The sequence below is a fragment of the Mobula birostris genome, chromosome 6 (genome assembly GCF_030028105.1).
Source record: "Mobula birostris isolate sMobBir1 chromosome 6, sMobBir1.hap1, whole genome shotgun sequence".
NCBI classification, from domain to species: Eukaryota; Metazoa; Chordata; class Chondrichthyes; order Myliobatiformes; family Myliobatidae; genus Mobula; species Mobula birostris.
In genome coordinates, this window is record NC_092375.1 from 154,656,810 (window position 1) to 155,783,155 (window position 1,126,346).

The 1,126,346-nt window shown below is 43.0% G+C and overlaps 8 protein-coding genes and 2 long non-coding RNA genes across 35 annotated transcripts; 6 read left to right on the forward strand and 4 right to left on the reverse strand.

Annotated features, from left to right (window-relative positions):
• Positions 1 to 96,067: 96,067 nt before the first annotated feature.
• myo1b (myosin IB) lies at positions 96,068 to 370,389 on the reverse strand. 4 transcript variants are annotated; one of them, XM_072261652.1, is made up of 32 exons: positions 370,304 to 370,389; positions 369,509 to 369,833; positions 352,971 to 353,111; positions 324,278 to 324,393; positions 269,808 to 269,902; positions 237,687 to 237,791; positions 235,040 to 235,086; positions 233,999 to 234,062; positions 198,140 to 198,238; positions 196,381 to 196,484; positions 182,354 to 182,501; positions 179,530 to 179,648; positions 173,550 to 173,636; positions 172,032 to 172,097; positions 160,722 to 160,826; positions 150,486 to 150,548; positions 148,090 to 148,290; positions 145,295 to 145,521; positions 140,940 to 141,140; positions 138,998 to 139,091; positions 138,199 to 138,348; positions 127,895 to 127,963; positions 125,771 to 125,857; positions 125,441 to 125,527; positions 121,419 to 121,505; positions 117,577 to 117,651; positions 115,678 to 115,812; positions 114,685 to 114,791; positions 113,216 to 113,348; positions 109,948 to 110,100; positions 99,902 to 100,029; positions 96,068 to 97,806 (listed from the first exon to the last, which is right to left on the reverse strand). In XM_072261652.1, exons 3-32 carry the CDS (start codon positions 353,103 to 353,105, stop codon positions 97,683 to 97,685), a joined length of 3,411 nt encoding a protein of 1,136 aa, XP_072117753.1. In that variant the 5' UTR covers positions 353,106 to 353,111; positions 369,509 to 369,833; positions 370,304 to 370,389; the 3' UTR covers positions 96,068 to 97,682. The 4 variants fall into 4 exon arrangements, with proteins under 4 accessions (XP_072117753.1, XP_072117754.1, XP_072117755.1 ...); XM_072261653.1 differs by having other exon boundaries at positions 369,923 to 370,384; XM_072261654.1 differs by lacking the exon at positions 125,441 to 125,527 and having other exon boundaries at positions 369,509 to 370,383.
• Positions 200,843 to 217,474, forward strand: LOC140198621 (uncharacterized). The gene is made up of 3 exons (XR_011886224.1): positions 200,843 to 200,925; positions 211,496 to 211,607; positions 217,283 to 217,474. It is a non-coding gene; the product is annotated as an uncharacterized lncRNA (long non-coding RNA).
• On the forward strand, positions 368,142 to 394,460 carry LOC140199485 (uncharacterized). Its single transcript, XR_011886423.1, has 3 exons — positions 368,142 to 368,211; positions 390,610 to 390,770; positions 393,584 to 394,460. It is a non-coding gene; the product is annotated as an uncharacterized lncRNA (long non-coding RNA).
• A 530-nt stretch (positions 394,461 to 394,990) lies between these two features.
• Positions 394,991 to 634,941, forward strand: LOC140199486 (signal transducer and activator of transcription 4-like). 3 transcript variants are annotated; one of them, XM_072261657.1, is made up of 24 exons: positions 394,991 to 395,121; positions 395,255 to 395,285; positions 415,524 to 415,652; positions 424,000 to 424,144; positions 447,716 to 447,814; positions 449,256 to 449,348; positions 449,901 to 449,979; positions 453,914 to 453,999; positions 456,090 to 456,241; positions 456,328 to 456,486; positions 459,671 to 459,763; positions 461,685 to 461,744; positions 461,826 to 461,846; positions 461,936 to 462,029; positions 587,100 to 587,144; positions 589,261 to 589,344; positions 596,943 to 597,041; positions 602,010 to 602,145; positions 618,283 to 618,335; positions 620,341 to 620,432; positions 623,023 to 623,162; positions 630,456 to 630,647; positions 632,157 to 632,223; positions 632,306 to 634,941. In XM_072261657.1, exons 3-24 carry the CDS (start codon positions 415,525 to 415,527, stop codon positions 632,436 to 632,438), a joined length of 2,250 nt encoding a protein of 749 aa, XP_072117758.1. In that variant the 5' UTR covers positions 394,991 to 395,121; positions 395,255 to 395,285; position 415,524; the 3' UTR covers positions 632,439 to 634,941. The 3 variants fall into 3 exon arrangements, with proteins under 3 accessions (XP_072117758.1, XP_072117757.1, XP_072117759.1); XM_072261656.1 differs by lacking the exon at positions 395,255 to 395,285 and having other exon boundaries at positions 394,992 to 395,121; XM_072261658.1 differs by lacking the exons at positions 394,991 to 395,121; positions 395,255 to 395,285; positions 424,000 to 424,144 and having other exon boundaries at positions 415,576 to 415,652.
• Positions 634,942 to 648,574: 13,633 nt separating this feature from the next.
• On the forward strand, positions 648,575 to 702,931 carry LOC140199487 (signal transducer and activator of transcription 1-alpha/beta-like). 3 transcript variants are annotated; one of them, XM_072261660.1, is made up of 24 exons: positions 648,575 to 648,696; positions 663,204 to 663,332; positions 663,586 to 663,730; positions 665,098 to 665,196; positions 668,718 to 668,807; positions 669,878 to 669,956; positions 670,089 to 670,180; positions 670,779 to 670,930; positions 671,830 to 671,988; positions 672,476 to 672,568; positions 674,014 to 674,073; positions 675,311 to 675,340; positions 675,440 to 675,533; positions 675,662 to 675,703; positions 675,957 to 676,040; positions 678,320 to 678,418; positions 678,971 to 679,106; positions 681,550 to 681,602; positions 681,687 to 681,781; positions 681,911 to 682,050; positions 684,327 to 684,515; positions 685,729 to 685,804; positions 688,644 to 688,746; positions 700,814 to 702,931. In XM_072261660.1, the coding sequence occupies exons 2-24, from the start codon at positions 663,205 to 663,207 to the stop codon at positions 700,835 to 700,837; spliced, it is 2,262 nt and encodes a 753-aa protein (XP_072117761.1). In that variant the 5' UTR covers positions 648,575 to 648,696; position 663,204; the 3' UTR covers positions 700,838 to 702,931. The 3 variants fall into 3 exon arrangements, with proteins under 3 accessions (XP_072117761.1, XP_072117763.1, XP_072117762.1); XM_072261662.1 differs by having other exon boundaries at positions 702,643 to 702,931; XM_072261661.1 differs by lacking the exon at positions 700,814 to 702,931 and having other exon boundaries at positions 688,644 to 689,009.
• Positions 702,932 to 708,938: 6,007 nt separating this feature from the next.
• LOC140199488 (glutaminase kidney isoform, mitochondrial-like) lies at positions 708,939 to 799,214 on the reverse strand. 13 transcript variants are annotated; one of them, XR_011886426.1, is made up of 20 exons: positions 798,826 to 799,214; positions 779,925 to 780,024; positions 779,334 to 779,455; positions 777,632 to 777,761; positions 777,276 to 777,355; positions 765,671 to 765,834; positions 761,516 to 761,589; positions 756,026 to 756,058; positions 755,845 to 755,903; positions 753,206 to 753,272; positions 752,891 to 752,941; positions 750,519 to 750,695; positions 747,116 to 747,247; positions 743,577 to 743,669; positions 719,658 to 719,719; positions 712,686 to 712,762; positions 712,527 to 712,590; positions 711,862 to 712,009; positions 711,000 to 711,207; positions 708,939 to 709,808 (listed from the first exon to the last, which is right to left on the reverse strand). XR_011886426.1 is itself a non-coding variant. In XM_072261667.1 (20 exons), exons 1-19 carry the CDS (start codon positions 799,080 to 799,082, stop codon positions 711,036 to 711,038), a joined length of 1,899 nt encoding a protein of 632 aa, XP_072117768.1. In that variant the 5' UTR covers positions 799,083 to 799,214; the 3' UTR covers positions 708,939 to 709,808; positions 711,000 to 711,035. The 13 variants fall into 13 exon arrangements, 8 of the variants coding, with proteins under 8 accessions (XP_072117768.1, XP_072117767.1, XP_072117765.1 ...); XR_011886425.1 differs by having other exon boundaries at positions 708,939 to 710,398; XR_011886424.1 differs by having other exon boundaries at positions 710,269 to 711,207.
• Positions 799,215 to 879,858: 80,644 nt separating this feature from the next.
• On the reverse strand, positions 879,859 to 921,033 carry LOC140199490 (NGFI-A-binding protein 1-like). Of its 6 annotated transcripts, none has more exons than XM_072261672.1 (8): positions 920,954 to 921,033; positions 913,147 to 913,980; positions 909,237 to 909,370; positions 909,102 to 909,153; positions 903,311 to 903,430; positions 887,711 to 887,876; positions 883,149 to 883,271; positions 879,859 to 881,953 (listed from the first exon to the last, which is right to left on the reverse strand). In XM_072261672.1, exons 1-8 carry the CDS (start codon positions 920,969 to 920,971, stop codon positions 881,847 to 881,849), a joined length of 1,554 nt encoding a protein of 517 aa, XP_072117773.1. In that variant the 5' UTR covers positions 920,972 to 921,033; the 3' UTR covers positions 879,859 to 881,846. The 6 variants fall into 6 exon arrangements, with proteins under 6 accessions (XP_072117773.1, XP_072117775.1, XP_072117774.1 ...); XM_072261674.1 differs by lacking the exon at positions 920,954 to 921,033 and adding an exon at positions 920,537 to 920,718; XM_072261673.1 differs by lacking the exon at positions 920,954 to 921,033 and adding an exon at positions 920,345 to 920,717.
• A 76,813-nt stretch (positions 921,034 to 997,846) lies between these two features.
• Positions 997,847 to 1,035,561, forward strand: LOC140199491 (nuclear envelope integral membrane protein 1-like). The gene is made up of 9 exons (XM_072261679.1): positions 997,847 to 997,987; positions 1,004,042 to 1,004,145; positions 1,007,869 to 1,008,103; positions 1,014,660 to 1,014,732; positions 1,015,193 to 1,015,283; positions 1,027,949 to 1,028,051; positions 1,028,208 to 1,028,433; positions 1,031,985 to 1,032,155; positions 1,034,199 to 1,035,561. The coding sequence occupies exons 1-9, from the start codon at positions 997,891 to 997,893 to the stop codon at positions 1,034,392 to 1,034,394; spliced, it is 1,296 nt and encodes a 431-aa protein (XP_072117780.1). The 5' UTR covers positions 997,847 to 997,890; the 3' UTR covers positions 1,034,395 to 1,035,561.
• On the forward strand, positions 1,020,792 to 1,023,728 carry LOC140199691 (uncharacterized). The gene is made up of 2 exons (XM_072262170.1): positions 1,020,792 to 1,020,805; positions 1,022,090 to 1,023,728. Exons 1-2 carry the CDS (start codon positions 1,020,792 to 1,020,794, stop codon positions 1,023,033 to 1,023,035), a joined length of 960 nt encoding a protein of 319 aa, XP_072118271.1. The 3' UTR covers positions 1,023,036 to 1,023,728.
• Positions 1,035,562 to 1,039,510: 3,949 nt separating the features above from the next.
• Positions 1,039,511 to 1,105,177, reverse strand: mfsd6b (major facilitator superfamily domain containing 6b). 2 transcript variants are annotated; one of them, XM_072261680.1, is made up of 7 exons: positions 1,104,646 to 1,105,177; positions 1,072,739 to 1,074,288; positions 1,062,837 to 1,062,934; positions 1,059,921 to 1,060,082; positions 1,053,567 to 1,053,665; positions 1,050,510 to 1,050,790; positions 1,039,511 to 1,042,608 (listed from the first exon to the last, which is right to left on the reverse strand). In XM_072261680.1, exons 2-7 carry the CDS (start codon positions 1,074,250 to 1,074,252, stop codon positions 1,042,330 to 1,042,332), a joined length of 2,433 nt encoding a protein of 810 aa, XP_072117781.1. In that variant the 5' UTR covers positions 1,074,253 to 1,074,288; positions 1,104,646 to 1,105,177; the 3' UTR covers positions 1,039,511 to 1,042,329. The 2 variants fall into 2 exon arrangements, with proteins under 2 accessions (XP_072117781.1, XP_072117782.1); XM_072261681.1 differs by lacking the exon at positions 1,104,646 to 1,105,177 and adding an exon at positions 1,093,468 to 1,093,659.
• Between the last annotated feature and the right edge of the window lie 21,169 nt (positions 1,105,178 to 1,126,346).

Here is a 1,126,346-nt window from a genome sequence, read left to right on the forward strand (position 1 = left end):
ATGTCAATCATCCCTTTCCCTGCTCAGGTGTTGCCCGACTTGCTGATTTTCTCCAGGGTTAATTTTTTTTTTGCTCCAGGATTCAGCACCTGAAATGTACTGAGACTCCATGATCAAGGTCAATATAACGTGCCAAGCTCCACAATACAGGGTCCACAAGAATTTTAATGGCTTTGCATTCACATTTAAGGTAAATGCACATACCTCATCACTTCCAGCCTCCCACCAACCATATCAGAGACGAGGTACAGTCCTGTACTTTCCCTCATAATATTCCTCCATCAGACTTCCACGTCAAAATTTTTTACTGGGACCAAGACCCAAGGTTAAAATTCTGAAGCATCTCAATGTTTTGAAAGCCTCTTGCCTGCACCTGACAGTTATTCAAGCACGAGAGCTACACTTGCCCATTTCTTGCAGGAGGTCTGCGTTTAATTAACAGCAGCAAACAGCTGAGCTGCAAGCACCACTTCAGCTGCTCAGGAGCTCAAAGGTCAGAGTCCACCAGAGAAGCCACCACAGAGTCTCCAGACCAGCAGTGAGGCTGGTCCTTCACATGTCACTTCCCCATATCCTCAGTCCTTAACCTCCTCCAAATCACTGGCTGGTAGCGTTGCTACGTATTGCTCTTTTTAATTAATTCTTTAAAAAAACTTGACTGCATAGCTGTGGAATGTTGCAAAGATTCATTAGCAATAGTTTTAACAAGGCCAAAGGTGACAAAATATGCTTTTCAACCAACCTTTCACACAACCATCCAAGTTCCTGGATGTACAAGTGGGTGCTTTCTTCCAAATGTAGATTGCTCATTTTTCTTTTAAATTGTCAGCATAAATATTTGAAGTCAGTGGTAAAAACGAACGTTATATTATTCATGCAAACAATTCACTGTGCAGGCTCATGCTGCTGATGTAAACTGAATTTAATTAATTGTTACTGGAGCCTATCATTTCTTTTGGTCTGAGCTCAATAAATGCCTAAATTGTGTTTGGAACTCACAGTGATGTTCTGAGAATTTAATCTGAGCAATCACTCAGTATGAATTATGCATCATGCCCAGCGTATGGCTTGTTCTATTACCTGTTGTTTTCATAGGTTTATTTGTGTGGAGAATACAGGAAAAACTAAATGTTCCATGGATTAGATTCCCCTCCTATCCTTAAAATGAACTAACAGTGAAAGCTGCTTCAAGTATTGTACTTAATTAATTATTGAGTGTATGTATAGCAATGTAAACCCTGGATTTAAGTTTAACACTCTACTGCATTACCAAGAGGTGTTTCCTTTTGGATAAGATGTTAATTACTGTTTGGTTTCTTGGGTTGCTGCGGTTACATTTTGTAAAAACCGATTTGGATTCTCCTGATGCCCTGGCCAATATTTATTCCTCAAAAAAATTGAATCAAAATAGATTAATTGACCTTCATTAATTTTCCGTTTGTGGGAATTTACTATGTGTGGTTTGGCACTTTGTATGTTAAAACAGTGACTATACTTACAAAAAAAATGTCTTTGTATTGCTCTCCCTGTGTGTGAAGTAGTAAGTACACAATTCAGCAGCAAGCCAGACTCCACTCAACTGAACACAGGGGTCAGGGTATAGCGTCCAGGCGCCGGTGCTTTATTTGACACACACACACACGCACACACACACACATGCACACACACGCACACGCACGCACGCACACGCACGCACACGCACGCACAAAATTGAGTAAGAGTAAAACTGAGAATGAACCAGAAAAATACCAGCAGAAAACATATGAAAACACATTCATAAAAAATTAGGAAAATGTAAAGCTAGACTTTATCCAAACATTATACACAAAATCAGTAAAAATGTTTTAACATAGAACATAGCACAGGAACAGGCCATTCGGCCCACAATGTTGTGTTTACCAGCTAAAAAGTAAATCAAAGCCCCCCCAAAACTAATCCCTTCTACCTACACAATGTCCGTATCCTTCCATATTCCTCACATTCATGTGCCTGTCAAAATGCCACTTAGAAATCTCTAATGTATTTGCCTCTCACACCATACCAGACAGCAAATTCCTGGCATCCACTACCTTGAGTAAAAAACTTACCCTCTCACATCCCCTTTGAATGCACCCCCTCTTATCTTCGATGTATGCCCTGTGATAGTTGACATTTCTACCCTGGGCAAAAGGAACTCCCTGTCTACTTGATCTATGCCTCTCAATCCTAAAAACCTCTATTAGATTTCCCCCCGCCACTCCAAAGAAAACAACCCAAGTTTGTTCAGCCTCTTATGATAACACATGCCCTCTACACTGGGCAGCATCCTGGTAAACCTCATCTGCACCCTCTCCAAAGGCTCAATGACCTTCTGATAGTAGGGCGGCCAGAACTGAATGCAATACTCCAGATGTGGCCTAACCAAGTTTTATAAAGTTGCAACCTAACCTCTTAACCTTTGATTTTAATGCCTCAACTAATAAAAGCAAGTATTCCATAAGCTTTCTTAATCATCTTATCGACCTGTGTAGCCATTTTCAAGGAGCTATGAACTTGGACCCCAAGATCTCTCTGCTCAGCAACACTTACGAGTTTTGCCCTCAACAGTGTACAGTCTCTTTGCAGTTACCCTACCAAGGTGCAACACCTCATATTTATCTGCATTAAATGCCATTGCCATTTCTCTGTCCATATCTGCAACTGATCGATATTGCACTATATTCTTTGCCAGTCTTCTACACTGTCCACAATTCCACAAATCTTGGTATCATCTTCATATTTACTAACACACCCATCTACATTTTCATCCAGGTCATTTATATACATCAAACAGCAGAGATCCCAGCAGAACACCACTAATTACAGACCTCCAGCTCGAATAAGTCTCTTCAACCTCTACCCTCCATCTTCTATGTGCAAGCCAGTTCTGAATCCAGCCAATTTCCTGCAGACTCTATGCATCTTAATGTTCTGGATTAGCCTCCCACGAGGGTCTTTGTCATACTCCTTACTAAAATCCATGTAGACAACATCCACTGCCCAACTTTCATCAATCTAACTCATCACATTGTCAAAAAACTCAATCAAATTAGTAAAACATGCCCGCACTGATGAAGAGTCTCAGGCTGAAACATTGACTGTTTACTCTTTTCCATAGATACTGCCTGGCCTGCTGAATTCCTCCAGCATTTTGTATGTGTTACCTTGATTTCCAGCATTTGCAGATTTTCGCTTGCTTGTGATTCTCCCTAATTAGGCTATGGATTTTCAAATACTCATACGTCCTATCCATCAGAATTTTCTCCTGCAGTTTCCATACTATTGATATGAAATACGCCAGTCCATAGTTCCCAGTAGTTCTCCTTCTTCCCTTCTTAAATAGAGGTACAAAATTAGCCTCTTGCCATTCCTCCGGGACTTCACTGGTGCCTAGAAAGGACACAAAAGTTGATGGTCAGGGGCCCAACAATCTCAACTTTTGCCTCCTTCAATAACCTGGGGTGAACCCCATCAGGCCCTGGGAACTTATCCACTCTAATACCCATTAGGAGGCTCAATGCTTCCCTCCTCTTTGACCTCTAAACACACTAACATATTTATACACTCAGCACTGATCTCGATGTCCTTTTCCATGCTAAATACTGAAGCAAAATACTCATTAAGTACCTCACTCACTTTCTGTGCATCCAAAAGTTCCCCTCTTTATCCTTGAGTAGTCCCACTCTCTCCCTAGTTATCCTCTTGCTGCTGCTGCTGCTGCCTTGGAATTCACCTTAATACTATTTGGCAAAGACTGTTCATGCCCCTCCTGACTTTCCTAATTCCCTTCTTAAGTTCTTTTCTGGCACCTTTATACTCTTCATGTACTTTATTTGATCCTAACTTCCGAAGCTTTATGTACTTTTCCTTCACCTTCTTGACTAAATCCATCACCTCTCTAGATATCCAAGATTCTCTAATCTTTCCATCCTTGTCTTTCCTTCTAACAGGAACACATCTTTCCTGTACTCTGTGCAATTGATCTTTAAACATGCTCCACTTGGCTGATGTGGACTTGCCAGAGAAAAGGTGTTCCCAATTAACTCTTCTTAGTTTTTGCCTAATACCCTCGAAAATTGCTCTACTCCATTCTAAAACTCTCCCACAAGGAGCGTACCTGCCCTTATCTATAGCAATCATGGGAGTTAAGGAGTTGTGGTCACTGTTCCCTAACTGTTCACCCACTGAGGATCAATCACCTGACCAGGTTCATTACCCAACACCAGGTCCAGTACAGACCCTGGCCACATATTGATCTAATAAACTGTCCTGGATACACTAAACAAATTCTGCCCCATCTAAACCCCTTGCACTAATAAGGTCCCAGTTTATATTAGGGAAGTTGAAATCACCTATGTCAACAACCCTATTATTTTTCGCACATTTCCTTAATCTGTACGCATATATATTCCTCAATGATTTGTAAGTATGTGGGAAGATTATGTATGTATGTAAGCATTGCTTAGATAACCAAGGCTGGTTGAACACTATACTGATAATCAGGAATAAATTTTCACATAATATTAATTGAAAATATTGCTCAAATAGAGTTCTCCTTTATGAACTAAGACACTTACAGATGATGATTTCAATGGCACAAACGAAAGGAAAATACAGGGTGGTGCAAGTCTGACTGAAAAACTCTGCCAAAGCACAATGGCTTCCCTCCTTACGTGGTCCAAGTGAATTTGAAATTTAAAGGCCGCAGTGCTATTATATTTAAAGACAGCAGTGCTATTAAAAAAAAAGTCACCAGGGCTATATTTCAAAATAAAATCCTGAACAATCATGGTCTTTAAAATGCTTTGAAAAATATTCTGAAAGGCCCAAGACCTCCTCACTTAAACAAGAGAGTGGAACAATGAACTGTGGGTCCTGCTGTTTATTGTTAATGGGACAGGATCTTCAGCCACCTCCAGCATTCACCAGTGAACCATACACATACGTGATGCAGGACTGCTATCGGCCAGATGTGTTATCTTAGAAAATTGGGGCTGTGATCAAAAATAAGACAGTTTGGGTGTTCATGTTGACTTTGGATCCTTATAATTAATTTAATATTAATTACTAACATATTTGAAACAGTGAGGCTGGTACGCCGGAAGATAATTCTGGCACGTTAGAATTTAGAGATCACAGGTGAATGGTGAAATATTTAAGGGGAGCATGAGCGGGGTTTTCTTTTCTCAGAGGGTGATGAGAGTGTGGAACAAGCTACCAGCAGAAGTGGTAGATCTGGGTTCAATGCCAACATTTAAGAGAAGTTTTGGATGGGGCTGATTTGGAGGTTTACAGTCCAGGTGTGTGTCGCTAGGACTAGTCAGAATAACTGTTCAGCATGGGCTAGGTGGGCCAAAGGGCCTGTTTCTGTGCTGGAGTGCTTTATGATTCTATGACTCCACATGCATAAAAATAACCCTGGAGATACAGTGGACATAGCTTGGATTAGTCTGGTTTGATACACTGGTTGGCACAGAGATTGTAGGCTCAACGGCTTGTTCCTGAGCTGTGCTATACTCCGACTATGACATATTAGTCGTCTGCATATTGGAGTAGAACTATTTTTAATTCATTCATTAAAAATGTACACAGGAACTTCAAAAAACATTTCATGGCTTTCTTTACCTTCATAATGTTGCCTAGTCTGTATATCCACAGTGTTGTCAGGTCTATACATTAATGTCATTAAGTTAATACATTCCACGTACATAGCATCAATGCCATTCATGTGGTTAGATTAGTGGTCACCAACCTTTTTAAGCCCAAGATCCCCTACCTCGACCTTAGTGAAAGGCAAGGTCTACCTACTAAATTGTTTAGAGAAATAACAGCTCAGATTTTACTGCCAATTTGAGGCCTTTTATATGGGCTAATTGTATTTGAATTTCACAAAATACTTTTGTCAAACTTTCAAATTAATTCAAACAAGAAAACACTGTAACTAGCATATCTTTAAGAATATTACAATACTTCACACCTTTAATTCTAAGTTTCATTATTTAATTTTATTTCAACACAAAAAATAAATGAATAAAAATTGACTGTTGCACTCAGTGTGATGGCTGGGGCTGAATACTTATTGCTAGTTCCCTGAAATTTGGCTCATAACTACAGACAGCCAGTCTAAGACAGTCTGTGAGGTGTCTGTCAGCAAGACAGCTCCTGTACTTAGATTTAATAATTTTCTCTGTGAAAATGCAATTTCACATAGATAAGTTGACCCAAAGTAGGCACTGACTTTTAGTGGTATAAAACCAACGCGCACACCGCGCATTGCTGGGGCCCCATCAGTAGTAATTGCCACCAGTTTATGAATGGGGATGTCATTTTCACGGCCATATTTTTTAAACTCATAGTAAATATCCTCACCTCTCATTCTCTCCTTTAATTGCAAAAGAGTGAGGAAGTCCTCCTTTGTTGTAAAATCCTGGAAAGCCATTCTGACAAATAAGACAAGCTGAGCTGTTTGCATTACATCCAGGGATTCATCAAATTGTAGTGAAAAATATCCACGTCCTGTGACAGTGACTCTACCCTCCTTGTCACTGTTGCAGGGCCAAGCGGTATATTATGTATTGCGGTTGTGATGTCGTTTTTGTTTTTAAAGTCATTAAAAACAGTCTCTGCGGCAATGGCGATTGCTTCCTTGAATAAATCGCCATCTGTAAAAGGCTTCTTGTGTTTAGCCAAAGGTGACTTACACAAAATGATGCTTCAATAGCAGCCTTATTTTGAGCAGCATGTTTTGTAAAAAATGATTGCTGGGCCTTCAACTCTGATTTCAGCTCAACTTTCCTGGCATTAATTGTGCTCTTTGGGGGGGTAGGTGTCTTTAAATTCCTGGTGGTTGGCGTTGCGGTGCCGCTCCAGATTCCCTCTTTTAGTCAGTGCTTGTGTTTGGTGGCACAACATACATACACACTGGTCTTTCACCAAGGTAAATAGAAATTCCTCTTCCCATTCTGAATGGAATTTGCATGCTTTCGCCTTCTTTCGTGGAGCCTCCGCCATGCTATCAGGATATCACGAGCGAGTGACGTATATTGATGTTTGCGACAGTCTGTACTCTTATCCAGTGGTCCCCAATCTCTGGGCTGTGAAGAATGCAGCGGTACAGCGGTGGCCGGAACGCACTCAGCACATCTTTAAGAAAAAAAGCCGAAACAAAAAAGCTAATTAATTAGGTGCCACCCGGCACGTAAATGTGGGCCCAGATGAGAGGCGACGCAATTGGCAATTGCCTCTGATCTGGGCCGACATTTACGTGCTGGGCAGCACCTAATTAATTAGCTTGTTTATTTCGGCTCTTTTCTTAAAGATGTGCTGGGTGCGTTCCGACTACCGCTGTACCGCAGCATTCTTCGCGGCCCGGTGATTGGGGACCACTGCGTATCTAATTTAAATGGTCACTTTGATGCAGCACAAGCTACGCTGAAAACGCGGTTCATGGCGGGGGTGCTACACACATGCGCGCTGGGCAGAAAGAACGGAACTAAAAGCCCGCAACCCACAAACAATCTCTCTTTACAAACAGCTTTGTAGCAAATGTATTGCTATATTACTATTATCCTAATTAGTATTACTTATTTTTATAATGCTCACATTACAACAGTATTTGTGCATTTATTTTTGATTTTTTTCGAGATCTACTGGGAAAGTCTCAAAGATCGACCGGTCGATCACGATCGATGGGTTGGCGACCCCTAGGTTAGATAATGTACACTACAGGTGTTTGTTACACAGGACCCAGACACTCCATGTCAAGGGCTGGCAGGACGTTGGTCTGCATTTCTTCTCCACAAAACCTTTGCGTTGGCTATGCCGAGCCTCAATGCATCCCTTAGCATGTACTCCTGCAGCCCTGAAATGTGCATTGCACTAAAACCTGAAATTACCTCTCCATGTTTCCCACAGTTTACTCTGCAACTGTGTTATATAGTTTATGTAACTCTACATTAACTGGGAAGCCTGCAAATTACAGTGTCAATGAGGTGCCATGGTAGCGTAGGAGTTAGCACAACCCTATTACAGCTTGGAGCATCAGAGTTCAGAGTTCAATTCCTCTGCCGTCTGTAAGGAATCTCTGAACATCCTCCCTGTGGAATACGTGGTCTTCCCTGAGGTGCTCTAATTTCCCCCCACAGACCAAAGATGTACTGGGTCGGTTCTTTGGTCATTGTAAATTGTCTTGTGATTAGGTTAGGGTAATTGGGGTCGTCGGGGGTTGCTGGGGTGGTGTGGGTTGGAGGGCCAGAAGGGCTGACTCACCGCTGTATCGTTAAATCAATAAATACACGATAAAGAGTGAAAAAAAATGCAAAGTTGCCCAAAGTAAGCTCATTGAGTGACTCACTAAGCTGGCAGGGTGAATCTGAAAGCCTTGCTTTGTCATGATAGCTCCAACACAAGTTGATTCATAATGATGGGACATAAATTCAAATTCCAGCACAGGAGAAATAAAGGAACACACATATAATTAAATTGCATATTGGGAAGATAAGCCCAATTAATATCTGTTAAAATAATAACATTGACAGATGGTAGCTCTGACCCAGTGAAGCTTTTTCTGGAACTGATAAAGGGTGTGAGCCTTTAACTTCTTGTGTATAATGGATTGCTGAAGTTGAGAAACAGGGGTGCCTGCCCACGATGAAGGCAAACAAGAGTATTAAAAAGGCAATCACACTAACAGATATACTAATGGATTATTAACCACTTCATTATGACCAACTGTACACCTGCTCCTTAATGCAAATATCTAATCAGTAACTCAATGCATAATAGCATGCAGACATGGTCAAGAGGTTCAGTTGGTCAGAACGAACATCAGAACAAACATCAGAACAGGGCAGAAAAATGATCCAAGTGACTTTGAGCATGAAATGATTGTTGATGCCTGACAAGGAGGTTTGAGTATCTCAGAAACTACGATCTCCTGGTATTTTTGTGCACAACGGTCTCTAGAGTTCACAGAGAATGGTGCAAATTACCTTGCTGCAAGGAAATCATCAGCTAGATTGGGGGAATGTATTTGGGTGTAACATCACAACGATATAAAGATAAGATTCTAAATTTGGTTAGTGATTTATATACTGACAGTAAGGAGCATAAAGCCCATCAATTCCAAAGCCAGGCCAGTCTATTGTTGGCTTAGACTGAAAATGTGTCTACTAAAATTTCAAGTAGAGGAGTTGAATAAACTCATTGATCAAACCTGCACAAAATGACTGGACGAAACCCAAACCCCAAAAGAGCTGTTTGTCTCTTTGGGTAACCCTCAAATGAGCCATAGACAATGAACATGACCCTTTTCCTGGTCACAGAACCTGCATGTTCAATTGACAGGAACCGTGTTAGACCTGTCCCATGAATATGTATAATTATGTGTGGATACAAAAGTACACACGACCTGACAGTACATTATTAATAGGGTCTTTATTCATAGACAATGTTGCCTTTTAACAAAGTTTTCACGCAAACTACTTCAGGTCACCATGCAACTTTGTGCCAAAAGAAAGGGCTTATTTGGACCTTAGGGTGGACATGAAGTGTCCATAACCAGGCAAGGAGTACTCTTTTGTCAAGGCTAAGAATATTCAAATGCATCCAAGTTTGATTTTTCTTTCTCGGACATTATAAGAATGTAAGAAACAGGGAAGGTAGTAGCGCAGTAGGCCCCTCAAACAGCTTCTGCCATTCGTTAAAACCATGGCTAACCCAGTCTCTTTCTCAAAACCACTTTCCCACTCCTGCCTTATAGTTCAAACGTCTGTTAATCTCTGCCTCAAATAAACTCAATGGTTTGCAACACCCTGGGACAGAGAATTCCTCCACATCTCCACCTTAAATGAGAGTCTCCCTACTCAGTAAGAATCTCATCTTGTTCTATCTCGATCAGGGACTCGCCAACCTGTGGACCCACAGTTAATGGTAGGGGTCCAATGGCATAAAAAAAAAGTTGGGAACCCACTAAGGAAAGCATCCTCTCAGCACATACCCTGTCAGTCCTTCTTGGAATCCTACATATTTCAATATACTTTCCTATTATTCTTCTAAACTTCAGTGCCTGTAGGCCTAACCTGTCTCCATATATCAATCTCCCCATCCCAGGAATCTATCCTTACACAAAGTGACTAAAACCTCTTCAGGTAGGCTCTCACCAGCTCCTGCAGATCGAAATCAAAGCTCCTCTGCTTTTATGCTCCATACTCCTCACAATAAACACCAATGTTCTATTAGCTTTCCCAGTTGTTTTGCTGTAGCTATATGCTACATTTTGTGTTTCATGTACTAGGATTCCCTTGTATCACTTCATCTTGCTCCATTATAATAATAATCTATTTTTACTTCTTCCTTCTAAAGTGGATAACCTGACAATCTCTCACATTATGCTCCACATGTCAACATTTCTCCTAGTTACAACCTATGTATATCACTTTGCAAGAACTTTAAGTCCTATCCAAGCAAGTCGTGAAGAGGACACAAATTACACTCGAGTACATTTAGCCACTAATACAGATTGTAAATATTTAAGGCTCCACTACCGATGGCTGTTACCAAGTACCAATCTAAAAATGACCCTGACTCTGTTTACTGTTAGTTAGTCAGTCCCCCATCCATGCCAATATCCTACATCCAAACCCATGTTTTTGGGCAGTAATTTTCTATATGACACCTTAATGAATGCCTCTAGAAATCCCGGTACACCACACCTACCAATTTCAGTATGTCAAACATTATTTCTCTTTCTATATTGATTCTGCTTGTTTGTCTTATGAGTTTCTTGTTGTGTCCTTAATAATGGATCCCACCATTTTTGGAAAGAGAAATGTTAGACTAGCTAGTCAATAGCTTTCCAATTTCTGTCTCCTTCTTTTCTTGAATGGTTACAATATATAATTTTCCATTCCTCTGGAATCTTTTTAGAACTCAGGAATCTCTTATAAACTTTTAACCAACACATTCATTACAGACAATTCAAGGCCCCATGATGCAAGTCAACAGGTCCAATGAGCATGTTAATGCTTAGCCCCATTAATTAGCTTAATACTTTTGCTTTAGTGATAAAGATTGTTCCTTTTACCTTCCTCCCTTTCTATAACCCCATGATTATCTCTCATTCCTGTGATACTTTGGTATCTAAAGCTTTGTCTATTCTGTCTTTATAATTTTAGACATGCTCTGCTGGTTTCCAGTCCTCTGGCTATCTCTAACCTTTTTAACATTGCCTGCCTTTTCTTTCAATTTAACACCATAATTAACTGACTTAATTAGCTACAGATGGTGCATCTTTCTTGAAGACTTTACTTCTCAGTGGAATATACCCTTTGTTAAAATAAATGTCTATCACTGTTAATCTAACATTTTATCCTTTAACCTATTTGCCCTGTACACTTTAGTCAACTTTATGCTCAGTCCATTGTAATTATCTTTACTCGTCTCAGGCACTAATCTGAGGCCCAAGTTTCTCACTATCAAACTCAATTTAAAATTTGACTATATTACAATCCCTCCCCCCCCCCCCCGAGGATCATTTCTCTGAGTTCGTTAATTAACCCTATCTCATTACACAACACCAGATTCAAACCAACATGATCACCAACTAGTTCCTCAGTGTATTGCTCTAAAAAAAAACTAAATGCACTCTTTGAACTCAGCCTCATGACTACCTTTGCCAGTTTGATTTGTCCAGTCCAAATGATGATCAAAATGTCCATGATTAAGGTAGTAAATTTCTCATCAACCCTCAATTTTTTGATTTATACTGTCCTACAGTATAGCTGCAGTTAGGTGGCCTATATTTTATGCCCAATGGTGACATTTTACCCATACAATTTCTTATCTCTATCCAAATTGATTTGTCAACCTAAGCCTCTACTAAATAAATATCATTCGTCATGTTGCCATCACTAGAAGCTACTCTGCCTTTTTTCCTTTTTTTAAAAAAATCCTTCTGTGATATCAAATGCTCTTGAAGATTCAGCTCCTTGGTTACATTGCTGCCATACCTCTGCAATATCTACCACATCTGTTATAGTCATACAGTCATAGACCATATTACATCCACTTATTTCTTTGTACACTGAACACATCTAACATAATACAACAGCTACTTACATTCAGTTAAAGAGACTAATTTTATCTCGGCATTTTTCCTTACTCTGACTCCGATTCTCATGCCTATAGGTCCTGCCTCTTCCTGATGCATACAGGTTACCATTACTCCTCTCACTGAAAGAAAAAAAATACCTTTGTTTTTCACATGTACATTGAAACATATAAATGTATCATTTGCATCAAATCAAATCAGTGAGTGTTGTGCTGGGTAGCCCACAAGTGAAGCCACTCTTCTGGCTCCAGCAAGCATGCCCACAAATTACTAACACTAACCTATATGCCTTTCAAATGTCAGAGGAAACCGAAGCACCTGGAGTAAACCCACATGGTTCTGGGGAGAATGTACAAACTCCTTACAGGCATTGCTCTGCAGAATTGCCTTCTCCCTTCTTTGCTTAATGTAAAGACAAATTTACACTTGTATTTCGGACCCCAAGTTTTCCTTGAATTAGCTTAATATTTTGAAGTTACAAAACAACAGTTGTGTATTTAATATTTCAGTACAATTTGAGTAATATTGTAAATCTATTGTTTGATTACATATGCTTTGTTTACATAATTTGTTACCGGTTATATGTACAAAGTACATGAATGGCGTACATCATTATGCCACCTTGTTATATGTACGCCTCACTAAAATAAAACTAGACATACATGAGTTATCCCCAGCTTCCATGTTTTTCTTCTGATTAATTTCTGGAATTACAAAACACATAACAGTGGTGATGAGTAAGTTTTAAACCCAAGACGGATACCTACCTGTTGAAGCACAAAACATTGTTATCTTCAGAAAGAGAGAGGAGGAGAAAAAGCACAGCACATTCATTTGTTAGGAAAGACAGCTGAGTTTTTTTAAAAAAAGGCAGAGTACAGATGAAATTCATGTATTCATAAACAGTGAGTACCAGATGATGATAATAAAAAAATTTAAAGCAGGAATGGCTGTCTACATTAGAAAGATAGATGCCTTTGATTGCACAACAAGTGACGGGATATTGTATCCCAAATGAATTGAGCAGTAGTTTGAAACTGCTTAAAATCCTAATGAAAAGTGAGTACCAGTTTTGCTGGGTGTAATAGGTAAAAAAGAATAGTTTCTTTAAACATTTGACTGCTCCCAATAAACTATCCCGAATGATGCAGGAACACCTGGAACCAAAACCACTGTTGATTCCACAACACTTTAGGTTTCATAAGCAGAATCAAAAGGAAGGGGAAACCATTTCAGCATACATGGAAAAATTGAAGAAATCGAGCATGGTCAGTTCAGTAATGGGCTAATGATGCACTGATGGAGCACTTAGTTTGTGGAGTCTTACAAGAAAGCATTCAAAAATAGGTAACTGAAGCACAATTTGCATTTAAAAGAGCAGTTGAAATTGCTGTATCAATGGAAGCAGCAGACAAATGAAATTGAGTTGTAGTCAAGAATGAAAGGGAGCATGAACAAAATTTCAATGTCTAAATAGAAACTCATCAGGCTGAACAAATTGTGTTACCGTTGTGGCAGGGACTCATATACACCAAAGGAAATGTCACAGCCAAGTTTTAACAGACCCATCTGGTTCCTTATACCATCCATGATAAAGCAGCCCGTGAGCTACATTAGATCACGGAGGCTAAACGAATTCTTTCCAAGGTTGAGTAGAGCCCATGGGCGACAACCAAGGTCCCAGTGCCCAAGAAGGATGGGTCTGTGGGGATCCTTGGTGATGTTAAGGTCACCATCAACCCTGTACCGAAAATAGATCAATATTCTCTTATCTATAGAGAATATCTTTACAAACCTTTCTAGAGGAAAACACTTCAGAAAAGTGGACTTAGCTGAGGCCTACCTACAGATGGAGATGGAAGAAGAATCCAAATTGTATCTCACCATAACTATTCTCAGAGGGCTTTATTGCTATAATGTACTTATTTTTGGAGTAGCATCTGCACCTGCAATCTGGCAGAAAGCTATGGATCAAGTGCTGCAAGGCTGCTCAGGCACTCGATGTTACCTGGATAACATCAGTGTTTTTGGTGAGGGTAACAAGGAACGTCTCCAAAATCTTAAGACAGTGTTTAAAAGATTAGAAGATCATAGGCTCAGAGCATGACACAACTGTGAATTCTTTAAGCCAAGCATCATTCACTATGGTCACACCATTGACACACAAGCATTACAGAAGTGTGCTGAGAAAATTCAAGCAATGGTGGATGTCCCAAGGCCAAAGGACATGTCATAATTGCAGTCCCTTTTAGGATTTCTCAATTACTATTACAAGTTCCTGCCAAAATGGCTACCGTGCTCCACACCTTAAAATCATTACTACAGATTGGGAAGAAATGGCAATGGACAAAGCAGTGTGAGGTGGCTTTTCAAAAGATAAAGGAAATGGTGATGTCAGATACTGTGCTCACAAATTATGATCCACACCATCTAGTGAAGTTTGCCTGTGACACCTCACCATATGGTATCAGTGCAGTCATGTCACATGATATGAGTGAAAGAAGTGAACACCCCACAGCCTTACTGCTGCATAAAAATTCCACACAGATTGACAGAGAGGACTTGCGACTGGTTTGGGTATGAAACATTTCAACCAGTACCTGTATGGGAGAGAGTTTACCCTCATTACCACTAGATCATCAACCACAAGTGTCCATTTTCAATCCACAGAAGGGTATTCCACTAACAGCAGCAGCACAAATGCAGAGATGGTCCTTGTTTCTTGGAGGGCACAGTTACAAGATCGAATTCAAGAGGATGACTAACCATGGAAATGCTGATGGATTGTCCTGTTTACTCTTCAAGGAAATACTGAAATACTTACACAAGACGACACTCCTCTTGACATATTCTCCCTAATGCAAATCGAATGTCTCCCTATTACGGCTGAGATGATCCAAGTGGAAACCAGAAAAGACCTTACACAATCTCAGGACTACCTGGCAACCCCAAATGGCTAGAATGTGCAGCAGTAATGTCAATTCCCCCATTTTTTAACCAGCACTGGGATGAACTTGTCCTTGGAGGTTGCCTTATGTGGGCATTGAGAGTTGTTGTACCATTCAATCTGAAAGCTGAAGTGCTGGATGAGCTACATGCTGATCAAAATGAAAGCATTGGCTTGATGCTTTATCTGGTGGCCCGGGGTAGATCAGCAGATCTAGCAGCTTGCCGCACTCTCACTATTCAGGATGCCAACACGTCTAGAAGATGCCAGGAGCTGCGCCTCTTCATCCCTGGGCATGCCCTGGCAGAGGATTTATGTGGATTTTGTCAGACCATTCATGAGCACAAATTTCTTGGTAATAGTGTATGCAACTACAAAAGTGGCCAGAAGTGTTCCCAGCTGCCTCCACTACAGCCTCACACACTGTTGACGCGCTCAAGGATTGGAGTTGCAGAACACTGAGTCGGTGACAAAGGACCAGTTTGTTGTGGAGCAGTTTCAGTCATTCTGGAAAATGAGTGCAATAAGACATACCTGCTCTGCACCGCTCAGCTACAAATGGCTTGGTGGAAAGGTTTGTCCAGAATCTAAAGAATGCACTGCAAGCAATGTCAGCAGAGCACACTACACCAACACTGTATCAGAAGCTCACCAATTTTCCCCTTGCATATTGCAAAGCAGCACACTTCACAACCAACAGCTCACCTGCAATGCTGCTCCTAGGTTGTCCCTTGCACTCGCGCTTGGATCTGCTTCAACCCAATCTCAGAAGGAGCTTGCAGGACAAACGGCTGAGACAAATTGAGGGCTTCCCAAGCAATGACGTTTGATGTTTCTCTCCTGGGCAAACAGTCCTAACATGGGACTACAGAGGAATATTTGGAGAGATTAGGACGGAACTGGACCATTCTCCTACATAGTGGAGATCGCGTCTGAAATCATCTGGAGACAACACGTTGATTAGTTGAGGAGAGCAGAGAAGAAAGGTGTCCAGAGCTGTTGGAATCTCTTCCTGCAGTCCCAGAGTCAACTTTTATAACCACAACGGAGGAGGCATAACACCTGATCCGTTTTGCCTCACTTGCTTCTTCAGTTCCTCTTTCTTTGTAATAGACGTATTACTTTTTTGATTAAGCATCCTTTGTTTACAAAATTCATTACAGGTACAAATAAATACAAAGAACATGAATGGTATACATCATTATGACACCATGCCATAATTGCCCTCCTTAGTGAAGTAAAGCCACACGTCCACGAGTTACCCATGCTCCAGTGTTTTTTTCTTTCGATTAATTTCTGGAGTTACAAAAAAAAAAGTTTTGTCTGTTGGCTCGGTATATGCAAAGACCAGTAGGCGTGCAGTCTCTCAAGACTGTGAACCACTACTGCCAGAGTACCAAATAAATAATTGAAAAAGGTACGGAAAACCTTCTATTGACTTCAAAATGAGCTGTAGCATCAGGGCTCATCCATCACCATTAAACGCAGTCTGGAAGAATTCAGATCCATTATTATAATACCTGGTCTTCTCAACAAGCTTGTATCAGATAATTGTCTGCACATCCAATCATTTCACTTTGAATAGACAGTAAAATAAAATGGGATGAAATATTGCTTCATATCTCTTTATCATCCAGCCTCAAATGGAGAAGCTGTAAGATTGGTATATAGTGAAAGAGAAACTAAAGAAGCAAAAGAAGCAAAACAGATCAAGTCTTATGCTGAAACAATAGATTTTCTTCTGAACTACAGATCAGTGCAACACCCGATGACCCGTGCACTCCTGTGGAACAAGAAGCTGGATACCTGGGCTCAGACAGAGGTGCATTTTGAATGGTTTGATTGCTGTCAAAATTCACAAACAGGGGTACTCATGGTCCGGGCTTGGCTAGGGCAGGCTGCCTTGAAGAAGCTTGCTGTTCACGTGTGCTTGGGCCAAGATCTAGTTTATAGCAGGACCATGCATGTCTTTGTGTGAGCCACTACTTTACCCTTTTGCTTAGCTTGAATCAATGGTATTTTTAGGGCTAGTCTCAAATTTCCACATATAACCTCAGGTAACACACTTTATTGCATTGGTGTATTTTATTCCACATCGTGATGCACAGTTTTGAGACTTTAGCATTGTATCAGCCAAAAGTTTAAGATAGTAACATCACTTCATTTGATCTGATGGTAACTTGGGAGCTGTATTTTATTTGAAAACTGACTTGCCCTTCTCCCTGTACAATGCTTTGTAAAAAAACTTCTGTTTGTTAATAAAATTTGTTATAATTTTATACTGCATTGCCTGACTACCAGCTTTAAAGAGGCCCAGGATCTACTAGCTTAGTCGTTACACATATCTTAAAGCTCCCCATGTTTACCGCTCTGCATTTCACTTGACCATAGATTAACGCAACATATTGAGGCAGCTGTAAGGAAGGCAAGACAGCAACTGTACTTCACTAGGAGTTACAGGAGATTTGGTTTGTCAACTAAAACACTCAAAAACTCAAATGTACCATGGAAAGCATTCTGACTGGGGGCATCTCCGTTTGGTACGGGGGGGGGGCTACTTCACAAGATTGAAGTAAGTTGCAGACACTTGTAAACTGAGTCACCTCCATCATGGGTACCAGCCTCCAAAGTATTGAAGACAGCCTGAAGGAGCAGTGCCTTCGGAAGGTGGCGTCCACCATTAAGGATCCCCACCATCCTGGTCATTTGCTCTTAACTCCGTTACTGGCAGGCAGGAGGTACAGGAGCCTGAAGGCATACACGCAGGAACAGTTTCTTCCCCTCTGCCATCCATTTTCTAAGTGGACATTGAACCCATGAACACTACATCGCTACCATTTAAATTCTGTTATTTTGCACTGTTTATTTTAACTTAACTATTTAATAGACATGTACTTAATTTAACTGCTTTTTCTCTTTATTTATTTATCATACATCTTATTGTCCTGCTGCCTGGTGATACTAGATCTGATACTGATTCTGAATAAGGACCTGCAAGGGCAGATACACTACTGTGTCCATGCTATTTGAGGTTACAACCACAGAAGTAGCAAAATTACTTTTTCCCCCAGAGGCATCGGCTGTTGTGGATTACACACACCGTATATGGTCCACCAGTCCTCTTTGTGACATGGGATATCCTGCATATTAGATCACAGGGTGCAATAACGTACATTTCCAACCATGGCTCTCAACCACACCGGTCTGGGATTGACAATATGCACCTTACTTCATCACCACGGTTAAAACAAAACTGTTGAGTGGGTCAACTCAGTCTACTGAATCAGTTTAGCATGATATGAGCTAAACATGGGCAAATGGGACTAGCCTAAATGGGCATATTGGTCAGCATGGACAAGTTGGGCCCTAGATCCTATTTCCACACAGCATTACCCTGTCCCTCTATAGCCCCCACTGACAGAGAGATGCACCTGCCATGTCAGCCCAAATTTTGCTGATAAAATTATGATCAGTGCTCATGTGCTTGGTATAAAGTAGGTTTCCTTGTCATGGTGGTTTCAGGTGAGGAACAGATGCAAAGTTAAACATTAATACTCAGACTGTTGCTGTGGCTTCTCTCCTCCAGTGTTAGTAATGATGTAACAGCATTTCATTGTCTGACTCACCATAGCAAAAGATTGTGTCATGAGACATTAGTGTCGAAACAAACTAAGCTTAAGTTTACCACTGAACGTTAACTCTTGTCAGAGTCTGGAATTGTTCCAGTGGATTCTAGGTTGGGTAATCCCAATCCTTTAATATGGAAAGAGAGCAAAAACAGGAATGCTAGATCATTTATTCTATCATCGGTGGTGGGGAACATGATACCATTATACAAAAGGAATAACAACGCGAAGTGTGATAGGATCAGACAGTCAACATGGACATTGAGACATGAAATCATGCTTGACAAATCTTCTGGAATCTTTTTTTTAAGCATCAAACTAGCAGAACAGAGCAGGGGAACCAGTGAATACGGTGTATGTGGAGATTCAGAAGGCGTTTGGTAAGGTCTAATATGAGAGATTTGTGTGCAAAATTAAAGCTGATGGAATTAATGATATAGATATTGATGGAGAACTGGTTGGTTGAACAGGAAACAAGGAGTAGGAATAACCAGGTCCTTTTTCTCAGGGCAGGCAGTGATTAGTGGCGTAACACATGCATCCCTAATATAAACGCAAATGATTTGGATAAGGGAATTAAGTGTAATATCTCAAAGTTTGCAAATGACACACAACAGGATGAGAGGGTAGGCCCTGAGGGGGTGCAGAGAAGCTCTAGGCTGAGAAGTAGAATGATGCCCTGTAGACGAAGTACAATGTACAGTAGATAAATTTGAGGTTTGGTGGCAACAACATGAGGGAAGACGTATTATTTTCAGACAGCTCATTAGAGGTGGACACCTCTAGAAGGAGCGGAAACAGTCTTTTGCCCAATTTCTGAAAGAATCATCTGACATGACAAAAGCAAGTGTACAGTTTGCTTGCTATAATCCATAAATAATCACAACTCCTTGAAGTAATATTTTCTTATGTATATACTATTTGTTTCTGTGGCTTGCACTTAATACTTCCTGTCAGATGCCCAACTAAGTGCTCAGTGTACAGTTCTGTTTATATTTAGGAATCGATTTACCTTTGATTTTACAAACATCCCCTTCGGGGGTCTTTTAAAAGTTGGACAAACTGCTTGTCTTTTTACTGAAAAAAAACCCATGTTTGCAACAACCATGCAGACTTTACCTTTTGCCTGCAGGATTCTGCAATTAGTTACCGGTACACACTTGAAGATCACTAACTGATCCCTTTTGTGTATGGCTACTAGTCAGTGGTCTGAAGGCAGTGAAAAGAGTTGGATAAGTAAGAAGCCTGTGTAAATAGGGCAAGATATAAATGGTGAGGACTATTTCATGAAAGAAAATGAAAACATTGGCAAAGAATTAACAATGAGAAAGCCTGAGTGAGTTGCTGAAGAGTGCAGAGTTGTCACTTGTGTGGTTAACCACCTGCCGGTTCTCAGAGCACCAAGAATTGCATCACGTATGAAATTAAAAGATGTAATCTTGACTGCTGGAAAAGTACAGGTGACACTCAGAATATGTAACTGAAGTGAAAAGAAGCTAAGAGTTTTTTTTTTGTGAATGGCAGAAGGGATGATGCTGAATGAAGTACAGGTAATCTTGGTGACCTGTTGTCTGACACCCCCCCCCCCAAAGAATTTGGCAGTGGACTTTATGAATGACTGACAATGCAAACAATATAATTATTGCCTTTGATAATATTTCCTGAGACACATGGCAATCCAGCTGAAAAGATTGAGTTTATGTTCTCTGGTCAGTGACAATGGGGTGGATATTGTAATTACAGAAATGGAAAATGAGCTAAACAGAGGCCTCCTTACCTTTAGTAAGATTCACTGGGGTGCTCTGACAGGCAGAAAAAAAACTCTATGAAACATCTCGTCAAAGATGCACACATCAGGATGCTCCTTATCAACCTTAGCTCAGCATTCAAAACCACCATCCCCTCAATACTAATCAATAAGGTCCTAGACCTTAACCTCAATATGTCTTTGTGCAATTGGATCCTCCATTTCCTCACTTGCAGACCAAGTCGGTTTGGATTTGCAATAACATCTCCTCCACAATCTCCATTAGCACATGTGCACCACAGGGCTGTGCTTAGTCCCCTGCTCTACTCAGTTTACACTTATGACTGTGTAGCTAAACACAGCCCCAATGTCATATTCAAGTTTGCTGACAACACCACTGTCAAAGGCGGAATCAAAGCTGATGAGTCAGCATATAGGACGGAGATTGAAAATCTGGCTGATGGTGCCATAACAACAACCTCTCACTGAATGTCAGCAAGGCCAAGGAGCTGATTACAGACTTCAGGAGTAAGAAACTGGTGGTTCATGAGCCAGTCCTCATCAGAGGATCAGGGGTGAAGAGGATTAGCAACTTTAAAATCTTCAGTGTTATTGTTTTGAAGAACCTGTACTGGGCTCAGCACATGTGCAAATACAAAGATAGCATGGCAGTGCCTCTAGTTTCTTAGGAGTTGCCAAGATTCAGCATGACATCTAAAACTTTGATAGATGTGTAGTGGAGTATATTGACTGCCTGCATCACAGCCTGTTACGGAAACACCTAAGCCTATAAATATACCTTTATATTTTGTATATAAAAGATTACAAACTGTAGTGGATATGGCATAGTCCATCACAAGTAAAGCCCTTCCCACCATTGAACACATCTACAGAAAACACTGTTGCAGGGAAGTGGCATCCATCCCCCCAAAAACATGCTCTCTTCTCATTGCTGCCATCAGGAAGGTATAGGAACCGCAGGACTCACAACGCCAGGTTCAGGAACAGTTACGGCTGCTCATCATCGGGCTCTTGAACCAAAGGTGATAACTTCACTTGCCCCTTCACTGAAATGTTCCCACAAGCAACGAACTCACTTTCTCATGTTCTCAATATTTATTGCTTCTTTAGTTATATTATTTCTTTCTTTTTGTGTTTGCAGCTTGTTGACTCTTGCACATTGGCTGAAAACTTAAGCTGCTGCAGTCTTTCACTGATTCTGTTATGGTCATTATTCCATGGATTTACTGAATACGCCAGCAAGAAAATGAATCTCAAGATTATATATGGTGACATACTGTATATGTACAGGTACTTTGATAACAGATTTACTTTGAAAAGACCAAAACCTGAAGCATTTAATGGCATTTTATGTGAACAGAAATAACTGATTTTGCTGAAACCAAAAAAAAACTGCCAGAAACTGAACTGAAAGTACAAATTGAAAAATTGAAGCTCTAGTTATGCTTTATCCTTCCTGTGGTAGACACGTGGCATCATCTGTAGTGTAACATGTGCCAATAGTATTTCACATAGTCTTGCAATACAAACTATATAACTCAATTGCTATGGATTTGCCTTAATATTTATGCCAATATTGTACAGGCATAACTGATGCAGAAGGATCACTCCACCCCACCCCCATGAGCTCCAAATGGTGACTGACATTTTTTCCCCAGCTTGGATACTGTGGGAAAATTGGCCCTCACACTACCAAGCTTCTAGCTAACTTCCCCTGAGCCGAGAACTATTAGATATTTGCCACTGGCCTAATTTAGACAGCCACCATGCCAATTTGTGTATGAACATCACCCATTTTCAATGTTTCAGGTTTTCATAGAAGCACTTTAGTTGTCTGACCCGATTATTAAATGAAGAGTTTGAAGAATCTAGAAACTTTGAGGTTGGAAACAACTCGTAATTTTTTGTTCAATTAAACCACAGACATGAACTTATATCTGAGGATATCTGAACTTGCATCTTAGACGTTATGAAATGCACATGCTTCTCCCCCACCCCTCCCCCCACTATCTTGCACACCAGTGTTAGAAGTTATTTTCATACCTTTGTGGATTATTCTTCCTTCTAAACAGACAGTCCATTATGGGAGTAGAGTGCTTGACATTCATAATTTGCCCTTGTGTGCTACAACTCCAACAAAAGTAAAAGCCAATTTTAATTTAACCATCTAAACAGAAGTTTGTTCAAGTGAGATTGAAGGATTATTTTAAAATGAAGGCCAAGCATTTCCAGTAAAGGGAGAATCTAGGACAAGAGGACAAAGCCTCTGAATAGAAGGACATCCCATTAGAACAGATACGAGGAGGAATATCTGTAGCCAGAGAGTGATGAACCTATGGAATTCATTGCCACATATGTGGCTGCAGAGGACAAGTCACTGAGTATATTTAAAGCAGAGGTTGATCAATTATGGGACAAGGACGCACCCAGCACACGTTTAAGAAAAAAAGCCGAAATAAACAAGCTAATTAATTAGGTGCCGCCTGGCACGTAAATGTCAGCTCAGATCAGAGGCGACGCAATCAGCAATCGCTCGTGATATCCTGATAGCATAGCAGAGGCTCCACAAAGGAAGATGAAATCATACAAATTCCATCCAGAATGGGAAGAGGAATTTCTATTTACCTTGGTGAAAGACAAGTGTGCATGTATGTTGTGCCACCAAACACAAGCACTGACTAAAAGAGGGAATCTGGAGCGGAACCGCAACACCAACCACCAGGAATTTAAAGACACCTACCCCCCCCAAAGAGTGCAATTCGTGCCTGGAAAGTTGAGCTGAAATCGGGGTTGAGGGCCCAGCAATAGTTTTCCACAAAACATGCTGCTCAAAATAAGGCTGCTATTGAAGCATCATTTCGTGTAAGTCACCTTTTGGCTAAACACAAGAAGCCTTTTACAGATGGTGATTTATTCAAGGAAACAATGGTCATTACCGCAGAGACTGTTTTTAATGAGTTTAAAAACAAAAACGACATCACAACCGCAATACATAATATACCGCTTGGTCCTGCAAGAGTGACAAGGAGGGTAGAGTCACCGTCAGAGGACGTGAATATTTTTCACTGCTGTTCGATGAATCGCTGGATGTAATGCAAACAGCTCAGCTTGTTGTATTTGTCAGAATGGCTTTCCAGGATTTTACAACAAACGAGGACTTCCTCACTCTTTTGCAATTAAAGGAGAGAACGAGAGGTGAGGATATTTACAATGAGTTTAAAAAAATGTCCATGAAAATGACATCCCCATTCATAAACTGGTGGCAATTACTACTGATGAGGCCAAGCAATGCATGGTGTGTGCGTTGGTTTTACACCACTAAAAGTCAGTGCCTACTTCAGGTCAATTTATCTATGTGAAATTGCATTTTCACAGAGAAAATTATTAAATCTAAGTACAGGAGCTGACTTACCGACAGACACCTCACTAGGGTTGCCAACTTTCTCACTCCCAAATAAGGGACAAAAGTAGCAGACAAATCCCAGGACATTTGTGTTTACCCCAAGAAAGACTACCATGACCATGAAGCCTTGCGCGGGCACCTGTGTGCGCATGCGTGTACGTGCTGATTTCTTTTCTTTACCCCACCAGTCGGTTTTGGCTTAATTTTCATTATTTCTACTTTATATAGGCTGTGTATTTAACATATCATTCCTGCTTTTACTATATGTTAGAGTTATTTTAGGTTTTGTGTGTTATTTGGTATGATTTGGTAGGGTTTTTTTTGGGTCTGGGAATGTTCAAATTTTTTCCCATATAAATTAATGGTAATTGCTTCTTCAGCGTAAAACATTTTGGCATGAAAGGTTTCATAGGAATGTTCTACCTTAGCGGGGGTATACGGGACAGTTGGCAACCCTACACCTCACAGACTCTCTCAGACTTGCTGTCTGTAGTTATGAACCAAATTTCAGGGAACTAGCAGAAAGTATTCAGCCCCAGTCATCACACTGAGTGCAACAGTCAATTTTTATTCATTTATTTTTTGTGTTGAAATAAAATTAAATAACGAAACTTAGAATTAAAGGTGTGAAGTATTGTAATATTCTTAAAGAAAGACAGCTATGGCCTGTTTGATATGCTACAGTGTTTTCTTGTTTGAGTTAATTTGAAAGTTTGACAAAAGTATTTTGTGTAATTCAAATACAATTAGCCCAAATAAAAGGCCTCAAACTGGAAGTACAATCTGAGCTGTTTTTTCTCTAAATGATTTAGTAGGTAGATCTTGCCTTTCACTGAGGTCGACGTAGGGGATCTTGGGCTTAAGATGGTTGGTGACCACTACTCTAAATCTTTCCCTTCTCATCTTAAACCTATGCCTTCTAGCTACCCACTCTGCCTACCTTTCCATCCCTCCAATGCAACGTGCAACCTTAGACATTCAGCTCCCAACTTTGCTGAGTACAGGACTACAGTAGGAAACTTTGTCACATGGTGTGAGCAGAATTATCTGCAGCTTAATGTGAAAAAGACTAAGGAGCTGATGGTAGACCTCAGGAGAGCTAAGGTACCAGTGACCCCTGTTTCCATCCAGGGGGTCAGTGTGGACATGGTGGAGGATTACAAATACTTGCGGATACGAATTGACAATAAACTGGACTGGTCAAAGAACACTGAGGCTGTCTACAAGAAGGGTCAGAGCCATCTCTATTTCCTGAGGAGACTGAGGTCCTTTAACATCTGCCGGACGATGCTGAGAATGTTCTACGAGTCTGTGGTGGCCAGTGCCATCATGTTTGCTGTTGTGTGCTGGGGCAGCAGGCTGAGGGTAGCAGACACCAACAGAATCAACAAACTCATTCGTAAGGCCAGTGACGTTGTGGGGATGGAACTGGACTCTCATGGTGGTGTCTGAAAAGAGGATGCTGTCCAAGTTACATGCCATCTTGCACAATGTCTCCCATCAACTACATAATGTACTGGGTGGGCACAGGAGTACATTCAGCCAGAGACTCATTCCTCCGAGATGCAACACTGAGCGTCATAGGAAGTCATTCCTGCCTGTGGTCATCAAACTTTACAACTCCTCCCTTGGAGGGTCAGACACCCTGAGCAAATAGGCTGGTCCTGGACTTATTTCACAATTTACTGGCATAATTTACATATTACTATTTAACTATTTATGGTTTTATTACCATTATTTCTGGTGCAACTGTAATGAAAACCAATTTCCCCCGGGATCAATAAAGTATGACTATGACTATAAACATCCTTCAGCCACAATCCAGTGATGAACACATCACACCCAACAATCTGTAAAAGTGCAACAAGATCATCCACCTTTTTTAAAAAATATATAGTCAGTGCAATAAGATATAACACTGAGTGCTGCATTTGCTACCCTTTTTGATTCTGTATCCTTAAAGCACTGATACTTACCTTGCTGTCTGCAATTTTGTCCTATCATCTGCCTGCCCTTCCCAACAGTCTGACTGCACACTACCTTTGCTTTTTAACCATCTGTCTTATCCGGAGTCCCTTCACTCTGGTGCCCACCCCTCTGCCAAATTATTTTAAATCTTCCCCAACAGCTCTAACAAACCTGCCCATGAGAATATTAGTCCCCCTCAGGTTCAGGTGCAACCCATCCCTTAATCATGATTATCAACCCTATCTGTACCTCTCAATTTTATGAGCAACTGCAAGGTCACCTTTATACCTCCTTTGCTCCATGCTAAAAAAAAATGACAGCCTTTCCAATTTCGCTTTGTAACTCAATTCCTCCAGTCAATTACATCTTTCCTATGGTGCGATGACCAAAACTACACACAACACTCTGTTCAACAACCCTCCCAGACCCTGAACAACACACACAAGATGCTGAGGAACTCAACAGTTTCAATGTAAATGAATAAACAGTTGATGATTTGGGCCAAGACCCTTCAACAGAGCCATGTCATTTACTGTGCATGTCCTGGCCTGATCAAACTTCCCAAAACACATCACTTTGCATTTATCTGAGGTAACTTCAATGTTTCATTCTTTTGCCCACCCTCTCAGTTGAGGAAAATTTTGTTGTAACTTTAGGAAACCTTCTTTACTGTCCATTATGTCACCATTATTGGTGTTAGATTCTTGAATAGACCTCTCTACTGAACGTGTGCTACAGCTTTCTGTTTGTCAAAAAGCTAAGAAATCTGACTAAAAATATCACAAAAAATTGCCTTTTCCTGAGGTAAGTTGTGTTAGATTATCGCTGCAAACAGTGAAGGGGCGAGAGATGGTGAGGTGAGTCTGGGGGATGAATGGAGATGGTGTGTGGCAGAATCACTGCAGTCGATGTTCCAATACCAGTACAGCTGGCCTGGGAGCAAGGTTGGATCAACTCTGGGTGCTGCGAGAAGACGGGGCCTGGGCAGAGGAAATTCAGTGCTTGCTCAAGTGGCCCTGGTGTGAGGTTGGATCACTCTGGGCACGAATGATTTGAAGAGCTTGAGAGCAGCTTCGGGCTGGGCGACAACATCCAAGTCTGGAGAGAGTCACCGAATGGTGTGGTCTAGGCCTGGAGCCTTTCGCATCAATAATGCCTGGGTCCTAATGCGAGGTACGATACACTGTTTAGACAAATTTAAACCAGCCCAAATCAGAGGCGAGAGGCAATTTCACTCACTCTCCACAATCTTCACTCCTCTCTCCAGGATGCTGGAACTTCTTGCTGTTCAGTTGTTTGGTCAATTTAAATGCTGGTCCAGATAGCAAACATCCCACCCTGCAAAAACTCTTTTTAGGGAGGTAGCACCATCAATTGGCGGGAGACTGCCGGGAGAGGTGGGATGTCTGCTAGAGAGTAGTTCCTTAGCAGCTAGTCAGCTAGTTTAAATAACGTTAGTTATGCTAATGAACGAATGACACCTGTTAAACTCACCTCAACATGTCTTTTACAGTCCTAACCCACCATGGGCAATAGAAAAGTCACTGTTGCAAACTGTGCAGCGAGCAACACTGTCATTATTTTGACTCCTATTAGGCAGGGGTACACTTTAGTGTAGTCTGGGGTGACGTACGTTTTATATATTTTTTGGGAACACTCTGCCATGGCGCGCTCTCTCTATCTCCCGTGGTTGCTCGCGCGCTCTCGCTTGTTTTCTCTCTCACTTGCGCGCTCTCGCTCTCTCGTGGTCGCTCTCATGCTCTCTCTTGCTTTCTCTCACTCGCTCTCAAAAAAATTGATTTCCGTGATATTGTATATAACTTGCAGGCATCAGGGAGCCACTATTAATATGTGGGAGACTCCCAGAACTTCTGGGAAAGGTGGGATGTCTGAGATAGACTGGAAAAAAACAGGGTCTCAGTTGCAACAAGAGCAAATTTTGCTTGTTCACTGTGATAGTCATCGCCGCGGTGCTGAAGCTAAGACGACAGGCCCAGCTGCTGTGCTCCAAGCCCGCAAATATGATAAACTGATAAGCAAGGCCTTGGGCCTACTCCGGGCTTTGGATCAGAGGACTCAATTTTGCTTTGGAATGCTGCTGTTTTCTTCTATTGCTTGCACAATTTCTTTTTTTTCTTTCTTTCTCTTGCACGTCAACTGCTGGTCTTTTATTTCTATTCTTTTTTTTTCTCCCCTTTAATTGGGTTCTTTCAGATTTCTTGCTTTGTTCCTACCTGTGAGCAAGCAAATCAAGGTTGTACAACTTGTACACAAGTGTTGAACTTTTACTCAGTTATCTGCATTGCACTCTCTTAACTGTAACACTGTAGTCTGCGTTCTGCTTTCCTTTTACTACCTCAATGCAATTATGTATAGCATGATCTATTTGGATAACATGCAAACAAAACCTTCTCAATGTCTCTCAGTACATGTGCCCAATACATCATAGCTGCTGTCAGATGTTACAACTTGTGACTCTACAACAATCCAGAACTTGTATGACTGTGATTCTGGAATATATTATAGCTGTTGAAATTCATTATTATTTATTTATTGAGTTACAACGTGGAATAGGCTCTTCAAGCCCTTTGAGTCGCACCACCTAGCAACCCCCCACTTTAACCCTAGCCTAACCACAGGACAATATACAATTCACCAATTAAACTGCTCACCAGTACATTTGGACTGTGGCAGGAAACCAGAGCACCCAGAGGAAACACATACAGTCACAGGGAGAACAGACAAACTCCTTACAGGCAGTGGCAGGAATTGAACTTGCGTCACTTGCACTGTAAAACATTGTGCAATCCACTTGGCTACTGTGCAGCCTCATTTTTTTTGTCTGATTTCTTGGTAAATCACAGCATACGCAATTACCTGTAGTTCTGAAGTAGATCCTAGGTGTTGGCACACATTAGTGATTGAGATTTAGGTTTGACAGTTGAACACCCACTCTTATTTGGGATCAGTTCAATAGGATCTTTGCTACAAAGCCACTGTAATTAGCTATTCAGCCAACTTGAGCCAATCATAGCAAGAAATTTCACATTGAACATGAAACAATTTTTAAGGTAACGGTTTAATCATTGCTGTGTACTAAAGATCAGAAGATACATGTAGTGATAAAAGTAGAAACTGGAAAGCCATAATTTTTAAACCAATTAAATATTAAGGTCAAATTCTGAAATGCTCACTTAGCGAAAATTCAGTACATGTTTAAGGAAATATCACAGGCTCCAATACTTACTACAGAAAACTTACCCAATGCTGGTGGAATTATCTTTTCAATAAAATTCTTCAAATACTTCACCATTCCACTCTCAAACTTAAAAACTTATCCACCTCCTTAGGAAACTACAAAATTGAGCCAAGGATATCTGAATATATAAAAGCCTTTTAATTCACAGTGATTTAACCTGCCCGCCATCTTATAGGTTCCTCAGTGAGCCAATCACCCCAGACTCCTGTACCACCACTCTCCTTTTCCTTTTTTTTAAAACTGGCTGTCTCATCTTTCCACCCTCAGTCCAGATGCAGTTACAGCCCACAAGGTAACTTCTCAAGTTTAACTTCCCTTACACTGAGCTGCAGTGAACTCAATTGCAGAGACAAATCACATAGAATTAGAGAAAATATACAACATGGCTTTACCGGAGTCCTTAGCAGGCAAGCTACAGGCAGTGGGTCCAAAAAATACTCAAAGGCAAAGTCAGAATACAAAACAAAAAATTAACTAGAGTTTCAGAAACAAGCAATCCCAACAAACGAAGACAATTCTAAGACTGAGCAAAGAAATAAGGTATAAGAAACTTGAAAAAGGCTACAAACGAGGCACAGGTGATAGCAATGAACTAATAATTAGCCTAATCGCCAGGTGAGCAGGAAGATGGCCTTGCCATCTCTGCCTCCCTCTGGTGGCCAGTTCAACGTATGATAGATGCAGGTTTTTGACCCGAGATGTCAAGTCAAGTCAAGTTTATTGTAATTTAATTATATATGTTATATAACATATATAACCATATAATGTGTATAGAATGAAACTTATCCTTCAATCTCTTTGAGGAGTCGATCCCTCCAGAAGACACGGTACATCATTAAAGACCCCTCACACCCTCTCCATGAACTGTTTGTTCTTCTGCCATCAGACAAACGTTACAGGAGCATCAAAACTAAAACCACAAGGCTACTAAACAGCTTCCTCCCACAGGCAGTCAGACTGCTAAATAGCTGCTCTATCTGACTCTGCTGTGGACACTTTTAACTTGCACCGGACACTTATAACTGGTTTTAACTGACATGTGGCTGTTGTGTTTTACTATTTATTGTTATGTTTATTATTTAATGTTGCGTTTGTTATGTTATGATTGCACTGCTCCTGAGAAACGCTGTCTCATTCTGCCCTGCAGGGCTAATGTATGGTTAGAATGACAATAAAGTTTTTTGAATCTTTGAATCTTGAATCTTGAATTATGGAGGACAGCATGTGTATAAATGTCTCTCTCCAGCAGACTTCATCCTGATCATCATGACTCCAGTATTTCTACTATTTTTTAATGTTTCTTAATTGTACATATGATTTTTTTATGTTCTATCACTGAGCAGCAGTGAACCATCTGATTGGCCTATCAGAGTTCTCCTTGGGAACTAGTTGACTTGATCAGCATTTCTGATCTGGCTATTGTTCAAGATTGCACAAAAAAAAGGCAATGTTTCTCCGAACCTAGGTGTAAAACATAGTAGTACATGACAATTTATGAAGGTAAGGATAAAATCTACAGATGTTTCAATCATAAGTAACAAACTAAAGTGCATTAATATTTATGTGTTGCATTAATATTAAATATTGTAAGAGATGGAACAGATTAACCAGTGACACTTCAAATACAATGCAGCAGGAATTTCCGAAGCCTAGAGGCCTGGGTGAAGAAACTGTTTCTCATCCTGACCATTCTTGTTTTTATGCATTGTAGTCTCCTGCCTGATGGTAGAAAGTCAAAGAGGTTGCTGGATGGGTGGGTGGGACCCTTAATAATACTAAGGGTCCTGCATACACAGCGCTCCTGATAAATGTCCCCGATGGATGGTAGGGAGATCCCTATGATCCTCTCAGCTGTTCTCACTGTTCTTTGTCAGGATATCTGGTCTGATGCTTGAATGCTCCCATAGCAAATGGAGATGCAGTCTGTCAGGACACTCTCAATGGTGTTCTTGTAAAACCCAGTTAAGATTGGGGGTTCGGGGAGCTTTGCTTGCCTCAGTTTTCTTATGAAATGGGGGCGCTGCTGTTCTTTTTTGTTCAGAGAGGTGATATTAAGGGATTAGGTGAGCTAATCCATGATGGGAGCTCCCAGGAACTCGGTGCACTGAACTCTCTCTATGGAGGAGTCATGTATTCTCAGAGGGGGGTGGTTAGTCTGCACCTTCATGAAGTCCACAATGATTTCTTTTGTCTTCTCCACCTTCAGGCTTCAGTTGTTCTTCTCACACCAATCCACCAGCCGCTGCACTTCCTCTCTATACTCCGTCTCGTCATCGTTCTTCATAAGGCCAACCACTGTAGTGTCATCCGCAAACTTGACGACACAGTTTGAGCTGGACCATGTGACACAGTCATGTGTCAGCAGTGTGAACAGCAGTGGCCTGAGCACACAGGCTTGGGGAGTGCCTGTGGTCAGCTTAATGGGACGGGAGACTGACTGTGGCCTTACTGTCAAGTCTAGTATCCAATTGCAGAGGGAGGTGTAGAGACTCAGTGAGGACAGTTTCCTCACCAGTTTCTGGGGTATGATGGTGTTGAACACTGAACTGAAGTTTATAAGCTGCACTCTGGCATATGAGACCCTTTTCCAGGTGCGGCAGGGCAAAGTGGAGGCCAGAGGCTATTGCATTGTCAGTGGATCGATTTGAGCAATAAGTGAACTGGAAAGGGGCCAGTGTATCCAGGAGAAAAGCTTTAATATGCTCCATGACCAGCCGCTCACAGCATTTTATAATGGTTGATGTTAGTGCCATTGACTATAGACATTTTGTCAGGTTACTGTTGCCTTCTTTAGCTCTAGAATGATGTTTGCCGCCTTGAAAACCAAGGGGGCAATGGACTGTTCCAGAGAGATGTTGAATATACCCATCAGCACCTCTGAAGCTGGGCTGTGCAGTCCTTCAGAACCCAACCTGTTATATTATCAGGCCTCACAGCTTTGTTTGGGTTGACTCTGGCCAGGGTCTTCCTCACCTAATCCAGACGGAGCATCTGCTCTCCTGAGGGGAGGGGGGGAGGGGTGCCTGCCCTGCCAGCACTTTGCTCGGCCCATCCAATCTGTGCTGAACCATTTAAACTGCTTACTCCATCAGCCTGCACTGGGACCACAGCCCTCCCACTGAATTCCTCCAGAAGACTGTTTGCTGCTTATTATTCTCAATATGCTGACAAAGGACTTCAGTAATGATAAAATGTTACTTAATAATCCAGCAACTTTTCTCCACAGTTTATAATTGTTAAATTGCAAGTAAAATTAGGCTATATTTTTCAAGAGCGATTGGCAATCTAATAATCGCATTGCACTGCATAATGACTTATTTAACAACAATGACATATTAATTTAACTTTAATACTCACATACTAAGTGATTTCATTTTCAAAATGATTAGAATCTATTGACTTTGTGTATTTTTCCCCAGTCAAATATTAATTGATGGCTTGTCCTCATTTGATTCAGGTGGTTAATGAGACACAGAAAATAAGCATGCAGGCAAAGAAGCAATTAGGAAGAAAGATGATATGTAGATCTTTATTAAAGGATTTTGGAGTACGAAAGTAAGCAAGCCTTGCTGAGGCTGTGAAGAACATTAGTGAGATTTCACATGGATGATTGCATGGGGTTTAGTTCTCCAAACCCAAACAAAGATGTACATAAAAGGTCAAAGTAAATTCAATATCAAAGTACATATATGTCACGATATAAACCCTGAGATTCATTTTCTTGAGGGCATACTCAATAAATCCATAATAGAATAATAGGTATAATGGAATCAATGAAAGACTGCACCAACTTGGGAGTTCAGCTAGTATGTAAAATAGAGCAAACTGTGCAAATACAAAAAAGAAAGAAATAATAAAAAATCAATTCATTAGCGATAAATATCGAGAACATAAGATGAAGAGTCCTTGAAAGTGAAGCTGAGTGAAGTTATCCACTTTGGTTCAAGAGCCTGATGGGGAAGACTGTTCCTGAACCTGGTGGTGTGAGTTCTGAGGCTTGTGTACTTCTTGCTGATGGTAGCAATGAGAAGAGAGCATGTCCTTGGTGCTGGGGATCCCTGACGATGGACGCTGCTTTCCTGCGACAATGCTTCATCGAGATGATCTCAGTGCTGGGAAGGGTTTTACCCATGATGGTCTGGGCCATATCCACTGCTTTTTGTAGGATTTTCCATTCAAGGGTTTTGGTGTTTCCATACCAGCCCTGATGCAACCAGTCAATCTTACCCCCCCACCACACATCTATAGAAGTTTGTCAAAGTTTTAGATGGCATGCTAAATCTTTGCAAACTCCTAAGGAAGTTGGTGCCTCTACTTCCTTAGGAGTTTGCAAAGATTTAGCATCCCGTCTAAAAATTTGACATAATTACACTAATGCGCTGGACCAGGACAGGTCCTCTGAAACAAGGAACTGAGGAATTTAAAGTTTCTGACCCTCTCCACCTCTGATCCTCCTGTGTGGACTGGCTCAGGAACCTCTAGTTTCCTCATCCTGAAGTCAATAATCAGCTCCTTGGTAGTGGTCTTGAATAATAATTCATTATTATTATCCTGTAAATTATAGACAAAACTGAAGAAATTGGACTAAAGAAACCTTTTATTTGAAAAAAATTAACATTTCTACTAGTCTCCACCATTTTAAAAATATTTGCATCCACTTGCACTCTCAAGATCCTAAAAGACATCACTGCTGAATTAATAAGCAGATTGGTGAAATCCAGTGATGCTTGGATAATATTACTATTCAGCCACTAGCTCAGTGCCATTTCTCTTATCTAGCCACTCCACTGCTTCTAACTCTTGCGTGGTTTAAAAGGAAAATTAAAAAGTCTGCACGAATACTGATATAGGATGTCTTTATACAAGCTGGGCATATTTGCAAGTATAAATAATTTGTTCAGTTTACTTAAGGCCTATCTTTATTTAGATTTAGCTCCTTAATTTGTTTTAGTATACTTGAACTGCAAAGTAAATACGCAGAAGAGAGCATGGTGTGGAAGGTGAACTGGAAAGGGTTGTTTGAACAAATTATCTGCCTAGCCAGTTCTAATTTAGAACATAGAACAGCACAGCACAGGAACAGGCCATGTTGCACCAAAACATGCCCCCTAGCCAGTGATGTCGGTACCAAATATGATGCTAATTCACACTACTCCCGCCTGCCTGCTCATGGTCTACATCCCTCCATTCACTGCTTGTTCATGTGTGCATCTAATTGTCCCTTAAACATTGTTGTCATATCTGCTTCCTCTGGCAGTGTGCTTCCGATACCCACCACTCTAACTTACCAAGTAGATCTTCTTTAAACTTTTCCCCTCTCACCTTAGAACATGACATTTCCACCTTGGGAAAAAGTCTCTGACTATCTATCCTATCTATTCCTCTATAATTTTATATACTTCTTTCAGGACTCTCTTTAGCTTCTGATGCTCCCAAGAAAACTATCCAAGTCTGTCCAACTTCTCCTTTTAGCTAATACTCTCTAAACTAGGAAACATCCTGGTAAACCTCTTCTGTGCCGTCTCCAAAGCATTCACATCCTTCCTATAGTACAGGGACCAGAACTGCACAATGTGGCTTGACCAAAAATTTTATACATCTGCAACATGACTTCTCAACCTTTAGAATCAACACCCTGTCAATGAAGCCAAGTATGTTGTGCACTGTCTTTACCATCTTACCTGTTCAGGGAGCTATGGACTTGTACTTCAAGCTCCCTCTGCATATCAATGCTGCTAAGGGTCCTGCCATTTACTGTATACTTTACTTTTAATTTTGACCCTGGAAAAGTGCGAAACAGTTGTCTGGTTTAAACTCCATCTGCCACTTCTCTGCCCACTTCCAAATGGTCCATATTCCAGTTTCTCACATACTCATCTTGCACTTACCTAGATAAGCCAGAAAACTGGGGGATCTTTCTTTCTGATGCCTGAGTACAATAACTTAATCATTTCCTGGTACGGTGGTTTGCTGGTGATGAATGTGTTATCTGGGTCAGTAGAAGCTCTACAAATAGCCACAGCATCCCTAGGCAAAAGCAGCAGCTGAAAAATAATCAACCAGGGTGTGATCCCATATCTGGCATTCCCCTCAGATCAGCCAATGTATCAGTGTCAGAAGGACGGCAATGCTAAATTTGGATGGATCAGCATATAATGCTGAAGTCCATTAATGAACCACTGCAGCCAGCTTTCTTCAACCTGTGGCAGCTTCTTGGCACTGTTCAGGGCATTTACATTAACTGTTCTAGGACAGCCATGTGTTAAGCAGCTGTGCACGCCCAAGATGCGTTTATGCCCACCTCTAACACACCAACACCCTTCCTGACTCTTCTGCTGCCACTGTGTGAAAAACAATTAAAGATTAGCTTCATTTGCCACATGTACATTGAAACATCAAGACCTGCAGTGAAATGCATAGTTTGCATCAATTGCCAGCACAGCCCGAAGACGTGCTGGTGGGTAGAGGTGCAACCTGCAAGTGTTGCTATGCATCCAGTGCTAACAAGGCATGGCCCCAACTTCCTAATCCTAAACCAGGACTTTGGAATGTGGGAGGAAACCGGAACAGCCAGAGGAATCCTATGCAGTCATAGGGAGTACATACAATCTCCGAAAAGAGAAGTGAACTTGGATTGCTGGTGCTGTATAACCATATGCTGACTGCTACACTACCATACCACTCCAGTGTGATCAGACTGTGTGACTCATCTCATGTATCTCCTCCAATTACAACTGGGGAAGCTTAAAGGCATCTCTATTAGCCAAAGGGAAAATTTACTCACATTCATCGCCAATTCGTTCCATTGTCTCACAAGCTGATCCAGACTGTTTGCATCCTCCATGCCCTGTACAACCCTGGGCCGAGGTTCTGACCCGAAACATTCTCCATCACAAGGCCTGCTTTCTTGTCTTTCTCCTCTCCTGCTTCAACCACTCCACTGCTGAAATGCTAGAGCAGTGACACTGTGGTTAAGTTATTAGACTAATATGTATTTTCTTGGACATTGATTCAGAAACTTGTTTTAAATCACACCCAGCATTTGGGGATTTTAAAATCAAGCCTGTAAATACATCTGGAATAAAATCTAGTTTTGTTAACATTAACCATTCAACTGTAACAAAACAGTAATTTGGTTCACTGAAGTCTTTTGGGAAAATAAATCCCCTACCTTTGTCCAGACTGAACCAATCACACTGCACCAATGTGGTCGACTCCGAACTGTCGCCTCATTAATAGATGGACAATAACTGCTGACCTATCCTGTGACACTCACATTCTGTAAGCAAGTAAAAATGAACATATCTTTGTGTAATGCCTTTGGGTTCCTTAGTACAGCTACTCACTAATGCAAGTAACAAAGATAGAATTAATAGCAAGTATCCTTCATTGAATACAGTAATCTCCCAATTAATGTCTGTGTCTGATACAAGAATGCTTCTGTTTGTCCAGAAATGTGCCCCAAGGAAAAATGGCTTCTCATATTTAAATGTCATTTCCATACCAGTGACAACTCTATATGTTCCCTTGAACATAAATGCAAATAGTTTGCCTGTCTGAATTTTCTTACTTGTCAGCCAATGTACACTAATCAATCTGATGATCCCTAATCTAAAAAGATCCAGAAATTGTCAGTGTCTTCAGCCTGACTGTTCAAGTCAATCATATCTTCTGGTAGCTGGTTGTATGTGCCAGGCGTATGGCTCTCACCAACCTCTCACACTCTTGCATTGAAACACTCCCTCCAGCGTGCCCCCATGTAGGACCTCATCGAATTCTGTGGTACAAGTAAACTCATCGATGTCTCATATGTCTCCAGCCCTTTCATCAACAATAATGCTGCCTTCCTCTTCTAAAGTATAACCACATTTCTCTGTTATAAGTAATCCTTTCATACCATGACAAAATTGTTCAGCCTCAGAAACATTTCCATTTATATTATAAACAGGAAAAATGGCCGCATCTGCTGATATTTCTTGAGCTCACTGACATTTTTACCCATTTTCCCTCAATTTACATTGCATTACTTGGAGAACCCTGGTTTCCGCCCCCCCCCATGGATTTCTGTGCTATTTCTCCCCTAATTAATAAAATTCTATCCTTGTCACAAATGACTTCACTCAACTTTACTTGCTTCATCACTGAAATGATTCCACAAACTACGGACTCACTTTCAATGACGCGTCATCTCGTGTTCTCAATATTTTTTGCTTATTTATTTATTATTATGATTTCTTTCTTTACATATTTGCACACTTTATTGTCTTTTGCACACCAGTTGAATGCTCAAGCTGGTGTGATCTTTCATTGATTCTATTATGGTTATTATTCTATTTTGGATTTACTGTGAATGCCCACAAGGAAATGGATCTCAGGGTTGTATATGGTGACATGCACGTACTTTGATAATAAATTTACTTTGAACTGGCATTTGTTGGTCTTTAACTTTACTGTTAGGGCAACTAACAAAGGTCAAAATATCAACAGAACATCCTTCATTGAAGGAAGTAAAAAACCCAATTTAAAGCAATAATTGCCTTCCCCTCCATTAGGAGTATTGGAAAATCATATAAAAAACTGCAGTCAGGTACACCTCTATATCAAAGGTTATATAACATAGTTCATTCAGTTCCTAAAGGTACCATTACACATAAATGTTTTGTAAGCTTGATAATATCCGTCAATCTTACATCACCACCCCAACCTGTAAACCCTATGTTCTTCTAACTCTGACCTTTTGTACCTCTCCATCACCCTTTGTCATATTGTTGGCATTGTGTGCCTTCGGCCATCAAGAATTTCCTTCCTGAACTTCTCCACCTTCTTCTCTTGTAGAACTCCTTGTCACAGGACAATACTGTTTTTTTTTTGATATGTTGTGTTTAAAAGATTGGCTCTGGCAAGTGTAGTACTGCTGTGAATCAAACAGACGTTTTACAAGCAGATTCTGGGATTCTGAATCAAATGACAAATGTTTAGCTTTTACCTCTTGGGCTGGTTGCTATGTTAATTTGGATCTAGCTCCCAGTCTCTAGATCATTAAATCTGCTTCCATTACTTTGACAGCAAAATTTTAAATCTATTTTTTTTTTACAGGTTTAAAATGTTGCTGCAAGTACAGAGGGTAATAATTGATGTCTCTCAAGTGGTCCGAAGTAAGTAATGGCCTTCATTGTCTCACTTCACCTTAATTCCTTACAGTCCCTTCTGATTTATATCATGATCACTTGACCAGTATCATGAAGTTACATTTACTGATTTTAAAAATATCTTTAAAACATGTATGTAAAATTAAGGGAATGAGTTTGCTTAGTGATTGCCAGAGAGAATCCTGGCAAATTAAATTTTTGTGCTGCAGGAGACCGCATCAGATCGCTCTAGTACCCATATGGGTCCAACACAATATCAAAGCAACCTGAAGAGCACTACAAATATTTGGCTGTTATGGTCTGTACAAAAATCCCTACTAGTGATTGGGCCAGAGAACTGGATTGTGCACAGTGAATATATTCATTCTGCTTTCAAAGAAGCCAATCTAAATATTGGAGAAGCTCAACCAAAGATTTGCAAGACTGCATCTTTACTGAATCTTGTTTAATCCCCTATTTTATGTCATGTTATGAGTCTGCACTCTGTCTGACTTGTCAGATACATACATCTGAAGATTATAAGCTGCAATTTTGCTGACAAGCTTTTCCTTCAAGGGCATAAAATAACCTTCAACTCTTACCCAGAGCATACAACATAATATACAACATCATTTATGCTATCAAATCCTCGATCCGAATGCAATATTTTTTAATGTCTCTTCAAAATTCACAAGGAACATTGCAGGAATTGGCACAACAGTGCTGCAACAGGACTGTAGCTGATCTAGGGGTCAAGACATTCTGCAAATCCTAATGGCAGACTGTATGGAATGCACTTGGCTCCAGACATAACACAAAAGTGGTACAATAGTTAGTCATGCTTCCAATGGCATGCTGTATGTTTAAGTATTTTTTAATATTTTAGCGTTACAGCTCAGTAACAGATCCTCCTGGCTCACAAACCCGTGTCGCCCAATTGCACCCATGTGGCCAATTAACTTGCTGCCTGTCCGTCTTTGGAATGTGGGATGGAACTGGAGCACCCAGAGGAAACCCATACGGTCATGGGGGGAAGTTCATTACAGATGGCTGTGGGACTTGAACCCAGGTTGTTGGCACTGTAATAGCATTTTGCTAACTGCTTTCCTGCTGTGCCGGCCCAAATGATAAACCCTATAGACTAGGAAGTCTTTGATTTTTATTTATGGAGCAATCCTACCCGTCATCCAAATGCGAGGTATGATCTGGTGTTTGGACAATTTAAGTGCCAGCCCAAATAGACTGGAAAGGCAGAGTGTCGGGACTGGAGGTGAGGGTCGGGCCAATTTTGTTTGCTCTCTCCTTCAATGTTCACTCCTCTGTCTGCGGCGCTGAGGCTGTGAGACTGCTCCATCTATAACGTGCTTCATGTCTGACAGCTTCACAGGGATTTGTCCTGCTATATGATGAACTGAGACCAAAGTTTTGGCCCTACTCTGGCTGCTCCGTGGATCCGGGGTCTATGGACTCAATTTGGTTCGGAATGCTGTTGCTTGCTTCTGTTGTTTCCATGATTTGTGTTTTTTTCCTCTTTCTTTGCACATTGGGTATTGGTCTTTCTTTTTTAATTGGGTTCTCTTGGGTTTCTTACCTTTTGGCTGCCTATAAGCAGAGAAATCTCAAGGTTGTATAATTTAAACATACTTTGATAATGAATGTACTTTGAATCGGGAAATTCGAGCCTCCAGGTGTAACACTGGATTTCCAACCTGCTCGTGTTATTTTTCTTGTACTTTATTGCCAAGTGCAATCAAAAGGGATATGTAGACGAGGCTGCATCCAGTGGTTTCGTGGATTAAATTTAGTTTGTTTCTTTCATTTCACCTGGGACAGCTAGCTGGGATATTACAATTGGTAGCAGTTCCTGACTGACATCTTAAGATTGCTACCCGTGAAGTGCAAGCAAGTGAAAAAGTGGAAGTGTCATCAATCTGAGTACGATAAATTACGAAGTCTATTAATCCGCTGCAGACAAGACCTTGGCTGTCAGATGAAGCATAGCCATTTTTATTAGATAGAACCAGAACCTGCAACATCTGGATGGGTTGGCAAGAGCTTTAAAAACTCTGGGAAAGAAAATGCTGGTTATAACCAGTTCATGCACAGTATACCTAGACAGCTCCCTTATTAGTGATTTGCAGCAATTGCTGTTCCTCAGACAAGCTTCAAGAAGTGCTAAGATTAGTACATGCTTGCAGCACAGATCTGCCTTCCATGTGTATGACATGCAATAAGATGAGTTAATCCTCAAGAACTGTGAAAATGAGCTTGGATGGTTGTAAACCTGTTCATAATTGAAACCGGATGCATACTGTATACTGCTTAACACTGCCTCCCTGTAGAGGACTGCACGGGATTCTGGTATGCTGGACAACGAGTTGAAGTAGGCCTTGAGTATGGCTAAGGCCTGCATATACATGAATGACTGACAGGTAGTGTGGGCTACATACAAGGGGATGAAGATCCCTAAAGTGAACGTCACTGCGGATGGATCCCTCTGCTTGTTAACACCTCAGATGGATGCATGAAGTAGCCGGATGGGAAAACACAGATTCCCAGAAAGTCCATGATTGTCCAAGGCCATATGACAGAGGAGCAGAATTCGGCCTCTCGGACCATTGAGTTTGCTGATTTGTTATCTCTCTCAATCCCAAATCCCATTCTCCTGCCCTCTCCCCACAACCGTTGATACCCTGACTAGCAAAGATCCTACAGACTCTGTTTTAAAACATACTCAATGAAATGGCCTCCACAGCTGTCCATGGCAATGAATTCCACAGAATCACCACGTCTGGCTAAAGAATTCCTCCTCATCTCTGTTCTAAATGGATGTCCTTCTGTTCCGAGGCACTTGCCTCTGGTGCTGACACCCACTAAAGGAAATAGCCTCTCCATATCCTCATGAAAGACCACTATCCAGGCTTTGAATATTCAATAGCTTTCAATGAGATCAGTTATTCTGTTAAATTCCAGTGAGTACAGACCCAGAGCCATCAAACACTCTTCGTACATTAACCTTTCCATTCCCAAAATCCTTCTCATGAACCTCCTCTTGGACCCTCTCCAATTCCAAGATACCTTTTATTACATAAATGGCCCAAAACTGCTCGGAATATGACCAATGATTATAAAGCCACAATATCTCATTCTTGGTCTTATATTTTAGTCCTCCGGAAATGAATGCTAACATTGCATTTGCCTTCCTTTCCACTGACTCAACCTGCAAGTTAACCTTTAGGGAACCCTGCACAAAAATTCCTCATGTCCCTTTACACCTCTGATTTTTGAATTTTTTTCCCCATTTAGAAGATAGTTTCAGCCTTTCTACCAAAGTGCTTGACCATACATTTCCTGACATTGTATTTCATCTGGCATTTCTTTGCCCATTCTCCTAATCTGTACAAGACCTTCTACAAACTCCCTGCTTCCTCAACACTACCTGTTCTGCCACCTATTTTTGTGTCATTCACAAACTTTCTCCTTAGTAATAGCAATTACACTCACTTCTGCTCCTTTACACTCTTGAATTTCTGGCATACTGCTAGTGTCTGCCATAGTAAAGACTGATGCAAAGTACTTATTAAGTCCTTCTGCCATTTCTTCGTTCCCCATTACTACCTCCCTTTAGAATACTTCTTCATCTTTAGGATGTACAGTAACTATACTGCACCTTACAAGTTGTCCCGGAAACTTGAGCCATTGCTGTTTTGTTCTCATCCCTGCTAACGTCTCCTTCCAATCAACTCTGGCCAGCTCCTCTCTCATGCCCCTAAACCTTCCATTACTCCACTGTGGTTTCGATACATCTGACTTTATCTTCTCCCTCTCAAATTGCAGGGTGAATCCTATCATATTATGACACTGAACCTCCTAAACATTACTTTACCTCAAGCTCCCTAATTAAATCCATTTAATTACACATCACTCATTCCAGAATTGCCTTTCTCCTAATGGGCTCAACCACAATCTGCTCTAAAAAGCCATCCTGTAGGCACTAAATTCCCTCTCTTGGGATCCAGCACCAACTTGATTTTGCCAATCTACCTGCATATTGAGTTGGCATTTTACCTTTCATTGTAATTGAATTGTACAGTGCAATATTAGTGTGGGTACATAATCTGATTCAATTTCCAGGCAATTCCATTGAGTGATCTAGGCCAGATGAGGGGAAATAAAGGTTGCCTAGGTTAATTCAAAATTAGTCTTCATTTTATATCTGCTCTGAAGATGTAGACGCCAAGTGCAGCCATATCACCGTAGGGTTGTTGATGATTTCCTGAAGTCAGTCACACGCCTACTGACATCTTAAGTCATGCACCTCACATATCCTCCTTTACCAGTAGAATTGGAGCTTATGGGTACAATTTATGAACTTGTTGATCATTGACAGCATGAGCACATCTCCCCATACACCGCCCCTTCCTCGTAGCGGATATTTCTTGGAGAGCCACTCATGGCAGGGATACAGGCAGGTCCATCCCTCACAGGGGGTCAGGAGGGGTACCTCGTATTTGCTCTTGCTTCTTCGACAGCCTTTTGCATGGTTAATTTAATATACTTCTAGCCATATTCAATAGTCATAGTGAAATACATCATGCAAATAGGTCCTTCGGCCCACCAAATCTGCACTGACCATTAACCAAGCATTTGCATTAATCCTGTGTTAAATCGATTTATAATATTCTCCCCACATTCTCATCATCTCCCCCATGTTCTACCATTCACCCACATACTAGGGGTAATTTACAGTTGTCATTTGAAGTACCAACCCACAACTCTTTGGGAGGTAGGAAGAAACCCATACATTCACAAGGAGATTGTGCAAACTTCACACAAGCAACACCCAGGGCCAGGACTGAACTGGTGCTGTGGGGCAGTGACTCTACTCGCTGTGCCACTGTGCTGTATTCTCTTTTCTTTACTCTTTAATGGTCTTTGAAGAGAGTCCAGTTGAGACATTAGTCCAATATGCAGCATATGTTTATCGCAATAAGGAAGAATGAATTACACTAGTGAAGTTTAAGAGACTACTAAACAGGTATATGGAGGAATTTAAGGTGGGGGCTTATATGGGAGGCAGGGTTTGAGGGTCGGCACAACATTGTGGGCCGAAGGGCCTGTACTGTGCTGTACTATTCTATGTTCTATGTTCTATTACAATTTCTCAGCTGTGTCTTTTCTCTTCCGACCTTTGAGAAGATAGAAATTCAGGAACAATATCACAGTGTAATGTCAGAAACCAATGGAGGTCCAGCCACACTTAAAGATAAGGTTTACCCTGTGACTTGTACCAATATATCAGCCTCAGAAATGGTTAAATATTCCAATACAATTGACTGCACTGGTCTGATACATAACTTTTTAGAAAAGTGATGTTATTATGTTTGTGGTCCTCTCCTATTAAAGTAACAGGAATTTAGAAAACTAAGTCACATTTTGATCATGAGCAGGATCAGAGACTCTCAATTACATGAAGTGTGTACCCTGCCATAAAAGGAACATTGATTCATCGCTCATTTTGAATAAACAAATGTACGTCTAGCATTCAGATGATTCAGGGCATGAATGCAATGCTTGGTCCGCTGCCGAAATAGACAAGAAGGCCTGCTCAGTTCTCAGTTAGTTGATCTCAGTCGGCGTGGCAGTAGCAATGCTACAGAAAACCTCAATCGTCCCAGTTAGGCAGATCACAAACTAATGTCTTCTGCTGGAAATAAATGTCAAGCAAGTGTCCTCGTTTCTACTGCACAGCTCTGCTGAATAGCCCACTGTCAGCACTGCTTCCTCAACTCGGGCTGTTACAACAAAAACTCAATTTCTACTTCCTTTATTTGCAATATACATTTACATATGTTAGGAATTTGCTGTGGTCTGTTGATGAGACTTGCAAAAGAAAATCTACATTCATCAACTATAAAGAATAAAGAATTACAGTGTATAAAATATAAAGTGAAAGGTTTAAGTACAGATATGGAATAAAATGTGTATAAATACATAAATACCAGCATATATTTGCAATGTAGACGGCAAAGGAACATTATAAAATAACAAACAACATTAGGTTAATATGAAGTAAAAAACAGAAAATGCTGGAAAAAAGCAACTGATCAGGCTGCATCTGTGGAAAGAAACGCAGCTGACACTTCAGGTAAAAAAACCTTCTGATAAAGTCTAAGTTCTGATGAATGGTAACTGTTTCTCTTTCTGTTGGTGTTGCCTGATCCACTGAGTTTCTCCAGCTTTTTCTCTTTTAACTAAGGTGACATTAGGGCAGTGGAGCAGAAGTCTTCTCAAAGAGGACGGTTTTAAAGTACACTAGAAAAGAAGGTCGGGGTGTAGAGTTTCAGAGGAGTGTCAAATCAGACACTCAAGAGATTCTGCAAATGCCTGAAAGCATGGGCAACACACACACACACACACACACACACACACACACACACACACAATGCTGGAGGATTTTGCAGGATTCAACCTCTGCAAGGTAGATGGCAAAATAATATTTTGATTAATAATATATTTTAAATAGAGTGATAGAAAAGTACAGCACAGAAATAGGCCCTTCAGCCCATTAAGTCTGTGCTGAGCCATTTAAACTGCCTACTCCCATCGACCATGCTGACTATCCTTAATCATGTCTATCCAAATACTCATATTAGAATACCTTAGAGTCCCTTAGAATACCTTCCAATAACTTTTCCAATAACTGATGTCAAGCACATCAGCCTATAATTTTCTGATTTATTTTTAGAGCCTTTCTTAAACAGCTATCTTCCAGTCCTCCGGCACCTCACTCATTTGTAAGGATGATTTAAATTTCTCTGCTAGGACCCCAGCAATTACTACATAGCCTGAGGGAGCACCTTGTCAGGCCCCGGGGATTTATCCACTCTAATTTGCCTCAAGATGGTAAGCATCTTCCCCTCTGTAGTCTCTATAGAGACTATGAAATTGATGCCATTTTGCCTCATTCCTAGAGACTGTGTCCATCCCCTGAGTAAGTATAGATGAAAAATATGTATTTAAGATCTCCCCCATCTCTTTTAGCTCCATGCATGAATTGCCATTCTGATCATTCAGAGGACCAGTTTTGTCCCTTGCAATCCTTTTGCTCTTAACATATCTGTACAATCTCTCAGGATTCTCCCTCACCTTGTCTGCTAGGGCAACCTCATGCCTTCTTTTATTTCTTTCTTAAATGTTCTCTTGCATTTCTTATACTCTATAAGCACCTCAATATCTCTTGAAAACCAAGTTTCCCTAAATCTCTTATCTTTACCTCTAATTCTGACAAGCACATACAAGCTTTGTACTTCAAAATTTCTCATTTGAAGGCCTCCCACTTACAAAATACACCTTTGCTAGAGAACAGCCTGTCCCAACCCACACTTGCCAGATCCTTTCTGATATCATCAATAGTGGTCTTTCTCCAATTTAGAATCTCTAATCGCAGACCAGACCTACCTTTTTGCATATCTACTTTGAAGCTAATGGTGTTGCGATCACTAGATGCAAAGTGCTACCCTATACAAACTTCTGTCACCTGCCGGCTCTCATTTCTTAATTGCAGATTAAGTTCTACGTACTGATTAAGAAAACCTTCCTGGACACATTTAACAATTCTACCCATCTAATCCTTTTACAGTATGGGAAACCCAGCCAATACATGGAAAATTAAAATCACCTACTATAACAACTTTATGTTTCTTGCAACAGTCTGCAATCTCTCTACATATTAGTTCCTCTAAATCCCTTGCACCATTAGGTGGTCTGTAATATAGCTCTGCTGACATGATTGCACCTCTCTTATTACTCAGTTCCACCCACTAGATGTGTTCCCTAGTCTGTCCTGGCTGAACATTGCTGGGATAACTTCTTTGACTAGTAATGCCATCCCTCCTCCTTTAATCCTTCTCGCTCTATTGTGTCTAAATCAACAGAACCCCAGAATATCGAGCTGCCATTCCTGCCCCTCCTGCAACCAAGTCTCACTAATGGCTAATATATCATAATTCCAGATGTTGATCCATACCTTGAACTCACCATGACTTTTCTACAATACTTCTTGCATTGAAGTATACATAGCTCAGGACATTAGTCGCATCATGCTCAAAGTTTTGATTCCTGACCTTCCACGACCTCTCCATTATCTGTTCCGGCCCTCTGGTTCCCATCCCGACCCCCCCACCCACCCACCCCCACCCTCCAGCCCCATGCAGCACTAGCAAACCTTCCTGCTAGGAGATTAGTCCCCTTCCAGTTCAGGTGCAAGTTGTCTCTTCTGTACAGGTCCCACCTTCCCTGGAAGAAAGTCCAATGATCCAAAGGTGTTATGCCCTCAAAGGTCAAAGGTTCATTTTATTGTCAAATGCACAATACAACTCTGATATTTGTCTTCTCCAGATAGCCATGAAGTACAGAAGGACCATGGGGTTTATTGAAATAGAAGACATCAAATCCCACCCCCAACACACAAAAAGGAAAAATAAACAGAATTTGCAAACCCCAAATCCCCCACATCCTCCCTGCAGAAAAATAAACAACAACACTAGCAACAAATGCCCAACCCTCAGTGTTAAACTGTATCATCTTCATATTTCTGGCCTCACTAGCACATGTAAATGATCTCTTTACACTGAAAAGCATGATGTCATTTTGAAATGGAAATGGGAAGTGTTTGAAACATCTGCTGCGAGAAGGACCACATTGATATTTGAAATGCAAATTCCCTCCTTAAGAATTGGACAGGTGTAATCATGTGATTACAAAAAGGAAGAGCTTATATTAAAGACCAGTAGAATAGGAAAGGAGGTCTGGCTGGAGAGAAGGAAGCAGTCAACTCTACCAGGCAATGAATAGATGTATACTGTACTGTTTGGGACTTGCCTCACAGTTGTTCTCATTGTGCTGACATAACCTTGCCAGGAATGCAGGAGCAAATACTTAGATTAAAAAAAACAGAAAGCTGAAATAAGCAAAACAAAAACTGCAGATGCTGGAAATCCAAAGCAACACACACAAAATGCTGGAGGAACTCAGCAGGCAAGGCAACATCTATGGAAAAGAGTAAACAGTCAACGTTTCAGGCCAAGATCCTTCAGCAGGATTGGAGAAAAAAAGATGAGGAGTAGATTTAAAAGGTGGGGGGAGGGGAGGGAGAAACACAAGGTGATAGGTGAAACTGGGAGGGGGGGGTGTGAAGTAAAGAGCTGGGAAATTGCTTGGTTAAAGAGATACAGGGCTGGAGAAGGAAGAATCTAATAGGAGACCGGAGGCCATGGAAGAAAGAAATATGGGGGGGGGGGGATGCGGGAAAACACCAGAAGAAGTCAATGGGCAGGCAAAGAGATAAGGAGAGAAGGGGAAAAGGGAATGGAGAATGGTGAAGGAGAGGGGAGTGAGAAGCTTGAGAAATCAACGTTCAGCTGGAAGCTGGAATAGATGCTAGCCCATAAAACAATGGTCATTTATTACATACTTGACCTACAAAAAGGGAGGATGATAGAACTTCCAAGGATGGCAAAATCAACACAGTTATTTTCAAGAAATAAAAAGATCTCAAAAATATATAAAAACTGATAATGATATTGCAAGTGAAAGTAAAAAGATGATGGATATGTTGAATAGTTACTTTGCATTAGTGTTTATAACAGGAGTGGGATGGCACGTTAGCAGTCCTGATGGAACTGGCAAGAATCAGTGATGAGGAACAGGGAGGTAGAAAACAACAACACTACCAGAACCAGGAATTGTTTTCAGGACATGGTTGATCCCTTAACTAAAAAGTCAAAGGTCCCTCCAATTCTCGAGTTACTCCTTTAGATGGAAAAATGCATACAGCACGAAAACAGACCATTTAGTCCATCTTGTTCACGCTATTTTTATTCATATGTTATTTCAATAGCAACTGGCAATATATTTTGGCTGAGTATAAAGTTTGGTTACAAAACTTACTCTGATGCACAGTAATCAGTGTAACCATATAGAAGACCTTACAATGGTGAAAACACCTCAATCCTTTCCATTGTACTAAGGAGATAGCTACTGTATCATACATTGTGATTATGTTAAGATTAAAATACGTAACATCAAAACGTACTATGAAATGTTTCTGCATCAATGATCAACACTGTCCAAGGGTTTGCTGGGGGCAGCCCGTAAATGTTGCTATGCTTCCAGAGTGAACATAGCATTCCCACAATTCGCTAATCCTAACACTCACTATGTCTTTGAAATGTGGGAGGAAATTGGTTAAACAGAGGAAATCCATGCAGACACAGGAAAAGTGTACAAACTCCTTACAGACAGCGGCGGAAATCGAACTCCGATCGGTGATCGTTGGCACTAAAGCATTATTGTGCCATCCACCTACACTGCAGTGCTGCCTATGTGAGATGTTGTGGGATTTGGCACCATCTAACCTTTTCCGTGCAGGAGGTGCCGCTTGACTCCAGCAAGGTTCAAAGTTCAAAGTTCAAAGCAAATTTTATTATCAAAGTACATATACGTCACCATGTATTACCCAGAGATTCATTTTCTTGGGTGCATTCAAAGTAAATACAAAGAATCACAACAGAATCAGTGAAAAACTGTACACAAAGGCAGACAGACAACCAATATGTAAAAGAAAATATTGTGCAAATACAAAAAAGAAAACAACATAATAATAATAATAAAGTAAATTATTAATAAAGGGCGAGAAGACGAGTTGTAGTGTCCTTGAAAGTGAGTCCATAGGTTGTGAAATCAGTTCAGTGTTGGGGTAAGTGAAGTTATCTACTCCGGTTCAGAAGCCTGATGGCTGAGGGGTAATAACTGTTCCTGAACCTGGTGGTGTGGGACTTAAGGCTTCTGTTCTTCCTTCCTGATGGCAGCAGCGAGAGGAAAGCATGGTCTGGATGACGGGGTCTTTGATGATGGATGCTGCTTTCTGAAACAGCATTCCTTGTAGATGGTAGGGAGTGCCTTACCCGTGGTGGACTTGGCTGTATCCACTACTTTGTATAGGCTTTTCCATTCAAGAACATATGTGTTTCCATACCAAGCCATGATGCAACCAGTCAGTATATTCTTAACTGTGCATCCACAGAAGTTTGTCAGAATTTAAGATGACATGCCGAATCTTCGCAAATATCTAAGGAATTAGAAGCGCTGCTGTGTCTTCTTTCTAATGGCACACATGGATGTGTTGGACCTAGGACAGTTCCTCTGACATGGTAAAGCAAAGAAACTTAATATACTGATGTTCTCCACATCTGATTGCCTGTTGAGGACTGGCTGATGGATCTCTAGTTTCCCTCCTGTATTCAATAATCAGCTCTTTGGTCTTGCTGATGTTGAGTGAGTGGTTGCTATTGTGGCTCGATTCAACCAGATTTGCAATCTCCCTCCTACATGCTGATTTGCAACCACCTTTGATTGGGCTAACAGCAATGTTGTCATCATCAAGGTTAAATATGGCATTGGTGCTGTGTTTAGCCTCACAGTCATAAGTAAAAATTGAGTTCAGTAGGTGGCTAAACACACAGCCTTGTATTGCATGTGGAGGAGATGTTGTTGCCAATCCGATTTGACTGGGGTCTGCAAGTGTGGAAATCGAGGATGCAATTGAGCAAGGAGGTACTGAGACCCATGTCTTGGAGCCTATTGATTAGTTTTAAGGGGATGATAGTGTTGAATGCGCTCAGGACATTCTTGACTATCTTACAATTATATCACCAATCGTTTTTGGGACTTTAGGACCAACCACAGTGAGGCTACATATTTCCAGTATGGTCAGTAGGACTTCCACCAAACAGTTAACATGTATTCAATGTGCTGGTGCATTGGTATTTGCATTCAATCTGTCTTTAAGAATACTCATACAGCCTGATGTTTCACATAGGACATTGGGGAGAACTGGTAGTCATGATAATGAAGAGGTTACCAGGAAAGTTGATGAGGATAATCCGGTGGATGTTGTCTATATGGACTTCAGTAAGGCCTTTGACAAGGTCCCACATGTAAGGTTGGTTAGGAAGGTTCAATCGTTAAGTATTAATATTGAAGTAGTAAAACGGATTCAGCAGTGGCTGGATGGGAGACGCCAGAGAGTGGTGGTGGTTAACTGTTTGTCAGATTGGAGGCCGGTGACTAGTCGTGTGCCTCAGGGATCCGTACTGGGTCCAGTGTTGTTTGTCATATACATTAATGATCTGGATGATGGGGTGGTAAATTGGATGAGTAAGTATGCAGATGATACTAAGATAGGTGGAGTTGTGGATAATGAAGTAGGTTTTTAAAGCTTGCAGAGAGAGTTAGGCCAGTTAGAAGAGTGGGCTGAAAGATGGCAGATGGAGTTTAATGCTGATAAATGTGAGGTGCTTACATTTTGGTAGGACTAATCAAAATGGTAAATGGTAGGGCATTGAAGAATGCAGTAGAACAGAGGGATCTAGGAATAATGGTGCATAGTTCCCTGAAGGTGGAATCTCATGTGGATATGGTGGTGAAGAAAGCTTTTGGTATGCTGGCCTTTATAAATCAAAGCATTGAGTATAGGAGTCGGGCTGTAATGCTGAAATTGTACAAGGCATTGATGAGGGCAAATTTGGAGTATTGTGTACAGTTTTGGTCATCAAATTATAGGAAAGATGTCAACAAAATAGAGAGAGTACAGAGAAGATTTATTCGAATGTTACCTGGGTTTCATCACCTAAGTTACAGAGAAAGGTTGAACAAGTTGGGTCTTTATTCTTTGGGACGTAGAAGGTTGAGGGGGGACTTGATAGAGGTATTTAAAATTATGAGGGGGATAAATAGAGTTAACGTGGATAGGCTTTTTCCATTGCGAGTGGGGGAGATTCAAACAGGAGGACATGAGTTGAGAGTTAAAGGGCAAAAGTTTAGGGGTAATATGAGGGGGAACTTCTTTACTCAGAGAGTGGTAGCTGTGTGGAATGAGCTTCCAGTAGAAGTGGTTGAGGCAGGTTCGATGTTGTTGTTTAAAGTTAAATTGGATAGCTATATGGACAGAAAAGGAATGGAGGGTTATGGGCTGAGTGCAGATCGGTGGGATTAGGTGAGAGTAAGAGTTTGGCACGGAGTAGAAGGGCCGAGATGGCCTGTTTCCATGCTGTAATTATTATATGGTTATATAATGGTGGTGAGATAAACATGGCATTGTTGATTCTCTCTCCAGTGACATTTCTTCTGCTGTTAAGGCTTGTAAATGAACCATGACACCAGAACGATAAGCAGTATTCCACTGTTGATGGGACCAACACTTGCGTTCAGATCCAGAGGATTCAGGCACTGCCTCCTCATGTTGTACTTGTGTTCCTTTGTGCTGCGTTCACCTGGTCCTTAGTCTCCTTGTTGCCACTTTCAAGACATTCTTATGATTATGGGAAACCCAGAAAGTAGCCAAACATCTAATAGGGAATTACTAGAAACTATAATTAAGAGCTGAGTGACTGGAAATATTTGGTCGAACAGTGAGAGCATGAATGGATTTGTAAGTCACCATCAAGAGAAAGTCTGCAGATGCTGGAAATCCAAGCAACACACACAAATGCTGGAGGAACTCAGCAAGCCGGGCAGCATCTATGGAAAAGAGTACGGTTGACATTCCGTACCGAAACCCCTCATCAGGATTTGTAAGTAATAGTTTTTGTTTGGTAACTTTGGACATTTTGAAGAGTTAACTGAAATAGTGAACAATTTCACTCACCTCAACTCAGAACTGATTTCACAACCTACGAATTCACTTTCAAAGACTCTACAGCTCACCTTCTCAGTATTATTTATTTACAAAAAATTTTTGCACAGTTTGTTTTCTTTTTGCATATTGGCTGTCTGTCAGTCTTTGTGCCGATTTTCATTGATTGTGTTGTATTTCTCTGTTCTGCTGTGAACGTCTGCAGAAAGTGAATCTCAGGGCAGTATATAGTGACATATATATACTTGATAATGAATTTACTTTGAAGTTTGAACTTTGAAGGGGATACCTATGGGCATTATTTATATTCACTTCAGAAGGCATTTGATGATGCTCTTTTTAAGACATCATAAACTACGGTTGAGCCAGTAAGCTGAAGGCAAACATTCACATTGACGGGATGTGATCAGTGGCATTCTACAGATAATTGTGTTAGACCTGCAAAATTTCTACAATATACCTATAAGCAACCAGGTGACGAGATAGAAAGCCAGACAAAGTATGATGATGACACAAAGGTAGCTTTGTAGATGGAAGCTTTAACTTACAAAGAGATTAGATTGAATATATAGATTGTAATGACCTGGTTAAGATTTCTACTGCTGTGTCGTGAGGTATTTTATTTTAGCAGTTTTCTCTAATGCAGTGTGTCCTGTTAGTAAGCTTCATAGACTTGGGTTTTGGCTTTGGCCAAAGATAAGGAGCCATTTTGTCCAATTTAGAAACATTGAGTCAGTCAATCAGGTTTGTTTTGGTAACTGTGGAATTCTCTGCCCAGTGAAGCAGTGGAGGCTAGCTACCTCAGTAAATATATTTAAGACAAAGTTGGATAGATTTTTGCATAGTAGGGGAATTAAGGGTTATGGGGAAAAGGCAGATAGGTGAAGTTGAGTCCATGGCCAGATCAGCCGGGATCTTATTGAATGGTGGAGCAGGCTCAATGGGCCAGATGGCCTACTCCTGCTCCTATTTCTTATGCTTTTATGTTCTCAGTTAGGCTGTATCTGGAGTATTGCATACAGATCTGGTCACCCCTTTATTGGAAGGATGTCAAGGCTTTGGACTGGGTGCAGAAGAGGTTTACCAGGATGTTGCCTGGATTAGAGTCAATGTGCTATAACGAGAGGTTGGACAAATTGGGTTGTTGTCTCTTGTGTGGGGGAAGCTGAGGAGAGATCTGTTGGAGGTTTATATGATTATGAGAGGCATAGACAGAGTAGACAAATAGTATCATTTTTCCAAGTTTGAAGTGTCTAATACTAGAGGGCATGCAGTTAAGGTGAGAGGGGGTAATTTCAAAGGAGATGTGATGGGCAAGTTTTTCACATAGAGAGTGGTAGGCGCCTGGAATGAGCTGCCTGGGAATGGTGGTAGGAATGGATAAATTAGAGACTTGTAAAAGATGTTTAAGTAGGCACATCAATGTAAAGAAAATGGAGGCATATAGACATTGTGTAGGTAGAAGAGACTAGTTCAGTTAGCCATTTGATTACTAAGGTAATTGGCTTGGCACAACATTTTGGGCTGAAGGACCTGTTGCTGTGCTGTACAGTTCTATGTTCTATCTTCAGTGACTGTGTTTGTCTTCATGATCTACAGAGTTCTTCCAGTATTCACTGTTTATATAGTTATGTAATGTGGCCAAAATGAGTAAGTCAAAGTGCACTTACATGGATATATGAAATCTCTGGCCGGATATCTAGCACATAAAAGCAGCTTCCCTGAAGCTGCTGCTGTTGGCTGCACGATGCAAACTTCAGAATCTCGCAAGTTCTTCTCGTGAGAACATTGAATGGTTCTTTAAACAGAGAGGTGGTGACTCAAACTTCTATACACAGACCCAGACCCAGACACAGACACACACAGACACTCTCTCTCTCTCTCTCACGCACGCAAACACACACACACACACACACACACACACACACACTCCACTTGAAATCACTGGACAAGAATCGAGACTAAGAATCCTGGCTGATCTGTTTACCCTTAAATCTGGCACAAAACATTTGGATTGGCCTGGAATCTTTCAGAATTCAATAGCAGCCTCCCTACATTGAGACATCAAGGTAAAGGTCTAAACACTGATTGATCTCCAACTCTTTTAGGATTAGACTGCAGACAGCTCAGGCAATTTTTATTGCTCTGTGTACGTTAGCGTTTCTGTACTTTATATAAGATGTTAAGTTCAATTACCAGTAATTTATATCATGGTTATTTATAGGCTAATTCTCTTTTATGTCACTTCAGATAACATTGCAATGTGATATGCTTACTGAGGGAGCGGGATGTTCCGTCTGAGGAATGAACATTTAGTTGTATCTTATTTTTCCAAACAATTGCTTGAGGCTGGACAGGTTCTCTTTCTTTTTTTTAGATGGAATGTTTCTGTGTATACATTTGGGCCTTCTACAAATTGGATCATAGTTCAAGTCTATCTGACTGTATTCATGACTGTCATGTGAATGGATAAATTAACTTTTGATTTATTATTTTGTTTGCATCCATTACTAGGAATGAATGAACCAGTTACACTATCTGTAAACTCAGCCATTCGATACTGAGTATCTGATACTGGCCTCATCTAAAATTAGAAATAAAATTTGGTTGCCAGCTGGTGTAGAGGCAGATCGTAACATCCCCTGATCCATCACTGCGAAGGCAGAATTTGATCAAAAGGGCACCGGAATGCTTTCAGTAACCTGATTGTCATTCTAGAACATTGCTGAATGAAACTATAGGCACTTCAACTTTGTCAGACTGGTCCTCATTAAAAGAAAACTCCTAGCCCACACGTTCTTGTCCTCCCAACACAATCTCTCCAAATAGTTTTCCAGTGTTTCCTATAAAATGCAAATAACCTTTGTTTAGTGAGGGCATGAACCATCTTTATAGAAAAACATTAACTCAAACAGCACTTTGCATAAAAAAAATCTCATAAACCCTCTCACGAGGAAATCTACAAATACTGGAATTTCAAGCAACACACATCAAAGTTGCTGGTGAACGCAGCAGGCCAGGCAGCATCTCTAGGAAGAGGTACAGTCAACATTTCAGGCCGAGACCCTTCGTCAGGACAAAGGGTCTCGGCCCGAAACATCGACTGTACCTCTTCCTCGTAAACCTTCTCCTCCTTCTCTACGTCAATATTGTACCTAACTGATTTCATAACTTATTTCTACATACCTTATCAAGAACCTTCACAATGTCAAAAGCAGTAAAATGCAGCTCTTCTTAGTTTTCTCTCTGGCACCTAATGTGGCCCCAGCTTCCTCTTTTGAGTGACATTCTTCTGATTCAATTGCTTCTGGTCATTTTCCAACTTCCCCTATTTGAGGTGATGCCTACACAGACACCTTAAATGCAGTTTGGTTATGTTAAAACTTGCATGTAAGTCAGAGTTGTCGTTGGATTAATACTTCTCCAAGCGGTGCCTGGATTGCCTTTAAACAATATTTATCATTCAGCCAAACAGTACTAGGCATAGCCATCTCTCCGCTCTTTGTGGAGTGCTGCACACGTAACGAGTTCCAGTAGCTTTTGTCCACGACCACTTGTATCAGTTCCATTAGTATTTCTTGGTCCTGAATAGTCCCTTCTGTGAGTCTTCAGTTCAGAATTATGCTCCATTTGTTCTTCAAAACCTACCATAAATGCAATTGTATTTTTGTGTAATATGATGTGTACTGAAAACCTACAAGCCCAGTCACTTTCCCAACTGCAGTATTACTAAAAATAACTATGAAGCAGAACAAGTTTCTGTTAAGTCTGCCCCATTCTCACTCTTAGATCTGCTTTCTGACAAATTATTAATAGTAAACTTCCATCTGATTTATATACTTTTACAAAAGTGATGTCTACTTTTCCTGTCTTTGGTCCTCATATGCCCTTGTGTGGTCCTGATAAATGGACCACGCCCCTGCCTAAAATAATTCCACCTCATCAAATGGGTGCTGAATATTTCAGTTAAGTTAAGCACTAAATTTATGACCAGTAAATTGTGATTTAGTACTAATTCCAGTCAGGTCTGGCAAACTTGAGTCCAAGCATTTCTTTCAAACTTCTCCTCTTAACTTTATGGATCATTTTGCCACAAATACCAGTTCTTGATTAGTATTGAGCCAAATATTGCATCGGCTTCTGCCCAGTGCAAGAATGCAAGCAGAGACAAGCAACTCTGCCATCTACAGTCAGGTCCATTACTGCACTCTAATTTTTAGCTTCCACTCGTTCTTAAGCACCATTAACAAACATTAGTTTGCATCTGAATCAGGTGTTATGGTTACTAAAGTTCTCTATAGTAGCATGGAAGAACATAAATAAAAATATACCAAATCATGTCTACTGGTAACTGAAGGTCATTGGCCATCTGCCTCCAATAATCTCAAACCTCTCAGTTCAGAGACAATACAGTCCCTTGCTGGAGATAGAGTTAGATGCACACACACCTGGCTTTCAGCTTTACAGCAGGGAGGGCTTGCACAGGCCGGGCCACCACATTAACGTTCAATTTTATTGTCAGTATTTACTGGAGTTCGCTAGTGCCAGTGAACATCTCACATCTGACTTATCATTTCCATTGTCCCCTTGTTTATCCACAACGTTATATAACAATACTTCTTTTTATTATTCTTTGACAGTCCCTTGAGACAGAGGGTAACCTGGTTCTGCTCCAGTTCTTTAAGTCTTGACATGGCTAATTAGACCATAAGACTATAAGATATAGGAACAGAATTAGGCCATTTGGCCCATCGAGCCTGCTCCACCATTTCATAATAGCTTATCTAGTTTTCCCTCCCAGCTCCAATCTCCTGACCTTTCCCCATATCCCTTCAAACCCTGACCAATTAAGAATCTATCAACCTCTGCCTTAAATATGCCTAATGACTTGGCTTCCACAACTGCCTGTGGAAAAGAATACCATAGATTCACCACCTTCTGGCTAAAGAAATTCCTCCTCGTTTCCGTTCCAAAAGGTCACCCTCTATTCTGAGGCTGTGTCCTCTGGTCTAAGACTCTCCCACCATAGAAACATCCTCCCTACATCCACTCTATCAAGGCCTTTCACTATTTGACAGGTTTCAATGAGGTCACCCCTTATTCTTCTGAATCTAGTGAATAAGGGCCCAGAGTCATCAAACAGTCTTCATATGACAAGGCATTCAATCCTGGAACCATTTTCGTGAAACTCCTTTGAACCCTCTCCAGTTTCAGCACACCCTTTCTAAGATAAGGGCCCAAACCTGCTCACAATACCCTAAGTGAGGCCTTACCAGTGCATTATAAAGTTTCAACATTACATTCTTGCTTTTATATTCTTGTCCTCTTTAAATGAATGCTAACATTGCAATTTGCCTTCCTCACCACAGTCTCAACTTCTAGAGAATCCTGCATAAGGACTCTCAAGTCCCTTTGCATCTCAGTTTTTTGTATTTTCTCCCCATTTAGAAAATAGTTAACCCTTGAATTTCTTCTACGAAAGTGCATGACCATACACTTCCAAACACTGTATTCCATCTGCCATTTCTTTGCCCATTCTCCTAATCTGTTTACATCCAAGTCTTTCTGTAGCCTCTCTACTTCCTCAAAACTCCCTGCCCCTCCAGCAATCTTCATATTGTCTGAGAACTTTGCAACAAAGCCATCGATTCCATCATCCAAATCATTGAAATATAACATAAAAAGAAGTGGTCCCAACACAAACCTCTGTGGAACACCACTAATCATCGGCAGCCAACCAGGAGAGGTTCCCTTTATTCCCACTCTTTGCATGCTGTCAATCAGTCACTGCTTTATCTATGCTAGAATCTTTCCTGTTAAACCATGGACTCATAGTTTGTTAAGCAGCCTCAATTGTGGCACCTTGTCAAAAGCCTTCTAAAAATACAAGTACACAACATTCATCAATTCTCCTTTGTTTATCCTGCTTGTTACTTCTTCAAAGAATTCCAAACGATATGTCAGGCAAGATTTTCCCTTGAGGAAACCAGGCTGACTACAGCCTATTTTGTCATGTGCCTCCAAGTACCCTGAGACCTCATCCTTAATAATTGACTTCAACATCTTCCCACTGAGGTCAGACTCATTGGCCTATAGTTTCCTTTCTTCTGCCTCTCTCCCTTCTTGAAGATTGCAATTTGCAATTTTCCAGTCTTGCGAAATCAGTCTAAAATCTAATGATTCTTGAAAGATCATTACTAATGTCTCCACAACTCTTCAGCTACCTCTTTCAGAACTCTGTGGTGTACACCATCTGGTCCAGATGACTTATCTACCTTCAGACCTTTCAGTTTCCCAAGAACCTTCTCTCTAGTTATGGTAACTTCACACACTTTATCCTCCTGTCACCTGGAACTTCCACCAGACTGCTAGTGGAATCGATTGTTAGGGATGAGATTACAGAGTACCTGGAGGCACATGACAAGATAGGCCAAAGCCAGCATGGTTTCCTGAAAGGAAAATCCTACCTGACAAACCTACTGCAATTCTTTGAGGAAATTACAAGCAGGGTAGACAAGGGAGATGCAGTAGATGTGGTGTATCTGGATTTTCAGAAGGCCTTTGACAAGGTGCCGCACATGAGGCTGCTTAGCAAGAACCCATGGAATTACAGGGAAGTTACTAGCGTGGGTGGAACATTGGCTGGTTGGCAGAAAACAGAGAGTGGGAATAGAGGGATCCTATTCTGGCTAGCTGCCGGTTACCAGTGGAATTCCACAGGGGTCGGTGTTGGGACCGCTGCTTATTACGATGTACGTCAATGATTTGGACTACGGTATTAATGGATTTGTGGCTAAATTTGCCGATGATACAAAGATAGGTGGAGGAGTGGGTAGTGTTGAGGAAACAGGGAGCCTGCAGATAGACTTAGATAGTTTAGGGGAACGGGCAAAGAAGTGACAAATGAAATACAATGTTGGAAAGTGTATGGTCATGCAGTTTGGTGGAAGAAATAAACGGGCAGACTATTATTTAGATGGGGGAGAGAATTCAAAATGCAGAAATGCAAAGGGACTTGGAGTCATTGTGCAAGATACCCCAAAAGGTTAACCACCAGGTTGAGTCGGTTGTGAATGTGGCGAATGCAATGTTGGCATTCATTTCTAGAGGTATAGAATATAGGAGCAGGGATGTGATGTTGAGGTTCTTTAAGGCACTCATGAGCCACTCTTGGAGTATTGTGTGCAGTTTTGGGCTTCTTATTTTAGAAAGGATATACTGATATTGGAGAGGGTTCAGAGATGATTTACCAGAATGATTCCAGGAAAAAGAGGGTTACCGTATGAGGAACGTCTGGCAGCTCTTGGGCTATATTCCCTAGAGCTCAGGAGAGTGAGGGGGGATCTCATAGAAACATTCTGAATGTTAAAAGGCCTGAACAGATTAGATATGGCAAAGTTATTTCCCATGGCAGGGGATTCTAGGACAAGAGGGAACAACTTCAGGATTGAAGGATGTCCTTTTAGAACTGAGATGTGAAGAAATCACTTTCGTCAGAGGGTGGTAAATCTGTGTAATTTGTCACCATGAGCGGCTATGGAAGCCAAGTCATTGGGTGTATTTAAGGCAGAGATAGATCGGTTCTTGACTAGCCAGAACATCAAAGAGTATGAGTGAAAGCAGGGAAGTGGGGATGACTGGAAGAATTGGATCAGCCCATGATTGAATGGCAGAGCAGACTCGATGGGCCAAATGGCCTACTTGTGCTCCTGTATCTTATGGTCTTATGGTATTATAGTGTCTTCCACAGTGAAGACTGATGCAAAATACTTACACGCTATTTCATTGTCCCCCATTATTACCTCTTCAGCATAATTTTCCAGTGATCCAAAATCCACTCTTGCTTCTCTTCTACACTTTAACCGAAGAAACATTTGGTATCATCTTTAATATTATTGGCTAGCTTACTTTTGTATTCCATCTTTACCTTCTTAATGACTTTTTTAGTTGCCTTCTGTTGGTCTTAAAAGCTTCACAATCTTCTAACTTCCCACTGATCTTTGTGCTCTATTATAAGCACTCTCTTTGGCTTTTATATTAGCTTTGACTTCTCTTGTTAGCCATGGTTGTGACATCTTTCCTTTAGAATACTTCTTCCTCTTTGGGATGTATATATCTCATGGCTTCCAAATTGCTTCCAGATATTCCAGCCATTGTTGTTCTGCCATCATCCCTGCCAGTGTTCTTTTCCGATTGATTCTGGCCAACTCCTCTCTCATGTTTCTGTAACTCCCTTTACTCCACTGTAATACTGATGCATCTGACTTTAACTGAGGAACCCTTTAGTAAAGAAACACCTCAATAGGTTCTTGAGAGCATTCCAGAATCAAGTGATTCTTGAAACACCAGTACTTAACGCCTCCACCATCTCTTCAGCTACCTCTTTCAGAGCTCTGGTGCTATCTCTTTTAGAACTCTGGGATGTAATCTATATGATCCTGGTGACTTATCTATCTTCAGACCTTTCAGTTTCCCAAGCACCTTCTCCTTAGTAATAGCAACTACACTCATGTCTACCCCTGACACTCTTGAACTTCTGGCATACTGCTTGTGTCTTCCACGGTGAAGACTGACACAAAAATACTTATTAAGTTTGTCCCCCATTACTACCTCTCCTGCATCATTTTTCAATGGTCTGATATTCACTCTTGCCTCTCTTTTGCTTTTTATGTATCTGAAAAAACTTTTGGTGCCCTCTTTTATATTATTGGCTAGCTTACCATCATATTTCATCTTTTCTCTCCTTATGACTTTTTAGTTGCCATTTGTTGGTTACAATATGTTAATGCTAAAAATAGAAAAACAATTTGAGGTAAAAACAATCAGTGCGATCAGTATAACTGTTGCCAAAGGTTCAGGAACAATTATTACCCTTTAATCAACAGGCTCTTGAACTAGTGTGGATAAATTCACTCATCTCAACACTGAAATAATTCTGCAACTGATAGGCTCACTTTCAAGGACTCAATATTAACTATTTATTACTATTATTGTTTTTTTCTCAGCTCAAACAGGTAAAACTGCTGCAGGATACATTAATGTGTTGGATTGTTTCTGGTTTTCCTTGGCATTTTCTGCATTTATTGTCTTGAATTTGTTGGTCTTTTGTGATGTATTTCGATTTTTTTGTGTGCTAGCCACCTGGTCCTGTATTACTACAAGTAACCTTTCTGTTTCTGGGAAACAGCTTTCCAGGCGTTCGGAAAATAGATCAAAGATCTCAAAGTAAGTAAAAAAATTTACTTTGAAAAGGAAGAGAACGTGTTTGTTGCTCAGGAATCTCTACCAAAGTTGAGTCATTGCTCTGCATTCGGATGCAAACCATCTTTTCAGTGGCTGGTTTGACGTCTACGAACCTTTCTCTTTCATCCACAGCCATCAAAAGCGGTGGCCAACACCAAGGTGCTAGATGGCTTCCTGAAAGAGTGGGCATGACTTACAACTGCCCTTTGTAAGGCTCTGACAGAGACAACTTCCCATCTCACACTGTAATTATCATTTTATGACTGCGAGTTGCTTACAACCTGTCTGGTCTGGAGGACAACGTTTAACAGGAACACATTGGAAATAAATTATGAAACAAAACCTGGCCTCATTTCTCCAAGCAAAGGAGTAGATTTGGACGTTGTCGATTGAAGTTTTTATTTATGTCATAAATAGCGAGGTTTCTGTTCACAAAGTCAGAGCTCCCAACACTTCAGCACAGGTTAACCCTCCTGTGTCATATTTCTAAGCACAGTGATTGATCTGATTGTCCTGAATACCAATGCAATCAAATGAGTGCGAGAACGTGAGGTGACCTTTATATGAAAAAGATAGTTTGTTTCCAGGTCCTTTTATAATTATTACATTATGCCAGACTAATTAGAGGTTTTGTGATTTTTCCACCAGGTTCAAAGACTCAGACAGCCTCAATCATAGTTCCTGCTGGAAAATACACAGGTGTTTGCGAGGTTATAACTGCAGTTATACACATTCATGGAAAACACAGGATACTGTCAGCATTAGATGAAAGACACCATGAGGAGGAAAAGAATGCATTACTACCAAATGAAAAAGAATACCAATTTGCAGCACCATTCACAGTTTCAACCAGTAACTGTTGTAGCAAGCTTGGCTTGGAAATCCCCCTGCATATATATCAGCGAACTAGATGAGTGCTTATGGCAGACACACATTTGTTTGCACTATTGCAGTAGTCAATCCTCATTTAAAGTAAATGCGTGCATCGAGGGTGCAGCATTTCACTTGGCTGGCTACAGCGTAGTTAGCACTTGACATGGTCCAACACTGTGTACCTGCCAAGCGTCCATTTGGTAATTGATATCTGGTCTCCGGCACCAGAGGGCATCTGATTGTTAACACCTCAACACTGCAGGAACTCACAGTGAGGTGCTGTGGACCAGTTGTTTAGTGAGGGTTTAGTTCACTTTGGGAAGGGAGCAGACCTCCTGATTCACTGATAAACATTGATAAATCCTTGTAGAACAGTTTGAAGTGGCAAAGGGATGTGCTCTGCATCAGGGAACATCCTCAAGCAGGAAGTAACACATCAGCGACAAAAGGATTAAGCCATTAAGTGAAGGTTTCAGATGTAGGGAACTGCCCAGAAAACTGTCTATGAACCTTACAGGTCTTATCAAGGAGACCATTCTATGTCTTTTAACTCTAGCTCACAAAGACTACTCACAGCACACACAGTCTCCAACTGTAGCAGCAGCACCAAGGTCGGAACAACAGTGTGGGCCAAAGGGCCTGTACTGTGCCATAATGTTCTATGTTCCAGATTCACACACAGCTCAAAGCTCACAATGCACACCCTGATTGAACAATGATCAGTATGTAGTGATAGTGTTCTGATATTAGCTTTCCCATTGTTTGGCAGCATATCAGTAAGTAGAAATGGTGTCAAGCAGGGGATTCCAACCTGGGTCCACAGATCCTTTGCTTACTGGTATTGGTCCATGGCATAAAAAAGGTTAGGAACCCCTGGTCTAAAGAATTCAGTCCCTAAACTCAACAGACCAGAGGAGCAGGTCCTCATTCCATTTGAGACAGAGGCTCTCTGTCCACTCACCTCTGCTGGAGTCGAGGATGTTACAAATGAAAAAGCACGCAGGTCTCTAACGCACTGTTTCTAACTCATTAAGACAACACCACTGGAACTGATTCAACTAGGACCAAAACTACCCTTGGTCATTCACCAGGACCATCTGCTGTCCCAGCCATGGAAAGAAAATTCTCCACCAGCTTGGCTTCAACTTGGTACTGGCTTATTATTGTCACACATACCAAGGTATATAGAAAAACACGCCTTGCATAACGTTCCTACTGATCAAATCGTTACACAGTGCACCAAGGTTGAACAAGGTAAAACAGTAACAACGCAGACTGTAGTGCAAAAGCTGCAGAGAAAGTGCAGTGAAGATAAGTAATAAAATGCAAGATCAGCTTCAGGGTATGTTACCACATGGATGGCCTGCAAACCAACTTGGAAAGCTGGCACTGAAGGGAAAGCATAGAAACCATTAGTACATATGTAATTCCGATATCTCAACCTAAAATATCCACAGTTTCTGTCTCTAATGAAATGAATCGATGAGGTGACGAGGACAGATATAATACCAATGAGAAACAATGGACATTACATGCATCGCCATAATCCTTCAGTCAAAGTATATCATCCCTGAGGTGACTATTTTGTATAATGCATACTTTTACAGGAAGCTCAGAGAATTCCCCTGTCATAATTGGAGGAATGCTAAAGTGACATTTCTGGTAGATACATTTAAATTAAACGAAGTCTAGGGTATCATATTGAGCCCTCAGCCAAGTCACAGGTAACACTTTCCTCTGCTTTCCTCTTTATGGAGTGGAAAGATTACTCTCCCTGTGAGGTGACTTTCGTTGCTGGGCCTTCCACGTGTTCAATCAGCAGAGCATCATCGATAAGTCACATGTGGACTGTCATGTGTGGAGGATTAGAGCTGATGAATGTCTTCAGCTCTGTTTCTCTCTCCATAGGTGCGGACTGACCTGCTGAACTCCAGCCCCATTTCCTGTTTTATTTCTAACTACAGATTTCCAGCATTTGCTTTTAGTACTTAAATGTGGGTGTCACAGAAGTGACTATGCCTGCCAGTACTAACGTCAGGTTGCATTGTCCATCAGCATGGGGAGAAACATTGTGGTTGGAACTGTCCACCATGGATATTTTGACAGAGGCATATAACAGATGGATTCAGAGTGACCTCCCACAGTGAGTCTGGGTTCAGACTTGGCAGGGTAGTTGGAATATATGGAATTGCCATTGCCATATACTCTTGAACATTGCTACTCACTCAGAAAGACTCACTGACGTTGCAGATGCAACCATGGTGGAATTGAAATGATCACAGGCCAGATCTTCCCGGCTTGCTCAGTATTGATACCCTTTGTATAGAAGGCAGGGCATTTTCAGGCATTGCAACTTTGCTAAACCCGTTTATAATGTGGATCCGCAGTGAGACAAGTGGACTGCATTTCTTGTCATTCATGATTAATGTCATGGATTGGGATTCCTTTTCCCCAGCGGGAATATTCTGCTTCACCAGAGCATTTCCGCTGTTCCACAGCCACACGAGGAATTGTTGGTCCATTACTGAAACACTTCATGCAGGCTGCTATGATCCACTTCCTACAGAGTGCTTATCGCTTCCTCTGTAGATATTGATGCACCAGTGGTTAAATTACTAGACAAGCAACTTGAGATCATTGAATCAGGGGCATGGGCTGTATCTCACCATGGAAGTTCAGGGCTTGTAAATTCAGTAATTTAAAGAGGAAAACTCAGTAATGGTGTCTGTGGTACTACTATATTGTTGGTCACTACTGTCCTACAGTGAAAGAAACCTATCATCCTCACTCTGGTGCAACCTGTATGAGTGTCAAATCCAGCAATGTGTTTGACTTTTAACTGCTTCCTCTGTTCTGGAGAAATTAGGGATTCACAAAGCGTGTCTTGATTTCCAGTGATGTCCATGCCCCGTGAATGAACAGATCAAGTGGTTGTAGGCATGTGAAGTATATTGTCCAAGTCATGCAGTTCATCTTGCAGTAGAGATAGCATCATTGAATACCAAAGTGTCAAGAAATAATTTTATTATCTGGGTTATTGCCTCTCATAATTGTGAATAACTAACCATCCAACCTCTCAGGAAATGACTGAAGACGCTGCTGTGATGAATCTCATTTTAAGGACACTGATGATATTCTCACTGGTTCCTGCTAGCCACAAGGCTATCATTATAACAGTGCTCATCTGTATGAGCCTGATCAGAGGCAGGCAGCGAGCATCAACGCTAAAACAAATTTTTGAAAAATAACTGATTATAATAGATTAATTTGAAAGGAAAAAATCCACTTAAAATACTTTAATATTTTACAAACATTAGTGAATACTGAAATTTAAAAATACTTCTCTTATTATACAAAATTATGAGCAGTATAGGTAGGGTAAGTACAAGCCAGCCTTCTCCACTGAGGTTGGGTGAGACTTGAACTAGAGGTCAAGGGTTTAGGATGAAAGGTGAAATGTTTAAGGGGAACATGAGGGGGAACTTCTTCACTCAGTTTTAAGAACAAATTGGATAGATACATGGATGGGAGAGGTCTGGAGGGTTATGGACTGGGCGCGGGTCAATGGGACTAACGGAACAAAGTTTCGGCACAGACTAGAAGGGCCGAATGGCCTGTTTTCTGTGCTGTAGTGTTCTATGGTTCTAAGCTGGTCGGAATGTGAAACGAGCTGCCAGCGGAAGTGATGGGTGCACGTTCGATTCCAGCATTGAAGAGAAATTTTGATAAGTACATAGATGGGAGAGGTATGGAGGGCTATGATCGAGGTGCTGGTGGTCAATGGGTCTAGGCAGAGCAATGGTTTGGCATGGACTAGATGGGCCAAAGGGCCTATTTCTGTGCTGTTGTGCTTTATGATTCTATTCTTACCCTTGCTCCTCATAGATGATTTTTTTTTAATTCAAGTGAATGGCCTCACTGACCCACAAGCAGTGCTGGGAATCAAAAGGTTTCTGTTCTGTCTCTGGATTCCAATAGTCATGCATTGACACACTCACTGTCAAACACGTTTGGGACCTCTGCATTTGAATTCACCTGTGCCTAATTCCGAATGTGTTTGCATCTACCCGGTAAATTGCTTCAGAAGGTGACTTTAAATTCCTTGGCGTTAACATATCAGAGGACATGTACTGGGACCAGCAGGTACAGTAAATGCCATTACAAAAAAGGCAGGGCAGTGCCCCTACTTCCTTAGAAACCTGCGCAGATTCTGCATGTGTCAGTACCTCCAGTTGAACTTCGTCTTTTTGTGTGTTTTCCTCCAGCTGTCAGTCTGTGGTTTTGTATTGCTATGTGCCCCATGAGCTCCCATCCCTGCTCCTGCTCTTCTCCAGCCCCTGTCTTACTGAGTACTCTGCCTCTCACCTGTTTCTCATTTTTGCCTGTTCTGCTGCCACTTCTGTCTCATTGTGCTCCACCTATCATCTGCCTCTCTGATTATTGCTCAGTGTATTTCAGTCCTGTGTTTTCACCTGTTTGTTGCCAGATTGTCCCAGTGAGTTTTCCCGAGCTTTTCCAGCATTTGTATCTGTACTCTGTCTGTCTGAATATTGACTCTGCCTGTTTCCCGATTCTGGTTTTTGGATTCCTCTGAATGTTTTGATCTCTGCCTGAACTTTGACGCCGACTTTGCTTGCACCTCGGGATTTGTTACTCAATTAATATCACTGTGGCACAGTACTGGGTCTGCGACTGGATCCCTGTTCCAGCATCCTGACAATATGTCATCTAAAACTTTGACAAATTTCTATAGATGCACAGTGGAGAGTATCCTGACTGGTTGCTTCATGGAAACACCAATGTCCATGAATAGAGAAGTCCACAAGGAGTAGTGGATATGGGCCAGTCGATCGCAGGAAAAACCCTTCCTAACTCTGAGCACATCTACAAGCAGCACTGCCACAAGAAAATAGCATCCATCAGAGTTTAAAAAAAAGGTTCAAAGGTTCATTTATTATCAAAGTTTGCAACTCTGAAATCCTTGTTCTCTGGGTAGCCATGAAACCAAGAAAGACAGCTTGATCATCAACTCTCAAATCCACTCTCCCTGCACAAAAAAAACAAAATCAGAGCTTGCACATAACCCTTGAATTCCTCTTCCTGCACACAAAAAAATTAACAAAAAATGAAGTAGGCATATCATCTTCCAAATCACCCTCCTTGCGTAAAAAAAACAAACAAAACAGAATAGGCACATCAACCCCCGCCCCCCAATCACTCCTCCGCACAAAAAACGAACAAAATTGAATAGGTATATTGACCCCCCCCCTCAATCCCCTTGCCTGCACAAAAAATGAACAAGAATGGAGTCAGCACATCAACCACCAAATCCCCATTCCCGCACAAAAAAAACGAGAAAGATCCGGTGAAAAACGCAAATTATAAAAAAACTACAGGACTGATAAAAGGTCTATAGTCCAAGCCCATATTCAAAATGCAGAAAACCTGGGTAACACTCTCCAGGCACAGCAGCAGGCTCTCCTCTCTCCAGTAGCAGAGAGATCAAAAGACAGGCAGCTGGTGCTCACTTTCATATTCACTTTGATGTTTCAATCTCCCTTGTCGCTTTACTCGCTGAAATGGAGTCAACATCGGCTTGCGCCCTGTCCCACAGCCTGCCCGTCACGAGGTTCGCGCACGCAATCGCCTCGATGTTTCAATCTCCCTCGTCGCTTTAATCAGCGGTGGAAGCTTTAATTGAACCATTATCAAAGACCCACTATTGAGGTGATGCTTCTTCTCATTATTGCCATCAGGAAGGAGATTCCGGAGCCTTAGGTCTCACACCCCCAGGTTCAGGAACAGTTATTATCTTAAACCACTAGGCTCCCAAACTAGTTTGGATAACTTCACTCACTTCAACACTGATCCGATTCCGAATCTATAGACTAATTTTCAAGGACTCTACAACTCATGTTCTCAATATTATTTATTTATTTGTTTGTTGTTGTTAATTTTTTTGTCCTTGCACAGTTTGTCTTCTTTTGCACATTGGTTGTCAATCTTTGTGTGTAGTTTTTCATTGAGTCTATTGTAATTCTTAGTTCTACTGTGAATGCCTGCAAGAAAATTAACCTCAGGGCAGCATATGGTGACATATATGTACTTTGGTAATTAATTGACATTGAAATTTGAACCTCAAAGTCTGAAATTCAGAGATTACTTAATGTTTATTGTCCCCATGAATGTATACAAAAAAAATGTAGAAGGAATATCTTCTCATTCCCAATTGTGCCCTTTTGGGGGGGAGAAAAAAGCAGTCTTTTGGCATTTCTCTCTGCAGAAACTGGAATATCTTTCAGTCCTCAATTTTACACCAATGGACAATTGTGGATCCAGGGAAAACTGTTTTCATGTTTGGAATTAGACATCCGTTAGTTTGCCCTGGTTTAAAGGTATCCAACTAAGCAGAATTCACAGGGAATTGGATTTTTTCTCTATTCAAGAAGGCCTGAATTGTTTGAATGTGTTTCTGCTGCCTTAGATCTGGTGAGATTTCCTTTTCCCTCCATCTGAGAATCATGATATACATATATTCATTGGCAACAGATTGCTATTTCTGAAAAAGACCTGCATCTATAGAATCATTGGTTAGTGATAGGGGCAATTTGGCTCATCATACCTATGTTAGTCAAAAAATACCACCTGGTCTAATCCCATTTTCTAGCAATAAATCCATGGATCACATCCAAGGTCTCTTTCTTTAAAGTAAGAGGGTTTATACCTCTGCCACCATTTCAGACGAGTATTACATTTACAGCATCTTCTAGGATAAAAACTCCTAATCTGCCCACTGATTTCTACTGGTTACATTAAATCTTTCATAAAAATAGCAGAAATTCAGGACATGAAGGGATATGGGGAGAAGACAGGAGATGGGGGCTGAGAGAAAAATTGGATCAGCCATGATGAAATGGCAGACCATATCCAATGGCCTATTCCTGCTCCTATATCTTATGGTCTAAACTGCTGAAGACACCCAGCAGGTCAGGCAATGTCTGTGGAAACAGAATTAGGTAACATTTCAGGTCTAGGGCTCTTTATCTGAACTGTGGGGATATAGGAGCAATCAAAAGAAGAAATCCCTTTTAAATACAGAGAGTTGAGGAGAATATGCATCTGGTGGTGGAAGCTTCTGGAAATGTTGGAAATTTCAAAAAATGATCTGTTGAATGCGGAGCCTGGTGGGATGGAAATGGAGGCATGATACGGTGTGTAGAATGTGGCAGTCAAGTAGACACTTTTCCTATGTCTGCTCTAAGAAGGATCACCAGATCAGGAACCAAGGCAAGAACTGAATAATGATATGATTGAAGCAGATAACTTTGAATATGCCTTTTGAAAGAATAATATAACAACCGAGAACTACTTAGCAGCATGCTGGCTTGTTTTGATGTGGAAGGAAAAGAGGGTTTATTAGTCCAATGCAGAAAAAATATGAATTGTAGTATTAGGATTGAAACAGATCCTAATAATGCCAAACACGAAAATGTTCTACAAAAAATGTGAACAAGGTTTTTAAGATGTGTGATAATGGAAGTCCAGGAGCCCATGGGAGTCAGTGAGGACTGGGGTGACAGGCAATTCGCCATTTTCAATAAAACTGCAGTATTAAAATGACCAGAACATTTGTACTTTTGCTGTTAATTAAGGATAATTCCCGAAGCATTGAGGAATCTTTCACACACAATTGAAAGTAGAGCTGTTTCTGAATCATCTGAATAGCAGCACTCCCTCGTTTACTGTGTTGAAGCGTCAGCCTCAGTCTTTGCATAATATTCTCTGGAATAAGATTTGAGCCTATATTCTTCAGAATCAGAGATAAAAAAATACACCAACTGAGCCACTGTCAATGACTAAATCAATCATTTGCAAAAGGTTGACTGCATACAATGAACATTGTTCTAAGTTTACCTTTGTTTTAGCAACCACTAAAGTTCTGAAAAAGAAAAGATGCACGGAAGGACAGAGAAATCTGTCAATTACATTTGTCTGACTCTGCTGTGAATTTTCAAAATCCATTCCCGAGTTATTAATGCGAATATTTTAACGGAACACGTGGTTTATTTAGGCAGATCTGCCCTCTGCAACCTTCAAATCAGTCATCAATCACTGCTATCAATGTGATTATAAAGTCAAATTAATCATGGAGTTTTCCTGTTAGCACCATGTGAAAAATACACTCCACAGACATAGCAACAGTAATCTGCAATAAAGAAATGCAGCCAGAAAGCACTATCTTCTTCCTGATTATATCAAGTTCTGTTTTTTATGACTAGTGTTCATTTTTCAAATTGAAAATCTCCAAGCAATTTCTTTGAAAGCAATATTTTTAGGCTGAGTCAGTGATCCAAATTCACTGCAGCCACAAATGGCAAATGAAATATATGAAATCACCTTACTTCCAGTGACTTTCCAAGACTATCTCCCCCCTTAAAACAAAAGTTTCATTTTGCATACATGGAGGACTATTTCATCCATGCTACAAGCAACAAAATACTTTTATTTTACTGGTAGTTTCTTGGTACTCCAAATATGTAAAATATTGCAGAGAGGGTACCTGTATCACTTTGGTTCATTCTGCCTCCAGCTGGAGTTTGCACAGGACAGACACAGATTATTTATTGTTCAAGATCAAGGTTGAGAAATTATTACGTAATATTGAGCTAAGTATTCCATGCTATTATAATAAACTGACAGGAAATATTTTGTTCCACTTGCATTGCAGTTAAACCATTTATAAGGACGATGCCAACTATTTTGACAGTGATACGTTCATTCAATTTTGTAAGGCATCACTTTGGTAAGGGGCTGGTGGAAGAACTGCCAGTACACAAGTCTGGAACAAAATTTGCTCAGTGTGAAATTCTAGGCGTATCAAATATAATGCTGACATAAAGCACAAATTAGAGATGTTGAAACACTTCAAGACCCATACCCAAAATGTTTCACCACTGCTGCAAATGGAATGCCTGGGATGCCTTACTTTTTTCTTCAGAAGGCCCTTCTCCAATGCACACAAATAATTATATCAAAAAACAAATTAAAAATAAAGTTAATATACAATGCAACACCTCTGGAACTGTACCATCAAATCTAGATTAAGAATATCATTTCTAAGTTTAGTAAAAGTATCCGACTTACCTTACATGAAGTACATGGCACAAGGGCCTGACTGGAGGAGGTGTAATGACTGGAGGTTTATACTAGATATAATGGGTGGATCAAAAGGTCTGAATAAAAGAGGCAGAATTCACCATTAACAAATGACCATAACAGGCCAGAAACTATTAAGTAGAAATGTCTACTGATAAAGAGGCAGTGCCTGGAAAATCGACTGCTTTTTCCCCTTCCACAGATGCTATCTGACCTGTAGAGTTCCTCCAGCGTTTTGTGTGCTGCTCTGGATTTTGAGCATCTGCAGAATATCTTGGATTTATACCTTCAATTCAGTCTCTTTGGCATGTATAAAGAGCAGGAGACTACTGCTCCTTAAAACTAAATAAACACATGCCCTCTCTTCCATTTTCCCTTCCTAAATATTCCATTGATACTTTCCATTAATTTATTGTATGATTTCCCTAAAATTCTGCTCAATGTTCCAGGTTACAGATATGAACAAAACCCCCAAATGGAAGTTCTTCCACTTTGCATACATCCTATTGAGTGTGTCTCCTCCTTCATTTGCTGAGAATAGGCCACTGGTGCTGCATACTGTCACCACACCACCACACCGATTCTCCATCTAATCAACCCACTGGGAATTGCACTGTGTGAAGTTCAATATTGACTGCAGTTGGCACTCAAACTGAAAGTCTCACATTTGGGAGACTGATTGACGTCTCTTTGCCCAGCATTCCTCTCCATTTCTCCCTTTATTCAACCTCTTTTAAATCAGACATTGAGCTTATTATCTAAGAGATTGGTTAATGAAGGGAATTTTTTTTAACAGACAAGCATCTGTTTAAGGCCTTCCCCCAAATTGAAATGTGCATCTTGCATGATATTAATGGATATTTTAGATCAAAGCATCAGAGAAAAGTGAGCATGCTATAAAAGTACTGTTATGCATCACATTAGTTTGGTAGAGGTTCAAGTCTCGGAACTGGAAGTTTACGTATGGCTTACCAATGATGAAACTGAACTGTACTCCTTTATCCTGTATGGTTTGTCGAACACTTCTGCTCCATCCACTGTAGCGTTCAATATTGAGGGAGAGTGCAGAGCACACTAGGATTGCCAGCATGCAGGACACTCAACTGAACTTTATTAACAACCCTGCTTGTACAGTATGTGCACTCCTCCCATGTGGGTGTGTCTAACTGAGTGGCATAGGAATAACTACCACCACATCTCCCCTAATTGAAAGAAAGGTTAGGTATGTACTTCTTGTCTATAGAACGACATTGAAGTTATAGTTACTAAAATTGAGCGATTCAGTTCTCTTTACCCATAGCACATATCTTATGCTCCTTACATAAACATAAAGAAATTGCCGACATTATAACTTCCTTTCTCTTTGTTTGTAATGCTCTCTCTTTCTCTCTTTGTATAAAGAAGAATTATCAACATATCTGTCTTCCTCTGTTTTCCTTCTTTTTTTTTCACCAATTCCTTTTTCTGCAGAATAGTCTAATTTTGTAAAATGTTTTCAACATTAAATTTAAACACTAAATTTAATGGAGGTCAGGGTAGACTACCGGCAAAGTGAGAGGATTATTCTGCCTCTTCAGTAATTCTCCCTAAGCTATTAGGCTACGGAGTATATGTCTGTGGCGGGACAGATAAATGACCTGATCTGGTATAGGCACCTGGAAGTTTTGGAGCAGATGGAAATTCTTGAACATGTACATCCACCTCATCAGGATCTGGCCACTCTCTTTCTTTCTCTACCTTTTGTGGACTTTGAAGGCACACGAGCACATGCCTGTTCTGCCTGATTTCACTTTGTGATGCTCTGATCACAAATAATCAGACTATTGTCCCTTTGCTGAATTGGTCTGAAATCTGAACAGCTTCGACAAAGCGGTGACAAAGATTTTGCTTTGTGTCTGAGACCACGCGTGCTCTTTGTTTCCTCACGTTGTGTTGTCTCAAAATCTCTCACTTTGTTCTAGCCCAGTAAGTGAGGTTGGAGAAGGGAAGGAAGAATGGGCAGGCTTGTTCTCAGTCTCTGGCCCACTGACAGCTCTGCTGGACTGTATCCATTCAAAAGAGGTGTGGAGCAATAAGCTAGCTGTGCTTTGCAGGGGTCTTTTCCCTTCAGTAGGAGACTCTTAACAGTTTGCACTGCTCTTTCCACTTCTCCATTTGTCTGTGGCTACCATGGACTGCTTGTATGGTGTTTGAACTCCTGGTCCTTAGCAAAGGCTTAGAATTCTAGGCAGCTGAATTATGGACCATTGTCAGACTCAAGTATCTCTGATATTCCACAGCAAGTGAATACAGCTTTCAGGTGCTTTATAACTGCTGCTGAAGATATAGAGGACAGCTTGGACACCTCAATATTCCATGAGTGGTAACCCACAATGAACACATATTGTCTCTTTTCAGCTCAGAAATGTCTGTGCCTGCAATTTGCCATGGAAATTCTGGGAATTCTGTGGGACAAAGAGGTTCAGCATGATTTTTGTGCTGTTTTCTAAATGTTTCACATTGCTTTATCCAATCTCCTAGCTGTACGCTCAGATCAGGCCCCTACATTGGATTACCTTGCTCTTAGGTGACATTTTTTGATGCCTTGATGTCCTTGATGGATTTCACTGATGATTTTGGCATGCATAGAAGCAGGAATAATAATTATGCAGCAAACCATCAGGGATGATGAGTGTGTCTCTTTCAAGCCAGTAAGGTCTGAGTTCATGAGCTCCTTTTGGAACAGCTGGCTGTCCATATTCACAGTTGTACGATTTGATGCAGATTTGATCCTTTTTCAACTCAGTTTGAATTTTGTCCAGTTTATGCTGTGATGCAGGGGAGCTTTCACATACCTGATCTAAGTAGCTGTTGGAACATTCCATGAGGACGGAGTCAGCTTCCATCCATTCACTTTTGAATGGCATCGTCAACAGAATGTCTGGTGTTGTAAAAGATTTGCTCTTGATGCATATGCAACCGGTTTCCATACACCACTGTAGTGTTGCATAAGCACTCTCCCACTAGGCCAAAGGTAGAGGCATCTGCTGAGATCTTGGTTGCTTTGTTTGGATCAAGGAATGACAATAAGCTCTGCTTTAAGTGATGAGAATGGCTTCTCCTGTGGTGTGTCCCAGATCCAATCATTCCTCTGAGGGAGGAAGTCACGTAGTGGCTTTGTTTTCTCTGCAAAATCTGGAATGAACTTTCCCAGATGGTTTACCATGTCAAGGAAACTATGAATCTCTGATACTTTCGTAGGTTGTTCCATGTTCCGAACTCCTGCCGGTCTGTCTGAATCTGGTTGCACTCCTAAGAACTGGACTCCACCTCCAACTTTGCAAATTTTTATTTCTTTTTTCAGGGTGATTCCAGCCTGTTTCAGTTTCCCCAAGGCAGCTTCCACCCTTTCGTCATGTTCCTCACTTGAGCCCCTGAAGGTGAGTATGTCATCCATATGGCAGACTACTCTTTCCAGTCCCTCCAAAATTTGGTTCATCCGTATCTGAAAGAGTTCAGATGCTGATGAGATGCTAAAAGGGAGTCATTTGAAGGCACGGCATCCATATGGTGTGATAAAGTTTGTGAGCTTCTGTGACTTGGGAGCTAAACGGATCTGCCAGAGCCCTGAGTCTGCAGCTAGTTTGGTGAAGAACTTTGCTCCACCCTGCATACCCAATGTGTGCTCAACAGAGGGGAGAATAAACTTCTCCCACCTCACTGCATTATAGATCAACACAGATCCTCACTGTGCCATCTGGCTTGGGAACAGGGATAATGCCCAGACCCCATCAGTAGGTCCATTCACTCTACTTATGACGTCAAGCACCTCACTGTGGTCAGAGAGTAGGGTGTCACTTCTGGCCTCAGTTGGATAAGGTACTCTTCTTTCAGTACTCCCAGGCCTCCTGCACGCATGCAGAACTCGTTGACTTTATTAACTTTGCCTCCAACTTTCACTCTGCCCTCAAGTTTACCTGGTCCATTTCCGACACCTCCCTCCCCTTTCTAGATCTTTCTGTCTCTGGAGACAGCTTATCCACTGATGTCTACTATAAGCCTACTGACTCCCACAGCTATCTGGACCATTCCTCCTCTCGCCCTGTCTCTTGCAAAAACGCCATCTCCTTCTCGCAATTCCTCCGTCTCCGCCGCATCTGCTCTCAGGATGAGGCTTTTCACTCTAGGACGAGGGAGATGTCTTCCTTTTTTAAAGAAAGGGGCTTCCCTTCCTCCACTATCAACTCTGCTCATAAACATATCTCCCCCATTTCACGTACATCTGCTCTCACTCCATCCTCCTGCCACCCCAATAGGAATAGGGTTCCCCTGGTCCTCACCTACCACCCCACCAGCCTCCGGGTCCAACATATTATTCTCCGTAACTTACGCCACCTCCAACGGGATCCCACCACTAAGCACATCTTTCCCTCCCCCCCCCCTGCATTCTGCAGGGATCGCTCCCTACGCAACTCCCTTGTCCATTCGTCCCCCCCCATCCCTCCCTACTGATCTCCCTCCTGGCACTTATCCGTGTAAGCGGAACAAGTGCTACACATGCCCTTACACTTCCTCCCTTACCACCATTCAGGGCCCCAAACAGTCCTCCCAGATGAGGCAACACTTCACCTGTGAGTTGACTGGGGTGATATACTGCGTCCAGTGCTCCCGATGTGGCCTTTTATATATTGGCGAGACCCGACGCAGACTGGGAGACCGCTTTGCTGAACACCTACGCTCTGTCCGCCAGAGAAAGCAGCATCTCCCAGTGGCCACACATTTTAATTCCACATCCCATTCCCATTCTGACATGTCTATCCTCAGCCTCCTCTACTGTAAAGATGAAGCCACACTCAGGTTGGAGGAACAACACCTTATATTCCATCTGGGTAGCCTCCAACCTGATGGCATGAACATCGACTTCTCTAACTTCCGCTAAGGCCCCACCTCCCCCTCGTACCCCATCTGTTACTTATTTTTATGCACACATTCTTTCTCTCTCTCTCCTTTTTCTCCCTCTGTCCCTCTGAATATACCTCTTGCCCATCCTCTGGTTCCCCCCCCCTTGTCTTTCTTCCTGGACCTCCTGTCCCAATATCCTCTCGTATCCCCTTTTGCCTATCACCTGTCCAGCTCTTGGCTCCATCCCTCCCCCTCCTGTCTTCTCCTATCATTTTGGATCTCCCCCTCCCCCTCCAACTTTCAAATCCCTTACTCACTCTTCCTTCAGTTAGTCCTGACGAAGGGTCTCGGCCTGAAACGTCGACTGCACCTCTTCCTACAGATGCTGCCTGGCCTGCTGCGTTCACCAGCAACTTTGATGTGTGTTGCTTGAATTTCCAGCATCTGCAGAATTCCTTTTGTCTGTGAACAACTCTAGCTACTTCTCCTGCCACTGAACGTTGTTCAACGAATCCAACCTTGCAATAAGGCTCTGCTTATCAATGGCATATCACCCCAGCAGCAGTGAGAAGAGATTCTGAACATAGAATTCTCTTTTAACTGTTTCTAATCTTTATGCTTGGATGTAGCAAACTTTCCTTTCACATTGAGCTTATGTTTCCCTGGTCCCAAGAGCACTTCCTTTGATGAGTTTAGTGCAATGCCTGTTTTCTTCACCAGTTTTGTGAACAGACATTCGGGGATAGCTGTGACATCTGCCCCAGTATCCATTTTGAATTTCACTGCCTTGCTTTGTAACTGAATTGTAGTACTTCAGCCTTGTCTATCTGAGTCTAGAGCCCCAAGGAAAGCTCTCTCATTGACTGAATCATTATCTTCTTTGACAGCCTGAAGAACTGCTTTTGAGTGACACTGGCTTTTATAACGGCCAACTCTATTGCACTGGTGGCATTTCACTTCTTTTGTTGGATGAGCTTTTTAACATGGATTGGAGACTTACCACATCTCCTATAGTTGGACATTCTATCTGCTATTTGTTTTGCCTGTGTGCTTTGTTTGAGCTGAACCCTCTCATATATCACATTTTGTTTTCCTGGAAAATATTCTTTAAATTTGTCATGCACTGTTTTATACTCCTTTTTCTGAACATCTGTCAGTCAAATCCACTCATGATGTCATCTGCTTTGTCATCCATGCAGTATATCAGTGTGCTTACCTGATGCTCTTCATAAGCCTGAGTGAGACTGCTTGCAACCCTAAGTCTCTCAAAGCACCTGAGCCATCTCTCAAAGTCCCCTGGTTTAGAGAAATCAAATGTGTCGGATGGATTTATTAGGTAAGTAAATGTAGGTATTGCAAGTAAATGCCCCATTTTCTTGTTTGTTTGTTTATTTGTTATTTTATTTATTTGGACTACAAAAGTCTTCTTTTCTCTCCTGAGAGTTTGACTGACTTCTCTGCTGTGTCTGTGTCTCTGTGCACTTCCCCAGATTAGTGGCCTACAGATTATTACAATGTATCCACTTTTAGGTGTAGCTTAAAGATGTTGCCTAGCAACCCTGGCTCTTTCTCAGCTCATGCCTCATGCTGCATACAATTAGCAAAACAGCACTGGCAGTTTAAGTTGACAAGTTGCTGATATTTTTCACAGATATATGTAAACAAGAACAGTCTTATTGGAAATTCTTTCATTTTGGGGATCTCTTTTGGACGGTAGCACCAATTCATCAATTGTCAACCACTTCTGACTCCATGTTGTGTTTGTTATTGTGGGATAGTGCAGAGCACACCAGGACACCAGCAGGCAAGATAATCAACTGAACTTTGTTGACAACCCTGCTTGTACAGTATGTGAACTCCTCCCACGTGGGAGTGGCTAAGTGGCATAGAAGTGACACTGTTAACTACCACTACATCCATCAAAAGCAGAATTTCCCGGTGGCTAACCACTTAATTCCTCTCCCCATTCCCATTCTAACATGTCAGTCCATGGCCTCTTGTTTTGCAATGATGAAGCCACCCTCAGGGTGGAGGGGCAACACCTCATATTCTGTCGAGGAAGCCTAATGGCATGAACATCAATTTTCCCTTCTGGTAATTCTTTTCCTCCTCCTTCCCTCTTCTTCTATTCCGCATTCTGACCTCTTCCCTCTTCTCCTCACCTGCCTATCACCTCCTCCTGGTCCCCCTCCTTCTTCCCTTTCTCCTGAGGTCCACTCTTCTCTCCTATCAGATTCCATTTCCTCCAGCCCCTTACCTTTCTCACCCATGTGGCTTCACCTATCGCCTTTTAGCTTGTCCTCCTTCCTCTCCCCCACCTTTTTGTTCTGGTGTCTTCCCCATTCCTTTCTAGTCCAGAAGAAGGGTCTCGGCCTGAAACGTTGACAGTTTATTCATTTCCATAGATGTCCTGTGCTCCTTTGTAGTCTATTTATGTGATCACATGCCGCCAGGCTGGAAAAATCAATGTAATGTCGGAAGTTATCAGCACACTTTCAAGCATCTTGTTAACCTAATGCTTGCCTATGCCCAGACCTTCCTAATGGTTTTAATCAAAGGAGGTGAAAAATAACCCATTGAAAAACATCAGAGAAATAATTAGGCTTTCTTGATCACAAAGCATGATGATAATCAACAGAACTATTCGCTGTGTGACAAACAAAGTTATTAACTGCAATAGCAACCCTTAGCTTCAGGACCGCTAACAACTGATTTAAATGGCCTTCATTTGTTTGTGAAATACACTTAGCAAAAGCTGGCTCAAAATCTTGAATAATATTTTTCAACGTCACATTTCAGCATATGTTCTGTCTCAGTTAGAAACAGGGGCATTGCAAATATTATTCTGAATGAGCGCAATGTCAGGATTACGTATAATATGAGGAATGCATATGCGTTATAGTCAAAATAAAATGATAGACAACGCTTCATGCTTCCTTTTAGTTACCATTGCAATAGCTATCAGGAGGGGACACCATGAACTGGTTTTGCGCCTACTGACGCAATTATATTTTATTGTTTGGATACAATTTATGAAGCAATGTTTCTTTAAAAAGTAGGAAGCTTTCTTTAAAATGTTATGCTAATGTTGCTGGTAATTATGGCTGAATTCCAACAGTCAACTAGTACTAAGCAAGGGGCTTTGAAATGGGAATGATTTTCTCAGCAAAGTGGATTGTGGGAACAGGGCAACTGGGTCTAACAAAGGCTGCAGTTTTAACCCAGCAATATATCATAAGCTGTCTCTGGGGACCTTTAACAATCAGATCCACAGTAAAGCAGATTGTTACCACTAGCATTTGGCCAAGTGTGATTTAGAACATCTGGAGTAATGGGAAACTTTAGTCGTTTGCCAGTAATATTTAAGGCATCTGACCTTTGTTCACAAACATTATATTTGTGCTGGTACATGGCACATTTCCATCATTTTGAAGCCACTAATATGCTTACAGAGTCTTTTCTCTAATGGTCTCAAGTAGAGAATCAATCAGTATTCCCTGTGCACTCTGGTCTATCTTCGCAGAGTTGGTATGAATGTTCTGAGAGCAGAGTGCTAGTAGTATCTTATAGTTCCTATTGGCTTCCCAAGTTTAGCTCTGACTGCTGGGGGAGCATTTTATCTGAAATAGAAAGGATAATCATATTAACCTATTCTCATGCATCCCATTATGATGCATTAGATTATTGTAATGGCTGGAGACCACACGAGTCTATTCATTCAGGATTATTGGGGCAGGTATAAGTGGAGAAGAAATATAATAGACAGAAAGTCCCTTGATGGTAACAGGAGTTCATGCACGGTGGCTTGTTAGTTTAGGAGAATTCCGTTGTGTAATGTAGGCCATCAGCATTCACTGTTCTCACCCTGGACAGCTTTTGGAGTCCTCTCAGAAAAAGACATTGCTTTCTTGACAGGAAGGTAGAAAAATTAATCATAATTGCACCACACAGGATTGCTGTATGATTTATTTGATGGACTAGATTCTGCAATCAGCCCCAGTCCCAAGAGAAACTGTCCACCAATCTAAGCTGAGTCCTTATTTCTCATTTCCTGATTATCAGTTGTAATCAAACGCCAGATAATAGGATCTGTTTCACTCAGCAACAATGATGTCATCCTGCTCACTGAGCAGCCCGTAATTGAAAAGCAGAAAGACAAACTATGCAAACTTTAATATTGAAGACACCTTATTGACACTAAACACAAATTATAAGTGTACTGAGGCTGAATATTTTTAAATGTTTTTGAATGAGTTATTTTAAGATCCATCAACAACAACTACCACAACAACATGACCTCTCACTCAACATCAGCAAAACCAAGGAGTGGGTTATCAACTACAGGAGGAAGAAGCTGGAGGTGCATGAGGCAAACCTCATTAAGAGATTGGAGGTAAGGAGCTTTAAATTCCTTGGCATTAGCATATCAGGTGATCTGACCTGGGACCAGTATATAAGTGCCATCACAAATAAAGCATGTCAGTGCCTCTTCTTTCTTAGAAGACAGTGTAGATTTTGCACAGTCAAGCTTTCACAAGCTTCTAAGCTGCACAGTGGAGAGTATACTGACTGTTTGCATCTAGGCTTGGTATTAAAACACCAATGCCCTAGAATGACAAAGTCTGCAGAAAGTGGTGGATACAGCCCAGTTCAAACCATGCAAAGTCCTCCCAACTTTTATGTTTGTTCTTAGTAAAGACATGGGTTTAATGCTAGAAAATTTTATGTACAGAATAGCTTCAGCTCAGCACTGAACACATGCGACCAGCTCACCAGCCTCAATTCCAGTTCTCAGTGAACTGCCCGGATTGCCCACAGGCTAATGAAATTCCTTATTATGTACACACATAATACATATCTTCCTCTTTTAAAGATAAACAAACACAATACTATGCCCTCATAAACCTGCAAGGACCAATAATCCTTTCCAACAAAGATATCTAAATTAACTTCAATTGTACTGAGTAAGTGCAATCTCTTCTTACTCAGCAACTTCCAATCAGTCTCTGAAGTGGATTGATGATGCTTTTTGGACTGCTATTTCTTTCCACAGATGTATGGCTTTCATTTGCTGCATTAAGATTAGTATCTTTCTGAGAACTCTGATCACTATGTTCATTCCTTTCACATGCTTCTGCCAAGATCCTATCTGTTTGCTTCTGTTCTTGTTCTTGCTGTGTGACCATAATTCACTCCACATGCCTCATGACTGAGCCCTGGACTACATCTATGTGATAAGTGAGTCTTTGCACAAGTTCGAACTGGTTTGTCTCCATTCACAGAACTCCTTCTGTTGGCTGCGTATTATAGATAGCAACTCCTCCTGATGGTTTGTGTTAAACTGGTGCTGTTGTTCTGTTCTTGGGAAATATGTGGTCTTTTTGTTTTACTTTTCAATGTTGGAGAAGATCATGGAGATATTTTTCGTTTCCAGTCTTAAACTGGAAGTTGATGAGAGACAGATTTTGAAGCAAAACTGCATGATGTGGAAACAAGGCTAGTGACTTCTTCATTATGATCATTGTGTTTAGCACTGGCATCCTGACCGTCATGTTGGTGTAGCTGGTGGTATTGCCAGTGGAAGATGGAGTTCTTGTGCTTCTCTTACATAATTTCTGTGGAGCTCTCATGGATGCTATTAGGAGTTACATCAGGGAAACATCCGAGCCCCTTCAAAGACATCTGCATATTCTTCCATGAGTGTTGCATGGCCATTTTTGGTCTGTGAAGCCATGATGAAAACTCTTTCCAACAGGTTGAGCTTTTCACATGCAGTCAGACCTAATAATGGCTGTACTCACTTTTCTACAATCAGTAGCTGTGCCTTTAGGTCTTGTCCCTTGTGCTTGAAGGTAACTATACAGGCCCCTTTTACTGAAACTTTCTCTCCTGTCACTTTTAACTTCACTGGCTAAATACTGCTTTTTACTTTGAGAATCTTGTAGTCATCCACAGACACAGATTTACCTGAGCTCCAGTGTCAAGCTGAAATGGAATTACTGTCTCATTCACAGTCACTGGAATCATTCTATTTACCAGCGCCACCAGTCTGTAGAGAATCCACAAAGACTTCCTCTATTTCCTCAGCAACTCTGTGCATCTTTCTCTTGGAAGCCCAGCTTTGCAGGACTTCGCAAAATTCTGCTTCTTCTTCCCATAATTATTGCAGGATTTTCCATAAGCAGGACACATCTTTGGAATGTGCCTACCTCTAATTTGCTGTTTGATCCTACCTCTTTGCTTGGGGAAATGCCTTGTGCACGGCTCCTCTGGTGTCACAGCATGCACTGTTGTATCTGCCACGTGTTGCTCCTTAGCTTGTGCTTGTGTGGTCTCTGCTGTCTGCACATATAGAACATAGAACATAGAAATCTACAACACATTACAGGCCCTTCGGCCCACAATGTTGAGCCAACCTACTCTATTCTGAATTACCCTACCACATAGCCCTCTATTTTTCTAAGCTCCATGTACCTATCTAAAAGGCTCTTAAAAGACCCTATTATATCCGCTTCCACCACAGCTACCAGCAGTGCATTCCAAGCATCCTCTGCTCTCTGTGTGAAAAACTTACCCCTGACACCCCCTTGGTACCTATTTCCAAGAACCTTAAAACTATGCCCGCTCATGTTAGTCATTTCAGCCCTGGGAAAAAGCCTCTGGCTATCCACACAATCAATGCCTCTCATCATCTTATACACCTCAATTAGGTCACTTATCATCCTCCATTGCTTCAAGGAGAAAAGGCCATATTCACTCAACCTATTCTCATAAGGTATGCCTTCCAATCCAGGCAACATCCTTGTAAATCTCCTCTGCACCCTCTCTATAGTATCCACATATTCAGCGTCAAATCTTTTTCACAGAGCAATTTTTCTCTGAGCCCATTATCTGGGATTCCACAAACTATTTTGTCTCAAACTAATGAGTCTCTCAAATCTCCAACCTCCCAGGACTTACTCAGGGCGTGAAGCTCAGCGAAGCATTGGTCAAAGCTACACTCACAACACGCTGGAGGAACTCAGCAGGTCAGGCAGCATCCGTGGAAATGATTAGTCAACGTTTTGGGCCAGAACCCTTCGTCAGGACTGAAGAGGGAAGGGGCAGAGGCCCTATAAAGAAGGTGGGGGGAGGATGGGTCGGAGAAGGCCGGTAGGTACCAGGTGAAAAACCAGTAAGGGGAAAGATAAAAGGGTGGGGGAGAGGAAGCAGGGAGGTGATAGGCAGGAAAGATGAAGAAGGAATAGGGGAAAACACAAATCTAACACTTTGTTTCTGATCACAGTATATCTCTGAAACAGAATGTATTTACTTGGGACAAAATGCTCCTCAAATTTTGTCATCAGAGTATCCAAATTAAAGGATATCTCATCAATTTGAAAGTTTTTACAGGTGTCCAAAGTATCTTCATCAATTACATATAAACATAGACTTTTTCAATTTTTCATCACCCCTCCCACTCTGCTAGTTGCTAAATATATATTGAATCGCTGCTTGAAGCATTTCCAGTTAGATTGCTGGTAAACTGCATAGGTGCAGGGAGATTAGCTTATCCATGACAGGAATTTTCGGCCTCTCACCTGAATTTCTTGTGGTTAATTCAGGAACAATGTGCTCTCTTGCCTCACTGGCCAACCTCACTTGCTCCTAGCACCCTCCGTACTCACGCGGTCTTTTCCTCAATAGCGCACGGTATTCATGTACCCTCTATGTTCAGACCTCACACTGACCTCTGACACCAAGTTACGTTCACTCTTAACAAAGCCAAACTTAACATGACTTCAATGCGAGAACATTTTATTGGTTCCGGATGAACTGCCCGCATTGCCCACTGGGAACTGAAGTTCTCTCTTAAGTGCACACATAATAACATACCCACCACTGAAAAAGGATCCCACCATCCAGGCCATGCTCTCTCCTTTCTACTACCATAGGGCAGTAGATACAGAGGCCTTAGGTCCCACAACACCAGCTTTAGGAACATTTATCACCTTACAACCATCAGGCTCTGACAGGCATGGAGAACTTCACTCACCTCAACTCTGAGCTGATTCTACAACCTACAAACTCATTTTCTTGGACTCGTTACAATTCATGTTCTTGGTTTTATTTTTTATTTGAACAATTTGTCTTTTTTGCACACTGGTTCTTTGTCAGTCTTTGTTTATATATGGTTTTTCGTAAATGCTATTGTGTTTCTTTATTTTCCTGTAAATGTTTGCAAGAAAATGAATCTCAAGGTAATATATGGTAACATATGTGTAATAAGTTTACTTAGAACTTTGAACTTTTGATCAAAATTTGAAATCATTCTGCAAAAATTGCTCTGCTTACGTATTTGCTTTTCAGAATTATAGAGGTTGTTCAGTAGCAGCATGCCATAAAGAATTGCAGCAAGGCATAACATTTTCAATGGTTCTTCAAATAAGAATAGTTCATTAAAAGTGAGAACTTCCTCATCAATTTTACTGAATCTATTTTGATTGCCTGAAAACACCATAGGAAAGCAGTGAATCATGGGTAGTCCTGTGATATCTAAATTTATCTGCATGAATGCATGCTCAAGACATTGCTGTCCATGCATCTCCATGTAATCTACATAATTATTACATTTCAGGACTTTGTGAAGTAGTTTCCTCAAAATTAAAAATTACATTAAAATATTTTAATGAGTTTATGCTAAATTTATTCTGATAGGGTGCATGCATAGGAACTGAGACAAGGGGTAATTTGTATATCTGCTGAAGCTTCTCAAGAGACTAAAGGGTAAGCAACTCATTAGCTTGCCCAGGTGGTTGAAACTACCATCATTACAATTTCCCTTGTGCTGTCTATCCTAATTCACTGATTAGATGAAATGATCTGTATATATGGCAGGCAAAGCAACGCTTTTCGCTGTTCCTCAGTACATGTTACAATGATAAAATCAATTTACCACTTTTTGAAATTCCACTTTTTCTGAGAGCAGATGAGATATGTAAGAGAAAGTAAAAGGTTAGGGGGAAATAAAAAGGCTATTAGTGCAGTCAGGCATTTAAGGAAAAGATTAAAGGAATTCACATGATTACAGATGCTGAGAGAGCAGTTAAAATCCATCTTCTTTAAATCAAACTAGATAAGCAGTGAAGTTTGTTGTGCTCTTCATTTTGCATCATTAAGCAAAGGTCAGTTGCAGCCATGGAACTAAGTGAATTATAGACAAATGGCAATATATACTCCTGGGTCAAGACCTCATACAAACACATTTGAGGCAATGGTGAAACCTTATTAAAACTCACAGATGCCAATGAACATGTTAATTTATCCATGGAATGGGCTAATTAAATACAAATGCCACTTAAAAAAATATTGAATTTCTGGCCACTACAATTTTTGTAACTATCAAGGTATCTCAATCTATTGCTGCTACAGGAAACAGGGCAATGACAAAACACATTTTCATCAGACTGGTTAGAGAGGCAACTTGCCACACTGAAAAAATTAGGACCTTGAAAGATTGGTGGAAGAGTAATTGTTTCATAAAACTATCATCTGGGGTAAAATAAATAGGACCAGCCATCTTTAGAAGTCCATTGGAGGCAGTGTTACAGAGTGCAGTCTTGTAGCTTTCGATCAACTGCTCTCCAAATCCCACGCCCATAACCACTCAGGCGATCTGCAGCGGGAGATACGACTGCAAGAAATGGGAGGGGGGGGGGTAAACAGATGGAAGTCATCTTCTGCCCAATAATAATTAAAAAAAATTAATTGGCCAACCATTCATCCCAGAATTAACAACATATTCCCAATAATTCTAGTAAAAGTTACTACATATACAGTAAATATTTTAAATAAGCAAGCCACATCTAGATGCTATTGCAGAGAAAGAACAAATTAGCTTTTTCAAATATAGGCAAAATCAGAGGTAGGATTTAACCCAGGGCAACTCTTTCAACTATCTTATGATATATATTAATGAAAACAGTTCGTATCACACTCATAAACACAAGAGACTCTGGTGATGCTGGAAATGCAGAGCAACATACACAAAGTGCTGGAGGAACTCAGCAGGACAGGCACAGCGTCTAAGCAGGAGAATGAACAGTCAACATTTTGGGCCAAGACCAAATCTGATGAAGGGTCTCAGCCCAAGATGTTGACTGTTCATTCCCCTCAATATATGATGCCTGACCTGCTGAATTCCTTGAGCATTGTGTATGCGTGTTGCTCTGTATCACACTCAAGCTCCTTACTTCACTAATAATTATCATTTTGTGAAAGCATTTTAAAATTTAATAACTTTCAGATTCCCAGTCAATGTGTTACAGATTTCTTCATGCAGTTTTCTATACTTTAGCTCATTCCATAAAAATAGAGCACACTGCCATTACATTTGTATTTTCAACAATATACCAAGAAATAAGGGAAGGCGTGCGTAAATCAGGAAAAGCTGCCAAAAGAAATTAGGAAGCTAGCATGGCCTTTGAGACTCCTTCGGAAATAAAAAATGTATCATTCTGTTTTAGTAGGAGGATGATAGATTAAATCATCTTGATATTTTGCTTGTCAGATTTGCTTCTTAATGACTAAAAAGCCTTTTATTCAAAAATAGCTTTGTATGCCAATGAAAATTATTATTAAATTTAAATAAATTTCATGCAGGCGTTCTCCAATGTGACAGAATTCTATCACAACAAATGTTTTAAGCAGGTAGTTTTCAGCAGTCACTATGGCACTCCTAATAATTAACACTGAGAGGGTGGCACACATACCCTTCATCAGCAAAGAAGGAATGTTAAGGTTCTATGGTGTTAATATCGTTGGACAGCTACATATGGCTGCCATCACCAGGTTAAAAAGCCTCCAAAGAAATCTACCCAAAGGAATATTTGCATTCTTTAAATGAACTGCACATTCCATTCCCACTAGGATTCACTCCAAAGTGAAGGATGGTGAGCCAAGTCTCAGGTATTTCCAAAATCATGTAGGAATAAATATTGGCACCAAGACCACTCAGATTACCTGAGAAATTAATGAAACATTTAATGTGTTTGAATGGCTAGGGTGCCTCAGTCGTTTATGATCTTGCTCTAGACAAAAGACAAGCGCTTAAAAGTTTAGATTGACCTATAATTTCAGATGTTAGTTCCAGGTTTTATCAGTGAACTCCGTGACTATTTGATGACAGCAGACTGCAATTTTTTCAGTAGTGTTGATTCCTTAGAATTTTTTTGGTTATGATAGACCGCTTGAAGCTGAACACAAATATAATTTCAGACTACTTGCATCATGTAGGAATTTGGAGAAACAAGAAAGTAACTTTTGTTGAATATAAAGCATTTAATTGCATAATGGTGCTGATGCTTTGCAATAGTTCAACTAAGAGAAAAATGTGTTGTTGAATATTTTCATTTGTACTCAGTGTCTGAGGCTTCTCGCTTAAGAGTCCAAAAATAATTAGGCAGAATTGATAGATTCCAGTTACCCTGATATCATTTCTCCAATGCTGCAATGTCCTGCTGAAACCTCTCATCATGCTTGTACTGACAGCACAAAGATTTGCAGAGAAGAAATCTAAATGGGAATGCAGAAAATGAATCTTTAGTGACATATTGCACTTTATGGGTTTGTATGCTTGACGCATGTTGTCAATCAGCCGCACATAGTTTGGTGCTCTGTAGTTGCCAAGAAAATTTTCAACAACATCCTTGAATGCTGTCCCTGCATTTTTCTCCTGTCCCACTAGAAGTTCTTCAAATTGCCTGACAGTGATGATCAGTTTGTTTTGTGGACCAACAAAAGTGCCTTCCTTAATCTTGGCATTAGTTATTCTGGGAATCATCTGACTCAAACATCGAAATCCCTCACAGAAATTTTTGTGCCTGGTGTCACAAAGATTCCATCCTTGCAGTCTTGAACCCAGTGATTCTAGTTCTGCCTTCGACAAACTCAAGTCTCTGACCAGGTCATTTAACTCAGATTGTGTTATCAGACGAGGGTCCCTCGACATAAAGGGTTCAAAATCTGTATCTGTATCAGTGTCGTGTTCCATTCCTGGTTCATGCATCCTGGCATCTTTGTCTGCCTCCTCTGGACTCCATGTCTTTGGTGGCTTTGGCACTGGAAGACTATCATCATGTGGCACAGGTCTCATGGCTGGAGGGAAATTGGGGTATTCAATGGATTTTTTTGTTTTTAGCAGAGAAACCAGACACACTTGAAGTAGCAGTCTGCCATATGATCCTTCTGTTCTCGCCATATCATTGGGACAGCGAACGGCATTGACTTCCCAATAACCTTTGAACCAAGCTCTAAGATCAACAGCGCAAATTGCATAGCAAATGTGAAGTGTCCAGGCTTTGTCCTGGTCGTCAGTTTTACACCCAAACTAGAGCTGATATGTTTTCTGAGTGAGAGGAGTCATTTTCCATCTTTGAGATTTAAGCGTATACTTGCCTCCAAAGTAACAGAAAGTATTGCAGCTGTTGCAACATTAGCAAGGCAGCTTGCGATCACAAGTAGTCCCGAAAATACAATTTATTTATTATAATGAGTACACACAATATGCTATGTGTATCAATGTGATCACAAACCAATATACATGTAAGCTCAATGCATAGAACAGAGTGTGCGTGATGCCTTTATAGCCTTTCTAAAACCTGCAGAACCCACCCTGCCTAAGTATGCACAGGCATACCGCGACAAGATAGAAAGCTTTTCAGCTTACATTGTGGGCAACGTTTTAATTGACTTGAATTATGAATTGAAATAGCAAACATAGGTGATTTCAAAACAATAGCTTTGAAACTTTGGGGAGGAGCTGAGGAGAGTCAATGGCGCCTAATGGCAACTCCTCTGCTTGCATCTTCGGAAACAGCTCTATTTCTATCTTGAATATCTCTATTTTTCCCTTTCAGGGTTCTTTTGAAGACCCTGACCTAGAGTTACACACTGACTTCGGTTCTTTGCGGGAATGGGACCTGCTCTCGGGGTTTCATGACTGGCTGTTATTCAACGTGCCCAGGGCTTGGCCTAAGAGCTTCGCTCACCTAGGGAGGTCTGAGATTTCGTGGCTCTGGAGGTGGGCAGATCGAAGGTCGATGTCATGGCAGGAGATCGGTATGTCGTCGTGCCAGAAGATCTTTGGCTGTGTGCCCAGAGACCTGAGATCTTTGGGCACAGAGCTCGGAAAAAGCAACGCAACGGACTTTTGACATTGTAAACCAGCGAGCTGTTTGTTATGTCTCCCCTCTCGCTGTGAAACGGAGACATCTCTTTCTCCCTTATTAGGGAGAGAAAGAGCACGTGGTATTTCTTGAGTGCTTGGTGGGAGGCTCTGATGCTTTTTTTTTGCTAGTAGGGGGAGGGGGATCATTGCTTGCTGTCGCTTACATGTGGGAGGGGAGCTGGGGGTACTTTGGGGTTCTAACATTTAACTGTCATTCATTCTTTGGGGGCACTCCTCTGTTTTCGTGGACGTTTATTGTATACATTTCTCTGACATTAAATGTACATTTGAAACCTCTGTGATAGGGAAAGTTCATGGTGATTTTCATGATCAGCAGCCCAGAATCTATAAGATAAACCTAAAGTATTCAAGACATAAAATCTTTGTTGTCCATTGTAACTTGTGTACTAGAATGGTAATAGCCTTTCTGGCTCTGATATTAGACTCCAAATCTGTCAGACAGAGTTCCCTTAAATTCAAAATATAATATTAGAACTAATTCCACAGTTCCTAGACAGTCCTCACATAGCAAGTATCCAAAATTCTTCAGGAACAGTGTGCTAAGTATAACATGCCTTGTAAAGTCTATGGTAATTCTACATGGCTATCTTCCTGACCACAGCACATACTGTACAAAATATAGTGCACATGATTTCACACCTACTGTTCCAATTATACTTTTCAACAAATGTGATCTCATTTGTACTTGTTAGTTCTTGGATGCAATAAACAGAAAATTGTACTACTTGATCATTCTTTCATCCCCCACCCCCACCCAAAAGAAGGTAACCAGTCACAAGCTGACTTGTTCAATGCATTGTTTGTTTGACCAGATTCCTTAACAAGTGACCTCAGAGCACATCAAGTGTCAAACAAGCAGTGTAAACTTAAACCATGTATGGACAAGACTGGTTTATGGTGGCCAGCTCAGTTTTCAAAAGAACATTAACAGTGTAGCAGTTTCCATGGAAATATTTTCCAGAGCTTGATCACCAATGATATCAAAAGTCCAATTTATGTAGTGATAGGACCCAACCTGGTATCATTTACAAACACAAGAGGTTCTGCAGATGCAGGAAATCCAGAGCAATATGCACAAAATGCTGGAGGAACTCAGCAGGTCTGACAGCATCAATGGAGATGAATAAATATTTAATGTTTCGGGCAGAGTCCTTTCATCAGGGCTGGAAAGGAAGGGGGAAAGAAGCCAGAATAAGAAGATGGAGGGAAGGAGCCAGGTGGTGGTAAGAGGGGGCCAGAGTGGGAAATTGAAGAGGGGCAGGGGAAAATTTACTGGAAGCTGAAGAAATGGCTGTTCATGCCATCAGGGTGGAGGCTACTCAGATGGAATACGAGGTGTAGCTCCTTCAACTAGAGTGGGCTCATCATGGCAGCAGAGGAGGCCATGGACAGACATGTCAGAATGGAAATGGGGATTGAAAGCTGTTCCTGAATCATTGAGTGGGTGCCTTCAGGCTTCTATACCTCATTCCTAATGGTAGCTATGAGAAGAAGGCATGACCTGGGTGATGGGGGTCCTTAATGAAGGATGCCTCCTTTTTGAGGCACTGCCCCTTGAAGATGTCCTGGATACTTCGGAGGCCAGTGCCCAGGATGGAGCTGACTAATTAACAAGTCTCTGTAGCTTACTTCGATCCTGTGTAGTAGGCCCCCTCATACCATTTGATGATGCAATCTGTTAGAATGCTGTCCATGGTACATCTGTATAAATTTTCAAGTGTTGCTCCTATGTTATCTTAGGTGTTTGAAGAGAGCAAATCTGCCCCAAAAGCTGCTGACAAACTTTTACAATTGCGCCATTGAGAGCTTACTGACCAAATGCATGACAGTATGGTACACAAGCTGCAATAAGGTCCACCAGAAAGCACTTCAATGAATGACCGGGACTGCACAGAACATTACTGGGACACAACTACCAGATTTGGAAACCATCTACAACTCATGCTGTCTACAGCAGGGTTGTAACATCATCCTAACCCAGTAACCACCTGTTCAATCTCCTACCATCCAGCGGTAAATACAGAAATACCTCTGCTCGGATATCAGATTGATAAACAACTTTCTCCCTAGGGTTGTCTACAACTGAACAATGCCTCCCCGTCCACCCATAGTCCATAGGCACTGTGAACAATCTCTAAGTGCAATATACGGGCATGCACAATATTATCACTTAAGTAGGGCAGCTACCTTCCTTTGATTTCAGAGCTCTTTGTTTTTTTAAAGTTTAGCTTTAATTCTTGATGGAATTTTAAATGTAATCGTTGTATTTTATAACACAGACACGTGCAACACTTAAATGGGGTAGCCATGGTTTCTTTTAATTTTAGAGTGGTTTGTTTTCAATTTAGTTGTAGCTTAAATGACATTCCAAATATCTCAGATACTATTTTAAATTTAGGCATTGTGTCTTTAGTAATTGCATTGCCAGTACACTGCAACCTCATTGCCCTGAGCAATGACAATAAGTCTCTAAAATCAACATCAAAAATCAAATGGAATTGATGGCTTTGGGGCCAAGTTTGTGGATGATATGAAGATAGACGGAGTGGCAGATAGTGTTGAGGAAGCAGGAAGTCTGGAGATTTGGACAGATTAGGGGAATGGGTAAAGAAACAGCGTATGGAATATAATTTAGGGAAGTGTATGGCCATGTACTTTGGTGAAAGGAATAAAGTCTTTGACTATTTTCTAAATGGGGAGAAAATTCAGATATTAGAGATGCAAAGGGACTTGGAAGTCCTTGTGCACGATTCTCTAAAGGTTAACTTGCGGGTTGAGTCAGTGGTAAGGAAGGCAAATACAATGTTAGCATTCATTTTGAGAGGATTAGAATATAATGGAAATATAATATTCACTATGGAAAAGGATCTTGGTGATTGTAGTGATGACTTGCAGCAGACTGAAAAGCTTGAGCATGTAAATACTAAGAAAGAGGATGTGCTGGAGGTTTTGGAAAGCATCAAGTTGGATAAGTCACCGGGACCAGATAAGATGTACCCCAGGCTACTGTGGGAGGCAAGGGAGGAGATTGCTGAGCCTCTGGCGATGATCTTTGAATCATCAATGGGGATGGGAGAGGTTCCGAAGGATTGGAGGGTTGCAGATGTTGTTCCTTTATTCAAGAAAGGGAATAGAAATAGCCCAGGAAATTATAGACCAGTGAGTCTTACGTCAATGGTTGGTAAGTTGATGGAAAAGATCCTGAGAGGCAGGATGTATGAACATTTGAAGAGATAATATAATTAGGAATAGCCAGCATGGCGTTGTCAAGGGGAAGTCGTGCCTTACGAGCCTGATTGAGTTTTTTGAGGATGTGACTAAACACATTGATGAAGGAAGAGCAGTAGATGTAGAGTATATGGATTTCAGCAAGGTATTTGATAAGGTACCCCATGCAAGGCTTATTGAGAAAGTAAGGAGGCATGCGATGCAAGGGAACATTGCTTTGTGGATCCAGAACCAGTTTGCCCACAGAAGGCAAAGTGTGGTTGTAGACGGGTCATATTCTGCATGGAGGTCGGTGACCAGTGGTGTGCCTCAGGGATCTGTTCTGGGACCCCCCTACTCTTTGTGATTTTTATAAATGACTTGGATGAGGAAGTGGACGGACGGGTTAGTAAGTTTGCTGATGACACAAAGGTTGGAGGTGTTGTGGATAGTATGGAGGGCTGTCAGAGGTTACAGCGGGACATTGGTAGGATGCAAAACTGGGCTGAGAAGCAGCAGATGGAGTTCAACCCAGGTAGGTGTGAGGTAGTTCATTTTGGTAGGTCAAATATGATGGCAGAATATAGGATTAATGGTAAGACTCTTAGCAGTGTGGAGGATCAGAGGGATCTTGGGGTCCGAGTCTATATGACACTCAAAGCAGCTAAGCAGGTTGACTCTGTGGTTAAGAAGGCATATGGTGTATTGGCCTTCATTAATTGAGGAATTGAATTTAGGAGCCGAGAGGTAATGTTGTAGCTGTATAGGACCCTGGTCAGACCCCTCTTGGAGTACTGTGCTCAGTTCTGGTCACCTCACTACAGGAAGGATGTGGAAGCCATAGACAGGGTGCAGAGGAGATTTACAAGGATGTTGCCTGGATTGGGGAGCATGCCTTATCAGAATAGGTTGAGTGAACTCGGCCTTTTCTCCTGGAGCGACGGAGGATGAGAGGTGACCTGATAGAGGTGTATAAGATGATGAGAGGCATTGATCGTGTGGATAGTCAGAGGCTTTTTCCCAGGGCTGAAATGGTTGCCACAAGAGGACACAGGTTTAAGGTGCTGGGGAGTAGGTACAGAGGAGATGTCAGGGGTAAGTTTTTTTAAACGCAGAGAGTGGTGAGTGCATGGAATGTGCTGTTGGCAACGGTGGTGGAGGTGGATACAATAGGGTCTTTTAAGAGGCTTTTGGATAGGTACATGGAGCTTAGAAAAATAGAGGGTATGGGTAAGCCTAGTAATTTCTAGGGTAGGGACATGTTCGGCACAACTTTGTGGGCTGGAGGTCCTGTATTGTGCTGTAGGTTTTCTATGTTTCTATAATGCAAGGATGTAATACTAAGGCTTTACAAGGCATTGGTAAGACCACACTTTAAGTATAATGAGCAGTTTTGGACCTCTGATCTAAGAAAGAATGTGCTGGCACTGGAGAGGATCTAGTTGAGTTTCATGAGAATGATCCTGGAAATGAAAAGGTTAATGTAAGAGAAGTGTTTGATGGCTCTGGATTTGTTCTCATTGGAGTTTAGAACGAGGGGGGATCTCATTGAAGCCTATTGAATACTTAAAGGCTGAGATAGAGTGGATGTGAGAAGGATGTTGGTGCATCTAGGACAAGAGGGCACAGCCTCTGAACATAAGAATGTTCTTTTAGAATGGCGATGAGGAGGAATTTCTTTAGCCAGAGGGTGGTGAATCTGTGGAATTTAGTTCTACAGACGGATGTGGAAGCCAATTCATTAGTTGATTTTTAATAAGTAAGGTGTCAAAGTTTACAGGGAAAAGGCAGAATAATGGGGATGCGAGAGATAATTAATCAGCGATGATGAAAAGGCGGAGCAGACTCGATGGGCTGAATGTCCTAATTCCACTCCTATGTTTTATGGTCTCAACATGCTTTGGGTAAGATGGCAGCATGCTCAGATGCAGCAGCTTATACAGGGCCAACCAAAGCTGTTGATGTCTTTTTAAAAATTTTTTAAAAAACAATCTCAAGGACCTGCTGGACATTAATAACTTGAAGTATTGCAAGTCTACATCATCAGCGAGTTTCTCGTTGGTGGAGAAACTGAAGGAGCTGGACTTGGTGCAGGTTGTGCTGCTACCTGCATCAGTGAGGTGTTGTAGAGGGTGTGTGAAGGAGATGTGCAGTCTAACAGCAAGTGATCATCTTAGTAGTTACCTTTCTTGTGATCGCATGACCATGTTGGATATTATTAATCTGGAATGCCCAAGACTACTTCACTTAGTTATTGGATTGGTGAATGGCAGGGATGGTTGGCAGCAGAGCTCCATGGCCTTGGTTATAGCCAGGACTATGCCTCAAACAGCGGTGTTATCTGTATGCAGCCACACAGTAGAGAGGTATCGGAGTTGATGTGCCTGAGACAGTGTGGCACGGCATACGTGATTGAGTTGGTGCTGTTCTCCAGTGGCCATTCGGCCATACACAAGATGTATTGTGCTCGATTGCAGACTGCTGCAACATTCATGGACTCTGGGACTTGGACCATATTTCTTTTTGTGTGACTGTATTTTCCTGCTGTCTTATACGTACTATGTGTGCCTTGTGCTCTGTGTGACTGTTGGTACTGTATTTTGCACCTTGGCCCCAGAGTAATGCTGTTTCGTTTGGCTGTATTCATGTATGGCTGAATGACAATTAAACTTGAGCTTGAAAGTTAATGCAAGGATTTTTCCAAATCTTCTGTAAGCCATATCCAAACATAAGCAAAATTCCAGGGGCGAGAAAGGACATCAACATATTAGCTCTGTTACATAACAGTCCATGTACGGAATGTCACGAGATTTCTACAATAAATTTCAAAAATTTGTTTCAAGTGTTTTATATTGGTTCATGCAAAAAACTATATTTGTATAGCTTAACTTTGGAAAACACAATGGAAACTAATATAAATAGTTATTATCTCTGAGGATTTTACAGGGATGAACAGTTCATGCTGGGTAATCTCATCCAAGGAACTAATACAGTAAGTTCAGCAATGACTCAACATTATTTGTAGCAAGTGTATATTCATGCAAAACTGCTAGTGAATATTTTTCACATAAAAGGTACTAAACTCCCATGCTAAATAGCATGTCCTATAAAATGTATGTGTTCTAGATTTCTAAAATATACATGAATTTTTACAACAGCTATATCATGTGTGGGCACTGAAGTATTAACCTTCTGACTAACATTCTGCCATCTAGTAATTGTTGTGCGGATTTGTAGTCAAGGAAAGTTGAAGTTTGCTTCATTCAGATGATAGGGTTGATGTCAAACCATTGTTGCTTCTATCTTATTTGGCACAGATCAGAGGCACTCCAATTCACTTTACAGTAATGCAAACCATGGATTAATACACACAAAATATGTTCGTCCTAATATATTGAAAGTTTCCTTGACTGCAATTTCAGTGGATCAATTATTAGGCTGTAACGTATACACAAAATTAATCGGCCCCGATGTATTGAAATACAGTCATTCATGAGTTGCACACATTGTCATGAAATGACAATCCTCTTTCAGGAAGGAGTGGCAGAAGACTCAAATTTTCTAAATGTTTTTGGAAGACTCTTATTTTATTATTCAAATGTGTTCTGCATCTGCATCTCATTAATTTTGGTTTGCTTGTGTGAAAATATATTTAATCCCAAAACCATCTCTGTAATTCCTAATTGATGATGCTCACCATTTCTCTGAATGCCTGAGTTGAACATCACACATTCAGTATGAATACTCACACTTACAGTAGAAGATCCCACAGACACATGAATTTATAAAAGATTAATAAATCAGCTGCATTAACTTTGATTTTGACCATAGTCTGAAACACAAATTTTGCAGGCAGGATGATCTTAAGAGGTATTAAATACAAAAATATGATTATAACATTACAGCAACCAGCATTACATCACAATTAAACTAGATCACAATCATGATATCAGCCTTAATCTATTTACATCTTTTTACCTCAAAAATTACTCTGTAAAGATTTCTTGAACCATATTTCATTTCATTTCTGGTTAGTGTTTTAAGTCTGTATAGTGTGAATTCTATAAGTCACAGTGACTTGGCAAAAATGTTGCTGGACTGCAGGATGCTTTGCAACATTCTGCATATATGCTGGTACTGAGCAACTCTCAAAGAAATTTAACATAAATAGCCTTTACAAAATGCTTTAAAACCTGTTTTTTTGTTGTTGCATAATACATACAATGTATTTCATTTTAAAACAAGCAATTTTCCTGTACATACTGCAGTTCAGCAAATATATCTGTTCACTGAAAGTTTGATCCCATAACCAACTGACTCTTGTATATGCAAAGTTACAATAGAATCACACGTGGCTTCTTACTGCACTATCTTTTTAAAAATCAGATTACTTTCTCCATTTTATGCTGGTTTCTGCCTCGCAGAAAGCTAAAACTATAATGTTCTGCACACCTAGGCATCTAGCTTAGGTCCAAGTTCACGAACCTGATTAAAACTCCCAAATCTTTTTTACATTTAAGAGTTTTCTTGTGTTGGCCATCTACAGATTTCTCCCAAGAATCCCCAATGTTCCCACACCTCCCCCTTTCTCCTGAAGGTGCTGGCTAAGTTAATTACAAAGGGTTGAAATATCAGCCCTCTGAAATATCAAGCTCAAGTGGCTTTTTGGTTCATGTGATCTTTGGCAGCGAGAGATCAGCAGACACCCTATATACCTAATTGTAGTGTTCAACTTCAAGCCAAAACTGACATAAACTAGCCATGTGACAAAATGATAGAATCACAGGCACGTGGCATTTAAATGAAGCCATTTGACCACTATGTATATGGCAAGCCTCCCACAAAATAATCCCTCTTTCCAGATCTCAATCCATAAATCAGCATCACTTTTCTGATCAAGTGATGAAGATCACTTTTTTGGCCTCTACTGCCCAATATCACATCAAGCAGGTAATTCTTATCCAAAGTGACGGAGGAACAACTACCCTGAGATTTGTGAAAGGAACTCTTATTTTCAGAATTTTGAGAACCAATCTTGAAAATAAATTGATTTCATTGTTACACTACTTAACCATTATCAGCCAGTCACAGCCTCAGGAGAAGAAACTTAATGAAGAAATATATAACCATATGTGCAGCAATAAATTGTCTGAGGAAGGTCAGGATTTGCAGTTAAGAAACTGTGACCTCCAGGAGACGATTATTTTTCCTCTTGCACGCGGGGAGGTTGCCATTTTTCTGCGTTCCCTGAATAAACTTCACGCAGACTTTATCCTGATTGAACTGAACCAGAAATCTAAAAAAAGACAAAATAAAGCAATGTACTTAATATATCTAGTTTCAGAAATGAGAAATTAGTTCCTGCTATATTACATTCATTGTTAATTATAAAACAATAGTGTTGGTTCAATACAAAGAGGCAGGGCCAAAATATGATTTTTTAAAACTGGACTATACACCCTGCACATAAAGTATAGAACCTGACCCTGTCATTGTTCACTACAAAATAAAATTGCATTACTGTCTTGCTGGGTGTAATAATTACTCTTTCTCATGAAATGATAAATTAAAGCACCTCATTCTTTTCTGGGAAATTGTTAATGTAACGCCCCTAATGTCTCAGATTCCACTAACAATGTCAGCATTACAGCAAATTCACTTCCCCACATTAACAACGAAAGTGCAAGTCAAACTGTTTTCTTGTGACTAGGTGACTTGATATTGCTACATACCATTTGAATTCTTCAAGGTTTAACCTGGAGTTCAGCAATTAGCAGTGTGAGCTAAAGCTTAAAAGTTATGTGATGGAAATGACATTGTAGTGGTGCCTAACAATGCAGACATCCCACCCTGCAAAAACTCATTTCAGGGAGGTAGCACCATCAATTTGCGGGAGACTTCCGGGAGAGGTAGGATGTCTGCAACAGGGTAGCTCCTTAGCAGCTGGCCAGCTAGTTTAAATAACGTTAGCTATGCTAATGAACGAATGACACCTGTTAATCTCACCTCAACATGTCTTTTACAGTCTTAACTCACCATGAGCAATAGAAAAGTCATTGTTGCAAACAGTGCAGTGAGCAACACTGTCATTATTTTGACCCCTATTAGGCAGGGGTACACTTTAGTGTAGTCTGGGGTGACGTATGTTTTATTTTTTTTTGGAACACTCTGCAATGGCGCGCTCTCTCTCTCTCTCGTGGTCACTCGCATGCTCTCAAACGCTCTCTCTTGCTTTCGCGCTTGCTCGCTCTCTCTTGCTTTCTCGCTCGCTCGCTCTCTCTCGTGCATGCTCTCTCTCGCATGGTCGCTCTCGAGCTCTCCCTTGTTTTTCTCTCGCTTGCTCTCAAAAAAATTGATTTCCGTGATATTGTATATAATTTGCGGGTATCAGCAAGCCACTATTAATATGCGGGAGACTCCCGGAAGTTCCGGGAGAGGTGGGATGTCTGACAATGCTGCAAAGGGAAATATCCAGTGCCCTATGAAATCTGTAGCTTCAGAAAAATGTGCAATTTAAGATATCAGAGAAGTAACTATGATAGCAATTAAATTATTGATGAATATACCAACAGCATATTTTGACTGATAAGATATAGTAGCATGGTAGCTGGTGCTCGAGGTGCAGAAGCCTGGACTATCTCTATAGATAGCTTTTCAGAAAATTGAAAGCCAGAGTCGAGCAGTAATAAAGACTGAATGGTGCCTCCCCCATGGAATCTACCTCATCAATGGTACCTACCTCATCAACACTACCTACAGGAGGTGTTGCCTCAAGGCAGCAACATTTATCATCAAAGATCCCCACCATCCAGGCCATGCCATCTTCTTGCAGTTAGGCAGGAAGTACAGAAGCCTGAAGTCCTGTGCCACTTAGTTCAAGAAAATTTTCTCTTCAACCATTCAGTCCTTGAATGAAATTGTAGGACCCTGATCACCAGAATTTTGCAACACTATGACCATGTTGATGACATTGCACTAAAATAGACCTTCCTTTTTTTAAAGTTCTTTTTGTGTTCCTTCTTGTAAAAGTTGTGTATAATTTATGTTTTTCTTGTGAGTGCTGCTGCAGGTAAAATTTTCATTGCACTTGTACATATATGTACTTGAGCTTATGGCATTATGACTTTGAGTTCTGGTTGGACGTGTTTTGTTATAGAACTGGAGGGGAAAGGGTTAAAATAGTGGCAGGGGGTGGGGGTGGAGGGAAGAGTTTTGTGTTCCACCTCTGAAATACTGAGAGAGCTCAGAATCAGGCATTTATTCCAATAAAAGTCATATTCCATCCTTTCTCAAGTCTTGAGGTACTTCATATTCATTTGCAGCTTATTTAACAAATTTATAACTTCATGTGTCTTCCTCATTCTTTTCCTAAAATAAAAATCAGAACTTACTCATTGTTTATCTCAACAGCTATCTTCTGGTTGGTTTTAAAGAATATTGTACGATAAAGCTTGGTGATTATCTCAATCAAACGGTCACTGGTGAATAGAAAATCGCCCTTAGCAGCTGCAGTGGAACCCTGTGTAAAAAAAAGAGCTGGAGTTAGTGTTCTGCAGGTAGTGCATGAAGCATTAGTTCTCCAGCATTAAGTCCTAATTCCAGATACTGACCAGAACCCTATCACATTCAAACCATAGATTCCCAGTCAAACCTAAAAACTTCCTGTTCAGAATTCTCCCAGCAAGTAGTAGTAGTTCCAGATTCATTAGGCAAAGTGTCCATAATTTGGCTGTCCAGAAGCAGTGTAGTACTACTTCTCAGGGAAGAATTAAACTATTCTGTTGAATTAAAATCAAGTTACCCCTGTATATTAAATGACACAAAAAGAAAAGTCTTCCAATCTTCACCATACAGTTATAAATTAAAAAAGACTTTTATGTCAGATATTACTTCAAAAGTATTCTTATGAAATTTCCTGTTAAGATGGTGCTACTGAATACGTATGACAGCTTCTGGTAATCAAAAAGATAAGAAATCCACTTTCAAACATCACTAAAAATACCTTTCCTGTGGTAAACTTTGTTAAATTATCACTGCAAACTGTGAAGGGGTGAGCAATTTGTGGGATGAGCTTAAATTCGTGGGGTGTTACAGAATGGTTGCAGATGGAGTTCCGATGCTCATTCAGCTGTGTGAAGTGTGAAGCTGGATTGCTCTGGGCGCCGAGCTGATGAGCTTGAGAGCGGCTTCGGGCTGGGCGACGGAATCTGGGCTTGGAGCAAGTCGCTGGACGACAAAATCTGGGCCTGGAGCGAGTTGCTGGGCGGCAAAATCTGGCCCCAGAGCGAGTCACTGAGTGGGAAAATCTGGGCCCAGAGTGAGTTGCCGGGCAGGAAAATCTTGGCCCAGCGTGATGTGGGCCCAGAGCCTTTCGTCGCAGCTGGAACCGAGTACAAGGTAAAATTCGCTGCTTAGACAATTTAAACAGCAGCCCAGATTGGAGGTGAGTGCTGATTTTGCTCGCTCTCCTGGAAGCCAGAGCCTTTAGTTGTTCCGTTGTTTGGCCAATTCAAACGCTGGCCCAGATAAACTAAAAAGACAGGATGTCAGTCAAGACAAGAGCTGATTTCACTCGTTCCTGCCATCGTCACTCCTCTCTCCATGGCGCTGAGGCTATGAAGACTGCCCCGGCCGCTGTGCTCCATGCCAATCTATTAGGTTGACCTGATAAGTGAAGCCTTAGGCCTACTCCGGGCTGTGCCAGGGTTCGGATCTGAGCACACAATTTTGGTTGGGAATGTTGCTGTTGTTGTCAATTGTTTGCATGATTTTTTTTTCTTTGTCAAGCGCATTGAGTGTTTGTCTTTTATTTTTGATGTTTATTCTTTTTTTTCTATAATTGTGTTCTTTCATGTTTGTTGCTTTGCAAGTACTTGTGAGCAAGCAAGGTTGGATAATTTATATATTCTTTGATAATAAATGAATCCTGAAATGAACAGGGATGCAATACATTTTCCTGTCACTAGAAGGGGCTCACATATAACTATATCTCAATGAAAATCTTAAAAATAAACCAAAACTACACTAGAACTCAATTTTAAACTCACAATATGAGTATCACAAAAGTAGGTCTTGGGCAAGCACACTGAGAAACCCCCAAGTTTAAGCCTTAGATTATTTTAACAATAGATTTAAAAAAAACAATTTCTAAAGCAAACATCAACGAAAAAGCTGTTTTACCCCTTCCCTTATCACTCACTTTGACTGAAGTGACTAAGAAGAAATAGAGAACTTGTCTGCCCCAAAACAACATTGCTAGATGTGTTCAAATAACCTGCTCATAACAGGACTCACTAATGGTTTGATGCCTGATACTTTAAGGTGGAGATAGATACAGTGAAGATGGACATAAATATTTGAAAGCTCATGGAATTGTGGGTTATGGGGAACTGGGCACAGAAGAGAAGTTGAAGCCAGCATTGATCAGCCATACTCATATTTAATTGACACTGTAGGCTTAAGGGGCCAGATTGTCTACTCCTGCAGCTATTTTCTTGTGTTCTTATGCTAATTCCAGACATTGCAGAGTCCAGACATTGACACTTCGTTGCTATGGCAAGTGCAGAGGGCTATTAAGTGCAATACTTATCCCAGTATAGCCTATTCAGTCGGGCTATTTTAAAATAGGAAATTTTTAAAAATGTGCAGCATTCTGCAGCAGCAGCTTTTGTCCAGTCTGATAGAAAAGCTCCTAAAGGAAGCCAGCCAAAATTGACCAATAAGTTATCAATGCTAACTTGCCATCATGCTCAAAATACTGGCAAATCTGAGGATATGTATAATTTGGTCACATCCCATCCAAATGCAAAGTGAATAGTAATTTAAGTTTATGTAATTGACAAATTTAGAAGACTGCTGAAGTCATGACCGTAATGGGATGCAGACAACAGGAAACATGCATTTTATTTGGAACAATGCACTCAGTATGCTAAAATCAGATTTAGCAAATCTGCTGTATGTATAATCTGCACAAATCAACAAGCTTATACTACCTATATAATTTGCCTGCTGGCACAACAGGTGTCATTTCATTGGCTCTTCACTCACCCTAGAATATGTGGACAGCAAAGATGCACGCATCAGGATGCTCTTTATCAATTACAACTCATCAGTCAATTCTATCATCTCCTCAAAACTAATCAATAAATTTCAAGACCTTGGCCTCAATAAATCCTAGTGGAATTGGATCTTCAATTTCCTCACTTGTAGATCCCAGTCAGTTCGGATTGGCAAACAACATCTCCTCCATAAGCACAGGTGCACCACAAGGCTGTGTGCTTCGCCCCCTGCTCTACTTGCTAAGCACAGCTCCAATGCCATATTTAAGTTCGCTGATGACACCACTGTCGTAGGCTGAATCAAAGGTGGTGATAAATCGGCATTTAGGAGAGAGATCGAAAATCTGGCTGACTGGCTCTTTTTCTTCTTGCTCAATGTCAGCAAGACTAAGGAGCTGATTATTGACTTCAGGAGGAGGAAACCAGAGGTCCACGACCTTGTCTTCATCAAGGGATCAGAGATGGAGAGGGTCAGCAACACTAAGGTCCTCAGTGTTATCATTTCAGAGGTCCTGTCCTATGCCCAGCACATAAATGCAATTACGAAGAAAGCACGGCAGTGCCTCTACTTCCTTAGGACCTTACTTAGAAGATTCAGCATGACATCCATAACTTTGACAAACTCCTATTGATGTGTGGTGGAGAGTATATTGACTGATTGCATCACAGCCTGGTATGGGAACACCAAAACACTTGAACAGAAAATCCCACAAAAAAAGTAGTGGATACACCCCAGTCCATCATGGCTAAAGTCCTCCCCGCCATTGAGCACATCTACACAGAGCGTTATCACAGGAAAACAGCATCCACCATCAGGGACCCCCACCACCCAGATCATGCTCTCTTCTCACTGCTGCATCTGGAAGGTGGTACAGGACCCTCAGGACTCACACCACCAAGTTCAGCAACAATTATCACCCCTCAACCATCAGGCTCTTGAACCAAAAGGGATAACTTCACTAAACTTCAATTACTCTTCATCCAATATTCCTGATACTCATTGCTTATTTATCTTGTTTCTCTTTCTTTTGTATTTGTACAATTTGTTGTCTTTTGTACACTGGTTGTCCACCTTCTAGTCTTTCATTGATTCTCTTTTGGTTAATGGATTTATTGAGTATGCTCGCAAGAAAATGAATCTCAGGGTTGGGTATGGTGACATATATGTACTTTGATAACAAATTTACTTCTAACTTTGAACACTTTCCATTGTGTTTCAGTGAAGCTGCATTTTATTTGCTGGATTTTTAAACAAGTGCTTCATGTTTGTTGACCTCTGGGGCATGTATCTGATTTTAAATTTTCTTTTGGGGGGCAAACATGCTCATGCATGCATTCAACCTATTGCTATGCATATTTGTTTAGATGTAATTACGAGTGGAGCCCACGTCCCTGCATTAGCCCACCTTTCATGTGCCCCTTTCATCGTTCAAAAACTTGGATTGACCAGATTGGGTGGCATTGACCTGAGTTTCTGTTCTCACTACCTCTTTAAAAATACATTACACAATTATGTAGCAGTTTGTAAACAGTAACTGAATGCATCCCAGGGAACTTTAAAACTGGGTTAAAGAATCAGGCAAAAGCTGCATTTAGCAAAAGCTTCACAGTCACAAGATCTTGACTGTGATCTTGTCAGCAGCATTTTATACCAGAGGAGTTTTAGATAGTTGTCTCCAGAACTATTTCATTATCCAGAGGTCTTGAACCATTCTCTGTAGCCAAGTTCCCTGAGATGTATTTATGAAGTTCCCAGAATAGATGAGAGCCAAAACATTCTTATTAAAGACAACTGGAAACCAAGTTTATATTCTGTTACTGTTTAACCTAACAATAAGGAACTTGTACAATCTTTTCTTTTGCGTATGCAAGAGAAATAGAATATTATACTTGCTCTCGTCTTGTAGCTTTTTTCCCTTTCTAATCTAAATGCACTACACTGCAGCCAGATGTAGCCCATCTCCATTGTGGCCAATCCTCACAGCAGAATCTGCAATGGAGAGCCCTTTAGCTATGCCTGAATCTGGTCTTATCTGATGCCCACATGCATCGGCCTTGACTCCCACTTTTATGTCATCCTAAGCTTATGGGTTCAAATCTCACTGCAAAGACTTGATCACAAAAAAATCATATAATGCTGAAGAGGCACTGCATTGTTAGAGGTGTCGTCCTTTGGATGAAAGGTAAATCAAGACACATCTTCCTTCTCAGGTGGATGTAAAAGATTCCTCGAGAATATCCAAAGAAGTGCAAGGAAAAAGGAATCTTTGTAGTTCCCTGACTAATATTCATTCTTCAGTCAGCATTCCTAGAACAGATTACCCAGCTTGTGGTCATTTGCTTAAGCAAGTTCTCTGCCATATCATGGTAAACATGAAAATGCATTAGAAATACTTCATTGACCATGAACACTTTGGATCCTTCTAAAATCATGAAGATACCATGAATTTATAGATCTATTCTACCTGTAGTATTCTAGGGTTTCATTCCACACAAGTATATACAGTAATTCACAAATGCAACAGAAGAACCTGGTATTGTTCAGAAATTAATTTGACAGCAATATTGTCAGCCAGTTGGATTTTCCCAACAGCTGAAGCATTTGAGCCACTTGTTGAATACTATAGATTTAAAGAACATAGAACATAGAATAGTACAGCACAGTACAGGCCCTTCGGCCCACAATGTTGTGCCGACCCTCAAACCCTCCCTCCCATATAAGCCCCCACCTTAGATTCTTCCATATACCTGTCTAGTAGTCTCTTAAACTTCACGAGTGTATCTGCCTCCACCACTGACTCAGGCAGCGCATTCCACGCACCAACCACTCTCTGAGTAAAAAACCTTCCTCTAATATCCCCCTTGAACTTCCCACCCTTTACCTTAAAGCTATGTCCTCTTGTATTGAGCAGTGGTGCCCTTGGGAAGAGGCGCTGGCTATCCACTCTATCTAATCCTCTTATTATCTTGTACACCTCTATCATGTCTCCTCTCATCCTCCTTCTCTCCAAAGAGTAAAGCCCTAGCTCCCTTAATCTCTGATCATAATGCATACTTTCTAAACCAGGCAGCATCCTGGTAAATCTCCTCTGTACCCTTTCCAATGCCTCCACATCCTTCCTATAGTGAGGTGACCAGAACTGGACACAATACTCCAAGTGTGGCCTAACCAGAGTTTTATAGAGCTGCATCATTATATTGCGACTCTTAAACTCTATCCCTCGACTTATGAAAGCTAACACCCCATAAGCTTTCTTAACTACCCGATCCACCTGTGAGGCAACTTGTAGGGATCTGTGGACATGTACCCCAAAATCCCTCTGCTCCTCCACACTACCAAGTATCCTGCCATCTACTTTGTACTCTGCCTTGGAATTTGTCCTTCCAAAGTGTACCACCTCACACTTCTCCGGGTTGAACTCCATCTGCCACTTCTCAGCCCACTTCTGCATCCTATCAATGTCTCTCTGCAATCTTTGACAATCCCCTACACTATCTACAACACCACCAACCTTTGTGTCGTCTGCAAACTTGCCAACTCACCCTTCTACCCCCACATCCAGGTCGTTAATAAAAATCATGAAAAGTAGAGGTCCCAGAACAGATCCTTGTGGGACACCACTAGTCACAATCCTCCAATCTGAATGTACTCCCTCCACCACCACCCTCTGCCTTCTGCAGGCAAGCCAATTCTGAATCCACCTGGCCAAACTTCCCTGGATCTCATGCCTTCTAACTTTCTGAATAAGCCTACTGTGTGGAACCTTGTCAAATGCCTTACTAAAATCCATATAGATCACATCCACTGCAGTACCCTCATCTATATGCCTGGTCACCTCCTCAAAGAACTCTATCAGGTTTGTTAGACACGATCTGCCCTTCACAAAGCCATGCTGACAGTCCCTGATCAGACCATGATTCTCTAAATGCCTATAGATCCTATCTCTAAGAATCTTTCCCAACAGCTTTCCCACCACAGGCGTAAGGCTCACTGGTCTATAATTACCCGGACTATCCCTACTACCTTTTTTGAACAAGGGAACAACATTCGCCTCCCTCCAATCCTCCGGTACCATTCCCGTGGACAAGGGGGACATAAAGATCCTAGCCAGAGGCTCAGCAATCTCTTCTCTCGCCTCGTGGAGCAGCCTGGGGAATATTCCATCAGGTCCCGGGGACTTATCTGTCCTAATGTATTTTAACAACTCCAACACCTCCTCTCCCTTAATATCAGCATGCTCCAGAACATCAACCTCACTCATATTGTCCTCACCATCATCAAGTTCCCTCTCATTGGTGAATACCTAAGAGAAGTATTCATTGAGGACCTCGCTCACTTCCACAGCCTCCAGGCACATCTTCCCACCTTTATTTCTAATCGGTCCTCCCTTCACTCTTGTCATCCTTTATTCCTTCACATAATTTCCACACAGCAAAGTGCATAGATGTATAAAATATGCAATAACTAGCACCATGGAAGATCTTAATGAAGCTGAGGAAATTTCCACTGAAAGTCTCAAACCAATCAATTGTGCATTAGAGGGTATAGATTTAATGATTTTAACAGCAATTTCTTGGTGCACAGTATTTGAAGTATATTATTGTATTGGATTTGAGTAGCCTATCAGACAGAATAATTTAAAGGGACTTTGTCTACATTAACATTATTATCAGGTACAATTAATGCTCATCGTCTCCAAATAAATCAACAACTTTAACTCAGATCCTTCCTACGAAGTTTCAGTGTTCAGTTGGATTCCCATTATAGCTAGAAGTTCTTGCATTGCTTTCAATTGTAACCCAAGCAATTCAGTTTTATGGATATTATTTCCCAATGGAAGTTGAATACATTCTTTACTATGAGACAGTGATGTTGGCAATATTTCAATTAATTAGAATTTGTTCTTTCTTTAAGATGAAATATGATTCATTCCTGAACTGCAAACTAAAAAGTGGCTTAGAACTGTGGAGGTGCAACACACTGCAGGTCCTGAAATGTGGATAAAAAAAAAATTGCTGGAGGAACTCAGTATGCTCCTGTGAGGGAAAGAAAGTGCTCACTTTGGGTCAAGACCCTGCATCCAAACTAACAAGTTGTCAATTAGGACCCTGGAAACTGCATAAGGCTTCCTGAATCTGGTTCACCATTCAATTACAACATAATTTAATTATTTATACTCTGACTTTTAGTCAATCTAGATCTTAATTTTGCCTTTTTTTTGTGTTTTGTAACTTCAGTATTTTGATGCTGTGTACAAGTATTTATATCCAAATGAAGCCATTTCAGTGTTACTAGCAAACAACTGTTCTAAGTCGTTTACTGTTGAATTTAAAAGTGTACCACATATGCATGCGATAAACAGGGCATCTTCTTCTCCAGTTCTCTCCCAGGCAGTAGCAGCAGCTGGGCATTTATAGGCCACACGTTTGTTGATCTTTTGACCCTTCCCTGGTGAACTTAAATTTCTCATGAAAACATGTTATCTTCTTACTGAGTATTCCAACATCTGCTCTTCAAGCAGGCATCAGTTGATACAAGGCAGTTTATACACCCTAAGGGAGAGCAGCCAATTTAGTACAAATCAAAACCCAGACTCCTGGGGTCCATACAGAATTTCATAAGCTCCATGCAGGCATATAAAAAGATGTTGAATGAAATTTTAAAAAATGAGTCCACTTGCAACTCTTTCATACCAGTGGAAGTTTCACTGTATTAAAAATATCATAACTCTGCACAAACTGAGAACTTATTCTAAATTAATTTCACATACAATTCACAGATGTCTTTCTATATCTGTCACCAGAAACAAATATACAGTAAGCATTTAAGATGGCAAAATATATGTTGATTTCATTGCAAGGTTTTGAATGCAGCAGGAGCAAGGATGTCTTTATACTACTACACAAGGCCTGCAGAGACCATACATGCACTATAGTGTGCAGTTTATTTTCCCTACCCTTGCCATACAGAGTGCAGTGAAGGTTCCTGAGATAGCAGGACTGTTGAATGAGGAGATATATGGTTGACTAGTGCTGTTTCAGCTAGAGTTTAGAGAAATGAGAAGAGGTCTCACTGAAATTGACAAAAACTTTTGACAGAGATTAACAAGCCTAATGCAAGAAGGATGTTGAGGAGTTTCAAACCATGTCAGGATATAGAAACATAGAAAACCTACTGCACAATACAGGCCCTTCAGCCCACAATACTGTGCCGAACATGAACTTATTTAGAAACTAACTAAGGTTAGTTTCCCTTGTAGCCCTCTATTATTCTAAGCTCCATGTACCTATCAAGGAGTCTTTTAAAAGCTCCTATTGTATCCGCCTCCACTACCATCGCTGGCAGCCCATTCCACGCACTCACCACTCTGTGTGTAAAAAACTTACCCCTGACATCTCCTCTGTGACTACTTCCAAGCACCTTAAAACTGTGCCCTCTCGTGTCAGCCTTGGGAAAAAGCCTCTGACTATCCACATGATCAATGCCTCTCATCATCTTATACACCTCTTTCAGGTCACCTCTCATCCTCTGCCGCTCCAAGGAGAAAAGGCTGAATTCATTCAACCTATTCTCATTAGGCATGCTCCCCAATCCAGGCAACATCCTTGTAGATCTCCTCTGCACCTTTTCTATAGTTTCCACATCCTTCCTGTAGTGAGGTGACCAGAACTGAGCACAGTACTCCAAGTGGGGCCTGACCAGGGTCCTACATAGCTGTAACATTACCTCTCGGCTCTTAAACTCAATCCCATGGTTGATGAAGGCCAATGCATCATATGCCTTCTTAACCACAGAGTCAACCTGCGCAGCAGCTTTGACTGTCCTATGGACTTGGACCCAGAGATCCCTCTGATCTTCCACACTGCCAAGAGTCTTACCATATATATATCTATAAAATCCTCTACCACATAAGCCAGTGGAAGCCAAGTCAATGACTATATTTCATAAATAGATTTCTAGACAAAAAATGGCAAGAGGAGATCTGGGAAAATAGCAAAAATATTGACCATGATTGGATTGAACAGTGAAGCATCTCAAAAAGCCAGAGAGCCTGCTCAACTTTTATTTGTAATGAAATGTGTCTTTCTAAAGTTTTAAAAGGATATTAAGTCCTGGTCCAGACAATTTGGTAGCATTTATAAAATTAACAAATCAGAGTTTTGCAGTAATTGTTCAAATAACCATTGGTGAGACACATAAATCAACACAGATGAAAAGAAAATAAAGATTGTTAGGCATCATTCCAGTTTCTCTAAATTCTTTTTCAATTTTTCAAAGCAATAAAGAACAAAATGATTATTTAGGTTAGAGGCACTAAAATTTTACTCATTCTGTATTATACAATTGAACACCTAATGTCCTATTGCAGAGCCCTTACCTCTTTGAGGTGTACAGCAAAGAGTCCATCTGTTTGCTTGCTCACAGACACACTAGTGATGTCCATTACAGGAATTGTGGATTTGATCTGGCCTGTCTTTTGATCAGCAATGATGAAGTTGCTCTTGGTTAATAAGAAGATCCTCGGGGTTCCCTATATCAAACAAGGACAAATGTCATTAAATGTGGAGTCACAAAGATCAAGACTTTAAAAACCATTAAGTTCAATGTGATTTTTATATTAATTTTAATGCAGACTTGACACATGCTTATGATCAAGTATTTGCTTTGGGGTACCAATTAACTGTGAAGACAAGTAATTGTGACCAAGTAATGGTGTGAATCAAGTCCTGCCTTAGAGATGACCTAGATCTATTCCAGTTTGTCTACAGTTTTAACAGGATATTAGTAGAAGTGATTTCTCCAGCTCTTCATTCTGCTTGACAACAGAAATGTGTATGTATGCTGTTGTTCAATGACTACAGCTCAGTGTTCAACCCAATTAACCCATCCAAACCCATCATCAGGCTTCAAAACTTGGGCTTCTGTATCTCCCTCTGCAACTGGATAGTCAACTTCCTCCATCAGCAGACTTCAAGCCAGTCACCAACACAGGTACACATTGAGGCTGTGCAATTTACCCTTGCCCTATTTTCTACACACAGATGACCTTGTGGCTAAGCACACCTTCAATGCCATCTTCAAATTCGCCAATGACACCACTGTTGTTGGTGGAATAACAGGTGCCAATGAGTCTGCTTACCAGAATGAGACAGGTCTTTCTTTTCAAATCTTTTTATTGTTATATTATACGGAAAAAATAACATAAGTACATTGAAGTAACAACACTTACAATGTCTCAAAAAAGACATTATCTTAAAGATTGAAAAAAAATTTGTGATAACAAAAAAAACCTACTAAGCAGAAAAGTGAGAGAAAAAAAAGAACCCATTAGGTGTACAACCCCGGAGTCATGCGTCATACAAAAAGCTTCTAAAAATAAACATCAAACTGCCAGCAAGAAAAGAAAATATACTAAAAAATTTACAATTAGATCATGGAAAAATTATATCAATTAGCTCAAATGATAATAACGAGCAAATGAGCCCCATCTTTTCTCAAAATCAAATAAAGGTTCAAAGGTTCGACTTCTAATTTTCTCCAAACTAAGACATAGCATCACTTTGCATTAAAATAGACATTGCTTTTTTAATTCTAGTTATGTTTTCCTGTTTTAAAGAAGTGCACAATTCATGTTTAATTTATGTTTTTTTTTCTTTTGAGGGCTATTTATATGATCCTATGTGTGTGTAATGCTGCTGCTGCACTCTTGCATATGAAAACACAACTTCGAACTATGTTTTGAGACTAGAATTTCTTTTAGGTATATTTGGCCCAGAATTTTAACAAGGAACTGGATGGTTTCCAGGTGTCCTGATTTGTATGGCACTGACAATCGCAGCCACTCATCAAATGAAAGGATTTCTTTTGCCAGAGCACCCAAAGGCCACTCACAAATTTTAACTGGAGGTAGAAATACAATCCATATTTGCAGAATTGAAGTGTACATTTAAAGCCACCAGTGACATGCTTACTCTCTGCAACTGAGAGTGCCAAATGACATTTCTTCCCAACTTTTCAATGCTTATAAGTGCAAAAAAATTCTCCTCCTACGTCTTATGGTCTTAAAAGAGTTAATTGTGTTATTTCCCCTCCACTTCTCCCATCCTTTCTGGAATGTGGTGATAATTCCTCTAATACATCACCATAGTGACTAGTCATAATATCCTAAGAAGGGCATGGAGTTAATATCCATGTACTTTTAGCTGATGTTCACTTAACAGTAATAGGAAACTTAATTTCTTTTATTCCAGGTCAGAGTCAAAGTCAAACTTATTGTCATAAGTATAAGTGTGCATAGGTGCAATGAAACACTTACTTGCAATAGCATCACAGGCACCCAGCATCAAATTCAAAGTTCAAGGTAAATTTATTATGAAACCGTAGATATGTCACCATATACAACCCTGAGATTCATGTTCAAATAAGCAACATAGCACAAATGATACAGCAGAGGCACCAAGACTCATTATGTCACCATCGTCCATGATCCATGAAGATGAACTGAATCATCATGGGTCAGGGTCAAGAATCAGATCTCACTATTCTACACCAACCAAAAATGAATCTCATATTCTATTTATCCACTCTATCACTTGACATCCTGCCTTTCCAATTAAAGTTGTGATCAGAATACAGATACTGTTGCTCAGAATTTTCTTGGAGCTCCAGAATTTAAATTCACACAAGGTTTCTGCAGTTTGGTGTTATGGATCGGAAAGAGGCCCTTTCACCCATTTTGTCCATGTCAACCATCAAATACTCATCAATATCCTTCCCTTTTACCAGCACAGTCTACAGTTTTCTGTGCCTTGGTGGTTCACATATTTGCATAATACGACTTAAATGTTGTAAGGCTCTCTGCCTCATCCACTTTTTTAGAGAGTGCTTTCCAAATTGCAACTTCACTCTGGACGAGAAAAGGTTTTTCCTTATATCTCCTCTAAGCCTCCTACTCCTCACTTTAATCCTCAGCTTTGGAGAAAAAAATTACTATTGTCTATTCAATGATGCCCTTCACAATTTTACATACCACTACCAGCTTTCCCCTCAGCCTTTTCCCACTTTAAAGAAACCAAACACACAACTGAGGCACTTCATCCCAGGCAACATCCAAGTGAATCTCATCAGGACCCTCTCCAGAGCACCACCCCGGAGAATTTTTTCAGCACCCTCAACCAGAGCAATCACACCTTCTCTGTACTTAGAAAATATATTGAGGCAGTACCTATTCATGAGGTCATTTCAGGCTCACAGAATAGGATATGGCACATAGTGATTGTGTTAATTAATGAGTAATCTTGACACAAATTAAATCTATCACACTATCTAGTTAATTTATTTGTTACCTGAATAACCTGAAATGAAGAATCTAGTATCAGTAATGGTAACCAGCAAACTACTGCATTGTTATAAATAAACCACCTGTTTCACTGCTGACCACAGCAATAGAAATTCTCCTTCTATATCTGGTTAGACTTGTAAGTAGTTGACTTTAAACAGTTTTCCTCAATTAATATTGTACTGCTACTGTAGTCTACAATGGTTTAAATAGGTCGCTTACCACAAACTTCTCAATGATAAATACTGGCCTTGACATTCAGTAAAGTGTAAACACAAAATTACATATAAAAAAAACCCTCTCTTACCTTGCCATTAGCTCTGTTAATCTTGTTTACAACATCTGCCAGAAGTATCTTCTCTTCGACTGCACCATTTAGCTTCTGGTATTTGGGGTTCTTACTGATTTCCAGATAATCTCCTTGAAAAGGTTGTGGAACGCTGCAGTAGAAAATTCCAAAAATGAAATTTACTCTTTTACATATTGGTGTCATCACTTTCTTTTCAATTAACCAGAACATCAAATACTGGAGGAAAGTTTCACTGTCTAGTCAAAGAGTTCAAGAACGATAGACACAATTCCCTATGAATGCTCATCAAATTAATCAACAAGCAACAATATTCTTACCATTAATTCCTTTAATAATTTTAGTTATATCTTCCTCTAGTTTGTTTCAGAAAATAAATATAAATAAATTCTTCTGATTAGACAAATGCTTCTATGGCAAACTTGATGTGGTTTAAACTCTATTAAAGCCATTTGACCATTATCACTAAAGTGTAAGATTGGCACCTTCTCTCTGAGAGGCACCAACTTGCTGGATTCAGTTCCAGGTACAGGCAGGGTATGGCACATTAACTGAGCAATTATTTTTAATGTACAAGTAGAAGTATTGATTAACTGCTTCATCATATTCCATCATCTCCTAATGCCTATACACATATGCACTTTCCACTGGAATTAAAATAAAAGGTTCTCTTCTCAAAATTGTAAGATTTTAAGATAGTAGGTAATGAAAGATTATTTCCAAGTATCATGAATTGAGACATAAGGATTCACTTAATAAGTTTGTCTTCATATTGAAACCTGTTGGATTGATGAATGAATTATTACATAAGGTAAACAACAGGAATTCTGCAGATGCTGGAAATTCAAGCAACACACATCAAAGTTGCTGGTGAACGCAGCAGGCCAGGCAGCATCTGTAGGAAGAGGTGCAGTCGACATTTCAGTCCTGACGAAGGGTCTCGGCCTGAAACGTCGACTGCACCTCTTCCTACAGATGCTGCCTGGCCTGCTGTGTTCACCAGCAACTCTGATGTGTGTTGCTTGTTATTATATAAGGTCATACTTTTTAAGATCAAGTTGGGTAAGTATTTGAAAAATAAAGAATGTGAAGAAGTGTGAGGAAAGAGCAACAAAACAGATCCAGAGCAGAGCTTTAGTTACTTCCAGATGATTATTGTAACTCTTGAATGAATTGCACAATATACTTATGTTAGATAATAGTCACGATGCTCATAGAAGTTTGCATGCATGACAATTTCAGTGTTCTAATTACTACCTTTCTTCAAATTAAAATGTATCTCTCTTTTTTGGGAGTTAAGAATTTAATCAATCACACAGCCAAAATCAGGTCATCTAAAAGAGATGGATTAAACTACATATTGTTCATTGCATCATAATAGCAATGACTACTTATTCACATTTTAAACATCGTGCTTATCAAGGGCACTTTGCAAACTATTGCACATGATGGCTGACATCAGCTATTACCTGTTGGTGTACAAAGCCTTTTTGTCCTTGAAAAGCTCACTTGCCTCAAGCTTCTCTTCAAAAGTGGCTTTCTTTTGGTCTGTGAACTGATCTCTGTATTTCTTGCACTGTAAACAATAACTGATTGTAAATATTGTTTAATTTTTTTCTACGTTATACTACAAACAGAGAGTAAACAATGTACTTCAACATGTACGCTGTCCAACAAATCATGTGAGCTTGTGTTATTTTGCTCTTAATGACACCAGAATACCAAAATACAAATCAAACAGGCAAAGAGATTTTTAAAACATTATTCACAAAACATGTGGTATATTCAGTCTATATTGTACAATTAAGGTAAAATCTTTAATGTGGAATGCCTTGCCCTGTGATTTGTACTTTCCTATCTGTAACATCTGATGACGTTTGGCACAATGTTTTACAACAAAGGCTTATCTTGAATCTTTCTAAATCATTAACTAATTCCTCCCAGCTTCAGAATGGGACATTCAGTTTGCAAGCCACTAGAAAACTGGTACCAGTGTATCAGGCATTCTTCATCATGCTGTCAATAAACAGTCACGCATTTGCACATACTGCAGAATCCATTGACAAGCAGTACAGAAGAAGAAAATTTTTTCCTCAATCTCCTGGTTCAGGGATTCTGAAATCAAAGCAACTGTAGATCGGAATTCACTGTCAGGGGAATGGAATTTGGAAATTAGGATGGGTTTCATAATAAGGCTAGAAAAGGAGGAATTGGGGAAACAAGAGAATGTGGGAGACATTGCGAGAATGGTGATCGAGGAAATGAGGTAGTCAGGCAAGTGGGGAGGGGAGGAATGAATGGGCAGAGAATGGAGGCAATGGGGGTGGGATTTGACCAAATAAATCAAGCAAGTGGAGTAAATGATAGGTTCAAGTGGGTGAGGTGGAGAAGGCAGGGGGAGAGGAAAAATGCACCAAAGTATTTAACTATGAATATCCAACAAATGTAATTTTGTTTTCTACCCTCCACAGATGGAAGATCCTCTTCAATTCTGTGTGTGTACTCTCCAGGAAAAGGTAAGGCCTCGCTGGCCAAGTCTTCTCAGTTGGGGACAGTGAAGGCAAGTTCTTCTTCAGATCCACAAAGTACTTCTGCATCTGGATTAATGCAATAGCAGTACATTCCAGTTAGTGACTGGTGACAAGTCAGGATTAGTAACTATTTTCTCTGAGGACATGGCCCTTTCACATACTGTTTTTCAAAACAGAATACATGTCAATGGAAAACAAATTTCTTTGCCAGCACTACAGCACTTTACCTCCCAGATCAAGGAACAATGGTGACACGTGATGGTCTGCAGAGATAAAGCACTCTCGTTTCAGGATTTATGTGATATATGAGTCTGCGGTATGGTTGATCCAGTGATGTCAGTTATGTCTGGACTTCTACAACATGGTGACAACAATTTACTCTTTGCTCTTATTCCTACCCCCAATTACCCAATGTCTGAACACTTGGAAACTTCAGCATCTTGCCTTTTGGCATGGGACTGAATCCAGATTCCCGATTAGCCAAAATCCACATATCTGTGAATAACCTTTCCCTGACCTTCATGACATGGCACTTTAAATAGCTAATGCTTGAAATGGATTGTTGCAAATGAAAAAGACCAACAGACACAGAGGCTTTTAGGGCCCTTTCAGACCTATTAATGCACACTTAGATAACCATACACAGTATAAAAAACTGCATTTAAACACCATTTTATATGGGAAAGCCATATCATTGATTCTAAACATCTATAGTTGTGCCATTAATTCCTGTCTTTACTGACATTTTCCTCTTATTAAGAATGGGGTCATACTTTCAGTGTAATTTATTTGAGAGTTGTGGACACAGCTCAACATATCACAGAAACCAGTCTCTCCCCTCTAGGGATCCTGTTTATGATTCTTGCTAGGACAGTAAAGCAGCCAGCATAATCAAACCCTGCCCCCCCCCCCCAGACATTCTCTCTTCTGTTCTCTAACCATCAGTCAAAGGATACAAAAGCCAGAAAGCATGCATCACCAGGGTCAAGTACAGATTCTATCCCACTGTCATCAGACTCTTGAACAGACCTCTTGTGCAATACCATGGACCCTTGCCCTCACAATCTACCTCATTATGATCTTGCATTTTATTGTTTACCTGCACTGCATGTTTTTCAGTAGCTGCCACACTTTATTCTCCATTGTTTTACCTTATTCTAGCTGAGTGCACTGTGTAATGATTTAAACTGTGTAAACTGTATGCAAGACAAGCTTTTCACTGATTCTTGGTACGTGTGGCTATAGTATAACATTGCCGATTTTTACATTTAGTTTAGTTTTCAGAGTAGCCTGGAATGCTTAATATCTACCTGAAAAAGTAGGCAGGACCACAGTTTAACACCTTCTGGAGTCAAGACAAAGTGCTGGTTTGCCTTGATATAAGTGCTTAATAACTACTTTAGAGTTTTACTAAGTAGCGCTGACCTTGAGGGGAAAGTGCTATCAGTCTAGGTTGACTCACACAAAATGGTGGAATCAAAGAACCCACTTGCTCTCTAGCATCAAGAATAGAACATCTGAAATTGGATATTAACTGTGTCAAGTACAAATTCGGATAGGTTTCTATTTATAGATATGTATTGTTTTTCTCCTAATGGTACAACTAATATTAGCTTAATACATTTATTAGATTAATCTTAGCTTGTAGATGATAAAATTACAATTCTGTTTCACTCAACGGCTATTTGCTGTTCGTAAATGATCATTACTTCTAAATATTGCATTTTCTTGCCATATGCCAGAGGTCATGAATAAGCCTTTAAACTTGATAAGCCAATAAGCTTTTAAATCACACAGCAATTAGATAAACAATTTTTTTTATCAACTTACAATTCTTTGAATGGTAAAATTATAGATTTTCCTGCCTGCGTTTGCACGAAAGAACTTTCTATATTCTCTGCGTACCTATGGAAAGAGAGGAAATAGGCAGATAGGCAATTAATACCAGTGGTTTTTTTAAAGTTTGTTTGTGAACTACCATCATATCTGTGACAATTAAGAGCAATTTCCTCAAGGGATCTACCATTGACAGGAACAGTTGAATTCAGGAATCACTTGGATAATATTTAGGAATCTTAAAATCAATTTAATTTCACTAAAAAAATATCAAAATCAGTATTACTCAAAGAATAAAACTTGCGTTGCAACAGGCACATGTAAACATACAATCTGCCAATGGAAATGTTAGCAAAGGATTAGGTACCAACAGCAGGTTAGTGTACTGGTTTTCAGAATATTGCAAAACTATGGCTCACAGGTAAATATGTATACTCACAGCTGTTGAAAGTATAATTATTACTCTTTATAACATAAATTTAATGGCTTTAACATCATCCTAAAGATTAGAAATAGCAAGACTCAAGAAACTTGCTAGTTCAAAAGCAGAATTTACAAAGTGTGTATCCCAGCTTCTAGTGATGCATTTGAATATTAGCCTCTTTTCTGAGTTCAAGCAAGTTGCAGTTGAATCATGTGAACGTCTAGGAATGCAACTGATGAATCTTTCTTGATTTCTGTGAATTTGATTGCGATAATGTTCATAGATGTTCCATCCAAGTCTATCGAGTGTGGTTTTGCTTCAGATCACAAGATGCATTTACCTTGCAATTGGCAAAAATGATGTGCATAGGCTTGAATCCACAAGAAAACCCCGATTTCTTTAGCACGAGTATACAGTGAATAGAAGGATAAAAGTGCAATTGTCTATCCTTCTAGTCACATCCCATCTGGCATTCATTATTAAGAGCATTCCAAGTTCTACTTTATGTTGTGAAAAATCCCACCTAATCTTTTCCCCATTTTTTTCTTTATCCTGTTAGGACTATGTCTCACAACACTTAACCTGGAAATCAGACTTGGTATGGAGTTATGAGCTTGTTAGGTGTATTAGAAAGTACAGATACAGCTTTTTGGGGAGTAGGGAAAGGATAGTAAAGTTAAGTCCTAATGCAGTTTTCCAAGTAAACCTATGTCCTGAAGTATATATGTTACTGGAGCAAGAGTGTGTCATTTGCGCTCCAGGCCTTCGTTATTCAATAAGATCACCATCCAATAAGACGTCCATTATTAAGGACCCCCATCGCCCAGGGCATGCCTTTTTATCACTGTTACCATCAGGTAGGAGATACAGAAACCTGAAGGCACACACTCAGCAATTCAGGAACAGCTTCTTCCCCTCTGCCATATGATTCCTAATTGGACATTAAACCTGTGAACGCTACCTCACTTTTTAAAAATATATATTATTTCTGTTTTTGCACTACTTTAAAACTATTCAATATATTATTGTAATTGATTTACTTATTTATTTATTGTACTTTCTATTTTATCATCTATTGCATTGAACAGCAGCTGCTAAGTTAACAAATTTCACGACAAATGCCAGTGATAATAAACCTGATAGTGATTCAGATTCTGATTCTGAAGACCCTGGCTGATCTTCTCCAGAGACTCCATATTTCCTTAATATTTAGAAATCTATCCATCATACTCAATGACTAAGCCTGCATGGTTCTCATGAGGAGAGAATTCCAGAGATTCTATACTCTGAGTGAAGAATCATCCAGAATGTCTTTAATGATTATCTCCTTAATTTGCAGATACTTCATTCAAGGGATATATCATTCTTGTTCCACCATGAGAGGTTCTATAATAATTTGGTTTGTTTCAATGAGACAACCCCTGTTTCCAAATTCAAGACTCTGTCTGCTTAATCATTTGTCATAGCTCAAACTCTTCATCCCTGTAATTAATTAGGTAAAGATTTGTTGTACTCCCTCTGTCCCAAATATATCCTTCCTTAATTAGGGAAACCAGATTTTTGCTCAAAAAATCAGTAACATTAATATCACTCCCTACGTAATTCCATAAAACATCTTCAGTCTTGTACTCCAGTACTCTTGCAATAATAGACAACATTTGCTTTTCAAGTTATTTGCAGTATCTGTATAACTTAGTGATTTGTATTAAGAATACCCAAGTCCCATTGAACAGCAACACCTTTCATTCTCTGAACATTTAAAAATACTTTGCACTGGGCACTTTAAACCTTGAGCTTAAATTTAGAAAGGAGGAATAAAAATGTGTTGAGTTATCTTGCTTTCCTGTGAACATACATCCTTTTTCCATTGACGTGCCCTATCACACAGCAGGAATCACTAAGTGCTCAGTCAGGAATGCTGTAGCAATTACAGCATTAAGTGATGTGCCATGGGTTTGAATCTGTGATACCCCCATTGTGAGTTTATCATTTTAATGATGTCACTGCGGTTCATTGCTTCACAAGCCCTTGCATACTTTCCCATTGGAAGGACAAAGAAACAATCATCTCCTGACAATGTTAACTAGAGTTCGGGTCTAATGTTTCTTTCATGTAGCATGTTGCCCATCCAATGATCTGGCTTTGTCATCATAGCAAAGGACGAAGAGATGTAAGAGCACTAAAGGAGCACATATGACATATTGATGAAGGGAGAACAGGCTGTAGGTTGCCACAGAGTTGTCGATGACCATAGAGTCATACCTCTGATCTAACTGATGCTAACAATTAACCTTACGACCAAAGCCTGAGGATGTAAATGTTGCATTAGCTCTCACTTGACATTTAAAACTCACTATAGTCTTTCAAATCAGCAGCAATAGCTATTATGTTGTGAATAATTGCAAAAGATACTACTATTTCCCTAAAAAGTTACATTAACAATCAAGTTAAAGGTGACACTGTTTTCTTTGTACCCCACAAAATCTTAAGCCAATAGTGTAACATAACCGTGCACCAATGTTCTTCATGGTTTGCGGTGCTGCGTACTGAAAAGCCCTTGAGATGGGCCTGGTTACAAGATTTTAGGGCAAATTACCCATCAGCTAAGTCTACAAATATCCTTTTAAAGCTAACTGCAGAAATAGATGGTTGTGGACTCTTGTGCTGAAGCTTAAAAGAAAATATCACCACAGAATATTTGTAATCTCATACAGCAAGCCTCAGATAAATTTTTGATTGGAATATCTCCAATTAGCTAAGCATGAAGCTGAGTGAAATTAGCAAATTTGAAGGAGTTAAGTTTATCCAAAAGTGTACACGTGTATGTTGGGCAGAGAAATATTTATGAGGTACTTGAAAATCATAAAAACTAGAGACACTGTAAATCTAAAATAAAAATAGAGAATGTTTTAATATTCAGCAAATCAGGCTGCATCTGTGGAAGAGAAACAAAGGTGCATGTTTCAGGTTGAAGAATCTTGATCAGAATGATTCTGTTCCATAGATGTGGCCTGACCTGCTGAGTATTTTCTATTCTTTCCATTTTTCCATTCTGGATTATCCCTAGCTATGTACTTTTGACACAGTAAAAATACAAGAGTGAGAGTTATGTGAGACAACTGGTGTGGATGATATTTGTTTACTAACTAGTTAAATAGTGACAGTTCACTTGGGTTTGAGTGCCAACTTCAATAAACTCCAACTGTGACAAGACACAGGTGTGTCACTGGTAAAGAGAAAAGCTTTAAACTAACTTCAATAAAACTTTGCTGGCTTCAGTTAAAGAAATTGACAAAACAAATTTTACTGGAGTGACTGACTTACGTTAGTAGAAGTCTGGAATGATCAGGATTAGTGATTAATACAGTTTTCATCAGGATCAAATTTATAGGGAGATTGAATGGGGAAATACCTTCAGTCCAAGCCAATAAGCCCAAATGACAGCAACCGCATGTTTACGCCTGGCCTCCTCCTTCAGGCGTTTCAATTCTCTCCGTGCCTAGAAGGTCGCACATAATGGATGAAGAGATGGATTGGTAGAAATAAAAGCGAAGCAGATAAATAGAAAAGGATTGCTCCCAAAAGTCAGTGAAAGAAAATGAATTAAATCTGAGAAAGCATGCCACATGAGCAGGTTTAAATGTCCACACACAAACAAGGTTGTAGAATAATCAACAGAAAATACTGTATATTAAACACCACAATGTAAAGTTCAATTACAGAATATTCTTCTCTGGAATTCCATAACAACAGCTAGACTAAACTCGACATCTATATATCTAGCAACACATAAAAATTGCTGGTGAACGCAGCAGACCAGGCAGCATCTCTAGGAAGAGGTACAGTCGACGTTTCGGGCCGAGACCCTTCGTCAGGACTAACTGAAAGAAGAGATAGTAAGAGATTTGAAAGTGGGAGGGGGAGGAAGATAGGAGAATTCAGCCTGGCCTGCTGTGTTCACCAGCAATTTTTATATGTGTTGCTTGAAATTCAATAACACATATAAATCTGCAGATTTCCCCGTGTTTGCATCTGTATATCTATGTGCTTTGTTATTGGTCAGTTAGAAGTCTAAGTGTGAAACATATTACAATTTGAAAATCAAAGTTCAGGGATCCATTTATGCAGAAATCCTGTGGGAATTTAACTTGCTAAAACGATTTTACCTGTTCAATAGTATACTTCTCAATTGGACCAGGTTTTTATTGAATGCTCCTTGTAAGGTTATCAGGAGCCAAATGGGAACCACACCTGCCAGAAGTGCCTCTCCTCAGATTTCATTGAACCAGATCAACTGGCTTTGACAATCAGATCTCCAACAAAGTGTTGGATTGGTTTTGGACAACTATCTCCAAATGAGCATTGTCTTCACTCCTGAAGATCTCATTCTTTCAATTATTCATTTACTCTCACCTCTTCATCTGCTAAATAACATTTTTCTTTGAGACTGACAACTTGGATCTTGTGCCATGTCTTTCTGTAAATGGCAATGGCAAATGCTACTTAAAGTGTATTAGTACACAGGAACTTGAGCTGACCATTCAGTTCCAGGATCTGTTCTGTGCACAGTGGACTTTTCCTCCTTCCTTCTAAATTCACCATCCACCTGGACATATCTTCATATCCCTTAAGATTACACTGCAAAGTGCCAGGGTGACACTGGCCATCTCAATTTCTCCATAGTTTACTTACACTCCTTTCCTCCTCCAAACCTGCACCAGTCTGCACATTAAGACCAAAATTATCATACATGTTGACTCTAGCATATTTAATATTCAGTAATATTGTAAATAGATTGTTTGATTAAGCATTGTTTGTGGTTTACATAATTTATTACGGGTTATATGTAAAAGTATGTGAATGGCATATGTCATTATGCAACCATGTCAGAAGTGCACTAAAGTAAAACTAAATATACACCCATTATCCCTGGCTTCCTTGATTTTCTTTCAATTGGTTTTATGTTTTGGAGTTACAATCCAAGAGATTTTTGCTTCTTCCCAACAGAGACTAAACCAGTCCCCCTCCACCACCACTCTTTATTTGACTGAACTTGTTCATATTGAACAATTTCTCCTTTAACTCCATTTAGCTCACCTATCTAAGGTGTATACCAATGAGAACATGCACAAGTTCAATCTATCTCTTTCTCTTTGTTTCAGGCCCCTTCCTTGACCTCTGTCTGGTTCATCAATCATCACGATGGTGATGGTTCCTGCTGTCATACAGAATGCGAAGGTTTTCTCATCTTCACTATCAGAAGCTTCCCAGAAGCAAAGTTTATTGACAATGCATAAGGGAAGTGCAAAAGGTGATGTTTCTGGTGCTGGTATCATACTGGAAAGGTTTTGTTGAAAGAGGGTGGAAGCTGAGGACAAGGAGAAAGATATGGTAATTCTGGGTTGGGAGAAGAGGCAATGAGAGCAAAACCACTGGAGATACAACAGATGTATTTCAGAACCTATCACAATCCAGGGACTTAAACATTCCACTGAGGCGTAACAGTGACTCACTTGTAGCACTTAGTGTAGCATAATGTGTTTGCTGCTCTTCATATAGTCTACTTTGGGCAATCTAAATCAAATTAGAGAACGGCTTTGCAGAATACATCTGTTCAATATACTAGGGTGATGCTGAAACTTCTGTTGCCTGTTAGTAATTCTCCATCTTACTCCACTCTGGTCTTGCTAACTCAGTTTCCGACATTTCTTGGACAAAGTTGACACACGTTCAAACAGCACCACATTTTCTAACAAGGTATATTGCAGCCTTCTAGGCTCAAAACTGTATTTAACTATTTCAATTAGTCAGCCTTCCCAGTCTCATGATTGTTACTTTATTAAATATTCATCAGTCATTGGCTAGTTTTGCCACTAGCTATTTGTCATTTAAAAGAGCTAAGCAGGAAGAAAACTTCAAAACTTCCTTCCCAACCTTGCTGTTACAATGCAGGTAGAAAGAAAAATTGCTTCATTTTAATTCATTCAAAATACTGCACAAACAATAATTCCTTAGGTTCCTTAAATGTTTCAAAGGAAATGTGGGCATGAGAATTCTAACTATAGTTACAGATAAATCACCCTTTCCGCACGACTTTTTACACTGATGAAACACTTATCTCTAACTCTTTTCTACCAGTTAGGATATAGGTTTTGATGGAGAAGGTGTGTAAAATTAAACAGTATACTGATTGATAGATTGTTATCTAGCTCAAGTGGAAAATGTCACAAGTTCTACTCATTCCATTACTTGCAAAAATGTACTTAATTATCTCCCAGGGCATGGAATACAGAAAAACTAAGTCTCTGAGGTATTCCAGATTGTGAAAGGTTTCTTGACATCATTCCTCAGCCATAGTTAAGTATCATGCCCAGGCCTTGAATGTCATGGAACATTAAAACATGGGACATTCTAATAATAGATTTTTTACTTGGAGGAAAGGAATTTCTCTTCAGCTGTGTTAATCTGCACTATAATTATGTATATTTGTACATAAATAAACCAACTCACACAACTGAGTCTGCTTGGGTATAAAATTAAAGTTCTGACCCTACCCAAGTATGTGCATTCTTCTCCATATCTATCCCAGACATTGACGTAAACTTAGCAGTCTCAAATATATTATACTCACCCTTACTACATTAGGTTCTCTATAGCGTTAGTACAGAGCAACCTAAACTCAAATGTATCATCAGAGAGCAAACAAAGACAACTGGAACCCGAGGTCCCATGAGGCTTTGATTGGGTAACCAGGCAAAGATTTGGAGAGAAGTAGTGCAATGTTGAAATCTTCTATTGCCACCCCTTCCCTGCTGCAACCTCAAACTCTTCTCTCAGTCCTCTGCAAACTTAGCACCTCCCCTCCCTCTCTGCCCCATACATATAACCATACAGATTATTACTATGCACATGTGCCATGATTTGTACAAGAGAGGACATGGTGAACTCTTCTTCCAACCCTTTTTAACTTCCCTTTTCCTTTTGAAGACTTGGCTAAGTCTTGTTGACCATTGCAAATAATTAACTTCACTGAGGAAGTATGCAAAATTACTTTCTTTCACATGCAGGATAGCAACTACTGTTGACCAAAGTACTACCCAGCTGGGTAACACAATTATCTATGTGAATTATGAATGCTAAGTAACATTTCACAGTTAAAATAACATCTAACCTTGAAACAATAATGGTAGTTAGTAAGTCGCAGTGATCTTTCATCCCACAAAATACAGTTTTCAAGTTAACACATCACATGCTGCATTATACAATGGCATGCAGCAGATTATTGCATTAGCAATCTAACATTTCTGAAAGGGGATATTGCTGGTTTCATCATGCTTTTCTCATGAGCACAGAATATATTAATAGTTAAGAGTGAAAGACAGAGGGGTGTGAAGGATAAATGTTGCAGAGATGAGGGCTGATGTTGTGAAATACCTCGTATCCAAGCCAGTAAGCCCAAATAACAGCAATAGCGTTTTTATGCTTAGCCGCCTCCTTCAGTTGCCTCAGATCCTTTCGGGCCTGAATAGTTATTACAAAGAAAGGTAGCAGAGGGGAGAAAATGGAAGCAGTACAAGAGAAATTAGCTGAAGCCAAGAGTAAACAATTTCTTTCAAATAAACATTGAACAATTACGTGAAAAGAATGAGCTTCTTCCATGGAGAGACGGACACATTAAAGTTGCTTCAGTTTGAAGTGGTCAGGGAATGAAATGAGTTTTAATAGTCCGTAGGTAACCCAGCAGGAAATAGCAACTCTTCATACCTGAGTTCCTCGCCAATAGGCTGCAATTGTTGTAGCCGACTCCTCACAACGCTTCTGGTGTTTTAATTCCCGCAAAAGTTTGCGTGCCTATAGTGGGGAAGTGGAGGGTGTGCGTAGAGGAAAAGGAAACAAATATAAAGTAGAATCCATCCTTTTTGTAGAGAAGATATCTTCCCCTTAACGTGGCTGCACATCGTCTGTAGTATCTCATTGAGCCCTGATAGCGGCACCATTCGCTTTTCCACCACCTTGATTATGTTGCTACGTGCTTGGCTGGAAATCATTGAGTTGCTGAGCACAGAAACAAGTCCTTTGCTGCAACCTGCCCATGCTGACTGTGATGTCTATCTATGATAATCTCTTTCAACCACATTAGGTCCCTATGTCTGTCCTCCTTTCTTATCCAAGTACCTGTCCAAATGCCTTTTAAACATTCCAATCGTATCTGCCTTTTCCATTTTCCCTAGTATGGCATTCTACATAATCACTACCCTCTGTGTGGAAAAACTTCTCCCTTAAAATGCCTTTAGGTTTCTCCCCTCTCATCTTAAACCTATGTCCTCTAGTTTTAATCATACAAACTTCAACAAGGCCATCCCTCTCCCTCCCACAGTCTTATAAGAACAAACATATCCTATCAAATCTTTCCTTGTAACCAAAGTCCTGCAATTCAAGAAACACCATGGTGATTCTCATCTACGCTCTTTGGCTGCCACTTCTTTCCTGTAGTTGAGGGCAATCAGAACTGTGCATCATCATGTGTAGCCTCATCACAGAACACAGAACAGTACAGTACAGGAACCAATCCTACCACCGACAACATCTGCTCCAACCATGACATCAGTCTAATCCCATGTGCCTGCTCACAATCTGTATCCTTCTATTCACTGCTTATTAGTGAGGCTGTCTAAATGCCTCTTAATCATTGCAACCATATCTGCTTCTACCACCTCCCCTGGCAGCAAATACCATGCACCCACCCTGTGTAAATAAAACCTTGCCTTTCAAATCTCCTTAAAACTTTCTCTCTCACACCTTAAAATTATACCATCTGGTATTTGACATTCGACCCTAGGAAAAAAAGATAATCTATACTCAACAGCCACTTTATTAGGTAGACCTCAAAGTTGTTGGTGAACACAGCAGGCCAGGCAGCATCTGTAGGAAGAGGTACAGTCGACGTTTCGGGCCGAGACCCTTTGTCTCGGCCCAAAACGTCGACTGTACCTCTTCTTAGAGATGCTGCCTAGCCTGCTGCATTCACCAGCAACTTTGATGTGTGTTGCTTGAATTTCCAGCATCTCCAGAATTCCTCGTGATTAGGTAGACCTCGTTTTACTATGACAAAGATTATCATCAATGCAATGGACCCAAATTTTACAGTTTATAATTAGCAAAACCGTCTTTTCTAACTTTAGTATGTCAGCTTTCGCTATGAACCCAGAGATGAATGAACCCTTTAGTGTCCCTTTCAGCTGTATGTAAAGTGTGCCATTAATACAACACGTGAAGCTCGCCACGCAACCAATCGGTGATGAGATTTGCTCCATTCATTACAATTGAGTTTCCGTAATGACGACCAATCAGCTGACTGATAATATAAAAAGGCCAAATTTTCTGAGAGCACACCATAATTAACAGCACACTGATGATGTCTCTGTGTATAGTGATGAAAAGTTTGCAAGTAAATTGCCAAGATCAGAGAACCCTTTTTGAATAAGGGAACATTTGCTATCTTGCAGTCTCATCATGTCACCCACACTAGATGCAAAAATCTCTGTCACTGCCCCAGCAATCTCTTCCTTTGCTTCCCACAGCATCTTGGAATAGAAATTAAACATCAGATCTTCTATCCATCTCAAAAGCCCATTTTAATACAAATAACTCTCATGTAGATAACCTCAATGTGGTGCAGAACTAATAGTAATTTACAATGAGTGGGTCTTTCATGATTGGAATACATTTTATGCTTTCGGGGGCTGGATTAAGAATTCAGGTAGCTATTGTTCCACTCTAGTTAAGCTTTGCTTAAATTCAAAATGAAAAAGTCTTACATATTATATGACTTACTGGAACATACAGCAAAAACTTCGAAGGAAAATTACTTTTTCTTTTGAAACTTACCTTCCATCCTCTGATGTATGACTGAATAATTATGGTCACCATCTTCAGCCTTAGATATTTCTTCTGTTGCTATATTGAAAAAATATTAAAGATGAAAAACTTTGTTAGTTTCTCAAAGTTAACTAGCGCCAGGGGAAATCCTTAACCCAGGCTGATAATAACCTATTACATGATACCACTCCAATAAGAATTGGTGACCAACTGGCCAAATGAGAAAACGTGCCATTCTGGTTAACATTATCCTTACTTTCATTCCCAGTTAATTGATGCAGAGATATTAAAAGTGGACTCGATTGTCAGAATGAGAAACTTACAAAATTTGGTTCCATTGAAGTAAAGAGATCGGGGATTAGGACAGAGGAAACAAGGCTAACCAACATCCAATGCTAATGAAGTAGCCACTGACATAAATATGGGCCTCTGATGAGGACAATACTAAGTGAACTATACTTGCATTGCTCAAAGGATTCTCTCATCTCATGAAGAGTTGGGTGAGGTGTGAGGGTGAATAGCTCACATAAAAGCAAAGCATAGCATAAGTCAACATCCAAAAAAAGAAAAAGGGAGGTTGTAAATAAAAACAACACACAAAACATCCTGGAGGAACTCTGCAGGCCAGGCAGCATCTATGGAAAAGAGTAAACAGTCGACTTTTCAACTGTGACTCTTCATCAGGCCAGGTGAAGGTCACGGCCCGAAATGTCGATGCTTTACTCTTTTCCACAGATGCTGCCTGGCCTGCTGAGTTCCTCCAGCATTTTGTGTGCGTTGTTTTGGATTTCCAGCATCTGCATATTTTCTCATGTTTGGGTGTAAGTAAAATCATTCCTGAAGACATAAACCACATTTTCTCAAGAATTGATGTTTGTTCTATTTCATTACAAGTGATTGATATGGACAATGATTGATGAGGATGCTGGCACTTTCATTCTAAACTAACAGCAGAACTCTGAAATCTTCAACTTGCTGGAAGTTGTTGACTGGGAATTTCCTGGCATTAGAATTCATAAGGAACCTGATAGAAGAGCATTAAACTTCAGCAGTTATGCCAGAGGATCTGTCTATTGAATAGTGACTCCACTTACTTCGATGGAGAAAAATATCTCCAAAGGACCCAGGTAACTATCGGATAATTTACAATTTTTCAAATTATAGACATAAATATGCTAAGTAGATTATTAGGTGTTTTTATAATTTTATAATGTGAGAAGCTGAGACATGGCCTTGCCGCCTGCCAAGGGGTTTCTAAACTGTTTTTAAGGCAGATCAACTTACACAAAATGCTGGAGGAATATTTGTGTTTTGAGGGCAGAGCTTATTTTTAACCCGTCAACATACTGACATTATCCCCTGAAGTGTGATATTTCAGGGTACCTCATGGTCTCCCTGATGATTACATCTGCATGAACTACACCCACCTTCAGCTCCTGACTTGACAAAAGTCGAGGAACTGGAGCTGGGGCTGGAAGCACTCAGGACCATTTTGGAGGATGAAAACTTTATAGTTGAGTCTTTTATTGAGGTGGTCACACCCAAAGTGCAGGCTTCAGATAGTAGATGGGTGACTACCGGTAAAAGTAAGGGGAGTCATCAGTCAGTGCAGTGTCTCCCTGTGGCTATTCCCATCAGCAACAAGCCTCTTTGTATACTGCTGGAAAGGGATGACCTATCAGGGCAAAGCAATAGCTGCCAGGCCAGTGGCACTGAGGTTCAGCAAGGAAGGGTAAAATCAGGCAGAGTTTTAGTGATAGGACTCTTGATAGTTAGGGCGATGGACAGGAGATGCTGTGCTCTTGAAAGAGAAGCTAGAATGTTGCTTATCAGGTGCTACAGTCTAGGATGTCTCAGAATGGGTGCAAAAGATTCTCAAGGTGGAAGGGGATCAGCCAGAGGTCAAGGTGCAAAGGGGTAAGAGATCTTGTGTAGTAAGTACAGGAAGTTAGGGAAAAGTCTGAAAGACAGGGCCTCCAAGGTAGTAATCTCCGGATTACTCCAGCACGACATGCTAGTCAGGGCAGAAATAGGATGATGGTACAGATGAATGAGTGGCCGAGGAAGTGGTGCATGGTGCAGGGTATCAGATTTCTGGATCATTCAGGTCTCTTCTGGAGATGGTATAACTTGTATAAAAAGGATGGGTTACACCTGAACCAATACCCTTGTGGACTGTTTTGCTAGAGCTGTTGGGGAGGATTTAAATTAAGTTGGCAGGGAATGAGAAACAGAATGACAGGGCAGAAGATGGAGCAGTTAGTACACAAGACGATGCAGTGTGTAGTGATACGGTCAGGAAGGAAATGTAGATGACAGGGCAAAATTGCAGTCAGTGGGATGAGGTGAAGTGTAACATGGGACAAAATCAAAAAGGTTAATGGATACAGGACTGAAGATGTTATATTTGAATGCACAGGGGAAGGGAATAAGGTAGATGATCATGGAGCGCAGTTAGAGTTTGGCAGTTATGATGTTGTGGGCATTACTGAGCTTTGGCTGAAAGAAGATCATATTTGGGAGCTTAACATCCAAAGATATACCCTGTACGGTAAGGACAGGCAGGTAGGCAGAGGTGGTGTTGTCCCTCTGTTGGTAAAAAATGATATCAAATCCTTAGAAAAATGTGACCTAGGATTGAAAGGTGTAGAATTGCTGCGGATAGAGTAAAGTGCAAGGGTAAAAAGACCCTGATGAGAGCTATATACAGGATTCTGAACAGTAGCCAGGATATGAGATGTCAATTGCAATGGGAAAGAGAAAAGTCATGTAAAAAGGCCAAAGTTACATTAGTCATGGGCGATTTCAATATTCAGGTAGATTGGGAAAATCAGGTTGGTGCTGGATCCTAAGAGAGGGAATTTGTAGAACACCTACGAGATGGCCTTTTAGAGGAATTTGTGGTTGAGCCTACTTGAAGAAAGGCAACTCTGGATTGGGTGTTGTGTAATGAAGCAGATTTGATTAGGGAGCTTAAGGTAAAGGAACACTTGGGAGACAGTGATCGTAATATGATAGAATTCAATTGCAATTTGAGAGGGAGAAGATAAAAGTCAGATGCAATGGAATAAAACAGATTACAGTGGCATGAGAGAAGAGCTGGCCAAAGTTGGTTGGAAGGAGACACGAGCAGGGATGAAGGCAGAAAAGCAATGGATAGAATTTCTGGGGGAAAACATCCCAAAGTTGAAAAAGTATTCTAAAGGGAGGATGAAGCACACATGGGTGACAAGGGAAGCAAGGCAGCATAAAGCAAAAGAGAGGGCACATAATAAGAGCAAAAAATAGTAGGAAGTTAGAGGATTGGGAAGCTTTTAAAAACCAATAGAACACATCTAAAAACAACAATAAGGAAAGGAAAGATGAAATATAAAGGTAGGCTGGCCAAAAATAGCAAAGACAATACCAAAAGCTTTTTTCAGAAATATAAAAGAGTAAAAGAGAGGCAAGAGTAGATATTGGACAACTAGAAAATGACAATGGAGAGGTAGTAATGCGGAACAAGGAAATGGGGGATGAATTTAAAAGGTAGCTTATGTCAATCTTCATGGTTGAAGACACTAGTGGTATGCCAGTATTTCAAATCTCACAGGACAGAAGTCAGTGTAGTTGCTCTTATTAAGGAGAAGGTGCTCGGGAAGCTGAAAGGTCTGAAAGTAGTTAAGTTACCTGGACCAGATGGACTATACTCCAGGGTTCTAAAAGAAGTCGCTGAAGAGATGGTGGAGGCATTATTGATGATCTTTCAACAATCACTAGATTCTGGAATGGTTTCGGAGGACTGGAAAATTAAAATATCACTCAACTTATAAGAAGGGAGGGAGGCAGAAGAAAGGAAGTTATAGGCCAGTTAGCCCGACCCATGTAGTTGGGAAGATGTTGGAATCCAGTATTTAGGATGAGCTTTCAGAGTATTTGGAGGTGCATTATCAAGTAAGCCAGAGTCAGCATGGTTTCCTTAAGGGGAAATCTTGCCTGACAAATTTGTTGGAATTCTTTGAGGAAATAACAGGCAGGATAGACAAAGGAAAGTCAGTGGATTTTCAGAAGGCCTTTGGCAAGGTTCATACAAGGAAAGATATTACAAGAAAGATACTAGCATGGATAGAGGATTGGCAGATTAGAAGGAGGCAAAGAGTTGGAATAAAGAGGTCCTATTCTGGGTTGGCTTCTGGTGACGTGGAGTTCTGTAGGAGTCAGTATTGATATGTTTTCATGATATTTCATATTGGCAGATGAAATATACTGCAGGGAATTATACAGTCATACACTTTGGTAGAAGGAATAAATGCATAGACTGTTTTCTTAATGGGGAGAAAATTCAGATATCAGAGATGCAAAGGGACCTAGGAGTCCTTGTGCAGTGTTCCCTAAAGGTTAACTTGCAGGTTGAGTCAATGACAAGGAAGGCAAATGAAATGTTAGCTTTTACTTCAAGAGGACTGGAATATAACAGCAAGGATGGAATGCTGAGGCTTTGAAAGGCATTGGCCAGACCACACTTGGTGAGTGGAATATGGTGAGTACTTGGAATATGGTGAGTACTTATCTAAGAAAAGATGTGCTGGTGTTGGAGACGGTCCAGAGGAGGTTCATGAAAATGATTCTTGGAATGAAAGCATTAACATACGAGAAACGTTTGAAGGCTATACTTGCTGGAGTTTAGAAGAACGAGGAAGGATCTCGTTGAAGCCTATTCAATATTGAAAAGCCTAGACAGAGTGGGCGTGGAGAGGAAGTTTCCTGTAGTGGGTGAGCATAGGTCAAGAGGGCAAAGCCTCACAATGGAAGGATTTCCATTTAGAGCAAAGATGAGAGTGTATTTCTTTAGCCAGAGTGTGGTGAATCTATGGAATTCATTGCCGCAGATGGCTGTGGAGGCCAAGTCATTAGGTATATTTAATGCAGAAGTTGATAGGTTCTTGGTTAGTCAGGGCGCCAAAAGTTACATGGAGAAGGCAGGTGAATGGGGTTGAGAGAGATATTAAATCAGCCATGACGGAATAGGACAAACTCGATGGACCAAGTAGTCTAATTCTGTTCCCATGTCTTATGGTCTTACGACATTTTGAGAAGCTATGCTATTGAGCTGGGCCTCATCATTAGGTCTGAGCCAGTACTTAGCAACAACAGCTGACAATAGTGGATCCATAAATACACACACAAAATGTTGAAGGACATCAATAGGTTAGGCAGCATCTATGGAGCGATATAAGCAGTCGTCGATTCAAGCTGAGACCTACGTATTCATGCTGAAATGTTGACTGTTTATTCCCTCCCCCCATAGTTGCTGAGTTGCTCCATTATTTTGTGTGCTTGGCTCAAGATTTGCTGCACCTGCAGAATCTCTCCTGTAAATCTATAAAAGATGTGTGTGCCTTAATCAAATGAATTATGCTAAATGTGGGCAATACTGCTTGTAACAAACTTGGATGTGTTTATTATGTGGCAGTTTACAAAAGCTTGACATGTCCCAGAGTCCTTGAAAACAAAGAAGGTAGAACAATGAAACACCAGCAGCTTTTTATGTATTTTCATGTTTTTCTCCGACTGGCTCCTCAGTCTGACAAGAGAACAATCACCAAATTGACAAGTTTCATAATACTCGAATTCAACCACTTCTCACTCCCATCACGGCTTGACGCAGGCAGTGTTAATTGCCTTCAGCAGTGTGGGAACAATGTACCTTTAAAATCCATTCACCAGTGCAGGTGCAACGTGTTTGCAAGGTACGGCTAGAACAGTAGGAAGTAAAATCTGTGCATCTAGTATAAACAGTAAATTTAAGACCAATTTGCACCTGTTACAGAAAATATAAACAGTTATAAATATATTGCAGAATTGGAACATGGTGTATCAGTGACCAAAAACAGTTCTGCAGATATTTTGTTCAGCAAGCAATGTCCCTGGGAAGGGAATGTTGGTCTGGATGTGGGTGGAGTGGGAGGATAGGCTGAAGGAAAGTCTTCTAAAATAACTGAAACCTCAGGGGAATTTCTAAAGAACAGTGTTAACATTTTGAAGGTCTAATCTTGCAGTCCTAATCTGATTTCGGACAAAGGATGATACCTTCATTATACCTATTCAAGTTACTGAAATTTGCTCTTCAAACTCAACGCTACTCAAAAATCTTAAGATACAGAATAAATTCACCCTCACAAAACATGTGTGAGAAAGAATTGAATACGCTCAGTGGTTGCTTTATTCCGTAAATCTGTTTGTTAATACAAATATCTAATCAATCAGGTGGCAGCAACTTAATGCATAATGGTCGAGAGGGTCAGCTGTTGCTCAGACCAAACATCAGAATAAGGAAGAAATATGATCTAAGTGAATTCAACCATGGAATTATTGTTGGTGCCAGACAAGGTGGTTTGAGTATCTCAGAAACTGCTGATCTCCTGGGATTTTCACGCACAACCGTTTCTGGAGTTTACAGAGAATTGTGCAAAAAACAAAAAAATCCAGTGAGCAGCAGTTCTGTGGGAAAAAATGCCTTGTTAATGAGCAAGGTCAGGGAAGAATAGCCGGACTGGTTCAAGCTGATGGGAAGGTGACAGTAACTCAAATAACCACATGTTACAACAGTGGTGTGTATCTCTGAAAGCACAATACATCCACATTATTCCCACACTGCTCAATGCAGCAGAAGACCACAATCACTTTATTAGGTACCTAATAAAGTGGCCATTCAGAGAATATATATATAAAAAAATTACTTTCAATGAATACGTCCTGACGCATGTGCAGGTGACATAGTTCTGTATTATGGATAATTGCAATATAGCCTGTTTTCTTTGAATGTAACCCTTTCAACTGTAGTCACGTTCCTGCCAGAATTTGTTCCTTTCTTCTTTTCCATCTCTCCTTTAATCCAATCTTTCTTTTCCTTTTCATTCATCTTTCTATGCTTAATTTGATTCCAACTTATCCCTCTCCTGATCCATTATTCCTCCGATTATTTCTCAGTTCCTGTTGACTTTATCGTAGGAATAGCAGTTTGTATTTCCGGTAACTTTGAATGCAAAATTTTTCTCCACCCAAAATGAAGCAAAATAAAATCAAACAAATGGATAATGATCCAATGACTGTAAAGATGGTACTTTTTCATTCACACCATATAAGACAGGACTGAGAGAAAATCTCACTCGTATTTCTCCTTCCAAGTCTTTTATATTCACAACACAAAGCAATAAGGCAATGTGTTATAAAAGGTGATGAAAGAAAATTTCAAACACTGCTCTATAGAGAAGGACATAATAATAAGGGCTAGCCTTGGATTTTCATATCACGTTAATGTGTAGACCGACAGTCAGGGGACTGTTGAAGGTATTGTTCTTCTGGGAATATTTAATTGCAGGTGTTTAATGACTTCCAAGGTCATATCCAAATGTGATCTCTTATACTTCCATCATTCTACAGGGAAACATCAGTAACTCTTAACCTTTGCACACTAGTTCTGCAGTAAGGTGCAGTATTTATTGGGTTTTAAACCTCAATGCATTGACCATCACCAGATCAAAAACACACAATCATAACCCTTCATATTACTTAGTTTATATTATTTTAATAACCTCATGTGTTTATTTTTGCCATTGCATTTACATGACAGTAGAAACATGTTCAGACTTGCTGTAATTCTTTGTGCTGAGAATAATGTCTCAACTTAAAAAATGGTTTATTATTTCATTACAGATAGATCTCACAGGGGAACTCTCCAATGCTTTCCTACTATTTGGTCGTAGTAATGTCAGAATTACTGTGCATAGCTGATTTGAAAAATTTGTAGTCAAAGTGGGGAAAAGCATCCACAAATTGCAATGGATGATAAAATAATTTGCTTCACAATCATTTTTCCCACATTATCCATTTTAGTGCCATAGGATTTGCTTGGAAAATGCTGCCAGGTTTGAGCAGAGATGATTAAGCGTATGTTAATTGGACTCATGGAGCCATAGAGCACAGAAACAGCTTGTCCATGTCGACCAGGATGCTCACTTAAGCTTATTCTGTTTTCTTGTGTTTGGCCAATAAAACTCTAAAATTTTCCTATCCTTGAATGTTCAGCAATTTGAGGCAATAAATGAAATATTAAAACTAGCAATGAATGATAACCTAACGCTAAAAATTCTGTCATAAGCCTTTGGAAGTGAGAATTCATCATTAGACTCTCAGAAATTGCATGTTTGTGCAGTCGGCCCTCCTTATCCACGAGGGATTGGTTCCGGGACCCCTCACGGATACCAAAAACGCAGATGCTCAAGTCCCTTATTCAACCGGTCCAAATGCAGTGGACCTTAGGGCCCAGCAGAACCCTGGACCTTATTTAACCTGTCTCAGTGCGGTGGACATTAGGACCCGGCGATGGAGCTCTGAATCCGCAGTGTTTCTGTTCACGAAAATAATCACGATCGCAATTTAAAATAAAGTGGAAATAATAAAGCAATCGGAAAGAGGTGAAACGCCATCGGTCATTGGAAAAGCGTTAGGCTACAGTCGGTCAACAATCGGAACAATTTTAAAGGATAAGGTGAGAAAGGCCCTGCCCCGATGAAAGCTACAGTTATTACTAAGCAACGCAGTGGTTTAATTATTGGGTTTTGGGGTTTTGGGGTTTTGATCCTCCACATCAACCTGGCACAGATGGAGAGCGCACTCAGGAGCGCTCTGTCACTGGATCGAACTCGGGAATTTCTGTTCCCGAGCCTGGCGCTGAAACATATGTTTCTTAAGTGTTTTATATGCATAGAAAGGTAAAATATATACTATATACTAAGACAAACGTTTGACTAACTAACGCTAAATAATACCGGATGTACCTGTTCCGACTTACTTAGTAAGAGAACTTACATTTTTTTTTCGATCCTGATCCACGATAACCTATGCACATCCTCCCATATACTTTAAATCATCTCTAGATTACTTATAATACCTAATACAATGTAAATGCTATGTAAAATAGTTGTTATACTGCATTGTTTAGGGAATAATGACAAGGAAAAAAAGTATGTACATGTTTGAACAACAAGTGCTGGAAGAGCACTTCCAGGTTTTCTCGATTCGCGGCTGGTTGAATTCGTGCATGCAGAACTCGCGGATAAGGAGGGCCGACTGTATGCTTAGAAAAGAAATTAAAATAACTGCTGAAAATTTCAACAGATATTTACAGAGAAAGAACTTCTGCTTTCTCTGTAGATTTTCAATATTCCCAACCTATAAGGAGATGACCAATAGTAAACATACTTTGATAACAAATGTACTCTGAACCCCATGTAAAGGGCAATACGTACATTATAGCCCCTTGAGTTACTGAAATTTGTCATTACATTATTCACAAGTTACCGCTCAAAAATCGGAGATACGGAATAACTAAATATATTTGAGCAAAAAGTAAACATATCACAAAAGAGATTTTTCAACTAATACATCCTGACACTTGTGCAGGTGACTTTGCAACATGGATATTCACAATATGGTCTGTTTTCTGGGAACGCAAACCCTTCACCTGTAGTCATTTTTCTGCAGGAGTTTGTGTTTTTTTTCTTTTCTGGCTATATCTTAATCTAATATTTCTTTCCACTTTCTGTTCCTATTTTGATTCCAACTCACTCCTTTCCTTTCCATTATTTATTCCATTTCTTTCTCAGTTCTTGCTGACTGCCGGTTATTTAAAATACAATATTTTTCTCCACTCAAAGTGAGGAAAAATAAAATCAAGGAAATGGATAATGATGCAAAATGCACCAACACTATGAAAGTGGTGCTTTTTCATTGATCCATGAGATCACCATGAGCTGGGCTGCTGCTTCTCCCAGATGATCAAAAAAAAAAAGAAATTCCTTGTAGTACTCACTGTTTGGATTTTTCCTGAGACCTGTAATCCTCTAAGTCCTTTGACCTTCTCCAACTCTTGTCTCTTGTGAACTCCAGATTGTATTTGTTCTACCAATGACAATGATCCAATGAAATACCATCCCTAACCCCTCTCTACCTTGTTCCTCTTTGAAGAGATTCATTAGAATTTACTTGTGATCTTGTCCTAATGTGGTTCAGCTTCAAACTTTATTTAGCAATGCTCCTATGAAATGCCCTGGGTTGTTTTATCTCTTTAAGAGTGCTGTAGAAATATTGGTAATTGTTGTTGCTCCTACTGCTCTGCTGTAGCAGGAAACCTGTAAGAGTGGCACCTGACATTGGTATTCCAGAGTTAGGAAGACAAGAGCAAGGAAACACAGAGAAAGGCAGAGCCTCCAGCATTGACTCTTCTTAAAAGCGATGCGCACAGGAGATTCTTATTAAATAAAAACACTTACAAAATATCTCTTGGACCAAGCTGAAATAATGATCTGGCTCTTTTTCATCAACAAGAAGTGAGTACGGCACTTCCAACCACGGTAGATCTTTTGAATAAGTGTGGCCAAATCTTCCAGACGACTCTTCCTCTGATCTTCCAGCTTAAACAGCTGCCGAAGCAAATGAAGCAATGGCATCATTAAGATCGTAGAAAAGGTCAGGGGCTATGTAACTTTCTAATCTTATGAGATTACAGCTCTGAAAATTCAGTTCAAATTAGGTTGCCCCGATAGAGAAGTTAGAAGAATAATCTTTCATTAAAAAAGGCTGTTAAGATACAAAATGCCCTACTATGAATGCTGACAGACATAGAATACAGAAGAATATTCAAAGGAGGCAAGGAGAGTTATATTTTTAAAGAGAACATGTTTTTAGAAAGGGTGCTTTCAGAGAACCAGTGATGTAATATGCCAGGGGACCACTGTTTGCATAGTTTAATCATTCCTATTTAGGGACCTTAGCTGGCTCCATGCTCCCCTCTGCCAAATCAGTTTATCCACTGTGTTATTAACCTGATACACAAATCAGTTATCAGCATGAGAGTACCTCTGATCGAAGAAGCCATACAGCTAAATATTGCTGTTTGAACAAATGCTTTTTAAAACAAAAACAAACAGAAGCAATAAGCATGCTCTCAAATTCATTAATGCAAAAAGTTGCACTAGCACAGTTTAAAGTGGTAGATTAATATTAATAACTGCTACTGATATCTACTGAAACCTGAGATAACTTTTAAAACTGCTACGGAGAATGACCTACCGTTCTTGGGTTTCGAATGAAGATCTTTGATCTACCATATGAAAACTCTTCAGGAGGGATTTGAAGTTCAGTCAGCAGCACTTCAACACCATCCCTTTAATTAAACAAATATAATTAGAAGTTCCAGTTAGTACTTACGTTACAATGAAGCCTATGCTTTTTAGCTTATTCAGCAGAAATCAAACTAGATTATTTCTCACAACTGTTACAGAAAATTATTGCAAAATAAAAATAAAGGAGTTAACATTTTCAGAAAGCTGGGACTACCATATACATTGTTATTCCTTTTCACACCTTGTGGTACTTATTTTTTGTAATTTCCTTTGCATTTGTTGTTTTTTTTTGTAAGGCCAAGTCACTAGCTCACCACAAAACCCAGCACAGAAAGCATGCAAGGGGCCAGCCGGATTTGAACCCGTGATCATTCGCCTCGAAGTCTAGTGTTGATGCCGCTACACCACTGGCCAACTAATATAGAGAGTGTTATTAATGTTAGTCATGCAGCTAATCAACACATTTAAGTCTTCACTTCAGAGTCCTCCATTTTGCCAATGGGGGTAGTATTTAATTCATGTTAAAAATCAAGGAAACTTTCATTTAATTATGGCTCATCAGCTTTACCTATCAAATCACAGAGTTTTATGAAGCACAAAGTTTGCTTATTGATTTGACCTGCATCAGTTGATCTTAACTGGTATGGCAGTAGAATGGATTTGAACTCATTGGTTCCCATTCCAGAAGCGTTTCTTGCATGCAGAGAAAGCATACATAGGCAGGTTGGCCCCACTGTCGTCTACTTGAAGGGCTGATCATACAACAAGCTTTCTGCATGCATAATTGCAATTTAGGATGAAGTGATGGAAAGTGAGATCTTTACACTCAGTGGCCATTTTGGCAGGTACACTGCTACATCTGACAAACATGAGGCAGCAACTCAATGCATAAAAGCATGCAGATATGGTCAAGAGGTCCACTAGTAGTTCAGGCCCAAGATCAGAATGGAGAAAAATTATGATCTAAGTGATTTTGACCATGGAATGATTGTAGGTGCCAGACGGGATGGTTTGAGTATCTCAGAAACGGCTGATCTCCTGGGATTTTCACGCACTACACTCTCTAGAGTTTATAGAAAATGATGTGAAAGACAAAAAAAAATCCTGTGAGTGGCAGATCTGTAGGTGAAAATGCCTTGTTAATGAGAGAGGTCAAAAGAGAATGGCCAGACTGGTTCAAGCTGACAGGAAGACAACAGTACCTCAAATGTCCACACATTACAGCAGTGATGTGCAGAAGAGAATCTCTGAATACATAACATATTGAAACGTTAGTGTTAGGGCTACAGCAGTAGAAGGCTATGGTCATACACTCACTTAGGTACAGGAGGTGCCAAATAACTGGCCACTGAGAGTATAAAATAACAGTAGGAAAATTCAACAATATTCCGATTTACCATGCAACCTAGGTTGCTGAAACACATTATCGTATCATTATCATTATAATCATTATCTGCCCTGCCACCTCAACTCTAGTCTCCGCCCTCCCACCTCAGCTGTAGTTTCCATTCTCCCACCTTGAATTTAGTATCCATTCTCCCACCTTGGCTGTCAAGCCCACACACCAACTTAAAGATAATCCAATGTTCTGTTTCATTTATTCATTTTCTGAAATGTGGGCAGCACTGGCCATGTATAATTGCTGTTATTGGCAATTAGTTGTCATGGAAACCAACCCATCCATAATTGCCTTTGATGAAGTATGACAACTGAACCAGTAATTTTCTAACTTTCCTGAATGGCTCAGCTGTTCACTGCTTCTGAGTGAGTTTGATGCATCTAAATATTTTAAATCAATAACCATTCTAAAGCAATTGTAAAACTAAATCATAAGAATATTTTCTCCAGAGCTCTCACTGGTGCAGTAAAGACAAGAAGGATTTGAATACCTTGCGCCTTGCCTCCAGTGGGGCCAGGTCTGTGAGCACAGCATCTTATACCTCTCCAGGCAGTGTTCATAAGGCTGTTTGAAAGCATAGCCAGCTCTTCGCACATGTACATTCTCCATCAAGCCCAGATATCTGATCTGGTGGCACACCAGAGCGTCCGTGAATATAAGTGGAGCCTTCCGATCATTTGGTTTGATGCATCTAAAAGGCAATGTGCATTCAATTGAATCACATTTTTGTACATCTCACTTTAGCCTTCACCCAGTCATAATACACTCTGTCTTTAAGGACACAGAATCTGATTTTTTGAATCTCCCTTAACATAACACAGCAAATTTCTCATTAAGGACAGCTCACCTGATCCATAACCAGTATCCTCGGACAGTGGTGGGAAAATGGAAACTGTACATTAGAAATTAATAGAGTTGTGACTCACAAATGTACTTCAATTTTTTTACCTGCTTTATCCAGGCAACATGTTGTAAAAAATATATACAGTCACTGTACAATCCTGAATAATCAGAGTACACCAGATACAGCAATCAGACCCGACGGCTTCTCGATACATAGGATGGACCAACTGTTAATTTGGAAAAGGCAAAAGGTGAAGGTGTATGTTTCATGATAAACTCTCTGTGGTGTTCCGATGTGGTGGTTTTATCATACTCATGTTCCACCGAACTTGAACATCTAATGATCAAATGCCAACCATTCTATTTACCAAGAGAGTTCTCCTCCGTGATCCTGTCCACAGCTTACATACCACCAGTGGCTGACTGTAATCAGGCACTTGAGACACTGCATGATGTCGTCACCAAACAAGAAATTGTCCACCCTGGGGATTTCATAGTCGCGGATTTCAATCAGGCTTGTTTGAGGAAATCCCAGCCCAATTACCATCAGCATATAACCTGTAGCACCGGAGGTCCCAATAGACCGGACCACTGTTTTACAAAGATAAGGAAGGCCTACTGTTCCATGCCCAGACTGTATTTCGGCAAATCGGATCACTTGGCTATCCTTCTCCAATCTGCATACAGACAGAGGCTACAGAGCAAGGCTCCAGAGATAAGGACAACAAAGGTGTGGTCGCAGAAGACAAAGGAGTGACTACCGGATTACTTTGAGTTGGTGAACTCGGCTGTGTTTAAGTTCTCATCTGTGGATCTGTAAGGATACACCATAATGTATAAAAAAACATTTGTAGATGAATGTGCCCCACAAAATCATTCAGTCTTCCCCAGCCAGAAGCCCTGAGTGAACCATGAGAGCCACAACCTGCTGAGGGCCAACTCAGAGGCATTCAACTCTGGTCATCGAAAAAGTTACAAGAATTCCATGTACAATCTCCAGAAAGCCATCTCATGGTTAAAGTGGCAATTCTGGACAATACTTGAATAAGTGAAGGATGCTCAATCGCTGTGGCAGGGCCTGAACATTATGAACTCTTCCAAAGTGAAATCAAGTGACATATATAGACAACAACAGGGCTTCACTTCCTGATGAGCTCAATTCCTTCAATGCTTGCTTTGACCACCAAAACATGGAGGAACCATCACGATCTCCCACAGCCCCCGATGATCCTGTGATTTCAGTCTCTGAAGCTGAAGTGAGAGCATTCTTCAGGAGGGTGAACCCATGGAAAGCAGAGAGCCCAGATGAGGTACCTGTCCAAGTACGAAAGACTTGAGCTGCTCCACTAGCTGGAGTGTTCATTGAGATCATTAACCTCTTGCTTCTGCAATCTGAGGTACCTACCTGTTTCAAGCAGACTTCAATTATATCAGTCCCTAAGAAGAACATGGTAACCTGCTTCAACGTCCATCATCCAGTAGCACTTACATCCACAGTAACGAAGGGCTTTGAGGGGTTGATGATGAAACATATCAAATCCTGCCTGAGAAGTGATTTGGAACCACTCCAATTTAACTTCCAACACATCAGGTCTACAGCAGATGCCATTTCATTGGCTCTTCACTCAACCCTGGAACATCTGGACAGCAGACTTGTGTATATCAAAATGCTCATTATTGACTACAGCTCAGCATTCTATACCATCATCCCCTCAAAACTATTCAATAAACTTCCAGACCTTGGTCTCAATACCTCTTTGTGCAAATTGATCCTCAATTTCCTCACCTGCAGACCCCAGTCATTTCAGATTGGCAACAACATCTCCTCCACAATCTCCATCAGCCCAGATGCACCACAAGGCTGTGTGCTAAGCTCCCTGCTCTATTCGCTTTACACTTATGACTGCATGACAGCTCCAATGCCACATATAAATTTGCTGATGACACCACTGTCACAGGCTGAATCACAGGTGATGACAAATCAGTATTTTCAAGGGAGATTGAAGATCAGGCTGAGTGGTGCCACAATAACAACCACTCACTCAATGTCAGCAAAGACCAAGGAACTGATTATTGACTTCAGGAGGATGAAACCAGAGGTCCATGAGCCAGTCTTCATCGAGGATCAGAGGTGGAGAGGGTCAGCAACTTTAGATTTCTCAATGTTATCATTTCAGAGGACTTGTCCTGGCCTCAGCACATAAGTGCAATTACGGGGAAAGCACGGCATTGCCTCTACTTCCTTAGAAGTTTGCGAAGATTTGGCATGACATTTAAAGCTCTGACAAATGTCAATAGAGTATATTGACTGGCTGCATCTCAGCTTGGTATGGAAACACCAATGCCCTTGAACAGAAAATCCTACAAAAAGTAGTGGATATGGCTCAGTCCATCACAGGTAAAGCCCTCCCCACCATTGAGGACATTGACACAGAGTGTTGCCACAAGAAAGCAGCACGCATCATCAAGGGCTCCCACCACCCAGGTCACGCTCTCTTCTCACTGCTGCCATCAGGATGAAGGTACAGGATCCTCAAGACTCACAACACTAGGTCCAGGAATAGTTATTACCCCCTCAACCATCAGGCTCTTGAACCAGAGGGAATAACTTCATTCAACATCACTTACCCCATCACTGAACTGTTCCAACAGCCTATAGACTCACTTTCAATGACTTATAACCTCAGGTTTTTGATACTTATTGCTTATTTATTATTATATATATTTTTTTCTTTTTTCATTAGTACAATTTATTGTCTTTTACACACTGGTTATCCATCCTGTAGGTGTGGTCTTTCATTGATTATATTGTGGTTATTAGATTTATTGAGCAAGAAAACAAATCTTCATACTCAGGTTGGAGAGCAACACCTTATATTCTGCCTGGGTAGCCTCCAACCTGATGGCATGAGCATTGATTTATCGAACTTCCACTATTTGTCCCCCATTCTCCTTCACCATTCCCATTTCCCTCTCTCACCTTATCTCCTTACCTGCCCATCACCTCCCTCTGGTGCTCCTTCCCCTTTCCTTTCTTCCATGGCCTTCTGTCTTCTCCTATTAGATTCCCTTTTATCTCTTTCACCAATCAACTTCCCAGCTACTTACTTCACCCCTCCTCCTCTTCTGGTTCCACCTATCACCTACTACCTTGTACTTCTTCCTCTCCCACCCCACCTTCTTACTCTGACTTCTAATCTCTTTTTTCCCAGTCCTGATGAGGGTCTTGGACTGAAACATTAACTGTTTACCCTTTTCCATAGACGCTGCCTGGCCTGCTGAGTTCCTCCAGCATTTTGTGTGTACTACTTTGATTTCCAGCATCTGCAGATGTTCTCTTGTTTGTGAAATGAATCTCAGGGTTGTACATGGTGACATATACAGTATGTACTTCAGTAATAAATTTACTTTGAACTTTGAATAATTTGTTAAGGATTCTCCACAATCAACCAACTCAAACCTTCTGAAATAGAAGCAGAGCAGTTTAATAATCATTGTGGAAAAAAAAAGGAACATTCAATTACTCAGGTCATATTCTTAATGGAAAGCAGAAAGGCAGTAATCAGAAAAATAGAAAACAAATGGTTCCGTTAACAAATGAAGTGAAAAGCTGGACTAACAGTTCAAGTCTAATGCATTGTTACAAACCCCCAGTCAAAAGGGAAACTGGTCGCCATGCCGCAATGCTCTGGTGAAAATGCCATCTGAATGTTTCTATTCATAACAGTAGTTTTTTTTAAGAATTGCTGAATCATAAATGTTATTTTTTCCAGTGAGGATATAGTTACGAGACAGACAGTTTTTGACAAGTTTCTGTTGTGTTTTATGCTGTGTTCTAATGCATTTGATCTGTTACTCAGTTTGAAATAAAGCAGGGAGATCCTGGATCCTGAGTTTCATATAACAGTGTTTTGCAACATTTCATTTGATTCCCAGTGGTTAAATTCATTGTCAGCATATCCGGGTTGATAGAAAATAATTAAAAATTCAAACAAAACCTACCTGATATAATTGGGATTTTTGGTCAATAGATTTTTCATTAATGTTGCTACAGAAGCCCTGAACTGTGACCCAGCTGTAGGTGGTCTCTTCAAAGACATCTTAGCTGGGTCTCCCTCTGGGAAAAGGGATTTGACAAGCGCATGATTAGTCTTCCACATGGCTTGGGACAGGTCACGGTACAACAGGTCATTGTTTTTGTCAACAAATCCTTCCACATGGTACATCACCTTGAAGATGAAACAAAGATAGGAATGGTGTGATTCATTTTGCAGAAATATTCTCAAAACAATTCAACAGCAGCCTCTCAAGGATAAGCTGAGCACTCACAATTCAGCTGGGGAGAGGAAGTATAAAGATAGACCTCAAACCTTTTTGTACAAGAGATCTGGATGCTGGATAGTGAGTTGCACAGAATCTGTTGTGTCCAAAAAGCATTACATCTTGGCAAATCTGCAGCTACTTTTATAAGGTATCCCACAAGTTGTCGCAACAGCAGGCTCCAAACTATACGAAGCTGGCCTGGAGGCTATAATGTGCAGCACAAGGTTTATGTACGTCACACATTGTGGTTTCTTCAAAAAGTCCTTGATGAGACATGACCCAGGACTTAAGCGCCACCTAAAAACATGGCAAGCGCCCTATGAGGTCCCTTGTACCTCAGATTCACTAATGCACCAAACTGGTCAGATATGCATGGTGGCATTCAATGGCCCGCAACACCTGGAGCAGCTTTGTGAACTTCATGCCTGCATGTGCACCTGCTGGATCACAGAGGCCACTTATGCAGACACAGGACTTCACATGTGAGGGTTGTTTCAGCAAAAAGATAAAGTGAACCAACCTGAACATCCCTCAGGCATTAGAGTGCAGTAAACAGGAAGCTACTTCAGCTCCAGTTAACTCCTTTACCTCCCCTTCCCCTTTCTCATGCAACCATGACCAAAAGCAGAATCACAGTCAACTGGTTCTCCATCGCACACTCTGGGGAGAAAATGCCTTTGCATTCTTTATTAGCTTAAGGCTGACATTCTATGATACCTTGAGCCTCACACAGTGTTGCACGACACTGTAGGCAAAACTCAAGATAAAAACATGTATTGGCCTGCCATAAACTGTCAATGAAACATGTCTTGCCAGGCACTGAATAATGTTGAGGCCACCAGGCTTCATTTTCATCCTAGCATGCAATGTCTGTAAAAAAGTGAGGGCAAAGTAGAAACATAGTCAGGAAACTGGTTGGAGAGTTTTCTCAGGAACCAGTAAAGTGAAAAATATGCAATGAGGGTAAAATATATGTGCCCAACTAGCGAAGGATAACTGCTGTACAGAAACAGGAAGTTGCACATGACAGAATATAATTAAAGGGGCGAAACGTTTCTGAAGGGGAAGCATTGAATAAAGAGAGTAATTAGTAAAAAAAAATGTTAGTTAGAAGTCAGTCAAGTATAAACCATCCAGGATACGTAAATTCTTCCGAACAACACCCAAGAAGGTGGCACACAGACACAAGAGACTGCAAATGCTGCATTCTGGAGCAACAAACAGTGGTTTGAGCAGCATCTGTGGGAGGAAAGAAATTGTCAACCACTCTTTTCCTCTTACAGATTCTGCTTAGCTCACCGAGTTCCTCAGCAGATTGTTTGTTGACCCAAAATCTTGCCAGTGGCAAGCTATAAATACCAACTCTTAAAAATGTGTGACTACAATTGAGATCTGCTTGTGTAATTTCTCTTCAATATTAATTTAATAAAAACAAGAAAAGGAAATTCTGCCATTCAAGACATGCTTAATTCAATTTCAGAATTAACCAATGATTTAAGGTAATATCTATTTATGTAATAGATGAATTGGATGGACTGAATGAAACATAAAAATAGTTAGGAACTACACAGTATTCTATAATCCAGAGAGAATAATTAACTAAAAATATCTAATGAAACTAAGGACAGAAATACAGTGGATTCTGGTTAATTGGGACACATTGGGACCAGTACATTAAGTGGCTGCTCCAATTAGCTGAAGTTTCATGGGAATAGTTAAAAGGCAAACTACCACTTAACTGAGTAACAGTTTAGGTATTTAAATGAAATACTGAAAAAATTAGAACTTTACCAAAACCTCTACAGTACTATATAACTGTATATTAGTTCCTAATAGTTATCAATGGAGGAACTCATCTGCCGCCATGTCCTTTCGATTGAGTGTAAATTAACAAAACCAATGCAACACCGAGTGCAGATAATGGACTGTGATCATATAATGCTTTAGATGATTGCATCCTCCAAATCTTCATTTTCATTGTAACATTCAAGGTATTTGTTGATACCTTTGTAATTTCTAACTTGCTGAAGTAGTGAAATAGTTTCATTTTCACACCTGACAATTTCTGGAAACTTCAAGCCTGAATGCTTGAAACTGCGATGAGCAAAATAGTTCTGAATTTTCCTACTGCTTATTTCTTTGCTTTTTGAACCTGAACACATGCCATTTAAAACTGATCGCTCTACGCATGGTGTAGTGTCTAATGGCCACACAAGTGCACATGACTGATGCTAGTTAGACACTGTTCGACAACAGTCGCCTGCTCCAATTATGTGGCATATTGTCCCAACTAAACAAAGGGAATCTGGCTATTTTCTTGATTTAGTTTTTGTTTTATAGGAGTTGTTCCAAATAAATGGCTGCCCCGATTAACCAATGGCTCAATTAACCACTGTCTTTTTTAGCTTCTTTTCTAATTAGGTTATGAACCTTCAATAAAAGGAAACTAAACTTATGAGCTTGGATTTCAGTACCTTGCCAGCATAGTGCTGGATCCTGAAACAGTTGTGAGGCAAAGAGGTGTCATTGAGGAAGCGGGAGCTTTTGCTCATCCTGCTTTCAAAACGCTCATGTACAGCACAGACTTGATTAAGCTTCTCCAGGAAGGTTTCATCTGTCACAATCCCAGGGCGCAAGCATTCTTCATCAAGCATGGCTAGGATTCCATTTGTATTCTGAAAAATTGAGCACACAGGATTGAGACTTCACCATAGAGTCATACAGCACAGAAAAGGCCCTTCAGCCCAACTCTTCAATGCTAACTGTGTTGTCCATTTGGCCCATAATGCTCTAAACCTCTCCTATCCATGAACATATCCAGATAGCTTATAAATGTTGCTCATATCAACAACTATATATGGCTGCTCATTTCAAATATGCACCAGTCTTTGGCTGGAGAAACTGCAGCTAATGTCCCTTTTAAAACTCCTTCCTTTGATCTTAAACCTACGTTGCTCTTACTTTTAGCAACCCCTCCCTGGGAAAAAAGACAATGTGCTTTCACCCAGACTATCTCCCTCATAATCTTATATATTTCAATTGTGTCACCTCTCAATCTCCTTGTAAGTCACATGCAGTATATGTATTTACATACATAGACTACTGCATATTTATAGACAGGCACATGCATTTGTACTTGTTTGTAAATGTATGTGCCTTTATCTGGGTCTGTGTGTAACATTCAATGTGCTTACATATATATGTTCATGTTTGTGTTATGATTATTTACTTTATATCCATGTAGGTGGGGAAAGCAAAAAGTGATCGAGAATTTACCAAAGGGTAACTATTTTCCTGCGATATTCCAGAATATTTACTAAAAATTCATATTTCCCTATTTGCAAAACAGATAAGCAGTTTTCATAACCTTTCTAAATGTGTCCTTCACCAAATAATATTATTTGAGCATTCTCTCAAAAGCAACATATCTTTTTTTTGTCCTAACTATTGGGATCATTTGTGCTCCAGACTGAGTTGCAATATTACTGCCATGAAGCCATTAAACCATTTTCTTCATTAAATGGAAATGCTGTAATTATCCGAAAAATGTTGGCATAATAACTCAATGCCGTAAGTCCGAGTTCAGTTTTGACCTCAGGTGTTTTCTGTGTGGAGATTGCATTCTCCCCGTGGCAGGGTTTTCCTCTAGATTGGGGTTCCCAATCTTTTTTATGCCATGGACCGATACCATTAAGCAAGGGGTGCATGGGACCCCAGGTTGCGAACCCTAGCTCCAGATGTTCTGATATCCTCCCACACCACAAAGGCATGCCAGTTGGTATGTTCCTTTTAATTGCTCCTTGTATGCAGATGAGTGGTAAAATCTGAAGGGAGTTGACGAGTATGTGGTGAGAATAAAAATTGTAACTAAAGTAGGATTAGTGTAAGTGGGTGCTTTATGATCAGCTTCAGTAATCTAAGTGCATGTTTTGTGCTGTATCTCTCCATAATTCTTTTCAATGGAGACCTTTCTATGTAATTTTGTTTAATTTTTGAAACTAAGGCTAGAACGTGGTCAGATGTTAATTGTACACTCCAGAAGGGTTCCTGATTATTATCACAAATGTAGCAGAAGAGAAGTAGAGACTGATTGCTGAGTGATGTCATTGTCACCTGGTGCAGTGACAAATTGGATCCTGATCATCCAATCAGTTGCTGGGAATTTGGACTGGGGCATCCGAAACGTAGAGGGATTTTCAAAAGCATCCCATGTTTCTACGCTATATACATTTCAATATGAAACAGTGATGAATGCAGAATTTCAGATTATAATTGATTTTGGGATTGTGGCTTCAGTGAAATCAGTATCCATCTGGTTCTTCTTTGCAGTTTAAGGATGCACCCATAACATGTCCCTGCAAAGACTGAGTATAATTTATGTCTGCTTTGTTTTTCTTCTTGTGGATGTTGCATATCTGATGCTTTGTGCCTGCGATGCTGCTGCAAGTAAGCTTGTCATTGCACAGGTGCAAGCATGTACTTGTGCATACAACAATAAACACGACTTTGACATTTTACTGCCTATCTAACGAATATGAGCTCATGTTTGTGGATACTTCTGCTGTTGCTTTAGGGAGTCCTCCATCCTTTGGATTAGAATGATATTAAACATGGAACAGAGAAACAAGCCACTTACTCTAAATACTCTACATTTGTTTACTCTGTTCTTGATTACTTCTTCCTTACATTACATCAATCCTCTGTTCCATTCCCTTTTGAATCAAGCCTTCTCTATTATGCATCAAGACTTTCCTCCGTGTGATAATAATTTCCACATTCTTATTACTGCTGTGAAAAATTTACTGAGCTGAAGCTACTGAATTAAAAGTTACCAGCTAATTCTCAAGTCAAACTGGAAAACTCCACTTACGTTTTCAATCAGCTCACAAATGATGGCATTGTTGAAGTACTCTATATGAGTCCATTCAATTCCCTGTGAAAAATATGAACAGTTAAAATTTATCACCTCAGTTAAATAGTCTAGTTCCAATAATCTTTAAAAGTTGTCCAATGACTGTGTCTGTTTACATCTTCCTTCCAGTTGAGAATATTTTTTTCCTAATATATAAGGGCTTTCTAAATGGGAAACATAGCAAAGCTCCTAGAACTAGAAATCTCCACACATAAAGAACATTTTATTTGAAAAGGTTCCAATTCCGTTCCCATTCCATTCCACAATCCAAGTCAATTTCCCATGCGGTTCATGGGAAACCATCCAGGAGCAAACTCCATAGCACAAGGTCACTTCGGTCACTTTGATGCATGCTGCCTTTTTTTTCCAAGACAAGCCATTTCTTGAACAATGCTTTCCTAAATAAATATGAAAATTTTCTAAACACCAACTGACATAGATAGATGTTTTTTCAGGTGAAAGATTTATAATCTGTTATCTTTGTAAATAATTTCTATGCAAACATTAACACTTAAATTCAGAGTGGCATGAATTGAGAGTGTAAATGTCACTGTAAATGTAGCATCTTCTGTGTACTACTTACAGATTTTATTAAAAAAAAGAAACAGAAAAAGGACTAAAGAAAACAATGGTTTGAACAGAGTGGGGAAAAAGACACTGTAAAAATTACAGGAAGCACAGCAGACATGACAAGGTCCTACTTAGAACAAAAACAGAGTACAAGTACCTGAAAGGAGTCTTTGCACAGCCATTAGTAAGGCATCAATAGCAGCAAGCAAGAAAAGGGTTCAAAGGGGCTACAGCACAGAAAAAGAACACAGATTTAAAAGACATAGTAGCATGCAGTCAACAGCTTTGTGGGAAGTATTAGTTATTTATTACACTCTGGGTCAACATACTATTTATGTAGTCAAATCTATCTTCAAAAACATAAAACCTAAGATCTACATCAGAAAAGGCTGCATAATCTTGACAGCTGGAAAGCTTCACAGAAATGTAACAAGGTGCATTTATGAACAGATGCTTATACTGGCTTATTTCATTAAAACAATACATAAAATGAAATGCTTTCCGTTAGTAACATATATTGAAATCTATATCACAGCTCCAGGTGCACAGATCACTTTTAATAGTTTTTATATATGCAATGGATGCTGGTGACACATGGTTTCATATTCCATCTCTGCCAGTTTGCTTAGATCGCAAACGTGATTACTATCCTGGTGTAAATAGACTCCTTTTTATCCCACCATTCTAGTTCAATCAACAACTTCTGATGTGCACAACGGTGACATTTTTACTGCCACAAATGAAAGAAGAGAGGATTTTTCTCTTTGAGCAGCCATTTACTTCCAGCTCCTCATCTTTTTCTTAATTTTTGACCAGGCCCCTGTGTGTAGTTGCTTAGTATACTGTAGCCAGGTATAGACTGTGAAACAGAATGAACCAGGCATACGGAATGATCATCAAGGGATTTTTTTAAATCTACTTTTTATTTGAAGTTTCATTGCATTCTACCACTCAGAAAGCACTTACTCTCAAAAGTAATTTAATTTCTTCACATCATCTCATGCAACAGTTTTAGAACAGAAGTCATTGCCACAGTGAGTGTAATCAAAATTGATACATGAGGTCAGAAGGAAAATCCACTCTCCTGTAATCATCACTAAATTTCTTTAAGTGCCTTATCTTTAAACATCACCTGCAATGGCAAAGGATATCTCATGTCCCAGCATTAAACCTTTGACAATGACAATGCACAAGCATCCACTATAGCCTATACAGTAGCTTCTTCCCAATAAGGTCAACAAAAATAGGATGGAATTATTTAACTTTCACATTTAGAAACACATCTGCATTTTGTCCATCTTCATTTCCTCAGGTTTTGTAAAGATTTAACCTTACACTCTTTTCTGTCTCACTACAATTTGCCTCACATTCATGAATAATTCCCCATCAGTGTCTCCATACTCTTTGAGTTAGCATGCCTTCTGACCCCCTTCTCCATATACTCCACACTACCTTCCACCTATCCATTATCCCTGCCCTTGATTTACACCAACTCCCTGGCATGAAGCACTCAGTACAAACTCACCTTGTCCTTGCACTCAATGCACTTTACCCCAGATGCTCCTCCAACACTTCATTACACTGCTGGACCTCTCTTAATACCTTTCATCTTTTTAGCATTTATTATCAATAATTTCTTCATGAAAACCTCTCTAGTTTTACATCTTTTCCTGATTTAAAAGCCTCTTCATAGCACATTTATTTAATCATGCTTTGAAGTCAGTTTCTCTTTTCTTGGTTCACTGCCTGTTTGCTTTCTTTCAGCCGGCACAGTAAATCTTTACATTGAAGACACCATGTAAGTGGAAGTTGCAGTTTTCTGCTCATGTTCTTTAGGAAGTGGAAATTCTGTTCAACCCTTTCCCTCCAGCATTTCATCCCTTCTTTGACCATCTCATTCTATTGCTGACCATTAAGCTTCTTTTGACTGTGAGAGGGGAAAGAGACAGAGCAAAGCACAGACGGGCTGTTCAACAGTGTTCAGTTCCACTCTGTGGGGCTTATGCTCCTGACTTTCTTATTAAGCAGTGACTTGCACATTTTCATGGTGACTAAACTCTCAGTACTTTCACCAGAACAATCACCGCTCCTGAAGAGATCATGGTGATTATTTGGCATTATTTCCCACCTTGACCATCACCACTCTGAGAGATATTCTTCAACCTGTCAATCATTTCCTTCAAGTACTTTCACAGGCTGAACATGTAAAATTATTATACTTGCTTCAGATTTTCATCACAAAAAATTTAAAGCCCATCCCATCTCTACCGATATGTTAAATAATGCAAGAATTTATAGAATTTGATTTATGAAATAAGCTCCTCTCTAACATTTATTTCCCCTAAATGTACCCCAGTTTTTTGTTGGAAAATTTGCTAGTGCCCAATAATTTCACGAATTATTAAACAAAGCTTACACTTTAAAAGAAAGATCAAGGCAGCTTCATGAGTAAAGAGTTGTCTGAGATGTCACTGTTCAGTAGAATAATGACAGTATCTTTTCCACTGCTGTAATTAAATCTGAGGGATGTGAGGTGCTCTGTAACAATTAGGGAAACAGAATGAAAGAAAATGATCAGCGGAACTAATATTTTAAGGCAAGTTATAAGAAATCTACAAGGGAAGATAAAATTAGTGTCTAGTTTACATTTTGTTACTGTTATTAAAAGTATTTTAGAATTGGACAACTGACAAAAGCACTAGATTCCTTTTTGTCAACTGAATTTGATTCTTTGGGGTACTCGCCACTATAGAATATTCCTAACCCTAGGTAATTTCTAAGTTAAGGACATGTTCGGCACAGCTTTGTGGGCCAAAAGGCCTGTATTGTGTTGCAGGTTTTCTACATTTCTATGTTTCTGTTCCATGGGGTATCTGACATTACAAAGTGAGTCATTGGTCCACTGTGCTCTCTAATTATTCCCATTTATCTGCATTGGCTGGTGGTAGACCTCAGGAGAGCTAAGGTACCGGTGACCCCTGTTTCCATCCAAGGGGTCAGTGTGGACATGGTGGACGATTACAAATACCTGGGGATACAAGTTGACAATAAACTGGACTGGTCAAAGAACACTGAGGATGTCTACAAGAAGGATCAGAGCCGTCTCTATTTCCTGAGGAGACTGAGGTCCTTTAACATCTGCCGGACGATGCTGAGGATGTTCTACGAGTCTGTAGTGGCCAGTGCTATCATGTTTGCTGTTGTGTGCTGGGGCAGCAGGCTGAGGGTAGCAGACACCAACAGAATCAACAAACTCATTCGTAAGGCCAGTGATGTTGTGGGGATGGAACTGGACTCTCTGACGGTGGTGTCTGAAAAGAGGATGCTGTCCAAGTTGCATGCCATCTTGGACAATGTCTCCCATCCACTACATAATGTACTGGTTGGGCACAGGAGTACATTCAGCCAGAGACTCATTCCTCCGAGATGCAAGATGCAACACAGAGCGTCATAGGAAGTCATTCCTGCCTGTGGCCATCAAACTTTACAACTCCTCCCTTGGAGGGTCAGACACCCTGAGCCAATAGGCTGGTCCTAGACTTATTTCATAATTTACTGGCATAGTTTACATATTACTATTTAACTATTTATGGTTTTATTACTATTTATTATTTATGGAGCAACTGTAATGAAAACCAATTTCCCCCGGGATCAATAAAGTATGACTATGACTATTTTCTCTACCCAATCCTCTATACTATCCTTCTTCCACAGTTTTATTTTATATGTCAGTATGAATGTGTTTCTACTACACTTTTGGGAACTGTATTCAAGGTCACAGCAAGAAGCTGTGAAACAAAATACTTCCACCCATTGCCTCTTTTCAACTCTCTTTAACCTCTGTCCTCTGGTTAGCAACCCTTCTGCATTGGCAATAGTTTCTCTCTTTATTTATTCTATCCTCCATTCAGGATCACAAACACCTCTACAAAATTTGCTTTAACCTTTTCTGTTCTAGGAATGACAACCCCAGTTTCTTTATACCTTCTCTATGTGAAGTGCATTTTCCCTTGTTCCATTCTGGTAAGTATCTTCTGTACCCTCTGCAAGACCTTAACATACTAGCTAAAGGAACGTGCCAAAGACCAAACAGATATTCCAACTGAGGTATAACAGGTATATTTGGATTTTCAAAACGCTTTTGACAAGGTCCCACACAGGAGATTAGTGTGCAAACTTAAAGCACATGGTATTGGGGGTAAGGTATTGATGTGCATGGAGAATTGGTTAGCAGACAGGAAGCAAAGAGTGGGAATAAACGGGACCTTTTTAGAATGGCAGGCGGTGACTAGTGGGGTACCGCAAGGCTCAGTGCTGGGACCCCAGTTGTTTACAATATATATTAATGACTTGGATGAGGGAATTAAATGCAGCATCTCCAAGTTTGTAGATGACACGAAGCTGGGTGGCAGTGTTAGCTGTGAGGAGGATGCTAAGAGGATGCAGAGTGACTTGGATAGGTTGGGTGAGTGGGCAAATTCATGGCAGATGCAATTTAATGTGGATAAATGTGAAGTTATCCACTTTGGTAGCAAAAATAGGAAAACAGATTATTATCTAAGTGGTGGCCGATTAGGAAAAGGGGAGGTGTAACGAGACCTGGGTGTCATTATACACCAATCATTGAAAGTGGGCATGCAGGTACAGCAGGCGGTGAAAAAGGCGAATGGTATGCTGGCATTTATAGCGAGAGGATTTGAGTACAGGAGCAGGGAGGTACTACTGCAGTTGTACAAGGCCTTGGTGAGACCACACCTGGAATATTGTGTGCAGTTTTGGTCCCCTAATCTGAGGAAAGACATCCTTGCCATAGAGGGAGTACAAAGAAGGTTCACCAGATTGATTCCTGGGATGGCAGGACTTTCATATGAAGAAAGACTGGATGAACTGGGCTTGTACTCGTTGGAATTTAGAAGATTGAGGGGGGATCTGATTGAAACGTATAAAATCCTAAAGGGATTGGACAGGCTAGATGCAGGAAGATTGTTCCCGATGTTGGGGAAGTCCAGAACGAGGGGTCACAGTTTGAGGATAAAGGGGAAGCCTTTTAGGACCGAGATTAGGAAAAACTTCTTCACTCAGAGAGTGGTGAATCTGTGGAATTCTCTGCCACAGGAAGCAGTTGAGGCCAGTACATTGGCTATATTTAAGAGGGAGTTAGGTATGGCCCTTGTGGCTACGGGGATCAGGGGGTATGGAGGGAAGGCTGGGGCAGGGTTCTGAGTTGGATGATCAGCCATGATCATAATAAATGGTGGTGCAGGCTCGAAGGGCCGAATGGCCTACTCCTGCACCTATTTTCTATGTTTCTATGTTTCTAAGTATTACATTTGTATTTTAGTTAATATCAATCAGCTCTACTTAAAATTTTTTAACCCTAACTGCTAACTCAGCCTTCCCAAAGTTGCAGCCTGGATTGTTAAGTAGTTTTTGCATTTTCAATTTAATTTCTTATTATAAAGCATTTGTATCTTCCTTCTACCACCTTCAAAGGCAACTGGGACTATACATTATTCATAAACATCTTTGCTCCTGCACTGCTTATTAACTATTCCATTTTTTGTTGATATAGACTCTGACCAAAATAAGCCCTTCATATTTCTCTGTACAAAATTTGTCTTACTATATGTCAACTCAATTCAGAAGTCAACATGTCACTGAAATTAGTTGCCTCGACATTATTTATTTTACATTATGGGGAAACCTGGTAATTATTCCCTGTGCACTCACACCAGGCTATTAAAGTGTCATGGTTCTAAAGGTGGCTCCTAGATGTGCTGTCTACTGACACATTTTGCCCTTCAAAATAATAGTGCTTCAATGTTTCTCTATTTATTTATTTTCCCTTACTCACTTTCTCTTTTTGTTGTGGAACAGTTCAACTTCTTCAGTCTTTTCTTCATGGTGTTTTGCATCCATATTTGGCTGTATATACAACATTTTCTTCTCAATATATTTCTTCTGTTTTACTCTTTTTAGCATTAAACATGAACTAGGCCATGAGACTTGGCCATAGATTGCTCAATGCCAAATAAGACATACTTCGGAAATGAAGATAGACTGATAGATGGCCAGGGTATGCAGTCTGGTACTATTCTTCTCAATCATCACAAACCCTATTCAAATGTGGCATTGGTGAGGTCTATGAGTAAATCAGAAACTCAAACAGTAAATCTAATTGACCTTAATGTCCTGGCACTAATAGATGAAAGAGGGCATAAGCTTCAAAATACAAAAATAAATGCTTATTTTACAAAGTAAACCCCAATGCAATCTTCAGTATGAGTCCATTCTGACTGGAAAATGTTGCCTAAACACATCTATTGATGCAGGTCATAGAAAGGTTATAATTCAGTGTTCTATTTTTTGAACTGATATGATCTCAAAGACTGGAAACTTAGAAATCGGTAAGTTTCCAAAAGTAATTTAGTAATGGATCAAACTTATTTTAGAACTCTTAATTGCATGTATATGCAATTCCCACCACATTTAGCAGCAAGCAATTATTGTAACTAAATTCCGCAGTGTGTAACATCTCATGCCAAAGTCAGCTGAAGTCACTTGGCTATAATTAAAATAAAAGCTGCCAGCACTGAGCCAAAGACTGGAGGACACCAAATCAAACCCTAGCCTATGCCAAGTTGGCTATTCTCCACAGCAGCACTGTTTCACATTTTATGGTACGACACTCTGAAATGTTAAATCTGATTTTCTCTTCAGAGATGCTGCCTGACCTACTGAATATTCCCAGTATTTTCTGCTTTTCAGTTTGGATCTCCAGCATCTAAAATGTTGTTACTTTTGGAAAGAAATTCTAAGAGCAGTCTGACTCAAAGTTAGGAAGAGGATAACAAATAAAAAAAAGTAGAAAAGAAACACCTTGCAAATGTATTGGCTGTTTACCCTGCATTACTTGTCCATATTTGTAATACAATAGAAAAAATCAAGCATTCAAGAGAGTAAGGGATGTTACAACACCAAACAGGTTTTTAATACTTACAGCTCACACAGATAAAAAGAAAATGAGAACAATTTGAAAGTAGGCATCAAAAGTGTGCTGTATAATACAGTACTCTCCATTGTCTAAGTAACAGAGAGACATTGGATCTAAATGTATACTGTATATAAATATTGAAAAGGAAAAATTAGATTCAGGATTTTGAATTTCTCCTGAAACCAAATGCAAGGAAGAAATCTGAACTACGTAGATCTGGATTAAGTGGTAAATGGAGTACAGTTTGTACTTTTAGAAAGAATAAAGAGCTAAATGGAAAGGCATAAAATGTACATACAAAGATGTTAATAGTACAATTTTGAAGGGAGTCTTGCAAATGTATTGACTGTTTACTAAGTACTCCAAAAGTGGTAAAGTGAAGAGGAATTCAAAATATGCTTAAAATGATTGAAATATTTTTGATGACAAATTGCGAGAAATATTTTTAGTGGCCACTGAGCTAGTAACAAGGATCATCAGCTGAAATCAATAAGGGAAGCATGAAAGGGAGTTTATAAAACTGTTTTTTTAAACAGAAGATTGCTAGTACATGGAATATACAACCATCAATATTTGAGCCAAGTTAACATTTATGATGGAATCAAATATTCCAAAAGCATAAAAAAGATAAAAGCAAGCAAGTGACAAAAGGAGAGGTTGGTTCATTATGTTTCTATTTTTGCTGTACTGAGAGCCATATCCCCCAACTCTAATTCTTTTCCCCTGTCAAGTTTGGTTCTCTCTAACATTAGAATCTCTCCATCTTCAGCTTCTATTTGTTTACTGAATTCCTTACAAACTGTCCATTCCATTTCTTCCTTTCTTCTTTCCATTTCTCCCTCATCATAATTTCAGTTCCTTTTCTTTCAGTTTCTCTTTTCCATTCCCTTCTTTCTTCACAAAATAAAGAAAATTGCCAATATACTGTTCCTTTACATATTCATGCTCCTCAACAATATTGAATTATTGCATATTTGCCTTTAATGGAGACCTTGCTCTTCATTGTTGGTTAATCACTAAAACCCTAATAGGGAATATAGTTATGAAAGGAAAATGAACATTTATTGAACACCACTTGCATAGTGAACAAATCAAGTACTTGTACATAAGGTGAAGAAAGAGAATGTGTATGCACTATATGTGTGTATGAGAGAGAGCAAGACAGATTAAGTCGCAAACACGAGGAAATCTGCAGATGCTGGAATTGACGAAGGGTCTCGGCCCGAAACGTTGACTGTACCTCGTCCTAGAGATGCTGCCTGGCCTGCTGCCTTCAACAGCAACTTTTATGTGTGTTGCAAGACAGATTAAGTGCATCTTTTACTGAAAAATCATTAAAAATACAGAGTGTGAGGCAGCACAAAGAGGGAAACATCTTACTGTGAGACTATTTAGGCAGATCAGAGCTGCTGCCTAGAAGGGGCAGTGGCAGTGATATTGACAAAATGGGAATGCAGGACAGAATATACATGCAGGACAGAAATATATGTTCAAAACAAAAGGTGTAATTTAATATTGTATTATTAATATACTCCCTACAAACAATACACAGCAATAGCCAGTCACAATCGGAGATGCCTTTGTCAGGTATGAATTTCATTTCCCTCCAACCACAGAAATTCACAGCAAGTCACAGCATTAGCTTACATAAACACTGGTATTTAATTATCAAACAAGGATGTGGGAAATAATTCAGAGATTCTAATATTCCTTACAGAGCCACCACCCTTTGTCTTCCAATTAACTTAGTTTCAAAACTGGAACACACTCAGCAATTCAGGAACAGCTTCTTCCCCTCTGCCATCCGATTCCTAAATGGACATAGCCTTGGACACTACCTCACTCTTTTAATATACAGTATTTCTGTTTTTTGCATGTTTTTTAATCTCTTCAATATAGGTATATTGTAATTGATTTACTTATTTGTTATTATTTTCTTTTCTCTTCTATATTATGTATTGCATTGAACTGCTGCTGCTAAGTTAACAAACTTCACGTCACATGCCAGTGATAATAAACCTGAATCTGATTCTGAATTCATTGAGACTGCAAGTGGTGGATATTACAAATAAGTTGAAATAGAACACGACTGAGCCAACACAGTTCATTGTATAATTATTGTAATATGTATTATTATACAGCATTTAATAAATCAAATCAGGCAGTAAGCATCAATTGGAATATAGTTGTCAGTGAGGCTACTGGCAGATCTGCCTTTGATAGATATACTGGAGAGAAGTTCAGCTCTGGTGATTAGAAATACACAGGTACAAAAGTACCGGCAACCACCTGCACTCACCTTCTCACATTATCTTCAAAAGAGCATGCATTTGGCACTGGCAACCAGAGACGCATTTCTCTAGTTATTGACTGGCAATCAAGAACTGAAAGTCTGATCAATGTTCATCCCATCTTAGTCCAGAGATTGCAAGATCCCTAACTAAAAATAGACTTGCAGTTATGTCGCACCTTTGTTATATCGATTTTTTTTTTACCAGTCCTTTACAGCAAACCAGCTACTTTCAATCTTAACTCCCTGTTACCGCTTCAAATGAGACCAGCTAACTCAGCACAGAATGCGCCTTCCAATATTAATACAATCAATTTCAATGACAAAAACTAGTTATTACCTCTTTGATGTACTCCTCCTGTTCTTCCTTCAAAGTTAGTTCAATGAAGATTTGCTGCAATTTCTCATTGCAGTAGTTGATAATGAACTGCTCAAAGCTATTGTTCTGGAAGAAATGGGAAATAAAAAATAGCCCATGAGTTTCCAGTGTTATATTTACCAACATAATATATTATGTAAATTATATCACATAATATAATATTATATTATGTTATATAATATACTGTATACACAATGTCATATTACCACTCAACAATTAGCTTTTAGCATAGACTGATCACGTACACGAGCAACATAATTCCTGGAGGATTCTTGCATAACAATTCATTAAGGCAATAGTCTAACATAGAAAGCAAACTGCAAATGCCATGAAGCAGATTTATACACATAGAGTAGCTCAGATGAGCTTTTTCTTTTACCTTTGAGCTTCATTACAGCCATATTTAAGAATTAAATAATGAATTAAGAAAATTAATTGCCACATGCAGCAAAACTGCCACTGCAAACAGTTCATACTTACAGAGTTCTGTTGCGAAAAAAAGGAAGAAAATTAAGAAGCATCAGAATATTTGTAAAATGTCCAAATGTCCAGAATCAACTGGTTAATTGGGCCATCGGTTAACCAGGGCAGCCATTCATTTGGAACAACTCTTAAAGAACAAAAACTAAATCATGAAAATAGCTGGGATTCCCTTCATTTATTTGGGACACTACGCTGTTTAGTTGGGGCAGAAGACTGTTGCCGAGCAGTTTCTAACCAGCGTCAGTTGCACACACTTGCATGGCCATTAGACACTGCACCATGCTTAGAGTGATAGTTCTTAAAAAGCATCACTTGCATGTTTTTGTGTTCAAAAAGCAGTGACTTTTGTCACTGATAGTTGGCTAGAAATAAGCAGCAAGACTATTTCAGAAAACAACAGGAATTCTGCAGATGCTGGAAATTCAAGCAACACACATCAAAGTTGCTGGTGAACGCAGCAGGCCAGGCAGCATCTGTAGGAAGAGGTGCAGTCGACGTTTCAGGCCGAGACCCTTCGTCAGGACTAATTGAAGGAAGAGTGAGTAAGGGATTTGAAAGTTGGAGGGGGAGGGGGAGATCCAAAATGATAGGAGAAGACAGGAGGGGGAGGGATAGAGCCAAGAGCTGGACAGATGATAGGCAAAAGGGGATACGAGAGGATCATGGGACAGGAGGTCCGGGAAGAAAGACAAGGGAGGGGGGGACCCAGAGGATGGGCAAGAGGTATATTCAGAGGGACAGAGGGAGAAAAAGGAGAGTGAGAGAAAGAATGTGTGCATAAGAATAAGTAACAGATGGGGTACGAGGGGGAGGTGGGGCCTTAGCGGAAGTTAGAGAAGTCGATGTTCATGCCATCAGGTTGGAGGCTACCCAGACGGAATATAAGGTGTTGTTCCTCCAACCTGAGTGTGGCTTCATCTTTACAGTAGAGGAGGCCGTGGATGGACATGTCAGAATGGAAATGGGATGTGGAATTAAAATGTGTGGCCACTGGGAGATCCTGCTTTCTCTGGCGGACAGAGCGTAGATGTTCAGCAAAGCGGTCTCCCAGTCTGTGTCGGGTCTCGCCAATATATAAAAGGCCACATCGGGAGCACCGGACGCAGTATATCACCCCAGTCGACTCACAGGTGAAGTGTTGCCTCACCTGGAAGGACTGTTTGGGGCCCTGAATGGTGGTAAGGGAGGAAGTGTAAAGGCATGTGTAGCACTTGTTCCGCTTACACGGATAAGTGCCAGGAGGGAGATCAGTGGGGAGGGATGGGGGGGATGAATGGACAAGGGAGTTGTGTAGGGAGCGATCCCTGCGGAATGCGGGGGGGGGGGAGGGAAAGATGTGCTTAGTGGTGGGATCCCGTTGGAGGTGGCGGAAGTTACGGAGAATAATATGTTGGACCCGGAGGCTGGTGGGGTGGTAGGTGAGGACCAGGGGAACCCTATTCCTAGTGGGGTGGCGAGAGGATGGAGTGAGAGCAGATGTACGTGAAATGGGGGAGATGCGTTTAAGAGCAGAGTTGATAGTGGAGGAAGAGAAGCCCCTTTCTTTAAAAAAGGAAGACATCTCCCTCGTCCTAGAATGAAAAGCCTCATCCTGAGTTTTGCTCACTGGGGTTTCAAGCGTTCAGGCCTGGACATGCCAGAGACGGCCAGGAGTGAAAATGGAAAGATTTCAGTAGCCCAAATAGTTAGGAACTACAAGGAATTTAAAGGTGTTGACAATCATTTTGAATGTTACAATGAAAATGAAGATATGGAGGATTCAATCAACTAAAGGCATTTTCAGGAGGCAGCTTATTATTTGCACTAGGTGTCTGCACTGATTTTGTTCTTTTACAGTCAATCTAAAGAAAACGGCAGATGAATTCCTCTGCCAATAACTATTAGGAAGTAGTACATAGTTTGGTAGTACTGTAGAGGTATTTGTAGTGTTCTAATTTGCTCTGTATTTCATTTAAATAAAAAATTTCTTACCCAGTTAAATGGTAGTTTGATTTTTTTTATACCTTTTAATGATTTCCAAGAAATTTCAGCTAACTGGAGCTGCCACTTAATACAGGCCAAAATGTTCCCGATGTGTCCCAATTAACCAGAATCCACTCTGAATACTTAAAATAATAATGTGCCTTTGAAAAACAATTCATAAAGCATATTTCTCAACATGGCATGAAAATGGCACATCATACTATCTTCCTAGCTTTTGCATCAATAACTAGAGCATGAGGGGTTTGTGAAGTAGCTGATAACTAATTCTTGAATACACCCTTGATTACTGACATAATAGAGGACTTATATATCATTCATAGTTATGACACAAGAGTTGTCTTGTAAAATGTTGATCAATAACATTAGCAATGGCTATTTGTCGGTAATGAAGGAATTCTCTATTTCCCAAAAACATCTCATTAGACTTAGCTTACGGAACAGAATTTAGGTTTATGTTTCAGTTTTGTAAGCTAATAATACATTTTAGTCAGTTAATAATTGTCATATATAATAATTATACTATATGTATTAAATACATTAAATAATATACAGTATATATTAAATATATTTCTTACAGAAATTTATAGTGTATTTGACGTATTGCTCTGTACTGCTGCCACAAAACAACCTATGTCAGTGATAATAAATCTGATTCTAATGTTTAACACGGATGGGTAGTGTTTTGGGGAAACTGTGCTTAAATGGCCTCTTGTTATTGCAGCTCTTGCTGACCAAGTAGCATTGCAACCCTTTGGACAAAAATTCTCACAATAACTGCAGCATGTGTCCTCATTGTGCAGCAGCATACATTATCTACATCAATACCAGCAGGAAACAAACATGACGGACAGGTAGGAAGAAAGGGCACATTCAGCATGATTGGAATGAAAATGCCAGGAATTTGGAAACAGAGTGCCCCAGCAATGAAAGCTCTATCCAAGCTATAGTGGCTTTATTTAGAATTAATTCCCAGCTGTGCCATTTCTTAATTAACACCATTCTGACCCTCAGATTAGTCATCCATCTCTGAGCATATGTGGGCCTCCTATTTCCAGTTCCGCCCCAGTGCTCTCTTCCAATGCAAAGCATACAATGGACCCTGCTTGAATTGTGACTATAATTATCAACATGAACCAAGGTATGAGGTCAAAGTAGAGGGTTAGATTGAAGTGATAATGTGGCAGAACTGATTTTCTACTGTAATTCACAACCTGATATATGTCCTGGTACAGGTTTCATTTAAAAATGGAGGATACCAGACATTAAAATCAGCCATTGTGCGAGAATTTTCAAAATGCTCACTATCTTTGCAAAGAAAAACAATTCCTCGAAAATGAAAATGCTCATTGAAAATATGTTTTATGTGCTGTCTTTTGAAATGAAAGTCTCTCAATTGTTATGCATAAAATGCAAAATTTTTAAAGCAGAAAATCAACTTGACAATGCACAAACTTAGAAAATACTTTACTCCATTACTGTTCAGCTTAGCACATATTCATAGGGCAAGATCTTTCAGTTCTCCTGTAGCAAAGTTATTATTTTTGGAACACATTTGGTTCATGCGGCCGTGAATTGTATCATTGACCAAAATTAGGCTCGTGGCCTAAGTACATCTGTTTGATATACAATGCCTTATGAAAGTATTCAGCCCCCAACTATTTGTTCACATAAATGATTATTACAACCAGTAATTTTGATTAATTTAACTAAAAATTTTTATTTGTGAATCACATGTTCTTTTTTCCACATAGTAGAGCACAAAAAACAGGGAAAATTGTAAAACATGAAAAACAAAAAAATTCAAAACCTGAAATGGTCAGCAGTTCAAAAGTATTTATCCTCCTTTGCTCTCTCATAGCTACTGCACCCAGTAGTCTTTTGAATAAATCTCTATTAGCTTTGCACAATGTGATGGAGCACCATTCCTCCATGCAAAATTGCTCAAGCTCTGACAGGTTAGTTGGGGAGCGGCAGTGGACAGCAATATTAAGGTCTTGCCAGAGATGTTAGATCAGCTTAAGGTCAGAACTCTGACTTGGTCACTTAAAGACATAACTTTTCCTAATATTCAGTCACCTCCATGGATGCTCTGGCAGTGTGCTTTTGGTCATTGTCCTGCTGAAAGACGAACTTCAAATCAGATCAAAGTATGTTTATTATGAAAGGGTGTATATATCATACACTTTGAGATTTGTTTGCTTACAGGCAACCCAAACAACCCAATTAAACCATATTTAGTCATTAGGTCCACTCCCTGGAGTAGCTAGAGTAATAGGCCCAAGCCTCAATCTCAAGTTCATCATATTAGCAGGACAAACGGCATGAAACTCACAGACATGACAACCACTAGAGATCAAGTGAAATCAGCCTGACCTTCGCCTCTGCACTCGGACTTCCCTGTCTATCTGGGCCGGCATTTAAAGTTAAATTGTCCAATCACTGAGCAGTGCTTCTCTCCACAACCTGGATCCCGATGCAGTGACACACCCGAGTTGCACAGCCCGAAGGTTCTCGATCTCACCAAATCAGCTCGGTGGTTGGAGCAATCCAAACCGGCACCCGGGGTAGGTGGACGGGCATTGAAACTCTTTCGCATTGACTCCTCTCCAAATCGTTCACTCCAACAGTGACAGCGATAACAACTCGTATGCAAGTGTGTCATGAACATATCGTGCTCCAGCTTTGTGATACACCAATGTGGCTCATCCTTCGAATCAGCTTCGCCTCCGTTTGTTTCTTCATCGTTTGTGGTGAAGCTGGCTGATGCGCAATTTTAAATTTATGCCACATGTACCACTTCGCATTCAGGTCATAATTTCCAATTTAGTCTCATCCGATCTCAAGACCTTCTTCCATACGTTTACAGTATCTTCTAAGTGAAACTTTGCCAAGTCTTTACAGGCAAGGGTTGCTATTTTTTTTAGCCAGAGCTTCTTTCTTGCCACTCTTGAACAAATATCCTTTTTTGTGCAAGGCCTTATAGATTGTGGAGCCATGAACTTCATCTCTAGTTGCAACCACTGACTTCTGCAGCTCACGCAGAGAGACTTAGCGTCACAGTAGCCACTCTTACAGGTGCCATTCTTCTACATCAATAAATTGGGTAGTGAGTTGGTAAGGTAATATATAATATTACACCTGAGGAAAGTTAATGTGGTAATTACAAAGGGGATGAATACCTTTTCAGCCTCACAATTCTGGTTTTTAATTTTTAGTAAATTGTTGACAGGTTTTGGAATTCTTGACATGATACACAATTAGCTAAAAAAAAAAAATCCTACTACTATATACTTTAAATTTAGAAAATGAGAGAGCAAAATGTGAAAATAGTTGTGGGGGCTGAATACTTTCTTAAGGTACTGTATGTGCACCTGAATTAGAATTCAAAGCTCAGCTCCTTTTCAGTGATTCTCTTTCTTTCATACCCTGTACTTACTTTCAAGGTCTTTGCTATATTGTCATCTTTCTGATACTGCTGAGCAGCTGTAGCCAGGTTAGCTGAACAACATCTGAATGAATCTGTCTGTCTCACTAAATTGCATAAACTTTCTTTGTCTTAATTGAATAAAACCTGCTTAATCCTCGGGCATTTTTACAAAACTGTCCGTGACTGTGAAACAATTGCACGCTATTGATATGACTATTCATTCACACATTAACCTTTATGCCCATTTGGTTACTACTTCTTCCTTCATCTTCTTCCCTATTCTTTTCAGTTTGATGGATGTGCTGCACTGTAGCCCTTGGCCCCTTATGGGGCACCTTCTGAAAGAAATTGCCATATTTTAACCAGGCTGCACTATGCATTACTTTTTCTTTTATTTACAAACTTGATATTGAAAAATTAAGACAGTTCAACTGGTCTGTTACTACCAGTTTTCTTTGATTTGCCAATTGAAATCTTTAACTAGCGGCTCCAGTGATCTTCCACTAATCTCTTAGCTGCTTTTCACTATTTCACAGACCCACCAGCCATTCTTCCTCTCATCTGCTCACCATCACTGTGTCTAAATGTCTGCTGAGGTGACAATGAAAGCTTTCACTCTCTCACCATTGATTCACAGTTTAGCAGATCAATCTGAATAAAGAACATACCTTTGACTGACAAGGCAGTCAACAATTAACAACAATCCATCAGCAACATTTGCCCAATCAGCACAATTATTCATTCTATCCTATTTAGGGAATGCAATCCAGCCAGATATGTTGAGTCTGCACCCAAAGATCCTCTGACATGTTATTAATAACCATCTCCTTTAATCCTCACATCAGCACCTTTCACCCTTTACACCTAGATCCCTCTTTTACAATAACTAAAGGAGACCTTTCAATCCCCCAGATCTGTTCATTAATCAATGATTCATCTTAAATTACCTATCTTGGCTCTGAAATTTTATTATTCAATTTCTATTACTGCCAAAGTGAAAATTTCCCTACCATAGCACCAATGGTGCTTAGAGGCAAATACATTCTAGATTTCCAGTCTCATGGAATTAAGACATGTTAAAATTGCTTTGTAATGTTTTAACTCTAACTTTCTTCTTTATTATTTTTTGATGATGTATATCATCTATCCATCTTTCCATTAAATCACCCAGTGGTATCTGATGTAGCTGGTGCTCAACATAAAAGTTTGAAACTCCTATCCATACTTGAAACTACATCAGTGAAAGATTTTACTGAAAAGCTTTGACACCACCATGTAACTTGAGTAACTTTGCTCTGCTTCCCAAACTGGAACTGTCCTCTTTAGATTTGAATGTGTCATGTACAGTGTGTTTTGAAGTACAACAAAATTAGAAAAGTGCTGGAAATTGATACAGCAGTACTTATAAATTTGCAAACCAATGTGTCCACTAATAATAATATATGCAAATACTGAAGTACTAATTTCTGCACCAATAGTAAAACTGTTAACATTCAGTCTGAAACAAAACTAAAGAACAACTGTGTCTTCAGAATTCTCAATGCTGTAAACCTTCATTGCAACCTGAAGTACCAGCTATTCACTTTCTTTCAGACCTTCTTTGATATGCCAGGGATTTCAACAGATTTTGTACTTCCATTCCAGAATTATGGTATATCTTAAAGGCTCACTGAAAGTAATACTAATTATTAACCACAAATGGCACCAGAGGGATCAAAAACTGGTTGCAAAATATCAGCTCAGACATTGTTAATAAACCTGGAAGGTGCAATTTGATGAATATGATATTCCATCAAAGGCAGCAAGTTGATCCACTGCTGAAGTCTTGGTGTCTTGCATGGACATCAAAGACATGTCATTTTCTAAAATGCTGTGGGGCAAAATGTCCTCAGGGTAGACAGCCTTTTCTTAAAAGAAGTTTTTTTTAACAACTACAGTTATTCAGGGCTTAAAGAGAAAATCAAGGCCAATATTTTTAAAGCATGGGAAATGATTGAAGGGGCAGCTGTTTCCAGAAACATAAATTTACTGCAATAGTCAAAAACATGATAATTAGTCTTTCAGACAAATGAAATAACTGTCACACATTCCATTTCTTTGCACGAGTGTATTAGAAGCTAAACCCAATGATTAAACACTCTGTATTAAAATGAAAATTGAAAATGTGGATATACAGTCTTTCAAGTAATTACAACAACTTTTTCTTCAATTATGATATTTATGTTAAACACCTGTCAATCTATTGTGAAAAACACCAATAAGATTCTGAACAAATACTGTTCAGCCCACAGAGGGAACTTAGAGTTAAGAACCTAAGGAGATCAGAATTTTTTAAGTCATCTTCTTTTAGAAAGTAATTTTAAATCTCACAATGGTTAACTGGACCCCATGACTCAAACTAATTTTAAATTTAGCGACAGCTGCATTGTTGCCTCAAGCCACTGAATTACAGCTGTGCTGCATCTGGTTACAACTGAGAATGAACGCGACTAAAATCCATTAAGGTCAATGGGAAAAGCAGCGCTTTCTGCCCACCAGCCACAATGTATCAAGGCAACAATTTCTTTTAATCGCAATAAACGATGTCAGGATTTACACATCAGAAGCTAATGCTCTTTACTCAGCCGGTGGATTTTTGATGAATATATATAATAATTTATTTTTAAATTGTAAGGTATAGGTATCCATTGATTTTCTTATAAACTTTCAAAATGTACTGCTGCTCCAACATTTAAATTGAACTCCAATGGAATTCTGCAGAGATACATAATTCTTTCGACATAACTCCATCCTTACCTGAACCATGGAAGTTCGTTTTATCAGAGAGACGAATCGAGAGGAGTAATGCATAAATGTGTTTATCAAAAGGCATCTTAGTGCTTGACTGATTTACCTGTTGACATGGTTTAGTCTTTTAGAAGCATTTCAATTCTTGTATTAAGTACAAAATCTGGAATGATAATTGAGCATAGCTCTCTATTACAGAGGGTGAAATTCATCTATTGTGCTACGGTTTATAGTATATTTCTGTTGTTAATATTTTTCATGTTTTTTTCTTGTATGAATTCAGAAATATTGAATGAAACAAAGTTATATTAACTAGAAGCATTAAGTGAATTGTTGGCTGATTACATTCTCCATCTTACATTTCATTTACCCTAATCCTGTTCACCCAACACGTTCCATTTATTTAGTACACAACTGAGGCCACACAATGAGCAGAACAGGTTAAAAATGTCTCCATCATTTTGAAAATTAACTATAACATTTAATGGTTAGTTCTTTTCAATAGAACTGAATATTTGTTGTTATTCTTAAAGAACAAGCTACAACTCTGAGTCTAATCCTATAATGTTATTAACTTCCAGTTTCTTCATCAAATGAGAAGTTGAATTTACTCTTAAAACTGGTAATATTTTAAGTGGAACTTGTATAGTTTTAAAAATATTAGCTCTACATATTGGTACTCATTCTAAAACTTTGATACTACAAAACCCTGATAATCCACTCTTCTATAATTTAGATATCTTGATGGTCTGGTAACTGGCTCACCAGCTGATGTTTCCAGTAATCTGTTTAAAGTCACCAGGGTTCCACTTTCCATGCTCCCTTGAAATTCACCGATATCCTGTTTCCCACATTCTCTTTAAAAGAATTCTCTTTAAGTGCATTACTGTATTGTATCCAAAAAGAAGGTAAATTAAGAGTGTTTTAGGGTATTAATGGAAAAACATCCAATAGTCAGGAAATTGTCTGCCTGTTCAATACCACCAAAGTCCCAAGTTGTGCTGAATTATCAGAGTTTTGCTGCAACTGAAACATACCATGATGAATTGATGAATGACTTGGCTGTATAACACAATTTCTGAAACTTGGCAATTGTAATTTTCCTCAAAACACATTTCCATGTTTCCACATATTTCTCTCCCTTAATTTGAAGAGGAAGAACATTTGCCCAATGGTTTCCCTGTCATCCAATAGGAACCACCAACTAAAGTCTAATTTTAAAGAAAAAAAAATCTACCTCCATTCGAGAACAAATAATGCCTGTATGACAATTAAGGAGAATTATACAGTAACCTTACTCAATCTGCCACACTCAAAACTTCGGTGGTGCCAGATCAACAGATTTTCTGGACTATCAGATGTTATTATACTCCAATACACTTTTTAAAGATGTTACACTGTAGAATTGTATGCCATTTTTCCAATGAATCCACTAACTTTAAGCAAAAATGAAGGAACAAAACTGACTGAGATAAACTGTCCCAGATGGAAAATGTTAAGGCTATTTTTCGTGTAAAGTCTATTGGTCATTACAATATTTTTAATCAAATTTATCACAATAGCTGTATCAAATTGCCACATCTAGGTTATTCATCCTTACCTAAAAAAAAGTACTTATCTCAGTTCTGAATATTAGACAAGTGAATATTAAGTAATGGGGCTCCAGATTTGCATTACCCGTATAAAAAAGATCCTTCAAAACATCACCTTTGAGAAAAGCTAACTCTAAAATTGTTATGTAGTACTGTTATCTGCATCTCTATTGTTATCTTTAGCTATAGCTTTTCTGTAAATGTTCCACAAAATCCTTTAATCATCTGAAATACCTCAAAGAGATCACTCCTACAGTTACACAACAAAAGGCACAGAAGTCTAGTTAATCAATCCCATCTCACAATTTACCCCGGTATTGACCCCAGTATTGTTTTGTGACGAGATTCTTCAGGGCCAAAACAAGCTTTACATTCTAATGGAATTTCAATTAAAGACTTTCATTAATTAATAACATGTTCTATCATTCACTATGGAGTGTGGTCATTGCAGGGTCACAGACGTATTGCTGCGAATAGGGAAACAGATGAGATCCCTGAGCTTTGCTCAGTTAGTCAATGCCAGTATACTCATGATATACCGGCCTACTGTGACTAGGTACAAGTGGCAATCTAATTGCTGAGTGTTGTCCTTCTTTGGAAATATAATATGAAATGTATTTCTAAATATTAAAGCAATCAAAAAATATGGGGAGAAGGCAAGAAGAAGGTACCAAATTTGGAGCCAAATAGTTGAGCAGACTCTTATATGCCTGATTAGCCAATTCCTGCTCCTATTTTCTATCACTCTATGCTTCAACATTTCAAAAAGACCCAAAGTTTTTGTTATGTTCTGAGTATATACCCAATCTTTTATATCACATGGAGGATTGAAGAAGGATGATTTTCTGAATGCAAACATTCAGCCACTGCTGAGTGTAACACTCATAAAGGACATTGAACTGGAATTTCTCGTTTTGCTTAATCTATGTCAAGTGAAACATAACCTGTAAATCCAAAGCAAGGCTTCAAAGTTAAGGGATTATTGATCTTAAAACTTACTTCAAAAATTTCAAATCCATATATGTCTAGCACTCCCATCACCTTCTTTCTCACTTTGGTCTGTGCCTATTGTAAAAAATATTTGACAAATTAGGAAAATAAATTATTTACTTTATATTATGCATTCAAATGATTCAGATCAGAAAGTTGCTGATGTTGTGTATTTAATACTTCAATAATATTGAGTAATCTTGTACAGATACTGTTTGATTAAGCATTCTTGTACATTTAAATAATTAATTACAGGTTATATGAAAAAGTACAGAAGTCAGCATGCTACCACATGATATGTGAGCACCTTGCTTACAGTAACTTCGAACTAGATCTGTGTCACCAGACTCTCATGTCTCCTTTGAATTAATTTGATGTTTTAAAGTTACAAAACATAATAGTTGATTAGCTATTTTTGTTAAGCTCAGGTCAAACAATGGCTGGAAAGAATCTCCTTTCCACCTCTCACTTTAATCTTGTAGTGGGTGTCACTGAAACTGTTCAGCTTAGATGCAATGATTGCCAGGTGCAAGCTAATTTATTGTGAAACTCTAACAAGCTTTGTTTGCACTGTGTGCGGTATTATGTGTCTAGTTTTATAAAATTTAGTTCCAAATTCAATCAATGGAATGAATGTTGGAAACTGTGTGCTGTGCACAGTTACCATTGCACACTTAGCTGAACTTTGCTTTTCCCACTTCTATTGGTGGTGCTTATTTTAAAATGTTATGACTCTCTTTTAAGCCTAATGAAAATGGCATACCTCCAGAGTACAGCAAGCAATCTGAAGTCACTTTTAAGGGACGGTATTATTCAAATCACTAGTCTATTTTCCACAGTTATATGGAAGGATTAATTTTTTTTTACAAAAGATACTCTCAGTTATCAGATTATTCCAGTTAAATAAAAAAAAATTATGGGATCAACACTTTTGAGTGTCCAAGTTACATCCGAGGGAATAGGCAATCGATCAATGAAGCATATACCTAATACGATACATGATTTAAGTAAAAAAAGTAATCCCACTCTTGCATATCCCAGACCTCAGCACGTTATTAAGAATAGATTTTACAGGTGTGAGAATGCCAAGGTTTCTAAACAAGACACAGTTCTTTGAAGCATTTTGGTTGATTACTGAGCAGAATGGACATTGAACCTGCGAACGCTACCTCACTACTCTTTTTATTTTTAATTTTGCATTATTTATTTAGTTTAACTATTTAATATACATCTTAAATAGTTCATGTTTTTCAAATTCATGTTTTTATGTGAACTGTAATTCATGTATTTTTTCTATTATTGTGTATTGCATTGTACTGCTGCAAAGACAGCAAATTTCACTACCTATGCCGACGATATTAAACCCAATTCTGAAGTCACATTGAGACTTTTAAAATGAATAGCTGATATTGATTAAATATAAGAATATTTAATCAATATCAGCTATTCATTCAATAAAATCATCATTTTGGCTACTTGCATTTATGGGTATCAATTCTACATCATCAACAAAAACACTTTTAGTACCTTAATGCTCCCATTGATTCTGTTCACAAGCCAAGTGAACAACCGGTTGTATAGATTTTTGGCCAATGCATCACGTGCATAGTAAGCCTGAAAGGGTGGAGGAAAACATAGTTAGAAAAGTAGTATAATATAAAATAAGAACATAAGAAAAGCAGCGTTCCACGCAGCTATTCAAAATGACAAAGGTTCTTTTGTTCCAGACCCCATCTCCTCTTCTGTGCCAGTTCCCTAATCCTTCAAAAAAGTACATAGTTACAAGTTAGATACCCCTTAATGAATCATACCGTCCCAGGGGAGAGAATGCCAGACATTCACCACCCTCTGTGAGAAGTTGTTCCAACGTGCCTTAGATTTACATTACCACCCACTGATCTTACAATTGTGCCCCTTGGTTTAAGATTCTCCCACTAGTGGAAAAGTCTCAACGTTTAACCTGTCACATTCTCCCAGGATCTTATATTGTTCAGACTCATCCTCATAAAGACTGTAGATGTAATTACATAATAAATGTATTACATAGATGCACATAATAGGGCAACCATTTTACCCCAGGATGTTTCACAAGTGACTGGAAAGAAAATCAAGATACAACATCTTTAAACCATATCCAAGCGTGAATATTTTAGAAATAAATTTGATTGAAAAATAACATTTAAAATTCAAAAAGCTTTATAGTGAAAAAGTGAACACTTCTTCCATTAAATGCATTGTTTAAATCATATCTCACAATGCAAACATGACCGTGGTATATTATCTAATCTATGTATGCAATCTGTGTATACAGTACAAGTTATTATATGTACTTATATTTATTATGCAATCTGTTTTATCTTATTGTGTTTTTGTATTGCATCAGATCCAGAGTAACAACTTTTTTTCCTCCTTTAAGCTTTGTGTACTGGAAATGACATTACACAATCTTGAATCTTGTACCATTATTTTTCAGAAAAGGGGTCAAGATACAATGAAAATGTTGGCCCATTGCAGTCATTAGTAAAGGACATAGACTAAGATATATATGAAGATAAGAGCAGCCTCATTTGCTAATTTTGCCAACATCAAACAAAGAAGCAGCTGGGGCAGAGATGAGGGAAAGATACAATATGGTGTGGTGTATGGGAGGAGAGAAAATCAGTCAAATTCCTATTGTGATCTACAATGAGAAGACACCCAAAGAAGTACCTGCATGAGTAATGATTGGAGACATAAGGGCTTGGCTGTGAAGTCATGCATGCCTGAGTAACCTACTGATGTTATCTCAGAACATACACAAATAAGCTCTCTAATTTTCATTGGATCAGAAAAGGGGATATGGAGGTGGGATAGAGAAAGGTGTCAGTCAAAATGGACCATGATCAGGTGAACAACTTTGTAAACAAAAATTTGAAGTTTTGCAGGAAATGATACGATGTCTATAATAATATTTACAATAGTAAAATTGTACAATACTAATTGCATCTATGATGATTTGTATTTGCATGGCAGTCTTAATACACTACTAACTTCCATTTTGTTTCATTAGAACAATAACAAACCATATTCAATAACAAATTAAAAAAACAAATCTGCAGATGCCAGAATTTGAAATAAACACGTAAAATGCTGTAACAAGTCAGCAGGTTAGGCAGTATCTTTGGAAAGGTAAACAGTTAACAATTCAGGTGAAAACTTTAACTGTTTCTCTCTCCATACACGTTGCCTCACCTGCTGGTTCAAATCAGTTGAATTGTTTTTCGAAGTACTTTCTCTTCCTCTGTATTTTTCCCCTGGGTGGTACCCAGCCCACCTCCACTCTACTCAAAATGTAACCAATAAATTATAAATGCTTCTGTCAATTTGACCTATTTACTGTCACTGAATTTAATCTCATCACCTCAGGCAGCATCTATGGAAATCAATAAACAGTTGAAGTTTTGGGCCAAGATCCTTCTTGAGGGCCTGAGAGGAAGGGGGAAGATGCCGAAATAAAAAGATGGGGGGAGGGGAAGGAATCTAGCTCGAAGGTGATAGGTGAAGCCAGGTGGGTAGGAAAGGTAAAGGGCTGGAGAGAAAGGAATCTTATAGGAGAAGAGAGTGGACCATGGGAGAAAGGGAAACAGCAGTGGACCAAGGGGGAAGTGATAGGCAGGTGAGAAGAGTTAAGAGGCCAGAATAGGGAATTGGAGGGGAGGGAACAATTAATAATTTTTTTACCAGAAGGAGAAATCGAAGCTCATGCTTTCAGATTGGAGGATACCCATAAGGAATATAATGTGTTGCTCCTCTACCCTGAGGGTGACCTCATCATGGCACAGGAGGAGGCCATGGACTGACATGTTGAAACAGGAATAGGAATCAGAATTCAGCAGGCCGGGCAGCATCTATGCAAAAAAGTACAGCCAACGTTTTGAGCTGAGACCTTTTGGCAGGACTCTTGGCCTACTGAGTTCCTCCAGCATTTTGTGTGTGTTGCTTGGATTTCCAGCATCTGCAGACTTTCTCCTGTTTGTGAGAGGAATTGGAATTAAAATATTTGACTACTGGGAAGTTCCGCTTGTGGCGGATAGAGCGGAGGTGTTTGATGAAATCCCCAAAGCAAATCTCGTCACTACTTTAATTTCCTTTCTCCTTTAAAAAGCTTTTTCACGAGCCTCCAATGAAATCATTAAACTCTCCATGTAATTCAGCATCCATTTTTTGCTTAACAGCATTCTCGCAAAGTCATTCAGTACATCTCTCTACATTAGAAGCATTTACAAATGGAAGTGCATATTGTTGATTACATATTTTTGGACTGCCAGGGCCTCACTAACCACTTCAAAAATCCCCACTACCCTATCAAAACAGCACAGAACAAAAATAACACCAGCTTCCTTTCTCCACTACATCATCTTAAATCCCTTTCCTTTGCCCCTTCCGTCCTCAGCAACATGTGCGGGATCCCTTAATGACTAAAACTAAGACCATTCTTTGTAGTCCTTGTTTGAGTCAGGCTCTAATTCCCAAGTCTCAAATGTGAACATAATAGGAGAAAATATCACTTCCTGACATCTCCGTTTGGAAACCTGCCAACCTTATTTTGTCCACACAATTGCCGACTGCATCCTTCCCTCTATTCACAAGAAATTCCTGATCAGTCAGCTTTGTTTCCTTAACCTTTTGTCAGTTGATATTACTATTGGTTCCTTCTCGAATGCAGTCTTTCTTGTTTTCATAACCATCACCACTCTCCTCAAAAATAAGTTCGTGACCTGATGTTGTTAGCCTTGCAGCCAATGCACTATCCTCTGTGTCTGTCTTTTTAACTTTATAGAAGCTTATTAAATGGTTTTGATGAAATGCCAAATCTACACAAACTTTTAAGGAAGTGAGGTGCTGTCATGCCTTCTTTGTGATGATCCCAGAACAGATTATCTGATATGTTAACACCAAGGAGTTTAAAATAACTGAACCTTTCCATCTCTGCTCCCTTAATAATGATCTGCTTATGGGCTTCTGGTTTTATCCCCCTGTAGCTGACAGTCAGTTCTTTGGTAAACATGTCATAATCGACTTCAGTGTGTTTGTATCTTTCCGGTCAGAGTTTTGTTACTGGACAACTCCCAATGGTTACAAAATGAAATCATCCATATGGGCTAACATGGTACAATAATCATGCAGTATTTGACAATAGCAGTCCAATTCACCTCCATGCTTCTCCTCCATCATCCAGTTCACTGTAAAGAATACAACTTCAACAAACTACATGCATGAAAATGGTTTTCAAGCATTTATCCTTGTACCCTTTCTCTTAGCTATATACTGGGCCTTGGCAAAATCATCTAAAAGACTTGGGATCAGCTTCCTTGTTAGGCAGCCTTGTGTGCTGTACCTTATCAATGGCCTTCTGAAAATCCAATTACAGTACACCCACCAATACTCTTTTGTCTATCCTGCTTGTTATTTCCTCAAAGGATTCTAACAGATTTGTAAAGCTAGATTTTCCCTTAAGGAAAACATGCTGCCTTTGACCTATTTTATCATGACTTCCAAGTACTTTTCCTTGATAATCAACTCCAACATCTTCCCAAACACTGAGCTCAGGCTAACTGGCCTATAATTTCCTTTCTTCTGCCCCCCCTCCTTCTTGAAGAGTGGATTGACATTTGCAATTTTCTAGTCTCCCATAACCATGTCTGAATCTAATGATTCTTGAAAGATCATTACTAAAGCCTTCATAATTTCTTCAGCTACCTCTTTCAGAACTCCGGGGTATGTACCAAAGACTTGTAAATTTCTACAGATGTACCTTGGAGAGCATTTTAAATGATTGCATCATCAAATGGTATGGTGGGGCTTCTGCACAGGATCAGATAAAGCAGCAGAAGGTTGTAAGCTCAGCCAGCTTCATCATGAACACAGTTAGGAGGTATTTTGGAGATGCAATATAGAAAATATTAAGCTTCTGCAACCAACCATCAGATGTGAATCTGGATTGTAGATTAAATTTAAAATGGAATTCAGAACAGGAAACATCCAATTAACATGAGATGTCTGCATATGCATGAATGCAATCAACACTCCATCAACTCAAGAGAATACCGTAACTAACACTCATTTTGGGTGCGTTGGTGGGAAGATCCAGGCATTTGAAATATTACACGTAACTCAAAACAAGCATTATGAAGGCATTGCAACTCTAGAAATTGTCCTGTTACCTTTGATCTTTAACATCTAAAAATGTGCAGTAATGTTGGGTCAGGAAGTCTCTGTCTCTCTATCGTGACTCCAAAGGCTACCAGCTTCTGTGTGTCCCAAATGAAGACTTTTATGACTTTTATATCTACCAGCTGCATCTCCCTAGTGACTGTATTCTCATTTACAACGGACAATAGCCTCCCCAACATTGAAGGCACCTTCAAAAGCTGATGTCTCAAATAAGGAGGCATCCACCATTAAGGACCACCAGCACTCAGGACATGTCCTCTTCTCATTGTTACCATCAAGGAGAAGGAACAGGAGCCTCAAGACACATACACAATGTTTCAGGAACAGCTTTTTCACCTCTGCCATCAGATTTCCGAATGGACAATGAATCCTTGAACACTACCTCACTATTATTTTTTCTCTCTTTTTGCACAACTTATTTAATTTATTTTTTTATACATACCTCTCATTGCAATTTGTAGTATTATGTATAGCAATGTACTGTTGCCACATAACAAGAAATTTCACAACATGTGCCAGTGATATCAGACCTGATTCTGATTCTGAATCTGGTTCTGATCGTTCTTTAGAAAGCATGTCCAACTTGTGGCCTGGGGTAAGCTGTAATTTCCATCATTGGAATCAATGGTTCAATGAAATCCATTTTTTTCAAATCTTCCCTGTTTCTGTATCCATTCCTGACCACAATCTCAGAATGAACTAGATGGTTTCTAGTCTCAAAGTTAGCTGCTGACCCCTAACCAACTTGTCACTAAAGGGGATCTATTCCCATCAAAGTGTATACTTCCACTTTGCCTCAGTTCATTTGCTACAGAGGCCTTCAGTGAAGCCCTCGTTACTTCCAGTTTTGTGTATTGCATTCCCTTCTGACACAAATGATCCAAAACTTTGACCAGACCCATAATTGGGACCATCTTCAAGCATCCCCAACAAATCTAATCTCTTGATAGCCATCTCTTCATTCTTCTGTAACTTCCTCTTCCCCCACAATTCCTACCTATGCCTGCACCACTGCAGAATTCACCAAAGTCAATCTAGTCCAGTTTTCATCTTACTCCTTTGGTACAGTCTTCAAATATCTGGAATGAATGCTTGAAATACCTCCAGCTGTATTCCTCGAATTATCATCTCCTTTCTTACCCTGGTTACAGTCTTGTCTCTTGTTCCTTATTTACTTGTGCCTGATATTTGCCCTGTTAAAGCTTCTACATAAATTGTTTTATTATTTAGATGCAGTATTAAGTGTAGCTTGGTTGACGTTGGAGTACACAATGTAAGCTGTTGTCACACTTACCTGGGCCACATTAAGTGTTGTTGAAACTTTTTCTAGTTTTGCCTCCACAGTTCGGAAACTAAAGGCTCTCTCCAGCACAGTCTGATCCTGCCCAAGCAGCTCACAGATCTCCTTCAACTCTGCACATAAAACAAGTGAGTATCTACAACAATAGAATTACTGGGACAAGTCATGCTGAAAATTCACTCACTGATTTTACGAAGATGCTACCATGTCTCATGGGTCCAAATATTCAGTCTAACAGCCTTATGGAACTTCATATCAAGCATTCTAGACTTGACATGGGATCAGAAGATGCAGAATCCTTGTGGGTAGAGTTAAGAAACTGAAAGGGTTAAAATACTTTGATGGGAGTTATATCCAGACCCCCAAACAGTTGCCAGGATCTTTCAAGAACCACTAGATTCTAGAATGCTTCTGGAGGACTGGAAAATTGCAAATGTCACTCCACTCTTTAAGAAGGGAGGGAGGCAGAAGAAAGGAAATAATAGGCCAATTAATCTGACTTCAGTGGTTGGGAAGATGATGGAGTTTATTATTAAGGATGAAGTTTCAGGGTACTTAGAAACGCATGTTAGAAGTAGACCAAAGTCAGCATGGTTTCCTTAAAACAAAATCTTGCCTGACAAATCTGTTGGAACTCTTGTAGCAAATAAGAGGCAGGATGGATAAAAGAAAGTCAGTGGATAATTTTTACTTGGATTTTGAGAAGGCCTTCAATAAAGTACTGCAAATGCTAAATAAAATAAGAGCCCATGGTATTACAGGAAAGATACTAGCATGGATAGGAGATTGGCTGACTGGCAGGAGGCAAAGAGTGAGAATAAAGAAGACCTATTCTAGTTGGCTGCTGGTGAGTAGTGGTGTTCTGCAGGGGTCAGGTTTAGGACCATTTCTTTTCATGTTATACACACTGTGCAAAAGTCTTAGGCATCCTAAATTTTTTTATATGGTTTCAGATAATATTGCCTCCACAGAGACCTGATCTCCGCATCATCGAGGCTGTCTGGGATTACCTGGACAGACAGAAGCAAGGGAGATGGCTGAAGTCTGCAGAGGTACTCTGGCAAGTTCTCCAAGATGCTTGGAACAACCTACCAGCTAATTTTTTAATAAAACTGCATGACAGTGTACCTAACAGAATTGATGCAGTTTTATAGGCAAAGGGTGGTCATACCAAATATTGATTTGATTTAGTTTTTTTTTACTGTTTTCTGTTCTTTATAGTATTATTTAGATATTTAGAAAATTTTCATTTCATTATTTTGTAGCATCATTGTATTACATATATTTTTACATGTGCCTAAGACTTTTGTACAATACTATATGTCAATTACTTGGATGATGAGTGAAATTGATGTCTTTGTGGCCAAGTTTGCAGATGATACAAAGATAGGTGGAGTGGTAGGTAGTGTTGAGGAAGTAAGGAATCTGCAGAAGAACTTGGACAGATGGAGAATGGAATATATTGCAGGTAAGTATGTGGTACAAGGAATAAATGTGTAGGCTATTTTCTAATTTGGGAGAAAATTCAGAAATCATGGAAAGGGACTTGGGACTTTTGCAGGATTTCCTAAAATTCACCTTGCAGGTTGAGTTGGTGGTAAGGAAGGGAAATACAGGTTAGCATTCATTTTGTGTGGACTACAATATAAGAGCAAAGATATGATGCTGAGGCTTTGTAAGGCTTTGGTTAAACCTCACTGGAGTACTGTGAGCAGTTTTGGGCCCGATATCTGAGAGAAGATGTGCTGACATTGGAGAGGGTCCGGAGGAGGTTCACGAGAATGATTGCGAGAATGAAAGGCTTAACGTATGAGGAGTGTTTGATAGCTCTGGCCCTGCACTTGCTGGAGTTTTGAAGAATGAGGGGCAGATCGAATTGAAACCTATTGAATCTTGAAAGGCCTAGGTAAAGTGGATGTGGAGAGAATGTTTTCTGTAGTAAGTGATTCTAGGATCAGAGAGCGCAGCCTCAGTACATACAAACATCCATTTAGAACAGAGAAGAGAGGACATTTCTTTAGCCAGAAGACGGTGAATTTGTGGAATTCATTGTCAGAGATGGCTGTGGAGGCCAAGTTACTGAGTATAATTAAAGTGAGGTTGATAGGTTCTTGATTAGTCAGGGCATCAAGAGTTACAGAGAGAAGACCTGCTGAGTTCATCTAACACTTTGTGTGCATTGTTCTGAATTCCAGTGTCTACAGAATCTGTTGTGTTTATGGGATCACATCAGAGTTTTAGAAAATTGCATCAGGTTTCATAATAAAACAGGATTCATGAATGTGGAATATTTTGCCTCTGTTCTAATGCTTTTAGTATTCCCTATTTCATTTTGTGCAGTGTCCAAGTGGATTGCACTTATCTGGCCCATATCTAGGTTTTGGATCATGTTCAAAAGTCTTTTTCATCAATTGTCCCACCAGTCCAGGTTATTTCTTCCCACTATGTTTTCAGTCACAGCTGGGCTAGGGATGTTCTGGCAGATGGATTTCTATGTAGCTATATCATCATTCTATATCATCAACATTACTTTGTGATGAACCAGCAAGTCACTCTGATGGCTCCCCAAAATGTCCATTACCAGATGCCATGTTCTGCTGACTAAGATGTGGCCCTCTGCCTCATAATCCAGTCTCAAACTGATAAAATATGGTCAACGAGGGCTTAAAAATTTAGATAATCAAGCTAACTAAATTCTGCTTAATGGCCTCTTACACGTTTCTGTATTGAAAGAGGGCTTTTACATTGACAATGGCATGACATGGAGAGAAGGTTCTGTATGTGTTTGCCAATAATACTGCAACAACAATCCTCATACCATTTTTGTCTTGGATTCTGCTCTCGTCCACACCATTTACACGAGACTCTGGCTTGAATTCTATGTTTCCCAGCTTTAGCACTGCAGCCACCACCTCCAGAACCGACTCTGCTTCATCGTCCATGAAACCGACAATCTGCATGGCATTCTGCAGGGGGTGGGAAATGTACAGAGAAAGGGGGAGGGCTGTCAGAAAGCGCAAGGCAATGGCTCTGAAGTGAGAGCTGTTATAGACTTTCCTTGGGATTACATTAAAAGTTCTAAAGCTGTTTTTCACGTCTGTAACGACCACAAAAAAATGATACATTCTGGAAGACATACTACAGCATGTCTTAATGTTTCTGAGATTGTAATTCTTAAAAATTAACCTTGCCAAACAGATGTATATTTTAGACGCTCTCTTGGTATTACGGCAGCCCCTGTATATAGTTTCCAGATGTTTACTTCCCAGGCTGCTTAAAACTGTCCTAAAAGCCCTGGTGGGAACAAATTTGCTGTGCACCAGGCAACACTACCTCCTGCAGCCTCTAGCTCCGACTCCAGCCCTGACCTCCGCCACCACCATCTCCGGGCCGAGACCTTCCTCACTGCAGCTGGGCCCCTGGGCTCCCCTTCCCCCACCACCACGCTCCAATCCCAGGTCTCTCAGGCTCTCCCATCACCTCTTGGGTTCTCAGAGCCTCCATCTTCCTCCCACCCTACCTTCCCTGTACACCCCAACACTCCCCACCTCCTCTGATGCCACTAACTCTCCTATCCCTCTGATTCCAGCTCTAATCCTGTTGTGGCCTCACCACTCCCTCCAACATTCCCAACTTTGAGGTGGAATGTTCTGTCCTCAGCAAGGGCCATACCTTTGCTCCCCCTTCGCCAGCACTTCAGTAAGTTTTATGCCCACCACAACACCAAGTTCTTCTTCTGTCACATCTAGCTCTCAGCCCACTTCTTTGGCAAGGATTTCCCACCCTGCACCAATGACTGCTTCCAACAAGACATCAACCGGCTTGACTTCAGCACTCCTCTATCCTCTTCAAATCTTACCCAGTCTGAATGCACTGCCCTTCACTCTGTCCACACCAATCCAAACCTTATCATCAAGCACACAGACAAATGGGATGCTGTTGTATTGTGGCAGACTGACCTCTACCTTGCACTGGCAAGGTGACAACACTCATGACACTTCCTCTTCCTTACCTCTTGAAAGGAACTCTACAGGACCATCAGAAAATTGTCTGACATCAATACTAATCTCATCCACTCTGGAGAACTCCCATCCACTGCCACCAAACTCATAGTCCCCTTACCCTGCACTGCTCATTTCTACCTCCTCTCCAGGATCCACAAGCCTGACTGTTTCAGTAGGCCCATTGTCTCTGCCTGCTCCAGCCCCAGTGAACTCGTGTCTGCATACCTTGACTCTATTCTATCCCTTTAGTTCAGTCTCTTTGCACCTACATCTGTGACTCTTCACATGCTGTTAATCTCCACAACAATTTCTAATTTCACCATTGATGTCCAGTCCCTATACTCTTCTAACCCTCACTAATGGCCTTAAATCTCTCAGCTTCTTTCTCAACATAAGTCCCAACCAGTTGCCCTTCACCAGCACCCTCCTCCGACTGGGCGAACTGGTCCTCACCCTCAACAATTTCTCCTTCAGCTCTTCAAATCTTCTCCAAACTCAAGGGGTAGCCATGTGCGCTTGCATGGGTCCTAGCTATGCCTGCCTTTTTTGTTGGCAACATAGAAGAAACCACAAGACAATAAGATCTAGGAGAAGAATTAGGCTATTTGGTCTATCAAGACTGCGCTGCCATTCCATCATGTCTGATATATTATCCCACTCAACCCCATTCTCCTGCCATCTCCCTTTAATCTCTGACACCCTGACTAATCAAGTACCTGTCAATCTCCCCCTTAAATATACCCAATGACTTGGCCTGTACAGATGTCTGAGGCAAAGAATTCCACTGATTCACCACTCTCTGCCTAAAGAAAATTTTCCTCATCTCTGTTCTAAATGAGATGTTCCTCAATTCTGAGGCTGTGCCTCTGGTCCTAAACTCCCCCAGTAAAGGAAACATATTCTCCACATTCACTCTACCCAGACCATTCAATATTCAATAGGTTTCCATGAGATCCCCCCTCGATCCTCTAAACTCTACTGAGTACAGGCCCAGAGCCATCAAATTGAGGGTGAATTCTATAATATTTTGCATCATGTTTATATTTTTTCCATACTTAGAATAGTCCACGTTCCAAGCCTTCCCTGGTAATGCTCCCCAATTCTTCCTATGCTGCTTTGATGATTGCATTGGTACTGCTTCATACTGACTTCGTCATACTGACCTCATCAATTTCATCAACTTTGCCTCCAGCTTCCACCCTGTCTTTAAATTCAATTGGTTCATCTCTGGCACCTCCCTCCCCTTCCTTAATCTCTCTGAATCTATCTCTGGAGACAAATTGTTCTCCAACATCTTTTATAAACCTACCGATTCCCACAGCTATCTAGACTATTCCTTTTCCTATCCTGTCTCCTGTGAAAATGCTATTCCCTTTTCTCAGTTTCTTCGACTCTGCCGCATCTGTTTCTAGGATGAGGTTTTCCTTTCCAGGGCATCAGAGTTGTCCTCTTTCTTCAAAGAACCAGGTTTCCTTTCCTCCATCTATGATGCTGCCCACACCCACATCTCCTCCATTTCTCAGACATCCACCGTCACCCCATCTTCCCATCAACTTAACAGGAATAGAGTTCCTCATGTCCTCACCTACAGCCCCATAAGCCTCCACATCATTCTTTACAATTTCAGCCAGTGACAACGGAATCCTACCAACAGACGCAATCTTTACTCCCACCCACACACACACTTTTCTACAGGGATCACTCCCTCTGTGATTCCCTTCTATCTGGTGTTCCCACTGTGACCCCCTCGACATTGATGAGACCCTACGTAAATTGTGGGACCACTTTGTCGAGGACCTCCACTCCATCCACAAAAGGTGGAATTTCCCGGTGGCCAACTATTTTAATTCCTATCCCCATTCCCATTTTGATGTATCAGTCCATGAGGCCACTCTCAGGGTGGAGGAGCAACACCTCATATTCCATCAAGATAGCCTCCAACCTGATAGCCTGAACATTGATTTCTCCTTCCAGTATTTTTTTGTTTCCTCCTTTCCTCTTCTTTTATTCCCAGCCTGGCATCTTACCTCTTCTCACCTCCTATCACCTCCCCCTGGTGACCCTCCTTCGTTTTCTCCAATGGCCAACTCTCCTCTCTTATGAGATTCCTTCTTCTCCAGCCCTTTATCTTTCCCACCCATGTGGTTTCACCTAACACCTTCCAGCTTGCCCTCTTCCCTTTTTATTCTGGCATCTACCCCCTTCCTTTCCAGACCTGAAGAAGGGTCTTGGCCCAAAACGTTGACTGTTCATTCATTTCCACAGATGCTGCCCGAACTGCTGAGTTCATCCAGCATTTTGTCTGTGTGTTTCCCTGGGTTTCCAATATCTGCAGAATCTTTTGTGTTCATATTACCTCCGGCTACTGGTCAATACATTAATTCAATACATTTCCAAAGATCAAACAGGTCATGTACGATCAACAGACAAAGAATGAAATGATACAGATTTTAAGCATTGCTCGTTATCCCAAATGTTATTTCCATATGCCCAAAACATCATTTGGACTGTTTCTGGCATTTTGAGTTGCAAGATAGTATCACTATATTGGTTTATTATAAATTATAGTATCAATATTTTATCTTTTCACAGGCAAATGTAACTTTTGCATTCCAGCCCCTTTTATTAATCACAACAAATATTCACTATACTTAGCATTTTCAGAAGTACTGAGAGCTCAAATTTGGAAGAGGAAATTCTCCCTTTAGTGAAAACAAAACATTCTGTGCTTTAGCTTTTCTATTAGCTGGTTTTGAGAAAGGAAAGATTATCACTTGGGTAGAAATGAGAATTTAAAAAACTTACAGGAAACAGTACAGTTATCAGGGGCTTAATTTTGTATAGTCACATAGTTTTATATAGAATTTTTTTGTAAGTAGCAGACATACGATGGGACATTCCAGTTTGATGGACAAGTGAAGTACGTTTCATTCTTCAGTTCATAAAATTTGTCAAAAAGTTTCAATTTATTTCATTAGACAACACTGTCTTCGCCTAATCGCATGAGCATTTAAGTGCACTGTAACTAAGTTTTATAAAGGTATAATTGACTTTGTAGTACCCTGTCTGCCACCTTTCTCTCACTTACTTGCTCTCCTGCACAGCTCTAGCACAAATCACTTTCATCTTTTCAGTTCATTCAGCTGTTCAATCCTACAGAAATACGGCCCCACCTATTATTGACAGAATGATTTTAACAATAGAATTGTTCATGCAAACCAAGGAGTACGGAAGGGTTGGTGGACGTATATGGAATTGAAAGATAATATATCCAATCTGAGAAAAATTTATCGATCAAGACATGGACGAAGTATTCTTCATGGATTATCCTTGCATGGGATCACACAGATTTTATGGCACAGAACATCCTTCCAGATTACCACATTCTGTTTCATAAAAAAAGATAATGGCAGAGTAAAGTGAAAAAGTTAACAACATTTGACCTTGGCCTCCAGTGCCTTTTCTGTGCAATATGCACATTCTCACTGGAGTCCATGGGGTTTCTCTGGCTGTTCCAAGTTACTTCTACTTGTGTTGGTAGATAGCCTAAATTACCTCAGTGTAGATGGGCACTAGGAGAATCGGGAACAATTAACCAGCATCTGAGCAAGAATAAGTTACAGAGGAAAACATGCAGCAATGGGGGCCACCATACTTGATGGGTTGAACAGTATCATTCTGTCATAAGGAAATATGAGAGTACCCTTCCATTCCATTCTCCTCACATATTTTTCTTGGCTACCCTCTCAATGGCAATGTGCCTCAACTAATTTATGTTACTTTCATATCTGCTTGCACAATATTTCCCACATTTCATCAGATCAACAGATAGACACCAAGATGATTCCCTTAGCTGGATTTCCCCTTTGCTGTTTGAAAGCAGTCCCTTAAACATCAACTGAGCTTTTCTTCCTTCACTAGATCACATGCTGTCCATGTGGAGAGCCCTTGCATAAATTTCATATGGACCTCTGCACACTTCTGATCTCCTTTTTCTTTACATACTTCATATCTTGACTCTTTGTGGCCATTTCACCACAGAATTCACTCTCAGAAACAGCATGCAAGATATTCTATTGCACTGGATCATCAACATGGCGAACCTGAAGTAAATCATGCACAGGTGCTGCTTTCTCCCCTTAACACAGAACCTAATTAAGCTATAACTGGTGGAGAAATTGCTAGTCACCCGCAAAAAGAAACCTGTGTGTTTTCACCATTGGTCGAGATCACCTTCAGACACATGACTCCATTTAAGTCAGTAGAATCATATGTGTAAAAGTGATCAATAGCTGGCAGCCAGTGTTCACATGTGTGCTGAACTCTACGAACAAGAGGTGGATTCCAGTCCCATTGTTTTCCCCACCACTCAGCATATGAGGTCAATGGAAATCAAAAAATTAACAACATAAGAATATAATGACAGCAGAGCGGAGTGAGCCCTCAAGCCTGTTCATCCATTCAAAACAATCGAGGCTGATCTGATGTTTGGCTTTGGCTTTGATTCCGCCTGACCCCACCACTCCCACCAATAGTGTAAAATTCAAGCTATCTCACACTGGAATATCCTGAATGGCCCCACCTCCGCATCTCTGTCAGATAGAAGATCCAAAATATTCACAGCTGAGTTTATGGGTGGCCTTACTCTTGGTGTAATATGAGACCAGGTATTATCGTGAGAGGGCACAGCATGCCCCAACGTATCAGAAGGTCCCAGAAGCCACGCAGGTTCAGGGAGACAAACTGTGTCTTGTAATCATAGATATTTTAGGAAATTATAATGTGAAAGAGGATAAAGAAAATATAATGTTGTACCTGATAGTTATCACCTCCTGAAATCTTACCATTATTCTCTAAAGAAAACTCCTTAGGGCATTGAAAAATATACATAAAAGACAAGTTAAGAAGTCAGCTGTGCATACCTTAGGCTCAGATAGAAAACAATCCCAGTTCCCTAAGTCAAGACACTGTACAAATTTTCTCCCTAGTCGCCCTCAAAAATTACAGACTTTTATAGTATCAGCTCTTGAGAATCTCATTTTTACCACGCCTGTCTGTATTTAACAAAATTAATACCTGCATGGGAAGATATAGTATAATGATAACTCAAAGACCCTTATAACCCATTGCGCCTAAAACGGAATTTAAGATCAGCTCTTTGAAAAACCCACAAGGAACCTGACTACTTTCTATTGTTAATAGCCGCTCTAGGCATCATGTGGGACTAAAGCCGAACTCTAGGCATCACATGGGACGAAAGCCCAACTATAGGCATCACATGGGACATAGGATCCGAGAGCCTAACGTGCTTGAGTAAAGTCGCGTTCCATTTTTCTAAGCTCCAAAGTTTATATGACCAACTTGCTCATCATTTCTCATTCCAGGATTCAGGTTCCTCTGTACTGCCACCAGGACAAGTGCATTATTACCTAATTAAGAAAATCTAACCTACACCCAGTACTCCATTCGTAGTCTCGTCAATACGCCAAATAGTTGTATAGAGACTTCAGTATATTTATACTTAAAGGCCAATAAAGGTCTTCCCTTTACTTGTTATGTCTGCATTGTAACTGCTTTCTCGTGCAAGTTTTCTGAATACAGTTTCTGAAATTTAGTTAACACTCTGATATCCTTTCCGCATACTTGTTGTTTCTCCAAACCTTCAATACTAACATAGATCTTGGACACAGAGTCCTGCAGTTTCCATAATCTTTCGCTTAATCATGCAGCATAAACTCAGAAACCAATGCATTGCTAGTAAACACAGTGGTATACAAGTGAATATAAACCAAATGTCCAAAAAAAAATCTTCCATATAATAAAAAAATGAAATGATTTTAAACTGAAATGTAGTAAGCATGGAGAACAGGGAAGAATCTGGAAGTTCCATTGATGAAATCCAGTGAAGAACAAGCCAGATGAGTTTACTTTCAAAACTTATGGTTCAATGAACAAAAGCAAAAAAAAAAAAATCAGCAAATACCGTAAGCAAACCAACATTAAATAAGCCAACAAATTTCCAGGGAACAGCATATTACATAATGTGGCTAAAGTTTGCATAGAGTTTATTTCTGACGAGGCAACACTTAATTATTGACTTTTTAAGTCACCAGTTATTCACCTGCATGTAGCAGAGGACCCTTATAAATTGTACCACTTATATTCAGTAAAGTTTTTTCAACAAATGCATTTAGAGAGTGATAATAAAATTTCCGATAATATTCTGTTTTTCTACTCACAAATTGAGTACAGTATTACTGTACATTCCAATAGCAACAATGAACCTGGACACAGATTCCCGAGGTTTCCATAACCTTTCTCCTAATCAGTGAAGCATTAACCAATAGCATACCTCATAATGGCAAAATAAATAGTGGTGTCCAAATAAGTACAGGTTACATCAAACTGAAATCAATGTGTATTGCAAAACATGCAGGGCTATGGAAAATTAAGACCAGAAGACCAGGTTTGTGTGTCAAATAGCCACAAGGGGTATGATAAGCATTATGGTCTTTTGTGTTGTATCATTTATGAAACCCTAGATTTTTTTAAAAAGGAATTTAGTTGCTAGAAATAAATTCTAAACCATTTTACTTAAATCTATTATTAATTTGGATTATGGAAAAAAAAGAGCTGATGGAAGAGGGTTAATACCTTCTTTACAGTTTATAGTGGGCACTAAGCTTTAGAAGCAATGGCAACACAGACAATTGTGCTCAATTCTCTGTATTTTTTTATTGAACTTTGCGCTTCAGATTTGGGTGTCATTTGCAAAGTCTGACATTTATTACCCATCCCTTAAGGGAAAGGAGGTCTTGTCAGAAGGCCTTTGACAAGGTGCCACACATGAGGCTGCTTAACAAGAGCCCATGGAATTACAGAAAAGTTACATACGTGGATAGAGCGTTGGCTGATTGGCAGGAAACAGAGAGTGGGAATAAAGGGATCCTATTCTGGTTGGCTGCCGGTTACCAGTGGTGTTCCACAGGGATCAGTGTTGGGGCCGCTTCTTTTTACATTGTACATCAACGATTTGGATTATGGAATAGATGGCTTTGTGGCTAAGTTTGCTGACGATACGAAGATAGGTGGAGGGGCCGGTAGTGCTGAGGAAACGGAGGGTCTGCAGAGAGACTTGGATAGATTGGAAGAATGGGTAGAGAAGTGGCAAATGAAGTACAACGTTGGAAAGTGTATGGTTATGCACTTTGGCAGAAAAAATAAACGAGCAGACTATTATTTAAATGGGGAAAGAATTCAAAGTTCTGAGATGCAACGGGACTTGGCAGTCCTCGTACAGGATTCCCTTAAAGTTAACCTCCCAGGTTGAGTCGGTAGTGAAGAAGGAGAATGCAATGTTGGCATTCATTTCTAGAGGAATAGAGTATAGGAGCAGGGATGTAATGTTGAGGCTCTATAAGGCGCTGGTGAGACCTCACTTGGAGTACTGCGGGCAGTTTTGGTCTCCTTATTTAGGAAAGGAGGTGCTGACGTTGGAGAGGGTACAGAGAAGATTCACTAGAATGATTCCGGGAATGAGAGGGTTAACATATGAGGAACGTTTGTCTGCTCTTGGACTGTATTCCTTGGAGTTTAGAAGAATGAGGGGAGACCTCATAGAAACATTTCGAATGTTAAAAGGCATGGACAGAGTGGATGTGGCAAAGTTGTTTCCCATGATGGGGGAATCTAGTACGAGAGGGCATGACTTCAGGATTGAAGGGCGCCCTTTCAGAACAGAAATGCGAAAAAATTTTTTTAGTCAGAGGGTGGTGAATCTATGGAATTTGTTGCCACTAGCAGCAGTGGAGGCCAAGTCATTGGGTGTATTTAAGGCAGAGATTGATATGTATCTGAGTAGCCAGGGCATCAAAGGTTATGGTGAGAAGGCGGGGCAGTGGGACTAAATAGGATAAAATGGATCAGCTCATGATAAAATAGCGGAGCAGACTCGATGGGCAGAATGGCCTACTTCTGCTCCTTTGTCTTATGGTCTATGGTCTTATATTGAGTGGAAAACAAACTGAGATTGCTGTCAAATTGCAGATCTTGTGGATCTGGGAGAAGATGCACAAGAATCTATAACTTTTAGAAAAGGAAACATAGAGAAGACTTGATATCAATGTTATTATGCTTTACTTATGACCTAAATTTGAACCTGAATGATGAAGGGTCATGGCAGTTAATTCTTCCTGCAAATGAGTCACTTATTGTGAGGAATGGAGTTATCAACAGCATTTTCCTGTACTGTATTCAACACAAATATTTATATTATAAGCAATTTTTTTATATGATCACAAGTAATATGATTACAAACCATTCTGTGATAGGAAGGAAAAGAACAAAATTAAAGAAAGATTGGAAAGCAAAATAGTAGAGACGGTTTAAGAAAAATTTATTACTCTTCCTATCCAATTTTCAAAATTCAATGCAAAAGCTGTAGCTGTGCTTGTGCTGAGAGCACACTATCAGCATGCTTCCTGAACAATGAAGAAAGCAGTGCAGCTGGTAATAGTGATCGTTGTACCTGCAGTTCAGATTAGACATGAAGCAACAAAAGGGATCAATTAAATAAAATCTCATTAATAGATGTGGGGTAATTGCAGCAAATTAAAGAATAATCTGGCCAAAGTAGGTAAGTGTCAAAGACTGCTGTGTATAAAATGTAATCGACGTCCTTTAAAGAGGAGATAGCACGTGTACATCCACACCTCAGATAAACAATTGGCAACCAAAAGCCAGGTTCACTTGGATGACAAAAGATCACTGTGTGGGATGAAGCAGTAAAAGCAACTGAGTATAAAATGTCCAGGGCAAAACTAAATAGGAATGGTAAAACAATACATCCCACAATAAGGAAGATAAATGCCTTCTAAAGGCTTACAAATGATAAATGGATTTTCACAGAAGTGTTAGGCTGAACATGGACCCAAGTGGACTTCCATTTTTTTTTTTATTTATTCACTTATGGGGCATAGATATCACTGGAAATGCCGACATTTGTTAGCCATTATTCATTGACTCAGAAATGAGGCACTTAAGATTCAACCATACTGGTGGATCTGGAGTCACACACAGGCTAGATTGGGTAGGTACACAGATGGACATAACTGAACCAGATGGCTTTTTGCTACAAACCATTATCACTACTGAGACTAGCTTTTCTTTTAGATAATTATTTGAATTTATGGTGGGATAAACCTTTCATGGTGGGATTCAAGTTCTTGCCTTGGGATCAGCAGTCCTGAACTATGGCTGCAATAACTTAATTACTACTAGGAGTACATTAGATATTGGATGAGATACAAATAGAAACAGAAAGAAGATTAAAATCAATAATCATACAATCCAAATGTGAAACATCGCATGTCACTGAAGGAATATTAGAATCAGAGAGAAGTTGCCCCAATCTTTCAAGATTCCCCTGCTTTAGGGATCAAAGCAGTGGATGATTGGCAATATCATATCTTGTTTCAAAATGTTAAGGCTAAATTTGCCAGATACTGAATAATCATACAAATATTTGAAGTGAGGGTTCTATTGGACAGAATAATTCACGAAAATCTTAAAACACTATTAAGCAGTAATGGCCAAATATATGAGAACCAACCAGAATGTGATGAGCACAAATTACATGTCTAACAAATTAAGTTTTATTGAAAGGGTGATTGAGGGGAGTGTAGTTTATCTTTAAAAACAGCTTAGAATGCAAGCAAGTTTAAGGTCATTGAATAAAAGAGAAAAGAGTAATGAATGCAAAACCAGACAAGGGATATAAAATTTGTGCTAAACCAAAACACAAAGATTCAAGAAAATACCAGCATGTGCTAGTGCCTATTCAAAGAAATAACCTAATAAAGTATTTGGGATCCTGGACTTTTATAAGTGGAGGCTTGGGATCTCACATGCTTTATTAAGTTCTTCAGAGATGGAAGAGATGAGCTGAAACAGATACTTCATTGTAGAATCCTTGTCAATTTTGTGCAAGCACCTGTATTAGCAGAGAAGTTATGGGGTGGGTCTGGAGTTGAAGGAGGGTTACATCAGGAAGATTAAATGAAGAGAAGCAATTTGAAAGGAATCTCAAAGCTTTGGACATCAGGGAATAGAGCATCAGTGGTGAAACACATGATCAACGTTGGATGCCCAAGCACAGATTGTGTAGACATCAAGAGCAAGTGATAAGTTGGGAGTTAAAACCAGGTAAGATAAGATCAGCTTTATTTGTCACATATACATTAAAACACTGACTGAAACATACAGTGATATGTGTCATTTGCATCAAAGGAAATCAGCAAGTTTTGTAATGGGGTCACAAATCATTAAACCTAACCCTAACCATACGTCTTTGGAATGTAGGAGGAAACCCAGTCATGGGAAGAACATACAAACCCCTTTCAGGCAGTGGCAAGAATTGAACCCCAACTGGTAATTATTGGTGCTGTAAAGCAGTTGTGCTAACTGCTACTCTGCCATACCATTTCTCCCCCTCCACTACCATGTGAGCTTTGAGAATTACTCAAAGGAGAATCTACAGTATGATGATAGACAACTTGGACTCCAAGGGAACAGATCAAATAAAATCCCAACATCCCTTCATTAGTGCTGAAGTAGATCTCAACTCTATGATGTTACTGAGCAGGCCCAATAGCCACTACATAGAGCTGAGTGAGACACTCCCACTCTTGAAGGAAGGATCCACAACCCATCAGAACGTCTCCATTTACTGACATCAGGCCGTACCAGTTACGCAGCTGAAAATTTTCCTGTCGTTTTCTGGGATGTTTGTAGGAGGTCTGTGCTGGTGGGCAGTGCAGTGGCTGGATGCAGGGCAGAAGGCAATGAGCAACGTGGGAGCAAGCTTGGAAAGTTGGGAGTAGGCGCTACCTCACCTTGGCATTGAGCAGGTGGCAATTGAATGGAAGGGGAAGGGGAAACATTGGGATAGGCAGGTGTAGGGAGTGAAAAGGGAAAGGAAGCACCAAGAAGCAGGGGGAGACACAGCTGAGCATAAGGGGAGGGGTCTGAAAAGTGGGGGTGGGCAGGTTGGGGTTGAAGTTACATGAAGGGGGTAAAGAATTAAGGAAGCAATTAAGTGAGGGAGGGAGAAAGACTGAGGGAGGGGTAGTGATGCAGAGATGAAATCAGGGTACAGAAAGGTCATGGGCATGGCCATCTGTGTGTGTGTGTATCTGTGCCTGTTTGTGCAATAAGTCTGTGAGGCAGAGCCGGATCTACAGCTCTCTTGAACTTCATTGCCACAAACCTAAGGCCTCATTGCATTAATTACATGAGGTAGCTAGAGTGCAACAGCTACTCCAATGTTAAAGGCTGTCAGGTAACAGCATCATGCACCCCTGAGTTCTGGAGTTGGAAAAGGTCATCCTCATCCCCGAAGGACTGCCTAAGAAAACTGAAAGAAGAAGAAGGGCGGCCTCCAATAAAGATGAACTTGGAGAAAATTGGAAGCAGCACAACAGGCTGCATAGACTTGCTAGACCAGATGATCTGTAGTGGTACTCTATGGTCATTACTTGTACTTCAACAGTTAAGCCACAAGTAACTTTACTCCAACTTGTTTTCCTTTACACTCAGGACTAATTGCAAGTGTTGACAGATGGATTGAACTGACTATTGCCATTAAGATTTCAGCTGTGTATACTGGGAAAATGATGCGGTCTTGTGTAAAACAATATTGACGGTAGCTTCTGTGCTCCAGAGATTTAGAAGCTAACTTTACAAAACTGAAAACTAACATGACTGGAATAAATAAGTCTCCTTCATATGATGACCTAAAACTTGTTTTCAGCATCACAGTGTATTTTCTCTCACAGTCTTAAAATATGTCTTCCTCTGCAAAAACAGAGCAAGTCTAAACCAGTTCTATTTGTTTACATTTTCCAATGGTGCGTAATCACACACTTGTACATTAATTCAAATGGAATAGACACATGTTCACCACAAACACTCAACCTAAGAATTTAATTGGTTCATTATTTACGTTGGTACTATAGTATACGGGGACAATTATAATGCAGAGTTAGAAAGCACCTGCGTAAATTGACAGGGATTATTTAAATTTGAGGCACCTGACTACAGGTGAAGACCATTCATATATTCTAGGTTTGAGTTAATTGTGCAACCCTAATTGCACAGAATTCTTCCCACCAGTCCAAATGTTTCTGCCCACTCAGGATTACCTCATCCTGTTTAATTAGAAACCTTACGTCCGGGTATAGAAAGTAACTGGAATTCACTTTACTGTAAATGCATTTAATTTGCTGTGCTTGTGTAGGAAGTCTAGAGTTGTTCAGTGCCATCAACAGATGGAAAAAGTGTTTTGCCCACTACCTTTGCCATGATCTTGTTCAGATTTTACATCAGTTGTAGATTTTCTTTCATATTCTGTGAACTCAAAAAAACTGTATTGTTGAAGGGGGGGGGAGGAAGAGAGAGATTGGGTGACTGAATGGGAGAGAATGCAGTATCATCTCAGTAGGATTTTATAAAATCAAGTTAAATTTTAAAACTGTTTGGCTTTGTGGGTTGTAAACGGAAAGAAGATATCTGAGGAAGCAAAAGAAGAAAAGTTAAGAAAACAGAAAGAAGTTGGTAGAAACTGGCCATATTCATTGACTACTGTTTATAATCACATAGGAGATTATATCATGCACTCTGGTGAATATCATCAAAATATATTTAAAAATAAATGGTCATCTGAACCCTTCAGTGAGAATGCAGGATTGTACTAAACATTATCCAATTAAATCATTATATAAAAAAGTCATAATACTTCAACCAAAGAAAATCATGGGATTTAAAGTTAATATTAGCATCTTACTTTTACTGTTCTGAAGTTGGCAGCATCATCTAACCCATTCACTTCTGCCGAGTCCAGGCCCAGATAATTGTAATGGTTGAAATCCCTCTCCAGCTTCAATTGCCCTGCAAGTGAAAAGTTAACATTATTAAAGTTTCTGTGTTTCACAACATGCCTTTTATTGAACAGCCTTTAAGAGTTGTGTGGTCATTGCACAGACAATACCAGCAGATGACAGTATCATAATCTTTGGAACTCTGCAATTGCTTATTTGGGGTAATGGTCAATAATCTCTCATGTAATGTCTGGTAACCCAGTGAATTCACTCAGTAAAATAGTACAGTAAGCTGGAACTTTAATGCTGTGCAATCTTTGATGAATAAATGTGTACCTTCTGACATCATATCCGCTTCACATTGGACAAGATTCATATTCATACCTGAAACTGCATTGTTCCATAAATGACCCTGTTCTCAGCTGGACAGGACTTTTTCCTGAAACCTTCCAATTCTAACCTTAGCCCAAGGGAACAAACAACACATTGGTGCCCATTCAGTGTTCAATCTCTCCGACACAGTGGTGTCAAGAAAGCAACCTCTCCCTCACTGTCGCAAAAACAAAGGAGCTGGTTGTGGATTACAGGAGGAATGGAGATGGACTAACCCCTACTGACATCAATGGATCTGGGGTTGAGAGGGTAAACAGCTTCCAGTTCCTCGGCATCCACATCGCCGAGGACCTCATGTGGTCTGTACACACCAGCTAAGTGGTGAAAAAGGCACAAAAGCACCTCTTTCACCTCAGACGATTGAGGAAGTTTGGTATGGGCCCTCAAATCCTAAGAACTTTCTACAGGGGCACAATTGAGAGCATTCTGACTGGCTGCATCACTGCCTGCTATGGGAACTGTACCTCCCTTAATTGCAGGATTCTGCAGAGAGTGGTGCATAGAGCCAAGCGTATCTGTAGTTGTGAACTTCCCGTGATTCAGTACATTTACAAGGACAGGTGTGTAAAAAGGGCCCGTAGGATCATTGGGGATCCAAGCCATCCCAACCACAATCTATTCCAACTGCTACCATCTGGGAAATGGTACCGCAGCATAAAAGCCAGATCCGACAGGCTCCGGGACAGCTTCTTCCACCAGGCCATCAGACTGATGAACTCACGCTGACTTGTGTGTACTCTATATTTCACTGACTGTTCTATTTATAAATTATTATAAATTACTATGATTGCACATTGCACAGTTAGATGGAGACGTAACGTAAATATTTTTACTCCTCGTGTATGTGAAGGATGTAAGAAATAAAGTCAATTCAATTCAATTCAATCAATTCAATCCAGACTTTTTACTTATTCGCAACCTCTCCAGTGGCAGGCTGTTAGACACAATATAGTTTTTCAGAAATCATGACAACATCAGTGAAAACACTGGTTTGTAAATTGGCCAGTTTTTCAAAGACTTCATATTGTTCTTCTCATGGATTTAAACACAGTATATTCATACTGACTGTGCCTGCAAGAAAAGGTATTGTTTGCAAATTAATTGAATTTGCATCAAATTTATTGATGCAAATTAGAAACAGTAAATGATTTTATCATTGACCACTTGGAAATCACCAACTTCTGCCACCTCAAAAATCTATAACCATAGATATCTTTGCTAAGAATGCTACATAAATTCAAACAATTGTTATCAATAGAATAATCTAGTTCTTGGTTATTCACGTGATTGGGTATACATGCTGATTATAATGCACAGATGCATTGTACTTACTCAGCAAATCCTCAGAGCTCCCTGACAACAGCTGGTAAAAGATGTGGAAATTCCGTTCACCACCAGGTTGCTTGACAACACGTGACTTCTCCAGGAGATCTTTTAAAGGGAAAGAGTTTTTTTTTTAAAGTTAATAAAATAGCAGAAAACATTGAAAGTACTTTTGGATCATTTATCTCGCATCTTTACGAAATGCAGTGGTAACAATTTTCCAGTGATACATATCATGGGATTTTTTCATGTTTTCCACTGTACATGTTGCTATGAGATATGAAGAATTAAAAGAAATATTATTTTGGATTTAGGCATTCCTGACTTACTATGGGTTCAGATTATGCATTTGTGCTCCTGTTGACTGTCAGGAAGAGATGAATGAAGGGAAATATTTGCTAAAATAAACTTTCTAAAATGGATATGTATTGAAGTATCTTTTGTATAACGAGTAAGGGTCAAAAATCCTGATTATTATGACTCCATTCTACCACTGCCAATTGTACCCATTCCAGAAAGCAAGTTCTATGTTAAGTAACATAATGTTTCAGTGCTTCTAATCCTGAATTGTGTCTGTTTTCTTTTCCACTGGACATCTCTGTTATACCCTTTCTCTCTATCCCTCCCATACACCCATCCCTATTTGTGGAGGAAGCCTAAATAAGCCTGTCCCCTGCAACTGCAAAGACATCTAGTCAGGTACCCAGTGCTGATATCCACTTACCCTACTATCGAGCTGAGAAATCTATTTGTACATCACATTACGTAAAGCTCAAAGAACATAGATGGAATACCCTTGCTATCTTGCGAGATTCAAGTGCTGTTGTTATCAGGATTTGGAATATTGTGAGTAGTTATGGGCATCTTATCTAAGAAAGGATGTGCTGGCATTGGAGAGGGTCTATGGGATGTTTACAAGAATAATCCAGAGAATAAAAGAATTAACATATGCAGAGTATTTGATAGCTGTACTTGTGTATGATTGCTGGAGTTTAGAAGAATGATGGGGAATCTCATTGAAGCCTACCAAATATTGAAAGGCCTAGATAGAGTGAATGTTAAGCAGTCCAATAATAAGAGAAAATAGGTCCAGAGGGCATGGCCTCAGAAAAGAAAGAAAACTTTTTAGAACAGAAAAGATGAGGATTTGTCTTTAGCCAGAGGATGACATGTCTCAGAATTAATTGCCACAGATGGCTTTGGGGGCCATATTTAAAGTGAAGATTAAAAAGTTCTTGTTTAGTAAGTGCAACAATCATTACGAGGAGAAGGCAAGAAAATGAGGTTGAGAGAGAAAATAAATCAGCCATCATTGAATGCTGGAACAGACTTGAAGGGCCAGAGGGCCCAATTCTGCTCCTATGTCTTATGATCTTATATAGTAAGAGCTGATCTCAGACCAAAGCTCATTTGAGATGAAGCAAAACAAGACTGGGATGGAGAATTTATAAACCAGAACAGTAGGGGGACCAAAGATAGGGATTTAATTTGATTGTGGGTAACAGGTTCTATGAGATGGGTGGGACAAAGTGAGAAATCTCCTTTCCTATTCTGGAACAGAATTCACAAAGATGTACGTTTGCTTTCTGGTACTAGATTTTTCTGTTTTCTTTTCTTGTTTTTCTTATCTCCTCAACATATTATCTCAATGTTCTGATCTTACTGTTGATTCTTCTTACTCATACCATCTTTCTCCCTTCTTCCACTGGTTTTATGTCATATTATTTGTAACTTATTTTATTAAAGAAAAGCCTACATCTACTTTGTTTCAACACAACTCTCTGTCCTGTCCATGATCTCAAATGAGTTCTCAAAAATCTGATATGAAAGATTTTAAACAGACAAGCACTTAAGTGTTCAAAGAGGCTATTCTAATACTATGTTGCAAATTCTGATATGATATATGCTAAAAATGAGTTCCTGAAATGTAAATAAGCTAACTCCATCAGAATTGGCTCATAAAATCACAATCAGCCAAAAGTGAAATACTTAATGTAAATAATTATGAACATTGTTAATGTGCACTCTTAATTTTCAAAAGTTTACTTTTTTAAAATGTGCTATTCTGGTCAGCATGTTAAAAGATTTTGCAACAGCTGTCTCTAAGATCTAAATTTATCTTCTCCCTTTAGTGTTCCATCGGCCCAGTAGGAATATAGTATATAAGTCAATTCTATAGCTTGTTAAGGAGTTAAATAATCCAGACTACCAAAGAGCCCCATTTCACCTACACTGGTTAAGGGAGGGGCATGGGGTTGGGATTAAGCAAACAAATCTAGCCATACAAAGAAGTATCATAGAGAGAGCTCTCACATACCCCACACTTCCCCCTTCCCTTCTCTTATCAGACTCTCTTTCTCCTTCCTTTCCTTTGTCTGTCACTCCTCTCTCTCTCTCTCTCAAGCCTCATTGAAGCTAAAGAATCATCACAGCATAGTTTGTGCACTATCTGCAGAAATGAAGCCTCAAAAATTAAAGAGCATCTTGTTTAAAATAGGGTTTTTTTTTAAAGAGAAATAAAGACGAGATCTAGGAGGACCTTGGGAAAGACAATGGCATCTAATGGTGACTCATTTGCCGGCATCTTCAGAAACAGCTGTTTCTATCTTTAATATCTCTATTTTTCCCTTTCAGGGTTCTTTTGAAGACCCTGACCTGGAGTTACACACTGACTTCGGTTCTTTGTGGGAATGGGACCCGCTCTCGGGGTTTCACGACTGGGCATTATTTGATGTGCCAAGGATGAGGCCTAGGAGATCTGGGATTTCATGGCTCTGGAGGCGGGCGGACTGAAGGTCAGTGCCTCTGCAGGAATTTGGTGTGTCGTGGGAGGTGGAAGATCAAAAGCAGCAAGCTGGCTGCTGGCTGTGTGCCCAGAGACCTGCGTCTTTGGAAACAGAGCTCGGAAAGAGCAACACAACGGACTTTCAACTGTAAATCAGTGAGTTATTTGTTATGCCTCCCCTCTCGCTGTGAAATGGAGACACCTTTTTTCCCCTTATTAGGGAGAGAGAGAGAGCCTGTGGTATGTCGAATACCAGGTGAACAAATAGTCTTTGGGGTACTGCAAATCTATGGGGGGCACCGATGCTTTTTTTTTTGCTGGTGGGGGACAGGGGGGATTGTTGCTTTGCTGCTGCTTACTGATGGGGGGGGAGCTGGGGGCATGCTTTGGGGTTCTAACATTTAACTGTCAGTCATTCTTTGGGGCATTCCTCTGTTTTCAGGGATGGTTGTAAAGAAAAAGTATTTCAGGATGTATATTGTATACATTTCTCTGACATTAAATGTACCTTTGAAACCTTTGATTTGTCACATGTACATCGAAACATACAGTGAAACACATCATTTCCGTCAACAACCAACACATTTCAAGCTGCGGGCAGCCCTCCTACACCAACATAGCTTACCCACAACTTACTAACCCCAACCCATAGTATGCCTTTGGAATGCTAGAGAAGACCAGGGCTTCTGGAAGAAACCCATGCAGTCACAGGGAGAATGTACAAACTACTTACAGACTGCAGTGGGAACTGAACCTGCATTGCTGGCATCGTAAAGCATTACACTAACTGCTTTGCTACAATGTGGTGTAGTTGTTCACTTATGTGGGGTAGTTACAATGGCAAGTTCAAGAGATCACTCTCTCAGATCTGTTCCAACTTCTTTTACACAATGCACGCCATCACCAGAAGATAGGGAAGTCATTAAAGGAGCAGAATCCTACAAATAGTAGAAAGGAAGAATGAAGTAGTAACACTTCTCTTCTTTTTCTTCCTAAATGGCACAGTCGTTCTATTTTTTTGAAGTTCCACAATGTTAATAATTATTTCCAGCATGCATAAGATTTGCCTGAAGTAAACTGTTACTTTAATTGAAAACAGTTTTCAGTACAAGGTACTGAGCCCCATAAGAGGAAACATACCTTTGTGATTGCAACTCATTAGTACATTCAGGTGAAATTCCTTTACTGGAATACAGCATGTTGCTCACAATGCAAACTTTTCCTCTCATTCAACCCATCCTATTGATCACACAGTGCAAATGAACTAGAAATTCCTCAACTGTACCAAATCTTCCTCACTAAATTAAAACATAACTATTAACCTGCATGTTAAAAGCTGCAGAAGGTTGCAGATGAAGCCAGCTCCATATAGGCACTAGACTCCCCATCATCGAGGACACGGTGGTGCCTCAAGGAGGTGCTTTTCATCATTAAGGATCATCACCAGCTAGAACATGTGCTTTTCTCATTACTACTGTCCCTCTGCAATCAACTTCCTGAAAGGTCCATGAACCCTTGGACACTACCTCACTATTTTGCTCTCTTGTTGCACTATTTAATTACTTTTATATTTCTTGTTGTAACTTGTAATAAATTTGATGTATTGCACTGTACAGCTGCCACAAAACAACAAATTTCATGACATATGTCAGTGATAATAAACCTGATTTTCATTCTGGACACTTACTCACTATTTGGCGCTATAAACAACAGGCATACATTAGCAAGAGCCTGTCTGTTTGTACATATGAAAAACTTGCTTATAAGCAGTAGAAATCATTTCTTGAATCAAAGTCAATATATGACAGATCAAAATGTTCAATATAAGGTTTTCAAGAAAAGCATACTATTATTAAACCCAATAGTATTTTAGGAACATCAGATAGTACTACAATAGTCTATTTAAGGTTTCATACCTTCAGAAATAACTTGTAATGTATGGTTTTAAACCCTAAATTACATGATTCATAATCCAGAAAAGGAATATATCAAGCCTACAGTAAAGCTAAAATGGTACTACAGACAGAATTTTATTCTAACTCGGACCAAACCTCCAGGCAGGACAGAAAGAAACATTAATTTATCTCGTTATTTAATGCTCCATTATTTGAGACCACTTGAACACTGCTGGTGAAACAACATCAGACAATAGACTTTTTGAAACGTTAACTAAGCATGACAGGTGCTGTCAGTACATTTTCATGTTATTCTTTCATTCTCACTAATTACACAAATAAATTGTCTAGTACAACTCTACACACTGCATGGCTTGGCCATTCTGTTTGATAATGAAACAAATCAAAATGCAAATTGTACTTTGCTATTAAACCAACAGGGAAGCAGGATTGTTGATTGAAAAGAGCTTTGGAAATCTATTTTATGTCAGTGTTTTATTTATTTGAGAACGTAACATTTTGAAATTGAAAATTGTATGTATTTTTTTACTGTAATCTGCAATGAAATGATTGAGGAAAAACTTAAACCCCATGAAGAGCTGGGGTAAGAAAATGGAATTTGAAATAATATCAGATTTCCTGTTTCAGGATGAAAGCAAGCCAACAATCCTCTCTCACCTTTGTGTCCAGTTAATAGCAGCTTTTGAAAGCCTTTTGATGGGAGACTTTACCTTTGAATGGAGAATCCTATAAAAGATCGCAGATTCAGCCCTGTAGATCATATGTTAAGCCCTTCCAACCATTAAGTACATCTAGGTAAAACACTGCCATAGGAAAGCTGCATCCATCATCAGACATCCTCCTCACCCAGACCATGATCTTTTTTGCTGCTGTCATCAGGTAGAAGATACAACAGCCTCAGGACTCATACCACCAGCTCAAGGACAGTTATTACCCTTCAACCATCAGGCTCTTGAACAAAAAGAGATAGCTGCACTCACTTGACCCATCATTGAGGTGTTCCCACACTCAATGATCTTACTTTAAGGACTCTTCATTTTGTTATTTCATGTTCTAGTTATTTATTGCTATTTATTTACTGTATGTTTCCACTTGCACAGTTTGTTGTCTTCTGCACTCTACATGATCTTTCATTAATCTTGTTATAGTGCTACTCTGTAGATTTGTTGAGTATGCCCAGAGGAAAGTGAATCTCAGGACAGTATGTGGTGACATAAATGTACTCTGAAAATAAGATTTACTTTGTACTTTCAACTTTACTTTTACTACTTCAAACCATTTTGCAGCACTTTACTGACCTCAGGAAACTCTACTGGTGACAGCAAAAAGATGGATGTAATGTAGAAGGTAAGTTCATTAACAGCACCTGCCTGTGTACCAGGAAGGGTTAGACTGTTTACTCTCGGCCTAACAAGCAAGTATCATCCTGGTTCTGAGATTCCAACCTCTTCCAAACTCCAAGTGACCTGGTCACATTATTCTTCTCCCTCTCAAAATGTTTTGCTCACACCATGATTTCTCCCTTCAATTCTACTGACATCTGGACCTCACCCAGCCCTAAACATGTTCTACCTGCACAGCCATGATAATACGAGGGGTGATTGATAAGTTTGTGGCCTAGGGTAGAAGGAGTCAATTTTAGAAAACCTAGCACATTTATTTTTCAACATAGGCCCCTCCTACATTTACACACTTAGTCCAGCAGTCGTGCAGCATACGGATCATGGACCTCCAGAAGGTGTCCACAGCGGGGGTGATTGATAAGTTTGTGGCCTAAGGTAGGAGGAGATGATTTATACAGCTCTCCTCCTAGTTAATGAGTTAATAACTCATCACCTTAGGCGACAAACCTATCAATCACCCCTGTTGTGGGCACTTTCTGGAGGTCCAAGATCCGAATGCTCCATGACCGCTGGACTAAGTGTGTAAATGTAGGAGGGGAATATGTTGAAAAATAAATGTGCTAGGTTTTCTAAAACTGACTCCTTCTACTGTAGGTCACAAACTTATCAATCACCCCTCGTAAGACCCTCACCCTACAATCTCACTCTATTCTTTGGCTATAGTTTCACACCACAGCCTTTCTCAACTGACAGCAGAACAAACTAACTGTCATATAAAGTACCCACATGAATTTTGAAAAATGTCCTACAAGCAATATTGAGAGAATGTCCAGGAAACCTGTTTCTGATTAAGCACTCTACCCGATCCCTTGTGAACATCAAGGTGATGGCGTATATTTTTAAATGACTATAGCAAAGCCACATTTTATTAATTCATTTACACAAAAGTTCTAGTTTACAACTATACACTCTCAAATCAAACAAGATCAGAATCAGAATCGTTTATTATCACTGCCTTATATGACAAGAAATTTGTTTTTCAGCAATACAGTGCAAAGACATAAAATTATTATAAAATAACAAAAAAGTGAATAGTGCAAAAAGAAGAGGCAAAATGAGGTAGCATTCATGGGTTCATGAACCGTTGAGTGAAGGTAAGGACCCTTAATGCTGGATACCACCTTCCTGGGGCCTCCTGAAGATGTCCTCAACGTTGAGAAGGGTTGTGCCTGTGATGAAGCTGCCCAATTCTACAACTCCCTGCAGCCTCTTGCAATCCTGTGCCTCCATACCAGGCTGTGCTGCAACCAGAATGCTCTCTAGATCGTTATAGAAATTTGCAAGTCTTTTGTGACATACAGAATCTCCTCAAATGCCTAAGGAAGTATTCTACCACTGTTGTACCTTCTTCATGAATGCACTCATGTGCATAAAAAAAAAGTACAGTCAGGAGGGAAACAGTTTCTCTCCTCAGGCCACTAAGCTTCTGAACTCCATGCCACATCGCATTCAAAGTGTCACTGGTTAATCTGTTCTGGTACCTTACAGTATTTAATTTATGCACTTTACTGTGTTCATTTGTGTGTAGATTTCATCCTTACTTTCACAAGTTATTATGTGTAATGTGTGTTATGTATGTTATGCAACGCATGTGTGTATGAAACCAGCGCTTTACACCCTGGTTTGGAGAAATGTCTCGTTTGACAGTATACACGAATATACTGAAATGACAATAAACTTGACTTGATTTGACTTGAGCCCAGATAGATCCTCTGAGATATTGACTCCCAGGAACTTATATCTGCTCTCTTTCCACTGCTGACCCCTCAATGAGGATCAGTGCACATTCCTCCAACTTCCTTTCCTGAAGTCTACAATCAATTCATTGGTCTTGTTGATGTTGAGCGTGAGGTGATTGTTGCAACACCACTCAACCAATTGATATATATGCGCGGCCTATCAGCAGTGCCAACTGAGCTCGACGGAGGACTGCTTCTTGCAGGTCAGAGGCAGTTATTTAAAACGAGTGCTTTACAGACGTTAGTCCATTGTGTGGGGCCTATCAGCAGTGCCAACTGAGCTCGACGGAGGAATGCTTCTCACAGGTCAGAGTTGGTGATTTATAACAAGAACTTCATGGGCGTTAGTCCATTGTGTGGGGCCTATCAGTGACAAATGAGCTCAACGGAGGAGTGCTTCTCGCAGGTCAGAGTTAGTGTTTTAAAACGAGAGCTTCATGGGCATTAGTCCATGGTGTGGGACCTATCGACAGTGGTAACTGAGCTCGAGGAACTAAATAAGAGTACAGAGAGATAAGCGGAATGGCCATTGTCAGGAGTAGACCAGTAGCAAGAGTAGAAGCAACAGACTTTGGCTCATTCAGGCTTAGGTGAAAGCAGGCTTCAGTGAGGTAAGTGGGTAAGTGGACTTCGTTTTTGGTTTTTCTTTGCACTTTCTTTTGAGGCATAGCGAGTATGTCGGTAGGGTTAGTATTTTGCTCCGGGTGTCAGATGTGGGAATCCTGGGAATCTTCCAGTCTCCTAGATGGTCACATCTGTGCCAGGTGCACCTAGATGCAGCTCCTGGGAGACCGTGTCAGGGATCTGGAGCTGTAGTTTGATGACCTTGCTAGGGAAAGTGAGCAGGAGATAGATAGGAGCTACAAGGAGTTAGTCACCCCGAGGCTGCAGGAGTTAGATAAGTGGGTGACTATCAGTGAAGGGATGGGAAGAGCTCAGATAGTAGCGAGCACCCCTGTGACCATCCCCCTCAGTAATTATCTCCTTTTGGATGCTGTTGAGGGGGGTGACCTGACAGAGGATGACCACAGTGACAGGGTCTCTGGCACCGAGTCTGGTTCCGTGGTGCAGAAGGGTAAGAGGAAGGTGAGGAATGCAGTAGTCATAGAGGATTCCATAGTGAGGGAAACAGAAAGGAGGTTCTGTCAGCCTGATAGAGATACCCACATGGTGTGTTTCCTCCGGGTACCAGGGTACGGGATGTCTCAGATTGGGTGCAGAGTATTCTGAAGGGAGAGGGTGAACAGCCAAAAGTCTTGGTACACATTGGTACTAATGACATAGATAGAAAAAGGGAAGAGGTCCTGAAGAGAGAATTCAGAGAGTTGGGTAGGAAGTTGAAAAGCAGGACCTCTAGGGTAGTAATCTCAGGATTGCTGCCTGTGCCACATGCTAGCGAGTGCAAGAATAGCATGATCATGCGTATTAATGCGTGGCTGAGAGACTGATGTATGGGGCAGGGCTTCAGATTCCTGGATCATTGGGGCCTCTTCTGGGGAGGTACAACCTGTACAAAAAGGACGGGTTACACCTGAACCCAAAGGGGTCCAATATCCTAGTGGGAACATTTAATAGAGCTGTTAGGGAGGGTCTAAACTAATTTGGCAGGGGCATGGGAAATGGAGTGATAGAGCTGAGGAAGGGGAAAACAGAAATAAATCAAAGATAGTGTGCAACAGAGATTATAGAAAGAACAGGCAAGAGATGAGGCTTAATCAAAGCCAGTGGCATGATTTACAGGGCAATAGAGGCACGGTGCAGTTAAATCAGAAAGCAACAAATACTGGACTGAGAGTGTTGTATTTGAATGCATGCAGCGTAAGGATTAAAATGGACGATCTTGAAACGTAGCTACAGATTGGCAAATATGATGTTGTGGCCACCTCTGAAACTTGGCTAAAGGATGGCTGACATTGGGAGGTGAACATCAAAGGATATACGGTATATTGGAAAGATAGGTTAGTAGGCAGAAGGGGTGGTGTGTATAAGAAATAATATTAAATCATTAGAAAGAGATGACATAGGATTGGAAGGTATAGAGTCTCTTTGGGTTGAGTTAAGAAATGGTAAGGGTAAAAGGACCCTTATAGTAGTTGTATAGAGGCCTCCAAACAGCAGCCGGGATATGGATTACAAATTACAGCAGGAGATAGAAAAGGCGTGTCAGAAAGGCAAAGTCATGATAATCGTTGAGGATTTTAACATGAATGTTGATTGGGAAAACCAGGTCAATATTGGACCTCGAGAAAGAGAATTTGTAGAATGTCTAAGGGTTGTTTTTTCAGAACAGCTTCTTCTTGAGCCCACTAGGGAATCGGTTGTGCTGGACTGGGCGCTGTGCAATGCTCCAGAGGTAATAAGAGAACTTAAGGTTAAGGAACCCTTAGGGAACAGTGATCACAATATGATCGAGTTTACATTGAAATTTAAGAGGGAAAAAGTAAAATCCAATGTGTCGGTATGTCAGTGGAATAAAAGAAATTACAATGGCATGAGAGGGAAACTGGCCAAAGTTGACTGGAAAGGGACATATGCAGAAAGGAAAGCAGAGTAGCAATGGCTAGAGTTTCTGCGAAAAATAAGGGAAGTGCAAGACAGATATATTCCAAATAAGAAAAAATTTTCAAAGGGAAGAAGGGCACTACTGTGGCTGGCAAGTGAAGTCAGAGCCAAAGTAAAAGCAAACGAGAGGGCATACAAGGAAGCCAGAGCTAATGGGAAGATAGAGGATTGGGGAGCTTTTAAAAACTTGCAGAAGGAAACTAAGAAGGTCATTCTGAAAGGAAAATATGAATTATGAGAGGAAGCTGGTGACTAATATGAAAGAAGATACTGAAAGCTTTTTTAAGTACATAAAGGGTAAAAGAGAGTCAAGGGTAGATTTAGGACCAATACAAAATGACGCTGGAGATATTGTAATGAGAGATGCAGAGATCGCAGAGGAACTGAATGCATATTTTGCAACAGTCTTCACAGTAGATGTCTGCAGTATACCGGCCATTCAAGAGTGTCAGGGAAGTGAAGTTTGAGCAGTGAAAATTACGACTGAAAAGATCCTGGACCTGATGGAATGCACCCTCAGGTTCTGAAGGAACTAGCTGGAGAGATTGCGGAGGCATTAACAATGATCTTTCAAGAATTGATAGATTTTGGCATTGTACCGAATGACTGGAAAATTGCAAAAGTTACTCCGCTATTTAAGAAGGGTGGGAGGCAGCAGAAAGGAAACTCTGAACCTATTAGCCTGACATCAGTGTTTGGGAAGTTGTTGGAATCGATTGTTAGGGATGAGATTACGGAGTACCTGTTGGTACATGACAAGATAGGCCAACACCAGCATGGTTTTCTGAAAGAAAAATCCTACCTGACAAACCTACTGCAATTCTTTGAGGAAATTACAAGCAGGTAGACAAAGGAAATGCAGTAGACGTGGTGTACTTGGATTTTAAGAAGGCCCTTGGGAAGGTGCCGCACACGAGGCTGCTTAGCAAGAACTCACGGAATTACAGGGAAGTTACCAGCGTGGGTGGAACATTGGCTGGTTGACAGAAAACAGCAAGTGGGAATAAAAGGATCCTATTCTGGCTGGCAAATAGGCAAAGAAGTGGCAAATGAAATACAATGTTGGAAAGTATATTGTCGTGCACTTTGGTGGAAGAAATAAATGGGCAGACTATTATTTAGATAGGGAGAGAATTCAAAATGCAGAGGAATTTGGGAGTCCTTGTACAAGACACCCTAAAGGTTAACAACCAGGCTGAATTGATTGTGAAGGAGGTGAATACAATGTTGGTATTCCTTTCTAGAGGTATAGAATATAAGAGTAGGGATGTGATGTTGAGGCTCTACAAGGCACTCGTGAGACCACACTTGGAGTATCACGTGACGTTTTGGGCTCCTTATTTTAGAAAGGGTATACTGACATTGGAGAGGGTTCAGAGAAGATTCATGAGGATGATTCCAGGAATGAAAGGGTTACCGTATCAGGAACACCTGGCAGCTCTTGGGCTGTATTCCCTGGAGTTCAGAAGAATGAGGGGGGTTCTCATGGAAACATTCCAAATGTTAAAAGGCCTGAACAGATTAGATATGGCAAAGTTATTTCCCATGGGAGGGGATTCGAAGACAAGAGAGCACGACTTCAGGATTGAAGGACGTCCTTTTAGAATTGAGATGCGGAGAAATTACTTTAGTCAGAGGGTGGTAAATCTGTGGAATTTGTTGCCATGAGCAGCTGTAGAGGCCAAGTCATTGGGTGCATTTAAGTCAGAGGTAGATAGGTTCTTGATTAGCCAGGGCATCAAAGGGTATGGGGAGAAGGCAGGGGTGTGGGGATAACTGGAAGAATTGGATCAGCCCATGATTGAACCGTGATTGCAGACTCGATGGGCTGAATGGCCTACTTCTGCTCCTATATCTTATGGTCTTATATCACTCCTGCATGCTTCCTCATTGCCAAATGAGATTCTGCCAACCTGTGGTATCATCTGCAAACATACAAATAGCATTGGAGCTGTGCTTAGCCACATAGACATGAGTGTAGAGAGTAGAGTGGTGGGCTAAGCATGCATCCTTCAAGTCAACCTATGTTGACTTCAGTGAAGAGAAAACTATTATCACCAATCCATACTGATAGTGGGCTCCCGATAAGGATGGAGGGGCCAGGATCATGAAAAACTGCATTAAGTTGTAAATTCAGCCAGCTCCATCACAGGCACTAATGTTTCCAACATTCAGGAAACCTTCAAAAGGCAATGACTCAAAAACACGGCATTCATAATCAAGGACGCCCATCACCCAGGACATGCTCTCTTCTCGCTGCTACCATCAAGGTGATACAGGAGCCTGAAGACACAAACTTGACTGCAGACACAAACTTATCATTTCAGGAACAGCTTTCTTCCCTCCATCATCAGATTTCTGAATGCACAATGAGCCCATGAACACTACCTCACTATTTTCCCCTCTCTCTTGCACTATTATTTAATTTATACTTGTTAGTATAACTGACAGTTTCTATTATTAAGTATTGCAATGTACTGCTGCCATAAGACAACAAATTTCACGACATATGTAGGTGATATTAAACCTGTCTCCAACTCTGATCCATTTGCAGAGGAAGGTACAGAGGTCCAGGTTTAGAAGCTTGGTGATTAATAATGAAGGGATGATGATATATCATCAATAAACAGCAGCCTGACAATGCTTTCCTGTTCACTAAGTGCTCCAAAGCAGAGTGGCAAACCAGTGAGAACACATCCACTGTAGACTTGTTGCAGTAGTAAGCGAATTGCAGGAGTTAATTCTAGCCTTGCATTATTTGATTTGTATGGAGAAATATTACAGGGATTTGTGCTGAGAACTTTATTTTGATTATGTTATCACAGGTGTAGATCAATGACCTCTCTGATTTGGTAGAAGGAGATGAATTATACAGCTCTTGTTACATGCACGTGCATTTCAACTCTTTGAGTGAAAATGCAGAAAGTTTGAAGTTAATAACTCATCCCCTTCTACCTTAGGCTGCGAACTTATCAATCACTCCTGCTGTGGACCACTTCTGGAGGTCGAAGACGCCAGCTTCTACAAAGAAGGGATCCATATGCTCCACAACCACTAGACTAAGTGTTAAAGGTAGGAAAAATAATTGTGCTAGGTTTTCTAAAATTGACTCCTTCTACTTTAGGCCAAGAACTTATCAATCACCCCTCGTATTCTGCTGGACTGTGGGTAGTTGCATAGCCTGATTGCCAAAGAACAACCCAGTTTGATTTTATCAGAATAGATTTGTAAGGATAAAACCAAAATGACTTCAGACATAGAAACACAGAAAATCTACAGCACAATACAGGCCCTTCGGCCCACAGAGTTGTGCCGAACATGTCCCTATCTTAGAAATTACTAGGCTTACCTATAGCCCTCTATTTTACTAAGCTCCATGTACCTATCTAAAAGTCTCTTAAAAGATCCTATCATATCTGCCTCCACCACCGTTGCCGGCAGCCCATTCCACGCACTCACCACAATCTGAGTAAAAAACTTACCCCTGACATCTCCTCTGTACCTACTCCCCAGCACCTTAAATCTGTGTCCTCTTGTGGCAACCATTTCAGCCCTGGGAAAAAGCCTCCGACTATCCATATGATCAATGCCTCTCATCGTCTTATACACCTCTATCAGGTCACCTCTCATACTCTGTCACTCCAAGGAGAAAAGGCCGAGTTCACTCAACCTATTCTCATAAGGCATGCTCCCCAATCCAGGCAATATCCTTGTAAATCTCCTCTGCACCCTTTCTATAGATTCCACATGCTTCCTGTAGAGAGGCGACCAGAACTAAGCACAGTACTCCAAGGTCCTATGTAGCTGAAGTGCAATTAGTTATAAGTGTTTAATTTTTATTAAATTCTGTGGTGATATCTTTCATATACCTACATGCACATGTTCTAAGTTCTGGTTTACCTGGCACTCAGTTGCAGAAATCAAGGTTTTGGTGCAAGTAGCTTCAATTTGAGGGCTCAGATTTATTTTACCACTGTAAGATCCCTAGCAACCCATCAAAGTGATGTCAATAAACCAGTTAAGCAAGTAATGATGAAGAATAATTCTCACATAGAATATCTCAAAAAAAGCAATTTTAATTAGTATTATAAGTATTTTGCAAATTATAAGATAAAGAAGAAAATTCATAAAATTAATCCTGAAACTGAAATATGATAAATATTTTTAAAGCAATAGTTTTAATTATTTTAACAGATTCTGACATTTCTTTCCATCAGAGCAAATATTCATTCATAAACAAATGTCATCAGAGAAATAGATATTGCTGTTTGTTTCACACCATGATTATATCAATGATTTTCAGTTTCATAACCACTAAACTCCAAAACTTGAGCCGTTGTTTTGCTAACTTAGTGAAAGTGACTACTGACATGATGCCGAATAAGAGCTGCTAGCAGCCTACACCTGTCAATTCACTGTCTCTCTACAAATGATCCTTGATCTTGTGAAAATAACGGAGTGTTGCAACATTACTGGGAAGCAATTTAAAATTGCCTGGTGTTATACATATATAAAATAGGTGCAAAATTCTGCATGAGCTTGTGGGTGCCACAGATGCTGAAACAGGAACATACTTGTGGTCTTTTGTGAAAAAGTCACTCAAGAAATCACAACAGTACAAGTATGCTGTGATTGGACCAACTGACAAGCAACATGCTGATACCACTCTGCTTGCAAAACAATATGCATGACATAATCACACATCATGATTTTGCCACAATTTCAGGGCTACCCTTTTTTAACTCCTAAAGTACAGCTGTAATGATTTGCATTACAAGGCTAACAGCCTACAAAGAGTTTTACAGCATTGAAATAGTTTAACCACAGTATTTATGTAGCACAAATGGCTAAACCAGCTTGGTGCCAAGAGCATTGAAAATCAGCTTAATTCAAGACTGGGGATGGACAATAAACTGAGTTCTTCACCATCCCAAGACAAATTTTTATACCTACCATCAATACAGTTCCACAAAAGTAAGAAAATTTCCAGATACATTCTGGAGCTTATACAACGCCTGCATAATATCTGTATCTTTCCATTCCCTGCAGATTCATGTGCCTATCTAAAGAATCTTCTTCTGCCACCTGAGGAATAGTATTCCAGGCATCCACCAACCTTTGTACAAAAATCTTGCCTCACACATCTCCTTTTAACTTATCCCCTCTCACTTGAAATGCTGCTGGTATTAGACATTTTATACCTGGGGGATAAAAATGATACTGGCTCTTCTACTCTATCTATGTAAACTTCTATCAATTCTCCCCTCAGCATCTACTGCTCCAGAGAAAACAGCCCAAATTTGCCCAAAATCTCAAGGCACACACTCTCTAATCCAGTACACCTCTTCTGCATCTTCTCCAAAGCCTTAAATCCTTCCCAAAGTGGAGAGACCGGAACTGAATGCAAAACTTCAGATGCAGCCAAACTAAAAGTTTTATAAAGTTGCAACATGACTTCCTGACTCCTGAACAGTTCATCAACTAATAAAGGAGCTATGGTCTCAGACCAATATCCCTCTGAACTACAATGCTGTTAACGGTCTTGCATTAACAGTGTACTGTTTCCACATTTGAATTCCTAAAATGCAGCACTTCAAATTTAGCCAGTTTAAACTCTATCTGCCATTTCTCCACCCACATCTGCAGTTGATCTATGTCCCACTGAATTCTTTGCTAGTCTTCTATGCTATCCACAACATCACCAATCTTTGTATCGTCTGCAAACTTAACTAACCCACACACCTACGTTTTTGTCCAAGCACTTACATTGCCCACAAACAGCAGAGGACCCAGTACAGATCCCTGTGAAACTCCACCAGTCACAGACCTCCAGCCAGAATAAGTTCCATCAATCGTTATCTTCTCTCTTCTATGGACAAGCTAATACTGAATCCAAACAGTCAATTCACACTAGATCCTTTGCATCTTAATCTTCTATATTAGCCTTCCATGAGGATCCTTGTCAAACACCTTACTAAAATTCATGTAGACAACATCCACAGCTCTACCTTCATCAATCACCTTTGTTAGCTCCTTGAAAAATTCAATTAAGTTAGTGAGACATATTTTGTCCCACAAAAAGCCATGCTGAATGTTCCTAATCTGGTAATGATTTTCCAATTGCTCATCAATACTATCCCTAAGAATTCTCGCCGGTAATTTTCATAACACTGACATGAGACTCATCGGTTTAATTTTTAGGATTATCCCTTTTTCCATTCTTAAATAAAGGAACAACATACATAGAACATAGAAATTTACAACACATTACAGCCTTTCAGCCCACAATGTTGTGCCGACTATGTAACCTACTCTAGAAACTGCCTGGAATTTCCCTACCGCAATGCTATTTTTTTTAAACTCCAAGTACCTATCTAAGAGTATCTTAAAAGACTCTATTGTATCTGCCTCTGCCACCGCCACTGGCAGTGCACTCCACGCATCCACCACTCTCTGTGAAAAACCTACCCTTGACATCCTCCTTGTACCTACTTCCAAGTACCTTTAAACTATATCCCCTTGTGTTAGCCATTTCAGCCCTGGGGAAAGGCCTCTGGCTATCGACACTATCAATGCCTCTCATCATCTTATGAACATCTATCTGGTCACCTCTCATCCTCTGTCGCTTCAAGGAGAAAAGGCCAAGTTCACTCAACCTATTCTCATAAGGTATGCTCTCCAATCCAGGCGACATCCTTATAAACCTCCTCTGCACTCTCTCTATAGTATCCATATCCTTCCTGTAGTGGGGTGAACAGAAATGAACACAGTACTCCAAGTGGGGTCTAACTAAGGTGTTATATAGCTTTAACATTACCTCACTTCCCTTGAACTCAATCCCACGGTTGACGACGGCCAACATTCCATATGCCTCCTTGACAATACTGTCAACCTACGCAACAGCTTTGTGTCCTATAGACACAAACCCCAAGATCTCGCTGATCCTCCACACTGCCAAGAGTCTTACCATTAATACTATATTCTGTCTTCAAATTTAACCTATCTAATTAACCACTTCGCACTTATCTGGGTTGAACTCCATCTGCCACTTCTCAGCCCAGTTCTGCATCCTATCAATGTCCCACTGTAACCTTTAACAACCCTCCACACTATCCACCCCTAACTTTTGTGTCATCAGCAAACTTACTAATCTGCCCTTCCACTTCCTCATCCAGGTCATTTATAAAAATCACAAAGAGGAAGAGATAGATTCCTGTGGGACACATGCAGAATATGAACTCTCTACAACCACCCTTCGCCTTCTATGGGCAAGCCAATTCTGGATCCACAAAGCAAGGTCTCCTTGGATCCCATACCTCCTTACTTTCTGAATGAGCCTTGCATGGAGAACCTTATCAACTGTCTCACTGAAATCCATATACACTACATCCACTGCTTTACCTTCATCAATGTGTTTTGTTACATTGGCAAAGAATTCAATCAGGCTTGTATGGCACGACCTGCCCTTGACAAAGCCATGCTGATTATTCCTAATCAGGTTACATCTCTCCAAATGCTCATAAATCCTGCCTCAAAGGGTCTTCTCCAACAACTTGTCCACCTCAGAAGTAAGACTCACTGGTCTATAATTTCCTGGGTTATCTCTACTCCCTTTGTTGAGAAATTGAACAACATTTGCAACGCTCCAATCCTCTGGTACTTCTCCCATCCCTATTAATGAAGCAAAGATCATCGCCAGAGGCTCAGCAATCTCTTCCCTCGCTTCCCACAGTAGCCTGGGATATACCTAGTCTGGCCCTAATCTTGTCCAGTGACTTATCTAACTTAATACCTTTCAAAAGCTCCAGCACATCCTCTTTCTTACTGTCTATAAACTCAATTGTTTCAATCCACTGTAAGTCATCCCCATAACTGCCAAGGTCCTTTTCCTCGGTGATGCAAAGTATTCATTAAGTACCTCCAATACCTCCTCCAACTCCATGCACACATTTCCACTATTACACCTGATTGGTCCTATTCTCACATGGCTCATTTTCTTGCTCCTCACATACTTGTAAAAAGCCTTGGGGTTTTCCTTAATCCTGCTCAGCAAAGCCTTCTCGTAGCCCCTGCTAGCTCTCATAATTTCATTCCTGAGCTCCTTCCTGGCACCCTTGTAATTTTCTAGAACTCCAACAGAAACTAGTTTCTTGAAACTTTCATCAGGTTTTCTTTGCTTCCTAATTAGATTTTCTATATCCTTTGTACACCATGGTTCTTTTACACTACCATCCTTTCCCTGCCTCAATGGAACATATCTTTGCAGAAATGTGGTACATGTTCCCCAAACATTTGCCACATTTCTGCTGTACATTTACTTGAGAACATCTGCTCCCAATTTATGTTCCCAAGTTCCTGCCTAATATCATCATATTTTGCCCTACCTCAATTAAATATTTTCCCAAATTGTCAACCTATCAACTTGCCAGTAGGCCGGGTCCTTGCCTGTCGCTAGAGAGCACATTTATATACTTGTCAATGCCACAGCAATCTCATCTCTTGCCTCTCTCAATAACTGGGTTATATTCCGTCAGGCCCTGGGTTCTTCAAAAGACACAACACTACCTTCCTCATTCCAAAATGCCCGAGCAAATTAGTATAATCCACACTTATCTCCCTAACCTCTATATCCTTTTTAATAAATACTGATGCAAAGTACTCATTTAGGACCTCACCCACATCCTCCACCCCCAAGCACATGCTCCTTCTTTATCCTAGTTATCCTCTTGCTTTTGATGTATGCATAGAATACCTTGGAACTGAGAGAAGATGGTGGCGCGACGGCAGCGTGTGCGGCCTCTCCGGTGATGAATATCTGTTACCTGTCAAGTAGGGGACCGTGCACAATTCTGATTTGATGGAGACAGACGTGAGTGTATAGCGGAACATCTGGAAAACTTCTGAAATGTCTGCTTTGCTACCGCTGCTACTGTGTGGTAACCGGAATCTCTGGAGCTGAAAGCCTCGAAATCCTTGGCTTTGCGTGTTTCAGCGGCCGGGGAGAGGTCGAAGGCGCTCGGGAGGCTGCATCGGAGAGGCTGCTCGGAAGCTCGGAGTTTTCAGACGGATGGACTCAGGGTCGGCTGGGGTCAGCTGCTTCCAAGGTATCGGCAAGTTGATGGTGCCTGGAGGTTTATGGCAGGGAGTTTCTCCCTTTTGCCGCCTGCTATCGGGGACTCGGGAGTCGATCGACTCCGGACTTTGAGACTTTTTTTTTTACTGTGCCTATGGACTGTTCTTCATCAAATTATGGTATTGCTTTGCACTGCTGTAACTATATGTTATAATTATGTGGTTTTGTCAGTGTTAGTCTTTGGTCTGTCTTGTTTTCTGTGATATCACGCCGGAGAAACATTGTATCATTTCTTAATGCATGTATGCATTTCTAAATGACAATAAAAGAGGACTGAGTGTTCTTATGATCTAAATTCTTCTTGCAAGAAGACTACCTTGGAATCCTACTTGCAAGGCCCCTCCTGGTTTTCCTGGCTACGGTAAAGTTCTGAAAATCTGCCACAGCTGGGACCTTGGTGGTGCTGAATCAGCAAATTTTACAGATTAACTTTGGCTATGCCTATTAATATCCCAACCAATTTTGACTCATATATTTGTAAAGATTTTACATAGTAATAGAATACATTTTCCAGTGAACCTGTTACATTTAAAGAGACCACAGGAAACTGGGTCCTGGCGAGTTTCATTGTGTTTAAATGGATTCCAGGAAGCCAGGTCCTGCTGTGTTTAAATGGAGTGCAGGAAGCCAGGTCCCAATGTGTTTAAAGGGATTCCAGGAAGCCAGGTCCTAGTGTGCTTAAATGGAGTGCAGGAAGCCAGGTCCTAGTGTGTTTAAATGGAGTGCAGGAAGCCAGGTCCTAGTGTGTCTAAATGGAGGACCAGAAACAAAACTGGGTAAGCTTAAAGGGAGTGCTTGACACAGAGTTTAATGCCAGCATGGGAAATTAGGTTCCTGTGCATTTCAATCAAAAGGTGGAAACAGAACTGTTGAGTTTAAAGGGAGCACAGAAAATATCACCAGTGAGTCAAATGCCAAAATATCTGGATTTCTGAATAATAAAAAGTAGGTTATCAAAGTTTTACCGTACTTTCAAATCAGCCACAGCAATCTCCATTGTTTGCCATACCACAAATCAATGATGTACTTTAATGCTGTCCTTAAAAAGGCATCAACAGAACTACATTCCTATCCAATTATAATTTCCCAAAAAGATCAGGCTGTTGGCGATGTGGGATGGAGGGCAAAGGTGGTTGGCAGCGTGCAGATGTAGAAATATTGTGCCCTTTAGAACTGAATTGGATAAATCTGCCAGCACTTTTATTAATGAGAGCTAACAGGCCAATAAAGACTGTTAGTGATACAAAAGTGTTGCTGAAATAAAATCTCCTACATGTCAACTGTTAAAATGCTTGTTGCATGGAGTTTATCAGGTGTGGGGTCGTATTTATTTCTTTGAAAATCAACAGCAACACCGTATAAACTGAACTACATATAAAACACTGTAAATGTACACTGCAGGAAAACAGAATGTGAGGAGAGGCTTACATGTTGGCAACATGTACCTTTAGATGTCTTACCATGCTGTTTTAAAAGTCCTTAATCAATTCATTTTGGAAAGCTATTAGCATTTACAACAAACATTTGTGTGGGCTAAATACTGGAACTATTGTAGAGGTGGCCGAAATTGTATCACCCACTTCAATATTTAAGAGAGCACTTTGTTTCCCCAGTGTCCCTTTCACTGTTATAAGATGCCAAACTCCAAATTAGCAATGAACAAACTCTTTCTGAATGTAAACTTCAAACATTTTGTCTGAGACATTCCTTCTATTAATGCAGTAAAAATGAACTTCGGGATCAATTAGCTTCCACAGCAAACTCTCAACAGATTTCTCAACATCTGCCTACACTAAGGAACCGGGTGCAGAGCTTACTATAATTCTTGTTTATATACAATTGTGCATTAAAATGTTACCACAACTATTTTTGGCAAAAAGTAGAAATTTGTTTTTGAGATGATAGGGCCAGAGGACAATTCATAATTCCCACATTCTCAGAGAGGGATCCAAGTGAAGGCTATGCAGGCTGGACATGAGGTTATGACACTGTAGCTTTGATTCACAATAACACACTTCCTGTGGGATGAACTGTACAGATCCCTTCATGATCCCTAAAACGATACACTATACAAGAAGCTTGAACATTTCTGAAGAGCTCAATGCAGGCTTATATAACATTTTTCTGACAAGTAATATTGAATTTTAAAACACAATAATGAATCTTAAGTTAAAAATGCTTAGCATTTCATTTAACAAAGGCAGTCGATAACTCTAGCTGATGATGGTTTAAAAATGAATTATCCCAGTAATTACAATTAAGAGACTTTATCAAGAATGGATTGCATCTAAATACATTTTTATAAACTCAACCAGTCTATCCATGTCATACTAAAAGGGGTATGGTTTTGAACTACTTCAGTTAACGATAAAAGGCAGCATATTCCCACACAGGATTTGTGTAAAGTTCGCATATGGTCTCATTAACAGTTTTGTTAGTAAATGCAATGTCCATTGTAGTAATGAGCCACCATTATCAAGTTACTCGTTTGATCATGCCTATGTCAATCCTTTGAATGAGGTATCCATATAGTCACACATGTTTTTTCCCATTCCCAGACTTCTGGAAATCACTCTGAGTGGAATTCCTATTTTGTGCTGATTTAACTAATTTAATTGAGGTAATGACTGTGGGACGGTTATATTTTTTCTCATCCTGTCTCGGTTAAGGCAAGAAGAAAAAACAACCAAATTTTTCAGATCACTGGAACACAGGATTAGGCTTTGTCATGGTATCTCCATCTTTACTAGGTGGTTAGCATGCTAACACTATCTAGCCACCCTCAGCATGCCTCCCTTGGCATTGCCTCCACTGGCATACTGTTGGAAGGTATATGGTGCATATGAAACAGTGATATGTCCAGAGCTTTAGAAAAGAGGAAATGTTTAATCTAAACATGAATATTTGCTTCAAGCATGCCATCACAGTTTTCTATGCACCATAAGGGAAACAAGGAAATAAGAGTAGAAAAGGAAAATAGAGGTGAGGTAGAAGCTCAGCTGTGAACTCAAGATGCTGCTCAGCCTATTCCTGCTCCTGCCTATGTTGTTCATGCGCATTATACAGATGAATAGGCTTAGTGCTCAAAAGAACAATGTGCATTTCAAGCAGGCATCGGCCGACAACTCAAATAGAAACGCTTCAACCTTTCCATAAAAGGAATCACATTGCCAATATATTTAAACAATACAACCATGCTTTTTCATTCAGTCAGCCAAACTAATATAAAAATAGTATCAGGAAATCTCCCTGATATATATCCTCATTAATTTTATTCTTGCAAACTTTAGCAAAAGGATCAAAATGTGTCACAAAAAGTCACTTTGGTAAATGTATGCTGCACTTCTGGGACAGACATTCAAATATATTTGTGCCTCCCTTTACTTTTCAGTCACTATCGCTCAAAATCCATTTGATTTATACTACCACTAATGAATGCCTGTAGTTCAGCCATCCACAAATTTCCTCTTTGTGAAACACACTGAATCAGCAAATTAACTCAAGCTTCTGATGCAAACCGACTTTATTAAATAATTCCTTGGTACATTGTTCACTCTCCCTGCAATTAGCCCTGCATTACTAACATGTGCAGCGTTCCAAAGAAATACAGCATAGTCTAAAATAAATTTTGTGCCTATTCTGTCTTAAGATAAAGCAACAATTCTTGCTATTCAAAAACAGTGATATGTTGAAACTAAAACTAATTTACTGATATTAACTTTATTGCAATAATTGCCACAAATTATTTTCATGCTGGCGGTTGATCAGTAGGAGGGTAATTTGGTGATAAATCATTCCTTTTATGATTTCATTGCTTCAAGTTTATTTCCTCATTGACCCAGTAGAAGAAAACATTTCCTGAGACATTTTAAGAATGGATATTTGTCTCAGATTTTTGATTGTTTGTATTATCTAAGTTGGCCAACATTAACCTCAGTCTGAATTGTTTATGAAGTAATGTTGCAGAAGCCCGAGAACCATGATAAGCTACTTAGCTCCTAGGACACGTTCCTTCAGTGAGAACATACTGTAGCTGATCCGTGGCCTACCTCCATAGAGAGTCACTGTTTGTATAACCGACTTGCAGGCAAGAATGACTGCAAAGAAGCATCAATTACGACAATTACTTTAAATTAGTAATTGACCAAAACTATTGGCAGGATTTTGTCTGCAATTATCTAGTTGAATCTTTACAAAAATAAAATGCTCAAATTAAAAAGAAATCCAGTCCTTTTGGGCTTGCAGTGTAATTGTTATGAGGCTCAAAACCTACAGTACAGATTGGCAGTAGTCCAATGTTCAGGCTCATTGTCAAGGCACTCAAGCTTACCATAATAGCACTACAAATGATGTGCTTAAAAATTGCAGCTAAATCATAATATACATCATTTACATTTCAAATGAGGTGAGCTATTCAACAGGTACTCACAATAGATTGTTATAGGAAAGCCCAGTATGATCAAGGCTTTGGTGGTGATGGACTAGTGAAATTCCTTTTAATATGCCTATCCGCTTTTATGCCCTCTTTTAGATATTATACAGCAGCATTTTCCAGAGAACTCAGTAAATTTAAAGGGAATGTTGGAATGGGGCTCAGGTGCATTTAAATAGTCAAAATCATCATCCTATGAAAAAGGTGTCAAAACTTTAGAATAGTTAGTTGGTCACCAGATTATCCAAAGGTTCACATCTCTCTGAATAAAGAATCCTACATTATTTAGCCCCATATGGCTAATCCTTAATTGCCTGAAACAGCTATTTTGAGATTTCACAACCAAGTAAATACCTTTGCATCATCTCCCCTATTATGGCTTTTATAGATTTCGTTGTAAACTGAGAAGTCAGACATAAAATGAAATTAAAATGTAATCTAGTTTGCAAAAATACTACTGATTTCTAAAGGTATTTTTAAAAGCAAAATTTGAGGCAGAAGAGAAAGTCACTTTCAAATATAATGCCATTTCCATCACTAAAACTTCAGAACAAATCACCAAATGTTCATAGAGGCCAGTGTATGTTATGAACACCGTCTTCCAATCTCTCCCAGCAGATCAGGTTGAATGCTCTGTAGATCCAGTCTGGTGAAGATCTCGGTCCAACAGAATGCTTTGAATGTGCTATCTATCAAGGGAAGAGAGTTGCGGTGCTTAATGGTGATTTTCTTGAGTTTATGCAGGGGTGGAGATGACCACCCTTACTTCTATCAAAGAAGAATCCTGCACCGGCTGAGGACGGGGATTGTCGAATGAAGCCATGCTGTACCACTTTGGCGATGTCCTGTTTTGGGTTGCAGGAGGGGAGAGGGAGAACAAACAACCTCCGGAAGGGGCGGTGCCTGGGAAGAGGTCAATCATGCAGTTGTGTGCTCTGTGAGGCAGCAAAGTGCTGGCTTCTCTTTTATTGAAGGCGATGTCCAAGTTGTGGTACTGTATTCCTGTGGAAGTTTGGTAAGGTCAAAGGATTCCTCTGTCTCCAAGGATTTACGGGGTAAAGTCAACCGTGGTTGCAGGCAGGTGGATCCTCAACTCAGAAGCAAACGAGATGACCAATCGAATTGCGAGTCATGATTGGACAGCCAGGGGTAACCCAAGACGAGAGGAGTGTCGGATGTGTCGATAAGGAGGAATTAGATGGACTCATGGTGCTCTCCGATACTCATGTGCACAAGCCGTGTGCATTCTCTGACCATCCCAGACACAAAGGACATCTATCAATGGCCCTGAAGCAGAAGGGGTGAGAGGTAGGCTTGGAAAGGAGTCCAAACTGCACCCACAGATTCCAGTCTAGAAAGTTACCTGTAACACCAGAATCCACCAAAGCCTCCTGTGTGTGTAGAGCTGTCGGGTGTGGAGGAGGACAAAGAGACTGAGTGAGACTATGGTACTGGAACAACAGGCTGTGGGGGAGCTTACCAAACAGAAGGAACCTCACCTCCATCTGGTGGCACCATTTCCCAGGAGCCCTGGGCACTGGATGCATGAGTGATCAGCTGCTCTACAGCAAACACACAAGTTGAGCTTCCACTGATGCTCACGCTCTTAAGGGATTAAGGAAGCTCTCCCTAACTGCACAGGTTCTGCAGGCATTGCTGAGGAGGGTCCTGAAGCCTGAAACGGTTCCGAAAATGGAGCTGGGGTTCTGGCTGATGATCTAGAGGGCCAATTCCATAAGACACTTTTCAATATAGAGGGCCAGGGTGTTGAGGATTTCAAGGTTGGCGGGCATCTCCTGGTTAGTTAGCTCACCTTTCAAGTGCTCCGAGAGGCTATGATGGTAATCGGCCAGCAGCACTCCGTTGCAAGGGTCCTGAATTCCACAGTGTAATCCAGCGCCAAGCGTGAGCCTTGACATGGGCAAAGTATCTGATCTGCTGCCTCTTTTACACTTCCCGGACCACTGAAAACCTGCCACACCTCTGCAGTGAATTCCTCATATTTATTGCAGGTGGTGGCTTTATCATCACAGTTGGCGCCAGCTCAGGTCAGAGCTCACCCAGTCAAGACAGAGAGGATGGAGGCAACCTAGGCTCTGTCTGTACATTACAGAGATGGCTGGAACTCAAAGTGCAAGACACACCAAGGCAGGGGGTTGTGGCATCAAATTGGGGATCCTTCGAGGTGTTCGGGCACTGGAATCCAGGGCTCCAAGGGAGGAGGTTGACTGGTGTGGGGTTGCTGTAATGAGACGGAGAGGTGCTTGAGAGTGGTGAGTAGAAGGTCAACAAATTCGTACTACTCTACTGGGTCAATCGCTGGTTCAGCCATCATGTCAAGAAAAGCAGAGCAGCAGAGACGATTCAGCAATGAATGGTAACTTTAATAATAGACTGCAAAATTACAAGCCTTGAAGAGCCACAAAGCAAAAGGGAACAAATACTGAACACCACAGGCCACAAGTAACTGAAGGCAAGGAGCAAGCAACTGGATGAAGCTGGCTGGTTCATATGAGTGAAACAGGGACTGTGGATGAGAGTTGGGTTTAAATAAGCTGCAGGTGATGAGTTCGAAATGAGAGGCAGGTGACTCCTGTTGGATGGGTGGAGATCGAAAGGTACCTGTTTCTGCAGGCCTGAAAATTGTGGCACTACAATGTCAGTTTTGTGCCAGTTTTATGACTATAACCTTTGTAAATCTGGTACCACATCAGTGATATAATGACAGCAAAATATACCAACCACTCAAGAACTGGCAAAACATCCAAAGATACAGAAACCATAACACTATTAATAAGTGGGGCTAACTTCAGTAGCACCAAGAAAGAGATTCAGGGACCACGTTGTGAGATTGATCTGAGCTGCTATTGGCAAGGAGTTTGTATGTTCTCGCCGTGACCCACATGGGTTTCCTCTGGGTGCTCTGGTTTCTTCCCACAGTCCAAAGTGGTTGATAGGTTAATTGGTCATTGTAACATGTCCCATGATTAGGCTAGAGTTAAATCAGGGATTGCTGGGCAGTGCAGCTCAAAGGACCAGACAGGCCTATTCGGCATGGCATCTCAATAAGTAAATGAATACTGTAACTATATGTTATAATTATGTGGTTCTGTCAGTGTTAGTCTTTGATTTGTCTTATTTTCTGTGACATCACTTCAGAGAAATATTGTATCATTTATTAATGCATGTATGCATTTCTAAGTGACAATAAAAGAGGACTGAGTGTTCCCATAATCTAATCTAAACAAAATACTTTCTTTACAAAACATAATAATTATAATTACTAAGGTTACAATGTCCAGCCAATGCTAACAGTACTACTAAAAATATGCATATTTTGGCAGAGGACCCAAATTTGAGCAGCTACTGAATCTAGAATAAGTTTGATAGTGAAGCATATTGCAGGTGTATGGATGGCCGTTCTCCATGAGGATATTCTTGCTGAAGTATAGATGCTTATTAACTATACTTGCTGAGACTGAGGTAGGACAATTGCACCGTTCACATACTGGACAAACAAGCCATTGAGTTTCAGCTCATTTCTCTCTCCGCCCTCATCAAGCAACTTGCCCCAATCTATGCTGCCTCTGCTTTCCCTTTCAGTCACACTACTGCACTCCCAGGTCATTGCGATTATGCATCAGTTCTGGGACCATCTGTTTCATGCTGATGCCTGAGGTCAGAACAAAATCATTCAGAGACTGACAGTCCACTCTCAATAGGTTTCAGCGTTAAAAGAAAACACCAAGCATTTAGACAATTGTAGCAGCAGCTGGTGTGAATCAATCAGCAGCCGGTGTGAATCAATCAGCAGCCAACCAGTTAGTAGCTGATAATCCTTTTAAAAGCACTAATGGAATCAAAGTGGCAGGGCCCAAGCCTGAGAGTGTGGAAAGAGCTGACATTAGGCCATAATAAGCGAACTTGGGGCAGAATCAAAGTAGCAGGGCCCAGACCCAAGAGAGAGGAATGAGTTGGTGTTTGGCTGAATTAACCACAGAGCCAAATTGAAAAGGCCGGGGTGTCAGGGTCAGTGGTGAGGGACTGGCCGGTGTTCAGCTCAGTCCTCTGCAAGGTTTACTCATCTCTACACTAAACTGAGGCTGTGGCCTGCAACCAGCCTGATCCTGACAGGTTGGAGAGATGAACAGACTTCATGGCTATGGACTCACTTTTGTGATCTTTGGCTCTGAGTGTTATTTGTTTACCTTTTATTGTATGCACAATTTGTTTTTTTTTCCCACACATTGAGTGTTTGATGATCTTTTTTAAAGGGTTTATTGGGTTTCCTTGTTTTTGTGGCTACCTGCAAGATGAATTTCAAGGTTATATATAGTATACATATATTGATAATAAATGTACTTTAATCTTTAATGGAGGGTTCATCCTGAAGTTAAATGTTAATTCTATCATGAGTAATTAAAAATGGGTATCTGCAAAAGTATGATCTCAAAGCTGTAGCGCTGGTGTTCAATTGTCATTGCATATTGTTTGGTATTATGCCTTCTCAGTTTACTTCTGAAGGACGAAGCTGAAGGCACGGTCTTGCCCTCAATGACCATACTCTGTGATGTGCCCATCAGATATCTGTACACACTACCTTGAAACTGAAATGACATCTGTAGTATCAGATCAAAACTACACACTATAGATCTAAATTTTGCAGCCAAAAACTTTAGCTGAACAAGGAGTACTGACAACAGTTTATAATTTGTAAAAGAGAACAGCATGTTACCAGTAGAAAATAGAGGAACATGTTTTACTTCATGCAATCCCAGAAGGATTGCCCGAGTCATTTCATTAATGCTGCCTTGTCACTGGATTTAATTAGTTTAATTTTAAAATAAACATATCATTGATTTCTTGCTAGGATTTCTTTCCCATCAAGTCTTCGATTACAGTGGTTTTTAATTACTGCTAACCCTCAGGGTTTTTAACATGAATCACATATGTGCCTATGTACAGGCCTACATTTTCTGCACACACTCACTCAATCTGCCTATATGATGCTCTGAAGCACTTAAGAATGCCTTAAATGGTAAGGCAGTTTCTTTGTTGGAAAACTGGTGCTTCAGGCCCTGTTCATTTCCTGTATTGCAATCCTATTCCAGACTCACAGCTGTGTGAGCAAGTTGAGCATAATTCGGAAGGCAAGAATGTGCTTGCAAATAATCACGTAGAGTCTAAAAAGGGATTAAGTAATTTCATTAAAATTTCTAAATCAATACCTACTCTATCACTTACAATGCACAACTTATTATGGTGCTATGGAAGGTACAGTATAATAAATTCAGTACCACTATTTTCTATCTTTGACTCCCAACTTTGAACTGCTCAAGGGGTTCGCTTGTGCAGCCACAGCTTCCTACAGCCTCCCAAGCAGTACAATATTAAATTAGAATGCTGAATTGGACCCAGGTTTGACTTGATACACTCCAGCAACTTTGTTCATGTGAATAGATAGGAATGGCCCTCACACAGACATGTGTCAGGTAATTTAAAGAGTTCATTAATTCAGTTATATTAAATAAGGATTTTCTACTGTTTTAATCTGATTTAATGCTTTAAAAAATTTCTTAAACACTATCATTTAACAATTTGATATAAATATTTTAATAAACAAAAGGTTTTGAATATTTTTCTATGTGTGAGAATGTTTGCAATGTTTAGAAACACTGAAGTTTTTAAATAATTTGGATAACTGGTAAATCCAGTAAAGTAACTGAGGATTTCTGGGTGTGGTCTTGGACACTTACCCTGCTCAGGCCCTGTGCTGTATAAGATGAGACTGGTCAGCAGCTGGCTTTGGACAGTATATTGAGCTAGAAGTGTGGGAGTGGGAACAGGAAGGGTAATGGGCTCACCACCATCTGAGATGAGGCAGGATGATATTGTACATGCTTCATGGGCTGTATGTAGTTAGTTGCCTTTCCCTGCTCCTCCTCCATTGCCCTGTAAGCTTTTTTTTTCTCCAAGTCTTGATTGCTATTGTTGAAACTGTTCCCTGATTATCAGTTGTTTTCTAACCTGAACATCTTATTGTATAAAATAACCTACACATCACCATTGATATTTTTACCGATCACCTCTCATACATAAAGCCATAGAAACAGTTTGTTCTTACTTTATCTAAATTCCTTACAATATTAAAACATCTATTTTGAATACAGAGGACTATAGTTAACTGGGACACATCAGGACCAGTACATTTTGGCTCAATTAAGAGGTCTGCCCCAATTTGCCAAAGTTTCATGGAAAAAGGTAAAAAGGTATTAAAAAAAAGACAAACCACTGTTTAATTGAGTTACAAATTATGTGTTTAAATGAAAAGTAGAACAAACTGAAACCTTATTAATACTACTACAGTACTATAAAACTATTAGTTTTTTTTAAAAAAAGAACTGTGCGGGAGAGTTTTTAAAAAGTGGAAAAGTTTTTGCACTGGGGCAGTTCCACTCTCTCAACCTTGGAAGTCCAGGTCCAGTGCTACAAAGTTGCCATAACTGGGGTTTCTTGGTCTCAGTGTTCGACCATGACTTCTTCTGTGCCTCGACGTATCCCTTCGCTCTCCACAGAGAGTTGCAGAACTGCCTGTTGAATCTCACTGTACAAACAAGAGAAAATCTGCAGATGTTGAAAATCCGAGCAACACACAGGAAATGCTGGAGGAACACAGCAGGCCAGGCAGCATCTATGGAAAAAAGTACAGTCAACGTTTCAGGTCGAGACCCTCCATCAGGACTGGAGAAGATGAGGAGTCAGAGTAAGAAGGTGGGGGAGGTGATAGGTCAGACTGGGAGAGGCACAGTAAAAAACTGGGACGTTGATCAGTGAAAGAGATTTAGGGCTGGAGAAGAGGGAATCCGATAGGAGAGGACAAAAGGCCATAGAAGAAAGGGGGATGAGCACCAGAGGAAAGCGATGGGTAGGTAAGAAGATAGGTGACAGAGGGAAATGGGAATGGGGAATAGAGAAGAAGTGAGGTGGGAGAGGGGAAGGGAGACATTACCAGAAGTCTGAGAAATTGATGTTCATGCCATCAGGTTGGAGGCTACCCAGACAGAATACCATGTATTGCTCCTCCAACCTGAGTGTGGCCTCATCGCGTCAATAGAAGAGGCCATAGACTGACATGTTGGAATGGGAATGGGCAATGGAATTGAAATGGGTGGCCATTGGGAGATCCCACTTTTCCTGGTGGACGGAGCGTAAGTGCTCAGTGATGCAGGCATGAACATTGATTTCTCAAACTTCTGGTAATAACCCCCCCCCCCCCCAACCTTCACCATACCCCATTCCCATTTCTCTCTCTCACCTTATCTGCTTACCTGCCTATCACCCCCCTCTGGTGCTCCTCCCCTTTTCTTTCTTCTATGGTCTTCTGTCCTCTCCAATCAGAATCCCCCTTCTCCAGGCCTGTATTTTTCACCAATCAACTTCCCAGCTCTTTACTTCACCCATCCCCCTCTCTCGGTTTCACCTATCACCTTGTGGTTCTTCTTCCCCTCCCCCCACCTTCTTACTCTGACTCCTCATCTTTTCTTCTCCAGTCCCGATGAAGAGTCACTGACTGAAACGCTGACTATATTCTTTTCCATAGATGCTGTTTGGCCTGCTGAGTTCCTCCAGCATTTTGTGTGTGTTGCTTAGATTTCCAGTATCTGCAGATTTTCTCTTGTTAGTGTAGATAATAGACTGCTTTCATACAATTTTCGACGATTGAATCTATCCAAATCATTCAAGATGATTGTCGATATCTTCAAATTCTTCATAATTTCTAACTTACTGAAGTAGTGAAATCATTTCATTTTCACTCCCAGCTGTCTCTGGCATCTCCAAGTTCAAAGTTTAAAGTACATTTATTGTCAAAGTATGTATACATTATAGAACCTTGAGATTCATCTCCTTCCAGACAGCCACAAAACAAGAAACACAACAAAAACCATTTAAAAAATTACCCACAAAGGCCCAATGTGCAGAGGTGGGGGGGGGGGGGTTCTGAATTGTCTTACTGCTTATTTCTCGCCAACTATTAAACAGAAGCACATGTAACAGACGCTATTTAAAAACTGTTTGTTCTAAGCATGGTGTAGTATCTATCGGCCACGCAAGTGCACGTGTTTGATCCCAGTTAGAAATTGTTTGGCAACAGTTTCCTGTCCCAAGTTAAGTGGCACAGAGTCACAAATAAATAAAGGGGATCCTGGCTATTTTCTCCATTAGTTTATGTTCTTTAAGAGTTGTCCCAAATAAGCTGTTGCCACAATTAACCGATGGCCCAATTAACCATAATCCACTGTATACCTTTACCCTTCTTTACTCAAAGGAGAACCATACAATGGTAATCCTTTAGACCTGGGACTACTCTGGTAAATCTCTATAGCGCCCTTTTCTCATCCTTCCTTAAGTATAGTGCCCAGAAATGGACAAAATAATCTCGGTTGTGTTTAGCATAACTTCCTGAGTTTTTGTATACAGGTCCTATTTATAAAGTATAAGTCCTAATTTGTTAATAATTCCTTTGTCAACATTTAAAAATTTGTGTACCAATAACCTTGGTACCTTCCTTTTGCATCCAATTTAAAAGTGAACACTTCAGTGCTGTGTTGTCTAGTTCTTCTGATCAAAGTATGCCTTACCTTCCTCTGCACTGAATTCTGTTTGCCTTTCCACTTTTCCACTCCTGTTTCTCACACCTTGATGTCAACTACTATCTTCTTCAATATTTATTCTATTTCCAAGTTTCACGTTGTTTGCAAACTTGGACACAGTAACCTGTAACACCACAGTCCAATGCACCAAAAGCAGTTTTGACCTTGTACTGGACCTTAAGGCAAGCAGATTTACCTCACCAGTCTATAAAAAAAAACACCTTTTCATCACAACGCTTTGCTTATTATCCCATTGCCACAGGAAATTGAATCCCATACAGGAATTTAAATTTGACAAGTTTTGGAGAACATGTCACTCACATTAATTCTTGATGTGCTTGATAACAGAAAGAGGGAATGGTGGTGGTGGATAGAGGGGAGTGCCCATGTCCTTGTTTACTTATATATCCTCCCCATCCCAGTGCTGTGCAACTTCCTGCTCAATCAATTATGTACATTTGCTACAATCACATTCTTTTCTAAGAGCAACACACACAAAATGCTGGAGGAACTCAGCATACGAAGCAGCATCTATGGAAAAGAATAAACAGTCGTTGTTTTGGGCCAAGACCCTTCAGCAGGACTTATCCACTAGCTTCAGTTTTGTAGTATATACTTGTAATTGTCATTACCATTAGAACACTAATGACCTTCATTAATGCAGCAGTAAGCAGCAGCTTGTCAACTCAGACTACCCCTTTAGCGAATATCAATCTACTATTAGCAACTTTGAAAACTGAGAAAAAATTAATTAGGCCTGAATTCTGGAAAATTACATCAAAATTTATACTTATTATCAAGTCAACCTTGATCACAGCACCGCATATCAACATTTTCTGAAAATCCTATTAGCACACTTTGGTATGAAAAGTTGGAATTTAACAAGCAAAAAAAAATCAGCTGCAAATAATGCAACCCTCATGAATAGATGGTGTGTGAATTCCTTCTTTATTTTATTGGGCTATTAAAACCAAAGTCTGAGGTGATTCAAATAGTTATCATTGATACCAATTTTGCATTCCAAACTTGAGTAAATGTAACTGGAGATGTTTTTTTTTTATCTTGAAAATGTAATGGATTGTATATATGAAAATATACAAGGATATTTTAACCTAGCTTTCAAGTTACCATTGGATACGGTTAAGTTTTACATTCTATGAGATCTCACATACATGTCTAATTGATGTCACGATGGAGAGTCAAAGAAGATTTCTGATACTTTTGTGACAGCTCATTGCAACCAAAGAAGTATTTCCAAAGAGTACTCACTCTTGTAATGTGGGAAATATTGCTGTCAATTTGCACATAGCAAGACTATCAAATATCAACATGAGAACGATCAGATTTACTATTTTTTCTGCTACTAATTAAGGGTTATGGATTGGTCACCTTACAAAGGAAGGAAGAAAAGATAAAAAGATCCACTTGACCTTTTATGGTGACGTTAGAATGAAGCATAGAGTGAAGTGGGAGCATTTTGAAAGACTATAGAACAAGTATGATGGACTAAGTAAGCACTTGGTATGCAGTATCATTCCATGATTGCTATTGTTACCAGCTATAGTACTAGCCTTCTTCAAAAGGAAAATTGCACAATTCACCAGAAGAATTTCAAGATTTCAAAATGCAGTCACACACCTCAGTTCTTGGCATGACTGGAATGATACCTGTCTATGCAGGTCTGGACGATTCTCATCAGGTCACATCTGATGTGTTCTTATATGCAGCAATTATAATATTTCAGAGAGCTGCTGCCTGAATAGCTTCATATCCTTCTATATAGAAACAATTCAATGCTATACAGTACATTGTGTTGTACTTTAATATTATACATTAACAATGACATGTTAATGTACGTGTAAAGAAAAAGCACTTTAAATGGGTAGCATAGAACTTCTTGCGGCATAGTATTTACACTGTGCACGGTGAAAACTTTCAGGTGGTCTAGTTTATTTGCTTCCAATTATTCTGACTACATCTGCTGAGAACATCTAACTGAACTAAGCACATCTAGTCAGCACAGTGTGTTCTGGGAGTGGATATTCTGCTCATTAGATCTGTGCACCAGGAACCACGGTCCTCAGCAATATAGAAATGTTTGGATCCAGTCCACAGGAAACTAAATGTCCTATTCATCACAATGAAAAGGTACTATTTAGCTGACTGTTCATAAGTGAAAGCTTTGCATGTGATTGTTTAAAAAAGAGATTAATGTCTTTTCATTTTCTAGCAGGACAAGAACTCAGATAACTCAATGTGCCCTGACAATAAATGCACAGGACAGGAAGAACAGAGGCAGATATGCACACAGACAATAAAGAGGAATAATGCATTTTTCAGAAATGAGTACAATCCATTGACTTCCCAGATACAAAGTTCTTCAGATGTAAAATAAACTGGATCCTTTTTTTTATTGTTATACATTTTCCTTTATAGGATATTTTTCACAGAATAATAACATAAATTATAGTTCAGAATCACATATATTTTGAGGAAGAATTAAAGGCTACCATTAACTCAGTCCTTTACTGGTTTCAGTATCAAGTTTGAATAAATGTCCAGTAAGTGTTTTATCTTCTTTCACTGCTTAGTTACATCTCCCCAATTGCTTAGTGGCCCAGAGAAAAGTACAACTTTAGCTTTGTTAAAGATGCCATATAAATGCAGGAAATTACCATCACATTTCAATATAACTACCACCTTGAGATCCTTACCTGCTACCACACAACATGGAGCCTATTCTTAATTCAAAATGTTTAGGTAATTTTTGAGGGCAAACATTTCCTTTAAATTACCAGATTATTCACAATCATTATTCCTTTGGTCACTAAAGTGTCAAAACAACTAACAACATTACTAATAAAATTAACATGTTCAATCAAAGTAGTATCCCATCTACCCAAAATGCTTCAAACTTCCGGGTCCGTGTTGTACAGAACTTTGAGGAATAAAAGATCCTGAAATCCTTCCCTCATTGGAAGTGATACATTGTCTGTGATGTATATTCCTGGTAAATATCTTTGACCCCACAATTCTTCAGTCTGTTGATAAAAGTTTTGCTCAAAATTATACATTTTGTTATAGGCATCTAAAAGTCACCTGTGCTTTCTATTATCTCTTTATCATACATTACAACTCTGTACTCCACAGCACATGAACCTCACCAATTTAAAATCATCTCAAGTTCAAACAAAACATCAGATGATTGTGGTTTAACACGTTGTTTTTACTTAGGAGAATTACTTACAGTTGCTGATAACACCACCAAGTGGGTCGCCTTTGAAGTCAAATTCAATATCCATATATTTTCCCTGTGAAATAGAAATGCTTGGTTGAAACCTATGGTGAAAGTGATGCAACAGAAAGGTTAAATGAAGTCCAAACATGTCTCAGAGTGATAGTGGTGAATACAGAGTCATATAGTCTGGAAAAGGCCCACTGGCCCAGCTCGTCCATGCAACTGTGGTGCCCAATGAGGTCTAAACCCCTCCTACACACGCACTTATCTTGGTGACTTTCTAAACATCGCTAATGTGTCCACCTCGACCACAAGCATAAAGCTGTGCTGACTGTCCCTAATCAGACACCGTCTCTCCAAATGTCAGCCCCTCAGAAACCATTCCAGCAATTTACTGGTGTCAGAGTCATGTGGTGGTTAGGAGAGGGACAGGATAGAACAAAAATATTCTATTCATAGATATGATTAATAATAATCTCAATTGTGTTCTTTTATTCTATATTGTAGGTAGCCTCACAATGAATTGAAAGATTTCTTACAAAAGAAGACAATAAATTATATTTATTGTTTTCATTTATAATTGACTGCATAACATAAAAGAAGTCCTGAGCTCACTGCAGAATCTACGAGACATTATCTGGTCGCAGGGGTCCTTATCACAGCTTAGACAGTATAAAGAAAACATGTAGGTTAGTAACACAGAGTCTGAAAAATCATACCTGCTAGTTGAACCCATAACTTCTGAAAGATGTGTGTCATATCAAACAATGTGATCAGACATTGTGTGAAATGTTCATATAGCACAATCAAACCATAAAAAAGATGAAATATAAGATCCGGCATCTGGCATAGAGTAATTTTCTAATCTCAAGTGCCACAGAATTAACCTAACCATGTCTACAATTGACTTCAGAGATTAAAATCATGCACCGTTTATTGGTTTCAGAAATGAAAACAAAAATATTTCTTGATTTAAAAAAATAATGAAATACTCTGATGTAAAAGCCAAGAGAAAATTCATAAGTTACACTGAAAATAAAAGTTACTTACAAATCTGGAAGAATTGTCATTCCTCACTGTTTTGGCATTTCCAAAGGCTGGTGGAAAATGGAAAAAAAAGGAAATAAACCTTAGGCCTTTGCTTCATACCACAAAATTAAAATAGGAGCCAACCACTGGTCTTGTGCAATTCATTGTTATAATCTCATCCCAAGCTTTTATAAAGCATCACTCATTTCTTTTTTATTATTTGATCAGCTAGAAACATAATTCACATTCTTCTACAATTCAATATTAAGGAAGGAATAAAACATGAACTAGATGAGCTTCAGAAATAAATAGCAGATGCATTAGCAAATAGGCTGAATGTACCTTTGTATGATTGGGTGCCAGATTTAATGTTGGCATTCCATCTTATTTTTCTGTCATTAACGGTTTTTGTCACACTATTATCAAATTAAGTGGCTTTCCAGGCTATTTCAGAGGAATTATGCTGCAAACACATTATTTAGATTTTCAAGTTTCCTTCTCTAAGCAGATGTAGAGAATGAGATCAGCTTCTCCTGATCAGTAATTCCATTCTCAGTAATTCCATTACTGATACCAGATATGCATTTTTTAACCATTTAACTAGATTACAATGGGTCATGAGTCTATTCTTCAGATCACTACTGTAACATAACCAATACGCTACCTCTGCCATAGCTTTCACAACTTAAATTCAGTTGTAAGAACACTACAGCACAGAAACAGGCCGTTTGTCCCATCTCTCTCTCTCTCTGGCTATCAATCCCATAGGATGATGATGGTTCCTTTCAGTCAGTTAGTGGGGTTGACCCCACTCCTCAGAAAGGAACAGCATGTGCGTGAGTGGATTTTAGGTGAGTAGGGTGTTGCACAGGTCCAGACCCACCCTCTCAACATCCCCTCCTGGCTCCAGTGGCACGGTGGGGTCCAAGACATCTGGAAGAATTTCTGTTGCAGTGAATGGCCAGACCAAGCTTCGATGCAAGGGATGCCCTTTCTATGCTTCACAGCATGTGTTTGCTAGGTGGCGGTTGACCCTACGAGAGGGTTCATCCGCCCTTTGTTTTTCGTCCTGCAGGGTGTCTAGCCACCCTCCTCACCAGGCAAGCCTGGTGCGGGAGCCGGTTTAGTTGCCGACCACCCGACAAGTAGTACTGGGTTACATGGTACCAGTAGCACTCCAGACGAGTGAGCTGACCTGACCCATCTAGTCCATGCTGAACTATTAATCTGCCTAGTCCCATTGATCTGCAACCAGACCATAGCCCACTATACCCTTCCCCTCCATGTACTTAACCAGAATTCTCTTAAATGTTGAAAATGAACCCAAATCCACCACTTCTGCTGGCAGTTCACTCCACATTCCCACCACTCTCTGACAAAGGAAGTTTCACCCCCCCCGCCACAGTTTCCTTAAACATTTCACCTTTCATCATTAACCCATGACCCCTAGTTCTAGTCTCTTAAAACCTCAGTGGAAAAAAGCCTGCTTGCATTTACCCTACCTATACCCCTCATAGTTTTGTACACCTCCATCAAATCTCTGCCCATTTGTCCATGGAAACTCTAGAATTTTCCTGTTGTTACGTACCCCGTAACTGGGTTGCCAAACCAGCAGAAATGGATCACTCAGTTGCAGTCTGGATTACTAGAACTAAGAAAGTTTTATTAAAGAAACAAGCAACACAGTACTCTAATCAAAAGGATAATGAATGCAAACAGTTCAGCAATGATAAACATACATGTACACAGAATTAAGATAACAGGATCAATCAAGCTCTATCGTTGTCTAGGGGTAAATGACCAGTTTCAAAGTGACGCAAAGTTCAGTTCAATTTAGTTCAGTTCAGTTCGCAGTAATCGCTGCCGTGGCGATGGACAGTTGGGGGGAAAGGAGAGAGAGAGCAAAACGAATGAATATTCAAGGCTTCCACACAGACCTTCGCAGTCAGCTTTCGGGCGAGTCCTTTGTGATGTCATCTGAGGTCACCGACCGTGACCCCTCCGTTTCCAGATACGATCGTTTCTCTGCGGTGAACCCAACACCCAGGCAAGGGTGGACACACACCAGGTTCCCGCCAATCGTGCCTTTCCACCCTGAGCGTCTATGGCTTGATCCCGCGATCAGCCGTCCAAGAACTTCCCACTGGCTTGTGGGAGACGCACCGCTTCCAGGGTCTCGTTACCTCGGGGTGTCGTGTGTGTCTTGCCTTAGCGAACCTGTCCCTTTTTATTCCTCTGCTGGGGTATCGCCTGTCCATCACTTCAAACAGTTCGGGGTTCAAAGGGGGAGACGATCTTGACAGCTCTCCTTCCCCTTCATTAACATCTCCAAATGCTGCTCCATTGTTTTCCTTAGCTCTCTCTCTCCTGAAGAGAGGTGGCAGACCAACTGCTGATCCCACTGGTGCCAGCACAGGACAGCTACATCTTAATCTATGTGTATTCTTGTCACACTGTGGACTGAAGCCATGATTCAATGGCACCACAAGGTAAGTAGCACATGACAGAACATTGAAACCAAATAATAAAATGGACTTCATTGTGGTTATTATCAGTATAGGTGTAAGATGAATTAGCGTTATCTGATAAGGATTTTTTTATACTTAGTCTTATAACAATAATCTTCCCTATTAAAGCAAAATATTATGTTAAATATTCTTGATCTTACCTTCAAGCACAGGGTTTGATTGTAGCAGTTGCTCCTTAACTTGATTGACCTCTGCTCCCTTGCCACAAACAGCAGCAACATAGGACATAACCAACTTGCTTGCCTCTGCAGAAATGAAGCACTCTTTTAGTAATCTGACCCACCGTCAAAATAGTAGGTAGCTCTTAATGTAACATATTTGAAAACTCAAAGAATACCAGTGTCTATGTGCAAAATCATCTGTCCAATCCAGAAAATGATTCAGCTATATTTGTGCAAAGCATCAAGATAAGACATCTAATCTTTGTTCGATCCACTGTTATTTATCATTTATGGGAAAGGCTTCATGAGTAAACTCCAAGGAAAAATCTGGAACTGGAGTCTCTAAGGCAGTCCTATACTGAGTTCAAAGCTAACTGGCAACTCCTGTGACACCACAAGTGCTGGATTGTATCAGTCTCTGCCGTTCCTTTGGATTTGTCAACTGCATGAAGAGGGGAGCCTGCTACATGGGCAACAGCTTGCCCTTCATATTGCACCTCCCTGGCTTGCACATTAGAGAGGCAGCTGGGGTGCAACATCCGTGGTCGACCCCAATCATCAAAGGGCTTCACAGCAGGAGGGAGTTGGCAGAAGAAGGGATATGGTGAAAGACTGAGAGACTGACATACTATGGCATGGGGAATTTCTGTGTCCCGGTTTCTAAAATGGCCTAATTTGCCTTTCATTAGAAAGGATCAAAGTATTGTCCACATTATCTGATTTATGGAAGGACATTAAAGAAATGGATTGATTGCATGCTTGGCTATGCAAGAGGCCCAAACCTGTCTTCTGAAAACTGGCTTAATCTAGTTTCTGTTTGGATGTTTTGCAGACTTGTTAGCAGTAAAGGTATTGGTCCCTGAAATTGGGATGTCCATAGAACAAGTGCAATTTGGTTCAATTTCTGTGTACCCAGTTAGCTCTACTCCCTAGTTTGAACAGGAGGAACAGCCAATTAAAAACCAAACTTGCAAACTGCCTAAGGCTGTGTATCTAATTTGTGAGCATCTTCCCGAGTAACAGGAAGCAAAGAGGGAGGAGGGGTCAGCTGGGACACAATCATTAGAATTTTTCAGTTACTCTACATAGCAGTTCGGGATATTTTTGTATGTCATAATCTGTATTTTGGCTCCTTCACAATGCTACTTGACATTGTTTCTGCCAGGTGCACATGCCACCATGCAGAAAACCCTGAAGGACATTCACTGCCCAGACCCTGTGATGATGAATATCCACCATCCACTCCGGGAGAACTGCAGGAGTTCTGACAACAGTTTTACAGCACAATCACCTTGCAGGACAAGTGTCAGTGCTGATGTGGGGAGATATTGCCCTGAGCTTGTTTCAATTTATTTTGTTAATATTTTGTATGTGAAAGAGAACAACTACCACCGACTACACTAGACAGCCTCAGTGCAGTATTTTGCAACATTCTTCATTCCAGTACACGTTTTCCCTTTGCCAATTATATTTGATAAAAAAAACAGATCCAGCATTTCATTATTCAAGAAGACGGAAGTATAATAAAATGTTACTTTAGAAACCAGAAAATTATTTGCTCTGAAATGTGTGGGGAAAAGGAACAAAGGCTAACAGTTTCTTCAATGTTAGCCCGGTTTTGATGTTCATTGTCATTCTAATGAATCACATACACAGTTAGGATTTGGGCCACTGCCAACAACATGAAGAGTCTGATGGACAACAACTGAAGAAGCATTTTAGGATTTATTTCAACAAGAATTTATTAATTTTTATTTACTTATTTAGAGATAAAGAACAGAACAGTCCCTTCCGGGCCAATGAGCCGCACCACCCAGCAACCCTCCTATTAAATACTAACCTAATCAAAAGACAATTTACAATGACCAACTAACCTCCTAGCCAGTATGTCATTGGACTGGGGGGCCAAAACCAGAGCACTTGGAGAAACCCACGTGGCTCACACTGTTTACAGACAGCGCAGGAACTAAACTCCGAACTCCGGAAGCCCCTGAGCTGTAACCACATTGTCTAATCCCTATGCTACCATGGTGCCACATTTTTAGGAAAGTGGTGATGAGGTCAATTATTTGAGCTCTGCCATATCGCCTTACTTTCAGAAATAACCAAAAAAATATGAGTGCTGAAAAACTAAAGTAGGCACAATGTGCTTCAAAGATTTACAGCGACATTTGAGAAGTTAAGAATGGGACATTTTTGGGTTTGGTACTGTGGACCAGGACAAAACTTATCCCTCTATCAACATCTTAATATAGATTATGTGATTATTATCCCAGTACTTTCAATAAGAAATTATTGTGTGCTACTTCTCTGCCATGTTTCCTACAGTACATTGACAACGTTTCAAAGCGTACCACAGTCCTTTGGGACGCTGATGAAGCTCACATTTTTCTTCCAAATTATTTTACGTATGATGATTTTTCTTTCCCTTCGTTCCAAGCCAAGCAAATTAGTCAATTAACTTTTATGTTCAAGTAAAAAAAAACAAGAAATTGAATATAGACTACTTTGTAACAGTAACAGAATTCAGATCAGTAAACTGTAAATGGGTTAGTTCATGTATTACATATTACTTTAATTTGACTTTAGTTAATCAAAAATAAATGTATTTGAAAGCTGATTCATTTGGTTGTAGCCAAGGAAAAGATCCTGTAGAAGCAGATAGGTGATTTCAAACAACAGCGTGTGGGTATGATAGCAGTGTGTGTCAGAGAGAAGTTGCAACTGGCATTACCTACATTCAGCCTGCAATTTGACAACTGTACTCCAACAGTGGACACATGTTGAAGTGCGGTCCTGGCACAGGAACTTGAAGCAGCTCCCTAGTCCAGCAGTCCCCAAACACCAGGCCACGGACCAATACTGGGCCGCGAGGAAATTATATGATTTGGCGATATGAAACGATATGAGTCAGCTGCATCTTTCCTCATTCCCTGTCACGCACTGTTGAGCTTGAACGCACGCGAGGTCATTACCCACGCGTCATGAAGATCAACTCCTCGAGCTTGCAAATGACAGGGGGCTGAAAAGTATGTTTGACATAACATCTCTGCCGGCATTCTGGATCAAATTCAAGGCTAAATATCCTGAGGTAGCCACGAAAGCACTGAAAATGTTGCTTCCATTTCCATCATATCTCTGCGAAGCAGGGTTTTCTGCAATGAATGCAACGAAAACTAAATTGCGGAATAGACTGGACATAAGGAACCCCCTTCCAGTATCACTGTCTCCCATCACCCCTCGATGGGACCGTCTTGTTGCAGGGAAACAAGCCCAGGGCTTCCACTGATTCAGCGATATTGGTGTGTTGCAATGATCTTATATGCTCATATGGGGAAAATATGTGCTGTGTGTTTAATATCCAAACGTTACTTAAAATGTTATGATGCTATTGACTTAAAAGTGACTTATCACAATATTCATGCCAGGAAAATATGCGCTGTGTGTTTAATATTAAATTCGTTAGATAAACCCTTTTAGAAACGAAATTGAGTGTATTAGCCACTTATAAATGACATAGTTGACTTATCACCTATATTCCGGTCGTGATTAACACCACCCCCCCCGAACAGAATTGCCAAAAATGAGTTGTAGAAAAAAAATTGGCACGTACACGCATGCGCATACAGGTGCCTGCGCAAGGCTTCATGCTCATGGTAGTCTTTATCGGGGTAAATGCAACGCATGTGACTGCTACTCTTGTCCGTTGGCAACCCTACACCTCCCCCCCCCGGATCGGCCAGTCCGCAAGGATATTGTCAATAATAAACTGGTCCGAGGTGCAAAAAAGGTTGGGGACCCCTGCCCTAGTCGATACAATGTGGGGTCTTCCTCAGAGCTTACACCAGATCAAACAAAGGCAAGTGCATCAGGTCCACTCTATTCTATGCAGAGGAATGGCTGTAAGTCATTTCAGTGGGGTGTCATCACTCGCTGCCATCCGTCATCACACCATGACATCTGGTCTAAGTTGTGTGGTGTTTGTCTGAGATATCTAAACCATGACAGGTTTCAGAGTTGCTTTATCTTACTAACAAAGGTTTCTCCACCATTTGATGGACAGCACGTGGTCTGCCTTTCTCGTCTGACATATTTCATGCCAGCGTAGCAATTAGCACGACACAATTACAGCTCGGGGCATCGGAGTTCAGAGTTCAATTCTGATGTCCTCTGTAAGGAGTTTGCACGTCCTCCCTGTGAACATGTTAGTTTCCTCCAGCTGTTCTGGTTTCCTCCCACAGGCCAAAGACGCCAAGCCAGTTTAATAGATTAATTGGTCACTGTAAATTGTCCTGTTATTAGACTAAGGTTCAATAAGTTTGTTGCTGGCTGGTACAGCCTGTTTGACTGGAAGGGCCGGCTCTGCCCTGTATCTCTAAAACTAAAACTAATGATTCATTGCAGTAGGCATGAAGTTGTGGTTAATGGAGGCACAATGTTAGGTCCACAAAGGCAAGCCGGGATTTTATTTACTACCTGGATCTGCACCACACTGACGTGTTCTCATTGGCAGCCTAGTCACATTTAACAATAATAATAATAACTTTATTATTGTTTTTACACACTGGCTGAACGTCTCAGTTTCACTATTATGGTTATTATTCTAAAATAACACAAACAAAATGCTGGAGGAACTCAACAGGTCAGGCATCCACGGAAAAGAGAACTGTTGATGTTTCAGGTAGAAACCCTTCAGCAGGACCTGAGAAAAAAATGCTGAGGAGTAGATTTGAAAGGTAGGGGAGGGAAGAGAGAAACACAAGGTGATAGGTGAAATCTGAAGGGGGAAGAGATGAAGTAAACAGCTGGAAAGTTGATTGGTGAAAGAAGCAGAAGGCTTTGGAAGAAAGAAAAGGAGGAAGCAACACCAGAGGGAGGCGATGGGTGGACAAGGAGATGAGGTGAGAGAGGGAAAGGAGATGGGGAATGGTGGGGGGGGGGGGGGGGGTTGTTGGTGTGGAGCATTACCGGAAGTTCGAGAAATCGATGTTCATGCTATCAGGTTGGAGGCTACCCAGACGGAATATAAAGTGTTGTTCCTCTAACTTGAGTGTGGCCTCATCACGACAGTGGAGGAGGCCATGGATAGACATATCAGAATGGGAATGGGAAGTGGAATTAAAATGGGTAGCCACTGGGAGACCGTGGCTGCTTGGTGAATTGGTCTCCCAATTTATGTTGGGTCTCACCGATATATAGGAGGCCACACTGAGAGCACCGGACGTAGTATATGACCCCAAAAGACTCACAAGTGAAGTGTCGCCTCACCTGGAAGGACCTATTTGGGGCCCTGAATGGTAGCACTTGTTCCACTTATAAAGGTTAAGTGCCAGGAGGGAGATCAGTGGGGAGGGACAAATGGACAAGGGAGTCGTGTGGGGAGCGATCCCTGTGGAAAGCCGAAAGTGGGGGAGGGGAGGGAAAGATGTGCTTGGTGGCAGGATTCCTTTGGAGGTGATGGAAGTTGCGAAGAATTATGTGCTGGATGTGGAAGCTGTTGGGCTGGTTGGTGAGGACAAGAGGAACCCTATCCCTGGTAGGGTGGCCAGAGGATGGGGTGAGAGCAGACGTGCGTGAAATGGAAGAGATACAGTTGAGGGCAGTATTGATGGTGGAGGGAGGGAAGCTCCTTTCTTTGAAAAAGGAGGACATCTCCTTCGTTCCAGAATGAAAAGCCTTATCCTGAGAGCATCTACGGCAGAAAGACAGGAATTGAGAAAAGGGAATGACACTTTTACAAGTAACAAGGTGGGAAGAGGTATGGTCCAGGTAGCTGTAAGAGTCACTGGATTTATAACGGACATCAGTAGATAAGCTGTCTCCAGAGATAGAGACAGAGAGATCGAAAAAGGAGACAGAGGTATCAGAAATGGACCTGGTAAATTTGAGGGCAGAGTGGAAGTTGGAGGCAAAGTGGATGAAGTCGACAAGTTCAGCATGGATGCAGGAAGCAGCACCAATGCAGTCGTCAGTGTAGCATAAGAAAAGTGCAGGATAGTCACCAGTGTAGGCTTGGAATATAGACTGTTCAACGTAGCTGAAAAACAGACAGGCATAGCTGGGACCCATGCGAGTGCCCATGGCTACACCTTTTGCTTGAAGGAAGTAGGAGGAGCCAAAGGAGAAATTATTTAGAGTGAGGGCAAGTTCCGCTAGGCAGAGGAGAGTGGTGGTGGAGGGAAATGGTTGGGTCTGGTGTCCAGAAAGAAACAGAGAGCTTTGAGGCCTTCCTGGTGGGGGATGGAGGGCATAGGGACTGGACATCAATAGTAAAAATATGATGGGGGCCAGGGAACCTGAAATCATTGAAAAGATCAGAGCATGTGAAACGTCATGGATGTAGGTAGGAAGGGGCAAATTAGGGAGAGTAAAACAGAGTCAACTTACTCTATAGTAGATTTATTGAGTATATCCACAAGAAAATGAACCTCAGGGTTGCATATGGTGACAGATACGTACTTTGATAATAAATTTACTTTGAACTTTGTATAGTTGGAATCATTGCAGGCAATTTGTGAGGAAAATGGTATAAGCATAGATAGGTATCTCAATGGCTTGAGCAAGGCAGGGCCTAAGGACCTGGTCCTATGCTGTACATTGCTTTGATTCTGTTTGGCAACATGATCTCAAAAACAGCAGAGGATTATAAAAGATACACTGATTGCATCTGTTAGTTAAGGGATAATTATCAGCTAGAATGGCAAGTATAGCTTCCCAGCTCCTTTAAATTATGCCAAAAGTATTAATATCCACCTGAGAAAGCGCACTGCACCTCAGTTCAGCATTTGACAGCCAAACTAAATTTCATTCAATGTCTCTGGAGTGGGATTTGAACCCACAACCTTCTCAGCATCACTATCATTGGATCTCTGGGTCTCACAACCGGGAACTGCTTCTCTTGCCTAATTGTTCAGAAGGCGTCCGTGCTTCAAAGAATTTAATACCAAATCAAACAAAAGAAGAAAAGATTGACAGCATTTCTAAGATTTACATTCATTCATTTTGACTGAATATTTTTGCATGAGATAAAACAAAAAGGCAGAAAGTTTATAGTGTTGAGATTCACTAGAGACTCTGTTGAAAGACTACTAACAGGAAATTCTTGTTCATATGTAGTTGATATATCAAATTCAGTATCTTACTATTTCTACCTGTCTGCTTCCCTGTCTATAAGTCTGACTTTCCTTCTTCTTTTCTTTTTAAAGAAATATTTAAATTAAATTGATCAACAACAATATTGTAGCAAAGAAGTTGAGAGTGATATCATGCCCTTAACATCCATGGGCAAAATAGTTCAAGCACATGCTGCTTGGCCAGTTTGCAGTTTGCTGAAGGGTCTCGGCTGGAAACATCGACTGTACTCTTCTCCGTAGATGCTGTCCGGCCTTCTGAGTTTCTCCAGCATTTTGTGTGCATTGATTGCAGTTTGTCTGCTGGCTTTTTCCAAACAGCATAGATTCAAGGGAAATTTGGATCATAAATGTATTCTCTACGCAACCAGGTGATTAAGGCATTGGACTAGCGATCTGAAGGTCGTTGAGTTCAAGCCCTAGCCGAGGCAGCGTGTTGTGTCCTTAAGCAAGGAACTTAACCACACACTGCTCCAGTCCACCCAGCTGAAAATGGGTACCGGCAAAATGCTGGGGGTTAACCTCACGATAGACTGGCGTCCTATCCGGAGGGGAGTCTCGTACTCTCAGTTGCTTCACGCCACAGGAACCAGCATAAGCACCGGCCTGATGAGCCTATAAGGCTCGGGACAGACTTTTTAAACTTTTAACTTAAGCAAATAAGACCTGTCATTTTCAAATCAGTGATGTTGCAAATCATAATGGAAATAAATTCTGGATGCTGGGCTATTGCTAAAGTCACACAAAACAAAATGCAGGCAGCCTCTATGGAGAAGAATAAACTGATGGTGTTTCAGGTGATGATGAAGGGTCTCATCCTGAAACATCAACTGTTTATCATGTTGAGTTCCTCCAGCATTTGTGTGTGTTGTTCTGGATTCTGGCAACTGCAGAATCTCTTGTGTTTATACTATTGTTACAGACTTAGGGAGGATTTCACACAGAAAAAAATTATGGTAAACTACAAATAAAAAAGACCTTCAGGAAGTCAGGGCTGGATAACACACAGGATTATCACTATGCACTGAATTATGCTAATATTTAATAGTACAAGAACACGTCTCATGGAGTTGTAGAAATTAATTTCTAAGCCTATTTGTTTTCAGTTTGACACCCGAATGACAACATTATTTGCAGAGAACTTCACCTGTTAATAATTTTATCATAAAGGGTAGCAAATACTCAGGAGTTTGCATGTTCTCCCTGTGACCATGTGGGTTTCCTCCAGGTGCTTTGATTTCTCCCCAAGTTGTAAAGACATACAGGTCAGTAGGTTAATTGGTCACATGAGTGTAATTGGACAGCACAAGCTCATTGGACCGGAAGGGCCGGTTACCGTGCTGTATCTCTAAATGTTTCAACATCTAGATGTGTTACGGAATAAATTTTCTTGAGCTTTCTGACCATTGCAAAACAAACAGTATCAAAGCAAACTAAAAGGATTTATTTTTTTGAGGACTATAAGCACTAAAGGTAAAATGATTTATTATAAATTTATAGTTTGTGGGTGTAAGTTTAAATGCTGTCTGTGACCAATTGATGGGAAAGTATTTCTGAGAACACTTCAGAAAGGCCAGCTGTAGTTCTCAAAAGGAAATGACTCATCGCTGTTGATGATGAGTCTTTGTAGGCAGTCCTTCATGAAGAGAACAAAATTAATTTGATTACTTAAACAGACTTGTTTGTCATTATAGTCAAGTTGGTCTTACTGCTGAGAAATGGTAGTGGATGCCAAGTTCCCTACGCTGACAGTAATATCCGAGATTGTTTGCCTGTCTCGAAACTGCTGGAAAGGTCATGGTATTTGGAATACCTCAAGTTCCTACTGATAGATCAGTTTTGTCCTGGAGATGGATAAATCATCCCAGTCAGGAATCAGAACCACTACCTTGTAATTAGTGAGGAATTTTTCTCTGCAAAAAGTGCTGTGCAACTTTGATGAACTGCGTGATTTCTGACTTACATATTTCAGGACAGGGAAAATTAGTTTCACCTAGATCAGTAGGCATAGTCTCAAAAACCACATGACTGTTTGTCTACACTGTTGGTGAGAGCTACCAGATTTTCAGGGAGCAGCATATACATACTGTAATTTATTTTGCTTTTGTGTTACTGGATTCATTCATTAGTTCCCTACTCTCCATGTTGCCATAAATGTTAGAGGCAAAACTTGCCTGAGAAAACAAGTCAGCCTTCTCGTGCAAGTTTTTCTACGGTAAATCTCAATCTCTTCATAGAGTTGTCCTTAATGAAAATGAGAATTGCACTGGAACAGGACTTTTAAACATTTAAAACATTGTTCTCATTCTGAAAAGGAATTCATTTTCAGAGTCAGAATCAGGTGTAATTATCACTGGCATATGTTGTGAAATTTGTTGTTTTGTGGCAGCAGTACATTCCAAAACATAATATTTTAACTATAAATTACAAGTACTTTGCACTACTTATTTAGTTTAATTTTATATATATATATATAAAAACATTATGAATTAAGTAGTACAAAAAGAAAGGGGAAGATGTGAGGTAGTGTTCATGAGTTCACTATCCATTCAGAAATCTGAAGAAACTTTGACTGTATGTCATCAGGCTCTTGTTCCTCCTCCTTGATGGTAGCAATCAGAAGACCACATCGGTCTCTTATGAGAACAAGTTTGCAAATTAAGACCAAATTCCATGGTTGATTTAGAAAAATTTAGATGAGAGGTGAGAGGCTACTCAGCTAATCCACACTATTTGTAGTAGGAATACCAATGGAAATAAAAGATCCTCTGTTTGGCGAGCAAATGCAGAATCTCATTACTTTGTATGCAACAGCAGATTTTGGCTCATGAGGAAAAAGAGTTCAGAAGCAATTTTGACAAAAAAAAAGAACTTGCTAAGAGTTCAAATCATAACAACTTGTAGTTTTCTTATTATAAATATACAATATATTTCTGTGCATACATTTGAATGAAATTATAAATAGTGAATCAGACCCAGGAAATGTTCCACTAACAAATAAACCACAAACTTTCCAGCACTTCCTTTTAGTTAGTCCTTAAAAAGTAAATCTTCACTTTTGCTCAAAATATTCTTTATTATCTGTCACAATAGCAGTGCAATGTCCTTTCCCTTCTAAATAAAAGAAATAGTAAATTTTTGAAAAACAAGGCAATAATTAAATGCTTCCATCCAGAAATGGGCAATAGAATGTGAGCCATTCAGCTCATGGTGTCCATATCACGTGAAAGAGGTATTCACACGAACCCACTTTACAACTCCTGGACTGTAACCTTAAAGGTACATCACATGATCTTTTCTCTTTAAGTGAACTGAGTTGTTTTTCTTCCATTGGACCCCTCTACTAGTGAAAAAGTTTTCCTCAATTTTCTTCTAATGCCTAATGTTTTAAATCTATGATCTATCGTTATTACTTCACTGCTGAGGGCATCAGCTCCTTCCTATCTGCCCTAATTTGGCCTCTCTCATTTTTAGATAACTCGTTCAAATTTCTCCTGGGCCTCCTCAGTTCTCTCCTGACAGCTAAGGTTCTCTGAACACCAGCCTTGTAAATCTCCTACTCTAGTCTAGTTATCAAGCACTCTTTGTGATGCAGTACTTTAGCTGATGGCTCCTTCCTGTTATATATCTAATTGTTCCACCATGAACTTCAGACTCTTTTGTCTTCTGCCTTGGACAATGAAGAATCATATATGCCTTTCCAATCACTGTATCTGCATGACTTGATACCCTTAATGTTCTGCAGATGTGTGCTCTAAAGTGTAATTTCACATCTGTTGGAAGTGAGTGTAAAATTGTTACTTTCTTGCATTTTTCTCATAAATTAACTTTTCTTGTGCTTTCATTTATTTTCATATAATCAACCTAAATATATGAAATTGTTCAGCGAATTTGCAGTAATGGTAGTATAACTGATTCTGTATTTTTCTAAACATTTCTCTGCAGCCTGTCTCATGCCACTGAACCTGATTATTTCATAGGTTATTCCTTATCCCTGGAATGTCTTGTTTTCTCTCTAGTCTAAGGTAGTTTTTAGTAGATAAACACAATTTCTTTGTTCTTTTATTTTTTTCTTTGTTGTCCTCTTTCACCTCCTCTCTCCCTTAGAGCAGTGCAAGTTGATTACTATTATTTTTTATTGTTATGAACACCTAATAGAAGAGTCAGAAAATTTATGCCTCAGTCTTGACCTGAAGCACTTTCTAGATCAAAACATCACCAAATCCAACACATCTAAAGAGCCTAACAGTGATTCCTGGAAGCTATTAATTAAAGATAGCAAAATAGTTTCAAAGCCTTGTACAGTTGACCATTTCCATTTAGGATACAGTTACATTTGTAAATACTCTACAGATTAAAATGTAACTTGAGCTTCAAAAAAGTTGAATGACTATGTGCAAGATAAGAAACAAGCCAAAATTTAAATACTTACTTCAAACCACCTTTTGTGGACTAGCTGTCCAGATTTAGAAGACACTTCTCTATAAATTAAAAGGGAATGCTTTTAAATTGAGAGAGATTTCAGGAAAAAGAACTACATTGAAAAGAAGATATTACTCCCTGACATGAAGACAGGTCACACTATAATCAGCGGATGACTTGAACAAAGTTGACGCTATTCTGAGTATTCGGCCTGGAGGTGTAATTGAAAAAAGGCTCTTGTAAAAGTCCCATTGTGCCAATGAAAAGTACCACTGTCTATCTGCGTTTTGTAACATTTTTGGGATAAACTATAAATAATGGAACAGTATCAAAATCCATTGAAAATGCAGATACTCCCACACTCCAGTCTTGTGACAACTGAAATAAATCATATGGATTTTTGGTTTAAACCTGCAAAAAATATTTTCTGGCAAAGTCTAATACAAACGTAAGTTAAGTAGTGATGACTTCCTTTTTGGAGGGGCCAAATTTAGATACGGGCAGATTAGGAATTAAAAGCAACAGGAAATATCAATCACTTTATGTTGAGCAGCTATTGGATTAATATTTCTGGCTGGCACTGGAAGTCATTATAGATTTCCAAATGCACCTGTCAGACAATACTCATCCTCCCACTCACATATTAACCTCCAAAGATTGAACTGAATACAGCATAAAATGTTGGAACCACTTTCTATACTCCTCCTGCTCTTACTTCAAACTGAAAAACCCTGGAGAGTTCTGCAGTAATGAATTTGTATACCAGTACTTCCAAATTCCACTTTTTTTACCACTGCATGAAAGCACCTCTGCATGAAGCACCCACAGAAGAACATTAATTCACTTAGAATAGTCTTCTTTTTCTACACTGACAGTACTGATCAAACCACACCCCGGGCAATGGCTTCGACAAGCCGGCTAAACCAGGTAAGGGTAGCCGACAGGTCTCAAACCCTCGGTGAGATAGGGAGTTGTCTATCCCAGCATGTGAAGACAGTCTCCGGTGGACTGAGCAGATGAGACCAATGGAAGGTCAAGAAGGCGATCTCTGCAAGCGTCGTGGAACGTCTAGAGCAGGACAAGACGCAGAAGACGTCCTGGTCATCCCCTGCGCCTAGTCCCATCTCCAGCCGTCTCAACTTTTGTCTTGCCACTGGATCCAGATAGGAATTGGGAAGAGAGAGTGAGGCTGACGCTGCACAACTCTCCCTCACTAATCACGCGCTAGGTCCTCATCAACGTTGACGATGGACAAACACTGATCAAATGTACAATGGAATATGCCTGATTTTCAATTGCCGGTACTTCATTAACTCATAATTAACTTCAGCTCATAAATACAAACCTCAATAGGAATGCTTCCCACTTATGTAAGATATTAACACAGCCTACGGTTGTGTGATTGATTTTTCTGTGATTTTATTCTCACTGTCACACCCACCCACCTGCTCACCCCCCTTACATTTAATATCAACTGGTCCATTTGGAGGTTCATAAATTGTTTTTCACTTGGGTTATATTTTAATTGGTGTCTATCACAAAATGCATCACTCTTCAGTTTCAATGACTTTTAATGCCAATGTACTTCCCAAAATAGGTTGCTCATTAACACAATTCCTCCTCTTTGCATCATTGACCATTCTACTTTCCCCTAGTGACTCAGACAGTAGCAAGAAGATGACTCAATGATATGTGGTTGGTAATGGGAGTTCCAAGAGTAGTTAAAGACTGACACCAGTAACTAGATACAATACTATGAAGCTAAAATGATTGAAGCAAACGGAATTTGTGGTAGGAATGTGTTGACTTTATAAGTGCTTCATGTAAACTATTGATATATTTGCCTGTAAATTGGATGGTGTTATCTTTGTGTGAAGTAACACATTCAAAATTAGGTCTCCCTAGAAAATACAAAAATATAAGAAGGGCTAAAATGTGACATGCAGTTCCTGGCCGGACTAGATTAAATTCAGATTAGCCCAGATGAAGGGCCATGACCGGAGATGTCAACTATCCAGTCCCCTCCACAGATGTTGCCTGACTCACTGAATTCCTCCAACATTTTGTTTGTTGTTCTAAATTCAGAGCAGCTGCCGACATGTTGTTGTGCGGCTGCAAGAACAGGGTACCAGCATTTAAAGACACAATCCCCATTGGAGCTAAATATGGTGGCTCAATCACATAGCAGTTAGCACAATGCTTTACAGCACAAGCTGTGTGATCAGGGGTCAATTCCCACAGCTGTCCTGTAAGTAGGTTGTACTTTCACCCTGTGACCATGTGGGTTTCCCTCAGGTGCTATGGTTCTCTCACATGTTCCAAAGATGCAAAATTAGACTTAGTGAGTTGTGGGCATGCTGTGCTGGTGCAGGAGGCTCAGCACAAACTTCAGTGGTTTGATCTGATGCAAACAGTTGCACTTTACCGTACTTTCTGATGCACCGGTGACAAATAAAGGTAATCTAGTCTAATATACACTCTATGGCTCTCTTGGAAGAGAGGGGTGAGAGAGCTCCATGGTATATGGAGGGTGGCAAAGGAGAGTTCATCAATGAGACAGATGCCCAAGGAATGGTCTTGTGGTCTCAAGGGGCTAAGAGACCTGCCAGGGCTACTGGAAGAACAGCCTGCAGGAAGTGGCATGAGTAGCTTTGGTCAGGAATGAAAATCCATGCTCAGTCAAGTAGTGTCTCAAAGAGATTTCATGATCTTACAAGCTATGACAACGTGAGCTGGTTGCCAGTAACAGCAGCCTTCACATATAAACACACTTATTCGGACACATTTTAATATTGACATGAACTGTTAATAAATCCACACTCCTCCACACACCCATTCCACCAGTGATATTATTGCTCTATTCACCACCAGGCACCAGCACAGACATCAAGACACAAAGACTGAAAAAGGACAGGTTACTCACTGTCTTTGAATTGTCACTGCCCCCATTTAGAATAAGCCAGCAAGGAATAGAAACAAGACCACTTCAAAGGCAAGAGATCCATTTGTGTGCAGTTCCTCACCATGTTGGAGAAGACCTTTCAACCAAGCAGGTTCACTAATAATATTTTGTGGTGATAAATAGATTCTCAGATAGCAAGAGCAATGGAGGATGTGCCTCTAAAGATAATGCAACATACAATGGATGATATCAAATTTGTTGCACAGTATACACTCTGATGAATATTACAGTCATGATTGTTTCTATGTGAATTGTTTTACAATGGTGTCTTTCTCAGATTTGCTAGTTTCAGTGATCAGTCACAAATGATTCTATTTACGGAAATATGCTTGGTTTTTATAATGTTGCACTGAAGTATGAAAGTGCCACAATAGCAAAAAGTATTTAATCTCTTTTTATTGCATATATCACTGTGCTGTATCTGTGATAACATAACTGTACTCTTCCTATAGTTAATGCACTCCTATCGTGCACTTGCTATTAATTGCAAGTCCTCCAGAAAGAACATTTTATAAGCCTGAAGGTGGAGCTTATAAACCATGCATGGGTAACTTACAAACTGTTAAATTAACCGCTATTTAATTAAATGTCCAGTGTACACCCCTTTCAACTTGTCAACAATATGCTGTGTTGCCCAGTATCAGAATGATGCTGTAATGATGATGCTGGCAGGATGGGGCAGAAGGACATGGCATACAGGGAAATTTACTGGGCAAGGATTCAGGGTGCTTTCAGTGACTCCTCTTGTAGGTGGTGCACAGTTCTCTACAAGGGCTTAGTGACAACCTAAAGCACTATGCCTACTGGTTCAAGTGACAGCTGCTATAGAGATACAGGTACAGATTTGATCCTTTCCTCATGAGGCCAATACTTCAAGTCCCTCCAGGGACAACAGCTTCTTGGATTATCGAGGACAGACTCAAAACGAAAGGGAGGAGCCTTCTGGTAGCTGCAAGCACAGAGAAATATCACAACATGGTACTGGAATGCCAAACCTGGTACATGGTAGTCAAACAATAATGTGCTTGGGCGTTTAACTCAAAAGATAATTAGTGTGATGTTCCACTTGTGTATTGCTCAATTTTGCTTTATTACAAATTGTGATGTGCATTTCTCACAGCTGCATAAACTTCAACAGCAAATATACACTCAGTGGCCTTCAGCTGCCATAGCCCATCCACTTCAAGGTTCCACATGTTCTGCATTCAGAGATGCTCCCCTGAACACCACTGTTGTAACTTGTGGTTATTTGAGTTATTGTCACCATCTTGTCAGCTTGAACCAGAATGGCCAATCTCCTCTGACCTCTCTCATTAACAAGGCATTTTCTCACACAGAACTGCCGCTCACTGAATATTTTTTGTTCTTCGCATCCTTCTCTCTAAACCCTAGAGACTGTTGCACGTGAAAATCCCAGTGGATCAGCAGTATCTGAGATACTCAAACCGCCCCGTCTGGTGCCAAAAATCATTCCACAGTCAAAGTCACTTATATCACATTTCGTTCCCATTCTGATGTTTGGTCTGAACAACAAATGATCCTCTTTACCATGCCCGCACGCTTTTATGCATTGAGTTGTTGCCACATGATTGGCTTATTAGACATCTGCATTAATGAGCAGGTGTACAGGTTTGCCTAATAAAGTAGTCACAGACTTTATGCCATCTATGTTAAAAGTGAGTTAAAGCATCCAAGCTCTTGGCCAGTATTTACAACTACAGAGTAAACATTTCTGAGAAAAGTGTATTTTGCAAGGAATCCATAGTGTTTTAAGTTTAGAACCATTCATCAAAAAAAGAGAAAAATGTTACAGTAAGCTACTTAAGTAATGAAATCAGGGATGTATTCATTGATATATATTGTAAGCAATGCAGGCAGGCATGAATCAGCATGAGCAATATTATGCATCATCTTGAATCTCTCAGCTGCCATGTTAGAGGTAATGAATAAAGTGGGAAGGTGGTCCCTTGATTAAATCACTTAATGCTTCTCTTATTGGGGAATAGCCTCTGTTTTCTGCTTAGCTTGACATTAAAGCTACAAATGTTGGAAAGAGACAACCATCTGTGAGCAGTCACCAATAAGGCAAGAGTAGAGGGTGTCATGCTCCTAATTATCAGTTGGTATAAGACCATAAGACGATAAGACATAGGAGCAGAATTAGGCCATTCAGCCCATCATGTCTGCCCCACCATTCCATCATGGTTGATCCCAGATCCCACTCAACCCCATACACCTGCCTTCTTGCCAAATCCTTTGATGCCCTGACTGATCAGGAAACCAGCAACTTCTGCCTTAAATATACCCATGGACTTACTTGGCCTCCACCAGAGTCTGTAGCACAGATTCACTACTCTCTGCCTCAAAAAATTCCTCCTTGCTTCTGTTCTAAAAGGTCACGTCTCAATTTTGAGGCTGTGCCCCCTAGTTCTGAATGCCCCCACCAGAGGAAGCATCCTCTCCACATCTACCCAACCTAGTCCTTTCAACATTTGGTAGGTTTCAATGAGATCCCCACGCCTTCTTCTAAATTCCAGTGACTGCAGGTCCAAAGCTGCCAAACACTCCTCATATGTTAACCCCTTCATCCCTGGAATCATCCTCATGAACTCCCTCTGGACTCTCTCCAATGACAACACATCCTTTCTTAGATATGGGGCCCAACACTGTTGTCCTCTATGTACCTCTATGACGCTGATGGACCTCTAGCACACTGCTAGTATCTTCCACAGTGAAAACGGATGCAAAGTTCCCATTAAGTTCATCTGCCTTTTCTTTGTCCCCCATTACTACCTCACCAGCATCATTTCCAGTGGTCCAATATCAGCTCTCATCTCCCTTTTACTCTTTATATAACTGAAAAACATTTGGTATCCTGCTTTATACTATTAGCTAATTTACCCTCATTTTTCATTTTTTCCCTACTTATAGCTTTCTTAGTTTCCTTTTGTTGGATTTTAAAAGCTTCCTAATCATCCAACTTGCCACTCACTTTTGCTACCTTATATGCTCCTTCCTTGGTCTTTATGCAGTCCTTAACTTCCCTCATCAGCCATGGTTGCCTACCTCTCCCATTTGAGAACTTCCTCATACATATCCATCCTGTGCCTCGTGAACTATTCCCAGAAACTTCAGCCCTCTGCTCTGCCGGTATCCTCCTTCAATCCACCTGGGAAAGCTCCTCTCTCATACCTCTGTAATTCCCCTAATTCCATTGCAATACTGATACATGTGACTTATGCTTCTCCCTCTCATATTGCAGTATGAATTGAATCATATTATGATCACTGCCTCCTAAGGGTTCCTTTAAGCTCCCTAATAAGATCTGGGTTATTACACAACACCCAATCTAAGTTTTCCTTTTCCCAGGTAGGCACAAGCAAAGCTGCTCTAAAAAGCCATCTCATAGGCATTCAACAAATTTCCTCTCTTGTGATCTGTCACCAACCTGATTTTCCCAATCCCCTTGCATATTGAAGTGCCCCATTACAATTGTGTCATTACCGTTATTACATGACTTTTCCAGCTCCCGTTGCAATCTCAACCCAACATCTCAGCTACTATTTGGAGGTTTACATATGATTCCCATAATGGTTTTTCCACTCTTGCAGTTTCTTAACTCCACCCACAAAGATTCAACATTCTCTAACCCTTTCGAAAGATGAAATTCCATCTCTTACCAACAGAGCCACACCACCGTCTATGCCTTCTTGCCTGTCCTTTCAATACAAAGTATATCCTTTAATGTTAAGCTCCCAACAATAGCCTCCTTTCAGCCAAGAGTCAGTGATGCCCACAATGTCATATTGACCAGTCCCTAATTGTGCCACATGTATCTGGAGCTTTGCAGTACAAGTTACCGCCTGAAACTTTCGTTGCGTGACAGTTAATGTCATTAGGTGTTCAGATGATCTTGGGAAAACAGGCTTGCTAACTTGAATTATGCCTGGTGTATTTTTTCCAGAAGTGCTTGGCAGAGCAACTTTACTAGGTTAATTCCAGTTTGGATCTTTCAGAGCTAAGTAGATACATAATATGTGATCATCCAGTTGAAAGACCTTTAGATGGAATAGATTTCCTTCAATGCTGAAATGAACTTCTGCAAACAGCATGTTCCATAGCAACAACCAATACCAGATAGATAAAACTACACAACTATGACACTGGGCAATGTAAACACATATTAATATTTGCATCCCATCCTGATAACACAACAGAAGTTTGATATGCAAACGAGTTCTGAGCTTCAGATAAAAATAACTTCACCATCAACTCATAAACAGCAGAATCCCTACATACACACTGTGAAAATAACATCTCCAAGGAAGTAAAAGATAAAATATTACAATCCCTGGCTTTTGTTTTAAAAATTTCTTGAATAATTAATTAACAAACATCAGTCACTTATCTGCAGTTCACAATTCTTGGTGGAAATGCACCTCCAGTACGAACCTTAGTGAGTGAGGAAACTCAATTGTTTTAATAAATCATTAACTTTTAGAAGCTGCTTCCAACTGCAGCAAAGTTACTACAATGAAATATTCCAATACAGAACATAAAGTTAAATATCAAGCAACACACATCAAAATTGCTGGTGAACGCAGCAGGCCAGGCAGCATCTCTAGGAAGAGGTACAGTCGACGTTTCAGGCCGAGACCCTTCATCAGGACTAACTGAAGGAAGAGTTAGTAAGAGATTTGAAAGTGGGAGGGGGAGGGGGAGATCCAAAATGATAGGAGAAGACAGGAGGGGGAGGAATGGAGCCAAGAGCTGGACAGGTGATTGGCAAGGGGGATATGAGAGGATCATGGGACAGGAGGTCTGGGGAGAAAGACAAGGGGGTGGGGGGAAACCCAAAGGATGGGCAAGCGGTATAGCCAGAGGGAGCAAAAGGAGGGGGGGGGGGGGGGGGAAAGAGAGAGAGAGAGAGAGAGAGAGAGAGAGAGAGAGAGAGAGAGAGAGAGAGAGAGAGAGAGAGAGAGAGAGAGAGAGAGAGAGAGAGAGAGAGAGAGAGAGATATATATATAAGTAACAGATGGGGTACGAGGGGGAGGTGGGGCATTAGCGGAAGTTGGAGAAGTCAATGTTCATGCCATCAGGATGGAGGCTACCCAAACGGAATATTTCCCCACCTCCCCCTCGTACCCCATCCGTTATTTATTTATATACACACATTCTTTCTCTCTCTCTCTCTCTCTCTCTCTCCTTTTTCTCCCTCTGACTATACCCCTTGCCCATCCTCTGGGTTCCCCCTCCCCCCCTTGTCTTTCTCCCCGGACCTCCTGTCCCATGATCCTCTCATATCCCCCTTGCCAATCACCTGTCCAGCTCTTGGCTCCATCCCTCCCCCTCCTGTCTTCTCCTATCATTTTGGATCTCCCCTCCCACTTTCAAATCTCTTACTAACTCTTCCTTCAGTTAGTCCTGACGAAGGGTCTCGGCCTGAAACGTCGACTGTACCTCTTTCTAGAGATGCTGCCTGGCCTGCTGCGTTCACCAGCAACTTTGATGTGTGTTGCATAAAGTTAAACATAGTGCATTTCTCGCATTGGGTTTCACCTGGAATTATAGTTCATCCATCTATGTGGAGATAGACCCCCTACTTTTTCAAAATTCTCTGGGAGGTATTCTAACACAAACTGAAGGACAATTAACTTTATTTCACAGAGTGCAAAAATAAATGGTTCCATTTATGGTAATATGAAAGTGGTAATACGTGAAGCATTGAAAACATTGAAAGTAAAGTGAGAATAATAGGAAATTAACTGAGATCTGAGCCTGATACATCCACTGTTCATTTCCCTCCACAGATGCTACTTGACTTGCTGAATTCCTCCAGCATTATGTGTCTATTACTCTTTGTTAATGTTGGCTGCTTTACCAAATGGCAAGAAGTTCAGAGGGACTTAATAGAGGGGAGACTGGATCTGGTGATCACAACTTTTTGCAGTTTTGTGCAGTTTCAGGCAGAGCAAGTAGTATACCTACCCCTCATGCATGTGGATTAGATGCTTTCTATGCTGCATTTATAAAAACTGACGAGGGCCAGATTTCATTAGCCTCTTGAATAAGTGGAGGTGTTGATGTGCCTTCTTGACCCAAGGAGTCTACACTGTACTGAGTCTTCCTAAACCTGTATTTAGCTTTCGTTAAATATAATAACTGGTTCCATGACTGATCCCTTGAAGATTCCTGACCTTGATGGTGTAACCTCTTCCATTGTGTCTTCAGCTGTAATGTAATAAGTTCTTCAGGCCTGTGGGGGGCGCCAGAGAGCATTGGCTCAGAGGTTTTTAGAGCATCTGTAGTGGTTAATTGTTATTTAACAACAGTCATTAATCATTTAGAGTTCCTTGTGCCTTTCTTGAATGACTCGCCCTTTATAATGCAGTCTTCTATTTCGTTCTGCTTAAGCTTGTTAAATTTATTTTGATAGGCTCAGGGATTCTGTGTTACTTGTATTATTTAAGCGGAAGCCCAATTAGTACTATCGCAGGGTCCTAGTTTTGAGAATGTTACTTCTCTTGGTGTCACTTGGCTGAGCCGTCAATATTCTTTTGGAATTATTATGAATAAACTCTTGTTGCCATGTCTACATCAGAGTTCTGTCTTTCCTCTGGCCTTGGGTTCCGATATTGCATGCACACAGCATGACAGAAGGACCCTATGAGGTAATGGACCCAGTGGAGGTTGAACAGTGTCATTTTGACACCACAGGCTGGAGGCAAGGGTGCCTTCTGCTCTCAGTGCATGCCCCAAGTCTGCATTCCAAGTACCCCGTCTTGACATTCAGGGTCTACACTCCAAGTGCCCCAAGTCTACGTTCCAAGTATCCTGAGTCAACAATCTGAGTGTATGCTCCGGGTGTCCCAAGTCGACATTCAGAGTGTACGCTCCGAGTGTCCCAAGTCAACATTCAGAGTGTACGATCCGAGTGTCCCGAGTCGACATTTAGAGTGTACACTCAGAGTGTCCCGAGTCGACATTCAGAGTGTACGCTCCGAGTGTCCCGAGTCGACATTCAGAGTGTACACTTCGAGTGTCCCGAGTCGACATTCAGAGTGTACGCTCAGTGTCCCGAGTCGACATTCAGAGTGTACGCTCCAAGTGTCCCGAGTCTACTTTCCAAGTATCCCGTGCTGACATTCAGAGAGTACACTCCAAGTGTCCAGAGTCTACGTTCCAGGTGTACATTCTGAGGTTCTGCAGTCTCCGTTCCGAGCTTTTCAAGCCACAAGCATCTGGACTCCTAGCTTCACGGTCCCACGGTTCTAGTATGCATAACAATTTAGTGTTTCAAGCAAGCTTATCGATGAAGTTCATTTGATTCAACAAATCAGCAAACAAGTCAATAGTATACATCTTGGAACAGCTCTACTCCAAAAGTTGATCCCTGGCTGGAGTGTGTAATCACATAAGTAAAGTAACCCTATCAAGAGTAAGCTACTTATATCTAACCTCTTGATGAAAGTCATGGTACAGCCTATGAAAATTTAACTTTCGTGTAACAAATGAAACAGATCTACAGAGAGACAGCTATTTCAGTGATAAAGAAGAGCCTGTCTATGCTGTCTCAATCCATAAAATTGAGAGTACAGCCTTCTGTATACTAATTACCTCTGGAAATACAGTGAAGGGTAAAACAACACTGTGAGCAAGATCCTTCTACCATTTCCCACTCTCCCCCCCCCCCCCCGCCCCAGGTTTAAAGTTTCATGTTTTCAAGGACTCAAGTTTCCAGGCTCAAGGTTTTTTCCATGACAATGGGTTTTCCAGTTCTAAGTATCCCAGTCTAAGCATCCAAGATTCTCAAGGTTTCCCATGGCACTCCAGGTTTTCCAAGGACTTTTCTCAATGTCTCGAGGACTCCCAGTCTCCCTCTCAGGGTTACCTGGTCTCTCAGTCTCTCGAGGTCCCTCTCAAGTTCTCCATGCTCCCTCTCGAGTTCCGCAGGTCTCTCAAGTCATCTCTGGATCTCGAATTTTCAGGTCTCCCTAGGCTGTCACGTACCAAACATATGGAGGGAGCCTCTGTAATAAGCTTTTCAAACCTGTGCAAGGTGCCAGACAGCATTGGGCTCCAGAGCTTTTAAAGCACCATAATTGGTTAATTGTTGTTTAATCACAGTCATTAATCATTTAGTCCATTGCAACTCACTCTTTGTAATGTAGTCTCCTATTTTAATAGGCTCAGGGATTTTGTGTTAGCTGTATTATATAAGCAGATGCCTGATTAGGGCTAATAGCAGGGTCCCAGTTTTGAGAATGTTACTTCTTGCAGTGTCGCACAGCCGAGCCACCAATGTTCTTTTGGAATTATTACGAATAAACTCTTGTCACTGTCTCTACATCAAAGCTCTGTCTTTCCTCTGCACTTGGGTTCTGATATAGTCAGCGCACATTACATCAAAACATTGTAACATATAAGGCTCTGCTACCCTCCTAAAACCTTAAGCTGCCCTTTCCTCCTAAGATTCATTTCTTTCTTTCTCCAGAGCTTTTCACATTTATACTAACATCAATGTAAACTAATTTTGCTGACCTTCTTATGAAGTTACATGGGATTTTTACAATGTTAGCTATGCTACTATAAATAAATGCATGTTACTCTAATTGCCATTAAGTTCATATCTACTGTTCACCTTAGCTATATATAGTGATAGCAGGTTCCACATTCTTATCAAACTGTGATTAAACATTATTTGTCAACTCCTTGCAGAAATCATAGATTATACTTATGACTCATGCTCCCAAAAATCAAAGCATTTCTATTATGTCTACAAAACTAAATTCCTTCCTCATTAATTAGGCTTCATTCACATCTGTCATCTAATTACAGAGAAATCAGCCTTTCTTGACAGTTGTAACCTCACAATTTTGCTATCATCCTTTCCTCACCAAAGTTTCTATGTCCTTCTGTAACAAAGAGATTGAAACATGAACTGAGCTTACAAAGGCTATTAAAATGAAAGCTCACTTAAAATTCCATACAACCCTGGTACAAGTGTGCAGTGTCATGATTCCCACTTGTCTGCGCATCACTAGTCAACGATAAAAGTCAAAATATTCCCTTCCTCCACTAAAGGTAGCTATTACTAATTAAGAAAATAATACCTTCACCCGACAATATTACCGATCACTTGAAGATAGAAAAGCCTTTTATCTTTTACATGGATTGTCATAATGTTCCTAAACTACTTTGACAAGGAATCTTCAGTACAAAGATAATGAAATAACAACAAGGTGATCTAAACAATCTAGAATGTGTTTCCAATGAGATACTTTTGAAGAGATGAAATTTTGCAACATTATACATGGGACTAGAAAAGAATAAAATAATCAGTAGATTGCTTTTAACTCCACAAAATGTCGCTAATTCTATGTAGTACCTTGCTTTACTCGTAATTTATCTGATGATGGGCTCAGTTTAGTTTAAGTGAATGAAGTTAATTATCAACTCTTGTATAAATGGGCTATTTGCATCATACAGGAAGAGTGACTTCATTTTGAAACAGTTCACTTCAGAATTTGGACCATAAAATAAGAGTTTCTGATCATATGCTCAGAATGAAAGCAACAGAATTGTCTGAAAGTATTAACAAGCTATTTTCTTAGTGATAAGTGAAGAAACTACAAAATTATTTTGATATAGTGTAAATTATGTTTAATTTCACCCCAAACCCATATTATAAATGTGGTTGTGTCATAGCACTGGTTACTATAATGCTCCACTATTGTTGAGTGGAATAGTATTACAGGACGGGAACCTACGTGCAATCCATCTGGGGATTGACACCTAGGTCATTATGGTATTCAGATGACAGCCAACGTAGCCAAGGACAAAGATGTTCTTCTTTCCACAATTTCCTGTGTTTCACAGGAAGTTCTTTCATAACTTTTTTTTCTAAATCTGTGAGTAATATGCTTAATTTATGCACTCAACGTACAAAAATTTATTAGTCCCATGATAATAGCTTTATGTCATATTTCCTGTTTGCAAGAGTACATGTTAATTGCTGCATCCTTAAATTCATGCAAACCTGAAATAGGGGAAGGAATATCTCTAAGAAATCTGCTATTTGTTCCAGTTTGAAGTTCTTCCTTTAAGTAGCCTTCCGGGATTTGAATCCTGAGGGCGCCACGGTAGAGTAACAGTTAGTACAATATTATTATTATTTCAGAGGAGCTGTCCTGTGTCCAGCACGTAAGTGCCATTACCAGGAAGGCACAACAACACCTCTACTTTCTTAGAAGTTTGCACAAATTCGGCATGTTTAAAATTTTGACAAACTTTTATAGATGCACAGGAGACTATATTGACTCATTGCATCATGGCCAGGTATGAAAATACCATTGCCCTTGAATGGCAAAACATACAAAACATAATGGATTCAGCCTAGTCCATCACAGGCAAAGCCCTTCCCACCACTGAGCACATTTATAAGGCGTGCTGTCGCAGGAAAGTAGCATCAAGGACCCCCGCCATCCAGGACATGCTGTCTTTTTGCTGCTGCCATCAGGAAGGAGATACAATAGGGTCTTTTAAGAGACTCTTGGGTAGGTACGTGGAGCTTAGAAAAATAGAGGGCTATGGGTAACCCTAGGTAATTTCTAAAGTAAATATATGTTTGGCACAGCATTGTGGGCTGAAGGGCCTGTACTGTGCCGTAGGTTTTCTATGTTCTATGTACTCTATGAGATACAAGAGCCTCAAGTCCCACACCACGAGATTCAGGAACTGTTATTATCCCTCAGTCATCTGACTCTTGAACCAAAGGGAATAACTTCACTCACCTCAACACTGAACTGATTCCAAAACCTACGGACTCATTTTTAAGGACTCTACAACTTGTGTTCTTGATATTTATTGTTTGTTTATTTACTTACTAATTTACTTACCTATTTATCTATTTACTGTCTTTCTCTTTTTTTATACTTGTACAGTTCATTGTCTTCTGCACATTGGTTACTTGTCTGTCTCTGCCATGGGTGATTTTTTTCATTGATTCTATTATGCTTCATTGTACTTACTGTGAATGCCCGCAAGAAAATTAATCTTAGGGTAGTATATGGTGACATATATGTACTTTGATAATAATTTTACTTTTGAAGCTACACATTTCCTCAGAAGATGACTATTTTTCCTTACACAAATCTTAACGGGATGAAAGTCAAATTAAAATAGCTTAAACTCATATCTCTGTGGATCAGTTTTAGTCATTTTTTGTTAAGGACTACAATCCAAGAATATCTCAGACTGAGCTACCTACTGTGGGATTATTGCACTCTTAACTCTTACCTATGTTTTATTCTGATGATTTTCTATGCATACTTCATTTAAATCGGTATCCTGTCATCTGGAGACAATAACCAGCTGCTTTCTTAATAACAGAAATATTTCCTACATGTTTGTGAATTTTAAAAAAAGCACAACTCCCTCTGGCAATGTGGATTCCTTTTATATCCATTAGACGGGGGTGGACTGAGAACATCGAAACATTACATTAGCACATGATAATAAAATTCTCACACATTCTTTGTGAGTACATGTCAATCTGGCCTTACGTTTGAGCAAGTTTATTAAACAGTGTGGCAACAGTTGGAAACCCATGAAAAAAAATCACCTTTCAACCTTGCCTGTTCTGTGTCAGCAGTAACAATCATGGACCAAATAAAAATGTACCCTTCAAATGGAAAATCAATTAATCTGAAAATGCAGTTAATTTAGACAAGCAGTTCGCACCCAAAAAGGCCAGGACAATACCAGATTTAAATAAATGATCTAGACATTACACTGTGCATAGAAGGTGCTACAAGGACCACCCATGCCAGTTACATCTAAGATCAGAGAGGGAAGGACAGGGGGAATGATTTCTATGTGCACACCTTATTTCTGGACTTTTAGCACAATTTCATTTGTTGATCAAGCATAATTTTGAGTTCAGCATGTAAAACACATATTTCTTTGAACACCATCATTTAGGGAAGCAACCAACGAGCAGATGAAGACACTGCTACCAATTGAAATGCAGTCAACAGTTAAAGTATTGTTTTAAATAAAGCTCGATCAATTGCTTATATCTCAGAGCATGCCCAACTGTTAGCATTTCTCCTGCATTATTGTTCGCACGTTTAACTTGTAAATTAAGTTACTGGAACAATGACATAATTTTTTTTAGATAAGGTGTGGAACAGGGCCTTGCGGCCCAGCAAACTGCATTGCCTAGCAACCCACCTATTTAACCCTTTCCTAATCACAGGACAATTTACAATGACCAACTAGCCCACTAACCAGTACATCTTTGTAACGTGGGAGGAAACCAGAGCACCCGGGGGAAATTCATGCACTTCACAGGAAGGATGTACAACTTTGTACGGGTGCATCGGAATTGGACTCCAAACTCCAATGCTCCGAGCTGTAATACAATCATGCTAACTGCTACACTACAGTGGTGCCCTTTATGTGATAAAGTCACCATGAAGACAATGGAGAATCTGTGGCCTCAGTGATGATCCAAGCTCTCTATTTAACCAATGAATTCTAAGAACTGATTAAGGATGTTGACAAAAGAAAAGCATGAAGAGCGGATGGAACAGTTGAAGAGGATCAGAAAAGTAAAAGCAGAGAAAGAGAGAAAGAAAATGTATGATGAAAGGAAAATTCAAAAAAACCTTTCACTAAATATACATCTGCTCATGGTAGAACTTCAACATTCGTATCAATATTTATTATTTCCATGACTACTTTTTGTGGTTTCATGGGAAAGTAGATGAAATTCAGTATATGATTATAATAAAACCTGAATAAAAACACACAAAAGATGGAAGAATGGAGATTGTACTCAGTTCTATTGTTTTATATTGAGGTGATTAGCTTGGAAATCAACATAACTAACCCAAAATATCAAGAAATTTTAAATACAATTTATTATTACCAACACCCCATTTTCTGTGTTGGTTTAAAAAACCTCTTCCTTGAAGCAAGCTAGGGTAGAAAAAATACCCACACTGGAAGGAAAACTACCATCACTGTAAGTTTCCACAAATTGTGCTCATTTAAAAGACAATCAAATGGGTTTCAATAACTAAGCTTGTGCTTTTAAGGCACAAAGACCCATTGGTGAATATTTAAAGCTTATGAATATGACTTATGTTTTAATTAGCTTTGAAAGCCAATAAAATTTTAATGATTTTTTCAATGTTCATTTTGGTAACTTGAGCTATTCTGTGCTGATATATTGACAATATGATTACAAAAATCCTTTTTTTGGCAGAACCTTTTTTAATGATTTATTCTTACTTAATTAGATTACTACATATAACTATTTGGTTAAAAACTATTAAAATTCCATTTTGAAACATCTGCTGTTTATGTTGCTTTTTGGAAAATTTTGAGAGCAGTGGGGTGCAAATAAGAATGAGTGGGAACTCAGGACAAAAGGGAGGATAAAACACTTTATAACCTTTGAGCGCAAATTACACTATGAATCAAAGAACGGTTCAGAAACTGGGAAGAACTTTCTAGAATGAATCTTAACATATATTTTTCACAAACCATATTTTTGTGCCCAGTGCAAAGAACAAGCAAAATACACAGTGCTGGTATTTCAAATAAACACTTGTATAGCTGTGTTTCAATCTCAAAATTATTCTCATATTTATAGTGTGTGTATTTTTTAATGTAAACCTCTTGTATTCGCCAGTATACAGTGTATTTATCCCAGCTTTACTACCTCCAATTAGCCATAGTACAGGCATGTGCCAGTTGGGTAATGGAATTTACCAAAAGAAAATTATGCGCATAGAACTGCTCTGTAATATATGGAATCAACCTCTGCAAATTTGTCCCAATCCAAGCTTGGCTCTCAACAGGGTGTGGATTAAGTAAAGGAAAATTGTGCACCAAGAAAATGTTTACGACGTAACTCTCAATTATAGAGAGCATATTTTCAAATCTTATTTGGTGCACCATCCGTAACATCTGACTAAATCTTTATAATCACAAGACATAAATATCAACTGCAATTATGTGATGGATTGACTTTGATGTTAGGCTCTAAACAGAGCAAACAAAGATTCATTTTCCCAGAAGGAATGGAGTTTCAAGTAAAAATTAATGCAAATTCCACAAAAGGAATAATAAATCCTTGGATAAAGGCAGAGGTAAAATATCTGTCTGTCCAAGGTTAGTCATTACAACTGATAGAATGAATTTTATAGTTCAGAAACAAGCCATTCATCCAGAAGTTCCATGGCAATGCAGCCTAACCAAAGTCTTATACAGCTGCAACATGACCTCACAACTCACTGTCCCAAAGGCAAGCACTTTACCACCCTATCCACTGATGTTTCCACTGTCAGTGAGCTATGCCCAGCTACCCAAGATTCCTCTGCCCATCAATGCTCCCAAGGGACCTGCCATTTACTGCATACTCTACTCTTGCCTTTAGCCTCTGAAAATACAACACCTCCCTCTTATCCAGATTAAGCTCCATCTACTGTTTCTCCACCCAAATCCCCAACTTATCTGTGCCCCGAGGTAGCATAAGACCATAAGAAATAAAGAGCAAAATTAGGTCATTCAACCCATCAAGACTGCTCCACCATTCAATTGTGGCTGATTCATTTTCCATCTCAACCCCATTCTCCTGACTTCTCCCTGTAATCTGCAGCACCCTTACTAATCAAGAATCTATCAGCCTCCACATTAAATGAATTCCACAGATTCACTATGTTTGGAGTAATCCTCCCTCTTTCCTGTTCTAAAGGGATATTCTTCTACTCTGAGTCTGTACCCTCTGGTTCGAGTCCCTCACACTATAGGAAACATGGCCCACTGTATCTAGACTTTTCAATATTCAGTAGGTTTTAATAAGATGCCCCTCATTCTTCTAAAACTCATGAGTACAAGTGCAGAATTATCAAACACCCCTTATACATTAACTCTTTAATTCCTAGGATCATTCTTGTAAACTTCTTCTGGACCATCTCCAATGCCAGCACATCCATTCTGAGATATATAATCCAAAACTGCTCATAATACTCTAAATGCAGTTCAACCAATAGCTTATAAACCCTCAGCATTACATCCTTGCTTTTACATTCTAGTCCTCTGGAAATGAATGCTAGTATTGCATCTGCCTTCCACACTACCAACTCAACCAATAAGTTAACCTTTAGGGAATTCTGTACCAGGGCTTCCAAGTTCCAATTTCTGGATTTGTTTCCCTTTTAGAAACCTTCTGCCACTTATTTGTCCATTCTCCTAATCTGTCCAAATCCTGCTACAGACTTGCTGCTTCCTCAACATGACCTGCCACTCCACCTTTCTCTGTATCATCCACAATCTGGCCACAGAGCCATCAATTCTGTCATCCAGATCATTAACACTTGTGTCTGATAAAAACCATAGGTCACCTAGAGCCAACCAGAAAAGGCTCTCTTTATTCTCATTCTTTCCCTTCTGTCAGTCAGCCAACCTTCTGTCCATGCTGGTATCTTTCCTGTAATACCATAGACTGTTATCTTTTTGGCAGCCTCGTGTGCATCACGTTGTTAAGGGCCTTCTAAAAATCCAAGTAAACAGCATCCACTGACTCTCCTTTTTCAATCCTGCCTGTTATTTTCTCCTAGAATTCCAACAGATTTGTCAGGCAAGATTTCTCGTTAAGGAAACTATGGTGACTTCAGCCTATTATATCACGTGCCTCCAATTCCCCTGAACCCTTGTCTTTAATAATGGACTCTAACATCTTGCCAACCACTGTAGTCAGAATAGCAAATCTATAATTTACTCTCTTTTGCCTCACTCTCTTCTTAAAAGAGTGGAGTGACATTTGCAATTTTCTAGTCCTTCAGAACCATTCCAGATCCCAGTGATTCTTTAAAGATCACTGCTAATGCCTCTACAATCTCCTCAGATACCTTGTTCAGAACCCTAGTATGTAGTCCATCCTGTCCAGTTGACTTATCTACCTTCAGACCTTTCAGCTTTCCATGCACTTTCTCCTTAGTAATAGCAAATATCTCCACTCCTGCCTCCATCACTCTTGAATTTCTGGCATGCTGCTGATGTCTTCAGCAGTGAAGACCATGCAAAATACTTAATCAGTTTAGATGCCATTTCTTTTCTCTCCATTACTACCCCTCCAGCATCATTTTCCAGTGGTCAAATATCCACTCTTGCCTCTTTTACTGTTTAAAAAAACTTTTTGTATTCTCTTCTGGAAAAAAAACTTTTGGTATCCTCTTTTATATTATTGGCTAGCTTACCTTCATATTTCATCTCTCTCTCTCTCATTTTTTTTTAGTTGCCTTCAATTGGTTTTTTAAAGTTTCTCAATCCTCTAACTTCCCATTAATATTCACCTTACTCTCCTTTTAGAGTGCTTCTTCTTTAGGATGGACTGATCCTGGTTCCCCAGAAACTCCAGCCATTGCTGCTTTACTGCCACCTCTTCGAATATTCCTTTCCTATCAGCATCGGCCAGCTCCTCTCTCATGTCTCTGTAGTTTCCTTTATTCACTGTCATCCAATTCATAGTTTTTAGCATTTCCCTCTCTAATTACAGAATGAATTCTATCATATTATGATTATTGTCTCCAAAGGGTTCCTTTACCTTAAGCTCCCTAATCAAATCTGGCTTATTACACAATTCTCAATCCACAATTGCCTTTTCCCTAGTAGGCTCAACCACAAGTTACTCTAGAAAGCGATCTCATAGACATTCTACAAATTAATTCTCTTGGGATCCAGCACCAACCTAATTTTCCCAATCTACCTGTATATTGAAATCCCCCATAACCATCATAACATTGCTCTTTTTATATGCCCTTCCTATCTCTCATTGTAATTTGTACCCCACATCCTGGCTACTTTTCCAAGGCATGTTTATAACCCCTATTTACCTTTTTACCTTTGCAGTTTCTTAACTCTACCTACAAGGATTTTATATCTATGTCACTTTTTTCAAAGTATTTGATTTCATTATTTTTACCAACAAAGTCACCCCACCCCCTCTGCTCACCTGCCTGTCCTTTTGAAATTATGTGTAGCCTTGGATGCTAAGCTCCCAGCTGTGATTTTCATACAACTATGATTAAGTGATGCTCACAACTTCACACTAATCAACCTTTTCTGATAACCATCCTCATTCTCTACAACTCCACCAATTTTCATGTTTTCTACAAACTTATTACTCATCTTCAAACTTACTGTTGTAGACAAACATCTTGATTTAAAATGCTGTACCATGTACCAGGGAAATGCACTGCCCTTTTCTCACTGTTACGATCAGGTAGGAGGTACAGAAGCCCAAAGGCACACACTCAATAATTCAGGAACAGCTTCTTCCCCTCTGCCATCCGATTCCTAAATAGACATTGAATCTTTGGACACTACCTTACTTTTTTTTAATATACAGTATTTCTGTGTTTTTTTTTAATCTATTCAATATACATATACTGTAATTGATTTGTTTATTTATTATTATTTTCTTTCTTCTAGATTATGTATTGCGTTGAACTACTGCTGCTAGTTAACAAATTTCATATCACATGCCAGTGATAATAAACCTGTTTCCAATACCTGTTTTGCCAGCTCCACTTTCTCCAGTGATAAGTATACATTGGTCCTTGTCCTGGTCTCGTAAAGATCTGTAGGCTTCATCTGCCAATGCATAACTGTGGAGAAAATACAAATATTATAACCTGTAAAGTTTAAAAATAACACCTCTTAACTTTCTTTGAAAGATAGAATCAGCACTTTCTCTTTCTCTTTACCAACCATTATCAACAACTACAGCAAAAATTTACATTTGCATTGTTCTTTAAACATACAGTAATAAAATATCTCAAGATGGTGCTATGTATCATTTTGAAACAAAACCTGACACTAAGCCATCTAAGAAGATTTTAGGATATGTACAAAACGTTTGATGAAAGAACCAGATTTTAAGGAAGTTCTTAAGGGAGGAATGAGATTTGGAATACTGAGTGGTTTAAGGAGGGATTATCAGAAATTAGGGCACAGGGTCCCATTCTGAAAGAATGAACAGAAGTACATAATCAGGAAATTCATACAGTCCGTTTGCCTAATAACTTCTAAAGCAAAGGCTTAAAATAGTTAATCATTAAATAAGACAAACATGGGTAAAATCAACTAAACTGGCATCACAGCAGAGCGACAGAATTTCACAAAATCCAGAGGACAATCACTCACTACTAAGCTTCCTTCTGTTTTGTTTCCTAATGCCATAACTCTTGAAGGATACTGTCAATGTTATTTTGAAAGAAATCATGATTCTTACTGCCATAAATATACCAGAAGGAGATGCGGATACTTCCTCTTATATTCCAAGACAGTTATGACATTAGATGGGTTTGGGTTCCCTTTAGTAACCCTGATTAAATGTCCGTTCTTTGCACGAGTGTAGATGGATAACTTGTCGTTGAGGTATTGAAACTGTCCTCATACCCTGGACAGTATTTAGTGGTAATCAAAAGATAATTGCCAGCAGTGAGAGCCTTACCTAATTTTTCCCATCCTGTGGCAAAATTACAAATTTAGCACAGAGGAAAAATCCACCTTACACTCTACTGAACAGTATGTTATCTCATTGAGGCTCTTATGGAAGCAACACAATTCTTGATCACACGTAAGCTATAATTTCTGTTATTCAAGAATGCCCACAGTCTTTGCCAGTTAATTGCTGGGAAATCAGAACTCAGCATTGAATAACAGTTTGACCGCTGCCTCATTGGACAGACTTACTGGAATAAACCAAATGATACTGCTGTATAAAACTGCAAGTCATTATACTTGGTGGACAAAAGGTAACATTACAGCATATCTTCTACCTGTTGTGGTTTCCATGGTACCTCACATACTAACAATTTCATAATAAAAGCAATCTAGCATTGACCTTCCCATTGTATCTTGAAATACAAGAGCAGAAACATCACATTAGTTCTATGTCAATTATATGTCTGCATAATCTGAGAGTATAAACTCAATTGAGTCAGCAAATTTTATTTTATGTTACTTCAGTATCGGTGAGAAATAAGATTATTCAATATTCATCATATGCTGTCAGCATCAATCTGTGTAAGGGTGCCTTGGTGGCATGATACTATCGCAGCTCAGTGCACCGGGGTGTCGGAGTTCGGGGTTGAATTCCGGCATCCTCTTCTCAGCCCAAACCGTCAACTGTTTATTCATTTCTACTGACGCTGCATGACTTGTTGAGTTCCTCCAGCATTTTGTTTGTGTCCTCTGTAAGAAAGTGTGTACATCCTTCCCATAAAGAGTGTAGGCTTCCTTGACAGGAATTGAATTGATTTTTACGTTATGTCTCCATCTAAATCTGCAATGTGCAATTTATAGTAATTTATAATAAGTAGTATGTACAACAGGACAGTCAATATAGCATAGAAATACATTTGTGTCAGCATGAGTTAAGCAGTCTGATGGCCTGGTGGAAGAAGCTGTCCCATAGCCAGTTGGTCCTGGCTTTTATGCTGCAGTACCGTTTCCCAGATGGTAGCAGCTGGAACAGTTTGTGGTTGCTCCTGTTTTCTCCACAATTCGAAGACCTACCCGTTAGTAGGTGGATTGCCCGCTGTAAATTGTCCTGTGATTAGGCTAGTGTTAAATCAGTGGGTTGCTGGACAGAGCGGCTCAGTTGAGCCAGAAGGCCTGTTCTGTGCTCTATCTCGAAATAAGAAACAAATAAAAAGATGAACCTAAATAGGAGGCTAGTACCTTCACAATATTAAAAATCACATTATCTATGTCAAGGGTAAACGATGTCTTCTTACATTGTGGGAGTTAATCAATGTGTAATCCCCATTCCACCTATTGTCCACACTATGGACCAATACTTTTGGGGAAACAGAAAACAAGATTTAGTTCAAAACCAAGAGGTGAGAAGAAGTGAAGTAATGGAAGGAAATATGACCAGGAATGTGATGTAAACAGTTTTGAAAGACCACAATAGAGAAGTACGTTGCATTCGGAGCAAGTGAACTCACTTCACAAGTTTTTGATTGAAGAAACCAGGAGCAATGATGAAGAGATTAGTTTTCTTCAAGATTCAAAATAATGTGCTGTTAAGGTTATTGGAAATGAAGTGGTAAAATCTAGTAATATCTTGATTTTTGCAGTTCACGGAAGCTGTTGTTCATAAACTAAACATTTTAACTTATCGTGGCTAAACCATGAAATGCCAACAAGATATGCAAGAGAATGGCAAAGGCTTTGAGCCAGATACTTCCATTAGCAGAATAGTGTCTGCATTTATAATATAGATTAAAAATTGCATTTGAAAAATTAAAAGTTTTTGCATTGAGTTAATTGACAAAACTATGCTAAGTCTTCTCGTTGATAATCCATCAGAAAGAAGACAAGGAAATGATTGCAAATAGTCTGTTGGTGAACCCCAAAACTACAGAGAAGACACCTACACAGGAAACTGAGCAGATTCCTTCAACAAACTGCAAAAAACACTTGACTTTATGTCAATGATCTTTCTTAATTTGGCATTTTGGCTACTTTAGCTTTTAAATGGAGTTTTTTTTTTCTTTCCCTGGGCAAAGCAGACAAGCTCAGTATCTCAGTAACTGGAAATGTTATAGTTTATTGATACATACTTCCCGATGGGAAGGTCCTCAGACACAACAATGAGAAGACTGGTGCTGACCTGTCTCAGAGTAGGATGAAAAGGAAACAGAAAGAAAATGATGAAAGTACAGGAGAAAGGTAGAACAGCCAACACAACTGCAGCATTTTACTCTGAGTCATTAGCAGTCTTCTATATTCCAGAACATATGAAAAGTATTTGAGTTCCGTACATTCCCAACCATCACAACTGTGTGTCAAAACCAGTGATTGCAAGATATAAAAAGGCACTGCCTCTGAATCAGATGTGCAATTTAATTTCTCAGGTTTTTTTAATAATCTCATCTATTATTGCACCTTTGGAATTTTAAGAAAATCCACACTAAAAGAAAATGCATAGAAATTTGACTCTATACATTTTAGTTTGTAAAAAGGATGCCATGTTTAACATAGAAAAACCTACAGCACAATACAGGCCCTTTGGCCCACAATGCTGTGCCAAACTTTAGAAATTACCCATAGCCCTCTATTTTTCTAAGCTCCATGTACCTATCCAGGAATCTCTTAAAAGACCAATTGAAAGTCCCATACACAATGCTGGAGTTAGGAGGAAAGGAGTAAACTGAAAGAACTCAGTGGATCAAAGAGCATCTGATCCTACTCATTAAGCTGTTTGGCTAACAGCCTGACATTAGCATATATTCAGGATCTATTAGGGCACTAAACCCAATAATATCGATATATAACCAAGAATAAGATGGAACATTGACTATTAAAACCTTAAATATGTTGGAAGTTTACTTTCAATTTGTTTACTACAAATTAGAAAAAGGATCTAGTGCTTTCCCAGTATGTATGACAAACAAACTCTTCTCAGGCTTCCAACCGGGTACTTATATCAACCGATGTTTCGATGACAAACTGTCACCTTCACCAGGGATGCTGGCAGGGTATGTGTAGTCCGGTGGTATTTATACCTACTCACACAGACTCATACCTCAACAATAACAGGCACCATCATGCGTCCCAACGTAGAGCAGTTCCTTCTATTTTGACTAACTGTGTGAAAACTATTTCAGACCCAGAAAGTCTCCACAAGGAAATAAGATGATTACACACAACGTTCCTACAGAATGACGACAAGGTATAGGAAATCAATCGGGCCCTCAAAAGGGCCAATGGAAAAACCAGAAAACCTAACAATGAGGAGGAACCCATTGCTACCACCAGTCTTCCCGATATTGCCACTGTTTCTGGAAGGATTGCCAGGATCCTGAAGAAATACCAGATTAATGCCATCCACAAACTTGTAAGGAAGCTCAAATCATAGCTTATGCCGTCAAAGATGACCTGGGACACAGGTCGGCTGTCGTTTACAGGAATCCCTGTGAATGTAGAGCAGTGTATATCTGCCAGATGGGGCGCATGGTGGAAACCCACATCAAAGACCACAGAACTGTATCAACTGTATCCATTTGGGTTATCCAGAGAAATTGGCGGTAGCAGGACACTACATTTGCAATGGCCATAGGATTGACTTCAATGGCACTAAACTATTGTGCCACGCCAATGGATTTTGGGACCGCCTGATAAAGAAAGCCATTGAAATAAAACCAGAGAAAAAGAATTTTAACAAAGACCAAGGTCTCACTCTAGGTATGAACTGGGATTCAATTGTAAAGAAGGTTGGACAGCTGAAACCTGATTGGCTGAGGACTAACTAATCAGGAGGGATGGGTGACGGGGGTATAAATACCACCGGACTAGACATGCCCAGGCATCAATCCCTGATGAAGATGGTAGAGTTCATCATCAAAACATCGGTTATAATCGATACCCATACCCAACTGGAAACCTAAGAAGAGTTTATTCGTACTAATCAGAAGTCTGAAAAAAATTCAGCTACTTCATTTCAAACCTTCTTTAAGGAATGTTTACTGTATTTAAGGAATGTTAAAACCCAACCCACACAATGCTGCTGCTGGGTTCATGACAAATAAGCACTCACCAACTGTTCCATGGAAAATGTGTCAGCATTGTTAGACTGTCTCTGAAGTCTGCCATGGAAAGTTTGGGAAGGGAAGAAAAATATGGAGTGTGGTCAGAGAAAAGTGTGAAGTATGTTGAGTGACTTAACTATGCATGGGTTCCCTAAACTATGGTACAACGTAATTGGTCCAAAGAGGGGGCAAGTGTTACAAAAGTAGTGAGTGAGATCAAGTGGCAACATTGATCTAAGAATGAGGTAGAGACCACAATCTTACCTATGAAGACCTTTTTATATTTTTAATATAAAGAAATTCACAGATGATGCAGGGGTTGATATACCGTATGTTCCATCATGTGTTCAGATCTCCCCACCATTGGGGATGATACCATTGAGGTATAAGACATGATACCTCAGGAAGGTCCCCCCCCGCCCACCAATCTGGGCCATGCTCTTGTCCAATTACAGGAGGTACAGGAGCCTGAATTCATGAGCCACTGCTATCAAAGTTCAACAATAGCTTCTTCCTCATTGCTATCAGGTTCTTGAGCCAATCTGAGAAACCTTAAGTCTATTCAGAATTAATTTCCCTTGGCGCACTCCTATCATTATGTTTAGTTTTGTCTATGTTGTTGTGTAAGTTATGTATGATTAATGTTAAATTAGTTTATATAATTTACGTTTGTCATATTTGAAATGCACCGTGCTGCACTGCTACAGAAAAGGTAATTTTCATGGCATTCATATCCTCCGTATCTATGGCCATCACAACAAAGTAGATGCTGAAACTGAACTATTATCCTGAGATCTCTTTACAGAACAGTCTCTTACCTACTGCTCCATTTAACAACCTATTTTTGTGTCATTCCTCGCTTCTACAGTAAATTAGTGATTTCTTATTGAATACACTGAATGCATCAACCATCAATTTGCTACTGTAAATGTTTGCAATACCTAAAACACTGGAATCCAATTATGATCACCTGCTATATCATCTTGATCTGGATTCCATCCAATAAATTCTCCTACTGGGAGTGTAGTATCAGTAAGCTTACACCCTAATAATGGAATGTACATAAACTCATGTATATCAAATTCAATTATTCATCTGGAATTTCAGTGGCAGCTTCTTAATCTCCCACTGTCACTCAACTTCAGTGGAGTCAAACCAATCATTTGTGATTCCTCCAGAGCGCTTGCCAAAAATGACCATTAGGATTTTTAGTCTTAATTTTAGTTTTAAAAAAAATCCAACATAAAGATTTTAATGTTGAGGAACATAAACACGAGGAATTCTTCAGATGCTGGAAATTAAAGCAACACACATCAAAGTTGCTGGTGAACGCAGCAGGCCAGGCAGCATCTCTAGGAAGAGGTACAGTCCACGTCTCGGGCCGAGACCCTTCGTCAGGACTAATTGAAGGAAGAGCTGCTCCTGTTTCTTATGCTCTTATGATCTAACCAACTGGATGGAGCAATTGGTGCTCCCTGCCCAACAACACAAAATGAGCACAATCAACATAACTACAGTGATTCACAGTGGTAGCAAACCACACTGTAGTGCAGGGCAATAAAGTAAGGCTAAAAAAATGCTGGCCTTGTCACTGATTGCCCCAGCTAATGAATGAATAAGGAAAATCAGTGTATTCACCATTGTGCTTTTCATTTGCCAAGGTAATGTGGATCAACTATTCTTCTAATGAATAACAGGAACTGCATAAGCCAAATATTCCAACAATCGCACTGATCAATTGAATGACCTTCAAAACACCAAGTACACACATTTGTACAATAGAAAGCAGCCAGCATAGAGTTTCTAGCAATGACATCACAAAGCATCAGACTCAGTGTGATGCAGAACCTTTTTGTGTAACTTCATCACAAAGATTTATGAAGGTTTAAAGCTAATGTGAAATATTCATTTAACCCCTGCAAGCCTGTGAAAGAGCATGCTCATCTAATCACAAGATTTTGGGCCATGTCCCTGCACCATAAAAAGAATGAATAAATGCTTAATACTAAGAAAATGAAATGTATCAGAATCTACTAAAACAAAATAACATTTCACAAGTGTACTTAAAGCTGTTTTCCTTTCACTGTCTCTTATCTTTAATAAAATTATATTGTACCTACTGTCAGTTCAAGCACATTTGTCAAATATTATTACGCGTTTAAACCCCATGCAGTTTTACGTAAACCTATTCTGCACAGCAAATGTTCATTGCTGAGGCCAGTTATGATTGTGTGTTCAGGACTAAGCATATTGCAGGGTACTGTCAAGCAAGTGGAATTTTTTTTTAAAAGACAAATAAGATTCTTCGCATCCACACAGTCTCATTCCACAACTGAAGAATAACTTAGAATCAGTCCAGTTATTTAGTACTCAATTCATAGAATTCCCTTATGTGTGTGAAATGGTTTAGATTCTGCCTCTAAGCTGACATGTCACCTTTGTCCAACTTCGTATGGTAAATGCACTTCACAATTTCTAAACCAGCATGAAACAAGTAGAAAAGCAGACTTCTATGATAAAGAATAGCAAACTATTGCTATTGTGTTTCCATTTAGAAAATAACTGCTAATGGCTTATAAAACATGTTTTCTGGCATATTACCAGGTAGGTATTAACATATCATAATTTTTCCAAAATGAATCATTTAGCAAGTTTGTGTTTTAAAAAAATCACTTGTCAAATTATCTGGGAGCAATAGCTGTTTCCCATTCAGAGAGGGAGGTTGCTGCCAGTTTTATACCAATCACCAAGGATATTTCCAAAATGGACAAAGGAAATAAGAGTTTCCAGTTTTTATGAGGCAACGTCTATGTAATCCTATTAATCGCACAGAACAAGATAACTAACCAGCACTTTGCCATACAAGTTCTTACTGCTTTCCTTCCATGCATGTCTCCACCCACCCGTATAACCTTCAAAATCAACAACAAATTACTTCAGCTTTAGTTCCGGAGGTAAACCGAAGACTCATGCTCAAAGATCTGTCATTAACTTTTGCACTGTGAAATCTGCACTGAAGTTTAAATAAGCACACACCCAAAGCTGTAACAGTTTAATCATTCTGAATCACTCTCTCACCTGAAAACAGAGACACATTCATGTACGCAACAGAGTTGTTAGATAGATTAACCAGTCAAATTATAGAACGGGGTGTAAATTTCATTTCAAAATTGGGCAACTAGTATTTCAATAAGTTTCTCGTGTTATTATTGCCCCATGTATTCTACAGCTGTCTGGGACTTATCTACAGTAAGCACATTTGTTCCCTTTAACTCAGTAGCTCCAAGAGTGGGAGATATTGCCCCCGGGGGTGGTGATAGATAAAGGGGAAGGTGTTGGCAGGTGCTCAGTAGCAAGGGGGGCAGCTGAGGGATTACAGGCTTAATTTAAGAAATGAATTACTAATTATAAACATTTGATCCATGATGCCTCATATTTGATTACAAAATTATCACATAATCAATTCATCTCTTGCTAACCCACTGTTAGACTTTGCTTGAAACACGTTATACTTGTTGAAAAGAAATGTAAAACTTATGTATTTGGCATATTATGAGAAATCTGGACTGAAAAAATTGTGCAACACACATAAAAGTTGCTGGTGAACGCAGCAGGCCAGGCAGCATCTCTAGGAAGAGGTGCAGTCGACGTTTCAGGCCGAGACCCTTCGTCAGGACTAAGTGAAGGAAGAGTGAGTAAGGGATTTGAAAGTTGGAGGGGGAGGGGGAGATCCAAAATGATAGGAGAAGACAGGAGGGGGAGGGATGCAGCCAAGAGTTGGATAGGAGAAGACAGGAAGGGGAGGGATGGAGCCAAGAGCTGGATAGGAGAAGACAGGAGGGGGAAGGATGGAGCCAAGAGCTGGGTAGGAGAAGACAGGAGGGGGAGGGATGGAGCCAAGAGCTGGATAGGAGAAGACAGGAGGGGGAGGGATGGAGCCAAGAAATTGTGGTACTTCTGGGCCTGTCCCACGCATTATTGCTATTCACTACTATTAGTTAGTAGAATTCCCATATTCTAATTATATAGTGCGACAATTCCCGTGAATTAGGATATGGCATTCAATGGGATAAAGTTCAGAATGTACCCTTTTGACTGGCCTTGACTGCACTTCTCTAGCAAATGGCCCAAACCAAGATATCACTGTACCTCTTCATTCTTGGCAGACAGACAGGTTTTGCCTGAGTTATGATGACATCATAATATTTCCTCTTTATTGATCGCAGTATTTGAGGTTGGATTTAAACAACAGGTGATTGACTGTAGTTGCTAATCCATGACAAACATGGGCAGAAGAAGACCAAATGAAGAAGTGTGGACAGCAGAGTGTAGTGTGTCTAAAATATGGATTTATACCAGCACCAAGTAACCCACAGCAGCCAATACGTCTGTAGTGTGAAAAAGTCTTTTCAAATAAGGGAATGATGCAATGTCCAGGCTCCTTGAACACCTAAAGAGAATACACTCTGATAAAGCAAACAAGAACTTGGCTTACTTTCAATCACTTTGTAAAAACTTTCAGAAATAGAAAACACTTCAAAGCATGTTTGCTAGCACTTCAGAACAAAACACGAATAGTCTGCATGCTTCATACATTTCATCGTTCATTGCTAAATCTGGAAAGCCCCATACAATTGGAAAAGAACTGATAATGCCAGCAGTAAGGGAGGTTCTGAGTGTGGTTTTAAATAAGACACCAGCTCAAGTAATTAAAGCGATTCTGCTCAGCAGCATCTCTGTTCAAAGGCGAATAGATGAAATGTCAGAGAATGTGAAAGACACATTGGGACAACAGAATTTGCTCTACATTTGGATGCGACAACTTTGCCAGGCAACAACTCTGTTTCTTGGTTATGTTCACTTCATAAAAGATGAAAGAATGGTTCAGATGTTGCTATTTGTAGGGAGACTAGAAAAAAATATGAAGGGGGAAGTCAATATTTCGGTTGTTGATCAATTTTTCAAAGTGAGGAACTTCCACTCACCAAGCTCCTGCTTGTTCAACATAGGAGGCACTCTCAATGACAGGACGCCACCATGGGATTACTACTTTCTTGAAAAAAAAAGCTGTGTCTAACATATTTATCAATCACTGTGTAATTTACAGACAACATACTGTCACAAAAAAATCTGTGATTGGCTGCAGAAAAATCATTAAATACTGTTATCACAGCTGTAAATTAAAATCAAGTCCCTTACTCTCAATTCTTGACTATTTCATGAGCTTTATATTGAAAATGATGAACAGTTTGAATGCTTACAGTTGCACACACGTCATATGGCTCTCAAAAGAAAACTGGCTGAGACATTTTTACGTACATTTTGAAAGTGTAAAAACTGAGGACTCGAATGCTTGAGTCAGTAATCAACTCAAGAATATTGGGCATGGTATTGCTTATTAGTCAGAATTACAGTATTTGCAATGTTAATGAATCAGTCTTCAATTGCAAGGAAATCATGTGAATCTTACCACTGTGGAAGACACTAGCAATATGATGGAAGTTCCAGGTGTCAGGGGTCATGAGGTGTGTGAAGTTACCATTACTAGAGAGAAGTGTATTGGGAAACTGAAAGGTTTGAAGGTAAATAAACCACCTAGACCAGATGGTGTACACTGAGGAATTTGAAATAAGTGGCTGAAGAGATTGTGGAGGCATGAGCAATGATCTTTCAAGAATTACTTGATTCTGGAATGGTTCCAGAAGCCACGTCACTCTTCAAGAAGGGAGAGAAGCAGAAGAAAGGAAACTAGGCCAGCTAGTCTGACCTCAGTGGTTGGGAAGATGTTGGAAGTTATTATTAAGGATGAGGTTTCAGGGTACTTGGAGGCACATGATAAAATAGTCTGTAGTCAGCATGGTTTCCTCAAGGGAAAATCTTGCCTGGCCAATCAGTTGGAATTCTTTGAAGAAATAACAAGCAGGATAGACAAAGGAGAATCAGTTGATGTTCTGTACTTGGATTTTCAGAATTCCTTTGACAAGGTGCCACACATGAGGCTGCCAAACAAGCTATGAGCCAATGGTATTGCAGAAAAGATTCTAGCATGGATAAAGCTGTGGTTGATTAGCAGGAGGCAAAGAGTAGGAATAAAGGAAGACTTTTCTGGCTGGCTGCAGGTGACTAGTGCTGTTCTACAGGGGTCTGAGTTAGGACCAATTCTTTTTACGTTATATGTCAATGACTTGAATGATGGAATTGACGACTTAGCCTTTGCCCTTAATAAAAGGAAAGCCAGCACCGTGCCGCCTCACGGATCACCATGCGTGATCGACCTTCTCCCAGGCACTGCTCCTGCCTGAGGTTGTCTGTTCTCCCTTTCCCTTCCTGAAACCAAAGCCATGCATGACTACATCATTCAATCATTCTAGGCTCCATCTGGTGCAGGATTTTTCCCATTTCAAAAAGAAAGATGGAGTTCTCCATCCCTGCATCAACTCCTGTGGACTCAACAAAATCACCATTAGGAATCACTACCCTCTTGCCTTGATGGCTAACACATTCAAAACACCCCGCAGGGCATACATCTTCACCAAATTGGACCTACAGAGCACATACAATCTGATCTACATCTGCCAGGGGAATGAGTGGAAGACAGCTTTCCTAACACCCTTTGGTCGCAATGAATACTCACTTGGTGATGCCTTTGGGAACTTGCAACAGTCCAGCTTTTCTCCAATCATTCATTCATGAGATCCTCTGAGACATGCTACACAGGTATGTATTCGCCTACCTCAATGACATCATCATCTTCTCCAAGGGCTTCCAAGACCACATCTGTCACATCCTTCAGCTTTTCAGCATCTCCTCAAAAACCAACTGTACTGCAAGTTAGAGAAATGCCTGTTCCACACCCCAGTCACTTCCTTCCTGAGTAACATCCTTTCACCCAAAGGCAAAACCATGGATTCAGAGAAAGCACCTGCTGTAGTTGAATGGTCCCAAATGCACTCCCTCAAAAGCTACAGTGCTATTTCAAGCCAAGTCAAGTCAAGTCAAGTCACCTTTTATTGTCATTTCGACCATAACTGCTGGTACAGTACACAGTAAAAACCAGACGTTTTTCAGGACCATGGTGCTACATGAAACAATACAAAAACTACACTGAACTACGTAAAAACAACACAAAGACGTTTTTCAGAACCATGGTGCTACATGAAACAACACAAAAACTACACTAGATTACAGACCTACCCAGAACTGCATAAAGTGCTTGCCCTTCTCCAACTTCTACCATCATTTCATCAGGAAATACAGCTAAATTGCCACTTCTCTCACCTCGCTCACCAAATTACCTACCACACGGATAATCTCCAGCCAAGAACTACGCTTTTGAGGATCTCAAGAGACACTTCACCACTGCTCACAATCTCCGCCATCCAAACCCCTCTGTTGTACAGATGGATGCCTCTCCAAGCTAGGACCGTATGGACCCTTGTGCCTTCTTCTTGTGCAAATTCAACTCTAGATGGCGCCATTATGAAGTAGGGGACGGAGCTACTCACCATTAAATGAGTCTTGGAGGAATGGAGACATTGGCTGATGGGAAACACTGAACCCTTCCTGATCTGGACTGACCACTAGAACCTCATATCTATTCAGCACACCCACCATGTCTAGCTGTCCACCCAAGATCTCCCACTGTGCATCGACTCCCGCAAGCTCTCATCCCAGATCATTGGTCCCTTCAAGATCACTCATTATATCAGTCCAGTCATTTACAGTCTCCAGCTGCCACCACCCCTCAGGACCACAACTACTTTCCATGTGTCCTATCTCAAGCCTGTTGTCCATGGACCACTGAACCCACCTGGACCTTCACCTCCGGATGGTGGAAGGTACTTCAGTGCACGCAGTCCCCTGGTTAATGGATTCATATCTCTGACAGGGAAGCGGACGGCATGGAGGAGAGATCTTGGATCCATTGCTCATCAAAAAGTTCAACCAGACACTTATAGATCGTCCTGGGCCCTCGGGTGCTGACCATAGGAGAGGAGTTCCTGTTAGGCCTACACAGGCAGACATCTCCCAGTCTCTACCCAGCTAACAGGAGTCACTTGCTACTCATCTGCAACTCGTCACTCGCAGCCTATTTATACCCAGATCTCATCCACAGTCCTTGTTCACCCATCGACTGAGCCAATCTCAACCAGTTGCTCCTCACCTTCAGTTACCTTGTTGGCATGTCATGTTAAGTTTCCATTCTCTCCTGTTTTGTGGCCCCTCAAGGCTTGTTATTTTACAGTTTATTATTAAAGTGAGTGCTCGCTGCTGGGTCATCACCGCTGTGCTGCATTTGGGTCAAGCCTTTATACATTTCCTGATGATGGAGATTGCGAGCAAAACAAGACAGACCAAATGGTTATGGTCATTAATTTCATGGAGACAAAGTGGTATAAACAATTGAGACTGGAGATCTACAGGGCAAAAGGAATAAAAATGAGTTTGATGATTCTTGTGAAAAGGGAATTGTTAAACCAAGGTGCTGACTTGGATGGAGCTAAAACATCAATCTTGAGTAACTGTGGCATTTTTGTAAACTAAACCCAGTGAAACAAACAGTCAGCTGGAGTAAATCAGCAGGTTGAACAGCATCTGTGAGAGGAGAAGAATTGTTGGCATTTCAAGTCCAAAAAAAGAATGTATTCTGTTAAAGACTGCAGGAATGTGTGCTGAGAGATGCATTGAATTTCGGTGTAAAGTGGAGAATGACCTGCCACACAGAAGGCTGAGAGGGTGGGTCCTGAGTAACAGCTCCACGAACATGGGTGTGTTGTTTAAAGATGAAACATCAATACACTGATGCATTGTAAATACCATGTATAGATTTGATGGCACAATAAATGTAAACAAGAATACGGATTGATTATATTGCTTTCCCTGCTTATGAATAAAGACCTGAATGAGCATTTGATGGTTTCGTGAAATGCCTTGATAAGATGGATGAAGAGAGGATGTTTACTATGGTGGGAGCGTCTAAGATCAGAGGACACAACCTCAGAATAGAGGGAACTCATTTCAGGACAGAGATGAGGGGGAATTTCTTTAGCCAAAGAGTGGTGAATCTGTGGAATTTATTGCCACAGGCAGCTGTGGAGGCCAAGTCTATATAGAGCATGAAGGGATACGGGTGAAAGGCAGGCAGGAGATTGGGGCTCAAAGGATAATTGGATCAGCCATAGTGAAATGGCAGAGCAGACTCAATGGGCCAAATGGCCCATTTCTGCTCCTGTACCTTATGGTCTTATAAGTCTGAAATCAGCTAGTTCAAAATGTTTATTTATCCAGTCCTGTCATAGCTTAATTAAAAATGTTAAATATATCTTTTACACATCATGTATTGTCTCACTTATTTTTAAGAGCTGCCACATTGATCATCCACATACAAAATCGACAACAGTTAATTCTCTAGCACCTTTGAAAAGTGATGGGCCAAATGGCCTAATTCTGCTATTATATCTTATGGTCTTAGTCCATTAAGTCTGCTCCTCCATTCAATCATGGCTGATTTATTTCCCCTCTCAATCCCATTTGCCTGCCTTCTCCCTGTAACCTTTGACACCCTTACAAATCAAGAACATTTCAACCTCCACTTTAAATATACCCAACATCTTGGCCTCCTTATCTGTCTGTGGCAATGAATTCCACAGATTCACCACCTTCTGGTTAAAGAACTCTGTTCTAAATGAATGTCTTTCTATGTGGTGGTTGTGCCATTTCGTCATAGACTCTCCCACTGTTGGAAACATCCTCTTCACATCCACTCTATCTAGACCTTTCAATATTCCCCTCTCAATCTTCTAAACTCCAGTGAGTACAGGCCCAGGGCCAGCATACAGTCCTCATATGTTAAATCTTTCATTCCCACGATCATTCCTGTAAACCTCCTCAGAACCCTCTCCAATAACACTACATCTTTTCTTAGAAATTGAGGCCAAATAACTGAAATGAAATAGAAAATAAGAAATTGGTTGAATGGACATTGTCTGTGGATTGGAGGATAAAGACGTGTATATAGTCAAAATATTTACTCAGGCTTAAAAACCACAACAAGGAGATAAGCAGATTGAAGACAATATCTCCAAGAGAAGAGCTCCAGATACCAGGCTGTGCACTATCTGTCAACTCTCTCTGTTGTCAACCATATAATTTCATACATAACTAGCTCTCAATGTTTTCTACAAAATACAGATGGGTGATCAGTTTCAGACCTATGGCTGGCACTCCAGATGGTAAAACACTAAATGGTCAGTAATGAGATCAGACGTTGGGGTAGCAGCTGATTAATATTCACTCAGAGAGGGAACGCAACCCAGGATTCTGTGCACCAGCAGCTCTGATATTCAAGGTCTATTGAGACTAAGGCTGCCAGACTGGGTAACAGCTTCTTCCCTCAGGCTCTGAGACTAATGAACACCCTTCCATCACCAAGATCTCGAAACTAGGACAGTGAGCTTTTTACTGTTCATTGTTAACCTCTGTTGTGCACTACGTGCATTTTGAATTATATTTTATTAATTTATTTTGTTTTATGTGGTCTGGACCAAGTTGTTTCATCATGCATGTACAGTCAAATGACCATAAACTTGAACTTGTTCATGTTCATCAAGGCTTGCACAGAAGAGGTACAAATATGAATTGCAGAGTGTCTCACAAAAGGTGATGACCAAATTCTTGTCAGGTGGTAGCAAATGTTATTCAGGAAAATCTCAGTCAAACTGTTAAAGCCAATAAGGCTTTGAAATTGTGAGCATATGACTTAATTTGTATGTTCTTAGTGATAATAAGAATTGTAAAAAAACACAACTGAAATTGATCATAGGACCAAGACTGTTCCTTCAGATTAGCAGCAGGCTGTTCTACATCTGTTACTGAATGATTGAAGAGAGCTAACACTTGCAATCTTAACTAAACAAATTATAAAACTCTCTTGGGTAGCAGCTGTCCCCAGCGATTATGCTACAATGTAAATAAACGCCAAATAAAGACCCATGTTCTTGATTTAATCAGGTTAAGTCAGGTTTTATCAGGTAAAAATTGGATTGCAGTTGAGCAACAGTTCGCATTCATTAGTTACTGAAGCATGCAGGAATCAACACAGGTATGTAACAGAGACTCAAAAATGTATTTCATCTGCAGGTACTTACTTGTCACTTAGTTGAAATGAGATGGCAAATTAAAAGCAAAACACAATGGACAACAGCATACTGGATTTTTGTTTATTTATTTAAATTAATACCAGATCTAATCCATTTCAAACAAATGGGATAGGGCAATATTTAAATACAACCAACTGTCAAAATTTTAATCTATTCAAATGTGCTTTTGTAAAGCTCAAGCCACTACAGGTCTACAGCAGACACAATCTCACTGGCTCTGAACTCTGCTTTGGAATAGCTAGACAACATCAAAACTTACATCGGGCTGTTGTAACTTGTCAATAAACACCATCATCTCCTCAGTATTAACCAACGAGCTTTAAGAACTGGGCCTCTACACGTCCCTCTTCAAATGAATCCTCAACTTCCTTATCAAGAGACCAGCATCAATCCATATCTGTATTAACATCGCCTCACAGACAAGCAACATGGGCACATCTCATGGATGTGTGTCTAGCCCACTGCTCTAATCTTTCTAAACTCATAACCATGTGGCTAAGCTCGTTTCGGACGCCATTTATAAATTCACCAATGACACCAGTGTTGTTGGCAGGATCCCAGTTGGTGATAAAGAAGCACATGGGTGAGATAAGTCACCTAGTTGGGTCGTGTTATAACAACAACCTTGCACTCAGTGTTATCCAGATTAGGGAATTAATTGTGGAATTCAGAAAGGGGAAGTCAGGAAGTTAAACTCCAGTCCTCATTGAGGGGTCAGCAAAGGAAAGCATGAAAACCTTCAAGTTTCTGAGTATCAACATCTCGGAGGATCTATCTTGGGCACATTGAAGCAAATCACAAAGAAGGCATGCCAACAGCTCCATTTTGTTAGCAGTTTGAGGACATATGGTATATCACCAAAGACTGTCAAAGTTCTATAGATGTACAGTAGAAGGCACTCTAACTGGTTGAATCAGAGCCTGGTCTAGCGCCTCCCATGCACAAGATCGCAAGAGGATACATGCAGATATAGACTTAGCCAGCTTCATCATGGGCACAGTCCTCTCAACCAACTTCAAGAGAAAGTGCCTCAAGAAGGTGGCACCAATCGGTAAAGACCTTCACCATCTGTGGCATGCCTCCTTCTCATCACTACCTACGAGGAGGAAGTACAGGTGTCTGAAGACCCAAACCCTACAATTCAGAAACAGCTTCTTCCCCTTCATCATCAGATTTCTGCGCAATCCATGAACACTACCTTTATAATCTTTTTTACATTATGTATTTATTTTTGTAATTTATAGTAATTTAATGTCTTTGAATTGTACTGATGTCACAAAACAACAAACTTAATGTCATATAAGAGGCGTCACCTTTGGAAAGTGTCCTGAATGTTGGGGGGGCTTGTGCTTATGATGGGGCTGGTCGTTTATAACTTTTTACAGCTTTTTCCAATCCTGTGCAGTGGCCCCTCCATACTAGATGGGCATTCAACCAATTAGAGTGTTCTCCAAGGTACATCTTTAAAAATTACAAGTGCCTTTGGTGACATACTAGATCTCCTGAAACTCCTAATGAAATATAGCTGCTGCCGTGCCTTCTTTGTAATTGCATCAATATGTTGGATAGATCCTAAGAGATGTTGACACCCAGAAACTTGAAACCATTCTCCCTTTCCACTTCTGATGCCTCAATGAGGACCGGTGCATGTTTCCTTGAGTAACCCATCCTGAAGTCCACAATCAATTCGTTGGTCTTACTGACGTTAACTGCAAGATTGTTGCAGCGACACCACTCAACCAGCTGAGCTATCTCATTCCTGTGCGCCTCCTCATCTCTGCCTGAAATTCTGCAACAATAGCTGTATCATCAGATGGCATTTGAGCTGTGCCAAACCTCACCATTGTGGATGTGGAGAGAGTACAGCAGTAGGCTAAACATGCATCCTTGAGATGCAACAGTGTTGACTATCAGCAAGGAGCAGATTTCCAATCTGCACAGACTGTGGTCACTGGTAAATCAAGGATCCAGTTGCAGAGGGAGGCGCAGAGGCTCAGGTATTGGAGCTTGTTGATTAGAATTGAGGGCATGATTGCATTGAATACTGAGCTGGAGATAATAAACAGCAGCCTGACATAAGTATTATTGTTATCCAGGTAATCCAAGGCTGAAAGGAGAGCCAGTAAGGTTGCTTCTGCTGTAGGCCTATTGTGGCAATAGGCAAGTTGCAGCAGGTCCAGTTCCATGCTTAGGCAGGAGTTGATTCTAGCCATGACCAACCTCTCAAAGCACTTCATCATGGTAGATGTGAGTGCAACTGGACAATAGTCTTTGAGGCAGCTCACCCTGCTCTTCTTGGGCACTGATATGATTGGTGCCTTTTTGAAGCAGGTGGGAACCTCTGACTGGCGCAGTGAAAGATTAAAGTTGTCCCTGAACACTCCCGCCAGTTGGTTGGCATAGGATTTCAGAGCCCTACCAGGTATACTATCGGGGCCTGACTCCTTGCAAGAGTTCATGCTCTTGAAAGATGCTCTGACATCGCCTCCAAGACTGAGATCAGAGGGTCACCAGATGCTGCAGGGATTTGCATAGATGTAGTTCTACTTTCCCTTTCAAAGTGAGAATAAAAGGCATTGAGCTCATCTGGGAGTGAATCATCCCTGTCATTCATGAAATTAGGTTTTGCTTTACAGGAAGTAATGGCCTGCAAACCCTGCCAACCCTGCCAGAGCTGATAAAGATTAGCAAATTAGTTGGCTTGAGTTCCTAATATTCGATGGTTGTGAAGTAGCCAGTATCAATTTACTTCATTTAGAGTTGCCTGCACAATGCTCTATTAATAGCGCTAATGGTCTATTGATGGGAAGTCTCTAATTAAAAAGAAATTCCCAGCTCAGTTTACAGAACGACCCGTCCTGTTAATTATATTTCAGGCAGTAACACTATTAGAAGCCAAACTTTGAAGATGCTTAACCACAACTTTTGCCACGTAATTCTAACAAGTTTATGAGGGCAGTATTTTCAGCACTAATTTATTTAATTACACTGGCTAGAAAACATGCTTTACCTGAATGCACAGCTGTTTTCCCCAAGCGTTTTCCCTTCAGCTAAAGATGACAACAGTTATTAGAAGATTTTTTTTAAGGTCACTGCCAATGCTTGGAACTCACCTTATGCAGCTATTCTTTGGGCGTGACCTATTTCAAAGAGGGTGTGAGAGGGGAGGGAACAGCTGTTCAATAAAAGGGCCAAACAGTAGTGGATTTACTATGCATGAGTTGCACTTATTTTACTTGGCCCATCACTCATCTGATTTAGACGATAGACAATAGGTGCAGGAGTATGCCATTCGGCCCTTCGAGCCAGCACCACCATTCACTGTGATCATGGCTGATCACCCACAATCAGTACCTTTTCCTGGGGAGCCCATATCCCTTGACTCCACTATCTTTAAGAGCTCTATCTGCCAGAGAGATGATAGGAGATGGAGTGGGGATGAGGAGGGTGGAAGGTGGGGTGTGAAAAGTAGATATGCATGTGTCAGTAGACTAATTGAATCTTGGGCACTTGACTCAGCTTTTACTCAAAATGTGTATGTGCACTCACATCTGCAGTTGAAATGCAGATTAATATAGGAAAGCAGAGCTATTTCCCGCTCCTTTGCCCAGAGTTTCTGGACTAATTTTAACACCTCAAAAGCCTTTAGCCAAGATCAGAAACTATGTAGAAACTTTGTCACTTGCCTTAGTGCATAATCACCCATTTTTTGCTTTCTTTCCCAGTAAGTAAACCATAACTTTGAATTCTGTGTTGGTGACACAGAAAGTTTTTTTTTTGAAGTGAGGAGCTAAAGATGGCGCCAGAGGATTCTGCGGACCTGGGCAACTTCTCCCAGTTTGTCCATGAAACAGTTTTGTTCTTTTCTTACATCTCTTTTTTTTTCTTTTTCGAGATGGCTGGGGCCCTGATGGCACAGCCCAAACTACAGTTCTTCACAGGCAGTGGGTTCTCACTCTAGGAACTCACAGAGCAGCCTGGAAGACATGCGCCTTTAGGCTGTGGCCTGGAAGGTGTGCACTTTTAGGGTGCGGCCCTGCGGACGGCATTATTCCTCGCTAGTGTTGCCAACTGAAGAGCCACGGGAGATTGAAACATCGATTCAGCAGGCAAGCAGTGTGCATTGCTGTTGAAAGAAGGCCCCTGCCTTGAGTGACGTGATCTATCTATCTATCTATCTATGGTGAGTGAGAGTCTGCTGGTCCTCGAGTTGGGAGAACTCAAACAAGCGAGGTGGCAGATTGTAACATTGAAACTCCGAGCTGTTGGTCTCCCCTCTTGTTGTGGCAGGAGTGATATCTCTCTCTCCCTCGGTAGTGAGAGGAAGAGAGAGCCTGTCTGAGATGTTTAAGTGTTGGGATGGACAGCAGTTTTCAATGGACTCTAGATCATGGTCCCGGGGAGCTTTGCTATAGCTTGCATGGAGTGTGGTTGAGGTTGATGCTTTTGCTGGACCAAGTGGGGGAGGAGGAAGGGTGAGTGGTGATGCTCTTGCTGCATGGGCAGGGGTGTGGGGGAGGGGGCGGGTTGGGGCTCTTATGCTTTCTGTCATTTTTTTTCTGCTTTGTGGATGTCTGCAAAGAGTAAGGATTTCAGATTATGTTCTGCATACATTCTTGGATATTAAATTAAACCATTGAACCATAATTAGGAATACATCCCAATACAAAGGGCACCCACAAAAGTTCCACCTTCAGATCTGCCACGTTAGGACCTGCATAATAGATCGATTTAAATTGTGCCGGCAATGAGGCACTAAGATCTGCTCTGCATTAATGGAAGAACTATATGATTATGAGCAGATGCTTCATTTACAGCAACCAGCAAAAACTAACCTTTAAGAAGTAATGCCTAGTCAAGTTATGCTCTCCTAGAAAAAGTGCCTTAGAGGCCAAGGTTTAATATTTTAGCCCCGTTAAATAAAGATAACTAAATGACATACCCAGAACTCTCCTTTTTGTCCAGTAATCTCCATTGGTGATCAACAAAAGTTACCAGGATTATGACAGTTTCAGACAAAATATGATTCTCTCACTTTCTTTCCCTGGGTGGTTATGTAGACTCCTTCAGCAAGAGGCTAGTGCACTGACAACAGGAAGTACACAAACCAACACTTTGTGAGAATCAGAACGTAATACAGTATACCACATTTTGCAGCAATACTGTACCATATTCAGTTAACTCAGAAAAAGCTTGTGGTTTAAGTGATTTACTTTAAAAGTTTACAGATCTCACTTATATCTTAATTGTACTTTAACTATAATTACTCGAAATATATTGTCATATTTAAAATAGAAAATCTTTGATTTTATGATTGAAGTCAAGTATAACTAGTAGCTGATCTTCTCGTATTTGTTTTTAGCTAGTGACTGAAGAGAATTTCTCCTCTTTCTTTCTTTGCTGCGAACATTCTGAAGACAGAAGGAATGTAAAGAGTACATTTCTGTGGTGGGATTAAATGAGGTGATTAAATGAAAGTCATTACTGTTTCTGAGCAGTGTCAGGCCCTGCTGCAAAGTGCTGTTCCACACAGAGAACCAACAGGGTTTGTCCCCTACCCCTCTCACCAGGTGTTAAATTTACAACAGAAGTGAAAGTTTTTATTGTTGTACTGGAGGCCATAGCCTGTAAGGTCTCAGTGTCAATTAATACAGAAGTCTAAATATTTCAGGATCAACTAAACGGAGACGTATGACAGATGAACAGCACTTACAAATCAAAAAAAAAACTATTTAGTTTAACATAGCCATCATTCCAGTATCTGAAAAGGTAAAAACAAAAGCAACTTTAAAAGTACAAAGTTTCAATGGCCTCTGTGGCTTTGTTAATGTATTAATATTTGCATGTCACTCTCATGTAGCTTTGACAGAATTTCTGTCCTTGTTTTAACTTTGTCTGCTTCGACATCTTCAAGCTTATTTGAAGATAACTGATGCAATTTGCTGCTCTATCGCTGCCCTCAATTGTGATTTTGAAGACCCACACAGCTATGATCATATCACTGAGATATGCATGCCAGGACTGGGTTACTTTTAAAGCCAATGCAAAATATAGACGATATATTCCAAGTTACTCTATAATATTCACAGTGACTCAGGCTCAGCAAGAGAAAGGACTGCTGGAGGTGAATTCATTTAGTAATGTTCAGTGTTTAATAGGGTCTTCTATAATTGTTTTTGATGGGATAGTTTGTTTCACCTTATTGTTGGTCCACATTTTATTCAAACTTAAGGTGGTTGTGAGAAAGCATAAATTTGAAGTAATTAATCAATAAAGGAATTAGAAGAGACTTGAGGTTAATTATCTGTGCAGAAGATGGGGGGTATTTCGAACTCCCACCTGAAAAGCTAAAGGAGGTAACTTTCATCAAATGTTAGAGGTACTTGAAAGAGCAACTGATTTTACAATATAGCCAAGGCAATGTCTCAATGAGCAGAATCATCCTGTTCTGTGCTATAAAATTTAATGATTTCAATACTAGACTTGACACTTTTTTAATACATCTCTTCCAAATTCCTACGTTACCTTGGTCACAGCCAAGCTAAGAGCCACAAGGTTAGCACAAGCAAAACAAAAATCATTCAAGGCAACTGCTCAGATCATTGTTTTTCCTGTCAAAGCTTCATGTTTTCATACAAAACTACAAGTGTTTGTAGTACAGTGTAGACTTTATTCTACTTTACTACAACCCAACAATTCAAAGCACTCCTCTACAAACTTATGAACATTCAAGAATTGTTCAAATTCTTCCATAATGTAGCACAACCTGAAATGTTGTACTATCATGGTTTCACAGTTATTTGAAACAGTTCACATTGCATTAAAATTGCTCACAAACACGAGAAAATCTGCAGATGCTGGAAACCCAAAGCAGCACACACAAAATGATGAAGGAACTCAGCAGGTGAAGCGTCATCTATGGAAAAAAGTACCGAGATCCTTCTTCAGGACCCTTCTTTAGACTGAAGATCTAAAGATCCCTGGTTCAATCCTGGGTGTCGGCATTAGTGCTCATTAAAATGGTTACATTTTTACTAGACCTGAACCTAACTACTGTGATAAAAGTGCTGTTAGCTAATGTACTTAAAACACAGGTTGCAGATGCTGAAAATATGATTAGAAAATAGAAAATGCTGGGGATACTTGGTAGGTCTGATGGCTTCTATGGAGAGAGAATAAAGTTAACAATTGAGATCAGAAAATAAACCCAGTCTAAGTTGCGGAAAAGGGATGGTTGGAGAGAACAAAGGGTTTATCTGCGATGGGTGAAAATCAAGTTTGTCTTAGCGATATGATTACTTTTGGTGTTCTGTAAGAAAACAAGTGATTGGCATCTACATAAGAGGAGAAGTGGATTGAAATAATATTGCATCATTGTACAGACTTTCCTGATACAAATGAAAACAATATGAATGGCAATATGAATCTATGCCTTTGTCAACTTAACTCTTAAAACAGATCAAGAAGATCAAAAGGCAACAGGTCAAAATACTGTGATTCTGCTGCAAAGGAGGTCACATAGCCGATAATTTTAGAGTAGGGTTGTTTAGTCATTGCTGATGTTGTTTTAGAGAATCTTTTTAAAATCAGAAATAGAAATACTCTTATTGAAAGAAAGCAGACTCTTTAGTTTAATATTAAACTGGAACTTCCCGTATAGGGACACCCCCTAATGTCCTAAGTTATTTGCTAACTGTAAATTATGATTAAACCATAAATTAATCATGTAACAGTTTTAACCTGAATGAATCTTGTTTGTTATATTTTCTTCAAAGCAATACAATTATTATCTGTGTAAAACACAGAACCAGATCTCTTTAACTTAAAATACTATAGCAGCACAGCTGAAACAAATCTTTGATTTAAAACCATTGTCGCGAGCAAGCAACATAAAGATATACATTAAAAGAGAATATGCACATTCTGCCCATAACTCCGTAATCTAAAATCTGAATGTATAAATCTGAAATTTTGTAAGTTAGTTTTAGCATAAGGATATGTACTACGCTCTTAGTTTTATTTAAACCGCCAGAAGAGACCTAATTTTAACAATGTTCATTTAAAAATGATCAGATTTATTTTCTAAATTTAGGACAAGAGTTTTAATCCAAAGGTATATCTACCATAGCACACTCTAAAATATTTTACAGTTGTGGGATCCCAAAACTTATCGGGAAGTATTTCTTCAGAGCTGGTTTTTCATCAAATTCCACCAGCAATTGCACAAGGTATTGAAGCAAATGAACTGAAAGCCATTAGTAAAGCATCACATACAGTGGATTCTGTTTAATTGAGCCATCAGTTAATTGGGACAGCCACTTACTTGGGACAATTCTTAAAGAACAAAGACCCATTAGAGAAAATAGCCAGGATTCCCTTAGTTTATTTGAGACAATATGGCACCTAATTTGGGGGAGGAGACTGTTGCTGAACAATATCCAACCAGCATCAGTGGTGTCCACACCACACCATGCTTAGAGCGACCAGTTTTTAGGTAACATCAGTTGAATGTGTTTGTGTTAAAAAAAAAGCAGTGATTTTTGTCACTGATAGTTGGCAAGAAGTAAGCAGAAAGACAATTCGGAACTGTTTTGATCACCACAGTTTCAAGAATTCAGGTTTGGAGATCCCAGAAACTGTCGGGAGCAAAAATGAAAAAATTTCATGACTTCAGCAAGTAAGGAATTATGAAGGTATTGACAATCATCTTGAATGTTACAATGAAACTGAAGATTTGGAGGATGCAACCATCTAAAGCATTGAATGAAGGTGTTTATTTTGGCTTTTTTCTTAAAGATGTGCTGGGTGCGTTCTGACTACCGCTGCATCACTGCATTCTTCACGGCAATGTATCGATCCGCAGCCCAGAAGTTGGGGACCACTGCCAAAGAACACAGCAGATGAATTCTTCCATTGATAACAATTAGGAACCAAAACATGGTTTTATAGTACTGTAGAAGTACTGATAGTGCTCTAATTTGTTCTGTATTTCACTTAAGTACATAAATTGATACTCAGCTAAATGATACCTTGTCCTTTTGATACCTTATAACTATTTCCAGGAAACTTTGGCTAATTGGGACAGCTGCTTTTTTGGGTCAAAATGTACTAGTCCCAATGTGTCCCAAATAACCAGAATTCACTGTATTTGGAAAATAATTGTAAAACAATTATCTTGAAAACCAAATGTGAGTGCAGTTGACAGGTGATCTATCAGTGAAATAGTTAGCTTTGAGTTAACTCAAATGAGGAAGTGGGGAAATAAACACAAAGACTTCAGAGTAATGATTTCCCCGCCCCACCATAACCCTATTAAGCTAGTCCTATTTCTTTTAACACAGTGTCTTATCAATGTTATAGAATACAATCATTTATCTTTTGCCATGAATTGCAAAGGAAATTGGTTCAGTTTTTAAGAAGAAAATGCACATCTGCAGTTTTCGCATTATTTCTGCGATCTTACCAGCAATGCTAACTTGTTTGAACTTATTTTCTCAACATAAAATTGGCAGACTTGCTACAGACCATGTCATCCAACACATGTGGCTTCTATCAACTGTATCTTGCCGCTTCCTGCTAAGAGTCAAGTGTGTGATAAGCCTTTGGAGCCATCAATCCAAGAATGTCTCACTGCAGATGCCAAAAGTAGTAGAGGAATAAGCCACTGTTCTGCTTATGAGCCAACTGGAGCGTGACCGGAGGGGCTGAAACTGGTGATACTCCTGTTTACCCTCTAACAATAAGCCCAAAAATCACAAAAGGTAAACTGCAGGCTTGAACAACACCATTGATTAATGCCACATGTTTTAGAAAAGGGCTTCTGCCAAAACTGTTAATATTAAACTTGGGACAAGACAAAGTCCTATTTAGTCCAAATATACCACAAATCACCACGGTAATAATAACCACTGTGTTATAAATTAAGCAGGAAATCATCTGTTAACATTCATAAATTCTTGGATTTAAAGTTATCCTGTCATCCTTAATAAAAGTGTGGCATTTCACAGAAAGGGTTTAATAAATAGATTTGTTTGAACTGGTATAAAAATAAAAGTAGTTTTCTTGCAGATTTCAAATTGAAACGGCATGGTTCACACTGAAGGCAAAAAGAAAATGTTTGGTTAATGAACTGGGTGTTTTAAAGCAGTGGCTTTTTTTTGAGGATGAAAAGTTTCCCATTGGTTAAAGGCAAGTACTTGTGTGAACAGAGACAGTTGAGTCTATCTATACATGTAAACAGGAGATTGAGAGTTAGCTTTGGGGAACATTGGCAATTTTCCGTACATACAGAAAACTATGCAGATATATACAGCCAATCAACACAGTTTGCTTTTTGATATTTTCCAAAAAGGAATTCAAAAGCTTTCTGAAAAGGACATATTTGAGGGCTGAGGAGATAGAGCAGCAAGTAATACATTTAGCAAAAGAATTTGCACAATGGCATCATAGAAACATACAGCACAGAAGCATGCTCCTCAACATACTATGTCCATGCCAGCCATTTACATAGATTCTTCATGTTTCTCACCACGTTGTCATCAATTTCCCCCAAGATTTTACTACTCACATACACACCAGGGTAAGTTCCCAGTGGCCAGGCTGCACATCTTTGGAATGTCAGAAGCATCAGAGAACATTCATTTCATCACAGGGAAAACATGCAAACTCCACACAGGCAGCACCTGAGGTCAGGACTGAACCTAAATTTCTAGTGCTGTGAGACTGGACCTCTACCCACTGCACAACAATAAACAGGCTGAAAAAGACTGAAAACATACATGAAGAGGGGGGAAAAATCTGCATGTACGAAACTAATTACGCGGCTCATTCAAGGATCTACAGAGTGGCATTGGGCTGCATCGCCACTATTTTCAGAGCAAGAATCTAGGGGTAAAAATTCATGCTCAGCCCTGAATGCTAAAAGTAAACAGTTTACAGTTACTATTCTATAGATTTGCTGAGTATGCCCACAAGAAATTGAATCTCAGGGTTGTATGTGGTGACATGTATGTAATCTGATAATAAATTTTACTTTGAACTTTAATAATACAACATAGTACTAACTACATATAAGACATTAGTGAGGCCTAATTTGGAGTATTGGGTACAGTTCTGGTCATCTACCTACAGGAAATATTTCAAAAAGATTGAAAGAGAAAACAGAAAATTTACAAGGATGCTGCCAGAGCTTGAGGACTTGAATTATAGGGAAGGGTTGAAAAGGTTAAGGCATTATTCCCTCAAGTGTAGGGGAATGAGGAGAGATATTATAGAAGTATACAAAATTATGAGGGGTATAGATTGGGTAAGTGCAAACAGGCTTTTTCCACTTAAGTTGGGAGAGACCAGAATGAGAGGTCATGGGTTAAGGGTAAAAGCTGAAAAGCTTAAGAGGAATATGAGGGGGAAATTATTCACTCAGATGGTGGTGTGAGTGTAGAATGAACAGCCAGCAGATGTGGTGGATGCAGGTTCGATTTTGACATTTAAGAAAGGTTTGAATAAGTACATAGATGGGAGGGGTATGGGGTGCTATGCTCCAGGTGCAGGTCAGAATAATAGTTCAGCACAGACTAGATAGGCTGAAGGACCTGTTTGTGTTGTAGTGCTCCATATTGTAGTTCAGAAGCAGAATAAACTTCACTGTGCACAATTTTATAACTAAAACGTTTTGATAAGCAGAGTTAATTAACATATGAGTACGTGGAGACAGAGCACCTGGGAATGATCCAGTGCAGGCTTAACCACAGAAAACAAATAAAAGTGCAGTTGCTGAACCCTGAAACAAAAACCTGCAGGACTCAACAGGTTAAACAGCATCTGTAGAAATAGAAAGCAGTTCGTACTTGGGGTTAGAGACCCTTCCAGACTAACCATTGCTGATTAACTAATGCATTAATCTCTATGGCTGGCAGGCAGTGACAAAAGCTTGCTTATTAGGTAGGATATAATTTCACAAATGTAACACTACATGTGGTCCCAGTGACGAATCACAGTTCATTAAAGGAGCAGTAAGGGTGAAAGATTCCAAGGTGGATAAAAATGTTGGGGGAAAAAACTTTAAAATATAATCTTATTGTCTATTTTTATTTCAATTTATTGAAAGGAGGAACATTTTTAAAGCAGCTTTACAAAGAGGACTAATAGCGGGCAAGGACAGCTTTTGTAAAACAACTCAGAATTAAGCTGCAATAACTGGAACATGATACATTCCAGCAAGTCAAAAAGTTAAATGCTATGTTTGGGGAGGTGATGGAAGGGAAGTCATTAATGCTCAACTAATCAGCAACGTGATGGTATTTCATATTTAAATACTGAAGATATTTGAAACCATTTATATCTCCATATTAGGGCTTTTGGAATTTGCACTCCAGAGTGCTACATTGAGAAGTGGTAGGATACAGACTTTCAACATATGCCAAGTTCATGATTTGAGTGACATGATTTTGGGGGACTCCTAAAAGCATGACATTTTGATGCCACAAGGGAGGAGTTACTTCAAGTACAAAGTTATGTACTAATCTTCCAGAGTCGCACATCCTTTGGTGATTCACGCAGCAACAGAGCTATCTAAGGCCCAGTGGTAAGTTGTCATTCCTCCCTGTGCGTGAAATATAACCAGGAAGTCCATGAAAAGGAGACAAGAAATATACAGGTGAAGTCACCTACAATCACTCCAACAAATGAAGTTATGACAAGCCTGCCAGGTATCTTACATAAAAATCTCAGCACTTCTGCTGATACAAAGAAAATCTAAAGCATAGTAGATGAATGTCAATGGATCCATTAAGACTTGTATAAGAAACCAGATGTTTTAGTTCAAGGAAACATCACCAAACTCTGAACACTGAACGCGGCCCATTTCTAAATGGGAGTTCAGCACTGTTTCTTCCTCTAGATAACAGGATTAACAAAATCTGAATACATAGAAGAGAAATTAAGAGCACATTTACACGTGCAGAATATCACAATTTTCCTGGAAACATCCTTTACACCACTAAATATGAATGATTGCTAAACTATAATTAAAATCTATTTACATTTTAAATGTGTGAGGTACTGATTAGGAAATAGCATCTAAAAGAAATTACCAAAACTTGGGACTACACCTATTTAAACATATTTGCATGAGTCCAGCATTAATTTTTAGTAATAGCAGGGACAACTTTAGATGTTTCTAATCACCCAATGTCAAGCTGGAAAGAGAGGGTTCAACTATTCTGAGGCCCCATTCCATCGACTTTTCAAGTACTTACATTGAAAATGAAAGTGTTGCAGAGCCTTAACCTTTAGGTTGATGAAAGCTTCATATGTGTCTTTCTCGTACTGCTTTCAGCAATTTGTGATGTATTAAACATTTTGTAGGCATAGGATTGTCTTTTAAATCCCAGTCTGTCATACAGCGTCACTGCTGTCGGTAAATTCAAATGAAACATAAACTAAGCTCCAAAAGATTTGTGCCTTTTCACCCTTACATTGAACTTTATCTTCAGCCTTTCCCATGACTGAAATAGTAACTAATTACACGTAATTGTGGAAAGCTAAAAGCTGTTTTTCAGCTTACCTAGGAGCAATTTTAAAATGAACAAAGTTATGACAAACATTCATCCATTCTATCCCATAATTTAATTTTGGATAGCGAGTTTGCTATTGCTAGTGATATCATTCTACACACTCTCTTGAGGTGAGAAATTAATGTAACAATGTAAATGAAATCAAAATTTAAAAACACACAGATGCCAGAAATTAGAAACAACACTGTAAGGTCAGAAAGGGTACTGAACTTGAAATTTCAACACACAGAAGATGCTGGAGGAACACAGCATATCAGGCAGCATCCATGGAAATGAACAAACAGTAAACGTTTCAGTCAAAGAGGGTCTTGGCATGAAATGTCGACTGTTTCCATGGAAATTGCCTGACTGTTGGGATCCTCCAGCATTCTGAGTGTTGCTTTGGATTTCCAGCGTCTGTAGAAATTCTTATGTTTGAAATTTCGATTCTGTTTCTTTTCACAGACAATTTCTTGAGTATTTCCAGCATGGGAACAATTGATTCAACAATATTTGGGGAAGCAGTCATTAAAGAAAAGCTGTAATTTTTATGATACCTTTTCCAAAATCCAAAAGTAGTTTATAGCCCCCAAAGTGCTTTTGAATTGTAACTACTGTTATGAAGTATGATGCTATTACCAATTTGTGTACTAATTAGCTCATCCAAACAGTGAAGTGATAATGATCAGAAAATCTGTTTATTGGTAATGTTGAGTGAGAGAAAGATAAAAATCACGTGGGGTACAGGTAACAACGCCTACTCTTCCTTAAAATAACAGTACAGGATCAGTTAGGTCTTGCTGAGATGAGTGACAGGTTGTCATTTTAACATCCCATCCAAAAGTTGCTCAGAAAGACTGCCTGCAATTGAACTGGAAATTGAATCTGAAACCTATCAACTCAAAAGGTGCGACCAACATAGCAGCAAGTTTTATTGCAGTATCTAAAAACTCTTTTAATATGGTGTAGTTAATCCCATACTTTCACTGAGAAGCTTTTGCAAACTGTTTTAAACCAGAGATTTAGATTTAGATTCCCCAAATCATAGAATTGATTAAAGATATTTCTAACTGCTTTTCTTTAAAATGCAGCAAATTTTAATTAAAATCAAAGGTCAGAACATTGTATTGGACTTTGGTGGCAACACATTTCAAATTTTATTTGAAGAAGGGCAATCATCATTCTTTCTATACAAACACAAGATTAGCAACAGCATAAAACAGCTTTATGTTTGCACATGATTAAGCTTCTGAGAGCCGAACTGTTTGTTCCTATGCTGAATGGAGCATTTCGGGCTCATGCCACCGGAAGTGTGCAGCAACACAGGATGCATCGCTGGCATTTCCCATCAGCCCACATTACCACAGTGAAGACAGATGTTGTCTGTTGCTCAAATTGCTCTGCTGAGCAGAGATACAGGAAGATCAGATGAAGTCTTAAAATCAGCAGTACTGTAAAAGACCCAACTACATTAAAGCTCCAAGGCACAGCCTTAAAAGTTAATTTTATCCCGCAGGAAATAGTGTCTGGATTAAAATTTCTGCCATGTCAGTGACCGTAGCTGTGAAGGTGTGTGCCTACAATCTGGGGCAAAAGGAAAAAATATGAAAAATATTTGCACTTTTATAACAAGTTACTCATTTTTTGGTAAACAATAGCACCCTTTTACTACTGAAGCAGTTAAAAAGTGTAATTGTTGTTATAATGCAGAAATACAGGCATCTAATTTGTCCAAAAAGCCAAGCAACAATAATGAGATAATCTGCTATTATAATATTGAGTGAGAGGTGAATATTGAAGATGACAAATGTAATTACTACCCAGCTATTTAAAGTTGTGTCATGGCACCTTCAAAGTCAACTTACAAGAAATGCTGGGTCCTTGGATTATTGGAAATAGTAAAGACAGAGCAAGCATGGCACAGCAGTGTCAGCCTAGACTTCTGTGTTCAAGTGTCTGGAATGGACCGTGCCCACTGCCTTCTAATTCAGAACCACGAATACTGCTCAGCGAAACCATAAGTAATAAATGAAGGCAAATACTTGACACTATGCAAAATCATGATGTTGGTTTGACTGTTTGGGTGTGAGCTTCTTTTTAGATTCTTGCTGGAGTAGGTGTCAGACAGAAGAGAGTGAATAATTTCTGTACCACTGTTGAGATAGTCACTAGCAGCCCAGAGAAATTCCTGCAAATGATGTCAGCAACCTGAGGTGTATTTTGTAATGCTACCCACGACCCCCCACACACAAATTCTGACTCCAAATTAACCAAGTCATAAGGGATTAATAACTCTGAATTTGCCTGGTGGGCACCATGGTAGCATGGCGGTACAGCTTGCGACATCAGAGTTCAGTCCCAGCATCCTTTGTAAGCTGTTTGTGTACATTCTCCCCCATGGAATGCATAGGTTTTCTCTGAGTGCTCTGGTTTCCTCCCACAGTCCAAAGCCATACCATCTGGCAGGTTAAACATTCATAAATTGTCCCAGGATTACTTCAGGGTTTAATCTGGACTTGTCAGGGGTTGCTGGGCAGTACAGCTTGAAGGGCCAGAAGGACCCACTCCACGCTGTATGTCTAAATAAATTAATACATATTGGCAACATTTCCCAGCATGAGCTGAAGCAGGAAAACTAATTTTTCACTAAAGTTCAAAAGGCCAAACGTATATTGATAATAGAAATCCCTTAGCACGGACATCTAAGCACATAGCTGGAATGCTCAACCGTGCTAAAATTTTAAAGAGAACAATTTGGTTCTGAAATGTTTCCTGCTTCAGGAAATATGATTGTGATTTGCATGAAATTTACATTTGTTTTCCGGGGGCCTGTAACTATAAAGCAGCAACAAGGAAGCTTAGGACCAAAATAGAAGTGGAATTCCATCCAATTGGACTTTAGTGTAGATTTAATTTTCACGGCAAGTGACTTGTCCAAAAAAGCTAATACACAACTTCCTCCTAACTGTGTTAATCTACTTTGGAGTTTATTGAACACCAACTGCAGACCCAGGCCACGCTTCCACTGTAATCAATGCAATGGATGTTTTGTGTGCATCACATTTGGGTCAGTGAACACATAAACTCTGGATGAGTGTTACATTATTACTAACTCTTGAATGCCAATCACTGAACCCAAAATGGAGAAAACGCAATTTTAAATTTCAACAGAAACAAAGGGATATCACATTCAAACCACTCTAAATTGCCACATAGCCTATACAACATTCAAACTTCCCATTTTTAGACAATCTTGTCAACATATTTATTATCTATTCTACTTCTTGTACTTCCAGTAGGAGACATTTATGCTCTTCATCACTGCTAATAGTGTAGTAAGAGAGCTACGGATGGTGCAGTGTAAGGTTTAGAGCACACTTTAGCTCAGACTCAAAACAAACAAGCTGACACAAATGAAATCCAAAGGCAAAATCCCAAGAAGTAGTACTAGAAATGGAACTCCTACGATTGAACACTGAGAGCTCAGCAAAAAGCCTTTAAGTACAGACCTTCCATGAAGGAATGTGGCAGGCAATAATTGGCATCCGAGTCTTAAAGGGACAACGGCAGCTAAACATTCTCCGGAGAATTGGAAAGTCACAACTTGGATGCTTGCTGCTGTTCAGCTGTGACCATGACAGAACACACACCGCCTCCAACAGCCCTCTGAACAGCCCTCCGGACAGCCCAGAACAATCAGAATGGTGTTGGTGAAAGTCCTCTCTCAAGGAAGGGGCTCAGGATATTCTGTGAAGGAATCTAACTTCTTTCTTCTGGGCCATATCCCTCCCAATCCACAAGGTACTACCTTTTATCTTGAACAAAGCGGGTGTCCAAAAGTCGCCAGACTGTGTAGGTAGATTGTCCCAACAACTCTGAAAGATGGAGGAGGTTTGGAAACCAGAATCAAGGGGCTGGCACTCAAGAGCTCACAGCAGGATATATGTCCGCATGGTGAATCTGCATGGAGCTCGGGAGTTGGAGACAATGGACAACTAGGTTGACTCCAGCAGCCTATTTTCTGGATTCAATCACATGGGGAGATCTCTGCTTGAGAGCCAGATCCACTGACCAGGCAAAAATGCTGGTCCTTGTCTGCTCCAGTGGTTGACCAGGTCTTGTTCTCGCCCTGAATTGGCCAACAACATCTCTGTTGCCTTAACCTATTTCTGGCAACATCTCCAGACCAGTTGGTCCGCAGATGGAACCTCCACCTCCGCTTCTTGTTTCATTACCGAAGTACCCAGATTGGCATTCAAAAGAGGACACCCTGATAGACAAATGCAGAACTGATTTGCGCGCAAGCTCTACCCAGACCAGTTGTCACCCCTGGTGGTAGGGTTCCCTGAGGTTAGACAACTAAGTGTTTTGAGGGCTTTGGTTGGCCCTTTCTATTTGCCCATTGGTCTGCAGATGGAACCTGAAGGACAGACCAGAAGAGGCCCCATTGAGCTCACAAAAGGTTTTCCAAATCCTAGAGCCAAACTGGAGGCCGTGATTGGAGATGATATCCTGGGGGAAAACCACAAAACCTGTAGACATGCTGAAGGCAAGTCTGGGTCTGGTGGAACTAGGATAGGCGCAGATGTGAATCTTTGTTTTAACTCCACAAAAGCCGCCTCGGTCTCCGGGGTCTTGCAGATTTCTTGGTGAGGTTGGTGAATGGCAGTACCACTGAACTAAAACTGTGGATGAGCCACTGGTAAAAGCTGGCAAAACCTAGAAGCCGCCAGAACTGTTTCACAGAGGTGGGTTGCAGACAATTCCACACGGCCTGATCTCATCAGAGTCCATTTGTAGGTTGCCATCTGATATAATAAACCCAAGGAAGGAGACTGGATACTTGGAATTTTCTCTTCTTGAGCTTGATGAATAGTTGATTCTCAAGAAGCCATTCTAGAACTTGCCAGACGTGCTGGAAGTGTTCTTGAGTGGACCGGGAGAAACTGAGTATATCGCCTAGGTAGACAAAGACGGAGTGGTACAGAGCACATCATTGATGAAGGCTTGAAATACTGCTGGACGTTTGCCAACCCAAAAGGGGTGACCCAGTATTCCTAGTGGCCAAAGGCGTGTTGAATGCCATTTTCCATTTGTCTGCCTCATGAATGCAGATTAGGTTGTAGGTGCTATGGAGGTCCAATTTGGTTAATATTGTAGCTCCCTGCAGAATCTCAAAGATGGTGTTCATGAGAGGGAGAGGGTATCTGTTTTTAACAGTGATGTTAATTTAGTTTATGCAGTCCACCAACCTCTTGGTGACAAAGAAAAATTCGACCCCAGCAGGAGATGTGGACTCATTGAAACCTACCCAGTGTTGAAAGGACTAGATAGGGTGGATGGGGAGAGGATGTTTCCTGTGATGGGGGTATCCAGAACTAGAGGGCATAGCCTCAAAATGGAGGGGTAACCTTTTAGAACAGAGGTAAGCAGGAATTTTTTTAACCAGAGAGTAGTAAATCTGTGGAATGCTCTGTCACAGACTGCGGTGGAGGCCAAGTCCGTGGGTATATTTAAGGTGGAAGTTGATCATTTCCTGATCGGTCAGGCCATCAAAGGGTATGGCAAAAAAGCAGGTGTATAGGGTTGAGTGAGATCCAGGATCAGCCATGATGGAATGGCTGAGCAGACTCAATGGGCTGAATGAACGAATTCTGCTCCTATTTCTTATGGAATAAACCTACACTCCAGAGCTTCTCGGAGTGCTGAAAGCCTCTATGGACTTTCTCTCTGAGGCCAATAGGAATAAAGCTGTCCTTGAGGAGGACAAGTACCCAGCAGCAGATTGTTGGCACAACAGTAGTCTTGGTGAGGTGGTGATGGTGGTCTCTTTCTTGCTGAAAACCTCCAGCAGCCTCTGAATATTCTGAGGGTACTCTAGACAAATCAGATGCACTGGGGTTAGAGGTAGAAGGTTCAAGAGGTAATTCAGGAGGCATGTTGGAAACTGTCTCAGAAGTAAACTCAGGAGGTATTTTGGGAGGTAATTCAGAAGGTGTTTTCGCCCCTCTTGGAAGCCTTTCTTTTTGCACTGATTTGACCAAGCCAGTACGGCACCAGTAGTCCGATTGACTCTTAGATTGTGGGATGACCCAGAACAAGTGGTATTTCTGGGGAGCAAATGAGACAGAGCTAGATTGATTCCACATGCTGGCCAATCTTGAACTTGAGTGGGGATGTTTGATTTGCCCTAGTATCCTCAGCCAAAGCAACGAGTTGATGGTTGAGATGTGAAAAGGGGATTTTCAATTTTCTGGCCAGTCGAGATTCAAAAAAATTCCCCACTGCACCAAGTCAATAAAGATGCCTAGGGTATGTTTTTGGACTCCCATGAAAGCGACACAGGGCACACCACTCCAGAGGGAGCTGAAACAGGAGCAAAGTTAGCAACTATCACAGCTCTCCTTACACTGGACAGGCTCAGCAGCTTGGGACAAGAGGTCTGCTGATGCCTGGCATCTCCATAGTAAACACAACATCTCTCCCTCCTCCTGCTCTCTGTTTTTAGCTTGAGGGAGTCTGGTCCAGCCTATTTGCATAGGCTCCTCAGAGGCTGGGAGTGGCCTAGCCCAGGGAATAGGAGAGGACAGAGGATAATCAGGGGAAGAGTATCTTTGGAATAACCCCCTTCATCTATCCCTTCTCCTTTCCATTAATCGGTTATCACCAGGTCCACAAGTCTCTCTTGATCATCCACCAGGTCTCAGGCCACAAGGGCATCCTTTAGCTCATCACTCAATCCTTTATGGAATCAAGTTGTTCATGCTTTTATGTTGTAGCTGTACTCTGTGGCCAAGGTATGAAATTTTATGGAATAATTAGCCATAGACCAATTCCCCAGCACAAGACATGGAGCTTTATCACAGACCCATGTCCTCTCTGCACTAAGAGAGACAGATGAATCCTTCTCATAAGAGTTCACTGGCCCTGGCAAAGGCTCTTCCAGTAAGGAACAAGATGATAGAGACTAGTCTACCTTACTGCATTCTGACAGGAATTTGGATTGGCTGTAGCTCAAAGGCCAAGAAGCATTGTACCAGGAATCCTTGGTATACCAGAAAAACACTCAGGAGCCAGTAGGTGCTGCAATCCCTCTTGGGTATCAACAGAGCCTCCAGCTTGACATACCCAGAACCAGCAGCCACTCCAGTCAAACTCAGATCCTACCTACCAGTGTCAGAGTGTTTCTGGAGCATAGTGAGGATCTCTTGAAACATGTATCACATCTGTCTGCAGTTAATCCCTGGTGGGCCAGTTCAATTTACAGACATTCATACTCTGCTGGGTTCATGATGGCTCAACCATACTGCAACAAGAGACCAATGGAACTCCTACAATTCAGTACTGGGAGCTCAGCACAAAGCCTTTAAGTACAGACTTTCCATGAAGGAATGTGCCAAGCAATAATTGGCAGTCTGGGTCTTAAAGGGACAGCTAACTATGCTCAGGGGAATTGGAGTGCCGAAAATTGGATGCCTGCCACTGTCCAGTCGGGACCATAACAATTAGTTGATGTGATAAGTTGCAGGTTTCAGCATAATCTGGATAAAGCATTTCTTTTTTTTACTTTTTTTCTCTCTATTTAGTTATGACTATACATGCTTAATGTCTTTAGTTTTGGGTTCCTTGACAGGTGGACCCGAAAACTGAAGATTAAGTAAGTTTTGGCACTATTAAATCTATTCCAGTAAACCATTCTATCATGTTAAAAATACCAGGCCATATTCAGCCTTCACTTTGAGAGAAAAGTACCCAGTCTACTCTGCCTTTCTTGAAAAGTACAGTGTATCTTCTCAGTCTCTTCTTATCTATGTGAGTCTTTTCAATACTTTCTTCAATCTCTCTGTGCCATTTTTATAACATTACAACCAAAATTATGAAAATCCTCACCATTTTTTTTGTGTCAGGCGTTGGTGCTTGAGAAATCCCACTCTGGTGCCTGGATGTGTTCAGGCTGCATCAACACTTCAAATTCCAGCTTATGTTTGGGCTCAGAGCAGAATCCCCAGACCAAACTATATGAAGGAGGTGCTGGCCTTTATCGGAGAGTTAATGGCTATGATCATCTGTTCTGCGTACTCTGACACAGCAGCTAAATACTGACAGATAGTTGTACCCATGAGTCTCTCAACAACAATACTAAGATCTATGAACTCAATTCCTACTTAATTATTTGGAAACTTGAAAATCTGTTTGCTTTTAAAAGTCAGCAATGGAGCAGCACACATTCCTATAAAAGTATTATTTTTTATTACTTAAAGGTTTAAAACATTAATCAATGTGAAGAAGTGGTTTTAACTGGATATCTTCAGAATAGGAAGGGTAGGACAATTAAAGGGAAGAACAAATGGAAATTTGGTGTTATGCTTATCATTGAACCTTGAGCAGTTTATATCTATTGTCAATTAGACTTTTAAAGATTCTGTAATTGCTTGGAGTAACAGATTAGCACTAAGAATCTATAATTTTGATTTTTCAATATATAACTTAAATAGCATTTTTCTAGTGCTTACAAACCTAACTTCCTGTTAGCTAAAGTCACAGAATGCTTTCTCTGAACATCTAGACAAGTTGCCAATTGATAAAAGTTGACAAAATTCACAATCAAGTTCAGCAGCAATAACTGTGAGTGGAGTATAATATTTGATTAATTAAACAATTTTTTTTCTAAAGGTTTCAGCTTTACTTCATGCTTTAAATTAACATCAGTCATGGGTTAAAGCAGCTTACATGTGCATACATTATTCTAGAATAGCATAAGACACAGCACAAAATGTAAAAGTCCATCTGGTTTTATTCACTGAAAACACAAGCATTCAGCTATATATTTTTGATTAAAATTCTTTTATTTCTGTGGCCAAATCAGTCAGTGCTAGTCAACCAACAAGGCTGACAGCAATATCTAAATAAAACATTCTTCACCATGGTGATATTGATTAAATCCACTTGTTGTTAAGTATTCAAATGAGTCATCTGCAAATCAAGGTCACCAAGCTCCTGCCTACCCTGCCTATTCTAAATGAACATCTGAACCATATGTATTAACCTTGCTTCACGCCCATACCTTGTGCCCAAACAATCACTTTGTGCTCCTTGAAAGGAATTTAGTGTGTGGATGTTGGCAATACAAGTACTCAAAGGGAAATGTTGTGAATCAAGAATTCGAACATCCCAACACATTAAAGTGTTCGGCTGCACAAATGAAGAAAATGTAGCTTTATATTTCAATTGTTGTCAGTGGTTTTTAACTAACGTTCCATAGTGGAACCACCATAGGGTTTGGGCAGCGAAGTTCAGTGCTACAGCGTACTGAATTCAGGGCAATCCTAAATTTTCCTTGTGCCTTTTTGGAAGAAACTAACCAAAATAGTGATACAACTGCTGCCACCAAGCACAGCTCACATTCTGACCAATCCACTGGGATTACCTCTATCTCTCCAATTATGTCTCCCAAAAACAGCAGTGAGTAAAACAGACAGAATATAATGGAGCATAACATAACATTGACCTTGAAATTCAGGAGCAGACATAGTGTTGTACTGATGGCCCACCAATTGAAATCTCAATAGTGCCCAAGCCTCAGAAATATGGGTCAGGCAGGGAGCAAGGCACAGAAGTATACAGGGGACCTTCTCAAAAGCTCAGGACCTGATAGGAGGTTATCAGAAAGGATAGCAAACGGTGCCAAATAATGACCAGTAAGTGGGCACTAACTGAGGCTGGGAGTCAGGGACAAGACTAAATAAGACTTTGGAAAAGAATGATAATCAGATAAAGAGCTAACGATCTTGAGCTGGGGTGGAGGTGGTGATCAGATGAGTGTGTGCACGCACACACAGTGGGATGGGGGAGGGTGTTAGGGTGGAAAGATTGTTGAAGCAAAATTGGGTGGAAAGCATGTCTGAGCTTGGGTCCTGGCGGGGGGAGGGTGCGTAATTGATGTCTGTGCCATATGTTAATTCTTTGAGAACAAAAGGACTGACGTCACAGAGGACCCAATCCAGCAAAAATTATTAAAATCAATTTGATGGTCATTCTCCTGGTCTACAATGCTTCAAAAAATGCATTTGCATGGAGAAAAATATCATTTGTGCCATACCTGTGCCATGTGCGCAAGTACAGGTACAAACTTTTCTGTTGAATTCAGAGTCACACTAAAACGACACAGAATGCTTATCATCTTATTCCTCTCCAGACAAATTTTTAATTACACAATGTTGGAAAAAGTAGCATAACACAAAGGAATTTCTAGGTCAGCGTGTGCTCTTGGCATCTTTTTTCAAGACTTTTGTTTATTAGTTACAGCTTGTTGTTGGTATTAAAGAAAAGCTGTCTGACTGGATGAGTGAATTGTGCTATGTGATGATATCTTCTGAAATAAATACAAGAGTTGGTAGCTTTGCTGCCTGGGGTGAAGATAAAATGTAAAGGTCAATTACTCCAAAATTCAAATACTAACTTAATGAGTTAATTCTTTCTTGCGTCCTTCCTGAATTTACAGTTTATCCTTGTGCTCTCTCTGGCCAAGGTCAAGTCTCCAAGTTCCTCAACCCAATTTCTTTTGAATACTTCTGTCCTTCTATCCCATCAGCTTTGAATCACCTGTTCTTCAATGAGATCTCTTCATATTTCTTTAAAGTCAATCTTCACGTACACTTGTATCTGCCTGGCTCTGTCTTGCAGAAAGATAATCCACGCTCTTGATCCTGAATTGAACCACTTGGGGTATGTAACATCCTGTACATTAAAAAAAAATACCTACCAAGGTTGTGCATAGCTTTATCAGGAACATGGTGCTCCTGCAACAGTGATCTTATCATCGGTTAATTTTGTGTGCCGTGAACTACTGATGCCACATGCAGGGGCTGCCTGAGGTGGGCAGGCTGGGAAAAGCACAGTGGCCACTCAGCATTAAGATGAAGAGTTGGGCTGGCACAATGAGTGCAGATGTTGTTGGGAGTGGCTGCTCTCTGGTTGTGATAGAAGCTGCTGTTTGGCTGCATGGATCTCCCTAGCCCAGAGGTTGGTATGTGGTATCAAGCTCATTGCTGGTAGAGAGTCATTGAGTTTGTTGCCACATGGAAGCCTCCATGCTCTGAGAGTTCTCCTGACACATAAAGAGTTGATGAGACAAAAGTCCTCAATGGGAGAGTCCAGAGAATCATAGAGTGATACAGCATAGAAATAGGTTCATTTGTCAACATGTCCTTGGCAACCGTCAAGTACCCATCTATACTAATCCCCTTCATCAACACTAGCTCTGTACCCTTCAGCGCTTCAGTGCTCAAGTTCAAGTTCTTGAGTAGTATGTCAACTTATAGCGGAAGTGCTTCCAGCCCCTGCTAATGCCCACACAGATTGTGCGAGCCAGGGCGCTAATCCTGATCTCACACCTCAGCTCTGAGCAGCTGCGCCCTTACCCCAGACAGCCCAATACCAACCTGCTGGATGTCACTGGGCCTGTACTCAACAGAGTTCAGAAGGATGGAGGGGGCCGAACCTCATTGAAAACTACCAGATGCTGAAAGGATTGGATGGAATAGAGTACACGTAGAGAGGTTGCTCCCGTAAGCAGATAAACCTAGCATCCAAGAACACATTCTCAGAAAAAAAATGAGCTTTTAAAATTGAAATGAGCAGGAATTTCTTCAGTGGTGAATTCGCTGCCACAGAAGGAGTACGGGCCTAGTAATTGGGTGTATTTTAGGCAGGGATTGTTAGGTTTATGATTGGCAAGTGGGTTAAGAGAAAGTAGGTGAAAGGGATTCATTAAAAAAAAATCAGCCATGATTGAATGGTAGAGCAGACTCAATGGCCTAATTCTGCTCCTATAACTTTTGGCCTTATAACCCTCACTGGCATCTTCTGAACATTGTCTTCGTAGCTCAGTCTGCATTGGACCATGCAGCAATGAAATCACCTTTTCCTCTTCATGTTTGTGGGAGTACTGCTGAAAGACAAAGCCATCAATCACTCTGATTCCAAGGAAATCAGAGTGCAGCCGTGGGAGGACAGGGTTTGCACCAGCTTTCCAGCCTAGCAGTACCATCAATATACATTTCTATACATTTATTAGCTTAATGACCCTTTGGAACACCGATTCCATTGACACTCTCATTTTGAGAATTCATCCAGATCATTAAGGGGGGTACTTTGTTCTCTTGTTTGAAGTCAGTGCAAAATTCCTTTTCATCCTTTCTTCAAACATTGTTAATTCTAAACAATACTTCAGAGGACCGATGCACAAACGAGTGATCATAGGCCAAAAAATCTGCATTCTATTCTATTATATACTTCAGCTTTCCTAACCCCTGGGACTGTGGTCAGATAATTCCTCGAGACCTTAAGGGAACCCATGATGTGTGGACACATTCCTTGATTCATCATCTTGGGATTTCCCATTAATGCTATGCTAGTTCTGGTTACGGAAATCAGTAATTTGCACTTTCCAGCTTCAACATATTGCATACTGACTTAGAGACACAGAAATATCTTAGGAATGTAGTCACACTTCTGTTGCATGATATACCACATCCCGCTAAAGTACAGCAATGTCTTACAAAATACGTGACAGTAACTAGATAGCATTCCTTTCTTTGGTGAAATAAATGCAGAAAATGCCGGAAATACCCAACAGGTCAGACAGCATCTGTGGAAAGTGAAACAAGGTTAATGTTTCATGTTTGAAACATTAACTCCCTTTCTTTTCCCCCAAAGGTGTTACTTGATCTATTGACTGTTTCCAGTATTTCTATTTTTATTTCAGATTTACATCATCAGTAGTATTTTTTAAATTTTTGATCCCTGTTAGTGGCGGCCTTCATTGAGGGATCTGTACTGCCCAAGTCACTCTATGCACCTGAGGGTCAGATAACACATCTGGGTTCTCAGATTTCCACCAACATTCCAAAGGTGCATGGTTTGGTTACTAGGTTAATTGGTCAGATGGATATAATTGGGTGGTGTGAGCCTGCAGTTGAAAAGGCTGTTACTGGCCTGTATTTTCAAGTAAATAAATAAATAAACATTTAATTCCAACTACAAGTGGATTTTCCACATTTATAAATCTTTTTGCAAATTACCCCAATCTTCCCCTGATATTTCGATATAGCTCTGAAATTTTATAATGAATTTGGCACATTATTCAAGATGACAGCAAAGCTGAGTAATAAAAACCATGGTACAGACTCTCAAGGCTGCTGTGTCCTTCAGTCAGGTTATGGATAATCTTTGTTTAATTTCTTGTCAGTTCCTAATATTCTCTTGTTAGCTTCATGTTAAAAATTACCATTTTCAGTCTTAAATACAAGGAACCATGAGCATCAGATTGCCCTCTGGAGCAGCAATTCTCAACACATACAAACTTTTGTTTCTCAAGTATAACAGTTCATCATACTAACAACCTTTGTTGAAAGGATCCATTACTATGGGATTATCAGTCATTTTACAACACAAGATCTAAAATGCCCTGTTCTTTAACAAGCTCCAAGGAATCCCCCAAGATATTTCTATCAAGTCACTGGTAAAGTAAGTAAATTCCCTATTAACCCATTGTTAAGAATCTACTTCATAAAAACAATTCATTCATTTGAGATTTTAATCATGTTCAGGGCTGATCCACAAATACTGGTCATATTTATGCACCTATACACTCAGTGGGCACTCTATTAGGTACACCTGTACACCTGCTCTAATCAACAGATCATCTGGCACAACTCAATGGATAAAAGCAGGCAGATATGATTAAGTGGTTCAGTTGTTCAGACTAAATATCATAATGGGGAAAGAAATGTGCTCTAAATGACTTTGACCATGGAATGATTGTTGGTGCTTGATGGATGACTTGTGTATCTCATAAACCACTGATCTGTGGGGATTTTCACATACAACAGCCTCTACAGTTTACAGAGAATGGTGCAAAAAACGATGAAATAACTAGTGAGTGGCAGTTCTGTGAGTGAAAATGCCTTGTTAATGAGAAGGGTCAGAGGAGGATGGCCAGACTGGTTCAAGCTGACAGGAAGGCTACAGTAACTCAAACAGCCATGCGTTACATCAGTAGTGGTCTGCAAAAGAGCATCCCTGAATGCACAACACATCGAACCTTGAAGTGGTTGGGCTACAGCAGCAAAAAATCAAAACATACATTCAGTGGCCACTTTATTACACATCTCCTAATAAATATATCATCATTTTACCCTGTTATTCTGTGAACACAGTGCTAAATGACTTATTTATCATTTCAGTGCAGTTCTGTTTATAAGACAAATATAATAGAAAAAATCTTTTTGTGTGGTAAGCAAATATGACAGTAAAAGAAAACATATAACACAAATTCAAGATTCAAGATTGTTTATTATTATTCCTTAGTACATGACTGTAAAGGAGAATGAAATGATTGTTACTACAGATCCGATATAGAATTAAAAAACCAATACTCATAAGGAACACAATTAAAAAATGATATAGGTGGAAAAGCAAACTGATCAAGTTATAAACTGAAGTACATATCTAATTTCTTTTAAGTAAAATACTTGAAAAACTTAGTAAGTCAAACAACTTTTGTCGAAAGAGAAACATTCAATATTTCAGATTTGTGATATTTCAGAAGTATCATAGAGAAAGAAGTTAAGAATAATGTTTAATCTACAGATAAAATTATGGATGGATTGTGTGAACTCTGGACACTTATCCATATCCTGGAGAAAATAAAGCAAAGATTTATTAAGATGATGACAAGGAAAATGGTTTTTAGGTACAAGGAAACCAACTAGAAGACTTTATAAGGTATTTCAAGATTAATTAAATACATTAGATAGAAACTATTGAACAGTAACTAAAAGATATAAATATTGAATAAGTAAAGTTTGGAAAAAGTGAATTTATATTTGAAAAAGAAACATTGAAAAGTATTTGTGGAATTAAAATTGTGAAAAATTTAAAGTGACTTCAAGGCTGTAATCTTATTTTGTCATCAGTACAGCTTGCTCTAATAAGATGATTACTGTTTTATTTTGTGGCATCAATAATATATCAGAATGACAAATAGATCGGATTGTGTTATAAAACAGCATTGTCTAAAGGAAAGCCAAAACAAAAACTGCAGATATCGAGAATCTGAAATGAAGATATTTGTTGTTGATAAAATTGTTACATGTGAAGTATTATAGTGAAGTTGAGATATTTTTGTGAAAATAGATACTTAACAAATATGAATGGTCACGGTTTAACACCAGAGGTTCTGGAAAAGCTGGAAATCCAGAGCCACACACACAAGATGAAGGAGACGCTCAGTAAGTCAGGCAGGATCAATGGAAAAGAATAAACATACTGTAGATAGAGTATAAACATGACATCATTTCCATAGATGCTGCCTGGCCGACTGAGTTTCTGCAGCATTTTGTGTGTGTTGGTCATAAATAAGAAACTGAGGCAATACCAAATAATTTTACTATTCCGTGTGTCTGCATTTGTCCCTATGACAGTTGTTAGAGATCATTGTGTAGATATGAAATTATGGATAACTAAAATAAGAACCTGACTTCAGTAAATAAAACCTGTACATTGTTTGGAAATTAAATTGTTTAACTTCCAATTGATACTTTGTGGCTAGTGAAACCGATTACTGGGTGTGGGACAGTCTCTGCCCCACTGATGCTACATAGTGGAAGACAATAGATGGATAGATGCTGCCTGGCCTGCTGCGTTCACCAGCAACTTTGATGTGTGTTGCTTGAATTTCCAGCACCTGTAGAATTCCGGTTGTTTGGTGAGGATTGTGCTGGGTAGTCGGCAAGTGTCACCAGACTTTTGAGCCAACATAGGATGCCCACAAGTCACTAACCTTAACCTATATGTATTTGGAACAAGGGAGGAAACCCATACAGTAATGGGAAGAACATATAATCTCCTTACAAACAGTGGTGAGAATTGGACCCTGACCTTCCATCTGGTAGGGTAATCCTTATTGCCCAAATATAGACACTAGTATTCAATATTCAAGAATCAGCATATGTAGCATTGTAAATATATAATTCTGTAAATCTGCCTGACTTTTCAAAATGTTGGAGTTAAATAGGTGATTATAGTAATTAAAACTGTAGTAATCATTGATTGTGACCTTGTATTGAAGGATAAAACATAGTGTCAGGAGATCGAGATTCTCTAAGACACAAGAGGTACTGCAGACACTGGAAATCTAGAGCAATACACATAATGTACTGGAGGAGCTCAGCAGGCCAGGCAGCATCTATTGATGGAAATAAACAGTAGACTTTTCGGGCTGAGACCCTTCGGCAGGATAGTTTTATATTTCCCAGTTCTGCGTTGCTCAGTTTTAGTCAGTCACAATGTTATTTATACTTAAATAGCCAAGTACCATTATGAGACATTTCTCATTTAGAATTCACTCTTCTCTGTGTACTGATTCAATTACTGGACTACTTTCCTCAGATTTGCAGCCTGACCTGCCAAATGATTAATGCTACTGGACACATAAATTAATTTATCTTCAAAATCTGACAGCTTTGTATTAACAGATCATGAATGAAGAATAATTCAGTAGACTTGAAATTCACCAAGCTATCAATATGTGTATGGGAATGGGATTTGTATGGATAGAAATGATTGAGTCATTCATAATTTTTTCCCACTATAGTGCAGTAATTTCTGGCATCTGTGGTTAGAAATGCATTTTACAGCGAAAGGGCTGTGTCCTTTGGGAAATGGTCAACTGTCAAATGGCTCTGTTTATGAAATCCTTTGGAGAATACTAAAAATTCTAAAGTTTATTCTTGGCAGTTCTCAAGTTTGTTCTTGGACGAAATCCCACAATGTTCTAAGACAGGAATGGAGCAATATCAAGGCACTAATCGCAAAGTAAATCTTTAATGATCGTGCCCATTTTGTAATTTCTATAAAGTTATTGTTCAACGAAAGATATTTGTCCTGTAAGAATGCAACCAAACCAGAAAAATATCATTCCTCACTCCCAGTACACATTACTCACTATAGAATTAATACGTTTCTCTTCTATATAATTCAGGAATTCCTTTCAAATCATGGTGAAACATGGTTAGTGACATTAGATTTCCTGGATTTTATTGAGCAACACAGGGTAATGTTACGCCAGAGGTATAGCAAAAAAAAGTAAAATACAATAATTGCCACAACTAAGCACTTAGAAACCACTTTTCAAGAAGCAGTGGAATGAATCCAGTTTTGAACCAAAGTCCGTGCAATGCAACATCATTTGAAAATTCAGAATGTCAAATGTCAATGCATTTTCTTGTAAAAATGGGCGACAGAATGGCACAGCAGTCAGACCTGTTTGCTGCACAGCTCCAGTGACCTGGATTTGATTCTAACCTTGAACTCGATCTGTGTACAGATTGCACATTCTTCCTGTGACCACGTGGGCCTCTCTTGCAGCTTTTGAGTTTCCCACATGCAAAAGACATGCGGGATTAATTATCTGCTGTAAACTTCCCTGGTACAGGAGAGTTGGGGGGTGGGGTAGGCAGATGTTGAGCATGTGAAATGGAATATATTGGCTACATAGAAAGATTTGAGGAAATGGGACCTATGAGAGCAGTCTGACTGGTGGCATAGACTGGATGGGCCAAGGGCCTTCTATGTTGCAAGAAAATATATAAGAAGCATTCTTTTGGCAGCTCCTCAACTTCACAATAGCTTAAATATTTGTGTTTCCTTATGAAATGGTTGGAAAAGGGTTAGATATTTCAGTACAATAAAAGTAACAATTGTAGAATAAGAATTGAATTGTAAGGTCATGGTGGATAGGTGAGTAGCAAGTCAGCAATTCCTGAATGCCAACAGATTATATGCCTGTGGAAAATTAAATATACAGTACTGTGCAAAAGTCTGAGGCATATATATAGATAACTAGGGTGCCTAAGATTTTTGCACTGTACTGTAGTAATTTTATGTATTGCTCTGATCTGCTGCCACAAAAAAAATGAGAGCTGGAAGGCAGCATGGGGAGGGGAACCATGGTTGGGTAAAGGGGAAGGGAGAGGGGAAGGAGCGGGAAGCACTAGAGAGATATTCTGTAGTGATCAATAAAACAATTACTTGGACTCATATAACCTTGCCTATTGTCTCAAGGCAGGGTGTCTCTGCACCTGTGCCACCCCTGCCCAGCAGCTTTCTCTGCTACCTGTTTCACATCCCTCCTGTAGCGCTCCACATTCAGCATTCCCAACATCCTTTAATCCCCTGCCAGATTTACAAGCTCAATCACCGTTCTACATTGACAAATACAGTACTGTGCAAAAGCTACATATAAGGGCCTGAGACTTCTGCCACAATACTATACCTGTTAACCAACATTCTGAGATTGTTGGCCATAAACAGAACATCGATTAGCTGAGATATTAGGGCACTTTTTTTCGGCAATACATTCCTTTGCCTAACCCACTCCAGTCTTATCTGAAGATTCTGACCTCAGTTTTGTACTGACAATCTTGTACCAACTATTATAGTAAATGAGGGAATGGACAGAGCTTTACAGAGTATTCTAGAACTTTAGATAAACTCTAATTGTTAATGAGAGAAAATTAAAGAAGCTAACTTAAACTCAAATAAAAACTTTCTTAATTATAGGATATCCAAAAATGTTTTACAGACAATAAGGCATGTTTGAAGTATTGTCACAAATGCAAGTTAAAAAATGCCACAGCCAAATTATGCAGAGCAAGGCCCTATAAAAAAAAAGCAATGTAATTAAACACTGTGTGATTATTTCAAAGATGTTATTTGTAGTATAAATACTAGGCAGGACATTAAACTGCTCCCCCTGTACCTTTTCTCTCTCCTCATGATCTAACCAGTTATTCCTACATCCACACATGTTTCCCCCCACCCCCCATTCTGTGTCTTTCCCCTTGTCCAGCCAGTCCATCTGCTCATAAGGGCACACTCCTTCCACTGGTTCTCCTCCTCCCTCTGTTCCTATCTGTCTTCTCCACCTTCCTCTCCTATCAGGTTCCTCAGCTGCAGCCCTCTGTTGCCTCAGCTTCCATCGCTAATTCCACTTTTCCTTCCTACATCTGCCAATCAACCTTCCTCGCCTGATTCACCTGTCACCTGCTGGCTCTTGCTCCACTGCTTCCCTTCACCTTTTCATACTTGATAACTTGCTCTATCGATGGAGGGCCGCCACCCAAAGCATCGACTGTCCATTTCCCTCCACGGATGCTGCCGGACCCACTAAGTTCTTCCAGCATATTGCTTGTTGAATTACAATAATATTCATGCTTTTTTTTTATATCTGTGACCCTATCTGAAAGACATCGTCTGTGACATTGCTGTACCTTATTGATAACTGAATTAAGTGATCATCTCTGAAGTGGCTTTGACCTCTTCCAGTTTGTATCTGAGAGTGCTGCCCAGTAAGTAACCAGTGAGTCATAAACAGCTCTGTACTTTATAGTTTCATGGGAATCGACTAACAATAGCACGTTCACAACCAGAAAGAAGAACACAGAAATTGTGGCACCTGCAGAGTTATTGTAGAACTTCAAATAAACTGTGTTAATCTAATTATTTATAACACATTTGGGAACAACATCAATATTAACATTACAGTACCTTAATTAGCTGTGGGTTTAGTGCCACTTTTAATGAACATATGCAAATGCCGAAACATTTTGCTGCATTGTGCAAATATTAAAGTTCTATGTCCACCTCATTGACACAATTTACCCTTTGCCCAGATCTCCCTGTTGACTGGCCCACCAATCATTCCCAGCTTCTTAACTGCATCTGCTTACCCAGAGAACCTATCTACCTACCACTTCTCCTTGGCATGCTTCTCAGTGGCAAGCCTTAGTTACGATAGTATAGTTGAAGGTATCATGCACAATATAATTCTGCAGAAGCAGTCATCAAGAAATAGTTATTCGTTCTACCCATTTCATAAACCTTCCTAGGCACCAAATGTCTCAAGCTTTGTGTCCTTTTAATTTTGGTTCAGCTCTATTCACCAGCGTCAATATTCATTTTCCTATTACTTCAAAGCTTTATATAATATACGATCCCTCCCCTTTATATAATAAAGCAATTAACAGCCTCACATGGATATAAAAATGATACCACATCAGTATCTGAGGAAAAATTAACAGATTTTTAAAATGATGAACGCAATTATATTACGTGCTTATTCCATTATATTTCATTATATTTTATAATGAGACTTTAATCAGTTTATAAGAACAATGGAGTAAATCAGGGGAAACTATGTTAAAAATATTAGTACAGGTCTGGAACAAAAGTGGATGAAATAATAAAATCACCAGCCCAAATTTCCGCAAGTTTCTCCTGGTCTCACACCATAATTGAAGAGCTGGCCCTTTGTAGACCTTATGCTATTTATCTGGGGTTTCTGCCAATCTAATTCCAGACAATTTAAATTTAAATCAGTTTTCGCCACGCTAATGTGTCTGATAATTAAATGGCTCTTTGATTTTGTTGACTGGTCTGATTGTTTACGTGCAGAAACATATCGCATTACAAGATGAAAGACAATCACCATGATTGAAATGCAACATGAATTAGCACCGTTTAATTTTTGACAGTTGTTTTATATAATAAAAATGCACATTAAAGATCACCGAGAAGAGATGAAGTCCAATTGGCATAAATTTTAAGGGCAAACAGATATTGGAATGCTCAGGAATAAGGCATATTCAGAGTCTCTCCTCAAATATTTGGGTGAGAGCAAAATTATTGACTGAGAATTAGTTTTAACTCTGTTAAAAGACAAATTAATTTTAAGCAATAAGTAAATTGCTTCAAAGGGCTAAGGCAGTGAGTAGGAGCAGAAGTGCAACCAGCACAGGCAACACTGGGCAATAACATTAACAAGTCTCCCTGGTGCAAATTGATTCAGTCAATACATAGATTCAAGCACACCACTTCAAATCATTACACTGCTAAAATGGAAATACTATAATTTCCTGATTGTTAACTGTACAGACCAAAAGTGCAAGCACCTACACACTACTGCTGGACTTGGCACCATAAATTCTTTCTTTCTTTCTTTTTAAATCTTTTTATTGAATAAGTATACAAAAGGTAAGCCATACAGGCACTAATACACTGTTAGAATATAATAAAATTACAGGAGATATTAATACAGAAAAAAAAAGATACAAACAATGTAATTTAAACATAAAATAATAGGGTAACATAATAGTATACTAATTTTTATATATATATATATATCAATAGAGAAAAGGAAAAAAAAACCCCCCAAAAAAACCCACCGTGCAACTAAACTAAAAGCAAAGCAAAGCAATGGGCTAACTTGGAACCAAGTAGAGTTGAAGAACTTAAAATCACGTCCTCAAACCCGACCTCCATTAAAAACAGTAAAAAAATAACAAGAAGGGAATATAAATATGGAGCAAAAAAGAGAAGAAAAAAAATACATTAAATGAAAATATTGAATAAAAGATCTCCAGGTCTGTTCAAATTTAAGTGAGGAATCATAAAGATTGCTTCTAATTTTCTCCAAATTCAAGCATAATATCGTCTGAGAAAACCAAAAAAAGGTAGTTGGAGCATTAAGCTCTTTCCAATGTTGTAAGATACATCTTTTCGCCATTAAAGTAAGAAATGCAATCATTCTACGGGCTGAAGGAGAAAGATTACTGGAAATTTTAGGTAATCCAAAGATAGCAGTAATAGGGTGAGGAGAGATATCTATATTCAATACCTTTGAGATAACATTAAAAATGTCTCTCCAAAAAGTTTCCAGAGTAGGACAAGACCAAAACATATGAGTTAAAGAGGCTATCTGCCCCGGATATCTATCACAAAAAGGATTAATATGAGAATAAAAACGAGCTAATTTATCTTTGGACATATGTGCGTTATGAACAACTTTTAATTGAATTAGGGAATGTTTAGCACAGATAGAGGAAGTATTGACTAATTCTAAAATCTGCCCCCAGTCATCCACGGAAATGATAGAACCCAATTCCTGTTCCCAATCTACCCTAATCTTATCAAATGGAGCTTTCCTAAGTTTCATAATAATATTATAAATCATAGCCGATGCACCTTTCTGACATGGACTAAGGTTAATTATAGTATCTAAAATATATGTAGGAGGAAGCATTGGAAAGGAAGAAAGTATAGTACTTAGGAAATTTCTAACTTGTAGATATCTAAAAAAATGTATTCTTGATAAATTATATTTATTAGATAATTGTTCAAAAGACATAAGGGAACCATCTAAAAATAAATCCAAAAACCGTGAAATACCCTTAGTCTTCCAAATTTGAAAAGCATGATCCGTGAAAGAGGGAGGAAAAAATATGTTACCTAAAATAGGAATCGCTAGCCCGAATTGGTTAAGATCAAAAAATTTTCTGAATTGAAACCAAATACGTAAGGTATATTTAACTATCGGGTTAGAGACCTGTTTGAGGCGTTTCAAATCAAAAGGAAGAGAGGAACCTAAAATAGAGCCAAGTGTATAGCCCTGAGCAGATTGTAATTCCAATGCTACGCATTTAGGAATGGATAGTATATCCTGGTCAAGTAACCAAAATTTCATATGTCGAATATTAATTGCCCAATATTAGAATCTAAAGTTAGGTAATGCTAAACCTCCATCTCTCTTAGCTTTCTGTAAATGTATTTTACCCAGTCTCGGGTTTTTATTTTGCCAAATAAATGAAGAAATTTTTGAGTCAACTTTACCAAAAAAAGATTTTGGAACAAAAATCGGTAATGCCTGAAATATATATAAAAATTTTGGCAGAAAAAACATCTTAACTGCATTAATACGACCAATCAAAGTTAAATATAATGGAAACCATTTAGATGAAAGTTGAATAATATGGTCAATTAAGGGTAAAAAATTAATCTTAAAAAAATCTTTGTGTTTACAAGTAATTTTAATCCCAAGATATGAAAAATAATTATTAATCAATTTAAACAGAAAGTTATGATATAAGGGAAGTTGTTTATTAATCGGGAAAAGTTCACTCTTACTAAGATTTAATTTATAACCTGAAAAAAGACTAAATTGTGCTAATAAATCTAAAACAGCAGGGATGGATTTTTGAGGATTAGAAATATATAAAAGTAAGTCATCAGCATAGAGTGATATTTTATGGGACTTTAAGCCCCGAGTTATCCCAGTAATATTTGGAGATTCTCGAATGGCAATTGCAAGAGGTTCTAATGCAATATCAAATAATAAAGGACTAAGAGGACAGCCTTGTCGAGTACCTCGAAAAAGAGGGGAAAAAGGTGAGCTTAAAGAGTTAGTACGGACCGAGGCCATAGGAGAATGATATAACAGTTTGATCCAGGATATAAATTTCGAGCTAAAATTAAACATTTCAAGCACCTTAAGTAAGTAAGGCCATTCTACTCTATCGAAAGCTTTCTCAGCATCTAAAGAGATAACACACTCAGGAACATTTTGTGAGGGGGTATAAACAATATTTAACAGTGTGCGAATGTTATAGAAAGAGTAACGACCTTTAATAAAACCCGTTTGGTCTTCCGAAATAATAAAAGGAAGTACTTTTTCTAATCTGTTTGCTAATAATTTAGAAAAAATTTTAGAATCAACATTTAATAAAGATATTGGTCTATAAGATGCACATTGAGCAGGATCTTTATCCTTCTTTAATATTAGAGAGATTGACGCTCTATTGAAGACCATAAATTCTGAAAAGCAAATTTCTATCCACTACATAGCATATAAAAGAAGCAAACCTTAATGGTTGAACAATTTCCCAGTGCCTACTTAAGTTGGCAAATAAGGAGTAGCTGCTTAAATGTAGTATACTGGGGAAGAAAAATATTCTGATAAGAAGGACTAAAACCACAAGTCACCAAAAGCTTTAGAGTAATCATGACCATCAACTTCTTATATGTAACATTAACACTGATTCTCTCTCCAGAAATGTAACCTGACCTACTATGTATATCTAGCAATTTCTGTTCCTATTTGATATTTTTTGAAAATGCAAATATATGCAAATAACAAAGTAGCCAATAATCTGCTGTAATTTCTAGCTATGAAAATAACTTGAAGGGATTCCGTTGGCCTGAACTATCATTAATGTTTACATGTAATGTTTTACTTTGTACACATAACTTCCTTCAAAAGCCAAAAAATATATTCATCAAATTTTTTGACGTATTAAAATTATAAGAATGTTTTCTAAAAATCTCCCTTATTAGCTTCATGGAAGAAAAATAATTTCATGTTCAGACATTATATTATGAATTTTTTTTACAAAGCAAAGGGAATACCAACCTTCCCTTAATTTTTATCTGTTCTGGATTGTAATTTACCATGATAACCATGCAGCTCCTCTTTTTCCAAGCTCTATATGTCAACTCAAATACTCAAAAGACAATCCCAGTTTATTTTACAAAATGCAATGGCAGATGTTACAGGGGCAGCTGGGATCAAATTCAATGAGAACAAAAGATGCTATATTAAGACCAAAATCTTTCAGAAGTCAAAGAGGGAATTTTTCGATTATGGGATAGTTTGTCTGATGGTTGCAGTATTCTAAACAAATCATAGCTAAACTGGGTAGATCAGACTTAATAAAAGCTCAAAAAAAATATTCACTTCCTCTTTCTTCCTTTTGTCCAAGGTAAACAGCTTGGAACTTATGCTGCATCTTGATTTGAGTCAGCTGCAGTTTGTTTAGATTTGCTGTACTTACATGTGAGGACTAAGCTCATAGAAGTTTCTGTTGCGATATTCTTCTACTTTTGCTGGAGTGTAGATGGGCAAGGGTCTGTAAGGGTTTACAGATATAACTACACTTCCAATGTATGTCTGAAACAAGAAATTTTAAAAATACATATCAATATTAAATTGAATAATCAGTTGTTTCAAACTAATACTGTAAAATTCATGCTACTCATACATAAAATTTCATGTTCTAAAATAGGAAGCCATCACAACTACAAAGCATGCTGATTAGTTGGTACTGTAATTCATTTTCATTCTTACAATGGTTGCACAAGGTAGTCCAATGTAAAGTTGCCTCCAAGAATAGCCAGCTGAGTAATAATTTAACTTAACGTAATGGATGTTACGGATATTATGGATCATGTTATGGATATGTATCAGAGGATTGTAAATTTAACAACATTTGAAATAAAAAAAAAAGAACTTAATTGTTGGCTATTAAGATTCCAACAAATAAGAATTATCTTTACTGCTACCTCCCACTTTTTTAATGGAACCCAATATTGCATAATGTTGAAGAAAGTCTTAGGTATCAAAAGTAACGTTGCTGATCCTAATGGTTCAGATTTCAATTTTCTTTTCAGGTTTACCCTCTATTTTCCTACATGAAAACCCCACCCCAGATCCCATAGCTTGTAGTCTCATAGCAGAAGGTACTTCTCAGTGCTTCACTCTTACAGATTTGTCCATGTTTACTCGGTGATCAGTGTCAAGCAGCTTTGTAATCAAAAGAGTTTTTGAATGTTTTAGGCCGCATATTACATCCAGGCAACCATTGTGTTACGTATAGCCATTCAAGTAATGGAAATTCAACCCTACAAAATTCACAAACCATGACCCAAAATTTTGAGACAAGGGATAAAATTCACTCTTACAGAATTTATGTGAAAAAGAAGTAAATAAAGAAACACAGATTTTTTTTCTCTAGTAGCGCATCCTCCCATAATTCAGTGGTCACCTATGATCTGGTATTTTTATCTATTCAACAGTGCCGTAGTAAACAGGGTTGGAAAAACACTTCCTTACAGTGAATGGAAAACTTTGTTCAGTTACTTATTTATTTTTTTATTTGTTTCTTTGTTAATTTGATGAGATACAGAGCAGAACAGGCCCTTCCGGCCCTTTGAGCTACACCACCCAGCAATCCCCAACAACCCCAAATTAACTCAAACCTAACCACAGGACAATTTACAATGACCTATTAACCTACTTGGTACGGCTTTGGGCTGTGGGAGGAAACGGGAGCACTAGGGGAAAACCAATATTAAAACTGCAAGATTAATACCAAAACTGCAAGATTATCGACATGATGAACTTTCACAAGAAAGATCAAAGAAAAACAGCAAATGGTGAATTAGTATTTATGAATTATGTCTTCTCAATACACCCCATATCAAACATTTGTGGTTTGTAATTAAAATATGCACTTCATTTTCCGCTGGATATCACTGTCCATTGTGATGGACATCTTTTCCCACAAAATCCAATTGATGGAATTGCACTTCCATCTAATCCCACATTGCTCACATGCACAAGTATTCTTCTCAATCATAGATTCAAACAAGAAACATGAGTTCGCAGAACAATCGTTGGGTTCTAATGTTTTTAATCCAAGGTTCTTTTGGAAGTCAGGAAAGAGATACAAAACTTGTTGCTTCACAACCATCTTATTAAGTGAGAATAGAACAAAGAAAATCAAAAACGGACATTAACAGTTCAGCCCACAATGTTGTGCCAAACCAATTGAATTAGTCATCAATAGCTAACTACTCTTTTCTGCCCTCACAATGTCCATATCCCTCCATTTTCCTCAATTTCATGTGCATATCTAAACATCTCTTAAAAGTCCCTAATGTATCTGCATCTCCAACACACCAGGCAGTGCATTCCAGACACCCACCCCTCACATCTCCTTTAAAATTACCCCTTCTCACCTAAATGCATGCCCTCTGATATTAAACATTTCAACCCTGTTAAAAGATACTGTTTATCTACTCTATCCATGCCTCTCAAAATCTTATAAACCTTTATCAGATCTCCCCTCAGCCTCCGCTGCTCCAAAGAAAACAACCTAAATTGGTCCAATCTTTCATTATAGTACACAGCCTCTAATTCAGGCAGCTTCCTGGTAAACCTCTCTGCACCCTCTCCAAAGCCTCAACATCCTTCTTATAATGGGGCAACCAAAACTGTATGCAATGCTCCAGGAGTGGCCTAACTAGAATTTTATAAAGCTACAACATAACTTCCTGACTTCAACTCAATGCCTTGATTAATAAAGGCAAGCATACCATATGCTTTCTTAACCACCCTATTAATCTGCATAGCCACTTCCAAGGAGCTATGAACTTGGAATCCAAGATCCTCTGCTCATCAACACTGTTAAGGGTCTTGCCCTTAACAGTGTACTGCTTCTTCACATTTGATTTAACAAGATGCAACACGTTGCATTTGGCCAGGTTGAACTCCATCTGTCATTTCTCCGTTCATATCTGTAACTGATCTATATTCCATTGTATTCTTTGCCAGTCACCTACGCTATCCACATAAATGATCTTCGTATCATCTGAAGATTTACTAATCCACCCATCTACTGTACATTTTCATCCAGGTCATTTATATATATCATAAACAGCAGCGGTCCCAGTACAGATCCCTGTGGAATACCACTAATCACAGTCCTCCAGCTCGAACAAGTCCCTTCAACTACCACCCTCTGTCTTCTATGAGCAAGCCAGTTCTAAATCCAAATGGCCAATCCCATGCATCTTAATCTTCTGGATGAGCCTCCCAAGAGGAACCCTGTCAAACACCTTACTAAAATCCATGTAGACAACATCCACAGCTCTACCTTCATCAATCACCCTTGTCACCTCGTCGAAAAACTCAATCTTCTTAGTAAGACATGACCTATTCTGTACAAACTATGCTGGCTCTTCCTAGTCAGGCCATAGTTTTCCAAATGCTGATAAATCCTATCCCTAGGAATTCTCTCCAATAACTGCCCTATAATGTGGGACTCACCAATCTATAGTTTCCAGGATTATCCCTGATTCTCTCCTTGAAAAATATAACAACTTCATCTTCCTGCCAGTCCTCTGGGACCTTGTCTATGGCTAGAGAGGACACAAAGATATTTGTCAAGGCCCCGGCAATCTCTTCACTTGCCTCTCTCAATAACCTAAGGACTTATCCACATTAATGCTCTTTAAGAGACCCAATACTGCCTCCTTCTTTACTTCAAAATGCCTTAGTATATTAATACTCTTGGCACTGATCTCTTTATCCCCCAGATCCTTCTCCTTACCAAATACTGATGAAGAGTACTCATTAAGGATCGCACCCACATCTTTTGCATCCAAGCAAATGACCCACCCCCACCTTATCCTTGAGTGGTCCCACCCTCTCCCTAATTATCCCCTTGCTCCTGATGTATGGATAGAATGCCTTGGTTTCTCTTTAGTCCTATTTGCCAAGGACTTTTCATGGTCTCTCCTGGATTTCCTTATTACTTTCTAGAGTTCCTTTCTGACATGTTTATAATCTTTAAGGGCTCTGTTTGATGATAGCTTCTAAAGCTTTACATACATTTTCTTTTTCTTCTTGAAGAAATTCATCTCCACTCTTGACATCCAAGATTCTCTTGCCTTACCATCCTTGTCCTTTCTCCTGACTGGAATATACTTGTCCCGCACTATGTGCAGTTGGGTCTTTTAACACCCTCCACATATCAGATGGAGCGGTGCCTCAGAAAGGTGGTGTCCATCATTCGGAACCCCACCACCCAGGTCGTGCATTCTTCTCATTGCTACCATCAGGAAGGAGGTACAAGAGCCTCAAGGCACACACTCAATGACTCAGGAACAGCTTCTTCCCCTCTGCCATCCGATTTTTAAATGGACATTGAGCCCATGAACACTAGCTCGCTACTTTTTTATTTCTTTTTTTTGCACAACTTACTTAATTTAACTATTTAATATACCTTTGTATATACATTCATACTTCAATTCATAATTTTTTCTCTATTATTACCTATTACATTGTACTGTTGCAGCAAAGTTAACAAATTTCATGACCTATGCTGTTGATATTAAACCCGACTCTGATGATTCTGATTCTGATGTGGATTTGCCCAAAAAAGCTGTTCCAATTAACTCTCCCTCGTTCCTGCCTAGTTCTCTTATAATTTGCCCTGCTTCAGTTTACTATCATCCCACATGGTCCGTACTTAGTCCTATCTATAGCTATTTTAAAACTGAAGGAGTTATGGTCACTGCTCACCCATTGAGAGGTCTGTCACCTGGCTAGGCTCATTACCTAACAACAGATCCAGAACAGGCTCTCCTTTTGCTGGACAATCAACATATTGATTTAAGAAATCCTCCTAGATGCACCTGACTAATTCTACCCAATCTAATCTACTTACACTAAGAAGGTCCCAGTTAACATGAAGTAAGTTTAAGTCGCCCATGTCAACAACCCTATTGTTTTTACACCTTTTCTTCATCTGCCTGTCTTTCTGTTCCTCAATCTCCAAGTGTCTATGGGGAGGGGGGTCGGAGGGATCTGTAATACAATCCCATTTGTGTGATTGCACCTCTTTGAGTTCTCCCCATATAGACTAAATGGACGAGCCCTCCATTATGTCCACTTTGAGTGCAGCTGTGATATTCGAAACCCTGGAACATTAAACACGAATTCCTGTACTTCACTCAACCAAGTTCTGTAATGGCCACAACATCAAAGCTCCATATACTTGATGGATTCATGGAACAGAATTATCCAGGCAAAATACATCAAAAACTATGAAGATAAGTTCCTTACGTACAGATCTTTATGCAAGTTCAAAGGTTGCATAGCTAAATACTTGCTTCACTGTTTTTCTGAATGTATTAAAATAGATACCAGAATGCATGTACTTTAAAAAGGCTGCATCTGTTCTCTTTAATATCCATCTCCATTGGTATCCTGCTCCATTCAGATGATCCTTTCAGAAGATCTGGCCTTAACAACATTTCCCACCAGCTGCCTTAGGAAAGATCTGTGAACAACATTGCTTCATATTTTGCACCAATTATCCTGTTAGCTCACTGGTAAACCGACTAAATACTTTGGATTGTTATTGTAGACAATTTTGTGCTGTTGGTCTACTCGACTGAGAACATAATGATCAAATGCTGTATATTTCACATGGGATAACTACAATAGCTGAGAACTTCTCGTCTCAACACACTGTAGTTCAGTAAATTCCAGGCCCTACACCAACCGTTACCTTATCCTTACCTCCCACTGTGAAGAAACCAAAAATGCACAATAGTTGCTGAAACACTCACTAAAACACCTTTCCCAAATTTCATTCTTAGAAGATTCACCATCTTAATCAGGACAAGATGCATCTTTTCAAAATCTCATTTTAAAAGCCTTCTGTAACAAAGGCAACACACACAAAATGCTGAAGGAACTCAGCAGGCCAGGCAACATCTGTGGAAAAGAGTAAACAATCGATGTTGGTCTCAGCCTGAAACGTCGGCTGTTTATTCTCTTCATAGATGCTGCCTGGCCTGCTAAGTTGCTCCAGTATTTTGTGTGTGCTGCTTGAATTTCCAGCATCTGCAAATTTTCTCTTGTCTGCAATTAAAGCAAATTGTTTAAATTTCCCAGGCACTTTTTTTTATATAGGAGTTATAGTAGAAAATTTTGTCTCTAGTCCCAGTTATAGTTTTTTTTTAATAGAATGCAGAAGCAGAGAGAAGAATCTACATGGTTCACACTTATAAAGGAGGTCCTTCTGTATTATAAGAGATTAATTCTTTGGGAAGGTTCAGGCATACATGCTCCTTCAAAATTCAGATATTTCAGTTTTGTTTCTAGTAATCTTTAAGTATATATTTTATAATTTTGTCCTCATTAGAGAGAATATGCCCACTAAGTCTGACCAAAAAGTAGAAAGTTATGTTGGAGATGGTAAGACCTGCGGTCTGGAGATGGACAATCTTCCGATCCTTACTGAACATGAGGAAGGCGAAGAACTCACAGTTGAAGATGTGGATCCAGCAGAGAGGTCCATAACAGGTGAAGGAGAGAGAGGCCTGGAGCTGTGGCAGAGACTGAGACAGTGCCACCAGGGTCACAGAGTGAGGCAAGTAAAATTCAGAGGGAGAAGCAGCCAATCGAACATGAGTACCTGGAAACCTCAGTGGGTCCAAACCAAGTGTTCTCAGAACAGATCTGGAAGCAGGTGGCAGTGAAGACAAGGATACATGGTTGTGGTAGTGAGTCTGGGTGAGTACATGGTCGAAGAGTTGAAGGGCAACAGAGAAGCGAATCACAAACAAGAGAAAATCTACGGATGCTGGAAATCCAGAGTAACACACACAAAATGCTGGAAGAACTCAGCAAGGCAAGCAGCATTTATGGAAATGAATAAACAGTCAAGGTTTCAAGCAAAGACCCTTCTCCAGTAATGAGAAGAAAGGTGGAAGATGCCAGAATAGAAAGGCGGAGGGAGGGAGGGAAAGGTGGATAGTGATAGGCAAAGCCAGGTGGGTTGAAAAGATAAAGGGCTAGAGATGAAGGAATCTGATAGGAGAAGACAATGGACCATAGGAGAAAAGGAAGGAGGAAGGGATCCAGGGTAACTTTATGCAGGTGAGAAGAAGTAAGAGGCCAGAGAGGGGAATAGAAGAGGAGGGGAGGAGGAGAGAAAATATTGTCTCAAATAATCTGCTATCTGATTGTTCAGAAACCATGATGGTTTGGCATTGGGTTTGTGCCGATTCCCAAAGCTCTGGTTCCCAACTCCTTCTCTGTTCCCCTTCTCCCTAAAACATGCCAGGGCTCTGGTTCCTGCTCTCCCTTAAGCTCATCGAGTCTCTATTTCCATGCTTTCTTGAAACTCAGCTGGTTCTGTTTCCAGAAAAATTATCATCTTACTGTACATGCTTTTCAAATAGGAGAATTAAGAGTGTCTTGAATATGAGTTGGAATAACATTTAATGGTCCAGAAAATCTGACAGCCTGGCACCACTGAAGCTCCAAGTGTACCAGATTAACAAAGTTTTACTCTATACGCAAGGAGCTGTTGTAAATATCTCTAATGAAGCACTGATTGCATGATCACATGTGAGGAAAACCATTAACCACTAGAAGGCAACATTGAAGATCAGGATCAAACCGGGCATTTAGCAGAAGGGTTCAGTCCTCATAGCTCTGCATGATTGGCTATCTTATACTTGCTTTAAGGCCAAGTCATCATTGGCATGTTTACTATAGCTTCAAAGAAGATGAGCCTAACATGAACGTCCACAAAGCAGAAATCCTTAACTAGCATACCCTTGTCGCACCACTCTACTCTATGACCTAAAGGCTCACAGCAGAATTTGGGAAGCATGAATCACTTCCCATATCTCAGCAGCCACTTCTCAGTGTGGTCAGAATTGATGATCAATTCACCACCATTTTCAGTGTCATTAATCAATTGAGGAGCAAGCTGTTTGAAACAGCCATGTGGTTGAAGGAACAGTAGTGTTTCCTGCTCTCCTACATGCTTGTGAGACCTGGACTACCTATAGCAAGCAGCTCAGGCTATTGGCAGGATATCACCAATGCTAAGTGCAAAATCCCCCAGATTCACTGAAGTAAGGAAACCAACAGCATCTTTTCCTCAGGCTAACATCCCTGGCACATAGGCCCTACTTACACTGTGTCAACTTCAATGGGTAAACAATATTGTTCATTTCCCGAAGTCCCAAAGCAAACATTCTGTTCCAAGTTTAGTCACAATAAAAAGTTAACAGGTGAAGAAAGGAAAAGATTCAAATGTGTGCTCACAGCCTTTTTGAAAAATGCAATATTCCCAATAACTTCTGGGAATCTTTGGCCTCTAATTGCTTTACATGGAGGGGCAGCATTGAGAATGATGTTGGAAACCTGGAGTCTTTGCATCAGGAGCATGTAGGAACCCCATGTAAATGGCAGAAAAAGCACACCACCTTACTCATTAGGCATCACCTGTCCCATGGATACTAAAACGCAGGAATAGGCCCCTAGACCCACCATGACCAGGCCCACCAGGATGCTAATCCAAGGTAATCCCACATGTCTGGCCATCCATACGCTGTTCAAGAGTCTGTGGTCCCTACGTTGGACTCATCAGCCACATCAGAATCCATAAGGCTGTCTACAAGAAGGGACAGAGCCGTCTCTATTTCCTGAGGAGACTGAGGTCCTTTAACATCTGCTGGACGATGCTGAGGATGTTCTACGAGTCTATGGTGGCCAGTGCTATCAAGTTTGCTGTTGTGTGCTGGGGCAGCAGGCTGAGGGTAGCAGACACCAACAGGATCAACAAATTCATTCGTAAGGCCAGTGATGTTGTGGGGATGGAACTGGACTCTCTCACGGTGGTGTCTGAAAAGAGGATGCTGTCCAAGTTGCAAGCCATCTTGGTCAATGTCTCCCATCCACTACATAATGTACTGGGTGGGCACAGGAGTACATTCAGCCAGAGACTCATTCCACCGAGACGCAACACAGAGCGTCATAGGAAGTCATTCCTGCCTGTGGCCATCAAACTTTACAACTCCTCCCTTGGAGAGTCAGACACCCTGAGCCAATAGGCTGGTCCTGGACTTATTTCATAATTTACTGGCATAATTTACATATTACTATTTAACTATTTATGGTTCTATTACTATTTATTATTTATGGTGCAACTGTAACAAAAACCAATTTCCCCCAGGATCAATAAAGTATGGCTATGACTATGACTATGACTATAAAGCACAAGAAGTAAATCTTTCTCAATCCAAGGACTGCTTTGGAAGAAGGTTAGAATAGTTGTAGTCTGCAACCATTTTGATATTGTTAATTAACTAAAATTTGAAATTAAATTAAAAAAGTATTTGATTACTCAATACAGCTATACAATCCCATTTCTCCATGATTTCCATATTGCAGAGCAATTTGTTATAACCAGATTGAAAGATGTTACACTAATAAATGAAATATATAAAATAAATATGGACTCTAAGGAGATATATGCTCTTTGTCTCTGAACGAAGCATCATATTCACTTTCAAACTTGACCTTTGGCCCACCAATTCTTAAAAAACACAATGTACTCACTGTAAATTTTTTTGACGCAAAATAAAGCAAACTTACAGCACAGGGTAGGCTTCCGCAATCGCAATTTTAAAAAGTGAACTTAAAAACTTCTAAGAGGAGTCTGTGGTAGTTGACCATTTTAAATTCAGAAAGTGAAATAAATATGGAATAAAAAGTTGGTGTCAGAAACTGTGGATATGCAACCACTTGATTCTCGTAAAATCTGAATCACTAATACTACTTGGGGTCATTTGGGGTTACACAGCTCCAGAAACATCATTATGATTGACTCTCTGATTTGATCAGGCAAGTTTTGGCGCATGGACAATTAGTAAGGGACAATAAAGCTTTAAGCCTGGAGATTAACTTCATGGAAATTCTGGAAATTTGACATTCCTAAATGACAATGAGCCAAAGAAGAAGTTATATAGTGCCATTTTTATGCAAATCACTTTATAAAAGATCAAATTGGTCACAAGGGCTGCTTAGTGGTACCAATGTAAAGCATACCTCACAGCATCAATTTCCTCACGGAGATGCGAAACCTGCTTTTCACGGTAAAACTACGTTATGTCCAAACTATAAAGTAGCTAATTGAATTCAAATCTGTCAGTTTCCATGCGGCTTTTGGAGGTAATGGGCCAATGTGGTGAATTTGGGAGGGTTTAATGCTGAAGGGCAAATGTGAAAATGGATTTTTTTAAATCAATACTGATGGAAATCACAGAAAATTTACAACACAGAAGAATGACATTCAGTAACAAACAAGAGCCTCCAGCATTTTGTGTGCGTTGCTTGAATGACATTCAGTTCTTTCTTACTTAGCTGGTCAAAACCTGTTAATGAAGTTACTATCAACCAAGTTCACAGGGCCCTTCAGTTCACTGCTCTTCATGTTCACGTCCACCTCCTTTTTAAATTTTGCACAGGTTTCTGCCACTACCACCTTTTCAAGCAGCAAGTTCAAAACTCTTACCACCCTTTGGATGAAAGATTTTCATCCCTCCCCTCTAATCCTTCCACCAATTACTTTACATCAATTCCTCCTGATTTTTGATGCCTCTTCTAAGGTAAAAAGTACTCATTCTGGGCCCCACAAAAGTTGCCCTTGAACGGTCTCTGTCTCAAAGAAAGCCTCGACTTCTCCTATCTTTGCTCATGACTAAAATTGTTAATAACTATTTCTGATAATTAGAATAGAAAATACAAAGAAAACAAACCATTTGAAGTTCAGGTCTGATCCATGAAGTTTGGGAACACCAGCATTGGAGCCTCATCCCCACCTTATGTTACTTTAACTGCCATTCTGTACTTGATTTCAATCCTTCAGTGAATCTACTCCTCCTTGTCAGCCCCACACCCTTTTAAATCCGCTTAAACCCTGCTGTCTGAAATTCCCTCTCCAAAAGCTACCAGGGTGTATTTCATCCCTTCACCTTCAAAACTGTAAAACAAAGCCTCTCACTTTGACCATGTTTTACACGCTCTCAATATTTCTATCTTCTGTATATTATCACTACACTTAATTATGATATATAGGTGTGAGTTTTTGCTGTTTCAGTGAAAAAATTAAGCTTGCAGCAAAAATTCAGAATGAATAAAGGCCATTATAAGTTTAATCAAGATTGTCAAGGACAATCCTTTCTTTTTTAAAAAAATGGCTACTCAAGACCCTAGATAAGGAACATCAAATTGTTATTAGTCAAAGAAAAGATGCCTTTATAAGTCACAAATATGATATGAAATATTATGATGCCCACTGATGGATTGTTCTGAAGCCCAGCTTAGAGAGAACTGACTAATTTCTCCATGATACAGCATCCCTTACCATTTCCTGAACACTCATCATTAGTTAAATGAATGATGCATTTACTGAAGTAATAACGCTGAAGGAAATTTCCATAACAAAAGCCTTGCAAATGAATTTGCCAGGTGCATTATCAAATGAACAAACACAAAATCTATGTAATCTTACAACTATGAAATATAATAGAACAAATTATATCTCTTGGATCTCCCATGCATTTTATGTATCTCCTTTCTTTATTCCAAATATTCATAATTGGCCAAATGTACTTCAAATAATAGATTAGGGAATCCATCTACACAGCAGCCTCCAAAGATTGCATTAATACAATAATGTTCCCAAGGGAAATTCCATTTCAAACTGCAATTGTGACTGAATTTCGAACTGTAGTCCACTTCTGTCAGCTTATCTTGTATATAATCACATAACTGGGTTAAATATTATCATTAAAATGTCCCAATTTACTTAAGCATAACAACAAGGCCACCATTTTCTAATAAAATTAATACAAGTCAATTTTTAAGATACTTGTGGTATTTTTCCACTTTTTAACCAATAACTCTTAAGGACCAGACTACTTGCATAAAATGCTTCATCAATGTCTGACAAGAATATCATTTTGTTTCTCATCTCCTATCATTACGGTATTGGCTTTGTTATTCACCAGTGAGAAACCAAGGTAAAGAGATAATATCTCTACAGTATACACATGGGGCACCACATTTGAAAAGAACATATGAGAATTGGTGTCACCCTCTCTCCACATTTCTCCCTTCTGGAATATCTAATGATTAAGTGCTGACAATTCGACTTACTAAGAGGATTCTCTGTCGTGATCCTTACTGTAGTTTACATACCACCAAAGGCTGATGTTGAGCAAACACTCAATGTATTGAGTGCCATGATTAAAATACAAGAAACAGCCTAGCCTGACACCTTTCACATCCTTGCCAGGGAGTTCACAGACTGTGTTGAAGAAATCAGCACATCACTGCAGCACTGGAGGACCCAACACATTCAATCACTACTACACTACCATCAATAGTTCCATCCCTAGACCACATTTCAGAAAATCTGATGATCTGGCTATTCTCCTCCTACTTAGAGGCAGCAGAGGTACCAAAGGTAAAGACAACAAAGAGGTAGTCATAGGAAGACAGAGCTTATAAAGACACACATGGACAAGTATGTACCCACAAAAGCATCCAGAGAATTCACACTCTAGAAATACTGGATGAACTAAGAGATCTGCAATCTGCTGAGGGCAAGATCAGAGGCATTCAGTAAGGGCAACAGGTCCAGCCATGACCTCACAGGTGAAGTGCCAATTCCAGACCCAACTGCAAAAACACAGAAGCATGCTCGACAGCTGTGGCAGGGCTTGAACGCTATCAAATCTAACAAAGCAAAACCATGCAATGTACGTACAGAATGTGACAACAAGGATTCATTCCCAGATGACTCCATGCCTTTTATGCTCACTTTAACTGATAGAACATGGAGGCAACTTCACAAACTCCAACAGTCCCCAGTGACCCTGTGATTTCAGTCTCTGAGGCCGACATGACAGCATCCTTCAGGAGGGTGAACCCACGGGAAGCATCCAGCCCAGATGGTTTACCTGACTGAGCATTGAAGACCTGTTCTAATTAATCACCTGGAGTGTTAACTGACATCTTTAATCTCTTGCTGAGGTACCCACCTGCTTCTAGCAGGTTTCAATCATAAGAATGCGGCAACCTGCCTCAGTGACTAATTTCCCATAGCATTTTAATTATATCCACTGTGATGATACACTTTGAATGGTATGCCATGAAGCATATCAGCTCCTGCCTGAGGAGTGAGTTGGCTCCACTCCAATTTTCTTACCGTCAAAACAGGTCACCAGGAGATGTCATTTCACTGCCTCTTCATTCATCTGGACAGTGAAGATGCATACATCAGGATACTCTTCATTGACTACAGCTCAGCATACAACATGATTGTCCCCTGGAAACTAATCGCTAAAACCCAACTCCTCTTTGTGCAACTAACCATTAATTTCCTCACGTGCAGATCTCAGTCATTTTGGATTGGCAACAACATCTCTGTACAATCACCATCAGCACAGGTGAATCACAAGGCTGTGTGCTTAGGCCCCTGTTCTACTTGCTTTATACTTATGTCTGTGAGGTTAAACACAACTCCAATGTCATATTTAATTTGCTGACAACACCACTCTTGTTGGCCAAATCAAAAGTGGTGGTAAAATAGCACATCAGAGGGAGATCGAAAATCTGGTTAAATGTGCGATAACAACAAACTCTCACTCAACATCAGAAAAACCGCAGAGCTGATTATTGATTACAGGAGGAAGAAACTAGGATTCCACCAGCCAGTGCTCACTGGGGAATTGGAGGTGGAGAAGGTCAGTAACTTTAAATTCCATGGTGTTATCATGTCAGAGGATCTGAAATGGGACGAGCACATAAGTGTCATTTCAAAGAAATCATGGCAGCGACCCTACTTTCTTAGAAGTTTGAGCCAATTCGGCATGGCATCTAAAACATTGACAAACTTCAATAGATGCACAGTGAACAGTACCTCAACTGGTTGCATCATGGTCCTGGTATGGAAACACCATGCACAAAAATGGAAAAGCCTACAAAAAGTAGTGCCTTCATTAAAGTCCATTACAGGAAAAGCCCTCTTCACCTTTGACCACATTGACAAGGAGCGGTGCCACAAGAAAGCAGCAACCATCATCAAGACCCCCACTATCCAGGCCATGCTCCCTTCTTGTTTCTACCATTAGGAAGGAGGTATCAGGAGCTTTGTGTCCCACACCCCCAGGTTCAGGAACAGTTATTGCCATTCAACAATCAGGCTCCCGAACCAGCGTGGAAGTCACCTCAACACTGAATTGATTCCACAATCTATGGACTCACTTTCAAAGACTCTACAACTCATGTTTCCAGTATTATTTACTTATTTATGGGGTTTATGGGGTATATGGGGTGTCAGGGAGGGGTAGCACCTCTGGTGGGGGAACATGTCGCGTTCTTTTCAGGGCGGTTAGTCCACCTTTGGTCCCCACCTGGCACTCAGCTCTCACCTGTGGCTCCCCGTAACTGTTTGCATGCGACAGTGGCCACACCCCGGGCAACGGCTTCGACAAACCGGCTAAACCAGGTGAGGGTAGCCGACGGGTCTCAAACCCTCGGTGAGATAGGGAGTTGTCTATCCCAGCATGTGAAGACAGACTCCGGCTGATTGAGTGGACGAGAGCACTGGAAGGTCCAACGGTCAAGGAGGCGGTCTCTGCAAGCGTCGTGGAACGTGTAGAGCAGGACAAGACACAGAAGACGTCCTGGTCATCCAATGTGCCTAGTCCCATCTCCAGCCGTCTAGACTCTGTCTTGCCACTGGACCCAGATGGGAATTGGGAAGAGAGAGTGAGGCTGATGCTGCGCAACTCTCCCTCACTTAAATCCAAATCACGCGCTAGTCTCGATACCATCATTATGGTGTCGAGGTCCTCTTCGACGTCAACGGTGGACGAACAACAACAACAACGTATTTATTAATTGTTATTGTTTTTATTTTTGCTCAGCTTGGGCTGATAAAACCTGAGGAACTGCTGGACTGTTCTAGTGGTGTTTAGTATTCTGGCTTTCTGTAGATTTACAAAGATATTGCTGTGTAGGCCTAATTGTTTAATGCTATTATTGAGTGACTTTGGGATGACACCAGTTATAGATACTGAATTACTATCGGAACAATGTATACCCTGTTCAAGTTCAATACTCTTCCAGTTTCCTCCTTTATTTCAGCATATTTCTGATGATTTTCACTTATTGACTTCAGTATGTTATGTATGCTTGGAATGACTATATCTATGAAGTAAATCATGCTTGCTTGTTTGTCCTGTAATATTGTATCTGGATTGTCCTATCTGTAATAATGGATTGGTCGTAATATAATTTGTGGGACTCTGACTCTAAAACTGGATCAGGCCTGTATTTATAGTAAGGTATGGTTTCCTTTATGAGTTTGTATTTTCAAGCAATATTTTGGTGAATGATGTGATGATTGAATTATACTGCTGCAGGATACTGTAATGTGTTGGATTGTTTCTGGTTTCTCGGCATGATCTGCATTAGCAACTTGAATTTTTTTTAAGTGTAAGTGCCCTTACACTTCCTCCCTTACCACCATTCAGGGCCCCAGACAGTCCTTCCAGGTGAGGCGACACTTCACCTGTGAGTCGGCTGGGGTGACATACTGCATCCGGTGCTCCCGGTGTGGCCTTCTATATATTGGCGAGACCCGACGCAGGCTGGGAGACCGTTTCGCTGAACACCTACGCTCTGTCCACCAGAGAAATCAAGATCTCCCAGTGGCCCACATTTTAATTCCATGTCCCATTCCCATTCTGATATGTCTATCCATGGCCGCCTCTACTGTCACAATGAAGCCACACTCAGGTTGGAGGAACAACACCTTACATTCTATCTGGGTAGCCTCCAACCTGATGGCATGAATATTGACTTCTCTAACTTCCATTAATGCCCCTCCTCCCCTTCACACCCCATCCCTTATTTATTTATTTAATTTTTTTTTTATTTTTCCCCCTTTTTTCCCCTCTCTTTTTTCTCCCTCTGTCCTTCTCACTATAACTCCTTGCCTGCTCTCCACCTCCGGGCTTCCCCCCCCAACTTCTCTCTCTCTCTCTCTCTCCCCAGGCTTCCTGTCCCATGATCCTCTCCCTTCTCCAGTCTGGTATTCCTTTTGCCAATCAACTTTCCAGCTCTTAGATCCACCCCTCCTCTCCTGTCTTCTCCTATCACTTCGGATCTTCCCCTCCTCCTCCCACTTTCAAATCTCTTACTACCTTTTCTTTCAGTTAGCCCTGATGAAGGGTCTCAGCCCGAAACATCGACTGTACCTCTTCCTATAGATGCTGCCTGGCCTGCTGCGTTCACCAGCATTTTTTGTGTGTGTTGCTTGAATTTTTAAAATCTTTTATTATGCATCTTTTATAGTTTTTTATGTTAACCTCCTGGTTCTGTATTGCCACAAGGAACCCTTCTGTTTCTGGGAAGAGGTCTCCAACTCTGAGCCAGGCGTTCGATGCTTATCATTACTATGCTTTTTTGTATTTGCACATTTGTCTTCTTTTGCACATTGGTTGCTTCTCAGTTTGCTTACGCATAGTTTTTCATTGATTCTATTGTATTTCTCTGTTCTACTGTGAACGCCTGCAAGAAAATAATTCTCAAGATAGTATATGGTGACATATACATCGATAATAAATTTACTTTGAACTGTAAACATTTCACTATGGGGCAAAATGAAGCATCATATCTAATGCTAATTCCTCATTCATCCAATTTTCAACACGTTATACATTCAGACTTCTCTGGCTGGTGATCAGAACCACGAATCTCTAGTTTTTCTCTTTCCTACCTCAGAACCCTGAAGCAATTGGAGCTCTCCTACTACTGCATATAGCTAATTTAGCACAGACATATCTAATCTATTTGTCATTAACATATCATCTTTCCATTCAAAATCACTAATAGAGCCTGACATTTCAGCATAGCTAGTGGAAACAATTAGTGGGAATCATGACTTATTCTATAAGGAATGCTATTCATACTGCAACTGGTGGCTAAGATTCAAATATCAAATTAAATCAGTGAACAAGTTCTTTGAGCATTGAATCTAGATTCAACTTGACAACATTTTCCAATCAACAGCATACTTTGTCCAAGCTTTTGACCACTCTTCTAATATTACTATATGTAGTTTGATGCCATTTTAATTCTTTGTGACACTCCTATGAAACATCTTTGGGATATCCCACTAGAGTAGAAGTGCAAGTTGTGGCTGTTGATCTGTTCGGTGGGTTGTCTAACTCTGGCTGTTACCTTATTCCCTCTCTAGATTTGACATCAAGCCAATATTTACATTGAAGATAATCAATGGACTTCTGAAAGATCATGTGCTTCCTTATTAAACAGATCCAATCCATCAAAACAATGGAAGTTAATGTCAAGAGTTGACCAGGATATATCTGTAGAGATCACATTAAACAGGCCAATACTGTAGAGCACACTTCAGCCCTTAATACACCTATTTTAACACAAATTGCTTACTACCACATTGTTACTTCTCTATGTAACCTTTGTACACTAAAAATTGGGCCTCTACGGTACCAACCAGTTTTCACTCTGAAGATTGCTTAACAAACATAGTGAGGGTCACATCAGCATCGGAAAACCTGGCGCAATTCCCATATGACTGAAATGCATGTTTTCCTTTCCTCATTCCTTGTTTTTGCAACTCAAAGTTCTCACTACACAAATAAGCCAAATCCATAGTTAATAGCCTGGAATGATCACAAATGTGCTTTAACACTGCACAGGATTTCTTCTGGATAAGTGTCAGGTGCCCATTTGGCTCATCACTTTTATTGATCTGTGTCAAACTGAGAGAAGAAAACTAACATTTAAATAGCAAACATTAAAAATTTCACTTAGCCCTGATGAAGGATCTCGGCCCAAAATGCCAACAGTTTACTCGTGTTTGCATGTCAACAGTTTACTCTTTTCCATAGGTGCTGCATGACCTGCGGAGTTCTTCTAGCATTTTGAGTGTGTTGACTTGGATTTCCAGCATTCGCAGATTTTCTCAAAATTGTGCTTATTATTACTTTATTATAGATCACTTTCACCCGTGTTCATAAGGCATATTCATAGCAAACATATTGTTTTTGCCTGAAGTCTAATATTTTGCCCTGCCTTATCAAAGACTGCAACCTAGCAAGTAAGAATATTTGTGAATGTGTATGCATGCACCTAAGTGAGTCTGTTTGTGTTTGTCTACTTGGTCTCAAGCAGCAAAACCTAGCTTTCTTTGCATTGGACCAAGTGTTTCTTCATCAAGTCTATGTCGTAGTTTTTTAAATGTAAAACTAGAGTGGAAACCAACCATTCACCATTCATGGGAATGTCAAACCAGGAAAGAATAAGATTGCTTACAAAAAACTATGTTCTGTTTATACTTCTACCTCTATCTATTATTAAATCCTAGCTGCAACACAAAGAGACCAGCATTAATGATGTCAATTGGGGCTGCTATAAACAACAGTTGTTACTATCACGTTTCTCCAGTGTGAAGGCTCAGTAAAATAACTTACTTAAGCAAACATCACCAACTTCAAAGATCTTTTTGCTACATCTCCTCAAAAAATGGAATGCCAAATCTTGTTCTGTATTTCTTTAAAATATGCTGCTCAATGGGTTAATGTGTGCAAATGTGCTATCTTTCATCTCTGGGATGAAACAAGTTGATGCAATCTCAATACAAATAGCAGCAGAACTGCAGCAAAACACAAAAAAATCAACATTCAGGTAAAACATGATGACTGGTGCATAGTATGCTTATGAAACATTGTTTTTCTCGCTTTATAAATAAGACACCTTGATCTAAAAGTATGTGACTGATGCCGTAATTGGTGTACAGTGTGAAAACAAAGCACTGACATCACTTAACTTGATAAGTACAGAAGCAAACATAAATAAAAAAAGAGGTATATATGCGAAACATCACGAACCTCAACGCACAAACCTTATAGGTCCTAAAATCAGAACAGCGACTAAGTGACATGTTTATAGAGAGATGAATTCAGTTTTACTGGCACAATCTTGAGATAGTTTTAAAGTTTGAAGCACATGGAATTGATCACATTCTGATCACAAATGAAAATTTGCAGAGGTGAGAGGAAGAATATCAAAAAAGATTAATTAGTGATGGACAAGCAATGTTAAGGAAATCGATTCTATTCTCAATGAAGAGCATGAAAATTTGATCAAAGTTTTTTTTTTCAAAAACCAATTGGAACATGAAGTTGGATGGAGTGAAGATGCATTCCAGCTTCCAACCACATGCTGTGTAAGTAAGTTTCTCCATCTGAAATGAGAATTTAGAATCAAGATATATAAAGCCACCAAGCTGAACAATACATGAATAGTGCCTTGAAAAAGTGCACAGTCCCCACAACTATTTTCACATTTTACTGTTTCATTTTCTAAGTTTAAAATATATTGAAGCAGAATTTTTTGAGCTAATCTACAAATCATTGTGCATCATGTCAAATCAAAAGAAAAATTCCAAAACCTGTCAACAATATACTAAAATTTATAAACCAAAATTGTGAGGCTGAAAAAGTATTCAACCCCATTGTTATGCTAACTTTCCTTCGATATAATCAATTACCTTACCACCTCACCCAATTTGTTGATGTAGAAAATTGGAGGACCACCTGTTTTCATGAACTCATAAGAATAAGCACCTCCTCTCTCCGTAAGGTCCAACAGTATGATAAATTTTCAACAGATCGAACCAAAATGAAGACAAAAGAGCATCAAAGACAAGTCACGGAAATGGTATTAGAGAGGCACAAATCAGGGGAAGGATATAAGACCATTTCAAAGGCACTGAACATAGCTCAGAGCTCAGTGTAGTCAATCATGAAAAAGAGGAAAAAATATGAGACCACAGCCACACTGCCTAAGTCAGTCCACCCCTCTAAACCTAGTCGCCAGAGAAGAATGGCATTTGTACGGGAGGCTATTGTGACACCAACAGTCACTCTGAATGAGCTGCACAAGTCAGTGGCTCAAACTGGAGATGAACTTCAGGGCTTCACAATCTCTAAGGCCTTGCATAAAAAAGGTATTGTTGGAAGACTGGCAAGAAAGAGCCCTGGCTAAAGAAAAAGCATATCCTTGCCCATAAAGACTTTGCAAAGTGGCACTTAAAATATACTGCAAAGATGTGGAAGAAGGTTTTGTGGTCGGATGAGACCAAAGTGGAAATTTTTGGCCTCAACACTAAGTGGTACATGTGTGTAAATCTAATACTGTGCATCAGCCAGGTAACACCGTCCCTACTGTAAAGTAGGGTGGAGGTAGCATCATGCTATGTGGATGATTTTCAGCAGCAGGGACTGGATATCTGGTCAGGATTGATGGGAAGATGAATGCTGCTAAATGCAGAGAGATCTTGGATAAAGACCTGCTAATCTCTGCCAGAAAGCTTAGACTAAGGAGGAAGTTTGTCTTTTAGCAGGGCAACGACCCAAAGCACACTGCCAGAGCAACCACAGCGTGGCTCAAATGAAGAAAGTTGATGTCCTTGAGTGGCCTAGTCAGAGTCCTAACCTTAACACAACGGAAAATCTCTGGCAAGACCTCAAGATTGCTGTCCACCACCTCTGCCCAACTAACCTGGCACAGCTTGAGCAATGTTGCAAGGAGGAATGGTCAAATCGTGCTCCATCACATCGTGCAAAGCTAATTGAGACTTATCCAAAGATACAACTGGCTGTAATACCTGTGAGAGGTGGTTCACCTGAGAAAAAAGGGACGAGTACATTTGAACTGCTGCCATTTCAGTTTTTGAATTTTTAGTTTTTAATGCCTTACAATTTTCCCTGTTTTTGTGCTCTACGATGTAAAAAAAAGGAGCATGTGATTCACAAATAAAAGTTCACAGTTAAATTGGTCAAAATCCCTGGCTGTGATACTTACTTACGTGAACACAGGGAGAGGGGCTAAACTGTCTAACATTGGTCAATTTTCTAATGTGAACTTGATAAAGTATGGAGATATTTTCAGAGCCTAACTAAAATACTATGGATCATATAATTGTGAAGTAAGTATGATGCCAGCACAGTTCTGAATCAATCCAGACAACCAAGATCACTGATTAAATTAGATAATTCATGGTCTGGAAAAGTACAATTGTCAGCAACATAACTTGCCACATTACTGGAAAGATATTCAGCTGACATCAGCTGTAGCAGAGCAAAAACAAGCATCACTGGGTAGCATTCTTCCGTGCCTGAGAACATTGCGTGTATGCCTGCTGAAAACTATCTCATGGTTTTAAAAAAAAACTAGTATACATTCCAACAAGATAATAATTCAACTTAATAAAGGAACTTCAAAAAAATGCTTAAAAGACTTGTCTGGGCATCATCCAAACCACATCTATTTAAAAACTCACTAAAGATGCTCTGAGACTTTTGCTATTCCTGTACAGAGGTATAGAAATGCATCTTTCAAAAATTGATGCAACTTTTACTCTTCTTTTTGACTTCTTCAGTAAAAGACGTCTGGGTATTGAATTAATCAAATCAGTCAAAGCATACCCTTTATTCCAGGATTCCTAGAAAAATTAGCACTGTGTTATAATTTTCCTGAGGAATAAGAACATAAAAATTTTCAACACACACAATATACTGGAGGAACTCCGTGGGTCAGGCAGCATTTATGGAAAAAAGTAAACAGTTGACGTTTCAGGCCAAGACCCTTCTTCAGGACTGAAGAAGGGTTCAAATGCGTGATAATTAACGTGTTAAAAAAGAAAGGTCACCGTATAATCTTTGCATTTTGAATTTGCTGAATATCCTTCCCCTATCTGCCAAAATGTTCTTGTATTTGATATATTTGGCATTTTGTAATTTTAGTATTATGTTAAACTAGATGTTTTCATTATAGCCACGGAAAACTTGAATATATATCAGACTAATAGATTTAACAGTTTTATAAACAAGAAAATTTAATAATTTATTGATATTACAGTATTCCAGTTAAGATGGCACTACTGAACATGTGCAACAGCTCTCTAGTAGTCAAAAAGGTAAGAAATCTGACAAAAAACATAACTAAAATACCTTTTTTGAGGTAAATTGTATTAAATTATCACCGCAAACAGTGACGGGCGAGTGATAATGAGGTGAGTTCAGGGGACGAGCCAAGATGGTGTGTTGCAGTATCATTGCAGGTGGAGTACCCATGCCCATACATACAGCTGGCCCGGGAGCAATGTTGGCTCACTCTGGGCATCAAAAGAAGAAGTTGGGGCCCAGGCAGAGGAGATCTGCGGTGTCCGTACATCTGGCCTGGATGCAAGGTTGGATCGCTCTGAGGCCAAGCTGATTTGAAATGCTCGAGAGTAGCTTTGGGCTGGGCGTCAAAATTTGGGCACGGAGTGAGTTGCTGGGCGACATGGTCTAGATGCAGAGCCGTTCACAGCAGCTAGGTCATAGTGTGAGGTACAATTTGCTGTTTAGGCAATTTAAACGCTAGTTCAGGTCAGAGGCGAGAGCCGATTCTGCTCGCTCTCCGCGATCTTCACTCCTCTCTCTACAGCACCGGAGCCCTTCGCAGTTCCATTGTCTGTTCAATTTAAATGCTGGCACAGGGCGTCAGGATCCGGGGTGAGAGCCAATTTCGCTCATTCTCTACGATGATCAGCTCCATGGCACTGAGGCTATGAAGACCGCCCTGGCTACTGCACTCCGTGCCCACTAATATGATGTACTGATAAGTGAGGCTTTGGGCCTACTCTGGGCTGCTCCAGGCTTCAGACCTTAGGACTCAATTTTGGTTTGGAATGCTGTTGTTCGCTTTAATTGTCTGCATGATTTGTATTTTTTTTCTTTCTCTTGCACATGGAGGGTTTGTCTTTTATTTTTTTTCCCTTTATTTACCACATTTAATGACCAAGCTTTCTATGACAGCATCTACAAACAGTTTTGATAAATCACTGGGAACATTCCAAACGCTCCTGGAGAATTTGTACAAAAAACATTACTTCAATTTGAATATCCACATATGGTAAACTAACACAAGGGAAACAATTCAACTGCTGACACTGCTTTGGATATGTAACATGGTTTGAGAGTTATGGAGGGCTATGGACCAGGTGCAAGAGATGGGATGAGGTGCAACAACAGGATAACACAGACTGTGTGTGGTAGTGCTCTATGGCTCAATGGTGAGTAGAGCAAAGATCTCACTGTCTATGACATGATCAAAGCATCCTATTTGGCCAACAATAACTCTCTAGTTAAACAGTGCAATAGCTACAATTGACTGTCAAGTGCACTTTAATCACACAGATTGCTGGCCAATGTGAAAGATTTGCACTGGTGCATTGATGGACATTCTCAAGTTTCAAGAACATTACCTTGGCCAACCTTTCTCCATTTCTCCATCACACTGCAGATCACCTCATCAGTGGGTGGTATCTCAGATTTTGTTGAGAACAGCTGCTGAGGTGGCTTATGTCTTGGATCTCTGCCCCACCTGGTGCAGGTTCCATGACCCCACTGACTTCAATGGACATTGTAAACTCATTGAATCAGAATCTGATTCAGAATCCTTTATTATCGCCAAGTATGTGGACACATACAGGGAATTTGATGCCGGTTTCCCTGAGCTCTCGCTGTACAGAATCAAAAAGCAAATAAAACAATAGTGCAAATAATCGTGAACTATATACAATGAGGTATACCTGTGTATGTAAAGGTGGACTTGGTTTATAATAGACTAAAATTCAAGTGTTCATAAGACTGATGGCATACGGAAAGAAACTGTTCTTGTACCTATTTGTCCTGGCATCCAGTGATCTAAAGCGCCTATCAGAAGGAAGGAGTTGGAACAGGTGATGTCCAGGGTGTGATGGGTCCACAATGATGCTGCTTGCTTGCTTCCTGACTCTAGATGCATATAAGTCCTGGATCGAGGGCAGCTTATAATCCTTTCCCGCAGCCCTGATGGTTCTTTGGAGTTTATTCTATTCTTGTTTGGTAGCTGATCCAAACCTGATAGTGATGGACGAACAGAGAACAGACAGGATTATTCCTGAATAGAATTGAATCAGCAGCTCCTGAGGCAGGTTGTACTTCCAGAGTTGAAGCAGGAAATACAACCTCTGCTGAGCCTTTTTGATAAGCGTGTCTGCGTTGGGTGTCCATTTCAGGTCCTGGGAGATTGTGACACCCAGAAACCTGAAAGTCTCCACAGCAGACACAATACTGTTGAGTATAGTGAGTGCGGGGAGTATTGGGGGGCTCCTCCTGAAGTCCACTGTCATCTCCACAGTCTTTAGCTCCAGATTGTTCTGACCACACCAAAGGGCCAGCCGTTCCACCACCTGTCTGTATGCACCATTGCTACCAATTAGTAAAATGCTTTAAAGTTACAAATATAACAGAATAGATCATTTGCATTAACTGCATGTTTTTGGTTTAACTTCAGAAATGAATAATACTGTTGAAACTATAGTAATAGTAATCATTATCAGCATAGTGAAAAATAATTACAAAAAATGACGACTATTTATTCATTTCCATGGATGCTGCCTGACCTGCTGAGTTCCTTTAGCATTTTGTGTGTGTTACCCTGGATTTTCAGTATCTGCACAATCTCTTGAGTTATTAATGTACAGAACTAGATCCAAAATTCTTTAGGCTCTAGGCACTCCAGGGCAAAAGGATCCATTAAAACATGAAGTACAATAAAATGCTTGAAGAGTAAGGAAACAGAACATTTACATTCTGCTTCAATAACAAAGTAATTTATATCACAATATACTACACAATAAATTGAACAAATATACAAAGGGGCTCTTGGCAATATGCAATATTTGGATCATTCTCCCAAAGGCCCAGGCCTTCATCTACTCAAGTTATTACTAGCTCATTTCAAATTGTTACATTGTCAGTAATACAGTCATGATCATCCTAAAAAAATAAAAGAGGTCTAGAGCTAAATCGGCATATTATACAAAATAAGAATTACATTCTTAAATTCCCCATATTGATGATATACTACATAAAGACAAACACAAATGCATACTGTTTAGTAGGTTAACTGGTTATTGTAACTTGTCCCATGATTAGGCTGGGGTTAAATCAGGGGTTGCTAGGTGGTGTTGCTCAAAGGGCCAGAAAGGCCTACTCTACACAGTATCTCTAAATAAATAAATGATAATCTTGACAAGAGTATCAATATTATGATAAAGCCATATGAAATACTTCAAGCTTTCAGATTGTTTTTTACTCAGATTCTCAGTCTGAATGGGACAGAACTGGGTTAGAAGAACATTAATTTACAGGTCACCTCATCAATTTACAGGTTACCCCAGAAGGGGAGGTAGGAATATTTTTAATTGTTTCAACTCAAGATTTCCCCACTATCTCCTGCTCCCACAAACAATAGGATACAGAATTAATGCCTGTAATTGATAATATAATTAGTATCTGTTTTATGCTATGAACTTTATTATTTATTTTGTAATATTTTTATCAAGCAAACAGGGGTTATGATAAATGTGGGAGAATGCCAGCAAGAAAGCATTTAAAAGTAATAACACAAGCCACAATGACCAGTACAGTACTTTTCGGCTCATTGCAGCCCAGTGCAACTTAACTTCTGTAGACATCACTTCAATAAAACTTTCCTGTATCACATTTCTATTGCAATTACTCCTCCAATCCCCAAAATCTGCCCTTGAAAGTTGATTTACTTCACAAGGACTAGATTGTATAAGTATCCACCACGTATACTTCTGTTTCTCAGTATTGCATAGTGAGGCAACAGAATACTTCCAATGCTCCCAAATTAAACCTAACACAAGTGTCGTTACATGCAGTATTAAAGGAGCTCTGCATTGTGGTAAAGCTATCATTTGGAAAAAATATTCAACCCAGCACCGACCCCGGCACAGAAAGATGTATAATAAAGCAACTGAATTACAGTAAAAGTTATCCCAGTGTTCTTGCCGGTATTAATCCACAAAATTCACCAGTTGGTCATTATCCTTTGTATATTCTATGTGCAAATTATTTGCCTACAAAGAAAAAAAAGTCACTGCACTTCAAAAGTAATTCCTGGCGTGTAGACTCTGCCATCGTAAGGTGGATCAGAAGATAAAATATGTTAATTTGATGCATCTTTTTCCTTTCCTTCTATGTTCCACAGTCTGTTTCCCAAAACAACTGCCCAAACAATCCATCCATTCTAAGCTCTTGCCATGGGAATCCTGGTGGATGAGGAAATGATTCAAGGGTGCCAAAACCTCCTTGGAAAAAAAATGCAACTTCCTCACAGATTCATGCAAACCTTTGACCCTTAACCACTTGAAGCCAAGAAAGAGCATTTGGGATTGCACTGAGAACCTCTATCACATGCATCAGGAGCACAAAGAAGCCCAGCATAAATGATATAAGGAGTGTCTCCCCTCCCCCTTCAAAATTTCCCACAAAAGTATTCCCCACCAAGCACTTTCTCTCCGATCTGTGGTGGTCGATGGGTCCATTTTTGACTTATCAGTCACCCCAGAACCCACAGAATTGAAATGGAAGCAGGTCATCCTCAATCCCCAGAGACAGCCTCCCACCATATTCCCAGCGGAAGAACTGCAAGCTGTTATTCGGAGAATACGAAGGTGATGATACCTTTGCTATTTATGGCTTGATGTAATTGAAAACAACCAAGCCAACCTCCCTACCTATCTCTACCAGTTGTGATACACATGTGAGGCTTTTGAACTTACATACAGTTGAAGTCAGAAGTTTACATACACCTTAGCCAAATACATTTAAACTCAGTTTTTCACAATTCCTGATATTTAATCCTAGAGAACATTCTTTGTCTTAGGTCAATTAGGATCACTACTTTATTTTAAGAATGTGAAATGTCAGAATAATAGTAGAGAGAATGATTTATTTCAGCTTTCATTTCTTTCATCACTTTCCCAGTATGTCAGAAATTTACATACACTTTGTTAGTATTTGGTAGCATTACCTTTAAATTGTTTAACATGGGTCAAAAATTTTGGGTAGCCTTCCACAAGCTTCTCACTGTAAGTTACTGGAATTTTGTTCCATTCCTCCAGACAGAACTGGTGTAACTGAGTCAGGTTTGTAGGCCTCCTTGCTCGCACACGCTTTTTCAGTTCTGCCCACAAATTTTCGATCGAATTGAGGTCAGGGCTTTGTGATGGCCACTCCAATACCTTGACTTTGTTGTCTTTAAGCAATTTTCCGACAACTTTGGAGGTATGCTTGGGGTCATTGTCCATTTGGAAGACCCATTTGCAACCGAGCTTTAACTTCCTGGCTGATGTCTTGAGATGTTGCTTCAATATATCCACATAATTTTCCTTCCTCATGATACCATCTATTTTGTGAAGTGCACCAGTCCCTCCTGCAGCAAAGCTCCTCCACAACATGATGCTGCCACCCCCATGCTTCACGGTTGGGATGGTGTTCTTCGGCTTGCAAGCCTCACTCTTTTTCCTCCAAACATAACGATGGTCATTATGGCCAAACAGTTCAATTTTTGTTTCGTCAGACCAGAGGACATTTCTCCAAGAAGTAACACTTTTGTCCCCATGTGCACTTGCAAACTGTAGTCAGGCTTTTTTATGGCGGTTTTGGAGCAGTGGCTTCTTCCTTGCTGAGCAGCCTTTCAGGTTATGTCGCTATAGGGCTCGTTTTACTGTGGGTATAGATACTTGTCTACCTGTTTCCTCCAGCATCTTCCCAAGGTCCTTTGCTGTTGTTCTGGGATCGATTTGCACTTTTCGCGCCAAAGTATGTTCATCTCTAGGAGACAGAATGCATCTCCTTCCTGAGCGGTATGATGGCTGCGTGGTCCCATGGTGTTTATACTTGTGTACCATTGTTTGTACAGATGAACGTGGTACCTTCAGGCGTTTGGAAATTGCTCCCAAGGATGAACCAGACTTGACATCATTTTCTGACCTCAATCCAATAGAAAATTTGTGGGCGGAACTGAAAAAGCGTGTGCGAGCAAGGAAGCCAACAAACCTGACTCAGTTACACCAGTTCTGTCTGGAGGAATGGAACAAAATTCCAGCAACTTACTGTGAGAAGGTTGTGGAAGGCTATCCAAGACGTTTGACCCAAGTTAAACAATTTAAAGGCAATGCTACCAAATACTAACAAAGTGTACGTAAATTTCTGACCCACTGGGAAAGTGATGAAAGAAATGAAAGCTGAAATAAATCATTCTCTCTACTATTACTCTGACACTTCACATTCTTAAAATAAAGTAGTGTTCCTAACTGACCTAAGACAGAGAATGTTTTCTAGGATTAAATGTCAGGAATTGTGAAAAACTGAGTTTAAATGTATTTGGCTAAGGTGTATGTAAACTTCTGACTTCAACTGTATTTAGTGATGGAGATGATTAGAAACATAGAAAACCTATAGCCTATACAACCTATATAGGCCCTTTGGCCCACAATTCTGTGCCGAATACATACTTACTTTAGAAATTACCTAGGGTTACACATAGCCCTCTATTTTTCTAAGCTCCATGTACCTATCCAGGAGTCTCTTAAAAGACCCTATTGTATCTGCCTCCACCACTGCCGCCGGCAGCCCATTCCACGCACTCACCACTCTCTGCATAAAAAACTTACCCCTGACATCTCCTCTGTACCTACTTCCACACACCTTAACACTGTGCCCTCTCATGTTAGCCATTTCAGCCCTGGGAAAAAGCCTCTGACTGTCCACATGATCAATGCCTCTCATCATCTTATACACCTGATGCAATTCTGGTAATTCTCCCACTTGTTGGAAAGTTCGAGACATGAAAACATCTCTCAGATCAAGAAACACTAATAAATCATCAAGGATTACAAAGGTTTGGTTGCCTGTTGCCATCTGCTTTATAGTTGTGAACATGATATGATTTAATGCTTGTAAATCTGAGTGATCATAATATCAGGTGTAACTGTACATGAAATAGATAAAAAAGGAAGTTTGCCAATAAAGAGCAAGAACTCTTCTTTCATCTTGAGAGGGTTATAAAGCAATTAAAATATAGAAATCTACCCAAATAAGTTATACCAAATATATTTTAAGAACACTTACATATATTTCACTGTGGTCAAAGCGCTTTTTGAGATTTTCTAAGAACGTGTCTTCAGTGAGAGGTTCCAAAAGTACACAGTCTCCCACCCCGATCATGTTGTCCAGAAGGGACGTTTTCACTTCTGACTTGGCCATTTTGCCCTAAAATAAAATAGAAAGCAATTAAAACATGGCAGTCTATTTCTACATTCAAATTTGCTAGCAATCTTTGTTTGCCTAACTCAGGAAGGTTGATGCCTGCAAAGACATTCTTTTTTCAAATTAACAACAATGAGAGGATACAAGGCCTGAGGGAGTGGAGTTTGAGAAGAAAAGCCAATTGTAACCTTTTCTGAATGATGGAAGAGGCTACAGGTGTCACATGATCTTCAGCTTGAACCTCTTATGACCAGGGTACGTACCTGCAGTGCCTGTACTACATGAACACACCTTCCAGCACTTGATCTGCCATGCAACAGGACCACAGCTCTTCAGAAACACACCCAGGAAACTTTTTTTAAATGATGGGTATATATACCTCCACTTGTAGCAGTAAATCCCAGAAGTAAATCTTCATTTTTTCCTCCAATTCTTCAACCAATTTATTTAAATCCATGCCCTCTGACCTCTCAACTAAGTGAAATAAGTACTACCTACTTACTCCAACTAGGTAACCTGTAATCTTATATCCCTCTGTTTAATCTCTTCTCATGTAAGAAAACAATCAATCCCAATTTTCCAGTATTGTCTGATTTTGCACCTGCTCCCATGCAATCCGTATCTTCCCTGTGTGGATTATATGTTGAAGAAATGCAGTACTAATGCTTTGGCCTAAAAGATATTGACAACTCTAGCACAGAGTTATATTCTATACCTCAGAAAGTATTCTGTTTGCATCTTTAACTACCTTGACTATCAGAACTGCTGTCTTTGAGGATCTGTCAAATGCATACACTCTGTTAGTCCAAATTTATCATACAACAGTCCACTGTCCGGAGAGCCCTGAAAATTTTTTTTTTGTTCTAGGCAGAACTACAGATTGTTGTGCATTAATCATACTTCTATGCTTATGAGATTATATATCACAATTTGAATATCCAGTTCTGTCTTCTGAATTCATAGCTCAGCTATAAAAATTATACAATTCTCCATTAGTACAGATTGAGTGAATGAAAGGTTACTGTATCAATATATCTGGATACTGATAGTTAATTTCTGTTACATGTTTAAACAGTTCACTGCAACGATTAGACCAAGATTAATATCTAAATTAGTTCTCAGAATGTTAATAATTAATATACTACTTAGGCTGTTAACATATGATTAAGCCACATTTGAATTACTATTTTCACAAGTTTTAATAGTCATATTGCCAAGCTATATCCCTGCTCCACCCATTATAATAATTAAAAGCAATAGAGGTGGAATATGGTTGAATACTCTTGAACTATAAACCATGCATCATAGTGAGGTACTGACTACTATAATAATTACTGTTCATGATAAGCATACCATTTCAAATTCTGCTTCTCCTGTAGTCTTATTGAATGTTATTTTGATTTTTCCAATACAAACAAATGAATGGGAGAACATAGCAGCCATTTCTATCCTCAGTTAACAGCTACAACAAATTAAATTCTTTGTGATTTAACAATAATTCTATCAACTCCAACGAGCTATATTTTGTTGTTTTTCATGAATATTATTTTTAAAAGTCTCATGTTTGACATAAAAGTGCAAATTATCTAAATTTCCCTGAAACGACCTGTACTGGAAATCTGATGGAACCCCAATTTTCTGCAAAAGGTACATCCACTCACATGTCCATTGAGATTAATGGCAGTGGAGCAAGATCACCTGTGAGGAAATGTATGTCCATTTAAAAATACACATGTAATTTCCAAAAACAATACCACCAACGTGTCCACAAAGTAAACGATGCAATTGGAAATGGCTGCAAAAAGCCCCTCATAATTAGGACACTCTAATTTTGACTTCACTTTTCTCTATGGTATTGTAATTTCCCAGCTCCTGCTGGCAAATTTAAGAAATGGACCTTTTTCTTTTTCTTTTGTGTGTGTGTTGCGGGGGGTGGGGTGCGGGGGCATTGATATCTTTTCTTTCAACAACTCTATGGTTTTTCTGTATTTCATGGCTATCTGGGGAAGATGAATATCAGAGTTGTATTGTACAGGCGTAATGAACCCTTGAACCCAGACTCAAAATACACCTCCGCAGTTCATCGCTCAAGGAAGCAAAAATAAATGTTTAAAAATAATATTTAACTCCTCAAGACCTATTTGGCAGAGCCATATGATGGTACTATGGTTTTTAATCCATGCTTCTGTACCTTACATGAGGCAGAAGATACACAATTCATAAATTACAAGGTATTACAAAAGGCAAAGGATATTAAAACTGTTAAAGCTCTGTTATATTTAAGAAAATAAAAAAAAATCTGACCACTGATATCTGTCTTTTGTGGGGTGTTTATGTTTTGGCAATTTGATAAGTATCAATCACATATTAAGCTGACTTCAGTCCTTGAGTCCTGTCTTGATGAAGGGTCTCAGCCCGAAACATCGACTGTACCTCTTCCTATAGATGCTGCCTGGCCTGCTGCATTCATCAACAATTTTTATGTGTGTTGCTTCAGTCCTTGAGGCCTGATTCCCAGTAGATCTTTCTTCTTCTAAGATAGCCACATGGGGTCATGGATGACCTGCTTTCATTCCAGTTCTGTAGGCTCTGAGATAACTAATGAGGCCAATATGGGGCCTGTAGATTCTGCCAGAGCCTTGTTCTTGACAGGGCAAAAATAAAGGAGATGGTAGAACTACTTGTCCTATTACTGGCCAATGAAATGACAGACACTATCAATAGCAAATTATTGTAGAAGATATCTCCTGTACCGTGAGCATTTGGGTAAAGTAAATGCTTCTAATTTGTTCACATTACTATTGTAAATCAACATATTGCAAATGAGTTATCAAGTCCACATAAGCATTTCTCTCACTACCTTATCAGTACCTGATCAATCAAGTGAACATGCTGTCATCATTGTAATTATGCAATATACAGTTCAAAGCCAAGACTTATTGCCATTATTCATTTAATTTGTAATCATACGTAAAAGCAAAACCTCATGCAATTCAATGTTTTAAATAAAATATTTTGAAATACATTTGTCTTATCCCAAGTAATGCTGACATACCTACGGACTGTTACAGAGACATTCTTATCAACTATGGGGAAAGATTTAAACTCTGACATTTAAGTGAAAAATTCACTGCATTCCACGTCAATGATGTATCGGTCTGCATGAAAATACTGGGATAGGAATCGGCAGAATATCAATTAAACTCTAATCCAAAAAGTTCTACTCAATATTGGAGTGATCTTGACATTAATATCCAGCAAGGAGTAATTGCAATCCATTTGCAGAGTACCTCCATTTTGCCCATACATATAAATACAAACTTCCCATGGCTCTTCTTCGATTTCTAAATTTTACTCTCTACTTTGGACGGTATTGTACCATATTAAGACAACAAAAAGAAAATTTTGAAAATTATTCAGCAGAATACTGAAACATTCACTCCATCTCCCTTGCAAGAGATACTGCGTGATCTGCCGTCCTTCCAGTATTTTCTGACTTCATTTTAAATTTCTGGCATTTTTTACTGCTACTGTATTTGAGCAAACAGATAAGCAGAGAGCTTTTGGAAAGTCAAGAGAGAGAGCTATTCCCACCCAAGTGCCAAGACAAGAAAAAACTGCAAATTTTAGTTCAATACCAAAGTTCCTGTACATCTGAGACCATTTGGTTTGTATATTGAGATTATAATCATTGGGATTTCATCAATAACAAACAGGATGGACAAAGGAGAACCGCTTGCTGGTTGTTGCATAGCTTGGATTTTCAGAAGGCCTTTGAAAAGGTGCTGCACATTAGGGTGCTTAACAAGATACAGTAAGAGCCCATGGTACTACAGGAAAAATACTAGCTTGGATAGAGGATGGGCTGATTGGCAAAGGGACGAAGGATACTGAGGAAGCAAGGAGTCTGCAGAAAGACTTAGACAGATTAGGAGAATGGGCAAAGAAGCAGCAGATGAAATACAATATTGGCAAGTGTATACTCATGTACTTTGGTAGAAGCAACAAAATCATAGACTATTTTCTAAACAGGCAGAAAATTCAAAAATCCGAGGTACAAAGTGATTTGAGAGAAGTCCCAAAGGTTAACTTGCAGGTTCAGTCAGTGGTAAAGAAGGCAAATGCAATGTTAGCATTCATTTTGAAAGGACTAGAATACAAAAAGCAAGGATTTAATGCTGAGGCGTTGTAAGGCACTGGTGAGGCCTCATTGGAGTATGGAGAACAGACTTGGGACCCTTTTTAAGAACGGATGTGCTGACATTGAAGAGGGTCACGAGAATAATTTCAGAAATGAAAGGGTTATAATATGAGAAGCATTTAATGGCTCTGAGCCCGTACTCGCTGGACTTTAGAAAAATTAGGGAGGATCTCTTTGAAACAATCAAATATTGAAAAGCATAGATAGTGGATGTGAAGAGGGTATTTTCTACAGTGCACAAGTCCAGGACCAGAGTGCACAGCCTCAGAATAGAGGCATGTCCATTTAGAAGAGATGAGAAATTTCTTTAGCCAGAGGTTGATGAATCTGTGGAATTCGTTGTCACAGGCAACTGTGGAGGCCATGACATTGAGAATATTTAAGGTGGTGGTTGACAGGTTCTTTATTAGTCAGGGGATGAAAAGGTACAGGAAGAAGGCAGAAGAATGGGTTGGAGAGGGAACTTGGATCAGCCTTGATGTAATAGTTGAGAAGACTCAATTGACTGAATAGCTTGATTCTGCTCCTATCTCTTATGGTCTTATGCTCTAATGCTTAGAGTTTTGTAGAATCTGGTAGAGGTTGTGGATTTCTGATGAGAATCACTTTTATCCTAAAAGTAGGCTATCACTCAAACCACTGGCTATTTTTTTCTTTCCAACTGCCAAGTAGGCTTTGCATGCTTCTGCCATTTTTATTTTGTTTTACTATGATTTCTGATATTTCATTCATTTTTCTTTCCTTTTCTCATTTTCCTATTTCAGACCAATAGTTCTTTGTCATCGTTAGTCCAGGTAGCAAAGTGTAGAGATGTGTTAGTACTGAGGGGCTCAGATGACAAGCTAATAAATCAAGCAAGAGTCACAACAAGATAAGACTGAAAGTGGACTGCCAACTCAGCAACAGATGAGCTCCCTGCAACTGAGGCATCGTTGGCAACCCATGCCTGGGATGGCAAGGCCTCGGCTCTGCACACTTCCAGTGATGGGTGAGTGCAAATGTAAGGGATAGGCATGACATGGTCCAGGCAGAGGTATAGAACTGCGAGGACAAAAGGCGGTTATCGAAGGCAGTGGAGCTGGTGTCACAAGGCGCCCAGATGAAATGGGATCTTCCCAAGCGCAAGGTCACTTGGGCAGAGCTTAGGAGACTGGAGCCCTTCCGCATTTCTTTCCTCCCTCAGTCCGTGTATGACACTCTCCCTACATCAGCACAGCAGCACACATGGGGACTGAGAAAGGTCACTAACTGCAAGCTTTATGGTCAGTGGGATTCACTGGCCTGGCACATATATTGTCAGGATGCAAAACAGCTTTAACACAAAGACAGTATAGCCGGTGCCACGACAAGGTCCTGCTATCCCTTGCTGACACACTGGAGTGGGAGAGGTGTAAAAAGAGACCAGCTGGCAGGGGGGCAAACAGGGCAGTCATTTTCATCAAGGAGAGGGCCATGCCTGTCACATAAAACAGGCCTAACTGCCAAATCATGGGAGAGGAGGGTCAATGCGAGGAAAAAGCTGCAGTTCCCAGAGGTGGTGCAAACCATACTTCGACCAGACATCGCACTGCGCTCTACTAAAGACAAGAAAATCATCCTGGTGGAGCTCACAGTACCAAGGCGGGAAGAATGCAAGGAGGCTCAGAAGAGGAAGGCCCTGAAGTACCAGTCCTTAGTCCAGGAGTGCAGGGACAAAGGATGGCAGATGTGGCTACTCCCCATGGAGATTGGCCACAGAGGGTTCCCGGCAAGGTCAGTATGGAGGTTGCTGTCTGCACTGGGCCGTGATGCAAAAGCAAGAACCAAGCAGCGTGCAGGATGGGGGAGGAAGCAGAAAGAGCCTCTTGCTAGATATGGAGCAGGTGAGAGGAGTTGGGTTTGAAGTCAGGAGCAGATGGATAGTGACTTGGCCACCACTGCTGACCCGCCAACTGGAGAGTGTAGTGGTTAAGGGTCAAAACACTATGAAGGTTGGGCTCCACCTGATGACATTTGTTCCTGGCCAAAGGTTACAGTTGCTTCATCAGGTAACTAAAGACAGAACTTAGGTATATGATGCAAGAAAGATCCTTGATGGTTTGACCTTTAATACTTATGCGTCATTCCATAGTTTTCTCACCTTCATTTTCTCCATCTTACTGTGTTCAAGCAAAATTTCTACAATCTCTCCCATCTTTATTGGTATGCATAAGACACACTTAATGTTTAAGTGAAAGTCCTATATAATCATTCTCCCATTCTCCAACGTAGTCAAGGAAAACTGCAGAATATTTATGTAGTTGTAATATTCAACCATAATCGGCTGTCTTACAAAGGCAGCATGGTGCACGTTTTGAACCAAGTATCTCAAAATAACATTTTTGTCCAATTTGATATCTGACTATTTCCACAATCTCAAACTCCATCCTCAACCAGAGACCTAATTAGCATTTAACAGCAAGTGAACAAACTTGGATCAAAAGACAGTTTTCTCCAGAGGCTCTGCATTGCACATTCTCTCCCATACGGACAAATGGGATTGTTTGTTATTAATTGTTATATATTGTCATACTGGCAACACTAATTACCATAAACCTTTTATGTTGTCTTCACATACATGGTACAGGAACAAAAGAATAATAAATGTAAATGGACTCATGCAAAAAGGTGCACAATAAACTGTTCAAAATGCATTACTACCTTAGTAAAATTTTATTGCATCATAGGAACATACAGAATTTGACAATAAAATAACAAAATAATATGCTTAGCAATTGATCAATGACAGCACATCAGGCAATATAGAGGAGGATTGACTCAAAAGCAGAGCAGCAGAGACAATTTAGCAGTGAACAATACTTCTGATGATAGATCACAAATAACGTGCCACAAGGGGCTACAAAACGAGAGAACAGAAACTAAACACAACAGGCAACAAGGTAAACAATAGACAGGGAAGACAGAGCTAGTAGGAACTGGTTGAGTCGGGCTGGTTCAATGATGAGCAAGAACTGTGGCTGAGAACTTGGGTTAAATAAGCTGCAGGTGATGAGTCTGGAATGAGAGGCAGGTAAATTCTATTAGCTAGGTGGAGACTGGGAGGTGTCAGTAATAGGAGCAAACCTGACACAGTGAAATTTTTGCTTATCAAATTGAACAGCAAGTAAGTTTAATTTACTACTCTATGATTCAAAACATTAAAAACAAATAGCAACATGTACTTTGAACAACAACTTATTTTTAACTACAAGGTGCAATAAAGGAAATTGATGTATTTGGTAGCGCAGGAGTTCAATTCCTGTCACTGTCTGTGAGCTGCAGAACACAAAATGCTGAAGGAACTCAGGTCAGGCAGCATCTACGGAAATGAATAGTCAACATTTCAGGCTGAAATCTTCTTCAGAACTGAAAAGGAAGGCAGAGGACGCCAGAATAAAAAGGAAGGGGGAAGGGAAGGAGGACTAGCTAGAAAATGATATGCGAAGCCAGGTGGATGGAAAAGGTAAAGGGCTGAAGAAGGAATCTGATAAGAGAGGAGAGTGGACCATGGGAGAAAGGAAAGAAGGAGGGGCATCAGAGGGAAGTGATAGACAGGTGAGAAGAGGTAAGAGGCCAGAGTGGGGAATAGAAGATGAGGGAAGGGAGAGGGAAAAAGAAATTACCGGAAGAGAAATTGATGTTCATCCCATCAGGTTGAAAGCTACCAAGACGGAATAAAAGTTGCTGCTCCTCCACCCTCAGCATGGCAAAAGAGCTGGACATGGACTGATATGTCAGAACGGGAATGGGAAGAGGAACTAAAATGGTTGGCCACCAAGAAATTCTGCTTTTCGCAGATGGACGTGCTCAACAAAGTGCTGCCTCAATTTACATTGGATCTCACCAATGTACAGGAGGGTGCATCAGGAGCGCCAGATACTGAAGTCGTGGAGAATGATGTGTTGGATGCCGAGGCTTAATAGGTGGCAGGTGAGTACAAGATGAACTCTATCCCTGTTAAAGCGGTGAGAAGATGGGGTGAGCATTAATGTCCAGAAAATAGAGGAGATGCCAGTGAGGGCAGCTTCAATGGTGGTGGAAAGGAACCCCTGTTCTTTGAAGACGGATGATATCGCTGATGGTCTGAAAGGGAAAGCCTCATCCTGGGAAAGATGCAGTGGAAACAAAGGAATCGAGAAAGGGGAATAGCATTTTTACAGGGGTCAGTGTGTCAAAATTGACCAAGTGAACTTAAGGGCAAGGTGGAAGTTAGAGGCAAAGTTGATGAAATTGATGAGCTCAGCATGGGTGCATGATGTAGCACCAATGCAGTCGTCAATGTAGCGCAAGAAAAGTTGGGGAGCATTACCAGGGAAGGCTTGGAATATAGACTGTTCACATCGTCAACGAAAAGGTGAGCATAGCTGGGGCCCATGTGGGTGCAGATGGCTACCCCTTGAGTCTGGAGGAAGTGGGAGAAACTGTTGAGGGCAAGGACCAGTTCTGCGAGACAGAAGAGGATGAGAGTGGAAGGAAACTGGTTGGGTCTTTCATGAGTAAGAAGGCCTTCTTGATGGGGATAGAAGTGTGTATGGGCTGGGCATCCATGGTGAAAATGAAGCAGTTAGGGCCAGGGAATTGAAAGTTGTTGAGGAGGTCGAAAGCATATGAAGTATCACAGATGTAGGTGGGAAGAGACTGAGCCAAGCATGATAGAATAAAGTAGACATGAGTTCAGTGGGGCAGGAGTGGACAGAGACAGTGGGCCTACCTGTATAGCCAGGTTTGTGGATCTTGATTAGGAGGTAGAAACAAGCAGTTCAGAATAAGGGAACTTTGTGCTTGGTAGCAGCAGATGGGAGTTCTCCAAAGTTAATGAGGTTAGTGATATAATGCAAGAGGACATTTTCTGATGGACCAGAGTGGGGTCCTTTTCAAAGGTATGGAAGAGGAGGTGTGAGAGAGTTTCCACCTGGCCTCAGCAAGGTAGAGGTCAGTCCGCCACACTATAACAGCACCCACTTTGTCTGTGGTTAGATGGTAAGGTTGGGATTGGTCCAGAGACAGTGGAGGACACTCTGTAAGGAGTTCGCACCTACACTCACTGACCATGTGGGTTTGCTCCAGGTGCCCCAGTTTCCTCCCATTTTCCAAAGGTGTATGGGTTAGGGTTATAAGGTGTATAGGTTAGGGTTAGTAAGTTGTGGGCATGCTATGTTAGCACAATAAACATAGCAACACTTGCAAACTGTCCCCAGCACTTCCTCAGACAGTTGCTGCTTGATCCAAATGATGCTTTTCACTCAATGTTTTGAGGGTTTGATGTACATGTGATAAATAAAGCCAATCTTTATTTTATTTTTTTTGTTTCATTCTACTGATTAGATAGATACGTTATTGAACCCAAACAGGGTCACAGTTAAGCATTACAAGTGCACAGTTATACAAACGTATGGGGTGTCAGGGAGGGGTAGCACCTCTGGTAGGGGAGCATGTCGCGTCCTTTTCAGGGTGGCTTGTCCACCTTTGGTCCCCACCTGGCACTCAGCTCTCACCTGTGGCTCCCCGTAGCTGTTTGCATAAGACAGCGGCCACACCCCGGGCAACGGCTTCGACAAGCCGGCTAAACCAGGTGAGGGTAGCTGACGGGTCTCAAACCCTCGGTGAGATAGGGAGTTGTCTATCCCAGCATGTGAAGACAGACTCCGGCGGACTGAGTGGACGAGACCAACAGAAGGTCCAACGGTCAAGAAGGTGGTCTCTGCAAGCGTCGTGGAACGTGTAGAGCAGAACAAGACACAGAAGACGTCCTGGTCATCCACTGCGCCTAGTCCCATCTCCAGCCGTCTCGACTCTTGTCTTGCCGCTGGATCCAGATGGGAATCGGGAAGAGAGAGTGAGGCTGATGCTGCGCAACTCTCCCTCACTTAAATCCAAATCAAGCGCTGGTCTTGACACCATCATAATGGTGTCGAGGTCTTCATCGACGACAACGATGGACGAACAACATATACAAATGTAACCAACATTCAAAGTAGATTTATAGCAAAGTACATATATGTCACCGTATACTAACTTGGGATTCACTTTCTCAGGCATTCACAGGGAAAACAATGAAAACTATACGCAAAGATTGACCACCAATGTGCAAAAGGCAAACTGTGCAACAAACTAACAAAGAAACAAAACAAACGAGTGGTACTCAGACCATGAATCATAGAGTCCTTGAAAGTGAGTCCATAGGTTGTGAAATCATTTTTGAGTTGAGATGAATGAAGTTATCCAGCTGGTTCAAGAGCCTGATGGTTGAAGGGGAATAACTGTTCCTGAACCTGGCAGTGTGGGACCTAAGGCTCCTGTACCATCTTCCCAGTGGCAGCAGTGAGAAGAGAGCATGGCCTGGATGGTGGGGGTACATGTTTTTTTTTTGCTTCTTTGCCACTACCTATGTGTAGCCCCCCGGCCAGCCTCAGGGTCGCTCGGCTCGCTGTCGTCTAGGGAAACAGCCTTCAGCCCCGCCAAACTGGGTAATAAGTTTGTGTGGATGCTGTGTGATGTACCCCACCCCGCCCAAATAACAGACAATACAGCAGATACGATTAAATGATTTACAGTTTATAGATATTACTGGAACTATGTAATTAATATAGAATAAAATATAAAAGGAAAATAAAAGGCGCCACACTTATCAAAGTTCAATCTCTTCGTGCACAAACAGTTGGAGCTCAGGACCCTTCTTCTTCACCCTGTGACCCCTCGGACCACCTCGACTGGCCGCCTGGGACCAACAATGGTGGTCGACCAGAGGCTCCACACGAGTCCATCTCCGTCTCCTCTCCTCACCGAACGCCCTCCTCGGGGTCTGACCCCGTTAGTAGACTCACAGCACCTGGTCCATCCTCTGTCTCTCTCTCTCCCGCCTTCTGCCCCAAAACCCCATGCATACAATATCTTACAGACACACCAAAAGCATAACAATTATCACAATTGGTTCATTCGTCCTATTACCAATAGATAATCCAAAACAAACTGCTAGCGGGAAGGACTTTCTCAGCAGTTAACATAACAAAGAAGCCCTTTCAATTATGACATAACAAAGAAGCCATTTTAATTAGACTACGCAGTGACATAAAAATAAGAAACCCCTCACATATGTAAGAATTACATATTAATACTCCACCTAGGAAGACCTGTTCAGAAGGGCAGGCAGATACAATCTGTCATTTATAATTGACTTTGAGCAGTCTGATGTCATACTAATCTCCATACAAAATGAGTGATCATATTCCACATCATTAGAATTTCCATTTTCTTTCTCTGTCACATGTCCTCAGTGCCCCTATATAGTGAAATAGGGAAGGTCTGAACAAAGACGGGTATGCCCTCATGGTAAAATCATGGAGCCAATCTGAATGAAATTATCTCAATAGTGCATATTGTATAGCTAGAGACTTAGATTTTGATCACATTCCAGCTACAATATTACAGCCAACCTGCCAAAACACACTCTGTTTATCACTGAAAGCTAGATGCTAGTTTTCTAAAGTTTTACATCAAAAGTTACCTCTTGAGTTTTCTTCTGTGTCAAATGGTCATATATATGCAATAGTAAATGCCATATACAAAAATTACAGAGAAAGTATTAAAAAGAATAAAATCTGCCAAAGGTACATAGGGCCATTTGTTGGAACATGAAATGCATTAGATATTGATCATTGCTGATAAAATGCTAGCAATGCATGTCGATAAAAAATAAGCACAGCATAACATATGAAAGATAAGGGCTCGGAATTTCCTTAACAATGACTTTTCAGAGACGTTATATCAATGAGCTTCAAGATCTTAACTTGAATAAAAGTAAGTCACAAGAATGATTAAACATATTCCAAGGCTCATATTTATTACTTGTTTATTTATTATTATGTTTTATTTTTTTCTCTCTCTCTGCTAGATTATGTATTGCATTGAACCACTGCTGCTAGGTTAACAAATTTCACATCACATGCCGGTGATAATGAACCTGATTCTGATTCTGATCTCATTAATTCTTCTTTTAGCTGTGTCACAAAGTGGTAGTTAGTAGGTTTGTGTTCTAATACCTCATATAATGAGCACTGAATCTCTAAAATGGCTTCAAGCAGCTGATAAGTTGATGCCAGGTGTTTCTCCAGAGGTAAGAAACACACACTGGCAAATCTCCAAAGCTCTTGTTGCATACTATCAACATCCAACAGCAAATTCATGGTGTATGTTTGGGAATAAGTTCCTTGAATAATTGATTGTTGTGTGGAAATCTTTAAGAGAAAAGGAAGGACATTTTCATTAAACATAATTGGAAGGGATAATGACAAGAATAAATAACTTTTTAAAAAACTTTCATTTTATCCTGATTGAAAAAGATCTCCAAGTTCTGAGACTGAATACCAGTCTTATCAGCCAGCACTCCCTCTATCAAGGAGTGAGCACGGTGCCATGGAGAGCTTGTTCTGACCTCTACCAATATTGCTGTGAGAATTAAAGGGTTGCTCTCTTACACTCTTCCACTGAAGGAAACTGAGTCATTCACACAACACAGAAACCAGATTTGCTGTGGTATTTTGGTAGGCAACCTGGCACATGCCACTATTTTCTAATGGGGAAGGGGAAGGAGGGCAAACAAATGTCAGTTTACGTTGGTGGATTGGCAGAGGAGAGGGTCAGCAGCTATAAACTCCTGGGCAGTAACACATCAAATGACACATCCTGGGCCTAGCACATAGATGCAATCATGAGGAAGGTGCACTATAGTCTTTATTTTTGTCGAAGGCTAAGGAGGTTCAGCTTATCACCAAAGAGTCCAGCAAACTTCTACACACTTACAGTTGACAGTATCCTGACTGGTTGTGCCTTGGTCAGATATTGCAATTCAAAAGCTCCAGAGTAGTGGACTCTGGCCCCAATACATCTCCAGGCACATCTCTTCCTATCATCAGTAGTATTAACACGAGGGGCTGTCTCAAAAAGGCAACATCATCAGAGATCCCCCCATCATAGTCATGCCATGTTCACAGATCTTAAGATACAAAAGCGTTAAGCCCACAGAACAGCTCCTTCCCTTCAGCCTTTTGGGTTTTGAACCAGCCTGCACAACCCTAATCATTTTGTACTACTGTGGACTTCCATTTCTAATTAGGTTCTTTCTTGTAAAAATTATTTATAATTCATGTTTTAATTTATGTTTTCTCTCTAAGCAGAACAGAAGTTCAAAGTCCCTAAATAAGGAGTCACATTTACAAACAAGGCAAGTACAGTAATTAGAAATCCAGAAGTAGTAACCACCTTAGCTCAAATTGAAAGACAGTGATTTCTTAAGACCATGGGAGGAAGTGAATGAGAAAAAAATACATAATTATTTTCCTTATTTTATGAAAGGATTGAGGTTCTTAAACAGGTTTTGACACCATGAAATATTTTTCTTTCATGGGAAGAGTAAAGAAAGGACCTTGAATGTATTTAAGATCAATGGTGGACAGGGAATAAGATCCTCGAGTCTGTGCAGCTGACTCACAACTTGTATTTTAGAAATATATACACTCCATCCCTCTATAACCATACAATTGTCTGAACAAAGGCAACATCTAGGGGGAAAAAAGTCAATCTCAAGATGTTAAGAAGTGATTTGGGACTTATAATGAACAGCAAACAATTTGCACACAACAGACTATCTGCAAATCAATGTGATAACGAACAGATAATCTGTTTGAGTAATGTTGAACAACACTCACAACATGCTAGAGAAACTCAGCAAGTTAGCAGCATCTACGGAGAGAAATGAACAGTCGACATTTAGTCGTTCTTTGGTGTTTGTTTCTTCTTGTCCTCGCCTCCCTCGGATAAGTCAGGCCATTTTGCCATTGCCCTGCGGGGGGGTCATGTCTTGTCTTGTCCTCGCCTCCATGGGGTAAGTCAGGCAGTTTTGCCGTTGCCCTGCAGAGGGACACGTCTTGTCTTTGCCTCTGTTGGGTAAGTCTGGCCAATCTGCCGTTACCCAACAGGTGGACCTGTCCCACCTTGGTGTGGAGGGGTTGAGTCCCGGCTTGTCTAAGTATAAGTCCCAGCTCTATGTCTATGTACTGTCCTGTGTCATTTTGGTGTCGTGTTAACGATGATTCCCGGCTTTTCGAAGGACAAGTTCCGGCTCTATGTTGATGTTCAGTTCCCAGTCCGTCTCTCAGCTCCAGCCTCCAAGTTATCAGCCTCCACATTTCAAGACAAAAATCCCGCAGCCAAGCTCAAGATCCAAGACCCCAGCCTGCAGCCAAGCTCAAGATCCAAGACTCCAGCCTGCAGCCAAGCTCAAGATCCAAGACCCCAGCCTGCAGCCAAGCTCAAGATCCAAGACCCCAGCCTGCAGCCAAGCTCAAGCTCTAAGGTCCCAGCCTGCAGCCAAGCTCAAGATCCAAGACCCCAGCCTCAAGAGCAAAGACCCCAGCGTGTCTCCAAGCTCAGGTCTCTAGACCACAGCAACGTCCTGTCCTGAAGCCATGTCATGTCCTTGCCTGGTTCTGGGGTCCGAGCCCGAGGTAAGACCCAGGTCTTGGTCCCGCTTTCCCTAGCCCAAGTCTGCATTCTTGTCCCTTTTCCTGGTCTGAATCCTGTCACGTCCCTACTCTAGTCAAGTCCTGTTCCTTGTACTTCAGTGTCTGTGTCTCGCATTTGGGTCCGTTCCCAGCGCCCCACTGTGACACTGTGAGCATCTCACACAGATGGTCACTGACCTGCTGGGTACTTCCAATATTCTTATTCAATCTACACTGTTAATATGTGGGAACTGGTTTTAATTTTGAAACCAAAGGAAAGTTTACACACAAACATTTTAATCCACTCCTGCTATATATTTTCAGCATTTTCTGGCAAAAGACCGAATCAGCATGTCGTAAGTAGAAGGAAGCTCACACTGCGCATGTAAGTACCTAACTTTTTAGAAACTTAATTCGCCACCAGCAATCTGCCCTACCCTCTGGATAACTGCACGAGGTCGGCAGGAATTGCCTAGTTCATGTCCCTCCGGTTTTTACCTGTTGCCCCAGACCCTGCATTTCCGCATCACCCGCGCAGACACATAGTTTCTAAGGAAAAGGGGTAGGGAAGTGTTGTTAAATCTTTGATCTTTAAACTTAACCTTGTAGTTGATCAGAGATGAATTTTAAGCTTCGCCTTGCGTGTGGCAGGCCATGGAAGAGATACAATTCAAGCTTGTTAGTCAGCATGTCAATGTAGCCGCCTGTCGTCTTTGCATATGACTACACAGCTCGCTATGTTTGAGCAAGTCCGCCAGGCAAATGGATCAGAGCGCTATGCACATGACGCTAACCCGTCAAGGAATCCGGCAAAATTTTTGACAAGAGTTAGCAAAAATCATGCGGTCCGTTGCTAATCTGGGAACATTTTGAATCAACAAAACAAGATCGAGTGGGAAATGAGCGAAAGCTAGGAAGAATGAACGGCGAAAGCATGGCAGTTTCCGTTCATCAGATTACCCAACAGTATAAACACTGGGGAGATGAAAGGAGCGGGGGTTGGGGGGGGGGGGTCAAAGAAACTAGAAATCATCTGGTTTCAATCACATCTGACTCACATTATTGCGGCGGTCTGGCCACAGTTTTACCCTTTCACTGAGAAATTGCTGTGGATTCCACACACTCATCGGGGTTTTAAGACTCGGACAGGGTTAAAACTCAGCCATGCTCTCAGCTGAGAGAGTGGTTTTACAGTGGTTGGCTGGGGATTTGACACGCGGGGTCAACTGATCGATATTGCACACTGTACGAAAGATCAATGGGCGAAATGTTTTCTTACACTGTTGCTTCGTATGGACAAAGGGGCAGAGAGGAGTGAAAGAAAGAAAACCCGCTATCAAAATAAATTAAGATAAATCAGATCACCGCGCTTATCCTCACTGCAGAGTCAAACAGACCGTTTGTCCAATGACCACGCTGAACATCCGAACAACTCTGCAGTAACTAACTAATCAGTCAGGTCTTTTGTCGCTTTAAACCAGCGACCTCTTTCTGGATAAAATTTTAAATTTCAACAAGTTTCAAAACCGTATCTAACTCCCTCCTTTTAAATTTATACCCATCAATAAGAGTTTTTAAAGACGATTTAAAATTTGAAAAGGTTTGTTTCAACTCAAATACGTTATATGCAGTGCCTAGTTTCAGAGAGTGTACAACAATAAAAGAAAGACAAAAAATTTTACCTTCTCTGCGAGACGTGTGAAATCGGGGCACTTTCCTTTGTGAACGCGGCGCTGCCACCGTGAGATGAGGACAATGGCTTGGGAGCAGGATCTGGTGTCGCAGCCGCCTGCCTTCTCCTGCTGCTACTCTCCTCCCACCTCCCAGCCTGCCTGTCTAGCCCTAAACCCAGTCAAAGTCAGCCTGTGTCAGTCCTGGTCCGGGGCGGGGTGTGTCGCTCTCGACTCTCGTAGCCGATCACCTTCTGTTGCAGCTCGCCCCGCCTTCCTGCACGCAGCACCACCAGCCCCGCTCCAGGTGAGGGCGGCTACACAGCCCTTTGGTTTCCTAAAGGAGAAACACCGGGACGTTAAGTAAACCTAAGAAAAGCGAACTAAATGATGAAGAGAACTGCATTCACACAGGGTTTTTACCACCTCTTTAGAATGTCCCAAAGACTTTTACAGCATATAGCACAGACTTTTGAAGGGGAACCCATCGTCAGATAGACAAGCGGGGTTGGGAAGCGTTTTTGAGATCCTGAAGCCCAGCAAGTTGATTGTCGAAACTCACAATGTTATTAAATAGGATTTACACTCTGCAATGGGCAGGGAAATTTAAAACCTCTCTACTAGGTCACTCCCCACCCCCTACTCTTTCGGAGTGAACATTTCGCCTTAATTGTTGGAGATCAAGTCGGTTTCTAGCATCTCGTAATACACATAAAATGCTGCAGGAACTCAGCAGGCCAGGCAGCATCTATGGAAAAGAGTAGAACAGTCGACGTTTCAGGCTGACGATTGTGTGTACTGTATTACTTTGATTTCCAACATCTGCAGATTTTCTCTGGACTGTGTTCCGGTATCTCGTGTGTTGTTCCAGACTCCAGCATCTGCAGTAACTCGTGGTTCCTGAATTTTAATTCCTTTATATTCGATGGTGCCTGGGCTTTCAACCACGCAGACTTCCCACACCCCCGGCCAATGTTCTGTCCTTGCATCCTGTGACGGTGGCTCCCTGGGATAGGGTTCCATGAACCCCCACCCCAACGCAGCGAATGTGCCTGCGTGGGACATTTGGATGTAACAGTAAAATGTTATCCTGTTTATTAATGGAAATTCGGCTAAGAATAGAAAGCAACGACGCTTTTCCTCTCCCACTCTAACCCCCTAAAAGTAGTCAGGCTAATTAAAACGTCTGTGTCCAAATTGCTGGTCTGCGGCATAGCGAACAGAGTAGACACTGAGCTGAGGTCTCAGGGAGCAGCAAAACCACACGAAGAAGTTATCAAGACTTTGAAAAACTCCACCGGTTTTTAAGTAGGTTGCCCAAATTCACTGTGGTTGGAACCTAGGACACCCTTGGGTTTGTATCATGGAAATTTTTGCTCTGCAAACTAGTGTGTCATTGTAGTTCAGATAAATATATCAAAATATTCCATTATACATTTGTTGTTTTGAGGTGTACAGATTAAACTCATACCTGTAACTACAGAAATTACAACTTTGCTTACTGCGAAACTGCGGTTTTACATATTTTGAATCCTCGTATTGTTTTTGTAGTTCTGGTATATCATCTTGCAAATGCTTAAATTAGTATATTTCAAAAATATTAAATATCAAGGTGCATGTCTTAATTCCTTGTTTCGAAGCAATACGGTAGTGATGATTTTTCTCAGGAATACCGTGGTGTCGAGTTTTGTGTAAATTGGAATTACTCCGTTTGCAAACCATACATCGTGAGGATCAAGAGAGGATCTTTTTCATCAACAGCGGAGGGCTCACGTTTTGAATCCCAGTAAAAGTTCCTGTGTGATTAACTTTTAATTTGAAATTGACCCGATGCAGCGACCTGGCACTGCCTATCATACGCAGCAGTCTATCAAACTTTTTGTTTTACAGCAAGGTGGTATCTTTCACTCAACACCAACACGTGAGAAAGACAATAATCAAGCTAACGCCTTCCTTGCGAGGTTTCAAACACCACCACCCTCTGAATTCACTAGATTGTATGTTGTACCAGTTAGCTGCATTTGCAAAAATCCATCGACATCCTCACTTCCCCATGTTTAATTTAAACCATGCAGCCTTAAATGTACCAGATGTAGTTGCTGTATCCATGAATGAAGGAACTAAACTTGCAGTGTTACATAAATCTTCCACCACATACTAACATTACGTGGTTCAAGACTGCGACTGGGATCGGTGTACCTATTTCGTTTTATGTGATTTCTGACGTAATTGAAAGCATTACAGAAATTGGAGGGTTTCCCCAGTAGACGGAGGAAATGATTTAATCAAATAAACAGTTATATTGAGAAGTATGAAAGTTTGATTTTCTCAGCAATTTACTCCTTACTAACAAATTGTGTCAAAACTGTGGGGCTCTGTTAGGTCTCTCCTCTGACACGTGTATGTCCTTTTTTAAGACAAAATTAAAATAGTTTTAAAACGTCCTCATTCTAAAATATACCATTGTGCCAGGATACAATTCTAAGCAGTGCATCTTCAATATCCTAAAATTTATTTAAAATAATGTGGCTTTTTTCTTAATCGTAGTATTTCTAACTGATTTCCTAATTAATTTCCTAACTGGGTATTAAATTATTAGAGTATATTTTTTCAGTGATTTGAGATTTAGGAAGCTTGTCCCCAAGACACAGAAGCGAGCATACGAGGCAAATCATGGTGACAGGGGATGTTTAAGGGGGCGGGGCCTTCACAAGAAATTCAGCCATTGTCTTGTGGGAGTAGGATTGAGACAATTTCTATCACCGAATTGCTAATCAGTATTTAAACGTGCACACGAATTGGTAGGCCGTTCGACCACTAGCCTCTTCCGCCACTTCAATAAAATCATGGAGCTGATCCTCAACTCCGTATTGCTGTCTACCCGTGGTAGCCTTTCACTCCTTTGCTTATCACCCCGCCTTGATGAAACATTCAAAGGTTCTGTTTCCAAGGAACTTTGAAGGACGAGTCATACATGACCGATACATGAATACAGGCCTTAAGAGGCAAGGTGTCGGATCCCTGTGTAAATAAACTTCAGGAACGAGGAAAGAACTACAGGAGAGGGTCGTAAGCTGTCAGTCATTGAACATTAAACAGTTGGAAATCATATGCGTTCTGTTCATCAAAATAAATAAAATGGCCTATTTAGATCATCAGATAGAATTAATTAACACTATTTAAACTGAATATCGTTAACCAACGAATTGTTGATTCGTGGTGAAGTAAAACTACATCTAGAGTGAATCACCTATTTTTAAAAAAATATCTCAGGAACAAATGATCCCACCATTTCTCTCACCCTTTTCAAAATGAACAATGGCGGGAGAAAAATCAGATTCTGGAGTAAAGGCGCCACCCACTGGATATCACCGGAATAGTTTCTGAGGTGCTGGGACAAAATTCAAAGTACATTTATTATCACAGTACGTATGTCACCCATATACTGTACAACCCTGAGATTCGTTTTCTTGCAGGCATACGCAGTAATTCCAAGGAACATAATAAAATCAATGAAAGAGCATACCCAACAGGACAGACAAACAGCCAATGTGCAAAGGACAACAAACTGAGCAAATAAGAAGGAAAAAAAAATGAGATAAATAAATAGAGAACATGAGATGAAAAGTCCTTGAAAGTGAGTCTATAGACTGTGCGAACTGTTCAATGATGGGATGAGTAAAGTGGGTCAAATTATCCCCACTAGTTGAAGAGCCTGATGGTTAAGGGGTAAAAACTGTTTTTCAATTTGGTGGTGTGGGTCCTGAGGCTCCTGTACCTTCTTCCTGAAGGCAGCAGCGAGAAAAGAGCATGGCCTTGATGATAAGGCTTCTTGATGATAGATGCTGCTTTCCTGCAACAGCACTCCATGTAGATGTGCTCAATGGTAGGGAGGGATTTACCTGTGATGGACTGGAACGTATCCACTATTTTTTTTTTGCAGGATTTTCTGTTCAAGGGCGTTGGTGTTTTCATACCAGGCTACCACTCATCTATAGAAATCTGTCAATATTTTAGATATCATGTTGAATCTTCTAGGGAAGTAGAGGCACTGCAGTGCTTTCTTTGTAATTGCACTTACATGCTGGGCCCAGGACAGAATCTCTGAAATTATAACACCGAGGAATTTAAAGTTGCTGACTCTCTCCACTTCCGATCCCCTGATGAGGACTGACTGATGCACCTCCTGTTTCCTCCTTCTGAAGTCAATAATCAGCTCTTTGGTCTTGCTGACATTGAGTGAGAGGTTGTAATTGTGGCACCACTCAGCCATGTTGTTGCCAAACCAAATTGTCTGGGATCAGCAAGTGAGGAAATCAAGGATCGAATTACACAAGGAGGTATTAGGCCAAGAAATTGAAGCTTATTGGTTACTTTTGATGGGATAATAGTATTGAATGCTGAACTATAATGTATAAAAGGCATCCTGATATATGCATTGTTGCCGTCCAGATGTTCCAGGATTGAGTGAAGAGCCAATAAAATACCATCTGCTGTGGACCTGTTGTGCCAGAAACAAATTGGAGTGGATCCCAGTCATTTCTCAAGCAGAATTTGATTTGTTTCATCACTAACCTCTCAAAGAACATCATCACAGTGGGTGTAAGTGCTACTGGACAATAGTTTGAGGCAGGTTACCATGTTCTTCTTAGGCACTAGTATAATTGAGGCCTGCTTGAAGCAGTTCGGTACCTCAAACTACCAAAGTGAGAGGTTAAAGATATCAGTAAACACTCCAACCAATTGATCAGGACAGGTCTTTAGTACTCAGCCTGGTACCCCATCTGGACCGGATACTTTCCGTGGGTTCACCCTCCTAAAGGATGCTCTCACATCAGACTCAGAGACTGAAATCACAGGGTCATTGGGTGCTGTAGGAGTTCGTGAAGGTGCCTCCATGTACTGATAGTCAAGGCAAGAATAAAATGCATTGAGCACATCTGGAAGCGAACTCTTGTTGTCACCTACATCATTTGGTTTTACCTTGTAAGTGTTAATAGCATTAAAGCTCTGCCACAGAGGACAAGTTTCCTTCACTGATTCTAGTTTAGTCTGGAATTGCCACTTTCTGGAGATCATATCTAGACCTTTTGTATCTAACTTGGTCACCAGACCTGAGTGCTACAGATCTGGCCCCTAGCAGACTGCCGATCTCATGGTTCATCCAGAGTTTCTGGTTGGGGAAGACACTTTTTAAAAAGTATATGACAACCGTGCTGTATTCACTCAGATTCTCTGCTGAGTCCTTGAACATGGTCCAGTCTACCTACTCAAAGCAATCCTATAGACGCTCCTCGTCCTCCATGATCACCTGTTTGATGTGTCCTTATCTCTGGAGCTTTGCTGTTTAGCTTCTGCCTGTATACAAGTAAGAGGAAGACAGTCAAGTGATCGGATTTCCTGAAATGTGGTACAAGATCCAGATTTTAAGTTTTTTTAAAAAAAATGCATTTGGAAGACCTTTTTAAGCCTTTTATTTGTGAATAGATAGACATGTATAAGAGACAGTGAGTCTAATGGGATGAGTAGAAATAAGTAATTTTGAAAGATGTATATATAAAATAGAACTTGCAGCATTGATTTACCACTTGAAAGAATATGATCAGAATACTCAGCATTTTATCACTCTTGAAAATATTAGACCGGAGAAAATTAATGCCATACTAATATATGTGGGAAGTTGTATCTAAAGCTGCTGTCAGGTACTAAAAGGGGAACAGATAAGTATAAGGAAATGAGCAATGGAGGAGCTCAGCAATTCAGGCAGCATCTAAGGAAATTAATAAACAGTCGATATTTCATGCTGTAACCCTCTATCTGGACTGTAAAGGAAGACAGAAGAAGCCAGAATTAAAAAGTGGGGGCAGGGGGAGGAGTACAAGCTAGAAGGTGATAGATGAAGCCAGGTTGGTGGGGTGGGTGGATGAAGTAAGAAGCTAGGAGGTGATAGGTGGAAAAGGTAAAGGGCTGGAGAAGAAATAATCTGATAGGAGAAATGACTTGTCCATGGGAGAAAGGGGAAGAAGGAGGGGCACAGGGGAGATAATAGAGAGATATAAAGAAGAAATGAGGTAAGAGGGGGTCAGAGTGGGGAATGGAAGAGAGAAAGGGGAGGGAGAAAAATTACTGAAAGTGAGAAAAATTAATGTTTATGCCCTCAGATTGGAAGGTACCCAGACGGAATATGAGGTGTTGCTCCTCCAACCTGAGAGATCATCATTGCAGTAGAGAAGGCCATCAACCAACATGTCAGATTGGGAATGGAGACTGGAATTAAAATGGCTGGCCACTGGAAAACCTGCTTTTTGCAGATAGAGTAAAGGTGCTTGACAAAGAGGTCCTCCAATCTACATTGGAGATGCATCAGGAGCACCAGATACAATAGACAATCCCAACAGATCCACAGGTGAAGTGTAGCTTCACCTGGAAGAGCTGAAGAACTGTTTGGGGCCCTGAATGGAGGTGAGGGAGGAAGTGAATGGGCAGGTGTAGCACCTCTTTTGCTTGCAGGGATAAGTGCCAGGAGGAAGATTAGTGCGGAGGGCCAAACGCACAAGGAAATCCAGGAAAGAGCAATCCTTGCGTGCAGAGTGAGGGGAAGGTAAAGATGTGCTTGGTGGTAGGGTCCCACTGAATTTGAGGTGAATAGGAGAATTATGTGCTGCATGTGGAGAATCATGGGGTGGTAAGTAAGGGCATGAGGAACTCTATCCCTTTTAAGACCATGGGAAGATAGGCTGAGGGTGGATGTTTGGGAAATGAAAGAGGTACGTGTGATGGCAGGTGTTCGGGAAATGAAAGAGATACGTGTGACTATATCTCTTCCCACCCTGTAAAAACGCAATTGCCTTTTCTCAGTTCCATTGTCTCTGCTACATCTGTTCCTAGGACAACAAAAATGTCCTCCTTCTTCAAAAAATTGGGTTTCTTTTCCTCTACCACTGATGCTATCTTCACCCACATCTACATTGATGAAACCCGATTTTGATGAGCACCTTTGCTCCATCCGCAAAAAAAACAGGATTTCCTGGTGGCCAGCTATTTTAATTCCAATCCCCATTCCCATTCCGACATTTTGGTCCATGACCTCCTCTATGATGAGGCCAATCTCAGGTTGGAGGAACAACACTTCGTGTTCCATCTGGGTAGCCTCCAACCTGATGACATGAAAATCAATTTTTCCAACTTTCGGTAGCTTCCCCTTCTTCAATTCCCTACCCTGTCCCCCCCTTGCCTCTTTTTTTCTCCTCATCTGCCTATCATCTCTATCTGTTGCTGCTCTTTCTTCCCTTTCTCCTATGATCCACTCTCCTCTCCTATCAGATTCCTTCTTCTCCAGCCCTCTACGTGTTCCACCTATCACTTCCCAGATTCTTCCTTCATCCGTCCCTCTCCACCCTCCTGGTTTTTCCTGTCACCCTCCAGCTTGTACTCCTTCCCCTTCTTCCACTTTCATATTCTGGCTTCTTCCCCCTTCCTTTCCAGTCCTGATGAAGGGTCTCCATCTGAAACATCAATTGTTTATTCATTTCCATGGATACTGCCTGACTGCTGAGTTCATCCAGCATTTTGTGTGTTGCTTTGGATTTCTGGCATCTGCAGATTCTCTTGTGTTTATTATTAGATGTTCCATTTTTCACAGTCACTCTTTATCATTAGTACGAAATAGTTTTAGTAAGTTTTAATTTTCTTAGCTGCTTTCAGAAAACATAATTTCTGATAAGATCAAAAATAGTTATATCATGTGTGAAACAAGATTTTGGATTTTCGCAACAAAACATGAATCAGATGGCAATTTCAAGTGACCATATATTGAAAAATCAGCACTTTGCCTCTCCTGGAGCTTCTCTTCATTAGAACATTACCAAAGTACTTGGTAATGTAATTAACCATATGAATTTGTATGTTTCATTAAGTAACTACCTCACATTGTAACCTGGCAATGAACAGTAACATTCTTCTATTCACTTAATTGCCATTTAAGATCTTTAAACTTTTTTTTTCATTCACTCTCTTACCTCAGTTTTAGGTAATCTGTTTGCTTTGTTGCTATCTCGATAATAGTCAATCAGTGTGTTCTTATTAAAATAGCTGACAAGAATATCAGGAACACTTAAAAAGGCTTTCCTGCTTCAGGGCATACATTTTCCTATTCTGGTTTAGTTTAAAATGTTAACATACCATAATTCTACTTCAAATTTTCTAGCTTGTCTCTAATTTGTCTACAATTTTCATCCTTGGTTATATTTCTATTAAACAGCATTACAGCATTCTAAAAAATAATTTGATCATTCCACTAATTTGATCAAAATGCAAAAAAGCAGCTGACGGAAGAAATCTGAATCAGAAACAGGAAGTGCTGGAATTACTCAGCAGCTCAGGCATCATCTGTGCAAAGAGAAGAAAAAGAATTAAAATCTTGTGGAATATTGGTTGATCCTAAGAGTTAAATTGGTGGCTTCCTAGGAGTTAAAATCTCACGTCAATGATCTTTTGTCAGAACAGAAGAAAATGTGAAAACAAGCATATTTTAAGTTGCACAGAAGAGGGCATGAATAATACAAGGGGAATGCCTGTGATAGATTGGAGACTAATGGAACCCAGATGAGACAAATGCCATTGATGCATCTTGGAGAGAGTGATGAAGGTTTATTTATTCATAGCTGCTGTCTTGCAGAAATGTAAATAGATACAGATGAGTGAGAGTGGAGAAGAGAAAAAAAATCTGTAACTGTGTAATGCATTTAACAATCACTGGAAATCTGAAATGAACAAAATGACTGGAAATGATCGATAGGCCATACAGCAACGCTGTGGAGAGAAAGTTGAGGTGATGTCTTCACATCAGAACTGGCCAGTTCTGACACAAACTGCAAAATTATCAAATATAGAGTTACAGGGCTTCAAGATGTCTAGACTGCAATAGTATAGGACGCCAGAGACAGAGTTCAGCAAGGGAATGGACCTGAGAATTAAAATGACAGAATTAAAATAAGTTCAGGGTTCTCCAGCTTATTTTCCTCCCCTACTTAGAACTGCCTCCAGACAGATCAACAACAAATATCAAACCTTCCCCACCCTATTTCAGACTGCACCTGCATTACCTAGATTCTCTTGGTCTCTATCCTATTACAGTCATAGAAACATAGAAACATAGAAAATAGGTGCAGGAGTAGGCTATTCGGCCCTTCGAGCCTGCACCGCCATTTATTATGATCATGGCTGATCATCCAACTCAGAACCCTGCACCAGCCTTCCCTCCATACCCTCTGATCCCCCTAGCCACAAGGGCCATATCTAACTCCCTCTTAAATATAGCCAATGAACTGGCCTCAACTGTTTCCTGTGGCAGAGAATTCCACAGATTCACCACTTTCTGTGTGAAGAAGTTTTTCCTAATCTCAGTCCTAAAAGGCTTCGCCTTTATCCTCAAACTGTGACCCCTCGTTCTGGACTTCCCCAACATCGGGAACAATCTTCCTGCATCTAGCCTGTCCAATTCCTTTAGGATTTTATACGTTTCAATCAGATCCCCCCTCAATCTTCTAAATTCCAATGAGTACAAGCCTAGTTCATCCAGTCTTTCTTCATATGAAAGTCCTGCCATCCCAGGAATCAATCTGGTGAACCTTCTTTGTACTCCCTCTATGGCAAGGATGTCTGTCCTCAGATTAGGGGACCAAAACTGCACACAATACTCCAGGTCTGGTCTCAACAAGGCCTTGTACAACTGCAGTAGTACCTCCCTGCTCCTGTACTCGAATCCTCTTGCTATAAATGCCAGCATATCATTCGCCTTTTTCACCGCCTGCTGTACCTGCATGCCCACTTTCAATGACTGGTGTATAATGACACCCAGGTCTCGTTGCACCTCCCCTTTTCCTAATCGGCCACCATTCAGATAATAATCTGTTTTCCTGTTTTTCCCACCAAAGTGGATAACTTCACATTTATCCACATTAAATTGCATCTGCCATGAATTTGCCCACTCACCCAACCTATCCAAGTCACCCTGCGTCCTCTTAGCATCCTCCTCACAGCTAACACTGCCGCCCAGCTTCGTGTCATCCGCAAACTTGGAGATGCTGCATTTAATTCCCTCATCCAAGTCATTAATATATATTGTAAACAACTGGGGTCCCAGCACTGAGCCTTGCAGTACCCCACTAGTCACTGCCTGCCATTCTGAAAAGGTCCCGTTTATTCCCACTCTTTGCTTCCTGTCTGCTAACCAATTCTCTATCCACATCAATACCTTACCCCCAATACCGTGTGCTTTAAGTTTGCACACTAATCCCCTGTGTGGGACCTTGTCAAAAGCCTTTTGAAAATCCAAATTCTCTGACCCGACTTTGTTAGAAAAGATCTAAAGGCTAATAACAATAAATGTGTTTTAAAAACTTATTTCATAGCTTTTGAAAATTACTTTCCATCAGATATGTTCCACATTTCTGGAATTGAATTATTCCCATTTTGTTTGGATATTTTTAATTATGTTTTTTGGGTATTGTGTCTTTTTCTTCCATTTTGAACTTAAATTGAGTTTGTTATTATGCTTTTTTTTAAAATCTCCTACCACTGAAATTAGTTTCTCTCTCAATTTAAGGGCCATCTCTGAAAATTTACATTTTCTCCATGAAGCCAAGTAAAGGAAGGAATATGGACACGATTGTTAGAATATGCATAGACCGGTGTGTTGATATTATAATGAGTCTGTCCAAATGCTACCATGAGAAGGGTCAAAAGACTTTGCCAGTATTTCAAGGACACTAGTTTACAGAGACACTTTAAGAAACAAAAATGAGTATCCGGGGAATACTCTGCAGATCAAGCTCTATCCAGCAACAGCAAAATAAGAGATAATGGTTCAAGTTGATGTAGAGAAAACTGGAGTGGGAAGAAGGAAAAAAAGGAGAGATTTGGGATAGCATGGAATGTTGGAGGCTGACAAAATAGTTGGAAATCAAAACTGATGATAATGAGCAGTCTCACCTTCTGCAGTGTCACCCACCAATTTTGTTAGGACCAATCTGTCATGGTGATGAAAAGTCATCATGACAATGAATTTCTTTGTAAGTGATGTAAAATTTAAATAAATTAATTCTAAATAATTTCTAAATTCTAAATTCAGAATGATTAGATTAACAATTCTACAAGTAAACATGTAATGACTACATCAGCTTTCCAAAGAAATGACTAGCAGAGAGGTTTATTCACATATACAATGCATCTGCAATTCTTTGCACACAAGGGTACATTACTTCAACTTGGTCAAATGGTTCTTTTTTGCATTGCTATAGCATTCATGAGTAAGACTTTGTGGTATTAAATTAACATACAAGATATATGCAATCATTAAAGTTCTTTCTTGGAGATAAATGCAAGATACCAAGAAAACTGCCACATTTATCTTACATTATTCAGAAGTTTATCCTACATAAAATCTTGAACTCACTTCTTTAGCATGTCACATAATACCAGTCCAATTCATAAATCCCAGCTGAAGGAAAACACGAGATACTCACTGGACATGTTGAAAGCAAATATTCTGTTGCTTCAATGAGCCTGGTCATTTGCTGTGATCTAGCCTTGAAAATGTGTACAAGCTGTGCACACAGTTCTTGATGCTGAAGTGTAAGCACTAGAAAGCCTGATAAGACCACAAGATCATAAATCGTAGCAACAGAATTGAGTCATTTGGCCCATCGAGTCTGCTCCACCATTCAATCATGGCTGATCCTTTTTTTGTTCCTTTTCAGCCCCACTTCCCGGCCTTTCCCCTGTAACCTTTGATGCCATGGCCAATCAAGAGCCTATCAATCTCTGCCTTAAATACACCCAACAACATGGCCTCCACAGTGCCTGTGGTAACAAATTCCACAAATTCACCACCCTCTGGCTGAAGAAATTTCTCCACATCTTTGTTTTAAATGGACACCCCTCTATCCTGAGGCTGTGCCATCTTGTCCTAGTTTCCCCCACCACGAGAAACATCTTTTCCATATCTACTCTGTCAGGCCTTTCAACATTCAAGAGGTTTCAGGGAGATCGCCACTCACCCTTCTAAATTCCAGTGAGTACAGACCTGGAGCTATCAAACATTCCTCATATCTTAACCCTTTCATTCCTTGAATCATCCATGTGAACCTCCTCTGAACCCTCTCCAGATCTTTTCTCAGATAAGGAGCCCAAAACTTTCACAATACAAACAACAAACAAGAGAAAATCTCAACGCTATCTGCCCCTCCACCAATCTTTGTATCATCTGCAAACTTGACAACAAGGCCATCTATTCCATCATCTAAATCATCTACAGCATAAAAAGCTGTCCCAACACTGACCCCTGCGAAACACCACTAGTCACTGGCAGCCAACCAGAAGAAGATCCTTTTATTCCCACTCGCTGCCTCCTACCAATCAGCCAATGCTCTAACCATGCTGGTAACTTTCCTGTAATACCATGGGCTCTTAACTAGATAAACAGCTTCATGTGTGGCTCCTTGTCAAAGGCCTTCTGAAAGTCCAAATATACAACACCCACAGCATCCCCTTTACCTATCCTACTTGTAATCTCCTCAAAATATTCCAACAGGTTTGTAAGGCAAGATTTTCCCTTAACGAAACCATGCCAACTTTGTGCTATCTTGTCCTGTGTCACCAAGTACTCCAATCTCTATCACTACCTCTTTCAGAACCCTAGGGTGCAGTTTAGGTCTGAAGCAGATGCTAAAAATCTTTCTCATTAAATAAAACAACAAATTTAAGGGGTTTAATTAAAAATCTAAATTACTCCAGCACTTCTGACTAATAACAAAAGATCATCAACTCAAAACACTAATTCTTCTTTCCTTTCCACAGATGCTGACTAACTTACTGATTGTAAGAATAACACAGTAGCATAACAGCTAGCTTAATGCTTTACAGTGTCAGTAGTCTGGGTTCAAGTCCTCTGCTGTCTCTAAGGAATTTGTCCATTCTCCCATGACCTTGTGAGTTTCCTCTGGGTGCTCCGGTATCTCCCACATGCTAAAGATGTATGGGTTTAGTAAGTTGTGGGCTTGCTATGTTGGTGCTGGAAGAATACAGACACTTGCAGGCTGCCCATCACAATCCTCAGACTGTGCCAGTTGTTGATGCAAATGAATTATTTCACAGTATGTTTTGATGTATGTGATACAAGTAAAGCTAATATTTATCTTGTATAGAGGGATCTTTACTTTTTCATGAAAACGTTGTCTCAGACAGCCTCTAACCCCATGCAAACTACTAAGTACAGGGTTAATTTTCATTTAATCTCATCTAATGATCTGTTTTCACCAGTGTTTGCCTTTGTAACTGTGTCCTTCTGAATGTTGCTCCTTTGTAGAAAAGCCATAGTTCTTTCTCCCCTTAGCCCTTCCACAATGACCATATCTTATAATCTTATAATAACAGAATTTCTGTGGCAAGCTTCCAATGTATACATGTTGTAAGAACATCTTTAAGAAGAAAAAAAAACTGTTCCTTAAGTCTGTTATGGCATTGATAACTCTCTGTTGGAGAGCTTGCATGGTCCCAGTGCTCCGTGTCTCCAGTCTGTAGTTCTGAGTCTCCAGCATGCATGTTCTCATTGTGTAGAGCAGCCAGAATTCACTCTTGTATGCTCACTCTTTTGACACTGACAGAGAGATACAATGTGGGTTGTGAATGCATAGTCATTGAGTCAAGGCATCCGTTAGTCTTGCGAGACCATGGATCTGCGCCTGGAAAGTCTTCACTCTCCAGAGCGCAGGCCTGGGCAAGGTTGTATGGAAGACCAGCAGTTGTCCATGCTGCAAGTCTCCCCTCTCCACGACACCAATGTTGTCCAAGGGACGGGTATTAGGACCCATACAGCTTGGCACCAGTGTCGTCGCAGAGCAATGAGTAATTAAGCGCCTTGCTCAAGGACACGACACGTTGCCTTGGCTGGGGCTCGAACTCACCACCTTCAGGTCGCTAGTCCAATGCCTTAACCACTTGGCCACGTGCCCACAGTCATTGAGTATTTTTGAGATATTAAAAGAATCAAAGGAATAAGCATTGGATGGGAAATAAGAACAGTTATGATCTCAGTGAATCCTGCAGTAGTTTTGTGGGGCTACTGAACCAACTCCTGCTTCAATGTTGTTTGATTGTACGGAGATACACATCAGAATTTGCTGCTTTGACACACTAATCAAAATCAGCCCTTTGCAAGATACCAGCCCTTAGGACAAGTTGGATAATTTCTGAGCACTTTTCTTTTTGTATAAATTTACAAAACCCAGTTATGCAGCATAAAACTGTTGTAATATCCACCCTTCTTTCAAATCCATAGACTAAGCAAAAAGTATATTTCAGGCAAATGGCAAACTGAGTACGTTAGAATACTCCCTCAGGTGCACTGAGAATGTGTAAAGACCACTACTGTCAATTTGAGAGACCAAAGAACATTTTTACCATAGCAAAATAAAATTTCAGTATACTGCCAGTGGATGTCAGTAATGTGTTGATGAGATTATCAGCAAATTTGTCCAGTGCAACTGAGGAAACAGTTTCATTTCTAACTTTTTTGTCACTTTTGCATGAATTGTCAAATTTCATTCCACAATCAATTAACTCCTCTCATTACTTGGCATTGGGTTAAATGAACCAGCTGTGAAGTGTGGGTATGAAGCCTGCAGCAGTGCTGTATCTATGGCAAGTACATGATTGGCAGCTTTGAGCCTTGATTGATAAGAATCATCAGTGGATGAGTGATGAGAATGTGATGTATCAAACAGCTACCGAGACTGCTTATGCAGTTGATAAAATATGGCATTTGAAATTTTTACTGATTTTGATCACTCTCGCAACATCACAACCAGGAACTAGGGGTTTACTCCTACCATACAGTATATCTAAGGATATTTGTTCCCACTGCCTTGTAAACATGTGACTGTATTACCCATTTTCCCTCTGGATATCCTCTAGTGCACCTAGACTTCTAGTGCATGAAAATCTTTGAACTTAGCTGTCCCTTATTATTCTTCTTTGTTTCCCAGATTAGATTCTTTTGCAGACCAATTACCAGTATTATGACGTGTATAGGAAGCAGGGAGTAAATAAGGTGCTTGAGGAGTATAAGAAGTGCAAGAAAATACTTAAGAAAGAAATCAGGAGGGCTAAAAGAAGACATGAGGTTGCCTTGGCAGTCAAAGTGAAGGATAATCCAAAGAGCTTTTACAGGTATATTAAGAGCAAAAGGATTGTAAGGGATAAAATTGGTCCTCTTGAAGATCAGAGTGGTCGGCTATGTGCGGAACCAAAGGAAATGGGGGAGATCTTAAATAGGTTTTTTGCGTCTGTGTTTACTAAGGAAACTGGCATGAAGTCTATGGAATTAAGGGAAACAAGTAGTGAGATCATGGAAACTGTACAGATCGAAAAAAAGGAGGTCCTTGCTGTCTTGAGGAAAATTAAAGTGGATAAATCCCCGGGACCTGACAGGGTGTTCCCTCGGACCTTGAAGGAGACTAGTGTTGAAATTGCAGGGGCCCTGGCTGAAATACTTAAAATGTCACTGTCTACAGGTGAAGTGCCGGAGGATTGGAGAGTGGCTCATGTTGTTCCATTGTTTAAAAAAGGATAGAAAAGCAATCCGGGAAATTATAGGCCAGTAAGTTTAATGTCGGTAGTAGGTAAGTTATTGGAGGGAGTACTAAGAGACAGAATCTTACAAGCATTTGGATAGACTGGAACTTATTAGGGAGAGTCAACATGGCTTTGTGCGTGGTAGGTCATGTTTGACCAATCTATTGGAGTTTTTCGAGGAGGTTACCAGGAAAGTGGATGAAGGGAAGGCAGTGGATATTGTCTACATGGACTTCAGTAAGGCCTTTGACAAGGTCCAGCATGGGAGATTAGTTAGGAAAATTCAGTCGCTAGGTATACATGGAGAGGTGGTAAATTGGATTAGACATTGGCTCGATGGAAGAAGCCAGAGAGTGGTGGTAGAGAATTGCTTCTCTGAGTGGAAGCCTGTGACTAGTGGTGTGCCACAGGGATCAGTGCTGGGTCCATTGTTATTTGTCATTTATATCAATGATCTGGATGATAATGTGGTAAATTGGATAAGCAAGTTTGCTGATGATACAAAGATTGGAGGTGTAGTAGACAGTGAGGAAGGTTTTCAGAGCCTGCAGAGGGACTTGGTCCAGCTGGAAAAATGGGCTAAAAAATGGCAGATGGAGTTTAATACTGACAAGTGTGAGGTATTTCACGTTGGAAGGACAAACAAACGTAGAACATACAGGGTTAATGGTAAGGCACTGAGGAGTGCAGTGGAACAGAGGAATCTGGGAATACAGATACAAAATTCCCTAAAAGTGGCGTCACAGGTAGATAGGGTCGTAAAGAGAGCTTTTGGTACATTGGCCTTTATTAATCAAAGTATTGAGTATATGAGCTGGAATGTTATGATGAGGTTGTATAAGGCATTGGTGAGGCCGAATCTGGAGTATTGTGTTCAGTTTTGGTCACCAAATTACAGGAAGGATATAAATAAGGTTGAAAGAGTGCAGAGGTTTACAAGGATGTTGCCGGGACTTGAGAAACTCAGTTACAGAGAAAGGTTGAATAGGTTGGGATTTTATTCCCTGGAGCATAGAAGAATGAGGGGAGATTTGATAGAGGTATATAAAATTATGATGGGTATAGATAGAGTGAATGCAAGCAGGCTTTTTCCACTGAGGCAAGGGGAGAGAAAAACCAGAGGACATGGGTTTAGGGTGAGGGGGGGAAAGTTTAAAGGGAACATTGGGGGGGCTTCTTCACACAGAGAGTGGTGGGAGTATGGAATGAGCTGCCAGACCAGGTGGTAAATGCGGGTTCTTTTTTAACATTTAAGAATAAATTGGACAGATACATGGATGGGAGGTGTATGGAGGGATATGGTCCGTGTGCAGGTCAGTGGGACTAGGCAGAAAATGGTTCAGCACAGCCAAGAAGGGCCAAAAGGCCTGTTTCTGTGCTGTAGTTTCTATGGTTTCTATGGTAAATGAATCTCCATAGATTTATCCTACACAGAAGAAAACCATTGAAAGAACAATCGAAACTTCCATATTTTCCAGTCTATTGTCACGTTTTTGATATCATATAAAAAGTACATGTATTCACAAATACATCAGAATTTAGTTTAATATCACCAGCATATATGCAATTTGTTGTTTTTGCGGCAGTAGCACAATGCAGTACATAATAATGGAGAAAAAACTGTCAATTACAATAAGTATATAAAAATAGAAATTTGAAAAAAGCAGTGAGGCAGTGCTAATGGGGCTCAATGTGCATTCAGAAATTGGATGGCAGAGGGAAAGAAGCTGTTCCTAAATTGTTGAGTGTGTGCTTTCAAGTTTCTGTACCTCCTTCCTGATGGTAACAATGAGAGCAAGGCATGACCTGGGTGATGGGGGTCCTTAATGATGGACACCACCTTTTTGAAGCATCGCACCTTATGCATATGTACTCGTGCATATGACAATAGTCATCATTCAGGTGCAATGAAAAATTTCCTTGCAGCAGCATCACAGGCTCAGAGCATCATACAAGCAGCATTCACGATAAAAATATAAATACAATCAGAACATAAAAACCTAAGTGGATTTGTCAATGTTTCCTTACTTGCAAAGGGAAGAAGGCAGAATAATGGGGTTAAGAAGGATACTAAATCAGCCATAGTTGAATGTGTTTTGAAATCAGTTAAAATTACTTTCCCCCTTAGGGGTTCCTTTAGCCAGAGGGTGGTGAATCTGTGGTATCCTTTGACACAGGTGGCTGTGGAGGCCAAGTCACTGGGTAAAGCGGAGGTTGATAGATTCTTGGTTTTGGGGAAAAAGTAGGAGAATGGGGTTGAGAGGGAAGAATAAATTAGCCATAATCCAATAGCGGAGCAGACTCGATAAACTGAATATTCTGCTCCTATGTCTTATGAATTATCCCTCTACTTCTGTTAACTCCTATGAACTTTCTTGGCTGTGGTTGGACCAGGAAAGACCATTGATGATGTTCACTCCTAGGAACTTGAAGCATTCAAGCCTCTGGACCTCAGCATCATTGATATAAACAGGAGTGTGTGCACTGCCTCACCATCCCCCTTTCCTGATGCCAATGATTAGTTCTTTTACTTTGCTGACAATTGAGGAAACTATTGTTGTCATTTTACCATCACCAGGCTTTTATATCTGCACCCTGTACTCCAATTCATCATTATCTGAGATTCAGCCCACTACTGTAGTGTCCTCTACAAACTGGTAAATGGAGGTATAGCAGAATCTGGAAACACAGTCATGATTGTCTACAGAGTAGATTAGGGGGCTGAGAATGCAGTTTTGTGGGGCACCAGTGTTGTTACTGATTGAAGTCTATTAGTTAGAAGTCAAGGATCCAGTTGAAAAGGGAGGTGTTGAGTCTCAGCTCTAGGAGTTTGGAGATGAGTTTGCTTGGAGTTATCCCACTAAAGGTAGATCTGTAGTTAATAATCAATAGACAATCACAGGTGCTTTGCCATCCAGATGCTCCAGAGATACGTATAGGACAATGGAAGTGGCATCAACCACGGATGGACCTGTTTCAGTAATAGGCAAACTGCAATGGATCAAGGTTAACTGGGAGGCTGAATGTGATGTGTGCCATGACCAGCCTCTTGAAGCAACACCTGATGGTGGATGTTAGAGCCTCTGGGTAGTAGTTGTTAGGCCGTGTTACCTTATTTTCCTTAGGTACCAGGACAATAGTAGTCTTCTTAAATTGGGTGGAAACCTCACATTGATGTAGGGAGAGGTTAAAAATGTCTGCAAATATTCTCACCAGCTGATCTGCACAGGATCTAAGGGCACAATCGGGCCAGATGCTTTCCATGGATTCTCCCTCTGAAAGACTAATCTGGCAACAGCAACGGTGATGCTGGATTATAGATTCAGATGCACTGGAGGCTGTCGGGTGGGTAGTAACATTCCAATCCCCTTCTGTTCAAAAACGTGCATAGAATGCACAAAGCTCATCAGGAAGAGATGCATTGTTATTGGCAATGCTGTCCAACTTCACTTTATGGCTCATTATAGCACATTAGCCTTGCCACAACTGACAACTGGTCTGGGACTTGATTTTGTACTGGTATTGTCTCTTGTCATCCTTGATAGTTTTACAGAGTTTGTACCTCGATTTCTCATATGGGTCAGTGCTTGAACACCATAGTCCTACATTTCAGTAGGGAATGTATCTTTGGGTTCATCCATTGTCTCTGTAGTGGAACACATGGACTGATCTCTTTGGTACAAAGTTCTCCACACATTTGTTGATGAAGTCCGTGATGGTTGTGGTATACTCATCTAGGTTGGCTGCTGAGCCTTTGAACGTGGAAGAGCTTACGAACTCAAAGCAGTTACGTCAAAATTCATCTTCTTCCTCTGAGCAGTACTGTAACACTTTCTGTACTGGATCCTCTTGCCATAGAGGGAGTAAAAAGAAGGTTCACCAGATTGATTCCTGGGATGGCAGGACTTTCATTTGATGAAAGACTGGATTGACTAGGCTTATATTTTCTGGAATTTAGAAGATTGAGGGGGGATCTGATTGAAACGTATACAATTCTAAAGGGATTGGACAGGCTAGATGCAGGAAGATTGTTCCCGATGTTGGGGAAGTCCAGAATGAGGGGTCACAGTTTGAGGATAAAGAGGAAGCCTTTTAGGATCGAGGAAAAACTTTTTCACACAGAGAGTGGTGAATCTGTGGAATTCTCTGCCACAGGAAACAGTTGAGGCCAGTTCATTGGCTATAGCTAAGAGGAAGTTAGATATGGCCCTTGTGGCTAAAGGGATCAGGGGGTATGGAGAGAAGGCAGGTACAGGGTTCTGAGTTGGATGATCAGCCATGATCATACTGAATGGCGGTGCAGGCTCGAAGGGCCGAATGGCCTACTCCTGCACCTATTTTTTATGTTTCTATGTTTCTCATGGTTATAGGGAGAAGGAGCACAGCCTGGTGGTTTGATTCACCAAAGTGTGTGTGGGAAGGAGATAGCTTATTAAGAGTCTTTGATGGTGGGGCAGCAACAGTTGAGGGTGCTTTGCCCCCTGGTGGGACAGGAGATGTGCTGTTAGCATTTTGCTAACACACTCTTAAATTTGGCGAGGTTGAAGTCACCATCTGTGATGAAGAGGACCTAAGGATGTACTGTTTCCAGGCTGTTGATCACTAAGTTTAGTTCATTGAGTGTAGCCTTCACATCTGACCGGGGTGTGATGTAAAATGCCGTCAGGATGGCTAACGTGAACTCCTGTGGCAGGTTGCATGGACGGCACCTCACCATTAAATATTCCAAGTCAGGAACTTTCCAGGACCAACACATCCAAACACTTCATGGTGTTCATTAGGAAGCAAAACCCTCCTCCTCTTGCTTTGATGAAGCACTGTACAGCATATTTGGTTATTTGAGAAGACATCAGGTTGTATGTTGCAGTGTGGTGAGACAGGTGTAAGTCACATTTCAGTGAGACAAAGCACACAGCTGTTCCTCAGTTCACTTTGATAGGCCAGTTGGATCTCTTGACCTCCAAACAGAGCTCTTGTACAGTAATGGCGAACTCTTGATATCTCAATCTACCTTGTGCATGGCCCTTGCACCTTATTTGTATAATTGCACTGCACTTACTCTGTAACAATAACTGTAACACTATTCTGCATTCTATTATCGTTTTACCTTGATGTACTTATGTTTTGGAATTATCTGTATGGACAGCGTGCGAATCAAAAATTTTTCACTGTATCTTGGTACATGTGACCAATTGCTAATTAGCACTGGCCCCAACTGTGCAGTATAATTTTGTGAGTTAACTGCATAACAAATCCACACTTCTACAAAGTGCTAGAATCCAAGCAGCATCAGTGGAATTAACCTAAGCTTGAATCAGTGGTCTTTCAGAAAGAAAGACAGAATTCCAAATGGGAAGAATATATTCACAATCTTATATTTTCTTGGCTGTTACTTTGCCAGAAAGGATAAAGAATTTATGAAAAAAAACTGTAGGAAAAATTATAATTTCCCATGTTTTCTTCACATTTTCCCCCTACAGGTTGCGAAATAGCAACAAGAAAACTGAAGTATCAAACAAAGTGAAAATAAAGAAACCAGAAGGTACACTGAGGAAGAAAAATTATAAGATAATTAAAGTGATGAATGAAAAAGAAACAAAGTGTACACAGAAAGTCAAAGGATATCAGAATAAGAGAAAAAGTAAGCACCAACTTTGAGATTGATTCAATAATGTGAAAGAAAGTATATGAGAAAACAAAATCTGCACGTGATTATTGTGGGCACTGCACAATTTATGCACTCTCTGTGGGTCGATAAAGGGGAAATTCCACTTTTTAAAACTTTACAGCTACTTACTGCTCTGCAATATACTAATCTGATCTGCACGTCTGTACCTAAAATATATTAATACCTTGGGAAAATATATTAATACAGAAATAAAGTTTTTTTCTAGAGTTTCTCCTAACATTAGGATGATTTCAAGAAAACTTTTGTTGAAAATTTCAATGATCAGTTATTGAGAGTATGGTAGCCACTAGGATTCTGCTATTAATTGCCTTTTGCCAGTAATATGATAGACTTAAATTTGCATTGTACCCTTCATGGTACCAGGATTTCCCACAGCCAATGAAATAAATTTGAAGTGCAGTTGCTGTGGCAATGAAGCAAGTAAGGCTAACAATTCAGAAAGAGCAAAAGTTTAGAGACTACAATGGGAAAATGTTCAGATAATCTGTTTCTAATAGGACTGGTGAAAGACAAATACTGCAAAGGCACAAGGAGAACTTACTTGCTGCTCTTCAGAATAGAGCTACTAGATATTTTACATTCACCCCAGATGGTAGATGAGACCATTGGTTTATTGTCTCATCACAGCAACTGTAGGTGGTGAACTTACTGACATACTGTCATGTGTAATTAGGGGTTCTCCCATTCAACTACCATTTCTTCAGTGGAATATCCATGGGAATCCCAGTGAAAGACTCAACAAGTAATTATTGTTAGAGAAAATAATTCTGCTTGAATTACGAAACTGTTTGACTCCATACATGCGAAAATGGAGTACAAAGTGTTTTAAATCTAAGCTTCAAAATATGTTTTTGGCACGGCAGAAGCTTCATTTCGTTTACTGATACATTACGTACAAGCAACAGTTTAAGCCCATTCCCCCATATTTCCTCAAGTACTTACTCCTGCCTTTTGAAAAGCAAATAGCTTTCACGTGGGCTTCTAAGGTCACAAATTACAATGACTGAAATCCCATCTTATTTGTCCCATATTAGTTGGGGCATTAATTATTACTTCCAGCTGATGTGGAAGTCTAATTTGAATACCGTTTTTCAAAGGGAATTTCACAAGGAAACAGTGCAGGATTGTAAGGGGAATCTTGGCAAGCATCTCCTCAATTTCTAAAATGTTTTCAGGGGCATGCGTGGTACCAACAGGTACCAGAGACAGTCCAGATTGGTTTCCCATCTGAAGAGCTGGAAGGAGAAAAGTCATTTTCTAGAGAGAAAAAAAAAATTGAATGATTTCAGTTTTGAATAAAGCTGAAATCTACCAAATCTAAGAAAGCCCCAGCAATTATATTCTGTTGTATTTCATGAGACAATTGCTGAACAAGTCAATTTCTTTGGATGGAATGATAGTTTGCACAGTTTGAAAAAATAAGAAAATCATAGTATTGTACAAATATATCCCTTATGATATAGATTTTTTTAGCTAGTTACTAATACTTACAAATTTACATACTTAACATAATTACAAATTGAGCTATGATTTTGATCAGCAGAGACACTTTTGAGAACAACAAGATAAGGCAACAGGAATAATTACCGTAGATCACAATGATTAAATGGGGAGAAGCAGGGAGTGATTTAGATCAAGGAGAGGAAGAAGGGAAAAGCCTAAGGAATTGAGAAGGATAAGGAGATGGATGCAGTATTGTTATAAGAGTGTGATTAAAATGAATATAAGGGCATTATTAAAGGGAATAATAGTCTTTGAAATTTAGACTTACTGGAAATAATAATTTGATAAAGTGCTCAGCCTTGTTAATTCTGACAAGAATTTTGCTGCTCTGAATCAGTTGTTGAAAAAGTTTTCCTGATATATTATCCGAAGAAGGTTGGAATGCATAATTTCCATCATCTCCATTCTGGATCCAGTTAGATGAATACTGACACAGAAACAATTAAGCTCAGTAGCTGGCACAAAAAAAGGAAATTCAGTGTTTCAATTCCATGCAGAGTGATCCAGTTAATTCTATTTCTTTCAACTTTTTGGAGAGCCCTGCAATTTCTTTTGCTCTCATGTGCCCATCAAATTACTTGCTCACTCTCACTGATTTGGTTTCTACCTCTCTTCCACACAGGGAGTTCAAGATCATCATTACACGGTGTAAAAATGTTTTTACTCACATTCCCAGCCTCCTTCCCTCCATTTATGTTTTAAACCAAACATGATCTTGTGCACCTTCTTTCCATCTTTTATGCCTTAAGAAGCATTCACAACTATCAGTTAACATTGAGTTGCCCTGACACTGCAAAACAGAAGTATTCCAACCCAATCAGTCCTTTTTTAAGTATTTATCCTTCTCACACTGCCCCAAATCTTTGTGCCCATGGATCCTGCACAGCAGTATATGAACTATTATTTCAAGGATATTTGGTTCTCCCCACCCCACCCCACATTTCCTCCACAATCCTGAGATGCATTCTGTTGGGACCCCCTTTGGCTTATGCACTTCTTGTACTTTATTACACTTCTTCAAATAATTGCAGAGTTTAGCTCCCATCCAATATGCTACTCCCTCAAAAATCACCATTATTAGCTAACCTTGCTAATAATAGCACCTTCTTCTCCAAGTTGACAATTATAGTTTGCCTCCGACTGATACATAACTGTATGCTCCCTGTAACTTTTAAATGCCCTTCTAAGTATACTTGCCTTGCAGCATAGTGAAATCAACTGTAACTGTCACCAACTTTTTAATGCCTTTTATTTTGCAAAAGTCAGAATGTCAGAAATCAGAAGGATTTCGGTTCGGAATTCAACACTATTGTCCCTCAGACCTTGGTGAACTGTGCAACTGGGTGTTGGACTTCCTAACGAACAGGCCTCAGTCAAGATGTACAATCTCTCCTCCCTCCCCATCACCTTCAACACACATGCCACCCCCCTCCCCCAGGGCTGAGTGCTGAGCCCATTAATGTACACTCTGCTCACACAGAGTTGCATGGCCAAACACCCCAGTAATCACATTGTCAAGATCGCCAATGACACAACAGTGGTGGGGCTCATCACTAACCATGTTCAGACAGCCTATAAACAGGAGGTGGAAGAGCTTGAGGCCTGACACCAGGCAAAGAACCCCTTCCTCAATGTCTATGATACTCTTGCACAACCTCTCATGGTTGCAGAACACATCATGCACAATCAGGAAAGCTCACCAATGCCTCTACTTTCTGAGGAGGCTGAAGAGAGCTGGACTATGCGCATCTATACTCACATCATTCAACAGATGCGCAGTTGAGAGAGCATCCTAACAAGCTGAATTACTGCAAGGACTGGAAACTGCACTGCAACGGACAGGAAGGCTTTACAACAGGTCATCAAAACTGCACAACACATACCAGCGCCAACCTACCTGCCATCAAGGACATATATACAGAAAGGTGCCGGAAGGCGGCCAGTTACATCACGAAAGAACCCAACCCAGTTTATGGACTGTTTGTCGCACTCCCAACAGGGAGGAGTCTATGTAGCATTCATGCCAGGACTACCAAACTCAAGGGCAGTTACTTTCCCCAAGCAGTAAGACTGATCAGCACCTCCTCCCACTAACCCACCACTCCCACCCCCACTACTTTATCATTTCCTGTCAGTCACCTAATGTACAGGCACTCCTGTGCCAATCAATCTGTGTATATGAACTATCTTATGTATTTATATTTATTCTGTGTTTTTATGTACTGGAAATGACATTAAACAATCTTGAAACTTCAACCTTGAAGAGTAGCTTACCTCCATTCTACAGTACCTCACAGGTGGCTGAGAGGTTAAGAACGTACTGCGGGGAATTGCGCTCAGGGGAGGACTACATTTCAATGAGGTGTGCGTGTATATTGCAAGGTATCGGTATACATAGAGAATACTCATTATCAAATTACTAATTTGGAAGTACGGAAGGAAGCTGCTGGCGGTGGGGGTCTTTCGGCACCCGCTTACAGACAGGGAGCGCGCATTGCGGTAGAGTGGGAGTCGGCTCGCGCTGGCCCCCCCCCCCCCCGCGCACACGGGCCGGCTCGCCAGCACGAGCGCCTGCGCACAGCGCGCGTCAGCCAGCCGCTCGATGTAGCCGAGGCGCTGTCATCAACGCAGCACGCGCCGCGCTGCCCAGTGACGGAATCACCGATCGTCACAGGCTGAGTAAACGCAGCACACGCTGCTGCACTGAGCACCTAGTCTGCCGACAGAGGCACGTATGTATACCGACTGATCACTGTTGCAGCTGACACATACAGTGCGAGTATTGTAAAGAAACTGGAAGGTGAGTAACAGACACAGGTGGAAACTATTTATTTAATACGATCCGGTTTTTTTTGCATAAATGGTTTGAATATCCATCACTATTCAACTCTCCTTTCCTAACATTCCTTCCGTTCGATATTCTTCGGGTGAAGATACTGGGACATCCACGCAGTGTTTCAATCAGTTAAGTAGATACTTTCTTTTCATTGATTCCATTTTCTTAAGCCTATTTTACATAAGTGCCTTCATTTTCCAGCTCAAGAGGGATGAAATGTTTATCTGAAAATACCATTTGCTCGTTTAATCGTGAAATAATTCGAAGTTGAGAAGAGGGGCAGTTAGGTGTGATGATTACTTGGATCTTAGCAACTTTTCGAAGCGGCTGGGAATAGGATTGGGTATACATTGTGAATTTGTTGAAAAAATACAGAAATAATGGAATGACTCTTTTTGTGGCTGCGTATTTTTTCCACATTAGCATATTTGTTACTTAATGTATGGCCTGAGAGGTGTGGGTGTAACTGTTCCATTTACACTGCGAACTGGTTTAGTGTAGTGCACGCAGACCCTTTTGTTCCTTTCAAGGATGTCGTACTGCTTTTTCTGGCAAGAGCAGCCGTTATATTTTAATCAACCTTATGGAAACTCCAGGGTGCCTTGCTCGACATTCATAATTACACGCGGGTCAGGATTTACTCTGAATTATTCTTAAGTACTGCGTGACGTGTTCCTACAAGGACTGAAGTCATTGGCAAAGGAAAACCCCTTGCGTGTCTGCATTCGTCATGTACGATGTAGGTGAATCAGTTTAGTCAACTTTATGCTTGCCTGGCATTCTCAGCTATACGTTACAAAAACAGATTGCAATGCAAAAATAAAGTTCAATCACAATGCATGGCTGTTGCGTTGAGAACAAAACAAGTAAGCAGAATGGCGCGATAACCAGTACAGAATGCCACCTAGCCTCTCAGGTTTGATCTGACTTTCAACTCGACTCATCTACACTGTCCTTATATTCTTTGCTTCCCATAATATCCACAAATCTTACAAAACTTGTTTTTGAATGAACAGGGTGACTCAGCCTGTACTGCCTGCCAGGGTAGAGAATTCCTAACTGTGCAGCTAGTTCCTGCACCTGCCGCACTGAACTTGTGTCTGCATACCTCTTTATTGCCCCGGGTTCAGTCCCTTCCTACCTACATCCGTGGCACTTCCCACGTTCTTGATCTTTTCAATGACTTTAAGTTCCCTGGTCCCGATCATCTCAGTTTCACTATGGATGCCCAGTCCCTGTACACCATTCCCCATCAGGAGGGCTTTAAAACACTCCGTTTTTTTCTGGGCAACAGACCGAACCGGTTCCCCTCCACCACCACTCTCCACCGTCTGGCGGAACTGGTCCTCACCCTCAATAATGTCTCCTTCGGCTCCTCCCACTTCTTTCAAACCGAAGGTGTAGCCATGGGCTCTCGCAAGAGTCCTAGCTATACCTGCCGTTATGGAACTGTCTATGTTCCAAGCCTACACCGGCATCGCTCCCCAACTCTTCCTACGTTGCATCGGCGACTACGTTGGTACTGCTTCTGCACCCATGCTGAGCTCAACCATTTCATCAACCTTGCCTCGAACTTTCACCCTGCCTTAAAATTTAGTTGGTCAATTTCCGACACCTCTCTCCCCTTTCCCGATCTGTCTCCATCTCCAGAGACAGCCCGTTTACTGATATTTTTATAAACTGATATTTTTATAATGTGGCTGTGTGTGACTCTCACAGCCACACACACAAAATGCTGGAGGAACTCAGCAGGCCAGGCAGCACAGCTACCGAGACTGTACCTCTTCCCACCCTGTCACTTGTAAAAACGGCATCCCCTTCTCTCAGTTCCTCCATTGCCGCTGCACCTGCTCCCAGGCTTCCCATCCTCCACCATCATCATTGCCCTCACCCGCATCTTTTCCATTTTGCGCACATCTGCCCTCACCCCATCCTCCCGCCGCCATACCAGGGTCAGGATTCCTCTTGTCTTCACCGACCACTCCACCAGCCTCCTCGTCCAGCACATAATTCTCCGTAAATTCCGCCATTTCCAACGGAATTCCAACACCACCAAGCACACCCCCCCCACCCCCACCCCCACCCCCACCCCCACACACACTTTCGCTTTACGCAGGGATCGCTCCGTACGCGATTCCCTTGTCCACTCGTCCCTCCTGGTACTTATCCTTGCAAGCGGAACAAGTGCCATACCTGTAATAAACCTCCTCTCTCACTACTATTCAGGGTCCTAAACAGTCCGGCCAGGTGAAGCGACTCTTCACCTGTGAGTCTGTTGTGATCATCTGCTGTATCCGGTGCTCCTGGTGTGGCCTCCTGCATATCGGTGAGACGCGAAGAAACTTGGGAGATCGCTTCGCTGAACACCTTCGCTCCGTCCGCCACAAAAAGAGAGATCTCCCAATGACCGCCCACTTCAATTCTACTTTCCATTCCCATTTCGACTTGGCCTTGCAAGGCGCTGTCTCTCTCTCTCTCTCTCTGTTCATAATTCTTCCAGATTTATGAAGGATGAATGCAGTGTGATCTTTATTTTCCCAGCTGTGATTGGCGGTCTTGGTCTCTGAATAGTTATGCATCATTTAGGATAAGGACACATTTACCTATTGAGATGATGACAGATCAGCAGAAGAACATCTAATAAGTTAGGGGTGTTTACAGTGGAGATGCTGGCAGTGTTGGTTGCGTTGCAATGGGTGCGGAAAGCCAGACAAGCCAAAGCATTGATATGTTCAGATTCATCCTCAGTTCTAGCAAGTTTAAGGTCTTTTCACACAAACAGCCGGCAAGATGTACTTTATGAAGTCCTTCAGTTAGTTACAAGAATTGCAAATCAGGGGGGTCAGGTAAAATTTCTATGGGTTCCAGCACATGTAGGGGTGAAGGGGAATGAGAGGGTGGATGAGTTGGCAAAGAGGGCGTTAAAGAAAGAAAATGTGGAAATGCACATTAGTATCAGTAAAGCAGAGGTTAAGTGTGTAATCTGGGAAAAAGTCAACCGAATGTGGCAAGAAAGATGGGACAGGGAGGGGAAAGGGAGGCATTTATATCAAATACAAAAGAGTGTTGCAGTTACTAGAGTAGGTAATGGAAACAGAAGAGAGGAAATTGTGTGGACTAGGTTAAGGCTGGGGCATTGTGCATTAAACAAAACATTGAAAATGATAGGGAAACATCAGACAGGATTGTGTGAGGAATGTCAGGAAGAGGAGTCAGTAGAACATGTAGTTTTGTGTTGCAGGAAGTATGGGATACAGAGAGAGATGATGAGAAATAAATTAAGGGAGTTGGGGATGCAGGAATTCACACTAAAAGGGTTGCTGGGCATGAGTGAGAGAGCACAAGTCCGGGTATTTTTAGCGTTTTTAAGGGGTACAGGGGTTTTTTTTATAGAATATGACGAATAAACAGGAATAGGATACTAGGATGGTCAAAGATGGGAGGGTGAAGTGTAGGTTTGTATATATATATATATGTGTGTGTGTGTGTGCGCGTGCGTGCGCGCGATTGGGTGAAGGGATTTAGAATGTATGTCTAGTGCACATTCTGGAGCAGAGGGTGGCGGTAATGCACCATTGAGCTGGATGCCAACCGCCGTAAAACAAGATACAGACAGAGATGATGACAGTTCTTTGGAATTTCTAAAGAACTGTCATCAACCATAACTGATTCATTTTCCCTCTCAATCTCATTCTCCTGCCTTCTGTCCATAACTTTTGATGCCATATTAATCGAGAACCTACCAATATCCTCTTTAAATGTACCCAATAACATGGTCTCCACAGTCAACTGTGGCAATGAATTTCACAGATTCTAAAGAGACATCTTTCTGTTCTGAAGCTTTGCCCTCTGGGCCTGGACTCTCCCACTGTTGGAAACATCTTTTCAATGTCTACTCTATCTGGGCCTTTCAATATCTGGAACCTTTCAATGAGATTCCCAGTATTCCTCACAACTCTAATGAGTGCAAGCCCAAAGCCATCAAAAGTTCCTCATACATTAACCCTTTCATTCCCAGGATCATTCTTGCAAACCTCACAACTTAGACATTAGGGAATCCAGCACTAGAACTCCCAAGTCCTTTTGCATCTCTGATTTATGAATGCACTCCCTGTTTAGAAAGTAGTCTACATCTTTTGTGACCGACATGCAGGATCACACAGAGCCTTAGAAGGGTTAAACAAAACTAGGAAATTTATTAACAAAAGAGACAAAACAGTAGACCTTACAAAGTCTTGGATAACCCAGAATAACTCAGCCAGAACTTCAATAGGCAAGGGTCAGGACCACCACCGCCCCTTTAAATACACTCCAGGCCACAAAGGAATCTGTGACCAGCTAATTAATGCCCCAGCCTCTTGACAAGCTTATAAGTAGCCCTTCTGACAAGAGACAAAAATTCAAGGGTGCTTAAATGGACACCTGCAAAATCTTGAGGAAAATGAATTGGAAGGATCCAAGGACAATTGCAACTTAAATGTAAACTACAGAAGACCTAGCTATACCACATAAAATCCCAAAGTGCAACAATATATTATAATTATAAACAATAGAGCACAGAGAATACACAAAAAACAGCAAAAAAAAACTCAGAACCCTCAGAATACTCTACCCACAACCCAAGGCTGTGATACCTTTACTCTTTCTACTAAAATGCATGGCCATTCAATTCCTTACACTGTATTCTATTTGCCACTTCTTTGCCTATTCACCTAAACTAAGTCCTTCTGTAGACTTACTGCTTCCTCAACACTACCTGCCCCTCCAACTATCTTTGTAACATCCACAAACTTGGCTACAAAGCCATCAATTCAATCACCCAGATTATTAACATATAATGTGAAAAGTAATGTATCTAACACTCTCCTGTGGAACACCATTAGTCATAGGCAGCCAATTAGAAAATGCTACTTCTTTTCTTTCCAAATCTTTTTATTATTATTATTCAAAAATAACACGAGTATATCGAAGTAAGCAACACTCACAATGTCTCAAGGAAAAAAAGCATTATTTTAAAAGATTTTAAAAAGGCTACTTCTATTCATATTCTTTGCCTTCTATCTATACTAGTATCTTTTCTGTGATATCATGGGTTCCTATTTTGTTCAGCAGTCTCATGTGTGGCACCTTGTCAAAGATCTTCTGAAAATAAAGTAAGCAACATCCACTGACTCACTTTTGTCTATCCTGCCAGTTATTTCCTCAAGGATTTCCAACTGATTTGTCAGGCAAGAATTTCCCTTAAGAGAATTATATTGTATGTGTCCAAAAGTACCCCGAAATTCGTCCTTAATAATGAACTCCAACATCTTACCCAACCACATAAGTTAGGTCTGTAATTGCCTGTCTTTTGCCTCCCTCCTATCTCAAAAAGTAGAGTGACATTTGTAATTCTCGAGTTCTCCAGAATTATTTCAGAATCCAGTGGTTCTCAAAAGATCACTACTAATGCCTCCACAATCCCTTCAATGACCTCTTTCAGAGCCCTGGGGTAGAGTCCATCTGGTTCAGGTGACATGTCTGCCTTTAGATCTTTCAGCATTCCAAATACCTCCTCCTTAGTAATAGCTGCACTTCCACCTCCTGACACTCTTGAATTTCTGGCATCCAACTGGCATCTTCCACAGTGAAAACTAACTCAAAATACCTTTTTAATTCATCCATTAAGGGTTAGCTTTATTTGTCACCTGTACTTTGAAATATTGAAACTATCAGTGAAATGTGTCAATGACCCACACAGTCCAAGGATGAATTGGGGAGGCAGCCTACAAGTGTCGCTTGTCTTCCGGCCCCAACGTAGCCACAACTTACTAACCCTGACCCATACATCTTTGCAATGTGGGAGAATGCTGGAGCACCTGGACAAAACCCATGCAATCACAAGGAGAATGTACAGAGAGTGATGGGAATTGAACCCTGATTTCTGGCGCTGTGAAGCATTGTGCTAACTACTATGGAACCATGCTGCCTTACGATATGTTTTTTGCTCCCCATTACTGCCTATCCAGTGTCATTTTCTAGTAGTCCATTGTCCACTCTTGCCTCTCTTTTGCTCTTTATATATCTGAAAACACTTTGGCATCCTCCTTTATGTTATTGGTAAGCTTACCTTAATATTTTATCTTTCCTGTTATTGCTTTTTTAGTTCCCTTCTAATGGTTTTTAAAAGTTTCCTAATCTTTTTGCTGTATTGTATGGCCTCTTTTTTGCTTCTATTTTATCTTTGACTTCTCTTGTCAGCCTCAATTGTTTCATTCCCCCTTTAGAATGTTTCTTCTTCTTTGGAATGAACTGATCCTGCATTTTCCATGTTTCTCCCAGAAACTCCAGCCAATGCTGCCATCCCTGTCAGTGTCCCCTTCCAGTCAACTTTGGCCAACTCCTCTTTCATGCCTCTGTATTTATCTTTACTCAGCTATAATTCCAATACATCTCAATCCCTGTTTGACCAACATCAGGAATGCTTGTGGTGCCATCCTGTGCCTGCACATTGTAAAGTCCAGTCACCTGCTTGTACCTCTAATCATGGAATATTGGCAGAGGCTGAGGTGCATAGTACTAATGGTGAGGACAGCGATGTAATGGTCAAGGGAAATGGAGAAGCTTTTGCAGGATCACTTTGAAACAGTGGAGTGGACCATATTCAAGGATCTGAACAAATATGCCACAGCCATCACCAACTTCATCAAAACCTGTGTGGATGAGTGTCTACCTACGAAAACATGACGAGTCTTCCCAAACCAGATGTTCTGGATAAACCAGGAGATTTGCAGTGCTGAGGGCTAGATCTGTGATACTTAACTTGTGATCTAGACCCCTAAACAAAGTCCAGGTATGACATACAGAAGGCCATTGTGAAAATCAAAACGTGACCCCTGTGAAGTTAGAGAGACAATTGGATGTATGACAGCTGTAGCAAGGTTTGCATGCCATTACGCCCTGTAAGGCAAAACTTAACTGCAAGAATGGTAGTGATGCTGCAGTCCTTGAACTCTGTGCCTTTTGTGCACACTTTGAAAGGGAGAATAGTGCTCTGCCTCTCTGTATCTCCACAGCATCTGTCAACTGTGTGACCTCTGTCTTTGAGGCTGATGTCAATACATCATTCAAGAGGGGAACACTCACAAGGCGTCAAGCACTAATTGTGTACATGGCCTGGTTCTAAAAGCCTGTGTCAACCAACTGGTTGGCGTGTTCAAGGACATCTTCAACCCTCACTGCTGCAGTCGAGGTTCCCACCTGCTTCAGGAAGTGCAGGGTGAATTGCCTCAGTGACCATTACCCCGCAGCACACACATCTACTGTGATTACACGCTTTGGGAGGTTGGTAATGGCTAGAGGACTATCTCTGTACTCTTACTGGCAGATCTGTAGAGCCAAGACTCTACAGCCTCCATTCTGGATGTCATGTACATTTATTTGCAATAGCTCAGTGACAGTTACATCAACCATCTCCTACTTGTCCAGGAAACAACTACAGTAGAGGCACCATGCAATCTCACCCTCGTCTAGCAAGAGTTCTGTTCTGTACAACATTGGCGCAATCTGAAGGCCTAAAGGACCAGGAAGCTGATGATACCAAATGAGCAAATTGTTGTTCTCAGTGAATACAGTGATGCTACTCACAAGCAGATTGTAACTCTGCAGGAGCAAAGAAATGTTTCCTATCAATGATTCATTATTCCATATGAATAGAGATGCCAACCATACGTCAATAGATATACTCTCCTGCCAAAGAATAGAGATGTCATACACAAGCAGATCATCCACTATAGGAACTGAGAAATGGAAAAAATTACCACAGCGGAAATAGAAATAAGCACTGAAAACCACTAACCCCACCCCATCCCTACCCAGCTAATACTCACATAACTCTTTGTCATGATCCCAGTCCTGCTTAGATTTCATAGAGTTGACTCCAAGGAGACAATACTTCTTCTAGTCAGCACCAGCAGATGGCTGCAGCACTGCAGGTTGCCTGCTGTGTATGTCAATGTTCTCCTTAAAAAGTCATCATTTCACCCACTGGCGCAGCTCTTTAGACAGCATGCTTCATCTGTGTCCTAGAGCTAACCGCAATAGGTTGGATTCAGTTGGCAATCAGCAGCAGTCTGAAGGTAGCCCATCCAGGGCAAATTTCCTTCTGACTTCTATACCTGCTGAAAGTGAAAGGGGAAAATGTTTCAGTAACTACACTGAAGCCACACAGAGGGCATTGTGACATAGTAAGAGGACTTTGAAAAAATTGCACACATATAAACTAAATAGAGTAATATAGCACTGAAATAGGCCCTTTAGCCAGTTTGCCCATGCTGACCACAGTGCCCACCTAAGGCTGTCCATTTGCCTATGTTTTGCACATATCACTCTACCTCTTTCATATCATGTCCTTATCCAGAAGTCTCTTAAATGTGCCACAACCACTTTTGCTGGAAGTTCATTCTATATATATACCACCCTCTACATGAAGAAATTGCTCCTTTAGTCTCTTTTAAATCTTCCCCTCCTCTTATGATTCTCTTTCCCTGGAAAAAAAGACTGCATACATTCATCATATCCATGTCCAAAACACTGCTTGCTGAATGATTACTTATAAACCTTATTCAACCATTGGACACATACCCAGGCCTTACCATTCCACTGGGTGCTTTTAATAATTTTACCAGCATGACAAGGTTGTGAAATAGGAAATGTATTAAAACATGTTACTGTTTTTATTGTTGTATCATTTTATTTGCCATTCTTATAATGTAGTTTCAAGACTATGCATGTTTTGAACAGAAGGGGATTCATACGTTACTACCTGCCCTAACTGCCTCCAACAGCAAGAGTATTTGCAGACATTTCCACCCTATCTCTGCTTCAATCTGAGCTTCCCACCTGCTTTAAGGAGGCTACTTCCATCCTGGTAGCTATGAAAAACAGGAGTATTAATGCAAAATGTTGGTTTGAGCACAAAAGCATCACTCTGCATTGATCAGATCCAATTGGGAGCTGAATGAAATATATGCTGTTTCTATCCCTGATCAGTCATATCCCTTGGCTATTCAAAGTACAAAGTAAATGTCTTATCAATGTACAGATATGCCACCATATACAGACCCTGAGATTCATTCTCTTGAGGGCATACTCAATAAATCCATAATAGAATCAATGAAAGACCGCACCAACTTGGGTGTTCAACCAATGGGCAAAAGATAGCAAACTGTGCACATACAGAAAGAAAACATAATAATAACTAAATAATATTGAGAACAGGAGATGAAAGCTCGTTGAATGTGAGCTCATAGCTTGGTGGAACAGTGCAGCGATGGCAGCAAGTGAAGTTTCATGAAGTTTGGTTCAAGACCCTGATGGCTGAGGGGTAATAACTGTTCCTGAACCTAGTGGTGTGAGTCCTGGGCCTCATGTAGCTTCTACCTAATGACAGCAGCAAGAAGAGAGCATGACCTGGATGGTGGAGGTTACTGATAATGGATGCTGTTTTCCTGCAGGAATGCTTCGTGTAGAGGTCCTCATTGGGGGGAGGGCTTTGCCTGTGATGGACCTGACTGTATCCACTACTTTTTGTAGGATTTTCCATTCAAAGCCACTGGTGTTTCCATACCAGGATGTGATGCAGCCAGTCAATGTACTGTCCACCACACACCTATAGAAGTTTGTCAAAGTTTAAGATGTCATTCTGAATATTCGCATACTCCTCAGGAAGTAGAGGAGCTGTCGTGTTTTCTTCATAATTAAGCTTACGTACTGAGCCCAAGACAGGATCTTCAAAATAATAGATTATGAAGACTCGCAGTCCTCTTTTATTGTCATTTAGTAATGCATGCTTTAAGAAATGATACAATATTTCCTCCGGTGTGATATCACAAAACACAGGACAGACCAAGACTGAAAAAAAACTAATAAAACCACATAATTATAACATATAGTTACAACAGTGCAACAATACCATAACTTGATGAAGAAGTCCATGAGCACAGTAAAAGTTCAAATTCTCTCAAATGTCCCACATCTCACACAGATGGGAGAAGGAAGAGAAACTCTCCCCGTCATACCCAACCACGGTCCGACTCTGAGTCATCCGAAAACTTCAAGCTGTGATCAGCTCTCCGACACTGAGTACTGAGCGCCACCTCTATCCGAACGATTTGACCTCCTTCTCAGTCGCCAACAGCAGGCAAAGCCGGGGATTTTGAGGCTTTCGCTCCGAAAGATTCCCGACCGTGCAATAACAACAGCAGCAAATGAGCATTTCTGAAATTTTTCCAGATGTTCCTCTGTGCCTTCACGTCCCCCTCCATCAAATCAGAATTGTCCACGGCCCCTATTTAACGGATACGATATCATTTTTCACCAGAGGACTCTGCATGCACGGCGCGCTGCTTCCTCTCCTCCCGCCTGAAGAATTTAAAATTGCTGACGCTCTGATGAGGACTGATTCATAGACCTCAGGAATAGGAACCAAAGTGATAGCACTGAGGATGGGTTAGTTGGTTTACAAACAGATGCAGTGTGTGGTGAGACTGCTACCAAGCAGAGGCTGATGAAATGACATAATTGCGGCTGTAGAGATTGTGGAGGCATTAGTAATGATCTTTCAAGAATCAATGGATTCAGGTATGGTTCTGGAGGAATGGAAAATTGCAGATGTCACTCCACTCTTCAAGAAAGGAGAGAGGCAGAAATTATAGGCCAGTTAGTCTGACCTCAGTGGTTGGTAAGATGTTGAAGTCAACTGTTAAGGATGTGGTATTAGGGTATTTGGAGATGCATGATAAAATAGGTCAAAGTCAGCACGGCTTCAGGAAAAATCTTGCCTGATAAATCTGTTGGAATTCTTTGAGGAAATAACAAGCAGGGTAGACAAAGGATAATTGATAGATGCTGTGTACTTGGATTTTCAGATGGCCTTGACAAGGTGCCACACATGAGGCTGCTTAACAAGTTAAGTGTCCATGATATGACAGGTAAGGTACTAGTATGGATAGAGCATTGGCTGATTGGCAGGAGGAAAAAAGATGAAATAAAGGGAGCCCTTTCTGGTTGGCTGCCAGTGATTTGTGGTGTTCCACATCAATTTACATTATATGTCAATGATCTAGATGACAGAATTGATGGTTTCTGACCAAGTTTGTGGATGATACAAAGATAGGTGGATGTAGGTAGTGTTGAGGAAGCAGAGAGTCTATGGAAGGACTAGATAAGATGAGAAGAATGGGCAAAGAGGTGTCAGATCGAATACAGTATCAGGAAGTATATGCTAATGCATTTTGGTAGAATAAATAAATGCATAGACTATTTTCTAAATGGAGAAAAAATTAAAAAATCTGAGGTGCAAACGGACTTGGTAGTCCTTGTACAGAATTCCCTAAAGGTTAATTTGCAGTTTGAGTCAGTGAGGAGGAAGTCAAATGCAATGTTAGTATTTATTTCATGAGGACTAGAATACAAAAGCAAGAACGTAATGTTGAAATTTTATAAAGCACTGGTGAGGCCTCTCTTGGAGTATTGTTAGCAGGTCTGGGCCCTATGTCTTCGAAAGTATGTGCTAAAACTGCAGAAGGTTCAAAGGAGGTTCACAGAAATGATTCCAAGATTGAAAGGCTTAACATATGAGGAGCACTTGATGGTTCTGAGCTGTACTCACTGGAATTCAGAAGAATGATTGGAGAATCCTAATAAAACCTATGGATTATTGGAAGGCCGAGATAGAGTGGATGTGGAGAGGCTATTTCCTATGGTGGGGGAGTCTAAGACCAGAGGACACAGCCTCTGAACAGAGCAATATTCATTTAGAACGAAGATGAGGAGGAATTTCTTTAGCCAAAGGGTAGTGAATCTGTGGAATTCATTACCACAAGTGACTGTGGAATCATTTGGTATATTTAAGGCTGAGGTTGATAGATTCTTTATTAGTCAGTGTATGAAGAGATACGGGGAGAAGGCAAGAGATTGAAGCAGAGAGGGAAATGCTTCAGGGCATGATGAAATGGCAGAGTAGACCTGATGTGCCAAATGGCCTAATTCTGCTCCTACTACTTATGATCTTATGGTTTCCTCCTCCTGAAGTCAATAATCAGCTCCTTGGTCTTGCTGACATTTGAGCAAGAGGCTGTTGTTGTGGCACCACTTAACCAGGTTTTCAATCTTCCTCGTATATAATGATTTGTCATGTCCTTTGATTCATCCTCTGGCAATGGTGTCATCAGCAAACTTGAATATGGCAGTGGATCTGTGCTTAGCCACACAGTCAGAGGTGTAAAGTGAGTAGAGCAGGAGGCTAAGCACACAGCCTTGTGGTGCACCTGTGCTGATGGAGATTGTAGAGGAGATGTTGTTGTCAATCCAGACTTACTGGGTTCCGTAAGTGAGGTGAGGAAATCCAAGATCGAGTTGCACAAGGAGGTATTGAGGCCGAGGTATTGAGGCCAAGGTATTGAAGTTTATTAATTAGTTTTGCGGGGATGATAGTATTTAACGCCGAGCTGTAGTCAATAAAGACAATCCTGATATATTGAAATGGTCAATTGTTTTATTAGCTTAAAATATTTGTAGTCTTATGAGAACTCTCTTAATGAAGTATGATTGTGGACTTCATTGACTTGAAGTGTTAATTGCTGATTGTATCTCACTACTGACTGAATGCCACTGTGATCAGAATTTCGTTATGTTATACTACACTTGAGGGTTGTGGCTACCTTGCTAATGAACCACTAACCACTATGTAGACCTATAATCAAGATCTTGACCTATATGTAGACATGCAAAATGAATTAATCCAAGGAAAATACATATAGTCCACAGGTCATGGTTCTTTTAACAGGGTGCCACTCTAGGAAGTAGAGAATTTTTAATATAGGATTAGAGAACCTTCTGGTGAGGTATTATATAAATGGCCGTTGGCCATTGGTATGCACAAGATTTGAGGGGATTTCTCTCTGATTTAATATTTGTTTTATTGCCCCAATGATTGTAGTGTGGATAGGGTGACCTGGTTTGCAATGGGAACTTCCACTCTGCAGGCTCCAAATGAAAACTGCTCTCTTTTAGGGATTTCCTTGTACCCCTAATGCAACTGTTCCCCCATTAGTTGAGAGATCAGAAATTAAATGATGATTAAGGATATCCTCTAATACTTTTCCATTCCCTTCTGTTCCCCTTCCTCTTACTATTCAGGATTCACTCATGGCCCTCAGCCTCTGGGTTACCTTAATTTTTCCAAGAGGATCTCTAAATACATCGCCTCAAGATTCAGAGGAATAGATTTAGGATGGAGATGAGGAGAAACTACTTTCCCTGAGAGTAGTGAATCTATGGAATTCTCTGCCTAAGGAAGCAGTAGTGGCCAAATATATTTAAGACAAATAGATCTTTCTATAGCACGGGAATTAAAGGATATGGGGAACTCTATCCATCATTTCAATATGACTGGAGTTAAGAAGTCAAATCTGCAATTCTTGGTTAAGGAAGTATATCTTAAAGGACTAAATGTATAAATTTATGATAAGTAGGGAAGTAATCCCAGTGTTTAGGGCCTTGACAGTTATAGCAATTACGAGCTGGAACAATTAAAATTGTAAATGTTCAACAAGAGCTTCTTTTCCTTGCTTTTAAATACATTACGATTAAATTTTTCCGGAGTTAGAATGTGAGGAAAATCATTTTAAATGACTTCAACTAAACAGGGGAAAGTAAAGAGACTAGAAATGAAATAGTTATGTGTGGAAGTAACAAAGCATTTCAGCAACAAATGAGATCAAGCAGGGATCGGGTCAAGGACTGGGACAAAATTGTGCTTTATGGTGGGGAAAAAGAGTTTGGTCTTCTATGTCTGGTATTTCTAAATAATTGTGCATTCTAAATGAGAAGGTTATAGATACTCTTTAGAAACAGAGACCATTTTTAGACCAGATACTCAGAATGTATACTAATCTTTAATACATGCATGGATGTTTCTCCAGATAACAATCCAATGATTGGAAGCTGTGCATTTAAAACTTCTGCTTGATTGATAAGAATTTTAACTAATCACATTTATTCATCTGACTGTAGCATTGCCATCATATGCTGCCTTAGGGAAATATGTGTTTGAAAAGAGCTGTTTCTCTAGTGAAAAACATAGAAGGAAGTTGAGTTGGGTGGGGGAAGCAGATGTGGGTGACAGTGAAAGAAGATTATCAAAGATGATCTATGATTAAGATGGTGAGAGTAATGAGATTAGAGATTTGGAAGGGAAATCAGTGGGTAGGGGTTTTTGGTGCCAGGAGGGATCAAGGCACTAAATAATCAAGGGAAAGTATGACCTTTAATTCAATGGCATCTCAGTCTAGTTGTATGCTACAAAGACATGATTACACTGGATGTCCCCAATAACAGATTCTGGAATTGTTCTTGTGGATTAAAAGCTATCGGAAGAAAATGAGAAGGAGAAAACAGAGATTTACTGAGTTGTTGGCAGGGGGATGTTCAAATCTGTAATGAAAGATGTAATAATAGAACACCTTAAAAGAATAGCAGAACTAAGCAGAGCCAGAATAGGAGAAAAATCATGTTTAACTAATGTGCTGGAGTTCTTCAAGCTTATGATAAGGAAAATAAAGGAAGAGGAATCAGTGCATATGATGCAAGTGGATTTCTAGCAGGCGTTTGATAAGGTCCTCCACGTGGGCAGTCAGTAAGCCAGGATAGAGCACACAGAATTGGGTTAATATATTTACATGGATTGAAAAGTGTTTATTGAACACTTTTTAGTAGAAATAAATGGATCCTTCACTGGTTGCTGCCCTTCCTGTGACTAGTTTTACTGGTAGAAGGAATACTTGGGCCTTGTATTCTCAATCTATAAGCACAATTTGGCTAAAGCAGTCGAATGTCATATTCCCAGATTTGCTGATGATAATTACAAGTGTGACTGAGAGTTTGGAGGACAATATCCAGAGGCTCCAAGGGCATACGAACAAGCTGTGTGAGCAAGAGCATGACCAGTGCAATATAATATGAAAAATGTGAGGTCGCCCACTTAGGGACATAAAACAGAGAAGCAGAGAATATTTTGTAAATGGTGAGAGAGATTATGCGGTGTTTGATGTTCAAAAGGACTTTACACAATCACTGAAGCTACCAGGCAGATGCAACAAGCAATGAGAAAGGCAAATAGTTTGATAGCATTTATCCTGAGAGACACAGTGCTCCGTGTATACTGAGATCAGAGGGAGAGCAGTGGTTTCTCAGGAAGGAGCTTTAATCTAGAAAGCTTGAACTTGGCTCAGCTAAATCAGTATAGACATGAAATTAAAATTTCCACCTTTCTGTTTAAATGTGGTTTGTGTGCTCACTAAATAAACCTACTGAACTTCTGGAGGATTGAAATCCATTTTGTAGGTAGGTATTTTGCAGATCATAGAAGTCCCAGACTTATAAGTTAACTGGTGTGAGGTGAGGGTCTGAGACATAAAATAATAACTTGCAACTCCTGATACCAATCAAAAATGGAAAAGAAATAATGGATTTTTTTCTTGCAATAGGGGAATAAACCTATAAAAAGAATCACTCTTCCCTAATCCTTTTTGTTGTTAAAGAATTAACTCAACTTCCAGTCTTTGACAATGCATAGGTGATGTACAGATGTAAGGCCATAAGACATAGGAGCAGAATTAGGCCATTCAGCCCATCAAATCTGCTCCATCATGCCATCGTGGCTGATTTATTATCACACTCAATTGCATTCTCCTACCTTCTCCCCATAACTTTGAAGCCCTTACTACCCAAGAAGCTATCAAGCTCTGCTTTAAACTTAAGGCCATAAGACATAGGAGCAGAATTACATCATTTGGTCCATCGAGTCTGCACCACAATTTCATCATGGCTGATCCATTTCTCTCTCAACCCCATTCCCTTGCCTTCTCCCTATAACCTTTCACACCCTGACTAATCAAGAACCTCTCAACCTCAGCCTTAAATGCACCCAGTGAACTGGCCTTCATAGCTGCCTGTGGCAACGAATTCCACAGATTAACCATGCTCTGGCTAAAGAAATTCCTACTCATCTCAGTTCTAAATGGATATCCCTCTATTTTAAGGCTGTGCCCTCTAGTCGTAAACTCCCACCAACATTCTTCTAAATTCCTTGCTTTTATATTGTAGTCCTCTTGAAATGAATGCTAACATTACATCCACTTTCCTCACCATCAATTCAACCTGCAAATTAACCTTTAGGCAATCCTGCACGAGGACTCCCAAATTCCTTTGTACCTCAGATTTTTGAATTTTCTCTCCATTTAGAAAATAATCTATGCTTTTATTTCTTCTACCAAAGTGCATGACCATACACTTCCCAACACTGTTTTGCTTCCGCCACCTCCTTGACCATTTTCTTAAACTGTCCTAGTCCTTCTGTAGCCTCTCTGCTTCCCCAACACTACCTGCGCAACCACTTATCTTCTTATCATCCACAAACGTGAGCACAAAGCCGTCAATTCCATCATCCAAATTGTTGACATAAAATATAAAAAGAAGCGGTCCTAACACGGACCCCTGTGGAATACCGCGAGACACTAGCAGCCAATCCGAAAAGGATCCCCTTATTCCCACTCCTTGCCTCTTGCCAATCAGCCAATGCTCTATCCGTGCTAGTACCTTTCCTGTAACACCCTAGGCTTTTATCTTATTTAGCAGTCTCATGTGCAACACTTTGTCAAAGGTCTTCTGAAAATCCAACTGCACAATATCCACCAATTTTCCTTTGTTAATCCTGCTTGTTATTTCTTCAAAGAATTCAAACAGATATGTCAGGCAAGATTTTCCATTGAGGAAACCATGCTGACTTTGGCTTAATTTATCATGTGCCTCCAAGTAACCTGAAACCACAACCCTAGCAGTCAACTCTAACATCTTCCCAACCACTGAGGTCAGGCTGAATGGTCTATAGATCCTTTCTTCTGCCTTCCTCCCTTCTTGAAGAGTGGAGTGACATATGCAATTTTCCAGTCCTCCGGAACTAATCCAGAAACTATTGATTCTTGAAAGATCATTAGTAGTGCCTCCACAATCTCTTCAGCCACCTCTTTCAGAACTCTGGGGTGTACACCATCTGGTTCAGTTGACTTACCTACCTTCAGATGTTTCAGTTTCCCAAGCAGCATCTCCCTAGTAATAGCAACTGCACTCACTTCTACCTGCTGACATTCTCGAACTTTCAACACTCTACAGACGTCTTCCACAGTGAAGACTGATGCAAAATAATTATCCAGATTATCCACCATTTCCTTGTCCCCCATTACTATCTCTTCAGCCCTGTTTTCCAGCAGTCCGACATCCACTCTCTCCTCAATTTAACTCTTTATATATCTGCAAAAAATATTTGGTATGTTTTTGATATTATTGGCTAGCTTAAATTCATATTTCATCTTTTCCCCCTTTTTTTTAGTTGCCTTCTGTTAGTTTTTAAATATTTCCACTAATTTCTGCTCTATTATATGCTCTTTCTTTTGCTTTATGTTAGCTTTGACTTCCTTGTCAGTCACGGTTACATCTTCCTGCCTTCTTCTTTGGGATGTATCTATGCTGCACCTTCTGAATTGCTCCCAGAAACTCCAGCCATTGCTGTTCTGCTATCATCCCTGGCCAGTGTCCCCTTCCAATCAATTATGGCCAGTTCCGCTCTCATGCTTTTGCAATTCCTTTTACACCACTGTAATACTGATATATTTGACTTTAGCTTCTCCCTCACAAATTGCAGGGTGAATTCTGTTGTATTATGATCACTGTTTCCCAATACACCCAATGACTTGACCTCCACAGCTATCTGTGGCAATGTATTCCACTGATTCACCACCCTCTGGCTAAAGAAATTCATCTTTATCTCTGTTCTAAAATGATGTTCTTGTATTCTGAGACTGTGCCGTCTGGTCCAAGACTCCACTGTTATAGGAAACATCTTTTTCACATCCACTCTGTCTTGCCTTTCAATATTCGATAGGTTTCAATGAGATCCCCCCTCATTCTTCTAAGCTCTAGCAAGCACAGACCCAGTGCCATCAAAAGCTCCTCAAAGATTAACCATTTTATTCCAGGGATCATTCTCTTAAACCTTCTCTGGACCACATATAAATACGGAATATAAATACTGTATATAAATACAATTTATATCTTACATAAATACTAATGCATTTCCCCCTTTCTGATTTTATTTTTGCTAAATGCAGTCAAATGAATGCACACGTAGCAATGTGCTCAAACTTCTAATGTATACCGTAAGTGCTATTTTTTTACTTTTCTTGGAACCTGGGGTTTACACATAAGGCCAGCATTTGTTGCCTGTCCTTAAAAGATCTTGAGATCTTCTTGATCTTCAGGTTCCATGTAGTGAAGATATTCCCACGGTGGTGTTCAGCAGGGCCTTCCAGGATTTAGACTGCCAATGAGGTTCAAATGGTGACATATTTCCAAGGAGCTTACAGGTGCTAGTGCTCTGATATGCCTGAAGCACTCATCCATTCTTGTGGAAGAGGCAGTGGGTTTTTGAGCTGCTGTCAAAGTAATCCAATCGAGTAACTGCAGTGTATTTTGCAGATGGCGCGCACTGCAGGCACTGTGTCCTGGTGGTGGAGGGGATAGGTTTAGGATGCTGGAAGGGGCATCAGTCAACTAAGCTGCTTTGTCCTGCATGGTGTTGAACTTCTTGAAAGTTATTGGAGTTCACAAGTGAAAAGCATACTGTCTTGGTTTGTACCTTGTAAATGTTGGAAAGTATTTGGGTGCCAAGTCATGATTTACCTTAGCAGGAGAAGCTCAGCAGGTCAGGCAGCACCTGTGGAAAATAATAAGCAGTCAATGTTTTGGGCCATATTTGACATAGTGGGTTAGACAATGTGATAAGCAGGGCGTCAATCTCACATTGCAAGTGAGAACATCACCGGTACTTCACCACATCACTCAGTGCAGAGAATAGAAATCCCAGATTTCTGTTCTTATTTTCATTGCTATAGTAGGACATGATTATTGAATTTTTTAAAAATCTGATGAAGGGTCTCAGCCCAAAACACCGACTCTTTATTCTTCTCCATAGCTGCTGACTGACCTCCTGAGTTCCCCCAATATTTTAGGTGTGTTACTCAAAAAATTTTTTTTATCAAGTTCTTGCTCATTTCAACAAATAATTATCACAGACATAATTGGGAAGTGATTAAAATTTCAAGAACCTGAAAGAGAACTGACAGCTGCGGAGTGTGGGAGAAATGTCTCCATGTATGATTACATAGAATAACTGCTGAAGGGTTTTTCAATGAAAGGGAAAGGAGTTTTCAGTAATTTGGATGCAAATACAAGAAATGGTAAAAGTATACTTTGTTCGAATGAGGGAAAAGAAGCAATTTAACAATTCCAGAGGTCTTAATCTGCTTCATTTTCCAGAAAAAATACCGTCATTATTGGTCTTACTAAGATATTGCAATGGAAAACTTTAGCTTTAGGAAAGAATGTGGATGTATGGATGAGAATTTTATGCTATGATTTACAGAAAATGCTAGGATAGTGTTCTTCAAAGGGTTTGCTTTTTCTTTTGTTTTTCTGTTGCTAGTATCATCTCCTAATTTGCCTTACTCCATAATTTTGATTTCCAATCTTGCTATGTAATATTTTCCAATTCTAAAACACTAATCCATCCTCTTGTATATCAAGTCATTTCTTGCCTCGTCATCCTAGGCAATGTCATTCAACAGTCTTGGCTTTAAGCTGCGGGACTGAATTCCCAAACATCTTTACCCCTGCAGTTTTCCTTTTTAAGACACTCCTTGAAAGCTTCCGTGCAGTCTGTATAATTGTAATGAAAAATTTTAGAACTTGCTTAGAGTGGATAAAGTAGATGATGGTTGATGCAACAGATTTAAAATGGTAATTAAAAATAGTGAAAAATTAGCATGCTCAATTAACTCAATTGAGCTAAACTTTTACCTTGACTTCCCTTGTTGGGAATTTAGAAAGTATACACCATAGTACTGTATTACTTTCCTTCCATTTCTCGACGTATTTTCCTTGAATTATTTGCTGATCTTTCATCAACATTATCAGCATGTCATATGAAAATTCCAACACTAAATAAATAAGAATAAAAATAACCCAATTTATTGATGTCATCACACTCGCCTCTGAGTGTGAGTATTTTTTCTGTTTGAGTATTCATGCATAAGAAGCAGGAGGAAAGACGAAAGGTGCATTTTGGGTTATAGAGCTGTTTTAGAAGGAAATTAAAATCTACTTGTAATAATTCTTTATGATGTTCTATAAAATTTAATTAAGTTATTTAATTCCTGATAAATTAATTTGCTCTGCTGCTGATCAGTTTTGCTCTACAAATCTTTTGACAGAATGTCTCAATGGCATCAACTCCATCAACTGGATGCACAACTCCTGGAAAAAGTAGACCAGTTGTATGATGATACATTTCCCATGGAGGTCCGTCAATTCCTGGCTGTTTGGCTAGAAAACCAGGATTGGTGAGAAGCTAATTACTTTCAACTATATTTGGAAAAATTTGTTACTCATCTGTATTTAGCTTTGTTCTTCACAATTATAAAGAAAAGTAGAAATCTCAATAACTAAAGATTTTGAAAAACAAAGGTCAAAATTTTCATAATGTAAAATGATGCAAAGAAGCTTGTATAATAAATCTGGAGAGAATTTAATGCTGACATTTCAGTAGTGCTCTGCTTCAGAACTGAAAAGTAAAAGTTCAGCTGTATACTTTGATGGAAACATATTTTGAAAACTAGAGGTAGGCAAAACACAGAGAGAACTTTCCAGATGTCTGAGCTAAAAACAATAACTAAAACATGTTCAGATGTATCTTGAATATGACTTCATTGGTTTTATCCTTGTTTTTGTTTGGGGTTAATTCGTATAATCTTCTAGCCTCTTTAAGTTTACCATTAAAAGTTATATCTCATTAAAAACTAGGATCACCTTTATCTATCCTACATTTCCTGCACATTCACGTACTTACCACCACCACTCTGTATATCTCTTTGAATTTACATCTGCTTTGTACAAGTCTTTTGAACTTAATCTTCTCACCTTAAATGCATGCCCTCTGGTCTCAGACATTTCAACTCTGGGAAAAAGATACTGGCTGTCTACTTTATCTGTACTTCTCATAATCTTTTCAAGCTCTATCAGATCTTCCCTCAGCCTCTGCTGCTGTCTAACCTCTCCATATAGCATATGCCAGTATCCTGGTAAACCTCTTCTGCATCATCTCCAAAGCCCCAACACCCTTCCTATAATGGGCAATCAGAATTGAATGCAATATTCCAGATGCAGTCTAACTACAGTTTTATAAAAATGCAACAAATTCCTGACTCTGGAACTAATTTCTCTCGAATAATAAGGCAAGCATGCCATATGCCTTCTTCAGCACCTTATCAACCTGTGTGTAGCCACATTCAGGGAGCTATAGACTTGAACTGCAAGATCACTCTGCACATCAATGGTCCTGCCATTAACAATGTACTGTCTCTTTACATCTGATCTCCCAAATGCAACACTTCACATTTGCCCAAGTTAAACTCCATCTGCCATCTCTCTGCCCATATCTGCAAGTCATCTATATCCTGCTGTATCCTTTGGCACTCTTCTACACTATACACAACACCAGCAATCTTTGTATCATGTGCAAACTTACTAACTCATCCATCTAAGTTTTCATCCAAGTCATAAATCACAAAAAGCAGAGGTCCCAGTACAGATCTCTGCCGAACACCACTAGTCACGGACCTCCAGCCAGAATCAGAATCAGAATTACGTTCAATATCACCAACATATGTCATGAAATTTGTTGTTCTGTGGCAGCAGTACATTCCAAACTATAAATTACAATAAAAGTATATATGAAATGAATAAGTAGTGCAGAAAAGAGGGAAAAAATTACCAAGCAACACAGACAAAATGCTGGAGGAACTCAGCAGGCCAGGCAGCATCTAAAGAAAAAAGTATAGTCGACATTTTGGGCGGAAACTCCGCTGCTTCTCCCACCACGTTCTACACACCTCTCAGTCCTGCCGTAGGGTTTCAGCCCAATCGCTGTCTGTACTTTTTCCATAGATGCTGTGTGGCCTGTTGAGCTCCTTCAGCATTTTGTGTGTGTTACTCGGATTTCCAGCATCTGCAGGTTTTCTCTTATTTGTGAAAAAAATACCAAGGAAGTGTTCGTGAGTTCATTGCCAATTCAGAAATCTGATCACAGAGGGGAAGAAGCTGTTCCTGACACACTGAGTGTGTGTCTCTAGGCTCCTGTACCACCTACTTAATGGTAGCAATGAGAAGGGGCATGTCTTGGGTGATGGTGGACCTTAATTACGGATATCTTTTGAAAGGGTCCTGGATGCTGTGGAGACCATTGCCCGTGATGGAGCTGACTGAGTTTACAACGTTCTGCAACTTTTTCTGATCCTGAGCAGTGTCCCCTCCATACTAGATGGTGATGCAACTGGTTAAAATGTCCTCCATGGTACATTTGTAGAAATTTGTGAGTGTCTTTGGTGATATACCAATTTTCCTCAAACTTCCAATGAAATATAGCTGCTGTTGTGCCTTCTTTGTAATTGCATCAATATGATGGGCCAGGATAGATCCTCAGAGATGTTGACACCCAGGAACTTGAAACTGCTCACCCCATCCATTTTTGATCCCTAAATGAGGACTGACATCTATTTTCTCATCCTACCCTTCCTGAGATCTATAATCGATTCTTTGGTCTTACTGATGTTGAGTGCAAGATTGTTACTGTGACACCACTCAACCAGCTGATCTTCCTCGCTCCTGTATGCCTCCTCATCATCATCTGAAATTTTCCCAACAATAGTTGTGTCATCGGCAAATTTACAGATGGCATTTGAGCTGTGCCTACCACACATGAGTGTATAGAGAGTAGAGCAGTGGGCTAAGCACACATTCTTGATGTGCACCACTGTTGATTGTCAGTGAGGAGATGTTATTTGCAATCTGCACAGACTGTGCTCTCTTGTTGAGGAGGTCAAGGATCCAGTTGTAGAGGAAGGTACAGAAGCCAAGGTTTTGGAGCTTTCTGATTAGAATTGGGAATATGATTGTGTTGAATGCTGAGCTGTAGTCAATAAACAGCAGCCTGACGTAGGTATTACTGTTGTCCAGGTGATCAAAGGCTGAGTGGACAGCCAGTGAGACTGCATCTGCCGTGGACTTTTTGTGGCAATAGGCAAATTGCAGCAGATCTAGGTCCTTGCATAGGCAGGAGTTGATTCTAGCCATGACCAACCTCTCAAAGCACTTCATCTCAGTAGATATGAGTTCCACTGGACGATAGTCATAGAGACAGCTCACCTTGCTCTTATTGGGCACTGGTAAGATTGTTGCCGTTTTGAAGTGTGGAACCTCCAGCTGTAGCAGTGAGAGATTGAAGATTTCCTTAAACGTTTCCACCAGTTGGTTGGCACAGGATTTCAGAGCCCTATTGGGTACACCATCTGGGCCTAATGCCCTTCAAGGGCTCGCCTCTTCTGATATCAGCCTCCGAGACAGCGATCACAGGGTCACCAGATGCTGCAGGAATTTGCATTCAGTAGATGTAGTTTTAATCTCATTTTCAAAGTGTGCATAAAAGCCATTGAGCTCATCTGGGAGTGAAGCACTGCCATTTTTAAAACGCAAACACAAGGAAATCGCAGATGCTGGAAATTCAAGTAACACACACAAAATGACAAAGGGTCTCAGCCGGAAACGTCGACTGTGCTTCTTCCTATGGATGCTGTCTGGCCTGCTGCATTCCACTAGCATTTTGTGTGTGTTACTGCCATTTTTATGTTAGTTTCACTTTGTAGGAAGTAATGGACTGCAAACCCTGCCAAAGCTGATGTGCATCAGATTCTGTCTTTAGCCTCAACTGGAATTGATTTTTTTGCTCTTAAGGTAGCCTTCTGAAGTTTGCACCTGTACTTCTTGTATAGTACTAGATTGCCAGACTTAAATGCCACGGATCTAGCCCTCAGCAGACTACAAATCTTGTGGTTCAACCACGGCTTTTGATTCAGGTATGTTCTCGTAGGCACACACTCATTCACACAGGTTTTAATGAAGTCAGTGACAACTGTGGCGTAGTCATTCAGACTCGAAGATGAATCCCTGAGTACTGTCCAGTCTACTGACTCAAAGCAGTCCTGTAAATGCTCTTCTGCCTCCCTAGATCAATACCTTCTTGGTCCTAACTACTGCTGCTGCGGTCATTAGTCTCTGCCTATTCGCAGGGAGTAGAAGTGCAGCCAGGTGATTGGACTTTCCAAAGTGTGGGTGTAGGATGGCACAATAAGTGTTCTAGTGTTCTTGATGGTGGTATAACAGAGGTTAAGTGTGCTGACTCCCCTGGTTCTACAGGTGGTGTGTTGATGGTAGTTGTTCAGAGGCTTCTTCAAGTTGGCGTGTTTGAAATTCCCCGCAATAATAGGGAAGGCATCAGGGTTTGCAGTTTTCTGCCTGCTGGTACGGTGCTCTGCTCCTCCAAGTCTGCTTGACGCAAGCCTGAGGTGAAATGTACACAGCTACCAGGATGATGACAGAAAACTCCCTCAGCAGACAAAATGGATGGCTTTTGCTGCTAGATGTGGAGGAGGAGGAGGAGAAGATGGTGGCGTGACACAGCGCGCGCGGCCACTTCGGTGGTGATGTCTGTTATTTGTCAAGTAGGGGACCGTGCACAGTTCTGATTTGATGGAGACAGACGTGAGAGGAACATCTGGAGAAACTTCTGAAATGCCCGCTTCGCTGCCGCTGTTACTGTGTGGTTCGGAATCTCCGGAGCAGAAGGCCCCGAGTCCTCAGCTGTGCTCGTTTCAGCAGCTGGGACAAAGTCGAAGGCACTCAGCAGAGGATGGCGCTCAGGAGGCTGTATTGGAAGGGCTGGTCGGAGTCTCGAAGTTTTCGGACGTACGGATTCAGTGTCGGCTGTTGTCGGGTGCTTCCAATGCATCGGCAGTTGTCGGTGCCTGGAGGTTTATGGCAGGGAGTTTCTCCCTTTTGCCGCCTGCTATCGAGGACTCGGGAGTCGATCGACTCAGGACTTTGAGACTTTTTTTTTACTGTGCCCATGGTCTGTTCTTTATCAAATTATGGTATTGCTTTGCACTGCTGTAACTATATGTTATAATTATGTGGTTCTGTCAGTGTTAGTTTTGGTTTGCTCTGTTTTTCTGTAATATCACTCTGGAGGAACATTGTATCATTTCTTAATGCATGCATGCATTTCTAAATGACAATAAACAAGGACTGAGTGTTCTCATAATCTAGATCTTCTAATTCGGGTGAGCAGGACTGTGACAGAACTGTCACGTTTGTACACCACAATGAATTAATCATTTAGCATACTTTACTTTCCCTGCATTTAAAACACTGAGCCATCTTGTCTTTTCGGGGAATAATGAAGCCATCAAGCTGAAACTGTGCATCTGAAATGGCAGGGGTGAACCATGTTTCTGTGAAGCAAAGTACATGGCAGTCCTGAAATCCCTCAAGTACAGCAATCTTGCTCTGAGGTTTTCAATTTTATTTTTCAGAGACTGCAAATTTGTCAGCAGGATCAACAGTTGACGTGCATCTGATTTTTGTTCAAATTTGTTTTCCTGAGACTACATTTACCTACAGAATCCCATCAGCAATTGTTCCCAATCATCTCTCCCTAGTTTCTGCCTAAGACTCTTGTAACTTGTCCTGCTGTAATTCAATATTCTCTTGCAACATGCATACTTATCCTTATCTATAATTATCTTAAAACTTAAGAAGTTGTGATCATAGTTCACTAACTGTTCTCTGACTGAAAGGTCAGTCATTTGGCCAGGTTCATTACCCAACACTAGGTCCAGTATGGGCTCTTATCTCATTGAACTATTTACATATTGATCTAAGAAATATCAATGTACCTAACAAACTCTGCCCTGTCTGCACTTCTTGCACAAAGTAGATCCCAGTTTATATTAGGGAAGTGGAGGTCCCCCACTACAGCATCTCTGTTTTTCACCTTTCCCAAATATGCTTAGATATCTGTTTTTCAATGTCCCAGTGGCTATAGGGGCTGGATCTGTAGTATAATCCTATCAGAGTACCGGCACCCTCTGCATTTTTGAGTTCTACCCATACAGAGGGCCAAATGTTAGCCAGTACATCAGAACACCCATTTCTGAATTGTGCTATTGGATTTTTTTGCATGCACCTGTGATCAGTGAGAACCCTGATTTACATCAGAGCAAAATACTGTCGTTGTGGGGAAGCAGAAAAAACAATGTCTGAGATGTACAATAGGTCACATAACATCCGTGAAGGATAAAATAAATTTGATATTTCAAGTTATTGACCTTTTATTTTCACAGTTGTACTGAAAGGTTCTCAATATTAAGTGTTCACTGTTCTCCCTCCATGGATGCTGCCTGATTTGCTGAATATTTCTACACTTCCTGTGTTGTTTTTTTAATTTCAGATTTCTCTTATCTGCATTCTTCCATACGTCAAATTTTTTTCAGAATTTAGATTAGATTAGATTAGATTATGAGGACACACAGTCCTTTTTTATTGTCATTTAGTAATGCATGCATTACGAAATGATACAATGTTTTTCCAGAATGAAATCACGAAAACACATGACAAACCAACTTAAAAACTAACAAAAACTTCATTTGAAAGATGGCACCTCCAACAGTGTGGCACCTCCTCAGAGCTGTTGTGAAATATCAGTTTATGTGCTAGATTGTGTAAAGCTTGATCCTGTAATTTATTAACTCGTATGCAGAAGTCCTGCCAATTAACCGAATTTGGAAGAGTCATTGAGTGCAAACTCGCAGCTTATCCAGAACATTTTGATGCAGAATATTTGATATTGCCTTTAAATGATTCCGGCAGACTTAAATCCTAATCTGATTTCAGAATCAAAACAACTATTGCCAAAATTAATATCAGTAACTTAAACTCCTCATGCTACATTTAAAATTTATTGTTCAAAATACTCACCATCAATAGATACTGAGTTATTAAAACTCATGATGAAACTAGGCAGAAGTGGTAGATTTGTTTGTATCTCAACACATTCCATGCCTAACCAGGTAAATAAGAATCACCTATGAAGAATCAAAATAAAAGAATATCTAGCAAATGGAAAGAAAGGAGAAGGAAAAGGCACTATATTCCCCTTCATTCTCTTTGTGTCCTTAACTCTTTGGCTGCAGAGTAGGGAGGTCACATCAAAAATTAAATACAAGTTTTCACCGAAACTGTAGTACCTTGCACAGTTCTTGTCACAACTTAATGGGAAGAATATGATAACAAAAGAGGAAGTGCAGAAGAGGTTCACAAAGATGCACGCTACAGCATAGAGATAGGTTGTTCAGACCACCATGGTTATGCTAACCACAAATGGACTTCGGGTTACTCAGACATCCCAGTACCAAAGATTGTGGTTCTTCAACTGTTCATCTAGATGTGTTTTTAAATTGGTGTGGATTTGTCCACTATCCTTTCAGCCATTGAGCGTCAATCTTCCCTCACTTGTTCAGCAAAATATCTTTGTGTACCTCCTCTCTGATTTCCTACCATGCCTGCTAGTTACTGACCATTCTGCTTAGGGATATAGTCATTTCTGTTTGCCCTATCCAGACCTCTCTTTATCTGAGTGCTTTTGTGGATGAAAAAATTGTTGGGAGGAAAGATTGGCTAAGTAAGATTTTCTTTCTTTAGAAGAGACAAAGCTTAATATTTTAACTACGGAGATTTAAAGTAATTTGTGGAAAGTTTACATGAAGTGGAAGAATTTATTTTTAAGCCTGAGGGCCTGAATTCACTGAAATAGCAGTGATGACAAGATTCTAACTATTATTCGTGGTAGTGGAAAGAGGTCTTACGATTCCGTATCATATGGCGTTGAAACAAGAGCCTGAAAGTAGGAAAAGCATGGATCCTTCATCCAGCATATATTGCACGCCTTTTTCTGTGCCAATTGTATCAATAGTTCATCCACTGAATGCATTGTGTTCTGGTAAATGGACATCTAAAGAGAAAAAGAAAATAATATTTTAAGAGAGGTTCTCATGTAAACAGGCAGAATGGTAGTGCCTTACGGAGGAGACTGCTTTTCACATGTGAATCATGAAACATAGTAGTTGATCGAAGTTGAGATGCTTGTAATTAACTTAAGAATAATGTTTGACACTCCGAAATCCAGCTGCATTCCTGCCTAGGCTTAGCCTCAGCTTGATCCTTCCAGCACAATATTCACAAGAAGATATCAGGATCCTGCATTAAGTATGCAGATTAGTTCAGAACTAGCAGGACTTCACTTCAGTTTTAATCTTTGAATGTTTCTTGCAGAGTAGTACTGACTTGTCCATCAGACAACCCTGCCAGTTTAGACCCCCCGGGAAGAAATTTGTCTGGTGTAAGTATTTCATATGGTGCAGGTATTTCAGCTGCAAGTTGTGTTCCCTCCCCATGTTTCCTTCCACGGATTAATTTATTCTCTTTATTGGTGTCAGGGCATTGGATAGTAGGTGACACCAAAGCCAAGTTTCTTCCAGTCTGACACAATTTCCACCCCCTCATATTTTTCAGCTTATTCAAAGAGAAAATAAAACTTTCCATGTTCTTAATTTTGGAGATCAAATACACCTACGGAGGGTCTAGTGAATTGGGTTTGTTCATGTCTTTGTTCTCTGAATCATTTTCCATTGTGGAACAAACCATTATGCTGATCATTAACAGTGTTCATAACAATATGAAAACCTTTTTACATATGGGACACACATTCAAATTTAATCCCATGGTCATTGTTTTTAACAGGGAACTTGCCTCGAATAATGATTCACTGGCCACCCTTCTCTTCCATAACTTATTAAAACAAATAGATGATCAGTACAGCCGTTTCTTCCTAGAGAAGAATTTCCTTCTTCAACACAACCTGAAAAGAATTAAACAAAACCTGCAGGTAAATTTTTTTGAATGGTTCTTGGCTGGTCAAAATTCTTGCTTAAAAATTTAAGTTTAATGCATACGACTAAGGATAATTTATGTTGAACATTTTCTTTGACTGAGTTGGAAGTTGATATGTTAATTACATTTTGGAAATGTTTTCATTCCACATAAATAACCATGTTGAATCAGAGCAAAGTATACTACTGCATGTTTTTGCTAACTTAAGTGGTCTAGATTTTTTTGCTGGGAAGGTATGTAACTAAACCATTGCACAGGAAAACATGGCAATTATTTTTTTTAAGCTGCGAATTATGTTCACGCATGATGGTATTGGCTTGGCAAATTGAAATGCTCACAAAAATCTTTCCTCATGCAACACTGACATTGTTAAATGAACAAAGTAAGTTAACTTTTGGATCTCACTAGTGAAGAGAATGTGGGGGTAGGCCAGGTATCAGTGGGAGGTTGTATTCAATACATGAATGATTGGTGGGGCTGTTGGACACACAGTCAACCGATGGCATTGGAGATGTTGCCCACGCAACTAGATGGTGTGGAGAATGGTGTTTTGATTCGGTATTGAATGGTTAGTTTGAACATTATTTATTTTTTGTAACTTTTATGTCTTGCACTGCATTGCTGCCACAAAATAACAATTATTTGACATACAGTATGTCAGTGATAATAAACCTGATTCTGATTCTGAAGGTTGAGGGGTCTTATTACTCAATCAGGAAGTGGGGTTCTGATGCAAGTGGTGGTGCTTAAAGTATTTGGAATCATGATTTTGGACACCCAACTAGGTGGAGTTTTGTGAATGTGTGACCAGACATGCCACAGATTTGCTAAAACCTTAATCCCTTTTAACATCAGAACAGGGCTTCAACTCTCACACCTCAGCGTGGCTTCCAATCCACAAAATCTTTTTTCATGATGTGAAAATGAGTGCTGTATGCTTTTTAATGTTCCTGTGCACGCTCAGGGCTTCTGCACATCATAGGTACAGTCGCCCATCTGAGGAGCTCATACTTAGCATCAGATTCCGGATAAAATTAATGTGCACTAAAATGTTGCAGCACTGGAAAGAACTTTGCTTCTGCCATTCTAATTTTGGAGACCAAATAGGATACTATTAGGAGCTATAAAAGCAGTAGGTACATGAAATATACAGTGAATAATGTCACAGAGTTGATCATAATAACATCACAGTATAATTGTAACAGTTTTGCCTTAGAAAGCTTAACTGAAGAAACCCTAACTCAGCTTCTTTACTGATATTATTTAATATAACTGTAGAGCACTTCTGCCATTGAATCAAAGCACAAATTTGGGTAATTATTTGGTTATTAGGTCAGCAGATCCAAATGATCAATAGGTGAATAAATCAGAATTGGAATCAGAAATGTTGTTGTTGTCCCTCTCCACACCTTGTGGCGCATTGGGCTGCAACTTGCCATTTCTTTAGCATTTGTCTGATTTTCACGGGGCTGCCAGCTCAACGCTCAATCCAACATGGATGGAAAGCATGCAACGGTTCTGGCTGGATTCGAACCCAGGACTACTCGCCCTGAAGTCTGGTGCGGATGCCACGATACTATCGGCCTACTAGAATCAGAATCAGTGCAAAAACAAAACTAAACAAAGTAGTGAGGTGGTGTCCATGGTCTCAATGTCCATTCAAAAATCGGATGGCAGAGGGGAAGAAGCTGTACCTGAATCATCGTGTGTGTCCCTTTGTGCTTCTGTACCTCCTTCCTGATGGTAACAACGAGAAGAGAGCATGTCCTGGATGGTGGGGATCCTTAATGATGGACGCCACCTATTTGAGGCACTGCTCCTTGAAGATGTCTTGGATATGGCGGAGGCTAGAACCCACGATGGAGTTAACTAATTTTACAATTCTCTGCAGCTTACTTTGATCCTGTGCAGTTGCCCCTCCCCCCATATCAGATGGAGATGCAGCTAGTCAGAATGCTCTCCATGGTATCTCTGAACAAGATTCTGAGTGGTTTGGTGACATACCAAATCTCTACAAATTCCTAATGAAATATAGCCACTGTCTTGCCTTATTTATAGCTGCATCAATCAGTTGGGACCAGGTTAGGTCCTTAGAGATATTAAAACCCATGAACTTGAAATTGTTCACTCTCTCTCCACTGATCCCTCTATATGGATTGGGCTGTGGCCCCTCATCCTACCCTTCCTGAAGCCCAGATTCAGCTCTTTGGTCTTACTGGCATTGAATATAAGGCTGTTACTGTGACACCACTCAACTATCTGGTATATCTCGCTCCTGTGTGCCCTCTCATCACCATCTTAGGTTCTGTCAACAATGGTTGTATCATCAGCAAATTTATAGATGGCATTTAAACTTATTTGAGCTTAAATGAGAATTTATTCAATGTAATCACCTGACTAATAAATGGGATACTTTAAACTAGTAGATGTTCAGAGGAAAATCCTATCAAAGGAATAAGGAATCTAGTTAACATCCTGTTAAATTTTTTTGAAGACATATGACATTTGTCAAAAAGCATTATTTTCTTCAAGAGTTGCATGTAAATAGGGCAACAGGAATTAAAACAAAAAATGGTGCCATTTAAAAAATGAAAACAAAAGATCTGCATTCAACTAGAGCCAAAACAATATGAAACATCATGCAGAATAAGGTGTCCTAAAATGTAGGCATTTACACCAGGATACTGTGTGAGGGAGGAAGGTATTGAATACATAAAGGGAAAAAGTGATTATTTCCATTCCCTCTGGAAAATGTTCACTTTTGACTGTTTCAAAGGCCAGTTTGGTAGATGAACAAAAACTATATGTTTCACAGATGGTTCAGCAGACTTACACATAATTTGGTTGAGATGTATCGAACAACAATGTGCATTTATAAATTATCTTCACTATGGTTAAGCCTCCAACGTTGCTTCACACCAATATGATTGGGCAAAATTGCAAGACTCCTCTCTTGCTCGAAATAAGCATATCTGAACTCAATGATTCTTCTCTGTTCTCTAAATGGGAATAATTGACTGCTTTTCTTCTTGTGATTGCACAGCTGAATAAGATTAGGATCAGACTCTACTTTAATATATGACTTACTTACTGCCCATTACGCGACTGGCGCATAGGGAAGCAATGAAGGTCTTTCATCTCTGGTGGTGTTCAGGGCTTCCTTCATCGTGTCAGCAGCTTCTTCTCAGTTTTCACTACTGTCAGTCATGCAAGTCCTGAGTGGAGACTCAGGAATACCATCACACTCAGATGTAGAAGGATTCTTCATTGCTGTTTCGATAACAATTTGTTTTACCAGTCAGGGTTTTAGCCAATCAATGTGGAGGACCAGTGGACCACTCTTAGACTGGCCTCTACCCTTGTTTGACATGGGTGACCCTACCAAGAGCTAATGCATAAGGGCCTGACTCCAACTGACATAGCTTTCCAGGTTATTGAGGCATGCAAGCCTCCAAACCCAATGACAAGATTGTGGTCCTCTTGGAGGTTAGAATATTAGCCCTTAGTAAAATTTAATATCTAGGTTTATACATAAAGAATGGCCCATCCGTGCTTGTAATTTTATTAAATTGTCCCAGCATTCACTTACACTTCTTTGAAGTGGTCTCCTCTACACAGGGGAGAAATCAAATGCAAATTGAGTAACCATCTGACAAAGTAACTGTTTTCATTACACAAGACAGCTCAAAGGTTCCACTTCATTGCACTTCCACTCTGACCTCTCTGTGACCTCCTGCCAATGAAGTCCAATGTAAACTTAAACACCTCATCTTCATACTTTCTTTGTATCAGACTGGCTATTTCTGCTATAGGTCATCTATTTGTGATACTTGTCTCAGTTTTTCCATTAAAGCAACTAAATCTGCTACAGCCCTTTTACATCTTATTACAATTCTTCATTTTTCTTTCATAAGTATATTAGAAGCAGCTGGATGGCTAAGGACAACTAGGTCCCCTCAGTGACTAAAGATAGAATCTATATATAAAGCTGCGGGGTACGACTGAGGTCTTAAATGAATACGGTTCCTCTTCAGGATGCAAAGCTGCAACTTACGTACAACCTCTACATACAAACAAACATTAGGGGTATTAGTGCAATGGATTTGCCGGCTGTTGCGGCTGCAGGCATCTTCTACTGTGTGAGAACTCATTTTTCAGCAAAATCTGAATTGCTGAGTTAAGCACACTGGATTAAGTACACTTGGTTGTCTAATGATTTTATTTAAATGTGTTGCTGGGCAGCCACACTGCCAGTTGTTTGAGGTTCCAATCGTTTGCAGGTACTGAACTCTGTTCCATTCTGGGGAGAGCCTGTACTTCTCATTGGTATTCACCAGGGAGAAGGATGCAGAGTTCGGAGAATTAAGGGAGGGGTATGCTGATATTCTCTAGCACTTCAGAATCAGGAAAGATGAAATGTTACAAATATTGGCACATGTTAGGATGGATAAGTGCCCAGGGCCTGATAGGATCTATCCCAGAATGCTTATGAAATCAAGAAAGGAGGTTGCTGGGTATCTCACTAAGAATTTTACATCTTTGTTAGCCACAGCTGAGATCCAGAAGACGAGAGGATAACTAATATTATCCTCTTATTCAAAAAAGTGCATAGGAATAAGCCTGGAAACTACTGGCCAGCAAGCATCTTTGGCAGGGAGTGATAGGGAAATTGTTAGAAAGGGTTCTGAAGGATAGGAAGGGCAAAGACTAATTAGGAAGAATCAGCATGATATTATAAAGGGAAGATCATGTCTCTCAAATTTGAGTCTTTTGAGGAGATAACAAAGAAAACTGATAAAGACACCACAGCAGACTTGGTTTATGTGGCCCTCAGTAAGGCTTTAGTTACAGTCCCACATGGAAAGCTGGTCAAGAAGATTAAAGCACAAGGGATGCAAAATTGGCTGGATAAAAGATGACAGAAGGTTATGGTGGATGGGTGTTTTTTTGACTTCAGTTCTGTAGTAAGTGGTGAACTGCAGGGATCAGTATTCAGACCTCTGTTTTCAATGCATATAAATGTCTTGAATAAAACTGTAGGCACGAGAGATTGCAGAAACTGGAAATTTGGAGCAACAAAAACAAAATGCTGGAGGAGCTCAGCAAGTTAAGCGGTATCTTTGGAATGCTATAAACAGTTGACTTTGAAACTTCAATTGTTCTTTTTCTGTCCATAGAGCCTAACTGAACTGTTGAGTTCCTCCAGTGTTTTCTGATTGTTGGGTGAGAATGTAGATAGTTTAATCAGTAAAGTTTCAGACAGTACACAAATTGGTAGAGTTGTAGATAATGAAGAACATTGTGTAAGAGTATAGTGGGGCATATATCAACAGTAAGGTTGGGCAAACTGGTGGCAGATGGAATTCAATCAACTCAAATCTAAGGTAATGTAATTTGGGAAGTCAAGTCCTTGTAGGACAAATAGAATAAATGACAGGAACTCAGGACTATCGATGTATAGAAGGACCATTTCTAGGTATTTTCATTCGCTAAGTGCCCTTATTTCATGGCTTTTGTTCCTTTTATCTCTAAATGCCCCTATCCGCCCATCAACTGGACGATTTATCCCACTTATCCAATTGGAGCCAGCAACCAGCATTATTAATGTGTGGATAATTACTTGCTGGCTTAATTATAATCTGTATCACCTGTAAAGTTCTAAAGAAAACCAATATGAAGTTACACAGCACAAACTTCAACTGGACTTAAATTAATTTATTTGACAATAGGAGCTAGATCTCCATTTAGAAGAGCTCACAGTTCTGTGAGGCAGGTGGCACTTGAATTCAGTATTATAATGGCTCAATCACACATGCAAATTGAGTGCTATATTTGTCACTTAGAACCTGTTCTGAACTTGCAGAACAATCACGATGTTGCATATTGGGTCCAATATTTTCACTGAGTCAATGTGACTATAATCAAAAATGTAAAATAGGTGAAATTGTGTTTTGAAAGTGCTATTGCTTATCAGTATACATACTGTGACTGTTTTTCAAGTCAAAATAAACTTTATGGAAATGGAAAATATTTTCATGTTTGAGTGGTTAACAACATCCTGTTAAGTTCTCTTGAAGTAAGACATGGCACAGAGGAAATTGCATTAATCAGCACATGACATTTGTCAAATTTCTTCAGGAGTCTAATTACTTTGTTGTCTGCAGTTTTCTCAGGCAAGGTACAGGAAATGTTGGTTTAGCACTGAAGGCGCTCTTATTTCAAAGTATTCTAAATGTGATATAAGTGTGTTTTTAAATAAAACAGAGCTACTTTTAAGTGGTAATACCTCACATGTTGCTTTAGAATTGGGGTCAGAAAGTAATTTTGTTGTCCTATTGAAGTATTTAATATACAGGTAATTTTATAAGACCAGTTTATAGTTTCTCGTGAGTTTTGAGTAAGCACATTGGCCTGTAATTATCAAATGGTAAGCCAGTGCTTAAGCCTCCAATATTCTGGTAGGACAAGTGTGCCTGTTAACATGTCCAGGAGACAGGTCAGGGCTATTTAAATTCTGAATTAAAATGTTGATTCAATTGTTGTGGAATCTTACTGTAACATTGGGCTACTTAAACACCCAACTAAACACAAAATCAATTTGCTAAATTACTTGTTTCAATAAGAGACAGGAATAGTAGTTTTCTTCCATTAAGTAAAGGAGCTTAGCCACTGGATAGAGGTGAGTTGTTGTCTTGTTATTTGAGACTGCTTATTACCACCTTAGTTGTTTTTGCTTCCTTCCTGACAATCCCAATTCTGAGTGCTTGAAAGGAGATTCTGAAAACTGCTGAATCTCAGACTGCTTTGCAAGCACTTTGACAGTAGCTATATTGAGCCTAGTTAGAGGGTAAGAAAAAACTTCAGGAAAGACAGAAAGTTTGAGACCAGTTGGAAAAATAAAAGGACAGATAATGACAGTATCCAGGAGACTATTTGCATTCGGGGTCCCAAGAGAAAATTTCCTCGGCTTTGCTCTGCATGCATTTTATTTTTTATCAGAAAAGTTTGGAAAAGAAGGCACTACCAAGCAATGTTACCTATTGCAGCTGCAGCTCCAGCCTTGCTCTATCCAGGACAATGTCTTCAGGAATAACCCCTTTTTCTAAAGTGATACAGATGCTTGTATATTTTCTGGAGCTGAAAGGAAAGAGAAGAATTGGAATTAGTTTGTGTATGAAGGGCAAAGTGTTGTGGAAATGCTTCTGAAGTACAGAATGTGCAGTATCAGGTGTAAGACTCTGACCATCTCGGCAATAACCAATATATTTTTCTCTAGATACGATGAGAAGCAGAAGGAAACTCTGTCATTGTGTCACTCACTTATCGTGGTTTTTGTTGGATTTGCTGCCATGAAGAAGGAAAGGTTGTTTGGTGCATTTTTTGATGTCCTTGGAAAACTTCATTGTTTTCTGCCTTATTTTTTAGTTATGAGTTTTAGAGAAATAAGGATCGGAGTTGTGGTAAACGTAGCAGATGTGAGTAAGGGATGTCGTGAAATATAGCACAGTGACTATACAAGAACGAAGGGAATTTTTTCCTTTGGCATTAGGCATTTCTTGGGATGCAATCTTTTAGTATTTGATTTATTACCTGGAATGTTTTTGGCCTCTTTTATTTGGGCCAGGCATGAAGGCAGGGAGAGAGTCTTTTTGTAACATGTGCTGCTTGAAGGAGAAAACCTGGTGCATGAATAATAGACCATTCCGCCAGTCTAGATAAGTTTTTATGGACTTTACAAAAATATGAATTAGGCTTCATCAGTACAAATGGGAGACAGGCTGTGGCTGTCTTTGAATGCAGTTCACAGCAGTATTTTGTAAAAAGGCTCATTAATATTTCCAATAGAGCAATCATTGATTTAAATTTTATGCAAAATGTAAGAAATCTCCAGTGCTTCTTCAAATTTAACAGTACAGCTTTAAAATTTCATTCCTGGCTTAACTGGAGCAACAACATATGGGATAAAATGAGAAAGGTTGATCTAATCAATTAACTGACTGGTTGTCAAAGGCTTCTGCCCAGTTTTTGTTTACACCAAAACAGTGCTGAATTTTGGAATTTTGTTTTGCATTTTGTTGATAGACATATCTTAACCTTCGTGACGTGAACTTCAAACACATTATTGCTGTTGTTGGGATGAAACATTCAGTGACTCTTGCTACAGAACTAAAGGTAGAATTACTTGAAAGTGTTCATATTTTAGAAGTAGAATGTTTGCTTAGCTATACCAGTATAACCCCAGTAGTCCTAATGAATGGCAAAGAATGTTGAATCACAGAAGCCAACAGATTACTGGCAATGGAGTTAAGCAAAGTCATTGTGGAATTTCTGAGAGGGAAATTGTGTTTGAGAAACCCGTTATGTTTTTTTTGAGGACACGCCTAGTAGAAGAGGTGAGGGAAATTTGTTTGGATTTTTAAAAAGTTCTGTTGAAGTCCCGCTTAAAAGGCTAGTTGCAAGATTAATGTGCATGATATTGGGGATAACACACTGGTATAGAATAAAAATTGTTTGATTAACAATAAATAGTCTGGGTAATGCAGCAGGAGTCACTGCTCAGGGCACGAGCTATCCAAAGCACTTATCAATGATTTGAATGTGGGAATAGAATAACCATAAAACCATAAGATATAGGTGTCACGTACCCCGTGACGGGAATAAAGAACCAGCAGAGATGGAAAACACTTTGGAGTCCAGTATTGCTATTAACTAATAATGTTTATTAGTAACTGCGCAATACAGTAATATAAATGTAGATAAATCAAACAGGTTAGCAATGATTATATATATGTAAGTAAGTATATCAGTAAGTGTGGAAATATATGTATGAAAAACCAAGCTTCTTTAAGTCTAGGGGTAAAAAGATACAGTCTTATAATGATGAATACAGTTCAGTTCAGTTCAGTTCGTGGTATTGAGTTGAGTAGTGATGGAGAGAGAGAGAGGGAGAGATTTATGGAGAGAGAGAGAGGGAGAGATTTAAGTCTTCAGGTGAACTGATGCCGTCGATCTTCTTGTTATCCTTCGAAATCCTTTAAAAGTCACTGACTGTGACTTTAACAAAGGGGACCGGTTTTCTGTGGTGGAGCTATCCCCCAGGCGAGGGTGGACACATGGACAACTCCCCACCAGTCAACCCCTTTCCTGTTTTCACTGCAAGAGCGACTGATCGATCCCCCAAAACCGACTTTTCCTGCGGGCACAACAATGCTCATTCAGTGTCGAAACCATGTGTCTAAGGTCTATCATCTGACCTCCTATTTTATCTTCCCGTACTGGATACCAGCTGTCACTCAAATAACTCCTCCTTTCTCTCTGTGTGTAAGAAATGCAAGCAGGCAAAAGTCCTTGAGAAGAAATATCAACAACCTGTCAAAAATCATAACATCGAGTGTCCATTAAATAACACCATCAGTCACCATAGCAACTTACAAGCTGCTCGGTGCCATCTCTCTCTCCAACTCAGCAGAAATCCAAAAGTTACTTCCAGTGCCTTAAAATGACAGTCCAACAATTAGTCTTCGTCTTTCTCTCTCTCTTTCAAAACAAGATATCAATGTTAAATAACTCTCACTCTCTCTTTTCAAAAGCACAGTTAATAGGGGTAAACGAGCACAGTTCATGGGGGTAATTCAGGATCCTGTCACATAGGATCAGAATTAGGCCGTTTCATCATGGCTGAACATTTTTCCTCTCATTCCAAATCTCCTGTCTTCCCCCCACCCCTCATCCTGTTTCCCTTCATGCCCCAGTCAATCAAGAATCTGTCAACCTCTGCCTTAAATATACATAAAGAATTGGCCTCCACAGCTGCCTGTGGCAAAGAATTCCACAGATTCACTACTCCCTGGCTAAAGAAATTCCTCCTCATCTCCATGCTAAAAGGACACCCCTCTATTCTGAGGTTACGTCCTCTGGCCTTAGACTCTTCCACCATAGGAAACATCCTCTCCACATCCAGTCTATCAAGGCCTTTCACCATTCATAGAAACATAGAAAACCTACAGCACAATACAGGCCCTTCGGCCCACAAAGCTGTGCCGAACATGTCCCTACCTTAGAAATACCTAGGCTTTACCCATAGCCCTCTATTTTTCTAAGCTCCATGTAGCCATCCTGGAGTCTCTTAAAAGACACTATCGTTTACGCCTCTGCCGCCGCCGCCGCTGCCGCCAGCCCATTCCATACACCACTCTCTGCATAAACAAATTTACCCCTAACATCTCCTCTGTAACTACTTACAAGCACCTTAAAACTATGCCCCCTCGTGCTAGCCATTTCAGCCCTGGGGATAAGCCTTTGACTATCCACACGATCAATGCCTCTCATTATCTTGAACACCTCTATCAGGTCACCTCTCATCCTTCGTCGCTCCAAGGAGAAAAGGCTGAGTTCACTGAACCTGTTCTCATAAGACATGCTCCCCAAACCAGGCAACATCCTTGTAAATTTGCTCTGCACCCTTTCTATGGTTTCCACGTCCTTCCTGTAGTGAGGCGACCAGAATTGAACACAGTGCTCCAAGTGGGGTCTGGCCAGGGTCCTTTATAGCTGCAATGTTAGCTGATGGCTCTTAAACTCAATCCCACTATTTGTGAAGGCCAGTGCACCGTATGCCTTCTTAACCACAGAGTCAACCTGCGTAGCAGCTTTGAGTGTCCTATGGACTCGGACCCCAAGATCCCTCTGATCCTCCACACTGCCAAGAGTCTTACCATTATTGCTATATTCTGCTATCATATTTGACCTACCAAAATGAACTACCTCACACTTATCTGGGTAGAACTCCATCTGCCACTTCTCAGCCCAGTTTTGCATCCTATCAATGTCCCGTTGTAACCTCTGACAGCCCTCCATGCTATCCACTATACCCCCAACCTTTGTGTCAGTAGCAAATTTACTAACCCATCCCTCCACTTCCTCATCCAGGTCATTTATAAAAATCACAAAGAGTAGGGGCCCCGAACAGATCTCTGAGGCCCTGGTGACTGAATCCATGCAGAATATGACCCGTCTACAACCACTCTTTGCCTTCTGTGGGCAAGCCAGTTCTGGATCCACAAAGCAATGTCCCTTTGGATCCCATGCCTCCTTACTTTCTCACTAAGCTTTGCATGGGGTACCTAGGCTTTACCCATAACTCTCTATTTTTCTAAGCTCCACGTAGCCATTCGATAGGTTTCAATGAGGTCACCCCTCATTCTTCTGAATTTCAGTGAATACTGGCCCAGAGCCATCAAACAGTCTTCATATGACATGCTGTTTAATCCTGGAATGATTTTTGTAATCTGATTTGAACCCTCTCCAGTTTCAGCACATCCTTTCTAAGATAAGGGGACAAAAACTGCTCACAGTACTCCAAGTGAGGCTCACCAATGCTTTATAAAGTCTCAACATTTCATCCTTCCTTTTATATTCTAGTACTCTTGAAATGAATGCTAACCTTACATTTGCCTTCCTCACCACAGACTCAAACTGCAAATGAGCCTTTAGGAAATACTGCACAAGCAATCCTGAGTCTCCTTGTGCCTTAGTTTTTTTTTGTATTTTCTCTTCATTTAGAAAATAGACAACCCTTTCATTTCTTTTACCAAAGTGCATGAACATACACTTCCTAACACTGTATTCCATCTGCCACTTATTTGCTCGTTCTCCTAATCTATCTAGGTCCTTCTGTAGCCTCCCTATTTCCTCAAAACTACCTGCCCTTCCACCTATCTTTGTATCATCTGCAAACTTTGCAACAAAGCCATTAATTCCATCATCTAAATCATTGACATAAAAAAGAACTGGTCCCAACACAGGCCCCTGTAGAACACCACTAGTCACCGGCGGCCAACTAGAAAAGGCTCCCTTTATTTACACTCTTTGCCTTCTGCTAATCAGCCACTCCTTTATCCATGCTAGAATCTTTCCTGTAATACCATGGGCTTGATAGCAGCCTCATGTGTGGCTTCTTGTCAAAAGCCTTCTGAAAATCCAAGTACACAACATCAGCCAATTCTCCTTCATCTATCCCGCTTATTATTTCTTCAAAGTATTCCAACAGGTTGTCAGACAAGATTTTCCTTTGAGGAAACCATGCTGACTACAGCCTATTTTATCATGTGCCTCCAAGTATCCCAAAACCATATCCTTAACAATCAACTCCAAATTCTTCCCAACCACTGAGGTCAGACTAACTGGCCTATAATTTCCTTTCTTCTGCCTCTTGCCCTTCTTGAAAAGTGGAGTGACATTTGCAATTTTCCAGTCTTCCGGAACCATTCCAGAATCTAGTGATTCTTGAAGGATCATTATTAATGCCTCCACAATCTCTTCAGCTACCTCTTTTAGAACTCTGGTGTGTACACCATCTGGTCCAAATGACTTGTCTGCTTTCAGAGCTTTTAGTTTCCCAAGAACCTTCTCCCTAGTAATGGTAACTTCACACACTTCATGACCCCCAACAGGACTTCCACTGTACTGCTAGTATTTTCCACAGTGAAGGCTGATGCAAAATACTTATTCAATTCATCTGCAATTTCCTTGTCCCCTATTACTACATCTCCAGCATCATTTTCCAGTGGTCCAGTATCTATTCTCGCTTCCCTTTTATACTTAATGTATCTGAAGAAACATTTGGTATCCTCTTTAATATTATTTGCTTGCTTACGTTCATATTCCAACTTTACCTTCTTAATGACTTTTTTAGATGCCTTCTGTTGGTATTTAAAAGTTTCCCAATCCTCTAACTTCCCACTAATTTTTGCTCTATTATATGCCCACTTTTTGGCTTTTATGTTGGTTTTAACTTCCCTTGTAGCCATGGTTGCCTTTAGAATATTTCTTCCTCTTTGGGATGTATATTTCCTTTGCCTTCTGAATTACTTCCAGAAATTCCAGCCATTGCTGTTCTGCCATCATCCCTGCCAGTGTTCTGTTCCAGTCAATTCTGGCCATATTCTCTCTCATGCCTCTGTAATTCCTTTTACTCCACTATAATGCTGATACATCTGACTTTAACTTCTCCTTCTCAAATTTCAGGTGGAACTTGATCAGATTATGATCACTTGACCCTAAGGGTTCTTTTACCTTAAGCTCTCTAATCAGTTCCAGTTCATTGCACACCCACCCAATCCAGAATTGCTGATCCCCTAGTGGGCTCAACCACAAGCTGCTCTAAAAAGCCATCTCTTGGGCATTCTAGAAATTCTCCCTCTTGGAATCCCTCACGAACCTGATTTTCCCTATCTACCAGCATATCGAAATCACCCATGACTATTGTAACATTGCCCTTTGGCATGCATTTTCTATCTCCCATTGTAACTTGTAGACCTCATCCTTACTACTATTTGCAGGTCTGTATATAACTCCCATCAGGTTCTTTTTATTCTCACACTTCCTTAGTTCTATCCACAATGATTCAACACCTCCCAACCCTATGTCACCGCTTTCTAATGATTTAATTTAATTTTCTACCAACAGAGCCACGCCACCCCCTCTGCCTTCCTGCCTGTCCTTTCGATACAATGTGTATCCTTGGATGTTAAGCACCCAACTATAATTTTCTTTCAGCCATGATTCATAATGCCTACAACATCATACATGCCGACCTGTAAATGTGTTACAAGTTCATCGACTTTATTCCATATACTGCACGCATTCAAATATAATACCTTTAGTTCTGTATTCACTCTGTTCAATTTTGCCTGCCTTTTACATGCAACTCATCACATTGACTGCAGTTTTGCCCTATCATCAGTCTCTCCTTGCCAGGTGTCTCAGTACACATAGCCTCAGCTTATAACCCAACGACCTAATCTTCAGCACTATCACCCCTGCCAAAGAAAGTAATGCTTCTGAAGATACTAAAGTGGATGAAATTGCAAATTGTGAGGAAAGGGGTTTCAAGGCAAATTGAATTGAGCAAGTAGCCAAAAGCATGCCAGATGCAGTATACTGTAATTAGTTCTGGTTGAGAGAGGACAAAGGGCCTTTGACCCGAAATGCTAACTCCTATTTCACTTCCTCAGGTCAGATGTTATCTGACCTACTGCATATTTCCATCATTTTCTGTTATTATTTTAGATTTCCAGCTTACTTGATTTTCTTTCTCCATTTACTCCATCAACACACACCAGAGAGCGTGAAATCTACCAATTGCCTCACATGTATCAGCTCCATTTGAACTTCTTTGAACAGACAAAACTTGTAATAGTCAAGATTAAGATGCATGGGATCCACTGTAATTGGCCAACTGGATTTAGAGTTGGCTTGCCTATTGAAGACAGAGGGTTGTGGTTGATGGGGCTAGTCTGGCTAGAAGTCTGTGACTAGGGATGTTCCGCAGGAATCCATACTGGAACCACTGCTGTATGCAATATATATAAATGACCTGGATGAAAACAAAAATGGGTGGATTAGTACATTTGCAGACTATTCAAATATAGTGATGTTCTGTGTAGCGTTGTTGACTATCAAAAGGTACAGCAGTATATAGCTCGGTTACAGATACAGACAGAGAAATGGCAGATGGAGTTTGACTCAGCTAAATGTGAAGTGCTGAAGTTTGACAGATCAAACGTAAAGAGACAGCATACTGGCAAGGACAGGACCCTTTACCTTAACAGTGTTGATGTGCAAAAGGATCCTGAGACGAAGTCAATTGCTCCCTGAAAGTGAAGTTGTTAGGGTGGTAAAGAAGGCTTATGGCATGCTTGCATTTATTAATTGAGGAAATAAATTCAAGAGTAAGGAATTCTTGTTATGAAACTCTAGTTAGGCTGCATCTGGAATATTGCAGTCAATCCTAGTCATTCCATTATAGGAAGGATGTCGAGGCTTTAGATAGCGTGCAGAAGAAGTTTACCAGGATACTCACAACACGCTGGAGGAACTCAGCAGGTCGGGCAGCATCCGTGGAAAAGATTGGTCAACGTTTCAGGCCAGACATCGACCGATCTTTTCCAGGGATGCTGCCCGACCTGCTGAGTTCCTCCAGCGTGTTGTGAGTGTTGCTTTGACCCCAGCACCTGCAGATTATTTTGTGCTTACCAGGATACTGCCTGGATTGGAGGGTAAAAGCTACAAGGAAAGCTTAGACAAGCTTGGGTTGTTTTCATTGGAGCTGCAGAGGCTGAGGGGAAATCTGATAGAGGTTTATAGGATTACGAGAGGCATAACTAGAGTAGACAGCGAGTATATGTTATCCAGGGTTGAAATGTCTATACCAGGGGGCATGCATTTAAGGTGAGAGGAGTTAAGTTCAAAGAAGATATATGGGGCAAGTATTTTAGACGGAGAGTAGTGGGTGCACAGAATGCACTGCTTGGGGTAGTGGTAGAGGTAAATGCAACAGAGGCATTCAAGAAGCTCTTACAGAGGCATATGAGTATGCAAGAAAAGAAAGAATGTGCGCATTGTGTAGTCAGAAGAGATCAGTTTAGTTGGGCATTTGACAACTGATTTAGTTAGTTCAGCACAACATTGTGGCCAAAGGTCCTATTCTGTGCTGTATTCCTTTGTTCTATATATTCAAACCCTTAAATACAAATGAAAAATTCCTCATCTCAGACTTAGTTAAGGGAGAAAATTCCTAAACTAAGGAGACTCAAGAACAAGCGTGTGTCAATTAGAGTAAACAACTAATATCTTTCCTCCTAGTTTGAAATGTTTACTACTAGAGCACATACGTTTAATCGCGAAGGGTAGGTTCAAAGGAAATGTGTGGGGCAAGATTTTTTTATGCAGAGAGGTGAGTGCCTGGACTTCACTGCCAGGAGTGGTCATGGAAGCAAATATGATAAAGTATTTTTTTAAAAAAAAGGCCCTTAGATAGGATCATGAATGTTCAGAGAATGAAGCGCTATGGACATTGTGTAGGCAGAAATAATAAACTTGGTCAAATATTTAATTACCAGATTTATTGTGGTGGCATCCGTTAGTCTCGCGAGACCATGGATCTGCACCTGGATTCTCCAGGGCACAGGCCTGGGCAAGGTTGTATGGAAGACCAGCGGTTGCCTATGCTGCAGGTTTCCCCTCTCTACACTACCGGTGTTGTCCAAGGGAAGGACAAGGGCCGATACAGATTGGCACCAGTGATATCGCAGGAGTTGCCAGAACGAGGTTGAAGACAACATCGGACTGCCTTAGGGACTCCAGCTCCGGATTTGTCCTCAGGGTTTACTCCCGAAGCCTTTCCCATGAGTGGGTATGGCCGCAAGGCAGCGGAGGTTTGAAATCAGAGTTTTCCCTCTCTTAGATGGACTACCTTCCCAGACCGACGAGTTCCATTTACCCGAAGCACTGGTTTTAAGGCGCCAGGACCTGCCTTCGCCCCTTCTCCTGTCAGTAGTAACAGTTCGGCCGGGCGTAGAGGCTAAGCCACATGAGAAGGCCAGGAGTTGGACTTGGTAATCAGAGGCTATTTGAGTCGCATGCCATGAGGAGCACTTCTTAGGTAGTGGGAGCTTGTCCCCACTACCACTCCTCGGCTTGACAACCTTGGAACCAAGATTTATTAGTTCAACACAAGATTGTAGGCCAAAGGGCCTATTCCTCTGTTATACTGCTCTATGTAGTCATTCATCAGTTTAAAATGCATTAGATCTGTATAATCAAGAAGAAAATGTGACTGTTTAATTATACTATTCCACCAAAAATTGAATTTCCAGAATAGTTCAGAATCTTAATAACTATTGAAGTTAGCAAATTCACCTTCATAGTTTGCAAGATCAGTCAGAAATTTGGGGAAATTTGTGCTGCCTCCTCCACCTACACACCTTGTTAACTGTTAGCAATGTATATTTAATTTGAGTTTGGGATTTCTGTCATGGCTTCTGGACTTTCTCAAAATCAAATAAATTGCATGATTAGTAGTTTGATGTATTTTATCTTCTTTGATTTCAGTTATGATTTTAGAGCAAGATGTGTCTGTGTAGGAGACTGTTATTTTTTTGCTTACAGGCAAGTGTTGCCAATTAAATGCCACCCACTGATTTGCTGCATGCAGTATGGAAATTTGACCCGAGATACTTCCAGTAAAAATCTGGAAGTTTAATTATCGTACTTCATCGCCAGATCTTAATCTATTGATTGTTGCTATCCTGTCGTTGAAAGTGAGTACCAAAGAGGACAAGCTCTCAAGAGGAAATATTAAAAAATGATGACAAGATTTTTGTTACACAAAAGACTAATTACATAAAATATGTCAAAGCAGCATTTTGCTGTAATCTTCCTCATGATAAAACTTGAGAACATGGAAAGAGAAATGCTTCAGTAGACAGCAGTTTAATGGGAACAGGATCACAATCACACAGACAAGATTCTGAAGAGGACGTGGTGGAGAAAGTGTAGGTGACTGTGTCAGATCGCAGAGACAAAAGCAATAAAGATGGGAATAACCCAGTTGCTCACCCATGCTGCTCCACCATATAAAAAGGTTATACTTGATTTTTCACTCTGTGCCGCTTCCTGCAAAACCCCATATTCTGTAATGTCAGTGAATGGTCTTAAGTTTCTAAAAGTACATTATGTTGAAGAGGAAAAATGCAGAAACAATAAACAAATATTTAGGTATGTTTTCATTTGGATATTGAGGAGATCTAAATAGATGACTACAGAGATGATTGGTGTTTCAACCTTGATCTTCCAGAATTTTCACATTCTACCACATTTCCTATTGATTAGAAAGTAGTGTATGTAACACTATTAATCATGAAAGGAAAGTGAGAATTATAGACAAGTAGCGATAGAAAAATATGCCCACATTTTTGGCCTGGGGCATATGGCACACTATGACTAGAAGGTGTCAACTCAATCTGATGGAACGGAAATTGGGTGCCACGGTAGAGTAGTGGTTAATGCAACGCTATTACTTCTCACAGCATCAGATTTCAACCCTGGCATCCTCTGCAGGGAGTCCCTGTGGAATGTGTGGGCTTTCCCCGGGTCCTCCAGTTTCGTCCCACGGTTGAAAGACATATTGGGTACGTTGATTGGTCATTGTAAATTGTCCCATGATTAGGTTAAGCTTAAATCAGGGTTGTCAGAATTTTCTGGGACAGTGTGGCTCGAAGGGCCAGAAGGTCCTTCCATGCTGTATCTCTTCTGTGCCTGAAATGAAGCCTCACACCTACATCTAACACCAGCTTGAAGAAAACGGGATGTAAGATACGAATGGTGAAAAACTGATTACAAGAGTTGGGATGTCGTGTTACAACTGTAGAGGAGTTTGGTGAGATTGCACCTGGAAATTTGTGTGCTGTTCTGTCTGCCATACCATAGGAAGGATATGATTAAGCTAGAGAGAGTACAGAATAGATTCACAATAGTGTCATGTTATTGGTAGGCTTGAGTTATAAAGACAAACTGGATAGGTTGGGACTACTTTTACTGGAACACAGATGGTTGCGAGATGGCCTTATAGTAGAGGTAGATCAAATCATGAGGTGCATAAGGACAGTGGATGCCCATTGTTTTTTCCCAAAGTAGGGAAGTCTAAAACTATAGGGCAAAGGTTTAAGGTAAGAGGCATGACTACGCAAGTGCATGGATGTCAGCGAATTAGACCGGCGGGAAGGATTTAAAAGGAGAGAGACTTTTCTTCAGTGGTTTGATTGAGGCATGACTGCACAAGTGCATGGATGTCAGCGAGTTAGACTGGCGGGAAGGTTTTAAAGAGAAGACAGCTTTATAGAGTGGGTGTCAAGAGGAGCGGACGATGGAGTAGAGGGAGTCGGTAGGAGGGCTTTGGCTCAACAGGGCTTAGGCGATAACGGGTCAAGGCGAGGTAAGTTTCTTGTGAGGAATAGGAAGTATGTCTGTGAGGCCCGTGTTCTGTACTGGGTGTCGGATGTGGGAAGTCCGGGAGACTCCCAGCCTCCCGGAAGACCACATCTGCACCAGGTGCATTGAGCTGCAGCTCCTTAGGGACCGGGTTAGGGAACTGGAGATGCAGCTCGATGGCCTTTGGTCAGGGGAAGTGAGGAGGTGATAGAGAGGAGCTGTAGGCAAGTAGTCACATCGGGAGGCAGATAAGTGAGTAACAGTCAGGAGAGGGAAGTGCAGGAGTCAGATACTAGAGAGTAGCCCTGTGACTGTCCCCCTTAACAATAAGTAATCCTGTTTGAGTACTGTTAGAGCGGGACAGGCTACCTGGGGAAAGCAACAGTGGCCACACCTCTAGCACAGAGTCTGGCCCTGTGAGTTAGATGGGTAGGGAAAGGCAGAAGGCAGCAGTAATAGGGGACTCTATAGTTAGGGGGTCAGATAGGCGATCCTGTGGATGCAGGAAAGAAATGCAGATGGTAGTTTGCCTCCCAGGTGCCAGGGTTCGGGATGTTTCTGGTTGCGTCCACGATATCCTGAAGGGGGAAGGAGAACAGCCAGAGGTCGTGGCACATATTGGTACCAATGACATAGGTAGGAAAAGGGAGGAGGTCCTGAAAACAGAGTACAGGGAGTTAGGAAGGCAGTTGAGAAGCAGGACCTCAAAGGTAGTAATCTTAGGATTACTGCCTGTGCCATGTGACAGTGGGTATAGGAATAGAGTGAGGTGGAGGATAAATACGTAGCTGAGGGATTGGAACGGGGGCAGGGATTCAGATTTCTGGATCATTGGGATCTCTTTTGGGGCAGGCGTGACCTGTACAAAAAGGACAGGTTTCACTTAAATCCGAAGGGGACCAATATCCTGGCAGGGAGGTTTGCCAAGGCTATTGGGGAGAGTTTAAACTAGAATTGCTGGGGGATGGGAACCAAACTGAAGAGACGGACGAAGGGGTGGTTGCTCACATATAGAGAAAGCTTGGAAACAGTGCAAAAGGGAGGATAGGCAGGTGATAGAGAAGGGATACGCTCAGAATGATGGTTTGAGATGTGTCTATTTTAATGCAAGAAGCATCATGAACAAAGCAGATGAGCTTAGAGCATGAATCAGTACTTGGAGCTATGATGTTGTTGCCATTACAGAGACTTGGATGGCACAGGGGCAGGAATGTTTACTTAGAGTGCCAGGCTCTAGATGTTTCAGAAAGGACAGGGAGGGAGGCAAAAGAGGTGGGGATGTGGCAATGCTGATCAGAGATAGTGTCACAGCTGTAGAAAAGGAGGAAGCCATGGAAGGATTGTCTACTGAGTCTCTGTGGGTAGAAGTTAGAAAGAGGAAGGGGTTAATAACTCTACAGAGTGTTTTTTATAGACCACCCAATACTGTAGTAACAGGGACATTGAGAAGCAGATAGGGAGACAGATTCAGGAAAAGTGTAATAATAACAGGATTTAATGGCATCTCCCGAGAGCGAGGGGTTTAGGTGGGGTAGAGTTTGTTAGGCATGTTCAGGAAGGTCTCCTGACACATGTAGATAAGCCTACAAGAGGAGAGGCTGTACCTGATCTGGTATTGGGAAATGAACCTGGCCAGGTCTCAGTGGGAGAGCATTTTGGAGATAGTGATCACAATTCTATCTCCTTTACCATAGCATTGGAGAGGGGTAGGAACAGACATGTTAGGAAAACGTTTAATTGGAGTAAGGAGAAATATGAAGCTATCAGGCAGGAACTTGGAAGCATAAATTAGGAACAGATGTTCTCAGGGAAATGTGGCAAATGTTCAGGAAATAATTGCGTGATGTTCTGCATAGGTACGTTCCAATGATACAGGGAAAGGATGGTAGGGTAGGAACCGTGGTGTACAAAGGCTGATGAAAATCTGGTCAAGAAGAAAAGAAAGGCTTACAAAAGGTTCAAAAAACTAGGTAATGATAGAGATCTGGAAGATTATAAGGCCAGCAGGAAGGAGTTTAAGATTGAAATTAGGAGAGCCAGAAGGGGCCATGAGAAGGCCTTGGCGAGCAGGATTAAGGAAAACACCAAGGCATTCTACAAGTATGTGAACAGTAAGAGAATAAGACATAATAGAATGGGACCAATCAAGTGTGACAGTGGAAAAGTGTGTATGGAACTGGAGGAGGTAGCGGAGGTACTTAATGAATTCTTTGCTTCAGTATTCACTACGGAAAAGGACTTTGGCGATTGTAGGGATGACTTATAGTGGACTGAAAAGCTTGAGCATATAGACATTAAGAAAGAGGATGTGCTGGAGCTTTTGGAAAGCATCAAGTTGGATAAACCACCGGGACCAGAAGGGATGTACCCCAGGCTACTGTGGGAAGCGAGGGAGGAGATTGCTGAGCCTCTGCAATGATCTTTGCATCATCAATGGGGACGGGAGAGGTTCCAGAGATTTGGAGGGTTGCAGATGTTGTTCCCTTATTCAATAAAGGGAGTAGAGATAGCCCAGGAAATTATAGACCAGTGAGTCTTAATTCAGTAGTTGATAAATTGATGGAGAAGATCCTGAGAGGCAGGATTTATGAACATTTGGAGAGGCAGGATATGATTAGGAACAGTCAGCATGGCTTTGTCAAAGGCAGGTCGTGCCTTACAAGCTTGATTGAATTTTCTGAGGATGTGACTAAACACATTGATGAAGGTAGAGCAGTAGATATAGTGTATATAGATTTCAGCAAGGCATTTGATAAGGTACCCCATGCAAGGCTTATTGAGAAAGTAAGGGGACATGGGATTCAAGGGGACCTTGCTTTGTGGATCCAGAATTGGCTTGCCCACAGAAGGAAAAGAGTGGTTGCAGACAGTCATATTCTGCATGGAGGTTGGTCACCAATGGTGTGCCTCAGGGATCTGTTCTGGGACCCCTTCTCTTTGTGATTTTTATAAATGACCTGGATGAGGAAGTGGAGGGATGGGTTAGTAAATTTGCTGATGACACAAAGGTTGGGGGTGTTGTGGACAGTGTGGAGGGCTGTCAGAGGTTACAGTGGGACATTGATAGGATGCAAAACTGGGCTGAGAAGTGGCAGATGGAATTCAACCCAGATAAGTGTGAGGTTGTTTATTTTTGTAGGTCAAACATGATGGCAGAATGTAGTAGTAGTGGTAAGACTCTTGGCAGTGTGGATGATCAGAGGGATCTTGGGATCAGAGTCCATAGGACACTCAAAGCTGCTGCGTAGGTTGACTCTGTGGTTAAGAAGGCATATGGTGCATTGGCCTTCATCAATCATGGGATTGAGTTTAGGAGCTGGGAGGTAATGTTACAGCTATATAGGACCCTGATCAGGCCCCACTTGGAGTACTGTGCTCAGTTCTGGTCACCTCACTACAGGAAGGATGTGGGAACTGTAGGAAGGGTGAGAAGAGGTTTACAAGGATGTTGCCTGGATTGGGGAGCATGCCTTATGAGAATAGGTTGAGTGCACTTGGCCTTTTCTCCTTGGAACAACGGAAGATGAGAGATGATCTGATAGAGGTGTGTAGATGATGAGAGTCATTGATCGTGTGGATAGTCAGAGGTTTTTTCCCAGTCCTGAAATGGCTAACACAAGAGGGTACAGTTTTAAGGTGCTTGGAAGTAGGTACAGAGGAGATGTCAGGGGTAAGTTTTTTACACAGAGAGTGGTGAGTGCGTGGAATGGGCTGCCGGCAACGGTGGTGAAGTCAGATACAATAGGGTCTTTTAAGAGACTTTTAGACAGGTACATGGAGCTTAGAAAAATAGAGGGCTATGGGTAATCTGAGGTAATTTCTAAAGCAAGTACATGTTTGGCACAGCTTTGTGGGCCGATGGGCCTGTATTGTGCTGTAGGTTTTCTATGTTTCTATGTTCTATATTCCTATGTAGGAGGAGATAACCTTAAATGGGGAAGTTTTTCATACAGAGAGTGATAGATGCATGTAAGGTGCTGCCAGAGGAAGTAGTAGGGGCGGGTACAATTACAGTGTTTAAAAGACATTTGGACAGGTTCATGGACAGGAGAGCTTTTAGAACATAGAAGGATATGGGCCAAATGTTGGAAGCAGTAGGGGCGGGTACAATTACAGTGTTTAAAAGACATTTGGACAGGTTCATGGACAGGAGAGCTTTGGAAGGATATGGGTCAAATGTTGGAAGTAGAAACAGCTCAGGAAGGCACTTTGGTGGCCTGAATGAGCTTTGCCCAATGGCCTGCTTCTGGTCTATATACAGTGGCACTGTAACTCTGATTCTATATTATTACTATTACCTAAATACACAGTACAGGCATGGCATTTTTTTCCATTTATTGATTCATTTTGTTGAACTTACCTTGGCATTTTTTCTTGGTTGTAAGAACATTATGCATTTGCTTTCCTAGACATGGAGACTTTCACAGATGCACTCACTCTGACTTTTGTCATGGCTGCTGTATATTTACAGTATTAGGTGGATTTCAGCTTCAGGTGATTTCCAGAGAGGGAGCATTCTTGAAAGTTCTAAACAAGAATCAAGTTCTTGTTTTTGCTATCACTATGAGATGTTGGATTCGGCTGAGGAGTAATGAAGGCCTGTGGCTCAGCTTGTACAACTTGGTGGTAAATAACATAAACTGAAATAAAACTTCAGAGAAATAGTTTTCTCAACTTCCTGGTCCCCTACTCCGAAAACAAGGATACGGATAAATTAATGAAAAACCTCTTTCTCAGTACATTAGAGATTAGTTTGAAAAGTTTAACACTACAAAACACTTCCTTTACCCTATAGGTACAATATCTTGGAAATCCTTTACATATGGCATCAGTTATAGCAAACTGCCTCAGGGAAGAACGGAAGATCCTCACAACAGTCAACACACCTGAACAGGTATGCATTTTCTTTCCTTGGACCTTGTGCATCCTAGGAAGCGTACATTTACAGTTTTACTTCCCATTTTTATTAGTGATAGGACACATATGAGGTAAAATAGAAGATTTATTTCATATAAGGTTAAGAATTTTTAAATGAATTTCAAGCTTTGTGAAGAAGATGCTTCAAGCCAACTAAAGTACTCTTGTAAAAACTATGACAATCTATTGTAGGGCAATGTAAGGGGTTGAAACATTTTCATAATTCACAACCACCGACATTGAGTTCACTTTAAGAGGCTGGTCTGATGTGATGATATAATGATGTGAAGTTTTTTTTACCACACTCTAGGTTCTGTGCTTGGTTGACAAAAAAGGAGTTATTACAGTTTCTCTTAAACGTAAAATGCCCCTGCCATTTTATTTACCGAAACTACACTATTACTACAAACACAAATTTACTGCTGGATTTGAACATCTGATAACATCTCATGATATTTCTTATCTGTTAAGAATGACTGAAAATCTGATTCATAATTCAGTTGAATACAGTTGAATGTAAATTTGATTTACCGTTTGTTCTCCCCCTGAGAGTGATTTGCAATTAACCCCTCATTGATGTATTCGCTTGTGTTCTAGGTACACAAATTGGTGTTCCTAAACTTAAGTTTCAGGATGGTTAATAACATCAGCTGTTTTGTTCCATATCCAATGAATAAATTACAATATGTCAGCTATCACTTCATCGGAGTATCACTTGCATGCTCAGCTACATTGTGCTTCATCATCATTAACATGCTTGGCAATTGTAGTGGGAGCTATAGCACACATCAGCTGTGTGATCAACTTTGCGTGTTTCAGCTGTGAAATATTTCAGTTTTAGAAGTTGGACATTTCTGTGCTGATTTCAGGTGGAACATGTGTCGGGGTCCTGTGTTATAGCTGCAGTATCAGTATCAGCATCAGCATCAGCATCAGGATAGCAGACCACTCACTGGCCGTAAACCCAACCCCTCAATATAAATATTGTTACCTGGAATTGTTAAAGGGAGTTAGCAGGACTTAACGTTTTTGCCTCTGAATTAAAAGAGAAGTTTCTCTCTCTGAGTTTGGGAATTGGGGCATTTGTACAAGTTATCTTGATACGGTCTCCAATCTCTGCAAATGTTTTGTCACCATACAAGGAGACATCACCAGTGTGCTGTTCACATGTGAAACATTTGCAAATGGATTGCCAAGATCAGAGAACAACACAACCCAACTATCAGTCACCCGAGCTGCACATTTTCCAAGTTATTTATCTTGATATTTATATAACAACACCCAGAGTAACAAGAGCTTATAGCGTGCATGTGTGATTTGAGGGGTTGTTTACGGAGTAGCTTATTATTGTGTTTGGAGTGACGTTTCATTTTGAAGCAATATCCATTGTTTAATCTGTCCTACTGTATGTACTTAAGGAACATGAAGAAAAGTTACTGCAGAGCTCAATGATTTCTGAAAGACAAAGAAGTCTAGAACATCGAATGACTGCTATAAAGACCAATACACAGGTAGATGTTGATAATTTCTGAAGTCATTCAAGTAACACTGGACCTACCTATGCCACATTTTCTTCTGGTTATTTTATCAAACTAGTGAATATATGGTAACATTATTTTTATCCACAAGATTTAGTAATCATTCCTTTTATTTGTATAGTTAAATATCTTTAAGTGATCATATTTCCTTAAATTAACTGCTGGTAGTTCCATAAAAGTTACCAGACATTTGGCTTACAAATAAAATATTCACTTTAATTAGGTGAACAAGCAATCTAGTCCAGGAGTATCACACAGATCGCATGTAATGGACTATCTGGAAAACCGCTCATGTTTCTGATTGTTTGTCTAAGTTTTAGATTTTGCTCCAACCATTAGGCAGAGGCATCAGATGGAAGCCAAACATCACTCCATTGAACATTTTAACTGTTTATAGGGCAGCATCAGTATCTTGGTGGAAGGACAGGCTACTGCATGAGAATAACTTGAAACATATACAGTATATAATAATGCCATAGATCTGAATAACCATAGTTTATTTTGTTTTTTCCCCCTCATAAACAGTTTGTGGAACAAGACGTAAAATACCTTGAGGACCTGCAGGATGAGTTTGATTTCAGATATAAGACACTACAAACACAAGGTAATTTTTAAAATGAATAGCAGCGCAGTGAAATTCCAATGTCTATGATAATTGCAATTTAATTTGATTGGCATTTAATTATAGTCATAGACTTGTACACCATTTAAAACAAGCTCTTTGTCTCAATTCATCCACACTGACCAAGCTGCCTAACAGAGTTAGTCCCATTTGCTTTCATTTGGCCCTTAAGTCCATGTGCCTGTTCAAATGTTTTTTAACCATTATAATTGTCCCAGCCTCTATCTCTTCCTCTGGTAGCTCATTCTGTATATACAGCACCCCCAGTGAGGAAAAAAATGCCTCTCAGGTTCCTTTTATATCTTTCCCCTCTCACTTTAAACCTATGGCTTCTTGTTTTAGACTTAACTACACTGGGGAAAAGATTGTGGCTTTTGAACTTACCTATTCCCCTCATAATTTTACAAACCTCTGTAAGGTTATCCCTCAGCCTCCTACACTTGAGAGGAGAAAAAAAATCTAACTTATCCAGCTTCTCCTTAGAATTCATCCCCCTCCAGTCCTGGTAACACCTTTCTAAGTTGTTTTCTTTTGCACCTTTCCAGTTTAATGGCATCCTCCAAAAGTAGGGCTACCAAAACTGTATGCTGTATTTCAAATGACACCATTTTATGATAAAGTTTTATATCTTTATTTAGGAATGGGCTAGGAGAGTGCTGCTTTTGCGCTTTAGCAAAGACGCTGTCAATAAGACTTACCCAAACTGTGGTTCGATATAATTAGAAATAAAACACATATTCAGTCTTTCTGGTAGAATATACTATGAATATTCTATTAATCCCATTGATATTAAAATGTGCAGTGATGGAATTAAGTACCATGAATTGTGGTACTTCCACTGGAGACTTGGTATCAGGCAAATGAATGGGGATAAAGGTACCTGAGAGTCTACATCCTAGGATCCTAAAAGAAAAGTCCACAGGGATAGAGAATACATTGGATGTAATCTTCCGAAAATCTTTAGATTCTGGAGTGGGATGAAATGATTGCCAAGGTGATACCCTTATTTAAGAAGGGTTGGAGTTACTGTACAAAGTAGGCAGCTTCAAGCTGGTTGGCCTAACATTTATTTTTGGAATCAGTTATTATTTTTGGAAAGTCATAACCAGATCAAGTAGAGTCAACCTGGTTCATGAAGGGGGAGGTCACACCTGAGGAAGTATCAACCAAAGTGGATAGTTGGGTATCAGTAATGTTTTGAATTTTAACAGAGTGCCACGCTACAGGTTAAATCACAAGACAAGGACTCTTGATGTTGGAGGATTAACTCTTAGTGTTAGCAGGATTAGCTAACTAACATGAAGCTGTCAGGAGAGATGGGGGGGGTAATTTTCAGATTGGCAGTTTGTAGTGTGGAATGCTGCAGGAAAGAGAGCTGGGACTGCAGTGTTTACACTAGGTATTAGTGACTTGGAGACAGGAGCCAAATCTAGTCATCAAATTCGCTGTGACATAAAAATTTATGGAAAGATTTGATATTGATAGGTTGAATGAACTGAAAAAGCTGGCAAAATGGAGTATAATGTGAAAATGAGATGTAGCTCACTTTGGAAGGAAGAACAGATTATTATTTAAATAGAGAAAGTCTGCTGAAAGCTGCATAACCAAGGGATTAGGGAGTCGTCATACATGAAGTACAGAAAGCTAGCATATAGGTGCAGCAGGTAAATGGGAAGCCTCATGGAATGCTCATATTTTATTCAAAGGTTTAGAGTATAAAGCTTCTGTAGTAAGGCAAACCTTACTACACTATACATGCCACCGATGTGTCAAGTCTAGAGTAATGTGTACAGTTCTGGCCTTTTTATTTAAGAAACGATATATTTTCACTCGATGCAATTCAGGGAAAATTCACTGAGGTAGTCCCAAATTTGAAGGGGTTGTCTTTATAATTGAAGTATACAAAGTTCTTGTTTGGGGGGCTTGAGAGGGTAAAAGGGAGAATGCTTCCCTTCAGGGGAGAGCCCAGACCCAGAAGAAGGTCTTAGAATAAGGGGTGTCCTTTTCAGACTGAGGAAGGGAAACATTTTTTCTCTCAAAGGGATGTTGAGTTTTTCCTTGCCCCAAAAGACTATGAAGCTTAAATCATCAAATCTGAGTATATTTTAAACCACTAAGGTAATCAAAGTTTGTGGGGTTAGAGTAGGAAAGTAGAGGAGACTTAAGTCAGTCATGATCTTACTGAGTGGCAGAGAAGGCTCAAGGGGCTCCTGCTGCTGTTTGTTAATAGTCTTATGGTCTTAAAATGGAAAATGCTCAGTGGGTCAGGCAGCATCCCTGGAGAGAGGAGCATGTTTCAGGTCGACAGTATTTTACAATTAAAGATATATTCTAGATAATCATATATATAAAATATGCATACAGGTATGTATGTGCATATACATATATTCTCAATGTGAATTTGAGAAATTATACAATAATTTATGCTGAAGTTTCAAAATCATATAGCTGCAGTAACACAATGGCAAGAGTAGACCATTCAGCCAATGTATGACAATGTGAAATTTAAAGGAATATGTTGGATGGAGTTGGCAAAGATTGTGATGGCTTGAAACAAGAACAAGAATCCATAAAATTAGTTTAAAACATAACAGGGAAGAGTATGAAATTGAAGCTCAATCTGTATCTTTCAATTGTCCTTCATCAATCGTGGAATAGAATTTAGGAGCCGAGAGGTAATGTTGCAGCTATATAGGACCCTGGTCAGACCCCACTTGGAGTACTGTGCTCAGTTCTGGTCGCCTCACTACAGGAAGGATGTGGAAACCATGGAAAGGGTGCTGAGGAGATTTACAAGGATGTTGCCTGGATTGGGGAACATACCTTATGAAAACAGGTTGAGTGAATTCGGCCTTTTCTCCTTGGAGCAACGGAGGATGAGAAATGACCTGATAGAGGTTTATAAGATGATGAGAGGCATTGATCGTGTAGATAGTCAAAGGCTTTTTCCCAGGGCTGAAATGGCTGCACAAGAGGGCACAGGTTTAAGGTGCTTGGGAGCAGGTATAGAGGAGATGTCAGGGGTAAGTTTTTTACGCAGGGAATGGTGAGTGCGTGGAATGGGCTGCCGGTGATGGTGGTGGAGGTGGATACAATAAGGTCTTTTAAGAGACTTTTGGATAGGTACATGGAGCTTAGAAAAATAGAGGGCTATGGGTAACCCTAGTAATTTCTAAGGTAGGGACATGTTCGGCACAACTTTGTGGGCCAAAGGGCCTGTATGTGCTGTAGGTTTTCTATGTTTCTATGTTTCTAATTTCTGGCAAGTGAATCATTAATATTATTCCCATTCTTTTAGTAGCTAGGATTTCACAAGCAAAGAACAGAACAGCCTAACGTATGTGAGTGTTTTGCCAATGGCCAATGCACCATCCATTGCAGTGGGTGTCAGCAGAAGGCAAAAACAATCTTGTGCACACAGCTCAGTATAATCTTCTTCATCGTGGTACAACTGGGAGTGCATCCAGGCACAGAGATTTATCTCAATAGCTCTTCTGCAGCAGTGTGGGAGATTTTGGGCATTATTATTTTTATGCATGAACTTTGTGGCTTTGCCAACTGTTTGAGCATCACCACTTTAGCAAGATCACCATTTGGAACCAAATGAAGAAAGCAAAGTCATCAGTGTCTCCTCAACTGGAGGTTTTCAGCAGTCATCAGAATCAGATTCACCCACTTTATATGAGGCCTGCTGGTTCTCTGAAGTCATCACCAATCAACTAATGGGAATTGCCACTCCAACGAGCATCCATTCCCTTAAATTTGTTCTGTGTGTCTGCCAAATTAGTCCAATTATTGGCACACACTGACTGGAAATTATGGGTATACACTTACTGTATTGGATACTTAATTGATACCAATGTCTTCCATTTAGTTTTATGAGAGGTTGACTTTGTTTCTTTTGAAATTTTCTCAGAACACAGTGATAGAAACAGCGTTCACATGAAGGAAGAGGTTTTTCGGTTACAAGGCATGCTCAATCAGCTGGATCATAAACGAAAGGTGAAGTACCATTAGCTCAATAAAAGCATTACCTTGCCTTTTTCTACATGGATAGGGTTTTCCCAAATCCCCATTCATCTCTCCTTACAAACAGGGACATCATATTCAAAATATTTATGCAGGCCAACCTTAAGTAATCTGGAAGGATCAGTACACCAAGACAAAGTGTCCAGGTTTTATTCTAAGAGGGCAAATGGTTTTACTATAATCCTCAGAAAAATTTGCTGCTTCAGTCTGAATTGGTTTTAATTTGAATTTCCTTTCTACCAGGCTGTAGATTTTGAGTTCAAATCAACAGATGAGCTACAAACAAACAAGGAGTTTAATCTATGTTCATTAGCTTGTTGTTGCATCATTTCCTACCCTTCAGAAGAGGCTGAGAACGTGTGATGGGTAGCCTACATATTCTGCCATGAGCAATCGATTGTCCTTGAGGTAATTGTTAAACCAGGCAGGGTATTCTGCTCAGAACACACATTTATTAGTACAGGCAACCTGATCTACTTAACAGCCGTGAAAACTTAAGTGAAGGTGTGGACAATGTTTGAATTGTAGCATTTTACAAAATAATATCGAAGCTGTGATTGATAGCAGTGTGGCTGAAGAAGGCAGCAAAATAAGGCCTTCAGTTTTGAATGTCTAACTTCTTCAACGGTGCTTTTTAATTTAGGGCGAAAAGTTCAATGAAGTTCAGCAACAATATAGTTGGAAAGTTCACTGGGAGCACTGATGAAGAGCACATTTTCTTTATAAATATATCAAGCTTATTTATGGAAAATGTTTACAGTTTAGGGTTTCATAACTGAAATAGTTCTGAGAATTTTAACTAAAACAGAAAGTAGGCTAGTTCAAGATTCCAAGATGGATTTTATGATCCTTCTCATGGCCAAATCTTCCTTTTCTCAGTTCCCTCGTCTCTATCACTTCTGTCGCCAGGATGCAGTTTTCCTTTCCAGGTCATCAGAGATGTCCTCCTCCTTCAATGAATAGGGTTTCCCTTCCTCCACTGTTGATGCTGACCTCACCCGCATTTCCTCCATTTCCCAAACATCCAGGTCACCCCATCTTCCCACTGCAATAACAGTGATAGAATTCCTCTTGTTCTTACCTACCACCCCGTGAGCCTCCGTATCCAACACATCACCCTCCACAATTTTCACCATCTCCAAAGCAATCCTACCACCAAACATGTCATTATCTCCCCACCTCACTCCACTTCCCACAGAGATTGCTCCCTCTGCGACTCCCTTGTCCATTCATCCCTCCCCCACTAATCTCCCTCCAGGCACTTAACCCTGCAAGCACCCAAAGTGTTACACCTGCCCACTCACCCCCTCCCTCTCCCAAACAATCCTTCCAGGTGAGGTAACACATCACATGCGCATCTGCTGGTGTCATCTATTGTGTCCAGTGCTCTAAATGCAGCCTCCTCTGCATTGGTGAGACCATAGTAAACTGGGGGGGGGGGGCTTCATTGAGCACCTCCACTCCACCTCCAAAAGTAGAACTTCCTAGTGGCAAAACATTTTAATTCCAATTCCCATTCCTGTCCCAACAAATCCATCCTTGGCCTTCTCTTCTGCTAAGATGAGGCAATGTTCAGGGTGGAGAAGCAACACCTTATATTCCTTCTGAATAGCCTCCAACCTGATGACGTGAATATCGATTTTTCCTCTGATATAAAAAATTCTCTCCCTCTTCCCTCTTCTACTAATCCCCCACTCTGGCCTCTAATTTCTTCTCACCTGCTTATCACCTCCCCCGGCTCACCTCCTTCCCATTCTCCTGCGTTCCACTCTCCCATCCTATCAGATTCCTTCCTCGCCAGCCCTTTATCTTTGCTGCCCACCTGACTTCACCTATCACCTTCTAGCTATCCTCCTTCCTCTTCCCCCCACCTTTTCATTCCGGCATCTTCCTCTTTCTTTTCCAGTCCTGAAGAAAGGTCTCAGCCCGAAACGTCAACTGCTTATTCATTTCCATAGATGCTGCCTGACCTGCTGAGTTCCTCCAGCAATTTGTGTGTTACTTTGGATTTCCAGCAACGGCAGACTTTCTCATGTTCATGGCTATATCTTTGTGTGGTGCAGGAGGTGCTCCATAAGATTACAGAGCTGTTAAACCAAATGGATTTCCTAATGAACAGACAACTGTTTGAAGAGCTAACAGATTGGAAACGACGGCAGCAAATTGCCTGCATAGGAGGTCCACACAATACGTGCCTTGATCAGCTGCAGAATTGGTAAAGTACCAAGTACCAGAGTTACTTGAAATGTTTTGTGCTTTGCTTGGTTATTGGGATGAATGCTGTAAATTCTTTTGAATTAGGTTTACATTGTTTGCAGAGAGCTTATTTCAGGTCAGAAGACAGCTAAAAAAGCTAGAGGAGCTGCTGCAGAAAGTGACCTATGATGGAGATCCAATGCCTCTGCAAAGACCTCATTTGGAGGAAAGAGTGAACATCTTAATTTACAGTTTCATCAAAAGGTACGAAAAATTATTGAAACAAAAAAGCAACTTTTTTTCGTGTTATTCAGAAGTTTCAGTTCCGGCGTCCACTTTCCATGTTCTTTTTTTCTGATAGATACAGCTGCAGGAAAGTTACTGGACTGTGACTCAGCCTAGGCTGGAGCTTTTCCTATCACAAATCAGGCAGGAAATCTTAGTTTCCTGAACTGGTGAGATGAGCCTTTGAATCAAAGCCTCCTCACAGCTTCCAAATGGGCCTATTACTTTGGTTCATCCTGGAATGCAGAGGGATCATGATAACCTTACATGTTTGAATGATCTTGGCCTCACTCTTGGATGTCACAGACTTCATACACAAGGGGAAAAAGCCTCAGTGTTAGCTTTCCTTAGTTGCTTCTCTATAGATTTGAAAAAATAAACAAAATCTGTGGATATTGAGGACTATGTCCTGTGTAGTTCAGTTGGCCACACTGGATCAGTTCAATGATTGTCAAGACTTGACAAGGAGTGTTGCATGTTTGAAGACACTGTCATTCAGAATTCAGTTGAATTTGAATAATCCTATGACACTCTTTCAGAGAGGAACAAGGGATTCTCAGTATTTTGACCAAACATTAACATTTCCAAAATAGTTGATAGGATCATGTTTCTTTTGAGGGGATTAACATTTGAAAGGTTGTTAAATTCAAGTTTATTGGTACCATGGGCACGCATACACAGGTTGTAAATGCCATGAAAGTTAGCTTTTGGCAGCAGCAGGCACAGTACATTACAAGACAAGGACAAACATAATTTCACATAAACTTGAATGAACATCAAATATATGTACATGTCAGCAAAGTAAACAACAAAGTCAACTTAGCAACACTAGTGCAAGATTAAGAATGGAGAAGAAAATATAGTCCAAGATGGTGTTAAGGTTTTTCATGTCAGTTGACAGATATGATGGCAGTGGGGAAGATGCTGTTGTTGAATGTAGACCTTCAGGCTCTTGTACCTCCTACCTGACACCAATATAGAGCAGACGGCACAGCCTGCATGGTGCAGGTCCTTTGTGATGGATGCCACCTTTCTGTGATGTTGCCTCTTTTAAATATTCCTGATAATGGGGAGAGCTGGACCTGTGTTGGAACTGGCTGAGTTCACCACTCTTTGTAGCCTCTTGCATTCTTGTGTGTGGTAATTTCCATATGACTGTGATGCAACCTGTCAGAATGCTTTCCAGTGTACATTTGTAAAACCTTGTCATATTCTTCCATGCCATACAAAACCTCCTTATACTTCTAAGAAAGTAGAGATTCTGATGCACCTTCATCATTGCATCCATGTGCGGGGTACAGGATAGATCCTTTGAGACGTTGACACCTAGGAAGCTGAAGCTGTTCAACCTTTCCACTAGAGACCCTCCAGCAGGGACAGGACAGGTATGTGTTCATCTGAATTCCCCTCCTGAAGTCCACAGTCACTTCCTCAGCCTTGCTGACAATGAGTGCACGGCTATTGTTACAGCACCATTCAAGCAGCTGACTTAATCTGCCTCGTCATTGTCCAAGACTCTGCCATGACTGTGGTGCCATTGGCAAATTTGTGAATGGGATTTCAATGCTTTCTATGTTACAACAGTGACTGCATAATGAAGTAACTTTATTGATGCATAGCACCTTGGAATTATCTGAACATCATGTGAAAGATGAAAATAATTTTCTAACCTATTAGATTTCCTTTATTTTCTTTACTTCATTAAAATCACGACTGTGTATGTAATCTGTATGAACATTGATGCAGTCATGAAGAAGGCACACTAGTGGTTCAACTTCATTAGGAGTTTGAGGAGATTTGCTATGTCACTGAAGACTCTTGCGAATTTCTTTAGATGTACAATGGGGAGTGTTCTGACTGGTTGCATCACAGCCTGGTGTGGAGGCTCGAATTCACAGGATCATAGGAGATTGCAGAGGGTTGTAGACCTAGCCAGTTCCATCACAGGAACAACCCTCCACACCATCAAGGACATCTTCAAGAGGTGATGCCTCAAGAAGATGGCATTCAGCATTAAGGACCCTCACACCAGGGATATGCACTCTTCTTGTTACTGCCGTCAGGGCAGAGTCACAGGAGCCTGAGGACCAGCACTGAATGATTCAGGAGCAGCTTTTTCCTCTCCTTCATCAGATTTCTGAAAGGTCCAACACCACATCATTCTTTTTTTTTTTGCCCAACTTATTTATTTGTAATTCATAGTAATTTTATGTCTTTGCATTGTACTAATGCTACAAAGCAACAAGTTTCATGTCAGATAAGTCCCTGATAATAAACCTGATTCTGATTCTGTAATTGCACATATTACAAATGCAGGCCCAGTAATATTTCACTGGACAGCTTTTCCCATTCCTCAGAACAGGACAAGCAACTGACTAAATTAGCTTCTGTCTCTTTTATATTTGTTCAGTGAATCCACACAGATGATGCATTCCATGATATCTACTCTCACATTACAGACTTGTGACTGAGTAGATTGGACCAAAGCAACATTAACAGTGCACATAGTCAACAATAGAAATTTCATAATTTCATAATAAAATGACAATAAAGAAGTACAAATTACTTTGGTCACTTTATACTCAACTAACTGCACATAACCCAACTAAAAGTGATTCAAAATATCATGGGAAAAGTTAGAGATACAACCACATCACTGTGCTCAAAAGTGCAATGACTAATTAATTTGTTGGTATAAATTACTTTTATTTAAAACAAATGCTTTTCTCATTTCTTCTGAAGGTAGTGACTTCTACCTTTTTAACCAGATGGATTTGTACAAAATTCTTCATCCATAATCCAAGCTATAAACATAGGCAAGCTATCGAGTAGTGAAAAGCACCACAATTGCATCCATTTTCATCCTTGTCCAAAATAGAAATACGTTACATTCTCCGGGATAGTGTTCAAGTACAGGCCTGATTCTTCCGATCACTAAATCAACCACATTGGTAGCATCTTTATTGATGTCAACCCACGAACTGTTAAATCATCCTGTTTAATAATGGGGAAGTGAAATAGAGTTGTACACTTGATAATAATATTTCAAAGCCTGATATTTAATGTTAATAGATTAACGAGACACAGGTCTTAAGTTGCTTTCAACCGATGTTGATATTCTTGAGAAAGATGATAAAGCTTTCTTTTTTTCCATTATCCTTAGTTCTTTTGTGGTGGAGAGACAGCCTTGTATGCCAACTCATCCACAGAGAGCGATGGTCCTAAAAACAGGAGTACAATTTACTGTCAAAATAAGGTGAGCTTCTTTATGACAAATGGAATAATGCTGAGTTGAAGTTTCTCTTTAAGTAAGTGCACGGGATGATTGCCAGTATGATATCAACACAGTATTGGTCATCTTTTGTTCACTTCTAATGGCAGGCACACATCAGGAGGCAAGCACATTGGGTACCTAATACCATTGGACCAAAGATGAATTTATGATATCTGCACTAAGGCCTGGATTTGGCCCACGACTAACTTCTAATGTCATCCCATTCAGAGTTTGGGACTTGGAGGGGCACTTAATTTGTACCCGCTAGTGGTTGGCATGCCACTCTGTGTGAAAACCTAGACCTGCCAACCACCCACTGCTACCCCTGGGGCAGCTTAGGTTCTGTGTGTACTTATCTCCAGAGTCCTGGCTGGAAACAATTCATCCTAAAACATTTATTTTGTCTGGCAATCTATAATGATCTTTAACCTTGTGCCAGTCCTACTGAGACTGATTAAATTTATTTATTTATTTGTTTGTTTGTTTGTTTTGTGATACAGCATGGCATAGGCCCTTCCATCCCTTTGAGCCGCACCACCCCAGCAACCTCCGACAACCCCAATTTAACCCTAATCTAACCATGGAACAATTTACGATGACCAGTTAACCCACCCGGTACATCTTTGGGCTGTGAGACGTAACGGGAGCACCCAGGGGAAAGCCCACCCGTTCCACAGGGAAAACATACAGACTCCTTACAGATGATATTGGAAATCTCTATGGCCTGAGCTGTAATAGCATCACACTAATTGCTACACACTACTGTGGCACCCAAATCTGAGCCTTCCTCTATCACTGTACTCTTTGGAATACTGTGACATCTTTTAGACCTTCTGATCAATTTGAGCTGGTGTTACAGAGCAAGAATGGGAAATGACTGAGTCAGTTTCTATGTATAAGCTGTCTCTGATGTGTAAAGACAGGTTTTCTGAAAATATCGATTGGGTTGGTCCTGTATCGGTAAGATTGACACACTACTTTATGTTGCAAAGGGAGCAAAAAAGGTAGAGATATAAAGCATAGACTGGGGCGGCCTTATTGACATGCTGCACCAGCTTAGGATGAAAGTGCTTCAAATTTATGAAAACCATTGCAGGAGATGATGTGATATCAATATGAAATTAAAACACTTGCCAAAGTTGCCTTCTGATTGGAGTTCTACTGCAAATATTTGAATGCAGAATTGTGGACTGACACGCCAGTATAAAACCAAGCAGATCATATGCTTCTTAAATTGTCCATTGGAATATAACACTGAGCAAATCATATGCTTCTTAAGTTGTCCATTGGAATTGTGGATGACTTTTTTCACTGCAGTTCTATGGGTTATGATCTGCCTCATGAGACTAATGTGGAAACATCCTTGAAATCTTTTCCTCTGTCCACCTCTTTCCAGGATAGAGCTCAGAAAAGAGTATTAGTTTTTGAAGTCTGGACTCAGTTTTACAAGCAACACATCCAAAACACTGTAAGAACTCAGCATAACAATACTATCAATCACTCCATAAATACTACCTGACCTGTTGAGTTCCTCCAATATCTTGTGTGTTGCTGAATATTTCCAGCATCTACAGAATCTCTGCTGTCTCCGTTTTGCAAGCATTTTGATCTAACAGCTAAGTGTAACTACTGAGTCTGTCTACATAAATAAAAGTACATATCCACTTACGCTATTTTGAAAAAAGTGTAGAAGAGTATTCCTGAAAAAACATAGTTAACACTAAGAATATACTAACTAATATTATCCTTTAATCAAAAGAAAAACATATCTGGACATTATCATATTGCTATCTGTGGGAACTAGTTGTCCATAACTTAACTGATACTTCCTATTAAATCATTTACATAAAGTACATGGGACATGGCACTAAATAAATGTAGGTTTTCCTTTTTCTCTTTTTAGGTTTTTAGTGAAACTACCTGAGTTAAACTACCAGCTAAAAGTGAAAGCTACAATTGACAAGTAAGACAAGTTTACAATCAAATAAATCATATTTTAATTATTTCCTTGAAATCATTCTCATTCACTTCCTTTCTTTTTCAGAGAGAGTTCAACAGCAAGAGGGTATGCAAAATAAAATTAGAAATCCTTCTTATCTCACAAAATAAGTTAAGATTGACAGAATGTATTGAAATGATGCACTCTCTTTACAGATACCGCAAATTTAATATATTAGGCACGAATACCAAAGTAATGAATATGGAAGAATCAGTCAATGGGAGTCTCTCTGTGGAATTCAGGCACTTGGTAAGATATCTTTGTTTAATCTTTTCATAATGAATAGATGATGCTGACATTAGAATGAAACTTTGAAAATATTAATTGAATTTCTTTATTACCTACTAATAAAAAACAAAATTTATTATAGTAAGTTCTAGTTTCATTCTTGTTTTGCTCTCGAACATGGGTGATGGCAACATGTTGGGCAAATCGGCAGGTGTTCCATAAAACCATAAGGTATAGGAGCATAATTTATTTATATATATATTTATTGAGGTACCGCGTGGAACAAACTCTTCCAGCTCTTCGAGTTACGCCGTCCACCAATTCCCCCGAGTTAATCCTAGACCAATCTCTGGACAATTTACAATGGTCAATTACCCTTCCAACCAGTATGTCTGGTCTGTGGGAGGAAACTGGAGCACCCAAAGGAAACCCACGCAGTCATGGGGAGAAAGTACAAACTCCTTACAGACAGCGGCGGGAATTGAACCTGGGTTGCCTTTAAAGCATTGTGCTAATCACTATGCTACTGGGCCACGACATTAGGCCATTCAACCCATCAAGCATCGTCCACTATTCCATTTTTCCTATTCCTAACTGGGATTCAGTGAGGCTATGGAAAGGATTGGAAAAGCATTGAGCCAAGTTACAATATTCAACAAAGACTAATTTGCCTCCCAGTATTTGCATCTCACCTTCTTTCTTTAATGAATGACAAACTTACTTGAAATACTTGAATTAACATGATTTATTTGGTAACAATCAAACCTCCCTGACCATCATTTGGGCTTCATACAAAATCCTAACAGGCAGATCCATTCGGTGGATTATGAAAAGTTCTGAATAACTGGTCAAAAAACTTAAAAATATTGAAATTTATTATTGAAATAATCACACATATAGGAGGCACCACTGGAACAATTGTGAGAGGATTAAAGATGGAATGAAGAGAACTTTCTTTCACCAAGGGGTTTCTATGGGGGTTTGTAACTCTTTGACGGAAAGGATGACAGAGGCATGCACCATAACCTATATGTCTGTGGATCAAGAACTGGAAAGTTGGATTAGCCTGCGTAATATTTCTTATGCTAGTGTACATATAATAGGCCAAATTATGGTCCTGGAGTGAAACGGTAAATGCTGAAAACACTTAGCAGCTCAAGCAATATTAGGAAGAGAGAAACAGGATTAAAATTTCTGATTGATCTTTCATCTGTTCAGGAAAAGTATCACAACAACTATTATTTATGTGCGGGCAATGGTTAGTTGGGGGAAAGAAGTTTGTTTGTGAAAAGAAGGAAACCGAGAGGGTCCGTGTGCTACATGCACATCTTCCCTCAGGCTGTGAGACTAATGAATACCTTGCCACCACCAAGGTCTCTCACCAGGACAACAAGCTGTTTACTATTTACCTGATCTGTGCACTACATATGCATTTTGAATTATATTTTATTAACTTATTTATGGTAATATTTATTTTTGTGTGTTCTAAGTGATATATGCATTGTGGGTGATCCGTGGTCTGGAGGAACATTGTTTTGTTTGGTTGTAGATATGTACAGTCAGATGACAATAAACTTTAACTTGAGTTATCATGGTAGGCAACTGAATTAGTGAGATAGTTCACATTTGCAGACTGAAAAGTGGATGTTCTGCAAAGCAACCACCTATTAGTGTCATGGTCCGGTCCGTGAAGGCCGTATTCTGGTTCATGGTCAAGTCCATTGACTCTTGCTCCAGGTTTTCCAATCTACCCTGTTTCTGTCTTGTTGAGCTAATTGAGGCAGCCGATGCTCACTGGGGCTGGCTGCATAAATACCTTCAGAGACCCAGGCATGGCTGCTGGATTGTTCTTGTCCTTACTCCTTATATCCCCTGCTCTGCCTTCTGTTTCCTCGCCGGAAGCCCTGCCTTGTCTTGCCGGTAACTCTCACCTTGCCTGAAGTTCTCGTCTCGCTTTGCTTTGCCAGAAGCCTTGCCGTGTCTTGCTGGTAACTCTCGCCTCGTCTCGTCTCGCCTGCAGTCTTGTCCTGGAGCCACCCTGTACCTAGCTCCCTTCCTGTCCCTTGCCTCCGCCCAGGTAAGCCAGGCCGTCTTGCCGTTACCTGGGGTTGGTTCTGTCCCTTCCTGTTCCTTGCTTCTGTCGGGTGGTGAACCGCGCCCTGCCCAGGAGGAGCCTGCCAAGCCTGGCCTCAAGTCTCCTGCCTCTGCCAAGCCTGGCCTCAACCCTCCCGCCTCCTGCCACGCCTCGCCTCAACATTCCTGCCATGCCTCGCCTCAACCCTCCTGCCTCGCCTCGCCTCAAGTCTCCTGCCTCCTGCCACGCCTCGCCTCAACATTCCTGCCATGCCTCGCCTCAACCCTCCTGCCTTGCCTCGCCTCGCCTCAAGTCTCCTGCCTCCTGCCACGCCTCGCCTCAACATTCCTGCCACGCTTCGCCTCAACCTTCCTGCCTCGCCTCGCCTCGCCTCAAGTCTCCTGCCTCCTGCCAAGCCTCGCCTCAAGTCTCCAGCCAAGCCTCGCCTCGCCTCAAGTCTCCTGCCTCCTGCCAAGACTCGCCTCAAGTCTCCTGCCAAACCTCGCCTCGCCTCGCCTCAAGTCTCCTACCAGGCCTCGCCTCGCTTCGCCTCAAGTCTCCTGCCTCCTGCCAAGCCTCGCCTCGCCTCCTGCCTCCTGCCAAGCCTCGCCTCACCTCAAGTCCCCTACCTCCTGCCAAGCCTCGCCTCGCCTCACCTCAAGCCTCCTGCCTCGCCTCGCCTCAAGTCTCCTGCCAAGCCTCGCCTCAAGCCTCCTGCCAAGCCTCGCCTCAAGTCTCCTGCCAAGCCTCGCCTCGCCTCACCTCAAGTTTCCTGCCAAGCCTCGCCTCACCTTAAGCCTCCTGCCAAGCCTCGCCTCGCCTTACCTCGCCTCGTCTCGCGTCAACTCTCCTGGCAAGCCTCGCCTTGACTCGCCTCGTCTCCTGCCAATCCTCGCCTCGCCTCGTCTCCTGCCAAGCCTCTCCTCGCCTCACCTCAAGTCTCCTGCCAAGCCTCTCCTCGCCTCGCCTCGTCTCCTGCCAAGCCTCGCCTCGCCTCAGGTCTCCTGCCAAGCCTCGCCTCGCCTCCTGCCTCCTGCCTCCTGCCAAGCCTCACCTCAAGTCTCCTGCCTCCTGCCAAGCCTCGGCTCGGCTCGCCTCACCTCTAGTCTCCTGCCAAGTCTCACCTCACCTCAAGCCTCCTGCCTCGCCTCACCTCGCCTCGCCTCAAGCCTCTTGCCAAGCCTCGCCTCAAGCCTCCTGCCAAGCCTCGCCTCGCCTCGCCTCGTCTCCTGTCAAGCCTCGCATCGCCTCGCCTCAAGTCTCCTGCCAAGCCTCACCTCGCATCAAGCCTCCTGCCAAGCCTCGCCTCGCCTCGCCTCGCCTCCTGCCAAGCCTCGCCTCGCCTCGCCTCAAGTCTCCTGCCAAGCCTCGCCTCGCCTCGCCTCGTCTCCTACCAGGCCTCACCTCGCTTCGCCTCAAGTCACCTGCCTCCTGCCAAGCCTCGTCTCGACTGTTGCCTCCTGCCAAGCCTCGCCTCGCCTCCTTCCTCCTGCCAAGCCTCGCCTCACCTCAAGTCTCCTGCCGAGACTCGCCTCAAGTCTCCTGCCTCCTGCCATGCCTCGCCTCGCCTCGTCTCCTGCCAAGCCTCGCCTCGCCTCGTCTCCTGCCAAGCCTCGCCTCGTCTCAAGTCTCCTGCCAAGCCTCGCCTCGCCTCGTCTCCTGCCAAGCCTTGCCTCGCCTCACCTCAAGTCTCCTACCAAGCCTCGCCTCGCCTCAAGCCTCCTGCCTCCTGCCAAGTCCTGCCTCAAGTCTCCTGCCAAGCCTTGCCTCGCCTCACCTCGTCTCCTGCCTCCTGCCAAGCACTGCCTCAACTCAAGTCTCCTGCCAAGCCTCGCCTCGCCTCAAGTCTCCTGCCAAGCCTGGCCTGGCCTCGCCTCGCCTGAAGTCTCCTGCCAAACCTCGCCTCGCCTCACCTCAAGTCTCCTGCCTCCTGTGTTCTGCCAAGCGTCGCCTCGTCTCCTACCAAACCTCACCTCGCCTCGCCTCAAGTCTCCTGCCTCAGGCCAAGCCCCGCCTCGCCTCAAGCCTCCAGCCTCCTGCCATACTTTGCCTCGCCTCGTCTCCTGCCTCCTGCCAAGCCTCGCCTCGCCTCAAGTCTCCTGCCAAGCCTCCCCTCGCCTTGCCTCGTCTCGCCTCAAGTCTCCTGCCAAGCCTCGCCTCGCCTCAAGTCTCCTGCCAAGCCTCGCCTCGTCTCCTGCCTCCTGCCAAACACAGCCTCGCCTCAAGTCTCCTGCCTCCTGCCAAGCCCTGCCTCGCCTCAAGTCTCCTGCCAAGCCTCGCCTCGTCTCCTGCCTCCTGCCAAACACAGCCTCGCCTCAAGTCTCCTGCCTCCTGCCAAGCCCTGCCTCGCCTCAAGTCTCCTGCCTCCTGTCAAGCCCTGCCTCAAGTCTCCTGCCAAGCCTCGCCTTGCCTCACCTCGCCTCGTCTCCTGCCAAGCCTCGCATCGCCTCGCCTCAAGTCTCTTGCCAAGCCTCGTCTCGCCTCGCCTCGCCTTAAGCCTCCTGCCAAGCCTCGCCTCGCCTTAAGCCTCCTGCCAAGCCTCGCCTCGCCTCGTCTCCTGCCAAGCCTCGCCTCGCCTCGTCTCCTGCCAAGCCTCGCATCGCCTTGCCTCAAGTCTCCTGCCAAGCCTCGCCTTGCCTCACCTCAAGTCTCTTGCCAAGCCTTGCCTCGCCTCGTCTCCTGCCTCCTGCCAAGCACTTCCTCGCCTCGTCTCCCCTCGTCTCCTGCCAAGCCTTGCCTCGCCTCGCCTCATCTCCTGCCAAGCCTCGCCTCGCCTCGCCTCAAGTCTCCTGCCAAGCCTCGCCTCGCCTCGCCTCAAGTCTCCTTCCAAGCCTCGCCTCGCCTCAAGTCTCCTGCCAAGCCTCGCCTCGCCTCGTCTCAAGCCTCCTGCCAAGCCTCGCCTCGCCTCAAGTCTCCTGCCAAGCCTTGCCTCGCCTCGTCTCCTGCCTCCTGCCAAGCACTTACTCGCCTCGTCTCCCCTCGTCTCCTGCCAAGCCTTGCCTCGCCTCGCCTCATCTCCTGCCAAGCCTCGCCTCGCTTCGCCTCAAGTCTCCTGCCAAGCCTCGCCTCGCCTCGCCTCAAGTCTCCTGCCAAGCCTCGCCTCGTCTCGTCTCCTGCCAAGACTCGCCTCGCCTCAAGTCTCCTTCCAAGCCTCGCCTCCCCTCAAGTCTCCTGCCAAGCCTCGCCTCGCCACGTCTCAAGTCTCCTGCCAAGCCTCGCCTCGCCTCAAGTCTCCTGCCAAGCCTTGCCTCGCCTCGTCTCGTCTCCTGCCAAGCCTCGCCTCGCCTCAGGTCTCCTGCCAAGCCTCGCCTCGCCTCCTGCCTCCTGCCTCCTGCCAAGCCTCACCTCAAGTCTCCTGCCTCCTGCCAAGCCTCGGCTCGGCTCGCCTCACCTCTAGTCTCCTGCCAAGTCTCACCTCACCTCAAGCCTCCTGCCTCGCCTCACCTCGCCTCGCCTCAAGCCTCTTGCCAAGCCTCGCCTCAAGCCTCCTGCCAAGCCTCGCCTCGCCTCGCCTCGTCTCCTGTCAAGCCTCGCATCGCCTCGCCTCAAGTCTCCTGCCAAGCCTCACCTCGCATCAAGCCTCCTGCCAAGCCTCGCCTCGCCTCGCCTCGCCTCCTGCCAAGCCTCGCCTCGCCTCGCCTCAAGTCTCCTGCCAAGCCTCGCCTCGCCTCGCCTCGTCTCCTACCAGGCCTCACCTCGCTTCGCCTCAAGTCACCTGCCTCCTGCCAAGCCTCGTCTCGACTGTTGCCTCCTGCCAAGCCTCGCCTCGCCTCCTTCCTCCTGCCAAGCCTCGCCTCACCTCAAGTCTCCTGCCGAGACTCGCCTCAAGTCTCCTGCCTCCTGCCATGCCTCGCCTCGCCTCGTCTCCTGCCAAGCCTCGCCTCGCCTCGTCTCCTGCCAAGCCTCGCCTCGTCTCAAGTCTCCTGCCAAGCCTCGCCTCGCCTCGTCTCCTGCCAAGCCTTGCCTCGCCTCACCTCAAGTCTCCTACCAAGCCTCGCCTCGCCTCAAGCCTCCTGCCTCCTGCCAAGTCCTGCCTCAAGTCTCCTGCCAAGCCTTGCCTCGCCTCACCTCGTCTCCTGCCTCCTGCCAAGCACTGCCTCAACTCAAGTCTCCTGCCAAGCCTCGCCTCGCCTCAAGTCTCCTGCCAAGCCTGGCCTGGCCTCGCCTCGCCTGAAGTCTCCTGCCAAACCTCGCCTCGCCTCACCTCAAGTCTCCTGCCTCCTGTGTTCTGCCAAGCGTCGCCTCGTCTCCTACCAAACCTCACCTCGCCTCGCCTCAAGTCTCCTGCCTCAGGCCAAGCCCCGCCTCGCCTCAAGCCTCCAGCCTCCTGCCATACTTTGCCTCGCCTCGTCTCCTGCCTCCTGCCAAGCCTCGCCTCGCCTCAAGTCTCCTGCCAAGCCTCCCCTCGCCTTGCCTCGTCTCGCCTCAAGTCTCCTGCCAAGCCTCGCCTCGCCTCAAGTCTCCTGCCAAGCCTCGCCTCGTCTCCTGCCTCCTGCCAAACACAGCCTCGCCTCAAGTCTCCTGCCTCCTGCCAAGCCCTGCCTCGCCTCAAGTCTCCTGCCAAGCCTCGCCTCGTCTCCTGCCTCCTGCCAAACACAGCCTCGCCTCAAGTCTCCTGCCTCCTGCCAAGCCCTGCCTCGCCTCAAGTCTCCTGCCTCCTGTCAAGCCCTGCCTCAAGTCTCCTGCCAAGCCTCGCCTTGCCTCACCTCGCCTCGTCTCCTGCCAAGCCTCGCATCGCCTCGCCTCAAGTCTCTTGCCAAGCCTCGTCTCGCCTCGCCTCGCCTTAAGCCTCCTGCCAAGCCTCGCCTCGCCTTAAGCCTCCTGCCAAGCCTCGCCTCGCCTCGTCTCCTGCCAAGCCTCGCATCGCCTTGCCTCAAGTCTCCTGCCAAGCCTCGCCTTGCCTCACCTCAAGTCTCTTGCCAAGCCTTGCCTCGCCTCGTCTCCTGCCTCCTGCCAAGCACTTCCTCGCCTCGTCTCCCCTCGTCTCCTGCCAAGCCTTGCCTCGCCTCGCCTCATCTCCTGCCAAGCCTCGCCTCGCCTCGCCTCAAGTCTCCTGCCAAGCCTCGCCTCGCCTCGCCTCAAGTCTCCTTCCAAGCCTCGCCTCGCCTCAAGTCTCCTGCCAAGCCTCGCCTCGCCTCGTCTCAAGCCTCCTGCCAAGCCTCGCCTCGCCTCAAGTCTCCTGCCAAGCCTTGCCTCGCCTCGTCTCCTGCCTCCTGCCAAGCACTTACTCGCCTCGTCTCCCCTCGTCTCCTGCCAAGCCTTGCCTCGCCTCGCCTCATCTCCTGCCAAGCCTCGCCTCGCTTCGCCTCAAGTCTCCTGCCAAGCCTCGCCTCGCCTCGCCTCAAGTCTCCTGCCAAGCCTCGCCTCGTCTCGTCTCCTGCCAAGACTCGCCTCGCCTCAAGTCTCCTTCCAAGCCTCGCCTCCCCTCAAGTCTCCTGCCAAGCCTCGCCTCGCCACGTCTCAAGTCTCCTGCCAAGCCTCGCCTCGCCTCAAGTCTCCTGCCAAGCCTTGCCTCGCCTCGTCTCCTGCCTCCTGCCAAGCACTTCCTCGCCTCGTCTCCCCTCGTCTCCTGCCAAGCCTTGCCTCGCCTCGCCTCATCTCCTGCCAAGCCTCGCCTCGCCTCGCCTCAAGTCTCCTGCCAAGCCTCGCCTCGCCTCGCCTCAAGTCTCCTGCCAAGCCTCGCCTCGCCTCAAGTCTCCTGCCAAGCCTCGCCTCGCCTCGTCTCCTGCCAAGACTCGCCTCGCCTCAAGTCTCCTTCCAAGCCTCGCCTCGCCTCAAGTCTCCTGCCAAGCCTCGCCTCGCCTCGTCTCAAGTCTCCTGCCAAGCCTCGCCTCGCCTCAAGTCTCCTGCCAAGCCTCGCCTCGCCTCGTCTCCTGCCTCCTGCCAAGCACTGCCTCGCCTCAAGTCTCCTGTCTCCTGCCAAGCCCTGCCTCAAGTCTCCTGCCAAGCCTCGCCTCGCTTCGCCTCGCCTCGCTTCAAGTCTTCTGCCAAGCCTCGCCTCGCCTTAAGCCTCCTGCCAAGCCACGCCTCGCCTCGCCTCGCCTCGTCGCCTGCCAAGCCTCGCATCGCCTTGCCTCAAGTCTCCTGCCAAGCCTCGCCTCGCCTCGTCTCCTGCCAATTTCGCATCGCCTCGCCTCAAGTCTCCTGCCAAGCCTTGCCTCGCCTCAAGTCTCCTGCCAAGCCTCGCCTCGCCTCATCTTGTCTCCTGCCAGGCCTCCCCTCGCCTCAAGTCTCCTGCCAAGCCTCGCCTCGCCTCGTCTCCTGCCTCCTGCCAAGCACTGCCTCGCCTCAAGTCTCCTGCCTCCTGCCAAGCCCTGCCTCAAGTCTCCTGCCAAGCCTCACCTCGCCTCGCCTCGCCTCGTCTCCTTCCAAGCCTCGCATCGCCTTGCCTCAAGTCTCTTGCCAAGCCTCGCATCGCCTTGCCTCAAGTCTCTAGCCAAGCCTCGCCTCACCTTGCCTTAAGCCTCCTGCCAAGCCTCGCCTCGCCTCGCCTCGTCTCCTGCCAAGCCTCGCATCGCCTCGCCTCAAGTCTCCTGCCAAGCCTCGTCTAGCCTCGCATCAAGTCTCCTGCCAAGCCTCACCTCGCCTCAAGTCTCCTGACAAGCCTCGCCTCGCCTCGTCTTGTGCCAAGCCGCGCATCGCCTCGCCTCAAGTCTCTTGCCAAGCGTCGCCTCGCCTTGCCTCGTCTCTTGCCAAGCCTCGTCTTGCCTCGCCTCGAGTCTCTTGCCAAGACTCGTCTTGCCTCGCCTCGAGTCTCTTGCCAAGCCTCGTCTCGCCTCGCCTCAAGTCTCCTGCCAAGCCTCGCCTCGCCTCAAGTCTCCTGCCAAGCCTGGCCTGGCCTCGCCTCGCCTGAAGTCTCCTGCCAAACCTCGCCTCGCCTCACCTCAAGTCTCCTGCCTCCTGTGTTCTGCCAAGCGTCGCCTCGTCTCCTACCAAACCTCACCTCGCCTCGTCTCAAGTCTCCTGCCTCAGGCCAAGCCTCGCCTCGCCTCAAGCCTCCAGCCTCCTGCCATACTTTGCCTTGCCTCGTCTCCTGCCTCCTGCCAAGCCTCGCCTCAAGTATCCTGCCAAGCCTCCCCTCGCCTTGCCTCATCTCGCCTCAAGTCTCCTACCAAGCCTCACCTCGCCTCAAGTCTCCTGCCAAGCCTCGCCTCGTCTCCTGCCTCCTGCCAAACACAGCCTCGCCTCAAGTCTCCTGCCTCCTGCCAAGCCCTGCCTCGCCTCAAGTCTCCTGCCTCCTGCCAAGCCCTGCCTCAAGTCTCCTGCCAAGCCTCGCCTCGCCTCACCTCGCCTCGTCTCCTGCCAAGCCTCGCATCGCCTCGCCTCAAGTCTCTTGCCAAGCCTCGTCTCGCCTCGCCTCGCCTTAAGCCTCCTGCCAAGCCTCGCCTCGCCTTAAGCCTCCTGCCAAGCCTCGCCTCGCCTCGTCTCCTGCCAAGCCTCGCATCGCCTTGCCTCAAGTCTCCTGCCAAGCCTCGCCTTGCCTCACCTCAAGTCTCTTGCCAAGCCTTGCCTCGCCTCGTCTCCTGCCTCCTGCCAAGCACTTCCTCGCCTCGTCTCCTGCCAAGCCTCGCCTCGCCTCGTCTCCTGCCAAGCCTTGCCTCGCCTCGCCTCATCTCCTGCCAAGCCTCGCCTCGCCTCAAGTCTCCTGCCAAGCCTCGCCTCGCCTCGCCTCAAGTCTCCTGCCAAGCCTCGCCTCGCCTCAAGTCTCCTGCCAAGCCTCGCCTCGCCTCGTCTCCTGCCAAGCCTCGCCTCGCCTCAAGTCTCCTACCAAGCCTCGCCTCGCCTCAAGTCTCCTGCCAAGCCTCGCCTCGCCTCGTCTCAAGTCTCCTGCCAAGCCTCGCCTCGCCTCAAGTCTCCTGCCAAGCCTCGCCTCGCCTCGTCTCCTGCCAAGCCTCGCATCGCCTTGCCTCAAGTCTCCTGCCAAGCCTCGCCTTGCCTCACCTCAAGTCTCTTGCCAAGCCTTGCCTCGCCTCGTCTCCTGCCTCCTGCCAAGCACTTCCTCGCCTCGTCTCCTGCCAAGCCTCGCCTCGCCTCGTCTCCTGCCAAGCCTTGCCTCGCCTCGCCTCATCTCCTGCCAAGCCTCGCCTCGCCTCAAGTCTCCTGCCAAGCCTCGCCTCGCCTCGCCTCAAGTCTCCTGCCAAGCCTCGCCTCGCCTCAAGTCTCCTGCCAAGCCTCGCCTCGCCTCGTCTCCTGCCAAGCCTCGCCTCGCCTCAAGTCTCCTACCAAGCCTCGCCTCGCCTCAAGTCTCCTGCCAAGCCTCGCCTCGCCTCGTCTCAAGTCTCCTGCCAAGCCTCGCCTCGCCTCAAGTCTCCTGCCAAGCCTCGCCTCGCCTTGTCTCCTGCCTCCTGCCAAGCACTGCCTCGCCTCAAGTCTCCTGCCTCCTGCCAAGCCCTGCCTCAAGTCTCCTGCCAAGCGTCGCCTCGCCTCGCCTCGCCTCGCTTCAAGTCTTCTGCCAAGCCTCGCCTCGCCTTAAGCCTCCTGCCAAGCCTCGCCTCGCCTCGCCTCGTCGCCTGCCAAGCCTCGCATCGCCTTGCCTCAAGTCTCCTGCCAAGCCTCGCCTCGCCTCGTCTCCTGCCAAGCCTCGCATCGCCTCGCCTCAAGTCTCCTGCCAAGCCTCGCCTCGCCTCACATCAAGTCTCCTGCCAAGCCTCACCTCGCCTCAAGTCTCCTGCCAAGCCTCGCCTCGCCTCCTGCCAAGCCTCGCATCGCCTCGCCTCAAATCTCTTGCCAAGCCTCGCCTCGCCTCGCCTCGTCTCTTGCCAAGCCTCGTCTTGCCTCGCCTCGAGTCTCTTGCCAAGCCTCATCTCGCCTCGCCTCAAGTCTCCTGCCAAGCCTCGCCTCGCCTCAAGTCTCCTGCCAAGCCTCGCCTCGCCTCGTCTTGTCTCCTGCCAAGCCTCCCCTCGCCTCAAGTCTCCTGCCAAGCCTCGCCTCGCCTCGTCTCCTGCCTCCTGCCAAGCACTGCCTCGCCTCAAGTCTCCTGCCTCCTGCCAAGCCCTGCCTCAAGTCTCCTGCCAAGCGTCGCCTCGCCTCGCCTCGCCTCGCTTCAAGTCTTCTGCCAAGCCTCGCCTCGCCTTAAGCCTCCTGCCAAGCCTCGCCTCGCCTCGCCTCGTCGCCTGCCAAGCCTCGCATCGCCTTGCCTCAAGTCTCCTGCCAAGCCTCGCCTCGCCTCGTCTCCTGCCAAGCCTCGCATCGCCTCGCCTCAAGTCTCCTGCCAAGCCTCGCCTCGCCTCACATCAAGTCTCCTGCCAAGCCTCACCTCGCCTCAAGTCTCCTGCCAAGCCTCGCCTCGCCTCCTGCCAAGCCTCGCATCGCCTCGCCTCAAATCTCTTGCCAAGCCTCGCCTCGCCTCAAGTCTCCTGCCAAGCCTCGCCTCGCCTCGTCTTGTCTCCTGCCAAGCCTCCCCTCGCCTCAAGTCTCCTGCCAAGCCTCGCCTCGCCTCATCTCCTGCTTCCTGCCAAGCACTGCCTCGCCTCAAGTCTCCTGCCTCCTGCCAAGCCCTGCCTCAAGTCTCCTGCCAAGCCTCACCTCGCCTCGCCTCGCCTCGTCTCCTTCCAAGCCTCGCATCGCCTTGCCTCAAGTCTCTTGCCAAGCCTCGCATCGCCTTGCCTCAAGTCTCCAGCCAATCCTCACCTCACCTTGCCTTAAGCCTCCTGCCAAGCCTCGCCTCGCCTCGCCTCGTCTCCTGCCAAGCCTCGCATCGCCTCGCCTCAAGTCTCCTGCCAAGCCTCGTCTAGCCTCGCATCAAGTCTCCTGCCAAGCCTCACCTCGCCTCAAGTCTCCTGCCAAGCCTCGCCTCGCCTCCTGCCAAGCCTCGCATCGCCTCGCCTCAAATCTCTTGCCAAGCCTCGCCTCGCCTCCTGCCAAGCCTCGCATCGCCTCGCCTCAAATCTCTTGCCAAGCCTCGCCTCGCCTCGCCTCGTCTCTTGCCAAGCCTCGTCTTGCCTCGCCTCGAGTCTCTTGCCAAGCCTCATCTCGCCTCGCCTCAAGTCTCCTGCCAAGCCTCGCCTCGACTCGCCTCAAGTCTCCTGCCAAGCCTTGCCTCGCCTCGTCTCCTGCCTCCTGCCAAGCACTTCCTCGCCTCGTCTCCTGCCAAGCCTCGCCTCGCCTCGTCTCCTGCCAAGCCTCGCATCGCCTCGCCTCAAGTCTCCTGCCAAGCCTCGCCTCGTCTCCTGCCAAGCCTTGCCTCGCCTCGCCTCATGTCCTGCCAAGCCTCGCCTCGCCTCGCCTCAAGTCTCCTGCCAAGCCTCGCCTCGACTCGCCTCAAGTCTCCTGCCAAGCCTCGCCTCGCCTCGTTTCCTGCCAAGACTCGCCTCGCCTCGTCTCAAGTCTCCTGCCAAGCCTCACCTCGCCTCAATTCTCATGCCAAGCCTCGCCTCGCCTCGTCTCCTGCCTCCTGCCAAGCACTGCCTCGCCTCAAGTCTCCTGCCTCCTGCCAAGCCCTGCCTCAAGTCTCCTGCCAAGCCTCGCCTCGCCTCGCCTCGCTTCAAGTCTTCTGCCAAGCCTCGCCTCGCCTTAAACCTCCTGCCACGCCTCGCCTCGCCTCGCCTCGCCTCGTCGCCTGCCAAGCCTCGCATCGCCTTGCCTCAAGTCTCCTGCCAAGCCTCGCCTCGCCTCAAGTCTCCTGCCAAGCCTCGCCTCGACTCGTCTCGTCTCCTGCCAAGCCTCCCCTCGCCTCAAGTCTCCTGCCAAGCCTCGCCTCGCCTCCTCTCCTGCCTCCTGCCAAGCACTGCCTCGCTTCAAGTCTCCTGCCAAGCCTCACCTCGCCTCGCCTCGCCTCGTCTCCTTCCAAGCCTCGCATCGCCTTGCCTCAAGTCTCTTGCCAAGCCTCGCATCGCCTTGCCTTAAGCCTCCTGCCAAGCCTCGCCTCGCCTCACCTCGTCTCCTGCCAAGCCTCGCATCGCCTCGCCTCAAGTCTCCTGCCAAGCCTCGTCTAGCCTCGCATCAAGTCTCCTGCCAAGCCTCACCTCGCCTCAAGTCTCCTGCCAAGCCTCGCATCGCCTCGTCTCCTGCCAAGCCTCGCATCGCCTCGCCTCAAGTCTCTTGCCAAGCCTCGCCTCGCCTCGCCTCAAGTCTCTTGCCAAGCCTCGTCTTGCCTCGCCTCGAGTCTCTTGGCAAGCCTCGTCTCGCCTCGCCTCAAGTCTCCTGCGAAGCCTCGCCTCGCCTCGCCTCAAGTCTCCTGCCAAGGCTCGCCTCAAGTCTCCTGCCAAGCCTGGCCTCGCCTCGTCTCCAGCCCCCTGCCAAGCACTGCCTCGCCTCAAGTCTCCTGCCTCCTACCAAGCCCTGCCTCAAGTCTCCTGTCGAGCCTCGCCTCGCCTCGCCTCGCCTCCTGCCAAGCCTCGCCTCGCCTCAAGTCTCTTGCCAAGCCTCATCTCACCTCGCCTCAAGTCTCCTGCCAAGCCTCGCCTCGCCTCAAGTCTCCTGCCAAGCTTCACCTCGCCTCGTCTCGTCTCCTGCCAAGCCTCCCCTCGCCTCAAGTCTCCTGCCAAGCCTCGCCTCGCCTCGTCTCCTGCCAAGACTCGCCTCGCCTCAAGTCTCCTTCCAAGCCTCGCCTCGTCTCAAGTCTCCTGCCAAGCCTCGCCTCGCCTCAAGTCTCCTGCCAAGCCTCGCCTCGCCTCGTCTCCTGCCTCCTGCCAAGCACTGCCTCGCCTCAAGTCTCCTGCCTCCTGCCAAGCCCTGCCTCAAGTCTCCTGCCAAGCCTCGCCTCGCCTCGCCTCGCTTCAAGTCTTCTGCTAAGCCTCGCCTCGCCTTAAGCCTCCTGCCAAGCCTCGCCTCGCCTCGCCTCGTCGCCTGCCAAGCCTCGCATCGCCTTGCCTCAAGTCTCCTGCCAAGCCTCGCCTCGCCTTAAGCCTCCTGCCAAGCCTCGCCTCGCCTCGCCTCGTCGCCTGCCAAGCCTCGCATCGCCTTGCCTCAAGTCTCCTGCCAAGCCTCGCCTCGCCTCGTCTCCTGCCAAGCCTCGCATCGCCTCGCCTCAAGTCTCCTGCCAAGCCTCCCCTCGCCTCAAGTCTCCTGCCAAGCCTCGCCTCGCCTCGTCTCCTGCCTCCTGCCAAGCACTGCCTCGCCTCAAGTCTCCTGCCTCCTGCCAAGCCCTGCCTCAAGTCTCCTGCCAAGCCTCACCTCGCCTCGCCTCGCCTCGTCGCCTTCCAAGCCTCGCATCGCCTCGCCTCGTCGCCTGCCAAGCCTCGCATCACCTTGCCTCAAGTCTCTTGCCAAGCCTCGCCCCACCTTGCCTTAAGCCTCCTGCCAAGCCTCGCCTCGCCTCGCCTCGTCTCCTGCCAAGCCTCGCATCGCCTCGCCTCAAGTCTCCTGCCAAGCCTCGTCTAGCCTCGCATCAAGTCTCCTGCCAAACCTCACCTCGCCTCAAGTCTCCTGACAAGCCTCGCCTCGCCTCGTCTCGTGCCAAGCCGCGCATCGCCTCGCCTCAAGTCTCTTGCCAAGCGTCGCCTCGCCTCGCCTCGTCTCTTGCCAAGCCTCGTCTTGCCTCGCCTCGAGTCTCTTGCCAAGACTCGTCTTGCCTCGCCTCGAGTCTCTTGCCAAGCCTCATCTCGCCTCGCCTCAAGTCTCCTGCCAAGCCTCGCCTCGCCTCAAGTCTTCTGCCAAGCCTCGCCTCGCCTTAAGCCTCCTGCCAAGCCTCGCCTCGCCTCGCCTCAAGTCTCCTGCCAAGCCTCACCTCGCCTCGCTTCAAGTCTCCTGCCAAGCCTCGCCTCGCCTCAAGTCTCCTGTCAAGACTCGACTTGCCTCATCTCAAGTCTCCTGCTAAGCCTTGCCTCGCCTCGTCTCCTGCCTCCTGCCAAGCACTTCCTCGCCTCGTCTCCTGCCAAGCCTCGCATCGCCTCGTCTCCTGCCAAGCCTCGCATCGCCTCGCCTCAAGTCTCCTGCCAAGCCTCGCCTCGCCTCGTCTCTTGCCAAGCCTTACCTCGCCTCGCCTCATCTCCTGCCAAGCCTTGCCTCGCCTCGCCTCAAGTCTCCTGCCAAGCCTCGCCTCGCCTCGCCTCAAGTCTCCTGCCAAGCCTCGCCTCGCCTCGCCTCAAGTCTCCTGCCAAGCCTCGCCTCGCCTCGTCTCCTGCCTCCTGCCAAGCCCTGCCTCAAGTCTCCTGCCAAGCCTCGCCTCGCCTCGCCTCGCTTCAAGTCTTCTGCCAAGCCTCGCCTCGCCTTAAGCCTCCTGCCAAGCCTCGCATCGCCTTGCCTCAAGTCTCCTGCCAAGCCTCGCCTCGCCTCATCTCCTGCCAAGCCTCGCATCGCCTCACCTCAAGTCTCCTGCCAAGCCTCGCCTCGCCTCAAGTCTCCTGCCAAGCCTCGCCTCGCCTCGTCTCATCTCCTGCCAAGCCTCCCCTCGCCTCAAGTCTCCTGCCAAGCCTCGCCTCGCCTCGTCTCCTGCCTCCTGCCAAGCACTGCCTCGCCTCAAGTCTCCTGCCTCCTGCCAAGCCCTGCCTCAAGTCTCCTGCCAAGCCTCGCCTCGCCTCGCCTCACTTCAAGTCTTCTGCCAAGCCTCGCCTCGCCTTAAACCTCCTGCCACGCCTCGCCTCGCCTCGCCTCGCCTCGTCGCCTGCCAAGCCTCGCATCGCCTTGCCTCAAGTCTCCTGCCAAGCCTCGCCTCGCCTCAAGTCTCCTGCCAAGCCTCGCCTCGACTCGTCTCGTCTCCTGCCAAGCCTCCCCTCGCCTCAAGTCTCCTGCCAAGCCTCGCCTCGCCTCCTCTCCTGCCTCCTGCCAAGCACTGCCTCGCCTCAAGTCTCCTGCCAAGCCTCAGCTCGCCTCGCCTCGCCTCGTCTCCTTCCAAGCCTCGCATCGCCTTGCCTCAAGTCTCTTGCCAAGCCTCGCATCGCCTTGCCTTAAGCCTCCTGCCAAGCCTCGCCTCGCCTCACCTCGTCTCCTGCCAAGCCTCGCATCGCCTCGCCTCAAGTCTCCTGCCAAGCCTCGTCTAGCCTCGCATCAAGTCTCCTGCCAAGCCTCACCTCGCCTCAAGTCTCCTGCCAAGCCTCGCATCACCTCGTCTCCTGCCAAGCCTCGCATCGCCTCGCCTCAAGTCTCTTGCCAAGCCTCGCCTCGCCTCGCCTCAAGTCTCTTGCCAAGCCTCGTCTTGCCTCGCCTCGAGTCTCTTGGCAAGCCTCGTCTCGCCTCGCCTCAAGTCTCCTGCGAAGCCTCGCCTCGCCTCGCCTCAAGTCTCCTGCCAAGGCTCGCCTCAAGTCTCCTGCCAAGCCTGGCCTCGCCTCGTCTCCAGCCCCCTGCCAAGCACTGCCTCGCCTCAAGTCTCCTGCCTCCTACCAAGTCCTGCCTCAAGTCTCCTGTCGAGCCTCGCCTCGCCTCGCCTCCTGCCAAGCCTCGCCTCGCCTCAAGTCTCTTGCCAAGCCTCATCTCACCTCGCCTCAAGTCTCCTGCCAAGCCTCGCCTCGCCTCAAGTCTCCTGCCAAGCTTCACCTCGCCTCGTCTCGTCTCCTGCCAAGCCTCCCCTCGCCTCAAGTCTCCTGCCAAGCCTCGCCTCGCCTCGTCTCCTGCCAAGACTCACCTCGCCTCAAGTCTCCTTCCAAGCCTCGCCTCGTCTCAAGTCTCCGGCCAAGCCTCGCCTCGCCTCGTCTCAAGTCTCCTGCCAAGCCTCGCCTCGCCTCAAGTCTCCTGCCAAGCCTCGCCTCGCCTCGTCTCCTGCCTCCTGCCAAGCACTGCCTCGCCTCAAGTCTCCTGCCTCCTGCCAAGCCCTGCCTCAAGTCTCCTGCCAAGCCTCGCCTCGCCTCGCCTCGCTTCAAGTCTTCTGCCAAGCCTCGCCTCGCCTTAAGCCTCCTGCCAAGCCTCGCCTCGCCTCGCCTCGTCGCCTGCCAAGCCTCGCATCGCCTTGCCTCAAGTCTCCTGCCAAGCCTCGCCTCGCCTTAAGCCTCCTGCCAAGCCTCGCCTCGCCTCGCCTCGTCGCCTGCCAAGCCTCGCATCGCCTTGCCTCAAGTCTCCTGCCAAGCCTCGCCTCGCCTCGTCTCCTGCCAAGCCTCGCATCGCCTCGCCTCAAGTCTCCTGCCAAGCCTCCCCTCGCCTCAAGTCTCCTGCCAAGCCTCGCCTCGCCTCGTCTCCTGCCTCCTGCCAAGCACTGCCTCGCCTCAAGTCTCCTGCCTCCTGCCAAGCCCTGCCTCAAGTCTCCTGCCAAGCCTCACCTCGCCTCGCCTCGCCTCGTCGCCTTCCAAGCCTCGCATCGCCTCGCCTCGTCGCCTGCCAAGCCTCGCATCACCTTGCCTCAAGTCTCTTGCCAAGCCTCGCCCCACCTTGCCTTAAGCCTCCTGCCAAGCCTCGCCTCGCCTCGCCTCGTCTCCTGCCAAGCCTCGCATCGCCTCGCCTCAAGTCTCCTGCCAAGCCTCGTCTAGCCTCGCATCAAGTCTCCTGCCAAACCTCACCTCACCTCAAGTCTCCTGACAAGCCTCGCCTCGCCTCGTCTCGTGCCAAGCCGCGCATCGCCTCGCCTCAAGTCTCTTGCCAAGCGTCGCCTCGCCTCGCCTCGTCTCTTGCCAAGCCTCGTCTTGCCTCGCCTCGAGTCTCTTGCCAAGACTCGTCTTGCCTCGCCTCGAGTCTCTTGCCAAGCCTCGTCTCGCCTCGCCTCAAGTCTCCTGCCAAGCCTCGCCTCGCCTCAAGTCTTCTGCCAAGCCTCGCCTCGCCTTAAGCCTCCTGCCAAGCCTCGCCTCGCCTCGCCTCAAGTCTCCTGCCAAGCCTCACCTCGCCTCGCTTCAAGTCTCCTGCCAAGCCTCGCCTCGCCTCAAGTCTCCTGTCAAGACTCGACTTGCCTCATCTCAAGTCTCCTGCTAAGCCTTGCCTCGCCTCGTCTCCTGCCTCCTGCCAAGCACTTCCTCGCCTCGTCTCCTGCCAAGCCTCGCATCGCCTCGTCTCCTGCCAAGCCTCGCATCGCCTCGCCTCAAGTCTCCTGCCAAGCCTCGCCTCGCCTCGTCTCTTGCCAAGCCTTACCTCGCCTCGCCTCATCTCCTGCCAAGCCTTGCCTCGCCTCGCCTCAAGTCTCCTGCCAAGCCTCGCCTCGCCTCGCCTCAAGTCTCCTGCCAAGCCTCGCCTCGCCTCGCCTCAAGTCTCCTGCCAAGCCTCGCCTCGCCTCGTCTCCTGCCTCCTGCCAAGCACTGCCTCGCCTCAAGTCTCCTGCCTCCTGCCAAGCCCTGCCTCAAGTCTCCTGCCAAGCCTCGCCTCGCCTCGCCTCGCTTCAAGTCTTCTGCCAAGCCTCGCCTCGCCTTAAGCCTCCTGCCAAGCCTCGCATCGCCTTGCCTCAAGTCTCCTGCCAAGCCTCGCCTCGCCTCATCTCCTGCCAAGCCTCGCATCGCCTCACCTCAAGTCTCCTGCCAAGCCTCGCCTCGCCTCAAGTCTCCTGCCAAGCCTCGCCTCGCCTCGTCTCATCTCCTGCCAAGCCTCCCCTCGCCTCAAGTCTCCTGCCAAGCCTCGCCTCGCCTCGTCTCCTGCCTCCTGCCAAGCACTGCCTCATCTCAAGTCTCCTGCCTCCTGCCAAGCCCTGCCTCAAGTCTCCTGCCAAGCCTCACCTCGCCTCGCCTCGTCTCCTTCCTAGCCTCGCATCGCCTTGCCTCAAGTCTCTTGCCAAGCCTCGCATCGCCTTGCCTCAAGTCTCCTGCCAAGCCTTGCCTCGCCTTAAGCCTCCTGCCAAGCCTCGCCTCGCCTCGCCTCAAGTCTCCTGCCAAGCCTCGCCTCGCCTCGCCTCAAGTCTCCTGCCAAGCCTGGCCTCGCCTCATCTCCTGCCTCCTGCCAAGCACTGCCTCGCCTCAAGTCTCCTGCCTCCTACCAAGCCCTGCCTCAAGTCTCCTGTTGAGCCTCGCCTCGCCTCGCCTCCTGCCAAGCCTCGCCTCGCCTCAAGTCTCTTGCCAAGCCTCGTCTCACCTCGCCTCAAGTCTCCTGCCAAGCCTCGCCTTGCCTCAAGTCTCCTGCCAAGCCTCGCCTCGCCTTAAGCCTCCTGCCAAGCCTCGCCTCGCCTCGCCTCGTCTCCTGCCAAGCCTCGCCTTGCCTCGTCTCCTGCTCAGCCTAGCATTGCCTCGCCTCAAGTCTCCTGCCAAGCCTCGCCTCGCCTCGTCTCCTGCCAAGCCTTGCCTCGCCTCGCCTCATCTCCTGCCAAGCCTCGCCTCACCTTGCCTCAAGTCTCCTGCCAAGCCTTGTCTCGCCTCGCCTCAAGTCTCCTGCCAAGCCTCCCCTCGCCTCGTCTCCTGCCAAGACTCGCCTCGCCTCAAGTCTCCTTCCAAGCCTCACCTCGCCTCAAGTCTCCTGCCAAGCCTCGCCTCACCTCGCCTCAAGTCTCCTGCCAAGCCTCGCCTCGCCTCAAGTCTCCTGCCAAGCCTCGTCTCGCCTCGTCTCCTGCCTCCTGCCAAGCACTGCCTCGCCTCAAGTCTCCTGCCTCCTGCCAAGCCCTGCCTCAAGTCTCCTGCCAAGCCTCGCCTCGCCTCGCCTCGCCCCGCTTCAAGTCTTCTGCCAAGCCTCGCCTCGCCTTAAGCCTCCTGCCAAGCCTCGCCTCGCCTCACCTCGCCTCGCCTCGTCACCTGCCAAGCCTCGCATCGCCTTGCCTCAAGTCTCCTGCCAAGCCTCGCCTCGCCTCGTCTCCTGCCAAGCCTCGCATCGCCTCGCCTCAAGTCTCCTGCCAAGCCTCGCCTCGCCTCGTCTCGTCTCCTGCCAAGCCTCCCCTCACCTCAAGTCTCCTGCCAAGCCTCGCCTCGCCTCGTCTCCTGCCTCCTGCCAAGCACTGCCTCGCCTCAAGTCTCCTGCCTCCTGCCAAGCCCTGCCTCAAGTCTCCTGCCAAGCCTCACCTCGCCTCGCCTCGCCTCGTCTCCTTCCAAGCCTCGCATCGCCTTGCCTAAAGTCTCTTGCCAAGCCTCGCATCGCCTTGCCTCAAGTCTCCTGCCAAGCCTCGCCTCACCTTGCCTTAAGCCTCCTGCCAAGTCTCGTCTAGCCTCGCATCAAGTCTCCTGCCAAGCCTCACCTCGCATCAAGTCTCCTGCCAAGCCTCACCTCGCCTCGTCTGCTGCCAAGCCTCGTCTTGCCTCGCCTCGAGTCTCTTGCCAAGCCTTGTCTCGCCTCGCCTCGAGTCTCTTGCCAAGCCTTGTCTCGCCTCGCCTCAAGTCTCCTGCCAAGCCTCGCCTCGCCTCAAGTCTCCTGCCAAGCCTCGCCTCGCCTTAAGCCTCCTGCCAAGCCTCGCCTCGCCTCGCCTCAAGTCTCCTGCCAAGCCTCGCCTCGCCTCGCCTCAAGTCTCCTGCCAAGCCTGGCCTCGCCTCGTCTCCTGCCTCCTGCCAAGCACTTGCTTCGCCTCAAGTCTCCTGCCTCCTACCAAGCCCTGCCTCAAGTCTCCTGTCGAGCCTCGCCTCGCCTCCTGCCAAGCCTCACCTCGCCTCAAGTCTGTTGTCAAGCCTCGTCTCACCTCGCCTCAAGTCTCCTGCCAAACCTCGCCTCGCCTTAAGCCTCCTGCCAAGCCTCACCTCGCCTCGCCTCGTCTCCTGCCAAGCCTCGCATCGCCTTGCCTCAAGTCTCCTGCCAAGCCTCGCCTTGCCTCACCTCAAGTCTCCTGCCAAGCCTTGCCTCGCCTCATCTCCTGCCAAGCCTCGCATCGCCTCGCCTCAAGTCTCCTGCCAAACCTCGTGTTGCCTCAAGGCTCCTGCCAAGCCTCGCCTCGCCTCGTCTCCTGCCAAGCCTCGCATCACCTCGCCTCGTCTCCTGCCAAGCCTCGCCTCGCCTCGCCTCATCTCCTGCCAAGCCTCACCTCGCCTCGCCTCAAGTCTCCTGCCAAGCCTGGCCTCGCCTCATCTCCTGCCTCCTGCCAAGCACTGCCTCGCCTCAAGTCTCCTGCCTCCTACCAAGCCCTGCCTCAAGTCTCCTGTTGAGCCTCGCCTCGCCTCGCCTCGCCTCCTGCCAAGCCTCGCCTCGCCTCAAGTCTCTTGCCAAGCCTCGTCTCACCTCGCCTCAAGTCTCCTGCCAAGCCTCGCCTTGCCTCAAGTCTCCTGCCAAGCCTCGCCTCGCCTTAAGCCTCCTGCCAAGCCTCGCCTCGCCTCGTCTCCTGCTCAGCCTAGCATTGCCTCGCCTCAAGTCTCCTGCCAAGCCTCGCCTCGCCTCGTCTCCTGCCAAGCCTTGCCTCGCCTCGCCTCATCTCCTGCCAAGCCTCGCCTCACCTTGCCTCAAGTCTCCTGCCAAGCCTTGCCTCGCCTCGCCTCAAGTCTCCTGCCAAGCCTCCCCTCGCCTCGTCTCCTGCCAAGACTCGCCTCGCCTCAAGTCTCCTTCCAAGCCTCACCTCGCCTCAAGTCTCCTGCCAAGCCTCGCCTCACCTCGCCTCAAGTCTCCTGCCAAGCCTCGCCTCGCCTCAAGTCTCCTGCCAAGCCTCGTCTCGCCTCGTCTCCTGCCTCCTGCCAAGCACTGCCTCGCCTCAAGTCTCCTGCCTCCTGCCAAGCCCTGCCTCAAGTCTCCTGCCAAGCCTCGCCTCGCCTCGCCTCGCCCCGCTTCAAGTCTTCTGCCAAGCCTCGCCTCGCCTTAAGCCTCCTGCCAAGCCTCGCCTCGCCTCACCTCGCCTCGCCTCGTCACCTGCCAAGCCTCGCATCGCCTTGCCTCAAGTCTCCTGCCAAGCCTCGCCTCGCCTCGTCTCCTGCCAAGCCTCGCATCGCCTCGCCTCAAGTCTCCTGCCAAGCCTCGCCTCGCCTCGTCTCGTCTCCTGCCAAGCCTCCCCTCACCTCAAGTCTCCTGCCAAGCCTCGCCTCGTCTCCTGCCTCCTGCCAAGCACTGCCTCGCCTCAAGTCTCCTGCCTCCTGCCAAGCCCTGCCTCAAGTCTCCTGCCAAGCCTCACCTCGCCTCGCCTCGCCTCGTCTCCTTCCAAGCCTCGCATCGCCTTGCCTAAAGTCTCTTGCCAAGCCTCGCATCGCCTTGCCTCAAGTCTCCTGCCAAGCCTCGCCTCACCTTGCCTTAAGCCTCCTGCCAAGTCTCGTCTAGCCTCGCATCAAGTCTCCTGCCAAGCCTCACCTCGCATCAAGTCTCCTGCCAAGCCTCACCTCGCCTCGTCTGCTGCCAAGCCTCGTCTTGCCTCGCCTCGAGTCTCTTGCCAAGCCTTGTCTCGCCTCGCCTCGAGTCTCTTGCCAAGCCTTGTCTCGCCTCGCCTCAAGTCTCCTGCCAAGCCTCGCCTCGCCTCAAGTCTCCTGCCAAGCCTCGCCTCGCCTTAAGCCTCCTGCCAAGCCTCGCCTCGCCTCGCCTCAAGTCTCCTGCCAAGCCTCGCCTCGCCTCGCCTCAAGTCTCCTGCCAAGCCTGGCCTCGCCTCGTCTCCTGCCTCCTGCCAAGCACTTGCTTCGCCTCAAGTCTCCTGCCTCCTACCAAGCCCTGCCTCAAGTCTCCTGTCGAGCCTCGCCTCGCCTCCTGCCAAGCCTCACCTCGCCTCAAGTCTGTTGTCAAGCCTCGTCTCACCTCGCCTCAAGTCTCCTGCCAAACCTCGCCTCGCCTTAAGCCTCCTGCCAAGCCTCACCTCGCCTCGCCTCGTCTCCTGCCAAGCCTCGCATCGCCTTGCCTCAAGTCTCCTGCCAAGCCTCGCCTTGCCTCACCTCAAGTCTCCTGCCAAGCCTTGCCTCGCCTCATCTCCTGCCAAGCCTCGCATCGCCTCGCCTCAAGTCTCCTGCCAAACCTCGTGTTGCCTCAAGGCTCCTGCCAAGCCTCGCCTCGCCTCGTCTCCTGCCAAGCCTCGCATCACCTCGCCTCGTCTCCTGCCAAGCCTCGCCTCGCCTCGCCTCATCTCCTGCCAAGCCTCACCTCGCCTCGCCTCAAGTCTCCTGCCAAGCCCCGCCTCGTCTCGTCTCCTGCCAAGCCTCCCCTCACCTCAAGTCTCCTGCCAAGCCTCGCCTCACCTTGCCTTAAGCCTCCTGCCAAGTCTCGTCTAGCCTCGCATCAAGTCTCCTGCCAAGCCTCACCTCGCATCAAGTCTCCTGCCAAGCCTCACCTCGCCTCGTCTGCTGCCAAGCCTCGTCTTGCCTCGCCTCGAGTCTCTTGCCAAGCCTTGTCTCGCCTCGCCTCGAGTCTCTTGCCAAGCCTTGTCTCGCCTCGCCTCAAGTCTCCTGCCAAGCCTCGCCTCGCCTCAAGTCTCCTGCCAAGCCTCGCCTCGCCTTAAGCCTCCTGCCAAGCCTCGCCTCGCCTCGCCTCAAGTCTCCTGCCAAGCCTCGCCTCGCCTCGCCTCAAGTCTCCTGCCAAGCCTGGCCTCGCCTCGTCTCCTGCCTCCTGCCAAGCGCTTGCTTCGCCTCAAGTCTCCTGCCTCCTACCAAGCCCTGCCTCAAGTCTCCTGTCGAGCCTCGCCTCGCCTCCTGCCAAGCCTCACCTCGCCTCAAGTCTGTTGTCAAGCCTCGTCTCACCTCGCCTCAAGTCTCCTGCCAAACCTCGCCTCGCCTTAAGCCTCCTGCCAAGCCTCACCTCGCCTTGCCTCGTCTCCTGCCAAGCCTCGCATCGCCTTGCCTCAAGTCTCCTGCCAAGCCTCGCCTTGCCTCACCTCAAGTCTCCTGCCAAGCCTTGCCTCGCCTCATCTCCTGCCAAGCCTCGCATCGCCTCGCCTCAAGTCTCCTGCCAAACCTCGTGTTGCCTCAAGGCTCCTGCCAAGCCTCGCCTCGCCTCGTCTCCTGCCAAGCCTCGCATCACCTCGCCTCGTCTCCTGCCAAGCCTCGCCTCGCCTCGCCTCATCTCCTGCCAAGCCTCACCTCGCCTCGCCTCAAGTCTCCTGCCAAGCCCCGCCTCGTCTCGTCTCCTGCCAAGCCTCCCCTCACCTCAAGTCTCCTGCCAAGCCTCGCCTCGCCTCGTCTCCTGCCTCCTGCCAAGCACTGCCTCGCCTCAAGTCTCCTGCCTCCTGCCAAGCCCTGCCTCAAGTCTCCTGCCTCCTGCCAAGCCCTGCCTCAAGTCTCCTGCCAAGCCTCACCTCGCCTCGCCTCGCCTCGTCTCCTTCCAAGCCTCGCATCGCCTTGCCTCAAGTCTCTTGCCAAGCCTCACCTCGCCTCAAGTCTCCTGCCAAGCCTCACCTCACCTCGTCTCCTGCCAAGCCTCGTCTTGCCTCGCCTCGAGTCTCTTGCCAAGCCTCGTCTCACCTCGCCTCAAGTCTCCTGCCAAGCCTCGCCTCGCCTCAAGTCTCCGGCCAAGCCTCGCCTCGCCTTAAGCCTCCTGCCAAGCCTCGCCTCGCCTCGCCTCGCCTCACCTCAAGTCTCCTGCCAAGCCTGGCCTCGCCTCGTCTCCTGCCTCCTGCCAAACACTGCCTCGCCTCAAGTCTCCTGCCTCCTACCAAGCCCTGCCTCAAGTCTCCTGTCGAGCCTTGCCTCACCTCGCCTCCTGCCAAGCCTCGCCTTGCCTCAAGTCTGTTGTCAAGCCTCGTCTCACCTCGCTTCAAGTCTCCTGCCAAGCCTCGCCTTGCCTCAAGTCTCCTGCCAAACCTCGCCTCGCCTTAAGCCTCCTGCCAAGCCTCGCCTCGCCTCGCCTCGTCTCCTGCCAAGCCTCGCATTGCCTTGCCTCAAGTCTCCTGCCAAGCACTTCCTCGCCTCGTCTCCTGCCAAGCCTCGCCTCGCCTCATCTCCTGCCAAGCCTCGCATCGCCTCGCCTCAAGTCTCCTGCCAAACCTCGTCTTGCCTCAAGGCTCCTGCCAAGCCTCGCCTCGCCTCGTCTCCTGCCAAGCCTCGCATCACCTCGCCTCATCTCCTGCCAAGCCTCGCCTCGCCTCGCCTCATCTCCTGCCAAGCCTCGCCTCGCCTCGCCTCAAGTCTCCTGCCAAGCCCCGCCTCGCCTCGCCTCGTCTCGCCTCAAGTCTCCTGCCAAGCCTCGCCTCGCCTCAAGTCTCCTTCCAAGCCTCGCCTCGCCTCAAATCTCGTGCCAAGACTCGCCTCGCCTCAAGTCTCCTTCCAAGCCTCGCCTCGCCTCAAGTCTCCTGCCAAGCCTCGCCTCGCCTCGCCTCAAGTCTCCTGCCAAGCCTCGCCTCGCCTCGCCTCAAGTCTCCTGCCAAGCCTCGCCTCGCCTCGCCTCCTGCCTCCTGCCAAGCACTGCCTCGCCTCAAGTCTCCTGCCTCCTGCCAAGCCCTGCCTCAAATCTCCTGCCAAGCCTCGCCTCGCCTCGCCTCGCCCTGCCTCAAGTCTCCTGCCAAGCCTCACCTCGCCTCGCCTCGCCTCGTCTCCTTCCAAGCCTCGCATCGCCTTGCCTCGTCTCCTGCCAAGCCTCGCATTGCCTTGCCTCAAGTCTCCTGCCAAGCCTCGCCTTGCCTCACCTCAAGTCTCTTGCCAAGCCTCGCCTCGCCTCGTCTCCTGCCTCCTGCCAAGCACTTCCTCGCCTCGTCTCCTGTCAAGCCTCGCCTCGCCTCATCTGCCAAGCCTCGCATTGCCTCGCCTCAAGTCTCCTGCCAAGCCTCGCCTCGCCTCAAGTCTCCTGCCAAGCCTCGCCTCGCCTCGTCTCCTGCCAAGCCTCGCATCACCTCGCCTCGTCTCCTGCCAAGCCTCGCCTCGCCTCATCTCCTGCCAAGCCTCGCCTCGCCTCACCTCGCCTCGTCGCCTGCCAAGCCTCGCATCGCCTTGCCTCAAGTCTCCTGCCAAGCCTTGCCTCGCCTCGTCTCCTGCCAAGCCTCGCCTCGCCTCATCTCCTGCCAAGCCTCGCATCGCATCGCCTCAAGTCTCCTGCCAAGCCTCGCCTCGCCTCAAGTCTCCTGCCAAGCCTCGCCTCGCCTCAAGTCTCCTGCCTAGCCTCGCCTCGCCTTGTCTCCTGCCTCCTGCCAAGCACTGCCTCGCCTCAAGCCTCCTGCCTCCTGCCAAGCCATGCCTCAAGTCTCCTGCCAAGCCTTGCCTCGCCTCGCCTCGCCTCGCTTCAAGTCTCCTGCCAAGCCTCGCCTCGCCTTAAGCCTCCTGCCAAGCCTCGCCTCGCCTCGCCTCGTCTCCTGCCAAGCCTCGCATCGCCTCGCCTCAAGTCTCCTGCCAAGCCTCTTCTAGCCTCGCCTCAAGTCTCCTGCCAAGCCTCACCTCGCCTCAATTCTCCTGCCATGCCTCGCCTCGTCTCAAGTCTCTGGCCAAGCCTCGCCTCGCCTCGCCTCGTCTCTTGCCAAGCCACGTCTTGCCTCGCCTCAAGTCTCCTGCCAAGCCTCGCCTCGCCTCAAGTCTCCTGCCAAGCCTCGCCTCGCCTCAAGTCTCCTGCCAAGCCTCGCCTCGCCTCAAGTCTCTTGCCAAGCCTCGTCTCGCCTCGCCTCAAGTCTCCTGCCAAGCCTTGCCTCATCTCAAGCCTCCTGCCAAGCCTCGCCTCGCCTCGCCTCGTCTCCTGCCAAGCCTCGCATCGCCTCGCCTCAAGTTTCCTGCCAAGCCTCGCCTCGCCTCGCCTCGCCTCAAGTCTCCTGCCAAGCCTCGCCTCGCCTCAAGTCTCCTGCCAAGCCTCGCCTCGCCTCGCCTCGCCTTGTCTCGCCTCGCCTCCTGCCAAGCCTCGCCTCGCCTCAAGTCTCTTGCCAAGCCTCGTCTCGCCTTGCCTCAAGTCTCCTGCCAAGCCTCGCCTCGCCTTAAACCTCCTGCCAAGCCTTGCATCGCCTCGCCTCAAGTCTCCTGCCAAGCCTCGTCTCGCCTCGTCTCCTGCCAAGCCTCGCCTCAAGTCTCCTGCCAAGCCTCGCCTCACCTCGCCTCAGGTCTCCTGCCAAGCCTCGCCTCGCCTCGACTCAAGTCTCCTGCCAAGCCTCGCCTCACCACGCCTCAAGTCTCCTGCCAAGCCTCGCCTCGCCTCGCCTCAAGTCTCTGCCAAGCCTCGCCTCACTTCGCCTCAAGTCACCTGCCTCCTGCCAGAACTCGTCTCGACTCCTGCCTCCTGCCAAGCCTCGCCTCACCTCAAGTCTCCTGCCTCCTGCCAAGCCTCGCCTCAAGTCTCCTGCCTCCTGCCAAGCCTCGACTCGCCTCGCTTCAAGTCTCCTGCCTCCTGCCAAGCCTCGCCTTGCCTCAAGTTTACTGCCAAGCCTCGCCTCGCCTCAGGTCTCCTGCCAAGCCTCGCCTCGCCTCAAGTCTCCTGCCAAGCCTCGCCTCGACTCGCCTCAAGTCTCCTGCCAAGCCTCACCTCAAGTCTCCTACCAAGCCTTGACTCGCCTCGTCTCCTGCCAAGCCTCGCCTCGACTCACCTCAAGTATCCTGCCATCCTCGCCTCACCTCGCCTCACTTCAAGTCTCCTACCAGGCCTTGCCTCGCCTCAGGACTCCTGCCAATCCTCGCCTCGCCTCGCCTCAAGTCTCCTGCCACGCCTCGCCTCAAGTCTCCTGCCACGCCTCACCTCAAGTCTCCTGCCATCCTCGCCTCGCCTCGCCTCGACTCAATTCTGCTGCCAAGCCTCGCCTCCCCTCGTCTCCTGCCAAGCCTCGCCTCGCCTCAAAGCTCCTGCGAAGCCTCGCCTCGCATCAAGTCTCCTGCCAAGCCTCGTCTCGCATTGCCTCATGTCTCCTGCCAAGCCTCAACTCGCCTCGTCTCCTGCCTCCTGCCAAGCCTCGCAACGCCTCATGTCTCCTGCCAAGCATCAACACGCCTCAAGTCTCCTGCCTCCTGCCAAGCCTCGTCTCGCCTCGCCTCTAGTCTCCTGCCAAGCCTCGCCTCGCCTCAAGTCTGCTGCCAAGCCAATCCTCGCCTCGCCTCGCCTCAAGTCTGCTGCCAAGCCTTGCCTCGCCTCGCCTCAAGTCTCCTGCCAAGCCTGGCTTCGCCTCGTCTCCTGCCAAGCCTCGCCTCGCCTCAAATCTCCTGCCAAGCCTCACCTTGCCTCGCTTCAGGTCTCCTGACAAGCCTTGCCTCGCCTCGCCTCAAGTCTCCTACCAAGCCTCACCGCCTCGTCTCCTGCCAAGCCTCGCCTCAAGTCTCCTACCAAGCCTCGACTCGCCTCAAGTCTCCTGCAAAGCCTCGCCTCGCCTCAAGTCTCCTGCCCAGCCTCGCCCGGCCTTGCCTCGACTCATCTCCTACCAAGCCTCGCATCGCCTCGCCTCAAGTCTGCCAAGCCTCGCCTCGCCTCAAGTCTCCTGCCTCCTGCCAAGCCTCGCCTCGCCTCGCCTGAAGTCTCCTGCCAAACCTGGCCTCGTCTCACGTCAAGTCTCCTGCCAATCCTCGCCTCGCCAAGCCTCAAATCTCCTACCAAGCCTCGCCGCGCCTCCCCTCAAGTCTCCTGCCAAGCCTCGCCTCGCCTCGCCTCAAGTCTCTGCCAAGCATCACCTCACTTCGCCTCAAGTCACCTGCCTCCTGCCAGAACTCGTCTGGACTCCTGCCTCCTGACAAGCCTCGCCTCAAGTCTCCTACCAAGCCTCGCCTCGCCTCACCTCAAGTCTCCTACCAAGCCTCGACTCGCCTCAAGTCTCCTGCCTCCTGTCAAGCCTCGCCTCACCTCGCTTCAAGTCTCCTGCCTTCTGCCAAGCCTCACCTCGCCTCAAGTTTACTGCCAAACCTCGCCTCGCCTCAAGTCTCCTGCCAAGCCTCACCTCAAGTCTCCTACCAAGCCTTGACTCGCCTCAATTCTCCTGCCAAGCCTCGCCTCGCCTCGCCTCGCCTCCTGCCAAGCATCGCCTCGCCTCCTGCCTCCTGCCAAGCCTCGCCTCACCTCAAGTCTCCTGCCAAGCTTCGCATCGCCTCGCCTCAAGTCTGCCAAGCCTCGCCTCACCTGAAGTCTCCTGCCAAACCTGGGCTCGTCTCGTGTCCACTCCTGACAAGCCTCCCCTCGATTCACCTCGTCTCCTGGCAATCCTCGCCTCGCCAAGCCTCAAATCTCCTACCAAGCCTCGCCGCGCCTCCCCTCAAGTCTCCTGCCAAGCCTCACCTCGCCTCGCCTCAAGTCTCCTGCCAAGCCTCGCATCGCCTCAAGTCTCCTGCCAAGCCTCGCCTCGCCTTGCCTCACCTCGCCTCAAGCCTCCTGCCAAGCCACACCTCGCCTTGCCTCGCCTCGCCTCGCCTCAAGCCTCCTGCCAAGCCTCGCCTCATCTTGCGTCAAGTCTCCTGCCAAGCCTCGCCTCGATTCACCTCGTCTCCTGCCAAACCTCGCCTCATCTTGCCTCAAGTCTCCTACCAAGCCTCGCCGCGCCTCCCCTCAAGTCTCCTACCAACCCTCGACTCGCCTCCTGCCTCCTGCCAAGCCCTGCCTCAAGTCTCCTGCTCAGGCTCGCCTCGCCTCGCCTCATCTCCTGCCAAGCCTCGCCTCGCTTCGCCTCAAGTCTCCTGCCAAGCCTCGTCTCGCCTTGCCTCAAGTCTCCTGCCAAGCCTCGCCTTGCCTTGCCTCAAGTCTCCTGCCAAGCCTCGCCTCGCCTCAAGTTTGCTGCCAAGCCTCGCCTCGCCTTAAGCCTTCTGCCAAGCCTCATCTCGTCTCAAGTCTCCTACCAAGTCTCGCCTTGCCTCCCCTCAAGTCTCCTGCCAAGCCTTGCCTCTCCTCGCCTCAAGTCTCCTACCAGGCCTCGCCTCGCTTCGCCTCAAGTCACCTGCCTCCTGCCAGGCCTCGCCTCAAGTCTCCTGCCTCCTGCCAAGCCTCGCCTCGCCTCCTACCTCCTGCCAAGCCTCGCCTCGCCTCCTACTTCCTGCCTCCTGCCAAGCCTCACCTCGCCTCCTACCTCCTGCCTCCTGCCAAGCCTCGCCTTGCCTCGCCTCAAGTCTCCTGCCAAGCCTCGCCTCAAGTCTCCTGCCAAGCCTCGCCTCGCCTCACCTCAAGTCTCCTACCAAGCCTCGACTCGCCTCAAGTCTCCTGCCAAGCCTCGCCTCGCCTCAAGTCTCCTGCCATGCCTCACCTCAAGTCTCCTACCAAGCCTCGACTCGCCTCGCCTCACACCTCCTGCCAAGTCTCATCTCGCGTCACGTCTCCTGCCAAGCCTCGCCTCGTTCGCCTCGTCTCCTGCCAAGCCTCGCCTCGACTCAAGTCTCCTGCCAAGCCTCGCCTCGCCTCAAGTCTACTGCCAAGCCTCGCCTCGCCTCACCTCAAGTCTCCTACCAAGCCTTGACTCGCCTCAAGTCTCCTACCAAGCCTCGCCTGACCTCGCCTCAAGTCTCTTGCCAGGTCTCCCCTCGCTTCAAGTCTCCTACCAGGCCTGGCCTCGCCTCACCTCAAGTCTCTTACCTGGCCTCGCCTCAAGTCTCTTGCCAGGCCTCGCCTCGCCTCAATTCTGCTGCCAAGCCTCACCTCGCCTCAAGTCTACTGCCAAGCCTCGCCTCGCCTCAAAACTCCTGCCAAGCCTCGCCTCGCCTCCTCAAGACTCCTGCCAATCCTCGCCTCGCCTCGCCTCAAGTCTCCTGCCACGCCTCACCTCAAGTCTCCTGCCATCCTCGCCTCACCTCGCCTCGCCTCCATTCTGCTGCCAAGCCTCGCCTCCCCACGTCTCCTGCCAAGCCTCGCCTCGCTTCAAAACTCCTGCGAAGCCTCGCCTCGCCTCAAGTCTCCTGCCAAGCCTTGCGTCACCTCGCCTCGCCTCAAGTCTCCTGCCAAGCCTCGACTCGCCTCAAGTCTCCTGCCTCCTGCCAAGCCTCGTCTCGCCTCACCTCTAGTCTCCTGCCAAGCCTCACCTCGCCTGAAGCCTCTTGCCAAGCCTCGCTTCGTCTCGCCTTGCCTCGCCTCGCCTCAAATCTCCTGCCAAGCCTCGCCTCGCCTCGCCTCAAATCTCCTGCCAAGCCTCGCCTCGCCTCAAATCTCCTGCCAAGCCTCACCTTGCCTCGCCTCAGGTCTCCTGACAAGCCTTGCCTCGCCTCGCCTCAAGTCTCCTACCAAGCCTCACCTTGCCTCAAGTCTCCTGCCAAGCCTCGCCTGGCCTCGCCTCAAGTCTCCTGCCATGCCTCACCTCAAGTCTCCTGCCAAGCCTTGACTCGCCTCAAGTCTCCTGCCAAGCCTCGCCTCGCCTTGTCTCCTGCCTTCTGCCAAGCCCTGCCTCAAGTCTCCTGCCCAGCCTCGCCTCGCCTCGCCTCGTCTCCTGCCAAGCCTTGCATCGCCTCGCCTCAAGTCTCCTGCCAAGCCTCGCCTTGCCTCACCTCAAATCTCCTGCCAAGCATCGCCTTGCCTTAAGCCTCCTGCCAAGCCTCGCCTCGCCTCGCCTCCAGTCTCCTGCCCAGCCTCGCCTCGCCTCGCCTCGCCTCATCTCCTGCCAAGCATCGCATCGCCTCGCCTTAAGCCTCGTCTGCCAAGCCTCGCCTTGCCTCAAGTCTCCTGCCAAACCTGGCCTCATCTCGCGTCAAATCTCCTGCCGAGCCCCGCCTCGATTCGCCTCGTCTCCTGCCAATCCTCGCCTCGCCAAGCCTCAAATCTCCTGCCAAGCATCGCCGCGCCTCGCCTCAAGTCTCCTGCCAAGCCTCGCCTTGCCTCGCCTCAAGTTTCCTGCCATGCCTCACCTCAAGTCTCCTACCAAGCCTCGACTTGCCTCAAGTCTCCTGCCAAGCCTCGCCTCGCCTCGTCTTCTGCCATGCCTCACCTCAAGTCTTCTACCAAGTCTTGACTCGCCTCAAGTCTCCTGCCAAGCCTCGCCTCGCCTCCTGCCTCCTGCCAAGCATCGCCTCGCCTCCTGCCTCCTGCCAAGCCTCGCCTCGCCTCCTGCCTCCTGCCAAGCACTGCCTCGCCTCAAGTCTCCTGCCTCCTGCCAAGCCCTGCCTCAGGTCTCCTGCCAAGCCTCGCCTCGCCTCGCCTCGTCTCCTGCCAAGCCTCGTCTTGCCTCACCTCAAGTCTCCTGCCAAGCCTCGCCTCGCCTCGCCTTGCCTCGCCTCGTCTCCTGCCAAGCCTCGTCTCGCCTCACCTCAAGTCTCCTGCCAAGCCTCGACTCGCCTCAAGTCTCCTGCCTCCTGCCAAGCCTCGTCTCGCCTCGCCTCTAGTCTCCTGCCAAGCATCGCCTCGCCTCGCCTCGCCTCGCCTCACCTCAAATCTCCTGCCAAGCCTCGCCTCGCCTCAAATCTCCTGCCAAGCCTCACCTTGCCTCGCCTCAGGTCTCCTGACAAGCCTTGCCTCGCCTCGCCTCAAGTCTACCAAGCCTCACCTTGCCTCAAGTCTCCTGCCAAGCCTCGCCTGGCCTCACCTCAAGTCTCCTGCCAAGCCTCTACTCGGCTCAAGTCTCCTGCCAAGCCTCGCCTCGCCTCGTCTCCTGCCAAGCATCGCGTCGCCTCCTGCCTTCTGCCAAGCCTCGCCTCGCCTCAAGTCTCCTGCCTTCTGCCAAGCCTCGCCTCGCCTCCTGCCGCCTGCCAAGCACTGCCTCGCCTCAAGTCTCCTGCCTCCTGCCAAGCCCTGCCTCAGGTCTCCTGCCAAGCCTTGCTTCGCCTCGCCTCGCCTTGCCTCGCCTCGTCTCCTGCCAAGCCTCGTCTCGCCTCGCCTCAAGTCTCCTGCCAAGCCTCGTCTCGCCTCACCTCAAGTCTCTTGCCAAGCCTCACCTCAAGTCTCCTGCCTCCTGCCAAGCCTCGCCTCGCCTCAAGTCTCCTGCCAAGCCTCGTCTCGCTTCGCCTCAAGTCTCCTGCCAAGCCTCGTCTCGCCTCGCCTCGTCTCCTGCCAAGCTTCGCCTCGTCTTAAGCCTCCTGCCAAGCCTCGCCTCGCCTCGCCTCGCCTCAAGTCTCCTGCCAAGCCTCGTCTCGCCTCACCTCAAGTCTCCTGCCAAGCCTCACCTCAAGTCTCCTGCCTCCTGCCAAGCCTCATCTCGCCTCGCCTCAAGTCTCCTGCCAAGCCTCGTCTCGCCTCGCCTCGTCTCCTGCCAAGCTTCGCCTCGTCTTAAGCCTCCTGCCAAGCCTCGCCTCGCCTCGCCTCGCCTCGCCTCAAGTGTCCTGCCAAGTCTCGCCTCGCCTCGCATCAAGTCTCCTACCAGGCCTCGCCTCGCTTCGCCTCAAGTCACCTGCCTCCTGCCAGGCCTCGCCTCAAGTCTCCTGCCTCCTGCCAAGCCTCGTCTCGACTCCTGCCTCCTGCCAAGCCTCACTTCGCCTCCTACCTCCTGCCTCCTGCTAAGCCTCGCCTCGCCTCGCCTCAAGTCTCCTGCCAAGCCTCGCCTCGCCTCAAGTCTCCTGCCAAGCCTCAACTCGCCTCAAGTCTCCTGCCAAGCCTCGCCTCGCCTCGCCTCCTGCCAAGCATCGCCTCGCCTCCTGCCTCCTGCCAAGCCTCACCTCAAGTCTCCTACCAAGCCTCGCCTCGCCTCCTGCTCCCTGCCAAGCACTGCCTCACCTCATGTTTCCTGCCTCCTGCCAAGCCTCGCCTCGCCTCACCTCGCCTCGTCTCCTGCCAAGCCTCACATCGCCTCGCCTCAAGTCTCCTGCCAAGCCTCGCCTCGCCTCAAGTCTCCTGCCAAGCCTCGCCTCACCTTAAGCTTCCTGCCAAGCCTCCCCTCGCCTCAAGTCTCCTGCCAAGCCTCGCCTCGCCTCAAGTCTCCTGCCAGGTCTCGACTCGCCTCAAGTCTCCTGCCTCCTGCCAAGCCTCGTCTCGCCTCGCCTCTAGTCTCCTGCCAAGCCTCACCTCGCCTGAAGCCTCCTGCCAAGCCTCGCTTTGTCTCGCCTCGCCTCGCCTCAAATCTCCTGCCAAGCCTCGCCTCGCCTCGCCTCAGGTCTCCGGACAAGCCTTGCCTCGCCTCGCCTCAAATCTCCTGCCAAGCCTCGTCTCGCCTCGCCTCAAATCTCCTGCCAAGCCTCGCCTCGCCTCAAATCTCCTGCCAAGCCTCACTTTGCCTCGCCTCAGGTCTCCTGACAAGCCTTGCCTCGCCTCGCCTCAAGTCTCCTACCAAGCCTCACCTCGCCTCAAGTCTCCTGCCAAGCCTCGCCTGGCCTCGCCTCAAGTCTCCTGCCATGCCTCACCTCAAGTCTCCTGCCAAGCCTTGACTCGCCTCAAGTCTCCTGCCAAGCCTCGCCTCGCCTCGTCTCCTGCCTTCTGCCAAGCCCTGCCTCAAGTCTCCTGCCCAGCCTCGCCTCGCCTGGCCTCGTCTCCTGCCAAGCCTCGCATCGCCTCGCCTCAAGTCTCCTGCCAAGCCTCGCCTTGCCTCACCTCAAATCTCCTGCCAAGCATCGCCTTGCCTTAAGCCTCCTGCCAAACCTCGCCTCGCCTCAAGTCTCCTGCCCAGCCTCGCCTCGCCTCGCCTCGTCTCGCCTCGTCTCCTGCCAAGCCTCGCATCGCCTCGCCTTAAGCCTCGTCTGCCAAGCCTCGCCTTGCCTCAAGTCTCCTGCCAAACCTGGCCTCATCTCGCGTCAAATCTCCTGCCAAGCCCCGCCTCGATTCGCCTCGTCTCCTGCCAATCCTCGCCTCGCCAAGCCTCAAATCTCCTGCCAAGCATCGCCGCGCCTCGCCTCAAGTCTCCTGCCAAGCCTCACCTTGCCTCGCCTCAAGTTTCCTGCCATGCCTCACCTCAAGTCTCCTACCAAGCCTCGACTTGCCTCAAGTCTCCTGCCAAGCCTCGCCTCGCCTCGTCTTCTGCCATGCCTCACCTCAAGTCTTCTACCAAGCCTTGACTCGCCTCAAGTCTCCTGCCAAGCCTCGCCTCGCCTCCTGCCTCCTGCCAAGCATCGCCTCGCCTCCTGCCTCCTGCCAAGCCTCGCCTCGCCTCCTGCCTCCTGCCAAGCACTGCCTCGCCTCAAGTCTCCTGCCTCCTGCCAAGCCCTGCCTCAGGTCTCCTGCCAAGCCTCGCCTCGCCTCGCCTCCTGCCAAGCCTCGTCTCGCCTCACCTCAAGTCTCCTGCCAAGCCTCACCTCGCCTCGCCTCGCCTCGCCTCGTCTCCTGCCAAGCCTCGTCTCGCCTCACCTCAAGTCTCCTGCCAAGCCTCGCCTCGCCTCAAGTCTCCTGCCTCCTGCCAAGCCTCGTCTCGCCTCGCCTCTAGTCTCCTGCCAAGCTTCACCTCGCCTGAAGCCTCCTGCCAAGCCTCGCCTCGCCTCACCTCAAATCTCCTGCCAAGCCTCGCCTCGCCTCAAATCTCCTGCCAAGCCTCACCTTGCCTCGCCTCAGGTCTCCTGACAAGCCTTGCCTCACCTCGCCTCAAGTCTCCTACCAAGCCTCACCTTGCCTCAAGTCTCCTGCCAAGCCTCGCCTGGCCTCACCTCAAGTCTCCTGCCATGCCTCACCTCAAGTCTCCTGCCAAGCCTCACCTCAAGTCTCCTGCCAAGCCTCTACTCGCCTCAAGTCTCCTGCCAAGCATCGCGTCGCCTCCTGCCTTCTGCCAAGCCTCGCCTCGCCTCAAGTCTCCTGCCTTCTGCCAAGCCTCGCCTCGCCTCCTGCCGCCTGCCAAGCACTGCCTCGCCTCAAGTCTCCTGCCTCCTGCCAAGCCCTGCCTCAGGTCTCCTGCCAAGCCTTGCCTCGCCTCGCCTCGCCTTGCCTCGCCTCGTCTCCTGCCAAGCCTCGTCTCGCCTCGCCTCAAGTCTCCTGCCAAGCCTCGTCTCGCCTCACCTCAAGTCTCCTGCCAAGCCTCACCTCAAGTCTCCTGCCTCCTGCCAAGCCTCGTCTCGCCTCGCCTCAAGTCTCCTGCCAAGCCTCGTCTCGCCTCGCCTCGTCTCCTGCCAAGCTTCGCCTCGTCTTAAGCCTCCTGCCAAGCCTCGCCTCGCCTCGCCTCGCCTCGCCTCAAGTGTCCTGCCAAGTCTCGCCTCGCCTCGCATCAAGTCTCCTACCAGGCCTCGCCTCGCTTCGCCTCAAGTCACCTGCCTCCTGCCAGGCCTCGCCTCAAGTCTCCTGCCTCCTGCCAAGCCTTGTCTCGACTCCTGCCTCCTGCCAATCCTCGCCTCGCCTCCTACCTCCTGCCTCCTGCTAAGCCTCGCCTCGCCTCGCCTCAAGTCTCCTGCCAAGCCTCGCCTCGCCTCAAGTCTCCTACCAAGCCTCAACTCGCCTCAAGTCTCATGCCAAGCCTCGCCTCGCCTCCTGCCTCCTGCCAAGCCTCACCTCAAGTCTCCTACCAAGCCTCGCCTCGCCTCCTTCCCCCTGCCAAGCACTGCCTCGCCTCATGTCTCCTGCCTCCTGCCAAGCCTCGCCTCGCCTCACCTCGCCTCGTCTCCTGCCAAGCCTCGCATCGCCTCGTCTCAAGTCTCCTGCCAAGCCTCGCCTCGCCTCAAGTCTCCTGCCAAGCCTCGCCTCGCCTCGTCTCCTGCCAAGCCTCGCCTCACCTTAAGCCTCCTGCCAAGCCTCGCATCGCCTCGCCTCAAGTCTCCTGCCAAGCCTCGCCTCACCTTAAGCTTCCTGCCAAGCCTCACCTCAAGCCTCGTGCAAGCCTCGCCTTGCCTCGCCTCACTTCAAGTCTCCTGCCAAGCCTCGTCTCGCCTCGTCTCCTGCCAATCCTCGCCTTGCCTCGCCTCATGTCTGCCAAGCCTCGCCTCGTCTCAAGTCTCCTTCCAAGCCTCATCTCGCCTCAAGTCTCCTGCCAAGCCTCGCCTCGCCTCGCCTCGCCTCAAGTCTCCTACCAAGCCTCGCCTCGCCTCTCCTCATGTCCTGCCAAGCCTCGCCTCGCCTCACCTCAAGTCTCCTGCCAAGCCTCGCCTCGCCTCAAGTCTCCTACCAAGCCTTGCCTCGCCTCGCCTCAAGTCTCCTGCCAAGCCTCGCCTCGCCTCCTGCCTCCTGCCAAGCCTCGTCTCGCCTTGCCTCAAGTCTCCTGCCAAGCCTCACCTCGCCTCGCCTCAAGTCTCCTGCCAAGCCTCGCCTCGCCTTGCCTTGCCTCAAGTCTCCTGCCAAGCCTCGCCTCGCCTCAAGCCTCCTGCCAAGCCTCATCTCACCTCAAGTATACTGCCAAGCCTGGCCTCGCCTCAAAACTCCTGCCAAGCCTCGCCTCGCCTCCTCAAGACTCCTGCCAATCCTCGCCTCGCCTCGCCTCGAGTCTCCTGCCACGCCTCACCTCAAGTCTACTGCCATCCTCGCCTCGCCTCGTCTCGCCTCGTCTCCTGCCAAGCCTCGCATCGCCTCGCCTTAAGCCTCGTCTGCCAAGCCTCGCCTTGCCTCAAGTCTCCTGCCAAACCTGGCCTCATCTCGCGTCAAATCTCCTGCCAAGCCCCGCCTCGATTCGCCTCGTCTCCTGCCAATCCTCGCCTCGCCAAGCCTCAAATCTCCTGCCAAGCATCGCCGCGCCTCGCCTCAAGTCTCCTGCCAAGCCTCACCTTGCCTCGCCTCAAGTTTCCTGCCATGCCTCACCTCAAGTCTCCTACCAAGCCTCGACTTGCCTCAAGTCTCCTGCCAAGCCTCGCCTCGCCTCGTCTTCTGCCATGCCTCACCTCAAGTCTTCTACCAAGCCTTGACTCGCCTCAAGTCTCCTGCCAAGCCTCGCCTCGCCTCCTGCCTCCTGCCAAGCATCGCCTCGCCTCCTGCCTCCTGCCAAGCCTCGCCTCGCCTCCTGCCTCCTGCCAAGCACTGCCTCGCCTCAAGTCTCCTGCCTCCTGCCAAGCCCTGCCTCAGGTCTCCTGCCAAGCCTCGCCTCGCCTCGCCTCCTGCCAAGCCTCGTCTCGCCTCACCTCAAGTCTCCTGCCAAGCCTCACCTCGCCTCGCCTCGCCTCGCCTCGTCTCCTGCCAAGCCTCGTCTCGCCTCACCTCAAGTCTCCTGCCAAGCCTCGCCTCGCCTCAAGTCTCCTGCCTCCTGCCAAGCCTCGTCTCGCCTCGCCTCTAGTCTCCTGCCAAGCATCGCCTCGCCTCGCCTCGCCTTGCCTCGTCTCCTGCCAAGCCTCGCCTCGCCTCACCTCAAATCTCCTGCCAAGCCTCGCCTCGCCTCAAATCTCCTGCCAAGCCTCACCTTGCCTCGCCTCAGGTCTCCTGACAAGCCTTGCCTCACCTCGCCTCAAGTCTCCTACCAAGCCTCACCTTGCCTCAAGTCTCCTGCCAAGCCTCGCCTGGCCTCACCTCAAGTCTCCTGCCATGCCTCACCTCAAGTCTCCTGCCAAGCCTCACCTCAAGTCTCCTGCCAAGCCTCTACTCGCCTCAAGTCTCCTGCCAAGCATCGCGTCGCCTCCTGCCTTCTGCCAAGCCTCGCCTCGCCTCAAGTCTCCTGCCTTCTGCCAAGCCTCACCTCGCCTCCTGCCGCCTGCCAAGCACTGCCTCGCCTCAAGTCTCCTGCCTCCTGCCAAGCCCTGCCTCAGGTCTCCTGCCAAGCCTTGCCTCGCCTCGCCTCGCCTTGCCTCACCTCGTCTCCTGCCAAGCCTCGTCTCGCCTCGCCTCAAGTCTCCTGCCAAGCCTCGTCTCGCCTCACCTCAAGTCTCCTGCCAAGCCTCACCTCAAGTCTCCTGCCTCCTGCCAAGCCTCGTCTCGCCTCGCCTCAAGTCTCCTGCCAAGCCTCGTCTCGCCTCGCCTCGTCTCCTGCCAAGCTTCGCCTCGTCTTAAGCCTCCTGCCAAGCCTCGCCTCGCCTCGCCTCGCCTCAAGTGTCCTGCCAAGTCTCGCCTCGCCTCGCATCAAGTCTCCTACCAGGCCTCGCCTCGCTTCGCCTCAAGTCACCTGCCTCCTGCCAGGCCTCGCCTCAAGTCTCCTGCCTCCTGCCAAGCCTTGTCTCGACTCCTGCCTCCTGCCAATCCTCGCCTCGCCTCCTACCTCCTGCCTCCTGCTAAGCCTCGCCTCGCCTCGCCTCAAGTCTCCTGCCAAGCCTCGCCTCGCCTCAAGTCTCCTACCAAGCCTCAACTCGCCTCAAGTCTCATGCCAAGCCTCGCCTCGCCTCCTGCCTCCTGCCAAGCCTCACCTCAAGTCTCCTACCAAGCCTCGCCTCTCCTCCTGCCCCCTGCCAAGCACTGCCTCGCCTCATGTCTCCTGCCTCCTGCCAAGCCTCGCCTCGCCTCACCTCGCCTCGTCTCCTGCCAAGCCTTGTATCGCCTCATCTCAAGTCTCCTGCCAAGCCTCGCCTCGCCTCAAGTCTCCTGCCAAGCCTCGCCTCGCCTCGTCTCCTGCCAAGCCTCGCCTCACCTTAAGCCTCCTGCCAAGCCTCGCATCGCCTCGCCTCAAGTCTCCTGCCAAGCCTCGCCTCACCTTAAGCTTCCTGCCAAGCCTCACCTCAAGCCTCGTGCAAGCCTCGCCTTGCCTCACCTCACTTCAAGTCTCCTGCCAAGCCTCGTCTCGCCTCGTCTCCTGCCAATCCTCGCCTTGCCTCGCCTCATGTCTGCCAAGCCTCGCCTCGCCTCAAGTCTCCTTCCAAGCCTCATCTCGCCTCAAGTCTCCTGCCAAGCCTCGCCTCGCCTCGCCTCGCCTCAAGTCTCCTACCAAGCCTCGCCTCGCCTCTCCTCATGTCCTGCCAAGCCTCGCCTCGCCTCACCTCAAGTCTCCTGCGAAGCCTCGCCTCGCCTCAAGTCTCCTACCAAGCCTTGCCTCGCCTCGCCTCAAGTCTCCTGCCAAGCCTCGCCTCGCCTCCTGCCTCCTGCCAAGCCTCGTCTCGCCTTGCCTCAAGTCTCCTGCCAAGCCTCACCTCGCCTCGCCTCAAGTCTCCTGCCAAGCCTCGCCTCGCCTTGCCTTGCCTCAAGTCTCCTGCCAAGCCTCGCCTCGCCTCAAGCCTCCTGCCAAGCCTCATCTCACCTCAAGTCTACTGCCAAGCCTGGCCTCGCCTCAAAACTCCTGCCAAGCCTCGCCTCGCCTCCTCAAGACTCCTGCCAATCCTCGCCTCGCCTCGCCTTGAGTCTCCTGCCACGCCTCACCTCAAGTCTACTGCCATCCTCGCCTCGCCTCGCCTCGCCTCCATTCTGCTGCCAAGCCTCGCCTCCCCACGTCTCCTGCCAAGCCTCGCCTCGCTTCAAAACTCCTGCGAAGCCTCGCCTCGCATCAAGTCTCCTGCCAAGCCTCGCCTCGCCTCAAGTCTCCTGCCAAGCCTCGCCTCGCCTCAAGTCTCCTGCCAAGCCTCACCTCGCCTCGCCTCAAGTCTCCTGCCAAGCCTCGCCTCGCCTTGCCTTGCCTCAAGTCTCCTGCCAAGCCTCGCCTCGCCTCAAGCCTCCTGCCAAGCCTCATCTCGCCTCAAGTCTACTGCCAAGCCTGGCCTCGCCTCAAAACTTCTGCCAAGCCTCGCCTCGCCTCCTCAAGACTCCTGCCAATCCTTGCCTCGCCTCGCCTCAAGTCTCCTGCCACGCCTCACCTCAAGTCTCCTGCCATCCTTGCCTCGCCTCCATTCTGCTGCCAAGCCTCGCCTCCCCACGTCTCCTGCCAAGCCTCGCCTTGCTTCAAAACTCCTGCGAAGCCTCGCCTCGCCTCAAGTCTCCTGCCAAGCCTTGCGTCACCTCGCCTCGCCTCAAGTCTCCTGCCAAGCCTCGCCTCGCCTCGCCTCGCCTCGCCTCGTCTCCTGCCAAGCCTCGCCTCGCCTCACCTCAAATCTCCTGCCAAGCCTCGCCTCGCCTCAAATCTCCTGCCAAGCCTCACCTTGCCTCGCCTCAGGTCTCCTGACAAGCCTTGCCTCGCCTCGCCTCAAGTCTACCAAGCCTCACCTTGCCTCAAGTCTCCTGCCAAGCCTCGCCTGGCCTCACCTCAAGTCTCCTGCCAAGCCTCTACTCGGCTCAAGTCTCCTGCCAAGCCTCGCCTCGCCTCGTCTCCTGCCAAGCATCGCGTCGTCTCCTGCCTTCTGCCAAGCCTCGCCTCGCCTCAAGTCTCCTGCCTTCTGCCAAGCCTCGCCTCGCCTCCTGCCGCCTGCCAAGCACTGCCTCGCCTCAAGTCTCCTGCCTCCTGCCAAGCCCAGCCTCAGGTCTCCTGCCAAGCCTTGCCTCGCCTCGCCTCGCCTTGCCTCGCCTCGTCTCCTGCCAAGCCTCGTCTCGCCTCGCCTCAAGTCTCCTGCCAAGCCTCGTCTCGCCTCACCTCAAGTCTCTTGCCAAGCCTCACCTCAAGTCTCCTGCCAAGCCTCGCCTCGCCTCAAGTCTCCTGCCAAGCCTCGTCTCGCTTCGCCTCAAGTCTCCTGCCAAGCCTCGTCTCGCCTCGCCTCGTCTCCTGCCAAGCTTCGCCTCGTCTTCAGCCTCCTGCCAAGCCTCGCCTCGCCTCGCCTCGCCTCGCCTCGCCTCGCCTCGCCTCAAGTCTCCTGCCAAGCCTCGTCTCGCCTCACCTCAAGTCTCCTGCCAAGCCTCACCTCAAGTCTCCTGCCTCCTGCCAAGCCTCGTCTCGCCTCGCCTCAAGTCTCCTGCCAAGCCTCGTCTCGCCTCGCCTCGTCTCCTGCCAAGCTTCGCCTCGTCTTAAGCCTCCTGCCAAGCCTCGCCTCGCCTCGCCTCGCCTCGCCTCAAGTGTCCTGCCAAGTCTCGCCTCGCCTCGCATCAAGTCTCCTACCAGGCCTCGCCTCGCTTCGCCTCAAGTCACCTGCCTCCTGCCAGGCCTCGCCTCAAGTCTCCTGCCTCCTGCCAAGCCTCGTCTCGACTCCTGCCTCCTGCCAAGCCTCGCTTCGCCTCCTACCTGCTGCCTCCTGCTAAGCCTCGCCTCGCCTCGCCTCAAGTCTCCTGCCAAGCCTCGCCTCGCCTCAAGTCTCCTGCCAAGCCTCGCCTCGCCTCAAGTCTCCTGCCAAGCCTCGCCTCGCCTCGCCTCCTGCCAAGCATCGCCTCGCCTCCTGCCTCCTGCCAAGCCTCACCTCAAGTCTCCTACCAAGCCTCGCCTCGCCTCCTGCTCCCTGCCAAGCACTGCCTCACCTCATGTTTCCTGCCTCCTGCCAAGCCTCGCCTCGCCTCACCTCGCCTCGTCTCCTGCCAAGCCTCGCATCGCCTCGCCTCAAGTCTCCTGCCAAGCCTCGCCTCGCCTCAAGTCTCCTGCCAAGCCTCGCCTCGCCTCAAGTCTCCTGCCAAGCCTCGCCTCACCTTAAGCTTCCTGCCAAGCCTCCCCTCGCCTCAAGTCTCCTGCCAAGCCTCGCCTCGCCTCAAGTCTCCTGCCAGGTCTCGACTCGCCTCAAGTCTCCTGCCTCCTGCCAAGCCTCGTCTCGCCTCGCCTCTAGTCTCCTGCCAAGCCTCACCTCGCCTGAAGCCTCCTGCCAAGCCTCGCTTTGTCTCACCTCGCCTCGCCTCAAATCTCCTGCCAAGCCTCGCCTCGCCTCGCCTCAGGTCTCCGGACAAGCCTTGCCTCGCCTCGCCTCAAATCTCCTGCCAAGCCTCGTCTCGCCTCGCCTCAAATCTCCTGCCAAGCCTCGCCTCGCCTCAAATCTCCTGCCAAGCCTCACTTTGCCTCGCCTCAGGTCTCCTGACAAGCCTTGCCTCGCCTCGCCTCAAGTCTCCTACCAAGCCTCACCTCGCCTCAAGTCTCCTGCCAAGCCTCGCCTGGCCTCGCCTCAAGTCTCCTGCCATGCCTCACCTCAAGTCTCCTGCCAAGCCTTGACTCGCCTCAAGTCTCCTGCCAAGCCTCGCCTCGCCTCGTCTCCTGCCTTCTGCCAAGCCCTGCCTCAAGTCTCCTGCCCAGCCTCGCCTCGCCTGGCCTCGTCTCCTGCCAAGCCTCGCATCGCCTCGCCTCAAGTCTCCTGCCAAGCCTCGCCTTGCCTCACCTCAAATCTCCTGCCAAGCATCGCCTTGCCTTAAGCCTCCTGCCAAGCCTCGCCTCGCCTCGCCTCAAGTCTCCTGCCCAGCCTCGCCTCGCCTCGCCTCGTCTCGCCTCGTCTCCTGCCAAGCCTCGCATCGCCTCGCCTTAAGCCTCGTCTGCCAAGCCTCGCCTTGCCTCAAGTCTCCTGCCAAACCTGGCCTCATCTCGCGTCAAATCTCCTGCCAAGCCCCGCCTCGATTCGCCTCGTCTCCTGCCAATCCTCGCCTCGCCAAGCCTCAAATCTCCTGCCAAGCATCGCCGCGCCTCGCCTCAAGTCTCCTGCCAAGCCTCACCTTGCCTCGCCTCAAGTTTCCTGCCATGCCTCACCTCAAGTCTCCTACCAAGCCTCGACTTGCCTCAAGTCTCCTGCCAAGCCTCGCCTCGCCTCGTCTTCTGCCATGCCTCACCTCAAGTCTTCTACCAAGCCTTGACTCGCCTCAAGTCTCCTGCCAAGCCTCGCCTCGCCTCCTGCCTCCTGCCAAGCATCGCCTCGCCTCCTGCCTCCTGCCAAGCCTCGCCTCGCCTCCTGCCTCCTGCCAAGCACTGCCTCGCCTCAAGTCTCCTGCCTCCTGCCAAGCCCTGCCTCAGGTCTCCTGCCAAGCCTCGCCTCGCCTCGCCTCCTGCCAAGCCTCGTCTCGCCTCACCTCAAGTCTCCTGCCAAGCCTCACCTCGCCTCGCCTCGCCTCGCCTCGTCTCCTGCCAAGCCTCGTCTCGCCTCACCTCAAGTCTCCTGCCAAGCCTCGCCTCGCCTCAAGTCTCCTGCCTCCTGCCAAGCCTCGTCTCGCCTCGCCTCTAGTCTCCTGCCAAGCCTCGCCTGGCCTCACCTCAAATCTCCTGCCATGCCTCACCTCAAGTCTTCTGCCAAGCCTCACCTCAAGTCTCCTGCCAAGCCTCTACTCGCCTCAAGTCTCCTGCCAAGCATCGCGTCGCCTCCTGCCTTCTGCCAAGCCTCGCCTCGCCTCAAGTCTCCTGCCTTCTGCCAAGCCTCGCCTCGCCTCCTGCCGCCTGCCAAGCACTGCCTCGCCTCAAGTCTCCTGCCTCCTGCCAAGCCCTGCCTCAGGTCTCCTGCCAAGCCTTGCCTCGCCTCGCCTTGCCTCGCCTCGTCTCCTGCCAAGCCTCGTCTCGCCTCGCCTCAAGTCTCCTGCCAAGCCTCGTCTCGCCTCACCTCAAGTCTCCTGCCAAGCCTCACCTCAAGTCTCCTGCCTCCTGCCAAGCCTCGTCTCGCCTCGCCTCAAGTCTCCTGCCAAGCCTCGTCTCGCCTCGCCTCGTCTCCTGCCAAGCTTCGCCTCGTCTTAAGCCTCCTGCCAAGCCTCGCCTCGCCTCGCCTCGCCTCGCCTCAAGTGTCCTGCCAAGTCTCGCCTCGCCTCGCATCAAGTCTCCTACCAGGCCTCGCCTCGCTTCGCCTCAAGTCACCTGCCTCCTGCCAGGCCTCGCCTCAAGTCTCCTGCCTCCTGCCAAGCCTTGTCTCGACTCCTGCCTCCTGCCAATCCTCGCCTCGCCTCCTACCTCCTGCCTCCTGCTAAGCCTCGCCTCGCCTCAAGTCTCCTGCCAAGCCTCGCCTCGCCTCAAGTCTCCTACCAAGCCTCAACTCGCCTCAAGTCTCATGCCAAGCCTCGCCTCAAGTCTCCTACCAAGCCTCGCCTCGCCTCCTGCCCCCTGCCAAGCACTGCCTCGCCTCATGTCTCCTGCCTCCTGCCAAGCCTCGCCTCGCCTCACCTCGCCTCGTCTCCTGCCAAGCCTCGCATCGCCTCGTCTCAAGTCTCCTGCCAAGCCTCGCCTCGCCTCAAGTCTCCTGCCAAGCCTCGCCTCGCCTCGTCTCCTGCCAAGCCTCGCCTCACCTTAAGCCTCCTGCCAAGCCTCGCATCGCCTCGCCTCAAGTCTCCTACCAAGCCTCGCCTCGCCTCTCCTCATGTCCTGCCAAGCCTCGCCTCGCCTCACCTCAAGTCTCCTGCCAAGCCTCGCCTCGCCTCAAGTCTCCTACCAAGCCTTGCCTCGCCTCGCCTCAAGTCTCCTGCCAAGCCTCGCCTCGCCTCCTGCCTCCTGCCAAGCCTCGTCTCGCCTTGCCTCAAGTCTCCTGCCAAGCCTCACCTCGCCTCGCCTCAAGTCTCCTGCCAAGCCTCGCCTCGCCTTGCCTTGCCTCAAGTCTCCTGCCAAGCCTCGCCTCGCCTCAAGCCTCCTGCCAAGCCTCATCTCGCCTCAAGTCTACTGCCAAGCCTGGCCTCGCCTCAAAACTCCTGCCAAGCCTCGCCTCGCCTCCTCAAGACTCCTGCCAATCCTCGCCTCGTTTCGCCTCAAGTCTCCTGCCACGCCTCACCTCAAGTCTCCTGCCATCCTTGCCTCGCCTCCATTTTGCTGCCAAGCCTCGCCTCCCCACGTCTCCTGCCAAGCCTCGCCTCGCTTCAAAACTCCTGCGAAGCCTCGCCTCGCCTCAAGTCTCCTGCCAAGCCTTGCGTCACCTCGCCTCGCCTCAAGTCTCCTGCCAAGCCTTGCGTCACCTCGCCTCGCCTCAAGTCTCCTGCCAAGCCTCGCCTCGCCTCAAGTCTCCTGCCAAGCCTCGCCTCGCCTCAAGTCTCCTGCCAAGCCTCACCTCGCCTCGCCTCAAGTCTCCTGCCAAGCCTCGCCTCGCCTTGCCTTGCCTCAAGTCTCCTGCCAAGCCTCGCCTCGCCTCAAGCCTTCTGCCAAGCCTCATCTCGCCTCAAGTCTACTGCCAAGCCTGGCCTCGCCTCAAAACTCCTGCCAAGCCTCGCCTCGCCTCCTCAAGACTCCTGCCAATCCTTGCCTCGCCTCGCCTCAAGTCTCCTGCCACGCCTCACCTCAAGTCTCCTGCCATCCTTGCCTCGCCTCCATTCTGCTGCCAAGCCTCGCCTCCCCACGTCTCCTGCCAAGCCTCGCCTTGCTTCAAAACTCCTGCGAAGCCTCGCCTCGCCTCAAGTCTCCTGCCAAGCCTTGCGTCACCTCGCCTCGCCTCAAGTCTCCTGCCAAGCCTCGCCTCGCCTCAAGTCTCCTGCCAAGCCTCGCCTCGCCTCAAGTCTCCTGCCAAGTCTCGACTCGCCTCAAGTCTCCTGCCTCCTGCCAAGCCTCGTCTCGCCTCAAGTCTCCTGCCAAGCCTCGCCTCGCCTCAAGTCTCCTGCCAAGCCTCGCCTCGCCTCAAGTCTCTGCCAAGTCTCGACTCGTCTCAAGTCTCCTGCCTCCTGCCAAGCCTCGTCTCGCCTTGCCTCTAGTCTCCTGCCAAGCCTCACTTCGCCTGAAGCCTCCTGCCAAGCCTCGCTTTGTCTCACTTCGCCTCGCCTCAAATCTCCTGCCAAGCCTCGCCTCGCCTCACCTCAAATCTCCTGCCAAGCCTCGCCTCGCCTCAAATCTCCTGCCAAGCCTCACCTTGCCTCGCCTCAGGTCTCCTGACAAGCCTTGCCTCGCCTCGCCTCAAGTCTCCTACCAAGCCTCACCTTGCCTCAAGTCTCCTGCCAAGCCTCGCCTGGCCTCACCTCAAGTCTCCTGCCATGCCTCACCTCAAGTCTCCTGCCAAGCCTCACCTCAAGTCTCCTGCCAAGCCTCTACTCGCCTCAAGTCTCCTGCCAAGCATCGCGTCGCCTCCTGCCTTCTGCCAAGCCTCGCCTCGCCTCAAGTCTCCTGCCTTCTGCCAAGCCTCGCCTCGCCTCCTGCCGCCTGCCAAGCACTGCCTCGCCTCAAGTTTCCTGCCTCCTGCCAAGCCCTGCCTCAGGTCTCCTGCCAAGCCTTGCCTCGCCTCGCCTTGCCTCGCCTCGTCTCCTGCCAAGCCTCGTCTCGCCTCGCCTCAAGTCTCCTGCCAAGCCTCGTCTCGCCTCACCTCAAGTCTCCTGCCAAGCCTCACCTCAAGTCTCCTGCCTCCTGCCAAGCCTCGTCTCGCCTCGCCTCAAGTCTCCTGCCAAGCCTCGTCTCGCTTCGCCTCAAGTCTCCTGCCAAGCCTCGTCTCGCCTCACCTCGTCTCCTGCCAAGCTTCGCCTCGTCTTAAGCCTCCTGCCAAGCCTCGCCTCGCCTCGCCTCGCCTCGCCTCAAGTGTCCTGCCAAGTCTCGTCTCGCCTCGCATCAAGTCTCCTACCAGGCCTCGCCTCGCTTCGCCTCAAGTCACCTGCCTCCTGCCAGGCCTCGCCTCAAGTCTCCTGCCTCCTGCCAAGCCTTGTCTCGACTCCTGCCTCCTGCCAATCCTCGCCTCGCCTCCTACCTCCTGCCTCCTGCTAAGCCTCGCCTCGCCTCGCCTCAAGTCTCCTGCCAAGCCTCGCCTCGCCTCAAGTCTCCTACCAAGCCTCAACTCGCCTCAAGTCTCATGCCAAGCCTCGCCTCGCCTCCTGCCTCCTGCCAAGCCTCACCTCAAGTCTCCTACCAAGCCTCGCCTCGCCTCCTGCCCCCTGCCAAGCACTGCCTCGCCTCATGTCTCCTGCCTCCTGCCAAGCCTCGCCTCGCCTCACCTCGCCTCGTCTCCTGCCAAGCCTCGCATCGCCTCGTCTCAAGTCTCCTGCCAAGCCTCGCCTCGCCTCAAGTCTCCTGCCAAGCCTCGCCTCGCCTCGTCTCCTGCCAAGCCTCGCCTCACCTTAAACCTCCTGCCAAGCCTCGCATCGCCTCGCCTCAAGTCTCCTGCCAAGCCTCGCCTCACCTTAAGCTTCCTGCCAAGCCTCACCTCAAGTCTCGTGCAAGCCTCGCCTTGCCTCGCCTCACTTCAAGTCTCCTGCCAAGCCTCGTCTCGCCTCGTCTCCTGCCAATCCTCGCCTTGCCTCGCCTCATGTCTGCCAAGCCTCGCCTCGCCTCAAGTCTCCTTCCAAGCCTCGTCTCGCCTCAAGTCTCCTGCCAAGCCTCGCCTCGCCTCGCCTCGCCTCAAGTCTCCTACCAAGCCTCGCCTCGCCTCTCCTCGTGTCCTGCCAAGCCTCGCCTCGCCTCACCTCAAGTCTCCTGCCAAGCCTCGCCTCGCCTCAAGTCTCCTACCAAGCCTTGCCTCGCCTCGCCTCAAGTCTCCTGCCAAGCCTTGCCTCGCCTCAAGTCTCCTGCCAAGCCTCGCCTCGCCTCCTGCCTCCTGCCAAGCCTCGTCTCACCTTGCCTCAAGTCTCCTGCCAAGCCTCACCTCGCCTCGCCTCAAGTCTCCTGCCAAGCCTCGCCTCGCCTTGCCTTGCCTCAAGTCTCCTGCCAAGCCTCGCCTCGCCTCAAGCCTCCTGCCAAGCCTCATCTCGCCTCAAGTCTACTGCCAAGCCTCGCCTCGCCTCAAAACTCCTGCCAAGCCTCGCCTCGCCTCCTCAAGACTCCTGCCAATCCTCGCCTCGCCTCGCCTCAAGTCTCCTGCCACGCCTCACCTCAAGTCTCCTGCCATCCTTGCCTCGCCTCCATTCTGCTGCCAAGCCTCGCCTCCCCACGCCTCCTGCCAAGCCTCGCCTCGCTTCAAAACTCCTGCGAAGCCTCGCCTCGCCTCAAGTCTCCTGCCAAGCCTTGCGTCACCTCGCCTCGCCTCAAGTCTCCTGCCAAGCCTCGCCTCGCCTCAAGTCTCCTGCCAAGTCTCGACTCGCCTCAAGTCTCCTACCTCCTGCCAAGCCTCGTCTCGCCTTGCCTCTAGTCTCCTGCCAAGCCTCACTTCGCCTGAAGCCTCCTGCCAAGCCTCGCTTTGTCTCACCTCGCATCGCCTCATATCTCCTGCCAAGCCTCGCCTCACCTCGCCTCAGGTCTCCTGACAAGACTTGCCTCGCCTCGCCTAAAGTCTCCTACCAAGCCTCACCTTGCTTCAAGTCTCTTGCCAAGCCTCGCCTGGCCTTGCCTCAAGTCTCCTGCCATGCCTCACCTCAAGTCTCCTACCAAGCCTCACCTCGCCTCGTCTCAAGTCTCCTGCCAAGGCTCGCCTCGCCTCGCCTCAAGTCTCCTGCCTTCTGCCAAGCCCTGCCTCAAATCTCCTGCCCAGCCTCGCCTCACCTCGCCTCGCCTCGTCTCCTGCCAAGCCTCGCATCGCCTCGCCTCAAGTCTCCTGCCAAGCCTCGCCTTGCCTCACTTCAAATCTCCTGCCAAGCATCGCCTCGCCTTAAGCCTCCTGCCAAGCCTCGCCTCGATTCGCCTCGTCTCCTGCCAATCCTCGCCTCGCCAAGCCTCAAATCTCCTGCCAAGCCTCGCCGCGCCTCGCTTCGAGTCTCCTGCCAAGCCTCGCCGCGCCTCGCCTCAAGTCTCCTGCCATGCCTCACCTTGCCTCGCCTCAAGTCTTCTGCCAAGCCTCGACTCGCCTCAAGTCTCCTGCCAAGTTTCACCTCGCCTGAAGCCTCCTGCCAAGCCTCGCCTCGCCTCACCTCAAATCTCCTGCCAAGCCTCGCCTCGCCTCAAGTCTCCTACCAAGCCTCGCCTTGCCTCGCCTCAAGTCTCTTGCCAAGCCTTGCCTCGCCTCAAGTCTCCTGCCAAGCCTCGTCTCGCCTTGCCTCAAGTCTCCTGCCAAGCCTCGCCTCGCCTCAAGTCTCCTGCCAAGCCTCGCCTCGCCTTGCCTTGCCTCAAGTCTCCTGCCAAGCCTCGCCTCACCTCAAGCCTCCTGCCAAGCCTCATCTCGCCTCAAGTCTACTGCCAAGCCTGGCCTCGCCTCAAAACTCCTGCCAAGCCTCGCCTCGCCTCCTCAAGACTCCTGCCAATCCTCGCCTCGCCTCGAGTCTCCTGCCACGCCTCACCTCGTCTGCTGCCATCCTCGCCTCGCCTCGCCTCCCCACATCTCCTGCCAAGCCTCGCCTCGCTTCAAAACTCCTGCGAAGCCTCGCCTCGCCTCAAGTCCCCTGCCAAGCCTCGCCTCGCCTCAAGTCTCCTGCCAAGCCTTGCGTCACCTCGCCTCGCCTCAAGTCTCCTGCCAAGCCTCGCCTCGCCTCAAGTCTCCTGCCAAGTCTCGACTCGCCTCAAGTCTCCTGCCTCCTGCCAAGCCTCGTCTCGCCTCGCCTCTAGTCTCCTGCCAAGCCTCACCTCGCCTGAAGCCTCCTGCCAAGCCTCACTTTGTCTCGCCTCGCCTCGCCTCAAATCTCCTGCCAAGCCTCGCCTCGCCTCGCCTCACGTCTCCGGACAAGCCTTGCCTCGCCTCGCCTCAAATCTCCTGCCAAGCCTCGCCTCGCCTCGCCTCAAATCTCCTGCCAAGCCTCGCCTCGCCGCAAATCTCCTGCTAAGCCTCACCTTGCCTCGCCTCAGGTCTCCTGACAAGCCTTGCCTCGCCTCGCCTCAAGTCTCCTACCAAGCCTCACCTCGCCTCAAGTCTCCTACCAAGCCTCACCTCGCCTCAAGTCTCCTGCCAAGCCTCGCCTGGCCTCACCTCATGTCTCCTGCCAAGCCTTGCCTCGCCTCGCCTCAAGTCTCCTACCAAGCCTCACCTCGCCTCAAGTCTCCTGCCAAGCCTCGCCTGGCCTCACCTCAAGTCTCCTGCCAAGCCTTGACTCGCCTCAAGTCTCCTGCCAAGCCTCGCCTCACTTCAAGTCTCCTGCCAAGCCTCGTCTCGCCTCGTCTCCTGCCAATCCTTGCCTTGCCTCGCCTCATGTCTGCCAAGCCTCGCCTCGCCTCAAGTCTCCTTCCAAACCTCGTCTCGCCTCAAGTCTCCTGCCAAGCCTCGCCTCGCCTCGCCTCGCCTTAAGTCTCCTACCAAGCCTCGCCTCGCCTCTCCTCGTGTCCTGCCAAGCCTCGCCTCGCCTCACCTCAAGTCTCCTGCCAAGCCTCGCCTCGCCTCACCTCAAGTCTCCTGCCAAGCCTCACCTCGCCTTAAGTCTCCTACCAAGCCTCGCCTCGCCTCGCCTCAAGTCTCCTGCCAAGCCTTGCCTCGCCTCAAGTCTCCTGCCAAGCCTCGTCTCGCCTTGCCTCAAGTCTCCTGCCAAGCCTCGCTTCGCCTCAAGTCTCCTGCCAAGCCTCGCCTCGCCTCGCCTCGCCTCAAGTCTCCTGCCAAGCCTCGCCTCACCTCAAGCCTCCTGCCAAGCCTCATCTCGCCTCAAGTCTACTGCCAAGCCTGGCCTCGCCTCAAAACTCCTGCCAAGCCTCGCCTCGCCTCCTCAAGACTCCTGCCAATCCTCGCCTCGCCTCGCCTCGAGTCTCCTGCCACACCTCACCTCAAGTCTACTGCCATCCTCGCCTCGCCTCGCCTCGCCTCCAATCTGCTGCCAAGCCTCGCCTCCCCACATCTCCTGCCAAGCCTCGCCTCGCTTCAAAACTCCTGCGAAGCCTCGCCTCGCCTCAAGTCCCCTGCCAAGCCTGGCCTCGCCTCAAGTCTCCTGCCAAGCCTTGCGTCACCTCGCCTCGCCTCAAGTCTCCTGCCAAGCCTCGCCTCGCCTCAAGTCTCCTGCCAAGCCTCGCCTCGCCTTGCCTTGCCTCAAGTCTCCTGCCAAGCCTCGCCTCACCTCAAGCCTCCTGCCAAGCCTCGCCTCGTCTCAAGTCTCCTGCCAAGTCTCGACTCGCCTCAAGTCTCCTGCCTCCTGCCAAGCCTCGTCTCGCCTCACCTCTAGTCTCCTGCCAAGCCTCACCTCGCCTGAAGCCTCCTGCCAAGCCTCGCTTTGTCTCGCCTCGCCTCGCCTCAAATCTCCTGCCAAGCCTCGCCTCGCCTCGCCTCAGGTCCCCGGACAAGCCTCGCCTCGCCTCGCCTCAAATCTCCTGCCAAGCCTCGCCTCGCCTCAAATCTCCTGCCAAGCCTCACCTTGCCTCGCCTCAGGTCTCCTGACAAGCCTTGCCTCGCCTCACCTCAAGTCTCCTACCAAGCCTCACCTCGCCTCAAGTCTCCTGCCAAGCCTCGCCTGGCTTCGCCTCAAGTCTCCTGCCATGCCTCACCTCAAATCTCCTGCCAAGCCTTGACTCACCTCAAGTCTCCTGCCAAGCCTCGCCTCGCCTCAAGTCTCCTGCCAAGCCTCGCCTCACCTTAAGCTTCCTGCCAAGCCTCACCTCAAGCCTCCTGCAAGCCTTGCCTTGCCTCGCCTCACTTCAAGTCTCCTGCCAAGCCTCGTCTCGCCTCGTCTCCTGCCAATCCTCGCCTTGCCTCGCCTCATGTCTGCCAAGCCTCACCTCGCCTCAAGTCTCCTTCCAAGCCTCGTCTCGCCTCAAGTCTCCTGCCAAGCCTCGCCTCGCCTCGCCTCGCCTCAAGTCTCCTACCAAGCCTCGCCTCGCCTCTCCTCGTGTCCTGCCAAGCCTCGCATCGCCTCGCCTCAAGTCTCCTGCCAAGCCTCGCCTCACCTTAAGCTTCCTGCCAAGCCTCACCTCAAGCTTCCTGCAAGCCTCGCCTTGCCTCGCCTCACTTCAAGTCTCCTGCCAAGCCTCGTCTCGCCTCGTCTCCTGCCAATCCTCGCCTTGCCTCGCCTCATGTCTGCCAAGCCTCGCCTCGCCTCAAGTCTCCTTCCAAGCCTCGTCTCGCCTCAAGTCTCCTGCCAAGCCTCGCCTCGCGTCGCCTCGCCTCAAGTCTCCTACCAAGCCTTGCCTCGCCTCTCCTCGTGTCCTGCCAAGCCTCGCCTCGCCTCACCTCAAGTCTCCTGCCAAGCCTCACCTCACCTCAAGTCTCCTACCAAGCCTCGCCTCGCCTCGCCTCAAGTCTCCTGCCAAGCCTTGCCTCGCCTCAAGTCTCCTGCCAAGCCTCGTCTCGCCTTGCCTCAAGTCTCCTGCCAAGCCTCGCCTCGCCTCAAGTCTCCTGCCAAGCCTCGCCTCGCCTTGCCTTGCCTCAAGTCTCCTGCCAAGCCTCGCCTCACCTCAAGCCTCCTGCCAAGCCTCATCTCGCCTCAAGTCTACTGCCAAGCCTGGCCTCGCCTCAAAACTCCTGCCAAGCCTCGCCTCGCCTCCTCAAGACTCCTGCCAATCCTCGCCTCGCCTCGCCTCGAGTCTCCTGCCACGCCTCACCTCAAGTCTACTGCCATCCTCGCCTCGCCTCGCCTCGCCTCCATTCTGCTGCCAAGCCTCGCCTCCCCACGTCTCCTGCCAAGCCTCGCCTTGCTTCAAAACTCCTGCGAAGCCTCGCCTCGCCTCAAGTCCCCTGCCAAGCCTCGCCTCGCCTCAAGTCTCCTGCCAAGCCTCGCCTCGCCTCAAGTCCCCTGCCAAGCCTCGCCTCGCCTCAAGTCTCCTGCCAAGCCTTGCGTCACCTCGCCTCGCCTCAAGTCTCCTGCCAAGCCTCGCCTTGCCTCAAGTCTCCTGCCAAGCCTCGCCTCGCCTTGCCTTGCCTCAAGTCTCCTGCCAAGCCTCGCCTCACCTCAAGCCTCCTGCCAAGCCTCGCCTCGCCTCAAGTCTCCTGCCAAGTCTCGACTCGCCTCAAGTCTCCTGCCTCCTGCCAAGCCTCGTCTCGCCTCACCTCTAGTCTCCTGCCAAGCCTCACCTCGCCTGAAGCCTCCTGCCAAGCCTCGCTTTGTCTCGCCTCGCCTCGCCTCAAATCTCCTGCCAAGCCTCGCCTCGCCTCGCCTCAGGTCCCCGGACAAGCCTCGCCTCGCCTCGCCTCAAATCTCCTGCCAAGCCTCGCCTCGCCTCGCCTCAAATCTCCTGCCAAGCCTCGCCTCGCCTCAAATCTCCTGCCAAGCCTCACCTTGCCTCGCCTCAGGTCTCCTGACAAGCCTTGCCTCGCCTCACCTCAAGTCTCCTACCAAGCCTCACCTCGCCTCAAGTCTCCTGCCAAGCCTCGCCTGGCTTCGCCTCAAGTCTCCTGCCATGCCTCACCTCAAATCTCCTGCCAAGCCTTGACTCACCTCAAGTCTCCTGCCAAGCCTCGCCTCGCCTCAAGTCTCCTGCCAAGCCTCGCCTCACCTTAAGCTTCCTGCCAAGCCTCACCTCAAGCTTCCTGCAAGCCTCGCCTTGCCTCGCCTCACTTCAAGTCTCCTGCCAAGCCTCGTCTCGCCTCGTCTCCTGCCAATCCTCGCCTTGCCTCGCCTCATGTCTGCCAAGCCTCGCCTCGCCTCGCCTCGCCTCAAGTCTCCTACCAAGCCTCGCCTCGCCTCTCCTCGTGTCCTGCCAAGCCTCGCATCGCCTCGCCTCAAGTCTCCTGCCAAGCCTCGCCTCACCTTAAGCTTCCTGCCAAGCCTCACCTCAAGCTTCCTGCAAGCCTCGCCTTGCCTCGCCTCACTTCAAGTCTCCTGCCAAGCCTCGTCTCGCCTCGTCTCCTGCCAATCCTCGCCTTGCCTCGCCTCATGTCTGCCAAGCCTCGCCTCGCCTCAAGTCTCCTTCCAAGCCTCGTCTCGCCTCAAGTCTCCTGCCAAGCCTCGCCTTGCCTCGCCTCGCCTCAAATCTCCTGCCAAGCCTCGCCTCGCCTCGCCTCAAATCTCCTGCCAAGCCTCGCCTCGCCTCGTCTCCTGCCAAGCCTCACCTCGCCTCAAGTCTCCTACCAAGCCTCGCCTCGCCTCGCCTCAAGTCTCCTGCCAAGCCTTGCCTCGCCTCAAGTCTCCTGCCAAGCCTCGTCTCGCCTTGCCTCAAGTCTCCTGCCAAGCCTCGCCTCGCCTCAAGTCTCCTGCCAAGCCTCGCCTCGCCTCAAGTCTCCTGCCAAGCCTCGCCTCGCCTTGCCTTGCCTCAAGTCTCCTGCCAAGCCTCGCCTCACCTCAAGCCTCCTGCCAAGCCTCATCTCGCCTCAAGTCTACTGCCAAGCCTGGCCTCGCCTCAAAACTCCTGCCAAGCCTCGCCTCGCCTCCTCAAGACTCCTGCCAATCCTCGCCTCGCCTCGCCTCGAGTCTCCTGCCACGCCTCACCTCAAGTCTACTGCCATCCTCGCCTCGCCTCACCTCGCCTCCATTCTGCTGCCAAGCCTCGCCTCCCCACGTCTCCTGCCAAGCCTCGCCTTGCTTCAAAACTCCTGCGAAGCCTCGCCTCGCCTCAAGTCCCCTGCCAAGCCTCACCTCGCCTCAAGTCTCCTGCCAAGCCTCGCCTCGCCTGAAGCCTCCTGCCAAGCCTCGCCTCGCCTCAAATCTCCTGCCAAGCCTCACCTCGCCTCGCCTCAGGTCTCCGGACAAGCTTTGCCTCGCCTCGCCTCAAGTCTCCTACCAAGCCTCACCTTGCCTCAAGTCTCCTGCCAAGCTTCGCCTGGCCTTGCCTCAAGTCTCCTGCCATGCCTCACCTCAAGTCTCCTACCAAGCCTCGACTCGCCTCAAGTCTCCTGCCAAGCCTCGCCTCGCCTCGTCTCCTGCCAAGCATCGCCTCGCCTCCTGCCTCCTGCCAAGCCTCGCCTCGCCTCAAGTCTCCTGCCTTCTGCCAAGCCCTGCCTCAAGTCTCCTGCCCAGCCTCGCCTCGCCTCGCCTCGTCTCCTGCCAAGCCTTGCATCGCCTCGCCTCAAGTCTCCTGCCAAGCCTCGCCTTGCCTCACCTCAAATCTCCTGCCAAGCATCACCTCGCCTTAAGCCTCCTGCCAAGCCTCGCCTCGACTCACCTCGTCTGCCAAGTCTCGCCTCGCCTCAAGTCTCCTGCCAAACCTGGCCTCATCTCGCGTCAAATCTCCTGCCAAGCCTCGCCTCGATTCGCCTCGTCTCCTGCCAATCCTCGCCTCGCCAAGCCTCAAATCTCCTGCCAAGCCTCACCGCGCCTTGCCTCAAGTCTCCTGCCAAGCCTGGCCTTGCCTCGCCTCAAGTCTCCTGCCATGCCTCACCTCAAGTCTCCTACCAAGCCTCGACTCGCCTCAAGTCTCTTGCCAAGCCTCGCCTTGCCTCGCCTCAAGTCTTCTGCCATGCCTCACCTTGCCTCAAGTCTCCTGCCAAACCTCGCCTGGCCTCGACTCAAGTCTCCTGCCATGCCTCACCTCAAGTCTCCTACCAAGCCTCGACTCGCCTCAAGTCTCCTGCCAAGCCTCGCCTCGCCTCGTCTCAAGTCTCCTGCCAAGGCTCGCCTCGCCTCGCCTCAAGTCTCCTGCCCAGCCTCGCCTCACCTCGCCTCGCCTCGTCTCCTGCCAAGCCTCGCATCGCCTCGCCTCACGTCTCCTGCCAAGCCTCGCCTCGCCTCGCCTCGTCTGCCAAGCCTCGCCTCGCCTCAAGTCTCCTGCCAAACCTGGCCTCATCTCGCGTCAAATCTCCTGCCAAGCCCCGCCTCGATTCGCCTCGTCTCCTGCCAATCCTCGCCTCGCCAAGCCTCAAGTCTCCTGCCAAGCCTCGCCTCACCTTAAGCTTCCTGCCAAGGCTCACCTCAAGCCTCCTGCAAGCCTCGCCTTGCCTCGCCTCACTTCAAGTCTCCTGCCAAGCCTCGTCTCGCCTCGTCTCCTGCCAATCCTCGCCTTGCCTCGCCTCATGTCTGCCAAGCCTCGCCTCGCCTCAAGTCTCCTTCCAAGCCTCGTCTCGCCTCAAGTCTCCTGCCAAGCCTCGCCTCGCCTTGCCTCGCCTCAAGTCTCCTACCAAGCCTCGCCTCGCCTCTCCTCGTGTCCTGCCAAGCCTCGCCTCGCCTCACCTCAAGTCTCCTGCCAAGCCTCGCCTCGCCTCAAGTCTCCTACCAAGCCTCGCCTCGCCTCGCCTCAAGTCTCCTGCCAAGCCTTGCCTCGCCTCAAGTCTCCTGCCAAGCCTCGTCTCGCCTTGCCTCAAGTTTCCTGCCAAGCCTCGCCTCGCCTCGCCTCAAGTCTCCTGCCAAGCCTCGCCTCACCTCAAGCCTCCTGCCAAGCCTCATCTCGCCTCAAGTCTACTGCCAAGCCTGGCCTCGCCTCAAGTCTCCTGCCAAGCCTTGCGTCACCTCGCCTCGCCTCAAGTCTCCTGCCAAGCCTCGCCTCGCCTCAAGTCTCCTGCCAAGCCTCGCCTCGCCTCAAGTCTCCTGCCAAGCCTCGCCTCGCCTTGCCTTGCCTCAAGTCTCCTGCCAAGCCTCGCCTCACCTCAAGCCTCCTGCCAAGCCTCGCCTCGCCTCAAGTCTCCTGCCAAGTCTCGACTCGCCTCAAGTCTCCTGCCTCCTGCCAAGCCTCGTCTCGCCTCACCTCTAGTCTCCTGCCAAGCCTCACCTCGCCTGAAGCCTCCTGCCAAGCCTCGCTTTGTCTCGCCTCGCCTCGCCTCAAATCTCCTGCCAAGCCTCGCCTCGCCTCGCCTCAGGTCCCCGGACAAGCCTTGCCTCGCCTCGCCTCAAGTCTCCTGCCATGCCTCACCTCAAATCTCCTGCCAAGCCTTGACTCACCTCAAGTCTCCTGCCAAGCCTCGCCTCGCCTCAAGTCTCCTGCCAAGCCTCGCCTCACCTTAAGCTTCCTGCCAAGCCTCACCTCAAGCCTCCTGCAAGCCTCGCCTTGCCTCGCCTCACTTCAAGTCTCCTGCCAAGCCTCGTCTCGCCTCGTCTCCTGCCAATCCTCGCCTTGCCTCGCCTCATGTCTGCCAAGCCTCGCCTCGCCTCAAGTCTCCTTCCAAGCCTCGTCTCGCCTCAAGTCTCCTGCCAAGCCTCGCCTCGCGTCGCCTCGCCTCAAGTCTCCTACCAAGCCTTGCCTCGCCTCTCCTCGTGTCCTGCCAAGCCTCGCCTCGCCTCACCTCAAGTCTCCTGCCAAGCCTCACCTCGCCTCAAGTCTCCTACCAAGCCTCGCCTCGCCTCGCCTCAAGTCTCCTGCCAAGCCTCGCCTCGCCTCAAGTCTCCTGCCAAGCCTCGCCTCGCCTTGCCTTGCCTCAAGTCTCCTGCCAAGCCTCGCCTCGCCTCACCTCGCCTCAAGTTTCCTGCCAAGCCTCGCCTCGCCTTGCCTTGCCTCAAGTCTCCTGCCAAGCCTCGCCTCACCTCAAGCCTCCTGCCAAGCCTCATCTCGCCTCAAGTCTACTGCCAAGCCTGGCCTCGCCTCAAAACTCCTGCCAAGCCTCGCCTCGCCTCCTCAAGACTCCTGCCAATCCTCGCCTCGCCTCGCCTCGAGTCTCCTGCCACGCCTCACCTCAAGTCTACTGCCATCCTCGCCTCGCCTCGCCTCGCCTCCATTCTGCTGCCAAGCCTCGCCTCGCCTGAAGCCTCCTGCCAAGCCTCGCCTCGCCTCAAATCTCCTGCCAAGCCTCACCTCGCCTCGCCTCAGGTCTCCGGACAAGCTTTGCCTCGCCTCGCCTCAAGTCTCCTACCAAGCCTCACCTTGCCTCAAGTCTCCTGCCAAGCTTCGCCTGGCCTTGCCTCAAGTCTCCTGCCATGCCTCACCTCAAGTCTCCTACCAAGCCTCGACTCGCCTCAAGTCTCCTGCCAAGCCTCGCCTCGCCTCGTCTCCTGCCAAGCATCGCCTCGCCTCCTGCCTCCTGCCAAGCCTCGCCTCGCCTCAAGTCTCCTGCCTTCTGCCAAGCCCTGCCTCAAGTCTCCTGCCCAGCCTCGCCTCGCCTCGCCTCGTCTCCTGCCAAGCCTCGCATCGCCTCGCCTCAAGTCTCCTGCCAAGCCTCGCCTTGCCTCACCTCAAATCTCCTGCCAAGCATCACCTCGCCTTAAGCCTCCTGCCAAGCCTCGCCTCGACTCACCTCGTCTGCCAAGTCTCGCCTCGCCTCAAGTCTCCTGCCAAACCTGGCCTCATCTCGCGTCAAATCTCCTGCCAAGCCTCGCCTCGATTCGCCTCGTCTCCTGCCAATCCTCGCCTCGCCAAGCCTCAAATCTCCTGCCAAGCCTCACCGCGCCTTGCCTCAAGTCTCCTGCCAAGCCTGGCCTTGCCTCGCCTCAAGTCTCCTGCCATGCTTCACCTCAAGTCTCCTACCAAGCCTCGACTCGCCTCAAGTCTCTTGCCAAGCCTCGCCTTGCCTCGCCTCAAGTCTTCTGCCATGCCTCACCTTGCCTCAAGTCTCCTGCCAAACCTCGCCTGGCCTCGACTCAAGTCTCCTGCCATGCCTCACCTCAAGTCTCCTACCAAGCCTCGACTCGCCTCAAGTCTCCTGCCAAGCCTCGCCTCGCCTCGTCTCAAGTCTCCTGCCAAGGCTCGCCTCGCCTCGCCTCAAGTCTCCTGCCCAGCCTCGCCTCACCTCGCCTCGCCTCGTCTCCTGCCAAGCCTCGCATCGCCTCGCCTCACGTCTCCTGCCAAGCCTCGCCTCGCCTCGCCTCGTCTGCCAAGCCTCGCCTCGCCTCAAGTCTCCTGCCAAACCTGGCCTCATCTCGCGTCAAATCTCCTGCCAAGCCCCGCCTCGATTCGCCTCGTCTCCTGCCAATCCTCGCCTCGCCAAGCCTCAAGTCTCCTGCCAAGCCTCGCCTCACCTTAAGCTTCCTGCCAAGGCTCACCTCAAGCCTCCTGCAAGCCTCGCCTTGCCTCGCCTCACTTCAAGTCTCCTGCCAAGCCTCGTCTCGCCTCGTCTCCTGCCAATCCTCGCCTTGCCTCGCCTCATGTCTGCCAAGCCTCGCCTCGCCTCAAGTCTCCTTCCAAGCCTCGTCTCGCCTCAAGTCTCCTGCCAAGCCTCGCCTCGCCTTGCCTCGCCTCAAGTCTCCTACCAAGCCTCGCCTCGCCTCTCCTCGTGTCCTGCCAAGCCTCGCCTCGCCTCACCTCAAGTCTCCTGCCAAGCCTCGCCTCGCCTCAAGTCTCCTACCAAGCCTCGCCTCGCCTCGCCTCAAGTCTCCTGCCAAGCCTTGCCTCGCCTCAAGTCTCCTGCCAAGCCTCGTCTCGCCTTGCCTCAAGTCTCCTGCCAAGCCTCGCCTCGCCTCGCCTCAAGTCTCCTGCCAAGCCTCGCCTCACCTCAAGCCTCCTGCCAAGCCTCATCTCGCCTCAAGTCTACTGCCAAGCCTGGCCTCGCCTCAAGTCTCCTGCCAAGCCTTGCGTCACCTCGCCTCGCCTCAAGTCTCCTGCCAAGCCTCGCCTCGCCTCAAGTCTCCTGCCAAGCCTCGCCTCGCCTCAAGTCTCCTGCCAAGCCTCGCCTCGCCTTGCCTTGCCTCAAGTCTCCTGCCAAGCCTCGCCTCACCTCAAGCCTCCTGCCAAGCCTCGCCTCGCCTCAAGTCTCCTGCCAAGTCTCGACTCGCCTCAAGTCTCCTGCCTCCTGCCAAGCCTCGTCTCGCCTCACCTCTAGTCTCCTGCCAAGCCTCACCTCGCCTGAAGCCTCCTGCCAAGCCTCGCTTTGTCTCGCCTCGCCTCGCCTCAAATCTCCTGCCAAGCCTCGCCTCGCCTCGCCTCAGGTCCCCGGACAAGCCTTGCCTCGCCTCGCCTCAAATCTCCTGCCAAGCCTCGCCTCGCCTCGCCTCAAATCTCCTGCCAAGCCTCGCCTCGCCTCAAATCTCCTGCCAAGCCTCACCTTGCCTCGCCTCAGGTCTCCTGACAAGCCTTGCCTCGCCTCACCTCAAGTCTCCTACCAAGCCTCACCTCGCCTCAAGTCTCCTGCCAAGCCTCGCCTGGCTTCGCCTCAAGTCTCCTGCCATGCCTCACCTCAAATCTCCTGCCAAGCCTTGACTCACCTCAAGTCTCCTGCCAAGCCTCGCCTCGCCTCAAGTCTCCTGCCAAGCCTCGCCTCACCTTAAGCTTCCTGCCAAGCCTCACCTCAAGCCTCCTGCAAGCCTCGCCTTGCCTCGCCTCACTTCAAGTCTCCTGCCAAGCCTCGTCTCGCCTCGTCTCCTGCCAATCCTCGCCTTGCCTCGCCTCATGTCTGCCAAGCCTCGCCTCGCCTCAAGTCTCCTTCCAAGCCTCGTCTCGCCTCAAGTCTCCTGCCAAGCCTCGCCTCGCGTCGCCTCGCCTCAAGTCTCCTACCAAGCCTTGCCTCGCCTCTCCTCGTGTCCTGCCAAGCCTCGCCTCGCCTCACCTCAAGTCTCCTGCCAAGAAGCCTCACCTCGCCTCAAGTCTCCTACCAAGCCTCGCCTCGCCTCGCCTCAAGTCTCCTGCCAAGCCTCGCCTCGCCTTGCCTTGCCTCAAGTCTCCTGCCAAGCCTCGCCTCGCCTCACCTCGCCTCAAGTTTCCTGCCAAGCCTCGCCTCGCCTTGCCTTGCCTCAAGTCTCCTGCCAAGCCTCGCCTCACCTCAAGCCTCCTGCCAAGCCTCATCTCGCCTCAAGTCTACTGCCAAGCCTGGCCTCGCCTCAAAACTCCTGCCAAGCCTCGCCTCGCCTCCTCAAGGACTCCTGCCAATCCTCGCCTCGCCTCGCCTCGAGTCTCCTGCCACGCCTCACCTCAAGTCTACTGCCATCCTCGCCTCGCCTCGCCTCGCCTCCATTCTGCTGCCAAGCCTCGCCTCCCCACGTCTCCTGCCAAGCCTCGCCTTGCTTCAAAACTCCTGCGAAGCCTCGCCTCGCCTCAAGTCCCCTGCCAAGCCTCGCCTCGCCTCAAGTCTCCTGCCAAGCCTCGCCTCGCCTCAAGTCTCCTGCCAAGCCTCGCCTCGCCTCAAGTCTCCTGCTAAGTCTCGACTCGTCTCAAGTCTCCTGCCTCCTGCCAAGCCTCGTCTCGCCTCGCCTCTAGTCTCCTGCCAAGCCTCACCTCGCCTGAAGCCTCCTGCCAAGCCTCGCTTTGTCTCGCCTCGCCTCGCCTCAAATCTCCTGCCAAGCCTCACCTCGCCTCGCCTCAGGTCTCCGACAAGCTTTGCCTCGCCTCGCCTCAAGTCTCCTACCAAGCCTCACCTTGCCTCAAGTCTCCTGCCAAGCTTCGCCTGGCTTGCTCAAGTCTCCTGCCATGCCTCACCTCATGTCTCCTACCAAGCCTCGACTCGCCTCAAGTCTCCTGCCAAGCCTCGCCTCGCCTCGTCTCCTGCCAAGCCTCGCCTCGCCTCAAGTCTCCTGCCAAGCCTTGCGTCACCTCGCCTCGCCTCAAGTCTCCTGCCAAGCCTCGCCTTGCCTCAAGTCTCCTGCCAAGCCTCGCCTCGCCTTGCCTTGCCTCAAGTCTCCTGCCAAGCCTCGCCTCACCTCAAGCCTCCTGCCAAGCCTCGCCTCGCCTCAAGTCTCCTGCCAAGTCTCGACTCGCCTCAAGTCTCCTGCCTCCTGCCAAGCCTCGTCTCGCCTCACCTCTAGTCTCCTGCCAAGCCTCACCTCGCCTGAGCCTCCTGCCAAGCCTCGCTTTGTCTCGCCTCGCCTCGCCTCAAATCTCCTGCCAAGCCTCGCCTCGCCTCGCCTCAGGTCCCCGGACAAGCCTCGCCTCGCCTCGCCTCAAATCTCCTGCCAAGCCTCGCCTCGCCTCGCCTCAAATCTCCTGCCAAGCCTCGCCTCGCCTCAAATCTCCTGCCAAGCCTCACCTTGCCTCGCCTCAGGTCTCCTGACAAGCCCTTGCCTCGCCTCACCTCAAGTCTCCTACCAAGCCTCACCTCGCTCAAGTCTCCTGCCAAGCCTCGCCTGGCTTCGCCTCAAGTCTCCTGCCATGCCTCACCTCAAATCTCCTGCCAAGCCTTGACTCACCTCAAGTCTCCTGCCAAGCTCGCCTCGCCTCAAGTCTCCTGCCAAGCCTCGCCTCACCTTAAGCTTCCTGCCAAGCCTCACCTCAAGCCTCCTGCAAGCCTTGCCTTGCCTCGCCTCACTTCAAGTCTCCTGCCAAGCCTCGTCTCGCCTCGTCTCCTGCCAATCCTCGCCTTGCCTCGCCTCATGTCTGCCAAGCCTCGCCTCGCCTCAAGTCTCCTTCCAAGCCTCGTCTCGCCTCAAGTCTCCTGCCAAGCCTCGCCTCGCCTCACCTCGCCTGCAAGTCTCCTACCAAGCCTCGCCTCGCCTCTCCTCGTGTCCTGCCAAGCCTCGCATCGCCTCGCCTCAAGTCTCCTGCCAAGCCTCGCCTCACCTTAAGCTTCCTGCCAAGCCTCACCTCAAGCTTCCTGCAAGCCTCGCCTTGCCTCGCCTCACTTCAAGTCTCCTGCCAAGCCTCGTCTCGCCTCGTCTCCTGCCAATCCTCGCCTTGCCTCGCCTCATGTCTGCCAAGCCTCGCCTCGCCTCGCCTCGCCTCAAGTCTCCTACCAAGCCTCGCCTCGCCTCTCCTCGTGTCCTGCCAAGCCTCGCATCGCCTCGCCTCAAGTCTCCTGCCCAAGCCTCGCCCTCACCTTAAGCTTCCTGCCAAGCCTCACCTCAAGCTTCCTGCAAGCCTCGCCTTGCCTCGCCTCACTTCAAGTCTCCTGCCAAGCCTCGTCTCGCCTCGTCTCCTGCCAATCCTCGCCTTGCCTCGCCTCATGTCTGCCAAGCCTCGCCTCGCCTCAAGTCTCCTTCCAAGCCTCGTCTCGCCTCAAGTCTCCTGCCAAGCCTCGCCTTGCCTCGCCTCGCCTCAAATCTCCTGCCAAGCCTCGCCTCGCCTCGCCTCAAATCTCCTGCCAAGCCTCGCCTCGCCTCGTCTCCTGCCAAGCCTCACCTCGCCTCAAGTCTCCTACCAAGCCTCGCCTCGCCTCGCCTCAAGTCTCCTGCCAAGCCTTGCCTCGCCTCAAGTCTCCTGCCAAGCCTCGTCTCGCCTTGCCTCAAGTCTCCTGCCAAGCCTCGCCTCGCCTCAAGTCTCCTGCCAAGCCTCGCCTCGCCTCAAGTCTCCTGCCAAGCCTCGCCTCGCCTTGCCTTGCCTCAAGTCTCCTGCCAAGCCTCGCCTCACCTCAAGCCTCCTGCCAAGCCTCATCTCGCCTCAAGTCTACTGCCAAGCCTGCCTCGCCTCAAAACTCCTGCCAAGCCTCGCCTCGCCTCCTCAAGACTCCTGCCAATCCTCGCCTCGCCTCGCCTCGAGTCTCCTGCCACGCCTCACCTCAAGTCTACTGCCATCCTCGCCTCGCCTCACCCTCGCCTCCATTCTGCTGCCAAGCCTCGCCTCCCCACGTCTCCTGCCAAGCCTCGCCTTGCTTCAAAACTCCTGCGAAGCCTCGCCTCGCCTCAAGTCCCCTGCAAGCCTCACCTCGCCTCAAGTCTCCTGCCAAGCCTCGCCTCGCCTGAAGCCTCCTGCCAAGCCTCGCCTCGCCTCAAATCTCCTGCCAAGCCTCACCTCGCCTCGCCTCAGGTCTCCGGACAAGCTTTGCCTCGCCTCGCCTCAAGTCTCCTACCAAGCCTCACCTTGCCTCAAGTCTCCTGCCAAGCTTCGCCTGGCCTTGCCTCAAGTCTCCTGCCATGCCTCACCTCAAGTCTCCTACCAAGCCTCGACTCGCCTCAAGTCTCCTGCCAAGCCTCGCCTCGCCTCGTCTCCTGCCAAGCATCGCCTCGCTCCTGCCTCCTGCCAAGCCTCGCCTCGCCTCAAGTCTCCTGCCTTCTGCCAAGCCCTGCCTCAAGTCTCCTGCCCAGCCTCGCCTCGCCTCGCCTCGTCTCCTGCCAAGCCTTGCATCGCCTCGCCTCAAGTCTCCTGCCAAGCCTCGCCTTGCCTCACCTCAAATCTCCTGCCAAGCATCACCTCGCCTTAAGCCTCCTGCCAAGCCTCGCCTCGACTCACCTCGTCTGCCAAGTCTCGCCTCGCCTCAAGTCTCCTGCCAAACCTGGCCTCATCTCGCGTCAAATCTCCTGCCAAGCCTCGCCTCGATTCGCCTCGTCTCCTGCCAATCCTCGCCTCGCCAAGCCTCAAATCTCCTGCCAAGCCTCACCGCGCCTTGCCTCAAGTCTCCTGCCAAGCCTGGCCTTGCCTCGCCTCAAGTCTCCTGCCATGCCTCACCTCAAGTCTCCTACCAAGCCTCGACTCGCTTCAAGTCTCTTGCCAAGCCCTCGCCTTGCCTCGCCTCAAGTCTTCTGCCATGCCTCACCTTGCCTCAAGTCTCCTGCCAAACCTCGCCTGGCCTCGACTCAAGTCTCCTGCCATGCCTCACCTCAAGTCTCCTACCAAGCCTCGACTCGCCTCAAGTCTCCTGCCAAGCCTCGCCTCGCCTCGTCTCAAGTCTCCTGCCAAGGCTCGCCTCGCCTCGCCTCAAGTCTCCTGCCCAGCCTCGCCTCACCTCGCCTCGCCTCGTCTCCTGCCAAGCCTCGCATCGCCTCGCCTCACGTCTCCTGCCAAGCCTCGCCTCGCCTCGCCTCGTCTGCCAAGCCTCGCCTCGCCTCAAGTCTCCTGCCAAACCTGGCCTCATCTCGCGTCAAATCTCCTGCCAAGCCCCGCCTCGATTCGCCTCGTCTCCTGCCAATCCTCGCCTCGCCAAGCCTCAAGTCTCCTGCCAAGCCTCGCCTCACCTTAAGCTTCCTGCCAAGGCTCACCTCAAGCCTCCTGCAAGCCTCGCCTTGCCTCGCCTCACTTCAAGTCTCCTGCCAAGCCTCGTCTCGCCTCGTCTCCTGCCAATCCTCGCCTTGCCTCGCCTCATGTCTGCCAAGCCTCGCCTCGCCTCAAGTCTCCTTCCAAGCCTCGTCTCGCCTCAAGTCTCCTGCCAAGCCTCGCCTCGCTTGCCTCGCCTCAAGTCTCCTACCAAGCCTCGCCTCGCCTCTCCTCGTGTCCTGCCAAGCCTCGCCTCGCCTCACCTCAAGTCTCCTGCCAAGCCTCACCTCGCCTCAAGTCTCCTACCAAGCCTCGCCTCGCCTCGCCTCAAGTCTCCTGCCAAGCCTTGCCTCGCCTCAAGTCTCCTGCCAAGCCTCGTCTCGCCTTGCCTCAAGTTTCCTGCCAAGCCTCGCCTCGCCTCGCCTCAAGTCTCCTGCCAAGCCTCGCCTCACCTCAAGCCTCCTGCCAAGCCTCATCTCGCCTCAAGTCTACTGCCAAGCCTGGCCTCGCCTCAAGTCTCCTGCCAAGCCTTGCGTCACCTCGCCTCGCCTCAAGTCTCCTGCCAAGCCTCGCCTCGCCTCAAGTCTCCTGCCAAGCCTCGCCTCGCCTCAAGTCTCCTGCCAAGCCTCGCCTCGCCTTGCCTTGCCTCAAGTCTCCTGCCAAGCCTCGCCTCACCTCAAGCCTCCTGCCAAGCCTCGCCTCGCCTCAAGTCTCCTGCCAAGTCTCGACTCGCCTCAAGTCTCTGCCTCCTGCCAAGCCTCGTCTCGCCTCACCTCTAGTCTCCTGCCAAGCCTCACCTCGCCTGAAGCCTCCTGCCAAGCCTCGCTTTGTCTCGCCTCGCCTCGCCTCAAATCTCCTGCCAAGCCTCGCCTCGCCTCGCCTCAGGTCCCCGGACAAGCCTTGCCTCGCCTCGCCTCAAGTCTCCTGCCATGCCTCACCTCAAATCTCCTGCCAAGCCTTGACTCACCTCAAGTCTCCTGCCAAGCCTCGCCTCGCCTCAAGTCTCCTGCCAAGCCTCGCCTCACCTTAAGCTTCCTGCCAAGCCTCACCTCAAGCCTCCTGCAAGCCTCGCCTTGCCTCGCCTCACTTCAAGTCTCCTGCCAAGCCTCGTCTCGCCTCGTCTCCTGCCAATCCTCGCCTTGCCTCGCCTCATGTCTGCCAAGCCTCGCCTCGCCTCAAGTCTCCTTCCAAGCCTCGTCTCGCCTCAAGTCTCCTGCCAAGCCTCGCCTCGCGTCGCCTCGCCTCAAGTCTCCTACCAAGCCTTGCCTCGCCTCTCCTCGTGTCCTGCCAAGCCTCGCCTCGCCTCACCTCAAGTCTCCTGCCAAGCCTCACCTCGCCTCAAGTCTCCTACCAAGCCTCGCCTCGCCTCGCCTCAAGTCTCCTGCCAAGCCTCGCCTCGCCTCAAGTCTCCTGCCAAGCCTCGCCTCGCCTTGCCTTGCCTCAAGTCTCCTGCCAAGCCTCGCCTCGCCTCACCTCGCCTCAAGTTTCCTGCCAAGCCTCGCCTCGCCTTGCCTTGCCTCAAGTCTCCTGCCAAGCCTCGCCTCACCTCAAGCCTCCTGCCAAGCCTCATCTCGCCTCAAGTCTACTGCCAAGCCTGGCCTCGCCTCAAAACTCCTGCCAAGCCTCGCCTCGCCTCCTCAAGACTCCTGCCAATCCTCGCCTCGCCTCGCCTCGAGTCTCCTGCCACGCCTCACCTCAAGTCTACTGCCATCCTCGCCTCGCCTCGCCTCGCCTCCATTCTGCTGCCAAGCCTCGCCTCGCCTGAAGCCTCCTGCCAAGCCTCGCCTCGCCTCAAATCTCCTGCCAAGCCTCACCTCGCCTCGCCTCAGGTCTCCGGACAAGCTTTGCCTCGCCTCGCCTCAAGTCTCCTACCAAGCCTCACCTTGCCTCAAGTCTCCTGCCAAGCTTCGCCTGGCCTTGCCTCAAGTCTCCTGCCATGCCTCACCTCAAGTCTCCTACCAAGCCTCGACTCGCCTCAAGTCTCCTGCCAAGCCTCGCCTCGCCTCGTCTCCTGCCAAGCATCGCCTCGCCTCCTGCCTCCTGCCAAGCCTCGCCTCGCCTCAAGTCTCCTGCCTTCTGCCAAGCCCTGCCTCAAGTCTCCTGCCCAGCCTCGCCTCGCCTCGCCTCGTCTCCTGCCAAGCCTCGCATCGCCTCGCCTCAAGTCTCCTGCCAAGCCTCGCCTTGCCTCACCTCAAATCTCCTGCCAAGCATCACCTCGCCTTAAGCCTCCTGCCAAGCCTCGCCTCGACTCACCTCGTCTGCCAAGTCTCGCCTCGCCTCAAGTCTCCTGCCAAACCTGGCCTCATCTCGCGTCAAATCTCCTGCCAAGCCTCGCCTCGATTCGCCTCGTCTCCTGCCAATCCTCGCCTCGCCAAGCCTCAAATCTCCTGCCAAGCCTCACCGCGCCTTGCCTCAAGTCTCCTGCCAAGCCTGGCCTTGCCTCGCCTCAAGTCTCCTGCCATGCTTCACCTCAAGTCTCCTACCAAGCCTCGACTCGCCTCAAGTCTCTTGCCAAGCCTCGCCTTGCCTCGCCTCAAGTCTTCTGCCATGCCTCACCTTGCCTCAAGTCTCCTGCCAAACCTCGCCTGGCCTCGACTCAAGTCTCCTGCCATGCCTCACCTCAAGTCTCCTACCAAGCCTCGACTCGCCTCAAGTCTCCTGCCAAGCCTCGCCTCGCCTCGTCTCAAGTCTCCTGCCAAGGCTCGCCTCGCCTCGCCTCAAGTCTCCTGCCCAGCCTCGCCTCACCTCGCCTCGCCTCGTCTCCTGCCAAGCCTCGCATCGCCTCGCCTCACGTCTCCTGCCAAGCCTCGCCTCGCCTCGCCTCGTCTGCCAAGCCTCGCCTCGCCTCAAGTCTCCTGCCAAACCTGGCCTCATCTCGCGTCAAATCTCCTGCCAAGCCCCGCCTCGATTCGCCTCGTCTCCTGCCAATCCTCGCCTCGCCAAGCCTCAAGTCTCCTGCCAAGCCTCGCCTCACCTTAAGCTTCCTGCCAAGGCTCACCTCAAGCCTCCTGCAAGCCTCGCCTTGCCTCGCCTCACTTCAAGTCTCCTGCCAAGCCTCGTCTCGCCTCGTCTCCTGCCAATCCTCGCCTTGCCTCGCCTCATGTCTGCCAAGCCTCGCCTCGCCTCAAGTCTCCTTCCAAGCCTCGTCTCGCCTCAAGTCTCCTGCCAAGCCTCGCCTCGCCTTGCCTCGCCTCAAGTCTCCTACCAAGCCTCGCCTCGCCTCTCCTCGTGTCCTGCCAAGCCTCGCCTCGCCTCACCTCAAGTCTCCTGCCAAGCCTCGCCTCGCCTCAAGTCTCCTACCAAGCCTCGCCTCGCCTCGCCTCGTCTCCTGCCAAGCCTTGCCTCGCCTCAAGTCTCCTGCCAAGCCTCGTCTCGCCTTGCCTCAAGTCTCCTGCCAAGCCTCGCCTCGCCTCGCCTCAAGTCTCCTGCCAAGCCTCGCCTCACCTCAAGCCTCCTGCCAAGCCTCATCTCGCCTCAAGTCTACTGCCAAGCCTGGCCTCGCCTCAAGTCTCCTGCCAAGCCTTGCGTCACCTCGCCTCGCCTCAAGTCTCCTGCCAAGCCTCGCCTCGCCTCAAGTCTCCTGCCAAGCCTCGCCTCGCCTCAAGTCTCCTGCCAAGCCTCGCCTCGCCTTGCCTTGCCTCAAGTCTCCTGCCAAGCCTCGCCTCACCTCAAGCCTCCTGCCAAGCCTCGCCTCGCCTCAAGTCTCCTGCCAAGTCTCGACTCGCCTCAAGTCTCCTGCCTCCTGCCAAGCCTCGTCTCGCCTCACCTCTAGTCTCCTGCCAAGCCTCACCTCGCCTGAAGCCTCCTGCCAAGCCTCGCTTTGTCTCGCCTCGCCTCGCCTCAAATCTCCTGCCAAGCCTCGCCTCGCCTCGCCTCAGGTCCCCGGACAAGCCTTGCCTCGCCTCGCCTCAAATCTCCTGCCAAGCCTCGCCTCGCCTCGCCTCAAATCTCCTGCCAAGCCTCGCCTCGCCTCAAATCTCCTGCCAAGCCTCACCTTGCCTCGCCTCAGGTCTCCTGACAAGCCTTGCCTCGCCTCACCTCAAGTCTCCTACCAAGCCTCACCTTGCCTCAAGTCTCCTGCCAAGCTTCGCCTGGCCTTGCCTCAAGTCTCCTGCCATGCCTCACCTCAAGTCTCCTACCAAGCCTCGACTCGCCTCAAGTCTCCTGCCAAGCCTCGCCTCGCCTCGTCTCCTGCCAAGCATCGCCTCGCCTCCTGCCTCCTGCCAAGCCTCGCCTCGCCTCAAGTCTCCTGCCTTCTGCCAAGCCCTGCCTCAAGTCTCCTGCCCAGCCTCGCCTCGCCTCGCCTCGTCTCCTGCCAAGCCTCGCATCGCCTCGCCTCAAGTCTCCTGCCAAGCCTCGCCTTGCCTCACCTCAAATCTCCTGCCAAGCATCACCTCGCCTTAAGCCTCCTGCCAAGCCTCGCCTCGACTCACCTCGTCTGCCAAGTCTCGCCTCGCCTCAAGTCTCCTGCCAAACCTGGCCTCATCTCGCGTCAAATCTCCTGCCAAGCCTCGCCTCGATTCGCCTCGTCTCCTGCCAATCCTCGCCTCGCCAAGCCTCAAATCTCCTGCCAAGCCTCACCGCGCCTTGCCTCAAGTCTCCTGCCAAGCCTGGCCTTGCCTCGCCTCAAGTCTCCTGCCATGCTTCACCTCAAGTCTCCTACCAAGCCTCGACTCGCCTCAAGTCTCTTGCCAAGCCTCGCCTTGCCTCGCCTCAAGTCTTCTGCCATGCCTCACCTTGCCTCAAGTCTCCTGCCAAACCTCGCCTGGCCTCGACTCAAGTCTCCTGCCATGCCTCACCTCAAGTCTCCTACCAAGCCTCGACTCGCCTCAAGTCTCCTGCCAAGCCTCGCCTCGCCTCGTCTCAAGTCTCCTGCCAAGGCTCGCCTCGCCTCGCCTCAAGTCTCCTGCCCAGCCTCGCCTCACCTCGCCTCGCCTCGTCTCCTGCCAAGCCTCGCATCGCCTCGCCTCACGTCTCCTGCCAAGCCTCGCCTCGCCTCGCCTCGTCTGCCAAGCCTCGCCTCGCCTCAAGTCTCCTGCCAAACCTGGCCTCATCTCGCGTCAAATCTCCTGCCAAGCCCCGCCTCGATTCGCCTCGTCTCCTGCCAATCCTCGCCTCGCCAAGCCTCAAGTCTCCTGCCAAGCCTCGCCTCACCTTAAGCTTCCTGCCAAGGCTCACCTCAAGCCTCCTGCAAGCCTCGCCTTGCCTCGCCTCACTTCAAGTCTCCTGCCAAGCCTCGTCTCGCCTCGTCTCCTGCCAATCCTCGCCTTGCCTCGCCTCATGTCTGCCAAGCCTCGCCTCGCCTCAAGTCTCCTTCCAAGCCTCGTCTCGCCTCAAGTCTCCTGCCAAGCCTCGCCTCGCCTTGCCTCGCCTCAAGTCTCCTACCAAGCCTCGCCTCGCCTCTCCTCGTGTCCTGCCAAGCCTCGCCTCGCCTCACCTCAAGTCTCCTGCCAAGCCTCGCCTCGCCTCAAGTCTCCTACCAAGCCTCGCCTCGCCTCGCCTCGTCTCCTGCCAAGCCTTGCCTCGCCTCAAGTCTCCTGCCAAGCCTCGTCTCGCCTTGCCTCAAGTCTCCTGCCAAGCCTCGCCTCGCCTCGCCTCAAGTCTCCTGCCAAGCCTCGCCTCACCTCAAGCCTCCTGCCAAGCCTCATCTCGCCTCAAGTCTACTGCCAAGCCTGGCCTCGCCTCAAGTCTCCTGCCAAGCCTTGCGTCACCTCGCCTCGCCTCAAGTCTCCTGCCAAGCCTCGCCTCGCCTCAAGTCTCCTGCCAAGCCTCGCCTCGCCTCAAGTCTCCTGCCAAGCCTCGCCTCGCCTTGCCTTGCCTCAAGTCTCCTGCCAAGCCTCGCCTCACCTCAAGCCTCCTGCCAAGCCTCGCCTCGCCTCAAGTCTCCTGCCAAGTCTCGACTCGCCTCAAGTCTCCTGCCTCCTGCCAAGCCTCGTCTCGCCTCACCTCTAGTCTCCTGCCAAGCCTCACCTCGCCTGAAGCCTCCTGCCAAGCCTCGCTTTGTCTCGCCTCGCCTCGCCTCAAATCTCCTGCCAAGCCTCGCCTCGCCTCGCCTCAGGTCCCCGGACAAGCCTTGCCTCGCCTCGCCTCAAATCTCCTGCCAAGCCTCGCCTCGCCTCGCCTCAAATCTCCTGCCAAGCCTCGCCTCGCCTCAAATCTCCTGCCAAGCCTCACCTTGCCTCGCCTCAGGTCTCCTGACAAGCCTTGCCTCGCCTCACCTCAAGTCTCCTACCAAGCCTCACCTCGCCTCAAGTCTCCTGCCAAGCCTCGCCTGGCTTCGCCTCAAGTCTCCTGCCATGCCTCACCTCAAATCTCCTGCCAAGCCTTGACTCACCTCAAGTCTCCTGCCAAGCCTCGCCTCGCCTCAAGTCTCCTGCCAAGCCTCGCCTCACCTTAAGCTTCCTGCCAAGCCTCACCTCAAGCCTCCTGCAAGCCTCGCCTTGCCTCGCCTCACTTCAAGTCTCCTGCCAAGCCTCGTCTCGCCTCGTCTCCTGCCAATCCTCGCCTTGCCTCGCCTCATGTCTGCCAAGCCTCGCCTCGCCTCAAGTCTCCTTCCAAGCCTCGTCTCGCCTCAAGTCTCCTGCCAAGCCTCGCCTCGCGTCGCCTCGCCTCAAGTCTCCTACCAAGCCTTGCCTCGCCTCTCCTCGTGTCCTGCCAAGCCTCGCCTCGCCTCACCTCAAGTCTCCTGCCAAGCCTCACCTCGCCTCAAGTCTCCTACCAAGCCTCGCCTCGCCTCGCCTCAAGTCTCCTGCCAAGCCTCGCCTCGCCTCAAGTCTCCTGCCAAGCCTCGCCTCGCCTTGCCTTGCCTCAAGTCTCCTGCCAAGCCTCGCCTCGCCTCACCTCGCCTCAAGTTTCCTGCCAAGCCTCGCCTCGCCTTGCCTTGCCTCAAGTCTCCTGCCAAGCCTCGCCTCACCTCAAGCCTCCTGCCAAGCCTCATCTCGCCTCAAGTCTACTGCCAAGCCTGGCCTCGCCTCAAAACTCCTGCCAAGCCTCGCCTCGCCTCCTCAAGACTCCTGCCAATCCTCGCCTCGCCTCGCCTCGAGTCTCCTGCCACGCCTCACCTCAAGTCTACTGCCATCCTCGCCTCGCCTCGCCTCGCCTCCATTCTGCTGCCAAGCCTCGCCTCCCCACGTCTCCTGCCAAGCCTCGCCTTGCTTCAAAACTCCTGCGAAGCCTCGCCTCGCCTCAAGTCCCCTGCCAAGCCTCGCCTCGCCTCAAGTCTCCTGCCAAGCCTCGCCTCGCCTCAAGTCTCCTGCCAAGCCTCGCCTCGCCTCAAGTCTCCTGCTAAGTCTCGACTCGTCTCAAGTCTCCTGCCTCCTGCCAAGCCTCGTCTCGCCTCGCCTCTAGTCTCCTGCCAAGCCTCACCTCGCCTGAAGCCTCCTGCCAAGCCTCGCTTTGTCTCGCCTCGCCTCGCCTCAAATCTCCTGCCAAGCCTCACCTCGCCTCGCCTCAGGTCTCCGAACAAGCTTTGCCTCGCCTCGCCTCAAGTCTCCTACCAAGCCTCACCTTGCCTCAAGTCTCCTGCCAAGCTTCGCCTGGCCTTGCCTCAAGTCTCCTGCCATGCCTCACCTCAAGTCTCCTACCAAGCCTCGACTCGCCTCAAGTCTCCTGCCAAGCCTCGCCTCGCCTCGTCTCCTGCCAAGCATCGCCTCGCCTCCTGCCTCCTGCCAAGCCTCGCCTCGCCTCAAGTCTCCTGCCTTCTGCCAAGCCCTGCCTCAAGTCTCCTGCCCAGCCTCGCCTCGCCTCGTCTCCTGCCAAGCCTCGCATCGCCTCGCCTCAAGTCTCCTGCCAAGCCTCGCCTTGCCTCACCTCAAATCTCCTGCCAAGCATCACCTCGCCTTAAGCCTCCTGCCAAGCCTCGCCTCGACTCGCCTCGTCTGCCAAGTCTCGCCTCGCCTCAAGTCTCCTGCCAAACCTGGCCTCATCTCGCGTCAAATCTCCTGCCAAGCCTCGCCTCGATTCGCCTCGTCTCCTGCCAATCCTCGCCTCGCCAAGCCTCAAATCTCCTGCCAAGCCTCACCGCGCCTTGCCTCAAGTCTCCTGCCAAGCCTGGCCTTGCCTCGCCTCAAGTCTCCTGCCATGCCTCACCTCAAGTCTCCTACCAAGCCTCGACTCGCCTCAAGTGTCTTGCCAAGCCTCGCCTTGCCTCGCCTCAAGTCTTCTGCCATGCCTCACCTTGCCTCAAGTCTCCTGCCAAACCTCGCCTGGCCTCGACTCAAGTCTCCTGCCATGCCTCACCTCAAGTCTCCTACCAAGCCTCGACTCGCCTCAAGTCTCCTGCCAAGCCTCGCCTCGCCTCAAGTCTCCTGCCAAGCCTTGCCTCAAGCCTCCTGCAAGCCTCGCCTCGCCTCAAGTCTCCTGCCAAGCCTCGCCTCGCCTCGTCTCAAATCTCCTGCCAAGGCTCGCCTCGCCTCGCCTCAAGTCTCCTGCCTTCTGCCAAGCCCTGCCTCAAGTCTCCTGCCCAGCCTCGCCTCACCTCGCCTCGCCTCGTCTCCTGCCAAGCCTCGCATCGCCTCGCCTCACGTCTCCTGCCAAGCCTCGCCTTGCCTCGCCTCGTCTGCCAAGCCTCGCCTCACCTCAAGTCTCCTGCCAAACCTGGCCTCATCTCGCGTCAAATCTCCTGCCAAGCCTCGCCGCGCCTCGCCTCGAGTCTCCTGCCAAGCCTCGCCGCGTCTCGCCTCAAGTCTCCTGCCATGCCTCACCTCAAGTCTCCTACCAAGCCTCGACTCGCCTCAAGTCTCTTGCCAAGCCTCGCCTTCCCTCGCCTCAAGTCTTCTGCCATGCCTCACCTCAAGTCTTCTACCAAGCCTTGACTCGCCTCAAGTCTCCTGCCAAGTCTCGCCTCGCCTCCTGCCTCCTGCCAAGCACTGCCTCGCCATAAGTCTCCTGCCTCCTGCCAAGCCCTGCCTCAGGTCTCCTGCCAAGCCTCGCATCGCCTCGCCTCGTCTCCTGCCAAGCCTCACATCGCCTCACCTCAAGTTTCCTGCCAAGCCTCGCCTCGCCTCGCCTCAAGTTTTCTGCCATGCCTCACCTCAAGTCTTCTACCAAGCCTTGACTCGCCTCAAGTCTCCTGCCAAGCCTCGCCTCGCCTCCTGCCAAGCCTCGCCTCACCTCAAGTCTCCTGCCAAGCCTCGCCTCGCCTCAGGTCTCCTGCCAAGCCTCGCCTTAAGCCTCCTGCAAGCCTCGCCTCGCCTTGCCTCACCTCAAGTCTCCTGCCAAGCCTCATCTCGCCTCAAGTCTCTTGCCAAGCCTCGCTTCGATTCGCCTCGTCTCCTGCCAATCCTCGCCTCGCCTCGCCTCAAGCCTCCTGCCAAGCCCTGCCTCGTCTCCTGCCAAGCCTCACCTTGCCTCAAGTCTCCTGCCAAGCCTTGCCTCAAGCCTCCTGCAAGCCTCGCCTCGCCTCAAGTCTCCTGCCAAGCCTCGTCTTGCCTCAAGTCCCCTGCCAAGCCTCGCCTCAAGTCTCCTGCCAAGCCTCATCTCTTCTCAAGTCTCTTGCCAAGCCTCGCCTCGATTCGCCTCGTCTCCTGCCAATCCTCGCCTCACCTCGCCTCAAGTCTCCTGCCAAGCCTCGTTTCGCCTCAAGTCTCCTGCCAAGCCTCACTTCGCCTCAAGTCTCCTGCCAAGCCTCGTCTTGCCTCAAGTCTCCTGCCAAGCCTCACTTCGCCTCAAGTCTCTAGCCAAGCATCACCTCAAGTCTCCTGCCAAGCCTCATCTTGCCTCAAGTCTCCTGCCAAGCCTCACCTTGCCTCGCCTCGCCTCAAGTCTGCCAAGCCTCGCCTCGCCTCAAGTCTCCTGCCTCCTGCCAAGCCTCGCCTCAATTCGCCTCGTCTCCTGCCAATCCTCGCCTCGCCTCGCCTCGTCTCCTACCAAGCCTCGTCTCGCCTACCCTCAAGTGTCCCGCCAAACCTCGCCTCGCCTCGCCTCAAGTCTCCTGCCAAGCCTTGCCTCTCATCAAGTCTCCTACCAGGCCTTGCCTCGCTTCGCCTCAAGTCTCCTGCCTCCTGCCAAGCCTCGTCTCGACGCCTGCCTCCTGCCAAGCCTCGCCTCGCCTCCTACCTCCTGCCTCCTGCCAAGACTCGCCTCGCCTCGCCTCAAGCCTCCTGCCAAGCCTCGCCTCAAGTCTCCTACCAAGCCTCAAGTCGCCTCGTCTCCTGCCAAGCCTCATCTCAAGTCTCCTACCAAGCCTCAACTCGCCTCAAGTCTCCTGCCAAGCCTCGCCTCGCCTCAAGTCTCCTGCCATGCCTCACCTCAAGTCACCTGCCAAGCCTCGCCTTGCCTCGCCTCCTGCCAAGCATCGCCTCGCCTCCTGCCTCCTGCCAAGCCTCACCTCGCCTCCTGCCTCCTGCCAAGCACTGCCTCGCCTCAAGTCTCCTGCCTCCTGCCAAGCCCTGCCTCAGGTCTCCTGCCAAGCCTCGCCTCACCTCGCCTCGTCTCCTGCCAAGCCTCGCATCGCCTTGCCTCAAGTCTCCTGCCAAACCTCGCCTCGCCTCAAGTCTCCTGCCAAGCCTCGCCTGATCTTAAGCCTTCTGCCAAGCCTCACCTCAAGCCTCCTGCAAGCCTCGCCTTGCCTCGCCTCACTTCAAGTCTCCTGCCAAGCCTCGCCTCGCCTCAAGTCTCCTGCCAAGCCTCGCCTCAAGTCTCCTGCCAAGCCTCGCCTCGCCTCAAGTCTCCTGCCAAGCCTCGCCTCAAGTCTCCTGCCAAGCCTTGTCTGGCGTCAAGTCTCCTGCCAATCCTCGCCTCGATTCGCCTCGTCTCCTGCCAATCCTCGCCTCACCTCGCCTCGCCTCAAGTCTCCTACCAAGCCTCGCCTCGCCTCCCCTCGTGTCCTGCCAAGCCTCGCCTCGCCTCAAGTCTCCTGCCATGCCTCACCTCGTCTCCTACCAAGCCTCGACTCGCCTCAAGTCTCCTACAAAGCCTCGCCTCGCCTCAAGTCTCCTGCCAAGCCTTGCCTCGCCTCAAGTCTCCTGCCAAGCCTCGCTTTGGCTCAAGTCTCCTGCCAAGCCTCGCCTCAATTCGCCTCATCTCCTGCCAATCCTCGCCTTGCCTCAAGTCTCCTGCCAAACCTCGCCTCGCCTCAAGCCTCCTGCCAAGCCTCGCCTCGCCTCAAGTCTCCTGCCAAGCCTCGCCTCGCCTCACCTCAAGTCTCCTGCCAAGCCTCGCCTCCCCTCACCTCTAGTCTCCTGCCAAGGCTCGCCTCGCCTCGCCTCAACTCTCCTGCCATGCCCCACCTCAAGTCCCCTACCAAGCCTCGACTCGCCTCGTCTCCTGCCAAGACTCGCCTTGCCTCGCCTCCTGCCAAGCATCGCCTCGCCTCCTGCCTCCTGCCAAGCCTCGCCTCGCCTCCTGCCTCCTGCCAAGCACTACCTCGCCTTAAGTCTCCTGTCTCCTGCCAAGCCCTGCCTCAGGTATCCTGCCAAGCCTCGCCTCGCCTCGCCTCGTCTCCTGCCAAGCCTCGCATCGCCTCGACTGAAGTCTCCTGCCAAGCCTCGCCTCGTCTCCTGCCAAGCCTCGCCTCGCCTCAAGCCTCCTTCAAGCCTCGCCTCAAGTCTGCCAAGCCTTGCCTCACCTCAAGTCTCCTGCCAAGCCTCGCCTCACCTTAAGCCTCCTACCAAGCCTCGCCTCACCTCAAGCCTCCTGCAAGCCTCGCCTCGCCTCAAGCCTCCTGCCAATCCTCGCCTCGCCTCAAGTCTCCTACAAAGCCTCGCCTCGCCTCAAGTCTCCTACCAGGCCTTGCCTCGCTTCGCCTCAAGTCTCCTGCCTCCTGCCGAGCCTCGTCTTGACTCCTGCCTCCTGCCAAGCCTCGCCTCGCTTCCTACCTCCTGCCAAACCTTGCCTCGCCTCCTACCTCCTGCCTCCTGCCAAGCCTCGCCTCAAGTCTCTTGCCAATCCTCGCCTTGCCTCGCCTTGCCTCAAGTCTCCTGCCAAGCCTCGCTTCACCTTAGGCCTCCTGCCAAGCCTCGCCTCGCCTCAAGTCTCTTGCCAAGCCTCGCCTCAAACCTCCTGCAAGCCTCGCCTCGCCTTGCCTCACCTCAAGTCTCCTACCAAGCCTCGACTCGCCTCAAGTCTCCTGCCAAGCCTCGCCTCACCTCAAGTCTCCTGCCATGCCTCACCTCAAGTCTCCTACCAAGCCTGGACTCGCCTCAAGTCTCCTGCCAAGCCTCGCCTCGTCTCGCCTCCTGCCAAGCATCGCATTGCCTCGCCTCAAGTCTCCTGCCAAGCCTCGCCTCGCCTCAAGTCTCCTGCCCAGCCTCGCCTCGCCTCGCCTCGTCTCCTGCCAAGCCTCGCCTCACCTCGCCTCGTCTCCTGCCAAGCCTCGCATCGCCTTAAGCCTCCTGCCAAGCCTCGCCTTGCCTTGCCTCGCCTCAAGTCTCCTGCCAAGCCTTGCCTCGCCTCGCCTCGCCTCAACTCTCCTGCCAAACCTGGCCTCGTCTCGCGTCCTCTCCTGCCAAGCCTCGCCTCGATTAGCCTCGTCTCCTGCCAATCCTCGCCTCGCCAAGCCTCAAATCTTCTACCAAGCCTCACCGCGCCTCCGCTCAAGTCTCCTGCCAAGCCGTGCCTCGCCTCAAGTCTCCTGCCAAGCCTCGCCTCGCCTCGCTTCAAGTCTCCTGCCAAGCCTCGCCTCGCCTGGCCTCAAGTCTCCTGCCATGCCTCACCTCAAGTCTCCTACCAAGCCTCGACTCGCCTCAAGTCTCTTGCCAAGCCTCGCCTCGCCTCAAGTCTCCTGCCATGCCTCACCTCAAGTCTCCTACCAAGCCTCGACTCGCCTCAAGTCTCCTGCCAAGACTCACCTTGCCTCGCCTCCTGCCAAGCATCGCCTCGCCTCCTGCCTCCTGCCAAGCACTGCCTCGCCTGTAGTCTCCTGCCTCCTGCCAAGCCCTGCCTCAGGTCTCCTGCCAAGCCTCGCCTCGCCTCGTCTCCTGCCAAGCCTCGCATCGCCTCGCCTCAAGTCTCCTGCCAATCCTCGCCTTGGCTCACCTTAAGCCTCCTTCCAAGCCTCACCTCGCCTCAAGTCTCCTGCCAAGGCTCGTCTCACCTCGTCTCTTGCCAAGCCTCGCCTCAAGTCTCCTACCAAGCCTCGCCTCGCCTCAAGTCTCCTGCCATGCCTCACCTCAAGTCTCCTACCAAGCCTCGACTCGCCTCGTCTTCTGCCAAGCCTGGCCTCGCCTCAAGTCTCCTGCCAAGCCTCGCCTCACCTCGCCTCAAATCTCCTGCCATGCCTCACCTCAAGTCTCCTACCAAGCCTCGACTCGCTTCAAGTCTCCTGCCAAGACTCGCCTTGCCTCGCCTCCTGCCAAGCATCGCCTCGCCTCCTGCCTCCTGCCAAGCCTCGTCTCGCCTCCTGCCTCCTGCCAAGCACTGCCTCACCTCTAGTCTCCTGCCTCCTGCCAAGCCCTGCCTCAGGTCTCCTGCCAAGCCTCGCATCGCCTCACCTCAAGTCTCCTGCCAATCCTCGCCTTACCTCACCTGAAGCCTCCTTCCAAGCCTCGCCTCGCCTCAAGTCTCCTGCCAAGCCTCGTCGCACCTCAAGTCTCTTGCCAAGCCTCGCCTCAAGTCTCCTACCAAGCCTCGACTCGCCTCGTCTTCTGCCAAGCCTGGCCTCGCCTCAAGTCTCCTGCCATGCCTCACCTCAAGTCTCCTACCAAGCCTCGCCACGCCTCCCTTCGTCTCCTGCCAAGCCTTGCCTCGCCTCAAGTCTCCTGCCAAGCCTCGCCTCACCTCGCCTCAAATCTCCTGCCATGCCTCACCTCAAGTCTCCTACCAAGCCTCGACTCGCTTCAAGTCTCCTGCCAAGACTCGCCTTGCCTCGCCTCCTGCCAAGCATCGCCTCGCCTCCTGCCTCCTGCCAAGCCTCGTCTCGCCTCCTGCCTCCTGCCAAGCACTGCCTCACCTCTAGTCTCCTGCCTCCTGCCAAGCCCTGCCTCAGGTCTCCTGCCAAGCCTCGCATCGCCTCGCCTCAAGTCTCCTGCCAATCCTCGCCTTACCTCACCTTAAGCCTCCTTCCAAGCCTCGCCTCGCCTCAAGTCTCCTGCCAAGCCTCACCTCGCCTCAAGTCTCCTGCCAAGCCTCGTCACACCTCAAGTCTCTTGCCAAGCCTCGCCTCAAGTCTCCTACCAAGCCTTGCCTCGCCTCAAGTCTCCTGCCATGCCTCACCTCAAGTCTCCTACCAAGCCTCGACTCACCTCAAGTCTTCTGCCAAGCCTCGCCTCGCCTCAAGTCTCCTGCCATGCCTCACCTCAAGTCTCCTACCAAGCCTCGCCGTGCCTCCCTTCAAGTCTCCTGCCAAGCCTTGCCTCGCCTCAAGTCTCCTGCCAAGCCTCGCCTCGCCTGGCCTCAAGTCTCCTGCCATGCCTCACCTCAAGTCTCCTACCAAGCCTCGACTGGCTTCAAGTCTCCTGCCAAGACTCGCCTTGCCTCTACTCCTGCCAAGCATCGCCTCGCCTCCTGCCAAGCCTCGCCTCACCTCCTGCCTCCTGCCAAGCACTGCCTCGCCTCTAGTCTCCTGCCTCCTGCCAAGCCCTGCCTCTGGTCTCCTGCCAAGCCTCGCCTCGCCTCGCCTCGTCTCCTGCCAAGCCTCGCATCGCCTCGCCTCAAGTCTCCTGCCAATCCTCGCCTTGCCTCGCCTCAAGTCTCCTGCCAAGCCTCACCTCGCCTCAAGTCTCCTGCCAAGCCTCGCCTCGCCTCAAATCTCTTGCCAAGCCTCGCCTCGCCTTAAGCCTCCTGCCAATTCTCGCCTCGCCTCAAGCCTCCTGCCAAGCCTCGCCTTGCCTCGCCTCGCCTCACCTCACCTCACCTTAAGTCTGCCAAGCCTCGTCTTGAGTCAAGTCTCCTGCCAAGCCTCATATCGCCTCAAGTCTCCTGCCAAGCCTCGCCTCAAGTCTCCTGCCTCCTGCCAAGCCTCGCCTCAAGTCTCCTGTCTCCTGCCAGGCCTCGCCTCACCTCAAGTCTCCTGCCTCCTGCCAAGCCTCGCTTCAGGTCTCCTGCCTCCTGCCAGGCCTCGCCTCTCCTCGCCTCAAGTCTCCTGTCTCCTGCCAACCCTCACCTCACCTCCTGCCTCCTGCCAAGCCTCGCCTCGCCTCCAGCCAAGCCTCGCCTCACCTCGTCTCCTGCCTCCTGCCAAGCTTCGCCTCGCCTCACCTCAAGTCTCCTGCCAAGCCTTGCCTCGCCTAAAGTCTCCTGCCAAGCCACGTCTCGCCTCAAGTCTCCTGCCAAGCCTCGCCTCGCCTCGCCTCAAGTCTGCTGCCAAGCCTTGCCTCAAGTCTCCTGCCAAGCCTCGCCTCACCTCAAGTCTGCTGCCAAGCCTCGCCTCGCCTCGCCTCAAGTCTGCTGCCAAGCCTCGCCTCGCCTCGCCTCGTCTCCTGCCAAGCCTCGCCTCAAGTCTCCTGCCAAGCCTCGCCTCGCCTAAAGTCTCCTGCCAAGCCTTGCTTCGCCTCAAGTCTCCTGACAAGCCTTGCCTCGCCTCGCCTCATCTCCTGCCAAGCCTTGCCTCACCTCAAGTTTCCTGCCAAGCCTCACCTCGCCTCGCCTCAAGTCTCTTGCCAAGCCTCGCCTGACTTCGCCTTGTCTCCTGCCAGGTCTCGCCTCGTCTCAAGTCTCCTGCCAAGTCTCGCCTAACCTTGTCTCTTGCCAAGCCTCGCCTCACTTCGCCTCAAGTCTCCTGCCAAGCCTCGCCTCGCCTCCCCTCAAGTCTCCTGCCACGCCTCACCTCAAAACTCCTGCCATCCTCGCCTCGCCTCGCCTCAAGTCTGCTACCAGGCCTGGCCTCACCTCGCCTCAAGTCTCCTACCTGGCCTCACCTCAAGTCTCCTGCCAGGCCTTGCCTGGCCTCGCCTTGCCTCCTGCCAAGCCTCGCCTCGCCTCCCCTTGTCTCCTGCCAAGCCTCGCCTTGCCTCAAGTCCCCTGCCAAGCCTCGCCTCGCCTCGACTCAAGTCTCCTGCCAAGCCTCGCCTCGCATCAAGTCTCCTGCCAAGCCTCGCCTCGCCTCGACTCAAGTCTCCTGCCAAGCCTCGCCTCGCATCAAGTCTCCTGCCGAGCCTCGCCTCAAGTCTCCTGCCTCCTGCCAAGCCTCGCTTCGCCTCCTGCCAAGCCTCGCCTCGCCTCCCCTCAAGTCTCCTGCCAAGCCTCGCCTCAAGTCTCCTGCCTCCTGCCGAGCCTCGCCTCAAGTCTCCTGCCTCCTGCCAAGCCTTGCCTCGCCTCGCCTCGCCTCCTGCCAAGCATCGCATTGCCTCGCCTCAAGTCTCCTGCCAAGCCTCGCCTCGCCTCAAGTCTCCTGCCCAGCCTCGCCTCGCCTCGCCTCGTCTCCTGCCAAGCCTCGCCTCACCTCGCCTCGTCTCCTGCCAAGCCTCGCATCGCCTTAAGCCTCCTGCCAAGCCTCGCCTTGCCTTGCCTCGCCTCAAGTCTCCTGCCAAGCCTTGCCTCGCCTCGCCTCGCCTCAACTCTCCTGCCAAACCTGGCCTCGTCTCGCGTCCTCTCCTGCCAAGCCTCGCCTCGATTAGCCTCGTCTCCTGCCAATCCTCGCCTCGCCAAGCCTCAAATCTTCTACCAAGCCTCACCGCGCCTCCGCTCAAGTCTCCTGCCAAGCCGTGCCTCGCCTCAAGTCTCCTGCCAAGCCTCGCCTCGCCTCGCTTCAAGTCTCCTGCCAAGCCTCGCCTCGCCTGGCCTCAAGTCTCCTGCCATGCCTCACCTCAAGTCTCCTACCAAGCCTCGACTCGTCTCAAGTCTCTTGCCAAGCCTCGCCTCGCCTCAAGTCTCCTGCCATGCCTCACCTCAAGTCTCCTACCAAGCCTCGACTCGCCTCAAGTCTCCTGCCAAGACTCACCTTGCCTCGCCTCCTGCCAAGCATCGCCTCGCCTCCTGCCTCCTGCCAAGCACTGCCTCGCCTGTAGTCTCCTGCCTCCTGCCAAGCCCTGCCTCAGGTCTCCTGCCAAGCCTCGCCTCGCCTCGTCTCCTGCCAAGCCTCGCATCGCCTCGCCTCAAGTCTCCTGCCAATCCTCGCCTTGGCTCACCTTAAGCCTCCTTCCAAGCCTCGCCTCGCCTCAAGTCTCCTGCCAAGCCTCGTCTCACCTCGTCTCTTGCCAAGCCTCGCCTCAAGTCTCCTACCAAGCCTCGCCTCAAGTCTCCTACCAAGCCTCGCCTCGCCTCAAGTCTCCTGCCATGCCTCACCTCAAGTCTCCTACCAAGCCTCGACTCGCCTCATCTTCTGCCAAGCCTGGCCTCGCCTCAAGTCTCCTGCCATGCCTCACCTCAAGTCTCCTACCAAGCCTCGCCACGCCTCCCTTCGTCTCCTGCCAAGCCTTGCCTCGCCTCAAGTCTCCTGCCAAGCCTCGCCTCACCTCGCCTCAAATCTCCTGCCATGCCTCACCTCAAGTCTCCTACCAAGCCTCGACTCGCTTCAAGTCTCCTGCCAAGACTCGCCTTGCCTCGCCTCCTGCCAAGCATCGCCTCGCCTCCTGCCTCCTGCCAAGCCTCGTCTCGCCTCAAGTCTCCTGCCTCCTGCCAAGCCTCGTCTCGCCTCCTGCCTCCTGCCAAGCACTGCCTCACCTCTAGTCTCCTGCCTCCTGCCAAGCCCTGCCTCAGGTCTCCTGCCAAGCCTCGCCTCGCCTCGCCTCGCCTCGTCTCCTGCCAAGCCTCGCATCGCCTCGCCTCAAGTCTCCTGCCAATCCTCGCCTTACCTCACCTTAAGCCTCCTTCCAAGCCTCGCCTCGCCTCAAGTCTCCTGCCAAGCCTCACCTCGCCTCAAGTCTCCTGCCAAGCCTCGTCGCACCTCAAGTCTCTTGCCAAGCCTCGCCTCAAGTCTCCTACCAAGCCTCGACTCACCTCAAGTCTTCTGCCAAGCCTCGCCTCGCCTCAAGTCTCCTGCCATGCCTCACCTCAAGTCTCCTACCAAGCCTCGCCGTGCCTCCCTTCAAGTCTCCTGCCAAGCCTTGCCTCGCCTCAAGTCTCCTGCCAAGCCTCGCCTCGCCTGGCCTCAAGTCTCCTGCCATGCCTCACCTCAAGTCTCCTACCAAGCCTCGACTGGCTTCAAGTCTCCTGCCAAGACTCGCCTTGCCTCGCCTCCTGCCAAGCATCGCCTCGCTTCCTGCCAAGCCTCGCCTCACCTCCTGCCTCCTGCCAAGCACTGCCTCGCCTCTAGTCTCCTGCCTCCTGCCAAGCCCTGCCTCTGGTCTCCTGCCAAGCCTCGCCTCGCCTCGCCTCGTCTCCTGCCAAGCCTCGCATCGCCTCGCCTCAAGTCTCCTGCCAATCCTCGCCTTGCCTCGCCTCAAGTCTCCTGCCAAGCCTCACCTCGCCTCAAGTCTCCTGCCAAGCCTCGCCTCGCCTCAAATCTCTTGCCAAGCCTCGCCTCGCCTTAAGCCTCCTGCCAATCCTCGCCTCGCCTCAAGCCTCCTGCCAAGCCTCGCCTTGCCTCGCCTCGCCTCACCTCACCTCACCTTAAGTCTGCCAAGCCTCGCCTCGCCTCAAATCTCTTGCCAAGCCTCGCCTCGCCTTAAGCCTCCTGCCAATCCTCGCCTCGCCTCAAGCCTCCTGCCAAGCCTCGCCTTGCCTCGCCTCGCCTCACCTCACCTCACCTTAAGTCTGCCAAGCCTCGTCTTGCGTCAAGTCTCCTGCCAAGCCTCATATCGCCTCAAGTCTCCTGCCAAGCCTCGCCTCAAGTCTCCTGCCTCCTGCCAAGCCTCGCCTCAAGTCTCCTGTCTCCTGCCAGGCCTCGCCTCACCTCAAGTCTCCTGCCTCCTGCCAAGCCTCGCTTCAGGTCTCCTGCCTCCTGCCAGGCCTCGCCTCTCCTCGCCTCAAGTCTCCTGTCTCCTGCCAACCCTCACCTCACCTCCTGCCTCCTGCCAAGCCTCGCCTCGCCTCCAGCCAAGCCTCGCCTCACCTCGTCTCCTGCCTCCTGCCAAGCTTCGCCTCGCCTCACCTCAAGTCTCCTGCCAAGCCTTGTCTCGCCTAAAGTCTCCTGCCAAGCCACGTCTCGCCTCAAGTCTCCTGCCAAGCCTCGCCTCGCCTCGCCTCGCCTCAAGTCTGCTGCCAAGCCTTGCCTCAAGTCTCCTGCCAAGCCTCGCCTCACCTCAAGTCTGCTGCCAAGCCTCGCCTCGCCTCGCCTCAAGTCTGCTGCCAAGCCTCGCCTCGCCTCGCCTCGTCTCCTGCCAAGCCTCGCCTCAAGTCTCCTGCCAAGCCTCGCCTCGCCTAAAGTCTCCTGCCAAGCCTTGCTTCGCCTCAAGTCTCCTGACAAGCCTTGCCTCGCCTCGCCTCATCTCCTGCCAAGCCTTGCCTCACCTCAAGTTTCCTGCCAAGCCTCACCTCGCCTCGCCTCAAGTCTCTTGCCAAGCCTCGCCTGACTTCGCCTTGTCTCCTGCCAGGTCTCGCCTCGTCTCAAGTCTCCTGCCAGGCGTCGCCTCGCTCGGCTCAAGTCTCCTGCCAAGTCTCGCCTAACCTTGTCTCTTGCCAAACCTCGCCTCACTTCGCCTCAAGTCTCCTGCCAAGCCTCGCCTCGCCTCCCCTCAAGTCTCCTGCCACGCCTCACCTCAAAACTCCTGCCATCCTCGCCTCGCCTCGCCTCAAGTCTGCTACCAGGCCTGGCCTCACCTCGCCTCAAGTCTCCTGCCAGGCCTTGCCTGGCCTCGCCTTGCCTCCTGCCAAGCCTCGCCTCGCCTCCCCTTGTCTCCTGCCAAGCCTCGCCTTGCCTGAAGTCCCTTGCCAAGCCTCGCCTCGCCTCGACTCAAGTCTCCTGCCAAGCCTCGCCTCGCATCAAGTCTCCTGCCAAGCCTCGCCTCGCCTCGACTCAAGTCTCCTGCCAAGCCTCGCCTCGCATCAAGTCTCCTGCCGAGCCTCGCCTCAAGTCTCCTGCCTCCTGCCAAGCCTCGCTTCGCCTCCTGCCAAGCCTCGCCTCGCCTCCCCTCAAGTCTCCTGCCAAGCCTCGCCTCAAGTCTCCTGCCTCCTGCCTCACCTCACCTCAAGCCTCCTGCCTCCTGCCAAGCCTCGCCTCAAGTCTCCTGCCTCCTGCCAAGCCTGGCCTCTCCTCGCCTCAAGTCTCCTGCCAGGCCTCGCCTCTCCTCGCCTCAAGTCTCCTGCCAGGCCTCGCCTCTCCTCGCCTCAAGTCTCCTGCCTCCTGACAAGCCTCGCCTCGCCTCCTGCCTCCTGCCAAGCCTCGCCTCGCCTCGCCTCACCTCAAGTCTGCTGCCAAGCCTCGCCTCGCCTTGCCTCAAGTCTCCTGCCAAGCCTCACCTCGTCTCCTGCCAAGCCTTGCCTCACTGAAAGTCTCCTGCCAACCTTCGCCTTGCCTCGCCTCATCTCCTGCCAAGCCCTGCCTCAAGTCTCCTGCCTCCTGCCTCGCCTCGCCTCAAGTCTCCTGCCTCCTGCCAAGCCTCGCTTCGCCTCCTGCCAAGCCTCGCCTCAAGTCTCCTGCCTCCTGCAAGCCTCGCCTCTCCTCGCCTTAAGTCTCCTGCTAAGCCTCTCCTCGCCTCGCCTCGCCTCAAGTCTCCTGCCTCCTGCCAAGCCTCACCTCGCCTCAAGTCTGCTGCCAAGCCTCGCCTCGCCTTGCCTCAAGTCCCCTGCCAAGCCTCACCTCGTCTCCTGCCAAGCCTCGCCTCGCTGAAAGTCTCCTGCCAACCTTCGTCTTGCCTCGCCTCAAGTCTCCTGACAAGCCTTGCCTCGCCTCGCCTCATCTCCTGACAAGCCTTGCCTCGCCTCGCCTCATCTACTGCCAAGCCTTGCCTGACCTCGCCTCAAGGTTCCTGCCAAGCCTCACCTCGCCTCGCCTCGTCTCTTGCCAAGCCTTGCCTCACCTCAAGTCTCCTGCCGAGCCTCGCCTCGCCTTGCCTCAAGTCTGCTGCCAAGCCTCGCCTCGCCTCGCCTCAAGTCTCCTGCCAAGCCTCACCTCGCCTTGCCTCAAGTCTCCTGCCAAGCCTCACCTCGTCTCCTGCCAAGCCTCGCCTCGCTGAAAGTCTCCTGCCCTCGCCTTTCCTCGCCTCAAGTCTCCTGCCCTCGCCTTTCCTCGCCTCAAGTCTCCTGACAAGCTTTACCTGACCTCGCCCCAAGTCTCTTGCCAGGTCTCGCCACGTCTTAAGTCTCCTGCCAAGCATTGCCTCGCCTTGTCTCCTGCCAAGCCTCGCTTCGCCTCAAGTCTCCTGCCAAGCCTCACCTCGCCTCGCCTCGTCTCCAGCTAAGCCTCGCTTCAAGTCTCCTGCCAAGCCTCGCCTTGCCTCGCCTCAAGTCTCCTGACAAGCCTTGCCTTGCCTCACCTCGTCTCCTGCCAAGCCTCGCCTCAAGTCTACTGCCTCCTGCCAAGCCTGGCCTCAAGTCTCCTGCCAAGCCTCGCCTGGCCTCAAGTCTCCTGCCAAGCCTCGCCTCGCCTCAAGTCTCCTGCCAAGCCTCGCCTCTCCTCGCCTCAAGTCTCCTGCCTCCTGCCAAGCCTCGCCTCGCCTCAAGTCTGCTGCCAAGCCTCGCCTTGCCTTGCCTCAAGTCTCCTGCCAAGCCTCGCCTGGCCTCAAGTCTCCTGCCAAGCCTCGCTTCGCCTCAAGTCTCCTGCCAAGCCTCGCCTCGCCTCAAGTCTCCTGCCAAGCCTCACCTCGCTTCAAGTCTCCTGCCAAGCTTCGCCTCGCCTCAAGTCTCCTGCCAAGCCTCGCCTCGCCTCGTTTCCTGCCAAGCCTCGCCTTCTCTCGCCTCAAGTCTGCTGCCAAGCCTCGCCTCGTCTCCTGCCAAGCCTCACCTCAAGTCTCCAGCCAAGCTTCGCCTCACCTCGCCTCAAGATTCCTGCCTCCTGCCAAGCCTCGCCTCGCTTCCTACCTCCTGCCAAGCCTCGCCTCGCCTCCTACCTCCTGCCTCCTGCCAAGCCTCGCCTCAAGTCTCTTGCCAATCCTCGCCTTGCCTCGCCTCGCCTCAAGTCTTCTGCCAAGCCTCGCTTCACCTTAGGCCTCCTGCCAAGCCTCGCCTCGCCTCAAGTCTCTTGCCAAGCCTCGCCTCAAGCCTCCTGCCAGGCCTCGCCTCGCCTCGCCTTGTCTCCTGCCAAGCCTCGCCTTGCCTCAAGCCCCCTGCCAGGCCTCGCCGCGCCTCAAGTCTCTTGCAAAGCCTCGCCTCAATTCGCCTCGTCTCCTGCCAAGCCTTGCCTTGCCTCAAGTCTCCTGCCAGGCCTTGCCTGGCCTCGCCTCAAGTCTCCTGCCAAGCCTCGTCTCGCCTCAAGCCTCCTGCCAAGCCTCACCTCGCCTCGCCTTGTCTCCTGCCAAGCCTTGCCTCGCCTCAAGCCTCCTGCCAAGCCTCGTCTCGCCTCAAGCCTCCTGCCAAGCCTCACCTCGCCTCGCCTTGTCTCCAGCCAAGCCTCACCTTCCCTCAAGCCTCCTGCCAAGCCTCGCCTCGCCTCGACTCAAGTCTCCTGCCAAGCCTCGCCTCAAGTCTCCTGCCTCCTGCCGAGCCTCGCCTCAAGTCTCCTGCCTCCTGCCAAGCCTCGCCTCTCCTCGCCTCAAGTCTCCTGCCAGGCCTCTCCTCGCCTCGTCTCGCCTCAAGTCTCCTGCCAGGCCTCGCCTCTCCTCGCCTCAAGTCTCCTGCCTCCTGCCAAGCCTCACCTCGCCTCCTGCCAAGTCTCGCCTCGCCTCGCCTCAAGTCTGCTGCCAAGCCTCGCCTCAAGTCTGCTGCCAAGCCTCGCCTCAAGTCTCCTGCCAAGCCTCGCCTCGCCTCGTTTCCTGCCAAGCCTCGCCTTCTCTCGCCTCAAGTCTGCTGCCAAGCCTCGCCTCGTCTCCTGCCAAGCCTCGCCTCAAGTCTCCAGCCAAGCTTCGCCTCACCTCGCCTCAAGATTCCTGCCTCCTGCCAAGCCTCGCCTCGCCTCCTACCTCCTGCCTCCTGCCAAGCCTCGCCTCGTCTCTTGCCAATCCTCGCCTCATCTCGCCTCAAGTCTCCTGCCAAGCCTCGCCTCGCCTCACCACAAGTCTGCTGCCAAGCTTCACCTCGTCTCGTCTCCTGACAAGCCTCGCCTCAAGTCTCCTGCCTCTTGCCAAGCCTCGCCTCGCCTGGCCTCAAGTCTCCTGCCAGGCCTCTCCTCGCTTCGCCTCACCTCAAGTCTCCTGCCAGGCCTCGCCTCTCCTCGCCTCAAGTCTCCTGCCTCCTGCCAAGCCTCGCCTCGCCTCACCTCAAGTCTGCTGCCAAGCCTCACCTCGCCTTGCCTTAAGTCTCCTTCCAAGCCTCACCTCGTCTCCTGCCAAGCCTTGCCTCACTGAAAGTCTCCTGCTAACCCTCGCCTTGACTTGCCTCAACTCTCCTGACAAGCCTTGCCTCGCCTCGCCTCATCTCCTGCCAAGCCTTGCCTCACCTCAAGTTTCCTGCCAAGCCTCGCCTCGCCTCGCCTCAAGTCTCCTGCCAAGCCTCGCCTGACTTCGCCTAGTCTCCTGCCATGTCTCGCCTCGTCTCATGTCTCCTGCCAGGCCTCGCCTCGCTCGGTTCAAGTCTCCTGCCAAGTCTCGCCTCGCCTTGTCTCCTGCCAAGCCTCGCTTCAGCTCGCCTCAAGTCTCCTGCCAAGTCTCGCCTCGCTTCGTCTCAAGTCTCCTGCCAAGCCTCGCCTGGCCTCCCCTCAAGTCTCCTGCCATCCTCGCCTCGCCACACCTCGTCTCAAGTCTCCTACCATGCCTGGCCTCACCTCGCCTCAAGTCTCCTACCTGGCCGCACCTCAAGTCTCCTGCCAGGCCTTGCCTGGCCTCGCCTCAAGTCTCCTGCCAAGCCTCGTCTCGCCTCAAGTCTCCTGCCAAGCCTCGCCTCGCCTCAAGTCTCCTGCCAAGCCTTGCCTCGCCTTAAGTCTCCTGCCAAGCCTCGCCTCGCCTCAAGTCTCCTGACAAGCCTTGCCTCGCCTCGCCTCATCTCCTGCCAAGCCTTGCCTCACGTCAAGTTTCCTGCCAAGCCTCGCCTGACTTCGCCTTGTCTCCTGCCAAGCCTCGCCTCACCTCGCCTCAAGTCTCCTGCCAAGCCTCGCCTCGCCTCCCCTCAAGTCTCCTGCCAAGCCTCGCCTCGCATCAAGTCTCCTGCCAAGCCTCGCCTCAAGTCGCCTGCCTCCTGCCGAGCCTCGCCTCAAGTCTCCTGCCTCCTGCCAAGCCTCGCTTCGCCTCCTGCCAAGCTTCGCCTCGCCTCACCTCAAGTCTCCTGCCAAGCCTCGCCTCAAGTCTCCTGCCTCCTGCCAAGCCTGGCCTCTCCTCGCCTCAAGTCTCCTGCCAAGTCTCGCCTCGCTTCGTCTCAAGTCTCCTGCCAAGCCTCGCCTGGCCTCCCCTCAAGTCTCCTGCCATCCTCGCCTCGCCACACCTCGCCTCAAGTCTCCTACCAGGCCTGGCCTCACCTCGCCTCAAGTCTCCTACCTGGCCGCACCTCAAGTCTCCTACCAAGCCTCGTCTCGCCTCAAGCCTCCTGCCAAGCCTCGCCTCGCCTAAAGTCTCCTGCCAAGCCTTGCCTCGCCTCAAGTCTCCTGACAAGCCTTGCCTCGCCTCGCCTCATCTCCTGCCAAGCCTTGCCTCGCCTCAAGTTTCCTGCCAAGCCTCGCCTGACTTCGCCTTGTCTCCTGCCAAGCCTCGCCTCACCTTGCCTCAAGTCTCCTGCCAAGCCTCGCCTCGCCTCCCCTCAAGTCTCCTGCCACGCCTCACCTCAAGACTCCTGCCATCCTCGCCTCGCCTCGCCTCAAGTCTCCTGCCAAGCCTCGCCTCGCCTCAAGTCTCCTGCCAAGCCTCGCCTCGCATCAAGTCTCCTGCCAAGCCTCGCCTCAAGTCGCCTGCCTCCTGCCGAGCCTCGCCTCAAGTCTCCTGCCTCCTGCCAAGCCTCGCTTCGCCTCCTGCCAAGCTTCGCCTCGCCTCACCTCAAGTCTCCTGCCAAGCCTCGCCTCAAGTCTCCTGCCTCCTGCCAAGCCTGGCCTCTCCTCGCCTCAAGTCTCCTGCCAGGCCTCTCCTTGCCTCGCCTCACCTCAAGTCTCCTGCCAGGCCTCGCCTCTCCTTGCCTCAAGTCTCCTGCCTACTGACAAGCCTCGCCTCGCCTCGCCTCGCCTCATCTCCTGCCAAGCCCTGCCTCAAGTCTCCTGCCTCCTGCTTCGCCTTGCCTCAAGTCTCCTGCCTCCTGCCAAGCCTCCTGCCTCCTGCCAAGCCTTACCTCAAGTCTCCTGCCTCCTGCCAAGCCTCGCCTCGCCTCGCCTCAAGTCTCCTGCCAAGCCTCGCCTCAAGTCTCCTGCCAAGCCTCGCCTTGCCTAAAGTCTCCTGCCAAGCCTCGTCTCGCCTAAAGTCTCCTGCCAAGCCTTGCCTCGCCTCAAGTCTCCTGACAAGCCTTGCCTCGCCTCGCCTCATCTCCTGCCAAGCCTTGCCTCACCTCAAGTTTCCTGCCAAGCCTCACCTCGCCTCGCCTCAAGTCTCCTGCCAAGCCTCGCCTGACTTCGCCTTCTCTCCTGCCAAGCCTTGCTTCACCTCACCTCAAGTCTCCTGCCAAGTCTCGCCTCGCCTTGTCTCCTGCCAAGCCTCGCCTCACCTCGCCTCAGGTCTCCTGCCACGCCTCACCTCAAGACTCCTGCCATCCTCGCCTCGCCTCGCCTCAAGTCTGCTACCAGGCCTGGCCTCACCTCGCCTCAAGTCTCCTACCTGGCCTCACCTCAAGTCTCCCGCCAGGCCTTGCCTGGCCTCGCCTTGCCTCCTGCCAAGCCTCGCCTTGCCTCAAGCCTCCTGCCAAGCCTCGCCTCGCCTCGACTCAAGTCTCCTGCCAAGCCTCACCTCACATCAAGTCTCCTGCCAAGCCTCGCCTCGCCTCGACTCAAGTCTCCTGCCAGGCCTCGCCTCTCCTGGCCTCAAGTCTCCTGCCTCCTGACAAGCCTCGCCTCGCCTCCTGCCTCCTGCCAATCCTCGCCTCACCTCGCCTCAAGTCTCCTGCCAAGCATCGCCTCGCCTCCCCTCAAGTCTCCTGCCATGCCTTACGTCAAGACTCCTGCCATCCTCGCCTCGCCTCGCCTCAAGTCTGCTACCAGGCCTGGCCTCACCTCGCCTCAAGTCTCCTACCTGGCCTCACCTCAAGTCTCCTGCCAGGCCTTGCCTGGCCTCGCCTTGCCTCCTGCCAAGCCTCGCCTTGCCTCAAGCCTCCTGCCAAGCCTCGCCTCGCCTCGCCTTGTCTCAAGCATCCTGCCAAGCCTCGCCTCGCCTCGACTCAAGTCTCCTGCCACGCCTCGCCTCGCCTTGTTTCCTGCCAAGCCTTGCCTTCTCTCGCCTCAAGTCTGCTGCCAAACCTCGCCTCGTCTCCTGCCAAGCCTCGCCTCAAGTCTCCAGCCAAGCTTCGCCTCACCTCGCCTCAAGATTCCTGCCTCCTGCCAAGCCTCGCCTCATCTCCTGCCTCCTGCCAAGCCTCATCTCGCCTCAAGTCTCCTGCCAAGCCTCGCCTCGCCTCGCCTCAAGTCTGCTACCAGGCCTGGCCTCGCCTTGCCTCAAGCCTCCTGCCAAGCCTCGCCTCGACTCAAGTCTCCTGCCAAGCCTCGCCTCGCCTCAAGTCTCCTGCCTCCTGCCGAGCCTCGCCTCAAGTCTCCTGCCTCCTGCCAAGCCTCGCCTCACCTCAAGCCTCCTGCCTCCTGCCAAGCCTCGCCTCACCTCAAGCCTCCTGCCTCCTGCCAAGCCTCGCTTCGCCTCCTGCCAAGCCTCCTGCCTCCTGCCAAGCCTAGCCTCAAGTCTCCTGCCTCCTGCCAAGCCTCGCCTCTCCTCGCCTCAAGTCTCCTGCCAAGCTTCTCCTCGCCTCGCCTCGCCTCAAGTCTCCTGCCAGGCCTCGCCTCTCCTCGCCTCAAGTCTCCTTCCTCCTGCCAAGCCTCGCCTCGCCTCATGTCTGCTGCCAAGCCTCGCCTCGCCTTGCCTCAAGTCTCCTGCCAAGCCTCACCTCGTCTCCTACCAAGCCTCACCTCGCCTCATCTCCTGCCAAGCCTTGCCTGACCTCGCCTCAAGTCTCCTGCCAGGTCTCGCCTCGTCTTAAGTTTCCTGCCATGCATCGCCTCGCTCGGCTCAAGTCTCCTGCCAAGTCTCGCCTCGCCTTGTCTCCTGCCAAGCCTCACCTCACCTCGCCTCAAGTCTCCTGCCAAGTCTCGCCTCGCTTCGTCTCAAGTTTCCTGCCAAGCCTCGCCTCGCTTCCCCTCAAGACTCCTGCCATCCTCGCCTCGCCTCGCCTCAAGTCTGCTACCAGGCCTGGCCTCACCTCACGTCAAGTCTCCTACCTGGCCTCACCTCAAGTCTCCTGCCAGGCCTTGCCTGGTCTCGCCTCAAGTCTCCTGCCAGGCCTTGCCTGGTCTCGCCTTGCCTCCTGCCAAGCCTCGCCTCGCCTCGCCTTGTCTCCTGCCAAGCCTCGCCTTGCCTCAAGCCTCCTGCCAAGCCTCGCCTCGCCTCGACTCAAGTCTCCTGCCAAGCCTCGCCTCGCATCAAGTCTCCTGCCAAGCCTCGCCTCAAGTCTCCTGCCTCCTGCCGATCCTCGCCTCAAGTCTCCTGCCTCCTGCCAAGCCTCGCTTCGCCTCCTGCCAAGCCTCGCCTCGCCTCCCCTCAAGTCTCCTGCCAAGCCTCCTGCCTCCTGCCTCCTGCCAAGCCTCGCCTCAAGTCTCCTGCCATCCTCGCCTCGCCTCGCCTCAAGTCTCCTACCAGGCCTGGCCTCTCCTCGCCTCAAGTCTTCTACCTGGCCTCACCTCAAGTCTCCTGCCAAGCCTCGCCTCGCCTCGCCTTGTCTCCTGCCAAGCCTCGCCTTGCCAAGCCTCGCCTCGCCTCGACTCAAGTCTCCTGCCAAGCCTCGCCTCAAGTCTCCTGCCTCCTGCCGAGCCTCGCCTCAAATCTCCTGCCTCCTGCCGAGCCTCGCCTCAAGTCTCCTGCCTCCTGCCAAGCCTCGCCTCACCTCAAGCCTCCTGCCTCCTGCCAAGCCTCGCCTCAAGTCTCCTGCCTCCTGCCAAGCCTCGCCTCTCCTCGCCTCAAGTCTCCTGCCAGGCCTCGCCTCGCCTCAAGCCTCCTGCCAAGCCTCGCCTCGCCTTGCCTCAAGTCTGCTGCCAAGCCTCGCCTCGCCTCGCCTCAAGTCTCCTGCCAAGCCTCGCCTCGCCTTGCCTCAAGTCTCCTGCCAAGCCTCACCTCGTCTCCTGCCAAGCCTCGCCTCACTGAAAGTCTCCTGCCAACCCTCGCCTTTCCTCGCCTCAAGTCTCCTGCCAAGCCTCGCCTCAAATCTCCTGCCTCCTGCCAAGCCTCGCCTCGCCTCGCCTTGTCTCCTGCCAAGCCTCGCCTCGCCTCGACTCAAGTCTCCTGCCAAGCCTCGCCTCAAGTCTCCTGCCTCCTGCCGAGCCTCGCCTCAAATCTCCTGCCTCCTGCCGAGCCTCGCCTCAAGTCTCCTGCCTCCTGCCAAGCCTCGCCTCACCTCAAGCCTCCTGCCTCCTGCCAAGCCTCGCCTCAAGTCTCCTGCCTCCTGCCAAGCCTCGCCTCTCCTCGCCTCAAGTCTCCTGCCAGGCCTCGCCTCGCCTCAAGCCTCCTGCCAAGCCTTGCCTCAAGTCTGCTGCCAAGCCTCGCCTCGCCTCGCCTCAAGTCTCCTGCCAAGCCTCGCCTCGCCTTGCCTCAAGTCTCCTGCCAAGCCTCACCTCGTCTCCTGCCAAGCCTCGCCTCACTGAAAGTCTCCTGCCAACCCTCGCCTTTCCTCGCCTCAAGTCTCCTGACAAGCTTTGCCTGACCTCGCCTCAAGTCTCCTGCCAGGTCTCGCCTCGTCTTAAGTCTCCTGCCAAGCATCGCCTCGCCTTGTCTCCTGCCAAGCCTCGCTTCGCCTCAAGTCTCCTGCCAAGCCTCACCTCGCCTCGCCTTGTCTCCTGCCAAGCCTCGCCTCGCCTCAAGCCTCCTGCCAAGCCTCACCTTGCCTCGCCTCGTCTCCTGCCAAGCCTCGCCTCGCCTCAAGCCTCCTGCCAAGCCTTGCCTCGCCTTGCCTCAAGTCTCCTGACAAGCCTCACCTCGCCTTGCCTCGTCTCCTGCCAAGCCTCACCTCGCCTCAAGCCTCCTGCCAAGCCTCGCTTCGCCTTGCCTCAAGTCTCCTGACAAGCCTTGCCTTGCCTCACCTCATCTCCTGCCAAGCCTCGCCTCAAGTCTCCTGCCTCCTGCCGAGCCTCGCCTCAAGTCTCCTGCCTCCTGCCAAGCCTCGCCTGGCTCGCCTGGCTCGCCTGGCCTCAAGTCTCCTGCCAAGCCTCGCCTGGCCTCAAGTCTCCTGCCAAGCCTCGCCTCGCCTCAAGTCTCCTGCCAAGCCTCGCTTTGCTTCAAGTCTCCTGCCAAGCCTCACCTCGCCTCAAGTCTCCTGCCAAGCCTCGCCCCGCCTCAAGTCTCCTGCCAAGCCTCGCTTCGCCTCAAGTCTCCTGCCAAGCCTCGCCTCGCCTCACCTCGTTTCCTGCCAAGCCTCGCCTCGGCTCGCCTCAAGTCTCCTGCCAAGCCTCGCCTCGCTTCAAGTCTCCTGCCAAGCTTCGCCTCGCCTCAAGTCTCCTGCCAAGCCTCGCCTCGCCTTGTTTCCTGCCAAGCCTCGCCTTCTCTCGCCTCAAGTCTGCTGCCAAACCTCGCCTCGTCTCCTGCCAAGCCTCGCCTCAAGTCTCCAGCCAAGCTTCGCCTCACCTCGCCTCAAGATTCCTGCCTCCTGCCAAGCCTCGCCTCATCTCCTGCCTCCTGCCAAGCCTCATCTCGCCTCAAGTCTCCTGCCAAGCCTCGCCTCGCCTCGCCACAAGTCTGCCAAGCCTCACCTCGTCTCGTCTCCTGCCAAGCCTCGCCTCGCCTGGCCTCAAGTCTCCTGCCAGGCCTCTCCTCGCTTCGCCTCGCCTCAAGTCTCCTGCCAGGCCTCGCCTCTCCTCGCCTCAAGTCTCCTGCCTCCTGCCAAGCCTCGCCTCGCCTCAAGTCTGCTGCCAAGCCTCGCCTTGCCTTGCCTCAAGTCTCCTGCCAAGCCTCGCCTGGCCTCAAGTCTCCTGCCAAGCCTCGCTTCGCCTCAAGTCTCCTGCCAAGCCTCGCCTCGCCTCACCTCGTTTCCTGCCAAGCCTCACCTCGCCTCAAGTCTCCTGCCAAGCCTCGCCTCGCTTCAAGTCTCCTGCCAAGCTTCACCTCGCCTCAAGTCTCCTGCCAAGCCTCGCCTCGCCTCGTTTCCTGCCAAGCCTCGCCTTCTCTCGCCTCAAGTCTGCTGCCAAGCCTCGCCCCGTCTCCTGCCAAGCCTCGCCTCAAGTCTCCAGCCAAGCTTCGCCTCACCTCGCCTCAAGATTCCTGCCTCCTGCCAAGCCTCGCCTCGCTTCCTACCTCCTGCCAAGCCTCGCCTCGCCTCCTATCTCCTGCCTCCTACCAAGCCTCGCCTCAAGTCTCTTGCCAATCCTCGCCTTGCCTCGCCTCGCCTCAAGTCTTCTGCCAAGCCTCGCTTCACCTTAGGCCTCCTGCCAAGCCTCGCCTCGCCTCAAGTCTCTTGCCAAGCCTCGCCTCAAGCCTCCTGCCAGGCCTCGCCTCGCCTCGCCTTGTCTCCTGCCAAGCCTCGCCTTGCCTCAAGCCCCCTGCCAGGCCTCGCCGCGCCTCAAGTCTCTTGCAAAGCCTCGCCTCAATTCGCCTCGTCTCCTGCCAAGCCTTGCCTCGCCTCGCCTCAAGTCTCCTACCAGGCCTTGCCTCGCTTCGCCTGAAGTCACCTGCCTCCTGCCAGACCTCGCCTCAAGTCTCCTGCCTCCTGCCAAGCCTCGCCTCGCCTCCTACCTCCTGCCTCCTGCCAAGCCTCGCCTCGCCTCGCCTCAAGTCTCCTGCCAAGCCTCGCCTCACCTCAAGTCTCCTGCCAGGCCTTGCCTGGCCTCGCCTTGTCTCCTGCCAAGCCTCGCCTTGCCTCAAGTCTCCTGCCAGGCCTCGCCTCACCTCAAGTCTCCTGCCAGGCCTCGCCTCGCCTCGCCTTGTCTCCTGCCAAGCCTCGCCTTGCCTCAAGCCCCCTGCCAGGCCTCGCCGCGCCTCAAGTCTCTTGCAAAGCCTCGCCTCAATTCGCCTCGTCTCCTGCCAAGCCTCGCCTCGCCTCGCCTCAAGTCTCCTACCAGGCCTTGCCTTGCTTCGCCTGAAGTCACCTGCCTCCTGCCAGACCTCGCCTCAAGTCTCCTGCCTCCTGCCAAGCCTCGCCTCGCCTCCTACCTCCTGCCTCCTGCCAAGCCTCGCCTCGCCTCGCCTCGCCTCAAGTCTCCTGCCAAGCCTCGCCTCACCTCAAGTCTCCTGCCAGGCCTTGCCTGGCCTCGCCTTGTCTCCTGCCAAGCCTCGCCTCACCTCAAGTCTCCTGCCAGGCCTCGCCTCGCCTTGTCTCCTGCCAAGCCTCGCCTTGCCTCAAGCCCCCTGCCAAGCCTCGCCTCGCCTCGACTCAAGTCTCCTGCCAAGCCTCGCCTCACATCAAGTCTCCTGCCAAGCCTCGTCTCAAGTCTCCTGCCTCCTGCCGAGCCTCGCCTCAAGTCTCCTGCCTCCTGCCAAGCCTCGCTTCGCCCCCTGCCAAGCCTCGCCTCGCCTCGCCTCAAGTCTCCTGCCAAGCCTCGCTTCAAGTCTCCTGCCTCCTGCCGAGCCTCGCCTCAAGTCTCCTGCCTCCTGCCAAGCCTTGCTTCGCCTCCTGCCAAGCCTCGCCTCAAGTCTCCTGCCTCCTGCCAAGCCTGGCCTCTCCTCGCCTCAAGTCTCCTGCCAGGCCTTGCCTCTCCTCGCCTCAAGTCTCCTGCCTCCTGACAAGCCTCGCCTCGCCTCCTGCCTCCTGCCAAGCCTCGCCTCGCCTCGCCTCACCTCAAGTCTGCTGCCAAGCCTCGCCTCGCCTTGCCTCAAGTCTCCTGCCAAGCCTCACCTCGTCTCCTGCCAAGCCTCTCCTCGCTGAAAGTCTCCTGCCAACTTTCGCCTTGCCTCGCCTCATCTCCTGCCAAGCCCTGCCTCAAGTCTCCTGCCTCCTGCCTCGCCTCGCCTCAAGTCTCCTGCCTCCTGCCAAGCCTCGCCTCAAGTCTCCTGCCTCCTGCCAAGCCTCGCCTCTCCTCGCCTCAAGTCTCCTGCCAAGCCTCTCCTCGCCTCGCCTCACCTCAAGTCTCCTGCCAGGCCTCGCCTCTCCTCGCCTCAAGTCTCCTGCCTCCTGCCAAGCCTCGCCTCGCCTCAAGTCTGCTGCCAAGACTCGCCTCACCTTGCCTCAAGTCTCCTGCCAAGCCTCACCTCGTCTCCTGCCAAACCTTGCCTCGCTGAAAGTCTCCTGCCTCCTGCCAAGCCTCGCCTCGCCTCAAGTCTCCTGACAAGCCTTGTCTCGCCTCGCCTCATCTCCTGCCAAGCCTTGCCTGACCTCACCTCAAGTCTCCTGCCAGGTCTCGCCTGGTTTTAAGTCTCCTGCCAAGCATCGCCTCGCCTTGTCTCCTGCCAAGCCTCGCTTCGCCTCAAGTCTCCTGCCAAGCCTCACCTCGCCTCGCCTCGTCTCCTGCCAAGCCTCGCCTCACCTCAAGTCTCCTGCCGAGCCTCGCCTCGCCTTGCCTCAAGTCTGCTGCCAAGCCTCGCCTCGCCTCGCCTCAAGTCTCCTGCCAAGCCTCGCCTCGCCTTGCCTCAAGTCTCCTGCCAAGCCTCACCTCGTCTCCTGCCAAGCCTCGCCTCGCTGAAAGTCTCCTGCCAACCCTCGCCTTTCCTCGCCTCAAGTCTCCTGCCAGGTCTCGCCACGTCTTGTCTCCTGCCAAGCATAGCCTCGCCTTGTCTCCTGCCAAGCCTCGCTTCGCCTCAAGTCTCCTGCCAAGCCTCACCTCGCCTCGCCTCGTCTCCTGCCAAGCCTCGCTTCAAGTCTCCTGCCAAGCCTCACCTTGCCTCACCTCATCTCCTGCCAAGCCTCGCCTCAAGTCTCCTGCCTCCTGCCAAGCCTCGCCTCAAGTCTCCTGCCTCCTGCCAAGCCTCGCCTGGCCTCAAGTCTCCTGCCAAGCCTCGCCTGGCCTCAAGTCTCCTGCCAAGCCTCGCCTCGCCTCAAGTCTCCTGCCAAGCCTCGCCTCGCCTCGCCTCACCTCGTTTCCTGCCAAGCCTCGCCTCGCCTCGCCTCAAGTCTCCTGCCAAGCCTCGCCTCGCTTCAAGTCTCCTGCCAAGCTTCGCCTCGCCTCAAGTCTCCTGCCAAGCCTCGCCTCGCCTCGTTTCCTGCCAAGCCTCGCCTCGTCTCCTGCCAAGCCTCGCCTCAAGTCTCCAGCCAAGCTTCGCCTCACCTCGCCTCAAGATTCCTGCCTCCTGCCAAGCCTCGCCTCGTCTCCTGCCTCCTGCCAAGCCTCATCTCGCCTCAAGTCTCCTGCCAAGCCTCGCCTCGCCTCGCCACAAGTCTGCTGCCAAGCCTCACCTTGCCTCAAGCCTCCTGCCAAGCCTCGCCTCGCCTCGACTCAAGTCTCCTGCCAAGCCTCGCCTCAAGTCTCCTGCCTCCTGCCGAGCCTCGCCTCAAGTCTCCTGCCTCCTGCCAAGCCTCGCCTCTCCTCGCCTCAAGTCTCCTGCCAAGCCTCACCTCAAGTCTCCTGCCTCCTGCCGAGCCTCGCCTCAAGTCTCCTGCCTCCTGCCAAGCCTCGCCTCTCCTCGCCTCAAGTCTCCTGCCAGGCCTCTCCTCGCCTCGCCTCAAGTCTCCTGCCAGGCCTCGCCTCTCCTCGCCTCAAGTCTCCTGCCTCCTGCAAAGCCTCACCTCGCCTCCTGCCAAGTCTCGCCTCGCCTCGCCTCAAGTCTGCTGCCAAGCTTCGCCTCAAGTCTGCTGCCAAGCCTCGCCTCAAGTCTCCTGCCAAGCCTCGCCTCAAGTCTGCTGCCAAGCCTCGCCTCACTTCAAGTCTCCTGCCAAGCTTTGCCTCGCCTCAAGTCTCCTACCAAGCCTCGCCTCGCCTCGTTTCCTGCCAAGCCTCGCCTTCTCTCGCCTCAAGTCTGCTGCCAAGCCTCGCCTCGTCTCCTGCCAAGCCTCGCCTCAAGTCTCCAGCCAAGCTTCGCCTCACCTCGCCTCGATTCCTGCCTCCTGCCAAGCCTCGCCTCGCCTCCTACCTCCGCCTCCTGCCAAGCCTCGCCTCAAGTCTCTTGCCAATCCTCGCCTCATCTCGCCTCAAGTCTCCTGCCAAGCCTCGCCTCGCCTCGCCACAAGTCTGCTGCCAAGCTTCACCTCGTCTCGTCTCCTGCCAAGCCTCACCTCAAGTCTCCTGCCTCCTGCCAAGCCTCGCCTCGCCTCACCTCAAGTCTGCTACCAAGCCTCACCTCGCCTTGCCTTAAGTCTCCTTCCAAGCCTCACCTCGTCTCCTGCTAAGCCTTGCCTCACTGAAAGTCTCCTGCTAACCCTCGCCTTGACTTGCCTCAACTCTCCTGACAAGCCTTGCCTCGCCTCGCCTCATCTCCTGCCAAGCCTTGCCTCACCTCAAGTTTCCTGCCAAGCCTCGCCTCGCCTCACCTCAAGTCTCCTGCCAAGCCTCGCCTGACTTCGCCTAGTCTCCTGCCATGTCTCGCCTTGTCTCATGTCTCCTGCCAGGCCTCGCCTCACTCGGCTCAAGTCTCCTGCCAAGTCTCGCCTCGCCTTGTCTCCTGCCAAGTCTCGCCTCGCCTTGTCTCCTGCCAAGTCTCGCCTCGCCTTGTCTCCTGCCAAGCCTCGCTTCAGCTCGCCTCAAGTCTCCTGCCAAGTCTCGCCTCGCTTCGTCTCAAGTCTCCTGCCAAGCCTCGCCTGGCCTCCCCTCAAGTCTCCTGCCATCCTCGCCTCGCCACACCTCGCCTCAAGTCTCCTACCAGGCCTGGCCTCACCTCGCCTCAAGTCTCCTACCTGGCCGCACCTCAAGTCTCCTGCCAAGCCTCGCCTCGCATCAAGTCTCCTGCCAAGCCTCGCCTCAAGTCGCCTGCCTCCTGCCGAGCCTCGCCTCAAGTCTCCTGCCTCCTGCCAAGCCTCGCTTCGCCTCCTGCCAAGCTTCGCCTCGCCTCACCTCAAGTCTCCTGCCAAGCCTCGCCTCAAGTCTCCTGCCTCCTGCCAAGCCTGGCCTCTCCTCGCCTCAAGTCTCCTGCCAGGCCTCTCCTTGCCTCGCCTCACCTCAAGTCTCCTGCCAGGCCTCGCCTCTCCTTGCCTCAAGTCTCCTGCCTACTGACAAGCCTCGCCTCGCCTCGCCTCATCTCCTGCCAAGCCCTGCCTCAAGTCTCCTGCCTCCTGCCTCGCCTTGCCTCAAGTCTCCTGCCTCCTGCCAAGCCTCCTGCCTCCTGCCAAGCCTTGCCTCAAGTCTCCTGCCTCCTGCCAAGCCTCGCCTCGCCTCGCCTCAAGTCTCCTGCCAAGCCTCGCCTCAAGTCTCCTGCCAAGCCTCGCCTCGCCTAAAGTCTCCTGCCAAGCCTCGTCTCGCCTCAAGCCTCCTGCCAAGCCTTGCCTCGCCTAAAGTCTCATGCCAAGCCTTGCCTCGCCTCAAGTCTCCTGACAAGCCTTGCCTCGCCTCGCCTCATCTCCTGCCAAGCCTTGCCTCACCTCAAGTTTCCTGCCAAGCCTCACCTCGCCTCGCCTCAAGTCTCCTGCCAAGCCTCGCCTGACTTCGCCTTGTCTCCTGCCAGGCCTCGCCTCGCTCGGCTCAAGTCTCCTGCCAAGTCTTGCCTCGCCTTCTCTCCTGCCAAGCCTCGCTTCACCTCGCCTCAAGTCTCCTGCCAAGTCTCGCCTCGCCTTGTCTCCTGCCAAGCCTCGCCTCACCTCGCCTCAAGTCTCCTGCCAAGTCTCGCCTCGCTTCGTCTCAAGTCTCCTGCCAAGCCTCGCCTCACCTTGCCTCAAGTCTCCTGCCACGCCTCACCTCAAGACTCCTGCCATCCTCGCCTCGCCTCGCCTCAAGTCTGCTACCAGGCCTGGCCTCACCTCGCCTCAAGTCTCCTACCTGGCCTCACCTCAAGTCTCCCGCCAGGCCTTGCCTGGCCTCGCCTTGCCTCCTGCCAAGCCTCGCCTTGCCTCAAGCCTCCTGCCAAGCCTCGCCTCGCCTCACATCAAGTCTCCTGCCAAGCCTCGCCTCGCCTCGACTCAAGTCTCCTGCCAGGCCTCGCTTCTCCTGGCCTCAAGTCTCCTGCCTCCTGCCAAGCCTCGCCTCGCCTCCTGCCTCCTGCCAATCCTCGCCTCGCCTCGCCTCAAGTCACCTGCCAAGCATCGCCTCGCCTCCCCTCAAGTCTCCTGCCATGCCTCACGTCAAGACTCCTGCCATCCTCGCCTCGCCACACCTCGCCTCAAGTCTGCTACCAGGCCTGGCCTCACCTCGCCTCAAGTCTCCTACCTGGCCTCACCTCAAGCCTCCTGCCAAGCCTCGCCTCGCCTCGACTCAAGTCTGCTGCCAAGCCTCGCCTCGCCTCAAGTCTCCTGCCTCCTGCCGAGCCTCGCCTCAAGTCTCCTGCCTCCTGCCAAGCCTCGCTTCACCTCCTGCCAAGCCTCGCCTCGCCTCCCCTCTAGTCTCCTGCCAAGCCTCGCCTCAAGTCTCCTGCCTCCTGCCGAGCCTCGCCTCAAGTCTCCTGCCTCCTGCCAAGCCTCGCCTCACCTCAAGCCTCCTGCCTCCTGCCAAGCCTCGCCTCACCTCAAGCCTCCTGCCTCCTGCCAAGCCTCGCTTCGCCTCCTGCCAAGCCTCCTGCCTCCTGCCAAGCCTAGCCTCAAGTCTCCTGCCTCCTGCCAAGCCTCGCCTCTCCTCGCCTCAAGTCTCCTGCCAGGTCTCGCCTCGTCTTAAGTCTCCTGCCAAGCATCGCCTCGCCTTGTCTCCTGCCAAGCCTCGCTTCGCCTCAAGTCTCCTGCCAAGCCTCACCTCACCTCGTCTCGTCTCCTGCCAAGCCTCGCCTCAAGTCTCCTGCCGAGCCTCGCCTCGCCTTGCCTCAAGTCTCCTGCCAGGCCTCGCCTCTCCTCGCCTCAAGTCTCCTGCCTCCTGCCAAGCCTCGCCTCGCCTCCTGCCTCCTGCCAAGCCTCGCCTCGCCTCACCTCAAGTCTGCTGCCAAGCCTCACCTGGCCTTGCCTCAAGTCTCCTGCCAAGCCTCACCTCGTCTCCTGCCAAGCCTTGCCTCGCTGAAAGTCTCCTGCCAACCCTCGCCTTGACTTGCCTCAAGTCTCCTGACAAGCCTTGCCTCGCCTCGCCTCATCTCCTGCCAAGCCTTGCCTCACCTCAAGTTTCCTGCCAAGCCTCGCCTCGCCTCAAATCTCCTGCCAAGCCTCGCCTGACTTCGCCTTGTCTCCTGCCATGTCTCGCCTCGTCTCATGTCTCCTGCCAGGCCTCGCCTCGCTCGGCTCAAGTCTCCTGCCAAGTCTCGCCTCACCTTGTCTCCTGCCAAGCCTCGCTTCAGCTCGCCTCAAGTCTCCTGCCAAGTCTCGCCTCGCTTCGTCTCAAGTCTCCTGCCAAGCCTCGCCTCGCTTCCCCTCAAGTCTCCTGCCACGCCTCACCTCAAGACTCCTGCCATCCTCGCCTCGCCTCGCCTCAAGTCTGCTACCAGGCCTGGCCTCACCTCACCTCAAGTCTCCTACCTGGCCTCATCTCAAGTCTCCTGCCAGGCCTTGCCTGGTCTCGCCTTGCCTCCTGCCAAGCCTCGCCTCGCCTCACCTTGTCTCCTGCCAAGCCTCGCCTTGCCTCAAGCCTCCTGCCAAGCCTCGCCTCGCCTCGACTCAAGTCTCCTGCCAAGCCTCGCCTCGCATCAAGTCTCCTGCCTCCTGCCAAGCCTCGCCTCACCTCAAGCCTCCTGCCTCCTGCCAAGCCTCGCCTCACCTCAAGCCTCCTGCCTCCTGCCAAGCCTCGCTTCGCCTCCTGCCAAGCCTCCTGCCTCCTGCCAAGCCTAGCCTCAAGTCTCCTGCCTCCTGCCAAGCCTCGCCTCTCCTCGCCTCAAGTCTCCTGCCAAGCTTCTCCTCGCCTCGCCTCGCCTCAAGTCTCCTGCCAGGCCTCGCCTCTCCTCGCCTCAAGTCTCCTTCCTCCTGCCAAGCCTCGCCTCGCCTCATGTCTGCTGCCAAGCCTCGCCTCGCCTTGCCTCAAGTCTCCTGCCAAGCCTCACCTCGTCTCCTACCAAGCCTCGCCTCGCCTCATCTCCTGCCAAGCCTTGCCTGACCTCGCCTCAAGTCTCCTGCCAGGTCTCGCCTCGTCTTAAGTTTCCTGCCATGCATCGCCTCGCTCGGCTCAAGTCTCCTGCCAAGTCTCGCCTCGCCTTGTCTCCTGCCAAGCCTCACCTCACCTCGCCTCAAGTCTCCTGCCAAGTCTCGCCTCGCTTCGTCTCAAGTCTCCTGCCAAGCCTCGCCTCGCTTCCCCTCAAGTCTCCTGCCACGCCTCACCTCAAGTCTCCTGCCATCCTCGCCTCGCCTCGCCTCAAGTCTCCTACCAGGCCTGGCCTCTCCTCGCCTCAAGTCTTCTACCTGGCCTCACCTCAAGTCTCCTGCCAGGCCTTGCCTGGCCTCGCCTCAAGTCTCCTGCCAAGCCTCGCCTCGCCTCGCCTTGTCTCCTGCCAAGCCTCGCCTTGCCAAGCCTCGCCTCGCCTCGACTCAAGTCTCCTGCCAAGCCTCGCCTCAAGTCTCCTGCTTCCTGCCGAGCCGAGCCTCAAATCTCCTGCCTCCTGCCAAGCCTCGCCTCACCTCAAGCCTCCTGCCTCCTGCCAAGCCTCGCTTCGCCTCCTGCCAAGCCTCCTGCCTCCTGCCAAGCCTCGCTTCGCCTCCTGCCAAGCCTCCTGCCTCCTGCCAAGCCTCGCTTCGCCTCCTGCCAAGCCTCCTGCCTCCTGCCTCCTGCCAAGCCTCGCCTCAAGTCTCCTGCCTCCTGCCAAGCCTCGCCTCTCCTCGCCTCAAGTCTCCTGCCAAGCTTCTCCTCGCCTCGCCTCGCCTCAAGTCTCCTGCCAGGCCTCGCCTCTCCTCGCCTCAAGTCTCCTTCCTCCTGCCAAGCCTCGCCTCGCCTCATGTCTGCTGCCAAGCCTCGCCTCGCCTTGCCTCAAGTCTCCTGCCAAGCCTCACCTCGTCTCCTACCAAGCCTCACCTCGCCTCATCTCCTGCCAAGCCTTGCCTGACCTCGCCTCAAGTCTCCTGCCAGGTCTCGCCTCGTCTTAAGTTTCCTGCCATGCATCGCCTCACTCGGCTCAAGTCTCCTGCCAAGTCTCGCCTCGCCTTGTCTCCTGCCAAGCCTCACCTCACCTCGCCTCAAGTCTCCTGCCAAGTCTCGCCTCGCTTCGTCTCAAGTCTCCTGCCAAGCCTCGCCTCGCTTCCCCTCAAGTCTCCTGCCACGCCTCACCTCAAGACTCCTGCCATCCTCGCCTCGCCTCGCCTCAAGTCTGCTACCAGGCCTGGCCTCACCTCACCTCAAGTCTCCTATCTGGCCTCATCTCAAGTCTCCTGCCAGGCCTTGCCTGGTCTCGCCTTGCCTCCTGCCAAGCCTCGCCTCGCCTCGCCTCGCCTTGTCTCCTGCCAAGCCTCGCCTTGCCTCAAGCCTCCTGCCAAGCCTCGCCTCGCCTCGACTCAAGTCTCCTGCCAAGCCTCGCCTCGCATCAAGTCTCCTGCCAAGCCTCGCCTCAAGTCTCCTGCCTCCTGCCGATCCTCGCCTCAAGTCTCCTGCCTCCTGCCAAGCCTCGCTTCGCCTCCTGCCAAGCCTCGCCTCGCCTCCCCTCAAGTCTCCTGCCAAGCCTCCTGCCTCCTGCCTCCTGCCAAGCCTCGCCTCTCCTCGCCTCAAGTCTCCTGCCAAGCTTCTCCTCGCCTCGCCTCGCCTCAAGTCTCCTGCCAGACCTCGCCTCTCCTCGCCTCAAGTCTCCTTCCTCCTGCCAAGCCTCGCCTCGCCTCATGTCTGCTGCCAAGCCTCGCCTCGCCTTGCCTCAAGTCTCCTGCCAAGCCTCACCTCGTCTCCTACCAAGCCTCGCCTCGCCTCATCTCCTGCCAAGCCTTGCCTGACCTCGCCTCAAGTCTCCTGCCAGGTCTCGCCTCGTCTTAAGTTTCCTGCCATGCATCGCCTCGCTCGGCTCAAGTCTCCTGCCAAGTCTCGCCTCGCCTTGTCTCCTGCCAAGCCTCACCTCACCTCGCCTCAAGTCTCCTGCCAAGTCTCGCCTCGCTTCGTCTCAAGTCTCCTGCCAAGCCTCGCCTCGCTTCCCCTCAAGTCTCCTGCCACGCCTCACCTCAAGTCTCCTGCCATCCTCGCCTCGCCTCGCCTCAAGTCTCCTACCAGGCCTGGCCTCTCCTCGCCTCAAGTCTTCTACCTGGCCTCACCTCAAGTCTCCTGCCAGGCCTTGCCTGGCCTTGCTTCAAGTCTCCTGCCAAGCCTCGCCTCGCCTCGCCTTGTCTCCTGCCAAGCCTCGCCTTGCCAAGCCTCGCCTCGCCTCGACTCAAGTCTCCTGCCAAGCCTCGCCTCAAGTCTCCTGCTTCCTGCCGAGCCGAGCCTCAAATCTCCTGCCTCCTGCCAAGCCTCGCCTCACCTCAAGCCTCCTGCCTCCTGCCAAGCCTCGCTTCGCCTCCTGCCAAGCCTCCTGCCTCCTGCCAAGCCTCGCTTCGCCTCCTGCCAAGCCTCCTGCCTCCTGCCAAGCCTCGCTTCGCCTCCTGCCAAGCCTCCTGCCAAGCCTCCTGCCTCCTGCCTCCTGCCAAGCCTCGCCTCAAGTCTCCTGCCTCCTGCCAAGCCTCGCCTCTCCTCGCCTCAAGTCTCCTGCCAAGCTTCTCCTCGCCTCGCCTCGCCTCAAGTCTCCTGCCAGGCCTCGCCTCTCCTCGCCTCAAGTCTCCTTCCTCCTGCCAAGCCTCGCCTCGCCTCATGTCTGCTGCCAAGCCTCGCCTCGCCTTGCCTCAAGTCTCCTGCCAAGCCTCACCTCGTCTCCTGCCAAGCCTCACCTCGTCTCCTACCAAGCCTCACCTCGCCTCATCTCCTGCCAAGCCTTGCCTGACCTCGCCTCAAGTCTCCTGCCAGGTCTCGCCTCGTCTTAAGTTTCCTGCCATGCATCGCCTCACTCGGCTCAAGTCTCCTGCCAAGTCTCGCCTCGCCTTGTCTCCTGCCAAGCCTCACCTCACCTCGCCTCAAGTCTCCTGCCAAGTCTCGCCTCGCTTCGTCTCAAGTCTCCTGCCAAGCCTCGCCTCGCTTCCCCTCAAGTCTCCTGCCACGCCTCACCTCAAGACTCCTGCCATCCTCGCCTCGCCTCGCCTCAAGTCTGCTACCAGGCCTGGCCTCACCTCACCTCAAGTCTCCTATCTGGCCTCATCTCAAGTCTCCTGCCAGGCCTTGCCTGGTCTCGCCTTGCCTCCTGCCAAGCCTCGCCTCGCCTCGCCTCGCCTTGTCTCCTGCCAAGCCTCGCCTTGCCTCAAGCCTCCTGCCAAGCCTCGCCTCGCCTCGACTCAAGTCTCCTGCCAAGCCTCGCCTCGCATCAAGTCTCCTGCCAAGCCTCGCCTCAAGTCTCCTGCCTCCTGCCGATCCTCGCCTCAAGTCTCCTGCCTCCTGCCAAGCCTCGCTTCGCCTCCTGCCAAGCCTCGCCTCGCCTCCCCTCAAGTCTCCTGCCAAGCCTCCTGCCTCCTGCCTCCTGCCAAGCCTCGCCTCTCCTCGCCTCAAGTCTCCTGCCAAGCTTCTCCTCGCCTCGCCTCGCCTCAAGTCTCCTGCCAGGCCTCGCCTCTCCTCGCCTCAAGTCTCCTGCCTCCTGCCAAGCCTCGCCTCGCCTCATCTCCTGCCAAGCCTTGCCTGACCTCGCCTCAAGTCTCCTGCCAGGTCTCGCCTCGTCTTAAGTTTCCTGCCATGCATCGCCTCGCCTTGTCTCCTGCCAAGCCTCGCTTCGCCTCAAGTCTCCTGCCAAGCCTCACCTCGCCTCGCCTCGTCTCCTGCCAAGTCTCGCCTCGCCTCAAGTCTCCTGCCGAGCCTGGCCTCCCTTGCCTCAAGTCTGCTGCCAAGCCTCGCCTCGCCTCGCCTCAAGTCTCCTGCCAAGCCTCACCTCGCCTTGCCTCAAGTCTCCTGCCAAGCCTCACCTCGTCTCCTGCCAAGCCTCGCCTCACTGAAAGTCTCCTGCCAACCCTCGCCTTTCCTCGCCTCAAGTCTCCTGACAAGCTTTGCCTGACCTCGCCTCAAGTCTCCTGCCAGGTCTCGCCTCGTCTTAAGTCTCCTGCCAAGCATCGCCTCGCCTTGTCTCCTGCCAAGCCTCGCTTCGCCTCAAGTCTCCTGCCAAGCCTCACCTCACCTCGTCTCGTCTCCTGCCAAGCCTCGCCTCAAGTCTCCTGCCGAGCCTCGCCTCGCCTTGCCTCAAGTCTCCTGCCAGGCCTCGCCTCTCCTCGCCTCAAGTCTCCTGCCTCCTGCCAAGCCTCGCCTCGCCTCCTGCCTCCTGCCAAGCCTCGCCTCGCCTCACCTCAAGTCTGCTGCCAAGCCTCACCTGGCCTTGCCTCAAGTCTCCTGCCAAGCCTCACCTCGTCTCCTGCCAAGCCTTGCCTCGCTGAAAGTCTCCTGCCAACCCTCGCCTTGACTTGCCTCAAGTCTCCTGACAAGCCTTGCCTCGCCTCGCCTCATCTCCTGCCAAGCCTTGCCTCACCTCAAGTTTCCTGCCAAGCCTCGCCTCGCCTCAAATCTCCTGCCAAGCCTCGCCTGACTTCGCCTTGTCTCCTGCCATGTCTCGCCTCGTCTCATGTCTCCTGCCAGGCCTCGCCTCGCTCGGCTCAAGTCTCCTGCCAAGTCTCGCCTCACCTTGTCTCCTGCCAAGCCTCGCTTCAGCTCGCCTCAAGTCTCCTGCCAAGTCTCGCCTCGCTTCGTCTCAAGTCTCCTGCCAAGCCTCGCCTCACCTCCCCTCCAGTCTCCTGCCACGCCTCACCTCAAGTCTCCTGCCATCCTCGCCTCGCCTCGCCTCAAGTCTCCTACCAGGCCTGGCCTCTCCTCGCCTCAAGTCTTCTACCTGGCCTCACCTCAAGTCTCCTGCCAGGCCTTGCCTGGCCTCGCCTCAAGTCTCCTGCCAAGCCTCGCCTCGCCTTGCCTTGTCTCCTGCCAAGCCTCGCCTTGCCAAGCCTCGCCTCGCCTCGACTCAAGTCTCCTGCCAAGCCTCGCCTCAAGTCTCCTGCTTCCTGCCGAGCCGAGCCTCAAATCTCCTGCCTCCTGCCAAGCCTCGCCTCACCTCAAGCCTCCTGCCTCCTGCCAAGCCTCGCTTCGCCTCCTGCCAAGCCTCCTGCCTCCTGCCAAGCCTAGCCTCAAGTCTCCTGCCTCCTGCCAAGCCTCGCCTCTCCTCGCCTCAAGTCTCCTGCCAAGCTTCTCCTCGCCTCGCCTCGCCTCAAGTCTCCTTCCAGGCCTCGCCTCTCCTCGCCTCAAGTCTCCTTCCTCCTGCCAAGCCTCGCCTCGCCTCCTGTCTGCTGCCAAGCCTCGCCTCGCCTTGCCTCAAGTCTCCTGCCAAGCCTCACCTCGTCTCCTACCAAGCCTCGCCTCGCCTCATCTCCTGCCAAGCCTTGCCTGACCTCGCCTCAAGTCTCCTGCCAGGTCTCGCCTCGTCTTAAGTTTCCTGCCATGCATCGCCTCGCTCGGCTCAAGTCTCCTGCCAAGTCTCGCCTCGCCTTGTCTCCTGCCAAGCCTCACCTCACCTCGCCTCAAGTCTCCTGCCAAGTCTCGCCTCGCTTCGTCTCAAGTCTCCTGCCAAGCCTCGCCTCGCTTCCCCTCAAGTCTCCTGCCACGCCTCACCTCAAGACTCCTGCCATCCTCGCCTCGCCTCACCTCAAGTCTGCTACCAGGCCTGGCCTCACCTCACCTCAAGTCTCCTACCTGGCCTCATCTCAAGTCTCCTGCCAGGCCTTGCCTGGTCTCGCCTTGCCTCCTGCCAAGCCTCGCCTCGCCTCGCCTTGTCTCCTGCCAAGCCTCGCCTTGCCTCAAGCCTCCTGCCAAGCCTCGCCTTGCCTCGACTCAAGTCTCCTGCCAAGCCTCGCCTCGCATCAAGTCTCCTGCCAAGCCTCGCCTCAAGTCTCCTGCCTCCTGCCGATCCTCGCCTCAAGTCTCCTGCCTCCTGCCAAGCCTCGCTTCGCCTCCTGCCAAGCCTCGCCTCGCCTCCCCTCAAGTCTCCTGCCAAGCCTCCTGCCTCCTGCCAAGCCTCGCCTCAAGTCTCCTGCCTCCTGCCAAGCCTCGCCTCTCCTCGCCTCAAGTCTCCTGCCAAGCTTCTCCTCGCCTCGCCTCGCCTCGCCTCAAGTCTCCTGCCAGGCCTCGCCTCTCCTCGCCTCAAGTCTCCTGCCTCCTGCCAAGCCTCGCCTCGCCTCATCTCCTGCCAAGCCTTGCCTGACCTCGCCTCAAGTCTCCTGCCAGGTCTCGCCTCGTCTTAAGTTTCCTGCCATGCATCGCCTCGCCTTGTCTCCTGCCAAGCCTCACCTCGCCTCGCCTCGTCTCCTGCCAAGTCTCGCCTCGCCTCAAGTCTCCTGCCGAGCCTCGCCTCCCTTGCCTCAAGTCTGCTGCCAAGCCTCGCCTCGCCTCGCCTCAAGTCTCCTGCCAAGCCTCACCTCGCCTTGCCTCAAGTCTCCTGCCAAGCCTCACCTCGTCTCCTGCCAAGCCTCGCCTTTCCTCGCCTCAAGTCTCCTGACAAGCTTTGCCTGACCTCGCCTCAAGTCTCCTGCCAGGTCTCGCCTCGTCTTAAGTCTCCTGCCAAGCATCGCCTCGCCTTGTCTCCTGCCAAGCCTCGCTTCGCCTCAAGTCTCCTGCCAAGCCTCACCTCACCTCGTCTCGTCTCCTGCCAAGCCTCGCCTCAAGTCTCCTGCCGAGCCTCGCCTCGCCTCGCCTCAAGTCTCCTGCCAGGCCTCGCCTCTCCTCGCCTCAAGTCTCCTGCCTCCTGCCAAGCCTCGCCTCGCCTCCTGCCTCCTGCCAAGCCTCGCCTCGCCTCACCTCAAGTCTGCTGCCAAGCCTCACCTGGCCTTGCCTCAAGTCTCCTGCCAAGCCTCACCTCGTCTCCTGCCAAGCCTTGCCTCGCTGAAAGTCTCCTGCCAACCCTCGCCTTGACTTGCCTCAAGTCTCCTGACAAGCCTTGCCTCGCCTCGTCTCATGTCTCCTGCCAGGCCTCGCCTCGCTCGGCTCAAGTCTCCTGCCAAGTCTTGCCTCACCTTGTCTCCTGCCAAGCCTCGCTTCAGCTCGCCTCAAGTCTCCTGCCAAGTCTCGCCTCGCTTCGTCTCAAGTCTCCTGCCAAGCCTCGCCTCTCCTCCCCTCCAGTCTCCTGCCACGCCTCACCTCAAGTCTCCTGCCATCCTCGCCTCGCCTCGCCTCAAGTCTCCTACCAGGCCTGGCCTCTCCTCGCCTCAAGTCTTCTACCTGGCCTCACCTCAAGTCTCCTGCCAAGCCTCGCCTCGCCTCGCCTTGTCTCCTGCCAAGCCTCGCCTTGCCAAGCCTCGCCTCGCCTCGACTCAAGTCTCCTGCCGAGCCTCGCCTCAAATCTCCTGCCTCCTGCCGAGCCTCGCCTCAAGTCTCCTGCCTCCTGCCAAGCCTCGCCTCACCTCAAGCCTCCTGCCTCCTGCCAAGCCTCGCCTCAAGTCTCCTGCCTCCTGCCAAGCCTCGCCTCTCCTCGCCTCAAGTCTCCTGCCAGGCCTCGCCTCGCCTCAAGCCTCCTGCCAAGCCTCGCCTCGCCTTGCCTCAAGTCTGCTGCCAAGCCTCGCCTCGCCTCGCCTCAAGTCTCCTGCCAAGCCTCGCCTCGCCTTGCCTCAAGTCTGCTGCCAAGCCTCGCCTCGCCTCGCCTCAAGTCTCCTGCCAAGCCTCGCCTCGCCTTGCCTCAAGTCTCCTGCCAAGCCTCACCTCGTCTCCTGCCAAGCCTCGCCTCACTGAAAGTCTCCTGCCAACCCTCGCCTTTCCTCGCCTCAAGTCTCCTGACAAGCTTTGCCTGACCTCGCCTCAAGTCTCCTGCCAGGTCTCGCCTCGTCTTAAGTCTCCTGCCAAGCATCGCCTCGCCTTGTCTCCTGCCAAGCCTCGCTTCGCCTCAAGTCTCCTGCCAAGCCTCACCTCGCCTCGCCTTGTCTCCTGCCAAGCCTCGCCTCGCCTCAAGCCTCCTGCCAAGCCTCACCTCACCTCGCCTCGTCTCCTGCCAAGCCTCGCCTCGCCTCAAGCCTCCTGCCAAGCCTTGCCTCGCCTTGCCTCAAGTCTCCTGACAAGCCTCACCTCGCCTTGCCTCGTCTCCTGCCAAGCCTCACCTCGCCTCAAGCCTCCTGCCAAGCCTCGCCTCGCCTTGCCTCAAGTCTCCTGACAAGCCTTGCCTTGCCTCACCTCATCTCCTGCCAAGCCTCGCCTCAAGTCTCCTGCCTCCTGCCGAGCCTCGCCTCAAGTCTCCTGCCTCCTGCCAAGCCTCGCCTGGCTCGCCTGGCCTCAAGTCTCCTGCCAAGCCTCGCCTGGCCTCAAGTCTCCTGCCAAGCCTCGCCTCGCCTCAGGTCTCCTGCCAAGCCTCGCTTCGCCTCAAGTCTCCTGCCAAGCCTCACCTCGCCTCAAGTCTCCTGCCAAGCCTCGCCTCGCCTCAAGTCTCCTGCCAAGCCTCGCTTCGCCTCAAGTGTCCTGCCAAGCCTCGCCTCGCCTCACCTCGTTTCCTGCCAAGCCTCGCCTCGGCTCGCCTCAAGTATCCTGCCAAGCCTCGCCTCGCTTCAAGTCTCCTGCCAAGCTTCGCCTCGCCTCAAGTCTCCTGCCAAGCCTCGCCTCGCCTTGTTTCCTGCCAAGCTTCGCCTTCTCTCGCCTCAAGTCTGCTGCCAAACCTCGCCTCGTCTCCTGCCAAGCCTCGCCTCAAGTCTCCAGCCAAGCTTCGCCTCACCTCGCCTCAAGATTCCTGCCTCCTGCCAAGCCTCGCCTCATCTCCTGCCTCCTGCCAAGCCTCATCTCGCCTCAAGTCTCCTGCCAAGCCTCGCCTCGCCTCGCCACATGTCTGCCAAGCCTCACCTCGTGTCGTCTCCTGCCAAGCCTCGCCTCAAGTCTCCTGCCTCTTGCCAAGCCTCGCCTCGCCTGGCCTCAAGTCTCCTGCCAGGCCTCTCCTCGCTTCGCCTCGCCTCAAGTCTCCTGCCAGGCCTCGCCTCTCCTCGCCTCTAGTCTCCTGCCTCCTGCCAAGCCTCGCCTCGCCTCCTGCCTCCTGCCAAGCCTCGCCTCGCCTCACCTCAAGTCTGCTGCCAAGCCTCACCTCGCCTTGCCTCAAGTCTCCTGCCAAGCCTCACCTCGTCTCCTGCCAAGCCTTGCCTCGCTGAAAGTCTCCTGCCAACCCTCGCCTTGACTTGCCTCAAGTCTCCTGACAAGCCTTGCCTCGCCTCGCCTCATCTCCTGCCAAGCCTTGCCTCACCTCAAGTTTCCTGCCAAGCCTCGCCTCGCCTCAAATCTCCTGCCAAGCCTCGCCTGACTTCGCCTTGTCTCCTGCCATGTCTCGCCTCGTCTCATGTCTCCTGCCAGGCCTCGCCTCGCTCGGCTCAAGTCTCCTGCCAAGTCTCGCCTCGCCTTGTCTCCTGCCAAGTCTCGTTTCACCTCGCCTCAAGTCTCCTGCCAAGTCTCGCCTCGCTTCGTCTCAAGTCTCCTGCCAAGCCTCACCTCAAGTCTCCTGCCATCCTCGCCTCACCTCGCTTCAAGTCTCCTACCAGGCCTGGCCTCTCCTCGCCTCAAGTCTTCTACCTGGCCTCGCCTCAAGTCTCCTGCCAAGCCTCGCCTCAAATCTCCTGCCTCCTGCCAAGCCTCGCCTCGCCTCGCCTTGTCTCCTGCCAAGCCTCGCCTTGCCTCAAGCCTCCTGCCAAGTCTCGCCTCGCCTCGACTCAAGTCTCCTGCCAAGCCTCGCCTCGTCTCCTGCCTCCTGCCGAGCCTCGCCTCAAATCTCCTGCCTCCTGCCGAGCCTCGCCTCAAGTCTCCTGCCTCCTGCCAAGCCTCGCCTCACCTCAAGCCTCCTGCCTCCTGCCAAGCCTCACCTCAAGTCTCCTGCCTCCTGCCAAGCCTCGCCTCTCCTCGCCTCAAGTCTCCTGCCAGGCCTCTCCTCGCCTCGCCTCGCCTCAAGTCTCCTGCCAGGCCTCGCCTCTCCTCGCCTCAAGCCTCCTGCCTCCTGCCAAGCCTCACCTCACCTCCTGCCAAGCCTCGCCTCGCCTCGCCTCAAGTCTCCTGCCAAGCCTCCTCTTGCCTCAAGTCTCCTGCCAAGCCTCGCCTCAAATCTCCTGCCTCCTGCCAAGCCTCGCCTCGCCTCGCCTTGTCTCCTGCCAAGCCTCGCCTTGCCTCAAGCCTCCTGCCAAGCAGCGCCTCGCCTCGACTCAAGTCTCCTGCCTCCTGCCGAGCCTCGCCTCAAGTCTCCTGCCTCCTGCCAAACCTCGCCTCACCTCAAGCCTCCTGCCTCCTGCCAAGCCTCGCCTCAAGTCTCCTGCCTCCTGCCAAGCCTCGCCTCTCCTCGCCTCAAGTCTCCTGCCAGGCCTCTCCTCGCCTCGCCTCGCCTCAAGTCTCCTGCCAGGCCTTGCCTCTCCTCGCCCCAAGTCTCCTGCCTCCTGCCAAGCCTCACCTCGCCTCCTGCCAAGCCTCGCCTCGCCTCAAGTCTGCTGCCAAACCTCGCCTCGCCTTGCCTCAAGTCTCCTGCCAAGCCTCGCCTCGCTGAAAGTCTCCTGCCAACTCTTGCCTTGCCTCGCCTCAAGTCTCCTGACAAGCCTTGCCTCGCCTCGCCTCATCTCCTGCCAAGCCTTGCCTGACCTCGCCTCAAGTCTCCTGCCAGGTCTCGCTTGGTCTTAAGTCTCATGCCAAGCATCGCCTCGCCTTGTCTCCTGCCAAGCCTCGCTTCGGCTCAAGTCTCCTGCCAAGCCTCACCTCGCCTCGCCTCGTCTCCTGCCAAGCCTCGCCTCGCCTCAAGCCTCCTGCCAAGCCTCACCTCGCCTCGCCTCGTCTCCTGCCAAGCCTCGCCTCGCCTCAAGCCTCCTGCCAAGCCTCGCCTCGCCTTGCCTCAAGTCTGCTGCCAAGCCTCACCTCGCCTCACCTCGTCTCCTGCCAAGCCTCACCTCGCCTCAAGCCTCCTGCCAAGCCTCGCCTCGCCTTGCCTCAAGTCTGCTGCCAAGCCTCACCTCGCCTTGCTTCAAGTCTCCTGCCAAGCCTCACCTCGCCTTGCCTCGCCTCAAGTCTCCTGACAAGCCTTGCCTCGCCTCACCTCATCTCCTGCCAAGCCTCGCCTCAAGTCTCCTGCCTCCTGCCAAGCCTCGCCTCGCCTGGCCTCAAGTCTCCTGCCTCCTGCCAAGTCTCGCCTCGTCTCCTGCCTCCTGCCAAGCCTCGCCTCAAGTCTCCTGCCTCCTGCCAAGCCTCGCCTCGCCTCGCCTCAAGTCTCCTGCCTCCTGCCAAGTCTCGCCTTGTCTCCTGCCTCCTGCCAAGCCTCGCCTCGCCTGCCCTCAAGTCTCTTGCCTCCTGCCTCCTGCCAAGCCTCGCCTCAAGTCTCCTGCCTCCTGCCAAGCCTCACCTCGCCTGGCCTCAAGTCTCCTGCCTCCTGCCTCCTGCCAAGCTTCGCTTCGTCTCCTGCCTCCTGCCAAGCCTCGTCTCGCCTCAAGTCTCCTGCCTCCTACCAAGCCTCAACTCGCCTCAAGTCTCCTGCCAAACCTCGCCTCGCCTCACCTCATGTCTCCTGCCAAACCTCCCCTCGCCTCGCCTCAGGACTCCTGCCAAGCCTCACCTCAAGTCTCCTGCCATCCTCGCCTCGCCTCTAGTCTCCTACCAGGCCTGGCCTCGCTTCGCCTCAAGAATCCTACCTGGCCTCACCTCAAGTCTCCTGCCAGGCCTCGCCTGGCCTCACCTCAATTCTGCTGCCAAGCCTCGCCTCAAGTCTCCTGCCAAGCCTCGCCTCACCTCGCCTCAAGTCTCCTGCCAAGTGTCGCCTCACCTCACCTCAAGTTTCCTGCCATCCTTGCCTCGCCTCAAGCCTCCTGCCAAGCCTCGCCTCACCTCGCCTCAAGTCTCCTGCCAAGTGTCGCCTCGCCTCAAGTCTCCTGCCAAGCCTCGCCTCACCTCAAGTCACTTGCCAAACCTCGCCTCACCTCAGGTCGCTTGCCAAGCTTCACCTCACTTCAAGTCTCTTGCCAATCCTCGCCTCGCCTCGCCTCAAGTCTCCTGCCAGGCCTCACCTCTCCTCGCCTCAAATCTCCTGCCTCCTGCCAAGCCTCGCCTCGCCTCCTGCCTCCTGCCAAGCCTCGCCTCGCCTCACCTCAAGTCTGCTGCCAAGCCTCACCTGGCCTTGCCTCAAGTCTCCTGCCAAGCCTCACCTCGTCTCCTGCCAAGCCTTGCCTCGCTGAAAGTCTCCTGCCAACCCTCGCCTTGACTTGCCTCAAGTCTCCTGACAAGCCTTGCCTCGCCTCGCCTCATCTCCTGCCAAGCCTTGCCTCACCTCAAGTTTCCTGCCAAGCCTCGCCTCGCCTCAAATCTCCTGCCAAGCCTCGCCTGACTTCGCCTTGTCTCCTGCCATGTCTCGCCTCGTCTCATGTCTCCTGCCAGGCCTCGCCTCGCTCGGCTCAAGTCTCCTGCCAAGTCTTGCCTCACCTTGTCTCCTGCCAAGCCTCGCTTCAGCTCGCCTCAAGTCTCCTGCCAAGCCTCGCCTCGCTTCGTCTCAAGTCTCCTGCCAAGCCTCGCCTGGCCTCCCCTCAAGTCTCCTGCCACGCCTCACCTCAAGTCTCCTGCCATCCTCGCCTCGCCTCGCCTCAAGTCTCCTACCAGGCCTGGCCTCTCCTCACCTCAAGTCTTCTACCTGGCCTCACCTCAAGTCTCCTGCCAAGCCTCGCCTCAAATCTCCTGCCTCCTGCCAAGCCTCGCCTCGCCTCGCCTTGTCTCCTGCCAAGCCTCGCCTTGCCTCAAGCCTCCTGCCAAGCCTCGCCTCGCCTCGACTCAAGTCTCCTGCTGAGCCTCGCCTCAAGTCTCCTGCCTCCTGCCGAGCCTCGCCTCAAATCTCCTGCCTCCTGCCGAGCCTCGCCTCAAGTCTCCTGCCTCCTGCCAAGCCTCGCCTCACCTCAAGCCTCCTGCCTCCTGCCAAGCCTCACCTCGCCTCCTGCCAAGCCTCGCCTCGCCTCGCCTCAAGTCTGCTGCCAATCCTTGCCTTTCCTTGCCTCAAGTCTCCTGCCAAGCCTCACCTCGTCTCCTGCGAGGCCTTGCCTGGCCTCGCCTCAATCCTCCTGCCAAGCCTCGCCTCGCCTCGCCTTGTCTCCTGCCAAGCCTCGCCTTGCCTCAAGCCTCCTGCCAAGCAGCGCCTCGCCTCGACTCAAGTCTCCTGCCTCCTGCCGAGCCTCGCCTCAAGTCTCCTGCCTCCTGCCAAACCTCGCCTCACCTCAAGCCTCCTGCCTCCTGCCAAGCCTCGCCTCTCCTCGCCTCAAGTCTCCTGCCAGGCCTCTCCTCGCCTCGCCTCGCCTCAAGTCTCCTGCCAGGCCTCGCCTCTCCTCGCCCCAAGTCTCCTGCCTCCTGCCAAGCCTCACCTCGCCTCCTGCCAAGCCTCACCTCGCCTCGCCTCAAGTCTCCTGCCAAGCCTCGCCTCGCTGAAAGTCTCCTGCCAACTCTCGCCTTGCCTCGCCTCAAGTCTCCTGACAAGCCTTGCCTCACCTCGCCTCATCTCCTGCCAAGCCTTGCCTGACCTCGCCTCAAGTCTCCTGCCAGGTCTCGCCTGGTCTTAAGTCTCCTGCCAAGCATCGCCTCGCCTTGTCTCCTGCCAAGCCTCGCTTCGCCTCAAGTCTCCTGCCAAGCCTCACCTCGCCTCGCCTCGTCTCCTGCCAAGCCTCGCCTCGCCTCAAGCCTCCTGCCAAGCCTCACCTCGCCTCGCCTCGTCTCCTGCCAAGCCTCGCCTCGCCTCAAGCCTCCTGCCAAGCCTTGCCTCGCCTTGCCTTGCCTCAAGTCTCCTGACAAGCCTCACCTCGCCTTGCCTCGTCTCCTGCCAAGCCTCACCTCGCCTCAAGCCTCCTGCCAAGCCTCGCCTCGCCTTGCCTCAAGTCTCCTGACAAGCCTTGCCTCGCCTCACCTCATCTCCTGCCAAGCCTCGCCTCAAGTCTCCTGCCTCCTGCCAAGCCTCGACTCGCCTGGCCTCAAGTCTCCTGCCAAGCCTCGCCTCAAGTCTCCTGCCTCCTGCCAAGCGTCGCCTCGCCTGGCCTCAAGTCTCCTGCCTCCTGCCAAGTCTCGCCTTGTCTCCTGCCTCCTGCCAAGCCTCGCCTCGCCTGCCCTCAAGTCTCCTGCCTCCTGCCTCCTGCCAAGCCTCGCCTCAAGTCTCCTGCCTCCTGCCAAGCCTCACCTCGCCTGGCCTCAAGTCTCCTGCCTCCTGCCTCCTGCCAAGCTTCGCCTCGTCTCCTGCCTCCTGCCAAGCCTCGTCTCGCCTCAAGTCTCCTGCCTCCTACCAAGCCTCAACTCGCCTCAAGTCTCCTGCCAAACCTCGCCTCGCCTCACCTCATGTCTCCTGCCAAACCTCCCCTCGCCTCGCCTCAGGACTCCTGCCACGCCTCACCTCAAGTCTCCTGCCATCCTCGCCTCGCCTCTAGTCTCCTACCAGGCCTGGCCTCGCTTCGCCTCAAGAATCCTACCTGGCCTCACCTCAAGTCTCCTGCCAGGCCTCGCCTGGCCTCACCTCAATTCTGCTGCCAAGCCTCGCCTCGCCTCGTCCCCTGCCAAGCCTCGCCTCGCCTCGCCTCGTCTCCTGCCAAGCCTCGCCTCAGGACTCCTGGCAATCCTCGCCTCACTTCACCTCAAGTCTCCTGCCACGCCTCACCTCAAGTTTCCTGCCATCCTCGCCTCGCCTCAAGCCTCCTGCCAAGCCTCGCCTCACCTCACCTCAAGTCTCCTGCCAAGTGTCGCCTCGCCTCGCCTCGCCTCGTCTCCTGCCACGCCTCGCCTCAAGTCTCCTGCCAAGCCTCGCCTCACCTCAAGTCACTTGCCAAACCTCGCCTCACCTCAGGTCGCTTGCCAAGCCTCACCTCACTTCAAGTCTCCTGCCAATCCTCGCCTCGCCTCGCCTCAGGTCTCCTGCCAGGCCTCACCTCTCCTCGCCTCAAATCTCCTGCCTCCTGCCAAGCCTCGCCTCACCTCCAGCCAAGCCTCGCCTCACCTCAAGTCTCCTATCTCCTGCCAAGCCTCGCCTCAAGTCTCCTGCCTCCTGCCAAGCCTCGCCTCGCCTCCTGCTTCCTGCCAAACCTCACCTCACCTCAAGTCTCCTGCCTCCTGCCAAGCCTCGCCTCAAGTCTCCTGCCTCCTGCCAAGCCTTGCCTCGTCTCGCCTCGCCTCAAGTCTCCTGCCTCCTGCCAAGCCTCACCTCAAGTCTCCTGCCAAGCCTCGCCTCAAGTCTCCTGCCAAGCCTCGCCTCACCTCAAGTCTCCTGCCTCCTGCCAAGCCTCACCTCGCCTCACCTCAAGTCTCCTGTCTCCTGCCAAGCCACGCCTCGCCTCCTGCCTCCTGCCAAGCCTTGCCTCACCTCCTGCCTCCTGCCAAGCCTCGCCTCACCTCGTCTCCTGCCTCCTGCCAAGCCTCGCCTTGCCTCACCTCAAGTCTCCTGCCAAGCCTCGCCTCGCCTCACCTCAAGTCTCCTGCCAAGCCTCGCCTCGCCTCGCCTCAAGTCTGCTGCCAAGCCTCGCCTCACCTCGCCTCAAGTCTGCTGCCAAGCCTCGCCTTGCCTCGCCTCAAGTCTCCTGCCAAGCCTCGCCTCGCCTCGCCTCAAGTCTCCTGCCGAGCCTCGCCTCAAGTCTCCTGCCAAGCCTCGCCTCAAGTTTCCTGCCAAGCCTTGCCTCTCCTCAAGTCTCCTGACAAGCCTTGCCTCGCCTCGCCTCATCTCCTGCCAAGCCTTGCCTCACCTCGTTTCCTACCAAGCCTCACCTCGCCTCGCCTCAAGACTCCTGCCAAGCCTCGCCTGACTTCGCCTTGTCTCCTGCCATCCTCGCCTCACTCGGCTCAAGTCTGCTACCAAGCCTCGCCTCGCCTCGCCTCAAGTCCCCTGCCAAGCCTCGCCTCGCCTCATCTGCTGCCAAGCCTCACCTCACCTCGCCTCAAGTCCCCTGCCAAGCCTCGCCTCGCCTCGCCTCACCTCAAGTCTCCTGCCAGGCCTCGCTGTTCCTCGCCTCAAGTCTCCTGCCAGGCCTCGCCTCAAGTCTCCTGCCTCCTGCCAAGCCTCGCCTCGGGTCTCCTGCCAAGCCTCGCCTCAAGTCTCCTGCCAGGCCTTGCCTCTCCTCGCCTCAAATCTCCTGCCTCCTGCCAAGCCTCGCCTCGCCTCGTCTCCTGCCTCCTGCCAAGCCTCGCCTCACCTCAAGTCTCCTGCCTCCTGCCAAGCCTCGCCTCAAATCTCCTGCCTCCTGCCAAGCCTCGCCTCGCCTCGCCTCAAGTCTCCTACCAAGCGTCGCCTCGCCTCGCCTCATCTCCTGCCAAGCTTCGCCTCACCTTGCTTCAAGTCTCCTACGAGGCCTCGCCTCGCCTCAAGTCTCCTGCCAAGCCTCGCCTCGCCTCAAGTCTCCTACCAGACCTCGCCTCGCTTCAAGTCTCCTACCAAGCCTCGCCTCTCCTCGCCTCAAGTCTCCTGCCAGGCCTCGCCTCGCCTCAAGTCTCCTGCCAAGCCTCGCCTCGCCTCGCCTCATCTGCTGCCAAGCCTCAACTCGCCTCGCCTCGTCCCCTGCCAAGCCTCGCCTCGCCTCGCCTCACCTCAAGTCTCCTGCCAGGCCTCGCCGTTCCTCGCCTCAAGTCTCCTGCCAAGCCTCGCCTCAGGTCTCCTGCCAAGCCTCGCCTCGGGTCTCCTGCCAAGCCTCGCCTCAAGTCTCCTGCCAAGCCTGACCTCGCCTGGCCTCAAGTCTCCTGCCAGGCCTTGCCTCTCTTCGCCTCAAATCTCCTGCCTCCTGCCAAGCCTCGCCTCACCTCAAGTCTCCTGCCTCCTGCCAAGCCTCGCCTCAAATCTCCTGCCTCCTGCCAAGCCTCGCCTCGCCTCACCTCGTCTCCTGCCAAGCCTCGCCTCGCCTCGCCTCAAGTCTCCTGCCAAGCCTCGCCTCGCCTCGCCTCAAGTCTCCTACCAAGCGTCGCCTCGCCTCGCCTCGTCTCCTGCCACGCCTCGCCTCAAGTCACCTGCCAAGCTTCGCCTCACCTCGCTTCAAGTCTCCTACCAGGCCTCGCCTCGCCTCAAGTCTCCTGCCAAGCCTCGCCTCGCCTCGCCTTAAGTCCCCTGCCAAACCTCGCCTCGCCTGAAGTCTGCTGCCTCCTGCCAAACCTCGCCTCGCCTCATCTCACCTCAAGTCTCCTTCCTCGCCTCGCCTTGCCTCAAGTCTCCTGCCTGCCAAGCCTCATCTTTGCCTCGTTCTGGGGTCCGAGCCAGAGGCAAGACCCAGGTACTGGGTCCTCGTCCAGTCTCTGCCTCGGAGTCCAAGCCCGGGCTCCTAGCTCTTTTGACCAGTCCTGTTTCGGGTTCCCGGTTTTCCTGTCCATGTCCTTGCCCTCACCCTGTATCCTAGTCCTGTTCCTAGTACTTCAGTGTCTGTGTGTTGCACTTGGGTCCGTCCCCAGCTACCGCCTTATGACAATTAGGAGTGTAAATGAATTGTAGCATTATCTGGAAGGATCCCTGAATGGTGACAAACGAAGAGGTAAAATTGTAAGTGCTTCATTGGTCGCAGCTGCATGGAAAGTGCCCTCAGAAAGTGATGTGGGGAATACTGAAGGTGACATCTTAATATAAAATTAGAGAGGATTACGCTTCAAATGTGGAAACTAATGGTGAACAAAGAGAATACTGAGAACTCTATTCATGTGTGGAAGGATAGTGCAGAAATAGAGAGCCTTTTCAACGATGGTGGACGTTGAAGAAAAAAAAGACAAGGTACTGAAAGCAGAGATGTGAAAGACAGAGCCTGGGATGCTGTTTGCCTTCTTCTCTTAACCAGTATCGCTAAGGAATAAACTTCCCCATGATTCTGTATCCCGTAGAGCATACGAGGCAGGATTGAGCAGAAAAGAGAAGCTTGCTTCAAACACCAGGAACTCAGTATTGCAGAAAGCCCAAACGAACATTAAAAAATCAGGAGTGAAATGAAAGTATGGTATGTGAGAGAAAAAAGTCAAAGAAAATACAAGAATGTTTTATAAATACTGTCTATTAACCCAGAAAATCTTCTTCGGTTGTCCGTCGAAATCCCACTCCTTTAACGGTGAGATCTTTAATGACTATACAGTCCTAACCCGGACCCACAAGCTCTATTGCAGGTGGGACAGGTACATGTGGTAGTGGTGGCAACCATGGCTGCATTTCTCCTGGCTCTCTTCTGCTGTCTCCTGGCTGTTCTTTCCATCTCCAGAATATGAACCCTGTCCCTACACAGCTGTCGCCAAGTGTTACGGTCAGCAGCAACATCCTCCAGGTCCTCGGGTCTGATCTTGCACTTCCTTAAAGCATTCTTCATCTGATCCGTATAGCGCTTCTTCGGCCCTCCAGCTGAGCATCGACCATGATGTAGCTGGCTGTATAACACTCTGCGGGGTAGCCGACGTGGGTGCATCCTTATCACGTGCCCCAGTCACTGCAGCTGACGCTGGGTGATCATGGTCTCAATACTCCTGCAGTTGGTCTTCACAAGTATTTCAGTGTGAGGCACCAGGTCACGCCAGGTAATTCCCAGGATGCACTGGAGGCAGCTTATGTGGAAGCGCTCCAAGGACTTGATGTGACAGCTGTAGGTTACCCAATCTTCACAGCTGTAAAGGAGGGTGGTGGCACAGACCGATTGGTATACGGTGACCTTTGTGGAGGGACGAAGGCTCCTGTTCTGAAAGACTCTACGCCAAAGTCTCCCAAAGGCAGCTGCTGCCTGTTTAATGCGGCTCTGGTTGTCGTTGTCAATGCCGCTATCCTCAGAGAGAATGCTCCCCAGAAATTTGAAAGATGGCACTACTGTCAGCTTTTCATCACCAACAGTGAAGGCAGGTAGAGTGGGTGGGACACCGGTATTCCATTGACAAACCACTTCTGTCTTGGTGGTATTGACAGTCAGCCCCATCCTGCTGTACGCTCTACCACCACAGCAAGGACAGTCTGAATATCCTCCGGAGTATGGACCACAAGAGCACAGTCGTCTGCATACTGCAGCTCCAGGACCCACTCTCTATGGAGTTTGGTGGTTGCGTGGAGCCTCCTGATGTCAAAGAGGTTGCCATCTAATCTGATGTCCACTGCCACACCGTTGCTGTCTTCAATCTGGTTGTGGAGAAGCCTGGTAACACACAAGAGGAAGATGTTAAAGAGCACCGACACACCCCCGTGCATACAAGGATGGGCTCGGACTCCTGTCCTCCTATGGTCACCCGAGCAGTCATCCCATCGTGGAACTGGCGGAGGATGTTAACAAATTTATTGGGACAGCCAAGCCTGACGAGGACATCCCATAAGAGCTCTCCATAAGAACCCAGCGAATAAATAGCAAAAGAAAAACTGGTTCCATTCAGTCATTTCTTTGGAGGCAAAAGACAAAAGATCATCAATGGTTATTTTGATTCTGGCTTCATAAGAACATTGCAATCAAATAGGAATAATAAAGAGCTGAAATAAGAAATATTGGATAAAATAAACAATGGTAGAGGAAATATTAGTTAAACATTTGTCAAACTAGTGTCATCAAAGTTAAATGAAATATTTCTAAGGAAGCAATGGAGTAAATCACAGTGTTATTTTCCAGTCCTCCTTACTTTTTGGCATGATGTGAGAGGGTTGGAAAAAATGTTAAGTGAATTGGCAGTGAAATTCATACTATGAATTAGGAGCTGGGATTTTTCAGCCGTTCAAGACTGCTCTGTCATTTAATAGAAGACCGATAAGATGGCAGTACGCTTGGACGCAGTAGCTTCTCGGGGGCATTATGCTTTTACCATTTTTAAACTTTTTTTTTAAACTGTTCATCTACTTTTACTGGCACAAGACAAGGCTGGTCTTTAAGAACTTCGGGTACCGCAGATCTACCCCATCAGCGACCTGCCCGTTGATGGAGGAGCTGGTGCGGAAGTGGTGCTGCCTGCTACTAAAAGGCATTGGAGTTGGTGCACGACGGTGGTGTGCAGGGTGATGGCGGGTGATTGCCTTCGACGTTTCTCTTGTGATCCTAAGACCCTGTAAGATGCTGCAGGCCCTGTTTCCTTTGTTTGTTGGTGTGACAGATGGTGGGGGAGCTGCATGGTCTCAGTCGTAGCGAGGACTAGACCTCAGGCCGTGGGCTTGCCTGTTGCTGCAGTCCAGGAGAGGAGACACTGGAGGCAGTGTAGCACGACGTCCATGCTCGGTTGGGGACTGGCCTCTCCCATTGGTGCTGCTCTCCAGTGTTCGATTGGTGGAATGACAAGCTAGATTGCATGCGTGCGTTCATCTGCGGACTGCTGGGAACCGCACCAACAATTTGCAGGACATGTCAAACAGGGACCCTGGGCTATATTTTTTTTTGTGTGGCTCTGTGTTTGCTTGCAGTCTTGAATGTGCTGTGTGTGCCTTGTGCTGGGTATGTTGTGTACCTTGTCGCTGGTGGAATGTTGTTTTGTTTGACTGTATTCACGTATGGTTGAATGATAATTAATCTTGAACTTAACCTTGAAAAAGATCACCACAGATTGGTCTATAACCTTAAATCTGCATTTATCTACCCCTGATAATCTTTCACATCATTGCGTATTAAGAATCTTTGAACTAAAAATATTCAAAAACCCATTAACAAGGATTCCAAAGATTAGTGACCTACTGAGAGAAAAGGTTTTGCCTTGTATCTGTCTTAAGTGGGCAGCACTTTATTTTTAAATAGTAAACTAGCTCTGGATTCTCCCATTTAAGGGCCTTCTAAAATAAGGAATGAGGTATACATTTACATGTTATGAGGAAATTATTGTCTGTTACTAATGCATGAATATTCTGCTACAGTTAGGCTACTTGTATAATTGCTTGCACTGGTGGCGTTGCAGGTCAAGATATTGATATGATCCTAAATGGTTTAAGCTTCTGAATGGAGAGGCTGATCTCACTGTGCTAGTTATCATATCGTGTTTAACATTTATGGCCAATTATTGTTTGCTATGTGTGACAGAGGGTATGTGGAGAGTGTCTGGTAAACAGTGTGGTGAATTTATTATAGTTTCTCACAGTTTCTGCTAAAGGAAAAATTACTTTGATTGCACATTTATTTAATCCAAAATAGTGAAATGTGTAGGAACGGGACAGGTATTACTGATCACCTTCCTTGTTGATCGCAAAGATCGAGATAAATTTAGGACACCACAGATAATTTTCTTTCTCTTCTCCTGTTCCTTTTCACAAAGCAGCTGGTGAGATTTTTTGGAGAGTACAGAACAGTTTATCAACACTTCTGAAGTGAGAGGGAAAGAGGAAGGGAATGAATTAGTGGTGGAAAGTTGGTGGAGGAAGGGGTTTAATGGGGGTATGTGTGTGTCCACATTTGAGTAAGTTCAAGCATCAAACTCTTGTCTCCAGTTGTTTTGACCGTAGGCCCAAGACATTACATTGCCAGGTCTGACTGGTGTGCGGCGTGCAACAGCCAGCCCAGGTTAAAAGAAATGAAACAGGCAGCTTCCACTCCTCAAAGTCACAAACCAATTTATTTTCAACTGTGGTCCACCTAAGAAATTAACAAGAAGAAATGTATTATTGTTTGTAGAAAGGGACAGTCAGAATAACTGTAGGGCAGATAACATTTCTGTGGGAAAATTATTGGCGGTAGCTCTAAGGCACTGTATAAAGTGTTTTGAAAGATGGAAATAAATAAAAGCCATTCAGAATGAATTTATGAAAGAAAGGTCATACTTCAATCACTTCTTAGAATTTTTGAGGAAGTAACAAGAACTATCATTGTGGTTAACCCTTGATGTAATCTGCATAAACTGGAACAAGGATTTTGCCAATGTTGCGCACACAAGGCTGATCAGAAAATTAAAAACCCATGGGCCCCAAATGGATTTGGCAAGTTTTGTCCAAAATTGGCACAGCAACAAGAAGCAGGAAGTTGGCAGGTACTTCAGTGATGGAAAGGCTGCTTCCTGCTTGGTTCAGCAATGCTCTACTAGAGTCTTTGTTTTTTGTGATGTATATCAGTGGCTTCAGCCTAAATTCAAGAGGCAGACTGAGAAGTTTGCAGGGGGATTTTAAAAAAACTGTGGTTAATTCCTTGAAAGAAGGATGTACTCTGTATGCAAATGTCACAAAATAGTCAGGTAGATGCAAACAGAGCAAATATTAATTAATCCAGAGAATTATATATTTTCTTTTATAAGGTAATGAACTTGTGATGGAGGAAAAAAGATTATCAAAGACATTACATGGAAGATATTGAGAAGTGTAGGGAGACATGTCAAATAGCACGTCCACAGATTCCTGAAGATAGCAGGACATGTAAATACGTAAGATGGCTTGGAAAGGACAAAAATATAAATTTCTTCATTTACCTATCACAAAATATACATTTATGCTGGAACTGAATAAAACACTAGTGGGTCTACACTTTAATTGCGTACAATTTTGGTCACGTCATAATTTGTACATATAAGTTTGAATTAATTTGTCTCCAAATTCAGAAAGGGTATAAAAGATATTTTCAAAACTCTTGCCAGAGTTTTAGTTGTAGTAGGCTAGTGTTCTTTTCTTTGGAAAAAGGGTGGACAGTTGACAATTTATTTGAGATTATGAGAAGATTGGATAGGAAACCCCAATGGTCATATTAGAAAGTACGGTAAACAAGGAACCATATGTTGGAAGTAATTCATCCATAAGAGGATGAGAAATAGAAACAAGGATAAACCATTTAACACTTCAGATATTTTCTACCATTCGAGTTCAAAGTATATTTATTATGAAAGTACAACCTTGAGATTCATCTTCTTGCAGACTGCCACAAAACAAAGAAATCCAATAGAACCCATTTTAAAAACCCACTCATTAAAAACTCAAACACCCAATGTGTAAAAAAAAACATTGTTGCTGATCTTTTACGTCAGTGTTGCTTTCTAAGATAGAAGAAGTAAACAAATTACTCATTCTGTGATTGTAGAATGTGGCTCACAGGAAGTGCTAAATTACATAATAGTCACAGAACTTAAAATGAAATATTATATAAATGAAAACCTCCAGGAGAAAGGTGGAAAAAATACTAATTTAATATTCACATATTTTGACAGCAACTTAAAGAGCAGAAGTCATCAGCAGGAACTAAAGGAAATGAGGTAAAATTTTCTAATTTTTTGATATTAGGTAAGTTGCACTTAAGCAGTCAGATAAGTGGAACAGCATTTTTGTAAAGCATCATCTAGATACAAAGCCAAGGAAGTTAAATATTTCAGTGAAGTTCTGTACAAAAACTGTGATTTTTACTATGGCAGATAGTAAATTATATTATTGTCTAGTTACAAAGTGACCAATAATGTCAGATATAATTGAGTTTCAGATAAGACGTTAATACTGGGACCAAGTCAATCTTCTCAAGTACTCTAGATGTAAATACTGCCAAGAATTTATTTTGAGTAGCAGGGGAATTTTCTGGTATCCTGTATTTATTGTTCAATCAATATTACAAAAACTAAGTTACAAGGTCATAATGAATTTACTTTTTTTGTGGGGGGGATTACCAATAAGTAAATTGGTTGCCACATTCCCAACTTCACGACAAAGCATTTCAAAGTAATTGCTTTGACATGTCCAAAAGTCATTGAAGGTGACATAAAAGTCTTTTTTAATCTTGTTTCAAAAACTATGGCATTAAAAGATCTTTCACTACTCCAAGCTGCTGCGGTTCTTTGTTTAGACCATAAGACTATATGACATGGGAGCAGAATTAGGCCACTTAGCCCATCGAGTCTGCTCTGCCATTTCATCTTGGCTGATCCATTTTCTCTCTCAGCCCCAATCTCCTGCCTTCTCCCCATATCCCTTCATGCGATGACTAATCAACAATCTATTAACCTCTGCCTTAAATATACCCAATGACTTGGCCCCCACAGCTGCCTGTGGCAAAGAGTTCCACAGGTTCACCGTTCTCTGGCTAAAAATATTCCTCCTCATCTCCTTTCTAAAAGGACCCCCTCTATTCTGAGGCTGTGTCCTCTGGTCATAGACTCCCCTGCATAGGAAACATCCTCTCCACATCCACCTTATTGAGGCTTTTCAACATTAGATAGCTTTCAATAAGGTCACCCTTCATTCTTCTGAATTCCAGTTAGTGCAGGCCCAGTGCCATCAAATGCATTTCATGTGACAAGCCATTCAATCCTGGAATCATTTTCATGAACTTCCTTTGAACTATCGCCACTGTCAGCACATCCTTTCTTAGATAAGGGGCCCAAAACTGCTCACAATACTCCAAGTGAGGCCTCACCAGTGCTTTATAAGGCCACAACATTACATCCTTGCTTTGATATTCTCATCTTCTTGAATGGAATGCTAACATCACATTTGCCTTCCTCACCACAGACTCAACTTGCAAATTAACCTTTAATGAATCCTCCACAAGGATTTCCAAGTCCCTTTGCATGTCAGATTTTGAATTTTCTCTCTATTTAGAAAATAGTTTACCCTTTTATTTCTTCTACCAAAGTGCATGACCATACACTTCCTGACACTGTATTCTATCTACCACCTCTTTGCCCATTCTCCTACTCTATCTAAGTCCTTCTGTAGCCTCTCTACATCCTCAAAACTACCTGCTGCTCCATCTATCTTCATATTGTCCATAAACTTGGCCACAAAGCCATCAATTCTGTCATCCAAGTCATAGATATATAACATTAAAAAGAAGCTGTCCCAACATAGATCCCTGTGGAACACTACTAGTCACTGGCAGCCAACCAGTAAAGACTCCTTTTACTCCCATTCTTTGCCTCTTACCGATCCAAACTAGAATCTTTCCAGTAATACCATGGGCTCTTAACTTGTTAATCAGCCTCACGTGTGGAACCTTGCTGAAGATCCAAGTGCACAATTTAGATTTTATAAGGACTGTTGATGCATTTAATTAATACTTCATAATCTCATTCGTCTTCATAAATATTGGTTCATTTTGATTCAGATATTTCTAATACTTCCTAATACTGCTTTAAAACAGATATCATTTCAAAATTAAATGGAAACTGGTTTTAGTACTTTCTTAGGAGTTAATCTAGGCTCTATTAAACAATCACATTTATCCAGTATAGATACTTCTCCAATTCATTACATAATAAACAATTTTCCTTATTAATCCGTTTATTAAAGTAAATTCAACAATAGGCTTCTTTTGCTTCTTCTGAAGGTACAAAGTTGTTTGTCATCTTCTTTAAATCTTGTCACCATCTCTTGAATTGACAGGGTCCTCTCATTGTCACAGAGGAGCTCCATTCAATAAATTTTGAAACACAGTTTAGTCATCAAGATTTAATTATAGATTTAGAGGTAAGTTGATTCAAGCTTCTATCAGTGGACGCCATGAATAACATTATATTATTTTGCTGTTGTGGAATATTGGCTTTTAAACAAAGAGTTAAATGTGAAGGGCCCACATTTTACTAGCTTGTTTTGCTCATCCATGAAGTCAGTTAGAAAGAATTATTCATGAAACAAATCAGTAAATCTTCAGATCTTCTTCATATAAACATGATTTTGTTTACGACCATACAGTCCTAGTTAACATACAATGACAACATGTATCATTTGAAATCTATTTATGTATTCTCACCTTCTTCTGATTCTGAATGGCACTTTTTTTTAGCTCCCTCTATGTAATCGAAACATCTTTATCTGCATTGTAAATCTACAACTCTGTTACTGACGAACGGCAACTAATTCTTTTTTCTGCAAATGTTATCTTATTTCCCAAGTAGTATGCCTTCCATAAGAAATCCTGCAGAAGTCTGTATTAACTCAACAGCACTGTGTGCATAAGTAAAGGAATAATACATTTATACAAAACACTGGTGAACATACAGATGTAGTATTAGTTCACTGGCTACATGCAGCAGAATAGAATTGATATTAAATTTGTAGAAAGGAAGATTCAATGTAAATTCACCAGAATTATAGTAGAAATGGGAAACAGTACTTACTGGGGGTACAAATTCTTCACCCCCACCTCTTTTCTGGCAAAAACAGATAAAATGCATATTTGGCTTCACACATATAGTGCTTTGTTCTCAATGTCTATAACTTTCAGGTTTTAGGAGATGTGCAAAACACTTGCAACACACATCAATGTTCAAAGTGCTAATCTTGAGGATATAAGTAAGGCTGAACTAGATCTTGATGTGCAGTAGCATCTATGTGTGATATTGCTACTGGACTTTATCAAGGGAATACAGTTCCATAGGAAACTTGTTTAGGAAGCTACATTAAAGTAGGTTATTTTAAACTTTCATTGGGGTGAAGAGCTGCAAGAATGCTCCTTCAGACTTCACAAAGTAATCTAATCTTTTCCCCACTTTGCGATTTTAGTTCCCAATGCCCTCTCCTGCCCGGAATCCCTTCATTTCATAATGAACCTCAAATGACTGTGACTGTTTTCTTGAGTCTCCGGCAGCAGTTTGTAACTGTGCACTGTCATACTCCCAGCCACTGAATTTAACATTATTCCCGCTGTAGCCCCAGTAATTCGATAGTAATGAAAATGGAATCTAGTGATCAAGCAGTAAACTGTGGTGATTTCCCCAGCAATCCCATTCCCAGTTTTTGTTCCAAGATAATAACAGGAATCAGGGCAATTTTGAGTGCAGCAAAGTTCAATGATTTAATAGAGTTTGTAAAATTACTCATTATCATGTGATGCTGAAGGCAAGATGATTTCCCTATTCTGGGAATTTGGCTATTAGGAATCCTAATTTTAAATACAAAGGCAATAAAGATGCATCATCAAGGAGCATTTTCTGCAGCTTTATTTTAAAATCGAGTTAATAAATAAAATAATATCTCAGAAAAAATTATGAGCACAAATGCCAGCGTGTCAAAGCTTTTTAGTTTGTATCCACTTTTCCCAGATTATCATTTATTTAAAACCAAAAAATACAGGAGCAGAATTAGGTCTTTTCGCCCGTTACGTCCGCTCCGCCATTTCATCATGGCTGATACAGTTTTCCTCTCAGTCCCAATATCCTGCCTTCTCCCCGTATCCCTTTATGTCCTGAGAAATCAAGAATCTTTCCTCTAATACTATGGACTCATAACTTGTTAAGCAGCCTCACGTGAAGTACCTTATCAAAGGCCTTCTGAAAATCCAAGTACACAACATCAACAAATTTTCCTTTGTCTATCCTGCTTGTTATTTCTTCAAAGAATTCCAACAGATTTGTCAGGCAAGATTTTCCCTTGAAGAAACCATGTTGACTATTGCCTATTTTATCATCTACCTCCGAGTACCCTGAGATCTTATCCTTAATAATTGATCCCAACATCCTCCCAGCCACTGAGGTCAGGCTAAATGGCCTATAATTTCCTTTTTTCTGCCTCTCTCCCTTCTTGAAGAGTGACATTTGCAATTTTCCAGTCTTCCAGAGTAGTGCTTCTTGAAAGATCATTACTAATGCTTCCACAATCTCTTCAGCCACCTCTTTCAGAACTCTGGGGTAAACACCAACTGATCCAGGTGACTTGTATACCTTCAGAGCTTTGAAGAACCTTCCGTCTAGCAATGGTAACTTCACACACTTCATGAACCCTAACACCTGGAATTTCCACCATACCGCTAGTGCCTTCCACAGTGAAGACTGATGCAAACCGAGTTAGGGAACTGGAGCTGGAGCTGAAAGAACTTAGGATCATTCGTGAGGCAGAGGCAGAAATAAACAGGAGTTGCAGGGAGATAGTCACCCCTAAAAGTCAGGAGATAGGTAGCTGGGTGACTGTCAGGAAAGGGAAGGGGAGTAGACAGAATGAGCAGAGCACCCCTGTGGCCGTTCCCATCAATAATAAGTATAAAGCTTTGGATACTGTTGGCGGGGATGACCAACCAGGGACAAGTTCCAGTGGTTGCCTCTCTGGCACCGAGACTGGACCGTCAGCTCAGAAGGGAACACGGGAAAAGAGGAGAGCAGCAGTGATAGGGGATTCGATAGTTAAGGGGACAGATAAGAGGTTCTGTGGAAGAGATCGAGAATCCCAGATGGTCTGTTGCCTCCCTGGTGCCAAGGTCCGTGATATCTCGGATCGAGTTCTCGGTATTCTCAAGAGGGAGGGTGAACAGCCAGATGTCGTCCACGTAGGGACCAATGACGTGGCTAGGAAGAAGAAGGAGGTCCTGCAAAGAGAACTTAGGGAGTTAGGTGCAAAGTTGAAGGACAGGACCTCCAGGGTTGCAATCTCAGGATTGCTACCCGTGCCACGTGCTAGTGAGGCTAGAAATAGGAAGATAATGCAGCTAAATACATGGCTAAGGATTTGGTGCAGGAGGGAGGGCTTCATGTTTCTGGACAATTGGGCCTTGTTCCATGGAAGGTGGGACCTGTTCTGACGGGACGGGTTGCACCTGAACTGGAGGGGGACTAACATCCCAGCGGGAAGGTTTGCTAGTGCTGCTCTGGGGGGTTTAAACTAGATTTGCAGGGCAAGGGGAACCAGAGTGTTAGAGCAGACAGTGAGGTAGAGGAGGATAAAGGTCATGCGAGAACTGCAAGTATAGTGCATGGAGTAAAGCCAGATCTAACATATAAAGAGGCTTTGAGGAAAGAGAAACAGAGTAAAGGGTGTAAAGGTAGTAAGGTAGAAGGGCGTGTACTTCAATGCAAGAAGCATCAGGAACAAAGGTGATGAACTGAGAGCTTGGGTACATACATGGAATTATGTTGCAGTGGCTATTACAGAGACTTGGCTGGCACCAGGGCAGGAATAGATTCTCAATTTTCCTGGATTTCAGTGCTTTAAAAGGGATTGGGGGGGGAAGGGGGGGAGGGGTGGCATTACTGGTCAGGGATACTATTACAGCTACGGAAAGGGTGGGTAATGCAGCAGGATCCTCTGTTGAGTCAGTATGGGTGGAAGTCAGGAACAGGAAGGGAGCAGTTACTCTATTGGGAATATTCTATAGGCCCCCTGGTAGCAGCAGAGATACCGAGGAGCAGATTGGGAGACAGATTTTGGAAAGGTGCAAAAATAACAGGGTTGTTATCATGGGTGACTTTAACTTCCCTAATACTGATTGGCACCTGATTAGTTCCAATGGTTTAGACAGGGCAGAGTTTGGTATGTGTGTCCAGGACAGATTCCTGTCACAGTATGTTGACAGGCCGACTCGGGGGAATGCCATATTAAATCTAGTATTAGGTAACGAACTGGGTCAGGTCACAGATTTCTCAGTGGATGAGCATCTGCGGGATAATGACAACCGCTCTGTGGCCTTTAACATTATCAGGAAAAAGGATAGAATCAGAGAGGACAGGAAATTTTTCAATTGGGGAAGGGCAAATTATGAGGCTATAAGGCTAGAACTTGCGAGTGTGAATTGGGATGATGTTCTTGCAGGGAAATGTACTATGGACATGTGGTCAATGTTTAGGGGTCTCTTTCAGGATATTAGGGATAAATTTGTCCCGGTGAGGAAGATAAAGAATGGTAAGGTGAAGGAACCCTGGGTGACAAGTGAGGTGGAGGATCTAGTCAGGAGGAAGAAGGCAGCATACATGAGGTTTAGAAACCAAGGATCAGATGGGTCTATTGAGGAATATAGGGTAGGAAGAAAGGAGCTTAAGAAGGGGCTGAGGAACGCAAGAAGGGGGCATGAGAAGGCCTCGGTGAGTAGGGTAAAGGAAAACCCTAAGGCATTCTTCAATTATGTGAAGAACAAAAGGATGACAGGAGTGAAGGTAGGACCGATTAGAGATAAAGATGGGAAGATGTGCCTGGAGGCTGTGGAAGCGAGCGAGGTCCTCAATGAATACTTCTCTTCTGTATTCACCAATAAGAGGGAACTTGATGAGATTGAGGACAATATGAGTGAGGTTGATGTTCTGGAGCATGTTGATATTAAGGGAGAGGAGGTGTTGGAGTTGTTAAAATACATTAGGACGGATAACTCCCCGGGGCCTGACGGAATATTCCCCAGGCTGCTCCACGAGGTGAGGGAAGAGATTGCTGAGTCTCTGGCTAGGATCTTTATGTCCTTGTTGTCCACGGGAATCATACCAGAGGATTGGAGGGAGGCGAATGTTGTCCCCTTAATCAAAAAAGGTAGTAGGGATAGTCCGGGTAATTATAGACCAGTGAGCCTTACGTCTGTGGTGGGAAAGCTGTTGGAAAAGACTCTGAGATGGGATCTATGGGCATTTAGAGAATCATGGTCTGATCAGGGACAGTCAGCATGGCTTTGTGAAAGGCAAATAATGTTGAACAAGCCTGAGATAGTTCTTTGAGGAGGTGACCATGCACATAGATGAGGATAGTGCAGTGGATGTGATCTACATGGATTTTAGTAAGGCATTTGACACAGTTCCACATGGTAGGCTTATTCAGAAAGTTAGAAGGCATGGGATCCAGGGAAGTTTGGCCAGGTGGATTCAGAATTGGCTTGCCTGCAGAAAGCAGAGGGTCGTGGTGGAGGGAGTACATTCGGATTGGAGCGTGGTGACTAGTGGTGTCCCACAAGGATCGGTTCTGGGACCTGTACTTTTCATGATTATTATTAACGACCTGGATGTGGGGGTAGAAGGGTGGGTTAGCTAGTTTGCAGATGACTCAACGGTTGGTGGTGTTGTGGAAAGAGTAGAGGATTGTCGAAGATTGCAGAGAGACATTGATAAGATGCAGAAGTGGGCTGAGAAGTGGCAGATGGAGTTCAACCCGGAGAAGCGTGAGGTGATACACTTTGGAAGGACAAACTCCAAGGCAGAGTACAAAGTAAATGGCAGGATACTTGGAAGTGTGGAGGAGCAGAGGGATCTCGGGGTACATGTCCACAGATCCCTGAAAGTTGCCTCACAGGTGGATAGGGTAGTTAAGAAAGCTTATGGGGTGTTAGCTTTCATAAGTCGAGGGATGGAGTTTAAGAGTCACGATGTAATGATGCAGGTCTATAAAACTCTGGTTGGGCCACACTTGGAGTACTGTGTCCAGTTCTGGTCACCTCACTATAGGAAGGATGTGGAAGCATTGGAAAGGGTACAGAGGAGATTTACCAGGATGCTGCCTGGTTTAGAAAGTATGCATTATGATCAGAGATTAAGGGAGCTAGGGCTTTACTCTTTGGAGAGAAGGAGGATGAGAGGAGACATGATAGAGGTGTACAAGATAATAAGAGGAATAGATAGAGTGGATAGTCAGCGCCTCTTCCCCAGGGCACCACTACTCAATACAAGAGGACATGGCTTTATGGTAAGGGGTGGGAAGTTCAAGGGGGATATTAGAGGAAGGTTTTTTACTCAGAGTGGTTGGTGCATGGAATGCACTGCCTGAGTCAGAGGTAGAGGCAGATACACTAGTGAAGTTTAAGAGACTACTAGACAGGTATATGGAGGAATTTAAATTGGGGGCTTGTATGGGAGGCAGGGTTTGAGGGTCAGCACAACATTGTGGGCTGAAGGGCCTGTACTGTGCTGTACTATTCTATGTTCTATTTCACCTCTTTCCATGATTTGATTTCATTTTTTACCAACAGAGCAATGCCATCCCCTCTGCCTTCTTGCATGTTCTTTTGATACAATGTGTATCATTGAACATTAAACTCCTAGCTATAATCTTCTTTTAGCCATAATTCAGTGATGCCTCCAACATCATACCTGCCAATCTGCAACTGTGCTGCAAGTTCATCTGCCTTATTCCATATACTGTGTGCATTCAAATATAACACCTTCAATTTTGTCCGCCTTTATGTTTCAACTCATCCTGTAGACTGCAATTTTGCCCTATCAACACCCTCTCCTCACTGCACATTGCCTCTCTTTGAAAACCAACAACCTCATCTTCAGCACTATTATCCGCCTTTCCTACAATACTTCTTGCCTTGAAATATATGCAGCTCAGGACACCGGTTGCACCATGCTCAACCATTCGATTGCTCAACCATTTGATTCCTAACTTTGTCTTACCAACATCTGCCTCCACACCTCTTCACCAACTGTTCTGGCACTCTGGTTCCTATCCCCCTACAACTCTAGTTTAAACCCCACCATACAGTATTAACAAACCTTCCTGAAAGGGTATTAGTCCCCTTCCCATTCAGGTGCAAACCTTTCCTTCTGTACAGGTCCACGCTCCCCGGAAAAACCCCAATGATCCAGAAATTTTATGTACTCCCTCCTACACCAACTCCTTAGCCACGTATTAAACTGTATAATTTTCTTAGTTCTGGCCTCACTAGCATGTGGCACAGGTAGAAATCTTGAGATCACAACCCTGGAGGTCATGCCCTTTAACTTAGTTCCCTGAACTCCCTATGCAGAACTTCATTACTCGTCTTACCCAAGCTATTGGTACCTACATGGACCACTACTTCTGGCTCTTCACCCTCCCACTTAAGAATGCCGAGGTCTTGATCCGAGATATCCCAGACTCTGGCACCCAGGAGGCAACATACCATCTGGGAATCTCCTTGCCCACAGAATCTCCGGTCTGCTCCACTAACTAATGAATCCCCTATCACCACAGTGTGCCACCTCTTTCCTACTTCCCTTCTGAGTCACAGTTCCAGAGACCTGACCACTGTTAGATCATCTCCCCCAACAGTGTCCAAAGTGATATACCTGTTGTCAAGGGGGACAGTTCTTCATCTGGTGAATGTATCTTTGCAACTTTATCAAGTTGCTAGATAATTTGATACTTAAACATTGCACATCATCAATGTCCAGCTATGATTATCCATCCTGTTTGACTTTTGTGTAGTATGTTTAAATGTATTTTATATCTACCATTATATTTCACAGCAGTAGTTAGTTTTATGTAGCAAATATGTTGACAGAGCAAATATTTTATTGATAAAGGAAAAGTTCTGTCATAGAAGCTGCATACTTCTCATAAATTACATGACACTTCCGAGAACTGAATTAATGCTGGTACTTTTCTTTATTTTTAAACAACAGACCAGTTCTTTGCCTGTGGTGGTCATCTCGAATGTAAGCCAGCTGCCCAGTGGTTGGGCTTCTGTTATATGGTACAACATGTTAATGAATGATCCCAAGGTATGCTAATTATAAAGGACATTTTTGTTTTATTTTAAAGTCTGAAATTGAAATTGATTAATTTCTACCAAGGCACCTTGAAAACTGCAAACCTTTAACTTGTTTGGTAGGTGGTTGGGTGCAGGAGGCAGAAGGTTGGAGGCTCAGGTAAGGGTGTATTCAGATTAGAAAAGGCAATGTTGCAGAGCACTGACAGTCAGAGCATACTGGAAGCAGCAGAATGCACAAGCATAAGGATGCAACATCAAAAAGAGGAAGAAAAATGATAGGGTGAAATGTAGGCAAACAAGCAAGAAGAAATGGTGAAGACATGTTGGTTTAAGGAATTGAAATGATATGACAATTTGTTTTTATTTATTCATGTACATGAATGCATGAAGTGTGATAAATAAATATGGTGAATAATAGGCACAAACTGCCACACTGGAACATGATAAGGTAGAGATAACAGAAATAGAAAGACAGAGGGCTAGGTCTTAAATATACCTTTCTTACAAAGTGCTCAGGAGGGAAATGGAAAGAAAGAAAAAAATTAAAGGAGAAGGGTAGCAGTACTGGCTAAATAAAATATTACCATGCTGGAGAAAGAGGGTATTACAGAGAGGTCAAAGACGACTCCGATTACAGCAATGCAAAAGTAGAAGTAACATTACTCTGCTGCATGGAATCGACTGCCTACAAGTGGGAGAGTGGCTCCCTCAACCCTGTCATCCCATCGCCACTGTGTTCTAAAATGTTGTATATTTAACATTTTAATAATGTTTTAAATATATTGTTTTATATTTTGTTTGAATAATTCATTATGGGTTATACATAAAATGGCATACCACGTCATGTGAGCGAGCTTTGCTTAGATGTTAAAACGAAGTACTCGTTTATCCTGGTCTTCCCCTGTTTTTCTTTTGATTAATCTTTGGAGTTACTAAAACATAACAGTGGTGATGAGGAAGTTTTAAATGACCCAAGACAACTGTCTACCTATGGAAGCACAGCAAGATATTTGAGTTTTAAACAAAGCAGTGCAGCACATGCTTTTTCAAGAAGACACATAAATGGTTGAACTTTTTTTTAAAAAAGCAGTAAAAAGATGAATTCACAGGTTCATAAACAGTGAGGACCAGGTAATAATGATAATACATTTTTTAAAAAACACAGACATGACTACCTACATTGGAAAGACAGATATGCACAAAAGATAACTGGGCTACTGTAAACCAAAAGCATTGAGCAGTATTTTGAAGCAACTGAAATAATCAATGAGAAGTACGTGCCCGTTTTGCTGAGCGCACTGGGTGGAAGAGCATACAGTTTGCTTAGAAGTTTGGCTGCTCCAATCATACCAGCCGAAATGAATTTTGCTGTTATTGTGAATGGAATGCAGGAACATTTGGAACCAAAACTATAACACTTCAGGTTTCATATGTAGAATCAAAAGGAAGGGGAGAACATTTCAGCATTTGTGGCTGAATTAAAGAAATTGCTGAGCATCCTCAGTTCAGTGATGGGCTTAAAGGTGCACTGAGAGATTGTTTAATTTGTGGAATCTTATACAAAAGCATTCAAAAATGGCTCCTAACTGAGTACAATTTACATTTAAAAGAGCAGTTGGAATCACTGTATCAAAAGAAACAACAGACAGAGACAGAACTGAGTTGTAGACAGGAATGAAAATGAGGATGAACAAAATTGAAGCATCTAAACAGAAACTTTCCTGGCTGAACAAATGGTGTTGCTATTATGACTTGGGCTCACATACACCAAACCAATGCAGGTTTAATTGTGAAACTTACAGAAAATGCAACAAAGTAGCACACATACAAAGAGCATGTTGGGCAGGCAAAAATAAGTGGACTGTTACAGAGAAGAGAAGAAGTTAATAGTCAAGTTGCAGTCCCAAAAATAGCACTAATCTGTATGCTGTTGATGAAAACTCTGATAATGATGACAGTAACATAGGACTGAGTAGCCTTGAGATTTACTGGGTGAAAACAAACAATAGACGAGCAATATAGCTTACAGCAGAAGTGAATGCAAATTAATTAAAATGGAATTGGACACTGGCTTGGTTGTTTCAGTCATTCCACAAAATGAGTTTGAACGGTACTTCAGAGATATTGAACTAAAGCCTACAGATATCCAACTACATACTTATACTGGAGGAAAGATAACTCGTATGGGAATGACATCTGTAACAGTGAAATACAACAACCAACAAGCCATGTTGGATTTGTATGTGGTAAAATCAGGAGGATCAGCATTGGGGTCATGAATTGCTGAGAGGACTACAGTTTGATTGGAGATCCATCCACCATTTGTATGCCACACCCCAGGCAATAGTCAATAGTCAACTGTAAACAAATTAAGAAAGGTACTAGAATTTAGAATATGCCACAGCAATGTTTGAAGGTGGCATTGGAAAACTCAAACATATCAAGGATAATAAGATAATGCTAAGTGAAAATGCCAACACCCAAGATCTTCAAAGCACATCCAGTTCTGTATACCATTCACGATAAAGTAGCCAGTGAGCTAGATCGCATGGAGGCTGAAGGAATTCTTTCCAACGTGTGTGGATCCCATGAGCAACGTTGGTAGGCCCAGTAAACCAAGAAGAATGGGTCTGTCAGGATCTCTGGAGATTTTAAAGTCACAGTCAATCCAGTACTGAAAGTAGGTTAGTACCTTCTGTCCAGGATAGAGGATGTCTTTGCAAATCTTTCTGGAGGAAAACACTTCAGCAAAGTGGATTTAGCTGAGGCCTACCTACAGATGGAGATGAAAGAAGAATTCAAAGTGGGTCTCCCCTTAAACACTCACAAAGAGCTTTATCACCATAATAAGATTATTTTTAGAGTAGCATCTGCACTCTGGCAGAAAGCTATGGATCAAGTGCTGCCAGGCTGCCCAGGCACTCAGTGTTACCTGGATAACATCATTTGTTATTGGCAAGGATGATGAGGAACATCTCCAAAATCTCGAGACAGTGTTAAAAAGATTAGATGCACCAGAGCAAGTTGCAACAAGTGTGAATTCTGTAAACCAAGCATCACCTACTGTGATCATAACATTGACGTACAAGTATTACACAAGTGTGATGAAGAAATTCAAGCAGTGCCGGATGCCCCAAGGCCAAGGAATATGTCACAGTTGTCCTTTTTATGATTTGTCAATTACTGTAACAGGTTTCTGCCAAACCTGACTACTGTGCTCCACCCCTTGAACTCATTAATGTAGATCAGGAAGAAATGGCAATGGACAAAGTAGCGTGAGGTGGCTTTCCAAAAGGCAACGGGAATGGTGACATCACGCACTGTACTCACTCATTATGATTAACATTGTCCAGTGAAGCTTGCTTGCGATGCTTTGCCTTATGGAATTGGTGCAGTCATGTCACATGTTATGAGTGATGGAAGTGAATGCCCAATTGCCTTTGCATCACATTCCCTCACCACTAATTGACAGAGAGGCCTTGGATCTGGTTTGGGGTGTAAAATGTTTCAACCAGTACTTGTATGGAAGCAGGTTTACCCTCATGACTGACCATCAACCACTGGTATCCATTTTCGATCCACAGAAGGGTGTTCCACTATTCCACTGACAGCAGCAGCACGAATGCAGAGCCGGGCTCTGTTTCTTTTGAGAACACAATTGCAAGATTCAATTCGAGAGGATGACTAATCAAGGAAATGCAGATGGATTGTCCCATATACCCTTGGAAAAGGAAATACCTGAAAATTTTACAAAAAAAGACAGAACAGGATCACTCTCCTCCCCAGTGGACATTGCACCTGATGCCATCTGGAGATGGCACATTGATCAGTTGAAGAGAGCAGAGTCAATTGTTAGTCAAGTCAATTCACTTTTTATTGTGTGTGCCCAGAGTCAACTCCAGAGCTGTCTGAACCATTCCCAGCAGTCTCAGAGTCAACTCCTACAACCACCACGGAGGAGGCCCCAAAATCTGAGATTGTTTCACAGCCACAAGTCTCATCTGCCAAGCAGAGTAACCCCTGTATATAACTTATAACTGTATATAAGTTGAGATGTATTCTCTGTTCAGTTGGAGTTTATAGCTAAGCAGGGACGTACTGTATTTAACATTTTAGTAACATTCGTGTAACATTTGTAAATATATCGTTTGATTATGCATTCTTGTTTGTTTATTACGGGTTATTTGTAAACATCCATGAATACCATATATCATCATGCCACCACATCATAAGTGTGCACCTCACTTAAAAATAAAAACGAAGTATGTATTTATCCCAATCTTCCCATGATTTTCTTTCAATTAATTTCTAGAGTTATCTAAACATAACACTCTTCCCCCAACCCACTCCCAAACCATCACTGTCTAAGATCTACAGATTCCCTTTCTTGACACTCGCACATATTCTTGCAAGTTTTAGGACTCTTTCTTCATGCTACATCAAGTGTCCTTTGGCTGCATAACGGCTCCAATGTCCCTGAGTGCCCAGGAAAAAATCTTAGTCTCTTTGCTCTTTACCTTTGGCAGACTACAAACATTACTCCTGTATTCACCAACCTCTTAACTAATCGTTTGGTACTCTCACAATCATTGCCTGGACGTTCCAATGTTAGATCTGTTCTCTCGTTATTGCCACATTCTGTTCTTTGTGTTCTGTGACCTGGGGCTTCCTCAGCTGGTGTTCCAGTGTATCTCCAAAGTTACTTTGCATGAAATTCTGTCAGTTGGGTTTGATAATGAACTGTATTAACAAACAAGAATGGCAAATGCTGGAAAAACCCTGCTATCATTTGCAAAGAAAGGAAGGTAGATTAAGTAATATTTGGGTGAGCACTGAACAAACATTTATATAATTCTAGCAGAGTGTTTAAGAGGAAATATTACTCGGTCTTTTCTCTTGTTGCCGATGGAAGTGCTTTGTTTTCCTGTTTCTTGTGTCTGATTTCCAGTAAGTTTGTTATGTACTTTGCATTTTGCAGAATTTGACTTTGTTCACCAACCCTCCCACTGCCACTTGGAGTCAGCTCTCGGAGGTGCTAAGTTGGCAGTTCTCCTCTTACGTGGGGCGAGGTCTGAATCCTGACCAGCTCAATATGTTGGCAGAGAAACTGCTAGGTGGGTAAAAATAAATCAACTGCTGGATAAAGTTTTGCTGAATCTTATCCCAGATTTTCAATGTATAAATTCTGTCATTTTATGTTTAGCATCCCAGCATTTATTTGTCCTACATTTAATGCTTCATAATCACTTGCTGTGCACACATCATGGGAATAACAAAACCCATAAACCCATTGTCCAGTGGCAAAGTCTAATTTTGAATGCTCAGCTTCATTGAAAGGATGTGGACAGCGCCATCTGTTGGAGATGCAAGAGATTGCTGTTACACCACTTTGGAGCGTACTGCACTTAAAAATAAAATTACAGTGCTGTCAAGATCTGGAGAAGAAATTTTAACAAAACTCCAAGAATTTGTAATTGGGGTCATTGATGGTATGGAGAGGGTGGAGTAACATGGTGGGGGCAGAAGCCAAAAGATATATTCATGCAGGAATAACCATCCACCTGCTCAACGAAGTAAAATATAAATATCAATGTAAATTAGCTAATGAGAAATATGGAATATGAGTGATCCTTTATATTATTTTCTGATGAATTTATCTCCCAAAGAGACTGTTAAATTCTTCTTTTATCCTTCAAATACTTAAGTTATTAACAGGTTTCTGAACAGTTCCCATTACTTTTTATTTTTAAAATTTTATTTAGAAATACACTCAGTGGCCACTTTGTTACGTACATCTGTACACCTGCACGTTAATGCAAATATCTAACCAGCCAATCATGTGACAGAAACACAATGAATAAAAGCAAGCAGACATGGTCAGGAGGTTCACTTGTTGAACTATCATCGCTGATAATAAAAACTAAAATAATTGGGGCCAGAACACTTGAACTCTGATGACTCAAATGTATTTTATCTTCTTTGTACACGATAAGAACAGAACAGCCTCTGTCACCTGCACTGTTCTGAAACCCAGACAGAAAGCTACTATTTTTATAGAGAACTGGCTTATCAGTTACAGATATTGACCATTTAGTATATTGGGTACTTTTGAATTCCTTATTTGCAAGATCAATCACCCTTCACAAAAATCAATAGTAACAACAAGCTGACAATCAATGTCACTTGGTAAGGCAACTGTCCCTTAGTTATTGTGTGTATTTTATATCATTCCATTATTCCTATCTCGACTGTCTCTGGCACCCCCTACTGTGTAAAAGGGAGCTATGTTCTTCTAGGTTGATTATATTCTGTCGGGTTTCAGTGGAACTCAAGTGCAGACCAATGAATACTTTTTCACCAGGATTTATTAGGGAGCACAAAGGCAACAGTCTTTCAAAAACAGAAGGCAGGCACGAATCCAAAATGGCAGGCAGAGGTCTTAACCAGGAAAGGCAGTCAGGCGAGGGCAGACAATCCAGAGCACAGGCAAAGATCAGGTCCAGGAAGAGGCAAAATCCAAAACACAGAATCAGGCAAAATCAGTTGGCAGAAGTCACAATGACAGGCTGGAAGGACACAGGGCAGAACTGGGACAAACTGGCAGAGATTGCTAGCCAAGGCAGGGTTTAAATGGACAGGGTAATGAGTGAAAATTAGATACAGGTGGGTGTAAACAAGGAGACAAGCAGGTAATTGGAGGAAGTCCAAAAAGGAAAGGGGCTGGGCCAGAACCCACATGACCAGGTGAAGGAAAACAGAAATTATTAAAGACTGTCGTGATTCAGAGCTACCAGCAGAGGCCCTTCGACCCAGTGTTCAGGCCCGATCCTTAACAGTACTCTCCCCCCCCCCCGCCCACTGGCATCTCCAGACGCCCTTCTTGCTGGTACAGGATGGCTCCTATGAAAGTCCTTAATGAGAGAAGGATCCAGGATATCTTGAGCGGGAACCGAGCACCTCTGTTCGGGGCCATAGCCCTCCCAATAAACGAGGTATTGCAGTCCACAACCCCTTCGTCGAACGTCCAGTAATCGGCCCACAGTGAAGGTCTCTGAGCCATCGATGAGACAAGGAGGGGGAGAGGGCTTGGGGTGGGACAGAGGGGGCTGCAGACAAAGGGCTTAATCCTTGAAACATGGAATGTAGGATGGATTCTGCGAAGGGTAGGGGGTAGTCTTAGACGTACCGCCGAAGGGCTGATCACCCTGGTGATGGGGAAAGGTCCAATGTAGCGTGGCGCCAGCTTGCGGGAGTCCACCTTCAAGGGGATGTCATGCGAAGATAACGACACCTACTGACCCTGGCGGTAACGGGGGCCTCGATGCAGTGACGGTCTGCCTGCTGCTTCATTCTGGCTGTAGATTGAAGCAGCACCTTTCAAGCTCGTCTCCAGGTCCGTGAACACCTCTGGACAAATGCTTCGGCTGAGGGAACACCCACTTCCTCCTCCTGAGACGCGAATAAGGGGGGTTGATAGCCAAGACAGCACTGGAATGGGGATAATACTGATGAAGCAGAAGGCAAAGAATTAATGGCGTACTCGACCCAGGGAAGTTGCTGACTCCAAGAGGAAGATTCCTGAGACGTCACACAATGGAGCATCACCTCCATCTGCTGATTAGTTCGCTCGGTCTGGCCATTACTCTGTGGATGAAACCCAGATGAGAGGTTAACCCTGATCCCGAGTAGTTTGCATAAGGCCCTCCAAAAGTGGGAGGTAAATTGCGAACCTCTATCAGATACCACTTCAACAGGGAGACCGTGAATACGGAAAACATGCTGAATCACCAGGTTGGCAGTCTCCTTGGCAGAGGGCAGCCTGGGAAGGGGAACTAAGTGGACTAATTTGGAAAAATGATCCACTATGGTAAGAACGATAGTGTTACTGTCCAGCAGAGGGAGTCCGGTGACAAAGTCCAGTGCAATGTGTGACCAGGGCCTTCTAGGAACAGGCAGGGGTTGCAGGAGACCAGTTGGTGGCTGGCTGGAGGTCTTGTTCTGTGCACGGACTGGGCAGGCAGAAATGAAGCTCCCAACATCCTTCCTCAGGGATGGCCACCAAAATCTTTGACTGATGAAAGCAGTCGTGCGTCTGATGCCAGGGTGACATGCCAGTCTGGAGGTGTGTCCCTACTGGAGAACCTGGGAGCGGACAGACTGGGGAACATACAATAGGTTTGAAGGGCAGGCACTAGGAATAGACTCACCCTGCTGGGCAGACTGGACCACAGATTCAATTTCCCACTGTGCTGGGGCGACCAGACATTGCTTGGGGAGAACAATCGTAACCCCGGGTGCCTCGTCGGTTGTTGGAAACTGCCTGGAGAGTGCGTCAGGCTTGCTGTTCTTAGAGCCAGGATGGTAGGCCAGGGTGAATCTAAAACGGGCAAAAAGCAGGGACCACCGAGCCTGGCGGGAGTTGGGGCGTTCGGCTGAACAGATATATTCCGGGTTCTTGTGATCCGTCCAGACTAGAAAGGGAGTAGTTGGCAGAGACCAATCATTGAATTCCAGCCAATGCTGCCATTCCTCAGGAGCAAGTTTAACAGCCAATAACTCTCGATTGCCGATGTCATAGTTGTGTTCTGCGGGCGAAAATTTGCGGGAAAAAAGGCGCTCGGGTGTAGCTTGTTATCCTCTGCTGAACGCTGTGACAGTGGAGCCCCTACTCCTACATCAGAGGCGTCAGTCTCTACAATAAGCTGCCTTGTAGGATCGGGCTGAAGGAGGAAAGGTGCCGTGGTGAAACAAGTCTTTAGATGAGAAAAGGCTTTCTCAGCCGCTGGATTCCAGGCGAACTTCGACTTGGAGGAGGTTAGGGAAGTCAGTGGGGCGGCCAGGATGCTGAAATTTCGAATGATTTGGTGATAGAAGTTGGCAAACCCAAGAAAGTGTTGGACATCTCGTCGAGAGGCGGGTTGTGGCCACTCCTCTACTGCCTTGATCTTCCGAGGGTCCATCTGGATTCCTCCAGCACTGATCACATATCCCAGAAACGAGGTTGAACTCCGGTGAAATTCACACTTTTCTGCCTTCACAAATAACAGGTTCTCCAGGAGTCGTTGGAGCACCTGACAGACGTGCTGGATGTGTTCAGAGATGGACCTAGAAAATATCAGAATGTCGTCTAAGTACACAAATACAAATTGATTCAGCATGTCTCTGAGGACATCATTCACCAGGGACTGGAACACAGCAGGACCATTAGAATGTCCGAAAGGCATTACCAAATATTTGTAGTGCCCAGAGGGCGTATTGAACACGATCTTCCACTCATCCCCCTCTCTTATGCGGACCAGATGGTAAGTGTTGTGGAGGTCGAGCTTGGAGAAGATAGAAGCGCCCTGGAGCAATTCAAATGCAGATGACATAAGAGGAAGAGGATAGCAGTTCTTAACGGTGACGTCATTGAGATCTCTATAGTCCACGCAGGGACCCGTCCTTCTTGGCTACAAAGAACCCTGCGCCTGCCGGAGAGGAAGAGGGATGGATAATTCCTGCAGCCAAGGCCTCCTGGATATACTCATCCATTGCCTCCCTTTCAGGTGGAGACATGGAATACAGACAGCCCCTCAATGGCGAGGTTCCCGGAAGGAGATCTATAGCACAGTCATAGGGGCGATGTAGGGGTAAGGTGGTGGCCTGAGTCTTGCTGAATACCAGCTTTGGGTCCAGATATTCAGGGGGTACAGAGGACAGATCAGGAAGCTCTTCTGTAGGCAGAGGAACCGGACTTTGAGTAGCACAAGCAATACGCAGACAATGATTTAGGCAGAAAGGACTCCAACTTAACACTCTGTTATTTGACCAATCAATGTGTGGACTGTGCAGAGCTAGCCATGGGTGGCCTAACACAACTTCAGCTTTGGGGGAATCTATTACATGGAAAGCAATGCTCTCCTGGTGATTGCCAGAAATGAGGAGACTCACCGGAGCTGTAGAGTGGGTAACCATGGCAAGTTTCACTCCGGTTAAGCCACTGGCCCCCAGGGGTTGCTTCAGACGGGAGAGTGGCATCCCAAGATTGGCCGCAAAACTGGAACTGATAAAGTTTCCCTCAGACCCAGAGTCGATAAAAACTGAAACGGTGTGTCTCCTCCCTTCAGCCGGTATAAAAGCAGGTAGCAGGGTTCGAGTGACGGGGAACCGGGGGAAGGAAGTACTGCTCGCCTGTAGTCCCCTCTTTACGAGCGAGCGTTGGCTTTTTCGGGACAGGTAGATACATAGTGACCAGCCTGACCACAATACAACCAAGAGTTGGTACTGACTCTCCTCCTTCTTTCCAAAGGAGACGGATGGGTACGATCAATCTGCATGAGCTCCGTTGGGCTGGATGGGGGTGACTGAGGACTCCGGGAAGGAGATCTGGGTGCTGGCTGGGAAGAGGTCAGACACCCCCGGTGGTTCTTCGTGACCCCCAGACATCATGCTCCTGCTGACGCTGTTTTATGCAGCTGTCAATCTTAATGGCCAAGTCGACCAGCTCTTGGAAGCCAGCAGGCAGGTCGCGGGTGGCTAGTTCATCCTTAACCTCTTCGCTAAGCCCATAGAGGAACACGTCAGTTTGGGCCGCCGAATTCCAGTTGGTAGTGGCGGCTAGTGTGTGGAACTGAATGGCATAGTCCGAAACAGAACGGTTACCCTGACGAACTTGCAACATCTCCCTTGCTGCCTCTCACCCCTGCTGGGAACGGTCAAAGACTCTTCTCATCTCCTCACAAAGGTCCTTAAATGTGTGGCAAGAAGGGGCTCTGCCATCCCACACAGCCGTACCCCACTCTCTTGCTCTTCCTGATAGCAGCGTGATAACATAAGCAATACAGGATTGATCAGTGGGGAAGGTAGTGGGCTGCAGCTCAAAAATCAGCGAGCATGCAGACAGGAATGATCTGCAGGTGCCTGGTTCACCATTGTAAAGTTCAGGTGGAGGTAAACGGGGCTCTCGGGCTGGTTGGGTTGGAATCTGTGGGGCTGATGGCACAGCGAGAGAAGGCGGGTTAGAGCTCAGCGCCAGCTGAATCTGCTGTAGCTGGGAGGCTATGCTGGTCAGAGTGGTGGAGAAGGCTTCCATCGACTAGTTGATAGAGACGAACTGCATTTCATGTCTCCCTAACAACATGCCCTGTCGGGAGAGGGCCTGAAGCACCTTCAATAACTCCAAAAGACTGAGGTTAGGTAAAATACCGAAAGGCTTTTGTTCGCTGTACAATACGACCTCCATGCTGAGTCCCCCGGACTGAGAGGGAGGGGCAAGGCGAAACACCTTTATACAGGAATCTGTGGGAGGAGCCACAGGGGCAGTCAGCAGAGGGGCATGTCCAGACAGTTAACCCAGTTACAACATATATATGGTTTACCACATTCACCCCTCCTTTTTTTTAAAAAAAGAGTCCCGCGGGGTGAAGTGACTGACAATATTTACAGGTCAAGTCTATTAGGAGGTCGAGTCCATCGCTGTGATCTACGTAGCACCAGTGGTGATTGCGTCGGCGACAGCGGTTGTGCTGGCTCCGGCCTGACTTGAGGTGCCAGCATGTTAGGCGTTGTTAATCCTTCGTGCATGTGCGTCGCGCCCGCTATGGGAGTGTCGTGTGGTGTCTGTTTAGGGTTTGGATGTCAGCCAAGATGGTAGGGTGGTCCCAGTGGTCGACTTTCTGGGAAAAGAAAAGAGCCGCTCATGAGGAGTGGCATTGGTGGCCGTGCATAACAGGGAGCGGATGGAGTGGAGTGCCTCGGGAAGGACCTCCTGCCAGCGAGAGACTGGCAGTCCCTTTGACCTGAGGGCTAAGAGTGTGGCTTTCCACACCGTGGCATTCTCCTTCTCCACCTGTCCATTCCCCCGGGGATTATAGCTCGTGGTCCTACTAGTTGCAATTCCCCAGCAGGTATTCGCGCAGCTCGTCACTCATAAACGAGGACCCTCTGTCACTGTGGATATAGCATGGGTATCCGAACAGAGTGAAGAGCTTGCGCAAGGCTTTTATAACTGATGTGGTAGTGGTATCAGGGCAGGGGATGGTGAAGGGGAACCGCGAGTACTCGTCGATAACGTTAAGAAAGTACACATTGCGGTCGGTGGAGGGAAGGGGGCCCTTAAAGTCGACACTCAGTTGCTCAAAGGGGCGGGTGGCCTTGATGAGTTGTGCCTTTTCGGGTTGGTAGAAGTGCGGTTTGCACTCTGCGCAGACTTGGCAGTCTCTGGTCATCGTCCTGATCTCCTCAAGGGAGTAAGGCAGGTTCTGGGCTTTCACAAAGTGGAAAAGCCGGGTGACCCCCAGGTGGCAAAGGTCTACATGTAGGGCGTATAGCCAGTTAATCTGCGCGCTGGCGCACGTTCCCCGGGATAGGGCATCGGAGGGCTCGTTGAGCTTTCCAGGCCTGTACATGATGTCATAGTTGTAGGTGGAGAGTTCAATTCTCCACCTCAGAATTTTATCGTTTTTGATTTTGCCCCGCTGTTGGTTATTAAACATGAATGCGACTGAGCGCTGGTCAGTTAGCAGGGTGAACCTTTTGCCGGCGAGATAGTGCCTCCAGTGCCTAATAGCTTCCACTATGGCCTGGGCCTCTTTCTCCACCGCAGAATGCTGAATTTCAGGGCCTTGAAGGGTACGGGAGAAGAACACCACTGGTCTTCCTGCCTGGTTGAGGGTAGCAGCCAGCGCAAAGTTGGAGGCGTCACTCTCTACTTGGAAGGGAATGGACTCATCCACCGCATGCATTGCTGCTTTGGCAATGTCCCCTTTTATGCGGCTGAAGGCCGCGCGGGCCTCGGCTGAGAGGGGGAATGTGGTGGACTTGACCAGGGGGCGGGCCTTGTCTGCGTAGTTAGAGACCCATTGGGCGTAATATGAAAAGAAGCCCAGGCACCTTTTGAGGGCTCTGAGGGTGTTGGGAAGAGGGAGTTCCAACAGGGGGCTCATATGGTCGGGCTCAGGGCCAATGACTCCATTCTCCACGACACACCCCAGGATAGCAAGTCGGGTGGTCCCAAATACACACTCGTCCTTGTTATAGGTGAGATTGATAGCTTTGGCCGCTTGGAGAAATTTTTGGAGGTTGTTGTCGTGATCCTGCCAGTCGTGACCACAGATGGTGATGTTATCCAGATATGGGAACGTGGCCTTCAGTTGGCACTGGTCCACCATCCGGTCCATTGCCCTCTAGAAGACAGATACACCATTCGTGACACCAAAGGGAACACGCAGGAATTGATAAAGCCTGCCGTCCGCCTGGAAGGCGGTGTAAGGGTGGTCCTCCGGGTGGATGGGGAGCTGATGGTAAGCGGATTTTAGGTCTATGGTCGAGTACACCTTGTACTGTGCTGGCGGGGTAGAGGGTACGCGTCGAGCTGCGCGAACCTATTGATGGCCTGGCTATAGTCCACAACCATCCTATTCTTCTCCCCGTTCTGAACAACGACCACCTGCGCCCTCCAAGGACTTGTGCTTGCCTCAATGACCCCCTCCCTGAGCAGCCGCTGCACCTCCGACTTAATGAAAGCTCTGTCCCCCGCGCTGTACCTCCTGCTTTTAGTTGCCACAGGTTTACAGTCGGGGGTCAGGTTGGCGAACAGCGGTGGGGGAGGGATCCTGAGGGTGGAGAGGCCGCAAGTGGTGTCGGTAGTGTGGCAGTTGGCATGGTGTTGGGTGGGATGTGCGGGTCGGTGTGTGTGTGTGGTCCGTAGCGGGGTATGTGACGTATCCCTACAAAACTGGGGATTTACGACAGTAATTGGTGGGAGGGCCCATCATACCTCATTGTCACGCTTTTTAGGTGGCTCTGGAAGTCGAGCCCCAATAGCACAGGGGCACACAGTTGAGGCATTACCAGTAACGTAAAGTCTCGATATTCTGTGCCCTGCACCACTAGTGTCACTACACAACCCACCCGGATGTCTGTTGTATGCGACAGGGAAGCCATGGTGACCCTCTGACTTACCGGCCGTATCATGAGTCCGCAATGCTGCACCGTGGCCGGGTGGATAAAACTCTCCGTGCTGCCCGTGTCAAACAGGCAGCTTGTCCTGCACCCCTCCACCGGGATGTCCATCATTGACCTTGCAAGCTGGTGGGGAGCATTTTGGTCGAGGCTCACGGAGGCCAGGGTTGAGTCGCTGTCTTGGTCCAGCGCAGTGGGGTGCCCCGTGAGCACCCGTTGGTCGTAGGCGGTGGGAGGTAACGCCGACCAAGATGGCCGTCCCCATGTCTCGCACGTGCAGGGAAGATGGTGACCCCCATGTCTGGCACGTGGCGCTACTTGATCCCGCTCGCAGTTTGGACTTACAGACCTTGGCGAAGTGGCCCTTCTTTCTGCAGCTGGAGCAGGTAGCTTCTCGGGCTGGGCAGCGTTTCCGGGGGTGCTTCTCCAGTCCGCAGAAGTAGCACTTCGCGGACTCACAACTGACAGCAACCGTGGTCGATTCGCCAGCAGGTTGCGGGGTCTGCGGCGTCCACAAGGCCATCGGGGGATCGCGTGCCTGGAGAGCCTCAGAGTTATGCAGAGCGGCCTCCAGCATGTCGGCCAGCTCAATCGCCAAACATAAGGTAAGATCGGCTTTTTCCAACAGCTGCTGGCGCACATACACTGACCTGGTCCTCGTGACGAAGGTATCTCTCACTAGGAGCTCGGCATGCTGTCCTGCTGTCAGGCCCTGGCAATCGCAGTCCCGCACGAGCGTCTGTAGTGTCCGGACAAACTCGGCACTCGATTCCCCAGGCCACTGGTGCCGAGTTGCTAATCGGTGCTGCGCATAGATGGCGTTTATCAGCCACAGGTATTGTCTTTTGAGGGCGCTCATCGCGCCATCGTGGCTCGACTGGTCTCTGATCAGCGAATAGACCTGTGGACTGACCCTGGAGAGTAGAACTCTGCGCTTCGCTACGGGGTCGGGCGCTTTAATCTCCTCTAGATACACTTCAAAGCAGGCCAGCCAGAGTTCGAAAGCATTTCCAGCGTCAGGTGTTTGCGGATAAATGTCTAATTTGTCTGGTCTCAGTGCATGTTCCATGCTTTAAAATATACAGTGAATAAAATTGAAGCACCTTCAATGACTCCAAAAGACTGAGGTTAGGTAAAATACTGAAAGGCTTTTATTCGCTGTTCAATACTATCTCCAGGCTGAGTGTCTGCCCCCGGACTGAGGGGGAGCGGCAAGGCGAAACACCTTTATACAGGAATCTGTGGGAGGAGCCACAGGGGCAGTCAGCAGAGGGGCATGTCCAGACAGTTAACCCAGTTACAACATATATATGGTTTACCACAGGGCCTCAGGCACCTGGTTGGGGTCAACTGAGTCCATCTTGGCCAGTTCATTCTGTCAGGTTTCAGTGGGACTCAAGTGCAGACCAATGAATGTTTTTTTCACCAGGATTTATTAGGGAGCACAAAGGCAACAGTCTTTCAAAAACAGAAGGCAGGCACGAATCCAAAATGGCAGGCAGAGGTCTTAACCAGGAAAGGCAGTCAGGCGAGGGCAGACAATCCAGAGCACCCAGGCAAAAATCAGGTCCAGGAACAGGCAGAATCCAAAACACAGAATCAGGCAAAATCAGTTGGCAGAAGTCACAATGACAGGCTGGAAGGACACAGGTTAGAACTGGGACAAACTGGCAGAGATTGCTAGTCAAGGCAGGGTTTAATTGGACAGGGTAATGAGTGAAAATTAGACACAGGTGGGTGTAAATGAGACAACAAGCAGGTAATTGGAGGAAGCCCAAAAAGGAAAGGGGCTGGGCCAGAACCCACATGGCCAGGTGAAAGAAAACAGAAATTAAAGACTGTCATGATCCAGAGCTACCAGCAGAGGCCCTTCAACCCAGTGTTCAGGCTGGATCCTTAACACACACTGCCACAATCATTCTTATCTATCTGTCTGCAGCAAGCAAAGTTGGCTCTGGCAGTCTCACTTCAAAGGTCTTCCTGAGCTCTGTTTGACTATACACTGCAGCAGTCATTCTCACCTGGATGTTGTCTTTAACCCTTTCCTTACCATAACTTCCACAGTTCAGAGCAAACATCGGAATGGGGAAGAAATGTGATCAAAGTAACTTTTGGAATGTTTGTTGGTACCAGACTGGGTGGATAAATATCTCAGAAACTTCTGATCTCCTGGGATTTTCACTCACTACAGTCAGTAGAGTTCACAGAGAATGGTGCGATAAACAAAAAGCGTCCAGTAAGCAACAGTTCTGTGGGCGAAAGTGTCTTGTTGATGAGAGGCCAGTGGAGGATGGTTCAAACTGGTTTAAGCTGACAGGAGAATGGTAATAACTAAAATAACCATGCATTCCAACAGTGGTGTGCAGAAAAGCATCTTTGAATGCAGAGCACTTTGAACCTTGAAGTGGAAAGTCTACAGCAGCAGAAGATCATAAGCAGACACTCAACGGGCCACTTTATTAGGTACTTGAGGTACAGGAAAAGTGGTCACTGAGTGTACAGCACAGTAACAGTCCCATGACCCTGCACTGCCCGATTACATTCATGTGATCAATTAACCCACAAGCCTGTATATCCTTGAAATGTGGGGAAAAAGTCAGAGCTCCCAGAGAAATCCCACGTGGTCACAGGGAGAACATACAAGCTCCTTACAAACAAGGGCAGAATTGATCCCCAGGCACTGACGTTGTCATAGCATTACACTAACCACTATCCTACCATGACGCCCCAAATTTTCTCTGCCTTTGGAGTGAGATGCCTAGTTTCTCCACTGAGACATCAGTGCAATATTAGAAGAGTACATTGTCCAAGAAGATACCATTATTTTGTCCCTAATTGTGTCTTATTGGGCTGGTAGAAAGTAAAAGAGATCTGGAATAGATCAGTAATGTTCCACTAATCCTGCTTCCAATGCCACAATGAAACAGCCCGATTGAGTATTTTGAGATGTTACATGAAATCCCCAATAAGTTATTAGTTTATAAGTAATTCCAATCTGTTGTTTTATATTGTTCTTTCCCCTTTAGTGAAGATAACAATCATATAAAACCTCTAAAAGTTTCAAATAAAAACAGAAAATACTGAAAATACTTAGTAGGTCTTGCAACCCCCATGGACAGCGAAATAGTGTTAATGTTTCAGATCAAAGACCATTCATCAGAACATGTTTAGTGAAGCAACACACATCAAAGTTGCTGGTGAACGCAGCAGGCCAGGCAGCACCTGTAGGAAGAGGTACGGTCGACGTTTCAGGCTGAGACCCTTCGTCAGTGAAGTTTAGATTTGTAGAGAGCCTAGAGAAGAATCATTAGGACAAAGAGGATAACTTTAATTGAGTGAGGCCAGTGTCATCCAGATGATCACAATGTTTAAGAAGCGGTCTAATTCATAGATTAATGAGGGAAGTTAGCAAAGTAACAGGAGAACTAAAACTATGAAATGGAGGCCAGAGTAGTTGCTGAAATCTAAAAGGAGAATGCTGGAAATGCCTTGCACGTTAGTCAGTCTCCACAGAACGAGAAAATAAAACTGAGATAATTTGTTGTTGCAGAACTGGCTAGCAGGAAAAACAAGTTGTATCAAATTGTTGAATTTGTTATCAAGTCCTGCCAGCTACAGCATGCCCGGTTGGAAGAAAAGGTGCTGTTTCACAAGCTTGCGAGGAGTTTAATTGGAACAGTGTAAGAAACTCCTGACAGATGAAGTCAGAGGACTGTACAATGTAGAACTAAAGTGGCAGAGATATGGAAGCATAAGATCACTCTTTCAAACTGAAAAAGACTTGTTTTCAAAGCAGTCATCCACTTTGCTGTTGGTTTCTCCAATGAGATAGAGAAGCAGGCTAGAGATTCGCAAACACAGTGGTTTCCCAACCAGGTCCCCTGAAGTGCCTTCCTTTCTCTATAGGAATAGCTTATCTTCCAACACATGTATTCCTGACACCTTTTACTCTCACCCATTCTCCTTCCAATCAAAGGAAGGATAGGGTTCCCATAGCCCTCAGCTTCTACCCACTAGCCTCAGCCCTTAACAGATTGTTTCACTATCAATGAGATTTCACAACTAGACACATCCTGCTGTCCCCCATTATTATCAGAGTGCATACATGTCACCACATATAACCCTGAGATTCTTTTTCCTGCGGGCATACTTAGCAAATCTATAGAAAAGTAACTGTAAACTGGATCAACATACAACAACAAACTGCAAATATAAATATATATCAATAGATAATGAGAATGAAATAATATGAAATGAAAGAGCATGAGATAACAAGATAAAGAATCCTTAAAGTGGGACCATCGATTGTGTGAACACCAGACATAGAATGAGTGTTGCTATCCCCTTTTGTTCAAGACCCTGATGGTTGAGGGGTAGTAACTGTTCTTGAACCTGGTGGTGTGAGTCCTGAGGCATTTGTACCTTCTACTTGACAGCAGCAGCGAGAAAGCAGTGTGGCCTGGATGGAGAAGATCTTCTACAGCAATGTTTCATGTAGATGTGCTCAGTGGTTGGGAGGGCTTTACCCCTGATGTCCTGGGCTGATTCCACTACCTTCTGCAGGATTTTCCACTCAAAGACATTGGCGTTCCCACAGCAGGCTGTAATGCAGCCAGTTAGCACATTTTCCACCACACACCTATACAAGTTTGCCAGGGTTTTTGATGACATATGGAATCTCTACAGACTCCTGAGGAAGTAGATGTGCTGTTCTGCTTTCTTTGCAATTATAATTATATGATGGGTCCAAGACAGGTCCTCTGAGATAGTGACACCCTGGAATTTAAAGTTGCTGATGATTACTGGCTCATGGACTTCTGATTTCCTTCTCCTGAAGTCTACAATCAGTTCCTTGGTTCCACTCAGTCAAATATTCAATCTCCCTTCTGTATGCTGATTCACCAATACCTTTGATATGGCTCACAACAATGGTGTCATCATCAACACCACTGCTTCAACACTATCAAAGACATCCTCCTCCACCTCCCTCAACGTTACAAGTTTTTTCTATCTCCTTTTCAGTTTGGCAAAAGGTCTTCAACAAAATGTTAACTCTGTTTTTCTCCTCACAGATACAGCCTGACCTGCTGAGAATTTTACAGCATGTTCTACTTTTGTTCACAGTAGTCTAAGTCTCTAGCTGCTCTTACTGACTGAAAACTCTCAGCTACTGTTCAGATACTATTCTCTCAAAATATTATTATGGGGTTGAAAAACACTAAAAGAGCAATTAAACCTATTATCTGTATTCTTCTCTTGCCCACCTTAAGTACAGTGGATTCCAGTTAACTGGGCCACCGGTTAGGTGGGGCAGCCGTTTATTTGGGACGACTCTTAAAGATCAAAAACAAATTGAGATTCAATTTCAAAGGATTCCCTTCATTTATTTAGGACATTATGCAGCTTAATTAGTGCAGGAGGCTGTCGACGAACGTTTTCTAACTAGCGTCAGTCGTGTGCACATCATGTGGCTGTGCTTGGAGCGAACAGTTTTTAAATAGAGTGACTGGAGTGTCTGTGTTCAAAAAGCAGTGATTTTTGTCACTGATAGTGAGTAATAAACAGTAAGACAATTCAGAATGGTTTTGCTCACAGTGGTTTCAGGCATTGCAACTTGCAGATGCCAGAAACGACCAAGAGTGAAAATGAAACAATTTCACTACTATGTCAGGAACTACGAAGAATTTGATGGCATTGACAATCATTTTGAAAAATACAACGACACTGAAGATTCAGAAGATGCAATTGTCAAAAGCACTGTCTGCAATGATTTTGTTAATTTGCAGTCAACCAAATGAACATGTCAGAGTACACTGAATGAATTCCTCCATCAATAACTACTAGGAAATAATACACTGTAGTAGTTTTGGCAATGTTCTGATTAGTTCTGCATTTAATTTAAATACATAATTTATAACTCAATTAAATGGTAGTTGTATTTTTGTACCTTCTTAGCTATTTCCATGAAACTTTGGCTAAATGGAGCAGCTGCTTAATTGGGCCTAAATGTACTGGTTCTGATGTGTCGCAATTAGCCAGAATCCACTGTATATGTTTTGATTATATTTTTGACTATTTCAAATCATTACCAAACTTTGTAGTTAAATCCTCTTACAACAATCCATTTAGATTGTGTTCACATTTAGTACAGGCACTAATACAGAAATGTAAGTTTCAGAATTATGCATAAGAATGCGACAATTACGTAATAAACACAGTCTTTCAACTCATATTCATGGAAAATTGATAGAAGTGAAATTCAGGGAGTTTCTATAATGGGTGGCCAATAAGCCAGTATTTTCTCCTGTGACCACCAGTAGAACAAAATCCTTCAATTATGACTTAGGGTCAGACAGTGGTGAATTGGTTATTTGCTGCTTTAAGCTTCCAGACTTAATTGCAAAGTTTCCCTAGGACTGCAATGTAGAACTAGTTTATCTTCATTTTTACACATATGAAAGAAATGCTACTCAAGATTCCTTCCAACAATCAATCACCATATTTACACCCAAATATTTTTGGCAGCAATCGAGCAAATACTACAACTAACATCCACAGTATTGATATTTATGTTTCTTGATTCTCTCTTGTAGATGTGTAAGGAATTTGTAATTTACCTCTCCATTCTTACATTGTTCTCAGTTGTATATCTACTGGCCTCACAGTAAAACAATAAGTTATAATACCCAAGGTTTTAACTCTTACCAAATGTTTAGTTGGAAAGATATGTAAATGGTTTCATTCTAACCTAGTGTTAATGTTAACGTCTGTAAGCAACATCAGAGGTCATGATAAGTAATGCTCTAGGTTTTATAATGATGAATACATTCATATGCACTTTGGCAGTGACACAAAACAAGTTACTACTTGCAAAGTTGTAAACCCTCTTCAGTAAAAGTTTTGGAAAACAACACTACTTTTGCTATATGACAGAATGAGAATTTTCACAAAGTTATGGTTTCTGGATAACATTTGATTTATTTAAAAGAGATATGGTAAATTCAAGTGTTTGAAAACATCAACTTAATTTGGTTGTGTACTGTTGTAGGTTCACTAGAAGACAATCAGTAGAATGGCATAAGTAAAGACATTTTCAAGGAGCTGACTTAGAAATTTTTGTGCCCAAAAAACAGAAATAAATAAAAATGGCAGAGAGCAATGGCTAAATATGTCCTCTTAGGAGTCTTGTAGAAACTTGAAAAGTTGGTAACAGGAGTAAGAACTTTTGTAATTTATAATTGTTAACATGAGAAAAAATTTATCTATTTCTATTTTATATATTTAGTAACTATTTTGATACTCATTTCTAGGACAGCAGGTGAATTACAATGATTGCCACATTTCATGGAATAAATTCTGTAAGGCAAGTAGAGCTTTTAACATCATGATATTATATTATTAAAAGTCTGATTAGTACTTTGTAGTACTGGCGTCATGAGCCAAGATATACATAGAAATGCCCATTTCCATGTTATTGCAATGTTGTATTCTGAACTATTTTTTGCATCTAGTATTTTCCCTTTTATATTGCACCTAGATAATTTTGCAAGGATCCTTAAGAGGTGTATTATTTGTATTAAATGGTTAACATGCTCACAATCTCCAAACTATTGCTAGGTAAATGTACTTTGCTGACGTCATGGTCTTGGCATTGATAGTCTGATACAAAGGAAATATTCTTCATCTTTGAATAATGGGATAGGGTTAAAAAAACTGCACATTCCGTATGTTCATTGTTCAGCAACTAATGCATCAGTAATATTCTCTGATCTATATTCTCCTTTAAAACCTTTACATTTTCATTGCATTGGAAATTCCTTTTCAATTCACTAGGAGTGGAGTGGGAGGATGGTCTAAAGTGCAAATCTAAGATCTACGTAACCACATCTACATAGTTTTTAGATTACTACTTGTTACACCACCTGGTGTTTAGGGCAGCAATGAAGATCCTCCATCTCTGGCAGTGTTCAGGGTTTCCTTCATCATGTCAGTAGCTCCCTCTTGGTTTTCACTACTGTCAGTCATGATCCGGAGGAGCAATTTTTCATTTGGTTCGATATATGTACGGTCAGATGACAATAAACTTGAACCTGACAGTGCTGGACAGAATGACTATCAGACATAATTTTGCAACAGAAAACTAAAAATCCAAGTATTATACAAGATTTTTATAAAGCTAAGAAACTGGGTTGGGCAGCACGAAATTTTTATGTTATAGGTGGTTCAGTTTAAATCAGTAAAAGTCCTCCACAAAGGAAAATCTTGAGCCCATTAAGTTACACTAAGTTTGTGGTTTTCTTTCCAGTCCTCTGTGCATCAGACACAAAATGTGCAAAAGAGCTTGACGGTGTGCATTAGAGTAGTGTTCTCAGGCCTGGTGCACATCACCTGATCATTGTGCCTTTATAGCATTGCTCAGTTTTGAGGCCTACCTAACCACAGTTATTAGTTTCCTTTTAGGGAATGAACCCTGACCCTTTCTCCCCCCCAACATTTTAACTCCATTGTTTGCTTTCCAGGGATGACTTGCTTTACTTGTTAGCAACTATAATGGAGTTTTCTGTAAACTGTTGCAGAATGAGCAACACTGAACCACTTACTTTCACCTCTGTCACATTACCTGTTACAGCCTGTCAACCACTGAAATGAGCTCGCACTATTTGTCACCACTTGGGGCACTGGACATTCTGGCAGCCCTTTCATTCCCGAGTAATCATTTACTTATCGAAAACTCTGTTTTGGATCATGACCTGCCCACTCATCACCCATGTCAACAATGACTTTCATTTGATCCTGATACTTCAGGTTGATAAACTTAACATTCCATTTCACATGTCTAGCCTCAACCTTTCTTTTAATTCTTCAATATCCATTCAAAAATCCTCTCCCCACCAATTCCCCATCCACAGCTCTCATCTTTTGATTCAAGACTTTTGTGTAATCTGTCTTTTCACTCATCCCACCATTACTACTGTGGCTCCACTTTTGATTTTTGTAATTCATAAACCTTTGCACATCTCTTTCTCCTTTAAAACTTCCTTCATGGATAAAGTAATTGACTAATTTCTCTTAGTCTTTTTTTCACTGTTAGCATTCCTGTTTTGATAAATAACTGTGAATATTTTTCCATGTTAATTGCATTCCAAAAATACAAATGATTGCTGTGTTACAACTATTGTTTGGAAAGCACAGCATTCATAGGAAATGAATATGTGTCTGTGTTCTTGTGTCTACAGTCCAATGCAGACTCTTAGACCTGCACCTCTAAGTTCTATAACAGCATTTTGTTCCTCAATTACAACCAGTTTTGAACTTCAAAACACTCCGACTTCCAATGCTTTAGTCATTTTCTGTGATTTAATTTGTAGGAGAATCTGCCAAACAGATTCAGTTTCTGGTTGTGGTTGGATGGAATCCTGGAACTCATCAAGAAGCACCTTTTGACTTTGTGGATTGATGGGTAACCAAATGTCCCGGATAATAATTTTTAAAATAATAATGGTTATACATGTGATGCCTTCTGCATATTGTTACTGTGACAGTAATCTTAAAATATGAAGTTGCTAAATTTAACATAGGGACGGTTATTAAAGCAACCTGTTCTTCTGTAAGAAATGTTTCTTTTAATAGTTAGAAGGTGCTGTTTTAATCTGCTATGATCAATTTTACATTATTCAACAGTCATCAGTTACATTTGACAAATGAGCATTTATCTTGCAGAATTCAAAGAATCGTGACTCATTCTTTATTTGCACCTATAATTATGCCTTTTTTAACTGGGTATTAATTAAACTCACTTCTAAATAAGTAAATCATGCTAGCATCAATGTGGTATAAATTTAGACCGCATGCCTAATACTTTTTTATTTTTTTATTTATTGAGGTACAGTGCGAAATCAGCCCTTCAAGCTGCGCCACCCAACAACCCCCGAGTTAGCCTAGTCACGGGACAATTTACAATAACCAGTTAACCTACTAACCTTGACTGTGGGAGAAAACCGGAGCACTCGGAAGAATCCCACACAGTCACAGGGAGAAGGTACAAACTCCCTACTGACAGTGGCGGGAATTGAACCCGGGTCACTGGTACTGTAATGCATTGTGCTAACCACTACGCTACCGTGCCACTCCACAGGTTACATGTAAGAGCAAAATAAATCCAACCCTTATTTGAAACACCAATTATATTTGCCAATTATATAGCTTTGATATACTGTACACCTTAATATGTGACCTACTATACTACTGACAACTTTTAGTATTAGATTAGATTAGATTATGAGGACACGCAGTCCTCTTTTATTGTCATTTAGTAATGCATGCATTAGGAAATGATACACTGTTCCTCCAGAATGATATCACAGAAACACAAGACAAACCGACCGAAAAACTGACAAAAACCACATAATTATAACATTTAGTTACAACAGTGAAAAGCAATACCGTAATTTGATGAAGAACAGACCATGGGCACGATAAAAAAAAGTCTCAAAGTCTCTCGAAAGTCCCATCATCTCATGCAGACGGTAGAAGGAAGAAAAAAAACTCTTCCTGCCATGAGCTTCCAGCGCCACAAACTTGCCGATGCAGCACCTTGGAAACACCCGACCCAAGCCGACTCTTGAGTCTGTCCGAAAACTTCGAGCCTCTGACCAGCCCTCTGACCCCGGCCTTGGCAACAGGCAATAGGCAAAGCCGAGGATTTGGGGCCTTCCTCTTCAGAGATTCTCGATCACACAGTAGCAGCGGCAGCGAAGCAGGCATTTCAGAAGTTTCTCCAGGTGTTCCTCTGTGCTTCTCACGGCTGACTCCATCAAGTCAGGATTGTGCACGGCCCCTAGTTAACACATACAATATCATTTCAGAGCGGCCGCACACGCTGCATCACGCCGCCATCTTCTCCTCCCCTTCCCCAAGATCATATGGATCTTGTCGTTTCTTAATCCTCTTTTCACCTGCCCCTTATTCTAAAGCCCTGTTTAACACATTAATGACCACTGAGGATCTAGAACTCAAAACTACTTATTGTAAGCTTGACCTTACTAATGAGTTATATAATGTTCTACCCACAAAATGCTGGAGGAACGCAGCAGGCTAGACAGCATCCATGGAAAAGAATAAATAGTCAATATTTTGGGCTGGAAAAAAATGAGATGAGAAGTCGGAGTAAGAAGGCAGGGGGAGGTGAGGAAGAAGTACAAGGTGATAGGTGAAACCAAGAGAGGGGTAGGAGCGAAGTAAAAAGCTGGGAAGCCGATTGGTGAAAGTGATAAAATGGTAGGAGAAGGGGGAGGGAGGAGGGGCAGGGCAAGAGGAGGCAAGCGATAGATGGATCCAAGTAGAAAGGACTCAGCTGGAATTAGAGACTTGCATTCAAAGAAAAGTTTGGAACAGCTGAGGCTGTTCTCAGTGCAGCAAAGGTCAAAGGAGAGGGTGGGATGTTCTAATTAATGTGCTGTGCATGCAGAGGGGAACAGTTTGTTGCAGCACAGAAGACCAGGGCTTTAACAAGAGCGGGAAAAGAACCAGGTTTTTTTTAAAAGTAGCAATCCTTAAGCAAAAAGTGGTTGAAGAAAATTTCCATGGGACTTTCCAAAGGAAGATAAATCTGGCTTTGAACAAAAATGAACAAAATCCCTAAAGGGATAGGGAAAGGCATAGTCAAGTTGTATTGCTTTTTCACAGGCATGAATGGCTAACTGGCCCTCTAATTCAGCGTGTCATCCTCTGCAGAAAACCTTTAGATACTGCTCTTACCTGCAGAATCTGATTATTTATTGCCAAGCATAATAAAAACACAGCTGTTCCCTTTATTACAGCACCAACGAACCTGCACATACTCAGAACTGTACACAATGTCAGTAGATAGACTGCTCCAAAAATATAACAATTCTGCAGTACCATATTCAACTGGATTCAACGTTGTGTGCAGGAGAGGAGTGAGGGGAACAAAATTTGCACAAAAATGGTTTAAAAAGGAAATAATCTTAATCTTTACACCATGAAATTCCATTATTATGTAACCTTTCCTAAATAACTTCTTTTTTCAGATACATTGTGGGGTTTGTGAGTAAAGAGAAGGAACGCGCATTACTGAAGGATAAACCATCTGGCACTTTCCTGCTGCGGTTCAGTGAAAGCAGCAGGGATGGTGCTATCACCTTCACCTGGGTGGATCGATCTGAAAACGGTGAGGTGGTAATAGATTCTCCAATTTGGTCAGCCAAGACCAAAGTCAAAAGTTTAGTCAAAATCATAGAGTCATATAGGATTGAAACAGGCCCTATGCCCCACTACCTCTATACTAATCCCATTTACCAGCACTTGGTATATATGCCTTGGTAATCTAGATTCTCATCTAGCTACTTCAATATTGTGAGACTCCCCGTATCCACCAACACCACCGGCACTGGATTTAATTTCCAACTATCCTCTTATAGGGGAGGCGAGCCTATGGCATGCAGAAAGACTTTGTTGGCACACAGCATGCAGTGCCGCCCCTCGATTTTATTTTAAACCCCATCCATAATAAAAAGATACATAATGATTATCTTTATAGCCAAATGAATGATCAAATTATTTTTTTTGCAACCTGACAGCAGTGAGCTTATCTCAAAGGAATTATCTTATGCTGTCTTGGCGCCAGCTAGACGGTTGCAAGAACATGTGACATTGGATGATGCAATTTGAAATTCTTGCAGACCTGGTGTACACATCAGTATTTGGATAGTAATCAGTTGGGCCAGTTGGCATTGGCTTCTCTGTACTTATATTTTCTCTTCTATCATTTGTGAATAATCAGTGACAATCTCTGCTCACAATTTATCTTGACACATGAGAGAATTACTTAGAATCTTATTGCCTATGTAGGTACAGACCCTCAAAAAGATTTGTTACCCCTGATCTAGGTGAAACAATTATTTGTCAGATGCTCTGTTAATTCCCGATCCTTTACTTTAAATATATGCCCTCTAATTTTAGGTACCTCTGCACTGAGGAAATAGTTTCCTGCTATCTACCCTATCCTTCATTTTGTATTCCTCTCTCACCAGACCCATTACAAGCCAATGGACTAATGTATAGAACAGAGTAATATTTCAGTATCTATCTCCTTATTTCTGTAATATTCCTTGTAGCAGATTATAACAAAACATATCTCATTATAAGCAAGCTAATTGCACCTGTTACAAAGTGCTTACCCGTGAACATAAAGACAGGACCAGCATAATTTTGGTCTTCCTTTGCTAAAAGCTCCAGAAAGGCTGCCATTTGTAATGTGCTACCTTATGACTTCTTAACTGACCAAAGAGGCTCAGAAACCAAATCTGTAGTTCCTATGTGTGAACTTCTTGGCAAGTACTCTATCGCACTGAACTTGTACAAGGGGTGATTGGTAAGTTTGTGGCCTAAGGTAGAAGGAGTCCATTTTAGAAAACTTAGCACATTTATTTTTCCTACATTTACACACTTAGTCCAGCGGTTGTGGAGCATACGGATCCCTTCTTTGTAGAAGTGGTCCACAGCAGGGGCGATTGATCTGTTCATGGCCTAAGGTAGAAGGAGATGAGTTATCAACTTCAAACTTTCTGCATTTTCACTCAAAGAGTTGAACTGTATGTGCATGTAACAAGAGCTGTATAAACACAAAATAATCTGCAGATGCTGGAGTCAAAGCAACACTCACAACATGCTGGAGGAACTCAGCAGGTTGGGCAGCATCCATGGAAAAGATCGGTCGTTGACCAATCTTTTCCAAGGATGCTGCCACGTTGACCGATCTCTTCCACGGATGCTGTCCAACCTGCTGAATTCCTTCAGCGTGTTGTGAGCAGGTGAGGCAACACTTCACTTGTGAGTCTGTTGGGGTCATCTATTGCATCTGGTGCTCCCGGTGCGGCCTCCTCTACATCAGTGAAACCCGACGCAGATTGGGGGACCGCTTCGTCGAGCACCTCCGCTCCGTCCGGCAAAGCGGACAGGATCTCCCAGTAGCCACCCACTTCAACTCAGCTTCCCACTCCCATTCAGATATGTCCATCCATGGCCTCCTCTACTGCCATGATGAGGCTAAACTCAGGTTGGAGGAGCAACACCTCGTATACCGTCTAGGTAGTCTCCAGCCCCTTGGTATGAACATAGAATTCTCCAACTTCCAGTAATTCCCTCCCCCTCCCTTCCCCTATCCCTATTTCACTCTGCCCCCTCCCCCAGCTGCCTATCACCTCCCTCATGGTTCCGCCTCCTTCTACTACCCATTGTGTTTTCCCCTATTCCTTCTTCACCTTTCCTGCCTATCACCTCCCTGCCTCCCCTACCCCACCCCTTTATCTTTCCCCTTACTGGTTTTTCACCTGGAACCTACCAGCCTTCTCCTTCCCACCCTCTCCCCACCTTCTTTATAGGGCCTCTGCCCCTTCCCTCTACAGTCCTGACAAAGGGTTCCGGCCCGAAACATCGACTGATCTTTTCCACGGATGCTGCCTGACCTGCTGAGTTCCTCCAGCGTGTTGTAAGAGCTGTATAACTCATCGCCTTCCTTAGGCCATGAACTTATCAATCGCCCTTGCTATGGACCACCTGGAGGTCCGAGATGCTCATGCAGTTCAACTCTTTGAGTGATAATGCAGGAAGTTTGTAGTTAATAACTCATCTCCTTCTACCTTAAGCTACAAACTTATCAATCATCCCTGCTGTGGACCACTTCTACAAAGAAGGGATCCGTGTGCTCCACGACCACTGGACTAAGTGTGCACATGTAGGAGGGGACTATGTTGAAAAATAAATGTGCTAGGTTTTCTAAAATTGATCCCTTCTACCTTAGGCCACAAACTTATCAATCACCCCTCATATAAATGTACCCAATCCAATATACTTGGATTGTGAAAATTAACTGAACTGTATAAACAAGCATTGATTTTATCAGATTGAAGTTGTTGGCTGGAATGCCTTTCATGGTTAGATGTCTTACCTGGGGCTCTTTGTGATGAAATTTATTTTGCACTACAAAACTATGTTATGAATTCAATAGAAGGGAATTAGAATTGCTGATGGCAAAATGAGGTACCTGTCACATATAAGATTTTTTTTAATTGTTCACAGGGTGCAGAAATAGTTAATTTGTATGACAGTATTTTATTTGAACTTTGAAAAATTGTAACAAAATTTTACAGTGAAAACTTTTGACAGTCAAGCTGGCTTTCCCCTTTTTCACAAAGGTACTTGCTCATTCTGCTGGAATTTTCAGAAGCAAGAATTAAGCAGTAAACTTGTGCAAGTTGGTGTGGAGGATGGGGATTGCAAGCAGGTGTTTAGATCTCCCTAACAAGCATCTACAGGCCATCCCTACACCACGAACACCTACAAGGTTGTTTCAAAATGACCTTTATAGTGTTTCCATAAAAATAACTCCCCCTTTTGTTGTGCACAACAGATTATGAATATTAAAGTAATGACTGAAAATTATTGAGCTGGATTATAATGTTACCTAACCAGAGGAAACACCCCTGAACTTAGAACTGAGGGGGCTAGATATACCTTGCACACCTAACCACAATAATAATGCAGTAATTTGTGTATTTAATTATTTGAATTGTTTCTAAAATGTTGGCATGGTAATGGCAGCGCAACCAACGATCCGCCATTGGCGATCGGTTCCAGTCACTGCCTGTAAGGAGTTTGTACGTTCTCCCCATGATTGCATGGGTTTCCTCTGAGTACGTCAATTTCCTCCCACATTTCAAAGATGTACAGTTAGAGTTAGGGTCAATAAGTTGTGGGCATGCTATTTTGGCTCCAAAAGTGTGGCAATAATTGTGGGCAGCTCCCCAGCACAATCTGTATGTTTCAATGTCCAGTTGACAAACAGAAGTAATTTTAGAATGGCCTTGAGAGCACAAGCAGGGCCTCGGCTGACACCGCTTGAGGCCTGTTCACTACTAGTGGTTCGCTTCCACGTCACAAAGAGCTATGACAGTGAGACACTAGAGGCAATGAGGCCCTTTACTACTGAAATTTCAGATGACCTTGAGGCTTGGCCTAGATCAAAGCAATCTGGCCGAATATGTTAAAGTGACCTACAGTCAGCTGTGGTCGTCCTTATATGTTTGATGTGATGCAATAATGATTACAATTCAGAAATGGTTTATTGGCTTCCTACTGCCATGCATGGTGATAATATTTAGATCACTGACTGTGATCAAACTTGGGTGGAAACAAATGCTGAAAACACTGGAATTACTTCTATATTTTGGTGATAGAAACTATAATTATTCTCTTAATCATGGCATTTACTCAAGTGCAGATAATAACATTTCTAGAAATTTATAAGAATTGGAGTATACCATCCAGCTGACAGAGCCTGTTTCATCATTCAGATGAACGATAATGTATGATCTGTTACCAAATCATTAAACTACCAGCAATAAATGTACTTAAGTACTTATGAAAATTAATACAAATGTCAATATTAATTAAATAACACAAAATAATTTAGCTACACCTTGGGTATTTAGGGATGATCAAGGCCAGAGTTGCGGGAATGCATACATCTCGGAGACATAAACAACTAGATCAGATTATACCCTTGATGGGCAGGATGGAGAAAGAGATCAAAGTGGGGTTTGACAACAAGGATACAAGTTTTGAAACTGAGGTGCTGTTTCAGCAGAATTCAGTGAAGGTCAGCAAGCACAGGAGGTGCAGCCTGGTGCAGAATTTGACATCTGGATGTGTGCCATGATGACTATGTGGAGAGTGGGGTAAGAGAGTCCTGACAGAAACGCACTCAATTAATCAAGCCTGAAGGTGGCAAATGTACTTGATGAGGGGTTCAGCAGATGAGCCACAGGCAATGTTAACCAATAGCAAGGTAGAATAGATAGACAATGCTAAAGCAGTTCTGTGGTCTGACACCCATCCAGGGGTTACCTGTGACACCAAAGGTTTTGAACCATTTGTTTCCTGAAAAATATACAATATGTAAGAACTGAGACCAAGATTACTATTCACATAGTATATTCAAATGTTTCTGAAACATGATGCCTATGGCCTTGGTTACTAGGTCAAATAGAGAGTCAGAGAATAGGCATAGTTCAGCTTATCCTATCTGAATGAGCCCACGTCAAAGCAATCCAGTCATGTCTGTCCCCTGGTATCACCCCACAGACTTTCAAATTATTTCCTTTGATATTTATCTACCTCCCTTTGAACATGACAATTGAGCCAGCCAACACTTCCACCTCTGGCGATGCATTCCAAACACTGACTACTCTGGCCGGTCATAATTTTAAAAAGCTATTCTTAATGTATTTTGCTAATCATCTTCTTTTCCTTGGGCTTACACCCCTCCATGAACAAAAACACTTTTCTGCATCTATTCTATCTATTTTCTTCATAACCATCTCTCTGATTCTCCTCAGTCTCCAATACACCATTTAAATAAGTGTCCTTGTCCATGGGATTATGTTAGTGAATATCTCCTGCAGCCTCTCTGAAGCCTGTATATCCTTCCTGAAGTATGGCCCACAGAACACAACACAATAAGTACTCCAACATTGGCAAAGCAAGTGTTTCATAAAAATTGATCGGGATTTCCTTGCTTTGCACTCTGTGTCTCTACTTATACAGCTCAGGATGTAATGTTTTTTTTAAAATCAGTTGTTGCCTGGATTGGGGAGCATGTCTTATAAGAATAGGTTGAGTAAACTCGCCTTTTCTCCTTGGAGCGATGGAGGATGAGAGGTGACCTGATAGAGGTGTATAAGGTGATGAGAGGCATTGATCGAGTGGATAGTCAGAGGCTTTTTCCCAGGGCTGAAATGGTTGCCACAAGAGGACACAGGTTTAAGGTGCTGGGGAGTAGGTACAGAGGAGATGTCAGGGGTAAGTTTTTTACTCGGAGAGTGGTGAGTGCATGGAATGGGCTGCCGGCAATTGTAGTGAAGGTGGATATGATAGGGTCTTTTAAGAGACTTTTGGACAGGTACATGGAGCTTAGAGAAATAGAGGGCTATAGGTAAGCCTAGTAATTTCTAAGGTAGGGACTTGTTCAGCACAACTTTGTGGGCTGAAGGGCCTGTATTGTGCTGTAGGTTTTCTATGTTTCTATGTGTTTTCCAATCCTAATAACAAACCCAATAAGTGACATCTTAATAAACACCTTTACGGCCTCATTGTGAAAATACAGGCGATCAGGGACTGATAAGACAGTGAGAGTGGAATGGAGAATTTAATAGCTTGTTAATAATTAATTATTTGACACAGTCAAATAAATTGATGCCACCTTGAAAAGCAGCACCTCATCTTCTGTGTGGCCTTTGAAATCAATATTAAATTTTACAACTTCAGCTGACTAGATTTCGACAACTTTATCAATTGTCCGTCTGTGATACTAGCTCAGCTTGTTTGGTTTATTTCCCCTTTCTCATGGGAATGGCGGCCTGCCAGGCATGTCTTCCTGCACTGCACTTCTCACTCCTATGTTCTTTCACCGATGTTCTTCTGTCTATGTTCTCGATCTCTAACCACTCCCAATCATTCATTAACTAGAGACCTTGTCTACAACTTATCTGCACACTCACTCTGATTTTGCCCTCAAGGTATGCCTCCCCATACTGTCCCTGCACCTTCTGATTTCTTCCCAATTCTGACAAAGGGTCTTTAATTTATTTTATTTTGCGATACAGCACGGAGTCAGCCCTTCTGGCCCTTCGCGCCACGCCAGCCCAGCATCCCCCGACAACACCAATGAACTCTAACCTAATCACGGGACAATTTATCATGACTAATTAACCTACCCGATACATCTTTGGGCTGTGGGAGGAAACCAGAGGACCCGGAGAAAACCTACTCATTCCTCAGGGTGGACTTCCCTCCTTACAGAACACCGTCAGAACTAAACTTTGAACTCCAGAACACCTTGAGCTGTAATAACGTCATGCTAACCGCTAGCGCCCACGTTACATTTAATGTTAAATGTAACTCTGTATCCGTTCTTCCATTGCGGCCTGACCTCCTGAATATTTCTATCATTTTATTTTAGATTTCCATCATCTACAGTTTCTTTATAGATTTTCAAACAAGTCTGCTAGCTACACTTCTTGATAGTTTGATTTTAAAAAGATTGCTTCCATTGATACTTCTATTTTGTTATAGATTGACTGAGAATTAGAAGTTACATAAAGCTGATATATTCTGATATAATTGTTTTATGAACTAGGTGAATTGTGCCATTTCTCAAAACAAGGGAATTATTTCGTAAGCAATAAAAAGGTGCTGCAATACTAATTAACTACAATACCATTTGATTTCTTTTTAAAGTTAAAGCATTTGCACTCTTTCCCAATTATCCTCTTAGAGTTTTTTATAGAAATGTACATCAGGTTCGTAAAACAAATATGTTCCATGTATGATTGATTCTTTACTTCATTTTTAATATCCGATATGCTAAGACTCTGAGCACAATTTTTATTAATTCTTATTCCAGGAGAAATGAAATTTCATTCTGTGGAACCTTATTCCAAGAGCCAGTTGTTAGCAGTTCCTTTGCCTGATATTATCCGAGACTACAAAGTAATGGTGGCTGAAAATATCCCAGAGAACCCACTGCAGTATCTATATCCTGATATTCCAAAGGATAAGGCATTTGGGAAGCATTACAATAATAAGCCAAAAGAAGGTTAGTTTCATGACTACCGGCAATAAATAGCTAGTGTTCTTAATTGGTTATGTCATTTTAGCAACCAGCTCAGAAAATAATTGAATTACATTTGCCACTATTCCCTTTATCAAATCGTTGACTACAGGTTTTTAACACATCAGCTTTGCCTGGTTGGTTAGGTCCACAATCCCTTATCCGAAATTCTGAAATCCGAAAAGCTCCAAAAACCAAAGTTTTTTTCGTGGAGTGTGGAGCGTGTCGTAACAAGGCTTGTTTGGCACGTCAACAGCTGACATCACTCAGGTGTGATGTGGTAACACTATCAGAGGCCACCAGACGTCAGTTGTGGCTCAGCACTTGTACTGGTTACACGTGCATTTGCTGTTCGCTGATATTTTGTGTTCACTGTTGACTCTGTGTTTAATTTCACTGTGAAAATGTCAAAAAGAGCTGCAGATACCCTTATGGGTAACAATGAAATTATGTCAGTTTACTCAGTTAAAGAGGGATTGCTGAGACATAAACCTAATGAGACAGATGACACTTGAAGAAGTCTTTAAAAACGTCGCCTGCTTAGTGCTGCTCCTGTTCCTGGCCCATCAGGTACCCGTAGAGAATTTAGCTTAGTTTGAACCTGTACATATCCTAGAGTATTTACGTTCTACATTTATTCCAATAAGTCAAAAAGAGCGCAGATCGGGAAAACCCAGAAGTTCTCTCTCCAGCACTCGTAGTTTGAGCATGTACAGACTTCTTTTCTTGTCATTATTCCCTAAACAATACAGTATAACAACTACTTACATAGCATTTACATTGTGTTAGGTATTATAAGTAATCTAGAGATGATTTAAAGTACATGGGAGGATGTGCGTGGGTCCGGAGCTCCCCCGGGTCCTAAAGTCCACCCGCACTGAGACAGGTTAATTATCAATATAATTATCAATTTTCTGAATTCCGAAATGCAACTGGCCCCAAGGATTTTGGATAAGGGATTGTGGACCTGTAGTGGACTTAAAGATGACAGACTTCTAAATTTAACAAATATCTCATCAAAGGTTCTAACAAAAGAGCAACACCCACATAATGCTGGAGGAACTCAGCAGACCAGGCAGCATCTATGGAAAAGAGTAAACCGTTGACATTTTGGGCTGGGACCCTTCTTCAGGACTGATGAAGCCCGAAATGTTGACGGTTTACTCTTTTCCATAGATGCTGCCTGGCCTGCTGAGTTTGTCCAGCATTTTGTGTGTGTAGCTTTGGATTTCCAGCATCTGCAGATTTTCTCATGTTTGTGGTGCTTATAAAAGGATGTTTAACTTGTACAGTGCTCTATTTTTGGTGCTTTGTTAAAATTCCTGTTTCCTACAACATTGCATTTACCCATCTTAAGATAAATATGCCTTTAATTCCTACATTAAAAGTTGAAGCTCCTTAATCTCATCACACTGCAAAATATGCAACTAGCCTCATTAAAACAATAATATTTGGTTTATGAAAAACTGAACCTAATATGCATTTCTTAAACAGTTTCTGAACCTACTGAGACAGAGAAGAAAGGCTACATTTCCTCAAGGTTTATCCCATTCTCTGAATTGTAAGTCTGAATAGCCAATTAATTTATTGATTTTTAACAAAATAATGTGTTGTATTAACCATTAATTTGTTATACTTTTCAGTCCAAATGCTTCCACGGCTCCAGTTTCTTCATCGGACTTACTTCCTATGTCACCAGGAGTATATGCTGAACTGAAACAGCAGCTGAGTCCTGCAGAAATCGAGACTGCTGTATGTTTTGAAGCAATGATTTGATCTGAAGCTGATCTCCAGAATTCCATTCACAATATCCCATTTGCTTAACTCCATGTAACATACACATTTTTGAGGGAAGTCAAGGAACAGAGTGTTGTGGAAAATTAAACAAGCAATTTAACTGAATATATAATGATGCAAATTTCTGCGATTGTATTGGTTGTATGCATTCCAGATTCATATAGTGCAGTGACCATTTATCAGATCCAAGTTGCAGTTGCTGTTGTTGTCTGAGCCCAACCACAGAGGTCTATGAATAGCAATTTGAATACAAGCCCAGAACTCCACTCCAGCTAAGGCTACTTTTAACATGGGAGAGCAACATGTTGATTGCAGGTTGCAATATAAAATCTTTATGACGTAATAATCTTTACTGTTACATTTATTTAGTCAACACATTTTTGGTATAGCCATCAGCTATAACAATAGAATCTCATAAAGGCTTATAAAATTATTTTTGGGTACGAAAAAAAATAGCTGTTTATCTTATTTTGTGTCCTCTTTTTAATATCAAGGGACAATAGAAATAAAACTGTAAATGTTGTTCTAGGCTGCATCTACTCCATAAATCAAGTACTGAATTCATTCTTTCAAAGGATATTTGAAGTTTGTCTTAGTGCTGTACTCATACTTGACATGTTTGAAACTTTCTTCTGCATGTTAAAATTTGCAAATTGCAGTAGATTTGGATAGCAATCTTAAAATGAATGATACCACGGTGCTTTTTCCTGTCATACTTCTAATTAGTTTCTGCTGTGTTTATTTTGTACAATTTTTGAAAGTTATTTTTTTATTGGCAATGGTACAGTATTTTAACTTATTGTGCAGTTGAAATGGAACTTACTTAGCAAAATGCATGAATATCTAAGATCATGAAATGTGCAGGTCACTTTTACTTGTGGGACAGAGATTGTGTAATAATGCATATGAACTAGGCAATATGAATGAGATGTTACACATTGACATTATTATTTCATAAGAAATAGCTACCCTATTTGAAATTATTTCTCACTAAATATTAGCTGGTTAAATCTACTTAAAGCTGTAGATTTCACGTACTTGATTAGTGCTTTGTATGCAACTGTTTTGATTAAGAATTAATGGATGAGATAAATCAATTTTCAGTGAATTTAAAGGCACCACACATTTTCATGTACTCTGTAAGTTATGTTTTTTATATTTTAACAATATTCTATAAATACCCAGTAATAAAATCTTAGTCATTTTGCACTTTAAAAATTTTAAATATGTCATATAATGATTACAGTGTTGAGATCAATTATTTAATATTACACACACTTGAATGAAAAGCATCAGCCACACACCACATCCCACCCCACCCCTTGAGTTTTTAACATTCACTGGTTTTGCATTTCCATTTTTACAGTGGTATAATTATGAGCAAAAATATTCATTATTGAATTATAAACATATCAATTGTAATACAATTGTATTACTTTTTGAGTATTTCATACCCTATTTGTAAATAATTTAAAGCCACTCGAAAGATTCTTCAAAAATTTTGCCTAAAAGATTTTGTACCTACTGTAGTATATAATTACAACCTATACAGTTACACTCAGGAAAACTTTAACCAAGTTGGGCCACAACTTGTATTCATATGCATTTGAGTGAATAAAAACTTGATTTTTTTTACAACTTTTAGAACTTCGTTTTAAACAAACAACCTGGTTGGAATTTGCTGAAGCTTTCTTTACATTAAGTACTGTACCTGACATCAGGTACATAATGTAAATTAAGTAAATTCTAACAGGTTGTTTGTGACTGATAATTGATAATTAAGTGCAAAACTTTTCCTGACATATTTACCTCTATTCACCTTTCATCTGAATCCCCTGTGTAAAATACAATGTGAGCCACTTTCAATGGACACTCTTGGGAAATATATTTTCTTCTGTCAGCAGTATTATATCTCACTATTATACGGTAACAGACCTGTGCCCACCAGTACAATACCCTAGTGTTATATAATGACAGTAATGAATACTGTGGCTATCAGTGCTGTGCTCCAGTATTCTACAGTTAAGACTATCCCTTAGTGTTACACAGTGAAATATGCTCCAGTATTACACCATGCTGAATCAGGTTCATATCCATTTTTGATGCAAATTTGCCAATCAATGCGGCTGCTGCCATATAAGGCTTGGCTACAGTACTGGAGGCTATGGGTATTTCATGATGAGATGTTTAGGGCAGGCTGTATAACACTCAAGCTCAGAACTGGTACACAATAAAACATGTTTCTCAGTTTCTAGCTCTTGAAAGTGTTTTGGATTATACAACTTTTTTTTTCTCCACGAAAAGGTTATGCACTACTAGTAATCACATCATGATGTCTTTTTTATAGTTGCGTATTTATTTCCATTGTTAAGATTCGGTACGATATCAGGAACTAGACCTTGAATCTAAAAAATAGGACAATTTTATGAAATGTCAATTTTTGTGCCATTCAAAATAAAGCATGTTTATATTTTCATGAATTTGGGAAGAAAATTTAAGTTAGATATTAAAAGTATTTTGCTTCAATTTATTTCTAATTCTTAATCACTTTTAATTGCTTAAATTACTTCACTTTTAAATGTCATTGAGTGGTAAAGCACAGAAAGAAGCTATTTGGCCTATTATTTCCATACTAACCATCAAGTATCCATCAACACTAATTCCATTTGCCAGTACTTGGCCCTTCTCTGACAGAGTAATTCAATTGCTTGTCTAGCTGCTAGCTAAAGTTCTTTCTGGCAATGTGTTCCAACCAGCTTCTGAGTGAAAAGATTCTTCCTCAGATCCCTTCTAAATCTGTTACCCTCACCTAAATATCCTGTGCATTGGGGAACAATTCCTATCTTTTAACTATCTTTGTCTCAATCAGATTCCCCCAATAGATTCCTTAGTTTCAAGGAAAACAAATCCTGTCTATCCTCATAACTGAAACACTCTCTTCAGCCAGTATTCTGGTGAATTGACTTTGTATTCTCGCTAATGCAAATACATCCTTACTGCAGTAGGGTGGCTCGAACTGCACACGTCAGCCACTTCTATACATTTGTACCCACAATCTCTCTGTTCTTATATTTTCTAATTGTCAAAAACATCTAGGAACAGGCTGTCTGCACAAAGTTGCATGAGGTTTACACATAACTCAGACATTATTAACTGATTTGAGGATGCGATAGAGGGGGGAGGTAGTTCTGAAGTATGTGAAATCAACACTTTGCATCTGATCCAGCATGGTTCAGCCCATTAAAGTTAAATGTAAGTGAGGAGCCAAGTAAAAAGGCAGAGTTGAGCAAAATACCATCCCAATTTTAAACAGAAGAAATTCTGCAGATGCTGGAAATCCAAAGCAAAGCACACAAAATGCTGGAAGAATTCAGCAGGTCTGGCAGCATCAATGGAAATGAATGAACTGTCAACATTTTAATGTCAGAGCTAGATTCCACAGTGCAATTCTATCAGAGGGTAATTATGCTGGAACCCTTTCCGGCAAGGCAAAACTTACCCCATCATTTCTTTCTCAAATAAAATGGGGCAGAAAATAAAACATAAGATCAAAGTTAATGTTTCTTTAAAAATAGATTCAGTAAATGAAATATAAAAATAACTTAGATACAAGAGATTCTGCAGATGCTGGAAATCTTAAGCAGCAAAATGAGTAAGATGTGTATGTCCAGGGACACGGGTGGACTCAGTCAGGGCATATAAATTATCCTTTGAATTGACCAAATTAGCTAAACATTGGGACAGGGCTGATGTTGATTTAGATTGGGTAATTATAGAACGGAGCCTGGCTTCACCACATTCACCCCTTAACATCCTCTCACAGCATGTGGAAAACAAGACTAATCTAAATCCTACACTATTTCACTCAAGGAGTGTGTGGAGTACAATTCATAAAGCCCGTAGAATGTCACATTGAAACCAGTTATACTCCTCGCTCTGGAATAACCCTGAGATATGCATTGGGAAAAGAATAGTGTACTGGAAAGAATGGAAGATTAAAGGCGTAAATACAGTAGGTGGGCACGTGGCCAAGTGGTTAAGGCATTGGAGTAGCGACCTGAAGGTCGTGAGTTCGAGCCCCAGATGAGGCAACGTGTTATGTCCTTGAGCAAGGCACTTAATCACACATTGCTCTGCAACGATACTGGTGCCAAGCTGTATGGGTCCTAATGCCCTTCCCTTGGACAACATTGGTGTCATGGAGAGGGGAGACGCAGCATGGGCAACTGCTGGTCTTCCATACAACCTTGCCCAGGCCTGCGCCCTGGAGAGTGAAGACTTTCCAGGCGCAGATCCATGGTCTCGCAAGACTACTAGATGCCTTTATTTATTTATTACAGTAGGTGATCTCTATGAGAATGGGATCTTTATGTCATATGTGGATTTGCAGAGGGAAATATAACTTTGTAGATAAAGGGAATTTTTAGAAGTATTTACAAATAAGACATTGCATCAGTAGCATATTTAAGAACAATGACCCACAAGGTAACTCTTTAACTGAATACTTCACATTACCACTGGAAGTTCATAAAGCATCAGTGTTCAAGCACTCTGTGGGTGAATCGTGTAACAGTCTCAAAGCAGTGTGGCAGAAGGATCTTGGAAGCGATATTGAAGACAATGAGTGGTCAAATATTTTATCAAATGTGGGTAGACATATTAGGGAAGCGAGAGGGAAATATATTCAGTATAAGATAGTACACAGATATTATTGGACACCAACTGGACTGTACAAAATGGGGATTGTTGATAATAATTTATGCTGGAAATGTAAAAATGAGGTGGGCACATATTTTCACATGATTTGCGAGTGTTCCATGGTTCGTCCATTTTGGTGTAAAGTTCTCGACTTGTTGGGGAACTGGTCGGGATCCACACTGCCCTTGTGCCCAGGGCTTTGTCTCCTGGGTGACAGGACAATGATACCTAATGTAAACAATGACAAATTTACTATTTTAAAGGTGGGTCTCATCACAGTTGCAAGAATTATATTGCAAAACTGGAAAAAACCCAGATGTCCCACTGTGAAGGAATGGACTGAGGACATGATTAAGATTTCATCACATGAACACACGTTGGGGAGAATTAACAATGAGGGAAAAGCGCAAGACGCATGGGATCAATTTTGGTTGTATGTTAATTTAAACCTAAATTAGAACTTCTTCCTGTTTCTAAGTTTTATTTGTTTTCCTGACATGGCATGGCTGTGTAAATATGCTGTACTGTATCTGCTCTGTGATATGCTGTGCTGCTTTGTAAAATAAGAATAAATAATAATAAAAATGTGAATTTAAAAAAAAGCAGCAAACACAAAATGCTAGAGAAATTCAGTGGGTGAGGCAGAAATAACCAATTCTCATTTCAGGCTGAGATCCTTTCTGTTTAGAAACCAGAAACCTTTTATGTTGTTCTCATTTCAAAGCAATTGCATCCACAAATTTGCAAGGCTAAGTCTGCCCGTAACCTAGTGTTAGATATGTAGAATCAGGAAACATTCATGAAACAAGAGGTACTGCAGGTGATGGATCTAGAGCAAGGGGTTCCCAACCTTTTTTATGCCATGAACCTGTACCATTAACCGAGGGGTCCATAAACCCCAGGTTGGGAGCCCCTGATCAAGAACAATACACACAATGTGCTGGAGGAGCTCAGCAGGTCAGGCAGCATCTGTGGTTGGAAATAACCAAACAACATTTCAGGACAAGACCCTTCATCAGGACTGGAAAGGAAGTGGGAAGAAGTCAGAATAAGAAGGTGAAGAGAAGGGAGGAAGATGTACAAGGTGGCAGGTGGTAGGAAGTGGGGGAGGGGTGAAGTAAAGAGCTAGGAAGTTGATTGGTGGAAGAGATAAAGGGCTTGAGAAGGGAGAGGACAGAAGACCATAGAAGAAAGGGAAGGAGGAGGACCACCAGAGAGAGGTGGTGAGCAGGTAAGGTGTGAGAGGGAAAGAAGAATGGGTAATGGTGAAGGAGAGGACAGGGGAAGCAATTACCAGAAGTTTGAGAAATCAATATTCATGCCATCAGGTTGGAGGGGTCTCAGATGGAATATAAGGTTTTGCTCCTCTAACCTGAGCATGGCCTCATCGTGGCACTTAGAGTAGGCCATGGACTAACATGCTGGAATGGGAATGGAAAGTAGAATTAAAATAGCTGGCCACTGGAAGATCCTACTTGTTGTGGAGGACAAAGCGAAGGTGCTTGATGAAGTGGTCTCCAATCTACATTGGGGTCACCAATATACAGGAGGTCACACCAGGAGCATATCCATGAAAGTCAACATGCGCATGTTTGTGAACTTGAATCTAACTAAAATATTGAAAACCAGCAAAAAAACACAGGAACTGATACCTGAAACTGAAACTGAAGGTAGCATTCTGCAGCATCATAGGTCACCTATACCTTCTGGAGTTTTTGACACCATCAAATCAGCTGCTATCATTAAAGATCAAAACACTGAAAACAATTGAGCAAGTACACTAATTTCAAGTCTCATTTCATTGCTTGGCTTGTTTGTTTAAATCTTTGTTCTAACCTGCTTATTAGCCATAAAGTGTATTTGTTTATACAATGAGAGGTTTTAAAATATCTGAAGAGAAATTGAAACTTAGAAACAATCAGAAGGTGATTGAATATAGGAAAGCTCTAAAATACAGAGGAATTTGGAGGGAAATATGTGGGAGAAAAGAACTACAGTAAATGATGGTGAATATTAATGGCTCGGACTGAGTCATTTGATGTAGTGGTGTTCTCCGACCTTGGCAATTAACTTAAGGACGTTTCATCACCAGTCGAGGTGACAACCTCAGTGCGCTGTTGAGGAGTTAAGCAACAACTGCACACTGAGGATGATACTTCAACTGACGACGAAGCATCTGCAAGCTAATCAGCAAGCTCGGCAAACACCGCAACACCAAGCTACAGTAAATAAAACTGAGCTGCCAATACAGCTAAAACAGTAAAAAAAGCAATCCATTCCCCAATTCTGGCCTAAAAGCGGACAGCTCTCACTGATCTCGCGAATCTCCAGTTGCTCGTAACGCACCCTAAACTATTGCACAAAACATCTTCGGTAGACATTCAGGTTCGATTATGGTTTGCATCCACTCCAGTTCAATGACTTAAGGCAGGATTTAAAGACTTTTGCACAGATAAGGAAGAGGTCAGTCAATGTGTCATTTGGGAGGTGGGACATTCTGGCAGTCCAGGCACATGGAATCCCAGTGTCTTCCTGCGGCTAACAATCATGGAACAGGGATTTCCTGAGTTTACTTACTTATTTAGAGATATGGTGTGGGACAGGCTCTTCCAGCCCAATGAGCCATGCCAACCAGCAATCCACCTGTTGAACACTAGTCTAGTCAGAGAACAATTTACCATGACCAATGAACAGGTATGCCTTTGGACTGTGGGAGGAAACTGGAGCACCCAAAGGAAACCCATGCAGTCACTCCTTACAGACAGCGATTCAACTGAACTCCAAAGCCTCGAGCTGTAATAGCATCCCGAAAACCGTTACACCTCTGTGGTAAGTTGGTGGGGGGGGGGGGGCGCTTCAATTTTTATCATGCAGGCTATGGGAACTGCCGTAAATTGTTTCTTTTGGTTGAGGCTGAACTTGGAATAGCGTTTCTGTGTCAGGACTTTGGTTTCAGATATGTTAATAATGAGGCATGCTCATTGGTGCCAGCTGAATATAATTAGGGTGTCGATATTGGCCCAGCATAGGATATTGACATGGCTTATACTGCCAGTGTAGACATTGCTTGCTGAAGATATCTCAGAAACATCCAGGAAAGCAAAGATTACTGTTTTTTGGCAGGCCATGACTTTATGCCAAGTTTTAGTTTTAGTTTTTTTTTTAAGCAGCCAAATTTGAGAAGGGTATTCCATACTCTCAGTGGAGTCAGGTCAGAAAAGGCAATACACAGAGGATAGTGCTTTTCCCTTGGAATTGACGTGCAGTTAAGATAATGTCCAACACGTCTCTATGAAAGAATCTACAGTGAAATTCAGGTTATAGTTCTTTGGTGACTGGGAGGCAGCAACTGAGGATGAACTTTTGGTAAACAACAGGGAGGCCCCTCTGTAGTTATCATAATTGGATTTGTCTTCTTTCTTCTGCCATGATTATACTGTCCCCGAGATTCCAGGCCATGCACTCCTCTTCCTTAATGTGAGAGATGAGGTTCTGAAATTGTGGATCAAAACTTTGCCAAGTTTTAGGACTTCAGCAGGGATAGCATCTGAATTTATCATGGTTAAAAATGTGTTGCTGGATCGCTTGCATTTTTTTCTGTTAGAACCATTACTTCTTCAGGACATGAGTTTCCTGTTGGACCTTGGTCGTCAGAGAGAGCAATTTCTACTGCCTTGAAGCAAGTGCTGTTTTCAAGCTAAAATGGTTTGTAATTGCAGTTGATAAACCCGTGGATTTTATGGTTCATCTTTTCAAACCAACCTGTGTGTTTCCAGGTGCCAACTGTCTCTACACAGGTATTGACTATGGTTGACATTGGAGCAATCCACATGATGTGAACATTGTAACACATGGCTCTCAGGCTCTCTGAGAGACACTGACTGAGGAGAGCTACCTTCAGCAACTATGCAGCAAACCCACAGCAACTAGCCTTTGAACAATTTTTCTGTTGCTGATACTGGTATCCAGCAATGAAATCAAATAATATGTGATATTGTCAGTATATAATGCATGAACAGCCCTAAGGCAAGAGTTTTAATAATAACATCAAGTACCTCAGTAAAGAAACATGATACGTGATCACTCGGTAAACAATATCAATACAATAGGGTATTTTAAGAGACTCTTAGATAGGTACATGGAATTTAGAAAAATAGCGGATAGCTGTAGGGTAATTCTAGGCAGATTCTAGAGTAGGTTACACGGTCGGCACAACACTGTGTACTGAAGTGCCTGTAATATGCTGTAGATTTCTATGTTCTAGTACCAGACAAATAATATTAAATAACAAATAACTTCAAATAACATTTTTTCCAGATTAATATCAGACAAGTTGGCATAGCTTTTAAACTAGACCACTATTAGAGAAGTTTGACAAAACCAAAATATTGAAATGATGCAAACAACAGGAATTCTGCAGATGCTGGAAATTCAGCAACACACATCAAAGTTGCTGGTGAACGCAGCAGGCCAGGCAGCATCTCTAGGAAGAGGTGCAGTCGACGTTTCAGGCCGAGACCCTTCGTCGGTGGTTTTATAGTAAGTTCACTAAAAAAATTAACATTTTTCCATTTCTGTCTAAAAATTTGCAGAGATGTAACATTTATTAACTGCAAATATTTGCTAATGTTATTATTCGGAAGTATTGTTTCTTAAGAATTCACTATTTTTAAAGTTAATCTTTGTTCTCCTTTTCTGTACTTTGCTCCCTTATTACATTTTAATTCAGGGACTATTCTATTCATGATATTATATTCTCCACCTAGATTTCCCAATTGATTTTCTCCCAAATCTCTCCTCCATTATCAGTAATTCCTTGGTTATCCGCATCTTCAGGTGTGGCTATTTCCAATCCTCCAGTATTGAAGTATGATCCAAAGCTCAGGTATTTAGAAAACTATACCCTGGAGAGTCAGCCAGTTAGTCATCTTCAAATAACTTTTTTTCCAGATTAATAATTTAAAAATATTATTTATATAAATGATCCACCCATACAACTTATAGAAAAACAGGAAGATTTAGGCAACACAGATTTGGTGGGGAGATTTTATTGTAAATGGTCAGTTATTTATAACTTTCCAATGATGAATTATAAGAAGACAATACTTTATTCAAAGGAATGTAAATTCATGGAATTATTTACCCCAGTCTGGTTTACATTTCTTTATCAGGCAGTAACTCTGTCAAACTGTACAATTATATCACAGAGATTTTTGAATGCATTATTGAAAAATAAGTTGACCTCATTACTTGGAACTTATGAGTCTGACCCCTTTAAATGATATAGACAGAAATATAAAACACTTTATGGAGAAGACTGTAAAGTGGTTTAGTTTCACATTAGGTCGTGTGAAGCAAAAGACAATTATGTAAAAACCATGGTTTATGCATAATTGTGACTCCTGAATGTGAATTTGAAGTGAGTGATGTAGGTTGTGGAAGATGGGAATTTAATCTATAGCAAGAAAAATAAACTATATGGTTACAATATTTCTTTGATCTCTTTTGTAGTTTTATTAGGCAACATTTGTTAGAGCCGAGACAATCCCATTACACAACATTAAAAGACATTAGACAAGCTGTCCATCTTTGCAACCATTATAGATGTGTTAAAAACATCTTGTTTCTGTTTCCATAATATCATAATGTATTTTGTATTTGTCTATGCAAGTAATTAATAAAAATATTGAAAAAGAAAGAAAAATGAATATCCAAACAGACATAGTTAACATGACTATTTCTCGCCAGCTTAATTTCAGTTTCAATCATTGAGCAGGATTGAAATGATGTTATATGATTCTGAGAACAAAGAACAGAGAGTCCTTTTTTGGGCAGTTGTTAGGGATGAACTGAGATACAGGCACTTGCATCTTCCACCACTCCTCTTAGCAAATCTGCAGTGTGCAAAGGGGTGGGTGACCATGTCTTCTGCACTGCTGTTGTCCCGAGGGCATTGTGCATTGGGATGATACATCATTTGCACAAGAACAATCTGTCAAAGACCCTCTCAACGCCAGCCAGATACGGTTTTGGTGCTTTTTGGTGAGATCTGGCAATGAGGTGTCTGCCATATGGCTTGAACAGTTTGCTCTGGAAAGCACCCCACTGTATCAATAGACACCTTGTTCCGCAGTGTGTGCTGGACGTTCAGTGCTCTCCGCTGCCTGGTGGACTTGTGGTCAGAGGAGTTTACTTGGAAGAATTCTTCCACAAAAGACAAGTAGTGTGGCACTGGGGACAGCTTTCTTTTCTGCAACCCCATGGATAGACAGAACCTCAGCACATAGGGACACTTGGTGCCCACGTACTTTGGATTCACATATCACCTGATACAAAACACACAAAGATAGTCATCAGAATGAGGTATTTTTGCCTCCATTCTCTGAGGACTTCAAAGCAGTGAGTTCCAAACTTGCATCACCACCACCTCCCCACTGCCTCTGTTCCACTGTAATCCTTTTATCAGCTATTTTAGATTTATGCCAGCCAATTTGGAGGATTTTCTTCAAAGATTCTTGGGCACCACAATTATGGGCATGTCCAGATTATGGAGAAGAGTTGCTCTGGTTGGTTACCTTAGTTACTGGTGTTCTCCACACCCAGGTAGTCTTAAAAATGCAGTAAGCTGCATTGTTTGCAATAACAAGTGGGTATAAGCTGGGAATAATCCTGAGTACACACTACTTAAAACACCATCTGGATTTATATTTATAAATTGTCCTGGAGTTTAAATTGGACTTTACACTTACATGAACTTTACTTCTAACAAGAGCAAGGTGAGCTGCCTCAATAGCTAGACCCAGTTGCACTCACATCTATTGTAATGAAGTACTTTTAGACAATGGTCACAGCTCAGATCAACCCGTCTAAGCAAGAACCTGGATACATTGCAACTTGCCTAATGCCACAACAGATCTACAGCGGATGCAACTTCACTGGCTCTCCACTTGGCCTTGAATCACCTGGACAACAGCTCAGTTTTCAATACAGTTATACCCTCAGCTGCAACCTCAAGCTCCAAATCCTGAGCCTCTATACCCCCTTGCGACCCGATCCTTGACCAGAAGACCAGTCAGTGAAGATTGGAAATAACATCTCCTTCTCGCTGACAGCCAGCACCAGTGCATCTCAAGGATGCGTGCTCAGCCCTCAGCACTACTCTCTCTCCACCCATGACTGTGACATTAGGCACAGTTCAAACACCATCTATAAATTTGCAGATGACACGACGATTGTCGGCAGAATTTCAGGTGGTAACGAGAAGACGTACAGGAGTGAAATAGATCCGCTGGTTGAGTGGTGATGCAACAATAATCTTGCACTCAACATCAATAAGACCAAGGAATTTGATTGTGGACTCCAGGGAGGGGAAGTTGAGAGAACACACATCAGTCCTCTTTGAGGGGTCAGTTTCAAGTTCCAAGTTGTCAACATCTCTGAAGATGTATCCTGAGCCCAACATATTGATGCAATTACAAGGAAGGCACTGCTATGTTTTGTAACTCCAAAACATAAAACTTATTGAAAGGAAGACAAAGGAGTCCAGAATGCGAGTCCAACTTAGTTTTTAGTTTATGCGAGGGATGCATGTATGATGCGGTGACAATTTGACGTATGCCATTTACATATTTCATACATATAATGATAATGAATTACTTAAACATCATCATCATCATCATCATCAGTCTGAGCTTTCACTGCCATGGCCAACACACTCCTGTTTCGGGTCAAGTGGATCAATTCATTAGTATTCATTTCCAGTTCTCAGGCTGCTGTCTCCATCATCATTTGTCTTTGTTTTCCTCTTACTTTCTTCCCTTCAATCTTTCCCATAATTACCTTGCATTCTAACTCCTGTTTCCTAATCACATGTCCAATGAAGTTATGCTGGCTTTTCATGATCTCATACATTATTTCTCTTTTTGTGTTTGCTCTGTTCATGACATCCTCATTAGATATTCGTTTCATCCATGATATTCTTTGCATCCTCCTCAAAAACCATATCTCTGCTGCTTCAATTCATTTCCTCATGTTACTAGATATTGTCCAACATTCTGAGCCATATAACATGACTGGATAAACGTAACATTTCAGTACTCTGAGGCGGGTTGTCATGTCTAGTTTAGTATTGGTCAGTATACACTTCATTCTTGTAACGTTATCTTTTGCCATCCCTATTCTTCTTTTGATGTCCATGTCGCACCTGCCATCTGATGTCACCCAGCTTCCTAAGTAGCAAAAGTTCTGTACTTCTTTTATGTCTTCACCGTTTATTCTCAGCCTGCAGATAGGATTCTCCCCTCTTTTTCAATGTCACCATACATTGTCTTTTTGCAATTGATAGATTGACCCATTTTTGCACTTTCTTCAACAATTATATCAATTAAGTTTTGTAGTTCTTCCTCCGTACTTGCAATTAACACAGTCATCTGCATATCTGAAATTATTGATGTTTTCACCGCCAACTTTGAATCCCAAGACGTCTCTTATTTTTTGTAATATTGCTTCACTGTACACATTAAACAAATCAGGGGAGAAAACACACCCTTGTCTAATGCCTCTCTTGCTTTTCGTAAACTGACTCACTTCTCCATCTATTCTTACAGCGGCAGTTTGTTCCCAGTACAGATTTCTGATTAGGTGGAGGTCTTTTGAATCTAGATCTAGAGTTTTCAGTAATATTTCAAATAACTTATTGTGCTTCACTTTTGTAGTCGATAAAACAAACAATCTTTTTGCACTTGAATAGTTTGTTCTGATAGTATCCTTAGCATCAACATTGCATTTTTTGTACTTTTGTCTTTCACAAAACCACATTGTTCTTTACCTATTTCAGCTTGTATCATACTTTTAGCTCTTGTCATCAAAATTCTTAGAAGTATCTTGGTGATATGACTCATTAAACTTATGGTCCTATGTAATTCACATTCTATTGCTCCAGGTTTCTTAGGAAGAGTGATTAATACTGATGTTTTCATCTCTTCTGGTATTATTCCAGTCTCATAAATGTCATTGATTAAATCAGTAAGTTTTTCAATTCCATAATCTTCAAGGGTGATAATTTGTTCTATTACTAATTCATCAGGACCTGCTGCCTTTCCTTTCTTCATCTTATTTATTGCATTATGAACTTCAGATTTTAAAATACTTGGACCTTCAACGTTTTTCTTAATTTCTGGTTTTTCACCTCGATCATCTTCAAACAATTCCTGAATATACTCAGTCCATCTGTTCATAATCTCATCTTTTTCCATGATAATGGTACCATCCTTTGCTTTCAAACATCCACCTGAAGAACAGAGGAGCTTTTTACCAGTGATATTCTTGATTTGTTGATGTAACCTTTTTGGATCAGTAATAGGGATTCTTTCTATTTGCTCACATTCTTGATTTAACCATTCTTCTTTGGCTTTTTGACATAAGCTTTTAACCTTTTTATCTAAGGACTTATATTCTATAGGATTTGCTTTCTTCCATTAGATTTTTGATTTCATCTGTCATCCATTTATTCTTTGTGCTTTTTTTCTTTTTTAGGAATCATTGACTTTGCTGATTCTACCGAGGCATCCTTTAGAGAGTTAAATTTCATTTCTACATGATTGCTATCATCTTCAACAGATTCTGTTTCTAGACTTTGAAATCTATTCCTTACTTCAATTGTAAATTTTTGTCTTAAGTTTTCTTCTTTAATTAATTGCAAGTAGTCAAGGGATTGTTCAGGTTTTTGTTTCTTTAGTTTTTTAAGTTTTACTTTTACATGACATACTACTGGATTATGGTCACTATTACAGTCTGCACCTGGATATGTTTTGCATTGAGTCACTGAGTTTCTAAATCTTAGGTTTATAGTAATAAAGTCAGTTTGATTTCTGGTGTTATCACCTGGACTTTTCCAGGTCCACAAGTGTCTTGGATGGTTATTAAAGTAGATATTCATAATGACCTGATTATTTATTTTGCACCATTCTACCCATTTCTCACCTCTTTCATTTCTTTCCCCTAGTCCAAATTTTCCTGTGGTATTTCCATCAGCACCTTGTCCTACTTTAGCTTTTAGATCTCCCATGACAATAACAATATCTTAAGATTTGCATCCATTCTTTGCTTGTTCAAGCTCTTCATAGAATTTATTTATATCCTCATTTGTTCCATCTGTTGTTGGTGCATATACCTGTATAATTGCTAAATCAAATGGTTGTCCTCTGAATCTAACAAGGAGCACTCTTTCTGATATTGCCCAATGTCCTGAAACATCTTTTGCAATGTTTTCATCCATAAGAATTCCTACTCCATTAGTATGGGATATTCCACAAGAATAAATTAGTGTTTATTTGATGTTTTACTTAAACAACAAAGATTGCTTAATAAAACAATATATTTACAATATGACTTAAATATTAAATACATAACAGACGCAACAGCAGCTATATTTCATTAGAAGTTTCACGATACTTGGTATGTCGCCAAAGACTTGCAAATGCCCACAGATATACCATGGGGTGCTTTCCAACTAGTTGCATCACTGTCTGGAATGGAGGGGTCACTGCACAGGTTTGGAAAAAGATCAGAATGTTATAAGCTCAGCAAGCTCCATCATGGGCTTGCTGAGGTCTCTCTAACATCAAGGGCACCTTCAAAAAGCAATGCCCCATAAAGGCAGTATCAATCATAAAGGATTCCCATCACCCTGGATATGTCCCCCTCCCATTGCTTCCAGGAAGGAGAAGGTAGAGGAGCCTGAAGACACACACTCAATGTTTCAGGGACAGCTTCTTCTCCTCTGCCATCAGATTTCTGAATGAACAATGAAACACTATCACTTTTTTTTTGCTCTTTTTGCACGATTTAATTTTAAATATATATATTTTAATACATATGCCAATGATATTAAACTTGATTTTAAATCCATTATTTGCCCATTTGCTCTCCTGGTGGTCTTGCCCCCTTAGAAAAAAATAAATAAGTGGGTGCAAATTTTAAATCAGTAAGTATGGATTTCCAATTAGGTATTGATCATCTTCCAGAAATCGTGCAAAGAAAAACAAAAAAAAAATCCTTCTATGAGCATAAACTATATCCTGCCTCTTCAACTCTGTATTTCGGCTTGATGACTAGCGCAGCCAGCGACACTTCGCTCCGCCCCATAACCAGCATATCTTTGCTTTCGATTTTCGCTTTCCTGCAATATACGCGTACAGTTCTTATTTCGTAGCTTCTCGGAAACCACGTGCTGCTCTTTCCTCAAACTCCCTCCGTTCGCTTGCATTCCGCTGGCTGCGGAAGGGCCCAGCGGCGTAACAGCGCCGGATCCCACGCCTGCCCCTAAGCCCCGCCTCTGCCGCATGCCCATTGGCCTGCCTGCTCCTACCCGCCAGTGATTGGTCGAGTGAGAACTCTGTCAGAGAGTTGGTGGGGTCGGACTGGGCACTCTAAACGTGTGCTTCCGTATTTATGGTCGATTGCAGCGCAAGCGGGCACTTTGCAGCTTGTGTTTCGATTTTGGACGGGTGCGCTGGTGTGGTACCTGATCGGATTAGACGTAAGTCGACTGGCATTTTTCTGCTCCTTCTCTTATTCGAGCCAGACAATAGTGCTAGTCTGCTGCTGGGTGGAATGTCCCTGACTGTATACAAGGACTCGATTAAAAAGGCTCAAACCTTAACAAAAGTCACTTCTTATGAGTTAGTGTTTTTTTTTGTCATTTATGTACATTGCACAGCATTGAGGGGATGGTTGGATTAGTTTATGAAAGGTGTGGGAACAGGTGTTGCGCTTACTAGTAATTGAACAGGAAAGAGCCGGTTAAAGTTGATGGAGACAACTATGAAGAAATGTCATTTTGCATCAGCATTGGGGATGTAAATTTGCTGCCCGATGAGGGGGACGCAGAATAAGTACTGGAAATTCATCATCGATATTGATGTTTTTTTTTGAAGGGTGATATTTTGAGAAGGGGGTCAAGGATTTGTCTTTGCTATTTCATTTCCACTTTCAGCAGCCCTCCCCCCCCCCAAACAATATATCGGACTCGACCAGTTTTTAAGTTATCCTTGAAGTATCTGTTCTGCTACTTCTCTCGGGAAGTGTGTATTTATAATTTTGGAATTGTCGATACCCCAGTGACGCGTCTGCTGAAACTTGAAGGTTAATTATTTTTCAGGAAATGGGTCATAATTTGAGAGGGAAAAGGCCTGTTTAAAATCTATGAATGTATCCTTGAAAAATATTGGGATCTGTGTTTTTTTTAAAAAAAACATGGCTTAGATTAGTGAGAACAAAGTTTAAAGCTTTATTTTGTCGTGTCTTCTCCCCCACCCCCCATGCCCTTCCATGATAGGGTACCCCTGCATCGTTCGTTTGTTATGTGTTTATATAACGTGGACGATCATGGTCTTTCCATGATCATGATTGTTCCGGGCAAGTTTCTACAGAAGTAGTTTGCCATCGCCTTCTGAGCAGTGTCTTTACAAGACGGGCGACTCCAGCTATTAGCAATACTCTTCAGAGATTGTCTGCCTGGATACAGTGGTCGCATAACATGGACGTCCTGACGAAGGGTCTCGGCCTGAAACGTCGACTGTACTTCTTCCTAGAGATGCTGCCTGGCCTGCTGCGTTCACCAGCAACTTTGATTTGTGTTGCTTGTGATATGCACTATGGTTGGGAGGCGTGGGCCAAGTAGATACTGCACCTTGCCCGAGGGTGGCCTGCGGTCTAACGGAGGGAAGGAGCGCCTTGCACCTCTTCTGTTAGAGACGTGGAGAAGGGAAGTGGAAATTGAGGATTTTGTAGAGAAGCTCCCACCAGAAACAAAAATGGCAATTAAATACCCTTGCAAAATAAGTGTACTGGCTTTAAAAATACTTTTATTTTTTCTTGGCACAGCACTGTGGATGAAAATTTCTTACTGTAAGAAGTGTCATGAATGGCAGAGTCATAGTTTAAGTTGCTGTGAAAGTTAACGGTTCTTAAAAACTGCAAGGATAAGTCAGAAGTTTAAAAATAAGTTTCAAATTCTCACCAGTGTACTTTTATAATTCTGCTGCAGAACAGAAAATGTTACTTTATGTAAGGCATTTAATTAATCTGATCTTGTTTTTTTCGGTGGATGGCTGAAACCAAAGAGGATTACAGAGCTAACAAATGATAAAAATATTAAGTTAATAAAATAAGCTGCAAATGCTGAAACCATTAGAAGGAGCGGGATTGCCTGTATCTCTGGGAAGAGTAGAAGTAAAGAAGAATCATTGAATATTAACTTGTTTAAAACTTTCTCCCAAACCTGATGAATGTCTCCTCCCAGCATTAAAGTTTTGTTGTGTAAACGTGCATCAATGTGAATTTTACCTTTCCACATACAAAATACTTTTGGACACTTGCTTGCATGGCATATTGGATGTCCAACTGGCTTTTGGATTTTAATTTCACTGGAGTTGAGATATAGCAGTTTTACTAACCGCATACTGTTGCAGTGAGTCTTGACCTAATGGCTTTATTGTTTAAAGGTCTAATTGCCGCAGTGAGCCCGGAATTTCTGTAACTACTTACAAGTGCTTTTCCTTCAGTGTAAGCAGTGACTTAGTCTCATACTCATAGGTAACATAGTCTCGTACTCGGATTATAGGGTCAAGTCCTATCTGAATGAAATAAATAAATTTGGCTTATGTGTTCAGATTTTTTGCGTTAATGAACACTTGTGATTTGCTCCTTGCGTGCAGGTGAGCAGAGGAATTGGGTATGGATGGGAATGTGTGGTGAAAATTTAACAGGAGGTTAGGATAGTTCTGTGAGCCGACATACTCAGGGAGCAGAAATGGTTGTATAAAATGTTAAACTAGTAATTTTATTATAGAAACCATAGAAACTACAGCACAGAAACAGGCCTTTTGGCCCTTCTTGGCTGTGCCGAACCATTTTCTGCCTAGTCCCACTGACCTGCACACGGACCATATCCCTCCATACACCTCCCATCCATGTATCTGTCTAATTTATTCTTAAATGTTAAAAAAGAACCTGCATTTACCACCTCGTCTGGCAGCTCATTCCACACTCCCACCACTCTCTGTGTGAAGAAGCCCCCACTAATGTTCCCTTTAAACTTTTCCCCCCTTACCCTTAACCCATGTCCTCTGGTTTTTTTCTCCCCTTGCCTCAGTGGAAAAAGCCTGCTTGCATTCACTCTATCTATACCCATCATAATTTTATATACCTCTATCAAATCTCCCCTCATTCTTCTACACTTTATGGAATAAAGTCCCAACCTATTCAACCTTTCTCTGTAACTGAGTTTCTCAACTCCCGGCAACATCCTTGTAAACCTTCTCTGCACTCTTTCAACCTTATTTATATCCTTCCCGTAATTTGGTGACCAAAACTGAACACAATACTCCAGATTCGGCCTCGCCAATGCCTTATACAACCTCATCATAACATTCCAGCTCTTATACTCAATACTTTGATTAATAAAGGCCAATGTACCAAAAGCTCTCTTTACGACCCTATCTACCTGTGACGCCACTTTTAGGGAATTTTGTATCTGTATTCCCAGATCCCTCTGTTCCACTGCACTCCTCAGTGCCTTACCATTAACCCTGTATGTTCTACGTTGGTTTGTCCTTCCAATGTGCAATACCTCACACTTGTCAGTATTAAATTCCATCTGCCATTTTTTAGCCCATTTTTCCAGCTGGTCCAAGTCCCTCTGCAGGCTCTGAAAACCTTCCTCACTGTCTACTACACCTCCAATCCTTGTATCATCAGCAAACTTGCTGATCCAATTTACCACATTATCATCCAGATCATTGATATAGATGACAAATAACAATGGACCCAGCACTGATCCCTGTGGCACACAACTAGTCACAGGCCTCCACTCAGAGAAGCAATTCTCTACCACCACTCTCTGGCTTCTTCCATCGAGCCAATGTCTAATCCAATTTACCACCTCTCCATGTATACCTAGCGACTGAATTTTCCTAACTAACCTCCCATGCGGGACCTTGTCAAAGGCCTTACTGAAGTCCATGTAGACAATATCCACTGCCTTCCCTTCATCCATTTTCCTGGTAACCTCCTCGAAAAATTCCAGTAGATTGGTCAAACATGACCTACCACGCACAAAGCCATGTTGACTCTCCCTAATAAGTCCCAGTCTATCCAAATGCTTGTAGATTCTGTCTCTTAGTACTCCCTCCAATAACTTACCTACTACCGACGTTAAACTTACTGGCCTATAATTTCCCGGGTTACTTTTCGATCCTTTTTTAAACAACGGAACAGCATGAGCCACTCTCCAATCCTCCGGCACTTCACCCGTAGACAGCGACATTTTAAATATTTCAGCCAGGACCCCTGCAATTTCAACACTAGTCTCCTTCAAGGTTCGAGGGAACACCCTGTCAGGTCCCGGGGATTTATCCACTTTAATTTTCCTCAAAACAGCAAGGACCTCTTCCTTTTCGATCTGTACAGTTTCCATGATCTCACTACTTGTTTCCCTTAATTCCATAGACTTCATGCCAGTTTCCTTAGTAAACACAGACGCAAAAAACCTATTTAAGATCTCCCCCATTTCCTTTGGTTCCGCACATAGCCGACCACTCTGATCTTCAAGAGGACCAATTTTATCCCTTACAATCCTTTTGCTCTTAATATACCTGTAAAAGCTCTTTGGATTATCCTTCACTTTGACTGCCAAGGCAACCTCATGTCTTCTTTTAGCCCTCCTGATTTCTTTCTTAAGTATTTTCTTGCACTTCTTATACTCCTCAAGCACATTATTTACTCCCTGCTTCCTATACATGTCATACAACTCCCTCTTCTTCTTTATCAGAGTTGCAATATCCCTTGAGAACCAAGGTTCCTTATTCCTATTCAATTTGCCTTTAATCCTGACAGGAATATACAAATTCTGCACTCTCAAAATTTCTGCTTTGAAGGCTTCCCACCTACCGATCACATCCATGCCAGAGAACAACCTGTTCCAATCCACGCTTTTTAGATCCTTTCTCATTTCTTCAAATTTGGCCTTCTTCCAGTTAAGAACCTCTACCCTAGGACCAGATCTATCCTTGTCCATGATCAAGTTGAAACTAATGGTGTTATGATCACTGGAACCAAAGTGCTCCCCTACACAGACTTCTGTCACTTGTCCTAACTCGTTTCCTAACAGGAGATCCAATATTGCATCCCCTCTAGTTGGTCCCTCTATATATTGATTTAGAAAACTTTCCTGAACACATTTTACAAACTCTAAACCATCTAGACCCCTAACAGTATGGGCGACCCAATCAATTTATGGAAAATTAAAATCCCCTGCCACCACAACTTTATGTTTCCTGCAGTTGCCTGCTATCTCTCTGCAGATTTGCACTTCCAATTCTCTTTGACTATTGGGTGGTCTGTAATACAATCCCACTAATGTGGCCATACCTTTCCTGTTTCTCAGCTCCACCCATAAGGACTCAGTAGACAAGCCCTCTAATCTGTCCTGCCTGAGCACTGCTGTAATATTTTCCCTAATAAGCAAAGCCACTCCCCCACCTTTCATTCCTCTGCCTCGATCACATCTGAAACATCGGAACCCTGGAATATTAAGCTGCCAGTCCTGCCCCTCTGTAGCCAAGTTTCACTAATTGCTACAACATCATAATTCCACGTGTCAATCCACGTCCTCAACTCATCCGCCTTCCCTGCAATACTCCTAGCATTGAAATATATACACCTCAGAAGATTTTTACCACCAATCACAACCTTTCTGTTAGTGGATTTGCTTGAACTTTTAACATCATTTATTTTCACCCCAGCCGCACTGTCAGCTCTGGTACTGTGGTTCCCATCCCCCTGCAAATCTAGTTTAAAGCCCCCCCAATAGCATTAACAAACCTTCCTGAAAGGATATTGGTCCCCCTGTAGTTCAAGTGTAACCTGTCTCTCTTGTACAGGTCCCACCTGCCCCAGAAGAGGTCCCAATTATCCTGAAATCTGAAACCCTGCTCCCTACACCAGTTCCTTAGCCACTTGTTCATCCTCCAGAGCATCCTATTTCTACCCTCACTGGCATGTAGCACAGGTAGCAATCCTGAGATTACCACCCTCGAGGTCCTGCTTTTCAACTTCCTACCAAGCTCTCTATACTCACTCTCCAGGACCTCCTCACTCTTCCTTGCTATGTCATTGGTACCGATGTGCACCACGACATCTGGCTGATCACCCTCCCACTTCAGAATGTCATGCAATCGATCAGAGACATCCTTGACCCTGGCATCCGGGAGGCAACAAACCATCCTGGATTCTCTGTCACGACCACAGAACCTCCTATCTGCACCTCTAACTATTGAGTCCCCTATCACTACCACTCTCCTCTTTTTCCACCCTCCACTCTGCACTACAGAGCCAGACCCAGTGCCAGAGATCCCCCCCCAACAGTATCCAATGCGGTACACTTGTTGTTGAGGGGAATGGCCACAGGGGAACCCTGCTCTGCCTGCCCTTTCCCCTTCCCTCGACTGACAGTGACCCAACTTCCTGTCCTCTGCTCCTTTGGTGTAACTACCTCCCTGCAGCTACTATCTATAATCACCTCATTCTCCCGAATGATCCGCAGGTCATCCTGCTCCAGTTCCCTAACGCGGTTTGTCAGGAGCTGCAACTGGATGCACTTTCCTGCAGGTGTCGTTGTCAGGGACACCAGAGGTCTCCCTGACTTCCCACATCCTGCAAGAGGAGCATTCCAACATCCTGCCTGGCATTCTCACTGCACTAAACAACCTGAACAAAAAACTTACTGGAACCTACCCTGGCCTTTACCTGTTCTCGCCGAAGCCTGTTTGAGCCAAAGCCGCCCCGCTCTGACTCAGTCCACTCCGACGATGGCCGCTGTATATGGTGGTCTGCTTTTTAAACCTTGGCGTGCTACGTCACGCGCCTGCGCAGTGCAGACCCTTCTCCCCGAGCAGTTTTTAAAAAAAAAACAACTTTTTCGACCCGAATTCTTCTGCTCACTTCTTCAGCTACTTGCTTCGACTGAAACAAGAACCGTTGAAAAATTTTGTTTTTTTTTCTGAAAAAAATGGATTAAATCTAGCTAGTACTTATTTGTGGGCACGTGACCAAGTGGTTAAGGCATTGGACTAGCTACTTGAAGGTCGTGAGTTCGAGCCCCAGCCGAGGGAATGTGTTGTGTCCTTGAGCAAGGCACTTAATCACATATTGCTCTGCGACGACACTGGTGCCAAGCTGTATGGGTCCTAATGCCCTTCCCTTGGACAACATTGGTGTCGTGGAGAGGGGAGACTTGCAGCATGGGCAACTGCTGGTCTTCCATACAACCTTGCCCAGGCCTGCGCTCTGGAGAGTGAAGACTTTCCAGGAGGAGATCCATGGTCTCGCAAGACGAACGGATGAATTTAATAGTACTTATTTAACAATTATTTCATTAATAGCTCACAGAGCTTTACAAGTACTGTGGAGTGTTTAAGCAGATAATTTGTAAATGCGTATCTGGATTTGTCATCTCTTACACCGGTGATGACAATTCAAAGCTAGTTAATTGACAGCACTGTAGTTTGGGGAAACCTTGAGGTAAAGAGTTGTTTTATGAATGCAAGTTTAAAAGGATATTACAGAATGGAGTAGTTCTGGTAGGCTTAAATGAACATTGGTGTTGAGAGAGGGGATGGTGGTAATGGGCAATCAAAGAGTAAAACAAATTATTATGGGATTACTCTTTCATCTGTGAATTCAGTCAATTTGATAAATTGAAGCACCTTCAGAGGTGTGAACTGCTTATCCTGCACAATATGGGAATTCTCTTGTGCCTTGGAGACATAATTACAGAAAGTGCCATTGACTGGTGTCACAATTGTCCATCTGCTTTGTGGTTTCAACTCTTCAGCATGGGGCACGTAGCTGGTGCCAGTGGAAAAGGACTGGGTGGATGTCGGAGTCAAGGAACAGAAAGGAGATCTGGTGATCTTATTGTGTGGAGATGGGAGGCAGCGGATTATCATGGGCAGCAGGACAATATGATTGAAGTTAGGTTTGCAGAAGCTTGCAAGTAGCCTGTCGAGATGTATTTGTGAGTGAAGAGATGAACTCTGGAAGCACTGGGACTTGTCTGATGGAGATGAGAACTATGTGAAATAGGTTACAGGTAGTCCATAGATCCAGGTTGGGTTCTGTTTCTACAAGTGCCCTTCAGTTAGGAAGTTTATACCGTTCTGCTAAAATGTGACCTGCGCCTTTGTTGAGAGAACCCGGCACTGAATAGGGCTGCTGTCCAGCAGTTCCCGGAGAGACAGCAGCAAGATATTTTGACTGATGTTGGAAAGGGGGTAGCTCCTAAATTTACTGAGGGGTCCAGTGCTGATTAGTGAAATCCATACAGGGAGAAAATCCTGGATAAAGGCTCTCTGTGTAGAGCACTTTTTTTAAAAAAAAAACAGTTGTGACTTTTCTGGTCGATATCCAGTCTGGATGTTCAGATGCCCATCTTCCAGTAGTCTTCCTTGAGTAGTAAAAATGTCACAAACATACTTCAGCATAACCTGCCCAAGATCCCATCTAAGCCAGCCCCTTTGACCCACACCTGTCTCCACCTTTCCTATCATGGTACCTGACCAAATGTCTTTTAAATGTTGTTATTGTAACCTGCCTCAACCACTTCCTCGGGCTGCTTGTTCCACATTTATGTTACTGTCGGCATGAAGAATTTGCTCCTCAGATCTCTTTTTAATCTATCCCCTCTATCTTAAACTGATGCCCTCTAGTTTTTGATTCTCATTCACTGCAGAAATGATGATGACCTTTTCTATGTTCCTCATGATTTTGTATGCTTTTAAGGCCCCCTAAGCACCAAGGAGTAAATTAATAGCCTGCCAAACTTTCACTCTAACCTGTGCCCTCAGTCCTGGCAACATGCTGGTAAATATCCTTTGTGCTCTTTCCAGTTTAATGCCATCCTTCTTGTAAAGCGTGTATTTAAATAAAAATGCCCAATACTCCAGGTGCAGGCTCACTAATACCTCATACAGCTACAACATGATCTTCCAGCTCCTGTACTTAGTGCCCTGGCTGATGAAGGCCAGTCTGCCAAACATCATCTAACCACGACACAGCTTTCGGGGAACTTTTATATTTGTATTCCTAGGTCTCTCTGTCCTACAGCAACCCCTACTGTACATTGAAAGTGCGGTATCTTGTATTTGCCATTCCTTGGCCCATGTCACCAGCTGGCCATAATCCTTTTTTTTTTCCTTCACTATCTGCAATGCCATCTAGTTTAGTGTCATCTGTAAACTTGGGAAGAATACCTTGTACATTCTCATCCAAATTGTTTGCCACTTAATAAACAGTGATGGTTCCAGCACTAATCCCTGTGGCATACCACTAGTTATAGGTGCCCTCTGTGCCCTGCTATCAAAGTTCAAAGTAAATTTTTTAATAATGTACATGTGTCACCATATACAACCTTGTGATTCATTTTCTAATGGGAAATCGCAGTAACTACAAGAAATGCGATAGCGTCAGTGGAAGATTAGACCTGACAGAATGGACAAACAACCAATGTGCAAAAGGTAAACTGAGCAAATACAAAATGAAAATGATGTAATAGATGTCAGAACATGAGATGAAGAGTTCTTGAAAGTGAGTCCATAGTTTGTGGGAGCAGTTTAGTGAAGGGGCAAGTAATGTGTGAAGTTGCCTCTTCTGGTTCAAGATCTTGATGGTTGATGAGTAATAGTTCCTGAACTTAGTGGTGTGAGTCCTGAGGCTCCGTGCCTTGCCGATGGCAGCAACAAAAAGAGAGCATGGCCCAGATGGTGGGGCCCTTGATAGATGCTGCTTTCCTGCAACAGTGCTCCGTGTAGATGTGCTCAGTGGTGGGGCGGGCTTAACCTGTGATGGACTGGGCTGTATCCACTACTTTTGTAGGCTATTTCGTTCAAGGGCATTGGTTACCAGTTATGTATCCTTTTAGCCTACTTTTCCCTGGATCCCATGTGATCTAACCACTCAGACTAGCCTTCCACAAGGGGCTTTGTCCTTTTATTTTTGTTCCTACCACTCTTGAGGCTTGCCACCTGGTTCCAAGTCTGGCTGGTGCTGTTAGGACGTTTTTATGAACAGGTATTTGTTTCAACATTTTTTTTTTTGTTTTGCAGCGGCTTACTGCGATCAACCTGTCCTCTGAGTAGGCTACAAATCTGCTGATAGTGTTTCAATTAAATTATCTATAAACTCATAATGGAAAAATGCACTTCTGATTTCTTTGGCATTTGTCACCTAGTACCACAAGCAGCAGTAATGCGGTGAAATGTCCCTGGTGTGGCACTTCCCACCCCAGTTATTCATTGGCACCTTGACACCCAGTTTTGATGAAGTACTTTTCCCTGTACCAACTTGGTTTTTGAAACTTGGGCACCTCAAACAATCTCATCTCAAATGGATTCCGTGCCATGTGTGGTTGGTCAGACGAAAAAGTTGCATTTGTGATCAGTAACTTCTATCCTGCTTCTTTTGGAGTTTGTTTTCCATTTCACAGCTGCTAAGTGATGGAGGGAGACCCTGTAGTGTAGTGGTTATTGAAACGCTTTACAGTGCAAGCTGTAAGATCAGGGTTCAATCCCAGCTTCTAAGGAGATTGTACGTTCTCCCCATAACTCTGTGTATTTTCTAGGGGTGATTTGTTTCTCCCCCCCCCCCCCCCCGCATTGCAAAGACGTTCAAGTTAGTACTAAGTTGTAGGCATGCTGTGCTGGCACTGAAAGGATAGCAAGACTTGTAGGCTGTCCCCCGCCTGTTTCGACATACAAGAGACAAAATTAATTTAGATCTACCACATGCCAACACTGGCATAGGCACAGGGAGAATCCTTACTTGTTCTATTTTCTTAAAATTGAATGGGAATTCTTTCTAGAATCTGTTGCCATCACTTTGCTGAAAAGAGCAATACAGTTAAACGGAGGGAAAGTTGACTTCCATTACATCCGACAGATGATAATGACAGAGACCAGAGGTACTGCTAGTTACCAGCAGTTGCCCGCACCTTGGTGCTGAGTGGCTATACTCCTAGCCTCCAGTTCAAAGTAAATTTATTATCAAAGTACCTGAGTCATATATCCCTGAGATTCACTTTATTGCAGGGATAATCAATAAATCCATTATAGAATAATAACTAAAATAGAATCGATGAAAGACCGCATCAACTTAGGTGTTCAGCCAGTGAGCAAAAGGTGATAAACTGCATAAAAATAGAAAGAAGTCAATAATAAATGGGCAGTATATATCGTGAACATGAGATGAAGTGTCCTTGACAGTGAGTCCATTGGTTGAGGAAACATTTCTATGATGGGGCAAGTGAAGTTATCCCTTTTGGCTCAAAAGCCTGATGGTTGAGGGGTAATAACTATTGAACTTGGTGGTGCGAGCCCAGAGGTTTCTGTACCACCTTCCTGATGGCAGCAGTGAGATGACGATGCTGCTTTCCTTCAACAGAGTTTTGTGTAGATGTGCTCAATGGTGGGGAGGGCTTTACCTGTGATGGACTGGGCCGTATCCGCTACTTCTTGTAAGATTTCAAGGGAATTGGTGTTTCTGTACCAGGCTGTGATGCAGCCAGTCAACATACTCTCCACTACACGGTTGTAGAAGTTTTTCCAAAGTTGGATGTCATTCCAGATCTTTGCAAACGCCAAAGGAAGTAGAGATGCTGCCATGCTTTCTTTGTAATGGTACTTGCCTGCTGGGCCCAAGATGGGTCCTCTGAAATAACATTGAGGAATTTAAAGCTGCTGACTCTCCATACCTCTGATCCTCCCATGTGGTCTGGCTCACAGGCACCTGGTTTCCTTCTCCTGAAGTCCATAATCAGCTCCTTAGTCTTGCTGACAATGATTAAGAGGCTGTTATGACACCACGCAGCCAGAGTCTGCCTAACAGCAGCTGGAGCTGTGAGCCGTGACCGATTCCTTACTGGATTTACAACTGGTTCCTGCTGTGGCAGTGGGGAGCAGCTGGGAGGGCAGGAGTTTCCACTGGGTTCCCAGAGTGGAGGGAGGGGGTGCAGAGTAATGCATATCCTCCTGTATAATAATCCCTGTTTGTGCTCGTGTTCCTTGGAACACGTCCTGAGCACCATGTGAGATGCAGAGCTTAATGTTGAAACATGAATGGCTGAATTGGATTTGAGAGATCGGCTGGGTGTGGGTTTACTCTCAATCCAGATTTAAGTGGTGGTTTTGTTGTTTCAGATGAGATGCCTGCATGAAAGGGTTGTAGTTGATCTCATCCAGTTCCTTGAGAGTGCTCCACAGCACACCTGGCTGTTTAACACAATTGCTCCTGAGCAGTTACAAGGCTGCGGGGTCTGGATCGAATGTTAACTGTTCAGTCACTTTACTCAAGTTGGAGCCAAGAAGTATAGGGTACCATTGAGCAAGTTTGTCTCAGAAAATAATGATCTCTGATTTGGAATGGGGAAATTTGCCTCCTGATATTTCTCACCTTGATTTTGGGTGAGGGGGGTGGAGAAGAAACAAAATCAAAGCTTCAGCCATTATAGTATGAGGTGTGCTTTAGAGTGATACTTTGATTTTAAAAGGTGTTTAAAATCTTGCCTTTTTACCTACCACGGGAGTTCTCTGGAGTCATTTTGGTAGCAGTTTACATTCCACCTCAGGCCAATGTCAAGCAGGCTTTAGATGATCTGAGTAATGGGATCAACATGCACGAAACAGCGCACCCTAACACCTTCACCGTTGTTTTGGGAGATTTTAACCAGGCCAGTCTGGGGGGGGGGGGGGAGGGAGGGTGGAAATGGCTAAGCAACTACCATCAACAGATCACTTCCAATACCAGAGAAAACAACACATTGGACCGTTGCTACACCAACATCAAGAATGCCTACCATGCCCTCACTTCAGGAAGTCTGATCATCTGGCTGTACTTCTACTCCCTGAGTATAGGCAGAGACTGAAGACTGCAGCACCAGTAGTGAGGACCAAGAAGGTATGGACAAGGGAAGCACAGGAGCGTCCACTGCACTGCTTTCAATCAGTGGACTGGACTGTATTCAGGGCTACAGCTTCGAACTTGGATGAGTATGCTGCAGTTGTTACTGACTTCATCAGAACCTGTGTGGATGAGTGTGTGCCCACAAAGACTTACTGTACATTCTCAAACCAAAAGCTGTCGATGAACCAGGAGGTACGTCATCTGCTGAAGGCTAGATCTGTGGCCTTCAAGTCTGGCGACCCAGGCCTGGACCGGAAAACCAGGTATGATTTGCGGAGGGCTATTTCAAGGGCGAAGAGACAACTTCGAGCGAGGTTGGAGGCGACATCGGATGCGCAGCAACTCTGGCAGGGTCTGCAAGACATTACTTCCAACAAAGCGGTGCTTCAATACCAGCTGAACTCAACACTTCGTGTGCACGCTTTGAAAGGGAGAACACAACCACAGCTATGATCTCCGACTCAGAAGCTGATGTTAGGCTGTCTTTAAGAGAGTGAGCCCTCGCAAGGCAGAAGGTCCCGATGGAGTACCTGGGAAGGCTCTGAAAACCTGTGCCAACCAACTAGCGGGAGTATTCAAGGACATTTACAACCTCTCACTGCTGCGGACAGAAGTTCCCACTTGCTTCAAAAAGGCAACAATTATACCAGTGCCTAAGAAGAATAATGTGGGCTGTCTTGATGACTACTGTCCAGTGGCACTCACATTGACAGTGATAAAATGCTTCGAGAGGTTGGTCATGATTAGACTGAACTCCTGCCTCAGCAAAGACCTGCACCCATTGCAATTTGCCTATCGCCACAATAGGTCAACGGCAGATGCAATCTCAGTGGCTCTCCACACGGCCTGAGACCACCTGGACAACACAAACACCTATGTCAAGATGCTGCTCACCTACTATAGCTCAGCATTTAATACCATCATTCCCACAATCCTGGTTGAGAAGTTGCAGAACCTGGGCCTCTGTACCTCCCTCTGCAATTGGATCCTTGAAAGAAAGACCATAGTCTCTGCGGATTGGTGATAACATATTCTCCTCGCTGATGATCAACACTGGCGCACCTCGGGTGTGTGCTTAGCCCACTGTTCTGCTCTCTATATACACATGACTGTGTGGCTAGGCATAGCTCAAATACCATCTATAAATTTGCTGACTATACAACATTGTTGGTAGAATCTCAGGTGGTGACGAGAGGGCGTACAGGAGTGAGATATGCCAACTAGTGGAGTGGTTCCACAGCAACAACCTGGCACTCAACGTTAGTAAGATGAAAGAGCTGATTGTGGACTTCCGGAAGGGTAAGATGAAGGAACACATACCAATCCTCATAGAGGGATCAGAAGTGGAGAGAGTGAGCAGTTTCAAGTCCCTGAGTGTCAAGATCTGAGGATCTAACCTGTTCCCAACATATCGATGTAGTTATGAAGAAGGCAAGATAGCGGCTATACTTTTATTAGGAGTTTAAAGAGATTTGGCATGTCAACAAATACACTCAAAAACTTCTATAGTTGTACCGTGGAAAGCATTCTGACAGGCTGCATCACTGTCTGGTATGGAGGGGCTACTGCACAGGACTGAAAGAAGCTGCAGATGGTTGTAAATCTAGTCAGCTCCATCTTGGGTGCTATCCTACAAAGTACCCAGGACATCTTCAGGGAGCAGTGTCTCAGAAAGGCAGTGTCCATTATTAAGGACCTCCAGCACCCAGGGCATGCCCTTTTCTCACTGTTACCATCATTTAGGAGGTGCAGAAGCCTGAAGGCACGCACTCAGTGATTCAGGAACAGCTTCTTCCCCTCTGCAATCTGATTCGTAAATGGACAAGGAATCTTTGGTCATTACCTCACTCTTTCTAATATACAGTATTTATGCTTTTGTATGTTTTAATCTATTCAATATACATAATTGATTTACTTTTTTTTTCTCTGCTAGATTATGTATTGCGTTGAACTGCTGCTGCTAAGTTAACAAATTTCACGTCACATGCCGGTGATAATAAACCTGATTCTGTTTGTACAATTTCTCTGCAGTATGTCACAGTGGTACCAACTACAGCAGCTGGACTCCAAATTCCTGGAGCAAGTTGACCAGCTGTATGATGACAACTTTCCAATGGAGATCAGGCAATATCTTGCACAGTGGCTAGAGGCAAAAGATTGGTAGGTGCTCCTGTTGATTTGAATCAGTCATTGAAGGATAACTAGCTGGGATATGAAATAGATTTATTTGCACTTGCCCAATTTTTATTATAAATTTAATATCCCATCTTTTTATTCCACATAAGTGTGCTTAATTTACTGCCTGTTAGTTTTTGTCTTATTAGCAGATACTTCCGCAATATTGTTTGAAACCAGCTCTTCCTCACAGCTTAAGTGTGAGCTACTAAATTTTCATTTCCCTTCTGTTATTTAGGGAGCATGCTGCCACCAATGACTCACTGGCCACAGTGCTGTTCCATGAGCTGTTGACACAGTTGGATGACCAATACAGCCGATTTGCCTTGGAGAATAATTTTCTGCTTCAGCACAACATTAGAAAAGTAAAACGTAATCTTCAGGTATGGAAATGGAGCTCTGTCACAAGTGCCTGTACACTAGGACTAGGTGCCAGATCTACTTGTTTAAATGGGCTCTCAGCAAGACTTGGAGGGCAAGTTTCTTTTTACATACATAACATAAGTGGTTTATTTTGCCTTCTGGTAATGTGCTGCTGCCTGTAAAGTGTACTAAAGATGGTGGTACTCTAAGTGGGACTGCACAGTAGTGTAATGCTATTTGTAGCACCAGTGATCTCTGATTGGGGTTCGGTTACTGCTGCTGACTATATGGAATTTGTAAGTTCTCCACGTGACTGCTTGGGTTTCCTCTAACATTCCGATGCCCAATGGTTAGGGTTAGTGAGTTGTGGGCGTGGGATCTGGGAGTGTAGCGACCATTGGGGCTGCCTAGCACGATCCCCACTGATTTGACACCCACAACACATGTCACTGTATGTTTCAATGTACATGTGACAAATAAAGCTAATCCATAAAATGATGACTGATTAATTTTTTAAAACAGTACCTTGCACAATGCCAAACTGGTTACGTATACTGAATAAATAAATTAATGGAATATTAAACAAAGTTGCAGTGACCTGCCCCCACTAATAATGGTGAACTAGATACCAAGCTACTCTTTAGTTTTTCTGGGGATTTGGATCCAAGGATTTGATTTAGTTTGAATGCTGCTGCTATTCACTTCTGTTGTTTGCATGATTTGTTTTTATTTTTTTTTCCCCTCTATGGGCACTGGGGGTTGGTTGTATTTTTTTTGTGGGTTCCTTGCTTTGCAACTGCCTATTAAGCAAACAAGTCTTAAGGTTGTACAATTTGTACATTCTTTGATAGTAAATGCACTTTGAATCTTTGGAATGAAGTAAACCCAGGTCTACTGCAAACTATTAGTTTGGTTTACAACACTTAATTTGTTTTTTTTTAATTCTTGAAACTGGAATGCATCTTGGATCTGTAATTTGTTCTTTCTGTTTGACAAATGTTTTGCATTTTATAATGGATATGGAACCTGGAGTGTTCCATGTGAATGAAGAGCAGCTTCAAAATAACTTCTACAACTTCAGTGTTTTTGTAAGTTGAATAGTAAGCATAGGTCTATGTACAAATATACCAAATATGAACATTATTGGCAAAGAAAGTGGTTGGGTTCTGTGTTTTAGAAGTCTTTTGAACCTTGCTGATAATAAGAGCAAACATAGCATACAGGAAATTACTGGGGTTTTCCAAAATGTGACAATCTCATTTGTATTGTACAAGTAATTGATTAAATGTAATTGAGATTTGTCTAACAACATCTTTTTGAGGAAAGTTTACTTCCCATATCTAAACGATTATAATTATTTATAATGTATCCTTAATTTCTATTACAGGTCTTCTTTCAAGAAGAACCCATTCTTATGGCACTTACCATATCAAACAGTCTGAATGAAGAAAAGAAAATCCTAGAAAATGCTCAAAAAGATGAAAAGGTACTTTAACTTTGAACATGTCTCATCTCCAATAAGTTTCCTTTTTTTTTTTGAATAAATTTTCCTGTTTTAGGATGATGGGCAACAAAAGTTTGATTTTTTTTCATTTCTTAAAAAGAGGCAGAAAATATTTATCAATTTCACTAATTTGAAACAAAACAACTTGGTGATCCATCCCCATGGGAATTTCCTCAAAGAAAAGCTTTTCAGTTCCTGATAGGAGAACCTTGCAAGAACAACATCATCTCAATCCCAGCCAGTAGGAGGAATGAAACTGTTGTCCCTGCCCAAGTAGTAAAGTGGTGTTAGTCTGTCAATAGAAGCGATTTCAGCACAATGTTTGTACAAATCTACACCTACAGCTTGGAAGTACAGTCTTGCATGATATCAACATTCTGCAGTCTTCCCCTGAGAATGTCTCTGCTGCTGGGCATTCACAACAGAAGTCCATATATAAATGATAGCCATACAGGTCCAGATTCCAAAACGACTACAGATCAGTGGATTGAATAGATCTTTGGCGGGCTTATTAGGTTTCTCTTAGTTCTTTTTGCAGAAGAATAGAAGTGCTGAGTTTAGCTTGACATGAATGGGGTCAATGGAGCAGATATGGATGGTTAAAGTTGAGTTTGTCATCTGCACAGTACATGCATGTGGGGTACAATGCAAAATTTGCAGTAGCAACACAGGCACATGCTGTGATGTAAGCAGCGTTTACAAGAAAAACAAATGTGACGTGCAGCTCTTACAAGAAAGAAAACAATTGGAACAAAACAATAATAGTGCAAAATTGTCTTGGTTCTATATTCTGTAATGATTAAGGTTAGTTATTCACTCGTACAAAGCAGAGATCATTATAGAGTTGGACAGCAGTGAAATGGTCCTTTAGTTCAACTTGTCCATTCTCAGCAAGTTCTCTACATGAGCTAGACCTATTTTCTTGCATTTGGCTCTTACTCTTTAAGCATTTCCTACCCATGTATCTGTCTAAATGTTGTAATTGCACCTGGCTCTACCACTCATTTGGAAGCTTATTCCAAATGCCAACACCTTCTCTGTGGAAAAGCTTGTCTCTCATTTCCCAGATAACTTTTCCTCCTCACGCCTTGTATATATGCCCTCTAGTTTTTGGTTTCCCTTTACTAGGAAAATGGCTGACTGGCTATTCAACCAATCAGGGCCTTCATGATTTTGTGCACCTCTGTTGGGTCACTCCTTGGCCTCCTAGGCTCTAGGGGAAAATCCTCAGCCTTTCCAGGTTTTCCATGTAATTCAAGCCTTCCTGTCCTGGTAATGTGCTTGTGAATCTTCCCAGTTTAATAGCATCTTTCCTTAAGCTGGGTGATCAGAAACGCACACACAACTCCATGTTGTCTTACCAGCATGTTACAAATGTACATGGTATTCCAACTCTTGCACTCAAGCATGGCAAATGCTGCCTTCACCAACCTGTCAACCTATGTTGCAACTGTCAGTGAACTATGTACTTGTACCCCTAGGGTTCTTTGTTCTGCAGTGCTCGGGTTCTGCCACTTACTGTGCAAGTCCTATGCTGATTTAACCTGACAAACTCCCAACACTTGTCTAAGTCAGATTACACAAACAATGCTGGAGGAAGTCAGCAGGCCAGGCAGCATCTATGGAAAAGAGTAAACAGTCGACATCTCGGGCTGAGACCCTTCATCAGGCCTCTTGTTTGTGGTCCAAGTCAAATTGTACCTGGTATTCCTTCCTGCTTTCCCAGTTATTCTAAATCCTGTAACGATATTAATAACTTCACTGTCCACTATACCACCTATTTTGGTGTCCTCCACAATCTTGATAACCAAGCTTGTTTTCTCATCCAGATCATTAATATAGATGATGAGCATTAGTGGACAATGTGTTGCAGCACACTGTGGGTTACAGGCCTCCAATCTGAAAACAACCCTTCTCCGTAGCTGTTAACCTCCCCCCCCCCCCCCAAAAAAAAAACAAGTTAATGTTAAATCCAGTTGGCAAACCCACCCTGGATCCCAGCTGATCTAACCATGTACAGCAGCCTATCCTGTAGAACTGTGTCAAGGGTTTGCTAAAGTTGATGTAGAATATGTCTACTGCTTTGCTCTCATCAATCCTTTTGGTTATTTTTTTTAAAAACTCATTCGTGAGATATTTTCCCCACTCACAAAAACCATGTTGAGTATCTGTAATCGGTTCTAGTCTTTCCAAATGCAGGTCGATTCTGTCCCTTGAAATTCCCTCCAGTAACTTTCCCACAACTGTTGTGCTCACCTGCATTTAGTTTTCTGCCTTGTCCTTGCAGGCTTTCTCAAAGGCACCATGCTAAATACCCATCGATGTTTACATGTTCTGAATGTGGTTTGTAGTGTTTTTATAAATGTGGTCAGCTGGTGACGCAGTGAGATCAGTGCTGGGCTCGAGAACGGAGGTTCCCGTGTTCGATCCAGTGACAGACTGCTCCCGGGCGCACTCTCCATCCGTGCCGGGTTGATGTCGAGCTCGCAACTCGACCGCGTGTAAATAAATAAATAAATAAATACTGCCACCTCCAGTTTAAATTCCCATGCAGATTATTGTGGGGGATCAAATACCCAAACTGCGCTAGAATATTAAGTATTAAAATTGGAGAAAGAGCTACAAGTAGGCAATAAGGAATCAATATTCTGCATACTCCTGAGCTGAAACCACCTCTTGGGCTCCAGATGTAACTCTTGATCTACTGTCTGTAAGATAGGTATGGCTGATGATGTAGTCCATTCAGCTGTGTTCTTTAGGGAGGCACATCTGCTGCTAACTGTGGTTGTGGCTAGTGCCCCTTGTTGTTCTATCTAAAATAATTTTTAAAAAGGTGTACATCTGGGGGCAGAGTGAAGATCTGAATATCTGTATTAATTGAATAAGTTTCCAGAAATCCGGACAGCAAAACGCAAACCCCTTTTGTCTTGTTTCAATACTCTCTCCATTGGCAAACCTAGAATTTGGACTGATCTCCCAATTGCCAGTTCAGTTAGCATAGGTTGCAACCTTCAGGACAACTGATGTCCAAATTGAAAACTTAATGAGAAATCGAAGCAATAGCTTTAGACTAAGTAAAGTTTCTTATTCGTCCTTTCTCAACTGGAATGAACTGTTTTTGTTGGACTTGGTTTTAATTGTAACACTTTTTGTACCACACTTACGTGGAATAAAAGCCTATTTATTTTTGCCTGTTCCCAGTTCAGATTGAGATTGTTTTTGAAATCAATGCAGCAAAAGTGTTGAATTAGTTTTTTTAAAAGCTCTCTGAGATGCTGATTATCAAAGTAGATTTGTTAGGCTGCTCACCTTATTTCGAGCATGCTTTTTTTTTCCAAACTACTTACTGTTAGCTGTAAATTCTGTGGTTCTAAAATTCTGGTAGTAGTTTCTTCGGCAAAATGGTGGCACCCGCTCAGTTTCTCCTAGGATTGTCAAAGGAACAATAAAACTATAACATTCCTTACAGATTTTGGTTCTGCAACTTTGTTTTTAATTTTTAGAATCATATTGGTACTTTCCAAAATGGCGTAATTCTGGACAAGCAGAAGCAGTTAGATCTGAAAGTGAAGGCTGTAAAAAGCAGTGTTCAGGTATGTATGTATCTGCAATGCAACATCATTCCAATTAGCATCCTTTGCGTCTGAGAATTCGGTAGTTGCGCTTCATAACCTAATACTTTAGAGTGGGCTTCTGAATTTGTGCTAAGATATAGTGCTGAAGGATTGGATAAAGGATGAAAACTCCATAAGAAGAATAAAGTTTTCTATTATCATTACTTTCTTACAAGAGGAATTGTAGGAAGGTAACGAGGCCAAAACATGAGAATAGAACTATATTAATGATTCAACTACTTTGAGCCACCTCAGAGTAACAATGGTTTTCTTAAAATGGGTGCATGGAGTTGGATTGCATAATGCATTAATACATTGGCATTAACCTCACCAGGAAAAGTGCATCTATAGAAGAGCAGGAGGGGACTGGTGGGAGTCTTTAAGTGTAAACAAAACTTCGAATCAGTCCTGAGGCTTTGGTGTTGTTTTTATTACTGTATAAATGGATTGAGTGCACTTATGACCTGGCTGGTCTTTGTTGCCTTGTCAGCAATATAAATGACCTAAATGCAATCACTTAACCAAAGTATTTGCTACTCAGAATGAGATGGTGTGTTATCCATTAAGACTTGAATACATTACACCAGAACTCCAATAATGTTGCAGTGTTAAGTTTGCTGAATTTTTTGGATGAGCCAGTTTTCCCTCTTGTGCAATATGGGGCCTTTATGTGGAGCAACACACATCAAAGTTGCTGGTGAACGCAGCAGGCCAGGCAGCATCTCTAGGAAGAGGTACAGTCGGTGTTTTGGGCCGAGACCCTTCGTCAGGAACCTGGGTCCTGACAAAGGGTCTCGGCCTGAAACGTCGACTGTACCTCCTCCTAGAGATGCTGCCTGGCCTGCTGTGTTCACCAGCAACTTTGATGTTTGAATTTCCAGCATCTGCAGAATTCCTTGTGCTTGTGCCTTTATGTGGAGAATGTTCTGCAAATTGCTTGGTCATTTTTCTGCTTGCAGCAGAGACATTTGGCTGTAAAGTGCCCTGAATCATCAAAACCATGTGACAGGTACTATATAAACAAGTTTGTTGTTTTTTTATGATTATAGGAGATTGAACAAGAAATAAAATCTCTTGAGGACCTTCAGGATGAATTTGACTTCCGATCAAAAACTTTGCAGAGTCGAGGTGAGAAATTTGTGGTTAATGTGCTTACCAGATGTTCTTGTAAAAGAATTTATAAAAAATCAGCATGTTTACTTTGTTCAGGGTTATTGCTGACCTCAACCTAATTTGATATTTTTTGTTTTATATTGGTAGAGCATGAAGTGAATGGCTTGGCTCAAAATGAGATTAAACAAGAAAAGCTCCATCTTCATAATATGATGCTGAAGCTGGATATGAAACGAAAGGTTAGCCATGGTTTTGCTAATGTTTTATTTTATATTAATTTTATACTTTTTTTTTAATTACTGCAGGCAGCATGGTGGTGTAGCATTTAGCGCATTGCTTTACACTGCCAGCTCTAAGAATGGTGTTTATTTCCTGCCATCTGTTACGAATTTTCACTTTCTCCCTGTGACAGCATAGGTTTCTGTGGGTTCTCCAATTTCCTCCCAATTTACAAAGGAATACAATTAGATTTCATGCGTTTTGTGCATGCTATTAGGTGTTGGGCACTCATGACAACTCTTGGCAATGCAATGATTTGATTTGACTCAAAAAACGCATTACACTGTATGTTACAATGTACATGTGACAAAGCTGATTTTTTTTTATATATCTTTATTACCTGTTCAGACAACGTCTGTGGAATGAGCTACCACCATTCTACAACTCATTCTGGTTTATCTTAGAAATTTTTTGTTTGTATGGTGATGCACATGATTTTCCAAATCTGTCAATGTTGAACAATGCATTTTTAAAAAAAATAAATATTTCTGATCTCTTGCGCAGATTTATTTTTTTTAAGAAACATTTTACTAACAGATGTGTTAATTATTTTTGTAGGATGTAATCAATGAAACTGCCTGCTTGTTGAATGAAGTGGAACAAATTGAAGGTCTTCTGATCAATGAAGAGTTGGTGGAATGGAAACGGAGACAGCAAATTGCATGCATTGGAGGACCTCCAAATACCTGTCTTGACCAGCTGCAACACTGGTGAGCTTCAAGAAACACCTGTGCAAATTTTGTTAGTGCAAAATTTCACTGCAAACACCCAATCCTTTTAAATTCAACCACATGGCATTCTAGACTTGCCAGCAGAATTTAATTGTGTAACACTGTATGACGTGTTTCTATTTACCTGTATTCAAAGATTACTCCAAACAGAATATTCTGTAGGTACTGGAAATCCAGAAGCAAAAAAAAAATGCTGACTCAGCAGGTCAAGCAGATGTAGATTTCCCACGTCTTGTGGGAAGAGGCTGTGTAACCAGTTGAGTACTTCCAGTATTTTCTACTTGTGTTACTAAAATACAGTAAACACATTCTGAATTCCATGTTGAAGAATGTCCTAGGTGTGTTTTTTTTTAAATATATAATTCACCTTGCAGAAAATACTGGAGTGATTGAAATTGATTGAGATCTCTTCTAACCACCCCAAAACAATGTTAATTTCTCATTTCCCATTAATACTATATGTTAGTTTCAGGTAGTAAAACTTAACCTTGGTTTGCAAATTGTTCTTGTATGCACAATATAAGGGGTGTCATGCTGGATCTATTATGCTCGACTCCATAAGGCAAGTTGCTGGCTGCTTTGAGCTGAGGTTTCTGGCAGTTTGGAGGTGGACTAATGCCCTATGAATCAAGGTTGCCTCCCTTCAAGTGTATCAGTTGCTTGTATTTTAGAACGTTGAGTGAATTGAGTTTGGTCACTGGCACCTCAGCAGCATCTGAGGTACAAAAAGAGTGGATTTGTAAGCTCTGGTTGGTGCTGTCTCTGGTGGTTTGGTCAATGTTCTGACCACGTATCTGATTTCCATGACTTCTGCAAATGGTTTTGAGCAAGAGCCATTAGTAATTGACCATCCTTAATTAGTGATGGTTGTTTTTCAGGTTTACATTGCTGGCTGAAAGCTTGCAGCAAGTTCGGCAGCAATTAAAGAAACTGGAAGAATTGGAGCAGAAATATTCATACGACGATGATCCTATTACTCAAAAAAAGCAATTCTTGGAGGAAAGATACAATACTTTGTTCGTCACTCTTATTAAAAGGTAACAATTCCAGATTCTTGACGTGGACTGGCTCCTTAAATACTTCGATCTTAATTTTCTCAGTATTAAACATGAGCCTTATTTCCTGATGTTGGCTAAACGGAGAAGGGAGATTTTACATGGTGTAGCCAAAGATGAGGCTACTGATTTCCTATTAGCCACTTCACGATTCTGGCGGAGAACAATTTTACTCTTGTTGACTATGGACCTATTCATCACTAGAGCAAGTGTTGGCATTAAATGCGTACCTTAATGGATTTTTATTATCCAGAAATTTGCTTATGGAGCATTGTCCTCTTCAATGCAAGTTCATTGTTACTGGCAATCGCTGTTCCCTTTTTCAGGCCATCCCTTCAATAAGCTGTGTACATATAAACTGCCAATGTGCACTGGCAGCTTGTGTCATTGTCTTTTTTTTTTGCTTTAAAACTGCTGCTCTATTTCTGAAATGGTCATCATTTAAACATTAATTTTCTCTGCATTTTAGCTCTTTTGTAGTGGAGAGACAGCCTTGCATGCCAACCCATCCACAGAGACCCATGGTTTTAAAAACTGGTGTACAATTCACTGTTAAGTTGAGGTGAGTTGTTTTTGTTTATCTATCTTATAATATCTTTATGAAGACATACTTCAGCTTCCCAGAAGGATGGAGGAATTGTTTATTACTAACATTTTTAAAAGTAAGCATTACTTGCTTTAAAACCACAGATGGGCAAGAACATTTCCTTGTTAGTAATTCTATTGAACATTCTTATTACATTCCTAATCTATCCAGTCATGCCTAGAGTTTTGTGTGCATTATTTTGTTTATTGATCGGTGAAAAACATATCTCTGCTCTCTTCGATTTCCCTTCTCCATTTTGCATCTCCGTGACATTACTGAAAATGCTATTTCTGCGTGCTTGCTGTTAGCTCTGCCCCACCATCTTGTGTCAGATTGCTTGTTTCTCGTCCTACATATTAACACCATTGTTTGCTCCCCCCTCCCCCCCCCCCCCACCCGATTCCCTAGCTACTGACTGAATCCCTCCTGGCCACTGCTGGGGGCTAAACCAGACTGAAATCTCTATGCCCACTACCTCTCAGACTTGAATAGTCAAGTGTGGTAGCTGGCCTTCTGCCATCTGTAAGTCTCACTCACTAGACGACCACTTGTCCTAGCTTGGACTAAGTCTGGTTTACCTATGCCCTTCATGCTAGCTGTCCTAGTATGGCTGCAATTAATCAGATGCTGTTTTCTTCTCTCCATGTTTTAAATTCAAAAGTGTTCCAAATTCCAGGCTCAAGTCATTACCTTTAATCTTCTGAGTCCTTAACTTGTTAGCTTGCCTCCACTTCCGGAGTTTTGTGCTTTACAAGCTCCATCTTGATCGCCATGCTTTCAACATGTAAAGGCTGCAGAATTCCCTCCTGTGACTTCTGGTTCAGTATAATGCTTTCCAGTGTTGTATATTAAAATCTACTTCCTTTGACCAAGATCTTTATCAGCTTCACTGGCATTTTGTTTAAGTGACTTGGTGGCTTGTTTGAATCAATTTGGGAAGTGTTCTGTTCAATGTGCTGTATGAATACAAGTTGAGGAAGAGGCTCCAGCATTTATCAATCGCTAAGCAGCATTTGGTAGGTGTTAAGGTGTTGAAAACAATGACCTGATTGAAGTGGAAATGATTGAAAATGATGGGCTTAAAATGAACTTATTTAAATCTACAAGATTTTATGATCACTATTGATACTTTCACTGTATTATTAATGTAGTACAAGATGTTTTTAAAATGACTAAAGTTTGGTGCACAAGAAGCAGTGAGCTGGGAATGTTTTCCTGCACGTTTTTTTAAAAGAAAATTTGGAGCCTTACACTGTTGGGTGTATTATCTAGTGGAGACTAAACAATGTCCTGTAGTCTAAAATGCTGGAGGCAAATAACATGAACAGAACCTGCTGCCAATGAGTAAGATGACAAGTTTATTCACATAGGCTCGGTTTCCTTTTCTAATTCGCTCAAATTATTTTTTTATCTTCTTGTAGGCTGTTGGTAAGACTGCCAGAGTTAAACTATCAGCTGCGTGTAAAGGCATCATTTGACAAGTAAGTAGATGCATATTATTTTAACGAGTTGCATGACTAATATCTTCAGATATGCTTGAATTGTTATGATCCATTACTCTTTTGAGTGGTAAATGTCATGTTTCAGCAAGGTTAATAGAAATGGGTATTGGCTTCAAAATTTGACCAGGTGATGTAATTCATGTATATTCAGCCCATATCAAATCTATTGAGTTAACATTTTACTACTCTATTAAGGAAGTAGCGTGGGTTACTTTGGAAAATAGTAGTAAGATTGGGCAGAACCAACAGGGTTTTCTGAAGTAAAAAAAAAAAAAAAAATTTGGCAAACTTTTTTGAGGTCATTACTAGCAGAATGAGGAAGTAGAAACCACTTGATATCGATTTGGACTTCTGAAATACTTTGATAAGGTTATAGAAAGTAAAGAAAATTAGAGCCTCAGCACTATTTGGGAATTTTGTATGCAGATTCTGAGTAGAAAGAATAAACTGTTTCTTTTTCGGGTTGGGAATGTAGCAAGTATTTTTTTGGGGGGGGGGCTATTAGTAATTTTGAGGAGCTAGATTTTGGATCTTGGGTTGAAGATACAAAACTTAGTGGCTACTTAGTGTATGAAGAGAATAGAAATGGATGAGGGCTTGGCAAATGATTATATTTACAAAATAAGAGGTCATCTTTAGTTGCAGTATTTTAAATGATAAGAGTAAAATATATCGGTGTTCAGAAGGATTTGGCTGCTCTTTAACAATAAAAGATGTTTATAATATGCAGATATGGTGGGCAAGTAGTATCCTTGCCCTTTTTATTACAATAAAGACTACTTCATCCAATTACAAAGACTGTGGTGTGTCTGTAGCCAGAACATCGTGTGCAAGCCAAGTCACCCTGCATGAAGGAGGGGACTTGCAGTTAATTTTGCCATTGTGATTCCTGGTGTGCTGCATTTATTATACAAGAAGAAATTCCTGCAGTCTGCGCTATCAAAGTTTAGAAGAAGCAAGGATGATGGGTGTTTGGAACTAGGGCATATAATTTGATTCCAAAGTAAGGAACTAGCCATTTTGGACTCAGGAATTTTCCTCAACCCCACTGTTAACAAAGGCTGTGGAGGCTCAGTCACTAATCCGATTCAAGACAGATTGATAAACTGGGATATTGGGGAATTTAAAAGGTTATTACAATAATTGAATAGTGAAATGGGCACAAGGGATAAACTCTGCTTTTCCTTCTAATTCTTAAATATCTTTTTTAAAACAGAGATGTCACTGAAAAGATTGCTGTAAAAGGGTAAGTGGTATAATGTTGATTTTGTGATCCCTTTACATTTGTAATTGTACTTTGTAATATAAATGTTACTTTGCTGATTTTACTTTAATTTTTTTTCAGTTTTAGGAAATTCAATATACTAGGAACTAACACGAAAGTGATGAATATGGAAGAGTCGACAAATGGAAGCTTGGCTGCTGAATTCCGGCACTTGGTGAGTAGTCATTTTGTAAAGCTGAGTCATGTACTTAGTCCCATTCGTTTGCAATGATCTCATGGTAGAAAATGCGGAACAATGTATATTTCACTTAAAATGCAATAAGATGCCTTCTTGTATTACAGCAACTGAAGGAACAAAAAAACACAGGCAGCAGAACAACAGAAGTAAGTCCCTATTGTGGTGTGCCTCTCAATATAGCTTTACTTTCAACTTCTTCAAAACGTGTACGCTCCTTGCCTGTTCCAGAATCAATCATGTTGATTTTGTTGCGCTTTTTTTTTAAAAAAAAGAGTTCATTGTATTGAGATCAGAATCCTAATGATGAAATAGTGGAATGGCCTAATTCTGCTCTTATCTCTTGCGGTCTGATATTACTTAGGTAGATACTGACTTAAACCCTTGTGCATGTTCAAACAGGGACCTTTCATTGTAACTGAGGAACTTCACTCAATCAGCTTTGAGACACAGTTCTGTCACCAGAATGTGCCAATTGATCTGGAGGTAAGGAATACAAACACACCTTGTGTGTTCACTTGAGATGGGGTAAGAAGGATGACAAACATGGACTTCCATTATATGATGTGTTGAACTAACTTTCACCTAAGTTCAATAAAGCAGAATTTTGTATGGTATATTGTTTTCCACATTCTTCTAAATCATGCAAGAGCAGGAGTACTAGAGTGTACTGAACAAATTTAAAGTTGTAATTTAAATGCCCAACTAAATTTAATCCCTTGTGGCTACACAATATCCATAATCTGCTATTCTCTACAAATTCGTGTGCCTGCTTAAGACCCTCCAGAACACCCCTATCATATTTGCTTTTGCTACCACTGACAGTGCATTCCAGGCATCCAGCTCTGTACTTGAAGAAATCTTATCCTGCACATCTCTTGTATTGCTGTCATGATTTTGTACACCCTTAAGATCATCTCTTTCCTATGTGCGGGGGGGAGGGGTGGGGGGGGGTGAGGAGGGAAAGTCCCAATCTGCTCACTTCCCCATAACTCAGTTCATTTTGAAGAAAATTTTGCTGCCAACTTTATATTTTAAAAATAAATAAATAAATAAATAAATTAAAGGAATGCAGATGCCAAGGGATATAAGGTTTACATCCACGGAAGTTGTTCCGTTTTTAAAATTTGTAAATTGGAATCCTAGTTGGATTTTGTTTTGTATGTGGAAATTAATTATAAAATGAGTACAGTAAAACTGAATTGGGATGTTTTAGCCATTGTTTTTTAAAAATGGTCTTAAACTTATTTCATTGGAATGGACTTTTGGCTTTCACTGAAACAAAATTCTACTTGAGTTTTGAGCTCTCAACACCGCCTGATGCCAAAGCAACACACTGAATGCTGAGGGATCTTGGCGGGTCAGTCAGCATCTATGGAAATGAATAAACAGTTGACATTTTGGCCTGAGGACTGAGGAGTGGAGTAGAATAAAAAGATGGGGTGGAGGAGAGAGGAAGGATGGGTGAAGCCTGTCGGTCCACTGCCTCTTTTGTCAAAATGAGGCCACCCTCAGTGGAGGACCAACATCTTGTATTCTTCCTGGGTAACCTTCAGTCTGATGGCATGAAGTGATTTTCTTCATTTAAAAATAAATAATTCTCTCTTTCCCCCCCCCCCCCCCCCCCCCATTTCCCACTCTGGCCTCTTACCTCTTCTCATCTGTCTATCGCCTCCCCCTGGGTGTCCTCCTCATTCTTTTTCTCCTTTGATTCACTTCTCTCCTATCAGGTTCCTTCCTTTCCAGTCCTTCATCTTTTCAACCCACCTGGCTCTGGCATCTTCCCCCCTTCCTTCCCTGTACTGCAGAAGGGTCTTGGCCTGAAATGTGGACTGCTGGGTCATTTCCATAGATGCTGCCTGACTTGCTCAGTTCCTCCAGCATTTTGTGTTTGTCTTTCTTCTCCCCCACCCCCAGGATCATGTAGCCCACTTGATTGGCCCCTCATCCACCAGCCTCTGTTCAACCTCTCTGTCACCAATATGCTGTGGTTGCAATTTTGAGATTTTTAAATGTGATTGGGGGCTTGAAATTAAAACATTTGAAAAGAATGCAAGAGTAGAAAAAGGGGATTTGCATCTTTGGAATTAACATATTGATGTAGTTATAAAGAAGGCAAGATGGTGGCTATATTTTGTTAGGAGTTTGAGGTGATTTGGTTTGTCCCTAATAGCCTAATAATTCAAACTTCTACAGGTGTATCATGGAGAGCAGTCTGACAGACTGCATTACTGTCTGGTATGGGGGTGGTGGCTACTGCACAAAGTCGAAAGAAGTTGTGAAATTAGCTGTGTCTTGTGCACTAGCCTCTATAGTATCCAAGACACCTGCAAGGAGTGGGACCTCAGAAAGGTGGTGTCTATAATTAAGGACCCCCATCACCCAGGGAATACCCTCTTGTCATTGTTACTGTCAGGAAGGAGGTATAGAAGCTGAAGGTGCTCACCAAGCAATTTCAGGAACAGCTTCTTGCCCTCTGCCATACAATTTCTAAATGGATATTGAACTCATGAACACCACCTCTTTATGATGTATACTATTTTAATTGATTTATATACATGTATACTTTATTACCGTGTATTGCATTATACTGCAGCTAAGAAGTTAACAAATTTCATGACATGGCAATGATATTAAATCTGATTCTGATTTGATGTATCCTGTATTGATGGTGTATGGCTGTGTTTTTGTTGCAATGTCTCTTCACTTTGAGTGTCATTGGGTGACAATATTTTTGTTTTTCATTGAGTCCTTTTCTATTGCAGACAACATCATTGCCTTTGGTGGTGATATCCAATGTGAGCCAACTCCCCAATGGTTGGGCCTCTATCTTGTGGTATAACATGCTTGTGAGTGAGTCTAAGGTAAGCATCAGTGCAACCAGCTTTAAATTCTGTCTACAAAGTGTCATTTATTTAGGTAGAATTTAACTAATAGATATGCTGCAGCTATCTGTCTTTTGGCAGTATGGACCTTTGTCTGTTAGTAGTGTACAACAAAATGAAACTGCATATTCAAAACCTAATATTAGGTCAATAGTTATGTACATCAACATAATGAGAAAATCTCCATCAATTTGAGTCAGATGGATGTTTTGTTCACTCTTAATGTGAAGTTTAATGGAAATTTAAATCTCCAGAACAGTCTCCAGCCATCTGAAGTATGCTTTTATTTTAATACAAACTATTAAAACAGCTGCCCTTGCCCCTCAGTTGCATCTAATAATCTTCTCCAATTTCTTTACCTAGAAACGAATAGTTTTTTAAAAGACGTTACCTTTTTAAAGTAGTTGAAATAAATATTTGGTTTAATAAATCAATATAAATAATAAACTGGAAAATTGTCACATTTATATAAATTGTCAGGTTTGGTGAATGTTCCATAAACTACCTACTTCAGTTTTGCTTCTTCCTCAGACCCTAGGTTTTTTCTCCAACCCCCCAGCTGCCACGTGGAATCAGCTCTCTGAAGTATTAAGTTGGCAGTTCTCTTCTGTCACTAAAAGGGGGCTTAACGGTGAACAGCTCAACATGCTTGGAGAAAAGTTGCTAGGTAAGATCTTAAGGAATGACAAAAGTGAAAAAGGGATTTGTTTGAGATCAGTAATTCCTACCAGCCTGATTGATGGAAGAATGAAGTTATCTACCATTCCACTGAAATTCCTCAGTCGTAATTGTATCAGTGCCCAAAAACGGCAGGGTGAGCTGCCCCAACAACTATCATCCAGTGGCACATCTACTGAGAAGTGCTTGGAGAGGCTGGTTGTGACTGGAATCAGCTTGTGACTAAGCAAGGTCCTGGACCTAATCTAGTCTGCCTCTCATCACATAGGTCAACAGTGGGTGCAAACTCACTGACCCAACACTCGGCCTTGCATTACCAGGACAGTAGTGATATCTGTGTCAGGCTGCTCTTTATTGACTACAGCTCAGCATTCAACACGATCCTACCCTCAGTTCTAATCAACAAGCTCTAAAACCTGAGCCTCTACCTCCCTCTGCAACTGGATCGTTGACTTTCTCACCAGTCTGCAGATCAGAAATAACATTTCTCTGACAATCAACACTGGCACATCTCAAGAAAGTATGCTAGCCCACTTCTCCACTCTCTACGCACAGGACTGTGACTAGATGCAGCTCAAACTACATCTTTAAATTTGCCGGTGACAACTTGTTGATGAAATTTCGGACAGTGAGGCATCCAGGAATATAGTTGACTGGTGTCTCAGTAATGACCTTGCACTCAATGTCAGTAAGACCAGAGGATTGATTGTGCACTTCAGGAAGGGGAATTTGAGGACCACACAAGTTCTCATTGAGGAATCACCACAGCAGTTGTATTTCATTAGAAGTTTGAATAAAATTGGTATGTCACCAAAGACTCATACATTTCTATTGATGTACCGTGGAGAGCATTCTAACTCAACCAGCTCCATAGGTACTAGCCTGCCCAGCATCCAGGACATTAAGGCCTCAAAGGGAGCATCCATCACTAAGAACCCCCCCATCACTCAGGACATGCCCCCTTATTGCTACCATCAAGGAGGAGGTACAGGAGCCTGAAGGCACACATTGAACGGTTCAGGAACAGCTTCTTCCCCTCTTTTCATTTCTGACAGACAATGAATCCGTGAACACTACCTCAGTTCTAGTTTTTGTTTCCTGTTTTTGCATTACTTGTTTTAATTTGTATATTTGTAGTTTATAGTTTTTTCAGTCATGCATTGTGATGTACTGCTACTATTACATTAAAAAAAAAATTCCTGATGTGTCAATGATACATATCTGATTCAGCTTTTTGATTCTGAATTGCCCTTGGGATGCCACAGTAGCAGATCAGTTCGTGTGACACTATTGTGGCCTGAAGCATTTCGGAGTTCCGTTCCAGTGCCGGTCTGTAAGGAGTCTGTCTTCCCTGTAGAATGTGTGGGGTTGCAAATTGTCCCATGGTTAGGTTGGGATTAATCAGGTTTGAGGGTTTCTGGAGCAATGTAGCTGTAAGGGTCTACTCAGTGCTCTATCACTTCAATAAAATAGAAGTAAGATGGCTCTGATGCTCTGGAGGACATTGAATTGAAAGGATTTACCTTCTGTAAAGATTCCAAATATAGTTGCATTTGTTCTTCCAGGACGATTGAACCACAACATTTGAAGAAAGCAAGACTGTGCAACTCCACTTTGACATTAATTATCATGTGGGCCATAGTTGCATGTCAGTTAGCATGACTTTGTTTCAGTTCACAGCACGAGTTCAATCCCAGTGTCCTTTTGTAATGACTTGTACGTCCTCCCTATAGAATGCAATGAGTTGGTTATCTCCAGGTTCTCTGGTTTCTTCCCATAGTCCAAACTGCTACAGGGTAGCAAGCTGATTGGTCATTATAAATTGTCCTGTGATGATTTTTTTTTAAACTAGGATTGAATCGGGTTGCTGGCAGCGGGGCTCAAGGCTGGAAGGTCCTATTTTGTACTGTATCTCTAAATTTAAAAAAAAATAATCACTACAATTGTTTAGCGTTCATAATTACTGACAAAGGATACTTGTTAGATTTCTTCAATCTTGTATTCAAAGATATTTAAACGTCCAGTTTTCCAATTGAGTTACTAGCAGGTCTTCGTTAAACATCCAATTTTCTAGTTGATACGCACACTTCAATAAGATGTGCTACTAGGTCTTCATTTATAAATACTGAACTAGTATTTGTACTCAGTTATAACTTTGCTTGCATACATCTTTCTATGTGTCATCATGAAAACCTGAGTTTGTATTGATTTAGTCTTGATGATCATGTATTCAATTGGGGGAATTGATATTTATGTTCTTGTCAGTTTACAGTTGTGTATTCCTAAATTTTTAAGTGTTAAGTGGATCTAAAGACATGTTTAATGCATCTTTACAATTTGCAATCTTAATATAGTTTAAAATACAAGAACTATTTTTAAGCATATTCCTCTGAAAGCCTTGGAGTGAAAATTGTTAAAATTGCCTTTCGTAGGTTCAAGTAATTGTTTCATCGAGAATTCAATTCCATGGTCAAGATTCTGCAAGGTAATCAATTAACAAAGTCAGCAACATAATTCTGAATAATTTGCATTTCTTGTGTTTTTAATTGCATTCTGTTTATTGCTTAAGGAGAATATCAATGAAAAGCCTTTCTCATTTTGGCTCTGGATTGAAGGCATTTTGGAGTTGATTAAAAAGCATCTTCTGCCTCTTTGGAATGATGGGTAAGTATGAAAGCCCTAGACATGATGTAAAGTGCAGCAGTAACCAAGTCAGCTAGTAGTTGTTGAATCATATTACCTTTTCGGGAAGCGTTAAGACTGAGAATTAACTGAATTGCATTAAATTTTCAGATGCATCATGGGGTTTGTGAGTAAGGAAACAGAACGGGCTTTGCTAAAGGATATGTCGCCAGGTACATTTTTACTGAGGTTCAGTGAGAGCAGCAGAGAAGGTGCCATCACTTTTACCTGGGTGGAAACGTCACCAAACGGTAAGTGGATAGTACTCATGATTCTAAAATACACAAGATGTTTTAATGAATTAGCCCTGTATGGGTTTGGGCAAAATCTCTTCCTAAACTTCATTCAACGTTGGTTCTAATTATCTTAATGCATGATTCAGAAGGGCTGCAGTGCTAGTATGGACAGTTTTTTAAAAATCGAGAGCCAACAGCATTATTTCTGATTTTTGAATTCAAAAATAAGGGGTTAATGCTTCAGCTTTACAAGGGATTGGTGAGGTCACATCATTGGCCTCTTTATTTAATGGAGTTTCATCAGCCTGATCATCTAGAATAGGAAGATTGTGTTTTGCAGAGAAAGATGGACCATCTAGTTCCAAGAGTAAGGAGACTTTATTTTTAAAAGATTCCTGGGTTTTGATAGGGTAAACATGATGCTTCCTCCTTGGGATAGAATTACGGGGTCACCCTTTATATTTAAAAAAAATTCCCATTTTGGACAGGTGATTTTTAAATTATTGTTATGATTGACATAAGCCTTTGGGACTGTTTTATGATCCTCTTGAAGAGGCTTTTGATATTAAAACAGATAGTAAAATGGGCAGAAAGATTACTGTGATTAGTTAGGAATTCTGGGATTCCAAAAGATTCAGCAGACATTCTCTAATTTTGTAATTCAGTAAATGGGTTGTTAAGTTAAGAATGTAAAAACAAATCTGGTCTCCCCTATCTGCTCTGTTCTACCCTACTGTAAACTACAGAGCTGATCTTTGATTTTCCCCTAGCATCAAATGTCTCAAATGTATACCATGTTTTGGCCTCCATAGCCCAACTCGTGTAGAAAACTCCATGGATTTATTGTCCTGAAGGTGAAGAGATCTGCTGCTCTCTTTTTAAAACCAATTGATTAACAGGAGTGGCAGGGTCGAGATACATCTCTGCCAAAGGAGTTGTGAAGCACTCCTTGCCTCCACTATACTGCGGGTCGCCTTTGGGCAAAATGTAGAACACCCCCACCCTCCCATTAGGGTTGCGTGAAGCCATGGGAGCAGGTGTGGATGATCATCTGAGCAGCGAGTGCGTATCACAAGTTCTGGTTATGTAACCATAGATGCCAGGTGGACTTGTCTGTGAAGAGTATTAATAATAGCTAGGGTCATTTGTTCAGTCAAGGCACTGCCCAGAAAGCAATGGAAAACTACTTGTGTGGAAAATTTGCCAAGAACAATCATGGAAAGACAACAATGGCCCACATCATATGACAGGCACGTGATGATAATTAACTTGATTGTGTAAAATGCTCAATTTTATGTAAGTGCAGTGGATTTCTCTGTAGGAAAAATACATTGATTTTTGGCTGTCTGGAGCATGATGAGTAAATGTTTCTAATCATGTTTTTGTGTTGGAAGATCATGGTGCTGTCCGGAGTTAATGTGGACAGTCTATCCAGCTGATTTCCAGAAAATACATTTTCCGTTGTATAGTGTTTTTTAAAAATTAAATGTGGACAAAGGCTTATGGAGAAATAGTAATAATAATCCTTGAATTAAAATATAAAACCTTGAAAATAATCTTAAAAGATTTAAGCTCCCTCTTTTATTAAACCACTTAAAGTCCATAGGTACCATTGATGGAATTGCTTTCCTTGTAATGCAGAGAAAAGTTGCATACCAAGCTAGGACAGTAATTATAACTCACTGGTTTTGCACAGGGCTTTGTAAAAACTGTGGAAAATGGTGCCTGTGATGCTGCTGCAAGTTGGATTTTCATTGCACCTGTGCTAATGACAATAAACTTTGCTTTCCTTTTGACCTTTTATCCCACAAATGTAGTAGAGGAGGAGCAATGTGGTCAGAATTTTTTTACACCAGCCAGTCCTGGCCTGGTGAAAGTGGGCTTCGTGAGGTGCATATAGATCTCTACTCGGCTGCAGCCTTTACCACAGGCTTGTTAGTGCTGTTACAATTATTTCCCGATTTTATTTGCTTTGTAATTAATTTACTCATGTCCAGATTTACAACAGAATTTTTTAAAACTATAATACTAGATGATTCAATTACTTGCAGTTAGAAAGGAAAAGCTGTAGTTCATGCTGAAATATAATGACTAAATAAGCGAACATTTTGATTCAATACCAATGTATGAATAGAGAATTTTTGCATTTGGAGTATGTTCTAAGTAACTTTTTTTTTGGCACTGAAGTTCTAGTAGCTTGAGAATGGCCCATTTCTTTACTCTTGGATATCTGCTTTTGTGTGCTTACTAACTTTTTGCCATCTGTTTTTCTTCTTAATTTCTTTTCCCAGCTGAGCCTCAGTTTCACTCTGTAGAGCCCTACACCAAGCATCAACTGTCAGCTGTTACCTTCCCCGATATCATTCGCAATTACAAAGTAATGGCAGCTGAGAACATTCCTGAAAACCCATTGAAGTATTTGTATCCTGAGATCCCCAAAGATCAAGCATTTGGAAAGTATTACTCCAGGCCAAAAGATCGTAAGTATAAGGCCAGAACTAAATAGTAAAACATTTATGTGCTGAAAATGTTGATGGGACTTGACAAACATTAACTTGTGTTGAATCCAATATGAAAGTCTCACTGAAAAGTTTAACTATTAACACATTCTTTGACTCAGTTGGCATAGAATTTGATTGCTCCTGGATTGGTGAGGAGAAATTCTGGCTTGTGGCAGTGGAGTGAGGTGGGCCATGGTGGGGAAATATTTTCCAACTTGAATGTTTCTATTCGTACAAAGTAAAAACTCCTGTTCATGACTGAGTATAAGATTTTAGACCCAAAATGTCTGTATGGCACTGTGTTCCTTAGATTTTTCCACTTGTATTTTAAGTTTACTGTACATCTTGGCATTCATTCAGGGAAAGTGTTCTTCTTGTCCCTCCTGCTGAACCGTGCACTGAAGTGGCTCTTACTGTTGTAGAACAATTCTGGTGTACTTTATTCCATGATAATTTTTGGAGAACACATCCCACACACTCCTTGGGCTTAGATAGCCAGATTACTACAAAGCGCTGGTTAAATTTAAGTTTGGTTGCCATTAGTAAGCTAGGCAAGGCTGAGGTGAACTCATGAATTGCAGGAGAATAAAGAAATAATAGAAATGTGCATTGAACAGTTGCACAACTTCATATTGTACTTGGTGAGGATCCATTCGGACCATAATCACTTCTGAACAGCATCGTGGCATTCCCTTTGGGGCTAGAGTACTAGTGAATCGCCAGGAATTTGTTCCCACCTGCACTTCAAGAGTTTTTGTCTGCAGTCTGCTCACTGCACAGTGCATCAACCACCACCGGGACCATCACTGCCACTTGTGCTGCAGCATTTATTGGGTCACTGGGAACTCCAGAACAACACCTGTTATTTGCTGCAATAGACTAAAACCGCAGCCAGACTTCAAGGTTGACTAGGGATGTGTAATTGTGCTATTCTTCAGTTGGCCCACCGGACTGGAGGCAAATCCCGTCAAATGTAGTGGGAGCAAATGTCTCTGGCAGTTCTTAAATAATCTAGCCTAAAAGAGAATACTACAGACTGTTCAAGTATGATTATGCAATAGCACAGTTGGTTATAGATGAATAATCTGTAGTAGAAGCAGAAGGTTGAACTTGTGTACCTTGAGTGCTGTGCAGATTATACTGGGAAATTTTTGTCTCGTTAAACTAAATCCTGGTTTATTCAATTTCTCAGCTTCAGAGCCTATGGATGTGGATGATGCCAAGACAAGTGGTTATATAAAGACTGAACTGATTTCTGTCTCTGAAGTGTAAGTAACACTTTTTGGTGGGCTGCAGTCATCATGAGCTCTCGCTTGTGGGAGAGAATGCGCAAGATTTAAAAAGTTCAAGGCTTTTGGGGACTTGAGGGCTGTTATCAACGATCTATTAGGCACTCAGACCAATGAAGTGAAGTGAGGTGTCTGGAGGTGGCCAGGCTTGGGTGAGAACAGGTGGAGGCTCTGAGTAAGATTCTAATAAATTTATTTATTTTTATCTACAAGTACATAGCTGGTGTGGTGAGAATGGGTCCAGGGTTAGTGGTATGTTCATGTGAGATATGGGAACTCTTGAAGATCTCCAGTTGTCCTGATAACTGCATCTGCATGAAATGCATTAAGCTGCAGATTCTTGGAGATGGTGTAAGGAACTAGAGCTGGATGACCTTTGGCTCTTGTGTGAGAATGAGGTGGTGATGGAACTACAGGGAAGTAGCAACACCCAAGTTGCAAGAGGCGGGTAGCTGAGTGACTGTCGGGGGCGGGGGGGGGGGGCGGAAGAGAGGGAGGGAATAGGCAACCAGTGTAGAATACCCCTGTGGCCATTCCCCTCAATAGTAAGTATACCTCTTGATTACTGTTTTGGGGGTGGGGAGGGGGAGAAGCCACAGCAACCAGGACCTAGCATTGTTTGGCTCTCTTCTTGGAGAAGAGGAGTGCAGTAGTGTTAAGGGATTGCATAGTTAGAGGAGCAGACGGGAGATTCTGTGACCTGGCTGGTATGTTGCCTCCTAGGTGACGGGGTCAGTAATGTCTCTGGGTCTATGGTATTCTAAAGGAGGAGAGTGAACAGCTAGGAATTCATGGTATATATTGGTACCAAAGAATATGTAGGAAAATTTGGGGAGGGGGGGTGAAGAGGAGACCCTGAAGAGAATATAAGAAGTTGAGCAGGAAGCTTAGAGCAGGACTACAAGGATAGTAATCTCTGGAATGTGGTGCCTGTGTGCCACACACCAGTGAGTGGAAATGGGATTATACGGTAGATGACTGTGCGGCAGGGCTGGCGCTCTTCTGGGGAATGCGTGACCTGGACAAAAAGATCGGGGTACCACCTGAATGTGAGTGTGGGTCCCCTCACGTTTGGGTGTTTCCATAAGACAAAGGAGTAGAAGTAGGCCATTCGGCCCATCGAGTCTGCTCTGCCATTTTGTCATGAGCTGATCCATTCTCCCATTTAGTCCCACTCCCCCGCCTTCTCACCGCAACCTTTGATGCCCTGGCTACTCAAATAAGTACTACTGCTACTCCGTTGCAGCTAGGATTGCTAGAGTTGCTGGAGAGGGTTGAAACTAACTTGGCAGGAGAGTGGGAATTGGGAGTGATAGGGTTGTGGATGGGGCAGTTGGTATGCGAGTAGATGCAGTGAGACTGAGGAAGGACTTGCAGATTGTAGGACAAAATTTGCAGTCAGTTGGCTGAGTTGAAGTATAACTTGGGGATTAAATCAAAGGGTGATGAAAGCTGGACTGGAGGTGTTGAATTTCGGAAGTGTGCAGTATACTGAATAAGGTAGATAAGCTTGTAGCGCAGTTAGAGATTGGTAGATAGGATGTGAGCATCACTGAGTAATGGCTGAAAGAAGATCGCAGTTTGGAGCTGAGGCTACCCAGGCAGGTCGGCAGAGGGGTTGGGGTGGTTCTTTTGTGTTTTTTTAAAAAAACATGTGAAATCAAGTCCTTGGAAAAAAGTGATAATAGAAACGGAAGATATAAAATCCTTGAGTAGAATTAAGAAACAAGGGTAAAAAGACCCTGATGGGAGTTGTTTGCAGGCCTCAACAGTAGCCAGGATGTGTGGTACAAATTGCAATGAGAGATAAAAAAGGCATGTCAAATACAAACCAGATTTGCATAAGAGAAATATCTTTTAGGAGGTAGTGGTCATTATGCAGGATTCCCTAAAGGTTAACTTGCAGGTTGAATTGGTGGGAAGGAAGATAAATGCAATATTAGGATTCATTTCAAGAGGAGTAGAATATAAAAGCATGGACGTAATGCTGAGTCTTTATAAGACATTGGTCAGACTACTAATTGTGAGCGGATACCCTCAATTAAGAAAAGATACATTGGCATTGGAGAGGATCCAGAGGTTCCTGAGAATTGGCCAGGTATGAAATGGTTAACATAAACATTTGATGGCTCCAGCCCTGTACTTGCTGGAGTTTAGAAGAATGAAGGTATTATTGATACAATCTATTTGGGCCTTTTGTCATGTAAGCAAGGATGTTTCCTCCAGAGAATAGATCAGGAAAAATATCAAGCCAGAGGCTGACAAATCTGGAATTCCTTGCCATAGATGACTGTGCAGGCCAAGCCACTGGGGATAAGGCTGAGGTTGATAGGTTTATGGAGAGAATACAGTTGAGTGATAATTGGCCATGATGGAATGGCGCAGTAGACTGAATAGGCCAAATAGTCTAACTTTGTTCTGCTATCTTATGGCTAATAGTTACATCAACATTTCATTATCATAAATTTATTAAACACTGGGTAAATGAACATGTTGGATTGTCAGGAGAAAGCCCCATATCAAGTCTAGGCATTTCTGTTGACAAAGCAGGAAGATTCCATTGCAGGGGGCTTCTCACAGGTTTCCTGGCTGTCTGAGCAGCTGCATCACTAAGACATTAACTTGTCATTTAACTCGTTACACGTAGCAGGTTCTGCAAACGGCAAATTATTTCATAAACTTAATACAACTACACTTTGTCAAACAAGTAATTTATTTGATATATGCTTACTGTGAGATTTTTAATGGCATCCATAACCACCAAGACACTTGAAACTCTGCATTATAAATAACTGTCTTATTATGTGGTTGTTTCCAGTCATCCTTCTAGACTGCAGACAACAGAAAACCTTCTACCTATGTCCGTGGAGGATTTTGGTGAATTGACACGACACTTAAGTTCTTCAGAAATTGATTCAGTGGTAGGTTTTGGAATCTAAGTGGTTGCAGTTTTTTTGCAAACTGAACTTAATGGTTTGTGGTGTATTCCATTATTGTGTATTGTAGTTTAGACTTTTAATGTCCTGTTTGTTCAGTAAATACTGCTGTAGTATGACTTCTGCTTCAGTGTACTATATAGAGACACAACTTTTTTTTAAAAAAACACCTTCAGCTTTTTGTACTGGTCTCAATTTTTGATTTAACAAATATTGATGGAAAATAAAGCTGATGTACAATCACACATGATGCATTGTAGTAACTTCTCCATCCCTGAATTTTCTTGTGCCAAATACCCTTATTTAGTCATCCAAATTAAACTGAACTTGTTGGGTGAATCTTCAATTTGAGGTAGGCAGAAGTGGATAATGATTAAGCTTTATTGTCTGGCCAATATACAAATTTCTCCCTGTAACCTTTGATGCCCTGATTAGTCAAGAACCTATCAACTTTTGCCTTAAATATACCCAATGACTTGGCCTGTGCAGCCATCTGTAGCAATGCATTCTACTGATTCACCACCCTAAAGGAATTTTTCCTCATGTTCTAAATGGATGTCCCTCAGTCCTGAGGCTGTGCCCTCTGGTCCTAGACTCTCCACTATAGAAAACATCCTCTCCACAGCCACTTTATCCTGATACGTTTCAGTGAGATACTCCAACTGCTCTTCATCCCTGGTATCATTCTTGTGAACATCATCTGGACCCTTCTTAATGTCAGTACATCCTTTTTCTAAAAATATAACATTCTTGCGTTTGTATTCTAGTTTTCTGAAATGCTAATATTGCATTTGCCTTCCTTACCACTGACACAACCTGCAAGTTAACCTTTAGGGAATCATGCACAAGGACTCCCAAGTCTCTGCATTTCCTTTTTTTATTTTCTCATTGAGAAAATAGTCCATTCCTGTATTCCTTCTCACAAAGTGCATGATAATACACATATGTCCATTACATGCCAACTGCCACTTTTCCCATTCCTTCAAACTAAGTCCTTCTGTAGCTACCCAGCTGGCTCAACGCCACCTGCCCCTCCAGCTATTTTGTATCATCTGCCATCTTGACCAAAAAATCATTAATTCTTTCATCCAAATCATTGACGTAAACTTAAAAGAAGCAATGCTAATATCTCTGTGGCACACTGTTAGTCACTGGCAGCCAACCTGAAAGGTTCCCCTTTATTTCCATTTCCCTCCAGTTAGTCAGCTAGTCTTCTATCCGTAATCCAGAATCCAGTTATTCTTGAAAGATTATTACTTATGACTCGCCACTCTCTTTCAGAACCCTGGGGGTAGTCCATCTGACTTGTCTACCTTCAGGCTTTTCAACTTCCCAAGCCCCTTCTCTTTTGAAATAGCAGCAACAACACTCATCTTTGCCCCGACACTCATTTCTGGTATTCTGCTGGTGACTTTCGCAGTGGAGATTGATGCAAAATATTTGTTAAGTTTATCCAACATTTCTTAGTTCTCTATCATTACCTTTCCACTCTTGCTGCTTTTACTCTTATCTGGGAGAGGTAATCTGCAGATGCTGGAATTTCAAACAACACACATAAAAGTTGCTGGTGAGCGCAGCAGGCCAGGCAGCATCTCTAGGAAGAGGTACAGTCGACGTTTCAGGCTGAGACCCTTTATCAGGACTAACTGAAAGAAGAGCTAGTAAGAGATTTGAAAGTGGGAGGGAGAGGTAGAGATCTGAAATGATAGGAGAAGACAGGAGGGGGAGGGATGGAGCCAAGAGCTGGACAGTTGATTGGCAAAAGGGATATGAGAGGATCATGGGACAGGAGGCCCAGGGAGAAAAAGGGGGAGGGGGGAAGTCCAGAGGATGGGCAAGGGGTATAGTCCGAGGGACAGAGGGAGAAAAAAGAGAAGGAATGTGTGTATATAAATAAATAACGGATGGGGTACGAGGGGGAGGTGGGGCATTAGTGGAAGTTTGAGAAGTCAATGTTCATGCCATCAGGTTGGAGGCTACCCAGACGGAATATAAGGTGTTGTTCCTCCAACCTGAGTGTGGCTTCATCTTTACAGTAGAGGAGGCCGTGAATAGACATATCAGAATGGGATGTGGAATTAAAATGTGTGGCCACTGGGAGATCCTGCTCTCTCTGGCGAACAGAGCATAGGTGTTCAGCGAAACAATCTCCCAGTCTGCATCGGGTCTCGCCAATATATAGAAGGCCGCATCGGGAGCACCAGACGCAGTATATCATCCCAGCTAACTCACAGGTGAAGTGTCACCTCACTTGGAAGGACTGTCTGAACCCTGAATGGTAGTGAGGGAGGAAGTGTAAGGGCATGTGTAGCACTTGTTCCACTTACAAGGATAAGTGCCAGGAGGGAGATCGGTGGGAAGGGATGGGTGGGGGGGGAACGAATGGACAAGGGAGTCACGTAGGAAGCAATCACTGCGGAAGTGGGGGGAGGGGGAGGGAAAGATATGCTTAGCGGTGGGATCCCGTTGGAGATGGCGGAAGTTACGGAGAATTGTATGTTCGACCCGGAGGCTGCTGGGGTGGTAGGTGAGGACAAGGGGAACCCTATTCCTGGTGGAGTGGCGGGAGGATGGAGTGAGAGCAGATGTGCGTGAAATGCGTTTGAGAGCAGAGTTGATGGTGGAGAAAGGGAAGCCTCTTTCTTTAAAAAAAAAAAAGGACATCTCATTCATCCTGGAATGAAAAGCCTCATCCTGAGAGCAGATGCAGCGGAGATGGAGGAATTGCGAGAAGGGGATGATGCATTTTTGCAAGAGACAGGGTGAGAAGCAGAATAGTCCAGATAGCTTTGAGAGTCAGCAGGCTTATAGTAAATTTCAGTAGATAAGCTGTCTCCAGAGATAGACAGAAAGATCTAGAAAGGGGAGGGAAGTGTCGGAAATGGACCAGGTAAATTTGAGGATAGGGTGAAAGTTGGAGGCAAAGTTAATGAAATCAACGAGCTCAGCATGTGTGCAGGAAGCAGCGCCAATGCAGTCCTCGATGTAGCGAAGGAAAAGTGGGAGACAGATACCAGAATAGGTTTGGAACATAGATTGTTCCACAAAGCCAATAAAAAGGCAGGCATAGCTGGGACCCATACGGGTGCCCATGGCGACACCTTTAGCAGAATAGGTTTGGAACTTCTGGTGTTTTTGGTATGCTTGGCCTAGCTTATCTTCGTATTTCAACTTTTTTTAAGTTGCCTTCTGTTGGTTTAAGTTTCCCAATCCTCTTGACGTCCTACTAACTTTTGCTGTGTTATGTCCTATTTTGCTTTTGTGCTGTCTTGACTTGCCTTGTCAGCCACGGGTACCTCATCTTGCACCTTCCAGATTTCCCTCATAAATACCAGCCATCATTTTTCTGTCATCAGCCTTGTTAGTGTCTCCTTTCAGTCAACTTTAGACAGCTCCTCTCTCAGGCCTCTAATGCCCTTTACTCCATTGTAATACTGATACATCTGATTTATCTTCTCCCCCTCAAACTGCAGGCGGATTTTTATTATGTGTATGATCACTGCCTCCTAAGGATTCCTTACCTTAAGCTTTCTTATCAAATCTGGGTCATTGCATAATACCCAATCCAGAATAGCTGAACCCCTAGTTGGCTCAACCACAAGCTGCTCTTAAAAAGCCATTGCATCAACCTGATTTTCCTAATCTACCTGCATATTAAAATCCCCCTTATCTATCATAATATTGTTCTTTTTCTATGCCCTTTCTATCTCCCGTTGCAATTTGTACCCCAGTAAGTTATTGGTGCCGGGCTCATATGCTAACTACATTCAGCACCAGTTGTAGACAGAAGTACCAAATAGTCCATCTTGGCTTTCTCCTGAGATCCCTGTTATCTCAGAAGCCAACCTCGTGACAATTTGATTAACTCTACATGAACTTGAGATGGCTGAATGCACTGGTAAAGTGAAGTTAACAGAACTGCAACATGCTGCCTATCGTATCAATGATCTGCACTCCTAGTCTAGACAAAATTCAAAGCAATTTGTTATCAAAGTACATATGTTACCATATACAACCCTGATAATCATTTCCTTGTGGGCATACTCAATATATCCATAATAGAATCAATGAAAGATTTGAACACCTAAGTTGGTGCAAAGATGACAAACTCTGCAAATTCAAAGAAAGAAATAATAAATATTGAGAATGAGATGAAGAGTCCTTGAAAGTGAGTCCATACATTGTGCAAACATTTCAGTGATGGTGCAATTGAAAAGACTGATGGTTAAGTTGTAATAATTCCTGAACCTGGTGGTGTGTGTGTGTGGCTCCTGTACCACCTTCCTGATGGCAGCAGTGAGAAGAGAGGCATGCCCTGGGTGATAGGGGACCCTGATGGATGCTGCTATCATGTGACACTATGCTCGGTAGTAGGGAGAGCTTTACCCATAATGGACTGGCCACATCCACTGGTTTTTTTTGACACATTTGCAAGGTTTCCAATACAATTTTAAAAAGACTAGCATGTACCTGACCATGCAGAAAACAGTCCTAATGTGATTTCCACTACCATCAAAAAGGCATTCCCTCAATGATGCCCAGAATATGCTTTGCCCAAACTACACCAGACCTCACTACAGCCTTTGTCCAAGTATGGACCAGAAAGCTGAATTCTCATGAAGTGAAACTTAACATGTCAGCAAGCTAACGTTTGACTGAGTGGAAATCATTGCAAAATGCAGATAGTCAGTCATACCTTGCTCAAAACTTAGATAATTATGACTATTACAGGGCAATCAACCCAGGAACAGAACATCAGTGCAGGAGTTCTTTAGGATTGAGGAAACGGGGTCCAAACCATTTTTTTATTTTTAAGTTGCTTCAGTAATAGCTTTCCATCACAAGATCTAGATCAGGATATGTTTGCACAGTGTTCAATTCAATTTCCCACTTCTCAGCAACTGAAGCAGTCCGTGATTGCATGCAGCAAGACCAAGGCAACATCCAGGAATGGAGTGTCAAGTATCATTTAGAAACATAGAAAATAGGTGCAGGAGTAGCCCATTCGGCCCTTCGAGCCTGCACCGCCATTTATTATGATCATGGCTGATCATCCAACTCAGAATACTGCCCCAGCCTTCCCTCCATACCCCCTGACCCCCATAGCCACAAGGGCCATATCTAACTCCCTCTTAAATATAGCCAATAAACTGGCCTCAACTGTTTCCTGTGGCAGAGAATTCCACAGATTCACCACTCTGTGTGAAGAAGTTTTTCCTAATCTCAGTCCTAAAAGGCTTCCCCTCTATCCTCAAACTGTGACCCCTCGTTCTGGACTTCCCCAACATCGGGAACAATCTTCCTGCATCTAGCCTGTCCAATCCCTTTAGGATCTTATACGTTTCAATCAGATCCCCCCTCAATCTTCTAAATTCCAACGAGTACAAGCCCAGTTCATCCATTCTTTCTTCAAATGAAAGTCCTGCCATCCCAGGAATCAATCTGGTGAACCTTCTCTGTACTCTCTCTATGGCAAGGATGTCTTTCCTCAGATTAGGGGACCAAAACTGCACACAATACTCCAGGTGCGGTCTCACCAAGGCCTTGTACAACTGCAGTAGTACCTCCCTGCTCCTGTACTCAAATCCTCTCGCTATAAATGCCAGCATACCATTCGCCTTTTTCACCGCCTGCTGTACCTGCATGCCCACTTTCAATGACTGGTGTATAATGACACCCAGGTCACGTTGCACCTCCCCTTTTCCTAATCGGCCACCATTCAGATAATAATCTGTTTTCCTATTTTTGCCACCAAAGTGGATAACTTCACATTTATCCACATTAAATTGCATCTGCCATGAATTTGCCCACTCACCCAACCTATCCAAGTCACCCTGCATCCTCTTAGCATCCTCCTCACAGCTGACACTGCCACCCAGCTTCGTGTCATCCGCAAACTTGGAGATGCTGCATTTAATTCCCTCATCCAAGTCATTAATATATATTGTAAACAACTGGGGTCCCAGCACTGAGCCTTGAGGTACCACACTTGTCACCGCCTGCCATTCTGAAAAGGTCCCGTTTATTCCCACTCTTTGCTTCCTGTCTGCTAACCAATTCTCCACCCACACCAATACCTTACCCCCAATACCGTGTGCTTTAAGTTTGCACACTAATCTCCTGTGTGGTACCTTGTCAAAAGCCTTCTGAAAATCCAAATATACCACATCCACTGGTTCTCCCCTATCCACTTTACTAGTTACATCCTCAAAAAATTCTATGAGATTCGTCAGACATGATTTTCCTTTCACAAAACCATGCTGACTTTGTCCGATCATTTCACCACTTTCCAAATGTGCTGTTATCACATCCTTGATAACTGACTCCAGCAGTTTCCCCACCACCGACGTTAGGCTAACCGGTCTATAATTCCCCGGTTTCTCTCTCCCTCCTTTTTTAAAAAGTGGAGTTACATTAGCCACCCTCCAATCCTCAGGAACTAGTCCAGAATCTAACGAGTTTTGAAAAATTATCACTAATGCATCCACTATTTCTTGGGCTACTTCCTTAAGCACCCTGGGATGCAGACTATCTGGCCCTGGGGATTTATCTGCCTTCAATCCCTTCAATTTACCTAACACCACTTCCCTACTAACATGTATTTCGCTCAGTTCCTCCATCTCACTGGACCCTCTGTCCCCTACTATTTCTGGAAGATTATTTATGTCCTCCTGAGTGAAGACAGAACCAAAGTAATTATTCAATTGGTCTGCCATGTCCTTGCTCCCCATAATCAACTCACCTGTTTCTGCCTGCAGGGGACCTACATTTGTCTTTACCAGTCTTTTCCTTTTTACATATCTATAAAAGCTTTTACAGTCCGTTTTTATGTTGCCTGCCAGTTTTCTCTCATAATCTTTTTTCCCCTTCCTAATTAAGCCCTTTGTCCTCCTCTGCTGAACTCTGAATTTCTCCCAGTCCTCAGGTGAGCCACTTTCTCTGGCTAATTTGTATGCTGCTTCTTTGGAATTGATACTATCCCTAATTTCTCTTGTCAGCCACGGGTGCACTACCTTCCTTGATTTATTCTTTTGCCAAACTGGGATGAACATTTGTTGCAGTTCATCCATGCAACCTTTAAATGCTTGCCATTGCATATCCACCGTCAATCCTTTAAGTGTCATTTGCCAGTCTATCTTAGCTAATTCACGTCTCATACCTTCAAAGTTACCCCTCTTTAAGTTCAGAACCTTTGTTTCTGAATTAACTATGTCACTCTCCATCTTAATGAAGAATTCCACCATATTATGGTCACTCTTACCCAAGGGGCCTCTCACGACAAGATTGCTAATTAACCCTTCCTGATTGCTCAAAACCCAGTCCAGAATAGCCTGCTCTCTAGTCGGTTCCTCGACATGTTGGTTCAAAAAACCATCCCGCATACATTCCAAGAAATCCTCTTCCTCAGCACCTTTACCAATTTGGTTCACCCAATCTACATGTAGATTGAAGTCACCCATTATAACTGCTGTTCCTTTATTGCACACATTTCTAATTTCCTGTTTAATACCATCTCCGACCTCACTACTACTGTTAGGTGGCCTGTACACAACTCCCACCAGCGTCTTCTGCCCCTTAGTGTTACGCAGCTCTACCCATATCGATTCCACATCTTCCCGGCTTATGTCCTTCCTTTCTATTGCGTTAATCTCTTCTTTAACCAGCAACGCCACCCCACCTCCCCTTCCTTCATGTCTATCCCTCCTGAATATTGAATATCCCTGAACGTTGAGCTCCCATCCCTGGTCACCCTGGAGCCATGTATCTGTGATCCCAACTATATCATAATCATTAATAACAATCCGCACTTTCAATTCATCCACCTTATTACGAATGCTCCTCGCATTGACACACAAAGCCTTCAGGCGCTCTTTTACAACTCTCTTAGCCCTTATACAATTATGCTGAAAAGTGGCCCTTTTTAATGCTTGCCCTGGATTTGTCGGCCTGCCACTTTTACTTTTCTCCATAGTACTTTTTGTTTCTACCCTCACTTTACACCTCTCTGCACTGGTTCCCATCCCCCTGTAGTGAACTAACCTCCTCACGCCTAGCCTCTTTAATTTGATTCCCACCCCCCAACCATTCTAGTTTAAAGTCACCTCAGTAGCCCCCGCTAATCTCCCTGCCAGGATATTGGTCCCCCTAGGATTCAAGTGCAACCCGTCCTTTTTGTACAGGTCACGCCTGCGCCAAAAGAGGTCCCAATGATCCAAAAACTTGAATCCCTGCCCCCTGCTCCAATCCCTCAGCCACGCATTTATCCTCCACCTCATCGCATTCCTACTCTCACTGTCGCGTGGCACAGGCAGTAATCCCGAGATTACTACCTTTGCGGTCCTTTTTCTCAACTCCCTTCCTAGCTCCCTATATTCTCCTTTCAGGACCTCATCCCTTTTTCTACCTATGTCATTGGTACCTATATGTACCACGACCTCTGGCTCCTCACCCTCCCACTTCAGGATATCTTGGACACGATCAGAAATGTCCCGGACCCTGGCACCAGGGAGGCAAACTACCATCCGGGTCTCTGGACTGCGTCCACAGAATCGCCTATCTGACCCCCTTACTATCGAGTCCCCTCTCACAACTGCCCTCCTCTTCCTTGCCCTACCCTTCTGAGCTACAGGGCCAGACTATTGTACTATGTGGGTCAGGTACTGGTCATTTTCCAATTGTGTCTAACCAGAAACCCTTGGCATGCAATGATAGCACTATCAAGTCTCCCTCCCTTAGTATCATTGGGGAGAGGGTGTCACCAATGAATGGAAACTCAACTGGACTGATCATTCATGCTATGCTACAAGACCGGGGCAGAGACTGGGTACATTGCAGAGAGTGACACATCCCAGTGTATTTCCACTATTCATATTCTATAAACCAAGAATGTGATGGAATACCTAGATCAGCACAGTACCAAGAATGCAGTCTTAACCATCTGGAACAAAACAGCCGATTTTGATTAGCAGCCCCTGCCCTCAACCATTCATTTTGTTCACTGTTGCTTTAGTGGTTGCAGTACATCTATCTGCAAAGAACATGAATTATTTGCCGACCACTGCTCGGTGAGAACCACCCAAAGCCCACAATGGTCAGCAATTACACTTAATCACCACCATCCAGGGTTCTCTACCCCTTCCTCTGCCTTATCTCTGTCTTGAAGGGCAATCAGGAATCCAGATTCTGAAAATACAAATCATCTGGCAGAAGCAGGTAAATCAATGTCAGAACAATCACAGGCATTCAAGCAGGAGCTGTGCAGGTAGGCCACGAGTGATCTGACAGGAAACATGGGACATCCAAGCCTAAACTGAAAGGAATAAAACAATGGGAATCTAATGTTGGATCCCAGATAACGAAGATCTAAAAAAATCTCAGGAAAATGTGGAAATTACGAGACAGCCAGGTGAAAAGGCTGAAACTCAAGGGGAGGGAAAACGTATTTGAACATAAAGAGCAAGAACATAATAAAGGAAAATTGAAGCTTGTTAGTAACCAGGGATTGTAGAGAGGAGAAAGGTGTAGTTCTTGATTAATATTTCAAGGAACTAAATATTAACGAGTCTAATGGCCTTAAGTGGATAAATATCAGGTACATGAAAATGTTCCAGGCTGTTAAGTGCATTGAGAGGAAAAGGTGATCTCAGACCACTTTCTGCTTCTCTAGTTCCCAACTATGTCAGTACAAGGCATAAGCATGGAAACATACCCGTGGTGTGAGGAACCAAAGGAAAAATCCCTCTGCCTTACCTGGTGCATTCTCAGACTTTGTGCAAAGCTGCTGGACAAGTTGTGGATGTTCTTCAGAGAATTTTGCTTCATCTTTGGCTGCAAGTTAAGGGAACCTATTTCCCCACTAGCCACATTTAATATGCCTATAGAATCCTTTGGGCCTTTGCTTATCTAGCCTGTTAGATCCTTCTCATCTTTTTTTGTCATTAAGAGGTTCACTGGTTCCCAACGGCTTCTGCACCATGTATACCGCCTTCCTTTTCTTAAGCAGAGCTATCTTTCAGTCAGGGTTCCCCAAGACTTCCAAGTCCTACCCTTCACCCTAATAGGAACAGGTAGGTCCTGAACTCTCGACATCACACTTCTACAGGTCACCCATTTGGCAGATGCTACTTTACCTGTAAACAATCTCGCCCAATCACTGCAAGATCCTGTATAATGGCTCCAAAATTTCCTCCTCCCCAGTTCAGAACCTTGACATATGAAGTGGCTGGATCGTTCTCCATTACTATTGGATTCTTTTTCTGTACAGTAGGTTCGAGAAGCTCTACTACAACCATACAGAGCACTAAAAGCATAACTACAGGATAGTTTATTTGTATAGGTATGCCACAGTAGTACCTTCTGGTCCTTCAAGCCACACTGCACCGTAACCTGCAACCCACAACCACCCCGATTTAATCCTAACCTAGTTGCACCACCATTTATAATGAACAGTTAATCTGCCAGTAAGTCTTTGGACTATGGAAGGACCCAGAGAAAACCCACTCATTTCATGGGAAGGCTGTACAGACTCCTCACAGAGGACAACGAAATGAAATTCTGAACTCTGACGCACCGTGCAGTTCTGATTGACATAAAACAAGAAGGATATGATCCCACAAAAGGATTGCAGAAAATTTTCAGTTTTAAAAAAATAGCTATTGGATGCAATGAAAAGTATGTTTTTAATTTAAAAAGCAGCCTAGACAATGGATAGGAAGATATATTTTCTGGAAAAATGAACAACAGATTTATTAACTGGTAAAAGGATTAATGGTGGTGAAACATTGAACCAGCCCTTCTGGCCCACCAACACCGCACCAACTATCAACGACCTACTTATAACACTTGCACATTAATCCCACTTTATTCTCCCCACGTACTTAACTCCAATTAATGTGTCATTCTGTGTGTTTCTGGAAGGTAGGAGAAAACACAGCACCTAGGAAAAGTGCAAACTCCACATTAACAGCATGGAAGGTCATGGTGAAATGTGGTCCCTGGCAGTGAGGCTGAAATAGCTGTGCTTTAATAATGATTCAGCTCAAATACAGTGCCCTGAAACCTCTCAACATTTTCAAAAGTACTTGCCCTTGAACTGTCACAAGATAGAAGTGCCAATGGGGATGCTAGCAAAGAGGCTGTTTAACCAAACTATTAATTCAAAGGACTGGAGTAATTATCTGGGCACATTCAAATCTCAGCGTAACAGTTACAGAAATTACATGTGAATAATCAAAACTAAAATGTAATTGAAATTGAGAAAACAAATTGTAATACCTAATCTTAAATGAAATCTGCCACCTTAATCTGGGCAGGGGTATCTTCTATGCTAAATCACAGGAATGTTGACTTTCAAACAGCCTTTTTTAAGTGGTCTGCTCACTTGAGTTTGAGGCCATGTATTGCTTTTCTTGGTAAAGGCAACCACGATCCAGTAAATAAATTTGGAAAGTGATTAAGTTAAGCAGCTGTTATTTGACTGGTGTAAACACAATGCATGCCACTGATTTGCCTGTTTCATTTTGTGTCCATGTCAACTATTTGATAGAAGCAAACTAGACAATCAGGACAACATGTAGAAATGCTGATTTAGATAGGGTATCAGCCTTTACATTAAAATGATGTAATATGATATAGTTTTTCCAAAGCCTCTTGATTTAGTAAAATCCATTTGCACTGACCAACCAGTGCAAATGCAAACATACTCACTTGTTTAGTCTGAATACCTCTTATAAATCCCATCAGTTCAACATTTTGCTCATTAGGTGGAAGGATATCAGTAAGAGTTGACAATTTCAGATCATTAACACCAGCATGTTATATAGGAGTACAAAGACTTGTTTCATTATTACTAGCTCAGTGTAGTTTCCATTGCTGGTGTCTGTTTCTGCGTCAGACTGGAAAGCCTGCAAATATGGCAGAGCCAAACTTGATAAGTAAATAGGAAATGTTAGCAACTAGTTTTTTTTTAATGATTTTATTTGTATGTTTATACTGGCAGAAAAGTGAAGTCACAAATGTTACTGAATACAAATGTCCACTTTTTTTCAAACAGTTGTGTACAGCCTACCCAAGTTAGCCAAGAGAACGCTTCACACCAATGGATCTAGAATTATGGCTTGATTTGGTGCTTGCTACACAAGCACAAAACTCTTACTGCAATGTAAAGTGGCATTTTTCAGCAAAAAGAAAGCTACTATAGAACCTGTTTGTAATGTTTTAGTTACATTCCTAGAAAATGCAATTTCTGTTTGAGCTGTATGTGGACAGTAAATTTATAATGTTAAATGGAACGTATGAATTTCTTTCATGATGTTAATATGAGCCTTCATTTTAAAGATGTCTTACGTTCATTGACCGGACTCTGTTCTCTTATCTTCTGACTTTCCCCTCTGTCTCCACTCTCCTTTGTTTCACCTCACAAGATCACCTCCCTTGTTCAAGTAATGGGTGTACGTTAGTCCAAACTATGAACAAGATGCATGTTTACGGTTCTTCTTGTGTGTGGAGTTCAATGCCAGGCAATTTGCTTAATAAACTAGTTGTTTTTTGAAACTTACTTCTAATAGTAGAACTCTGCTTTATTGAGATTCCAATGTAATCAGATCCAAACTGCTGTTGTGAATCCCACAGACACAGCTTCTAATCTCTTGCTCCTATTATATCATATTTTGAGACATATTTGTACATGAAACTCGTTTCATTTGCTGACTAAATGCCTGTGGGGTGCTGTACTTCAAATTTCTCATGTAGTTTGGATGACTCTCCCCACCCAGAAGCAGAAAGGTACAAGTCCTTAAGCCATAAAGAATAGGAGCAGCAGAGCAAGGTCTGTTCCAGTTTTCTTCTCATCCTGTGTTTTGGTGCCAAGTAGTAATGATGTCAATGAGGACTTTCCCGCTGCTTAGCTATGATCTGTCGTATTATGGACTAACATCAGGGTCTGAGGTGATTTGAATGAAGCAATGCAAAATGTCAAGATCAACTCTCATCATTGCTGTTTTCCCCTTGTATTCTTCAGATGCTTGCAATCTTAACTGAAACAAAGTGCTTAAGGTGTTCTACAAATCAGCCAGCAGCTGCAGGCTACAGGGATTCTTAACATTGATTCCAGGGCTTTGTAGGAGTGGATTCACCAAGGGGATAGTGAAAGGTCATTTCCTCGCACTAAAAGAGGGTCCATATAAGGCAGGGGTTCCCAACCTGGGATCCACATACCCTTGGTTAATAGGAAAGTTCCATAGCATTAAAAAAGGTTGCGAATCCTTGATCGGGACAAGTCCAGATCGGGATAGCAGAGATGTGTTTCATTACAGGGATGTAAGGGAAAGCCGTGGATGGTCAGTCATTAAATTTATTCAAGAGAGAGAATAAATGATTTTATTACCCTCAAGGGGATTAAAGAATATGGGGATCAGAATAAAAATTAGACTTCAGTAAGGCATGATCGGATACAGAGCAGTTGAGAAACACTAGGGGCCTTTGTACCTGTCTCTCAAAGCCTCAACAACTTCCAAAAATTGATTCCTGCAAATCTGAAATGCATTCATTCACTTTCCAGCTATGCCTTCAGCCATAGCACCAAAGAAATTAATTTCCTCCCCAATCCTCTCTTTCAGTCACTTTAAAACTTCACTTCTTGACAAAGCATAGAACCAGTTGTTTGGTTCCCTTTCACCACATATAAACTATCAAATTACAGTGAGACAATGTGCTCTGTAAATTGCTGATTTCCAGTATTTCTCCTTCCAACAAATAACTTCAAAATTTCTCTTCACTGTAAATAATTATTTTGTGTTTTGAAGCAGTGTAAGCATACTCTTATTTGAAAGATGATTACTATTGTAAACTGATGACATGAATTAACTGCCTTATGTTTCCAAGGTGATGTAATAGGTCATACTTTCCAAAGGTCTGAGGCTCTGGCAGAACTTCCAGGATCATGGGATTTCTCAAAGTATGATCGGACAAATAACTAGCAGTAATTAATGGACTCAAAATGCAAGTTATTTTTGATGAGTCACCCACATAATGGATGGACTTGCTTGTGCCTTCAATAGGTGAGAGTAGCTGAAAAATCAAATATTATCACCCGTTTGATGTGAAACAATGCTTTGTACAAAAGACGTTTCAACTGCTTGACAGTCATATATTCAATAAACCAGTTAATAAAGCATACTTAATATTTGTGGGTTTTTCATTTTGCAATCCAACAGCAGGACTAAATGTTCCTTTAAATTAGCACTCTATATTCATGGGTAGCATGAAATAGTTATAAAACCAAGGCTTGTGGGTAAATGGTCTGATGCTCTTGTCAGCTTTAAAGCTGAAGGTCAAACACAATGAATTAATGCATTGTTAGCTGGGGAGAATGAGCTAATAAACTGGCATGGCTTCTGACCTTCACAGGATGCAAAAACATGAATCACCAGCAGTCCAGTCCACCTATGGCATTTTTCACCTCAACACAATCAAATCAGAATTAACCAAAGCTTTTTTTTAGGGTGGGTAGGGGTAGAGTGGAGGATGTACTGAAAGAAGAACTACTTATCTTCCAAAGGGTTTTGCATTAAATGGCAAATAAACCACAAAGTGCTTAGCAATGCAAATAAACGTGCAACTTGGCACTTACCCAAATGAAGCAGCTGGAGAGATCACATTTACCATGATACCGCCAGCATTTCAGGTTCTCTTCATACTCTCTCTATATACAGCAAGTGGTTGATCACCAGGTTTTCAAGACTCAAATTCTCTCGAGATTTTATGGATCATATCTAATGCTCTCTATGAAAAGGTAGATGCCGATGTACTTTCAGAATCACTTGATTGATCATGTATTGAAAGAATTTCAGTTCTATCAAAGTGCTATTGAAAGCTGGCACAGCCAAGATCTTGCATTACACACTTACAGGAGTGCACTGCTTAACATCCATTCGGAAAACGTGACATAACCAATCTCATGTATCGCGCGTCTTGAGTGTAGTAGCGTTATCTCTGTTTAATTTTTTTCGGAAATATTACTGTGAAGTGCATCATACCTTCCAAACACAGGTTATTGGACCGGAAATTCTTCCAGTGGAACATTACGAGGAAGTTGAGAACAGCAAGGTGGATGATCGTGATCATCTTTGATAAATTGTGTGATATAGGCTAAGAAAGTGTTTACATAAAAGTTTAAAAAGTGAAAAAAAAGGTTAAAATGAAATAAAAAATCATAGTGTATGTATGTATTAGAGTGTACAGTATCCAGTTTTAGTGCAAGTTCTTGGCTATTTAGTCAATACAGGTACACTACAGTACTCCATATAGGTTTGCTAAGTATATATTATGGTGTTCGCACAACGTCCAAATCACATAACGTCCGATTTCACAGAACGTATCATGGACATTAAGCGACGCATACCTGTACACATCTTTTACTGTGAGCAAAAAAAAGTTTCTGGAAATTTGAAACAAAAATAGAAAATGCCAGAAGAACTCAGCACATCAGGCAGCATCAGTGGGGAGAGAGAGAGAGAGACATTCAGTGATTCAGATCAAAGTCCCTTCTTCAAAACTGGAAAAGCAAGTAGACAAGCATCTTTTAAGTTGCAGGAAGGAGGGGGTGGAAAGAATAGAAGGAATCTTTAAGATAGGCTGCACTCCTAAGTTGTCATGGTAACATTTTAAATAACTGGCATTTGCAGACAAAAAAACCATACCAATTTTAATAGAAGGTTAAATCAACACAAAGAAGACTTACCTGAAACTTAAATTCAACATTGAGTCCTGATGCTGTAACACACCAGGTGAAACGCTCTTCCTTGAGCTCATTGGAGCAAGGACGGGCACTGAGGTCAGAGTAGGAATGGGACAGAAAATTCAAATCAGGAGATTAGAAGCTCAGTGTCATCCTTTTGTACATCTGTGGTCTGCGAAGCGATCACCCAACTTGCATTTTATTTTTCCAATATAGAGGTGACATCTTGAGCTCCAAATATAGTACACACTGGACTGAAAGTGCAAGTAAACTGCTTCTTCACCTGGAAGGAGTGATACATTCCTGGATCCTGGAACAAGGCGGGTGTTGCGGCTATGAGCAAATTAGGAACATTGGGGGTGTTGCAACTTCATGATCCTGTGCAGTGAGAAAGGGAGAAGATGAAAGAGTTGCACTCGGGAGTTATGGAAAGGTGCACGGTGGTGTAGGGGCAAGACTTGCTGAGAAGATATATCTGGTGGTGATATCTTGGGGGTTACAAAGGATAAACCATTGAATGTGGAGGCTGCTGGGGTGGAAGATGAAGACAAAATATTTCCTATTTCAGCATTCTGAAGGACTGTTTCCCTCTATATCTCCCTGGTTCACTCTTCCATCTCGTCTCTCCAACCACACTCTTTCTCACAGCTGAGTACCATTAAGTTGCAACATGCAACGTGAACTAACCTTTCCTAGTTGTGGCTGAGGAGAGAGGCTGAGAAATACTGAAAACAGAGATAGTACAATTGACAGCCCTGTCGACCATGGTGAAGGGAAAGCTGTGGTTAAGGAAGAAGGTAGACAAATGCACCAGTGTGCAAATTCTCCTCAGAACAGTAATGATGGTGAAGAGAAACTAGGAGTGCAGAATGGTGCCCTTACAGGAAGGAATGCAAGTGTGGTTGTGGGAATCAGTGGGCTGATAATGATTATTGGTAACTGCCCTATCATCTGGGATGGAGATAAAGATGTCAAGAAAAGGAAGAGTGTTGGACCAAGTAAATGCAAGAACTGGGTTGGACTTGTTGGCAAAAGCACTGACACTTGAGTGGAGAAAACAGCATCAATACAATTAATTAGGTGCTGTCCTCTACTGGCAATTAAAACTTCACACTGAGACTCAGGCAGATCTTCTGCTAGAGGTGAAGGCCGGTCACATAAAATTCAGGTGAGTACCTTTCCTGTTGTAGGGAGCAGGAAGATGCTTCTATAATGTCTGCAGTCAGCTTAGTCATCCTTTTTGAACAGTGTGACAATCAAGGTGTCCCTGAGTTCAACTGGAATCCTCTCCTGGTCCCAGATCTTGACAAGGAGATTATGAATATGACTTAAAAGTTCTGTGTTACCTTCCTTGAGGATTTCTACTGGACTTCCATCGGGCCCAGTAGCCTTGTTGTTCCTCAATTCCTTGCAAGCCATCTGCACCTCTTTGATACTTGGTTTACTTGTATCTTCCTTCTTGGGTCATTGTGGGAGCTGGTTGATGACTTCAATGTCAACAGTGATGTTACAATTAAATTGCTCTTGAATGTGTTCCTTCCATCAAGAATTGATGGCATCATTGTCTTTGTCCATCTTTGGAGCGAAGGGGGTTTAAGCCACAATAGTTTGGGCATACAGTGCCTTGGTGGCAATAAAGAAACCAGAGTCAGAAAGTTGCTGTATCTCTAGGACCCTCTCAGTCCATCACTGATTCTTGAATCTCAGTGTGGCTTTCATCCAGCCAGAGAAAAATCTGACATTTTTACAGCATGTCAATTGCAGGAGAAAGCCACAAAATCTCCCACCTTATATGACCTTTATATACCTTTTGCATTTGACTCTGTAAATCATCCTGCCCTTGGCAGGAACTGTCCAAAATCAGGTGCCCAGGGGAATACCTCAAGATCCTGCAGCTCTAACACAATGATATGAGTGCAACAGTCATCAGCAATGGCAGCTCTGAAACAGCACCTTTCAAGGTTGAGACCAGGAACCAACTCTGTTTGCTGTTTTCATTGCAACCATCCTTCACCCAACAGGCCAAGACATCCCACAGGGCATTCAGATTCTCTACAGGACAGATGGGGAGCTCTTTAATCTTAACAGGTTCAAGGCAAAGAGCAAGGTGTCAACTACTTCCAGTATGGATCTCCAGTATGCAGACAACAACACCATCGTTGCTCACACTGAGGAAGATCTGCAATGCATAGTGGATGCTTTTGCCAGGGCATACAAGCTCCTGGGACTTGATCTAAATATCAAGAAAACCCAAGTTCTGCACCAACCTTCTCCAGATCTAACTCCTAAACCTCCAACCATCCAAGTTGACAACATCCCTCTGGAGAATACCCACATCTTGGCAACCTTCATTCTTCAAGAGCTAACATTGACCTTGAAATAAATTGCAGAATAGTTTTACGAGTGGAGCTTTTGCCAGGCTGAGAAAGAGGGTGTTTGAAGATCAGGATATCAAGACCAACACTAACCATCTGGTCTAGAAAGCTATAGTCCTCCCCTCCTTGCTGTATGGTGCAGAGTCATGGACAACATACAGCAGGCACATAAAATCCCTAGAAACCTACCATCAAAGATGTCTCCAAAAGACTCTGAGAGTTAGCTGGAAGATCAGGCGTACTAACTCCAGCATCCTGGAGGAAGCTAACATGAACTCCATAGTCACAATTGTGACTCAACACCAAATGCGATGCATCGGCCACATCATCCATGTGCCTGACTCCCTCCTTCCTAAACAACTCCTGTTCAGCCAACTCAAAAATGCAAAGCACACTCCTGGAGGGAAGAAAAAGTAGTTCAAGGACAATATCAGGACCCACCTGAGGAAGTGGCATATCAACTCGAATGGATGGGAGAAATTAGCACAGGATAGGAAAAGCTGGAGAAGGACCATCTATGAGGGGACTGCACAGCTCAAAGATTATCTCCACCGTGCCGCTGAGGCTAAATGGCTTCAACATAAGGAGAGACCGGGAAAGGCCCAACCAGCTATGTCCACCACCACTTCAATGACCTACAGCTGCCAACACTGTAATAGGACTTGTGGATTACGGATCGGCCTCTTCAGTCATCTCAAGACCCACAATGACCAGATCAGCCACCAGGAGAAGAATCATACTCGACTACGAGTGATTGCTGATGATGATGAATCAGAATTTAGTAACATCTGCCTATTTAAAAATTATTTTTGATACCAAGTAAAATTCCAAACAAAGATCTCAGCACCATTTCTTGTGGGATCTATTGTTTGCACTAGTAAACTACTCTTAATTCCGCATCTCAGCTTTCTATATTGAAACTAATTAACTTTCTATTCCATTATTTACCATCTGCAATCTGGCCTTAATCGTTATTGTGTCACACAAAGACCTTTTAGTATGCCATGTAAATTAAATCTCCAGCATTATCCTTGCCAACTTTCTCTGATCAAGATGGCGCTGGTGATCATTGGCAATGTTCTATATTTCTTTTGAATTACTCTCTCTACAAGTTCACTCTCACTAACCCTCTGAACAATGTACTTTTAAATCATCCTAATGAACTACAGCTCTCACATTCATCTAAAGGACTTGGCGATCAGGCAGGTATGGCGCCTTTAACAGGACAAAAGTTGATTGCCATGGCCGGAAGGGAGTCAGGAAGAGTGGACTACAAGCCAGGCTGACACACAGGGAAATGAGCCCCCCTCTACCCAGCACCTTGCTGGCAAATGTGCAGTTGCTGCAGAACAAAACTGAGGACCTGAGGGCAGGATTGCTGTATCAGAGAGAAATGAGAACCTGTTGTGTTCTATGCTTGTCTGAAACGTGGCTTTCTCCCAGCACACCAGATACAGACCTGAAGACTTCTCGATCTACAGAATGAGCAGAACTGCTGATTCGGAAAAGGCAGAAAAGAGGAGGTGTCTGTTTCATGATAAACTCTCGGTGGTTCTTCAATTTGTTGATTAAATATGCTTCTCCTTAAAATATTTACACCATAACTAATCGAAACTTAATTCTACCCTGATGAGTTAGATGGAAGTTAGCCATAATTAAGAGATATCATTTAATTTCATCAAGGAGAAAAAGAGAAGAAAGTGGAAATTCAGCAGACCTTTCCAACTGTGATTATGATTCACATAAGATAGTGTTTCTCATGGTCTGGGGACATGTTTTCTTTAAAAATACCATAACTGATCACTTTTGCAAGACAGTGAAGCTGTTTCCCTTGAGAAACTGGGGAGATAAGTCATGCATTTTGCTTACATATCCTATTTTAAAACCTTGTAACTAGCAGAACCATGGAGAAAGGAGTAATAAACAAATGATTACAACAAATAAAAATAGTGATTTTGGGAATTAACTTTTCCAATCAATGTAGCATTAGCAAGTTTGGAAATCAGTACTGCACTTTGCGCACGAAATAAGGAATCCAAAACTTTTCTGCATTTAATTTATTCTGTATTTAACACACCCTGCCTATATCTTTAAGTAAATATCTTGCATTGCCTGCAACACATCAAAATTAACATTACAGATTGAAAATATCAAGCAACAATCAAAAAGATTGCTGTTAGCAAATACATTCAACACCAAAATACTTGGAAATACATGTCACGATATTCAAAAACAGTTATAGCTACACACTGTCCCTTGGTTTAAGTACAATCAGAGGCCAATACTACCACACGTTAAGCTAAGTTCTACACTGAAATAACAGCAATGGATAGAAATACATTTTAAATGAAATACAGGTTGAGTACCTCTTATCCGAAATTAGAAAATACTTCAGAAATCTGAAATTTTTTGAGCGCTGACATGATGTTGCAAATGAAAAATTCCACAAGGTGCTGGAAAGGCTCCCAGTCAATGCACAGGACTGTGTACCACAAACAGTTCTGAGAAGTGACCTCACATCCATAATGAACAGAAGTTAATGAAAAATAGAAAAACATTGAATAAAGCAAAAAATTAAAATCTTGATCAGGCATTGAAAGTGGATTAATCAATGGAGAGAGCATATGACACTTAATGGCATGCTGATCGTGAAACAAGCAAAGATCTATCACAACAAACTGAATATTGTAGGTAATTGTTTCATGCACAAAATTATTAAAATTATATAAAACTATCCCCCTTCCCGTTGTACTTGCTATGCAAAGGGCAGCTGTTTGAAATCGATGGTGGATAAGACGCCTCGTGCAGCACTGGAACCTGGTTATAGATGCGGTCTGGGGTGGTCATTCAACTCCGACAGTCTGTGGAGAATCCAGCTCCTTCACGTTAGAGTGTGCTCCAACTGAGGACTGCTCACTTTGTGAGCTTCACAACAACTGTACGTGCAAATAGATTCCGTGTTTAGACTTGGGTCCCAGTCTCAAGATATCTTGTTATATAAATGCAAATATTCCAAAATCTTCCAATCCTAAATATTTCGGATAAAGGGTACTCAAAACAAAATTATGCTGCAGTGCTACAATCTTTCTAAGCAAGCACAGACACAAATAAGAGCATAAAGCAAACTTTGGCAGATAAGACTCCAACACACAAATTACGCTTCAAATGCAATTATTAAAGAGATGGGTATCCTGCAGGAATGCAAATGATTCATGCAAAAATGCAGCACAGGAAGGTTTTCTTAAATGCAACTAGATTGAGCAAATCGGAACTACAGTATTTCAGAAACACTCTTACACTCAAGATTCCTAGACATGGTTCTAGGGCAACTTGTTTTTAGAAGCTTTGTACATAAAAGATCATCAGCAAAAAAGTTTTTTAAAAAAGCCAAGTTACCTCAAAAATAAGAATGGAAAATGGTGTTTCAGAAAATTTCATCCAAATCAACAAAATGGGCACATTAGAGCATTAGACGAAGGGATAGCAATAAGTATCTTTTTCCATTCTTTGATTAACGTTTAAAGCCCTAAGAATGCAAATACAAATGCAAAATTATAATCCACATAAGTGACAAATATTTATGTCTCTAGATAAAGGCATAAACTGTGTAGCCTTTTGTAATGTCATGCTTACAAATTGCAAAGAACAATGAACATTTTCTGATGCAAGCGACATACAGAAGCATTCACTGCAATCTCTACAAATAGCAGCTTGTGGCAGCACGAGCACAGGATAGTTTTGTATATTTTAACTAGTTTTGATGCTAAAGTATAATGTTAGTGGTCAGTCTATTTTCAATAAATTACTACAAACTATTGGACTAAGTCCAACACAAAAATAAACAAAATCTTACACTTGCTTAAAAATTCAAAGTACCACTGACAAACTATTCCCTAAATTGTCTACAACTAAAACTTCAACTAAAAGTGAACAAAAATTTGATTTAAAAACTTTCTAATTAAAGCAGGCATCCGAAGAGTTAGTAATTACCTTATTCTAAACATCAATAAAACAGGCAAAATGTTGGAAAAATTCATTTTTGAGAAAGTAGGTAGAACTTGATAAATAAATACAGTACAATATTTTTGTCAGTCAATCATTTGCATTCCTTTGAGATATTTACTTACAAAATTCACAGTAATGTAACATGAAGTCTCTTCTGTTTAGTGGCCCTTAAGAATGTGGGGAAAAAAGTCAGCAGTGAATGAAACTGCAAACTGAACAAAAAGGAAAAATTTCAAGCAACAAATCCTAAGCAAACGCATACAGGACAACAGTGAAATAATGTTTCTGTACTCCTCATCTTCAGTGTGGCCTTTTGAAGTCATCATGCAACTAAAATTGGACAAGATGTATTAGATAAACAAAGGTCAACACTTACTGGTCAGTTCAATGATCTGCCTTTAACACATTTGGAACAATTGATTGTTCAAAGATTTGTGCAGGTAAAATTGCCTCTACTGGTAAAACATCCTCACAATATCTACTGGACACAATAATGTTTATTCACATTTTGCAAGGATATTGCCAACAAGTTATGAACCACAACAATAACTATTTCCTTATGACTTTATTCTACAACTAAATATTTTCCAGTGTTTATAAGCCAGGAGATGCAATGATCTTATCACTTTCTACTATTCATATCATTCAGGACTTCATGGCAATTTTATATCGACTGTAAGACAACAGCTTCCTAAAAATCTTAAATTGTGCTGAGATTATCCTGCTCGCTTTTCCCTAAAACACACATAGAACTTAGTGCATTATTTCAAGTCCCAGAATCATCACTCAAAATGAGCACTGGAGTATTTTCTTAATTTTGCCCAGGCATTTGTTTTTCTAAACGACATCAAAACATTTCAAATCTAAACTACTAGAGCAATTACTTGCCAAAAATACAACACTATTTTACAAGCATCACTAAAATGTCAGTTTGGTTTTGTTTAATTCAGGACAAAATTACTGTGGGACATTGAAGAACTATACCATGCTGTCTATGTTCTCCTTGGAGTGCTTTTCTTTTCCATTGTTCGAGTTTTCTGAAGGTATATATTGGTTTTGGTAATCTTGAAGGATTGTTACAATATCATGGTGGCCAAAGTGAATTGCCTCATCCACAGGTGTGTTGCCCCACCTGAAATTATATTTTTATATTATAAAACAGGTTAAGCAATACACTCCAGCAAAACCACCCAAAAGAAATCATAAATAGCATTATAATTATTATGTTAATTTTTCAGGAGAATTTGACCTCCAACAAGGCCATCTTCAAAACTTGCTATGAATCCACTTATGAAAATAAAATAACTTTTTTTTCCTTTATCGAATTTTATATTTTGGGTTGAGCTGTTCATCCCAAAGATTGTTCTAATTATTACACAGGTTGCTCTCTCAAGATTTCCTATTACAAAATTTTACATACATTTAGAAAATAGATTTTAAAGATGAATAATCTTAACAGGGTAACTACTTTGAATATATGATTTATAGGAGATAAATCCAGAATTAATCAAGAAATTAACACAATTATTTAAAAAAACAAGCAAGACTATCTACAGGCCAATTTTCTTTAACAGAATTTCTTTTACTGATTCTGCTGAACTAGATGGACTAAGCAGGTTGCTTATGACATTAAATCATTATCAACTTACCTATCTTTAGGGAACGGGTTTACTTTGCAAGCTTCTAATAAAAAGCGAACCACCTCCACATGGCCTATAAATGAAAGTAAATCTGTGAAATTCTGAATTATTAATTGACTTCTTCACCATGCTATAAATGTTATGCTATTTTTAGAAATTAAATTGTACCTTCAGCAGCTGCTACGTGCAGTGCTGTTCGTGAGTCATAGTCTCTTTGCTCCATATCCATTGCAGACAAAGCAAACCTAGAGTAAAAGAAAAGTAACTGTTTAAAAATAGATCCAGTAACTTTACAAGCTGCTTTATTCTATTACATACAGATAAAATAACGTGTAACCATGGATAGGCGAACCAAGTTCGATTCTTGCCACTGACTGTAAGGAGTCTGTACGTTCTCCCCATGACTAAATGGGTTTCCTCCAGGTGCTCTGGTTTTCTCCCACAGTCCAAAAACCTACCAGCTGGTAGGTTAATTGGTCATTGTAAATTGTCCCAAGTTGGGGATTGCTCGGCGTGGCTCAAAGGGCCAACTCCATGCTGTGTATCAATAAATAAAAAAATACAAAAATGCATGCTGTTAAAATAAACAAAATGCAAATTCCTTCCAGTACTACTTCTTCATATGACTTGCAACTGTGCAATTATAATTGCTTTAGGTTCTTGTATGTGAAATAGCTAATAATGATGACTTAACGTCAGAGCCCTATCAGATGGACATCCACAGACTTTTTTTTGCTAGCAGCACTGTATCTTTAAGCTGCTTTTAACCAACACCATAATATTGACTCTCCCCATTTTAGGCATATCAAGAAGGCGAGTTCAAACTGCTCAACTATTTTAAACTGTTTAACAATTTTTATAAATATAACACCACTGCAAAGAAAACCTAAACTTTGAATCAGACTGTTGTCCAGGTCTGTTCTTCCTGAATCGTGACTTCCATGTTAGCATTGTTAACAAAACTCTTGACCACATTTCAAGCATTTTCCACACCTCTGCCCTCACCCACTCTCCGTCATCCCCATTTTCCACCCCACTTGCATCTGCTTTCAACGGATCATTCCCCGCAATTTCTGCCACCTCCAGGTAATAAAATGTACCTTCCAATTTTATTTTCGGCATTTCACTGGAATCCTTCCCTACACTACTCTCTAGATTTCTTCCATTCCAAACAACCACCCCCAAGGCACTTTCCACTGCAAACACAGGCAATGAAGTTCTTCCTCCTACCTTTTTTTCCTGGAGTGGAGAATATGCCCAACTCCATGTGCTGACACGTCTATAGCTGGTGACTCCCACATTTTATTTTACTGAGGAGCTTTCATCTATGTTCTCAATCTCCAATTTGCTCCCATTCACTCACTGATCAGGTAGTTTTATTTACTGCTTACCCCCTTTAGTGACATTCTTTCACACCCACCCCCCCCAAACCCTCGCAGCAGTTTAACAAATTTCTATTTGTCTCCTTCCAATTTTAAATGAACGGTCTTTGATCTCAAACATTAAATCTACTTGTCTTCCCATGCAAGGCCCGATTAGCTGAGTATTTTCAGCAATTTCTGCTTTTATTTTGTTAACAAAAGTCTGAGGTTTGGCAAGGCAGCACAGATGAGGAGTCAGTTAGAACATGCAATGTTTTTTTTAAAAGAAATACAGCAATTAACTTTTAAAACAAAAAACAAACTACAATAATGAAATAAGATAGAGATGCAGGATCAAGTGATGTGTTGCAGCTGAATGACATGGGAACTGATGGACCCCATTGTTGCTCTTGGTAACCACATCTGCAGCAAGCGAGGGCTGCTTAAGGACCTTGGGCTTAAAGTTAATGACCTGCATGATGTTGAGCTTCAACCACTGTGGTGCATCAGGAAAGGGGAGACTTGGATGATGACGAGCTTCAAACACTGCGGTGCATCAGGAAACAATACCTGGACACTGTTTCAGGACACAGTCCTTTGGTGTGTGGTCAGGGGTAAGATGGTGTGACTGTTAGTGAGCCAGGTAGGGAGATCCAAGAGGTAGCGTTGGAGAAGCCTCAGCCCTTGAGCTTGCCAAACAGTTCTGAGATTGATACTCTCTCTGAGGATGAGAGTGGGGGCTATAGGAAGGACGAGCAACCGAACTCTGGTACTGTGCTTCAGGAAACCACTCAAGTGGGGGGATGGAGGGTGGGAAAGTGAATGAAATGCAGTTGTAACTGGGGATATTATAATCGGGGAACAGACACAATTCTCTGTTGCAAGGATTGAGAGCCCCAAAGGCTGCGTTGTCTGACTGGTATCCAGTTTCGGGATATCTTGGAGTGGGAGAAGTAGTTACCATGGTCCATGTGGGTGTTAACAATGTGGGAGGAACAAGGAACGAGGTTCTGCTGAGGGAATTTGAGCAGCTAGGGACTAATTTAAAATACAGAACCAAAAAGGTAACAATCTCTGGGTTGTTAGCTGAGCCGTGTGCAAATTGGCATAGAGTAAATAAGATGGGAGAGCTAAATCCAAGGCTCAGAAATTCGTGAGACATTGAGACCAGTAATGGGGAAGGAAGGAGCTGTCCCAATGGGATAGGTTCTACCTGAACCATGTTGGGACCATGGTCCTGATAAATCAGCCCAAAAACACACCACCAAAATGTAGACAGGCTCCGACAGTAGCAAGTCCACCGTTGAAAGAAAAAGCAGTAGTAAAAGAAGTGAAAGAGGTAGTTTCATGAACAATCTGGAGGATGTCACCATCGGTCACTTTGTTTGCTGGTGCTATCTTCTTCCAATTTTGTCAGTCTTCACTGTGAAAGAGTGGCGCGTGGCCAAGTGGTTAGGGCGTTGGGCTCACGATCTGAAGGTTATGGGTTCGAGTCTCGGCCAAGGCAGTGTGTTGTGTCCTTTGAGCAAGGCACTTAACCACACACTGCTCCAGTCTACCCAGCTGAAAATGGGTACAGGCAAATGGGGGGGGGTTAACCTCGTGATAGACTGGCGACCTATCTGGGGTTGGGGGGGGGGGGTGGTCTTGTACTCTCAGTCGCTTCAAGCTACAGAAACCGGCATAAGCACCGGCTTGATGACAAAGGCTCGGGACAGACTTTGACTCACTGTGAAAGACACCAGCAGCATGCCTCAAATTCAAAAGGGTCGGGGGGCAGAAGTTAGTGTAGTCGCTATTACCAAAGAGAGGCTGGCTGTGAAGCTGAAAACTCGGAAGGCAGATACATTAAGTCACTTGGACCAGATGGACTACACCTCAGGGTTCTGAAAAAGATAACTGAAAGATAGTGGAGGCATTAGTAGTGATTTTTCAGGAATCACTGCATTCTGGAAAGGTTCTGAAGTTCAGGAAAACTGCAAATGTCAAAAGCCAGGGAATTGTAGGCTTCACTGTTTGGGAAGATGTTAGAGTCCATTATTAAGGACAAGATTTACAGGTACTTAGAGGCACATGATAAAATAGGCCAAAGTCAACATGGTTTCCTTAAGGGTAAATCTAGTCTGACAAATCAGTCAGAATTATTTGAGGAAATAACCGGTAGGGTAGGCAAAGGAGAGTTGTGGATGTTGTTTAGTTGGATTTTAAGAAGGCCTTTGACAAGTTGCCAGACATGAGGCTGTTATAAGGGATAAGAGCCCATGATATTATAGGGAAGGTACTAGCATAGACAGAAGGCAAAGAGTGGGAATAAAGTGGGCTTTTTCTGATTGGTTGCCAAATGACCAGTGGTGTTCTGCAGCCCGAATTGGATCCACTACATTTCACACTATATACTAATGATCCAAATGATGGGTTTGATGGATTTGTGGCCAGGTTTGCAGATGATACAAAGATAGGAGGAGGGGCGGCAATGGAGTCTGCAGAAGGACTTGGAAAGGTAACTGGAAACCAATGCAGATAAGTTTATGGTCATGCACTTCAGTAGAAGCAATAAAAGCGCAGACTGTTTTTCTAAATGGGGAACAAATTCAGAAATCAGAGGTGCAAAGGGATTTGGGAGTCCCTATGCAGGGTTCCCCAAAGGTTAACTTGCTGGCTAAGTCTGTAGTAAGGAAGCCAAATGCAATGTTAGCATTCATTTTGAAAGGACATTAATATTAAAGCAAAAATGTAATGCTGAGGCTTTGTACGGCATTGGTCAGACCGCACTTAGAGTAGGTACAGTCGACGTTTCAGGCCGAGACCCTTCGTCAGGACATGACGAAGGGTCTCAGCCTGAAACGTCAACTGTGGCCTGATGAAGGGTCTCGGCCTGAAACGTCGACTGTACCTCTTCCTAGAGATGCTGCCTGGCCTGCTGCGTTCACCAGCAACTTTGATGTGTGTTGCTTGAATTTCCAGCATCTGCAGAATTCCTGTTGTTTCTACACTTGGAGTATTGTGTGCAGTTTGGGCCTCTTATCTAAGAAAAGATGTGCTGGCATTGGAGAGGGTACAGAAGAGATACAGGTGAGTGATCCTGGAAATGAAAGGGTTAATGCATAAGGAGCGTTTGATGCACTATGCCTGTACTCTCTGGAGTTTAGAAGAGGGACGGGGATCTCAATGAAACCTAATGAATATTGAAAGACCTAGATAGAGTGGATATGGAGAGGTTATTTCCTACAGTGGGGGAGTCAAGAACTAGAGAGCACAGTCCCAGAATAAAAGGACGGCCCCTTAGAACAGAGATCAGGAGGAATTTCTTTAGCCCGAGGATGGTGAATCTGTGGAATTCCTCGCCACAGCAGCTGTGGAGGCCTAGTCATTTAGGTATATTTAAAGCAGAAGCTGATAGGTTCTTGATTAGTAAGAGTGTCAAAGGTTATGGTGAGAAGGCAGAAGAATGCTTGGGTGGGATAATAAATCAGCCATGATGGAATGGCGGAGCATTCTCAATAGGTTGATGGGCCTAATTTGCACCAATGTCTTATAAATGGCGAAGGCACTCATATCAGAAATAGATTTATCTAGGATTAATCAGTTAAGAGTCATAGAAAAGTAGAGCACAGAAACAGACCCTTCAACCCATCTAGTTCATGCCAAAACTATTTAAACTGCCTACTCCCATTGACCTGCCCTCCATTCCCCTATCATTCATGTACCTATCCAAACTTCTCTACAATGTTGAAATCGAGCTTGTATGCACCACTTGTGCTGACAGCTCGCTTCATACGCTCACGCCTCTCTGAGTGAAGAAGTTTCCCCTCATGCTCCCCTTAAATTTTTCACTTTTCAAACTTAACCCATGATGTCTGTTTGTAGTCCCACCCAACTTCAATGGAAAAAGCCAACTTGCATTTACCCTATCTATACCCCTCTTAATTTTGTCTATCTCTACAAATCTCCGCTCAGTCTTCTACATTCCAAAGAATAAAGTCTCATTTCCTTGTAACTCAGATCCTTCAGACCCTGCAACGTTATTGTAAATTATCTTTGTACTCTGCCAATCTTATTTACATTTTCCCTGTAGGTGGGTGACCACAACTGCACACAATACTCCAAATTAGGCCTCACCAGCATCTTATACAACTTCAACATAACATCCTGTTTCCTGCACTCAGTACACTTATTTATGAAGGCCAATGTGCCAAAAGCTTTCCTTACGACCCTATCTACCTGTGACACCACTTGCCATGAATTCCCAGATCCCTTTGCCAAGTATTCCCAGATCCCTTTGCTTTATCACACTCCCCAGTTCTCTGCCATTCACTGTGCAAGACCTACCCTGGTTGGTCCTACCAAAGTGTAACACCTCACACTTGTCTGCATTAAATTCCATCTGCCATTTTTCAGCCTATTTTTCCAGCTGATCCAGATCCCTCCACAAGCCATGATAGCCTTCTTTACTGTCTACTACACCGCCAATCTTTGTGTCATCCACAGATCTGCTGATCCTGTTAACCACAATATCATCCAGATCGTTGATAAAGAACTCTGTGGCACTCCACCAGTCACAGGCCTCCAGTCACACGCAACCATCTACTACCACTCTCTAGCTTCTCCCACAAAGTCAATGTCTAATCCAATTTACTACTTCAAGTTGAGTGCCTACCGACTGAACCTTTTAGACCAGCCTCCCATGCGGGACCTTTCAAAGTGCTTTGCTAAAGTCCATGTAGACAACATCCACCGCCTTGCCTTCATCCACTTTCCTGGTAACTTCCTCAAAAAACTCTAAAAGATGGTTAGTCACGACCTACAATGCTGCCTATCCCTAACCATTCCATGCCTGTCCAAATACTTTTATATCCAGTCCCTTAGAATACCTTCCAAAAGCCTTCCCACTGCTGATGCCAATTCCTTCAAGAAAAAAAAATAAACTTTGTAGTGACAACTACAAAATATTTTTTCCTGATGAGTTCATGCAATTTACTTCCTTGGTGGTTGCAAGACAAATAAGTTTAAAAGAAAACCAAAGTGGTCCCCAAAATACTTGTTTTTATATCTCTAAGGAGAACTGTTATCGTGTTATTGTGAGCATCAGCACCTTTTGTACATTCTGCACATACAGTATGATTAATGAATGTAGAAATGTATTTGCCGAAACCATTATTTGCTGCTGCATAAGCATTTTCATTTTACTTTTTATGTAAACTGAATACTCCAATAAATCAATGACTGTCGAGTAATAGATACTGCGGGGGAGAAAAAGCCTTGCAGATGGCAAAGTTTAAAATGGCTTAGGATATCAAATGTTCATTAAACCCAAAATGTATTTGCTTAAGTTGCTTAGGAAAACCTTTCACAAAGCAAAACCTGCCACAACACTATGCTATTTAAAACCAGCAATTATTATAGTGGTATTACTATCTATTTCAATTCCAATGAAATCTCTTAAAATCATTTGATCACTTAATGCAGTTCCAGTTCATCCGCTTAGAGGCAAAGTCTGGGGTCATAAAACAACATTACTTTTGAATAACAAACTTTAATGTGGCTGGATTGATAACAACAATAAGCAAAGTACAACTCCTTTGAATTCCCTTATTTCGCGATAACTATATACCTCTCCCATAACCCTTGGGAAAAAGTTCTGGAACTTTTGACTGCATCCGGCACACCAAACCCGAGTGTTTTCAGTAAAAGTGTTTGCAAATATGAATCCATGTACCAAACTCAATTAGTTGAACATAAACCCAACTATGACCTGATGAAACCCTTGAAGAAATCTTACCTTCTGAGTGCAGACACATCCCCAGTATAGGCAGCAAAGAGAAGATTGATTACAGACTTCACCTAAAAGGGGTTTAGCAAAACAAAAATCCATTGTCAATTTCTTGTGGGATTTATAGTTTCTCCCATAAGTATGAAATAGTTAAGGCAATAAAGTTATTAAAATCCCAAACAGGCTCTTCCATACATTTTAACACCAGGATCTAACAAAATAAGAAACTGCAAAAGGTCATTCAGACTCCTCAAAAACAAAGCCATTTATTGCTCTAAATTCTTTTTTCCATCCTTTCCAAATGTATCTAAATTTAAAACACTGGTTTGTAATACACACTTCTTCTACATCTCTAAACTTATATCAAACTCAATGATATTCTAGCTAATGGAAATAATGCTTTCCTGTTAACTCACTTATTCCTCACAAACCCTGAATAACTGTTAGAAATTATTTGCCTGTTATTTGAAGTTTTGTGCTTCAGTACGTAAAGGCTTAAATTTTGCAAGAAAACCATGTTTTTATCCAAGCTTACCTGATCTTCATATTTGGGCATCCTCCAACAATTCTAACACTTGGGAGAATCATTCACAATTTTTCTGAAAGCTTTTGTAATATTTGCCCGTGACCATTTCCGCTGCCCCTTACGCAAACACGAGGAAATCTGCAGATGCTGGAATTTCAAGCAACACACATAAAAGTTGCTGGTGAGCACAGCAGGCCAGGCAGCATCTCTAGGAAGAGGTACAGTCGACATTTCAGTCTGAGACCCTTTGTCAGGACAAAGGGACTCGGCCCGAAACGTCGACTGTACCTCTTCCTAGAGATGCTGCCTGGCCTGCTGTGTTCACCAGCAACTTTTATGTGTCTGCTACCCTTTACTCTTACTGCTAGTCTTTGCTTCCTAATATTTTCATGGCAAATATATCAAACTTGAGTATATACCTGTATTCTGTTTTTTATAATGACTCATGACTTCATGTAGATGTCTCTCACGTTCCAGCTTGTCATTTTGTTATACTGATTTATTTATACTTATACTTTATTGTCGCCAAACAATTGGTACTAGAACGTACAATCATCACAGCGATATTTGATTCTGCGCTTCACACTCCCTGGATTACAAATATTAAATATTAAAAATGGTTAAAATTAGTAAATATTAAAAATTTAAATTATAAATCATAAATAGAAAATAGCAAAATGGGAAGTAAGGTAGTGCAAAAAAACCAAGAGGCAGGTCCGGATATTTGGAGGGTACGGCCCAGATCCGGGTCAGGATCCATTCAGCAGTCTTATCACAGTTGGAAAGAAGCTGTTCCCAAATCTGGCCGTACGAGATCTTCAAGCTCCTGAGCCTTCTCCCAGAGGGAAGAGGGACAAAAAGCGCATTGGCTGGGTTGGTCGTGTCCTTGATTATCCTGGCAGCACTGCTCTGACAGCGTGCGGTATAATGTGAGTCCACGGATGGAAGATTGGTTTGTGTGATGTGCTGCGCCGTGTTCACAATCTTCTGCAGCTTCTTTCGGTCTTGGACAGGACAACTTCCATACCAGGTTGTGATGCACCCTAGAAGAATGCTTTTTACGGTGCATCTATAAAAATTAGTGAGGGTTTTAGGAGACAGGCCAAATTTCTTTAGTTTTCTCAGGACGTAAGGCGCTGGTGGGCCTTCTTGGCAGTGAACTCTGCTTGGTTGGACCAAGTCAGGTTGGTGTGTAGTTTTACTCCTTCTATCTTCTACATGATTGGCCACCATTGTGTTTAATACAATAAGACTAAGCCACATGAAGCAAAGACTCTGCTCATTTGTAGAAATTCTATATAAACATCCTAACATCTCATGTTCTGGTAGCTGGGTTGCAAATCCTCTTCAAACCCTTGCCCAATTAAAATGAACCTTTTTTTCATTGATACACATTGTCAACTGGGGCTCACACTCTGTACCCCACTTCCCATTCTTAATCTCCAGCTACAAAAAAACAATGGTTCTTTAAGACACTTCTGTACAAATTTCGGCAAGTCAGAACCATCCAACCAGCTTGTGTCACTTCAAAATGGAGAATTTGACAATTTCAGGCAATGAATGTCCCCCTGGCCTAGGAGAGAGCAAAATCTTTTCTAACCAGATAGATGAATTGTTGAGAGTCTGACCAGTAATCCCTAGCCTTGTAGTGCATTTTTCCTCATATGGACACCACACTGTTGCCTTAAACAACACTTTCACATTCATCTTCACCAGATGCCCTGCATCAACCTGGTTGTGGGTGCCTGGTTCTTTAGTTTGCTGCCCTTCTTGTTTGTTCTTTGAGAAGTTAAACAAAGGTAACTTTTTTAAAAATAAACAATGCTTTCAATGTGGGAGAAAGGAAATGGAGAGAGGAGTGAGGAACCAGCATATCAAGCAACTGTAATTTTAGAACTGGCTCAGAAATGCACCACTTGCAACAGTACAAACATCTAACTAGTACATGCCTTGGGAGTGCTACTTTAAAATTAGTTTTTTTTCCATGTAGTCAGTTTCTGAAGCCAATGCCAGTAAGTTTTAATCAGTCAGTTTGTTGTTGGGCAATGCACCCAACACCCCCTCCACCCACCCACAACAATGTGATAAAGAAATTATTCTTCCAAATTATTTAAATCATTAAGGCTCAGCTAATGTTTCACCTATATCTCATTATTTACAATACATATCTAAACGTCTGAAAAATGCTTTGCCATGGGACCTTGGCCATCTCCACCACTCTCCACTTTGTACTGAAACACCTGAAGCATAAGGTGTTATGCCAGAATGCTTTTTTTTTTAATCAACTACAACACCATACTCTCCAACAAGTTGGCCATTAAACTACACAATCTGGGTGGGAAACGAAACATCAATTTTCATTTGGGTTCTTACCAATCGCACCCACTCAGACGAGGCAAGTGCACGTCAACCTCCCTGACCCTGAACAGTGATGCACCGCAGGGATGTGTACAAGGCCCACTCCTTTATACTCTTTTCATCCATGACTGTGCTCCTGCCTATAGCACAACTCCAACATCAAGTTTGCAGAGGACACCACAGTGATTGGATTTATTACAAATAACAAGAAAACAAGAGACAAAGTTCACAAGTTGCCCGAATGGTGCAAAAATAAGCTTTCACTTAACATAAAAAAGAGATGGTCATCAATTTCAGGAAATCAAGAAGGTAAGAACAAGCTCCACTATTCATAAATGATTCATCAGTGGGGAGAGTTTCCAACTTTAAGTACTTGGGAGTGTTCATCACAAAGGAGCTCTCTTAGACCACCAACGTAGTAAGGAAGGCTCAGCAACACCTATACTATCTCAGGAGTTTAAAAGAGAGCGAATCTACCCGAAAAGCTGCTGGTATACCTTTTTCAATAAGTAATTGAGAGCATACTGACCCACTACATGACGGTATAGTACACCAGCTGCAAAAAGATCAAAGAAAAGGCACTTCAACGAGTCATCAGGACCGCACAGAACATCATTAGAACATAACTACAACTCATGATGTCTACGGCAGGTTCACAAAATTGTGATGGACTCATCCCACCCCAGTAATCACCTGTTCAATCTCCTACCATCCAGCAGGAGGACAGAGACATCCAGAATGAAAAACAGCTTTATTCCCAGTGCTGTCATACAACTGAACAATGCCCCTCCCCATCCACCCATAGTCCATAGGCACTATGGACAAACTCTTAAGTGTAATACATGGGTGTAATTCTTGAAACTATTTGAAATTTAATCATTTTATTTTATGACATGGACACATGCAACACTTGAATGGCACAGTCACTGTTTCTTTTAAAATTAGATTTGTTTGTTTTTAATTCAGCAGATGTCATTCTAACTCCGACTTTATTTTAAATTTAGTCATTGTGTTTTTAGTAACCGAATTGTCAGTAGGCTGTTTTGCAGTCAATGTAGGAGCACTGCGATCTTGTTGACCTCAGCAATGACAATAAAGCTCTAAATGTGAATGGACTGAAAGTGGGCAGGGCAAGATAGATAAAAAAAATTAAGGTATTTGTAATGTTATGTTAATTCAAATTCAAATTTTATGTGAATAATAGTTCAATATTGCCTAAGATTTAAATCCATTTTATTTAAATCATTTGCAATTAATTTGTAAAAGTAAATGTCCTCTTATATTTAATTTCCAAGACCTGAATAACAGATGCAGTTTTTAAAATGAATGAAGGTTGTGATATTTAATTTAATAACTATTAATTCCAAATTACATGCCAAAAATAATGCCAAAGCCACAGTTTAAAAAGAACTATTTCCAATTCATCACTCAGGGACATTTACAAGCAGAAAACTTTCAAAGTGTCTTTTCCCTAAGTGCTACAAAGGTTCCTCAGCCATCTGTTTCACCAGCACGTCAAGTGCAATAAACAGTGGTGGAAACAAGCCATTCAATAAGAATCAGTTTGACTGTCAGATTATTCAGCAGAAGAAAAAAGCTTTTGTTTTCCTTTGCTAAGTATTTTCACTGATACTTCAGCTCATCTGACCTGGAAAGTCAAAGAAAGATGTGGAAGTTGTGTAAGCAAAATAAGTAAATGTAGTAATTGCCTATATGTAGGCAGACAAAACTGATTCAATTTAATTATACCCACTCAAAAATTTGCAAAGTCTATCTATCCAATGCTCTTATTATGACCTTTATTTTTGAATACATCGTAATTTTCTCTTATCAATGTAAATATTTGTGCTTTTCTGAGCTTCTGAAAAGAATCACAGCACAAAATCAAATCCTCCTGGTCCAACTAAAGCAGCTACTTTAGTTATGAAATTAGTATTATTCAGACCTGTTTCAAACAGTAAAAAGCACCAATCTGTGGGGAAGGCATCAATAACATAAATCAGTTCATTATGATAGTTTTGTCAAAAGAATGGCACCTACTTTAACCAGGCAGTCACAAATAGCACAAAGAGCTTTACATTTAATAGTGGTGCTAGAAAGTCTGTGAACCCTGCAAAATTTTCTCTATTTCTGCATAAATATGACCAGATCTTCATGCGCCCTAAAACTAGATAAAGAACCCAATTAAGTAAACACAAAAAAACATTATAATTGTTCATTTATTTATTGAGAAAAATAAACAGGTATTTATTGGAAAAAGTATGTAAACCTTTGCTTTCAGTAATTGGTGTGAGCCCTTCGTACAGCAATAACTTCAACCAGACATATCCGGCAACAGTTGATCAGTCTGGCATGTTGGCTTGGAGGAATTTTAGAGCATTCCTCCTTACAGAACTGCTTCAACTCTGAATGTTGGTGGGCTTCCTTGCATGAACTACTTGCTTCAGGTCTTTCTACAACTTTTCTATAGGATTCGCTCTGATGTTGAATTATTCTTGTTTTTCAGGTCATTGTCTTGTTGCATTATCCAACTTCTATTAAGCTTCAGATGATGGACTGCTACCCTGACATTCTCCTGTAAAATGACTCATACAATTTTAAATTCATTGTACCCTCAAAAATTGCAAGCTGCCTAGGCTCTGAGGCAGCAAAGCAGCCTCAAACCATGACGCTCTTTCCACTATGCTTTACAGTTGGGAGTGAGGTTTTGGTGTTGGTTTGCAGTGCCTTCTTTCCTCCAAACACAGCAATGTGCATTTCTGTCAAAAAGTTCAACTTTTGTCTCATCTGTCCACAGACGTTGCCCCTGATGCATTGTGGACTATCCCGTTGGTCTTTTGCAAACTTTTGGTGTTACCCTTGGGTTCTTTTTCACCTCTTTCAGCATTGCACGTTGTGCTCATGGTGTGATCTTTGCAGGATGCCCACCCCTAGGAAGAGTAGCGATAATACTGAGTTTCCTGCATTTGTAGACAATTTCTCTTACTGTGGACTGACGAACACTCAGGTCTTTCGAAATGCTTTTGTAGTCTTTTCCGGCTTCATGTGTCTCTACAGTTCTCCTTCTAAGGTCCTCTGTAAGTTGTTTTGGTTGAGGCATGGTGCACATAAACATACCTTTCTTGAGAAGAGCAGGCTCTGTCAGTAACCTGTGTGCGTCTTTTTTTTCTATAGGGCAGGGACCTCTACAACCCACACCTCCAACGCCTGACTCCAAATAGCTTTTGTAGAAGGCATTACCCCAGTGGTTCACATACTTTTTATATTACATAAAATATTGGATTATTTTTCTCAATAAATGAAGTATAATGTTGTGCGTTATTTATTTGGGTTCTCTTTATCTACTTTAAGGACTTGCATGAAGATCTGATCACATTTTAGGTCATACTTATGCAGAAATAAATAGAGAAAATTCTACGGAGTTCATAAACTTTCTAGCACCACTAAGTTGGAGAGGAGAAGATGGCGGTATGACACAGCGCGCAGCGGCCACTCCGGCGATGAATATCTGTTATCTGTCAAGTAGGGTGCCATGCACAATCCTGATTTGATAGAGGCAGACGTGAGAGCACGGAGGAACATCTGGTGAAACTTCTGAAATGCCTGCTTTGCTGCCACTGCTACTGTGTGATCTAGAATCTCCGGAGGGGAAGGCCCTGAGTCCTTGGCTTTGCTTGTTGCTTGGCAGCCAGGGCAGGGTCAAAGCACTTGGTAGAGATGGTGCTCGGTGTCGGAGGGCTGGTCGGAGGCTCGAAGTTTTCGGACGGACTCAGTCGGCTGCTTCCAGGGTGCTGCATCGGCAAGTTTACGGCGCTGGAGGTTCATGGCAGGAAGAGTTTCTCCCTTCTACTGTCTGTGTGAGATGATGAGGCTATCGGGACTTTGAGACTTTTTTTTTTAACCGTGCCCATGGTCTGCTCTTTATCAAATTACGGTACTGTTTTGCACTGTTGTAACTATATGTTATAATTATGTGGTTTTTGTCAGTTTTAGTCTTGGTGTGTCCTGTTTCTGTGATATCATACTGGAGGAACATTGTATCATTTCTTAATGCATGCATATCTAAATGACAATAAACGAGGACTGAGTGTCCTCTTAATCTAATCTAATCTAATTTAATAGAGACAACTTTCATGAATGATAAAGCAGACACAAATACAGAGGCATCATTTCAAATGCAGCTTCCTTTATAAAATGGAACAGAATTCCTTTGTTAATTTTAATTGTTATATCGTCTGAAGGACAATACTGAACAACAGCGAGACTTTTAAAAGATCAAGAGAAGGGTATTATTTGGATAGATCTTTCAAAGGACTACTGCAGACAAAGTGGGCTGGAAGCTTGCTTTATGCTTTAATGGATGGACAATTTCGTGTAAATAAGAAAAGTAGGAATTATACAATAACTATTAATATTCAGCATGACTTTCCTACCAAAAGGAAGTAATTCAAATAGCTCAAACATACAATTACCACAGCATAAATAAGGGCCTATTGTATTGGCCGGTTCCACTTCCTGTCCCTCCCTTCCAAAATAGAAGAACAAAGGCTGAAATTGAAAACAGGATTCTGACAGCACTCGCAGGTGACTTGGTATCTGTGGAAAGAAACAGAACTAGCATTTCAAGTCAGTAATTTTAGAATGTTTGTCCTTCCAGAGCTCCTGCCTCAGTTGTGATGTGTTTCCATTTCTTTGTTTTTTCAGTTCCAGCAGCTAATTTTCCAAAATAGGAAGGCCCTGGCGTGGAATGCAACGTGATAGTCAAGAACTGGATTTTTGTCAGCTGTGAAAGTTGACATTGATCATTTTAGTTTAATATATCTTCATATATGTTTAACATTGAAACATGTAAAAGAATTGATGTAAAAGGGATTAAAGTTTTAAGGTTTTGCCAAAAATGCAAGTACTGAGAAAGAATTAAACCAAAGCACAATTAATTAGAAAGCAGTTTACCTTCACTTTTGCTTACTAAATTATTTTGCACTGGAAATCAATGTCCAGTTAGATCAAAGTGGCTCTTCAAAGGGCAAGATCTGCAAGCAACTCCCAGAATTCTGACTTTCACAGCACATCCACAGAGCTACAAGCATACACTTGCACTAATTGGTTCACAATAAGGTTCAACACGCTGATGCTCATCTGATTCACAAGCCTCTCACTAGAAAGACCTTTACAAGCTGAACATCTATTCATTCTATGTTAAATCTTTTATGTACTCATTCTTCCCCAGATTTCTCCAAAATTTTCTTTGATGTGTTGGTAGGTATTTTATATTCTTCAATGGATCCACATCCACCCAATCACATTATTCATCACATCATCTGTTCATTCTAAAGTGGAAGTTTCCATTTTTTTTCCTGGTGACAGCATTGTCCCCATTCAAAAATCCTTTCCACACATTATCATTCTTCTTCCCCATCCCCAAAGTTTAGCATAAAATATTATACTTCAAATTTCTGAAACAAAACTATTTACATATTTGGTAAAGTGCAAGAATATTAAACTCCTCGCTAAACTTGGGAATTCCTTTGACTATTTTTGATACGTTATTATTTTTTCTATGCGCCATTTGGCTTGTCTTTTCTTAGCAGTTTTATGATCATTGCAAAACACCTGATAGCTTATGCATTTCCATTTCTATATTCTTTTCTATAGGATGTAGTTTTAGTATCTTATATATAAAGATGCTCAAATATTTCCTTCCAATGTTAGCATAACCTGATATCCAACTCTACAGTATTTGTTCCATCACTATTTGGAAGACTGGATTTAATCAGAATGCCTAGGTAGCAACACATTTCTTTCTACCTGCTATATAATGTAGGTTCCCATTACTGCACATTCTCTTTCAACCTCTTCAGTGAAAATGGAGGTGATCCTATTCAGAATCCCTTCTGTTATAGTCCCTGCTCATCTCACAATAACAATGCACATCTTTAGTTCTCTTTGGAATAAGTTTTAGGGCCCATGGGGCATTTTAAGACTTAAAACATTTTGCATAGTTTTCTTAAATTGCATTCCTCTAAATTATGTCACTAAATATCTTGTATAGCTTTGATCCTATAGATTCTACTTCATCCTCATCACCATTTACCAATCCCACTAAATTCAGTGTATGGATGATATTTTACTCAAATTTTAATATTAATTTCTAATATAGTGCTCTTTTTCATTCCATCTTTGTGACCATAAATATTTCCTTGTTTACTTTCCACAACACTCCACTATCACAAGACCTATCACCCCAACTAAAACTGGTACATTAATTTTTTTTGCACTACTGGTCTCAATCACCACTTTCAAATCCTCCACAACCTGGATCAACACGTTGACATCATGCAGAGGCCTGTGTGCTTCAAGGATTCCATCAAGCAATGCTAACTCAGGGCCACACATGTTGGAACAGATGCCAGACGAAGATTGATCCAACCCCGGCTCTGCCGTACGAAACAACAACTACTTTCCAATACCGGTCAATAATCTCTCCCTTGTTAATCTAGAGAGAGAATTAAGATCATGGATCAATATCTGAATTTTACAACATCTATTCACCTGCTTTCCCCAAGGCTCTCATTTTTAAACTGTCTCAATTTACATGATCAAAATTATCTAGAGACTAGACTACTGCAATGATTTGCATTTTACTTACTTGATTTATGTGGCTGTTTTTGGTGTAGAGATGGGAGCCCTATGCAAAACTAATTAATGGACATTTAGCTGATGAGAATCTTGAAAAAAAAAACTGATTCTGTACTTTTATTCAAATGGAAAAAATAATTGTTCATCACAAACTTGGGCTGCTACTTTATAGAATTTCTGAAAATGGGCAATAAAACAGATGGGGATTTTAAGTACTTTACATAAGTGAACTCATGTTGTAGGACATTTACATAGCAGTTATCAAACTCCCTGCTATTGCTGTGCACACAATCTCATCATAAGCAGCTTGATAGACTAGTTTTATATTCAGCAAATGCAGAAATGTCACTGGGCTAATTAATTAAATTCTATTGACTTGGCTTGCATTAACGGTTCTATTTGCTTAACAAAAATGCCTGGAAGCAAAAGAACTTGCTTTCAATTCCAAAACAAGATAAAAATTTTCCTTAATTACAATTGTGGAAATATTACCCAAAATTATAACGAATCATTCCCCAGCCCTCCTCTGACCTCATCTTCCGAGCTCTTTAAATGAAACTCTGATTTGAGGAATACCACCTCTCTTCAATTTATCATTGCACAGCTTTCTGGCAAAAATAGTTAATAGCCTCAGGACAGAACCTGTTGGCAAAGATTCTGTTATTTCCCATTAATATTCCGATCAACAGCATAATTCCGATCAACAGCATAATTTTAAAACCACAAAATTACCCCGCATCTGTCATAGCTGTTTCACTGCATTTGAAAGTTTACTGTATGTTCAGAAAACAAAGCCAGGAAACTGCCACCTCTAATTGGCAAATCAGATCCCAGAACACACAGGAACAATCTGTAAAGCTCTAAAGGCATACAATTAGAAACATGCAAGTTTGTGTATATTCATGTCCATGTGTAAAAGTTCTCAACAATTCTTTGGATGAATGCTCTAGGATAAAGTGTGATTGAGACAACTGAAACTAGCACCTCACAATGCAAGCAATTGTGCTCAGGTTTAGAATAATTTTACTCCCCTCTGAACTGAAATATTGATTCTTTAACTTCCACATGTCCATTGGCCAGTTTCATCCTTCCCCAAATAAAATAATCAAGAAATAATTTCTCTGAACAGGTTAAAATGATTTCCAAGAAGTTCATCCCAATTTCAGTTCCAATCAGTTTTCAAATGCCATTTGAGAACAAAAACCATAAAAATAAATTTCACTGAAATAAAGTAATTTTGCACTGTGATTTTAGGCAGAACCACGAGCTCCGATAACCAACGTAGAAACTGCCTATCATCTTAAATGACCTAATGATCTTTTCTCTGTAATACACTGTACTAAAACAATGCAGCAGAGTTTCCTTTGTAGCTCATTGAATTAGGCTGAGTACCATGAACAAGCACCGAAAAGACTGTTCCATGGTCAAGTCAACAATGGCTGGGAGCACCCCACTGTTTTAAAGCACTTAACTATGTCCCCTTAATATGGGCTTCGAGATCTTGGTATACTGCAGCTTAAAAACAAAAGGCTCTCATACCTCTCAAATGTAATTCCAGAGCTCTAGTTCATTCTCTCACACCTAGCAGGTCTAGCCATGCAGTTGAAATCCATCTTTCCTTCCTTGGTACTCTCTCTTAGTCCTCATCTTATCAAGGAACTGCTGCTGGCCAAATTATTCATCGCAGTGGACCACTACAGAACTAGCACGGTGGTTGCTTAAAAATGCCGAACATCAAAGTGGCGCAGACAACAAAATCACATTTACATACTCCTAGTTACAGCCTTTCTCATGTTTGTTTTCAACTACGAGTGATCATCGACTAAGAGTCTCATGCCTATCCTCCAAAAAATCCATCCAATAGCTCAATGTAGCTCACTGTAGATGATATTCAGTCTTGAGTATTTAATGAGTCAAGCAAGCTGTCAGAAAACCCAAAATTAGTTAGAATGGTCAACCATTAGTTAAGTTCACTTTGAGAGAATACACTTCCTGAATAGGAAGAGTAATGGACAAAATATAGCATGCAAGTATCTACATTTAGAGGAGTTCCCAAGTCTACGGACCCCACGGTTAATGGCAAGGCTCCAGGGCATAAAGAAGTTGGGAACCCCTGATTTAGAGGAACATCTACAATGACAGCAAATGCTGTCTATGCACACTGACGGACTAGAGCCATGGACCAGTAACGTTAAGCAAGAGGTCTGTGGACCCCAAGTTGGCAACCCCTGGATAGGAAGTAGTCTGGGTTTGTGGAGGAGAGAGCATTCAATGCCCTCCTTAATACGGCAGTGAGCAGCCAACTATGATATGTAGCACTTATCAGGAGCTATGCCTTGCCATGATCCAAAGGCTAGAAAGTTAAGAGCAGCTGTGGCTGAGAGCAATGCAGTTACTCAAGGTCAATAAGGCTTTGCAATGTCTCAGACTTGTAGAAGTAAAGCCTTTGAAGCTAATGCTCCAAGTGTAGCAAAAAAGGTGTGGATAGTGAGTCTGTATTCAAGGTCATTGTGAGAGACTGGGAAACATTGCTTACAAATCCAAGTGTATGTCTACGTAAAAGGATATTGTAAATCAGCTATGGTTACAGCAGAGTTTGAAGGTGCAAGGAAGGGTAAAATCTTCGTGGAAACTGTACGTAATGTGAGCATACAGAGTGACATGCAGTAATTTAATTGTGTATGCAGGTCTAGTGTGAAAGAGACCATAATATACCTCATCGTCAACATTCAACACCAGTTCTTCTGTGTCCATAGTTTCTCAGACAATGGCAAGGCTAGCTCTATCATCAATTTTAATCATCTAGCTGCACAAGCACTTAAAATAAGGGTTTTGAAATCTTGTTAATTATAATTTTGTATTGAACAATTTACAGGTTAAGTATTTCGTGGGAGACATCTCTTCCTTTCACAATATCATCTTAAGCCTTCGAAGAATTTTATCTGTTATGGCAAAGCCTTTGCAAGTGAAATTTTGTGCTGCCAAGATAGCCAAAGTCTGACTTCCCATGTCTCCTACCCAATCCCCAAAGAAAGTCTGACTTCCCATGTCTCCTACCCAATCCCCAAAGAAAGTCTGACTTCCCATGTCTCCTACCCAATCCCCAAAGAAATCCCACTCGTTATTTTTGTAACTCGATTAATGCAGGGTGACAGTTTTTCCTCTGATGTGGTATGTTTAGCCATGTTAAAAATGTTAAATGCAAGCTACTTAGAATCAGGCCAGAAATAACTATTTCAATGTTAGCAAATATATACACAGCAACAAGTGTGTGATATAAAACAGTTTTATTAGATACAAAGTACTATGAAGCAAAATGCAAAACAAAAGCTGATTACTGTTGCAAAGTAAAATACATAAAAGGCAAAGATACTAGAAATGCAACGAGTATAAAACATTAAAAGCCTAATATGATACATTTTTAGCATTTTCACATTTTCAATTGTTTTAACACTGTAACTTATCTATTTTTATCTTCATTGAACAGAAAACTTCAATCTGCAAATGCAAATTTTATATAGCCATTTAAATTGACTATCAAGATATTAGCAACATAATAACTGCCACTGCTTTGCAGCACAATAGTAGCAGTACACTTTTGATATTACAAATGCAGTGGATATCGGTTAATTGGGCCATCGGTTAATCAGGGCAGCTGCTCATTGCGGATAACTCATTAAAAAAACTAATCAAGAAAATAGCTGGGATTCCCCTCTTTTATTTGAAACACTATGCCACTTAATCAGGACAGGAGATTGTTGGCTGAACAGTTTCTAACTAGCATCAGTCGTGTGACTGTAAAGATACCACTCCCTGCTCAGAGGGAACAGTTTTTAAAAATGCATCAGTTGCGTGTGTTTGTGTTCAAAAAGCAGTGATTTTTGTTACTGATAGTTAGCAAGAAATCATCAGTAAGACAATTCCCAACCGTTTTGCTCTCTGCAGTTTCAAGCATTCAGCTTGGAGATGCCTGAAATGGCCGTGAATGTCAAAGAAACAATTTCACTACTTCAGGTTAGGAACTGCAAAGTACTTGAAGGCATTGACAATCATCATGAATGTTACAATGAAAAAGATTTGGAGATTTCAGTTGTCAAAGCTATTGTATGATGGTAGTCTATTATCTGTATTATGTGCCTGTACTGATATTGTTCATTTCCAGTCAATCAAATAACACGGCAGCATACCTTGGATGAATTTTTCCACCAATAACTATTAGGAACCAATGCAGTTTTATAATACTGTAGTAAAATTAGTTCTAATTTGTTCTGTATTTCATTTAAGTACATAATTTGAGACTCCGTTAAATGGTACCTTGTCTTTTTTTAAAAAATATGTCTTTTTAACTAATTCCATGAAACTTCTGCTAATTGGGGCAGCCACTTAATTGGGCCAAAATGTACTGATCACAATGAGTCCCAATTAACCTGAATCCATTGTTTAAGAATATTAGAACATATTTGTGCTGAGAGTGTAACCATGCAGATAACATCAAAAACTGATTGATAAATATCCATTGCTAAATAATCACAATGCCAATGTAAAAATAAATAACAAAATCAAAATTTGCAAGCAACTTGGTTTAAACTGGAACAGAAAAAAGTAAATGTAATGAACTACACCATAGTTGGAATTTAACCCCAATAAACTATTTCTGTAATAATGGAATAAAATCAATTGCACACAATTCCTGTTGTAAATAAATCTGATGCATTGCCTACTTAAGCCAATCAAGCTCCAATTTAACACCTAGTAACACAATGTTGTCCTGTGTGATAAAAAAAAGTCTAACAATTCATGTGCTATTTTTATTCCAATTTCTTCCCTTCTGCCAAAGAATCCAAGTACTAATTTCCTAGACCAGGAGCCTGAAACCCTAAATCTGTCCTGGAATGTTTTCACACAATATGGTCAACTTGTTTTCACACAATATGGTCAACTTATTTTCAAAATACGTGGAATTTGTAGTCTTTGGTATACTAGATAATATATTGCAAATCTAAAGATGTTGCTTTATATACACCATTTCTATCAACTTCAGGAAGAGAATAGTGACATTTATGTACTAGCAAATTCAACAGCAAATTTATGAAAATGTCAAGAAAGCAGAAATTCTATTAAACTTCTATCCTCACCCAAAGAGTAATGTTTTATTACATTTATACTTGATATCAGATTCTTCACAATAAAAACTAGGAAAGCACACATTTTTCAACTTGAAAATTAAAAAGGCATCAATAATACTACTTTAGGTATAATCCTTAAGGTCTCAATATTGTGCACAACACTAGTAAATCAAAGTGAAAATCAACCTTGATCTAAGGAGCAAAAGATAAACAAAATCCCAGGATTGGGATTGTGTTATTCTCTCCCTCTCTCCCCCCCACCCCCCCCACCACCCCTGATAAGCTTGTTCCACAATTCACAGTATGGCTGCTTGGAAATTCTACTTCATTTTAAATCGCAGATCTCTGAAGGTATAAAATCTGTATCAGTCCACTGCTAACCTTCCACTGAGAAAAGCCTATCAATAAAGGGGCAGCTCCAAGAAACACAAGATTTACTAATTCAGTGAATTCTAAAATCAGAGCTGCAATCAGATGCCAATTTGCAAATACTGCCTCTATAATGTTAACACTTTTCATAAAATCTTAAGTCATGAAATGTTATTTGCTGATTTCCTTTATTTTTTGTTCATGCACAGCCAAACTCACCTAGTAATATGACAACATCTAGTAAAAAGTATAGACAATATCATAGCATAATACCACTGATTAAATTCAGACTAGCTGCCAGCCACAGACGTAAAAATCCAGAAGATAAGCTGCAGTGATGACAGCCTCATTACTATTAATATCAAATCTTCTCATTATAAGTACATCTTGACAATTTGAATTCTGTAGCTTAACTGAGGAACACCATCTTAAAAATACTTAAATGTAACGCTATCTACTGTACCCAAGTCTTAAATTTTAGCAATTTGTGCCATTTGTTGATTAAAGTGAACATTGAACTCTCAAGTTCAATATTCACCTATGCCAGTTTCCAATATCTCAACAGCCTCACATAAAATATAGCTCCAACAAAATTGTTTCCAGCCTGCAAACATTAGATACAACAAGCCAGCTTTTCCCTTGCAACTTACTACAATTCATTCATCTTTACAGGCAAGGATAAATGAGGTACAAATGCAACAATGCCCACCAAGACTACCGTCAAAAACTCCTGTTTGCACTCTCATGGAATGTTGCTCTTGGCAGAATCCAGTCTCATTTGGGTCTTTCCCTTATACAATTGAGACAAAAGTAGCCACATGTCTTCATTTTTCTAATTACTAGAGATACTAGACAGAAGTAACATTCTAAATGGGTTTGGAAAGGAAGACTGAATGGAGGAAAAATATAATATCTACCTGAAGTTCCTAAAGGAAAGATCAATTATGAATGCTCCCCTCATACTGTAGGGATATATCCCAAGGCAAATTGCAAAAGCATAACCAGACGAGAACACTAAACAAAGGAACAAGATTTTAAAAATGGGCATCTGAAGTCCAGAAGTAAAATTTGAGGATCTGAAAAGGAATGAATAGAAAGGCAGAGTTTGGAGGAAAAACTGTTCTGTTCAAAGCCCAATCCAATCAGGTGCAAACAATGCACAAGAAGGTGGTAGACACTTAAGGATTCAGTGCAGCAAATTCAGCATTGAAAGTAATTACAGAACAAGGAGATAAAGCCATGATGAAGTGTTAGAGAACTCAGAACCAATGTAGTTACCCATTATAGAAGCGAAAGACAAGCAAGTCTTGCTGTTACAACATGGGCAGTAAAATTCTCGTGAGATCCTGTTTATAATGGATTTAATTTGGGATTCCAGGGAAGAACTGATTTGACATCGTCAGACCTGGAACTAAAAGTCTTCAACAGCAAAGCCAAGGGTGAAGCTACAGCAACAAAACTAAGGCTGGGATAGATTGGCATGATGTTATTGAAGTGGTTGATATCAATTGTAACATTGGCACAGAGTCAAAATTAGACAGCAAGATCTAAGTAATGTTTCAGCACAAGGTGACAGTAAGAAGGATGCAATCAGTGATCAGGAAACAAGTTCTGAGGTGATAGCAATGACTCTGCTCCAACTATCTAATTAGAGAAAACTTTGGCTTCTCTGGGAATATATATTTAAACGTAGCAGAGGAATTGAAAGGTAGTGGTGGTGTGATGGAACAGGATTTTCAAAAGCATTTTGCATTTGGAAGATTTAGCTACAGGACTGCATGCAAAACGAGAATCAAGTGATCACCCTAAGAGAACTTCAAGGTAACTGTGTAGGGCTGTAAAGGAGACCATCAAGAGGATGGCAGATACTCTCACATTTGAGTATTAGTTGAGCACTTGACACATCACGCCATAGATGTGTATGGGCTCAGTGATAGAAGATAGGATTAGAACAGACAGGTACTTCATTGCCAACACAAGCACAGCAAGCAGAATCCAACCTCCCCCACCCCACGCAAGTCCATGAGCTTCTGATTATGACTAGATCATCAAATGTCTATGATGCGTAAGGCAATCCCAAGCTGGACAATGCAGAGGGTGGTACATGGTAACATTTAATAAAGGATTTGCAAACGAAATGTTTGGGAGTGATGCCTTGAGAGCTCATAACATTAGAGCAAACTAATTTATTCCTCTTTCCAAGAAACAACAGAAGCAAAATACATATTAGCTCACTCAAAGTGCTAATAAGATAAACTTGTGCATACAAACAATCACTTCAGAAACAACCATAAATCTTCAAGAGCAGCAAAAACATATATCATCCAATTCCTTCAGCTTAAAGCAGGACCTTGCATTCTATATACAATGGTAGTGGAAGAATCTTCCTCATTTGGTTCAGTTGATACACTTTTCCACAGAGTCCCATTAAGTGCAAGCTCTTTCTGGAGACTTTCATAATCCATTGATCCGAGGGATTGCTGGTATTTTAAGCAACATGAATTAGATTCTTAAATTTCATAAGGATTGCACAACTGTCAAAACAATTACCCACTAATATTTGATAAATCTTTTCAACCATTTTCATAATTACAAGATCCAAATAAAGTAAAGCTTTACAATAATTTACTTATTCCCAAAAATCAAAACATTTAATTAATAACCTACCAGTTAATATATACTCAGTGCCAAAAAAAATCTTCTCAATTGTCCTACATGTGCAAATTTCATATAACATTTATCATTGTAGAAATATCCTAACAGTTAAAAGCAAGATACAGACTAGCTAAATCATTTTTAATAACCTCTTAAAAAAGTGATCTTCTATTTTAAAAGATAATTTGGGTACACATTTATCTGATACAAGCACTATTACCATGGAGAAGCAGATATGAATGGCATAAAATGACATACACAACATAAGGAAATAAGAAATTCTTCCAAGATCAATTTTATGCTGATTCTTTGAGCTTTTAAACATATTAAAATATAATATCAGCAACTCAAGTGGTTGTATAATACAGTTTTAACTAATTTTAAACTCTAAAATGGTGTTGGGTTTGCTTTTCTATAGTGAAATCATTAAATGCCTTATTGTCTATCCCACCCATCAGCTGCATTGTTCCCCTGGCCACACTTGTACTTAATTGCCCTGTGAGTTACCCAAGCTTCAGATCTCACTGTAAGAGATTGTACAAAGCAGAGCTTTTCATGTACAATGACTGCCTCAGGCAGTAGACCTTAAGGTTTATGACAAGTTATTTTAAAATATTTTAAGAGACAAGTTTCATCAATAATATTCTTAAACTGGCAGGAATTAAAGTTATAAGAATTCAGAAAACTTACCTATACTTACCTTTTCAATTAAGGTAAGTAAGCTCATTCATATAAATGTGATTATACTACCATAGCATGGCAAAACCAGGGGGCTAAATTGCAAAAATCCATCTAGCACCTCAGCTTAGGGCATGCATGGTGCCAAGTCTAGTGGCAGCAGATGCACTGGCATCCAAGCACCACTTTGTTACTGACTTCTATATTGCAATGTGCAGACAATGTAATGAGGGACAAGCTGACCAGCAACTGACAACTACACAAGAATAACAGGAGCAAGAGTAGAAGGCAGCCATTTGGCCTTTCAAAATTGCCCCATTATTCAATTCTATTACAAGCCTCAACTTCTTTGCACCAGATCTTCACAGCTCTCTGTTTCCCCCAATCTTTCAAAAATGTACCATTTTCCACTTCGAATACTTGTAATGATCTAAGCTTCACAAACTGTTGGAGGTAGGTTTATATCACATTTTTTCTGAGGTAAGGTGATCAGTGCTCAGTGGTCTAAGTGCAGCTTCACCAACTGCCTTTGACACAATTGTATCATAGCCTCCTCATTACTAAACTCCAACCTTTTTACAATAGGGCCAATGTACCATTTGTCTTAACTACTTGTATTTGTGTATGTGCTTTTGTGATTCATGCACAACACCACCTAGATTCTTCTGCACTTCACTCTTTCCATTTAGATAATTTAACCAACTTTTGATTCCTCTGATTAAAGTGTACAACCTCACTCTCTCACATTAAGCTCCATTTGGAAATCTTATACCCACTCAATCAGATATAGATGGCATAGTCTCATAACCTCATCACAACATGCTCTCCCATATATTAGTGTCAGCAGCAAATTTGGACATCTTTTACCTTTGGCCCCCCTTTTCTATTAATATAAATGAAGGCTAACAACTGTTTTCTGGGGTTACATCCTTCCCACCTGAAAATAGACTATTGATCCTAACTCTGTTTTCTGTGTGAGAGCCAGTTTTTAAAACCACGGCAACATACTTCTTATAATATCAAGAGCTCTTAAGGTACACTAGCCTCCTATGAGGCATCCTTCAAATGCCTTCTGTGATGTCAAAATACAACACAGCTATAAGCTCTCCTCTATCTGTTCTTAAGATAAGGTATTCTACTCCAGGACATCTGAGATGTCCTCTCCCCCCGCCCCACCAGAAAACAACTTTACCACAACTGGTTGAACAAACTCTCACCTATATCAATTTCCCCACACTTCTACTCCTTCCCCACTTCCCCTCATATGAAACAGGAAGAAAGATCTTTTGGTTCTTACCTTTCACCCCACCAGCCTCCACATCCAGCACATCACCCTTTAGGACTTTCATCAGATACAACATGATCCCACTATCAGCCACATCTTTCCCTCCCTGTTTTCTACAGAGACCATTCTCTCAATGGTTCTCTGGTTCGCTCATCTAAGCACTTTCCATTTCAACAGTAGGAGGTGGTGTAACATGTCCTTACACCTCCTCCCTCACCACCTTCCAGGGTCCCAAACAGTCTTTCCAGATGAGGCAGAGGTTTACATACACCCCTCCAACTTGTTGCTTATTACATTTGGTGCTCTCGATGAGGGCTCCTTTATTGTTACCTTGCTGAGCACCAGCATTAAATCTGGAGCTCCCGGATGCTAGCCATTTTAATTCCCCTCCCGATTCCCACACCAGCCTGTGTCCTCTGCCTCCTCCTCACCAGGATGAAGCTAAATGTAAGCTAAAGAAACATCCTACCAGGATAGCCTACAACCCAAAGACCTGAACATGGAATTCTCCAATTTCAGGTACCTTGTTCACCCGGTCCCTTCTGTTCTCATCCTGATTTACAGTTCTTCCAACAGCCAGTCCATCCACCCCATCATCCCCACTTCTTTCCCCTTTGCATACTCCATCTGTCTGTCACCCCACTGTTCCTATCTGCCCATCTCTCTTATTTGGTTTCATGCTTTACCTTTTCCTACAGGATGCTTTCATCTGCAGACTTTTGTTGCTCTACTCATCACCTCCCAGTCTCCAGTTATTTCTACTCTTCCTTACTCTATTAGCCTACCACTCCTTCTCACCTGGATCCACACACTGCTTGCCAGCTTCTGCTCCACCCCCTCCATTCATCTCTTTATACTGGCAGTCTTCCAGTCCAAATTAACGATCTCAACCCAAAATATCATCGATACATTTCTCTCCACAGATGCCTCGACCGCTGAATTCCTATAGCAGTTGATTTTTTTTTTTTTGGCTCCCCTGACTCCTCTGCCTTCCACATCCTTTAAAGACTCAAAGAAATTTGTCATACATGTTGTGCCTCTCACGAAACTATACTAACTTAGTGGTTCACTATGGAATTGCTGCCTAGTACCCAACACCCTCTGGCCCAATAGCTCCCTTCCTTTTTTGTTCAGTGCCATATTCAAATAGGCACACTACAGAATGCTCCAATTACTGTGAATCCTCCAGATTGCTACTCATTTTGTCTCCTCTGAATTATTGCTTTTAAATTTATTCCAAGAGACAGAAGCTTCTTTCATCACAGTATTTAGAATTTTCTGCAGATCGAGTCTGGTTTAAATACCATAAACAACACTCAGACATTATTTTATGAACTCCTGCTTCCTTAATTTCCTTTAAACAAGGCCCCTTAAAATGTGATTAAAATAAATCTTATCTGAACCCATTTAGGAAGCCCTCTTGCTAGTCCACACATCATTAGAATCTAGCATTTTGGCAATTTTGAAATAAACCAAAGTACAAATGAAGCTTAGCAGCGATAGGAAGAAAGACTCCATGGAAAACAGTAATAGCCAAAAGACACGTAGAAACACATAAAACTAATTTCCAACACAAGTTACAGACCGTAAAATACTCTCAGCAGCAAACACAAAACAGATATTTAAGATGCATAGATCTGTAAATTGTGTTCCTCTTCCTCTGACATACATCTGACAGTAGTCATAATTGGGCTTTAGATCAATGACCTATAGCTGCAAATCAATTAAAGCTACAAATGAGGTTTGAATCCCACAATATATAGCAGTTATAAACATGTTAACATTTCTGGACAGAAGCAGAGAAGTACATCTTTAAACTATGACTAGGAGATGCAACCGGGTAAAGCGTCAAAATCCCTTAGAATTTTTAAAAAATATGTAACAGATTGTACTGCAAATTAAATTAAAACTGCACATCAGTTTGGATATCAGAAATGCAGGTCTAACTGCTAGGAATGAAAGAACTTTCTATTATTTTACTGATGGAGTTACCCAATTCAGAGCAAATATTAATTTTACCTTTAGTTTTTCATCTCCAACTTCAATACCTATCCTTTTCTATTCATACATAGACAATAAATGGAAATAACAACAGCCTAGTGAATGTAGATTATAAAATCAAACAATACACAAAGCAGCCACATTTCCATCTTTGTGTCAAATCTTCAACTGAACATCAAGCTCAGCTCTTCTCTTGTTACTCTCCTTTATCAATGATATCCAATTTTTGTGATGCATTCCTGATCATTACAGTTGGCTACCTAAAAATAAGTCATCTCCCCTCCCCTAAGCTTAAGCTAAAACAAACATCTGTGTTAATTATTCACCTGCCATTTTATTTTAAAGTGAACACCTCCATTAAACCTTTGCTTTGCTACATTTGCTTGAATGGAGAATGCCAGCTTCGTTTGCCCTCACATGACTGATGCTGCTCAGTTTAGTAAAATCTTATCTGACTTCTCTGCAAGACACCTTTTGAAACCACAATGCCCAGAAACCAATGCAATATTTAAACTTAGACTATAATACTTGGCTTTATATAGGTTGAGGGTAGGGATGGAGCAAGCATAAGCAGGCAATAGCTGGAAGAGGGGTGATAAACAGATGGAGGAGTAGAAAGTGGAAATAGCACCAGAAGCTGGAAGATGATGGGTGGAAGCAACAAAGGGCTAAAATTAATGGAATCTGATAGAACGGAGTATGGAATGAAAAGGATAGAGTTGAGGGAAACCAGTGAATGGAATATGTAGGTGATGGGCATATGAAGAGGGTGGTGGGGAGAGAGAAAGAAACACGAGGAGCCAGGGAGCAGCTATGGAAAAAAAGGTACAGTTGACATCTCGGGTCAAGATACTTCAGCAGGACTGGAGAAAGAGGTTTCTTTTCCGCTCCAGTCCTACCGAAGGGTCTTGGCCCAAACTGTCAGCTGTACTTGCCCCCCCCCCCCCCCCAGAGATGCTACCTGGCCTGCTGAGTTCCTCCAGCATTTTGTGTGTTGCTTGGATTTCCAGCATCTGCAGATTTTCTTTGTTTTATGAGGGGCTGGGGTGAGTGTAGAAACAACTAGGTACACTGAGAAAACAAGAAGGGCCATGGAGGGAGCTGGAAGAATTTACCACAAGATGAAGAATTCAATGTTCATGATGTCAGATGGCAGACCATCCGGGCAGAATACAAAATGCTGTTCCTCTAGTTTGTGTTTAGTTTCTACAGGTCAGTAGAGGTAGTCAAGGTCAGAGATGGTGGTGTGGGAATGGGGAATACAATTAAAATGACTAGCACCACCAGCAGATTCAGTTAGCTATAGTGCATGGTGACCAGATGCTCAGCAAAGTGGTCACTCAGTTTGCACCTGCCTTCAGCAGCATTTGGATACAATAAATAAGGCTGGAGGATCTGCACATGAATGACTGGAAGAGCTGTTTAAGGCCCTGAATGTGGCAAGAAAGGTGGTGTAGGGACAGATATTACACCTCTTACAATCATAGGAGGAAGGTGATTGGAGAGATGAGCTGACCAGTGCGTCATAGAGAGTGATCCCTATGGAATGCAGAGGGAAAGTTATGGCTGGTGGTGGAATCACGTTGCATCTGGTAAAAGCTGCAAAGGATATACAGGATGTGTAGGTAGGTGCAGTGAAAATTGAGGACAAGGGGCACTCTATCTCTGCTGTCTGGTGATGGTGGTTGGGGGTGGGAGGGAAGAAACATCCAATTTTCTGAAAAAGGAGGGAAACTCAGACCCTGAAGTGAAATGATGCAACAAAGATAGGAGAACTGAGGAAAAAAAGGAATGGTGTACTTACAAATTAGCTGTGGGTGTCAGTGGATAATCTGTCTCACGAGATGGAGACATATCAAGGGAAGAGAGGTGTAGGAGATAGACCAATGCAGGGTGGAAATCTGCTAGTGAAATTAATGAAACTGTCAAGTTATGCATAGGTATAAAATAAAAGGCACCAATGCAGTCAATGTAGCAGAGAAAAAAGCTGAAAGTAGTCTATCACTAATGACTCTCCAAAGGGTCAAAAACAAACAAAACTAGAATCCAATTCAGGTTATGCAATGTCACTTGAAACTTACCGTTTGCCAGGTTTTGATTATATTCAGTTCTGCTATTGTAAATAAAGTTACAATCTGAGTATTATTTCATAATGAATTTATTTCCATGGAATTGGCACTTTTTGGATGTCATATATTAAATTGATGACTAATCCCTAAGCAAAGTGGATAGCAGATGTAACTTTAAGATGTTTTGCAAATTCCATCTTTTAGAACAAAAGTTAAACCTACCCGTACTTCACCACCTTCTCTCCGTGGATCATGCTTTTTAGAGAAGTGCCTCAGGTTGTCATAATTATGAAAGTTAAATAGAGACACAAGATCCTAAAATTAGAGAAAAATCACTAATTAAAAAATAATCAGCTTATGTTTCAAATTATTTTTAAAATTGTTAACTTCATCACAAATCCACAAACCGCTTACAATGTTGAACTATTTAAAGCTACTCTATCAGATGATATACAGTTGCAAGAATAAGTTTGTGAACCCTTTGCAATTACCTGGTTTTCAGCATTAATTGCTCATAAAATGGGATCTGATCTTCATCTAAGTCACAAAAGTAGACAAACGCAATCTGCCTGAAGTAATAACACACAAACAATGGTACTTTTCATGACTTTTTTTGAACACATTGCTTAATCATTCATAGTCCAGGTTGGAAAAAGTATCTGTTTAATAACTGGTAAAACCTCCTTTAACAACAATAACCTCTGCCAAATATTTCCTGGAGTTGCTGATCAGACTGCACAATGGCAACAAGAAATTTTAGACTATTTCTCCACTCAAAACTGTTGCTTCATTTCATCAATATTTCTGAGATACCTTGCATGAACAGCCCTCTTCAGGTCACACCACAGGATATCAATTGGGTTAAGGTCTGGACTCTTAACTTGGCCGTACCAAAACATGAATTTTGGTCTTTTTAAACAATTTTAATGTTGATTTACTCATGATTCGGATCATTGTCCTGTTGTATCATCCAACTTCTATTGAGCTTTAGGTGACGGACTGCTACCCTGACATTCTCTGAATATCTTGATACAATTTTGAATTCATTGTTCACTCAATGACTACAAGCTGTCTAGGACCTAAGGCAGCAAAGCAGCCCCAAACTATAAGCTCCTTCCACCATAATTCACAGTTGGGATGAAGTTTTGGTGTTGATGTGCAGTGCCCTTTTTCCTCCAAGCATAGCAATGTGCATTTCTACCAAAAGGTTCAATTTTTGTCTCATCTGTCCACAGAACATTGTCTCAGAAATGTTGTGGAACATCCAGTTGGTCTTTTACAAACTTGAGACATGCGGTAATGTTTTTTTGAGAGCAGTGGTTTCCTCCGTGGTATCCTTCTATGAATACCATTCTTGTTCAATGTTTTTCTTATAGTCAACATATGAAAAGAGACTTGAGCAATTTCAAGAGATTTCTGCAGGTCTTTTTGCTGTTACCCTTGGGTTCTTTTTCAACTCTTCTCAGGATTGCACGTTGTGATCTCTGCAGGACACCCACTCCCATGGAGAGTAGCAACAGAACTGAATTTCCTCCAATTTCTTTTACTGTGGACTAACGAACATCCAGGTCTTTAGAAATGCTTTTGTAGCCTTTTCCAGCTTCATGCATCTCTACAATACTTGCAGGTTCCTTTGAAAGTTGTTTTGACTGAGGCATGGTGCACATAAACAGACTCCTCGACTACATTCCCTCTAAGCTGCGTGCGTGTGCACACACACGTTTTTCAACTTGCGCACAAAGGAAATTAATGTGCGCACAAAAGGTTAGTTACCTAAAATAATGTAGTAATTAATAATCATACTTATTGAAAATATCTTTTAGCTAAATGTTTCTGTTAACTAGTTAGTTGGCTAAATACTGTCATAAGAAATTGATAAACATCACATAAAAAGTAGCTTTACAGGTTTTAAGTAATGTCTTTGATGAACTGGCTGCACTGCAAGATTCTGCAAAAGAGTGGCCTGACACTGATTGATTCACTTCATCTTGTGCGAGGCAAAATTAAAAAGAAAGCAGTATCTGGGAGACTGTTTCGTGGAGTGACAAAGTTAAAGTTTTGCTAAGCCAACAACGTGAAGAAAACGTCACAGTAGATACAAGTTCACTGTTGACTTTTATAAATAGACTTTGTGTTCATTTAGAAGAAAGGTTTCCTGAAGATGAGGTACAAGAATGGTCAGCTTTTGATTTCTCCACAATTGCAGATTGTGACTTCACATTTGGCCATGAACAAGTTAATGCCTTACGTCTAAAATGTCATGATTTTCTAGCTGAAAATACTGTACTAGTTAGACAGTTTAATTATTTCAAATTTTCCATGCAAGAAAAAATTTAATTCAAACTGATTTCAAACTTTGCTCAAATGGTGGCATTTGTACTTCAAAATGAACAATTTTGCGACCTTGCACAGTTGTCGGGCATTGGGGGAAACCTTTCTTGCATCTAGTGCAGACTGTGAGTGAGGTTTTAGTCTATTGAATCAACTCAAAAACAAGCTGAGAAACCGTTTAGGGGAATGTCATTTGGATATGTTAATAAGAATCAAAAGGTAACAATTGGATGGAAGTTCTATTGGATAGAGTTTACAAAGAATGGGTAAATGCCAGACAGGAGAGAGAAAAAAATAACTGAGTGACTTAAATATGTATGTTTTTTAGTTGTTATTCTGTGCAATTTTATGTCAAATGTTTTGTAAACCTACATAAACTGTGCCATGTGTACTTTCAGTGCGCACATACTTTTGTCACAGGAAAAATATTTGCACAACGCAAGGTTTTTGCGCACACTGACTCTTAGGGAACATTGCCTCTCCAGAAAGCAGTCTGTCAGTAACCTGACTCTGTGTCTCTTTTAAATAGGGCAGGACACCACTACAATCCACACTTCCAATCTCATCTCAACTAGCTCCAAATAACTTTTGTAGAAGGCATTACCCCAGAGTTTCACATACTTTTTTGAACCTAGACTGTGTTTGTTTAAATGGTGCACTTAGTATTGATGAGAAGTATAATTGTTTGTTATTAGTTTAGGAAGGTTGTGTTTGTCTATTATTGTGACTTAGAATGAGATCAGACCACATTTTACAATTAATGCAGAAAACTAGGGAGTTGCAAAGGGTTCACAAACCTTTTCTTGCAATTGTACATTAAATAATTGCTGCTTCAGAAACCACAATCTGCTGATTTCTTAAGCTTAGTAATCATGAATATATTCAGGAAAAACATTTGAATAAATTATCTAACAACAATCAAGTTGCATACTTTGAAAACTTGTAAAATGCTGCAATCACACCAGCAATTTCATTTACTGATTATCAGTATCCTCCCACCAAGTTCAGGAAGATCAGAAGCATTTGTCATGAAGACAAAGGCACAATTCACCTCAGACTGCTCTGCAGCTGAGGAGAGAGCTGAAGAAAGGTTCATCTGCAAGTCAGACAGAATACCTGCAAGTTTAGATGGGCAATTTAAGGACTCTATTCCCAAAATTCAGCAGTTTCCACTTGAGAAACAGAACTAAACATTAGCACTTAATTCTTTCCCTGACTTAATGAAAGGGGACACAATTGTCCTAATTACTATCTTATCTAAGTGTGTATGAAAAACAACCAGACAAGTTAATTAGAATGGTATAGATAAACTCTGCATAAATAGGAATTTGTGGGAGTGGTTACAACACAACATAGTTAAATATTTCATTTCAGATTACTCCAGACAATATTTTGAATCTCGTTCATTCAAAGTTTGTCCTTGCACTTACCTGACAAAACTGAATACCCCTTACACTGTTGCCAAGCTTGTCTAGAGGTGGAGACCAACACATAATGCCCATCACATTTGGTACCACCAACAAAATGCCACCGGAAACTCCGGATTTTGCTGGGAGACCCACCTGTTAAAATAAAACATTTCTACACTAGCACCAATAATGAACATTCAACTTAAAACTGTTTTAATGAAGTAGAACTACCAAAAGACTAAACAACATTACAGGGCATGGAATTAACTGATTGAGGTGTGCTGAGCAATACTGATCTGGATTAGGATAAAAGCTGGCTTTTCTGCCCAAATCATTGACTGGAGCAGCTATTTCAACTACACAAACTAGGCTCAGAGGTTCCCAAACTCATGTTCCATTGACATATCAAAAGCTCTTCTGTTTAGAGCACAACTGCTGAAGGAAAAATGTGCAATGCTTTCATATAATTCTTACTTTTAATATTTTGCAAAAACAAATTCTGAAAAGTATTTGCCAAATAAATCCACCTTTTAGGATCAATGTTCTAATACTTCTGTAAATGATAAACTGTATTTCATTCAGTTATTCATTTCTAGCACTGACTAGGCTGATAAAATTATATTTTTTCAACATGTAGCGTTTAATAGCCGCTAAATTGTCACTCAAGAAAGGGGTTGGGGTGGTGGTGGTGGTGGGGGGGGAAAAAAGAGTTCAATGGAATTTCAATAGTGTCTGACCTCAAGCATGATGGGAAGGATAAAAATCTCCACATTTGTGAATAATGAAGCTCAAAATAGCAAATGAATAGGATACTGATAATCTCCAAGTAGTAGACTAGCTGGCTGAAGGGCAGATCTATGGACAATGAAACTTAATGCAGAAAAGTATGAATTGATGTACTTTAACATAAAGAATATTGAAACAATACAAAAACTGCATAGGATATTTGCAAAGGAGGGAGAGAGAAACTGGGGAATTATAGACCGGTTAGCCTAACATCAGTGGTGGGGAAAATGCTAGAGTCAGTTATCAAAGATGTGATAATAGCACATTTGGAAAGCGGTGAAATCATCCAACCAAATCAGCATGGATTGGTGAAAGGAAAATCACGTCTGACAAATCTCATAGAATTTTTTGAGGATGTAACTAATAGAGTGGATAGGGGAGAACCAGTGGATGTGGTATATTTGGATTTTCAAAAGGCTTTTGACAAGGTCCCACACAGGAGATTAGTGTGCAAACTTAAAGCACATGGTATTGGGGGTATGGTATCGATGTGGATAGAAAATTGATTGGCAGACAGGAAGCAAAGAGTAGGAATAAGCAGGACCTTTTCAGAATGGCAGGCAGTGACTAGTGGGGTACCGCAATGCTCAGTGCTGGGACCCCAGTTGTTTACAATATATATTCATGACTTAGACAAGGGAATTCAATGCAGCATCTCCAAGTTTGCGGATGACACGAAGCTGGGCGGCAGTGTTAGCTGTGAGGAGGATGCTAAGAGGATGCAGGGTGACCTGGATAGGGGAGGTGAGTGGGCAAATTCATGGTAGATACAATTTAATGTGGATAAATGTGAGGTTATCCACTTTGGTGGCAAGAACAGGAAAACAGATAATCTGAATGGTGGCCGATTAGGAAAAAGGGAGGTGCAACGAGACCTGGGTGTCATTATTCACCAGTCATTGAAAGTGGGCATGCAGGTACAGCAGGCTGTGAAAAAGGCAAATGGTATGCTGGCATTCATAGCAAGAGGATTCGAGTACAGGAGCAGGGAGGTGCTACTGCAGTTGTACAAGGCCTTGGTGAGACCACACCTGGAGTATTGTGTGCAGTTTTGGTCCCCTAATCTGAGGAAAGACATTCTTGCCATAGAGAGAGTACAAAGAAGGTTCACCAGATTGATTTTTGGGATGGCAGGACTGTCATATAATGAAAGACTGGATCGACTAGGCTTATACTCGCTGGAATTTAGAAGACTGAGAGGGGATCTTATTGAAACGTATAAAATTCTAAAGGGATTGGACAGGCTAGATGCAGGAAGATTGTTCCTGATGTTGGGGAAGTTCAGAACGAGGGGTCACAGTCTGAGGATAAAAGGGAAGCCTTTTAGGACCAAGATGAGGAAAAATTTCTTCACACAGAGGGTGGTGAATCTGTGGAATTCTCTGCCACAGGAAACAGTTGAGGCCAGTTCACTGGCTATATTTAAGAGAGAGTTGGATATGGCCCTTGTGGCTAAAGGGATCGGGGGGTATGGAGAGAAGACAGGTACAGGGTTCTGAGTTGGATGATCAGCCATGATCATACTGAATGGCGATGCAGGCTCAAAGGGCCGAATGGCCGACTCCTGCACCTATTTTCCATGTTTCTAAAGAGTTTGCAAAACCAGAGGGCTTGGATGTTCATGTGGACAGGTCTTTCAGACCTTTGAAAATGCCATTCTTTTATTTAATTATGAATATGGGATGCTGAGATTTAGGAATAGAAAGCATCCAAAAACAGGATGCTAACTTTATACAGGACACTGCTCCAACAAAAGTAGACTACTGTGGCTGATTCTGGTCACAACATTTTAGAAAGGATGGGAACATTGTTGAAGGTGCATAAATGATTTAACAACTGGTTCAAGGAATGAAACATTTCACTCAGTAAGGTTAGAATGCTGAACATGACCTTCATTACAGCAAACTCAGAGACGAGATTTGATGGATATATTGTATACCTTTATGAATAGCTTAGATAGGAAGAACATTTTCCCCTCTATCTACACCACCAATGCTCAAGGAGAGAAGATAGATTTACATTTTACATCTTTTTCAGTGAAAAGATGTGCAAAGGGATTATTAGAGAGGCTTTTTTAAGACAGTAGTCAAAACCCATAATTGACACCCTATAAAGGTAGCAGAAATAGAATTATTGAACTGGTCTTTGAAACAATTTTCAGGCTACATGGAAAGACCAAGGCAATGGGGTGCACAATTTTATTCTACTTGGAGCCATCACAGACCAAGGCCGACTTTACACACCATGATTTATTCAAGAAGTAAATTCTCCTTCAGCAAGGGAACCCATTCACAATATGACAATGTTTGATGAGCATATGTTGTAGCAGTACACAATAATTAGCTACATTTTTGAATGCTTCTCCATAGAATGAAGTTCCAACATTCCTCACTCATCCTGACTAGTTGAATCATTTTAGGCATAAACACTCCTGTTTAGAACTGCTGGAAAAGAGTTAGTGGCTTTATGAAAGTACCTTTTAAAAATCTACAGATAATCTTCAGAGATTCATCTAATCAAATGTTTATTTCCAACAGTCATATTTTACAGGAAGATTATCAATATCAAAATTAAAATCTGACAGCTACCCTTGATGGAATGCTTTAATAATTTTAGAGAAAATTATAAACGTACTTACATGAAAGGCAAACTGCCCCGAGAAGTCATACATGCCACATGAATGCATCAAACTCAATGTATTCCTAACAGCCTCTGGGCTCAGGACTCTCTCCCCTGTGATTGGACAAATGCCGCCATTGGCCAGTGTTGCAGCCATTACACTGGCTGATTCACAAGTTACTTCAATGGAACATAGCTTTATGGAAGGAAAAAAAGTTAGTAAACACATATTCAGGACCAATATATGTGTTTCTGGCCAACATGTGAGGTTTGAGAAGATAAAACCATACTAGGATAAAATGTAGCCCAACTTTATATGTTTAAACACACCCTTTGCATTATACTTTTTCTGTCTTCCAGGGACAAGTATTCCTTTGCATTAAGCATACAACTAAACACAGCTGTTCTTAAAGCTAAGTTATTAGATACATTACCCCAGGCTAATAAAATTTTATTGGCTGCTAGATCTATGGACAGCCAATTTAGAAATATCAACCTATGGGGATTTTATTCTAAATTCTTAAAGTGGTGAATATATCCATCGTGTCCTTGCATTACCAAGCCCAATAAAAAAAAAACAAATAAAAACTGCAGTTGCTGGAAATTTTCCTTGTTCAGTCCTTGAGAAGAAGCAATGAGAGTATGGGTGCATTCAATAATATTTAAGTTCTTCTTTGCCTTTTTAACAACTTCCAATTTCCTGATCCCTAATGACTATTTTTTTTAAAAAAACCCCAGACATATAATCCCACCACACCTTCATTCCACCATCAGAATGGCACAAGGTCCCTCCTCTTCCTAGAGCAGAGTTAAAACCAATTCACTTCTATTACATGGAGTCACCTGGTTGAATATTGAAAAAAATTCCTTCAACTCCAAATCAAAAGAAAAATTTACAACATTTGGATGGGTCTTTGTTGTATATGTGCAACTACATTTCAGTCCAACCAGGGCCTTTTCACACAACTGTCTTGTCCAGTACAGCAATAGCAGCCTCTGCTTCCCACACAAAACATAACCTATATTACTCCGCTACCAACTTCCACCTTGCAGTCACCTTCACAGAGCCCCTCAGACTCTTCCTTTTTTGGATCTCTATCTCTCAATCTCAAGAGATAAGCAAGTCATAAATATCCATATCACATCCACAGGCATCCTGGCTATATTTGCACTTGCCTCCTACATACTCTCCTAGTTCCTCCACTCCACCATTTCTTTCACCTGTTCCACAGGTGCCTCCGAAATATCTTTCTTTCCGAATCATCCTTTCTCAACTATAGTATAGACAGCCATTAAATGCATTTCCTAGAATTCCCACACCTTCAAACCCTTCAACATTTGCATTCAAGGGATCATCCTTCATGATTTCCACCTGCTACAAGATTGCATTATCAAACACCTTCCCACCTCCTCTGCCAGCATAAAGAAACCATTTCCTTGGTCACTGCTTGGTCAGTTCTACTGTCCACTCTAATTTTACAGCGCATGCTCATATAACTACAGGGGATGGAAGTCCCACGTTGCTATTGCTAACACAAACACGTACAAAGCAGCACATTCTAAGAGCCCCTATTAACCCAGATCTGGGCTCCCAACCTTTATGCCATGGACCAATATCAGTAAGCAAGGGGACCGTGACCAGGCTGGGAACCCCTGACCCAGATGGTTAGACAAATCATCTCTAATTCAACCCTGACTTCATACTATCATACATATTCCCTTTGTTCTGTCCATATATCCAGTCCCTTTCTCTGCAAATCAAAACTTCCTCTCGTAACTCTGTCCCAGTCTTTGACCTCAATATTTAAGCTCCCAATGCACAAGAATAAGATTGAGTACTACCAAATGCAAAAAAGCACTTCAGCCAAAAAGCCCAAAATCCCCACTGCCTTCCAGGATAGTACAGAAAAGCTGATAATGCACCATTCTACTAACTAGATGAAGTAAAGTCCTCTTCCAAGAACAGATGAAATCAGTTCCCTTCCAGTACATGGATTCACCTGGTTGAATGCTGAAAAAAAATTCCCATTAACTCCAAATCACAAGAATTATGGCATTTACATGGGTACTAGTGGGATATGTGCAGCAATCTCCACCATCATCTCTATCCCACTAGAGATGAAAATCATAAACAAGACTAATCCTACCCCTAAGCTACCGATGAAGTTTTTTTTATTTTGCAGATATTACAAGAAAGATCAGGTGGTCTTGATTTTACATATTGGATTTAATATAGATTCACTGGTTTTTAAAATGCTAGAAACCAGAAACTAAAATAAATGTTTTATTATATAATAGACCAACATTACACACCAATTTCTGTGCAAATTTGAAAAAAATGCAACTTATACTGTCCTAAATATGATTTTTATAATTAATAAAACTGCTCACCTGGAAATAGAAATCCAGGACACTAGTCATATCGCTGCCTTCTGGAAAACACTGAAAAGGTCATTCAAAGTTAGGTTTTGGATTTATGTATTTCCTCCCCTCAGAGACACTAATCCCATTGCAGTTTTCTGCTAAAACTGTAGGATTCTTTTGATTGTGAGCCATCTCCAAAACCAAAAGTACTCTCCCTAAAGCAACAATACAACATGAACTTAAAAAATGATCAAAATGCACTAAGCACTAAGCATCGTTTAAAATAAATTTTGGTTTTCCATCTATCAATTAGGAAAAGTTTCCAAAACAAAAGCTACTAACCTTCTTTTCCTTTAGGTAGTATCCAATAGCAAAATTTCTGTCTCCAGTTTCTCTTTCAGACTGGAAACTAAAAAATAAAATTAAGATTAAAAACTTAAGACGAATTAACATATTTACTCTAGAAAGTATTTCTCTACATGATCTCATTTAAGCTAATTTTAAGAAACAATGATTTACATTTTTATTGAGAAAGAAAATCTGCTGCTACCCCACTATGTGCAGAGTGCATTCTAAGGGTGAGCACACTAATGGAGTCAGTGCAAAAAAGGCTATTTATAGTATTACAGATACACCTGCCACCTCTCAATGTGCTGGGAACCTTATGCAGTCTCCTGCCCTTCCAGCTGCTACAAGCTGCTAAGAACACCAAGGCTCAGCACAGGGTACCTGCCTTGTGGGCTACCTATGCTGGGATGTTGGGCAGACAGGAAACATCTACCCCTACATTCAATGTAAGATGAGACACAATACATGATCAGGGCATTTTTTTTTAAAAATATAAATCACAGTGAACAACTGTTGTCAGTTCCAATGGCCAGCACTCAACCCCCAGCTAAATTCAACCCCCAACTAGTACAGTGGTGCCACAGCAACAACCTGGCACTCAACATCAGCAAGATGAAAGAACTGATTGTGGACTTCAGGAAGGGCAAGATGAAGGAACACATACCAATCCTCAAAGGGATCAGAAGAGGAGAGAATGAGCAGTTTCAAGTTTCTGGGTAGAAAGCTCTCTGAGGATCTAACTTGGTCCCAACATATCAATTGTTAGAGTGGATTTCTTTTTGGGTAGATGATTTGTTAACACTTAAATGACTTTGGCCACCAGACTTCTATTTTAACTATTTGACAAAGGACTGTGGATTGAGTCCACCACAATGGGCTTCCTAAAAGGTGTAAATAACCAGATGCTTCTGGTGCCTGATGCTGTAGTTTCGAAGACAGTCTTATCTATACATTATAAATATTAATTGTCTTCTATGTTAGCACGTAAAATGCCAAATAAATGTATTGTGGATTGAACTAAAGGCTGTGGATACCAACACAGACATGTTGGCGTCAGAAGGAAAGGATGAAATCCGAAGGTGTGATGTTTGTATGTAACTTCAAAAGGAAGCATTGTCTGTAACTTTTTAAGTAGTGATTGCCTTTGTGTTTAGCATATAAATATCGAGCCCACATTTTAGCTAGCAGACCTTTCTGCAGAAAGCGTCTCCATCCGTTAAGATGCCTGCTGTACCTTGTTGTGTCAAATAAAGAAGCTGCTTTGTATCTGCCAGTGACTCTGTCTCTCCGATAATTTCATCCACGCTACAACATCAATGTAGTTATAAAGGTGGCAAGACAGCAGCTATACTTCATTACGAGTTTGAAGAGATTTGGCATGTCAACAAATACACTCAAAAACTTCTATAGATGTACCATAGAGAGCATTCTAACAGGCTGCATCACTGTCTGGTACGTCGGGGGGGGGGGGGGAAGTGGGGGGTGCAAAAGAAGCCGCAGAGGGTTGTAAATCTAGTCAGCTCCATCTTGGTATTAGCCTGCAAAGTACCCAGGACATCTTGAAGGACCAGTGTCTCAGAAAGACTGTGTCCATTGTCAAGGACCTCCAACACCCAGGGCATGCCCTTTTCTCACTGTTACCATCAAGTAGGAGGTACAGAAGCCTGAAGGCACACACTCAAGCAATTTAGGAACAGCTTCTTCCCCTCTGCCATCCAATTCCTAAATGGACATTGAACCCTTGGATACTACCTCACTTTAAAAGAAATACATTATTTCTGCTTTTTGCACGTTTTAAAAAATCTATTCAATATACGTATACTGTAACTGAATTATTATTATATTTTTTCTTCTTCTATATTATGTATTGCATTGAACTGCTGCTAAGTTAACAAATTTCATGTCACATTCCAGTGATAATAAACCTGATTCTGAACTGCACATCTCAATGCAGAGAGGCCATACTGCTCATCCCGACCAAGTAGCAGAGAGCAGAGGTCAATATCTTCCCCCACCCCTCTACCCCCAAGTATGATGGCTACACAGCTGTAGATGTTCGAAATGGATGACTAAATTACAACAGTAAAGCTATGTTCTGCAGAATAACATAAGCTCAGTACCAGGATGGTGGAAATTCAATTATTCCTGCAATTTTTGAACTCTAAGACCATAAAACAGAGCCACCATCGCCCAACATATGCTGTAACAGAGAGGATCAAAAGTTCTTATTTACTTCCTTAAAATGGTGCTATCGGTTAAAAATCCATCCCCAAATATAGTACATGCAACCATGTTTTCAGAAATTAAGTTATTTACAAAAAAAAAAATGGGGGTTCATATCCTTGATACACGAGATATCAAGGAAATGTCTCCAGTCAGAAGCAGCTGTTTAAATAGTACAAGAATCAAAGTTGTTTTGGGTGTAATACAGTTCCAATACAAATGCCATTTTACAATCTTGCTTGATTTTCTCAGATGTTTCAAAAGGTTATATCTAGTCTAATGAACAACTGCAAAGGAAAATACTTCATAAGCAAATATTCTTTAACGATGCAAATTTAATAGTCTATTAATTTGACCACATTATTGAAGAAGACAACTAATGACTTGAAGGAAAGACAAAGTTAACTTACGTTGCATTATTAAAGCCAACATATTCATTTCCAGCCATTTGATTCAAGAACTGTGTAACCTGTGGGGGAAAAAGCCCTCAATTTTGAAGGTATTCTCATTTAGAAATTATTGACACAAATGCAATGAATGATAAAGGTAACTTTCTTTACATGCACAAATTAAAATGGGCAAAATACTCACGTAATCAAATTTTTCTGCATTGCTTAGTCCATGCTGAGGAAAAAAAAAATTAAATCAGAGTTGGAATTACAAAAGTACATACCAAATATTTCTACAGATAGCTTCATAAGTGAATTGACTATTTAATGCTGCATTCTTGCTTAGCACAGAAAATGAGAATACAGTAGATTCTGGTTAATTGGGACCCATTGAGACCAATACATTTTGGCCCAATTACGTGACGGCCCAATTACGTGACTGCCCAGTTAGCCGAAATTTCATGGAAATATTTTTTAAGAAGTATTAAAAAAACTACAATTTAACTGAGTAACAAATTATGTATTTAAATGAAATACAAATCATAACATTACCAATAACACTACAGTATTATAAATCTATTAATTTGTAATAGTTATCGATGGATGAATTCAGCTAGTCTACGCTACCATGTTCTTTTGATTGACTAAATGAACAAAATCAGCGCAGACATCTAGTGCAGATAAGACTGCCTTCATACAATGCTTTCTAACAATTGCACCTTCAACATCTTCATTTTTATTGCAACATTCAAAATGATTGTTGATACTTTCAAATTATTCTCATTTCCTAATTTGAAGTAGTGAAATAGTTTTGTTTTCACTCAGTCATTTCTGGCACTTCCAAGCCCGAATGATTAAAACTGTGCGAACTCCCACATCGCCTGATGTTCCTTTGACTTCAGTCTCTGAAGCCTATGTGCAGGCTGCCTTCAGGAGGATGAACCCACAAAAAGCACTCTGACCGGAAAGGGTATACCTGGCCACGTTCTAAAAACCTGTGCTGATCAACTGGCTAGTGTGTTCACTGAGATCTTTAATATAGTTAGAACATAGAATAGTACAGCACAGTACAGGCGCTTCGGCCCACAATGTTCTGCCGACCCTCAAACCCTGCTTCCCATATTCCTCCATATACCTATCCAGTAGTCTCTTAAACTTCACTAGTGTACCTGCCTCCACCACTCACTCAGGCAGTGCATTCCACGCACCAGCCACTCTCCGAGTAAAAAACCTTCCTCTAATATCCGCCCTGAACTTCCCACCCCTTACTTTAAAGCCATGCCATCTTGTATTGAGCAGTGGTGCCCTGGGGAAGAGGCACTGGCTATCCACTCTATCTATTCCTCTTATTATCTTGTACACCTCTATCATGTCTCCTCTCATCTTCCTTCTCTCCAAAGAGTAAAGCCCTAGCTCCCTTAATCTCTGATCATAATCCATACTCTCTAAACCAGGCAGCATCCTGGTAAATCTCCTCTGTACCCTTTCCAATGCTTCCATATCCTTCCTATAGTGAGGCGACCAGACTGCTCCAATTTGCCCACGGAAGCAACAGGTCCACAGCAGATGCCATCTCATTGGCTCTTCACTCAACCCTGAAACATCTGGACAGCAAGGATGCATACATCAACATGATCTTGTTTGTTTTTTTTTTTAAAAAAATGACTACAGCTCAGCATTCAATACTATCATCCCATCAAAACTAACCAATAAACTCCAAGACCTTAGCCTCAATATTTCCTTGTGCAATTGGATCCTGGATTTCCTCACTTGCACACCCCAGTCAGTTTGGATTGGCAAAAACATCTCCACAATCTCCATCAGCACTGGTGCACCACAAAGCTGTATGCTTAGCTCCCTGCTTTACTCACTTTACACTTATGACTGTGCGGCTAAGCACAGCTCCAATGCCATATTCAAGTTTGCTGATGACAGCACTGTCATAGGCCGAATCAAAGGTGGTGATGAATCAGCATATAGGAGGGAGATTGAAAATCTGACTGAGTGGTGCCACAACAACAACCTCTCAATCAAAGTCAGCAAAACCAAGGAACCAAGGAACTGATTGTCGACTTCAGGAGAGGGAAACCCGAGGTCCATGAGCCACTCCCCAGAGAAGATTAGCAACTTTAAATTCTTGGGTGTTACGATTTCGGAGAACTTGTCCTGGACTCAGCATGCAAGTGCAACTATGAAGAAAGCATTCAACCGCGCCTCTACTTCGTTAGGAGTTTGCGGAGATTTGGCATGACATCAAAAACTTTGATGACCTTCTACAGATGTGTAGTGGAGAATATATGTGCCTGTGTCACAGCCTGGTATAGAAACACCACTGCCCTCGAATGGAATATCCTACAAAAGGTAGTGGATTTGGTTCTGTACATCATGCGTAGAGCTCTCCCAACCATTGAGCACCTCTACATGAAACACTGTCGGAGGAAAGCAGCATCCATCATCAGATTTCCCCATGACCAAGGTAATGCTCTCTTCTCACTGTTGCCATCGGGGGAAGGTACAAGAGCCTCAGTACTCACACCACCAGGTTCAAGAACAGTTGCAACCCCCTCAAACATCAGGTTCTGGAACAAACGGGGAAAACTTCACTCAACTTCAGTTGCCCTATCTTTGAAATGTTCCCACAACCAATGGACTCACTTTCAGGGGTTCTTCATCTCATGTTCGTTATTACTTATATTTACATTTGCAGGTTGTTGTCTTCTGCACCCTGGTTGATTTTCCATTGAGCTTTTTATAGTTACTATTCTATTGGCTTGTTGAGTATGCCCACAAGAAAATGAATCTCAGGCAGGGTTGTATACAGTGACATACATGTACTTTGGACCATGTCGCTACAAACATTTCCTAATCATGTACCAGTCCTTTTAAATATGATTAACATGCCTGCTTCAACCACTTCCTCTAGCAGCTCAGTCCATAAACGGTCCAAACTCTGGGAGAAAGAAAAAGTTGCCGTTCAGGTTCCCTGTCACCTTAAACCTATGACCATTGGTTCATAGTTTTCCTCAACCTTAGGAAAATACACAATGCATTCCGTATTCAAAAAACAAGTACCAGTAGGATTTGTTTCCATTGAAAATGAAAAGCAATGTAAACACGAGGAAACAGTCTCCCAGTCTGCGTCGGGTCTCGAATATATAGAAGGCCACATCGGGAGCACCAGTTGGCTGGAGTGATATACTGCACACTTCACCTGTGAGTCGGCTGGGGTGATATACTGCGTCCGGTGCTCCCGATGTGGCCTTCTATATATTGGCGAGACCCGACGCAGACTGGGAGACCGTTTTGCTGAACACCTACGCTCTGTCCGCCAGAGAAAGCAGGATCTCCCAATGGCCACACATTTTAATTCCACATCCCATTCCCATTCTGACACGTCTATCCACGGCCTCCTCTACTGTAAAGATGAAGCCACACTCAGGTTGGAGGAACAACACCTTATATTACGTCTGGGTAGCCTCCAACCTGATGGCATGAACATTGACTTCTCTAACTTCCGCTAATGCCCCACCTCCCCCTCGTATCCCATCCGTTATTTATATACACACATTCTTTCTCTCGCTCTTTTTCTCCCTCTGTCCCTCTGACTATACCCCTTGCCCATCCTCTGGGTTTCCCCCCCTCCCCCTTTTCTTTCTCCCTGGGCCTCCTGTCCCATGATCCTCTCATATCCCTTTTGCCAATCACCTGTCCAGCTCTTGGCTCCATCCCTCCCCCTCCTGTCTTCTCCTATCATTTTGGATCTCCCTCTCCCCCTCCCATTTTCAAGTCTCTTACTAGCACTTCCTTCAGTTAGTCCTGACAAAGGGTCTCGGCCTGAAACGTCGACTGTACCTCTTCCTAGAGATGCTGCCTGGCATGAAAAGCAATATGTGTGTTGTTTTTGAAATGTAGTTCATTGTCTCCTTCTATGAAGTCGTGTGGTAGAGAAATACATTCTAAAATAACCAAGTAAATTCATCTTGATTTTTGAAGTCTTTACTTTCTAGGTTTCAGTCTGAAAGAGAAACAGGGTTCAGAAATTTTACTATCAAATACTATCCAAAAGAAAATATTTGTAGTTTTTGCTTTGGACATTGTTCCTAGTTATTTATCTGATCTATACACCTCATCAAGATCACCTCTCATTCCCCTATGCCCTTATGAATAATATCAAAGTAAGAGTATCAGATTTGTTTTATATATTTAATATACACCACAATGGAAGTGAATTTGCCAGCTGTGTATGTTAGAGAATGAAGGAATGGGACAGTGTTCTCAGAGATATTATGTCTTCTGAAATAAAGAGCCTTTTCTCTAATTGACTGATTCCTTTTCAAGTAGATTAGTGATCGAAGCTACTCCAGTAGAATGTATTTACTTGGATTTTCAAAATGTTTTTCATAAGGTACCTACAATATAAAAAAATCCCTTACAAAATAGAAAGTTGTGGATTAGTACAATTCTGCTAAGTGTGTTAAAAAGTGAACAGCTGTGACTAATTACATGTGATGCCACTGGGTTTGCTGACCAAAGTTCTAAACTCAAACGAAGACCTCAAGCCTTATTGGATATAAATAGCCACAAGAACTCTCACTTAAGGGAGACTAAACTGCAACTACCGAATCTCCATGGAGAGCTTACTGTCAATGTCCATTAGAGTAGTGGGTCCCCTCTCCCTACAAAAGAGAAGATATTTCCATCTAACAAAGTAATTTAAAAAGCAGTTCAAAATTTATTTTGAGTGATACACATTTAAACACAAACCATTTGCTGAGACACAAAGGACAAAGGATTTCCAAACACAGGTACAATTCCTACAAACTAAAATATATGCCACAATGCAGACGAGCAAATTGTCGGTATGGAATGGATTCTAGTTTACCCCATGTTTCTTCTTTCTGTTCTTAACCCCATACCTAATAAAGCTGAACTGCTCTCTACATTTATACCCTTTTCAGCCACTTGGGTGACTTCATACATACATAACATTTCCTCAGATATCCTTTTAACACAATCTAAATACACCTTTTGGAGACAGTTCCATAATTAATCCATTAAAGCTAAATTCCTTGAGTAACTAAAACTTCCAACTATAAACACATCAAATATTTGATATGCTAAATGATATTATCCATCTGTTCTGCAAGCTTCCTTGAACAAAGCAACTTAAGAGTCAGCTTATCTGTTTGGAACAACTCAGATCATACAACCAGTTATCTTATACTGCATCAGTGAGCAGTAGTAAAGCAGATGCAATGAGCTAGCATCCTCCTCACTTCTTCAAAGCCGCTATAGACAATACTTGCTTTAACTTCAAACTGGAATATTGTTTTCCACTTACATTTTAAGAACTGAAGACTAACTCCTGTTTTACAACCAGACACTAAATAAACTGTTAGTTGGAAGCTTACTTACAACTGTTTTTGATCTTACAAGCGGCAGAAGCTGTGCTTTAAAAGCCAAGATTAACAAACAACGAAGGGGCCTACTGGCCAAGGAGTGTGTATCCATCACAAACAAGTCAGAAATCACTGCAAATTGCTTGAATATTCAAGTGTTATTAATCAATATTTGTCTTCCTTCTAATTGAGTTTTTCCTCCTGAAATAATAAATACAATGGTAAAATCCAAATGTACAAAATTTAATAAATCAGCCAAAAAACAAAAAAAAGAAAATTTACAAACTACTCACCTTAATAAGTGAAGTTACTACAATGGCCCCAGCATTTACCATTGGATTGTGTGGTTTATCTGAAACAAAAGAGGCTGTCACAGATATAAAAGGGAGACCACTGAAGTAAAAGTAGCTATAGGTGTCAACAGCTATGTACCAATAACATTAAAGGAATGGAAGATGCATTTGTGGAAATGCAAGGGAAGATAGATTAGAAGCCAATTTCTACACAGCTACTCAAACTACAATTGTCTTAATATTGTTACTTCCCCCAGGCAGTTCCATTAATTAATATTCACTAATGTTCTACCCAAATCACAAAACTTCACTGATTTACAATGTGCACTTATTTAAAGTCACTGATGTTTTCAAGAATGCAAATCTCACCTCCTTTTCAGTTTCCTTAAATTGCTCCACTTTTTAATTAAATATTTAATTTCCAGGGAAACTTCTGTTCTAAAATAACAATAGGAGCAAGAGTAAGCCTCTTAATCCATTTCTGCATGCCTGACCATTTAATATCACGTTGGATTTGCCTCAGGCCTCCTACTCTCATCTACAAGATCCCCACAGCACTCCACATTCACAGGGGAAGATGAACAGCCACAGGTCATTGTACATGTTGGTTCAAAAACTGACTAGATCAAGGGATGATGTCCTGTAAAATGAGCATAGGGAGTTAGTTAAGTAGGACTGAGGGTAGTGATCTCCAGCTTAGCCCTGGTGGTTAAATACGGGTGGTGAAACTGAGCAGGAACAAATCATGTGAAAAAGCAGTAGCCAGCAAGATTAAATCTAATTATCAGGATGGCCAAGGCCACAGTTATGTCGGGGAAAGAAATACTCAGTTAAACAAACTTTATTTCAATGCTTAACATTTAACTAGCAAGGTAAATAAAAGTTAGTGAGCATTGGCTCCGAAGACTGGGATTTTGTAACCACAATGGAATCATGGATAAAAGAAGGGGAGGATTCTGGCAGTTCAATACTCGAGGATGCAATGCTAGTGGTATGACAGAAGGACTGTCAGTATGACAAAAGGTAAGCAGGGGTTGTTGCCTTCTTGTTATGGGATAATATTCTTGGGAGATTGTCCAGTGATATCACCTGGGTAGAACTTGGAAACAAGAAGGGAGGATCATTCTAGTGGGGCTATCTAATAGACCACCCCACCCTCCCAAACAGTCACCAGGAACTCGAGGAGCAGGAGCGTAGAGAAACTGCTCAGTTGCAAGAATAATAGGGTTGTATTAGTGGAAGATTTTCATGTCCGTAGTATTTACTGGACCATCCAGAGTGTTAAGGGCTTGTATAGGGTGGAATATATGAAATGTGTCCATGAAAGTTTCCTGAAACTATATATAGAAGGCCCTACTTGGTAAGGTGCAATACTAGACCTCCTCTTGGGAATAACGTAGGGCAAGCAACTGAAGGGGCAGTCAGAGAGCACTGTATTGCCAGTCACCATAATTCCATTATTTTTAAGTGATGGAAAACGATAGATCACATTCCAGAGGTTCAGGTCCTACAATGGAGTAGGACTAATTTTGTGGGAGTTAGACTGGATCCAGCAGAGATCTTCTGCACACTACTGTTGTAATGCATGGTTATTTGTGTTACAGTCACCTTCCTGTCAGCTTGAACCATTCTGGCCGTTCTCCTCTAACCTCTCTTACTAACTAGGCATCGTTGCTCACAAAACTGCCACTCACCAGACGTTTGTCATTTCTCACACCATTCTCTGTGAAATGCAGAGAATGTTGCGCATGAAAATCCCAGGATATCAGCAGTTTGAGATATTCAAACCACACTGTCCAGCACCAACAATCATTCCACAGTCAAATTCACTTAAATCATATTCCTTCCCCATTGTCATGTTTTGTCTGAATAACAGAACTTCTTGACAACGTCTGCATGCTTTTATGCATTGAGTTACTGTCACGATTGGCAGATTAGATATTTGCATTAACGAGGTGTACAGGTGTGCCTAGTACATTCAGTGGCCACTCTACTAAGAATAAAAAAGTGGTTTGGGAGAGTAGGTCTTCTAAAGATCCACAGGGCCAATTATATCTTTAGCTGCAGGAACTGAATGGGATTTTTAACAAATAATTCTCCTTGTTGTCTACTGAGGAGAAAATCATAAATGTTCAAGTGGAGATGGTTTGGACATCCATATTAACAGGAGGAGATAATTATATTCTTTGAACACATCAGATAAATCCCCAAGGCCTTGACAAAACATTCTCTGACTTTGCAGAAGGCTACAGAGGAAATTATGGGGGTTCTTGAGGAGGCATTTATTTCATCATTTGTCACTGGTGAAGTTTCTGAAGAATGGAAAATGACTAATGCTGCTGTGTTTTTTATATATATATATATATATATATATATATATATATATATATATATATATATATATATATATATATAAAAATAAAAAAAAAAAAAAAAGGATAGCAGGGACCCACCAGGGAACTACAGACTAGTCAGCCTGATATCTGTCGAGGGGAAGTTACTGGAGGGACAGAATCTACCAGCATTTGGATATAGTCTGATTAGGAGGACTCTGCATGTTTTTGTGCATGGAAAGTCATGCTTGAAAAACTTTTCAAAGTTCTATGAAGAGGAAACAAATAGGTAGATGATGGAAGGGCATTGAATATTGTTTACTGAGACTTCACAAGGACCCACACGGTAGGCAGGTTTGGATAGTTGTGTCCCATGGAATCCAGGGAGAGCTAGTTTTGTGCATTCAAAACTGGGTCATAGGCAGAAAACTAAGGCCAATGGTGAACATCATTTCTTGGAAGGCATGCCACAGTAGTTGGTATTTGGACATTGATTATAGAATGCACAAGGCTTGATCAGCAGGTTTGTGGATGACACAAAATTAGGAGGTGGTGTCAAAAGTGAAAGTTATTGTAGATTATAGGGGATCTTGATCACTTACAGAAATGGCAAATAGATTTCAACACATTTAATTATAAGGCGACATGTTTGTAAGTCAAACCAGCATAGGACTTGCGTTGTGAATGGTAGGACAATAGAGTGTAATAGAACACTTTTCCTCTTATTATTCTGCTGGGATGGTGCTATCCCTTGTTGCAATTTTTACATTACAACCTCACAATTACTGATGTACAATTTTTTTTAACCTTTCACAGACCCAACCAATGTCAAACCTCTAATTTCCTTTTTCAAGGTTCAAATGATAATGTCCCCTAAAATCCTTAACAAAACAAGTTACTCTATTAAAATAGTTGAAACCATTTGTGACAGTCCACAGCAGAATAATATTCTTCCCAACAGGCTTACTCTGATTTTAATCCTTTCTCCACTTACCTGACATCAAAGCTCCCTTATAGCATTCCCACCATTCTACAACTTGCAATTACATTAGCACCTTGGCAAATATAAAGCCCAAAAATGTTATTTTGTGGAGGGAGGGAGGAAGAATACCAAGAACAAGATTAAATCAGAACTAACATGGGAGAGTCAAAAAAAAAAAAAACAACAACTTGGTTTGGCAGTATGGAAAGGTCTTCTAGAAAATCTTTAAATGCAGAGGGGCAGCAGCTTATGGAAAAATAGGAGTGTAAAAACATAACTGAACACACTTCAACAAATGGAAAACAAAAAGCCGCTAAACATTCTTCTGATACGAATTCAGACTGAGAAATAAAAGTTTCACAGAAAGACTGGTAAATGCCTGAAGGGATCTATAGCTGCTGTATACACGAGTGAATTGGTTACATTCCCCCCCCCCCACCGAAAGAGTAATTCCTTGATGTTCAACTTTTTATGTGAGATATATACCTTTCATATAAATATTCAAGGACACATTTACCAACAAGTGCTAAAGGCTGTAATTATCTCAAAATCTAAATTTTGAGAATTATGTAAAAATAGAATTAATCAATATACTTGTGAAAAGACTACAGACTTAGATGCCTACAAAGTCAGTGACATTAACAAAATTTAATATCTGGAAACAGATTATCAATTCAAGAAAATGAAAATATGGACTATTTAAATATATTCTATTAATATATCAGAGATGAGTTAATTTGTAAATTTAAATTTTAAAAATCACAACAGCTAAAATTTCTATTAGAATCAAATTAAGATTTTGTTTAAAAAAAGCACAAAAATTAATAATACAAATTCTACCTTCTTCATTCAGGAAGAGTTTGTTGAAACGTAATCCACTGGGTTCTTTACCAACATATTTGTGAACATTCTCAGTCCCAAGATCATGTATGGCAACAGCATATTTCAATGGTTTCACACAGGATTGAAGACAAAAAGGAACTTTGGTATCACCAACTGAATGCCTGGTGTAAGGAAATTTCAGACAATTAAAAACAATTCAAGACTACAAAACAGTAGGACTACATTGAAGCATTTGCAATAACCAAAATATATGTGTGTGTGTGTGTATATATCTCTATCTTACACTATCAATAGTATAAACTATATTTACACCTATTTTCCATCTACAGCTTGTATTTGGAAACAGCCTGTATTAAATTAGTAGCAGAAACATTTTACAAATCTAAGCTAAATAGTAAAATGTTACATTAATATATATTCAGTATCTATGTAATGATGATAAACTTTCAGTAGTAATTGCTACTAATTTGTATTGATATCATACAAACCCCATCCAATTTACCTAGCTGTCATTTTAACTCCATAAATAGCATCATCTCATCAAGTACATGTCTAACAGCTTCACATTGTAATTGAGCCACATTTCCAATTCATCTGCAGTAGAGCTCAGGGCATCACATGAAATTTCCCTCCTGCTGAAAACCTAACTGACCTGATCCAAGCACCGCAGCACTGGAATCCATATATAACTTCCACAGTTCAACATCATGACATGGCGTTTGATTTCTGCCAAACTTCACCTGTATCTTTGTCATCCTCTCAGCTTGACTTATTCAACAATTACGTTGTATAAGCATTCCGAAACTATGATTCTTCACTTGTTTCATAAATGTAACAATATTGGGTTTGGCTTTCCATTTGCACTCCATTATTTTCAAATTTCTAGTATGATTCTGCTTTTCCTTGTCCAATCCACTTATTACATTGCACAAAACTTTAGATTATCAAAATGAGTTATTTTGTATAACCATTAAAAGCACAGAGACTCATTCACTATTTTCTGAATTTATTTCCCCCCACTACATTGCTTTTTCCCCACCTACTATAGTCTAAGCCATGTTTAATTACATTTTCGCTACTTGTCCACACCCTCTTTGCCATCCTTTGAAAATTAAGTGTTCACAAAATAAAATGCAAATAATTGGACAAAAATATATTTTAAGTTCAAAGAGGCAGCTCTTAATTTTGATAACTAAAATATCAAAATTCTATCCAATTTTTCTCCAAAAGTAAAGAACTTTACATGTTAACTTATGCCTGTTTAAAAGCTTTATTGATTTTTTTAAAATAGTAAATAGAAGTGTCAATAGAAAAGTCCCTAATGCCACTTCTGAAACAATTAAGAGAACATTTTGCCCAAAAACAAGGCAAAGAAAATCTAGCATTTTAATCCATGATCTTAAAAGTTAAGTACATACAGAGGGCTTAGAGTGCCATTTTGCACTGAAGGTATACATTCAAACTCATGACATTTATCATGGATTCCTGCAATACAAACAATATGCCGATAATCAAAAGTTATCAATGACTGAAACAAAAGTACATTTCACATATCAGAAAAAGGATGCATTATTAGATGAACAAAATTAACCACTCTGCATCAACCCTCTGGTAAGATTTTTTACATTGACCAAGTGGCATCAGAGGAAGTGTTTCACGCCATGCATGTATTTCATAACAATCTGGTGTGTTGTGTATGCCATGCTTATTACAGACATACAAATTCAGTTTTAAGATCTTGCTTCTATCCATTTACATGAGTAATCTCTGAACAATTCTCGATGAAGACAGTGTATGCAAGCATACCGGGCTTCTTATTATGTTCTGATATCTAACTTTAAGCTTATTAACTGCTAGTATGCAAAATTAATTCAGATTAAATGTTAAAGTTGCATAGCAAATACAGAAATTTGAACAAAGGAAATGGAACATTTAATTTCTGCTATTGTGTACAGAACTTTCCAGAGCAGAGTCTACCCAATTTACAGTCTATTGATCAAAATGGACAACTATATCACACATATTATGCATGTGTTGCTCCTACCCAATTTTTACCAAGCATAAAAAAAAATGAAAACTTAACTCAATTTAGTGGTAAGCACATGGTGCCTTTTATAATGCTCTTAAATATATGACATTTATTTTAATTCTCAGTGCATCAGTCACACCATAAAAAATAATCAAATATTAAAATAATATTGTTTGTAGCAAGGATTGAATTGTAAAGTTTTTGTTTTCCCCTTCTAGGAAGGGTAAAAATATTAAAGCAAAATGAAAATTCACCACATCCACATCGTAAACTGTGCTGTACCTCTACAGTAGCAAGTCCAAAATAGCAATGAATTTTTGACAATGGAAATCGCACATTCCAACAGTTACACAGAGGCTCGTGTTATATAGCACCAATTTATGCAGTGAAGGATGCATTTGCTAGGAACTCTATTGTGATGGCTTAGAGAAAAGGACAACTCTGCATGTACATAGTCGTACATGCAGTGTTTCTGCATCAGTCTTAAATGCCTGATGACATTTCTAGTGAATGAAGCGCTCAGAGGATAATTAAGATGTGACCAGAGCACAAGACCTGTGTGCAGGCTGGTCTTTCACACTTGATTAAGTAATGCCAAACTGGATACTGAAGAAAGATTATCAATTGCCATGTATTACATCAGTGTCGTGCAAACGATGGTATCACACTGACTAAAGACTTGGTATGTAGTCAGGGTAGTAGACAGCAAAAGTGGATATGAATAGTGATCGGAATTCAGCCATACACTTGAGTAAATCAACACAAAAATCCCAGATTGCTTCAGTTCTTGCAAAGTAGGATATATTAAAACAGCTCATACTCACTGCATTGAATTCAAATGCAGGAACCAGTTCACTCAGGGTTTTTTGTTTAAAAGTTACTTCAGACACACCCAAGTGTGTAAATGGGAAACAAGCTTCAAATCCCTGTTGACAGACCAATGGTACAGCTACTGACCAGCAACTTCTCAGTTACTGATTCTTTATTGTTAACTTTAATACCATGCCATTGAGCTGTCAGTTTTCAGGTGGTTTCTGCTATGATATCCCATGAAGGAAAAAAAAACAAACACTGGGAATTGGTCTGTGTATACACACACCTCCTTTATGGCCATTTACAGAAGACTGGCACACTGAAGTTGTGAAAGAGTATGCAGCTCCCACTTGCTCTCCTGGCTGAAGTTCATTTCCACCGAGGTGAAAGACTATAAAAAATAAAGACGACTTAAAAACAGGCACAATGTAGAAGTCTCAAAGAAGTGTAAAAATAATTTGTTCCTCACACCAGTTTTCCAACAATTATTTTTAAAAGGACTTCATGGAGGACATGACCACAGGCAAAAAGACACCCTCCGGCACTTTACCAAATGGGCATTTTGCAAAATTTAACAAGGCAGGCAAAGTACTTAAATATTTACAGATGAGATAGATAGTGTTCTTGAGGGCTTCCCACACATGCATAGTGATATAATCAAGAGCAAGAACACTCTTTCCTAACACTGTTGAACTAAAGTGCTATACTTTACAATTCATTGCAAATCAGTAATTGAACACAGATTTTCCAATTCACACAGATCAGCTATTCACCAAGTACTCTCAACCATTTGTGAAGCAAGTTGTCTACTGTATAGCCAAGTACTTGCGCTTAGTAACCAATGCCAGAGAAAACTCAGGCCACCGTATCATTCACTCCAAATTAATGAAAAAATACAGCTACAAGTTTGAAGACTTTGTTTTAAAATAAAACATCCCACATCAACAAATTTGTCATTTAAAAATTATTTTGGAGGAAAAAACATTCAATAGTACTCATATGCTGTAAATAACACATTTCTTCAATTGAAATTGCTGACACTTTTGCCAACTAAAATTAAATGGAACTGTACTATGTGTCATCCACATTCTTGTAAATAAGTTAATTCTTATCTTTATTATATAGTGACATTCTAGATTTCATTATCACTGGAGTTTTGACTGCTTTAGCACACTGCAAAAACAAAATTAAATTCAAATGCAGAAATCAGCATTTTATTAAAAATCAAAAAAGGTTTTAAATGAATCATTAAAAACTGTAGAATACAGTTACAGTTTTTTAATTTCAGTGGTACCCTCTTTCAAGGAGCTATACTTTTTTTGTGTTAATCTACAGGACAAAGCAATTTATGTTTGTTTATTCCTTTCTTGACACTACACCCCACCAACAATAAAAGAATGGTCAAATTTACACACTGAGCTTATAAATTTATCCATGAAAATGAATAAAAAATATTGATTTGCAATATGAAGAATCTCTGTCCATGTACACTTAGGGCATACTAAAAATAAACAAACAAAACTGTAAAATACAACTGATGTATTTTCCATTTTAGTGGCACCCTCTTTCAGAAAACATTTTATTTTCAACCTATTTTAGGAAGCATGAGTTCCACTGGCAATATTATAGGATTTTGCATTAGATATTCAAAGCTAATGAAATGATAACCTGCCTAAAAAAAAAAAAAAAAAAACAAATTCAGGTGTTTTTTCCTTCCAATTTCTTCAGAACTTCCGGAACTGAAATAATTCTGATTTAAGACTATCTCGGCAGAGCACTCAAACTAGCAGAATCCCAAACCAAGTTTGAGTTCTTTTAGAGATGCAGTCACCAGCACAGAATCAGAAATAGTACTGAGTAAAAAATAAAAATCTGAAGTGCTTCTCAATCGGAGTACTTGCACGGAAATAAAAATACATTAATTTTTAGTCTTCTAAAAAAACACTAGCACTACAAGTACAGAAACCATCAGAAAGCAAACATTAAACCCCAGCATGGACAAAAACAAAAATCGTATATTTGACAACTAACTATTGAGCTTGTTCCTTCTCTCCAAGTGTGAAAAATACACGTTATAGATTGCACATTTTTGCACCAATTGCAGAAATTGGTGCAATGTGTCATGTGCGTAAAGATGAAATGACTATCATACATTTTACTGACCACATGCAAAACAATGCCTAGAAAAAATATACTGATGCTCAGGTAAATCATCCAGTTAAATTTTCTAGTGAGCTGGGCTTCTATGGAAATAAATACAAATATTTTAAAAGCTATTTTACACAAAATCCACGCGCAAATGAGTTTAATATCTAGACCTGGAAATTTTATTTAATATCTTATGCTACAATACCAGTAATTACCAGTAGGCTAGACAAGGGAGATGCAGTGGATGTTGTATATTTGGATTTTCAGAAGGCGTTTGACAAGGTGCCACACATGAGGCTACTTAACAAGAGCCCATGGAATTACGGGAAAGTTACATACGTGGATACAGCGTTGGCTGATTGGCAGGAAACAGAGTGGGAATAAAGGGATCCTATTCTGGTTGGCTGCCGGTTACCAGTGGTGTTCCACAGGGATCAGTGTTGGGGCCGCTTCTTTTTACATTGTACATCAACGATCTGGATTATGGAATAGATGGCTTTGTGGCTAAGTTTGCTGACGATACAAAGATAGGTGGAGGGGCCGGTAGTGCTGAGGAAATGGAGAGTCTGCAGAGAGACTTGGATAGATTGGAAGAGAATGGGCAGAGAAGTGGCAAATGAAGTACAATGTTGGAAAGTGTATGGTTATGCACTTTGGCAGAAAAAATAAACGGGCAGACTATTATTTAAATGGGGAAAGAATTCAAAGTTCTGAGATGCAACAGGACTTGGGAGTCCTCGTACAGGGTTCCCTTAAAGTTAACCTCCAGGTTGAGTCAGTAGTGAAGAAGGCGAATGTAATGTTGGCATTCATTTCTAGAGGAATAAAGTATAGGAGCAGGGATGTGATGTTGAGGCTCTATAAGGCGCTGGTGAGACCTCACTTGGAGTACTGTGGGCAGTTTTGGTCTCCTCATTTAAGAAAAGATGTGCTGACATTGGAGAGGGTACAGAGAAGATTCATGAGAATGATTCCGGGAATGAGAGGGTTAACATATGAGGAACGTTTGTCCGCTCTTGGACTGTATTCCTTGGAGTTTAGAAGAATGAGGGGAGACCTCATAGAAACATTTCGAATGTTAAAAGACATGGACGGAGTGGATGTGGTAAAGTTGTTTCCCATGATGGGGGAGTCTAGTACGAGAGGGCATGACTTCAGGATTGAAGGGCGCCCTTTCAGAACAGAAATGCGAAGAAATTTTTTTAGTCAGAGGGTGGTGAATCTATGGAATTTGTTGCCACAGGCAGCAGTGGAGGCCAAATCATTGGGCATATTTAAGGCAGAGATTGATAGGTATCTGAGTAGCCAGGGCATCAAAGGTTATGGTGAGAAGGCGGGGCAGTGGGACTAAATAGGATAAAATGGATCAGCTCAAGATAAAATGGTGGAGCAGACTCGATGGGCCGAATGGCCTACTTCTGCTCCTTTGTCTTATGGTCTAATACCACTCCAAGTGTTGTGCTCAGGCGTTTGGTAGAAATCAGAAAATCTCAAACCAATAACCATTAGGAGACATTTCAGTCTCTTGAGCAAGACACATTTTGATTAAAAACATAGAAGGGGATGTCCAAAGCTACTCAGATTTAAAATCATATTGCAATCATAAATTTTGAGTCCAGAATTCAGATTTCAACAGCTGATGACCAACAGAGATACAAACGTTAGGAACAACCATCAAATTAGGCTAGTATAACACCAGAGGCTGCACCCAAATACCTCAACAAAATTAATCTTCTTCAGAGTCCTCATGTGACAATCAGAGAAAAGCATATAAAAAAAGTGCATTTCTTTTCACTTTAAATTTCTTATCAAGTAGGCAGAAGTATTGTTAAACATAATGATCCGGACTTCCTGGCAACAGCTTGACATCCATACTCTCCACTCATCTATTCACAAGGACCTTGCTTGCCTGGGAACAAACCGCAGGTGATCTTTTTTTTTTTTTTTTTTTTTTTTTTTTTAAGTGAAGCTGTCACTACCATGATCAGAAGGAAGCCCCTGGGTTACGTGATATGGCTTCAAATCCCACCTGCACTGAAGATAACCAAAGTCATAACCCCATGCATAATCAATTATTAAAGCAGTGAATAAACTCTACATATGAAAGCCTAGCATTCAAACATCAAAAAAGTTAATTGTACTATTACTATTTAAATGAAAAAAATTAGAAACTAGAAGACATTCATTTATGGAATTAAGCCTGTAACTAACCTAGCATGGATTCAACAAGCAGAATCCCCAATATAGCTGCTGAAAAGCTGTAGGAATTTGGCGCATTTCCGCTAAGCTCCTTGTGGAGTTTAAAATGACTATTTCACAACCTCACCAAAATAAACACTTATCAGGAAGTTCAGGCCGTCCAACTTTACACACACATTCATTGGAATTTTGAAACTTCCAGGCAGTGAAAGAGTTACATGGAGTTCTGCAGCAAGTTGCCAGGGAAATCCAGCCCAGTATATACATCTCTCTCCTTTGTAATAAATCATCCTCATCACTGCCCGAATATACACTTGAAAGTTTGAATGTACAGAAGTAATCAATTTTAACCTATACTTAAATTATTAACTATATTTCTAGCAGAAGAATTCGAATCTGAACAGAGCAAAAATTAGCAGTCACGTTACTTTAGATTATTCTCCACAAAGTTTGCTTTACATGATCAGTGTATACTGCAGTAGCTAACATTAGTCAATATTTGCAGACAATGTTCATATATTGAAATAATTCTCCATTCTTTCCACAGATGTTCGCTGACCAGCCACCTTAATGCAGAACTTTTCCCGTACCTGTACATTGTTATGCTTTTCAGTGACGCCGGTTTCTGTGTAGAGTCAACTGCATAATTTATAAATTATATATAGCACAATCCTATCAACCATCCTATGAACCCTTAGTGCTTAAACAGTGCAGCAACATGTGAATCATCGCTCTAGCTTAGTGGAAAGGAATCAAAAGAAATTTAATTCAGAAAAATGTGAAATAATGCACACAGAGAGGTGCTAAGGGAATATAACTGGAGGTTGGATCCCAGGTGTCTGCAATCATCAAGTCATCTTTAATGTAAATATAATTTAATTCAAGTAGTTCCCCAAAATCCAGCTGTTTGACTTCATCTGAGTAATTGATATAAAATTCTGACTACAAAGATAATTCTGATAATAAAAGATCTATTTACTTTATTAATAGGAAACATCCAGTAGTCTATTGTAGTGCAATATTCATCGATAAGGAAAATCTGGGCTGTGCTTAAGGATTTAAATTGACTGTGCAATCATAAACCAGTTTTAAAAATGAATTAGTAAAGTTTTACATTCCAGATGCTGTATGAGCAAGAGGCCCTAGGCTCTAGGGAAAGTCTGTAATTTAAATTTTCAGTTATAGAAACAGGAAAATGCAGGTTACTTAACAGCTTAAAGCAGCAATTCATCCCTTTAAAAATGTGACTCTGCCATCATACTATCCAATTAAAAGATTCAGTTATTAAAAATATTTTTCCTAGTAATATGCAAATAACCACATTGACAGGTTAGACCTATTCGAATACCAAAATTCAGTAACATTAAAGTGTTTTTGGAAAGTGAGGACTAATGCTTTTGAATGAATAGATCTTACAATAAAGCATGATTGAAAAATTATCAGTTTTATTCTTTCTTGCTCAATTTACGTAAGAATTTGAAATTGTTGACATGTTAGGGAATTTGGAAGTGAGGAGGGAAAAAAAGGGTTGAGGAAATTGAGAAGCAATGGGGAATATAAATACTTCTGAACTTCACCAGCCTAATATTTATATTATGAATTAATCCAGAAGAAACTTGATTTTTAAAAATGCTAGAAATTACTTTATTTTCCCAAGTTCATACATGCAAAAGATAGGAATTTTTAAATTGTAAGCCAAATTATGCTATACTTGAAATTATCCCCAAATATTGAACTTGTAAATAATGAAGATTTTAAGTGCTATATACAAATACATTCTTCAAGTATTACAAACAGTTTCACTTTACGTACCACAAAGAAAATCTTTTTCAAGGAGTTTCTTCCTCTTCACATACATCCTTGCAGACAGAAAAGAGTTTGGACAGCCTCAATCCGCCTCCTGGCAAGCAAGGGTCTAAAATATAAAACTGACCCTAGTTTGAGAGCAAACTGCAATCTCATACCACATCCCAAGTGACCAGGATGGCTGCTAGCACATATTCCAAAGTTCAGCCAGCAAGTTGAGTAGTGTTGAGGCAGAAAATAAGAATTTTGATTCATCGGCATGCCATAATTAACTTAGAAACATTAAATGCTAAAAGGTTCTATTCCCCAGTCTCTCAATTTTACTGACAATTAGGTGAGGAAGAAAGGGCAAGTAATTGCTTTGTATCTAGTTCTGCATTCCCTGATAGAATATACTCGCCTTTGTTTAAATATTAACTGAAATATACTGAAACACAAGTCGCCTTGCAAGTAAAGCAGCTGTAAACACAAGTGAAAGAAAAATTTACAAGATGCCCTCCACTTTTAGGAAAATAGCTCATTCTTGGTACAAAGAGCATAAAGAAGAGTTGATGGATGAATTAAATGGTCAAAAGCAAAAGGCAGTAATAGCTCTCGACCACAAACAAGGTAGTAAGTTTCCAAGCTAAACCCGAGGGAAATACACAAGTAATTACTACACAAAAAAAGTGTGTAGCAAGCTCATTGAGAGGTGATAATTTAAGGATATCTTGACGGAGTGATGAGCACAGTAGTTAAGCATGCATTTGAAATACAGTAGCTACTTTGCATAGAAGCAAAAGAACATCTAGAAACTTAATGACAAAAGTTCAGTTATAAAACCCATAAACCCCCTCAGAATCACTGCTGTGCCAGACACTTCACTTTTCATCTTTGATGGCTAACTAGAGTTCAGCGAGAAGTACATTTATGTAGTGATTACATAAAAATTCAGCAAGGGTAACGCCAACTTTAAAAAAGGCCATCAATTTATAGATTACCCCAAAATAAAAACCAAGGAGGAACTTAGTAAAATTTGACACAATTAGGGAACTAACTAGACAAGATTAACTGACTCCAAAACCAAACAGCTTTATTTCTATGCATTAGTATTGGATGAAATTAGAAATACCACCCCTCAAATAGAAAATGTTGAATTAAACCACAGCTATTGGTTCAACATCCAATGTAGCAAAAATTCCAAGCAAACTATCAGAACGAATGAGAATTTGAACAAAGGAGCTGATCAGAAAGTAGAGGTCTAGTTTTATCAAAGATAGTTTATTCCTACAAGTACAGTTGAGTGCTTTAGGTAGCAAATAACATGGTAAACAAGAGAACACCAATAAAATATATTTAAAGAGTTGTAGAAGATATTGTTCAGAATTCTACAGAAGAAACCGCAGGCAAGATGAAAGCAAGTCAAATAAGGAACCCTATTGTGTGGTACTCTTGAGTATTTATATTATTTCAACTCTACTCTCCCATCCACCCGGTTTCACCATTACCTTCTAGCTTGCCCTCCTTCCCTTCCCTCCTTCCTTTCCAGTGCTGCTGAAGGGTCTCAGCCTGAAACATCAACTATTTATTCATCTCCACAGATGCTGCCTGACCTAATGAGTTCCTTCAGCATTTTCTGTGTGTTGCTCTGGATTTCCAGCATCTGCAGGATCTCCTGCATTTATAATAGACCTCAACTTTTCCGCTTTGTTTTAAAGGACTCAGAAAAATACCTCCAAGTTTGATGACACGATCAAGCTAGGCAGCACAATAATTAATGCAGGCAGAAATGTAAAGTTTCAAAAGGACATCAATACATAAAGTAAAGGCACAAGAGTATGCTAAGTGGTATTCAACATTAAAAAGAAATAGTTTCTATTTGGATTGAAAAATCAGTAGCAGTGAACTGTAAAGAACAAAAAGAATTAGGGGATCATGCAAAGAAAGTTGTTAAAAAAATTACTGGATTAGCATAACTGAAAATATCATCACCTTCTCAAGAGAGATGGAATAAATAGTATGATCCATGCTACAGTTATACAGAGCTCTGATTAGGGGAAATGTAGAGAAATGCATTCAATTCTGGATATTGCTTTAACAGTAAGATACATGACCTTTGAAGGGAGTACACCAGAATGATATTAGGATCAACAGGGAAAATTCCATTCACAAGGTTGGTTTTCCTAAGATCTCAAAAACTCAGCACAATCTAATAATGATTAAATGGTTTCGATAAGGTACTTGTAGAGAAACGAAAATGAAACCAGAATACATAGCTAAATTTTGCAATACAAATGACTAATTTGTTTTTTTAAATTAAAAAGCAGAACTTAACCTTTTTCCTATATTCCTAACAATAAGCAAACATGGTTTTTTTGTAATATGCCAATAGGAAAATAAAGTTTATTCAAAATCTGAGTCATATGATATGTGGACAGCAGCAAGTATACAATTAAATACTTCACTACAAAAGTACTTGAAAATTCAGTTGACTTAAAAAAAGACTTAAGTATTTGACTTGATTTCTATTGAAGTACAATAAATGAAGTCACTGCAAAGCAAGTATAAATATATAGCATGCATTTCCAGATACGATTAAAGATTTTTAAAAAAAATTGTTTTTCTTACCTTTGACCATCCACTGTGCACAAGGACACACCCCACAAATCTGGGCTAAACTTAGCCAGCTGTGGAATATAATCTGCAACCTATCAGAGGAAAAAAAAAACCTTTGAACAAAGTGAAACATACCAGCATCACTTGTAGTCCCTCCTTCATTGTGCTCAGTTTGAATACTTTACATAAAAACACTGTACAAATTAAGATAACCAGGTGAATACAAACAAAATACAATTGACATTAACAGTTACCAACAACAAAATGTAAACCAAGCTAACATCTTCTGTAAAAAAAAAAATGCATTCCTAAGCTTACTTTTAGCCGTTTAATATCCAGTTCCTCAGTATATTAAAATTAAGATGTACCTTTCCTCCTGTCATTCTTTTGGCTATCTCATAAAGACCATCAATATGCGATGTAAATATTTCAAATTCTGGAATGACAAACTTCCTCCTGAAAGCTTGAGTGAGCAGTACAATATTGTTTCCAACACACCTGAAAAGGGGGGAAAAAAAAGAAAACTTATTACAAGAATGCTGTTGGAAAAAATAAAGCTACTTGAGAGTGCTGCTGAAAAAGCTTCCTCTTACAGTTTAAACATAAAATAAAACCAGAAAATGTTATTGGCCAAGCAGCACCCAGAGAGAAACACTTAGATATTTTAGGTTAGTGACAGCTAAGCAGTTCCAACATTCTACTTGCATTTCAAATTTTCAGACTCTTTCTAGAACATTGTAGTTTGACAAGATCAAACACAGATCTGTTTAAAAGGTTTACAACTCTTTACCAAAAGTTATAAATCCTATGCGCCAACATTTTAACAGAAAAAAGAATTAAATGTTTAAATGGACTGGACTTATCCATAGGCACCAGTTTACACTGCAGTTTGACAGAAGGATTAATTTAAATCAAATCATCAAAACTTACAAAAGTAATTGTAGCTATGACATTTATTTTTAAAAGCCTATCCTTTTGGGAAAAGAATCTTGGCATCTTGGTCTGATATGCCTGATTACTTGCTTCCTAATTTACCTCATAAGAACAATAAATGCAAACCTTGCCAGGAATGAATGAAAATAAGTTTAAGAAAAAAATGTGTAAACATTAGTAACTCAGACAACATCCATGGAAAGAGGAAAAAAACACTTCCAGTCAAAAATACCTTCAGAAAAACTGAAAAGAAAAAAAAATGGGAGACAGATAGGGTAAAGGGGATCTCAATTATGGAAGACCAGAGACCAAGACCAGAGCTGCATGCAGATCAGTTGAGGAGGATATCTGTATGCTAGGTTACTGAACAATAATAATAAAAAAAATGAACAAAGGTTTGAGCATTTTTAAGGGGCACGATTGAGAGCATCCTGACTGGCTGCATCACTGCCTGGTATGGGAACTATACTTCCCTCAATCACAGGACTCTGCAGAGAGTGGTGTGGACAGCCCAGCACATTTGTAGATGTGAACTTCCCACTATTCAGGACATTTTTACAAAGACAGGTGTGCAATAAGGGCCTGAAGGATCATTGGGGATCTGTGTCACCCGAACCACAAACTGTTCCAGCTGTTACTATCCAGGAAACAGTACCGCAGCATAAAAGCCAGGACCAACAAGCTCAGGGACAGCTTCTTCCACCCAGGCCATCAGACTGCTTAATTCATGCTGACACAACTGTATTTCTCTTATACTGACTATCCTATTGTACATAATAAAATACTATAAATTGCACATTGCATATTTAGATGAAAATGTAACGTAGATTTTTACTCCTCACATATATGAAGGATGTAAGTAATGAAGTCAATTCAATTCAACTCAACTTCAGATTTCTCATATCTAGTTTTAGATTTTCCTAACTCTGCCTTGATGGTATTTTTTTAAAATTCAAAACATCCTCAGGACTTTCAAATTATTCTGTTCTGTCTTTTCTCTCTCTCCCTCTCTCAACTCAACCCAAACAGCTGTCCAACCTGCACTAAGTTTCAAGATAGACCCAAGAGAAATACTGAAAACAGAAGCACTAATTGACTCTAGATATTAAAGAATTGTGGGTTCAACAAATACTTCACTTTTTAAAGAGTTCTTTATCAAGCAGAACTCCATCAGAAGCTGCCTGCACATTTGTTCTAAGCATATCCATACACTCCTTCAATCGAGGATCAGATGTTCTTAATCCTGTTGATTTTAGGACCTGTAATGAACAAAAAGACAATCGGCATTCAGGCATTACCAAAATGACATACAAATCGCCTCAAATAGTAACCAATCTCATAAATCATCAGTTGTGGATCAGTAATAACACCCCTGCTTTTTAAGTTAACAGAATATGAAAAATAACTTTTCTCAAATTGTTATGAAAGCTTCTGTACCTCATTGCCTAATATTACTCCCCTGTTGATACCTCACAGCACTGACAAAAAACCTTGACAACTCCCTGCAAAATACCTCATTCCTCCCAAATTGCCCCCAGAGGTTTTGCCAATGGTTACCGATCATCTCTCTCTATATTCCAAAACATCCATCAAGTTAGAGATTAAACTGCAATATTTGATTGGTTAAAATACCTGATTTTAGTTATCTCATTAGACAAGCTTAGTATTCTACACCTTGTAATTCAGTGATAAAAAAGCTTGAAAGAGTCATTACACAGCAAAACTTACAGTAATAAACTTATGAATTGGAATCTTCTCCTGCCCTTCAGCAATTGTGTAAAACAGAAGATCTTCCAGACTGGGGAGAAGACCTGCTTTGTACTTTTTCCTTGAAGAGAAAGAACAATTGTTTAAGAAAAGCAAGGCAAGAGAGACACAAGATCACATTTTTTAAGACACTGCAAAAGGCTTCAACAAAATTAAGTCTTTCACATTTTTGTACCCATCACACCTTGGTTCTGATGTCTCCTTTCATTACGTTCTACTCTGACTTAGTCCAGCTACAAATCTTTTTTTTATATATAAGTGTCAAAGAAGAAAAGAGAAATGCTTTAGTTTTCAGCCTAACCTTTACTAGAATGAAATCAAGAACAAATGGCTCCCTTGTGACAAGAATCTGAAAGTAGTAAAATTATTTAAACTTTATATCATTCCACGCTTGAAGATGAGGGAGGAACCTTACTTGTCAAATACATCTACTATTCTATTTGGACAATTATAAGAGGTCAGAATGAAATGTTAGAAATCTCAAATTTAAAAAAACTGTCACAAGCAAAAGGGGTTACATTGGAGACTACTAGAAATTGACAGGGTAATGGCAGTAGGGTTTCGATTCCTCAAAAAGACATGAAGATATTGCTTCCTTTTGAACTAACCACACTATTTGAAATATTAATCAACCAAATAATTAAATATTAAAATGCTGATTATTTACCCAGTCATAAATGGACTCAATCAAGCACAACTGTTTCCACTACAACCCCTTGAGAATCACTCCTTACAACCCCTCCTTCTCCCCACCCACTGGATTTTTGGTTCTTTATTGCCCCACAGATCCAACAACTCTAAAGAGCTGTCTGCCATGGGAATCATGTGAGAAAAAGAGCAGGTCACAAAATCCACTAAGCCTCAGGCAGTGCATCATGGTGCTTCACTCAGACAATAAAACAGGCTTTCGAAAGCTCACTGACAAATGGGTTTAAATAATATTGATAAACAATAAATACATTAAATCAACTCACTTACTTACACTAAATGTTTCAATCAAAATGCACAACTGCATTCAAATACATGTGTCCCCCGCTTTTTGAGCATTCACTTTACGGAACCTCACTGTTATGAAAGACCTACATTAATTCCCTGTTTTTGCTAACAGAAGATGTTTTCACTGTTACAAAGAAAGGCAGCACGCGGAAAAAGCAGTGCGCAAAAAAAAAGGCAGCACGCGATTAAAAAAAAAGGCAGCTGCTCTCCCCTGGATTCGGAACTGCATTCTCGCCGGCATTGCCTTAATCACGAGCCTGTGAGCAGCCATTTGCAAGATGAGTTCTAAGGTATTGGAAAAGCCTGAAAAAGCTCGTAAGGGTGTTACACTTAGCGTAAAACTAGACACAATTAAGCGTTTCGATCGTGGTGAACGAAGTAAGGACAAAGTGAGTTTGGCTAGTGGAAGCTGACAAAGATGATGTTGAAGAGGTTTTGGCATCCCATGACCAAGAACTAATAGATGAAGAGCTGATGCAATTGGAAGAGGAAAGGAAAACGATGGGAGGAGAGAGAGCAGCGCACCGCGCGTGCGCAGCCCTCCGGTGAAAAATAATATTGTATCCGTTAAATAGAGGCCGTGGACAATTCTGATTTGATGGAGACGGACGTGAAAGTACAGAGGAACATCTGGAAAAATTTCTGAAACGCTCGTTCGCTGCTGTCGTTACTGCGTAGTCAGGAATCTTTCGGAAGGAAGGCCTCAAAATCCCCGGCTTTGCCTGCTGTTGGCGACCGAGATGGAGGTTGAATCGTTCGGATAGAAATGGCGTTCAGTACTCGGTGTCGGAGAGCTGATCAGAGCTCTAAATTTTCGGATGACTCAGGGTCGGACTGTGGTCGGGTATGGCAGGGAGAGTTTTTCTTCCTTCTCCCGTCTGCGTGAGATGTGGGACATTTGAGAAACTCTGAACTTTTACTGTGCTCATGGACTTCTTCATCAAGTTATGGTATTGTTGCACTGTTGTAACTATAAGTTGTAATTATGTGGTTTTGTTAGTTTTTTTCCAGTCTTGGTCTGTCCTGGGTTTTGTGATATCACACCAGAGGAAATATTGTATCATTTCTTAATACATGCATTACTAAATGACAATAAAAGAGGACTGCGTGTCTTCATAATCTAACAATCAAAACCAAATGAGTAATGATAAAGTACAAGTTCAATTTTGAAAGGATACGTCGGTTTAGGGCATATTTGCAAGATGGTTTGAGTCCTTACAAAGAACTGTACAATCTAAAAATGCACGTGGCTAAGCAGTCAAGCAAGCCTTCCACATCAGCCACAGCAGACGACGAACCTTGACCTTCAACATCAAGGCAGGCAGAGATAGAAGAAGATGACCTGCTTGCCCTAATGGAAACAGATGACGATGAGATGACACCCCGGTGTCCCACCACCCCAACCCTCAGGCCGTGGACAGATACCGATTCGCCAAGAATGCAGCGGTAGCTGGGAGGCACACAGCACATCTTTAAGAAAAATGCCGAAATAAACATGCTAATTAATTAGGTGCCTCCCGGCATGTAATTGTTGGCCCAGATCAGAGGCGAAGCAATCGGCAATCGCCTCTGATCTGGGCCGAAAATTACGTGCTGGGCAGTACCTAATTAATCAGCTTGTTTTTTTTGGCTTTTTTCTTAAAGATGTGCTGTGTGCCTCTCGGCTACCACTGTACCCCTACATGCTTCGCGGATCGGTATCGGTTCGCTGCCCAGAGGGTGGGGGCCACTGCACCACCCAAACTCCGACGACTCAGTCTAACACACCATCATCAGTGTGCTCGGCGTTTTCCCAATTCCGGTAAGTGATACTACACTGTACATACATTATTTCTACTTTATATCGGTTGTGTATTTTTATGCGTTATTTGGTATGATTTTATGTTTCTGCCGAGACCACTTGCGTGAGATTTTTGCTACGGAGAACAGTTCAGGCAATGACTGTGGAAAAGTATTTCTACTTTATATAAGCTGTGTATTTATCATATCATTCCTGCTTTTACTATATGTTACTGTTATTTTAGGTTTTGTGTGTTATTTGGCATGATTTGGTAGGTTATTTTTGGGTCTGCGAACGCTCACAAAATGTTGCCATATAAATGGTAATTGCTTCTTAGCTTTACGACATTCCGGCTACGAACCGTTTCATAGGAACGCTCTCCTTTGGATGGCGGAGGAAATTGAGTTCCTCCAGCATGTTGTGTGCACTGCTCAGATTTCCAGCATCTGCAGATTTTATCTTGTATATAGGAAGTGGATCTAATTTCCAGCTCATTTACTGACTTCCATGCTTCAAGGCACAGTAGTCAATAATGAACAAAGTTGTGCACTGCAGCTGTCCTTGAGATTAACATGACCAAAGCCCAGTATCAATTACATAGTTCTTGAATATTCCATCAGAAATAGTGCTTTACACCTCACCGCCCTTTTAAAAATGTACTTCAACTAAAAACTGCCCCTTCCAAACTATGCAATCTTATTTAATTAAAAACTAAACTATGTATGGTTAACGCTGCAAATGCACATTAAATTGGATACAGTGGGATTCCAGGTCAAAGGCATTAAGTATAGGAATTTAGTTACCAGAAAAGATATTTTGTTCCTCCACCAACTGCTGTTACACACGGGATGAATTCCACATTAAGAATGGTTAAGAACTCAATGCCAGTGCATTTCTGAGGTGTTATTATTGATTGGGATTTTTCAAAACTCACTGCTGAATGCACCAGCATTAGTTTTAAGCCACTTTTACCTTAATTAAAAGTCTCACCTCCTTAGAAAAATATTGCACGACACAATTATTCACTTTTTCACCTCTTCCAAATGTCATTTCCCAGATATAACTTTTTTCTGTATATCATTTAAATATTTAATCTGTATTATAACTCCTGGTATCAGCTATGACTCAGTCTTCAATGTTCTTACTTGCCCCATGCAGACTCCACAAAGCAGACAACTTGAAAGGAATATGCACACATTCCACATTTCATTAGAAATCTCTACGCAAATATAAACATAATTCGGAGTTTCGTTGGGCACGTGGTGCACTATGATCAGGAAGCACAAAATTATCTGAATGAAATTTGTGTCACTTTAACAAGTGTACTCTACAATACTCTTCATCTATAATTGTAAGCACTCAAACAGCAACATTCTGCAAATATACAATGCTAATTTATGAAATATCACACTTATTCAGAGTATTAGAATAATTCAAGTGGCACAATCACGCAATCCACTGACTCCCATACGCAGCAATCCCGAAACCCCAGAACATGATATTGTAAACTCCAATTTCAGTGACATTAAAATGGGTAATGCATTTTACTTCTCCAAGTTGTACGGCTAGTGAATTGTATCATGATTGATACAATTCTATGTTCTCACCTTATCTTAACATTTATCCAGAACAAAATAAATCCAAATTATAGTTTTTCAAATTTCACTTCTGAATTATCCAGGAAGAGTTAACGGTTATATCCTCCATAACCTCAGTATTTACCCCCACATCATTTTACTCTTTTCTAAGGATCCAAATCTACCTCATTATAACCTTGCACTTTATTGACAACCTGCACTACAATTTCACTGTAGCTGTTACACTTCATTCTGTCATTGTCTTACCTTGTACTATTTCAATGCACTGTGTAATGATTTGATATGTATGAAGAGTATCAAAACAAACTTTATATGGTATATGGTACATGTGACAATAATAAACTAACTCCAAATCAGGTAGGCCCCAATAGCCTTCAACCCAATGGAACACAAACCTTTTTTTTTTATTTTATTTATTATTTATTATATATAAAATGTATACCATACAAAATCCAACTTAAAAATACATTATCCCGGTGCAATTACCCTATCTTTAATCTCCATGTGGATTATCTATACATTTAATTGTCAATGAAGTTAGAGTTAACTTCAGATGATTTGATTTTGCTATTCTTCGCACTTCCAGCAGATCATAAATATTGCAAACTGTTTAGTTGTGCGCTCTGAAAAGCTCTTTCAAATCCGGTCTTAAAAACCACATGCAAATCTCAACTTCAACTTTTTTTTGGGAATGTTGTGTAATTTAGCACAGGAGATTGTAATTTATTTTTAACAATTGCAACAGTTTGGACAAAGTCAATATATTGATGTGACTAACTGCAACATCATGCAAAGTTCTGTTGACAGCTCTGCCTTGGAGGCAGATACAAGCAGCACTGGAAAATCCTTTCGGCACTATAAGCAGCAAATTTGATGTGTGCACCTTGGGGTGTAGCAAGAGTGAAAATAAACAATAACCTCCAAGTACAGAAGAGTTGATGGCAGGCAGGGGACACAGCAAATTCACTTGCACCTTACACCCTGCATGTTGGAGTCAAAAATAATCGTTTGTCAAGTTCACTTCATTAGCACACTTCGTTTCCCATTATTGTAATTGCCATTCAGTTGTGTTTAAGTACTTTTGCATTGCTGTTTATGTAGCCATCTCTGATTATTCTTTACAATTACATTCATCACATGATAATTAAAGCTTTGCTTTAGCGTGATGAATACCAGAAACAACACCCCTTTCATCAAATACTTGTATTGGTCTGCTGCCTCAGTAGAATTCAGATGAAAGCAGTTAGTCCACTGTGAAAGGTACTTACCAATTGCTTCTGAATACACAGATTTTAAAAAAATTTATATTTGGAGAATGAACTTGAATCTTAAAAATTTTCACAATTTTAACTTCACTAGCTCTATAAAAACTGCAAAATTCTGGCTTCTGAGGAAGAAATTTGATTCTTTTCTTGCCAGAAATCTTTACAACCAAGTACAATCAAATTAACAAGTAATCAAAAAGTACAATAGAAAATTAATACTTGACATGGGTACAATACTTGATTTATGCACCAGCACAAAATTTGCTAGAAACTGAACTGCAGCTATTTTTTCAACATTTTGAAATGGCCTAAGTTTATGGAATTTCTTATCAGTTTGCAATTTAAGAATGTTTCTCAGAGCAATATTTAAGAATAGCAACTGAATAAAATGTGTACATGTCTAACATGCTTCTCAAGTTTTTCTAGGCAGACATCTGTCTGCTGAGTTGTTAAATGATTGTGCTGAATGTTCAAGTTGCCACAGCAGTTCTCACATGCTACTTAAACATTTGTTATCATCATTCATAGTTCACATTTTCTCAGGATGTAGTTTCAACCTACCTCATGGCAGTTCCCTGGACAAGCAATTAGCATAATCCCATACCCTTGTACAAGTCTCATACAAAGAAAATACCATCTGCCAAAAAACTGAAGCTCTACCATGCAGTGGTCACAACAAACCACCTATGGTCCTGCAACGTGAATCTTTTAATATGCCTTCTGTGCAAGATCCAAAAAGTTCCATAAGTATTTCTTTCACCAAATACTGTAGCTAAAGTTGAACTGCTGGAAGCAACCAGTGTACAGAAAATGTCTCTGGCCGGGTGATCAACCTCCAAGGAGCTGACTTCAGTAACTAAAACAGATCTGCCCATATGTGCAAGAGTCAAGGTGTAGGCACCCAGTTATTTGTACAATGTGCACTTCAAGGAAAAAGATTGCAGATTTTAATTAAGGAAGATCACAGAAAGCACATCAAACCTGCTTCCGATTGAAATTTTAGGCAACCCCTCAGGAGAAAAGGGAACCTATTTTCAGTCAGGTTTTGGGGGTGGAGTTCATATATGACTAACAAGGCCAGTGAGACCTGCAGACTGATCTAACCCCAGTGGAAATAGCCAGCTTGCATTCACCTTACCTATACCCTTCATAATCTAGTATACCTCCATCAAATCTCGCCACATTTCCTTTTGCTCCAGGAATAAAGTCCTAACCTAATTAACCATTCCCTATAACTCAACTCCCAGCAACATCTTTGTAAATTTCCTTTGTACTCTTTCAATCTTAATGCCATCTTTCCTGTAGATAGGTGACCAGAATGGCACATAATACTTCAAATTTAGCTTCACCAATGTCTTATACAACTTTAACTAACATCCCAGCTCCTATACTCAGTACTGTTGACTTATGAAGCCCACCATATCACAAGCTCTCTTTATAACTATTGATTTGCAACCCCACCTTCAAGGAATTATGGATCTATATGCCTAGATCCTCTTGTTCTATCACGCTCCTCAGTTCCCTACAGTTCATTTGGCAGGACCTGGTTGGTCCTCCCAAAGTACAACCTCACACTGGTCTGCACAAAACAGCAACAGAGCCAGCACTCATCACTGCAGCACATCACAGGCTCATGCACGCTGCGTGGCCGTTAGACGCTATACTACGCTTACAGTGAACAGTCTTCGCATGATCGTATTCAAAAAGCAGTGATACAGTATTTGTTAGTTGGCAAATAATAAACAAGACAATTCACAACCATTTTTCTCACTGCAGTTTCAAACATTCAAGTTTGGAGTTGCCAGAAATAGCTGGGAGTGAAAATGAAACAATTTCACTACTTCAATAGTCAGGAACCACAAAGAATGTGAAGTGATTGACAATCATCTTAAATGTTACAATTCAAATGGATATTTGGAGGATGCAACCCTTGAGAGCACTGTTTGAAGGTACAGGTTTCCCCCGCCATCCAAAGGTAGAGCGTTCCTGTGAAACGGTTCGTAAGTCGAAATGTCGTAAAGCGAAGAAGCAATTACCATTTATTTATATGGGAAAATTTTGTGAGCATTCCTAGACCCAAAAATAACCTACCAAATAACACATAAAACCTAATATAACAGTAACATATAGTAAAAGCAAGAATGATATGATAAATACACAACCTATATAAAGTAGAAATACTTCTCTACAACAATTACCTGCACAGATCTCCGTAGCGAAAATCTCATGCAAGCGCTGTTGGCATAAACGCACACTCCAGTAACCTTTAAACTATGAAGCTGCCAAATCTACCAAATAACACGTAAAAATACACAGCCTATATAAAATAGAAGTAATGTATGTACAGTGTAGTATCACTTACCGGAATTGGGAAAACAGCACCGAGCACACTGATGATGGTGTGTTAGACTGAGTCGTCGCAGGCTGGATGGTGCAGTGGTCCCCACCCTCCGGGCCGCCGACCTGATACATTGCCGCGAAGAACACAGCGGTAGCCAGGAGGCACCCAGCACATCTTTAAGAAAAAAGCCAAAATAAACATGCTAATTAATTAGGTGCTGCCTGGCACGTAAATGTTGGCACAGATCAGAGGCCATTGCTGATTGCATCGCCTCTGATCTGAGCTGACAATTACTTACTAGGCGGCACCTAATTAGCTAGCATGTTTATTTCCGTTTTTTTCTTAAAGATATGCTGTGTGCCTCCCGGCTACCGCTGCGTTCTTTGCAAATCAGTACAGTATCTGTCCGGGGCCCAGGAGTTGGGGTGGTGGGACACGGGGGTGTCATCTCATCGTTGATCAGGGCAGGCAGCTCATCATCTCCTATGACTGCCTGCCTCGATGTCGAAGGTCGAGGTTCATCATCTGCTGTGGCTGATATGGAAGGCCTACTTGACTGCTGAGCCTCGGGCATCTTTCTATCATACAATTGTTTGTAAGCACTCAAACCATCCTGCAAATATCCCCTAAACCTACGTACCCTTTCAAAATTAAAGTCGTACTTTATCATTGCAGCGAATATCTCACACAGTTGCTTCACTTTCTGCATTCGGTTTCAATTGTTATCCTTCCCTCTTCCAATTGCATCAGCTCTTCATCTATCAGTTCTTGGTCATGGGATGCCAAAACCTCTTCAACATCATCTTCGTCAGCTTCCACAAGCCAAACTCACTTTGTCCTTGCTTCGTTCGCCACGATCGAAAAGCTTAATTATGTCTAGTTTTACGCTAAGTGTAACACCCTTACTCTTTCAGACTTTTCCGACACCTTAGAACTCATCTTGCTAACGGCTGTTCAATGCAACGTGTTAAAGCAATGCCGTTCTGAATCCGGGGGAGAGTGGCTACTTGGGGCGCGTGCTGCCTTTTATCGTGCGCTGATTTTTAATAGCGCACTGCCTTTCTTCGTAACAGTGAAAACACCTTCTGAAAGCGAAAACAGGGTACTAATATAGGTCTTTCATAACAGTGAGGTTTCGTAAAGCGAACGTTCGAAAAGCGGGGGACACCTGTAGTCCATCTTCTTCATTAGGTGTCTGCACTGATTTTAATTTACAATCAAAACACACCTGCATACACAGAATTAATTCCTCAATCGATAACTATTACAAACTAATACAAGTAGTTGTACACTACTATAGCACTTTTGGTAGTGTTCTAATATTTTCTATATTTCATTTAAATACATTTGTTACTCAGTTAAGTAGTAGTTTATCTTTTTTTCAAAAAAAACCCTTTTTAGCTATTTCCATGAAACTTTTGCTAATTGGGAAAGCCACATAATTGGGCTAATATGTATAGTCTGACATGTCCCAATTAACCAGAATCCACTGTAATTATGTATTCTGTCCCTAAGTATACCTTCCAATAACTTACCCACCACTAACAGCAGGTCACTGACCCATAATTTTCTAGCTTATTCTTAGAACCATTTTTGAACATCAGAGTAACATTAGCTATACTTCAGTCCTTCAGGACTTCACCTGTGGCTAAGGAAGTTTTAAATACTTCTGCCAGGGCCCTGCAATTCCCGCACTAGCCTCAAACAAGGTCCGAGGGCAATCTTGTTAGGCCCTGGGATTGTTAAGCATACTTTTTTAAGCAATCTTCTCAAGTGGTCTCTTGTAATGCTTATACTCCTCACACCCTTCTTTTATTCCTCTTAACAAGGATCTTCATACCCCCCGCCTTTAGCCTTGCCCAACAAACTTGTTAACCTCACCTTTTATTCTACCTGGAACATACAAACACTGTATGCTCAAACTGTCACTTTTGAAGGCCTCACACTTACCAAATTCCCTTTGCCAGAATACAACTTTGCCACAATAAAACTTGGTGCCACAAAATGCCATATCCTTTCTGATGCCATCAAAATTAGTCTTCCTCCAATTTAGAATCTCAATCTAAGTACAGTCCTATTCTTCTCCACAATATTCTTGAAACTAATTCAATTATGATCACTGGATCCAGAGAGTTTCCTTATACACCACTTCTGTCACCTGCCCTGTCTTGTTCCCTAATAGGAGATCCAATATCATGCTCTCTAACCGAGTTCTCTGGATATTAATTAAGGAAAACACATTTGACAAACTCTGCCCTATCCAGCCCTTTTACTGTGTAGGAGTCCCAGTCAATATGTGGAAAGTTAAAAGGAAAAAAATCACCTAAATCACACAATCTTATTCTTTTTCCAACTGTCTGCTAAATCTCTACAACCGGCTCCTCTAATGCCACTGACGGTAATAAAATCTCATTACCATGGCCATCCCTTTCTTACTCCTGGTTCCACCCACGTAGCCTCAACAGCAAGCTCTCCAGTCTGAGCACTGCAATGACATGTTCCCTGACTAGTAGTGCCACCCCTCCCCCTTTAATACTCCCCTGCAATCACATCTAAAACAACTGAACTCTAGAACACAGCTTCCAGAACTGCCCCTCCTGCCATCAAGTCTCACTAATGGCCACAATAACATAATTCCACGAGCTGGAACATAAAACATTACAGCACCGTCAATGCCTTCGGCCCACGATGTCATGCCAACCTTTAACCAACTCCAAGATCAAACTAACCTTTCCATCCCCCAGAACCCTCCATTTTTCTATCATGCTGTTCCATGCCCTAACCTCATCTGTTCAACCTACAATATTCCTTTCACTGAAATAGATGGAACTGAAAATATTAGGCCCCCATGCTCAATCTTTCAATTCATCTCCGGTAGGAACAGTCAAAAGTTAAAGGTTCCCTGAGAGCTGATGTGAATGTTGCATTTCTTCAAGAATGTGCTTTACTTCTGACTGCTTTTTAATCTGTAGTGTTGGTTCACATGTCTGATACTGGGCATTCTCAATGTAGCTGGCAAAAATACAACAGGACATTTTTATCCGGGAGAGGAAACAGATAGTCTAATTGTATTTGGTAGACTTTGTGGAGATACTATTGGTGGAATTTTTTACCATTCAATGATCTCCCAAGCAGAAATTTTGCAGCAGATATGTGTTTCAAGATGTGCTGTCCAAGAAACGGGCAAGGTTAGGGACCAGAAACACAGTGGCTGGCCACAGAAACTGAGTGCAGAAGATGAGATATCTGGTGTCCCTTCCAAGTCAGAAGACCAGAACCGCCATCAGGTCTAAATGCACAGGAACCACTGGAAACCAAGTACACCCCTCCACAGACCACAGAAGTCTAGTCAGAAGTGGAAACAAAGCCAAGAGTCTCACCTATGCACAAAAATACACTGAGTGGGGTGCTGAACAATGGTAGCTAGTGCTCTAGACAGAAGTCTCATAATTTGAAATGTTTGGTTTAAACAAGATGCAGTTTATCTGTAGAAGAGCTGGAGAGTGCTACATGGATGAGTGACTGCAGCCAGCAGTGAAGTACGGCAGAGGTTCTCTACAGGTTTGGGGTTCTATTTCTGCAAATGGAGTTGATAATCTGGTCAGAATTAATGGAATCATCAATGCTGAGAAATACAAGTAGATTATCATCCAGTACGCAATACCACTAGGGAGTCAGCTAATCAGTTCCAGCTTCATTCTGCAAGACGACAACTCCAAACACAGACAACGTGATGAAGAAAAAAAGAACAAGGAGTATGGTAACATATGATATGGCCCCCAAAGCCCCAATCTCAACATCATTGAGGGTGTCTGGGATTACCTGGAGAAAGAAGCAAGCAGAACAGCTAAAGGTCTGCAGAAGAACGGTGTCATTTTCTAAGATGCTTGGAACAACCTACAGCTGATTTTCTTATAAAACTGCATAACGCTGTACCTGAGAATTGCTACGGTTATAAAGGCAAAGGATAGTCATGCCAAATATTGATTTGATTTAGATTTTTTAATACTGTTTACTGCTCTTTATTATAATTTATTAAAGATATTTTTAATTTAGGAAACTTTTAATTTCATTTTTGAAAGCATCTTCATTTTACAGAATTTTTACGTGTCCAAGATTTCTGCATCAGAAAACAAGAACAGCCTGCTCCCCACCTTAATCACCTTATAAATGTTATTAATCTATTAGCCCCACTGCAAGAGGAAAAGAAATGCCTGTGGTGCCAATTGGAGCTTTCGTTCATTGTATCTACCCTGTCTCAATTAGTTTCATTTAAAAAGAAATCAATAATTTGACTCCAAATGTACTTTTGAACTTTCCATTCAGAGGTCAAACATCTTCCACTCCCAACTCAGGAAACAGAACAGAGTACAGCACAGAAACACACCATTTGACCCACAATGTTGTGTCAAACCAGCTAAAAAGCAAATCAAAAACATCCAAACACTAATTCCTCTTATCTACACCATACACCATGTCCATATCTCTCTACCTTCCTTGTTTACATGTGCCTTTCCAAATGTCTCTTAAAAGCCTCTAATGTATTTGCCTCTACCAATTAAACTTGTCCCTCACTTTCAATGCATGCCCTCTGATACAAGACATTTCAACCCTGGGAAATAGATCCTCTGTCCACTTCTTATAATCTTACAAACCTCTATCATATCTCCCCTTAGAAGCCAGAAAAGAATTAAGTGGAATTAAGGAATCCAGGAGGACCATGAAAAGTCCTTGGCAAGTAGGTCTGGAGGTCAAAAGGTCACTTCACAGCAGATGAAGGCCCCACAGAAGTTCTGAATTCGAGCTGTTGCTCTCCTCAACGCTGATGGGAGATGTTTTCGAAATTCCAAGACATATGTGATTATCAGGGTGGACTGTAGTTTATATTGGTCTCCTTCAGTTTTTAGACCACATGATATTGGAGCAGAAATAGACCATTTGGCCCATTGAACCTGCTCCGCCATTTCATCATGGCTGATACAATTTTCCTCTCGGCCCCAATCTCCTGTCTTCTCTCCCGTATCCCTTCATGCCCTGATCAATCAAGAATCTATCAACCTCTGCCTTAAATATGCCTGAAGACTTGGTCACCACAGCTGCCTATGGCAATGAATTCCAGATTCCACTCTTTGACAAAAGAAATTCTGCATCTCCATACCAAAAGGATGCCCCTCTATTCTGAAGCCATGTCCTCTGGTCTTAGACTCTCCCACCATAGGAAACATCCTCTCCACATCCATTCTATCAAGGCCTCTCACCATTCGACAAGTTTCAATAAGGTCACCCCTAATTATTCTGAATTCTAATGAAAACTGTACAGGCCCAGAGCCATCATGTGATCAGTATGATCATGACTCATCATCCAACTCAGAACCCTGTACCAGCCTTCCCTCCATACCCCCTGATCCTTTTAGCCACAAGGGCCATATCTAACTCCCTCCCTTTAGCCACAAGGGCCATATCTAACTCCCTCAGTAGGGAAAAAGTGTGTCTCAGTAGGACAAAAGTAAGCAGGCAATACAATGTTAAGGGCAAGGTTCCTAACAGTGTTGCTGAGCAGAGAGATCTTAGTTTCAAAATTTCTAGTTCCTTGAAAGTGGCTACACAGATCAATAACGTGGTTAAGACGACTTATAAATGATTGCTTTTATTACTTGAGGGATTGAGTTCAAAAGTCAGGAGGTTATGTTGCAACTTTATAAAACTCTGCTTAGGCTACATCTGGAGTATTGCATATGGTTCTGGTCACCCCACTATAGGAAGGATGTTGAGGTTTTGGAGAGGGTGCAGAAGAGATTTATCACGATGCTGCCTGGTTCAGAGACATGTTATCAGGAGAGGCTGGATCAACTTAGGTTGTTTTCTCTGGAGCGCTGAAGATGTTTCCTATCTCTCCATGTTGTTGTACCTAGCAGCAGCAACTTTCAGGGAACTGCTGACATTCAAGTACACATGCCTGATTATGGCAGGTATCAAATTTGGGACTATGGTCATAGGAGGGATGATTACAAGAATTGTATACCTCATTGTGCCTGCAACATCCTTTAAGAAGCTTTTTTAAATAGTTAAAACCAATCCACAATCTGCATCCACTAGAATATAAATATTATATTGCGAGAACTACACCAATCATTATTATAAATTTATGGCCACAGGTATTTCATTCTTTTGCTGCTTAACTGTTTCCCGGTATTATTCAGACAGAACTACATACTGTGCTATACTCAAGAATTAAATCTTTACCCACCAATACTGTAGTCATATGTGCAGCAATAAATCTATGTGCTCAAGAGCTGGAATTAGCTCAAGGCAGTGAAGAATCCTCAAGTCTGAGTCCCAGCTTGCTACAGATGCCATGGACTCCAGTCCAAAAATCTGCCTGATGAAATGCACCAGATTCAAGCACGCAATATCCTCCTGCCAACATACATTTGTTTTACAAATTTAACCATCAAATTTGTCTGCAAAGTATCTGACAGGAAAACTCTTAAGACAATCCATCCACCTGCATCTTAGGTGTATAGTGTGATCTTATTAGTGGCCCATTTAAGTAAATATAGCCTTTTTAGTAATTCTTCTTGCAACGAACATTACAATTCATTATTTTCTGTGCCTGCAAACTAGCCATTTGTGCATAACATACAAGGACACACAGATACCTTTGTATCTCAAGAGTTTTCCAATTTCTTTTGAGTTGAAAACTACCTTTATAGCAGAAAAGCTATTTGAAAGTCACATTAGATTATCAAGAATAAAAAAAACTGCAGAAATATGAGAACTGCAAGCACGTAATAGAAGTTAATCATAAAATTAAATGCACAAAATGAAGTCATTCAGCCCATCTCTTTGAATAAGGCCTGTCCTATCTTTTCTCCATACTCTTACTTGGATTTAAATAGTTTTCAAATATCATTGGCTCAGCTATTCCAACTGGAGTTATGATTATATATTGTGGCTTAAAAATAACTGTCTTTCTGTCAACAGCTCTTGCCCTTTGATTTAATGGACTTCTTGATTAACAAAGCGGACCTTGCCATGGCCTTGCACTTTGTTGTTTGCCTGCTCAGCACTTTCCTGTCACTGTAACACCGCTCTGCATTGTTACTGCTTTTCCCCTCGAGTCCCTCCATGTACTGACACGATAAGACGATCTGTAAGGTTGGCCAAACAGCTTTTCCACTCTACCTCAGTAGATGTAACAATAATTAACCAATTTATTAATTTCTGGTTCAGACTTTTCCGCCAGCAGAGTACATGTTTATATTTTCTGGCTACCATCCTTTCTACCTCTGACAGCATTTCACCACATCCATTCTGTGCTTTATAAACATGCTCTTAATCACCCCTGCTCCCATGCAAATAGCCTTTCTTATCATTCTGCTGGTGCCCTTCAGTGTGATGGGAGGGGGCATACAGGGTTCAAAAGTCATGCAGAATACAGGGTCCTATATTTTCGGAAGGAAGCAAGTAGGACATAAAGAAGGACAATGCCCCAACAACCGTGAGATTTTAGTTTTATGAAAATAAAATTAAACAAACCAAGCAGGAAAAAAATGTAATTAACAGGTCACTTGATACGTTAAAAATCAAGCTCTCAATTTTAAAAAGTCAAATCTCTGTGCAAGAGAAAATTGACTGAAAATAGCACTGCAAGTTGGAAGTAAAAGCATATCGGATAGTGGGCTTCATAGAGCAAGGAAATCAGGATGAGATTTTAATGGCTCAGTTACAATTGAAATATAGCATTCAGATACACATGCCACACTTTAAGATGTAAAGGCTTCGGAGACATAAAATGATTTATTAATATGCAGGAGTGCAGTGCTGCCGGAGCACTGCTCCGGCACCTCTGTAAAAAAAAAGTCAAAATAAACAAGTGGGGAATTTAACAGCAGCCACATATTAAATAGAGGGAATTTACAAAAGTGGGGTTTAGGGAGAGGGGGTGATGGTTGGTGGGGAAAATACCACTAATAACATTAGGATATTTGATCATTTTTGGTGACATCCTGGAGCTGTGACTTTTCTTTATTTAGGTATTTGTGAAATGCCACTCAACCTGTTGTCCCAGCATACCCTGCTGTAGCCTCCCGCCATTTCACAGATCCTCAGTCTCTCTCCAGCACTCGCTGTTTGAGCATTGTTCACCAAGAAAATAAAAATCTTAGATCTTTTGAAAAGTGGCACGTTGCTTGCCGAAGTGGGCCGTAAGATCGGTAAGAATGAATCGAGCATTTGCACAATAAAGCAGAAGGAAGCTGAAACTCATGGAAGTGTTAGTGCTACCCCTACAACAGCAAAAATGGTCTCTCTGGTTCATGATAAAGTGCTTGCAAAGACTGAGAAAGCATTGAGTGTGTGGCTAGAGGACATCTCATAGAAGCATATCCCTGTTGATGGCAAAATTATGCGTGATAAAGCATAATTTTCATACTTGATTACTTGGTTCCAATTTAGGTGGTAAAAGTGTATAAAACTTATTTGCTTTATTTCTGTTATTTTTATACCTGCTTAGGGACACTACTAAGCACTGTGGGCCCTGCTGTCTGCTCTGACTCGGTCGTATTAGTAAGGCTACATCTGTGGGGGTGGTCTGTGGATTACTCGCTAATACAAAAGTAAATTTTTCTCACTAACAACCCTATGGCTTCTAAGCAAACAACGTTAACTTCTTTCTTTCGTAAACAAGCTGAGGAGTGTATGTTATTCTTGTTACAAGAGACTGCTAACAGTGTATGTTATTCTTGTTACAAGAGACTGTAAAAGTGACAAAAGCTATGTTTCGTCTGCCTCTAGTTCAAATTTTCTGACCGGGTCTAAATGCAGTTCTGAAAGATAATGGTCCTTCAAAGTCAGGCTTGTATCCCTGTTCAGATGTTTGGACTGAAGAAATGTGGAAGAAAAAGAAGAAAACTTATCTTTGGTCAGACTTCAAGGATGATAAACTTGGGTGTAAAGTATGTGCAAACAAATGCAATCTGAGACTTTTCACTTCTAAGGGTTTGAGGCTGTCAAATGAATGGCAGATGTACCAAGTATCCTATTATGGAGCTGATCGAAGTACACGCTTGAAGTCTCTCAGAAAAAAAATTGTTGATCACAAACTATCAAAAGCTCACACTGCTACTCTAAGTGTTGAAAATATAGCTAGTGAAGATGCTCTTGGAAAAGTTTGGAGAAATTACCCTAACAAGCAACAACAAAATTCTCCCCATTAATTATCTACAGTTTCTTACTAATCTTATAAACAATTAGCAGCACCAAATGTTCACGGTAACATCCTTGAAAGGTTCTCAAACTTCTAAACCTCAAAGTATGTATAAATGAATGAATGAATGAATGAATGAAAATTATTTCAGTCAGTACAAACATAACAAAAAGCATCACTTTCAGCATGATTTCATAGGACAAAATTACAAAAAACATAGATATTCTTTAAAACAGACTGAAAGGGTGTAGGCTGAAACTACAGCTTATTATGCTCTGCTAAATGAAATGTGTGTGATAAAGACAACTGGCCTGCTGAAATACCACCCAATTATGGAGAAGCTGCAATATCATCTCTCTGTAAGAGGTTTAAGCTTTCTTCCTCTGTAATAAATGCCTTCAGAGATTATGTGGAGAATCATGGACGCCACATTCCCCCAACATTTACCCCCATTACTGAGCTGTTCACAAGTTATTGCTATTAGTACTGCTGATTGTGAGAGGATTCAGTCACGTGAACTAGAAAACAACAACACGCTCAAGAATTCTCATAAATCATGTATCATCACTTATGTTTGTTAATCTACAAAGACCTCCTCCAGTTCAGTGGAATCCTGAGTCGTATGTCACATCATGGCTGTGGTACCACAGATCAGCAGATGACACCAGGACAAGAGTTGCTTCAGACCCCTGAACACATAGTACACCTGAACCTTTGTGGAAATTATTGTGAAACTTCTCATTGGTGGCATTTGGTAAGTAGGTAATTACTTTTAATTTGGTAAAATACATGACTACTGTGTTTTTCTTTACTTGATTGATAATTATATTTTATGATAATTAATGAGTGCAACTGTGCAATACTTTGTCATATCATTAAATTAAGTATTATTTGTTTTATTGCACCAGTTATAGACTGAAATGTAGTGATAGGCTATAATCTTGTTAATGTCTTAACTATCACTGTATTTCTGTGGAGCTCTGGAATTCATATATTTCTTTCATCTTGGTTTAGTGCTTGACATTATAAGATATATATATCACACCCAATTTACGTACCTGCTCATTCCATGTGACATGTATATAGAGAGGATATAGGAAATGGCAAGCATTTTGTCAGCTCCAGCACCTAAAAAATATCAGCACTGCACACCTGGTAATATGATTTCAGGGATGGCGTCCTTCAGATATGGCGTTTTTTTTAAACGGGAAAGGGAATGTTTCGAGAAGATCTTAAAGATAAATACAAAATCGCGACGGATATAGACAATTGATGAATCCCACTATCAGAGGGGGTCAACAATTTGAGGACTGGCAAAATAACCAATCTGAACAGTCGTTAAACGATAAAAACACAGCGTGCTTTATCACAGCATTGTCCCCGGCTGGGTATTTTCACTGGGATAGGTAGCTGAATGCGTACGTGCGCGGAGGAGGGTCCTCGCTGAATTACTCTAGAGACGGATAAGGATTTGACAGGTCGAGCGACCTCCATTGTACCGCCATTCACCTGACTCTAAAATATCCACTAAAATTTCCTCCGAGGTCATCTGACGCACGATTATCGGATTAAACAAGACATCAGAATTACAGGAATTTAAACCATCGGGCCGTGTTTCCTCTTTCCACGACAATTGCCTTCCGACCCACACGTTTCCATCCTTCCCGTACTTACTTCTCCAGAGCTGAATTATCGGTGGGCACCAGTGAGGTGACTGCTTCGCCCTGCTCCGGCGCTGCTTCCGAGGAGCCGCCGGTGCCGTAAGTAGCAGCCCCGAGACGCCGCCGCAGCCGCCCGTCACCATGGTGCAGGCCGCGTTGCAGCAACCGCTGCTGGAGGCCAGACCTCGCCACGGCAGTACCACCACCGTTCGCCAGCTTCAGCCCGCTCTCCAGCAACTCCCACAGCGAGGAGCTCCCCTTCCGCAGCATGACGACGGCAGTGGGCTTACAAATTCTGCCTTTGTGTGTGAAGCACGAGGCAAGAGTGACTCCACAGACCACGTAAACCCCTCTCAGCCGCCAATTCCAACTCCTCAAGGCTGCATGCACCCACTTCCTTCTTCAAGCAGCCTGGGTATCGGTCCGCCCCTTCCCCACTTACCCCCTCCCGCTCTGGCGATAAGGCAGCCTGTGATTGGCCGGGTCTTCACGTCAATCATCTCCCTCCCTCCCCGCCCGCCCTACTGGTGATGAGTCATTGTCTAGACGCCGAGTTGGAGCTGTGCTGCGATCCAAACTGGCGAGAAAATCGAAAATCACCCCCAGTTCACCATTTGTTTTTTTTCTGGGACACTTGTAGCGACCGTACCATCGGTTCCTTTTCACGCAATAAGTCTGGATGGAGAGGGAAACTAGGCTATGCCAACAGGAGCGCAGGGTGAAGGGTTGGCTTTGTGTTCACCCATTGTGACTTTACATTATGCTTAAAGGGTTATCCCTTTGTAAAAATGCAAACATTTAATGAAAGGTCATTAATCTGAACTATTAACTGTTTTTCTTCTCGTGGATGCTACACTTTCCTCAACAATTGATGTTGTCTTTATTTTAAACAAATAGTGTTTTAAAATTGCGATCCAATTAAAATATAAACGTTAGTTTGCCCATGAATGTTGCCCTGGCTCCATCTCGAGCTCCTTTCCGCGTCGATTGCCAGCGCTGTCTGTCCCGCCTCAACTGCAGTGTCCTGGGAAGAAGTACCCGGGGGAGGAATCGAATGGAGAGGGTGAGTAAGGCAGCGAAGGAAGGAGTAAATTCGCCAAGTCTGCTGGGAAATAGGCTGTCCACTTGGCTCTGACCTACGGGGATCACGTTCTGGCACCACAACAGATTTACCGAGTCAACAGATACAATCGCCCATGATTTTGCGAGCAGTATCAGCTCGACACTGTCCTCTACTGCTCCCGCCCCTATTCTAGTTTACGTGTGTCGACCCTGCTCGCTGCCAGCTCCCAAGTCAAACTAGACCTCGCACGCCAAGCCCTTGTTGCCATTGGCAGCGTGATCCATGTGCCTCCCAGTCCCACGTTCAGACCTGTTGGCTCATAAACGCACGAAATACAGGAAGACCTCAGCAAGGCTGGCAGCATCTATGGAGGGGAATAAACAGTTGACGTTTCCTGCCGAGACCCAGTCCTGATGAATGATCTCGGTCTGAAACGTCAACTGTTTATTCCCTCCATAGATGCTGCCAAACATGCTGTGTTCCTCCAGCAGTTTGTATGTGTTTCCAGCATCTGCACAATCTCTTGTGTTTGTTGTTCACTAATGTGTAGCTGCTTGCCTTCAAGTGTGTGGGTGTTGATGGACGTGCCAGACTGACTTAAGTATGGTTTGTAGCAAATTGGATTCCTTAACAAGGCAACACACACAAAATGCTGGTGGAACGCAGCAGGCCAGGCAGCACCTATAGGAAGAAGTACAGTCGATGTTTCGGGCCGAGACCCTTCGTCAGGACTAACTGAAAGAAGAGATAGTAAGAGATTAGAAAGTGGGAGGGGGAGATCCGAAATGATAGAAAAAGACAGGAGGGGGAGGTAAGAAGCTAAGAGCTGCAAAGTTGATTGGCAAAAGAGATACCAGGCTGGAGAAGGGAGAAGATCATGGGACAGGAGGCCTAGGGAGAAAGAAGGGGGGAGGGGAGCACCAGAGGAAGATGGAGAGCAGGCAAGGAGTGATTATGAGAGGGACAGAGAGAAGAAAAAAAGGGGGAAATAAAAATAAATAAGGGATGGGGTAAGAAGGGGAGGAGGGGCATTAACAGAAGTTAGAGAAACCAATGTTCATGTCATCAGGTTGGAGGCTACCCAGATGGAATATAAGGTGTTGTTCCTCCAACCTGAGTATGGCTTCATCTTGACAGTAGAGGAGGCCGTGGATTGACATATCAGAATGGGAATGGGACGTGGAATTAAAATGGGTGGCCACTGGGAGATCCTGCTTTCTCTGGCGGACAGAGCACAGGTGTTCAGCATCTGAATTTCCAGCAGCTGTAGATTTTCTCATGTTTGCGTCCTTAACAAGGCAATGTCTAGGAACTGGGATAGACTGGGAAGAATATGCTGAGGCTTGGAAATGGACTAATTCTGATCAGGATCAGATTGATTATCACTATATGTGTCCTGAAATGTGTTAACTTAGCAGCAGCAGTTCAATGCAATACATAATATAGAAGAAAAAAATAATAACAATAAGTATATCAATTACAGTATACATATATTGAATAGGTTAAAAATCGTGCAAAAACAGAAATAATAAACATTTAAAAAGTGAGGTACTGTTCACGGGTTCAATGTCCGTTTAGGAAACGTACGGCAGAGGGGAAGAAACTGTTCCTGAATCACCGACTGTGTGCCTTCAGGCTTCTGTACCTCCTATCCAATGATAACAATGAGAAAAGGGCATGCCCTGGGTGCTGGAGGGCCTTAATAATGGACGCTGCCTTTCTGAGACACCGCTCCTTGAAGATAGAAACATAGAAACATAGAAAATAGGTGCAGGAGTAGGCCATTTGGCCCTTCGAGCCTGCACCACCATTTATTATGATCATGACTGATCATCCAACTCAGAACCCCGCCCCAGCCTTCCCTCCATACCCCCTGACCCCCGTAGCCACAAGGGCCATATCTAACTCCCTCTAAATATAGCCAATGAACTGGCCTCAACTGTTTCCTGTGGCAGAGAATTCCACAGATTCACCACTCTCTGTGTGAAGAAGTTTTTCCTAATCTCGGTCCTAAAAGGCTTCCCCTCTATCCTCAAACTGTGGCCCCTCGTTCTGGACTTCCCCAACATCGGGAACAATCTTCCTGCATCTAGCCTGTCCAATCCCTTTAGGATCTTATACGTTTCAATCAGATTCCCCCTCAATCTTCTAAATTCCAACGAGTACAAGCCCAGTTCATCCAGTCTTTCTTCATATGAAAGTCCTGCCATCCCAGGAATCAATTTGGTGAACCTTCTTTGTACTCCCTCTATGGCAAGGATGTCTTTCCTCAGATTAGGGGACCAAAACTGCACACAATACTCCAGGTGTGGTCTCACCAAGGCCTTGTACAACTGCAGTAGTACCTCCCTGCTCCTGTACTCGAATCCTCTCGCTATAAATGCCAGCATACCATTCGCCTTTTTCACCGCCTGCTGTACCTGCATGCCCACTTTCAATGACTGGTGTATAATGACACCCAGGTCTCGTTGCACCTCCCCTTTTCCTAATCAGCCACCATTCAGATAATAATCTGTTTTCCTATTTTTGCCACCAAAGCGGATAACTTCACATTTATCCACATTAAATTGCATCTGCCATGAATTTGCCCACTCACCCAACCTATCCAAGTCACCCTGCATCCTCTTAGCATCCTCCTCACAGCTAACACTGCCACCCAGCTTCGTGTCATCCGCAAACTTGGAGATGCTGCATTTAATTCCCTCATCCAAGTCATTAATATATATTGTAAACAACTGGGGTCCCAGCACTGAGCCTTGCGGTACCCCACTAGTCACCGCCTGCCATTCTGAAAAGGTCCCGTTTATTCCCACTCTTTGCTTCCTGTCTGCTAACCAACTCTCCACCCACACGAATACCTTACCCCCAATAACGTGTGCTTTAAGTTTGCACACTAATCTCCTGTGTGGGACCTTGTCAAAAGCCTTCTGAAAATCCAAATATACCACATCCACTGGTTCTCCCCTATCCACTCTACTAGTTACATCCTCAAAAAATTCTATGAGATTCGTCAGACATGATTTTCCTTTCACAAATCCATGCTGACGTTGTCCGATCATTTCACCGCTTTCCAAATGTGCTGTTATCACGTCTTTGATAACTGACTCCAGCAGTTTCCCCACCACCGACGTTAGGCTAACTGGTCTATAATTCCCCGGTTTCTCTCTCCCTCCTTTTTTAAAAAGTGGAGTTACATTAGCCACCCTCCAATCCTCAGGAACTAGTCCAGAATCTAATGAGTTTTGAAAAATTATCACTAATGCATCCACTATTTCTTGGGCTACTTCCTTAAGCACCCTGGGATGCAGACCATCTGGCCCTGGGGATTTATCTGCCTTCAATCCCTTCAATTTACCTAACACCACTTCCCTACTAACATGTATTTCGTTCAGTTCCTCCATCTCACTGGACCCTCTGTCCCCTACAATTTCTGGAAGACTATTTATGTCCTCCTTAGTGAAGACAGAACCAAAGTAATTATTCAATTGGTCTGCCATGTCCTTGCTCCCCATAATCAACTCACCTGTTTCTGCCTGCAGGGGACCTACATTTGTCTTTACCAGTCTTTTCCTTTTTACATATCTATAAAAGCTTTTACAGTCCGTTTTTATGTTTTCTGCCAGTTTTCTTTCATAATCTTTTTTCCCCTTCCTAATTAAGCCCTTTGTCCTCCTCTGCTGAACTCTGAATTTCTCCCAGTCCTCAGGTGAGCCACTTTCTCTGGCTAATTTGTATGCTTCTTCTTTGGAATTGATACTATCCCTAATTTCTCTTGTCAGCCACGGGTGCACTACCTTCCTTGATTTATTCTTTTGCCAAACTGGGATGAACAATTGTTGTAGTTCATCCATGCAACCTTTAAATGCTTGCCATTGCATATCCACCGTCAATCCTTTAAGTGTCATTTGCCAGTCTATCTTAGCTAATTCACGTCTCATACCTTCAAAGTTACCCCTCTTTAAGTTCAGAACCTTTGTTTCTGAATTAACTATGTCACTCTCCATCTTAATGAAGAATTCCACCATATTATGGTCACTCTTACCCAAGGGGCCTCTCACGACAAGATTGCTAATTAACCCTTCCTGATTGCTCAAAACCCAGTCCAGAATAGCCTGCTCTCTAGTTGGTTCCTCGACATGTTGGTTCAAAAAACCATCCCGCATACATTCCAAGAAATCCTCTTCCTCAGCACCTTTACCAATTTGGTTCACCCAATCTACATGTAGATTGAAGTCACCCATTATAACTGCTGTTCCTTTATTGCACACATTTCTAATTTCCTGTTTAATACCATCTCCGACCTCACTACTACTGTTAGGTGGCCTGTACACAACTCCCACCAGCGTCTTCTGCCCCTTAGTGTTACGCAGCTCTACCCATATCGATTCCACATCTTCCCGGCTTATGTCCTTCCTTTCTATTGCGTTAATCTCTTCCTTAACCAGCAACGCCACCCCACCTCCCCTTCCTTCATGTCTATCCCTCCTGAATATTGAATATTCAGATGTCCTGGGTACTTTGTAGGCTAGTACCCAAGATGGAGCCAACTAAATTTACAATTTTATTTAAAATGAGATCTTAAATATGAGTCTAAAAGGCAATTAGATATTCAGTTAGTCAGCAATGAGATAACATCAGTGGACAGCAGAACAAAAGTTAACTTTCAGGTTGATGACCTTTCGGTGAGGAATTGAGGATATAAAAAAATCATTTTGAACCTATGTAACCTCTGGCTAAAAGAATAATTGAGACTGAATAGGAATTTTTGAACTGAAGTAAACTCTGTCTTCAGCAGTTAGCTGAGACAGACTCATTACCAGTTCTCCTTGGTTTGCAGAGAGACATTGAGAGTTTGATAACATTGTACATTGTACCTTCGTTTGAGTAGGGAGAGGAGGACTCACCAATAAGGACAGGAATGAACATCCATCTGTAATTAAGTCAGGGCCTAGCAAGGGGAATAACTGATAAGGACTGGACAGCACTTCCATCTGTCATTAAGCCTTGATATAGCAGACTCTCTTATCTGTAACTAAGTTTTGCACCAATGGAATTCAGAATTAGAATCCTTTATTATCGCCAAGTATGTGGACACGTGACATCTTGCAATAGTAATGTATGGGGATTACTATGTATAAATATACAGCTGTAACCGGAGAGAGGGGGCCCACTTGTCGGATGGTGGCAGTACTTAAGTGCCTTCCCTCTGACAACTGGATCTCAAAATCCTGCAGGAGAGTGCGCAATGAACTGTTGTAACTATAAAAAGCTGGTCTCCCGAGTTTTATTCAGATTCGATTTTAACTTCATTAGAATCAGGAAAGTGAGTTTTTTAAAGGGAACAAATATTTACAGAGAAAGGAAACAGGTGGCAATAAAGACACTGCTTGTAATTGAATGGAGACCATGAGTATTCAGACGTTACAAATGCTGTTGGTGCAATCTGATAAGAGGATTAATGATGTTAATCATTACTGATCTATTTGAAGGAAGTATAAATAGAGAGAGAGGTGCATGAAAACACAGAGCAACAAAAAGCACTGCTAGAACTGTGAAATGCAGAACACGGCTGGAGCTGCATGCCTGGAACAATAATGCTGAAATTACTCACCAGCCCGTGGTGCATGTGTAGAGAGGGGAAACTGAGTAAATGTTACAGGTTTGATGATCTTAGAAGATAACAAACAGGATTAGACAAAGTCAACAAGGGCTTATGAAAGAATCATACTGGAGTTTTATGAACATGGAAGAGACTGAATATTTTGAGGATGTGACTAAACACATTGATGAAGGTAGAGTAGTAGATGTAGTGTATATGGATTTCAACAAGGCATTTGACAAGGTACCCCATGCAAGGCCTATTGAGAAAGTAAGGAGGCATGGGGGGACATTGCTTTGTGGATCCAGAGGTGGCTTGCCCACAGAAGGCAAAGAGTAGTTGTGGACGGCTCATATTCCGCATGGAGGTCGGTGACCAGTGGTGTGCCTCAGGGATCTGTTCTGGGACCCCGACTGTTCATGATTTTTATAAATGACCTGGATGAGGAAGTGGAGGGATGGGTTAGTAAATTTGCTGATGACACAAAGGTTGGGGGTGTTGTGGATAGTGTGGAGGGCTGTCAGCGAGACATTGATAGGATGCAAAACCGGGCTGAGAAGTGGCAGGTGGAGTTCAACCCAGATAAGTGTGAAGTGGTTCATTTTGGTAGGTCAAATATGAAGGCAGAATATAGTATTAATGGTAAGACTCTAGGCAGTGTGGAGGATCAGAGATCTTGGTTTCTGAGTCCATAGGACACTCAAAGCTGCTGCGCAGGTTGACTCTGTGGTTAAGGTGGCATATGGTGCATTGGCTTTCATCAACCGTGGGATTGAGTTTAGGAGCCAAGAGGTAATGTCAGACCCCACTTGGAGTACTGTGCTCAATTCTGGTCGCCTCACTACAGGAAGAACGTGGAAACCATAGAAAGGGTGCAGAGGAGATTGACAAGGATGTTGCTTGGATTGGGGAGCATGCCTTATGAGAATAGGTTGAGTGAACTTGTCCTTTTCTCCTTGGAGCGACGGAGGATGAGAGGTGACCTGATAAAGGTGTATAAGATGATGAGAGGCATTGATTGTGTGGATAGTCAGAGGCTTTTTCCCAGGGCTGAAATGGCTAGCACAAGACGGCACAGTGTTAAGGTGCTTAGAAGTAGGTACAGAGGAGATGTCGGGTTAAGTTTTTTAACACAGAGAGTGGTGAGTGCTTGGAATGGGCTGCCGGTGACAGTGGTGGAAGCGGATACGATAGGGTCTTTTAAGAGACTCCTGGATAGGTACATGGAGCTCAGAAAAATACAGGGCTCTGGGTAACTCTAGGTAATTTTAAGGTAAAGACATGTTCAGCACAGCTTTGTGGGCTGAAGGGCATGTATTGTGCTATAGGTTTTCTATGTTTTTTTTCTAGAAGTGAGCAGCGCCCATTCAGAGAGAAGATGTAAGTCACTCAGATTGGCCAACTGAGTAGAAAAGGCTGCGACTCACGGCACTTTGGCCACCACTCAAACCTTCAATCAGAGTTCAGCATTGATTGACAAGAACAAATTAAAGTAAGACAAGGGCAAGCAAAGTGGCCATTGTTGGATAGCCGCAGCTCTGCACACTGTCCTTACACATCTGGAGAAAAAGGATGCTTATGTGAGAATGCTGTTCTTGGACTACAGTTCAGCATTTAATACCATAATGGCCCCCAGGCTTGACAAGAACTCAGTAAGAGTGGGCTCCCTCACCTCTGAGCCTAAACACAGGGTCTGCCCAGGGCTGTGTCCTAAGCCCCCTCCTTTACACTCTGTATACCCATGTCTGTGATGCCACCCACATCTCCAATCTGCTAATTAAATTTGCTGATGATAATACATTGAATGGTCTAATCTCAAATAATAATGAGGCAGCCTACAGAGAGGAAGTCATCATCCTGACACAGTGGTGCCAAGAGAACAACCTCTCCATCAATATCACAAAAACAAAGGAGCTGGTTGTGGACTATAGGAGGAATGGAGACAATGGAGACAGGCTAGCCCCTATTGACATCAATGGATCTAGGGTTGAGAGGGTGAACTGCTTCAAGTGCCTCGGCATATACATCACCGAGGATCTCGCATGGTCTGTACATACCAGCTGTGTGCAGAAAAAAGCATAACAGCGCCTCTTTTGCCTCAGACGGTTGAAGAAGTTTGGCATAAGTCCCCAAATCCTAAGGTCTTTCTACAGGGGCACAATTGAGGGCATCCCGACTGGCCTGGTATGTGAACTGTAATAACCTCATTCGCAGGACTCTGCAGAGAGTGGTGTGGACAGCTCAGCGCATCTGTAGATGTGAACTTCCCACTATTCAGGACAGTTCCAGAGACAGGTGTTTAGAAAGGGCCCGAAAGATCACTGGAGACCCGAGTCACCCCAACCACAAACTGCTACCATCTAGGAAACTATACCGCAGCATAAAAGCCAGGACCAACTGGCTATGGGACAGCTTCTTCCACCAGGCCATCAGACTGCTTAATTCATGCTGATACAATTATATTTTTATGCTATATTGACTGCCCTGTTGTACATATTATTTATTACAATTTACTATAAATTGCACATTTAGATGTAACGTAAAGATTTTTACTCCTCATATATGTGAAGGATGTAAGAAATAAAGTCAATCCAATTCATTTTAGTGTTAGACTGGGGTTTTTGAGGCTTTAGCTCTTCAAGGCTTCAGTCAGAGAAGGCAAAAAAGCTGTAGAGAGGGAACTTTTTTTCTCCCCCACTGTTTATTTTTCCTTCTTTATAATTGCTTAGGTTGGAACAATAGAGATGCCAGGCAGGATAGTGGAATGCTCCTCTTGTGAGATGAGGGAAGGAAGGGAGACTTCCAGTATCCCTGACGACCGCACCTGCAGGAAGTGCATCCAGCTGCAACTTCTAACACTCCATGTTAAGAAGTTGGAGCTGGAACTGGATCAACTCTGGATCATTTGGGAGGCTGAGGGGATGATAGATAAGACATATAGAGAAGTAGTTACACCCAAGGAGCAGGGCACAGCAAATTGAGTGGCAGTCAGGAAGGGGAAATTGGTTAAACAGCCAGTGTGGAGTACACCTGTAACTATCCCCCTTAACAACAGGTATACCACTTTGGATATTGTTGTGGGTTATGACCTAGCAGAGGAAAGTCACAGCTGTCAAGTCTCTGGCACTGAGTCTGGTTTTGTGACTCAGAATAGAAGTGGGCAGAAGAGGCAAACTATAGTGATAGGGGATTCATTAGTTAGTGGAACGGACAGGAGATTCTGTGGGTGAGAACAAGATTCCCGGATGGTATATTGCCTCTCAGGTGCCAGGGTCTGGGATATCTTGGATCGAGTCCTCAGCACTCTTAAGCGGGAAGGTGAATACCTGGAGGTTGTGGTAAATGTAGGTACCAACGGCATAGGAAGAGTGATGAGGTTCTGCAAAGTGAGTTCAGGGAGTTAGGTGGTAAGTTAAAGGGCAGGACCTCCAGTGTTGTGATCACAGGATTGCTGCCCTTGCCACATGCTAGTGAGGCCAGAAATGGAAAGATTATACAGTGGCTAAGGAGTTGGTATAGGGGGCAGAGTATAAGGTTTTTGGAACATTGGGCTGTCCTTCAGGGAAGGTGAGACCTGAACTGAAGAGAGTTTACACTTGAACTGGAAGGGACTAATATCCTAGGGGGAAAGGTATGGTATGCTAGAGCAGCATGGTTGTGGTGGGGGGGGGGGGTGAAGTTTAAACTAGAGTTGCAGGGGGATGGAAACCAGAGAATCAGAAGGGGTTAAATCCCCAGGACCTGACAATGTGTTCCTTCAGACTGTCAGGAGGCAAGTGCAGAAATTGCCAGGGCCCTAGCAGAGATATTTAAATCACCCCTAGTGACAGGTGGGGTGCCAGAGGATTAGAGGATTGCCAATGTTGTTCTGTTTAAGAAAGGCTCTAAAAATAAACCAGGAAGTTATAGGCCAGTGAATCTGACAACAGTAGTGGAAAAGTTATTGGAAGGTATTCTAAGGGATCAAATATGAGTATTTCAACAGACATGGACTGATTAAGGATAGTCAGCATAGCTTTGTGCATGGTAGGTCCTGTCTAACCAATCTTATTGATTTTCTTTTCCAAGGAAGTTACCAGGAAAGTTGATGAAGGCTAGAGTGGATGTTTTCTTCATGAACGTTAGCAAGACATTTGATAAGGTCCCACATGGGAGGTTGGTCAAGAAGATTCATTTGCTCGCCATTCAAGATTAGGTAATCTGCATTAGACATTAGCTTTATAGTAGTCAGAGGGTGGTAGTAGCTGGTTACCTCTCTGACTGGAGGCCTGTGACTAGTGGAGTGTCACAGGGATTGGTGCTAAGTGTGTTGTTGTTAGTCATCTATATCAATGATCTGGATGTTAATGTGATTAACTGGATCAGCAAATTGCAGATGAGACCAAGTTTGGGGATGTAGTGGACAGCCATAAAGACTATCATGGCTTGCAGCGGGATCTGGACCAGCTGGAAAATTGGCTGGAAAATGGCAGATGGAATTTAATGCAGACAAATGTGAAGTGTAGCATTTCACTAGGACCAACCAGGGTGGGTCTTAGACAGTGAATGGTAGAGTACTGAGGAGTAGGGTAGAACAAAAGCATCTGAGAATACAGGTCCATAATTCATAGAACATGACATCAAAGGTAGACATGATAACAAAGGTCAACAAGTGTGTAGATAGTGACATCACAAAGACAAATAAAAGTTCTCCCCAATCAGAAACGATGGATGAACAGAGAAGTTCACTTATTGCTCAAAGCCAGAGAATCAGCCTTCAGGTCTAGAGACTGGGAGGCTTACAGCTCAGCCAGGGCCAACCTGAGGAGGGGAATCTCTCAGGCTAAACACATATACAAACAGAGAATCGAGGAGCATTTCAACTCCTCGGACCCCCGGCACATGTGGCATGGCATACAGGTCATTACAGACTTCAAACCACCTAGTACTGTGTCTCCTTCCAGCTCTGCATCCCTCCCTGATGAGCCCAATTACTTCTACGCACACTTTGACCGAGAGAACAAGAAGGCCACCCTCAAAGCGGATCTTCCACCTGGTGAACTGTCTCTCTCACCTTCCACCTCCGATGTTTGCGCCACCCTGAGCAGGGTGAATATACGGAAGGCATCTGGTCCGGATGGAATACCTGGCTGTGTGCTCAGAGTTTGTGCAGGGCAGTTGGCCGGGGTCTTCATGGACATTTTTAATCTGTCCCTGGCCCAGGCAGTTGTCCCCACAAGCTTCAAGATCGCCACCATCGTGCCAGTGCTGAAGCATTCCACTGCCACGGGCCTGAATGACTTCCGCCCAGTTGCACTCACCCCCATCATTGCAAAGTGCTTTGAGAGAATGGTTCTATCACATCTGAAATCCTGTCTGCCCTCTACCCTGGATCCCCATCAATTTGCCTATCGCACCAACAGGTCAACAGAGGATGCCATCTCCAAGGCACTTCACTCTGCTCTGACCCACCTGGACAGCCCCAACTCTTACGTCAGAATGCTGTTCATTGACTTTAGTTCAGCATTCAATACTGTGATCCCCTCCAAGCTGATGACCAAACTTTGCCAGCTTGGTATCAGCTCATCCCTCTGCAATTGGACCTTTGACTTTCTGACTAACAGACCCCAATCTGTTAAGTTAGACAACCTCTCCTCCTCCACTCTCACCCTGAATACCGGCGTGTCTCAAGGCTGTGTGCTGAGCCCTCTTCTGTACTCCCTTTTCACCTATGACTGTGTTCCTGTATATGGTTCTAACTCCATAATCAAGTTCGCAGACGACACCACGGTGGTTGTTCTGATCAGAGGGGATGACGAGATGGCCTACAGGGACGAGGTCCAGCACCTGGCTGCGTGGTGTGCCGACAACAATCTGGCCCTTAACGCCCAGAAGACCAAGGAGATCATTGTGGACTTCAGGCAATGCCAGGAGTCACATTCACGTCCCCATCTACATCAACGGAACTGTAGTGGAACGTGTATCAAGCTTCAAATTCCTTGGTGTCCACATTTCCGAGAATCTCACCTGGTCCCTGAACTCCTCCATCCTGATCAAAAAAGCGCAACAACGCCTTTATTTCCTGCGGAGCATGGAGAAAGTGTCCCAGGATACTGATGGACTTTTACCGCTGTACCATTGAGAGCATATTCACCAACTGCATCTCAGTGTGGTATGCCAATTGTTCCGTATCGGACTGCAAAGCACTCCAGCATGTGGTGAAAATTCCCCAGCGGATTATCAACACCCAATTGCCCACCATTGAGAACATCTACCATAAACGCTGCCTGGGCAGGGCGAAAAGTATTATCAAGGATGCATCTCACCCTAACCATGGACTTTTTACTCTCCTCCCACCTGGTAGGCACTACAGAAGCCTCTGCTCCCGCACCAGCAGACACAGGAAGAGCTTCTTCCCTGAGGCTGTGACCCTGCTGAACCTCTCATCATGGCACTAAGCAGTATTGAATCCGTATTGTACTGTCTCAGTACTTTTATATTTGTGTGCTGTAGCATTTTTTTTATTCGCAGTTATTTTGTAAATAACACTATTCTTTGCATTTCTGGTCAGATGCTAAATGCATTTCATTGGCTTTGTATCTGTACTCAGCACAATGACAATAAAATTGAATCTAATCTAATCTAAAAGGGTGAGAGTCATAGTCATACTTTATTGATCCTGAGGGAAATTGGATTTTCATTACAGTTGCTCCATAAATAATAAATAATAATAAAACCATAAATAGTTAAATAGTAATATGTAAATTATGCCAGGAAATAAGTCCAGGACCAGCCTATTGGCTCACGGTGTCTGACCCCCCCAAGGGAGGAGTTGTAAAGTTTGACGGCCACAGGCAGGAATGACTTCCTATGACGCTCTGTGTTGCATCTCGGTGGAATGAGTCTCTGGTTGAATGTACTCCTGTGCCCAACCAGTACATTATTTAGTGGATGGGAGACATTGTCCAAGATGGCATGCAACTTGGACAGCATCCTTTTTTCAGACACCACCATGAGAGAGTCCAGTTCCATCCCCACAACATCACTGGCCTTACGAATGCGTTTGTTGATTCTGTTGGTGTCAGCTACCCTCAGCCTGATGCCCCAGCACACAACAGCAAACATGATAGCACTGGCCACCACAGACTCATAGAACATCCTCAGCATCGTCCGGCAGATGTTAAAGGACCTCAGTCTCCTCAGGAAATAGAGACGGCTCACACACACTGTTGCAAGCACACGTACTGTGGTCTGCCAGTCAGGTAATCAAGGATCCATGACACCAGAAAAGCATCCACCAGCATCGCTGTCAGCTTCTCCCCCAGCAGAGCAGGGCGGATGATGTTGAACGCACTGGAGAAGTCAAAAAACATGACCCTCACAGTACTCGCTGGCTTTAAAGGAAGAAAGCTTTTGGCACATTGGCCTTCATAAATCAAAATTTTGAGCACAGGAAACAGGATGTTATGTTGAAGTTGTACAGGACATTGGTGAGGCCAACTTTGGAGTATTGTGTGCAGTTTTGGTCACCTACCTAGAAGAAAAATGTAAATAAGCTTGAAAGATTAAATAGCTTAGGACTTTATACCTTGAAATGTAGAAGGTTGAGAAGTGATTTGATAGTATACAAAATTGTGGGGTACATTAAAGTAAGTGCAAGCAGGCTTTTTCCACTGAGGTTAGGTGGGACTACAACCAGAGGTCATGGGTTAAGGGTGAAAGATGAAAAGTTTAAGGGCAACATGAGGGGAAACTTCTTCACTTAGTGTGGAATGAGCTGCCAGTGCAATGGTGCATGCGAGTCGATTTCAACTTTCAGAAGTTTGGATATGTACATGGATGAAAGGGGTATGGAGAGTCATCTTCCCATTACAGGTGTATGGGTGTAGGCAGTTTAAATGGCTCGACATGGACTTGATGGGCCAAAAGGCCTGTTTCTGTGCTGTAATTTTCTATGACTAAGTCAGAACCAGTGCATTTGCAAAACATATTTGATGAAATTCCACATCAGAGATTGTGTAGGATTTAAGCACATGGCATTCTGCGTAACATACTGGCATAATTTGAAAATTGTTTGAAAATAAGTTGCAGAGATTAATTGACACTAAATGCTGGAGGAACACAACAGGTCAGGTGGCATTTTTGAAAAGAAATAAGGAGTCGAGGTTTTGAGACAAGACCCCTCAGTTAATTTTGGCTTGAAACGTCAACTCTTTATTCCTTTCTATAGATGCTGCCTCACCTGCAGTATTCCTCCAGCATTTTGCAACAATTACTCCAAATCTCTGGACTTCCAGCATCTGCAGAATTTTTTGTGTTTTGGAATAATTGCGTATTTTTTAGTGTGTCAGTCAGTGACTAGTGAGGTGCCAATATTCAAAATGTATAACTATGATTTGGACAAGACATAAATATATGGGGTTACAATGAGGATGCCATGACTCTTCAAGGACAGTTAGACAAGTTGAATAAGTGAGCAAATACTTTACAAAGAATAGTAAAATAGTAATATAGTAAAATAGTTAAATGTAGTATGAAATTATCATTTTGGTAGGAAAAACAATGTTATTTAAATGATGATAGTTTGGGAAATGGTGTTCCTCAAGAATATCTGGAGGTGCTAGCAGGAGCAAAGTGTGAAACTTGTAGAAGGTTGGAGTTTATAATGAGCAGTGACAAGCTAATATGGGTGACCATTTACACCTGTTATCAAAAACAAACATGCTGGACAGCAAGCACTTAGGACAGGGGTCCCCAACCTTTTGCGCACCGCGGACCAGTTTAATATTGACGGTATTCTTGTGGACCAGCCGACAGGGGTTGGGGGTGTTTCTTTCTTTATTAATCTTTTTATTGATTTTTTTAAAAAAGCATAAATACAGTCAAGAGGAGAATTAGTTCAAATATATATATCATTAACAATATAAACCTAGATTAAGACAAACATTGTCAAAATCATAGACATTGTTAAACTAGTATAAAATACATAATAATAACAAAAATGAAAGTAACAACTCTCCTCTTACCAGTTTATGAAGGGAAAGAAAAAAACATTGGGGTTTGAAACAAAAGAAAGAAAGAGGGGGGTGGGGGTGCTGTTCAAGTTCAACAGTGCGTGACAGGGAATGAAGAAAGGTGCAGCTGATTCATATCATTTCATACTGCCAAATCATATTGTTTCCTCGCGGCCTGGTCACACATCTTTACGGTCTGGTGGGTGGGGACCACTGACTTAGGGAGACAAATGGTGTGTCACCCTTCATCGCAAAGGAGTGTCAGATCACAGTGGAAATACGTTACTTATTTTATTTAGAGATACAGTGCAGAACCGGCCCTACCAGCCCAATGAGCCGCGCCACACAGCAGCCACTTATTTAACATAAGCCTAAACACAAGATCATTTACAGTGACCAATTAACCTACTAACAGGTATGGCTTTGGAAATATGGGAGGAAACTGCGACACCCAGAGGAATCCTGTGCATTTACAAGGAGGACATACAAACTTCTTGCAGACAGCGTCGGAATTGAACTCCAAACTCCATTGCTCCAAATGCTGCGCTGCCATTGCAAAGTTCTGTGTGTGCAGTTTTAGCCTTCTTACCTGAGGAAGGACATTTCCATGGAAGGTGTTCAACAAAATTTTATTAGACTGGTTTCCTAGGGCCTGAAGTGACATGAAGAGAAACTGAGTCTACCTGGCCTGTAGTCTCTAAAGTAGAAGAATAAGGTATCATTGTCAATAAACATACTCAATTCTGACAGGGCTCACCTATTCTAGATGGCAGAAAGCTGTTCGGCCCTGCCAATGAGGTCAAAGTCTTGATACATGTGACAATAGTAAACCAATTACCAATTAGTAAGGCCATTAAAATATTTCTGTAGTGCATTGTTCCACTAGAACTATATTAACCTGTTCCCTGTCATTGAATCAAGTGGAGAAAGCTCCCAACATTTCTTGATCCATACATGGTTGTGATTTATGACACATCATTCAAATAGTCACCAGGATGTTAGCGACCATTGATTTGCAGGTAAGATGGATGGAAGAGCTGAAGGAATGCTGATATGCCGAAGGGTTTCAGCGCAAAACATTGACTGCACTCTTTTCCCAGATGCTGCCTGGCCTGCTGAATTCCTCCTGCATTTTATGTGTGTTGCTCAGATTTCCAGCGTCTGCAGATTTTCTCTTCTTTGTGAATGCTGAATTATGAGGCTAGAGGTGTTAAAAGGCCTTTTTGTTGTAATGAAGCAGAAATTTGCTTTAAACATTCAGATCAGATGCAGAAAATAATGCTACACTTTCAGTTTATTGACTTACCCTAAAAGGGCCACTGACCTGAAACATTGATTCTTTTCCCCTCTCTACAACTGTCTAAACTGCTGAATTTTTACAGCAGCTTATGTTTTATTTCAGGTTTACAGTAAATGCAATATTTTGTTTTTGTTGTGTGTGTAATGAGGAAGAGACCTCAACAGGCAGCAAGTTAAAGGATGATTGTTCTTCATGCATCCTTAAATCCAGTATGTTTTGGGCAAGAGATTGAATAATGATAAAGCTGAAAAGAACACCATTCCAACAATAACTCCAATAGTGATAGATCACTTGTCACATCAAAGTCATATAACATGGAAACGTACCCTTTTAGATCGATACTTTATTGATCCCAAAGGAAATTACAGTGTGACAGTCCCATTACGAGTGCATAGATAAACAAATACTAGAAGAAAAGAAAAAAAGAATAAAAAATAAGTTACCTCAAACAGTCTAACAGAAAGGGGTCATCACTTCCCCAGCTATAGGTTGACTCATTATAGAGCCTAACGGCCGAGGGTAAGAATGACCTCATATAATGCTCTTCGGAGCAGCGCAGTTGTCTTAGTCTGTTACTAAAAGTGCTCCTCTGCCCAGCCAAGGTGGCACGCAGAGGGTGAGAAAAATTGTCCAGAATTGTCAGGATTTTCCTAGAGTCTTTTGTTCTACCACAGCCCAACTAACTAGGATGCCCATCTAAGCTAGATCCATTTGGCCCATACCCTCTAAACCTTGCCATCCACCTGTGCAAGTGTCTTATAAATGTTGTTAATGTGCCTGGCTCAATCATGTCCTCTCACAGCACATTCCGTATACTGACCACATTTTGGGTCATTTTAGTATAAATTTCAAAATTATTAAATAGTGCAAAAAAAAACAAAATAATGAGGTAGCATCCATGGGTTCTTAGACCAATCAGAAATCTAATGGTGGAAGGGAAGACGCTGCTTCTGAATCATTGAGTGTCGAGATCTTCAGATGCCTGTACTGTCTCCTGATGGTAGTAACAAGAAGAGGGCATATCTCCGATGGTGAAGGTACTTAGTGATGGAGGTTGCCTTCTTAGGGCACAACCTCTTGAAGATGTCCTCCCAGGTGGGGAAGATTGTGCCCACGATGAAGCTGGCCAAGTCTACAACACTCTGCAGCCTCTTGTGTTTCTGTACGTTGGAGACTCCATACCAGGATGTGGTGCAACCACTCTCTCCACCATACTTCCATAAAAAATGACGCATTTTGGTGACATACCAACTCTCCTCAAACTATGAGCAATGTGAAACTGTTGTGCTTTCTTTTAACTGCATCGGTATGTAAGACTCAGGATGGATCCTCCAAGATGTTGACGTCCAGGAACTTGAAGCTGATCACTCTTTCCGCCACTGACCTCTCAATAAGGACTGGAGCACATTCTCCTTCCTGAAGTCTACAATCAATATCTTGGACTTACTGATGTTCAGTGCTAGCCTGTTGTTGCAACACCGCTCAGCCAGGCAATCTGTCACACTCCTGTACAGCTCCTTGTTATCCACAACAGTGGTGTCATCTGGGAATCTTTAGATATGATTTGAAGTGTACTTAGCCACTCAGTCACGAATGTAGAGAGAGTAAAGCAGTGGGGAAAACATACATCCTTGAGATGTGCCTGTGCCAGGAGGAGACTATGATCTCCTGATGAGGAAGTTGAGGATCCAGTTCTAGAGGGAAGTACAGGGGCCCAGGTTTAGAAGCTTGATGATTAATGCTGAGGAGAGGATAGCATTGAATGCCAAGCGATAATCAATAAAGAGCCGCCTAACATACGCTTTGCTGTTGAAGCAGGAGCATTCCTTACAGCCAGGAAACTTCATGGTGGTTTTGCAATTACAGAACACCCCTTGCCCCTACTGTGTACACTTAAACATGGAGAAGTAAAACATTTGCAAAACACCTTCGCAATATTTCTTTTAATAGAAAAATAGCAATAATATTTTGGATCAAACACCACTAAAAGATCATGAAAAGAATGGAAAACAAGCAAAAAGATGAGAAAAGTGGTATTCAAACCACGTCTTTGATCAGATTAGATAATTGTTTTGTTCTTTCAAATGCAATGTGATGGAAACTCCTTTTTTGAATTTCTAATCACTATTATGGTTACGCTCCAGAAGTAGCTTGTCAGTATTTCCATCTTCCAAGTGAAATGAACCACTATTTGCACTGTCTTCTCAGCTGGTGTAGTGGAGAATGGTTGATCAGTGCAGAAGCCATATATATCAAGATGGTTCCCTCATGCCCCAGCCTTGAATGCCAAGGCTTTGAAAATTGGAGTAATGGTACAGTGGACCAGCAGACATCCCCCCCCCCCAGTATCTTGCTGGACTTTTAAAATGGCTTCAAACTAATTATCTTTATTTTCCTAACCACACTTTCCAGAGATGTCTTCTCTTTTGATTAGACTATGAATGACTTCCAATCACCAATTATCTAATAATATAGAATTGATAATAAGATAAATATTACCAATCTAGCAAGTGATTTAGGCAAGAAATGAAATTACAACAAAATCGCAATGAACGGGGAAGTAGCCTTGAGAGAACATATAACCTGGTCTTTCTCTTTTTTATGTTTGAGTAAAAATATGCTCTTTAATATGCATAATAAATAAAGGCATCCGTTAGTCTTGCGAGACCATGGATCTGCGCCTGGAAAGTCTTCACTCTCCAGGGCGCAGCCCTGGGCAAGGTTGTATGGAAGACCAGCAGTTGTCCATGCTGCAAGTCTCCCCTCTCCACGACACCAATGTTATCCAAGGGAGGGGCATTAGGACCTGTACAGCTTGGCACCAGTGTTGTCACAGAGCAATGTGTAATTAAGTGCCTTGCTCAAGGACACAACATGTTGCCTTGGCAGGGGCTCGAACTCACGACCTTCAGGTCACTAGTCCAATGCCTTAACCACTTGGCCACGTGCCCACACATATATGCATAACAAATAGAATTCTAAATGATAACAGAATAGGGAAATAACTGTTTGCATATTTCAGTCTACTGTGTTATAACATATGGTTTTCTTTACTATCTTGTCAGTTAAATTGAAATAAATTCTAGGAATGTTTTTTTATTACAAAAGCAAAATTAAGTATGCTGTTCTATAATTGTTGGAACCAAAGAAAATAGCATTTTTAATTTAATGAGACTGAAACACAGCTACTAATTGGTTCATTAATATGAATGTTCATATGCTAGCATGCTGCGCTATTTACAACTGTTTCATTGTGGATTAATATTAATGTAATATACTATTTAAGGGCACTTTTGTCCCCTGCCTGTTAGAATAGCTGAATCTGAACAACTGCTCTAAAAAAAAGTAAAGCATCATCCTGACTTCCAATTGGAAGTGCTCCCATTAAAAGAAGGAGAATTATATCTCAATTTGTGACTCTGCCTTTGCTGTACCATAGCTTCAACATGAAAAAAATGCCAAATATGGCAAGCTTTGATATGAAAATTATTATAAAACATACAAGGCAATTTTATAAAGCTTATCATAAATGTCAACATACTCCTGCATAGCACAGAGATGCCTAAAGCAGAACATTTAGAACAAACTGAGTTTCAAATAAACCAACAAATGTTCTTTTTAAGTTAAAAGAACAACCAGTGAGAGCACTCTGGTAACATGTGACAAGGACAAAAAGGGATGTTAAATGGACATTGCAGCAGGATGTTAAATCTATTTTTGTTGTTGGACCCGATTAAATCCTTCCTTTCACTATTGAGCCTGCGCTATCTGATATTCTAGTCCAAGTTCAAGACACAACAGACCATTTGATTGGTATTCCACCAATCTAAGCATTTGTTCCCTTGGCCAACAGCACAGTATGAAACATTTACTAACTACATTGCAGTTACTCAGCGAGGTTAGTCTGAAAGCACCTCCTTAACTCATGAGAACCACCATTCAGAAGGACCAGCGCTTTAGATAGTTGCCATCTACAGTTTCTATTTCAAGTGACATGTCATCCTGATACAGAAATACAGGATATAGTCATTGTCACTGGATTTAAATTCTGGAAAGGCACAATAGGAATAACTTCATTAGAATGACTGCAGCAGTCTCAGGAAGGTGGCTCACTTTCACATTATCAAGGGTAATTAAGGATAGGATGGACAATGAACGTAGTCTTTATCATTGATGCCTATATCCTGTAATGTGCATGTTTTTTTTTTAAACAATCAGATCCAGGGATGTTGACATGGCTGATGGGCATTTTTCTGTCCAGGCCTACACTATACAGTAGCTGGAATGTGAAGGAGATGGTGTAGGCAGGAATTGGAATCCAATGTTCTGGTTGGGAGAGAAGAGGCAACTAAATACATTGATGCACTTGGGTGGTGGTTTTAGGAATAGGAGTTGGTGCTGGGGGAAAATAGAGATCTGATGCAGTATTTGATAGAAATGGGCAAGGAAAAGGCATTGGATTCATCTGCTATTGTGAAATGTATTTTCTGAGTTAATGTGTGGAAGGAGATCAGGAAACTTGCCTTGAGTTGAGGAGAATAGAAAGGAATTAGAGCCTTTGTTGTCCAATGTTTTAAGTCACAAATGGGCAATGGAAGAATTGTGCCAAAGTTCAGAAATAGTGATGGAGGAAGTGGCAGGTTGGAATGGTTAGAAGGGGCAAGAGTAGGTTAGGTATTAAAATGTTCATCAACAACCTCGACGATTTATGGGGTTGTGAAAATTGGGGACTCTGTTGAAGAATTATCATAGTGTGATAAAACTTGATTTTCAGTATGAGAGTGAGAAGCATAGGTTTAAAATACTGATGAACTTAAATAAAATCATTTACAAATGAATGAAGGCAGAATTGACTAATGGGGGCTGGGGCATTAAATGGTAGATAAACTGTGGAAGGAGTTCAAGGAATTATTTTATACTGCTCAATGATTGCACTGCCCCTGAGGAACGCTGTCTCATTCTGTTACCCTGCAGAGCTGATGTATGGTTAGAATGACAATAAAGTGTTTTTGAATCTCTTGAACAAAATATGTTCCACCAAGAAACACAGACTTCATGAGGAGGATGATCCAGCTGTAGCTATAAAAGGAAGTTAAAGATGGTAAAAGATTTAATGAACATGTATACAATATTGTGAAGATTAATGATGTTATTACTTGTTATTGAAGACTATCATTGGTTTTAAACTATAGAGCACAAGTAACCTAATAATATAAAAAGAGAAAATAGCATACAGGAGAAAATTAATTTCATCGTCATTATGTTCCATGCAGTATGACGTGGGTGACCATGAGTTTCCATTTGTCTTTAATCTGACTATGATTGTTTTTGACAAACTTTTCTGCAGAAGTGATTTGCCATTGGCTTCTTCTGGGCAGTGCCTTTATAGGATAGGCGACCCCAGCCTTTATCAATCCTCTTCAGAGATTGTCTGCCTGGTGTCAGTGGTCATGTACCCACGACTGGGATATGCACCAGCTGATTATATGACCAACCACCACATGCTCCCATGTCTTCACCTGCCCCCGATCAGGGAACTAAGCAGGTGCTACACCTTGCCCAAGGGTGACTTGCAGGCTAACAGAGGAAAGGAAGCACCTCCACCCCAACATCCAAGAGCTAACAAGAAACATTAAGAAAATATTAAGAACACAAGGGGCAACTTTTTTCACCCAGGAAGTGTTCAGCATATTGAATGAGCTACCAAAGGAAGTGATGGAGGCAGGTACATTAACAAAATTTAAAAGAAACTTGGACAGATATATGGAATAGCAAATCAGAGAAATGGGCCAATGGATCAAACTTAGTTGGGAATCTTGGCTGGCAGGGAACAGTTGGGCTGAATGGGCTGTTTCTGCACTGAATGGCCATATCCCTCTATAACATATCAAATACGTAAAGAGGCCAGCTCAGGACCTTCAATAGATGAACTTGGGAGTTAATCATAAAATTGAGGAAATGGCAAAGAAAAATAAACATTTTTTTCTATCTGAGATCACAGTAGAAGACTACAAAAGCTTCTTCCCATGAATGGAAGAAATCCAGGGACAAAGGGTCTGTGGATGGAGATGGGGGAGGTGAGGACTTACCCGAGTCAAAAGGCGTGGATGAAGCAGGAGATTCGCAGTTTGAGTGAAGGCTAGATCTGTGGCATTCAAGACCTATACGAGTAGTCTGGGTATGACCTACAGATGGCTATTTTAAGAGCGAGGAAACAATTCCAATGGAAGTTAGAGATGGAATCAGATCTGGAAGTGTTTGCAGGCCATTACTTCCTGCAAGAAGAAACTCAACATGAATAGCTGTGATACTTTACTTCCAGATGAGGTCAATGCCTTTTATGCATGATTTGAAAGGGAGAATCAAACTACACCTGTGCAAATCCCTGCAGCATCTAGTCACCCTGTGATCGCTGTCTTGGAGGCTGATGTCAGAACATCTTCCAAGAGCGAACCCTTGCAAGGCGTCAGGAGTAGCTGGTAGAGCAGTGAAAACCTGTGCAACCAACTAGTGGAAGCATTCAAGGACACCTTGACTACTGCATTTCGAGGTTCTCAACAGCTTCAAAAGGGTGACAATTTTACCAGTGCCCAAGGGACAGGATGCCTCAATGACTATTACCTAGTGGCATTCATATCTATTGTATGAAGTGCTTTGAGAGGTTGGTCATGACCAGAATCAACTCCCGTCTAAGCAAAGTTCAAAGTAAATTTATTATCAAAGTACGTATATATATACAACCCTGAGCTTAATTTTCTTGTGGGTGTTCACAGTAAACACAAGAAACACAATAGAATCAATAAGAGACCACACCCAACAGTATGGACTAAAAGTATAAAATACAAACTGTGCAAACACAAAGAGAAAATAAATAATAATAAATAAATATCAATAAATATTGAGAACATGAGATGAAGAGTTCCTGAAAGTGAATGCATTGGTTGTGGGAACAGTTCAGTGATGGGGTAAGTGAAGTTGAGTGAAGTTATCGCCTTCAGTTCAAGAGCCTAATGGTTGAGGGGTAATAACTGTTGCTGAACATACTGGTGTGGGTTCTCAGGCTTCAGTACCTTCTTCCTAATGGCAGTGACGAGAAGAGAGCGTGGCCTAGACGGTGGGGGTCTTTGATGATAGATGCTGCCTTCCCATGACAGTGCTCCATGTAGATGCACTCAGTGATGGGGAGGGATTTACATGTGTTGGACTGGGGTGTAGCCATTGTTTCTTGTAGGCATTTCAATACCAGGCCATGATGCAACCAGTAAATCTATTTTCCACCATACATATCTAGCAGTTTGCCAAATTAATGGCTGACATATAGAATCTTCACAAACTTCTAAGTAGAGGTGTTGCCATGCTTTCATTGTAATTGCACTTTTATGCTGTACCCAAGACAGATCCTCTGAAATTATAACACCAAGAATTTAAAGTTGTTGACCCTTTCCACCTCTGCTTCCCCCAATGAGGACTGGCTCATGGAATTAGTTTCTTCCTCCTGAAATCAATAGTCATTTCCTCTTGCTGATATTGAGTGAGAGGTTGTTGTTGTGGCACCACTCAGCCAGATTTTAAATCTCCCTCCAATATGTTGATGTGTCAGCACCTTTGATTTGGCCAACAACAGTGGTGTCATCACCAAACTTAAATGTGGCGTTGGAGTTGTGTTTGGTCTCACAGTCATTAGTATAAAGTGAGTAGAGCAGTGGGCTAACCACACAGCCTTGTAATGCACCTGAGTTCATGGAGATTGTGGAGATGTTGCCAATCTTAACTCACTGGGGTCTGCAAGTGAGGAAATAGAGGATCCTTTTGCACAAGGAGATATAGAGGTCTTGGTCTTGAAGCTTATTGATTAGTTTTGAGGGACGATAGTAGTGAATATGGTCAATGACCAGCATCCTGATGTATGTATCTTCACTGTCCAGATGTTCCAGGGTTGAGTGAAGAGCCAATGAAATGGCATCTGCAGTTGACCTGCTGTGACCATAGGCAAATTGGAGCCAATTCAAGTCACTTTTCAGGCAGGAGTTGATATGTTTCATCACCAGCCTCTCAAAGCACTTCATTACAGTGGATGCAAGTGCTGCTGGAAGATAGTCATTGAGGCAGGTTACAATGTTCGTCTTTGGCACCAGTATAATTGAAGCCTGTTTGCAGCAGGCGAGTACCTCAGATAGCCAAAGAGAGAGAGTAAAGATATTGGTGAATACTCCAGCCAGTTGATTAGCACATGTCTTTTGTACTTGGCCAGATACCCCGTCTGGGCCGGATGCTTCTTGAAAGATGCTGTCATGTCAACTGTGGAGACTGTAATCTCAGGGTCAGCAAGGGCTGTGGAAGTTCATAAAAATGCCTCCTCATTTTGATGGTCAAAGCGAGCATAACTTGGAGCAGAACTTTCACCTGTGCCCCTTGGTTTCACTTTGGAGGTGATGGCATTCAAGCCCTGCCACAACTGTTGAGCATTCTTCAGTGATTCAAGTTTGCTCCAGGTTTGCCACCACATGAGATGGCTTTCTGATCATCATACCTAGACCTCTGGTATTTTACTTGGTGCCAGACCTAAGTACCACGGATCTGGCCTTCAGCAGATTGGGGATCTCATCATTCTTCCAGGGTTTCTAGTTAGGGAAGACTGAATGATTGTCAAGACACACTCACCTACAACTGTTTTTATAGCGTCTGTGACAACTGTGGCGTATTTGTTGAGATCCTCTGATGAGTCCTTGAACACAGCAAAGTCCACCGACTCGGCACAATCCCATAGCTGCTCCTCTGCCTCCCATGAGCACCTCTTCATTGTCCTTACTTCTGGAGCCTTGCTCTTTAATTTCTGCCTATATACGGGTAGGAGGACAGCCAATTAATCAGATTTCTCAAAATGCAGTCTAGGCACAGAACGGTAGGCCTTCCTAATCATGCTGTAATAGTGGTTGAGTGTGTTGGGACCTGCCCCCCAGGCCAGCTGCTGCAGGCTACATATTGATGACAATTGGCCAGAGACTTCTCCAAACAAGCTGCATTGAAGTCCCTGACAGTGAGTTGAAAAGTGTCGGGGTAGACTGCTTCTTGTTTGCTGATGGCAGCACTCAGTACCTCAAGGGCCTCTTTAACGTAAAGGGATCTGGACCTGCTGCAATTTGCTTATCACCACAATAGGTCTGCAGTGGATGCAATCTCTCTGCAGCTCTGTAACTGTGTCAATGGCAAATTTATAGATGGCATCTCAGCTGTGCCGAGCCACACAGTTGTAGGTGTAGAGAGAGTAGAGCTGTGGGCCAAGCATGCATCCTTGAGTTGTGCCAGTGTTGATTGTCAGTGAAGAGCAGATATCATTTCTGAACCACACTGACAGTGGTCTCCCGATGAGGAAGTCATAGATCCAGTTGCAGAGGCCCAGGTTTTGCAGCTTGTTGATTATTACTGAAGGCATGATGATGATGAATGCTGAGCTGTAATCAATAACGGCAGCCTGACGTTAAGTCCAAGGGTGAATGGAGATCCAGCAAGGTTGCATCCACTATTGATCTATTGTGGTGATAGGCAAATTGCATTCTGGCCATGAACAACCTCTCAAACACTTCATCACAGACATTTTGTGCATCTGGGTGATAGTCATTGAGGCAGCTCACCCTGCTGTTGGGCACTGATAGGAATTTCACACTTTTGAAGCAGATGGGAACCTTTGATTGCAGCAGGGACAGATTGAGGATGTCTTTGAACACTCCCACCAGCTGGTCAGCACAGGTTTTCAGTGCCCTACCAGATACACCATTAGCGCCTGACACATTTCGAGGGTTCACCTTCTCGAAAGATGTTTTCATGTTGGCCTCAGAGATAGAGATCACAAGGTCACCAGATGCTACAGGGAACCACACAGGAGTAGTTTTATTTACGAGTGATTCTGCAGATGCTAGAAATCCAGAGCAACACACACAAAATGCTGTAGGAGCTTAGCACATCAGGCAGCATTTAAGAAAATCAGTGATCAGATGATGTTTTGGGCCAAGCACCTTCTTCCAGACTCTAGTTTCATTCTCCTTTTCACAATGTGCATAAAAGGTGTTAAGTTTCTGGGTGGGAAGCAACATAACTATTAATGATATCAAGTTTCATTTTGTAGGAAGTAATGGCCTACAAATCCTGCCAGATAATGTGCATCCAATTCTGTCTCAAACTTCAATTGGAACTGCTTTTTCACTTAAAAAAGCCTTCAATTGATCATATCCAGACTTCTTGGATAGTTCTGGATCACTGATCTTGAATGCCACTGATCTAGCCCTCAGCAGAGTACAAGTCTCCTCGTTCATCTATGACTTTTGGTTTGGGTATGTCCAGTATGTTTTCAGAGGTACACACTCATCGATAAAGTTGGTAACAACTGTGGTATATTAATTCAGATTCAAAGATGATTCTCTGAATATTGTCCAGTCCACTGACTCAAAGCAGTCTTGCAAGAGTTCCTTGGCCTCCCTTGACCTTCTTGGTCCTCATCACTAGTGCTGAAGTCTTTAATTTCTGTCTATTCAAGTAGGGAAGTGTTGCTGCAACTGTACAGATTGTTGCTGAAACCACACCTATAGTATTGCACAAGATTTTGTCTTCAGTATTTTTAGGAAGAATATATTTATGTTGAAGGCAGTTCTGAGAGGATAGTTTCATGGGAAGAAAAGGTTGACTTATGAGGAAGGGTTAAGCAGTCCGGGCTACACTTACTGAAGTTCCCGAAGAATTATGAGCTACATTATTGAAACATAAAATAGGAAAGTGCATGTTGAGAAGATATTTCCCCTTATGGGTGCTTCAAGAACAAGGCAGCACCATTCAGAATACAAGTCAGCTGTTAATTAGGAAGGAATTTCTCCACTCTGAATGTTTTGAATCTTTAGGATTCTCCACTTGGATAGCCAAGAAGGCTGAATCATTGAATACAATCAATGCTTCAAAAAAGAGATCTTTGTTTTACAGTGGAATGAGCAGTTAATGAGAACAGAGTGCAAAGTGGAACTCAGGATAAGATCAGACCAGCCATGACATGAGTAAATCACAGTGTAGGTTCCTGGGGTAAATCTGGCTGATGCTATTTTCATATGTTCTGTTATTATGCACCTCTGGATTCAATGCTGGTCTCAAATTGGAGTATAAACACGCTTTGATTCTAACCCTCAGTATTATCATGGCCACATTAATTTAGATAGAATCACCAAACTCAATTAAAAATGGAAGTGCAGTTAAATCATTTCTCTTTGTCATTAATTCAGTCTTATTTTACAGTTGTTTAAGACACTTCCTCTAACTTCTATACTTGACACTATTTGGTGTATTTTGAATGCCTCTGATTTTCAAAGACATTTACAAATTATTGACTGCACCTCTTCCTACAGATGCTGCCTGGCCTGCTGCATTCACCAGCAACTTTGATGTGTGTTACAAATTATTGAAGAGGCTCATGGAATCATTGAGGTGTCTAAACGTCATTGGGTATCTAGTGCAAGGCCCTGGGACATTTTGTTTCTACAGTGGCAAGGCCAACATTCATTGCCCATCCAATATGACCTCAAGAGGGTGGTGGTGAGCCACATTTTTGAACAGCCTCAGTCCTTCAGTTGCAGGTACTTCTGCAATTCTATTGTGGGATTTCTAGGATTTAGAACCAGCAATGAAAGACTCTCAAAATGGAAGTGACTTGGAGGGGACTGTTATACGATGCTGCCCTCTTCCTTCTTGGTCGTAGAGGCCATCAATTTGGGACGTTAGAACAACATAGATGAGTAACTGCAGTGCATTTGGTAGACAATGAAAAATGTGCAAGGGAAAGAATGAATGTTTAGGATGATTGATGGGATGTCAGTTAAGAACCTTACTCTGTCCTGGATGGAACTAAACTTAAAGGTTACAGAGCCATAGAATCACAGAACAAAATAGTACAGAAACAAGCTCTTCAATACATCTGGTCTTTGCTGAACTATTAATCTGCCCCATACCAGCGAATTACATCCTGACTATAGCCCTCCATACCTCTCCCATCCAGGTCCCTATCCAAATTTCCCTTAAATGATGAAATCAAACCCACATCTACCACTTCCTCTGGCAGTTTGTTCCACACTCTCACCACTCTCAGTGAAGAAATTTCCCCACGTTATCCTAAAAAAAATTCACCTTTCAATCTTAAGACCACAAGATATAGAAGCAGAATTAGGCCATTTGGCCCATCAAATCTGCTCCACCATTTCATCATGGCTGATCCAGTTTTCCCCTCAGCCCGAATATCCCTGCGTGCCCTACCAATCAAGAATCTATCAACCTCTACCTTGTATATACATAAAGACTTGACCTCCACAGCTGCCTGTAGCAAAGTATTCCAGAGATTCACCACTCTCTGGCTAAAGAAATTCCTCATCTCCATTCTAAAAGGACTCCCCTCTATTCTGAGGCTGTGTCCTCTGGACTGAGACCTCCCACCATAGGAAACATCCTCTCCACATCCACGATATCAAGGCCTTTCACCATTTGATAAATTTCAATGAGGTCACCCCTCATTCTTCTGAATTCCAGTGAATACAGGCCCAGAGCCATCAAACACCCTTCATATGAAAAGCCATTCAATCCTGGGATAATTTTTGTGAACTTTTTGAATCCTCTCTAGTTTCAACACATCCTTTCCAAGATAGGGTCCTAAAACTGCTCACAATACTCTAGTTAGTCTGACCTCAGTTTTTGGGAAGATGTTGGAGTCAATTGTCAAGGATGAGGTCTCAGGGTACTTGGAAGCATATGATAACATTGACCGTAGTCAGCATGGTTTCCTCAAGGGAAAATGTTGCCTGACTAATCTGTTGGAATTCTTTGAAATAACAAGCAGGATAGACAAAGGAGAATCAGTTGATGTTGTATACTTGGATTTTCAGATGGCATTTGACAAGATGCCACACATGAAGGTGCCTAACAAGCTACGAGCCCGTGGTATTACAGGGAAGATTCTAGCATGGATAAAACAGTAGTTGATTGGCAGGAGGCAAAGAGTGGAAATAAAGGGAGCCTTTTCTGATTGGCTGCTGGAGACTAGAGGTGTTCCACAGGGGTCTCGGTTGGGATTGATTCTTTTTACGTTATATATCAACAATTTCAATGATGAATTGATGGCTTTGTTGTAAACTTTGCAAACAATTTGAAGATAGATGGAGGGGCAAATAATGGCAGATGGAATATAGTGTCTGGAGGTGTATGGTCGTGCACTTTGGTGGAAGAAATGAAAAGGATTGACTTTTCTAAATGGAGAGAAAATACAAAAACTTGAGGTGCAAAGGGACCCGAGAGTCCCTTTAGGATTCCCTAAAGGTCAGGCTTTCTTCTGCCTCTTTCCCTTCTTGAAGTCTGGAGTGGCATTTGCATATTTTCCAGTCTTCTGGAACCATTCCAGAATCTTGTGGTTCTTGAAAGACCATTACTAATGTCCCCCCAATTACTTCAGCCACCTCTTTCGTATGCACCATTTTGTCCAGGTGACTTATCTACCTTCAGGCCTTTCAGTTTCTGAAGAGCCTTCTCTCTAGTAATGCTAATTTCATACACTTCATGACCCCTGACACCTGGAACTTTCACCACAGTGCTAGTGTCTGCCACAGTGAAGACTAATGCAATATACTTATTCAATTCATCCACAATTTCCCTGTCCCCCATTACTACCTTTCCAGCATGTAACAGCACTGGACCAGTCATTTAACACCAACCACAAGAGCAGGCTTTCAGCTGTCTTTCAGGAATTCACCAGCTTAGGCAGCATTGTTATCAACAGTTTCAGTGACACAAAAATCCCCCACCCCAGAGAGCCCTTCTGCACTCAGTTCTTATTCAGTGTGGTGTTCAACATAGAAGAGTATTCATTAAAGGAGAACTCTGTGGTAATCAAAGTTTTTTTTTGCCCAAAAATGGCCAGATTGTATGAGATAATATGGGGAATGATGCCAATACTCAGGATTCCTAGATTCACTTTCTACTAATTAAACAGCACTGTGCCATCACATCTGACTGGATTAGAAGGGAAAGATCCAGAGTGTTAGCTGCTGCTAGACTGTTACCAAATTATGAATGTAGCCCCCTGATAAGCCTCAGGCTTGCTCAGCTCGCTTTCGTCTAGGGGGAGCAGCCTTCAGCCCCGCCAAACTGAGTAAACAAGTTTGTGTGGATGCTGTGTGATGTACCCCACCCCACCAAATAACAGACAATACACCATATGCGAGAAAATGATTACACTTTATAACTCATAATTTGACCATGTAGATAGTAAAGGAACAAAATAAGAACTGTTTAACTGTTAAAAGAAAAAGGTGCTATCATTATTAACCAGTTTGCGCACACATCGTTGGAGCTCTTACAGAACCGGGTCCCCCTTCCTCCAGTCGATGTCGTCCGAACTCCGCCGACCCTTGAATGGGGCCACCCTCGGTGATCAACCAAATGCTCCACACGAGTCTGTCCTCGTCTCCTCTCCTCGCCGAAGACCCTGGGCCTCGGACTCCCACACGGGGTCCGTTCCATTGCCCAGCTTACAGAATTGCGTCTCCTCTCTCTGTCCCCATCGCGCCTTCTCCCCAAAGCCCGCGAAAACAGTAGCTTACAGACACACAAGAAAGAATGACATCTATCCCAATTGGTTAGCAAATGAATACAATTCTCTTTATCAGTAATTATAACCCAAACAAGCTGCTAGAGAGAGAACCACTGTCTCAGCAGTTAACATCACAGCAAAGCCATTTTATTTTTAACATAACAAAGAAGCCATTTTATTAGCCTTAGTAATAACATAAAAGAAGAAACCCGTTACATGAAGATCACATTCATGAGATCTTTTTGGGTTCTGTTCATTGGTGTGCCTCTAGCTTGTTGAAATGTACAAGTGTCATGTTATTTCTATTCTGATTGAGTCCAATCTTACTGGTAGATGGCCATTGAATCCTTAGATTTGATGCCAATGCAATTGCTGAGATGTTTGTGTGTGCATTCTAATCCAGGAGTCTGTAATATGCTCAGTAGGGTTCCTCATTGGGTTCCTCATTAGGGTTCCTCATTGAATTCAAAAAGCAAAGCATGAAGTTGAGATTCCCAGCACTTATACTGTAGGATCAGTCATTGATCCTGTGTCAAGATCAGATGCAGCTTCAATGAATTCATTTAATTCGCAGGAGATTTTACAGTTAGAAGGAAGACAGGGAAGAACAAGGCAAGACTACTTTAATTACCTGTGTTTACAGTCAAATTTTTGGTTACTAAGTTTTTAATAATTTCTCCTCTTCAGAGGAGGGAGGAGAAGATGGCGGCGCGATGCAGCGCGGGCGGCAGCTCCGAATGATATCGTATGTGTTAACTAGGGGGCTGTGCACAATCCTGATTTGATGGAGACAGCCGTAAGAAGCATGGCAAAACACCTGGAGAAACTTCCGAAATGCCCACTTTGCTGCCGCTGCTACTGTGCGATCGAGAATCTCCAGAGAGGAAAGCCCCAAATCCTCCGCTTTGCCTATTGCCTGTTGCTGGGGTTGAAGCGCTCGGCAGAGATGTTGCTTGGTGTCGGAGAGCTGGTTGGAGGCTCGGAGTTTTCGGACGGACTCAAGAGTCGGACTGTGGTCGGATGCTTCCGGGATGCTGCATTGGCAAGTTTGCAGCGCTGAAGGTTCCGCGTCTGCGTGAGATGATGGGACTTTCGAGAGACTTTGAGACTTTTACCGTGCCATGGTCTGTTCTTTATCAAATTATGGTATCGCTTTGCACTGTTGTAACTATATGTTATAATTATGTGGTTTTTGTCAGTTTTTCCAGTTGGTTTGTCATGTGTTTCGGTGATATCATTCTGGAGAAACATTTTAGTAATGCATGCATTAAGAAATGACAATAAAAGAGGACTGCGTGTCCTCATAATCTAAAAAAAAAGAATTGTGTGTTCATTGCTGATCAATTTTCAACATTTCAGTATTGCCAGTAGTGTTCAGAGCATTGCAAAAGTTTGAAAGCTGGGGACATGCTGTAGCTCTGCTATTTGTTAAATATTTCTCAGCATCGCACAGTGCTGCCGAGGATGCTCTCAGCAAGCACGTTCAATCTGATATGTCTGAAGTTTGTAGATAAGAAGGTCTCTGGATAACCTAATCATGATAAAACAGACAGCAGATCCAGACAATAATATTTCACTGTAGTGTTTTGACAGTGATTACAAGATAGATGTCATTTGCTTTGTAAGATTGAAGTCACCAATAGCCAGAATGGGCAAGGATTGCCTTAATGAGTATGGATATGTATTGGGTTTGTTTTTATTGAAAATAGCTATTTATTCCATATAATTTAATAAACTAAATCAAAATTATCCGGATGCTATTTCAAACACAAGTCTCTGGATTATTAGTTATTATGTTAAAGGCATATGACAGGCTTGCCTCCATAGTTTGAGGAATAAAAAAAAGTTGAGGCATTACTTTGCAACTCTACAAAAACTGGTTAGACCTCCATGTGGAGGTATGTGTACAGTTCTGGTTGCTATCCATAGGAAGGATATGGTTGCACTGGAGATGGCGCAGAGGCAATTCACCAGGATACTGCCTGGATTGGAGGTCTTTAGTTATGGGGAGAGATAGCATAGGTTGATTTTGTTTTCACTGGAGCAAAGAAGGCTGAGGGGTGACCTGACAGATAGCATCGAAAGTCGATCTATTCCACTCCCCTCCCCCCACCCCCATAATAAAGAGGGCATGTTTAATGTGAGAGCAAGGAGTTTTAAATGGGATTTGAAGGGCAAGTTACTTTTTTTAAATAACAGCTGTTAATATCCAAAACCTGTGCTGGAGCAGGTAGCAGACTGGTATAATTATTATATTTAGAGTGATTTATACAGACATTTCAGCCAGCAAGGCAAAGAAAGGTGCAAGATCCAACAAGGGCAAATGAGATTAGAGTAGAGACATGATGATCCAAAGATTCCGTATCTGTGGTGTACAACTGATTCTACAACTAGAATCCTGGAAGAATAGCAAAACTGAAGTAATGATCCAGAAGTCTATTTTACTTTTAGTTTGAGGTTCAGATATTTTAAATGTTTCCGGTCACCAAAATAAACGCAGAAGTTTTATGATGTTGACTTGCTTTCCATTTGCATTGATCCTCTCATTAGATACCAATTGTTAATGTATCAGCGCACAGTTTACTAGCTTTCTGTATCGTCTGATCCAAGTACTTCAAGAATATTGTTTTGTCTTCAATTTCTAACACATCTGTTGTATTTTGAATGTATCTGTTGTGCTACAGTTAACTATTTAGCTTTCCGTGGATTGGTTTGTGATATTACAGGTAACTGGGTGACTGTCAGAAGGGGAGAGGCAGCCACTGCAGAGTACCTCTGTGGCTAATCCCCTCAACAACAGGTATAGTGCTTTAGATACTGTTGGGGGAGGGGTGACCTAGCAGAGGAAAGCCACAGTGTGGCTCAGAAGGGAAGAGGGAAGAAGAGTACAGTAGTGATAGGGGATTCCATTGTTGGAGGAGCAGTGGACAAGAAAGAGAAACTGGATGGTTTGTTGCCTCCCGGGTGCCAGGTTCAGAGATGTCTCAGATTGGGTCACAGCATTCCAAAGGGCAAGAATAAGCAGCCAGAAGTGGAGGTCCCTATTGGTACCAACACCATTGGTAGGAAAAGGAGGTGGTCCTAAAGAGAGAATATAGGGAGTTAAGTAAAAGCTGAAAAGCAGGACCTCCAGGGTAGTAATCTCTGGATTAACGACTGTGCTACACACCTTTGAAGGCAAGAATCGGATGGTTTGACAGATGGATGCATGGCTGAGGAATTGGTGCAGGGCAGGGTCTCAGATGCTGGATCATTGGGATCACTTCTGGGGAAAGTATGACCTCTACTAAACACAAGAATCTGAAGGGGACCAATATCCTTGTAGGCAAATTTGCTAGAGCTGTTCAAGAGGGTCTAAACTAATTTTGCTGGGGGACAGAAACCAGAGTGATAGGGCTGAGGATGGGGCAGTTGACATCCAAGTAGATACAGTATGTAGTAAAACTGCGGAAGAAGAAGGGCAGGCAGATGATTGGTGAAAATTGCAGTCAGCGGGAAGAGTTGAGGTATAATACAAGATCAAAAAAAATCAAAAAGGATGATGAAAACATGACTGAAGGCATTATATTTGAATGCACACAGTATACAGAATGATAGATGATCTTGTAGCGCAATTAGAGACTGGCAGGTACGTTGTGGGCAGCATTGAGTTGTGGCCGAAAGCAGCTCAGTTGGGAGCCTAACATCCAGGGATACACATTGTGCTGAAAGTACAGGTGGGTAGGCAGAAGGGGTGGCGTGGCTCTGTTGGTGAAAATGAAAAATTACAGGGGCACAACAGTGCAGATTTCTGCAGATGCGCCATGGAGAGCATCCGAAATGGCTGTGTCACCATCTGGAATGGAGGAGGGGCTACTACGGCACAATAAGCTACAAAGTGTTGTAACCTTAGTTAGCTCCATTATGGGCAATAGCCTCCATAGTATCCAGGACATCTTAAAGGAGCAATGCCTTTATATAAAAAAAAAGCAGCTTCCATCATTAAAGAAAAGGGAGGAAATCTTGAAGAGGATCATTAAGGACCCTCATCATGCAGGACATGCCTTCTTCTCCTTGCCAGAATGATAGCCAGGATGTGGGGTACAAATGACAATGGGAGATAAAAGAGGCATGCAAAGTGGGAAGGTTACAATAGTCATGGTAGATTTCAATATGCAGTTAGATGAGGAAAACCAGATTGATGCCATCCCAAGAGATTGCATTTTAGAGCAGCTTGTGGTTGAGCCTACTAGGGGGAAAGCAATTCTGAATTGAGAGTTGCGTAATAAACCAGATTTGATTAGGGAGCTTAAGGTAAAGGATCCCTTAGGAGGCAGCGATCATAATATTTTAGAATTCATCCTGCAGTTGGAAAGAGGAGGGGGAGAAGCTAAAGTCAGATAGATCAGTATTACAGTGGAATAAGGGGATTAGAGAGGCATGAGCGAGGAGCTGGCTGAAATTGATTAGAAGGGGACACCATCGGGGAATGATGGTAGAATAGCAATAGCTGGAGTTTCTGGGAGCAATTTGGAAGGCCCTGGATAGATACATCCTAAAGTAGCATTCTCAAGGTAGGATGATGCAACCACGGGTGACAAGGGAAGTCAAAGACAGCATAAAAGCAAAAGCAAGGGCATATAATTAACAATAATTAGTGGGAAGTTTGAGGATTGGGAATATTAAAAACCAACAAGGCAACAGAAAAGCTATAAAGAGAAAAATGAAATATGAGGCAAGCTAGCCAATAATATAAAGAGGATACAAAGATTTTACAGATATAAAGAAAAAAAAAGAGAGTGGATATTGGACTGCTGGAAAATGACATTGGAGAGGTAGTAATGGAGGGCAAATAAATGGCAGATGGAAGTCTTTTGCATCAGTCTGAACTGTGGATAATACTAGCAGAAATTCAACTATCGGGGAAGTACAAGTGCAATTGCTATTACCAAGGACAAAGTGCTTGGGAAGCTGAAACATCTGAAGGTAGACAAGTCACTTGGATCAGATGGACTACACCCAGGGCTCTGAAAGGAGGTAGCTAAAGAGCAGTGGAGTATTACTAACGAACTTTCAAGAATCACTAGATTCTAAAATAGTTCAAGAGGATTGGAAAACTACAAGTGTCACTCCACACATTAAGGAAGAATAAGAAATGCAATTATAGGCCATTTAACCTGACTTCAATGGTTGGGAAGATGTTGGAGTCCTTTATTAAGAACGAAGTTTCGGGATACTTGGAGGTGCATGATAAGTAGGGCAAAGTCAACGTGGTTTTCTTAAGGAGAAATCTTACCTAACGAATCTGTTGGAATTCTTGGAATACTCTGCACTTGGAGTATTGTGTCCCTTGGAGTATGGTCCCTTATACAAATAAGAATGTGCTGGCATTGGGGAGGGCCCAGAAGTGGTTCACAAGAATGATTTCAGGAATGAAAGGGCCAATATATGAAGAACATTTGATGGCTCTGGGCCTGTAATTGCTGGAGTTTAGAAGAATGAGGGGGAACCTCATTGAAACTCATCAAATATTGAAAGGTCTAGATAGTGGAAGTGGAGAGAATGTTTCCTATAGTGGGGCAGTGTAGCACTAGAGGGTACAGACTCAGAATAGAGGGATGTGCATTTAGAACAGACGAGGAGAAATTTCTTTAGCCAGACGGTGGCAAGTCTCTGGAATTCGTTACCAGAAACAGCACTGGAGGCCAAGTCATTAGGTATAGTTAAATCAGAGGTTGATAGGTTCTTCGTTAGTCAGGACATCACAAGTTACAGGGAGAAGGCAGTAGAATCAGTTTGAGTTGGATTATAAATCAGCCAGGATGGAATGGCAGAACAGACTATAGGCTGAATGGCCAAATCCTGCTCCAACATCTTATGGTCTTAATACACTTTGGATTATTTTAATACCCACTCAATTTAACTGTAATGGACAATGATGGGCTTGGATTTTCCAAATGGTTTTAATATAATATTGTATATTGAAATAAATGTATCATTTAAAGTAATACATCAGAAAATCCAGTAAATTCCTGTCTCACTGGTATGAGAAGAGCACTCAATATTCCATTCGCTAAATGAATTGAATAACCTCCAAATAGTCAATTGGAACAGATGTGAATGTTTGTTTGAGCAAAGTGCCAGAGGGCAGTTGAGACTTGTATTCCAGCAATTTGTCATCTTCAGAAAATACAGCTCAAGGCAAAAAATAATTGCATTTGCAGATAAGCATAGCTAGAATGAGACACATTAGAAAAATATTTATAGGTATAGATAACCTGGCTGAAATCCAGTGCAGACTTAAAATATTTTATTGGAGTAAGACAAAGTGAGATGCATATCATGTAAAAAGTTGGCAAGATAATCATCCTTAGCAAGGCTATGAAAATGGAAGGGATTGCCTAATTGGAAGAAATAGAAGGAATCAGTACGGTGAGCTGATTAGAAACATAAATAAGTACAGCAGAAACAGGCCCTTCAGTCAATCTAGTTCAAGCCAACATTTAAACTGCCTACCCCAATCGACCTGCAACCAGACTATAGCCCTCAATATCTCTACTATCCATTGCCTACCCAAACTTCTTAAACATTGAAATAGAGCTCATATGCAGCTTCTTCCACACTCTCACAACACACTGAGTGAAGACGGTTCCCTCATGTTCCCCTTAAACCTCTTGCATTTCATCCTTAACCCATGCCCTCCGGATGTAGTACCACCCAACCTCAGTGGAAAAAGCCTGCTTGCATTTACCCTATCTATACCCCTCAATTTTGTATACTTTTATCAAATCACCTCTGAATCTTCTACATTCTAAAGATATTGTCCAATCTTTCCTTGTAGCTGAGGTCCTCCAGATCCAGCAACATACTCAAACTTTCCCTGTACACCTTCAACCTTGTTTACATCTTTCCTCCAAGTAGTGGTTAAAACTGCACACAATACACCAAATTAGACCCCAATGTCTTGTACAACTTCAGCATAACATCCCATCTCCTGTACTCAGTACTTGATTTCTGAAGGCCGATGTGCCAAAAGCTTTCGTTATGACACTATCTACCTGTGATGCCACTTTCAATGAATTATGGTCCAATATTCTCAGATCCCCTTGTTCTACTGCACTCCTCAGTGCCCTACCGTTCACTATGCAAGGCCCACGCTGGTTGATCTCAGTGCAAAACCTCACTTGTCTGCATCAAATTCCATCTGCCATTTTTCAGCTAATTCAGGTCCTTCTACAAGCCATGATAGACTTCCTCACTGTCCACTATACCCCCAGTCTTGGTGTCATCTGCAAATTCGTAATCCAGCTAACCACATTATCGTCCAGATCATGGATATAGACGACAAACAAAGGACTCAGCACAGATCCCTGCAGCATACCACAATTCACAAGTCCTCAGTCAGAGAGGCAACCCTCAACCACTCTGGCTTCTCCCACAAAGCCAATACCTAATCCAGTTTACTACCTCACCCTGAATGCCAAGCAACTGAACCTTTGACCAACCTCCCATGCGTGGACCTTGTGGAGAATCTTTCAAGTGTTTCTTTTTCATATCCCATGCGCAGTTGCATCAATGACTTGTATAACTACAACATAATATCCCATCTCCTGAAACCTCAATACCCTTACTGAAATAAGCATGCTATACATCTTCACTACTGTATCTACTTGATGACTACTTTCAGCAGACTGCACTTGTGTTCTCAGGTGCTTCTATTCCTCAATACTTCTCAGTGTTCTGCTATTCACCGTACAAATGATATTCTGATTTGACTGTCCAAAATAAATCACCTTACATTAATCCAAGTCAACACCATTTGCCATTCCTTGGCTTATCTCCTGAATTGATCAAGAGGTCTGCAATTCATTGTAAACTATTTCACTACCAACAAGACACTAATTTAGTATCATTAGCAAACTTGCTAATTGTGCCATGTGCTTTCGCTACAGAATCATTTACATAAATCATGAATAGCAGAGGTCCCAATACTGACTCCTGGAGCACCCCATTTGTTACAGGCCTCTAGTCAGAGAATGTCATCAAGTCAGTTCTGAAACCACGTTACCAACTCCCATGTGACCTTACAGACCAGCCTGCCATGTGGGACCTTGTCAAAAATCTTACAGAAGTCCATATAGACAACATCCACTACCTTGCCTTCATCTATCCTCTTAGCTACCTCTTTAAAAAAAAAACAACAACCATGCTGACCATTCCTGATCAGGCTTTGACTATCCAAGCGATGGTAGATCTTCAGAATTCCCTCCAGTAGCTTCTCTACAGCAGAAGTCAGACTCACCAGCCTGTAGTTCCCTGGTCTGACCTCCTTGAATAATAGATCATCATTAGTGACACTCTAGTCTTTTGGAATTTTGCCAGTGGCTAAGAACAAAACAAATACATCTACAAGGGCCTGATTTCTTCCCTGGCCTCCCTTAAGGTTTAGATACAGACTTGAAGTCCTGGAGAATTGTTCACTTTAATGTGCTTCAAGGCTACAAATGTCTCCTTCCTTATGCTCTGCCTACGATCCAAGACCTCATTACTTACTACTCTCATTTCTTAATAGGTTAAGCCAAGTGCATTGGCTCTATTCTGATTGGTTGGGCCACATATCCCTGTCTTCTCACTGATTCCATTCTCTTGACTTACACCAACCTGCCAATCTACTGTAGGCTCTCTATGGCAGCAAGTGCAAATTTTCTCACTAGGATATTGAAACCCCTCCAGTTCAAGTGCAACCTGTCCCTCTTGTACAGATATCCTCTACCTGAGACAAGATCCTAATGTTTCAAGAAACCATATACCTGTACCAACGTTTCAGCTACACATTCATCAAACCTATCTTTCTATTTCTTGGACTCACTAGCACTCGGTACCAGGAGTAATCTAGAGACCACTACTCTTGAGATCCTGCATTTTGATTTCTTACTCAACTCCCTACATTCACTCTGAAGGACCTCATCCCTTCTTCAACCCATGGCATTTGGACAAACATGTATAAGGACCACTGGCTGTTCACCCTCCCCCTGGAGAATTTTCTGTAGTTGCATCAAGACATCCCTAATCCTGTCACCCAGGAAGTAATACACCATCCTAGCATCTCTACTGCAGAGGGAATCTTCTGACTGTCACCCTCAGTATCAATTTCCCACCACTATCACCCTAACAGCACCATTTCCTCCCCCACCCCAGCCAGTCACATGGCCCAGAGACCTGACTACTGCTGCTCACTCCTGAAAGAACATCTCCCTCAAGGGTATCCAAGCGATATGTCAGTTTGCGATTTGAAAGGCCAGAAGAACATTGCTCTGACTGCCTACTCTTCAGACTTATCTGGTAGTCAGCCATCTATTTGAAGCCTACATCTTGGGTATGATCACCTCAGTAAAAGTCTCATCAATGAACCCCTCTACTTCCAAAATGACCCTCTGTACATCCAAATCCAACTCCTTAACCCAGTCTGTCAGGAGTTGCACTGACCATAGATGTAATCATCAGAGAGACCGTGAGCTGCCCTGACTATCCGCACCTTGCAGGAGGAGCATTTCACTGCCCTAACTATCTTTCTGCCTATACTGAATCAAGGACAAACAACGAAGTTAAACCATACCTCAGAGCTGTTCTTACTCCCCACCTAGGCTATTTTTCTACACAGAAGGCTCCTTCAGCCAAAGCCACAGCTTTCCATTCTTCTGAAGTTCTTTTTTATTGGCTGCTGTCAATTAGCCAATTAGCCAATGAAGTATTAACTAACAATTTGCAAATATGCCTCTTTTGTTAACCTTCAGCAAGTCGCAAGACCTGCCTCTTTTAAGCTCTCATGACTCTTGCTCCAGGACCTGTCTCTTGTAAAATTAAACTCACCAGCAAGATACCAACTAATTTGACAATGGTTTTGAAGCAAAATGGTCTGGTCTGATCTAACAATTGGAAAAAAAACTGAGTGAAGTCAACTGAGGTTTATCAGTAAACAAAAAGATAGTTCAGGGATCATCTGAGAAAAATCACCACCGAGAGTAAAAAAAAAGTGGCAATTTAGTGACAGCTGAAACTTAGCAAAATGGGGCAAGCAAGGTTGTCCCTTCACTGCATTTTGCCCCCTACACCACCTGGTAATCATCTCCAAAAGACCTGAGATTATGGATGTTCATGCAAGTGTTTGAGAAATAACACTTTATGATGCTTTTCTGCACCCTTTCCCTCTGAGCCAGTCGTAGTGCCAGTAACCCGACCACAACTGCTCGCCCCTGAAAGAATGATCCGCTCCACAGCTTTTGCCTCCCACAAAAAGCTGGCAAAATTAATCCTTAAGTGATTTCTGTTGAAGATAGCCTGAGGTTAAGCATGATCAGCTGAGAAGACCAAGACAGATCATTCAATTCTCCTTACGGCGTGGCATGGAGCCAGATGGGGCGGCGTGGTAGCACAATGGTTAGTGTAACTGCTCTACAGTGGCAGCGACCACCGTTCAATTCCCACCACTGTCTGCAAGAATTCTTCCCGTGACTCTGTGGTTTCCTCCGCATGCTCCAGTCTCCCCCCACATTCCAAAGATGTACAGGTAAGTAGGTTAATTGGTCCCATGGGTGTAATCAGTTTCATTGGGCCTGTTACCATGCTGAATCTCCAAATAAAATTAAATTAAAAGATCCCAGCAATTATGGATGTTACCTGATGACAAATCCATCATGGCTGAAAACTTCTCTCTCAACCCATATCATACGATTCTAGTTTGAAATGCCACTACTAATATTTAAGCATGCTGACATTTCAGTTTGCTACTGTTGATATTAGATGCTGCCTTTGAGATAAGCTGTTAAATTAAGTTTGTATTTGCACTCTCATTTGTACATAACCAATTCCAAGGCATTACATCTTGAAAAAGAAAAGGCCTCAGTGTCCTGATCAATATTTATGCTATATATCAACATTACTAAAATAGATAATCTAATCATTACCTAATGCCAATTATGTGAGCTCGTGTGTAAATTGACTGCCACATGTTGCTATAACAATGCCTACACTTCAAAAACTAGCTATAAAGTACATCAAAGTGATTTAATAAAACGCCATTTGCAGAAAGGGGAACTTGATAAGCCCACGGAATAACTTGCGGTGCTTAAGCTACCTGCCAGTTAAGTATGAAAAGATAGATCCCAGGTCCTATTAAAGAAAGAAAATAGGTTTCAGAACCAATCCCAGTTCATCTAGCAAAGTGGTACAGAACAGCTAACTCCATATTCTAGGAATATCTGTGCCATATCCCCTTTTACATTTGCCTCATGATGCCGGCTTTATGTGGGGAAGGGATGTGGTTGCTTAGGGAAGTGTAGAGGGTATCGAGTGCTGGTTTGTCTACTATAGGATAATAATGGCTTTAGTTTCAAGTATACATCTAACCCTCCGCTCTAGGTATCAACTCGATGATTACAAAAGTGAACATTCAGGGGAAGGACTGAGAGAGGAGAATGAGGAGCTTAAAAAAAAGTGAAGTCTGATTTCTTCTTTTTAAACAATCCCTGGGGATTGAGGATTACTTGCATCACTTCCTGTTTTGTAGGCTGTGAGGTGGCTAATGAGGTAAACATGGGGCAGCCGACATTCACAGAATACTTGATTTAGTGTTATGTACATAAAATGTTTTCGTTAAAGTTATGAATAAAAGTAAGCTTCAGTACCAGAGTGTCAACTTGGAATTCTATGCTCAAAACACTGAAATAGACCAGACGCCAGAACTTTTTAATCCAGGGTAGTGCGTATGCCACCAAATTCAGAATCAGATTCATTTATTTATCACAAGCACATCAGAACATACAGTGAATATGTTATTTCTGCTATCTCCTCCTCCGACCTGCGTATAGGCAGAGCCTAAAAAGCAAGGTTCCAGAGATTGGGGTAACTAAGGAGTGATCACGGGAGGCAGGGGAGCAATTATGGGATTGTTTCGACTCAAGTGGACAGGGCCATGTTCAGGCACTCATCTAGAGATCTGAATGAATACACCATGGTTGTAACAGACTTCATTAAAACAGCTGTTAATGAGTGTGTCCCCACTAAGTCATTCTGAATCTTCCCCATTCAGAAACACTGGGTGAAGCACAAGATCTGAAATCTGCTGAGGGCCAGATCAGAGGCATTCAGGTCTGGAGACCAAGAAAGCTACAACAGGTGCAGAAATGACCTCTGGAAAGCCATCTCATGGGTGAAGTGACAATTCCAGCCCAAACTTGAATCAACAAGAGATGCCCAACAGCTGTGGCAGGGTTTAAATGCTATTATCTCCAACAAAGTTAAATCAAACAACATGGAAGACAGCAGGGCTTCACTTCCAGATGAGCTCAATGTCTTCCATGCTCGCTTTGACCTTCAGAGCATGGAGAAACCATCACGAACCCCCGAATCCCCCGATTTTTCTATGATCTCAGCCTTCAAGAGGGTGAATCCACAGAAGGGACCTGGACTGGACGGGGTACCTGGCCAATTGGCTGGTGTGTTCACTGAGATACTCTCACTTTGGCAGTGTGTGGTAGCCACCTACTTCAAGAAGGTTTTATACAAGTGCCCAAGAAGAGGGTGGTGACCTGCCTCAATGACTATTGCCCAGTTGCACTTACATCCACAGCTCTGAAGTGTTTTGAGAGACTGGTGATGAAACATATAAGCTCCTGGTGAGCAGCAACTTGAATCCATTCCAGTCTGCCTACTGGAGCAACAGGTCCATAGCAGATGCCACCTCATTGGCTCTTCACTCAATTATTTGGACAGCAAAGATGCATACATCAGGATGCTCTTTATTGACTACAGCTCAGCATTCAATACCATCATCAAAGCCAATCAATAAACTCCAAGAACTTGGCCTCAATACCTGCTTGTGCAATTGGATCCTGGATTTCCTTACTTGCAGACTCCAGTCAGTTCAGATTGGCAACAACATCTCCTCCGCAATTTCCATCAACATGGGTGCACCACAGGTCTGTGTGCTTAGCCCCCTGCTCTACTCGCTTTACACCTATGATCGTGTGGTGAAGCACAGCTCCAATGCCGTATTCAGGTTTGCTGATGACATTACTGTTCTGAGCCAAATCAAAGGTGGTGATGAATCAGCATAAAGGAAGGAGATTAAAAATTTGGCTGAATGTTGTCATAACAACAACCTCTCACTCAATGTCAGCAAGATCAAAGAACCAATTATAGACTTCAGGAGAGGGAAACCAGGGGTCCCTGAGCCAGTCCTCCTCAGAGGCTCAGAGGTGGAGAGGGTTAGAAACTTTAAGTACCTGTATGCTACTACTTCAGAGGACCTGTCCTCCAAAAGAAGAAAGCACGGCAGCACCTCTACTTTCTCATGAGTCTACGGTGATTGAGCATGACATCTAAAACTTTCGCAAACCTCTACAGTGTGTAGTGGAGAGTATATTGCTTGGCTACATCATGGCTTGGTTGGAAACACGTATGTCAATGAACGGAAGATCCTACAAAAGGGAATGGATTCGGCCCAGTGAATCACGAGTAAAGCCCTCCCAACCAGTGAGCACATCTACATGAACCGCTGTCATAGGAAAGCAGCTTCCAGCATCCGAAATCCCCACCACCCAGGTCACAGTCTCTTCTCACTGCTGCCATCAGGTAGAAGGTACGATAGCCTCAGGACTCACACCACTGGGTTCAAGAACAGTTACTACCCCTCAACCATGAGGTTCTTGAATAAAAGGGGATAACTACACTCACTTGCCCCATCATTGAAATCTTCCTACAACGGATGATCTCACTTTAAGGATTTTTTATCTCACCATCTCATGTTCTCTTATGTATTGATACTTGCATTTGCCAGCTTGTTGTCTTCCGCACTCTGGTTGATTTTTCAATGATGCTGTTATAGTTACTATTCTATATTTCTCCATGGATTGTCACCTTGTCGCGGTGGAGAAGCTTGTGTGGTCCTGTGATCCCGAGAGCAATGCCGTCTGGAGCTATGCTCCTGGTAGGGTCACCCACGGCGGTAAGGTCGAGGTTGAGGTCCCTGACAAAGAACAATCCAACCAAGACCTCAATGGTGGAAGAGGCGGATGAAGTTACTTTGAACTCAATGGCTGTGAAGACGGATGAAGGCTGCAACAAGTCCACCAACTCCAATCATCGTATATCCATGCGATTGGAATCAGTTGGTTGATTTGTGAAGTATCGCGTGCTTCTTGGAGTGCAACATCAAGAACACATTAAACAAATACACGCACAGGTGTCTTCGCTCTGTGGATCACTTCTTCAGAACGAAGACCATCATCCTCAACCTCGAGGAATAGCCACGACCGACTACTCTATAGACTTGGTGAGTATGCCCACAAGAAAATGAATCACAGGGCTGTATATGCTGACATGTATGTAGTTTGATAATAAAATTTACTTTGAATAACCAGCACAACCTAAAGTGCCCACAAGTCAAAATCATCAAAAAAACCACAAATAGAAATCGAACTCTTTAAGTAAAGTGGAGCTAATCAGATTGCTAAAGGAGATGGTGTAGAATTTTTTTTGTATTTTTACGTACATATTACTGTTGCAGTTTTCTTTTACTGAAGAAACAGGTTTTGGTAATGTCACAGTAAAACAAAAGGCAATACTGATATTGGATGGGATAACAGATAAAAAGGAGTCATTTAAAAGTTAACAGTACTAAAATTAGAAAATCTGGATCATTAATTCAAAGCCTCTTATGCTCGACATCTTTGTTTGTAAGGAATGGGACAGCAGAAGATGTGCCCATACTTCTCTGTTCATTCCTTAGATCTGTGATGCCAGAGACAGAGGGATTACAAGCATCATTTCCTCTTCTGAAACAAGAAAAAACTGACAACCTGGATCTGTTAGGCAATGGTAATAATTTTTAATCATCCTTAATTCTGGTTTTGTTTTACTAGTTTAAGATCGAGTTCTAGATTATAGAAGGCACCAATTTAATAATATGGAATTATATTTATCTAACAAATTACAGATGGAATTTAGATTACCATTTTAAAATGAAAACTTCTCATGTGCTTCTTTCTGATCTCTTTTTGTTCTTTAAAAGTCTAATCCAAACATACAATCTGTTAGGAAAAGCAATTTATACGCAAGGGATTCCAAAAGCCATAAATGAAACAAAATTTTGCATTGGCTCTTCTGTTTGCTGCAAGTTCTTTGGTTTCTGTGTACGCCACTAGATGGTGCACAATATTTAAAAAGGGCATTTCCATGTAATAAATAATCATGCTCCCAGTAACTGGAGGATTAGTTTACCAGATCAATAGAAAATATAGCCATATCATCTCCTTAGCATATTGATATGCCAAGTGGGTACAGACATATTATCATATAAAATTTGACAACAGATTACTAGCCTGAGTGAACAACTTCTTAGTCTGAAGATTAGGTAATAAGGTCTTAAATAAGGAACATGGTAACACCAGTAGTGGTCGCTGCCATTTAAGACATCACGATTGGTCTGTACATTAATTTCATCTTGATTCTCTAATTCTTAGTATGAAATATCTATTAACCCCAATTTTGAAATTTTCAATGAGAATCGGCATCCCACCACCTTGTGTGTGAAATGCCTCCAAAATCAGCTCCGGAATATTGGAGCTCTAATTTTATATGTACTTTCTTCTGAATGCTCCCTTTAAGGGGAATGGTATTGGCCACCTGCTTCACGCATCACTTTTACTCCTTAAGGACCTCCATTATATCACTTGGTAATGTTCTGTAAGATTATCCACACAACTCTGCCATGGCCTAGCCCTTAGAGGACCTGCCTGGTAGTTAGGCGTGGTTATGACAGGGCACAGCTAACGTGATTCCAAATTCAGCTGATGGGCATCACTTTCAAGGTTCAAACAAATGATAGTCTTTATAGATTGTGTATGCTGCAGAAATATATACAAAAAAGGTGAGAGTTTTATTTTCTCAGGAGAATTGAGCTAAATAGAAAGTGACAAAAATGGAGAAAATAAAAATCTAAGGAATAAATAAATAGGGAAAAAGGGGGAAAAGAAGGAAAAATGTTAATGTTTTTCCTCTCTTACCTTCAGGTATCTACATGCTGAGGCTATGCCCAGGAGGCCTCTCAATGTGACTGTAAATTTGGTTGGTAGCAAGAGCATAAATTGCTTAATTTTCTGATTTTTCTCACCCTCTCACTGAGGCATCTGTGTACAACAGTTTCCATGAAATGATTGGTAACAACCCTGTTCCCTTCCCATGCCATGTGACCATTTTATATCCAACGAGCCACCTACATCACTACATTCCAATCTGTGCTGTTATCCGTCATGAAAGTCTTGTATTCCTTCCTTCCACAGTTCACAGAAAAATCTCAGGTTATGTCTAACTTTGTGCTAAAAAAAAGCGAGTGGATCGGAAGTTATAGTCCAGAAATAGGATAAGCAACAACCAATCATTGGACTCAAGACACACACTCATCTGCCTTTGGGATAATCCAGGGCGATTAACAAATTGTCAGTGAAACAAATACAAATAATATCATCACCAAAATTCTGTATAATGGAAGCACGTAGAATCAGATCTTTAAATATCATCTCAGATGTGTTGAAACTTTAAATGATTTTATGAAAAATTAAGAGAAAATTTGCACAATTATTTTCCTTCTCTTAGTCACAGCTGTGTCCCCACAAAATTTATTTCTAACCATATTGGTCACAGAGCTCTAGCAGTTTGGTGCAGATCAGGACATGTAACTGAATTCTGTGTGCAACAAGGAGTTACATCCCACACGCCCACACTAAAGCAAGTCTTCATAGCAGCGGTTATTTGACCTATCTATCACACTTGAAAATAAGCTTCTCATAAAAGGCCCCGGCTTAGGTTTTTATGTAGGCGTAGATGTAGTACTTTTCTAACTGTTAAATAAAAGTCGTAAATTGCAAAAAAATTTGCTGGTGTATGGATGAGTCATTCCTCAGTTTCAGTTTGTGTAAGTGTGATGCAAATCGTAACATGATCCATTAACAGCTTCCTTACCCATGTCAGCAAGCAGTCGTAGCTAAGAATGACGGCCTGCATTAATAATCAATGGTCAAACTGCAAACACCAGCCATTGCTCTTATAATACTGCAACAACCCCGACAGCAGGCATGGATTTCTCTCTCAAATTCACAATCGTTATATTCTGATGTAAATTTGATATTTCTGACAGAAGCACTTTGATACTTAATTAACCTGTTTCCTTTATTAAAATAAATCATTTTAATCCAGAAAGCATGTCCTGATCTGCAAACATTTAACTAAAAACAAAATGATTTTTACTCATAAAAGCATAATTTTCCATCAAATTAATCAAGGTCGAACACAATTTTAGTAATTCTCATGATATATATATCATATCTTAGGATTTTAGCAATGTATCCAAAATAAGAAGTTTCTAAACTCAGCAACAGCTAGTGGAGAAAGAGTCACATGAATATTCCAGTTTTGAACCATGGTGAGTTTTACAGGCAAGAATTGGTGTTGCAAGGATCTGCAGTGAATTAATTTTATAGCCTTCTTCTAAAAGCTCAAAGTTCAAAGTAAATTTTATTGACAAAATACATATATGTCACCATTAACAACACTGAGATTCATTTTCTTATGGGCATACTCAGCAAATCTATAGAATGATAGCCATAAATGAATCAGTGAAAGATCGTCCAACTAGAGCACTCAACCAGACCGCAGAAGACAACAAACCATGCAAATACATGAAGAAGAACTAATAATAACAAATAAAGCAGATGAAGGGTCCTTGAGAGTGAGTCCATTGGTTGTGCGAACATTTCAATAATGGTGCAAGTGAAGTTATCCCCTTTGGTTCAAGAGCCGAATGGTTGAGAGATAACTGTCCCTGAACCTGGCGGTGTTAGTCCTCAGACTCTCGTACCTTCCTCCTGAGGGCATCAGCGAGAAGAGAGCATATCCTGGGTGGTTGGGGACCCTGATGATGGATGCAGCTTTCCTGCGACAGCGCTCCGTGTAGATGTGCTCAATGGTGGGGAAGATTTTCCCTGTGATGGACTGGGCTGTATCCACGACTTTCTGTGGATTTTCAGTTCAGCTGTATTGGTGTTTCCAAACCAGGCTGTGATGCAGCCAGTCAATATGCACTTCACCACACATCTGTAGAAGTTTATCAAAGTTTTAGATGTCACACCAGTTCTCTACAAACTCCTAAGTAGTGGTGCTGCTGTACTTTCTTCATAATTGCACTTATGTGCTGGGGCCAGGACAGGTCCTCTGAAATAATAGCACCTAGGAATTTAAAGTTGCTGACCCTCTCTGACTGTGATTATCCAATGAGGACTGCCTCATGGACTCTGGTTTCTTTCTCCTAAAGTCCATAATCAGCTTCTTGGTCTTGTTGACATAGAGTGAGAGATTGTTGTAATAACACCACAAAGCCAGATTTTCAATCTCCCTCCGACATGCTGATTCATCACCACCTTTGATTCAGCCTATGACAGTGGTATCATCAGCAAACCTGAATATGGCATTGGGGCTGTGCTTAGATATACAGTCATAAGGGTAAGGTGAGTAGAGCAGGGAGCTAAGATGATGCTGTGCTGATGGAAATTGTGGAGGAGATGTTGTTGCCAATCTGTACTGTCAGGGGTCTTGCAAGTGAGGAATTGAACAAGAAGCTATTGAAGGCAAGGTCTTGGAGCTTATTGATTAGTTTTGAGGGGATGATGGTATCGAATGCTGAGCTATGGTCGATAAAATGCATCTTGATGTACGTATCTTTGCTGTTCCATGATTGAGTGAAGAGTCAATGAGATGACATCTGTGTTGACCTGTTGCTCTGGTAGGCAAATTGGTGCAGATCTAAGCCACTTCTCAGGCTGGAGTTGATATGTTTCATCACCGACCTCTCAGTATACTTCATCACTATGGATGTAAATGCTACTGGGCAATAGTCATTGAGGCAGGTCACCACTGCTACAATTGAACCCTGACCGCACACTGTCGAAGTGAGAAGTTAAAGATCTCAGCAGACACACTAGCCAGTTGATCAGCACAGGTCTTTGGTATTTGGCCAGGTGCCCAATCTGGGCTGCATGTTTCCGTGGGTTCCTCCTCCTGAACGCTGCTCGCATGCCAGCTTCAGAGATCGAAATCATAGGATCAATGGGGGAAGTGGGACTTCCAGCATGTTTTGATGGTCAAAGTGAGCAATAGAAGGCATTGAGCTTATCTGGAAGCAAAGCTCTGCAGTGTCCTATGCCATTTGATTTAAGTTTATAAGCATGATAACATTCAAGCCCTGCCACAACTGTCAAATATTGTTCGTTGATTCAAGTTTGGTCCAGAATTGCCATTTCGCCTGTTGAGATGGCTTTCCTGAGATTGTACCTGGACCTCTTGTGATTTTCCTGGTCACCAGACCTGAATGCCTCTGATCTGGCTCTCAGCAGATTTCGGATCTCATGGTTCAAACCCAGGGCTTTTTATTGGGGAAGTGTCTGAATGATTTTATGGGGACACACTCGTCTACGGCTGTTTTAACAGAAGTCTGATACAACCCTGGTTATGTGGACCCAGAAGATGGAAGCAAGGTAAATGTATCTTTTGTCCTAATTAAGGCATTAATGAGCTGTGATATATCTAAGGCCAGTGAAGATCAAGGGGAAAACACCACAGTGGTTGGAGCTATACATAATGCCAAGAAAAAAAGTTTGTGATTGTTACGCCCATTATTTAGCCTTATGATATTTTTGCAAGAATTCTTCTGGACAATGACCTCGGCTGAATCATCTTAAGCAGCTTTATCAATCCATCATAACATTGGAAGTGGAGCAGTGCTGTGAAAATTCTATAGGATTTTGCTAATCAGATTTACAATATTTATCTTAATTTACAACTCTGCCAATAACAAGGCAGCAGGACCTGGGCAATATCTTATCATGGGCTAACAAGTGGCAGGTAACATTCACACTGTAGAATTGGCAGGGAAGGACAATTGCCAGGTGTAATATGTCTGCCTCACATTAATCATTCATTATAGAATTCCCTTCCATCAATGTATTGGAGGGATGAAGGAGACGATTTATAATCATAAATGAAATCACCTACATCAAAATAATATTATTTATAGTAGAAATAGGGTGTGATGCATGACTCAACCCCAAATTCCTCTGATCCATCTCAATATCTAGATTCAACTCTGTTTTCAGCATTCAGAAAAGGTCAATTTAATCAGTGTCCCTGATGCTCAACTTAATGTTTATCCCATTGTCCTCATTAACCTGTTTGTGGAATGTGCTACTTCTAGGTCAGGCTAAAGCAGTTAATTAAGTTGAAGCCACAGAAAATTCCATTCCATAACCCATAGGCATCCGTTAGTCTCGTGAGACCATGGATTTGTGCTTTGGAAGGTTTCCAGGGCGCAGGCCTGGGCAAGGTTGTATGGAAGACCGGCAGTTGCCCGTGTTGCTAGTCTCCCCTCTCCACACCACCGATGTTGTCCAAGGGAAGGGCACTAGGGCCGATACAGCTTGGCACGGGTGTCGTCGCAGAGCAATGTGTGGTTAAGTGCCTTGCTCAAGGACACAACACGCTCCCTCAGCTGAGGCTCGAAGTAGCGACCATCAGATCACTAGACCGACGCCTTAACAACTTGGCCACGTGCCAGCATTCCATAACCTAAATCACTAAAAAGGGCACAGCAGCAAATTCAATAGATTACCTTAATCTAAAAGTTTCCCTCCAAGCCACTCAGCATTTTGCCTTCAATAGTTACTGTACGGTTATTGTGATAAAGTCCCAATTTAATTCATTTTTGGAGTATCCTTAGCAGCAGCAGGTCAAAAAAGAATCTCTTATCAAGAGAAGTAGAGGTACAACTAATCAGTACAGGTGGTTCACCTTATGGATGGTGAAAAAAGAAAATAAGAAGACAATTGGACTTGTATTACAAAATATCTTTGACAATTTATTGCTTATTTATTGCTCTGGACATATGGCCTAAGGAAACGTAAATAAGAACAAATTGAACTACTTAAAATAAATCTGAGGTACAAGAATGAATAACTTTTGTATATTTTCACTTATCCAGGTTTGTAACATAGTTTCAGTTGATAATATGTGCCAAGCTATTGTCTTGGGTAAATTTCAAGACAAGATGATGTTACAGGAATGGACAGTAGGTGGGGTTGTGGTGTGGAGGGGGGTGCAGTTGTCAACTATCTTTTCTAAATTCTTTTCCCTTTTACTTTGCAAAGCTTTTTCTTACGCTCCTATGAAAATTGCAATCATGGACTACTTGTGAACAATGCCACAAAAATTGAATAGCCTCAAAATTAAATGTGATTTCATTTGTGTACTTAAGTTTGCAAGTTACATTATATGTGTACACCTCAAAAATAACCTTTACTATGTCCTCATGCTTGGAGTTCTGATGTTGGTTCATAGGAACATAAGAAATAGGAGCAGGAGTAGGCCGTCTGGCCCATCGAGCCTGTGCCGCCATTTGATAAGATCATGGCTGATCTGGCCATGGACTCATCTCCAACCACTTGCCTTTTCCCATAATCCTTAATTCCTTACAATGCAAAAATCTATCCAACCTTGTCTTAAATATAGCACCTAAATCTCCCAGGCATATATCAATAATCTTACTGTTTCTGATGCAATCTTGGACTCAGTGAACTATTTGTAATATTGAGCTGTGATTAACCGTGGCTCATTCTGTCAATTACAGTCTTTGGAGGTGCCAGCCAGAAGCATGTTCAAACCTACACAAAGGTTTAAGGACTGGCATGACTGCAGTACATATCATCACCATGATGAATTATCATTTCCTTTTGTGTGTCATTGTGGTAGCTTGAAAACATACATTTTGCAAAATTGTTTTAACTCTGAAAATAGTTCTGAAAGAAGTGGATAAGCAAAAATCTCTATAACTTCATATCTACTCAAGCAAAATTCTCAAAGCAATCTGATACATATTATTAATTACCATTCCAATATAGCTCTGACATACTTGTGTGCTTTATGATTAGTAGAAAAATCTAGTGCATTGGTTTCAATAAGCATTTACATTTTCTCATGCAGTTAGATGTCTGTAGTAATAATTTGTCATATAATAAGAAAAACATGAAAGTCGGGCTAATACAGAATGGAGGAGAACTTGATGTTCTGTCTCACAAGTAAAAGAACTCTTGGTCATATTCAATATCTGGCCCATACTCAACACGGTTTGCTCAGTCACTTCAGATTGAAAGGAAGAACAGTTCCTCACTGGTTTTTAAAAGAGGCTTTTTCATATTCAAGTTCAAATTTATTGCCATGGGCATACATACTCAGGGTATAAATAAGCTTTTGATTAGGTTTCAATAGCAGCAGCATAGTACATTACAAAGATGTCAAATATAAATTATCTATGCATAAATTATACATAACTTACATGACATAATAAATAAAAATAAGGATAATGACATCAAAGATTCAAAGTTTCAAAGTATCAAAGTAGATGTGTGGTATACAGCCCTGAGATTTAACTTCCCTACAGACAGCCACAAAACAAAGAAAACTATCAATGCCCTTCCTCAGGCACAAAAAAAAACAAATTGCACAAACAGCAACAAAAAAATATATCTGAAAAACACAGAATATTAAAACACAACATCTAAAGAGTCCAGTGCAATGTGAATGAAATATAGAGCGGGGTGGAATGAAGGTTTTTCAGGTTAGTTCAAGAACATGATGGCAGTGAGGAAGAAACTATTGTTGAACTTTGGGGTGCATGGCTTCAGGCTCTTGGACCTCCTGCCTAACAGCGGCAACGAGAAGCAGACATGGTCCAGATAATGGGGGTCCTTAATGATATATGTCATGTTCCTGAGACATCATTGCTTACAGGTGTCCTTGATGGTAGGAAGAGCCCTCCTATGATGGAACTGGCTGAGTCCACCACAGTCTGTAGCCTTCAGTGTTCTTGTACATTTCAGTTACCACATGAGGTTGTGATGCAACCAGTCAGAATGCTTTCTACTGTAAATCTATAGAAGTTGTTCAGAGTTTTCAATACTGTATCTCCCTAAATTTCTAAGAAAGTAGAAAAGCATGACCTTCTTCATGGTTTCATCTACATGCTGCACCAGACTAGATCCTCAAAGATGTTGACAGCCAGGAAACTGCTCATTCTTTCCACCACAGACCCTTCAATGAGATGGCTGCTCGTTTACCTGACTTTCCCTTCCTAAAGCCCTCAATCAGTTCCTTGATTTTGGTTCCCACACCACTCAACCAGCTGACCTATCTCACACATTTATGCCTCTTTGTCATCGTCCATGATTCTGCCAACAACAAAGAACTTGTAGATGGTGTTAGAGCTATGCTTAGACACACACTCACAACTTATCTTATTTACAAGCAATAATCCCAGATGTTTTCAGGGGAACTTACATATATTCATGTTTTTATTTCACCTTGCTTTCTTTTAATATTGAATGCTATCATCTGGCCCTTTGAGTTTATGCCAGCCACCAGATCCCCACCTCCAACCTATTCTCTCTGAAGAATCACATAGTTATGTAGCACAAAAAGTGATCAAATCTCCTGTTCAATTGCTCTTAAATTTTACCAAAGCAACCTGTAAAAAAATACACACTTTCCTTTAGCTCCTTTCATCAATTATTTTAAATCCATGATCCACAATTGTTTACCTCATTTTCAGAATAAATAATTATTCCTGTTTTGCTCTGTCATGATCCTCCGTAATTTTGAAAACCTCTGCCTTGTCCTGACTTAATCAGTAAGAAAAGCTGAAAATGCTTTGCTCTTTAGCCAGCCAATTTTGATGGAGTTTTCCACTGGAAAAGTTAACTCTGTATCTCTTTCCTAAGATGTTGCCTGATATGCTGAGTATTTCTAGCATTTTATATTGTTTTAGTTCATATAGAGAGTGCAGCACATCAAGCAGCAAGTATGGAAAAGAAATATTACCAAGCTCATCAACTCTGGAGAACTTCCACCCACTGCCGCCAATCTCATAGTACCCTCACTGCTCAATTCTACCTCCTACCCAAGATCCACAAACCTGACGTGTCCAGGTAGAACTATTATTTCTGCCTGCTTCTTCCCACCTGAACTCATGCCAACATACCTCGACTCCATTTTATCCCCCTTAGTTCAGTCCCTTCCCATCTACATCAACAACACTTCACATGCTCTTGATCTCTTCAACAACTTTCAATTCCCCGGCCCTGATTGCCTCATTTTCACCATGGATGTCCAGGCCCTATACAGTTCTATCTCCCAACAAGAAGGCCTTAAAGCTCTCCACTTCTTTCTCGATAACAGACCAGACCAGTTCCCCTCCAAAGCCTCCCTCGACTGACTGGCAGGACTGGTCCTCACACTCAACAATTTCTCTTTTGACTCCTTCCACTTTTTCCAAACCAAGGTGTAGCTATGGGCACCCACATTGGCCCCAGCCATGCCTACCTTTTCATTTGTGTTCCAAGCTTTCCCTGGTAATACTCCCCAACTCTTCTCACGCTACATTGACAACTGCATTGGTGCTGCTTCATGCACCTGTGCTGAGCTCGTCAATTTCATCAACTTTGCCTCCAACTTCCACCCTGCCCTTAAATTCACTCAGTCCATTTCTGACACCTCTCTGCTCTTTCTCAATCTCTTTGTCTCCATCTCTGGAGATTGACTGTCTACTGATATCTTTTATAAACTCACTGTCTCTTGCAGCCATGTCCAGGTAGAACTATAACTGACTAAACCTCTTCCCACCCCGTCACCTGTGAAAATACCGTTCCCTTTTCTCATTCCTTCATCTCCATCGTATCTGTTCCCAGGATGAAGCTTTGCTTTCCAGAACATCAGAGATGTTCTACTTCTTCAAAGAACGTGGTTTCTCTTCCTCCATATTGATGCATCCCTCAACCGCATCTCCTCCATTTCCCAGACATCTCCCTCACCCCATCTTCCTGCTACCTTAACAGTGATAGAGTTCCCCTTGTCCTTACCTATCACTCTATGAGCTTTCACATTCAGCACTTCCTTCGGTGCAGCTGCCACCATCTTCAGTAGAATCGTACCACCGAATTTCCAGCCCCTTGTCCTTTCCACAGGGATCGCTCCCTCTGTGGTTCCCTTGTATATCCCTTCCTATTAATCTCCCTCCAGGCACTTAACCCTGCAAGCAGAAGAAGTGCTACACCTGCCCATTCTTCTCCTCCCTCACCTCCATTCAAGGGTCCTAAAAATCCTTCCAAGTGAGGCAACACTTTACCTGCAAACCTGTTGAGGTCATCTACTGGATACGGTGCTCCAAGTGTGGCCTCCTCTAAATTGGTGAGAACTGACACAGACTAGGGTACTGCTTTGTCAAGTACCTTTGCTCCATCTGCAACTGTAGGATTTCCCGGTGGCCAACCATTTTAATTCCAATCCCCACTCCCATTCCAGCATGTCAGTTCATGGCCTTCTCTTCTGCCAGAATAAGGCCACTCTCAGGCTGGACAAGCAACATCTCATATTACGTCTGGGTAGCCTCCAACCTGTTGGGATGAACATCGATTTTTCTAACTTCTGGTGATTTTTCCCCCATTTCTTTCCTGCTACTTCCAGTTCCCACTCTGGCTTCCCTCTCACTACTTCTCTGCCCCTCACCTCCCACTGGTGCCCCTCCTCCTTCCCTTTCTCCCATGGTCAATTCACCTCTCCTATCAGGTTACTTCCTCTTCAGTCCTTTACCTTTTCCACCAATCACCTCCCAGTTTCTCACTTCGTCCCACCTCCCCCATCCACCTGGCTTCAACCTCACCTTCTCACTTGTACTCCTTCCACACCCACCACCTTCCTGTTCTGGCTTCTTCCCCCTTCCTTTCCAGTCCTGGTGAAGGGTCTCGGTCCAAAAGGTCAACTGTTTATTCCTTTCCACAGATAATGCCCAACATGCTGAGTTCATTCAGCATTTTGTATATGTACTCTAGATTTCCTGCTGAATCTCTTGTGCTTATATTGTACAGCATCTGTTTATGTTTTATTTTCATCTATTTCATTATTTCTACTGTAAGGAAAGTGTTTAAAATGTCTCATTTAACTAAATTTAATTATCTCTGGTATAGAGTCATGCAGTCAGAAACAAGCCCTTTAGCTCACCCTGTCCATGCTGAACATCTAGTATTCATTTATATGAATCCCATTGAGCAGCATCTCTACACCTTGCTGATGTATATATTTTTCCAGATACTTTCTAACTGCTGTGAGAAAATGTAATCCAGATTCTAAACAAGCACTGTGTGAAAAAAAATGCTTCCCCAGATCCCATCTAAAATTCCATCCCTTTCCTTAAATCTATGCCCTCTGGTTTTTGAACACTTCTACCCATATCCCACCTTATCTATGCAGCAGTTAAATTTTGTCTCTAAATTAACCAGGACTCTTCTCTGCCTCCTCCCCTGCAAGATAAATCTAACAGCTTGTTTTGCTTCCTCCGCATCTCCTCCAAGGCACTGTTATCCTTCTGAGGGGTCCAGAATACTTTCAATACAAACTAAAGCTAAAGCAAGGCTTTACTGATGCAGCCTGACCTGCTGAGTTCCTTCAGCATTTTGTGGCTGTTGATTAGCACTGCTTCCTTGATTTTCCATTCACTGGTCCGATTTACAAGATGAAACATCACAGTATGTTTTTCACGTCCTATCAAATTGCAATGGTACCTTCAAACAACCTATACATGTACACCTCAAGATCACACTTTTTTCACCCACATCATCAATATGCTGAGGAGTCCACATCAGTAACCCAGGAAGAAATCCAATTGGTACAACTCCCTTGCCCTTTCACTTTGACACTGTGGTTCCATACTTTTTTTTTCCTTTCAAGAGCATCAGCCAAATGGGCAGTGAATTTCAGATCACCACCACCGAGCTCCTGTTCTCTGAAATTCCTTTCCTAGTTTCAACTTTCAGTCAGTCTGCGTAGTATCCATTCCTTTTCCTTGGTGGCCATTATATCTGCATTTTATTTTTACAAGATGTCATGGCACTCCTCATAAAGAACACAGTTTCAGTGTTCTCTTAGATTTATTATACTTTTGCCACAAAATTTTCACTTGAAAAATACATTATTTGCTGATAAGCAAGTTAACTGCTTCAAAAGAAAGACAATCTAGAAACATGGTTAAGATTTTCATTTTTGGTACTCAGTGCATTCATCAAATAAAACTCAATAAAAAGTGTTTTTAGGTTCACGTTGTTTTTCCCAGTGTCTCACTTCACACTTATTTTCATTCAATGACAATTGAAATGTACTTACTCATTCTCTGATTGGTCACTATCCTCTTGTAGTCTATTTTTTTTCACTTTTTATGACATTTATTACAAAATCAGTTTTGCCTGAGTTTGACATTTTACTCCCGGTACCTAAGTCCAGATCACTGATACGCAAATGAAATGCAATGGATCTCACTCCAATTCCCAGGCAGAGCTGAATGGAAATCAAAATTGCAGATGTTGAAAATTTAAAATAAAAGAACATATGCTAGAAATACTCAGGAGGTTAGCCCTCTTCTGTGGGAGGCGGTGCACAGTTAATGTTTCAGGTTAAAGACCCTGCTTCAGAACTAGGAAGGAGAGGAAAGAAGCCTGTTAGGTTGCAGGGGATGTGAGGAAGAAGAGGTGTCCCTGAAAAGGTGAAATAGAGGTGATCGTGAGATAGGCTGTAAACAAGATCATCTTGTCAATGAATTAATGAGTGTAGTTAGAGATGGAGAACATAAATAAAAGACCTGAGTTATGGAGTACTACAGCACAGAAGCAGGCTCTTTGGCCCATTCAGTCTGTGCTGAACTGTTATTCTGTCTAGTCCCATTGACACACACATAGAACATAGCCCTCTCTATCCCTCTCATTCATGTACTTACCCAAATTTCTCTTAAATGTTGAAATTCAACCTGCATCCACCACTTCTGCTGGGAGCTCATTTCACTCTCTCACCACCTTCTGAGTGAACAAGATCCACCTCAGATTCTCTTTAAATATTTCACTTTTCACCCTCACAAGAGAGTGTGGAAATTGCAAAGGGACATGACCCCCACTGCCAGAGGAAAGAAAAGGAAAATAAAACAAACAAATCGAGCCAATATCATTGATGGATAATTGATAAAGACAAAGAAATCAAGTTAGAATTCAATATTGTATCCTGGAAGCTGCAACATTATTAACCAAATTATCTGATATTTTCTATTTACTTCTGCCAGTAACTGTTGCTTAAATAAATTCAATCTAAGACAATGAGGTTTAATGTTTAAAATACTGTATACTTCTGTTAACTGAATAAACAGGATATTAACATGCATATCTGTATAAAATATACCCTGTTGCTTAACTATGTAGTTCAAATTGCATCACCTACAAAGTCCATCCCAGGACTTGGATATGTTCTCCTTCCTAGCAAGTTAAATGCCATCCTTCAGCCCACCCTTTCCTGTACAACAAAATAACATACACATAACCTTATACCCAAAGAGAAGCATTGTGCTGAGGTTTTATGTTGCTCTATATAAAAAGAACTAAAACAAAAATATACTTGCCAGGCAGGAAAACTTGATATATTTTTAAAATTGATTGAAATATGACTTTGGTTTGTTTTTCCTTTTTCCCTATGGTAATTTTTTGATGTTCTCATGCTAAAGTCTGCAACGCATAGGTTTGTCAGCTTCAACTTCTGTTGCTTTGAAGATGAAGGTTCCTGAGTAATCAAAAGAAGAAATTACGCTACAATTGTCACTCTGATCTTGGGCACTGAGCTTATGTTCCTGTTCCTATATTTCAGAGTTGATCAAGTTTAAATGACCCATTTCTCTGAAGAAATGCTGAAATGTCACAGAAGATAGCATTCTGCTGCAATAAATGGAGGTTAATTAATGAGAAGAACACTTCCATTGTAGTAGTCATAATTTATCTGTGATTTGTGTGTCAAAAGCACTCTGCTTCTGTTTGGAGTTCTCTTCAATAACAAAGTCATGTATTACTTTACCTACAAGCTCTACAATGATTTAATGATGGGGCTTGATGAAAGCAGTGTGGTGGTAGTTGTATAGTATGTCTGAATTTTCACAAAGAGTTTAATAGATTACCAAAATATATTCAAAAAATAAAAGAACTAAAAAATTAAAAGGATGATGAAAACATCATTGTCTTAAGGGTAGGAAGGAGTAACGCGCTATTTCTTTCTCCAGGCTAAGTAAAATGTGATGCTCCTTGGGATAAAGTAGGTGAGTATTCAGTGGACTCTGACGCGTGCTCCAGGGAGTTCCAAAGGGGATAATCCCTTCTCAGAGTTGAAAAGAGAGGTAGTAAGATGTACCTAGTGGCAGAATCTCTTTGGAGGTGCAGAAATGGCAGAGAATAATACGCTCAATGCAGCATTTGACGGGATGGAAGGTGAGGATCGGAGGGTATTTATTCTTGGTCTGTCCTGGAGGTGTAGGGGTGAAAGCAGTGCAAGAAATGAATGAGAATCAACACACAGGAGGAAGATAGGACACTTGGTCAAGTGGGGCTGGCGCAGCTCAAGATAAATAAAACTCAACTTACTAAAGACTTCAGGAGGGGAAAAGAGAGTAAACAGGTTCCACTCTACGTTAGTGGATTGGTGGTGAAAAGGATCAGCAACTTTAAGTTCTCGGGGATTAGCATATTGGTTCACCTGTCTTGGGCCCAGCACATAGATGCAATAATAAGGAAAGCATGCCAGCACCTTCACTTTCTTCGAAGGTTAAGGAGATTCATCTTGTGACTGAACACTCTTAACGTATTTCTACAGATGTACTGTTGAAAGTATCCTGATTGGTTGCATCATGGTCTGCTACAATAATTTGGAACACACATAAATGTAAGAAGCTGCACAGAGTAGCGGATCCTGCCCTGTATTTCACTGGTATGTTCTTCCAGGCTATCAGCTGTACCTACAAGAGGTGCTGCCTGAAGAAGGCAAAATCTTTCATCAAAGATCTCCACCATCTTCTTGCAGCTACCATTTTGCAAGAAGTACAGAAGCCTGAAGTCTCCCACACTACCACATTCAGGAACCCTTTCTTCTCTTCAACTATTTGGTTCTGGAACCAACCTCCACGACCCTCATCACTATCTCAGTATAGCAATATTATAATCACTTTGCACTACAATGGACCTTTGTTGCTTTAATTGTATGCTTTTTTTGCAAAACGTTGTGTATAATATGTTTTTAATGCCATGTATCTGATGCTATGCGCCTGTGATGCTGCTGCAAATAAGATTTTCGTTGCACCTGTATACACCTGTACTGGTGTGCATATGACAATAAACTTGATTTTGGATTTGAGATGTGATTAAGAGCTTTGTTAGCAATGGGAGAGATGAAGCCACTCATATGTTTCTACCGACCCAACCTCCACCCCTGCAGGTGATGCAAAACTTATCCTTGCGTTTGGTGTCGCAAAGGCCCAGAACCATGTTAAGAAATTAAGCAACTTTAGGACTGAGGACTGACCCTGGCATTAGTTTTGCTAGCTGAATTGTTGAATGGTGTTCGTTCAGTCTTGCAGGTGAATACACCTGACCATTTTAAAAACATAACTAATGCTGGAAACTGAGTTGTAAAGATGGAGATCAATGAAGAATAACAAGATATAAGAAAAGAAAAGCCAAATCAAATTCTCTCAATATTTATGTGAGTATGCAATAAGTTTCTTGTAATAAAGGCAAAGTATTTAGCTATAATGTCAAAACGATTGCTATGCCAAAGTCAGGGTGGTGTTCCTGGACTCAGTCTGGCTCCATCATGAGATGGATATCATTAACTTCTAAGCTGTCTACTGCAATCACCCTAACATGTTCCAAACACATTAGTAGATAGTAAAATCTTGTCAATGTCTTTTTGTTTTACATAGGAACGTATCAATAGCAGTATAATGATATTTGGTATTCTTGATTAGCAGCCATTTTTGTCTCATTTTTTAATTAAATATGTACTTTAAATAATTTTTATTTTTAGAGTCCATCTATCAGAATGTTAAAGGTTTATTGACAACAGGAAAACTTGGCTGACAATATTTTGAATTGTGTCACTTCTGTTAGCCGGATGTATCATAAAAAAAACTTTACAAATCATAGTTTCAGCAACATAATGACCACTAAAATTTAAGAAAATCTACAATCTTTACAGGTAGATCTAAGTACCAACATTTAACATTAATCCGGGTTAAATAAAGGTTCACTGTTAAAGATGACAGCATATAAACTCATATCTCACCAGCTCAAAATGTAACTATCGAAAGGCCTGACAGCTAATTCTTCAATTTGTGCTAGTACAAGTTCTTGTCAGATACAGTATAATTCTAACATTCCAAGCACATTTGTGCTTGTTACACTACCCATCACGATGGACTGAAATGCTCACAGAATGTGAAACCTGATTAGTTTGCTCAGTGGTTCCCAACCAATGGATCCCTCAGGTGGCAGAGACTGGAGTGCAGCCTGTGAGGCTCAAATGATTTTCAGGTAATTTAATTCTAAAAATATCACAAAAAAGGTAAAAATTAGTAAAAGTGCAAACTAGCTGCCTGACAATCAGGCTGTTTTGTAGCCCTTTATCTCCTAAAAAAAAGAGAAGTCTTTAATATCTTTATTTGGAGGCTACCAGATACAAAACAAGTGGAAGTTTCATTCAAAAGACTTGAAACCATTGACTCAGCACCTTCTTTACCCACAAGCTTAGTGGTTGGGTTTCTACAGGAGAAACTGTTAACTGTGACAATTTAAAGTGGGCTTCTTCTACAAAATGGACTTCTTTTGGAATTGCCTTTGTATGAAAGCAGTTTTAGAATTTGCTTTCCAGCAATACAAGAAAAAAATAATATTGATTTAATAGTTCAACATCTCTTTGCTACAAATAGAGTAGTCAAACCATAAAATTCAAAGCATTGAATGTAAAACTGGCAGGGTTAAGTTCATACTAATAGTGTTGTGTCTCTGCTACATTTTCAAACCCAGCATTTCTAACTGATTGTAGTTCCACAGAATGGATTGGAGTATCAATTTGTCCCTATTTACGGACAAGTGCTGTAAAAAGCAGGGAGCGAGCCCCACTGTATGAATTGATTTGATAGAACACAGAACAATGCAGCACAGAAAAAGGCCCTTTACCACACTAAGGAGCACCAAGCCATTGTCTCCCACACCATCACCGACTTTATCCGCTCAGGGGATCTCCCATCCACTGCTACCAACCTTATAGTTCCCACACCTCCCACTTCCCGTTTCTACCTCCTACCCAAGATCCACAAACCTGCCTGTCCTGTTGTCTCAGCTTGCTCCTGCCCCACCGAACTCGTTTCTGCATTCCTCGACACGGTTTTATCCCCCCTTGTTCAATCCCTTCCTACCTATGTTCGTGACACTTCTCACGCTCTTAAACTTTTCGATGATTTTAAGTTCCCTGGCCCCCACCGCTTTATTTTCACCATGGATGTCCAATCTCTATATACTTCCATCCCCCATCAGGAAGGTCTCAAAGCTCTCCGCTTCTTTTTGGATTCCAATCCTAATCAGTTCCCCTCTACTACCACTCTGCTCCGTCTAGCGGAATTAGTCCTTACTCTTAATAATTTCTCCCTTGGCTCCTCCCACTTCCTCCAAACTAAAGGTGTAGCTATGGGCACCCGCATGGGTCCGAGCTATGCCTGCCTTTTTGTTGGCTTTGTGGAACAATCTATGTTCCGTGCCTATTCTGGTATCTGTCCCCCACTTTTCCTTTGCTACATTGACAACTGCATTGGCGCTGCCTCCTGCACGCATGCTGAGCTCGTTGACTTTATTAACTTTGCCTCCAACTTTCACCCTGCCCTCAAGTTTACCTGGTCCATTTCCGACACCTCCCTCCCCTTTCTAGATCTTTCTGTCTCTATCTCTGGAGACAGCTTATCTACTGTTGTTTAGTATAAGCCTACTGACTCTCACAGCTATCTGGACTATTCCTCTTCTCACCCTGTCTCTTGCAAAAATGCCATCCCCTTCTCGCAATTCCTCCGTCTCCGATGCATCTGCTCTCAGGATGAGGCTTTTCATTCCAGGATGAGGGAGATGTCCTCCTTTTTTAAAGAAAGGGGGTTCCCTTCCTCCACCATCAACTCTGCTCTCAAACACATCTCCCCCATTTCACGCACATCTGCTCTCACTCCATCCTCTCGCCACCCCACTAGGAATAGGGTTCCCCTGGTCCTCACCTACCACCCCACCAGCCTTCGGGTCCAACATATTATTCTCCGTAACTTCCGCCACCTCCAACGGGATCCCACCACTAAGCACATCCTTCCCTCCCCCCCCCCTCTGCTTTCCGCAAGGATCGCTCCCTACGCGACTCCCTTGTCCATTCCCCCCCCCCGCATCCCTCCCCACTGATCTCCCTCCTGGCACTTATCCTTGTAAGCGGAACAAGTGCTACACATGCCCTTACACTCCCTTACCACCATTCAGGGCCCCAGACAGTCCTTCCAGGTGAGGCAACACTTCACCTGTGAGTTGGCTAGGGTGATATACTGCGTCCGGTGCTCCCAACGTGGCCTTCTATATATTGGCGAGACCCGACGCAGACTGGGTGATCATTTTGCTGAACACCTACGCTCTGTCCGCCAGAGAAAGCAGGATCTCCCAGTGGCCACACATTTTAATTCCACATCCCATTCCCATTCTGACATGTCCATCCACGGCCTCCTCTACTGTAAAGATGAAGCCACACTCAGGTTGGAGGAACGACACCTTATATTCCGTCTGGGTAGCCTCCAACCTGATGGCATGAACATTGACTTCTCTAACTTCCGCTAATGCCCCACCTCCCCCTCATACCCCATCCATTATTTATATACACACATTCTCTCTCTCACTCTCCTTTTTCTCCCTCTGTCCCTCTGAATATACCCCTTGCCCATCCTCTGGGCTTCCCCCCCTCCCCCTTTTCCTTCTCCCTGGGCCCCCTGTCCCATGATCCTCTCAAACCCCTTTTGCCAATCACCTGTCCAGCTCTTGGCTCCATCCCTGCCCCTCCTATCTTCTCCTATCATTTTGGATCTCCCCCTCCCCCTCCCACTTTTAAATCTCTTACTAGCTCTTTCTTCAGTTAGTCCTGAAACGGTCGCAGCCTGAAACATCGACTGTACCTCTTCCTAGAGCTCCTGCCTGGCCTGCTGCGTTCACCAGCAACTTTGTTGTGTGTTGCTTGAATTTCCAGCATCTGCAGAATTCCTCGTGTTTGCTTTTGGCCCACAATGTTGGGTCAATCCAAATAAATTAGTAATCAAATGGCCAACTAAACAAATTCCCACTGCCTGCACAATTCTCATATCACTCCTGTAATGTATGGATCTATTTCTTTTAGAGCAATGAGACCCTCCCCCTTAGCACTATACATTGATCTGTTGTCTGCACATGTGCCGTTGTCTACGCATGCACATTGTTCTCTCTCTCACTGCAATGTGAATACACCAGTGAAAGCTATTTCTCACATGTGTGCCTTTATTTAATCAATAGGTAGTTGTGCACAGACACAACAAGTTGGCAATGAATACGAACCTGAACCTGAAAAGACCCATCATGCCGTGCGCGATTCTCCTGTCCCACTTGGTGGATGCGTCTGCGCATGCGTTCTGGTGATGCTGCCCCGATGGCGGCCTGGTGCTTCTCCTTGACCGATGTTGCCAGAGATGGAGGTGCATTGGAGAATATCACCAACAGCACTGAGAGTTATAGGACGAAATAACAAGAGTTAAACAGCACAAGAAGGCACAGACACTAACAAACGTACGAGTACAGTGCGTAGTAACAGTGAAAGAAGTGTTGAATTTAAACTGAAAATAACATGGTGATGGCTTCAGTCAGGTAAATTGATCGATTTAGCACTAGCAAAGGCTGGGACTCATAAATCGAGAGGGTGGAACTGTATTTTAATGCGAACAACGTGGAGGAGCAAAATGATACTCTGCACCTCCGAGCTTAATGTTTGCAAGGACATACAGTTTCTAATGCAACCTAGTGACACCTGAAAAGCCTGCGAGCAAGATGTACAATGAAACTGTTACAATTTTACAAAATCACTTGAGCCCTAAACTGCTGGTAATAGCTGAGAGATTTAGATTTTACAAAAGGAACCAGTATTGTGACTTTAGAGATGGACTTTCTGATGCATTAAGGGGCAGGCATGCATAGTCAACGTGCTCAAAAGAGGCTACTATCCGAAAAAGATCTAACCTTAGAACAGGTTAGAGACTGTAACAGAACTACAGAAAAGGAGGTTAGAATGTGAAATCCACAAAATGTCCCTGAATGGTGCAAAAAGCTAAAAAATGTTATCAATGTGGCAAATCCTCCCATCATGCTAATGACTGTTGGTTCAAAGAGAAAGTCTGCAGTAGTGTCACAGACAAGGTCACATAGAGAGAGTGTGCAAGGTGGACAAAAAGCACAGCCAAGTGAAAAGTCTCAGACACAAAACTAAGAAAATGCATAAAGTTACCACATGTAAAACAGAATCAGACAACATAGAGTCTGACAAAGGAGAACTGTCATGCCTAGAATAGCGTAGTACTACTGAAGCAGATCGTAATATAATATCTATCACAATAGATGTGTCAAGTATAAAACTGAAAATGGAGCTGGATAGAAGGTACGCTTTGTCTACAATTCCAGAGGCTGACCACAACAGACTGTTTTCTAAATTACAATTAGAGAAGACCTCAGTGATAATAATGACCTACACAGGTGAAAAAAAATGTCCCCCAAAGGCAAACTGAAAGTGAATGTGTTGTATGGAGGCCAAAAACAACAGTTAGAGCTTTATGTATTGGAAAGTGAAGGGCCAACACTTTTTGGACGTGAATGTTTGAGAAAAATCCAACTAGACTGGTGCTCAGTCAAAGCTCTCAGAGTGGCACTAATAGGCAACGGTAACCTAAATGGCAGCACTAGCCAGAGACAGGCACAGCTGCTTAATGGTAGTGAGCAGGTGTTTGAGAAGGGGGTTTGGTAAACCCAAAGGCATGAAGGCCAGAATTGAACTGAATGAAGCAACAATACCAAGATTCCATAAATCACATCCAGTGCCTCACGCATTACGTCCTAAAGTGGATGCTCAACTGCAGAGCTTGGAGGCATCTGGAATTCTCTCCGAGGTTGAGTGGAGCTATTGGACCATGCCCATTGTCCCCTGATCACGAAAGGGAAGGCTGCAGCCATTCACATATGTGGGGATATCAAGGTGAGCATCAACCGGTGCTGCGTAATGTGCAGTATCCCCTGCCACGAATAGAAGACATCGTCGCATCTTTGGCAGGCAGGGAGAGGTTTTTGAAAATTAACTTGTCACAAGCCTATCTGCAAATGGAGATAGTTCCTCACAATCAATACTCACAAGGGACTGTTCCAGTATAACCGTTTCGTCTTTGGCGTCGCATCTGCTCCACTGATTTGGCAAAGAGCAATGGACCAACTGCTCCAAGATATCCCAGGAACACAATGTTACCTTGACGACATCATAATGACTGGCAAGAATGATGAAAAGTACCTCCAGAATCTTGGTAAAGTGCCTACCAGGCTGAGTGAGTATGGTCTGCACGCAAAGAGAGAGAAATATGAGTTTTTCAAGAATGAAATCTTACTATGAACATGTCATTGACAAGTATGGCTTACATAAATCACGAGAGCAGATTGAAGCACCCAAACCAGAAAATTTGTCACAACTCAGGTTATATTTGGGCCTTGTAAACTACTACCACCAGTTTCTCCCAAACATTGCTACAGTGCTGCATCCATTGAATGCATTGTTGCTGACGCGATCAAAGTGGGAATAGTCAGAACGATATGAAAAAGCATTTAAGGAAACAAAGAGACTAATAACATCCAATGAACTTCTTACCCATTATGACCATCCCTGCCCATCAGACTAGTGTGCAATGCGTCCCCTTATGGCATTGGAGCTGTTTTGGCATACATTATGAAAGATGGATCTGAACTCCCGATTGTGTTTGCTTTAAGAGCACTGACGAGCGCAGAATGCAATTACGCACATATTGACCGAGAGGCCTTTAGTCTAGTATGGGGAATAAAGAAGTTCCACCACTACCTCTATAGACAAAAGTTTATGTTAATGACAAATCACCAGCCCCTTGTGTTCACTTTCAATCCCAGCAAGGGAATTCCAGTGATGACTGCTACCCAGTTATCAAGTTGGACAGTATTCCTAGGAGCCCACTCCTATGACTTAAGAGTTCAAGGGTACCAAACAACATAGCAATGCTGATGGCTTGTCACTTCTTCCACTATTGCAACTGAAGAAGAAAAGTCTTCATACTGTGATCCAGCAGAAGTGCTCCACACCGCATTAGTGGACCAGTTGCCAGTAGCAAATTCCGAAATACAGAGGAAAACAAGCAATGACCCACCATTGTCAAAAGTCTATGAACTCACCATGCAAGGATAGCCAGCTCATGATAACATTATGTTTCCAAAGTACCCTGCAAGACAAGACTAACGGTCAGGTTGTCAAAGAACACTGATATATGGATTTCATGTTGTGGTTTCCTCTAAACTGCATGAAGGACACCTAAGTACCTTCAAGATGAAGAGTCTCACCTGGATGTGTGGTGGCCAGGAATAAATAACAAGATTGAAGACTTGGACAAAAGCAGTACAGGACGCCAAAAAGTTCAAAATGATCCCCACTGGCACCGTTACACCCATGGGAGTAGCTGTCTTCACTATGGCAAAGTACATATTGATTTTGCTGGGCCATATATGCTCATATTTCTGATTGCTGTGGATGCTCATTCAAAGTGGCTGGAGGTTATACCAATGAAGTCACCCACCTCAGCAAAGACTGACTCCACTCTGAAATGGCTTACACAAACAAATTGTGAGTGACAACGGACCACAATACATGTCAGAAGGATTCCGACTGTTCATGAAGAAAAATGGCATCAGACATTTCAAGTCAGCACCTCACCACCCAGCAACGAATGGGTTAACTGGAAGTTTTATTCATACCTTCAAGAAGTCAACAAAATAGAGAGAGTACAGAGATTTACTGATGTCAACCAAATAGAGAGAGTGCAGAGAAGATTCACTAGAATGTTACCTGGATTTCAGCACCTAAGTTACAGAGAAAGGTTGAACAAGTTGGGTCTTTATTCTTAGGAGCGTAGAAAGTTGAGGGGGGACTTAATAGAGGTATTTAAAATTATGAGGGGGATAGATAGAGTTGATGTGGATAGGCTTTTTCCATTGAGAGTAGGGGAGATTCAAACAAGAGGACATGAGTTGAGAGTTAGGGGGCAAAAGTTTAGGGGTAACATGAGGGGGAACTTCTTTACTCAGAGAGTGGTAGCTGTGTGGAACGAGCTTTCAGCAGAAGTGGTAGAGGCAGGTTCGATATTGTCATTTAAAGTAAAATTGGGTAGCTATATGGACAGGAAAGGAATGGAGAGTTATGGGCTGAATGCAGGCCAGTATCGGTGGGACTAGGTGAGAGTAGCGTTCGGCGTGAACTAGAAGGGCCGAGATGGCCTATTTCCGTGCTGTAATTGTTATATGGTTATATGGTTATAAGTCCATTAAAGTGATGGAGAAGGAGGATATTTCTCTGCAGCACAAGGTGGACAACTTCCTTTTTGTGTATTGGAACTCTGTTCATGCAAGGACAAATCAAACACCTGCAACGCTGTTCATGAACAAGAATCTGAGATCTTGCTTTGATCTCCTGAAACCAGCCTTCCAAAGGGAAGTACTGAATAAACAGTTCAGCCAGTTGCCAAGTGAAGCAGCAAGAAGCTTTGAGATTGGACAGGAAGTCCTAGCATGTGATTACCAAGAAGGCAGGTGGACACCTGGTAGGATAGCTACAAGAACTGGACCACTGGTGTACACAGTGAATATTGAAAATCATACATGGAGACGTCACGTGGACCAGATACTGGATGCTCAAATGAAGAACACACCTGAGTCGACTGCATCCAACAAAATGGACACATTACAGTTACCGGACTTACCCCTCAGTGATGATGTCACAGACAGCAATGTGACACTGGGAACCGAGAACCTTCTCTTTGATAAGACAACTACCAAACCTGATGCCACTCCACAGGTCCACAGATGCTATCCTGAAAGAAACAGAGCACCACCCAAAGGACTGAACCTTTAGAACTGTGAAGTTAGTTATGGACTGTTATTGTGAAAGCATGTTTATTGGGAATATGGATTTTTGAAAGGGAAATTGAATGTTTGTACATATACAGTTTTATATTGTATTAATCTAAAGGGGGAGGAAGTGTAGTGTATCAATCTATTTCTTTTAGAACAATGACTCCCCTCCCTTAGCATTACGTATTGATCTGTTGTCTGTGCATGCATATTGTTCTCTCACTCTCATTGCAATGTGAATACACCAGTTAAAGCCATCTCCCATGTGTGTGCTTTTATTTAACTGATATGTAGTTGTGCACAGACACAACTCCATTTTCCTCACACTCATTTGCCTATCTAAACGTCTCTTAAAACTTCCTAAAAAGCCTCACCCCAGGCAGCATATTCCAGACACCCACGATTCTATGTAAAGAAAACTTGTTGCTTACATCTCCTTTAAAATTATTCCCTTTCACATTAAATGAATGCCCTCTGGTATAAAACATTTCAGCCCTGGGAAAAAGACACCAGCTGGCTACTCTTTCTCTGCCTCTGATAATCTCATAAACCTCTATGAGATCTCCCCTCAGCTTCTGCCGCTGCAGAGGAAACAACCCAGGTTTGTTCAGCCTCTTGTTATAACACATGCCCTCTAATCCAGGCAGCATCTTTGTAAACCTCTCCTGCATCCTCTCCAAAGCCTCAATATCCTTCCTATAAATGGGGTGACCAGAACGGTCTGCTATACTCCAGATGTGGCCTAACTAGAGTTTTCTAAACCTGCAACATAACTTCCTGACTTTTGAACTCATTGGGTCGACTAACAAAGGCAAGCAAGCTATATGCCCTCTTAACCACCCTATCAACTGGTGTAGCCACTTTCAAGGAGCTAAGAACTTGGACCCCTGGATCCCTCTGTTATACAGCACTGTTAAGGGTCCTGCTCTTAACAATGTACAGTCCTTTTATACTTGACCTACCAAGGTGAAACACTTCACATATGACCAGGTTAAATTCCATCTGCCAATTCTCTGTCCATATTTGCAACTGATCTATATCCTGCTGTATTCTTTGCCAATCATCTTTAAGTCCCACTGTTGGTCAGGATTGACCATGGATGTTGTATCTTAACTGTCTCCATCAAAGTCAATACGCAAGCCAGGGCAAGACAATATGGAGAGCAAGCTGTTGGCCATGCAGCAGGTGGAATGGCAGAGACTGAAACATTGGCACCAGTGGCTCTACAGGTGAACTCAATGTAGGATTGCCTTAGCAGCTTCACCTCTGGATTTTTCCTCGGGGTACTCCAGAATCTTTTCCCATAACCACAAGGCAGCAGAAATTTGAGATCAGAGTTTTCATTTTGCTAGCTGAGCTGCCAACCATGGCTGATGAGCCCCATCTGCCCAAAGCAACTGGTTTTAGTAGAACGAGGAAACATGAAACCAATCCTCAGAGGGTTCAGGAATGGAGAGAGTAAGTAATTTCAAGTTCCTGGGTGTCAAGATCTAACCTGGTCCCAACATATCGATGCAGCTATAAAGAAGGCAAGACTGTGGCTATATTTTTTGAGATGTTGAGGAGATTTTGTGTGTCACCTAAAACACTCAAAAACTTTTACAGATGGACCATGGAGAGCATTCTGACAGGCGGCATCACTGTCTGGTATGGAAGGAGGGGCTACTGCACAGGATTGAAAGAAGTTACAGAAAGTTGTAAAATTAGTCAGCTCCATCTAGGGTACTAGCCTGTGTAGTATCCAAGACATCTTCATGGAGCGGTGTCTCAGAAAGTTGGTGTCCGTTATTAAAGACCCCAATCACCTCATTGTTACCATCAGGAAGGAGGTACAGAAGCCTAAAGGCACACACCCAGCAATATCAGGAACAGCTTCTTTCCCTCTGCTGTCTGATTCCTAAATGGACATTCAACCCATGAACACTGCCTCACTTCTATTATTTCTGTTTTTGTGCTATTTTTAATTTAACTATTTAATACACATATATATACTTACTGTAACTGATTTACTTATTCCTGTATTGCATTGTACTGCTGCCGCTAAGTTGACAAATTTCACGGCACATGCCGGTGGTATTAAACCTGATTCTGACTAACCTTTGTATCATCTGTACATTCACTAATCCACCCATTTACGTTTTCATCCAGGTCATTTACATACATCATCAACAGCAGAGGTCTCAGTACAGAACACCACTAATCACAGACCACCATCTACAATAAATCCTTTTGACCATCACCCCCCAGGACTGGGCAAGCCAGTTCCGAATCCAAACAACCAATTCATCATTGATCAAATGCAGCTTAATCTTCTGGATGAGCTTCCCACCTTGTCACACACCTTACTAAAATCCATGTAGACAAGATCCACAGCTCTACCGTCATCAATCATCCTCATTACCGCGTCCAAAAAACCAATCAAGTTAGTAAGACACGACTTGCCCCACACAAAGTCATGCTGGCTCTCCCTAATTAGGCCATGGTTTTCCACATGCTTGTAAATCCTATCCCTAAAAATTCTCTCCAGTAACTTCACTACCACCTGACGTGAGACTCACTGGTCTATAGTTTCCAGGATTATTGCTGGTTCTATACTTGAACAATGGAACAACATTAGCTACTCGCCAGTCCGTGGCTAGAGAGGACACAAGGATATTGGGCAAGGCTCTAGCAATCTCTTCACATGTTACTCTCAATAACTTGAGGTATCTCCCATCAGACCCTGGGGGCTATCTACCTTCATATTCTTTAAGAGATCCAACACTGCCTCCTCCTTTGCCTCAAAATACCTTAACGTATTAATACTCTTGGCAGTGATTTCCCTATCCTCCACATCCTTCTCCAAATACTGATGTAAAGTACTCATTTAGGACCTCATCCACATCCTTCGCTTCGCAGCTAATGGTCCTACCCTCTCCCTAGTTATCCTCTTGCTCCTGATGTAGTATAGAATGTCTTGGGATTCTCTTTAATCCTACTTGCCAAGGACTTTTCATGGCCCTTCCTAGCTTTCCTAATTCACTTCTTGAGTTCTTTGCTGGCTTCTTTATAAACCTCCAGGGCTCTGTTTGATTCTAGCTCCCTAAGCTTTACATACTTTTCCTTCTTCTTTTTGACTAAATTTCTCGACATCCAAGGTTCTGTAGCCTTGCCGTCCTTGTTTTTCCTTCTGACTGCAACATACCTCTCCTGTACTCCGTGCAGTTGGTCTTTAAACACCCTCTACATGTCAGGTGTCTGGACTTGCCCTGAAAGGGTTGTTCCCAATCACCTCTCCCTAGTTCTTGCCTAATGTTCTTGTAACTTGACCTGATCCAATATAATACTCTCTCACAAGCTGCTTATCTATTGCTATCTTAAGACTTAAAGAGTTGTAGGCACTGTTTCCTAACTACTCACCCTCTGCAAGGTCAGTCACCTGGCCAGGCTCATTACACAACACCAGATCCAGTACAGCCCCTCCTAATGTAGGACTATCTACAAATTGATTTAAAATACCCTCCTGAATGCACACAACAAATTCTACCACATCTAAACCATTTAAAACCATATGAAATAGGAGCAGGATTATGTCATTCAGCTATCAAGTATGCATTAAGAAGGCTCGTTTATATGAGGGAAGTTGAATTCGCATACGACAACAACTCTATTGTTTTCACACCTTTCCTTTATCTGCCTGCATATCTGTCCCTCAACGTCGCCGTGACTATTGGGGGGTGAGTCTTATAGTACAACCCCAGGGTGATTTTCCCCTTCATATTTTTGAATTCTACTCGTGCAGACTCAGTGAAAGAGCCCCCGTTACATCCTTGTTACGTCCCCTCTGAGTTCAGCTGTTGATATTGTCCCTGATTAGTATTGCAGCAGCAACCTCCCATCTCTTTTAGAAACATCAAAACCCTGGGATATTAAGCACCCAATCCTGTCCCTCTCTCAATCAACCATCTGTAATAGCCACAAAGTCATAGTTCCATGTATTGATCCATGCTCCAAGTTAATCACTTTTATCCACAATACTCCTAGCATTAAACAAACCATTCATCTCACCATATCTATCACTTTGTTCCTGCTTGTTTTTAATGCCCCTGACATCTACTTCCTCTCCATCCTCCCACTTTCTGACCTGGTGACCTGGTCCCCATCCTCTTGCCAAACTAGTTTAAGCCTCCTAAGTAGCAGTCAGGACACTGGTGCCTCTCCTGTTTTAGTGCAATCCATCCCAGTGTACAGGTAACTTCTGCCCTAGACATGGTTCCAATAATCCAAGAACCTGAATCTCTGGCCCCTGCACCATCATCTGTACTATTATCCTATTCCTGCCCTGATAAGCACGTGGCACCTCAGAGCCTCTTTTCTATCTCCCAATACTCTGTCCAGGACTTCTTCAACCCTTTCTATGTATTTCATCAGTGCCAATATGCACCACAACCTCAGGCCGCTCACCCTCTCCCTTGGCAAAATTCTGCAGCCTCTGCAAGATGTCCGGGACCTTAGCACATAGGAGGCAATGCACCATCCTGTGGCCATTCTTTCTTGGCCACAGAATCTCCTGTCCAAATGCCTAACTATCAAGACTCCAATCATTATCACTCTGCCTGACTTTACCCTTCCCTGCTGAGCCACAAGTAGGCCACAGTGTCACTGTCTTGGCAGCTGCTGTTGCGCCCCTGACGGGTCATCCTCCCCCAGAAGTGTCCAAAAGGATACACTTGTTGTTGAGAGCAATGGCCACAGGGGAACTCTGCACTGACAGCTTGCTCCCCTTACTGCTCCAGGTGGTCACCCATCTCCTGCTTGCTGATGAACATCACAGTTGATCTTATCAATGATAAAAGAAAAGAAAATCATCCTGAGCTCTCTTCCGGGATCATAATGTGGGCTGAAAGCCTCAAGTAGGCAAAATGAATTTGTAAGGGCAGGATAGGGATGGGCCTCAATGCCTTGTTTGGTGAAGGAGCCTTTCAACATGCCTCAAAAAAAAAATTCTACGGATATCAAATATAAACACCGTTCTTAAGAAAATCAAGTAAAGGAGAAAGATAATGAACCCAGATAATCAGTGAGTTCTTTACAGCAGCCAACAACCAATGAGCTCTTTTCAAACAGCAGATACCAGAGCTCACTATTATGAGATATCCCTGATCTCCTTTAAAAGCTTTGAATAAACCCCAGTTTTAGCCTAATAGGTGGATTTGCCTTCATTTAATACCCAATCCTGAAGACTCCAACAATACAGTACCTAGGTAAAAATTAATATAACTATTAGTCTAGATTATGTGGGATAATAATGTCAGCACGATTAGCTTCCATGTTTCTGGATGAAAGGCATCTTGAGTAACAACTTAAAATATGCACATAATTACACAAATGTGGATATTGGACAATGATAAAATTGTGGGCAGGAACATGGTGTCCCTGCAGTGAAGAATAATATTTCAGAGTCTCTAAAGAAGCACATGCCTAAAGACCCATTTAAACCTCTGACCTCCTGACTCAATGGTGAAAAGTTTATCATCAAACCTCACTGACAGTTCTATTTAATGTCCACAGTGAAAGCTGGTGCAAGAGAAATTTGAAAAATATTCAGCACTCTGTCTGTTACCTGACCTTCATTCAGTTATGACTCAGCACCATACTTTAATTACACCTTAAATTGCTTTGACAGAAGAACCATGCAGGTTCTTGGCAAATGTCAAGGATTTGAGTAAAGATTAATATATACTGAAGTTGTATTCTCTCGTGGAATTGAATTTTCATTTTGCCTTTTTGGATTGAGGAAGAGAGTGAATAGCTACAGCCTTGCTTTGCTGGTGGAAGAGTATAGCATAAGAAACCACAGGCTTAGAATTTGTTCCATGGCTCGAAAGGCTGTTCATGCTGTACAAATGCATTGTTGTAATTGGGAGTCTGCAGCAATATTCTACTACTACACAAGGCCCAGCACAAGGATCAGAAAAGTCATGGAACAAAGTCTGAAAAGTGTACCAGACCATCAACAGGAGATGTGTGAGGGAGATCACAACTGGTGGGTTGGGTGAATTGCCTGGTCATTTGGGAAATAACTGTCTGGTGAGTGGTGGGCTAGAAATGCATCCACCCTGCATCTCAGTCAGGGACAACCCAAAAGAAGCAGGAGGGGTGTTTGGTGGCACAGTATAAATAGAAAACTTAAAGGATCCAGACTCCAGAGCCACTGACCAGCACAGGCTAGGTTCCAGTTAACTGGGCTGTAATAGGTCTCACTGACTAATAAATGCCGTTTCAATGCCTCTGTGCAAGTCAGCACACCACTGGAGGTGAGTAAAGTCATGCCGACGGGACAGTCAAACCTTGAACAGAGCCATACAATCCAGAACCAGGCCCTTTCGTCCATTTGAACTAGTCTCATTTAATTCACATCGACTCCATAGCCTTCTATACATTGATGATTAAAGTGCATATCCAATGGTTATTTTAATAAAACCATGTTTTATTTTGTAAACGTTTTTGAAGCACACAAAAGCATTCTATCAAGAGATTACAGCCAGAAAAGTTCTCCTTCAATCTAATGGTGGTAGAAATGTGTCCACATAAAGTAGTGGTCTGGAGGTCAATTATTATCTTAACATTTATAGTGGGTGATATTTTTGCCACCCTGGGATACTCAAAGGATTAAGGAACCACAGGTCACAGAACAAATTAAGTTAGTAGAGATGAGGGAATAAAGTCACCTCATTAGCACCAGTAATATAACCAGGAACCACGAACAGGACGACGAGTTTGTTTCAAATATCAAATCAATGCATCAAAGGAATCTTGCAGTTATCCCTCAAGTTCCTTACTTGAATTCTTCATCAATGCTGAGCACAAGTGGGATTGTTTACTTCCAAGACCGCAGCTCCTTTCACAGCATATCTGAATAAGAAGCAATCTATACTGGTCACTGAATCTTCGATTACACTAGATGGCGGCTAACATTTTGTATGCCATGGATTCCAGCCAAATACTATTAGATGAAGTGATGCAAAGTACTGCTGATCCCAGGAATTTGAAAAAATATATTCATGTACCTTCATATTTTAATCAGGAAAGAGAAATCTTTCATTAGTGATGAAAAACCATTGACTACTAAAGATGCCTATAAAGGAAGCTCAACATCACATAGAGCAGAGTTCAAGACATCAGTAGTTTTGCCAATCAAATTAATACCCATTTGCTTCAACATTAGCAGCTGGTAATTAAACATGCATTATTTTTATAAGCAGTCAACAGTCAAGTATCAAAAGAGCCGTGAGCTGTTCAGAACAACATAGAAGTCCACACTCCTGATGGTTCTAAATGGGAAAAAAGCTCAGCATAACTTCAACTTCAGTTATAAATTTATCATGGTTGAAGATTGTTTGTATAAGTTTTGACACTGACTGGGTAAAATGACCAGTAAAACATTAGTATTTTTTTAAGTATCAAGCCCTAATTAGTTCCATGTTACTAGTTCTGATTGTTGAATTCTATGTAGATATGCTTGTGAATAGATTGTATCTTATGTATACTTGGGCCAGCCTTTCTCAAACTTTTTGTCCTGGAGGAATGTTTGAAATAATTTTCAGGACTCAGGGAACCCCTGCATAAAAATTATTATATCTATATTATTATTATATCATGGTACATTAGCGTGATCAGTCAGTTGTAGATATAATAATAATAATCCCAAACTAATTGTCAATGCTCTTTTGAGTGGAAAGTGAATTTTTAGACAAACTTTCTTGGAAAAAAAACATAGTTAAGCTTAGCTTACCTTTCTTGAAATTAATCTCTTCCTTTCCCTATCATAATTTTTTAAAAATTCATAATGATTTTCTCAATTCTGGTTTGAACTTGAGATAAGCACACATGGATTTCACCTTCATCTGAAATTAGATGATTACTATCCTTGTTCTTGATATTTATTAAACAAGAAAAAGCTTGCTCACACATGTAAGAAGTTGAAAACTGCAGCACAATGTTGTTTTCCTATGAATGGTAGGATACTCTTCTTTCATAGAAATGCAGAACTTGTTCAGGGGCAGATCAGTCAATCTCATCTTGAGTGCATGATCAGAGCGCAGCTCACAGATTTCTTCCTCTTCGCTCAAAATCAAGTTATCAGGCTAAGCTGAAGATTCCGAGAAAGGGTCCCTCACTCAGTCATATACTTGTGTTGAAAGAGAGGAAGAATACTGTTCAATTTTGTTCTGCTGTTCTTCCAGGTGTTTTTCAATAAGACTCGAGACTTGCTGACATCCTTCCTCACTCTCAAGCCCAAGAAGCAGTGGAAACATTTCCTTTTGCAGAATGATTTTTCCAAAGATTCAGTTTGCTTTTAAATCCAGGAATCTTGTTACATGAAGTCAACACATTTTCTCCAGAGCCTTGCAAAATCTTGTTCAACTGGTTCACATGATGAAAAATGTGTTAAGTAGGCTAGTTTCTGCAGCCATCTTCATCTTCAAAGCACTCAGCAAAATCTAGTTTACTGTTTTTTTAAAAAAAGTACTCCTGCAATTCATCTTTCAGCTCAAACACCCTGTTGAGAACTCTTTGTCTGCTAAGCCACTGCATTTCTGTATGTAGCAGGAGATTGGTGTGCTCTTTGTCCCAGGCTTTCATGCAGTTTTTTAAACATTCAAGTGAATTGGTCCTAAAGCTGCTAAATAACTTGCTTCCTAAACCTTTTAATCACTATGACTTTATTTTCCAAAGCTTTAATCTGTTTGCTTTGAGATTCCAATAGTTGTTTAAAATAATCAGCACTTCAACATGTCATATGGATGTGATTTGTAGTTAAATGTCCTTTCCATTTTGCTGGAGCCATTGCTACATTTATAAGTAGTTTGCCAGAGACTAGGCACAATGGAATAGGACAACTTTGATCAACAAACTATGTAAAACCCATTGATAAGTAGCTTTCATTGTAAAGACAGACTTTTTTGTCCATTGTTGTATTAGTGCAGTGAAATGACTCAGAAGATTGTAATTCTTTATCGTTAACCTTATTGGAATTGTCCGTAGGAGAGGCCTAGGATCCTCCTCTTTAAAAATTGCCAAACTAGACCAGAATAAGAATGAAAATGTCCCTCCAGTTTTCTACTACACTGGTAGTTTGTTCATTCCCATTAGGCAGTTGGAGGCGCACAAGGGGAAATTAGGGGAGGTAATTCAGGAGGGAGAGTCTGACGTCACAGCCTAAGTTGGGCGAGTCCATTCAATGCTCAGCAAATGCACCTCACACTCCTCAGCAGCCTACCGTCCTCCCCTCCTCGCAATACAGCGCCAACCAATTATCAGCCTACCGTCCTCCCCTCTTTGCAATACAGCACCCACCAATTATCAGCCTACCGTCCTCCCCTCTTTGCAATACAGCACCAACCAATTATCAGCCTACCGTCCTCCCCTCCTCGCAATACAGCGCCAACCAATTATCAGCCTACCGTCCTCCCCTCCTCGCAATACAGCACCCACCAATTATCAGCCTACCGTCCTCCCCTCCTCGCAATACAGCACCCACCAATTATCAGCCTACCGTCCTCCCCTCTTTGCAATACAGCGCCAACCAATTATCAGCCTACCGTCCTCCCCTCTTTGCAATACAGCGCCAACCAATTATCAGCCTACCGTCCTCCCCTCTTTGCAATACAGCGCCAACCAATTATCAGCCTACCGTCCTCCCCTCCTCGCAATACAGCACCCACCAATTAGCAGGGGCCTCCTCTATCTCATGTCAAAAACTGAGAATTGACTCAAACAAAAAAAAACGTGATCCTACGATGCACTGCCATACTGGGCTAAGGGACCTCTAATGGGATTGCTAACAGGGTTGCTCGGTCACTGCCCACCTCTGTGAGCACTAACATCATGCGTTGCACAAAGTTCAAAAAGAAATATACATTTTTTAAAATCATGATCTCTCACTGAACCCTGGGATTTCATGGAATCCTGTTTGAGAAAACCTGACTTACACAGTTTGGCAATTGATTTTTCTCAGATTATCCCTTAAGTACAAAATCACAGTTAAAAGGAGGCAATAGATTCGACATTATCTCATTCAGAGAGACCACACAAGTGTTTGGATCGACCCATCATGGTGGAGCCGAGTTCTCATCGGAAATGAGGATTAGGGTGTATTTCCATCAGTGGAGAGCGGTTTGCATCAAGATTCAGTCATTGTCAGTTGCTGTAATGTATTGCCAATAAAAACATGAAACGCCCCACAAGCACAGCTCAGGCAGGATTTGAGAGACTTCAGAAGAATATAAACCACGGACAGCAAATCAGAACTCCAAAAATATATTTTAATGTTTATATTACAAATTAAATACATTAGTGTTTATCCAAAACATCTTATGCTGTATTTTCAGAGCGCTCAGAATAATTAACACTGGCCCATTTATCAATTAAGTAACAATTTCAGTACAGTACAGACCATTAGAACAATGGCCATTCTCCCAGAGATCCTTAGACCCTTGTAATGTTCATTAACTTGAATTCCAAAAGGAAACAATAACATTAGCACAACACATTACTGATTACATTAGAGTATGTGTACTCGTTGTTGTTCATCACCTTACTGTTGCTAAAGGATTATGAGGGAGACAGTTTAAAGTTACATTCTAACATACTACTGGCGAACAATCAAGACATCATTATAGTAACATCAGTACATTACAGGTCGAAATTCACAAGAACATTTCATGGCAACAAAGTACAACACAGTTTTAAAATTGAGTTGTACCACAGGGAATTGTTTTTAATTCCCATTCAGCTAATCTGCCACTATAACTCTACAGCTAGTTCGGCTAAAATGTAATAATCAGCTACCAAAGTTGTTTATTACACGTTATGAACACAAATCTACTTTCAGTTGTTCGAATCAAATGCATTAAATCAGCATTGTGTGTGTCATTATTGCATTTTTCCCCTCCCTGATGTCTCTTCTCTCAACACTACTTTTGCATTGATTGCTGATCAATCTGCATCAAAAATAATATGGCACTTTGGCTGCCTGCACAATCAAAATAAAATGTGTTCTCCACAAACAAAATGCAACATTAATTTTAAACATTGAACAAAAAGTAAAAGTAGAAAAATAGATTTGAAAAAGCATGTTCCAGAAATCTTTAATGCAGTCCAAATCAGAGCATTATTTCTGCTAATTTCAATAAGAAAGTTGCCAACATGATGCTCTTGACTAAAGTTTTTGTTTACAATTAACTCTTCCTGGCCAGTCCTCATCAGATCTGCAAATGGCTGGAATGGTGTGGCAAGTTTTAAAAAATAATTAATAGCATAACTCACATAGTAATAATAGAAAAAAAACAAAATGATTGATGCATAATGTATATAAACATATGCTAAAATGAACATATGCTAAAATATGTTCTTCTCAATAGAAAAATGACATGTTTAGTTTCCTCCCACAATCTGCCCTTTTCCTCTATGTGAAAATTTTCCATATGTCTGGCCTGCAAAAATAAAAAAAAATGGAGCCTGCTGACATTTGTTGTATTTTAGTCAGAAATTTGCACTGCTTCTGATAAATGGAAATAACTTCAACAGGTGTGCTTGAAATGCACAGTAACATTCAGACTTGCTTTCGAACATTAGTTTCTTCCTCTTTCAATACAAGGCTGAACAGTTGTGCTTACTCTGTGGCCTATTTTGGTTCACCTCAACTACACTAATTCAGCAAAACTTGTGCTTGATTGAATTCAATCCCACATGCCTTATTGATGATAAATAAACATGTCATATATATATATATATATATATATATATAATTACAGTACTTTGTATAGGTTTTGACATTACATGCATACATCACATCACTTTGGAACAAAATAAAAATATACAATGAGCAAGTTTCATTAAGCTAAACTAGATTCCAGACAAAAGCAATGCATAACCTATCTCTTAAGCCAGTGTAGTTTAAAAGGTTAAGTATTGTTTATTACTTAGTTTCAACACTGTCATCCATTTTCATGAGAGTTTGCTTTTCTTAGTGATTATTTTTTAAATAAATAGGTTAGTTTTAAGGAGTTGATTCACTACTCAAACAAGCTGTAGAACTTCATGAACACAGTCAACAAGGAAGTAACAGTTTAGAAATTATTCAGTTTTCTATTGAACAAACAATTGTCCACAGCAACTTTAACAAAAAAAAAACAATAATGGAACAGATATGAGGCAACACTGGTCTTTAAGGCTTTGGTTACGGTACTTGCTGATGCCATTTTCAGAAGGAGGCAGATTTGGGAAAGGGCTATCTAATATCTTCAGGCTCTATTTTTATAGACTTGAATGTTTCATTCTTCTTTTCTGTATGATTTAGAATTGTCTGGCAGAACTCCTTCAATGTGCCTATGTTTTCTGTCACAAAGAAAAAAAATAGTCTAGTAATCCAGAGACAGATGAACCGTGATTATAGTATGCATTTCATAGAAAAGATGGAGTTTGCTAGCACTCCCATTATCTTTGTAGATATAGTGATTGTAGGCTTTACCCTTAAGCTGACATTTAGATCTGTTGTGGTTTTACCACAATTAAAAACTCCCTTCTTTCTCCTCCACACCACAAGTTATAGAAAGCACATACAATTCTACAGTAATGTGAAATGTTTATGCCATTATTTCTAGAAATGCTTATAAAATAATTAAGGCCTGAACAGTGGAACACGTGATCAATTTAAATTAGCAGCAGATAGCATAAATCATAGTACTTAAAATGCTTGATTTTTAGCAAGATTAATAAAAATGCAATAACAAAAATAACACCCTCCTCCCAATATTATGGCCATTCAGGTTCCAGAAATTCAGGCTTATGGGCCTCACAGATCACAATAAAAAAATTTGGAACACAGAATAAGATTTGCTCTCTTAGAATTTATTAAATTGTCTTTTTTAAAAATCTAATTTCTTGACATATTATATGCATAATGACATTATGCATAATATATTGTGGAAAAATCGCAACATGAATTGCCTTCCAAGAATGCAACCACCTGTAACACATTGGTTGTCTGTTTGGAATTCTTCGGTACATCTCTTTTCTGCAATAAAATATCCTTTTACATTACTGAAAAGTAGTGCTTTCACTAGTTCTTGACTACAAAATCTACTTTCTTGAAACCATTGGTTAAACAGAGATAGTGAAGTTAAGTCACATTTTGCTGGTGTGACAGAGGACCACACTCAGAAATGTTTTTGACCATGTCTTCCATTATGTCTATACTGCAATATTTCTGGTGGAAAAACTGATTGTGTGCAGGGAAAATAAGATTCGATCCTAGGTCAGGTAATCTAAAGTATGCTCAGAAGTATTTTTGCAGGTGATTAATGTTAGGTTGTTTTTCTCCTTTTCACCTCCAAGCAGTGGCATCGATAATTGTAAAGGTCTGTACATGCCACATTTAAGTAAAGTGCAGCCAAGGCATTCCGATTGCAGTCTATGATAATTCAGATAGTACAATTACCCACATTTTAAGTTTTAAAAAAAGTACTAACAGAAAAAATTCACTATCAATAAATGGTTTCTATCATCTTGCTGATGGATCCATTCAAATTACCTGAAGAGTGCGACTCTCTCGCATTGCTAGAATATTGTCTGCTTAATTCTTCTCCCGATACCATTTGCTGAATTATTTGTCTGCTTTGCTGATTAGAGATCCTGAGATTCAATGGTTTGTCAGCTGAAGAAAAATGATGAACAAAGTAGCAAGCGATAAATACCTGTCTTAATCTTTACAGATGCTGTAAGTCTAAAACAATCATACATAAAAACATACATCCAGATTAACCAACTTCTATGAAGGGAAGAAAGCCTCATTTTAAGCTTAAATCTAGTACTGTTTTGTTTGAGGGTTTTTTTTTTGATGATTAAGTATTTCCAAAACTATTTTGCATCATAAGGGCAAGACGAACTAAAAACTGAAGTCAGGAATGCAATCAGAAAGGTGTGTGTTATTCAGAAAGGTGTTTTCCACCAAAAGTATCAGCAGTTATTTGGAGTTTCTCGGGCACTTTTTTCAGATTCTGGAGTAAAAGAGAATACAGCAAAAGAGTGTAAATGAGCTGCAAGTCATTCATGCCATGTGCAAATAGCACAGGAGGTTTGAAGACGGAATTTTGCTCATGCTTCTGGAATTAGCTTAACAATTCAGTGGCCCTTTTCCTGGAGACTTGGGCACCACATTGGCACAGCTGGTAAAGCTGCTACCTCACAACTCCGACGCTTCTGTGCGGAAGTGTGTGTGTGTGTGTGTGTGTGTGTGTGTGTGCGCGCGCGCATGCATGTAGAAGTTTTTACCAATCCTCTGGTATTCCAAAAAAAAGTGCTAGTTAGTAATTATCCCCTATCATGCAGGAAAGTGGTTGAAGTTGATGGAAATGTGTGGACAATAAACTGGGAATTAGTGCAGCGTTGGTGTAGATGGTTGCTGACCCAGAGGCTTGTGGAGCCAATTTCCATGCTGTGTGACCATAATTCCCACTGAAACTTGTTATTTGATTCATGCTGCTGAACACTTCCAGAATGCTGTCTAATTTCGGCATTTTAGGTCACACTTGGGCAATCTATTCCCATGGCTTCTAACCTGTCATTCGCATCCCCATAAATTATTGATAGTTTTAACAAGAGGATTCTTAACTGGTTTTGCTTCCAACATCACACCACCACTTGTTCTTGCCTCATCCAGCAATAACACTGGCTTACTGTTCACCAACTAAAATATCAGCAGTGTGGTGGAACACTATCCAAGATCATTGATTAGCAAGGAGCTGTGTCAAATACATACCTGTGCTTGCACTGAAGGTTTCCAGGTGTCCATACCAAGATAATACAAGAGCTTATCACTGCAAGTCAGTTATCCATTACACTACATCTACAACATGACGGGTTGACTAGATGACTTGCACAAATTTAGGTGCTTCTTTCTGAATAAAAAAGCCATGCCTGCAACCATTTCTTGAAGTGATGGTTGCACCTATAAAATCTAGTTTGGGGAGGCACAGCACAATAAAGTGCGTGCTATGCACAGAGCAGAAAGATGTAGGTCATGCTTTTGTGCCTCCAGATGCAACTCAATCACAACAGTTTTGTGAAGTGCAGACTGAGCAGAAAATTGCTTTTCTACAAGTGAAATGTTCCTCTGAAAAGTACTTAAGGGAAAAAAAACACACACAAAACACATCAAGAAGGTTACCCTTAAACAGCATTTGACAACTCTCTACTGAAATGTCATTAGCATAAAAAAGGCCTCAAACAACTGCGGCTAGAGGAAAAAAGAGGGAGAATACACTGAGAGGTAGTTACTTGTCAAGTATAATCTTTTCAGAATGGATTCAAAAGCAGCAAATATACTTGCAAAGAGACGGAGGTCTTCAACTGCAAAGCAGCACGGTAAGTGCATACAGAAACTATGACTTGTTTCAAAACTGAATGACTGCAAAACAGTTGCATTCTGAAATGCATGCATGCAACATGAACCTCGTGTCCAATAGGATCAAGTATAGCACACACAAGACAAATGCTTCATGCTTATAAGCACTTAATATCAGGCATTCTGGAGAACAGGGGATTGAGTGTTACTGCTTGTGTACAGGGTGCAAGGCATGTGGGCATTTTCTTCCTTAAAGATATTGAACTGTCTTATAGATAGATGGATACTTCATTGATCCCAAAGAGAATTACATTGTCACAGTAGCATTACAAGTGTACAGATATAAATATTAGAAGAGAAGTAGATGATGGTACAGTTAAGATATAGCAGGAGCAGGAGTAGGAATAGTATTAACAGTCCTTAGAACCAAAAGATCTATACCCCTAGACCAGAATGTCAGTCCAACCCTTGAGTTGATACAAGTATTAAAAGATTTTGTGCATCATATTACGGGAGAGAAAGGAAGCAGATTAAATAAAATCCACTGAATTAATCAGCTTTCTGCCTACTCACATAAACACATGGTCCAATTCAAGCTGAACTTGAACTCAACCACGGTACACGAGTGGTGGAAGAGTGAGTGTTATAAGTGGTCTACAGGGTGCAAATCAAGCCGGCCGTCTCTTCCTGAAAGGTGTGAAGCTGCCTACATGTTGGGGTTGCCTCCGTCTATAAGACAGAACTATGTAAGTGTATATTCTCTCATCTGTCTTTGAAAGTAACATTCCAACACAGATAGGTAGCTCAACACTTTCCAGAATGCACAACGCTCTTGATCTGCGCCCTCTACACCGCTCCCTAAAAGCCAACTTCTCCACCATTGCTGCACTGTGGCTGCAGTTTGTGCCACTTACAAAATGCATTACAGCAGTTCGTCAGAATCATGATCTCTACCCCCTCAAAGGACATGAATTGCAGGCACTTGGGAACGTCACTACTAGCAAGCTCCCCTACAAGTCACATGCCATTCCAACTAGCTACTGGCTCAAGATCCTGAAATCCCGACATGACAGTATTCCAGGAGTAGTTAGTTAAAGAAGATGGCAGTCCACCTTCTTAAAAGAAGTTAAATTTGGGTATTAAAAGTCTGGCCTTGCAAACAATATCCTTGTCCTAGGAGTGAAATTTAAAACTCAATATTGGTCTTAATAAGATGGCTTCCTGCAAGATATGGTTATATTGCACCAAGAACTTATTTTGATCAATATATACGTTGATGCAGGTGTAAATTGAAGCACAATAAGTTATTTGAAATATTACAGGAAACTCCAGATCTAGATTCGAAAGACCTCCGCCTAATCAGAAAATCAAGAGAGGAGTTAGACAAGGGTGTGTTTTCTCCCCTGATTTATTTAATGTGTACTGTGAAACAGTATTACAAAAAATAAGAGACATCTTGGGAATCAAAGTTGGCGGTGAAAACATCAATAATTTCAGATATGCGGATGACACTGTGTTAATTGCAAGTATGGAGGAAGAACTACAAAACTTAATTGATACAGTTGTTGAAGAAAGTGCAAAAATGGGTCTATCTATCAATTGCAAAAAGACAGAATGTATGGTGATATCCAAAAAGAAGGAGAATCCTATCTGCAGGCTGAGAATAAATGGGGAAGACATAAAACAATTACAGAACTTTTGCTGCTTTGGAAACTGGGTGACATCACATGGCAGGTGTGACATGGATGTCAAAAGAAGAATAGGGATCGCGAAAGACACCTTTACAAGAATGAAGAGTATACTGACCAATACTAAACTAGGCATGACAACCCGCCTCAGAGTACTGAAATGTTACGTTTATCCAGTTATGTTGTACGGCTCAGAATGTTGGACATTCTGAGTAACATGAGGAAACGAATTGAAGCAGCAGAGATATGGTTTTTGAGGAGGATGCAAAGAATATCATGGACGAAACGAATATCTAATGAGGATGTCATGAACAGAGCAAACACAAAAAGAGAAATAATGTATGAGATCATGAAAAGGCAACGTAACTTCATTGGACATGTGATTAGGAAAGAGGAGTTAGAATGCACGGTAATTATGGGAATGATTGAAGGGAAGAAAGCAAGAGGAAGACAAAGACAAATGATGATGGAGACAGCAGCCAGAGAACTGGAAATGAATACCAATGAATTGATCCATTTGACCTGAAACAGGAGTGTGTGGGCCATGGCAGTCAAAGCTCAAACTGGGCATGGCACCTGATGATGATGAAGATACCTTACATTTGTTTTATATTAAAGGGATTAAAAAGGACATTTGAGGAACCTGGGAACTGTTGTTAGATACATGCTGCTATCATCATAGACATATTCCTTATATCTTGATTTCCAAATCATGGGAAAAACAAGTTGATACAATGAACCTATCCATCACAAACCTCTCTCTGTAAGGCTGAGTCAGTTAGAGACCTAGTCATAATCAGACCAGAAATTAGAGACTGGTGTTGGCCAAATACCAAATCTATTTTGAGGCTCAATACTCTACAGAATGAGGTATAGTTTAGAGATTGTGGCAAAGCTTTAAAGATTTTAAATATTTATTACTACTAGTGATTCTGAAGAAAAATACAATCCATTTTTGGTCTAGAGCATTAATTTGAAATTCAGTGCAATCACGTGTTCTGATGCCATTTCATTTTGACCAGATGATTTATTATACATGATTGGCATACATGGATTTTGTACCTGGTCCATCCACATTCTCTGCTGAGGGGCTTCTGGAATTCTGCTCCTCGGAATATTGCCTACAAGCTGTGGCAGAGAGACGTCTCTCATCTGTTTGAAACATGTCTTGGCCTGTTTGTTCACGTACAAGCATTATGTATTTAGCCGTTATGGCTTCAAGCTGGACCTGAAAAGTACAAAGATACAGTTTAATTAGTGACATCTGGTAGGTAAAAAAAAAAATCACAAGGTAGGCGCTTCCCTCTCCATACTAACTGAAACATTAAATGTACATTTTTCATCCATATTTTAATTTGAATGTTATTGAATGATTACCTTGTACTAAAATTAATAATTACAATCATATCACTTATGCATTTAGTTTCAATACTGTTCACATGCCTGCATCACCTTTGAAGAAACTGTTAACATTCCCTGCCACGCTGCCCCACACACAAACACAGGTATTCAGGGTCTGTTTGTGATGAGCCCACCACAATTTAGCCCACAGGCCTTACACACTTCCCACCAAGCCACCACTACCTCTCCAACAACTAGGGGCCAAGAAGCAGCAGCTTCAACATTAACCCAACTTCTTTGCTCTGGAAACCTACGGATAAGATGTGGCACTGGGCTCTACTCACAGTACAAGCTAAACATTTGTGCCATGCCTGTACCAATGCACCAGGTGTAGTGTTGAATTAGAAAGAGCTAAGCAAATGGCAGGCCAATATTCCCTCGTAAATCAGGAGGAGCCTTGGTCTCAGCAACCACATGGACTTTGTTTTAACTAGGAATTGGGCTTGCTGAATCCTTGATTCCTCCAATTTGATGTGGATCTTTTAAGGAGTCAAGGATACAGAAGGTCATGCTTCAGGAAGGTACTCAACAGCAAGAAAAAACCAAAGATCCAGGTAATCTACCAGTTCCTACTCAGTGGAAGAACCAAAGATTTACCGTAAAGTGGAATGGAAAAATAGAGAAGCTTCCTGCATAGAAGCACAGTCCTTTCATGTGTGTTTGCACATGGCCTGTATTCCAAGCTCAGGTACTTTTTCTGCAATTATATTAGCAGTTGACTAAAAAAAATCTCCAGGTAAATTGATCGCAATCAAAACAGGAAAGGTAGAAGCAGCCACACTTCAACAAACGATCACGCAAACGCAATGGACCTACAGTAATTCATTTTAGTGGGCAAGACAAGCTACAGTCTCACTGGCTTTTCATTGATTAAAGAGCTTAAAATTATAGATAATAATCAATTAGGTTCAACCAAATGAATATACATAAAGTAAAATGCATATTGCAAAATATAAATCAATAAATAATCAAATATAGTTTCATGTATTTAGATAGAATATAGCTATTTCCTATGGAATGCACAATACACTTTGATACATTGCTTTTCGTAGGAGGACTTGCTTATAAACAGCAAGTAACACTTTTTGAAAGGTAGTAATAATGTAACTGCTTAAAAATCTACTCCACTGAGGGGCAGTTCAATCAATTGCTACATTTCACTCAAAGTCCCTTTCAAACTTTTTATTTATGTTTTAATTGGAAAGTGTGATGTCCAAAAAAAGGGTTAAACTAAAGCTTTCAAGGATGTTTAAGTAAACCACAATAGTGGTGATTACCTATTCCTCTCGGCTGTGTTTATTTTAAAATATTTACCTATAGGTCTGATATTCCCGTGGGCATCTAGTACGGGCACCTGATGTGCAGCAATAAACCAATTCTGCAATCAAACCGGCATGATTCTAACGTAGAACAGACTGCTCAGATTGGCTTTGGTGACAAATAAACCCAATTACTGTAACCAGGGTTTTCCCACTATTTCACCAATATACTTCGGATTACAGTTACATAACTCATCCTGATAGAAAAAGTTCACAAATTAATAACAGTTCTATTGCTTGGAGCAGACCATTCAACAGGACAACTTCCTCCTTCCTGCATGTCATATGAGGGGGCGTGTTTCTAGAAAACCAATCGCATCACAATTTTCATGTCACGTGAACCTTTGACAAAAATTGACCAAGTATGTTGCTAGTTTCAGGGCTTGCTTTGTTATTTTTGTTTCCTCATGTAAATCCTATGTAAGAGTGAAATTACTCCATAGTTTGGTAGTGATATGTGAATCTTGTAATGGTAATTGTTGTTACTGTAACACAGGAGTACATTGTACTATAGTGTGTAGCTAAAGCACACACTATTGACTTTTTAAACCAACCGATCTGCTGAATTCGACTCTGTCTCCACTACTGATGAGTAAGCAGAGTCACAACCAGTTGCAACATTCATTGATGTGTAACACTTGCTTTTCTGACTGATAGGAAAATACTGAGAGAAATCTACTTATCTGTCTTTTTTTTTTGGAGTATGGACTGGCCTCATTCTCAACCAATCTTCAAATAGAAACACGAGAGGAAAGTCTGTGTGTCAATTACCTGTGGGGGGGGGGTGCAGTAGAATCCACCTCACAGTCTGATCATTCCCCTCAAAAGCAATCGCACCATGCCAAAACTCAGCACCCTCTCCCCCACAGCTAACAGATCACTCCGGTTACTTCACCTCCCTACAACCTCAATGCCCAGCCGTTCCCAGACCTCCCCTCCCACATCCTCCAACTTTCTGCAACCTCTGCATCTCTCCACCTCCACTCCCTAGACCTCCTCCACGTCCACCCTTCCAGGATTTCCCCTCCACCTGCCTCCCCTTCCTCTCTTCCTTAGGACTTCCCCTCAATCCCCATTACTTCAGGAATTTCCCTGCATGGTCCACACTCCTGCATTACCTTAGGAATTTCCCTCCACAAACCGTCCTCCCCTGCCATCACAGGAGTTCCCCTCTATTACCCCTGTCCTTTCATCACCCCATCTCAGAATCTTGCTCTCTCCAACCCTCCCAAGGTGTCACACATTAAGCACACGACAATGCACTTTAACCACCCCGAGGCACGCACATCACCCGCCCCTCAGTATCTCTACAAATTGAGCCTTTGCTCTATCTGCCTTCTGCACTTTCTCCCCTCACTCACCTCTCTGAGCCCCTTCCTCTTATCCTCCCCTTCTCAATTCCCCTACCCTCCCAGACCACCCCCTTTCCAATCCACACCCAACCCCTACTTCCCCGTCTTCAGCTGCTAACAATAACTGTGTCCCAAATCATCCAAACAATGATACTACTCTTCAATGCTGCCAGTCTCTAATCCTATGCAGTACAATCTATTAAGGCCATGTAATCATAGAATCAATCTCTACTTAGACAGTCTCACGGGATTGAGAATGACTTGCTTCTGTTCTGGTTCTGTCAATTCTTAGGTGGCTAAAAAAGCTAACATGGGAACTTATTCCCATCTGCTCCGAGGATGAGGCTTTCCGTTCCAGGACATCTCAAATGTCCTCTTTCTTGAAGGATCATGGTTTCCCTTCTACCGTCATCAATGATGCCTTCACCCGCATCTCTTCCATTTCCCGCACTTCGGCCCTCAACCCATCCTCCCACCACCACAACAGGGACAGGGTTCTCCTTGTCCTTACCTACCACCCCACCAGCCTCCAGATCCAACACATTATCCTCCGCAACTTCCGCCACTTTCAACAGGACCCCACCACTAAGCACATCTTTCCCTCTCCAGCCCTCTCCGCTTTCCGCAGGGATTGGTCCCTCCATGACTCCCTTATCCACATGTCCATCCCCAAGGATCTCCCACCTGGCACTTATCCCTGTAAGCGTAAGTGCTACACTTGTCCCTACACCTCATCTCTTGCAACCATTCAGGGCCCCAATCAGTCCTTCCAGGTGAGACAACACTTCAATTGTGAGTCGGTTGGGGTGATCTATTGCATCCGGTGCTCCCAGTGCCACCTCCTCTACATCGGTGAAACCTGACGCAGATTGGGGGAGCGCTTTGTCGAGCACCTCCACTCCGTCCGCTACAACAGACAGGATCTCCCGGTAGCCACCCACTTCAACTCTGCTTCCCATTCCCATTCAGATATGTCCATACATGGCCTCCTCTACTGCCATGATGAGGCTAAACTCAGGTTGGAGCAGCAACACCTCATATACCTTCTAGGTAGTCTCCAGTCCCTTGGTGTGAACATAGAATTCACCAACTTCTGGTAATTCCCTCCCCCTCCCTTCCTCTATCCCTATTTCACTCTATCCCCTCCCCCAGCTCCCTCATGGTTCTGCCTCCTTCTTCTACTACCCATTGTTTTCAGGGCTATGATGTCAATGCTTCCCCTTCCTCACCACTTTGTCTTTCAAATTACTGGTCTTTCAACTGAAGCTACAAGCATTCTTCAAATCCTTCCCCATCTTTCATTCTTCAGTCCTGACGAAGGGTTCTGGCCCGAAACGTCAACTCATCATTTCTAACTGATGCTGCCCGACCATTGAGTTCATCCAGCGTACTGAAGGTGTTGCTAACATGGGAACTGCAGGCTATACTGTAGAAGGAGCAGCTGGTTGTAGACAGATGTGTTATAGAAAAAGACCCTTTGGCCCACTGAGCCATTAACACTAATTGTACAGTAAATCCATTTTTTTTTTACGCTCTCCACATTCCCATCTATCGCTCACCTGCACACTATGAGGAACCGACAGTGACCAGTGAACTTAGCCAACCTGCACATCTTTGGGAGTCAGGAGGAATCCAGAGAACAGGGAGAAGCTGCAAGCATAAACCTCAGGTCAGGAGTGAACCCAGGTATCTGACACTGTGAGGCAGCAGTTCTGTGAGCTGCATCACTGTGTCACCCGAGGTTGCTGGTGGTTAAGAGGACAGGTGGGTGGTTGGCATGTACAGTGCTGTACCCATAACACGGCTTTCAGGGCCTATGCCATTGAGCTTCACAATAACACTCCGAATGCTCTTCCTCCACTTTGTATGGTCATGGGCCAGAGATTCCCATGAGTCAGGGAAGATGTTGCATTTCTTCAAGGAAGCTTTGAGCATTTCCTTAAATCTTTTCCTCCACCTGCCTGGTGGTCTCTTCCCATTTCAATTACACTGTACTGGATCGGGAAAACCAGAATTCTTCACAAGGTTCTGATGGGTGGAATAGCTTAAGCTCAAATTGAAGTGTTAGTTACATTGTGGAGGGGAAAAAAATAAACAGATACCAATATTTGTACTATGAATATTTTAATCTCATTGAAACTCATTGAATATTGAAAGGCCTAGATAGAGTAGATGTGAAGAGGATGTTTCCTATAATGGGGGAGTCTAGGACCAGAGCGCACAGACTCAATAGAAAGATGTCACTTTAGAATAAAGATGAGAAGGAATTTCTTTAGTCAGAGGGCATTAAATCTGTAGAATTCATTGCTACAGACAGTTGTGGAGGCCAGATCATTGGGTATATTTAAGGTGGAGGTCGATAGGTTCTTGATTAGTAAGGGTGTCAACAGTTATGGGGAGAAGGCAGGCAAATGGGGTTGAGAGAAATAATAATTCAGCCATGACAAACTGCTGCAGTAGACTCGGTGGGCCAAAAAGCCTAATTCTACTCTTATGTCTTATGATCCAAGGGAGGAATTCCCATCCTGGGGCCCACGGACTCCTCAGTTAATGGTAGTGGTCCATGGCATTAAAAAGTTTGGGAACCCATGCTCTAAGGAATGTTTGAGATGCTTGAGGACAAAGCAATTAGATTCAAGCATGCAATCAAAGGCAGTTTAAGCCATAGGTAAAAACCCGAGTCCACTGTTGATCAAATATAACTTTTTATTTCCCAGATGCAGCATTTTTGTATGACAAAAGCAACAGATTGTAATGCATCGCACACTAGACGTATCATTGTGCCATCAACAGCTGAAAAGTATGACTCATGTGAATCATCAGCAGAGTGTGACATTTTATATATCAGCCAAGAAGTAGTTCATGCTTTTAGTAAATGTAGCACAATTAGTTACTATCAGAGGAATTGGACTAAAGGTAGTCATGGGACCAGAAGTATACGGTACAGTCGACCTTCACTAATCCGACTACCTGTAATCCGGTTCCTTCGATAATCCGGCTCCTTCGATAATCCGGCATTGATTATGCTTAATGTGATCCTTCCGTAATCGGCATTTTCACTAATCCGGCACTCCTCAGGTCCCAAGAGTGCCGGATTAGTGAAGGTCGACCTGTACAACTGTGAACATCACAGCAGCTTTGCGCAGAGATATCTCCAGATGCTAAACTTCATTCTCTACATCAGCTAGAAATGTCCGACACTACGCAGAGCAATATTTCCACCTTCCCAGCCAAGTTACCTGCAATGCAAGGCAAGATAAATCCAGACCCTAGTTTTCTTTAAAATTACCCAGTTGGCAGGTGACCAACCCAAATCACACACTTGCATTAAAACCTCAATCATATGCTTGTGAAAGAAAAATGAGAAGGAAGTATTACTCAATTTAATCTTCTCGCAGGGCAAGCAGTTCAACTTGATCTGCACTGACTAATATAGAAAATAGAGACCACATCCATCAGGGATAATAGTTTTCCAACAATTGAATAACAATGATAAAAGTGGGTATGTGGCGAAAGAAAATGAGAAAATCAAAATACATTGTAAATCAAATACAAGAAATGAGCTATTACTTCAGAATTAATAATGTGATGAAAATTGTAACAAAGTGATGAAAATCTTGATGGTCTCAAAACAGAAATGTATAGAAAGTGGTAAGCATTTAACAGGACCAGTTTGTGGCTGTAATTTTCCTTCTTTTTTTTAAATTTTGAATGAAGATCTCCTTGTGAGCTGTCCTCCCACAAGTCATCGGAGTCAAGCAAATCAGTATACAGAAGTCCCAACAAGAGAGTGTGCGACACCTGATCTGCTATTAAGGAATGAGATAGGGCAGATGACAGATGTTTGTGTACGGGGATACCTTGTATCTATTAATCACAATGCCATTAGTTTCAAAATAGATATGCAAAAAAAAAATAGGTCTGGTCTACCAGTTGAGATTCTAAATTGCAGAGAGGAAAATTCTGAGGGCATCAGAAAGCATCTGTATTTATTACGAGAGATGGACACAGTCTATTGAAGTGAGGCAAAATGGCATCAACCTCATGGACTATACAGATTACAGAGCAGAAGGTTTTGAGGCAAATCAGGGTGGATAAATCCACAGGCCCTGATAAGGTGTTCCCTTGGACCCTGCGGGAGGCTAGTGCAGAAAAAGCCAGGACCTGTGCATAGATATTTAAATCATCCTTCGCAACTGATGAGATACCAGAGGACTGGAAGATAGCTAATGCTGTTCCGCTGTTTAAGAAAGTCTCTCAAAATAAACAGGATATTATAGTAAGACTATCATGGGTTACAGCAAGATTTGGGCCCACTGGAAAAATGGGCTGAATAATGGCAGATGGAATTTAATGCAAGCAAGTATGAGGTGTTGCACTTTGGGAGGACCATCTAGGGTAGGTCTTAACAATGAATGGTAGGGCACAGAAGAGTGCAGTGGGACAAAGGGATCTGGAAATATAGGTCATAATTCATTGAAAGTGGCAGCACAATTAGATAGGGTCATATAGAAAGCTTTTGGCACAATGGCCTTCATAAATCAAATTAGTGATTACAGGAGGTGGGATGTTATGTTGAAATTGTACAAGACTTTGGCGAGGCCTAACTTGAAGTATTGTGTGTAATTTTGGTTAGCTACTTACAGGAAAGATGTAAATAAGGTTGAAAGAGGGCAGAGAAAAAATTCAAGGACATTGCCGGATCTGGAGGTCCTGAGTTATAAGGAAAGATTGAACAGGTCAGGACTATATTCGGTCTCTGTATGCTTTCAAGAAAGAGATGGATAGAGCTCTTAAAGGTAGCGGAATCGAAGGTTATGGGAATAAGGCAGGAACTGGATACTGATTGTAGATGATCAGCCATGATCACAGGGAATGGAGGTGCTGCTCGAAGGGCCGAATGGCCTACTCCTGCACCTGTTGTCTACTGTCTATTGTCTCTATTCCTCGCAATGTAGAAGACAGAGAGGAGATTTGATACTGGTATACAAATTTATGAGGGATATAGATAGGGTAAATGCAAGCAGGCTTCTTCCACGGAGTTTGGGTGGGACTACAACCAGAAGTCATGGGTTAAGGATGAAAGGTGAAATGTTTGGGGGATATGAGGGTAAACTTCTTCAATCTGAGTGGCAGGAGATGTGGAATGAGCTGCCAAAGCAAAATGGTGCACGTGAGCTCGATTTCAATGTTTCAAGATTTGTTTGGAAACGTACATGAATGGTATGGGTTTGGAGGACTATGTTCCTGGTACAGCTTTATGGGACTAGGCAGTTTAAATGGTTTGGTTCAGACTAGATGGGCCGATGGGCCTGCTTCTGTGCTATACTTTTCTATGACTCTACATCTATTGAACGAACCTATCCTAAAGCTACAGAATGCAGAAGCAATTAAAAGCTTCCTAAAGGGCACAGCTTGCTCATCTCCCAAACATAGAAAACATACAGCGCAATACAGGCCCTTCGGCCCACAAAGCTGTGCTGAACATGTCCTTACCTTAGAACTACCTAGGCTTTACTCATAGCATGGAGGAAGAAACATCAACAGGGCCTTTTGGGACTTAGTAATAGGCCAAATCCCAGTTAATGTAGCCAAGGGCGCAAAGATGGTGCATTGGAATAATGACAAAAAGTCATCTGCAGGGTAGGTTATTTATAGCAACTGAAAAGAAATTTTTTTAAAACCAATTACATGGGATTTTGAAATTTCACTAATGCACTAAGGATTATATACTAGAATTCCTCATTTAATAGCGAATACATAAATGTGGGAAAATTTTTCTTGCATGCACTTGTCGTATGGTGAAAGTACTACCAATCCAATATGTGTAAAATTTATATTTATCCACAAGACCATGAGACGCAGGAACACAATTAAGTAACTCGGCCTATCAAGTCTGCTCTGCCATTCCATCATTGCTGATATGTTATGCCTCTCAACCCCATTCTCTTGCCTTCTCTCCGTAACCTTTCTTGCCCTAACAAACCAAGAATCAATCTCTGCTTTCTATATACTCATTGACTTGAGCTCCACAGCCATCCATGATAATGGATTCCGCAGATTCGTTACTCTTTGGCTAAAGAAATTCCTTTTCATCTCTGTTCTAAATTGTAGTCCTTCTACTCTGAGGTAGTGCCCTCTGGCACCGACTCACCCACTATAGGAAACATCCTCGTTGGATCTACTCCATCTAGGCCTTTCAATATTCTATAGGTTTCAATGAGAACCCCACCCCCACACCTCATTCTTCTAAACTCCAGCGAGTACAGGCCCAGACCCATCAAATGCTCTTATACAATAACCATTTCATTCCCAGAAAGATTCTTGTGAACCTCCTCTGAACCCTCTCCAATGCAAGTATATCTTTTCTTAGATTAAGGGCTCAAAACCGCTCACAATGTTCCAAATGTGTATGATCAATAACTTATAAAGCCTCAGCAACACATCCTGTTCTTATATTTCAGTCCTTACAAAATGGATGCTAATATTGCATTTGCCTTCCTTACCACCAACACAGCCTGCAAATTAGCCTTTAGGGAATCCTGCACAAGGACTCCCAAGTCCCTATGCACCGCGGATTTCTGAATTTGCTCCCTGTTTTTAAAAAATAGTCCATGACTTTATTCCTTCTACCAAAGTGCATGACCATACGCTTCCCTACACTATATGCCATCTGCCACTTCTTTACCGATTCTCTTAATCTGTCTAAATCCTTCTGTAAACTCCTTGCTTCCTCAACACTACCTGCCCCTCCACTTACCTGTGTACCTTCTGCAAACTTGGCCACAAAGCCATCAACTCAATCATCCAAATCATTCACACACAACTTGCCCCAATACTGACCCCTGCGGAACACTACTTGTCATTGGCAGTCAACCACAATAGGCCTGTTTCTAGTAATACTTCCTCAAAGAATTCCAACAGGTTTGTCAGGCAATATTTTCCCTTAGGAAACCATGCTGACTTTGGTTTACTTTATCATTCACCTCCAAGTATCCCAAAACTTCATCTTTAATAATGGACTCCAACAATTTCCCAACCACAGAAGTCAGACTAACTGGCCTATAATTTCCTTTCTTCTGCCTCCCTCCCTTCTTAGTGGGGTGACACTTGCAATTTTCCAGTCCTCCAGAACCATATCAGAATCTAGTGATGTTTGAAAGATCATTACAAATGCCTCCACAGTCTTTTCAGCTAACTCTTTCAGAAACCTGGGACATAGCCCATGTGGTCTAAGTGACATCTGCCTTCAGATCTTTCAGCTTCCCAAGCAATCTTCTCGTAGGTAATAACAACCATACGCACAACACACTCAAATTTCTGGCATATTGCTTGTATTTTCCGCAGTGAAGGGTGACTCAAAATAATTGTTGACTTTGTCTGCCATTTCTTGGTCCCCCATTATTACCTCTCCAGTGTCATTTTCCAGTGGTGCAATATCCACTCTCACCTCTGTTTTAGCTTTTATATACCTGGAAAAATATTTAGTATTCTCTGATAAGTTTACCTTTATGTTTCATCTTTTCTCTCCTTATTTTTTTTTTTAAGTTGCCTTCTTTTGGATTTTAAAAGCTTCCAAATTTTCTAACCTCCCGCCAATATTTGCTATATTATATGCCCTCACTTTTGTCCTTATGCTGTCTTTGATTTCCCTTGTCACCCATGGCTGCTTTATCTTCCCTTTTGAATACATCTTCATCATTTTCATGCGCCTTCTGAATTGCCCCCAGAAACTCCAGCCATTGCTTTTCTGATGTCATCCCTGCTAGTGCCCCTTCCGATCAATTTTGGCCAGCTCCTCCCTCATACATCTGTAGTTTCCTTTACTCCACTGTATTACTGATACATCTGACTTTAACTTCTCTCCCTCAAACTTCAGGGTGAATTCTATCATCTTATGCCACTGTCTCCCAAAGGTTCCTTTACCTTAAGCTCCCTAATCAAATCTGGGTCATTACACAACACACAATCCAGACTGCCTTTCCACTGGTGGGTGCAACCACAAGTAGCTCTATAAAGCCATCTTGTAATCATACTATAAATTCCCTTTCTTGGGATCCAGCACCAACTTGATTTTCCCAATCTACCTACATTTGAAATTCCCAATGACTATTGTAACATTGTCCTTATTACATGCCTTTTCTATTTCCTATTGATATTTATATCCTACATCCTGGCTAATGTTTGAGGCACGTATATAACTCCCATTAGGGTCTTTTTACCCTTGCAGCTTCTTAACTAACTGCTTGTGATACTTATCACAAGAGGTTTGTTTGACATCACTCCGCAGACGGACAAACTTCTCTAATTTGGCTTGTACATTTTAGAAATGGTTGGGAATAGATACTATGAGGGAGTTTTAATATACTGTAGATAACCTTATCAAAGCGAGTTTTGGGGAAATGCATCAATTTACCTCACTTACCCTAAAATCAGTTCCTTATCTCGGCACTAAATTAAAGAGCCTCCATGGCTGGAATGAGGACAAGATTTGGCATTTTCAATTCAAGTCACTTAGCAAATGGTGACATAAATTGAACAGCAGAAGGTTATGTCCTGGAAAGCAGCATGTACTGAAAATGTCACAAATGAAATACAATTCTTAATAAACTTATATGGGTTGATGCCACGTATATGGCTTAATTGCAAAAAATATGAAGGAAATTAATGTGACTGGATGCAATTCGCTTCCATGGGGGGGAGGAAATCAACAAAATGCTTCAAATACTGGAAAGCCAAAACAAAAACAAAAAATGCTGGAACGACTCAGTAGATGGTTCTGATAGACTCCAACCTGAAACTTTAACTCTGTTTCTGTTCCCAGAGATGCAGCCTGATCTCCTGAATATCTTCAGTGTTTCTGTACTTGTTTTAGCAATTTACTCTTTTGTTTAACTAAGTTGATTACAACATTATAGATCATAAATAATTCAGAAATCAGAGATAGAAAGGGACTTGGGAGTTCTAGTGTAGGATTCCCTGAAGGTTAACTTGCAGGTTGAGTTGGTAATACAAGTCAACTGCAATGCTAGCTCGAAGACTAAAATATAAAAGCAAGGATATAATGCTGAGACATTTTATGGGAACGGTCAGATCACATTTAGAGTATCTTGAGCAGTTTTGAGCCCTATATCTAAAAAAGGATGCGTTGCCATTGGGGAGGGTCCAGAGAAGGTTTATGCAAATGATTCAGGGAATGAAAGGGTTAATGTTTGATGGCTCTGAGCCTGTAGTCACTGGAGTTTAGAAGAATGAGGGAAGTCTCATCGAAACCTAATCAAATATTAAAAGAACCAGATACTGTAGCGTGTACACGGAGAGGATGCTTCCAATAGTCAGAGAGTGTAGAACCAGAAGGCACAGCCTCAGAATAGGATGTCTCTTTACAGCAGATATGAGGTGCAATTTATTTAGCCAGAGGGTGATGAATTTGTGGAATTTTTTGCCACAGACTACTGTGGAGGCCAAGTCATTGTGTAGATTTAAAACAGAGGTGATAGTAATGATCCCTCTCAGGTGTGGACGCACACACATCTTTTGCTACTAGTGCACAAAGGAATTTAAACTGCACACAAAAGGTTGTCACCCTCTACATTGTTGGCACGTTAAGTATATTTCACGATCATACACATTCACATTTCCTTTCCTGGTTTCTGATATGAAGTGTTGACAACATGGAGTTTGCGATAAATTGTCTGCAGACTTTCAAACTGGCTTGCTAATACTATTTTTATTGAAAAAAAAATTATTCAGTGTGCATATATTGTTGTCACTGGGTAGAAAATCGCACAGCACAAGATATTGGCCATTACAAATCAGAGGGAATATTGGTTGACAGGTTCTTGATTAGTTATAGGGAAAAGGCCAGAGAATGGGGTTGAGAGGGGCAGTAAATCAACTATGATGGAATGGCACAGCAGGCTCAATGGGCTGAATGGCCTTATTCTGCCCGTGTTTTATGATCTTATCTTCCTCCACTTTTATGTTCCTTACTGTTTCTCCATTTTCTTATCTATCTAAGAACCTCTATATGAAGGGAGGAATCTTGCTGTAAACTGAAGTCTTGATCTCTCTGATGCCGGCTAATGATAATATTAACCGCACTAGATACACAACTTGGTCACAAAGTGTTGACATGAACCAAACAGTTAGCATAGTACTCTAAGAGGACAAGATACATCCTTGGCTGAAGTATGGTTGGTAAGTGAACAAAATAGGAGATTATCCACACTTGCCACATAATTGACATGGAGGTACAAAAAATTATATCTGTTGCTTCTGTTCTTGATAAGGAATGAGGATGAAGTACCAATTTTCCTTGTGAAACTATATCTCACCAACCACGCATAAAGCTGAAAGGTCTAATCTGTAACAGCTAAAGAGCTGTGCTTAGAGAGTTCCCTATTTGCTGTAAACATGACATTGAAGTACAGGTGTCCCCCGCTTTTCGAACGTTTGCTTTACGAAACCTCACTGTTACAAAAGACCTACATTAGTACCCTGTTTTCGCTAACAGAAGGTGCTTTCACTGTTACGAAAAAATCAGCGCACGATAAAAGGCAGCGCGCGCCTCAAGCAGCCGCTCTCCCCCAGATTCGGAACTGCAATCTCGCCAGCATTGCTTAAACACGTGCCTGTGAGCAGCCATTTGCAAGATGAGTTCTATGGTATCGGAAAAGCCTGGAAGAGCTCGTAAAGGTGTTAAACTTAGTGTAAAACTAGACATAATTAAGTATTTTGATCGTGGTGAATGAAGTAAGGACTAAGTGAGTTTGGCTTGTGGAAGCTGACTAAGATGATGTTGAAGAGGTTTTGGCATCCCATGACCAAGAACTGATAGATGAAGAGCTGATGCAATTGGAAGAGGAAAGGATAACAATCGAAACCGAATGAGTAATGATAAAGTACGATTTTAATTTTGAAAGGGTATGTCGGTTTAGTGGATATTTGCAGGATGGTTTGAGTGCTTACAAAGAACTGTATGATAGAGAAATGCGCGAGGCTCAGCAGTCAAGCAAGCCTTCCACATCAGCCACAGCAGACGACGAACCTCGACTTGCGACATCGAGGCGGGCAGTCATAGGAGAAGATGAGCTGCCTGCCCTAATGGAAACAGATGACAAGATGACACCCCCGTGTCCCACCACCCCAACACCCAGGCCGCGGACAGATACCAATTCGTGGAGAATGCAGCAGTAGCCAGGAGACACACAGCACATCTTTAAGAAAAAAGCCAAAATAAACATGCTAATTAATTAGGTGCCGCCCGACATGCATTTGGCTCAGATCAGAGGCGATGCAATCAGCAATCGGCACTGATCTGGGCCGACAATTACGTGCCGGGAAGCACCTAATTAATTAGCATGTTTATTTCGGCTTTTTTCTTAAAGATGTGCTGTGTGCTTCCCGGCTACCGCTGCGTGCTTCGCGGTTCGGTATCGGTTCGCTGCCCGGAGGGTGGGGGCCATTGCACCACCCAAACTCCGACGACTCAGTCTAACACATCATCATCAGTGTGCTCCGCGCTTTCCCAATTCCGGTAAGTGATACTACACTGTACGTACATTATTTCTACTTTATATCGGCTGTGTATTTTTACAAGTTATTTGGTATGATTTGGCAGCTTCACAGCTTAAAGGTTATTGGAGAGCGCTTGCGCCGTGCTTTTGCCGACAGTGCTTGCATGAGAACTTTGCTACAGAGAGCAGTTCAGGCAATAATTGTGGAAAAGTATTTCTACTTTATATAAGCTGTGCATTTATCATATCATTCTTGCTTTTACTATATGTTACTGTTATTTTAGGTTTCATGTGTTATTTGGCATGATTTGGTAGGTTATTTTTGGGTCTGCGAACACTCACAAAATTTTCCCATATAAATAAATGGTAATCGCTTCTTCGCTTTACGACATTCCGGCTTACGAACCGTTTCATAGGAACACTTTACCTTCAGATGGCGGGGGAAACCTGTACCGGAAAACATCTTGATTCAAGATGCAACCAATAAATAAATAATAATGACACTTAACACTTAAACTTCAGAAATATACATGCTATTATGCCAGGCAACACAAAACCTTGCTCACCTCATGGGTCATTTGGGCAAAGCAAGTTAATGGTGGCTTTTCTCCGCCCTCCCCACCCCCCACCCATTCCTAACATTATTGTGCGCATCTCACAGCAAAAGCAAAACATCTTGTGCAGGAATCACCATTCATGCGATAGGATCAGTGCTACTTGCTTATTATTCAGCCCACAATGGGATGCATCATGTTTGTAGAAAAGCTTTGTCACTATGATGAGGTAAACAATGGTCTTAAACGTCTAATTTAAAAAGAACTGAAACCAAAACTTGCGGTTTATATGATTAAGGTCAAGTTTGCTCATTGCCGGCTCAGGCAGTGCAGTAACTTCAAACCATTTGGGGGCTTAACAAGAAAATCGAACCAAAGGCTTTGTAATCACTTTCATGCTTCGGATGACAGCATTTGTGACATTTAGGAATAGAAAAGAAAGTTTTTAGTCAGTTGTGTTTCATATGGAAGCCAGCTTGGAACCTTCAACGTTATACATAATTTTCTAATTTTGTACCTGAATATGATGAACCATGGCATCATCACCTTTAATCTTGGCAAGAGACATTTGCTCTTTTAGTCCCTCTTGTCTCTGTTGTAAAATCTGTAGCGATTCCTGAATGTGAATAGAAGCATCCTGCAAAAAATGCAGTCACCTGTTAAATATTTCATTATAAAACTATCAACTATTTCATATCACTAACTATAGACAATATGTCAAACTTGGCATAAGGAATAAAGACAAGACAGCACCAATTGTTAGTACAGAGAAAGTCAGATAGTAACTTATAGCCTCTCTACATGCTCAACAAATGAGTTTTGGAATTGTCATTTTCCTCTACACATTATTAAACTCAAGATGGCATTAAAATACACAAAGGACACAGGGCCAGAACATGCTGATAGAAAGCTAGTGATTCCACACATAGCAACACAATTCACAATTTCCATACCTGTAGAGTGCAGTTTAAAACATGCTGGAGATTAGGTGTGAGTACACCAGACCTTTAACTCGTGAAGGAACCAAACACATTTCATCATTGGCCTCTGAGCTTTATCCAGCCAAGTCAAATGCATCTAGCATAGCCCCATTCATTTCAATGGGGTCAGTGCCTTTCATTAAAAATATGCTTAGTTATCTCAGGATATATTAATATACCTTAATTAACAGTAACATGCTAGATAAGTTTAAAAATAATTTTCAGTTATCGATCAATTCCATGTGTTTGGAAATGTCAGAGGCATATGTGAACAGTGGAACTGTTTGCAAAAGCCATCAGGGTTGTGGAGTGGGACCACAGGACACACCTGAAAGAGCTGCTCTGGTCACATGATGGACAATAAACTGAGAATGTATGGCTCTCGGGAACCACGTGACTACAAAAGTCCAGAGTCACTGAGATAAGTGCATGTGGGGGGAGGGGGTCAAATCGAACATATCTGACCCAAGTTTCATTATTTACCTACAAAACCTTTCAGATATGCCCATTAAATCAGGAATATGTTTACTATTTTAAGAGCAGGATAGCTCTCAACTGCGGCCAAATATCTCTCAAACTCAACTTTACAAATGTGAAGTCTCATCCAATCAAAATTCAATTACTGTGAGTGATTTAAAATTAATTTTTCCTTTCTTTACACCTCATCTCTTGCCATTCCACTTTGTTTCCTCTCATTCTTACATATTCTGCACTTTTTTAATACTTCGTTATTCTCATACAAACTTTCCGGCGTAGACTGCCTGCTAGTTATGAAGGATCTCTAGTAATGAAGGTGTAGATGAAAAGCCCACAGAAAATCTGTGGGTAGCTGCATGCATAACATTTGATAAACACCATTCACTCACCACTGACCACAAATCTGGGCCAATTTGCAGTACTTTTATAGTGTAGGGTACCTTTAAGAATAGGGTTGAATTAAATTGTACAAAATGATAAATTACTGTACGAAGGTATAGCAGTTCAATAAGAGTCACCGCCTTCAATAAAAGATTGAAGTTTTGTTCTAGTTCCACCATACGTTGATTTTCTAAGTTCACAGCAACTTAAAAGAAATGGCAGACACAACATATAGCACAACTGAGAACTGTGTTAAAACTGTATCATAAAGAATATTTAAAGAATCAACTTGACAAAATAAAATTCTGCAATACTTTTCTCAAGATGAAGATCTGTAAGATTAGTGCTGCACCAAGAACAGCCCTATGTCCACACCCTACACATCATCAGCCCATTTTATGCAACGTGTGTTTACAGCAGCAGCATTCTGGCTTGGACTGGCAAGCCCTTATTGTACCATGACCTTTTGCAGCACTTGGCAAGCCCCATCCTTAGAAACAGAGCCAACTAAGTCATACCCCCAAAACTTGTGACTGTCAGAGAAGATAGAAGCTCTAAATGTCTGATATTCAGATATTAAGAGCATTTTTTTTTTACACTTTAAAAATAAATTTTGAACAGTTTAAAAAAAAGCAGGAACAACAAATACTTAGATTTATTGATTCCAGTTAATTGTGACATATCAGGGGTACAGTTAGGCTCAATTCAGCAGCTGCCCCAATCAACCAAAGTTTCATGGAACAGCTAAAAAGGTGTAAAAAAAAGACAAACTACTATTTAACTGAGTAACAAATTAAGTATCTAAATGAAATACAGAACAAGAACATTACCAGTTCTACTACAGTACTATAAAACTGTGTATTAATTTGTAATAGTTCTTCACAGAGTAATTCATTCAATGTAAACTCCTGTGTTCTTTTGAATGACTGTAAAGGAACTAAAATTAGTGCAGACACCTAGACAATAGACAGCCCTCATACAATTTTGAATGATTGCATTTTGCAAATCTTCACTTTCATTGTAACATTGAAGACAATTGCCGATACTTTCAAATCTTTCGTAGTTCCTAACTTGAAGTAGTGATTCACTTCCAGCTGTTTCTGGCATCTCCAAGCTTGAATGCTTGAAAATACAGTGAGTAAAACAGCTCTAAACAGTCTTACTGCTTATTTCTTGCCAACTATCACTGACAAAAAAAAACACTACTTTTTGAACCATGCGAACATGCAACTGACACTATTTAGAAACAGTGTAGTGTCTAATGGCAACTGCACAGGTCTGACACTAGTTAGAAACTGTTCAGCAACAGTCTCCTATACCAGTTAAATGGCATAGTACCCCAAATAAATGAAAGGACCCTCAGCTATTTTTCTTGATTAGTTTCTGTTCTTTAAGAGTTGTCCCAAATGAGCAGTTACCCCTATTAACTGATGGCCAATTAACCAGAATCCATTGGCTTAGCATTAGTTCTAAAAATGATAAATTACTGGAAAATTATATGCTTCATCTGGAGTTGTTCCTTACAAGTGAAACAAATGGAGTCCCTGAGCATGTGCCAGGTCTAACCTGGAAGAGGATTAGCCCTCAGATTCCCCAACATATCTGCTGGGGAACTGCTGCTCCACCACTGGAATCCACAAGGAATCCAATATTATTATATTAGAAAGCACAGAGTAACAATGATGAAGATCACTGGGGTAGCTTAAAACTTTTAAAGAAGGCATTTACATGGTAGCTCACAGAACTGCCTCAGATTATCAATCTGGTCATTTTAAAAAGCTGTGCATTGATAGATATTGGCTATGAATTTGTAGCAAAGAAACAACATACACCAAAGATACACACAAGCTAGATGTTCTTCTCTTGCACCAACTGGAAATCACATTCATAAATTCTCTGTCCTAAATGCAGGTGATTTTTTCTCATGACATCTCCAAAACATCTCTCATGGTCCCAGAACACATTCTACAAAATCAATAAAGTTCACCAACACCTCTTCTTTCTGAAGAGGCTGAAGAGAGCCGGACCATGCACATCTCTACTCACATCATTCTACAGATGCTTGGTATGGGAAGCTGCACAGCAGCAGACAGAAAGGCTCTACAACAGGTAGTCAGAACTGCTCAACTTCTCACAGGCATCAAGGACATGTATACAGAAAGGTGCCAGAAAAAGGGCCAAAAGCATCATGAAGGATCCCACCCACCCCGCTCATGCAATGGTTCTCACACTACCATCAGGGACGAGGCTAAGTAGCATCCATGCCAGAACCACTAAAATCAAATACAGTTACATTCTTCAAGCAGTAAGCCTGATCAAGACCTCCAGTCACTAACCCATCCCTCCACACTCCAACCACCACTACCACTTTGTCATTTCCTATCATTCACCTTATGTACAGACACTCCTGCACCGAGCATCACTTTATGGACATGCAATCAATGTATATAGGCTATCTTATTTATATTTATTGTACTTTTTTGTTATTGTGTTCTTTGTACTGCATCGGATCCTGAGTAGCCATTATTTTGTTCTCCTTTACACTTATGTACTGGAAATGACATTGAACAATCTTGAATCTTGGAAAATAATATGGACACTTCACAATCAGTCCTACTGAGAAAGTTCTGGACACAGAAAACCAATTTACTTTGCACAATGAGAACATTCTGACTGGTAAAATCATGAAAGGACCCTAAAAATTTCATTTTAGGGAAAGATACTCCTACGGTGTACATTTAATGTTGTTATAGATCTTAGTATTAGCCAATCTCCCAAGGGGAATTTCTACACAGATCATCTCTGATCTTGGTTTTCTAATTAGTACTCAGAGTATGCATAAATATAACTCCCATTCAAATAAAACTATACAATGAGCATAGAGAATTAGAGAACAGCTAAGATCAAAAGCAAACTTATCCCTTTATTCAAAGTCCATGGAGGTTTAATTTACTAGACATCCCCTCAAATGAATTAAAAACATCATTGCCCATTTATCAATGTATCAGCAAAAATCTAAGGAACATTTGAAAAGATTTATTTTATCTTCCTTGAAGATAGAGCCTAGTAGCTAACAAATGAAAGTGAAGGGATTGAAACTCAGAAACATGACTTGAAGAAGAAAATCCATTGATGAAATGAAAACATTTAGACAAACTTGTATTTGAACTGTAAACAGGAGGAATCTGACCAGGATAACTGACTTTGTATTCTGCAATCACTCCTTAGCAAGATACAGATGTCCCACGGGGGCCATTCTGACTTGTTGGATCACAGTCTGGTACGGTGGCTCCAATGCACAGGAACGGAAGATGCTTCTGAGGGTTGTAGACTGAACCACCTCCATCACAGGAGCAAGTCTCCCCACCTTCACGGGCATCTTCCAAAGGTGCTGCCTCAAAAAGGTGGCGCCCATCATTAAAGACCCTCAACATCCGAGCTACGTCCTCTTCTCATGACAACCATCAGTGAAGTGGTGCTGGAGCTTTAAGACCCACACTCAACAGTTCACGAACAGCCTCCAGGTTTTGGAACAGTCCATGAACACTATTCCTCTTGTGTTCCATTTTATTTTTTATTGTAGCTTATTGTAATTTGTTACGCCTGCACTGTAGTGCTGCCACAAAACACATTTCACAACTTATGTCAGTGATAACAACCCTGGTACAGTACTGATTTTCATACTAATAATGCATAATAGAAAAATATCAGCCTGCACTGTATATTCAGAGCATCTCCAATCTAAACAGTATTAACATATATAAATAGAGTGACGGATCATTACAGTGTACCAAATAGAAAAAGAAGATGGCTGTGAAGATTTACTATTAACAGGACATTAACATTCATAGCATAAGTAGAGCCCTGCCCAATGCCTGTCTGGCTCTGTGGCTCTGCAAAGCAACCCTTTTAGTAGGCAAGCTATGAAATGCTAGAACCAACACAAGGAACATTTGCATGTTCAATTAAATCGGGCCATTTAGTTAAACCTCAGACAATACGTTATGAAGGAAACTTTTCATCATTCCTCAAATTGGACAGAGAATCCCAAAAGTATCAAGAATGTAATATTAGAAGGCAGCTACTGTTTTGAGTGATATTTTGACTACTGGTCAAACCACCACTGAGCACGTCTACATGGAGTTCTGTCGCAGGAAAGTAGTATCCATCGTCCTGGAACCCCACCATCCCAGCCACACTCCCATCTCGCTGCTGCCATCAGGAAGGTGGTATAGGAGCCTCAGGAGTCACACCACCAGGTTCAGGAACAGTTATTACCCCACACTAATCAGGCTCTTGAACCAGATGGGATAACCTCATTCAACTTCACTCACCCCATCACTGAACTGTTCCCACAGCCAATGGACTCACTTTCTGACTTCTTGCAAAATGATGTCTCATTCTATATCTTTTGCCCTCACAAGCAGAAATAGTAGGAAGGATGCACATAAATACTAAATCATATGTTACCTCAGTTTTTATACGCTTGGGAGATGATTCCTCTTGTTCTGCACATCTAGACCTGTAGTTAAATAAACAAGAGCAGCTTTAATAATTAATACTTTACAGTGTCAGGTTAAAATAGTTCAAAATAAAATTTCTTACCTGGAAGTTTTGTAAGTATATTTGTAGGTTACTTCCCGGGAGACCTGTCGGGCTAACGAAAATAGTTCATCTCTCCGAGTGAGCAAAGCAATATCCTTTGTACAAAGCTGAGCGGCTGCTTCATTAACAGTTAGCTGCGAAAAACATCAAATTATGAGCTGTACAGTTACTGTGATGGCTGAGCTGGTTAAAATGTGAATGGCTGAGCCATAAATAGCAGAAAGATTAAATCCTTGAACTATAATGATTCAGCTGATCTTAGCTGGGTCTGTGGCATAGGGGCAACTTTAATTGTAAAAACACTATCAGTTTGAGATGCTTCCAAGAAGCATGAAGTGTTATAGATTGTAATCAAGAACTTGCAGACAAGTTGACAAAAGTTGTGGGTGGGAAAGAAAACCTAAGTTCTTACATTGGCTACCATCTATTGACTTTGGGAGGTCTATTTGTTGGATGGTTGTAGCAAAAATAGGCTTAGCAACATTTTTTTTATGGAGTGAAGGGGATAAAATCACCAAGAAACAGCAAGTCTATCTATAAAGCACAGAACTGCGCAATGTGGTACTGCCCGAGTCAATGGAGGCTTATAGTCTAATAGTGAGTGGCCGTCCAAATTGCTTTTCTTGTGATCAGAAGTCCCTTCTGGACATTGTTAATCTGCATGCCGCAAGTTTGACTTACTGATTTATTGGCGGAGAGCAGAGCTGGATGGCGGAGAGCTGTGTGGCCCTGGTTGTAGCAAGAACTAGGCCTCAAGCCATGGGGTCTCCTGTTTGCAGCTGCTAGGAGAGAGGCGTTGAAACTGGTGTGCCCCAGCGGAAGCGGCGTGCCATGGCATCCGGGATGGCGTAGGTGCTGCCCTCCCAATGTTCACTCGGTAGAAGACGAGCTCTACTGTGGTCAACTGAAAATTTTAATGGGATGGTGGGGGAGGGTCAGGACGGTATACATGAATATTCTGTGTGGTTGTATTTACTGATGCTCTATAGAAGCACGTTGTCTTATCAGTGCAAGGATTGGGCCTCAAGCTACAATGTTGCCGGGGGGTGTGGGGGGGGAATGGGGCATTGGAGTCAGTGCACTCCACCATGGGCGGTGTGGTGTGGCGTCCAGGCTAAAGTTGATGCTGCCCCCCCACCCCCAGTTTTCGCTCAGTGGGAGAAGGGCTCTATTGCGGTCGACTGTGGTTTGATGCTATGAGTTTTGGTCTCTTTTATGGTGTGACTGTGATACCACTTGTGTTTGCTACCCTGCGTGCACTTTGTGCTGTGCGTGACCGTTGGTACTGCGTTCTGCACCTTGACCATGGAGTAACGCTGTTTTGTTTGGCTGTATTCATGAGTATTCATGTATGGTTGAATGACAATTAAACTTGAATTGAATTTAATTGAAAGTGTTTAATGATAGAAAACTCATCTGAGCTGTAGCAGAATTAAAGAATGCAATACCATAAAACTGAAGTTATGAGAACATGCAGTATTTCTATAATGTAACTTTAGATCTCTTGCCAAGGTTAGATGGCACGACCAGTTATAACAGATTGTTTTCCAAAACCTTACATTATACTACTTTTTGTCCAGCATACTCTTCATAAACTGGAATAAAGTAATGCGAATGGCAACAAACTAGATGTTTGTGCCTTTACAAGTGTGTGTGGGGGGGGGGAACTTTTGCAACAATATGGAGTTCCTCAATTAAAACAGTATTACATAAGGAGATTAAGATTATACACATTTTAAAAAATTCAGCACAGTTAAAAGAGAAAAAACGTACAACTTCACAGATACAAGTTACACTTTAGAATACACACACACACACACACAAAATGGCCTTGTGGTCTTCATTTCAGTAATTTGTGGTGGAGAGGGGTAACGCAATGACAAAAGTCACATGATAAGACCATAAGACAAAGGAGCAGAAGTTGGCCATTCAGCCCATCGAGTCTGCTCCGCCATTTTATCATGAGCTGATCCATTCTCCCATTTAGTCCCACTCCCCCGCCTTCTCACCATAACCTTTGATGCCCTGGCTACTCAGATACCTATCAATCTCTGCCTTAAATACACCCAATGACTTGGCCTCCACTGCCACCCGTGGTAACAAATTCCATAGATTCACCACTCTCTGGCTAAAAAAATTTCTTCACATTTCTGTTCTGAATGGGCGCCCTTCAATCCTTAAGTCATGCCCTCTCGTACTAGACTCCCCCATCATGGGAAACAACTTTGCCACATCTACTCTGTCCATGCCTTTCAGCATTCATGATGCTGAATAATTTGCATTAATATCTAATACTCTTGCAAAAAACAACAGTTTTTCCTTGGTAATTTCATGAAATTGTTGCATTTGTATGTTAATTATCAATCAGACACACTGGCCACTGTCAGAACTGGCCAACACACCCAAGTTGTTTTACAGTATTGAAATACTATTCTATTTCTTCTTCAAAGTCTTTATCCCAAAAAATGGGCAGCATGAACCATGGAGGCTCACTTCTTCACTTATGGTTTTTACTTTTCTTTGACTTTTTTTTATTCAAATCTTTCCAATCCACCCCAATATCTACATTGATTAAATTTTCCTGTTGTTCCTCCCTTTCTTTCTCAATCAGTGAATCTCATTGATGCCATTGGTTACAGAATCAAACACCATGGAAACAGACTCTTCAGACCAATTGGTCCATGCCAAGTAAGATGCCCATCTAAGCTAAACTCAAGTTTCCCATATTTGACCAATATCCTTTCCTAACCATGTCGCCTAATAAAATGTCCATATGTGTGAAGAAAGTTGCCCCTCAGACTCTTATCAATCTTTCTCTTTGCCCTTAAAACTATGTCCTCAGTTCTTGATTCGAGAGTTCTGGAAGCACTCTGCATGCATTCACGCTATCCATGTCTCTCGTGACTTTACACAGCTCTACCAACACCTGTATGAAGTTCTAACCTGCCCAACCTCTACTTACAACCCAGTTCCCTGAGTCCAGGCAACATCCTCATATTAGCATAATTGCATCTTTCCTATAGCGGTGTGATCAAAACTGAGCACATACTCTAAATGCAGCCACATCAATGTCTCGTACAACTGAAATATAACATCCCAACTTCTATACTCTTTGCCATGACTAGTGAAGGCCAGTGTGCCAAATGTCCTCTTCAACATTGTTTACTTGTAATGCCACTTCCTGGGAACTATATACTTGTATAGTACTTCTATGTTCCCCCATTCTACGACATTCTCCAGAGCACAACTATTCACTGTCAAATTACTATTCCGGTTTGACTTCTCAAAATGCAGCAAGGTTTCAGAAATTTCATCGCTTGCATCAACAGCTTGTAACATCTGTAAGTTATATGGAAAAGATCACATTGAAAGGCAATAGAAAAAAGTACAAAAGGTGTACCTGCTGATGTGCCCATGTGCATTTAGAAAAGCTGGCCTACAACCTGGTCCAGCTTTAATTTGTCCCAAGTTTACTGTGTTATGTTGAATGCATTATGGTCAAAGTTCTTGACTATTTATGAAAAGCCTCTTTGTAGACCATACCCATGTTCTGCAAGAGTCTTCAAGTCACATAATGTTTTAAAATGAGATCTGATCATTTTGTTCATGCTTCAGTCCAACTTTTATTGGAAAGCAAGCATGTGACATTAACAACTCAACTACAGGCTTTGCACATTCCAGTAAATGATCAGAGTACCCAAGACAGACAACACTCCCACCCACTATGAACATATGCACGAAGATCTGTCATTTCTAAACTAAGGCGGGAGCTGAAATTCTGCCCATTTTCAAATACAGCACTTCAGCAAGTTTTGATGACCAAAGCAACACCGACAACAAAAGAACCTTGGGCTTCACCTACTTCAAAAGTTACAAATGTTATAAAAGAACAAAGAGGAAAATCCTGTACCTCATGAAGTGTAAGATGCTTTCCATCTTTCCTTTTGGAATCAAAACGTCCATATATTGCACTATATTTTCTTATTTCTTCTTCTCTGTGAGGGTCACCATCCTTCATATCAAAGATGTGACTGATCATTTTTGCTAACTTCTTATTGGTTCTTAGAAACTCTTTCACTTCAGTCTTGTCTGTTTTTTGAATGCCTTGCATCAAACGTTCAACAGATTCTGTAATGGCAACGATGGCAGCAGCATCTAGAGTTTCACCATTTTCCCTTGGCGAGGAGGGAGACGAGGGATCTGCAGGGGAAAGACTATGTTCACTTTCAGTTGCGGACTGTCCTTGCCAGAACCGTGGCTCATTAGGCATCTGCAGTGGTGAACTCCCTGCTAAACCAGGCTTGCTTGGTCCCACTCCCTGTCCACACAAAGCAGCCAAGCATTTTGGAAACTTCACAGGAGGGTCACGAAGGTTATTGTTTCTTTCATGACTGTTGGCATTTGACCCAGAGTAGGCAGCTGAGCCCTCAGATATTTTGTATAGTGGAATGCTACTGACTGGTAGTGAGTTCAGTGGTTGATTAAAGATGGAAGGATTTGTCACCCAGTCTCTTAGAGCTTTTTGCAACCTCCTGACATGTAGGGGTTTGCTAGCCATGCCAACCAAGGCCATGATTTCCAAGAATTCCTCTTCCCCTGCTTCACAGAGCTGCTGCACATCATCTCCACCTTGCTGGATGAAAGCATCATAATAAGACAAGAGATTGGCTCGCTGCAGAATACGATAGAGTTGCAATTCACCAAGTGTCCTTGGTAATGAAGTTGCCATGACCAACAGCAGCACCTGTGTTTTAGAAAAGTTAAAATATTAAAAGCACATCTTCAAGAGTAAATGTCAGGCTTTGGTTCTTTGCACAGCGAGTTCTGACTACGATCATACCACACTCCACCTCTGCTGTGTGTAGGTGGCAAGAGACAGGCTCCTCTTGTTTAGAGCATAGACATTCTTTAAAATTCACAGCCTGATAACTTGACCACCATTTCACACCAGGCAAATTAAGTGTTCAGTAAATTTTATTTTGTACTTTAACATTGTTTTCATGTAAAACAAATTATTTACACAGTGGATTTTTCAAAAGAGAAAGATTAATTTAATACTTTGGCATTGAAAACCAGAAATTACTAAAATGTCTCTGCTGTACAGTAATGTGACCTCTTCAGAGGATTGGAAGCAAAACATATTTTAAAATGCTATCACAGATCTGAGGTGATAGACAACAGAACATGAGACAACACAAAGAAAAACTTCTCTTTGCACCATAAGTAGTTAGGGGTTGGAACAGTGTGAACAACAGTCTTCAAAAATTAACTAGATAAATGGAAAAGCTGAAACTGACACAGAAATGTGGAAACATATGAAACTGCTGGCACAGACTGATGGGCCAAATAGCCTTCCTTTGTGCTGTTGTTTGATGCCTGGATATTTACAAGATGAAGGCGAATAACTATCTGAATTCCCATCTGTAAACCCATGTTGGAAGCTACTTGTATGATGAAGGAAGCCCTGAACACCACCTAGACCAAGACCAAAATTGGTTTTGATGGCCAAGGACAGACAAGAGATGGAGGACCTTCATTGCTGCGCTAAACACCAGCAACATAATGGACAGCAAGAGAAGAGAGAAACCCCTGTTACTGTAGAAAGTGATGAAGGGGCAAACACAATACATACTCCTGTCAAGGAACATCGGCAGCCATCTTTAAATTAGCATCTTGAGACCCATACCGCCACTTATTAAAAATGCTATCATGTTGAAGTGTTAATGACTTAGTTGCATGCAGCTACTATATATTTTTCAAGCTAAGAGAATATTAGATTTTAGTTTTTGGTACTTTTATATATGACAGCAAAAAGGGGATCTTTAGGCTACAATCCTTCCAGCCATGTTAACTGGAATGGAATTTGGCCAGTCAGCCACTCAAACCCATTCCTAATGTCACACTGACTATTTGACATTAGTGAACATCAGGAAAGAAGTAAAAAAAAAACAAGTTGATCAATAAAGATGTTGACTGTGGGAAGAAATAAAGTTGGAGCTGTGCCAAATATATTGCATTGCAGCATTAGCAAATGTACTATTTGTATCAAACTCTCAGTAAAGCTTCTTCACAAGAAAGAATAGAACTCTGAATTCCTGTCTGCACTTGTTTCTTCTTTCTATTTCTTCCCCTTAGCTTGCATTGGGTCTTCACATCAGTAGACTATAGTTCAACAGCTTATCCCCAGCTTCATTTACCATAATTTCAAAAATTTCGATCCTAGACTCAAGTTCAGTGGATATTCTGATCTCCATAATCACACAAAGCCACCATCAGGAGCTATTTTGGAGGTACAAAGCATAATTTACCAGACCACTACAGCTTCATGTGAATAACAGCCAGAAAAACATGCTAGTTAAATAATAGATTAATCCAGTCAAAAATCACAGCACTTTATGAATATATACACACATTGGTTGGAACCAGGCAAAGTCAGAAGTAAATTCCATCAGTTACTTTGGGCGATAGGTACAAATGAAAAGTAGGATACGATGTTGTATATTTCTGTATCATTTAGTTCATAACTTGGACTGCACAGAAATGCTATAAAATATAAAGGGAATTCCTGTTAACAGTGGTTAAGGCAGTAAACATTAGCATAAATTCTGAACAGGATTTCTCAATTTGACTAGATGGTAGGGCTGGTGATGGGGTTTTGGCAAAAAGAGTCAAGAAGAATTTCATCACTCAAATACAAACCAAAAAGCTGTAGTTTCAACATTTTTTAAACAATTATGAATCTCATGGACAGTTTATCTCAAACATTCAGTTGGGTACTCTGAAGTGACCATATATTTTCAGATAAATAACAGTGACCTTTGATTTCTGCATTATTTTGGTAAGAAGATCTGGCCTGGACTTCAAAATATAAAGTATATGCCTACACTGATTTGGTGACATTTGTACATTCTTAGTCACAGAAATCATGGAAGAACTTTGCCTTGAAATGAAAATCCAATTTTTTGAACTTGTTTTCAAACATCGCCCAACTGCCTCCTGCTTTCAGATTTAGGGACTATTGATTTACTGTTGCTAATTCACAGTGATTAATGCTTTAATTTATGTATATGATTCATTAATTGCAGGAAATTATGAAAATTCATTTTGCAAAAATAAATTTGATTTTTAGAAACAGATCCTTTGGTACACACCCTATTGCTATTGTCTAAACTACATGTAACAGTGTTGGATGCACAGGGACAGGTCATAGTTTGTAAAAGTAGCTATTAGTCACACGGCAGACAAAGCGTGAATCAAGTCTAGCAGAAAGTATAATACTAGGTTAAATGGCCAGATAAAAGTGCCAAGGTGGATTGGATAGGTACATAGTTTAAGGAAGTTCGATGCAATAAAGATGGATATGTAAACAGCTGAAAGTAGAATAAATAGGGTTGTCAGGCAAATAAAACATGTAAATGAAGTTCACATGACTCCATCACAAATCCAAAAGAAAATTGTAGAATTAAGCAAAAATGGCAAGGCATGAATAGGTCTATTTTTTAATTTACTATTCATTGGTTAGAAAGATAGCAACTAATAACAGGTGTCAAATTTAGTTCCAATTGTTTTCATTTTGCATGTTGGTCCATTGCAATAACAGCAATAGTACCAAAAGTCATCAGTCATATGGATACAGTAATGGTATTTCTTAAATATGCAATTAAGGCTAAAGTCATTAGATTAAGTTTTAATTGAGAAATTAATCACTTTTTAAAAAAAATCAGTGAACAGCCTTAATTATTTATAGTTGAATATCAAAACATAGACAAATTTTGTTGGAATACTGAAAACTCTGCTGCCAAGTCCAATGAAGGTGAGGGGATAAAGAGATTCAATTGTGGAGTGGCATGGAGTGGCGCGGAGTGGCGTGGCGTGGAGTGGCGCGCTGGTGGCTATTGAGCACCACCAATGGTGAGAGAGTATGTTTACATCTTGACAATTTAAAACATTTCTATTGTAAATGAAATGTAGATGTAAAACTTGAAAAGTTGGTGTAAGAAAGTGGTAAAATGTATGTGAATGTACTTTAAAAAAAAATCCATAGTTTTGCAAAATGAACTGGTAGTTTCTTCTCTAGCTCCACTCCAGCCACCCCCCAAACCCCCACACAGATAGACACACACAACCGGGCCTTTTTCATCAAAGCAAACTTGTGACAAAGTAGGAACTGTGCCAACTTTGGTTTAATTATTGCAACTATCAACCAGGGTGATATACAAGATAAATGGTTTAAAGTGGCTGGAGGAATATTTATGCTGCATATTAAAATTTGCATACTATTCAATTTAAAACAGTAACTCAAGAATATGAAAACTTAGAAAAATAGGAGGAATTTGCCCTTTTCTGCCTGTGCTGCATTCAGTAAATCCTGGCTAATTTGCCATTTCTACACCATGTTTCTCTCCCCCTCACCCCCACCCCACCCCCGATGCCTCTGGATGTCTTTTGTTTTTAGAAATCTCTCCTTAAGTATATTCAGCATATAGGCCTCCACAGACATCTGAGGTTTAGAATTCCACAAGTTTGCCACATCAAGTTAAACTTCTTCTCATCCTAGTCCTAAATATATTAATATACTCACCAAATCCTGACCACAAACCCTGGCTCCATATCCCCAAGCCAGGGAAATATCTGCCTGTTCAACCCACTGGAGTGTTGTACCTTTCAATGAGACCTCCCCATTTCTTCTGAACTGTAGTGAATGCAAGCTTAGTAGACCCAAGTTCTTCCCACTGAACAGTCCTCCCGTCACAGGAATCATTTCGATTAAATTGAGTTGCCTCCATGGCAAGAAAATCACAAGTTCAGTTGACCAGAACTGTGCTCAACACTCCAACTGTAGTCTTAGAAAGGATAAGTACCACTAACAGAGGGTCACAGAACTGAAGTATCAGCTGTTCAACTTTCTACATATGCTGCCTCACCTGCTGAGTTTTTCCAGTATTTTTCATTTTTGTTTCAGTATAACTACGAAAAAAGAACATCCATGCTCCTATATTCAAACCTTCCTGCAAACAAGGTACATTTGAGAGGGGCAAACTTATGAGGGCCTTTTTTTTAAAACACAGAGAATGTTGGGTACACCGCCTGGGGAGGTGGTAGAGGCAAATACATAAAGGAACTTTTAAGAGCCAGTTAGATAGGCACATGGATGTGAGGGAACCGGAAAGGTATGGACATTGTAGAGGCAGAAAGGATTAGTTTAGTTGCTCATTTCATTACTATTTGGATAGGGTCAGCACAACATGGCGGGCCGAAGGGTCTGGCTCTGTGCTCTCCTGTTCTATGTTTTATTTACCTTCCTGATTCCTTGCTACACCTGCATCTTTAACTTCTTTGACTGGTGTATAGACTCCTAGGTCCGTTTGCACGTCAATGTTTCCCTGTATATCACAATTTAAATATTAGCTTGTCTTTCTGTATTTTTCCCTGCTGTCACAGTGAACTAGTCATGTTGCAGGTTTTTTTTAAAAAAAGTAACAAAATAGAAAATTGATAACTTGGGAACTAAACGCAGCAATATAGAATTACTTTATTTCTTACACTTTGCACTCCAATGTACATTTCGGCAAATACTTAACAGTCCGCCGGTGATTTACAACTGAACAATAAAGCAAAGCTGATGCAGCTCCAATACCATTCGCTGGCACAAATGCAATTACTTCCATTTCTCAATTTGCACAGGAAACATGGACAACTGTGACAGTTTAGCGCTGTATCTGTCATTAAATCTTACCTGGTCTTTAAGCTCATTTCCCCACCTAATATCCATGCAGCCAGAATCACTGATACCAACATGGAATGAGAATCTGTCAATTCCACCCTCACCCTAAAACGTCCATGACTGACAGGACCTCCATTAATACCTTCAGGGCCCAGCTGAGATAAACTTCAGCACTAACAGGTCGCTTGAATTTCCTCTTAATCATTCCACCCTACAGTATAAACTAAATTTCGATGCCCAATACAAAAACTATGGCACTGGCGGCCATTTATGTCACACTTTAGTACCAGTGTCAACTCTTCAAGTGGATCTAATCAATAGTGTCAAAAACAATCTCACAACCTACTCGAATAAGGTCTTAACAGTCTATGCAACAGTTAAGAAAGAAGGGAGCCCAGGGAAGGCAACGTTACCAGCTGATGGAGGAACCGGTCAACCAACGTCAAATCTCATGTTACTGCTGCAGTTAGAAAGATCAGTGAGTTGAGTTTCTTCTGCAAAACCTGATATCAAACAGCTGCCCACACACAGGCAGTGGTCATTCTGCAACTCATCCCCAGCTAGACCGACAATCCTTCAGTCGCTGTTTCGGTTGTCAGTATCCCATACCCCGAATGTTTCCAGTCAATCTCGAAGAAACCAAGATTTGATCGAAAAAAGCACTTTATGCACGATTTCTTTACATCCCCTTCTTATCAAATCTTAGATCCGCTCCGCCTCACTGGACTACGAACTGTCAAGTGATATTTATACAGGGTTGAACGAATCAAAGTAACTTCTATCGCTTCTTTGAAAGGTCAATGTACAGAACGAACCGAAAAGACACGTCTGTCTCATCAGACGCTTTTCGGTGGTAATGTACCACTTTCTTAAAAGTGCTGTGTAGATACAAACACTTACCCACAATGTGACAACATTTAAAAGCTCGCTCTATTTGGTAAATAGGCTTCAATTAAATATAACCCAGTCGGTTCTTCCATTATTCCCCCCCCCCCGCTCCCTCGCATTACTGCAGCTTTCACGCCCACTTGAGCCCATAGTATTCAAGCTCTTTGGGAATCACCCACACAACTACGAAATCCACCCTCTCCTTCCGGCATAAAAGGACCGCACAAACCGGGATTAAAAGGAGAGAGAGAGACAGAGAGCGAGAGAGAGAGAGAGAGAGAGCGAGAGAGAGAGAGAGAGAGAGAGAGAGAGGAAGAAAGAAAACAAAGTAACAATCTTCACCAAACATTCCCTTCCCAACAAAAAAGACAAAAGGATTTTAAAAAAAATACATTTGTCCGGTACACGTTAACACCACCCTGTCAGAATTGAAAGGGCAGAGCCCCAACATGTGCAAGCAAGCAAGCTTTGCTGCAGAAATGACGCCCGTGCCTACCTGGTGCACTATGAGTCTCTCTGTCTCACTCTTAGCTGTGTAACTGGGTGCTGTGGAGGCAATTGAGAACTTTGTCGCCTGCTGTCCCGTCGGCTCTGATCGCACCAAAGCCTCGAACACCGTGGGGCAGAGGGAAGGCGGGGGAGGGAGGAGGAGGAGGAGGAGGAGCAGGATCCCAATCCTTACACTCACTCTAGTGATGTTGACACGCGTTCCCTCTCTCCCTGCCCGGAGTTGTCCGCGGCTCTAAATACAGTCCGCCTCTCGCTGCTATGATTCTTGGTTTGTTTCTTTCCCCCTCCCCACCCCTCAACTTTCTTCTCCTCCTCCACCCTGTCTGTCTCAGATACACAGACACTCACACATAGCCCCTGTACAACCTCCTCCCCCTCCGGGCTGTATGGGATATTCCGCTCTTGCTCATACTCACTCCCACACGGGCAGCGTGACGCAGATCCTGGCGTGGGAGGACGCAGCAAGTGGGAGGCTGGTGGAAGGAATACCAAACATAACTGGTGTAGCGACGAATTGCAATCCAGTTAGTTTATCGCCAGCTGAGCATTAGCTGCAGGGACTGCTTGTCGCCTCTATTTATAAAGTCTCCCTCACCGTGAAAGTAAAATACATTTCTTTTTCTAAATGTGCGTGTGTGTCTGTCTCTCTCTTGCAGTCCAACAGCTTTCTCGCGCTTGCGGAGCACATGTGGTAACATCTCGCTTTGAGAGGGAGGTCTCTCTAAAGACTAGGAGTGGGCGGGGGTGGTGCTAGATAGGCTGATACAGAATGTACAATTTTATAGCTGTGTGAACTTATTAACCACTTCCATGGACCCCCTGGGTTTGATGTCAAAGGCTACTTTGAAACAGATGTTGGTGCTCAATGCCACGTTTTATTTTGTTAGTAAATACCTCAGTGAATGAGTTGCAGAACGTGGAACACAATATATTCAGTTTTAGAATTGCCTTAACGTTGACAATTCGAAGTTTAAGACACTTTCATCTGTGTTTTAATACATAAAAAGGGACTCCTGCGAGTTGTTGTCTCAGGTTTACTTTGATACCGATTTATTGGTGTAAAAGAAACGGAGACACAAGGGAGTGCAGATGTTGGAATCTGGAACAACCAAGAGATATTTGACACTAACTGGATGATTTTTGTCACACACCCTAGGAGCTACTAAACACATCTCTGTGCATTAGCGTCAACATAATTTGATTCAAATCTTCTGGCGTAACCCAGGTGATAACAAGCATTCTGCTTCACTTGACTTTTCATTTATCATACAACAGATATAACATTGCAGATAGCAACACAAAAAATATAAGTTTCCCACACCCCCAGCACAGACTATTCATTTTATTAGGCTTTATTTTAAACATAGAATGTTCAAGAATAACTTGGCCAACTCTGAATATGAAGACTGTAAGCCAACAATTGATGTCAGCATTAACATTTGAAAAGTTTCTTTGATTTAGCTAATAACTTTACTATTGTTTCTGTTGTTCACATGATGTATTTGTGTACTGCACCATGAATTTAAAAAAAAAATTAAAAATCCCTGAATTTATGAACTGTAACGTATTTTTTTTAAAAAACAGGAGAAAGTCTGCACACGGACAATGCTGGAGGAACTCAGCAGGCCAGGCAGCATCTATGGAAATGAACAAACAGTTGACATTTTGGGCCGAGACTATTTTGGCTGATGAGATCCTAAATACAGAATACATCTCTGAACTCTAAATTGCTATTATAATAATTCTCGGGTTAACAATTTCTGCACCTTCTCTGAAATAATGCGAACTTAAATGAGTTAAGTGCAATAATAGAAATGGAGAAAAAAAATAGGATTAATGATAGACAAATCACCAGTATCTGACAAACTTCACTCCAGAAGTTTAAAAAAGGTAGGAGGAAACTGCAGATGCTTTAGACATGTCTTTAAAGACTTCTTTCATTCAGGATTTGTCCTATAATTTGGAAAATCACCAGTGTCACTTCATTAGTTAGGGAGATTTGAAACCTATTTAGTGTACCTGGACTTTCAGAAAGCCTTCGATAATGTCCCACATAGGAGGTTAGTGTGCAAAATTAGAGCAAATGGTATTGGGGGTAGGGTACTGACATGGATAGAAAATTAGTTGGCAGACATGAAACAAAGAGTAGGGATTAATGGGTCCTTTTCAGAATGGCAGGCACTGACTAGTGGGGTACCGCAAGGCTCGATGCTGGGACCACAGCTATTTACAATATACATTAATGATTTAGATGAAGGGATTAAAAGTAACATTAGCAAATTTGCAGATGACAAAAAGTTGGGTGGCAGTGTGAAATATGAGGAGGATGTTATGAGAATGCAGGGTGACTTGGACAGGTTGAGTGAGTGAGCAGATGCATGGCAGATGCAGTTTAATGTGGATAAATGTGAGTTATCCACTTTGGTGGCAAGAACAGAAAGGCAGATTACTATCTGAATGGTGTGAAGTTAGGAAAAGGGGAAGTACAACGAGATCTAGGTGTCCTTGTTCATCAGTCACTGAAAGTAACCATGCAGGTACAGCAGGCAGTGAAGAAAGCTAATGGCATGTTGGCCTTCATAACAAGGGGAGTTGAGTATAGGAGCAAAGAGGTCCTTCTGCAGTTGTACAGGGCCCTGGTGAGACCACAGCTGGAGTATTGTGTACAGTTTTGGTCTCCAAATTTGAGGACGGACATTCTAGCTATTGAGGGAGTGCAGCGTAGGTTCACGAGGTTAATTCCTGGGATGGTGGGACTGTCGTATGTTGAAAGATTGGAGCAACTGGGGTTGTATACACTGGAATTTAGAAGGATGAGAGGGGATCTGATTGAAACATATAAGATTATTACGGGATTGGACACGCTAGAGGCAGGAGACATGTTCCCGATGGTGGGGGAGTCCAGAACCAGAGGCCACAGTTTAAGAATAAGGGGTAGACAATTTAGAACAGAGTTGAGGAAAAACTTTTTCACACAGAGGGTTGTGGTTCTGTGGAATGCTCTGCCTCAGAAGGCAGTGGAGGACAATTCTCTGGATTCTTTCAAGAAAGAGTTAGATAGAGCTCTTAAAGATAGCAGAGTGAAGGGATATGGGGAGATCGCAGGAAAAGGGTACTGATTATGGATGATCAGCCATGATCACAGTGAATGGTGGTGCTGGCTCGAAGGGCTAAATGGCCTACTCCTGCACCTATTGTCTATTGGAACCTGTTGAAACCTCATTGAATGGTGAAAGACCTGGAAAGAGTAGATGTGGAAAGGATGTTTCAATGGTGGGAGAGTCTAAGACCAAAGGACACAGCCTCAGAATAGACAGGCATCCTTTTAGAATGGAGATGTGGAATTTCTTTAGCCAAAGAGTGATGAATCTGTGGAATTCAGTGTCACAGGCAGCTATGGAGGCCAAGTCTTTGTGTATATTTAAGGCAGAGGTTGATAGATCTTTGACTGGTCAGGGCATGAAGGAATACGGGGAGAAAGGCATGAGATTGTGCTGAGAGCAAAATTGGATCAGCCATGATGAAATGGAGCAGCAGACTCAATGGGCCAAACAGTCCAATTCTGCTGCTGTACCTTATGGATCACTGAAGTCTATTTTTCTATTTTTCCTCTATTCATTGTCCTTTGTGAAATTCATATTAATACCCTTAGATAACAAAAATCTATATATTTTAAATTAACAACTGATTGAGCATCAATTGTTATTTGTTTAAGGGTTTTTCAAAATGTTGCCATCTCTTTTTGGTGGGAATGTTTCCTAACTTCAACTCTGAACAATTTAATCTTTAAAGCATGCCTCATTTTGTTCCTACAATATCCAACTTTGCATCATTTATAATGCATTCTGTTTTGTCAGTTTTAGGTCTTGTGTTTCCTTATGCTGTCACAACTTTACCCAATTGCCTATTGATATTTCTGCCTAATGTTATGCTTCCAACTGCACTGTTTAAAATACTGGTTTTTTTTTTGCAGTCTATAAACCTGTTTTTATGTGCAATTCCATTCCAAAATCTAAGTTGTTGATAAGAACAATGACTTGTCAACGTATTATGGGATACTGCCAATCATATTCCACCAATTAATGTACCTCGCTAATTGGTACCCTGTTCCTTGACATTCAGTTGATTTCAACAAAATTAATCACAAACATTTAACAGGAAAGTATTTAAAAAGAAATTTTAGCCTTTGTTTCACGGATATAGAAAGATATCCATTGGAAGTTATGTTTTACTCATTGAACAATGCAAAGTCAAGTCCAAACACTTATTTTAAGGGTCCAAGTATAAGGGAACAAGTTAGAAGCCGGTGAGAAAGAGTCCTGGGTTATGAATTTGCTTTGTATTTCCTACAGTATAAAAAGATTAAAAGATCAATCTATTTGGGATATTAATAAGAAGTGAAGGAGCTGATAGGCAAGAAAGAGAGACACTTTTCTCTGACAGGATTCCATTAAAGAGTAATAACTTTAAAATGAGAACTGGACTGTTCAAGGGTAAATGAAAAGTTAGATGAAAATTTTAACTCTGTTGTGGTACTAAATAAGTGTTATGAATGACCACTAAAAGAGGAAAATGAGTTGCAGAAAATCTGTTATCAAATTCCCAACTGCGGCCTGTGAGTCAAACTTGTCCAGTGGTAACTTTTACTTCAGTTTGCTGACCCAGCTCACATGAGGTCCAAAGCATCATGCACAGTAGGGCAGACCAGTTCTTTGCATTCTCCTGCCCTTGTGATGAGTTTAAAGGAAATAAGGTTGTCAGGAAAAGGATCACATGACAGAAGTGGTTGTATCAGCTGATGAGTTGGTGAGGCAGATGATGGGGAAGGGTTAGACTGGTCCTTTGTGGTCAGGTTGGCTGTTGATTACATGGAGTGGGTTGGTATCATACCAGGCATTGGAAAGGGCTAGGCTAAGAACATTGACAATGAACAGTAAGATTGGGGTGATGTAATGATAGAAGTCGAAAGAAACCATGTTCCTGGAAGAAGGTAGCCATTTTGGATGCACTCATGATGGCAGAGGCTGGGTAAAGCCCTTCAACCTATCATTGGTTAAGGTGTGCTTCAGTGCTCTGATAGGTGGAATTTTGCACAGCTGATGTCTCAGTACTTCTATAGGTTGCCTGGTATCGTTTCACATGTACAGTGACCTCCACACACTAACGTATCATTATCTGTTTCATGCTGCCTTTGGTTTGACCTGTGGTCTTCTGCTCCAACCTGAAAAGAATTTTGGATTCTTCAGATCTAATTATAGGAACTGAATTGTCTGTTCCTGCTTTTGTTTACACTGCCTTGTGCTACACAGAATGACATTCTAATAGAGCAACCTGGATGGTTTTGTAATCTAGTTAATACGCTTTAAGGGCATAAATATCAATTTGAATCTCTAAACTTGCTTGAAGGCCATATTGCAAAATACAAGAAAAAATAAAATACAGGAGAAAGAATGGTGCAGAAAGAAATCAGAGAAATAGAAAACAAAATATTGGTAAGCAATATTATAAGGAATTTTACTTCTCAAGGGTTGAACTAGATCAGGCAGGGAGTTTAAAATGATTAAAATCACAAAATTAGCTCTAATCCACCCACTTATTGAACACTGAACCAATTCTCATTACAGAAGTCAGTCACTGAAATATTTTAATAATAATGCATTTTAACTTTTTTTTTGTTATTTTAAGCGCATGGAGGTCCAGATACCAAGCAGGTATCCCTTCCAGATACCCTTGAAAGGAGTTAAGAAACATTGAATCCATCACCTAAGTAGTTTCACAGCATGATTGTACTTCCCTGGGTCCAATGAGGTTAACCACACATGAATGGATCTCCAGATTCAGCTGACACGACCACCTCTCCAAGAAATGTCTAGTGCCATTTTCACAATATCCAAGGATATCAAGTAATTGAGACTCGAGTTCTACTGGACACTCTTGTTATCTGTTACCAAATTTCTTCTATGCCTAACTGCTGGTCATGATATATTTCTAATGATACTCTTCTGCAGGACACATAGGAAACCCATGTATTTGGGTCTCTCATCTGTACAGCCTTAAACCCACTCTCTCCATCATCACCACAGCAAACCACAATTTCCTGCATGCCTCCTCCCCTCCAAGCCCTGCTTTCCTATCAGCCCAAATTTTTCTTTTGTTTGTTAAAAATTTTTAGTTTTGTGTTGGTTAGTTGCAGCGTTGAGCTGAGATGTAATATCATAGCACCTGATCTGAAACAATTCCTTTTAAGCAAATACCAGCATGTATATGGAGTTCTTGCTGGCAGTCTAGAGGTTAAAGTAAAATCTGAAAGATTAAATGAATCTCTTTGTTTTTATCTGCACTTTAACCTGCAACAAAAAAACTAACAGTTAAGAAAAAAATCTTCACAGGCAGTAAGAATGCTAATTTGTGATGGACGAGTCCTTGGTTTAAGAGTGGGTGTATATAAAAGGCATAACCTGATCTTAGACTGAAGTCATACCACAGAATGCTTACACCCATGCATTAGACTGAATTCTAAATTGACTAACCTTTATTATCTTCAAGAAATAAAGCAACTATCTTATGGATTTCTGGAAAATGTTATTTGAGGTTCAAGAAGAACCTCAGCTGAGAATGATACCATTTAAAAAGAGATTGTGATGTAGAAAGCTTGAAGTTGTTTGTGTATCTTTTTGCACTGTTGCAGGCCATGACTTTTCATGCCCAGTACACAGGGATTGTCTTTGTAATAGGCTCTGCAGATGTCTGTAATGGTCAGTTAGCAAGAGGTGACATTAAGTTGTGGTGACGCAAACAATACCAGAATGGAAAAGATAATTCGTTCCATTTGATGTTTCATCTAGCATGTTCAGTTGAATAATGAACTCAGAACCTCCTAGTAATGTAAATCTGATTAAACATTCAGTTACTAATTTAAAGAAAACTCAAGTTTTGTAGGCATTCAAAATACTAGACCTGATCTATTCATTGATTCTATATCATTTAAGTGAGGGCCAATCTAATCAGACATTGGTTTACCTTAGCTTTTTGAATCAACTATTAAAAGTTCACCTCTTTGTTCTGCTAGCTAAAATCATCCTTAAGAGGATCTTAGAAAAAGAAAAATTTGTTTCAGGTTCCTAAGGGGCAGAAAACTAGTACAATAGAGAAGAAAAATCTATACCATACCAGACTTTGAGATTATGATTTCCTCCTGTTCGATAGAAAGGAAATGTTATAGAAGTATACAAGATGATCAAATCAAACTATCAGATTATTTTTTAAGGATATTGGTGCTCCTAAAGAGTATTCATTGATTATCCTGAGTTGTGTTAAGGAAATTGGCTAATGGAGCCAGACTGCATGAAATTAATGAAACACTTAGATCTTTAGAATAAATCAATAGTTTTATAATTAATTTATGTGCTGTCATAAAGTGCAGCATTATTCTCAGAGGTTCTCATTCTTTTGGGTCTTCCTTTTGTGGATTTTAGCTTTGTTTTTTCTCCCCCCATGTTTCACTCAAACCTGAGATCTTCCTCAAATAAAATACAATTATATTTCACAAACCAACAGTAGGGTAATCAGTTTCACAAACTACCACATTTATTGAAAGGTTATGATGGGGTTCAAACTCATTATCTTGTATTGCTACTTATGTTCTATGTATTGAAAACTATGCTATTCTGCTGCAGCAACAAATTAGAAGTTGCAGTGTATGCAGTATGGTGGAGATGAGATCACAAGTTGAGATGTATGGAAACTGTTGCATGTTTCCAGGTGAGCCACTGAAGGGCAGCACGAGGAGAAGAAATTGAAGTGGCCCATAGGAAAGTGCCTGGTAGAGTAAAGGGTCCAAACAAAAAAAGCTGGAGTAGAAAAGGATATCAACAAGTTGCTTTTCAATGAATTTCCAATACTTTGAATATAATTGATCAAAGTACTTACAAAGATGTTTGTTATGAAGATGTAGCTTGACTTGATTCTAATAGCTTTCACAGGCTTTCAGTTATCAATGAGCAGGAAGCCAACTGTAGTCACCAGAGTTAGAGGCATTTAGGAAGCATGGGAAAAGAATTGACCAATTAGCTCCTTGAGTCGGTTTAGTCATTCAGTTAGATTATGGCCAATCTGTAACCGAACTCCACTGAACTGCCAAGGTCAGAATAAAACACATATGCAGTGGAATGGTACTAGGGATAAGCAGTTTGAATCAAGTCCAGACACTTGAGCTTTGTCTGTTTATGAAGATGAAGAATAAATTTATTGTGGTTTTCAGAACCGCAAAAATGTTTTGATAAATATGTGGGATTATTCCACTGTCAGAGTGGCTGTAACCCAATTTCAAAAGCACCGGGGTTGACAAAAGAAGGGATAAAACAATACACAATCATAACATTTATTCTGGTCCAGGACTAAAGTAATGACCTAGCAAAGCATGGTTCATCTGCAACATGTTTGTTACCTGTATTATAGAGCAGCAGTTTTAGATCAGTCTACATGCATCAGCATAGACCAATGCAAAGATAAGGCAAGCAGCCAGGTTTGTAACAAACAAGTTATTACACTGACCCAGTAGCAAGCAACACTGATCCACAACAGGATTCACCCTGTGAAGGACACGCCCAAAGTGTTCTGTGCTGTTAAAATGATTGTGAAATGAAAGAGAGCAACAAAGACAGAGACAAACAGAGAGACAAAGAAAGATAGAGACAGAGAGACAGACTTAGGGGGGTGGGTGGCAGAGACTCTGAAGCCCCTCACACCCCAGTGCTCATTCAGATTTACAGATATTGACCCCATGTATTTGTCAACGAGGTAGAGAATCCGCTGTGCTGGGGACAGGTGAACAGTCGGGGTAGCAGCAAATGGGCACAGATCTAGGCCCCTGTCAGTGACTCATCTCACAACATGAAACAGGACGCAAAGAAACACCATCAGGAGATATCACAAGGTTAGCGCTGTGATACTTGGAGATGCATCCTGCGTGCGTTCAGCTGCACCATGCTGACTATTCAGACAGAATGTATGCCCACATGCAGAAAAATAGGCAGGCAGACACTCCCAAATACACCCACACTCAGGGAGAGACAATTGAGCACCCTCCCCTCAAAGCCACACCCCAAGAGAGACAGGAAGGCACCACACCCATGGTCAGAAAGAGGCAGTCAGATATACGCACAGTGGGAAAGGCAGGTGCATAGCAATGTGCGGTCACACATGCATGCAGTCACAGACACAAGCAAATAGGAAGACACTTAAACCCACAGAAAGGTCAGGGAGAGAGAACACATGACTCAGACAGGAGAAGACACCTCCTTCAGCATGCACAATCGCACACAGAAAGCTTGACAAGCCTGTCAAAATCCAGCAAGAAAATACATTTTTGCACTTTAATGCTTTTCCTTTGCACTTTCAAATGCTCAGAACCAAACCGGGGTATTTCTCCCAATGGGCACTAGTTCAGAACAGGCTTTTAGTGCTGCTACAAATGCTCTTGTAAACAATTATGTTACATCCATTCACCATGCAGACCTCACTCATAACAATAAATATTCTGTCTACGTCTTGTGTGTTTGCAAGCCAGAGCCCCAGATAGCTTCTCACAGATTCACCTTGATTTCTTTCTGTGTCCTCATGGGCAGTTACTATCCACCATCCCCACTTATTTTCAAATAACATCAATGAAAGGGGAAGAAGAGGAGGAGAAACAAACAAGAGCATTGTGCCTGACACTATTAAAGCACCAACTTGGGTAATGGTGCCATGGGGGATGAAAAGACTGGATTTGAGGCACGTATTTCCTGCAGAGAATCAACCCAGAGTATTCAGGCTGGAGGAGCGAAGGGAATCTAGTGCGTTGAATCCCCTATGGCTGCTGCGTATGTCAAACAAAATGCCTAACATTTTGTTTGGCCTCCCTGACAGATTGCAAGAGGTGGCAAGGAGTTTACAGGGAAATAAGAGCGCTTCCTTTCCGCACTAGAAATGAAACTGGTGTCTACACTCCCAAGCTGCAGTAGCTGAGGAAGCAGGTTATCCAGGCTGTAATTGTGTAGTCTCTGGAATGAGTGTGGCTAGCTTCCTCTCACCTCTACACTGAACTGATTCCCTAACCTATAGACTCACTTTCAAGGTCTCTACAAATTATGTTCTTAGTATCATATTTTTGCGTTACTTGTCTTCTTTTATACATCAGTTGTTAGTTTATGTATAGTTTTCATAAATTCTATTTTATTTTATTTTCCTGTAAATGTAAGAAAATGAATCTCAAGGTAGTGGTCACATATATGTACTTGGTAATAAATTTATTTTGACTTGACTTTGAGGTTCCTGCTTCTTCAGGGTTACCATCAGAGGTTATTTAAAGTCTTCATGCCTCTGCTGATTTCATCAGAGCCCTGATTACTGTAAACTGGAGCACATTCTCATCATGAGAGGACAGAGAGGTGCCACTTGTGAACAGAAATCAGTCAGCTGCTAATTGGAGGCAAATTATTCCTCTTTGGGGAAAGAGAACTGAGAATGACAGAGCACTGTTGCCCGCAAGGAGTTGATTTCTGTCTCATAGGACTGGGTAGTCAGTGTTTGGTCTAGTCACAAAGTTTTTAGTGCCTGTTGTGTGATCTGGGTCACAGGTCAAAGGTTGAAACCTTAAAGTCAATCGCAAGTCCGGAAGACAAAGCCTGGAGGCCTGCCCTAGAGCTGGATAAATGTCCATGTTGTGGGGGGGGGTGGGGGGGAGAGAGGAAAGAAAACTTGCTTCATTGTTGTTATTTTGTTGCTTGTTGGGTTCCATTTTGTGTTCTGTGTTGTTCTGCCGAGCATTGCATGCACACTATGTTTGCATCAAAATGTGTGGTGACACTTTGTGGGCTGTCCTCAACGTATCCTTGGGTGTGTTGTTGTTAACACGAGTGACACAGTTCACTGTATATTTCAATGTACATGTGATAAATAACTCTGAATCAGGCTCTTTCCGTCCATAGAGTCTATACCCATTCACAGAACAACCCAATTCCTTGAATAATTTCCCCTACAGCTTGATTTTCCCCACAGTCCTATCACTCAAGAAGGCCATTGGAGACATGGTGCCCTTAATGAATAATGGTTGCTCGTCTATTGCAGATAGGAAGTATCAAGAAAAGAGAAAGTCAGACATAGACGATGTGAAAGTGAGAACAGGACAGAAATTGGCACCCAAGGCAATAGCACCTTCAATTCTGAACAAGCAACACATACAAAATGCTGGAGGAACCCAGCAAGCCGGGCAGTGTCTATGGAAAAAAGTACAGTCGACGCTTCGGGCCGAGACTCTTCAGCAGTACTGGCATCTTGTGTGTGTTGCTTGGATTTCCAGCATCTGCAGATTGTCTCTGGTTTGTAATTCTGAACAAGTGCAGGATGCAACACCAATACAGTAGACAATGTTGAGGAAAGTAAATTGAGGAAGCGATACTGAATAGAACTGAAACAAGACCCATTCCGTATCCAAAAGATAGGCAGAGTTTCATGCTCAAGAAAATTCCCATAGCCGTGCACTTTAGTTGGAGAAATAATTAAGTGGAATTGAAGAAGTGGTAAACAATTTCCTGAGTATTTCCAATATTTTCTGTTGCCATTTTGAATTTTTGCCATCTACTTCAATGATGATCCAACCTACTGTTTGGTTAATGCTCCCACAAGCACAGGTCTTGTCACTGAGAGTTCCTTCTCATCAGAAGATCCTGTTCAATTGGCTTAATTGTTGAGATAAATGGTTGTGAATCCTCAAGTTTTTTATACCTTTTGTACAGTTTTGTTTTTCCCTTTTTGATTTTCTTCCTCTTTGAGCCTTTGCCACATGATAACATATAGATCTTACAAATTCCCTGTGGCGCAGCTCAAATGCCATCTATAAATTTGACTACTACACAACTATTGTTGGCAGAATTTCACATAGTGACAAGGAGGCATACAGGAATGAGAGAGATCAGCTGGTTGAGTGTTGTTACAGCAACACGCTTGCACTCAATATCAGTAAGACCAAGGAACTGATTGTGAACTTCAGGAAGGGGGAGTTGAGGTAACCTCACTGATGGATCAGCCGTGCAAAGGGTGAGAAGTTTCAAGTTCTTGGCTGTCAACATCTCAGAGGATGCAACATACTGATGCAATTACAAAGAAAGCATGACAGGAGCTATATTTCATTAGGAGTTTGAGGATAATCAGTACAGTATGTCACCAAAGTCACACTCAGATTTCCACAGATGTACCATGGAGACCATTCTAACTAGTTGCATCACCATCTGGTATGGAGTGGCCACCGCACAGGGTCACAAAAAGCTGCAGAAAGTTGTAAACTCAGCCAGCTCCATCATGGGCACTAGCCTCTCCAACATCCAGAACCTCTTTGAAAGGCGATGCCTCAAAAAGGTAGCTTCCATCATTAGTCTGAAAGCACACACTCAATGTTTCAGGAATAGCTCCTTCCCCCTCCACCACTGCATTTCTGTATGGATAATAAACCCATGAACACTACTTCAATATGTTTTCCCTCTCTTTGCACTACTTATGTATTTATTTATTGATTCATTATTTATTTATACTTCCTATTGTAGGCTTTGCCTTTTATTATTACATAATGCAGTCGACTGCTGCAGCAAAGCAACACATGTCACGCCATAAGCCAGGGCTATTAAACTGGTTCTGATTCTGTTGAAATGGACTTGTGGGGTCACGGAATTTGTGTTGCTGTGACTTTCCTGCAGTTTGTGAGTTGTTTATGTGACAATCCCTTTCATTCACTCTGTCAATGTCAGTGCTAGTACCACAACCACCTTTGTTCATATCCAAAGATCTTTAGACGTCTAGATCTTTCTAAGTAAATGAACAGTTTACTGAGAACTGTGCAAGCACAGTGAAGAAATCTAATGAGAATCAATATTGCTAACTGGATTTATTCTACGGGAATTGCAAGAGTCATTCCTGAAGAGATCCTTAATGAAAGGTCCCGGATGAAATTTGTAAGGATCCTTAACGCTTGCAAAGCTTACTTGTTTGCAGAAGGGTCACTAAAACAGGAGATGTAAATGATGATGTATGAAGTGATCTTCTCTTCATTGAGTATGTTCAACCACTACAGACTAGCCAATGGGGTCACAGAAAACTTTGGAAGGCAATCTAACTCTGTAGATATTGCCGGCTTCATTTACTGTTGTGTGGATGGGTAGGTTTGGACACAGCAATTCTGGCCCCTCAGTTATTCCCCTCCCTCCCCTCTCCCACCCCCCCCAAATCATATCCAGCCTTGTAGAATCTTTACAGAGAGATTAAATACGTGCAATAGAGTCTGCACCTGAGGTTCTCTCTGAAGGGAAGAGTGGCCTTGCTACATGAACCTCTTGCTTTCGATCTCTGGCTGATGAATAGGAATTACTTGTGTTGTGTGTGTGTGTGAACACCATCCTGGAAAATCTTTATCACTGGGAATAGATGCCACACATCCAGAGAAGGTCTCCCTCAGTGCCACCTGCCATGAGCATCATCCTCCACCATTTTCTGTGCATACTGTTTTTTGTGTCTACTCCTTCTCGTGGATTGCCTCAGCTCGGCTTAATTCTCTGAAATGGATGATGCAGGAAGCACTGGATAGTAAGTTACTCTCTTCTAAGGAATACTCAAAGATGCCTCAGAACGGTGCAGACAGCCTGAGGAAACCAGTGGCATTCTCATTGATGCTTCTGAGCTATTCCTTCTAGCAGCTCAGGAAAGAACAGCTCCTCCTCCACAATCTGATCCTTCAGATGATGTGAAGCCCGACACACAGGAAGGAATACAATCTGCTTCAGAATAAAAGTTACCCGGACACTTGCTACTGATCACTGGACATTATTCTCATAGTTGACCATTACTTGTACTGTTCAAGGAACATTAACATTTGCAATTCAGTAGAAGGTCATAGAGTCATAGAAAAGTACAGTACAGGAACAGGCCACTTGGCCCATCTAGACCAAACCGAACCATTTAAAACTGTCTATTCCCACCATCGACCTGCCCTCCATACCCCTACCATCCCTGTACCTATCTAAACTTCTCTTAAATGTAGAAATTGAGCTCACGTGCAGCATTTGTGCTGGCAGCTCGTTCCACACTCTCACAACCCTCTGAGTGAAGAAGTTTCCCCTCATGTTCCCTTTAGATTTTTCACCTTTCATACTTAACCCATGACCTCTAGTTGAAGTCCCATCCAATCTCAATGGAAAAAGCCTGCTTGCATTTACACCATCTATATCCCTCATAGTATTGTATACCTCTATCAAATCTCTTCTCAATCTTCCTTGTTCCAAGGAATAAAGTCCAAATGTATTCAATCTTTCCTTACAACTCAGGTCATCCAAACCCATCAACATCCTCGTAAATGTTCCCCGTACTCTTTCAAGCTTACTTACATCTTTCCCGTAGATAGGTGACCAAAACTGCACACAATACTCCAAGTTAGGCCTCACAATGTCTTATACATCTTCAACATAATATCCTATCTCCTGTACTCATTGCTTTAATTTATGAAGGCCAAGGTGCTAAAAGCTTTCCTTATGACCCTATCTACCTGTGACACCACTTTCAACAAATTCTGGACCGGTTTTCCCAGATCCCTTTGATCTACCGCATTCCTCAATGCCCTACAGTTCACTGTGTAGGACCTACCCTGGTTTTACCTTGCACATATCTGCATTAAATTCCATCTGCCATTTTTCCAGCTAGTTCAGCTCCTGCTACAAGCCATGACAGCCTTCCTCACTGTCTACTACACCCCCAGTCTTGGTGTCATCCATAAATTTGCTGAACCAGTTAACCACATTATCGTTGATACAGATGACAAACAACAACAGACCCAGCACCAATCCCTGCAGCACTCAACCAGTCAGAGGCCTCCAGTCAGAGAGGCCACCATCTACTACCACTCTCTGGCTTCTCTCGCAAAGCCAACATCTAATCCAATCTGTGACCTCATCTTGTATGCGGAGTGATCTGAATTCTAAAGGGGACTGTGATGTGTAATGTACAATATATGCAATCTACTATTACCTGAGTCTGCAGGAAGCCTCAGACAATGCAAGTTCACAAATAAGCTTTGTTAATAGTAGAAGTAATAAAAATTGTGTGTGGGCTCTGTTTAGATTTTTATAATGTAGTTCAGTCTATACACATACAGAGGTGTCTGTTCTATATATTGGTAGCGTTCACACATTTTCTGTATGCACAACATGTATTTTCCTGGGATGGTACGAACGTCATCCAAATCTTTGTTTCAAATTTGAGTTTTATTCATAAAAATATGTACAAAGAACCCTGCGTGACTTTGTTTATATTCAAAGTAATGTGCTCGTCCATTCAGCAAGTTGGTATTGACTGAAGGAAAATTGAAGTCCCCTTCCTTTAAACAAAGAGCACCCAAGATCTCGTTAATGCCGCAATGACTGGAAAAATGGGAGATATGACTTAGATCAGCTGCTGCAACCTAAATGACCCGGAGGCTAGCACGTTCAGGATGAACTGAAAAAGGCATAATGCTGGAGGTATATCATGAGCTTAGACACTGGAATACAACCTCAGTAAATCAAGTTAAATATACAACCTAGCTCAACCACCACCAATGAGTTGACAAAACGTTTTGGAATAATTGTAATATATATTAATTTTGCATGAAACTAATTCAGCCAAGTTTTATCTTTGATTTTATACTGAAATCTATGCTAATATAGAACTAGATTTAAGACTAAATAGGCAAAATTATTATGCCTGTTAATTAAATTTTCCTAAAAAAATCTATTGCATATGGAGAATATCAAAATAGTTAACTGGTGGAGCATGTTTCAATTAATCATTACTTGATCACCCAGTGCAGTATCAAATTTTAACTCCCTCTTAGCTACCTTTTATTTTAAAATGCTGTGTGAAAAGATTGACAGTTGTGAACCAAAATCACCATGGGCAATCCTCCTTTAAAGTTTTGGTTTGGGAACTTGAATTATTAGGTTCTGAAATGCTAAGGCTATCTTTTAATATACCTTTGAACGAAATGTTACAAATATATTGCCCCTCTATTGATTAAATCTGAATTTTTAATCAGCAGTACTTTATATTGTGCAATTTTTTTCAGATTACTGTCTAGAACTAACAAGAAAAAATTTGCTATTGATGTGTTCATTATTTTATGTTGTCCCCTTCATTTGTTAGTATTTAACAACATTTGCAATGTACATAAATTAGAGTCTAGGACAGACATTCAATTTAACTTTCTTACCATTAATGTCTAATTAGGTGTGAGAAATCAAGTTACTGTTATTCAAACTTTGACGATGAATATTGTGGAAATACCATGGCATTGCTTGTCTAAGAGTTAGCCAATATTATTTAAGGGTGGATAATAAGCTGAAATGAAAACCAAAAAAAAAAATGGTGAAAACTCGCAGCAGGCTAGAAAATAGAAAGGAGATAATATTTCAGATTGAAGGCCCTTCATCAAAACTAGGAATTGGAAAAAATAAATTGGTTTCAAGTTGCAGAGAAGACGGTGAAGGGGTGGATAGGACAAGGGGAATATCTGATAAGACGAGGCTAGGGTTATTCTGGGGAAAAGCCGCAGAACTGATCAAACTGATAACTGAATGGGGTCAATTAGAGTATGGGAATATAAACAAAGGAGCACGAAAAGTAGATCAGGCTGTGCTAATAAAGGAGGGAAGTTTGCACTAACCACATAGATTGATAACTTGAAGCAGAAGTGGCTGGTCACTTACAGAGAGAAAAAGAGAATCACCTGAAGCTGCAGAAACCAAGACTGAATTTTGAAGGCTGCGGCCGACCCAGAAAGATAATGAGGTGCTTTCCCTAAATTTACTGTTATAACAGTGAGAGGTTACGGGAGAGATGAAATGAGTAATTCACGTGACAGGCAGGACTGCACCTCTTGACTGAATGCCAATGATCCCAAAGTATATCCAATCTGTGCTTGGTTTCTCCAATGTAGAAGACACTATACTATGAAAAGAGTAAACTAGAATTGTACTACTTCCACTCTTTCCCATTCCTGATGAAGACACTTCACCCTGAAAGTTAATCTGTTTCTCTGCCTTAGTTACTGAGTACTGTAATCATTTTCTGATTTTACTTATGATTTCCAGCATCTATACTTCTCAGTTTTATTTTAAATCAGCTAACATTCGGGGCACATTAACCTAGCAATGATAATAGGATAAAATTCACTGTTCAAGATGCACAAACTCAGCACAATTACTGACATTTTGACAAAAGTGTATTTTAATGATTTGAGACTAATGATAGCAAACTCATCCAAACTATTATTAGGCAAAGCTGTAAATAGATAATGTCTGGTGTTGGAAAGATAAATTAATGTATTCTGTGATTCTGAAAGGGTCATTTCTTAAGAATTGCTCTTGGCTCTAAATTAACAAGTGTAACAGCTTGGTCAATAAAAAAAATGAAAACACAAAACGTGGAGTGAGCATAAAAAAATCCAAAGAATAGAAACAAAAGACTGATAAAAGGAAAATCGATAAATCCATATGAAGGAATATTCAGAAATAACAAGTGTTTACAATTAATCTAGAAGAGAAAGATTGTCAAGTATAAAATAAGACCTTTAAGTGTAACATAAATCACTACACGAAAAAAATAGGGAACTGACAAGTACTGAGTAATTCTTTCTGGCAGTTTTATCAATAGAACAAAAGAATAAATGCCTGAATTTTCAGGAAAATGGTAAATCAAAATTCAGAATTTTAATATGTTTATTTCAATCAAACAGTAAAAGTTATTTGATTACATTTCATTGCATGTGACTAATAATAAATATACAATATGGAAGAGAAAAGGAATTAATGGCCTAACTAGAAAAATAGTAGGGTAACAGAAAAACAAAGGAGGAAAAATGGATAAGTACACAAATTGGAAGGAAGTGATGATATCCCATAAGGACATCTCTGAGGACTAAACTATTCATTATATTTCTTCATAGTGTCAGTAATAAAACAAAGGGTCACATACCCAAATTTGCCAGCACTGCAAAGTCTGGTGGCATTTTCAGTAATAAAGATGAAAGCATAAAATTTCAAGGAGACGCTGATGGATTTAAATGTGTCAACAAAACTGCCATGGATGAATTTTAACATAAAATTTGACCTAAGATCAAGTAGCAGAGAAACAGTGGAAAAAGAGGGAGCTGAAAAACATCAGGTGTATGGCTGAGATAAAAGAAAATAAAGCCAATTTACTGTTCTTTGAAGTATCACAGCATTCCGTAGGTAAAGGGAAATCAGTGGGTGTACATACTTCATTTTTTAGAATGCATTTGATTTAATGATGGCCCTAAAAATTGCTCATAGTTCAGAAGGTATCTAAAATAGGTATCTTAAAAAGATGTCTACTGAGTTTCCTATTAGCCACACTAATATCGTGTAGGAGAATGAGGGGTGATCTTACAGGTGTGTACTGTACAAGATTATGAGGGGCTTGGGTAGGTTGAATGCACACAATCTGTTTCCCATGGTTGGGGAATCAAGAACTGGAAGGCATAAGTTTAAAGTGAGAGAGGAAGGATTAATTAGGAACTTGAAGGGCAACTTTTTCCACAGAGGGTTCAATATATGGAATAAATTGCCGGAGGAAGTGGTTGAGGTAAATACATTAACAACATTTAAAATGTACTTGGACAGGTACATGGATAGGAAAGGTTTCAGGGGGATTTGTGCCAAACGCAGGCAAATGGGATGAGCTTGGGGGAGGGGGGAATATTGGTCCGCAGAGACCATTTGGGCAGAGGGCCTAATTTCGTGCTGTATGACTCTGACAAGTGAATGTCACAGAAATTGGTGCAGAGGCTTCAACTTTTTTGCAATTTATAGAAATGATTTGGATGAGGACATCAAGTATGTAATTGCTAAATATGCAGAAAACACAGAGCTTGGGAGGAAAGTAAGTTGTGAAGATGACACGTGAATGACACAAAGGGATGTCAGTTAGCTAAGAGAGTGGGCGAAGACTTCACAAATGAAGTAAAATCTGAGGAATGTGAAATTATCGATATTGCTGGAGAAGGTACATTATCTTAGTAGAGATTGCAGCACCCTGAAATGCTGAGGGATATGGGTGGCTCATAGAACTCTAGAAAACAAGTAAGTAATTTGGAAAGCTAATAATGTTATCATATATTGCTGTGAAATTAAATACAAGTCCACAGAGGTTATGCTTCAGCTAAATATGATGTTGGTAAGTCCATGTCTAGAGCATTGTATGAGGTTTTGGAAAAATATTGATACATTGGAAGCAACACAGAAAATATTCACAAGACTGATACCTAGAATGGGCAGGTTGGCTTAGGAGGAATGGTCGGACAGGCTCTGCTTCTGTCGGTTGGAGTTTAGAAGAGCTTCAGAGAGCTTAATTAAAACATATCTGATCATGTGGGGCTTAGATTAGGTGGATGTCGAGAGAATATTTCCTTGTGTGGTATGATCTAGAATAGAAAGTCAATTAAAAAGTAAGGGTTGACTAATTTAAAAAGGAAATGTGATTTTTTTTCTTTCAGTATGTCTTTGAAGCTCCAAGCTCTCGCCTTTAAAGGGCAGAGGAAGGGGAGTCTTTGTATATTTTTGGAAGAGGCAGATAGGAATTGAGAGTTTACAAAAGCAGCTAGGAAAGCAAATCTGCTATGAATAAACCTCCCAATCGTCAACAGGATTTAGAGGAGTAAATTTGGAGAGAAATAGTGGACCACTGCAAGAAAACTAAAGTAGTGACAGCAGGTGATTGGAACTTTTCACATACAGCATTGACTGGGACTTCCATTCACTAAAATGACTGGATGGGATAGAGCTTATTAATTGTGTTCAAGTCAGTTTCCTTTATCAATATATAGAGAACCCAGCTAGAGAGGGCATGGTACTGGATCTCCTCTTAGGGAAAGAGACAGGCATATGACAGAAGCATGTGTAAGGGAACACTTTGGATCTAGTAATTATAATTCCATTAATTTCAAGATAATTATGGAGAATGATAAGACAGTCTTTTAGGAATAACTTTTACCCCCTCAGCCATCAGAGACAAGAAGAAATTTATTTAGGAAAGTATGGTGAATCTGTGGAATTCATTGCCACAAATGGCTATGGAGGTCAAGCCATTAGGTATACTTTAAGTGGAGGTTGATAAGTTTTTGATTAGTAAAGGTGTCGAAAGTTTGGGGAAAAGACAGGAGAATGGGGCTGCGAGGGATAATAAATCAGCCATGATGGAATGGAGGAGCAGACTCAATGGGCTGAATGGCCTAATTCTGCCCCTACATGCTGTCTTATGGTCTGGTCCTCAGGTTAGATTCTAAATTGGAAAAAGGCATCAGAAGAGATCTGGCAAGTGTAAATTGGGATAGGTTGTTTTCCAGCAAAGGAATATTTGATAACTGGGAGGCTTTCACAAATGAAATATTAAGCGTACAAAATCTGCATGTTCCTGTCAGACTAAAAGGCAAGGCTAACAGGTTTAGGGAACGTTGGTCTTTGAGGATATTGAGGCCCTGATAAAGAAGAAGAAGGAGGTGCTTGTAAGGTATAGGCAACTAGGGACAGATGAGGCTCTTGAAAGAATAAGAAATGCAGAGAACATTTAAGAAAGAAATCAGGAGGGCAAAAATAGGATGTGTTGCTTGGGCAGACAAGGTAAAGGAGAATTCTAGATGCTTCTATATTTATACTAATGGCAAAAGGATAGCAAGGAACAGAGTTGAACATGTTGAAGATCAGCATGGTTATCTATGCATGGAGTCAAAAGAGATGAGAAGACCTGAAATGATTTTTTTTTTGGATCTGTATTTAGAAGACAAACACAGGATCTATAGAACCAAAGCAAAATGGTGGTGAGATCATGAACCATATACGGATTAAAGAAGAGCAGCTGTTTGCTGTCCTGAGGAAAATTAGGAGGGATAACCCCCAGGGCTTGCAAGGGTGTCCTCTTGGGCCTAGTGGAAGGCAGATGCAGAAATTACAGGGGCCCTGGCAGAGATATTTAAAACATTCTTAGCCACAGGTGAGGTGATGGCTAATGTTGTTCTGTTGTTCAAAAATAGGATCTTAGAATAAGATGGGAAATTACAGGCTGCTGCACCTAACATCAGTTGTGGGTAAATTTTTGGAACATATTCAAGGACAAGATATTTGGATAGACAGGGCCTGATTAGGGATAGTCAACATAGTTTTGTGCATGTTAGGTAATGTCTAATAAATCTTAGAGTTTTTTGAGGAGGTGATGAGGAAGGTTGATGAAGAATAGGCAATGGACATTATCTACATGGACTTTCGCAAGGCCTATGATAAAGTCCCATATGGGAGGCTGGTCAGAGGGCTTAGTTGCTTGGCATTCAAGATGAAATAGTAGATTGGATTCATTATTGGTTTAGCAAGTGAAGACAGAAAGTAATAGTAGATGGTTGTCTCTCTAACTGGGGGGATGTGACTAGTGGTGTGTTGCAGGTATTGGTTCTGGTTCCATGTTAGTTACCTATATTAATGATTTGAATAATAGTGTAGTAAACAGGATCATCAAAGTTGCAGATGGCACGAGGATTGGGGATATAGTGGATAGCAAAGAATGCTATCAAAGCTTGTGGTAGGATCTGGACCAGCTGAAAAACAGCAGATGGAATTTCATTCAGACAGTTGTGGGATGTTGCCAATTGGAAGGACAAACCACAATAGGACTTTCAGAGTGTTGGACTACTTTAGCTTTTAATTTTACTAAAGAAAAATGGCCAGAATTGCTTAGACATTGGTGCAAGGGTGATTATTATGTGTGTCAAAAATCTAACTTACAAAAAATTAGTGAAAATAGCGAAAAAACATAGTGCCAATATTTACAAAAAGATAACTACAAGATACACAATAATAGTTCTGTACTTACTCTTGTCCAGTGTGAAATCTTGACAGCCCCTATCTCTCCCATATTGAGGGTGATGAGCTCCCTTTATAGGCATTGGGACATACCATCCTTAACTACCAAAGTTAACTTAAGACTACACATGAATTAGAATATGACGCACCCCACATGGAATATTCTGCTGTATATGGAGGGAAAGGCCAAATTGAAGGCATCAGCTCAGTTTAGGACCCAGCAGATGCCACATAACTGCTGGGAGATGACAGTATGAAAGAGCAGAATGTTCAATACAATCACACATTTACAGAAAGTACAAATAAAGAATGAAATTAAACTACATATTGGTGTCTGACTCTGAATGTATGTATCTATGTGGGGGGGGGGAACAGTGGGTAAATTATGAGGATATACGGGGGAAGATACCAAACTGCGTACACACAGCACAACAACAGCAGAATGACAAGACAGTGTGTGTGTGCGTGTGTACGTATGTGTGAGAGAGGAGAGAGAGAATGAGCTATATAAGGAATGTGTTTACCAAGTGCTCTCCATCACATTCTACCCTCCTCTCCTGCGGCGACATTGCTCGGAGAGTAGTCTGCAGTAACAATTTTTCCCCTGTTTTATGGTGGACACTGAATTTGAAGGTTGGAGCTCCAGGTACCACTGTATCACTCTGGCATTATGGTTCCTCATTGTCTGAATCCATGTCAGCACTCTGCGGTTGGTCTAAAGATCCAACTCCCGGCCAAGGAGGTAGTACCGGAGGCCGTCAAGGGCCCACTTAATGGCCAGATACTCCTTTTCGGTGGTGAAATACCTGGCTTCCCTTGGGAGGAGTTTTGAGCTCAGGTAAAGGACAGGTCATTCTTCTCCAGGTCCTTCTTGTGCCAGCACTGCTCCAATGCGTACTCCTGAGGCATCCATCCGGACAAGAAACCATTGTCAAAGTCTGGGCTCTGAAGGACAAGTGAAGAACACGTGTGGGCTTTAAGGGCCTGAAAAACATTTTCACACTCGCTTGTCCACATCACTGGGTTGCTTACAAGCTTCCCTGTAAGATTTGACAGAGGTGCGGCCAGAGTGGAGAACGAGAGAATGAACCCATGATCGAACCCTACCAGACCCAGGAAGGACTTCACTTCCTTCTTGGTGCGAGCTCAAGGACTGTTGCGGATCCCTTCCACTTTGTCCACCTATGCTCCAACCTCTCCATGTCCCAGCTGGTAGCCAAGCCATCTGGTTTCCCTTTTTGCCCACTCACACTTTCGTAGGTTGAGGGTGAGACTGGCAGCATGAATACTCCCCAAGACCCTGTTCAGATGGTCCAGGTGCTCTGACCGCGTCTGGCTGTAGACAACCATGTCATGTAAGTAGGCCACACTTGCAGTCCTTACAGCCTTGAAGGACCTGGTCCGTCAGCCGCTGGGAGGATGCTGGTGCGCCGTGAAGACCAAAGGGCATCACAGTGAAAGGAAACAGACCCAGGGCTGTGCAGAAGGCAACAAGCAGTTTTGATTGGTCACCCAGGGGAACTTATTGGGAGCTTTTACTCAGGTCCAGTGTAGTTTGCCTGTCCAATCCTTTTTAGTAGGTCATCCATGCAGGGCATAGGATAAGTATCAAATAAGGAAATGGCATTCGCCTTACAGAAATCAATGCACACCTTTAGGGTGCCATTCTTCTTGGGGATGATAATGATAGGACTGCTCCACTCACTAATTGAATGCTCCGTTACTCCCAGCTCCAGCATGGTTCGAATCTCATCCTACAAGATGCTCTGGCACTCTGTAGCAGTGTTGTTGTACTGACTCTAGTCAGGTCAGATCATGATGGAATGTTTTCGGACTTACGTCAGCCCTGGTCTCCGCTGGACCAGCTGAGGAAAGTCAGCAAACACCATCTACAGCTCTAATGGTCAGCAGCCATCAAATTGGAAGAGGTCAGCCCTCCCAGGCCCCTTCCTGGCCTCCACAACCTCTTCCAGGTCATCCTCTTCTGCAATCTGCAGACCAGGAGAGACGTGCTCTTGGCAGGTACCCTTCTCTCCTTCCAGGCCTTCAAGGGATTAATGTGAAAGGTCTGATGCTCTTTCCCCTTCTCTGGGTGCGGGACCTCATAAGTAGATGGGCTCACCTTTCTCACTACTGTAAACAGGCCTTGCTACTCAGCAAGGAAGTTACTGGGGGATGATGGTAGAAGTAGCAGGACCTTCTATCCCATTTCAAATTGTCTCTGGCACGCCTGTTGGTCATACCATGTCTTCTGGGCCTTCTGCAGATCCTAAGGTTTAAGAGGGGACTCCTCTTGGTTCTGCTTCAGAGGGTCTCTCAGTTGCAGGATGTAATAGATGACTCTCTGCCCTTCAGAGGCACTATCTGGCCCCTCGCACCGCTGCTTCAGCAAGCCCAGGGGTCCCTGAACTGCCAACCATATCAAAGCTCCGAGGGTGAGAACCCAGTGAATGTTTGAGGAACTTCCCAAAATGCAAAAAGCAGAAATGGTAGCAACATGTCCCAATCTTTTCCCATGTCAGATACAAATTTCCTCATTTCACTTCAATATTTGATTGAACCCCTCAACCAGGGCATTTCTCTTTGGGTGGTATGGAGTAGTCTTCAAGGCTGTGAGGCCACCACTGCTGCCATATCTACAAGTAACATAATAGTAGATCCATACTTATTCTTGTCCGGTGTGAACTCCAGTCAGCCCCTCCCTCTCTCCCATACTGAGGGCGATGAGCTCCTTTTATAGCACTAGGGTATACCGTCTTTAATTTCCAACGAAGTTAACTTAAGACTACACATGAACTAGAACACGATTCACCCCACAATATAATTTACAAAATAAGCAGAAAGATCTACATTAAATACAGTATACAAGCAACATATACACTTTTACATATCTCCATTACTAAAGAAATTAAATATTCTGCCGTGTATGGTGGGAAAGGCACCATAAAGCCAATCCAAGTGCATTAGCTTGGCTTAGCACCCAGCAGACACCAAAGAACTGCCAGGAGACGAACAGCATGAAACAGCAGAATACTCAACCCAATAGCACACTTCGAGTTAAATAAAAATAAAAAATGAAATTAAACTCACATCCACTAAATACATGGCAGGTCCCACTCAGGCTGCTCCATCAGCATCTCCCAAACCCATTACATCCCCAAGCAAGAAGGATAAGGACAGTAGGCATATTGGAACATCAGCACCTGCAGATTCCGTTCACGTTTAATTGTCATTCAACTATACATGAATACAGCCAAACAAAACACAGTACCAACAGTCATACTCAGCACAAGGTACATACAGCACATATAAGATAGCAGTAAACATACAGTTACACAAAAAAAAATAATATAGCCAGACATCCCACCTCCCCCGGAACTTCCGGGAGTCTCCCGCATATTAATAGTGGCTCCCTGATGCCCGCAAATTATATACAATATCACAGAAATCAATTTTTTGTGAGCGAGCGAGAGAAAGCAAGAGAGAGCGTGAGAGAGCGAGAAAGCAAGCGAGAGCGCTTGAGAGCGCGCGAGTGAGCACGAGAGAGAGAGAGAGAATGCGCCATGGCAGAGTGTTCCAAAAAAATATATAAAACGTACGTCACCCCAGACTACCCTAACGTGTACCCCTGCCTAATAGGGGTCAAAAATAATGTTGCTCGCTGCACTGTTTGCAACAGTGACTTTTCTCTTGCCCATGGTGGGTTAAGACTGTAAAAGATGTGTTGAGGTGAGTTTAACAGGTGTCATTCGTTCATTAGCATAGCTAACGTTATTTAAACTAGCTGGCCAGCTGCTAAGGAGCTACTATATTGCAGACGTCCCACCTCTCCCGGAAGTCTCCCGCAAATTGATGGTGCTACCTCCTTGAAATGAGTTTTTGTAGGGTGGGATGTCTGATATAGCCCAAGTCACTGAGAGGCTGGATGTTGTCTGCAAGAACAAGCCCGCAGCAGTGTGCAGACGAACACAATCCAGCTTCTCTTCAACAGAGTGAACACTGGAGACCAGCACGGATGCCGGCATGGATGCTGTCGCACACCGCCTCTGGTGTCACCTCTCCTGGGTGGCTGCAGTAGGCAACACTGCAGCTTGAGGCCTACACCGCACTGCAACTGAGGCCACGCATCTCCCCCAGTGTTGGTGCCACCAATAAACCCAGTGAACTGGGCTTGCAGCAGTCCACAATACCAATGTCCAACAAGGTCTTGTGATCACAAGAAAAATGACTTAAGAAAAACAGCCGCTGTTAGACTCTGACACCTCTCAGTAGCAACACAGTCTGCACCAAATCCAGCTCCTTCGCCAATGACCAACTTGCTGATAGGGCAGACCTGCAGTACCTGAAGTTGCTAATGTACAGCAAGCAGTATCCTATGATAATTAAAAAAGACATTTAAAAAGGACAATAACACCTTTGGTTGGCCCTGCAATGGCCTCTGCATCCAAGTGTGCCAGCATCTTACTGGGAGAAGTACACCAAGTCGCGCACCAGTCTGACTTTGCATGCAACCTGTGGATGCTTCATCATCACAGGGTCCAAATCCCGGAAATCTCTAGCCTACAATACTGAGGGAGTACTTTCAGATGAGGACTATAATAGTTCAAGAAAATAGTTTATCAGAATTAAAATCAAGTTTAATATTACTGGTTATATGTTGTGAAATTTGTTGTTTTGCAGTATCAGAACATTGCAATATATAATAATTTTTAAAACCTATACAATGCAATAAGTATACTGTATATTAAAAAGTAAGTTAAACAACTAGCACAAAAAGAGAGCAAAAATGTTTTTTCTTAAGTGTGAAAAAAATATATAATGGGTTTACTGTGTTCATTATCCATTCAGAAATCTGATGGCGGAGGGGAAGAAGCTGTGCCTGAAATATTGAGTGGTGTCCTCAAACTCCTGTACCTCCTCCTTGATAGTAGCAATGAGAATGGGGCATGTTCTGGGTGTTGGGGGTCCTTAATGATGGATGTACCTTTTTGAGGCATCGCCTTTTGAAGGAGTCAAGGGGAACCAATATACTGGAAGAGAGGTTTGCTAAGGCTATTGGGGAGAGTTTAAACTAGGATCACTGGGGGGTGGGAACCAAACTGAAGAGACGGAGGAAGAGGTGGTTGGCTCACAAATAGAGAAATATTGGAGACAGTGTGAAAGGGAGGATAGGCAGGTGATAGAGAAGAGACGCCCTCAGACCAATGGTTTGAGATGCGTCTATTTTAATGCAAGGAGTATTATGAACAAAGCAGATGAGCTTAGAGCATAGATCAGTACTTGGAGCTATGATGTTGTGGCCATTATAGAGACTTGGATGGCTCAGGGGCAGGAATGGTTACTGCCAGTGCCAGGCTTTAGATATTTCAGAAAGGACAGGGAGGGAGCCAAAGGAGGTGGGGGCGTGGCACTGCTGATCAGAGATAGTGTCATGGCTGCAGAAAAGGAGGAAGACATGGAGGGATTGTCTACTGAGTCTCTGTGGGTGGAAGTTAGGAACAGGAAGGGGTCAATAACCCTACTGGGTGTTCTTTTTTTTAAAATCGACCACCCAATAGTAAAAGGGACATTGAGGAGCAGATAGGGAGACAAATTCTGGAAAAGTTAATAATAACAGGGTTGTCGTTGTGGGAGATTTTAATTTCCCAAATATCGATTGGCATCTCCCTAGAGCGAGGGATTTAGATGGGGTAAAGTTTGTTAGATGTGTTCAAGAAGGTTTCTTGACACAATATGTAGATAAGCCTACAAGAGGAGAGGCTGTACTTGATCTGGTATTGGGAAATGAGACTGGTCAGGTATCAGATCTCTCAGTGGGAGAGCATTTTAGAGATAGTGATCACAATTCTATCTCCTTTACCATAGCATTGGAGAGGGATCGGAACAGAGAAGTTAGAAAAGCATTTAATTTGTGTAAGGGGAAATATGAGGCTATCAGGCAGGAACTTGGAGGCATAAGTTGGGAACAGACGTTCTCAGGGAAATGTACAGAAGAAATGTGGCAAATGTTCAGGGGATATTTGCATGGAGTTCTGCATAGGTACGTTCCAATGAGATAGGGTAGGATAGTAGGGTACAGGAACCATGGTGTACAAAGGCTGTTGTAAATCGAGTCAAGAAGAAAAGAAGATCTTAAGAAAGGTTCAAAAAACTAGGCGATGATAGAGATCGAGAAGATTGTAAGGCTAGCAGGAAGGAGCTTAAGAAAGAATTTAGGAGAGCCAGAAGCAGCCATGAGAAGGCCTTGGCAGACAGGATTAAGGAAAACCCCAAGGCATTCTACAGGTGTGTGAAGAGCAAGAGAATAAGACGTGAGAGAATAGGACCAATCAACTGTGATAGTGGAAAAGTATGAATAGAACCGGAGGAGATAGCAGACTTACTTAATGAGTACTCTGCTTCAGTATTCACTGCAGAAAAGGATCTTGGCAATTGTAGGGAGGACTTACATCTGACTGAAAAGCTTGAGCATGTAGACATTAAGAAAGAGGATGTGCTGGAGCTTTTGGAAAGCATCAAGTTGGATAAGTCACTGGGACCGGGTGAAGTGTACCCCAGGATACTGTGGGAGGCAAGGGAGGAGACTGATGATCTTTGCATCATCAATGTGGATGGGAGGTGTTCCGGAGGATTGGAGGGTTGCAGATGTTGTTCCATTATTCAAGATAGGGAGTAGAGATAGCTCAGGAAATTATAGGCCAGTGAGTCTTACTTCAGTGGTTGGTAAGTTGATGGAGAAGATCCTGAGAGGCAGGATTTATGAACATTTGGAGAGGCATAATATGATTAAGAATAGTCAGAATGGCTTTGTGAAAGGCAGGTCGTGCATTACGAGCCTGATTGAATTTTTTGAGGATGTGACTAAACACATCGATGAAGGTAGAACCATAGATGTAGTGTATGTGGATTTCAGCAAGGCATTTGACAAGGTACCCCATGCAAGGCTTATTGAAAAAGTAAGGAGGGATGGGATCCAAGGGGACCTTGCTTTGTGGATCCAGAATTGACTTGCCCACAGAAGGCAAAGAGTGATTGTAGACGGGTCATATACTGCATGGAGGTCAGTCACCAGTGGTGTGCCTCAGGGATCTGTTCTGGAACCTTTACTCTTCGTGATTTTTATAAATGACCTGGATGAAGAAGTGGAGGGTTGGGTTAGTAAATTTGCTGATGACACAAAGGTTGGAGGGGTTGTAGATAGTGTGGAGGGTGTCAGAGGTTACAGCGGGACATTGATAGGATGCAAAATGCAAAACTGGGCTGAGAAGTGGCAGATGGAATTTAACTCAGGTAAGTGTGAGGTGGTTCATTTTGTTAGGTCAAATATGATGGCAGAATATAGTATTAATGGTAAGACTCTTGGCAGTGTGGAGGATCAGAGATCTTCAAAGCTGTTGCGCAGGTTGACTCTGTGGTTAAGAAGGCATACAGTGCAATGGCCATCAATTGTGGGATTGAGTTTCGGAGCCAAGAGGTAATGTTGCATCTATATAGGACCCTGGTCAGAACCCACTTGGAGTTCTGTGCTCAGTTCTGGTTGCCTCACTACAGGAAGGATGTGGAAACCATAGAAAGGGTGCTGAGGAGATTTACAAGGATGTTGCCTGGAACATGGAGCATGCCTTATGAGAATAGGTCGAGTGAACTCAGCCTTTTTTCCTTGGAGCGACAGAGGATGAGAGGTGACCTGATAGAGGTGTATAAGATAATGAGAGGCATTGATTGTGTGGATAGTCAGAGGCTTTTTTCCAGGACTGAAATGACTAGCATGAGAGGGCATAGTTTTAAGGTGCTTGGAAGTAGGTACAGAGGACATGTCAGGGTTAGGTTTTTTTCACAGAGGGTGGTGAGTGTGTGGAATGGACTGCCGGTGATGGTGGTGGAGGTGGATACGATAGGGTCTTTTAAGTGACTCCTGGACAGGTACATGGAGCTCAGAAAAATAGAGGCTATGGGTAATCCTAGGTAATTTCTAAGGTAAGGACGTGTTCGGCACAGCTTTGTGGGTCGAAGGGCCTGTATGGTGCTGTAGGTTTTCTATGTTTCTATGAGTCCTCAATGCTTGGGAGGCTACTGCTGAATGCCCATGAAGGAATTGATCAAATTTACAACTTCCTCCAGATTTTTGTGATCCTGTGCGATGGCTCCTCCATACCAGATGGTGATGCAACCAGTTAAAATACTTTCCATGGTACATCTGTAGAGATTTGTGAGAGTCTTTGGTGACATACCAAATCTCCTCAAACTCTTAGTGAAATCCAGCTGTTGTGCCTTCTTTGTATTTATATTAATTTGTTGGATCCAGGATAGATCTTCTGAGATGTTGAAACCAAAGAACCTGAAACTGCTCCTCGTTTCCATTGCTGATCCCTCAATGAAGACTGCTGTATATTCCCTCAACTTCTCTTTCCTGAAGTCCACAATTAGTTCCTTGGTCTTACTGATATTGTGTGAAAGGTCACCAAGTTCAAACGCAATTAGGGATAGGTAATGGCCAGATTCCAAAAGTGAATACTAAAGAAATCAACATACTAAAACAAGTTATTACAGTAAACTAGAAATACTGCCATGGAATCATTCTTATCAGATAATAATTGATCAATACCTTCCACAATGAAGATTGAAGGAATATAAATAAGGTAAGTCGTCTGATAGACCATCGAAGTTGACTTCTCTTATAAAACAGATACACTATTAGTCTCCTAATTCTATCAAACAGTTTAGTTCATTTCTTTTAATATTTGTTAGCATTGCCAATTTTCCTTATTTGCTGATCAGTTTCAGCAACTACCACTTTATTTTTGTATTAAGGTGACAGACCTTCTCTCCAAAACTTCCTCGCGATTCATTTTGAGAAACTTTATGGAGATGCATTGCCACTATTTCTATTAATAAATCATGTTGAATACTTTTTATTTATTTTTTGAGATATAGCATGGAATAGACCCTGCTGGCCCTCTGAGCCGTGCCACTCAGCAACCTCTGACTTATTCCTCGGCTAATTACTGGACAACTTACAACAGCCAATTTACCTACCAACCGGTAGGTTGTTGGACTGTGGGAGGAAACTGGAGTAGTGGAAAAAACGCACACATTTCACATGGAGGACATGCAGACTTCTTACAGATGATATTGGAATTGAACTCCCTGTTCTGATGCCTCGAACTGTAATAGTGCTGCACTATCTGCAATGCTATAATCGATATTGCTTCAGAACAGAAACTTTATTGAAGTGGATTGAATGATGTACTACAAGTTTTGCTCCAAAAATGTATGACAGATTCTCATACTTTAACACAGAATGGCATGATGCAGAAAGAAAGTTTTTGTCATATCTTTAAAAGCATAACATTTTAAAACTATCTAGTCTTATTTTAACTAACCTTTCTTCAGAAATATTGATCCCAGGCAGCTTTGACTCTGCCTACTTGTAACTTCACTCAGACTGGAAACAAAACTCTGTTACTGAGCCGCAAGTGACAAGCTTGGCAGAATTTTCAGTCAACACATATTATCATAAAGGTTGATAATATACATTGTATAAAAGCAAAGGGATATCACATAAGTAGGTTTATTTTTTCAACATAATTAAATAAACTAAGTTATTGCAGAAAAACTTTGTGTGTAACAGTGACAATGGCTGAAAGTAGTGATAAAGAAAATCAACTAGCCTGATTATATTGCACAACATTTAATTAAGCTTATAGAGTTATAATGAGGTCTGATTATACAGCTGATGGCATTTTTATTCAGGTGTGCTGTATTAATCCCCTTTAAGCTTTCTCAGTAATTCGTTTTGTGCAGGCAGCATTCTCTAAACTATGCTACTTTACTGAGTTTTATGCCAATAATGACACAATGATCACTTCCAGGAAATACCAAAGAAATTACTCATAAGGATTTAAGTCTAAACCTGAAAACCATCGTCTGCTTTCAACTCCACCCAACCTCACCCATTCTTCCCAATGAACATATGACTTTATCATTGAATCTGAAGTTCACAAGAAATGTGAAATTTTCATCTTTGCATTGTTTACATTTTGTAATTCCTTTTTAAGGATAATGACATGAGTATGACAGAGAAAAATGACCCACCATAAACACACATTTGATTCAAAGTTCACATTAGAGATGCTAATAGTTTATACCTTGAATTAATTTAATTAGAGGGCACCCTCAAGTAGAACATGATTTGGAAGTCCATAACTTCCCTTCCAATAGATGAGCTACTTCATGTTACTATCATTTCTTTTGTTCACTGAGAGTATTACTTCAGTGATAACAATAGATGAAGACACTTTTCCAGTGCTGTCAATGTACAATTGCATGCTGGGTCTTTCCAAACCAGTTTAAGATTTTACTGCAGCCATCCACATCCTGTGAATAAATAAAGATCTGATTTTGTGGTAATCATGATAATTTTCATTTAACTGTGCAGCTGAAAATTTGCTGGCCAGATTAAAGGGACTACAGGAGACAGCAGCATCTTAAGAATGGGTGCTCCATAGGTGAATGTAGGTAGGATGCTCCTAGGTGAAGCTGGACTGATGAATGAAGAATACTGCTTGGATGGCAGGAAGGCTTTTGTGCAGAAGCCATCGGGACAAGGACTATGGCCAGATGATCTGCTTAGAAGTTGTCAACGCAAACAACGCAAGATTAAAGAACAGATGAATGCCTGCATTTTCAGGAACCCTCATGCAAATGAATACTTGTGCCAATCAACCTGTTCCTGTGGGCTGACGGAACAACTGGTGAAGTGTTCTTTGAACCACTATGGGCTTTGAGAGAGCTGCTAATCAAACAGCAAACAGTGTGAGATGGCAAGAGTTCAGCAGCAGCACCCTAAATGATCTCTGCTAATGTACTTATTCTACACATTCATGGACGAGGAACTGTTCCATAATGAACTGTTTCATAAAACTTTACTACACATTAATTTAATTCAGGCTAAAAAAAGCAAGAGTGGTGATGAGGACCTTAGCCTCTACGGGTAAATCAGAAAGGCACATCTGGGAGGCTGTGTCTAGGAGGCCAAAGTTTGCTGACAACACCACTATCGTGGGCTATATCAAAGGTGGTGACAAATGAGCTTATGGAGGGAGATTGAAAATCTAGCTGAGTGGTGCCACAACAACAACTTCTCAATCAATGTCAGCAAGACCAAGGAACTGATTATTCACTTCAGCAGGAGGAAACCATACTATACATAGATATTTGAAATTACAGTATGTTAATTTTAAATTGAAATCGTGAGAAAATTAAACTTCAAAAATGCAACTAGTCTTCAGTATTTACATTACCAAAAGGAGACTGAAAAATCTAGATGAAGCATGGAAAAGACTTACAAGGATGTTACTGGTGTGGAAAAGACCATGAAAGATCAAGCAATGATAGAGGCTTTTCTCTGTGTGACAAAAGAGGAGATCTGAAGTTGAAAGGTAGATGCTTTGGGGTGGCGCTGTGGATGAGTGGGAGGCGTAAATGTAAGATAACCATCAAGTGATTGAAGAGATCACTTTGTAAAGAGTACAGGGAGCACATGGAACTCGGCTTTCCTGGAAATGGCTGAACCGGAGGCTATTGATGCACTTGAAAAGGAACCTTAACATATTGATGAGAGAAAGAGGAAAAGGGGAAAATAGTAAGACAGTGTGGGAAGAGAAAATTGGAGTAGAGGAAAGCTCGTGTTGACTCTGGGGAAAGCCTGGGACAACTAGGCCAAAACTCTTGAGTTGGTGCTGTAGATTTTACGTAATTTCAGAGAAATTTGTACCTATTTTCAAACTAATTATGTCCACAGCAGCAGTATTTGGCAGCTAACTGTTTTCAGAGCTTTTACTTCCTGAGGCCGGAGACAGCAAATTGCACGCTGAGAACAATCTCAAAATCTCTAGTTGCCCAAAAGCCAAATAGGTGCATTAAAGTTCATTTGGACCACTCAGTGACTGAGCATTTTACAGTCACTGGTAAGGCATGCAATAATAAAATGCATTGATGTATGATTCCAGTTCTTTGATGTTCTTAAATGTTTTCAGATGGCAAGTAACAAATGCTACTATGTGGAGAAGTTAAAAAAGTGCTATTGTTAGATAATGCTAAAAATCATTGCTGATTAAGTATGTATTGTGATCTGAGAAATTATGTTGGTATATTGGTTTAAGTACCGTCACGGTGGAAGAATCCCCTGTCGTGGTTATGGTAGGGGACTTTAGTATTCTGTTGGTCTCTCAAACATAAGTCACTTGAAATTAAAGGAGCAGGCCTGCCTTGTGTTCTCTGGTCTGTTGACACTATATCGCCATTGGAAAGGTTTCCATTTTGATCTGTCCAATATTTATTCCTCAGCCAAAACCACTACAGAAACAGACTGCAATGTTGCGGGAACTTACTGCAGTCTTCCCAGTATTACAACTGTGTGTATCCCTCAAAGTTCCTTAAATTGAAAAAGGATCATAATTTGTTTCAACGCACTTTGTGGCACCATGACTAAGGTTATATCAATGCAGGTACTTCTATTTTTCTTGCAGCGAAGTGGGTTCTCTAAATCATGCCTTACCCGAGTGGGCACTTGGCGTCACGCCTGAACAACAATGGGAGCCGGATGTGACACCGCATGTTACCGCTTTATTCCAGCAAGCCATAGCATTGCCTCTTAAGACTTGAATGCATTTAGCTAAAGTCCTCCATTACGCTCAGTTTGCCAATGTATAAATAAGGTACAATTACATTCCTGCTGTTTAAAATTAGCTCACATCAAACAGAAAATACAGACTTGCAAATAATCAAACCCACTACTCAATGGTCTCAACAGGTTTGGGAAATAAAGGTAATAAAAGAGGAGAAGTCATTTTCACCGGTATCTGTGAAATAAAAGTTGACTTATACAACTTGATCAATGTTGAGTAAATACGTTTTATTCCCTTCCCCGAAGCATCATGATCCAGAACCGCTAACTTTAATCAGAAATTTAGTTAATTACAGATACCTGTCTTCAAAAAGTATATTTAGAACGCCAGGCAGACGGGAGTATCTTTGAAGCTGTAATTTACCCCCTAGCTGGTACAAATATTCCAGTGTGAAAACCATGCACGAAACGTCGCGTATCTAGGCGAATTACAAGAACATTGGCTCTTTTTTTGCAGTCAACTTTGCCGAACACGTGTGATGCAATATTGCCCTTGACAGGTGCAGGAAGCTGCGGGGGCGGGAGGGTGTAATGAGAGGTCGTGAGCCGCTGCTGAAATTTCTTGGGTGTGTTTGATGAGTGAGTGAAGAGGTGGGCCACCTCCACCATTTAATGGTTTCACAACACTGCGCCCTAAATTATCAAGGTTACAGGTGTTCTAATCCAATCATTTTCTACTGCTAGGGGACATGGTTATATGGAAAGTATGTTTTGTTAAAAGAACTTTAGATCGAAGGCAATTTTTAATTGGATCCCTCGTGCTAATTGTGTTTCGAATAAGTCATTAATTTTCCAGCAAATCTACACGGATTAGTCAAATTCAAAGTTTATTGTCATTTGACTGTACAAATGTACAATCAAACGAAACAACGTTCCTCCGGACCTCGGTGAGCCCTCAAAACACATGTCGCTCACAGCGCAAAATATTACCATGAAAAAGTTAGTAAAATATAATTCAAAATGGGACAGCTAACATGCAGCTAGAGAAATTTACTCTTGTTTTGAAGAAGGGTATTCTTTGCTTTTCTTAGAGAAATCCGATCGCATATTGGAATGGGGTCAAGCTGCAGACCGTAACAAGGCTGTGAGTATGACCAGTGAACCGCCTAGATGACTAATTCAGAACTAAGCTGCCCGGCAATTACTTCACTATAGAGAAACTGCCTGAATATACCAGTCCTAGGTCGGGCTTAAATCCTTAGAGAATGTTTTCCTCTTTTTTCCATAAGCAAAACACGAATCTATTATTAATGATGTTTTCTTCATGGAATGTTGGTGTTTTAGGCTTTTGATTGTCAAAGACTGCATAAAGGGAATTAGCTTTTTCCCGCACACACCGTTCCCCTGAACAATGGAATGCTATAGATTCCGCGCTTCCAGCTTCGGTGAAGATCCATTCGCTGAAGTGGGGTCAAGGATTTATGCTGTTATAAATAAATACGGTCATGTTTCATTCTGTTATTGTGGTTATCAGTATTGTTGAAAAGATGGTCTCTTAGTTAAAAAAAAATCCCGTTTAATAATAAAGTCGTTCAGTGCTCTTAATTCAGATTCAGTTTAATTTTAAAATTGTGTACGTAGAAATCATCAGTATTTCATTAGAAAATAATAGTATGTTGTAAAGATTAAAACAGCGAAAGAAGAAGGGAACACTACTTATTCTCAAACATGGCTCTCTTATTGTGGAAATATCGCCTTGGTTTGACCAAGATTCTTTAGTACAAAGTTGCGTGGGATTTATTCTTTCGAGGGTATATTCAGGGTATTTCATTTGAACTTGCCTGCGTCATAAGTGATGAGAAAACCAGTCAGTGGGCGCTTCCGACCAACGATAACACCCACCAAATCCCAAAGGCCGGTTTATTATTTGGCGTTGTCAGATTACCTCTTTATTTTGCGGTTGTAAGATTGTGTTCGTGTTGAAAAAATTTCGACTATTATCGATCGAAGTGCAAAGGTACAATCGCTAACAAACTTATTGGGATAGCTATGTGGTATATTAACAAGGCGTTTTTGTGAGCTAGGTTTGCAGAGCAAAGCTCCTCCTGCCCCCAACTATATTACAGTTTGCACATCATTAACATTATTAAACTCGGTCAGGTTCACAATCGTCAGGGCACCGGGATAAAGGAACCGAGACAGCAAATCTCGGCTGTTTCTGTTCTGTTTCTTTTCCCTTTGATGTTTGTTATATATCTAACGCTGCACCTATTCATAATCAGATCACTTTGAGTAATGGAGCATTGCACAATCGTTCAAATGACTCTTTTCCACACCCTTTATTTATTCGGATCAATAAAGACCAAATAGTCTTCTGAAAGCTGCCCAGGATTTCAGAAACACCCCCAAGTAGGTCCTGCATCGGCATTAGTTTGCCTTTTTATGTACTGATCTAAAGCCAAGTATTTTAAACCTTTAGGAGGAAAACAAAATCTCTTAACAAGCCAGACTGGTCCGCCTCCTTTGACGTGATGCACCTGCCCACAAATACCACAGAATCCAACGCCAACGTCTCTCTGAGTAAACTGTGCGGTATACCAGAGTCAGAGGGAGCACCGGACACTCGCAGTGAGATAACAGACCCACTTTCAGCCTGTTTCCACAGCCCCTCGACCTGTGAATTTACGGAATCCAGATCGCGTTCCAACTACCACCACTGACAAGGCTTCCAGCTGTTTCTCTATCGTTTCGTGTAAGTCAGCAGCAACTCAAGGGGGACTGGAATCTCAATCACGATTGTGGAGGAGGGTGCTTATCATGGGACTCTTTCCCACATAAACTCCCACACTGCCGCCCACGTCGGAAAAAATGAGTTAGCCGCTTCTAACAAGAAAAAAAATGTTTAGAAAAATGATTGCTCAATGAACTCTATGATCGTTACAGTATTCCCTGGCTCCTGCAAGGAGCTGAAAATGACTCTATTGTCTGTCGGTGCAGATATTAAAATGCAGAAGTGTTTTCTGTGGTGTCATTTTGCAAATGTTCTGATATTCCGTTCGATACCCCACAGCCATATAACTTTGTAGCAAGCCGGGGTCCCTCTGCGGTTGTTCGTCACAGGGGAATATTTTCATCCGCGGGATGCGTCAGTGTTCCAAATCCCTGGAGCTCCCGAAGAAAGTGGGAGGTTTGCATGTAAGGAACTGCGAGCACTTGCCAGGATAGCAAAATGCGGAAAGAAGGTCAATCGTGGATTTACTCTAAGCAATGCCTGCGACAATGGAATCTGCTTAGTAGTATTGTTCAGTAATTGTAACCAAAATGTTCCAGTTATGCATCACCAGCATAGCGCGGTTCTTAAATATAATCGATATGACACAGTTACACATGACACAATTATAAATGCTTACCCAGACTTTGCCAGAGCGGCGTTTGGATTGCAATTGCTGGAAATGCAAATGATGAGGTCGGATGCATACAGGACCTGACTTAAATTCTAAACTATCTATGTTCAAAGTAATGGCATAAACAAGAATGACTGAAAAGAAAGGAAAGTAAATTACTGTCAAATTAGATACAGAAAGAGAAAATTATTGGGATTGGAACGGGGCAAGGATTCAGATTTCTTCCTATTTTTGAGGCAGGCGTGACCTGCATAAAAAGGACGGGTTGCTCATGAATCCGAGGGGGACCAATATCCTGGCAGTGAGGTTAGTTAAGGCTATTGGGGAGTGTTTAAACTAGAATTGCTGGAGTGTGCGAACCGAACAGAAGAGACGGAGGAACGAGGAGTTGGCTCACGAATAGATAAAGCTTGTAGGCAGTTTGAGAGGGAGGTTAGGCAGGTGATAGAGACGGGATACGCTCAGACTGACGGTTTGAGATGTGTCTGTTTAATGCAGGAAGCATCATGAACAAAGCAGATGAGCTTAGAGCGTGGATCAGTACTTGAAGCTATGATGTTGTGGCCATTACAGAGACTTGGATGGCTCAGGGGCAAGGATGGTTACTTGGAGTGCCAGGCTATAGATGTTTCAGAAAGGACAGGGAGGGAGGCAAAAGAGGTGGGAGCGTGGAACTGCTGATCAGAGATAGTGTCACAGCTGTAGAAAAGGAGTAAGTCATGGAAGGATTGTCTACTAAGTCTCTGTGGGTGGAAGTTAGGAACAGGAAAGGGTCAATAACTCTACTGGGTGTTTTTTCTAGACCACCCAAAAGTAACAGAGACATCGAGGAGCAAATAGGGAGACAGATTCTGAAAAGGTGTAATAATAGCAGGGTTGTAGTGGTGGGAGATTTTAATTTCCCAAAGATTGATTGGCATCTCCCTAGAGGAGGGGTTAAGATGGGGTAGGGTTTGTTACGTGTGTTCAGGAAGGTTTCCTTACACAATATGTAGATAAGCCTACAAGAGGAGAAGCTGTACTTGATCTGGTGTTGGGAATTGAACTTGGTCAGGTGTCAGGTCTCTCAGTGGGAGAACATTTTGGAGGTAGTGATCATAATTCTATCTCCTTTACCATAGCATTGGAAAGGGATAGGAGCAGACAAGTTAGGAAAGCATTTAATTGGAGTAAGGGGAAATATGAAGCTATCAAGCAGAAACTTGGAAGCATAAGTTGGGAACAGATGTTGTCTGGGAAATGTGCTGCAGAAATGTGGCAAATGTTCAGGGGATATTTGCATGGAGTTCTGCATAGGTACGTTCCAGTGAGACAGGGAAAGGACGGTAGGGTACAGGAACCGTGGTGTACAAAGGCTGTTGAAAATCTAGTCAAGAAGAAAAGACAAGTTTACGAAAGGTTCAAAAAACATAGATAATGATAAAGATCTAGAAAATTATAAGGCTAGCAGGAAGGAGCTTAAGAATGAAATTATGAGAGCCAGGAGGGGCCATGAGAAGGCCTTGGCGGGCAGGATTAAGGAAAATCCCAAGGCATTCTACAAGTTTGTGAATTGCAAGAGGATAAGACATGAGAGAATAGGACCAATCAAGTGTGACAGTGGAAAAGTGCGTATGGAACTGGAGGAGATAGCAGAGGTACTTAATGAATACTTCGCTTCAGTATTCACTACGGAAAGGGACCTTGGCAATTGTAAGAATGACTTGTAGTGGACTGAAAGCTTGAGCATATAGACATTAAGAAAGAGCTGGAGCTTTTGGAAAGCATCAAGTTGGATAAGTCACTGGGGCCAGATGAGATATACCCCAGGCTACTGTGGGAGGTGAGGGAGGAGATTTCTGAGCCTCTGGCAATAATCTTTTTATCATCAGTGAGGACAGGAGAGGTTCTGGTGGATTGGAGGGTTGCAGATGTTGTTCCCTTATTCAAGAAAGGGAATAGAGAGCCCAGGAAATTATACACCAGTGAGCCTTACTTCAGTGGTTGGTAAGTTGATGGAGAAGATCCTGAGAGGCAGGATTTATGAACATTTGAAGAGTCATAATATGATTAAGAATGGTCAGCATGGCTATGTCAAGGGCAGGTCGTGCCTTATGAGCCTGATTGAATTTTTCGAGGATGTGACACATTGATGAAGGTAGAGCAGTAGATGTAATGTATATGGATTTCAGCAAGGCATTTGATAAGGTATCCCATGCAAGGCTTATTGAGAAAGTAAAGAAGCATGAGATCCAAGGGGACCTTGCTTTGTGGATCCAGTATTGGCTTGCACACAGAAGGCAAAGAGTGGTTGTAGATGGGTCATATTCTGCATGGAGGTCAGTGACCAGTGGTGTGCCTCAGGGATCTGTTCTGGAATCCCTTCTCTTTGTGATTTTTATAAATTACCTTGATGAGGAAGTGGAGGGATGGGTTAGTAAATTTGCTGATGACACAAAAGTTAGGGGTGTTGTGGATTCTGTAGGGGGCCGTCAGAGGTTACAATGGGATATCGATAGGATGCAAAACTGGACTGAGAAGTGGCAGATGGAGTTTAACCCAGATAAGTGTGAGATGGTTCATTTTGTTAGGTCAAATAAGATGGCAGAATATAGTATTAATGGTAAGACTCTTGGCAGTGTGGAGGATCAGAGATCTTGGGGTCCGAGTCCATAGGACACTCAAACCTGTTGCGCAGGTTGATTCTTTGGTTAAGAAGGCATATTGTACATCGACCTTCATCAACCATGGAATTGAGTTTAAGAGCCGAGAGGTAATGTTGCATCTATATAGGACCCTGGTCAGAACCCACTTGGAGTATTGTGCTCAGTTCTGGTCACCTCACTACAGGAAGGATGTGGAAGCCATAGAAAGGGTGCAGAGGAGATTTACAAGTATGTTGCCTGGATTGGGGAGCATGCCCTATGAGAATTGGTTGAATGAACTTGACCTTTACTCCCTGGAGCAACAGAGGATGAGAGGTGACCTGATAGAGGTGTATAAGATGATGAGAGGCATTGATTGTGTGGACAGTCAGAGGCTTTTGGCCAGGGCTGAAATGGCTAAAAAGAGAGGGCACAGTTTTAAGGTGCTTGGAAGTAGGTACAGAAGAGATGTCAGGGGTAAGTTTTTTATGCAGATAGTGGTGAGTGCATGGAATGGGCTGCTGGCGACGGTGGTGGAGATGGATATAATAGAGTCTTTTAAGAGATTCTTGGATAGATACTTGGAGCTTAGTAAAATAGATGGCTATGGGTAACCCTAAGTAATTTCTAAAGGAAGTATATGTTTGGCACAGCATCAGGAGCTGAAGGGCCTGTATTGTGCTGTAGGTTTTCTATGTTTCTATAATGAGATACCCAAGACACCCAATGCAAAAAAGCATACAGACACAGTCAAGTGGTTCAGACCAAACATCAGAATGGGGAAGAAATGTGATCTAAGTGACTTTGACCATGGAATGATTGTTGGTGCCAGACGGGGTGATTAGAATATCTCAGAAACTGCCGATCTCCTGGGATTTTCACGCAAAACAGTCTCCAGAGATTACAAAGAACAGTGCAAAAAAAACCAAACAAGAACATCCAGAGCAACATTTCTGTGGGTGAGGGGTGGCGTGGGGAGTGGGGGGTGGGGAACATCTTGTTAATGAAAGAGGTTAAAGAAGAATGGCTAGACTGGTTCAAGCTGACTGGAAGGACACAATAACTCAAATAACTACATATTACAACAGTGGTGTGCAGAAGAGCAACTCCGAACACACAGCATGTCGAACCTTGTAGTGCATAGACACAGCAGCACAAGACCACGAACATCACTCAGTGAGAGTACTCTCAACATCTGCAAAAAGGACAGAGACAGAAAATAGGAAATTCTAGGCCATCAGCCTTTCTTGTGTGTTGTGAAGATGCTGAAAGCATATTTAAGGAACTTTTAGGACACAGAGAAAACCATAATATCAAGCATTAGTAACATTGCTACATGAAATTTTTGACAAATGATTAGATTGTTCCTAAAGTTTGCAATGAGCAGGGAGGCTCGGTGGGAACCATAAATCTGTAAATAAGAGCAGATTGAATAAAGGGGGAACCAAAGGTATGTATTTGTCTTTCCAGAAGATCATCAAAGGGATTCCAGTTAAAAGGTTTCTATGCATGATGAGATAATAGCGAGGATAGATGAATGGCTGATGAACAACTAAACAGGTAGTTGAAATAAATTGATGGATTTCAGGTTGGCAAGCTTCTTCAAGGAGTGATGCCTAAAAAAGGCGGCATCCATCATCCAGGACCTCTACCACCCAGAACATGTCCTCTTCTCAGTGTTACCATCAGGAAGGAGTTACAGAAACCTGAAGGCACACACTCAGTGATTCATGAACAGCTTCTTCCCCTCTGCCATCTGATTTCAGAATGGACATTGAACCCATCAACACTACCTCACTACTTCGTAAATTTCTGTTTTTGCACTACTTAATTAATGATTACATTTATATATTTATATACTTCTGTAATTCACAGTTATTTTCTCTCTATTATCATGTATTGAATTGTACTGCTGCCACAAAGTCAACATCTCACGACATATGGCCCTGATATGAAACCTGATTCTGATTCTGTAAAAGGAATCAGCGCTAGACTGTCAGATAATTAAATATATTTTAGGGTTTATTTTGATTGAAATAAATATATTGCAGTCATCTTTGCAGATGATGCAAAGAGGTTGGAAAGGAAATGATGAGAAGGATGTAAATAACATAGTCACAGTCATACTTTATTGATCCCGGGGGAAATTGGTTTTCGTTACAGTTGCACCATAAATAATAAATAGTAATAGAACCATAAATAGTTAAATAGTAATATGTAAATTATGCTAGTAAATTATGAAATAAGTCCAGGACCAGCCTATTGGCTCAGGGTATCTGACCCTCCAAGGGAGGAGTTGTAAAGTTTGATGACCACAGGCAGGAATGACTTCCTATGACGCTCTGTGTTGCATCTCGGTGGAATGAGTCTCTGGCTGAATGTACTCCTGTGCCCACCCGGTACATTATGTAGTGGGTGGGAAACATTGACCAAGATGGCATGCAACTTAGAAAGCATCCTCTTTTCAGACACCACCATCAGAGAGTCCAGCAGAGAGAGACCTGCAAAAGGAATTGGATAGCTCAGACAAATGGACAAAAAAACGGTCAGAATGTGAATAATGTGGAATCAAGAGGTCACCTACATTGGTTGTAAGGACAGCAAAGTGGATTCTTGTTTATAAGGAGCAAGTTTACGGAGTGCTACGGTGCAATCTAGTTGTCTCATTCATGAAATACACAAAGTGTGACATGCACTAGAAAGACAAATAAAATGTTGGCCTTTATGGCAAAGAGGAAGGAGTACAAACGTATAGAAGTCTTACTATAAGTGTACAGGATGTTGGTGAGACTACATTTGGAGTAGTGCATGGTTTTGGTTTCCTTATTCAAGGATGTTTCCTGGAATGGAAGAGTTGACTAATGAGAAAAAGGTTGAGCAGTTAGTCTCACTGCAGTCTAGACACAGAATTGATCTTTTTGAAATGTATAACGTTCTGAGATGGACTTAACAAGTTAGAAGTTGAAAGGCTATTTCTCAAAGTAAAACCTAACATCATGAACGGCAGTGATGATTCACTCCCAGATGAGCTCAATGCCTTTTATGCTCACTTTGAAAGGGAGAATAAAACTACAGCTGTGAGAATCCCTACTGCATCTGGTGACCCTGTGATCTGTGTCTCAGAGGCCAACGTCAGGCGGTCTTTCAAGAGGGTGAACACTCACAAGGCAACAGGCCCTGATGGAGTACCTGGTAAGGCCCTGAAAACCTGTGCCAACCAACTGGCAGGTGTGATCAAAGACATTTTCAATCTCTCATTGCGACAGTTGGAAGATCCCACCTACTTTGAAAGGACAACAATTACGCCCAAGAAGAGCAGGGTAGGCTGCCTTAAAGCCTATCATCCAGTGGCACTCACATCTTCATGCTTTGAGAGGTTGGTTATGGCTAGAATTAACTCCTGTCTCAGCAAGGACCTGGACCCTCTGCAATTTGCCTATTGCAGTGGGTCATTGGCTCTTGACAGAGGCTTGGATCACCTGGACAACACCAATACCTATGTCAGGATGCTGTTTACTGACTGCAGCTCAGCATTTAAGACAATCACTCCTACAGTTCTGATTGAAGAGCTCCAATACCTGAGATGCTATACCTCCCTTTGCAACTGGATCCTCGACTTCCTAACTAGAAGACCACAATCTGTGAAGACTGGAAATAACATCTCCACCTCGCTGACCATCAAAACTGGCACATCTCAGGGATGTGTGCTTATCCCACTGCTCTAGTCTCTCTGCACCCATGACTGTGTGGCAAGGCACAGTTCAAATGCCATCTATAACTTTGCTGATGACACAACTATTGTCGGCAGAATTTCAGATGGTGACAAGAGAGTGTACAAGAAAAGGATATATCAGCAAGTTGAGCAGTGTCACAGCAACAACCTTACACTCAATTGTCAGTAAGAACAAAGAACTTACTGTGGATTTCAGAAAGGGTAAGTCGAGGGAATATACATCAGTTCTCAAAGAGGGATCAGAGTGGAAAGGGTGAGCAATTTCAATCTTCTGGGTGTCAGCATCTCTGAGATCTATCCTGGGCCCAACATATCAATGCAGCTACAAGGAAGGCACGACAGTGGCTATGCTTCATTAGGAGTTTGTGAAGATTTTGTCTGTCCCCAAAGACACTCACAAATTTCTACAGATGTACCATGGAGACTGCGTAGTATGCGGGTGGGGGAGGGAAGGAAGATGGTTAGGTTACTGCAAAGAATCAAAATAAGCTGGAGAGACTTGTAAAATTAGTCAGTTCTATCATGGGCACTAGCCTCCATACTATCCAGGATAACTTCAAGGAGAGATGCCTCAAAAAGGTGGCGTCATCATTAAGGATCTTCATCATCCAGAACATGCCCTGTTCTCATTGCTACCACCATGAAGGAGGTACAGGAGCATGAAGGCACACATTCAAAGATTCAGGAACAGATTCTTCCCACATTGCCATTTGATTTCTGAATGGATATTGAACCAGTGAACACTACCTCACTATTTCCTTTATTTTTTTTTATTTTTGCAGTACTTATTTAATTTATCTATTTAATATACTGTACTTTTTATAAGCTATATCATGCTATGGGGATGCTTCACTGCAGCGGGCCCTGTAATAAATTCGGACCAATTTGTAGAAATTTGTTTTCACTTTGACATGAAAGAGTCTTTTCTGTTGATCAGTGTCAAAAAAGCCAAATTAAATCCACTGTGATTCAGTGTTGGGAAACAATAAAACACAAATCTTTTTTTTGGGGAGGGGTGAATTCTTTTTATAGGCATTGTATATATGTACTGTAATTCACATTTTATTTTTCTCTACTATTATGCATTGCATTGTACTGCTGCCCCAAAAACAACAAATTTCACAACATATGCTAGTGATATTTAACCTGATTCTGATTCATGGGAAAGTCTAGAACTAGGAGGCAGGGTTTCAGAATAAAGGGTAACTGGTGTAAGACAGAGATAAGGAGAAAGGAGGATCATGAAATTTTGATATTCTCCACCACACGTAATTCTCTAAGTTGAATCATTGAATATATTCAAGATCAAGATAGATATTTGGTCCATTGTAGTGTCAAAAGTTGAGGATAACTGACAAAAGTGAAGCTGAGGACAATCTCAACGTTAATAAATGATTTCATAGGCTTCAGATCATATGGTTAATATTGCTTGTCTACTTAGGATTGGTTCCTAAGGTTGTCATAGCCGGGAGTGGTGGTGGGGATAAGCTCCCACTATCTATAAAGTGCTCCAAATGGCATGCGACTCTAACAGCCTCTGACAACCAAGTCCAACTCTTGGCCTTCACGTGTGGCTTAGCTACTAGGCCCGGAGGAACTGTTTCTACTGACAAGAGAACGGGCAAAGGTGGACCACTGGTGCTTCAAAACCAGTTGCTTCAGGCAGGTGGGGCTCATCAGCCTTCGATGGCAGCCTGCCTAGGAGAAGGAAAACTCTGACTTTAAACCTCCTCTGCCTTGCGGTCATACTCACCCATGGGAAAGGCTTCGGGAGTAAATCCTGAGGAAGAAATCAGAGACGGGTTCCCTAAGGCAGTTTGATGTTGTTTACAACTTCACTCTGGCAACCCCTGTGACGACACTGGTGCCAAGCTGTATCAGCACTTGCCCTTCCCTTGGACTACATCAGTGATGTGGAGAGAGGGAACCCACTGCATGGGCTGCAGCCGGTTCTTCAAACCTTCCTGCCCAGGCTTGCACCCTGGAGAGAACACAGTCCACCAGAGGCGCCAGCCCATGATCCCCGGGGATCAACGGCTGCCTACTCACTCAGTTAGGAATATAAATTTTTCCTCATCTCGATGCTAAACATTATAAAACCTTCTCATAACATTATGCCCTCTGTTTCTGGAGTCTCTTCTGAGAGGAAGTATCTGGTCAATATCTGCTTCATCAATCCCTTTTATAACCTTGTATGAATCAACGACAGTACCTCTTGTCCTTTTAAACTCCAGTCAGTTTAGGCTGAACTTGCTCAATTGTTCTTCCTGTTACGTAACCGGCAACAATGAATATCAATCGAGACAGATTATATAAAAACAACCAAACATTTATTAAACATGGATAAACAATAAAAAAACAAATGAAAACCTTAACTGGAAGTTAACCACTATGTGGCCATTCAACAAATCGCCACTCGGTACTGGTTCATAAAGTGATAACTGCGAAAACAGTTCTTAAAGCGGTAAAGTTAAATACAGTTCTTAAAATGGTAAATTCGAAAGTCCAACAGATTTATACATTCAATTGGGAGAGACTTCTCTGGAGAAGGATTTCTTCATAGACACGACTTTCCTGCTGGTTCTGTCCAAAAGGATTCACGATGAAGGAGATAAACGGCTTAAAACAACTGACCTTTCTTCTGGCGAGCAAATCCTGCATGAACTACCTTTCTCTTTTGGCAGGAGTTATCTTTAATGCAGGTCGCTACTTCTTCAACAAAGACTCAATAAGGTTGATCCTTTGTTAAACTGCCGAATGATACCAACTTCTCTTAATCCTTCAGGTCCTGTACTTCGATAAAGTCTTCACTCTCCAAAACTACTGAAAAGGTACATCAACAAATCTGGCAGAAGTGGGTAAACTGCCAATCCAGCATTATTGTACCTTACAATAGAATGTAACACTCCGGTTTAAAAATGAAATGAAACTGCGTCATAAAACAAATACGCAACGCAACGGAGACACTGACTAACGTTCTAGCTGGAAAACTAACTACGTCACCAGAGGTCTTCCCTTTTATACCCGTGGTGACCATGTCATCACGTGACCTCACATCGGTGGGAAAATTACATCAGGTGACCTCCAAAAGACCACTACATCATTCTCACAAGAAAGTCACAAGATCTCCTTGAGGAATGTAACATTCCTTAAATAATTATCTGATATGGGGAATCAAAATGTAAAAGGCCTCTGAACAATGAGTAAGAATCCAACTTAACAACTGCCTTTCCTGGATGGATCACATTGTGTTGCTGTTTTCCTGACTAGCGGTGTGTTTACCACGCGAAATGCCAGCTTTAAACTTTACTGCGCCGATCCAACAATTTACTAATACTATGGGAAAATTAATTAGCCAGCTCCCATTTTTGTGAGGTATATGGTGCGGTGCAGCACTTTTTGGTGGTCAAATCTTAGTTGATCTGTTTCCCACCAACAATTGCTTCAAGGCTTCATACATTAAGAGTCAGGACAGAGAAATACAGCACAGAAACAGGCTCTTGGGCCCATTGAGTCCATGTCAACTATCAAGCTCCATTTTAAAACTAATTCTACTCCAACTCATTTTTTTTTTCATTCTTTTCAGCTCCCCTCCAGATTCTCTTGCTCACTTACACATGGGCAATTTACAGTTGCCAATTAACACATGAGGTCAAGGCTAAATTTGGAACTAGTTTTACTTGTGGATGTTATCTGATAATGATTTAAAGACCGAACATTCATGCATTCCACACCATCAATATTGCTCAGCCTAGCAGCTTCCCTCTAAAAGTGAAAATTTACAATTTAACCAAGTACTGTTTCCAAGTAGCTCATTTTTGGAGCATCTACAATACCTGACTGAATATACAAATCCAAAATAAAAGCATCTTTCAAGCAGAAAACATGAAACTGAGGCAAATGAAATCAAACTGCTGGAGGAATTCAGTGGGCCATGAGGCACCTGTGGGTCAGGACTTTTTAGGGGTATGGGGAGGGGATGTACGCAGTGGGGAACAATTTGGCAGAAAAATAAACATAGTGTTAAATATGCAAATCAGAGAATCTGATCTGAAGGACACCACAGTGGTGTAGCGGTTATAGCGCGATGTTATTACAGCTTGGGGCGTTCCAGAGTTCAGAGTTCAATTCTGCCGCCATTCTGTAAAGTGTTCTATATGTCCTCTCTGTGGAATACGTGTGTTTTCTCTGGGTCCTCCGGTTTCCTTCCATAGTCCCAAAGACGTACAGGTTAGGTTAATTAGTTCTACATTGTCCTGTGATTAGGTTAAGTTTTCTTGGGTTTATCAGGGGTTTCAAAGGTCCAGCGGGGCCTACTTTGCACTGTATTGCTAGATAAATTAATTAAACAAACAAAATGCAACTATTTCTTTATCAACAGACATTGCTTGACCTTCCGAGCTTTTCCAGCACTTTCTGTTTCTGTTTCAGAGAATCTTTAGTCTGTATTGTACTATAGGTATTCAATGCAATTGAGTTTTGTGGGTTAGTGGTGGACACCCAGTACATTTGATCACAGTAAGCCAGAGGAGCATTAAATAATATGCAATGCATCATCCAGTGGATCTAACTGTAGTCTGGGATGTCCTTTGATGCCACAAGAACTAAGTCATCACAATGTAGATTGAAAATACTGTACATTTTTAGAAGTTTCTCAAGGTAAGAAGAAACATGAGTTATTTAATCACAGAGTCATACAGCAGAGAAACAGGCCTACTGAATGATCATGTTCCTGCTGATTAATAAGAATTGTCTATATTAATCCAATTTACCATATCTTGGTAAGTAGCCTACTATGTTGTGGCAGTTCAAGGGTTGTTTAAATATTCTGAGCGTATCTGTGTCCACCACCTCTGAGGCAGTGCATTCCAGATTGCAACTATGCTTTGGGTGAAAATATTTTTCCTCATATTCCCTCCAAACCTCATCTTAAACAAATCCCCTCTGGTTTCAGATACCTCTGCCATGGAGAAAAGTTTCTTACTAGCACTAGCTGCTCTATCTATGTCACTCAAAATTATCTTCCCCTCTATCAGATCCCCTGACAGCTTCCCCTTTGCGAAGGAATACAGACCCAGGTTATTCAGTCATTAGAACTGAATAATTGTGGGGAGCGTCCTCTGCACCCTCTTCAGTGTACTGATTTAGTTCTTTAGATTAGATTAGATTCAACTTTATTGTCATTGTGCCGAGTACAGATACAAAGCCAATGAAATGCAGTTAGCATCTAACCAGAAATGCAAAGAATAGTGTTATTTACAAAATAACTGTGAATAAAAAGTAAGTGCTACAGCACACAAATATAAAAGTACTGAGACAGTACAATATGGGTGCAATACTGCTTAGCGCTGTGATGTGAGGTTCAGCAGGGTCACAGCCTCAGGGAAGAAGCTCTTCCTGTGCCTGCTGGTGCGGGAGCGGAGGCTCCTGTAGCGCCTACCGGATGGGAGGAGAGTAAAAGGTCCATGGTTAGGGTGAGATGCATCCTTGATAATGCTTTTTGTTCTGCCCAAGCGCATTTATGGTAGATTTTCTCAATGGTAGGCAATTGGGTGCCAATAATCCACTGGGCAGTTTTCACCACACGCTGGAGTGCTTTGTGGTCCGATACGGAACAATTGCCATATCACATTGAAATGCAGTTGGTGAGTATGCTCTCAATGGTACAGCGGTAAAAGTCCATCAGTATCCTGGGACAGAGGTGAGCTTTCTTGATGCTCCGCAGGAAATAAAGCCACTGTTGCACCTTTTTGATCAGGATGGAGGAGTTCAGGGACCAGGTGAGATCCTCGGAAATGTGGACACCAAGGAATTTGAAGCTTGATACACGCTCCACTCTAGCATGCCTGAAGTCCACAATGATCTCCTTGGTCTTCTGGGTGTTAAGGGCCAGGTTGTCGTCGGCACACCAAATGGCCAGGTGCTGGACCTCGTCCCTATGGGCTGTCTCGTCATCCCCTCTGATCAGGCCAACCACCGTGGTGTCATCTCCGAACTTGATTACGGGGTTAGAACCTTGTACAGGAACGCAGTCATAGGTGAAAAGGGAGTACAGAAGAGGGCTCAGCACACAGCCTTGAGGCACGCTGGTGTTCAGGGTGAGAGTGGAGGAGGAGAGGTTGTCTAACTTAACAGATTGGGGTCTGTTAGTCAGAAAGTCCAAGGTCCAATTACAGAGGGATGAGCTGATACCAAGCTGGCGAAGTTTGGCGATCAGCTTGGAGGGGATCACAGTATTGAATGCCGAACTAAGGTCAATGAACAGCATTCTGATGTAAGAGTTGGGGCTCTCCAGGTGGGTCAGGGCAGAGTGAATGGCCATGGAGATGGTGTCCTCTGTTGACCTGTTTGTACGATACTACGCTGAGTAGGCTCTTCCAGCCTTCAAGCCATGCCGTCCGAGCAACCCCCGACAAACCAGTTTAACCCTATTCCATATCCTTCCTGTATGTGGCAAACAGAATTACCATGCAAGGGCGCACCCCAAAGGTGCATGCCTTCCAGTTCACTCCTGGAGATATCGAAAATGGCCAGTCAGTGAGCTCCAGGAGCGGGAACCTGCTGCTGTGAAGAACCGCAGTTTGAGTGCAGCTGTAGATCACATACTGGCTAATGAAATACTCGGGCTAATGAAGGCAAGCAACTCACATGCCTTCTTTAGCACTTTGTCTACTTGAGCCTCACCTTCAGGGCTCGTTGCATTTGTATGTCAGGTTTCCTTTGTTCTACAATACTCCCTAGGGCTCTACCATTCATTCTATTTGACCCGTGCAAAATGCAGCACGTCACACACAGCAGAATTAAATTCCACATGCCATTGTCCTGCCCAAATAACTGGCTGATCAATACCATTTTGTAGCCTAAAACTAACCTCCTCCTTATCAACAATGCCGCCAATTTACCAGTTTACAAATTCTGTCTCATATACTCACATTCAATTTGTTAATATTTACAGGAAGCAGAAAAGGTCTCGGCACCCACCCCTAGTTACAGGCTTCCAATCACAAATACAATCTTTCCCTATCACCCCCTGTCTGTCAGGCCGGCACAGGCAGGCATCTCCCACTCTTCACCCAGCTTGTAGGAGTCACCTGCCACTCATTACCAATTCATCACCTGCAGCCTATTTAAACCCAGCTCTCAGTCACAGTCCTTGTTCAATCACCAAACCAGTCATCCTCAACCAGCTGATCTTAGCGTTCAGTTACCTTGTTGCCTTGTTATGTTTAGTATCTGTTCTCTCTTGTTTTATGGCCCCTCATGGCTTGTTATCTTGCAGTTTATTATTGAAAGTTATTACTCATCGCTAAATTGTCTCTGCTACTCTGCTTTTGGGTCAAGCCTTTCCTATATCTCCTGACACTGTCTTCTACTATAAACCAATATTGGATCCCATGGGTTCTAACTTTTTAAACAGCTTTCCATATGGGGCTTGTTAAAGGTCTTACTGAAATCAACATAACTTACATTAACAGCATTGTTTAATATTTTCTTCAAAAAGTTCAATTAATTTAATCAGAGTCTATCTCCTACTGATAAATCAATACTGATAATCCTTTATCAATTCCTGCCTTTCCAAGTGTAGATTAAGCATGTGCTTCAGATTTTTCCAATAATTTCCCTAACACAGATTATGAAGACATGTAGTCCTCTTTTATTGTCATTTAGTAATGTATGCATTAAGAAATGATACATTATTTTTCCTCCGGTGTGATATCACAAAACACAGGACAGACCAAGACTGAAAAAACTGACAAAACCACATAATTATAACATATAGTTACAACAGTGCAACAATACCATAACTTGATGAAGAAGTCCATGAGCACAGTAAAGCTCGAAGTTTCTCAAATGTCCCACATCTCACGCAGACGGGAGAAGGAAGAAAAACTCTCCCTTCCATGCGACCACAATCCCACTCTGAGTCATCCGAAAACTTTGAGCTTTGATCAGCTCTCCGACAACAAGTACTGAACGCCATCTCTATCCAAACGATTCGACCTCCTTCTCAGTCACCAAAAGCAGGCAAGGCCGGGGATTTTGAGGCCTACCCTCTGAAAGATTCCCGACCACACAGTAACGACAGCAGCGAACGGGCGTTTCAGAAATTTCTCCAGATGTTCTTTTGTGCTTTCACGTCTGTCTCCATCAAATCAGAGTTGTCCACGGCCCCTATTTAACGGATACAATATCATTTTTCACTGGAGGGCTGCGCAAACACAGGCGCACCGCCATCTTCTTTCAGATACGAAACTAACTGTAAGCATAGGGAAATTATTGGAAAAAGTTATCCCTCTTAGCCTTCTTGATTAGAACTACAACATTTCTTGTCTTCCAGTCATTTGGCATCTTAGCTACAGCCAGATTTATATATCCCTATTATGGCCCTGTTATTTTTCTCCCTTATCTCACATTACAGCCTAGGGCACATGTCATCAGGTCCTGGGGATTTCTTTGCCTTTATGCCCACTGAAACATAAAACCTCCTTTTTAATCCTAAATTACTCTAGAATTTCACCATCCTGAGTGAAATCCCCAGTTACAATATCTTTTCCTGAGAGAATACAGATGAAAAGTATTCATTTAAGACTTCACCCACATCCTCTGACTCCAAGCACAGAATGTCACTTTGTTCCTTAGAGACCTCACTCTTACCTGGGTTATCATCTTGCTCTTAATATACATACAAAATACCAAGGATTTAATAAAAATATACGCACCCTGCTTTTTAATATCTTCTCTCATTACACCTGAAAATTGTAATTTCCTCCTGCTCTTCTTTCACCCACATCTCAACGATTACAGGTTCTCTTGTATTGAACAAGATTCTAAATTCACACGTCTTTCCAATTAACGATCCTTGCTATAAAAATGTGGTTGAAAAATAAAATGCGGGAATCTAATCTCACTCTCATAATTAGCATTGCTCCCAGACTAAATTAATGTGTATGGCAAGATGCAGATAATCTTGCTTGTTTGGGTTCCAAAAAGGAGGATCTTGTATGAGCCACAGTTTAAAGATTTAGAATCTTGAAATATTTAATTTACTGATAAATGTATGAAATTATATGATTATTAGTAGGTTGACTGAAAATCAGTTTACTTAGAGACTCAAAGGTCACTTACAGACCAATTATTGACTAAGATGCTTATTTTATGATAAACCTAATTTCAACGTATTAATAGCACTGTATCAAGGTACCACTTTCACACATAAAGTTTTTTTTTATCGGGAAGGGAAGAAAACATAGTATACTGCCCGAATTCAATTGTTCTTAGTTTGCAAAGAAACTTGAACAATCATTTCATTTAGGAATATCAACACAATTTCTAGCACAACCTGTATACAGATTACAGGTTGTGCTATTTGCACCAAGATTTTGCCCATCTAGTTTAAAATTGGTTATTTTGGTAGATCGGGAAGGTCACAAGTGATGAATGGGTGAAACTGAAAATAGGAGAGAAGATTTGTGGGGATGTGGCAAATGGGATGGACAGTGCAGATATCACTGAGCTACTACCTTCCTTAGTCAAGAGCTGGAGCTATTGAGGTAGGGATTGAGGTGAAAATTTGCATAAACTCTCTTTCTGAAGCAAAGGATATGGAATCTAAAACATAGCTCAAAGTTGCAGACAATCTGGTTTGACTTGAGAAAGTGATCAGGAGAGGATTTGTTGCATTGACTAAAGATGATAGTTTTCAAAACTAAATTGTTTTCGCTCTTTCCCGGTTCCAACAATTCTCACATCCGAAACATTAACTCTATTCCTCTTTCCCCAATTGCTGCCTGAGTGTTTCTAATGTTTTCTGGTTTTATTATGATAGCTTTCTATCCTACCGGTTTTAAACTGAATGAGGTAAAGCTCGTTGAAAGCTGGTAACAGTGACACTGTTAAGGGACTGAGAAACGAGAAGGGAGGAGGTTGGTTGATGCTGATATTTATTGTAGAAGCTGATTTCATGCATTGGAACTCACAGTATGTGGAAAATGAGCAAAAAAAATCCTTAAGTTTCTTTGCAGATTATAGTTCATTATGCAAAAAAGATAATGTTGTTGAAGAAACCCTGCAGTTATTCAGATAGGTAGAAAAGGGATCAAGTTATGAAGGGTTTAACAGAAATGGGTTACAAAGCCGAGGAGCTGGAGAAGCTCAGCATGATCAACCATCTTAAATACAGAGCAAGGCTCTACAGATCAATTGCAGATTTCTGTGGCATTTATGGGCTCGGGGTCTGGGCTATATATGTATTATGTAAACATGAGGAAATCTGCAGATGCTGGAAATATGGTTGTATTTTACTGATATCTTATGTGCTTGCTCTCTTGTACAGGTGCCAACTAGGCCTCAGGCCATGGTGTTGCCTGTTTACAGCCACTAGGAGAGAGATGTAGGGGCCAGTGTGGCGTGGCGTCCAGGCTGGAAGTGGTGCTGCCCCCCAGTGTACACTCGGCAGAAGACAAGCTGTATCATGGTTGACGGCAGCATTCATGGCTCGGGTCTGGACTATTATTGAGCAAGGTGGCATGCCTGAATGACTATCGACCTGTGGCTCTGACATCAATTGCTATGAAGTGCTTTGAGAGATTTGTTATGGCACACATCAACCACAGCCTACCGGTCAACCTCGACGCTTTGCAATTCGCCTACTGGAGCAACAGGTCAATGGCAGATGCCATCTCTCTGGCCCTACATTCCTTCTTAGAACACCTGGAGAATAAAGACACATATGTAAGGCTCCTTTTCATTGACTACAGCTCTGCCTTTAATACCATCATTCCAAATAAACTGATTCCTAAGCTCCAGAACCTGGGCCTTAGCACTCAGATCTGCAGCTGGATCTTCAACTTCCTCACAGACAGGACACAGGCTGTAAAAATAGGGGACAAGCTCTCCTCTACAATCACTCTGAGCACCGGTGCCCCACAAGGCTGTGTACTCAGCCCCCTACTGTACTCACTGTACACCCATGATTGTGTAGCCAAGTTTCCATTGAACTCAATATATAAGTTTGCTGATGACACAACAATTGTAGGCCGTATCTCGGGTAATGATGAATTTGAGTACAGAGGGGAAATTAAGAACCTGGTGGCATGGTGCGAAGACAATAACCTATCCCTCAACGTCAGCAAGACGAAGGAATTGGTTGTTGACTTCAGAAGGAGTAGCGGACCGCACGACCCAATTTACATCAGTGGTGCTCAAGTGGAACAGGTCAAAAGCTTTAAGTTCCTCGGGGCAATATCACAAATGATCTGACTCGGTCCAACCAAGCAGAGTTCACCGCCAAGAAGGCCCACCAGTGCCTTTACTTCCCGAGAAAACTAAAGAAATTTGGTCTGTCCCCTAAAACCCTCATTCATTTTTATAGATGTACCGTAGAAAGCATTCTTCTAGGGTGCATCACAACCTGGTATGGAAGTTGTCCTGTCCAAGACCGAAAGAAGCTGCAGAAGATCGTGAACACAGCGCAGCACATCACACAAACCAATCTTCCGTCCATAGACTCACTTTACACTGCATTCTGTCGGAGCAGTGCTGCCAGGATAATCAAGGACACGACCCACCCAGCCAACACACTTTGCGTCCCTCTTCCCTCCGGGAGAAGGCTCAGAAGCTTGAAAACTCGTACGGCCAGATTTGGGAACAGCTTCTTTCCAACTGTGATAAGACTGCTGAATGGATCCTGACCCGGATCTGGGCCGTACGCTCCAAATATCCGGACCTGCCTCTTGGTTTTTTTGCACTACCTTACTTCCTATTTTTCTATTTTCTATTTATGATTTATAATTTAAATTTTTAATATTTACTAATTTTAACTATTTTAAATATTTTTGACATTTAATATTTGTAATCCAGGGAGTGTGAAGCGCAGAATCAAATATCGCTGTGATGATTGTACATTCTAGTACCAATAGTTTGGCGACAATAAAGTGTAAAGTATAAAGTATTGTTTACGAGGCTGTATCTTACTGGTGTCTTTATGTGCTTGCTATCTTGTATGTGTTATATATGTTTTGTGCTGTGTGACTGTTGGTACTGTGTTTTGCACCTTGGCCCCCGAGTAAAGCTGTCTTGTTTGGCTGTATTCATGGGTATTCATGTATGGTTGAATGACAATTGAACTTGAATTGAACTTATCTATATACTACTAAAACTCTCATGCTCTGTCAGTCTGTTTGTCTGCTTGTGACCTCCAATTAGCGCAAACGGTGCATTACAGCGGCACGTTTTTTGGCTAAATCAAATTAAAATGCAGGCAAAGTTCAGGGTGATATATTCGTATAAAATTGCTCATTTGCCAAAAAAAACAGGCTCCCTTTTAACCCGAGACCCGATCTGCCATCATGGAAATTGGGACGTGACAGCCCGATGCATGACACGGCCAGTCTCAGCAGCAACACCTACCGGAGCAAAAGGGCAGGGCAGCTCTATTTCGCGGGGTCACATTCTGCTAATCACTATCAGCATGAGCAGGATTGGGACAGATCTAACTGCCACCCATCAATAAGAGATAATTAAATCTTATTGTAATGACATACTTCGAGACACCCATAAAACCCTTTGCTGCAGTCAAAAGACAGCGGTGACTATATCATGTCCATTTAGGAGAGCATCAACCACATCATCAAGAATAATCAGCATCCTTTGGTGTTACTACTTCGTATCTTCTATCCAGCATTAGGGTAAAAAAAAATGGTCAGCCTAATTATGCCACGTGGAAAGGGAAGGGGGACATTATGGTTAAGAGATGACGCCAAATGTCGTCGGGAAGCGGCAAGGAGAGGGAGAGAACAAGAATCAAAAGAAGCCAGGGCCGCATGACTCCAGGGTCAAAGAGTCAGGACAAAAAAAGATGAAAGAAGAAGAGACAGAGGAGGAGAGGCATGCACATCTCCAGGATCAGAGACAAACAACAAACAGCAGAAGAGATGAAGAGACGGGGGATGAAAGCACTGCACGTCTCCAGAATGACAGCGCGAGGTACAGGGGTGGCAGATAAACCAGAAATGATGCCATCACAAATGTCCTTCGTTAAATGAGGAGCAGCTATATTTGCTTTGCTACGCATCGTTCTTCTTTAATAAACTGAGGTTTTCTACTCAGTTTCCAAAGCAAAGCGATACCAATAGCATTCAGGAAAATTTTATGTTCATTCTGGTCACATCAGACTGCACTACCCTTCTCTCAAAGGGTGCCCCAGCGGGTCACCCTGTTGTCTAGTTAATAATAGGATTCAAGAGAACAAACTACAACCCTGCAGCGACACCTCTCCACACACCTTTACAGGAACTCCATCAAGGTGAAATTGGAGCAGGATTTTTCTTACAACTCTTGCATTATTTCAGTGGGGGGGGGGCGCGTTGAGCTTTCTCCTTGCAGAAAATGTTTCTAATGCAATATATGGCTGACTATAGCTGTGGGCATGTCATAAGTTAGTTACTTCTTAATCTTTTAATATTGCAAAATTTGAGTTCATTTTGGGTGATTGACTTTACACTCCCTTCCGTTCCATCAGGTTTCATGGAACTGCTGAACAATGTTCAAACAATCAAGAAAGGCATCCAGATTTCTAAGCTGCTCTTTCTTTCTCTGGTTTAAACCCAAGGCCAAAAAATGTCTGTGAGGAAAAACGCTTTTATTTAGAAAAGAATTATAAATTTATCTTGCTGGTGTGATGGATATTCACTCCTTGATTGTTTATTAATCTCGCTTTCTAATCACAGCATCTGCCACTCATAAGGTGAAAAAGTTGTAAATAAACTTCTAACTAATATTGCTTTATTTATTTTCTGGTTGTAAATGGGAGTCAGTTTTCAGTTCTTAAAATGCAAATAGAAAACAGTAATCAGCATGAAGTTAAAAACAGAGCTTTGCAAATAAGCTCTGTTTATAGCATTCTGTCTTGCAGCGCAACAAGCTGCAGTATAAGACAATGGGTTATTTAATTTGGCTTGTTTCAAGACAAACCAGCTAAGTTGTTTTAGTTCAAGGAAGCATTCACTTAGCACATTAAATAACTGATCTACTAATGTTGGTAGGTTTATGTACTCAGATTAGCCACCTTTACAGCATTAGCTGAGATCCATGTCTCCAAGATGTTTTTAGACCATTTATGTTAAAAAGGTATCTGTGAAAATATCCAATGTATGTGGTCACCAATGTAGTTGGGAAAATGTATAAATGTAGGTAAAGAATTGATAAGGAACATCAAGAAACATGGGGTGAACTAGAATCCATTCCTGCAGCTTTGCTTTCTACGATGGAGGATTTGTTTGTCGGCATCATTGGCATGTCTTTTTAGTTTTGGAAATCCTTTATCCTTTGTCCGTTATGTGTTTGAAATGGTTTGTAATTTTGAAATATTTAAGATAGAAATTCCTCAGGGTTTTAAATGTGTTTTAAGAATGTTATTTGGATTTAAATGTGCATCACTGAAAATAAATTAGCTGTGTTTTAAACTACTTTGTGAGCTGGAAGTATCTTCTGTTGGGTAGGAATAGAGGGTTTGGCAGCTAAACTCACCATGGAGAATAAACAGGGAAGTGAACTAGTCTTTGAAGATTAGGTAGTTACAGTATAACCTCCCTGTAGTGAGGGTACTTGTGACTATTTATATCTGTCTTATTAAGGTATTTGTTTTGAATTTAGAACGTCATGGTCAGCAAACCCAATACCACCATATTGACTGCTAGGCTACTCTCACGCTACTAATTACAAGAAATGATATTTGTGTCTGAAAATCTTTCTTGGGATTATACTTTCAAGCCACCCATTGGCCTTCTGTCGGATGTCTAATCTCACATTGAAGGTCGCATTCTAAAGAGGTATATTTATGTGATTTTTATTTGAATTCAGGGAAAGGTGAACGTAATGGCCAGCTCCCATTTATTTCCTGAAAAGTTATTCTTTTACCACTAGTTAGACAGGTTACTTATGTTGGGAGAAAATTAGGTGTTACAGAGAAGTCATAATACTATTCATATTACAACCAGTTTTGTTACTAAACTGTTATGCAATTGATAAATAAATAAACCTGGGGATCAGTTAAATCCATGCCACTTTCCTAAAGGAAACAACAGTGGAATTTACAGGGATTTTGCTCCACATCCAAAGCAACCTATGAAAGCTGAAGTACCTGGGAACTGAAGAGAGATGGAATATATATATCACACATACACAATCAATGAAGGAATGCCAGAAGTAGGTCACATTCCTTGCCATTCAATATGTTCTTTTCTGTGCCAGTTCTCCATTGGTCTCATTTTCCCAATCATTCAAAAAATGATCTACTTTCCCTTTAAGTACCCCCAGTGACTTAGGTCCTATAAGCCTTCAGAAGAGAGCACTGATGCCCACCCACTTCAATTCAACTTCCCATTCGCCTTCCGACAAGTTAGTCCTTGGCCTCCTCTACTGCCATGATGAGGTTATACTCAGGTTGGAAGACCAACACCCCATATTCTGTTTGGGTAGCCTTCAACCTGATGACATTAACATTGATTTCTCTAACTTTCTGTTCCTCCTTCTCTCGTTTTCCATTCCTCATTTGCTTCTCCCTCTCACCCCTCTTGTTCTCCATACATGCCCACCACCTCCCTCTGGTGCTGCTCCTCTTTCCCTTTGTCCTCTCCTATTACATTTTTTCTTCTTCAGCACTTTAGCTCTTCCAACTATTACTTCTCAGCTACTTACTTCATCCCACTGCCTCTCGCACTCACCTTCCACCTTACCTGGTCTCCCATATCTCCTGCCAGCATGTACTCCTTCCCTTCTTATTGTGGCCTCTGCACCCTTTCTTTCCAGTCATGATGATGGATTTCAGGCCGAAACTTTGTCTGTTTATTCCCCTCCATAGTACTGCCTGGCTTCCTCCACTACTTTGTGTTCAAGATTCCTGTGCAATTTTGTTTGCATAACAGCATAAGAACTAGGGGCAGGAGTAGGCCATCCGACCCATCAAGCCTGCTCCACCATTAAATAGCATCATGGCTGATCTGGCAATGGACTCATTTCCACCCACCTGCCTTTCCCCCAACCCTTAATTCCCCTATTATGCAAAAATCCAACCTTGTCTTAAATATACTTTATACTTTATTGTCGCCAAACAATTGATACTAGAACGTAAATCATCACAGCGATATTTGATTCTGCGCTTCGCGCTCCCTGGACTACAAATCGATAGTAAATATTAAAAATTTTAAATTTAAATAGAAAATAAAAAAGGGAAAGTAAGGTAGTGCAAAAAAACCGAGAGGCAGGTCCGGATATTTGGAGGGTACGGCCCAGATCCGGGTCAGGATCCTTTCAGCAGTCTTATCACAGTTGGAAAGAAGCTGTTCCCGAATCTGGCTATACGAGTCTTCAAGCTCCTGAGCCTTCTCCCGGAGGGAAGAGGGACGAAAGGTGTGTTGGCTGGGTGGGTCGTGTCCTTGATTATCCTGGCAGCACTGCTCCGACAGCGTGAGGGGTAAAGTGAGTCCAAGGATGGAAGATTGGTTTGTGTGATGTGCTGGGCTGTGTTCACGATCTTCTGCAGCTTCTTCCGGTCTTGGACAGGACAACTTCCATACCAGGTTGTGATGCACCCTAGAAGAATGCTTTCTACGGCTATATATTTACTGAGGTAGCCTCCACTGCTTCATTGGGCAGAGAATTCCACAGATTCACCACTCTTTGGGAAAAGTAGTTCTTCCTCATTTCCATCCTAAATCTACTCCCCTGAATCTTGAAGCTATATCCCTACAAATAGTCTCACCTACCAGTGGAAACAACTTTCCTGCCTCTATCTTATCTATCCCTTTCATAATTTTATGTTTCCATAAGATCTCCTCTCATTCTTCTGAATTCCAGCGAGTATAGTCCCAGATGACTCAATCTCTCCTCACAGTCTAACCCGCTCATCTCTGGAATCAACTTGGTGAACCTCCTCTGCACCGCCTCCAAAACCAGTACATCCTTCCTCAAGTAAGGAGACCAGAACTGCACGCAGTTCTCCAGGTGCAACCTCACCAGAACCCTGTACAATTGCAGCCTAACCTCCCTGCTCTTAAATTCAATCCCTTTAGCAATGAAGGCCAACATTCCATTTGCCTTCTTGATAGTTTGCTGCACCTGCAAACCAACCTTTCCTGATCCATTCACAAGCACTCCCAAAACCCTCTGCACAGCAGCATGCTGCAATTATTTACCATTTAAATAATAATCTGCTCTTTCAGTTTTCCTTCCGAAGTGGATGACCTCTCACTTACCAACATTGTACTCTATCCACCAGACCCTTGCCCACTCACATAACCAATCTATATCTCTCTGCAGACTCTCCGTGTCTTCAGGCTCACAAGTTTGTTCAACAGTACCTTTTTAGTGATAGCTATTGTACCAAGGTCCTCACCTCCCATCACATCCATAACATCTTTCTTTGGCATGTTGGATGCATCCTCCATTGTGAAGACCGGCACAAAATAGTCATTCAAAGCCTTGGCCATTTCCTCTTTACCCAATATCAATTCCCCCTTCCTGTCTTCCAAGAGACCTACATTCACTTTAGCCACCCTTTTCCGCTTTATATAATTATAAAAACTTTTACTATCCATTTTTTACTTTGTGTTAGTTTCTTTTCATAATCTAGCTTCCCTATTTTTATTGCTCGCTTAGTGGTACTTCATTGCTTTTTAGTATTTTCCTAATCTTCCAGTTTCCCACTACTCTTGGCAACTTTGTATGCATGAGCTAGTAGTTTGATGCCTTCTTTTATTTCCTTAGTTATCCAAGGCTGGCGCTCCTCACCCTTACTATCCTTGCTTTTAACTGGAATATACTTTTGTTGAGCACCATGAAAAATCTCTTTGAAAGTCTTCCACTGTTCCTGAACTGTCCCTTCAAACCCAGTTCTCCTACACCAATCCTTGAGCCACGCATTTAACCCTCTGATCTTCTTGACCTTATGCTAATTTGCATGTGGCTAAGGTAGTAATCCGGAGATTACTACCTTTTTGGTTCTGCTCTTTAATTTAGTCCCTAGCTGCTCAAATTCTGTCAGCAGAATCTCTTTCCTAGTTCTACCTATGTCGCTGGCACCCACATGGACCATGACAACTGGATCTTTCCTCTCCCACTGCAAATTTCTCTGCAGATCAGATAAGATGTCCTGAACCCAGGCACCAGACAGGCAACACAGTCTTCGGTACACTCTATCCTTGCGACAGAGAACTCTGTCTATTCCTCTGACTATACTATCCCCAATTACCACTACATTTCTCTTCTTTCCCCCCTCTTGAATGGATCCCTGAACTACGGTGCCATAGTTAGGTTGCTCATCCTTCCTGCAGCCCCCTCTGTTATCCACACAGGGAGCAAACATCTCAGACCTTTTGGACAAGCTGAGGTTCCTCCAGCACAGTCTCTTGGATCCCACTACCTGCCTCACTCGCAGTCACACCATCTTGTCCCTGACCACAGACCGAATTTGAGGCAGCTAATCTTATGGGTGTGACCACCTTTTAAGTTTTAAAAAGACTTGTCTGCCCCCTTATCTTGTAGCTGCATCCTCTTGTTTGAAATGGTCCCAATGGTCTTATTATGTAACAACTCATGCTCTCATATGACCTTAAAAGTTTCAGAAAGATCACTTTTCATTCTATTAACCTCCAAAGAGTGTCATATTATTTAGAAAGATAAAGTGGCACATGAATAGATACTTAAATGCACTTTTGATTATTTTGGATGCAATTATCATATTAAAGAAAAAATTATTGAAACTATATTGAAACAATTAATTATAATTGGAAAACTCTTCCACTCAATTTACTCTCTTTCTTGTTGGATATGACATTATGACTTGATAGAGATAATTCAAAAACTCTGGTGCACTTGGATTTCGATAGGCACATTCATCCAGTTCCCTCGACAAAAGCTGATATTCAACATAAGCAGAGCGAGAATCAGTGGGAAAATGTCAAATGGATTCATAGTTGGTGAATAAGAGCCTGAAGTGGTGGGAGAGGGATTGACATCAAATTGGAACATTGTTAGCACTGTGGTGTTATAAGTAAATTTCTTCATAAATAAACTGCAGCACAGTAATTAACTTCTAGATGATGCTGGGGTGGTAGATTCTGAACACAAAAAGGTTGAGGAGGATTAAAAAATACATTGAAATCAGGCAGGTAAAATTCAAAATTGAAAAATCCCAAAAACTTATTAGGAAGGGAAAATATCCTGAGAAATTTTCAAGTTCAAGTTTATTATCATGGGCATGCATAACCATAAATTAGATTTTGAAGCAGTAGCACAGTACATTACAAATATAAGTTAAAATAAATTACATACAACTTAAATGATAAAATAAAGCAACCACACACAAAATGATGGAGTAGCACAGTGGTCCAGGCAACATCAAAACTTTTGTGTGTGGTTTTGGATTTCCAGCATCTGGAGATTTTCTCATGTTTATGAGAAAATAACCTTGTATTGTTCTGGCTGATTCAGTCTGGTTTGGCCATTGAGACTGGTAAAATTGTACAGAGAAGAGGAACTAAAATGACAGGGATTGGAGGGGTTGAATTTCAAAAGTGATTATGCAAGAAGGGCATGCCTTCCTTCTTGGCTAATTTTATGCTTCTACAGGAACCAGATAATATTAACTACAAATACTGTACATCCACAGAATTGCATGCTTGAAGATGATAAATACAAAACTAACCCATGGAAGCATTGTTCTTGGTATTAAGTCATCTGTGACAATAGGACGGTAGTTGGGAGTCAGTAATTACAAAGTCATTCTCTATAATTTTTGGCTGGATAAGATGAGGTGAAAATAGGAAAAGAACTGTCTTGATGAGATATTGTTTACATTCCCCCAATTTTCGCCTTCATTCTGATAACCCTCTCTTTTGCTGTAATCCACAGTACAATAACCACCTATTGTCACTCCACCCAACAACCTTCACCAGTCCTATTATTTTCAGACTTGCCAGCCTCTTCTATAGTCATAGAATTGTACAGCACAGAAACAGGCCTTTTGGCCCTTCTAGTCCTTGTTGAACCACTTAAGCTGCCTACTTCCATTGACCTGCACTGGGACCAGAGCCGTCCATACCCCTCCCATCCCTGTACCTATCCAAACTTCTCTTAAGCATAGAAATCGGGCTCACATGCACCACAGCTCATTCCACTCTCTCATGACCCTCTGAGAGAAGAAGTTTTCCCTCATGTTCCCCTTAAACTTTTCTCCTTTTACCCTTAAGCCATGACCTCTGCTTGTAGTCCCACCCAAATTCTGTGGAAAAAGGCTGCTTGCATTTACCCTATCTATATCCCTCATACTTTTGTATACTCCTAACAAATCTCCTCTCAATCTTCTACATTCCAAGGAATAAAGTCCTAACCTATTCAATCCATTCAATCTCAGGTCCTCCAGACCTGGCAACATCCTTATAAATGTTCCCTGTACTATTTCCAACCTTATTTACATCTTTCCTGGTAGGTAGGTGATCAAAACTGCACACAATACTCCAAATTAGGCCTCACCAATGTCCATGCCACATCTCTCCTCACTTTCACCCCGACCTTCTCCCCACACTGCCAAATCTAAGGTGCATCCCATTGCTGGCTGCTTTCCCAACCGATGACCAGCTGGTTGATCTGATTGGCTGCTGGATAGGGAACAGAAGAATAAAGATCATTTTTTAATATCAGACAGCCACGTCCACTTCTAGATTTTTTGTCTCCTGTCACAGACCCCCACTTTTTCCCATTCTTCTGTAACAGGGACATTATTTTGGCAGTAGAGTGGACAGGCTTTCTAAGTACTTGATGGAAGCAAAGTGCTTCACCCAAATGTAAAATAGGTTTCTTACAAAATAAATATTTTGCAATAGATATCTTGGTGAGGTATAACATTTTTTTAAAGGATCTTCCACTTTCATGCAATGGTTATACATTCCACTACTGCGCTTTCCCTTATAACTAACTGAAAGAGATTGGCTGTCATAAATGTTCAACAATTTCATATGACTGCCAGGATAATGGAATCAATTCTTATATTCCTTAATATTGTGGAAACAAATTAAGCGAACAAGCAAAAACATGGTTGAGTAGTCTAGTTTCTCAGCCAGCAAAAAGCTGACTTGCTAAAAGGTCAAATCAGCTTAAGAGGTTTATCTTGAGCAGAAGTATGTTCAGTAAAAAGTACACCCACTGGATTTGCTTTTCCCTGTAAGTTAAGAACACCCACATTGCCTTCCACAAAATGTCACTAATGAGGCCATATGATTTTATATCAGATCAGTGGTTGAGTCATGATTGAGTTAAACTATACCAATTTTAATATCAGATATAAATGTACTTCCATCTATTACGTAGGGGTGCATAAAAATAGGGGAACAATGTGGAAATGTTAAGTGGGATTTAAGGATCATTCATGACCTTATTGAATTCTGAATAGTTTCACTTTAATCCTATCAGATATGTTTATATAATATTCAGTACTATTCTATTTGATCGATTAAACTGATCTGTAGACAAATTGGAATAGATTAAAAATAAAAGAAGTGAGGTAAATATGAAACTTAGTGTTAGGTCAAAGTGAAAGCTTGCAGAACTTTTTTTTACATCAAAAGAGTAACAACTCCTGGCTATGATGGTACTGTATTCTGCTAATGACCTGGTCAGTCATCAGTATGCCAGCACGGGGAGCACTAATGCAAAGGCTGCAGTAAGGGAAAGGTCACCAGATATTGTGCCGTCGTCACATTGACTGATACAACCAAGTGTATGGAACTCGGCACAAAGACTGAGGAGCTGAGAGAAAAGGAAAGGTGATGACGTGACAGCTTTCATTTCAAGGTTACTGAAATCTCTCAGCTTCAGGTGAAAGTATTTCGCCACAGAGCAAAGAACTGGTCTTCTGATATTTATTAAATTCTTAGTCAGAATTCGGCACAACCTGCAGACATTCCGTTGTACTTGTACTGAGGGCAGACAAAGGAAGACATCAGACTAATAGTCCACTGTCCAACATAATTCCCATATACTTTGATTTCCTAAGTATTCAAAGATCTAGCTATCTGTCATTATAACACTAAATGACCAAGTACTCTTCGGCCTTGCAGCAGAGAATTCCAAACATTCTCAATATAAACATTCCTCTCCATCGCAATCATAAATTGTCAGCCCCTTCTCCTGGTGCAATTGGTCATAACAGCATGCTGTCACTGGATTTAGCTTACAAGTCAGTAGAAAAGCAAATGAACTACAATCTGGCCACCAGCTTGTTTTGGATTTTTTCTTTGGTCAAGCAAAACTAGAAATCCCAGGTAAGCTGTGCTTTGAGTGGCCAACAGTTGGCAATTCACCAAAAAACACTGGCTGACAGTCAACCTGATTTGGATCAGTCTGATCTGTGAAGGCCAACTATTTCAAACCACATGTTGGAGCTATACAAGGCACTGCCAGTAGTTTTACTTTCAAGGCATTATGGAGGACACTGACCAATTCAGAATCAGATTAAATATCACTGGCATATGTTGTGAAATTTGCTAACTTAGAGGCAGCAGTACAATGTAATACATGATAATATAGAAAAAATAAGTAAGTAACTTGATTGCAATAAATATATATGTATCTTGCTGAGCCTCTAGCAATGATCTTTGCATCATCAATGGGGACGGGAGAGGTTCCGGAGATTGGAGGGTTGCTGATGTTGTTCCATTATTCAAGAAAGGGAGTAGAGATAGCCCAGGAAATTATAGACCAGTGAGTCTTACTTCAGTGGTCGGTAAGTTGATGGAGAAGATTCTGAGAGACAGGATTTATGAACATTTGGAGAGGCATAATATGATTAGGAATAGTCAGCATTTTTGGAGGATGTGACTAAACATATTGATGAAGGTAGAGCAGTACATGTAAAGTATATGGATTTCAGCAAAGCATTTGACAAGGCACCCCACGCAAGGCTTATTGAGAAAGTAAGGAGGCATGGGATCCAAGGGGACATTGCTCTGTGGATCCAGAAGGCAAAGAGTGGTTGTAGGCAGGTCATGTTCTGCGTGGAGGTCGGTCACCAGTGGTGTGCCTCAGGAATCTGTTCTAGGACCCCTACTCTTCATGATTTTTATAAATGAACTTCTTAAAGAAGTGGAGGGTTGGGTTAGTAAATTTGCTGATGACACAAAGGTTGGAGGGGTTGTTGATATGTGGAGGGCTGTCAGAGGTTACAGCTGGACATTAATAGGATGCAAAACTGGGCTGAGAAGTGGCAGATGGAGTTCGACCCAGATAAGTGTGAAGTGGTTCTTTTTGGTAGGTCAAATATTATGGCAGAATATAGTATTAATGGTAAGACTCTTGGCAGTGTGGAGGATCAGAAGGATCTTGGGGTCAGAGTCCATAGGCTGCAGGTTGGCTCTGTGGTTAAGAAGGCATACGGTGTATTGGCCTTCATCAATCGTGGAATTGAATTTAGGAGCCCAGAGGTAATGTTGCAGCTATATAGGATCCTGGCCAGACCCCACTTGGAGTACTGTGCTCATTCTGGTCACCTCACTACAGGAAGGATGTGGAAACCACAGAAAGGGTGCAAAGGAGATTTACAAGGATGTTGTCTGGATTGGGGGGCATCCCTTATGAGAATAGGCTGAGTGAACTCGGCCTTTTCCTTGGAGCAATGGAGGATGAGAGGTGACCTGATAGAGGTGTATAAGATGATGAGAGGCATTAATCATGTGGATAGTCAGAGGCTTTTTCCCAGGGCCGGAATGGCTAGCATGAGAGGGCACAGTTTTAAGGTACTTGGAAGTAGGTACAGAGAAGATGTCAGGGTTAAGTTTTTTACACAGAGAGTGGTCAGCGCGTGGAATGGGCTGCCGGCGACGGTGGTGGAGGCGGATACGATAGGGTCTTTTAAGAGACTCCTGGATAGGTACATGGAGCTCAGAAAAATAGAGGGCCATGGGTAACCCTAGGTGATTTCTAAGGTAAGGACATGTTCGTCACAGCATTGTGGGCCGAAGGGCCTATATTGTTCTGTAGGTTTTCCGTGTTTCTTTGTCTATGTTCTATATTAAATATTTCAATGTCCACTTAGGAATCATTTGGCAGAGGGGAGGGAACGGTTCCTGAATCACTGAGTGTGTGCCTTCAGGCTTCTGTACCTCCTTCCTGCTGGTAACAGGTACAGTTGTCTTGGGTGATGAGGATCCTTAATAATGGACACCACCTTTCTGAGGCACCACTTCTTGATGTTTTGGATACTACAGAGGCTAGTACCTAAGAAGGAGATGATTAATTTTACAACTTTTTGTAGCTTTTTTTGATCCTGTGCAGTGCCTCCACCCCCATACCAGACAGTGATGGAGCCTGTCAGAACACTCTCCACAGTACGTCTGTAGAAGTTTATGTGTTTTAGCTGACAAACCAAATCTCCTCAAACTCCTAATGAAATATAGCTGCTGTCTTGCCTTCTCAATAGCTGCATTGATATGTTAGGACAGGTTAGATCATCAGATCTATTTGTACCAATGCACCACAGGAAACATCCTATCTGAATGCATCACAGTTTGGTATGGCAATTATCTTGTCTAATGCCAGAAGAAGTTGCAGACAGTTGTGAACACAACCCAGTCTATCACGAAAACCAACCTTCCCTCATGACTGTCTATACGTCCCACTGCCAACATAAACAAGCAACCAACATAATCAAGGATACCTCCCACCTGATCACTCCCTCTTCTATTACACAGCTACTTTGAATGAAACTGGAAAAAGTCCCCAGGCTTGATGGGGAAATTATCTTTTCCCAGTCATTGAACTGCACTATGGATGCAATTCCTGATTTGCTCCCCAAAGCCCGTCATGAAGGTGGGTGGGATCCTGTCAAAGGCTTTCACCTGGTCCAAGCTGACCAGGAAAGCTTCAATTGCCCTGTCTTACATGGCGATGGTGTTTATGAGCAGTGTATGGCCATCAGAGATTTTCCTGCTAAGTACAACGCATGTTCGGTCCAGATGGATCACCTTGTTCTACAGCAGACTTGATCCAATTGGTGGTGACTTGGATAGGATCCTGTAATCCACATAAGACAGTGATATGTCTCCAATTTCTGTCTTCCCCTGATTCTCAGTGAGGGGGCCTCATGAATTCTGGCACGCTGCCAGCTAAAAGCTTAACGTTGTACACTTCCAGCAAGTCTGGGCCCATCCCGTCCAAATCAGCCATTAAGCTGTTGCTTATGGAAGCTTTACTCACCTCAAGGGTCACCTACTCCCAGATCAGAGGCTGTCATCTAGGACCTTTGTAATAGAGGACAGGAAGTTCCACTTTAGCCTGTGTCATAAAGATCAGCACAGAAGGATTTACAGATCCTCAGTACGTCTGTCTGTGAGGATGTTGTGGAGCTGTTCTTTTCCTTAAGACTATGAATCATAGAACACCCTGTGAACCTTTTAGATGAAAAGTAATGCGAGCACATCTTATTCTGCACCATAAGGATGACTATGGATTAGAAGAACATCTTTGATTATTCTGATGCAGAGAGACTGGTCTGCTGACTCTTTACCCCTTAGAGTTCCTTCTTCAACTCCTCCTACTGCTCTTTACTGCAGAAGGAGAAGACTCTGTATGTTCCCCTGGACATGGCACTATTCCCTCTGACTTTGCCTTTGCACCATTCTTCACTGTGGTTGACTCTAGCAGTGTGCCAGAGGTCTATGAGTGTCATGGAGCAGGAGTGAGTGCCATTGCAACACTCACAACACGCTGGAAGCACTCAGCAGGTCGGGCAGCATCTGTGGAAAAGATCGGTCGACGTTTCGGGTGATCAGTGATCAGTGAAGTGAGTGCCATTGCCATTACAAAGGAAGAAGTGCTAGGCAAACTCAATGATCTTTAGGTGGATAAGTCACGTGGACCAGATGAACTACATCCCACAGTCCTGAGAGAGGTTGCTGAAAAGATAACAGATGTATCGGCCATGATCATTCAAGAATCACTTGATTCTGGCATGGTCCTGGAGGACTGGAAGAGTCCAAATGTCACTCCACTCTTTAAGAAGTGAGGAAGCAAAAAGAAAGGAAATTATAGGCCAGTTAGCCTAACCTCAGTAGCTGGGAAAGTGTTGCAGTCTATTATTAAGGATGAGGTTTCAGGGTACTTGGAGACTAATGATAAAATAAGAATCAGAATCAGGTTTATTATCACTAGCACGTGATGTGAAATTTGTTAACTTAGCAGCAGCAGTTCAATGCAATACATAATCTAGCAGAGAAAAAAAATTATAAATAAAGTAAATCAATTACATATACATGAAAAGATTAAAAAATGAGCAAAAACAGAAATATATTATATTTTTAAAAAGTGAGGTAGTGTCCAAAGATTCAATGTCCATTTAGGAATCGGATGGCAGAGGGGAAGAAACTGTTCCTGAATCGCTGAATGTGTGCCTTCAGGCTTCTGTACCTCCTACCTGATGGTAACAGTGAGAAAAGGGCATGCCCTGGGTGCTGGATGTCCTTAATAATGGACACTGCCTTTCTGAGACACCACTCCCTAAAGATGTCCTGGGTACTTTGTAGGCTAGTACCCAAGGTGGAGCTGACTAGATTTACAACCATCTGCAGCTTCTTTCAGTCCTGTGCAGTAGCACCTCCATATCAGACGGTGATGCAGCCTGTCAGAATGCCTTCTATGGTACAACTATAGAGGTTTTTGAGTGTATTTGTTGACATGCCAAATCTCTTCAAACTCCTAATAAAGTATAGATGCTGTCTTGCCTTCTTTATAACTTTATACATTGATATGTTGGGGCCAGGTTAGATCCTCAGAGATCTTGACACTCAGGAACTCACTCTCTCCACTTCTGATCCCTCTATGAGGATTGGTATGTGTTCCTTCATTTTACCCTTCCTGAACTCCACAATCAGCTCTTTCATCTTACTGACGTTGAATGCCAGGTTGTTGCTGCGGCACCAATCCACTAGTTGGCTTATCTCTCCTGTACGCTCTCTCGTCACCATCTGAGATTCTGCCAACAATGGTTATATTGTCAGCAAATTTATAGATGTCAAAATCAAAGTCAGTATTGCTCCTGTAAAGAAAAATCTTGCTTGACAAATCTGTTAGAGTTCTTTGAGGAAGTAACAAGCAGGGTGGACAAAGGAGAGGCAGTGGATGTCATTTACTTGATTTTCAGAAGGTGTTTGACAAGGTGCCACATATGAGGCTACCTTAACAAGATAGAATCCTACGGCGTTACAAGAAAGATACTGGCAAGGATAGAGGAGTGGCTGACAGGCGGGAGGCAGTGAGTGGAATAAAAGGGGCCTTTTCTGGTTGGCTGCCAATGATTAGAGGTGCTTCTCAGGAGTCAGTATTGGTACTGCTACTTTTCACATTGTTTGTCAATAATTTGGATAATGGAATTGATGGCTTTGTGGCAAAGTTTGCAGATGATATGAAGATAGGTGGAGGGGTAGGTAGTTCTGAGGTAGCAATGTGATTGCAGCAGAACTTAAGACAAATTGACAGATTTTTCCAAAAAAGTGGCGGATGGAATACAGTGTTGGGAAATGTATGATAATGTGTTTTGGTAAAAGGAACAATAATGCAGACTACTATCTAAACAGGGAGAAGGTTTGAACATCAGAAGTGCAGAGGCACCTAGGAGTCCTTGTACAAGACTCCCAGAAGGTTAATTTATAGGTTGAGTCTGTAGTAAAGAAGGCAAATGCAATGTTGATATTTATTTCAAGGAGAATGGCATTTAAAAGCCAGACAATAATGCTGAGGCTTTATAAGACACTAGTCAGGCCGCACTTGGAGTATTGTCAACAGTTTTGGGGCCCCATATCTCAGAAAGGATGTGCTGTCATTGGAGAGAGTCCAGAGGATGATTCCAGGAATGAAGGGGTTAACACATGAGGTGTGTTTGGCAGCTTTGGGCCTGTACTCACTGGAACTTAGAAGAATACGGGGGGTGGGGGTGGGGGGATCTCCTTGAAACCTACCGAAAGTTGAAAGGACCAGATAGGGTTGTTGTGGAGAGAATGTTTCCTATGGTGGCAGTATCCAGAACTAGAGGGCACTGCCTCAAAATTGAGGGGTGACCTTTTAGAACAGAGGAATTTTTTTAGCCAGAGGGTAGTGAATCTGTGGAATGCTTTGCTACAGACTGTGGTGGTGGCCAAGTACGTGGGTATATTTAAGGCAGAAGTTGATAATTTACTGATCAGTCAGGGCATCTATGACGAAAAGGCAGGTGTATGGGGTTGAGTGGGATCCAGGATCAGTCATGTTGGAATGGCGGAGCAGACTCGATGGGCTGAATGGCCTAATTCTGCTCCCATGTCTTATGGTCTTCTTTACAGAACCACATAGAGCACAAAGAGCTATCTGATATTCTCCTTAATTACTTCCCACCTGTTCATCAGGAAGACAAGGAGGCGCTGCTCATCTCTCCAACAGCATAGTTTCTTTAGTTCTGGACAACATTCAGGGATTCATGGTTGAGTTTGACTGAATACGCTACAGTTTATCACTGACTTCATCAAGGCCTCTGTGGATGAGTGTATGCCTTTGAGAACATATTGTTGGCAGAATCTGAGATTGTGACAAGGAAGAGTACAGAAGCAAGATAGATCAGCTGGTTGAGTGGTGACACAGAAACAACCTTGCACTCAATGTCAGTAAAACCAAAGAATGGATTGTGGACTTCAGGAAGGGGAAGTCGAGGGAACACACACCAGTCCTCATCGAGGGGTCAGAAGTGAAAAGGGTGAGCAGTTTCAAGTTCCTGGGTCTCAATGTCTCTACGGATCTATCCTGGACCCAACATTGATGCAATTACAAAGAAGGCGTCACAGTGGCTATAGTTCATTAGGAGCTTGAGGAGAATTGGTACGTCACCAAAGATACTTGCAAATTTCTACAGATGTACCGTGGAGAGCATTCGAATTGGTTGCATCCCATTTGATACAGATGGACCACTGCACAGGATCGGAAAAAGCTGCAGAAAGTTGTAAATTCAGACAGCTCCATCATGGGCACTAGCCTCCCCAGCACCCAACACACCTTTGAAAGGTGATGCCTCAAAAAGATAGCATCCATCATTAAGGACCCCTCATCACCCAGGGCTTGCTACCATGAAGGAGGTCGTACAGGAGCTTGAAGACACACATTCAATACTTCAGGATCAGTTTCTTTCCCTACATCTTTTGACCCATCCTTTTTTAAAAAGTGGCATGACATTTGCTGTCTTCTAATCCACTGGGACCTGCCCAGAGTCTAGAGAATTTTGGTAAATGATTACCAACGTATCTACTATAACCTCTGCCAATTCCCTCAGCACCCTGCATCCCATCAGGACCAGGGGACTTAACTACCTTCAGGCCCTCTAGTTTGCTCATCACTATCTCTTTAGTGACAGTGATTTTATCAAGGTCCTCACCTCCCACTTAATCCATAACATTATTCTTTGGCATATTAGACGTGCCCTCCACCAAGAAGACTGACACAAAATGGTCATTCAATGCCTCAGCCATTTCATTATCACCCAATTTCCCCTTCTCGTCTTCCAAGGGACCTATGTTGACTTTAGTCATCCTCTTCCGCTTTATATATTTATAAAAACTTTTCCTATCTGTTTTTATATTTTGTGCTAATTTACTTTCATACTCTATCTTCCCTTTCCTTATTTCTTCTTTAGTTGTTCTTTGCTGCTTTTTAAAGTTTTCCCAATCCTCCAGTCTCCCACTACTCCTTGCTACTTTGTACACGAGCTTTTAATTTGATGCTATCTTTTATTTCCTTAGTTATCCAAGGCTGGCTCTCCCGACACTTACTGTCCTTACTTTTGACTGGAATATACTTTTGTTGAGCACTGTGAAAAATCTCTCTGAAAGCATTCCACTGTTCCTCGACTGTCCTACTAAATAGCCGGTGCTCCCAATCCACATTAGCCAACTCCTCCCTCATCCTGTTGTAGTCTCCCTTGTTCAAGCATAATACACTAGTTCTAGATCTATTTCATCCTCCACCTGTATGCCAAATTCAATCATACTATGATCACTCTTTCCATGAGGATCCCTGACTACAAGATCGTTAATCTTATCTGTCTCATTGCAAAGGACTAGATCTAAGATAGCATTTTCTCTTGTAGGTTTACTAACATGATGCTCAAGAAAGCCATCACGGATGCATTCTATGAAGTCCTCCTCAAGACTTCCTTGACCAACCTGATTCACCCAATCTATGTGGAAGTTAAAATCTCCCATGACAACTGCCGTTCCGTTCTTACAAACCTCAGTTATTTCTTGGTTAATCGCCTCTGCCACTGCAATATTTTTATTAGGTGGCCTATAGACAACTCCCACCAGTGATTTTTTTCCCTTTACTATTCTTAATCTCTACCCAGATGGACTCAACATTTTGCTCCGTAGATCTTATATCGTTTCTCACAATCACCCTGATCTCATCCTTAATTAAGAGCGCCACCCCACCTCCTTTGCCTTCCTGCCTATCCTTCATTATTACCTGATACCTTTGGATATTTAATTCCCAGTCATCTCCACCTTGCAACCAGGTTTCGGTAATGGCCATTAAATCATATGCCTTGGTACTGATCTGTGCCACAAGTTCACTAACCTTGTTTCTAATACTACAGGCATTTAGATAAAGTACCCTTATACTTATTGTCCTTTTAGAATCTAGTGAGTTAAGCAATTTTTGCTTTTTACTTTTATGCACTCTTCTCTTACTTTTTTCTTCACTAACTCTAGCTTTGGTCTCTGTATCACTTCCCTCTTCTTTTCTGTGTGGGTTCCCATCCCCCTGCCATTTTCATTTAAAACCTCCCCAACAGCACTAGCAAACAATCTCCCTAGGACATTGATCCCAGCCCTGCCCAGATGTAGACCGTCCGGATGGTACTGGTCTCACCTCCCCCAGAAGCAGTTCCAATGCCCCAAGAATCTGAAACCCTCCCTCCTGCACTACTGCTCAAACCACATATTCATTGTAGCTATCCTGCCATTCCAACTCTGGCTAGCACGTGGCACCGGTAATAGTCCTGAGATTATTACCTTTGAGGTCTTACTCTTTATCTCTTAGCTCCCTAAATTCAGCTTGTAGGACCTCATCCTGCTTTCTTCCTATATTGTTAGTACCTATATGCACCACGACAGCTGGATGCTCACCCTCCCCTTTCAGAATGCCCTGCAGCCTCTCCGAGACATCTCTGACCCTTGCACCCAGGAGGCAACACACCATACGGGAGTCCCGTTTGTGGCCACAGAAACTCCTCTCTATTCCCCTTACCATGGAATCCCCTACCACAACAGCTGGTTTTCTTGCTCTAATGCCCAGCAGAGCCACCCATGGTGCCATGATCCTGGCTACTGCTGCCTTCACCTGATGAGCCATCTCCCCCAACAGACTCCAAAGCGGTATCTCTGCTTTGGAGGGAGATGATCGCAGGAGACTTCTGTACTACCTTCCTGCAACTACCCATTCTCTATCTTTCCTTAGATCCTTAAACTGTGGCGTGACCAACTCACATTTCCAATGTGTGCAAATTCCAAATGCGGCAGAGGAAATATCTAATTGAGTCTGAACCCGTGAACGTCAGTCCCCAATCCCCATATCCAGTAAATCCATTTTCCCAATCTCCATGGTGCTAAAACACTTTAAAAGTTATAACTGGATTACTTTATTCGGTGATAAGTCAAGCATGGTCAACAAATTCCAGGTCTTGATGGTGCTACTTCTGTCTCACTGCTGCCTGGAGAAAGAGCTCGTTGGCACCAGTATATTCAACACACAAAACTAATGGGAGTCTGAGAGAAGATAGAAGAGAGGGAGAAGGAGGGAAAATTGGGGAGAAAACACGGGGAGGGGCGGAGGAATATTTGTGGGGGTGAGAGGAGGTAACCGGACTGGGAAGGAGAGGGGACGGTAAAACCAGAGGGAGTTAGGGGAAGGAACTATTAGGGGCTGGGGAGAAATCAAGAGTACAGAAATATCAGTAAAGGCAATACAAAACTGATGGTGGGAAGAGTAATAAAGATAGGAGAGAGTGATGGTGGCGGGGGGGTGGCAGAGAGAGGGAGTGGCGGGAATGAGAGGGAGGACGCGGGGGAGGTGAGCAGGAGCGGGTGGGGGTGGAGGTGGGCAGGAGTGGGTGGCGGTGGAGGACGCGGGGGAGGTGAGGAGTGGGTGGGGGTGGAGGATGCGGGGGAGGTGAGGAGTGGGTGGGGAGGAGGTGAGCGGGTAGGGGTGGAGGACGCGGGGGAGGTGAGGAGTGGGTGGGGGTGGAGGACGCGGGGGAGGTGAGGAGTGGGTGGGGAGGAGGTGAGCGGGTAGGGGTGGAGGACGCGGGGGAGGTGAGGAGTGGGTGGGGAGGAGGTGAGCGGGTAGGGGTGGAGGACGCAGGGGAGGTGAGGAGTGGGTGGGGGTGGAGGACGCGGGGGAGGTGAGGAGTGGGTGGGGGTGGAGGACGCGGGGGAGGTGAGGAGTGGGTGGGGGTGGAGGACGCGGGGGAGGTGAGGAGTGGGTGGGGAGGAGAGGAGTGGGTGGGGGTGGAGGACGCGGGGGAGGTGAGGAGTGGGTGGGGGTGGAGGACGCGGGGGAGGTGAGGAGTGGGTGGGGAGGAGGACGCGGGGGAGGTGAGGAGTGGGTGGGGAGGAGGTGAGCGGGTAGGGGTGGAGGACGCGGGGGAGGTGAGGAGTGGGTGGGGAGGAGGTGAGCGGGGGAGGTGAGGAGTGGGTGGGGGTGGAGGACGCGGGGGAGGTGAGGAGTGGGTGGGGGTGGAGGACGCGGGGGAGGTGAGGAGTGGGTGGGGGTGGAGGACGCGGGGGAGGTGAGGAGTGGGTGGGGGTGGAGGACGCGGGGGAGGTGAGGAGTGGGTGGGGAGGAGGACGCGGGGGAGGTGAGGAGTGGGTGGGGAGGAGGTGAGCGGGTAGGGGTGGAGGACGCGGGGGAGGTGAGGAGTGGGTGGGGAGGAGGTGAGCGGGGGAGGTGAGGAGTGGGTGGGGGTGGAGGACGCGGGGGAGGTGAGGAGTGGGTGGGGAGGACGGAATTTGAAGAAGGGGAAGGGACAGGGAGATGGAATTAACGCGGAAGAGGAAGACCGGATCCCGCGAGTGCGTGCGGAAGCCGCGCACTTTTGGACGCAGAGCGCGAAGTTGAAGCGTGTCCGCTCTCGCTTTCTCTCCGTGTCACCGTGGACAAAATGCAGCGGCTCGGCAATATCCTTGCCGTGTTACTGTGTGCTGCCTTCGCCCACCAGCAGGCCGGCGCGGAAAAAGAAAGAGGCAAATTGATCCCAGGTAAATCCCGGTTTCACTGCCGCTCGAAGCTCTTTCCTGCTCCAGGACTGCATGACTTCTGCGCCTTGCAGACTGCACAGATCAGCGACTGATTCACTGCGAGCAGCAATTTCGTATAGACTGAGGACAGGAGAGCTGCAGCTGCTAACTACACACAAGTCATTTACAGTCCTCCAAAGCCCTGACATCCACGCAACGCAGCCAGTGTCCCCTCTCCAAATACCCTCCCTCTTCATGGCTGCGAATGCTGCACATCACAACTTCGCATAATCTGTTCCGCGTTCAATTATCTTTCTAGAGATTTTTATTGTTTTATATATTAGTGATTTTGAAAACATAGTTGCAGGAACTGAATTTAATCGAGCCTTTCACATTTTGACCTAGCACATTCCTATTACTATTTTCTCTTCTTTTATTCTGCATTTTCCAACGGCCTGTGTGATAGGAATATGCTGTAAACAGGCCCCTCTAAATGTAAGTTTCTTGCATATATTCCAGCACAAGCTGAGGTACTTAGTGTGATTTGTTTCTGCTTTTGCATAATGGGTGTTAGGCTTTTCTTAGTTAAGGTTGAAGGATTTTGCATGTTTTGCACTTCCAGGAAATAATTCTTTTGCCATTTTTGTATAATTGGCTACATCATTGGAGCGACTGGGCTTGTATACTCTGGAATTTAGAAGGCTGAGAGGGGATCTTATTGAAACACATAAGATTATTAAGGGATTGGACACGCTGGAGGCAGGAAGCATGTTCCCGCTGATGGGTGAGTCCAGGACCAGAGGCCACAGTTTAAGAATAAGGGGTAGGCCATTTAGAACGGAGTCGAGGAAAAACTTTTTCACCCAGGGAGTGGTGGATATATAGAATGCTCTGCCCCAGAAGGCTGTGGAGGCCAGGTCTCTGGATACTTTCAAGAAAGAGATGGATAGAGCTCTTAAAGATAGTAGAATCAAAGGTTATGGGGATAAGGCAGGAACAGGATACTGATTGTGGATGATCAGCGATGATGACAGTGAATGGCGGTGCTGGCTGGAAGGGCCGAATGGCCTACTCCTGCACCTGTTGTCTATTGTCATCATAGTTTAAAATTTGTACTTCTTGCTTTAGATTCCCATCAATTTATTTTTGCATATGTTTGATCTGTGATTCTGTAGGCATGGGAGTACAATTACAGATGCTTCCAGTTCAATCCTTTGATGTTCACTTTCTGTAGTCAGATAATTGTTGATCGAAGTGCAAAAGAAAGCAGTGCATTTAGGAGTGGAGAAAATATAAAACTAGTTCATTTATTTTTACATTTAATAAAGTTCAGACAATATTTATCGGGTAGGAATTGGCCAGGCCTAAAAAAAATCTCTCCATAGTTCAGCATTGTTCTTATTACTGTACTTAAAGACAACACAGGATGGGAAGACAATTGCTACATTGATTCTGAAGCTGGGGTGATAATATTGCAACATTTGCAGACATTTAGTGAGACTGTACATAACCTGAGTGTTTGATGGTCAGAAAAGTGGAAACAATTCTTTATGTAGTTGATTACAATGTTCAAAATAATATCATGATGCTTTTCAGGTTATTGAAAGTTTTCATTTCTACTGCAGAAAACATAAGCACAAGAATTTCGGCAAATGCGGGAAGTCTTGAACAATACACATACAAAATGCTGGAGTAACTCAGAATGTCAGGCATCCTCTATAGAAGGGAATGAACAGTCAATGTTTCAGGCGGAGGCCCTTCATCAGGACTGGAAATGAAGGGGATAGAAGCCAGAATAAGGAGGTGGGGAGGAAAAGAATAGTTTTACTATTTTCTAAGTATAGGCCCTGTTGTTGTTCGTCCTTCGTAGTCGAAGATGACCATGGCTTCAAAGTCAAATGGGAGATTGGTGGCTGTGGGTCCGGAGGTGACTGATGAGACCAATCCGGGCCCTGAAGGCTCGCCCACATGTGGGACACAAGTGGGTGGGTGCTGTCGTGGCAGTGGATGCTGCTCGGGCCTTGCGCACAGCACGCTTTCGTTGTGCCTCGATGATGCGCCTGACTTCAGCTGCACGGGCTCCTGCGGTGATCTTGCTGCGCCAAGCTGGACGGTCGAGGGCAAGCATCTCCCATGTGTTGATGTCGACACCCAGGCCTTTGAGGGACGCTTTGAGGCAGTCTTTGTAACGTTTCTTCTGCCCCCTGACTGAGCGCTTGCCCTGACACAGTTCTCCGTACAGCAGCTGCTTAGGCAATCGGCTGTCTGGCATTCTGACCACATGTCCAGCCCACCTGGCTTGGGCTTTCAGCAGGAGGGTAGACGCTGCAGAGCCCAGCTCGTTCCAGGATTTCCGTGTCGGGGACTTTGTCCTGCCACCTGATGTGGGGGAGTCTGTGGAGACAGCTCAGGTGAAAGTGGTTGAGCTGTTTGGCGTGTCTGCTGTAGACAGTCCAGGCCTCGCTGGCGTAAAGGAGGGTGGTAAGGACCACTGCACAGTAGACCTTCAGCTTGGTGGTAAGGCTGAGTCCTCTCCGCTCCCAGACGTTCTCACGGAGTCTCCCAAAGGCGGCGCTGGCTTTGGCAATCCTGTTGTTGACCTCAGTGTCTATATTCACTGCGCGAGAGAGTATGCTGCCTAGGTAGGTGAAGTTGTCGACTGCCTGGAGGTTCTGGCCCTTCACCATGATGCGCGGCTCCTGGTATGGCTTTCCTGGGGCAGGCTGGTACATAACTTCGGTCTTTTTGGTGCTGATAGTGAGTCTGAAGTTGTCGCAGGCTTGTGAGAAGCAGTCCATTTCACGCTGCATCTCCTGCTCTGTGCTGGCGTTGAGTGTGCAGTCATCAGCAAACAAGAAGTCTCTGATGACAGTCTCTCGCACCTTTGTAACTGCCTGCAGGCGCCTAAGGTTGAACAGCCTGCCGTCAGTCCTGTACCTGACGTGGATTCCTTCTTCGTAGTTACGGAAGGCATCTGTCGGCATGGCAGAGAATACCATACTGAACAGAGTCGGGGCAAGAACGCAGCCTTGTTTGACGCCATTTGTCACTGGGAAGGCCTCCAACTCGTCGCCGTCATCCAGAACTTTCACCATCATACCGTCGTGGAACTGCCGGACGATTGTGATGAACTTGCTGGGGCAGCCAAACTTCTCCATGATCTTCCACAAGCCTTCTCTGCTGACTGTATCGAAAGCCTTGGTTAGATCGACAAGGGTCACGAAGAGGTCGCTGTGTTGCTCCTGGCATTTTTCCTGGAGTTGGCGCGCAGCAAAAATTATGTCCGCGGTCCCACATTCAGCACGGAAGCTGCACTGGCTTTCTGGGAGCAGACCTTGCTCAAGATGTTGGAGATGTTACATGGGTTCTGAATACCTAAATTATGGACATCCCTTACATAAAATGAGCTGCCATAAATATTAATAAATTCAAACAAAACTAGTCTTGGAAAAATCTGCTTGCATGAAATCTCCCCAGGGTTATAAGGCACCATTGCCTCTTCAGAACATAGGTTACCAGTTATATGTGAGAGGCCACTTGAGAGTTGCTCTGTAAACTGTACAATAATATTGCAGAAACACTTTCAGTACGCTGGATGAACTCAGCAGGTCGTGCAGCATCAGTTAGAAACGACGAGTCGACGTTTCGGGTGGGAACCCTTCATCAGGACTGAAGAATGAAAGATGGGGAAGGATTTGAAAAATCCTTGTAGCTTCAGTTGAAAGACCAGTAATTTGAAAGACAAAGGGGTGGGGAGGGGAAGCATTGACATCATAGCCCTGAAAACAATGGGCAGTAGAAGAAGGAGGCGGAACCATGAGGGAGCTGGGGGAGGGGATAGAGTGAAATAGGGATAGAGGAAGGGAGGGGGAGGGAATTACCGGAAGTTGGAGAATTCTGTGTTCATACCAAGGGGCTGGAGACTACCTAGACGGTATATGAGGTGTTGCTCCTCCAGCCTGAGTTTAGCCTCATCATGGCAGTAGAGGAGGCCATGTTGGGACATATCTGAATGGAAATGGGAAGCAGAGTTGGAGTGGGTGGCTACCGGGAGATCCTGGCTGTTGTGGCGGACGGAGTGGAGGTGCTCGACGAAGCGGTCCCCCAATCTGCGTCGGGTGCTCCCGGTGCGGCCTCCTCTACGTCGGTGAAACTCGACGCAGATTGGGGGATCGCTTCGTCGAGCACCTCCACTCCATTCGCCACAACAGACAGGATCTCCCAGTAGCCACCCACTTCAACTCTGCTTCCCATTCCCATTCAGATATGCCCATACATGGCCTCCTCTACTGCCATGATGAGGCTAAACTCAGGTTGGAGCAGCAACACCTCATATACCGTCTAGGTAGTCTCCAGCCCCTTGGTATGAACATAGAATTCTCCAACTTCCGCTAATTCCCTCCCCCTCCCTTCCTCTATCCCTATTTCACTCTACCCCCTCCCCCAGCTCCCTCATGGTTACGCCTCCTTCTTCTACTACCCATTGTTTTCAGGGCTATGACGTCAATGCTTCCCCTCCCCCACCCCTTTGCCTTTCAAATTACTGGTCTTTCAACTGAAGCTACAAGCATTCTTCAAATCCTTCCCCATCTTTCATTCTTCAGTCCTGACGAAGAGTTCCGGCCCGAAACGTCGACTCATCGTTTCTAACTGATGCTGCACGACCTGCTGAGTTCATCCAGCGTACTGAAAGTGTTTCTGCTTTGATCACAGCATCTGCAGATTATTTTGTGTTTACAATAATATTGCAATCAGAAATGTTAAATTGCATGACACTTCAGACCCATTGAAACCATGAAGACAATAAATGTTCTCCTCAATTGACCCTCATCAATAACATTCATTTGAAATACTGTGGAGTTATTGTGTGATTTGGTGTATTTTCCAAATGATGGATAAAATAGTCTTGTAAACATGGAACCTATTTGTAACTGGGGATGGCCCATTTGAAGATCGAAGGACCTATATGATTCTTGACAGATTTCTGTTCTGCAGACTAATATGGAGTATTTTTAGGTAGGAGAAAGTAATACTCTTTAAGTAGACATTGGGAATGTTTTTGAGGCTGATCTCCCAGTATGCAGTTTTGGAAGGCTTGAAATCCATTGGTGGGTACCACCCCCATTACGTGCTCTGTTGAACCCAGGAAACTGAAAATCATTCCATTCAGAAGTGTGGGTAGTACCAATTGCTTAGTTGGTATAAAACATTGTTGGGTTATAATTAAGGAAGAATAAGAATGGTGGCCAATGGAATCAAGCCAGGGCTTTTGAATATTATTTGGTTGTGCAAGCTTGTCAAGCAGAAAATAAAAGAAATTTAGACTTCTTTTCTCTTTGGATGATTTGGAGGATTTGAAAAAAAGAAATTATGAAAATCAGACAAGAACTGCAGATACTAAAAACCTTGAATGAAAGCAGGAAAAGCTGTAAAATAAGGCCTGCAAGGCAATACTTATCTGCAGGAAGAACAATTGAGGTTAAGCTTCAAGTCAGAGGCCATTTGTCAGAATTGAGAAAGAGAAAAGAGTTGTAGTTTTAAGCTGTAGAAAAGGAGAGATAGTAGACAGGGCAAAGAGATTATCTGTGATGGGTTTAGGCCAGCGTTGTTATGTGGATGGGTTGGCAATGAGGTAATTAGGGGTGACAAGTAGTGTGATATGATGCAAATAGCAGGGCAGGGTATGCTAATGGAGAGGGAGAAAAATACAAGCCAGTGTCACATGTGAATATTTAACTAATATTTTTCTCTCTTTCCTGTTTTCTGCTGAAGGGTCTTCATTCTGAAATGTTAACTCCTTTACTCTTTCCACAGATGCTGCCTGATCTGCTGAGTATTCAGAGAATTTTCTGCTTTTGAGTGACTAAAATTAAGCTTTGCTCAGTAGGACTAAACTTATAAGTGTGTACATTTGAACATTAATCCAAGATCTCATCAAGAGTGGCCTTAACATTTTATATGTGCTCAAAAAGGAATGGAGGAATATAATGGCACAGTATTTCAATTTTAATTTTGTTGCTTATCGTTGAAGATTTATCAGGAATATATAATATTTCATTATGTCTTCCTTTGCAGTAATAGTAAATGAAGGACATGCATATTCTGCCAATAAAATGGAGCTCTTTTGTTATGAATTTACTCAAAAGCCTACGCTCACTGATTATTGGTCTGCTGTGGAGGTAAGATATAATATGATTTTCAACACAGAAAGACTGGAATAAACCTGATCAATTCATTTTCACTTAAAGGGAAAGCATTTTGTACTTTGGATGTTTTGTTCAAATAAGTTACAGAATTATTTGTTCATGATGATTCAACAAAAATAAACAGGTAGATAGATGGACAGGCAGGAAATGGGAATTAGCGTTAGAAGCTGATATAGTTAAAACTTTTAATGGAAGATTCGGGATTTGAATTTATTTATCATGTGTATAGCAAAATATACAGTTAAAATGTGTCGTTTGTGAACAACCGAGGATGTACTGGGGGCTGTCCAAATGTGTCACTACCCATTCTGGCACAAACATAGCATGCCCACAATCCCATCAGATCAACACAGAACACAACAAACAACAAAAGATTGAATGACATCCCTGCTGGCATTCTTGGGACAGCTAAACATCTCACCTTTTGAGTCTGCATATTGTTAGTTCCCACTGCAGAGATCCAATCACAATGTTTAGACTTGCACTTCCATGCAATGTGAAAGAATACAACACTATTATGGTTCCGGACAAGATTTAGATTCTCCATCTCCCTTAAACTCAAAGCACTTTCTACTTTATTGTCACCAAACAATTGATACTAGAAGGTACAATCATCACAGCGATACTTGATTCTGCGCTTCCCACTCCCTAGATTACAAATCAATAGTAAATATTAAAAAATTTAAATTATAAATCATAAATAGAAAAATAGAAAAATGGAAAGTAAGTTAGTGCAAAAAAACCGAGAAGCAGGTCCAGATACTTGGAGGATACAGCCCAGATCCGGGTCAGGATCTGTCCAGCAGTCTCATCACAGTTGGAAAGAAGCTGTTCCCAAATCTGGCCATACTGGAAATATGCAGTGAGTAAGGCAGATCGTTGGGGAGAGAAAAGAGATTAACATTTTGAATTGATGACTTTTCTTCGGAAATATGACAGCAGCTCTGTCTCATTGTCAAATTGAAGTAAAATATCTTACTCTTCAAAGAAAAAAAACAGGGAAATTAATTTGTTCTGCCTAATATTGTATTCTTTAACCTTTTGTCCTGCAATGTAACCAGAAGACATGGGAGCAGAATTAGACCATTTGGCCCATCGAGTATATTCCACCATTCAATCATGACTGATCTATCATCCTCCTCAACCCCATTCTCCTACCTTCTCCCCTTAACCTTTCACACCCTTGCTAACCAAGAATCTGTCAACCTCTGTTTTAAATATAATGAACTAGCTTCCACAGCCATCTGTGGCAATGAATTGCACAGATTCATCAACCTATGGCTAAAGAAATGCATCATCTTTGGTCTAAAGTGTGTCCTGGTATTCTGAGGCTGCGCCCTCTGGTCCTAGACTCCCCCACCAAGGAAATATCCTCTCCATGTCTATTTTATCCTTTAAGTAATCAATGAGTTTCAATGAAGATCCCCCCTCATTCTTCTAAACTCTAGTAAGTACAGGCTCAGAGCCACAAATGCTCCTCATACATTAACCCTTTCATTCCTGGGATCATCCTTGTGAACCTCCTCTGGTCCCTCTCCAATGCTAGCACATCCTTTCTTAGGTAAGGGGCCCAAAACTGCTCACAATACCTCAATTTTGTTCTAACCAATGCCTTATAAAGCCTCAGCATGACATCCTTTCTTTTATATTCTAGTATTCTCAAAATGAATGCTAATATTGCATTTGCCTTGCTTGCCACCAACTTAATCCGCAAGTTAACCTTCAGGGAATCCTGTGTGTGGACTCCCAAGTAATTTTACACCTCTGATTTCTGAATTTTATCCCCATTTATAAAATAGCCACTCCTTTATTCCTTCTACCAAAGCGCATGATCATACACTTCCCTATGCCTTATTCCATCTGCCTCTTCTTTGCCCATACTCCTAATATAAGTCCTTCTGCAGACTGGCTGTTTCCTCAACAGTACATGTTCCTCCACCTATCTTGGTATCCACTTGTATACCAACTGCCCCACCCTCTGCCCTATCACTCTGGTTCCCATCCCCCGGCCAAATTAGCTTAAATCCTCCCGAATAGTTGTAGAAAATCTACCCACAAGGATATTGGTCCTCTTCGTTTTCAGGTATAACCCATCCTTTTTGTACAGGTCGTACCGTTCCCAGAAGAGATCCCAATGATCCAGAAATCTGTAACTGTCTCTGGCACCAATTCTTTAGCCACTCATTCATCTGCCAAATCATCCTGTTCTTGCCCTCACTGGAATGTGGCACAGAAGGCAATCTAGAATTTATTTCCCTTGATGTCCTGTGGCCATAATTGGCAAGGCCAGTATTTAATAACTATCTCTAATTACTCCTGAGAAGATGGAGTTGAACAACAACAATCCATCCAATGCAAATACTTGCATGTGTTGTTGGGATAAAAACGTTCCAGAAATTAAAACCAGTCTCAAAGAACCAATACTACTTGTTTAGATTGCCTCACTTGTTATCACTTGGCATTTCAATCACATAATGCATCCAGCACAAATCAAGATTTCCTGAAGCCAGTGTTTCCTAGGATACTTAAGCAGAATGCAGCTGTGGAACCAGTATTCAATTCTGGTTCCAAACATAGTTAAAGCTATGAGGTATTTCTGATTAATAAATGTCTTAGAACTTTCCCGTAGTTTCTGAAAAGTAGACTGTTGTAAGATTTTTAAGTAGTGACTTTAAATGGCTTAGAAGATAGAAGAGTGAATTTCTGATATTGTAATGGAGCTCATAAATTTAAGAATGATTTATTTTTCATTAGAAACATAGAAAACCTACTGCACAAAGCTGTGCCAAACATGTCCTCACCTTAGAAAGTACCTAGGGTTACCCAAGCCCTCTATTTTCCTAAGCTCCAGGAGTCTCTAAAAAGACCCTATTGTATCCGCCTCCACCACCGTCGCCGGCAGCCCATTCCACTCTCTGTGTGAAAAAACTTACCCCTGATATCTCCTCTGTACCTACTTCCAAGCACCTTAAAAATGAGCCCTCTTGTGCTAGTTATTTTAGCCCTGGGAAGAAGCCCTTGACTATCCACACAATCAATGCCTCAAAATTCCTATGTATATCTTAACAACAGGACACTGGTTTAATCATGGGAATCTAATACGGGAAATATTTCATTTGCTGATCAATGCATCAAATGGAATTTCAGGTAGACAAAATAAGTATGCTGGAGCTACGTAGTTAAGAGCAGCTGAATATTTAATAGTAAAGTATTGTAGTTCAGATTTGGCTGATTCGGACATACAAACAAGACCTTCCTTAGAGTCACAATATAATTATATTGTGACCATGGCAGCAGTTGCAATTCTGGGAAATATTCAGAACAGTAACCACATTTTGAAAGAATGTTGTTGGGTTTGAACCTCCTAAGGTTGTAAATGGTGCAAACTAACTGCATGTTGAATTGTTCATTCACCATTTCCTACTTTCATGGACTTGCTGTATGCTTCAAACACAAACAAAAGTAAAAATTTTCATTGAAATGACTAAAGATACCTTGAAGATTTGTTTTGAAAATTCAAGACTGGACATGGTTGATCATTTCAGTCTTTTTGTTTATTCTTAGACATGCAAAAATTAGTTATATTTGATTATTTTCATTCAGCATTGTGATAAGTGTTAGTAGAATGTTTCACTTTGGGAGAGGGAAGCTCCAGAAACATTTGGCCTCTCAACTATTTTGTTTTCTGTTTTATAGATTAAAATCCACTGTTCGAAGCCATTGCACCTTACATATCCTGCAGCAGAAAACTTTTCTAATAGATCTGAAACTCTGTTAGACTTCATTGTGCACTTCTACAATGCCGCATCATCGGCAGGGAGACTGGCTTCAGAATTCAACATAAGTGTTGAACGCTTTGATAGAAAGACTTGTTTCAAAATAAACCCAGTGAATTCTCATTCAACGTATGGCATTATTGTAACAAAGCAATGTAAGTTCAAAAAATTACTCACCTCTCGCTTATTCTGTTTTCAATGTTGTGTGTCATTCTTCCATATGTTTAAAACTTCTTTTGAAAAGTAATAAAACTGTGGGGGCTGAACCCAGAAGAACTCAGTGTTCCATGCAGCATCTGTGGAGGCAAAGGGATTTTTATTGAGTCAAGATCATGTGCCAGGACTGAGAATGTGGAGAAGAGTTTGCTAATACAAGGAAGAGGTATAAACAAGAGAAAATCTGCAGATGCTGGAAATCAAAACAATATGCACAAAATGCTAGAGGAACTCAGCAGGTCTGGCAGCATCTATGGAAAATAGTAAATGGTTGATGTTTTGGGCTGAAACTTTTCAGCAGGACTGGGAAAAGAGGGTGGGGAAGGGGAGGAAGAAGTAAAAGGTGGCAGGAGATAGGTGAAACTGGGAAAGGGGGAAGGGGTGAAGTAAAGAGCTGGGAAGTTGATTGGTGAAAAAGATAAAGGGCTGGAGAAGGGAGAATCTGATAGGAGAGCGTAGAAAACCACAGAAGAAAGGGAAGGGAGAGGAGTACAGAGGGAGGTGATGGGTAAGTAAGGGATAAAGGTGAGAGGTGGAAATGGGAATGGTGAAGTGGGGGGGGGGCAATTGCCAGAAATTCATGAAATCAATGTTCATGCCATCAGGTTGGAAGAGCAACAACTTACATTCGATCTGGGTAGCGTCCAACCTGATGACATGAACATTGATTTCTCAAACTTCAAGGAAGTGGTATGATAGGTGGAAGCAGCTGAAGAAGGGGGTGAAGGGCACATGGAGCCAGGTAATGAATCAAGGTAACTGGGGTGAGGGAGGGGGATACTGATAAATGTGATCAAAAGGGATGAGGAACCTTGGTGGACCTACTGCCTTTCCCCTCCTTTTAGTTTGATTCATTACAGTTCTCCACCTGGCTCAATCTTTTTCTCATCCCCATACATGTTTCTTTTCTCTTGGCTTATCTTTCCTATCCCCTCCCCATCTGGTATTATAAGGGCATAATCTCTCCAACATCTGGTTCCACTTATCACCTTCCAGACCCTGTCTCTAACTTCCTTCTCCTCTTTCCTTACCCTGTTCCATCTGCACCCCAATTTGATTTTTCTTTTCCATATATTTCTATCTATCTCCTGCCAGCCTCAGTCACAAAAAGCTCCCTCCCACTCACTTGGTAACATGCCCCTCATCCCCCACCTCCTCTGTTTCCGCCCATAATCGACTGACCTCTGCGTCAGCACCCCCCCCCCACTTCATCACACGGGCCATCTTCCCTCTACCCTCTCAGTCCCGTTGGAGGGAATCGACTCAAAGCATTCACTTGTGCCTCCACAGATACTGCTTGACCTGTTAAAATCCTTGAGCAGTTGGTTTTTGCTCTGGATTGGGTCAAATGGAAATGCTGGAGGAAATCAAGCAGCTAGGTAGCATCTGTGAAACAAGCAACCAATGAGTGTTTCAGGTCAAGGAACTTTCAAAAGTGAGAAAAACAAGTTAGTCTATATTATAGAGAAGGCAGGGAGAGTAACTGAAGGGCCAAAGAGGGTGTATGTAATTGTGGATGATGTAGCCACTGAATGGGCAGTTCAGTTCCTTTGTCTGTTTAATGTGTTACGTATCTTGTGATGTCTGGGTAATGTTCTGTAGCCTGGCCAACTAGGTTGTGCTGAGGAGGACAGAATGTACAAATGGATGAAAAAGGAGACAGGAATGGCAAGTGCAAATAGCCAGTCTTGGTGCAAGCAGAAAGACCAAGTTATCTGAAGTTGACCAGTCCTTGTGCCTGGATGAAAAATGAGGTGTTGTTCCTCAAGCTTTGTTTGGGTCTTATTGTAACAGCGCTGGCAGCCTCAGCAAGAGATTGGATGTAAATTCAAAATGGCAAAAAGCAGAAGCTCAGGGTCATTCATCTGGACTGAATTCAGGTATACAGCAAAATGATCACCCAATCGGTGTTTGGTTTCTCTGATTATAGAGGAGGCCACATAGTGAACATCAAATATAGGAGACCGGATGAGAAGAAATGCAACTGTATCACTGTATTGCTTGGTTTGATTATTGAAGTCCCTGGATGGTAGGAATGGAAAAGGTGAATGGATAGATTAGAATCAAGTTTATTATTACTGACCTGTTGTGAAATGTGTTGATTTGTGGCAACAGTACAGTGCAAGGCATAAAAACAGAAAAATTACTATATACCTGTACTGTATTACAATAATAATTAGAATAGGTTACATCTCTGGTTGTAATGGTGATGCTGTGAGGCAGGAAATGTTGGGTGGGGATGGAAAATGGGCATTTGAGTCATGAAGTCCCTGCTTGCAAACTACAGACGGGTTGAAAGAGAAAGGTGTAACTCATAGTGGGATTGTGTCAGAACTACTGAAGATTGCAAAGGATAATATGCTGAATGCAAAGGGTGATGGGGCAGAGGGTGCATACTGGGGGATTCTCTTTGGTTTGTCCGGGGGGGGGGGGAAGAACAGGTAAGAGCAGCTTAATGGGGAATGCAAGAAAAGCAGGAGAAACCTCCATCCCCTATTGCAGAAGAGAAGCTATGTTTCAGGAAGAAGAATAACATTCCGAGGCATCAGAGCTGAAGGTCTCATCAATGGATAAAATGCAAAAGGGATAAAGAAACTGTAGGAAAAGCAATAGTGTCCTTGTAGGAGGTAGGGTGAGAGAATATGTAGTTAAAGATGCAATGGGCGTCTGGTGTTGTAAAAAGTGTTCGGAGTTAGTCTATCTCCTGAAGTGGGTAAATGTGAAAGTAGAGAAAAAGTTGGCAGCAAAAGTATTAAAATCTCAGTTCTGTATCACTAGGATATGACAATAATGCAGTCGTCAATGCATGAGAGAAATAGTTGCAGTTGTTGGTTCCATACAAGCTTGTTATAAGGTTTGTTCTGGATATCCAACAAAAAGGCAGGCACGGGTAGGGTCCATGTGAGTTCCCATTGCTACGCCTTTAATCTGTACAATCTTAAGGGAAGATGTTGGGTGCAAGGATAAGTTCCATCACTTGGTGGAGGGAAACTAGCTGGTCCTCCATTTAAGCTAGAATGGAGGCTCTCAGCACTTCCTGATAAGGAATGGAGGTACAAAGGGATTGAACATCCATGGCCAAGATGAACCAGTTGGGACTGGAGAATTGGAAGTTGTCAAAATGGCAGAGGGCAATTTACCTTTATTCCAAATACTCCAAGGGTTATTTAGAATAACCTGCTTCCTCCCTGAATTCTGATACAGGGTTTTGGAACTGAAACATTAATTGGTTTCTCTTCCCACCACTGTTTCCTGACTGGCTGAGTTATTCTAGCATTTCTATTCTGGCTCCAAACTTTATCTTTGATTAACATTGTACAATTGGCCAAGATGAATTTGGGAGGAGTTATTTACTGAGAATTTTTACTGTTAACATTTCATCTTTTTCTTTACTACAACTGAGCATATGATTTCTCATCATGCAGACTAAAATAATTAAGTGTTGCAAAAATGAATAACTATAAGGCATTACCCTCCCATCAAAGGCACAAAATTACCCACCCACCCCAACCCACTTTGTTGATTTTTTTTGTATTGCTGTCACAATTTGCAAAAGAAGTCTAGAGCTAAGCAAAATAAAGCTCTGACAGTTGGCTCCCTCAGGACTTTCACAATTATCGCAACAGCCAGCTTTTCCAAAGACTGGATATTATTCCTAATAATTCACCAACACATTTTAATTCACTTTTTTCACGGTAGTGTTGTAGTGTGACATGGTAGTATGTTAAATTTTCCAGGGAACCAGGGGGATTTAAAGTGATTGCTAGAAATAAGCATGATTTTCGAGGGAGTATTGGAATGGACCCCAGTGGGTTTGAATGAAGCCTCAGGATGAGGCCCATTGAGCTTAAGAGGACTGTCGGAAACTGTGCCCTGATGAATTGAAAAGGAGTGCTGGAAATGAGACTGTGGTGAGCTTAAAAGCAGACTGGGAAACAGTACTTGTAGAATGAGATGTCAGGCCATATGAATTTCTGAACAGTAGGATATCAGATAATCAGTTTTTGTTTTAAAATGTAGTATCTTTAGGACACCATTTGCATGCATACCACATAATAGAACTGGATGTCTGTTTTTAATGTCATGACTAATTCTTACTGCTTCTATGAATGTAGTTGTAATGTATAATGCTAATGTTGTCTGAGTTTAGAGATATTAATTAGAGCAGCTTTAATGCAATTGAGTTTTCTTTCTGATCTTTAACAATGCAACCTAATTCTCATTAGCCTGTTCTTCAAAATACTGCCTTCTGTGACTTGCAATGTTTTCAGAATTATCAGTTTGTTGCTATGCATTTACTGCAATACCAGAGAAGATGGTCACATTTTCCTTTGTGAATATAATGGCAGGCTACAATGGAAGCTGTATTTTACTGTTCAATGCTTATACAGTACAGAATCCTTATTTTGTATGCTGTAAAACGATATGAAGTATAAGAACATCATAAAGATTATGTATAGGTGTCAGCATTGGATTTAGGTGCTCCCACAAGTCTATAAGTTCAAATTTCTAACAACTCAGTAACCTTGCTAAAGCTCATTCAGTTAGAATTATTATCCGACGTAAGGAATGCTTTATTCAAATTGCAGAATTTATACTGAGAATTTTAGTGTATTGACAACATGCACGAAATGCTGGAGCAGCTGAGCAGGACAGGCAGTATCTATGGACAAGCGTACAGTCACGTTTCGGGCTGAGACCCTTTAGCAGGACTCAGGATGTTGCCATAAGCAAAGTATTTTTAAAATAAGAAAGCTTACTAATGCCCTAGTTGTGGCTTATAACATTGAAGTACAGCTTGCTCACATTCCAGAAATAGCCTGATGCATTAACTTGTCCCCTTTTGGCCCCACCCCTCCTCCCTCCCATCCCCCTCTGCTCCCCTCCCCCTCTCCTCCTCCCCTCATCCCCCTCCCCTCCTCCCCCCTCCATCTTACCATATAGGCAGAATAGACAAAGGAGAGAAAGTGGATGTTGTTTATTTGGATTTTCAGAAGGCCCTTGACAAGGTGCCGCAAATGAGGCTGCCATGGTGTTATGGCAGTGGTGCCAGAATGGATGGAAGATTGGCTGACTGGCAGGAGGCGAGGAGTGGGAGTAAAGAGGAGCCTTTTCTGATTGGCTGCCATTGACTACTGGTGTGCAATAGGGTTTGGTGTTGGGACCACTTCTTTTCACGTTGTATGTCAATGATTTGGTTGAAGGAATTGATGAATTTGTTGCCATGTTTGTGGGTGGAAGGGCCGGTAGTGTTGAAGATGCAGAATGGGCAAGGAAGTGGCAGATTGAATATTATGTAGGGAAGTGTATGGTCATGCAATTTTGCAGAAGGAATAAAGGCATGGACTATTTTGTAAATGGGGAGAAAATTCAAAACTCAGAGGTGCATACGACCTTAGGAGTGCTTGGGCAGGATTTCCTAAAGGTTAAGTTGCAGGCTGAGTCAGTGATAAGGAAGGTAGATGCATTTCTAGAGGACTAGAATACAAAAGCAAGGATGTAATACTAAGGTTTTGTTAGGCATTAGTCAGACCTCACTTGGAATATTGTGAGCACATTAGGTTCCTTATCTAAGAAAGGGTTAGATGGCATTGGAGAGAATCCAGAGGACGTTCTCAAGAATGATCTCAGAAATGAAAGAGTTATCATATGATGAGCATTTGATGGCTCTGGGCATCGACTCACTGGAGCTTAAAAGAATGGGGAGTGGTGAAGGAAGCAGTGGAATCTCATTACAACCTGTCGAATATTGAAAAGTCAGGGTGGAGTGGATGTGGATAGGATTTTCCAATGGGGGGAGTCTAAGACCAGAGGGCACAGCCTCAGAATTGTGGGACGTCCATTTAGAACAGAGATGAGGAAAAATTTCTTCAGCTAGAGGTTGGTGAATCTATAGAATTTTTTTGCCACAGATGGCTGTGCATGCCAAGTCATTGGGTGTATTTAAGATGGAGATTGATAGGTTCTTGATTAATCAGGGCATCAAAGGTTATGGGGAGAAGGCAAGCAAATGGGGTTTTGAGCAATAATAAATCAGCCATAATGAAATGGTAGAGCAGACTTGATGGGCCAAATGGCCTAATTCTGCTCCTAGGTCTTATAGTCTTATGTGGATCAAATTATGTTTTTCAAGAAAAAAATCAGTTTTATGTTCACTTATAATTTAATACAATTTGACAGAAGTCTGAGGAATGTACTGGTGCTACCGTTGTTGCATTTGTATCTCTATGCATCCATCAGATTTTCCTCAGTTCCCATCCAAGTCTAGTATCAATTTCATCGTCCCTCCCACCCCCCAACCACCCAACCTCTGTTCCAGAGTTCCTTAAGATATAAAAAGAGCATTGTAACTCTAATGGGAGAAATGGAAAAAGTAGTATTGTATTGGGTTAACTCCACAAAGGTTGAGAGTCATTGTCAGCTGCACTTATATTTAAAGGGAGATAACTATGTATAACAATTTGATTTCATTGTTATTTAAAATGTTTGTTACAGCATTTGCACCAAATCTGTTTATTCTGTTTGTGACTGGAATTATCCTGTTCGTTTTTGCAAGACCCATTAGCAGGTATTGTAATTGTAACTGTATCTGCGTTGTTTCATACTCAAGTATAATCTTTATGCAGCATAAAAACCTGCACAGTTTATTGAATTAATCACTTTAATTTATTCTGATTCAAATTCCATGTTACAAAAATTAAGATGGAAGCTAAAACAAAAATGATATTTCTAATATAATTACCGTATGCATTTTGCAAATCCCAGAACATGAGCAAATAAGAAGCTCAGAGCCAATTTAACATGCATTTTAAAACAACTTAAGATTTTTTTGATATTGCCTATTGCTCTCTGTAACTATTTTATAGTCTTACAGTGACGGCAAATATTTAATTATTTTATGCATTACAAAATTGGAGTAAAGTTTTCCTTTTGTATTAAGTAATTTGTTATGATATAAATAGTTTTACAATTTATAGCACATGGCTACTGTTTCTGACAATGATGATGTCATCTCCCACCTCTTGCAGGAGTGAACTGTTTTATTACTGTGGTGGAGTTGCTTTAGGAATCTTTGCAGTGTTAGTCCTTATCGTCCTGGTTTGTAGAAGGTGGATGCAAGTAAGGAATATTTTTTATTTTTAAGAACAGTGGATTTGTGTTAATTGGGACACACTGGAGCCAGTACATTTTGGCCCAATTAAGCGGCTGCCCCAATTAGCCAAAGTTTCAAAGAAGTAGTTAAAAAGGTATTAAAAAAAGGACAAACTATCATTTAACTGAGTAGCAAATTAAATATTTAAATGGAATACAGAACAAATTAGAACACGACTAATATTATTTACTGGTGGTTGTCTGTTGTATTCGACAATGACAGGAAACCCGTGCAGGAGAGTTTTAAAGTGGAAAAGAGTTGCACTGGGCAGCTACACTGTCTTGTCCTCGGAAGTCTGGGTCCAGTGATACGAGTACATATCACAACTGGGGTCTTCCTTGGTTGCAATGGATGACCATGATTTCTGTGCCTCGTCATGCCTTTCGCTCTCTACAGAGTGTTGCAGAACCGCCTTCCCGGCCATTGGATCTCATCCACCCTGTCTGCCAGAGCTGACTTTGCGTGCTGGGACAGGCATGACCCTAACTGAGACTCGCCAGCTACCTAGTTTAGCCCGCCTGTTGAAGTGGTGTACCAGGGTGTGGCCATTGTCACATGCAGACAGCTATTTGGAGCCACAGGTGAGAGATGAGTGTCTGGTATCGACATTCAAGATGATTGTTGATACCTTCAACATCTTTGTAGCTCCTATCTTGTTGAAATAGTGAAATTGTTTCATTCTCATTCCTGGCTGTTTCAGGCATTTCCAAGCCTGAATACTTGAAACTTCAGTGAGCAAAACCATTCTGAATTGTCTTAGTGCTTATTGCTTGCCAAAGTTAGTTACAAAAATAGCAGCTTTTTGAACACAAACACACGGAACTGATGCTATTTTAAAACTGTTTGCTCTAAGCACGGTGTAGTGTCCAATTGTCGCACAAGTGCATGTGACCAATGCTAGTTAAGAAGTGTTTGGCAATAGTCTCTTGTCCCAATTAAACTAAGGAAATCCCGGCTATTTTCTTGTTTAGTTTTTTGTTTTTTAAGCGTTGTCCCATATAAGCAGCTTCCCCAATTAACTGGAAACCACTGTATTTGAGTTTTGAATATAAATGATAATAGTATTCAAATTGCATCATTTGCTTATACTTGGTGTATTTCTTCCTGTAAGTATTATTTTTCTCATGTTATCGGTAAATGAAATAGAAGCTGGACAGGGTCAATATGCATTCAGTAAGATACAGGTGCCCCCGCTTTTCGAACGTTCGCTTTACGAAACCTTGCTGTTACGAAAGACCTACATTAGTTACCTGTTTTCGCTAACAGAAGGTGTTTCCACTGTTATGAAAAAAAGCAGCGCGCGATAAAAAGCAGTGCACGCCCCGAGCAGCCAAGCTCCTCCCCTGAAACGGCATTCTAGCCAGCATTGCTTAAACACGTGCCTGTGAGCAGCCATTAGCAAGGTGAGTTCTAAGGTATTGGAAAAGCCTGAAAGAGCTCATAAGGGTGTTACACTTAGCGTAAAACTAGACATAATTATGCGTTTCGATCGTGGTGAACCAAGTAAGGACAAAGTGAGTTTGGCTTGTGGAAGTTGACGAAGATGATGTTGAAGAGGTTTTGGCATCCCATGACCAAGTACTGATAGATGAAGAGCTGATACAATTAGAAGAGGAAAGGATAACAATCGAAACCGAATGCAGTAGCGAACGGACCGAAAGTGAAGTCGTCCAGGAACTGAACGTGAAGAAGATGACCTGCCTCCCTGATGGAAACAGACAACGATGAGATGACACCCCAGTGTCCCACCACCCCAACCCCCGGGCCGTGGACCGATACATTGCCGCAGAAAATGCAGCGGTAGCCGGGACGCACCCAGCACATCTTTAAGAAAAAAGCCGAAATAAACAAGCTAATTAATTAGGTGCCGTCTGGCACGTAAATGTCAGCCCAGATCAGAGGTGATTGCTGATTGTGTCGCCTCTGATCTGGGCCGACATATATGTGCTGGGCAGCACCTAATTAATTAGCTTGTTTATTTCAGCTTTTTTCTGAAAGATGTGCTGGGTGCATCCCGGCTACCACTGCGTTCTTCGCGGATCGGTATCGGTAGGCGGACTGGAGGTTGGGGACCACTGCACCATCCCAACCTCCGACGACTCAGCCTAACACGCCATCATCAGTGTGCTTGGTGCTGTCTTCCCGATTCCCGTAAGTGATATTACACAGTACATACGTTATTTCTACTTTATATAGGCTGTGTATTTTTATGCGTTATTTGGTATGATTTGGCAGTTTCATAGCTTAAAGGTTACTGGAGAGAGTGTTTCTGCCGAGAGCGCTTGCGTGAGATTTTCGCTACGGAGAACAGTGAGGCAATGATTGTGGAAAAGTACTGTATTTCTACTTTATATAGGCTGTGTATTTATCATATCATTCCTGCTTTTACTATATGTTACTGTTATTTTAGGTTTTATGTGTTATTTGACATGATTTGATAGGTTATTTTTTGGGTCTGTGATCACTCACAAATTTTCCCCATATAAATAAATGGTAATTGCTTCTTCGCTTTACGACATTCTGGCTTATGAACCGTTTCCTCACAGTTGCCTCACAGGTGGATAGGGTAGTTAAGAAAGCTTATGGGGTGTTAGCTTTCATAAGTCGAGGGATAGAGTTTAAGAGTCGCGATGTAATGATGCAGCTCTATAAAACTCTGGTTAGGCCACACTTGGAGTATTGTGTCCAGTTCTGGTCACCTCACTATAGGAAAGATGTGGAAGCATTGGAAAGGGTACAGAGGAGATTTACCAGGATGCTGCCTGGTTTAGAAAGTATGCATTATGATCAGAGATTAAGGGAGCTAGGGTTTTACTCTTTGGAGAGAAGGAGGATGAGAGGAGACATGATAGAGGTGTACAAGATAATAAGAGGAATAGATAGAGTGGATAGCCAGCGCCTCTTCCCCAGGGCACCACTGCTCAATAGAAGAGGACATGGCTTTAAGGTAAGGGGTGGGAAGTTCAAGGGGGATATTAGAGGAAGGTGTTTTACTCAGAGAGTGGTTGGTGCGTGGAATGCACTGCCTGAGTCAGTGGTGGAGGCAGATACACTAGTGAAGTTTAAGAGACTACTAGACAGGTATATGGAGGAATCTAAGGTGGGAGCTTATATGGGAGGCAGGGTTTGAGGGTCGGCACAACATTGTGGGCCGAAGGGCCTGTACTGTGCTGTACTATTCTATGTTCTATGTTCATAGGAACGCTGTATCTTCGGATGGTGGGGGAAACATGTAATGGCAAAATTTATACACCATACCTTTTGGCATGGTAATATTGTGTTGGAATTACCAGACTAATAATCAGAAGTCCTGGACTAATACTACAGAAAAATGAGTTTAAATCTTGCTTTAGCAGCTAAGTAATTGTGAATAAAACTAAAAACTCCATAGTGACGGCAATACGATTGCCAGATTGTTTGGAAAAACTCCACACTGGGATGGACGCTAATGATGGCCTCTGAAGTGGCCACTTGCTATTGAAGCGAAATAAGGATAATACTGGGTAGACCACCCAAGACAGATACTATAGATGGCTGGGGAATCTTGAGATATCAGATTAAAGCAAAGAAGTGGCAATGAGGTGATGTTCAGTCCTGATCTTAAAAAATAGCCTACCACTGCTGTCCTTACAATGTGCTGCAGGAGCTTGGCGGGTCAGACAGCATCTATGGACGGAAATAAACAGTCAATGTCTTGGGCCAAGACCCTTCATCAGGACTTGATGAAGGGTCTCGGCCCAAAATGTCGACTGTTTATTTCTTTCCATAGATGCTGTCTGACCTGCTGAGCTCCTCTAATGCATTGTGAGTATTGCTCTAGATTTCTAGTATCTGCAGTACCTCTTGTATCCCACTATTCTTATGTTTTAGTGTTGGTAATGAGTGCAAGCACAGGGCCAGAAACATCTTTTATTCTCCATCTCTTGCCCACCTATTCAGCTGTGAGGCCATCTTAGATAAGCTTTTCATCCAGTTAAAGATGAGAATTCCAGTTTTAAGATAGCAATGGATCTGAAGTGGCATCAGACTTCAAAAGATATTCTGCTGTCGAGGATGTTTGGAGTTAAATCTTGTAAGATGCATTCCTTCATGGGTCCTTGAGAAGTTCTCGATAAATTGCGTCAATGAGAAATGCAGAAGCGGTTGCCAGGGGAAGCATCAGTTACACCAGAATGAAGCGGGGTACTGCACATGTGTGACCAACTGCTAAAACAGCTTGCAATGAAGAGTTAATTGACTCTGCTATCAACAGATTGAATTAAAGTGCTGCAGCCTGCCACGTCAAGGTCTTGAACAATTAATCAGTTAAATAATGGGGATTTCCAGAACATTCTCATCCTTAACAAACTTTGTTCAGCCAACTCAGCTGCATAGCATGTCATATCATAGAAACAGATGAGCCAAAGGAAATGGAACCAAACAGTGTTCCAGCGATAGGACTGAAGAAGTGCAATCTAGGAATTGTTGCAATCTCATGTCCACAAAAATGTAAAATTCAAATCGGCTCATTATGTCCTGTCAGACTACTTTCAATCCTCAGCAACAAGAATGGTTGTTGCTGACAGAGCTACGAACACTAACCTGCCTAGTTTAGCTTTGCCAAGACCAGGACTCGGGTCCGGAGTTTATCTAAACCTTGGCTCAAAAGTGGACCAAAGCGCTGATTTCCAGATTTGAGGTAATAGTGACTGCATCATGGTGCACATGGTGCACTGGTAAAACTCAAGTCAATAGGCATCAAAGAGAAATAAAAAATAAATAGTTCCTGGTTGGAGCTACAGCTTGCATAAAGGAAGGTGGCTGAGGTTTCTCAAGGTCAGTTATACAGTCACTAGGAGATTATTGCAGATTCCTGTGCTTTCTTTCAATTCATCATAGCCCAAGATTCTCCCTCTCACTTTCAAATCAGAGTTCCTGTATTTCTGTTCACTAATGAGTTCTCTGGAAAATGTACTATAATGCAATGTAATATCTTAAAAAGAATTAAAACGGTTTCAGTATTAATAGGAATAACAATCAGTAGTCCAAAAATCTGCCTGTCCAACACCAAGGTTGTGAGTATGACAGATTACTGTATCTTATTGCATTAGACTCACTTTCAAAGACTCTACAAGTCTCGTTCTCTATTTATTTCTAATTATTTTTGCTTGAATTTGTATTTACACATAGTCTTTTGTACATTGTTTGTCAATCTTTGTGTGTAGTTTTTCACTGATACCTTTGTCTTTCTTTGTTCTACTTTGAATGCCTGCAAGAAAATGAATCCCAGGGTAGCAAACGGTGACATATATGTATTTTGATAATAAATTTGCTCTGAACTTTGAATTAGCTCACAGAGATGTATTAGGCTGATATCAGAAATGGCAAGTTGTCACCTGAGGAAAGGTTGATACAGGTCAAGTTCACGTCCACTGGAGTTTCGAATGAGAAGGGATTTAATTGAAACATAAAAGTTGCTGAAGAATCTCGACACAATGGTTCTGAAAAGGTTGATTCTTCTTGAGGTGAATGAAAATCTAGAGCTAACTGCTTAAAATATTTTCTTTCTCTGTCTCTCGCTCTCTCATTTTCCCTTTCTTGCCTTCTTTCACATACCAGCAAACTCTTTCTTGTGTTTTATTATTCATAATAACAGTAAAGTACAAAGTCATTTTTAAGTTACTTGTAATGACTATTAACTGGACAGATTGGAAATGTTTGTCCTTTCATTGTGCAGGAGGAAATGCTAAAGGGGAAAGGTGATAGTTTTGCTGGGGTAATAGTTAAGGCATCCCACTTGCATGGAAATGGGTGTTGAACAGATTGGTAGCTGCAGTGATAACTGATGAGTGGAGAGCCAAGACTTAGCTCATTAGAAATTTGAAGCTGCTACTTTAACTAAGGTGACTTCCGAATCATTTTCAGGGATAGCCACGAGGTAGGAAGGATGTGGGCGGTGAGTCTAATGTTGAATATGTTCTATGATCAGATGAAATCAAAAAGTATCTGAGTATTTTGATCTATTTTTGTGTGCACATCTGTTGAGCAAAATGGAACAGAAGTTGTCAATCAGGCTCTTGAACCTTTTGTTTGATGTGAAACTAGCTGACGGTTGATTTACATGACTTCAGTACCCTAGTAAATCTGTTAATTTCAGTTATATGTTTCTATCCATTTTTAATGCTTTTATTTTGTGTCGGTCTAGATTTCCAGAATATTTGATTTTCTTATGTCTCCTTTTTATCCAGTAACTTAGCTTTGACATCTCATTGAGGAAAGAGTACCTGATTCCCAAATCCCTTTGTGTGAAGCGGTACTTCCTATCAGCATTTTTGGCTTGATAATCTGTTGATTACATGAAAATAAAATGTCATTGATGGGGAGGGGAAAGTTGGGACCGAAACTTACCGAAGGCAGTCAACCAGAGATCTTGCTTTGGGGCAACTGACGTCTTGTTGTAAGGTTATGTCCATTATCTTTGGTCATCCCAACAAGTAGACAACTTCCTATCTGTTTAATATATGGGAGGATAATTATCTATTGTTGTATTGAAATGTGACAAATGTTTTTGGTAAAACACATAAGCTATACGTGTTCTTTCAAGTGAGATAAAGCGGACTGTGTCAGAGTGAAATGGACATTATTCCACTTTGTTCTATCATCAGTGGCGGTTTAAAAAAAATCCCAATCACTTGCAGATTATTTAGAGTCTGTACATGATTATTACACCCAAATTTTTGATATATTTGAATATTTTCTGTGTATTGGTATATGTTTAATTAATCACTGTCAGAATTGGATTTTTTTTACCCCAAACTGGTGATTCCCAATGGGGGCAGTCCCACCCCTCAAGCGATCGGTTACAGGTCCCAAGGGAATGGTTACAGGTCCCAAGCGAACGGTTACAGGTCCTAAGGGAACGGTTACAGGTCCCAAGGGGGCATTACAGGTCCCAAGCGAATGGTTACAGGTCCCAAGCGAATGGTTACAGGTCCCAAGCGAACGGTTACAGGTCCCAAGCGAACAGCTACAGGTCCCAAGCGAACGGTTACAGGTCCCAAGGGAACAGTTACAGGTCCCAAGGGAACAGTTACTGGTCCCAAGCGAACGGTTACAGGTCCCAAGCGAACAGCTACAGGTCCCAAGCGAACGGTTACAGGTCCCAAGGGAACAGTTACAGGTCCCAAGGGAACAGTTACTGGTCCCAAGTGAACGGTTACAGGTCCCAAGCGAACGGTTACAGGTCCCAAGCGAACAGCTACAGGTCCCAAGCGAACGGTTACAGGTCTCAAGGGAACAGTTACAGGTCCCAAGCGAATGGTTACTGGTCCCAAACGAATGGTTACAGGTCCCAAGGGAACAGTTACAGGTCCCAAGGGAACAGTTACAGGTCCCAAGCGAACGGTTACAGGTCCCAAGGGAACAGTTACAGGTCCCAAGCGAATGGTTACTGGTCCCAAGTGAATGGTTACTGGTCCCAAACGAATGGTTACAGGTCCCAAGGGAACAGTTACAGGTCCCAAGCGAACGGTTACAGGTCCCAAGGGAACAGTTACAGGTCCCAAGCGAATGGTTACTGGTCCCAAGTGAATGGTTACTGGTCCCAAACGAATGGTTACAGGTCCCAAGGGAACAGTTACAGGTCCCAAGCGAACGGTTACAGGTCCCAAGGGAACAGTTACAGGTCCCAAGCGAATGGTTACTGGTCCCAAACGAATGGTTACAGGTCCCAAGGGTAAATAGAAGTCATTGGGAGACGTTCAAGAATCCTGGGGGGAGAGGGCGGTAAGCGATACCCTGACTTGAGGCATGAGACCTGACTGACTGTTAGTAGAGCAGGCACTTACAAAAAAAAGATTGTGGCACTGGAACACAGGAAGAACCATAGTTGTGCAGGTGATGAGCACTCATCATCACAGCATGTCTGAAACTTGGCAATCTCATCCAACCTTACCAACCAAACAGACATTATTGGGGATGCATAAATTAGCTACAGGGTGCCCAACAGTTCCCCTTGACTCAAGGCACAGAACAAGTTCATGCAGTTTAACAGTTGGTAAGTCGAGTATACCCTCTCAACTTTCTCTACAGATCAGAAAACAAGTTGCTCAACTGTACCGCTACCATCATTCCATCTGTGACAACTCACTGCCGTCATCCACATCTGATAGGCATTCCTAGTTTGTGTTAATTTTTTATTTTAATTTAACCTTGTTAATATGTACGGCACCACCTCTATGAGTCCGAAGGTGGTGAAGCCTTAAATTCTAATCCTAAGAAACTACAGAAAATGCGTCAGTGCAATGTTACATACTGGAGTATAGTTTTATTCCATTTCCATCAAAACAGCGACGCCCCATTTGTCTTATTTGAAATACTGTACTGTCTAATTGAGCAATGAAACTATCAAGATTGCAGGAACACTTCTGTAAAGGGCACCCTGATATTATTCAGTTCCAGAAGATGGAAGAAGCATTTGAAAAGTATTGCACGCTCGACTCATTTGCCAAGAAAGCTAAAAATGACCTTGATAGTGTTCTCATTGCTTCTTATAACATTTCTAAGATGTTTGCAAAGTATGGAAAATCTCATACAATTGGTGAAAGATTAATAATGCCTGCTGTATCGGAAGTGCTCACCACTGTTCTCAGAATGAATAACAGTATTTTAAAATCAATTCCTCTGAGTAATAACCGTAGCTCATCGTGTTGACGAAATGAGTGAAGACATTGCGTACCAACTATGCATAGAGCTACAAAAAAACAGAATTTGGGATACAACTGGATGAGTCAACTGCAGGACAATGAGGTATGTATGATTTATCAAAAATGGAAAAGTTTATGAAGAGATTCTCTTTTGTAAGAAGTTAAAAACAAATATCAATGGAGAATCAATCTATGATGAGCTCAAAATGTATATTGAGGATAAAAGTATTCCAATTAGGAACATGATTTTTTGTGCAACAGATGGAGCACCATATATGCCAGGTCACCATGCTGGTTCAGTGGCATTTATGAAAAAAGAAATTCCAAGTCTGTTTGCAATCCATTGTATAATTCATCATCAACATCTTGCAGCCAAAAACCTCAGCCAATGACTTTTTCAAGCATGACTCTTGTAATATCTGCTATCAACAAAATTAAAGCTCAGTCATTAAATAGCAGAATATTTTGCCAATTATGCCATGATAACGATGAAGAGTTTGAATGCTTGCTTCTTCACACTGAAGTGCGTTGGCTGTCAAAAAGCTGCTGCTTAAAACGTTTCTTTGATCTTTTTGACATTGTGGTTGAATTTTTCCTAAGCTCGCCAAAGTTGACAGGCTTGGGAAACAAGATTGAAGGTTTACGTGGAGGTGTGGCATACCTAACCAATCTGTATGACAAAATTAACTTCCTGAATATGAAACTGCAGGGTGAGAATTTAAATTTAATCCAGGCAAAAAGTGCTGTGCCCACTTTTATTGGAAAGTTGGAAATATATAAGCAAAACAATGGGAGAGAAACGTTCTCACAGTTTTCCTGCATGGAATGTATGGCACTCTCTTTTGCAGATGGGAACTTGCAAGAGTACTGCTTACACCTGCAGTCAATGAAGAAGGATTTTCAAAATCGATTCAAGGATTCGAATGATCTGGAAATTGCAGACTGGGAAGTTAACCCATTTCTTTGCAAGGTGGAAGAACAGGAAGAAAGATTGCAAGAAGAAATTATCGAAATTCAGAATGACGAAGAAGCAAAAATGCTTTTCAAAAACATTGGCTTTTGTGGTATGTGACTACACTGTCATATGAAGTTCCCTGGACTTTGGAGAAGATCCAAACTGCTGTTCATTGCATTTCCATTCTCCTACCTTTTTGAAAGGGGCTTCAGTGCAGTGAAACACTTACTCAGAAAAAACAGAAATGGCTTGGACGTTGTTACATGTGAGGACTTGAGGCTTTTGCCGTTACAACTTGAACCAGATAGTTCAACTCTGGCTAAAAACTATCAAGCTCAAGGATCACATAGATATTGAAGCTGCTGTACAGCACACAGGTACTGTGTAAGCTAGGTTTAAAGACAAATAAAAATTTAATGCGGAATTGTTTTTCTCATGGTAGACATGTTTTCACACTGTGGGGGTGCCGGGAAGTATATTGTTCCTAAGAGAGGCATTGGCAAGTACGATGGTGCTCCAGGGGGCTGCTGACAAGTATGAAAGTGCTTTAGGGGGCATTGGGCTAAAAAAGGTTGGACAACACTGCCTTGGACCATCTTATTGATCGTTTATGTAACTCATTCATTCATAGTTTGTCGCACCAGACAGCCAGCCACTCTAGTGTTGTTTGGTTGATGTTGAGCAGGTTAGTGTCAGCTAAATCAGGTGAGAGTGGGCAGTTGCGCAGAACGTGTTCAATGTTCTGCACCCTTTCGCCACACTCACAGGATTCGCTGGTCTTTAAATCCCACTTCACCATATTGTCTCCCGTCCTATAAACTCCCGCTCTCGCTCTGTTGAGAGTGCACCTCTTCCGTCTGTCAAGCAGTGCTCCGTCTGGCAACATTTCTGTGGGGTCTTGCACTGTATTGTTTAGTGGGGTTCTGTCTTCTGTTTGTTGCCAGAGGTCAATCCTGTATGTTTGGGGGATGTTTCGTGTGGTAGTTCCTCCACTGTAGCAAATCTTTTCCTCAATTTTAGGCGTTTGGAAACTGGCACATGATGATGTAATGGGTGCCGTGGATCCGAGTTCTATTTACCTTTTTCAATTTTTGTTGTAGTGTGTCTTTGGATCTCTGGAGGAGCAATGCCTGCAAGTCTATCAATGATGTTAGTGGGTGTGGGGCGCAGTGTGCCCGTGATTATTCGGCAGGCTTCGTTAAGCAACGGGTCAATGGGCTGATCTGCCCCACACAGCTGCACAGTATTCTGCAGTGGCAGTGGCAGTGGCAGTGTCGTAGCTGATGAGGTTTACCCGAGGTGCCATTGTTGCTTATTTATGTAACTGAACAACCATGGGGTTAAAACTTGTATTGTCCTCTTCAAATGTTAAATACCAGTTATAAATTTCATACAGACAGTCAGACAGTGCCATCTGAAACCAAAAGAAGTATTCTGAAGAAACAAAATAAGATTATTTAAAGACAAACATTTTTCATAGCACACGCGTTAGTTTCTTCAATCAACCAGAAAGTCTACCTTCTTTGGGGTTTTGATTCTGTGCTCGGAATATTTTCTATGCAAATATTTTCCTGTCAATCATGGTACCAAAAGTGCTATTTCCTTTCAGCATTTCCTGCTTGATTATCTGTTGTTTTCATGAAATTAAAATGTCATTGATAGGGAGGGGAAAGTTGTGACCAAAACTGACTGAAGGAGGTCAACTAGAGATTTTGCTTGCTCATCCTTGGTTTTACAAATAAAAAGGTACAATCTTACAATTCTGCTCAATAAATTATTCATTCAAGCAACATTTTTGTAAATACATTCAATGGACACTTTATTAGGTACATCTGTACACCTGCTCGTTAATACAGTATGCAATCAGACAATTATATGGCAGTAACTCAAAGCATAAGAGCATGCACACAAAGTCAAGAGGTCCAGATAGTCTGAAGAAACATCAAAATGGGGAAGAAATGTGATCTAAGTGACCTTGACTGTGGAATGATTGTTGGTTCCAGAGCGGGTGGTTTGAGTGTTGCAGAAACTGCTGATCTCCTGGGATTTTCACACACAACAGTCTCTAAGAGTTTACTGAGAATGGTGCAAAGAAAAAATCCAGTGAGCAGCAGTTCTGTGGGTGAAAGTGCCTTGTTAATGAGAGAAGTCAGAGTAGAATGGCCCAACTGGTTCAAGCTGACAGGAAGGTGACAGTAACCCATATAACCACGTGTTACAGCAGTGATGTGCAGTAGAGCACATCTGATGCCCAACACGTCGAGCCTTGAAGTGGGTGAGCTGCAGCAGCAGAAGACCACAAAAATACACTCAGTGGCCACTTTATTAGGTACAGGGAGGTACCGAATAGAGTGACCTCCAAGTATATATTACAGGCCGCAAGCGTGATCGAAATGAAATGCGTTTTGAAACTGAGAATGAAATGCATGACCCCTGGAAGCTATTTACTTTATCTGTATGCAGTATTTTATATTTATGTCAGTGCACCAGTTTGCTTTCAATTATTTATGTGCTTACTTCCTTGATGTTCAGCTAATGTAGGAATCATTTTGATAAAATTTTTGAGACATTGGAACTTGAGAGATATTCAAAGAAATTAAAAAACAGATTTCAGGGACATGAAAGCTGCATGCTGGATATATTGTACGCACATATCAAATCAGAAGAATCCTGAAGGGAGCAAAGAGGAGAGGAATAATCTGAGGGAACATGAAAAGATGAGAGTGATATTGAAGCCACAGCATTCCCAATGTTATTACAATTCCTGTAGAATTCTTTTATCAGTAATTAATTTTAAAAGGATTTTAAATGTAATTAACATAGAGTGCCATTAGCTTATTTATAATCCTAACTGTGACTTGCTTTCTGTTCTGTATGGGAGAGAATGAATGTGTATGTGAGGTAACGATACTATAGGTGATATAGTAGCACATCAGCTGTTCCATTCTTATGAGTGTCATTCATTTAATATAATGTTTTATCTCTTCTATAGACCAGGACATTCGTGTTTCTAATGATTGGAAGTGGGTCAGTTTCATTATCTGTGATTTATTTAGGTGTCTTAAACCTATCCCAGTATCAGCACCACCTTTATGGTAAGCAAAATTATAGTATTTTTGATTATCAAAGATCATCTGTTCATTTTCTTTGGAATTGATGGTGACTTTTAAAGTGTTTACTCTGTCAAACACTTATTAGAGAGAAAAATTTGTCAGTGTCTTATTTCATTTTCTTTTTTACCCCTGAAACAGGTTATATTCTTGTGCTTGGTTGTCTAAGCTATATTATTTGCTATAACCATGGGCCGTTGTCAGATGAACGTAGCATAAATCTGCTTATGTGGACTTTACAGTTGGCAGCATCACTGATGATATACCTCGGTGTTACATTCAGTCAATGTGCTTACACTGCCATAGTTATTCTGTTATGTGCATGCAACTTCCACCATGCAGTTAATTTGATCTGCTGCATTTGCAGGTTAGTATTTGGCTTTATTGTGCAAGAGATATTGCAAATAAGTTCATTCTAATAATAGAAAAGTTTCAGATTTTACTATTTGTAGTTCTAGGATTTTATTTATTTATTTATGTTGATAAGTAATTAAGCTCTCATTTTTCCCCTCTTTATAATTTACTCTGCTGCTCCAGTGGAATTAACATTCTCACAGGAGTATTGAAGAGACAGAGGTGTTATTTGGTAATCTTGTTAATGTGGCCAATATTATACATTCCTGTTTTAGTACCTTAGGCTTTCGATTTTATTCTTTTAATCAAATTAGCCAAAATGAACTAATCATTATTTAAGTTTAATTCCTGTGCAGAAACTTGGTATTGATGCACCAAGTAATCCTGGGTTGGATCTCTCTTTAATTTCAGATCCTTGCGGTTCTTCCAGGAGTCAGAAATGATGGGTAGTCTTAATTCTAATATTTAAATTCATTTGGAAGTACAAACAATCAAACAAATACTGAGCAAACTAAATAAAGAGCTGAGAAACGATGCCAAGAGGTGAATGGGTCTGAAGACAAAAGGAATAAAGATGCAAGCAAAAGGTGGCACCTCTGAAGAGTTCATCACTTTTATAGCTAAAATAAGAAAATCCTTAGATGGGAATAACTAGCTATTTGGCTACATAATTAAACCAAGTACATCACATTGATAATGTGCTAATACTTAGCTTGTGAAAAAGAAAGGTGATAATCCCTTACTAGCTCTTTCTTCAGTTAGTCCTGACGAAGGGTCGCGGCCTGAAACGTCAACTGTACCTCTTCCTAGAGATGCTGCCTGGCCTGCTGCGTTCACCAGCAACTTTTATGTGTGTTGCTTGAATTTCCAGCATCTGCAGAATTCCTTGTGTTTGCGTGATAAATCATTAGTTTAACTGCTATACCACTTTTTGCCAGTGAATTGGGATGAACCCACCACATACTGTGAAAAATACACAAGTTTGTTTAAAAAGTACAAATTTTATAAGAAGTATTATTTTAAAAAAACAGTGGTTTCCAACACCAGGAATATTGAAGAGAGTTTTCATAAAATTTCAGTGCTTGTACGATTTACTGCAATATTCCTGTATAAGTTCACAAATATAAAGTAGTTTTTATGGTGTAAAGAACTTAATTGCCAAGCAAGTACTTTTGAAATATAGTCAATTGCATTGTAGGAACATAGCAGCCAGCTTCTGCAAACAGTAAGGAGATAATAACAATATAGATGTAATTTATTGAAATTATTTGAGGTTTTTTTTAATATAATACTGAGGATTATTTTGCTGCTTCTCTTCAGAATGTTATTTAGGATCATTTATTTTTGGCTGGAAAAGCGAAATGGGCCTTGGATTATTCATGTCAAAGGTTGAAAAATGGAAAATTGTGGAAATATATCTGGGCAGATTACATATTGTTTAGCATGACCAATAAATAACTCATTTTTCCGGACCCAAGATTACTGTGGTCTTGCACCTACCCATCTCTACCGAATACAGCACATAGTACAAGGCCTCCAGCCCATAATGTTGTGCTGAACTAATCAAGTTAATGACACCTAACTCCTCCTGGCTGCATGTAGTCCATAGCCCTCCATTCTCTGCATATTCGGGTGCCTGCCAAGAGTCTATCAAATGCCTCTATTGTATTTGCCTCCTCCACCACTACCCGTGGCAGCAGGTTCTAGGCACCCACCACTCTCTATGGTGAAAAAGAAAACTTTCCCCGCACATCTCCTTTGAACTACCCCTCACCTACCTTAAGCTCAATGCCCTCTAGGATTAGACACTGCGACCCTGGGGAAAAGATGCTGGTTAACTACTCGACCTATGCCTCTCAGAAATCGATAAACTTCCATCAGTTTGCTGCTGCCACTGCAATAGTTTTGCCCCAGAAACGCTTTTAAGTAATGCAGCCTGCAGCTGATGGTATGTGCTTTTTAAGTAGGCAGGGTGTGTGTCTAGGTACGGCTCAGAAGACAGTGCTTTCTCCAAACCTCATTACTTATTGCATGTTTCTGACCTCACTCGATCTTCCTCCCTGCCACCACCCCCTCACCCCAGCAAATAAAATGGCCACAAAAAAACCTATGCGGAGACCACCACCGTTGTAGAGAAGATTTTGTTTTGCTTTAAAACCAAAGAACAAAGAAAAACTACATGCATAATTTAAATAGAATCGATATTTAACTGATGCCTGCTTGTCAGCACACTACTCTCCCTAAGGCTGGCTATCTTGCTATCTTCAATCCTTTTTCCTATATCCTAAACTGGTATTTTATTCTGTTAGCCACTGCAATGTCATCCATACTTGGGCAAAATTTTAATAGAGAGAACTTGACAGCGTCAGTGTTTCCTATTTCAGTATACGTCACTCCACCATTGGAAGGCATTTTACCCAAAGGCAAGCTGTGTAAAAACATAACAACCCTGTGGTCTGGTAGACTTGAATGATGACCTTGCTGAGCAGTTGGGAAGGCTGCAGTGTTTCCTGTAGACCTATATGTGAACGTGTGACTCTGCATTACTTTTTCCTTATGTAGAATAGGTTGGTAATTCTACACAATCATGAAGGTTTATAATAATGAATTTTTCACATGTTCTAATGGGTGCATCTGCGCCTTCATTAGTGAGATGCATCTACTTATACAATAAAAGCTGCATTTACAGGTTCTGCCACAAGACTTCTACGTAAAAAATGAAGATGTATATTTGATGAGCCATATAGCATAAGAACAGGTCCACTGAGTCTCTATCAACCATCACCATAATCCCATTTCATTTTCACCACGTTCTCAACATGATCATCCACTCTACCACTCATGACCACAGAAGGAGCAACTTACAGCAGCCAGTTAATTAGCGATCTGAAAGTATTTGCAGTGTGGGTGGAAGCCAGGACGTCACCACATAGACAGGACCCGAGGTCGGGACTGAATCTGGATCCTGTCTGGTGCTGTGAGAATTATACTCCCCCACCAAATGATTCAACCTACAGATGAGTATTTGCTATCACAGCTCACCTCCTTGTTTTAAGTAATTTTAATTTTCTCCTAAAAAATGAAGTTACTTTAAAATTATCTATCTAGAGCTTTCTAGCCAGGAGTTTGATATACAGCATAATACATCATATGAGCCCATGTTCACTTGCAACAATTTAATTGCTTGGTAGTGAATCTAATTTAAAGTATCTTTCCCTCTGCATTTGTATCTTAAATTCAATACTCTATGCTACTCAAAGACTTGCCTAGCCAGGATTCAAAGCTAACATTTTTGCAGGAAAAATAGTGGTGAAAAAACTACAGGTCGCTGAACAAATTGGACAAAAACAAAACCACATCTTGTCACTGTTATCAGAATTGCAGTAAACAGTAGAGCTTCAGCATGTTAAATGGAATATTCTGAACAAGACTGACAGGTGATCAAGAACCTTGGGCTCTAGTTAGAATTACAAAGCACAAAATTAGATGTGTACTTTACCTTCAATGTTTACCTGAAGCAGTGAGGTTTTCCTGAAAAAATGGGGACTTTGTTTTTAATTACAGGAAAATCAAACAGCTCATTAAAAAGCCACGGGTTTATTTCATTACTGAAGAGGAGTATAGGGAACAGACTGAACTGGAAACCAAAAAGGCTCTCGAGGAGCTCCGCAGATGTTGCAGGAGTAAGGACTTTCCTGCATGGGAAATAGTATCAAAAATCAAATTCCCAAAAAGGTAGGTGGGACGGTATCATTGTCACTGACCCTCATTCTCTCATTCTATTGCCATTCAGTGTTCATTGTTATATACAAATTGTGGTGAAGATTGAGGTGATCTCTTTCCCATACTGAGTAATGCGGACCAACAGTCTGTTTGGGGCGGTGCTCTGATGCTCTGATGAGTTGTAGTTAGGCTTCCTCTGGCCTCTGTAATCTCTGTATATCAGAAACATTTGCCATTACTCTGTGTGTGTTTCATCATTGAGGCTTACATATGAAGAGTGGGATATGACCGATACATATCTGTAATATGTATTCACCAGGGAGTAAATATATTCAAAAGAGAAGAGATGAAAAATTAGATGGCTTTATTGGGGGGTGGGGAACTTATCTTTTTTAATGCTAGAGGAAAGAATACAACATTGTCGAAAGTGTTTTGAATACCCTAAATTGTTCACAGGATGTAGCATTCCTGCATAAAGGGCCATATTTATTACCATCATTAATTGCCCTTGAACTAAGTGGTGTCTCAGCATTTCAAAATCAGCTAAACAGTGGCAGGACTGGAGACATACAACGTGCAGACTAAGGAAGGTGAGCTGCTTGGGCAGGATCCAGGCTAACGTTACAGAAGCACAAAGTGGGTGAAGGTAATAATGAACTTGGTTGACATTTAAAAAACACATAAATAGAAGCAAGAACAGATAGTATCATAAGTATTGGTTAAAGCACATTAGAGAATCAGATTGAATCCTTTAAAGTGTTTTAACTATTTATTCCTTTATCCACTTTGTCCTTGTGCAAAATCACCCTGCTCGGGCCTCCTCTGTTTTGTTGTTCCAAGTCTATTTTTCTGCCTACACCTCAGTTTCCTTGATTATCTTAGTGTTTAAAAATGTCTCAGCCTCAGTATGGGATGAAGCTAACAATCATGCATCAGTCCTCTGCAGTTAAGCATCTCTTTTGTGTCTAAGTATCTGATTCTTTATCCTGCGAATAATTGTTATTTCTAGATTCTACCTTGGAAAAAAACAGCCTGTCGACATTTAGTCTGTCAGTGCAGCATTGCCACAGTTCACCCTGTCTTTTCATCTGGGCCTATAATACCTACATTGTTTTATCAAGTAGATTTAATTAATTTTCCTGGCTGGTATTTATCCCTCCACAAGTATCATCAGAAAGAAACTTTACAGGTTATTGGTAATTATTAGATATTTATTTTTATATATTATGCTACTTTTAATTTCTGAATAGTGACTGCAAAACAAAGTTATTTACCTGCAAAGCTCTTGAGTTTCCTTGAAACCAAAAACAGATTTGATGAGTTATTTTTAAAATATATTTTGCTCTCTAACAGTTTTTCAACCTAACTTAGTGGTTTTACTGTCTCTGGTACATGTATTCTCAATACCTTGCCTTCAGTTAAATTTTCCGTAAATTGTAATTTGAAGGGAAATAAATTGAAAGTATTTACACATCCAGAACAGGAGACGTTTGCTGAGTTTTTTACCTTTATATTTCTTGTCCCAGGACATTGATGACATATTCGCTGTGAATCATTAATTTGAAACAAATTTCAGAACCATTCAAATTGTAGTTTGTTACTTAAAACTTGTGAAGCAACTGACTCATATTTTGTGTGATTTCTGTATAAGTAAAATGCTTTTCTGTGGCAAATGACTTGCAAAAGTACTGTTACAAAATTGTTTTTGACAAATTATTTCATATTAGTGATGCAGAATATTGCAAGTGATTTTTGTTTACATATGTCTGTGCCTTGTATTAACCACCTCATTCCCAACAATAAGATTGTAAGGGGAATTGCTGCTTTGATAGAATTGATCGTAACTGGTGTTGCTCTTCAATTCACTGGGATCATGCTGAAATTGAGTGTACCTTTCCTGTGTCATTTTGTTTTCCTTAACTAGTAGTTTCTTGCTTAATCACTCAAGAAAATCTAAATTGAAAATCCCAGGTTTGGGGAATTTAAAACTCTAACAGTGGATCCACTGGGTAAATGTATTTTCTTGTTCACTTTCTCTGTTCTTCTCATTTTCAGAATGGCGGACTTTATCCTGGGAGCTTCACACCTCACACACGAGGAAGTGTGGAATCATGAACAACATTATGGAATTGGGGGAGCCTTTTTGGAAGCCCAGCTCTTTGCTACAGAGGAAGATAATAACTTTGTTTCACAGAATGGTGAAGTGATGGATGCAGATGAAGATCATGAAGTCAGTGATATAGTGAATTAACTCTTGCTTCACTTGCATCCTCAATAGGTTTTTTGAACCATCATTCTGAACAGGGATTGACTAATGCATCAAATAATGTACATAGAAGTATCTGGTTTGGATATTTCTTACACTGGGATGCACAAAAGAAAGGCAAACTGACCAAGGATACAAGCTGATCAGTGAATATGTAAGTTCTAATTCAGTTTGTATTTTTCTTCTGACAAAAAAATTTGCACTCATGTATGTGGTTCAGGTGAGAGGGACCTTTTAGCTTTGAAGTTGCAATTTTTTTTGTCAACTTAGTGACGTGCGGAACAGAAATTCCAGGCCTCAGTCGGGTTACAGACTTTTATATGCACAATTATCTGTTTTCTTTTTTTTTTAATTGCTGAAAATATATATCTGTAATTCACAAGCAAATGAAGAGGCGGATCTTTCTTCAAACCCATTGAAAGATAACGGGTTTGTCACATGTATCTTGTTGAATTCTGAGGTCTTGGAGACACCAATTCAGTTCACCTAGTGTGATCTGTGACAGCACTTAATGTAACTAAGAATGCTATCTCTAGAAGAATATTGGTTGAAGGTTGGATAATGAAAACTTTAGTAGTCAGCCATCAAATTGCAAGCACTACTCAGTGATTAAGGACTTCACCATGCACAACCCAGAAGGACTGTTGCTGTGTTTTGCTGCAGTGAGAACCTCTTCCTCTCAGCACATTTGATGAGAAAACAAGGAAGACTACTTTTCTATTAATTCTGCTATCAACCTCCAGGCCAATAATTGTTGACCTGCATTGCTGCATTGCATACAATCATGTTGGTGCCAAAGTTGGTGGAATAAACTGAACTCCTTCATGGATAAAGTGATTGAGGTTTAGAAGCCATATTCAGAAATCATCAAGTATGATTTAAAAATATATCTCTGGGTTATAACTGTTCCCTTCTCTGTACTGCTTTAATATTTTTGAAGTAGAGTTTAGAAATAATTGGGATTGTTATGATATTTAAATATGGGGATTAATCATGTACTTGAGCAGATGTCTGCAATCCAAACATTCTGTAAAGCACATTGTATTCCTGCTGTACTTCACAATATGGTGTGAAAACAAGAGAATTTATGTAAGAGGAAAAAAGAAGGCAATTTGTCAGCAAGGTACATCATCTAAATAGATTGCAATTTCAAACTGGAATTTGGCATTAAATTTGAATTTTTGGACAAAATTTGTTCATGGTGTGTATGTTTTAATATGATTCATTTAGAAACATTAGTTTTTATTTCACACCCAGTTTAGCTAAAATGAATGGTCTGTTTTTATTTTGATTGTTATAGAAGCAGCAGGTATAGGTTCATTTTTATATCATAGTGCTCTGAGCTTGACAAAAATCATTGGTAGGAGTTGGTTAGATCAAAATAATGTTCCACTAGATTGATAAGAAAATCAAGCAAGGATTATGTTGTTAAAAAGTATTTTGTTATCTAGAACAAGAGGCCAAAATAAAGGTTAAGCCATTAAGGGTTGAGATGAGACATTTCCTTTTACACATGAAGGACAAAGAAAACTTGGTAGATAGCCATCCACGCTGATGGAGCTTTTACTAGATTTCAGAAAATCAAAATGTATACATAAAATGAAATGGATTAATCATCTGGATATTTCTTGAACAAATGTTGTTCAAAAATTCAAATTAAATGCTGAATTCCAGTTTGAAATTGCAATCCATTTACAGTGGCATGCAAAAGTTTGGGCATCCCTGGTCAAAATCTCTGTTACTGTGAATAGTTAAGTGAGTAGAAGATGAACTGATCTCCAAAAGTCATAAAATCAAAGATGAAATATTCTTTTCAACATTTTAAGCAAGATTAGTGTATTATTTTTGTTTTGTACAATTTTAGAGTGAAAAAAGGAAAGGAGCACCATGCAAAAGTTTGGGCACCCCAAGAGATTTGAGCTCTCAGATAACTTTTACCAAGGTCTCAGACCTTAATTAGCTTGTTAGGGCTATGGCTTGTTCACAGTCATCATTAGGAAAGGCCAGGTGATGCAAATTTCAAAGCTTTATAAATACCCTGACTCCTCAAACATTGTCCTAACGATCAGCAGCCATGGGCTCCTCTAAGTAGCTACCTAGCACTCAAAATTAAAATAAATGATGCCCACAAAGCAGGAGGCTATAAGAAGATAGCAAAGCGTTTTTAAGTAGCCGTTTCCTCAGTTCGTAATGTAATTAAGAAATGGCAGTTAACAGGAACAGTGGAGGTCAAGTTGAGGTCTGGAAGACCAAGAAAACTTTCCGAGAAAACTGCTCATAGGATTGCTAGAGAGGCAAATCAAAACCCCCTTTTGACTGCAGAAGACTTTCAGGAAGATTTAGCAGACTCTGGAGTGGAGGTGCACTGTTCTACTGTGCAGCGACACCTGCACAAATATGACCTTCAGGGAAGAGTCATCAGAAGAAAACCTTTCCTGCGTCCTCACCACAAAATTCAGCGTCAGAAGTTTGCAAAGGAACATCTAAACAAGCCTGATGCATTTTGGAAACAAGTCCTGTGGACTGATGAAGTTAAAATAGAACTTTTTGGCTGCAATGAGCAAAGATATGTTTGGAGAAAAAAGGGTGCAGAATGTCGTGAAAAGAACACCTCTCCAACTGTTAAGCACAGGGGTGGATCGATCATGCTTTTGGCTTGTGTTGCAGCCAGTGGCACGGGGAACATCTACTGGTAGCAAATTCTGGAAGCAAACATCACACTGCCTGTAAAAAAGCTGAGGATGAAAAGAGGATGGCTTCTACAACAGGATAATGATCCTAAACACACCTCACAATCCACAATGGACTACCTCAAGAGGCGCAAGCTGAAGGTTTTGCCATGGCCCTCACAGTTCCCTGATCATCGAAAATCTGTGGATAGACCTCAAAAGAGCAGTGCATGCAAGATGGTCCAAGAATCTCACAGAAGTAGAAGCCTTTTGCAAGAATGGGCAAAAATCCCCCAAACAAGAATTGAAAGACTCTTAGCTTGTAAACGCTTTTTGTAGCCAGCTGTGATACTTGCCAAAGGGGGTGTTACTAAGTACTGACCATGCAGGGTGCCCAAACTTTTGCTTCGGGTCCTTTTCCTTTTTTGTTATTTTGAAACTGTAAAAGATGGAAATAAAAAAGTGATCTTGCTTAAAATATTAAAGAAATGTGTCATCTTTAACTTTATGCCTTTTGGAAGTCAGGTCATCTTTTACTCACTTAGCTATTCACAGTAACAAAAGTTTTGACCAGGGTGCCCAAACTTTTGCATACCACTGTATACTAAGTATCTCGCTGGCAATTTGCCTTTTTTCTCTCTGGAGAAATTGCTTTCACACCATGTCTGGAATACAGCATAATCATTGGATTAAAGTCATTTATTTTGCAGATTAAACTCATACAAAAGAAAATTCTTCTTTATTTGTTTCCCTCAAAGGCAGACATGAGAATTAGGAGCAGATAATGGCCTGTATGGGTCTCATGGCTACTCCACCATCCATCGAGATTGTGGCTATCTTCTACCTTGGCTCTGCTATCCTTCACAAGCTCATGTCCCTTAATATCCAAATCTGTCATTCTCTGTTTTGAATAAATTCAGTGGCGGATTCTCCACAGACCTCTGGGTTGGACCAACATACTTTTGCTTTTCCAATTGCTTCCTATATCTGCTTGTGAGCTCTGAGTGACGTGTCCATGGACACCCTGACAGATCTCCATGTACATTTATCTATATTATTTAAGAATTGCATTGCTTTTATTTTGTATCATGTTTTTCTACATTTTATTCCATTAGCTATGTTTATATTCTCTCACTTTGTTTGTCTATATCCCTTTGAAGCTTCTTCACATCCTCCTTCAAACTCCTAATCATACCTAGTTTTGAATAATCAAAGTTTGGTCCCCTCGCTCAAATCGTTAAATTTGGATTGTGAATAGCTGGGGCTGAAACACTGATCTAGTGGTCACCCGTGTGCCACTCTGAGTAAAACATATTGCCACTCTGTGCTTGTTGTCCAACCAATTCTCAGTCGATGCTGGTATCTTGTCCCCAGTTCCATGTGCTGTAATGTTGCTGACCAGTCTCTGTGATACTTTATTGAAATTTACTGAAAATCTAAATATCTATCACGCATTCTGACTTTAGATTTCAAACCACCGTCTTTCTCCTTCCCCTAGCTTTACACAAGTGAAATTCAAATAGATATCTCACTTCCAAATTTCAGACTCATTTACTGGGCACCATGGTACCGTAGTAGTTCGCTCAATGCTATTACAGCTCAAGGTGTCAGAATTCAGAGTTCAATCCCAGTGTTCTCTGTCCATGTGGGTTTTCTCTGGGGACTCTGTTTCCTCCTCCAGTCCAAGGACATACCGGGTAGATTAATTGGTCATTGTAAATTGTCCCACAATTAGGTTAGGGTTAAATCGGGGTTTTTGGAGGTTGCTGGACAGTGTGGCTGGAAGGGCCACAAGGGCTACTCCATGCTGTATCGCTAAATAAATTAATAAAAACACCAGATGACAAGTTTTTTAGCAGTTGTTTTCATATCAAGTTTGAAATAAACACTCAAAATAGTTTTTGAAAATTTATTTTTAATTATGCCACATTCTTCTTAACTGGAATTTCAGAGAAGTGATGTAATTATTAGAGTTTAAGGCTGTTGGAGAATGAAGTTTATATAAATAAACATGAGTGAGAAATAGCATTGTTAACATCAGCTCTCTCCAAATTATAAGTTATTATTCATGAGCCAAAACATGATCCATTGTACTTTGAAAATCTATCTCTGTTGCTGTTCTTTAGAATAATGAAATGAAATGGTAGTCTCATTACACAAGTTATTTGTAATTAAATGTGGATTATTATCCTACCTCTGGAGATTGTAACATTCTGAGGTAACAGCTCCCTCTTGTGGGTGGACTAAAAATTAGTGTTCACCTGTACAAGTTTAGTTCCTTTCATCCTGATTACATGAACGTGTCAGACTCCGCTTTCATTTAAGACTTGCAGCGTGAAAATATTTGTCAAATTGTTTCTAATCAATATTTTTGTTTTGTTACAAATGGCTTTTAGTTCATTTTAAGTATAAAATGCAATTGCATATCCTTCTTGAAACAGTATTTTATTAATAAAATGATCAATTTAACAATTTTCTCAGCACTAACACAATTGCTGTACAATTCAATAATAGTTTATAACTCTACAGAAACAATCCCAAAATATTAACACACAAAAAGCACTACAAAAATCAATAGTTTTTAAATACTGTGTTAATAGACTGAAGGCACCAACTATTTTACAAACTACCAACAGCAAAACAAAACAACTACAGGAACTCAGCGGGTTGAGCAACATCTGCGTGGGGGGGGGGGTGGAGACAGAAGAAATTGTTGAGATTTTGGGTTTAGACCCTGCATTGAGCCCTGATGCAGAATCTTGGCCTAAAACATCGACATTGCCTCTCCCTCAGAGATACTACTTGACCCACTGAGTTCCTCCAGTGATTTGTTTTCATTTTGCTTGAAATTCCAGTATCTGCAGTCTCCACACCCTGCCTACATCTAAGCAAAAATGAGTCAATCCTCATTGCTGCCAAATCAAACATTCAGATGCAATTTACTGTGACTTGAAGCCTATGTGTTGACAGGGAGGAGGCTTCAACTGCACGGGTATAAAATTGTTCAGTTTTTAAAATAAATCTTCAAGTTACTTTGGATTTCCCACAACTGTCATTAATTTCCAAAACGTGCATGACTACCAGTTATCAAGTATTAGGTTAAAGTTCCTTTTTAATCTAGTTCCCTCTCCTTCAAGTCGCCTTAGTTTGTTTTTTGGAGATACAACATAGTAAGAGACACTTTCAGGCCCAGTGAGCCTGTGCTGCCAATAACGCCCATGTGACCAATTAACTTATGAACCTGTACGTCTCTGGGATGTGGGAGGAGACCCAGACGGTCACGGGGAGAACGTACAAACTCTTTAGTCAGCAGCGGGGACTGAACCTGGACTGCTGGCACTGTAGAGCATTAGCTAACCGCTACGTTGCTGTGCCACCTAATTCATTGTGAATCTTGCAGCCCTTACCCCTACTCCCAACCACCACCAAGACTACTATTTATATTCTGACTTATTCTTCCATAAAAATGTTATTTTCAAACTCAAATCCACCTGCCTTAGCAATACAAGGAAAATACTGCCGAGATTTAAGATGGAAGTTGAATTCAAGGACATTTCCTAACAAAATTTGGATTTCCTTTCAGTTATAAGCAAGGAAATACAAATCTTAGAAACATCAGATCTTTGGGTGCATGTTGTTGACTCATCTGTGTGCAGTTTACAACTCCATATTAATGGCTGGATTTTGTGTGATGATGAAGTTGACACCATCAGCATTCACTTTCCTTGCATTGCAAATTTGACAGCAGCTAAAATTATGAGTATTTTTAATGTGGAAATCATTAAATAAGTTGGGATCACATCACCAGGCTGCTGTGCAATCAGGGAAATTAGCTGAATTTATGAAAATGTTAAGTATTTACAAACTGGACTCAATGTAAAATACTCCAAAAAATATTGTGCATTGTTGCATGAGATCTAACAAAGTCATTAATGAATCACTACACCAGTTATTGCTCAGTGAACATACCCATACCAAAATTAATTTTATTATTTGCACTTGAAAATGAAATTCTGTCACATAAATATCTTACGTAATTTTATTAAGTTTTTTTTTCAACTAAAAGTTGATGTTTTAATAATGATTTATTATTTATTGGTTAAACATTTTTTTCTTCCTGAGAATTCTTGTACTGTGGTTGGGCTGCTCAGCCAACATAGTACAATGATATTCCGGATGCATTGGATCCTCTAATGATAGCAACAGATGTCATATAGAGGACTGATAGATCTTTATGGGCAAATTATCTCAAGATCTGACTGCAAAATCCAGCATTGTTTTCTCAAAGATGAACAGATCTTTTCAAATGTTTAACTTTTATCTCTTTTGTGTTCTAGGATAAGAGAAGAAACTTTGGTTTAGGCAGTTTAGTTTTGGCCACTAAAGATATATTGTGGATTCTTAATTAATTGTCAGAGAAAATTCTAAACCTGAAAAACTTAGAGAATTTTCCTCAAAACGTTTAGTCTCAGGGAATTAGTATCAGTGCTTCCAAGATTGTACACCAAAAGTATTGAAACATTACTTTGTACATTTCAAATGAAAATGGACCAACCGCTGAAACCACAGCAAGAATTATAACATCAAACCATCAGTAACTTCAAGAGCAGCTTTCTTAATTCTTACTGTCATCAGATATTAGAATACGGATATTACTTAGTGCAACAACATGTTGAAAGAAGACTTTTTCCATCAGCCAGTATTTCAAGCACGTACTTAAGAGATGCCCAGAATCATTTTGACAGATATACTCTTTGACAACAAACAGCTTCTTTGCTCTGGCCTCAGTTTTCAAATTTTCATTCTGCGCTGGTTATGTTTAACAAAAATATACTTTACTGATGTGACTTGTTTCCTGTACGTTGCAATGACATCTTGGTTTACAAGTACAATGTTTGTTTCATCAAGAATTAATATAGCTACGTTTTAACGTCTCAGTGCAGGGTTTTAAAAATTGAGGCAAACTGAGCATTTTGGATAGACAGAATTTCATATTAAGATATGTGCTTTGCACATGAACAGGCACTTACATCTGCTACTGATATCATAAATACACAACAAAAACAATCAAGGTAGAACCTTCTCATTTCTGAGATACACATAAGCCATTCAATGCTGTGTTGACAACATGGACATACTGCGGAACAAGGCATTCTTGAAAAAATGTCCACTGTGTAGTTTTCTTTAAGAGTCCTTAAGGGAAAATTGAATACATTGTTCTTAAAGCAACTGAAGTAATCCTTTAGTTTAATCAAGAAGAGGTGTCCTTCTGACTTGGTTGAGTGCTTGTTTGGTGAGGTGAAGCTGGATTAATATTTGGGTTTCCGTTTCCTGGCAAGGGGATAAAGTTCCTAGGCAACTCTGGCTGATTGCTTCCCTTCTCCGGGTTTACACTGACCTGCTCGTCCAGATTAGAGGTAGCAATGAGGACTTCTGACTTTGTTTGCTTGCTACAAACAGGTGGAGGTTCAGGCTGTGCTGAGCCCCCAACCGGCCAAGAGTCTGGGCATACTGGGTGGTCACTGGCCCCCTAGAATGAAAATAGCAATTTAAATCATAGCTGGCAATTTCAAAATCGAGATAATCGGAAAGGTATGTATTTACCAAGAATCCCCTCCCACTGAGTTAATATGTTTAACTCTTCTAGTTTTTTTTAAAACGTTGGTATGGCTAGTGTTTAAAATGTAATTAGATGAATCATCATATCAAGCACACCATCTTGCAATATGAAAGTTAGGTCATTAGCCTTCAATTCACTCTGTAAGGCTTCCACTCAGCTAGATTTAGAATCTACGAGGCAGTAGAGCTACTGCGTTGCCTTCTGCTTTGGAATGAAGCTTTTATAATGGTTATATTGCCACAACGGCTGAAAGTGCATACATTTTAATTCTCGGCTGACACTTTCTTTGTAAGTGAGTTATGGATATTTTTCGTTAGCTCTGTAACTTAAAACTGAATTGTTATGGCGATTCCAATTAAAGTTTATCAAGGATATCAGCTTTTAAAGTAGACGTGTAGACCGCAATCCAATTTATAAGCCAATGTGGGCAAAATTCCAGACAACGCAGAGAGTTTTCCACACAAGTGATCAGCCACAAGAGCTCCTCCCTACGTCAAAATTGAGCTTCCGTAATGAAGACTAATCAACTGATTGATAAGTATATAAAGGCCAAGCGTCGGGAGGACACGCCACAAGTGAACAGCACACTGATGATGTCTCCTTGTATGGTGATGGAACATTTGCAAATGGATTGCCAAGATCGAAGAACAACTCAACCCAGACCAGTATATCTGCTGCTATAAAACTCAGCCCTGAATTGAAACAAGTGAAAGCAAATTTTGAAGATCTATCCTGACAAATAAGAGAAATTTTTTGGACATTGACAGACTGGTCACTGTGTAGTAATTTATAAATTACTGGAAGTTGGCAGTGAACTCTAGGGTACTTATATGTTATACATAATCCAGTATGTTGCATCCTCCAATCATAGCTGCTCTTCCTCTGCTTCTGATTGGCTTGCCATGAGGACAAGACGATTATGACACCATTATACAGGAATGGCGGGGGGCAGAGCAGCAAGCCATCAGATGCTGCTGTACGCTCAAGTGGTTTTAGGGTGGCTGGATGAAACTTGGGAAGGCAGTTTCATAAAGTGAGCAGCTGTTGCTCAAGCAAGCCGACAACCCACATGGTAAATGGTGCAACGCTGACTGTGTCTTCCCATTTTGGTTGCACTATGGACACAACCAGTGGAGTTGCATTGTAGCAACCCAGGTTCAGTCTTGACTTGTGAAGCTGTCTGTGTGGGGTTTATACGTTCTCCCTCTGAGCGCATGTGTTTCCCTAGGTGGTCAGGATCCCTCCCGCATCTGGAAGACATTCAGTTCAACAGGTCGATCAGTCAATTATCCCTGGTGTGTAGGTGAGTGGCAGAAGGATAGGTTACAGGGAAAATTAGTAGGGGAATGGGGTTGTTCTGTGAGCCAGCATAGATTTAATATGTTGGAATGGCATTTTAAAAATATGCTGCAAGTGATCTGGAAGCTGCCTTTACTTTAAGCACACAGCTGCCTACTGACTGCTCAGCTAGCATAGCACAGGCTCTCCACTTCCCTCCTGGATCATGTTGCTATTGAGAGGTAATGCTATCTCACAGATAGGAATCCGGGCAGTTTTTGGAGTGTCACGTCTGAAAACCTCTGGGTTTGCCACATTGACAAGCAGCGGTAACCAACCAACATACAATAGAAAAAAAATTAAAGGGAAGTTAGAGGATTGGGAAGCTTTTAAGAACCAACAGAAAGCAACTAAAAAAGTCATAAAGAGGGAAATGATGCAATACAAAGGTAAGCTAGCTACTAATAACAGAGGATACCAAAAGTTTCTTCAAATACATAAAGAGTAAAAGAGGCGAGAGTAGATATTGGACTGCTGGAAAATGATGCTGGAGAGGTAGTAATGCAGGACGAGGAAATGGCAGACAAACTGAATAAGTATTTTGCTTCAGTCACTAGCTGTATGCTGGAAGTTTGAGAGTGCCAGGGGGCATAAGTGAGTGAAGCTGCCATTACCAGTAAGATGGCACTTGGCAAGCTGAAAGGTGTGAAGGTAGATAAATCATCTGGACCAGATGGTTAAACCCCAGGGTGGTGAAAGAGGTGGCTGTAGAGATTGTGGAGGCATTAGTAATGATTTATCAAGAATCAATAGATTCTGGCATGGTTCTGGAGGACTGGAAAATTGCAAATGTCACTCCACCCTTTAAGAAGGGAAAGAGGCAGAAGAAAGGAAATTATAAGCCAGTTAATGGTTGGGAAGATGTTGCAGTTGAGTGTTAAGTGTGTGGTTTTGGGTTACTTGGAAGCACATGTTAAATAAGCTTAAGTCAGTATGGTTTCCTTAAGAAAAACTCTTGCCTAACAAATCTGTTGGAAGTCTTTGAACATTTATCAGGAGCACAGCGTATGCAGGGCCTACAGTATTATTAAGGATCCCACCCATCTATCCAGCGACCTCTTTGACTTTCTACCATAAGGCAGGAGATTACGATGCATAAAAAACAAGAATGGTCAGGATGAGAATAAGTTTCTTCACCCAGTCCATTAGACTTCTGAACTCCCAGCCACATTGTATTCTAAGTGTCACTGTTCTGTACCTTACAACATTTAATATTAATGCACTTTGTTATTTATGTGTGATTCATCTGTAGATTTTATCCTCACCTTCATAAGGTATCGTGTGTTATGTGTACTACTGTGCTATACACTGGTTTGAAGAAACATCTCGTTTGTATATATGTTATATGGTATATACCTGTATATAGTTAAATGACAATAAACTTGACTTGAAAAAAGCAATGAACAGGACAGACAAAGGAGAATTAGTGGATATTGTGTACTTGGATTTTCAGAAGGCCTTTGACAAGGTGCCGCACATGAGGCTGCTTAACAAGTTAAGAGCCTGTGGTAATACAGAAAAGATACTAGCATGGATAGAGCATTAACTGATTGGTAGGAGGCAATGAGTGGAAATAAAGGGAGCCTTTTGTAGTTGGTTGCCAGGGACAAGTGGTGTTCCACAGGGGTCTGTGTTGGGACCGCTTCTTTTTACATCATATATCAATTAATTAGGTGACAGAATTGATGGCTTTGTGGCAAAGTTTGCGGACGCTACAAAGATAGGTGGAGGGGCAAGTGATATTGAAACGGAGAATGCAGAAAGACCAACAAATGAGAAGAATGGGCAATGAAATGGAAGATGGAATATAGTGTTGGGAAGGGTCTCATCATGAACTTTGGTGGAAGAAATAAAAGTGTAGACTATTTTCTAAATGGAGAGAAAATTCAGAAATTCAAGGTGCAAAGGAACATGGGAGTCCTTGTGCAGGATTCCCTAAAGGTTAATTTGCAGGTTGAGTAAATGGTAAAGAAAGCAATTGCAATGTTAGCATTGAAGAGCACTAAAACACAAAAACAAGGATGTAATGTTGAGGTTTTACAAGGACCTGGTAAAGCCTCACTTGAAGTTTTGTAGGTGGTTTGGGCCCCTTATCTAAGAAATGACGTGCTGGCATTGGAGAGGGTTCAAAGGAGAGTCATGAGAATGATTCTGGGAACGAAAGGGTTACCAAACGAGGACTAAATGATGGTTCTGGGCCTGTACTCACTGAAATTCAGAAGAATGAGTTGGGGAATCTCATTGAAACCTATCAAATATTGATAGGCTTCGATAGTTTATTTGGAGAGGTTGTTTCCTATGGTGGGAGAGTACAGGCAGAATAGAGGGATGTCCATTTAAATTTCTTTAGCCAGAGTGATGAATCTGTGGAATTGGTTGGCACAGGGAGCTGTGCAGGCAAAGTCATTGGGTATAATTAAGGCAGATTCTTGATTAGTCAGGGGATGAAGGGATACGGGGTGAAGACAGGAGATTAGGGCTGAGGGGGAAATGGAACAACCATGATGAAATGACAAAGCATACTCAATGGGCTGAACAGCCTACTTCTGCTCCTACTTCTTATGGTTTTACGGTCCAAATGACACTAAACTGCCTGATTTAAACAAAAGTATATTCTTCCTCAGAGATTTCAATTTCTTTCCCAGGCTCAGAGAAATCCTCCACTTACTGCTGAGCCACTGGACTCTAGCTTCTGGCACAACATTAATTTGTATGTGGTTACCACTAACCAGTTGTTACATATGCTGAGGAAAACAACTGCTGAAAGAAGGCAGAGAGAGGAAGAAGGGAAGCATATTCTGCTTTAAGACTGGGAAATATATTGAAGTTGTTAATAATTGCAGAATGAAAGATTATATTCTGGAGTTAAACTGTAAGCTGCAGATCACAGTTTCAAGCAGGTAGCAGTTTACTTCCCTCCCTCACCTACAGGAGCATTATTACCCAGTAACACATGTAGAAACGGGTGAACCAGGTTTGGAGAAGATACCAAGGACATAGCTAATGGCAACTGATGGTCTCCAGCATTATATTTTGTAAAGATAATCACTCATAATATGATACTTACTGCTACTAAATCAATTATTAGTAAATACAATATTTTAATTTTGGTAAAGGAAACTTCCTTGCAGCTATTTTCACTCAATGTTTTGATTCAAAATAAGCAATCTATAAAACAGAAAATCAAAAGACCTCTGTAAAGTCAGAAAAGAATATTCGAAATAGGAGCTTATATAGGTCATTCTGCAATAGTCTTCTTCACTCAATATAACCACTACCAATCTTCTACCTCAGAACTATCTTCCTGCACTAACCTTTCCCCTTCTACTGAAAAATGATCGACCTAGGTTTTAAATGTAGTCATAGAAACATAGAAACATAGAAAATAGGTGCAGGAGTAGGCCATTCGGCCCTTCAAGCCTGCACCGCCATTTATTATGATCATGGCTGATCATCCAACTCAGAACCCTGCCCCAGCCTTCCCTCCATACCCCCTGACCCCCGTAGCCACAAGGGCCATATCTAACTCCCTCTTAAATATAGCCAATGAACTGGCCTCAACTGTTTCCTGTGGCAGAGAATTCCACAGATTCACCACTCTCTGTGTGAAGAAGTTTTTCCTAATCTCGGTCCTAAAAGGCTTCCCCTCTATCCTCAAACTGTGGCCTCTCGTTCTGGACTTCCCCAACATCGGGAACAATCTTCCTGCATCTAGCCTGTCCAATCCCTTTAGGATTTTATACGTTTCAATCAGATCCCCCCTCAATCTTCTAAATTCCAACGAGTACAAGCCCAGTTCATCCAGTCTTTCTTCATATGAAAGTCCTGCCATCCCAGGAATCAATCTGGTGAACCTTCTTTGTACTCCCTCTATGGCAAGGATGTCTTTCCTCAGATTAGGGGACCAAAACTGCACACAATACTCAGGTGTGGTCTCACCAAGGCCTTGTACAACTGCAGTAGTACCTCCCTGCTCCTGTACTCGAATCCTCTCGCTATAAATGCCAGCATACCATTCGCCTTTTTCACCGCCTGCTGTACCTGCATGCCCACTTTCAATGACTGGTGTATAATGACACCCAGGTCTCGTTGCACCTCCCCTTTTCCTAATCGGCCACCATTCAGATAATAATCTGTTTTCCTATTTTTGCCACCAAAGCGGATAACTTCACATTTATCCACATTAAATTGCATCTGCCATGAATTTGCCCACTCACCCAACCTATCCAAGTCACCCTGCATCCTCTTAGCAACCTCCTCACAGCTAACACTGCCACCCAGCTTCGTGTCATCCACAAACTTGGAGATGCTGCATTTAATTCACTCATCCAAGTCATTAATATATATTGTAAACAACTGGGGTCCCAGCACTGAGCCTTGCGGTACCCCACTAGTCACCGCCTGCCATTCTGAAAAGGTCCCGTTTATTCCCACTCTTTGCTTCCTGTCTGCTAACCAATTCTCCACCCACACCAATACCTTACCCCCAATACCGTGTGCTTTAAGTTTGCACACTAATCTCCTGTGTGGGACCTTGTCAAAAGCCTTTTGAAAATCCAAATATACCACATCCACTGGTTCTCCCCTATCCGCTCTACTAGTTACATCCTCAAAAAATTCTATGAGATTCGTCAGACATGATTTTCCTTTCACAAATCCATGCTGACTTTGTCCGATCATTTCACCGCTTTCCAAATGTGCTGTTATCGCATCCTTGATAACTGACTCCAGCAGTCGCCCCACCACCGACATTAGGCTAACCGGTCTATAATTCCATGGTTTCTCTCTCCCTTTCTTTTTTAAAAAGTGGAGTTACATTAGCCACTCTCCAATCCTCAGGAACTAGTCCAGAATCTAACGAGTTTTGAAAAATTATCACTAATGCATCCACTATTTCTTGGGCTACTTCCTTAAGCACTCTAGGATGCAGACCATCTGGCCCTGGGGATTTATCTGCCTTCAATCCCTTCAATTTACCTAACACCACTTCCCTACTAACATGTATTTCGCTCAGTTCCTCCATCTCACTGGACCCTCTGTCCCCTACTATTTCTGGAAGATTATTTATGTCCTCCTTAGTGAAGACAGAACCAAAGTAATTATTCAATTGGTCTGCCATGTCCTTGCTCCCCATAATCAATTCACCTGTTTCTGTCTGCAGGGGACCTACATTTGTCTTTACCAGTCTTTTCCTTTTTACATATCTATAAAAGCTTTTACAGTCCGTTTTTATGTTCCCTGCCAGTTTTCTCTCATAATCTTTTTTCCCCTTCCTAATTAAGCCCTTTGTCCTCCTCTGCTGAACTCTGAATTTCTCCCAGTCCTCAGGTGAGCCACTTTCTCTGGCTAATTTGTATGCTTCTTCTTTGGAATTGATACTATCCCTAATTTCTCTTGTCAGCCACGGGTGCACTACCTTCCTTGATTTATTCTTTTGCCAAACTGGGATGAACAATTGTTGTAGTTCATCCATGCAACCTTTAAATGCTTGCCATTGCATATCCACCGTCAATCCTTTAAGTGTCATTTGCCAGTCTATCTTAGCTAATTCACGTCTCATACCTTCAAAGTTACCCCTCTTTAAGTTCAGAACCTTTGTTTCTGAATTAACTATGTCACTCTCCATCTTAATGAAGAATTCCACCATATTATGGTCACTCTTACCCAAGGGGCCTCTCACGACAAGATTGCTAATTAACCCTTCCTGATTGCTCAAAACCCAGTCCAGAATAGCCTGCTCTCTAGTTGGTTCCTCGACATGTTGGTTCAAAAAACCATCTCGCATACATTCCAAGAAATCCTCTTCCTCAGCACCTTTACCAATTTGGTTCACCCAATCTTTGGGTCAGCAAAAGAACCCTCAGGAGCAGAAAATACCAAACATACATATATTTCTAATGAAGAAATTTCTCCTTTTCTCATTCCTAGAACACTTACTCCTCAATGTCCATGATCTTCTTACTGTAGGACTAAAAGATCTTTCCAAAGCCTTGAAAACCAATGTAAAATGCATGCTCCATGCCAGTCAAAATGGGCGAGCAGCATCTGGAATGGTAGTAGAAATTTTGGGATTTTTTTAAAAAATCAGGAGTATGCAGAAGCCAAACCAGAAACTGGGAGGAGCACAGCACTGGTGAACTATCCAGCCACCTACCCCACTAAGCATCTCCTGTAGCAATCTGCCAATCTCACCAGCTACTCAGAGCCCACACAACTGGGGTCAAAGCATCATGCTTGACCCCACGGAATGCCTAATGAGTTTAATAAGTTCCCTAATACTGATGTTAGTCTGGTGTTCCCTATTTGCTGCTGTTATTAATGTCTTGAATACCAGATATCTTTGCTGAATTCACAGGACGTCTACCAAAAGTTGAGGGTGTTCTGGGGCATCAGAACCAATGTGTTCACTATTTCCATTGTAGAAATTTTTTAAATGAATACATGCAGAGTGATGCTTGTATAATTAAACTAACCTGTAGAACTTGATGCTGAATTGGTGCATTTGTCTTCGCCAGCTTTGCCATCTCCACAACTTGATAAAGGGCAAACACAATATTGACCCAAGGCGATGAGCTGACAGTCCAGGCTGGTCTTGTAACATCTTCCTGCTCCTCTTGGTACTTGGTCTTTTTCAGAGGGAGTTTAGTTTCAAGATGGGGCATAATGCTATCTGAGTGGTGCTGTACAAGATCAATAGTTGCTATGGGAACAGGACTGGATGGAACTGGAATCCGTTCTGCCAGCATCTTCTTCTCTACAAGGTCAAAAAGAGACTAGATTAAAAATTACTCCCATTTTTTGAAACAGGATGTTTAACATGGCAGTAAATCATCTGGAACGTAGAGTTAAATAGGCTCATAGTAACAGCTGCAAAATCTAATTTTGAAAGGGGAATACAAATTGCATTGACTATTATGTTGCATGTTCATTACAAGCTGCTCAAAGCAAACTTCTGTCCTCAGCAGTGAAGGAAAAGTAAAAACTCTTCTGATGCTAGAAACCTGAAATTAAACCAAAAAAAAAAATGCTGAAAACCCCCAGCACGTCAAGGAGCATCTGTTGAAAGAAAAGCAATTAACTTTTCAGAACCAAGACCCTTCACCAAAACTGGTGAATGAGCAAATAATTCTGCTTGTGAACAACATGATACAGTTACATGCAGCTTAGAAAATCGATAATATAATTTCTTTATGATGCTGGCCTTCATTTTTCATAGCGTAGAATTTTAAGAGCTGGGATATCATATAGTTTTATAAAAGTTTGCTTGGAACACACCTGGAGGATTCTGAACAACTTTGGTCACCTCACAATAGGAGAGGTGTGATGTACTGGAGGGACGCAGAGGAGATTCACTGAGATGCTATCTGGATTGGAGCATTTGTGTTTTAGAGAAGAACCTGGAGAGGCTGGGTTTATTTTCCCTGGAGCAGAGGCTAAGGGGCAATGTGATAGTGATGGATAAAATTATGAGGGGATGGATAGAGTTAATAGTAAAAGTCTTTTTCCTATGGTGGTGGTATCAAAAATAAGAGGGTATAAGTTTAGGTGAGAGGTAGGAGGTTTAGAGGGGATCTGAGGGAGAATCTTTCTCTACACAAAGGATACTTAGAGCGTGGGATGGGCTGCCTGAAGGCAGATACTCTCACAACATGCAAGTTCTAAACCGGTACTTGGAATTGCCAAGACACAGAAGGCTATTAACCTAATATAGGAATAGGACTAGTATAAGTACAGCAGGAAGCATAAGCACGATGGGCCAAAGGGCCTGCTTCTGTGCCATGCGACTTTATCACCAGATGAACTCACTCGAGAGAACTACTTGATGTACATTCAGATTATCTATTCTGATAAGGTCTGGGTTAAGCTAAGCACAGCCCATTTGTTGAAGTGCATACAAATTACATTAGAGTTTAGACCATCTTTGTTTCAGCAGCAGAATAACTAAAGGTACATTTCTGCAAGTGTTATCTACGGCAGTTTTCATATTTCGCTCCAACGACAACCTGCAAGATTGCTTGACCATTATACGTACAACACTAGTGATCTATGTCACTCGTGTACTTGAGACATAAACAAAGCACAAGGCCTATCAGATCCTCGCCAGCTCCTCTGCAGAACAATCTGACCAGAACAATTCCCCCTTTTCTATAGCCCTTCAACTCAATCTCTTTTTTGCCTTTCATCTACATTAAAGGGTATTTCACAGTCAGCAATGAACCTAACAACAGATTAGTGGGATTTGGGGAAACTGGCGGGAGAAGGGAGAGGAAGGTGTTGGAGAAGTAGAGATGTTGCGGGCATAGCAGTGGAAATGGAAGGGGATTCAGGAGGTTTCTGGAAGCAGAAGGAGCATGGAACTGGAAGCACAAATGGGAAGCAGGCATACCGGGGAAGAGGGAGAGAGGGGCATAGGACTGGGTGGGGTGCTACGCAGAGGTGATCAGGAGAGCAGCAACACTCACAATACGCTGGAGGAACTCAGCAGGTCGGGCAGCATCCGTGGAAACGATCAGTCGACGTTTCGGGCCGGAACCCTTCGTCAGGACTGAAGAGGGAAGGGGCAGAGGCCCTATAAAGGAGGTGGGGGGAGGGTGGGAAGGAGAAGGCTGGTAGGTTCCAGGTGAAAAACCAGTAAGGGGAAAGATAAAGGGGTGGGGGAGGGGATAGGCAGGAAAGGTGAAGGAAAAGGGGAAAGCACAATGGGTAGTAGAAGGAGGCAGAACAATGAGGGAGGTAGTTAGGCAGCTAGGGGAGGGGGCAGAGTGAAACTGGGATAGGGAAGGGAGGGGGAGGGAATTACCAGAAGTTGGAGAATTCAATGTTAATACCAAGGGGCTGGAGACTACCTAGACGGTATAAGAGGTATTGCTCCTCCAACCTGAGTTTAGCCTCATCATGGCAGTAGAGGAGGCCATGTATGGACATATCTGAATGGGAATGTGAAGCAGAGTTGAAGTGGGTGGCAACCGCTCTGTCCGCCACAACAGACAGTTTTCTCACTGATCAGGAGAGGCTGCGGGAGGGACGTGGGAGAGCAGTGAGAATGAGAAAGGAAGGGGAGTGGCTTGGGAGCAGGACCACAGCAATAGTGCCTTCACCTTATCTTGTCAGCTAGCACATGCACACAACCTAATCTCAGTAACCAGCACATTCTTTCCCTTGGTCTTTCATATGTTCATTTGTCAGGGCAAGGTATCTGCAGCAGAGGCTCGGTGTGGAAGAGGAAGGACAGGGAAAGGTGTGGGAGTGGGAGGATTGTAGGAATGACAGGAATCTAGGAATGGAAGTGAGAGGGCTGCAGAAGCAGGAGGGAGAGGAGCGCAGGGCTCATTGAGGGAAGGTGAAGGCAAGAGGGCTGTGCAGGGGTAGAGAGAGGAATGGACATGGCAAAAGGTTAAGGTTTGTCAGGCCCAGCATGATTCCTTGAGATGGTACAGGAAGCACTAGCCAATACTGAATAGCCCATTGATTACAATTCTAAATGACCTTGTTTTGTTATTCTACTCATTGAACCTAATATTGACTAATACCTTCATCTTCGTCGGGCACTGCCAACCACTGGATCAAGGCAAAAAGTAGGAGAATCACCAAAGAAGTCATTCCAATGCCACGGAACGTTTGTTGAGCACCTGAAATCCAGAACCACACAATGTTATGTCCAGTTCACTTACCAATACCCGTATTTTACCATACATCAGTAAGAGGCCTTTTAATGGGCATTGAATTAAAATCTAGTAATACTCCAAATCAAATCACACTGCATGAAGCCCTTTAACTTCAGTAGCAATCTTAGTCTGGTAGTTTGCTTTTTGCTGTTCCAATAAGATCATAATTATATACTTATTCAAGACATTCCAAATGACTTTACATTGGAACTCCCTTTGAAGTCTCATCACCATTGCAGTGTGAGAAATGTAACGATTTGTTTTGTATCCTCCTGCGATCAGTAGTACAATGATAACCAGAGCACTTGATTGAAGATAAATGTTGACCAGGTTGTTAGAAAGTCCCCTGATCTCTTTCTAATGGGATTTGAGAGAGTCATGAGGTCTGTATTTTTTATGCCTTATAAAAAGGCACTAACACCAGTACTCCTCTAACTGGAAAGTCTGCCCTGATTTCTACACACCTTTTATCAAGAAGGGACTGGAATCCTTAACCTTCTGAAAAAGAAGCAAGAACCCGACCAAACAGGCCATGGCTGACCATTCATTATAGCTTCTATCAATTATGAAAGAGCACACAAGTATCTTAATCAACTGAGCTGGAGTCAAACATCTACCCATTCTGCTCCATTCCAATCACTCTTCGTGCATCTCTCAAGTTTAACTATCATTTTTCTGACAACACGAGGCACGCTCAGTGTTCAAGAAAGTTCACTTTTTGATGCTCTATTCAAATGCAGGGAATTGCCCAAACTTTACTTGGCATTTCTCTATGGCAAAGCTGAATCTGAGAACTTCATCAGAGGCAATAAAAATGCTTAAATGAAAATTGAGCAAAACAGCAGATGCTTGAAATCCTAAACAAAAACTGGAAATGCCCAGCAGCATTTGTGGTAAGGACTGAGCACTTCAGGTCTGAGATCATGTGTCAGGCCTGGGAAAGGAGAAAGTAAATTTGTTTTGAAAGTTATCAACTTGGCCCATGCCACAAATCCTCCCTTTTGATACTGATTTCTCCAAATGGAACCAAATGAAAGGAGCAGAACATAACTCCCATCCGTGCTTTTCTCCAAGGAAATATTTGTAAACAAGCATCTCTATAAGCGTGGAGATGGAAGGAACAAAACTGTAAATGGGAACAGCAAAAGGGTTGTAGCCAAATGTATTGAAATTCCATATTTGATGCTTTTGTCCAATAATTTATTGATTATTTATAATATATTTGCAGCATTAATATAATGTCAAAATTGGTATTTTTCCCAGTACTATAGAGCAAACAGAAACACATATGTCTAGAGTGGCGTGAATTTCAGAGGCAGAACATCATGTTGACAATATTACTAAACAGCATTTTCAGCATCATCAACCAGGAGTTAATATTCAGACAATGGTCCTCTGTAGTACCTTTTCCATGAAAAGTATCAATGATTTTAATCAGTTTCAGAAATGTTGCTAGGTTAAGAATAAATCTGAGGACACTATTGTTTGCATTATTATTTCATTCAGGTTCAGGACATAACTTGAAAAGGTTGTCTCCCTCTTAATACCTGTGTGTTGGAAGGGTTAATAGTGAAGTCTGTTCATCTCTCAGCCTTTAAACAAAGATGTACCATGTCCAAGGCATTTTCAATCTCCCTGTCTACTGCTATTTGATAATGGAAAATGAAGTCAAATGTTTCAAAAAACTGTTAGACAGACATAAAATTTCAATGCTGAATTCTGAGATTTCAAAATTCACTAAAAGTTAAAGAAGAATATTTGATTTCTGTAGAGATATTACAGTGATATAATATTGCTTTTTTATTATTTTCCAATATTTCTTAAATTCGTCTCTGTAATATATGCACTTCTAAATCTTTGGGATTACCACATCCCATAATATGTTGTTGATATATTGAGTACATTGTGTCTATTTCCAATTCAAATACCAAGAGATTCTGATTTTAGATTGTACACTAATCCCAAATTTTTTTTTTTTTTATACAAACTTAAACAGCAAGAGAACAAAAAAGAATTAAATATAGACTAATCACTTTGCCCCTGGCTGGAGATATTAACTTGGAGTTCTTATCAACACCTTTAAGTTGTCAGACCTTTTGGTGAATTGTTTACAGGTTTGATGGATTTTCTTGGCTCTTCTGGGTTTTGTGAGACAGTGTGTAAGGAAATCAGAAACAAAGCTTCACCTCATTTTAAATCTGAATTGGTGCCAGATTATGACTTCACCCCGAAGGTAAAAACACGTCTCTTACAAACCACATAGAAGGAATTTGTTTGAAGAACAGAGGTCAATCTCACCTTGATCAAATCCCAGTGAACAGATTAAACCCTGAAGGAGGTTAAAACTAAACTTCCCTTGCCCTCTATATGACAGTGCAGATTATATTATTTCACAACTTCACAAATGTAAAATGGGGAAAATAACTTCCAGAAGACATCACTCTCTTTGTTATTGTAATAAGGTACGTTGCAATGGAAGACAATAAATTGAATTGAACAGTTTTAATAAGAAATGTTAGAAAGGATGCTATTAATTAGTTATTTTGTTTATCTCTACTGACTTTATTTTTGCCTTACATTATTTCATGTCTTCCACCATGCATGAGCTTACTGATTCTCTAGTACCAAGGGTATTTATTTCCACCTGTAAAACTGGAAGGTAACTGCAGTCAAATATGGTATTAGACTTCATAGGGCTGGCACAGCCAACGATGAAGTCATTTTTGCTTACCGTTGCCTGGTATAAGTATTCCTATGAGAACTGATAGTTCATGATCTACAATACATTTCCTGAAAGTGATATGGAAGTAGATAAAATACAAAACTTTCAAAAGAAGATTAGATGCATATTTAAAAAGGTCACATCTGTGCAGCAATGAGCAAAGAAAAGGGAGGTAAAAATGGATAGTTCTACCAAAGACATGCTACAGAAACAATGGAACAGTCTTTCATAACAACTGCCTTAGCTTTGATTAACTAAGTGTTCATGAACTGACTGCTGAATTAGAGCATAAGACCATAAGACATAGGAGCAGAATTAGGCCATTCAGCCCATCAAGTCTGCTCTGTCATTCCATCATGGCTGATCCTGGATCCCACTCTGCCCCAATACACCTGCCTTCTTGCCATATCCTTTGATGTCCTGACACATCAGGAAACGATCAAGTTCTGCCTTAAATGCTCACAGAATTGGCAGAGCATTCCACAAATTCACTGGTCTCTGGCTAAAATAATTCCTCCTTACCTCTGTTCTGAAAGTTGACCCCTCAATTTTGAGACTGTGCCCTCTAGTTCTGGATACCCCGCTATAAGAAACATCCTCTCCACATCCGCCCTAACTAGTCCTTTCAACATTTCATAGTTTTCAATGAGATCCCCACACATTCTTCTAAATTACAGAGAGTACAGACCCAAAGCTGCCAAACACTCCTCATATGTTAACCCCTTCATTCCCGGAATCATCCTCGAGAACCTCCTCTGGACTCTCCCTTCCGAGATATGCTGTCCAAAACTATTGACAATACTCTACGTGTGATCTGACTAGTGTCTTATAAAGGCTCAGAATTATCTCCTTGCTTTTATATTTTAATCCCCTTGAAATATATGCCAACATTGCATTTGCCTTCTTTACCACAGACTCAAACTGTAAATTAACCTTCTGGGCATCTTGCACAAGGACTCCCAAGTCTCCCTACACCTCTGATGTTTGAACCTTCTCCCCATTTAAATAATAGTCTGCACTATTGTTCCTTTCACTCCACATTATCATACACCTCCCAACATTGTATTCCATCTGCCATCTTTGCCCTTTTGTCCAATTTGTCTAAAGCCTGCTGCAATCACATTGCTATCTACCCCTCCACCTATCTTTGTAGCATCTGCAAACTTTACCAGAAAGTCATCAATCCATTATCCAAATCATTGACAATGTGAAAAGTAGCAGTCCCATTACTGACTCCTGAGGAACACCACTACTCACTGGCAGCCAAGCAGCCAATCAGAAAAGGCTATTATTCCTACTTTCTGTACTTTCTATTATTCCTACTTTCATGCTTTCTGTATGTCAGCCATTCTTCTATCTATGCCAGTATCTTTCCTGTAACACCATAAGATTTTATCTTGTTAAGCAGCCTCATGTGTGGCACCTTATCAAATGCCTTTTGAAAATCCACTGCCTCTCCTTTGTCCACCCTGCTTGTTACTTCTTCGAAAAACTCTAACAGATCTATCAGGCAAGATTTCCCTTCAGAGAAACCATGTTGACATTGGCTTATTTTATCATTAGTCTCCAAGTACCCCGAAACCTCATCCTTAATAATAGACTCCAACACTCTCCCAAGCACTCCCTCAAGATCATGACCAGTGCATCCGTTATCTCTTCAGCAACTTCTCTCAGGACTCTGGGATGTAGTCCAGGTGGCCCAGGTGACTTATTCACCTTAAGACCTTTGAGTTTGTCTCACAGATTTTCCCCTTGTAATAGCGATGGCACTCACGCCTGCTCCATGACACTCATGGACCTCTGGCACACTGCTCATGTCTTCCACAGTGAAGTCAGATGCAAAGTACCCATTAGGTTCATTTGCCATTTCTTTGTCCCCGATTACTAACTCACCAGCATCATTTTCCAGTGGTCCAGTGGAATTGCAGATTGTCCTTGTTGAACTAGCTCAATATTGTTTTAATCAGTATATTTACTCAGTGATCAAGGTTACTTTTATTTTCCGCTTAGATCATAGCAGGCATCCTGAGGAATTTATAACTGAGTCATTAATGTAATGGTTTGACTATCGATTCCACATGGCATCACACTTTTCCTCTTTGGATGCCTCCATTGCAAGGTGAACAGGCATCCTGCCCTGATGTCTTTGAGCCATCCTATATGGGCAAATATTGCCATAGATACAAATGACCTCCCCTGAAAAAAAACTTGTTTCATTATTACAGGTGCACATTCCTTTATCCGAAATTCTGAAATCCAAAAAGCTCTGAAAACCGAAGTTTATTTCGCCAACAACTGACGTCACTCAGGAGTGACGTAGCAGCACTAGCAGAGGCCGCCAGGCGTCAGTTGTGGCTCAGCGCTCTTACTGGTTACACGTGTATTTGCTGTTTGCTGATATTTTGTGTTCACTGTTGACTCTGTGTTAATTTCACCGTGAAAATGTCAAAAAGAGCTGCAGATACCCCTATGGGTAACACTGAGAAAAAGAGAAGGAATCTTCTCTATCAATAACGCAGAAAGTGGAGTTATTGCAGAAGCTTGATCGTGGTGTGTCTGTGCGGCGTCTGACTGAAGAAAATAGTGTTGGAACTACCACTGTATATGATTTAAATAAACAGAAAGACAAGTTACTGAAGTTTTATAGTGACAGTGACGTTCTACATTTATTCTAATAAGTCATTTACCATGTGTTTGATTCGGTTTGTTTGAAGCTGTATATTTTTATGTTTTATTGAATGTTTTTGTTGGAAATAAAATGTCTTCTTGTCATTATTCCCTAAACAATACAGTATAACAATTATTTACATAGCATTTACATTGTATTAGGTATTGCAAGTAACCCAGAGATGATTTAAAGTATACGGGAGGGTGTGCATAGGTTTGGTGCGCTGCTGAGTCCTGAAGTCCACCGCACTAAGCCAGGTTAAATAAGGGACTTGAGCATACGTGTTTTTTTGGTATCGGGATTGGGGGGGGGGGGGGGGGGGCGGGGTCTGAAATCCGAAAAATTCTGAATTCCGAAATGCAACTGGCCCCAAGAATTTTGGATAAGGGATTGTGGACCTGTACTGTAATGTTTTAGAATATCACATGGGATATTATTCTCGATTATGAACATTTAATATTTCTAAATAAACTGTATGCATAAAGTAGGTGTTTTGTCAAGGATATCAGAAAAGCTAATTTAGCAGGGATTAGATTTTAATGATAGAATAAAACAGCCTGCAAAAGAGAAAAAGATTTCCCAAGTTAACTTAATAATAAGCTTTCTCTGAAAGCTAAATCTAGTGCACTAATTGTGAGAGGATGCAGCTTTGCAACTTTATTATAGGAAGGACGACAAACTAATCCCTAAATTAGTTGAAGCATTTCAACTTCATGAATATTTGATGCAGCTTGAAAGAAGGACAATTAGGATAAAAAGCTGCTTCGTCAGATAAATAATGAACAACTCTCTCCCAGTCACTGATATGTCTGTGCAGGATATGACTTACCAAAGGCATTCACCATTACTCCTCCCACCATAGCACCACAGCCTCGGCCCAAACCTAAATGCAGCCCTTGTAGAATTCCTTGAGTAGAAGTTCTCAATGCAGGAGGGACAGCTGCACTCAGATAAGAAATGCATGCAGCCCACACTGCTGCATGGGTAACACCTGCAACAAACATAAACACATCTTTTTAATATTGCATTCGTTTTCTGATCAGACTCTATAATGGTTGCAGAGGGGAAAAAAAACATTGTTCAGTTAATCAGACATGCATTACCTTGCACCTTTGAAAGGAAAGGCATCAAGTCAGCTGAGGCTATTCAAAGAGCAATGCACACGATGTGCTGGAGGAGCTCAGCAGGTCAGCACACTGTGTGCTTTGCTCTGGATTTCCAGTATCTGAAATACCCCTTTCAATTCATAAAAATTGGATTTCACCCTTTTTTGGCATCTTGAGCAGGCTCTTTCAGACACCCATCAAAAAGATCACAAAAATTATCAAAATACATGAGAAACAATGTTGTGATTGATTATACATCACTCTGGCCCTACATTCCTCCTTAGAACACCTGGAGAATAAAGACGCATATGTAAGGCTCCTTTTCATTGACTACAGCTCTGCCTTTAATACCATCATTTCAAATAAACTGATTCCTAAGCTCCGGAATCTGGGCCTTAGCACTGCCAAGAAGGCCCACCAGCGCCTTTACTTACTGAGAAAACTAAAGAAATTTGGCCTGTCCCCTAAAACTCTCACTAATTTTTATAGATGCACCGTAGAAAGCATTTTCCTAGGGTGCATCACAACCTGGTATGGAAGTTGTCCTGTCCAAGACCGAAAGAAGCTGCAGAAGTTCGTGAACACGGCGCAGCACATCACACAAACCAATCTTCCGTCCGTGGACTCACTTTACACCGCACACTGTCGGAGCAGTGCTGCCAGGATAATCAAGGACACGACTCACCCAGCCAACACACTTTTCGTCCCTCTTCCCTCCGGGAGAAGGCTCAGGAGCTTGAAGACTCGTACGGCCAGATTTGGGAACAGCTTCTTTCCAACTGTGATAAGACTGCTGAACGGATCCTGACCCGGATCTGGGCCGAAACCTCCAAATATCTGGACCTGCCTCTCGTTTTTTTTGCACTACCTTACTTCCCATTTTTCTATTGTCTATTTATGATTTATCATTTAAATTTTTAATATTTACTAATTTTAACTATTTTTAATATTTAATATTTGTGATCCAGGGAGTGGGAAGTGCAGAATCAAATATCACTGTGATGACTGTACGTTCTAGTACCAATTGTTTGGCGACAATAAAGTATAAAGTATACCCAGATATTATACACAAGGAAATCTGCTAACCTTACCCAATCTGTCTACACATGGAAACCCACCAATCCCTTGTCACTCCAGTTCAAACCAATAGTAGAAGGGCATTAAGTATGGCTTTGCCAGGGATATCCACATTTCATGAATGAATAAATAATAAAACAAAGGACTGCTGTAGTCTTGACATTGACTGGACAAAGTTCGAATGGACGCAGATTCCTACAATTTGCTACACATTTACCTGGCTGCCTGCACTCCTGTATCCCAGCAATGCTGGCAGCTCCCAGTACTCAAGATGCCAACTGGTTGTTAGTGAAATCCAAGTTTGTGAATGTCTCTCCTTGTGAACACGATGCCAAGTGATCTCTCCAATGCATTGGGGAAAAATAAACTGGGAGGCAAGCAAAAGTCTGTTGCAGCTACTTGGAAGGTTACAGTGCTGAGAAATTTGGAAAGCCAACATAACTTTGATCTCCACTGAGAGTGAAATCCAAGCAGATGTCACTCCACAGCTTTTCATATCTCTGTGATGACAGCCTTGAAAAATCCAAACCTGCAAGTAAACTGCTTGTCAGAGTCCGTGAAGAGCAATAGTGTCTCTGAATACTCATCTCAAAGTTGTCACCTCACAGATGTTTGCAATGACGATCTTTGCTTCCTGCCCTGAAGACCTTATGTGGCTAAGTCATGGCTATCACAATATCTTCAGTAATTGTTGCTCCCTGCCAGTCCCCAGCTGAGAAAGTTGTAGTTCCTTTAGTTTAAACATATTCTTGTAAAATTTGGAAGGTGACTAAATTGTCTGCAGTCAGTTCTGAAGCTCTCCTGTCAGGTATCTTCATAAAGTCCGCTTTGTTTTAAGTAGACAAATGCAACAAGGTGGGGTGAAGTACTCTGAGCATTTAATGATGTTCCACTCAATAGCTTCACTTTTTCTATGTAATGTGTGGTGCAGAACTAGTGATAGCATCAGGTGCTTGAGCTGCATGATCTCAGCTCAGGAATGTTTGGACTAATTTTCTGTTGCATGCATTAAATGGTCATGAAGCATGATCTAACTTGGGCTAGGTCATTTTTATGTGCAGCCTGTGCAAAAAAATGGGACTAATAGATCCAAATTCTTCGCTTCAGTAGGCATCCTTTTTCTGACGTTAAGAGTTGACTCAAATTTTTATTTTATATAGTACGCTGTAATTGGAATCATGGGAAGCTGTTCTGTCATCTGTGGCTATGACAACTCTTTAAAGAGCTATCTGATTAGTCCCGCTCCCTGATCTAGCCCCGTAACTATGCAAATATTTCCTGAAAAAGGATTTAATAGCTTTTGTTTTTAATGTTATCCTTGAATCTGATTCTACCCTTTCAGGTAATTTGTTCCAGCTGGCTATGCATGAAAATTTTAAGAAGTATCAAATCAATAAAAAGTGACAGGAGGAGAATTATCTTCACGCAGCAAGTGAGAATGGCTCAATTTATCTACTGTTTGTCTAATTTTGGAACAACGATTGTATCTGATATTTTTATGCTGATATAGCTGAAAATAATCTTTACAATTTTGTTTTGTTATTTTTTTCCCGCCTTCTTACCTTGTAACACTTCCATAGGTAGAACATACCATGCATTTTCCACATATGAGATATATAAATAACGAGCTGTATTACAAGCCAGTCCAATGTACAGTACCCTGGGATATAAAGATAAGCACAGTTAAACAATATAGATATGTTTTTCAAAATAATACTGTGTGATACATAAGAACACACAAACAAAAGAAATGGTGGCATGATTAGGCCATTCAGTCAGCCCCCTCGTGGCTGCTCTCCCATGCAATAAGTTCATGGTTCACTTTATATTCTCACTCCACTTTCCTGCACTAACTCTGTACTTCTTGATTTATTTAATATCTAACAGCCTATTGAATTATTGATTAGACATGGTCACTGAGACTCTGCAACCCTCTTAGGATGGGAATTCCAAAGATCCATAGAAACATCTTCCCATCTCTTTCTTGAATTGGCCAAGCACTTATTTTGAAACTCTGGCACCCCAGTTCTAGACTCAAAGACAGAAAAACCATGTTCTATCTTGCCAATCCCCCGCTTAAAAATTTTTACATTCCAGTGAGATCCCTCAATCGTCTAAACTTGAGAGAATAGGGTCAGTTTACTGAATCTCTTTCCATAATACAAATCCACCTTCCAAGCAATTAATGTGATGGATCTGTACTGTACTCCTCCAACTGCAACACGTATACACTATGCCAGATGTGTTCTCACCAGAGCCCTACATAATTGGAGAAAAACATCTCTTGTGCTCAAAACCTCTTTTATCGAAAACCAACATATTATTTGGTTCTTAATTGGTTGCTCTACCCAAATGTTAACTTTCAGCAGCTCACATGCAAGGCCCTCAATAATGTTCAAGCTCACACCATTTAAGATAAGATTTGTTTCTGTTACTTAATTGCATGACCTTACATTTTCCCACACTATCTTCCATCTGCCAAGTCCTCACTCATCCATTTAATCCGTCTATTTCCTACTGAAACTCATCAGTATTCTCCTTGCATCCTTTCCGATTACCCAGCTTTGCGGTATCAGCACAGTTGCACTTACATAGACAACACTTAGTCACCTCTGCATATTACACACACACACACACACACACACACACACACACTCACTCACTCACTCACTCACTCACTCACTCTGTGAACAGCTAGGATGCAAGTTGTGATCCCAGAGGCACGGTCCCCCAGCCTGAAAATTATGCTTTTATGTCTAATAGAAATTTATAAAATTAAGAGAGACATAGATAGGTTCTTCCCCAGTGTGAAAATATCAAATACTAGATACTAGGCATAGCTTAAAGGTTAGAGGTGGAGCATTTCAGGGAGATGTGCAGGGCAAACGTACTTTTGAAAAAGACAGAATTAAGTGCCTGGAGAGCACTGTGGCAGTGCTGCTGGTGGAAACACACGCAATCGTGACACTTGAGAGGCTAAATAAACAGACATATGAACATGAGGAAATGGATCACGTGCAGGCAGATGAGATGAGCTGAATTAGGAATCGTGGTCAGCACTGGAGGCTGAAGGGCCTTTCCTTGTGCAGTGCATTTCTATGTTCTACATCTACACAAACCTTCTGTCTGCTAATCAATCCTCAGTCCACATCATAACGTCGTTAAATATCGTGAAACAACTGATCAAAGGACTTCTGAATATTGAAACACACCTCATTTTTTTCAATTCATCTTTGGTTATAACCTCAAAAAATTACAGTTGTGTCAAACATGAATTCTCTTTAATAAATGCAAATTAACTCTACCCAACCCTATTATATTTAAGGTCACTGTCACCACCATTAATAATAGATTTCAGCACTTTTCCCACTATTGATAACAAATTAACATGCCCCATTTTTCCTTCCCCCTCCCCTCTTAAACAGCTGATGTTTCTACCTAATTAGTATGAAGATTCCAGAACCAACAGAATTTTGGAAAATGACAACCAATCTATTGTCGGTTCCACAAGCACACTAACCTTAGGATTTAGTTACTTGGAGGCTTTAATCTACTTTAAAAATTATTATTTTTTCACCAACGTGTTGCTTCCTAGTGTTTGTGAACATATTGTAAAAATTAACCCTTGGCATTTCTACATAGCTTATTGAAGGAAATGTTTTATAAACAAGCACGACTTTTAGTGTTGTGTTTTAATAATGCCCTTTTATCTCCTGTTCATTCCATGTGATCACTGTCGCCACCACCCTCTCTCCTCACCTATTATTAGTTATTCTTGAAAGACAGCCAAGCCCTTATTCCGGAGTCTAACTGGATGCAACAGCATGGGAGTGCACGCTAGTTATGAAATACGTGTACTTCAGATTAACCTTTGATCCTTTTCCCTTTTACAAAATGTGACGCCCAGAAAGGCACTCCACCCACGAATGCCAATGTCTAAAGTGGCACGCCGATGCAAACGCCCAGCAAGGCGCTTGCTGGTTCCGTGGGACCGTCCCCATATTTACCGACACACTTAAAGCCCTAAACTAACCTTGCAGTTCCAGATCATTTCAATTCCACCGCCCCCAACCCGCCCATACACTGGGATAGTGTCCAGAGACGGTGTAGTAATGCCTCACTCCACCCCAGAACTCAAACATACAGTAGATCCGGTTAGTTCACAGCCCAATGGATACAACCAGGTCTCAGGATTCAGGTTAGGTAGACAGGCTCGACCGGAACCCATGGTGTATAAAGCCGAGAGAGAGAGAGAGAGATATGTTACATGACCCTTAGTAAACAGATTTGAAGCTAGGTAGGTTTGCGAGTTTTACATTGATGTTTTATATCGTTTTCTGATCAGTGGAAGTTGTCATAGGGTTGGCATCTTGGTGGATTGCTGGTATATACAATTGACTGGATGAAATTTGAGCAAATGTGTATATGATGTTAGGAAACTAAGATCAGTTCAGTAAGTATAGATAAGTCATTATCAACAGGCACATGATGAAAAAAAAATGTTACTGATTTAAAAAAAGACCTAAGCATTGGACAGAAGTAAGTAAAAGGCTGTTGAACGAAGGCAGTTCTAGCTGGGTACATACATCTATTGATGCTTCTGGACACATCTTCAGTGATGTTCCTGGAATCATCGGGTGTTTAGGGTCTTTCAACATCATACAACTTCTTCCAGGTGACCCAGCCGGGGCTGATCAGACCCCAGCTTGTGTCCAGATGGCTAGCTACTTATGACTCCATGGCTCCCCTCTTTTGAGCCACAGCCATCTTGAGGCCCTCTCTGCCGCATCGGTGGTACTGCGGATGGCTCTCCTCTTCCTCTCTCCCTCGATGCCCAAAATGCTGAGGCTCTAACTAGAGAACGGGCTATGAATCCCCTACAACCAACCTCCACTGGGAGACATCTCGCTCTCCATCCAGCCTGCTGACAGTTGCTGACCAGTCCTGCATACTTGGAGAGCTTCCTTTCAAAGGCCTCCTCCAAGCTATCTTCCCATGGGACTGTCAGCTCCAGCAGCACCACCTGCTTAGTAGACTCAGACACTAGGACAATGTCTGGTCGCAGGGTGGTGGCTGTGATATGGTTGGGGAACTTCAGCTGCCCTTCGAGGTCCACCAACAGCTGCCAGTCCCTTGCAGAGGTCAGAATGCCTGCAGATGTTCTTTTGGCAGGTATTGGCTGCTCCCCAGCTCTGACAAAGGCAATGGTCTGCTTGGAGGGTCGAGACCGCTTCGCCCACTCAATTCCTGCGCTGATGGCTTCAGCGATGGTCTTCAAGACCTGATCATGCCTCCACCTGTACCGTCCCTCACCAAGTGCCCTTGCGCAGCCGCTGAGGATGTGCTCCAGGGTTCCTCGCTTGGAGCACAGTGGGCACGCAGATGACTCTGCCTTGCCCCATGTGTGCAGGTTTGATGGGCTTGGAAGCACATCGTACACTGCCTGGATGAGAAATTGGATGTGGTGTGGTTCGGCTTTCCAAAGATCAGCCCAGGTCACTTTCCTCTCAACTGCATTCTCCCATCTTGTCCAAGCTCCCTGTTGCTTCATTCCCACTGCCTTGCAGGCTCTCGTCTCCTCCACTACTGCTCTCACCTCCTCCTGAACTAGACGACGCCTTTCCTTCCCTCTGGTGACCATTTGGGGAGTTGGAAAGGCCAGCTCGGCCTCGTGTGACCACTCCCACCAGCCTCCTGTGACGCAGCCTCGCCTCTGCCTCCTGAACAGCTTCCTCTGCCCTCCACTTCCTGACAGTACTTACTTGGATCCCTGCTCTAGAGAAAACTATATTTTTTCCACAAGTATTACAAGCCTGTTTCTTTGTTGATACCAATCAATTTGGATGACCTGTACAATATGTCAGAATGCTGGATGTAGTCTGAAGCACAGGTACTTTTGATTAAACAAACTTTCAAATAGATTTAATGTACTAATGGAAATTTTAACTGTAAAATATATAGTATATATGCAACATATACATAAAATTGATGCCTGGCTAGTCATATTCTGTTCAATGTATTCCACGTTATAGCAGAATGATTTTAACTCATACATAAAAAAGCCCAGTAAACTCACTGTGTCAGAGAATATATAACTGAATCTGGGCAGTGAGGTGGGGGGGGGGGGGGCGGGAAGAAGGAAAAAAAACCTTAATTATCAAATGACTTGAACCCTTGAATTCAAACAATTTAAGTCACTGATTAAAATGGCCTGCAAATAAAGTGCTTTATTCTTCGAACTCATGACGGCAATAAATTTTAATCTAGAGCAATAAAAACTTCTCATCTGCTGAACTGGAATTGACATTCAATTTATAAGGTTTTCCAAATAGCAGGAAGAGGGGTACTTTATAAGGGAGTGACGGAAAAGCCAGAAGGTACCTTCTAGTAAACCCCAAGGTTAAATGCCGGCAGATTTGCCGATTGTAGTAACATCATGGTCACAGTGAGACTGATCTCCAGATTTTATACCACAGCGGGAGACTATTTGAACCTGAAGTATTCATCCTTGCCTGGTGACGAACTTCTCTGTGCCATAGCCATGATTTGTACATACAATGCTTCACTTCATCCAAATACCAGAAGCTCTTGGAACTTTTGATGACAGCAGTTTCAAGAGCATGAAATTCTTTGGTATTTCAGGTTGTTTAGTGCATATAGTCATATTGCTAGAATAATATAAAAACACTGCAATACAGATTTGAAGAGAGCTGGAATTTGAAGTCAATTGCTGTATTAAGCCGTCCACATTAAAGCCCCACTGTGGGAAATGGGTCTTGTTCAACGATAAATTTCCTTAACCCTTAGGTGTTCTGACACCTGCTGAGCATAGAACTTTCATTTCTGTTACATTGAAAAGGACTTTTATCTTTATCTGTCCATACATTTTAAACTCATTGTATCTCTAATCACATCTTTCTTTTACGCATAAAGAAGTTTCATCTGAGGCAGATTATGCAAGTGATAACTTTCAGGTGAAAGCACATCCAGTAGAAATCTGGCCTGTCTTCTCAGTGTGAATCACCTTGGTGTATTTAATGTGTTCTGGGATGAGTTGTGCACCCAGTGGTGGTGTGCATTCTGCTGTGCACGTTTTCTCCACTGCCAGCTGAGAAAAAAGGATTTGGGGGCAACATATGACCTTTATTGTTCATGCACAGAGAAAAGCTACCACACAGCTTGCAGAGTATGGCATCAGTACTGTCACATCTATGTCCTGCATACAACATCTCTTAGCCATATCTTTCATTGAATAGCCCTTTGGGGAACTAAGCCATTTTACGCTCCCTTCATTTAACATGGCCACTTTGTATAAACCAATTTGGAGCTACCTACTTGGATCATGGGCCTTTTGTTCAGCTCGCTGATGGCTTGGAAGCTTGCACATCACAGGAGTTGACTGAACTGCATCAGGTGGAGGGTTTCCAAATGCACAGGAGATTCCTGAGTCCCTCCCCTTCCTCATGACTTCTTGTGCAGACTTTTCTGCAACTGTGGTCTTATAGAGCTCTTTTTTGTCACTGACATACCTCCCAGCCGTCAACAAAGCAGAAGTTCAGTTGGGAGCTGTGCAGCTGATTGGGACCACACAGGATCCATTTCAGAGCAAATCTTTGCCAAATTAGAATCACAGAGTCATAGAAAAGTACAGGACAGAAACAAGCCCTTCAGCCCATCGAGTCCATGCCAGAGCATTTAAACTGCCTACTCCCTTGTCCTGCACCAGGACCATAGCTCCCTATACCCGTACCATCCATGTACCTATCCAAACTTCTCCTTAACACTAAAATCGAGCTTGCAGGCACCACTTGTGCTACAGCTCGTTCCATGCTCTCACGGCCCTCTGAGTGAAGAAGTTTCCCCTCATGGTCCTGTTAAACTTTTCACCTTTCACCCTTAATCCATGACCTCTGGTTGTAGGCTCACCTAAACTCAGTGGGAAAAGCCTGCCTGCATATCTACACCCCTCATAATTTTGTATACCTCCTTCACAGATTGTGTCAGAACCTGAGATAGTTTATATCACCTGAGGGAAACCTAGTTTCTCAACACAAGTGTCTCTGACGAAGGGTCTCGGCCTGAAACATTGACTGCACCTCTTCCTAGAGATGCTGCCTGGCCTGCTGCGTTCACCAGCAACTTTGATATGTGTTGCTTGAATTTCCAGCATCTGCAGAATTCCTGTTTTTTGTCTCTTTAGGAGTTATTTTACTTATTTCTCTGTTCAAACGGACTGTTGTAATGTCAAATGTGAACAGCAGCCACAAACACATAGATTTCATCCACTGACATTTGCAGATAAGTAAAAAACAGCAAGCAATTTACAGATACCGCAATACATATTATGTGCCTATATCTTTAAGAACTATGTGTGCTCTTTGGCATAACCTTGTATGAATTGTTATATCACCAGTGCTGTTGGCTGGGTGTTGTTTGCCATTAACAAAAAAATACTGAAGGTCCATCCTTTCTGCTTTCCTGCAAATATGCACCATGAGGTTTATGAAATGGTTTGGAGTATGAAGCAATACCTTATGATAAGAAGATTGAGAAGAAACACTACAAGTCAAGTGATACAATTTTACAGGTTCCAGGAACAAAGACAGAAAGAAAAAGTTTTGGGTGTGGACAAATACTTGAAGATTGCTGAACAAGTTTATTCATAGAGAAGCAAAGTACAAAACTGCCAAGATTGTTTGCTAATACATTATTCGGCCTCACTCAGATGGAATAACGTTTTTAGTTCTGGAAAACACAATCTATGAAAGATCTAAAAGATTCCAGGCCTCGGTCTCTAAATGGCTTTGCAGTCTTCCAGCTCAATTTTCAGCCCATTTAAAAAGTTCTATTTTAACTCTGTCCCCTGAAATCCATATAAGGGATCCCTGCTGGTTTGTAGGCAGAGCTTATTAACTGACGCTGACAAGTGAATTATTTTAATCCATGGATGTGTGTCTAACCCAGACAAACTAAAAGGATCAGAAGATCCACTCAGGTTCTGTACATTTATGATAGTCCTATAAAACATGAGTAATCAAGCCAATCCGACATCAGGTGGCAGTTTGGCAAGAGATAAATGATGTGCCAAGTGCAAATTGTATGTAAATCGTCTGACTTTCAGCACTTAATTTTTCTTCTCACTTTGCAGGGAATTTGTATATTTTTAGAGGCAAGGTTGAAATCAGTAACAGCAAATGCAGCCAACTAGCCCTCACCACTGAAGAATAATTAAGATTCTTTAACATGAGATTCTGCAGATGCTGTACATCTTCAGTCATGCACACAAAATGCTGGAAGAATTTAGCAAGAAAGGCAGTGTGTATGGAGGGAACTAAACAGTTGACATTTCGGGCTGAGAAGTGTCTCAGCTCAAAAGGCAAGTTGGTTATTTCCTTCCTTCCTAATGCTGTCTGACTTGCTGAGTTCCTCCAGCATTTTGTGCGTGTTGCCCAAGATTCTTCAAGTTTTTTTAACTCACTGAGTTATAGATCAGGAAAATACCAATTTTAATTCCACTATGTCTTGCGTTAGACGACATAGATTGACAGTGCAGAAGATAAACTTCATATCACTACCACCAAATTAGGTAGGTAAATCAGTTAGTGAAAAAAATGTAAGAAGTCAGTATTAGATTTGGATTTGGAGTTGCCTGATTTTAATACTGTGAAGTTTGACCAAGCAGGTCTTTCAATAAAAGCTGGACTGTTTTGCATTAATTATATGAAAGTCCCACCTATTTAATCCCCATCTTTGCATTAACTAATTTCTCCTTCTTTTGTGGTCATTCCCTGCTGCCTGTCTAAGTAGTTGGAAATGTCCAATGCCATTACTCTCGGGAAGAGGAATTTACCCAGTGTCCTTCAGTATTTAGCCATCACTACAACAAAAATTGGTCAAATATTTGAAGGTGTTGATATTCCAAGTAGTGTTTGGAGAATTCAGCCAAACATCTTATGAATGAACCAACTAGAACACAGGTCTGTTCTCAGCAATTCATTATAGTGGGAGATATTAACTTGTCAGTCATTTGGTCTTGCAGAAAAAATGATTAGTTGGAGATGTCTATCCAAGAATAAAGATGAAGGAAAATATTAACAGAAATTAAGAAACAAAGGGAAAAAGATGAAGATAGGAACAAACAGATAAATTAGTTGCTACATTGATACTTCAAAAGCTTGAAATATAATGGATAATGTTGTACTGAAAGTAAACTGTAGCAGTAGAAGGTTGTTTGACTCTGGGGAGACTAGACCCATTCCCTATCAGAGTTGGAGGGCAGGATCTTCCCAGCGACACTTAAAACAAAGATGAGGATAATAAAGTGGTCTCATTGTGGCGGAGGGAAGGAACAGTTTATAACCACAGAGATGTCTGATCATGGTTAATCAGCTGAGAGTATTGATCGTGGAGAGAGGAGAAAGTTTGCATTGCATCTATCCAATTGTTGGGAGCTCTGAGATAGAGGTTGAGTGTGTACCATTGCAGGAGTGGGTATACTGAGTAGGTATTTCAGAACCTCCTTCCCTCTCCTTCTATTCCCCACTCTGGCCTCTTACATCTTCTCCTCACCTGCCTAACATCTCTCCCTGGTGTTGCTCCTCCTTCCATCGTCCACTCTACTCTCCTAACAGATTCCATTTTTCCAGCCCTGTACCTTTCCCCTGACTTCACCTATCACATTCTAGCTTGTCCTCCTTCCTCTCCCTCTTCCTTTTTGTTCTGGCATCTTCCCCCTTCACCTCCAGTCCTGATGAAGGGTCTCGGCCCAAAACATCGATTGTTTATTCATTTCCATAGATGCTGCCGGACCTGTTGAGTTCCTCCAGCATTTTGTGTGTCACTCTGGATTTCCAACATTAACAGAATCTCTTGTGTTTATTTCTGCCTCTTGTCCACAACCAATGCAAAAAGACAATAACCTCATGAATTCAAAAACTATTGTATTTAAAATGAGGATACATAACCTCCTTTAAATATATAAATGATCTGTTCTCCTCCTGAAATCAGATTGTTTAAGAGCTTCTAATAAACCTAGAGGATGTGGTTTTTGAGTGGATGGGTTCCTCTTTCAGATTTGTATCTTTAGCAATGATTCAACCCTAACCCAAATAACACTGGAGGACCCAGGAAAACAGAACTAAAGAGCCCAAACTGAGCAACGAAATTTGAACCAAATGCATAATTTCTATACTCTACATGCTTTGGGAGGTGACCAATCTGGCTTGAGGAAAGTCAAATTTTAAAATGGAATCTGATGCTTTCAGTCATTCTCCCTTTGTGAGACAGCAGTGCTCTCAGTCCTATAAGGTCCACCATGACCTGGGACTTACTTTTCCCTTGCACTCCTATTGTACAATGCAGAATTATGATCTACAAATAGATGGGAAATTGCAGCCTTCAAAATCCTGTTATAATGCGAAGCATGTGCCACATCAAGGAAATGGGAGGCAGTGCAGTAGCTTACCTAATGTGACCCACCAGTTCGATCAGCTTATGGCTCAGGAAATAGGCCGTCAGTTCTGAGATATGGCTGAGGACTGAGCAGATTCCAAAGAGTGTAGTTGACCCATTCAGATCTTCCAAATGCCAGTAGAGGAATGTGAATACAAAGCCGTAACCAAAGCCCATGAACCAGGCTACAAATAGCACAGAACCATATTGCACACTGCAAATCATTTTCAGCAGCACATTAAATTCAAATGTCTTTTTCCCTGTGCCCCTGGAAGCTTCAGCATTGCCATTGACTTCAGAACCTCCCACTGAAGAATTCTGAGCCACTTGCTGAATTTCGATAGTATCTTCTCTTTTGTTCTCTTCAGTTTTTAAATGACTGTAATCAAATCTGAATTGGGTTGATACAATCAATGCTAAAGACATCAAAACACCAAAAACAATAAAAGTTATTCTGTAGTTCTTATAATCTGTGATTTGACAGCCATCACCTTCTATAACAACATCAATGTGAGTATGGTCAATCGAGATGCCAACTGCCAGCATGGTTAAGCCCCAGCCCAAGGAGCCCCACATTCGCTGCAATCCATATCGGTCTCTGTGTTTGCCGAGATATTGTAAAGTAATGGTGTCCACGATAGTGACTGCAGGAGCACTGAAAAACTCTCCACTGATAATAACCAACAGAATCAGTAGGAAAATATTTTCAACTTCTCTCAAGTTGTAAGTGATCTGTTTGTCTGCCTTCACTGTTGAGGCTGAGGTGGTAGTAGTGTACAATGTCCTGTTTGGATTTGCTGTCGAATTGTCAGTACCTGGCGCAGATCTTTTCTGCAAGGTGTGATCTTGTTCTGCATTAAACAAGGTAAAAGAAATACCATGGTTTCCAAAATATCTGAAAGGCTGACTTGGTAAAATATCTCTTTTATGTATCCGACTTTTGTTGGAGTTGTTTTGAGTTGAGTGGTGTGTAGTCATCGCAGTAGAAATCATTGAGGACGTGGAGACATTTGGAGCTGCTGTGGTAGGTAGTGGATTCCTTGATTCACACCTTATGCTGGCAGGTTTCACAAAACCAATTCCAAGGTTGAAAACAATCCAACACATAAGTGAAAAGAGAAGGACAACCTTCCCTTTTCTAAATCGATCTGCAATTACTCCCCAAAAAGGTGCACTGCAGAATTCTATAAAATATCTTATTCCCACCAAGAGTCCACTTTGGCTGGCCAATATGCCAAGCTGTTTATAATACACTGGCAGTAGTGGGATTAGTGATCCATAGCCAGAATAGAAGAAGAAGTAGAATACTTTGGAAACAAGAAGGTCATCACTAATCTTTAAGCAACGTCTCTCCAACCAATCGGGTTCCTCTGCTTCTGCTGTTTCTGTTTCTAAATGAGCAGGAGTGGGGGAGGATTCATTTCTTACTTCAGTTGATAGTGTGTTGAAAGGCTCAGCAAGAACATATTTTGTCTTTTGTTCCTCTTCATCATCAGAAAGGATGGCAACTTTGTCTTCACTCGCCATTGTTATTTGGTGAGATGCTCAACTTCCAATAATACCCTAGAAGAGACGAGAAAATACTTAGAACATTTGTGATATTTGCATGTAAAAGAATGACTAAATCTCACTTAATTCTTCTACTACTGAATTTCAGGAGAACCTATCTCCTTCTCATACTGAGATATCAAACAGGATGGTTTACATTTATTGAGCAGCTCTTTTTATTTTTATATTTGCTTTATGCTCAGTTCTCAAGTACAGTGTGGGAATTTGGATGGAGCTAGCTTGGCACCTGCAACTCTGCTATCTGTCATCCTTATCTGTTTGCCAGAGTGAGAGATAATTAGTACTTTAGTTTTATCTATTATCGTTGAAATACTTACTTAATGATGGTATTAGGTTCAAATGCAATCAATTACTCTTTTCTATCAATTTTGGAATTCAAAGGCTGCACTTATAAGTATTATTGATATCTGGGAAATGAAGTCAATCGTTTTACATTGGAGAAATAAATTATGTTCATCTTTCTTGCAGTCAAGATCACCTGCCTTCTGAATTCTTTGTGGCCTACTTCTGAAACAGCAGACATACGCAACAGTGCTCATTTCAGAAGAAAATTATTTTGTTTTGAGTCTCCAATTACAGAGATAAACAGGCATACTTTATCATTTCTTAATAGAGAAACTTCAAAAAGCTGAGGAAATTTAAAAAATGCTTAAGTATTTTCATGCTATGGTTTTGTTGGCAAAGGCCGGTGAGTTAATGAACAATGCAGACTCAGGAAGCTTTTGGCTAGATTTTTAGTCCACACTGCAGTAATTGATGTTGGCAGGGTTGCTTCAAATGACCTGGATTAGAGCAGGGAATTGGCCAAGTTCACTGAGCATTGTTAGAAGTGTTTGTGTATATGAGATACAAGTCTATCTGTTGGTAAAACAGATCATTATATCTCACTACTTGATATACATGTAAAGAATGTTCATTTAGTTTTAGTTCAGCAAGAAATAAAGAACAAAAAGAGTAGGAAAGAAATTGAAAAACATTTTTAAAAAAGAACCTTCCTAATTAAAGAGTCACCACCTGCCGTAACACGGCAGCCAGCAGCATCCATGCGTATTTGAACTTGCCTGCTTAATAGCAGTGATACATAATGCCAAATTCTGAGAAGCAGGGGAAATAAAAACCTTGGGAACCTGCAGAACCTGCAGCTTTTGGTATGCTGGCCTTTATAAATCAGAGCATTAAGTATAGGAGTTGGGATGTAATGTTAAAATTGTACAAGGCATTGGTAAGACCAAATTTGGAGTATTGTGTACAGTTCTGGTCACCGAATTATAGGAAAGATGTCAACAAAATAGAGAGAGTACAGAGAAGATTTACTAGAATGTTACCTGGGTTTCAGCACCTGAGTTACAGAGAAAGGTTGAACAAGTTGGGTCTTTATTCTTTGGAGCGTAGAAGGTTGAGGGGGGACTTGATTGAGGTACTTAAAATTTTGAGGGGGATAGATAGAATTGACGTGGATAGGCTTTTTCCATTGAGAGTAGGGGAGATTCAAACAAGAGGACATGAGTTGAGAGTTAAAGGGCAAAAGTTTAGGGGTAACACGAGGGGGAACTTCTTTACTCAGAGAGTAGTAGCTGTGTGGAACGAGCTTCCAGTAGAAGTGGTAGAGGCAGGCTCGATATTGTCATTTAAAGTAAAATTGGATATCTATATGGACAGGAAAGGAATGGAGAGTTATGGGCTGAGTACAGGTCAGTGGGACAAGGTGAGAGTAAGCATTCGGCACAGAGTAGAAGGGCCGAGATGGCCTGTTTCCGTGCTGTAATTGTTATATGGTTATAAAACTGGCATCTCTTTTAGGAAACATGTGAAGGCTTTAGAGGAGTGCAGAATGCATTCAACAGGTAAGAGCCAGTCAGTCAGAAACATGAGGGATTTCATTTCTTTGGATTGATTGGAGAAGCTGGAGTTCTCTCAGAAACAGGAGACTGTAAAGAGATCTGATAGAGGTATCCAAAATCATGTATTGCAGGAAAGGTAAGACAGTATGGAAACTGCTTTCATTAGCAGCGGAGTCAAGGATAAAATACAGATAAATTTTAAACAGCCAAAAATGATATGAGGAAAACATTTTCTTTAACACTGTGAGTGGCCAGGATCTGAGATGCACCACAAGATGGTAGTGGAGGCAGACAGTTGTGGCTTTCAAAATAGATCTTATTAATATCTGACATTAAAACAAGAACATTGCTAAAATAAGGGTGGAGATGGGAGAACTGGTATGAGCTAGATTGCTCTTACAAGGAATCATAATGCTGCAATCATTACTTGATTCAAATATGCACAGATAATTCGTTCCCAAAACAAACAAATTTCATTTGAATTAAAGTAGCAAAGAATAAAAAAAATTACAAATGGTAAAATTAATGTATTAAAACAGCAGCATTCTTCCAATGTCACTGTCATTTTTTTTAAGATGGACTATGCTATTTATAGCTACGTTTTCTCAGCAATCTGGCCCCATTTACAAAAAAAACTGTGTTGTCAAGGAAAGGCAGTGCTATCTTGCAATTTATTTTGACACAACATTTCCTCTGTGCTAAAGGAATTTCCTCTGAGCTCTGAACTGGTAATCAAAAATGACAAACCAGTAATACGTTGTGTATTTGACGTTAAACAAGAGTATCTTTGCGTTCAAACTCCTGTCTCCTGATGCAGACATTCTTCTCCTGGCCCAGTTGTAACAGATATTCAGGAGGAGGTGAGAGAAAGGCTTTTGAGATGAGAATGAAATAGTGTCAATTTAACATGAACCTTAGGGTTCCTGTTGCTCTGGCTTGCCAGAAGAGACTGACTGATGTATTTTGAAACCATACCTAACAGCAACAGGAAACAGATATGTGGGAGCAGCAACATCAGTATGTCGTGTACAGAGCAAAACCTAGATCCAACTATCCCACACGGATGTAGATCTCCAAGTTGCAGCAGAATCTGCCTACTGCAGACAGACATCCCACCTCTCCCGGAAGTTCCGGGAGTCTCCCGCATGTTAATAGTGGCTCCCTGATGCCCGCAAATTATATACAACATCACGGAAATCAATTTTTTTGAGAGCGAGCGAGAGAAAAGCAAGAGAGAGCGCGAGAGTGACCACGAGAGAGAGCACGTGCGAGAGAGAGCGAGCGAGAAAGCAAGCAAGAGCGCAAGCAAGCGAGAGGGAGAGAGAGCGGGTGAGAGAGCGACAGAGAGCGAGCGCGTGAGAAAGCAAGCGAGAGAGGGAGAGAGAGCAAGAGAGAAAGCAAGCGAGAGCGCGCGAGTGACCACGAGAGAGACAGACAGACAGAGCGCGAGCGAGAGCGCGCCATTGCAGAGTGTTCCAAAAAAAAATAAAACGTACGTCACCCCAGACTACACTAAAGTGTACCCCTGCCTAATAGGGGTCAAAAATAATGACAGTGTTGCTCGCTGCGCTGTTCGCAACAATGACTTTTCTATTGCCCATGGTGGGTTAAGACTGTAAAAGACATGTTGAGGTGAGTTTAACAGGTGTCATTCGTTCATTAGCATAGCTAACGTTATTTAAACTAGCTGGCCAGCTGCTATGGAGCTACTCTATTGCAGACATCCCACCTCTCCCGGAAGTCTCCCGCAAATTGATGGTGCTACCTCCCTGAAATAAGTTTTTGCAGGGTGAGATGTCTGTGGAGACCAGTCTTTTCTTTGGACACAGAAATTAAGTAACCACAGGAAGACAATTATGCTCAACCACAAAGGATTTGCAATGAGTGAATAGTAGCACTCCTTTGGGGTTAAACTCAATAGCCATCAAACACGGATACAGGATCATAATGGGATTTTACTTTACTTATGAAATTTGTGTCAGAGCAGCCAGCACAATGCACAGTGAGTGCCCCATTAAAATTCTTTCCCCCAAACTGCATGGACTTTCCACAACAAAAGATGACCCCAGAAACTATGAGGAAAGATGGTGTAAGGGGGACAGCAGTCTCATAGATCTGTAGCATGGGCACTGGAGGCCTATGTGCAGGGGATGGATAGGAAGAGAAATGTGATCTATGTCAGGCACCCACAACACAGTTAGTGGTGCAGGTATCGTTGAGGCCTCACAGCAAGGTCAAAGCCCGAGGATCTAGATTTCATACCAGACATCCCACATCTTCTGGGAGTCTCCCGCATATTAATAGTGGCTCCCTGATGCCCGCAAGTTATATACAATATCACAGAAATCAATTTTTTTGAGAGCAAGAGCGAGAGAGAGTGCGCGTGCGCCATGGCAGAGTGTTCCAAAAAAAGAAAATATAAAAAGTACGTCACCCCAGACTACCCTAACGTGTACCCCTGCCTAATAGGGGTCAAAAATAATGACAGTGTTGCTCGCTGCACTGTTTGCAACAATGACTTTTCTATTGCCCATGGTGGGTTAAGACTGTAAAAGACATGTTGAGGTGAGTTTAACAGGTGTCATTCGTTCACTAGTATAGCTAACGTTATTTAAACTAGCTGGCCAGCTGCTCAGGAGCTACTCTATTGCAGACATCCCACCTCTCCCAGAAGTTCCAGGAGTCGCCCACAAATTGATGGTGCTACCTCCCTGAAATGAGTTTTTGCAGAGTGGGATGTCTGTCATACCATAAAACATTTAATGTTGTCACAGTTGTAGTCAAGATCTGTCATAAAGGCATCGAAAAGTACAGCACAGAAACAGGCCCTCAGGTCTATGCTGAACCGTTTAAACTGCCTACTTTCATTAAACTGCACCAGGATTACAGCTCTCCATACCCCTGCCATCCATGTACCTATCGAAACTTCTCTTCAACCTTGATATTGAGTTCGTATGCACCACTTGCACTGGCAGCTTGTTCCACACTCTTACGGCCCTCTGAGTGAAGAGCTTTCCCCTCATGTCCACCTTTCACACTTAACTCATAACCTCTAGTTGTAGTCCCACCCAACCTCAGTGGAAAAAAGCCTTCTTGCATTTACCTCATATGCACCTCGCATAAATTTGTATACTCCTATCAAATCTCCTCTCAATCTTCTATGTTCCAAGGAACAAAGTCCTAACCTATCCAATCTTTCCTTATAACTCACGTCCTTCAGACCCAGCAACATCCTTGTAAATTTTCTCAGTATTCTTTCAACCTTAGTTACATCTTTTCTCTCGGTAGCTGACCAAAACTGCTCACAATACTCCAAACTAGACCTCACCAACAACATATGCAACTTCAACAATGTACTCAATACATTGATTTATGAAGGCCATTGTACCAAAAGCTTCCTTTACAACCCTATCTACCCATGATGCCATTTTCAATGAATTATAGACCTGTATACCCATATCCCTCTGTTCTACCACACACCTCAGTGCCCTACCATTCACTGTGTAAGACCTACCCTGGATGGTGCTACCATAGTGCAAAGCCTGACACTTGTCTGCATTAAATTCCATCTGACATTTTTCGGCCCATTTTTCCAGCTGGTCCAGATCGAGCTACAAATCATGATAGTCTTCCTTGCTGTCCGCTACTCCCTCAATCTTGGTGTCATCCACAAAATTGCTGATCCAGTTAACCACATTATCATCCAGATTGTTGATACAGCTGACAAGCAACAATGGACCCAACACCAATCCCTGCAGCACGCCACAAAACATAGGCCCCCAGTCAGAGAGGCAGCCACCTATTACCACTCTCTGGCTTCTCCCACAAAGCCAATGTTCAATCCAATTTACTACCTTGTCTTGAATGCTGAGCAACTAAACCTTCTTGGCCAACCTCTCATGTGGGACCTTCTCAAATGCCTTTCTAAAATCCATGTAGATAACAGACACTAATTTGCCTTTATCAACTTTCCTAGGAGCTTCATTGAAAAACTCCTTGAAGATTGGTTAGACATGACTAACCACACATTATGCCATGCTGACCTCTTTAATCTGTCCATGACTATCCAAATACTTATATATCTGGTCCCTTAGAATACCTTCAAATAACTTTCACACTACTGATGTCAAACTCAGTGGCCTGTGATTTCCTGGTTTATTTACAGAGCCTATCTCAGCAGCTGAACAACATTAGCTATCCAATGATCTTGTACCTCACCTGTCACGAAGGGTGATTTAAATATTTCTACTAGGGCCCCAGCAATTTCTTGCTTCCTGTAAGGTCTGAGGAAACAACTTGTCAGGCCCTGGGGATTTATCTAGCCGATTTTGCCTCAGGACAGCAAACATCCCCTCCTCTGTAATCTGTATAGAGTCCATGAAGTTGATGCTGCTTTGCTTCAGCTCTACAGACTCTGTGTCATCTCCTGAATAAATACAGAAGCAAAAAATCCATTCACAATATCTCCCATTTCTTTTTGTTCCATCCATGGATTACCATTCTGATCTTCCAGAGGACCAATTTGTTCCTAGCAATGCTTTGGTTCTTAACATAGCTGTGTATCCCTTAGGAGTCTCCTTCACCTTGTCTGCTAGGATAAACTCATGCCTCCTTTTAGTCCTCCTGATTTATTTCTGAAGTGGTCTCTTACATTTTTTGTACTCCATTTGCTCCTACCTGCTTCTACCTGCTATGCACCTCTTTTTTTTCTTAACCAAGGTCTCAATATTTCTTGAATACCAAGGTTCCCCAACCTGTTACCTTTACCTTTTATTCTGTCAGGCACATACAAGCTTCATACTCTCAAAACTTCACCTTTGTAGGCTTCTCCCTTACCAAGTACACCCTTGCCAGAAAACACCCTGTCCTAATCCATACTTGCCAGATCCTTTCTCAACTATTAAAATTGTCTTTTCTCCGATATGGAACTTCAACCCGCAGACCAGACCCATTTCTTTGCACATGTACTTTGAAACAAAAGGCATTATGTTTACTAGATGCAAAGTGTGTTTCCTTATACAAACTTTTGTTACCAGCCCTGTCTCATTCCCTAATAGCAGATCAAGTATCGAACATTCTCTCATTGGGACTTCTACGTACTGATGGTAGAAACTTTCCTGAACACGTTTGACAAACTCTATCCCATCTCGGCCTTTTACAATTGGGAGTCCCAGTCAATATGTGGAAAGTTAGAAACACCTACTATAACAACCTTATGTTTCTTGCGACAGTCTGCAATCTCTCCCCAAATTTGTTCCTCTGTATCCCTTGGATGTTGGGCGGTCTGTAATATAGCCCCATTAATGTGGTCATACCTTTCTTATTACTCAGTTCCACCCATAACCCCTCACTAGACAAATTCTCCAGTCTGTCCAGACTGAGAATTGTGGTGATATTTTCCTTGACTTGTTTCACCACCCCTCCTCCTTTAATCCCTTCCGCTCTGTCATGCTTAAAACAATGGAATCCCAGAATATTGACCTCTCAGTCCTACCTCTCATGTAACCAAGTTTCACCTATGGCTACAATAACATAATTCCAGGAGTTGATCCATGCCCTGAGCTCATCTGCCTTTCTTACGATACTTCTTGTATTGAAATATACCCAGCGCAGGACACAAGTTGCACCATGCTCAACCTTTTGACTCTTGACTTTGTCTCAGGTGCAGCACTAGGAAACCTTCCCTCTAGTATATTAATCCCCCTCTAGTTCAGATGCAAACCGTCTCTTCTGTACAGGTTCCACCTTCCCTGGAAGAGAGCCCAATGATCCAAAAAAATTATGCCCTCCCTCTACACCAACTCCTTAGCCACCTGCTAATCTATATAATCTTCCTATTTCTGGCCTCACTAGCACATGGCACAGGCAGCAATCCTGTGATCACAACCCTGGAGGGTCCTGCCCTTTAACTTAGCACCTAACTCCCTGAACTCACTTTGCAGAACTTTGTTATTCTTCCTATCTATGTCATTGGTACCTAAATGGACCACAATCTCTTGGCTGTTCACCATTAGACTTAAGAATGCTGAGGACTCGATCCAAGTTGTCCCAAACCCTGGCACCCGAGAGACAACATCCCATCTAGGAGCCTCCTCTCCATTCCTCCAACTAATGAATCCCCGATCACCATAGTTCTCCTCTTCTTCCACTTCCTTTCTGAGTCACAGAGCCAGACCGCTGTGACTTTCCTCTGCTAGATCATCCCCTCCAACAGTATCCAAAGTGATATACCTGTTGTTGAGGGGGATAGCCACAGACGTACTCTTCACTGGCAGTTTAACCTTTTTCTCCTTCCTGACTGTAACTCAATTTCCCATGTCCTGTACCTTGGGTGTAACTACCTCTCTATCTATCACCCCTTCAGCCTCCTGAATAATCTGGAATACACCCATTTCCAGCTCCAGCTCCTTAACGCGGTGAGTAACAAGTTGCAACTGGATGCACTTCTTGCAGATGAAATCACCAGGGATGCTGGAGGTCTTCCTGCACCCCCACAACCCACAAGAGGAACATTCCACTATTTTGCCTGGCATCTCTACTGTTCTAACTGATCAAATATAAAGAGAGAAAAACAATAAACCATGGGGGGGGGGTGGAATTCTACCTACAGCTTTTTCTCTTCTGTGATTGAAGACTCAAAGAGCTAAAGCCTCAAAATCCCCACTCTAACTCTGACCCCTCCAACAATAGCCACTCCAGTTGCCCCTGCCTCACTTTAATTTGTTCCTGCTAACCAATTCCAAATGCTGATTGGTCATTGATCAACAGCAAACTGCCACTAACTGATGCCTCTTCTACTCAATTGGTGAATCTGTAGGAGCTACGTTTTCTCACACTTCCAATTCCAATGGCCGCCACTCCAAAACAACTTCCAAATTACTTAACCGATCTGTTGATACTGCTCAATCCTCCCCTTAGCAAGAACACAGGATTCTTTCCCAAGATTCTTAGGTTCGCCTAACCCTCGAACCTGAATCTCATGCCATGCATAGATTGAGTCAAACCATGTTGCTTGGCATCTGGGACTGAGGAAGATCATCTGCTCCCCCATGGGCTTGAGAGGGACCCATTTTAGATTTGGAACATGTTGAATGACATATGCCAGCGCATCTATCACTCTGCTCCATCACTGGATTTCACATAGTGTCCAAGTAGCACCCTGCTCGCTGGACCTGTTAACTTTATAACACACCTAGCATAGCATGCACATTAGTTACTTGCAGGATAAATTCGTCACCTAAAATGATTTAAAATATATTGAAATGCTTTCTTAATTCCTTAAATATTTTATCTCTGTTTAGCATGATTTATAACAATTTTAATAGATCTTGAATGATCTGGACATCATCACTGACTGCAAATGAGATCAGTCAGCACTTCCAAAAGAGTCTTCCAGTCCTACCTTATCCAGTGCTTTATTTTATCTATTTGGTACATCTCTGAACTGCAACTGGATAATGCTGCTTTCTGGATCCTAAATTCACGTCACTGGCTCCTCATATACTGTCTTCAACAATAGACTGGCCACTAATTGTTAGAGACCCAGACAGATGAACATGCTATTTTAAAGAGTTCAAAATGGCCCAAAGCCAAACAGTCTGATCTCATCAAACAATAACAGTAAGTTCTGTTGGTGTATTTCACATACTGTAATTGCAGCATTTCACATTGAATAGGCTTCTGTCATGCAATTTCTGCTTAGAGAGCAAGAGAACAGTTAAACCTTAAGTGGATTAAACAATGCTATTGCAAATTAAGTAGAATTGAAATAAAGGTTTTCTACCAAATTAGTACTTATCTACTAAAGTGAAGGCTGTGATACTTGGTGATCATTGAATTTGAAGTGTTTTGGTAGGCAAAACAAAAACAGCAGCCCATATATTTACATAAATCATGACCTCACTGTATCTGTCATTGTAAGTTCATATCAAACTTGTTTGTTCATTATCATTTCCTGCATTACCAGCCATGACAACTAATACCAGCTGCTCTCTGGTTGCTCTTGGTTTGAAATACGTACAACAAAAACATCTGCTCGATAAGTACTTCAACTAAACATTGATTGAACATCAAAGTTAATTCAAAGCACAGAAGCTGTTTTTTTCTAATATTGGCTGTCTCTTCGTGACAAAACATCTACAGGCTGCACGGAGATAAAATCTACTAAAATAAAATGACCATCACCATAGATTCATAATGGAGAAAAAAAAGTATCTGAGATGATTCTTTTTCAAAAAAGTTTGAGTCTATTCAAGTCAATGTCACAAAATTAAGATACATGTTGTCATCTCATTCACACAAGGTCCCAATTAAACAAATTAAATTTCAGACACCAGCCTATTTTTAAGACGTCTTTTTTTTTTGCTTTAATGATTGTGAAACTTATATACAATGATAGCCAAAGGAATATTTTATTTGATTTAGGATGCTCGAATGCTCCAACCTTTAAGTGACATCATGAAGTTCTATTCCAGTAACATCATGAATAGAGAGTCCATCCCATGGGATCACTTCTCTAAATCTCCTGTGTGGCAGTGGCAACAATGCAAGTTATAGGGGTGAAATCATAAAAGAAACTGAAAATATAATTCCCTGGCAAAATGACATTATAAAGCGAGCACCTGAGTTCATGGGATTTAAATTTCTAAAATATTGATTATCCTATGTTTTGTTCTTATTTGGAAGTTTAAAAAATAGCATAAATAGTGTGTATCTGAGTCACCATCACAAATTGTTGTTTCCATTGCATGGTTTAATGAGCTTAGCTTGACTTATCATCTGGATAGACATCAATCTTGAATCTGAATCTGAATCAGATTTACTAATACAGGTTGAGTACCCCTTATCTGAAATGCTTGGGGCTGGCAGTGTTTCGGATTTTGGATTTTTTCAGATTTTGGAATATATAATGAGATAGCTTGCGACTGGCATCATTTCAGACTCTGAATTTATGTGCTACCAGCAAGCAGTCTTTGTCTTACACTTCTTCACCACGCATATGTATTTAACAGTAAAAATTATTACATACCATTGATATAATGACAATATGATGTGTGCAGGGTAACAAAAGCAGTACAGCAGTATTGGGAGCTGCTCAACAACAGACAATGGCAGGTTTCTGTCTCCACCTACTTTGCCACGTTTTGATTAAAAGGTTATAGCATACTGTATTTATATTTTATTATTTTTAGGTTTTATGTAAAGTATAAAAACAATCAGCATTGTCGACTTGTTCTGCTGTTAGATTTTCATCAGCGACAATCTTCACAAACTCATCAATGAATGTCTCTGCTGCTTCATATCAGCAAACGCTTTATCTTCAAAATTTTTCAAACCTTTAAAAACTTAATGCTGTGCCTTTTATTAAATTTCTGCTAACAGCCTGCTGAATATTCACAATTTCCTTCCGTTTTCGGTTTGTCATAATAGATCTTAGCTTGTTTCATGATCAGCATACCGTTAAGCAGCATGTGTTCACTCCACTCTTTCAATATACATTCGAGATCTTCATTTTTTTGTTTTACACAGTGTTTTCCCATTTTTCATTAAATTCTGTTCATTACATATGTGAGGTCGCTTCTCAGAACTGTCTATGACGTGCAGAGACCCGCACCAGTGATCAAAAAATTGGAAGTTTTCAGATTTTGGAATTTTGAATCGGGGTACTCAACCTGTACTGACATATGTCATGAAATTTGTTGCTTTGCAGTAGCAGTACAGTGTAAAACGTTAAAAAAATTATTGTTTACAAGAAGAAACATAAAGATAAATAAGTAGTCAAAAAAGAGAGCGAAATAGTAAGGTACTGTTCATGAAATTTTCAGAAATCTGATGCTGGAGGGGAAGAAGCCGTTCCTAAAATGGTGCGAGTGTATCTTCAGGCTCCTCTAACTCCGCACTGACAGTAAGAAGAAGGTATGTCTTGGATGGTGAGGGTCCTTAATGAGGGATTCTGCCTTCTTGAGGCCCCACCTTCTGAAGATGTCCTTGATGGTGTGAAGGTTGGTGCCCATGATGAAGCTGGCTAATTCTATAGCCCTGGGCAGCTTTATTGATCCTATGCATTGGAGCCTCCATACCAGGCAGAGATACAACCAATCAGAATGTGCTACATGGTACATTTGTATAAACTTGCTCAAGTCTTTGGTGACATGCCAACTCCTCAAACTCCTAATGAAATATTGCTGTTGGCATGCCTTCTTTGTGATTGCATCAAAATGTTGGGCTCAGGATAGATTCTCTGAGATGTTGATGCCCAGGAACTTGAAGCTGTTCACCCTTTCCACTGCCGGGACCTATCAATAAAGACTGCTGTGTGTTCCCCCAGCTTCCCTTTCCTGAAGTTCACAATCAACCCCTTGGTTTTACAAATGTTGAGTACAGGGTTATCGTTGTGACACCACTCAACAAGCCAATTTATCTCACTCTTCTATGGCTCCTTGTTACCTTCTGAGATTCTGCCAACAATAGTTTTGTCACTGACGAATTTATAGATGGTGTTTGAGCTGTGCCTAGCCACACAGCCATGCGGGTAGAAATAGTAGAGCAGTGGGCTAAGACCACATCCTAGAGGTGTGCCTGCGGTGACTGCCAGTCAGGAGGGGATGTTATTTCTGATACACACTGACTATGGTCTCTCGGTGGGGGAAGTCAAGGATCCAGAAGCAGTGGAAGGTATGGAGGTCCAGGTTTTGGAGATTGGTGATTAGTACTGAAGAATTAATGGTGTTTAACACTAAGTTGTAATCAATAAACTGCAGCCTGAAATATTCTTAATGATGATGTCAACTCTTAATGAAGGTGGTATTGCAACAGCACTTCGGAACAACTTGGAACATATTGAGACAGGATGCAGCATTTTTACTTTGCCCTTTAGAGATTAGTACAGCACAGGAACAGGATCTTCAGCCCACAATGTTGAGCTGAATCAATTAAATTAGTATTCAAATGGCTAACTAAATTAATCTTTTCTGACTACACAAAGTCCATATCCTTCTATTTTCCTTGCATTCCTGTGCCTATCTAATCATCGTCATCATCAGGTGACATGCCCAGTTTGAGCTTTGACTGCCATGGCCCACACACTCCTGTTTCGGGTCAAGTGGATCAATTCATTGGTATTCATTTCCAGTTCTCTGACTGCTGTCTCCATCATCATTTGTCTTTGTCTTCCTCTTGCTTTCTTCCCTTCAATCTTTCCCATAATTACCGTGCATTCTAACTCCTCTTTCTTAATCACATGTCCAATGAAGTTACGTTGCCTTTTCATGATCTCATACATTATTTCTAAACATCTCTAAAAAAAACTCTAAAGTTTCTGCCCCTACCACCACCCCAGGCACCCACCAGTCTGTCTAAAAAAACTTGCCCCCCACCTCGCTTTTAAAACTAACTACATTTCAACCTTTTGAAAAATATATTGTCTGCCTACTCTATCTATGCCTCTCATCATCCTTTATCGGATTTCCTTTCAGCATCCGGCGCTCCAGAGAAAACAACCCAAGTTTGTCCAACCTTTTATTCTAGTACATTCCCTCTAATCCAGACAACATCCTGGTAAATCTCTTCTGCCTCCACTCCAAAGTCTCAACATCCTTCCTATAGTGGGGTGATTAGAACTGTATGCAATAATCTAGATGTGGCCTAGCTAGTGTTTTATAAAGCTGCAAGATAACTTCCTGACTTTTGAACTCAATGCCTCTTCTAATAAAGGCAAGTATGCCATCTGCCTTCTTAACCCCCCTATCAATTTGTGTAGCTACTTTACGGGAGCTATGAACTTGCACCCCAAGATCCCTCTGCTCATCAACACTGCCAAGGATTCTGCCCTAAACAGTGTACTGTCTCTTTGCTTTTGACCCACCAAAATGAAACACTTCACATTTGGATGGGTTGAACTCCATCTGCCATTTCTCTGCCCGTATCTGCAACTGATCTACTGTACATCCTGTTGTATTCTTTGCCAGTCTTCTACACTATCCACACCACCACCAATCTTTGTATCATCCAGAAACTTACTCACCTACCCATCTACATTTTCATCCAGGTTATTTACATACATCACAAACAGAAGAGGTCCCAGTACAGAACCACTAATTACAGACCTCCAGCTAGAGTAAGTTCCTTCAACCATTACCCTCTGTCTTCTGGACAAGCCAGTTCTGAATCCAAATAGCCAATTCAACATGGATCCCATGCATCTTTATCTACTGGGGGACCTTGTCAAATGCCTTACTGAAGTCCATATAGGCAACGTCCACAGCTCTGCCTTCACCAATCACCCTCATCATTTCATCAAAAATCTCAGTCAAGTCAGTGAGACCCGACTTGCCCTATACAAAGTTCATAAAATTCGGCATAGACTCAGTAGGCGGAAGGGCTTTGCCATGCTGCATCTGCATTTCTCTTTATTTCTGTCGAAAAAACAAAACTGTTGTTTACATTCATGAAAATAACATGATCATGTAATCCTTCTAATTATAATCTCTATTCTCTGTTAAGTGCAATTGATGAAGGGGAATTATATTCTGTCTGAAAATTACACTGGTTTTCACAACCCTTAAACAAACCAAATAACCTGCTCACACTATAAATAGCAGCAGCAGCAGAGGTCAAACAAACAGTGAAACAAAAAAAAATCAGCTTGAAAATTCACATTTTAAGTGAAGGTACAAACTGAAGAAAACTATTCAACTAAGTTACACTCAGCGGCCACTTTATTGGGTACGTCCTGTACCTAAGTGGCCACTGCGTGTATATCATGGTCTGAAGCCCATCCACTTCGAGGTTTAATGTGTTGTGCATTCAGAGACACTCTTCTGCACACCACTGTTATAACATGCGGTTATCTGAGAGACTGTCACCTTCCTGTCAGCTTGAATCAGTCTGGCCATACTCCTCTGATCTCTCTCATTAACAATTAGCCACAGAACTGCTGCTCACTGGATGTTTTATTTTGTTTTTGCAGCATTCTCTGTAAACTCTGGAGACTGTAGTGCATGACAATCCCAGATCAGCAGTTTCTGAGAAAACCAAACCGCTTTGTCTGGCACAAACGACCACTGCACAGTCAAGGTCACTTCGATCACATTTCTTCCTCATTCTGATATTTGGATGAACAACAACTGAACATCTTGGCTTGCTTTTATTCATTCCGTTGCTGCCACATGATCAGCTGATTAGATATTTCCATTAACCAGGTGTACAGGTGTACCCACTAAAGTGGCCACCGGGTGTTGATTATAAAAACTACTCTTCAGATGCAATACATGGAACAAATTTAGATTATCGTATTTAAATATATGCAGATGACAGGTATTTAAATTATTTTGAATGGTTTGTAAGGACTGCAGCTATTATGAGAAATCAGTTAATGATTCATGACAAATAATATTTAATGCGTAGGTTAGATATACAGTGTAATGGATTACGGTAAATGTGACTTTGATGTTCACGGTCACACTACTGAAAGAATTTTTCAGTACTCTGTACTCAATCACTAATATAAGAAAGATAGTACAGTGCAATTGTCAGATAATTTCTCCCAGAATTTCTAAAGCAGTAGAAACACATGAAACACAATAATGACAATGTCACTGATAACCATCTCAATAAAACAGAATTTAACCTATGTGGCCTGCCTTACGAGCAAGGTGCATTATTGTTATGGTAATAATGAATTTCATAGCTTAACCAGAAAAGAAGTAAATATCTTAAATTAAATCACCAGTAATTGCAGCCTATTTTAGTGTTGCTTATGTCCCCAAAATCAGAAATCAGAAATCTTGGAAGAAACCAATTTGATCTTATTTCCACATATGATTTTCCCAATCACCTTTGGGTTGGGTGAAATAAATCCCCTTGCAAAGAGGACAGAAATTTCCTCTGTTCCAGTAATGTGGGCTGGTGAATTATTGAATATACCGCACAATCAAAGACTCCCACACTGACTCAAGGTAAGAGCTCCAAACATGAGAAAATCTGCATATACTGGAAATCAAAGTAACACACACAAAAATGCTGGAGGAACTCAGCAGGCCAGGCAACATCTATGGAAAAAAATAAACAGTCGCTGTTTCGGGCTGTTCAGGACAAAGAGGACGAGAAGTCAGAACAAGAAGGTGGGAGGGGAGGGCAGGAAGAAGTACAAGGTAGTAGGTGATGGGTGAATCTGGGAGGGGGAAGGGGTGAAGTAAAGAGCTGGGAAGTTGATTGGTGAAAGTGATAAAGGGCTGGAGAAGGGGGAATCTGATAGGAGAGGGTAGAAGACCATGGAAGAAAGGGAAAAGGGAGCAGCAACAGAGGGGGTGATGGGCAGGTAAGGAGATAAAGTGAGAGAGATCAATAGGAATGAGGCAATGATGAAGAGGGGAAGGAATTACTCAAAGTTCAAGAAATTGATGTTTATGTCATCAGGTTGGGGGCTACGCAGACAGAACGTAAGGTGTTGCTCCTCCAAACTGAATGTGGCCTCATCATGGCAGCAGAGGAGGCCATGGACTGACATGTCGGAATGGGAATGGGAAGTAGAATTGAAATGGGTGATATCGGGAGGTCCTGCTTGTTCTGGCAGATGGAGCACCGGTGCTCGGCAATGCACTCTCCCAATCTACATCAGGTCTCATCGGTATACAAGAAGTCACACCGGAAGCACCAGGTACAGAGGTAAAATGTCACCTCACCTGGAAGGACTGTTTGGGGCCCTGAATGGCATTGAGGGAGGAGGTGTAGGGGCAGGTGTGGCACTTGCTCTGCTTGCAAGGATAAGTACCAGGAGAGAGATCTCTGGGGAGAGATGAACGAACAAGGAAGTCGTGTAGGGAGCGATCCCTGCAGAAAGCAAAAGGTGGGGGGAGGAGGTAAAGATGTGCTTGGTGGTGGGATCCTTCTGGAGATGGCGGAAGTTACAGAGAAGTATTCACCTACCACCCCACTAGCCTCCGCGTGCAGCACATAATTCCCTGTAATTACCTTCTACTTTTATCTTCCCTCCCCTCACCTTCTTGCCCTGACTGCTCATCTTCCTTTCCCATCCTGAGGTCTCGGCCCGAAACGTCAACTGTTAATTCTTTTCCATGGAAGCTGCCTGGCCTGCAGAGTTCCTCCAGCATTTTCTGTGAGTTGCCTCAACGTAAGAGCTATTCAGCTGGTCCCACTTGCCCGTCTTCTCCCTGTTATGCTGCCTTCAGATACTTACCCTACTCCTTTTGAATGTTACAATTGATCCTCCATTACTACTTGAGGCAATGCATTCCAGACCCTAACTACTCACTGTTTAAAAAAATAACTGCTTTCCCCAAGTCTTAAACACAAGAGATTCTGCAGATGGTAGAAACCTTACACAAAATGCTGGAGGAACTCAGCACGTCAGGCAACATCTATGGAGGGGACTAAACAGTTGGTGTTTCAGGCCGAAAACCTTCTTGAAGACCTGTTCTTGGTCCTACTGTGATTAAGTACACTCTTTTCTAATAATCTTCTTCATTTTAAATACTTCTATTTTATCTTCCACAGCCGTGTCTGTTCAAATGCTAACAATCTCAGCTTCTCCGTTCTTACAATCGACCTGAATTCCCTTGTCCCTGGAATCATGTTGGCACATCTCTTCAGCATCCTTTATTAAACCTTTTACATCCTTTCTACAGCATGGCAAACAGAACAGGGCTGAACCAATGTTTTTTAAAGGTTCATCATGACTTCCTTACCTTTGCATTCTACATCTCTGTTTATAAAGTCCAGGAACCTGTATCCATTTATAATTGCTTCCTCAACTGACCCACTGCTATTTTCAGCAAACTATGCTCATATATAAAATTAACCCACTTAAATAAAATAAATGGGTCAGCAGAAACTATGGAAAGAAAAACAAGAATCAACACGGAAGATCACGGATCCTTTTCCGTTCACTTTCCACAGATACCGTGGAAAGTCTGAACTAGCATTGTCTGTTGTTTCAGAATTGTATCTGTAATTTTGATTATATTTATAATTATTCCAGCTTATTTATGTTGCCTCTTATGCTTCCTACCAAAATTTAACACTTTGCATTTTCTAGAATTCAGTTTCAGCTTTCCACTCATTTCACCAATCCATCTTTATATCTGTCTATTACATTCAGTCTTACCGCACCTCCAAGTTCAGTGTCATCTGTAAATTTGGAAATTATGCACCGTACTCCTGTCTAAGTCATCAGTAAGAGATGTCCTAATATTCACCTTTGTACAGTTTCTTTCTGTCTACAATACAATCTTTCACCACGGTTCTTTTCATTGTTACAGTATTAGTCAGCTTTTTCCCCATGCCTCAAGTCCTCTTGTTTTACGGCCTTCAGTACTGATGACACTTAACTCACTCAGAGAGTGAAAAACAGGGAACTATTTACTAGTTATCTTTCACCAATTGTACGAAAAATGTCAGAATTTATTATGAAAAAAGTAGTCATAGAACACTTGGAAATTAGGTAAAGTCAGCATGGATTCAAGAAAGAGAAATGATATTTGACAAAAACGTTCAAAATATTCAGGTAGTAATTAGACTAAGTTGAACCAATTGATGTGATGAACCTAAATTTAAGAAAACTTTAAAAAAATGCAATAAGATGTGTGTTATTCTTCAGTGGATTTGGAGTAACAAATTAGGGTCAATAAGGCAGCAGAAAGAAAAATGAGAATAAGCAGATCAAGATTTGATTCTAGTGACAGCATAGAAACAGGTCCTTCGGCCCATCTAGTCCATGCCAAAAATGTTTAAATTGCCTACTCCCATCGACCTGCACCAGGACCATAGCCATCCATACCCCTACCAACCAATTATCTAACAAAACTTCTCCTAAATGCTGAAATCAAGCTCGCAATTACCACTTGCGCTGGCAGCTCATTCCACACTCTCATGACTCTCTGAGTGAAGAAGTTTCCCCTTATGTTCTCCTTAAACTTTTTCCTTTTCACTCTTAACCCATGACGTCTAGTTATAGTCTCACTCAACCTCAGTGGAAAAAGCCCTCTTACATTTACCCTACCTATACCCCACACAATTTTGTATACCTCTATCAAATCTCTTCTCAATCTTCTATGCTCCAAGGAATAAACTCCTAACCTATTCAATCTTTCTTTATAACTCAGGTCCTCCAGATCTAGCAATATCCTTGTAAATTTTCTCTGTACTCTTTCAACCTTATTTACATCTTTCTTGTTGGTAAGTGACCAAAACTGCACATAATAGCGCTAAACCCTTGCGTGCATCTTCGGAAACAACTTTTTTTTATATGTTCGATATCTTTTTTTTTCCTTTTCAAGGTTCTTTTGAAGACCCTGACCTGAAGTTACACTCTGACCTCAGTTCTTTGGGGGAATGGGACCCGCTCTCAGGGCCTCACAATTGGCTGCTTTTTGATATCCCGAGAACACAGCCTGGAAGGCGAGCACGCCTGCAGGGTTCTAGATTTCCGTTGCTGATTCTTGGCCGGTGCCCCCGACTGGTGTCGCAGGACGACACGGAACTTTGGGAGCAGCGGGTTAGCTGCTGGAGGTTGCGTGTCCAGAGAGCTGCACCTTTCTGGGACCTCTCTGGACGCAGAGGTCAGAAAAAAGCGACGCAACAGACTTTTAAAATCGTAAATCAGCGATCTGTTTGTCATGTCTCCCCTCTCGCTGTAAAATGGGACATCTCTTTTTCCCTTATTAGGGAGAGAGACAGCCTGTGGTATGTCGAATTGCCAGGTGAACGAGTAGTCTTTGTGGTACTGCAGGTCTGTGTCTTTGTTGATGCTTTGCTGCACTCTTGAGTGCCCAGTGGAGGGTGATGATGCTTCTTTGCTGGTGGGAATAAAATGGAATTGGAATTGGCTTATTTTTCCTCACATACACCCAGCTACCGACTCGCATACTGTTGATACAGATCAAATTATTACACGGTGCACTGAGGCAGAACAAGGTAAAACAATAACAAGGCAGAACAAAGCATAAAATTTACAAAGTGCAGTGAAGCAATAAAGTGCAAGGTCATAACAAGGTAAATTCTGAGGTCAAGAGTCTATCTTATCACCCAAGAGGTCTGTTCAAGAATCACACAACAGTGGGACGGAAGCTGCCCTCGCTGGCTTTGAGACCGGTGGTACTTGCTTTCAGGCTTTTGTGTCATCTGCTCAATGGGAAGGGGTAGAAGAGAAAATGTCCTGGGTGGTTGGAGTCTTCGCTGCTTTGCAGAGAACTCACCGGCTAGATGCAGAAATGATATTTCCCCAGCTTTCAAGTCTAGAACCAGGGCTCACAGAACTGCAGTTGGCCATGCCAGACAGAAATGAGAAGACATTTCCTAAGCCAGAAGGTGGCAAGTCTTTGGAATTCTCTTCCTCAGAGAGAAGTGGGTGCTCGGTTACTGAGTTCATTCAAGGCAGAGATCAATAGGTTTTCAGAACAGAGGGAATAATGGGGTCAATGCAGGAAAATGATGTGGGGGCGGGGAAGATCAGCTGTGATCTTACTGATGACTAGAAGGGGTGTCGCCCTGTTTCTGTTTCAGTGTCTGCAGCCAATCTCTCTGCACCTCATGAAAGTGAACTGGAGTCCCAGGCACTTTGACGCCAGCAAATCCCTCAAACTGACAGCAGTCCCTCAGGAAATTGTCACTCTGATATCAGCAACCAGTTTACCAACATTTCCCTCCCACATGAGGGAGACACTGTGGGTTTTAGGCTGTTTTAATTGAAGCCTGCAGGATGAAGGAAGGGCACCAAGCTGCTGAATGTCTGATGAAGTGACTTGTTAAAGTCAAAGCACAGACCTTTCAGTGGGAAAATCAGACCTGGGCAGCTCAAGCGATATCCTAAGGGTGCAGGCAATCTTGGTTGAGACCACCCCCCTATATTGAGGATCCCCTTGTACTGAGTCCTTCACTCCCTCCTCACTCCTTCTTCTTGCATCCCCTCACTCCCCCCGTCACACACACTCACAATCAGTTCTTCACAACCCCTCGCATCCTCTCGGTTTCCCCGCACTCCACTCACACTGAGCTCCTCATACCTCCCCTTCTTTATTCCCGGGACCAGCTCCATTAATTACTGCAAGATTGCTGCTTTTATTTACTCACATTATGTTGTCACTTAAAATAGGCACAAAAATTACTCTGTTAAAAACCTGAAATTTCTAAGTGTATTACAGAAAAAGCTTCTTTGATAATGTGTAACATTTCACTGTGCAGTGTGAACACTAGGCTATTATGTTGCCCTCACTTTAAGATTAATATAAAATAAAACTGATCCCAGTGCCAATTGACATTTTACTTCTATAATTTTTTTTTCTGAATTCTATTAATATCTTGTCATTTTCACCCTAAGTACAAACAGCAACTCCAGATTTTCTCTTGTTAGTAACAAAGACATCATTAGTCATTATGATAGCAAGAAAAACACCATTCCAATAACAATTCAAATGAAATTCAGCTTATAAATATGCATAACCCAAAATACCCCTCTTATTTTTCACAGCCTACTGCCAACTTAGAACTACTTCCTGGACAAAACTGGATTTGTCATTATACTTTCTGGACACATGGACTTAATATTAATTATTGCACAATCCATTTGAACCTGTACAGTATAATAATTTCACAGGAATTTGAGGAAATCAAGTGTTGTAGAATGGTTTTTATTGTTATATAAGTCACCTTATTCAAACTAGATTTACAGGTTTTGCAACAGCAATAGTTGCTTTCAGAGTTAATTTACAACGCTGATTCCATCATCGTAATCACTGTGACATGGCTCACTATTATACCTGCTAAAATAACCAAAACGCTGGCATCGGATGAAACAAAGAGATCCAAATCTGCAAAAATGAATGGGTGAAAGGAAAACCAAACAAACACAATGGAAAATATTTTTATAGCTGCATTTCACATCTTTTTGTGTTGCTTACAGTTCCTCTGAATACCTTTACATCACTGCCACATCAATTATGAATGATTAGACTGAGCACGAGTCCACAAAACCACTGAAAAATAAATTCAATCTGTAAACACTGTACCAACACAGAGGTTGCCACATCTTCAGAAATGACAGTAGTCTTAAACACATCTGTTTAAAATATCTTAAGTCATTTTGTATGTATCCATCGTATCCTGTTTCAGAGGGGGCTTAATGATAAATTGGTATCTTGCAATTCCACATTAATTTGTAACTCTTTGACACTCTACCTCAATGCATAGTCTTGGGATATCTTAAGATGAAATATATCCTTGTCACCAGTTTGTCAGTAAAGAGAGTTTATTATTTATTTATTGAGATACAGCGCAGAATAGGTCCTTTCGCCTAGCTGCCTAATCCTAACCTAATCACAGGACAGTTTACAATGAACAATTAGTTTAACAACTGGTATGTGTTTGGACTGTGGGAGAAAACCATAGCACCCGGAGGGAACAAACTCCTTATAGGAAGTGACAGGAATTGAACCCAAGTTACTGGTACTGTAAAGCATTGTGCTAACCACTACACTATCGTACCACTACCTATCTCCTCACTATTAAATAAATGTGGAGAAAGAGCATAAACTATTAGTTACTGCCTGGGAAGATTCTGTTGAAGTAGTTGGCTATTTTACTAATGAGTTAAAGTTCAATGATTTCTCATAAAGACTCACCTTATTTAAATTACCAGATATACAGCATATAAATGTTATGTCGTTCATGACCTCTAAAAAATGTTCAAGTATTTTGAAGTTGTAATGACTATTTTAGCATAATGTGGCAGCTAATTTGTCACTAATGTGAATGAGTAAATGATTTGGTAACTTATTTTTGAGGTTAATGCCAGAGGGGGAAAACATTGCCCGTAACACTGAGCTGTACCACATTCTTCACAAGGCACCAAGGGATCTTTTATACCCATCCAGGAGGGAAGTGGGTCTTTGTTTAACATGTCATCTCACAGAACAATGAAACTAAACTTCAAAAGTGCTCTTGGAAGTCCTAAGGACATGAAAAAAGCTACGTAAAATCAGTCTTTCTTTGAAAATAGAACGGTACAGCACAGTACAGGCCCTTCAGCCCATGAAGTTTTACTTACCTTTGAACTTACTCAAAGATCAACCTAATCCTTCCCTTTCTCTATATCTGCTGGCTTTGCCCTGAACCCTTTGTCCAGTTTAAATGTCATTTATTTTTGCAAAACTTTATAGGATGCTTAAAAAAAAACTTTTCATTCCTGTTCCTGCTGCATACACCAGGATTCAATATTAGGTTTTCGGGGCTGGCTTGTGCCAATTGGCCAGAGATTTATTTTAGTAGTTTTGTTGGCTGATGCAATGGTGCTCACACTAGCTAATACTCTTGAAACCAGCTATTTCTCTTGAACTTTTGCATGATGGAGATGAGTGGAAGTTCATTTATCTTGAGTATTCTTTGAAAGAAGGATGAGAGAAATTAACAATTTTGTGGTCACTTGAAACAAGTGGCTGTAAATAGGAACAACATGTTGATAGACACAAGAGATTCTGCAGCTGCTGGAAATCTTGAACAACACACAAAAAATGCTACAGGAACTCAACAGGTCAGGTAGCATTCATGAACATTTCAGATGACATTTCTGACCAAAACCCATCATCAGTCCTGTCGTATGGTCTCGGCCCAAAATGTTGACTGTTCATTTCTCTCTATAGATGTTCAGTTCCCTCAGCATTTTGTGTGTGTTACTCAACATGTTGTTAGACTTTATGTTGCTTTCTAATATTCTTGGTGAATGTTTCAACAACTGTGAAATATTTTGCACTCACAAATCAACGAAATCTGGTGGGTGATACAAATAACTATTTAAATAGGAAATGAGTATTAGTGAAGGGTAGTTGCTGTTTAACACTTGAGCCTCATGTTGGCAGCTGGTGATGTGTAGCTCTTGAAAATATTCAAGCCGGTGGCCTTGGGCACTTTTATCATTGGACAAGATTGTAATCTACTTGGAAGGAACAAGTTGCCAGTCCCAATCACTAATTACTAGCTTCAGCCTCAGTGCATTTTAGACACAACTATCCCTATAAAAGATAAGACCTGCTATCTTTTTATTCACAGGATATGACTGCCACCGGCAATACTAGCATTTATTGCCCATCCTAAAACTCCCTGAACCAACCACATTGATCAGACTGGGTGAGGATTTCCGTCCTGGAAAGAGTCAGACAGTTTTCAGACAATTGAGCAGTTTCAGGCTCAATTTTCTTTTGAAATGCAGATTTATTAAATTTCTTGAATTAATATTTCTTAGTCGCCATGGTAAATTTGCAAACTTAGGTCTCTGGATCAGTGGTCCAGGATTTTGATTGCTTAGTCATTATGGAGATACACTGAGCGGACACATCTCTCCTTCGCATGTAGCAGGACTGTCTTCATCCAAATTGTAAGTAAGGAGGGATTCTCAACAGAGTGACTAATTATGAAATATCTTATACAGTACAAAAGAAAGAAAATTATGAAATATCTGAAAGAAAACCTCAATAGCAAATAGCTGTACAAGGGCAGAGTGAAAAAACAAAGGTGTGGATGATTGCGTCATCACATGGCCATAATGATTCAGAAGGTTCCTTAAAATACATTTTTTTTTGTTGTTCTTAGCAACACTAAGCATCCACTTTAACACGAATGAATATCTGACTCAGTATTAGGTAGTCACAAGAGCATCCTGACTGGCTGTGTCACCTTCTGGGAACTGTACTACCCTCAGCTGCAAGGCACTGCAGAGTGGTGCGGACAGCCCAGCTCACCTGTGGATGTGAGCCTCCCTCAATTTAGGATATTTTCAGCAGCAGGTGCATAAAAAGGGTTTGGAGGATCATCAGAGATTCGAGTCACCTCGACCACAAACTGTTTCAGCTGTTTCCGTCTGGCAAACGGTAACACAGCATTAAGGCCAGGACAGCTTCTTTCACCAGGCTATCAGATTTATCAATACACATTGATCTGATTGCATATCTGACTGTACATACATGTACACAGAACAATTACATATACAAACTTAGTTTTGGGCAATATCCTCCCACATTTCCCTTCCTTATTGCTTGAATAAAGCAACAGAGATGCAACATAAAGATTTTTACTCCCTCATGTTGTAAGATGGATGTAAAAAAAAATCTAATTTTAATTCTACTAAATTATGGTGTTTTAATTACATTACAGCAGCCCTGCTTACAATGTTTTAATAAACAAATTGAAGACGGATTAAATTTAATTTGAAAATATTGTGTAAAATGGCATTATATGGACAGAGAATTCGATTGCCTCAAACTTCTGGTCTGTTACAATCATTCTGTAGCCTTGGTTCCTGCATCACCAACCAGAAAATCCAATGAGAAGTGAAAAATATAGGCCACTGGCAGCAACCAGTTCATACATGCTGTGTGGGTGAGGTGGTTTGCATTCTTTCTTTAATTTCTTTGAAGTATATGTCCATTGTGTGTTGGCACATGGCCAAGCAGTGAAGGCGTTTGTCTAGTGATTTGAAGGTCGCTAGTTCGAGCCTTGGCTGAGGCCGCGTGTGTGTCCTTGAGCAAGGCACTTAACCACACATTGCTCTGCAACAACACTGGTGCCAAGCTGCATGGGTCCTAATGCCCTTCCCTTGGACAACATCGGTGGCATGGAGAGGGGAGACTTGCGGCATGGGCAACTGCTGGTCTTCCATACAACCTTGCCCAGGCCTGTGCCCTGGAAACCTTCAAAGGTACAAATCCATAGTCTCATGAGACTAACGGATGCCTATAATAACGTCCATTGATTCATACATGAGAAATTTTAAACTTATGTAGCCTAGGCCAGGCCAGTACACCTGCTTCTTTAATAATGTATCTCAAATCCAGGAGCTTTGCCACCTGCAATTTCATGGACAGGAGACCTACATGGGCAGTTCCACCTTCAAATGATGCAACTATCTTGGTGCTCATTGCTGCTCCCTTCATATAACTGGGTTCAAATCCACAAATGGCGACTCAACATCACCTCCCAAGGCTAAAAAAATACCTTTGCAAATGGTGCCCATATTCCAGAAACGAATATATTAAATCTTTCATTCGACCTCCCATAAGATAGCAAACCATGCATCTTAAAAATACTGATATTTTGCTCAAAATCATTTCATTTGAGCTCTTCATAAGAAACACAGAACTATTTTCTCAAGTTAGTAAGCAGTTACTGTTGTGGGGATCTGAGTCTGGGCCCCAGTAACTGCTGCTCACAATCTATAATCGATGATTTAGCTGAGGGCACCAACATTGACAGTTTGCTTACGATTCCAATCCAGATGGCAGGGTGCATAGGGAGGAGGAAGTGGAGAAATATCAAATGGGTACTGATGAGCTAAATGAGTGAGTGAGAAATTTACAGATGCAATTTACTCAGAGACTGGTTATCCGGCATCTACATGAGCTGACAGTTGATGGTCAATCAATTGTGCTAGTTAATCCATTTTGGGCCCAGGAGCTCTCATGGCGCTGACACAGCCTGGTACTGGGAAATCCCTCAGTGCTAATTCAAGAGCTTCCTCAGTACTGAACCAATGTCAGCCTGGGAATCGGCTCATAGATGCTCCATTCCCAACTCTGAAGTGTGCTGGCTAATAAAATGCTATTGAGCTTTTCCAGTAATGCGGAAAATTGTGATGTCATCCACCTCAGCGTATAAAAGAGAAGAGGGGAGGTTTTTTTAGATGGTGACAGAATGGAAAATGTTGATGTTCTGAGGGACACTGGAAGCTAACATGCTGATGTTCCAAGCAATTAGGAAGTTAAATGGAATGTTGCTATTTATTATGAAAGAACGTGAGACCTGGAATAAAGATGTGTTCAAGGTTCAAAGTAAATTTATTATCAAAGTACACATATGTCACTATATACAACCCTGAGATTCATTTTCTTGCGTAATAAAACCATAAAAAAATAATAACCATAATAGAATCAATGGAAGCCCACACCAACAGGACAGACAACAAACTGTGCAAATACTAAAATAAAGTAAAACAAAGAACTAATGATAATTTACTGAATCAAATGAAAATTGGGTATCAAATCAGAAACAATGAAATGAACTATATCTTAACCCACTTTTTATACGTGGATGATATGAAATTATACGCCCCTTCATCAGTTAAGCTAAAGCAATTAATTCAATTAGCAGAACTATTTTCAAAAGAAGTAAACATGAACATTGGACTGGATAAATGCGGAACATTAAACATAAAGAAAGGTACAATAGAGGTAATATAGAATACAAGACAGAGCAGCAGGTTACAATACAACCGATGGACGAATATAAAACAAAAGAATCTGGCACATCAACAAGGAAAGAAAATAGATGATAATGTGATAAGGGAAAAGCTTTCAAGGATTAAGAAAATCTGCCAAACAGAGCTCAACAATAAAAATATAACAAAGACAATAAACACTTCCTCTATACCTATATTAACATATACTTTTGGCATATCTTGGTCCAAAACTGATCTGGAAAATTTACAAAGAAAAATAAGAACTCAAATGACAAATTTCATAAAACATCATGTACATTTGAATCCACTTAGATTAACACTACCTGGGACAGAAGGGAGAAGAGGAATAACAGACAATAAAAATCTACACAACAGTCAGATAAAACTTCTAAGGACATACTGTACTTTCATCAATGAAAACAGGATTCAGCACTCCAGGCAAGCATTTGCAATTCTGATAAGTACACACCACTAAATTTAAATGACAGCACAACCCAGAAAAATGACATTATCACTATTGAAGAAAAAGTTAATCAATGGAAGACAACCCCATGATCTGAGCAGACTAGACTGTGACAAGAAGTGTGGAACGCCTGGCTCAGAGTTGGAGACCTCCTCCCAGAAACAGAAGGGTTCCTTTTGGCAATGTAGGACCAGGTGGTTAGCACAAAAGAAATCAAAAATCCATAATAAAATACCAACAAATTCAAGGTGATAAATGTAGAAAACACCAAGAAAAATTGATACAATCCAACACATTACAGGATGCTGAAGCAGTTTAACTCAATCTGATTACTTACACAGGCACAATCAAGTGGCAAACATCATTCATCAAAATTTTGCTTTAAAATACAAACTCATAAATGAAATCATACCTTACTACAAATACAAGCCTGATCCAGTTTTAGAGTCAGAATGCTACAAATTATATTATGACTAATCAATTAGTACAGATAGGACAATCCATAATAAAGTTCGGATCTAATAGTACAGGATAAACAAGCAAGAACAACTTATTTAATTGATATAGCCATTCCAAATACACATAACTTACAGAAATCATAAGTGAAAAACACCAGAAATATGCTGAATTAAAAGAGGACATTGAAAGTCTATGAAACATAAACAGGGTATACATTGTCCCGATAGCAATATCCACAGCTGGTGTCATCCCAATTTTATTATGCAATAGTATTAAGCTATTAGGGCTACACAGTAATATCTATGTAAATCTTCAGAAAGCCACAATACTAAACTGAGATGTAGTTGTTAAAGACCATCCTGATGTATGTACCTTTGCTGACCAGGGTTGAGCGAAGAGTCAATGAAATGGCATCTGATGTGGACCTGTTGTGCCATTAGGCAGATTGGAGTGATTGCAAGTTGTTTCTCAGGCAGGAGTTGATATGTTTCATCACCAATCTTTCAAAACACTTCATCACTGCCCCAACCTACCCCTATTCCTAACCCTAACTTCCACACCCCTCTCTCCTCCATCCCCTAAGTCTACCCCTAACGCTAACTTTCAGTCCCCTCTCCCTCCATCCACTAACGCTAACCATAACTCCTTCCCTTTTCCCTCCAGCTCCCTCTCCCCTCCACCCAACCCCTCATCCTAACGACATCCCACAATGGAAAGCATCTCTATCAACTCTGGGGAAAGCCCCCATTAACACGGAGCATCCAAGCACCCCCTGACCATAGTCAACACCCCATAGATTCACAGCCGCTCCACTCCTCACACATACAGCTTTAAGCCTCCAGTGTCATTAACCCCCACCTTGCACACATAAGCATAGCACAATACCTAACACACCCCCTCCCACTCTTAAGAAAGACAGATTCCAAGAAAGGAAAGTAATGCAGAACCAGGTTAATGAAAGTGTGGGCCATTCCAAAGTGGCAGGGTCTAGTAACACTGAATCTCCAGTAACAAGATCAAGAAACACAAAGGGAATAATTTACTGTAACTGTATTTATTCAGAGTCTGGGGGGGGGGGTTGCACTTGAAATGCTGTGCACAGTTATGGTCTTCCTACTCAAAACAAAGGAGTAATGTGCCAGATTTGCATGAAGTGCAAGGAAGATTAATCTGATTGTTTCCAATAGTTATTTGCCAGATGAATACAGGAGAGATGTCTTACTATAATTATATAGGACCCTGATCTTCCTAACTTCAAAAACATTTCTAGATTAGTTTCTAAAATGATGTAGGAACAGAAATTGAATAGCCTAATCACAATTCTGCAGAGTTTAGAAACATGCTAAGTTGTATCTTAGGAAGTTGGACCAGGACAAGACTCACACAGTGAATGGCAGGGCCCTGGAAATAAAGTAATCAATGGATTTGGGAATAGTGTAGAAAGATGGTGCTGAGGTAGAAGGTCAGCTGGGGTCACAGTCTGTCACGGGCCACGCATTTGGCCAGCTACTGCGCCGCACACTGATGCCGTTTTCTATAAAATTCCACCTCAGATAATCTGGTTACTTTGACCAGTAGAGCCTGTCAGAAAGGGCCAGGTGAGTCACCAGCTCTTTCTGCTCCCTCCCCATTGCCATTGCAAAGGCCGCTGACTACCTTCCCTATTCTACATTTACCGAAGTCAGTGACGACTTTACATTCTAGGCGTGTTTGTTAATCAGAAGCTGCCTTCACCACCCGGCAACACAAAGGAAACGTAATCACTCTTCAAGTTCAAATGCACCTGAATTTATAGTGGAAAATTAAACTAGCGCGCAAACGCCAATTTCACGGCAAATGTCCACAAATTTGGACTTTGCCAAAATATCTGGGAGACAGTGTCACTACAAGGAAGTACCGCTTTGTTCCACTGTTAACGCTTTTCCTTGAAAGGGTAGGTGCAACGGGCTCCTGAGAAATTCCCCCCGACAATGCGCTGGGATAACAGAACATACCGGGACAGGAAATAAAAGGGGTTTCAACAAGAAGTGAACTTCAAATAACCATTCGCCCAAAAGCCAGGTTTTAAAAGTATTTTAAAGAAACGTACAGCTCCTGTACATTGCGCCTTTTCAAAGGGACGCTTGTTTACAGATCTGCCTTCACCGAACAAGATTTTTGTTGGTCAACGCAGAAAAAAATGCTGGAGGAACTCGGCAGGTCAGGCAGAATTTCAGAAGCAAACCGTATTGTCCGCCCACCCACCATCACCCGGGTCAATACCATGGCAGGGCCAGCGTCATCTTCAGCTAATCGCTGAATACTCAGCGCGGATACCCACCGGCTCGACCCAGGAGGTTGACAGATCTTACCTCGAACAGGAAGGTAAAAGGAGCCGATCCTTTCCTGTCAGTCGGAGTCTCGGTTTACATAGCAGCTCTGAATGCGCCCATACCGGCGCCAGCAGTAGATGCAGCGCCTCCGCAGCTGGAACCCTCCCGGTGGCGAACTGCTTTTAATGGCACATAAGGCCGGAGACGTTGGGGCTAGACTGGGCCCGAACACCTGTCTCCCTGAAGTTCCGATTGAGCTTCAGTGGCAGGAAGCCAGCGCTGCACCCTCGGCGAGGCAGGACACACCCGACACCCTGCTGAACAATGCATCACGAGCAGTGGCAGCGGGGCACGGCGCAGCTACCGCGCACAGGACAACGACCCAGCGCCTGCTACTCGGCTTGAGCCAACGGGCCCCGTGAGGCTCATCGGAGACGTGACCCCAGCGTGGCAGGAATCATATTTTTCCCTCAGCAGAGACTGAAGCAAAACAAATACTCAGCGGGTCAGGCAGCTTCTGCGGGGAGGGAGGGAGAGAGAGCGTGGGGGAAGGGTCTGCGGGCCGGTTACCTTTCTTCACATTGTGAATAATCGAGACCGTGCACGATTTACAGTGGGGGGGGGGGGGCGAGAAGGGGAGGAAAGAACAAAAGCGAGTGCCTGTGAGAGGGTGGGAGGCGGGAGGAATCGGTGATGTGAGTAGTGTCGCGATAAAAACAATGGCAGAGGTTGGGTCTAGAAGCAGGTTTTAACGGGAAATAGGAGTTTTGTTCTTTGCATTGTTAAAACACAACGTTAAGTTGGGAGAGCTTGTTGAAATCTAGGCAACTTTTCCCTCCGGGTATAATTTTATCAGTAGCTATCGAAGTGTTCGAACGCCATGAAGAGCGAAGGTTTAATAGTAATTTAAAAGAACACACCGTTGTTCATGTAATGAGCCACTAAGTTTCCGACAAAACTCGGTCGTTCTCTGCACCACCCACCGTGCTACATATTACAGTACCATCCATCGCCAACTATCCGCTCCTGACATCTAAAGGCATTACCCGAAGTGAATCCCCACGCTGTTAATATCTTGGGGGCTACCATTGAACGGGAGTTGTTTATACACTTGTGGCTACCAGAGCAATTCAGTGGCTTGGAATTCTCTGGCGAATGACTTACCTCCTGACTCGCCGAAGTCTGCCCACCATCTACAAGGCTCAAGTCAGGAGTGTGATGGAGTCCGCTTGCCTGAGTAAGTGCAGCTTCATTGGTACTCTGGAAGCTTCCTACCATGCAAGCCATAGCAGTCCACTTGAAAGGCACCCCATCCTCGATCATTCATTCACTGCACCCCCAAAGCACAGTAACAGCAGTTTGTACTACCTGCAGGATGAACTAAGGCGACTCACCAAGACTCCAAACTCAGGACCTCTACCAGGTAGAGAAACTAGGGCAGCCAAAGCAGAGGGTACCATCATTTGGAAGTTGTCTTCAAGCTACATACCATACAGACTCGGAATTAGATCACCATTCCTTTACCATTGCAGGGCCAAAATCCTGAAAGCCCCTCCCTAACGGCACACCTCAAGGACAGCAGCGGTTCAGGAAGGCAGCTCACCACCGCCTTCTCAAGGGCAACTAGGTTTGGGCATCTAATTGCTGGCTCAGCCTGCAAAGCCCACATCCCACTGAATGAATATTAAATATTTTTTTTCATAAAACTACCAAAAGAGTATTGACACAAATGGACATAATTGTACATCATGGATTGTACTGACGTAGAATTTATGTGGCATTTTGAATTAATTTCTCACAAGGAACCTAGAGCACTACAGCATAGAAGCAGGCCCTTCAGCCCATCTGGTCTGTGCTGAGCTGTTAGGAAATTTCCCGTAGAGCTTATTTATGTACTTTGTAGGCACAAAAGCACATAAAAATAGAATTTGTAAGCAAAATATACCCTTAGAATAGAAGCAGGAGAAAACACTCTGTCATTAATTCTGCTCAGTTCGATGAGATCATGGTTAATCTGATTTGATCTCAGTTCACATTCCTCAACTGTCTGGTGTTTTCTTTAAAGCCCTAACATCTGTACTCAGTGCCAAACCATGCAGTTCTCTAGGGAGAGTTCTAAAGATCCACTACCCTTTAGATGAAGAAATTTCTGCTCATCTCGGTTGTAAATGGCTGACCTCTTATTTTGATATGGTTGCTTTCTCATCTTGGATATCGCAGCTGGGGATGTATCATATATATCATTCCTACATCCATTCAGTCAAACGTGAAAAAAAATATAAGTCTGTTGTCTCAGTCTGTTAATCTCTCCTCATAGGACAAACCGCCTTGCCAGGAATTGATCTAGTAAAACTTAGTTTCAGTGCTGTATGGAGAGTAAACCTATGTGGAACAATCCAGGTGCAAGTTCATCATTGTCCTATATAACTACAGTATTACAAACTTACAGGCACCCACTTCCACTCACAATAATGGCCAATACATCACTGTTTTCAAAATTTGTTGTTATGCCATTTGCTTTCCTAATTCTTTGCTTGCAGAGTTAATTTTCAATTATTTTATATCCAAATAACTGTCAGGTACATCTGAACACCAGCACTATTCAATACCTCATTATTTAGAACATTTTTTTTGTTTTTCTAATTTTACAGCCAAAGTGCAAAACCTTACATTTTCCACATTATATTCCATCTACCATGTCTTCCACTGTTTACTTCGTCTGTCTATATTCTCCAAAACCTATTTGTATCCTCCTCATACCAAGATGCATCTTTGTATACAATTTGGAAATATTACTACTATATCGATTCTCTTATCTGTTATTGGTTCAGCCGAAGAGATGATATTCTTGGAGGAATGGCCATATGGGTAGAACTTAAAACGAGAAGGGAGGGTCTCTTTAGTAGGAATGTATTATTGCTCCCACCCCCATAGTTGGCAGGAACTTCAAAATCAGAATTGCCCATAGTTGAAAGTAATATAGGGTTGTATTAATCGGAGATTTAAATTTGCCCAATATTGGGCCTGTCCAAGGGCCTGGACAGGGTGGCATTTATGAAATGTGTCCAGGGAAAGTTTCTGAGTCAATATAGGAGAGGGAGCAGTATTTGGATCTCCTCTTAGGGAACAAGGCAGGGCAAGTAACTGAAGTGATCATAATTCTATTAATTTTAAGATAGTGATGGAAAAGGATGGGCGATGTCCACAGATTAGGGTCCTAAACTGGGGCAGGGCTAATTCTGGGGGAATTAGACAGGATCAAGAAGAGATTGATTGGGTGAACCCGTTGGAAAGAAAATTAATAAATGGCAAGTGAGAGGCTTTTAAGAGTGTGATATTAAGTGTTCAGGAGCTGCACATTCCTGTTAGTGTAAAGGGTAAACCTGGCACGTTTAGGGAATCTTGGCTGATGAGCAATATTGAGAAAAAGAAGGCAGCATACAGTATATTTGGTTTAGGATGTTGGGATCGAACAAATCACTTGATGACTAGAAAAAGTTTAAGAGTACTCAGGAGGACAAAAAAAAGGTTATGAATGGATATGGCAGGTAAGGTTTCGGAAATTTCCAAGAGATTCTATAACTATATTAAGATTAAAAAGGTGGCTAGGGTGTGAGTAGGTCCCGCAGAGATCAACATGCCTGCCTATGTCTTGAACTCCAGGAGATGGGTGGATTTTTAACGAATAATTTTCCCCAGTGTTCACCAAGGAGAAAATCATGATTGAAAAAGAAATATGGAAAGCAAATCGAGGTGTTCTGGAAAACAGTCATATTTGCAGGGAATAGATATTTGCAGCCTTACAGCATATCAAGGTAGATAAATTCCTGGAGCCTGACCAGGCATATTTGAACTTCACAGGCAGATAGAGAGGAAATTGTAGAGGTGCTCACGCAGATATTTGCTTCATTGTTAACCACTGATAAATTCCTGAAGTCTGTAAGGTGGTTAGTGTTGTTACATTCCTCAAAATTGTACGAAGGCGAAGTCAGGTAACTGCCGCAGTGCGGTCAGCCTGACATTAGTAGTGAGGAATGCACACAAAGTGTTGGAGGAACTCAGCAGGCCAGGCAGCATCTATGGAAAAGGGTACAGTCGACGTTTCGGGCTCAAACCCTTTGGCAGGACTGGAGAAAAAAAGATGAGGAAGGTGGGGGGAGGGGAGAGAGAAACGCCAGGCGATGGGTGAAACTTGGAGGGGGAGGGAAGAAGCAAAGAGCTGGGAAGTTGCTTGGTGAAAGAGACAGAAGGCCATGGAAGAAAGAAAGAGGTGGGGGGGGGGAGCACAAGAGGAAGGCAATGGGTGGACTAGGAGATAACATGAGAGAGGGCGAAGGGGATGGGAAATGATGAAGGGGGGGTGCGGAGGCATTACTGGAAGCCTCAGAAATTAATGTTTATGCCATCAGGTTGCAGGCTACCCAAACAGAGTATAAGGTGTTGTTCCTCCAACCTTATCCCGGCCAGTGGAGGATAAGTTTGGCCTTATCCCAGCAGCGGAAGAGGCCATGGATCAGAATGGGAATGGGAAGTGGAATTAAAATGGGTGGCCACTGGGAGATCCCACTTGTTCTGGCGGACAGAACGTAGATGCTTGGCAAAATGGTCTCCCAATCTGCATCGGGTCTCACTGATATACAGGAGGCCACACCTGGAGCACCGGACACAGTATATGACCCCCAACAGACTCACAGGCGAAGTGTCGCTTCACCTGGAAGGACTGCTTGGGGCCCTGAATGGTAGTAAAGGAGCAGGTAAAGCACTTGTTTCTCTTGCAAGGACAAATGCCAGAAGGGAGATCAGTGGGGAGGGACAAATGGACAAGGATGTGACATAGGGAGCGATCCCTGTGGAAAGCAGAAAGGGGGGGGAGGGAAAATGTGCTTTGTGGTGGGATCCAGTTGGAGGTGGCGGAAGTTTCAGGGGATTATGTGCTGGACGTGGAGGCTGGTGTGGTGGTAGGTGAGGATAAGAGGAACCCTATCCCTGGTAGGGTGGCAGGAGGATGTGGTAAGTGCACACATGCGTGTAATGGAAGGGATGCAGTTGAGGGCAGTGTTGATGGTGGAGGAGGGAAGCCTCTTTCTTTGAAAAAGGAGGACATCTCCTTTGTTCTAGAATGAAAAGTCTCATCCTGAGAACAGATGCGGTGGAAATGGAGGAATTGAGAGAAGGGGATGGTGTTTTTACAAGTAGCGGGGTGGGACGAGGTATAGTCCAGGTAGCTGTGAGAGTCCATTGGTTTATAATAGACATTGGTGGATAAGCTGTCTCTGGAGATAGAGACAGTGAGGTCAAGAAAAGGAAGGGAAATGTCGGAAATTGACCAGGTGAATTTGAGGCAAAGTGGATGAAATCGACGAGTTCAGCTTGGGTGCAGGAAGCAGCACCAATGCTGTCGTCGATGTAGTGTAGGAAAAGTGCAGGATGGTCACCAGTGTAGGCTTGCAACATAGAGACTATTTCATGTAGCCAACAAACAGGCACGCATAGTTGGGACCATGCGAGTGCCCATGGCTACCCCTTTTGTTTGATGGAAGTCGGAGGACCCAAAGGAGAAATGATTGAGAGGACAAGTTCCGCTAGATGGAGGAGAGTGGTGGTGGAGGGGAACTGGTTGGGTCTGGTGTCGAGAAAGAAACGGAGAGCTTTGAGGCCTCCCTGGTGGGGGATGGATGTGTATAGGGACTCGATATCCATAATAGAAATAAGATGATGGGGGCCAGGTAACCCCATAGATGCTGCCTGGTCTGCTGAGTTCCTCCAGCATTTTGTGTGTGTTGCTCAGATTTCCAGCATCTGCAGACTTTCTCTTGTTTTTCATCAGCGGGAATGTTACTGGAAGGAATTTTGATGGATAGGATCTACCAGCATTTGATTAGACAGAGACTGACTTGAAGTCAGCATGACATTGTACATGGGAAGTTGAGCTTGACAACCCTTTTGGAGTTTTTTGAACACGTAACAAAAAAGTAAACGAGGGTGGCACGGTGGATGTTTTCAAAGTCCCGCATGGTAAGAATGTCTGGAAGGTTACAGTAGGTCCTTGGAATCCAGGGAGAGATTCAAAATGGTCTTTGAAGGTAAAAAGCAGAAGCTGGTGGTTGAATGTTATTTCTCTGAATGGAGGCTCGTGGCGAACGGTGTCCCACAAGGGTCAGTGTGAATGCACAAGGCTTGATCAGTAAGTTTGCAGATGACACAAAATTAGGAGGTGCCATTGATAATGAAAAAGGTTATTGTAGATTACAAGAGCATCTTGATCAGTTATGGAAATAGGCCAAGGAGTCCCGCTGCATAAAGGAGGGGTGATTGATAAGTTTGTGGCCTAAGGTAGAAGGAGTCAATTTTAGAAAACCTAGCATATTTATCTTTCGACATAGTCCCCTCCTACATTCACATACTTAGTCCAGCGGTCGTGGAACATACAGATCTCTTCTTTGTAGAAGTCGGCATCTTGGACCTCCAGAAAGTGGTCCTCAGCAGGGATGTTTGATAAGTTTGTGGCCTAAGGTAGAAGGAGATGAGTTATTAACTTCAAACTTTCTGCATAATCACTCAAAGAGTTGAACTGCATGTGCATGTAATGAAAGCTGTATAACTTATCTCCTTCTACCTTAGGCTACGAACTTATCAATCGCCCCTGCTGTGGACCACTTTCTGGAGGTCCAAGATACCGACTTCTACAAAGAAGGGATCTGTATGCTCCATGACCGCTGGACTAAGTGTGTAAATGTAGAAGGGGACTATGTCGAAAAATAAATGTGCTAGGTTTTCTAAAATTGACTCCTTCTACCTTAGGCCATGAACTTATCAATCACCCCTCGTATATGAATGGTGCCACAACAACAACCTCTCACTAAGCATCAGCAAAACCAAAGAGCTGATTATTGATTACAGGAGGAAAAATCTGCTGCTCTATGAGCCAGTCCTTATTAGGGGATTGGAGGTGGAGAAGATCAATAACTTAAAGTTCCTTGACATTGTCATAACAAAGGATCTGTCCTGGAACTAGAACGTAAGTGCCATTGCAGAAAAGGCATGGCAGCATTTCTACTTTTGTAAAAGCCCACACAGATTTGGTATGTTATCTATAACTTTGACAAACTTCTATAGATGCACAGTGGAGGTATGCTAACTGATTACAACACAGTTTGGTGTGGAAACACCAATGCCCCAGATGGAAAAACCTACAAAAAGTACTGGGCACAGCCCAGTCCGTCACAGGCAAAGTCCTTCCCACCATTGAGCGTATCTACAAGGAGCATTGCCACAACAAAGCACCATTCGTCATCAGGGACCTCCATGCTCTCTTCTTGCTGCTACCATTGGGAAGGAGGTACAGAATCCTTAGGTCCCACCAGGTTGATGAACAGGTATTATCCCTCAAACATCATGCTCCTGAACGAGTGTGGATAATTTCACTCACATTACCTTGCATCTGATTTCTAAACCTATGGACTCATTTTCAAAGACTCCACAATTCATGTTCTTAGTATTATTTCTTTACTTATTTATTATTATTATTACTTTGCACAGATTGTCTTCTTTTGCACATTGGCTGTCCATCTTTGTGTGTAGTTTTTCATTGATTCTATTCTACTTCTTTGTTCTACTGTGAATACTGTAGAGCCCTAGGGTCATAGAAAATTACAGTACAGAACACCAACAGGCCCTTCAGCCCATCTAGTCCATGTCAAATCATTTAAACTGCGTATTTCCATTGACTTGCACAGGGACCATAGCCTTCCATACCCCTACCATCCATATACCTTTCTAAACTTCTCTTAAACATTGAAATCGAGCTTGCATGTACCAATTGCACTGGCAGCTCATTCCACACTCTCACAACCCTCTGAGTGAAGAAGTTTCCCTTCCTGTTGCCCTTAAACCTTTCACCTTTCATCCTTAACCATGACCTCCAGTTGTAGTCCCACCCACCTCAGTGGAAAAAGACTGCTTGCATTTACTCTATCTATACTTCTCATAATTTTGTATATCTATCAAATCTCCTCTCAATCTTCTACATTCCAAGGAATAAAGTCCTAACCTCTCCAACCTTTCTTTATAACTCAGGTCCTCCAGACCCAGCAACATCCTTGCAAATTTTCTCTGTATTCTTTCAACCTTACTTACATCTTTCCTCTAGGTAGATGATCAAGGCTGCATTTAATACTCCAAATTAGGCCTCACCAAAGCCTCATGCATTTTCAACATAACATCCCATCTCCTTACTCAATACTTTGATTTATGAAGGCCGTTGTGCCAAAAGCTTCCTTTATGACCCTATCAACCTGTGAAGCCACTTTCAATGAATAATGGACCTATATTCACAGATACCTTTGTTCTACCACACTCCTCAGTGCCCTACCATTCACTGTGTAAGACCTACCCTGAATAGTCATACCAAAGTGCAACACCTCACAATTGTCTGCATTAAATTACATCTGCCAGTTTTTAGCTCATTTTTCCAGCTGATTAAGATCCTGCTGCAAGTTATCATAGCCTTCCTCGCTGCCCACTACACCCCTAATCTTGGTGTCACCAGCAAATTTGTTGATCCAGTTAACCACATTGTCATCCAGATTGTTGATATAGATGACAAATAACAATGGACCCAGCACCATCCCTGCAGTGCTCCACTAGTCCCAGGCCTCCAGTCAGAGAGGCAACCATCTACTAACACTCACTGGCTTCTCCCACAAAGCCAGTGTCTAATCCAATTCACTACCTCATCTTGTATGCCGAGCGACTGAACTTTCTTGACCAAACTCCCATCCAGGACCTTGTCAAATGGCATGTAGACAACATCCACTGCCTTGCCTTCATGAACTTCCCTGGTAACTTCTTCAAAAAACTATAAGATCAGTTAGACACGACTTACCATGTACAATGGTGATGGCTAGATATGGAACGAGCTTTTTGAAGAAATGTTTGAGACAAGTTCAGAAGTATCACTTTAAGAAGCACTTAGACAGATATAAAAGGGCTGGGGCTTAGAGGGATATGAGCCGAACACAGGAAATTGGGACTAGCTGGGTAGACACTGTGGTCAGCATGGATTAATTGGGTCAAAGAGCCTTTATCCATGTATTATTGCTCTATGAATGTGTTTGATAGCTGAGATTCTATCACAGATCTATGTAGCACCCCACTAAATAAAAGCATTGAGCACTGTGAAATGCATCACTACCAATGTGGGAAATATGTCAGAGGGCTTTCTTGCGCTGCTGTCTATGATTCTTTGAAATTCCAGGCTAATCTACTCCTCATTCATTATTATATGTATGTGGGATAGAGACACTCCATTGAGTAGCTGTTCAAAAGGGGAATAATTTTGAATTTATACATGTCTTTGAATGCATTAGGACATCTCAAAGAATCTTAGCACCAATGAAGGCAAATGCAATGTTAGAATTCATTTCAAGAGTTCTAGAATATAAAAGCAAAGATGTAATGCTGAGGCTTTATAAGGCACTGACGAGACCTCACTAGGAGTAATGTGAGCATTTTTGGGCCTCTTATCTGAGAAACGATGTGCTGACATTGGAGAGGTTTCACTGCAGGTTAACAAAAATGATTCTGGGAATGACGGATCATATGAGGAATGTTTAACTGCTCTGGGCCTGTGCTTGCTGAAATTTAGAAGAATGGGGTGATCTCATTGAAACCTAGTGAATGTCGAAAGGCCTAGATAGAGTAGGTGTGGAGAGGATGTTTCCTATAGAAGGCGGCGTCTAGGACCAGAGGGCACAACCTCAGGAAAGAGATGAGCAGGAATTTCTTTAGGCAGAGGGAGGTTAATTTGTGGAATTTGGTGCCGCAGGTGGCTATGGAGGGCAGGTCAATTGGTGTATATAAAGTGGAGGTAGCTGGATTCTTGATAAGTCAGGGCATGAAAGGTTATGGGGTGAAGGCAGAAGAAGGGGTTGAGAGGGAAATGGATTAGCCGTGATGAAATGGTGGAGTAGACTTGCTGGGCCGAACAGCCTTATGGTCTTATGATGTACTTTTCGAGGTGTTAAAGTTTAGGGCTTCTGAATGTTGACTGAAGGAAAGGATGAAAGTGAAAATGTACAAGTTTGATGTTCTTTCAGTTTTTTCTTTTAAAGGATAAGGATCATTTTATGTCTTGGATACTAAAGGAATGCATCCTGATTTCCTTTTTCTCTATTTTACCAACCTGTCACATTACCTTTAAGGATCTGTGCACAATCACCCCTAGGATGCTCTGTTCCTACACACCTCTCAGTATCTCACATCCATTATGATCCATCCTCACATCCATCCTCTCACCTCCCTGACTGAACAGCATTTGTCACTTTTTTCCCCTTTGAATTGCCAGGCAATCTGTATACCTTCCTGCAGTCTGAGGGTTTCCTTCTTACTTTCAGCCACAATGCAGATGTTGCATAATATGCAAACTCCCTGAACAAATTCTTTTCTTTCAGTGTGTCATTAATGAGCTTTAGCAAAATCAGTGAATCAGGGGTTGAACCCTGTAGAATACACTTGGTAACGCTTTTCAGTCACAACATTAACACCAACTATTAGCCTTTACTTTCAAAAAAAAGCCTATTTTATATCCGTTTTTTCAATCTTTGTTGGATCCCAAAGGCTTTTCCTTTTTTTTTTGACCAGGTTACCACATGGAAGCATGTTAAAAGCCTTGCTGAATTTTTTGAAGACATCAAATACTTTTTATCAGCGCTTCTTGCCTTCTCCTTAAAAAATTAGATCAAGTTAATCAGGCAACAACCTTCTCACAACAAGTCATGCTGACTGCTTTGGGTTGATTTGTGCCTTTTTAGGACTGATTCAAATAACTTGTCCATCCCTAAAGTTTAGTTAACTAACCCGTGATTACTCCATTAATACCCTCCTCCTTTAAGTGATAGAATTATGTTGGCAGTTTTCCAGTTTTCTGACACCTGTGCTTCAGCCAGATTACGGGAATGTTACTGATGGACGTACTATATACCCTGTAAATGATACATTAAACAAAGGCTCCATTTGCAGTCTCAGACGTAATAGGTTAGAGAAAAGGAAAATCCTATTTATTCTCCAAATAAATGATCACACAACCACTTATCTGGTCACCATCCTGCTGTTATCTGATGTGCGCAAATGGACTGCCATGATGAGGCCACTATCAGGTTAGAGGGGCCACACCTCATATTCCAGCTAGGTGGCCTCCAAGTTGATGGCATAAATGTCAATTTTTCCAACTTCCGATAATTTTCCACCTCCCTCTTCTCCCTGCTTCACTCACGCACTATGGCCTCTAATCTCATCTCCTCACCTGCCTATCGCCTCCCCAGTGCACCTTCTCCTTCCCTTTCTCCCATAATCCACTCTCCTTCAGCCCTTTGACTGTTCCGTTTATCACCTCCCAGTTTGGTGCTTCATTTTCCCCGTCCCCCTCACACTTGGCTTCATTTATCACCTTCTAGCTTGCCCTACTCCCCCTTCACCCACTTTCTGAATCTGGCCACTTTCTTTTTCAGTCCTGATGAGGGGTCTCAGCCAATAATGTTGACTGTTTATTCATTTCCATAGATGCTGCCTGACCTGCTGAGTTCCACCAGCATGTTTGTGTGTTGCCTTGCAGGGTGACTACACTTCCAAAGTAGTAATAGGTTGTACAGTTCTTTGGGATGACTTAAATCCATGAAAGTTGTCAGAAAATTGACAATCTGTTGATCTGCTGTGTTTTCCCAGAATTCTCCTTTATTCCAGATTTCTAGTTATATTGTAGTTCTAGTATTTTGTTTTTTTTCTTTTTCCTCTAATTTCATTGAATAACACCTCCTCTAGAGCTATTAGCTGACATTAATGCGCCACTACTCTCTCCCAACAATACCAATTTTTATAATCAATTTTCCCTTCATCTCCTCCATATCAGTGGCAGTCCCTTGGTTTTCCCAACCCCTCCCTCTTTTCTGCAATGAAAAACTTACACAGTGTCTAATATTTCTTAGCTCTGATGAAAGGCCATCAGCCTGAAATGTTAATTCTGTGCCTCATGCCAGTGAAGCTGCCTGTCCAGTTGGATATCTCCAACTTGTTGGGTTTTTATTTTGGATGTGGGGCATCTGTAGTGCTTTGTTTTTGCATTCCTGAAAGCTTTCCATTGCAGTTTCTCCAAGTGACTTTACAGAGAGTAAATCTCATGCACAAGCAGTGTCTGGTGGATCAGAAACTTGGCATAACTGAGAAGAAATGTCTTCATCCAATCCGAGAGTTTCAAGATTCAGATGAGAACATTTTAAATGTTTAACAGAGGTAATGTGAGTATTTTTCATGGCCTTCAGGTGAGTTCTGTAGTTCAAAATGATCTACAGAACTCACCCCAGCGCATGAAAAATATTCACATTAGTTGGGCAGATCGAAATGAGATTTTCCTCTAAGTGCCAATTTGAATGTATATTGTTTTCTGTAAATGAACGTAAGACATGTTTCATCAACTAATTTATTTTCAGCCTGTATTTGGATATGTTGGTGAATCATTTGTAAAAGACAGGCATCTAGTTTTTCATTACAAGGATATCCTGTTGTCCCACCCGTAGGTTTTGTTGCTGATTATATAGTGGGAGATATGGTACTATCCCAGAAAAGAACATGCTTGGATTACAAACAACAGTCTGTAAACACTAGTTTAATACCAGTGCTCAGGAAACCCAGAAGAACTGCATTAAATTTGTAACAGTTCTGTCTGTATAAAATTATGGAATAAATATCTCATTACTTCAGAATACTATCATTAGAATTAATGTCACTCACTACAGAATCTTTTACTTACACTATATACAGTAATAGACAATTCTCATAGAATATACAGTTGCTATATTTCATGTGTCACTGATAGTCTCACAAAGCTTTGTTCAGCTGCAATGTGAAATGGTTGTTATGCACACCACGGCATCTTTCCTCTGATAGCAAATTCAAAAATACACTTATATAAAAATAATGAATATGTCAACAACAGCAGTTCAGCTAAATAGAAAATGTTTTGACATATTTTATTGAACAGAAACAAGTCTGAAATGCATATACTGTATCTTTGTTCCAAATGCAAGGATCTTAAGACTCAGTCTTAAGATATTTCCAAGACCCAAATTAAATGCATTGGCATCAAGCATGAATAATAAATAACTTTAAGTTAGCATGTGCAGAACAAATTGTTTGAATATAGATTTGTTCAAAAAATAGATGCACAGCTCCTATGGATTGTATCATTAAAAAAGCAATATTTTTGTCCTATCTTCATGTTGTTCTGCAAGATTCTACTCATTATATTTGCTGTGTGAGGTAGTTTGGTGTTCATTATTGTTCCTGCTAAGTAACAGAGCACTTTAGTATCGAGTGTTGAGCATTCATGTATCAGGGTAGCTTAAAATTCTCTTGGGGCCGCCCGTGCTCAGAGGTGTAGCGTATATTTTTATGAGTTCTGGTGCCTTTCCAAATGAGGAATAAATTAGGAATAGTGTTATGCCAAGGTGCTTGTTTACAAGTACCTTGAAATTTACCATTCCCATTTTCGTTAGGACTTTGAGTTGGATTTGAAATTAGGTAAGACAACAGCTTCCATTTCCTCTTGTAGCCTTGTCTCTCACAATGCATGAAACATATCAACTCCTGCCTGAGAAGCAAGTTGGATCTGCTCCAGTTTGCCTACCGGAGCAACAGGTCCACAGCAGGTGTCATCTCACTGACTCTGCATTCAACCCTGGAAAATCTATACAGCAAAGGTGCATATATCAGGATGCTCTTTATCGACTACAGTCAGCATTCAGAACCATCATCCCCTTAAAACTAATTAATAAACTTCAAGATCTTGGTTTCAATACCACCTTGTGCAATTGGATCCTTGATTTTCTCACTTGCAAAGCCGAGTCAGTTTGGATTGGCAACAACATCTCCTCCACAATCTCCATCAGCACAGGTGCACCACAAGGCTGTGTGCTTAGCCCCCTGCTCTACTCACTTTACACCTACGGCTGTGGCTAAGCACAGCTCCAATGCTAGGCTCGCTGATGACACCACTGTTGTAGGCCAAATACAGGGTGGTGACGAATCAGCACATAGGAGGGAGATTGCAATTCTGACCGGGTGTTGCCATAACAGCAACCACTTACTCAAAGTCAGCAAGACCAAGGAGCTGATTATTGACTTCTGGAGAAGAAAACCACAGGTCCATGAGCCAGTCCGTATCAGAGGACCAAAGCTGGAGAGTGTCAACAACTTTAAATTCCTTGGTGTTATTATTTGAGAGGACCTGTCTTGGACCCAGCACTTAAGTGCAATTACAAAGATTCAGCATGACATCTAAAACTTTGACAAAGTTATAGATGTGTAATGTGGCATATATTGACTGGCTATTTCACAGCATGGTATGGAAACACCAATGCCCTTGAACAGAAAGTCCTACAAAAAGTAATGGATGCGGCCCAGTCCTTCACGGTTTAAGCCCTCCCCACCATTGAGCACATTACACGGAGCGCTGTCGCAGGAAAGCAGCATCCATCATCAGGGACACCCCACCACCCAGGACATGCTCTCTTCTCGCTACTGCCATCAGAAAGAAGTTACAGGAGCCTCAGGACTCACACCACCCAGTTCAGAAACAGTTCGTACTCCTCAACCATCAAGCTCTTGAACCAAAGGGGATAACTTCACTTGCCCCATCATGGAAATGTTCCACCGTCTATGGACTCATTTTCAAGGATTCTTCATCTCATGTTCTCGATATCTATCTATCTATTTATTTATTATTTCCTTTTTTTGTATTTGCACTTTGTTGTTTTTTTGCACACTTCTTGAATGTTCACATTGGTGTGGTCTTTCACTGATTCCTTTATTGTTATTGAGTATGGATTTATTGAGTATGCCACAAGAAAATGAATTTCAGGATTGTCTATGGTGACATATATGTGCTTTGATAATAAATTCACTTTGAAATTTTGTACACATATGCTTGGATATATTGTTCATTTGTCTCCAGCTATCATCTTTCACATTGCAATGTATTGTAGCTTTATCAATGAAGATTTCATGTTTTTCTTATACTTTTCATCTTCCAACAAAATATTTCCCCCAATTCAGTAACACTTATTTATGCACAATCAGAAGAGATTTAGTGATTCTGACATAAATGAATAAAAGGATTAGTAATAATTGTGGGTGTGTATACGATTCTCCATGAGAACATCATTCACTGATTGACCTTGTGATGGATATTCACTGTGCAGGGTCAGGGGCCTTTTCTTTTTTGCCAAGTTCAGCTTTCTAAACACAACTGCTGAAGTGGTGTTTTTGAGTGAGTTAAACTCTAATCAAAACTTTTTGTTTAGCTCCTTATCATAAATGGGAACCAGTCTTTAGTTCTTAATGTAAATAGCAAGCAGTAATCAGTTTAAAGTTAAAAGGTCACCTTTGCAAATAAGCACTGTTCTTACAGGACAGACTTGTTGGTCCTCAGCAGGAGACTAATTGCTGAAGAGAGTCAGTGTAAGACAATGAGGTTATGTTATTAGCCTTGTTTTAAGCCAGGCAATGCTGACTGAGGTATTTAGTTTGAGGAAGCTTGCAGACTAGATAGATATTATCAACTAGCATATCAAATGGTAGATCTATTAATAGTTGGAAGGTTTGTGTACTCAAAGAATGAGCTTCACGGTATTAAGTGTAAGTACTTGGAGACTGCTGAAGGCTTTGAAAAGACCATATGATGTAGAGTTTAACCTCTGCTATGTATGACATAAACAATTTTTTCAATCTAACCAACATGCTGAGAAAGTATTGAAATTGTTACTCTAGAAATGCCTTGGGTGATATCTGTGGATCTTTGCCAAGATGCCGTCTAGTTTAAATTTAGCTTATTTTACTGAATGTTTTGACCCCTTTGTTACCAATACCCCATCCTGGTTTTTACTGTTTTACTGACACTTTTGCCAGGTTGCAAAATGATCTTAATGCCTCTGAGATAAGGAGTAGTTAAAAAAAACAAACACACAGTCTTTTAGTTCCTGGCATGGATGTTTGTTAAGTGAAGTAGGATGAAGAGCATAACTACATTTGTGCAAGGGTAATCTTTGCTTGGGAGGTAAATGTCTACCCCTGTGTGGCAGCAAATTAGCATATAACTCCCTTGAATTAGCAAAGCTCGAACAGGTAAAGTAGAGCAGAAACGTGAGCAGACGGGTATAGAACGAATAGAATAAACAGAACAGCTGTTGAGTAAAATAATCAATTCATGAGAGAAGTTTGCAATACCATCACTTGTATCAATGACGCAATGATCACTTAGAGGAAACAAACACTGTACACCACATCCCTAATTTACTGTACATCTTCCATGAAACCCCTGTATAAGTTTTCCATAAATTAGAGATATTTTATACATACGCACATCACTAGTGATAATTTCACCAGTTTAATCATTAACAATCATTATATACTTTTTAGCAAAAGGTTCATATGAATGTCACATATAAACTGCAGCAAAAATTGACAAAGTTCCTTCATCATGCAGACTGTGAAAGAGCATTTTGTAACAGCACTTCCTGTTTCCTTCCACAATATACATCAAAACAGCCATGGTCACTAGTGGTAAAAATAATGACTATGCAGCTGGGGTTAAATAGCACACATTAAATGTCACAAATGTTTTGTGGGATCCAAAATATTACTCATTGTGCAAGCACACATTTCTGCTGCAGATTGCAGTGAATAACCATATGGAGAAGGCATTAAACTGCGCAAGAAATCATCAGAAGCTTGCAGAGCAAGCAGATCGTGACGGGATCAATGTGCATTACTGATCTGTTGTGAACAATGCTTTGCAAAACTCCATGTCCCGACCCATACCTGTATTTAAGTACACATAAAGGACATATATTAAACCACACAGAGGAACGCCCAACCTATTTAAAAATCTATTAGTCACACGCATAATATATGGTGGCTGATTTCTTCAGTCAATGTGATTGCACAAGTTTAGAACTTCTGAAATTGCTACAAGTTGCAATTGTCTACAGTGCATGGTGTAGTAAAAGTAGAAGGTCTTTTTGATAACCTCTTCAGTCCATTGGTAACAGATTTTGGATTTACCGTGGCCATGAACACTATGGATCTGGAAATGCAAGTACTTGCCCACTACCTGAGGGAAGTCACTCTCATTCTCTTCTGCTAGAAATCAGTAGGTGGGGAGTCCATAAATTTACTACTGTTAGGTGTTTTCCCACATTCAGGATCCTATTGCTTGCTTTGCAGGAACTGCATGTGGGTTCTGGCTCACTTCCAAAGTACAAATGAGTCCATTCAAATAACCTTTGTTTAAAAAAAAACTTGAGAATGAGGCCAATGTTTTATAGTTGTAGCTTCTGTGAATAGATGGATAGTTCTCACAAACAAATTTAAAAACCATCTCTGATTGTTAACACACACACACACACACACACACACACACAAAATGTTAGAGGAACTCAGCAGTAGTCATCTTTATGGAAAAGAGTAAACAGTCAACATTTTGGGCTGAGACCTTTCATTGGGACTAGTTCTGGAGCGGCTCCGGCCTATGGTCAGGCCACACTTAGACCCCCTTCAGTTCACCTACCAGCCCTGACTAGGTGTTGAGGATGCCATCGCCTACCTGCTGAACCGCGTCTACACCCACCTGGACAAGCCAGCGAGCACTGTGAGGGTCATGTTTTTTGACTTCTCCAGTGCACTCAACACCATCCGCCCTGCTCTGCTGGGGGAAGAAGCTGACAGCGATGCAGGTGGATGCTTCCCTGGTATCATGGATTCTTGATTACCTGACTGGCAGACCACAGTACGTGTGCTTGCAACACTGTGTGTCCGACAGAGTGATCAGCAGCACTGGGGCTCCACAGGGGACTGTCTTGTCTCCCCTTCTCTTCACCATTTACACCTCGGACTTCAACTACTGAACAGAGTCTTGTCATTTTCAGAAGTTTTCGGATGACTCCGCCATAGTTGGATGCATCAGCAAGGGAGATGGCTGAGTACAGGGCTACAGTAGGAAACTTCGTCACATGGTGTGAGCAGAATTATCTGCAGCTTAATGTGAAAAAGACTAAGGAGCAGGTGGTAGACCTGAGGAGAGCTAAGGTACCAGTGACCCCTGTTTCCATCCAGGGAGTCAGTGTGGACATGGTGGAGGATTACAAATACCTGGGGATACGAATTGACAATAAACTGGACTGGTCAAAGAACACTGAGGCTGCCTACAAGAAGGGTCAGAGCCATCTCTATTTCCTGAGGAGACTGAGGTTCTTTAACATTTGCCGGATGATGCTGAGGATGTTCTACGAGTCTGTGGTGGCCAGTGCTATCATGTTTGCTGTTGTGTGCTGGGGCAGCAGGCTGAGGGTGGCAGACACCAACAGAATCAACAAACTCATTCGTAAGGCCAGTGATGTTGTGGGGATGGAACTGGACTCTCTCACGGTGGTGTCTGAAAAGAGGATGCTGTCTAAGTTGCATGCCATCTTGGTCAATGTCTCCCATCCACTACATAATGTACTGGGTAGGCACAGGAGTATATTCAGCCAGAGACTCATTCCTTTGAGATGCAGCACACAGAACGTCATAGGATGTCATTCCTGCCTGTGGCCATCAAACTTTACAACTCCTCCCTTGGAGAGTCAGACACCCTGAGTCGATAGGCTGGTCCTGGACTTATTTCATAATTCACTGGCATAACTTAAATATTACTATTTAACTATTTGTGGTTCTATTACTATTTATTATTTATGGTGCAACTGTAACAAAAACCAATTTCCCCTGGGATCAATGAAGTATGACTATGACTATGAAAGATGAGAAGTCAGAATAAGGTGGTGAAGGGAGGGGAGGAAGTAGTACAAGTTAGTACGTGATAGGTGAAACTGGGAGAGGGGGAGGGATGAAGTAAAGAGCTGGAAAATTGATTGGTGGAAGAGATAAAGGGCTGAAAAAGTGGGAATCTGATAGGAGAGGACGGAAGATCATGGAAGAAAGGGAAGGTGGAGGAGCAGCGGAGGGAGAAGATGGGCAGGTAAGGAGATAAGGTGGAAGAGCAAAACGCAAATGTGGGAATGGTGAAGGAGAGGACGGGGAGCAATTACCAGAAATTCAAGAAATCGCTGTTCATGCCATCAGGCTGGAAGCTAGGCAGATGGAATACAAGGTATTGCTCCTCCAACCTGAGTGCGTCCTCATCATGGCAGTAGAGGAGGGCATGGACTGACATGTCGGAATGGGAATGGGAGTTAGAATCAAAATGGGTGGCCACTGGGAAATCCTGCTTTTTCTGGTGCTTGGCAGAGCAGTCTCCCAATCTATGTTCGGGTCTCACCGATATACAGGAGGCCACACAGGGAGCACTGGATACAGTAGGTGACCCAAAAGACTCACAGGTGAAGTAATGCCTCACCTGGATGGACTTTTTGGGCCCTGAATGATAGTGAGGAAGGAGGTGTAGGGGCAGGTATGGTACTTGTTCTACTTACAAGGATAATCTGATTGTTACTCACTTACTGCCCATTTCGCCGCTGGTGTTTAGGGCAACAATGAAGGTCCTTCATCTTCGCGGTGCTCAGGGCTTCCTTCATCAAGTAAAGTAGCTTCCTCCCGGTTTTCATTACTGTCAGTCATTCAAGTCCCAGGTGAATACTCAGGAATTCCATCACACTCAGATGTAGAAGGTTTTCTCATTGCTGTTTCCATAACAATTTTGTTTTACCAGTCAGGGTTGTTAGCCCTGAAATGAACCCCTGAACCTGGAGGACCCATGGACCACTCTTAGTCTCACCTCTATCCTTTGACCTGTCTGGCTCCACCAAGAGCCAAATAATAAAGCCCTGACTCCAGCCAGCATTGCTCTCCAGGTCACCGAGGGATGCAAGCCTCCAAGCCACAACAAGGTTGTGGTCCTGTTGGAGGTCTCTACTTGAGACTACGATTAAATATCCAGAATACAAAATACAGGTGAATTATAACACTTAATGATGAAGAAGACATTTTTTTTAACCAGTATATATTCTTGTCACAAATTGAAGTGGTTTGGAAGCAGAATGGACATTCTTCCTCCACTCCCAGCCCCATTCTAGTTAGTCCATTCTCTCCCCCATCACTGGTTTCTATGGCCCAGATTCCACTCCTTCAAAAATCAACCACTAATTGTCAGGACACTGAAGCAGGACCCAATCGCAGACCAAGTACTGTGCATACTGCGATATTTACTGAGTAGCAAATCCAGAGGGGCCACAAAGTCAGTATCAAAGTTCAGGCAGAGATCAAAAATTCTAGAGAAATCCAAAAACCAGAATCAGGAAACAGGCAGAGTCAATATTTGGACAGATAGAGTTCCGATACGAATGCTGGAAAGGATCAGGAAAACTCACTGGCACAATCTGGCAACGAACTGGTGGAAACACAGGACTGAAATACACTGAGCAATAAACAGAGAGGCAGATGATAGGTGGAGCACAATGAGACAGAAGTGGCAGCAAAACAGGTAATAATGAGAAACAGGAGAGAGGCAGAGTACTCAGTAATACAGGGGCCGGAGTACAGCAGGAGAGGGGACAGGACCACACAGGGCATACAAATCCACAGACTGACGGCTAGGGGGAAAACACACAAAAAGACAAAGTTCAGCTGGAGGTACTGACACTAATTCACTATTGACATGCAGGTGGGTGTCATGTATACTGGGAGAGGTCACAATGCTCTCCATTTGGTGGCACACTGCTAGTCTGCTCTGCTAGTATCATTTGAGGCACAATGGCAAACCAATTCACAAGGGTGAACCCTTGCGGACTTGGCCCGTGACCAGAGTATGTCACTCATTTCATATGTGAAGCATAACTATAGCAAGATCCATGCTGCCAGAAGGAAAGAGATATGTCTGGCAGTTCATAACATTTCCAATAGCTGGTCTGTACAAGAAGAATCCTGCAGTATCCACACAACAGACCCCGAGACTTATGGTTCTGTCTGCAAGCTGCACAACCTTACCATCATGAGGAGCAGTCCTTGCCACTTATTGAGTGGCACATAATGAGCAGTGGGAAGAAGCGCTGGATGAGAAGGATTAGATTAGATTAGATTATGAGGACACTCAGTCCTCGTTTATTGTCATTTAGAAATGCAAGCATTAAGAAATGATACAATGTTCCTCCAGAGTGATATCACCAAAAAAACTGGACAAACCAAAGACTAACACTGACAAGACCACATAATTATAACATATAGTTACAGCAGTGCAAAGCAATACCATAATTTGATAAAGAGCAGACCATGGGCACGGTAAAAAAAAAGTCTTAAAGTTCCGGATGACTCCTGATAGTCCCCAATAGCAGGCTGCAGAAGGGAGAAACTCTCCCTGCCATAAACCTCCAGGCACCGACAACTGCCGATGCTTTGGAAGCACCCGACCACAGCCGACTCTGAATCCGTCGGAAAACTTCGAGCCTCCGACTAGCCCTCCGACACTGAGCACCGAGCACCATCTCTGCTGAGTGCTTCGACCCCTCCCTGGCTGCCGAGCAACAAGCAAAGCCGAGGACTCGGGGTCTTCTCCTCCGGAGATTCTGGATCACCCAGTAGCAGCGGCAGCGAAAAAGGGATTTCAGAAGTTTCTCCAGATGTTCCTCCATTTGCTCACGTCTGTCTCCATCAAATCAGGATTGTGCATGGCACCCTACTTGACAGATTACAGATATCATTCA

Bases quoted from the DNA above. Each gene is read 5' to 3' on its own strand.
- myo1b (XM_072261652.1), bottom strand. From the start codon at position 353,105: ATGGCCAAGTCAGAAGTGAAAACGTCCCTTCTGGACAACATGATCGGG. The intron at 172,098-173,549 runs GTACTAAAAGTG...TTTTTACAATAG, and splicing joins GAATCAATGGGAGCATTAAG to GCACAGACCAAAGTGAGAAA. The intron at 127,964-138,198 runs GTAAGTGTTTTT...TTTTCAATATAG, and splicing joins CTTGGTCCAAGAGATATTTT to CAACAGAAGAAATATCTAAG.
- LOC140199487 (XM_072261660.1), top strand. From the start codon at position 663,205: ATGTCACAGTGGTACCAACTACAGCAGCTGGACTCCAAATTCCTGGAG. The intron at 663,333-663,585 runs GTAGGTGCTCCT...TCTGTTATTTAG, and splicing joins TGGCTAGAGGCAAAAGATTG to GGAGCATGCTGCCACCAATG. The intron at 675,341-675,439 runs GTAAGTGGTATA...ATTTTTTTTCAG, and splicing joins GAAAAGATTGCTGTAAAAGG to TTTTAGGAAATTCAATATAC.
- LOC140199491 (XM_072261679.1), top strand. From the start codon at position 997,891: ATGCAGCGGCTCGGCAATATCCTTGCCGTGTTACTGTGTGCTGCCTTC. The intron at 997,988-1,004,041 runs GTAAATCCCGGT...CTTCCTTTGCAG, and splicing joins AAGAGGCAAATTGATCCCAG to TAATAGTAAATGAAGGACAT. The intron at 1,008,104-1,014,659 runs GTAAGTTCAAAA...TGTTTGTTACAG, and splicing joins CATTATTGTAACAAAGCAAT to CATTTGCACCAAATCTGTTT.
- LOC140199490 (XM_072261672.1), bottom strand. The intron at 909,154-909,236 runs GTAAGAAATTTT...ATTTAACTACAG, and splicing joins TATACTTACAAAACTTCCAG to GTCTAGATGTGCAGAACAAG. The intron at 887,877-903,310 runs GTACAAAATTAG...TGTACTTTTCAG, and splicing joins CCATGGTTCATCATATTCAG to GTCCAGCTTGAAGCCATAAC.
- LOC140199486 (XM_072261657.1), top strand. From the start codon at position 415,525: ATGTCTCAATGGCATCAACTCCATCAACTGGATGCACAACTCCTGGAA. The intron at 449,980-453,913 runs GTAATTTTTAAA...AAATTTTCTCAG, and splicing joins TAAGACACTACAAACACAAG to AACACAGTGATAGAAACAGC. The intron at 461,745-461,825 runs GTAAGACAAGTT...TTTCTTTTTCAG, and splicing joins GTGAAAGCTACAATTGACAA to AGAGAGTTCAACAGCAAGAG.
- LOC140199488 (XM_072261663.1), bottom strand. From the start codon at position 799,082: ATGCTGCGGAAGGGGAGCTCCTCGCTGTGGGAGTTGCTGGAGAGCGGG. The intron at 755,904-756,025 runs GTGAGTATTTTG...TTTCCCCCACAG, and splicing joins ATGCAGAAAAATTTGATTAC to GTTACACAGTTCTTGAATCA. The intron at 711,208-711,861 runs GTATAGTTCTTC...GTCCAATTTTAG, and splicing joins AGGAGAACATAGACAGCATG to TTGCATGATGACTTCAAAAG.
- mfsd6b (XM_072261680.1), bottom strand. From the start codon at position 1,074,252: ATGGCGAGTGAAGACAAAGTTGCCATCCTTTCTGATGATGAAGAGGAA. The intron at 1,062,935-1,072,738 runs GTAAGCTACTGC...TTTATATCCCAG, and splicing joins GAACTGGTGGGTCACATTAG to GGTACTGTACATTGGACTGG. The intron at 1,050,791-1,053,566 runs GTATTAGTCAAT...TTGACCTTGTAG, and splicing joins AGTGCCCGACGAAGATGAAG to AGAAGAAGATGCTGGCAGAA.